The sequence below is a fragment of the Schistocerca gregaria genome, chromosome 2, assembly GCF_023897955.1.
Source record: "Schistocerca gregaria isolate iqSchGreg1 chromosome 2, iqSchGreg1.2, whole genome shotgun sequence".
Lineage (NCBI taxonomy): Eukaryota > Metazoa > Arthropoda > Insecta > Orthoptera > Acrididae > Schistocerca > Schistocerca gregaria.
Genome location: NC_064921.1, coordinates 677,802,437 through 678,955,869, shown reverse-complemented (window position 1 = coordinate 678,955,869; position 1,153,433 = coordinate 677,802,437). Strand labels below are relative to the sequence as shown.

General features: G+C 42.0%; 6 protein-coding genes across 23 annotated transcripts; 3 read left to right on the top strand and 3 right to left on the bottom strand.

Annotated features, from left to right (window-relative positions):
* Positions 1–54,131: 54,131 nt before the first annotated feature.
* On the bottom strand, positions 54,132–56,986 carry LOC126334748 (DNA polymerase subunit gamma-2, mitochondrial). Its single transcript, XM_049997309.1, has 6 exons — positions 56,776–56,986; positions 56,037–56,284; positions 55,781–55,945; positions 55,510–55,696; positions 54,629–54,852; positions 54,132–54,546 (listed from the first exon to the last, which is right to left on the bottom strand). The coding sequence occupies exons 1-6, from the start codon at positions 56,984–56,986 to the stop codon at positions 54,487–54,489; spliced, it is 1,095 nt and encodes a 364-aa protein (XP_049853266.1). The 3' UTR covers positions 54,132–54,486.
* A 46-nt stretch (positions 56,987–57,032) lies between these two features.
* On the bottom strand, positions 57,033–89,045 carry LOC126334749 (glutamyl-tRNA(Gln) amidotransferase subunit C, mitochondrial). Of its 7 annotated transcripts, XM_049997314.1 has the most exons (4): positions 88,842–88,969; positions 64,027–64,168; positions 57,265–57,572; positions 57,033–57,180 (listed from the first exon to the last, which is right to left on the bottom strand). In XM_049997314.1, exons 3-4 carry the CDS (start codon positions 57,552–57,554, stop codon positions 57,033–57,035), a joined length of 438 nt encoding a protein of 145 aa, XP_049853271.1. In that variant the 5' UTR covers positions 57,555–57,572; positions 64,027–64,168; positions 88,842–88,969. The 7 variants fall into 7 exon arrangements, with proteins under 7 accessions (XP_049853271.1, XP_049853274.1, XP_049853267.1 ...); XM_049997317.1 differs by lacking the exon at positions 64,027–64,168 and having other exon boundaries at positions 88,842–89,045; XM_049997310.1 differs by lacking the exon at positions 64,027–64,168 and having other exon boundaries at positions 88,799–88,969.
* Positions 89,046–89,114: 69 nt separating this feature from the next.
* Positions 89,115–247,400, top strand: LOC126334746 (GPI inositol-deacylase-like). Of its 2 annotated transcripts, none has more exons than XM_049997307.1 (15): positions 89,115–89,955; positions 110,218–110,371; positions 121,473–121,696; positions 132,072–132,344; positions 148,210–148,383; positions 150,980–151,239; positions 167,193–167,340; positions 192,215–192,483; positions 194,377–194,496; positions 198,012–198,230; positions 206,032–206,226; positions 211,441–211,603; positions 226,736–227,253; positions 227,333–227,434; positions 247,017–247,400. In XM_049997307.1, the coding sequence occupies exons 1-15, from the start codon at positions 89,818–89,820 to the stop codon at positions 247,174–247,176; spliced, it is 3,117 nt and encodes a 1,038-aa protein (XP_049853264.1). In that variant the 5' UTR covers positions 89,115–89,817; the 3' UTR covers positions 247,177–247,400. The 2 variants fall into 2 exon arrangements, with proteins under 2 accessions (XP_049853264.1, XP_049853265.1); XM_049997308.1 differs by lacking the exon at positions 247,017–247,400 and adding an exon at positions 246,375–246,999 and having other exon boundaries at positions 89,627–89,955.
* Positions 247,401–265,956: 18,556 nt separating this feature from the next.
* On the top strand, positions 265,957–902,220 carry LOC126334745 (uncharacterized). Of its 11 annotated transcripts, none has more exons than XM_049997294.1 (18): positions 265,968–266,389; positions 625,694–625,809; positions 798,310–798,333; positions 802,057–802,384; positions 808,308–808,381; positions 809,131–809,346; positions 815,693–815,826; positions 822,656–822,740; positions 822,845–822,940; positions 823,068–823,240; positions 832,710–832,748; positions 833,900–841,619; positions 847,317–847,379; positions 867,009–867,194; positions 875,233–875,250; positions 880,012–880,171; positions 893,413–893,553; positions 900,408–902,220. In XM_049997294.1, exons 1-18 carry the CDS (start codon positions 266,287–266,289, stop codon positions 901,121–901,123), a joined length of 10,392 nt encoding a protein of 3,463 aa, XP_049853251.1. In that variant the 5' UTR covers positions 265,968–266,286; the 3' UTR covers positions 901,124–902,220. The 11 variants fall into 11 exon arrangements, with proteins under 11 accessions (XP_049853260.1, XP_049853251.1, XP_049853261.1 ...); XM_049997295.1 differs by having other exon boundaries at positions 265,985–266,389; positions 808,311–808,381; XM_049997299.1 differs by lacking the exon at positions 798,310–798,333 and having other exon boundaries at positions 266,003–266,389.
* A 29,710-nt stretch (positions 902,221–931,930) lies between these two features.
* LOC126334744 (WD repeat-containing protein 13-like) lies at positions 931,931–988,942 on the bottom strand. Its single transcript, XM_049997293.1, has 10 exons — positions 988,842–988,942; positions 988,576–988,631; positions 980,590–980,706; positions 980,313–980,477; positions 980,077–980,230; positions 979,817–979,983; positions 961,739–961,882; positions 959,706–959,884; positions 934,328–934,446; positions 931,931–932,419 (listed from the first exon to the last, which is right to left on the bottom strand). Exons 1-10 carry the CDS (start codon positions 988,921–988,923, stop codon positions 932,202–932,204), a joined length of 1,401 nt encoding a protein of 466 aa, XP_049853250.1. The 5' UTR covers positions 988,924–988,942; the 3' UTR covers positions 931,931–932,201.
* Positions 988,943–989,110: 168 nt separating this feature from the next.
* Positions 989,111–1,083,531, top strand: LOC126334743 (ras-related protein Rac1). Its single transcript, XM_049997292.1, has 6 exons — positions 989,111–989,236; positions 1,067,766–1,067,837; positions 1,067,921–1,068,038; positions 1,077,806–1,077,868; positions 1,078,875–1,079,009; positions 1,080,974–1,083,531. The coding sequence occupies exons 1-6, from the start codon at positions 989,202–989,204 to the stop codon at positions 1,081,127–1,081,129; spliced, it is 579 nt and encodes a 192-aa protein (XP_049853249.1). The 5' UTR covers positions 989,111–989,201; the 3' UTR covers positions 1,081,130–1,083,531.
* Positions 1,083,532–1,153,433: the final 69,902 nt, after the last annotated feature.

Genomic DNA, 1,153,433 nt, shown 5'->3' with positions numbered 1-1,153,433 from the left:
TTTACTCTCAACCCATATTCTGTACTCATTAGACTGGATTCTGCAGATCATGTAATTCTTCTTCACTTTCACTCAGGAGAGCAATGCCATAAGTAAATCATATCATTAATATCCTTTCACCTTGAATTTAAATCCATTTCATTCTTATTTCTATCATTGCTTCTTTGATGTAGGGGCAAAAGACTACATCCCTGTCTTACACCCTTTTTAATCTGATCACTTGGTTCTTGGTCATGTACTCTTATTATTAAAAACTAGAAACCCACCTCGACTGCGACTGTTGGAAGTTCTTATGCTCTTATTATTCCCTCTTGGCTCTTGTACATATTGTATATTACTAATCTCTCTCTACAGCTCACCTCTATTTTTCTCAGAATTTTGAACATCTTGCACCATTTTACAATGTTGTACACCTTTTCCAGGTCGACAAATCCTATGAAAAGTCTTGATTTTTCTTTAGTCTTGCTCCCATTATCACCCTCAAGGTCAGAATTGACTCTTTAGTGCCTTTACCTTTTTTTAAATCCAAACTGATTATCATCCAACACATCCTCAATTTTCTTTGCCATTCTTCCGTATATTATTCTTGTCAGCAACTTGGATGCATGAGCTGTTAAGCTGATTGTATGAGAATTCTCACACGTGTCAGCTTTTGCAGTGTTTGGAACTGTGTGGATGATATTTTTTTGAAAGTCAGATGGTATGTCACAAGACTCATACATCCTACACACCAACTTGAATAGTTGTTTTGTTGCCACTTGGCTCTATGATGTTAGAAATTCTGATGTAATGTTATCTACCCCTTCTGCCTTATTTGATCTTAAGTCCTCTAAAGCTCTCTTAAATTCAGATTCTAATACTGGATCCCCCATCTCTTCTAAATCAACTCCTGTTTCTTCTTCTGTCACATCAGATGAATCTTCCCCCTCATAGAGGCTTTCAATGTACTCTTTCCACCTACCCACTCTCTCCTCTGCATTTAACAGTGGAATTCACATTGCACTCTTAATGTTATCACCCTTGCTTTTAATTTCACCAAAAGTTGTTTTGGCTTTCCTACATGCTGAGTCATTCCTTCCGACAATCATTTTATTTTTTGATTTCTTCACATTTTTCATGCAGTCATTTTGTCTTCGCTTCCTTGCTCTTCCTATTTATTTTATTCCTCAGTGGCTTGTGTTTCTATATTCCTGAATTTCCCTGAGCATTTTTGTACTTCCTTCTTTCATCAATCAGCTGAAGTATTTCTTCTATTATCCATGGTTTCTTCACAGTTACCTTCTTTGTACCTAAGTTTTTCTTTGCAACATCTGTGATTGCCCTTTCTAGAGATGTCCATTCCTCTTTAATTGTATTGCCTACTGAACTACTCACTACTGCTGTATCTATAGCCTTAGACAACTTCAAGTGTATCTTTTCATTCCCTAGTACTTCCGTATCTCACTTCTTTGCATATTGATTCTTCCTGACTAATCTCCTAAACTATAGCCTACTCTCCATCACTACTACATTTTGATCTGAGTCTGTATCTGCTCCTGACCACATGTTACAATCCAGTATCTGATTTTGAAATCTCTGTTTGACCATGATGTAATCTAACTGAAATCTTCCCATATAACCCAGCCTTTTCGAAGTATATCTCCTCCTCTAGTGATTCTTGAACAGAGTATTCGCTATTACTAGCTGTAATTTACTAGAGAACTCAATTAGTCTTTCACCTCTCTCATTCCTTGTCCCAAGCCCATTTTCTCCTGTAACCTTTTCCCATTATACCATTTTCTGCTGCTGTCGATGTCACCCTATATACGTCTGACAAGAAATCCTTGTCTTCTTTCCGTTTCACTTCACTGACCCCTACTATGTCTAGACTGAGCCTTTCCATTTCCCTTTTCAAATTTTCTAGCTTCCCTACCATGTTCAATCTTCTGACGTTCCATACCCCAACTCATAGAATATTGTCCTTTCGTTGGTTATTCATGCCTTTCCTCATTGTAACCTCCCCCTTGGAAATCCCCTCCCACAGATCCAAATGGGCGATTATTCTGGAATCTTTTGCCAATGGAAAGATCATCATACCACTTTTCCAGTTACAGGCCACATGCCCGGTGGATACATATTATGTGTCTTTAATGCAGTGGTTCTGACTACCTTCAGCATCCTCATGCCATTCATCATTGCTGATTCTTCTGCCTTTAGAGGCAGTTTCCCACCTTAAGTACAAGAGAATGCCCAGAACCTGTGTCCACTTCTCTGCCCTCTTTGATGAGGCCATTGGCAGAATTGAGAGTAACTTCTTATGGCAGAAGTCTTCGGTCATCAATGCTGATTATTAATCAAAATTTAGGTAGTGGTGGGTTTCGAACCTAAAACCAATGTTATTTTGATTACTAATCAAAGATGCTACCCCTAGACAATGGGTGTGCCCACAAGGTATCCATGTCCAATTGTCTACTTCATATAGTTTCCCTCTGAAATGGATTCAGTTGGACTTGCATTCAGTGAAAACCATTGTTTCCTGTAGGGTTGAAACTGTTCGTCCTTGACAAGACGCAACACATCTTTGGTCCCTGTCAGTTAGGATGTTTTTAGGACCATTCTTCCTGCACCTCATTACATGGCTGCAAGTAGTATACCATTCCTTGTAGAAGCATTGGCCAAACTTCTCTCATGATGCGGTCAATGTCATGTCCCAACATAATAGTTCATTTTGGTCATTCTGTCACCTCACATAATTTTACTGAACTGATTTCATACATCTGACCAGCACACTTCAGTGACATGACTTTGTCAGCAGCAGAGGGTCACGTGACTAACTGGTACCAGTTTTACTCCTTCAAAAGCACTCCAAAGTCAACAGTGTGCTCTTTTACAGGGGAGACTAACATTTCATCCTGTGAGCTTATTACTCTGTCGGTACCAAGAGATTAACTGTCAAGGGCTGATTGCCTGCACCACAGCCACATCAGTAAGTTACAGGGCAAGTTGCTCTAACCCAGTTAAGTGGGACAATAATTTCCAATTAGATTGAAAACTTACTTCACTACCTGTCACACATTTTATGTTATTGGGCAAATTTTTCCCTCTAGTGTTGTAGGTATGGAATTGCTCCTCTTCTCAAACTGTGATAGATTATTTATGACAAATTTCATCAGTGAATATATGAACTGTGATGGCACATTTAAAATGCCTAGCTGCTTGAAGAAGTGCCTACATGATGCCCATGGGTGAACACCACATATTATTCTTACCACTCACTTCTATGCTATCAATACTTTCTTTATAAGTGATGAAGTGATGACTTATCCCAGAAAATTATTCAGTAAGGCATTTTGAGTGTAAATACATGATGTACATCAGGAGGCTGATATGTTTGTTTCCAAAATTAGCAACTATACGAAGAGCAAAAGTAGCTGAACTTCATTGTTTGAGAAACTGAGTAATATGTTTCTTCCAGTTCTAGTTTAGATCAATATGTACACCCAAAAATTTGGACCATTCTACCATATTTACTGACTCCTGTTCACATGCTACACCTGTTGTTGGTATAACTCTATTTGTTGCACAGAACTGAATGTAGTTGGTTTGTTTAGGAGAGTCCATTTTCAGAGAACAACATAATAATTATTTGGAAAATATCATTTACCAACTCTTCTGTTGTTTTTCCTCTAATGGGATCTATTATAACTCTTCTATATCTGCAAAAAGTACCAATTTTGTTTGTTGCATGTTAACTGTAAGGATTAGAAGTGGACCCAAAAATTGAAACCTGCAGGACCCCCTTCTTGATTTTCCCTCTGTCAGTAAAATTTTCTACACTTCTACATTGTCTGAATCATTTTTACAACCTTTTGCAATCTGTATGTTAAGTACAGTTCAAACCATCTGTGCATAAAGTCATCAGTTCCACAATACTTGAGTTTTTCTGATTATTTGATTAGCGAGTTATAACTAGCGTTCTCAGTCAAGCAACCCTTCTGGAATCCAAACTGTGATATGCTAAGTAAATTGTTTCCACTTAAATGTGTGACTACTCTTTAGTCCATTACTTTTTTTTTTTTTTTTTTTTTTTTTTTTTTTTTTTTTTTTTTTTTTTTGCATATTTTGGAAAAAGCGTCAGTAAGACAATGCAGTCACTTGACACTGGTCTACAGGTCACCACACTTGGTCAACATCAATGCAATGAATCTGGTGGGTTTGTTAAAACAAATATTGCTTTACCTCCGTGTAAGAGTGAATCTGAAGTAGTAAAGTGTGGACAATATGGTTTCTGATGTAAGGAATTTGTATTGATAGATGTGGGGTATCATTTCCTGTAGTAGTTGTGACAATTCCAATACCTGTAGTCATGGCAGTAGTAGTATGTGAAGAAACTATCTTTGTGGATGTACTCCTTTGAAAAAAATGCAAGAATGATTTATGGAGCAGGTGCAAGAAGAGCTTCATAAAATGAGGAAACAGATATGTGGCTTAAGTACTGTTATGAAAAAGATGGATAGTCGACTAAATGGAAGAACAAAAAATGGAAACTTCAAGTAGGAATATCAGTAATGTAAGGAAAAGTAGATTGCTACTCACCATAACATTAAGTTGCAGACAGGCACAATCAAAAGACACTTAAAAATAAGCTTTCCGCCACAGCGTTCATCAGAAAAAGAGAAACAAACACAATTCATTCACACAAGCAAAGCACACCTCATACACACGTGAGCACCAACTCCGGCAGCCCGACAAGGATGAAGTTATCATGTGGGATGGAAGCAGCAATCTGTAAGGTGTGGGGAAGGGGAAGGGATAGCAGTGAACAGGTGACAGGGAAGGGGGGTAGAGAGCACTGTCTGGCAGAGTTTGCAGGGACTATAATGCCTACAGGCACAGCATCAGGAGGTTATGGGGCAGGGAGGGGGAGGAAAACAGGGGGAAAATGGAAAAAAAAGCTGTAAAAGATTGGCTGGTGCATTGGCAAAAAAAGATGGCAAGAGATGAGAATGGGGAGGAGATGATATGACAGAGCGGGTGGAAATTGTTGGGTGGAGGGTATGGGAACAGTATGTTACTATAGGTTGAGGCCAGGATAATTACAAGGGCAAAGAATGTGATATAAGGATTACTTCCATCTGTGCAGTTCAGAAAAGCTGGTAGTGAAGTGGAGGATCCAGATGGCTTGGGCACTGGCTGTGCATACTGGTGGACAGATGGTTGGCAGTCACACTAATATAAAAAGCTGTGTAGTGATTTCAGTAGAATTGGTAAATTACATGGTTGCTTCCACAGGTGACAGGACTGAAGTAGGAAGTGCTGGGTGGGTGGCTTGGGCAGTTCTTGCACCTGGGACTTCCAAAGGGATGGAAAGGCACTGGGGTTTGGACTGACATAGAAATGGACTAGGATACTGTGATGGTCAGATGGGCAATGGAACACCACTTTAGGTGTGCGAAATATCTTAGGTAGGATGTTCCTCATTTCAGAGCATGATGATAGATAAACAGAGCCCTGGCGAAGTGTGGTTCAGCTGTCCCAGTCTGGCGTATTATTGGGGGATAAAGGGAACACTCCTTTGTGCCTGGTTCTTGGGATGGTGGGAGGATTGGGGTGGGAGGAGAAATGGTATGGGGGATCTGTGCTGCAGACTAGGTCTGAGGGATAGTGCCTATCTGTGAAGGCCTTGGTGAGTTGTTCAGCGTTCTGGGGATGGGAGTTCTTGACACTGCATGCATGACCGCACTGTGTGGGAGGGATTTTTTGGTGTGAAAGGGATTATAGTTTCCGATATGCAGGCACTGTTTGAACACACATCAAAAAAAGTTTTGCATCAATCAGGTTCCCAGAACTCCTGAAGACAGACATTGACTTTGGATATTGTATCACAGACACAGTCCCTTTGACTGTTCGGAGATATCACTAAACCCACCCAAAGATGTAAACTACCATGCATGAGAGGAACCTAGATGGAGGGGGTCTGACAGCCGATCAGTTCCAGTCATTTCACCAGGAAGGAGGTACACGATTCGTGTAGTCTGTAGTTCAACCAATCGTAGAAGATCACATCCACATTGTTACTTTGTGCCAGGAAGGGCTCTCAACAAAGGAAGTGTCCAGGCATCTCATAGTGAACCAAAGTTATGTTATTTGGACATGGAGAAGATACAGAGAGACAGGAACTGTTGATGACATGCCTTGCTCAAGCCAATCAAGTGCTACTCCTGCAGTGGATGCTGTTACCTACGGATTATGGCTTGGAGGAACCCTGTCAGCAATGCCACCATGTTCAATAATGCTTTTTGTGCAGCCACAGGACATTGTGTTATGGCTCAAACTGTGTGCAATAGGCTGCAAGATGTGCAACTTCAAACTTCACTTCTGACGACCATGGCAAGGTCCATCCTTGCAACCACAACATCATGCAGCGCGATGCAGATGGGCTCAACAATGCACCGGATGGTCCTCTCTCGACTAGCATCACATTCTCTTCATCGTTGAGTATCTTGCCTTCAACCAGACAATCGTCAGAGACGTGTTTGGAGGTAACCCAGTCAGGCTGAATGCCTTAGACACACTGTCCAGCGAGTGCAGCAAGGTGGAGGTTCCCAGCTGTTTTGGGATGGCATTATGTGGAGCCGACGTACAGTGGTGGTGGTCATGGAAGGTACCGTAATGGCTGTACGATATGTGAATGCCATTCTCTGACCAATAGTGCAACCATATCAGCAGCATATTGACGAGGCATTTGTCTTCATTGACGACAATTCGTGTGCCCATCGTGCATATCTCGTGAATGACTACCTTCAGTATAACGACATCACTCGACTAGAGTGGTCAGCATGTTCTCCAGACATGAACCCCATCAAACATGCCTGGGATTGATTGAAAATGGCTGTTTATGGATGTTGTGACCCACCAACCACTCTGAGGAATCTACACCGAATCTCCGTTGAGGATTGGGACAATCTGGACCAACAGTGCCTTGCTGAACTTGTGGATAGTATGCCACGTTAAATCAGGCATGCATCAATGATAGAGGACATGCTACTGAGTATTAGAGGTGAAGCTCACTGTATGGTGGTACAATATGCAATGTGTGGTTTTCATGAGCAATAAAAAGGGCGGAAATGATGTTTATGTTGATCTCTATTCCAATTTTCAGTACAGTTTCCAGAACTCTCAGAACAGAGGAGATGTAAAACTTTTTTTTTTTGTATGTGTAGTTGGGGGGGGGTTAATGTTGATCAATGGTGCAGATGGAGCCATCAGAGAGGAGGAGGTGAATGACTAGGAAAGGGGCATGCTAGGTTGCAGAGGACCAGGTGAAGCGGATGGGAGAGAAGGTGTTGAGGTGCTGAAGGAATGAAACAGAGTGTCTTGGCCCTGAGTACAGATCATGTAAATATCATCAACGAACCTGAGCTGGACCAGGGGTTTGGGGTTTTGGAAGGCTATGAAGCTCTCATCTAGATGACTCATAAACAGGCTGGCAAAGGAGAGTGCTATGTCAGAGGGCAATGGATTCAGGGGAGAGGTTCTGGGGAGGACCTAAGGCTTTAAGCATGAACTGGAGGTTGTGTTGGACTTCTGGTATGGGATAACTTTGGCAGAGCTTACAGATGGAGGAGTCCAATGGTTGGCAGAGACATTCTTCCAGGTAGTCGCTGGAATTCATAACAACATGGTGGAACGCTTGTATGCAGTAGGATGGTCAGGTCAGGATTTGTTTTAAGATTGTGTATGGCTATTCTTCATTCTGCTGAAACTTTGGAGTTCTTAGGAAGGGACCCGGGGAAGGGTGGTGAGGCTAAATTGGAGGTAAGGAATTTCTGGAAAGTGACCAGCAGGTGGTTACGTGGGAGGGAGGGACTATTACAGTTGGATGGTGTAACTGGTAGAGGCAGGGTGCAGTGTTGGAATTAGGTTGGCTTTGGTTGGAGGGATTGGCAGCAGAGAAGTGTTTCCATTGTAGGAATTGGGAGAAGGAGAGTAGGTCTTTGACAAGTCCAGGGTGGTTAAATTTCAGTGTAGGGCTAAAGGTGGGGCCTTTGGATAGGGCTGAAACTTCTGTGGAGCTGAGGATTTTGGTGCAAAAGTTAACAACAGTGTTATGGGAAAGTTTTGGCTCTGGATTTGGCGGAGTGATGGTAGGGAGTTTTTGGAGGATGTGGCAAGTTGAAAAGGTCGGCTAGGTAGAAATTAGGCGCTATGAGTGGTGGACAATGAGAAGCATTGTGGGTAGGATACGGGTGTGATGCCTGTGCAATGGAGATGTGTTTTGGGAGTACCAGGTTTATGAGGGCCAGGAATTGGCAGAATCTGAAAAGGTGAAGAAATTTTTATGATTAGGCCATTTGGTGGGATTCCATGGCTTATGCTGCATTTAAGTAATAGGATGTGGGAATGAGTTTCAGCCATGGAAAGCAATACTTCTCTGAACTTGTGCAGAAAGATGTAGCAGGGGTCCGTCATGGCAGGAATGGTGTAAAGGAAACAGGAATGATGCAGAAATGGGCAAAATAAACCATCAACGTCTATTTTTCCCATTTCCAAGTCATTCCCGTTTCCTTTACACCATTCCTGCCACAGTGGGCCCCTGATCCATCTTTCTGCACCAGTTCAGAAATGTATCCCTCTTCCTGGCTGAAACCCAGTCCCACATCCTATTTCTTTAGTGCAGCCTAAACCATCGAAACCCAACCCATTGAAATGGCCTAATCATAAATATTTTTTTCTTTGGATCCCATCCCTTCTTTCTCAATATGCTCCACCTTCTCAGATTCTGCCAGTCCCTGGCCCTCATAAAACTGCTACAGAAAAAAAATCACCATGCCACAGGCATCCCACAATCGCCTTTACTCCCTCTGCAAGATACTACAACTGTGCAATCTCTGCTTCATAAATCCCATCTCTGAAATTAAATCCCTAGCTCTCCAGCATCTGGAGGAGCACTTTAGACACCATCTCCATAAGTTATCCAACCTGCTGACATGCTACTGCCACCTCAGGGCACCACTGTACAACCCCTATGCCACCCACAGTGTTCCTCCTCATCCACCCCTCAAAGCACCTAAGCTCCGCCTAGCTGACCTTTTCACCTTGCCATATCCCCCACTTGCCATATTCCCCAAATCTCCCTTCCAAAACTCCACCAAATCCAGAGCCAAAATATACCTGTAACACTGTTGTCAACATTTCCACCAAAATCCCCAGCTCCACAAAAGTTTCAGTCCTATCCAAAGGCCTCACCTTTAGCCCTACACCCAAATTTAACCATGCGGATTTGCCAAAGACCTAGTCTCCTTCTCCTGATTCCTGCAATGGAAACACTTCTTTGTTGCCAATCAGTTCAACCAAAGCTAACCTAATTACAACACTGAACCCTGGCTCTACAACTCCATACCATCACCCAACAGTAATCCTCCCTTCCATCCATGAAACCACCTGCTGGTCACCTTCCAGGAATTCCTTACATGCAACTTAGCCTCACCATCCTTCCCAGGTCCCTTCCTAAGAACATCAACCTTTCAGCAGAAGAAAGAATAGCCATACACAGCCTCAAAACAAATCCTGACCTAATCCTCCCCTCATCTCCTAAAGTGGTTTTCTGTGCCCCGAACAACCTCCAAAACAATCTAGGCCACCCCTATGCCACTCCCAATCCCAACCCCTGGCCACAAGGATCATATCCCTGTGGAAGACCCAGGTGCAAGACCTGGCCAATCCACCCACTGAGCACTTCCTACCTCAGTCCTGTCATGGGCCAGGCCACCTGTGAAAGCAGTCATGTCAGTTGCCAACTCTGCTGCAATCATTGCACAGCTTTTTATATTAGTATGACTACCAACAATCTGTCCACTAGTATGAACCACCAGCATCAGACTGTGGCCAAGGGCAAAGAAAAGCACTCTGTGGCACAACATGCAGCTGAAAAAATTATGCTTTGATTTCTGTGGCTGCTTGCTTCACTACCCAAGCAATCTGGGTACTCCCTGTCACAACCAGCTTATCAGAACTGCACAGATGGAAGTTATCCTTACAACACATTCTCTGCTCCTATAATTATCCAGGCCTCAACCTACAGTAACATACTGTCCCCACACCCTCCTCCCAACAGCTTCTTCCCCATCTGTCACATCACCTCCTCCCCATTCTCGTCTCCCACCCTATTTGTTTGCCACCCTCTACCACTGCACCAGCCAATTTTTTCCCATTACTTTTCATTTTTGCTCCACAACCTCCTGATGCTGTGCCTGTTGGCATTATAGTCTCTGCACACACTGTCAGACTATACTCCTCCCCCCCCCCTCCCCTTTACAATAATACCCCTTCCTTCCTTTACCCCACCGCTTCCAGATTGCTGCTTCCATCCCACATGATAGTTGCACTCTATCCTGGCTGCTGGAGTTAGCGAACATGTGTGTGTGTTGTATACTTGCTTGTGTGAATGAATGGCGTGTGTTTCTCTTTTTCTTGGTGTACATAGTAATAGAATTCCTTTTATGATACAGGGAAAACTGTTAGTGAAATACTGGGGGGAAAGTGTCTTATTGAAGCAGTTAAACACTATGAAGGAATTGAATAAATTACTGAGGATATAGGTGAAACAACTAGATTTAATCAATATAAACAATCACAGCAAGGACAAATGATATAGCAAGAGTTCTCCAAATTGAAAGGACAGGATTAACTGTAACAGAAAGGGACAGAAAATGTGGAGCCTTCTAGGTTGGCGCTCAGGACTCAAAGAGGCATCAGCAAATGGATCCGTGAAAGTTAATTCATGATTAATACAGTCTGTTAGTGATAATCAACTCAGCTACATACTTTTGGGAGAAAAGGAAAACTGGTGAATAAACATTTTTAACAGTTTGTGTGAGGTCTCCTGGAAGAAGTATCAATGATTCAGGTAGTGCAATAAACATTGTGGCGTCGATAGATCACATTGACCACACAAATTACAATCTTTGGAACATTAACTGCTATGACAAGCCGTCATGTTTAATTCAGTCTGCCTTTTTACTTCATAGGTCCCCTCTTAGATTGAAAGGGGAACAAGACCTTTCAGAGAGCGGAAAGTTAAATGTATTTTTTAAAGTGTCAAAAGTGCAAATATCAATTACCAATTTTTGTGAAAATTAGAATCTCTGCAGAAAAAGATGAGACGCTGCTACATGTGATTAGTAGTCTAGAAAGGGTCTCTAATCATGGATTCCAAGGATAGAAGTTTCAAGGAATACTTTTCGAAACAATTTACTCATTTTATAGGAAGTGGTTATTAAGTACAGTATACCAGAAGATTGTTAATCTGGTACATTTACAACATTTATATTCATTTCTAGACCTGTAAATCTCTTATGTGTATGAACAATCATCTTCAGAAACATGTTTAGAGGAGTGAATAAATTACTCAGGAAAAGTGCTGTTTGCCAGAGTTTAGTGGCAGTAAGTATATAAGGTCTATTACATAGAGAAGAACCTATCTACATATTCTTGCGGAATGTTGGGGAAAACTGTTGAAACTATACCCCCATGTAGAATACCAGTTCTGAGGAAATGATACAACCCATGTTGGATCATTATGTTAAAAATGTATTTTAACTGAAAAATATTACATCAGGCATTGGTTCACAGTCTGTAACATGAGAGTCCAGAGAATATTTGGCAAGGAAAAGGGGGTGAGACATGTTAATATGAAGATATCCACAAGCCATTCCATCTGAAAGAATAATGAAGAGTCAGGATGGATGTGTAGTACCTTGTAGGGTGGAAATAGGGATACCATGTGGGTGAAATTATGAGGACATGCTGAAAAGTAATACCTCTTGAGTTTTTTGTATGAAAACTCTTAAAGCCTGTAAAATAAAGCAAACTTTATTAACATTCTATATCTTTATTCTTTATGTCTACATATTCATTTCTCAACATAGTCACCCTAGCAACAAATAGACTTCTCCCAACAAGAGACCAGTTTGTTGATATCATCACTGTAGTATGTCTGACTTTGTTGAGCCACAAACTCACCTCTGCTTGCACTGCTTCATCACTGTACAAAAGGAAGTTCTTGAAGCAGTTCCTTAAGTTTTGGAAACAGATGGAAATTGGATGGAGTCAAGTTAAGACTGTATGATGATCGATGACAGTGAACCTGAGACATCGGATCATTGCAGATGTCGCAGCACATGTATGTGGTCTGGGATTGTCAGGCTGAACGAGAGGGTGCTCCATGTGTGGAAAGACCCAGTTTTCTGAGGGTCTCACAGCACCTTTCAGAGTTTATGGTGATGTCTTTAGGCATGAATTCCAGATGCACAACACCTTGAACATCCCATGTGAGCATGAATTTGCCTACTAATGGCGTGGTCTTGAACTTTTTTGGCATTGGTGATCCTTGTGGCAGAAGTCCATTGATGCTAATTTGTTTTTGGGATCAAAATGGTGATCTCCAATTTCATCACCTGTCACAATGTTGTTAAGGGACCCATCACTATCACACTCGAAGTGAAAAAGGAATTATTGACAAACATCCAATCATTTCTGTTTCATGTGTCAAGAACAGAAAAGTTTATGCTAAAGAGTTTCCTTGCCCTACAACGGCAATTGGCCTCCCACTACCTACTGCTTGATGCCGGGTGCCATCTTATCAGGTGAACATAGCACAATGCATCTGGGCAAGTTTCTGCCCTTCTTCTGTTAGCAAAAATTTGTTTCTTATGGTAGTTTTATTTTCCATGTACCGCATTTCTGCCATGATAGCCTGTGCACACTCTCGTGATATGCCACACTTACCTGAGAGATGTGCCTGTGTCATCCTAAGATTTTCTCTAATGAGTTTATCAACCTAATTCTGATGAGCCTCATCAGTTACCACATATGGTCATACACTCTGAACTCTGTCACACACACTGAAGTCAGCACCACTGTTTCCTTCATTAAGGGCACAAATAACCACAGTCACATGTGTCAATGCAATCATCACTGTATAAGGCTTTCATTCTTCTGTGGCTTTCAGTTGTACTTAATTACAGCACACATTTTCTCATGCATTGACATGGTTACCTTACACATTGCTATGTTACATACTACAATTCAGAGCCCACTAGTAGAAGATGGTTTCAACTTGTGTCTGCCAAGTGGGAAAGTCAGTGAGTAATATAAATAGTACCAGTCTTCAAGGTCATATACTGTGCATTGAGTTACCACACAGCACCAAAAAATTCTTACCTTTACTGATCACAGACAACCAGACAAAGGGCAAACAACTGTTGAAGAATGTGGTCTGGCCATTAATGAATAACAGGCAGTCCTGTGATTTTGAAGCATCAGGGTTTGAGGTAGAGGGCATGTTGTGGCCCCCTGAAAATATTCTAAGTTCAGAGCTGGCGGCCAACACTGGGGCTTCTCAGCAAGCCGCGGCTAGTTAGCAACCACATGATGCCGCACAACTGCCGGACCATGTGGTCCATCGACCGCATGGCTGGGAATTTCATGGTGAAGCTGTGTCGATGAAGGAGACATGCAAGGAGTGCCAAAGATGGCAGACTTTGTGAAACCATCATGGCAGACATTTCACAGTTCATATAGAAATTAATAGTAGCCAGATGAATCATAAAACCTTAAAAAGAAACATGTACATTACCATTATTTGCATGATGATTCTAATGGTGTAATCAGATTTTCAATATCTTTATTAGTTTAAAGTTTAGTATCTGATGATAAATTATACAAGTAACACCCAGAAAAGAATTTCCACAATCTAAATGGTTCATCCAATTTTGTCAGTCGATGTGTCTTTAGAAAGCTATTAGTGTAAACCTAAACCGGTATGAATTACAGGTGTATAACTTGAATAGTACATGAGTTATTGGAGGTCAAAGTGGCCGATTACTATCGATCATGTCAGGCCATAAGTACTCCACAGTGACATGAAAAAACGGTGGCAGCATGCCTATAAATATATTTATTCATCTATGTCTTTGTTTATATCCAGTATATCCTATTCATGAAGAAATTGATTAAATATTTACTGTGTTTTAGAAAGCATAGAGAAATTAGGCTACTGGCTTACCTTTTGTTGCTATTCCTTTGATATATGTTTATTTAATTTGTTTATGTATTTAATAACGTGTGTTAGAGCTCGTTTATGGTCCAGCCATCAGAATATTTATTTAATTTCAAGTTATTTAAATGTAAATCCAGTATTTTGAATTTGTTTCAAAATGTTTGTGAGTGTACATTGGCTTAGAGACATGACGGGAGAGCTATAACCAATCACAGCACTCGTTACTAAAGGAGGCGACTAGCAAAGTGAATGGAGGGGGAGTTCTGAACAGTGCAGCATGAGGGACAGTATGGGAGAGGACATGTGAGAGTCCTGGACAGTATAGCGCAATGGATGCACAGTCGTAGGAAAGGCTTGGAGAGTGGAGCAGTTTTGCGCATGGTAGCGGGATAAGGAATAGTTTGTAGTGCCAACCTCTGCACTTGTGAGATTTCTGTAGATTCTGCAGTGAAGACGTAGTATGTGTTTAGAAGTGAATATCTTGTGAGTTATGTTGTTGTTTGTAACTAATTATGTGAAGTAAGTATCTATTATTTTCCTGTTATTCAACTTATATTTTATTTAATTGCTGGACCATCGACACCAATAACTGTTTTCAGTAATAAACAGCTTTCTAAAAGGTACTTCTGCTATCGTAGTCATCATTTAAAGTCATTAAGATAGTATTGCAGATTTTATTTAATTGCATTTATAAATTACTATGTTGCATTAAAAATTCACAATTGCCGAGTGATAGGAACCTTCAACCATTTGATTCATGTTTTATTCATACTGTACACTGTAGGCTCAGCAGTATTTGGCTTGTAATGCAGCAACTATGAATCCCAGCCCCTACACAATGAAACCAGCCAAAACTTTTAATATTTCAACTCTGAGTCTGAGGGTATGTAGTTGAGGGTCACCAACACATGACATCATTTCATTTTATCATTATTTGAAAGCCCACAAGGGTGACAGGCTGAAGAGACAGTGTGGGAAGGGAAAACCTTTATGAAAAGCAGAGAGATTTACTATTGCTAAGTAGCCATATACCCGTGGTCTAGGGGTAGCGTCTTTGATTCATAATCAAAACGTCTTCAGTCCTGGGTTTGATCCCTGCCACTGCCAAAATTTTGATAAATAATCAGCACTGGCGGCCGAAGACTTCCGGCATAAGAAGTCAGCCTCATTCTGCCAACGGCCTTGTCAAAGAGGGCGGAGGAGCGGATACAGGTTTAGGGCACTCTCTTGTCCTAGGGGTGGGAAATTGCCCCTAAAGGCAGAAGAATCAGCAATGAGGATCCAGAAGGCAATGGAAACCACTGCATTAAAGACACGTAATGTGTATCCAGAGGACATGTGGCCTGTAGTTGAAGAAGTGTCATGATGATCTCTCCATTGGCAAAAGATTCCGGAATAGTCCCCCATTCGGATCTCTGGGAGGGGACTGCCAAGGGGGAAGTTACCATGAGAAAAAGATTGAATAATCAATGAAAGGATAATGTTCTACGAGTCGGGGTGTGGAATGTCAGAAGCTTGAACGTGGTAGGGAAACTAGAAAATCTGAAAAGGGAAATGCAAAGGCTCAATCTAGATATAGTAGGGGTCAATGAAGTGAAGTGGAAGGAAGACAAGGATTTCTGGTCAGATGAGTATCGGGTAATATCAACAGCAGCAGAAAATGGTATAACAGGTGTAGGATTTGTTATGAATAGGAAGGTAGGGCAGAGGGTGTGTTACTGTGAACAGTTCAGTGACTGGGTTGTTCTAATCAGAATCGACAGCAGACCAGCACCGACAACGATAGTTCAGGTATACATGCCGACGTCGCAAGCTGAAGATGAACAGATAGAGAAAGTGTATGAGGATATTGAAAGGGTAATGCAGTATGTAAAGGGGGACGAAAATAATATAGTCATGGGCGATTGGAATGCAGTTGTAGGGGAAGGAGTAGAAGAAAAGGTTACAGGAGAATATGGGCTTGGGACAAGGAATGAAAGAGGAGAAAGACTAATTGAGTTCTGTAAAAAGTTTCAGCTAGTAATAGCGAATACCCTGTTCAAGAATCACAAGAGGAGGAGGTATACTTGGAAAAGGCCGGGAGATACGGGAAGATTTCAAATAAATTACATCATGGTCAGACAGAGATTCTGAAATCAGATACTGGATTGTAAGGCATACCCAGGAGCAGACATAGACTCAGATCACAATATAGTAGTGATAAAGAGTAGGTTGAAGTTCAAGACATTAGTTAGGAAGAATCAATACGCTAAGAAGTGGGATACGGAAGTTCTAAGGAATGACGAGATACATTTGAAGTTCTCTAATGCTATAGATACAGCAATATGGAATAGCGCAGAAGGCAACACAGCTGAAGAGGAATGAACATCTCTAAAAAGGGCCATCACAGAAGTTGGGAAGGAAAACATAGGTACAAAGAAGGTAGCTGCGAAGAAACCATGGGTAACAGAAGAATACTTCAGTTGATTGATGAAAGGAGGAAGTACAAACATCTTCCGGGAAAATCAGGAATACAGAAATACAAGTCGCTGAGGAATGAAATAAATAGGAAGTGCAGGGAAGCTAAGACGAAATGGCTGCAGGAAAAATGTGAAGACATCAAAAAAGATATGATTGCTGGAAGGACAGACTCAGCATACAGGAAAGTCAAAACAACCTTTGGCGACATTAAGAGCAACGGAGGTAACATTAAGAGTGCAACGGGAATTCCACTGTTAAATGCAGAGGAGAGAGCAGATAGGTGGAAAGAATACATTGAAAGCCTCTATGAGGGGGAAGATTTGTTTGATGTGATAGAAGAAGAAACAGGAATCGATTTAGAAGAGATAGGGGATCCAGTATTAGAATCAGAATTTAAAAGAGCTTTGGAGGACTTACGGTCAAATAAGGCAGAAGGGATAGATAACATTCCATCAGAATTCCTAAAATCATTAGGGGAAGTGGCAACAAAATGACTATTCACGTTGGTGTGTAGAATATATGAGTCTGGCAACATACCATCTGACTTTCGGAAAAGCATCATCCACACAATTCCGAAAACGGCAAGAGCTGACAAGTGCGAGAATTATCGCACAATCAGCTTAACTGCTCATGCATCGAAGCTGCTTACAAGAATAATATACAGAAGAATGGAAAAGAAAATTGAGAATGTGCTAGGTGACGATCAGTTTGGCTTTAGGAAAAGTAAAGGCACGAGAGAGGCAATTCTGACATTATGGCTAATAATGGAAGCAAGGCTAAAGAAAAATCAAGACACGTTCATAGGATTTGTCGACCTGGAAAAAGCGTTTGACAATATAAAATGGTGCAAGCTGCTCAATATTCTGAAAAAAGTAGGGGTAAGCTATAGGGAGAAACGGGTCATATTCAATATGTACAACAACCAAGAGGGAATAATAAGAGTGGACGATCAAGAACGAAGTGCTTGTATTAAGAAGGGTGTAAGACAAGGCTATAGCCTTTCGCCCCTACTCTTCAATCTGTACATCGAGGAAGCAATGATGGAAATAAAAGAAAGGTTCAGGAGTGGAATTAAAATACAAGGTGAAAGGATATCAATGATACGATTCGCTGATGACATTGCTATCCTGAGTGAAAGTGAAGAAGAATTAAATGATCTGCTGAATGGAATGAACAGTCTAATGAGTACACAGTATGGTTTGAGAGTAAATCGGAGAAAGACGAAGGTAATGAGAAGTAGTAGAAATGAGAACAGAGAGAAACTTAACATCAGGATTGCTGGTCACGAAGTCAATGAAGTTAAGGAATTCTGCTACCTAGGCAGTAAAATAACCAATGACGGACGGAGCAAGGAGGACATCAAAAGCACACTCGCTATGGCAAAAAAGGCATTTCTGGCCAAGAGAAGTCTACTAATATCAAATACCGGCCTTAATTTGAGAAAGAAATTTCTGAGGATGTACGTCTGGAGTACAGCACTCTATGGACTGTGGGAAAACCGGAACAGAAGAGAATCGAAGCATTTGAGATGTGGTGCTATAGACGAATGTTGAAAATTAGGTGGACTGATAAGGTAAGGAATGAGGAGGTTCTACGCAGGATCGGAGAGGAAAGGAATATGTGGAAAACACTGATAAGGAGAAGGGACAGGATGATAGGACATCTGCTAAGACATGAGGGAATGACTTCCATGGTACTAGAGGGAGCTGTAGAGGGCAAAAACTGTAGAGGAAGACAGAGATTGGAATACGTCAAGCAAATAATTGAGGACGTAGGTTGCAAGTGCTACTCTGAGATGAAGAGGTTAGCACACGAAAGGAATTCGTGGCGGGCCGCATCAAACCAGTCAGTAGATTGATGACAAAAAAAAAGTAGCCATAAATTAAATACAGGTGTCACATAAAACCGGGCTGATTTAGATGTAGTGAAACAGAATGAGGACTATTTTATAAAACATATTCAATCACAACAACAAAACAATTGCATACTGCCATTTCATGCACTGTTCATGTCTTGAAAATGATGTAGGTGCTCACTACTGTTACTATGACAATCAGATAATCAGTGATGTAAATCATTCATGGCATATTCAACCATCCATATAAGAATGTTTCTGATTTCTGCTCAGATAGTGTCTTTCAGTTCCACAACTATGTGTAGAGGTCTAGCATGCAATGTGTGTTCAGGAACCTCCACAGGAAGGAATCACAGTATAATGAATCAGGAGATCTGGGAGGCCACAAAAGTCCCCATTCCTGGAAATAATATGGTTACCAAACAAATTGCCCACTGCTGTCATCAAAATTTGAGCACAATGAGAGAGAGCACCATCTCACTTAACACAAAAGTCATTTGCAAGTTCAGATGTAAGGAATGTGTCAATCATGGCAGTATGCTGCTGAAATGTGGCTGTGGTTACTTGTCCATGTTCAACCTCAAAAAATAAACAGCCGATTATGCCAACTGGAGATACAGTACCCCACACTGTGACTTTCTGGTTGAATAAGGGTCACTGTTGGAGTTCATGAGGATTATCCTTGCACCAGTAATCGCAATTTTGTTTGTTGAATAACCACTGAGTTGAAATGCCTCATCAGTCATCCATAGCAAATTTAAGAAGCCTTGATTGTCTTTAATTTTAGTCAACAGTTCAACAGACAAGAGTCATTCACTTCTCATCATCACTTTCATTTAACTGTTGCACAACCTGTATCCTGTATGGTTCCAACTCCAGTCATTCCATAAAATTCTGTGCACACTATGGCTGGACATTCCCCCTACTTCTGGAATTTGTCTCGCAGAATGCTTTGGACTGTTGGTTAAAATGCCCATTCAGCAACATCAACATAGTCACCGTTTTTGTAAAAGTCCTTCACAGCCACAGCACGTTCAGGCCCCCTCCAGCATTCCATCTCAGCAAATGGCATATCTGTCTGAAATGTATTACAAACATTCAGTGTTTCCAGAAGCACCATTCCACCTTTAGAGACTAATTAAAATGGCCCATTTTTCTGTCACTCTGTATGAAAAGTGGTTATGAAATTTTTACATTTATACAAGGCTCACTTTGTGGGGAATCAAGTTCCTTCTCTGCCTAGTAACAGTGGTGAGTTGGTGAGAGAGATAGGTATTCTCTGCTCCTTCCACCCAGCCCCAAGGTCAAGCCAAGCGTGTTTCTGTGTGGTCTGTCTTATACTAAGCAGAGAGTTATGCAGTGGTGTGACACAAAATTTTAATATTGTTACAGTTATGTAATGTATAAGTAGAGTGTTGTAGAAGTAATGAATACCAAGTCTGAGCATCATCAGATAAATAGTTTCCTTAAAAAGCACTATTTTACACCCAGCATGGTTTAAATTTACAGAGTCGAAAGTTTTGAAAATTTGTGTGTAGAAAACATGATGTGGAAGGTTTCATAAAGTAATCTTCTATAATTTTTGATTTTTTAAAAGAAACTGTAAATTATAGGCTAAAACTCAAAAACCTTGGTAGATGACCGACTATTTAAGCACAAGCTAATGTACAGAGATTACTGCAAAATATTCTGTCTAGAAAAAAATTACTATGTACCAAATTTCAGAACATTTAAATGAGTTAACAAGAGTACAGTGATGACAGAACTGACAGTTCACAGGATGAATACCTCTCAAAGTGCCATTCAAAAAAATCATACCCGGTATATTCATTAAGATATAAAAATGAAATGCTCTTTAAGCATGGATCTACAACAGTAAAAATTAGAGTTGATACTATCCCAGCTGGGGAAGTTATTAATAATTTAGTGAGATGATAGGGCACTTTCTAAGCATGGAGACAGGAGCACTGGCGTTTTTGAAGCAACCATTCTGTTTCACCATCCACTTCCAACAGAACAAAGAATATATACGCAATTTCTGGGGTTACTCATCAGTTCATTCACTCAAAGATTTTTTCCTCAACGAGCTTCAGTATGGAGTGCACTGTGCTGTTAACTACAAATGCAAATAGAAGCCTCAGACAGCCGTGTATGGACCCTCTTTCAATGATAATGAGAAACTTTAAGATCACACTTTCATAGAACTGTTATGAAATTGAAATTTTGCATGAAATGTAAATAATTAAAAGCCTCTTTCATTTCAGTCTAGCATGTTTTGTACATAATCCATATTCCAAAACCAAATAGTGAGCGAAATATTGAAGACTTCTACTCTTAGGTGAGCAAAACTTTATTTTGAATTATTAGAACAATCTGTGGACAAAGTATATAGAGGGTCTATATAAGGGCAATATACTTGAGGGCAATCTTATGAAAATGGAAGAAATGTAGATGAAGATCAAATGGAAGGTATCATACTGTGTGAAGAATTTGACAGAGCACTGAAAGACCTAAATGGAAACAAGGTCCCAAGAGTACAAAACATTCCATTAGAACTACTGATGGCCTTGGGAGAGCCAGCCATGACAATACCCTTCCATCTGGTGAGCAAGATGTATGAGACAGGCAAAATACCCTCAGACTTCAAGAAGAATTTCATAACTCCAATTCCAAAAAAAGCAGGTCGACAGATGTGAAAATTACCAAGCTATCAGTTTAATAAGTCATGGCTGCAAAATACTAACACAAATTCTTTACAAATGAATGGAAAAAATAGTAGAAGCCGACCTCGGGGAAGATCAGTTTGGATTCTGTAGAAATGTTGGAACACATGAGGCAATACTGACCCTACGACTTATCTTAAGAAGATAGATCAAGGAAAGGCAAACCTACAGTTCTAGCATTTGTAGACTTAGAGAAAGCTTTTGACAATGTTGACTGGAATACTCTCTTTCAAATTCTGAAGGTGGCAGGGGTAAAGTACAGGGAGTGAAAGGCTATTTACAATTTGTACAGAAACCAGATGGCAGTTGTAAGAGTCGAGGGGCATGAAAGGGAAGCAGTGGTTGGGAAGGTAGTGAGACAGGGTTGTAGCCTATCGTCGATGTAATTCAATATATATATTGAGCAAGCAGTAAAGGGAACAAAAGAAAAATTCAGATCAGGAATTAAGATTCATTGAGAAGAAATAAAAATTTTGAGGTTCGCCGACGTCATTGTAATTCTGTCAGAGACAGCAAAGGACCTGGAAGAGCATTTGAACGGAATGTGCAGTGACTTGAAAGGAGGATATAAGATGAACATCAGCAAACGCAAATGAGGATAATTGAAGGTAGTCAAATGAAGTCAAGTGATGCTGAGGGAATTAGATTAGAAAATGAGATACTTAAAGTAGTAAATGAGTTTTGCTTTTTGGGGAGCAAAATAAGTAATGATAGTCGAAGTAGAGCGGATATTAAATGTTGATTGGCTATGGCAAGGAAAGTGTTTCTGAAGAAGAGAAATTTGTACATTGAGTATAGATTTTTAAGTGTCAGGCAGTCATTTCTGAAAGTATTTGTATGGAGTGTAGCCATGTAGGGAAGTGAAAGAAGCTTTCGAAATGTGGTGCTACAGAAGAATGCTGAAGATTAGGTGGGTAGGTCACATAATTAATGAGGAGGTATTAAACAGAATTGGGGAGAAGAGAAATTTGTGGCACAACTTGACCTGAAGAAGGGATCAGTTGGTAGGACATGTTCTGAGGCATCAAGGGATCACCAATTTAGTATTGGAGGGCAGTGTGGAGGGTAAAAATTGTGGAGGGAGACCAAGAGATGAATACACTAAGCAGATTCAGAAGGATGTAGATTGCAGTAGGAACTAGGAGATGAAGAAGCTTGCACAGGATAGAGTAGCATGGAGAGCTGCATACAACCAATCTCTGGACCGAAGACATCAACAACAACAACAACAACAACAACAACAACAACAACATATTACATAACAACTGTTCATTATAAGATAAGTCACCCTACAATAGAGTTAAATATGGGATAAGTCAAAAAGGACTTTACAGCTTCAGAATGATATAAAAATTTATTGAGATAACTTACAGAACCAGTAGATGTGTCATTTTTAGCAAACAACATCAAATTTGATTCATGTAGTGGTTTAGTACCCCATTCTACCACCATGAGCACCAGCAAAGTGCACAGTTAAAATGGCTACTTTCACTGATGCGGAGAGTGCTCACTGTGTGTTTTAGTTTTTGAAACAAACTCTGCTACAACTTTTCATTGTAAATTTTGCACTGAATACAGTATAGAACCTCCAAGCAGGCCTAAGATTCACTCTTGGAACAGGAACTTTGTTAAGATGGGTCACTTATTGCGATATGACAAATCACTGGTTGCCCACAAGCTGATGTTTATGTCGAACAGGTTAGGGAGAGCATTGCTCGCAGTCCACAAAAACAATGAGACATGGATCTCGCAAGACTGGTATTCCACAAAATACTGTTTGGCAATTATTGTGCAGTTGTTGGTAACCTACTAAAGGAGAAGAGTCCGGGGTGTTTATGCCACAAGCTTCCATAGCAAGAAATCAGAGTCAATTTTCGAGGCCGGTGGGAGTGAAGCTGGCAGTGTCACCTGTATGTCAAAACACCAGTATACTCCACCTCACTAGCATAGTATGCTCACAGAAAAGGGCCCTGGTTTGAAGGGATGGAAGAGTATCCAACCTTGGGGAGGGGGGGGGGGGGGGTTATGCCTACCTTTGGAAGGCATTATCATTCTCTATGCGTTCTATAAATGCGAGAGTTCCTGGAGCCTCAGTGGCAGTAGCTGAACGACCTCAGAATATGTCTTCCACAGATGGAGGCAAAACGTTAGGTGGAAATTTTATACATCGACCAAGGACTCTCAGCCCGGAAGTTTCAACTGAAGACCCTTCTTGTCTGTCAGAATTTTAAACATTTAACCAAAGCTTTCATATTACCTCCTGAAATGGTCATAAGATCCTGATGGAATAGTATCATGAGCAACTTTTCAGTTACATTTGTTAAATAAATGAAGGGCTGTAGCTCTTTCTATTAATGTTTAAGCTTGGAGCCACTTAGCGCTTGACACAAATAGCAATTTTTTTTAAAAGTTTGTCACATATTTGCTAAAAGCAAAGCTATTTTTTCAGAAAAAAGTGTCTGTTGAAAAAGAAAAAGGAGTAAAAAGAAGTTCTATTAGATACCATTTTTAAGTTATTAAATATGAAGAAGACTGCAGGAAAGATGGATGAGGAGGAAAAGCATTCCACATATAATTTAAATACTTGTTTATACTCTCGAAAAAATAAAAGATGTTAAAATCAAAGATAACAACAGGAGTTTACATAAGACAATAGTAATGCCTTTTAAATATTTCACTGTCTACATTAACTGGAAAGTTCTGAAAGAAACTTCATTTGGAAAAAAAGAAAAGAGGGAAGCTGAGGGAGAGGTTACACCCCCATTTCACTCCCTTCTCTATAATTTTAAAAGTAATTAAAACAGATCAATTGTCTACATTTGGGTCAAAACACAAACTATATTATCAAATGTTTACATCTCCAACACAGGTGGCACAAGCAGTCAGGATCAGTTCTCGCAACATAAATTACAGTAAGGTGGGCTGCCAAGTACTCAGACTACAACCTATTTGCTTTACACCTAAGAAAGGTACTTTCTGTTTCAATGCTTGGCTTAGTGCTTACCACAAACAAACTTCCAAACATGGTAAGCTTACTGAAAGTCTGAAATTATAAGGTTCTAAGTTATTCCAGTGTACAAATCACTGTCGACTGTGTAAAGGCATGTAGTATCCATAATGCTGTGTTGTAAAGTGATGTGTGTTGTAAACATTTGCCTCTTTGTCAATATCCACTGCTTTATCACAACTGGTTTTTTATAACCCTGCTGGGTGTGCAGATGGATGGTACAGACTCATCAATATGTGTAATGTTACACACATCCAGTGAGAGTACCTGCATCAGTAATTAGGCTGATATCGTAGGTCGCTCACATGAGCTTCTGTGGTGAACCAAATATAAGGCTATCCAATGGCAGTCTCTGCGTCGGTTACTATTATCTGACTTGCCTATAGGGAACTTTGTTTATGAAGACCGCATTGTCTGCCTAAGTCATGCTTTGGCTTTAGTCTTTCATTCTGGAATAACCTCAGAATAATTTCTATTTATTGTTCAATGAAAATTTCATCAAGAACTATTACTGCTTCGTTCATGGACTAATTGACTATTTATACAGAAACTATTTATGTACAATAATCATTGTAGTCTGAAGAGAGAGTTACAATGTTGGTGGTCATAATTTTGCTTCAAGCACACTACCATTGACACCAACTTCAGCAGCAACAGTTGCATCAGCTACAATAACAGCAGAAATTGCAACAGGATCAACAGCAGCAACAGCTAAACCAGCACTTATGACAGCAGCAGCAGCAACTTGTCCAAAATAGAAGCAGTTCTGCCAGCCATTCCAGCATTCTGGTCATTTAACAAGGCTTAAGAAGACTGAGAAGTAAATCAAGAATAACTTGCACTGGTTTTTCAGGCAAATGAGATTAAATGCCCTGATCACCAATGGGCCTTTTTGCTGTCAATGAACTGTCAGTTATAGTCTTTGGTTCAAAAGTTAGCCCTTTTTTCCAGACTGTCTGTCTGGCATATTCTCTGTATCTCTTGAGTATTTTCCCAAGAAAATGCTGTGTTTGGCAAGGCTGAGATTCTTACATCATCACAAGGCTAAAGCTGTCAGCTGTGAAGCTTAGATTGCAGAACTGATTTCAGACACTAAGCTGATTATCTTTTGGAACTTTTTGTATGTCTCCTATTCTAGTTAGCTCTAAGCTCCTCATCTGTCTTGAGTGTAAGTTCTCTGTGAAAGATAATTCCTTGTACCATATTAAAAGTTTTATGTGGAGTTATAACCACTAGTATGTTGCCCACTCATTCATACGTCTAAACTGCTTGCAACTGTACAGCACAGGAGGCTTTAAGCAATAGTGATCTAATACACATTTTCCCCAATGTGTCTACCTCTCTAAATTTATCTTGTTTGTCCAATGAAAAATAATGGTTTCATAGCTGTAAAAATATCACCATCTCTTCTAGTACACACCTGGAATTTAATAAACTGATTTGTCCCAGTCTTCTGGCTTCTCTCTTCGGGGTTGCAAGAGTAGAGAATGCAGCTGGTTGTAACTATCCACATTGAAATATTTACCCCTCTCTGTTGAGACAGCCGCCAGATCAGTACAACCATTATGATGCTTCAGTTTAATTTGTGTCATGTGCAAAACATCTGCCCCGATATCACCTACTGTGATCAAGGGCTCTCCCAACATGTGTCACCCCACCTCAGCAACGGTCATCGGCGTGTTGGCCCTTGTCAAAAGTCCTGATACCCAAGAGGACGGATGTCTCCTCCATAGCATGTGTGTGGAGCTAGCAGCTCAAGTGTCAGAAGTGTGACCCCTGTGTTTTCAGGGGGCTCTACTAATCTGGTAAGAATCTACACAGTTATTGTGGTGCCCTTCCTAATCAGTTCGCATTACAGGGGGGGGTGGGGGAATTAGAAAAATGAAGGAAGGACCCAAAAGAGGAACCAAACATTACTTCAGCCAAGATGTCTGATATAAATGAAATGGATAAAGGTGTAAATGAATCTAGAGAAATAGCTGGGTAGCATCAAAGACTGCCACCATGGGTTTGAAGGTAAGAAAAGCAAGAATAGTCTGATATGAAACTTCCTGGCAGATTAAAACTGTGTGCCCGACCGAGACTCGAACTCGGGACCTTTGCCTTTCGCGGGCAAGTGCTCTACCAACTGAGCTACCGAAGCACGACTCACGCCCGGTACTCACAGCTTTACTTCTGCCAGTATCCATCTCCTACCTTCCAATCAGCACACACTCCGCTGCAGAGTGAAAATCTCATTCTGGAAGAATAGTCTGAGATTGATGATTGCAGCTCAAGAAAGGTAGTAGGTGCTGCAATAGGTTGGGGCCTTGTGTTAACCACAGCTATGGTAATGTGTGCACTACACTGTTCATAGTTGCTTACCCACATTCCTAACTTGTTTCTCATTTGATCTGCTCCTCCAATACTGATTTTGTGTGGATCTGATCATAAGTCCTGCCATTGTAATTTCCACTACATCTAACATCAACCCATCCACCTCTCTTTTTAAATTCTCTAATCTTTTTATTCGATTAACAGATCTAACATTCCATGCTCTGACTGCAGAACATCACTTTTGATTCTCCTGATAAAATCATTCTCCTGAATAGTCCCTGCGTGGAGAATGGGATACTATTTTACACCATGGATATTTTACCGAAGATGACGTCATCATCATTAAGTTATGTCCTCACCAAATATGACAGCTGTAGTTACCCCTTACTCTCAGCTGTTTGCAGTACCAACATAGCAAGGACACATTATTCATGTTAAAAGGCCAGGTCGGTCAGTCATCCAAACTTGCATGAGCTACTACTGAAAGACCTTATGCCCTTCTGCAGGTTCTGTGTTTCAGTGTAACTAGATTAAATTAGATTTACTTTCATTCCAATTGATCCGTAGTGAGATGGTCCTCCAGGATGTAGAACATGTCAGATAAACAATAATACGAGGGTCACTCCAAAAAAATGCACACTATTTTTTAAAAATCCATCTTTTATTCTATATGTTTAAAAGTCTTACAGTGTGCAGATACATCCTTTAGGAACAATATTTTCTTTTCTCCACATAATTTTTATCCCTCTCAACTGCCTTACACCATCTTGGAACCAGCACCTGTATGCCCGCATGGTAAAATTCTGGACCAACCTGTTGGAGCCACTGTTTGGCAGTGTGCACAAGGGAGTCATCATCTTCAAACCTTATTCCACGAAGAGAGTCTTTCAGTTTCCCAAAGAGATGATAGTCACTTGGAGCCAAGTCAGGACTGTAAGGCAAGTGTTTCACTGTTGTCCATCCGAGTTTTGTGATCACTCCCATGGTTTTTTGACTGACATGTAGCCATGCATTGTTGTGCAACAGTAAAACATCCTGCTTTGGCTGATGTGGTTGAACACAACTCAGTTGAGCTTGAAGTTTCTTCATTGTCATCACATATGCATCAGAATTTATGGTGGTTCCATTTGGCATGATGTCCATGAGCATGAGTCCATCAGAATCAAAAAACACTGTAGCCATAACTTTTCCAGCAGAAGGTGTGGTTTTGAATTTTTTTCTTGGGTGAAGTTGCATGATGCCACTCCATTGATTGACTCTTCATCTCTGGTGAAAAATGATGGAGCCATGTTTTATCACCTGTCACAATTCTTCCAAGAAATTCATCTCCACCATTCTCGTACTGTTCCAAAAGTTCACTGCATACCATTTTTCTTGTTTCTTTGTGAGCCACTGTCAACATCCTGGGAACCCACCAGGCACAAACCTTTTTTAACTCCAACACTTTCATTATTCTGCAAACACTTCCTTCCCCTATTCCAACATAGCATGACAATTCATTCACTGTGAGCGTCTGTCAGCAGTCACCAGTTCGCTAACTCTCTGCACATTGTCTGGGGTGTGTGCAGTATGAGGCCTGCTGCTACGAGGACAATCCTCAATATTTCCATGCCTGCTTTCATCATGTAACCTGCTTGTCCACCAACTAACTATACTGTGATCGACAGCAGCATCTCCACACACCTTTTTCAACCTCTTGTGACCGAGCGAGGTGGCGCAGTGGTTAGCACACTGGACTCGCATTCGGGAGGACGACTGTTCAATCCCGTCTCCGGCCATGCTGATTTAGGTTTTCCATGATTTCCCTAAATCGTTTCAGGCAAATGCTGGGATGGTTCCTTTGAAAGGGCACGGCTGATTTCCTTCCCAATCTTTCCCTATCTTGAGCTAGCGCTCCGTCTCTAATGACCTCGTTGTCGACGGGACGTTAAACACTAACCACCACCACCACCAACCTCTTGTGGATGTTTCCCACTGTCTCGTTTTCACAGCACAGAAATTCTATGACAGCACTTTGCTTCTGATGAATGTCAAGTGTAGCAGCCATCTTGAAGACATGTTGTGACGGCGCCACTCACGGGAACAGGTTGAACTAAGTTTGAAAACAAGTGGTAAGGATGCATCTACACATCGTAAAACTTTCACACATGCAGAATGAAAAGTGTATTTTTACAAAAATAATGTGCATTTCTTTTGGAGTGACTCTCATACATGACAAAAATTTACAACTGAAACAAATAAGCTAATGTACGTACCTTGCACAGGTCCCAAGTGGGATGATTTTTTTTTCTTTTTTTTTTATATGAAGACTATATGAAAGGATTATTTCACAATCAATGGAGTAGAAGGAGTTGGCCACCAATAAATCCTGTAGGCTTCTCTTAAACTGAATTTCATTGGTTGTTAAGATTTTTATAGCTGCTGGTAAGTTATAGAAAATGTGTGTGCCTGAATAATGCACAAGTTTTGCACAAGAGGAAGTGACTTTAAATCATTGTGAAGATTAGTCTTATTCCTAGTATTGATTCTATGAACTGAGCAGTTGGTTTGAAAAAGTGATATATTTTTAATGACAAATTTCATTAAGGAATAAATATATTGAAAATCAGTTGTTAGTATCCCTAGTTCCCTAAACAGGCCTCTGCAGGATGTTCTTGAGTTCACACCACATATAACTCTTTTTGTGCCAAGAAAACTTTTGCTTGGCTTGATGAATTACCCCAATAAATAATCCCACATAACATTATGGAGTGAAAGTAAGCATAGTATGCCAGCTTTCTCATTTTTATATCCCCTATGTCTAACAGAATTCACATTGCAAATAGCAATTTGTTTAGATGCTTCAGCAGTTCTGTAACCCCAAGAATTTAACACTGTCCATTTCTTCTGTCTGCTTGTCATCATATGTTCGGCGTATGGATACTGAATACTCCACAAGTGTGGTTGTACCTACTGTATGGCTATACGTAATGCATACTAGCCATCCCACATCAGCAATGTCAATGGCACTTGGGAAGAGGGGGGGGGGGGAGGGGGGATAGTAAGAATAGAATATATAAAATGTCTAAAAATATAAAAACGTGCTTATATCAGTTTTTAGTAAATTTCTTTAACAGAGCTTCCAAGAAATATCAATCCAGAAAAATACATATTTTGTAAAGCATTTGTCTGAATGTTTGAGACATACCACTGGTAACACAAAAAAATGATTGCCACTCAGTCTGGCCAGCTGAACAATCTAGCAGCACTGTAGAATCAGAAAATGTATTTAGGAGATGCTGTCTTCCACTTGAGCTATTACAATGCTGTATCTCCTCATGCTCTACAGGTAAGTGTTGTGCAATGTACAGGCAAAGTCATGAGTTCCCACCCAATCATTCCTTTATTTTTTTTGGATTTCAACTGTTTTCTGCAACCTCAAAGATAATTTGCTGCGCTTTTTAACCCACCAGTAACAGCAAAATATTCTGTGAAAGATCTCAAGACTGTGTCAAGAACAGAAAAGTTTATGCTCAAGAGTTTCCTTGCCCTACAATGGCAATCGGCCCCCCACTACCTACTGCTTGATGCTGGGTGCCATCTGATCAGGTGAACATAGCACAATGCATCTGGGCATGTTTCTGCCCTTCTTCTGGTAAGCAAAAATTTGTTTCTTATGGTAGTTTTATTTTCCATGCAAAATAACTTCAATAAACTGAATGCACATCACGCAGTTACACAATCTGCGCAGGTTAACACTAGAGTACTTATCAATTGTCATTTTCTTATTTGAAGTTCTATTATTTGACTTACAGTTGCAAATTTGTTTTGCTTAATTGATTCATATGAACGTTGTTCAGCATTGTAAAATGGAGTCACAAGTGGAAAAACCTAACATTTGCGACATATTGTTCGCTCTGCATTTTGTGGAGGGGTGAAGACAGCAGTGGCAGCTTGAAACATTTGTGTCATGTGTGTGGTGAGTGGTATTGGGCAAATCATGTTAGAAAGGTATTTCCTTGTTTCAAGAAAGATCACTGTACCATGAAAGATTTTCCCATTCAAGACTGAATGTGAAGACTGCGTCCATTTACCCTTTATGTGACATTTGCATTCAATAGGCAAAGTTAAAAAGTTGGATGTAGGGGTACTGCATGTTCTAATTCAAAGCAACAAAAACCAAAGGTCTTATAAGTCAAACAATGGAAAATCCAGGGTCGAATGTAAAAATATTATGTAAAGGATAGTTGCTACTTACCATATATCAGAGATGCTGAGTTACACACATGCACAATAATTTTTAATATAATCTTTATTTGTCTAAATCATAGGTTTATTTTGTCCAGTTTTGATTGTGAAATCAATAATGCTCAGATCATAAAATATTGTTATGAAGTGTAACAAGCCACAAGCTGTACAATCAAGTATGCATCATTAAAAAAGAAATATATGAATGGCCCAGTACTTGATTGTACATGTGGCATGATATTTTATGAATGGAATATCGTTGGTAAAACAATCGACACTGGTCATACTTTATAAAATCATGATGGATAAATAAAGGTCATATTAAAAACCAAAGGGGTGGCTATTACTGCATTTTTGTTTCAACATCATCAGTTCACTCATTGAGCATCCCTGTGCAATACTGTTACTGGTGAAGAGTTATGATGTCCTTATTTTAACTTCTTAAGAAGAAATTAATGGCTGAGCCCTAGAAAAAAGCAGCATCTAATGGACAGAAAGAGTATTGTACCCTATGAACTCCTCCCCAGGAGTGTTTCAATCACAGCTGGTATTTGTTGCCAATAACTGAGACATCTTTCGATTGTGATGTAAGAAAAATGATCAACGAAACAGCATCGTGTGTTGCTACTGCACAGTAATGCACTCTGCTCTCTGCTGACTTAAAAACTAAATAAATCTATCCAGGAAGTCATCCATCCCACACTTATACTTCTGATCTTGTGCCCTAAAATGTTCACCTCTCCCACTCTTCACAGAAGAACCAACAGAAAAATTCCTTTCAGGATGAAACTGCACTTCAGACCTGGCTTGACAACATGTTAAATTCAGAACAAGTTTTCTACAAGTGTGGAATCGGTAAAGTGGCCAAGCATTATCAGACTGTTTTAGGCAATGTTAGAGAGTATATTGTTGTTGATTAATCTCTCTCTTATGTTTACTATTATGTTCAATAAACTATGCAAGAGTCTATTATTACATTTAGTTATGTAATCACATCATTGCAGTCCTACTTCCACTTTCCTGAATTACGATGAGAATTATTTATTTGAATTAATACAATAAGCACTCTGATTTACAAATATGTTATAATCCAGCTAACAATGAGTAAAGTTAAAATAAAGTAATGGTACTTTAGATTCATGAATGAGCAGCATACTGTATGAACAATCTCTGCAAATTTTAGCACCATGTGCCTATCTGTGCTGTAGCATTACACCTCAACAATTTTCTTGTGAATATTTAGTAGCCTGGAGGCATCATTACTATGACATGATACGGGAATACATTAATAACACTCTCTGCTGACTTTGAGGTGCTCCATAGAAAATCGGTGACAAACTCAGTTTTGTGAACCTATGATTATTTCAGGTTATGTCTGTCTTCCGCATGCTGCCAGGTGAAAAGCTCTTCAACAAGGGTGCTTTTTGTTTTTATTGACAAAGCATCAACAGCAGTTATATTCTAACCATTACACATAGATGATACTTGTCATTCTTGTAGTATTTATGGACTGAACAACAATTTTGCTTACGAATGATTTATTCTGGAAATTACTGTCAAAATTTTGTGTCTGTTGTTCCATGTTTTGATACCAACTGCTTTGCCTCTAAAGTTAGCAAAAACTGGAATTGAACTTGTACAGCACACTGATGTACCTTCAATTGTGATGTGTGCGATTTCAGAGAGCACATGTACACACAGTTCATAGGCCCACTTACAAAGGCCAACTGGGTCAGCCTCTTGGCACACTCTGGTGAGCCACCTAAGAAACAGCATTACTTAAGTGATCACAAACAAGTGGCTTAGCCTGTTCTTTACACCATATCCCTGTTGTCCAGTCAAGGTGTTCAGGGCTATGCACATCCTGTACCTCACAAGTTGCGCTATAAAGTACTATATTCCATACATCGTTTTTGTTCTTGCTGTAACAAACTTGGCGACAAGAGAGGGTTATGTTTTCACTGCATGTTAGTGTCAGGGTTAAGTCAGCTGAGAAACATCTTCATGGAAGAAATACTCGAATGTCTCTCTGCCCAGCAGTAAGCTATCACCGAACAACGCAGGCTCTCGCAACCATTCTCAATCAAGTGGTGTCTGCGTGTTCACAACATGTTACTCTCCTGTCAGAGCAACAATCGCACTTTCTGGCATATGATGAATTGACTGAAGATTGAGACTCTTGCAAGAAAGTTACACCAACATTTCCAGATTCTTCATATAGGCAATGCTACTCTGTGTGGGGCTTTCTTTCTTCCCTGGCTTTTGCAGCGCGTGTCTCAGTTGTTGTGCCAATCTTCATCTTTGCAAGAACCAGCCGACTTATCTGATGAAATGTGCAAGCTTCTCTCAACCAATTACTGTGACAGAACACACATCATTGCAATGTATGTAGAATTTTACCATTGTCAGAAATGCTCAAACCAATCTTACAAAGCTTAAGCTGCAGAATTATATGGATTGAGCCATCATAAATTTGTCACAAGCACCCATCACAAATCCCACACTGATCACATGGTGCATGATGATGTTATTCGTATGAGCACAGACTGGGATGTTCACAAAAAAGCACTTCAATGTGAGAATCTGACACTTATGGAGGTGCTCATTATAGCACATTCTTTTGAAGTGTCACAGGCTGCAGGCAATCGGATTGCTGCACGGGGTGAGGTATCGGAAGTTGTTCAGTCAACCCCTGTCAGCCATGCTACAAATGTTCAGGATAACAGGGAAGCCATTGCAGCAATACTACCTTCAACTAAACGTTGCATGGGGCAACACTGGTTATGGCCGCAGCAGCAGGCCACATCACAGCAGTGGCCACATGCCCCCTTCTGTCTTGCTTGTAATGGTTCGTCCAATACAAGTGTGCTGCAACAAGTGTTGTAGAAAAGGCCACACTGAACTGGTGAGTAACACCTGTTCAAACATGGCAGACACAGTAGTACTGTTGGACATAAACTGTATCTCTACAATGTCTGTTTCACTGAACAAATTGTTTATTGACCTGTGCATGTTTAATAAACCACTAAAAATGGAAGTGGACACAGCAATTGCAGAGACTTTAGTAAATGCACAAATGTACAGTGACTTGGGCTCTCCTCTCATCACACTTGTTTCGTGGAAGTTGTTTAGCTACAGTAAATGATCCTAGGTCAGATCTCCAATCGAGCCACTTGCAAATCTGTTGTTCACACTCTCACCTTCCTTGTGGGTTATTTCCATACCACAGACCTGTTTGGGTTAGATGTGTCTAATGCTTTCAGGTTCTCCATAGCCAAAGAGGTAAATTTAGTGTCAGATCAAGTTTCGTTTCAGCAACTAGAGTCCCTCTGCTCTGAGTTTTCATCTCTGTTTTCCTATGGGCCAGTTTGTGCTACCAGTATTTTAGGCCCACATTAACATGAAAGAGATCAAGTGCACTTGCTTTTTTCGGGTGGGGCAGTCACCTGTTGCACTGTCATGGCCAAATGAGACTGTTTGATGTCACTCAACATCATTCAGCCTATTTCTTCAGTGAATGGGTTTTTTTGTGAATCATGGTTTATTTGCCTTCAAACATACACAATCTAAATCATTTGATTCAGGTATAAGAACATTTCAAGCTGCGGTAAAATTTCACCATAAACAAAGAACAGCTGATATTAACAAACAGCATAATAATAATAATAATAATAATAATAATAATAACGTTCTTTCTAGAATGAGCAGAAACTAGCAAAATACACAAAGCAATCACTCATATAAATACATCGGCTACACCACTGCAATTTCATAACCACTTCTACAACCCTTTAGATCACATAACATCAACAGATACAAAAAGAGTAAACTGGAAAAAGAAAACACTACATGGCAAGTGCCCGTATCATCTAATACAGCCACACATCAATCAAGACGCATCCAACAAATGGCTAAGAAAAGGCAATATATACAGTGAGATGGAAGGATTCATGATTGCAATACAGGATCAAACAATGAACACCAGATATTACAGCAAGCATATTATTAAAGATCCCAATACCACAACAGATAAATGCAGACTTTGCAAACAACAAATAGAAACAGTAGATCACATCACAAGTGGATGTACAATACTAGCAAATACAGAATACCCCAGAAGACATGACAATCTAGCAAAAATAATCCATCAACAGCTTGCCTTAAAACATAAACTTATAAAACAACACGTTCCCACACACAAGTATGCAGCACAAAATGTACTGGAGAATGATGAATACAAATTATACTGGAACAGAACCATTATAACAGATAAAACAACACCACATAACAAACCTGACATCATACTCTCCAATAAAAAGAAGAAATATCCATACCCAATACAACAAATATACAAAAGAAACCAGGAGAAAAAATTGAAAAATACATCCATCTGGCTGAGGAAGTCAAGGATATGTGGCATCAGGATAAAGTTGACATTATACCAATTATACTATCAACTACAGGAGTCATACCACACAATATCCACCAGTACATCAATGCAATACAGTTACATCCAAACTTATATATACAACTACAGAAATCCGTAATTATTTATACATGTTCAATTACCTGAAAGTTCCTAAATGCAATATAACATATACCGTAGAATTAAAAGGAAATCACGCTTGATCAAGGTCCGCGTCACTTTCTACTTTTGACCAGACATAACGTCTGAGATAAGAAAGAAATAACAATAATAACAACAACAATTTTGTTATATGTACATAAAATGAAATATAATACTCCATTACCCCTTGCTCAAATCACCATTTCATCCTCTGTGAATTCTTCTTTTGAATAGTAGCATTTCTCCCACAGAATCTGTTGGAGCCCCATTTTTAAAATTTATATCTTCATATTAAATATGTTTTTGCCCATTATTTGTTGTATGTTGTTATCCCTGTATACTGTCAAGTCCACAAACATAATTTCAACTGGTGCATTGATAGCATAAATTTTTTATTATTTCTTGTGTTATACAGGTATGTATGATTAAAATGATTCTCAAATAATTTTTGTCTGCTGTGTAGGAAGATTATAATTTCATAAATGTATATGAAGGGAACAGTTAGGATTTGTAGTTTCCAAAACAATGAATGACAAGACTCTGTTTGCTGTGGAGTAAACGCATATCAGACTATTTTCTTTTACAGTTTTAGTATTCGAGATACACTACTTTAACTTCTCCAGAAAATTATCAAATATCTAATGAGAGATTCCAAACAACTATGATAAGCAATTTTTCGTGAACTGCTTAGCTTATTTGATAGGAAGTCAATATGAGTATTTCAGCTTAAGTTCTTGTCTACATTTAGTCCCAGGAATTTGACCATGTTAACTTCTTTCATAGGTTGATTGTTTTTTATTTTAATTCGAATGTTTGGTTGTGAACTGTACAATATGGGTTTTTGCAATGCTTAGTTTCAACCCATTTAACTGGAACCAGTTTTCTAACATTCTCAGTGTGGTTACGTAAGAGCTCTGATTTTTTTCTGCATCATCATCTTCAATTAAAACAGAAGTATCATCTGCAAATAGAACTGATGGGGAATTTATATTTATGGGTAAGTCATTTACACAGAATAGGAAAACTATTGCCCCCCAAAATGGAGAGTACCCCATTTATAATAATGATTCACTGCACCTGAGGTTATAGTTACCCTTTGTTTCCTGTTATGTAAGTATGATGTTAGCCAATTTAGAGCATTGTCCTTAATCTCGTATTTGTCTAACTTGTAGTTAAGCAAAGTCATGGTTCAGAGAGTCTAATACTTTTGTGAGATCACAGAGGATACTTGCACTTTTATTCCTCTGATCGAATGATTTTCCTATCTTTTCAATAAAGTTATTATTCACTGCATCCAGAGTGTTTGTTCCTGGTTGAAATGGAAACTTTACTTATAATAATATCATTTTTTACAATAACGTTTTTGATCTGGTTTGCAGCTACTTTCTCAACACTTTTGACAGGCCTGAAAGAACAGGAATAGGCTGATAGTTTCCCATGTCTTCTGTCAACCCTTTCTTGAACAGATGTCTGACTTGGGCATATGCCTACTTTTAAACAACGGAAAAACAACCCTGTTCAGAAGACTGGTTGAATATTTTAATTAGGCAAAGTGCTATTATGCCACACACTGCTTTGATCACTTTTGGCTATCCCATCCAACCCAGCAGAGTTTTTATTTTTTCAATGATAGTATAACATTTTCCACATCCTTTATTGACTTTTTTAAAATCCAAAAGATACTTGGCTTCTTGGTGGATTCCATAGGGATTTACTTTACTCTGATACTCTGGTACATCAACATCTGACTTTGTCACATTTATGAAGAATTCATTTAAACACTCTGATATTTGAGCCGGTTTTACAACAAAGCTATCATCTACCTGAATCCTAGGTATTAATTCATTACCACTAACTCTAACACCTAACTATGATTTGACAACAGACCACACTGCCTTTGTCTTACTTTTATGTTGTACAATGAACTTCTTGTTTGGCATTTGTTGGGCTGCTTTCACAACTTTTTCAAATATAACTTTATAATAATGATCATACTCAGTAAAATGTCTGTTTTTATTATGTTTCAGTTCATTGTGGAGTTTCCTCTTCCTGGCACTAGACATTTTTATACCCTGGGTTATATTTCAGTTTATTATTCATTTGTTGCATGTGGTTCTAAGTGGAAAAGTTTCATTAAATATTTCAAGTAAGGTACCTAAAAAATTGTTAAAGTTACTGCTACTCAAAATACAGCTGTTGTACTGTTGTAAGGTCAATCAATCACTCTCAACTTATTTCTAAATGTAACAATTTTTTCACTGTAGTTCTCTTTCATATGGCTTTTGTTACATGAAATTTCATTCTTAATTTTTTGTTGTTCAATGAATAATGCAAAGTGGTCAGAGATTCCCAAAAGTATGCAAAATTTATAAACATCTTCAAATACATAATGAAGTTTGTTTTGATGCCAAAATTTTTTTATTACGTGAGTGAATTTGGACATGCCATTCCTTTCAACTATGATATTAATATTGAAGTCAACAGCTGTTACTATCTTTTTCCTTTTTCGAGCTTTTCAAGCAGGCAACATAATTTCACCAGAAAGGCTTCAATTGTGGCTTGCTCTGGTATTCTATAAATAGAAACTGCTACAACATTTACGTCCCTCAGTTCGATACAGCAGCTTTCAAATATACACTCTTCACTCAAATGACTAAAGTCATTTTATATTTTATATCAGAATGAGTGAGTATGCAAGAGCCTCCATGTGATTTTTCTAGTCTACAAAAGCTGTTGGTTAATTCGAAATTTTCAATTTTATTAAGAATTTTAATATTGTCTGATGTACGCCAATGTCTATTGAGACAACTAACTTTGATATCTCTACATTCAGAAAGAATAATTTGTAATTCGTCCACTTTATAACTTTTGTTTGAAAATTCAGCACTCAGACCACTTATATTAAAATGTAGGGACATTCTTTTCTATTTATGGTCTCAAGTAAACTCTTTCTTGGGTATCATTTCGGTCTTGTTGTTTTTGTTACCAAACACTGTTTCTCATCCCCACCATTTCTTATAAGTTTTCCCAATTTTGCAGAATTTACATATATCAGCGAACATTTTACTACAAATTTTGGATCCTAACCTACCTTGAATGCAGACCATCTTTAGTCAAACATTTATTGCTTAAGAATGTATTAGGATTTATGAACACAGCTCCAAGAGCGTTACAATTTTTGTTTAAATCGTAGTTTATTCTCTCAATATATTGATCACTGACTTATCTTCTGTAGATAACACCACTCACCACTATTCTTGCCATTTTATAGAGGTTACTGGCAGTTTCAATTAAATTTTGTGTTTCTCTAACAAATTCCTCTTCAGTGCTACCTCTAAGAGAATTTGTACCAATGTGGATGCACTCTCCTCTCTAATTCTTCTGAGATGTCTCTGCTGAACCATCCTGCAAGCTATAAAGGTTGGTCCATTGATCGTGACAGGGCCAAACATCTCACACAACAAGCGTCAAATGAAGACACTACAAAGAACAAGACTTGTCTAGCTTGAAGGGGGAAACCAGACGGCACTATGGTTAGCCCCCTAGATGGCACTGCCATAGGTCAAACGGATATCAACTGCGTTTTTTAAAAATAGAAACTCCCATTTTTTATTACATATTCATGTAGTACGTAAAGAAATATGAATGTTTTATTTGGACCATTTTTTTTCACTTTGTGACAGATGGCGCTGTAATAGCCACAAACAAATGGCAACAGGTGGGTTTTTTTAAATTAAAATACAGAACATAAGTACATTTGAACGTTTTATTTCGGTTGTTCCAATGTGATACATGTACCTTTGTGAACTTATCATTTCTGAGAAAGCAAGCTGTTACAGCGTGATTACCTGTAAATACCACATTAATGCAATAAATGCTCAAAATTATGCCTGTCATCCTCAATGCATTTGGTAATACATGTAACGATGTTCCTCTCCTCTCAACAGCGAGCAGTTTGCCTTCCATAATGTACACACATGCATTGACAATGCGCTGACGCATGCTGTCAGGTATTGTCGGTGGATCATCCCCTCAGATAGAAATCCGGGGACGTCAGATCTGGTGAACATGCGGGCCAAGGTATGGTGCTTTGATGACCAATCCACCTGTCATGAAATATGCTATTCAATACCACTTCAACCGCACATGAGCTATGTGCCAAACATCCATCATGTTGGAAGTACATCACCTGCAGTGAAACATCTCGTAGTAACATCGGTAGAACATTACGTAGAAAATCAGCATACAGTGTACCATTCAGACTGCCATAGATAAAATGGTGGCCAATTATCCTTCCTCCCATAATGCCGCACCATACATTAGCCCACCAAGGTCACTGATGTTTCACTTGTTGCAGCCATTGTGGATTTTCCGTTCCCCAACAGTACATATTATGCCTGTTTATGTTCCTGCTGTTGGTGAATGACACTCTGTTGCTAAATAGAACACGTGCAAAAAATCTGTCATCATCCCGTAATTTCTCTTGTGCCCAGTGGCAGAACTGTACACGACGTTCAAAGTTGTGGCCATGCAGATTCTGGTGCACAGAAATATGGTACGGGTGCAGTCAATGTTGATGTAGCATTTTTATTTATTTATTTACTTGTCAAGTTCCATAGGACCAAATTGAGGAGCAAATCTCCAAGGTCATGGAACGTGTCAGTACATGAACTTACAACATAAAAGTAATAACAGATAAAAATAAATGTTCATGAACCTGAAAGAAAATCAGTCCATAAGTTTAAGCAAACGCTATCAGAAATACAATGAGAATCAACTTAATTTTTCAAGGAACTCCTCGACAGAATAAAAGGAGTGACCCATGAGGAAAGTCTTCAGTTTCGATTTGAAAGCGCGTGGATTACTGCTAAGATTTTTGAATTCAAGTGGCAGCTTATTGAAAATGGTTGCAGCAGTATACTGCACACCTTTTTTCACAAGAGTTAAGGAAGTCCGATCCAAATGGAGGTTTGATTTCTGCCGAGTATTAACCAAATGAAAGCTGCTTATTGTTGGGAATAAACCAATATTGGTAACAAGAAACGACAATAAGGAATATACATATTGAGAGGCCAATGTCAAAATACCCAGACTCGTGAACAGAGGTCGACAAGAGGTTCATGAATTCACACCATTTATTGCCCTAACTGCCCGTTTCTGAGCCAAAAATATCCTTTTAGAATGGGAAGAGTTACCCCAAAACATAATACCATACGACATAAGTGAATGAAAATAAGCAAAGTAGACTAATTTACGTGTCGAGGTATCGCTCACTTTCGATACCGTTCGAATAGTGAAAATGGCAGTATTAAGTCTTTGAACAAGATCCTGAATGTGGGCTTTCCATGACAGCTTACTATCTATCTGAACACCTAGGAATTTGAACTGTTCAGTTTCACTAATCATATGCCCGTTCTGTGAGATTAAAACGTCAGGTTTTGTTGAATTGTATGTTAGAAACTGTAAAAAGTGAGTCTTACTGTGATTTAACGTTAGTTTATTTTCTACAGGCCATGAACTGAGGTCATGTACTGCACTACTTGAAACCAAGTCAATGTTGCACACAACATCCTTTACTACCTAGCTAGTGTCATCAGCAAACAGAAATATTTTAGAGTTACCCATAATACTAGAGGGCATATCATTTATATAAATAAGGAACAGGAGCGGCCCCAACACTGATCCCTGGGGCATCCCCCACTTGACAGTACCCCACTCAGATCCCACATCACAGCCGTTATCAACATTGTGAATAATGACCTTTTGCTACCTGTTGCTAAAGTAAGAGGTGAACCAATTGTGAGCTACTCCCTTTATTCCGTAATGGTCCAACTTCTGGAGCAATATTGTGAGATCAACACAGTTAAATGCCTTTGTTAAATCAAAAAATACTCCAAGCATTCGAAACTTTTTGTTTAGCCCATCCAGTACCTCACAGACAAAAGAGAATATAGCATTTTCAGTTGTCAAATGACTTTTAAAGCCGAACTTTACATTTGATAGCAAATCGTGTGATATAAAATGATCAATTAACCTTACATACACAGCCTTTTCGATAACTTTTGCAAACACTGATGGCATAGAAATAGGTCTAAAAGTATCTACATTATTCCTTTCTCCCTTTTTATAAAGCGGCTTTACTACTGAGTACTTTAATCATTCAGGAAACTGACCATTCCTAAAGGAAAAATTACAAATATGGCTAAATACAGGGCTAACATGTGCAGCACAGTACTTTAATATTCTGCTAGGCACTCCATCATAACCATGAGAGTCCTTAGTCTTCAGTGATTTAATTATTGACTCAATCTCCCTCTTGTCTGTATCACAGAGGAGTATTTCAGATGTCAATCTCGGAAAGGCATTTGCTAAGAAATTTATATGATTTCCTGTAGAAACTAAATTTTTATTTAATTCACCAGCAATGCTCAGAAAATGGTTGTTAAATACTGTACATATATCTGATTTATCAGTAACAGAAATATTATTACTGTGTACTGACTTTATATCATCAACCTTGTGCTGCTGACCAGATACTTCCTTCACAACTGACCTTATGTCTTTAATTTTATCCTGTGAATTAGCTATTCTATTTGCATACCACATACTTTTTGCCTTGTTAATAAAACTTTTAAGCACCTTACAATACAGTTTGTAATGGGCTACTGTAGCTTGATTGTGACTACTTCTAACATTTTGATATAATTCCCGCTTTGTTCTACATGATATCCTTATCCCACTAGTCAGCCAACTGGGCTGTCCATTACTGTTAGTACCCCATTTAGAATGTTCTAATGGAAAGCAGCTGTCAAAGATCATGAGAAATGTGTTATGGAAAGCATTGTATTTATCATCTATATTATCAGCACTATAAACATCTTGCCACTCTTGTTCCTAGACAAGTTTTGGAAAACTCTCTATTGCTGTTGGATTAACTTTCCTACGTAGTTTGTAATTAAATACGACATTGGTTTGAGTACAAAAACCTTTTAGTGTTAAAATTTGTGCATCATGGTCTGAAAGGCCATTCACCCTTTCACTAACAGAATGTCCATCTAGTAATGAAGAATGAATAAAAATATTGTATATGACTGTGTTACTGTTCCCCTACACCCTAGTTGGAAAAAAACACAGTTTGCATCAGATCATATGAATTTAGGAGCTCTACCAACGTCCTTTTTCTTGCACAATCATGTACAAAATTAGTATTGAAGTCACCACATATAACTACTTTCTGGTACTTCTTACAAAGTGAATCAAGAACCCTCTCTAGCTTAAGCAAAAATGCTCTGAAGTCAGAGTTAGAGAACCTATAAACAACAGAAATTAGAAGATTAGTCTCACTAAATTCAACTAATGCTGGGTGCACAACTTTCAAATATCTGTTCAGTGCAGTGTCATGATACATCTATGGACTCAAGTGAAATACTGTTTTTTACATACAGAGGCACTCCTCCACCCCGCAAGGAACTCCTTGAGAAACAGCCAGCTAATCTGTAGCCTGGTGCTCTGATATACCAATAATTTCAGAGTTAAAATCTATTAGCAGTTCACTAACTTTATCTCTAATACCTCTTATATTTATATTGATGAAATATGCTAATTCCTTCTCTACTTGGAAACATTACATCCTCTGGAGGTGAGCTTTTAGTTAGAGGCACTTCCTTTAAGCAGGTATACCTATCAGCTGACCTCAGTCTAAAAAAAGGTGCAGCCCTAACACCAACTACTACAGGAATTTTTCCATGAATGATACCACTACCACCACCACCACCCACTCCACTGTCACCTATAAGCTTAGCCAGCCTTCCCTTCCCATACTTATTGAGGTGCGGACCATGCCTGGTGAAACCCGATCTACTGATAGACCCAACTGGCACCACTGAGATGTGATCCATGCCCTCCGCCATCAGTGCCCTCCCCAGCCCCACATTAATGTGCCTAATAGCCGCATTAAGGTGAGGCCGATCATGACGCTGAAACAGTTGCACGAAATGCTCATTAGTGCCACCAGTTTGAGTAGCTATCTTAACCAAGTCACCACTGACATCATATTCCCCGTCCCCATCGAGACTGTTCCCTGCTCCACCCACTACCACTACCTGATCCTCTTTCGTAAAATTCTTACATAACTCCCCTATGCTTTCAGTCGCCTGAGGCAACCGTGCACTAGGCTTCACAATGCTGGTGACCTGGTACTCACTCCCCAACACTTCCTGCGACTGCTGGCCCACACATCTACCGTGGGAACTACCTAGCAGCAGAGCCTTATTTCTGCTAAAGTTTGCAACTAACCTAGGCCTCCTAATTGCTGGGGAGTGCTGCAAGTTACCTACATCTGCGGGCCTATGGGTATCATCTCAGTTGTGCGACTGGATTCATGATTTCCCATCGGGAAGGTCGCAGTTCGTAGTAATAGACGGCAAATCATCGAGTAAAACTGAAGTGATAGCAGGTGTTCCCCAGGGAAGCGTCCTGGGACCTCTGCTGTTCCTGATCTATATAAATGACCTGGGTTACAATCTGAGCAGTTCACAGATGATGCTGTAATTTACCGTCTAGTAAGGTCATCTAGAAAAGATTGCTCTATGGTGTAGCAGGTGGCAGTTGATGATAAATAACGAAAAGTGTGAGGTGATCCACATGAGTTCCAAAAGAAATCCGTTGGAATTCGATTACTCGATAAATAGTACAATTCTCAAGGCTGTCAATTCAACTAAGTACCTGGGTGTTAAAATTACGAACAACTTCAGTTGGAAAGACCACATAGATAATATTGTGGGGAAGGCGAGCCAAAGGTTTCGTTTCATTGGCAGGACACTTAGAAGATGCAACAAGTCCACTAAAGAGACAGCTTACACTACACTCGTTCGTCCTCTGTTAGAATATTGCTGCGCGGTGTGGGATCCTTACCAGGTGGGATTGACGGAGGACATCAAAAGGGTGCAAAAAATGGCAGCTCGTTTTGTATTATCACGTAATAGGGGAGAGAGTGTGGCAGATATGATACGCGAATTGGAATGAAGTCATTACAGCAAAGACATTTTCCGTCGCGGCGAGATCTATTTACGAAATTTCAGTCACCAACTTTCTCTTCTGAACGCGAAAATATTTTGTTGAGCCCAACCTACATAGGTAGGAATGATCATCAAAATAAAATACGAGAAATCAGAGCTCGAACAGAAAGGTTTAGGTGTTCGTTTTTCCCGCGCGCTGTTAGGGAGTGGAATGGTAGAGAGATAGTATGATTGTGGTTCGATGAACCCTCTGCCAAGCACTTAAATGTGAATTGCAGAGTAGTCATGTAGATGTAGATGTAGATGTACATGAGGCTCCTCTCCACCACTCAACTCTAACAGTTGGTCGTATCTATTGCATGTATGCAAAGTAAAACTGTCTGAATACCTCTTCTTCCTAGCTACCTTTTTGCCAACTGCCAGATCCCATTCCCCACCACCCTTCACCCTCCTCAGCCTATCTAGTTCCTCCTTTGTGCATTGTAACTGCACCTGAAGGGCACAGATCTTACGCTCCTGCTCCTCTATTAACTTGTTTCTACTACAGATTCTACATTCCAGGAGAGGATTTCCGTAAAATGACCACTGGCTTCCCCACTGCATTACCCCCAATGAAAATACTTTAAACAAATCCCACACTGTAATCCACTACTCACAAACCTATGACAGAGCCCACACTTTTCACTCATGGTAAAATTTTACAGTTACTGAAAAAAACTATACGTCTACATTACCAAAGTTCAGTTACACCAGTAGATCTATTTAAGAACTAACAATAAAGGTCTCAAAGTTCTCTGCCAACTAAGAAAGCAGCTACTTGTATTATTACTACTACAACACAGTTGATACCAATACCAGCAAAACTTCACAAAATTATTAGCTAAAACCAAAAAATTAAAAGACCACTGTAACACTAAGCGAAGTTAAAACACTAAATGAAAATTTTACTGAAATATTTCACTAGAAAGAATAATAAACGTCAGTTGAAAACTAAAGCACGAAATTTACTAAACGACTTCAACACACTGAAAACTCTATAAAACACCGACGTTTTTGAGATTCCCAATTCTCGCGCAGTTTGTCTGCTACTGATATGCAGATTAGCCACGACAGTAACTAAAACACTTACTTGGGCATCATCATTTGTTGCAGGTCGTGGTTGACGTTTCGCATGTGGCTGAACACTTCCTGTTTCCTTAAATAACGTAACTATCTGGCGAACAGTCCAGAGACTTGGATGAGGTCATCCAGGATACCGAGCAGCATACATAGCACAGGCCTGTTGGGCATTTTGATCACAATAGCCTTACATCAACACGATATCGACCTTTTCCGCAATTGGTAAATGGTCCATTTTAACACTGGTAATGTATCACGAAGCAAATACTGTCCACACTGGCGGAAGGTCACGTGATACCACGTACTTAAACGTTTGTGACTATTACAGCGCCATCTGTCACAAAGCGAAAAAAGTGGTCCAACTAAAACATTCATATTTCTTAATGTACCACATGAATATGTAATAAAAATGGGAGCTCCTGTTTAAAAAAATGCAGCTGAGATCTGTTTGACCTATGGCAGTGCCATCTGGCGGGCCAACCATAGCACCATCTGGTTTCCCCCTTCAAGCTAGACGAGTTTCGTTCTTAGTAGATTTTTCGTATGATGCGTATTTCGCGAGATATTTGGCCCGGGCACTATCAATGGACCATCCTGTATATGTTACTCTAGTGTTTCTTCATCTGGTGGGTCTTCAATCAACACCACTAGTCATTGTTAAGAAGCTGACGGGTAAGCTTCACCTATGCAGTGATTTCACTGTCATGATTAATTGAGGCCGTGGTAGATGCATACGCTCTACCCTGCCCTGACAAGTTGTTTGCAAAATTATCAGGCGGCTACTGTTTTTCAAAGACTGATTTGTCAGAAGCATACCTCCAGCTCACCTTGATTGAGGCCACTAGGTACCTTCTGATTGTCAAAGCTCCTTTCAGCCTCTACCAATATCAGTGCTTGCCTTTTGGCATTGCTACAGTGCCCACAACTTTCCTGAGTTTTTTATAACATCTGACAGCCTCTGTACAAAGTTGCATCAATTACCTTGACAATATCATTGTTTTGGGTTCTTCCACCAAAGACCACCTTGTTTTCTGTTTTGCAGTCTGAAGCTCAGCAGGGCACGCCAGGGGGCCGACCTGGTTTACCTCTGTAAGTGGGCCTGTGCACTGCATCGGTGTACTCTCTCTGAAATCACGCATGCCGTGAGTGAATGAACATCACACACATTTTCTGGTTTCATCTCGGCTTTTTGGGGCAGCTTTTTCGATCATTGTGTATGCTTTCCTGGCACAGTAGATGTTCTTTATTTGGAAATTAATATTATTCATACCTTACGACATTTCCTACACCCATAATGATCAAAAAGACATGTTTCCTACTCATGATGTTTGCAGTACAACCACTGGCGAAGTTCCAAAAATGGCGAATCCTGTCTGGTAAATGAGATTGTCCATTTTCAGTATGCTTAAGAGAGAAAAACTTACCATCTTGTTATCAGTTTACAGTTTTGACTAAAAAAAAAAGTCATTCCACATGGAAATTGCAACTAGCCTTGTCTTTTACATTGGGAGTTAGCTGTACTAGCTGTAACTGAGGCAAGGGAAAGAGAAACACATCTTCGGTACTTCTTAGCTAACGGAGTCTCACAATGAAGTGAAAGATGCAAGGCAATTTGTTGAAAGATCACTGGAGGCCAGCTTTTGCACCCAGTCTGTAATGGAGCAACAAGCAGCCAGACTGGAAATGAATAAGCAAATCTTAAGGAAACTTCCCATTATCTCCAGTACCCCATAGCAGGAGGACAAAAATCTTACAATTTGATAGTGCATTTTTCTCTTTCTGATACATTTTTCTTATTTTTGTGGATACACAGTTTTATTTATGAAATTGTGGTAATAAATAATTTGGATTTCTGTGCGTGTCCACTCCAATTGCCTTGTTTCCATACAACTGGAATATGATACAGGACAACAGATGAACATAGACCATTTTTTTGCCCAAAGTGTGTGATACACTACTGGCAATAAAATTGCTACACCACGAAAATGACGTGCTACAGATGCAAAATTTAACCGACAGGAAGAAGATGCTGTGATATGCAAATGATTAGCTTTCCAGAGCATTCACACAAGGTTGGTGTCGGTGGCGACACCTATAACATGCTGACATGAGGAAAGTTTCCAACTGATTTCTCGTACAGAAACAGCGGTTGACCAGCATTGGCTGGTGAAACGTTGTTGTGATGCCTCGTGTCAGGAAGAGGAATGCATATCATCACATTTCTGTCTTTGATAAAGGTCAGATTGTACCCTATCGTGATTGTGGTTTATTGTATCGCAACATTGCTGCTCGTGTTGGTCGAGATCCAATGACTGTTAGCAGAATATGGAATCGGTGGGTTCAGGAGGGTAATACGGAATGCCGTACTGGATCCCAACGGCCTCGTATCACTAGCAGTTGAGATGATAGACATCCTATCCGCATGGCTGTAACGGAGCGTGCAGCCACGTCTCGATCCCTGAGTCAACAGATGGGGACGTTTGCAAGACAACCACCATCTGCACGAACATTTTGACGACGTTTGCAACACTATGGACTATCAGCTCGGAGGCCATGGCTGTGGGTACCATTGACGCTGCATCACAGACAGCAGTGCCTGCTATGGTGTACTCTCAACGACGAACCTGGGTGCACAAATGGCAAAACGACATTTTTTTGGATGAATCCAGGTTCTGTTTATAGCATCATGATTGTCACATCCTTGTTTGGCGACATCGCAGTGAACACACATAGGAAGCATGTATTTGTCATCGCTATACTGGCGTATCACTCAGCGTGATGGTATGGGGTGCCATTGGTTACACGTCTCAGTCACCCCTTGTTTGCATCGACGGCACTTTGAACAGTGGATGTTACATTTCAGATGTGTTATGACCCATGGCTCTACCCTTCATTCGATCCCTGCGAAACCCTACATTTCAGCAGGATAATGCATGACCGTATGTTGCAGGTCCTGTACAGGCCTTTCTGGTTACAGAAAATGTTCGACTGCTGCCCTGGCCAGCACATTCTACAGATCTCTCATCAATTGAAAATGTCTGGTCAATGCTGTCCGAGCAACTGGCTCATCACAATACACCAGTCACTACGCTTGATGAACTGTGGTATCGTGTTGAAGCTGCATGGGCAGCTGTACCAGTACACGCCATCCAAGCTCTGTGAGACTCAATGCCCAGGCATATCAAGGCCGTTATTACGGCCAGAGATGGTTGTTCTGGGCACTGATTTCTTAGGATCTATGCATCCAAATTATATGAAAATGTAATCACATGTCAGTTCTAGTATAATATATTTGTCCAATGAATACACGTTTACCATTAGCATTTCTTCTTGGTGTAGCAATTTTAATGGCCAGTAGTGTATATTACTTATTAGAACTGATATAGGCACATTCACATAACAGAAATTTTATGTTTTATTAAAATAGATATACGTTGTAAGGTTATGGTAGTAAATTGTAATGAATTTGTATCAGTAAAGTGCCGATTTTAATAGCATTTCCGTTTAGTTTATTGAATACAAGATTAGAGATACAGATCAGGTAGTTTCTTGATTCCATGTCTCTAGAAACCAACTCCATTGAGATGAGGGTGGTGTCAAGCCATCTTTGAAGTGCAGTTTCATTCAGAAATGAATTTTCTTGATAGTAATTCAATAAGGAGCAAGGAAGATGGCCATTTTAGGGCACCAGATCAGGAGAGAAAGAGTGCAAGGTATGACTTCCCTCGATAGGTTTATTTGTGAAATCAGTAGTGTGAGGATTATAATGTAATAGCAACAGTTGCTGCAGTTTTGTTGGTCGTTTTTTCTAACATTGTTACCAAAAAGCATCTCGGTTGTTGGTAACAAATGCCAGCTGTGATGCAGACACCTCTGGGGAGCATTCATAATGTACAACACTCTTCTGTGTTACCAGAAGCAAAATATTATCTGTTCACATTACCCTTTGCTTAAGATGGTGTCTTGTTATGGTGCAGCCATTAATTAATTCTTAATACGTTAACATAAAGGCATCATAAATCATCACCAGAAACAATATTGCTCAATGAGCAATCTAATGACATTCAAATAAAAATGCAGTAGTAGTCAACCATTTAATTTTTGTTGCTTTTAATTAGAGTTTGCAGTACTCCTACACCAGACTTCTGATCATTGCCTACTCAGTGGAAATATCTCACAAAGGTTACATGGCTGCAGTTCATCAGATTTGTCAGTTATCAAGATGTCTATAGTGTGGAAAATTATTCATGCCAGAATGATATTTCTTGGAGCAAGAAAATCCTTTTCTGTCGCAATTCGTCTGATAGCAGTCACCGACACAGGACACAAATTTTTCAAGCTGCCTCCACTGCCTTCAATTCAGTCCTGTATTAAACCCAAAGGGAACAACAGGTCACAAATGCTACCCTTTTCTTCTTGTGACTAATTATGATGCTTGACAAGATTCATATGAACCAACTAGCTGTACCGGAGCACACACTACTGTGGCTCAGTCTGTTTAAATGGGGAAAAAGTAAAAGAGAGAGAACATGTTTCTCAAGTGAATGTGAATTGGATATACTGTTTGTCATATTCTCCTTCTCCGTCCTCTGTCTATCTCCCCTCCTCCCCCCTCTTCCTACCTTCTCATCCCCCCATCTCCATCTCCTCCTACCTCCTTTCTCAGTCCATCTTCTCCCTCATCGCCCCTTCCTCCATCCTCCCCCTCATTTCCTATCATTTCCTCCCACATTGCCCATCTCTTCTCCCCCCTCTCTCTGACCTTGCGCCTTGTTTATTGTGATATATATAGAATGATTATAATTAAAGTTAAATACTTTCAAACCACTGTACAAAAAATAACACCACTGGTCAGAATGACATCAAACTGCAATCTAATATTATCAGAGAAGGGGGAAAACGTATGGCGGAAGAAAAATAAATAGTTACAAAATATAGCAACAGATGGCGCTGTAGCATCATAATTTAATAGTGTCGACAACAAATGATGAATGAATCATACAATGCCTATAGTGTATGTCTGACGTTAAACAAACTGTACTACTCAGTGTGCATGGATGTACAAGTGTGATACTGTTATGTAATCCCATCCACCAAGGCAAGGTCATATCACTTCAAATGGGAAAAATCCAGTTTTAATTGTCCTGAGGCCAAAAACCGCATAAAAAGCATGAATCAAAATCAAATCGGATTATTAATTTCCTTGTGACTGGCACAAAACATGTTCAATATGCTGTCCACCATTTTCTGCAACAAGTTGAAATCGAGAAACAGCATGTTTCACAACTGACTGAAGTGTTTCAGGGCCACATTCAGAATGTGTTGCGCAATGCATGCCTTCACTGTAGCTAAGTTTGCAATCAAAACACTGAACACAACATCTTTCAGAGAGCCCCACAGCCAGAAGTCACACAGAACAAGATCAGATGATCAGCGTGGCCAGGCTATGGGGAAATGGCGGCTGATAATTCTAGCATTTCCGAAATGGCACTTCAGCGTCTGTTTAAAGTGGATTTGCAATGTATGGAGGTGCGCCATCTTGTATAAAAATGATCCCATCCACACATCCATACTGCTGGAGAGCTGGAACAACATGGTTGCACAAAAGACACTCACAGCGCTTACCAGTGACAGTGCAAGTAGCAGGACCAGAAGCACCTGTCTCTTTGAAAAAATATGGCCCTATGATAAATGATGCCGTAAACCCATGCCACACAGTAACCTTTCCAGGATGATGTGATATTGGCTGATTTGCGTGTAGATTTTCCGTTGCCAATATTTGACAGTGCTGCATATTGAGATATCCTGTTCACATGGAAGTAGGCTTTGTCTGTGCACAAAATCTTCCACGGCCAATCATTGTCCACTTCCATGTGAGCAATAAATTCTAAAGCAAAGGTCTCTCTTGCTGGCAGTCAACAAGAAGCAACTTGTGGACATGGATTTCCAGTAGGTATATAAAAACACGAGTATTCGAATGCAATGTTGTGTCAAAATTTCAAAGCAATCCGAAGGACTTCAGAAGATCTGAGATTTTAAAGAAACAAACATCTTCATTTGTACTTACATAGAAACTGTAAATGTTTCTAAATGCAAATCTCTAAAGTTTACGACCAAATACTTTGAAATTTTGACAATATTGCACTACAAAATGAATGTGTTTTTATATACCTATTTGAAATATATGTAATGTATAATTTTTTTTATAAATTTAATAACAGGGAAGGTTGTTATGAGAAACTTGCCTGTATTAGAATGCCACATTGTGTCAAAACTTCAAAGCAACCAGTCAAGAATTTTCAGAGAGATTCTGAACACATGATCATTTACATTTTTAAAAACAAAGATGATGAGACTTACCAAACAAAAGCGCTGGCAGGTCGATAGACACAAACAAACACAAACATACACACAAAATTCTAGCTTTCGCAACCATTGGTTGCTTCTTCAGGAAAGAGGGAAGGAGGGGGAAAGACGAAAGGATGTGAGTTTTAAGGGAGAGGGTAAGGAGTCATTCTAATCCCGGGAGCGGAAAGACTTACCTTAGGAGGAAAAAAGGACAGGTGTACACACACACATCCATGCGCACATACACAGACACAAGCAGACATCTTATGTCTGTGTATGTGCAGATGGAGGTAGGTGTGTGTGTGTGTGTGTGTGTGTGTGTGTGTGTGTGTGTGTGTGTGTGTGTGTGTGCGCGCGCGCGTGCGCGCGCGCTTGCGAGTGTACACCTGTTCTTTTTATCCCCCTAAGGTAAGTCTTTCTGCTCCCGGGATTGGAATGACTCCTTACCCTCTCCCTTTAAACCCACATCCTTTTGTCTTTCCCTCTCCTTCCCTCTTTCCTGAGAAAGCAACCGTTGGTTGCGAAAGCTAGAATTTTGTGTGTATGTTTGTGTGTCTATCAACCTGCCAGCGCTTTTGTTTGGTAAGTCACATCATCTTTCTTTTTAGATATTTTTCCCATGTAGAATGTTTCCCTCTATTATATTCATATCATTTACATTTTTATGATTAAGAAAAAGTAAATTTGTCACGGAAAATGACAGCTGATGAACACACTCATACTAACCTACACATGTTGTTTAACTGCATGGTTTTCACTGAGTTTATTAGAGTTATTTCACACAGAAAATGAAACTACAATGAGAAACAATTTATGCTTACCAATGCAAGGGCATAAATGTGCCCAAGAAGTGCCATGCTGCATTCATCTGAATGGATCGCTGCCGGCATCAAGCAAAAATGGTTCAAATGGCTCTGAGCACTATGGGACTTAACATCTGTGGTCATCAGTCCCCTAGAACTTAGAACTACTTAAACCTAACTAACCTAAGGACATCACAGACATCCATGCCCGAGGCAGGATTCGAACCTGCGACCGTAACAGTCGCGCAGTTCCGGACTGAACGCCTAGAACCGCTAGACCACCGCGGCCAGCGGCATCAAGCAGTTGGTGGCGAGTGGCCAATAGCCATTACAGGATGAGGAAACTCCTGAGTGTAAAATGTTCTGACCTAGATGCAGCTATGAGGTCTTTCATGGAAGGTTTCATTATTACTAGTGGTTTAGAAAGTGTAGCACACTGCCTTTGTGGCTTTCTCAGACTGATACTTTTAGCAGATAACCAAAATGTAGTTAAAAATGGCTAGTTAAACTTGTTTCTAGGTGCAAAATTTACCACTAGAACATGAGCAGGCACAGCACTAACAGCTCAGCAATGCTTCCTCGAAAACATTTTCACATCATACGGAGTTGCCGGATTGTGCAGATGGCCAGACAGAATTCTGAGGGGAGACCGATTTTTTTGGTGTCAAGTGCACAAGTGCCTTGCAGTTGTTTCAAGAGCTGCTACAGCAAGTTGACAATGTCATAATTTTCACAGTATAAAATCAAACTTTCCATGAGCCATTACCAGTATTTTACTCATTACGACAGCTGTGATCACTGGTCAGATGATTATGGCTATGGCTATGTCAGCATGTAATTGTGGGAATATGTTTTATTGTCATCTGCATATGTTTGTTCATCTGTAATGTATGTACATTCTGCATGTTCCATAGTTGGGGGTTTTTGTCTTTCTGTCTTGTCTACCTCAACTCCCTGTGGTTTGCCAGCTCTACCAGTGGGCTCACAAATCTGGTATGATTTATTATGACAGCACATAATACAGCCACAGACTACAAATGAACACCTATTTGTGGCTGTAATGTTTACTGCTGTGACCCAAGCTATAAACCCTTCTACATGGGCTAGCCTTATTGCAAGCATTGAAAAGTGTAATGTGTCAAACAGAGCTTGAATTTTTCCATGATTTCTTGTCATTGTAGTTTTCATGCTACTTTATTCTACAAAAGTCAGCTCAGAAATGGAAATCGATATATGAAAAAATCTAAATACTTTTAGTAAAAAGCTTGTTGAGGAGAGGTGGGGTTGTCATTGTATCTACACCTTTCTATCATGTTCCCAATTCCCCATTAATGATTTTTTTCCAGAGAGTGCTTCTGCTGTTGATACAAGGTTTTCTTTGAACAACGCCCATTTCACTATGGGTAGTGTTAGTATTCCCTCTCACTCTCCCACATTCACTTCCCACCTCCCTCTCACTTTCATGTTTCGTTCTGTAATACCCCTGTGACTGTCATTACGAATACAGGGTGTGCAATATTTATGTTACAGCAGTGTATTAATCTTATAAATCTTACTCTCCATTTGAGATTTCTTAGATAATTTTATTGCTGATTAAACTGGTAACTACATTCCAATTATCAACAGCAGGAGGAGAAATCAGACATAATAACTTTCAGTCTTTATTTACCATTACATATTTACAGTAATAAGATAATGGGAAAATTTAATGTATTTACACTGAATATTGCATGTATATATATTTAAGATTTATGGAGTAAATAATAAACAATGTAACTTAGCTTCTAATTTTCTGTCTGCTGCATTTTTGCAGCATGCAACAGTGAACAAAGACGAACTCACTGAATGACACGAGAATGGCTTACTGGCAGTCTTCATACAACAAATGAAATACTGCTCATATTATTGCCACAAGCTGTCAGTTACAGTGTATATGAGTATAAGCTATTCCATATTTCCTATAGAAATAGAAAGCATCCAAAGCAAAGTCAGCAGACGTCTGGTTAATAGTTCTTTAAAATTTTCTCCATGTACTCTCTCAGTTTGCTTATGTGAACCTGTTCCTGTAGGCAAAATATCAAAATTTTTTATTATGAGGCAGAAATTAAGGAAGACACAGTTATAAAGTGCAATATAGCAACTTACTTTCAGAGTAGTGTCACGATTTCTGAGAGTTATAATGCCATTCTTCAGTGACGTGTCATTAAGTACAGCAGTGTATGGAATGCCAAGTTCATCATTGCGTATAAATTGTGATTCAAGAGACTTCTTAACCAAATCTGGCAACAACAATGTGGAAATTCCACTATCACGTGTTTGCTTTGTTAAGTAAACTGCAAGCTGATTCAGTTCTTCGCCTGCAGATGAAGCTGAAACATATAATGCAAACAACAGCTGAAGTCTACACACACTGGTATTCTGTATGGCTCTACAGCATAATTTTTAAAACTTACTGTAAATGGTGACAGGCTGTTTAATACTGTGTGATGTGCGATACTTCGAGCACAAAGACTGTATCAGCATAAATAAAAGGAGTGTCACAATCAATGTGAAAAAGATCAGGTCACTAGTGCTATTAAAGGGGTCAATAAAGATAACTACTGTTATAGTTTTGCATTTAGTCTTTCAGAAGGTGCTTTATAAACTGATATTTGTTGTCTGACTTACCATTTATTAAAATTGTGTGTGTGTGTGTGTGTGTGTGTGTGTGTGTGTGTGTGTGTGTGTGTGTGTGTGTGTTTGTTTTTTTTCTGGTTCAGTACTAAACTTTAAGTCACCATACAACAATGTGTGTGAGCTGATTCACAGTTCAAACAAAGGCAATGACATTCCATCTCCAGAAGTACCATGTCTAGTTGAGATGTGTGCTACCACAAATCAAACTTCAAGTTTATGCCTGCTTTACTTAATTATAATCACCACAAGGAATTAATAAACAATGAAAAAAGTTTGGGCATTATGATATTTTTCAGAATAATTAAGTACTGTGACAGCTGTTCACAGTCTGCTGTATAAGAACTACTTACATGATGCAGATGCAGAAAAGCTCAATTTGAAAGGTGCTAGCTTTCTGTGGAATCTCATTACTTCCCTTGGTAATCCACCAAATGCTGTTTCATCATATGCATCACAAAGGAATGTAAATACAGCACGTTCTACAGACAAAGTGCTTTCAACAATGTGAGGTGTAACTTTCTTCCGTCCATCTTTTGCCTGTTCGGAGCATATGGCAAATGTCTTAAAATAAACAGAGAGAGTACATCATAGACAAAAAATGGTGCTACAACTTTTACATACTTCAAACACAGTTCTGATAGCCAAATCTTGATCTGCTATTGTCCAGTAACTTAGTGTTTCCACATTTTGTGAGCCCCATGGGAAACTGGCTTGAATATGCACAGACTGGTTTTTCTCTTTGTTTTGTACATCAGACAGGACAAAACGACTTGGGCATGCTGAAAACTAGTCACAAGGATTTTTCTCAGAAATTATCTACATTCTATTGTGCATAAATCTGAATATGTTTTTAAATACTATCAATTAGCATCATTACCTTTCTCCACCACATTTTTCTATGTCTTTGCCACTGATAATAAAAATGTGTTGCCTTTGATGGTGCCACAAACATAAATGTTTTCAAGAATGTGCATTTCTTAGGGTAAAAGTATAGACTTTCATCAAGTATATGCTGCTGTTTCTCGCAATATTTATCTGCGCAGAGATTTGGCGTCTCAACCACTACCCCAAATGGCAAGTGTCCACTATTTAAATTTCTCACATATTCATATGCTTCTTTCAAGTCTGGTGGAGGAAAAAGAAAAATGAAGAAATTAGAGATAAACATTACTACCTGATGCACTGCATAAAAGTGTAGCAATACTAATAGTTTCCCTAAAAAAATTAGCAGTAAGTGACTCACTCACAGTGCTTCTGAAACTTTGTTTGCATTGGATCAAAATTCTTTCAAACTGTAATGAGAATAAACTACAATTTCCTGGCATACGGTTTACCTTCACAGATGGGAAATAGTAGTTTTCTCCTGAATGTAAATGACAGTGCAATTGTTTACCACCACCACCACCACTAAGGTGACAGAACTATTACTAATCAGAATTGATAACTATGTTCATTTACTCATTCAGTGGTGCATCGCCCATGAACAATAAACTACCAAATGAACAATTTTGGAAAAGAATCACCTTTTAATAATATATGGGATTGCACTACAGAAATAACTACCATTTTAATCAAAATGTTACATTCTGAATGTACATTACTATGATTAAGCTCACCATGAACAGTATGTCCAGTATCACTTCTGCTCACATAATGAGGGAAGACACCTATTTCAGAACTAATCACATTGGCATGTAACCATTCATGGCATAAAAACTTTTTCAACAGTTCACCAACTGGCCCAAATTTCATACAGTACAAAGAGTTCTCAGAGAAAAATGGTTTTGCCAGTGAATGTCTTTCACATATCTGCAATATTTTCTGCATCTTTAACACCTTTTTGCACAAACTAATTCTATTCTGATAGACTCAATCACTCTTCAGATTTCTTGTCTCTTGCTGTAAATGGAATGTTTCCTGTAGGAGCAACAAAATATTCTTCCTCTGTTACAGCAGCATTTGCCATAACATCCTTCCGTAAGTTTCCTTCTGTAACTTTGTCATCTCTAAGATATAAACTCCTAGAGATGAGAAAAAGAATACCACAATGAAATTAATTGTCAAAGCTTATCACTACTGCTTCAGTAAACGAAAATAATGCTTACATGTCAAGAACTGTTATGAGAGGGTCCACATCTGTGGTATCAACCAATCGAATCTGATCTGCAAATCTTATAGCTTCCTCAAGTTGTTCAATCCCTCTCTCATTTGCAAAATCTACTAGTGACAATCTTTCAAGAAGTTCTATGGTATTTTGGTCAATTTTTGTTTCTGGTGGGAGTGAGTGCTTTTCTGTTACTGAGTACACTGGTTTCTGTGGCACTTTAGAAGACAGGAATCTTGCAACACTCCCAAAGACATATTCCTTTACAATCAGTTGTGTCAGTATTTTCATTTTTTAAATAATGACAGACTGAAATAAAGTCATACCACAATTAGATTTTGGAAAACCATGAACAAAAAATTCCAGTTTAAAACATGCAAACAAGAGCGGATAATAAAAAAGAAGCAGCAGCAGCCTCCTTAACCATTGACCTGTCACGTGGGGTCTTCAGAAGCCTAGCTTCTACATAAATGTCAATTACGTACTTTTGAAAGTTTTCCAGCAATCTGTTACTCTTGGTAGCTTCCTAAAAGGAACAATACTTAACAACCATGCTGGCAACAATCACTCTGCACACGTGTGCCATTAGGTACAGGCATGTGTTTCTGCACGAGGCTCTAGGGACCCCACGCGAGGACTAGCGTTAAGTGAAGTTCTACAGGTTTCTTTATTTGTTTTGTGACTTTAAGTTTCTTTTGTTACAGTATTTATAGCAATGATTCGTTCTGTTGAAGAACAGTTCAAATAAAATAAACATGGATTAATGATAGCATGAATGAATTCTGAGATGGCTGGAAGAGGAAAATGACAAAATTATTGGTGGTGAGGAAGATGAAGAAGAGAATGTCGATTTTCCGGAGGAAGTTAGTGGTCACGGCACAGAGTCAAAGCAAGACCCCAAAGATAACAGTTCTCAAGACCATTTTCAATCACCAGAATCTTCATATAGCGATGAAGATGGCATTTCATTATCAAATTTATCGTCACATTATTTCTATTCTGTCAAAAAAAGATGGAACCTACACTCCTTACCAACAGGCTGCTAGAATATGACTTCATAATATTGTCACAAAACAACCAAGTCCCCAAGGCGCAGCAAATGAGGTTAGTAACTCTTTAGAATCTTGGTTATTGTTTATTGACTTGGAAATGTTGCAGCACATAGTAGACTGCACAAATATAAAAATAACATCAATGTGGATAAATTATGACAGACAACGAGAACACAGGCTTACAAATTTGACTCTTTTTAAATCTTTGTTTGGCATCATGTACGTAAGTCATCACATACTTCGATTGATTACATTTGGATTACTGATGGAACAGCCCTTGATTTCCGTTGTGTTGTTATATCTAAACAGCAATTTCAGTTTTTACTTAGAGCTCTTAGATTTGATGATGTTCACACACGTTGAGAGCGAAATATAACAGACAAGTTGGCACCGATCAGGTGATTATATGTCTTTGTCAATGATTACGAGAAACATTATAGAAACAGTGAACGTTATAGTGGATGAGATGCTACAGAATTTCAGAGGATCCTGTCGATTTCATCAATACATGCCCAGCAAACCTGCAAAGTACGGAAGCAAGGTGTTTTCTTTAGTAGATGCTGTTACATTTTACACCAGAAAATTAGAGATTTATTTTGGTAAACAGCCAGAAGGACCTTTTTATCAAGACACTTCGACTAACGCACTTGACAAGTAGCTAATTGCTCCCATATCAGGTAATGGATGAAATGTGACCCTGGACAAATGGTTCACTAGCGTACCTTTGGCAAAAGAACTACTGAGAGATCACAGATTGACAGTGGTGGGTACACTTCGAAAAAATAAACCAAAAATTCCAAGCAAATTCAAGCAGAAAGGTATGCAAGAATGCCCAGCAATTTTTGGCTATCAACCAACAATCACTTTGCTGTCGTATAGCCCAAAGAAGAACGAAGCAGTAATACTTCTTTCACAATGCATCACACTGGCATCATAGATGATAGTGTCCACAAAAAAATTCCTGAAATTGTTAAGGTTTTTTTTTCTCAATAAATCAGAAAGGGGGGGGGGGTTGATGTAGTGGACCAACTTATCCACAGCTACTCTGTTGTGTGGGTTTGCCACTGATGGGCACTGCAGCTGCTCTTTACTTTTCTGGACGTTGGTACGCTGAATGCTCACATAATACTGGACACAGCAGTCAATCAGTCACACAAAATGTAACAAAGTTTTCTTGAAAACATTGGCATTTGAACTGTCGCCCTCAACTGCATTGTGAGCAACTACAATGACTTTGCCTCATGAGTTGAAACAGTGTACAATGTGATTCATGGATGTACCACCTGATGATAATGATTTTGTACCAATGAGAAAGCGTTGCATTCATTGTGCAAGATGAGCAGATAGAAAATTCACATCTATTTGTCATTTTTGCAAGGGTAATATATGCCCAACTCGTGCCAAACCAGTATGCACCATATGTGTTCGAAGTGAAAACTAGGTCCACTCAGGTGATTGAAAGTTTATACACTGATAATATTCTTCTCGGGTATGCAGCCGGATCGTAACATCTTCAAGACACAATATTTCCACGGTCCAACTGGCCGCCATCTTCAGGTGAGAGTGCTGGTGCACGATCTCACAGTTTCCGACGAGATCGTGCACCAGCACTCTCACCTGAAGATGGCGGCCAGTTGGACCGCGGAAATATTGTGTCTTGAAGACGTTACGATCCGGCTGCATACCCGAGAAGAATATTATCAATTATTACGCCGGGAAAGCCTTCGTAGTCACAGTTTATACACTTTTTATCAGTTCATGTACCTTTGTATTTTTAATTAGTTTTATGTCTGTGTTGAACACAAATAATTATAAGATTTAAAGAAATTGCTTAGTTTGCATAAAGGAAGAAATATCATGATAAACTTGTTCCAAAGAGACTATGTGTACACAACATAAATAAATAACTGTAAGTTAATTACTTCTTTATTTCATTATGGTACTATTACACAACTAAATCCTATAAAACAATATCCAAAACATACGTCATAACAGCAATAAGGTGCTGTTTATCCTTTTGGGGTCCCGCATGACCCCACGCGATGCCTCATGTTACAAGAAAGATATGATGACGGGTTGAGGTTTAATAACTTACTCAGTTAAATTTTGATAAGCACAAAACGCAGTAAGTAGTAGTGACAGTTTATTGCTGATACCTATGCAGTTTGTTTCTATGATGTCTTTGTCTTATCTATAGGTATACCTTGACTTGTTACATGTACCCTGAAGGTTCCCTACCTTGGCAGGATTTGCAGCACATAATAAAGGAATGAATCAATTAATGAATCAACACATTTAATGGATTTATCACATAGATTTAGCCTTGGATAGAGCATGTGGTAGACTTTTGTTTATTGGTAAAATACTGGGGAAGTGCAGTCAGTCTACAAAAGACATTGCTTATGAATCACTTGTGCAACCAGTTCTAAAATATGGCTCAAATGTGCAGGGCCCATATCAGACAGGACTAACAGGGGATACTGAACATATACAGATAAGGGCAGGGCAGCACGAATGGTCACAGGTTTGTTTCATCTGTGAGAGAGTGTCACAGAGATACTGAAGGAACTAAACTGGCAGACACTCTATGACAGATGTAAACTATCCCGAAAAAGTCTATTAACAAAGTTTGAAGAACGGGTTTTGTATGATTACTCTAGGGACATACTACAAACCCCCTGCATATCACTCACATAGGGATCAGGAAGGTAAAATTAGAATAATTACTGCACACATAAGAGGAAGAAAGTCTAATAACTGATACAATTGACACAATGGGACGTACCCACTGCCATGCACTTCACAGTGCTTTGCAGAGTATAGATGTAGAAATGAGAAATTCAGTGTTCTTTCAGTGTCCTGGATAAACAGCCTTTTTTTCCTTCTTCTCCTCTGCTTATGCCTTCTATGTTCAGTTGATAAATTCATACTGAAAGTCCAACCTTAAGAATCTGAATGTCCTACAAAGGACCTCTTTGGTTATCTTTCCTCCATGAACTCTGACGGAAATGTTATTTAAGTCCCTTTGCTCTCATCTTAATAGTTGTTGCTCATATAGCAGCACACAGGGGACACATGCATGGTAAGAGAGAGGTAATACCTGCAGATGTGAGCTAAAGTCCTTTATTACACACACTCCAAAAATGCCCAATGACGTGCACACCAGAGTTCCCCACAATCAGCACTGTGCAATAATTCCCCAGAAAGGATTGTTCATACCCATCATACACTCCTGCCCAAAGCCAAGACAGAACTTTAAAAAAGTCAACTGATCTCAATTTTCCAAACAGATGCCAACATAGAATGGGAAAAGCTCAGCTTCAAGAACTAAACCAGATTCATTGGCATACTGGAAAGCGCAGCAAAACAATGCATATTAAGAGGTTACTGCAAGGAATACATTCTTGGTTGAAATAAGGATAGCAAAAGGCTCCTCAAGGATATGAATACAATGGTGATCCTACTACTGTCTCTGACCTTCCACAATTGCTAAATGAGAGCTGACAGAACAGACAGAAGGAAACCATACCCTCCTTAAACCATACTTACTTCAGCAGGAAAGAATGGTTCTTAATCAGAAAGCTAAATACAGCAAAGACCACCATCTGATGTAAAGGTAACATAAATTTAGATGTTATGACGAATTACACGACCTCCCCCAACAAGTCAACCCAAGATAAACATATCGAAAGTGAAGCAAGACATCTCTTAAAAGCAAACAAATGGTCAGCTCCACAAATATCCAAGTTTTCCAGCACAGTTCAATTGGAAGAGATCATAGAAGCTATGAACAACACAAAAAGTAGAAAGGCAGCAGGCAAGGATGGTATTTACCACCAGTTTCTATTGCACTGTCATTTTGCTAGTTTTAAACAGCTTAAAACCTTTTCAAACATCTTGGGGACAAGTCATCTGCCATCTATCTTTGAGAAAACTAAGATCACTGATGTACAGTAGCCAAATGAAGATCCGTCAAAAGTTGAAAACTACTACACCATTACTACCCTTAATGTCTTGTCAAGGTCCTTTAGAGGACCATTTGTAACAGTATCTGCTCAGCCATCAACAAACAAGTCCCTGTAAAGCAAGCTGGCTTTAGTGTAGGAAGAGGATGTAAAGAAATGGTTCTAGCAATAGCAACTCATGTCAAAAATGGCTTTGAGAATCAGAAGATAAACATGGGGATCCTATTAGATTGAACTGCAGCTTATGACACTGTCTGGCATGACAAACTCGTGCTCAAATACATCAATGACACTCTGTGTCACAGACTAACCACTCTAACTGGCAACATGCTGAACAACAGAGACTTCCAGGTGTTATTACAGAAGTCTAAAAACAGAGTTCACAAAATAAATTATGGTATCCCACAAGGTTCTGTTTTGGCCCCACTCTTTTTTTAATTTGGATACATACGACCTTCCAGAAATGCAGGCCAGGAAATTTATTGACGCTGACAATATTGCTCCAAATGCTCAAGATCAAAGCTTTGGGGAAGCTGAAGCAACACTAACATGAGACCTGAAGATGATGGAAGTATACTTCAAACAGCTCTCTGTGGCCAAATCCTCAAAAGCCCATTGTATCAACTTTTTACCTATGGGGGAATTAAGCAAACTACAAACCTAACATCACATTTAGAGATCAAACTCTCCAATATTGCAACATGCCAAAATTCTTTCGTGTGACCCTAGACAGTTCTCTGACATAAACCCATCTCTAGGTCACAACTAAAATCAAAACTCTGAACAATATAGTCCATCAGTTAACAGGAATCACCAGGGTGCCATGCAACAATCCTCAGATAATCAAATTTAGCTTTTTCTTACTCAGCCATGGAGTACTGCTGTTCCACTTGGCTAAACAGTATTCATACTAAAAGAATTGATGCACATCTTAGGCAAATGCATCTCATCACTAGGTGTCCCACAAATTCACACTGGCTGGTCCTTAGTAATATTCCACCATCATCCACAAGATGATCAGCGTCATTGCTGAACAGGTGGACAAGAATAAAAAAAAAAAACACAATTACCAATTCTTTCAAAATTTCATCATCAGAACCCCAGTGACTGATGTCATTGTGCCATACAGCAAACAGCCTGAAGTGTAATAACTTCAACATACAAGAAGCCTGGAACAATCGTGGTAGGAACAATCTTCCATGAAGCATCACCAATTAATCAAAACTCCCTAAGAGTGACCAGTAGGTTTTTATCCACCCCAACGACACTGGTGCATACTGTATCAGATCAGAACTCAGCTGGACAAATGTGGAACATTGCTACACCAATAGGGATGGAAGTTCTGACCTGGATGTAACTGTGGCGAAGAGCAGCAAACAGTATGTCACATAACATCTGAATGTTCCCTCAGAGCATTCAGAGGGACAATGGGAGACCTTCACAAGTTGTCTGCAGAAGCTTCTGACTGTATTTCAAACCTGGACTTGGGACTACGAACCCATTGCAAATTTGATATTGTGTTTATCTGTGTAGAAGTGTACATATTTGTTGTAAATATGTTGTTTAGCATTTCTCCTTTTGCCATACACTAAATAATTATAAAAATAATGTGGTTAAAACTGAAACAATGTTTCTGATATCCTTTAGAATATGCAAAAGGACACACACACAGACACGCGCGCGCGCAATTTATGGTCTTTATGTACAACATAAGAGAGAAGAAGAAATACAAAGTAAACGAAGTACCTAAGATACTATAAGCACTTGTTTCAGAGCAGTATTTCCAACACAAAAGTCTTCTATATATATGGTCACACCATGCTGTAACTGGAGTTTCTGCATTGGTAGACCCGAAGGAAGGCTACTGCAACCTCCACACTGGCTTCATCTGCTTAGTGACAAATAATGTAGTACACTGTATGACTATAAAGACAGAAAATTTTTATGCTGAGTCGCCACAGAGCTTTTGCATAAGGAGATATAAATATTCCTGACAATGATATAACAATAAGTCCTGGGTCAGGAAAGATAAAGTGTAGGCAGTAATTGACAAGTGAAAGTAATAGCTAAAAAAAAAAAAAAAAAAAAAAAAAAAAAACACAACACAAATGGTAGAAAATATCATGAGAGGAAGGTGTGAGTACAAGAAGAAAAACATAGATAAAATAATTTAAAAGAAAGGTATTTCCTTCTAACAGTGATCAACACTATATTATTTGCTATCCTGGGGCAATAAGAAGCCAAAGTTAAGCATCAAATGGAATGCTGAACAAACTTTAGGAAATTTTAATTAAACTAAAACTCTAAAATAATCATTAGAATCATGAAAACCATGTCAATCTTTCTGAACCTAAGGAATTTTATGACTCAAGCTATGAGCTTTTGTTAGATATCCTTAACCAATTCAGGGTTGATTTGCAATACCTAGACACCATGGTGAACGCAAAATCCAAAGAGATTATCTGTCTCAGTTGGTTTTATCGAGCCCATTCACAAAATTGACATCTGAATCTGGAGGATAGTACTAACAAGAAAACTAATAAGGTACACTGAAAATAGGATCAAGGAAGATTTAACTGACAGCATCACTGAAAGGATCCGAATCAACCTGCTAAAGGAAATCACCAAACAAACCAACTTAGATATCTTCTTCAGGAAGCAATCAACATCAAAGATGCCTCACTAAAACTTCAGTCAAAATACTGATACATCAGCAAAGTAGAAACGCTCAAGCACATTGGAGAGACCACAATGAAAAATGACCTGAATAAGAAAGCATTTGCTGAATGATTATGCAGTCTTACGAAAGAAAACCAAACATCATGCTTTTCAAATACATCATATAGTAGCTCTGAAACCAGTAGTTGTGTATACAGCTGAAACATAATATCTCAGAGGTGGTAAAGGATTCCTCAGAAAGAGGGAGAGGCAAGAGTGCAAAATCATTAGAATAATTCTGGAAGACTATTAAAAGTCAACAGTTGTTACAACAACAAAACAACCACATAGAAGTTTACAGTAAATTACAGGAACAATATGCAAAATATGAACTTCATTTAATGGTTACATCAACAATGTAGGAAAAGACAGGACACATTAAGTTACAGACATACACAATGAAACATTTACATAAAGCTTTTGGCTCTAGCCTTCATCAGAATATCTTGCAACCGCAAAAGAGAACTGTATCTAACAGCAAGATGGAGTACTGACCCCGAAATTGTTCAATATTATAAAAACTATTGTGCGGTACTAAGAAAAGTTATTAAAAAGTCCAGAAGCAAGTGTATCATGTCTGAGATCAGTAACTCTGATAATAAAATTAAAGCAATTTGGAATATTATTGAAAGGGAAACAGGGCAACCAAGAGCACAGGAAGACTTTAGTGCAATAAAATTGAATGACAAGTGCACTAACAAACAATCAGAAATTGAAAATATTTTGAATAATCATTTTTTAAATGTTGTGGAGAAAATAGGATCTAGATCTTCACTAGAAGAGGCAAGGCTATTAATAGAAGAGGCCATACCTGCACAGTTTGAAACAGCTGTAATTCCACCAACCTCTCCCTCTGAAATCAGTAAAATAATAAACTCACTGAAAAGTAAAAGCTCTTACGGAATTGATGGCATTTCCAGCAAAGTACTTAAAGCTTGTTCCCCACAGATAAGTAGAATTCTCAGCCACGTATGTAATAGCTCTTTGGAGCAGGGTGTTTTCCCTGATAGACTGAAATATGCCATTGTAAAACCATTGCATAAAAAGGGGGATATGTCGGATGTCAACAACTACCGCCCAATCTCTCTTCTGACAGCTCTATCAAAAATTTTTGAGAAAGTAATGTATTCAAGAGTAGCCTCCCATATTTGTAAAAATAAAGTACTAACAAAATGTCAGTTTGGTTTTCAGAAAGGCTTTTCAACAGAAAATGCTATATATGCTTTCACTGATCAAATATTAAATGCTCTGAATAACCGGACATCACCCATTGGTATTTTTTGTGATCTCTCAAAGGCCTTTGATTGTGTAAATCATGGAATTCTTTTAGATAAGCTAAATCATTATGGTTTGAGTGGGGCAGTGCACAAATGGTTTAATTCATACTTAACTGGAAGAATGCAGAAAGTTGAAATAAGTGGTTCGTGTAATGTTAAAACAGCTGATTCCTCAAACTGGGGTGCTATCAAGCACAGGGTCCCACAGGGTTCGGTCTTAGGTCCTTTACTGTTCTTGATATACATTAATGACTTACCATTCCACATTGATGAAGATGCAAAGTTAGTTCTTTTTGCTGATGATACAAGTATAGTAATAACATCCAAAAACCAAGAACTAAGTGATGTAATTGTAAATGATGTTTTTCACAAAATTATTAAGTGGTTCTCAGCAAACGGACTCTCTTTAAATTTTGATAAAACACAGTATATACAGTTCCGTACAGTAAATGGCAAAACTCCAGTAATAAATATAGAATTTGAACAGAAGTCTGTAGCTAAGGTAGAATTTTCAAAATTTTTAGGTGTGTCCATTGATGAGAGGTTAAACTGGAAGCAACACATTGATGGTCTACTGAAACGTCTGAGTTCAGCTACGTATGCTATTAGGGTTATTGCAAATTTTGGTGATAAGAATCTCAGTAAATTAGCTTACTATGCCTACTTTCATTCACTGCTTTCGTATGGCATCATATACTGGGGTAATTCATCGTTGAGTAGAAAAGTATTCATTGCACAAAAACGTGTTATCAGAATAATTGCTGGAGCCCACCCACGGTCATCCTGCAGACATCTATTTAAGGATCTAGGGATCCTCACAGTAACCTCACAGTATATATATTCCCTTATGAAATTTGTTGATAATAATCCAACCCAATTCAAAAGTAATAGCAGTGTGCATACCTATAACACCAGGAGAAAGGATGATCTTCACTATGCAGGGTTAAATCTGACTTTGGCACAGAAAGGGGTAAATTATGCTGCCACAAAAGTCTTTGGGCACCTACCAAACAGCATCAAAAGCCTGACAGATAGCCAACTAACATTTAAAAATAAATTAAAAGAATTTCTAGATGACAACTCCTTCTACTCATTGGCTGAATTTTTAGATATAAAGTAAGTTAAAAAAAAAAAAAAAAAAAAAAAAAACTTAATCATTAGTGTCATGCAATATTTTGTGTAATGTAATTTCTTGTACAGACATCTTTTATTAACCTGACACGTTCCACATCATTACGAAGTGTCGTATTCATGATCTATGGAACAAGTATTAATCTAATCTAATCTAATCAGTAAAACACACACACACACACACACACACACACAAAAACAACCTGCACACATGACTGCCGACTCCAGCATCTCGGGCCGCATTAGTTAACCTGTTCTGACCCTACATGGAGTCTCCATTGGTTTGATTTAACCAAAAATATATTTGACTTTTACTACAAGACACCCAAAAATGACATATCCAAACAGTAGAAATCAAGCACAAAAATGGTTACAAAAGATATCACCCACCAGTGGGATGAACTGACATGAGATGAACAATAGCCAAGATGCAATGCCCTCTGGATGAAGGACTTCACTACTGGAGGAAATTTTTGGGCTTAGAAAAAAGTGTAGGTCGCTGCCAAATGCAGCAAAGTTTTACAGGGTCCAAGTAATATCAAACAAATAAACAGAAGTATATAACAAAATTCAACAATCCAGGTTGGATTGTAACAGTGTTATGAAAAGGATAGTTGCTGCTCACCATAAAGCGAAGGTGCTGAGTCACGGATAGGCACAACAAAAAGACTGTCAAAAATGAGCTTTCGGCCAACAAGGCCTACGTCGGAGATTGAACATGCACAGCGCGCATCTCTGGCGGCTGAGGCCACACAAGTATGCAACAAAAGTAGTCAACAACTATATTATTAGCTTTAACATAACAATGTTATAATAAGCATAATGCTATTACAAATGGGTTATCTTTGTCCTCTATTCATCTGACAACTAACTCACACAGCAAATTATAGGAGACATGGGCTGGTCAAATCTATTTGCAGTATGTCAACTAACTGTGTAATCATCAAGTCAAGGAAAAAGTACATTTATTAAAACACCACCTGTTACCAACTGCACTCGCATTTCAGTACAATAAGTAATGGAGAGTAAGAAAGCTATTGTACCTGCAACAACATCTGCTATTATACCTGCAATAACATCTGCTATCCACACATGTCTGCTGTTTGCATAAGCACAGCTTGTGATGTGCTACCACTAACTCCACCCCCACCCCCCTCCCCCTCCCGTGCCCCCACAACTGCACCAAAGCACAATGACATGGCACGCATACTGTGTTGCTGGCGAGCACTGCATGCAGCCAGGTGAGGGCAGGAGCAGACATCTAGGTATCATGTTGCTGAAGTGTACAAATTTTACAATGTATACACTGTACAACAAATTTAATAAGTTTTTAAAAGTGATCAATGTTCATCCACTACTTCACACTTTAAAGTGTTGACTATTTATTTATTAAGCTGTCTTGGTACCAAATTTGATCTAAATTGATTTAGTCATGAAAACTTTTTCACATGTTATAGTATGGAAGTACGCATTAAAAATACTGAGAATTTTATAAACGTTGTATTCATTATGTTGAATTGTATTACGCAGGATGAATCAATCAATAAAAGCATTTTCACAAATATGATAAAGTTCAAATGTTGGAGAGTAAACAGCGTTTTCAAATTTCATCAAAATCCATTCAGCAGTTTAGTAATGAAAATTTAACAGACAAACACACTATCATATTTATAAAACTTTAAATTACAGTATATTTCTTTCCATGTCCCAATTTTGATGAAATAAAGCCCATATGTTGCTCCAAACTGCATTCAAGTTATCTGTGGAAGTCCCATGAAAATTTGCCTAACAGTTTTGGAGGTTAGCATCTTCAACCACGCAAACAGGATGGCTTTAAATAAAACTTAATTACAGTATCTTATTTATTGTGATCTGATTTTGTTGAAATTAAGTCTATATGTTGCCCCGAGCTAGACTTTATTTACCAGAGAAAACCATATGAAAATTCGTAGAGTAGTTTTGGATATTAGTGTCTTCAAATACATATCATAGTTTTACAGTTTTAATAAAAGTGTAGATAAGAGGCATGCACTGAATGGATATTGACACTAGTAAGAGGACCACAGAGAGAATGATGTCAAGTGTACATTAAATATAGAAGTTACATCTGCAGAAGAGTGTGGGGACAAAAACAATGAAGTCATTACCAGGAATTATACGCATGTGGACACAAAGTCGAGTACAAGTTTGCATCTATCTGGATTTAAGATATTTAAGTAGTGTCCATTTTTCTAAGCTCAGATAAATTACAAATGGGACACCATACTCTGAAATTTAAATGTCTCTTCCTACCGTGCAGGGTGATTATAATTAAACTTTCAAAATGCTGTAGAAATAACACCACTGATCAAAATGACGTCAAATTGTAATGGAATATTATCAGACAAGGGGGAAAACATACAGCTGAAGAAAAAAAATTAGTGTGAAATTGATCAACAGATGGTGCTGTATGTGTCAGAATATGTAAATGAAAACACCTGTTGACCGCACGAGCCACTGAAGTTGGTATAAACATGCCAGGTACACAGCATTTCCTCCTTTCGCATCTGCAACGTTTGCCATGACCCTCTCAATGCAGGATTGCACTCTGCTTGTGCAGCTGTATTACATGAATGATGACTGAACATGCCGCCCTGCAGCAGTTCCAGACTCTGAAGGTTTTGAAAAAAGGCGTTGGTCTGATGACTACCAAGCGTCTGGAGAAAACGATTTGGAAATTCAAAAAGAAAGGTTCTTTTGTTGTACAACCTGATAGAGGGAGGAAACTAACTGATTCGATGTCAGTGGAAGCAGTGGCCGCAGCAATGCAGTAGGAGATGAGTGGTGGTGTGCAAACATATAGTGCATGGAGAATTGCCCAAACATTGGACATAGCCATGAGCACAGTGCATAAAATCCAACGGAACATCCTCCTTTGCTATCCATTCAAAATTATCCATGTGCATGAGTTGCTTCCTGTTGACCTGCCAGCAAGAGAGACCTTTGCTTCAGAATTTCTTGCTTGCATGGAAGTGGACAAGGATTGGCCGTGGAAGATCCTGTGGACAGACAAAGCCCACTTCCATCTGACAGGTTATGTCATATCCACACACAAAACAACCAGCACCACTTCATCCTGAAAGGTCACTGTGTGCTGCGGGTTTACGGCATCATTTATCATAGGGCCATATTTTTTTGAAGAGAGAGTTGCTTCCAGTCCTGTTACCTGTACCACCACTTTAAGTGCTACAAGTGTCTCTGTGCTACCACCACATCACTCCAGCTCTCCAATAGCGTGGATGGGATCATTTTTATGCAAGATTGCGCAACTCATTGCAAATCCAGTTAAGCAGCTGGCTGAAGTGCCATTTCAGAAATGCTAGAATTATCAGCCGCCATTTCCCCACAGCCTGACCATCCCAATCACCTGATCTTAATCCGTGTGACTTCTAGCTGTGGTGCTATCTGAAAGATGAAGTGTTCAATGTTCCGATTGCAAACTTAGCTGCATTGAAGGCATGCACTGCGCCACACATATTGAATGTGACCCTGAAAACACTTCAATTCGTTGTAAAACATGCTGTTCCTCGATTTCAACTAGCTGCCGGAAACAGTAGACAGCATATTGAACATGTTCTGCACCTGTCACGTGGAAACTAATAATCTGATTTGATTCTGACTGATGCTTTTTATATGGTTATTGGCCTCAGGACAATTAAAAACCAATGTGAGTGATGCTTTTTATACAGTTTGTTTCCTTAGGACTGTTAAAAACTGATTTTTCCCATCCGATGTGATATGACCTTGCCGTGGTGGATGGACTTACGCAACCAACAGTATCACACCTGTACACCCATGCACACTGAGTAGTACAGTTTGTTTAACATCAAACATACACGTTAGGCATTGCTGTATGATTCATTTGTCATTTGTAGTCAACCACTATTAAATTATGATGCTTACAGCGCTATATATTGCTACATTTTGTAACTATTTGTAACTATTTATTTTTATGATGCCATATGTTTTCCCCCTCCTTCGATAATATTCTGTTGCAATTTGACTTCATTCTGACCAGTGGTGTTACTTCTACAGCAGTTTGAAAGTTTAACTTTTACCTGCATATTCTCCCCCCCCCCCCCCCCCCCCCCTCTCTCTCCTCCTAACAGCTCTCATGAATATAAACTATGGATACGTGAATGCAGACTTTCTCATCATATAGTACTCATGAAAAGTTCTGGGATTTGGGCATATACAGCCAAATGGAAGCTTTAAGTGTTGAGATAGTATGTGTTCCAATATTTACAGAGTTTGAACTGCTGAAAAACAGTGAAGCTCAAATAATACTAGGTACAGAATGCTGCGTGAAACTTGACATTGATAGCTGTGAGATTGTGGGGGAAATTTTATGTGTATATCGGAAGGATAGGGTAATGAGAAATGGAAGTGGTGTATTTGTTGCAGTAGACAAACTCAAATCCACTGAGACAGAAACTGAAGCTGCATGGGAGATTGTTTGGGCTAGACTCAGTATCTGGAATAGGCATAAAATGGTAACTGTATCATTCTATCAAACACCCAACTCATCTTCTGATGTAATTGAAAACTTTAGAGAAAATCTCAGTTCACTTATAAGTAAGTTCCCCCAACCACATTGTAATCATTGGTGAAGACACTCAACGATCAATTGAGAAAATAGGACATCCTTTGAAACAGCATTAAATGCCTTATCTTGGAAACTACCAAGAACAGATACCTTGAAACCCGCTCATGATGGAAATATGTTAGATATAATAGCAGCAAATACTGACATCTTTGAGGATGTCCACATAGAAACTGGTATCAATGACCATGACTCAATTGTGGCAACAATGATTACCAAAGTAAGGACAACTAAAACAATCACAAAGATATATACATTTAGTACATTAGATAAAAAAATCAGTACTGTGATATCTCAATAAGAAACTAACTTTCAGCACAAGGTAAGAGCATGAAGAGGAACGACGACTCAAGCTCAAAGGAACAGTTGACCATGCACTGGGTAGATATGTAACCAATAGAATAATTCATAACAGAAGAGGCCAAAGAAAGAGAGACTACTGCACACTAGATGTGAAACAAAGCATAGGACTATAGATAGAGAAATGTTGAATGAAACACATTTAACTGTCAGGAGAGCGATGTGTGAAGCCATCAATGACTACTGCAGTAGAATACTGTCAAATGATCTTTCACAAAACCCAAAGACATTCTGGTTATTTGTAAGTTAGTTTCTCACCGATAGCAAAGGAGACAGAAACTGAAATTGAGGGTAGGAAAGCAAAAGCTTAAATACTTAACTCCATTTTCAAATGCTAACTTACAAAGGAAAACTCTGGATAATCCCCCCAATTTAATCCTCATACTACTGAAAAGATGAGCGAAATGAGTATTAGTATCAGTGGTGTTGAGAAACAATTGAAACCATTAAAACTGAATACAGCTCCAGAGCCTATCAGATTCTACATTGAATTTGCAGTCAAGTTAGCCTCTCTTCTAACTATAATCCATCGTAGATCTCTAGAACAAAAACCATTCCCTGTAGTTGGAAGAAAGCACAGGTAACACCTGTCTACAAGAAGGGTAGCAGAAGTGATCCACAAAACTACCATCCAATATCCTTGGAACTGATTTTTTGCAGAATCTTAGAACGTATTCTGAGCTTTGAGATATCTCTCTACACTAAGCAGCATGGGTTCCAAATACACTGATGGTGTGAAACCTTACTCCACTATCTCACAACATACTGAAAGCTCTGGATCAAGGCAACCAGGTAGATGCAGTATTTCTTTATTTCTGAAAAGCATTTGAGTGAGTACCACACCTAAACTTATTGTCAAAAGTACGATCACTTAGGATATCAATGAAATTTGTGACTGGATTGAGAACTTTCTGGCAGGGAGGCCACAGCACATTATCTCGGATGGAGAGTTACCAAACGCAGAAGTAACTTTGGATGTGTCCCAGGGAAGCATTTTGGGACATTTGCTGTTCACCTTGTATATTAATGACCTTTCAGACAATATTAATAGTAAAATCAGGCTTTTGCAGATGATGTAGTTATCTAAAATAAAGTCCTACCTGAGAGCAGCTGCATAAATATTCAGTCAGATCTTGATAAGATTTCACGAGATGCAGAGATTGGCAACTTGCTCTAAATGTTCAGAAACGTCTACACAAAAGACGACAAAGTAAATATTCCAGAATACGAATCGAGAACAGCTGCCAATATGAGTAATGTAGAAGTAAATATCCTCGGAGTAGTGAAGCAACATAAATTACTTAATAAAAGCAAGTCTTCTAGTCCAGACTGTATACCAGTTTTGGCTCCTGTTGGAGTACGCTGATGCATTAGCTCCATACTTAACAATCATATACAACCATTTGCTCGATGAAAGATCTGTACCCAAAGACTGTAAAGTTGCACAGGTCACACCAATATTCAAGAAAGGTAGTAGGAGTAATCCAGTCTAATCTAAAAGCCGTAAATTCAACTAAATACCTAGGTATCACAATTACAAACAACTTAAATTGGAAGGAACACACAGAAAACATTGTAGGGAAGGCTAACCAAAGACTGCGTTTTATTGGCAGGACTTGTAGAAAATGTAACAGATCTACTAAGGAGACTGCCAACACTACCCTTGTCCGTCCTCTTTTAGAATACTGCTGCGTGGTGTGGGATTCTCACCAGATATGACTGACAGAGTACACAGAAAAAGTTCAAATAAGGGCAGCACATTTTGTATTATCACAAAATATTGGAGAGAGTGTCACATAAATGATACAAGATTTGGGCTGGCCATCATTAAAAGAAAGGCATTTTTCGTTGCGATGGAATCTTCTCACAAAATTCCAATAAGGGACTTTCTACTCCGAATGCTATAATATTTTGTTGACACCGACCTACATAGGGAGAAATGATCACCACGATAAAATAAGGGAAATCTGAGCTCATATGGGAAGATATAGGTGTTCATTCTTCCCACATGTTATATGAGATTGGAATAATAGAGAATAGTCAAGGTGGTTCAATGAACCCCCTGCCAGGCACTTAAATGTTACTTGCAAAGTATCCATGTAGATGTAGACTGAACACTTCACAAAAGAAAACAAAAATGTAGTAACCTATGACTGTAATATCAATGAGTCACAGCTGGTATCTGCCCCACTAAAGGTCCCGAGTTCGAGTCTCGGTCGGGCACACAGTTTTAATCTGCCAGGAAGTTTCATATCAGCGCACACTCCGCTGCAGAGTGAAAATCTCATTCTGATTTCATTTAATATTCCTTCTGTAAAGTTTGGAAGGTAGGAGACGGATACTGGCAGAAGTAAAGCTGTGAGTACCGGGCGTGAGTCGTGCTTCGGTAGCTCAGTTGGTAGAGCACTTGCCCGCGAAAGGCAAAGGTCCCGAGTTCGAGTCTCGGTCGGGCACACAGTTTTAATCTGCCAGGAAGTTTCATATCAGCGCACACTCCGCTGCAGAGTGAAAATCTCATTCTGGAAACATCCCCCAGGCTGTGGCTAAGCCATGTCTCCACAGTATCCTTTCCTTCAGGAGTGCTATTTCTGCATGTTTCGCAGAAGAGCTTCTGTAAAGTTTGGAAGGTAGGAGACGGATACTGGCAGAAGTAAAGCTGTGAGTATCGGGCGTGAGTCATGCTTCGGTAGCTCAGTTGGTAGAGCACCTGCCCGCGAAAGGTAAAGATCCCGAGTTCGAGTCTCGGTCGGGCACACAGTTTTAATCTGCCAGGAAGTTTCATTAAATGAAATGATCACATAGGCTCAATTGTGAGTAAAGCACATAGCACACTTCAGTTTATTTATAGAATACTGGGGAAGAGCAATCAGTCTACAAAGGAGATTGCTTACAAATCACTCATATCACCCATTCTAGAATAATATTGCTCAAGTGTGTGGGACCAGTACAAATATGACTAAAAGGGGTTATTGAAAAATATACGGAGAAGGCCAGTACAAATGGTCACAGGCTTGTCCGACCCGTCGGTGTCACAGAAATGCTGAAGAAACTGACCTGGCAGACTTCTGAAGATAGTAGTCTTTCTCGGGATAGTTTAGTCTAACTAGCAAAGTTTGAAGAGCCGGCTTTAAATGATGACTTTACGAATATACTGCAACCCCCTACTTATCACTCACACAGGGATCGTGAGGACAATATTAGAATAATTTCAGCACGCATAGAGGCATTTAAACAATCATTCTTACCACACTCCATGTGTGAAAGGAATGGGAAGAAATCCTAATAACTGGTGCAATGGGACCTACCATTCACTTCATGGTGGATTGTAGAGTACAGATGTAGATTATTTGTTAGTGATGTGCCACTTCCACCTAGCCTGAGGCAGCTGGAGCCACGGACAGTTTGTGGAGGTGCACCACTGGTATAAATACTGGGACATTTATAATATCTCGACCCTTTACCAGAAGATGATGAGTATCACATCTGCAGAAATGCTGCGGTATCTTAAGACTGCAAACCAGTTGGAAACCCGTGAGCTTTTCGTCATCAACAATGGAAGCTAACATAGTGGTACAGCTTCTCTGGTTCTGTGAACAGGTACTGTGCACTGCTGCTAGCAGTAGTAGTAGTAGTAGTAGTAGTAGTAGAAGTAGAAGTAGTAGTAGTAGTAGTAGTAGTAGTACAGCCTCCACAGAGGTCAATACATTTTCTGTATCCTGAAGAATTTACCTCTAGCAGCAGATTCCTGAACCTTTTATTATGATTATATGTAAGAGCATGGGGATCTGACGAAATTTATACAAGAGGGGACAGTATTATAATACTGCCATTTTTTGAAACATTTCTTTAATTGTGTAATGGTAGTGAAATTCCTGAATGTAACAATATAAAAAATAAGGGAACGGCAACCACTGATATATGGGAGACTGATGCGAGGCACACAGGCCCACATAACAGGAAACAGTATTCATTACCTTTTGAGCTCTGGCTCTTATTCTAGTAAAAGTACACAGAATCACACAGGTATCCAAACGCACAGTATCAGACTCGGCACCACTGATTACTGAGATCAGTTGCCTGGGCTGATGGATGGGAGGGGAGAGTAGGGAAGGACGCATGAGGCAAGGAGGACATAGTTGGGTAGTACGAGACAGCAGTGGGAAAGACAGATGACTCACTAGACAGCATGACAGACGGAGTTCTGAGAGGATAGAGAATATAAGAGATATGGAATAGGGAGACGAGGGAGAAGGATTAGCTGAGGTTTAGGGCAGGGGAATTGTGAGATTACAGGACATGCTGGAGAAATAATTCCCACCTGTATTCAGAGGATCTTGTCCTGGAAGGAAGTATCCAAAAGGCACATTTAGTGAAGCAGTGAAAGCCATTTGTGTTGTGGTGTGCTATCTGTTTGGCAACTGCATCACACTAAGTTTGCAATTGGCCACCATTTCTTGGTGACCATTTATGCAAGAAGACAGTTGCGACTTCTGAAATTTTCCCAGCATATTTCTTCTTCCAGTAATTTTCGGATCTGCATCCGGATACCACCAACATTCTGCCACGATATTTCAGCCCAGAGACACCCGGCCATCCTCACATGAGTAGACGAAGTACTGAAGAGACCTGATGCAGTCATGATATTTATAGCAAATTCCACACATGCGAACAGTACTGGCGGTTTACGGTACATGCGTTAGGAGGTGACGTGCGTGAGGCAGCCAAGCTGTGTGTGCTGCCCTCAGTGGTGAAGTAAGAACAAACTAATCGCTAAGTATCAACTGAGCATGTCTATTACATTGTGACAGTATCATTTTAATAATAGGATTCCAATTTTTATCAAGCTGAAAGCCGTTGTCACGATCCATTAAATTATCAGCAAGACATTATTTCCATGGATTCTTTAATTACAGAGTCCCAGAGGTGGGAAACTGGTGCTAAAATTTTGGTGTTGTATTCAATTGAATGTCCCATGGGAATGCAATGTTCTGCCACTGCTGATTTTAAAGGCTGCCGCAGATGGGTGTGTCTTTCGTGTTCTACACAGCGTTCGTGGACCGTTCGTGTCATCTGACCTATATATGCAGAGCTACACTCACAGGGAATTTTATAAACACCAGGCTTCCTCAATTGTAAATCGTCTTTAATGGATCCAATCCATGGAAATACGTCTTGCTGATAATTTAATGAATTGTAACAACAACTTTCAGCTTGATAAAAATTGAAATCCTATTATTAAAATGATGCGGTCACAACGTAATAAACATACTCAGTCAATACTAAGCAATTAGTTTGTTCTTACTGCACCACTGAGGGCAGCCCACACAACTTGGCTGTCTCGCGCATGTCACCACCTACCGCATGCGCCATAAACCGCCAGTATGATTCGCATGCGTGGAAATGTTGATGGGACCTGGCTGCGAACCTGAAAATTACTGGAAGAAGACAGTTGGTTATCTGTCATGCCAACATAGTCTACTGCAAAGTAACTGCAGCATAAATGATATATAACATGGCTGCTTTTACATCTGACCCTGCCTTTTATAGGGTAGGAAATGCCTGCAACAGGAATGTGGCACGAGGTGGTGGGTCAGTTGGTTGGTTGGTTGGGTGTGGAATTGAAGGGACCAGACTGCTAAGGTCATCAGTCCCTTGTTCCACAGTAAAATCACACGAAATAAAAACTGTCAGTCGTTAAAAACGGAGAACTGAGACAAGGGACGACACAATACAAGAAAGACAGACAAAGACCAGACAAACGGAACTAAAATCATACCGAGTGTGAAGGTGGTTGGCCGACCATGAAAATAAGGAAAAGCCAACCACCAAATGACATTAAAACCCACAGTTTAAAACCACAGGCCAAAGGCCCAAGTCAATACAGGAAATAAAAGGACATACACTCAAATCATACGATAAAAACCCCCTGCCCGAATAAAACTCAACACGAGGTCCGCCATAGCAACGTCATCACATAAAAGGGCAGGGAGGGTATCAGGCAGCGCAAACGTCTGCCTGAGTCCTGTTAAAAGCGGGCAGTCCACCAAAATGTGGACCACCGTCAGAGCTGCCCCGCAGCGACATAGCGGTGGGTCCTCCCGGCGCAACAAATGGCCGTGCGTCAGCCACGTGTGGCCAACGCGCAGCCGGCAGAGGACGACAGAGTCCTTCCGAGAGGCCCGCATGGAGGAGCGCCACACACCGGTCGTCTCCTTCACCGCCCGAAGTTTGTTGGGCGTGGGCAGGGTGCGCCACTCGTCACCCCAGGCACCAAGCACTTTCTGGCGCAAAAGCGACAGGAGATCACACTCCATAAGGCCGAGTTCCAGAGCCGGTGAACTCACTGCCTGTTTAGCCAGCGTGTCAACCCGCTCATTGCCCGGGATGCCGACATGACCTGGGGTCCAAACAAAGACCACGGAGCGGCCGCAACGGGCAAGAGCATGGAGCGACTCGTGGATGGCCATCACCAGACAGGAACGAGGAAAGCACTGGTCAAGAGCTCGTAAACCACTCAGGGAGTCACTACAGATGACAAAGGACTCACCTGAGCGGGAGCGGATATACTCTAGGGCGCGATAGATGGCAACCAACTCGGCAGTGTATACACTGTTCCCGGGTGCCAGCGACCGTTGCTCACAATGATCCTCTAGAGTAAGAGCGTAACCAGTGCGACCAGAGACCATCGAACCGTCGGTATAGGCCACGGCAGATCGGGGAAACACGGCAAGGAGAGAAACAAAGCGGCGGCGGAGGGCCGGAGGAGGGACCGAATCTTTCGGACCCTGTGCCAAATCCAGCCGAATGCATGGTCGGTGCACACACCAAGGGGGCAGACGGAGATTGGCCCGGAAAACAGGCGGGAGAGGAAAAAACTCAATCCCACACAGTAGAGCCCGGATGCGAACCGCGATCGTACACCCTGACCGGGGCCGCCTGTCTGGAAGATGGACGATCGAGTGCGGGAACAGGAGACGGTAGTTGGGATGCCCTGGCAAGCTACAAACGTGGGCAGCATAAGCGGCCAGAGGTCGGTCGCGCCGGATCCGCAATGGAGGAACACCAGCCTCCACAAGTAAGCTGTCAACAGGGCTTGTCCGAAATGCTCCTGTGGCGAGTCGGATCCCGCAGTGATGGATGGGATCCAGCAATTGCAACGCTGATGGCGATGCCGAACCATAAGCCACACACCCATAATCAAGGCGGGACTGGATCAGCGCTTGATACAGCCGGAGAAGGGTGGACCGATCGGCACCCCATCCGGTGTGGCTAAGGCAACGGAGAGCGTTTAAATGCCGCCAGCATGTTTGTTTAAGCTGCCTAATATGAGGCAGCCAAGTCAACCAGGCATCAAATACCAGTCCCAAGAACTGATGCGTCTCTACCACAGCAAGAGGTTCACCGTCAAGGTAAAGGCGTGGCTCAGGGTGAACCGTGCGACACCGGCAGAAATGCATAACGCGGGTCTTAGCGGCCGAAAACTGGAAGCTGTGCGCTACAGCCCATGACTGCGCCTTGCGGATAGCGCCCTGCAGCTGGCGCTCAGCAACTGCAATGCCAGCGGAGCTGTAGTAGAGGCAGAAGTCGTCTGCATACAATGAAGCTGCGACGGACGATCCCACCGCCTCAGCGAGCCCATTGATCGCAATTAAAAACAGGGAGACACTGAGGACAAACCCCTGTGGGACCCCGTTCTCCTGGACCCGGGAGGAACTATGAGACGCAGCAACTTGCACGCGGAAGGAACGAGACGACAGAAAATTCTGAATAAAAATCGGGAGCGGGCCCCTAAGACCCCACCCATGAAGTGTGGCCAGGATGTGATATCGCCAAGTCGTATCGTACGCCTTCCGCATGTCGAAGAAGACGGCAACCAGATGTTGACGGCGTGCAAAGGCTGTACGGACGGCAGACTCTAGGGAGACCAGATTATCGACGGCAGAGCGGCCTTTACGGAACCCACCCTGAGACGGAGCCAGAAGGCCTCGAGACTCGAGGAGCCAACTCAACCTCCGGCTCACCATACGTTCTAGCAACTTGCAAAGAACGTTGGTGAGGCTTTGGGGCGGTAGCTGTCCACCTCCAGCGGGTTCTTGCCAGGTTTCAACACGGGGAGGACGATGCTTTCTCGCCATTGAGACAGGAACACACCCTCAACCCAGATGCGGTTGAAAACATCTAGGAGGCGTCGCTGGCAATTCACAGAGAGGTGTTTCAGCATCTGGCTGTGGATGCGGTCTGGCCCAGGAGCCGTATCAGGGCAAGCAGATAGGGCACTCTGGAATTCCCAGTCGCTGAAAGGAGCATTGTACGACTCCGCGTGGCGCGTGTGAAAGGAAAGCCTCCAACTTTCCAACCGCTCTTTCCAGGAGCGGAAGGCCAGTGGGTAATTCGTAGATGCGGAGCACTGAGCAAAATGCGCTGCTAACCGGTCCGCAATCGTGTCGGAGTCAGTACACACCACTCCATTCAGCGAAAGCCCAGGGACAGAGACAGGCGGCCGATAGCCATGGAGTCGCCTAATCTTAGCCCAAACCTGCGATGCAGAGGTACGGACGCCAATGGTGGAAACATACCGTTCCCAGCACTCCTGCTTCCGTTGGCGAATAAGGCGTCGGGCACGGGCACGGAGCTGTTTAAAAACGATGAGGTTCTCCAAGGACGGGTGCCGCTTATGGCGTTGAAGAGCCCGCCGGCGATCTCTAATCGCCTCTGAGATCTCGGGCGCCCACCAAGGCACAGTCCTCCGCCGAGGGGACCCGGATGAACAGGGAATCGCAGATGCCGCCGCAGAAACGATGCCGGTGGTGACCGACTGAACCACAGCATCAATGGTGTCAGGGGAAGGAGGTGCGATAGTGGCGAGAGAGGAGAACAAGCCCCAATCAGCCTTATTCAGAGACCATCTGGAGGGGCGTTCAGAAGAGTGACGCTGTGGTAGTGACAGAAAGATGGGGAAATGGTCACTACCACATAAGTCGTCATGGACATTCCAGTGGATGGATGGTGAAAGTCTGGGGCTGCAGATAGAAAGGTCGATGGCCGAAAATGTGCCATGGACGACGCTGAAATGTGTCGGCTCACCCGTGTTTAAGAGACAGAGGTCAAGTTGCGAGAGAAGAGTCTCGACATCTCTACCCCGGCCAGTAATCACGGCGCTACCCCACAGGGGGTTATGGGCGTTAAAGTCGCCCAGTAACACAAAAGGAGGAGGCAGTTGTGCTATCAATGCAGCCAACACATGACGCGAGACATCACCATCTGGCGGAAGATACAAACTGCAGACAGTAATAGGCTGAGGCGTCCACATCCTTACAGCGACAGCCTCTAAAGGTGTGTGAAGAGGTACACATTCACTGTAGACAGAGTTAAGGATGTAGACGCAGACTCCACCAGATACCCTCTCATAAGCTGCCCGGTTCTTGTAATAACCCCGATACCCACGTAGGGCAGGGGTCCGCATTGCCGGAAACCAAGTTTCCTATAGGGCAATGCAGAGGAAAGGGTGAATGCTGATGAGTTGGCGAAGCTCAGCAAGGTGGTGGAAAAAAGCGCTGCAGTTCCACTGGAGTATCACTTTGTCCATGTCCGAAAAAGGCGTGAAGGGGCCGAGGAGGCAGATCACGCCACTGGGTCACCTGCTGCCACCGATGGAGGACCAGTACAATCTGCTTCCATGGTGTCTGTGGGTCCGGCGAGATCCAGGTCCTAAGCGGACGCCCGGATCTCCACCTTATCCTCGGACGCAGAGCCTGTAGGGAGCAGTGGGGTGGATGCCACCACGTGGTCCTTAGCCTTAGAGGTCTTCTTCTTCGTCTTGTCTCTCTGGTCCTTGGGTTTCATTGGCTGGGAGGGCTCCAGCGAGTCAGTCTCCGGGACGAAGGAGGAGCGGGAAGCCCTGCGACCAGCCGCTGGTCTGCTTTTCTTCCATTGGCTGACGTCACCCTTCCCAGAGGCGGAAACCTGGGAAGGAAGGGACCAAAGGGACCCTTTCCGTGCTATTCGAGCCGGGGAAGTTTGAGGCTTTCCCAACTTCAAAGTGGGGACTGATGTCCCCGATGGTTGGGGGGTTGCTGCTCCTGAGGCAGGTAGTGCAGGAGCAGCAGGGAGTGAAGTGCCCCCCACCATCAAGGGGGCAGATGTAGCATTCCGGCTCTGAGCGGTGGCAGTCTGAGGGAGAGCTAATGGGGCCATAACAGTAGTAGCCGCGGCGTAAGAGGCAGTCATTCGAACAGGATGGAGGCGTTCGAACTTCTTCCTGGCCTCAGTGTATGTCAGGCGGTCCAGGGTCTTATACTCCATGATTTTGCGCTCTTTCTGGAAGATCCTGCAGTCCGGCGAGCAAGGCGAGTGGTGCTCTCCGCAGTTTACACAGATGGGAGGCGGAGCACATGGAGTATTGGGATGTGATGGGCATCCACAATCTCGACATGAGAGGCTGGAAGTACAGCGGGAAGACATATGCCCGAACTTCCAGCACTTAAAGCACCGCATCGGGGGAGGGATATATGGCTTGACGTCACAACGATAGACCATCACCTTGACCTTCTCAGGTAAAGTATCACCCTCGAAGGCCAAGATGAAGGCACCGGTGGCAACCTGCTTATCCCTTGGACCACGATGTACGCACCGGACGAAGTGGACACCTCGCCGCTCTAAATTGGCGCGAAGCTCGTCATCGGACTGCAATAGAAGGTCCCGATGGAATATTATTCCCTGGACCATATTAAGACTCTTATGGGGCGTGATTGTAACCGGAACATCCCCCAGCTTTTTACAATCGAGTAACCGGCGGGACTGGGCGGAGGACGCTGATTTGACCAAAACCGAGCCCGAGCGCATTTTGGACAAGCCCTCCACCTCCCCGAACTTGTTCTCTAAGTGCTCGACGAAGAACTGAGGCTTCATGGACGTAAAGGATTCACCATCAGCTCTCGTACACACCAGGTAGAGGGGCGAGTATGATTCGCTGGCATCCTTAGTCTTTCGTTCCTCCCATGGTGTAGCCAGGGAGGGGAACGATTTGGGGTCATATGTAGTTGCGTTGTATTGAGCCCTGGAACGCTTAGAGACTGCTGGCGGCTGGCCGCCAGCAAGAGATGATGTACCACGCTTCATTGCGGGTCATCCGCCCTGATGCCACCTACTCCGACCAAGGGCCCTCCCCACGGGCGCCACCCAGCCTCAGCAACGACCACCTGGCAGGATGGCCATTGCCGGGAGTCCCAATGCCCCAAGGAGATAGGCATCTACTCCTTGGCATACGTGGGGAGTTAACAGCGCTGGCATCAGCAGAGCGATCCCTGTGTAGTCAGGGGGCTACAACCAACAGGGTACATGGCGGCCCCACCACAACGGACTGGCTACCGTGCTGGATTTCAGGTGATGTAGTCCAATATCGTCATTGGCGCATAAAGCGACACAGCATAGCAGACTGCAATAAACTGCACCCAAGAACAAATCCACGCCCAAGAGATGGTAGGTGAGCGGGACTGCTAAGCGATGACGACAAACCTGGCTAGAGATGGTAATGCATGATGGACACATCGCTCCTTGTAAGGCGCCCTTCCCCAATCGGCTCGCTCTTCGGAAAATTTAGAAGGATGGAGGTCAAACCCGTTAGGGGACCATCTCACAAGGCCAAAACGTTTGAGACTCCTTTTAGTCGCCTCTTACGACAGGCAGGAATACCGTGGGCCTATTCTTACCCCCGAACCCACAGGGGGCGGTGGGTCAGTGTATGGGACAAGTCTTGCACCTGGGTCATCCACAAGGCAATGACACAGGTAGTGCAAGATTGATGGCAGGAATAGGAATAAGGATATTCTATAGGTTGTGTGTACAGCAAATCACTACTTTGGGAGATGAGTGCATCATGAGGGGTAGTCGAAATACTAGTGAAGGATGCGGCTGAATTTTCCGAGGCCCTGATACTGAGAGAATAGATGAGTGCTGTTCAGAGCCTGGTTAATAAATTACTGGTGTTGGAGGAGATGACATGGAAGATCTGTTTACGGATCAGCTGGATAGTACATTGCCTGTCAACAAAGAGTCTGGTGGTTATCAGTAAATTTCGATAACTCCTGCTATCCAGTGCTATATGCAGCACAGGCTATTAGTAAAAGACTTTTTTACATGGAATAGGGACAGCTGTCAAAGTGAAAGGTACTGCTGGTGGTTGGTGCACTTAATATGAACAGACGTGTTTACGGAACCAAATGAGAGCTGGAAATCAACACGTACGAAGATGGCTCATTATGTTGAGAAGATTCAGGTGAAGCTGATTTTGGAGTAGGTTTCAAGGTTGTGGAGAAAGGAACAAAGGTTATCCTTGCCTTGAGCCCAGATCATAAAAATATCATAAATGAATCTAATGTTTAGGCCTATAGATTTGAAATAAATTTGTGTCGCAATGTGGTTAGCTAGAATTACAAAAAAGGTGATGGGTTTGGTATCAGGAGGATGCCAAGGAATACACATAGTATGTTGGTATACAAGGACATCACATTCACAGTGACCAACACAGTCTGTGGTAATGGGACAAGAATTGTGGGAAGGTGGTAAAGGAAGTGAATGGTTTCCTGGATGCAGGATGGGAGGTTACAACCAACAGTTTGGAGGTGTTGGTCAACAAAGGCAGTAATCATCAACAATGATACAACTATTAGGGAGACATGTGGGATTGGGTTCGTGGAGTATGTAAGGGGTAGGACCGCGGGAGTTGCTGGTGTGGGGAAGGAGACAGATTCAGGTGTCAAGTTTTGGGATGGACCTATGGCCTTGAGAAGCTGCTGGAAGTCATGTTCGGCTTCTGGGATGGAGTCATAGCCCTAAGATTTATGTGCAGAAGGTAAGTTGGTGAAGATGCTAAGCCACATAATCACTGCAGTTTATGAGCACAGTGGTTGAGCCTTCGTTCACGGCAGGTATGATAGGATTTGATGGTCTGGATCATTTTCATGTTACAGATGATTGCGTGTTCCATAGAAGTGATGTTTGACTCACTGAGGTGGGATTTGGGAAAATAAGATGAGGCCAGGTTAGAAGTGAGGAATTCTTGAATGACAACCAGGGGATGATTGCGTGGGAGGGAAAGATCATCATAGTTGGAGGGAGGTTAAAACTGTTCTAAAACAATGTTCCATGTGGAGTTTTGTTTGATTGTTATCAGTGAGCTGCACGGCAAAGAAATGTTTCAACTACGGAGAACGAGTAAAGGTGAGCAGGTCCTTTACAAGTCCACTATGGTTCAACTTATGTTTTGGGCTAGAGGTGATGCCTATAAACAGTACTGGGACTTTTGTGTGTCTTTCCTGCTTCTCCTCACATTATCGCACTACACTGCCCGTGTCTTGCGTGCCCTTCTCTGAACCCTCCACACATATCAGCCTAAGCATCTGCTCTCAATAATTGATAGGCCCCACTCAATAATAAAATGTCACTGAGGATGCGGTTGTGTGCGTTTTGGTGACTGTGGGTGTCTGTTCTTCCTACTAAAAAAAAGAGCCAGAGCTCAAAAGCTAGTGAACACATACCACATATCAGTTGGATAATGGCGGGCAGCTTCCTTCTCCTTACTTTACTTTAAAAAAGTAAAAATTTGTGCATGAGAAGGACACTAAACGTATGTCCTAAACAGCAATTACAGTAATATACTCAGTATAATGATTAATGGAAACCAGTTCATCTGTAATGTTATACGTCTACTGTGTTACAACTGCTTTCATGTGTTTAACATCATCAGGTTGCCAAACTGTGTTTAAGTCTTGACGTGAATGATCTGGTTATCATATGTAATGTCAAAGACCAGTTCCAAAAACACTGATTATAATCTGTCAACCACCTGGTAGAAGTATGCACTCTGCACACAGTTTATGAATAAATGTGAGATAATACAGAAGAGAGAGTTTCTGTTAATCACTAACATTAGTGTCAGCTGTGGTGCTGCACATGATTAAGATTATTCTCTATATATTTCTGAAGGTAAATTACATTGATTATACTAGTAGCATACAAAAAAATGCAACTTGTTAGATAATTAACACAATTACATACACCACTTGTTTTGATTAATCTGCAACTACATCATCATATGATTAAAACACGAGTATCCAGCAAGTTAGGAAATAGAACCAGAACATATTTCTATTCATATACCAATTATGTTAGGCTCACACAAAATACTAAAATCTGGAAACAGGAAAAGAAGAGTCACAACTTCATAAAAAATGTTTCCTAGATATCAACAAAAAAATAACCAGCAAAAAATGCCACTGATTAACAGTCTTCAAAGTGGAGAAACAAGGAATAAAATTCGAAAAAATCGCTTATATGAATTGAATTATACAGCATCTGCTTAGAAAACTTGTATTTGTATCATATTCTGGGTTTACTGCATTATTTTCATACCTTTAATTTTTTAAATTGTGACCTGCACAATTCAAAGTTAAACAAAATGTGTTTTGAAAGCTTTGTTTTGAGATTATTTGTGTAAAACTTGATCCAGACCCAACATTCAACAGGATGAAAGTGGAAAACCACCCTTAAAAAACACTGACAGACCTGACTAAATATTCTTCTACTCAATTGAGACATTCTTGTCTCCCAATTTGTCACATTACTGTGTAACCTTGCCAAATGGGTTGCAGTAGTCTTAACTTTTATGACTGCTTATTCCACTATGTAGAATTTTTAGAAGGTACAAACTCCGAGAAGGAACATTTTTTTTATCTTGAAATTTCACTCTCTCTTCTTTCTTAGACTAGAAAAAATTTTGTCTTTCGGACTTTTTCATTTGGATCTACACATGAAGCACACTTGAGCACATCTACAATATAAAATGACAATGTTCTGCAGTCTACTAAATTTGCTTTACTGTGTAAAACTGAATACTGTTTCATCAAAGCATCATTGCACGTATCTGTGGATGGGCAAAACTCACAAATTTACGTTTTACTGCAGGAAGAGGGAGAGTGTCCTTGGAGGAATTACGGACAGGTAATGCCAAGGTATGTTACAGCAATGTTCATACTGTATAGTGAGGGACAAGAAAACATCCCTTGTAATTTGCTACAGTACTTAGCATCAAGATCTCTTACCAATCCCTTGCTGCAACTTGGAAAAAGACTGTGTAATTAAGTGACAAGGGAAAGATTGTGGAATTTTTCAACCATAATTTAAAGGTTCACAACTGTCTTCACAACAACGCAGCACCAAAACTGATGTTGCGACAAGGCAACAGCACCATTTCTCACGCACAGCCTTACAGACACAAAATGCTAAGTTATATAATGATTGCTAAAGTCACAGCATTCCCCCCCCCCCCCCCCATCACACTTAGCAATTCTAAATCTGTGGTTAATAGAATCTTAGACAATCACTGAGTAAAGATAAACAAGGAGTATGCAACAATTTAAAAGTGTGGAACCCTGGCTCCTGGAGGAAGTAAGTGATCACTGTTGCCACTCCCTTTCAGACACCTACGGACATGAGTGTGTTGTTATTGAGGGAGGGGGGGGCGTGGTTGACATACAATTACAAAGCAAATATATCACGCACGACTTTAAATGAATGGAAGACACAAATATAATTTTGTGTGGGCTTCGCTCTCTTTTCTGGATTTGATATGTTATGTAGTAGTCTGTTGCAATCTTCAGCCCAAAGACTGATCTGATGTATCTGTCCACATCAGTCTATCCTGGAAAAGCCTCTTCATCTATACGTGACGACTGCAGCTACATCCGTTTGAACTTGCTTGCTGTATTCTTGCCTAGTAGTCTCACTACAGGTTTTTACCCTTCGCACTCCCTCCAGTTACCAAACTGAGTATTCCTTAACGTGTCAAGAAGTGCACCATCAACGAATCCGATCTTCAGTATACTTCTATTTCACCCCAACTCAAAAGAAGCTTCTCTTCTTGCACTGATCGCTTCTCATCCACAATTCACCTCCATGTAAGGCTACATTCGAAGCAAATTCAGAAAAAAAAGACTCTTCAATTTATACTCTTAGGTACTTTGGTGCAGAAACATTTAACAAACTAACATCTAACACAATGCAAGAATCTGGGAATCCCTCCGAAGTCAAAATTAAGAACATCCCGCATATAACCTGAAATTTCCTGTTTGCTAAAGAACTAGCAGTCTAGCAGTAAACCTGCATTGACAGTGGTAGTGTACTGTACTCAAACCTCTGGTTGTAGACAAAGTTAACTATTCTTTGAAAAATAAAATAAGTTAACCATTACCCACTTCTCTCACACGAATGCATGTAAGAAAGAAAAGAGGAGTATGCTTCCTACACAGTACACAACTACACTTTCATTCTAATGCATGAAAAAAAAAAAAACTGCTTTAAAAAACAGGGTACGCCGAATATGGTAGTAGACTACCTGCTCCTTTCAAAACCCTCCGTACTAAAAGATAAACACTAACCAACTAACTCGTTAGCCGTTAAACTATTTGGATTGGCCTTCGTCAAATAAATGGTGCAGTGAGTGCACTAAAAACATAGTCATAGGTACTAATACTACAACTGCCAAAGTTTCTATTGCGAAAGCTGCGCGCTCGACATTTTTCTACCTATCACTGGCATTTGTAATCACTTCATAAAATATAAATAAATCCTGCCAATGCGGCAATTTCTATCAGCGATAAAGTTTGTTGCACAATAGTTTTGTAAAATATTTTTAAAAGCTTATTTCTTTGAAATGTCGCGTTTTATTGTAAAATGTAAATGTCAAGATTTCGTGCAATAATAAGCAAGAACTCATCTCAATTAACTGAAAATTTTACTTAGAACGCGGTAAATCGTATCGCCGATCTTGCTAACAATGATTTGGGGTCTAGGAACTTTTCAATTGGAGCCAATAAGCGTTTTAAACGTGGAGGTGGTTTTAAAGATCCAGCAACTTACGCGGTGGAACTTGTTGCTTTAGTTAGCTAATTTCTCATTAACTTCCTTCCTTATTTCACTAACGAACCTCTCGAGTTTTTGTTGAATTTATGATGCGTTTGTCAGAATTCGTACGTCATGATTTGATCTCGTAATATTGCGAATTTTTGAATCTGCCGTATTTCATGATGATGAATGAACAGTAAATGCCAGCAACACATTCAATGAAACTATTTCTCATTAAATAATTAAATGTATAAAAAACAAAAACACCAACTGATTTTCGATGGAACAAAAAAGTTTCCACAGGCGGCGATACGAACTTTATTTGGTTGCACTACAAGGCGCTGACGCGCAAGTGCCGGCATGCCGGGTGAAGATGTTATTTACAGCGATAAAATAAATGGAAATATCATTTGTGTTTATTACTGCACTGTTTGCTGTGAAAGAAAATGAACAGTGTCAAACAAGGAGAAGTTTTTGTAACGTGTCATCCCTATCTGCAGGAGATTAGTTATGGCTGCAGTGAACGCCTTCGTAATCTTATGCTTAGCCACATTTATGATTTTCTGCATCGGCATTCGTAACTTTTTAGTAGATTTTGAAGAAAATGGCTGTGAAATGACATATATGTTCGAGTATCCTCAATATGTCGTAAGTACTAATTTAAATACATGGAAAAAATGCAAGGTTATGTTTACTCCGAGGTACCCAATTATTTTATGTGCTACCGCCTTTCCGAAGAAGCAGCAAACTTAAGCTTGAACTCTAGGATTCGTAAAAAAAAGCTACATCCTAAATTAAGATATAAAATTCTAGGCAAGCGAGTGGCGTTTTAGAAAGTTATCTGATGTAATTCTTTTATTACTCAACTTCTGTTTGATAGGCATCTACAGGTTTCGTCAGTGTTGCTTCTACCTCGGACAAAATTTAAATTAAGATTTCTCGTTTCAGAGGTAGTTTTTCAGGACAACAGTTTATTGTCCACGCATACAGATTTTTGGTATCCTAGATTACTTTGCTTACAGGACAGAACAACACTTTAACACTGAAAACATTTTGTCCCAGTTGTTTCTCTTCATGGTTTTGATACACTATTTTATGCAGATGAATCTAGCTTTCCAGTCTCCATTTTTCAGACAGAAGCTTCTTCTTTGTTACCTTCAGTGGAATATATCTTCTTTGTTTCAGTTCCAATAGCTTGATTCGTCTCGCCAGTTTTTGGAATGGGGGACTGATGACTTTAACTGTTTAGTCCCCCTTAAACATCCCAACAACCACCACCATCCAATAGCTTGAATGGCCTCCTCCTTTTGGAATATTTCTGCCTGCCTGGATGTTTTTTTGTGACCACAGAATATATGCATTAACAGCTGTGATGTCCATTTCCCTAAATATTTGGTACAGCCAATGATTTGCTTTACATACATGCTTCGTATCACCGTATATACTCCTTTAGACTCATTATAGTGAGAAATTAATAGTACTGTTTTCATTTCATTCCGCAGAGTCATCATGGTGTTGGTTCAAAACAGAAAAAGAAACTTGTTTTTCTTTGGAACGTTTTCTCTTGTGTTGCATTAGACCAAAACTCTTGTGGTATTTCTCTTTTATTTGCTCCAAGAGTTCCTACTAATGCTAAGTCGTGATCCAACACTATTTCAGATAGTGGTATGTGAGTAAATAAGTATCTTCCGAACTGAAAATATGGTTTAGCCATATATGGCACAACACATTGCCCTTGATTTACTTCTCTCTGGTTGTCCTTCATGCATATACATAATTACAAATTTCATACATTTCGATTTTTAGCATTTGCAATACCCAAATTTTTATTTCTGGTTTCAATGTCATATATACTCAAAATGGCAGCTTCATAGAAAGTTGCCAGTTTTAATCAAGAGTGAGATACTCGATAGGCTTATGTATGCATTCACAAAAAAATCAAAAACCTCTCTTATTACCCCAAGCTTGTCATTTATATTTGCAATTCTAATGTTGTAAGTTCTTATGTCATCAAACTTAAAAAACAGTTGATAGTTGTTGAAAACTTCTGCTTGACTTAACAGCCGTGAAACATGGATTTCAAGAAGATGGGTGGCTAGTCCATAGCTCAGAAACACCAGTGCGATTTCTACGTCTTTCCTGCCAGTAGTATGGAAATAAATTCCAGCAACTCCTGATTCGTCTTGTGCTATTCTTTTGATTGTTCTTGGTGCAATTATTTGTGTAGGCCTTTATGAAATATGTCTTGACTTTTTCATCAATTGACATACATGTACTGTCGAGCATGTTTTCAGGAAGAAAGAGTGCACATACATTTGTAATTGAATCTATAGTTTTATTGCCATGTATAAGTTCAGGCTTTTGTCAAACAATATTTTGAACTGGCCTCTTTGTTGACGGAAGAGTGTAGTATGTCATGTTAGACCACTTCTAGATTTGAACACAGTCTACCTGAAAGAGTTGGATCTTCTTCCTTGGTGTCATCTTCTGCTAAATTTTCTTACACTGATAGATCTGTTATTTGATGCATTTCACTCATTTCTGTGACATCGTCAACTTCTTCAATAACTTCAACATTATTGTTTTCATCTTCATCGTATCACAAATTGTACATGTTGCAATCTTAGTTACAAAGATCATCTGGATTATCAGTATTTCTAATTAAAACTAGAGGTATGTGATGCTGTAAATATGATTCCCAATTACCAAATCGTGAATACGCCCGAACTAAAAATTTATCACCATAATGTGCAATACCTGCTTAATAAGATCGATGAAATTAATGTTCTATTAACACATGAACTTAATGGTATCTCACTGTTATGCATTTCTGAGCACTGGCTTAACCCAGAATTAATCCAGAATACGAAATAAACAGATTTGTCTTGGCTGCTTACTATTGCAGGAAAAACAGCAAGCAGGGTGGGGTAGCAATTTACACAAAGGATAATGTACATTTTATTACACTACCTGACTTAACTAGGGCAAATGCCGAAAAGGATTGTGAAATTGCTACAGTTTACCGATCACCATCCGGGAATTTTGAACTTTTCTTAAACAAAATGGAGTCATTGCTAAATAAAGTAAATAAAATGGATTGTGAATTGATAATCTGTGGTGACTTCAATATTGACTTCCTCATGAATAGTGGAAATAGGGAGACCATTTTGAACCTTGCAACGTCCTACAATTTAAAGGCTGAAGTAAAATCAGCTACCCGAGTATCAGAAACTTGCCAAACAGTTCTTGATCAGTTTCTAGTCAAGAAGAGTTTACACAACACCTCACAAAAAATTTTCAATGCAGGTTTTAGTGATCATCTTGCTCAAATATTAAGCATAAAAGTACAAGACAGTATTATTAATAACATGTCTTTCAGAACAGCATATCGAAGTTATAATCAGCATCTTTTGAACTACTTCAACAACTTATTACAGAAAGAAAAATGGCTAGGAGTGTACAAAATGAACGATATAAATGAAAAATTCAACACTTTCATTGACACATTAACCCGTTTCTTTGAACTTGCATTACCACTGAAAACATTAACCATACGGGGAAACTCTAGAACAAACAGCTGGACCACAAAGGGAATAAGGGTTTCAAGCCAGAAGAAAAGACTACTTCATGCAATATGTAACTTAAAATACTCCAATATATTAAGAAAAGTAATAAAAGCAGCAAAAATAATGCATAATTATGAAATCGTTTATAATTCAGCTAATAAATCAAAAGCTATGTGGAGTGTCATAAAAAAAAAAAGAATGTGGAGAATACAGGCAACCTTGCAAAAATATAACACTATCACATAAAAATAAAAAAGTAACAGACCCCTTAGAAGTAGCCAAGACAACTTTTTCACACGTGCTGCTGAAAATATGTTACAATCAAACTTTAAGAGCACCCAGGCAAATGAATATAAAATAAGTGCATGAAGAGGATCAATGTACATCAGTTCTGTTTCACAAGATGAAGTAGCTAAAGCAATAAAAGGACTAAAAAATTCCAAATAGGCAGGTATTGATGGTATACCTGCAACAATGTTAAAGAAGAGCGCATCAAACCTAATTGAAGTACTCACACATTTATGCGACTGCTCACTTCAGACAGGCACTTTCCCTGATGTGTTGAAAACATCAAAAGATATTCCTGTTTATAAAAAAGGGATAAAGACAATGTAAATAACTACAGACCCATCACAATTTCCTCCTGCATCTCTAAAGTACTGGAAAAAGTTATGTACGAGAAACTTACGAAATTTATAAATAAAAACAGCATCCTATGTAATGAACAACATGGATTCAGAAATAAGATGTCAACGACAACTGCTGTCTATGAGTGCGTCAATTCCATCCTAAACCTGATGGACAAAAAACAGGAAACAATAGGAGTCTTTACTGACTTGTCAAAAGCTTTTGACATGGTGGACCATAAAATTCTGCTATCAAAGCTAGAAAGATATGGTATTTGAGGTCTGTCCAACAAGTGGATCAGTTCCTTCCTGACTAATCGTATGCAGGCAGTGTGCGTCAAGTTCACAAATATTGAACTAAAATCACTTATCTGACTATAAACAAATAAAATGTGGTATACCCCAAGGATCAGTATTGGGGGCCCCCTTCTGTTTCTTCTGTACATAAATGATCTAAGCTTAAATATTGATGCACACAAAACTATCATATTTGCAGATGACACCACGATTCTACTAAAAGGAGACGACGACGAACAGTTACAGCAAACAGTAAACACGGTCACGAAACAACTTAGCAGCTGGGCACAGAGTAATCAGCTTGTAATAAATAGTAAGAAAAGTGTTGCTCTAAAATTCCACAATGTTCGTAACAAGGGCATGTTTATCCCATCAGTCTCTATCAATGATGAACTAGTTGGTAACAGTACTGAAACCAAATTCTTAGGACTTTGGCTGCAGAGTAACATCAGATGGAATAAGCATATTTAATATCTCAATGCAGAACTGAGTAAAACATATTACCTTCTTTGTTCATTAAAATCATGCTGTAGTGAGAAAACAGTATTAAATGCATATCATGCGTACTTTCATTCTCGTCGTAGATATGGGGTCACTTTCTGGGGAAACTCTAAAACAGCTAATAGCTCTTTTAAACTACAAAAAAGGGCCATTATAATCTTGTTTGGGTGAAGTCTAGAGACTCTTGTAAACTCCTGTTTAAGAAATCTGGTATTCCTCCATTACCATGTGTATACATTATGGAAACCCTTTTGTTCTTTAAATTAAATGTAATAGGCAAAGACCGGAGACTGCAAAAAATTGTGATATACATGAGCACTTTACCAGACAAAACAGAGACTTACATATGACTCAAATCAGCACAGCACTGTGCCAAAAAGGTAATTTTCACATGGGAGTTAAGCTTTACAATAAACTTCCTGAAAACATAAAAGCTATCACTGAGGTCAATACATTTGGAAAATCTCTAAAGTCATATTTACAGCATCACTGCTTTTACTCCATTGAAGAATATTTAAATTTATGAAATGTGTTATATAAATACTTACATGTAAAGTGTATTATTGTAAGCTTAAATATGTATGCCTTGAAATGACTTTCAGCCTGTATATTTATAACTTGACTTGTCCAATGTCTTACGCATAAGCTGCTATGTAGACAACAGGACCAATAAAATACAATCTACAGTCCTTTAAAATTCCTTGCACACTGTAACCTTCTGCTCAGAAATACATGCTAAGACTGCCACAAATGAAAATAACAAGAGAGACCCATTATAAATTCATTGTTGGTATTCTTTTCCTATCTCAACAATGAAAATCATAGTACTAAGTGACACTAATATTGATGACAGTATAATTTTATTGGTTCTGCATGGAGTAACAAGGCTATAAATGAAATTCCATTAGCTACAAATCTCATAGCAGACAGCCTGTGTGCTGTAATAAATCAATTTTGTATTCATGTTCTCTATATGACTTATAATCAGCCATCTATAGGGAAATTATGGATTAATATGGATCCAAAGCAATGTATAATGTCTAAACAAAATGAGAAAGTTTGTCCTTGGCAACTCCTTCTACCCTGCTGAAGAATTTCTATTTCTGTAATGTTTAAAATGTGCTGGATAGTACTTACTAACTACAACATCTGTGTATCTTCTTTTTGAAAAAGAGTTGGGGATGTTGAGAATGTAACCATTTGTACAAATTAATTTGTGATATGAATGTAAAATGACTTATTCCACATAATTAAAATATGTCGTGGAAAATGATTCATGGGACATAAAACTAACTAGGCTAACTAATATTACATACAAGCTAACAAGAAATCCACTTGGACACCAAAAGGGTGGTTTTGGGGCTACATAATTCACGACCAACACAATACACCAATTTTCATAACTTTCAGATGGAAGTTGACTTCTTTGCTGATGGATGGATAGTAAGTATAGTTGTCAATGTTAAGACAGTTGCTTCTGCCTGCTGTTTTATAACTATACTCTTCACCTCCCTAAATGCTCACCTTCATGATGAGATCACAGAACACAATGAGTGAGTGAGTGAAATGAAAGGAATTCATTAATGAATGAAGTAGCACAAAACATATGTGGAGTAATATGGATAAAATACGTTGAGAAGACCATATTATCTAAGGCTAAAATGAATGTGTAAAGTTACAGAGTAGATGATCAAAATGAAGTGATCGTACTTAAGATCAACAATGGAAAATCTGAAAAAAACACGCATAACTAGATTTGCATTAAACATCCACAATATCGTTAAAGCAAGTGCTATATTTTTTCCATGCATTTATAAGTCACTTAGATAGTTAAAACACAGCTTTACCTCGAAGTTTCAAAACTTTTTGCTTGCTGTTTTGAATACAATATGTTGCATGTCTACCCAGAAATTTGACCTATTTCTACAGTTCCTAACACTTCTTCATTTATTTCACACATTTGTTTCTAAACATTTAAATCTCACTTTGAACATACTATTGGTAATTTTTGTACACATTTTCTGTAGACAGCTTTTTTGTATTTCTTACAGATGTCCTTGGTCTTCTTTCTTTGCTCGCTCCAGTTTGATAGTCTTTTGCTTTTTATTATTATTATTATTTGTGTGCTCTCACAGCCTCTTCTTCATTTGATTGATGTCCATGCTACTGTCCCACTCTCTGTTCCTCGGTTCATTTACCAGATGATGAATGAATGCCACCCCCTTTAGGTTGTTTTTGGTTATTTAACTGCAGAACAGCCAAGAATTTACTGCTGCCATGGGTATTGTAAAAGACATTCATCAGCCATTTCCTGCAAACAACCCTAGTTGAATATTTACAAATCATTTGATCAATGACATCCACCTTATACTTTGTGATACTATAGAAGGTAACAATTTCTGGTTTCTTCTCTCCTTCATTTACTGTTACTTCAGGCTGTAATGTTCTGAGAATAAAGACATTATCTTTTTTCTTGTATTATTAAGGAACTATCCCGGCATTTGCCATAGTGATTTAGGAAAACTCAAATCAGGATGTCCTGAAAAGAGCAACTCCACAAACACTGGCAACGGCTGGTCCCTGTTGTACAGTGTTTGTTGGTTTACACACAATTTGTTCCAGGTAACTTATGATATCTGTGGAGACTCCTATATTGTGAAGATGCTACTGTGCCCCTTGCACTGACTCTAATCCTTTCGGAAAGCAGATTCTGCGCCTTCACACATTCAGCCATGCTCCTCAATCCTCCAGAGAAACTCAGGAGTCAGCAGCCTCCCATGATGAGTGAGATGTTAAATTCAAGAGAATGACAATACATTACTGTTGTACATACTGAATCTTCACACATGATTTCCTTGCGAAAGCATTAAACTGTGATCATATATGTGTTGTAGTTATCCAGTTTCATTACTACCCATTATTACTCTGAGTGCTGTAAGAAACCTTATTGTGTAGTGTGCATTACTTATAAAGAATATTTTGACTGCCTTTTTAAACAGATGTATCTTTTTCATTTCCATTGGCACTTTAATGTTCGACTTTGGTCTGTGATGCAAAATGCTGTTTTGGTGTTTTTTTTTTTCCATGGTAAATGGAACTCCAAACTGACTCTTGTTCGATGTATAGACCTATTAGTGAAATACTTGGTAATGTTTCCCCTGATATACACCACAGATGTGCAGATGTACTCATTTGGCATTCTAAGGATGTCCAACTTTTTAAAGTAGTTCTTTACAATGAGTGCAGCTTCTAGTTCTAGCTGCTATTCGCATGGCCTTTTTCTGTAGCGTAAAAACTTTATCCGTATTTTGTTCCCTTGATCCACAGAAAAGAATACCATAGCTAAGAATGTAGTGCACCTAGGCATAGTACATCGCCACAAGACTTAGGCTGTTGCAGACAGACACTAAAGCCCTAAGAGTGTAATATACTCATGACATTCTTTTTGCCAGTACCTTTGTGTGTGCTCATTCCATTTTAGCTAACGATCTGTATTCATTCACTAAATCTTGACCGATGACCTCAGCAATTTGCTCCCTTAAGAATTCACACACAAAATCTTCAGGCTATAAGTTTTTCATCAATGCTTAATGTGACAGACGAGTTTTGTACCCTTTTTATAATTGTATATTGCAGCGTTACTCAACCTTTTCAGTATTTATGCCTGGCATGAGGTGAAATCAAAAGACTATTTAGTAAGGAATCATTCTCTGAATTTTGTGCAGGTTTGGATGAAGAGTTCTCTGCTCTGAAAAAATAGCATTTCATATGTTACCGTTTTCTAGGTCCAGCTTTTGCGAAACTAGATTTTCAGCGTTGGCTGTTTTGAAGACAAAATATTGATCTCAGCTAAACAAAGAAAAAGAACTCGGAGTGTCTGTCTCTGATATTATTCATAAAACTTGACTGTGATGTTGCTGTCATCTATAAAGAGAAATTTTTCAATGTCTTATACCAAACTTAATTATCCAAAACTATCATCTGTGCTTTGCTTGGAAGTAACTGCTTGTCACTTGCAATAATTTCACCAGGGCAGTAACAGTGGAGGCAGTTCTGTCCATACTTCCTCTGTATTTCAGAAATAAAGAGCGAACTTGTTAAATGAATAAAAAATCTGATAAGTTTGTGGAATCTCTCTCTCTCCATTTTATTCATGATAAAATTAGGCCTTTAGCACAAGAAGCCTCTCTGGAGAACATATTCCAATCATGCCTCTAAATCCTCTAACACTACAGTTCAAATGATTATTTTTTTTTTCATTGTGAGCATTTGATTCTGTGTGCTTTTTATAATATGTAATATTGATTCATTAAAAAGAAGCTAGAAGGCACATGATGATGGAATCATCTCCTCAGTGGCAGACATATGCAGTTAGCACCCCTCTCTCCTTCCGGATGTTCCAAGCAGCTCTTCTAGGTGATGGCATGTTAGCTACCTTCCATTGCATCCATCCCATCCTATCCCATCTATAGCTGCCATCTTCTCTGCTGCGTCAGCCGTCTCTTGACATTGTTGTGAAAAGGATAGGATGAGAAGACATCCACTGAAGGTAACTCCTCAGTCTCATTATCTTTGTCATCAGTTATGTGTGGCATAAAATCACCATCTGAATCCAAAAGTAACTTCTTGATTCACTATCTGAATTCTCGAAAACATGCTAAATCTCTTCATTAGTAAGACCAAGCTCACACTACATAGTTGAAAATGCCTGTTTTACACACACACACACACACACACACACACACACACACACACACACACACAAAAGTAACATTGTCTACCATAAGGCTACTAACAACAGAAACATAAAAAAATATGATTGAAAAGTTAAGTTACAATGTCCAGCATAGGGACCTTTCCTGCAAGACATATAACATATTTGAGGAACCAGTTTCTGAGTAGAGAAAAATACAATGGAAGTATCTTTCTACTTAGGAAAACAGCAATATTCTACAAGGAAATTAAGTCAAGGGACAGTTGACTGCTCCCACTGTTGTGGGTATTTCATGAAATTGTGAGAATTGCGCAAATTGCTATACGTTATTGTAAAAAATAGTAGAAATGAGAAAAATTAACAAAATTTGATGGAAATATGTTAAAACTGAATTCATTGTTTTTCCTTTGAATTTCTGCACAACAGAGTAATTTGTGGGTTAACAGAACATAGCTGACAAGCATAACCCACCTTAGGAAGGATCGTCACTGCCACCTGTAGGATTTCACATTACATGACTTGAGGCAGAAGCAGGTTGTTGCAAGCATGAAAATGACAGGAAATATTACATTACCCTATCCAGAAATACAAGCTTAAAACTATTTATCTGTCAACTGTTTGAAAAAGACAAAAATTTCTCTGAGCTTCCCAATGGAAATATATCTTAATATACATATAAAACAGGATGTATGTACATACTAGGTATGCCCAGCATCTCCTCCTAAACTGCCTGATTGATTTCAACCAGATATGGTACGCATGCTGCTTGCTATATGAGAATCAGAACTGTGTAGGTTAGAACATACTAGCTCCCATAGGAGTGGAGACATAGACAAAAGGGTTTTGTGCACCTGACATATAAGCTGCCCTGCACAACAGGCATGTTGTGTTTGTACCACCAGCATGTCTTTCAGGGGCTGCACATGCAGATTGAAATGGCTGAGCAAAGGGGGGGGGGGGGGGGATGAGGTGCAGGGAGAAGGGCAGAGGAAGGTATTGGCAGGGAGAGGTTTTAGGATGAGAGATGGGCAGAGGGAGAGCAAGGACAAAGAGATGGACTGAAAGATGATGAGGAATGTTGTGTGGGTACTATCAGCATGGCTTCTAAACGCAAAGTGTGCAGATGAGCATGGATAAGCATAATGGTGGAGGAGAAGAGGGATAGAGAGAGTGGTGGGGGTAACGTGGTTAGAAAGAGGGGCATAGGAGGTGGACAAGGAGAGGGAGAGGAGGAGATGATGAGACTGGAAGAGAAAGGAAGTAGGGAAGAGGAGATGGGCCGTTAGATGTGTGAGAATAGATGAATAAAGAAAGTGAGGAGGAGAAGATTAGTAGTGAGGGGGAGGAGGAAAAGATGAACAGTGAGACAGAGAAGGATGAATGGACAAAGAAAGAGGGTGAAGGCAGTAGAGGGGTAGGGGTAGAAGATAGACATAGAGAGATGGGATAGAGAGACAGTTTGGGAGGGATGGCCAGAGAGAAGAGCATGAGGAAATGGTCAAAGAGAGGGGGAGGGAGGAGTTTGACAGGGAGAGACAGACAGAGTCTGGGAGGAGGAGGAGGAGATGGCTAGAAGCACTTAGTTCCCATAGAAACAAAGGTAAGGGCAAACGTGTTACTTCAGTACATGCTGCAGGCTACCCTGAATGACAGGCATGTTTTGTAAGTAATATCGGACTGTTTTTGGAGGGACTACACATGCTGATGGGCACAGATGGGGGAACGTTGATATGGATAGAGGAAAGGAGGACAGAGAGAGGGGGCAGGAAGGACGGATGGGGAGAAGGGAGCTGGAGGCATTGAAAGGAAGAAATGGGGATGGGGTGATAGATGGGGAAAGGGAGGGAGGAGGAAGGGAGGGACAGAGAGAGGGGAAGAATGTGGTGGACGGAGAGAGGGGGGGGAAGAGGAGTGAATGGACAGAGAGAGGATTGGGGTACAGACAGAGAGGGGGATAGGAGGAGATGAACATAGAGAGGGGTTGTGAGCATATGGACAGAGAAGGGAGTGGCGAGGATATGGTCAGAGAGAGGGCCCAGAGAAGAAGGGGAGATGAAGAGACAGAGACAGACAGACAGAGAGAGAGGGGATGGGGGGAAGGAGGAAATGGACAGGTAGACTTGGGAAGGTGGGATGATGAGGTGGACAGAGAGGGGGGGGACATAGCAGTGGACACAGGGATGAGGAGGAGAAATGTCGAACATTTGTGGAAGCAAAGCCATGGCGGAAAGACTAGTGTGTGTGTGTGCACATGAGTGCTTGTGCACATGTGCCAAATTTGGCACAGACATAGCATGCCTCAAGAGTATCAGTGACGTGAGGTTTATAATCTTCTGGCTCCAATAGCAACAGAGATGTGGGCAAAAACATGTTGTTCCGACCCCTAGCATATAGGTTGCCCTTCACAGCAGGCATGTTATGTGGGAACAATATCGGCGTACCTTACTGACCTGTTTGCAGTGCAATATACATGTTAAGGGTAAGAAATGGTTTTCCATCTTTTGAAGTGACAGCTGCCCTGCATAACAGGTATGTTGAATTGAATGTTAGCCACATAGGAGACAATCTGAGTAGCCATCTTAGATTGTTTGCAGATGATGCTGTCATTTACCGTCTTGTAAATTCATCAGATGATCAAAACAACTTGCAAAATGATTTAGATAAGATATCAGTATTGTGCGTAAAGTGGCAATTGACGTTGAAAAAGGAAAAGTGTGAAGTTATTCACGTGAGTACTAAAAGAAATCAGTCAAATTTTGATTAAGCGACAAGTCACACAAATCTGAAGGCTGTAAATTCAACTAAATACTTCGAGATTACAATTACAAATAACCTAAATTGGAATGATCACATAGATAATATTGTGGGTAGAGCAAACCAAAGACTCTGATTCATTGGCAGAACACTTAGAAGGTACAACAGGTCTACTAAAAAGACTGCTTATACTATGCTTGTCTGCCCTATTCTGGAGTATTGCTGTGTGGTGTGGGATCCGCATCAGGCGGGACTGACGGATGACATTGAAGAAGTACAGAGAAGAGCAGGTCGTTTTGTATTACTGTAAAATAGCGGAGATAGTGTCACAGACATGATACTTGAATTGGAGTGGCAATCATTAAAACAAAGGCATTTTTCGTTGTGACAGGATCTTCTCATGAAATTTCAATCACCAGTTTTCTCCTCCAATTGCGAAAACATTCAGTTGGCACCCACTTAAATAGGGGGAAATTATCATCACAAGAAAATAAGAGAAATCAGGGCTGGCACAGAAAAATTTAAGTGTTCGTTTTCCCGCGTGCCGTTCGAGAGTGGAACGGTGAAGATACAGCTTGAAGGTGGTTCACTGAACCCTCTGCCAGGCACTTTATTGTGAATAGCAGAGTAATCACGTAGATGTAGTTGAAGTAGCCTGTCTTATCGATGTTCATTGCAGAATTGCCTGTAAGTCAGTGGAAAAAAGTGGCAGTCAAGCCCCTGATATGTAGGCTGCCCAGCATGACAGTCATATTGTGGCAGTAGTATGTGTAAGAGGTGGACAGAGAGAAGGGGGGAGGATATGCAGAGACAGAGAGTTTATGGAGGAGGAGATGGATAGGTAGAGGTGGGAGGATGAGATGGACAGAGAGATGGGGGAGGAAGAATTTAACATGGAAAAGGGGAAGGGAGGAGGAGATGTTTACAATATATGTGTCAAATATTGACATGAGCATAGTCGCAGAGAAAAGACTAATATACATTAGCCTTTTCTCCATTTCAACATTATTTATATATGAAAAACTTTAATCAATTTCAGCTAAATTTGGCACACCAAGAGCATACTTCAGGAGTATCGGTACCATGGGGATGACAACATCCTACCTCTCATAGAAGCAGAGATAGTGCCAAAAACATGTGTTTTCCCACCCCCACCAATGCAGGCTGCCCTGCATGACAGGCATGTTGTGTCTCAACAGCCTCAGCTTGCCATACCAACCTGCTTTGCAGGGCAGCCTACACGAGAAGGCCATGAAACGGGTTTTCACATCCTAGCCTGTAGGCTGCCCTGCATTTTAACAGGTGTGTTGTGTTGTAGAAGTATCCGCCAGCTTTTTTAACCTGCTTTGCATGGCAGCCTATACATCTGGGGCAATTAAGATTTTGAAGCCCCTAATGTGTAGGGTGCCCTGAATGACAGGAGTGTCGTGGGATTAGTATCAGTCTGCTTTATTGATCTGTTTTGTATGAGCTACATGTATGTATGAGCATGGCAGGGGGAAGATTAAGATGGATAGAGACAGAGATGGACAGAGAGAAGGGAATGGATGTGGGAAGGAGCAGGCACGAGCTGATGGACAGAGAGGGGGAAAGGAGGAAACAACAGAGAGAAGGATGGGAGGATATGGACAGAAGTAGAGGCAAGAAGGCATATTGCATGAGTCGTAATTGTGTGTGTGTGGGGGGGGGGGGTGGGGTGGACATAGAGGTTTGGGCAGGAGTGCATGCACAGAGAGCAAATATAATTGGGGGGGGGTCAGGAAGGGGGAGAAGGAAATAATAGGGGGGGGGGAGAGGGAGGATGAGAATAAGATGGAAATAGGAAGTGGACACAGGAGATGCATGGAGAGAAGGGATTAGATGGACAGAGAGAGGGGGGGTTGAGGAAGTGGACAGAGCACCCCTGACAGAAGGGGATGTGCAGAGAGTGTGGTGCAGGAGGAAATAAGCAGACAGGCAGGGAGGGCGGAAGAGATAATCAGAGAGCAGGAAGAGGCGGAGCAGGAGAGGGAGATGAGCAAAGAGGACAGCATACATGTGGGCTGACAGGGCAGTGAGATGGTCAGAGGGAGACGAGGAGGAGATAAATAGAGTGAGCAGAAGAGTATTTATAGAGTGATGGAGAAGGAAAATAGTCAGAGAGAAGGGGAGGTAGAGGATTGCAGGATGGGTGGAGGAAGAGATGGACCAAGTGTGGGAGAGGAGGGGATGTCAGCAATATGTATGACAGGCAAAGCTGTGGGGGAAAATGCTAGAGAGAGGGGATGGGGAGGTGGACAGGGAGAGGGAGGAAGGGGGTGGGGAACATAGAGGGGCATGAGGGGATGTGTAGGGAGAAGGCAGAGGATGAAATGGCAAGCACATGGGTGAAGAGGGGCTGACACAGGAGGCTGGTGGAAAGCATAGAGGGGTAGTGGACAAATGGAAAATGTAGAGGGGGAGTGGGCAGATGTAAAGGAAGAGGGGGAACGAGATGGTCCAGGGAGAAGGGGGGAGAGGAGATGTGTAATATATATGTGCTGAAAGCATGTGTGATTGAAGATGCAGGGAAAGTGGAAGTGTCTGTATGTGTGGTGGAGGGGGGGGGGGGGGAGTAGAGTGACATGCACGTGAATGTGTAAAGTGGCATGTATGTCTGGAAACTTCTGCCAAACCCCTGGATCAATTTCAAGCAAATTTCGCACACCATCTGTAAACCTCACAAGTATCAGCACCGTAGTGTTTGTAATCTGCTAGCTCCTGTATGAGCGGAGATACAGGTTGAAACATAATGTTTTCCCCCCTGCTGTACAGGCTACCCTGCACTACAGGTGTGTTATGTGGGAATAGTTTCAGCTTTCCTTATCAATGTGTTAACCAGGGTAGCCTACATGTTAGAGGTAAGGAAGAGTTTTCCAGTCCCCAACACAGCTGGTGTGGGAAGTTGAGGTGAATAGAGAATGGGATGGACAGAGAGAGGAAGCAGGAGAGGATGGGTAGGGGGAGAAGGATACATGGGGTGGAATGGGAGACGAAAGCAAGAGGGGATGGGAAGGTGGATATGGACAGAGGGAGGGGGTGGAACGATATGGTCAGAGAGGGAGGAGGATGAGGTGGAGACAGAAATGGGAAAGAAAGAGGGAAAGGAAGGGATATGTGCAATGGAGAAGAAAGAGATGGACATAGAGAGGGGATGGAGGGGCAAAAATGCAATGTACAGGGTGTCCCACTAAAACTCCCTGATTTCAAGGACCCAGGAGAGAAAAACCACAGCAGATACGACACTGAAAAACGCACCACATTGCAGAGCATCTCAAAGAATTTATACTCCCACATCAGAAGTGGAAAGTATCGTCGCCAGAGTGCAGCATGGTTGCATGAAGTGAAAATGGTGACTACACAGCAGTGCGCACAAGCAGTAGTGTGGTTTGCAGAAACAAAATCTGTGATTACTGTGCAAAAAAATTATCGGCGTGTGTATGAATGTGATTCACCTGATGTGAAAACAATTAAGGAATGGTACAGGAAGTTTCTGACAACAGGAAGTGTTCTGAAATGTTCTGCCAGTGCACGTTATGGAGTTTCAGAAGAGACAGTGGAGGACATCAGACAAACATTTCTCAGACGTCTATGTACGTCAATTCGTCAAGCATCTAGGCAACATGATATACCTCGATCAACATTGCATTGTGTAGTTCATTAGCGTCTTCGTATGTGTGGAAATTGTGCAACATCGGACACCAAACAACAAACCACATGGACAACAATTGTTGTCATTGAACAAGTTCATGATAGCCCTAAACTAAATGCCTGGTTTGGACTAATGCACAACAGGATTGTTGGACTGTTCAATGCACAACAGGATTGTTGGACCGTTCTTCTTTGCGGAACAAACAGTGAATAGGCCAGTGTATCTGGAGATGTTGGAGCAGTTTGTGTACCCTCAGATACAAGACTTGCAACCCAACATCATTTTTCAACAAGATGGAGTTCTGCTTCATTGGTCAACGGCTGTCCGCAAGTTTGTGGATAGGAAATTTCCCAATCGTTGAATCGGATGTGGAGGACCTATTGCCTGGCCATCATGGTCACTTGACATTATGCTGCTTGATTTCTTCATGTGGGGATTCGTGAAGAACCGCGCATATGCAACCAAAGTGGACGATATTCCTATGCTGCGACATAGTATCACTAATGTGATTGCAACAATAACATAGGAAATGTTACAACGAACTTGGCAAGAAATTGAATATAGACTTGATATTCTTCGTGCTACAAATATTTCATATGTAGAGGTGTATTGATGATAAATAAATAACTTCTTTGAGATGCTCTACAATGAGGTGCGTTTTTCATTGTTGCATCTACTGTGCTTTTTTCCTGGGTCTTTGAAATCAGGGAGGTTTGAGTGGAACACCCTGTATATGTTAAACAGGTGCGTGAGTGAAGCCTCATGGTAAGACTAGGACATGTATAAACCAGCTTGTATGTTTGTATGTATGTACATCTGTGATCTCCTCCCGAAACCCTGGATCAAATCAACCAACAGTACACATAATGTGTATCAGCACTTGAGGCTAGAACCTTATAACTCCAGTAGGACCGGAGATATGGACTAGCATGTGTGTGTGTGTTCAGAGCTTAACATGTAGGCTGCCCTGCACATCAAGCATGTTGTGTGGGAGGAGTATCAGCCTGTCTTATAGACTTACTTTGGAAAGCAACCTACATGGCAGGGGGCTGGAAACAGTTTTCCAGTGAGCGACATACAAGCTGCTCTACACAAAATGTGTGTTGTGTTGAAGTAGTATTGGACTGCTTTATCAACTTGTTTTGCGGGGACTGCATGTTCCAGTGGGTACAAATGGAGGAAGGTTGAGATGAATAGAAGAGGGGACAGACAGAGAGAGGAGACAGAAGGAGATGGAGATGGATATGGATAAGAGTTGGGCAGGAAGTAATGGACAGAGAGAATGTTTAGTAGCTGAATTGGCCAGAGGAATGGGGTGAAGGAGATGGACAAAGAGAGTGTTGAGGAGGGGCCAGTCTGAGAGGGGGAGGAGTGAATGTGTAGAGAGATGGGGAGGAGGAGAATATCAGAGGAGGGAGAGATGCAAGAGACTGGTGGAAAGGTGGTAGAGGTGTAGTGGGCTTGCGGAAAACGAAGAGTGGAGAGGAGGAGATGGAGAGACAGAAGTAATGGGGAGCAGGAGATGGACAGATAGAGGTGGATCTTAGAGAGGGAGGAAGAGGGGATGGACAGAGAGAGAGAAGGGGAGGAGCAGATGCGATAAGAGTTGTGGAGGAATTGATGAGCTGAGAGAATTGGGAGGAGGAGATGAGGGATGAATAGTAATAGTGTGGAGGAGTAGTTGGTAGACAGAGAGATGGGAGAGGCAGGTGGAAAGTGTAGAGGGATATTTGGTAGGTGGAAAAGGAAGATGTGAGGAGGTGATGGAAAGAGGGAGAGGTGGAGGATATGGATAAAAATTTTGGGGAGAAGGTTATAGACAGATACAGATGGGAGGGTGAGGTGGACAGAGAGCTGGGAAAGGAGGAGGGAGAAAGAAATGGGCACATTGGGAGGGAGGGGGGGGGGGGGGGACGTGTACAATATATGTGCTGAATGCAAGTGCGGGCGATGCCATGGGGAACAGTTAGTATCGGTGCCTAGGGTTTATAACTTTCTAGATCCAATAGAAGCAGAGATACAACAGTCACTCTGTTGGTGGTTTTTTCACTAGATGTGCAGCCTACACATTAGTGGTGAGAAACAAATTAGCAGCCCCATACATGTAATCTGCCCTGCACATCAGTCGTGTTTGTTGGAGCACTGTCGGCCTGCTTCACTGACCTGTTGAGTAGGGCTACATTTGTGGAGATAGATATAAGGGTTGAACAGAGGGAAGGGGGTAGGATTAATAGGAAGAAAGGGGGCAGGAGGGGGCAGACAGAGATGAGGGGTGAGGAGAAAAGAAGAGAGACAGAGAGTGGGGAGGAGAAGGTGGACAGATAGAGATTGGAAAATAAGGTGACAGGGAGGAGATAGGAGGAAGGGGTGAGACACAGAGGGTAGGGAGGAGAAATTGTGATATTTGTGCTGAATGTGTACACACTGAAGCCATTGGGGAGGCCAAGTATATGGATGAGGTGTCAGATTCCAAAAATCTTCTTATTGGTTTTTTATGGTTTTTCCACAAACCACAAAAAATGTTTCTACAGGTTGAATCAAACAACGCAAAGTCCAGGTTGGAATAACAATGTAAGGAAAAATAAATTGCCACTTATTGTAAAGATGACATTTTGAATTGCAGGTAGGTGCAACGAAAAGAGACTTACTCTTTGGCCAAAGACTTTGTCAGTAAAGGAAACCCATGCACATTCATTTACACAAGCAAGCTGATTAAGGCTTTGGGTGAAAGCTAATGTGTAAGTGTCTTTCCGTTGTGACTGTCTTCTACTCAAGAGTGTGTCTTCCTTACATTGATGTTTCTGCAGGTTGCTCGGAAACAATCTGAAAAGCTGGTAAGGGTGTTCCAGGGTAGGTTGTGGTGAGAAATAATTGTTAAGAAAAAAAATTCAATACATTTGGAAGTTAATTAGCTTCGAAGTTATACATTCAGGTTGTTGCACCCACACATTCAAGCTGTCTGTGTTATACAATTAGTGTCAGTTGTTATAGCATAGGGGACAGTGCATGAGACTGCTTAGCCTTTGGCTTAGGTTTGATCCTTATTACCATCCCATGTCCAATTTTTGTATCACTCTCTTGTTCAGTTTTAGGAAACCAAATGTAGAACGTGTTTGGTGACACCATATCCAGCAGGCCACTTGAATTTGTGCATGCAACAGCATGACTGTCTCACTGCGATGTTACTTATCTCAGAAACAGCGCAATTTATCATATTTTTTCTTAACAGTTATTTCTCAGAACAACCTGCCCTGCAACGCCATCACAAGTTCTTCAGACTATTTCTGACCACCCTGTTTAAGGCTTTCTTAAATAATATGCTAAAATCTAGGGGTCAAGAAATAGCTAATAACACAAAAAATAAGACTGCAAAGTTTAATATCTCAAACTTTCTGCATTATGACAAAATGAGGCATAGTATTCTGGATAAGATTTTATGTGAATCTATACACTAAAGAAGGTAGGTTTTGTTGCAGCTCGGTGATTGGACGGTATTTGGCAACAAATACTAACAAACCTTCTGTGTTAGAGACAGTGTATTTAATTTTTATCAAAGGTTTCTTAGTGTGGTTATAATTTATCTTATTGAAAATCAAAATATCCACGGGTGTACACCCGTGGATATTTTGATTATCAAATACGCCGGGAGAAACTCAAGAATCATATCTTATTGAATATTGTTAATCTCCAAATCACAAATAAAATAACAAACCTTAACTGTGGATAAAAATAATCAGGAAATAACAACAAGAAATTAACGTATGAGTTAAACATAATGATCATAGTAATTGTATTAAAAGAATGAAGGACTTGATGCCTTTGTTCTTTATATCCTCAATTCGTCTTCTAGTTCATGAATGTCATCCTCACTTTCAGAGGATCCAAAGTGGTGTAATTCCTTTTACACATTATGTCTTTATAATATGACAAGTTTTCATTGTCTGCCCATTGAGCACCCTAATGTTTAGATAACAGTTGGTTTACAACCTGCAGCTTTTCTGGTTTGACAGATGCTCCACATAGCAATTCATCAGGGGTCCACCAAAGAATCCTTTTCCCATTTGGACAATTGATCGATACACTGAAATGTCAGACACATATGATATTTCTCTTCTTACTACAAAAGATGACTTTTTTTTATGTAGATGTGTTTGCACTTGGAGAGTTTTTGCAGTGCCAAAAAGAAGAAGAAGAAGAAAGCATTCCAGTTAGCGCAGAATTTTCATCTTGTCATGGACAACCATTGCAGAATAATTCAACGTAATTGGTGATATCGCAAACTGAAAAGTTGTCAGGCAGTTAATCAAGGACCTCCTGAAAAGTAACTTCTCTTAATTTTTTACATGAAAACTCTTAAAGCTGTTTTTAAACAAAACAAACATTTTACCATTTTACATCTATATCTTGATGTCTACATATTTGCAGCCCTCTTTTGTTAGAGACTTGTGAATTGTAGCATGCAACAGAGCAGTGTGTAATGTAAGTATATCAGGGTGTGTGGGAAACAGTGTGCTGTAACTGAGTTTTGAATTAGAAGATTCATTCATAAATGGAGAAACCTGAGCTTTCAGGGCAGCCTGCAAATCAGGAACAAGAAATATTTTTCATTAGAATGGTAAAGTCTTCAACGTTCTTAGAATTATGGCCAATATAAATGTCTCATTGAGTATATATTCGCCTTAATAACAGTGTAATTCACATGACACTATATTCTGCACACATATGTAGCATCTGTGTGACTTGAATATGGAGTTAATCAAGTCACAATATTTGCTTTTGCAGAAAATCTCTCTCCCACAAAATGTAACAAAAAAGTACAGCCGCTATGGACTGTATGCTTATGGAGAAGGCCAGTTTACTGAGAAACTGAGACATATGATATTTAATGGCGTACCAGTACTCTTCATTCCAGGAAATAGTGGTTCCCACAAACAAGGCAAGTATTCACTTACCGTAATTATATTCTTATTTGAGAGCTGCTGTATCTCATCGATTAGCACATAGAGGTTTATGTAATAAATATAGAGTATAAACAAAAGAAACAACCATGGAAATGAACTGTGTTAACAACAGTAAATTAATAGAAAACTTTTGCAAACAAAATGGTACGCATGACAAAAAGATATGCACTTGTGATAGCAGATGTACCATAATATGAAATAAATAATATTCAACCTCACATTGAAATTTTCTGTGAACAATAATAATGAGAAGAGGAATTTTTAGTCTCTTGTGAAGGGATATTAGCAGAAAGATGCCCATGCTATAACGTCGTTAGCATGCCACATGCTTAACTGTACTCTTATCTATGCAACCAGAAGATTAACCAAATGTAGTCATAACACAAAAATTCAGAACACGACAATAATGAGTTTATTTGTGCACAGACACCCTGTTACAAACCAAATGTAGGTTGGGGAAGGTTTTTATATTGTGGAATTTGTGGGCCTGGAAAGTGGTTGAAATTGCAGCTCTCTCTTTCACTCCTGCATGACTTAAATATGTTTTTTGATGCAGAATATATTGTAGTATTCTGATTCTATTAAGTTCTGTGTAGGGTCAGCTTCCAATTCTTGTACCAGCTTCCTTTCACAGTGCCTCCCCTTAACCCATTTCCAGATGGTTTATATCCCTGCTGAAGCTGCAACATTTGTCTACCCATATATCCTTTTCCAGTCATGTAACAAGTACTAGATAGTTACAATTAAAGTACAGCTATTCACAGAGGTTCAGTGTGGGCTGTAATTATTGTACGACAGTGAAACTTTGTAGACATGCTAAATTATTAACGTGGAATTGATTATACTGATAATGTTTGTGAACAGTATGGCTATCGAGAATAGAGACTGTGCACTGTTAGTGAAACTGTTTTCTGTGGACTACAGGAATTACAGTGCTCCACGGAGAGAGTACCGCCAACTGAAAGGTCTGAGGAGAGGCTTGATTGTGATAATGAAATTGGGATGCTTTTAAACCATGTGCTCTGCATGAAGAGCCATTGCACTTGGCGTACGTGACCGTGTGGTATGGATTCAAAAGCACTGTTATTCTCGGTCCATTCTTCTTCTTTTAAGGGAATATAGCTAGATGCCCTGTCATTTGTACTATAACATCTGCACATTACAAGGGTCTCCTTGTACAGCATGTGATTCCTGCTTTGGAAAAGTCCAACCGTGTCGAAATCTGTGTTTTCAGGCAAGACAGAGGCAACACCTCATCTCCCTCACCCAGTGAAAGATCTGGTTAATGCAACTTTTCACAAACATGTTATCTCCAGAGGTTTTCCAGATGCATGGCCTGCAAGACCACTTAATCTGAATACATGTGACTTTTGGCTCTGGGGATATCTAAAAGAATGCATTTACTGGGGACGTGTTTGGTCTCTACTTTATCTGAAGGCCAGTATGTGGGACCATGTTGCTCAGATTCCACTGGAACTGTTGCGAGCAACTGTTGATCCTGTTGTTTTATGGAGGCAGCGTCTTGGTGATGTCTCTGGTGTATGTGTTGAATAAACTGTATAAGTGGCGGTTAATAATAAAATCAACATTATGCGTTTCTCACTTGTTTGACCTTTTCTGTTCACATCCTGTTTCTTGTCCATTACGTATGGAAACATTCCTATACATCTTTCTTGTGTTCACTGTGCCATATTTGCACCTGATGGCCAAAACTGGAAGTAGTTTTTTTCTAGTGTAAATTGGTTCTGCATTAATGCATTATAATGTCTAACAAGTTTCATTGCCATATGATAATTACAGCACACACTGGGCCTCTGTGAGTAGCTGCACTGTATTTATAACCATCCTGTACACCCTACCTCATTAGGGGTAGGTCTATCTTTGTTAGAAGTCATGTCAAATACAGACTCTGCTGAAACTTCTGCACTGCCTCTTATGTGGACACTACTGGCAGCCATATGTCTGCGCATTTCAGTGTCTGCTTCACAATGTATACCACCTGGATCTCTCCTTCCGCTTCCTAATTCTCTTGATGACATGCATAAGAATTGTTCTTCCAATACATTTTTCAATCTTGCAGTTATCCTTGCCTCAATCTCCTCTAGCCTCTTATCACACATCCATCTCCAACCCCTGGCTACTTCTTCACCCCATTAATCTACACCCACACTACTCTCTCCCCAGTCTCACTTTTTCTCTGTTCTCTCCCACCTCTGCCACCCCTTCCTCCTCCTACCCCCCCCCCCCCCCCCAATACTGAAACATGAGCCTCCATTTCGACATGTGCCACATACAACTTCTTCTGCATGCAGCAGGATGGGCTCTCAGGTCTCATATTCTTCACCTGTTCCCAAGCTGGCTTCCTCCTAGCTGTCACTGTCCTTTCCTAACACCCCCATCACTTCCTTCACCTTCCTTCCTCGCACCTACTCCACCTTACACAACCCTTCACTCAAGTCAGTCTGCAGTGCAGAACAATGGATCAATACACATGTATAAGTGTATAATAGATGGAAACAATCCACGTGGGAGAAATATATCTAAAAACAAAGATGATGTGACTTACCAAACGAAAGGGCTGGCAGGTTGATAGACACACAAACAAACACAAACATACACACAAAATTCAAGCTTTCGCAACCAACATTTGCTTCATCAGGAAAGAGGGAAGGAGAGGGAAAGACGAAAGGATGTGGGTTTTAAGGGAGAGGGTAAGGAGTCATTCCAATCCCGGGAGTGGAAAGACTTACCTTAGGGGGAAAAAAGGACAGGTATACACTTGCGCGCGCGCACGCACACTCACACACATATCCATCCACACATACACAGTCACAGTCTGCTTGTGACTGTGTATGTGCGGATGGATATGTGTGTGTATGCGAGTGTATACCTGTCCTTTTTCCCCCCTAAGTTAAGTCTTTCCACTGCCGGGATTGGAATGACTTCTAACCCTCTCCCTTAAAGCCCACATCCTTTCGTCTTTCCCTCTCCTTCCCTCTTTTCTGATGAAGCAACCGTTGGTTGTGAAAGCTCGAATTTTGTGTGTATGTTTGTGTTTGTTTGTGTGTCTATCAACCTGCCACCGCTTTCGTTTTGGAAGTCACATCATCTTTGTTTTTAGATATAATACACATGTATATATTTTTTTTCATGAGTCCTTAACCTCCTAGAAAGAATATTGTTCGATAGCTTACCAGTAAATTAAACCTTGTTTATGTGCTTCAGTTATGTGGAGAGTGCTTACTTTAACTCTGTTCATTATTTTACTGTACACATACTTATCATTGTTCCTTGGTTTCACAGAAATTACAAAACTGAATTCTTCAGAAACTTGATAACCCTTAAAAACTTTTTATGTCACCACCTTATCAACCTAAGCACAAAATGCATCTGAGTTAACATCACAGACTCTACCATAAGTAGCTTTCAGCTTTTACTTCAGGTTTTAATACTGATTTTCACTGGAACTGTAATCATTTTTACTTGTTGCTCGGTAAAGTTGTGAATACTCCAGCTAACTGAGAAAGTGTGTAATAGTTAAAAAACTGAATCATCCTACATCATATCAAGAAGTTGCAAATATTATACGTACAATGCGCAAACAAGTGAAATAAACCATTTATGATATTCACCTTCCTATATAATAAATAGACATACTGCAGAGATCACAACAATCTCAGATCTAGCAATGAATAAAGTACAAAATAATCATAGAAGTTGGAAAGCTGGTAAGTGAGAAGCAACAATCACATACGTATTTGAAACTCAACAGTGTGAAAGGTGTAGCACATCACACTGAGGTGGTGTTGAGTGGCAGTAAGGCACAAAGAAAATGACTGCTAGATATTATTCATCAGACATAGCCAGCCAAACACACACTTTACTCAAGCACACCTCACAAACAAATGGCCAGAGTTGTGCCAAGGCACTTGAGAATGACAGCAACTGCATAAGGAGTGAGCAGTGATTTTTGCTTGGGTGGGTAGTGGGGCACAGAAGACTTTTGGAGCAGGGTGGGAAAGCATGTTAATGGTGGGGGAAGATGCAAGTCTTGCATGTGGGTGCATGCAGGGATGTAGTGTAGACAGAGTAATGGGCTGCTAGGTGCAGCATTGAGTGGCTATGCTGTGCAGGAGGGAGGGGGCAGAAAAATTGGAAAAGCGGAAAGGGCTATGCAAGATCACCGGTGAGATAGAAAGCATGTGTAGAGCTGGATTGGGAGCAGGCAAGTGGAGTACAGGGATTAACAATGGTTGAGACCATGAGGAGTTAGAGGAATGAAGAATATGATGCAGGGAGAATTCTCAGCTGTGTTGTTCAGAAAATTTTGTGTTGGTGAGAAGAATCCAGATTGCACAGGCTGTGAAGCATTGCATGTCTGCCATTCAGTGCCACCTCCATGTGGTGATTAAGAATGTATTCTTTTCATGTTGCGGTATTCCATCTTGGATCTTCCACTGTTCGGCATATTTAAAATTCAGAGAGCTGAGTTTCTCCCAACATATGCAATGTTCAAGTAACTTATGGGAATGCAACCGTGTCGCGTCACCAACAACCATCAATATTTCTACAGGCACACACCCTGTCAGTTTCAAGGCAAAACTTCAGCAAGAGAACAAGGGGTTTCAAAAACTTTGGTTTGCAGTGCAATTCTGGAAAGATATTCCATCACACAACCAAAGAGGACCGACATCAGACGTTATCAATAACAAAAATTAATAACCAGCAGGTGAGGTAGCATTTACTCTGTTTTTTTAACTTTGGATAGAGTGGGATTCCATGCAGAATTTAATCAAAAACTTCGATCTCTATTTATAATGTTACTTGCTAATTAAATTAAACTGCTTCCTTGACTACACTATCCCAGTAGCTGGAAGTACGTGCCAGAATCTGCATGTTGTTATATTCCACAGGCTGACCAGTGTCAGGACAGTGTTCTGCAATAGCAAATTTACTTTGCTGTTGTAAATGTGTGTGATGCTTATGCTTGGTACACCTGGCCTCCACGGTTCTAATAGTCTTACTGATGCATGACGTGACGCAACTGCAAGGAATGCGATAGAGACCTGCTGTTACCAAACTGCGATCGTCATTTACAGCAGGGGTTCTCAGACTTTTTCCATTGCACAATCCCTTCTGAAATAGAAATTATTTTAACCCTCCCTTTCCTCCCCATCCCCTTTTTCTTTCCATCATCCTCAGCACTTCTCATTCTCGGCCCAAAAATGACCCGTGATATCTATTTACATCTGTCTAATTATTACAACTGTCAGTTACAACAACAACAACAACAACAACAACAACATCGTCCTTCAAGCACATCAGAGTTAAATATTTTTATTAATTATCACACATTTGTATTATTCAAAGGTGGTGAAAGTTAACAATTACAAATGTTTAAAAATAACCATGGCTGTGTGTGCTATTACATATATTTCACTATGTATTTTTATTGTGAATTAGTTCACAATCTGGTCAATTAAAGTTAAATTGTTTCCATCTATATTGCTTTTAAATCAATCAGAATGTTTTAATATTTGTAACATCAGGGGGTACAAATGATGATAGAACAATAGACAACATTTAAATGCCAGTTTAAAAACCATTATATTCAAACTGATCATCCAAAAAGGAAATAAACAAGATTAAAAATGCACAATGTTCAAGATTTGGAAATTTTATGATGTTTGCACATTTAGTGTGATGTGTGTGCCTGAATTTGTGAAGAAAGCAGATCCAGTCTTGGTTGGATCTTTTAAACAGCAGCTCACACATGCAATTCGAGCTAAGGTGTATACTGATGTTTCGTCTTGATTAATGCCGTTGCAAGAAATGTTGACTCATACCAGTAAGTTGTTGCGAAAGGTAATAACTGCCCTTCTTGCTAAATTGGATTATTCATTCCAAGTTTGCACCCAAGGAATTCAAGAGACTTTGATTAAAATTCATTTCAAAATGTTCTGTCACTTGAGAGTTCTATGAACTGCTCCTGATCTACTGTTGGCAAGTAGCCTCTTGTGTTCATATCGAACAGATTATGGATCCAGTCATGCTTGGATAAAGGTACTGGAAATTTATTCTTCAATTGTTGGCAAAGGTTTTTGAGATTTATTACATCAGTTCTACTAATTTTAATTACATCCAACTCATTTTTCCTTTACGAAATCATTTAGACAAGAAAATGTCTTGCAGTTATCCTCTTCCACCTGGGTTTTACAAAGTCCAAGTTTTCTATTAAATGCAAGTATTTGTTTAATTAGAAAGATATTATCATGTCAGCCTTTAAGTGATACGTTAGGTTCATTCAGCTGTTCAGTACAAAAAGACTAAGTTCATCCTTCAGCTTTACAATGCAACAAAGAACTTCACCACAAGACAACCGCTGTATCTCCATGTTCAATACAAGCAGATCATCAGTAGAACCTGTCTCTTCCCAAAGAATGGAAAACAGCATACTGTTTATAGCTTGTGCTTTCACACAGTTTACAGCACAGACTGCATCGTTCAGCATATTACTGACTTCTGGTTATACTGCCTTACAAGCCAATGCTTCCATGTGTATCATGCAACATGTGAATTTTACACAAGGAGAAACAGCACACACTCTTGCCATGAACCCCTTTTTAGTTCCAGTAAATGCTGGTGCCCATTTGTACAGATACGCTATGTGATCAAAAGTATCCGGACACATGGCTGAAAATGACTTACAGGTTCTTGGCCGTCCTCCATCGGTAATGCTGGAATTCAGTATGGTGGCCTTGATGCCAGCTTCCACTCTTGCAGGCATGTGTTCAATCAAGTGCTGAAAGGTTTCTTGGGGAATGGCAGCCCATTCTTCATAGAGTGCTGCACTGAGGAGGGGTGTCGATATCAGTCGGTGAGGCCTGGCACGAAGTCAGTGTTCCAAAACATCCCAAAAGTGTTCTATAGGATTCAGGTCAGGACCCTGTGCAGGCCAGTCCATTACAGGGACGTTATTGTCGTGTAACCATTCCACAGGCCGTGCATTATGAACAGGTGCTAGATCGTGTTGAAAGATGCAGTCACCTTCCCCGAATTGTTCTTCAACAGTGGGAAACAAGAACGTGCATAAAATATCAATGTAGGCATGTGCAGTGATAGTGCCATACAAAACAAGGGGTGCAAGCCCTCTCCATGAAAAAAAAAAAAACAACCACACCGTAACACCACCGCCTCCAAATTTTACTGTTGGCGCTGCACACTCTGGCAGATGACATGCACCAAGCATTCGCCATACCCACACCCTGCCATTGGATCACCACATTGTGTGCCCTCATTTGTCACACCACACAACATTTTTCCACTGTTCAATCGTCCAATGTTTACACTCCTTACACTAAGCGAGGCATCGTTTGGCATTTACTGGCATGATGTGTAACTTATGAGCAGCTGCTCGACCATGAAATACAAGTTTTCTCACCTCCTGCCCAACTGTCATAGTACTTGCAGTGGATCCTTATGCAGTTTGGAGTTCATTCCTTTGTGATGGTCTCAATAAATGTCGGCCTATTACACATTACGCCCCTCTTCAACTGTCGGCAGTCCCTTCAGTAAACAGATGAGGTCGGCCTATATGCTTTTGTGCTGTGTGTGTCCCGTTGCATTTCCACTTCACTATCACATCAGAAATAGCAGGCCTAAGGATGTTCAGGAGTGTGGAAATCTCATGTACAGATGTATGGCACAAGTGACACCCGATCACCTGATCACGTTCGAAGTCCGTGAGTTCCGCATTCTCCTTTCTCATGATGTCTAACGACTACAAGGTCGCTGATATGGAGTACCTGGCAGTAGGTGGCAGCACAGTGCACTCAATATCAAGAATGTATATTTTTTAAGGTGTCCGGATGCTTTTAATCATATAGTCAATCAACACAGTTTGTCCATGAATGGTTGTTGTCAACAAAAAATGAATTAACAAGAAAGATAATATCTTCATCTGTAGTCCTTCCTTCCATAACTTTACAAAATAGGCATGTGCATTGCACTGCATTTCCATAGCAGTAGTGTACAAACCCAGAAGCTGGAAAAGATTTCCAATGTGAGTAATGTCATCAAGTTGCAGGGCAAATTTTAGGTTATCCTGAAAACATGGTAGTGATTAATTTTTTATGTGAATGGCTATTGCATCATTATCATCTGAGAGTGTTATTGACTTTAGACGCTTGCTAACCTTTTTTCGTGCATGATTTTGCAAATTTTGACAGCTTTGGGAAAAAGTGACTTTAGTTTCATAGGATTGAAATTATTGTTGACTAAAATCTCCTGACAAGGAACACATTGTGGTCATCCCTTATTATTCAAAAAGAATTCTGGTAAAGCTTAATATCAGGCAATCAACTTGAGTTTACGTACTTTAGTTTTGCATTTAGAACTAATATTGCTGTTGATAGGAACAGAGGAAGAGGCATGTGAAAGAAGAATGTACTTCGATGAAAGTAAAATATTTTTCCTTATTAGAATTGCATATTTTCAAAGGAGAAGAGACACTTGAGGAATCACTTGCATGGAATCTCCTGTTACCATTGCAAATCAACCTCTTATCCATGGCAATGACTATTTTAAATCTGGTAAGCTATTTTCAGTGAACAGTTATTAGAATTCAACTTTTAGCTGACACATTATCTTTGAACTGACTCTGGAAGCCTGGCTGAAGTAGAGGACCATCACAATGGCTATGAGTGACAATCTATTCTTGTAATCAGGAGCTTTCTAACTTGGTTCATGTAAATGAGAAACTGATGGTAACAATATTAATTTACCAAAAGACTTATTTATTACATAATTTGAAATATAAGTATTTCAATGAAAGCTGGGCAGCCTCGCTATTACTCATTGTACCCCATCCCCTCCATAAGGGGCTCGCATCCCCCCGTCCTGCATCACCACTTTGAGGACGACTGCTTTACAGAAACCTAAAAAGACCCTAATCTTAGATGATGATCGAAAAACACATTTCACATATTTCCACAAAAGATGACTAATCCTGTTGGATATGCTCCCTGCTTAAGACGAAGAGGCCGTGGACTTTGGTGCCGCCTCAGTATTACAATCACTCACCCAGTGGACAGTTGGCCCCATAGCAGTGAGAATTTGAACAACTCTTTATAACACCTGGATTCAATACACCAGAATATTCATTTCATGGTGGGGGAGGAAAAGGATTGCTGCATGGTGATAGTATGGTGGGACATGCATTTTATAGGAATGCTACTAACACTGACTTGCAGATACAGGCTGATAGTTGTGATAGCTGCCACCATTCAGCTGAGTATGAAGGGGTACTTCGTACCTTGGTTCACAGGATCCACATCATCTATAACCCTGAGAGCTTGTCAGCTGAGTTAGCCCATCCTCCTTTTGTCAGGATAGTTGCAGTGAAAGACAGATGAGCATTAAGCTGTCAAGCAACCAGGCATCGGATGAGTGGTGATAATACCAAGGTGGTACCAAAGTCTATGACCTGTTTGACTTCTGCTGGGAGCATTTTCAATGTGGTTGATAGTATTTTGTGGAAACATGTGAAATATGTTTTTTGACCACCATCTGAGATAAGGATCCTATTAATTTCCATAAAGGATAGTCTTGGTTTTGTGTATTGTATTCCTTGCAGTTGAGGCACATCATATATTGGTCACATTATCAGGACCATGGAGGATCGGTGTACTTGGCATAAGCATCATTTGCGCTTACAACATCTGAACAAATCTAATGTTACAGAATATTGTCTTGGCTCCAGTGATTTCATGGAATATAACAACACAGAGACTCAGGCATGCACTTTTATCTATTGGGATAATGTTAGTAAGGAAGCAGTTGAAATTAAATTAGCAAGTAACCATATTAATTTGCACTATCGATAACTTGATGTCGATCATCTTTGGTTGTGGTGATGATGATAGTGTCAGAGAGAGAGAGAGAGAGAGAGAGAGAGAGAGAGAGAGAGAGAGAGAGAGAGAGTAAATTTTGCCTTTAAAATAACAGGGTTTACACCTGTCAAAATATTGGCTGGCTGCATTTCCATTAAGTTATTCAAACATATTTGAAAAATGTTATTTAAATTCACTTAAAAATGGGAAAATTTGTATGTGTTTAGTACAAATCATGTACACCATTTGAAGGTTACTCTAAAATATGAAAAACACACCATTACTTTACTGACAAGCTATACACTAATGATATTTGACTTGAAATGCATATGCAGTAATGGCTTTTTATTATGTTACCTGTCTGTAAGTTTTTTTATTGAGAGAGGAAGAGGATGCATTTCAGATAAGAAATACTGAGATTCAATACATCTCTAATCTTTAATATTTTGATGGTGTAAATAAAATAGAAAGAAACTTCCACATGGGAAAAATATATTAAAAACAAAGATTCCAAGACTTACCAAGCGGGAAAGCGCCGGCAGACAGGCACAATGAACAAAACACACAAACACACACACAGAATTACTAGCTTTCGCAACCGATGGTTGCTTCTTCAGGAAGGAGAGGGAAAGACGCAAGACACAAGCAGGTCTTGCTGCTTGTGTGTGTGTGTGTGTGTGTGTGTGTGTGTGTGTGTGTGTGTGTGTGTGTGTGTGTGTGTGTGTGTGTGTGTGTGCGTGTGCGTGCGTGCGTGCGCGCGTACACCTATCCTTTTTTTTTCCCCCTAAGGGAAGTCTTTCTGCTCACGGGATTGGAATGACTCCTTACCCTCTCCCTTAAAACCCACATCCTTTCGTCTTTCCCTCTCCTTCCTGAAGAAGCAACCATCGGTTGCGAAAGCTAGTAATTCTGTGTGTGTGTTTATGTGTTTTGTTCATTGTGCCTTTAATATTTTGATGTTGACCATACCTTTCAAAGGAAGCTTTCAGAATAACTTTGAAAATTAGATGTGCTACAAAAAACATACTTCACCGTAGTGAGTGTAGACTTGTCTTGTGTACTTGTAATGATTTACAATTGTTTTGAATTGTGATCACTTCCAATTTCTGCTAATATGTGGCTAAATATATGTAACTATTGTTGAGTATCTGTACTGTCTATTAATAACTATTTTTCCCACCTGCAGTCCGTTCATTGGCATCTGTCAGTCTCAGGAAAGCTATTTCCTCACATTCAAGGTTTCATTTTGATTATTTCTCATTGGATTTCAATGAAGAATATTCAGCATTGTTTGGAGGGGTCCTTCAAGAGCAAACAGAATTTCTTCATATCAGTATTAAGAGAATTCTTTCATTATACGAGAGGAGTCCGTCAAAACCAAATTCTGTTGCACTTGTTGGACATTCAATGGTAAGCACACATTATGGATTTTTCTTCATTACAAGATAAGTTGTTTTTGTGTAGCAGTTATTTCCTTCTATTAATTCTGTTTGAAAAGGTTGTTTCTTTTTCTATTAATAAAGAGACTTGTATTATATTTGTTTGAGCCATCATGAGCTGATGGATCCTTAATTGGAATGCACTACCATAGTATATGTAAGGTCAAAATAAAATTCACTCACAAAAAATTAGATTTTTATTTGTTATTTACATAATCGATTTTGAATCATCTGTGTGTGTGTGTGTGTGTGTGTGTGTGTGTGTGTGTGTGTGTGTGTAAACCATTGGGCCAGTTTCAACCAAGCTTTGTACATGTATCCCTTACCATGAAGCAACAGTTGTTGTGGGGGTAAGAGTGACCTACCTATCATAGTGCAAAATCTATGATGTCATGGATAATGAGATGCGTGAAAATGTGTTGCAACATGCATAGTGTTTAAGTTTATCACTTCTTTGCTGGTAACTCTATTTGCAATATATTTCACTGACACTACTCACATATTCTGCTGAGTGTACCAACATAAATATAGTATCATTGTAGGTCACGTAGTTCAAGAGATATGATGTCATAAACACTGAGATACATGAAAAAATGCAGCATCATGGATGTTCTTTACCACTAAGACACTCCTACAGTCGATTCAACTTAACGAAATCCCTGACACCTTGCAGCACTCTTGACAGCTTTCAGCTGGGAAGTACAAATGGGTGTAGGCGAAAACAATAGCCTCTATAGAAGTAACGAAAAGGCGTTGCCATGAAGATGTTCACAAAATTGCATTGTAGACATGTGAAGCACCTTTGCACAGTGTACAGAAACTGTCCGAGATCATATTTCTTAGTTGAATACCCTAGCATTATATTTGCATATTATGCACCTTTCTTTTCACAACTGTTTCGTAACTTCAGAGGCGTTTTAACAAATATATGGAAATAAATTTTTTTCTTCCACCCCCCCCCCCCCCTCCCCTATTGGTCTGAATGTTTTGGAATAGTTCCACAAAATATAACCTGTGTATAATTACCATGAAAGCATACTACTACTTGCATCAACAATAGTCCTGTATGGCATAGAGCTAAAGATGAAACATTATATTATAAGTCGCAGAAAGAAAGTTGAAAGGAAGAACTGATAACCTCATTACTGCATATTATAGTGCACACATACATTCACAAATTGATGAAATGTATGATGAGATAAAAGAAATTATTCAGATAGTGAATGGAGACAAAAATTTAATAGTCATGGGTGACTGGAATTCGAGTGTAGGAAAAGGGAGAGAAGGAAACATAGTAGGTGAATATGGATTGGGGGTAAGAAATGCAAGAGGAAGCCGTCTGTTAGAATTTTGCACAGAGCATAACTTAATCATAGCTAACACTTAGTTCAAGAATCATAAAAGAAGGTTGTATACATGGAAGAATCCTGGAGATACTAAAAGGTATCAGATAGATTATATAATGGTAAGACAGAGATTTAGGAACCAGGTTTTAAATTGTAAGACATTTCCAGGGGCAGATGTGGACTCTGTCCACAATCTATTGGTTATGAACTGCAGATTAAAATTGAAGAAACTGCAAAAAGGTGGGAATATAAGGAGATGGGACCTAGACAAACTGACTAAACCAGAGGTTGTACAGAGTTTCAGGGAGAGCATAAGGAAACAATTGACAGCAGTGGGGGATAGAAGTACAGTAGAAGAAGAATGGGTAGCTCTGAGGGATGAAGTAGTGAGGGCAGCAGAGGATCAATTAGGTAAAAAGATGAGGGCTAGTAGAAATCCTTGGGTAACAGAGAAATATTGACTTTAATTGATGAAAGGAGGAAACATAAAAACGCAGTAAATGAAGCAGGCAAAAAGGAATACAAATGTCTCAAAAACGAGATTGACGGGAAGTACAAAATGGCTAAGCAGGGATGGCTAGAGGACAAATGTAAGGATGTAGAAGCTTATATCACTAGGGGTAAGATAGATACTGCCTACAGGAAAATTAAAGAGACCTTTGGAGAGAAGAGAACCACGTGTATGAATATCAAGAGCTCAGATGGAAACCCAGTCCTAACCAAAGAAGGGAAAGCAGAAAGGTGGAAGGAGTATATAGAGGGTCTATACAAGGGCGGTGCACTAGAGGACAATATTATAGAAATGGAAGAGAATGTAGATGAAGATGAAATGGGAGATACGATACTGCGTGAAGAGTTTGACAGAGCACTGAAAGACCTGAGCCGAAACAAGGCCCCGGGAGTAGACAACATTCCATTAGGACTACTGACGGCCTCGGGATAGCCAGTCCTGACAAAACTCTACCATCTGGTGAGCAAGATGTATGAGACAGGCAAAGTACCCTCAGACTTCAAGAAGAATATAATAATTCCAATCTCAAAGAAAGCAGGTGTTGACAGATGTGAAAATTACCAAACTATCAGTTTAAAAAGTCACAGCTGCAAAATACTAATGCGAATTCTTTACAGACGAATGGAAAAACTGGTAGAAGCCGACCTCGGGGAAGATCAGTTTGGATTCCGTAGAAATGTTGGAACACGTGAGGCAGTACTGACCGTACGACTTATCTTAGAAGAAAGATTGAGGAAAGGCAAACCTACGTTTCTAGCATTTGTAGATTTAGAGAAAGCTTTTGACAATGTTGACTGGAATACTCTCTTTCAAATTCTAAAGGTGGCAGGGGTAAAATACAGGGAGCGAAAGGCTATTTACCATTTGTACAGAAACCAGATGGCAGTTATAAGAGTCGAGGGGCATGAAAGGGAAGCAGTGGTTGGGAAGGGAGTGAGACAGGGTTGTAGCCTCTCCCCAATGTTATTCAATCTGTATATTAAGCAAGCAGTAAAGGAAACAAAAGAAAAATTCAGAGTAGGTATTAAAATCCATGGAGAAGAAATTATAAACTTTGAGGTTTGCCAAAGACATTGTAATTCTGTCAGAGACGGCAAAGGACTTGGAAGAGCAGTTGAACGGAATGGACAGTGTCTTGAAAGGAGGATATAAGATGAACATCAACAAAAGCAAAACGAGGATAATGGATTGTAGTCGAATTAAGTCGGGTGATGCTGAGGGAATTAGATTAGGAAATGAGACACTTAAAGTAGTAAAGGAGTTTTGATATTTGGGGAGCAAAAAAACTGACGATGGTCGAAATAGAGAAGATATAAAATGTAGACTGGCAATGGCAAGGAAAGCGTTTCTGAAGAACAGAAATTTGTTAACATCAAGTATAGATATAAGTGTTAGGAAGTCGTTTCTGAAAGTATTTGTATGGAGTGTAGCCATGTATGGAAGTGAATCATAGACGATAAATAGTTTGGATAGGAATACACTCCTGGAAATTGAAATAAGAACACCGTGAATTCATTGTCCCAGGAAGGGGAAACTTTATTGACACATTCCTGGGATCAGATACATCACATGATCACACTGACAGAACCACAGGCACATAGACACAGGCAACAGAGCATGCACAATGTCGGCACTAGTACAGTCTATATCCACCTTTCGCAGCAATGCAGGCTGCTATTCTCCCATGGAGACGATCGTAGAGATGCTGGATGTAGTCCTGTGGAACGGCTTGCCATGCCATTTCCACCTGGCGCCTCAGTTGGACCAGCGTTCGTGCTGGACGTGCAGACCGCGTGAGACGACGCTTCATCCAGTCCCAAACATGCTCAATGGGGGACAGATCCGGAGATCTTGCTGGCCAGGGTAGTTGACTTACACCTTCTAGAGCATGTTGGGTGGCACGGGATACATGCGGACGTGCATTGTCCTGTTGGAACAGCAAGTTCCCTTGCCGGTCTAGGAATGGTAGAACAATGGGTTCGATGATGGTTTGGATGTACCGTGCACTATTCAGTGTCCCCTCGACGATCACCAGAGGTGTACGGCCAGTGTAGGAGATCACTCCCCACACCATGATGCTGGGTGTTGGCCCTGTGTGCCTCGGTCGTATGCAGTCCTGATTGTGGTGCTCACCTGCACGGCGCCAAACACGCATACGACCATCATTGGCACCAAGGCAGAAGCGACTCTCATCGCTGAAGATGACACGTCTCCATTCATCCCTCCATTCACGCCTGTCGCGACACCACTGGAAGCGGGCTGCACGATGTTGGGGCGTGAGCGGAAGACGGCCTAACGGTGTGCGGGACCGTAGCCCAGCTTCATGGAGACGGTTGCGAATGGTCCTCGCCGATACCCCAGGAGCAACAGTGTCCCTAATTTGCTGGGAAGTGGCGATGCGGTCCCCTACGGCACTGCGTAGGATCCTACGGTCTTGGAGTGTGTTCGTGCGTCGCTGCGGTCCGGTCCCAGGTCGACGGGCACGTGCACCTTCCGCCGACCACTGGCGACAACATCGATGTACTGTGGAGACCTCACGCCCCGCGTGTTGAGCAATTTGGCGGTACGTCCACCCGGCCTCCCGCATGCCCACTATACGCCCTCGCTCAAAGTCCGTCAACTGCACATACGGTTCACGTCCACGCTGTCGCGGCATGCTACCAGTGTTAAAGACTGCGATGGAGCTCCGTATGCCACTGCAAAGTGGCTGACACTGACGGCGGCGGTGCACAAATGCTGCGCAGCTAGCGCCATTCGACGGCCAACACCGCGGTTCCTGGTGTGTCCGCTGTGCCGTGCGTGTGATCATTGCTTGTACAGCCCTCTCGCAGTGTCCGGAGCAAGTATGGTGGGTCTGACACACCGGTGTCAATGTGTTCTTTTTTCCATTTCCAGGAGTGTAGAATAGAAGCTTTTGAAATGTGGTGCTACAGAAGAATGCTGAAGATTAGATGGGTAGATCACATAATTAATGAGGAGGTATTGAATAGAATTGGGGAGAGCTTGACGAGAAGAAGGGACCGGTTGGTAGGGCATGTTCTGAGGCATCAAGGGATCACAAATTTAGCATTGGAGGGCAGGTTGGAGGGTAAAAATCGTAGAGGGAGGCCAAGAGATGAATACAGTAGGCAGATTCAGAAGGATGTAGGTTGCAGTAGGTTCTGGGAGATGAAGAAACTTGCACAGGATAGGGGAGCATGGAGAGCTGCATCAAACCAGTCTCAGGACTGAGGTCCACAACAATAACAACAACACATTCAGCACTCCAGCAACATTTTAATTTGAATGAGTATTTTTGTAAAAAAAAAAAAAAAAAACCTCCCTGTATTCAAGTCATGTTCTTTTGTATGACCTAATTGATGAAACACATGTAACCAGATGATCTATATGTTCCTGTATGTTTATTTATTAACCATTCAGCACATTTATCATGCAGTTGGCTTTGTCAAAATACATCAAGCAATGTATCATAAAGTAATAAAAAATTAAAAGATCTAAATATTTAGTCTGAACCTAAACATTATAATAATTGATGAGTCAGCCAGCCAGCCCTTATCATGAGTACTACCTTGTATGACTTATGTGGCACAATCCGAGGCAGAACTCCATAATTCAATGGGCTATGTTGATTTCCCCTCATCAGCTATAAAACTTACTGCCACTTGATTTTTTTGTGCAGCTCTGCCAAAATTGTAGAACAATTAACAGAATCTATTACAATAATTATTTGGTTGGAAGTGGGAAGTAGGGCCTGTCAAAATATGACTGTACATTCTGTAAACCAGCCACAAGCTTAGTTATCAAGTATATTATACTCAGCCCATCTTCCATATTCTGAAAAACACGTAATTTCACCTATAGTGACAAAATTCACAGTGAGGGAAGACATGTCCTGTATCAAATTGGCACAGCCGTAAAATCGTATTCATAACACAAGTGTACACTTGACTCGTATAAAATGGCAGTATTGCAGGTCACCTGCAGATGCATTTTACATGCACTTCCAAGGATTGATAACATAATCTGCATGTAATAATTGTAGTGATGAGAGGGAGGGGGAATGTGCATGCACATAAAACATTTTCCAGCTCAGCACATGTGCACTTCATTGCTCTTTCCTTTTATTTGCTAATAATGAGTTATAATGTCAAGATGGCATTCAAAGAGAGTGGCCTTTTTCTTTTTTTATGGCTGCATCATGTTTTCATTGTACTTTGGTTTTAGTTCAGTATTCTATAACATATTCCATCAAAACTGTAAAATAACCAGTCTGATTCGTCTAATTTTTCAAGATGCTGTTGATGCCAGTGTCATTGCAGTGCTACTCCCAACTTCACATCAGGCACATCATCTAAAAAATATAGCTGCTGAAATGAAAGAAGTATAATGTTCCAAAGACATACTTTATTTCAAGGACTTAAATATTCTACTTCAAGTCCTATGTATTATGCAAGCTCATAACAATCCTTTCGGACAATGTCCAGTTTCACAGTGCAATCTGTCTCCTGTTACAAACACAGGCAAAGATTGTCTCTCTTCGGTCCAATGCACCACGTGGTCGGAGCTGCTATGGTTGGTTGCAGATCCACTCAAAGACTTATGTTGGAATTCCTCTCAGCAACTCTTGGCTCCCCACTTCTTTGCATGGTTGGCTGCATGTGACAAGTGATGTGGAATGTAGTCCCTTGTTACTGGCGATGTCTGTGGAGGGCCACCAGAAATCTGTTGTCCTAGCTTAGCTGGTGCATATGCAGTCCTCATTGCTACCTGTGGTAAGGGTTGTGGCACAGACCACAACATATTGCACCTTCCTCTCTTCTACAGTCTTGTTTCAATCACCATATTTCTTCCATCTTTTATCAGCTGTATAGTCTTACCTTATTTTCTTCAGTTTGCTATTGATCCATGTTGCTGATGCGCATTTAAAAAGTTCTCTGAACACTCCAAATGGGTGGCTTGATGAAAATGTTTCTGTCTTATTATTCTCTCTCCAGTGTCACAACATGCAGCATGTAGGTGCTACAACAAATTTGATAAATGTACTTGACTGATACTGTTTATACTGTTAAGTTTCCATCTTTTTATGCACTACCATTATGTATATTTAAGGTGAGCTACCTGTCAGTACCACAAATAAAAATATTAGATAAAGTTACCTTGGATTTTTTGATTGACAGTTAAGGTACTTCTCTGCAAATATCATCATCATGAAAAAATCTGAGTATTGCTTGTTCTGTCTGTTAGCTCATACCTTATTTTGAGAACATGAACAGTTCTGTAACAAATGTTTGAGGTCGTTCGACAAAACTTTTCTTTATGATGAGCTCTCATTGTCCAGTAGCATGTATTGAATACTTTGTTTTTTTTTTCATAATCTGTCTCTTGCTGCTGAGTCCCGTAATACTAGGAACTTGGAAATTACCAGATGTATCAGTTTTAAAAAATAACTTTAATTTTGAAAATAGATTCCTTTCTTGTCAATGTAATTTTCTGTTTGTGAATCACATACACCTTGTTCTTGAGTTGCTCATATTTTAAGTTAAATATTGTGTTTCTGAGATGAAGGTACAGAACAAGATCAGTATTTGGTTCAAGTTTGGAAAACTGCTTAAAAACCTCACTTATGCTGGCCAGCTAAAGCTCATTAATTTGGCTTGTGGATTTGATCAGGGTTTGGCTCAACCCCCTCTCCCCACCTCCCACCCCATCTCACAAGCTAACATGTAGTATATTGAGCTATACTAGCAGGTCCACATAGTGCAACTCTTTCATTGTCACATACATGCCTGCTTTTCAAAATAACAATGCTAAGAGTCAGCAAGAAAATTGTATTAAAATTTTGAAACAATCGAAACAGAGTATAAGATTCGTAATTTCTGGAAGGCTTTGGGATTTGTTTGTTTATGGGATATTGGAATTTATTAGAAAATTTTGTTTATGTATAAATAAAAGCACTCTGTGCCGAGGCAGGTAGTTCACCTCTGTAATTACTTTGTAAGTGCTCAAAAACATGTTTTCAGTGTGCTGTGCTGCAGCTCAGTGTGCCCAGTTGAACATTAGTAAATTGGGACAATGTAGCTGTTGTACTAATCATCTCTGAATGAGGAGAGTGTCTGAAACCTCATAAGTGTTTTCGATCTTCCTGTCCACTGCTCAGTGCCTCATATGCACAATAGGGGTCTGTATTTATGCTGTTGTTTGCCAGTGTTAAACATTGTATGGGAGGTAAAAATGCTTTATTGACGTCAAATATTGCCATTTCACAGAATTAGCATTCAGATGGAGCAAGTGCAAGACTGTCATAAATATGATTTGTTGTATCTTCCATAATAGTGTTACAGAAATTTCTGGAAAAACTGATAGAAAATATATAATTGAGCCATAATCCTTTAAGTTGTCCATAAGGTGCAACATCATCATGAGATAAGACCAACCTCATCTTAATTGCAATTTTAAACAGAGCTTCATCTCAAGTTGTGGCACAACGTTTGAGCATTGTTACAGGCAGGCCATTGATTGCAAACCAAAGATGTATTTTCTCACTTCCGTTGTAATGGTCAGGTCAAGTTTGCATGAATAATATGAATTGAATACTACTTGTCAGAGTGCATAATTGAAGGCTACTCCAGAGAACTACAGATGTGACAACATTGGAAGCCATTAAGTATCATGGATATCACAATTTTTCTGTATTGTGATACTCATTATTTACAACATGGGAATTGTAGAGCCCAAATTGTTATCTTTAATTTAAAAAAATACTTGAAATTATATTTCCACATGTTACTTCCATGTAATATTCAAGATTTGTTTTCTCTGATATACATAGTACTATTTCTCTGGCATATCTATTCAAATGACCTGATGAAATTAAACATACAAAGCTCTGCAACACTTATGGACGAAATGGATGAAATAACTTAACATATTAACAACATGGTGCAAATGAATGAAAGTGTGGCAGCATATTGCTGGAGATCACCCATTTGTGCACAGAAAGCTGGATGTCTCATGGTGTGAGGTCAGCATGACTATAGCACAAGGGGGGCTAGCCCACCAACATGAGTAGTTGAAGGAATGGGAAAAGAAGACTGTGTGTGTCAATCAGCAAGCAGTTGCGCTACACTGTAGCGTTGTTCTTCATTACAGAATGGTCTGGAGATGATACTTGGATGTCTTCTACAGGGAAGAGTCATTGAGAAACTAGGAGGAGGATGAAGTGTGATGACCATAGATCAGGGTTTTGTTGTTTCCTGCAGCATTATTTCACACACCTGGGAAGTGTTCTGAATCACATACACTGCTGCCTGGAGGAAAGGAGGTGGTCGACCATTGTCAATGACAGCAGTGGAAGACAGCTACATTGTGCAGTACGCAAGAAGGGACCTATGTGAAACAGTGGGTGCAATTATAATCACATTTAACAGCAAGACACACCATCTCATGCTCCACAGTGCCACGGCTGCTGCATTGCCTGGTGACTCATATGTTGTGTCTCATTGACACCCGCACATCATCAACACAGTTTGTGATGGTGTCAAGAGCATAGGAACGGGACCAATGATGTGTGGGGTTGTATGCTCGTCTTGGATGAGAATAGATTCTCACTCATGATAGTGATTTTGGATGTACTCTCATATGGTGAGAGGTGAAACATGTAATGCACCTATGATTGTTTTTGTAGCCCAGATGTTATGGTGCAAGGAGGCATAATGTTGCATGTGCATACTGATCTCCAAATCTTTTTGTGACACCATACTCATCCCCATGTGTGTCTTTTCAGGGATGAATTCAGCCCCGACTTTATTTTTGTGGATTGTAGTGTGCAATTACCTCAAACAGTGCAGGTGGGCGTATTTGGCAAATGAACTGGCTTGCTGACTCCCCCAACATAAATCCCATCGAGCATGTGTAGGATGCATTGGGAAGTTCTATTAGCTCATCTAAATGCATCAACAACCATCCAAAAGCTAAGTGTGTTGGTGAAAGACTGGAAAACTCCTTAACAACCTTGTGGCTACCAGAAAAGCATGTTGTAGAGCATGCTTTGCTGTAGTGAACAAACAAACTGTTTAGAACCATGTCGCGCCATTCCTAATGTCCACCATAAATTGCAATGACTTAAGTGAAATTATTGTCTTTTAATAAAAATATCTTTTCTGTTCATCTCATTGCGTATTTCTGTGAATTGCCTTCTGTGCTACAAAGGAGCAGTTCCTTTATGTATGGTTCAAGTTTCATTGAGATATGTTACTTGGCAGTGACAATCATGTGAAAGTTACTTTCATGCTTAAGTTTTGCACACCAGTGTATTTATCAGTTCCTGTTCTTATTTATTACTCTGCATATACAATTGTTTCTTTGCATATTTGTAGCTAAATAATTAATAAATATAATAATATTTAATAATTTTATGTAGCTTATTAGTGTGTAAATTAATCAGAACTTTCAGCAACTTGTTAATGTTTTTCACTGTAATGTATTTTTAGGGTGGTGTAGTGGCAAGAGGCTTATTCATGTTGCCTGATTTCAATACATCACTTGTAAAAGTGATAGTGACATTAGCAACACCACATGTATCTCCTGTCCTCTCTGTTGACTGGCATTTATCTTCATACTTTGGTAAAACCAATGTATTTTGGGGAGCACACAGGAGTGATCAGTTGAAGAATGTCACTTTTGTTTCGCTGGGTGGAGGACATCGTGATGTTATGGTTCAGTCAGCCCTTACAATTAGTTCCTCTGCTGACATCAACATTCTGGTAAGTTACTGTTTACACTTGTCTTGTTTGTTTCCAATCTGCTTTAGAGAATGATGTGTTTGTCACACTTAATGACAATCATAATAATAATGTTTTATGGTTCTTTTTTCTGGTTGTGTAACCTGTAAGTTTCAATAAGTCAGAAGAATATATGAAGAATAGCAACAGATAGAATATACTAATGATTCTGTTAAACCTTTTTGTTCTGTTTTATTTCATTATTTTACATATGTCAAAAGTTGGAGGGAAGTTATGAAAATCTCATGATATTTTTATTTATTCACAACTGTGAAACAAAGGAATTGAAATAGGATTCACCTGATATTTATATACAAAAAAAATTACAATAAATACAGTTAACAATATGGAGACAATATTGTGGGTAGATCAGTAATGATAATTTACACACATTCAGTAAATGATTAATAAATATACAGGGTGGAGAACTACAATCTGATAATAAGTTTAGAGCGTGGTAGGGGATGTTAAAGAGATCAAAATATTCCAGATAATCATAGGTCAGAAATACGGCATTGTGGAGTACAGCCATAAAATGACAGCCAATCAGTGACAAAGCATGTGGAAGTGTGTGCATTTAAACTAACTTGGTCCCATTAATACTCGTTGTGCGAAAGAATTCAGTTGCTAAGTAAATTAGCTGAAGGTAATTGTTTGAGGTGAATAGTCGAAGCTAGGCAAACTTTAATTCCTTATTCATTGCTGGTTATGTTAAACAGAATTTTCTGTGCTATTTATGAGTTAAACCGTGACTATTAAATCAACTATCCTGAAAGTACTCTAATGCCATCAATTTGTTAAGATAATAAGTTGTACTGCAGAGATGGCAAAGGGGTAAGATAGTCAACATATATTACTGAAGAGTGTAATATTGCTAATAATGAATCTGTGGGCTCTATATTTTAATTTTTGCTAATGAATTTTTATTCTAACAGTGCTGTAGATCATTAAGTATCAACTAAGGCAGTGGTGAAAAAGGAAATCAATATTCAGTTTTAATCATTCCTTTTAATTTCGGACACAGATTTAAAGACAAATGCTTAAATTTTCTGCCTCCTGCATCACACTAAAGCCGACATCACTGAATAATGGTTGGCAAACCCTTTAAAAAATTCCTGAAATGTCACAAATGATTCTCATAGCATCAAAAATTGTTTTGACCAACTGTTCAGAGCTTCCAGAGTGGGATGCAGCTGCGAACCATCTGGTTGGAACAACATCCTTTGGCATAAGTGAATAGGAATGTCTTCCAACAGTACTGACAATTACACTTACAGAAATTGAACACATTTATGTTGATTTAATTGGGGCGATGATTGTGGTCATTAAATACTGCTTTCGTAGTAAAATAGCCTCTTCCTTAAACAGGATAAATTAGGGAGAATTCACATTGTTGAGTCACTGCGTTAACAGCTACGCATAAAAATTTATTTGCCTTGGATCATCTGTGTAAACCTTGGTCCTTTTGTGCATGATAAGGATGTAAACAGTTTGCTTTTGTTACATTCCAAACAAGCTGATGAGTGATACAAAATAAATTTGCAAACTGTTGCTCTGGTGCTGGTTGCAGGCATTGAATCATAATGCTAGAGCATCTCTTCATCAAATTCCAGAGTCCTCTGTTCTTGGTCATCCTGTACCAACCTCTCTGGGTGCAAACATGTCTTTTCCTTCCCTTTTTGGATGGGGAATGTTGTACTAGTCAGAAAGTAAGAGGAGGATACTACCTGGCATATTTGTTTGTAAATGAGATCTGTGGGAGACAAAATTGTGGAATATGTTATTGGTGTAAGTGTTATGGGATTCGGTGGTGGAGCAGATACCATTGTCACAGTTGAGTAGACTGTAGGAAACAAGATTGTTTGAGTGTAGGCAGAGTGATAGCTGCCAAAGTACAGATTTTGTTGTTTATTGTTTGTTTTTGTATGAGCAGAGCTTTAAGTTACTGTAGGAAGTGTAGTAGTTCCAATACATAAACATTCAAGTAAATTATGATGGGAAACTGAAAAAGGTAACATTTTAATTTCTCAGCTTGTGTAGTCTTCTGTTAATTGACATATATCTGGCTCTTTTGTTTCAGGCCTATCTACAACATTTATTCTAATGAAAAGGTATTGCTGTTTTAATACTGACATTTCTTCACATTTCACTGTAGATTCAGAATTAACTTCACACCTCATTTAACTATGCTGATAGTTTCGTGATTACTTTTACCTTCTGTGTATTTATTTTATTTATTTATCATATGACATACATCACAATCCTTATGAATTTTATTCATAGATTAATTACAAATTGACATCAAGACATTTAATATAATCGGTTGCCTCCTCTATTGCAGCGAGGAAATCATTGAAGGTTGCCTTGTAGGCTTTAACTGGGCATTTTTCCACTATGTGTCAGATTGTTTGTTTTTCAGTGCCGCAGTCACAATTTGGTGTTGGTATCGTTCCCCACTTGTAGGGAGCATCAGCACATCTTCCATGGCCAGTACATATGCGGTTTATAGTTGTCCACACTTTGCGTGACTGGTTGAAGCCAGGTGGTTTCTCAGCTGTCATGAAACTTTGGCATTTTGGTGGGCAGTGTTCTTGACAGTGCTGTTTCCACAGATTGTTGACACCAAAGTTGGAGTTCTTCATCTGTTTAGCAGAGTGTAATGCTGGTCTCCTCGATTTAAGTCTTCTGTACTCCAAGTCAGCTAAGTCGCTGTGTATGGGCAGCTGTGGGTTATTAGTTATCTTGTTGAACTCACTGAGAAGAGAGTTTTTTCACCTAATTTCTGGGTGTGGTATGTGGCTCATGGTTGGCAGCCATACAGTACGCGTAGATTTTATTGTGCCACTGATTTGCGCATGGTGTCATTTAGTAATAGATCAGTCGTGCTTGTATGCAGGTTGCTAATCCACACAAGAGCGCTGGAATCTGCCACCGAGTAGACAAGCCCAACTGTTGATGTGTGGAGTGTGCTTGCTGTGGAGCCCCATGTGGTGCCGCACAGTTTCTTGTCCTCATTTTACCTTCAGTCTTTATCAGGTGCTCCTTGTAAGGGAGCATTCTGTCCAATATGACTCCTAGATATTTGGGGTAGTTATTATGGCTAAGGCAATCCCTTCAAAGATGACATTAAGCTCTCTTTTTGCTGAGTAGCTGCAAAGATGGAAGCATGATATGTCAGTCTTAGTCAGATTTGGTTGCAGTTTCCATTTGCAGAAATAGCAACACCGCAGGTTCAAATCGGAGCACAGGGTGTCATCAGTAGCCTTGAATGATTCATGTAGCACAGCTATAGCCCAATTGTCTGTATAGCCAAACTTCCTACATTGTGTGTTTGGGATCTCAGAAGTATAAAGATTGAAGAACAATGGAGCAAGGAATGAGCCTTGTGATAGCCCATTGTAGAGAATTTTGGTAGAGCTCATGTGTTCTCCAGTGATCACTTTAAAAGTTCTCCCGTCGGGCATGTTATCGATAAGTCTGATGATGTTGCTGCATGAAATTATATGTACGAATTTGTACAACAGGCCTCTTCTCCAGACAATGTCATAGGCTGGACTCAGACCTATGAATGCAACTGATGTTTTTTGCTTTTTCTGGTAGCCTGCCTCTATATGTGTTGTCAGGGAAAGTACTTGATCAATGCAGCTTCTGTTAGATCGAAATCCTGATTGTTTGTCAGCAGTTGATTTTTGGGCTCAGTCTGTTACACAGAAGTCTCTCGAGCATCTTGTATATGACACTGAGCAAAGTGATTGGCCTATAACTCTTCGGCTGATCACTTGGTTGATTACTTGGTTTTCCTGGTTTAAGCAGTGTGATGATCTTTGAGATCATTTTTTGTGGTATGTTCTCTGTTGCCATTACATTTGAGTAAAACTCTGCAATCCATTTTTTGGCATATTCCCCACAGTGAAGAAGGATTTCTGGGTGCATTCCATCCAATCCAGGTGCCTTTCCCACCTTGTCTTGAAATCAAGTGACGCAACAGTTTCAATCCATTTCTCTCACCGTGCGCTGTCTAGACTGTGGAGCAGGTCATCTGCAATTTCAGGGTCTCCACTCCCAAGTAATCTCTGATACTTATTTTTGCACTCTTTGTCCCATCCTGGTACATGTTGTTTACTGAACCCCTTTGGCACAGCAACTTTCGCTGCACTTTTAACTGCGCCTATGAGCCTGTCATAATTACACACTGTTGGGTGAATCCATCCCGAGCACTTATCCGATTTTTCCACATAGATATCTCACTTTGCCTTTCTGAAATTCCACCTTGGGTGTTGTACAGTTGTTATTAGTGGGATATTGATTCCAATTTCAATCAAGACTGTGTGGTGTTGGCTATGAGGGAAGTCACTTAATACATGTGTTGTAGTTCTTAATGGTGTATAGCTATTGCCAGTTGTCACAAAGCATATATCTGGATTATATTCCTTTCTCCAAGCTGCTGACCTAAATGTTCCTTGGTCCTTTGGGTCAAAAACTAAAAACAGGTTGTTACTCTCTGCCCAGTTAGTAAGAGCCTCACCATTTCCATCAGCTGCTCTATATTTCCACTGTGGGTGGTGGCTATTAAAATCCCCCACATATATTGCTGGGTATGGCAGGACATCTTAAGGCCAGGGAATGGTTGGTGGTTTGCACACATTGCTCACTGACATATCTCCTATCTTGACAACAACTTCATGTGACACGCCATATGCACAATGATGCATTGCACTAACTAGGTTGTAGCCTGGAATCATATCTGTGATATACAATGTAGAATTAGCCAGGAGATCAGCAATCAAGATCAACGATTATTTGGCCACCTCGAAATGACTGTTCTTTAGCATCACTCAGGCACACATGTAGCTTATGGTATGCTACGGACGTGAATAGCCATTGTCTCCCTATCTTCTATGTGTAATTAGTTGACATGTTTTGCACTTTTTTGTCAGCATTTAAATCAGTCTTACATGCTCTTGTTGCTTCAGGAGAATTGCTTAAGGTCAGAAAATATTCTGTGTTCGTAGTCCAATTTGAGTCTTTATTTCTTTGCCTCTTTTCTACATGACTATTTTTTTCCATGTGATGTGCAAATACTTTTCACTTTATTTCCACATATTAGAAAGAATTTCAGAAGGGTTGTTGTGTACTATATTTATGTTGCTTTCATGCCATAGTCCATTTACCTGAAGAGGTTGAGATCTCTTATGTAAATTTCAGAATGCTTTTTTATGACTTATGCTCAGACTGTTTAACAGAGATCTCTGTTAACCCTCTGTCCCCACATCCTCCACCCAACATTTTCCCTTCCTCTGTGCTATAACCCCCTTCCTAACCCACTTCTCTACATCACCTTCATTGTGCACCATTACCTATCGGCTCCAGCACCCGTGCATCACAAGCTACTCCTTCCTTCGTGCGTTCCCAACCAGCACACCAGCTGCTACCCACCTCCAACACCTCTTCTTCCCCATACGAAAATATCACTGAAACAGTGCTTATGATTTATTTTACAGAGAATTAAGAACTTAGTTTTGGGTTCTCATTTTTATTCATATACTGTGGATGGTTTTTGGGGCTTCAGTTATGAAGTCTTTTGTTGCTGAGACAGTATAAAGGAAATTTCCATTCAAAAAAAGACTGATGCACCACCTAGAACTTACATCTAGGAGATACAACTTCCAGGATAGTCGAAAGAAGTCCATAAAAAATAGATAACTTTTGAAAACTGCATAAGACCACAGAACTATCAGTTTTCAAAACTGCAGGTTCTTACTTCAGGAAGAACAGAGGAATTGATTAATGAAGTAGGGCACTCAAAACCCATAATGAGGTTACCCATATGGTCCTCCTCCAAAAGCTGAGCCATCTTTATAGATGTTGATTTACAGCTCATTAAGATTGCTTCCCAACTTTGGTCTACATCAAAGCAACAACAAATAGCAATATTTCTACTTTGACAGGTACCATCCCTTCCATGCAAATGCTTCCTTTTATGGTGACTTACAAGAAGCATATCTGTTCCAACACTAAACTTTTCAGCATGTAGTCCCTAACCACTTGTAGCAATATCTCCCCAGTTCCCCACTGTAGCTGTTGGTGATTGTAATTTTTATGTTACCTATTATATTCCCTTTACTTCTCACTCCTTTTCTTCCTTTTTCTGCCATTATTCTTGTAACCCCTATCTTCTCTCTCTCTCTCTCTCTCTCTCTCTCTCTCTCTCTCTCTGTGTGTGTGTGTGTGTGTGTGTGTGTGTGTGTGTGTGTGTGTGTGTTTTCCTCCCCCCCCCCCCCTCCCCTCCTTTTTGTGTTAAAATACTTCTCCTGTGTTACTAATATAAATTTTCCATTTCTTCTAATATTTCTTTACTTCTCACTCCTTTTCTTCCTTTTTGGGTTATGGCTGAGAGAGCCATGCCAATTAATGTGCTACAAGTAGTAATAATAATCAGTAATCAAATAAACGTTACAGTCAGTCATACTTGAATCGATATGAATTGGTTCCAATCCACTGATAGTCACTGACGTAGCATTGGGCCAGTACTGACAAGGGAGACATCAGTGTGGCCAAATGGTCGGAGAGCAGTAGGGTTCAATGTAGGTCACGGGATGGGTGGAACTCGTAGTCAGTTCAAGGTAGCTTGGCTGCTGTGGGCGATGCAGAGAGATGGGGTCTATTGGATGAACTGTGGATGCAGCTGTTGTAATCTGGGAGTCTACATCTACATGACTACTCTGCAATTCACATTTAAGTGAAGATGAGTTACGCAGAGACTGGCTGCAGATACACTAATGTCTAGCATAGTGTGGAGAACTCAGAGGAGATGCTTAGTGAAGACTTGGGATGAGGCTCGGAATGAGGGTATTGGCGGCTGGTATGGAGAATTCAAATGGAGCATGAACAAATTTTCAGACACGGCTCGGAGCAAAGACGTTATTGGCCAATGTGCAGAACTCAGATGAGGCACAGAGTGAAGGTTCGGAAAATGGCTCAAAGTGAAGGTGTTGGTGGCTGAAGAGCTCAAACAAAATTTGAAATTAAGACTTGGATGTGCTTTGTACAAAGGACTGTGCGGGAGTGGGGAGGGGGGGGGGGGGGGGGGCTCCGATTGAGGGACTATGGATGGTCGGCATTTGACTCAAATTGACTCCAGATGAAAGCTGGCTCTTGTTGTCTGGTTTGGCTGGACAGCATCCTTTATAGTGCCTGGTGGGCGAATACTGCCACAGTGATTGGCGTTCGTGTGATCTATGGAAGGAAAAATTGTGCTGACATTGGCAACACTAATTGGGGCAGTGTCTCGTGCTTCTACTGGCAAAGATGATGACACATGGCATGATGGCATCTGCAGGAGACGCAGCTGACAAAATACACAATGCACATATATTGCGGACGTTTGGTCATTCTGCTTATCCTGGATCTCCCACAGTGGTGGTTACAGTGGCCTGGAGGAGTGGCAATCAGCACTACACATCTATGTTGCATAACAATGGCTCCCAGGGATACCATATTCCAAAATGCCGCACAGCTGCTCTGTTTCCACGTTCTTCTGCATATGCTGTTTCTTTCAGTTTATAGCCTGTAACATATGAATACCTTTTATTTTTTTTCCATTTCGAAACTAGCTACTAATAATAATATTGTACTGTTACTGATAACAAAAATTACTTTAAGTACAAGTTCACTGGCACTGTAGACTGTAATGATGCATCATAGGCCAGACAGTGTTCTCAGTTTATGATGGTGGGATGGGAGGGAGACAGTGTTAGCAAGCATGTGAATCCCCATAACTCACATTCGTTGCATCGGTGCACCGTTGCTGCCAGTTGAATCCAATGTTGCCAGATAGAGATAGGTTTCCCGTGGCATTGAATATATAGGCATTTTTAAGACTGGCAGGAATTTTAAATAAAAAATTGGACATTTTTTTAATATTAATTTAGAGTATAAAGTGCACCTGAATTTTGGAGGCAATTTTTCAAAGAAAAAAATGTTTTCTAGCCCATAAAATATGGTATCTATTTTCAAGCAAATGAATAAAGCTAACACTGATTTTGTTGATTAGAGAATGGACCAGATTTCTTCAACTTTTTTTATATGCAGTTAATTGATTTTTTTGTGTACAAAAATGTAATCTGTGGAAGACTGGATTATATGCATTTGCATATGTGGCTCCTTTTCACCGGTTATTATATATATTAACTAAAAACTAGTGGCGGTGCATATTTTTGCTGGATGTTTATAATATTTTAAAAATTTTGACAGGGTGTCTCTTGCATGATCTAGTTTTGATGTCTCTCAGATTGACCACGAACTGGAACTGCGTGCAATCGCTAAACGAGAGGCCATTGCCCAATGAAATCATTACAGAAGAGGAACAGAGACAGGCAACAGAGTCAATGTTCCTGCGCCTGCACCCCCAGTTAATCCCCTCTGCTTCTAATTAAAATCGTGGAAATATTCCCAGGGAATATTGCCGGCAATATTCCCACAATTTATAAATTCCTGTGAATTTATGATTAATTAGCAAGATAGCTCAAAAACTGTTAATAGGTAAAAAGCAACATATGGTTAAATCTTATATGGATCTGGACTTAACCTCCTTGTTAAAAATAAACTAATTTTTTGGTTTTCAATGTTTTAAATATGAAAGAATTAGCCCTAGAACTGCCAATGTTGAAATAATGAACCTTTAGAAAAACAGAGTTTATAATATTTTATGCCTTCTAGTAACTAAAGTTACTGAAATACGCAGGGAAGTTTGTTTATTCAATTTGTTAAGTTTTCTGTCAGTATTAGAGTTATATTAAGCTATAAAGTTTAAAATAAACTCATGCAAATTTTGTAAACATTAGTCATTGAAAATGACATTTTGGGGAAAAATTGTGTGAATAAAGTGGTCAAAATTTATGATTTACTTGAAAATACAGTTGATTTTATTGACATAGAACATTGTAAAATATTAATTAACAATTCTAAAAGTGAAAGTGATTGCTGTATTTCAGAAAATGAATTCATAAATCATAATTCATCACATGAAATGAGGAGTCGTTGAATTCTGAAAGTGAAACACCTCTTGTCATCTGTTTGGAAAAATTAAAAAATACTACAGCTAATGGCCAATTGAGAATTACATCTCCAGAGAAATATTTTGTAAGTTTAGGTTTCATTCTCAGAAATGTGGGGTTTCAACTTGTCTAAAAATAGCAGGCCTAACGAATATTTTAAATTATTTTCTCTTCCACAATGACGGTAAATGATGTTTTGCATGGAATTTGCAAGGAAATTAATGTATAGAATGATAAATCCTGGGACAAAGAATTATTCCCAGCAATATGCCCATTTTATAAGTTCCCTCCCACTGGGAATATACGTGGTTCACATCACTATCTGCTTCTAACATTTTTGACAACTAAGAGTCTGTGAAGTGTATGTGCAAACTCCCCACTTCTCTTACACGAGTTGACTTACTTGGGAATGCGCAGCTGGTTAGCCAGCTTCTGGAATCTCTACAAACTACTTCTCTGAAGAATGATGCTAGTCACAGGAACCTTTAAGACTTTCTCTCTCTTTGTGAAATAATGAGGCATTCAAAGAATACTTTTCAACAATTATCGGTATATTTGAACTTCTACAAAGGACAAAATTCACACTTCTCACATAAACAATTGACTTCTTGTAAGTCACCCGTTTCGTCTCACATTAGAAACAAATAAGTTACATTTACAACAGAGTTGGCTTGATTACCATGACTCTATTATACAGGAATCATACACATGTCTGGCCTCTAACAAATTCAAGTTAAAAGATACTAAAAATCTTTTTTCTCTAACAATAGTCACAGTTACAAAACAGCACAGAATAACACTGAAGTTCCTTGGTGCTGCTTTGTGCTTCCATGGACCGACCGACAAGTACTTGTCAGTGCCATTTAACTGCCGTGTCTACCGTCTTCGTACAACAAACTTCAAACCTGCACACACAGACAGGTGATGCACAGTAGATAGGGTTCCTTTCTCCCACTCACATCTAAAATATCGTGTGTTCAAGACAGTGGAAGGCCAAGTGATTCTAGAATTTACGCAGAAATTCTTGAAACACGAAATATCCCCCCCCCGCCCTCAGATTGGACATGCGATATTTTATACATAACCATTATGTAAATAACATCACTCATAACATTTCATATCAAAACAATATACTTTTCATATACATGTTTCTACATACATCTTTCACTTCAACAACAATCTTTTTCTTTTCTCTAGAACAATTTTTAGCTGAGCGTTCCTTTATTCTGTTCTTATTTCACCTTGACATCAAGACCTGAACATTTTTCCGTGTTTTTAGTAATCTTTTATAATATTTAAGAATTGTGAGAACACTTTCCTTATTACCAATCATAAACTGCAGGTATTCATGATACTTGAGTATTCAATTTTCTATTGCTATCCTCTTTACTACGCTTCATTATCTGTTGTAGTGTGGAGGACCTCTGGGCAAAATGAAAGTGATCTTTTTGACACTCATGAACTTACATAAAATGTAATAATGCTCGTTGTGCATTGAATTCACACTTTCCAGAATAATCCCTACACAATTTTGTAAATTTTCTCACGATACTGTCCCTTTCCCCTAGGATCAGTAACTATACCTTGCCTGTGGGTTGACCATATGAGAACACGTCCTCTTTCTGTTTTGGTAGGTATGCCCCTTTATAAAACATTCCCTATTATTTCAAGCCACAGGTCGTCCTATATCCAAGTAGGTACACCAGCCCCATATACTTAGCAAATGCCAGGTAAGCCCCCCTTATCCTGTCTGAGCAGGCCTCATGGTTCATTACCCCAGCATATGTTCCTATGTGTACTATAACTAAGTATTGTGTGGTAAAGTTACAAATCTACTTTACACTTCGCATGTACTTCTTAATACTTCATCTAATCCCTAGAGTCCTCCTCTACGTATCAACTTCTATACTTCCAGTAGATACCATGTCTGTATAGACTCTTCAGTAGATAATATGTTTACTTAGGCTATTCGAGTCCCACTATCCTACAATTCGTCACTTTATCTGAGTATGTATTATACTGACTTTTCTTACATGACTACCAAGACCAATTTTTGTTTTCATATATATTGCAAAATAATTTCAATGTTTGTGTTTAAATGTCTTCTTGTGTGTATGTGGATGTGTGTTCGTGTAGCCTGAGTCTTCGGCCTTCTTATTAAAAGATAAGATGTAGGTTATTAGAAACCACAGAAACTTGGAAGGACTGCGATAGAAGTAGGTAAATATGGAAAGAGGGAAGAAATATATAGGTCCTCAAATGAGAAGTAAGAAAGGAAATAAATAGAAATTGTTGCTAAGATTGAAGAAGAGAAAGAAGGTAGCCCCAAAGACAGGAAACCCTTCCCACCCCCCTTCCCCAGGATCCCAACCTCGCACGTACTTAAGTGAGACACTGGAGGAGGTTTGGTGTGAAATAGTCTCCTATGGAATGGACATTCTCATCTTCACCCTTGAGGTCTCCAAAGGAAATATTAGCAACCCTATGGAAATGGCAAATTGTGAAGAATCAGGCACACTTGTTTGCGATGGTTGTATGAAAGGTATGTCGTGTGTTTATTTGCTGTTGTAAACCATGCTTTTATCTACAACACCCACCACTTTCAAACTTAATGCAAACCCTCTCATTCATATCACATCTCCCAAAAGGCATAAAATATTCTATACAAAATAGAAAATCTATATACTACGGTATATTAGTTGTTCAACTAGTCACACAATATTATATTTTCTACAAACATAATATTCCATTCAGTTCACTTTATCTAAATATCACTTTTTACCTGTGATTCTCTAGGATTGTTTTTTATTTGAATGTCATATCCAGTTAAGATATGAGATTACAGGATAGTTTAAGATTTTAGAAATAGATGACAGAACAGTTTAAGATTTTAAAGGAATTCAGTGCAGGCAAACTATTTTGGAAGAAACACCGAAAACAACTCAGGATCGAATGGTCGTCACTCTGCCCATTAACTCAGAATGTTAACATCCCTCGGGGATATATGACTCCGCCCAGGTCCCATTGATCCGATATTAACTTTTCTTGTGCACTGGCAGACCAGTATTTCTCTTTAAACTTCTTTTGAAAGTCTCCCCACTGCAAATCAGTCACCACTTCACTAGTTAACACAACATTAGGTGAAGATACTCTTTTTTTAACTTTGTCTTGTACAAGTTTGAATTCTTTACACTGGTCATCTATATCCTTCTTAGTATCACTAAGTTCAGAGGATAAAGTAGGATGTATGTTTCCGGATGTTACTTTCTTGGAAACTTTCCAATCTATAAGTTCTTCCACCTGCTACCCCAAACTATTTATATTTATGATATCAGAGTTTGCTATTTTCTCTTGGAAACTTCTTTCTACATTATCCACTCATGTACTTACACATGTAATTTGTGATTGGATTATTGGCATTAACTTATCTTGCGTTTCAACACACTCTTTTAAAGTATGCAATCCCTGGTTTACAGCATCAAACTTAACATTGCATATGTTTTCAAATGATCCTAACTTTTCACTAATTTCGGATTCTACAGCATTACATTTTCCCTCAATATCAAGTTCTAACTCTTTTGCTAAATCTTGTAATTGATCATTTTGTTTCGGACTAAAGTCAGTGAACAGTTGATTTACATGAACGTCCAATGAATTGGTTAATTTTTTCTTTAAGTCTAATTTCAAATCCTCTACTTTACTATTCAAGGTGTCAAATTCAGTCTTTAAAGCATCCATGCCTTTGCATAGATTACCAAATTCTTTGCTCTGTGAGTTGACTTTAGCATTTAACAATCCTAAATCCATTGTTTGGGCATTCAGTTGGGACTTCACCAAGTCTAGGTGACTTTTTTAATAGGCCTTCTCTTCTAAAACTGTGCTCTTTCCGCTCTTTTGGCAACACCGTCAGTATATTTGGACTCCATGCACAATAACAAATTTGCATGTTCAATATAAATATTAGACTTCTTGTAAGTCACCCGTGTCATCTCACGTTAGAAACAATTAAGTTACATTTACAACAGAGTTGGTTTGATAACCATGACTCTGTGTATACAGGAATCACACACATGTCTTGCCTCTAGCAAGTTCAAGTTAAAAGTTACTAAAAATCTTTTTTCACTCAGTTGTTCTTTTGTCACTAACAATAGTTACAGTTACAAAACAGCACAGAAGTTCCTTGGTGCTGCCGTGTGCTTTCATTACAACTTTCGACCACCATGTCTACCGTATTTGTACGACAAACTTCACACCTTTGCACACAGACAGGTGACATGCAGTAGGTAGAGTTCCTTTCTTTCACTCACATCTAAAATATCATGTGTTTGAGACAGTGGAAGGCTGAGTGATTCTAGAATTTGCGCAGAAATTCTCAAAACACTACATGCTGTCATACTGTATGCGTCGGCAGCAATTAAATTAAACTACGCAAGGTTTTAGTGTTTTTGTTTCAGTTTAGATTTGTATTTACTTGTAGACAGTAGAATGAGTTTACAACATGTAGTGTGTAACGTGTTGTGCGCCATGCTGCTCGAAAAAACAAACATTGTTTTGTGGTTAGCTGACCATCGTGAAACATTTACATATGATGAAATTGTTTTATATTGTTGATTTGTGAGAAAAACTTTTAGTGCTAAAAAAAAAGTTTCAAATAGACCAGTATGTCAAGACAAGTCTTCATATCACAGGAATGCAGAATGGGGCATAATAACTTCTGACAACAGTAAGTTGTGGTAGCAGGGATTTGTCCAAAGGTAACCAAAAAATTCAGTTTAACTTGGATCTGTGTGAAGCATTTATTGCAAGCATTATTCCTCTTCACAAACTTAAAACCCTATCCTCAAAGGCTTTATGTACAAATATTGCTTAAATGAAAATATACCAGATGATTCAACATTGCATAAAAATTACACACTGACAATTTACCTAAATGTTCTGGAAGAAATACACAATGAACTCAAGGACAGCATTATCTGGATTTCATTTGATGAAACTTCGGACACTTATGGCTGTTACATTGCTTAATTTAATTATTAAAAGAAGAACCTTCATCCTCCTATTTAGCGACCTGCAAAGAACATGAAAAAGTAAATCATTCTACAGTCACCAGATTTGTGAATGAGGGTATTAGAAAAATATTTCCAGAATCTTCAGCAGATGAAAGGGTGTTTGTGTTCATTTCACATGTTGTTCCCTATGTGATCAATGCAGGAATAGTCCTCCATGTATTTTATCCCAATTTGATTCATGTGACGTGCTTTGCTCATGGAGTACGTCGCCTTGCTGAAGAAGTACGTTCCAGGTCTGTGAATGTGAATAAACTTATTTCATCCACAAAGAAAGTGTTTCTAAAGGCTCCTGCTCGCATCAAGACCTACAAAGAAAAACTATCAAATGTGCCTTTATCTCCCGAACCAGTGGTAACTCGTTGGGGTATATGGGTTGAAGCTGTGTTGTTTTACAATGAACATTTTGAGGCCATTAGAGGGGTAGTAAATGCCTTCGATAGTGCAGGGGCTTTGGTACTTTGTCAGTGCAAGGAAGCTTTTAATGATTCCGGTATTAAAAAAGACATTGCTGTGAATAGCACTAATTTTTCCCTTATACCTGAAAGTATTAAAAAGCCTGAAACTCAAGGTTTGGCATTGAATTAATCTATTCAGCTAATGAATCAAATTCGTCTAGTGAATCTTCATTATCAGAGGTATTCTCAAGAAAACTTAAAAAAAAGTTTGAAAACATTTTAAACAATAACCCAGGTTTTGAACCCTAGTGCCAAATTTCTAGTTTTATTATTGGTACAGGTGAACTTCTACCAGAAACAATAAGTGCCAACATAGCACCCAAATTCAAATACTGCCCAGTTACCTCAGTTGATGTAGAATGGTCCTTTTCTGCTCATAAAAAATGTTTTGAGTGATCAAAGACACAATCTTACTACTGAACATTTGGAACAGTACTTGGTTATTTATGTCTACAGTAGTAGAAACATGTGAAATAAATTGTAACTGATGCTTTGGTCCAATAGTATTAATTAAAAGTTAATGCTGTTCAAAAGCATTCATGGTTGTATGTTGTTTTTCAAATAAAATATTACGGAGTATTTGAGCGTGCGCCCTCTGCATGCGATATATCTCAGATTTGGTCCTGCACATATCGATTGTTTCTCTGTGACTCACTCATATCACATCCGCATGCTACCGACAACAATAGCAAAGAAGGGACAATTCTTGAAACGTGGTGTTCATCCCCAGTTTGCAAATTTTTGAAAAATAAACTCGGAAAAGCCCTCTTCCTAATCATTGCCAGAAAGTATTCAGAAAATGATATCACTTTTCTAAATGTGCCGATTTTTCACGTGGCCAGCACTCTTCCTTGTAATTGATATGCATAGGTTTGACTTTGAGATATAATGCATGAAGTAACTACCATGTTTTTTATTATTTGATCTTGGATATTTCGACACTTTTATGAATTTCTAAGTATTTTTATGCATATTTTAAGGTTGTTATGATACGTATAATCTGGTCTGTAAAGAGCACCAATATTTAGGTGACATTGTCTGTAATAATTTATTTGTTAGTGACAGTCCATTTATTGAAGTCAGATTGTCTTAACTGTTTGAGAATATATGCAATTGTATGCTTTGTTTGTAACTTGGGTTACTCTCATAATGAAGCATGTCAAATCAAAGTATGTTAATATCACTACTTGTTGATTGTGACCATTAGATATAATCTATTTTTCTCTTTTGTCACTCTTCTCCATTTTCATTCCACTCTATATTGCAGACAACAGATGTGCCAACTGTTTGGCTGTCCACTGACCATCTGTGCAGCCTGTGGTGCAAACAACTAGTTTTGGTCCTAGTGAGAGCTTTTTTTGATATTGTGGATATTTCAACAAAACAAATATCTGACAACCCAGTACTCCGCAAAGATATTTTCTACTATCACCTAGTCCATGTAAGTAACATATAAATATATATGTTTGTAGTAAATTGTAAAGCAATGTTTAACCTACATGTGACTCTGGATAATGCTAAAGACTTATCTACTTATGTTCTAGTTATTCTTAAGTGCAGGGTTCAAGACCTCTTAAATTATGTTTGTGGTAATTAATATAATGGAAAAATATGTAGAATGCCTGATTGGGTGCAGAAGAGGTCCTGGTGGTTTTAATCTTGTTATGATGGATAAATCAATAAGTAAATAAGTAAATAAGTAAAATTATGGTCATCCAGTCTGAGCTGTAGCAAATGACCATTCATTCATTCTTAGGTCCCTTTAAGAAGGAGAACCTCCAGAGATGTGGAACGAGTTGGCAAAAAGCAAACAACCCACAGAAGCTAAAACTGTACACCATATTAAAAATAAGCTACATTGAAGAGCCAAAGAAATTAGTACACCTGCCTGATATCGTGTAGGGCCCCTGCGAGCATACAGAAATGCCACAACATGGCTTGGCATGGACTCAGCTAATGTCTGAAGTAGTGCTGGAGGGTATTGACCAAATGAGCCTTGCAGAGCTGTCCATAGATCCGTAAGTGTACAAGAGGGTGGAGCTCTCTTCTGAACAGCAAGTTGCAAGGCATCCCAGATACTTTCAATGATGTTCATGTCTGGGGAATTTGGTGGGCAGAGGAAGTGTTTAAACTCAGAAGAGTGTTCCTGGAGCCACTCTGTAGCAGTTCTGGACATGTGGGGTGTTGCATTGTCCTGCTGGAATTACCCAAGGCTGTTGGAATACACCCTGGACATGAATGGATGCAGGTGATCAGAGAGGATACTGCCATACTTGTCACCTTTCAGAGTCGTACTTAGATGTATCAGGGGTCCTATATCACTCCAACTGCTCGTTCCCCATACCATTACAGAGCCTCTACCAGCTTGAACAGTCGTCTGGTGACATGCAAGGTCCATGGATTCATGAGGTTGTCACCATACCTGTACACCTGCATCCACTTGATATAATTTGAAACAAGATTCGTCTGACCAGGCAACACGTTTCCAGTCATCAACAGTTCAATGTCAGTGTTGACGGGCCCAGGCGAGGTGAAAAGCTGTTTGTCGTGCAGTCATCAAGGGTACACGAGTGGGCCTTTGCTACCAGAAGCCCCTCTTGATAATTTAATGGTTCACACACTGACACTTGTTGATGCCCCAGCACTGAAATCTGCAACAATTTGCAAAAGGGTTTCACTTTTGTCACATTGACTCTTTCTCTTCAGTTGCAGTTGGTCCCATTATTATGGATCTTTTTCTGGCCACAGCGATGTCAGAGATTTGATGTTATACCAGATTCCTGATATTCACAATACACTGTATTCTGCATGTTTACATATCTCTGTTGTTGAATATGCATGCCTATACCAGTTTGTGTGTGTGCGTGTGTGTGTGTGTGTGTGTGTGAGAGAGAGAGAGAGAGAGAGAGAGAGAGAGAGAGAGAGAGAGAGAGAGAGAGAGAGATCATACTACTTAAACTGTGACCATACTGCGTAATATTATTTATGCTTATATCAGTTAAATGTAACCTAGTCATTTAGCAAGAAAGTCATTATCTGGAAAAAAGCTCTCTGTGTTATATTAAATAGCTGCTGTTTTATCCTCTATTGGTATTTCGACACTTATTTGGTTACATTGGTATCTTCAAACATTACTACTTGTCACCCAGCTTTACAGTTACAGTTGCCATGTAGCTTGCAATTTTTTTAGTCCTTGGTTCTAGATATTCAGATAATTTATAGGATTGGCTAACAAGGTGATTTTTAATTTTCCACTGTGGTGATAGTTTTTTCAGTTTCTTGCTTTTATTTTCAATAGTAGCTTGTTGAGCTCCTTTACACTGGAATGCATAAGTCCACTCTGAACCCTAGACAAGATGGCAATGTCTGCATGAAAAATACTATGTTTTGTCTCTTTTAGTGTGATTGCACAAATCACTATCCAGCTGGCTTGGAGTTTTATTACTAACAACAAAAACATTAATGAGTAAAAGTACTGAGAAGTGAGTGTACAAATTCTGCAAGATCTGCAGTTATCTATTTTGCAGAATATTTTTACTGCTCACTTCTGCTGGGTTAATACCTTGTTGTAATTTAAGTACACTCCCCATAACATAATTCCGTAAGAAGAGAGCGTATGTCTGTCACTTTACAAAAACTTACTAATCTTTATGCTTTTGTTTCTGTCCTTAGAATACTTTTGTTCCTTTAGCTGTTTAATAATACTATAGCATCAAATTATAAAATGAGAAATATTGAGCCCAGTAAATGGTTTAACAAATCAAAGTCCCCTTAGTTAAAAAGATTAGAAGTTGATGTACCAGTAGTATGAAATGGAGACCTTTTCTATTTTATATTGGACAGTATTGTCACATATTATACAGTCAGCATAGCAGACTTAATATATTTCTAAGAACCACTGAGTCATGTCCTAGGCACCAAACTCATGATAATGTCTTGTGTATTAAACTTGTTATATTAGCTGCATTACTTTATTGAATTATTCTAGTACAAAGAAAATGATTCGAAATGTAACGTCCATTTCCAATACTTTTTAGAGAACAGGTGGCAAACGTTTCTCCATATCGGAGCATCCACATCAGCTGCTGTTAAGTGCAGATGCAGAATGGGAGGAATATCTTCAGAGAAAGCTATCAATATCAGAACCATATGGACTTCGAGGCACACGTCATACTATGGTGCGTTTGGTGAATGATGAGAAACATCATTGGCTTACTGTAGTTGTCAGTGGTCTGGAAGCCAAAGACTGGATCTTTGTATGCTCAGCAGATGTTGTTTGGAAGTCTTCAAGAATGTGGTACGTCTTTCACTGAAAATGTAGCTATAGTATCTGCCGATTGTGTTGCCATAGTATCTGCTGATCTTGTTCTTTGTAAACATATTCAAAACTACTTCATTGCATTGACCTTAGATTTATCACTTTGTTTGAATAGATGTTGTGAAAAAAGAGTAGTACATTCTTGCTTTAATATAGAATGATCACATAGGCTCAATCATGGATAAAGCAACTGGCACTCAGTCTACAAAGGAAATTGCATATAAAACCCAACTGAAGTCTGTCTTTATATATTACTCAAATGTATGGGACCCATACTAGTTGGGCTAATAGGAGATATTGAACATATACAAAGAATGGTAGCATGGTTTGTCACAAGTTTGTTTGACCAATGGGAGAGTGTCACAGAAATGCTGGAAAACCTGAACTGAAGTATTTGAAGATAGACATCAGCTATCCTGAAAAACCTTCCATATAAAGTTTCAGTAAACACAACTAAGGAGCAAGTTGTACACTATAGTACCCTTAATATCATTCCTGTAAGACCTGCAAGATTGAGTTTAAGCTAATTGTAACGTCCACAGGAATATGTAGGCTGTTCTTCACACACTCTATGTGTATGGAATATCCTCTGCCATGCAATTTGTATACATATTCTGTACAACACTTTATGTGTGTGAAATGCTAGGATGAGGCTCGAGTTAAAGAATATGTAAATGTAGATTAAATAGAATATGGTACAGTTAATGTTAAAAAACAGTTTCAGGGAAAACGAAAACATAAAACTAGAACAAAACAGAAACAAAGTGAAAAAAATTGTGCAAGGGTTAGTGCATGTTGTACAGTGCATAACAGATGAACAGTAAAAATATATGCATAAAAGGCCTATATGTCTCTGTTAAGAAATTAATCTAATGAATAACAAGTTTTAGCGAGTAAAAACATCTGTAATTTGTTTTTAAATAATGCACTGTTGTTACTTGGTCTTTGATGTTATTTGGCCCTGAATTAAATATTTTAATATAGGAACAGTATACATCTTTCATAACCTAAGGTAAGATTTTCAAGATTGCAGTGAAGATCAGCTTTCCATCTTGTATTGGGATCATGGTACTTTTCATTGGTTTCACACTGCACAGGACTGTCAGCCATGACACTCATAATGCAAATGTATTGGGAAGTTGTAGTAAATACACCAAGTTTCTTAAAGAGATTACTACAAAAGGTTCTCAGGGTAAAATGCAAATAATTCAGACAAACTTTTTCTGTAGAAAGAAAATTTTCTTTGGTGTCAGTGAATTGCCCTATAATTCCAATAGGATGCAGTACCCAAAGTAAGTGGACTTTGTGTCACTGATGTCTCTAATATGTGAGACTGTCATAAGGGCAAAAGTAACTGAGGATAAAATTTTTGTGGTGTGAGGGACATAATGATCCCAACTAATACTGCTAACTATGTGGAGGCCTAAGATTATGGTGCAGTATTTATTCATATTTGTTGACTGTCATGTACAATAGCCATCTCCTAGGGAATTTGGGATCAGAGCTGAACTGTATATAATTAGTTTTGCTGAGGTTGACTGGAAGTGAGTGAACTTTGAACCAGGTTAGGCATCAACCTCTAGATTGGTGGAATGTTCATTGTTTATCACAATGATAGTATTCTCAGCAAACAGATAGAATATACATGTTTTGTACGACAAAGGTAAGTCAAACAATGGGAAGTGCAGAACAGAATAAAAGTAATATGGAAAGGATAGATTGCTACGCCCCACATAGAAGAAGCATTGAGTCACAGACAGGCTTGATGAAAAGGAATGCTAGAAATATTCTCCCTTCAGACAAGGTCCTTCATCAGAAGTAGAAAACACACACACACACACTTATAGAAGCATGACTTGCAAACACATGGCAAGTGTTATCTCTGGGCATTGAGATCTGACCATAACTGTGTTCAAGGTGGGCTGCAATGTAGCTGGGGTGGGTAGTGGGGGAACGAAAAAGATGTATGGTGGGGGAAGGGGGGGGATAGCAAGATAGGGGGGAGTGGAGATGTAAGTGCTGCCTGTGGGAGCGTACAGGATAGGGCTGCTAGGTGCAGCAATGGGAGGCTCTGCTGTGAGGAAGGGACTACACATGCATTGGTCAGATGGAAGGTAGAAAGTGTGTGTAGTACTGGAGGGGAGCTGGGAAAGAGATAGGCAGGTGGAGGACAGGGAGTAGCAAAAATTGAGACCCGGTGGATTATGAGAATAAAGGATATCAAGACACAAAGGAATGTGCAAAATTTAGCTGCTTAGTAGGTATTCATTTACATCAGTGAGGAAAGCTGAAAATTTGTGCCAGACCAGGATTCAAACTCGGGCTTCCTGCTTTGTAGGCACATGCTCTGACCGCAAAGCCATCCAGACTCAGTGGTTATCACAGCTGCATGGACTACCCTAGCACACCTCCCTCCAGACTGAAATTCTCAACTTATCCACATACCACTGATACAGGGCCCTTGCCCATTATCCTCATTACTTGTGGCATTTCGCGGATTCCTGTAAGTGCACCTGCACTGAAGGGATCGTTAGCCAGTCTCAGCTTAATTACATATGTGGTGTCTGTTCTTATGCACCTATCCAAAAAAACAGACATGATTTTGATCCTGCAACCATCATAAATCCATGTATACTTCAGCAACATTTTAAGATGGATCACATGAATGTTTTGTAAGCAATCACTTTCGCAGAATGGTTGCTTTTCCCATGTAGTCTATCAATGAATTGAAGTCTGCAACGAATCAAGTCCAGATCCAAAAGGAGAATCACTGATGAAAAACAGCACTTAGCACTAAAACATGTTTGTTACAAACACCAGCATACAGCCAGAACAGAGCTGACCACCTGGGCAGAAAATGCAGCTATTTATACAAACTTTGAATATTCCAGAATGCTGATCTTTATGCACATATCAAAATATTCCAGGATATACAAACATTAAACACGTAAGATATTCCAAGAACTTTCTGGAACTGAAAATTACTAAATATCAAATAACTGCCCATAGTCAAGTTTGAACTGTGGTCCTACAGTACACTAGGTTGCTATGCTAACCACTATACTATATTGCACCAAAGCTTGCTCTATTGCACCCTCTTCAACAGAAACAGCAACCCACTGTTTCAGAGTTTCTTGTTAGAGCCTATTGCAGCATCCTTGATCTATATCTTCTCAATGGTCCTTTTTATAACAACACTGGGGGATGCTTCAAAATCATTGAATGGCTCTTCAATCACCTCCAACCTCCCATTGTCAATCTTCATCTCTGCACTATAGCAGGGCTTCATATGGAGGACATGGAAGATATCTCTGCATTTTTGTGTCCACAAGGGAGGGTCATGTTCCGCAACATCATATGTGCCTTCTGACAAGGGACAAATGGTACAATATGGCCCAAAGTACCAGTTAAGTAACTTTTTTAATAGTCTGAGTTTTTGGACAGGTAAATAAAAATCAGGTCACTGGCTGTATCTCACTGGTCTGTGCTTGGCAATAAAGTGCTCTCGATCTTTTTCCTGTATGTCAAGGGTCCGCAAGCAAACCAACTGGCTTGCTTCTGTGGTCCTGGTTAGAACATGTTTTGTTTAGTCATCCTGAGTATTCTCTGGCTGAAATGGGAACAGTGTATCCATAGTCATTTCAGACTTGCAACTGTGGAACAGGTAGAATGGTGTGAAGCCTGTAATATCTTGCTTCATTATGTTGTATGCAAATGTGATGGTGAGCAGCATTTTGCCTCAATCTCTCTGTTAGACATCAACATACACCAAGAGCATATCTTTCAATGTCTTATAAAAGTGTTCTTTGAAGCATTCATAAGTGAATGTTAAGCAGCTGACATCCTGTGGATGATGCCACAATGTGAAATAATATTTGATACTAGTCTCGACTGGAAAACTTTTTCATTTTTAAGAGATCATCACACAAGGTGCTCCATGCTTCAAAATGGTATCTTTTGTAAGGAACTTGTCAATTTCTAAAGCTTCAGCAATTGGCATAACTTTGGTGATAGCATAGGCTATTATTCATTGATTCCCATTTATGAACTTCAGGAACCTCCCCAAGAGGTAGATTCCAACATGATGGAATGTCTCTGCTGTGTGTGGTAATGGTACCAGATACCCCAGAAATAGTTGCAACACGTGCTTCCATTGTTGGCATTCCTTACAATGGCTCACCCCACTGGATCATAGTTCCTTAATTAATAGGAATTCTCCTGTAGTTGGTTGCTCTTTCTTCAAGGATTACATGGTTTTGAGCAGTGTGGGATCATCCATCAGTTCAGCAATGATGTCATGTTCTTAGTGATGGCTGATATTTCATCCATGCAGCTAAGCTCCGTCAAAGGAATTTCTTGAAATGCGGTCTGTGTCCCTGTGTCTGCATCTGCTTTTATTACCACTGTGATGTCATGCTCATGAAACGTTGCCCATCTTGCCAATCAACGTGATGGGTCCTTCTGAATAGTCAACCATCATAGAGAATGGTGGTAAATCACAACAATAAATGGTTTATCAAATAAATGGGGACACAACTTGTTAAGGGCCTAAACAACTGCAAGGTACTTTTCCTCAGTTGTAGAATAGTTCATCTTAGAGTTGGAGAGTACTCTGAAAGCATAACCAAACATCTTTTCAGTACCATCCTGAATTTGTACTAGAACTGTCCCTATTCCAAAAATTCTAGCATCAGTGTGAAGTTCTGTCTTGCCTTACTCATCATACAATGCTAGAACTGGAGATGATGGTAGTGTCTACTTAAGAACAAGGAAATATATTTTTTGCATCTCGTTCCAGGTAAATTTGGGATCTCCCTGCAATACTTCTCACATGGGATGTTCCTTGGTACAGAAATCCTTTCTGGATCACTTGTAGAACAAGCACACTCCATGAAACCTGCTCACATCACAAATGTGCCAACAAGATGGAAAATCTGTGACTGCTCTTATTTTGTTTGGATTGGAACAGACTCCAAAGACTCTCTGAAGGTTCAATGAGGTTATCATGCAGCATCTTCTGCACTTCTTCCCAACTTATCTGTTGTTCAGCCAGCGATACTTTATGTGCATGCTGGACAGTTGATGGATGATCGCGGTGTTAATTCAGTGTTTTGTTATGGGCCACATGATGCATCTTTTCTCCACTTAGGATTTGAAAGCATCTAAAAATTCACACAGAATGGCAGTCACTTGCTGACATTCTTCCTCTTCCTCAGTCAGGCCAGATCCTATTGGCAGTTTGACAGAAGCTGCCCCCCCCCCCCCCTCGTCCCCCCCCCCCCCTTCCGAATTACTTGTAGTGGTAGCAGAGCACATTCATTTGTCATGAAACTATGAAACTAGGCTGCCCTTTCTGGACTAGATTAGCTGTCCCTATGCACAAACCTTTAGGGGTGAGGTGTGGCTGCTTGTTATAATCAGTTATGCATAGTTTTGTGAAAAGCAAAGTTGTTACTCACCATATTGTGGAGATGCTGAGTTTCAGATAGACACATTAAAATGACTGTCACAAATATAGCTTTTGGCCAGTAAGGCCTTCATCGAAATTAGATGGCAAACACACACAGACACACTCACACAAATGCAACTCACACACTCGTCTAATTTTCACAAAGGTCTTACTGGCTGAAAGCTATAATTGTGACAGTCTTTTTGTTGTGCCTATCTGCAACTCAGCATCTTCGCTATATAGTGAGTAACAACTTTCCTTTTCACAGAACTATACAACGCTGATTTTAACAAGGAGCCACACCTCACCCCTAAATGTATGTTCATAGGGCAGCTAATGTAGTCCAGAAAGGGCAGCCTAGTTTCATGACAAAGAATGGTGCCTTGCTATCGCTACAGATAATGCAGAGGTGCTGCCGGCTGAACAACAAAGAAGTTGGGAAGAAGTGCAGAAGATGCTGCATGATGACCTCATTAAACCTTCAGAGAGTATTTGGAGTCTGTTCCAATCCAAACAAAATAAGAGCAGTCACAGATTTTCCATCTCGTTGGCACATTTGTGATGTGAGAAGTTTTCATGAAGTGTCCTTGTTCTACAAGTGATCCAGAAAGGATTTCTGTAACAAGCAACATTCCTTGTGAGAAGCATTACAGGGATTCGCAACTTTCCTTTTCACAATATTGTACATCCTGGATTTTCCACTGTTTGACGTATAGTTCTCCTTGACCACCTGTAATGCTTATGATCTAAGCTGTTATGGAGATTTATTTTGTGAGCCTGAGTAGCTTTTTGCAATTGACAAAAGCTTCACAGTTTAACTGAGCATATCGGTTAATGACTGGAACTTAGTCTTGTTGATAAGTAAATCTCCAGAGGCAAACAACCAACCACAACAGTCTTTCTTATGTGCATATGTTAGAACATCTTTGTCAATCTGTAGTTCTGATCTTCCACTATCAATGACAGCTTTTGTTGCTTGCAAGATGTCCCATCTGAGAATATCATGGTTATGTTCTGTTAAAATGAGGAATCTGAAGCGTTGTATTCTGTCATTGACTTTTGCAACTTATGTTCCTATCAGCTGGATGTATTCCCAATTGTCACCTTCAGCGCAATCACTTTCGTATCACAGAACATAGTCTACTTTAGCTGACAACGGTAAGCATTTGACATTACAGAAAAAGAAATCCCGTAAATTGACTGGCACTTGGACAGGTTGGCCATTGCTGACGATGTTGATGAGATTTCTTGTCATCTTGGTAACTGTCATCCATGGAGGATTTCTATCCGTGGCTGCCTCACCTCCATAGACAGATGGCATGCTTAGCTTTTCTGATTTCAAGGGCTAGGTGAGCAACTGGTACCTACATACAGCAGCAAGGAAAGGCCACCAAATGTTGTGGAGTGACCTCATGCAGGGTATGGTAATGAACTTTGTTCTACAAGTCAACTATAATAATCTGTAGTTGACTGGTACAAATAGGACTGTTGTGATGGTTTATGTCTTGCAGTGCAATAGTTGTTGGATACTTGTCTTCTTTGTCTGCATTTGCATACAGTGTGTCCAGGGTGCCCAGAATGAAAACAGACTGGGTGTCCTGTAAATATTTGTTCTCTTGTTGGGCATTTTACTTGGCAGAGCGGAGTTGATTGTACCTGCGTTGGTCAGGTGCTGGGTTGTTGTTTGGCAATGGTGGCAGAGGTCAGAGTTGACAAAGTCCTTTCTTCATGATATATTCAACTGGTGGTGAAGATTGGTGCCAAAGATCAATACATCTCCTCTTCAATATTCTCTTTTATTTATTTATTTATTTATGCGTCATGTTCCATAGGACCAAATTGAGGAGCAAATCTCCAAGGTCATGGAACACATCAGTACATGAAATTACAACATAAAAGTAATAACAAATGAAACTAAAATATTTATGGACCCGAAAATAGTCCAGGCATAAGTTTAACCCACTATTTTTAATGTGCTAATCTGACAGTTCTAGCTGCCATAAAAGACTGTCTCTCTTGTCTTACAACATGATATATGAATGACCACTTGAGGTCATAATGGTCTTCCACCACTACCATAGGGACAACAATTGGGAATCGATCATACCTGTTTCATCTGACTCTTTTCTGTTGCCTTTCCTTGATATGCTGGCACCACTTGAATTCATCTGTTGTTGTGACATCCTTTACCAGACAAGCTTGGTTTATGTCTTCTGGAACTCCTTTCATCAAGTGTGAGATTCTGTTGACATCTGCCATATTGGGATTCACAACATTTCAAATGGCTAAAACATTCTTTACGTAAGACTGTGTCATTTTACCATAACATTGGGGCCTGATCATCAATTGTTTTTCCACTAAGCAGACTTGCTATTGATTGTTGGCAATTTTTTGCTTCAGCTTGACTGGGAATTTATCCCAGCTATGGAGCTACTCTTCATTGTTTTTGAACCATTGGTGAGCTGTGCTGTCCAAGTAAAAGTATACATTTGTTAATCACAACATGTCCTCCAATCTGTTGTATTTTGTAATTTAGTCGATCATTTCAGCCATTTCATCAGGTTCAGGCCAAAGTCTCTGGGGAACACAGATGGATGCTGTATTTGCAGCTGATTTGGAAGACATTGATCTTCTGAAAACATAGACCTTTGGAACAATGTACTGATTGTATTGCAGTGCCTACCTGTGTAGGTGACAGTTATTACGTTATTGAACTGGGGCCTTGGTGGTATTGATATTTTGAACCATTGCTGTATCACCAAAAAGTGTCACTTCATACCCAGAATCAATTTCAAACAGATTTTAAACCCAAATCTTCCTTCCTTAAAGCCAAAATCGGAAAGCAGGATCGTCAATGAAATACAGCACTTACCACTGCAAGCACTTTATTATTAACACCTAGATATAACCAGAAGAGAATTGACTTCTTGGATGGAAAGTGCAGCTACTTACACAAACCTGAATATCCCAGAAACTGGTATTTATACATACATCAAATATTCCAGAACGTACAAGCACTGCAAAAATAGGATATTTCAAGAACCTTCCAAAACTTATACTAAATAACAAATAATTGCTTGTGGTCATGTTTGAACTGGTGACCCAAAGCAGCCAGCAATGCTAACCACTATACTACATCTCATGGTAATGTTATAGCTGTAGGATAGTACTATGTTTTCTCATCTTGAAGTTAGGAGTTTTGTTAGTTTCCCACTGTCACTCTGATGTCGTAGTGGCATGCTTTGTTGCGGAGTATTTTGTGATGCATACAGTCTAAAGAGCACTGAAAGATGCGAGTCGAAACAAAGCTCCAGGAGTAGACAACATTCCATTAGAACTACTGACAGCCTTGGGAGAGCCAGTCCTGACAAAACTCTACCATCTGGTGAGCAAGATGTATGAGACAGGCGAAATACCCTCAGACTTCAAGAGGAAAATAATAATTCCAATCCCAAAGAAAGCAGGCGTTGACAGGTGAGAAAATTACCAATCAATCACTTTAATAAGCCTCAGCTGCAAAATACTAACACAAATTCTTTACAGACGAATGGGAAAACTAGTAGAAGCCAACCTCGGGGAAGATCAGTTTGGATTCTGTATAAATACTGGAACACACAAGGCAATATTGACCCTACGACTTATCTCAGAAGCTAGGTTAAGGAAAGGCCAACTTACATTTCTACCATTTGTAGACTTAGAGAAAGCTTTTGTCAATGTTGACTGGAATACTCTCTTTCAAATTCTGAAGATGGCAGGGGTAAAATACAGGAAGCGAAAGGCTATTTACAATTTGTACAGAAACCAGATGGCAGTTACGAGTCGAGGGACATGAAAGGGAAGCAGTGGTTGGGAAGGGAGTGAAACAAGGTTGTAGCCTCTCCCCGATGTTATTCAATCTCTATATTGAGCAAGCACTGAAGGAAACAAAAGAAAAATTCGGAGTAGGTATTAAAATCCATGGAGAACAAATAAAAATTTTGAGGTTCGCCGATGACATTGTAATTCTGTCAAAGACAGCAAAAGACTTGGAAGAGCTATTGAACGAAATGGACAGTGTCTTGTGCAGTACCCACCAGAAAGATCGCGGGAGGCGCACATCGGCACGGCACATCACGGACGTTAGTTGCCGCAAATAGAGTCCCGTCCACCAGAGGGCATGCGAGAATTCGGCCGCGACCTCTGCCAGCGGAACAACTCAGGCAGCACGGGCCATGCCCAGTCAGTTCACATCGGGCATGCCTATGAGACTGTTCCCGGTCTACTCTGAAGTTCGACGGAAAACATGAATGGTATTACTACGCAATTGGTGACGAGTAGGGTCATTCTTTTGCGTGTTGCGTCATTGTTCCGGTTTCGCAGCTTATCCATGGCATGGAGGATTTAGTGCGGGTTTTGGTTGAGCAGCAGACAGAGCTCATGGCCACCATGAAACAAGTGCTTCCGGCGTTGCTCTCCACGCCGTCTGCTCCAGCGCCGTTCCCTCCTCCCTTTCCCCCGTATGACGAGACGGCGGAGGATTGGGAAGCGTATGAACATCGCCTTCGGCAGCATTTCCAGGTGTTTCATGTTGCAGATGCGAAGGTATTGCTGTATCAAGTTTTGCGGCAGCTAGTGCCATTGTAGGAACCCTCGTCCTTGTCTTTTGACCCATTGTGTTCATTACTGTCTTCATATTATCGCCGCCGCACGCATGTTGTGGCGGCTAGGGTCGAGTTCTATCAATGCAAGAACCAGCCCCATCAGTCTTACCGGGCGTGGACCGCTACCCTGCAAGGTTTATTCGCAAGTGTCATTTTGTCACGGAGCAGTCGCGAGAGTCGCATGCCCACATTATGGTGCGCGACGTCATTGTTCGTTCGGCCCCTGATAGGGAGGTCCGGCAACGGGCCCTGCAGTTAGAAGACCCTTCCCTTGAGGAAGTCCTGTCCATTGCTCAATCGTATGAAGTCTCTCACGCCACCAGTCAACAGTTGGAAGCGTGGTGCGACGTCGTGGCGGTTCATTGTGGCGCGGGCGCGTCCACTGTGTCCGGGGTGGACGACGTACGAGCAGTACAACCTGGCCGTTATGACTGCTCCCACACGGCACATAAACAGAGTTCCGGCCACCGGCCCCTGTTACCGTCCTGTGCATCATGCTATATACATCACAATCGGTTGGAGTGCCCCCGGTGTTGGGCGTTTGTCGCAAATGTAATAAAAAAGGACACATTGCTAAAGTTTGCCACTCAGCCTCGAAAGAATCGCAGGAAGCAGTTACAGAGGACATGGACGTTGACATTCAGGAAGTATCATCGGGCCAAGCTCCCGACGCATTGGCCCACAAACTCTTTATCGAGGTGTCGGTTCGGTCGCGCCGATTACAACTGCAACTAGATACGGGCGCAGAAGTTTCTTTGTTGAATGCACAAACTTACTCCGACCTTGGGTCGCCTCCGTTGGCGCCAGTTTACCGGCGTCTACGCGGTTATGGTAAACCGTTCATTCCACTACTGGGTCAATTCACTACCGACGTGACTTACAAATCAGTCACTCGGCCTATTACTTTTACTGTTTTTAGTGATGCGAGCTCCACTAACCTTTTTGGCTTGGATGCCTTTCAAACTTTCGGGTTTTCTATCACTGACACCATACAGTTGGTCTTCGAAGACGTTCCCTATCTATCATGATCTCTGACTTTCCAGATATCTTTGAGGAGGTCCTGGGGCGTGTTTAAGACTTTGAAGCTCACTTAAAGTTGAAGGCGTCGGCTCGCCCACATTTTCTACGCGTGAAGCAGATCGCCCTCAGGTTGACAGCCCTAGCGGTCGTTCTTCCCATTTCTTCTAGTGAGTGGGCTTCGCGCCTCATTATTGTCAGGAATCCCTCAAGAAAATTACGTCTTTGTGGCGATTTCAAGGCCACCATTAATTCCCAATTGGTGGTGGACACCTATCCTTTGCCTTGTGCTGATGACTTATTCTCCGCCGTAGCGGGAGGACAATATTTTTCGAAAATCGATCTTTCAGAGGCTTATCATCAGATACCTCTTGATGAGGACTCCAAACGGCTGGTGGTTGTCAACACCCCGTTTGGCCTTTACCAATACCAGCGGTTGGCCTTTCGGAATATCCAGTGCCCCGGCGATATTCCAGCGTTATCTTGAACACGTCATGTCGACAATCCGTCATTATATTAATTACCTGGACGACATAATTGTCACGTGCCGCAGCATTAAGGAACACCTCCACAACCTTCGCACTCTCTTTCTCAAATTCAGGTCCGTGGGCTTGCGTTGCAACCTGCATAAGTCAAACTTCTTCCAACCATCCATTGAGTATGTGGGCTACACAATCTCTCGGCACGGCGTCCAGCCGCTAGGAAGTTTGGGCCAAGCTGTCGTCGACCTTCCGCGGCACGCTTTGCTGAAGGAGTTACAAGCTTTTTTACGCAAGATTGCCTATTACCACCGGTTCATTCCCAGGGCTTCCACCATCGCCCGCCCCCTGTACTGCCTCCTGCGCAAGGGTCTTCCTTTTGATTGGTCACCTGCATGCGAGTGAGCGTTCACCTCGTTGAAAGGCCACCGCACATCAGTGCCGAGTTTGGCTTCTTTTGACTCCCATAAGCCGTTGGTCCTGGCTACAGATGCTTTGCAGTATCGGGTGGGGGCGGTCCTGGCCCATCGCAACGCAGATGGTTCCGAGCAGCCACTGGCGTTTGCGTCTAAAACTCTTAGTCCCGCACAGGCCCATTACTCTCAGGTGGAAAAAGAGGCTTTGGCCATTGTCTACGCTGTTACCAAGTTTCACCCTTTCTTGTATGGCACGAAGTTTCAGTTAATCACTGACCATAAGCCGTTAATATCGTTATTTGGCCCTGCCTCTCAGATTCTGGATAGGGCAGCCCACAGACTACAGCGCTGGGCCTTGTTCCTCTCTAAGTACCATTATGACATTCATTTTTGCCCTACTGGACAGCATGCCAATGCAGACGCTCTTTCCCGTCTTCCGGTGGGTCCGGATCCTAAGTTCGATCGAAAGGAGATTATGTGTTTTCATTTGGATGTGGCATCCCGCCAAGTGGTTGATTGCTTCCCGATCACTAGTTCTAGAGTCGCCAGGGAAACAGCAGCTGACCCGGTTCTCCGGCAAGTAGTTCGCCTCATTCAGCAGGGGTGGTCATCCCGACCTCCAGGCCGGGCCTCGGACCCTCTTTATAATTATTTTGTTCTGCGAGACCGCCTCTCTGTCTTGGAAGGAGTCCTCCTTCTGGCTACCGATGATACAGCTCCTCACGTGGTTGTTACTGCAAGTTTGCGAAGGGAAGTCCTCACGTTATTACATGAGGGGCACTGGGGTGTTTCCCGTACTTGGCTCACAGACATGTGTACTGGCCGGGTATTGACAGAGAAATTGAGCACTTTGTGGCCGCCTGTTCCCAGTGGGCGAACCAACAGGCATCTCCCAGGTCAGCGTTCTCTTCATGGCCGCCTGCAACCTAGGCATGGGAACGTGTTCACATCGATTTTGCGGGCCCGTTTCTCAATGGATTTTGGCTCATTGTCATTGATGCTTATTCCCGATTTCCATATGTGGTTCGCTGCTCCTCAACCACTTCAGAGGTTGTAATCCAGGCACTAGTAAAAATCTTTTCTGTGGAAGGTCTGCCAGTCACCCTGGTCTCGGACAATGGACCTCAGTTTATCTCACAGACCTTCCAGGATTTTTGTAGGTGCTTCGGTATTCGGCACGTTTGCTCTCCCCCCTTTCATCCACAATCGAATGGGGAAGCCGATCGCATGGTGCGCACATTTAAGACACAGATGAAAAAGTATGTGCACGGCTTTCCTGCGGAGGAGGCGTTGACGTTTTTCTTGACGGCATACCGGACCACACCTATTGGAGAACGCAGCCCCGCAGAGCTCCTCCACGGGCGCCAACCTAGGATTCTGCTGCACCTCCTTCGGCCTGGTCCTTGCCAGTCTTCGCAAAACGGAGTACCCAGCTTTCCACCGGGTATGTCGGTCTGGGCACGTGGGTTTGGTCGCAATCCACGTTGGATACCGGCGGTGGTCCTGCGCCGAAATTGCCGCTGGCTCTATACCTTGCAGACGTGGGACCGGGAGGTACGTCGTCACCAAAATCAGCTATGTCCACATTTGTGCACCCACCCTTCCGACCCCTCGGGCACTGGCTTCCCCATTGCCGGCACCAGTGTTGGTTTCTCAGGGGACGCTACCACAGCTCCCCCCTGTGATTCTGCCGCACTGTGATGGCTCTCAGCCTTGGCAGCCTCCAGTAGCTCCAGCACTGTCATCGCCATCGTTAGCGATGCCACAGTGAGAGCCGCCCCCCCTCGCAGGCCCGGTTTCTCAGCAGGCTGGTTCACCTGTGGTTGTCCCTTCCCCATCGGCCCTGCCACTGGGTCTTGCCCCTCCCGGGGTGGACCAGAATCCAGAGTTCAACAGCTTGTCTCCCGTTCTGTCCCGGGTTCCGGTGGTGGGATGACGGGGGCCTCTTCGTGCGGGTCACTTCCAGCAGTATTCAAAGGTTCCGGCTCGAGGGTTGGCAGATCCCATCGACTCCAGCCTTCTGATGAATGTGGAGGTCATCACTACTGCACGACACTCCACCTTCCGACGCAGTGGATCACAGTGGCCTCACCCCCTGAAGGAGGAGGAGTGCAGTAGCCACCAGAAAGACCGCGGGAGGCGCACATCAGCAAGGCGCGTCACAGAGTCCCGTCCACCAGAGGGCATGCAAGAATTCGGCCACGACCTCTGCCACCAGAACAACAACAACAACTCAGGCAGCACGGGCCATGCCCAGTCAGTTCACATCGCGCATGCCTATGAGACAGTTCCCGTTCTACTCTGAAGTGCGATGGAAAACGTGAACCGTGTTACTACATCTTGAAAGGAGGATATAAGACGAACATCAACAAAAAGCAAAACGAGGATAATGGAATGTAGTCGAATTAAGTCGGGTGATGCTGAGGGAATTAGATTAGGAAATGAGACACTTAAAGTAGTAAAGGAGTTTTGCTATTTGGGGAGCAAAATAACTGATGATGGTCGAAGTAGAGAGAATATAAAATGTAGACTGGCAATGGCAAGGAAAGCGTTTCTGAAGAAGGGAAATTTGTTAACATCGAGTATAGATTTAAGTGTCAGGAAGTCGTTTCTGAAAGTATTTGTATGGAGTGTAGGCATGTATGGAAGTGAAACATGGGCGATAAACAGTTTGGACAAGAAGAGAATAGAAGCTTTTGAAATGTGGTGCTACAGAAGAACGCTTAAAATTAGATGGGTAGATCACATAACTAATGAGGAGGTACTGAATAGTATTGGGGAGAAGAGGAGTTTGTGGCACAACTTGACTAGAAGGGATCGGTTGGTAGGACATGTTCAGAGGCATCAAGGGATCACCAATTTAGTATTGGAGGGCAGCGTGGAGGGTAAAAATCATAGAGGGAGACCAAGAGATGAATACACTAAGCAGATTCAGAAGGATGTAGGTTGCAGTAGGTACTGGGAGATGAAGAAGCTTGCACAGGATAGAGTAGCGTGGAGAGCTGCATCAAACCAGTCTCAGGACTGAAGACCACAACAACAACAACAACAGTAGTCTAATGCCTTAGAAATATCACAAAAATCCCAACTGATGTGAAAATCTTTGAGGTGCCTCAAAAATGTGGAATACCGTACGTTCTCTAGGCTTTTCACAAATGTAGTCAAGAGAGAGAGATAGGACAATAGTTTATTGCTTGTGTTGTGTCTCCCTTTTTGATGGAGAGGCTTCACCATAACAAGCTTCATTCCATCTGGGGAGACTCCACAATTCATAAAAGCATTAAATGTAAAGTTTAAGACATAAACATTACTATTTTTACATGATAAACACCAACAACAAAAATGAAAACTTACAGATAGAATAAAAAGCAATTTTTTTGTAAACCAAAGTATTATTCCAGATTGTAATTTTCACTCTGCAGTGCAGTGTGTGCTGCTGTGAAACGTCCTAGCAGATTGAAACTGTGTGCTAGGCTGAGAATTGCACATAGGTATACAGCATGGTTCATGAAGGAGTTACACATTATTCTCATGTGATGGCATTTGTTATTTGTAGAGTAATAGAAAACACTGCTATATGAATGATTGATTAGATTAATGAAGAAACTGGTATCATTATATATGTGTCTCATTCCTCTCCACTTCTGCTTATTTTGTATCCTATAGCTCTCCAAATTTCACTCCTCATTTTCACTGTGCAACACAAAAATTCTTTCAAAATCTTAAATGTGGCTGCAAAACAGCAACTGTGTAATTCAGAATAGATTGAAAAATCAGCCAACCAGTTGCAAATAAAGGTTTATTATCCCTTATTCAAAAATTCTTTCCTTAGATGCCCTAAGAGATGATTTTTGTGTTTTGTTTATTACCCAGTTCACATCTTTTGACATTTCCAATTGGAGCAATTGATCACAGACCATTTGTTTTGCAGTGATATTGGTGTCAATCTCTCAAATGAAACAGTGTTCCTTCCTTCTGCGTCAGTGAAGAGAAAAATGATACACGTGGACTTACTGAAATTGAAGGCTAACACATCATTCACCCATGTTGTGTTACGGTTATTACCTACAAGTAATCCAGTAAGTAAATGATTGGTTTGTATTTATAAACAATGGAAATGCCAGATAGGAATACCACCAATGTAGGAAAAGCCAGATTGCTATTTACTATAAAGAAGACACGTTAAGTTGCTGACAGGCACAATTAAATGACACTTACATAAAGTTTTCAGTCATAGCTTTCATCAGTGACATATGAATGGTGTTTGTTTCTCTTTTACTTATATACATTTTTGCATCACATGCAGTACACATTTAGAACACTTGTAAACATTTAAAAACTGCACCAGACTAAGATCAAGCTAGTGTCCATATGCTGTATGAACTATGTTCTTTTAACTGAACCATATGTGGAAGCTTTGTACACTGACTTTGTACACTCAGCGTCCTCTGCTGCAGATGGTGCGGCGGTCGGATGGTCCCGATGGGCCACTTGTGGCCTGTAGATGGAGTGGTTTGGTTGAATCTTTGGCCTTTAAAAATTCACTCTTCAGGAGAATAGCAAAACTCTGTTTCAGAGTGGGGGGAAAAAAATTGTGTACGGGTGCACAATCTACATTTGTACCCTGGCTTATTCACATTGCCACCTTATGTTATATCAAGGAAGACTGTACTCTTTTCATAACTGGAAATATGTCCCAATCTTTCTTTGTTTATGATTTATCTCAATCGTATTAAGGATAATACTAACTGTGCTTTGTGCTAGATGTTACCAGGTGAAATAAAGCCACGTATTACTTCTTAAATGTAGAATCACAAGTTTTCTCACAAGACTAAAATGTTGCTGCTTCCTTTGTTTGTTAATGGGGGACAAATGTAGGACTGTCAAAAGTCATAAACTATGATGAACGCTGCAGATGCAAGCAAAACTCTTTTTAATCTCATGACCTCTTTAACACTCTGCGTCCCATGTACAGTTTCTTTTAAGAGAGAGAGGGAGTGATGGGGGCCAGGGAGAGAGGGGAGGGGTGGGAAGAAATATTTTCTTTGGTATGAAAGAAAACATCATTAAATCATTCACAATCAATGGTTCAGGAGAGTCGTGAACTAAAGGGAAAGGTTTGGAAATTATTTTATTAAAAATATTGAAAGCTGTAATATTTGTCACTTTGTTTGTCTCTTAGACATGCTGCAGTTTTTCCTACCAAAACATTGTGTAAGTAGACACAACTCTTTTCTGTTCTATTATTTAAAAAAAATGTTATAGTGTGAAATTTTCATGCAACTTAAAGCGTAGATTATTTCTTTGAATAACTAGGTTTGTATGAAACAGCATTAACTGTGAAGTCCATCATATATTATTAGTATCAAATAAAACTTCTTCACCGGCCTGTGTGGCCATGCGGTTCTAGGCGCTTCAGTCTGGAACCGCATGACCGCTACGGTCGCAGGTTCGAATCCTGCCTCAGGCATGGATGTGTGTGATGTCCTTAGGTTAGTTAGGTTTACGTAGTTCTAAGTTCTAGGGGACTAATGACCACAGATGTTAAGTCCCTTAGTGCTCAGAGCCATTTGAACCAGCCAAAACTTCTTCGTTTTTTGTTCCATCTTTGTTTTGGCTTCCTTTCATCCTTTATTCCTTATGTTATCTCTGTCTTGTCCAACAGATTTCATCTCTCAGCATTGTAAATGTCACCACTAATCTCTGTATACCCAGAAAGGTATTTCCCCACTACTTTACTAGCATTACAGTATCCCTGGCTTACTTGATTTGATACACTGTAGAACCAAAGAAACGGATACATCGGCCTAATATCATTAAGGGCCCCCAGAAGCATGCAGAAGTGCCACAACATGGTGTGGAGTGGACTCAACTAATGTCTGAAGTAGTGCTGGAGGGAACTGACACAATGAACCCTGCAGGTCTGTCCATAAATCCGTAAGCATATGAGGAGGTAGAGATCTCTTCTAAACAGCACGTTTTGAATTGGAACTGAATTTCTTTTGCTTGTAACACATAATTTTTACATGCATGTGCTTTTTTTAACAAAGTATATGAAGAATAAAAGTGAAATTAGAGTTTTTATTTTACATTATTTCTTATTACATCTGCTTTCTTATTACTTCATGATTGATTTAGGTCTAGATTATAGGGGCATATTTAATAAGCCACTGCTTGATGCACTTTATAAAAGTATGGTCCGTCACTGTTTTCATTTCATCTGGTAATGAATTGTGGAAGACAGCTCCATGGATATAAGGACGTTGTGCTGTTAGAGTTAATCTTCTGGTAACCATATGAAAATCTTTTTTATGCCTTGTTTCATAGTGGTGGATGTCCATATTTCTTTTTTGATCTTAGTATCATCTTTCACTAGCATTATGGTTTCTCGTATATAGGTGGCGTAAACTGTAAGAATATTGTGTCTTATGAACAGTGTTTTACAAGAGGTTCTTTGTTTTACTTTTGATATAATCCTTAAGGCTCACTTTTGCAGTATGAAGACTCTTTTCATATTTTGTTTGGCATGTGCTGCCCCACAGTACTAGCCCTTATGGCAAGAAAGGGTATAATAACCCATAATATACAGTCCTTAGAGTTTCCGAATTGAAATATGGTGATAATCTTCTTAATACATATAGTCTGGATGTTATTTTTTTGCAGACATGGTCAACTTTCTGCTTCCATGAAAGTCTGTCATCTTTGTATAGTCCCAAGAATTTACAATTTGAATAGCTATTTGACAGAGTTTTCTTAGTCTCAGTGTTATGCCTGTTTATAGCACTTTTTAATGAATGTTATTTGGTTTTTCCATGTTTACTTTCAAGTCTTCTTTTTCAAAGTGTGCTCTTGCCTTTTCAGTAAAGCTACGAATTTCTTCGACTAGGCCGGTCTCACTGTCTGCACAACAGACACCAGATGTATCATCGGCATACATAGTGACCAATTGCTTACTGCCTAGAGAACTTTTGAAATCATTTGCGTAACATATGAAAAGGACTGGACCTAAAATGGAGCTCGGGGAACCCCAAAATGTATTTTTCTTATACTTGACCTTTTCCGCTCTAGTATTTCTCCATTGTAATATAGGGTTTCTGTGCACTGTTGCCTGCCTTTTAAATATGTTTCAAGCAATTGCACGAGTTTTCCAGTGACACCATTCTTCGCAATTTTTTGACAAGAGTACATCCTGATGTACTCTGTCAAAAGCTTTTGATAGGTCCTAGAATACTCCTGCCATTTGAGACTTTTCATTTATGTTTTGAAGTACATGGTGAACAAATTGTACAGCTGCTGACATGGTACTTCGACCCTTCCTGGAACCATGTTGGAAATCCCTTAGTACGTCAGCGTTATTGTAGTGTTCCAGGATTCTTTTTAATATTATTTTTTCTGTCAGTTTGTTGAGTGTTGAGATCAGGGCTATGGGCTTGTCATTCTGTACATGCTTTCTTTCCCCTTTTTTTGTGTAATGGTTTAATTACAGCCAGTTTCAACCTGTCAGGAAAGACACCTTCTTCGAGTGTACAGTTTATAAGATGAAGTAGTGGATTCAAAAGTTCATGTTTGCATTCCTTCATTAGATATGGAGAAATTTCATCTATTCCTGCCGATTTTTTGTTTTTGAAGCTATCAATGTGCTGCAAAATATCATACGCAATTACCGCGTGTAGTGTACTACTGCAGTTCCGTTTGTCACTAGTCATGAATATGTGCTGTTTATGCTGTTTCATACAGACATCATTTTCGGCGATGGCTATGAAGTAACTATTGAAAATATTGCTGACCAGAAAGGGATCAGAAATGACATTATTGTTCACAGTTAATTCTACATTATTAATTTTGGTGTCTGTTTCCTTATTTCTTATTTTATTTACAAGTAACCAGCAAGACTTTGAGGCATTATTTGAGTTTTGTATCTCTTGGCTGATTCTTTCTGCTTTTAATTTTCTGACTTCTTTGCGGTACTTGTATATGTACTGCTTGTAGGTTTCTTTATGTACCTCTGAGTCAGTTAGTCTGTGTAAGCAATACATGTTTTCCATTTTTTTTTTCCTTTTAGATCTTCTGTTTTACAGTCTAATGGCACAGGTTTTGATGTTAAAGGTTGGTTTTTGTGAATATTTACTTTTGTTATTGGCATGGTCCTATTTAGGTGCCTAGTCAGGATTTCTACAAATTCATTCCATTTATTGTTTACTCCATCGGTAGTAATAATTAATTCCCATGATTCCTGATTTAAACTAAGTCTTAGCTTGGCAATGTTGTTTGCAGATAGTATTTGTTTGTGCTCACACATTTTCCTTGGTTTGAACTTGGTAATACATTTTATTACTAGTGTTTGGCCTAAATAATTTGAAAGGTGGCCATTTATGATGTCTGCTGAGATGATATGGTCATAATTTGTAATGATATGATCAATTGATGTGGGTATGTTAGACATTTTAGTGGGTACTAGTCCAAGAATGTCTTTAGCCCCATAACAAAGGATACAATCTGCAAAACACATGCTTTCCTAGTTGTCAAGTAAGGTTTATGTCCAGATCTCCAAGTATGATAACGTCTACATTTCTGCAACCTGACATTGATTTACTTAGAACTCCATCAAGTGATTCCAGGAAAGCATCAAAGTTTCCACTTGGGGATCTATATATACCTATAACAATGAACAAAACAGTACAAAATGTGAGTTTAATAGCTGTAATTTCGAAATCTTTGCCAGCATTGAATTTTTTTGTCCAAAACACTTTTTCTGTGGCTGTTATTAACTTACATTTTCTCACGTAAATGGTGACACCACCACCTTTATTTTGTGTTATTCAGTAGAATGTTGCTAGGTTATAGTCTTCTAATTTGAAATGATGGATGTTGTGTACTGTGGTTTGGTGTTCTGTGATTATAACTACATGTGGAGCTAGCTCTGTGATAAATGATTTAAAAGCATCTATTTTGTTTCCTAAACCCTGTACATTATAATGAAGAAACGATAAATTGCACTTGTTTGAACTGAGGTCTGCTTCAGGCATATGTGGATTACGTACACTTGCACCTGGTGTTGCACTGGTGGAAAGTTTTATTGTCCTAAAAAAAGTCCCTTTTGTCTTGCTGATGTATTGTATCACTGACCTGGTATTCCGTGGTTGATTCAGTAGTGAATTTGTGATTTTTGTCCTTGAGAGGGATGGCCACTGTAGCATAACACTCCGCATTCAGTTTGTTGTTTACTATTTCTTCGATCCATGCTATAACCAAGTCTTTTCCTAGTTTTGTTGAGGTGTAGACCATAGGTTGTGCGGAATCTTCTTCCTATGCCGCTTATGTCCACAAATGTTATGTTTTTGAATCTCAAGCATATATTTTGTATTTTCTTATTTCCCCACCACACTTCTTCATTTAGACATGACCAGTTTGGTAAGTCGTGTTGATGTGGAACTGAGAAGATGATAACATTTTAGTTTCTAAGTTCATGTAGCTTCCTTTTGAGTGAGATTATTAGGCTTTTCATTTCATTTCTTGCTACATCGTTCATTCCCACTAAGAACATGAAAAAGTCTTTGTTTGTTGATGCTGTTTTCTCAACATAAATTGTAGAAGTCACTGCTTGAAATGTTGCACCAGGTTTCACTGTACTAGTAATGCTGTGAATGCTTCTACACTGAAATTTAGATGCTATGTTCCTCCCCTGACTGTCCGCAGTCAGGTTTATTTTCCCAAAATTTGTTGGATGGTGATTTGGCCTACCTGAACTTTTGTGTTGCGTGTTGACACAGTTTGTTTCTTGTCATTTGTTCAGAGCAGTCGATAATCCATCTTGAGAAGTTATTGATTTTGAAACACTGTCGGCAACCACACTCATGGTAGAATTGTATTTTCCCTGAGGTTTAAAGCTTTTTTTTTCCGCCATCTTTTTTCCCATGCGGCTCGACACATTTCATTGTATTATTACTGTCTATAATTGAGAGCACTTCGAAAGCGTTTTCATACACAATGCTTGCATTGTCATTACATTTACTATTCACACAATTTTTCAGTTCATAAGTGTTTTTCTTGTATGTGATTTTAGTCCAGTTTTCACTGGCAGCAGCCATGTTTTTCGGAACTTTTTAGAGAATAGGGCTCACTTTTTCCGATATGAAATTTAAGAATATCTTCTTCCATAGCACTGATTATAAATTGTAGGCTCGATACACGTTCCTTTAACTTTGTTATTTCGTCCTTGCAATTATTACACACTTTCTTTTTACCAATAGAATTAGCTTTTTTCCGCGGAGAAACATGACGAACTTTCAAGTTGGCGGCCATCTTCTTACAACAATGTGGCAAGGCATCCCAGATATGCTCAATAATGTTCATGTCTGGAGAGTTTAGCGGAAGCATTTAAACTTGGAAGAGTGTTCCTGGAGCCACTCTGTAGCAATTCTGTACGTGTGGTGTGTCGGATTGTCCTGCTGGAATTGCCCAAGTCCATCGGAATGCACAATTCACAGTAATGGGTGCAGGGTCAGACAGGATGCTTAAGTCAGAGTCATATATAGATGTATCACAGGTCCCAACTGAACACACTCCACACCGTTACAGAGCCTTCACCAGCTTGAACAGTCCCTTGCTGACATACAGGGTCTGTGGTTTCATAAGGTTGTCTCCATACCTGTAAACGTCCGTCCGCTCAATATAATCTGAAACAAAACTCATCCAATCAGGCAACTTGTTCCCAGTCATCAATAGTCCAATGTCAGTGTTGACGGGCCCAAGCGAGGCGTAAAGTTTTGTGTCATGCAGTCATCAAGGGTGCACAAGTGGGCCTTCGGCTCGGAGACCCCATATCAATGATGTTTCAGAATTGTTCACATGTTGATGCTTGTTGATGGCCCAGCATTGAAATCTGCAGCAATGTGTGGGACGGTTACACTTCTGTCACATTGAACGATTTTGTTCAGTCATCATTGGTCCTGTTCTTACAGGATCTTTTTTCGGCCACAGTGATGTCAGAGATTTGATGTTTTACCAGATTCCTGATATTCATAGTACACTTGTGAAATGGTCATACAGGAAAATCCCCACTTTATTGCTACCTTGTCCCATTGATAGTGTGCTGACTATAACACCACATTCAAACTCATTTAAATCTTGATAACCTGCTATTGTAGCAGCAGTAACTGATCTAACAACTGCACCAGGCGCTTATTGTCTTATATAGGCATTGCTGTCTGCAGTGCCATATTCTACTTCTTTACATATCTCTGTATTTGAATTCACATGCCTATAGCAGTTTCTTTGGTGCTTCAGTGTGTGTCATATTGTATGATCTCTTCACTATTTTTGTCATTCCAGAAAAGCAGCAGACAGTGAATTTTTATAATCAGAAGTAAAAAATTGGGAACTTAATTTTGTTTAGTTGTGAGACTTTTGCTACAAAACTACTTCAGCACAGAGTACTGAATGGAGTAAATACTGAATGGAGTAGTCTTACAAAGTCAGTTCACATCTGGTCTGTAACCTGTTACTCCTTTCTGTATGTTTACAAATCCAGGTACCAGCACGAAATGTGAAATCAAAATGCAGGGAACACCTGCACACAACAAGCTAAGCCATTGTTGAATCAGCATTCCTTTCTTCATTAGGTATCTATGAATTCACAGCAATATTTCTGTTTGCTGGCTCTGCAGACACCATGCCCTGTGGTTGATTTTGTTTTGGAAAGCAATTTTGAATTTAGAACACTGTTATTTTATAGATAGGTGGAACTCTTATTTGCAGTTTTCACTAGAGATGCAATTCCTAGTGTCACTGATAGAAACACTTAAATAAAAAATTAATACTTTGAGCTTTCAGAACTTCTTCAAGAAGGAAAAATGAGTTGGTTGGGAAAGATCAGAAGTTGGAGGAAAAGGGGATTTGGATTTTGGGGGGAGGATCACAGGCGACAAAGAGAGAAGCAAAGATGAAGGGAAAATATGAGTTGTTTTATTTGATACTTTGTGTTTAATGCTATAGAATTACCAAATGAGTACATGGTAGTGGGTCAGTGCACGAGGCCAAGGGGAATTTAAAGCAGAAATTATTGGAGGTATAGCAACCTTGAGATAAGGTAGTGCTCTGGGCATTTTTCTCTCTATTCTTCAACTTCTGTATCATTCCCAGTCTTTGTTTTTTGTTTTTATCCTTCTCTGCTTACTCTATTCCTCTCTAGACTAAAGCTGGAACAGTACTTACCAGTGTACTATATATTACCGAGTTATCTCCCTGACAGATCTACCAAATTATCTTCCTGACAACTTTTACTTCATCTTTACCTCCTCTTATCCTTACAAAAGGTGGGTCCTCGCACCCTAGAGTCTGAGAACCTGCTTGTCCACCTGCCTGCTCCCCCCCTGCCCCCTCCTCCTCCCTCCCCCCCCCCCCCCCCCCTCTAATTTCCCCAACCAGTCCATCTTTTCTTCCGCAAGAAGGAATGTGTAGTTCTAAGAGTATTATCATCTACTGGAAGCATTTTTATCAGCAGAACAAGGAATTTTGCTTCCCTTTCTGTCTCATAATGTAAACAATATTTTTCAAGTGAATTTCCTATTTTATATACTTGTAAAGTTTTTGTAACAAACTGTTATTTTTGTTTTATCAATTCAGTCATTACTTTCATGTTTAATACCTTCTAATTACAATTGTTTAATCACCTATCTGTTTTGATTAACTTACAACAATAAAGTTACTGAATCCTCACACATTCCCACCAACTGCATTTTTCTTCATAGTACACTGGGTTCACAGTGGTATTTTTATGTAGTATAATGTGATAAAACCATAATATCTTAATTTTAATAAAATTTTGACAATGATCACATATTTTGCAATGAAAATTAAAGAGGAATCTTCTGTTTATGCATTACTGTTGTGGGTTACAAATTGTGTGAATGTGTGAGAATTTGAAAACCTAACCTGGATTTCTTAATCAAAGGTTTTCGGTCAGAGACAAAATACACTCATGCTCATAAATTAAGGATAATGCTGGTAATGATAAAACAATGCTCTGGTTGGTGGTTTGCCGGTTTAAATCACCTCGGGGTATGACATGCGGTGCATTTGACCTGGAATTGTCGCGCAGTGGTACTGGCAGCAGTCCACATATGCAGAGGTGTGTTGGTGCATGTCAGAGTACAGTGCAGCGAGTAAGTGTGCAAACATTTTCAGATGTGCTAATGATGACTGTGTTGAAAATGCTTCAAAGAACACATATTAATGATGTTATGAGGGTAGAATACTGCAGCCACTGGAACAGTTGTCTCCAGACACAATCTACAGACAACTGAACAGACATGGTTTATTCGCCCAGAGACCTGCAAGGTACATTCCACTGACCCTTGGTCACAGGAGAGCCAATAAAGTCTGGTGTCAAGAACACAGTACATGGGTCATTGGAACAGTGGTCCCAGGATATGTTCACAGATGAGCCCAGGTATAATCTGAACAGTGATTCTTGTAGGGCTTTCATCTGGCATGAACCAGGAACCAGATACCAACCTCTTAATTTTCTTGAAAGGGACCTGTATGGAGGTCGTGGTTTGATGGTGTGGGGTGGGATTATGATTGGTGCACGTACACCCCTGCATGTCTTTGACAGAGGAACTGCGACAGGTCAGGTGTATCACGACATCATTTTGCACCAGTATGTCCGCCTTTTCAGGGGTGCAGTGGGTCCCATCTTCCTCTTGATGGATGACAACGCATGGCCCCACCGAGCTGCCATCATGGAGGAATACCTTGAAACAGAAGATATCAGGCGAATGGAGTGGCCAGCCTGTTCTCCAGACCTAAACCCCATAGAGCACATCTAGGATGCTCTTGTTGTGACAGTGCCATGACATTTAACAGTGCCGCCACGACAGTACGTGCAAACGGTGATAGAGGCGCTCCGCAACTCGGCTGAGCGCGGGAGCGCCACCTAGCTATGAATGGCGCCGGCCGCACGTCACAGCACGGCAGTCGAATAAGATATACTGAGTCGTTATCATGTGGCCAGCTATTGTTTCTAAGTGAGTGTGTTAGAATATCCACGCAATTATTGGTGATCAAAGGATATAACACTTTTTGGCGACAAGGTCGGATATTTTCACTACATTGTGGATTTGTGTGTTCGTGACGGGGCAGACATGGAACAGCGTATGCAAGCACTCATTGAACAACAAACCCAGCTGACAGCTGCTATTCAGGCGTTGTCGACGTCGCTTACTCATCGTCTGTGTTCCTCTTCTCCGCCTCCATTCCCTCCTTACGACGAGGCCGCTGAAGACTGGGAGGATTATGAGAAGCGTTTGCGGCAACTCTTCTTGGCTTTCGGCATTGTCGACTCTCCTATGTGTAAGTCGTTATTTCTATCTTGGATTTCCCCACGGATCTATCAGCTGCTATCTCAGTTAGCCCCTCTGCGGAAACCTGCCTCTCTGTCCTTCCAAGAAATGTGTGACTTATTGTCTAACTATTACCGAAAAAACACCCACTTTGTTGCCGCCCGCAAGGCGTTCTACCGGTGTCGTAAACAGCCCCATCAATCTTACCGGGCTTGGGCGGCGGAACTACACGGTCTGAGTAGGAAATGTCAGTTTGTCACGGACACTCATCATGAGTCTTATGCTGATTCAGTGGTTAGGGATGCTATTCTAAGGCTTGCTCCTGATAAAGAAGTTCGGCAACGTGTCCTACAACTGCCAAACCTGTCGTTGTCGTAAGTTCTAAGCATCGCTCAACTCTTTGAAGTGTCTCACACTGCTGGTGCTCAGATAGACTCGTGGTGTGATGTAGGCGCTGTACAGTCAACTTTCGACACGGACAATTTGTCTGTTTCACAGGAGAACGAAGATGTGGCGGTGGTTCACTCGCGTAAACTACATCGTGTTGGGCCACAACGCTCGCAGTGAAAACAGCAACCACAGAAGCAGGTTCGTTCTGCACTTCCTTCTTGTCCACGTTGTTTCGTACAGCATGACAGGGCCGCGTGTCCAAAACGTTGGGCCACGTGTAATTCATGTAGGAAAAAAGGCCATATTGCTTCTGTGTGTCAGTCCCCTAAAGTTCCTGTCGACGAGGACGAGGCATCAGACACGGATGTTCACTGTGTGCTTTCTCAAACAAATAAGTTGTTTGTTACTGTTCGTGTTCTGGATAAAGACATTCGCATGCAAGTGGACACTGGCTCTGCAGTAACTCTCATTAATTCTCTCACGTATCTGGAGTTGGGCTCCCCTCCCTTGTCTCCAGTTACGCGAAATCTGAGAACTTAAAATAAACAGAAAATTCCTATCATTGGCCAGTTTGATGCTTTCACTGCCTACAAGTCTGTTGTTAGGCCCCTCACGTTTTATGTGGTGGATCATGCGGGCACTGAAAACCTCTTCAGTTATGATGCTTTTCAGTTGTTCGGGTTCTCCATTGATGATGATGTGCACCTCATATCTGAGGTTATTCCGTATCAACAGCTGGATGGATTGTGTTCTGAATTTTCGTCCGTTTTCTCTGCTGGTCTGGGTTGTGCCAAGGATTTTGAAGCCCACATTACTCTTAAACCTACAGCTCGCCCTAAGTTTTTCCATGCACGCCCTATTCCGGTGGCATTGCGTGCACCTTTCAAGGCTGAGATAGACAGGTTAACAGCTTCAGGGATTCTCCTTCCTGTTACCTCCAGCGAATGGCCATCGCCAATCGTGGTGGTTTCCAAACCAAATGGGAGTCTGCGATTGTGTGGTGATTTTAAAGCCACTGTCAACGGTCAGAGCCTTATTGACACTTATCCTCTTCCCCGTCCTGAGGAGCTATTTACCAAGCTCGTTGGGGGCCAGTTCTTTTCCAAACTTGACTTATCGGAGGCGTATCATCAGTTGCCGTTGGATGCTTCTTCCAAGGAATTTCTCGTCATCAACGCTCCTTGTGGGTTGTATCAATACCAGCGGTTACCATTTGGCGTCGCTAGCGTGCCAGCCATTTTTCAGCAGTTTTTGGAACAGCTCACAGCTTCCGTTCCCGGCTGCATAAACTATCTGGATGACATTGTTGTCACGGGGGCCTCCACTGAGGAGCACCTTCGCAATTTGCGTTCACTGTTTCGGGTTTTGCATTCGGCTGGGTTGGGGTGCAATCTGGACAAGTCACAGTTCTTCCAACCCTCCATTGTGTATCTTGGTTTCCACTTGTCCCGTGAGGGTATACGTCAGCACGTTGCGACCATTAACGCTGTACCCCGGCCATCTACGGTCAAAGAAGTTTAGGCGTTTCTAGGCAAGATTGCTTATTATCACAAATTCATTCCATCCGCGGTGGTGGTAGCTCATCCTCTGCATCAGCTGTTATGCAAAAATGTCCCTTTCTGTTGGTCCGACAAGTGAGAGCAGGCTTTTGTCCGCCTGAAGACTCATTTGCAGTCGGCACCTTGTCTTGCCACATTCCGTCCGGATCAGCACTTGGTTCTGGCAACTGACACGTCACAGTATGGCCAAGGGGCTGTTCTCGCCCATCGGTATGAGGATGGGTCGGAACGACCCATCGCCTATGCTTCCAAGACCCTCAACGATGCGCAATGGCGTTACTCTCAAATCGAAAAGGAGGCACTTGCTATCATTTATGCTCTAAAAAGTTCAGCGTTTTTTTGTATGGTTCTAAGTTTCACCTCATCACCGACCACGAGCCGCTGGGATTCGCTTCCGGATAAGGCAGCTCACCGCCTGCAATGTTGGGCCTTATACTTGTCTCGTTTTCACTATGAGATTCACTATCGCCCCACGGCCCAGTACGCCAACGCTGATGCATTGTCGCGATTGCCGATGGGCCCCGACCCGGTTTTCGATCGTGATGAACTACTCTGTTTCCACATTGATGAGGAAGAACGTCGTGCGGTCGAGGGTTTTCCACTTACAGGTTCGCAGGTCGCGTCGGCTACTGCGCGGGTCCTGGTCCTGCGTCAGGTGATCGGTTTTGTTCAACGCAGTTGGCCGGACAGGACCAAGGGCCAGGCATCAGATCCCCTTCGCAACTACCATGCCTTGCGCCTTCGTTTGTCTGTTCGTGATAGTGTTGTTCTTCTGGCCACGGATGGCGCATCTCCACGGGTCGAGGTGCCAGCCTCTCTTCGGAAAGATGTTCTCAAACTGTTGCATGAAGGCCATTGGGGTATTTCTCGGACTAAGTCCCTGGCCTGCAGGCACGTTTATTGGCCCGGTGTTGATTTGGACATCGCCCACATGGTTGCTGCATGTGTTCAGTGTGCTCAACAACTGGCTGCACCTCGTACAATGCCCTCTTCGTGGCCTGATCCAGCGCAGCCATGGGAACGGGTGCATGCTGACTTTGCTGGCCCCTTCCTCAGTACTTATTGGCTACTGTTGATTGACGCCTTCTTGAAGTTTCTGTTTGTTGTTCGATGTCTGTCGCCCACCACTGTGGCGACGACGCTGGCTTTGTCCAAAATCTTTGCGCTAGAAGGTCTTCCATCCACGATCGTCACGGACAATGGCCCTCAGTTCTCTTCGCAGGCCTTCCGTGATTTTTGTACTGGACAAGGGATTCATCATGTCACAGCACCGCCCTTCCATCCACAATCGAATGGGGAGGTCGAGTGCCTTGATCGCACTTTCAAAAGCCAGATGAAAAAATTCCTTAGTGATTTTTCCACAGGTGACACTCTGCTGCAATTTCTGAGTTCTTATCGCTTCACGCCTCTGGGTGATCGCAGCCCTGCTGAACTCTTGCGTGGCTGCCACCCGCGCTGCACCTGCTTCACCGTCAGGCGTGCTGTGTCCCCCTAGTGCGGGAAAATACTCGGTGGGTGCTGACGTGTGGGCACGAGGGTATGGATCTCGCCCTAAATGGATTCCAGGGGTGGTCAAGGCTCTTCGCGGCCGCCGGCTTTGTGAAATACGTACGGACGATGGTATGGTTGTTCGCCATTATGACCAGATGCGCCCACGAGTGGTGGCTACGCCGGTGCCACCGCCCCTTCCTTCGCCTCCACCAGCCCGAGAAGCCAGTCCTGTCGCTGCACCCAATCTACCGTACATGTTGATGCAGCCGACATTGCTACTGCTTCCGAGTACGCCGGAAAGGGCCCCAGTTGCGACGCCACCTTCTCCGGGACCCATCTCGCTGGAGCACAACCCCAGGTCCACGACACATGCACGAGCTTCCGTCCTGGACATTTTTGACCATTCTCTCTCTCTCTCTCTCTCTCTCTCTCTCTCTCTCTCTCTCTCTCTCTCTCTCTCTCTCTCTCTTTTTCCAAGGGGGGGGGAAAGTGGTGTGACAGTGACACGACATTTAACAGTGCTGCCACGACAGTACGCACAAACGGTGATAGAGGCGCTCCGCAACTCGGCTGAGTGCGGGAGCACCACCTAGCTACGAACGGCGCCGGCCCAATGTCACGGTACGGCAGTCGAATAAGAGATACTGAGTTGTTATCATGTAACCAGCTATTTTTCTAAGTGAGTGTGTCTGAATATCCACGCAATTATTGGTGATTAAAGGTTATAACAGCTCTCAGCCGATGTCTTCAAACCCCTATGGCACTTCAGTAGCTCCTACAGGCACTGGTGCAAGAATGCAAGGCTATACCGCAGCAGCTGCGAGGCTATGCCCCAGCAGCTGCTCGACCACCTGATCCAGAGTATGCCAACCCATTGTGTGTGTGAATGGTGATCATATCCCATATTGACGTTGGGGTACATGCTCAGGAAACAGTGGCGTTTTGTAGCACATGTGTTTTGGGACAGTTTTCTCTACTTATCACCAATACTGTGGGCTTACAAATCTGTGTCATGTGTGTACCCTATGTGCTATGCTATTAGCACCAGTTTTGTGTAGTGCCACGTTGTGTGGCCCCACATTCTGCAATTATCCTTAATTTATGAGCATGAGTGTAGATACAGTTTTCCCATATGCATAGTTTGTATTTCAGCAATAGCTAAATGCATTTATATACATACTGTTTGACTGGCTGTTAAAAACCCTAATATTTGTTCCATCCTTTGCATCCTGTTACAGAGCTGTGGTTTTTGAGGTGCAATTATTGTGTCTGCCACTACTGCTGAGTACATGATGTTACCAATATTGTAAGCAATTATGCTGATATATCTTGTTTGCACCCATCCTCTGTCATCTGCCCAAGAATATTTCTTTATATTAAGATTTTTTAAAATCTGTTGAATAAAAAGTTTGTCTTGTACATAAGTATGAGACATGTTGTTAGAGGCTGATAAGGACTGCAATAATCTTTGGTACTGTGCATCCCTTAATTTCATTTATAGGTATTACAGGATGCTTTATGTTGAACAACTCTTTCAGCAATCGAGGATAAGAAGGATAAAATTGGTATTATAAAAATAATATAGTATGGGAATTTGGATGGGAAATATGTGGAGCTATCATGGAAGATTTCCTTCGATCTATTTCGTGCTTGCCATTCAGTGTTGTCACATGTGAGCAGGTAACATGGGTAGTTAGAATAAAAAGACACATGGGCACTGCACAGCACATACTTGACTCTTACCTACGATTCCCTTTCAATGCAAATGGTAATTGTAATCTATTAAACAACTCCTCATAAATATTAAAACAGATCACATAAGAATGTAGATTTGCACAGCTGTTGCAAAAGATTTTAAAACCACTTAGGCATGGTACTGCATCATTCTTGCAGAATCTTCCTAACTAATGTTTCAGCTTTCCTGTTGAAATCTTCTTTTGGGAACTGCTTTGCACTGGCATTTTCTAATTTACAGACAGCATTTTCCAAAATAAATGTTCAAATGGCTCTGAGCACTATGGGACTTAACATCTTAGGTCATCAGTCCCCTAGAACTTAGAACTACTTAAACCTAACTAACCTAAGGACATCACACACATCCATGCCCGAGGCAGGATTCGAACCTGCGACTGTAGCAGTCCTGCGGTTCCGGACTGCAGCACCTAGAAACGCAGCATTTTCCATATCTATCACATTGCTGTTGATGACTAACTATTTAATTACATTGTCATGATGATGGAAGTGTTTATTGTTATATCAGTGGGCTGATGTGTGAGAGACAGATTGTTAGTTTATATTTGCATTCACCAGTAACATGCTTATAGTACTGACTGTTGGGGCATTTAGCAATCTGTATTGCCTCTGACTTTTCATTTACATTGATAAGAGGCTTTTGCTAAAATAAGAGAATTTGTGAGGCCTATATTCTGACCACAGTTTTTGCTGTGTTCATTTACATCTGACTTGCTGGTTTGCTTGAGGCACTCATATTGTTTAGTCTCTTTTAAGCTTTCGTTAACTCCACAACCTGTATCCCTTCTGTATGCTTTGTTACACTTACACATAATGTCAAATGCTCCAGCAGTGTGTAGCAGTTCTGATTGGTCTTACATTTTGGGCTTGCCCGAAAAAAATTGGCTTCAGACATTTATGTCAGAGGATCTTCCTGATTTGATCAATCACACTCTTTACAAGTTGAAAAAACACAAACTGTCATGGTGCTAAGTCCTCTTCCCATGTCTTGCCTTTGGCTTTCTTCTAATTGAGAGTTCTTTGTAAAGATTTATCATCATAGCCATAGCACTGCACACTGCAACACAGAAGGTACTTCATACCAATGTATGCAACTTTTTGTACTATTCCATTTCTTAGATTAGATTAGATTAATTATTCATTCCATAGACCCACAAAAGAGGGGCTCCTTCTGGGTGTGGAACATGTCAGATAAACACATTAGAAAAACTTGAGTTTCATTAATTTTAATGATCCTCAGTCAGTTAACAGTAAAATTATGTACATGAATGAATGAATACCGAGTGAGGCAATGAATGACTGTGCATGTTCCTTGGTATGCATCCTAAACTCTCATATCTTTTGCACTGGCAAAAATCTTTGGTACTGTGCATCCCTTAATTTCATTTATAGGTACTACAGGATGCATTATGTTATGTTATGTAAGAGCATACGGACTATCAGACCAATTGTGTGATTGGATTGAGGAGTTCCTAGATAGCAGAACGCAGCATGTCATCCTCAATGGAGAGAAGTCTTCCGAAGTAAGAGTAATTACAGGTGTGCCGCAGGGGAGTGTCATAGGACTGTTGCTATTCACAATATACATAAATGACCTGGTGGATGAAATCGGAAGTTCACTGAGGCTTTTTGCAGATGATGCTGTGGTGTATCGAGAGGTTGCAACAATGGAAAATTGTACTGAAATGCAGGAAGATCTGCAGCGAATTGATGCATGGTGCACGGAATGGCAGTTGAATCTCAATGTAGACAAGTGTAATGTGCTGCGAATACATAGAAAGATAGATCCCTTATCATTTAGCTACAAAATAGCAGGTCAGCAACTGGAAGCAGTTAATTCCATAAATTATCTGGGAGTACGCATTAGGAGTGATTTAAAATGGAATGATCATATAAAGTTGATCGTCGGTAAAGCAGATGCCAGACTGAGATTTGTTGGAAGAATCCTAAGGAAATGAAATCCGAAAACAAAGGAAGTAGGTTACAGTACACTTGTTTGCCCACTGCGTGAATACTGCTCAGCGGTGTAGGATGCACACCGGATAGGGTTGATAGAAGAGATAGAGAAGATCCACCGGAGAGCAGCGCGCTTCGTTACAGGATCATTTAGCAATCGCGAAAGTGTTACGGAGATGATAGATAAACTACAGTGGAAAACTCTGCAGGAGAGATGCTCAGTAGCTCGGTACTGGCTTTTGTTAAAGTTTTGAGAACATACCTTCACCGAAGAGTCAAGCAGTATATTGCTCCCTTCTACGTATATCTCGCGAAGAGACAATGAGGATAAAATCAGAGAGATTAGAGCCCACACAGAAGCATACCGACAATTCTTCTTTCCACGAACAATATGAGACTGGAATAGAAGGGAGAACCGATAGAGGTACTCAGGGTACCCTCCGCCACACACCGTCAGGTGGCTTGCGGAGTGTGGATAAATGTAGATGTAGATGTAGATGTCATGAACCTTGTGGTTGATTTGTGATGGCTGCAGTGGAATTTTTCTCTAAACTGCCTTGATAACCAGTGCCCTAAATTTCTCGAGAACGAAACTGCCATTTCTCCCAATTTCCCATTTAAGTTCATTGAGCATCTCTCTCACACTTTTGTATGGGCTACGCTGACCTACTGAGATCCTAGCAGTCCATGCTAAATTCTTTCAAAAACTGTTATCATCCCTGTTCAATAATAATTCCAAAGGCATTTATAGTAGAAGAGTTCTGACAGACTGTAAATAATTTTAGGAGTAAGGGACACACACACACACACACACACACACACACACACACACACACACACACACACACCCCTATGCCCCTAATAGTCCCAGCTACTTTCTGTGCCATGATAGCACTTCTGCAGTTGGGCAGTGTTGGGTGTAGGTTGTGTCAGATGGGTTGGGGTGGATAGGGGGAGAGAGAGGCAGGAGGCAAGATGAGGGGTTTGGGGTATGTAGCTTGCAGTTCAGAGGGAGGTAGCCAGTTTGCTGGCTAGGAAAGCCTGAGGCAGGTTTGTGGGTGAGGCATGTGCTGGGCATGTTCTGTAGTCGGCGGGGAGTGGCACACATTGAAGATGTCATGGAAATGTGAACTGGGTGTGGGTGATAGGACAGAGGAAGGGAAAACTATTGGCTGAAGAGTGTGGGGACAATGGGTTAATAGAGATGGAGGCCAGAAGAGTTACAGGAGTGAAGAATGTGTTTCAAGGATAACTCCCAGCCGTGTAGTTCGTAAAAGCTGGTGATAGAGGGAAGGGTTCAGATGGCCCAGGTTGTGAAACAGCCACTGAAATTAAGCAAGTTGTGCTTTGTTGCATGTCGTGACACTGGTTAGGCAACTTCGTTCTTGGCCACAGTTTAGCAGTGCACCTATTCTACATCTACATCTATATCTACATCTGTAACCTGCAATCATGAGGTGTAAGGGTTTCTTCCTCTGCCATTCACATATAAAGCACAGGAAGGACAATTGAATGCCTCTAAGCATGCAGTAACTATTCTAATCTTATCCTCATGGTTTTTATGTGAGCAATATGTAAGGGATTGTAATATATTCCTAGACAAAATCATTTTAAGGCGATTCTTGAAACTTTATTAATAGACTTTCTTGGGATAGTTTATGTCTATCTTCAAGAGTCTTCCAGTTCAGTTCCTTCAGTACCTCTGTGACACACTCCCATGGATTAAACAAACCTGTGACCATTTGTGCTGCTCTTCTCTGCATACATTCAATATCCTCTGTTAGTCCTATTTGGTATGGGTCCCACACTCTTGAGCAATATTTTAGAACTGGTCACACAAGTGATTTGTAAGCAACCTCCTTTGTAGACTGATTGCACTTCCCCAGTATTCTACCAATAAACAAAGTCTGCCATCTGCTATACCCATGACTGACCTATGTGATCATTCCGTTTCACATCCCTACAAAGTGTAACACCCAGGTATTTGTATGAGTTGGCCGATTCCCACAGTGATTCATTGATATTATAGTCATAGAACACTACTTTTTTTTCTTTGGTTAAGTGGAAAATTTTACATTTCTGAACATTTAGAGCAAGTTGCCAGTCTCTGCATCATATTGAAATCTTATCAAGATCTGACTGAATATTTGTGCAGCTTCTTTCAGATAGTGCTTCGTTATAGATAAATGCATCATCTGTGAAAAGCCTGATTTTACTAGTAATATTGTCTGCAAGGTAATTAGTATGCTATATGAATAGCAAGGGTCCCACACACTTCCTTGGGACACATCTGAAGTTACTTCTACATCCAATTATGATTCTCCATCAAGGCTAACATGCTGTGTCCTCTCTAATAAAAAGTCCTCAATCCACTCATAAATTTCACTTGATATCCCATTTGATCGTACTTTTGACAATAAGCATAGGTGCAGTACTGAATCAAAATCTGTTATCAGAGGTGGGCCTGCCTGTTGTGGGGTAGGTTGAGCCTGTGACAGGAATGGAGTAGGAAGTGCTGGTTGATTGGATTGGACAAGTTGGGAGTGGGAGTGTTACAGGTATGGACTTGGATGTTGTGTAAGTTGGGTGGGCAGCAGAAAACCACTGTAGGGGAGAGGGGAAGGATCTTGGGTAGGATGTCCCTCATTTCAGGACATGATGGTAGATTATCAAAACCCTGGGAAAGGATATGATTCAGTTATGATTCAGTTGTTCCAGTCCCGTATGACACTGGGTGAAGGGGGGGGGGGGGGGGGGCACTCCTTTGTAGCTTTTTCTTGGGGTGGTGGAAGGATTGGGGGGATGTGAAAATGTTGTTGTGGTTTTCAGTCCTGAGACTGGTTTGATGCAGCTTTCCATGCTACTCTATCTTGTGCAAGTTTCTTCATCTCCCAGTACCTACTGCAGCCCACATCCTTCTGAATCTGCCTAGTGTATTCATCTCTTGGTCTCCCTCTACTATTTTTACCCTCCACACTGCCCTCCAGTACTAAATTGGTGATCCCTTCATGCCTCAGAACATGTCCTACCAACCGATCCCTCCTTCTAGTCAAGTTGTGCCACAAACTCCTCTTCTCCCCAATACTATTCAATACCTCCTCATTAGTTATGTGATCTACCCATCTAATCATCATCATTCTTCTGTAGCATCACATTTCAGAAGCTTCTATTCTCTTCTTGTCTAAACTATTTATCGTCCATGTTTCACTTCCATACACTGCTACACTCCATGCAAATACTTCAGAAATACTTCAGAAACTACTTCCTGACACTTAAATCAATACTCGATGTTAACAAATTTCTCTTCTACAGAAACGCTTTGCCATTGACAGTCTACATTTTATATCCTCTCTACTTCGACCATCATCAGTTATTTTGCTTCCCAAATAGCAAAACTCCTTTACTACTTTAAGTGTCTCGTTTCCTAATCTAATTCCCTCAGCATCACCGGACTTAATTCAACTAAATTCCATTATCCTCGCTTTGCTTTTGTTGATGTTCATCTTATACCCTTCTTTCAAGACACTGTCCATACCATTCAACTGTTGTTCCAAGTCCTTTGCTGTCTCTGACAGAATTACAATGTCATCGGCGAACCTCAAAGTTTTTATTTCTTCTCCATGGATTTTAATACCTACTCCAAACTTTTCTATTGTTTCCTTTACTGCTTGCTCAATATACAGATTGAATAGCATTGGGGAGAGGCTACAACCCTGTTTCACTCCCTTCCCAACCACTGCTTCCCTTTCAAGTCCCTTGACTCTTAAAATTGCCATCTGCTTTCTGTACAAATTGTAAATAACCTTTCGCTACCTGTATTTTACCCCTGCCACCTTCAGAATTTGAAAGAGATTATTCCAGTCAACATTGTCAAAAGCTTTCTCTAAGTCTACAAATGCTAGAAACGTAGGTTTGCCTTTCCTTAATCTTTCTTCTAAGAAAAGTCGTAGAGTCAGTATTGCCTCACGTGTCCCAGCATTTCTACGGAATCCAAAGTGATCTTCCCCAAGGTTGACTTCTACCAGTTTTTCCATTTGTCTGTAAAGAATTCGCATTAGTATTTTGCAGCTGTGGCTCATCAAACTGACAGTTCAGTAATTTTCACATCTGTCAACTCCTGCTTTCTTTGGGATTGGAATTATTATATTCTTCTTGAAGTCTAAGGGAATTTTGCCTGTCCCATACATGTTGCTCACCAGATGGTAGAGTTTTGTCAGGACTGGCTCTCCCAAGTCTGTCAGTAGTTCTAATGGAATGTTCTCTACTCCTGGGGCCTTGTTTCGACTCAGGTCTTTCAGTGCTCTGTCAAACACTTCACGCAGAATCATATCTCACATTTCATCTTCATGTACCTCCTCTTCCATTTCCATAATATTGTCCTCAGGAACATCACCCCTGTATAGACCCTCTATATACTCCTTCCACCTTTCTGCTTTCCCTCCTTTGCTTAGAACTGGATCTGAGCTCTTGATATTCATGTCAGTTGTTCTCTTTTCTCCAAAGGTCTCTTTAATTTTCCTGTAGGCAGTATCTGTGTGAAGATATCACATGGTATATATGTTTTTAGTGTAGCTTTGGGTGCAGGGGAGGTAGAGGCAGTGCCTTTCAGTGATGGCGCTCATGAGACTTTCAGCATTTTGGGCAAGACAGCTCTTGTCAATACAGATACACTGCCCACATGTGGCCAGGCTGTTTGGGAGAGATTTTTTGGAGTGGAAGGGATGGCAGCTGTCAAAATACAGGTACTGTTGGTGGTTCGTGGGTTTAATACGGACAGGGGTATGGATGGAGACATCAGAGAGGTGGCACTCAATGACCATGAAGATGGAACGTTGGGTTGAGGAGGACCAGGTGAAGCAGGTAGGAGAGATGGTGTGATGTTGTGAAGGAATGAGGACAGGGTGTCTACACTCTAGTGCAAGAAAGAATTGATTCCAGAAGTTAGCAAGTTTACTTTCCCATTTGTGGTCAACGATGCAGTGCTTGTGCTATTGAGTAGTCCTCTTCACTGCCTAACATTATTTACTCTTGCATTTCCTATATAGGTATGCTGCATTCATCCAGAACCCTACCTATGTGTCTAGTCTTCCATTCACATTGCTGATTTCATGTGATTATACTATTTCATATCATTTCTTTATGTTACTCTGAGATATTCAGATGGCATATCAGGCTCTAGAAGATTACCATAAATCATGTAATAGGGTACTGCAGGATTTTTTCTCTTTGTTATACACTTTATATTTCGTTTATTTAATTTTAAAGACAGCTGGCATTCAGTACAATATGTTGAAATACTCCCTAAGTGGTATTGCATTTTCTTACAATTGTTCAGCTGCAGATAACAGCACCACCAGTAAACAATCTGAAAGTGCTCCTTCTCTTATAAACTGTTTCTATTGATGGAGAATATTACCAGTGCTGTTATGTTTCCAGTGTTTCTTTCATTTCTGATGAACTTTCATTATCTAGTATAATGTACTGTTTTCATTAGCCATGTTCTTCAAGACATCCACATCTTTCTAAAGATACTCCATATGGTTGTACATTGATTATTACTTGACCCTGCCATACAGTTAACAGTAATCAGTATCAACTACGTCAAAGACATTTTGTGTGAATAAATTAGCTGTCTTGGTACAAGTGTTTTCTGTATCCATATTATTCCTTGAGAAAAGTTTCTTTTCTTCTAAGAATGACATACTCTCTGAGCTTCTAGGATCGTGCAACAGACAGATATTATATATTGATCAATAGCAGGTTTGAGAACAGTTTTCCACCTGAGCAATTTTTCGTTCAACTCATGTCCACCTCTCCCCACACCCGTCTCCCACCCTCCCTATTTTCTATCGTACACTTTTACCCATGTCATTTTTCGCTATTACTTCTGAGACACACTTATTCAAATCTCTGACTTGCGATTCCCTTTCAGCTTGGTGCTCGAAGCTGCTGCTACTAATTGTGATATGGTCTGTATAGAAATCTTATAGTTGTTGTGCCCCTTCCAGCCTAGTGCCCTAAGTGGCAGCTTGTGTCTGTAATTCAATCCGTTCACTCTTGTACTTTTCCTTTAAATAGGTGTGACCTACATTCTTTTCCAGACATAGAATTGTTTATTGCTGGAGACATTCTCAATAAATAAGAGCTAAATGTGGCTTTCATTCCAGAGTGCCTTCAATGTAAAATCTGACTGGTATACCATCATCAGAGAGTGATGTATTTTTCACTTTGAGTGGTCTTATTTTTCAGTGCTGGATTATTTCAGTGACACTTTGTTGTATGCAATGGTCAAACAGTGATATGGTTGAAATTTCCTCATGTCTTTTTAAATGTGCTTCAAAAAATCCGAGCTCCAACTACATTGCACAGCCATAGGAACAGCACGATAGCTTAAGCAAAATTATCCAGTACTGGCAGTTCATGACCTAGTATATAAGCTGAAACAATGTCAAAATGAGTTATAGAGTACACTGTGTTAATAGTGAACAAATTGATAGATATGCCCACTTAGTTATACATCATTACACAATTAATATATGCATGAAAATTTTCATGCCTTAGTCAACATGAAACTTTCACTGTGTTCCTTGCTTCATTCTCTCATCACAGCCCATTCTAGATGATGAACATATTTTTTCTTTAATGCCGCCAAAATCTGGTTCTTGGAGTAGCCAAGTAACTTAACATTCTCTATAACATCTTACGCTGGCTGTTGAGGCAGTAATGGCTGGAACTCTTATCTTTGTGGCTGTTACTCATGTTATCCCATGATCAGCTTTAAACGTGACTGCTGAAACTTGCAAACATGAACAGTATCCATCATTCTCTCTATATAATTTTAGAGTTAGAGGCCATGCTTACTAAAGAAATCTTTACTAGTATTTCCACATATTATTACAGGATGCAGATTTTGGTTAGCAAAAAGAATGTGGATTGTATGTATAGACAATTAATGAAAATTAATTGTTAATATATTGTAAAGAATTAGTTTTTAATAGATGCTTCTCTTTATTAATGTGTACCTTGAAATATTCCACACACTTAAATGTTCTCCTTCACGACAAACTGTTAGAAAAAGAATGAACAAGTTTACTGTAAAGCAATTCAGTCATTATCTTTGTAATGTATTTTCATTGATTTTATTAGCTGACATCAATCTGCAGAAAATTTTTGCATGTTGCAGACCACATCATATTTTAAAATGATGTATTAGTGTTTGGGCCACTATTGTAGATAGCCCTCTTCAGGGTATGTAATATCCCTGATGTCTTGATCAAGGGCACTTACAGCAGCGGCGTAAACATTGGTACATCATTTTACAACAAGACATAGTATTCAGCAAAAAAATTAAAAAAAAAAAACATGAAAATCTTTGCAATGACTTGATCTGTTGATCAAATGTATCTAAAATCTACTGTTCCAGAGTTTTATCTTATACTTATTATGTTTTTTGTATCTTTCAGCTGCAGCTTCATATAGATGTCCATTCATCAGAGCGACATTTTGTAGTCCCATTGCCACCTTTACTTCCATTCTCACGTCCAGTTAGTATATTACCAAAACTGACAGATGAGAAGGCATTGCATTACCGATTTTATTTGCCAGATCTGGAAAAGCTGTGGCAAGCATATCTACTTTATATAAAACCTGTTACTTGCCGCAGTGGTGCACACCAAGCAGTTGCAAAGTTTTATGTGCCATGGAATAAGGAAGCAGTTCATAAACTTGTGACGTAAGTTGAGCTGAATACTTAAAATGCTGCAGCCTGCAAATGTACTTTTATAGTGCAGTCTGCATGTTTGTTATATTCAAATATGTGCTTTTCAAATTTCTATATTCAAATTTTAAGCAGATAAGTAATGGATCTCTTATTTTTGTGTTTATCTTAAAACAATAAACTGTTGGGGGTTGGAGGGGAGGGGGACAAATTTTGCTCATCAGTTAGGTATTAAGGGGCTTGTACCTGTTTCATTTATAGGTAGTTATGTCTGACATTGTGCAAAGAATTTACTTCTCCAGTTTAACAAGAAGTAAAAGTGAAAATGGAAAAACTAAATTAAAATTTTTCAAATATGAAACTTTGGTTGCTGTGTCGGGCCTTTGCATTGGATGCACACAAGAACTATCATACGTTGTGCAGACACACACACACACAGGTATGTAGGGATTTTCTGGCTGTAGGCTTTCATTCTGACTTCAACAACAGTACAATTGTCAAGACATCAGCGCAGTTGTCAAGAGAGCTTTTCATTATGGTTTGCTTTTTCATAGGTAGTACTACTGATTTTCGAAATGGTTGCATTTTGGATAACTTTATGTACTCCAGTGTTGTGGTCGAGTCGGGCTGCTGCAGACATATCTGAAGCTGAAATTGTGTAGGTCTCAAATCTTTCATGAAGTAAACAGTGTGAACAAAACAGCTGAATGGATTATCTAATAACAGTGTATCAAGCCACTTCCTTCAGCTATTAACCTCAGATTTTTCAAATGTCATGGCAAATTGCTTGCCTTTACTGTTAATGGCTACAAAACATTGCTCCTAAACTAAAGTAATGTCTCTGTCACTTTGATTTAAGTGTTTATAACTTAAATTACTTTTTAGTACCAACAGTTAACTGAATTCAGCAAACAATATATGTTTTTTTTCTCTTTATCTTCTATCATTTCATGATGAATGCCTACACAAGGAATAATGGTTGAGACAGCAAAGAGGAATAAACCAAATTATCAGACATGAAAATGTCAAGGAAGTGTGACATTTTTCTTACTACCAAAAATGTTATTCTTGTTATGCAAAAAAGTGTATTTAAGCTTTGAAAGTGCAAATAAAAATTAACTTGTTGAAGTAGATAGGGACACAGTTATTTTCTACCAAATCATAAATATTGTTTTTGACTCTTCTACTGGCAGCAAAGAGAAAGTAATGTAATATTTATTTACAAGATCTCATACATTAAAGTCTGTATTTTACAACATAATTTTTAGGGGCATAATTAAATATGGGTTCTATTTATGGAATAAAATTGGAGCATCTCTATACATCTTTTATATGTTTTCAGTCTCAGATAGGGGTGGTGATTTTTTCCCCATACCAGTCCCTCCGGGATGACCCCAGGTCCAGTTAACCTACTAGCAGATGAGTACTGGGGATCTCTCCCAGGGGTAAAAGGTGGCTGGGGCAATGCCCCCCCCCCCTCCCCACCATCACCCTGCTAGTGTCACACTGAAGAAAGGCTGAACTCTGCCTACAGTCAGAGCAGTAGCTCAGTCACGGACTTTCACCACAGTCTTTACTTTTTTATATATTTGTGTGTGTGAAACAGGGAAGGTATGTCTCAATGTATGTGTAATAATTATAAAAATAATTTATCATTATGTTTATTGATCAGTGCTTTCTGCAATAAGTACAGTGAAATCTATGTATCAGATTACTACTTTTTATTCTACACCGTGTTATATTTTTTAAATAACTGTTCTGATAAATTTTCTTTGACATTTTAATATCATTTTCTCTAATTTAACATTTTTCCTAAGTTGTTAATGCTCCAGCACAGAAAAAAATCAACTGTTTACCTTGTTAAGTTCGGGTGACCCCTAAGAAAATTGTATCTCACTAATGTTTTAGCGGTAAGTCAGCAACCCCCTTGAAGGTGAAACTGCAGTCACCAAAGCCAGCATTATACAATGGATCCAAACACCCACACATTGATCTAATATTGGATGCTTCTTGTCAGTACATGTTAAGGTAGGTACTTTCTATTCTAAATGAGTTCTACCTCTCTATTTCCGTAAAATGAGACCTGTCACAGAAAGCTTTATTGAAATTAGGACTTTAGTTCCTCCTTCCTCTTCTCCCCTCTTTCCTTCAGTTTCCCCCTTCTTTAAAATTTCATTATTGATGCTATTAGATGAAATAAATAGAAATTTGTGATCAATATTTATGTATGATGTGATATTGTACAATAGCCCCGTAACTGTTATAACACTGTAGCCTTACTTAGATAAATCAAAATCTGAATCCAAAAATAAAATAAAAGTTCATTAATAATATGTAGCCATAGCCTGATTTTCTGATTTGTTTAGTATTCATGATGTACTCATTCTGGTCTGTATGATGACTTTATTTAAGCTCTATATTTCTATTGATAAATTGGTTTGAGCTGTAGATGATTGCCCCAAGTAACCACTGATTATCGCTCAAAATAAGTCACCTTCCTCCTTTCAAAATAATTTTATTCCAGCCTTATTTTTGTTCAATAACAAAAAAATGGTGTCGATTGCTAAGTGGTTTAGTAACATAGGAATCATTCCAGTGATGCCTTGTGCACCGTCATCAGATATAAAATGTTTGGCCATCAGTACAATGTGAGTGTGAATTGCCGAATAACAAGATACTTTCATCTGCAGATGGCATTTCTGTGGGATCTGTGCAAGATGACCAGAAAATGCGGAAAATGTCTTCCAGGAGTGTGTCGCAAATCCCGATAAATGTCATAGCTCTGCACATGGCAATTTGCCAGTCATTGTTGATGCATGATGGCGGCATGAATGAGATTCCTTTTTCAATAGCTGTGACAAGGGATAAAACATGAGTGTCATTTTTCAAGTACCAGTTAGACTCCCAGCCACTGAGATAATTCCAGGTAAAGGCTATTGGCAAAAAAATGATGGTGGCCACATTTTGGGGCAACAATGGCCTGACCATTAATTGATTGTGTTCCAAACCGTACTATGGTGACAGTTGCAAACTATCGAGGTATTTTGAAGAACAAACACCCTTCAGCATTGTGAGGAAAATGGCTGGAAAAGAGTGTGTGTGTTGTTTCACAAGATTGCATTAGACAAATGAGACAGAGGTATTTCCTCATGAAGACAGATTTAAATGGTTTCTCAGACTCATTACTCTCGCGCCCTGACTCCTAATAGTCTTTTGGTAATCCAGTGATGAAAGATGAACTCCAAGGTCACACTTTCTTCTCTTGTACCACTAAATCAACAGTTTTACAGTATCAAAACAGACTCCTAAAGAAACATTTACTGCAGGCTTAGCATCAGGATGTCAACATTGTGAAAATGTGTAAGGCTGCAGGGAGATTACATTGAGAAATAACAGAAGTTTCAAAATTTTTTGTGCGACTATGGTGATGATAATTAAAAAACAGAAATGAAGACCTTAGAACTTGAATGTGCCTTGCACATAACAAATGTTAGAATGATAATGTATTGTTCATAACACAAGGAATGCAGCTAAATACTTAATTACAGGAATGTTGACAAGATGTGTAATGGATATGTAGTGAGGTCCCCCATCATTCATTGATATAGTTCCCAGTTTAATAATGTGGTATCATTGGTGTAGTGTGATGAACAGATTTAACATCTACAATCATGAGTAATGTGAAGTATACACAAGAGAAATTTGACCCTAGAGCTGCTCATCTGTTGACATCCATTCAAAAGTAGTAGCTGAAGATTGATACACAGGCAATATTGAAAATGTTCAAGACGAATGAAGGTGACTTTTCCAACCATCACATTGTAATGGATGAATACTAACTTTACTATTGCAAAACAGAAACAAAAGAAAAGAGCAAGTAGTGAAAACACTTGATCCCTTTCGCACAGACACATTCCTCATCCAAGAAGATGATGCAGCATAGAAAAAGAATTAACAGGGTACCACAACAGATCTTTGACAAGATTATGCCAAAATAGTGCAAAAGGCAAACAGTGATGGTGAAATTTTTGAATTATCAATATCTTCCTTCATCTACTGCATTTTTTTCAGGTCACCCACTGACTTACTCCTCTCTCTTTGACTGAAAGAATTACTGCACAGGGTGCCTTCTGTGTTGGAGACCTGTTTTCAGAGTCACATATGGCACTCCTACAATAATGGCATATGGCATGCCATACATCTGTGACAAAAATCTATAAATTTGAACAGATTGTGTATAAGAAGGTCTGGTAAATATCAAAATTTGAAATCCTCCTTCCTTTCTTTCTTTCTTACTTTAAGGCAAAGTTTGCAGCTGGATGTGGAAATTGCTATACCTATGTGCAATAAAGGAAAAGGCACTCAAATTTCTGATAAAGAAATCTAAACGAGTACAGTGTCTGGGCTCTCTTTTAAGTGTTGAATGGAATGTAACAATTTCTGTGTTCAGGATGAAATGTTTATAATAATTTATGGCCTTATGTAGATATTGGGGGCTGGTGAGAAAGGGAATTTGTACATGCTTCCACCAGATAACACATACTTGAGAGCCTTGTTGTAAATCTTGGTTCTTCACCAAATTATGTACAAATAAATGAGAGATAGTAATAGTTGCCGACACAACTATTTTTTGAACAGTGAGTGGAGACAGTACTGCTTTAGGCAGATAGACAAGTTTGTGTGTAAATCAAATGTTGCCAATAGGTTACAAAAAAGTCCAAATAACAGTCCAGAAGAAAACAATGCAACACTGGATTGTCACCAGTAGGTACACCAAAGAACTTGAAAACATCAACTGGTTGTGAAAAGTGAGGCTGCGGCAGTTTGAGGCAGCCTCAGTGTTTTTCCAAGTCACTTGGCACTGGCAGGTTTGTGTTTCTGCACTGCACCTGGCGACCTTGTCAGATGTAGGTATAATTATATTGATTGACCCATTGATACACCCAGCAGGATTACAAAAGCCTGTACTTAAACTATACTCTGCGAGCTCGTTATGTTAGTTCAGAAGAGTTATTTTTTTAAAATTTTTGCATCTTATTGTGTACTTCTCATCTCTAGCTTCAGACTATCACATTATATTTCAGAGTTGTTGTGCACATTTGTTAACACTATGTCAACTGGCTTTTGGTACTCGTATGTTGCCTGAGAAACTTTCCCGTTAAGTCTGTCACACCATCTCACACAGTAAAAACTATGTAACAAAAGTTTCCAGGTGCTTCTGCTTTGGGAATATGAGTGTAAAAGTTCGTTTTACTCCTCTGCTTTGGACTTTAGAGTGCTGGTGATTGTTTTGTTCTCATATTCCCAATGTTCCCAATATTCTGTGCTGATGCAATTAATCAGGGTTTGTTACATCAAGCCTGAGTTTTGTATGAAATTCTTCATCTTTTGATTGTATTAATGGTCAGTTACTGTGTACAGGTTTTATTCTTACTTCCACTTCTGAGAGATCAGATATCTTTGTGCACATATACCCACAATTTTTTGACATCTATTAAATTATTATGTAATTACAATTTACAACTTCTGTGTATTCTGTATAGCATACAACCCTCCATAGCAGACAGTCTTGGACAGTTAGTACGATTCTACTCACCTCAGCTGCCAGCATATGTGGCCACCATACTGTTACTTGTACTGCGCCAGCAAATAGTAGAACTCTCAAAAACTGGAAGCTGTGTCATGTTTCATACTGCTTTGGGAACAGGTGGCAAAGCGTATAACTTGTTCTTTGTTGCCATAATCACTTCTCAAATACTCAGGTATGTATTATTGGTAAATTGGTATCTCATACTATATTTAATGTTGTAAATAAATGTTCCATGACAATGAATTTTTTGCTATTATGACCTGTATTATACCTTTTGAATAAGATCTGCATACTTGTGCGAAAGCTACATACAATACCTCAGCCATTAACAATAGCAAGACAAAGTGACCCAGTAGTTTTTGCAATACACAAGGCATCAACAGAAAATGATTTACACTTCATCAAATAACGAGAGAGAATCAGTTGTGTCGCAGGTACAAACTGCCAAATGGAAAGTCGGAATTAATTACAACTTAGAAGATTTATTCTGAAAACAAGGTGAAACATAACTCAGCATAATCACTCATGTCCAGGTCCATAGCCAAAGTTCATCTCCCGTAAATATTATCACAGTAACAACATCGCGACTGAGAAGAGACATGTTCCGTACTCCAGGAGGCTCACCAGATGACTTCCCCTCTGGGCCGTGATGACTGCATCCTGATTGGCTCGGGCGACTCCAGCTGTATCTCTTGTGGCACCCCCCACCCAAATGCTAATCCATGAATTCCTCTCCTGCGCCAACTTCTTCATCTCAGGGTAGCACTTGCAACCGACATACTCAATTATTTGCTGTCATCCTTCACAGTTTCTCCCTCTACAACCCCCTCCAGTACAATGGAAGTTAGTCCCTGGTGTCTTAACAGATGTTCTCTGTCCCTTCTCCTTGTCAGTGTTTCCCACATATTTTCACTACCATACAATGCTGTACTCCAAATGTATATTCTGAGTATTTTTTCCCTCGCATTAAGGCCTGCATTTGATACTAGTAGACTTCTCTTGTCCAGGAATGCCCTTTCTGCCAGTGCTATTCTGGTTTTTATGTCTCCTTGCTCCATCCATCATAGGTTATTTTGCTGTCTAGCTAGTAGAATTCCTCAACTTTATATACTTCATGATCACCATTTCTTATATTATGTTTCTTTCTGTTCTCATTTTTCCTACATCGCATTACTTTCGTCTTTCTTCAGTTTACTCTCAGTCCATTTTATTTACTTCTAGGCTTTTTATTGGAGTCAACACATCCTGTAATTGTTCTTCACTTTTAGTGAGGATAGTAATGTCATCGGTGAATCTTATCAGTCATATCCTTTAACCTTCAATTTTAATCCCAGTCTTGAATCTTTCTTTTATTTCCGTCATTGCTTCTTCGATGTATAGATTGAACTGTAGAGGCAAAAGACTAAATCCCTGTCTTACACACCTTTTAATCTGATCACTTCATTCTTGGTCTTTCAACCTTACTGTTTGCTCTTGGTTCTCACTCATATGTCTCTTTAGCCTACACCTAGTTTCCTCAGAATTTGGAACAGCGTGTAACCATTTTACATTGTCGAATACATTTTCCAGCTCAACAAGTCGTATGAACATATCTTGATTTTTGTTCAGACTTCTTCCCATTATCAACTGCAACATCAGAACTGCCTCTCTGGTCTTATAATTTTTGCACTTGACAGTGATTGCTAACTCTGGAATTTTGTGGATGATGATTTTCCAAAAGTCTGATGGTGTATGTTGCCAGTCTCATACATTTTACACTATGTGAAAAGCTGTTTAGTTGCCACTTCCCCCAATGATTTTAGAAATTCTGAGGGAACATTATCTATCCCTTCTGCCTTATTTAATCTTAAGTCATGCAAAGTTCTTTTTCTCTTTTATGGCAACTTCTGTTTCTTCTTCTATCACATTATGAGACAAGTCCTCCATCTTGTAGATGCCTTTAGTGTACTCTTTCCACCTATCCACTCTCTCCTCTGCATTTAACAGTGGAATTCCTATTGCACACTTAATTTTACCGCCCTTGTTTTTAATTTCACCAAAGTTTGTTTTGACTTTTCCATATTCTGTGTCAGTCCTTCCAACAGTCAGTTCTTCTTCACATCTTTCATGTAGCCATTTCACCTTATCTTCCCTACATATCCGGTTCATTTCATTTCTAAGTGACTTGTGTTTCTGTATTCCTGAATTTTCCTGAACACGTTCATATTCCCTTCTTTTGTCAATCAGTTGAAGAATTCCTTCTGTTAACCATGATGTCTTTATGGTTACCTTCCTTGTACCTATGTTTTTCTTTCCAGCTTCTGTGATTACACTTTTTGGAGATTTCCATTCCCCTTCAACTGAAGAGCTTATTGTGATATTACATACCGCAGTATCTACAGCCTAGAGTAGTTTGAGCATATCCCTTCATTCCTTAGTATTGCTGTACCCTCCTTCTTTGAACATTGATTCTTCCTGACTAGTCTCTTAAACTTCAGCGTACTCTTCATCGTTACTAAATTGTGATCTGTGTCTATATCTGTTCTTGATTTTGGAATCTCTGCCTGACCATGGTGTAATCTGACTGGAATTGTCATGTATCTCCTGCCCTTCTCCAAGTATACCTCCTCCTCTTGTTATTCTTGAACAGAGTATTCACTGTTTGTAGATAAACTCAGTTAGTCTTTCTCCTCTCTCATTCCTACAACCAAGCCCATAGTCTCCTGTAACCCTTTCATCTAGTCTTTCCCACACAACAGCATTCCAATTTCCAGTGACTATTTGATTTTCATATCCTTTTATGTACTGAACTACCTGTTCAATATCCTAATGCATTAAGGTAAAATAAAGGCACTTAAAGTTACTGATGCTCAGTTGTGGTTCCGACACACAGGAAAACTCTGTAGAAGGATACTGTACACAGTAAATTTGTATTGGAACTGCCACATGCAACCCATATTACATAGTGTTTAAAGGTCATCTATATTATTAACCAGAATGAAAAATGCTCTTATCACAGCACAAAAAAGGTCAATGTATCTTGGGTAGGGTTAGGGGTATAAAAGAAGAGAACTAGCTTTTCAATTTATCTGGCAGTTTCAAAGACATTTAAATGAAAACATGACATATTTATGCTTTTTTACTTGTTAGCATTACTATCCATGTCATGTACACTCCTGGAAATTGAAATAAGAACACCATGAATTCATTGTCCCAGGAAGGGGAAACTTTATTGACACATTCCTGGGGTCAGATACATCACATGATCACACTAACAGAACCACAGGCACATAGACACAGGCAACAGAGCATGCACAATGTCAGCACTAGTACAGTCTATATCCACCTTTCGCAGCAATGCAGGCTGCTATTCTCCAATGGAGACGATCGTAGAGATGCTGGATGTAGTCCTGTGGAACGGCTTACCATGCCATTTCCACCTGGCGCCTCAGTTGGACCAGCGTTCGTGCTGGACGTGCAGACCGCGTGAGATGACGCTTCATCCAGTCCCAAACATGCTCAATGGGGGACAGATCCGGAGATCTTGCTGGCCAGGGTAGTTGACTTACACCTTCTAGAGCACGTTGGGTGGCACGGGATACATGCGGACATGCATTGTCCTGTTGGTACAGCAAGTTCCCTTGCCGGTCTAGGAATGGTAGAATGATGGGTTCGATGACGGTTTGGATGTACCGTGCACTATTCAGTGTCCCCTCGACGATCACCAGAGGTGTACGGCCAGTGTAGGAGATCGCTCCCCACACCATGATGCCGGGTGTTGGCCCTGTGTGCCTTGGTCGTATGCAGTCCTGATTGTGGAGCTCAACTGCACGGCGCCAAACACACATACAACCATCATTGGCACCAAGGCAGAAGCGACTCTCATCGCTGGAGACGACACGTCTCCATTCGTCCCTCCATTCATGCCTGTCGCGACACCACTGGAGGCGGGCTGCACGATGTTGGGGCGTGAGCGGAAGACGGCCTAACGGTGTGCGGGACCGTAGCCCAGCTTCATGGAGACGGTTGTGAATGGTCCTCGCCGATACCCCAGGAGCAACAGTGTCCCTAATTTGCTGGGAAGTGGCGGTGTGGTCCCCTACGGCACTGCGTAGGATCCTACGGTCTTGGCGTGCGTCGCTGCGGTCCGGTCCCAGGTCGACGGGCACGTGCACCTTCCGCCGACCACTGGCGACAACATCAATGTACTGTGGAGACCTCACGCCCCACGTGTTGAGCAATTCGGCGGTACGTCCACCCGGCCTCCCGCATGCCCACTATACGCCCTCGCTCAAAGTCCGTCAACTGCACATACGGTTCACATCCACGCTGTTGCGGCATGCTACCAGTGTTAAAGACTGCGATGGAGCTCCGTATGCCACGGCAAACTGGCTGACACTGACGGCGGCGGTGCACAAATGCTGCGCAGCTAGCGCGATTCGACGGCCAACACCGTGGTTCCTGGTGTGTCCGCTGTGCCGTGCGTGTGATCATTGCTTGTACAGCCCTCTTGCAGTGTCCGGAGCAAGTATGGTGGGTCTGACACACCGGTGTCAGTGTGTTCTTTTTTCCATTTCCAGGAGTGTAATATAACGGATCATGTCAAGTGAAGTAATTATGTCATCATTCCATTCAGTGTGGCATCTGTCATGTCATGACACAACTTTAATGACATCATTAAAGCTTAGGATGCAAACATCCCCACTCTGGGATACTTCCTATTATAAATGCATCCCCACTCTCGGATTACTTCCTACTGCAGATGCATCCCACACTCAAGCACCATATAAATTTGTGTCTGTCTGGTCTCACATTCACACCATACATGTAATTGGGAGGGGGGGGGGGGGGAGAATCAACTGCCACCTAAGAATCAAAAACTTGTTTTAGCATCTCCCCTCCTCCCCAGAAATTTTATCCTCCCCTCGCCCCTTCCCCTCTCCCCCCAGGAAAACAAAACCTTTTTAGTTATTATATGTATGCTCTTCAGCCATACGATATCATACACTGAGGTGACAAAAGTCATGGGGAAACAATATGCACATATATAGGTGGCAGTAGTATTGTGTACACAAGATATAAAAGGGAATTGCATAGCCGTAGCTATCATTTGTGCTCACGTGACTCATGTGAAATGTTCCCTCCATGGTTATGGCTGCACGATGGGAATTAACAGACTGAACGCAGAATGGTAGTTGGTGCTAGATGCATGGGACTTTCCATTTTGGGTTCTATAGGGAATTCAATATTCTGAGCTCATCCATGTCGAGAGTGTGACAAGAATACAAAATTTCAGGCATTACCTCTCATCACAGACAACACAGTGGCTGTCGGCTTTCGCTTAATGATCAAGAGCAGTGGCATTTGTGTAGAGTCGTCAGTGCTAACATACAAGCAACACTGCATCAAATAACCACAGAAATCAATGTGGGATGCACAATGAATGTATCGGTTAGGATAGTGCAATGAAATTTGGCATGAATGGGCTGTGTCAGCAGATGACCAACATGAGTGCTTTTACTAAAACCATAACATCACATGCAATGCCTCTCCTGGCCTCATGACCATATCGATTGGACTGTAGATAACTGGAAAACTGTGGCCCAGTCAGATGTGACCCGTTTTCAGTTGGTAAGAGCTGATGGTAGGATTTGAGTGTGGTGCAGACTCACGAAGCCATGTACCCAAGTTGTCAACAAGGCACTGTGCAAGATGGTGGTGGTTCATTAATGGTGCAGGCTGTGTTTACAAGGAATGGACTAGGTCCTGTGATCCAGCTGAACCAAACATTGACTGGAGACCATTTGCAGCCATTCATAGACTACATGTTTCCAAACAACGTTGGCATTTTTATGGATAACAGTGTGCCATCATTGGGCCGAAATTGTTTGGAGCCACTTTTGAAGAACATTCTGGATAGTTTGAGTGAATGATTTGGCCATCCAGATCACCCAAGATGAATCCCTTTGAACATTATAGAGGGATCAGTTCATCACTTTAAGAATGATGGGTGTCCATAGACATGTTACCCTAGATACAAATTTTAACATCACTGTTACTACATCCATTGACTAACCCGATTCATGGTTCACGGATCCAGTTGCTTGTTGCATACCTAACAGCTTCCAGAAGCAGTAGAAGTCTGATTTTCATTCTTTCGTACAATTATAGACCAAATTTAAAAACTTAAAATTCTGTCATATTCTAATCATTCAGAGGTATACTCTTATGTTAAATGTTTAACACAATAAGAAAAGTATTACATTCCATTAACTGTGTACATATCTTGTGGCAGCATAGCTCACTGTGTGCAAATTACCTCAACTAAATGAATCTTGTATTTGAGAATGCGAACATTTTCCTACAAATTTTACACGTAATGTGAAATGTTTAAGGAACTTTTTCTCACTGACACCCCTCACAAAATGACAAGAACAAAAATGTTTATCCTTTACCACATTTTCATAATTCTTGCAATAAAACTTTAGCATCAGGCATGATGTTTCAATTTATTTCTCTGTTACTACTAAACCTCACAGCTGGGATGTGAACTCTGTTGGAATGACATGTTGCACTTAGTATCCACTTTACCACTGTGCGTGCCTACCAAATTATATGATTTTGTGGCACATAGTGTAGGACATATGATTCATAGACATTGAGATGCACGAAAAACAAGCTTTTGCTTAAAATGGAGTGCAAACTAGCCAGACTACATTCATACAGTGTTTCATAATGAGAGCACTTCATGACTTCCAACAAGCTATAAACATAATTTCAAGCCTTTTCTAAACTTTTTCTCGTGTACATGCTTAACATCAAATATTTAATACATTAAATCATTTGTAAAGCAGGCAGATGTTTGAAGGTGTTTTATACTGGGAATCAAATACTTTGAAGAATTGGGAGTTTACTGGTTGAGTAGTATTCCGCTTTTAATTGCTGATGACTCATTACTGTGCTATACACTTCCTCGTATATATGAGGGCTGTTCAAAAAGTAAGGTGACTTTTCAAATTGCTTGGGCAACATACATTCGATTGTCGATTTTTGTTTTGTTATGTTGGTACCCAAGTATGTTCACAGTTTCAAGTGTTAGTGTACTCTGTTTGCTTTTGACAGCTAGAAAGGTTAGACATATTTTAGTATGCTCAGCAATTTTCAGTCATTATAAAAAAGTGGAACAAAGAATTTGCATCAAATTTGTCCGTGAAGAGTCAGGCACATATTTGTTTCTCACACATACATCTTGCAAAATGACCACAAGTAACTAAAATAGAGGCTTACCTACAAATATTCTTCCCATGTGACATTCGCGAATGGGACAGGGAAGGGGGAAACAGATAGAGAAACCAACACTACACTCTGTTATATACCAATTGCAAAGTATTGCTGTAAATTCAGGTATAAAAAAGCTGCATTCACCACTTCTGCAAGGTATTCTATGCTTTCTAAAATGTACGTTTAACAGTGGATAGCTACTAAAATTATAAATGACGAGGAATAAAAACAAGCAAATTAAATGAGCCTTGGTGTTTTGCAGAAAGTGATAACATTAATTAAACTCTTCCTTGACAGCAAAGTTACAAGATACTGGGTAAGAACTGAGCATTACTGCACTCTGCAGAGGCATACAATAAAAAATTAGTAAAGTTTTCACTAAAAACTTTTCATCCTCATCGACTGTTCAAAATGTCACTTCCATTACTGTGTCTGAATGATGTTTTAACATCCTTCTCTAGCACCATATATCAGATGCTGCCAGTCTCTTTTCCTCCCTTGCTCATCAGCCCCCAACACCCAAAAAACCACTTCTGTAAATACTCATACTTACTGTTTGAATGCTCTCATTTCTGTCCACTCTGAAATCCCATGATGAATTGTACTAAAAACCTAATGGGTTAATATGGAGAATGGAAATGTGATGGAAACACTGTGTATTGCTAACAAGTTATTTTTTTACTAGCTACAGCGTAACTTTGAAAATTTTGCAGGTGGTGCATGGATATAATGCCCTTATCATTCCTCAAGGAATCAGGTGTGATGCCTGTGCAGTATTTAGACACTGATACTTTTCTTTTGTCATCATTACTGTATATGGTTTCATTCACTATTGTCTTTCTGATGGGAGTGTTTTGCTGGGCAGCCATTATTCTGTCTGGGCAAGCAGCTCACAAAATGGCACTGAGGTGAGTTGAAGTGTTACTTAGTTGATTATCTTATCTAGTAAATAAAAACTGTGAACATAAATGTTAGTGTAAAAAGGCGAGACCAGGGGTAGTTGTAAAGTTTTGATCATCACATCAAAAACACACAGAACAGAATATTTTTATTTGACTTTCAGTATTTTTCATACTCCAGAAAATGGTTAGTTTGTTTGCAAGTAGGGTAGATGGTGGTAAAGCTGTGCAATTTTCAGTTTTTCTTACACTGTAATCAGTGGGACGGGGAGTAGATTTCCCCACAATTTCAAATTGAGTTGTTACGCATAACCCATCCAAATTCCAGGTCTGTCTGATTATTAGTTGTAGATAAATTTACAGTTTACCAAAAAAATAAAATAAAAAGTTGGATTTATCTCCACAGAATGGGATCTTTGTACCATTTGAGAGAGACATGAATAGAAACGGATGATTGCATAATAAAAAAACTCTTGAAATGATCCTTGGTGACATTTATGTGAATGTGTGGTGTGTCTTCTTTTGGACATATCTGAAAGAACAGACACCACTTATTCATATAACTGATTCGCCTCAATGGGCAATGAATCCATAACCATTAGAGGGGACGCACAACACCGTTCAACACCCAGCGGGAATCCAGAATTAGTGAATGTGGGGGACATGGACAAGGGGCGCAGGTGGGTGACACTAGGCAGGCATGTGAGTCAGCCAGAGAGCATGCCAAGATAATCCACTCATCTGCGATAAACAGTGTTTCTAGATACTGCAGAGAGAAATGCAACTGCCTGGTAAACAGGAGATCCCAGATTTGGGTCCCAGTCCAGTTCACATTTCACTTGACACTGCTGATTGCGCATAAAGGTCCGATGCAGCTGCTATCACGAGTTCCTTCCCTTCTCTTTCCTTTCTCCTCTCTCCATCTTCAATTTACTTTGTAACAGTATTGTACTGTAGCCGAGTTACTCAATAAAATATTGAATTTAAATAACTCATTAATTAGAACATAATGTTTAAAAATATTTGTACAAAAATAATACTTTCTTTTTCACAGAAGGAGAGTTTACAGAATACTCTTAAAGAGTTCAATGACTGAGGCTAAGTTGTCTAGATACCTATTAAATAATGTCTTTTTTTTTTTGTTGGTCCTCTGATAAAGTGTGTGTGTGTGTGTGTGTGTGTGTGTGTGTGTGTTTTTTATGGAACTGTGCTGTATACATTCCATTGGGTTTGGATAGTTTCATTGTCACATCATCAATGCCAATGACTCTTCCTGTGTCTCAGTAAATTTTTAGGCTCCTGGTAGGTTTTTTGCAAAGCACAGCTTCATAGCCTTCCTCTTAGTACAGTACATTGATGTTATTGTAGCCAAAAAGAGCTGGAATTAGTTTCTGGTTCTACCCTGCACTTTTACTGCAGTGAAGTCGTTGAATGATAAGGACATTTGATTCTCCCTTGAAGTTTCAGGCTCTTGTTCCGCTTCTTTGGGTACTTCTTCACTGAATAGTAAGTTCATATCTATATCTGAGCTACTCTCACAAACTGAGAAGCCTGAATCTGACTCTTAAAGAATATTAACTTGGTGTTTGATCTGTTTTCTTCCCTCTTTGTTTGCCAATGATGTGAAATCCTTTACCGGCTGCTGTGGATGAGCAGTTCCGGGTGCTTCAGTCCAGAACCGCGCTGCTGCTATGGTTGCAGGTTCGAATCCTACCTCGGGCATGGATGTGTGTGATGTCCTTAGGTTAGTTAGGTTTAAGTAGTTCTAAGTCTAGGGGACTGATGACCTCAGATGTTGAGTCCCATAGTGCTTAGAGCCATTTGAACCTTCTCTCTCTCTCTCTCTCTCTCTCTCTCTCTCTCTCTCTCTCTCTCTCTCTCTCTCTTTCCTAAAAGAAATCCATCAAGTCATTTTGTTTCTATTGCAAGCTCTCTTCTTTGGTACATCTTTCCTTCTAAGTAACAAGCTTTACTTCTCCCATGGATCCTTCTTCTATCCTCTTAAATTTTAGTTTAGGCAGTGGAGTTATATCTACTAGTGAGATAATCTCACACAGAGTGAGTTGAATGTCATCTTTTGTGGGGATTATCATATAAGAATTATCATCACAGTGTTGGAGCTACAGGGATTTATTCCAAAACACCTTTGGGGTTTTGCCCCATTCCAGCATTTTCTAACAGGTACAGCATGTTGGTTTTTGAGGAGCAACTACAACAATTTTGTCCATGCAAAAATGAAGCTTAACTAAGATAAACCTGCCACCTGGTGGCCAACTGGTGAGTTGATGTACTCAGTTCCAAAATTTGATGCAGGTTTTTACCCCATCCTGGACTACCACCACCTACTTTAAATGTTAGAAGTCTTGAGACACGTTGGGATCCCTGCACCACAGTACCATAGCACACCCCAAGAGGACCCAAACCAAAACAGGGCAGACCATTGATAAAATGGAGAATCATGTAGTAATTGTGTTTCAGCAGAAGCAAAAATATTCCAGCTCTGTTAAGCCTGTGCAGATGGCTAAATAGCCTGACACAGCTGCAACAAATCTGCTAGTGCTGAAAGTGAATTGCCACACAATACCTCTCTTTTTCAATGGACTGCCACATTTTGTTTTGTTCCTCTAGTGGTGTGGTATGGTATTATGACACAAGGATTTTGACATGTACAAAGACTGAAGACATGTACCTGTACTTGCAAAACAAACATAAATTTATTATATAACATTTTGTGAGGTGGTAATTAAAACTTTTTGACTACCCCTCTTATAGGTACAGTGTGAATGCATACAATCTTAAGATGTTTATGTTATGCAAAAGAGAGATGTGAAGCATCCTGTTGGCTTAAAGCTGTGTCTTGGACTGGCTTTTAAAACCAGATCACTGGCTTTCATAGGCAAGTCTGTACTATAGTGCAAATGACATAACTTTGTAACTAACGAATTGCAGTTACAGGGAATAGTGTTGCCAGTGTGCAGCCAGCCATGTTTCACAAAGCACTACATGTAATTACAAAGCTAGCGATACAGTGAGCCACAAATGGTCAACAGCGGGACACTACAGTGCAACTTGCTGAAACGTCAACAGCGAAGTTATTTCAATGAGAGTGCAGCTGAGCAGTCTGAACATGTTCCACAAACTAATACAAAACATTGATTTGTCAGTGCCTGCATCCCCTTGTCTGTAATCCAAAGAGCATATAGTTTACTGCAAGGGATTTATTTACACCTTTGGCAGAGAGGACACAGTGAGGAGTAGATTAGCCACAACCTGAGGATTAGTTCCACAGTGAAATTCTTATTCTGTAGTGAAGTGTGATGTTGGATGTAATCGAGTGTAGAATGTGTCAGATGCTATGAGTGTGCATTTTGATGAAAATTTAAAATGAAAAAATTGTGTAGTTAATCCTTTCAGACACCTCACACCTCTGCATGATTGTACTGACCCAGCCAGCTGCCTTGTACTGGCACTGTAGCTTGACTTATCATGTCCGTTGGATTAAACACTTTAGAGAAATTTATAAAAACTTAATATTTTGATTTGTCACAGTCCACGGTAATAAGAATGTAAATTAGTATGTTGAAGATATTGGTTCAATAGGTCCCAGTCTTTACCTTCATTGAGTTTTCATAAGTAATTATATCACTTTTATGTGTGTTGTTGTTGTGGTCTTCAGTCCTGAGACTGGTTTGATGCACTCTCCATGTTACTCTATCCTGTGCAAGCTTCATCATCTCCCAGTACCTACTGCAGCCTACATCCTTCTGAATCTGCTTAGTATATTCATCTCTTGGTCTCCCTCTACGATCTTTACCCTCCATGCTGCCCTCCATACTAAATTGGTGATCCCTTGATGCCTCAGAACATGTCGTACCAACTGATCCCTTCTTCTAGTCAAGTTGTGCCACAAACTCCTCTTCTCCCCAATTCTGTTCAATAACTCCTCATTAGTTATGTGATCTACCCATCTAATCTTCAGCATTCTTCTGTAGCACCACATACAAATACTTTCAGAAACGACTTCCTGACACTTAAATCAATACTCGATGTTAACAAATTTCTCTTCTTCAGAAACGCTTTCCTTGCCATTTCCAGTCTACATTTTATATCCTCTCTACTTCGACCATCATCAGTTATTTTTTCTCCCCAAATAGCAAAACTCCTTTATTACTTTAAGTGTCTCATTTCCTAATCTAATTCCCTCAGCATCACGAGACTTAATTCGACTACATTCCATTATCCTCGCTTTGCTTTTGTTGATGTTCATCTTATACCTTCCGTTCCAGAGACTGCCCATTCCATTCAAGTGCTCTTGCAAGTCCTTTGCTGTCTCTGACAGAATTACAATGTCATCGGTGAACCTCACAGTTTTTATTTCTTCTCCATGGATTTTAATGCCTACTATGAACTTTTCTTTTGTTTCCTTTACTGCTTGCTCAATATACAGATTGAATAGCATCAGAGAGAGGCTACAACCCTGTCTCACTCCCTTCCCAACCACTGCTTCCCTTTCATGTCCATCGACTCTTATAACTGGCATCTGCTTTCTGTACAAATTGTAAATAGCCTTTCGCTCCCTGTATCTTACCCCTGCCACCTTCAGAATTTGAAAGAGAGTATTCCAGTCAACATGGTCAAAAGCTTTCTCCATGTCTACAAATGCTAGAAACGTAGGTTTGCCTTTCCTTAATCTTGTTTAATGGCTCTTGGGAAAGCTAGATAATAATTCAGTTGGTGTGTTGCTTTGTAGACAATATGTCACTTCCTCTTTATGAGGGATTTTTACAGTTCAGTGTTTGACATTTATTAGGAATATTCTTGCGCTCAGGGAAACACTGGTGATAATGGTTCACTAAAAGTTTTTCTTACTTCAAAAGTTCTTATTTGGGATACCATGATAACCATATGGTGTTTTATTTCATAATTTATTGATAGCTTTTGTTATTTCTGTTATAGTTATTGATAACAGATGTGGCACTTGTATTTAAAGAAACTGTTACAACATTATTGCTAAGAGATTGTAAAAACTGTTGGAGATAAATAAATTTAATATTGGTAATACTTACTACATTTCCCTAAGATCAATCATTATATTTGGTACTACATTCTTTAAAAGTTTTACTGGCATTTGCTCAAGATCTTTTCATAATTGCTTCATATTGTCTTATTAGCCTTCCTGTCTTATGATTGCTGAATTATTGTTTTTTGTATACTGTGTTGCAGATTTTTGGCCAAAACTGTAACAGGTGTTATTGTTCTGTCTGACTGGACTCTGTCAGCATTGTCTCACCTACCTGCCACAGTTGCTGTAATTCTTTTGGCACTTACATTTAGTACATGTGGTTCACTGAGCCTCTGTATTGGATTATTTTTCTTCTTCTTGATGGTATGTATAACCCAGAATTTTTAAACTGATACTTGTACTATTCAAAAAATGCTGGAAACCACAGTTATTACAACTTATGCAGTTTTTTCTCTTTACGAGGGAAGAGAAAAATTTATATTAGTATTGGAAGGAGCACAAATTTTAAACTTGAGTCCTTCTGCGTACACACACACACACACACACACACACACACACACACACACACACAGATATATATCCATCCGCACATACAAAGACACAAGCAGACATTTGTAAAGGCACCTTTGCAAATGTCTGCTTGTGTCTGTGTATATGCGGATGGATATTTGTGTGTGTGTGTGTGTGTGGGTGTGTGTGTGTGTGTGTGTGTGTGTGTGTGTGCGGGCGAGTGTATACCTGTCCTTTTCTCTCCTTAAGGTAAGTCTTTCCACTCCCGAGATTGGAATAACTCCTTTCCCTCTCCCTTATACCCACATCCTTTCGTCTTTCCCTCTCCTTCCCTCTTTCCTGATGAAGCAACCATCTGTTGCAAAAGCTTGAATTTTGTGTGATGTTTGTGTGTCTATCGACCTGCCAGTGCTTTTGTTTGACAAGTCACATCATCTTTGTTTTTAGATATATTTTTCCCACGTGGAATGTTTCCCTCTATCATATATGAAAGAAACTCACTGAAGCAAAAAAAAGGACCACATGAAACAGATCAGAAAGCAAGATGTCCAAGTTATGGAATTATAAGAACAAAGTGCCTTTGCACCAGGTCATAAAAGTGTCATCTACAAATGTGATCTCTGATTCAAAAATTAGAACCTTGGGTTCCTAGGAAGGATTTCTGTAAGTGATGAAAATGCATAATGAAATGAAATGATCGTATGGCATTTATTGGCTGGGATATCCCCTTTGGGGTTCGGCCACCATATTGCAGACAAGACCTCATCGACGGTGTCAGTGTTGAGACAGGGATTAGTGATCAAGATGTTGTCATTATGACTATGGTTACGAAAGTTAAAAAGCTGGTCAAGAAGGCTAGGAGAGTATTCTTACTAGAAAGAGCAGATAAGCAGTTGTTAGCATCCTACTTAGTAAATGAATTGACTTCATTTACTTACAGTACGATAGATGTGGAAGAATTATGGGCAAATTTTAAACACATTGTAAACCACGCATTGGACAAGTATGTGCCGAAAAAGTGGGTTACAGACGGAAAAGACCCACCGTGGTTTACAGCGCAATTCAGAGAATGCTCAGGAAGCAAAGACAGTTGCACTCGTGGTACAAGAAAGATCAGGAGAATGAGGACAGTCAAAAGTTAGTAGAGATTCATGCTGCTGTAAAAAGAGCGATGCGTGAAGCATACAACCACTACCACCGTCATACCTTAGCAAAAGATCTTGCTGAAAACCCTAGGAAATTCTGGTCTTACATAAAATCGGTAAGCGGGTCGAAGGCTTCCATCCAGTCACTCACTGACCAGCCTGGCCTGGTAATGGAAGACAGCAAATTGAAAGCTGAAATTTAAAATTTAGCATTTGAGAAATCTTTCATGCAGGAGGATTGTACAAACATGCCGCCATTTGAGTCTCGTACAGGTTCCCATATGGAGGACATAGTGATAGACATCCCTGGGGTTGTGAAGCAGCTGAATGGGTTGAAAATAAATAAATCGCCAGGTGGTGATGGGATTCAAATTCGGTTTTACAAAGAGTACTCTACTGCACTGGCTCCTTACTTAGCTTGCATTTATCACGAATCTCTTGCCCAACGTAGAGTCCCGAGCGACTGGAAAAAAGTGCAGGTGACACCCGTATATAAGAAGGGTAGAAGGACGGATCCTCAAAATTACAGACCAATATCCTTAACATCGGTTTGTTGCAGGATTCTCGAAAATATTCTCAGTTCGAGAATAATGAATTTCCTTGAGACAGAGAAGTTGCTGACCATGCACCAGCACGGCTTTAGAAAGCATCGCTCCTGCGAAATGCAACTCGCCCTTTTTTCACATGATATCTTTCAAACCATGGATGAAGGGTATCAGACGGATGCCATATTCCTTGACTTCTGGAAAGCATTTGACTCAGTGCCCCACTGCAGACTCCTAACTAAGGTACGAGCATATGGGATTGGTTCCCAAATATGTGAGTGGCTCGAAGACTTCTTAAGTAATAGAACCCAGGACATTGTCCTCGATGGCGAGTGTTCATCGGAGGTGAGGGTATTATCTGGAGTGCCCCAGGGAAGTGTGGTAGGTCCGCTGTTGTTTTTTATCTACATTAATGATGTTTTGGTTAGGGTGGATAGCAATGTGCGGCTGTTTGCTGATGATGCTGTGGTGTACAGGAAGGTGTCGTCCTTGAGCGACTTTAGGAGGATACAAGATGACTTGGACAGGATTTGTGATTGCTGTAAAGAATGGCAGCTAACTCTAAATATAGATAAAAGTAAATTAATGCAGATGAATAGGAAAAAGAATCTCGTAATGTTCGACTACTCCATTAGTAGTGTAGCGCTTGACACAGTCACATCGATTAAATATTTGGGCATAACATTCCAGATCAATATGAAGTGGGACAAGCATGTAATGGCAGTTGTGGGGAAGGCGGATAGTTGTCTTCGGTTCATTGGTAGAATTTTGGGAAGATGTGGTTCATCTGTAAAGGACCGCTTATAAAACACTAATACAACCTATTCTTGAGTACTGCTCGAGCGTTTGGGATCCCTATCAGGTCGGATTGAGGGAGGACATACAAGCAATTCAGAGGCGGGCTGCTAGATTTGTTACTGGTAGGTTTGATCATCACGTGAGTGTTACGGAAATGCTCCAGGAACTCGGGTGGGAGTCTCTAGAGGAAAGGAGGCATTCTTTTCATGACTTGTTATTGAAGAAATTTAGAAAACCAGAATTTGAGGCTGACTGCAGTACAATTTTACTGCCGCCAACTTATAGTTCGCGGAAAGACCCCAAAGATAAGATAAGAGAAATTAGGAATCATATAGAGGCATATAGGCAATCATTTTTCCCTTGTTCTCTTTGGGAGTGAAACAGGGAGAGAAGATGGTAGTTGTGGTACGAGGTACCCTCCGTTATGTACCGTATGGTGGATTGTGGAGTATTTATGTAGATGAAGATGTAGTTGACGCCACTTCAGTGAGTTGCATGTTAATGATGATGAAGGACACACAACATCCAGTCCCCTGCTGGGAAACGAAATGCTTCAGTCCATAACTCAGCACAGATTTATAACGCATCACTCTCACAAAACTCAGCTTACCCTTTTCTCACGTGATGTCTTGCAAACAGTGGATGGAGGGCAACAGGTAGATTCCACATTCCTAGATTTCCAGAAAGCATTTGACATGGTGCACCACTGCAGACTGTTCCTGATATGTGTGTGGCTCGAAGACTTTTAAGTAATAGAACCCAGTATGTTGACAACAGCGAGTGTTCATTGAGGACAAAGATATACTCAGAAGTGCGCCAGGGAAATTTGACAGGACCACTCTTATTCTCTTATGCAGAAATGATGTGGCGGGCAGAGTGAACAGCAATTTACGGCTGTTTGCTGACGTTGCAGTGGTGTATGGGAACGTGTCATCATTGAGTGACTGTAAGGGAATACAAGATGACTTAGACAGAATGTTTGGTTCGTGTGATGAATAGCAACTTGCTCTGAATATATAAAATAGTAAATTAATGTCGATGAGTAGGAAAAACAATCCTGTAATGTTTGAATACAGCATTAGTAAAATGCTGCTTGACACAATCAAGTCAATTAAATGTCTAGCCACAATGATGCAAAGTGATATGAAGTGGAATGAACATATAAGGACTGTAGTTGGGAAGGTTTATGGTCAGCTTCGTTTTAGCAATAATAGTCACTCTGTTGATCTTTGTTTTTTCGAATTAGAGAATGCAGTACTCCTACACCAGATTTCTGAACCTGCCTGTTGAATGCAAATGTCACATGATGGTGATCCATCACTTATATCAGTAGTTGAAACTTCCTTAATGTGGAAAACCATTCATGCCAGAACGATCTTTGTTTAAATAAGAATATCTTTTTCTGTCGTATTCTTCCCAAAAGCTCTCGCTCCACACATAGCTCAAATTTTTTGAGCTGCCTCCTCTGCATTCCCCCCTATTATACCAAAAGTAAATATTGTGTTGCAGATGTTACATCTTTTTCCACTTGCGACCCAATTTTACAATGCTTAACCGTATTTGATGATTTTTGATTATGAAAATCCAATTTTTAACTGCATGATGATAACTAGAACTTCAGATTCGAAAATGACAGTTGATACATACAATACATACATCGTGCCACTTTCACCTAGGTGGCCCCCGATTTCAGGCGGCAGGTGGTGTCTGGCCAGTGGCCGGTAGCCGCTGCAGTGGGAGGAAATGCTCAAGCGTAAGCTGCTCTGATCACAACGCAGCCATGCGCTGTCCTGTGGAATATTTTCTGGAAGTATTTGTTATTACTGGTGGGTAGAATGTGAAGCAAATTATCTTTGATATTTAATGAGAGTCATAACACTCGAAATGTAGTAAAATAATAATAATAATAATAATAATAATAATAATAATAACAATAATAATAAAGATACGGTCGGACATGAACACGCGACTATACGTTTCAAATGCATGGGCTCACACAACACGGCAGCATCGCGGAAGTAGACCACACTTCCTCCTGACACTTCCACATCTTACAGTGATGCCAGATTGTGCAGATGGCCGGACTTAGTGTTGTCAGGGGTGGTTGGTTGTACTGGCCACCTTAAGTGAATGACTCGGACTTAGTGTCTATGGCGGCCGGCTGGTAGTCAGTTTTTATGTCTAAGACTGTACATTGCCAAGTCATGTGACATTCCTCTCTCCACTCCCATCATTCACTGAGCCGCCAACCCTCAGGCTGTGGCCAATGTTCATGTCACAAAGTATACCTGCAGCCTGTCGAAAAACATGCTTAGCATTTTGGGAGAGTAACATATCATTGTGAAATTTTTAGTGAAACTTTGAAGTCTGCCACAGATGCTCATTCTTTATTGAAACAAAGGTATGGTGATGAGTGTCACTAATGTATTCAAGTTTTTGAGTGGTTTAAATAGTGCAAAGAGGAACAAGAAGAGACTGAAGATGAGTCACATCTAGGGTGACCCTCAACATGAATAATGGACAAAAATATTGAAAAAAACTGGAGGTTGAGCCCAAAAAGACTATCAGTTGAGTATTTTCATCACTGCTGACAGTATAAGAAGCAACGAAGAAACACAGTCTGGCAGACTTTACCTGAACATATTCATATGAGGAAAAGTCTGTTCAAAAATGGTATTTAAGGACCCACCTGTTAAATTGCTTTCAATCTACATTTACATCTCATATAAACTCCGCATGTCATTGTAAGATCCCTCGCAGAGGGCACCACATATGACTGCTAGTCATTTCTATTCTTTTTCCAATCGCAAACAGAGTGAGGGAAAAAACAACTGGCTGCAAGTATCCATACAAGCCATAATTTCTCTCATCTTATATTAATGGTCCTTACACTGCACGCCCCCCCCCCCTCCCCCCTAATGAACCATGGACCTTGCCGTTGGTGGGAAGGCTTGCGTGCCTCAGCGATACAGATGGCCGTACCGTAGGTACAACCACAACGGAGGGGTATCTGTTGAGAGGCCAGACAAACGTGTGGTTCCTGAAGAGGGGCAGCAGCCTTTTCACTAGTTGCAAGGGCAACAATTGCATTTATATTTAAGTAGTGTGATGGTTTTAGAAAAATCTGTGCACTGCAAGGTGGCAACATTCTAAAACCAAAGCAGACTTTTTCCTTCTGTGTGTGACATCTCATCTCAGGATCATAACTGTATGATGAATGCTGATACAATAGCAGTCACTTTATTTACTTAAGATATCTTTCTGACTCATATCAGTGAACTATTAAACAGTAATCTGGTCATCCTGTTTTTTTTTTTTACAACTATGGAATATTTAACTAGTTAAAAATACTTACAAATTCTACTGCCACCAATGTACATTCAGTGTTGTTGTTGTTGTGGTCTTCAGTCCTGAGACTGGTTTGATGCAGCTCTCCATGCTACTCTATCCTGTGCAAGCTTCTTCATCACCCAGTACCTACTGCAACCTACATCATTCTGAATCTGCGTAGTGTATTCATCTCTTGGTCTCCCTCTACGAGTTTTACCCTCCACACTGCCCTCCAATACTAAACTTGTGATCCCTTGATGCCTCAGAACATGTCCTACCAACCGATCCCTGCTCCTGGTCAAGTTGTGCCACAAACTTCTCTACGTCCCAATCCTATTCATCATTAGTTATGTGATCTACCCATCTAATCTTCAGCATTCTTCAGCAGCACCACTTTTCGAAAGCTTCTTTTCTCTTCTTGTCTAAACTATTTATCGTCCATGTTTCACTTCCATACGTGGCTACACTCCATACAAATACTTTCATAAATGACTTCCTGACACCTAAATCTATACTCGATGTTAACAAATTTCTCTTCTTCAGAAACGCTTTCCTTGCCATTGCCAGTCTACATTTTATATCTTCTCTACTTCGACCATCATCAGTTATTTTTCTCCCCAAATAGCAAAAGTCATTTACTACTTTAAGTGTCTCATTTCCTAATCTAATTTCGTCAGCATCACCCGACTTAATTCGACTACATTCCATTATCCTCGTTTTGCTTTTGTTGATGTTCATCTTATATCCTCCTTTCAAGACACTGTCCATACCATTCAACTGTTGTTCCAAGTCCTTTGCTGTCTCTGACAGAATTACAATGTCATCGGCGAGCCTCAAAATTTTTATTTCTTCTCCATGGATTTTAATACCTACTCCGAATTTTTCTTTTGTTTCCTTTACTGCTTGCTCAATATACATATTGAATAACATCGGGGGGAGGCTACAACCCTGTCTCACTTCCTTCCCAACCACTGCTTCTCTTTCATGTCCCTCGACTCTTATAACTGCCATCTGGTTTCTGTACAAATTGTAAATAGCCTTTCGCTCCCTGTATTTTACCCCTGCCACCTTTAGAATTTGAAAGAGAGTATTCCAGTCAACATTGTTAAAAGCTTTCTCTAAGTCTAAAAATGCTAGAAATGTAGGTTTGCGTTTCCTTAATCTAGCTTCTAAGATAAGTCGTAAGGTCAGTATTGCCTCACGTGTTCCAGTATTTCTACAGAATTCAAACTGATCTTCCCCGAAGTCGGCTTCTACTAGTTTTTCCATTCGTCTGTAAAGAATACGTGTTAGTATTTTGCAGCTGTGGCTTATTAAACTGATTGTTCGGTAATTCTCTTTTCTCCAAAGGTCTCTTTAATTTTGTCGTAGGCAGTATCTATCTTACCCCTAGTGAGATAAGCCTCTACATCCTTACATTTGTCCTCTAGCCATCCCTGCTTAGCCATTTTGCACTTCCTGTCGATCTCATTTTTGAGACGTTTGTATTCCTTTTTGCCTGCTTCATTCACTGCATTTTTATATTTTCTCCTTTCATCAATTAAGTTCAATATTTCTTCTGTTACCCAAGGATTCCTACTAGCCCTCGTCTTTTTACCTACTTTATCCTCTGCTGCCTTCACTACTTCATCCCTCAAAGCTACCCATTCTTCTTCTACTGCATTTCTTTCCCCCATTCCTGTCAATTGTTCCCTTATGCTCTCCCTGAAACTCTGTACAACCTCTGGTTCTTTCAGTTTATCCAGGTCCCATCTCCTTAAATTCCCACCTTTTTGCAGTTTCTTCAGTTTTAATCTACAGGTCATAACCAATAGATTGTGGTCAGAGTCCAAATATGCCTCTGGAAATGTCTTACAATTTAAAACCTGGTTCCTAAGTCTCTGTCTTACCATTATATAATCTATCTGATACCTTTTGGTATCTCCAGGGTTCTTCCATGTATACAACCTTCTTTCATGGTTCTTAAACCAAGTGTTAGCTATGATTAAGTTGTGCTCTGTGCAAAATTCTACCAGGCGGCTTCCTCTTTCATTTCTTAGCCCCAATCCATATTCACCTACTACGTTTCTCTCTCTCCCTTTTCCTACTCTCGAATTCCAGTCACCCATGACTATTAAATTTTCGTCTCCTTTCACTATCTGATTAATTTCTTTTATTTCATCATACATTTCTTCAATTTCTTCGTCATCTGCAGAGCTAGTTGGCATATAAACCTGTACTACTGTAGTAGGTGTGGGCTTCGTATCTATCTTGGCCACAATAATGCGTTCACTATGCTGTTTGTAGTAGCTTACCCGCATTCCTATTTTCCTATTCATTATTAAACCTACTCCTGCATTACCCCTATTTGATTTTGTGTTTATAACCCTGTAGTCACCTGACCAGAAGTCTTGTTCCTTTTGCCACCGAACTTCACTAATTCCCACTAAATCTAACTTTAACCTATCCATTTCCCTTTTTAAATTTTCTAACCTACCTGCCCGATTAAGGAATCTGACATTCCACGCTCCGATCTGTAGAACGCCAGTTTTCTTTCACCTGATAACGACATCCTCTTGAGTAGTCCCTGCCCCGGAGATCCGAATGGGGGACTATTTTACCTCCAAAATATTTTACCCAAGAGGACGTCATCATCATTTAATCATACAGTAAAGCTGCATGCCCTCGGGGAAAAATTATGTCCGTAGTTTCCCCTTGCTTTCAGCCGTTCGCAGTACCAACACAGCAAGGCCATTTTGGTTATTGTTACGAGGCCAGATCAGTCAATCATCCAGACTGTTGCCCTTGCAACTAGTGAAAAGGCTGCTGCCCCTCTTCAGGAACCACACGTTTGTCTGGCCTCTCAACAGATACCCCTCCGTTGTGGTTGTACCTACGGTACGGCCATCTGTATCGCTGAGGCACGCAAGCCTTCCCACCAACGGCAAGGTCCATGGTTCATTAGGGGGGAGGGGGGGGGGGGCGTGCAGTGTAAGGACCATTAATATAAGATGAGAGAAATTATGGCTTGTATGGATACTTGCAGCCAGTTGTTTTTTCCCTCACTCTGTTTGCGATTGGAAAAAGAATAGAAATGACTAGCAGTCATATGTGGTGCCCTCTGCGAGGGATCTTACAATGACATGCGGAGTTTATATGAGATGTAAATGTAGATTGAAAGCAATTTAACAGGTGGGTCCTTAAATACCATTTTTGAACAGACTTTTCCTCATATGAATATGTTCAGGTAAAGTCTGCCAGACTGTGTTTCTTCGTTGCTTCTTATACTGTCAGCAGTGATGAAAATACTCAACTGATAGTCTTTTTGGGCTCAACCTCCAGTTTTTTTCAATATTTTTGTCCATTATTCATGTTGAGGGTCACCCTAGATGTGACTCATCTTCAGTCTCTTCTTGTTCCTCTTTGCACTATTTAAACCACTCAAAAACTTGAATACATTAGTGACACTCATCACCATACCTTTGTTTCAATAAAGAATGAGCATCTGTGGCAGACTTCAAAGTTTCACTAAAAATTTCACAATGATATGTTACTCTCCCAAAATGCTAAGCATGTTTTTCGACAGGCTGCAGGTATACTTTGTGACATGAACATTGGCCACAGCCTGAGGGTTGGCGGCTCAGTGAATGATGGGAGTGGAGAGAGGAATGTCACATGACTTGGCAATGTACAGTCTTAGACATAAAAACTGACTACCAGCCGGCCGCCATAGACACTAAGTCCGAGTCATTCACTTAAGGTGGCCAGTACAACCAACCACCCCTGACAACACTAAGTCCGGCCATCTGCACAATCTGGCATCACTGTAAGATGTGGAAGTGTCAGGAGGAAGTGTGGTCTACTTCCGCGATGCTGCCGTGTTGTGTGAGCCCATGCATTTGAAACGTATAGTCGCGTGTTCATGTCCGACCGTATCTTTATTATTATTGTTATTATTATTATTATTATTATTATTATTATTATTATTTTACTACATTTCGAGTGTTATGACTCTCATTAAATATCAAAGATAATTTGCTTCACATTCTACCCACCAGTAATAACAAATACTTCCAGAAAATATTCCACAGGACAGCGCATGGCTGCGTTGTGATCAGAGCAGCTTACGCTTGAGCATTTCCTCCCACTGCAGCGGCTACCGGCCACTGGCCAGACACCACCTGCCGCCTGAAATCGGGGGCCACCTAGGTGAAAGTGGCACGATGTATGTATTGTATGTATCAACTGTCATTTTCGAATCTGAAGTTCTAGTTATCATCATGCAGTTAAAAATTGGATTTTCATAATCAAAAATCATCAAATACGGTTAAGCATTGTAAAATTGGGTCGCAAGTGGAAAAAGATGTAACATCTGCAACACAATATTTACTTTTGGTATAATAGGGGGGAATGCAGAGGAGGCAGCTCAAAAAATTTGAGCTATGTGTGGAGCGAGAGCTTTTGGGAAGAATACGACAGAAAAAGATATTCTTATTTAAACAAAGATCGTTCTGGCATGAATGGTTTTCCACATTAAGGAAGTTTCAACTACTGATATAAGTGATGGATCACCATCATGTGACATTTGCATTCAACAGGCAGGTTCAGAAATCTGGTGTAGGAGTACTGCATTCTCTAATTCGAAAAAACTAAATATCAACAGAGTGACTATTATTGCAGTTTCACTTGAACGTCATCAGGTCACTCAGTGAGCATTCCTTTGCAATACCGTTACTGGTTGCGAGTTATTATGCCTTTGTCATTAAGTTCCTAAGAAGAAATGAAACACTGAGTCCTTCCAAAAGATGTAAACTTGAGCAAAGAGTTGTGTGAACATAATATTTGCCATCTGATAGCTCCAAAAGTGTGTTCTGCACTACGAATTCTTCCCCAAGTGTGCGTCCCCTTTCAGGCACTTGTACTGATAGCGAAGTCATCTCCCAGGCACCTGTCCCTCTGGCCATATCCTCAAAATCTTTTACCTTTCCCACTCTTGATCTATCAACTGTCGAGGCAATTCATTTCTAGATGAGAATGCTCTTCAAATTAATCTGGGTTAATGAAATTGTTGGAACCAGTAGGTTTATAAAAGTGTAGAATTTGTCAACTACTTTAGCACTGTCAGATTGTGTTATATCTTGTGAAAGAATATACTGTTGCTGATTAATTTCGCTTTGATGATTATTGTTGTGTTCAATAAACTAATGGAAAACACAATTAAAATATTCACTGTGCTAATACAAATTAAATTCATCTTACAACAGAAACACCATGACGGCAGTCTATCTTAATAAAGAATTAAGTGTTTGTAAGATGATTGTGCCTATTTTGACACGAATTAGAAGGATATTACCAAATTTTCATAATACTCAAGTATTATGAAAATGTGACAGCTAATAGATAAAATTATGTATTCACAACAACAAAAAATATGTTGGCAGAAAACAAAAGTGGTATTATGAATTTTGCAGTACTATAAAGTTTTCGCCCTGACACTAAGGGGTACTGAAAGTAGCAAGACAAATTTTGCTCGAGCATTGTCTTACGATTCACTTATTGAATTTCTATTTGCCTGCTTGTATCTCTGCTACTAACAAATTAAAAATCTTACTTTCAGCAAGTTTCAAAAGGCGAACAAAGGCAACTTGTACCTGGTAAGCAAGCACATTACCTCGGAGGTATCGATGAGGGGCAGTATATGTCCTACTTAATGGCCCAGAAGTCGTTATGCTAGATATATTGCAACATAAAAGACAAGAGTAGTTGTATTTCCCATGTTTAACAACTTTCATGGGCTGGAAAGCCCATCACATCTCAAGAGAAAATTACATTACTCAGTTGAAATGACGGTAACATGAAGTGAATCTAGCAGGATAGTTCTATGCTATCAAGGAAGTAATTCATCAGTCACACAGTTTCCAAACATATTCTGCATTGTTGTCAAGTTTCAGTTACACTACCAGGAAGGATATCAGCTGGGTTCTGTGAGTGACCTCGGAAGTGACTAAAGCTTCGCCTCAATGATATGGGTGGCATGGGCTTGATATCCTTATTATATGTGAATGAATCTTATTTGCATTTATGTAAGTAGGTTTAGGGACTAGAGTGTAATTATTTATAATACATCAATGCACTGAGTGCAAACAAATATTATAAATTTATGACTGCAACAATTATTTGTGTTTTACTATCTTAATCAGACCGAAACCTTGGTAGCTTATTCACTAGATGTAATTCACAATTTTGGAGATTCTCCAATAGTTGAGTTGACAACATATCTTTGCTATGCAATAGTGTTATTGAGATCACTGTCATTGGCACACCCTCCAGAAGACAGGCATGACCCGGCTTCTTGTCATCTGCTTTTCTCACGGATATTCTGCGGTTGCTCGAAACGTGAAGACTTATGGTGAATTCGAATATTCCATATGGCGAAAATCTGATATTTCTCTTCTTCCAGCTCTGACATTCAAAAAATAGTTATAATAAGCAGCAGAAAAGTGCCTGTGAACCAACAATTAATAATGCACTCATAATTAGTGGAATCTGACAAACTCCATCTGTCATCTGATAATTGTGCACAGTACCACACTATGACCTCAAGGCTTTTGTAGGGACATGAAGTAAGTACAATAAGGGAATCGCAAGGCAACGCTCGAGCAAAATTTGTCTTGCTATTTTCAGTAACCCTTCATTCAGAACAGAAACCTTATGGTACTGCAAAATTCATAATGGCACTTTTGTTTTCTGCTGACATATTTTGTTGTTGTTGTGAATATTTAATTTATCCATAAAATGTCACATTTTCATAATACTTGAGTATGATACAGGACATGAAGTAAGTACAGACATTTTTGAAGCCAAATGTCAGTAATGTCCTACTAATTCGTGTTAAAATATGCACAATTGTCTTACAGGCACTTAACGCTTTACTAAGATAGACTGCCGTCGTGATGTTTCTGTTGTAAGTTGAATTTAATTTGTATTAGTACAGTGAATATTTTAATAACTACAGTAATCACCAAAGAGAAATTAATCAGCAACAGTATATCCTTTCACAAGATACAAAACAGGCTGACAGTGCTAAAGTAGTTTACAAATTCGATGCCTTTAGAAATCTACTGGTTCTAATGATGTCATTAAACCAGTGTAATCTGTAGAGCATTTTTGTGTAGAAATGAATTGCCTTCATTCAAGAGTGGGAAAGGTTAAAGATTATGAGTATACAACCAGAGGGACAGGTGCCCGGGAGATGACTTCCCTATCAATACAAGTGCCTGAGAAATGACTTCCTCCATCAGTCTCCTGGATACTTTTGTTTCTCAAATCAACAGAGTGCGTTATCATGCAGTAGCAGTTTTGTTAGTCGATTTTCTTATATTGTGACCAAAAGATGTCGCAGTCATTGGCAACAAATTCCAGCTGTGACGGACATATCCTCGGGGAAGAATTTGTAGCGCAGAACACACTCTTGGAGCTATCAGATGGAAACTATTATGTTCACACTACTCTTTGCCCGAGTTTGTCTTTTGGTAGGGCTCAGCCTCTCATTTCTTTTTAGGAACTTGATGATAAAGGCATAACAACTCGTAACCAGTAACAGAACAGCATAGGAATGCTCAATGATGAACTTGATGACGTTCAAGCGAAACTGCAATAATAGTCAGTCTGTTGATTTTTGTTGCTTCGAATTAGATAATACAGTACTCCTACACCAGGCTTCATAACCTTGCCTGTTGAATGCAAATGTCGCATGATGGTTAAATGGTAATCCATCACGTATATCAGTACTCGAGACTTCCTTAATGTGGAAAATCATTCATGCCAAAACGATCTCTGTTGAAATAAGAATATCTTTTTCTGTCGTATTTTTCCCAAAAGCTCTCACTCCACACACAGTTCAAATCTTTCATGCTGCCTCCTCTGCATTCAGCCCCATATTACACTAATATTGTGGTGCAGATGTTACATCTTTTTCCAAATGCACCCAATTTTACAATGCTTAACCGTATTTAATGATTTTCGAGTAAAATCCAGTGCTTAACTGCAAGATGATAACTATAACTTCAAATTCGAAAATGACAGTTGATATATACACTGACAGCATCACGCTGATTCACCTGGACAGCGCCCGATCTCAGGCGACAGGTGGCGTCTGGCTGGTAGCTGCTGCAGCACGAGGAAATGCTCAAGCATAAGCTGCTCTGATCATGATGCAGCCACATGGTGTCTTGCGGAATTGTTTCTGGAAGTGTTTGTTATTACTGGTGGGTAGAATGTGAAGCGAATTATCTTTGCTGTTCCATCAGAGTCATAACTTTAGATGAGGGTCAAAATATGGTTAAAAAAAAAATTACAGTTGGACGTGAACGCGTGACTATACTTTCGTATGCACGATGATTACCACTAAACCACAGGCTCACACAACACATCTGAGAAGCAGATAACACTTCCCCCAGACACTTCCACATCTTACAGTGTAGTCAGATTGTGCAGCGTTCTCAGGGGCAGTTGGTTTTATTGGCCATCTTTAGTGAATGACTCTGACTTTGTTTCTGTGGCAACTGGCTGGTGATCAGTTTTTATGTCTAACACTGTACCATTTGGCCTTCAGGCCCACACTGTTTGTCTGTTGAAAATCAGTCCAGTTATTTCTTTGCTGAACTTTGTATTTTTGACAAACCTTGTGTTCTTCCATTTTTTCCCTAAATCGTGTCAGTCATGAGCTTTCCACATGGAGTCATTTGAATGACTGATCTGTTTCCTCAGCACTTGTTACATGTCATTTGTATCATGATATGTATTCTCAGAGTGTCAGGTATGGTCACTTCTTCAGTAGAAGGATGATTATAATATGATGGATGTACAGTGCTTATCGTTAAAGTCTGAAGAGTTAGATAAAAAGATTGTGATTTTTTTTTTTTTTAGGTGACCTATTTCATCACCAGTTTTGTACAACTGATTTTTCATTGTAACTCTCAGCCATGAAAAGCAGCCTTCTGATAAAGTCAAATGATTTCTTTAATCCTAAGCTTTAAAATCATGATTTATCATTAAATCAGTGAATAATAAATTTAATTTTAAATGCTTCGTACTGCTAAGATGTAAAAAAGAAATATGGACAGTTCAACAATATATATCAGCCTATAAAATTGTTGTGTCTCTATCATTTTCCCTTTTCTTTCTAGTTGTGCAAAATGTACGAAGATTACCTCGAGCAACTGGTGAGAATGTCTCTCCATTTCATTGCAAAAACTTTGAAAGGTGCTACTAAAAAGAAACAGAACTTGCCAGATGGGAAAAAGGAAGAAGAAAAGGAAGAGGACAACAATATAGAAGATAAAACGAATGAGGAGAATAAAACTGCTTTGGAGAACACTAGGAAAGATGATGACAAAATTCCTGAAATAGAGCACAAAGAGAATGATACAAATAATGAGGTTACAAATAATGAGGTTACTAATAATGATGCTGCCCAGGCTGATGACCTCAATGAAAAGGAAAATGAGAAGGGTGGAAGTAATGGTAATGAAGAAAACAAAGTAAAAGATGAAACAGAAAAGGGAGCAACTCCGGATGCAAAGGAAAGCAAGAACAGTGACAACTCTCTTTCTGCACTCCATTTTAATTTTACCATTTTTATAATCTGGCTCACAGTGTGTGCTCTTAATGTGCCAAGTGCCCTAGTGTGGGCTCATAATTACAGGTTTGTGCAAAAAATAATGTTTACGGACTTGATAATGTGATATTTTGCTGTGTTCTGATAGCTTTTTCCTTTAATGTAGGTATAATAGAAGACTGGAACCTGATCCATCGCTGTCTTTAAGTGTTGTTCTCTGTACTTGTGCAGGATTTCTGTGGCAGACAAATGTGCCAAAAAATAATTTGTAAGTATTTTTAACTAGTTAAATATTCCATAGTTGTAAAAAAAAAAAACAGGAAGACCAGATTACTGTTTAATAGTTCACTGATATGAGTCAGAAAGATATCTTAAGTAAATAAAGTGACTGCTATTGTATCAGCATTCATCATACAGTTATGATCCTGAGATGAGATGTCACACACAGAAGGAAAAAGTCTGCTTTGGTTTTAGAATGTTGCCACCTTGCAGTGCACAGATTTTTCTAAAACCATCACACTACTTAAATATAAATGCAATTGTTGGCTATGAAGTTCCTAATTCAGCTCCCTAAATCAAGGAGGTTTTCTTCATTCACACCAAATGGAAGCCTTACTTCTGTGAAGTCCAAGTGTTACTTTCACTCTAGTATATTTTGTGTACATCTACATCCATACTCCGCAAGCCACCTGACAGTGTGTGGCGGAGGGTGTAGGTGGGGGATAGACAGAAATGTGTGGAGACTGTAACATTTTGTTTAAATTTTTGGTAACAATGAAACAAGGAGAGGAGAAAGAATGGAACCTGATTCTGGCACATAGCACTAAGAGGGTCAGATGGACCTGAATGTCCCCACCTAAATAACAGATCTCTGTCAACAGTTTCTCCTTCTCTCTTTCCACAAGATGGGATATGCTTGGAACTTAACGCATAACTTCTGGTGCACTATCTGAGGGTCAGGAACTCAACATGTGTTCTCCTTTTCATGGGTGGGGATTACAACTTTTTTGTAGAAATGAATGAGAGGTGTAGGATGGTTATTTCATGAATGCTGTAGGAGTTGGTCAAGTAGACATGGCACAGCATGTACATGTTCGAATGGAGGCCATAACCAGATTGTGCTAGTGAAATCTTTTTCTTCTTCTTCTTCTTCTTCTCCACCATTGGTTATTGCCAGATAAATCCTAATATCACTCGTCACTCCTAGTTTGGCTTTCATACTTCTCTAGTAATATCATTTGCCCTACTTTCCAATTGACCATTACGTATAACTTTCCAAGAAAACTACAATTCTAGCTTTCCATTACAAAGCATACTTGGATTCATTCCATTATTCTAGCTGTAGTAAGTGCAGCAGTAAGCACAATGGAAAAGTTATCCCAAACGGTGTCTCCTTCCCATGAGCAAAAATTAAACTGTTAATGAAAAATAACCTGTTGTCCAGACTAGTACTTCGACATCAAAATTTCCCAGCCACTGTTTTTGAAATTTAATTTAAGCAGTGCCTCATGGGCCTTCGTCACACTCCATATTGTCTCCATCAGCTCCATCAGGTTATATGTCTGTGAGCCAATCAAAAAGGTGTGTCTTGCTGAAACTATCACTACATCTAAGCAAAAATACTCTGTATAGGTGCATAATCTATTTACAGATTTAAACATGTAAAATCTGAAATAATGACAATATTATGAAAAGGAAAGATTACTGCTCATCACATAGCAAAGATGTTGAGTTGCAGGCAGGCGCAACAAAAAGAGAACTAAGCAAGTAAGCTTTCGGCCAGAAGGTCTTCTTCCTAAACTGACAACATACACACACACATTCATGCAAATGCAGCCCACACACATGACGACTGTCTCTGGCTACCGGGGCCAAACTTCGAGCATGATGGAAGAAGCAAGCTGGGATGGAGAGGGAAGGGAGAGCAGGGTGTGGTTGGGGGGGGGGGGGGGGGAGACAGCTGTTTGTGGGAGTATACTGGGACGAGGTGGAGAGATTGTGGGGCAGATACATGCAGTCGGGAGGTTGGACAGCAGGGTGGAGGGAAGGGGGTTGGCGGAAAAGGAGGGAAGTGCACTTGTTGAATAGTTGGTTGTGGAGTGGGGAAAAGGGAAGCGGCTAGATGGTTGAAGAACAATGACTAATAAAGGTTGAAACCACAAGTGTTATGGGAACAAAGGGTATATTGCAGGGAGAGTTCCACGTGCGCAATTCAGGAAAGCTGGTATTAGTAGGAAAGATTCAAATGGCACAGGCTGTGAAGAAATTAAAATGAAGAATGTTGTGTTGGGCAGGGTGCTCAGCAACTGGGTTGTTCATCTGTTTCTTGTCCGCATTTTGTCAGTGGCCAGTCATGCAGACAGACAGCTTGTTGGTTGTCATGCCCATATATAATGAAGCACAGTGGTTGGAGCTTAGCTTGTAGATCATGTGACTGATTTCACAGCTATCCCTGCTGCCTTTGATTGGATAGGTGATGCTTGTGACCAGACTGAAGTGGTGGGAGGATATACGAGATAGGTCTTGCATCTAGGTCTACTACAGGGATATGAGCCATCAGTAAAGGTGTTGGGAGCAGGGGTTGTGTAGGAGTGGACGATATTGTGTACGTTTTGTGAGTGTCAAAATATCACTGTGGGAGGGATGGGGAGAATAGTGGGTAGGACATTCCTCATTTTAGGGCACAATGAGAGATGGCCAAAACCCAGGCAGAGAATCCAAGCCTCACACCTCAGTAGTGTTTTTACATTTCCAGTGTGCAGTCGCAACTGTAGCGGTTATAAAGCTAAGTACTGACAAAGTTATTTGTGCACTGTTATAGTTATTAAATTTAATAGTTTTCAACAGTGTTTCATGCTGTTTGTGGCGAAATAATGATTTGATAAACTTTTGGAAATGTTTGTTGTGTCTTTTAGAGTTTTCTGTGCGATAAAGTGATTTAGTAAATTCCGTGCTTTAGTTTTCAGCTGACATTTCTTATTGTTTCTAGTGAAATATTTCAGTAAAATTTTCATTCACTGTTTTAACTTAATTGAGAGTTCCAGTGGCTGCTTGAATTTTTGGTTTTAGCTAAAAATTTTGTGAACTTTTGTTGGTATTGGTATTAGTTGTGGTTTAATAGTATTAATAAAAGTAGTTGCTTTCCTACTAGAGAGTGAATTTTGAGACCACTATTGTTAGTTCTATAAATAGTTCTACTGGTGTAACTGAACTTACGTAACGTAGACATATAGTTTTTTTCAGAAACTGTAAAATTTTGCCTTTAGTGAGAAGTGTGGGCTCTGCTGTAGGTTCGTGAGTAGTGGTTCTGCTGTGGGATTGGTTCAAAGTATTTTCATTGGGGGAATGCAGTGTGGAAGCCAGTGGGCATTCTAGCAAGATCCTCTCCTGGGAATGCAGAATCTGTAATAGAAATGACTTGATAGAGGAGGAGGAGCATAAGATCTGTGCCCTTCAGGTGCAGTTAAAATACGCAAAGGAGGAACTAGATAATTTGAGGAGGAGGTATCGGACAGTTGTACTTTGTGTATATGCAACAGATTTGACCAACTGTCAGAGTTAAGTGGAGAGGAGCCTCTTGTTGCTGTAGGTGTGGGAAACATGCAGCAGTCCTCAGCAGTTAAGAGGCCTAGGTTAGTTGCGAAGTCTAACAGAAAGAAGAAGGTTATGCTGCTAGGTAGTTAGCATGGTAAAGATGTGGGCCAGTAGTTGCAGGAAATGTTGGGGAGTGAGTACCAGGTCACCAGCATTGTGAAGCCTAATGCAGGGTTCGCTCAGGTGACTGACAGCATAGGGGAGTTACGTAGGAATTTTACAAAAGAGGATCAGGTAGTGATGTGGGTGGAGCAGGGTGTAGTCTTGATAGGGAACGGGAATATGAGGTAGGTGGTGACCTGGTAAAGATAACTACTCAATTAGTGGCACTAATGTGGATTTCGTACAACTGTTGCAGCATCATGAGTGGCCCCATCTTAATGCGGCTGTTAAGTGCATTAACATGGGGCTGGAGGAGGTACTGATGGCAGAGGGCACGAGTCACATTTCAGTGGTGCCAGTTGAGTCTATCAGTAGATGGGGTTTCATAGGCATGGCCTGCACCTCAGTAGGTATGGGAAGAGGAGGCTGGCTAAGCTTATAGGTGACAGTGTAGTGGGCAGTGGTGGGATCACTCATGGAAATATTCCTGTTGTAGTTAGTGTCAATGTCGCCTTCTTGAGATTGACTTCGGCTGATAAGTATATCTGCTTAAAGGAAATCCCTCTAACTACGGGATCACCTTCAGAGGAAGTCATGTTTCCAAGTATAGAAGGAATTAGCATATTTCATCAAGATATAAGAGGTATTAGAGATAAAGTTAGTGAACTGCTTATAGATGTTGAATCCGGACTTATTGGTATGTCAGAGCACCACTTAAATAATTCGACTATTCAGAGCCTTCCTTTACCAGGATACAGATTACCTGGCTGTTTTTCAAGGAGTTCCTTGCAGAGTGGGGATGTGGCCATGTACATAAAAACAGCATTCCATTTGAATCCATAGATGTATCACAGTACTGCACTGAACAGATATTTGAATGTTGTGCTGGGTAGTTGAATTTAGTGAAACTAAACTTCTAATTTTTGTTGTTCGTAGGTCCCCTAACTCTGACTTCAGAGCATTTCTGCTTAAGTTAGAGAGCGTTCTTGATTCACTTTTTAGGAAGTACCAGAAATTAATTATAAGTGGTGACTTCAATATTAATTTTGTATATGATTGTGCAAGAAAAAGGATGTTGGATCTCGTAAATTCTCATGATCTGATGCAGACTTTGTTTTTTCCAACTATGGTGCCGGGCAACAGTAGCACAGCCATAGACAGTATTTTTATTCATTCTTCATTACTGGATGGGCATCTTGTTAGTAAAAGGGTGAATGGCCTTTCAGACCATTTTAATACTAAAAGGCTTTTTTACCCAAACAAATGTCACATATAATTACAAAATATGTAGGAAAGTTAATCCAGCGGCAATAGAGAGTATTTTAAACCTCGTCAAGGAACAAGAGTGGCAGGATGTTTATAGTGCCAACAACATAGATGACAAATATAATGCTTTCCTTAACAAATTTCTCATGTTCTTTGAGAGTTGCTTTCCATTAGAATGTTCTAAACGGAGTACTAGCAGTAAAAGGCAGTATGGGTGGCTGACTCATGGGATAAGGATATCATGTAAAACAAAGTGGGAATTAGATCAAAATCTTAGTAGTCAGCATCAAGCTACAGTAGCCCATTACAAACAGTACTGTAAGGTGCTTAAAATGTTATTAGGAAGGCAAAGAGTATGTGGTACACAAATAGAATAGCTAATTCACAGGATAAAACCAATACTATATTGTCAGTTGTGAAGGAAGTGTCTGGTCAGCAGCACAAGGATAACGATATAAAGTCAGTTCACAGTAAAAATATTTCTGTTACTGATAAGTCAGATATATGTACAGTATTTAACAATCATTTTTCTGAGCTTTGCTGGTGAATTAAATAAAAATTTACTCTCTACAGGGAATCATATAACTCTCTTGGCAAATGCCTTTCTGAGATTGATGTCTGAAATGCTCCTCTGTGATTTAGACAAGGGGGAGATTGAGTCAATAATTAAGTCACTGAAGACTAAGGGCTCTCAAGGATATGATGGAGTGCGTAGCAGAATATTATAATACTGTGGTGTACTTGTTAGCCCTGTATTTAGCTATATTTGTAATTTTTCCTTTATGAATGGTCAGTTTCCTGTACGATTAATATACACAGTAGTAAAGCCGCTTTATAAAAAGGGAAAAAGGGATAATATAGACAATTTGAGACCTATTTCTATGCCATCAGTGTTTGCTAAAGTTATTGAAAAGGCTGTGTATGTAAGGATAATTGATTATTTTATATCACGCAATTCGCTATCAAGTGTGCTCTTCGGCTTTAGAAGTCATTTAACAACTGAAAATGCTATATTCTTTTTTCTCTGAGAGGTACTAGATGGATTAAACAAAATGTTTTGAACAATAGGCATATTTTTTTTTTTTTTTTTTTTTTTTTATTTAACTAAGGCATTTGATTGAGTTGATCACAAAATATTGCTCCAGAAGTTGGATCATTATGGAATACGGGGAGTTGCTCACAATTGGTTCATCGCTTACTTTAGCAACAGACAGCAAAAGGTCATTATTCACAGTGTTGAGAATGGCTGTGATGTGGGGTCTGAGTGGGGGGGTATATCATCTATCAATGTTGGGGACGCTCCTGTTCCTTATTTATATGTATATGATATGCCCGTAGCAACTCTAAAATATTTCTGTTTGCTGATGACACTAGCTTGGTAGTAAAGGATGTTGTGTGCATCAGTGTCTCAGTTTCATGATATAAGCTCATGGCTTGAGAAAATAAACTAACGCTAAATCAGTACGACTCAGTTTTTACAGTTTCTAACACACAATTCAACAAAACCCGACGTTCTAATTTCACAGAATGGGCATATGATTTGTGAAACTGAACAGTTCAAATTTCTAGGTGTTCAGATACATAGTAAACTGTTGTGGAAAGCCCATGTTCAGGATCTTGTTCAAAGACTTAATGCTACCATTTTTACTATTTGAACGTTATCTGAAGTAAGTGACCGTTCTGCGCTAAAATTAGTCTGCTTTGCTTATTTTCATTCGCTTATGTCATATGGTATTATATTTTGGGGTACCTCTTCCCATTCCAAAAGGATATTTTTGGCTCAGAAACGGGTGGTTCAGGCAATAAGTGGTGTGAGTTTGCGAACCTCTTGTCACCTCTGTTCACCAGTCTGGGTATTTTGACATTGGCCTCTCAATATATACAGGGTGTAAATGAAGCCTGGGAACACTTTCAATTATTTATTGCACGAGAACTAAACATTGTACAGATGCCATACATATTGCATTTTGAAGGAAACTTTGAAAGCTTTTTTTACAAACATTTGATATGCGAACCATGAGTGACCTGGCAGATGTCAGTATGGTAATCGAATTCTTGCCATACTCGTTCCAGCATGGCATCGTCGACTGTAGGAGTCGCTTCCTGTATTCTTTTGCGGAGCTCTGCTACATCAACCCTCATAATGAATTTTTTGTACCAGTGGTAAATGGCCTTCCTTGGTCTAAACATCCATTGAACAGCTGTAGCACACTTGTTTTTGTCGAACTCCAACACACAGAAAGTTTGCTCTGCACCTGAACTCACCATGTTTGCGACTAGCACTGACTATCGGCAAATTACCAAACTACGCTGTGGTGGCACTTTCAGAGTTTCTCTTCAAAATGATGTATATATGATATCCGTACAATGTTTGGTTCTTGTGCAGTAAATAACTGAAAGTGTTCCCAAACTTTATGTACAACTTGTATAACCTTTACTGTCATTTCTTGTTAACAATACCAGCTTATTCCCAGTTAATATTTGGCAGAAATCAAACCTGCATTTGGATCGGACTGCCTTAACTCTTATGCAAAAAGGTGTGCAATATACCGCTGCATCCCATTTTCAATAATCTTAGCAGTAATCCATGCGCTTTCGAATCAAAACGGAAGAGTTTCCTCAGGAGTCACTCCTATTATGTTGAGGACTTCCTTGAAATATTAAACTTATTCTTGCTGTATTGTTGATTGTGATTACTTAACTTTATGGCTTGACTTTTTTTTGGGTTCATAAACATTTTATTTTTATATGTTATTACTTTTATGTTGTAATTTCATGTACTGACACGTTCCATGACCTCGGAGATTTGCTCCTCAATTTGGTCATACGGAACTTGACGTGTAAATAAATAAATCAGCATATGATGCAGTTCTCTAGTCCTAGGTGGTACTGAGTCATAAGGGGAATGCTCCTCTGTGGCTAGATGGTGGGACTTCAAGAGGTGGTTGGTGACTAGATTGATAAGGCATGGGAGATATATTTGTGTACAACGTTATGAGGGTGATGATGGTCTGTGAAGGCCTCATTCAGACCCTTGGTATATTTTGAGGGGGGCTGCTCATCACTACAGATGCGATAGCCAGGGGTAGCTAGGCTTGCATGAAAGAGACTTCTTGGTATGGAATGGGTGGCAACTGTCGAAGCGGAGGTATTGTTGGTGGTTGGTAGGTTTGATATGGACACAGGCACTGATGTAGCCATCTTTGAGGTGGAGAGCCATGCCAAGAAAAGTGGCTTGTTGGTTTGAGGAGGACCAGGTGAAGTGAATGGAGGAGTTGAGGTTCTGGAATAATATGGATAGGGTGTCTTCACCTTCATTCCAGATCACAAGAGAGATCATCAATGAATTTGAACCAGGTAAGGATGAACTGCACAGGTGGAAACTCATCCCGCAATATATCCTAAGTTCCCATAACACTGTCATTGTCCTTCACCCACCTATCCCCTTCCCTTTTCCCACTCCACTGCCTTATATTCTACAAGTGCACACACAGTCTTTTTACTCCTCTCCCTTTACACACACACACACACACACACACACACACACACACACACACACACACACACGCCATGTAACCTTTCGATTGCACCCTACCCTTTCTCCAACTCATCTCTGGTGCCTGCATGCTCCCACAAACAGTGCTACACTGTCCCTGCTCTCCCTCCCCCTCCCCGTCCCACTATCCAATTGCATCTCCCATTGTGAGCACTTGCTTGTAGCCTGGCCCCAGCAGCCAGAGACAGTGGTCATATGTGTGTGTGTGTGTGTGTGTGTGTGTGTGTGTGTGTGTGTGTGTGTGCGTGTTGCTTATTTGGGAAGAAATACATGTTCAGTAGTATTCTTGTTGAGCCCTCTGCAACTCAACATGTCCGCTATATGTGAAAGATATTATATTTTTGTGTAGATGATGACTGTCCTGAGTGTAGAGGAAACAGAGACATGTCTGAAGCTTCATGAATTCAAGCTGTTGTTGTTGTTGTCGTCGTTGTTGTTGTGGTGGTCTTCAGTCCTGAGACTGATTCAATGCAGCTCTCCATGCTACTCTATCCTGTGAAAGATTCTTCATCTCCCTGTACCTAGTGCAAACTACATCCTTCTGAATCTGCTTGGTGTATTCATCTCTTGGTCTCCATCTACGATTTTTACCCTCCACGCTGCCCTCCAGTACTAAATCGGTGATCCCTTGATGCCTCATAACATGTCCTGCCAACCGATCCCTTCTTCTAGTCAAGTTGTGCCACAAATCCTCTTCTCCCCAATCCTATTCAATAACTCCTCATTAGTTATGTGATCTACCCATCTAATCTTCAGCATTCTTCTGTAGCGCCACATTTCAAAAGCTTCTATTCTCTTCTTGTACAAACTATTTATCATCCACGTTTCACTTCCATACATGGCCTCATTCCATACAAATACTTTCAGAAACGACTTCCTGACACTTAAATCTATATTCGATGTTAACAAATTCCTCTTCTTCAGAAACGCTTTCCTTGCCATTGCCAGTCTACATTTTATATCCTCTCTACATCAACCATCATCAGTTATTTTGCTCTCCAAATAGCAAAACTCCTTTACTACTTTAAGTGTCACATTTCCTAATCTAATTCCCTCAGCATCGCCAGACTTAATTCGACTACATTCCATTATCCTTGTTTTGCTTTTGTTGATGTTCATCTTATATCCTCCTTTCAAGACTATCCATTCCGATCAACTGTTCTTCCAAGTCCTTTGCTGTCTCTGACAGAATTACAATGTCATCGGCGAACCTCAAAGTTTTTATTTCTTCTCCATGGATTTTAATACCTACTCCGAATTTTTCTTTTGTTTCCTTCACTGCTTGCTCAATATACAGATTAAATAACATCGCGGAGGGGATACAACCTTGTTTCACTCCCTTCCCAACCACTGCTTCCCTTTCATGTCCCTCGACTTGTAACTGCCATCTGGTTTCTGTACAAATTGTAAATAGCCTTTCGCTCCCTGTATTTTACCCCTGCCATCTTCAGAATTTGAAAGAGAGTATTCCAGTCAACATTGTCAAAAGCTTTCTCGAAGTCTACAAATGCTAGAAATGTAAGTTTGCCTTTCCTTAACCTAGCTTCTGAGATAAGTCATAGGGTCAATATTGCCTTGTGTGTTCCAATATTTCTACAGTATCCAAACTGATCTTCCCAGAGGTCGGCTTCTACCAGTTTTTCCATTCGTCTGTAAAGAATTCGCATTAGTATTTTGCAGCTGTGACTTTTTAAACTGATAGTTTGGTAATTTTCACATCTGTCAACACCTGCTTTCTTTGAGATTGGAATTATTATATTCTTCTTGAAGTCTGACGATATTTCGCCCGTCTCGTACATCTTGCTCACCAGATGGTAGAGTTTTGCCAGGACTGGCTCTCCCAAGGCTGTCAGTAGTTCTAATGGAATGTTGTCTACTCCCGGGGCCTTGTTTCGTCTCAGGTCTTTCAGTGCTCTGTCAAACTCTTCATACAGTATCATATCTCCCATTTCGTCTTCATCTACTTCGTCTTCCATTTCCATAATATTTTCCTCAAGTACATCGCCCTTGTATAGACCCTCTATATACTTCTTTCACCTTTCCGCTTTCCCTTCAAGCTATGTGACTGAATTTACCAGTGGGGAACCTTTTATCTTCACCAGGTCATTTAATCGCTAACTGGATAATACGCATGTAGTAGAAGTACCTGCATAAAAACATATCTTTGCTGGAGTTTAGGATTCAGTTTATAAAACTTGTTGCATATTTTAGATATAACTATTTCAATGCAATCATGAATTGATTAACTGGAGAAAGTTGAAACAAACACTGAAAAAAGTCTCTGAGAAAAAACAAAGACTGCCCAATAAAGCAAAATATGGCCTCCAGGACTTAAGTGTGGTACATGTACGGCTGCAACCACAACTCATTCTTTGATCATACATTTTACTGTTAAAGTAACCACCTTTTCCAATTATTTTTTAACACCTGATGGATTTGAATCCACGTGCTTGCATGCTCCGACTGTGAACTTTTATGCGCATGCATGAATTCTTTCCTTTCCTGTCAATAGTGTCAGTTGCTGGCAAGCAGCAGTTGAGTGAGGGTGTGTAGTGCTCGCATCGGTTTTTCATTGCAAGGGAAATGATGGAACAACTGGAGCAGTGCATTACCACTGTGTCAAAATTTGTGAGAAGCTGAGCTACAGCCAGGTGAAAACCATTCAGAAGATTCAAATGGCTTTTGGTGCAAGGCTGTGAGCATAATATAGATTATGGAGTAGTAGAACTGGTTTAAAGATGGCTGCACATTGGTGGAGAGTAAGCCACTGCTTATGATGTGGGCATAATGCAGATTATGGAGTGGTACAACTGGTTTAAAGATGGCTGCACATTGGTGGAGAGTAAGCCACACCCCAGTCAGCTGTCAACAAGCCCTGTCTATCAGAGAAGTTGTAGAAAAGGTGGGCATCAGCACTTTTCCGACATGTTTCATTGTGACTGAAGATTTGGCCACGAAGAAAGCGTCGGCAAAATTCGTGCCTAGGCTGCTGGCAGTGGAGCAAAAGCAATTTTGTGTTGGAGTCTCACAGGACAGGCTGGATTCCACAAACAATTGTCCTGACTTCATGAACACCATAATCACTGGTGATGAGTCCTGGGTGTTAGAGTACGACCCAGAAACCAAATCCCAATCATTACAGTGGAAGCATTCCTTGTCATCAAGACTAAAGGAGGCCTGCCAAGTGTGCAGAAACATCAAAATGATGCTGACTGCTTTCTTTGACTCCTGCAGTGTAGTATACATCAAGGGTCAAACACTCATCAAAGAGTACCACAGGGATGTCCTCCTTTGCCTATGCATTGCGGTGCAAGAAACCAGACTTGTGATCGACAGTAAATTGGCATCTCCATCACAGCAATGCTCCAGCACATTCATTTTACTTGATTCAAATGTTTTTGGCAAAAAACCAGATCTGTGTGCATCAACAAGCTCCTTACTCTCCTGGTTAGGCCCCCCTGCGACTTCTGGCTGTTCCCCAAACTCGAGAGGTCATTGAAAGGAACTTGATTTCAGACAGGAGAGAACATTATGGCAGCAACGACAGCCAAGCTAAAATCCGTTATGAAAGAGGCTTTTTCGGTGTGCTTCGAACAGTGGCTGCACTCCTTGGGAGAAGTGTGTGGAGTCCTATGGGAACTATAAGGGGCATTCAAATGAAACCCTGTCACAAGCTACTAGGCTGCTGTCAGATCCATGCCTGGACACAGTCACACACTTAATCATCCATTGCGAATCGATGTCTGTGAATAGCTTGTTTTAGAGGTCCAAAGACGTAAAAGTTACACAGTGAAAGGTCGGGACTGTATGGTGGGTGTTCCAGCATTTCCCACCAAAACTGCTGCAATGTCATCTCCACCACATTGGTCGTGTGTGGACGGGCTTAATCATGCAGGAGGATAATGCCATTGGACAACATGCCTCAGTGTTTTGACTGGATGGCTTGTCAGGTTCTGTAAAGTGGCTTGATAACGCTGGGCATTGATGGTGGTTCCCTGTACCACAAACTCGACAAGCAGTGGGCACTTGTTGTCAAAAAAGGAGGACAACATCATGAGCTTAGCAGAACTCGTGTGCACAGCTGTTGATTTCTTTGGAGGTGGTGAAGTTGCATGTTTCCACTGCTTTTTCTGACAGTTGCTTTCTGATTCAAAATTATAACACCATGTTTCATCACCTGTGACAGTACGTGACAGAATGCTGTATTCCTCCTCATGATAACATTGTAAATGACTCAAAGACAGTGCCATTCGAGTATTGCTTGATGGGGAACCCATTGCACACAGATTTTTTGATAGGTAAAGTGTTGGTACATTATGGTGTGGGCGGTGCCCATGCTAATACCCAGTAACCAATAGATCTCATTGGTGGTGATTCTGCAGTTGTCCAAGACTAAAGCATTCACTTCCGCAACCATTTCAGGTTTGATGACACAATGAGCCTGTCCAGGACGAGCATTGCCTTCCAGTGACTCGTGCCCCTCAAGGAATCGTTTGTGCCATTCCACAACACTTGAACTACTCAGATTGTACTCACCATACACAGTCCTCAACCTTTGATACATTTCACAGCCTCCAACTCCTTCCACCACCTAAAATTAAATCACCCCTCTTTGTTCCTGCTGACTCGCCTGCATGTTCCATAGTGGACTATAAGTTGTGTGACCACCATCTCTTAAGTGTGAAATCACAATGGCACTATGCAACATCAAACAGTGTGCACGTGTCAGTCTCTCTACCAATAGATGGTGCCACCATACCCACAGTTACGTGGTGCCGCCTTATGTGTAGGGCAAAGATAGATGCACTGACCAGATTTCATTTGAATAAACCTCATACGTTGATGGTGATTAGGTGTCCAACATTCCAGGTAAACCATTTTTTTCCCAGTCACAGATCAGATACTTTCCTAACAGATGTCTTATGTACAAAACTGAATTGATGTGTCCATAATAATAATAATAATAATAATAATAATAATAATGGATGAGTCTTCTGCTGGATAACAAAGTCAGGATTAGGATTTGATTAAGTTACATCATCTTTAGTTTCCAGTATTGTTATTACAAAATGTAGCTTGGATACACAAACGAGTACCATTTCAACGCAACCATACAAAGTAGGTGGCAGTAACACCCTCTGCATTCTCTGTTTAAGGAAATATTAAGCATTGGCTTTATCATTCAGAAACCACATTTAAGTACCGGTTGGTTGTGAGAAAATTGTGATAAGACTCGTGTATTGAGAAACATGTATCAGAATTAGATAGAGGCAGTATCACATGGGTTATCAAAACTGGTTTATCATTCTGCAGTATTGCTGCTCACAATTACTGGGATCCTATGGCTGCCGTGCAGATATGAAAATGATTTATTCAGAATGGCCGCACACAAGTCATACAGAATCTCAAGAGCTCCATGTGACAATTTCCTGAGTGGACAGACATATTGGCCACTCTGCCATGCAGAATCATGCAGCTACAGCATGTCCCATGAGGCAGAAAAAGGGCATGTACACAGCAAAACACGGATAGTGCGATGACATCTGGAGTACTACAGACTGTCAGTATAGGGACTATTGCTGTGGCTTTTCTTGACACAGAAGAAGAGACTGTGGAGTACTCAACAACAGCAGTCGACACAGCAGGTGACCCCACACTGTCTTTTCAGATTGGTCCAAGTTTTGTGTACAGCATCATAATGGACATATCAGTGTGTGGAAGCTCTGAGAAGAATTAACATTGCCAGATTGCATTCATCATGCACCTGGCATGGTACGTTGTGCCATTCAACACACAACATGATTGCCTCTGGTTTGTGTAGCCAGTAATTTGGGCATCAAATTTCACATTTCTGGCATATTGAGGTTAGCAACTGCAGTCTGTCTGTGAGGTCTCTCTGATGATATCTTTCAGCAAGATAATGCATGGCCACATGTTGCCCATGCGACTCTGTAGGAATCAGCTGGGTTTCGAAAAAGACGGTCGTGTGAAACCCAGCTCGCGCTATTCGTCCCCAGGCTCAGAGGGCCATAGACACGAGTTCACAGGTAGATTCCGTGTTTCTTGACTTCAGCAAGGCGTTCGATACAGTTCCCCACAGTTGTTTAATGAACAAAGAAAGATCATATGGACTATCAGTCCAATTGTGTGATTGGATTGAAGAGTTCCTAGAAAACAGAACGCAGCATGTCATTCTCAATGGAGAGAAGTCTCCCGAAGTAAGAGTGATTTCAGGTGTGCCGCAGGGGAGTGTCATAGGACCGTTGCTATTCACAATATGCATGAATGACCTTGTGGATGACATCGGAAGTTCACTGAGGCTTTTTGCAGATGATGCTGTGGTGTATCGAGAGGTTGTAACAATGGAAAATTGTACTGAAATGCAGGAGGATCTGCAGCGAATTGACGCATTGTGCAGGGAATGACAATCAATCTCAATGTAGAAAAGTGTAATGTGCTGTGAATACATAGAAAGATAGATCCCTTATCATTTAGCTACAAAATAGCAGGTCGGCAACTGGAAGCAGTTAATTCCATAAATTATCTGGGAGTACGCATTAGGAGTGATTTAAAATGGAATGGTCATATAGAGTTGATCGTCGGTAAAGCAGATGCAGACTGAGATTCACTGGAAGAATCCTAAGGAAATGCAATCCGAAACCAAAGGAAGTAGGTTACAGTACCCTTGTTCGCCCACTGCTTGAATACTGCTCAGCAGTGTGGGATCCGTACCAGATAGGGTTGGTAGAAGAGATAGAGAGGATCCAACGGAGAGCAGCACTCTTCGTTACAGTATCATTTAGTAATCACGAAAGCGTTACGGAGATGATAGATAAACTCCAGTGGAAGACTCTGCAGGAGAGATGCTCAGTAGCTCGGTACGGGCTTTTGTTAAAGTTTCGAGAACATAACTTCTCCGAAGAGTCAAGCAGTATATTGCTCCCTCCTACGTATATCTCACGAAGAGACCACGAGGCTAAAATCAGAGAGATTAGAGCCCACACAGAAGCATACCGACAATCCTTCTTTCCATGAACAATACGAGACTGGAATAGAAGGGAGAACCGATAGAGGTACTCAGAGTACCCTCCGCCACACACCGTCAGGTGGCTTGTGGAGTATGGATGTAGATGTAGATGTAAATATAGACATACCTCAATACAGAGGTCAGTAAATTCTCTATATCTCTTATGTACGGAAAACATCTGGTCATGGATTGCCAATAGACTGGCACACACCATTTGTCACTCACTGGAGCTATGAACTCTTGCGTAAAGTTGAAGCACATGGAATGACACACAGGATGCCCATAATTAAAGTCCCAGTTTCAAAACACCGTAGAAAGAGAACCACTGCTCAGAATGAGGTCGAATTTGAATAGCATGTAATCAGGGGCCCAACATGACTGTCACCATACAGGATCGTGCGCTGCTGATAAAGCTCTTATGAAAGAACAGTGCCTGTGCACCAGTAGCCCAGCCAGAAGTTCCGGACACTCAAGGATATGAAAAAAGGTAGTTGTCCAATGTCTACTAAGAATTTGGAGAAAATATTACAGAATTTGAAACACGGGTCATTTTGAAGTACAATGTGGCAGAGGGAGGAAAGCATTTGATCCAACATCTGTTGAGGATATGGCCACAGCATTGCAGGAGTTGTTGAGGGGTGGTGTGCAAACGTGGAGTGCGCAGGGAATTGCCCAAACATTAGACGTGCCTGCAAGCATGGCACTTAAAATCATATGAAGCATTCTACACTGCTCTCCATACAAAACCACTCATGTTCAGGAGTTGCTACCTGCTGACCTGCCAGCTAGACAAACATTCGCTCTGGAATTTCTTGCTCACATGGAAATGGACAGTGAATGGTCATGGAACATTCTGTGGACAGGCGAAGTGCATGTAATTTCCAAGGACATGTCAATACGCAGACTTCCAGAATATGGGCAATGAAAAATCTGCATGCACATCAACTGGTATCATTTCATTGTGAAAAGGTGACTGTGTCATGCAGGTTGATTGCATTGTTTATTGTAGGGCCATTGTTTTTTGAGGATATGACTCCAGCAGATCCTATTACCAGCACCGTCACTGGTAAATGCTATGAGAGTCATTTGCACCAACATCATTCCAACCCTCCAACCGCGTGGGTGTGTGGGTAGGATCACTTTTGAAGCAGTCGCTGCAGAGGCATTCAGAAATGCTAGAATTATAAACTGTCATTTCCTGTAGCCTGCCCATCCAAATCACCTGATCTTAATTCTTACTTCTGCTTAATCCTTGCAACTTCTTGCTGTGAGGTTATCTGAAATATGTTGTGTTCAGTGCTCCTATTACGAGCATAGCTGAATTGGAGGCACACTTTCTGAATGTGACCCCAGAAATACTCCAATCCATAGTGCAACATGCTGTTTCTCAATTTACACTTGTGGCAAAAACAATTGGAAGGCATATGTAACATGTTTTGCACCAGTCTCGTGATAATTAGAAACTGTCATTTTACTTTTTTTGTGGTTTTTGGCCTCAGGATAATTAAAAACCAATTTTTCCCATCCATTGTGGTACAAACTTGCTGTGGTGAATGGGCTTTTATAATGAACAGTGCCACAACTGTTGACTGCGAAAATTGTTCAGTCATGCTCATTGAGCAGTACGGCTAGTGTATTGTGCAGTTCAAACACTACCCGTCATATTGCGATTTATCTGTCATTTGTAGCCCACACCATTCACATTAAGAGTCAGTAAAAAGCTATTCAAATTTAACATCATTCTGAGCAGTGGTTCTGTTTCTACAGTGTTTTGAAACTGGAACTTTAATTATAGACACCCTGTATGTGTATCTGTCATCCAAGCTCAGTTCTACTCAATGTCTAGCCATGATAGAGCCATTATTGCTTCTACAGGTAGCAGCTCTGGGTACTAAAATTTGCACCTGTGCCTTGGCAAATGGCACACACACGTTTAACCCTGTATTCATCCTACTGTACTGTGTATGCACAACAATTAAAATGTTGTTTTGACAATTCTTTCAGATGCTGTAATTTTAATGGCCAGTGACATTTCTGATATTATTAACTTTTGAAAACATTACTGGAAATCAACAGTGATACGATACATGATTAAAATACCAATCAGTGTTGATTTGTTATAATTTCCAGGGAACTGTGGGACTTCCACATATGTACAGCATTACAGAGGTTAATCTGCATGAAGTTACAATGAAAGGGCACTGATAAATAGTCAGTCACAGTGGTACACAAAGCAATTTTTGTATGAGGTCACTCGTCAAAGGATGTGCTGCAGTCAGTCTTTACTCCATAACCCTACAACTCTGACAAAGGCAGAAGTAATCAGTTACATTTGGTTTTCTGTGTTTGATCAGTAATGCATTTCAGTAAAGACTATAAGGCAGGAGTGTAGAGACTTACTGATCCCACAGGCTGCAAACCAATCCCTCCAACTATGTAGGGGAGGAGATATTCCGAATTGGGATCCCCCTGCCTCAATTTCAGTCAGTGCCTCACAAGGACTAAGTTCTATATGGTGCACCCTCTACTTTCTGGGGGGTATGAAGGATGAGTAAAAAAGTTTACAAGAACGAACAATGAGGGACAAGCCATTGTTAGATCGATGATGGGCCTCTCTGTGTCTGTGCATCTCTGCTATAAGGTATCATTTGAGAGATGTTCATGGCGGAAGGGTATTATGTCGATCTGAAGTGGTTAGTGTGTCACCACCATTCAAGTTGTGTACAACAGCAGAATTTGAAACTTCATGACAGAGAAGATACAGTTGCCAGAGGATAGGCTGTACACACACATTCTTGAGTTCTTAGAAGATATATAAGAAGCATAGATGATGGAAAGATTGATAAATATCCCCAATGCTCCTGCTCCAAATCCACAAGTCACTGTGCAATACCTGCTACAAAGTAACTGCACCACAACATCCTATTCTATTCCATTACAAATGAAATGGGCATACCTGCTAAAATCTCTCTTTGATGCCTATATGAAATATGCAACAAGGTCAGTAGAATTCTCGTACAGTCTACTTCAAATAATTGTTGTCAAAATTTATCCATAGGATTTTATGAGATCAGTAATATCTTTCTTTCGGAGAACACAATTTAAATTTCTTGTCCATCTCTGTTACAGTTTCTTACGTGCTGTACTAGCCTTTTTAGGCACAGAAGCAAGTTTCTTAATTCATTGAATAAATGCTGTCAATAACATGTGATAAGGATCCCAGATGCTCGAGTACTCTCCTAGAATTGGTCGCACAAGCATCTTCTATGCAGTTTTGTTACAGAAAGCACTGCACTTTCCTTCAACCCTTCCATTCGTCCTCCCTACTACTGAATTTTACTTCATTTTGTGAATCTTCATAATTTTACCCATCCATATTTAAACAATAAAAGAGGCTACAGAAATTTACCATTAATCTTGTAATAGAATGCTAATGGATTCTTTCTACTGTTTTATTGACATTATCTGTTTCCCAATTATTCAAAGTCTTTCTAGGAGTTCAAGTTCATGTTTCTCCAAACCCATTTCATACTACAGGACTTGTATGCTCAGTAACATGCACAACAATTCTAAAGGTGTTTCATCCATCACCATGAAAGACTGCTGTAAAATCTTAAATATTGCTTTTGGAAGGAGTAGTGCAAGTTGGTGTGACAGTTTCAGAAAAATCTCGTTTCTGATTCCAATGGTGTAGGCAGAATGAGGAATCTGAGAATTACAGTGAACGAGATGTCATGGGCTGCACCAATATTATGACCACTCAAAAACACCACTCCACACCATTGCAGCAGAGCCAATGACATGGCAACAGTACTTGACTGGTGTAGTGGAGGGATGGATGTGGCTTTTCTATGCCAGTGGGAGCCACGACTTAATTTTTAAGGACTTCACCTTTTTCACAGAAGTATCTGAGTAGGTAGCTCAGACAGTGGGAGGTAAGTCATTACAAAAATCAAAATATATACAGTAAGCATAGGACACTATCAGTAGACATTTAGCTCAGTGTGTGCCACTACTCATGCATTTTACTGCTATCTACTTCGTCTTATCATTGTCCACCCATGGCAAGAAATTCCTACCATTTCATGTCTTTTGATGTCTTGACTTTAATGTTAACAAAAATTACAATAGAATATGCGATTGTTTCTTAACAGTTATTTTATATAGCCCAAATATATTTGATTATATGTTCAAGTGTGACATCCGGCTCATAGCTACTTAGGAACAAGTAACTCAAAATTAAGACAATTTTGATTCTGTAGTGTGGGTGCTATGAGATAACTTATATTATATTTTTGTTTTCAGAAAATACTACAACGCTGTCTCAAAAATGTTGTATGGACTTGCGGTCTTTGCTTTCTGCTATGGCCCATTGTCACTTTATGTAATGAGTCCTGTATTGGCAACAGCAGTTGCTATTGTTACTGTTCACCAAATGTTCTTCCCATCTTCTTCATCAATATGATATTTGATGTTTAACATATAGAGTTTATTTTCGTGTGTTCTTATATGTGCTTTTTTTGCTACTTAACAAAGACTGTACAAAATTTGTAACAAAGAACAGATGTGATATTTATATGTTTGTTATAGAGATGTATTTGTAGTATTCATGGATTGTGAATTAGATACTAAATATTTATAAGTAATTTATATTTTGTGTAACATCAGAGTAAAGCAGAATTATGAGCAGTCTTGCCTCAATATTTTTTAGAGCACTTACTTTGCCATTTGCTTCCTTTTCTCTCATATTCCTTGGTGCAGTGCAAAAATAGAACTGTTTTCTCTGGTTTGCCAAACATCCTGATAAACTTCAGCTTTCAACTCCTACAATTAGCTCTACAGCGTTTCACTACAGTTAAATCAAGTATGTCACTAAAATAAATACCAGATCAAACATGCTCAATCTGTTTGTGTCTAACTCACTGGTGTTAAAACTTCCTGACAGATTAAAACTTTGTGCCTGGTTTGGCCCCTGCATGGACTTTTCCCAGTGTGAGGCTCTCTGCATGCCATGATTAAATGTGAAGACAGCACGGTTCTTGCTCTTACTTACACTAGAGCAAATATCAAGTACAAAGATGAGTGTTGCAGGGATGTGCAGTAGTAAATGGAAATACCCCTGAATGGATAGGTCACTGGCAATTTCAGCAGACTTTTGTGAAGGGGGGAAGGGAGGGGAGGGTGGGAGGGAGGGAGAGAGAATGATCCAAAGCAGAAATTACATGAAAAGCTCGCATGAGGATTGGCAGAAGAAGAGTAAAAGTGTGTTTGGGACAAAGATAGCAAGAGAGACCGAGAACAAATTATCAATTCACAATGCACTGTTCATTTTTTTTCTGCACAGCCTTCATCTGTGCACACTACTCAAGCTTCTTCATGTAACAAATGGTGTAAAATATTTGGCCAATAATAAACTAACTCAAAAAACAAATGATTTAAAACTTTCGCTGCAGCATCGGCGAGACACGCAACTCTCCAGTGCGGGCCGGTAACACTGAAACAGCAGGCACTGCTCGGAGCCGATGCTCCTAAGCACACCTGAGCTACAGGTTGACGTCAAGATCTTGTAAGATCATGTTCTATACTGACTTAATGATGACACCTTAGATGCATTACTTCAAATAAGCTTCGGCTGTATTGTGGTCATGTTTTAAAGTCTGTTTGCTGTCTGAAACCTATAGGGGTCACAGGAGTCATTCAAATGTTCGTGATTTGTTGATAATGAACAAAAAATACAATTCAAACAAGCACCAAATCCACCGCATTCAGGAAAAATTTGGATTCCAAAACGCACATTTTTTATGAGCAGAAAAAAAGGGAAAAGGAAACTGGATTCATTTGAAATTATATTTACTTCAGATGCGCATTTATAAGATTGACTCTGTTAGAGGTCATCAGTTTAGTAGCGGAACTGTCACGAAACAGATTCGAAAGCTGTGCTTCCACGCTATCATCATTCTGCAATTCTTCTGCACCCTCTGAATGACAATCTCCTTGGTATGCCTCGTCCTCGCTGCACAAAAAATCACTGTCGTTTAGTACAGTAAGTAACTGTTCCTCTGTCAATTTAACACTTTTCCTGCTCCTTTTCACATTGGAAGGACCAGGTGTCAGTTCATTAGCCGCCATTACAAACAATATACGTTCGATAACTGACCACACAAAACAAAAGTTTACACACTTTGATGCTAGCTTAGACGCTGCAACTAGACTGAGTAATAGGACAGTGAGCGCGGATGCTTATAAGTGTCAGCCGCACTGGCTCGTGGCTTCTTGTGACGCTCATAAGCGTCAGTCACAGCGAAAGTGTTAATGTGGTTGTGTGTACTCTTGTTCCACTTCTAACTTTATACAGTATGAATGGCATTTGCCTTATACTTTCTATATTTAAATGTGCTGCAGATAAACATGTAAATACTATAAAAGGTGTTGGAAAGTGGTACTAATTTTCCAACTGCATTATTCAGCAGCTGTTCATTGGTAAAGACTTTACATTTATGTAAATAAGTAATTGTTAAAAGAAGGTTGTGTGTCTTGTAACTCATCGTCACCAGCCATTTGACATCCAAAGCTGGATAAAGGCTTCCTCAAAGACTTTTCATGTTATACATTTCTGTTTTTTCTCCTGCATGTTTTCTGATGTTATGTATGACCTTCCTTTGGGTCACCGTGTTAGTCTTTTCTGATCTTTTGGAAGCCAGCAAATACCTTAGTCCATATCTCATCCATTTCTTTAGCTACACTTCCTACCAATATCCATTTCATTTTCATTATATTTATAATTATGTCTCCCTGTTCCACACTATTTCCTCATACATTTACTTGTTTTCCTGTCTCTTTTAGAAATTCCTATCACTCAAATCCCTACTGCTCACTGAGCAACCCTTAGTTATGATTCCCGCCCATTTTAGTATCCATGTCTCCCTGTCACAAGTCAAACATGATAATACACACTGATTGTAAACTTTAAATTTCTTACGTACTGAATGTTTAGTAGATCAAAAGCATCCCACACCATTTTTACTCCTCCATTTATTTCTTCTCCTGTACAGCCAAATGTCATTTTCAGCTATCATCAATAGGTTTTACAATTTTAATGCTACTTTGTACTATTTTTTTATTTATGTATTGGTTGGTTGATTTGGAGGAGGGGACAAAAGGGCGAGGTCAACTGTCCCATGTCCCAGCAGATTAGGGAAGGAAGTTGGTCGTGCCCTTTCAAAGGAACCACCCTGGCATTTGCCTGAAGTGATGTAGGGAAATCACACAAAGCTGTATCATGATGGCCGGACATGAGTTTGAACAGTCATTCTCCAGAATGCAAGTCCTGTGTGCTAATCACTGCGCCACCTCACTCGGCATTTATGTATTTATTGTGTGTCTGAATGTAGCTTTTATTTCATAAGACATAATACCCTACTATAGGAGGGCCACTCAGAATTGTTGAAGAATGAACTGCCATTGTGCATTTCTGCACTTTGGAGAACAGGTGTTGGGATGGGATTCCATTTATGTTCCTACAGCTCTTGGGATCGGATTCCACTTATGTTCATAACATGGTATGTCATTGCCATGGGCATTAAATTAGACAGAAAACATCTGCATAATTGATTTTTATTATATCAAAGTTGATTTGCTTGTGAATTTGTGTGAACAGTGATTTGCATCAAGACAATTTTGAACAAAATGCATTTTTTGCTCAGTAATTAAAGTAAGATGTTCTGCATGTACTAACATGATTAGAGTTGCAGTTCTCTATGACAGATAAAATGACCAGTCAGTGATCTGGGGAAAGTCTCACTCTTCCAATATTTTGGAGAGGCACAGCTGTGCCTGACTTCATGATAGGTGGAGCCATCAGGTATGTCAGTGCTGGTAGTGATTAAGGGAACTCTGCAGGAACAGTGGTGCTTCAGACACCCTGCAACCTCATGTGTTACCTCATGCGACAATATTGTGATGCCATTTTTCAACACAATGATTCTGAGGTGCTCCTATGGCCAGCAACATTTCTGGCAGTTTCCAGTGACTAGAGGAAGCAATGTGGTGCTGGTGTGCAAGACTCACACGTCCCCTTCATCATTGGACTTACTTGAGGGTGCTTTGCCGATCTTCTTCTCAGGATAGCTGGCTGCGACGATCTGCCCAATTTCTTCTCCGAAGATATGATGCTGTTTGGAGGAATTTTCTCTACTCTTAAAATTATTGTGTGCACACAGGATACTTTTAAATCAACCATACTATATTTCACTTCCACAAACAGAACACCACATAATAGTTCCACATCAATGAATCACATTTCGTAAATTCAATGACTGCCGATCTGTCAGAAGCTATTGATTACTTTTACAATAAATATCATATTCTAATTTTTGCATCAACTTCTGAAACTGATCATCCTGATAATGGCTAAAATCTGCAAACATTTGATTTATTTGGACAGTTAAGGAATTATTTGATTCATTCTTTAAATCTAATCAACTTAGAATTAAGAGCTTCGTCCTGCCCTGTGCTTCTAACTTTTCACTTAAAGTGGCTGTATTGGGCTTCTGGTTACCCAACTTAGCACTTTGGTCATCTAATCTAGCATTCAGCTCTTGTCTTTGGTTATCTAATTTAAGGCTTAGTGCTGTAATTAAATTTGCTATCTCAGCCCAGTCAGACATTCCCTTTGTTGCAGTCATTGTCATGACTGGCTCTGAAGTTTCCCCAACTTTCTGAATATTATCCATCTCTCTACTTTTCTTTGACCTTGTAATCATCCAAGCTAAAAAACAATATTGTCTACAATACGTGCACTCACAGTTTATAGTCCCTCTTTCAACTTCATCACACAGTTATTGGTTTTCGCTCACCCATCGTAAAGGTCTAGGCTGTGTCGGTGAGCAGGTGTAGGATCGGCACTAGCGAACAGCACGGGCAGCGGCAGCAACAAATGGTGGTTGCGGCGTCGGTGCCCTGATGCGAAGTCAGCAATGGTAAACAGCAGTTGCATACGGCGACGGCGGCTGGTTACTGTGTTGGCTGGGTCGACATGTGTGAGGATTGCTTACTTCCCCACACCAGATCTTAGTCGAACTATTCTCTGCATCTTCCTTTGTTCAGTGCTTTCTAACTTTTTCACTCCTTTTTTCTTTTAGGCAGAATCCAATTCTGTGTAACAGTTTCTTTGTCTTGTTACTCTCAGTTGCTATGGCAACTCAACATCATCTTATCTCAATTTCTGTCGTAAAATTCCTCCTTTCTGAGTCCTGATCACATTCGTCGCCATGTTCTGGCGTTTTCCAGCGACTACAGGAAAGCAATGTGGTGGTGTGCAAGACTCACACGTCCCCTTCATCATTTGACTTACTTGGAGGTACTTAGCCGATTTTCTTCTCAGAATAGCAGGCTGTGACAATCGACCCAACTTCTCCAAAGGTATGATGCTGTTTGGAGGAATTTTCTCTACTCTTAAAATTATTGCATGCACTCAGGATACTTTTAAATCAACCCTCCTTTATTTCACTTCCACAAACAGAACATCACATAACAGTATCACATCAAAGAATCATATTTCGTAAATTCAGTGATTTCCGGTGCATCAGAAACTCTTGATTACTTAAATAAATAAATACAGTTCCAAAAATCTCTCAAGGCTCTCACCAGTCCACCACCTGAAACTCTAGAGTGTCGGTATGTAAGTAAACGTAAGTGTCTTTTCTTTTACGCAATCCAACTGTTCGTAATAATGACTAACATAGCACCATTATGGTATAAGGCGCGCTTGCCCCTAGTGCTGGTCATGTAACTTCTGTGACGAGTGAGGCAACCACTTGCCCGCGCCGATCAACCGTTCACCTTGTGGCATTTTCTTGACACATGTCCACCCTGCACACACAGAAAACCGATGTGTGGTAGACACTTTCCCGTTTTTCATGCTCATACGTAAAATATCGGGTGTTCCAGATGGTGGAAAGCAGAGGGTCTCTAGAATTTGCGTCGAAATTCTTGAGGCACTACACATTCTTAGATCTGTCCCCTGGTAGAGCATGCGGCACCAACTTGGACGTCAACTCCATCCAACCGTCAGTACCCAGAATATCAAGTACCAGTTACAAAAGCTGTGGGCTAGCTTCCCTTAACAGAGGAAACAATGGCTTTACAACACACTTCCTAACTGAAACAGCGTACACATCCAGGCCCTGGGGGCTGCAATGTCATCCTGCTGAATGGTCTCATTCTGTAAAGTTCTTTATAAATTTGACTTGATTTTGTAATCACTGAAATAAAATCACATACTCTTTCAACCCATGAAGTTTTATTTCATTTCCTCCTCCCCTTCTGAGCGCTTCACTTTTTTATTTAGGCAGCATATAAGGGTGGTTGAGAAGGTTCAGTGTTTGGAATTACATGAACGCATCTCAATAGTTTTAATTCAGGCAGATCAAAATAAATATCCAGCAACACAACTGGTTATAACACAACTTAATCAATCACACAAACAGACTGAGAGCAACTAGTGAAACTTCTTTTTTAATAAATGAGGATGAACTATAATTCTTCCCATACATTTATTTCAAACTCCACTAGTTGATTATTGATTATCTCATGAACACCACCACCTAATTTGCTGGAACATTACAGTCCACAATTTTCTAGGTAATTTACAAAATATAAATTTTGTTCAACATAAATAATTAATGTCCATTCTTTCAAGTCCCTCTTTCTACATCTTCATTGCAAACCACCTTAGGGGGTGTGGCAGAGACTGTGCCTAGTACCACTATTATTTCTCCCTGCCCTCTTCCAGTTTGTAATTGTGTGGATGTTTTAGGAAACATATGTATGAGCTCTAATTTATTACTGTAGTCTATTATTGTATTTGCAACTAGAAACTGCAATACAGAATTAATGTTCAGTGTTGCAGAATAATCTCCCCTTGACATAGTGTTATGCTTTCACCAAAGAACTCAAATTTCGCACGAGTAATATGTAGGCAGAATGTATACTGTTGACACTTCAATAGTGACCTTTATGGCAGTGCAGAATGCATCTTCTATAGTATTTGTCAGTAGTGTTTGTTGAACATTTCCATAATTCTCTCTCACTATCTCAGTGATCCCATTTTGATACAGATCATTCTTTGTTGAGCATTTGCTTTCTATTCTATTAATCCAACATGGTAAGGATCCCAAACTAATGAACAATGCTCAAGAATATGCTAAACAAGCATTTTGTAAATCACTCTTGTCATGTATGAAGCTATTTCTTTAAGATCCTTTCATCGAATGTCAAATATGCTTTTACTACCACCCTAGTTTTAAGTGGCCGTTCTCCTTTAGGTTGCTCCAAACAGCTACTGTTGGTTATTTAATTTTTTTGTCTCCAGAGATTTTTTACCAACACTGTAATCAACCAGTAATGAATTTACACGTCTATTTATGCACAGTATGTTACATTTACTGTCATCTTTCAGCCCTGCATCAATTATTGATCTTCTGCAGTTGTGCTTGCATTTTGCTACAATCTTCTAGCATTGCAACCTAACTTTAGATAAGAGCATTCTCTCCAAACAAGCTCACAAAGCTTGCTTGTTATCCACAAGAATATTTGTATATTCTGTAAACTGTAATGTCAATTTCATACCATCCCATAAATCTTGTCTGATACTCAGTAAGCCCATACTTTGTTCACTACACAGCAGTATAGAACTGTACTAAACGCCTTCCAGAAGTCAAGAAATTCAGCATCAACCTGGTTGCCATTGTCTACTACGATCCGGATCATGTAGACAAACAAACTGAACAGACAAACTGCCTATTGGCTTCTGTCTTGGTTTCTTCGGCTGACGTTCATCTATTGATTTTTCTGGCATTTCGCCAGAACGAGTGGCTGGCATTGTCAAAGCTTCACCCTCCATTACCATTGGTGAACTGGAGCCGAGCTCGTAGCCACAGACTACCTGGTGCGCCAATGTCCGTGGGCTTCTCCGCGGTTATTTCTGATGCGGTTCTCCTCTTCCTACCTGCAACAGTCATTCACTGCAGTACGGGAACCCAGGATCCGTTTACCTTGAGGCTTTCCTCTTTTTTGTTGAAACTGTTTGTGTGTTTTTGTATTTCTACAGCTTCTCTGAACAAGCACGTGTGATAGTGTTCTCTACTGCCAGAACTTCCGTGTCGATGAATTTTATTACGTGGTCGGTCTCATTCAGTGCGTGCTCTACCACGGCTGATTTCTCCACCTGCCCCAACCTGCAATGTCGTTTTATGCTCTTTGATCCTGGTGTCAATTGATCGTCCAGTCATTCCAACATAACCTTTCCACATGTGCTTGGTATAAAGTATGTTCCCGACATTGCAAACAGGTCACTTTCCTCCTTCGCCGATTTAAGACACTCTTTGATCTTCCTTGACGGTTTGAAAATTGTCTTTACACCTTGTTTGCGCAGTATACGGCCAATTCTGTCCCTCACTCTGGAAATGTATGGCAGAAAGGCCGTACCCGACATTTCTTTTTCTGATTCCTTACTTTGCAGAGTGTTTGGTTCTGTTAAACTTCTAATATAATTTGTGGAGTACCCATTGCTCCTCAGAACACTTTCCAGGAGTTGCACCTCTCATTTGAGGTGCTGCGGCTCATATATTCGTCCTGCTCTCGTTTCGAGCATACTAATCATGTCTCTTTTCTGGCTCAGGTGGTGATTTGATAGTTTGTGCAGGTATCAGTCTGTGTGTGTCGGTTTTCGATACACGCTGTGTTCCAGGTTTTCGCCGTCCCTTGTGACCAGCACATCTAGAAATGGCAGTTTCTTGCCCTTTTCTACTTCCATGGTGAATGTTATGTTGGCATGGAGGCTGTTCAATTGTCTTAGGACGTCACCGAGCTGTTCTTTACCATGGCTCAACACCACGAAAGTATCATTGACGTACCTGTAGCACACCTTAGGTTTGCAAGATGCCAAGCCCAGTGCCTGTGCTTCGAATTGTTCCACGAAGAAGGTGGCCACCACTGGACTAAGAGGACTACCCATGGCGAAGCCTTCCAGCTGTTCGTAGAAATCGCCATTTCACGTGAAATAGCTCGTGGTGAGACATGCATGGCAGAGCTTTTTATGTCTTGTGGGAAAATGGAAACAATGTGCTCCAGAGCATCACTACTGAGTGGCACTTTCGTAAGCAACGAAACAACATCAAAGCTGACCAGGATGTCGTTTGCTGCAAGTTTCAGTTTCTTCAGCTTCTCAATGCAATTCCCTGATTAAAGGCCGTATATTGTGCAAGCATAGCGTAAAGACGATTTTCAAACCAACAAGGAAGATCAAAGAGTCTCTTGAAGCGGTGAAGGAGAAAAGGGTCCCACTTGCAATGTTGGGAATATACCGTACACCATGCATGTGCGGAAAACTTTGTCAGAATGACTGGATGATCAATTAACACTAGGATCAAAGAGCATAAGTAATATTGCAGGTTGGGACAGGCGGGGAAATTGGCGTTGGCAGAGTATGCACTAAATGAGACTGACCACGTAATAAAATTCACCGACACGGAAGTTCTGGCTGTAGAGAAGCACTATCACACGCGCTTGTTCAGAGAAGCTGTAGAAATACAAAAACACATGAACAGTTTCAACAAGAAAGAGGAAAGCCTTAAGGTAAGCGGATCCAGGCTTCCCATACTGCAGCGAATGACCGTCAAAGGTAGGAAGAGGAGAACCGCACCGGAAATAACAGCAGAAGCCCTTGGACATTTGCGCGCCAGGTACATATAGTCTGCGGCCACGAGCTCGGATCCAGTTTACCACCGGCAATGGAGGATGAAGCTTTGACAATGTCAGCCACTCGTGCTGGTGAAATGTCAGAAAAATCATTAGATGATCGTCGGCTGAAGAACACAAGACAGAAGCGAAAAGGCAGTTGGTCAAAGAGTGGCCATGAAAGCATTAACAATTTTGTATTATGCCTCTACAGGGAGGAGATTTCCAGATTGTACTGACGCCTTGAGCAACTATGAAAGAAGAAAGCACTATTGATGTCCTCTCTCGCCTTTCTGTCACAGTGCCGAGATGAAGGTGCTACACCAATGTTCTTGAGATGTAGGCGCCTATTCACCACTGCTCAAGCACATCGTATCTACGACAGAATGGAAAGAGCTTTTCTTTGTGAGCAAATTCATACAACACGGAGAGCCTTGGCAAGAACGGATCAGGAAATTCTGGACATTTTCTATTAACTAAGTAGTAGAATGCATGGAGAGAACTGGGACAAGATTGACAGCATTACTCACAGCAGCATGCAGAACAAACTCGATCGCTGCACCGAGCAACAGAAGAAATAGTTTGAAAGATGCTGGAAGCAGACCGACAAGGCGATTCCCGACATGACACACACTGTGGTCAACCTCACTGAAAGACAATTGACTAAAGAGGAAGCGCCTGTTCTCCAAAAAGGAGGCAATTTCGCTATCATCCCGAGAACTATACCTATGGAGGACATCATTGCCAACACCGAAGCAGCCATTTGGGCCCTTCCTTGTGAAAGGGCAGAGGAAATACGCACTGAAACAGCCAGGATACTGTGCCGAGCTAAACCACCAGCTTGTAACTTGAAGAAAGAAGAGATACAAGCCATTAAGAATCTCGACACTGACTAGAGTATATTGGTATTGCCTGCCGATAAGGGGAATGCGACCGTCGTAATGAAGACCGAAGATTATGAGCCAACGATCCGAGATCTATAAGATCCGACGTTGTACCGAAAACTAAGCACAGTTCCGACGCAGCGTATCACATGTAATACGAATCGATTAATCAAGGCGTCTTCTTTGCCGGCAGGCATACAGAGAAACCTGTGCAACACAGAAGCCCTACCACCTCGGCTGTATGGATTACCCAAGATCCATAAGAACAACATTCCACAGAGACCGATCGTTAGTGCTCCTGGCTCACCAAAATATAAACTGTCAAAACACTTGGCCTCTCTGCTCCAGCCACACGTGGGGAAGACAGAAACATACATAAAGGACTCAGGACATTTCACTGAGAAACTGAAACTTGCACCAAACGACATCCTGATCAGCTTTGGTGTTGTTTCGTTGTTTACAAAAGTGCCACTCAGTACTGCTCTGGAGCACATCGGTTCCATTTTCCCACAAGACATCAAAACCTCTTCCCTGCATGTCTCACCACGAGCTATTTCACTTGGAATGGCGATTTCTACGAACAGCCAGAAGGCGTCGCCATGGGTAGTCCTCTTAGTCCAGTGGTGGCCAACTTCTTCATGGAACAATTCGAAGCACAGGCACTGGACTTGGCGTCTTGCAAACCTAAGGTGTGCTACAAGTACGTCGATGATACTTTCGTGGTGTTGAGCCATGGTAAAGAACAGCTCGGTGACTTCCTAAGACAATTGAACAGCCTCCATGCCAACATAACATTTACCATGGAAGTAAAAAGGACAAGAAACTGCCATTTCTAGATGTGCTGGTCACAAGGGACGGCGAAAACCTGGGACATAGCATGTATTGAAAACCGACACACATGGACTGATACCTGTACAAACTATCAAACCACCACCCGAGCCAGAAAAGAGACATGATTAGTATGCTCATAACGAGAGCAGGACGAATATATGAGCTGCAGCACCTCAAACGAGAAATGCAACACCTGGAAAGTGTTCTGAGGAGCAATGGGTACTCCACAAATTATATTAGAAGTGTAACAGAGCCAAACACTCAGCAAAGTAAGGAATCAGGAAAAGAAATGTCGGGTACGGCCTTTCTGCCATACATTCCCAGAGTGACGGACAGAATCCGCCATATATTGCACAAACACGGTGTAAAGACAATTTTCAAACTGACAAGGAAGATCAAAGAGTGTCTTAGATCAGCGAAGGAGAAAAGGGACCCACTTGCAATGTCGGGAATATACCTAATACCATGCACGTGCGGAAAAGTTTGTGTCAGAATGACTGGACGATCAATCAACACCAGGATCAAAAAGCATAAGCGACATTGCACGTTGGGGCAGGTGGAGAAATCGGCCGTGGCAGAGCACGCACTGAATGAGACCGACCACGTAATAAAATTCATCGACACGGAAGTTCTGGCTGTAGAGAAGCACTATCACACATGCTGGTTCAGAGCAGCTGTAGAAATACAAAAACACACGAACAATTTCAACAAGAAAGAGGCAAGCTTTAAGTTAAACGGATCCTGGCTTCCCATACTGCAGACGGTCACAAGTAGGAAGAGGAGAACCGCACCGGAAATAAGCGCGTAGAAGCCCTTGGACGTTGGCGCGCCTGGTACATATAGTCTGCGGCCGCGAGCTCAGCTCCAGTTCACCAACGGTAATGGGGGGTGAAGCTATGACAATGCCAGCCACTCATGCTGTCGAAATGTTAGAAAAATCATTAGATGAACATCGGCCGAAGAACCCAAGACAGAAGCCAATAGGCATTTTGTCAACAAGTGGACACAAAAGCCTTAAAAATTTTGTAAACTGAGCAGAGTTTCACGAGTTCTCTGATTGCAGGATTAATGGTAATTTTTGTTGTCCAAAGACATGAGTGAGCACAAACAAACTGACATCAGCAATCCTGGCCTTCATTGTTCCAGTAACGTACGATTTGTATGTTGAACAGTGGCTAACATCCATGGATCTACATCTGCTGCCTGATCATTGGATGTTGCTGCTACTTGCTACATAGTCAGAGGGTATCCCAAAAGAACAATATATTTAATGCATATATTTCCTAATACATTAGTCAAGGCTTATGAGACTAAATGGTCACAGACCCCTTTTACTATGTCAAGTGGTTCTCACTACAGACTTAATTACTAAAATATCCTGTACCCTAACAAGGTAAATGAGCAACCATGCAGCAGCATCTTTCCCAAAGCCACTAAAGTGGAAAGATGTTAAGTTTCAGACAGGCACAACTGAAAGACACATACATGAAACTTTCGGCCACAGCCTCCAGCAGCAAATAAGAAACTAACACCATTCATACATAGAAGCAAGCACACATGACCGCCAACCATGGCCCAAGCTGCTGGTCATGTGTGCGTGAGGTACGCATGTTTGTGCGTATGAAGGGTGTGTGTTTCTCTTTTACTGATGAAAACTGTGGCCGGATAAGTGCCTTAATTTTACTTGTGGGCAACTTAATTGTGTCTTCTTTACGGTAAGTAGTAATCTATCTTTTCTTGCACTGTTGATATTTCTACCTGTAGTTTCCATTGTTTGGTTTTAATTTGGAGAGAGGAAGGAGAATGGACTAAAGACTGACATGCGGGTGAATAAGGCAGAGTAGCAAGCACAAAGAGGGAAAATGTTCCCATACTACAGTTTGTATGCTCACTGGATGCGCGAAGATCGCATGCATTAGTGTGTGTCTCAAATCAAGACACTATTGCACCCAAATACAGGGCGGACAGTGACCATCTGATTTCTAATATAAAAAAATAAAAACGACTTTCTTAAATGGCTTACTTGTGAAACAATCCTTGAACAAACATCACAGAAGGCAGTTCATGGAGCCTTCACCAAGTTTTTGCGTGCCTTGGTGCATACAGAATGAAGATAGATATTAAAAAATATCTGTTGTAACAGTCACATAAGCTTTGGAACAGTTTCTTTGCAGCAGACCTGGCATGGACTGATTAGTATTCTGTAGAAGCATGCACTGGTATTACCATTAGAGAAAAAAGAATGTGGACATTGTTGTAAAAATGTTGTAGATTTGCCACTAACAATATATGTCATGCAGAATTTTTTTAATTTTTTACCCCCTTTGCTGTGGATGAATATGCATGAAGATCAGGATGCTGCTGTACAGTACTGCACGGAAAGTAATAAGGAAACAGCAGCTGCACTCCTACTATTCACAGGAAGGGCAAATTTTAACTCCTGCTTACTTTAGACCCATGTATTGAGCCAATGAGTGCAGCAGCACTTTCTTGTATATATAATTGTCTAAGAGGGAACCCGCTGCACCAAACAAAATACTCTGTAGTTGCAACTGTCATGTATGAATTGTTGAAGAACCTCACGCCACAGTTGACACGAGTCATTAACACGGATTTGCAATGATCTTGTGAGCAAACATAATGGATGACTGCTTAACAGATCTGTATCTGCTTCCTTCCCCTTCACTGCACCACTGCACAGGATTTCTGAAAGATATTGTCCTCACATTGTTGTAAGATGTGGCACTTGAACTTCATGGTTCCAATATGAGGGAGCACATCTTGCTTGTGAACTCCTGTGTCAGATGCTCCCTGAAAGCTGGACTGGAAGATGAGTTTCTGTTCCTGGGGCAGCTTATTCACTGATCTAACCTCCTGTCATCTCTTCTATGAGGACCTGAAAAAAATAAAAAGTTTCATATATGAGAAATGTATAAACACTGAATCTCCTGGTGGGTGGGTGGCAGGTGGGGGGGGGGATTCTACCTGCAGATGACTGATAGCAGGCATGACAAAACTTTGTGCAATGATGTCAACCAGCATAGAATCTGGTGAACACTATTTAGATCATTTGTTTATTGTGGCACCTTGTGCAAGTTGTGCATGTAAATAAAATTACTACAAAAATGCATCCAATTAGATTTTTACCATCTTCAGCATACAGGCAGCAGTACACGACATTTACACACATAATTTTTTACTTATCCACTTCTGGATTAGGGGTTTGTATCACAAATTGTTACATTTGCCCTTTTTTCATCTCAGAAAGATTGTAAACACCCTGTATATTCAGTCAACTTAATGTTTGACCATTCAAAGTGCACATTTTGGCTCAAATGCACTACACATTTAACGAAACAAGCAACCAGAACCATATTTTTCTGTAAATTTACACAATTTTCTTTTGGATTCATTGATGACATTATGTTAGTCTTCATACAACTGATTTCCATACTAAATATCAAACTTGTTCCATTATGCCTCAAGATTTGCCTGAACTAAAGACAAATAGTGCATTATCATAAGAAAGGTGGTGGTGTAGAGATTCCCCATTAACACAAATTGCTTGTTTATTTCAGCTTACATATCTGACATCTTTTCTGGTTGCTGAAACTAGTACTGGTGATACAATATCTTCTTGCTACACTCCTCTTAGAGTTTTTAATTTCCCACCTTTGTGCTGAAGTGTAATGAAATCTGAAACATTGACATACATATTCTTAAAGTGCAGCATATACAGTACAAAGTACTGGTAGAATGTAAATGTGCATTGTGCTACATAAATTCAAACTGCATCTTTTCCTTTGTTACATTAAAATCCAATCTCTCATTCTCTCTGCAAGGGGGGAAAAAAAAGAAAAAAGGCCACCAATATATGTGATACGTTTTGCTTCATTTCATACGGAACAGATATTCACTAATACTACAAACAGTGTTTTTATTTTGTTTACAATGTTTCTTACAGTATTTTGCATTGACAATAATATTCTGCATTTTGATAGCTAATTTTGCCAATGTCTTACAAATGGGATAATATATGGTTTTTGTAATAATACACATGAAATTTTTCAAAACAGCTTTTTCTTTCATTTATCACTTAAAGAGTATCAGGGGTAAATCATTTATCTTGGGATATTATCACTATCACATCATTTTCTTTGTTTCACAGATGGAATAACACTTATTAAGAGTCAAGGTACTGTCCCACTAAAGTGTACACCATGGCAACATGTCCGTTTCTTATAACCAATTGAAGGACAGTGTTCAGTGACGTGTGACAAAGTGGTAATTATTTTGAGGACTGATACTGAAACCCTCCAACTGATCTGTGCATAGCGGCGCCTACAGTCTAGGTCATAAAAGAAGGTTGTATACATGGATGAATCCTGGAAATACTAAAAGGTATCAGATAGATTACATAATGGTAAGACAGAGATTTAGGAATCAAGTTTTAAATTGTAAGACATTTCCAGGGGCAGATGTGGACTGACCACAATCTATTGGTTATGAACTATACATTAAAACTGAAGAAACTACAAAAAGTTGCTAAATTAAGGTGATGGGACCTGGATAGACTGAAAGAACAGAGGTTGTAGAGTGTTTCAGGGAGAGCATATGGGAACAATTGACAGGAATGGGGGACAGAAATACAGTAGAAGAAGAATGGGTAGCTTTGAGGGATGAAGTAGTGAAGGCAGCAGACGATCAAGTAGGTAAAAAGACGAGGGCTAATAGAAATCCTTGGGTAACAGAAGAAATATTGAATTTAATTGATGAAAGGAGAAAATATAAAAACGCAGTAAACGAAGCAGGCAAAAAGGAATACAAACGTCTCAAAAATGAGATCGACAGGAAGTGCAAAATGGCTAAACAGGGATGGCTAGAGGACAAATGTAAGGATGTAGGGGCTTATCTCACTAGGGGTAAGATAGATACCGCCTACAGTAAAATTAAAGAGACCTTTGGAGAGAAGAGAACCACTTGTATGAATAGCAAGAGCTCAGACGGAAACCCAGTTGTAAGCAAAGAAGGGAAGGCGGAAACGTGGAAGGAGAATATAGAGGGTTTATACTAGCTGTATCGTCATTCATTCGACCTAAATTGTGTCTCATATTACAATGGATCAACTTTTTTGATTTGGAGGTGCGGTCTAAAACTTTTCTCTCTCTTTGAATTTCGAGTCTCAAATTTCAGGTGCGGCTTAGATACGGGAATTTTTTTTCCCCTTGAATTCGAGTCTCATTTTTCAGGTGCGGCTTAGATTCGAGTAAATACCGTACTTGAGGACAATATTATGGACATGGAAGAGGATGTAAATGAAGATGAAATGGGAGATACAATACTGCGTGTAGATTTTGACAGAGCACTGAAAGACCTGAGTCTAAACAAGGCCCCGGGAGTAGACAACATTCCATTAGAACTACTGACGGCCTTGGGAGAGCCAGTCCTGACAAAACTCTACCATCTGGTGAGCAAGATGTATGAGACATGCGAAATACCCTCAGACTTCAGGAAGAATATAATAATTCCAATCCCAAAGAAAGCAGGTGTTGACAGATGTGAAAATTACCGAACTATCAGTTTAAAAAATCATAGCTGCAAAATACTAACGCAAATTCTTTACAGACGAATGGAAAAACTGGTAGAAGCCGACCTCGGGGAAGATCAGTTTGGATTCCGTAGAAATGTTGGAACATGTGAGGCAATTCTAACCTTACAACTTATCTTAGAAGAAAGATTAAGAAAAGGCAAACCTACGTTTCTAGCATTTGTAGACTTAGAGAAGGCTTCTGACAATTTTGACTGGAATACTCTTTTTCAAATTCTAAAGGTGGCAGTGGTAAAATACAGGGAGCGAAAGGCTATTTACAATTTGTACAGAAACCAGATGGCAGTCATAAGAGTCGAGGGGCATGAAAGGGAAGCAGTGGTTGGGAAGGGAGTGAGACAGGGTTGTAGTCTCTCCCCGATGTTATTTAATATGTATGTTGAACAAGCAGTGAAGGAAACAAAAGAAAAATTCGGAGTAGGTATTAAAATCCATGGAGAAGAAATAAAAACTTTGAAGTTCGCCGATGACATTGTAATTCTGTCAGAGACAGCAAAGGACTTGGAAGAGCACTTGAACGGAATGGAGTGTCTTGAAAGGAGGATATAAGATGAACATCAACAAAAGCAAAATGAGGATAATGGAATGCAGTCAAATTAAATCGGGTGATGCTGAGGGAATTAGATTAGGAAATGAGACACTTAAAGTAGTAAAGGAGTTTTGCTATTTAGGGAGTAAAATAACTGATGATGGTCAAAGTAGAGAGGATATAAAATGTAGACTGGAAACGGCAAGGAAAGCGTTTCTGAAGAAGAGAAATTTGTTAACATCGAGTATAGATTTATGTGTCAGGAAGTCTTTTCTGAAAGTATTTGTATGGAGTGTAGCCATGTATGGAAGTGAAACATGGACAATACATAGTTTGGACAAGAAGAGAATAGAAGCTTTCAAAATGTGGTGCTACAGAAGAATCCTGAAGATTAGATGGGTAGATCACATAACTAATGAGGAGGTATTGAATAGAATTGGGGAGAAGAGGAGTTTGTGGCACAACTTGACAAAAAGAAGGCACCGGTTGGTAGGACAAGTTTTGAGGCATCAAAGGACACAAATTTAGCATTGGAGGGCAGCGTGGAGGGTAAAAATCGTAGATGGAGACCAAGAGATGAATCCACTAAGCAGATTCAGAAGGATGTAGGTTGCAGTAAGTACTGGGAGATGAAGAATCTTTCACAGGATAGAGAAGCATGGAGAGCTGCATCAAACCAGTCTCAGGACTGAAGACCACAACAACAACAAGGTCTAGGTTAGGCTGGATGGTTAAAATTTGGTTGCGTGTTTGTGAAGCCAACACTGGGATAAGCTATGGCTGGAATATACATTTTGGAGTTGTGACAGGTTGATTTACGACGTAGCCCTATATCTAGGTTAGGTTATGAGGCTGGAAACACATGTTCAAATCGTGTGAGTATATAAAAACGAAACACGTTTAACTGATATAAACAATACTTTAAGGAAGACTATTAAAAGTGTAAAAAGATTAGTTTGCAAGATATGCGAGCATATCGACGAGTAACTGATCTGGCTCAGAAAAATGTAGTTGAAAGGAAAGTTTGAACGGGCAAATGTATTCCACATGTAAATCAAGTTACAGATGTGTTGACGTCAGGGGATTTCCACAATATATGAATAGTTCGATGTCAAACACATACAAATATTGAAGATTAAAACAAACTTACAAATAAGTTTGTTCTTTTGGTGATGTGGCGAAGGGGAGTACAAGTATTCGTCTAATGTCAAAGTGACGTAGAGCTAAAAAAGAGCCCTTAAACATTTTGTAGTTATTTCAGTCTTACCTCCTTACATGTAATGATGTAAAGATAATTAAGTTAACTGCACTAAGCTTTCTTACTGTATCGTGTTCAACTGAATTTCGTGCTGTTTAAAATAATATAACCTACAATTATTTCATTTGCTCATATGAAAATCTCATCTGTTTGAAAGTCATGCACTTAACAAGTTTATAGAGAAGTTTCCATCACAACAGTCTTAGCCAGCAATTTTATCATCCATTCGTCTCACTTCCGTAGCGATGTACAATCTCGTATAACAGTCTGAAGTGAAAGACAACGAGGCAAAAATAGTGAAACAAAAATATCAATACCTCGCACTTTAAGTTAATACAGCGCAGTCGATAGTCGCCCACGCCGGCCGTCGACTTATGTATCGATAGTTAAGTTCCGATACCTGTTTATCGATAGCGTATCAACGCTACAGTCAGTGTACGAAGAGCTGGAGAGTGGTAATGTTTGAGTGTTTGACGTATGACTTCGCGGCTGGATTTACTTCACAATGAATGTCGAGAGAAGTGGTTCACAGAAACACTAGCCTTGTGTTTATACGGATCTTTCCGAATGAATAGTGTTGTGTAAATCGAGCGTTTCCTCATCGGCAATGCGATTCAAGTGTGCTTTGCCACAATGCATACCAGTTACATGTAGTGGTGTACGGGTTGCTCGTTTTTATTTTTGCTTAGGTCAGTTGAAGTAATGAGAATTTCGGAAGAAAAGGCATAATGTCTAACACCATGGTGAAAACTCCGCGTATATTGTATGTGTATCTGGCGTTCTATCTTCTGCACATCTGCAGCGGTTTTCCAGTGGATGTACGCACACAAGGTAAGTTCCCCTTACATGTTGCTAGTATACACATTGTAATTGTTGTAAATACATTTAAAGACCACGGAATAGTGCTTTGATGCACAATTTTCTTGTTTGTGTGGCGAGTTTCATAATATTGTTTGTTGGTACTAGAGAGCAGTAGGCGTTACTTAATGCTAAATGAACTGTTTAATCTAATTTAATGCAAATAAAAGATAAATTGAGCATCACCGTCGCTGGAGTGACATGAAACGTGTTACAGAGATGTTCACAACTCTTTTTTTTTTGTTGACTTCAAGCATACACATTTTTTAGCCATCACAAATAAATGTACTGACACACATAACAAGGTAACATTTTTTTCTTTGTCATACATACTGTTTAGGGCATACATTCGTAAGTTTTCAGATCAAAATTATTGTAATCAGATTACAAAACACAAGTGACTGCTAACAATTTATTTGTTAATTAAGTTATTTATTTCAGTTCAATTCATTTTAGATTTTTATGTCTTCTTAAGCTAGAAACCGAGATAAGGCATCATATGGTTCACAACTCAAAGACAATTTCAGTGTAATTTCTCTTTAGAACAGAGAAGAATCTTTTTCGTTAGAGATTAAATGTGTAACTCTGTTTGTCGCTTCAGGGACAGAAACTATCCTTAAACTATATTTATTCCTTTGGATGTCAAGTGATACATAGAAATAGTAATATGCAGGAAGTAATGGGGGAGTATTGCAGCGGAAATATAATTAAATGTAGAAGGAAATTCATTATGAAGCTGTAATAACATTCTTGTTATGCATTAAGGGTAAATGTTTATGTGTATAGTATTGTTCGTGCAGGAGAGAACAGTCGATGCCAGTTTGAACCCATAAAAATAAATACCTGCCATCCAGACTTGCAAACAGTTTTCAAAAATAATAGGAGTAATTTGAATCTTATGTTGAATACTATGTGTGAATTTTATTTTAGTATCGTCTCATCAGGGGAACAACAAATGTTCCATCTGTCTGAGGTTGTCTTATGAAAATAGTGTGTTTTTAAATTGCACTTGGACAGAAAGAAATGTACATCAACCTGCAGCTAGTCACTGTAGAATGACATAAGCAACCACAGAAATACAGCAAGAGGCGGCAGCGTTTTCGAAAAGTCAGTAATGTAATTACTATTTACCCTCCTTTGTGTGCACGATCGTCTGCTAGTGTTAATCCGTCACTACCTGCAGCTGGATGCGTGTTTAGTCCATATTTTGCCATAATTATTGCTTCCATTTCAAAATCTTCCTCGTAATTTGATCAAATTGATTGTTGCTGACGTGAAAATGTCACTTTCTCGCACTCTCGAGGTGAAGGGCTTATATGTTGAGCCAAATAACGATTTAACGATAAGATAATCTCTGGTCCACGTGCGTTAGAGTCTACTCACCCTAAAGTAGGCATATCTATTATCACTTTTCGTACCCATAAAATAGTCAACGGACAGTAAGTAATATGACAGGACCTCACCGTGATAAACGTACGGCCAGTTTCCAAGTGTGCTGCTGGCAACCTACCAGCGATTATAATCTTCGCTGTTTTTATCCATCCATTTGTGAATTCATATACGACCGGTGGCTGCACCTTCCATCTGGTGGTGCTGTTTCGTACATGTAATGTACCACGGTCAGTGTCAAGGTCGTAAGTTGATCGGGTCTTCCAAATTTGTGATGTTGCTTTGTATGTCAGGCTAAAGGGGACGACAGGCAAAGTAGTAACAATAAAATCTCACAAGAGAGCTCAGTCCTCAGAAGGTGATTCAGACACTCTTTCCCAATATGAAAGTTCGTAATCTTAAACTTAATTGTGCACAGATTTTTTTCCCCTCTTTTTTTTATTGAAAGCGGATGTTAACGTTTGACAAAACGTAGGCTATGTAAAAGTTGCACTAGGATTCGTATTCTGAGCTATTCTGTTACCATCTAGCTTAAAAGGCTGTATGAGCTATGTGTTACAAGGATTTCTTTGACTGGCGAAAGCCAACGCGATAGCGTAACGATTAGATTAGTGAGTTGTAACTATGACACTAACACACAAATACTAGTCATATACACTGAGATCATACGTTAATTATCGTGTGAACCAACGGTTTGGCGACCATGATCAAAATTCTCGCAACCTTTCGATCTAAGTTTGAGTTTATGTCCACCCTCACCCGCCGACCCCCGGCAGCGAAGAAACAGAATTAACATCACAAATGCGAACTGTCACTCGATGTACTTTGTCTTCGGCAGGCAATAGTTTTCACGTAAAATGTTTGCTTTATCGCAGATTATAGTAGGGTGTCCCAAAAATCGTGCAGTGTTGGATGATTTTCAGCAGGTGCGTAACCGCTTAGTTATATGACTCTTCGTGCGCGCTTACAGTTGTTAAGAGCAGCGCCACAGTTTTTGTGTATGCTTCTCAGTGCCTTGATAGTTTCAAGATATTGGTATAACAAATACAACTTTGGATCGCAAATGGCGCTAGAATTATTGATGCTCATTGACACAGACCGGATCGAAAAGGTTCCCTGTTAACTGCCACTGCTGAGGGAACACTCCATATACAAGCCAAGAGGGGAATGGAGAGAGAGTTCAACGTCCCGACGACGTTTTAAGGTTGTTGAGTACAGCACGATAGTGCGTTGAGCAGGAAATCGACGCCGACGTTTTACTTTTTCAAAACACCATCCCAGTATTTGCTTGATGTCGTCTAAGGGAGCTACTTGTAACTTAAATTCAGCTGACTGGGCGGCTATTGAACCTCTAGTTCCTCCAAATTTAATGATGTTCAAAATTCATCCTGGTGTTTAATGCCGTAGCCACTGCGCCACCAACAGTCTTGAATCCATAAAACCCTGATTAAGTGTGTGACTACCCGAGAATTATTGCACCGCACCTGTAGATCAGAGTATGAAATTGTGCCGACTGTGACTTCGTAATCCTCACTGTCACCGGATAGAGCGATTGTAGTAGGTAACTTGAAAAGTGATACTGGAAGGAAATTACGTCGCTAGAATTTGATCAGAAAGTGAAGAAGAGGGATTACTTTTAGTACCTGATCACTTGATTGTGCGTTAGTTTCCAATGTTAAAAAAAAAAAAAAAATCACTCCGTAGTTTCTCATAACGTTAGGCCGTATGACACTGTTGGTGGTTATATGTCCGTTGGTTGGGGACTAACCTAACCTAAAGTACGGCTCCTCCTCAACTCGGCGGCCCAAGCGGCTGCTTGTTTCTCGTGGTCCTTTAAACCACCTATGCGTAAAACCGAGATGCTAGATGACTCTAAATGGCCAGGAGAGGGTCTTCAGTTTTCGAAACTTTAACGCGCGCGCAGTAAACTGTGCATCGAACAATATGTGGCGCATGTCAGGTACTGTGCTGTTCTGCCGTGCGTCGCAACTCACGCTCCTGTACAGAATCTGTGTGACAGAAACACGCGCTGCCCTTCATTATCCTGCGTGTGCTTGGTCTAACAGTATACTGTGATTGGCACACCCACCCCTTCCCTGTCCCTGGAGGTACCTTATGAAATTCTGGATTAGTTGCCTCGAGACTCTTGAGCGGAAGAATTTCCGATTCCTATCTGCAGTTACACAGCTGACAGAGCGCGAGAGACGCAGTGTGGCAGTATAGAGGGAGAGAGCGGAGACGATTCCGCACGCGAGCCTAGTGACTGTCAGTTGCAGCAGACATGGAACGAGGCCAGCAGAATTCCCGAACGCTGCGTGTGGGCTTGCGGCGAGCGCTTCGCAGCCCATGCTATTGAGGACCTGGCAGAGTTCGACGAGGGTTCATGATAGCGAACAGAGCGCCAGTGGAGCTTGCACGTAAGTTTCAGGTATGACCGTGTACCTAATACATACGAAGAAGTGCAAATTGTGTGATATCTTCGCGAAAAGAAATTCAGTCGTACTGCATCGACCTGGACAGGAACGTTGATATCAGGTAATCCAACTCCACAGAAGCGACATTTTTTTGAACGAAATGGCAATAAAGACAGGAAGACGTATTGTTGCTGCACACAGTCATCCCATAACGATGCTCTCTGTGGCACAGTTCAGAATCGTCCCCTTGTCGTCACTGACGCAGGCTGATGTGGAAAAACACCGTTATTTGCTGATTGGGAAATGTCTCAGTGCGTTGGCTATCGATACACGTTGCAGTTCAGTTGCTTTCATAGGGATTACAGAAGTGTCTGTATTTTCCTCGTGAGTGAATTTCAACCCTAGTATCTCTGGAAACCAACAGTGTCCAGTCGGCACTGCTTACATATAGTCTAGAATATCTTTTATGGTGAAGACCGACAGCCTTCGTTATTGCAGTGAACTTGTTTCACAGCTGTATTTACAAAATATACCAGTTTAAGTATTCACAAACGTTATATTCACCTTTTCTAGATATTCGAAATGTAATTGGAAATGTGGACAACTTTATTCTTTAAAAATGTTCTTAGATCAAACTTTTCTATTGTAGTAATTAGATTGAGATGAATCAAATCATTTGCATTTTACTGTTGTAATCTGTCAGTATCACGGGTTGTTAAAAAAACAGGTTCTCACCTTAAGAGCGACAGCCTGATTAATTTGCATCCCCCCCCCCCCCCCCCACACACACACACACACACACACAAAAAAAAAAAATCCTCTGTTGCTGGTATTGCTCTCAAATTTGTTTACATGTAGAGCTGTATCTGAACTGTATAAGCCACCATATGATGTGTATTAGAGGGGTCATATTGTACAAGTATCAACCCATCTTATACCATTCACGGATTATGTAGGCTTCTCATTTGCGTGGTGAAACGCAGTTCCTCTGGCGACCCTGTTATTTTATCCGTAGATTAGAGTGTATGCCTTGTACCTCTATCTGATAATAGTGAGTTTTGTTCACTGTATTTCCGCACTTAAATTATTCGTGTTTTAATGCTAGGATGAAGATAGTGTACCAGACATCATTCTTACCAGATGTCGGAAACAGCATGAAACCACACTTGATCGTCAATTTGGTAGCCGGATTCCATATTGTCAGTGGCTCAGAGAGGGGTTCAACGTGCAGTAATAAAAAATTGTTATCTTTTTCCCAGCAACGCAAAATGTCTGACAGATAGCGAAGCAAGTTTGAAATCTAATTTAAAATCATTTCTCCTGGATAACTCCTTCTGTTCCATTGAAGAATTTCTGCTTAAAAACTGGTAACCAGTAAAAAAAAACAACATATTTTTAAGTGTAGCTGCATGAGTGGGCATAAAATGATATGTTCATTAAGGTCAGCACTAATTATGTATACAGGTCCTGTAAACTGATTCGTTCATCATTTCGACAAAGAAACCGTTTAGATGATCTATGTAACTGACTAACTAACAAAGTAAATAACTTGATCTGGTTCACGACCATGTCCCGCAAAAAAGCTTTATAATTTTTTGATTCAGAAAAGCGTTTGTCAGTTTGTGACAACCATTTAAAATTGCTGAGTATCGGTCCAGGTTTGTGACTGGGTTCAGGACTTCAGAAAGAACTCAACATGTCGGTTTTAACGGAACAAAATCGACAGCTGCAAAGGTAATTTCAGATGAACCTCAAGAAAGTGTGAAAGAATCTTTACTGTTTACCATATCTGTAAATGATATAGTGGATAATGTCGTAAGCTCCGTAAGACTCCTCGCAGGTGATGTGGTTGTGTATAAGAAGACTGTAGCAAACTGCAGGAAGACCTTTAGGGGATTAATGGTTGCTGTAGGATCTGGCAGTTGATCCTGAACGTAAAAAGAAGTGACTTATTGCGTATAGACGAAGAAATCCACTACTGTACAACTGTTCTATTGGTGACAAATTACTTGAACAGTAAATACCGTAAAACACCAAGGAGTAATCATGCGGAGCGACCTTAAGTGGAATGACCACTTAAATCAAATGATAGGAAGAGCAGATGCGAGGCTGAGATTCATAGGAGGAGGAGACTAGTGTCTAGCGTTCCGTCGACAACGAGATCATTGGAGATTGAGCTCAAGCTCGAATTGTGGAAGGATGGAGAGGGAAATCGGCCTTGTCCTTTCAGAGGAACCATCCCAGCATTTTCCTGAAGCAAATCTAAATCAGGATGGCCGGAAGCGGGTTTAAGCCGCCATCCTGCCACATGCGAGTGCAGTGTGCTAACCACTGCGACACCTCGCTCGGTTTTATAGGAAGACTGATGGGCATGTAATTCTTCCACAAAAGAAGTAGCTTGCAAAGCACTTGTTCAACCGTCTGGGACTCGTACCAGCTTGGTACAATAGAAGAGTATGAAATATTGGAGAGCGGTGCGACCCATCATGGGATCGTTTAGTCAGCGCGAGAGCTCTACGGAGTTGCTCAACAAATCCCAATGGTAGACGCTGCAAAAGAGGCGTCGTGCGTCACGCAAGTGGAACAGGGAAAGGGGCCAGAAGTACAGTCCACTGCACAGTGTACGAGTCAGTAATGAGACTGACAACACTGCGTGCAACCTGCCAACGCTGTGTTGCTCTGGCCGGCCGGAGTGGCCTAGCGGTTCTAGGCGCTTCAGCCTGGAACCGCGCGATCGCTACGGTCGCAGGTTTGAATCCTGCCTTGGGCATGGATGTGTGTGATGTCCTTAGGCTCGTTAGGTTTAAGTAGTTCTAGGGGATTGATGACCTCAGATGTTAAGTCCCTTAGTGCTCAGAGACATTTGAACCATTTTTTTTGTGTTGCTCTACTTGTGTAGACCAGTGTGTTCGTCCCTTCCAGAAGTTCAGTGCGAGTTTGTTCCGCTCAGCCACCACGTGTTTCTTGACAGCACCATCGACGCTGTTTGTGCTTTTGTTGTATGTTAGGACAATGGTAAAGCTGAATTTAGAGCAACGGTATGCCATCAAGTTTTGTGTTAAACTTAGGGATTCCGAGAATGTGACCATTGACAAGCTGCACGAGGTCTATGGGGTACATTCCTTATCAAGAAAACAAGTCTTTCGCCTGCACAAATCATTTTTGAAAGGCCCAGAACACATTGAAGATGAACTTCGCTCAGGGAGACCTTCAACTTCAAAAAGTGACGAAAACGTGTGCGTGCGCTTGTGAAATCAGACCGACGTTTAACAATAAGGATGATGAGTGACCTGTTAAACACTTTCACCGTACAGCATGTTTTGATTGAAATTATGCACACGCGCAAGGTTTGTGCAAAAATGGTGCCTAAAAACCTCACAACTGAGCAGTACAGTGGAGGAAACGCGTCCCTTTGAACTTCTTGAGAGGATTGCCAACGACCACGAATGGTTCAGTTACGTGATCATAGGTGACAGATCATGGATTTTTGGATAAGATCCTGAGACTAAGCAGCAAAGTAGGGAATGGCACAGTGAGACATCACCTCGACCGAAAAAAATATGTAATGGCTAAATCGAAGATCACAACAATGATTTTCTTTACAATAGGGGTAGAACTTGTCTCTTCGGGACAAATCGTCAAACAAGCGTTTTACAAAGTGTCCTTTAAAGATCCAGGAACAGAGGAATCGAGTTAGCCCAGACATTACAGACAAGTGGATCCTGCACCATAACAACGCCCCATGTCACACGGGCGCTTCAATCACGAAATTTTTGACCTCAAAAGACATCCCTGTTGTTGCACAGCCCGCCTGTTCACCTGATCTGAGTCCTAGTTACTTTTTTTCACGAAATTGAAAAACGAAGTTCAAGGGCGTCATGAATTCATTCTGAAGGCAATTCAAACGAATGTGACCGACATGTTCAAGGTCCTACGAGCCTTTCAGCGCTGGTACCAAGACCAGGAACGACGAGTCAGGCGGTGTATAGCCGCCGAACGGAACTGCTTTGAAGGAAACAATGTTGTTGTTTTTTTTAATTGTGGTAGGTTGAAAAGCAGTTTCATTACTTTTCTCACACATCTCGTAAGATGACTTGCAGAGTATATAGGGTGAAAAGTGTTTAAACCGACAAACTCTGGGAGGTTGTAGGGCACACCAAAACAAATATTTTCCCCTAATGTCATTTTTCCTACGAGGAGTATTTAAACCGGTAGAGGAAGATTTCTCTGGCGGCGAATTAAATAAACCAACAAACACTTTTCCATTTTTTTGTGACCAAGAGACAACACATTAACACAACCAAATTTCAATTACAGTAGATTTTCAAAAATACCTACATTGACACGTAAACAAAGGTTACACCGTCGGATCATGTTCTGTCTGACATGGGCAAAAACCGCAGGAGTATCCTGAATTGTTCCTGCTGCTGCTGCTACTATCCGGGCAACCAGATCCTCTTCTGATGCAACAGGAGTTGCGTAAACAAGGCTGCGCATCTCTCTCCACACAGAAAAGTCCAGAGGGCTCATATCTGGGGATCGAGCAGGCCATGGTACGGGACCACCTCTGCCAATCCACGTTTCTGGGATCTGTCGGTCTAGGAATCGACGCATACGACGACTGAAATGTGCCGGCGCCCCGTCATGTTGGAACCACATGCGTTGTCTTGTAGGGAGCGGGACGTCTTCCAACAATTCTGGTAATGCTCCGTCGTGAAAACTGTAGTAGTGCCTGCCATTTAATGCTCTAGGTAGCACATACGGCCCAATTAAACAGTCCCCAATAAAACCGACCCACATATTAACGGAAAACCGCACTTGATGTGCGCTATTAACTGTGGCATGTGGGTTATCTTAACTCCAAACACGTGAATTGTGCATACTGAAGATTCTACCACGCCCGAACGTTGCTTCATCGGTAAACAGCACAGAGGATGGAAATGTAGAATGCATTTAACACTGTTCAATGTACCACTGCGAAAACTGTGCTCTGGGTGGATAACCAACTGGTTCCAGGTTGTGGACACACTGTAAGTAAAATGGACGTAACAACTGCTTCCGAAGGACTGTTCTTACATTCTGATTCGTCCCCATGTTACGTGCAATTGCACGAGTGCTGATTGAAGGATCCCGCGCCACATGCTGCAAGACAGCTTCCTCAACTTGCAGCTTTCTTAGCGTGCGTCGGCGTCCCTGTCCAGGTAACCTGCTAAATGACCCGGTCTCACGCAGACGTTGGTACACAGCAGCAAAGGTTGTATGATGCGGGATACGGCGATTAGGATATTGTTGTTGATAAACCCGCTGTGCAGCTCGTCCGTTAGTAAACAGAGACAGTGCACAACTACACTGGTGGACAGCAGTTGCCTACAACTGAAGAGCGTAATACGCCGTCAAACAACTGACGATCGTAATACGGCCTGTAAGAGCGTAATATGGCCTCCACCGGTTTAAAGAATCCTCATAGGAAAAATTGACACTAGGGAAAAATATTTGTTTTGATGCCCCCTACAACCTTCCAGAGTCTGTCGGTCTAAATACGAGGGTTGTTTTTTAGGTAAGGGCCGTTCGCGCATATAGTCCCGTAGTTCGCGCGGACGCCGCAACAAGCCACCGCGCCACTTCTGGCATCCTTCCCGTTCACACTGATGCAAGTTGCAGCTCTGTAGCTGACGTGTACGCATCGCTGTGCTTCTTATAATGTTTACGATTATTAAATCGCCCACCGCGTGTGAGAAACGGTCAGTGATACATTTTTTGAGCGCGAGAAGCCTATCAGCTGCAGAAATTCATTGTCAGTTAACAGAAGTTTATGGTTAGGTTAGTGTAGTTTAACGTTCCGTCGACAACGAGGTCATTAGAGACGGAGCACAAGCTCGGGTTAGGGAAGGATGGGGAAGGAAATCGGCCATGCCCTTTCAAAGGAACCATCCCGGCATTTGCCTGAAACGATTTAGGGAATCACGGAAAACCTAAATCAGGATGGCTGGAGACGGGATTGAACCGTCGTCCTCCCGAATGCGAGTCCAGTGTGCTAACCACTGCGCCATCTCGCTCGGTCAGAAGTTTATGGCTTGAATGCAATGAGTGAAAGTAAAGTGCGTCAATGGGTTAGAGAGTTTAAAAATGGCCTTCAAAACGTCCATGACTAAGAACGCTGAGGCCGGCTCTCTGGGTGCACTGATGATTTGGTGGCTGCAGTCGAAACAAAGATGCGTGAGGACAGAAGATTCAAAATTTCCACTCTTTCTTTGGAATTTCCACAAGTTTCAAGATCGGTTTTTGTACAGAATTGCGTCTGAAAACCCAAACTTTAAGAAACTGTGTTCTCGGTGGGTACCCAGACTCCTCACAGAGGACCGCAAAGGGAAGAGATTTGCCACTTCATTGGACTTTTTGATTCATTACGAGGAAGAAGGGGGTGACATGTTGAGTCAAATTGTCACTGGAGATGATTTGACAGATGCTGTCAAAGTGCAAGATTATGGCAACTGTGTTCTGTGACCGGCGCGGTGTTTAGCTAGTGGACTTTATGCCACAAGGAACGACAATCAACTCAGATGCCTACTGTGCAACTCTAAAGAAGATCCGCAGAGCAATTCAAAACAAAAGGTGCGGCATGCTGACAAAAGGAGTTTTGCTTCTGCACGATAACGCCAGGGCTTACACCTCTCAAAAGACTCGGGGTTTGGTTGATTCTTTTGGCTGGGAAGTTTTGGACCAAGCACCATACAGCCCCGATCTTGCTCCTAGCGATTTTCACCTTTTCTGGTACCTGAAACACCATCTTGGCGGGCAGCGCTTCAATGACGACGATGAAGTGAAAGCGGCCGTGAACTCTTGGCTGTCGCAGCAGGCGGCCGAATTCTTTGAAGAGGGAATTAAAAACTTAGTTGTACGGTATGAGAAGTGCTTAAATAAACAAGGCAACTATGTAGAAAAATAGGTAAAATTGTGTAGAATCAGAAAATAAAAGTTTTTTTTACAAAAGTATTTGTATCTTTTTTTAAAAATAAAACGGCCCTTACTTAAAAAACAACCCTTGTACTTTTCACCTTGTAGATAATATACTAGCGGCTCCGGTGAACCGCGTGTTGTTTTGATGAGGTACTCTTATCGATCCCTCAGTAAACGCTGACGTAAGGAGTTAAACCAACAGCACCCCGATTACAACGTGGTGGCGCGGTGTCCGTGGAGCAGGCGAGCTGCAGAGCGCGGTAACGGGAGGCGAGCGGTTAGAGGCGGTCGGCGACGGCAGGCGTGTGCACGTGTAGGCGCCCGAGAGCGGCTGTGCGCGGCTCCGTATTGACCGCCCTGCACGCTTCCCGCCGCACGCTTCCCTTCGCCGAGCCGAGCCGAGCAAACAGCCGCACCGCAGCGTGGAGCTCACAGGCTCTGAGCTCGTTTTCTGTACAGCCGGCTTATCCATGCAGCACGTGGCACGGAGCCCGCGCTGTCAGTGGTGCCACAATGCGTTGTTTATTTTATCACGCTTCTGTTAGTTCGCTTTCTTGTCTGTTCGCTGTACAGATTTTGCAATTGATTCTATACCAACTTACCGGTGAGCCAGAGACTTGAAATTGTACCTGCAGCTCAGAACTGGGTGACAATGCAATAGTAATGCGCTTTCTTGTCTGTCTGATCCACCTAGCTTCGGTGGTGGAAGAGGTGAAAAGAATTGGCAAAGCATGGTATTGTGGCTGGGCCGCAGGATCGGTGTTGTTGTGTTGGCAGAAGAGCCAACACCGCGTTACAAGAGGAGGCCGAAATGCACGCGTTTAGCTCACGCAGGCTGGCGTGAGGAGGGAAGGACTATACTGACATGAGGTCTGGAACATCACAAGGAATTAGAATTCAGTAAGCGGACGTAATTAGTTTGATACTTAACTTTAATCAATTAATGATGAACGTCGCTCTTGACGGTACAAATGGCTCTGAGCACTATGGGACTTAACGTCTGTGGTCATCAGTCCTCTAGAATTTGGAACTACTTAAACCTAACCAACCTAAGGACATCACACACATCTATGCCCGAGGCAGGATTCGAACCTGCGACCGTAGCGGTCACGCGGTTCCAGACGAAGCGCCTAGAACCGCACGGCCACACGGGCCGGCTGACAGTACACGAGTCACAATATTATCTGTTCAGAAGACATAGTAACTACATATGGCGCATTGCTAGGTCGTAGCAAATGACGTAGCTGAAGGTTATGCTAAACTGTCGCCGCGCAGGATTAGCCGAGCGGTCTAAGGCGCTGCAGCCACGGACTGTGAGGCTGGTCCCGGCGGAGGTTCGAGTCCTCCCTCGGGCATGGGTGTGTGTGTTTGTCCTTAGGATAATTTAGGTTAAGTAGTGTGTAAGCTTAGGGACTGATGACCTTCGCAGTTAAGCCCCGTAAGATTTCACATTCATTTGAACATTTTTTTGCTAAACCGTCGGTAGTAAAGTCGGCTGTACAACTGGGGCGAGTGCTAGGGAGTCTCTCTAGACTAGACCTGCCGTGTGGCGGCGCTCGGTCTGCAATCGCCGATAGTGGCGACACGCGGTTCCAACGTATACTACCGGACCGCGGCCGATTTAAAGGCTACCACCTAGCAAGTGTGGTGTCTGGCGGTGACAGTACAGGTGTATTGTGCGAGTAGTATCGGAATTTGTTCCAGGCGATGTGCGAGCGGGTGGGCGCATATGAGCAGAGAGAGAAGGGAAGAGGGGATGGATAGAGCTTGTATGTCTAGTACAAGTGCCACAGTGATTTTAAACTAAATTTCCGATGACCCACAGCTTCGAAATTTTAAACATTACTTAGAAGTTGACGACAATGCAATATGAACTCGCTTTCTTGTGGCGTATTCCACTCCCATTCCCTCTTCCCCCCCCCCCCCCCCCCTTACCCTCCCTCGGTCCAGTAGCAAATGTAAGCTCGAATCACTGATTTTCACCATGCTACTTTTCGTCATGTACACAGGAGGAAGCATTTTATTGGTTGAGACAGGTGAAGAAAAACCGAAATAAACCTGAAATTTACCACGCATCGCAGTTGTATTCCCATCAAAATATTTGAAATCAGTTGAATATTTTCAGGTATACAAATCTAAAAAGTAGTAAATAATTATGTAAACAACAATAAATGTTTAATGGTTCAAATGGCTCTGAGCACTATGGGACTTAACTTCTGAGGTCATCAGTCCCCTAGAACTTAGAACTACTTAAACCTAACTAACCTAAGGACATCACACACATCCATGCCAGAGGCAGGATTAGAACCTGCGACCGTAGCGGTCGCGCGGTTCCAAACTGAAGCGCCTAGAACCGCTCGGCCACAACAGCCGGCAATAAATGTTTAATATACCACGTTTTCGTGGGCAACGGCCTTGCCGCAGTGGATACACCGGTTCCCGTGAGATCACCGAAGTTTAGCGCTGTTGGGCGTGGTCGGCACTTTGATGGGTGACCATCCAGGCCGCCATGCGCTATTGCCATTTTTCGGGTTGCAGTCAGCCTCGTGATGCCAATTGAGGAGCTGCTCGACCGAATAGTAGCGACTTCGGTCAAGAATACCATCGTAACGACCGGGAGAACGGTATGCTGACCACACACTCCTCCTATCCGCACCCTCCGCTGAGGATGACACGGCGGTCGGGTGATCCCGATAGGCCACTCGTGGCCACGTTTTTAAATTGTACTGAAAAATAGAAAATAATTTCTCCAAGCCCTCGACAAAAAAATGGTTCAAATGGCTCTGAGCACTATGGGACTCAACTGCTCTGGTCATTAGTCCCCTAGAACTTAGAACTACTTAAACCTAACTAACCTAAGGACATCACACACATCCATGCCCGAGGCAGGATTCGAACCTGCGACCGTAGAAGTCGCACGGCAAGCCCTCGACAGATGCCTTACCCACATACAGATAGTTCTGAAAATTTTTGACTGTGAATTTGTCATAGCTATGAAAGTACTTGTAAGATTTATAACGATACACGAGGGGCCGTTCCAGTATATAGTTGATGCATGAATAGTTAACCTCCTTGCTATAACATCTGCCTTACTTTTTTTTCATTTTTAAATCTTACAAGTATTTTCATAGCTATTAAAAATTGAAATCACAAATTATGAGGACTACCTGTATACGGTTTGTAATCTATGCGGGGCTAGGGGAAATTATTTTACACTTTTTAGTCCGATTGTTCTGCACTTGGCCTACATGTAGCCAAGGTTGTTGCTACTACGCTGCAGAAGTTTCCCTTACGCATCATCCATAAAGTCCCGATCTCTCCCCAGCTATTGTCATATCTTTGCAGCCTCGGAGAAAGAAATTCGTGGCCTTCTATTTGCCTCAAGCGAAGAGGTGCGCGCCAGTGTACGATCATTATTCCGCAGGCAAACATTTCTCCAACAAGGCATTAACCGTCTTCTCTCATAGCAGGAGAAACGCGTTAACAGTTATGGCGATTACTTTTCAAATAATAAACGGTGTACTTAATCTTTTTCCAACTGTCTTCATTTGAGTGCCCCTCACAGAATAAATAGATCGTCTCCGAATAGTATTGTGTTTATAAATGTGTAATTCATTTTTACGCCCCTTTTCTGACGACTTCATCGATTTAAAGGGTCACCTCAGATATTCCCTGAATCGTTTAAGACGTGATTTTGTTTTCACCAAATGAATTGTGAAGAAGTCCTCAGTAACTGGCGTACGGTCTCTTCTCATAACTACATTAATGAAAGAGATATCAGTATCAACTTCGCATTTTCAAACGAACTACAGTACTTTTTGCTCCTAGCATAGTAGTTGTAAAAGAGATGAATACAACGGCACCAATATTGTAGATATCTCATGTTTCAAGTGGATGACACTATTTATAATACTGAAATGATAATTATTTTAGGAGAAAAAATATTATGAAAACAATATATTGAAAACCGAAGTGCGAACTTATTCCCGAGATTTTCTCGTCCCTCTTCATTACAGCAAGTGAGCTGTTCTCAGATTCCCGTAATGTGATACACACATGACGCAATGCATCATTGATAGAAAGAAATATGCGCCGAAGTCTTTATACTGTTCTTTTCCTCCATTAGTGTAACTGCCATTCCGTGAATGGAGATGTTGTTTGACGCCCAAGTGTGCAACTTCTGAAGTAATCCCGGCCGACGCATACAAAGTAAAAACGGCAAGTAGCGATAAGCTCTAAGCTTCTCAAAGGATTACGTTTTACGAAGACTAGGGTTATCGAAGTGACGTAGCACGCAAAGATAAATCACACATACTCCCACCGTCCACATCAACACTGGGCAATATGGGGTAATCTAACTGCTGCCTTGCTGGTGATGAATAATTGGATCATTTGCAGGGACTATATTAGTGAACAGTTTTTACTTTGAGCGTGGAATATCTCGGGAATTTAGTGTGGTTTCTTTACCATGTCAAGAGTAGTTACTGCCCCTTCCTTTATGCAAACGCGCCAGGATCACAGAAATTGCGCAGCAAGTCTTGCAGGTCTACGACGGAAGTACCGCACCACTGTTTCCCAGTCACGAATACATCATGCATTTCGTTTTCTGTACCCCTCGACAGCCCACATTGTAATTTCCTATCATAGTCAGGCTGTCCGTATTTTTCCTTAACGGGAATGGGGTAATTACCCATACAGTATCTTCCTTAGTAAGCAATGCGTTATATGTGCGCAACGAAGTGTTATTTAGCAGTTTATGTTGTACGTTATTGAACGTAGCTCCTATAACAGGTAATTGTAGGCTGTAGAGTACAAAGAAGACGGTACAGTTTACCTAACTAGGCATTACAGTGAGGTACCAAGAAAACTGGAGGTAGTCTCAAATTGTGAATGGAAGCCGTCCTTCCCTTCCTCGGGTCTTCGAATTGACGTACCAGTCAATGTTACGGGAGATACAGATAAAAGTGCACTCCGACCTACGGTGAAACTTTGCATCTTCACCCTCACAAATAACTGCCACCGGTGAAAGAAGCGATAAGCGACAGAAAGAAGTCACGGAGGATTGCAACTGAAACCCGCTGAGCCACCGAGAAAGCGCGTTGGTCCACCTGTGTAACGCAGTAGAGCGGCGATTCTGCGTGGCGTGGATTCGACAGGTCCTTCGTATTGTAAAAGTGAGTGGTGTCTGTTCCGTCTGACATGTACGACTGAACAGGCACCACTCGCGTTGAAGCAGGCGGGACATGTACACTCCTGGAAATGGAAAAAAGAACGCATTGACACCGGTATGTCAGACCCACCATACTTGCTCCGGACACTGCGAGAGGGCTGTACAAGCAATGATCACACGCACGGCACAGCGGACACACCACGAACCGCGGTGTTGGCCGTCGAATGGCGCTAGCTGCGCAGCATTTGTGCACCGCCGCCGTCAGTGTCAGCCAGTTTGCCATGGCATACGGAGCTCCATCGCAGTCTTTAACACTGGTAGCATGCCGCGACAGCGTGGACGTGAACCGTATGTGCAGTTGACGGACTTTGAGCGAGGGCGTATAGTGGGCATGCGGGAGGCCGGGTGGACGTACCGCCGAATTGCTCAACACGCGGGGCGTGAGGTCTCCACAGTACATCGATGTTGCCGCCAGGCACCACTCGCGTTGAAGCAGGCGGGACATGTACACTCCTGGAAATGGAAAAAAGAACACATTGACACCGGTGTGTCAGACCCACCATACTTGCTCCGGACACTGCGAGAGGGCTGTACAAGCAATGATCACACGCACGGCATAGCGGACACACCAGGAACCGCGGTGTTGGCCGTCGAATGGCGCTAGCTGCGCAGCATTTGTGCACTGCCGCCGTCAGTGTCAGCCAGTTTGCCATGGCATACGGAGCTCCATCGCAGTCTTTAACACTGGTAGGATGCCGCGACAGCGTGGACGTGAACCGTATGTGCAGTTGACGGACTTTGAGCGAGGGCGTATAGTGGGCATGCGGGAGGCCGGGTGGACGTACCGCCGAATTGCTCAACACGCGGGGCGTGAGGTCTCCACAGTACATCGATGTTGTCGCCAGTGGTCGGCGGAAGGTGCACGTGCCCGTCGACCTGGGACCGGACCGCACGGATGCACGCCAAGACCGTAGGATCCTACGCAGTGCCGTAGGGGACCGCACCGCCACTTCCCAGCAAATTAGGGACACTGTTGCGCCTGGGGTATCGGCGAGGACCATTCGCAACCGTCTCCATGAAGCTGGGCTACGGTCCCGCACACCGTTAGGCCGTCTTCCGCTCACGCCCCAACATCGTGCAGCCCGCCTCCAGTGGTGTCGCGACAGGCGTGAATGGAGGGACGAATGGAGACGTGTCGTCTTCAGCGATGAGAGTAGCTTCTGCCTTGGTGCCAATGATGGTCGTATGCGTGTTTGGTGCCGTGCAGGTGTGCGCCACAATCAGGACTGCATACGACCGAGGCACACAGGGCCAACACCCGGCATCATGGTGTGGGGAGCGATCTCCTACACTGGCCGTACACCTCTGGTGATCGTCGAGGGGACACTGAATAGTGCACGGTACATCCAAACCGTCATCGAACCCATCGTTCCACCATTCCTAGACCGGCAAGGGAACTTGCTGCTCCAACAGGATAATGGACGTCCGCATGTATCCCGTGCCACCCAACGTGCTCTAGAAGGTGTAAGTCAACTACCCTGGCCAGCAAGATCTCCGGATCTGTCCCCCATTGAGCATGTTTGGGACTGGATGAAGCGTCGTCTCACGCGGTCTGCACGTCCAGCACGAACGCTGGTCCAACTGAGGCGCCAGGTGGAAATGGCATGGCAAGCCGTTCCACAGGACTACATCCAGCATCTCTACGATCGTCTCCATGGGAGAATAGCAGGCGGCATTGCTGCGAAAGGTGGATATACACTGTACTAGTGCCGACATTGTGCATGCTCTGTTGCCTGTGTCTATGTGCCTGTGGTTCTGTCAGTGTGATCATGTGATGTATCTGACCCCAGGAATGTGTCAATAAAGTTTCCCCTTCCTGGGATATTGAATTCACGGTGTTCTTATTTCAATTTCGAGGAGTGTAGATGAATAGGCTAGTTGGGGCGAGAGGAATGGAAAGGAAATGGGATGGGAAGTAACGACTTCCAACTGGACACGGCATTGCTGCAATACAACGGCGAGACGGTTACCGTAACCGCCTCACCCATGCAGACACGCTTTCCATCAGATCCAAATTCCCAACTTCCCGCTTGCCGCACTGCAACGACTCCTGCCCTTTCATCCCCGCAGAGTTCTGATTCCCGTAGTAGTTCGAATGTTGATTGTCCTTCCGCAATGGAACATTTTCATCAGACATACGTTGCGCCCATTGAATTATGGATATGAGTGATGTTTGATGAAAATGTTTCAGTGAGGATGCACACCCAAGTCTGAATTCATACGGGTATCAGAAATCTGCTAGCAGGGGGTTAAGGGGCGGAGGTCGTTGCAGTGTGGCGAGCGGGAAGTAGGGAATTTGGGTAAGATAGAAAGCGAGTCTGTATGGCTGAGGCGGTTAAGGTAACCGTTCTAGAGAAGCGGACCATTCGAGTTCGAGTCCCCATCCGGTACAAATTTTCAACTCTCGCCGTTGCATTGCCCCAATGTCCTGTGCGGCTGGAATACATTATTTCCTTCTTATTTCTTTCTCATCTCGTTTCCTTTCACTCCAACTATTTATGTGTAAGCCTTGGTAGATACCCTGTGTGGCACCAAATGTCTACAAACAGGTCACGCAGTTCTCTTGAATCACGGGCCGGTGATATGTGGACGCAGAGTTGGCACCGTATGGCGTTCCAGATGTGTTCCATCGGGTTGACCTCAGGCGAATTTGGTGGCCACTAAATTAACGTGAGTTCACTATCACGCTCCTCAATCCACTGTTTGCACGATTCTGGTCTTGTGATACGGAGTTACCACGCTCGAAGACGCCGTCGCCGTTGTGGAAGACATAAAACATGAAGGGATGCGGATACTTCCCAATAATCTTTGCTTAGTTCAATGCTTCATTGTGCCTTCGATTATTACCACAGGTCCCGTGAGAGCTCAGGTGCATGTTCCCATTGCACAGTACTGTTGCAACTGGCGTGTGTCCGTAGTGCGGTGAATGTTTCGAACACACGTGCGCCTGGATGATCATCCCGTTCCCTAACAAGGTACTCGTAATAGACGATGTCGTCGGTTCAGCAGCATATAGGGGCTGCGGAGCACTGAACGGTGTGGTTCAAAACACTCGTCCGTCCTGAGCCAACATTGTACTCTGTCATCAGACCTGCCACAGATCCCCGTGTATACACTGATAAGCCAAAACATCTTGACCACTGCGCACCGTGACCTTGGCTGCCGCCTGGTGGCGTTGCGGGTACCTTAAGCGGTAGCAAAAGTAAGTAAGCGGAGCAGACACAGACGAAGGATCATCCTAGCGAAGATATCGGTTAAAAATGGGAAAATCCTTTGAAATAAGCGACTTTGACAAAGTGTATCTCGAAAACGGCGAAGCTGGTCGAACGTTCGCGTGCTACTGTCGTGGGCATCTGCGGAAAGCAGTAGTAAGACAGTGAAACTAGCACTTGGCGCTAAATGGTAGAACGCCCTTGACCCTTCACAGAACTTGGGGTTTGGAGGCTTGTCTGCTGAGTAAAATAGGAGAATTGGCGATGTGTGGCATCTCTGAAACTAGCACTTGGCGCTAAATGGTAGAACGCCTTTGACTCTTCACAGAACTTGAGGTTTGGAGGCTTGTCTGCTGTGTAAAATAGGACAATTGGTGATGTGTGGCATCTCTGCCGAAAGACCGCACTGCTGACGCGTCCCGCACAAGTGTTTCGGAGCACACCGTTCATCGTAAATTGTTGAACGCGGAAGTCAGATGACCAAACGACGACGTCGATTACGATTGCAGTAGGCCCAAGACCATCGGGATTCGACAGTCGATCAACGGAGACGCGTCAGCTCGTCCGGTGAATCACGTTTTCTTTCTTTTATTTATTTATTTATTTATTTATTTATTTTTACATTAAGTCGATGGTCGTCGCCACAAACGCATTCCGCCACGGCCGAAGGCTGGTGGGAGCAGTGTCATGCTGCGGGAGACATTCTGCGCTTCCATGGGAACTGTGGTAGTAATCAAAGACGCGCTGATAGCCGAGAACCACCTGCTTGCTTTCAAGCTTGCTGCCATCCTCCACGGTGATGTCATCTTTCAGCGATATAATTGTCCATGTCTCGGAGTCAGAAGCGTGCTACAGTGGTTTGAAGAGCATTACAGGGAGCCGGACGCGGTGGCCGAGCGGTTCTAGGCGCATCAATCCGGAACGATGCGGCTGCTACGGTCTCAGGTTCGAATCCTGCCTCGGGCATGGATGTGTGTGATGTCCTTAGGTTACTTAGGTTTAAGTAGTTCTAATTTTAGGGGACTGATGACAGCTGTTAAGTCCCATAATGCTTAGAGCCATTTGAACCATTATAGGGAACTCAAGTTGATGTCTCAGTGATCAAGTTCGCCTGATATAATTGCTATAGAACCCGGGTTGCTATCGGGCGCTGTCACCGCCTTCACAAATCAGCGGCGCGTTATTTACGCGAATTATATGACGTGTGCGTAGTCATCTAATGCCACACATCTCCACAAACCTACCAACAAACTGTCTGATCCATGATATGAAGAATCAGTTATGTATTTCGTTCCAAAGTCGGGCAAAAAAACAATTAAGCAGGTGATCATAATGTTTTTGGCTCATCAGTGTAATTCCTCACGGAATGGGCAAGCCTCGACGTTCTGTGATGAGGCGTGGACGTCCAACACCTAGTCGCCTGTTCGTGGTCCCATCGTCCATCAGTCACCTCCACAGATGATCACGACTGTAGGAGGCGAACAACTGACCAGCATCCTCGTTTCAGAGATCCTCGTTCCCAGGCGCCAAGACATGCCAATCTCCCCTTTGTCAAAGTCGCTTATTGCTGTGGACTTCCCCATATGGCACTTACCGTCGCTAGAATGATTCCCCTTTCGTCTCTTTTTCCGCCTGTGCACTTTCCTTACCGTGTCACGTTCCCACAGTGCCAACAGGCGACATTTAGTCTCGCGATGGACAGTTGTCAACGTTTTGACTTGTTCGCAGTATTACAACGGAAACAAAACTAACTTCTACCCTTCCAGTGAATCGTCACACATCTATAATTCTTCTCCACTGCCTTCTATCTCTCGCAGCCTCTCTCCACCCTGCAGAAATTCCTAATGCTGCGATGTCCTTCTCTATGTCATCTTTCCACCTTGTACGAGGTCGGCCCAAAGGTCTTGTTGCCAGGAGAGTTCCTTCAAATGCTTTTTTGGTGATTCTGTTGTTCTCCATTCTGGGAGCATTGTAGTCTCCTCCTTTTTAATTTCTGCATTATAGTGGGTTGCTTCATTAACTGATAAATTTCATTGTTCTTTCGAATTCTCCATACGCCATTCTCCAGCACAGGTCCCCAAATTTTTCTCATTATTTTTCTTTCGAAAACATTCAGTTTTTCTCTCTCATTCTTTGTAAGCGTCCAGCTTTCTGAACCGTACAGTACTATGGGGCAGGTGATAGTGTTGTATATCTTCATCTTTGTGGTGATTGACAAAGCTTTACTTTTAAGTGGGTTGGTTAGTGAGTGCAGACATCTTGATCCTGAGGCTATTCTTTCATTTATATCCACTGTTATGATATTTTTACTGTTGAAACGTGATGCAAGGTATTTAAACTGTGGAACTTTTATGAATTTAGTATGTTGGTCAATTTCAAAGTAAGGATTTGGGTTTATGACTGCCTATTTACATATATTCGGTTTCTCTTGGTTAATCAAAAGCCCGATTTTGCTGGCGCTGTACCTGAGAGATCTGTACATGTCTTTCAGTTCTTCAGTTTCACTCAGCAACACTATATCATCTACATAAGCCAGGAGTTTTACTTCAGTGTGTTCGAATCGGTGAAAATTGTAAAGATGTAAATTACTCTCCCGAACAACTTTCTCTAATGCAAGGTTGAAGAGGACACATGAAAGAGCATCTCCCTGTCGTAAGCCTGTTTTAATTGGGAACGTGGGGGATATGGATCCTTTGAACTTCATTGCTACCTGGGAGCCATCCTTGCACGGTTGTATCATCCTAATGATTTTACTAGGTATACTAAATTCTCGTAATGTCTTGTAGAGGTTACTGCTGTGGATGTTGTCGTAGGCTCGCTGGAAGGCAATGAAGAGACAGTGGATGTGTTTGTTAAATTCCCAGTATTTCTCAAAGATCTCTCGTATAGTAAACAAATTATCATTTGTGGAACGGTTTGTTAGAAATCCAGCCTAGTAATCTTGAATAATGTGTTCTGCGTACGGTTTAAGTTTTTCCAGAATGGTCATTGGCAGGATTTTGTATGTTACGTTGAGCAAACTTATTCCTCTGTGATTCCCACATTCCATTCCGTTTCCTTTCTTGTGTATGGTACAAATTATTGCAGTTTTCCTATCTTCAGGGAGTGTTTCAGTTTTCCAGATCATTGTGATAAGGTTATATATTTCTTTGTGTAATTTGCTTCCGCCCTCTTTTAACATCTCTGCTGATATCTGCTCCTTGCCTGCTGCCTTGCTGTTTTTGAGCTTTTGAATGGAGTGGATCACTTCCTGTTCTGTGGTTCTACATCATTTACTATTAATGTTGTAACTCTCAGACATTGTGTAATTGAAGGTTATGATCGGATCAGTGCAATTTAAAATTTCTGAGAAATAGCACATACATTGGCATTCGCTATAGCTGACATGTTTTGTATACCGCTGTGCCCAGATGGGTAATATCAGGTAAACGAAAGTAAATAAACGTGATCTTTGCGAATGAAAATGTTATGCTAGAGCATAAGCTTAAAACACGTATGTCGTATCCGCACGGTCGTGACAGCACCGATTCACTACGCGGGCGAGGCGAGGAGATACATCACGGGCCGACGGTGGCTCGATAATAGGGAACAGAACCCCGTGTGAGGGAAACCAAATCGCCGTGTGAGTCGTTTTACGGGAAGCAGTGTGTCTGTACGCACGTAGGGGCGAGCACGGGAAGAAGCGCGCAGGCCGCTAACTGCTAAGCACACGCCACAACACGCTTCAAGCCTACTACCGCCCGCAGGTAAACACCTCCGCCAGCGGGTCTGCCCGTAGAACGTGTCGCGTGCGCCCTCCATGGCTTGTTTCCACACTGCCCTGCTGTGTTACCCACGCCAGCTCGTCTGCGCCCATCGTGATATTCGCTGGCGGGGATACTAAAACCTACATTAGGAATGCTTTCATACTATCATTACTGTTTCAGTTAAAACTATACGAATTAGATTCATTTGGTATCAAGAATGTATGTCAATGCATTTTCTTTACCTAGACTGTAGCATAATTTGCAACATAGATTGTACATAAGACTCTAATATACTTCTTCGGATCCATAATGACAGAGCTCACAACGCATTAGACATTGATGGGATGCTGAGTACTCTCACATAATGAAAAAAAGAAGCAGTATCCGATATGTATGATGATCTTGCACGTTTTTAGATAATAACCACATAAACAATGTAACACACCATCTCGCATGACCTGGGAACCAGTTGGAATTGTCCCACTGACGGAAACATAAACTTTCCCATGTCATGCTTATGGTTATTATCTAACGAAGTGTAATCATCATACATATGCAATTCTATCCTTTTTTCGCATTTTTCGCAACATGTGCTCAGCACTACATACATTGTCTAAGATTAAGTTCAGTGATTATGAATTTGAAGATGGCCATTGAACTGGCTGAACAGGTTGTATGTGTAACAACACCTGCGATCTAGGCAATAAAGTATCCTAAAAAGATACTAGACCAACAAATGTAGATGGTCACCTCCTGCTTAACTGACGATGTCAGGTAATCACAATAAATTGTACAGGGACTCGCCGACATTATTTCACAATAATTCTGTAGTAAAAAGGTTTTGTATTTAAAAAGTCTAAAACGACGCGTGCGAACCTTAAAATTTACGAGCGACCCGTGAAATTGTTCTCAACACGAGCGGAAATACAGGACAAGAATTTTGTTAAAGGGACACACATACTGGATTCGTTAGACATCGCTGAACAAACCTATGTCATCGCCAAACGTGCAGAAAAGATGCTTTTATTTTTCGACAGATCTTAGAAAGGCTAGGAACAGGCGCACGTGCTATGGTGATTTTCTTGGTGGGTAAAAAGATTAAAATTTATTCTGCACTTCTGCGTACTTCATATGAAAGCAAATGCTCCATAATTTATAAAACAGAAAACATATAATACGTATCTGCAAAAGGTGAGATATTCCCTTTTTAAGCTTTTTCTCCCGCCTCCCGATTATTCCATTATTTTTCCAGATTTTTAACTAGTTATCGTCAAATCTAAGACATTTGTTTTGAAAATCCCCAGTCTGTCTTATTGACCAGTCTTCGGAAGTTAACTAGTCATTTTTAGTCGATATTAGTATCAAAGTTTATAGAAATCAGTAAGTCGGGTGCGACCGGTATATCGATTGTTCTTTTTCTCATTTAGCGGCCAATTTTTTAGATAATGTATACTCGTATTGGTCAATGTGCTGTTGTGCTTGGATTTTTGTTTGTGTTGTCATTGTGCGTAAGTGAAGTCGACTATTATTCAACGTTTTTGTAATCGGTATAAATTTTTAGGGCGGAGGTTATGATTATTTTCTTCCCTGAATCCCTGGAGTGCTTCATTTTTCTGTAAGCGGCTATAGATATTTAAGTATAACTGAATAGCAATAGCCTACATAACTAAGAGTTAAATATTGTGAATATTTTACAGCTTTCTTTAATGACAAAGTTTTCTTGGAAATATGTAATATCAGCTGGCTTTAAAAATCCTGTCATATAATGTCTGAAATTTTATGAGGAGAAAGTAGATTTTCGGAAGTTGGAAGAGAGAGAGAGATCGAGATCACTAGTGGGAGCATTTTATGTGTATATGATATTCGAAAATTTCCTCCCTTCACACCACCTCGGTGTTACCACAGATGACGTGTCACTGATCTCATTTGAACTAAGATTGCAGTACACACGAGGTGGCTATTTACTTACACGACGCTGAGGAATGCGAAGTTCTGAATAACGTTCACCAACCTGCAGTTCAATAAGTTTGTTTGTATGGGATGCCACTCGCTTTTTATTCGCAGAAGACGAGAAACTGCAGAATTATATTCCCATTTATGAATCATAAACAATTTTCGTTCTTCACACTTTAATATAAAATAAACAACATAATAAACTGCGTATTTGCGTAATTACTATCGAACTATTCTCAGTTACATATCCAAATTACGAGAGACTGTTAATTAACTCCTAAACCGATACGAACCAAAGTAGACCACATCTTTGTCTTCCGAGATTGCCGAACCAGCTCTGATCTTACTGCCGAACCACTTCGCCCGCCCGAAGATCTCCGAAGTGCCTCGTCTGCTTTTACATTTAGCAACTGTTTGTCGTTCTGCTGATAATTAACACTTTTGAAATAATGGAATTACTATTAATGCTATTGACAGATGCTTTTATATGAAAGACAGGTAATGTCACTGTTTAGTTTTCTAATATTAATAACAGAAATTTATCATTTTGGTGTCCTATTTCTGAACGTAGCAGCCAATCGCGGAGGAGGACCACAATTTAGGCAGTCTTTCCCACGATACACGTAACGAATAAACCATTTGTCACTGGTACCTCACACCTCATTACGTCATCTTCCCACTGATGCATTCTGCACTGCTCTAAGAATAGCTTCTTCCAGCCGATGTGGTGGGTTTAATGCAGAAATAGTACAGATTCTACCCCTGAAACTTAGTAAAGAAGCGGTTTTGTCAGAATTTCAAAATACGCCCGAGAGCCTGTCGGCGAGACACTGTTTACAATTTGCATGTGTATCTCACAAAACAATATGGCGGACAGTGTTTTACAGCTGTCACAGTTTATTTTTTTTGTAACAAAAAAAAATTATCACAACCTAGTACCGATTGCCTTGGTCATCAATACAGGTAAGGACTATGGAATCAGCGTTTTGGGTAGTTCTAGTTTATGAGATGTGTTGTTGCAACCGTTATATTGCTTTATGACGGCATAGGGGATTATGCTGGAATCAACCGGGCTTTCTGAACATTCGTACTTCATGATTTTTAAATTTGAATGCCCTGGTATTCTATTTTTGACGGTTGTCAGGTATACATGTACCGTACAACTGCGATTCGGGTCATACATCACAAAATGGCTCTTGTTCGGTAGCAACTTCTTTTATAGAGTAAGAGACGCCCGAATCGTGCGTGATGGTTGCTTTTCTGCTGCCTAGCAGGTGACAGAGCACTTTAGAGTAGTAGTTTACCAGATGGGGAACTACCCATACCCGCCGACCCTGACGTGTTCTGATCCGGGCATCCCAGATTTAGCTGCCGCTAATTGTTGTCGCCTCGTACGGCATGTTGAGCAAAATGACAGCTTCTCAGCTGCCTTGGGCGGTGATAAGCCGTGGCATCGCCACAATCTTATCGTGGCCGTGGATGACGCCTTCTGCCAGTGCCATTTAACTGTGGCCAGCATCCTTGGAATGACGCATCCCGGCTATTCAGCAGCGAGTGAGCTCAGGTTGCGATGCTTATCTGGCATGAGATACGGCCTCGTGCTGCGCTGTTGACGCCGTGTGAATGTAAACAGAAACTTTCCTCGTGCTGCGAGCGGCTACAGCAGGAAGTCCTCTCCCAGCCGTGGAGTACGAAGGAATTCCCTTAGTTGACAACAGCTCGTTCCTTCAGTAGCGAAGCAGAGCATTGTGCGTGTTCACTCGGGAATTCCATGGTGGTCTCCCAAAAATTCACTGTTATGGACCAACGAAGGCCTCGTGCAGCAAACTTAATACCAAGAGCACTGAGATCGACACTCGGTGAAACGTATTGTAAATAGTGAATGAAGAACGCTAGAAATGAATTAAGTTGCTTCGTTATTCTGTGCAAGTTGTATTTTTCACAATTATGATACATAAATATTGGTCGATCTCTTGAAGAGGGCCATTAATCCTTTGTATGGTATAATTTTTCATCATCATATGGTGTAGGGGACTGTCATAGGAGCGTGCGATACTTACCCGTCTTGAAAAGGATGGGATTGTGACGGCCGTGGTTGGATTTAATCACGTGTTTGAGCTTATACGTTCTTCGCTCCATCCATAAATAGATCTAGTAACTATTTGCGCTACCACGCAAGTCACAATTAGCTCAGGAAGTACTCGTCAGTAGCTGTGGTAGTTTGAAGGTACACATCTGCCGAGGTGAATGGTATTCCATAGAACATCTATGTTCTGCCTTCGGAGGCTTTCGTATTCACTAATATTATGCTTGGCGTAAAACATTAATGTGGCATGAAGATTATACCTACCGCTGAAAATAGTTGCTGTTACTGAGATGGCTTGATGGCACAGCCTCGTCACAGGACCAAGTAAGGTGTAGGCAGACCACGGCAGCAATAATTCGTTAAGATACATTACACGTAACATAACATGAGAGTTATGAGGATGCCTGGCAGTGTTGTTCACTTGAACTCATCTGCCTATGAACACTAGTCTAGTTCTCAACACAGTGAACGAGAACCAGTAGAATCTGCAGTTGGGTTCTTGCGGATAGCGACGGTAGATACGCCCTGATACTGTCGAACTAAGTGTGGTTCAAATGGCTCTGAGCACTATGGGACTTAACATCTGAGGTCATCAGTCCCCTAGAACTTAGAACTACTTAAACCTAACTAACCTAAGGACATCACACACATCCATGCCCAAGGCAGGATTCGAACTTGCGACCGTAGCAGTCGCGCGGTTCCGGACTGAAGCGCCTAGAACCGCTCGGCCACCGCGGCCGGCTCGACTAAGTGTGGTTACGCTCTGTCGGAGTGGAGCCGTGCGCCCGCTTGTGTCCTCATTTGGCGGATGGATGTTCACTTGGGAACTATTTGTGTCACGCAATGCGGAAGCATAGTATAACCAGTGTTGTGCGCGCCCTGTGTGGTGTTTGGCCGTAACAATATGGCGACACACTAGAGCAGTGGTAGTCAAACGTTTTCGCTCAAGGGCTAACACTGAGAATGTGGACTGGCACCTCGGGTCGCAGATGTATCGATTCAGTTATTAATTGGTAACCTGCGTAAGTTGTTATGTCGTGAACGCCCAATAGTCTTTCTGTAGTAAGGACGTGACAAGTTAGCTGATCGTTAAAAGACTGCATTATTCGCACCACTTAGTGTCGACCGTGGTCTGTATCAGGTAGTTGCCTGACGAAGTGTTGTTGTGTTGGCTAAGTGATTAGGTGATTAATAACAATAATTATATTTAGATTTAAAAGCATTATACAATATTAAGCACAATCACAAGTGTATTTTAAATGTTTTGAGTGCTATGTTTCCCCTACTCATTGTGGTGTATTACAACAGCCATAATTTAATTTAATTTCATAATTTTGTTTGAAGATATCCTCTATAATGCGCATTTACGAATCCATGATTTGAAATTTATACCGTAGCAGCTGTCCAGTTCGAGATGGGCACTCCCGTGAATTGTCAATCCTGGAAGACAAACAATAATAAAACATTTCGCTTATCAGATCCTCCAACTCTACACTGCTTACGTGCGACACACCACTTAGCTGACGTCCGAATTCACCAAGGTCAATTTAAATTAAGCATAATTCAAAATACTACTGCATTTATAAGTGTTTTTTTTTTTACTGATCAGAGAAACTACACTATTAAGAAGGTCTTACCGTTAGTTGCTACGGTAGCGTTCTCGCTTCCCGCGCCCAGGTTCCCGGGTTCGATTCCTTGGGGGGTCAGGGATTTTCTCTGCCTCGTAATGACTGGGTGTTGTGTGATGTCCTTAGGTTAGTTAAGTTCAAGTAGTTCTAAGTTCTAGGGGACAGATGACCATAGATGTTAAGTCCCATAGTGCTCAGAGCCATTTTTGTTAGTTGCTAAGTGCATGTCATAGTAAACAGCTGATTACCGCGAGCCACACGAAACCTGACTAGGGCCATAGGCTGACGACCAGTGCTCGTTAGTGGACACGGTGACCACTTGGAAACGGGCATTTTGTAATTTTTTATATTTGTGGTACGTTAAGTTCATAAGTCAAATTCAATCACTAAAAGCAATTCAATGCAACTCTCAAAAATTCACGAGAAAATCGACTTTGAAGTTTTACAAGCTGCTTTAATAAGGTAAGGTAAGGTCGATTTTTCGACAGGTAGCGTGGCTCTATGATAGTGTGTGCGCGCTTTCCATGTGGTGGGCCTGGGTTCGATTCCAGGCTGATACAAATGTTTAAAGAAAGGTGCATGTTAGGGGAGCATTTCGATGAATCGTAAAACAGATATACGGAAATCCGCAGCTCGTGGTCTTGCGGTAGCATTCTTGCTTCCTGCGCACGGGGTCCTGGATTCGATTCCCGGCGGGGTCAGGGATTTTCTCTGCCTCGAGATGACTGTGTGTTGTGTGTCTTTCATCATCATTGACTCGCACGTCGCCGAAGTGGCGCAATTCCGGCGGCCGAACACCACGCATAGGGTCGCCCGGCCAACAATGCCGTACGATCATTTCATTTCAGATATATGGAAAAAAATTAATAGCGCCCGAGACTGATAATCGCTGGATCGAGTCTCGTTTCGGTAATTATTTCTTTTTTCCCATTATTCCGTTCAGTTCGAATACCTATGCCACTTAAATATAAAATTCATCAGATATATGCTAATTAACACATTTGTCACTTGTATAAAAGTTCACGTATTCTTATTTCTAATTACAGATCACTGTCACAAACGTTCGTTTTCATTGCATATATAAATTCTTAATTATCACTTTTTAGAAAATACAGTTAGTAAAGGGTATTAAATTTAAAAATACAAATTAAATTTCTTTTATCCATATGTATTTTAATCCCCATGGAAGTGCTCGTAGAACATTGCGATATTCATTAAAAGTTTTTCATGGGAGGATGCATTTTATTTAATTTTTTTCTATCATGTTTTCTTTTTCATTCTTTTCCTTTATGGTTGTTCTGTTGTAGGCAGCTTTGTGTAATTTTTCTGGAAGGTTTGTTATATGCAGTGCTGAGGCTGTTTTGCTCATTTTCTGAATAAATAGGTTGCCAGTAATGGTATAAACCATTAAGGCGCTGATAAACAACATAACTTAAAAAAGACAAGCAAGTGTAAAACGGGTTAGACTTCTGTAACAACTGCCACAGGAGGCACGCAGTTACTTTTAACACTTATACAAAATGATTTACTTGTTAAACGCTGCTTTGTTACTAGGTACTAGGTTTTTTGATGGTTTTTTTCATGCTTAACCTAAAATTTACAGAATTGCTGCAATTCCAGAGATAGAGGCTAAACCTTTTCGTGTTTTTTTTTCACGATTGGGACACTAAAAGAGTAGTTATTTCTGTAAATTAACTGCACCTTTTGTAACTTACCTTTCTTTGAAAACTAAAGATAGTGTCCTGCTTTTTAAACTTTGACCCCCATTGCTAATGGTCAGAAAGTAGAATTTCTGTTTAAAAATAAGTTTAGTATTAAATGAGGGATTACATGTTTTACTGTAGTATGTATGATAACAAGTGACTATTTCATAAAATCCTTTCGTGTAGAGACTTAAAATCCCAATAAATTTCTGAATTGTAGGTACAGATTTGCTTGTCACCCTGACTCGAGCATTAGGTGGGGATGCGAAGGTGGTGCTCGCAGCCTGGTGAAGGGTATACAGGGACCGTCTCGTCTCTAATCTTAAGACAAAACCCTCCCCTAGTGTGTTGAGAGGGGGTGTTCTGCAGAACATAGCCATCGGTGCTTCCCAGTCAACCTTGCCCCCCGGTCATGGTGATGACTTGGTTTTATCTTAGATTATTTAAAGGGTCGTCTAAGCAGGCGTAGAAATAACATTTTGATAACGTTTTGTTGGAATCCCGTGCTTACAACAACAAAAATAAAAGATATGTGGAACAGTAGCCTATTTTGTAGATACCCCGGAGACAGAATGACGTAGGAAGGCGCCGGGCCTCGTTCTCCTAGCGGCGTGCGAAGCGTGTGTATAAAGGGAGTACCGTTTGCCAGGCTTCCGCGTTCCGTGGCTGTTTTTACCCGAAACGCTTGTTCTCTGGACCGTTCTGCGCGCCTGCCGCTGCCGCCGCGTCGTTCCCGATCACTGGCGCGGAAACAGCGCGCGAGCCGCGAGGACGACGACGCTTTGCTGCAGCCGTTCGTCCTGGAAAACTGTTTCCTCTCGCGTCCCGCGGCGGCTACGAACGGGTGCCGGACATGGGCGGCACTTTGACTCAACACCCGCGCACGGTTCACCTGTCGTCGATCCCACGGAGTGACATAACGCACGCGGAGAAGCCGGTACTCTCCTCGTAGCTTCACTCGTGCCCATTAACGCCGCACCGCTTGGCCGTAGTCCAGGCATAGGTTACCTGCACGGGACTGTGGTGTAGGCTTGGCACACGGCTTCTGCAGAACACTTTTTAACCAGGCACAGCCATCGCTTTGGCAGGCGACACGAGATCTATTCTAGGGAGTGATGCGATTCGCGTTGCCGTTTCTTTCCCGTCTCTGTTTTCTGTTACACTTTGTGCTGCGTCATGTGACATGGTGCGTTGAATTTTTCCGGATTACAAATTAAAATAGTATTTAACTCTCCCTTTCGCTTTTATCGTAATCACTCCCCTGTGCGGATCTATCTTCCGTCAGTAGTTCTAGGTTTTCTTACCTCGTTGAGACTCCGGTGCGTTCAAATCGTTGGCGTGTTCGCTTTTTATGTGACATACAGTAGACTGCCCGTATTTCAGATTGAAAGAAAAACTATTACATTCATAAAATGGGAAAACTGGGCTTATCTTGGAAAAAGAAGAATGAAATGTGTCCACTGCAACATTCTTCTGCGAATTTCTTACGCCATACACTTCCCACAGTTCAATTAAAAACCAGCATTGTTCGCGGAGACAACCTTTGACCTCTGTAGCTCAGGTCCTTCGCCAGTCCCGTTTCTAAGGGCTGGAGGGAGGTTTCTACTCCTTCTCCTCCTCCTCCTCTGTCACATATAATTTACTTTGGGCTCCACACTTAAAGTACCATAGACGCTTAGGATTTTAATAATAATAATAAAGCCACCTAACGCTGTGTGGCGGAAGGAACTTCTGGTACCACTAACTGATCCCCCTTCCCTGCTTCATCCGTGAGTGGCACATGTGGAAGCCTCCGTGTTAGCTCTGATTTCACAATTTTCTCGTCGTCGTTACTTCGTGAGATGCATGTGGGATAATGTAAAGAGTTTTTCGATTGTTCCCGAAGAGTATTCTCTCGAAATTTCAATAGTAAACATCTCCGTGACGCGCAACGCCTCTCTTACAGCGTCTGCCACTGGATTTTATCGAGCATCTTTGTAACGCTCTCGCGCCAATTAATTCCGTGACGAAACACGCAGCTCTTCGTTGGATCCTACCTCCCTCTCCCTCCCTTCCTCCCTCCCTCCCTCCCTCCCTCCCTCCCTCCCTCCCTCCCTCCCTCCCTCCCTCCCTCCCTCCCTCCCTCCCTCCCTCCCTCCCTCCCTCCCTCCCCCTCTCTGAAACCCCTCCGCTCCCCCTCGCTCGCTCGTTCGTTCGCTCGCCCCCTCCCTCCCCCCTCCCCCTGCCCCTCCCCCTCTCACTCCCTCCCTCGCTCATTCCCTCGCTCCTTCCATCGCTCCCTCCCTTTCCGTCCCTTCCTCTCCTATCAGCCCTACTTGACAAGGATCTCATTCTTATGATCAGTACTGAAGAATCATTGCTTTTGTCGATGAGCTACATTTCCTGAAGATTCTTCCTATGAATCTCTATCTTGCAATTGCTTTTTCTACTGTTTCTTTTATATAGTCATTACATTTAAGGTCGCTCGGATAATTACTCTTAGATATTTTACAGTAGATACTGTTTCCAGCACTTCGTAACCAATAGCGTAGTCGTACAGTAAAGGATTTATTTTCATGTGTATGGGCAATTTGTTAAATTAATTTACGTTCAAGGTCAGTTGCTAGAGCAAGAACATGCACCATTTGTAAACCCTCTGCAGGTCATTCTGCAAAATCGATAGTTTTTTGGCGTTGCTGCATTCTTATAGACAATCACATCATCAGCAAACAGTCTTAAAGAGCTTCCGACGCATTTAAATTTTAAACGGTAAAGGTTCTTCACATTTCCTTGAGGTACTCCGGAAATTATCTTTACATCTGTCGATTTTGTTTCGTTAAGGGAGACGAGCTGAATTCTATCTTAAGGACATCTTTAATCCAGTCGCAAAACCGAGCAGTGGTTAGCACACTGGGCTCGCATTCGGGAGGACGACGGTTCAAACCCGCATCCCACCATCCTGATTTAGGTTTTCCGTGATTTCCCTAAATCGCTTCAGGTAAATGTCGGGACGGTTCCTCTGAAAGGACACGGCCGACTTCTCCCCACCCTTCCCTAATCTGATGGCCCAGATGACCTTGCTGCAGTAAACGGCAGTGCGAGGCGGTGTCAAGTGCTTTCATGAAGCCAAGGAACACGGCACCAACGTAAGCGTCGTTGTTTGCTGCGGTACGGATTTCATATAAGAACGAAACCGGCTGAGTTTCGCGAGATCTCTGTCAGCTGAGTAGATACTGATTTTTATAGGAGATTTTCGTTCTCCGAAAACATCATGATTCTTCAGCATAAAACATATTCCATAATCCTACAACAGATTGACATTAACGATGTAGGCCTCTAATTATGTGCATCTGTCCAGCGACTCTTCTTGGAAACGGGAATGACGTGCTCTTTTTTCAAATAGCTACGTACCGTTTGTTGCCGTTACGATAAACTGCTGCTAGAAGGAGAGCAACTTCTTTCGCATAGTTTTTGTAGAATGTTATAATTATCTCATCTGGTCTTGATGCCTTTGCACTACTAAGAGATTGTAGTTGCCTTTCTGTTCCGGGATCGGTTATTTCAGTATCTGACATTTCTGCTTTCGTACGATGATTGTAAAATGGGATCCTGTTACGATGTTCCGCGATGAAACAATTTCGGACGACCGAATTCAGTATTTCGGCCTTCTCTCTGTTATCTTACGTTTCGGTGCCTGTGTGGTCGTTGAGTGAATGAATAGAGGATTTCGAACCGCTCACTGTTTTTTACTTACGACTTCTTAGGGTTTTTAACCGAAGAATTATAATAGGAAAAGACTCTCGCAGCTTTGTCAGTGTAGTATGATACAAAATCGAAGCATACACTTACAATCACTAGCATTTTTGTTTGTTCCACGATTGTGAACACAGGACTTGCAGACTATGGCTATGCGTGCACATAAATTTTCTTGTAACCGTTTCCTCCTATGTTCGGGAAAGCCAGCCCTCCTTCTTATTGAAGGTCTTTCACGTTCCATCTTGTCTGACTAGAGTTCCTTTAGTTTGCCAGTTCTCCCTGTGGACTCCAGAAGGTTGTCGCATTAGTTGTTGGCAGCAGTGTCGGACAGTGAAAGGGCGCCTTTAACCGGCTGGAATGTTACTTGCTGGCGCTCAGACCGCAAGCCCATCCACGTGAGCTAGCAATTGAAAAGTATGCTATGTTAAACATGGCTTATGATTTTCTAGAGTTCCTCGACATTTTTGAGACTCCTAAAGTGGAGCCGGCATCAGAAGCACCCTGACATCCCGCAGCGCTGTTGCCAGCTTTCAACTGCGAAGCGCTAACGCCTGTAGGCGAAAACAGAAGTTGTCTACAGCTGTGGCAACACTGAGACGATGGCGTAAGACGTCTACATCGCGTTACGTTACTGAGTGAGGCGAAGCCGCCGTGCCCATCCCACTCCAACTGTCGGGGACCAACATACGTCGACTCAGCTGCAGTCGTAGTGTCACTGCATTCGATCACATAGTTGACTGAGAATTTTTGGTTACTCTGTTTTGGCACAATTTATTTACTTTTAGCCATTTGGAGGTATTTTCGTTTTACTTGGTTCTTATGCAGTCTTTTCATTTTATTGTATTCCTTTCTTTTATAGTTTGTTGTGATCTACTTCTTTTTTTTTGTTTCCTTCGTTATCTAGTTTGATTTACTTTAGCAGGTTTTTTTTTGTCTGTGTGAGTGAATACAACACCGGCATTCGCCTTACGAGCAGGGGAACTTCCCCTAAAACCTCACCGGGGATTATTGCTTTACATTTGCATTGTTGTTTCTTTTTTGTGGGAAATAGTTTCTTTGTCTTCATATTTTGTACCTTTGTTTTGGTTTATATTCTTCCTTCGAGTAGTAGATGATTGATGTTGTTGGTGGGTCCAATTTGTAAGTCAGCTAGGTTTTCATTTTCTTCCGTAGCTCTGATGCATTGTGCTACCGTGTGCAAAGGGTATGGGTGGTGGAACTTCGGGAAGTTGAAGGTGGTGATGATATCCTTGAGGAGTTCCGCAGTTAGTGTACTTATATTTATCCTGTTCAGTCTAATTCTGCTGGTTAGATCTGTGCGTCTATGTTGTGGTGGTATGATATTTGCTACGTCTTAAATGGCGTTATTTGTTGTTCTTGAGGTGGATCTTGTGGCTACTCCTGGGATTTTTCTTTCTATGCTTAGGATTCTACTTACCTGGCATTGCTTTGTCATCCACACAAGTGCTGCATATTCTAGTGGAGATGGGATTAGTGTTTCGCATGTGTTCACTAGGGTGTCGTTCGAGGCTCCGTTCATGTGTCCTTCTATGAAATTTATTAATCCAAGTCGTCTTCTGGCTTTTGTTATGGTGTCGTCTATGTAATGTTTCCAGGAAAATGTTGGGTGCATATCTAGTCCGAAGTACTTCGTTTCTGGTGTGATTTTTTATCCTCTGAGTCTTAACTTTACATTGTTTGGTGATTCATGTTTGCTGCTGAGATTTTTATCTGTAAAGACGACTGTTGTTGCTGTTGTCTTCAGTCCTGAGACTGGTTTGATGCAGCTCTCCATGCTACTCTATCCTGTGCAAGCTTCTTCATTTCCCAGTACTTACTGCAACCTACATCCTTCTGAATCTGCTTAGTGTATTCATCTCTTGGTCTCCCTCTACGATTTTTACACTCCACTCTGCCCTCCAATACTAAATTGGTGATCCCTTGATGCCTCAGAACATGTCCTACCAACCGGTCCCTTCTTCTTGTCAAGTTGTGCCACAAGCTCCTGTTCTCCCCAATTCTATTCAATACCTCCTCATTAGTTATGTGATCTACCCATCTAATCTTCAACATTCTTCTGTAGCACCACATTTTGAAAGCTTCTATTCTCTTCTTGTCCAAGCTATTTGTCGTCCATGTTTCACTTCCATACATGGCTACACTCCGTACAGATACTTTCAGAAACGACTTCCTGACACTTAAATCTGTACTCGATGTTTTATTGTGGGAAAGGACGCCCCCAGCCCTCATTTGGATCCGCATGTAGCGTAGGTAATGCAGTGTCCAGACGTGGAAGTACGAGGAGACGACCAGCAGATAATTACGCCACACTTGCACTGCTGCATGCTGTAAGCAATGAGCTGTCGCCCGCCTGCCCCTTAGGAGCAGCAGCAGCGCCACGAATTGGTGGCAATGTGTGGGCTGATAAAGTGGCGCTCACGTGCCAAGGTCAGTGCGCTTTCCACGAGGCGGCGGCAGCACCAGCAGCAGCAGTGCAAGCAGCCGCTGCCCTGCCTGCTGCAGGCGTTTCTGCCTCAACGTCTCCTATACAAACGAGTAGGGTTGGGTACAGTATTTCGTTGTCGGCTCCAAGAAGCTCACGATTATTCGGTTGGCAGATTATCTGTTTGTAAATGGGCGATTGTTGAAAAACATACGGATGCCTGTAGTATTCTCTTACAATTACAACGAATATTTTCGTTTTGAATACACTGTTGTGTATGACGTACGCCTTGCCATTGGGAAACGATTGGAGCGCCAATCCCACCGCCTGACATGCCTGAAGTACTTTCCGGTTGCTTCCCATTGCAGTTTCAGCTAAATGACGGCCCTCTACCCTTGGAATCGCGGCCGATTTCCTCCGTATATGTTTGCGTATGTCTTCCCTTAGCTAAAGGTCGATCATTTCCAAGCTGTTATTTCCACTGAGTAACACGTGAGTAATATTGTGGGCTTTCAGATGCCACATATAGCATGTTTTGTAAATAAAATAAATAACTGTTCGGTAAATAACATGCGTTTTTTGGCTTATGCATGTGTTTCGGTTATCCCTGCAGTTTCACATCCGCATTAACCCGGATAATCGTAAGTCCGCCTTGCACTTTTATGTGATGTCAAATCATACTACAGTGGCTCCTTTTGCAACTTTTGAAGTAGTAGTCTGCAACGATTCTGAGGTAACATAATTGTAATTCTTGTTTACTTCAGCTTCACGCATAACGAAGCGCCTTCCGTCTAATGCCTTAAGAAGTTGAAGTCCTCGTCGGGACATCCGGATTTAGATTTGCCGTGGTGTCCTCAAATCTCTTACGACCATTGACGATTACTCTGAATAAGACACATCCGATTCCATTTTATGCATTTGACTAATCCTAACTCGTATTCCCTTTGCAATGACGTAGCGTCAACGGGACGCTAAACCTCAATGTTTAAAAGTTTCTTTTTATGTTTCTACACAGTCACAATTATCTTTACAGATGACCGATGCCGACCATCTCAAACGGGCGTCTTCAGATTTAAAAATAAAAATGAGGATGTCCATACAATTTGAAAGGTCACATGTAAAATAGATTAACGGTATAAAATACCGGGATTATAAAAATCTCATATCCAGTTGCTACACAAGAGAACTACGCATTGTCACTAACTTAAAACATTTCTGCTACACTTTATAGAGTAGTTTGAAAATAAAATAAAAATCCATCTATTATCAACATCTGGTCGTGGTTAGGAACGCTGTAACAGATTAAGATACGTAATGTATTTTTATCCTGTTTGTAACCACAACTACGCGACGCCTGCAAACTCTCCAATGATAAAAATGTTTGTTACAGAACCTCGCCGTAAAGCAATTTATTTATGAAAGAATGGAAATAAGCGTAGAAACAGGCCCATGGCAAAAAAAGAGTTCGGGTTTTGGAGAAATGCAGGAACACGCAAGTTCATGCTGTCCGTAGTACTTGTCTTAGTTAAAAGAATGAAGAACGGGAACTCTATCTTCTTGTTGCATTTGTCCATTTAGAGAACGCTTTTTACAGCGTTGAACGGGCCGTACATTTTGAAAGTAACATGATAAAATACAGGGAGCAAAACTAAACTAAACTCCGTCCGAACAGGACTCGGAAGGCCCACGCCACCGACTGACCGCCCTGTCGCCTCACTGGACGCGGGTTTGGAGGGGCATGTGGTCAGCACACCGCTCTCCCGGTCAGTTTCATTTTCGTGACCGGGGCCGCTATTTCTCAAACAGGTAGCTCCTCGGTTGGCGTTGCGAGGGCTGAGTGCACCCCGCTCGCGAACAGCGCTCGGCCGACCCTAGGTGACTCGTTCAAGTGGTAGCCAAGTCCTATAGCGCTTAACCTCGGTGATCTGACGGGAACCGCTGTTACCACTGCAGCAAGGCCATTCGCGTTACACGGAGTGAAAGGTTATCTGCACCTTGTACAGAAATCAGACTACAAACATAACAATCAAAGGACATGAAAAGAAAACAGTGGTTGAGAAAGGATGAAGAGAGTGGTCTGGCCCATCTCCAGTGCTATTGAATATGTACAGCAAAGGAAACCAAGGAGGAATTTCGAACTGGAATTTAAGTTCAGCAATAGCAAAACAAAAGTCATGTTTGCCTGTGATACAGTAATTCTGTCGGAGACAGAAAATGACTTGAAAGAGCAGTTGTGCGAAATGAATACCATAGTATGAGCAGAAGTAAAACAATGTTCCTGCCATGTATTCGAATTAAATCAGCCAGTGCTGAGTGAACTGGATTAGGAAGGTAAAGAAAATTCGAATGGCATTGTTGGCCGGGAGATCGCAAGGGGTGGGCTCAGCCGCCTAGTCGAAATGAATACTTCCTTCCACCGTGCACAACGGCCGTTTCCTTGAGAGTTATCTTACGTGTATTTGTTGAGTCTATGTGGGTGCAATACATAGGTGTATAGTGTGGTGTTATGTTTGTGTTGTATAGAGATGACGAGAGAAAGGAGAAGGTAAAACCAGGTGCCGGCGCACAGCCTACTCCTGTCGAAGAGCACAAAGGGGAGCGCCGAAGTTAACGGAACACCCTACCCGATTTACGGATCACTATCAATAAAGTCATATGCCCTCACTTCGTGATACGCTTCAAAGAGGTTTGGAATTTAATGCAGAAGACTGGCGCAAAGTCGGGCGATCACGAACTTTACACCATCACCTCTCCTCCCCTCGCCGACCAAATACAGACAGTGAATATTACATCCTCCCCAGGATTCGAACTGGCATACATGCAAGTCGAGCGCCACCGCACTTCCGTCTGCTATGGTGATCTCAGCTACAGAGCCGACTTTAATGGAACACTAAAAGAATAGATCAGTTTTGCCGTTAAGGCAGCAAAATAACTAATGGTGGACAATCCAAATTAAGTATATAATGTAGTCTGTCAATAGCAAGGAAAGCGTTTTTTCGAAAACAGAAATTTATTACTATCGAATGTAAAATTGAGTGTTAGAAAGTCTTTTTGGAGGTATTTAATATATAGTGTAGGCCTGTACGGAAGTGAAACATAGTTGATAAGCAGATGAGACATGAAGAGAATAGAAGCTTTTGAAATGTGGTGCTACAGAAGAATGCCTAAGATTGGATGGGCAGATCGTGTTGTAGACTGGGGCGGCACATTGATGAAAATCTGGCTGCCGCTGGAAAAGATATAAAGATGTCCTGATAGGACGGATGCGTGGGTTCCAGGGCAGTGCGCACACACACACACACACACACACACACACACACACACACACACACACACACAACAGAGAGAGAGAGAATAGTAAATACTAAATTATGTTGCTCAACTTTGAACGCTGTTTACAGCAATTGTAGAATGCAAATGTATGAGACCATCTGAGTAGCCGTCTTAGATTGTTTGCAGATGGTGTTGTCATTTATCGTCTTGTAAAGTCATCATATGATCAAAACGACTTGCAAAATGATTTAGATAAGATATCTGTATGGTGAGAAAAGTGTCAATTTACCGTGAATAAAGAAAAGTGTGAAGTTATTCACATGAGTACTTACAGAAATCAGCTAAATTTCGATGACGCGATAAGAGACACAAGTCTGAAGGCTGTAAATTCAAGTACTTAGGAATTACAATTACAAATAACCTAAATTGGAACGATCACATAGATAATATTGTGGGTAGAGCAAACCAAAGACTGCGATTCATTGGCAGAACACTTAAAAGATGTAACAGGTCTACTGAAGAGACTGCTTACACCACTCTTGTCCGCCCTGTTCTGGAGTATTGCTGTGCAGTGTGGGATCCACATCAGGTGGCACTAACGGATTACATCGAAAAAGTACAAAGAAGGACCGCTCGTTTTGTATTATCGCTCCCTGCGTTGACTACAGTTCCATCAACACAAACTAAATCATGTTATCTGAACTAAAGTCAGTAGAAAACTAAACTTATGTCATGATGTACTACTCGAAGAACAGTTCCAAAGCAACAATACTAAGTTAAAATCTCTAAGCAGGTGGTCTCTCTGCATAAACGATAATATAATCACAGTTACATTTCTACTGTGTATCTATCGGCCACTGTTTGTATCTCACTCGACGACCTGAAGACTTTGAAGCCACGACGAACGTTCTGCAGGAACCCCCTAGCAAGACTCGGACTGACTGACAACTATCAACACGCTACTTCCGCTCGTGCACGTTTACTTAAGCGCGCGTCTCTCTTCCTAGTGGCACTGGCGCTACAGAGGGAGCGATTCTAGCAGGCAGGGTGGTTCGTTTGCGCGCAGTGTTGTAACTGCTGTGGAGGGACGTCCACGGTACTTAAGGCACTAATTGTAGCATATTCTTCTTCTGTGGTGCTTCAGTACACCACAGATCGAGTAAGTAACAAGGAGGTTGGGGAATAAAGAAATCGTTCACACTGTCTGATTAAACGAAAGGATCCATTGATTGGACACATCTCGAGGCATGAAGTAATCGTCAGTTTGGTAATGGAGGGATGTCGGGAGAGGTTAAGATCGTAGAAAGAGATCAAGATTTGAGTACAGTACGCAGGTCAAATGGATATAGGGTTTCAGTAGTCACATGAGGAGGCTTACACAGGGTAGACTAGCGTGGTGAGCTGTGTGCAGGCGGCCCTGGACTGAATATCACAACAGCAACGAGTAGCGTCGGTATAATTTGCTACACGAAGGTCGCAGAACGCTAGATTTACCGGGAGAAACGGCGTGTCCTTGGATGGGCCGCTATTTTAATAGGAGCTAATGCGGAGGGTCAGCTGTTGGCGGCGTGGTGCGCGGGCTGCGTGCTCGCAGGGGCGCCGGCGGGCGGATGTTACATATTGGCGCCTCGGCTAGGGTCGCGTGCGACGCCGGCGTTAGCCGCTGTGCTCTGCCCACGGGGCTGCACGCGCCGCTCTTATCTGACAGCGATCTGTCAGCCTTGTTACCGATAACCGCGCGTTTCCGTTTTGCATCGACTCCTCGCCTCGACCATATTTGCGTGCCGTAGATCTGAGAGTTGGCCCAGTGTTTAACGCAATAGATCTATATTAGAAAGCTACGGGGTTTAAGTCCTCGCCTTTCTGCGGTTACATCAGGAGAACAACAAATAAGTTTGGACCTAAAAATTGAACGCGATGTAGTTCTAAGATATCTGCACATGGAGCTACTCTAATTGTTTTGTCACGCGAGTTGGCACAGGCTGCTTAAAAGTACCTTCCTGTGTGATTCAGAGGAATGGTGCACACGGCTCTACCAGACAGATACTCTTAAGTAACCAATTTTCAACCAGATGTGACTCTTCAAGCTTTCCCGGTGGATATGTTTCAAATAGTCTTCATGGGTTTGCCACGAGATGACGTGCAAATTTCACAATGTTTCCTCAGAGCAACTGTTCCATATATTCAGGTGGTTGATCCTTGCTGATGATCAGTCGTACCTAGCCACCAGCAAGGTTCAACCATCTGAAGATGTTGGACAGGTGCTCAGAGGAAATATTGTGCAACATGCACAACGTCATCTGGTGGCAAACCCTGAAGACTATTTACAATTTTAACCAGTTGCACGCGACTCGGCGAGGCGATCGCCAGGGACTTCACCGAGGGATCAAGTGCGTTCTTCTGTTGGTGAGTGAACGGATTTTTAACATTTCACATTCGGTCGTGTTTCTTTCCTGTGCATAATAATTAGTTAAAAATTATATTCATATTACCCAGATTTTTTTTATTGTGGTCCCGTAAAGTAACTTACAAAGAGAGCAGCTATATATAAAGAGTGTGTGTTTTTGTAATTCATTCAAATCTACAGTTTTATTCCGACCTTGATGAAATTTTGCACATTTATGCTTCAAGAATAGAGGGTGATCACGCTCAACACAAGATTTCGGAATCTGACATATACATGTTCGTAATCTATGAAAGGGGAAGTTTGTTACAAAAAGAATCTCTAAAAGCTCTAGGCAGATCTACTTCAAATTTCTACATTCATATGAAACAATGAAGAAAGTTAGTAATAAATTAAATGCCCAAGAAACGAAATATATCGTAGTAAATCGACTGTAATTTCTAACGCGAGAGTGTTGGAGATATTACTATCAGACGTCACTAGATGGCGGTACTGTCGAAAGCTCTAGAATTTGACAGTAACATGATTGCAAACTCGTATTTATTCATTAGTTGCCGTTGTTATATATGATGTGAACCTTATAAGATATTTTGGTCCGTGTTTCACAGTTGTTTCATTAAAATCCACCGTGTCATACAAACGCTAAGCCAAGTCGTGAATATTGTACCAACAAAAGTCACTAGATCGCAGACCGATCAAAAGATCGAGATACTTGATGCAAAATGTAACAATAGATGGCGCAACTCGTCATCTTTTCATAAAGGTGAAGAAGTATCCATTCGTCGCATTCCGTTGACACCAAGTGACTCAAATATGTCCTTTATTTAAAGCGATTGCAGTTACCCATGCAGCTTGCATTCTCTAATATTCTCAACAAGGCACAGGGCCAGTCACTTTGTGTGACAGATATTAAAAATCCCGAGCAACACTGGGCACTGCAGCTGGTCATCTCTAAAATACACTGTCCAGTGACCGCCTGTCAGAAGCCTGAATAACAAGCTTTTGCAACGCGGACCACTGCGAGTCGTGCAGGAAGAGTGTCAGTGAATTTCTGCAGAGTGCCGACAGTTTTTTTTATTATTTCGTTTGGCATCAAGGATACATTACTTGAATTGAACAGCAATGATGTTAGTGGTAACACAATATGCATATACTACAAATAAAATAGATTACATTCATTTATGGCAATAAAAGTCTTAGATTAGATCGATAAATCAATAATGTACATATGGATAAAAACACTAGGATGAGTTACATGTAAAAGAGAAAATGTGGTTTTTATAAACAGTAATATTGACAAACAGAGCTTCAAGTTTTAATAAGAACTATAGGTTAATATCTAAAGTATCCAGACAGGAGATTGCTTCCTCAGAGACCTCATGTATGCTGGTCAAAGTTCCAGCATATTTCCGTAGGGGACACTCTGTGAGTATGTGGTGTATTGTTTGTCGTTGGTGTCCGTAGTCACACTTGGCACTTTCAGCGATTCCCCACTTATGCTTCAAGTCCTGGCATCTTCCGTGCTTGGTGCGTATGCGATTTAGGGTGGTCCAAGACCCCCTAGGTAAGTGGAATCCAGGAGGGACTCGTGTAGGATCAGCAATGAGACCTGCAGAATTGGGATTGGCTGCGAACCATTCTTCCCGCCATGCTGTTTCTGGTTGGAATCCTTCAGAAGTAAGCCTTTTTCCAAGTCTCCAGGAGGGTTTCCTGGACTTAAGACGTTACCTTTGAGTGGCATCACAGTCCTGGTGTAGCGTTAACTCGGAATCCTTGGAGCATTTGTCCCATTCCCTTTTCAACGCTGCTTGGCGTCGTAACTTCGGTGGTGCAATATTAGACAGAACAAGTAGCCATTCTGTGGGTGTGGATTTTATTGTCCCGGATACGCTTCTCATGGCTACATTCAGCTGCGTGTCTAGCATGGCTGTATGAGCGCTGTTCAGCCATACTGGGCTGAAATATTCCCCAACAGAGTCTACAAGTGAGAGGGCAGTTGTTTTGAGTACTGATGCCTTAGCTCCCAAGCTTGTTTCGGAGAGTTTGTGTAATATATTGTTTCTGGTTCCATTTTTAATGCTGTTTCTGTTAGGTGTTTTCTATATGTTAGCGAACGATCCAAGGTCACGCCGAGATATTTTGGGAATGGGTTATATAACAGCAACTGATTTCTAAAGGAAATTTGCGGTTTATAGCGAGCATGCCTATTACTCAGATGGAACGTGGAGGATTCAGTTTTATTTCTGTTTACTTTGAGTCGCCATCCATCAAAAAATTCATCTAGAATTCGCAGATCCTGAGTGAGACTCATTTCAGAAGTTGTAAAATCGTTAGCCTGCGTCACCAAGGCTATGTCATCAGCATAGATAAATGTTCTTGCTTTCGTTTCTGGCAAGTCAGCGACATATAAATTGAAAAGTAGGGGGGGGGGGGGGGGCAATACTGATCCTTGTAGTAGTGATTTGGAGCCATGCCGACTCCAGTACAGTGACCAGCTGCGCTACGTTTCTTGTTTGAGGGTCCATGGCGCGAACAGCCCGATTGAGGCGATCACACGGGTTCTCAGTTGGGTTTAAATGCGGGCTGTTTAGTGGCCAATGGAGAGCGGTAAACTCACTCGGTACTCTTCGAACCACGCACGTGCATTTCGAGTTGTATGACATGTTCAGTTGTCTTACTGGTAGACGCCACCGTGCCGAGGAGAAACAAGCTGCATATAGGGATGCACAGGGTCCCCAAGGATAATGCATACTTTTGTTGATCCATTATGCTTTCTAGAATAACGAGATAACACAGGGAATGCCACAAAAACGTTCCCCAGACCATAACGCTCCCTGCTGCGGCCTGGACCCTACAGATAATCGTTGCAGGGTGTTTGCTTTCTGCCCAATGTAGTATAATACGTGATTCAGCTGAACAGGCCACCCGTCCCGCTCAGTGGACGTCCAGTTGCATTATTGGTACGCAAATTTCAGCCATCGTCGCCTCAGAACAGCAGTCGACATGGGTGCATGAACGAGGCGCCTGCTGCGGAGGCCCATATGCAGCGACTTTCGCCGAACGGTCGTTGAATAGGCGCTGTTGGTAGCCCTGTGGTTCATCAGGGCGGTCAGTTGCTCAACAGTTGGAGGTCTGTTCGTAGGTACACATCTCCGCAAGCATAGTTCACGGCTGTCATCTATGACTCGTGGTGCACCACTGTTGCTTCGCCGCAGGTTTGAATAGCGCCGTTTTGTCATGCGCGGTATACTGTAACCACGGCGGCACGCAAACACTTTATAAACTTAGCCAAGCCATTTTGGGAATGCGTCCACGCTTACCTCGAAAGCCAGTGATCATGGCGTTTTGGGCGTCTGATAAATCTCACCGTTTCCGCACTACGACAAGGGCTGCACTGTTTCCCCTTAAGGCGCACCGTAGACTACACTTAATGCAAAAAGAACTAACCGATTTGCTCCATTTGCCTAAGCTAGAAGAAGAGCGTAATAATCAAAATTTTACCCCGTACTGTAGGGTACTTCAGTAAGATGATCCTCCTGTTGGTCATACAAATGGCCTCTCGCGCAGGGGATATTCAGAACATTTGATCCTACCTTCTGGTCACCAATGTCCAGGTGTAAGCTCAGGAAAAATCACGTTTTGTGCACGGCGTTTTGGAACACATTAGATAACGCTTGCTGCCACAATATTATCAGGTCGAAAACTCATTCTCTTATATATATATATATAAGTTCTTTTTTTAAAAAAAAAAGATATTTTGCCTTGATGTAAAATGCTTATAACCGAAGTTTGGTTGCCAATAACAATAACTGCAAATATTTCGTGTTAGTATTAACACATCGATAATGGAATGTAGTCAAATTAAATCGGGTGATGCTGAGGGAATTAGATTAGGAAATGAGACACTTAAAGTAGTAAAGGAGTTTTGCTATTTAGGAAGTAAAATAACTGATGATGGTCGAAGTAGAGAGGATATAAAATGTAGACTGGCAATGGCAAGGAAAGCGTTTCTGAAGAAGAGAAATTTGTTAACATCGAATATAGATTTATGTATCAGGAAGTCGTTTCTGAAAGTATTTGTTTGGAGTGTAGCCATGTATGGAAGTGAAACATGGACGATAACTAGTTTGGACAAGAAGAGAATAGAAGCTTTCGAAATGTGCTGCTACAGAAGAATACTGAAGATAAGGTGGATAGATCACGTAACTAATGAGGAGGTATTGAATAGGATTGGGGAGAAGAGAAGTTTGTGGCACAACTTGACTAGAAGAAGGGATCGGTTGGTAGGACATGTTTTGAGGCATCAAGGGATCACAAATTTAGCATTGGAGGGCAGCGTGGAGGGTAAAAATCGTAGAGGGAGACCGAGAGATGAGTACACTAAGCAGATTCAGAAGGATGTAGGTTGCAGTAGGTACTGGGAGATGAAGCAGCTTGCACAGGATAGAGTAGCATGGAGAGCTGCATCAAACCAGTCTCAGGACTGAAGACAACAACAACAACATTAACACATCAAATAGAAAATTAAACATATTGAATACAACACTTACTAACGTCATCGTAAGTCGTAACATAACATTTTTTAAAAAAATTTAATAGCTATAACGTTTAATTGGTGTTCCGTATTGAAAAAACATCCACAGAACATATCGTAAAACGCTAGGCACACGCACCTGTTGCTTATAACTATGAAAAATACTTGGGATTTTCGCTAGTGTTTGTGCAAGGCAACAGGGAAACAGAATGCGCTAAAAAGTACGGGTCCGCTGGCAGTATGCCCCGGAGAGGTAGCCACAACCTATTTACTGCGGCTCTCTTCGTCGGGAGATGTATCGCTGCGTGGGAAGTCTACACATTGTAATGATGCTGGTTCTCTGTGTAGATCTTAATTAGCCCTTTGTCGCTATCTCCGTGCCAGAGTAGGCAGAAAGGGAGCATTTCTGCCAAGCGTTGATGCGGTCCGGAGTGTTTGTGCAGGAATCCTTTGTGTTTAAAGAATAGTCATAGCGCTGGCAGTTGTTAATGAGCCACGAGAAACACTTCTCTCTGCGGCTGTGATCAGGCGCCCTGTTGCAACGATTCCAAACGATGTTTAGGGAAAGGTCTGCGCCGAAGTTTTAACGTTCCCTCGTTTGCTGGGTGAAGTAACTTCGTGATCCGGTGTTTTGGCAGAAAACGAATTTCAGTTTAGAATAATACACAGTAGAACCGTACTCAAATAGCAGCCATTTGAAAATTTGCTATTACTTGGTGTTACTGTTACTTCTTTTATTTGATACGTTTATTGGACACTTCAGAGTGCATCAACGCGTAACGAGTTGTGTGTTACACATTGATAGGAAGAACCTATACGTGTGAAAAAAAGTGCAGAATCAATTCTGGTGAGGGTAAATGGAAGGCTTGAGTTTCATTAGGAGTTTGTTATGGAAATGTTAGGGTTACGTACCTAGGAAATGCCACGCAGTATTCTCAAGTAGCTTGTTGTTCAGTCCAAAAGGAGAGCTGCCTGAAGGAAGATACAGCAACTGATCGTGTCATTAAGCATAAGATACGCCATCCTTCTCGCTTTAACAGGTCATTTTTGGGTTTATAACTTATGCCCAAAATTTCCCATTCAATTGTGATTTCAGTCAATAGATTACGAACTACCGCATATCTCGATTATGAAATTTTTCATTCTTAGGATGCCTTTCGTGGACGAAACTATTCAGCCTCTCACAGTCCATATTTCGTGAGTGATAAAGTCGGCCGATTCTAACGAAGAAAACAATTTGAATTGGATTTCACCGATCGTCGTCTGAAATCCGTGACGCGCGGTAGCCGCGCAGTCTGAGGCGCCTTGTCACGATTCCCGCGGCTCCCCCAGTCGGTGGTTCGAGTCCTTCTTCTGGCATGGGTGTCTATATTGTCCTTAGCATAAGTCAGTTAAAGTTAGATTAAGTAGTGTGTAAGTCTAGGGACCGATGACCTTAGCAGTTCGGTCCCATAGAAGCTTACCACAAATTTCCGGAAAAAAATTCGGAAATCTTTAAATTCGGGCGATGAGATCGGCTGCATTGTGGCGTACTTATTTGAAAACGTCGGCCATCTTCGATGGACGTACAGTGTCGTCGGCGGCCTCCACCGGTATCGCTGCCACTGTGGCCGCAGCAAGGCGCGCCTCACTGCCTGGGCGGCAAACGCGCAGGCCGGCCTATCTGCCATCTTTCTCCAACGATTTTAAAGGAACTACGCGGTAAAAATTTTTGATTCCCGCACATCACATAGCTTTGTCAACTTCATGGTTAACTGCATGTCATTTCGTTAATAGTCATAAATATTGTGATATTTCAAAATTAAGCTAGCTACTGCAAAGAAAAATCAAATATCCAAAAAAGAGAGGTCGTTATGAATTTGCGTTTGGTGCACGTTCGGTAATATGTTGTAGCGCATCATACATATATATTGAACTATTCTTTAAACTCCTAGATTATCGAGAAAGCGGAGTGTATATAGCGCTCCACTCGCCCTGACGATAATGCGAAAATAAAATGTTCATAACACCCTTGTATCTCGCAATCGGTTTAAGATACCGAATGTAGATTTTGGCAAATGATAGAACACAAAAAGGAGAGTATACTTCCATATGGTTATTGGGCGTGATTTACTTATCTAGCGCTTTGTACAAGAAACTACAGATTTTTTTTAAAAAATGGAATAAAGTAATTTTAATTGCCATCGATAGCAGGTGAAATGAGAATTGTTTCAAGTTGTGAGAAACCGAAATTATGAAGTCAACTACCAAAATCTTGTGGGGTTGTCACCAGCCATTCCACATGAGTGACTTTTGAAGATGATTTTTCATTGTCAGTCAATCACACTAAAAACAACCGCAGATCCTCATGGGAAATTCAGTATACTTCATACTGGGCGATATGGGAAGGAAAGAGAAGATGGTAGATTTCATTCTTCTAGTGTATTTCGCTTGATGCTAGAAGGGAAGCTACAGCCAGACTCTCTCACTGCAAAAGAAATCATTTGTCTTGCGTTTAGTGTTCATTGGAGATGAGGCATTTCCATCGTCTAGGCATTTTATGAGACCTTACAGTAGATCAGTAGACAAATGGTTTTCCGGATCACGACGGTTAATTGAATGTGCTTTTGGAATAATAAGTACTAAGTGGAGTACATTTTGGAAGCCAACAGAAACTTTACCAAAAGTTGCTGATAATACTGTGAAATGTGTATGCTCTCCAAAGCGTTGAGTGTCGATGAGCAAGTCCGCAGCTCGTGGTCGTGCGGTAGCGTTCTCGCTTCCCACGCCCGGGTTCCCGGGTTCGATTCCCGGCGGGGTCAGGGATTTTCTCTACCTCGTGATGACTGGGTGTTGTGTGCTGTCCTTAGGTTAGGTAGGTTTAAGTAGTTCTAAGTTCTAGGGGACTGATGACCATAGATGTTAAGTCCCATAGTTCTCAGAGCCATTTGAACCAATTTGTCGATGAGCAACATACAGCAGAAATAGAGCGTTCTATACAAGGTACTTATCATACAGGACGAAACTTAACAGAGCTTCAAATGAAGCTGCCCTAATGAGACGGTTTTGAAACCTTTTTTTTCGCATAATAAAACACAATTTTCGTATGGGTGTCTGCTATGCTACTTCAACTTATTTATCGCCTCTCGTTTTAAAACAACAAAAGGAATAAGAGATTTAGGAAATGTACTGTGTACCAAAATAAACCAGTCGTGATGATACTTGTTTCGCTGGTCCCAAAAGGACGCCGAGCAAAAACAGCGGTTATCAGGGTTTCCGCTGATGCCATTTCTCAACAGTACTACAATCGAAACACGGGCGCCAACAACAGCACTGATTCTGCTACGTACAGCAATGGCCGAATGCTGCCGATGTTGTCCGAATGCTGCCGGAGTCACTCGGACGCCTTAGTCGCCTCTCTGTAAAACAAAACACGTTCGATTCGCTTAGCGCCACTCTGACGCGCCACTATAATCACGCGCAGTGAGCAGCAGTGGTTAGTCGCGCCAGCTCTGCTGTTCTGTGCTCGCCGTGCCGCAGCGCTCCGCTGCAACCGCAGCTTTGAGACGGAAGGACGTTACGTCGACTCGGCAGATGGTGTATGCGTGCGGAGCTATTTAAAATGGAACGAACACACACAAGAAATCGTGGTAGACAGGTTAGGAAGTGTGCTCCACGCACAAATGAGATTGCTTACAAAACCATCATTACAGCGATACTTTGCAATATCCCCCCACCCCCATGGTACTAAATCTACATCTATCGATATCCATACTCCGCGACCCACCGTACGGTGCTTGGCGGAGGGTACCCTCTACCCCTACTAATCGTTTCCTGTTTCAGTCGCAGGTAGAGCTAGGGATGAACGCCTGTCTATATACCTCTGGATTGAAACGTCCCCTTAGAACAATTATATACACGACTGGTCTATGTGAAACGTCCTCGTTGAACAATTATACACGAATGTGCTTAAACTGACACACAATATTTTTAGCGCAACGCAATCTGACTTTCAAAAATCCCTACAAAAGAATGGCCCTGACTAACAATAACCTATACCTTTCACAAATCACTTACCTCACAAAAATCTTCGTTACTCGAGCTACTGCAATACAGCGAGCGCCACTACTGCCAGCTAACTAAAAGATTCAAACTACGGAAGTCACTAACTACTGATAGGCATAGTTAGCAAATGAAAGATTTTAATACAGAACAAACAATGTATTTACCTTAATAGTCATAATATATATATCAGTTCGTGACACCAATTCTTACAAATTACAAAACTCCGCCATCTCTCAACCCACGTCCACCACTGCTGGCGGCTCACCTACAACTGCGCAACGCTACGCGCTGTTAGCATCCAGCTGCCGCTGCCCAACACTACAATGGCAGACAACAATGCAAACTAGCCACAGACTGCGCACAGCACAGCCAGTGATTTTTCATACAGAGCGCTACGTGGCGGCGGTGTTACCAATAAGAAAACCTAAACATCCTACTTACATAGCCTCCATGCTCCCCACAAAAAAAATTTACAAATTGTTTTGGGCAGTGGCCAATACAGATTTGAAATTTTTTTTCATAATTACAATAACAAAGAAATGAAATGCACACACTTATCGATGCAATGTTGGTCAAAAGCTAAAATTTTCTCACAGTCCATAAAGACAGTCCTGATCATTCATCAAAGTAAAATTGCAGTGTTTTTCTCAAAGTCTGAGTAGTAAAAGAAAATGCACATGGAAGTAGTGGATTTCCATGCAGTCTTGAAGATGTAGTGTTGTCCTTCCAACGGAAAGACAGTGCTGACTCTTGACATGCAGACACGTAATGGGCCACAACAGAGCAAACCCACAGCAGAGTCAGTCGAACTTTTGAAGAATAGTGGTAGGTAGGTCAACACAGAGTAGACCCATTGTAGTCCTGGTAGAGATTACAGTATTGGTGGGCCACCAGAGGTGCAGACCCACTGCAGTCCTTGTAGAAATAATGGTATTAGTGAGTCATCAAAGGTGTAGATCCATTGTAGTCCTTGTAGAAATAATGGTATTAGTGGGTCATCAAAGGTGCAGATCCACTGTAGTTCTTGTAGAGACGGTCAGCAGCCATCTGTTGCAACTGTGCAGGTGCACAACCACCATCGAAGAGTCTTGCGGATAATATAGCAAGTCCATAAACCACCACTTGTGCACTCACATACTGTTTGGTATGTCCTTAGAACCAGCAATGCTGTTAACCAGTCCCTTGCTGAATTATCAACACACGTTCAAGCACTAACAGTCCCTACTTCTCACATATTGTCCATATACTATGACCAACAGAAATGTGTGCAGTGAAATGTAATTTACAAGTTACTTAATTTGATGAATTGGTGTCAATTACAATTTTATAACATGAAAATATAATAACAAAGGTACAAAATACATCTTTAAATAACATAACAATACAGAGAACATTTGCAGTAGTACAGGCTTTACAAAAGAATCGAAATAACAAATTCATCAGTGTTGCAAAAATTATGACATAAGTACATACATAAAAGATCAGAATAATTATTGAAACATCAACTTCACACATGAGCATTAAAACAAAACACTATAAATAATGTCTGCACATATTTACAAAGAAAATGACATTGTATTTGAAAAATTCTACAACATAAATCTTATTAGCTAAACACATAAAGACAGGAAAAAGACAAATACACAAGGGTACATAAACACATAGAGGGATAATACGAAAGGAAAGGACAGGGTTTGTTTTACTGCAGTATTTTGCATAGAGATCTCCCTTAGTTCATCATTATTTCCAAAAAGTCCTATCTAAACCTGCTTTCTGTATTCTGTTAACATCCTCTTTCAAAAAATAGTTTTTCTCCACTGTACACTACTTTTTTGGCCAAACCATTTTCTTAAAGCTTCTCAATGCTTTTCTTCCAATTCATCATAGTTAGTTTCTTATATTGTCTACCCCATCTTAAGCTAACTTAAAATCTACTGAGCTCAGATGCTAAACTAAGGGACGACGCAATGCAGCAGCACAAAGCGATTAACACAAACAGCAATTAATAAAAAATGCAAGTAAGCATAGCAAGCAGCAATAAATGTAATAACTTATACCTAAACATGACAAACCCACAAGCAGAAAAAATAGTACACTAAAGACAACAATGCAGATAAGGGAAAGTTATAATCACATCTTAATGACTATGTAATTAAAGTGGTGCACCACAACTTATTCTATTAAATAAATTACCAAGTACTTGAAATGAAAATTATGTATGCAGTTCCTGCGAAGGGCAATGTCTTTTTGCGCTCCCTCATTTTTTAGGAAGTATGTCATAATTTTTTTTACTGGGCCTCACTAGTCATAATATATATAGCAGTTCGTGACACCAATTCTTACAAATTTCAAAACTCCGCCATCTCTCTACCCACGTCCACCACTGCTGGCGGCTCACCTACAACTGCGCAACGCTACGCGCTGTTAGCATCCAGCTGCCGCTGCCCAACACTACAATGGCAGACAACAATGCAAACTAGCCACAGACTGCGCACAGCACAGCCAGTGATTTTTCATACAGAGCGCTACGTTGCGGCGGCGTTACCAATAAGAAAACCTAAACATCCTACTTACAGGATGAGCCCTAATTTCTCGTATGTTACACTCCTGGAAATGGAAAAAAGAACACATTGACACCGGTGTGTCAGACCCACCATACTTGCTCCGGACACTGCGAGAGGGCTGTACAAGCAATGATCACACGCACGGCACAGCGGACACACCAGGAACCACGGTGTTGGCCGTCGAATGGCGCTAGCTGCGCAGCATTTGTGCACCGCCGCCGTCAGTATCAGCCAGTTTGCCGTGGCATACGGAGCTCCATCGCAGTCTTTAACACTGGTAGCATGCCGCGACAGCGTGGACGTGAACCGTATGTGCAGTTGACGGACTTTGAGCGAGGGCGTATAGTGGGCATGCGGGAGGCCGGGTGGACGTACCGCCGAATTGCTCAACACGTGGGGCGTGAGGTCTCCACAGTACATCGATGTTGTCGCCAGTGGTCGGCGGAAGGTGCACGTGCCCGTCGACCTGGGACCGGACCGCAGCGACGCACGGATGCACGCTAAGACCGTAGTATCCTACGCAGTGCCGTAGGGGACCGCACCGCCACTTCCCAGCAAATTAGGGACACTGTTGCTCCTGGGGTATCGGCGAGGACCATTCGCAACCGTCTCCATGAAGCTGGGCTACGGTCCCGCACACCGTTAGGCCGTCTTCCGCTCACGCCCCAACATCGTCAGCCCTCCTCCAGTGGTGTCGCGACAGGCGTGAATGGAGGGACGAATGGAGACGTGTCGTCTTCAGCGATGAGAGTCGCTTCTGCCTTGGTGCCAATGATGGTCGTATGCGTGTTTGGCGCCGTGCAGGTGAGCGCCACAATCAGGACTGCATACGACCGAGGCACACAGGGCCAACACCCGGCATCATCGTGTGGGGAGCGATCTCCTACACTGGCCGTACACCTCTGGTGATCGTCGAGGGGACACTGAATAGTGCACGGTACATCCAAACCGTCATCGAACCCATCGTTCTACCATTCGTAGACCGGCAAGGGAACTTGGTGTTCCAACAGGACAATGCACGTCCGCATGTATCCCGTGCCACCCAACGTGCTCTAGAAGGTGTAAGTCAACTACCCTGGCCAGCAAGATCTCCGGATCTGTCCCCCATTGAGCATGTTTGGGACTGGATGAAGCGTCGTCTCACGCGGTCTGCACGTCCGGCACGAACGCTGGTCCAACTGAGGCGCCAGGTGGAAATGGCATGGCAAGCCGTTCCACAGGACTACATCCAGCATCTCTACGATCGTCTCCATGGGAGAATAGCAGCCTGCATTGCTGCGAAAGGTGGATATACACTGTACTAGTGCCGACATTGTGCATGCTATGTTGCCTGTGTCTATGTGCGTGTGGTTCTGTCAGTGTGATCATGTGATGTATCTGACCCCAGGAATGTGTCAATAAAGTTTCCCCTTCCTGGGATATTGAATTCACGGTGTTCTTATTTCAATTTCCAGGAGTGTATCTTCGTGGTCCTTAGGCGAAATGTACGATGGCCACAGTATCATTGCTCTGCAGTCAGCTTCAAATTTGGTTTTTCTAAATTTTCTCAATAGCATTTCTTGAAAAGAACCCCGCTTTCCCTCCAGGGATTCCAATTTGAGTTCCCGAAGCAGATTTGTCACACTTGCATATTGTGTGAACCTATCGTTAACAGATCTCGCAACCCGCCTCTGAATTGCTTCGATGTTTTCTTTTAATCCTATGTGGTGGGGATCCCAAACACTCGAGCAGTACTCAAGAATAGGTCGGACTTGCTTCCTCAGTGTGGTATCCCTTACGGATGAGCCACACTAATCCTCCCAATAAACTGAAGTGGACCTTTCGCCTTCCCTACCACAGTCCTCGCATGCTCGATCTATTTCATATCAGTTTGCAAAGAACTCCTTCCTACGTGTTCTGTGCAGTTTTCTCACTGATATAGTCCCTTGAAGCAGTTCTTGAAAAGCCATTGGATTCGTTTGAAGATGCAATAAGTCGAGCTACACGACTATAAATGTATATGCAGGTAACTGATCTACTTTAAATTAATTCTGAATTGCCATTACGGTGCTTTTATTGACAAAACTCGCAAAACAATTAAAACGTTTTGAAACAGAAAAGCTAGAAATTAGGTGAAATCGAGAGCAAGGCTTGCACAGAAGTCAGGTCTGGATTGCGTTCTAACGTTAACTTACTAGCATGGTGCGCAACAGCAGTCTTTAGTATACTTCGTAACTGCAGGGATATTGTCGGTAAAGTAATTACTGTCGTTTGTTTTCCGATATAAATAGTTTACTGCACATTGGCGTAGTAGTAGCAGGAAAGCTTTCATGACGCTTCAGATTCTCCCTAACGCTTAATATGCTCAAGATGGCTTTTAATAATTGATAAAGGGAACAACTTGGCTTCGCGCCCAACTGTTGGGGGTTCGCGACGTACACAATCTCCGCGTAATATACATTCTCACTGCTTACTCGTAGCCCCTCACCCCATTGCCACATTTCAGCGCCATATGGCGCGGCCTGTGTCGCTGCTTGGTGGTCCGGGCAGTGTAGCTGCGTATGTTCCGATCGTAAGAACCATTTCTTACTGGTCGCTAACTATTCTATCCTGTTGGTTAAGAAAGTAGTTTCGGTGTTAACTGTTACGTCCCAATACAATGTTAAAACTAGCGAATAAAATGTCCCAAAATACAGGACTATTCAAAAAGAAGGAACATATTATTGCTTTTAAATTACTAAAGTTAGAAACACAATTACAACGTTCCCGGTAAGAGAAAAGTTCAAATTTTTATGCATTCAGTGTGAGCACCATGTGTTACACGACAAATATCGAAACGGTGTCTCAATTCCTGCCACAAATGAAGCTTCGTTAACTGTCTGCAGTGGGGGTACGGTGTCAAATGCTCTTCGGAAAGCTAGAAATATGGAAACTCCCTGTCGTCCTTCATCCACAGCTCGTAGTATATCGTGTGAGAAAAGGGCCAGCTGAGTTTCGCACGAGCGATGCTTTTTAAAACCGTACTGATTCGTGAACTTAAAGTTCATACATCCAACCTCGATGGATATTTCTCAGTCCAACCTCGATCTACGATGTCGCAGACTTTCAAGAGTGTTAGGCATTGGGGAGATAAAAACATGGTCTTTTACGTAACCCCACAGATAAGTCACAAGGGGTGAGGTCTAGAGACCTGGGAGGCCACCGGCGATTGACGTTCATCTTCTGCTCCTCATCTTCCAATCCAACATTCTGGAACGAGTGTCATTCAGATAACGTCGGACGTGCTTAGAGGTGACAAGATGTCATGGTATACCACCTAATGCCGTGTCAGACCTCCTTCTGGCCAGTGTAGTGCAGCAACTTCACGTGGCATGGGCTCAGCAAGTCGTTAGAAGTCTCCTGCGGAAATGTTGAGTCATGCTGCCTTTACAGCTGCCCATAATTGGCTCTGATCACTATGGGACTTAACATCGGAGGTCATGATTCCCCCTGAAACTTAGAACTACTTAAACCTAACTAACCCAAGGACATCACACACATCCTTGTTTAACATTTTAATGTTCGTATAATAAGTTGCCGTCTCTTTAATCTAAGAATAGACGATCAACGCAGCTAGCATCTATCTTTGTGTAATGTCTTGTCTGTATAGACGTGTCTCTGTTGTCTTTAAGATCCCTTCACCTTCACACATAAGTCTATACAGTAAAGTAGGGCCCTCCCAGTTCTTTGCTGATCCGTGATAAGACAGGCGAAAAATTTGAGTAATGGAGGATTCTTAGTGTTATCTCTATTTTCATTCGCTCTCTCTCTTTCTCTCCTTTATCTATGTATAGTTTTTAATGTAAGATTTCATTACGTGATATAGTGATAAAAAGAATCAGCCAAATAGAATCTTTGGTGGAGTCCTTCGTCTTGGTAATCAGCGGCTGGCTTGCTGTAAGAGATCTTCACATTTATTATTACTGTTAAACACTGCAGTCAGTCGGGAGAATCAATCGTTTAGACAATTTGTTCCTTTTACGAAAGATTGCGAATTCCAGATGTGTACGAAGCCTTTTTGGACGATTTAACATAGACTCAGTGATTGCAGGCTCTCTTCGACACAGCTGAAACTTCCCCACTCATTACAGGGCCAACGTGATCAACAAATGATTAAGAAAAAACGCATTCGTTCATTCACTCCAGAACAAAAAAGTCACAAACTTTATTTATGGAGGAAATCGTGTATTAAATCCATCTCCATTACATGTCCAGATCTCCGGTCATTCCACGCCTTAATTATTTTTCCTTGTACAATCTCTTTCTCTTCAAAACAAACCGCTAGCGGCACAAATGTTAATTGGCTCGCTTTAGCGAGAAGAAAAGCTGAATATGTATCTTTCAGAAACACGTCAATCCCTCAACAGATACTCCAGAAGCTGTCCTAGTTACCAATCTAACAATCATGGAGAATGCATATATGCATCTCTGTTATTTCAAAGAATAAGTGCACTAGAAAATACTTTGGCGTCGACGAGCTGTCGCCGCATATATTGCGAGAAAATCAGATCAGATAACTTTTCCAAAGTGAATGAATGTGGATGGTTTGATTGAAAATGATTAATTGGTGCGTGTTAGAGGGTATTTGCTGTGGGGACGTTACATATGCCCGAGGGAGGATTCGAACCTGCGACCGTAGCTGTCCATAATTGCAAAAGTGTTGCCGGTGCAGGTTTTTGTACGCGAACTGACTACTCGATAATATTCCATAAATGTTGGTTGGGAACCATCTTGGGCAATCTTGGTAGCCAAACCATTCGCTCGTATTGTCCAGAATGTTCTTCAAACCAATCGCAAACAATTGTGCTCTGGTGAGATGGCGGACTGTCATCCGTAGAAATTCCATCGTTGTTTGGGGACATGAAGTTTATAAATGGCTGCGAACGGTCTCCAAGTAGCCGAACACAACCATTTCTAACCATTGAAAGGTTCAGTAACACCAGAGGACCCAGTCCGTTACGTGTAAACACAGCCACACCATTGCGGAGCAGCAGTGGTCTGCGCCACATTCGAACCATACTATCAGCTATTAACATTTGAAATCTGGACTCATCTGAGCAGGCCACGGTTTCCCAGTCGTCTGGGGTCCAAACGATATCGTCTCGAGCCCGGGAGAGGCGATGTCGTGCTGTTAGTAAAGGCAGTCGGGTCTGTCGTCTGTTGCCAGAGAACATTAAAGCCAAATTTCGCTGCCGTGTCCTAACAGATACGTTCGTTTTACGTCCCACATTGACTCTACGGTTATTTCACGCAATGTTGCCTGTCCATTAGCTCTGACTACACTACCCACATGCTGCTGTCTGAAATTTAGTGTTCTCGGCACTCTTTTGACACCGTTGATTTCGGAATATTGAATTCACTAACAATGTCTGAAATGGTATCCCCCATACGTCTAGCCTCAGCTACTATTCCACGTTCAATGTCGCGCGGCCGTAACCAAGTCGGAAACCTTTTCACACGAATCACCTGAGTCTAAATGACAGCTCCGCCAGTGCACTGCCCTTTTATACCATGTGTACGTGGTACTACCGCCATCTGTATATGTGCGTATCGCTATCACATGACTTTTGTCACCTAAGTGTGTAAGCGTGCGGAATTTGGAGATGGTAATGAGACAGGTGGTCACATTGGTGCGATGCCCTGCAGCCAAGCCTGCGAACCGCGAGGCCGCAGGGGTCGGTGGCAGGCTGCGACCTCGCCCGCCCTCCGTGCCTTCCGGAACTGACGGCCCTCGGAGCGTCACGGCGCTGCGCGTGCTTCGTGGCCGCTGGGCAGAGACGCCACGCCACACGTTTCCTGCTGGAGGCTGCCGGGCTCACTTCAGCTGCCGCCTGCCAGGGAGACCGTTCCACCGGCCGACTGGGTGGCACTTGTTCCGTTAAGTAGAGCAAATCCTTGCTCCGTACCAACTGAGGTGGTGCAGTACGTGAGGCACTCGACTCGTACGCGGTCTAGGATTCCCGTCTGCCTATACAGATTTTCGTTTCTCATTTCATGGTGGTCCCTTTAGAAGGAGACAATCATACGGCAGTCAAATGTTTTGTGAAATGATTTGTCTAAAAGAAAGAAATAAAATAGATTAGGGAAACACTTGACTCTCCTTTGAATCATAACTGAAATGATGTACAGCAAATAAGGTGCCGACTGAGAATTTGAAGTACAGTGCTTAGCTAAGAATATTGAAATTTTATAGAATAGAAAGAATAGAAATTTTAAAGAATGAAGTAATAAGTGCTATCGACGGGGGATGTCAAATTGATTCCATATTTTTAGATTTCCAGAAGGCTTTCGACACCGTTCCTCACAAGCGTCTTCTAATCAAACTGCGTGCCTACGGAGTATCGCCTCAGTTGTGCGACTTGATTTCCTGTCAGTAAGGTCACAGTTCGTAGTGATAGATGGGAAGTCATAGAGTGAAACAGAAATAATATCCGGCGTTCCCCAAGGAAGTGTTTTAGGCCCTCTATTGTTCACGATCTATATTAACGACGTAGGAGACACTCTGAGTAGCCGTCTTCGATTGTTTGCAGATGATGATGTCATTTATCGTCTTGTAAAGTCATCAGATGATCAGAACGGTTTAGATAAGATATCTGTATGGTGCGAAAAGTGGCAATTGACCCTGAATAAAGAAAAGTGCGAAGTTATTCACATGAGTACTAAAAGAATTCGCCGGCCGGGGTGGCCGAGCTGTTCGAGGTGCTACAGTCTGGAACCGCGCGACTACTACGTCCGCAGGTTTGAATCCTGCCTCGGGCATGGATGTGTGTGATGTCCTTAGGTTAGTTAGGATTAAGTAGTTCTAAGTTCTAGGGGACTGATGACCTCAGAAGTTAAGTCCCATAGTGCTCAGAGCCATTTGAGCCACTAAAAGAAATCAGCTAAATTTCGATTACGCGATAAATCACACAAATCAGAGGGCTGTAAATTCAACTAAATGCTTAGGGATTACAATTACAAATTACCTAAATTGGAACGATCACATAGATAATATTGTGGGTAGAGCAAACCAAAGACTGCGATTCATTGGCAGAACACTTAGAAGGTGCAACAGGACTACCAAAGAAACTTCTTACACTACGCTTGTCCGCTCTATTCTGCAGTACTGCGGTGCGGTGTGGGATATGCATCAGGTGGGACTAACGGATGACATCGAAAAAGTACAAAGAAGGGCTGCTCGTTTTGTATTATCGCGAAATAGGGGACATAGTGTCACAGACATGATACATGAATTGGAGTGGCAATCATTAAAACAAAGGCGACGGGATCTTCTCATGAAATTTCAATCACCAGTTTTCTCCTCCGATTGCGAAAACATTCTGTTGGCACCCACCTACAAAGGGAGAAATGATCATCACGATAAGATAAGAAAAATCTGGGCTCACACGGAAAAATTTAAGTGCTCGTTTTTCCCGCGTGCCGTTCGAGAGTGGAACGGTAGAGAGACAACATGAAGGTGGTTCATTGAACCCTCTGCCAGGCACTTTATTGTAAATACCAGAATAATCACGTAGATGTAGATATTTGTCTGGTGGAATTTCACTCAGTCGTTTCCGTACGGCACTAAGGTCTCAACTACTGTACGTGATTTCGACCATCATTCAAACGTGAGTCAGATGTTTCTCGACATCTTTTATTTTCTACTTTTAGACATGCCTTACCACAAAATATTTGACCATTTTTTGCACATTGCATGAAATACACTGCTCAAAAGAACTAGGGAAACAGGTATATCAACGTCCGGTATGTTTAATAAGTTTTGATACTGGCGATACCTGTGGTCTTACTGCGTAGCTTGACATATTCTCTTTAAATGTATGCAACTGATAAATCTTTCGCTATTTGTGGATGCTCCTCTCAACCAGGTACATGCACTGCGACATCGTAATGCAGTGCGAGCTACAAGGGCAGTCTGTTTGATCCAAGAAGGATGGACTTCCCATCGTGTTGCTGCAGATGCCAACAATACCTGCCATCCAGAAGCTGTGGACACGTTGTAAGGAGACAATACACAAGGCGAGATGGACAAAATGGCTGACGCATTACAACCCCACGGGAAGACCGGAATCTGGCCATTTCTGCTTTGCAGCGTCGTACGGCTACCGCCAGAGAATCGTATGACGATCTCAGGCCATCTCTGCGAAGGGAAGTAGAAAAGTTGGCATCCCGTCGACATTGTGGTCAATAGAGAGGGAGCACAAGCTCGGATTGTGGCAAGGATAGGGAAGGAAATCGCTCGTAGCCTGGCAAGGGAACCATCCTGGCATTTGCCTAGAGCGATTCAGGAAGTCACGGAAAACCTGAGTCTGAATGGCTGGATGCAGATTCGAACCGTTGTCCTCCCGAATGCGAGTCCAGTGTGTTAACCACTGCGCCACCTCACTCGGTCCATCTCTGCGTTGCTGCACCGTACTGCTATCGCCAGACCACCGCAAGAAGGTCTCAGAAGGGCCACTGGAGCCGCTGTGTCCGATCAGGTTGTAAGGAACAGGTTACGAGAAAGGAACCTACGACCCAGATGTCCTGTTAGAGGACCCTGCTTGACACAACGTCCCGAAGCTCGATTTCATTTCTTCTGTTTGCATGTCAACTGGCAACGTGTTATTCACAGACTATTCCAGATTTCCACTGATGCAAGGTGGTGATGTTCGTTAGTGGAGACGCTGTGGTGATGGTACCTACCAAATGTTGTCCAACAAATCTGCAGCTTCCTCCAAGGTTCTGTGATGGTACGGGGAGGCATCATTGTTCACGGCCGTGCGGGTCTTGTCGTTGTCCATGACCATCTTACCGTCAGGCTGTATTTCGATTAGATCCTGTTGGACCAAGTGCTGGCTGCTGCATACAATGGTGTCCCCGAATTCCTTGTCATGCCTGACAATGCCACAGTCCATAAGGCGTGCATCACCAAGGATGTCTTGCGAAACTTGGACATCGAAGTAACGGAATGGTTAACTTTGAGTCCTGACCTAAATCACATCGAATGTATGTGGAACATGTAGTCGTCCTATTTGCTACAGATTTAAAGAACTCTCAAGGGCCCAAATTGAACAATGGGATCGAATACCGCAAGGCGACCTCCGTAGACGTATACGAAGCAAGCCAGGTAGGTGTCAGGCGGTAATAAACGTTCACGGAGGACATACAGGTTATTGTAACTCTCAAGGTCCTGTGAAAAGCATCCGGAATGAATGTTTGTTTCCACTTTGTTTTTGACACCTGTCTGACATTTCAATTATTGTTACGCAAATGAACGGGCTCGTAATGTTGTTTTGTTGTGTACTTCACACATAATTTGGTAACACACCCAATCCTGAATTATTGTTCAGTGGAGTGTGGCAAATGCCCTAAGTCGTGTTACCGTAATATCGATCGCTATTCTATTATTATTAAAGCAGAGAAGTTTCAATCTGTGCTCTGTTTTTAGAAAAAAAGATACTTCATTTACATAACTAGCAGCAGCTGATCGTGAAATATTTCAATTTTTACTCACATCACTAATTAAGTTTTTAATTGTCTTGATTACCTTCAAGCAATTTTTTTTTTTCAAACTAGACCTCGCGCTGGTCAGTTTGATTGCCCATTTAACCATTTCTCGCTCCTCTTCTGGCTATGAAATTTCGAACACAAATCCATTACGTAGTTTCTAGAGAGTCTTGTTATCGCTCCGCTCAAACACTTGACCAACAAATTATTTGGCAATGGTGACTGCAGGACACTATTTGTAATTCTGAAGTTAACAGGCATATAACACAATAAGCGTAACGATAACTACATCTTATACATAAATTCGACTCCAGTCCTAAGAGTTAAAGGGAGGTACTAGTTTAGAAGACAGTGATACATAGTTGTAGCCTATCTCCGTGTACCTTAATCATTACACCGAGGAAAAAGTAAAAGGAAGCCAGGGAGCAACTTGGTAAAAGAATTGACGAAGTAAAAAGTTTTGTGGTTTATAATTTTATCAGAGACGACAAAAGGCGTGTAAGATATATTTAACGGAATCGAGAAAATAGGTTCAAGATGAACATCAAGAAAAGTAAAACTAGGATAATAGAGCGAAGTCTAATTACACCAGGTAATGCTGAATGAATGAATTACATTACGCAATGAGACCATAAAAGAAGTAGATGCGGTTACTTTTGGGATGGTGAAATAACTAACAGTAGCAGAAAATAGAACTGGCAGTGGCAAGAAAAACATTTGCGAAAAAGAAATTTGTTAAAATCAATTATTCATTTAAGTGTTAAGAAGTTTTCTGAAAGTGAGAGTCGCAGTTGCAATCAGTCGAATCGTAAATATGCTACAGTCTCTTGTGTATCGTTTGCAAAAAGAAAAAGGAAAAACAAAAAAGATTAGACCAATTGCTACGCGCTCAGAGTCGTTTAAAGGAGTCACTCTTCTCGCTCTACATTCTTGAATGCAGCGGGAAGAAGCTATACCAAATGTTGCAATGGGAAGTGCCGCTTGCTGTATACACTTATCAAGAATTTGCCATGAACGGCTGCATTGGCTATTTCCGTTATTTCCGCCGTGCGCTCAACAGTGTTTAGCCGGCCGGTGCGGCCGAGCGGTTCTAGGCGCTTCAGTCTGGAACCGCGCGACCGCTACGGTCGCAGGTTCGAATCCTGCCTCTGGCATGGATGTGTGTGATGTCCTTAGGTTAGTTAGCTTTAAGTAGTTCTACGTCTAGGGGACTGATGACCTCAGATGTTAAGTCCCATAGTGCTCAGAGCCATTTGAACCATCAACAATGTTTAAGTGCGGTAGGAAAGGCACTCCGATTGTATATCAAGAGCCCGCCGAGCGCTTCCAACTCGGCCTTGTTTGTCGCTTTTTAGAGGGACACCTCCAGCCGGACAGAATACGCGCTGGCTGGAGCGGGCGGCGGGCGTTTGTTTGCGCCGTGTAGAGTTTCCATTCACGGCGCGACCGACCCCGCCAGCTGCGAGGCTCGGTGTCGCTTACCTTACCTTGCCTTAGCTTACCTGCCCTGCACGAAGCCCCGCTGCCACTGTCCACTTCCTGTGGCTTCACTCGCACGGCGGGCTTTGTCCCGTCTGGACGGAAGTTCTCCACAAACGCCGAGCTACTGCGCATAAATCACTCCTGCTGTTGGCTACAAATGTACGCAGCAAGCCACCCTGCACTGCGTATTATCGCTTGCTTTTCTCCCCTTTTCCACTCGCGAATGACGCATGGGGTGAATGATTGACGATAAACGTCTACGTGGTCCGTAGGCTACGACACAAGTGCAGCGTGCCGCAAAGCGGACAGAGCGCTCGATGACGTCATAAGGCGAGCCGACGCAGTAGTGTCATGAGTTGCAGTTCTTGTCAAGCCGTGTGTAATAGCGTCGAGCAGAGATCAGACAAACAGTAGAGTCGAACACATTGCTATCCGATTCGATACTGGAAGGATATATGTTTTTGAAAGAAAATTTCATCAGTGTAAGGAACTGTCCAAGTAGTCTGTTGAAACAGAGAATTGTTTTGGAGAGTTTAATACATTGTACGAGAGTTTACGATCAGTTCCTAATAAAGATCCTGAGTGCACGATAATGTCTGTGTCTACATTTGATTACGTTTTGAAAAAGATCGGTGTACGCTTGAGAGTACCCTGCACCAATTTCCATTCAACTGTATCGCCGCCGGCCGGAGTGGCCGTGCGGTTCTAGCCGCTGCAGTCTGGAGCCGAGCGACCGCTACGGTCACAGGTTCGAATCCTGCCTCGGACATGGATTTGTGTGATGTCCTTAGATTAGTTAAGTTTAATTAGTTCTAAGTTCTAGGCGACTGATGACCTCTGAAGTTAAGTTGCGTAGTGCTCAGAGCCATTTGAACCAACTGTATGGCCAGAGCGAAAACTTGTGGTTAACTTGACATAAGTAAAAGTGAATTCACTTTTGCATGTTCGAATTTAATTTTCAACTAAAAGAGTAGCACTCAGTTTAAACAACTGCATCTAACATCACGAGTGGCGAGAAATTGTCAAGACGCGTGTGAATTCCTAAGGGACCAAACTGCGAATCAAACAACGCATCTCACAGCAAAAGCTTAACATGGAAGAAGAATATAAAGAGGAGATAATGGATACGAAAGTGGAATTAGCTGAATAGATTTTTATGGAGGTCCAGTGTATTTGTTGGAGAACATACAATGTTTTTCCACACACTGAGATATTCGCAAATTTACCGCATGCTCGTCAAAAAGAGAAAGCATCAAAACAAAACAGCAGGCAGTGTTATACCTTCTTGCTGCTGGGTACAGTTTAAGAACGCAAACACACCTCTTTCGAAAGAAAGAATATGGGGTTTAACGTTCCGTCTACGACGGTGTCATTAGACATGCAGCATAAGCACGGACCGGGAAGCAATAGGGATACAAGTCGATCGCTCCCTTTCATAAGAAGCGTTCCGGCGTTAGCCCTAATTGCTTTAGGGTAATCACCGACACGCTAAACCTGGATGTCAAGAAGCATGTACGAACCAACATCCACCCTTATACTAGTCGAGTGTCTTACCACTACGCCATCAAGCTCGCTTCGTCTTTCGGTTGTGGAAATAATCTTGACCGTCCTATCATCATCACAACGAGTCGTGTTGCCGATCCACTAGAAACAGATGACGGGGAAGCAAGAGCGAAACGAAAACGAACTACTAATGGAGCCTACTCTGGCAATCAGACGGTGCTTACGGTTGACCAGTGATGAGTGAGGTGGGGAGGGTGAAGGTATTTAACAGGTCTATATCTATGTCGATACTTTGTAAGCCACCGTACGGTGCGTGGCGGAAGGTACCCTGTACCACTACTACACTACTAGTCATTTCCTCTCTTGTTCCACTCACAAATAGAGTGAGGGAAAAACGACTGTCTACATGCCTCCGTATGAGTCTTAGTTTCTCGAGTGTTCGCGGTCCTTCCGCACAATGTATGTTGGCGGCAGTTCAAATGCGGTTCTTTAAATTTTCTCACTAGTGTTTCACGAAAAGTACGTCGCCTTCCCTGTAGGGATTCCCGGTTGAGTTCCCGAAGCATTTCCGTAAACTTAATTGTTGTTCGAACCTCCCGGTAATAAATCTAGCAACCCGCCTCTGAATTGCTTCGATGTCTTGTTCAAGCCGATCTGGTACCTATCCCAAACACCCGAGCAGTACTTAAGAATACACCGCACCAGCGTCCTATATGCGGTCTCCTTTGCAGGTGAACCACTCTGAATGTTACATGACAGATTACTATGCAGCTTAATGCATCGGAACTACTAAACCATTTTAACAAAATAACCTTTAGTTACTAAATCACTCGAATAAATTGCAGAACTATTCTGAAGCAGCTGCAAGTGTTTGTTTTAATCGCGTGCTATAGAAAATATAAAATAGTCATCAACCCGGAGATTGGTTTCAACACCACAGTACTTTACCTGGCACGGTCCTATTGGAAGTGCCATGACAATGCCTTCCTTCGACCTTTGCAGCGCTTTATCCAGCCAATTTTAGCGCCATCTACAGTTTAAAGTGGATTATGAACATCAGTGCTGTTCGGCATTTTTCGGATTAGCGAACATCGACAAACGTGAAAAAATTATGTATGGCAGATAAAAATCTTACGACCGACGTGGTTTCGAACCCCAGCAGTTTGGGTCTGTAGTCAGACACTCAATCAGTGGGCTATCGAGCACATACTCCCATTTGCTAGTATGCAGATAAACTTCGGCTTGTGTTGCGCTAAATCGTTTAATTTCTTTTCTGACTTCTGGCTCGTCATCTAGTTTTAGACGGAAGTAGCATAAAGATAACGTGGGAGAGAAGGGTGGGGGGGGGGGGGGGGAGGGAAATGGAACGTGATATAAGAGTAACTTGCTTGCAAATCTTCGTCGTGCAGATGACATTACTTTGTACACTGCCCAAAGCAGGGAACTTCATTCTTCCTTTCATAATAGATTGGAAGGAGTGGCCTAGTTTCGATGGCACCATCAAGTCGGGAAATCGATCCTTTCCGTCGTCTCTATTCCCCGCCAAGTGCTTTTCTGCCGCCTTACGTCCATCGTTATTCTTACTGCAGCGCGACGCCAATTCGTGACTACTTGTGACAATAACTTCACAAAGACGGTGATTTACATCTCAGATTGCCTGCGCAGGAACAGAAAAGTCTGTAAATACGTTCCGTACGATCTGTGTTTACTGTAAAGTTTTAGTTCCAAACTAAACTTCAAAGCTTTTAATGACCACTTTATTTATTTTCGCGGGTAAGAGTATACAAATGGCATTTCAAGTTATCTGGTACAATTTTCATAAGAATTCTCTTCATAAACTTGTTTGTAAGACACGTGCACGTGCACAGAGAAGATGGCCACAAGAACAACAAGAGGAGGAAATGTAATTTCTGGAAACTGGTTAATGATACGCACTCTCCTGCTGCCCACCTCTTTCAAGGATTTCTGTAATTTTCCCTCATTCGCTACGCCGAAGTAAGTAAACGGCAATCGTTCTTCTGTGAAGCTGAAGGTAGGACAAATGTAATGGTGTAAGTAAATCCAAGAGAACGTGTGGTCGTTGGTCGTGGTAGCTTACTCGATAAGAGCGTTGGCCGCGGACAGCAAGGTTACGCTTCGCGTTCCAGTCCGGCACACATTTTAATCTGCCAGAATGTTCTTTCAATTTAACCTTGTTCTGTATTTTTTTCTATTATTAGTAGTACTCCCTGCTCTTTCGTCACGTAATCATCTGTGAATTTTGTTTGTTGTGTTGCAGCCTTTTACCGATCCGAGGAAATTAATTTCCGATGCTTGTGATTAAGGTCTTCCTTTTCTCACCTTAGCACACTGACCTTTACAATAACTTAAAACTGACCAGCACTTCGTTAAACAGTATTTGGGTCTTGCTTTTCCACTCGGTGTCCTTGCGATGTTTCAGTTTATCATGTGGTAGGTGTTAGTCTTGTTAATAATATTTTGTCTTCTTCATAAGTTTTGTCACACCTTATTTAATGGGAACGTGTCGTTTGCTCGAGTGTCATCCGAACGATGACGATTTTTTAAGTACCTGGATTGTTTCTCAGGAGCGCCTTTACTTTAGGTTTGGTAGCTGAATTTTAAAACTGTAATTGGAGCTTACCCGATGTAGTATATACACTCCCATTTGCAGTATATCTACGTTTTCGTGAATGAGTATTAGTTCGCCAGCATAGTGTGTTCAAATATCTGTGATTTCTAATTCTCAAACCCTGAGAGGCGGCCTTTTCCGTCCTGATTGTTATCATATGTTCCAACTGAGACGTTGAATGTGTGCTGTTGTTATTGTAGGCAAATATCTTATGCAGTTAAAATGTACCTTTTCTTGAATATACCTCTTTAGAACAACTTCTCCTAAGTTGAGTCAGAACGGCTTACGGTTCCTAAGGATGGAGTTTAAATAGAGGTTAGTGTTCGCTGGGTTCATTTCATTCTTTACCAGTGACTATTTGTGATTTTTATTTATTTATTTATTTATTTATTGCTTATTTTACCTGTAAGATGACTTAGCCAGCACGTCAAGGTTGAAACACGGGCGTGTTACAGTTACAGCCTTGGTGCGAGGTACTTACTTACACCACTGATTTTGCTTCATTTCGTATTGTACACTTGTATAGAACACACACACTAGTGAGACATTTAAAAACCATCTTCATGGCGGAGGTGGAGCTCAAGGCCCCAAGCAGACTCCCGTGCTTTTCGAGCTAGTGACACAACTCTCAGTACTTCGGTGGAGGCCTGACGGTGGCCGAGGTGCAGTGATAAGTAAAGCTGTCGGCACACGCACCGCGCTCTCGAACGTCAACGTGGAGCGCGCCGAGTTCAACGTGCTGCGTACCGCTCAGAAACGATGCAAATTGTGCATACGATACGTGTTCCTCAACGTGTTATTGCGATCTCAGCGCGCTCTAGCATCAGTTGTCGGCTGTATCTGGTTCGCAAACCACACTGTTTACAAAATGGACGCTGCAGTAATGGACTGTGCGTACGGCTGGTCCCGGCGGAGGTTCGAGTCCTCCCTCGGGCATGTGTACTTGTCCTTTGGATAATTTAAGTTAAGTAGTGTGTAAACTTAGTGACTGATGACCTTAGCAGTTAAGTCCTATAAGATTTCACACACATTTGAACATTTTGAACGAAACGGACCGGCGTAAAAATTCCTACGTCAGCTGCATTAAAACGTACATTTCCTCCCTAGTCCGTTTGCTGTTCATGTTGTTCTGTCTGAAATATACAAAGATAAAAACTTAAATATCGATGAACATGTTATAGGGCAAAAAGGAAAGTGCAACGTCCAGATAGTAAGGAAATCCTCTTATAAAAGTTCCATTACAAATAGTGCGATACAAATTTCCATTAGTTCTCTACATAAGATAAAAATTATTTCATCATTCTCACTTTTTAGTAATACTTACTTACTTGATCACTGGAACTTTACAACACGTGAAACAAAAAAAGTGCACAGTAGTGCAAGCTGTGTTGTAGATTAAACCGGTCGGACAAACTTACTACTTAGAAAGAGCGTCGTTGTGTTTACATAGCATCGTATATTATAGAACATACTTCTTAAACTAATCAAAAGTACAAAACATCAGAAAACGCGAACGTTAGTAAAAATAATGTTTGGATCTAGTGAGACCTGGTCCAGCTGCTGATGCCACACAATTCTACGAATCTACTCATTACGCTAGACAGACCATGAATGTTTTATGACCATAGTTAGCATGTCCTGGAAGCTTTTGTCGTAGATATGTTATTTATTTATGAATTGTTATGATATGTTATTTAATTATTAATTATACCAATTTGACAATGTGTTTTTATGAATCCTCAACGTTACATTGCCCTGGAAGGGCATAATTTCGTAATACACAAGTTACAATGATTCTTTAACCACCAATATAATGTTTCCCGTCAGTTTATTGCAACAAATCATACAATAAACGACGGGTTTTCGAGAGATCCTCAATTTCCTGGTGCTTATAAATTGCACGTACAGAGTGAACATCAATAAAATCAAGAAATTGCAGAGACCCATTCCTGCCTAGGAAGTGGAGGAGAAAAGGTCGTATGAACATGTATCTGGAAATGGACGGTATGCGTGTTGCGACAACAAATCGTCCCGGAACAGAGTACAGAGCCGGCCTGAGTGGCCGAGCGGTTCTAGGCACTTCAGTCTGGAACCGCGCTACCGCTACGGTCGCAGATTCTAATCCTGCCTCGGGCATGGATGTGTGTGATGTCCTTAGGTTAGTTAGGTTTAAGTAGTTCTGATTTCTAGGGGACTGATGACCTCAGAAGTTAAGTCCCATAGTGCTCAGAGCCATTTGAACCATTTGAACAGAGTACAGAGCTGTATCGCATCCACATCACAACAGATGTTGAAATAGCCTCCATGGGATCGTAGTTGATACGGTTAGTGGCGGTTGTCATGCAGGACACAATTAATCGTCTTTTTGGCTTCCACCGTGTTGGCGGGTCACTTGCCTGTAACTTCTACTAAAGTTCATCGCAATATCCGGTACACCGTCCATCCCTTAGTGCAACGGATCCAGGAAAGCTGTTACTTGCTCACTCTTGATGGAGCCACTGTGATGTTTGTGTGTGTTTCTCTTCATGTCTGACTGACAGGAAACGAAGCCTCTGACGCTGCTGCCAAGGCTGCAGTCCTCGTACCCCAGCCCGCTAGTTCTTACATTCCCTCCGATGATCTCTGTGTCGGCGTCTGTCAGCAGGTGGTGTCACTTTGGCATCACCATTGGGACCTCCCTTCATGGGAACAAGCTCTGGGGAATTAGGTCTCTCCTAGAGGCTTAGACGACTTCCTCTCCGCTTTCTCGTCGCGAGGAGATCAGTTTACCTGGGTTGCGTATTGGGCACTATATTTTTAGCCATCCGCCGGCTGCTGCGGCCGAGCGGTTCTAGGCGCTTCAGTTCGGAACCGCGCTGCTGCTACGGTCGCAGGTTCGAATCCTGCCTCCTGCATGAATGTGTGCGATGTCCTTAGGTTCGTTAGGTTTAAGTAATTCTAAGTCTAGGGGACTGATGACCTCAGATGTTAAGTCCCATAGTGCTTAGAGCCACTTTGTGCTCATTGCTCTCAACCTTTGATGGTCCGCCATTTCCTGAGGGAATGCCCTTTGTAAAATCACTTACGTCCTCATTTGTGTCGGCCGTTTCAGTGAACGACGCGCGGGCTGTCGACTGCATTTTACTTTTTATGCTTCGTAGCAATACGGCGAAGTACATTTAATCTTTACTTCAGCACCTCCGTTTCTCTATGGAGTATTTTATAGACCTTTCTCCACGCTGCTGTTTTTAGCGGTCTTCTTTTCCGTCTCTTGGCATTAACGTCTAGTCGTTTTTTAAATCGTCTCTATGTCTTCGTGTTCTACAGTTCTGATTTGGGCGGTTATGATGCTAGTTATTTTTGTCCCTAAAACAAAAAAAAAAACTAAACAATATACGGTAGAATCCGGTCCTCTAAATCTGGTGTACGCACACTCCGGCTGCCTTCTTGCATGTTCGTCTGCATCAAAGGATCCATGATCACACAAATGCCTAAAAAGGGCTTGAATTGTTGTTTGACGCATTTGGTTTCTGTGATTGTACTTGTTTTGGTATTGTCGTGCTGCTTCTCGACCACTTACATCTGTTTGGCCGTACAGAACACCATTTCGGCTTGTTCCCGACATGAATGCCGGACCATTCTGTTGTGTACAGTTCGCTGCGCCAATCATACAGCCTGCAACACACAAGGAACGCACGGCACATGGTCAGAGGAACAGTCATTTGTCAACGCCATGTACTGTGGCAACGATGTATTTCCGGACCCATGTTCGTAGGACTTTTTTTCCTGTATTTCTTGACAGAAATTCTTCCGTGCAGTTTGTCGGTTTTCCTAATGTTCACCATGTATACATACAGGCTTGAACTGAAAGCCAGCATGGCGTCTCGCAACTCAGAATTGAAGAGAGGCGGCGTGCCTATGACGTAGGTGGCGTTCTTCTGTCTCCTTGATCTACATTCAGACGCACGTTCAGAATATCTGTGATCCTAGATATTTCTCTGAACGTTCGAAAAGACTCCTCAACGTGCTTTTTCCACGCTACGATGTCAGAAACTCAGGACGCTCAACGTTCGAATGTAGTAAGATCCCTGAGCTGACGGCTTAAGAAGTGTAAAGGACACCTGCTCGTTAAGATTTGCAGCGACGGCAATAGACCCATGAGGTTTTGTGTTTCCATCGTCACAGGGCGGGATTTTAATCCCGGTATTCTTTGTCTACAGTCTGCCGTGCGTGCGCTGCCTTTCAGCGAGGGGGTATGCGCCAAAATGAACCTTCTTGACAGATTAAAAAGTATGTCTCTTGCGAATATCGATCCCGGATGTATGCCTTTCGGAGGAAGCGCGTGAATGTCCAAACCATCCGAGTGCGTCTCGCGGTTCATTTCAAAGCTTTACTTCAGGAAGATTAATTCAAGTGCAGACTCAGATGCGGAGTGCGAGTTTATGCCTGTCCATATCTTTCCTCACAGGCGTGCTGGTCGCAGCTAGGTGCTCGGGAGAACTTCGCAAAAAACGAGGTGGTGTATTGTCAGGTTGATACTTTTAAGTCTGTGCTTTTGGCGTCCTTTGACAGATCATACTGTGGGACGTAATGCAATAATCTGCCTTCGAATCTCGGGCTGAAGCACAGTTTCAGTCTGGCAGGAAGAATCATAAAATGCAGAGCCATAAACTGCTGTGTTCTTATTGTTGTTTGGTGCCAGAATTAATTAGGCCTCTTAAGACTGCGGTGCGCCGGAGTTACTGAGACCTTCTAACTCTTTAAGTCGGCGGTGATGACGAATACGGAGTCGTCCGTATCTTTCCCTTCTGCATTAAATATGGTGCTAAACGGAGAAAGTGAGTTTCCTGATATAGCACATTTTTTATCTGTAGTGAAATTTAGACCTGATATTTCACAATAAGAACGATCTCCAGTTTCACTGGCACTGAGATGTTAAATTTACTTTGCGTACGTACTTTCACTCTGTTGGGTGTTGTGGTGCCAAATTATGAGACAACTTTATGTATTCACTACAAATATTTTAGACCCTTAAAATGTCGGTCAGAGCTAAACACATCAAAAAAAGTTTTGCGTCACCTCGGTTCCGAGAGTTCTGCAACCTGTACAGAAAATTGGAAAAGAGATCACCATAAATATAATTTCCGCGCTTTTTATTGCTCATGAAAGCCACACATTGCATGCTGTACCACCACCATACAGCGAGACCTCTAGAGGGGGCGGTCCAGATTGCTGTACACACCGGTACCTTTAATAACCAGTAGCACATCCTCTTGCATTGATGTATGCCTGTATTCGTCGTGGCATACTATCCACAGGTGCATCAAGGCATTGTTGGTCCAGAATGTCCCACTCCTCAACGGCGATTCGTCGTAGGTCCTTCAGAGGGGTTGGTGGGTCACATCGTCCATAAACAGCCCTTTTCAATCTATACCAGGCATGTTCGATAGGGTTCATGTCTGGAGAACATGCTGGCCACTCTAGTCGAGCGATGTCGTTATCCTGAAGGAAGTCATTCATAAGATGTACACGATGGGGGCTCGAATTGTCGTCCATGAAAACGAATGCCTCGCCAATATACTGCCGATATTGTTGCACTATCGGTCGAAGGATAGCATTCACGTACTCTACAGCCGTTACGGCGCCTTCCATGACAACTAGCAGCCGTACGTCGGCCCCACATAATGCCACCTCAAAACAGCAGGGAACCTCCATCTTGCTGCACTCGCTGGACAGAGTGTCTAAGGCGTTCAGTCTGACCAGGTTGCCTCCAAACACGTCTCCGACAATTGCCTGGTTGAAGGCATATGCGACACTCATCGGTGAAGAGGACGTGATGCCAATCCTGAGCGGTCCATTCGGCATGTTGTTGAGCCAATCTGTACCGCACAGCATGGAGTCATGGTTGCAAAGATGCGCGTCGGGGGTGAAGTTGCGCATCATGCAGCGTATTGCGCACAGTTTCGTAACACGACGTCCTGTGGCTGCACGAAAAGCATTATTCAACATGGCGGCATTGCTGTCAGGGTTCCTCCTAGCTGTAATACGTAGGTAGCGGTCATCCATTGCAGTAGTAGCCCTTGGGCGGCCTGAGCAAGGCATGCCATCGACAGTTCCTGTCTCTCTGTATCTCCTCCATGTCCGAAGAACACTTTGGTTCACTCCAGACGCCTGGATTTTGGATTGTTTGGGGGAAGAGACCATACAGCGAGGTCATCGGTCTCATCGGATTAGGGAAGGATGGGGAAGGAAGTCGGCCGTGCCCTTTCAAAGGAACCATCCCAGTATTTGCTTGGAGCAGTTTAGGGAAATCACGGAAAACCTAAATCAGGATGGCCGGACGCGGGACTGAACCGTCGTCCTCCCGAACGCGAGTCCACTGCGCCACCTCGCTCGGTCCGAGACGCCTGGATACTTCCCTTGTTGACAGTCCTTCGTGACGCAAGGTAACGATACGAACCGCAATATTGACAGTCTAGGCATTGTTGAACTACAGACAACACGAGCCGTGTACTTCCTTCCTGGTGGAATAACTGGAACTGATCGGCTGTCGGATCCCCTCCGTCTGATAGGCACTGCTGATGCATGGTTGTTTACATCGTTGGGCGGACTTAGTGACATCTCTGAACAGTCAAAGGGACCGTGGCTGTCATACAATATCCACAGCCAACGTCTATCTTCAGGAGGTCTGAGAACCGGGGTGATGCAAAATAGTTTTTGGTGTATGTATATTTCGCGTTTACCTTATGGTTTGTGGTGGAGGATTTCGCGTTTCACTGTCGTTTCGCCACTTTTCCTGTTCCGTTCGCGGAAAGAACAGGCAGTAGGCTTTTTTGTTGACTTTTACTGATTTTACCGTCACGATGATTACGCGTGATATATGTGAGAGGAAGTAATTTGTTGCTTGGTTCTGAATTTGCGTTCCCACCTCTCTGTGACGCACAATGCCTCTCTTGTTGTGTGCCCCCCCCCCCCCCCCCCCACACACACACAGTGACACATCGTGCATCGTGAGTAACGTTGTCCAAGAAGCACTAAACAATGCTGCAGATTGGTCGTCGTGTGGCTTCGCTGCCGAAGACAATGTGGTCGATGTCCACCTCCGTTCCGCAATCAGATAGGGGTGAGGCAATCACGTATGGCTGTAGAGGTAGTAGAAACCACACGTGGTTAAAGCGAAGGCGGAGTATGGTGACCAGAAAGTTTCTGTGGTGCTTGCCAAGGGAGTACCACGCTCGTGCAGGGATGCTAGGTAGTATGGTTGCATAATGACATCCCCGCAACTTAGACGATAGGCGCCACTTGTTACTCCGTAAGGTTCTCATCTGCCGTAATAATTTGTCGTGCAGAAGTTCCTTGTAAGGAACACGTTTGTACTTTTTGTCGAGTGATGAACAGCACTCTTTGCAAGAGCGTCGACGAATTCATTGCCCCTGATTCTCCCAGCATGGCGATTTTTTTGCAACGGTGCTGTAGTTCAGCAATCCGGTGTACAACCTGGTACACCAAGTAGTTGCTGGTGCTATTGGCCACATAATGACATAGGAGCAGCAATGCTGTTTGTGACTCCGTCAGAGTAATGAGTTTATTAGTATGTAAGCGAGCAGCATAATTAAGTCTCTCTAGTATACCAGAGAGCTCTGGCGCACTTAACGAGGTTGCCGACGGGATTTGCAACTGGACACTATGGCGTGTCAGGTCCTTACATGCACTTCAGACGCCATCTAAAGTACAGGATCCATATGTAGAGACGATAGGCGTGTGCCCCAACGACTTAAAAATTCCATTAACAGTTGCGGGCTTTATTAGTTTCCATGCATGATAGATATGTCAGAATGCCAGAATCTGTTCTATTCCTGTAGTCTATGGTGAAACTGTGATGGCACGGAGCTGTTGCAATTCGGTGACAAAGTGGTGAAATATCATAAAAGACATATGCCAACGGTGAAAGCTTTTTCATAAATCATCATGTATTAGTGAAGCATTTGTCGGCCACACAGGATATATAGCAAGAAGAGAAACATCAAACCAGTCAACGCCACAGCAATAATAAGAAGTATCATGATCAGCAACGGTGCTGTTAATACTGTCTTGTGGCACGGCTGAAGCTATTTCCGCATTTGACGGTTATGTCTCTGTCACTAATGACGTCAGAAATGCTAGAAAGCCCACTGCAAAGCTCGTCCTTTACTGAGTAAGCTTTTATGTTTCAGCGTCAAGAGGTGTCATTTCGTGAAGTATAGCGTTATTCAAGTGACTCGCAATTTTAACTGCATGCTCCCTACACACACACATGTGCAAAATTTGTCATGAGTAATATCTAGTCATTTAAAATAAGTGCAGCACGTTTCAATGAAAACTAGATACGACAACTATTTGCATTTTGATTGTACTTTCTCCAACATCGTGCGGTAAGGTGTGCACTACGTAGCAGATACTATTTTCAAAAAACTTTCAACAGAAACTAAGAATTTGAGTGATAAACCGTAGATTTAAAAAATCAAAATTTAAAGCATTTCTTACAGAATATTTATTTTATAAAAAGTGTTTCTCGCTGTTAATTAGTTATGTTTTATTAATTGTTTGAATGTACCACAACAAATCTCGTGTTTTCGTGTGGTTTTTTTTATTTGATATGTTATAAATTAAACTGTGCACTTTGTGACCAGTCACATGATGGCGCAGTTTTGGGTTTGATGATCTATAAGAAGATAAGGAAAAATAAAATTAAAATAGTTGCACATTCTCCTGTTCTGCGAAAGTTATAAGGGGAGGCCACGGCACTAGGATCACAGATTTACTTCAAACTGTGTACATCTTTAGTAGGCCATTAAAAGACTATAATGTGCAAACAGTAAGGTACCCCTCCTGGGCAATTTCGAGAAAATTACAAGAGAAATTTTACGCGATTATTATGTAACTGATGTATCTGTGCGTAGGAGTCGGGCGTTAGAATTTATCGTGGTCAATTGGTTAGCGTTCGAGCTGCCCAAGACGAACGTCTGTAAGGCATCGGCTCGATCCTGCTTAAACTTGAGTTTTAATCTATATTTTTTTCATCAGTGGTCATATTATTTAATTTATATGCCATTTGATAGGTAATATAATTAAAAAACCACGTGTATTTGCATGAAGTGTCTGTGAATTTCATGCTATTTGACTACTTACCATTTTAATGAAATTTAATTATTTGAAAAAAACGTATTTGTAACTCAAAGTTACCTTCCATTAGGAATGTGGATGCTCTCAATGACCGTCATATGACTTTCAAAATGATTGAGCACAGCAATCAGTCGTCCTCTTCTGTCAAGGTTTTATTAATCAAATCTAGATTTCGGCTAGTGCCTAACCATTATCAGTGCACTACTTCATAGTTTCAATGCATGTACGTAAGTCGCCTGTTGTTCGGGCTTCTGTCACAGTTCATTCAAGACTATCGACAAGTAAATAAAGAAACACACAGAGTTTCCCTTGAAAACGTATGCCTGTCGTGATTTGCGAAGTATACATGCAGACTGGTAAGGCACCCGGAACTGCTTTGCACCTCGACGCTTCCAGCTGCAGACACAGAGGCAGGCCCCGTTGGGCAGTCAACCTGCGTAGCAGTGAGACGTTGCAAATGTAGGAAGTACGAATAGTGTAGGTGCAAGTTATTTGACTATTACGGAATTTACACTTGTACTACAAAAATCAAGGTTTGAGCGGGAGTCGAACCGTTGCCTCATACAAGTTTGTCTTACGAAGCTGAAAAGCTAAACGTTTGACAACCATGAACTCTTAAGGTGCGGCCCTACGCAGAGTTACATAATAGACTTGTAGAATTTCTCTTGCGATTTTCTCGGAGTTGTCTGACTAGTGTACGTTACTACCTGCACATTACGGTGTTTTAATGGTCTGCTAAAGGTGTACGAGGTTTGAGGTAAATCCGTGATCCCAACGTCGTGCCCTCCCCTTGTTACAAGTAGTCTCCGTCAACTAACGTTCACATCAGAATCAAAATGAATCTCTCTTACTCGACAGTGAGGGTTGCGAGCGTCACTGAAGTGGAGGTAGTTTACTGTTGCCTTATTCTATAGCTTTACTGCCTTAACAGAGAAAATGTAGTAACCGTTTTTTTTTTCCTTTCATTATTGTGTGTGTGTGTGTGTGTGTGTGTGTGTGTGTGTGTGTGTGTGAGAGAGAGAGAGAGAGAGAGAGAGAGAGAGGGGCGAGGGGGGGGGGGGGGGGGTGAGGTGATCAGCGAGGAAAAGTTACGTAAAGATTTGAAAAATGTGTAAAGTTTGCTCGAAGTTGCTACGTACTCTCAATTTCAAATACTGGATGAAGGTACACTGAGCTGATGAAAGTCATGGGATAGCGATATGCACGTATACAGATGGCGGTAGTATCGCTGTACATGAGGTATGAAAGGGCAGTGCTTTGGCGGAGCTGTCATTTGTACTAAGTTGATTCATGTGAAAAAGTTCCAGACCTGTTGTGGTCGCACAACCTTGATTAACAGACTTCGAACGCGGAACGACAGTTGGAGCTAGATGAATGAGGCATTCCACTTCAGGAATCGTTAGGGAATTCAATATTCTGAGACACACAGTGTCAGGAGTCTGGCGAGGACACCAAATTTCAGACATTGCCTCTCACCGCCGACAACGCAGTGCTCGACGGCCTTCGCTTAACGACCACGAGCGGCGGCGTTTATTGTAGAGTTGTCAGTGCTAACAGTCAAGCAACACTGAGTGAAATAACCGCAGAAATCAATGTGGAACGCCCGACGCCAGTGCCTTCGTAACTCCTGGGCTCGTAACCATGTCGGTGGGAGCCTAGACGACTGGAAACACGTGGCTTGGTGAGATGAGGCCCGATTTCAGTTGGTAAGAGCTGATGATAGATCCCAAGTTGTCAGCAAGGCACTGTGTAAGCTGGTGGTGGCTCCATAATTTATTTATTTTTTATTTATTTATATATTTAACCTGGCAAGATTAGGGCCATCAGGCCCTCTCTTACATCTAACCAGGCATTCTACTTATTTTACAGTCATATGTTTTAGTAGGCATGTTAAACTACATCTAATACAAAAAGTGAGATAAACAATTAGAAAGGTACACCTCGAAAAATACATTATTGAAGAGAAAGATTTTAGATAGGAGTGCTGGCAGCAGGGAGTATGAGGGAGACTCATGGTGAAGGGAGGAGAAGAATAGAGAGACATGATGAAACATGATTAAGGAAAATATAAAGGAAAAGAAGACTGCGTGGCTAATAGAGATAGTTGAAGTGGAAGGCATCTCAGGAGCAAGATAGGAGACGCTAGCTTTGCTATTTGACAGATGAGAGGATTGGCCTTGCACATTAATTTTGTGGAGAATTTTATGCGGATGATAGTAGGAAATGCTTCAACTTCTTCTTAAAAGCAACAGTAGATTGAATTTTCCTCGAGGTAAGGGGCAGTTTGTTCCAGAGGCGGACAGCGGCAACTGAGAAGGAGTTTGCAAAAGTTTTTGTTTTGTAAGTGGGCACAGTTAGGATACCAGATAAGAGTGACCTCGTGTTTCGATTATGATGGCATGACAGGTTTTTAATCTCTGAAGCTAGGTACTGGGGTGCTTGCGCGACGAGGAGTCGGTGAAGTAGACATAGAGTGTGGTAGTCACGCAGTTTGTCCGGCCGCAGCCACCCTAGCTCGGAGTATGAAGCACTAACATGATCATATCGGCGAATGTTGCAGGTGTAACGCACACAGGCATTCATGCTTAGCTCTAGCCGTCTTTTGTTTTCACTACTCATGCCTTGTTGAATCACATCACAATAGTGGAGGTTCGGTAGAACGAGTGCTTGCACGAGCTGGCGTTTCAAGTCCTGTGGGAATATGTTCCGAAACTTTTTGAGAGCATAGAGACAAGCAGACGTCTTTCGGCACACTGCGACTGTATTCTCCGCCCAGTTGAGATGCTCGTCCAAAGTTACACCCAAGTTCTTCACTGTTTTCTGATATGGTATTGGAGTACCTTCGAGCAGAATAGGAGGTAGCCGTTCGCGGAAATCTGAACTTATTAATTTCTGATGGGCTATTAAGATTACGGTGTGGGCTGAGTTTACATGGAATGGAGTGGGCCAACTGAACCGATCATTGACTGGAAATTGCTATGTTCGGCCGGCCGGTGTGGCCGAGCGGTTCTAGGCGCTTCAGTCTGGAACCGCGCGACCGCTACGTTCGCAGCTTCGAATCCTGCATAGGGCATGGATGTGTGTGATGTCCTTAGGTTAGTTAGGTTTAAGTAGTTCTAAGTTCTAGGGGACTGATGATCTCAGATGTTGAAGTCCCATGGTGCTCAGAGCCATTTGAACCATTTTTCGTTCGCGACTGGTTTGAAGAACATTCTGGACAATTCGAGCGAGTGATTTGGCCACGCAGATCGCCCAACGTGAAACTGATCGAACATTTATAGGACGTAATCGAGCGGTCAGTTCGTGCTCAACATCCTGCACCGGCAACGCTTTCGCAATTATGGACGGCTATAGAGACAGCATGGCTCAATGTTTCTGCAGGGGGCTTCCAGCGGTGAGTCCATGCTACGTCTAACAGCTGCTCTAAGCCGGGCAAAAGGAGGCACGATACGTTATTAGGAGACATCCCACGACTTTCGTCGCCTCAGTATAGTCTGGATAATACTTATTGCGTTAAACCCTTAACGCAAGATTATAGCACGTAGAGAATAAATTTTTAAATTTGTGAGAAAAGTATGTGGAATATAGAAAATCAAACTTTTGTTGCCGTTGGAATCCGTCATAGAGGTAATCTGCAATTGGGACCATGTTCCGGGCACGAAAAAGATGGCGCTGCTTTGAGTTGCTTAAGGATTCCTCGCTCGGTAAATTGACTTATTTGGAAGTTTTTTTGTTGCTCGAGGTTCATTCTGATGGTTTCGCAATGTGTGCATTCGATGCATCGGACAAAAAACACGAATATCGAGGCACAGTTGAAAGGGTTGGGGAGGTGGAGGGATCGAGACGTAATTTAAGGGAGAGGAAGATCTGTAGCATTCTTCGCCATTCGAGAATTTGACCGCGTCGGTGACGTATTCGCAGCCTTCTTTCCGCTGGAGGCCATTCCAGGCGTTTGTAGCCCTGGGAAACACGGAAGCGGCGGCGCGGTGAGTGAGTGACTGCGGCCGACCTGGAGGCAGTATTTCAGAGCCCTGACTCAGCCGGGGGCGGGGGAGCCTGTTTACACATCTCCGCAAGTCCGCGCTGCTTTCGCCGACGCCACAGACATGTGGCGTAACCACAGCCAGTTTGGTTCGCCGCCACACTTTACGGCCGCTTGTTTTCGTCGTCCCCTGACTCACGCGTCTATTCCGAAACTCCAAACGGAGTGTGTCTAAACCTGCCGCTCCGGACAGATGGTCAGAGCAGTCAACGCGGGAGGGCCTCCTGTCCGTAGCCCCTCTTGGCATTGCGACGTGGCACGAGGGCACGGGGAAGAAACATATCTTTGCCATGCCATAACCATAAAACGACAGCCAACCAGCGATGAGCGCTCGGACGTGTGTGCGTTTCAACCCATCGAATACCTATTATGACAGAGAGCCCAGATATTACTTAAATTACCTGATGTCGATGGTTTAAGCTGAACAGTCAAACCTAGGCAAACTTTAAATTCATATCCACAGCTGGTTATGTTAAGCAGGAAGTTTTTGTAACGTTTACTGAATAAAACTTGACTATTAAATCATCTGTGTTAAAAGTACATTTTGTTGTTGTGGTCTTCAGTCCTGAGACTGGTTTGATGCAACTCTCCATGCTACTCTATCCTGTGCAAGTTCTTCATCTCCCAGTACCTACTGCAACCTACATTCTTCTGAATCTGCTTAGTGTATTCATCTCTTGGTCTCCCTCAACGATTTTTACCCTCAACGCTGCCCTCCAATATTAAATTAGTGATCCCTTGATGCCTCAGAACATGTCCTACCAACCAATCCCTTCTTCCAGTCAAGTTGTGCCACAAACTCCCCTTCTCCCTATTTGTATTCAACACCTCCTCATTAGTTATGTGATCTACCCATCCAATCTCCCGCCTTCTTCTGTAGCACCACATTTCGAAAGCTTCTATTCTATTCTTGTCCAAACGATTTATCGTCCATGTTTCACTTCCATACATGGCTACACTCAATACAAATACTGTCAGAAAAGACTTCCTGACACTTAAATCTATACTCGATGTTAACAAATTTCTCTTCTTCAGAAACGCTTTCCTTGCCATTGCCAGTCTACATTTTATACTCTCTCTACTTCGACCATCATTAGTTATTTTGCTCCCCAAATAGCAAAACTCCTTTACTACTTTAAGTGTTTCATTTCCTAATCTAATTCCCTCAGTATCACCCGACTTAATTCAACTAAATTCCATTATCCTCGCTTTGCTTTTGTTGATGTTCATCTTATACCCTTCTTTCAAGACACTGTCCATTCCATTCAACTGCTCTTCCAAGTCCTTTGCTGTCTCTGATAGAATTACCCGGCGAACCTTAAAGCTTTTATTTCGTCTCCATGAATTTTAATGCTTACTCCGAATGTTTCTTTTGTTTCCTTTACTGCTTGCTCAATATACAGATCGAATAGCATCGGGGAGAGGCTACAGCCCTGTTTCACTCGCTTCCCAACCATTGCTTCCCTTTCATGTCCCTCGACTCTTACAACTGCCATCTGGTTTCTGTACAAATTGCAAATAGCCTTTCGCTCCCTGTATTTTACTCCTGCCACCTTCAGAATTTGAAAGAGAGTATTCTAGTCAACACTGTCAAAAGCTTTCTCTAAATCTACAAATGCTAGAAACGTAGGTTTGCCCTTCCTTAATCTATCTTCTAACATAAGTCGTAGAGTCAGTATCGCCTCACGTGTTCCAATATTTCCACGGAATCCCAACTGATCTTCCCCGAGGTCGGCTTCAACCAGTTTTTCCGTTCGTCTGTAAAGAATTCGCGTTAGTATTTTGCAGCCGTGACTTACATGCAACGTTATTAATTTGGTAAGATAATAATCTGGACTTCAGATTCAGTACTGCAATAAAATAGTCAACCTGTAGTACTCTAAAGTGCAATGTTATTAATAATGAATTTCGACAAAGTACAGAGCACAGGAATGAACTTCCATTCTAACAAGTATTGTAGCATTAAATGCGGACATTTTATATGGTGAGGCTTTACCGCTAGTGTTATTGGTATCAGACGAAATGAAATCTGCGTATGACATAGTCCGGGAGTGTGGGTTAGGGGCGGTAGCCCCGAACGGAGAAGATCCCCGATCCAGCCGGGAATCGAACCCGGGCCGCCGGCCGGAGAGGCCGTGCGGTTCTAGGCGCTACAGTCTGGAGCCGAGCGACTGCTATGGTCGCAGGTTCGAATCCTGCCTCGGGCATGGATGTGTGTGATGTCCTTAGGTTGGTTAGGTTTAATTAGTTCTAAGTTCTACGGGACTGATGACCTCAGAGGTTAAGTCGCATAGTGCTCAGAGCCATTTTGAACCCGGGCCCCCGCGATCGAGAGTCAGCAACGCTAACCACAAGACCAAGAGCTGCTGACATTGACGTCAATTGAAATTACAAATTACCTATTTTTTCTTGTTCTTTTTTTCGTTATGCAGTCTGAAGACTGTTTTGATGCTCCTCACCATGCTGGTCTATCCTGTGCAGGCCTCTTAATTTATGCATAAGTAGCTCTGCCTATGTCCATTTGAACCTGCTTACTATAACCATGTCTTGGTCTAGTTCTAAAACTTTTATTCTGCACACTTCCTTCCACTATCAACTTTCTTTTTTCCTCATTTCGATTAAGTAACTCTCCATTAGTTACTCGATCTATCCACCTAATCGTCAGTATTCCTCTATAGCACCACATTTCTAAATTATTCTCTTCTTGTCTGAACTGTCTCGTCCACGTTTAATTTCCGTACTAGGCTAAACTCGAGGCAAATAAGTTCAGAAAAGGCTCCGTAAGACTTCAATTTATATTCGACGTTGACAGTTCTCTTTTTTCAGAAATCCATTTCAGTAACTATTTATTTTACTTTCGCAGCGTGTTTCACAGGTGTAAACCTCCGTCATAAGGTACATTTATCTCGATTTATGTCCGCCCACTTAGCTGAGTGGCAACACGCTTGCCCACCATGCAGCGGGATCGGGTTTGATTCCCGGTCGGGTTGGAGACTTTCTCCGCCCATGTACTGGGTGTTGTGCTATCATCATCATCATCATCATCATCATCATCTCATCATCACCGACGCGCAAGTCGTCCAAATGTTGCGTCACCTGGAATAAGCACACGGCGGCCGCCCTTCCTCGGGCCTCCCGGCTGAAAATTTGATTTGATTTGGTGATGACTCCCAGTCTTTCCAGCGGGATGAAAGCAGAGCTCACCATCTGCAGCATCGTCGACAGGACTGACTGCGGACCTTTGGTACAGAGCCGAGTGAAGGGTCTGAATCAGAGGCTGAGACGGTTCTGCGACCGTGTGTGCTGCAGATTCCTCGACTTGCGCCGTAGGGTGGTGGGGTTTCGGGTTCCGCTGGATAGGTCAGGAGTCCACTACACGCAGCAAGCGGCTACACGGGTAGCAGGGGCTGTGCGGCGTTCACTGGGCGGTTTTTTAGGTTAGATGGCCTCGGCCAAGTACAGAAAGGGCAACAGCTTCAAATGGTGCGGGGCAAAGTCAGGACATGCGTGGACCAAGCACCAATCGGTATTGTAATTGTAAACTGTCGAAGCTGCACTGGTAAAGTACCGGAACTTCAAGCGCTAATAGAAAGCACCGAAGCTGTAATCGTTGTAGGTACAGAAAGCTGGCTGAAGCCAGAGATAAATTCAGCCGAAATTTTTACAAAGGCACAGACGGTGTTTAGAAAGGATAGATTGCATGCAACCGGTGGTGGCGTTTTTGTCGCTGTTAGTAGTAGATTATCCTGTAGTGAAGTAGAAGTGGATAGTTCCTGCGAAATATTATGGGTCGTGGTTACACTCAACAACCGAGCTAGGTTAATAATTGGCTCCTTTTACCGACCTGCCGACTCAGCAGCATTAGTGGCAGAACAGCTGCGAGAAAATTTGGAATACATTTCACATAAATTTTCTCAGCATGTTATAGTCTTAGGTGGAGATTTCAATTTACCAGATATAGACTGGGATACTCAGATGTTTAGGACGGGTGGTAGGGACAGAGCATCGAGTGACATTATACTGAGTGTACTATCCGAAAATTACCTCGAGCAATTAAACAGAGAACCGACTCGTGGAGATAACATCTTGGACTTATTCATAACAAACAGACCCGAACTTTTGGACTCTGTAAGTGCAGAACAGGGAATCAGTGATCATAAGGTCGTTGAGCATCCCTGAATATGGAAGTTAATAGGAACATAGAAAAAGGGAGGAAGGTTTATCTGTTTAGCAAGAGTAATAGATGGCAGATTTCAGACTACCTAACAGATCAAAACGAAAATTTCTGTTCCGACACTGACAATGTTGAGTGTTTATGGAAAAAGTTTAAGGCAATTGTAAAATGCGTTTTAGACACGTACGTGCCGAGTAAAACTGTGAGGGACGGGAAAAACCCACCGTGGTTCAACAACAAAGTTAGGAAACTACTGCGGAAACAAAGAGAGCTTCACTCCAAGTTTAAACGCAGCCAAAACCTCTCAGACAAACAGAACCTAAACGATGTCAAAGTTAGCGTAAGGAGGGCTATGCGTGAAGCGTTCATTGAATTCTAAAGTAAAATTCTATGTACCGACTTGACAGAAAATCCTAGGAAGTTCTGGTCTTACGTTAAATCAGTAAGTGGCTCGAAACAGCATATCGAGACACTCCGGGATGATGATGGCTTTGAAACAGAGGATGACACGCGTAAAGCTGAAATACTAAACACCTTTTTCCAAAGCTGTTTCACAGAGGAAGACCGCACTGCAGTTCCTTCTCTAAATCCCCGCACAAATGAAAAAATGGCTGACCTCGAAATACGTGTCCAAGGAATAGAAAAGCAACTGAAATCACTCAACAGAGGAAAGTCCACTGGACCTGACGGAATACCAATTCGATTCTACACAGAGTACGCGATAGAACTTTCCCCCCTTCTAACAGCCGTGTACCGCAAGTCTCTAGAGGAACGGAAGGTTCCAAATGATTGGAAAAGAGCACAGGTAGCCCCAGTCTTCAAGAAGGGTCGTCGAGCAGATGCGCAAAACTATAGACCTATATCTCTGACGTCGATCTGTTGTAGAATTTTAGAACATGTTTTTTGCTCGAGTATCATGTCGCTTTTGGAAACCCAGAATCTACTCTGTAGGAATCAACATGGATTCCGGAAACAGCGATCGTGTGAGACCCAACTCGCTTTATTTGTTCATGAGACCCAGAAATTATTAGATACAGGGTCCCAGGTAGATGCTATTTTCCTAGACTTCCGGAAGGCGTTCGATACAGTTCCGCACTGTTGCCTGATAAAGTAAGAGCCTACGGAATATAAGACCAGCTGTGTGGCTGGATTGAAGAGTTTTTAGCAAACAGAACACAGCATGTTGTTATCAATGGAGAGACGTCTACAGACGTTAAAGTAACCTCTGGCGTGCCACAGGGGAGTGTTATGGCACCATTGCTTTTCACAATATATATAAAAGACCTAGTAGATAGTGTCGGAAGTTCCATGCGGCTTTTCGCGGATGATGCTGTAGTATACAGAGAAGTTGCAGAATTAGAAAATTGTAGCAAAATGCAGGAAGATCTGCAGCGGATAGGCACTTGTTGCAGGGAGTGGCAACTGACCCTTAACATAGACAAATGTAATGTATTGCGAATACATAGAAAGAAGGATCCTTTATTGTATGATTATATGATAGCGTAACAAACACTGGTAGCAGTTACTTCTGTTAAATATCTGTGAGTATGCATGCGGAACGATTTGAAATGGAATGATCATATAAAAGTAATTATTGGTAAGGCGGGTACCAGGTTGAGATTCATTGGGAGAGTCCGTAGAAAATGTTGTCCATCAACAAAGGAGGTGGCTTACAAAACACTCGTTCGACCTATATTTGAGTACTGCTCATCAGTGTGGGATCCGTACCAGATCGGGTTGACGGAGGAGATAGAGAAGATCCAAAGAAGAGCGGCGCGATTCGTCACAGGGTTATTTGGTAACCGTGATAGCGTTACGGAGATGTTTAGCAAACTCAAGTGGCAGACTCTGCAAGAGAGACGCTCTGCATCGCGGTGTAGCTTGCTCGCCAGGTTTCGACAGGGTGCGTTTCTGGATGAGGTATCGAATATACTGCTTCCCCCTACCTATACCTCCCGTGGAGATTACGAATGTAAAATTAGAGGGATTCGAGCGCGCACGGAGGCTTTCAGACAGTCGTTCTTCCCGCGAACCATACGCGATTGGAACAGAAAAGGGAGGTAATGACAGTGGCATGTAAAGTGCCCTCCGCCACACACCGTTGGGTGGCTTGCGGAGTATGAATGTAGATGTAGATTTAAAATGCCACACGGTCATTTTTTCATGTCGATTGATAGAATGGAGCGCCAAAGAAACCGCTCTATGCATGCGTATTCAAATACAGAGATATGTAAACAGGCAGAATAGGGCGCTGTATTGGCAACGCCTATGTAACAAGTGTCTGGCGCAGTTGTTGGATCGGTTACTGCTACTGCAATGGCAGGTTATCAAGATTTAAGTGAGTTTGAACGTCGTGTTGCAGTCAGCGCACGAGCGATGAGACATAGCATCACCGAGGTAGCGATGAAGTGGGGATTTTTGCGCATGATCATTTCACGAGTGTACCGTGAATATCAGGAATCCGGTAAAACATCATATCTCCGATATCGGTGCGGCCGGAATAATGTGCTGCAAGAACAGGACTAACGACAACTAAAGAGACTCGTTCAACGTGACAGAAGTGCAACACTTCCGCAAATTGCTGTTGATGTCAATGCTGGGCCATCAACAAGTGTCAGCCGAAGGCCCACTCTTGTACCCTTGATGACTGCACGACACAAAGATTGACGCCTCTCCTGTGCCTGTCAACACCGAAATTGTACTGTTGGTGATTGGGAACATGTTGCATGGTCAGACGAGTTTCGTTTCAAATTGTATCGAGTGGATGCAGGTGTACGGCTATGGAAACAACCCCATGAATCCATTTGACTCCGCATGTCAGCAGGGGACTGTTCAAGCTGGTGGAGGCTCTGTAATTGTGTGAGGCGTATGCAGTTGGAGTGCTATAGGTCCCCTGATACCTCTAGTTGCGACTCTGACAGGTGACACGTACGTAAGCATCCTGTCAGATCACCTGCATCCTTTAATGTCCACTGTGCATTCCGACGGACTTGGCAATTTCATCAGGACAATGCGACACCTCACACGTCCAGAATTGCTACAGAGTGGCTCCAGGAACACTCTTCCGAGTTTAAACACTTCTACTGGCCATCAAACATGAACATTTTTGAGCATATCTATGATGCCTTGCAACATGCTGTTGAGAAGAGATCTCCACCCCCTCGTACTCTTAAGGGATTTATGGACGGTCCTGCAGGATTCATGGTGTCAATTCCCTCCAGCACTACTTCAAGTTTTAGCTGAGTCCATGCGACGTCGTGTTACGGCATTTCTGCGTGCTCGCGGGGCTCTACACGATATTAGGCAAGTGTACCAGTTTCTTTGGCTCTTCAGTGTAAGTCGTGTATGTGTATTGTGAACGACTTAGGAGTAACTTGTGACGCTGTCTAGTAGCAGAAGACAAAAGCAAGACATTTATTTTAGTACAAGGCTTGGCTGAAAGTTCAAGAACAGAACACGAGGCCTTCTGATTATAGTGTTTGTGTGACTGACAAGTGGGAGAGTGTAAACTGACGGTGGCGACTTTTGGTGTAACTGCTATCGTCTAGCGTACTGTAGTACGTGTATAAATGGACGCCTGCAGTCCGCACCAAGCCGCGTTGCAACCAAGGTAGCGAAGCTCCGGCACTGCCTTACAGACCAGTCTGGCAGCATGGAGGAAAGGACCTTGGCGGGCGGCTCTCGCTTGCAGCGGAACACGCGAAAGCTGTGACGTAGGCCGCCACCGACAGGCTCTGCCGTCCAGGGACCAGCCGGACAGCTGCGGCCTGTTGCCCGTACAGCTCGAAACCTCGAGCCGCGTTGCCACGGAGTTTAGCATACGGGCGACAGGCGCTATGAGGTAGTGGATGTGACCATTGCAAATACCATCGAAGTCTGTTTCGGTAGGTGCGCGGTCAGCACGACGAGTTACTACGCGAAGGGGTCGGTTCGATTCACGGCCGGGTCGGAGACTTCCTGTGCTCAGGGACTAGGTATTGTGTTGTCCTTACTTTGGTATCGTAATAACTGACATTACCGTTGAGATTGCTGAATGGGCGCGACCCGAAAGCCAATTAAAAAAAAAAATGACAATAGGCTACGCATTGACGTTACTGCGGTAAGTGGAACTGATCCCACGGTTATTTTGCTCTCCACTTGCCAGTCATCGCGAGCAGCTTGTAGCTCGCTGTTTCGTTTGTGAGATACTAATTTTATTACCAGTTGATGAAAACAGCAGCATCATGTCATTCTAGTGGAATTATGGTGAAACCGCGAATTTTAGTAATGCGACCTGCCCTTTCTCGCGAAGTCGAAAGTATCCTAAGATTGAGAGAAGCCTGGCGATAATATTTGAAAAATACTGTAGCCATGCAATTTCACAAAGCCGATACTTGGTTTCCATGGAAACAGACCAGATAATTACTTCAGCAAAACTAACCTAGACCGTTCACTGAATAAAACTTTTCACCCGTGCTTGAAGCTTTGCAACCTTACACAGGACTGTCATGGAAAACAAAAGTAACACCCATGTAGGATGTTACAGCACAAGCATTCAGAAATCGTAACAGCTGATAAACGGCATAAATTCCACTTGTCATCTCACAGTACATTAAAACTACCCTCTTCATTCTTCGTATCGAATCAATTGACTGTTAAGTCCAGAGTAATTCCTCGTGTGGGGGGGGTAACGCTTCACTCTTTAGCCAATAAGCGCTGTGATTACGGACTGATTAGCTGTCGGCTCACTAACAGTATACACAAAGGATCTGCCACCTCGTCTAGCTATTGCAGTCTTGCTTTTTTGGTGTTGCTTCATGGCTGAACCTCTGGCTACTAATATTTACCATCAGACGTTCAAAACAGTTTCGATTATCATCATGATAATCTCTTTGAAGCTAAGGTAAAAGGAGAAGCTAATGCAAGAGTATTTTAAACGCATGCTCCCTACAGATGAAATGTGGCGAAATTCAGTCCTCACTAACTACGTGTTGACATACCGGAACATCTGACATGGGAATATGGCAGTGGAAGTGTGCTGCAGACTAATTAATGAGGAATTACTGCCAAGTTGCTGCAATCTCTTTGTATGCATACAGTCACTATGGCATGGAGTGTAGGAATGGCTGTAGGCCTATCTGACTTGACATGCGAGGTGTCAAAGTGTCCTGGTTTGTGCCGGCCATGGTGGTCTCGCGGTTCTAGGCGCGCAGTCCGGAACCGTGCGACTGCTACGGTCGCAGGTTCGAATCCTGCCTCGGGCATGGATGTATGTGATGTCCTTAGGTTAGTTAGGTTTAAGTAGTTCTAAGTTCTAGGGGACTAATGAGCACAGCAGTTGAGTCCCATAGTGCTCAGAGTCATTTGAACCATTTTTTGTCCTGGTTTGTGAACTCACGGACACTGCCGATATCTATCAGATTAAATCGAAATGTAATTTTTGTTAAAGAATATCGTAAAATTAAATAAATAAGCACAATACACGAGACTTCTGGAGACAGTTTTTTACAAAAAGCTGTGACTGATTATAGCGGATGACTATAGTGAATTTGGAAGGTACGAGGGTCAGTCAAAAAGTAATGCCTCCGTTTAATTGTCAGGAAATTTAAATGCAATTACATAGGTTGAAAACCACAACATTGAGGATCATTTTGTCATTTTTCAATGTAATCTCCGCCCATCTCTACAGTTTTGGTCCATCTTTGAACAAGGGCATGTATCCCAGCACGGTAAAAATCACGGCTCTGCTTCCTAAGCCATTGACGCACGGATGTTTTGACGGCTTCCTCATCTTCAAAATGAATCCCACGATGAGCTTCTTTTAGTGGCCCGAACAGATGGAAGTCTGATGGTGCCAGGTCAGGGCTGTATGGGGGATGAGGCAAAACTTCCCATCCAATTTTGACAATCTCGTCAGAGGTGTGACGACTGGTGTGTGGTCTTGCATTGTCATGCAAAAGAAGAACATCTGCCATTGATTTTGTTGGGCGAACTCGCTGAAGACGTGCTTTAAGTTTTTTGAGGGTTGTGACGTATTGAACAGAATTTATTGTGCATCCCTGCTCCAAAAAATCAACCAGAATCACACCCTCTGTATCCCAGAAAACTGTTGCCATAACTTTCCCTGCCGATCGCACAGTTTTGAATTTTTTCTTCCTCGGCGAGCTTGTGTGACGCCACTCCATTGACTGCCTCTTTGATTCGGGTTCAAAAAAATGCACCCATGTTTCGTCCCCGGTCACAATTTTTTTCAGAAACTCATCTCCCTCCAAACGGAAGCGCTGCAAGTGTTGGGAGGCTATTGTTTTCCTTGCCTCTTTATTCTGATCGGTTAACATTCTTGGAACCCACCGTGCACAAACTTTCATCTGCAGTCACCCGACGGTCACCACGAATGATGTCATCAACTTGCTGAATGTTGTGTGGAGTCACTGCACTCACCGGCCTGCCGCTCCGCTTTTCGTCAGTCAACGGTGTTTGCCCTTCAGCTTCCTTACAACGACGAACCCATCGTCTAACAGTGCTGACATCCACTGTCACAACACCATACACCTTCTTCAGTCTTTCATGAATGCGTATGGGCGTTTCACCTTCTGCATTCAAGAATTCAATCACACAACGCTGTCTCAAACGAACATCGATGTCGGCCATCTTACAAACTTCTGCTGTGCTGCCACCTGTTGACACAGAAAGTTGCTACTGCAGTGGATTGCAGAAGAAGGTTTGAGGAATGGCGCCAAATTCAAATTTTTCAGTTAACTTAATTTTTTTAAGTAGAAAAAAAATGGGAGGCATTACTTTTTGACCGACCCTCGTATGTCCCTTGTTTGAGCTGCAAAGCCAGCCGGTAGTGTTCCACTGGCCATGCTGTAGCACGTAGGGACTGTTCCATCGTGCCTCGTAGGCATGCTGCGGCTATAACTCCACAACAGAGTTGATGGAAGTAGAGCCGTTACAGTGCGTGGAGTACCAAACACAGATTGGACTATAAATTCTGGCAACACTTCAGGTACACCGACGTATGAGCACTAACAACCTGTCACGATTCTAGCGGCGCGTCCCAATAACCATTTCCACAATTCTAAGTCTTTCATTTTAATACTGATTTTACGTATTCGTTCATTTGAGGTGGCTTATTGGTACTACCTCTAAATATTTAAACGATGTGACGTATACCAATCCGATTCTATCAAGTTGATTGTGCTGCTTGTGATGCTGCAGTTCACATTGACGTCCTGTTCGTAGCCAACCCTTTTATATCTGATAATGGTGCACAAGGCATCGAAACAAGTCATTTTATACTTAAAATACTTTGTGATCGAGACAGAAAATTTGTATGTTAGTAATAGTACTCCCTCGCGACTGTGTCGCTACTTCAGTCTTTCGATTCTGTTGAACTTTTCCCGTCCAGTAGAACGTACTGCTGTCTACTAGTCAAATATTCGTTGAGCCAACTGCATACGTACGAAGGTCTTCCATATGGTAATATGCAGGGATTTAATGTGTCGTCCCGCGCCAAGGCCATTGCGCAACAAGAGAGTACAAGTGCCTGGTTTCCTGCAGACACAAATCTGCCGCAGTCGCGCGGACAACAGTTTAAAATCAAAGTGTGCAATTGAAACGGCACAGCAACTGGAAGTGAACTCCAAAGTTGAAGAATGCGGGACAGTACGATTGTCGTAATCGCCCACAGATTCACCGTGAAATTCTAGAGGTATCTGGACGAAACGCGATGTCGCTTCCGTCCGTAGGGAAATAGTGCCAGTAATTACATTAGGGCTGCACAGGCGTGGGTGATGCTCTTCGAAAAGTGCAAATCTTTCTGCACCATACGATCTCCATTTTTTTCGGTAAGCTTGATAAGAAGTTACGGGGGGAGGGGGCGGGGCAGTGGAGGTTATCCAGCGATGGGGACGTTCAGACTGCAGATCTCGAACGGCTCCCCAGACCACGTGCTGATTTCTGTCGTCGAGGTATTGAACGTTTGCTAGAAAGTTCCGACCGTTGTTTATGGAGACTTCGTGACTCTGTTGAAAAGCAGTGTCACATGTTTTTTCTTCATGTGAAGCCACAGTGATATGAAACTTAAGGAAAGATATAACTGCCATTTGATTGTATCATTGCTTTATTACACGATCTAGATTTCAATCATAGGCCATTTTCAGATATCGCAATTGGAATAAATGAATATACATTTATGCATGTTTTAACGTTGACTTGTGTTCCATACAATGCTGTGCATTAATTATATATTTGCCCTACTTTTCTGCTATTTGTACTTTTACTGTCGTTTATTCCAAAGCTGAAGTCTAGAGCATAAAGCGTATCACACAGTCAGACAGCGGTTATACTGTCCCTAAGTGTCGCGTATGTGTGTCACTATGAAGTGTATTGCAGCATTTAATAAAAGTCGCTTGGGCTCCCGTAATAATGTGTAACCTGCTTCCTGAAGCGCCCTAGTATTTTGGTTATTAGTCGACGATGTGGCAGTGTGAAACACCTTTGCCCCTTCCGCTAAGTTCTTTGGCTTCGGAGCGCATCCACGGGCGTGTCGAAGTCACGAAGTCGTCCTAGACGTGGAGTTTCACATTCGGGGTAAAAAGCCCGCAGTTAGCGCGCATTGCCATAATAGGACCGGCTTTTTCGTCCGGACTGAGAGCTGAGACTTGAGAGTGGCGCCGGGTTTGTTCCACGGCTCGTTCGCCGCCCGCTGCGCCAATCGGAAGGGACGCGCGGACCCGCAAAAATGGTGTAACGGGCCGGGGCGGGCCGACGCGACGCCAGTGGGCCGTGAAGCGGGAATACCGCGGCGAGGCGGAACCACAGCCGTGGTGGTCTCTTCCTACAGCCACGGCGCGGCACGGCGCGAGCCGTCTACCCCTGTCGGAGTTTCGCCATCGCTACGTCTGCCTCTCCGCATGCATCGCCTTCCCGTCGATCCGATCGTACTTCTGCGTTGCTTTCCTGCGTTGCTGCTACCCTAATCCACCCCCTGTTGCATTGACGAATACGGGAATGGCGGAACATCACTTGCAAAGACCCTGCTATACAAGATAGGCAATGAACTGAAGGATCAGTACCCTCGAGAGAAATGAGCCCCTTTACACTCCAAAATGGCGCCCAACGTCGCGCCCGAACAAGACAACGGACAAGAAAAGAAGTTACAAAACGCCACCCTAAACCAGGGGCTCGAACAAGAAGACAGACTAAAGCGTCCGGTTATAAACAAACCTGGGACGCAGAACTTCGAGCCGACGTCGCAGGACGCAGCCCGCACCAATTCGCGAAGAGACCATGAGGATAAAATCAGAGAGATTAGAGCCCACACAGAAGCATACCGACAATCCTTCTTTCCACGTACAATTCGAGACTGGAATAGAAGGGAGAACCGATAGAGGTACTCAGGGTACCCTCCGCCACACACCGTCAGGTGGCTTGCGGAGTATGGATGTAGATGTAGATGAACTTACAGCGACGCGCTGACTACGAGAGCGACGACGCAAGCGCAGTCAGCTTCAGGCAGCATCAGCGCCCCCCCCCCCCCCCCCTCCCGATCTTCTTTTGTGTAACGTCGTCTTCGTAACTTGATAACGATCTCAACACTCTACCGACTGTCGCCGAGTTTCAGCCGAGGCCAAGTACAAATCAAACGAAATCATCAAGAAGAACGGACAAGAAGAGACGTTATAACTCTGAGTTGGATCGTTACTATCGACTGGTAGAAATTATTAATAGATGGTTCTAGCATGTCAGACTCTCTACAGAACCGCATTTTTTGAAAGTCAAACAGGGCGAGGACAAACCTTTTTGCATACAAAGGCGATGTTACCAATTTGCAGAGTTGTTTTCCCTTCATCAAGCTACTCTTTACATAGTCGATTTACAAGTCGATAAAGCCGTAATATCAACTGATTTGGCGATCGTACTGCAGTCTCATAAGAGGACAGTCGAAGGAAAAAGTAATTCCTTTGGCACTCGATATAATGAGAAGTTTCAACAGAGCAGAGGTGCTGGATCAACTGATTTATCTACAGTGGACAGCAGGACAAGTTGGTACTAGGGGGCAACGAATGCGCAGTCTGACATACTAATTGCTTCCCACCGGCGAATCCCTACTGTTGAGTGATTATCATAGCACTCTTGCCAGTCAAGCAAAAACTGAATGGACTGTGCCAGTGAATATGGGCTGAAACATCAAAAGTACGTACATAATAGTGAACGAATCAGCAACTGATTCAATACCTCTCTTTGTTTCTCCGAGAAACGAAGTTACTAATAAATTAAGACCACGTCACATGAATACTAATAAAATCAGACGTTATAGAATGCGGCCTTCCACGACCGGTATTTGAGTGATTGCTGATATTTGTTTCATGGACCGTGTTCCAGGGCATAATTCTCTGCCTAACGTTTCGTCTTCCAGTACTGCAGACACCATCAGAGGCTTTAACGGTCCAGAAAGACTTACAGACTCGAACAACCTCAACAATCCGATTTGCTTATATGTATCCACACAACGGACCTTTCGTGACAGCTTCAGACTGCTGCATAAGATACATTTTCCTGGGTGCAACTATTGTAACGATTTTTAATGATTTCTGTTGAACGATAATAATTGGTTACCATTTTGCTTGGAACGCCTGCGATTTATAGATTTTTCATTAGGTTCGTGTTTCCATTCGCAGTCACCTCGTTCTAGCGAAGTACAAAATAGTAAAGGATTTCGTGGCTACCGCCTCTTGGCTTCTGTCTCGGGTTCTTACGCCAACGTTTGTTTGATGATTTTTCTGACGTTTCGCCATCACGAGTAGCTGACATTGTCAAAGCTTCACCCCCCCATTGCTGACGGTGGGCTGGAGTCGAGCTCGCGGCCGCAGATTATACACTATGTGTTCTAAAGTATCCGGACATCTGGCTGAAAATGACTTTTACAAGTTCGTGACGCACTCCATCGGTAATGCTTTAATTCAATGTTGTGTTGGCCCACCCTTAGCCTTGATGACAGCTTCCACTCTCGCAGGCGTACGTTCAATCAGGTGCTGGAAGGGTTCTTGGGGAATAATAATAATAATAATAATAATAATAATAATAATGGCGTGTGACGAGGGCCTCCCGTCGGGTACACCGCTCGCATGGTGCAAGTCTTTCGATTTGACGCCATTTCGGCGACTTGCGCGTCGGTGGTGATGAAATGACAGTCCATGCTTCACGGAATGCTGCACTGAGGAGAGATATCGATGTCGGTCGGTGAGGCCTGGCACGAAGTCGGCGTTCCAAAACACCGCAAAGGTGTTCTGTAGGATTCAGGTCAGGACTGTGTGCAGGCCAGTCCATTACAGGGATGTTATTGTTGTGTAACCACTCCGCCACAGGCCGTGCATGGCTTCAGAAAACATCGCTCTTGTGCAACGCAGCTAGCTCTTTATTCGCACGAAGTAATGGCCGCTATCGACAGGGGATCTCAAGTTGATTCCGTATTTCTAGATTTCCGGAAAGCTTTTGACACCGTTCCTCACAAGCGACTTCTAATCAAGTTGCGGAGCTATGGGGTATCGTCTCAGTTGTGCGACTGGATTCGTGATTTCCTGTCAGGAAGGTCGCAGTTCGTAGTAATAGACGGCAAATCATCGAGTAAAACTGAAGTGATATCAGGTGTTCCCCAGGGAAGCGTCCTGGGACCTCAGCTGTTCCTGATCTATATAAATGACCTGGATGACAATCTGAGCAGTTCTCTTAGATTGTTCGCAGATGATGCTGTAATTTACCGTCTAGTAAGGTCATCCGAAGACCAGTATCAGCTGCAAAGCGATTTAGAAAAGATTGCTGTATGGTGTGTCAGGTGGCAGTTGACGCTAAATAACGAAAAGTGTGAGATGATCCACATGAGTTCCAAAAGAACTCCGTTGGAATTCGATTACTCGATAAATAGTACAATTCTCAAGGCTGTCAATTCAACTAAGTACCTGGGTGTTAAAATTACGAACAACTTCAGTTGGAAGGACCACATAGATAATATTGTCGGGAAGGCGAGCCAAAGGTTGCGTTTCATTGGCAGGACACTTAGCAGATGCAACAAGTCCACTAAAGAGACAGCTTACACTACACTCGTTCGTCCTCTGTTAGAATATTGCTGCGCGGTGTGGGATCCTTACCAGGTGGGATTGACGGAGGACATCGAAAGGGTGCAATAAAGGGCAGCTCGTTTTGTATTATCGCGTTATAGGGGAGAGAGTGTGGCAGATATGATACACGAGTTGGGATGGAAGTCATTACAGCATAGACGTTTTTCGTCGCGGCGAGACCTTTTTACGAAATTTCAGTCACCAACTTTCTCTTCCGAATGCGAAAATATTTTGTTGAGCCCAACCTACATAGGTAGGAATGATCATCAAAATAAAATAAGAGAAATCAGAGCTCGAACAGAAAGGTTTAGGTGTTCGTTTTTCCCGCTCGCTGTTCGGGAGTGGAATAGTAGAGAGATAGTATTATTGTGGTTGGATGAACCCTCTGCCAAGCACTTAAATGTGAATTGCAGAGTTGTCATGTAGATGTAGATGTAGATTATGAACAAGTGCTCGATCGTGTTGAAACATGCAATAGCCATCCCCGAACCGCTCTTCTACAGTGGGAAGCAAGAAGGTGCTTAAAACATCAATGTAGGCCTGCGCTGTGATAGAGCCGCGAAAGACAACAAGGGGTGCAATGCCCCTCCATGAAAAACGCGACCATACCATAACACCACAGTCCTCTGAGTTTTACTGTTGGCACTACACGCGCTGACAGATGACGTTCACCGGGCATTCGCCATACCCATACCCTGCCATCGGATCGCAACATTGTGTACCGTGATTCATCACTCCACACATCGTTTTTCCACTGTTCAATCGTCCTATGATCACGCACGTTACACCAAGCGAGGCGTCGTTTGGCATTTACCGGCGTGATTTGTGGCTTATGAGCAGACGCTCGACCATGAAATCCAAGTTTTCTCACCTCCAACCTAACTGTCATAGTACTTGCAGTGGATCCTGATGCAATTTAGAATTCCTGTGTGATGTTCTGGATAGATGTCTGCCTATTACACATTAGTACCCTCTTCAACTGTCGGCGGTCTCTGTCAGTCAACAGACGAGGTCGGCCTGTACGCTTTTGTGCTGTATGTGTCCCTTCACGTTTCCACTTCACTATCACATCGGAAACAGTGGACCTAAGGATGTTTAGGAGTGTAGAAATCTCGCGTACAGACATGACATCCAAATCACCTGAGCACGTTCGAAGTCCGTGAGTTCCGCGGAGCTACCCTTTCTGCTCTGTCACGATGTCCAATGACTACTGAGGTCGCTGATATTTTTTGTGTCCGGTTACTTTTGATCACATAGTGTATGTACCTGGTGCGCCAATACCTGCAATGGTCATTCGCTGCACTACGGGAATCCAGAATCCGTTCACCTTGAGGCTTTCTTCTTCCCTGTTGAAGCTTTCTTCTTGTTTTTGTATTTCTATAGCGTCGCTGAACAAGCGGGTGTAGTAGTTCTTCAGTAGTTCTTCTCTACAGCGGGAGCTTCTGTGTCGGCGAATTTTACTATGTAGTCGGTCTCACACAGCGCGTGCTCTGCGACGGCCGATTTCTCCACCTGCCACAATCTGCAAAGCCGCTTATGGTCTGTAATCCTGGTGTGGATTGACCGTCCAGTCGTTGCAACATAAACCTTTCCGGATGTACGTGGTATATTCCAACATTGCCAGTGGGTCCCTTTTCTCCTTTGCCGATATGAGACACTCTCTGATCTTCTTTGTCGGTTTATAAATAATCTTCGCGCCGTGTTTGCACAATATACGGCCGATTCTCTCCGTCATTCTGGGAATGTGTGGCAGAAAGACCGTACCCGACGTTTCCTTTACCGATGTGTCACTTCGCCGAGTGTTTGACTCTGTGACACTTCTTAAGTAACTGGTGTAGTATCCATTGCTCTTCAGAACACATTCCAGATGTTGCATCTCGTGTCTGAGGTCTGCAGCTCACATATTCATCTTGCTCGCGTCACGAGCTTATTAATTATGACAAGACTGACACATGCTGTACATGGAGGTCTCAGGACATTTCATTGGGAAGCCGAAGAAACTAAAATTTGGACCAAACGCCATTCTGGTCAGCTTTGATGTTTCTTTCTTTACCAAAATGCCACTCACTGACTCTGAAGCATATCGTTCCATTTTCCCGCAAGATACTGCCGAGCTCTTTTAAGTATGTCTCACAAAGAGCTATTTCACCTGGAATGGCAACTTCTACGAACAGTTGGAAGGCTTCGGCGTGGGTGGTCGTCTTAGACCAGAGATGGTCAATTTCTTCATAGCACATTTCAAAACACAGACACTGGACTTAGAACCTTGTAAACATAAGGTGCAATGTAGATACGTCGACGATATCTTCGTTGCGTGCAGATTTGGTTAGGAACTGCTCGGTGACTTCCTAAAGCACTTGAGCAGCCTTCATGCCTACATAAAATTTACCATGGAAGTAGAAAAGGACAAACAGCTACCGTTTCTATATGTGCTGGTCACCCGGGATCGTCAAAAACACAGCATGTATCGGAAACCGATATACACAGACCGATACTTGCACTAACTGTCGAATCACCACCCGAGCCAGAATAGAGGCATGATACGCTTGTAACGCGAGAAAGGCGAATATGTGAGCCGCGGCACCCTAGACACGAGATGCAACGCGTGGAAAGTGTTCTGAGGAGCAATGGATGCTACACAAGAAGTGTCACAGACTCAAACATCGGCGAAGTGACACATCGGGAAAGGAAACGTCAGGTACGGCATGTATGCCATGCATTCCCAGAGTGACGGACAGAATCGGCCGTATATCGTGCAACCATGGCGTAAAGATTATTTATAAACAGACAAAGAAGATCAGAGAGTGTTTCATATCGGCAAAGGAGAACAGGGACCCATATGCAGTGTCGCGACTATACCACATACCTCCGGAAAGGTTTATGTCGGATGATCAATCAACACCAGGATTACAGACCACAAGTGGCTTTGCAGGTTGGGGCAGGTGGAGAAATCGGCCGTCACAGAACACACACTGTGTGAGACCGACCACGTAATAAAATTCGCCGACACAGAAGTTCCCACTGTAGAGCAGAGCTACTACACACGCTTGTTCAGGAAGCTATAAATAGTTTCAGCAGGCAAGAATAAATACTCAAGGTGAATGGATTCTGGATTCCCGTAGTGCAGCGAATGACCATTGCAGGTATTAAGGGGAGAATCACGGAAAAGCTCAAAATGGCTCAAATGGCTGAGCACTATGGGACTTAACATCTGAGGCCATCAGTCCCCTAGAACTTAGAACTACTTAAACCTAACGAATCTAATGACATCACACACATCCATGCCCGAAGCAGGATTCGAACCTGCGACCGTAGCACGCAAAAGCCCTTGGACGTTGGCGCGGCAGGTACATATAATCTGCGGCCGCGAAGTTCTACTCCAGTCCACCATCAGCAATGGAGGGTAAAGCTTTGACAGTGTCAGCCACTCGTGCTGGCGAAACGTCAGAAAAATCATCAAACGAACGTTAGCCAACAGGCAGTTTTTTCTATCGAAGGTTAATAAAATGAGTTTAAAGTTCAGCAAGCGTAAAGGATTGTTACTTAAATGGTTCCTGAGTAATGAGATGGAAGACGACCGGTTAAAACCGATATCGGTATTTTAGTTGGACGAATTAACATGAAAAATATAGTTCCCTCAACCTTAGTTTTCATCCTTGATCACTAAGTGTTCGGAATGACCAAATAGCTGTATGATCCTCAATTATAACATTACTTTCCTGCAGAGTTTCAAAAAATTAGAATCAGTAGAAGAATAATGGTCCTTTTTAGTAATATTCCGAGACTAATTACTTTTAGAGAAAAGCATCGAATGGAAAGTGGACCAAGTTTTCTTATATTTGCCTATTTAATTTAATATTTTGATTCGATGTACCTTGAAACTAAAGAAGTCACACTTTTCAATCTTTGTTCGATTTGCACGTCTATTGCAAGAAATAATGGGAATGAAAAACCGAAAATCATTTATTTCAGAAAACTGTTATCGTGAACGATTTTGTCACTTAGGGTAATCTGACGTTGGAAAAAAACGATATAACCGTTAATTGGTTGTTTCAGCGATAACTACCTTCCCTAGCAATAAAATTCTGTAGAATCATACAACAGAAATCTGTACCCTGTAACACCAGATGAATAACTTGCTTTTGCCTTGAAACAAGTGATACTGTTATTGACACTCTGAAATTCTGTTGTTTTTATTTTCAGAACTTACATATTCTGAATAAAAAAGAATTATAATAAAAAGCATTATATACTGAACAAATTTATTGAATGATTATGTTCCAGATACACAAACAATAGAAAACAAAAAATTCTACATCCATTAATTTATGTAAGAGCTGCATCGCGGATGTCAAAATTTTTCGGAGGTTAAGAAGGAATATGAGGTTGAGAGGAAGTGATTGAGGCACAACAGTAGTTGAAGAATTACTGCACAAGTTTTGGCTATTGCAACTATTGTATTCACTCCCTCATTCCCGTTTCCATCCTTGTTATAGCGTGTAACGTTTCAGTTCTTAATAATTCCTGTAGAGGTGTTAATTTCTTAAGGATTTGGCCAAACTTTTTGAAAAAGAGACCATCATCATCATCACTTTCTTATACAAGCAATGCGATCATAATTTCATTTCGCTCAGGCTGCCTCATTTCTGTGTTGTTAGCAATTTTTCTATTGCTTGATCTTCTTCCTTTGAGTGTTGCGGTATTATAAGAGGAGGGATCGGCATTGTTCTTGGCGTCACTGTGGAGGTTTGCATGGCAAGCTTAGCATTGGTGTTGAGATTTGCATCAGTGAAATTTGCTCGTCACTTGGCGAAGGTGAATGTGCATCTTTTTGTTGCGACAGCTTGGGATTGAAGAAGTTCTTAGAGGGAAATCATATACAATAAATGTCATCTGTAATAGTTTATGTATTCTGAAAAGTGGTTACTACCCACGATATTCTCCAGGTGATCTTAGAAATGATAATTTTTTTTTCTCGGACCCCAGTTTTTTTTTCCTTGGGGTAGCTGCTGAGCTGATGGTTTTTTGTAACATAGGTATGTTTTATGTGTATCCAGCGTCGTTTTTTTGCAATGGCCAACTGTATACAAATTTATAATTAGTAAACTAACATAAATTGCAAATTTATAATATAATAACCAATAAGAAATTAATAAGTAGTAATGATTTGCTCGTTCTTATTTCCAGGTATTTGGCAACTGGTGAATTCTTCCATTCGCTGCAATTTCAGTTTGGCTGAAGTGTAAGTAGTGAGATAACAAAACACACATTAATAGCACTGAAGAAGACCTGAAAAGAAAAGCAAAAGAATTTGAGTTGAAATGGGATTTCCCCATCTTTTCAAGAGCCTTGATGGAAAACATATTCGAATTGTTTGTCTGAAAATGTCGTCCTCCTCTTTTTAATAACCACAAAGCGTTTTTCTCATAGTTCTTCTGGCAGTTGTCGACACAAATTGTAAATTCGTTCATATCGAAGTGGGATCCCATGAAAAAGGTGATCCTGGAATTTTCGGTCTGCTCTGGAAAGAATGTTCTATAATGGAGCGTTTCTTACACACCCCCAAGCAAGGTACCCAGCTCCTACATGGTGTTATCTCACGTGCTTGTCCGTAATGATGCTTTTCGCTTACATCAAAATATGTTGAAACCATACTCGCGAGGAAGTACAGTCAGGGACAACTCGAAAAACTTCATTTAATTACAGACTGTGCCGTGCTCGCCGAACTTCTGAAAGTGCATTTGGCGTATTAGCACATGTTTTTCGCACTTTCTATGCCCCAGTAAATTTACTCCCCGAAACTATCGACGACGATGTAATAGTTTCCTGTTCCTTAAACAGCATACTGAGGAATGCTTTTATAACAAAAAGTGGATCATCTTATCATGAACCAGACTCTTCGCTACATTCGCCCAGAAACTCTTTGATTAGTTTGGCAAGAGCTTTTGTGTATATTAATGTTGTAAGATTTGAAATAAGTGGTTCATTTGCCGCATATTCCAGCACCGATGGAAGGTTGGGCTATCGAGTCAGCGAGTTAATAGAACCGACCGAAATTAATTACTGTAGTATTATTGTCATCCATGTATTACTGCTATCAGAAAAACCTTGCTCCGTTGATCTCAGTTACGAACAAAATTTCACGAACTTTTTAAAACTGTCTTATAATAATAATAATAATAATAATAATAATAATAATAATAATAATAACAATAAAGGTGTTTAAATAACAGAGAACAACTTACTCGTTTTTCCAACTTTATTGGCAATTTCAGTCCATATATTGTCCTTGATCCTTTGATCTTCATAGGACGCATTCGACAGCTACCAAAGTGACGGATGATTAGACACTTCGTCGTCAAGATTTTCGTCGTCTGTGGCGGTAAAAGAAGGAGCTGTCATGCACATGGTATTTCACAACAGAAATCGGTAGCGACTGAGGACTAAGTCAGCCATCTCCCGCACAATTACCGTACACCAGTGGCAAGACGCAGTCAATACATTCATAACATTGGTGATGTTATTGATGACAGTGTGACTAAAGGCAGAGCTACTAAACAGAGCCTTCCGAATTTCCTTCACATAATTCGAAGTAAATATTCCAGAATTCGAGTCAAGAACACCTGCCAACATAAATAACTTAGAAGTAGATATCCCCTGTGTACCGAAGCACCTTAAAACACTAATACGCACGCTTCTTGCGTGTTCGTTAATCGTGAGAGGTCGAATCGATAGTCCCGGCACGTGTGAGGTATGATCTCAGAGCACAATATATGCGTCTATGTGTAATTCATCGTCACATCCCGGAAGCGTATGATGATGTGTCAGTTGAATCAACATCTTGGTCCCGATGTCGCAAACGCAATGCAAGCCAGCCGGACGCCAAGGGCGGGAATTACCTGGCCGACCTCCGGTGCTCAGGTGGTACTCATTGCAACTTTTGGATTTATTCATCAGAAATAAGTGACGTTTCGAAACTGGAAAAACAATTTAGGAGAACATTTTTGAGTGCGTGGGCTCGTGCAGATAAACACTCATTACTTACCGCAGCGGACTAGCTACAAAAACTTAGAACTGCAAATTTCATATCGTCGTCCCTTATTTCGGATAAGCCTGAAAATTTCTGGTTACTCTGTGGGAAATTACCCGTCTTCCAACATGTATCATCATCGAGGAGAATATAGTGACTGCGTTGACACTAATCACGTTTCTTTTGTGTAAGGAACACGCATCGTCCTACTGAAAGCCCGAACGATAGTGTTGACAGCACCAGGACAGTGTACGTAGCATAGAAACTGGCGAATAGGCATCTAGAGTCTTACAAGGATCGTTGTGGGAAACGGAAAAACATTGAAGCTATTTGTCCCGAAGCCATCGAGGTCGTTGGAGCACTAACTTGGACTGCAAGTGAGTTTAGGAAAGAACCATCCGTGACGTTGTTCAAATTACAACACCGGAATTCTCAGAAAATTATTTATATGAACCACGTAGTCAATATTAGGATGTCAAGATGGGGTATGAACCGTGATTCTTTCGAATAAAAGGTCTGTTACCGATTGTCAAAATTTGGCTACAGTATCCATAGTCGTAATTTCCGAACAGAAGAAAGAACAAAAATTTGTGGGGTACTTAGTGGTTATGGCAAGCAACATTGGCTATTTTTTATTCGAACACGGACGATATGGGTTGTTTGCATGGGTGTTGACGAAGAACTTTTTCCTTGTCCCCTTCTTCCCTTAACATAGCGCGTTAAATGTGTGTATATGTTTTGTGAGTGACTGTGACAAACGCTAGTGTAGTATTCAGACTCTTCTGTAGTAGATGTCTAATGAAAGGGAAAGGGAAGTCGGGGCCGACCAACAGGCTAGAGCGACGTTACGTGTGACTTCCGAAGATTTGGTTTACTTTTTGTATATTACTGCGCTCGAAACAATAATTTCTGTTAGTGCACAAGCTACATTATTCTCCGAGTTTGGAATGTGGTAGAATAATTTTCTTGTTGTTGCAGGTTCGATCACGTAGAAAGAATAAATTCCGTATTTTTTCGTTGTATCTCTAATTAAGACTGCATTGAGATATACATGAGAGTAAGTTTTCTATTTATATTATAAAATCTGATTGAAGCAAATGGTAAAACAGGAGAATAATAGGAAATAGGCACTGAGGGTGAAATGTGACTAAGACTTCGGATAACAGACCGTGGGAAGATTGCAGTGAAAAGTACTATTATTGCAGTAAACAGCCCTGTAATATGTCTCTGAAGGGTAGTAGTGTTACCTTATTTGATGTCACATGGCACTTCATTTTGTAGCAGGCTGCTGGCAGCACAGGATGATACGGTATAAACAGGTGATAGGAGGGGAAACTGAAAGCAATTTAGAATATAAGGAGTGGGTGCCTCGTAAATTTTGTTGATATAGTAAAGCCAGTGTTGAGCTCAGATACGCGAGAGTGTTCTTAAGGAGGAAACTATGGGTCAGAATTATATCGCTGCATGCAGATCGTGGCCGGAGAAAAAGTTTAACAAATAATTTTTAAATTATTTAGTCCTAATAGCCTTCATAGGCGGAAATGAACATTTATAGTGCAATTTTTATTTCTATAACCTTAAGGACAAAAACATTTAAAAAATTAGATTTTATATATATATAACAGCCATAACCAAACTGTCCTCTGCTGATATTTTGGCTGTAAGCCGTTCAGCCATTTCAGGGCGAACCGTAAAGACGTTGTTAACTGATTTAAAAGTAGGAAAGCGTATTGGTGACAATGAGGTACATAGTGAGACGCCTCGTTAATTCTCCATGGCGCTGCTGCAGGTGAGGTTACCGATCAAGGGTGACGCTTTGGACTAGCGTTCTGCAGGACAGCAGTTCGAATCCCCATCCTGCCATCCAGACTTGAGTTTCACGTAGTTTCGTGAATCATTTATGGCAGCTGCCGGGATGGGTCGTCAGAAAGACACACCCAGTTCCTTTCCCCATCCGTCTCAGCTGCCTCTAATGATCTCGTTGTCTACTGGTCGATCATCCCTTATAATCCTTCCTTTTTTTGTACGTAAGTTCCTTAGAATATCATAAGAAATTACAGAAAGAACAGGGCAAAATATCAACTTGGTTTAATGAATCAGGACTCTCTTTAAACGTGGATAAATGTAGGATAGTGTCTATAAAAAAAAAGAAAGAACCCGATAGTTCCTGATTAGAAAATTAGTGGTGTACTTCTTGAGCACGTCCTGTACCTATTTAGGGGTAATGCTAAGAATGAAGTGGCAAGATCTTGTACAAACAGTATTAGCGAATGCGAATGGAAGACAGACTAATTACGCTCTGAGATATATATATACACCTCTCCTTCCACCTTGGTGAGATTTGATGGGATCCCCGGCCTCTCCCTCGCGTGAGATTAACCTAATAATTTTTAAATAATTATGTTTATTTTATATATTCACGTTTTTGCTTTATACCTCTAAAAATACCTATTAGGTTGCTGGAAATTAACTTTATAAAATAAAGTGTTATCTGTTATAATAATGGATCTTCTCTGCCATTTGACAGCTTTCAAGACAATTAGTTTAATTAAACTCGTTGAACTTATTGTTAGTTATCATTTTCATCTCTAATTTCACAGAAAAATATAGTATATAGATTTATTAAAAACACTATATTTTAAACATACCAATCATGGACAGTATTTGGACGTTCAGACAGACGGACAAAAACGCTTAACCGTTTGCACGCAGCACTAAAATTTGAGCTTCTGGTGATATATTACATACCTGTCATTTGAACCTTTACTTGCTTTGCAGATGGAAGAAAAAATTGTTCGTACATTTCTTTTAGCTGTGTGATTACGTAGCTTTTCAATATTTTTATTTGATCACTAAGCGAATTATTGTCGGTGATCTTGAACTTAGCTTCCTTCGACAAATAATTAACTTCGTGCTGGCACCTTTGTTTCGATTTGTCGACAAGTCGCTTGCTATAAGGGCTGTAAAAGTTTTTATACAAACTCATGTCGAATGCAGGAACTTCGGCTTTATACACTTCGTAGAATTTCACGACTGATGTGCGACTGACACGAAGTGACTTCGACTGGCGCGACAGGTATCGTCGCAAATGAAATCTGACACGTGTAAAGCATTCAGCTCAGTTCAGAGAGGCCACAAAGACTGGTGGGCTGTTTATTAATGTCCATTACAATGATGTATATTCCCAGAATTAAAAAGTTGACATGAGATTTTCAGTACGCCCCCCTCCCCTCTTAAATAAGATTTGGTGAGATTTTGTCGAGCCTCTGTCCCCCCATCCCCATTTAGAGGGCATATAATTAATGGACGTCCCTTAGATTTGTTGCAAGGGTAATGGGAAACTTCGGTACATCTGTAAAGAAAATCTCATACGAAACGCCAATGCTACCAATTCTGCAATATTGTTCCAGTTTTTGGAGTTCTTACCAAGTTCAGACGCCTAATTAGTTCAGAGATGCGCTGCTTAGATCGTAGCATGTCGGTGCGTCTCATACTAAACTCTAAAACAAACCTTTGAGGAACTTAAATGCGAATCCTTGAAAGAAAGACGACATAGCTCCCGCGAAACATTCTTAGGTAAATTTTAGAGAATCTGCTGTAGGAGAAGACTCGGCGATCATTATGCTCCCACCAAAGTACATTTCGCGTAGCCATCATGAGCAAAAAATCAGGACGCATACATAGGCAGATAGGTATTATAATACTGGTACGATGTTCCTTCCGCAGGCGTTGTAGAGCAGTGGCTTGCGGAATATTTATGCAGATGTAGATGAAATAAGACTACTTGGTTCCAGAGATCTACACCTACAGTTATACTCCGTAAGCCACCCAACGGTGTGTGGCGGAGGACACGTTACGTGTCACTCTCATTAACTCCCTTTTCTGTTCCAGTCGCGTATGGTTCGCGGGAAGAACGACTGTCTGAAGGCCTCCGTGCGCGCTCGAATCTCTCTAATTTTACATTCGTGATCTCCTCGGGAGATATAAGTAGGGGGAAGCAATATGTTCGATACCTTATCCAGAAACACACCCTCCGGAAACCTGGACAGCAAGCTACACCGCGATGCAGAGCGCCTCTCTTGCAGAATCTGCCACTCGAGTTTTCTAAACATCTCCGTAACGCTATCACGCTTACCAAATAACCCTGTGACGAATCGCGCCGCTCTTCTTTGGATCTTCTCTATCTCCTCCGTCAACCCGATCTGGTATGGATCACACACTGATGAGCAATACTGAAGTATAGGTCGAACGAGTGTTTTGTAAGCCACCTCCTTTGTTGATGGAGTACATTTTCTAAGGACTCTCCCAATGAATCTCAACCTGGTACCCGCCTTATCAACAATTAATTTTATGTGATCATTCCAATTCAAATCGTTCCGCATGTATACTCCCAGATATGTTACATAAGTAACTGCTGCCTGTGTTTGTTCCGCTATCATATAATTATACAATAAAGGATCCTTCTTTCTATGTATTCGCAATACATTACATTTGTCTATGTTAAGGGTCAGTTGCCACTGCCTGCACCAAGTGCCTATCCAGCGCAGATCTTCCTGCATTTCGCTGCAATTTTCTAATGCTTCAACTTCTCTGTATACTACAGCATCATCTGCGAAAAGTCGCAAGGAACTTCCGACACTATCTACTGGGTCATTTATATATATTGTGAAAAACAACGGTCCCATAACATTCCCCTGTAGCACGCCGGAGGTTACTTTAACGTCTGTAGACGTCTCTCAATTGAGAACAACATGTTGTGTTCTGTTTGCTAAAAGCTCTTCAATCCAGCCACACAGCTGGTCTGATATTCCGTAGGCTCTTACTTTGTTTATCAGGCGACAGCGCGGAACTGTATCGAACGCCTTTCGGACTCTAAAAACATGTATGATGGTATCTGCAGATTGAGCTATGAATGAAGATTCGTACCACGGCCGGCTATCCTGCTCACTAGGCAGATGCGCTAACCACTACGCCACCCTGGCACAGCGTCTTTGCACAACTGCACAGACTATCCTAGGACACCTCCCTCCTCAACCCAAGTCCCCAGTCACGCCTCAACCTCGCAGTTCCGTTCGAGTTCAGCGACGTGCAAGGGTGGCTTAGTGGTTAGTGCATCCGCCAAGTGAGCAAGTCATCCAAGTTCGAACACTTGCCGTGGTACAAATTTTCAGTCTGCACGTACACATGAAGATGAAAGTTGATACTCGTTCTAATGGGAACGGGTCCAAAGGTGCAGATGTTGCAGCACGGGGGGGGGGGGGGGGGGGAGGGTTAGGAAGGCGGAGGCACGAGCTTGCCTGGGAGGCAGGGTGACCAATTGAGTTACCGGGGTGTAGCGCGGCGCGTTGAGCCGGTCTCCGCGAGATGCGGCGCAGTGTGTGATGACGTCAACGCGAGGCTGCCGCCGCCGCTGATTCACGCGGCCCGCCATTCACTCGGCGCTCCATTCAGCTGCCGCTCCAGCTACCAGCCGAGCCGCTCACGTGACTCAATAATGGCCGGCGCTCCCAAAGGGTGGAGGGTGGCTGGAGCATCTGCCACGGGCCGCGCCTTGTTACCTCGAGATACGCGGGGGGCCGCAGCTTTCACGTCAGTCGTTACAAATGAGCCTCTCCTCAGCCACACTCCACACTCGCCGAGGCGGACGAAGTCGACCTTACAGCCTGGTTAACAGGCGGGGGTGAAAGATAGCGTACAGTGACAGGTGCTGGAATAGCTGACGCAGCCATCCTGTGGTGTCTGAATTTTACGGTTAATGTATTTACTGTCTGCTGCAGCATTTCGTTTCCAAATAACTGCAGCCGCCCTAATCGTCATTATAACCTGTGCCATTAACTGAACACATTTACACATAACAGTTATTTATTCGTGTTATTATAATTCGAGGAAATTCATCGCGTCACGAATTTCGCCTGCCTTAACAGTTATTTATTCGTGTTATTATAATTCGAGGAAATTCATCGCGTCACGAATTTCGCCTGCCTGGTGGATCCCAACTGGTGAATAGTGGTAGGAGATTATTACAGAATGCTTAACTTGCGACACAATGTCGTGCAGGCATGCGACCATTACACAATTAAGTGAGCACAGCCCTGACACTGCTTCAGTTTGCTAAGCAATAAGAATCCACCTGTTACAAATTCACTACGATATTCTAAAGATGGGTCTTCCCCGAAGCACGTCACTAGGGTGTTTGTAACAAGTGGATTCTTTTTATTTAGCGACCTGACTGTTAAAAGCGTTCTCAGTTAGTTTTATCATAACCGTCAATACAGTGCACTTCTCCTTACGTTCAACTAATATACATGTATTACATTCTAGAATGTTTATGTTTATCACTGTTTATCACTGGCTGCGTTCCTCTTCACTGTCGTAGAACGTATGAAAAACATGGTTACTAAAGCTCCTTGAGTTCTATTTCGATAAACTACAAAGATTTTTTTATATTCTGTGTCAGATAAAGTGTACTAGGGCAGAAAAAATATTAGCTATTTTCCTTCCCGTGTGTTCGACAATATCGGATTTCAAGTAAATTTGAAGCCAAGAAACTTACAACTTTAGATCGTAAACTAATCTGCTGCTTTCAAATGTTTTGCGGTAATTATGTTGATATTGGATGAATAAATTAATTTATTTGTTTCTGTATGTGACTAGTAATTTTATTTGTATTAGATCTCACCACCAATATTGAATTTCCGTTACACACTGCAACGCGAAGAAGTCGGCACAACGCAGCACGTAACATTGTTTAGTTATTCTGGTTATCTACGTTCATTTACTGATTTACTTACTTGGCAGTTACCTGGCAGACATAATGCACACAAGCGCCACGCCACTCATATATTTTCTACTCTTTTTGGTGAATCTCCTCAAAAGGAAGGCGCTAACTTGTGGTTAATACTGAAACCTTGTGGCGCTCTTTCCACCACAGCACTATCTGATTCGATTTATGAGGGAATCAGCGCAAACGTTGAAATGAAATTACTCAGGCTGAAAACTACTGAGGGAATATTATACGAATATGTGCTGTTGTTGTTGTTGTTGTTGTTGTTGTTGTGGTCTTCAGTCTCGAGACTGGTTTGATGCAGCTCTCCATGCTACTCTATACTGTGCAAGCTTCTTCATCTCCCAGTACCTACATCCTTCTGAATCTGCTTAGTGTATTCATCTTTTGGTCTCCTCCTACGATTTTTACCCTCCACACTGCCCTCCAGTACTAAATTGATGATCCCTTGATGCCTCACAACATGTCCTACCAACCGATCCCTTCTTCTCGTCAAGTTGTGTCACAAACTTCTCTTCTCCCCAATCCTATTCAATACTCCCTCATTAGTTATGTGATCTACCCATCTAATCTTCAGCATTCTTCTGTAGCACCACATTTCGAAAGCTTCTATTCTCTTCTTGTCTAAACTATTTATCGTCCATGTTTCGCTTCCATACATGGCTACACTCCATACAAATACTTTCAGAAAAGACTTCCTGACATTTAAACCTATACTCGATGTTAACAAATTTCGCTTTTTCAGAAACGCTTACCTTGCCATTGCTTGTCTACATTAGTTATTTTGCTCCACAAATAGCAAAACTCCTTTACTACTTTAAGTGTGTCATTTCCTAATCTAATTCCCTCAGCATCACCCGACTTAATTCGACTACATTCCATTATCCTCGTTTTGCTTTTGTTGTTGTTCATCTTATATCCTCCTTTCAAGACACTATCCATTCCGTTCAACTGATCTTCCAAGTCCTTTGCTGTCTCTGACAGAATTACAATGTCATCGGCGAACCTCGAAGTTTTTATTTATTCTCCATGGATTTTAATATCTACTCCGAATTTTTCTTTTGTTTCTTTTACTGCTTGCTCAATATACAGATTGAATAACATCGGGGAGAGGCTACAACCCTGTCTCACTCCCTTCCCAACCACTGCTTCCCTTTCATGTCCCTCGACTCTTATAACTGCCATCTGGTTTCTGTACAAATTGTAAATAGCCTTTCACTCCCTGTATTTTACCCCTGTCACCTTCAGAATTTGAAAGTGAGTATACCAGTCAACATTGTCAAAAGCTTTCTCTAAGTCTACAAATGCTAGAAACGTAGGTTTTCCCTTCCTTAATCTAGCTTCTGAGATAAGCCGTAGGGTCAGTATTGCCTCACGTGTTCCAACATTTCTAGGGAATCCAAACTGATCTTCCCCGAGGTCGGCTTCTACTAGTTTTCCCATTCGTCTGTAAAGAATTCGCGTTAGTATTTTGCAGCTGTGACTTATTAAACTGATAGTTCGGTAATTTTCACATGTCAACACCTGCTTTCTTTGGGATTGGAATTATTATATTCTTCTTGAAGTCTGAGGGTATTTCGCCTGTCTCATACATCTTGCTCACCATATGGTAGAGTTTTGTCAGGACTGTCTCTCCCAAGGCCGTCAGTAGTTCCAATGGAAAGTGCTCTGTCAAACTCTTCACGCAGTATCGTATCTCCCATTTCATCTTCATCTACATCCTCTTCCATTTCCATTGTCCTGAAGTACATCGCCCTTGTATAGACCCTCTATATACTCCTTCCACCTTTCTGCTTTCTCTTCTTTGCTTAGAACTGGGTTTCCATCTGAGCTCTTGATGTTCATACAAGTGGTTCTCTTATCTCCAAAGGTCTCTTTAATTTTCCTGTAGGCAGTATCTATCTTACCCCTTGTGAAATGTGCCTCTACATCCTTACATTTGTCCTCTAGCCATCCCTGCTTAGCCATTTTGCACTTCCTGTCGATCTCATTTTTGAGACGTTTGTATTCCTTTTTGGCTGCTTCAGTTATTGCATTTTTATATTTTCTCCTTTCATCAATTGAATTCAATATTTCTTCTGTTACCCAAGGATTTCTACTAGCCCTCGTCTTTTTACCTATTTGATCCTCTGCTGCCTTCACGACTTCATCCCTCAAAGCTACCCATTCTTCTTCTACTGTATTTCTTTCCCCCATTCCTGACAATTGTTCCCTTATGCTCTCCCTGAAACTCTGTACAACCTTTGTTTCTTTCAGTTTATCCAGGTCCCATGTCATTAAATTCCCACCTTTTTGCAGTTTCTTCAGTTTTAATCTAGAGGTCATAACCAATAGATTGTGGTCAGAGTCCACATCTGCCCCTGGAAATGTCTTACAATTTAAAACCTGGTTGCTAAATCTCTGTCTTACTATTATATAATCTATCTGATACATTTTAGTATCTCCAGGGTTCTTCCATGTATACAACGTTCTTTCATGATTCTTAAACCAAGTGTTAGCTATAACTAAGTTGTGCTCTGTGCAAAATTCTACCAGGCGGCTTCCTCTTTCATTTCTGAGCCCCAATCCATATCCACCTACTACGTTTCCTTCCCTCGCTTTTCCTACACTCGAATTCCAGTCACCCATGACTATTAAATTTTCATCTCCCTTCACTATCTGAATACTTTTTTAATTTCACCATACATTTCTTCAATTTCTTCGTCATCTGCAGATCTAGTTGGCATATAAACTTGTACTACTGTAGTAGGTGTGGGCTTCGTATCTATCTTGGCCACAACAATGCGTTCACTATGCTGTTTGTAGTAGCTTACCCGCATTCCTATTTTCCTATTCATTATTAAACCTACTCCTGCATTACCCCTATTTGATTTTGTGTTTATAACCCTGTAGTCGCCTGACCAGAGGTCTTGTTGCGCCTGCCACCGGAACTTCACTAATTCCCACTATATCTAACTTTAACCTATCCATTTCCCTTTTTAAATTTTCTAACCTACCTGCCCGATTAAGGGATCTGACATTCCACGCTCCGATCCGTAGAACGCCAGTTTTCTTTCTCCTGATAACGACATCCTCTTGAGTAGTCCCCGCCCGGGGATCCAAATGGGGGACTATTTTACCTCCGGAATATTTTACCCAAGAGGACGCCATCATCATTTAATCATACAGTAAAGCTGCATGCCCTCAGGAAAAATTACGGCCGTAGTTTCCCTTTGCTTTCAGCCGTTCGCAGTACCAGCACAGCAAGACCGTTTTGGTTATTGTTACAAGGCCAGATCAGTCAATCATCCGGACTGTTGCCCTTGCAACTTCTGAAGAGGCTGCTGCCCCTCTTCAGGAACCACACGTTTGTCTGGCCTCTCAACAGATACCCCTCCGTTGTGGTTGCACCTGCGGTACGGCTATCTGTATCGCTGGGCACGCAGGCCTCCCCACCAACGGCAAGGTCCATGGTTCATGGGGAGGGGGGAATATGTGCTATGAAACTAATAAATCTATGTTGCTTGTGCTGTTCAGTTTTCGTGCCGATATTAACTTACTTTGCAATAATACAATACTTATAATTACGAGGAGCAAAATTAAATGTGGTAAATTAATATTTAATTTGTGTCACATTTTCATGTAAACGAGTTATATAAATTGGATGTGAAACATTGTTTGGAGCACTTCTGGTGAAAACTGTAGACGTTCGTGATTTTATAATACAAAAGAGAATTTGCGTAACGGGTAGGCACGAATCCGCCCGGCGGATTAGGAATAGTGTCGAGGTGCGGTGTGCCGGCCAGCCTGTGGATGGTTTTTAAGGTGGTTTTCCATCTCCCTCGGCGAATGCGGGCTGGGTCCCCCTGTTCAGCCTCAATTACACTATGTCTGCGATTGCTGCGCAAACACTGTCTCCACTTACGCGTACACCATAATTACTGTACCACGAAAATGCTGGGGTTACACTCGTCTGGAACGAGACATTCCCGGGGGGTCCACTGAGGTATGAACCGCACAATAACACTGGTTTAGGTGTGGGGCTGCGGCGGGCGCAATGTGCCCACGCGAAACGAACTCCGTCCAATCAAGGTGACGACGACTATGTGGCGGTCGTCCATGCGGGCCTCCCGCCAGGAGTCTGTTGTTCTCTGCCGGCTGCGCATTGGGCACACTCGGCTGACGCACGGCCACGTATTACGCCGTGAGAACCCATCTCTGTGTCGCTGCGGCTACGTTTTATCTGTGGTCCACATTTTATTGGAGTGTCCGCTTTTAGCTGTGCTCAGGCAGACGTTCGCACTGCCTGACACGCTTCCTGCCCTTTTAACTGATGACCCTGCTATGGCTGGCTTAGTTTTGCGTTTTATTCGGGCAGGGGTTTTTTATCATTTAATCTGAGTGTTTATGTTTTATTTTATTGTTTTGTGTTGATTCTAGCCATTGGCCTACGGTTTTAAACTCAGTTTTTAATATGTTCTCGGTGGTTGGTTTCTCCTTTTTTTGTTCTTATGGTCGGCCAACCACCGTCACACTCTGTGTGATTTTATTTCGTTTTGTCTCGTCCTTGTCTACGGTTCCTTTGGTCTGTGTCGTCTGTCTCCTATTCTGTTGAAAGTTTTTTATTCTCTGTGGGTATTTTTAGTATTTGGAAACAGGGTCCGATGACCGACGCAGTCTGGTCCCTTGATTCCCCCAAACCAACCAACCGGGGTGCGTAGACAGCTGTAGCCTGTTGTGGGGTTGTGAACCACTGAGGGCTCTCCGTCGTTTCTAGGTCCCCAGTTCAATACATACATGCATACATACAATACATTAGCTCTCCGGAGTCCTTCCAGACTTCGGCTTTCCATGGTTCTCGTAACTCTCTTACTCAAATATTGAATTGGATCGGATCCTTCCATAAGGCCACGGCCGAGTTCGCCCAACATCTTTATCTGAGTCGTTCGTAATCTGATTTCGACGATACGATGATTTCCATCCTCCTTCATGTCATAATCGATACGGAAATATGGAGGAAATAATTTAACATTAATTGTAACAGTAAAAAAAGAAAAATAAGCAGTACGCGATCGCTGAGGATATAATTTTCACATGACCATTTGGAATTTGTACAGAGAGAACTCGTGCTAAAGGAGCAGATGCAACAAGATATTTGAAGGTAATTCAGGGGGAACAAGACAGAAATGTTCAAAGGCGTTTTATTATTAGGTTCGGAATTTTTGTTCATACATTTGCTCTTGCCGAAAAATGCGGTCACGGACGATTCAAAAAAGGGAGAGGAAAATTAAGGTTCCGTGGATGACGTGACCGAGAGAGAGAGAGAGAGAGAGAGAGAGAGAGAGAAGGAGCTCGTATTGGACATAGATATGGGAGAAAACCGGTTCTATCTTTTTCGGAGGAGCCCTTCCTACATTTGCCTGTGGTGGTTTAGGGAAAACACAGAATACCTAACTCTGGATGGCTGCACGCGGAAATGAACCGCGGTCAGCTCGAATGCACGCCTAGTAGCTGAACTACTTCGCTGACTCTCGGTGAAGAAAGGAAAGATACCAGTAGAATATCAGGGATCCTTATCAGATGTTTTGCCGAAACAGGTAGGCAGTGTTTGACAAGTACAAAAAGAAATAAGTCTTTAGTATTGCAGAATATCTATCAGTACGGCATTGTGTGGTTTGTGGTTCTTGTTGTAACAATTATTTCCGTTACCATGTAGTTAATTGTCGAGACATGCGCCACGTTCTAAGGGAAATTTGTGAGGTGAGGTCGCCTACCAACGTCTGGTAGTGACGAGGTCATTAGGAACGTAGTGGTAGGTCAAATTGGACTCGGTGAAGGTGCGTTTACACCTGTGCGGTTTTCCGTTCGCACTAAGCGCATGCAGCAGTTGCATGAAGAGGCAAGGAGGCGTATGCACCGGCGCAAAATCGCGCTTGCCTCGGAATTTTGCGCATGGGGACCGAGGAGTCTCTCTGTACCAAACGGGGAGACACGTGCCTTTACTTGCGTGTGGGGCAAGCGCAACCGCTCCACCTTGAAATCATGGGAACCCAAATCAAGCGTAACCAGGCATAGATTACAAGCCATGTCTCAGGAAATCCAAACCATCTCGTTCGGTAGTCGGTAGAAACGTTCTACATTGCATGTTACTGGGAACGGAGAAGAATTTAGTCCTATATTTAACGGCGATTCACATCTACTGTTCTGAGTGCAGGGTTACAAGAAATAACGCAAATCTGGAGAGCAGTTTCAAGACCAGTCTGATGAACTACCCGTGTGTGGCTCACGGACCTAAGCAGGGCGTAAACATATGATTACCTTTCTTGCTTTTCATTACATTTGTGGACCCCAGTTATTGGGAGTCAGTCCAGTCATTGGGAGTTAATGCAGTGCCACTGATCAGGAGGTCCTGACAACGTTTCTTACTTCTTTGAAAGTTATGGAGTAAATAGCGGTAATGGGAAGTCCTCTCAGTGGACAGCTTCAAGTAAAGCGTAATTAGCGGAAGACGAAACAATAGTAATTATAAGGTCTGTTACTCATGTAGAATGGGCGATCAAAAAGTTTACGTTCGAAGACCGTGTAGTCCAGTATCGTTATGACAATCAGACAAAATCGCCGTGAGCATTGAGGCAGCAATCCTACCGACGCACCAGTTTGAAAGTAACCTTTCGGTGAAACACCGTGTCCTGTTGTGTGAAGATGTCAACTGTCTGCTGCATATCCTCGTCTGACAGGATCAGTCGACCGTTCAAGGCCTTTTTTCTAACGGACCGAAGGCATTATAATCACGTGGAGACAGATCAGGGCTATAGGGGGCGAGTGTTTCCCAATTCAGTTACCGTAACCACTGCGTTAAGACATTTGCGACTTGGGGACGCGGGTTGCAATGAAGCACCAGCACCCCTTGTCGTGGAGGTTTTCGACGTACATTCCGCCATACACATTTTTCATTTCCGTTGGATGTCTACCGGTGTTCATTCTTCGGTAGACAAGAAAAGAAAAACACGTTGGTCCTGTTCAGACACATTTGGTAATAATGTCGGCGTAGTTCACGTTTCCTCTTTTACCGGAAGGGCGTTGGGAAGACACGAGTGACACAATAATCCGTTCTCTGGACGTCGGTGATTATATACCCGCGTCGGAGTCGCGCTACGTTGCATAAGCGGTGCAACGATACCCTTAATGGAAGTTGGTACGTGCTCTCAATTTCAAATACTGGATGAATGTACACTGAGCTGGCAGAAGTCATGGGAGAGTGGTATGCACATACGCAGATGGCGGTAGTATGTCTTAGACAAGGTATAAAAGGGCAGTGCATTCGTGAAGCTGTCATTTGTACTCAGGTGATTCATGTGAAAAGGCTTCCGACGTGATTATGGCCGCACGGCCGGAATTAACAGACTATGAGCGCGAACTGTCGTTGGAGCTAGACACATGGGACATTCCATTTCAGAAATTGCTAGGAAATTCAATATTCTGAGATCCACAGTGTCAAGAGCGTGCCGAGAATGCCACATTTCAGGCACTACCTGTCACCACGGACAACGCTGTGGCCGACGCCCTTCACATAACGACCGGGAGCAGCAGCCTTTGCGTAGAGTTGTCAGTGCTAACAGAGAAGTAACACTGCCTGAAACCGCAGAACCAACGTGGGCCCTGCGGCTAACGTATGCGTTAGGAAAGTGCGCGGCGTTAGGAAAGTGCGGCGCAATTTGGCGTTAAAGGGCTAGGGCAGCAGACGACCCACGAGCGCGCCTCCGCGAATAGCACGACATCGCCTGTTGTGCCTCTCCTGGGCTCCTGATCATATCGGTGAGAACCTAGACCAGTGGGAAATTGTGGCGTGGTCAGATGAGTCCCGATTGCAGTTGTTAATAGGTCTTGGTAAGGTTCGAGTGTGGCGCAGACACCGACGACACCTCCGCGCGGTCTAAGGCGCTACAGTCATGGACTGTCCGGCTGGTCCCGGCGGAGGTTCGAGTCCTCCCTCGGGCATGTGTGTGTGTGTGTGTGTTAGTCCCTAGGATAATTTAGGTTAAGTAGTGTGTAAGCTTAGGGACTGATGACCTTAGCAGTTAAGTCCCATAAGATGTCACACACATTTGAACATTTTGAACTTAACTGCTAAGGTCAACAGTCCCTAAGTCCCATAGTGCATTTATGGGGCATAATCGAGTGGTCAGTTCGTGCACAAAATTCTGCACCGGTAATTCTTTCGCAATATCGGATGCCTATAGTTGCAGTATGGCTCAGTATTTTTGCAGGGGCTTTTCAACGACTTGTTACGTCCATGCTACGTCGAGTTGTGCACTAAGCCGGGCGAAAGAAAGTCCGACAGGACATTAGGAGGTATCAAATGGCTTTTCTCACCTCTGTGTAAGTCGAGTGCGGTGGCGTACAGTGGGTGATTATTTTTCTCTCTCTTTCTACATCTACATCTACATCCATACTCCGCAAACCACCTGACGGTGTGTGGCGGAGGGTACCTTGAGTACCTCTATCGGTTCTTTCTTCTATTCCAGTCTCGTATTGTTCGTGGAAAGAAGGATTGTCGGTATGCTTCTGTGTGGGCTCTAATCTCTCTGATTTTATCCTCATGGTCTCTTCGCAAGATATACGTAGGAGGGAGCAATATACTGTTTGACTCCTCGGTGAATGTATGTTCTCGAAACTTCAACAAAAGCCCGTACCGAGCTACTGAGAGTCTCTCCTGCAGAGTCTTCCACTGGAGTTTATCTATCATCTCCGTAAGCTTTCCCGATTACTAAATGATCCTGTAAGGAAGCGCGCTGCTCTCCGTCGGGTCTTTTCTCTCTCTTCTATCAACCCTATCTGGTACGGATCCCACACAACTGAGCAGTATTCAAGCAGTGGGCGAACAAGCGTACTGTAACCTACTTCCTTTGTTTTCGGATTGCATTTCCTTAGGATTCTTCCAATGAATCTCAGTCTGGCATCTGCTTTACCGACGATCAACTTTATATGATCATTCCATTTTAAATCACTCCTAATGCGTACTCCCAGATAATTTATGGAATTAACTGCTTCCAGTTGCTGACCTGCTGTATTGTAGCTAAATGATAAAGGATCTTTCTTTCTATGTATTCGCAGCACATTACACTTGTCTACATTGAGATTCAGTTGCCATTCCGTGCACCATGCGTCAATTCGCTGCAGATCCTCCTGAATTTCAGTAAAATTTTCCATTGTTACCACCTCTCGATATACCACAGCATCATTTGCAAAAAGCTTCAGTGAACTTCCGATGTCATCCACAAGGTCATTTATGTATATTGTGAATAGCAACGGTCCTACGACACTTCCCTGCGGCACACCTCAAATCAGTCTTACTTCGGAAGACTTCTCTCCATTGAGAATTACATGCTGCGTACTGTTATCTAGGAACTCCTCAATCCAATCACACAATTGGTCTATACGGCAATTGAATGAGAGTGGTATTGGGTAAAATTCTAAAGACCTGCCCTCTCTCATGCGCCGAACATTGACGTACAAGTGTCGATGTAGCGAAACAAATACTCCTGGTGTTCCCCTACACGTTTTCGAGCCCCATGGCAATGTGTCACGGCGGCCTGTCGGCGTGCTGTTGACTGTAGCTGATTAGTTACACGAGAAGCGACAGGACAGTGAGTCGGGTCCTGTGTGTGAGGCCGGTGGGTGGCACAGCACAGCACAGCACGGCACGGCTAGGCACGGCGGCGCACGCCGCACTACACCACGCCACGGCGAGTGCTGCGTTGGCGTTGTGCCGCTGGTGGTAGTGGTGGCGGCGGCGGTGGCGGGGCGAGGTGAACGAACCCGCCGGCGGGCGTGCTGCGTGCCTCTGCCGCCCTGCGCCCTCTCCGTACGGCCGCTGCCTTCCCACATTCCGGTGCACGTTTCAACGTGATGTACGGCTCCTGTTCTACAGCGCGGTGACAAAAGTCACGGGATGGCGATATGCACACGAACAATGGCTGTAGCTTCGCGTACACAAGGTCTAAAAGGGTAGTGTGTTGGCCTTCACTTAACGACCGAGAACACCGTAGAGTTGTCAGTGCTAACAGACATGCAGGACTCCGGAAAATAATAGCAGACACCAATGTGGAACATTCACTTTCCGTTTGGAAAGTGCGGCGAAATTTGACGTTGTGGACTGTAGCAGCAAGCGACCGACGTGAGTGCCTTTACTAACAGCGTGACGTCGCCTGCAGTGCCTCTCTTGGGCTCGTGACCATAAGGGTTGGAGACTAAACGACTGGGCAACCTTGGCCTGATCGGATGAGTCCGAGATTTCAGTTTATAAGAGCTGATGATAGAGTTCAAGTGTGGCGCTGACCCCCACGAAGCCACGGTCTCAAGTTGTCAACAAGGCACTGTGCAACCCTCCATAATGACTGTGGTGGCACCGTAATGGTGTCGGCTACGTTTACATGGTCCTCTGGTCCAACTGACCGATCATTGACTGAAAAACGTTATGTTCGGCTACTTGTAAACGATTTGCAGCCATCTATGGACTTCCTGTCCCTAAACAACGATGGAACTTTTGTGGATGTTAATTCGCCATGTCACTGGGCTGCAGTTGTTCGTAATTATTTTGAAGAACATTCTGGACAGTTCGTGCGATTGATTTGGCCACCCAGATCACCCGACATGAATTGCATCGAAGATTTATGAGACGTAATCGGGAAGTCAGTTCCTGCACCGACAACACTTTTGCAATTATGAAAGGCTATAGAGACATCATGGCCCAGTATTTCTACAGGGATATTGCAACGACTTTTTGAGTCTATTTTACGTCGATTTGCTGCGCTATGCCGGGCAAATAGAGGTCCGACACGACACTAGTAGATATCCCATGACTTTTGTCACCTCAGTGTACCAGGCCTACTGTTTTTGCTGATGCTGCTAATGTTCATTGTGGTGGTGGTGACGGTGACGGTGATGTTGATGTTGATGTTGATGGCTGGAGCATGTGCGCATCCATCGAGGCTGCGCACTGGTGAGGCACGGGACTCTTACTCAGCTTACGGAATGACAAGATGGTTCCTTTCAAATTTCCAATATGGTCATTCTACTATATAGCTGATTTTTGTCTGTATTCGCAACTGAGATTCCATTTCGTTTGATCACTAATAGCTGCTACATACTTCCAACGTCTGCACTAAAGCTGTTGGAAACAATCAGCAAACGCTTCTTGTGGAATCGCTGGATGCACCGCTGTCGCGTGCTGTTGGATGTCCGCAACGTCTGCCAATGTTCGTGAACAATGGTGCTTATCTTCAACACTTCTGTTCTCATTTTCAGCGACACCCGCTGATCATCCACAAACATCCGTCGCGCTCGTCTGGTGCTATGTGGGATTATGAGTGTTGACCCGAAAGCAGCTATCCTCCATACCAACCTTTCCGTCTCCAAAGCGTTTAAACCACTCAAACGCATTTGCTGCTTCAACACTGCACCCTTGCACTAACATTCCATGACTACTTGTTGCCGGTTTCCCTAATGCGGACCAAAATTTCACGTAAACGCATTTTGCAATGACACAAGTGTGACGAATGCTTGCCGGTGATTGGCGGCTGTTTTCGAGATTGGAGATTGAGAGCAGAAGAATGGAGGGTAAGCAAAGAAAGTGTGAGCATCATTATTTACAAACATTCGTAGACGTTGCGGATATCGCAACAACGCGTGACCTCGGTGCTTCGAGCGATTCCACAAGAAGGATTTGCTGACGCTTACCAAGAGCTTTACAGTCGATGTCAGAAGTGTCTTGTAGCTAATGGTGAATCGTTGAAAACCAGCAAAGGTATCTGGTTTGTAAGTCTTCTTTCCTCTGTTTTCTGAGACCGTTCAACGAACTTTTCAGATGCACCTTGTAGTTACCAGTAATGACAATTAAGGATTGGTCTCTCTTTATGCCGTTTGCCAACAGCCTCTAGAGCCAAATGCCAACACACGTCATCACAAATTAATTTTTGACCATGCATTGCAAATTCGTCATAAAACTTAATACCGGAATGACAGCTTTTCTGCTGTTACTACGGTTTACGAACGGGAGAAGGGTTCTACCGGGGAAATCCCTGTCAGGAAGGCATTGTTCGCGGCATCTGAGTGATTCGCGATCACAGACATTCCCAATGCCTCTTATCGGTCGGCGTAAGCACCATTGCTTTTTGCGGCCTATATGTGCGTAAAAATAAACGAATAAGTGGCTTTTGCTACTAGTGTGCGTAAAATTTTGTACTAATAACGCAGACTGGTTTTAGAACACATTTACTCGACAGCGCATCCTGTGAGAGTGTACACTATAAGTTCACACACGCTGCCCACACTATTTTACATGTGCAAAAATAACTTCACTAATCACAGTAAATTGAACAATATTACAGGACTTACAACTGATTTAACCTCATATAAGTCGACGCACTCAGCATTGCTCAGTATCTTACACGTTAGTATCAGAGAAATCTCAATCCGACATGGATGTGTTAACAAGAGCAACGACTGGTAACTTGTCTTTGGCGCCGCGTGTACTCATAACGTGCAGTAAGCAATTAGTACAGCAACGTGACGTTCGGAAATGATCTGTTGTCACTACAACCGTCGTTTGCTTTAGTTACGACTGAACTAATAAAATTTTGCTTATCACCGTGCCACAGTTAAATAAACAAATAGTTTTCGGAATATCTGTGTGTCTTCTAGTTACCAGTTTCAGTTAATAGTTAGCAGTAAGTACTGGTGCTTTGGAGGCGATCTCGATAACCTCTTCCCGCCATGTCGCTACTTCTCGCTTTTCACTGGCACCTGACTCCACCGTGAAACGTTCCTCGGGTCCGTCTTTGAAGCTCCCGTGGCGGCGAGCGAAATCATACCAACACTCGCAGTCGCGGTCTTAACTCACTCCTCTTTTCATAGTAGGCGTGCGAAACAGATTAATGCGAGCACATTCAGAATCAATGGAGCAAATTTCACTGACAAAACATCACGCCTTAATTTCCAACGAAACGAATTAAATTAATGTCTGTGAATTAATCCTAGCCAATTCCGACACTTTTATGTATCAACGCTTTCAGCTACCTAATGTCCTCACTTTGTAGTCTGAGCTCTTCTTCTTCTTCTTCTCTCTCTCTCTCTCTCTCTCTCTCTCTCTCTCTCTCGCTCTCTTTATTTTTTTTCCAACCGAAGCAGTGCACGCTCATAAATACTCGACACTCGCATAGAAAAACAGAAAAGTGCTTAGGCAGAATTCTACGGCCGCGCCGGGGAACGAATTTTCAGTTGTTTGAGTATTCCGTGCTGTACCAAGTAAGTAAGTTGGTTGGCATGACCCCGACGGATCTCCTAGTTTGCTTCAAGAAAGACACAACGAGAACTCCACCGCTGCCTCAGAAGGCTCGGACTTCTACATGCCACAAGAGCTACCTGCCGTATCGTCCATTTCGCAAGCTCCAAACCTCTCTACGAAATTATTTAGGTTTTTCAGCCAATCAGAATCAGGAGCAAAAATTATTCAAATGGCTCTGAGCACTATAGGACTTAACTTCTGAGGTCATCAGTCCCTTAGAACTTAGAACTACTGAAACCTAACTAATCTAAGGACATCACACACATCCATGCCCGAGGCAGGATTCGAACCTGCGACCGTAGCGGTCGCGCGGTTACAGACTGTAGCGCCCAGAACCGCTTGGCCAAATCAGGAGCATACTGTAGGCATTCTCATTGGCAATTCCCTTCTCCTGCCTACTGAGCTTATGTGAGGTGCTGCCTCTTTGTAGGACTGTCCGAACTTTTTCTTCAGCTGCCGTCGTGCACTCTGCTTAAGCCATCCATGTCGGCTCTGACAACAACCCATTCAGGATGATTTGTGGAAAACCCGGCGCATCAACTCCAGGCCGGAGGACCTCCTTCCTCAAGAACCCTACCCTGTCGTATACAATGGCCAAAGGAAGGGCACACAGGCACGGCCAGGAAATGAGACGTTACAAGCGGTCGCCTACGGCTACTAACCATCTGCCGCTGCACTGCACCATATGGTCTGCTCTCAGGCGGGAAGAAAGAGGTAATACAAGGCTTACGTACATGGTACGGTATCTGCCGTCGAGCAGATTTTGAATTTTGTTAAGGGGACCTGTTAGTGAAAAATGACCAAAGATTTTAAAAAATCCTACTGTATAGAAAACAAATCATGCTGACTGCAAAACCATATAATTTATGGACATTCTCACGTTCTGTGTGTGAACGTAATGTTGGCGCGGTGCCACACACCTGACATTTTAAAATGCTTCGGAATACGTGATGTTGTTTTCTTTTTTTTAAAAAAGTTCTTAGACGTGGATAGGAAACACACATGTATTCTAGAAGGCTGTGGCTTAGCTGCAAGCAAAGATCTTATATTTGTTTACTTCATGCTTTCGGAGTTATGTTTCAGTGTATGTCTTTTGTGTGTTAGGAAGGCCGAGAATAAAGAAATTTAACACCAAATAGATGTTTCGAGGCTATCATTTCAAACCAACGTCAAATGAAACACATCTTTTGATTGAACATTTACCCACAAAAACTGGCTTGACCACATACACAATACACCAACAAGCATACCATGCTGTTAAGGAGACAATGAAGCCTAAAGAGTGGGATCTGTTAAATACAAATTTTAGGAGATATCTCCATGGTTTCTCACAGAATACTAACGAAATCTTCAACAGCTGGACAGGGGAGCAAATACCGAAATATGAATATGTCTGGCTGACAGTGTTGGTGTGTGATGGATGCAGTAGTAACTTTCAATAATGGCGCTTATCCTACGATTTCCGTTCGGAACAAATTTAATATACAGGCTGGAAGGAATATATTTCAGCTCTAACTGTTGGTAATCGGCTGCAAGTAACTGAAGCGGGGAGAGCCGCAGAAGCTGCTATCAAGGAGGCTAGGATCTATGGAAAAAAAAGAAAAATAAGGGCAAATAAACAGGTGACCTATACGAATATGCAACTTGAATTATGTAAAACTGAATAGTGGTAAGCCAATAAGGTGGCGATTTTTTCTTGCGATTTATCGGAAACCAGAATTTTTATGCTTTAGGTATAGTTTACTCCTAAAAGACTGAATTTAAAGTCGGCAAAGTTGGCACGTATAATTAGAAAGACCTTCTCTATCTCCCTTGCCTACTGTTTTCAGAAAATTCTGTACACTTTTTTGTACACTTTTCACAAGGGAGCATGAGAAAAGGAAATTGGAAGTATAACGTAGCCAGGGCGTTTTTCTAAACCTAGTTCATGGTACCAAAGAAGATGGTACTTCAGTGAGAACAACCTTTTATAAATATTGTTGCCAACACCACACTCTAATAAATATCTAACTGTTTTTCTCAGAAATGCTTTGACAAATAACCCTATTTGCTTTTATAAATTTTGAGCCACCTTTATAGGTGCTGCTGCTTTATAGGTGGCACTACTGCGAGGAGAAGGAGAACTTTAAAAACGTAGCCTGTTCAGGGACAGTTCCTCTTAAGCTTTTATTGCTATGTATCGTAGCGAAAAAAATGGTTCAAACGGCTCTGAGCACTGTGGGGCTTAACTTCTGAGACCATCAGTCCCCTAGAACTTAGAACTACTCAAACCTAACTAACCAAAGGACATCACACATCCATGCCTCAGGCAGGATTCGAACCTGCGACCGTAGGGGTCGCGCGGTTGCAGACTGTAGCGCCTAGAACTGCTTGGCCGTATCGTAGCAGCTAATGTATTTCGTTCCTTACTACGATTCGATAGTGGACTAGTCGTCCGAAAGCAGTCATCAAGAAATAAATAAAACTACACAACTCAAGACGGTCCTTGTAATCAAAGAAGGAATTACTTATGTAATTTGTTTAGCTGATAATTATTACACATGGAGGAAAACCAGAAGTCGCATTCAGACAGTACCTGTTTGTTGAAAATAAAAGTGTTGTGAGGAGTAAGGGAAGCAAATAATACTTAGAGCAAAAAAAAATTATGAGATTTGAATAGGCTGCCAGATGCAGACTGGAAGGCGAAGAGGGGAGCGTTTGACTGGAGGGGAGTGCACAGGCGCGCGGACTGAAAATTATGATGATGCTGCTTGTGCGCCGGTGACTGGGACGTGTGTGTGTGTGTGTGTGTGTGTGTGTATAAGAGTGAGGAGTGGGGAGACACTTCCCTCAGGCCTTTGGAGCCGGCTGGGGCGACGCGGTGCTCCCGCCAGCAATAACGCACCGCATTCAGCCGCGCAGCACTTCATCCATCCTGGGAGGATCGCCTTTCTGCGAGTTCTTTTCTCGCCGGCGCGCCGGTCGATCCTGGCGCTGGTCTCGCAATCTTCCGTTCGTCCGCCAGCCCGCTGAGTCGCGCGACGTGGCGCCCGGCAAGCGGGTTCACTGCACGGCGTCCGCACGGCTCAGCAAGTGCGAACGTCACTGCTGAGTCACCACTCCGCCGCTGCGTCGGCGACACAGCTGGCTCAGCTGCCGGCCCATCCATTTAAAACAGGTGGAGACACCTGTGAAGCCGCGTACTGCTCGCTCGATGAGCTAGTATTGACATACAGACAACTGGAATTTGTGCTTGATTTTCATTTTTCTATATGCAGTGACAATACCTCCGACGAGACGTAAGTCTATCAGTCAAGTGCAGAGGCTCGAAAAGTAAAACAACAGTGAAAACAATAAACACCGGAGGAGACGAATAGAAGATTAGCTACACTACGCGAGAGAGTAGCTAAATCTACACTGAAGATCCGAAGAAACTGGTGCACCTGCCTGATATCATGTAAGACCCCCGTGAGCACACGAAGTGCTGTAACACGACATAGCATGGACTCGTCTGATGTCTGAAGTAGTGATGGAGCGAATTGACTCCATGAATCCTGCAGGGCTGTCCATAAATCCGTAAGGGTACGAGGGGGTAGACATCACTTCTAGATTGAAGTCAGCTAATAGGTATACCTGCTTGAAGGAAGTCCCTTTAAGGGATCATCTTCAGAGGGCGTCGTGTTTCCAAGTAGAGAAGGGATCAGCATATTTCATCAAAATATAAGAGGTATTAGAGATAAAGTTAATGAACTGCTTATAGATGTTTAGTCTAAAAAAATGGCTCTGAGCACTATGCGACTAAACATCTGTGGTCATCAGTCGCCTAGAACTTAGAACTAATTAAACCTAACTAATCTAAGGACATCACACACATCCATGCCCGAGGCAGGATTCGAACCTGCGACCGTAGCAGTCGCGCGGTTCCGGACTGAGCGCCTAGAACCGCGAGACCACCGCGGCCGGCAGATGTTGAGTCTGGACTTATTGGTATGTCAGAGCACCACTTAAATAATTGGACATTTCAGCGGCTTCCTTTATCAGGATACACATTACGTGTCTGTTTTTCAAGGAGTTCCTTTCGGAGTGGGGGAGTGGCCATGTACATAAAAAACAGTATTCCATTTGAGTCCATAGACGTATCACGGCACTGCACTGAACAGATATTTGAATGTTGTGCAGGGGCAGTTGAATTTAGTGAAACTAAACTTCTAATTTTTGTTGTTTATAGGTCCCTGACTCTGGCTTCAGAGCATTTCTGCTGGAGCTAGAGAAGGTTCTTGATTCACTTTATAGGAATTACCAGAATTTAATTATACGTGGTGACTTAAATATTAATTTTGTATATGATTGTGCAGGAGAAAGGATGTTGTATCTCCTAAATTCTCATGATCTGTTGCAGACTGTTTTTTTCCAACTAGGGTGCCGGGGAACAGTAGCACAGCTATAGACAATATTTTTATTCATTCTTCACTACTTAATGGGCATTCCGTTAGTAAAATGGTGTATGGCCTTTCAGACCATGATGCACAAATTTTAACGCTAAAAGGCTTTTGTACTCAAACAAATGTCACATGTAGTTTGTGTAGGAAAGTTAATCCAACAACTATAGAGAGTTTTTTAAACCTTGTCAAGGAACTAGAGTGGCAGTAGTATTCAAAGAAATGTGACTGACGCCCGAACAACAGGGACTTGTATGCATCCAGAATAGAAAATAGTGCACTGAGAATGGCTACTCACTAGCCGAAATCTGGATTTGCGTAATAAAATCTAAAAAAGGACGACTGATTTCTGCACTCTATAATTTATAAGCCACATAACAGTCGCTAAGTGCACCCACTTTCCGAATGGAAGGTAACCTGATGAAAAACTTCGAGGTTTGCTGAAGACTTTGTAATTCTGTCAGAGACAGCAAAGGACCTGGAAGAGCACTTGAACGGAATGGGCAGTGTCTTGAAAGGAGGATATAATATGAACACCAACAAAAGCAAAATGAGGATAATGGAATGTAGTCGAATTAAATCAGGTGCTACTGAGGGTATTAGATTATGAAATGAGACACTTAAAGTAGTAGATGACTTTTGCTATTTGAGGAGCAAAATAACTGATGAAGGTCGAAGTAGAGAAGGTATAAAATGTAGACTGGCAGGTAGGAAAAGCGTTTCTGAAGAACAGAAATTTCTTAACATCGAGTATAGATTTAAGTGTCAGGAAGTCTTCCCTAAAAGTATTAGTACTGAGTGTAGCCATGTAAGGATGTGAAACATGGACGATAAATAGTTTGGACAATAAGAGAATTGAAGCTTTCGAAATGTGGTGCTACAGAACAATGCTGAAGATTATATGGGTAGGTCACGTAACTAATGAGGAGGTAATGAATAGAATTGGGGAGAAGAGGAATTTTTGGCACAATTTGACTAGAAGAAGGGATCGTTTGGTAGGATATGTTCTGAGGCATCAAGGAATCACCAATTTAGTATTGGAATGCAGCGCGGAGAGCGAAAATGGTAGAGGGACACCAAGAGATGAATACAGTAAGCAGATTCAGAGGGATGTAAGGTGCAGTAGTTATTTGGAGATGAAGTTTGCACTGGATAGAGTAGCATGGAGAGCTGCATCAAACCAGTCTCTGGACTGAAGACCACACCAACAACAACATATTTCTTTTTGTCACACACAAAATCAAGAATGACTATACGCGCTGCAAAGTACTGCAATCAAATGCCCTTATAGTGTTCCCCGCTCTGTTGCTTTACTGGATGACGCATATAATAAAAATGAAGTAGATTGTTCCTCTTAACCAGGAGGAAGTTCTAGCTATGATTAGTTTTCTGATTTTGAAAGAGAGAGAAAAGCCAGTAATTTATTGTGAGGTGATAATGACTTATCAAAGCGATCGAAACAATGCCCGAAGAATGGGACAGCTGTTAAGTACCGTAGTGGTTTCAGTACGGTCGAAGAGTGAGGAATGAGACAAGAAGCGACAAACTATTTCTCAGCTAGGAACGGGAAACTGCCAGGCAAGTGAACGCCCTGGCATTTGCAGCCAGGAGCGTTTCTATCTAGGCAATCTCGGAGAAAGTGTGCAGTAATCATGCATCAGTGATAAACATCGTTCACAAGGTTCTGGATATACTAGAAGGCCTCTGCCGCTTGGGGACTGCGTTTTTTCACGTCGAAGTAAAATGACGCAGTAAAGGGAGGGCCAGTGAAAATACTGCCGCTTTGCTAGGTTCCGCCGATTTTTTTGAGCAAGTGGTAGTTGCAGATGAATGACAACCCTTCTGAGACGGAGACCAAGCCGTGAAAGTACCAACTGTCTCCGCAACCAAATTAAGGGCAGGCAGACTTCACCGTGGAAGGTCATTTTGCAATATTTTGAGACGGCCAGTGTTCAGTTGGCGGTTACTGATAAATACTGCCAGGTTCTCCTTAAGAGAGATGAGCACTGGAGCATTTCTTAGCTGGTCTACACAGAGAGTTTTTCGATCCACCCGAGCATCAATTGACGAAAGGATTTCGTAATTTCGTGTGCTGAATATGCGCGCGAAGACTATCTCCAGGACGGAAGATTCTTGACCGCAAGAATAGCGTTAACTAAAGTACTCGATACTCAACCAAACTATAACCTTTCATCCTAACGTAGACCTCGGGCTGCGCTGCAGGTCTGTCACCGTAACCTACATTTCAAAAACTAATATAGATGCAAAAGAATTATTTTCAGTGTTCTGTTCTCTGTTTGCGTACACACACACACACACACACACACACACACACACACACACTTCTGTGATGTTTGGGGTGCAGGAGACGAATTACTTGAGGAAGTAGAGTAGTGAGGACGGGTCATGAGTCGTGCTGGGGCAGCTCAGTCGGTAGACCCTGGAAAGCAAAGGCCCGAGTTCGAGTCTCGGCCCGGCACACAATTTTAATATGGCCGGAAGTTCCTCACACGGAGCGGTCAACAGGTGGTAGGACTGTGAAAGTCTTGAAGCTCTGGTGTAGACCCTCGCTGCACTGCAGATGTTTTCGTCAGCCTTGATGAGTGGGTTTGTGTGAGCAGAGGAGCCGGCGAAAGTAGGTCGGTGGGTTGTGGTGTTTCGGAGATGGCGGTCCGTTAGACGGCAGCAGCGACCCGCCCACTAAACCCGAGGCCGCCTCAAGGCCACATCGCCGACCGTCTCGCCAGCAGCACACCTCACCTCAGCTAACGCTCTGACTCAACGACTCTCTCTAACACCCGCGCTCCCAGCTTTCCAGCTCACCTGTAGCTCGTGAATCACCAGTATAGACCATTAGTTCGAAGAAAGCGCAAGTCACAACCGTCCACGAAAAGGGCAGCAGAAATAAACTACAAAACTACCGTCTAATATCAATGAGATCTGACAGGTGTACAACCTGATAACAATTATTAGCTCAAAGTTAAAGCAGTGCCTCGAACAGAACGACTTTCATCCTCCACGCCAACAAGCATGGATTCCGAAGGCATCGATCATGTGACAGCCAACGCAGCTTTTCCCACGCGACTTCCTAAAAAATATGGATCAGGGTAGACGGAATATATCTTGATTTTCGAAAATGATTTGACTTCTACTCACGAAAGAGAGGACACATGGGATATAAAACGAAATTTGAAACTGGGTTAAAGACAATTGCCACCTCTATCTGTATGAGGGTACGTAGTGCGCCCAGGAACATTGTACATTTTGAAAACGAAGGGTCCAGAATAACTCCAATAAGTTTAATATTTTTTATTACGGCAGGTGTTTCGGCTTTATTGCCATTCTCAAGTAGCTGGCGAATAGAACATTGGTGAAATTTGCTACATATATGGTGGTTATCCATGTGAATATTTATACACTGGAATCGTACATTGGTACTTATTTTATTTGACATGCATACTCCATGTACAGTAAACCGTCATTGCTTCATTCGTAGAGTTACGTGACAAGTAGTAATAATAAACTATGGAATACGTTATTAAATAGTTCATTTAATATAAAGTGCGATTTGACATTTATTTAACAGTTCGCCTACTCTGATGATACACGTTCACAAAGTATAACCGGCTAAACCGGCCGCGGTGGCCGAGGGGTTCTGGCGCTTCAGTCCGGAACCGCGCGACTGCTACGGTCGCAGGTTCGAATCTTGCCTTGGGCATGGATGTGTGTGATGTCCTTCGCTTAGTTAGGTTTAAGTAGTTCTAAGTTCTAGGGGACTGATGACCTCAGATGTTAAGTCCCATAGTGCTCAGAGTCATTTGAGCCATTTTTATAACCGACTAAGCAACAATAATTTTATATTTCACTTGATGGATTTTGCTGTGAGGAATACCTTTGGTCCGAGTATATGTTTTGTTGTCCATATGTATATCCATTTTCGTGTTCTAGTACGTCAGTAAAGTTTTCCAGATAATATTTATGTGTAAAGTCTGTGTGCTTGTTTAGTATTTTGTCCTGTTAGCCTTTTCTGGGCCCAGTCGAACGAAAAATATCGTCGAACATGATCGTTTTGGTAATCCACGTGCTATGGTGTGAGCAGGCATAATGTTGTATTGGCGTTCTGACCTCCGAATCTTTGAATATGGCGCACTCACCGTTATCGTGACAGTGTACTTTTTTCCTACGCGCTTCTTTTCAGCGGTGCGTTAGGCTCTGACGTCATTTTTATCGAAATGCGCTGTTGGACGAATGTTGGACTTTGATGATGATCGCCGAATAGACTGGGCTACCTGTTACCCTAATTTAAATCCCGTCGATCTCGTTTGGGATGCGTTTGGGGAGGCGTATCGAAGCTCGTCGACATGCACCCACGACCATCCAACAGTTACCAACCGCACTGGTTGATGAATGGAAGGCCCTACAAACCTTGTGGCTGCATGGGAGCACATTGCAGAGCATGCATTGCCGTTCATGGTGATCACACACCCAGTTAAGAACCATTTCCCGTCTCTTGTAATGTCTAGGGCAGCATCACACATCGTGGTGACTTCAATGTAATTACTGAAATGGAAAAAAAAAATAATTTCTGTTCGTCTCATTGCATATTTCTTTAAGTCGCCCACTGTACTGTACTGTACTGTACTGTACCGTACCAGTTCTTTCTATGCATGCACCAAGTTTGCCGAGCTGTTACATGGTAGTGACTCATGTGAAAGTTACTTTTATCCTTAAGTTTTGCACATTAGTGTGTATTAATGATCGAGCAGACAATAACAATAATAATCTCGGTAGATGATGCACTGTCTGGAAAAAAAACTGCATAAATATTCAATAAGATTAATAAGTAGTGCAAAGATTGGTAACATGTTTTAAATGTTCAGAAATGTAACTGTGGACATAACAAGACAGACAATCGTACTGAATACCATATCAGTAGATCTCCGGTGGAATCAAACAGCTCATAACATATACCTCATTATAACAATATTAGGTATATGAACTGTAACGATCAAATGGGCTCATTCGTAAGCAGAGCAGGTGACATACTTCTGTTCATTGGTGGAAAATTAAGGTAATGGAGTCAATCTACAAAGGAGATTCCTTACAAAACACTCTTGTGACCCGTCCTGGAATGTTCCCCAGGTGTATGGGACCCTTATGAAGTAGGATTAACAAGGGATGTTTAACCTTTACAAAGAACTTGAACTGTCAGACGTGAGATATACCGCTGAAGCTCGCTTACGAAGTTTGAAGAGGAAATATTACGTGGGGACTCCAAGACGTAATGGCCGCGCATAAAAACTTAAAACTAATGGGCACGCGCTTAGGGATATTTAAACATTCAGCCTTCCCTCGCATCAGGCGCGAATTAACAAGAAGAAACTGTGATATTTTGATGTACTTTGGGAAGTCCCTTCTGTCATGCACTTCACAGTGGTTTGCAAATTACGTATGGACCTATTGTTTCAGTCAAAATCAGTCAGAGAACCAAACAGTGAGTGTTAGGCTCCCAAATCTGGCTTTTCGTAAACCGCTTTCGCAATACCACATCTGGTTGGTCTTCGATTCTGGAAATAAGGATTTGGCTGTCGTATTTAACCTTCCGCGTAAACGCTGTGCCACATTTTAGTAGTGATTAGGTTTTGAGGTTGCCACTTCCTTGAAAAAATGTTGTTTAATTTGGACAAAGTGATTTTGTGTGTAGCGAAGGAAAAGTTGAACTTAACAGAAAGTTAATAATTTTCTTTGTGTTATAGGAAAAAAAAATTTTATTTTCATTACATAGGAATAGATACAGACATGCTGATATGTTTGTTGAATTAGCAAAAGCGAGCTGATTGGTGACAGCCCTGTTTTTTGCGCAGGTGAGTATTCGTAAACTGCTGCACCCATCAGCTCTTCTAATGTGCAAAGCCTCCCGTATTCTGTGCATGGCAATCGTTGTTTCTTTACTTATTCAGAAGTTTTCTATACAAGTCTCCAAGATGGTTTAGTGCCAAATGTGTTTCTGACTCGTATAGCTCCCAAAAGTGCTTATACTGTACTGTGTCGAGTTGTTATGGATGTGTGGAATCAACCGGTGAGAATAGTCATTTGCTTCACTTCAAGTGCCAGCAGTATCTGATAATCGCCAGTTAAATTTTATTTTTAAATTGTACGCTATATTTGTACTTTCAAAAGTTTTTCAGTTTTTGCTTCAAGTTTAAACAGAGTGAGTTAGAACAATGGTTACGACACTGAACACTATTTCGTCTGGAATTGCGTTCAGATCTTTGTCCAGACAAACCCATTAACGTTACCTGCCGTTTCGCTCAATCACTGCAGACGAATGATGGGATAGTTCCTCCAGATAGACGAAAACCGATTTCGTGCCCCACTCTTGTGATGTTGTCTTTTGTTCCATATGTAATGACCTCGATGTCGACGTGCTATTGAATTGTAACCTCCTTTATTCAATTTACTGTTCCATGTATACGACTTCTCCATTTTAGCTGCAGAGGAAATACAAATGCGATACGTGTTTGGTACCCATACGGCTAAGTAACAGTCCAAAACAACTGCATTCTTAACTTTTGTTAGGCGGCAAACAGTATGCCCGTGGATGCTACCATGTCTCCTAGGATCTGGAAAGATTTCTTAAAAAGTGTTTTGTTTGCTGGCAACTTGTGACAAAATGGCTCTGAGCACTATGGGACGTAACTTCTGAGGTCATCAGTCCCCTAGAACGTAGAACTACTTAAACCTAACTAACCTAAGGATATCACACACATCCATGCCAGAGGCAGGATTCGAACCTGCGATCATAGCGGTCGCGCGGTTCCAGACTGTAGCGCCTAGAACCGCTCGGCCATCCCGGCCGGCACTTCTGACATACTCTGTCTTTACGCTCTCTTCGCGCAGAAGGACTTAATGAAGTGCGCGACCGATTTTCAAAGTTTTTTGGCTTTATATGCGTCTCGACAACGGTCACACGCTTATCACATTTCCTTGCTACTTTTAACTTCCTGTATCTTCATTAAATTGCAGGCTGTATTATGTCGTTAACACAAGTTGGTACTGTTCAGTAATAAGAATGTTTATTTAACCCTTGCTTGTTAATGTGATTGCAGCAACAAATAGATCTGCGAGATCGATCAAGAATGCACAAAGACTGGCACACCACGCTGCGCGTTCAAAGTTAAAGCCAAGAAACCGGTTGTGAATAAGTTTTCAAAGTCCAAGAGCCAGTGTGGAAATTTTAAAAGTCTTTAACATCGCGTTCCTGTTCGGAGTTAAAGTCCTCGAATCTATACAGAAGTTTTATAGATCTTTAACTTAACTTAGTTTTGCTGTTCAGGTTTAGTTCACAAACGCGCTGTTCAGAATTAGTCCACGAATGCGACTTTCGATAACTTGTCTAAGTTTCCGAACTGCTTCATAAATACTTCAACGCTCTAGACTTGTCCACGAAAAATTCTAAACAGTTCAGCCGTGACTGGTACGCTGCACACCCGCGCATGTCTACACTCGCGGATCTCGCACAGCCAAGTAACCTTTTAACAGGCCACCGTCCTCGTATAGCTTGGACTTGCCCTTTCAAAAAACATATAATTACACGTACCGCATATATTCCTTTAAGATGAGTGGGTTTTTGTGTCAGCAAATGTAGCATAATCCTTTTGGTTTTTTGCATGTGGACTTAATAACGCATGAAAATCATGAATTTCATAGTCACTGTAATTACACAGTAATTAGCACTGCAGTTTCACCATCTTTTTTGCTGTTATATTAGTTTTTCTCAAGGGAGTTTGGTTTTCGGGATATTTCCATCTTACTTAGTGAAGCGATCAAAATTAGCATTGTTTACTATTACGTTTCTTAAACCCAAGTAGAATCAAACATACACATATTTATTGTTTCGCTATTTATTTTTTTACCAAAATTACGTTTTTTGACCTTAGAATCAACACTTCGGCTCACAACTCAAATTGTATTGCTTAAACAGGAATTTACTGATACTGATATCGCTTCAGATACGAGAGAACAAGGGAGAGTGGAAAAGTTGAAATTAGCCGGCCGCGGTGGTCTCGCGCTTCTAGGCGCGCAGTCCGGAACCGTGAGACTGCTACGGTCGCAGGTTCGAATCCTGCCTCGGGCATGGATGTGTGTGATGTCCTTAGGTTAGTTAGGTTTAAGTAGTTCTAAGTTCTAGGGGACTGATGACCACAGCAGTTGAATCCCATAGTGCTCAGAGCCATTTGAACCAAAAGTTGAAATTAAGAAACTTGGAAGTGCTGGCGCGTTCCGAAATTGCTTGGTGTAGCAGGACTGAACAATGCTTGGACAGATTTAACTTCCAAGTTGTGGCCGGCCGGAGTGGCCGTGCGGTTCTAGGCGCTACAGTCTGGAGCCGAGCATCCGCTACGGTCGCAGGTTCGAATCCTGCGTCGGGCATGGATGTGTGTGATGTCCTTAGGTTAGTTAGGTTTAAGTAGTTCTAAGTCTAGGGGACTGATGACCTCAGATGTTAAGTCCCATAGTGTTTAGAGCCATTTCAACCATTTGAGCTGGGTTCTTTCAACACAAAGTAATCGGATGATGTCCAGGGAATCTACAGTTGGTAAAGTAGAAAGGGATAGGAGATACAGGATTTAGGCCAAATAAAAAAATAACGGGATCTTTCAGTCTATTGTTTCCTAATGTACACTACTTCAGGCCAAGCTGGAAAATCAATTTGTGTATCTACTTAAGCTGTTAGTCTTTTTGTTTAGGGGTATTGATGTCATCAGCATCCTGGCTTTGTTAAAGTCATGGCGTTTGATGTCGTATGAAGCGAAACTGAGGACTGCACAAAAGCTCGTTAACAGCCGCCAGCGCTAGCGGCATGACAACGTGCAAATGAGGAGATGAAAATTAAAAGCTTCCATTTGGTAAACCTCTTATCGTTTGCACCAGTTAGCTCTTGTCAAAGTTTCGCAGAAGTGACCCATGTTTCCTTCCGACATAAAACTTATTAATGTATCTTCGATCACTGTTCACACCGCGATGAATTGAGTACACATCTCTTGAAAGATTTTTTTCTTATAATATGGCTTAAGTCCACACACACCGGTCGTCTGTTCTCTGTAAAACACTGGAAGCTGCACGGCAGAGGGGATTTTTTATTGTGTGATGTATTACTGCTTCTTGCCGTTCCATTCGTAAATGGAGTGCGAGAACAATGCCTGATTGTTTGTCTTTGTGTGAGCTTCTATTCTGCCCGGCCCTGCGGCGAGTCGGACAAATCTGTGATCATTCGGCTGCCCATCTTGCATACGCTCGAGGGTGCGGACACTCTTCCGCCCATAATGAAAACTTAGACCTACCATTGCGATTTGGCAGATTCTGATTTAAATATCTCCTGTTAAAAATGTTTCTAGTTACTTGCCCTGAAATTAACATCTTGGGAGCAACCCCCACATTGTGACTTAGTGAATTCATTGCTGATTGAATATTTGTTTAAAATCAGAACAACATGCTGGAACGGGGTTCGAATTCGCGCACTTGTTTTTCAGTGGCTGGTTTCATCCAGCCGAGTCATCCGAGCAGACTTCACGAACGGAGCGACAGCGTTAACCTCTCACCACCTCTCTGCTTCTACATAAAAGACTGTAGAGTTAGCAGGAGGTAACAGATTGCTCAAGCTGCGAATCCGTGATCTCGGAGAGTGCTCTTGGTATTATGTAAATTGAATGTGGAGGGGGGGGGGGGCGGGGGAAAGGAAAGGAAAAGGAAGAAACTAATGATATCAGCTGCATAGGGACTCGAACCCGGGCTTTCCTGCCTACTAGGCAGCTGCGTTAACCACAACGCCACCGGGACAGTGTTTATCGCAAATGCACGTACTACCTGTATCTTGGTACGCTCCCTGGTTGACCCGCACTCCCACCTAGCGTCACCTATCTGCACTCTCCTCCATGCTCGCTTATTTATAGATTCCCGCTGGAGGTCGAAAGCAAATGTGCATCCTCTTTGAAGGTTGTGGATTCATTGCCCATTAAGGCGAATTAATTATATGGATGTGTGGCGCCTGTTATTTTGGACATGTCTGAACGTGTCCGAAAGAACAGTCATCACGAATTCGTATAAGTGCTCCTGGTAGTACTACTGGAGGAATCCTGCGGAACCTGCCCTATTTCAGAGCCGGTTGGAGCTGTCTTCGTTGCGCTTATTGGAAAACTTCGTGGATGCTTGGAGTGTCTTTTCAATATCATATATGTTAGGCATTTCTGAACAGCATCAATACGTCGTGGGTGAAAATAGCTCTTTCTTTGTAACTCACTTCCTTGTGTTCAGTGTACAGTGACCGGAATTTCATCGTTTTTATCGTTTTTCTGTACAAGAAAAGATTTTTTAAAAGTTGTCAAAAGCCCGATTATTGATTATCTCATTGCCGCACAAACCACTGTCGTGCATGAGGTGATACATCGTTGCTTCCCGCCGTCCTGTTAACTTACCTACACAGCCAACTACTGGAAAACCTGCTGTTTAATGTGGAATTCAAACCACTGTGCATCTTGATATTTTCACACCCCGAACCCATGCCAAGTTCATCGATGTCTTAATTGTGACTAATGATGACTTTAACCCGGAAGTTGGTTTTATCTCCACAGTCCGGAACTACACATGATACTATGGATGTGATTCGCCCGTGCCTTCCTCCGACATTTGTAGGAACTTATCCTGATTCGTACAGATAAGTCACCTGCAGTTTAAAGTGGGCTTCGAACAACAGTGCAGCCTGTCATTTTATACAGACTGTTGCCAGGGATGTAAGAAACGAGAAGTGACCAAAAAAGTCCTGTGACTGGGCGAGGATTTGTTCTGTAACATTCGGCAAGTGAGGAACACAAGAACATAATCGTAACACCCAAAAAATGGTATCTTCTGCGGGCAGTGGCGCGGTAATAGAACCGCAGTAGGCTATACCCTAGCACCGAATAAAGGTGTAAATGTACATTTATGTAGGAGCTGTGATAAATGGTAAGAGCATCGAAGAGGACAAAGAATAAAGCGAATTGTGGCTCTTGGTTTTTACGGGGCGTTCATGAAGTAGCTTTGATGATAACGAGCAGCTGAGTGCTGAACATTTTATTTGTTTTGGCTTTCGAGTCGAAGACAAGGTAGTCCTAAATTTATCACGTTAGATTTTTCATTTATTTCGGACTGCCGTGGTGGAAACAAAACGATGTGCGATGAACGATACTACGGTGGTGAAAACCTCACTGCATAACTATAAATTGATGCCTCTGTCAGAGTTTGGGAGATATGACGTCATAAGCGAGAAAAAGTGCCGCATCATCCGTGATGTTTAAATTTGTTCCTTACGTACTGCTGACTGTATTTGTAATAAATTTCGCAGTGTGTCCACATACGCCGCTAAATGCATTCTGGTTTCCCGCCAAAAAAAACTCGATGATAACTTTCTGCATGGTACACACTCAAGTTACAGACGCTACATTCAAGGATACGTGTGGTGCCGCCACAATAGGGGCTGAAAGGGGAATACTGCACGATGCCCGAGGACAAGTTCCGCAATTATTTAAACCGAAATCGGCCGAGAAAGTTATGTGTTACGTTAATTATTGAACGAGTCTTGTACTTTTATTGAATTATAAGAAAGTCCCAAAATCTTTTAAAAAAGCGAAGGTTAAAAAAAGTATTCGCGGTAGGAGACCGCGAACCACAGCATCAGCTGCATTTCACTTTGTGACCATACACCTCTGTCAACTTCGCCAAGTAAATAGATACAACTCATAACCGTGTATTTTAACTTACATCTCTTGAAGGCTTTGACCAGCGATCTGTTATTATCTTACATTTATTATAACGAATCTTACCAATACCGACGAGTTTTCGAGAGATATTTAGTGCTGCTGGTGTTTTGAAATAGCGTCTATTTCACAGGTCATAAGTTATAATATAAAATGCGTCAAACACGAATTTCAACTTAAACAACAAAATGCAATGTGATTTGTAGAATACAGCCAATTGGTTGCAACATGATTTAACTCTTGTTGCAACTGATTGGCTGTAATATACAAATCATTTTCTTGCTGACTGCCATGTTTGAAATTGTGTAATGTAATATGGCGTCAGCCACTTCTCAGAATTCGAAAAAACGACGAAGTCGATACACATCCCAAATGGCCGAAACTGGCCGTGTACACGTCATAGTGACGTCGCTGAGAGGTATCACTGCGGTTAGCCTTAACGTCTCTCGTTTGAAAGTAGGCCTCTGCGTTGCCTGGCGGCGCAGCTCCACTGGCTGGCCTATGCGCTAGAGGGGAGGGGCCGGTACGGCGCACAGTGGCGTATGTGGTGTGGCCGGCCATTCGCCGTTTTCTGAACAACCGGAAGAGCCCAATTCGGGCGGCGCGGCGCTGCGCTGCGAGGTGGGCGGCGGCGGTGGCTGCGCGGCGGTGCGGTGTTGAGTTGCCGCAGATGGAGATAAATGGCCGGCCGCTGCCATTGTCCGCCAGCCGCTGCGCCGCCCGTGGAGCCGGCGCGACGCTCCGCCACTCGACGCGGTGATTTCCCTCGCGGAATCCTTTGTCGGAGTCTGCGGGAGCCTCCCGAGAATAGCCCTCTCGTGTCGCGAGCCGCTGCCTCAGTCTGTAATTCCTTTGTCGAATGAGAGAAGTGCGCGGAACGGATTGTTTTCTGTACCCGGCCTCGGAAGGAGTTCCGCAGCGAGGCTCTGTGTCTTGCGAGCGAATACTGGATAACGAAGGGAGTGTTGCCGTCGTCGCCTCGAAAGTTTGCCGTGGTACAAGCAGACAACCGTGATGAATGACCACTGCGAGTGTCAACCATAAAGTTATGCTTATCACTTCGAAAAAGTAAAGTAATTAATCTTTTTTTGTTTTCTTGCAGGTACGTGTTCTGTGCCACCTACACACTGTTTCGTTTGACGGTGCGTTGCTTTCGTACACTTCCACCAACTCAGGGTGAAACGCTGTAGTGTTGTTTCCCTTCAAACGCAGAACGACGTGCCAGATTATCATTGGGCTGCGCTCCCTTTTTTTCCTCCTCCCATAGCCCATTTGTTTTCTTGTCACATAAAACGTAAAAAAGTTGGTATCTGCATAATTATGAAATTAACTCATTCATTTTCAGAAATTATTCACTTTTCGAAAAAAATTGACACTACAAATACAATAATTTCCATGAAATTTGCAAAACATGCTGAAATTCCAAGTGACGCACTGCAGCAGTTACATCTCGTTGTCTCGTCTGTCTTTCTTTCGTCGAACACAAGTGACTACTGCTATATATTTTATGAATCTACGTAGTTCCAGAGACCTTTTCATGTCTCAAACATCTGTGATGTATATAGGCAGAGTGAAGCGTCGAATGAAAATTGGAACCCTGGTCTCCTCACTATTCTGATGCATTCTGATGCACTCTATTTCTGGCACAATCCAACGTTTCGGTCGATGCTGAGGTGCTACTCCAATACAGTTGGAGACTCTTTCCAGTGACGTTCGAGTTTAGGGGGAATACTAACATACCGTAAATCACAGATTTTCATGGGCTTCAAATATGTTGTAGAGGCACTTACCGTGAGTACCTGGCTATCCGATTTTTTAACGACGGGCCTTGGTTTTTGAGGAAATCGATTTTGAAGTTCATTGCGTTATTTGTATATCCGTAACATTACATATATTCCGAGCAAGTCAGCGTAACGCAGCGGTAAAGGATCACGGCTACTGCGTGTTCGAATCGTGCTCGTGTACTTTCTTCTTTTTTTTAAAATCAACTTAATTTTTCAATTTCGAAGAATATCAACAAACAGTGTAACGTGTGCGAAATTATAAAGATGTATTCAGTAATTAATTTTTTCAAATCCGTGATTTACAATATGGAGGGTCCACTTGTAAGTAAGCTGAGAGGAGGGAGGCGTGCTAGGGTAGTCCGCGCGGTTGTGCAAAGCCAGGGGGGCGTAGTGGTTAGCACGTCTGCCTAGCGAGCAGGAAACCCAGCTTCGAATCCCATCCAAATTTTCATTCGATGCTTCTGTCTTCATATACAGGGGAACCTTTTTAACGTTTAAGAAACCGTGGATGACGCCGACGCAAGTAATTTAATATGAAGCACATGTGCCAGAAATGTCGGGAAATACCCCCAAAAATGGATGACAAATGTTGAACATTTGACGTCACCAGCTGACGTACCTCTACGGCTGGTGCAGTGGTTCAGCTTGTCGATTGTAGCCTCGCTGGTAGGGGCAGTTCTACACATCTCTTCACTAGGGTACTCTGTATTCATTCTACCATTATCCAGTGTCGTACGGTACTGTTCGCGGTAATGGTAATACAAAACTATAATGAATCAGTTTGCATTTACCAAAACACAGTAGCCTAGTTGAGGGATGCGCAGCATTGCGCCCCACCAGTGAGGGTACGATCGACGAGTTCAACCACTGCACGCACGGCGAACAAGCTACGACATCTGGTGACGTCACAAGTTCAACACTTGTCATGCACTTTCCGGCTATTTCCCGATATTCGGAGGTTTTTAAACGTTAATAAGACACACCCTTTGTACTGTGTATTTGTTCCAAGACGGGTATGTAGCCGGCCGGGGTGGCCGAGCGGTTCTAGGCGCTATCGTCTGGAACCGCGCGATCGCTACGGTCGCAGGTACGAATCCTGCCTCGACCATTGATGTGTGATGTCCTTAGGTTAGTTAGGTTTAAGTAGTTCTAAGTTCTAGGGTACTGATGACGACAGCAGTTAAGTCCCATAGTGCTCAGAGCCATTTGAATTTGAACGGGTATGTAGTCCACTACGTTGAAAAGTCGTGCATCGTCTAGTACTTCTTTTTTACAATTATTTACCGGTATATAATTCGGCTACTCAGTCAGTCATCTAAAACGGGTATTCATTACAAAATGTCTACTGTACCGTATTTAGTGGACATCGTGATTTAAGTTTCACATAATTTCCCTAAATCGCCTAAGGTAAATGCTGGAAAGGTTCCTTCAAAAGGGCACGGCAGCTATCCTTCTCCATTCCTCCCTAACCTGATCTAGTGCTCCATTTCCAATACTTTGTTGTCGACGGGACGTTAAAACACTAATCTCCTCCTCCTCCACAACTTCCGAATAGCTGCGTTGTGTTTGGATAACACTCCTGCGTGCTTCTGATACGTTGATCGAGAGGGATCGAATTGATAGACGAAGCACGTGTGAGATGGGATCTCAGAGCAAAATGTATAAGCTGTGGATCCATACTACGAGAAAATAATTGAAAATGGCGTCACCTTACGATGAAAGAGGGACCTAGTTCACGAAGACAGATAAAGGCTACGTAGCTACACTCCTGGAAATGGAAAAAAGAACACATTGACACGGGTGTGTCAGACCCACCATACTTGCTCCGGACACTGCGAGAGGGCTGTACAAGCAATGATCACACGCACGGCACAGCGGACACACCAGGAACCGCGGTGTTGGCCGTCGAATGGCGCTAGCTGCGCAGCATTTGTGCACCGCCGCCGTCAGTGTCAGCCAGTTTGCCGTGGCATACGGAGCTCCATCGCAGTCTTTAACACTGGTAGCATGCCGCGACAGCGTGGACGTGAACCGTATGTGCAGTTGACGGACTTTGAGCGAGGGCGTATAGTGGGCATGCGGGAGGCCGGGTGGACGTACCGCCGAATTGCTCAACACGTGGGGCGTGAGGTCTCCACAGTACATCGATGTTGTTGCCAGTGGTCGGCGGAAGGCGCACGTGCCCGTCGACCTGGGACCGGACCGCAGCGACGCACGGATGCACGCCAAGACCGTAGGATCCTACGCAGTGCCGTAGGGGACCGCAACGCCACTTCCCAGCAAATAAGGGACACTGTTGCTTCTGGGGTATCGGCGAGGACCATTCGCAACCGTCTCCATGAAGCTGGGCTACGGTCCCGCACACCGTTAGGCCGTCTTCCGCTCACGCCCCAACATCGTGCAGCCCGCCTCCAGTGGTGTCGCGACAGGCGTGAATGGAGGGACGAATGGAGACGTGTCGTCTTCAGCGATGAGAGTCGCTTCTGCCTTGGTGCCAATGATGGTCGTATGCGTGTTTGGCGCCGTGCAGGTGAGCGCCACAATCAGGACTGCATACGACCGAGGCACACAGGGCCAACACCCGGCATCATGGTGTGGGGAGCGATCTCCTACACTGGCCGTACACCTCTGGTGATCGTCGAGGGGACACTGAATAGTGCACGGTACATCCAAACCGTCATCGAACCCATCGTTCTACCATTCCTAGACCGGCAAGGGAACTTGCTGTTCCAACAGGACAATGCACGTCCGCATGTATCCCGTGCCACCCAACGTGCTCTAGAAGGTGTAAGTCAACTACCCTGGCCAGCAAGATCTCCGGATCTGTCCCCCATTGAGCATGTTTGGGACTGGATGAAGCGTCGTCTCACGCGGTCTGCACGTCCAGCACGAACGCTGGTCCAACTGAGGCGCCAGGTGGAAATGGCGTGGCAAGCCGTTCTACAGGACTACATCCAGCATCTCTACGATCGTCTCCATGGGAGAATAGCAGCCTGCATTGCTGCGAAAGGTGGATATACACTGTACTAGTGCACTGACATTGTGCATGCTCTGTTGCCTGTGTCTATGTGCCTGTGTTTCTGTCAGTGTGATCATGTGCTGTATCTGACCCCAGGAATGTGTCAGTAAAGTTTCTCCTTCCTGGGACAATGAATTCACGGTGTTCTTATTTCAATTTCCAGGAGTGTAGATTAAGTGAAGATAGTAGTTTAGAAATAGAAAAATGGTTCAAATGGCTCTGAGCACTATGGGACTTAACAGCTGAGGTCATCAGTCCCGTAGAACATAGAACTACTTAAACGTAACTAACCTAAGAACATCACGCACGTCCATGCCCGAGGCAGGACTCGAACCTGCGACAGTAGCGGTCGCGCGGTTCCGGACTGAAGCGCCTAGAACCGCTCGGCCACACCTGCCGGCTTTAGAAACAGAAATGATACTTCTCGTATTTACAGTATTGATGTATGTAAAACACGGCTGTATGCAAAAACACAACCAAACTAATCATATTGCTAATGTGAATACGCATCGAAACTGCCTTTCGAGAATGACGTGCATTTATCATAAAAGCTAGTAGTCATTAGGCCAGGAAATTCGACTGCCTTTGACCTACCTAACTGTGCTTCTTAACAAGGTGCACTTGTGGCGGAAAATAGTCATGGGACAGTGGATTCATTAATATATCCTGGAACAACGATGTTATTAATTTCCGGTTTCGAAAAATGCTGCCGATGTGATTGTCACAGCAGCTGGGCATAAAACTGAAACATCGACGTGGTAACATCTACATCAGTATTTGCAGTACATCAGACGACGACGACTCCCTAACGAGTACAATCCTAGAGCAAAAACATCGTGCAAATGCCTTCATGAAGTTAAAAATGGAAGGAGAGAGTAATACTGTTGCCAAAACTGTGTGAGCTTCGACCGTAGCAGTACAGTGGGCAGCCCCTGCGAATGTTTTTACAGGACGAACGAGGCATAATCTTGCAGGCTCCGGACGACTGCAGAGTACTCTGTAACATTTCGTATTCGCATCATCAGTGATATCAATACCAGCAGCTACTCTCCAACTTCAAGTACTTGTTAACAAATCTCGTTTTACAGGTGACAGTCCTCGACTCCTTGCTAAACGTACGACTTAGCAGATATCTGACTCGGTTCCCCTCCGGACCTTCTCGCCATTAACACGTGTTTGATGTTTGGACGACCTAAAAAGCTGTTGCGGAGAAAACTGTTCTCTACCGGGGATGGGTTATATAGGTCATTGCAGGAATAGTTGCTTAGACAACACCGTCATCTGCACCAGAAAGGGTTTTGCACCAGCGGGGCAGAGAATCAAAGAATAAGTCGTATGAAACTAAAACACTGGGAAGTAAAAGGAAACTAATCAAAATAATGACAGTCTGTTGGAAAGTGCACACCTGGCAGACCACAGTGTGCTGCTGAGCAACATTCCATATAGTGTTGATTCACCCCGAGCATTGTAACGTGCTTGGATCCCCCGCGGCACTCTAACCGCAAGGCAGTCCAGCCATGGCTGTTCAAATGTGTTCCACTCTTCGACTGCATCTCTTCTAAAATCATCCATTGTAAGTTCCTGCGACGATGCAGTGCAAATTTCAATTGGTTCCAAGCATGCTAAATAGGGTTCAGGTCAGCAAGCTGTAACATTCGGTTGAGTCCTGCCTCAGGGAGGGTGGTGTGTAAGAGGTGGGCGTGGTGTGTTGTGCATTATCGTCTTGAAAGACTAACCTTTCGTCTTTCGAGACTATAGGGGTATAGAATAGGTTGGGTGATTCTGTCCCAGTACTGCCCAGCTCTCAAATTTCACTCAGTAGCTATGAGATGTGTCCGACATTCGTACCTGACATATGAGGGTGGTTTGGTAAGTCTGATAAATTTCCATGGAAGAATCGAACATTTGTGTTTCGTCTTCATGTTTGATAAGCATGATTATTTCAAGGATAGTATGAAGAATTTCAACAATGGACAGCGTAAAGTTCATTGTTGATAGCCGTCTGAATTGGCCACTGTGTCGGCTGCGATTGAAAATGGAGAGTACCGAATTTCGAGCTGCCATTAAACATTTTCATCTAAAGCGTTGGGCTGCTGCACGTATAAAAACAAAATTGGATGAAGTTCACGCAGACTCTGCACCATCATCGAAGACTATTTGTTTTTGATTTAATGAATTTAAACGTAGTCGGGCAAGCACCAAAGACGAAGAGCGCTCCAGCCGTCCAATTGAGGTCACCGCAAGAGAAACCATTGGCAAAATCCGTGATATATAACGCAATACTGCCGAATAAAAATTCAAGAGATTGCTGAGACTGCAGGCATCTCAACTATGGACTGCGTAATATCCTGCACGGATAACTGGCTACGGAGAAGTTGCATACGTGGTGGGTGCCGTGATTGCTCACAGTCGACCAAAAGCGCGTCCAGCACAACATTTAATCATAATCCAGAATGCGCTGATATGAAACTTCCTGGTGGATTAAAACTGTGTGCCGGACCTAGACGAAAGGCAAAGGTCCCGATTACGAGTCTCGGTCTAGCACACAGCTTTAATGTGCAGGAGGTATCATTTCAACGCAGTGTCTGGCAATGTTTAATCGCAATCCACAAGACTTTTTGCACCGATTTGTGACTGTTGGTGAAATCTGGACTAATTATTACACAGAGTCAAACCGGCAGCCTAAACAGTGGAAAAAGACTGGTGAAAGTGCACCGAAGAAGGCGCAGACCATTTTGTCAACTGCTAAGGTGACAGCACTGCTTTCTAGTATTCCCAACGAATTTTTCTCCCAGACTGGAATGTGGGAGAACCATAACTGTACCTTATTATGCTTCGTTGTTGGATCATTTAAACTTGTGTTGGCTGGAAAAAGACCAAGGATGACATGCAAAAAAGGTGCCACTTTACCAGGATAATACACAGACCAGCGATAACAATGGCCAAAGTGCACGATTGGAGCTTTGAATTGGCTCCTCATTCACCCTATTCATCAGACCTAGCCCCATGTGACATATTTCTGTTCCCTAACTTGAAACATTTTTTTGCTGGGAAGAAATTTTCATTAAATGAGGGAGTGCTAGTTGCAGTGAATGAGTATTTTGGAGAATTTAACAGAACCTATTTCCTGATGGAATGAAAAAGCTGGAGGGTCACCAGACCAAGTGTATATTCTCAAAGGAGACTATGTCGAGGAGTTGTTTTACGAAACAAACATTTTTGCGTGCTATTTTAACAGACTTATGAAACCACACTCGTAGACCCAAAACTTGTCTGACCCATCTCACTGCTGACCATGTGGGATTGCAGACCTGCGACGTGCAACGAATGGTACCTCACCCATGTACGATGATCATCTGGCATCGCACAAACCTCGTCGGTGAAGAGAATCTTGCGCCATTGAACCAGATTCGGGATCCTCTATTCCCGCCTTCTTCGCTCACCGTGGTGGTGCGGGCTCCTGCTGTTGCTTGTGATGGACTGTCTAGAGGCTCGAATGTTCGTATGGAGACGGCTGCCCACTGCCTGCGGCGGCATAGTTCTCCCATTTGCCTACAAGAAGGCAGCGCTCAGTGTTGTTGCGGTCTACTTGGCGTCTCCACGAGTCGTATTTGTAGGTATCGGTCATCGGTTGATGTTTAACATGGGCTACCACTAAGAGGAAGATCACATATATCAGTAATGTTGTAATGGCTTTTCTGCGCTGCACACCGATTCGGCGGTCGGCTTCACATGTTAACAACATTTAAATGATAATTAATTGAAACCCTCAGCTGCCGACAGGTGTTGTTGATATACCTCGCTGGGGACAGCTGGAAATGTGTGCCCCGACCGGGACTCGAACCCGGGATCTCCTGCTTACATGGCAGACGCTCTATGCATCTGAGCCGTTAGGAACATTACGAATGTAGGTTGTGAACAGTTGGGAATGTGTGTTTCACGGGAAACGTGCAAGGGATAAGTCCCTGAAGTCGCGCTATACTCTGTGCCCTCGGTGGCTCAGATGGATAGAGCGTCTGCCATGTAAGCTGGAGATCCCGGGCTCGAGTCCCGGTCGGGGCACACATTTTCAGCTGTCCCCATTGAGGTGTATCAACAACAACTGTCGCCAGCTGAAGGTTTCAGTTAATTATCATTTATTCTAGAAAAGCTGCACGGTCATCAGTGGTATCTGTTCTTTCGAGAACAGTTACTATCTTCATTAATAACATGTCATGCCATAAAGCGACACTACGCGCACGGTCCAATGTTGAAATGACTTAATGGCTTTTGAGAGACTGAAAATTGACACCTGAGTGTCAAATTCATCTGGGACGTTCCGGCGTTTTTAAAGCGGCCTAACTCGACTGTTGATTATGTGATTCTGAAGTGGAAACGCTAAGGAACAACTACGGCCAGTCCAAGACAAGGAAGACATCAGGTAGGGACGGACAGGGACCGTCGAACGTTGCGGGGGCTGACTTTAAAAAATTGCCTGAAATACGCGGAAGGAATCACTCGCGAGTTCCGAAATGCTACCGGCAGCACTGTGCTAGGGAGTTAAATAGGGTGGGACACAGTGGTCGAACACCTCCTCATAAGCCACACATTTCTGTAGTCAGTGCTGGGCATCGCTTGAGGTGGTGTAAAGAGCGACGCCGCTGGGCAGTGGATGACTGAAAATAAGTGATTGGAGTGATGAATCACGCTGTACGCTATGGCAATCTAATGACAGGGTTTGGGTGCGGTGAAAGCTAGGAGAACTATACCTACCATCTCATATAGCGCCAACGGCGCAGTACAGATGAGGTCATGCCACAGTGTTGAGGTGGTATGAGCACATTTTACAGCATTGTGTACCGCATACAGTAGAGGAATTGTTCGGAGACATTGAATGATTGTTTTAGCATGACAGTGCACCCTCTCGTAAAGCAGCATCTATCAGACAATGGTTTGAGGACAACAATGTACCCAAAATCGGCTGACCTGATGAGTGTACCGACCTGAACCCAATGGATTACTTTTGCAATGAGTCAGAACGTCAACTTTACGTCAGGCCCCAGCGTCCACCATCATTACTTTCTCTTGTTTCGGTTCTTCAGCAAGAATAGACTCTCACTTCTTTACAAACATTCAGACACGTCATTGAAACTGTCTCCAGCGGAGTACAGTCCTTCACAAAAGCAGTTGGTGGACACACCCCATAACTAATGTTCGCTAATAGGTGTCCACTTACGAGCATATAGGGTATACTACTGTATAGCATTTCCTATGTTCAAAATAGTACTGGGAAAGAGATTTTCGAGATATAAGGAAAGGAACACGTGCTATGCAAGTCATCACGGCGGTGCACAATTTTTTTGACCTGGCCTGAATTATCAATATTCCAATTAAAGAGGGCTGTGTTCGTTTGTAGTAGACAGCGCAGGCGAATGTTGGAACCTTATTGCAAATTTCTCACAACTGAATTCTTCGGAAAGGGAATGATTTGAAAAGTCTCACTGAAGTCGCCGTTACACCTTGTTACAACAAACGTGATCTATCGACCACCAAAAAATTAAAAAAAACATAGAAAAATTAAAGAAATAATGCTCTTTTTCAGATATCATCATACTGCAACGAATAAATTTTTCTGGACATGTTGCACTGCTAGTTATTTAGAAGCAAAGAAGATGGGTTCCCTAGAATTACCTAAAAGCAGTGCCTGGTGTTACTTTAGTGATATATGTAAGGGCGTGTTGACTGGGGGAGATGTAATAGATACACCCTCGAATATAGTGCTATGTGTAATTCTTATGAACCATTATCAGTGGGTTTTAAGTGCTTTTAAGAAGCAATAGTGCCATCTTCGAATGTTGAGATTACTTATTTGTACTGCCTACGATTGCAATTTCAAACGTTGGCATTTTCAAGAAGAACAGGTTGGTTTAGTGCTGCAGTGTTTCACTTGAAAATTACCAAAACTTGAAAGTGAAAGCGTATATTTTAAAGAAAAAGAATTTCAACAGTTGAAGAAGGAATGATGGATTTTAAGAAGAACCCGGTCCAAAAAAAGATATCAGCAGAACATCAGTGGCATTCCGGGTCCGATTGTACTCAGTTATGTTTTTGGTTGCAGCACTGAGTCGTCATTCGTGTCGTCAGATCCTATCGGACAAGCTCTGTTTGTCTCGCTTAATGACAGCAGATCGCTGGGCGCTTATCTGCCTGTCACGTCTCGGGAGACTTGAACCGAATGGATTTGCTCGTCTGAATCTGATACGGAGACGATTCATCGCTCAGAAAACATGTGAGCTACCAAAAAGTTCGAAGTTCTTTCTCTTCAATTTGTATTATAGTTGCTGTCTCGGCTAGCAGGATAGCGTTAGGAAAATAAAAAAAATAAAAAAACCTTTTATATTCTCAAGATAATATTGCTCACAAGACCCGAATATCAGTGCTTCCCACAAATGAAGGGAAACAATAACTCAAGAAATGCATGTCGAATGTGAACAGATGTAGCAGACTTGTAAAATATGAGGAGCTCCACTAATTAAAGAAAAATTACCTACACTTCCAGATTATTTGTATTTGAACTTAGAACATCAGTGAAATACACGCAATGAACAGGTGAGATTGGTGTATCATAATTAACGTCAGTAGGGAGTGTTTTTTTTTGTCAAGCAATAATTAAGCATATATTGTGGTTTGATGGATTGCGAGGGGGAGCATTTATCATGATTCCTACATATGTTTGCTAAATATGTGAGTACCACTTTTCTTGCTTTCTTGCACAGGTGTTACCAGTTCGATTCCCGGGCGGGTCGGGAATTTCTCCGCGCTCGTATCCCTCCCTCCCTCCCTCCCTCCCTCCCTCCCTCCCTCCCTCCCTCCCTATATACACGCGCCTTTTGATGGTAAAAAAAATATAGCGACAGCAGAGTATACACATGGCATTTCTAGACCTAGAAAAGGCTTTAGATCGTATCCCACACGATCTTACTTGGCTAGCTCTTCGCTGCCATAGCGTCCCTGAAGAGTATCTAAGCTGGGTGCAACTTTTGTACTGTAATTCGACTAGTGTTGTTCGGAGTCCTGCTGGAATTTCCCCGTTCTTCGATATCACTGTGTCTGTTCATCATGGTTCTGCCCTTTCACCATTGCTATTCATCCTTTGCATGGATAAGGCAACAGCTGACATATAGACTTCACATCCCTGGACCCTTCTTTATCCAGATAATGTGGTACTTGCCGACCATGCCTGCCCTGAACTCTAGCACCAGGTTGAATGGTGGAAGAACAGACTGACTGAAAATGGACTGCACCTCAAGGTCCAGAAGACAGAGTACCCAGAACGCGGATCCCAAAGCAGAGGCACCACAAGTATCGGCGAAGACCATGTATTTTAAGTACCCGGGGTCTGTTGTCACCTCAGACTGCGACAGAACTCTTTATACTCGCATGAGGGTGAGTTAACTTGGCTCAAGTGGAGACAGGTCACTGGAGTCCTCTGCGATAAAAAGATACCTAAGTATCTGAAGGCGAAAGTATATAAGACCATGGTACGCCCAACAGCAATGTATTGGGACTGAGTGTCGCTCTATGACGAAACAACAGGAGCAAATGTTACTCACCATGGAGGTGAAGATGCTTCGATGGTCCATGGGGCTAACACGATGCACGACTGTCCATGCTGTGTTGGTGTAAGTGTATAGCAGCAATGCACCTGAATATGGCAAAGTGCTTGAGTGGCACAGACGCTTCCTGTATGATTAAACAAGCCTGAATGAAGTGTCAGACCGTCTCTGTGCATAACTTGGAATCAAAAGGAAATGGTGGGCCTGGTCCTCGAATACTGGCGTATAGACGACACTGAAAAAAATGGAAATCAGTCATGAATGGGTTTTCGACGTTTTGAACGTGAGAAAGATCGCCGCCTGCTGTGTTCCTCGACTGTTCACACCCACTCAAAAAGCTCGCTAATCGCCGCGGCAGTATCGGCAACTGTGCAGCTGTGTCAGGCCATTCCAGATGACTTCTTTAGCTGCATAATACCGTGAACAAGTGCTGGGTGTGTCACTGTGACCCCGAGACAGAGGAGCTGAAATATGTGGATTCATCGCCGCCGAAAAAGGCGAAGACCTGCCCATCATTGGACAAGTGGTGGCGAGGGTTTTTGGAACGGCCATGGTGTGCTGCTGGTAACGGGCAATACGTCGCAGAGCCCTACTACCGAAATCTCTTGACTTGGTTACGAGAATCTGTGAAGACGAAGCGTCCCGGAAAGCTCCCTTCTGAGGTGTTTTTGCTCCTGGCGACGCTCCAACTTATTTTGCACGGGTTACAGGCACACATGGCGCTTTCGTGGCCAGTCATATTTTACTACAACTGCCGCACTTGAATGACATGGCACTCAGTGGCTTCCTCTTTCTTCGGATGAAGAAATAATTGCTGTGCGGCTGGTCCCGGCGGAGGTTCGAGTCCTCCCTCGGGCATGGTGTGTGTGTTTGTCCTTAGAATAATTTGGGTTAAGTAGTGTGTAAGCCTAGGGACTGATGACCTTAGCGGTTAAGTCCCATAAGAAATCACACACATTTGAACATTTGAAGAAATATTTGCGTGGCAGGTATTTCCAGGATGACGACGAGATTACTGCCGAGGTGTAAAGTTACCAATAGTTTTGAAAAGTGTGTCACAATGAATATGTAGAAAAGAACTAACACCTTCACCAAGTTTTATGTCGGTGCTTGATTTAGTGGGGTGATATTTAAAACTTTGTGGCTACGCGTGATATGTCGGTCACGTGATTCCTCTCGGCCTTAGGTGGCTGGACGCTCGTCTTTCTCGCTAGAGCGCTGAGCACAGCGGCCAAGTTGCGCTGGCTCTCGTCTCGTCTCGTCTCGTCTCGTCGTGACGCCGGTGGTCACGGTACGCGGTCCGCTCCGTGAGAGGGAGCAGCGGCCGTGGCGGCTGCCGCATACCAGGTGCCCATCTCTTTCAGGGCCTGCAACGTAGCCACTAGCTCAACGCAACGCCAACATTCCGGTCGCGTTAGCAGCCTAGTGAGGTACGTTAAACATATATGTCGTTCGACATTATTGGTTGGGCCACTGCCGAGAATATGTTCAGTCGTCTACACTGATGAGCCAAAACCTTATGACCACCTGCTCAGTGGCGTGGTGGTACACCTTTGCGTGACCTGGATTCGAGGGATCCTTGGTAGATTTCCGGAGGCATCGGGCCTAAAATGTCTGTGTGCCGGACACGCAGTTCCCGTAAATGGTGGGCGATTAATTTTTGGGCTCGGAGTTGGCACCCAATAGCTTCCAGATTTTTTCCATGGAGTTGATATCGTGCGCATTTTGTGCCCAATGCGCAATGTCAGTTCAGTATCGTGCTCCTCAAACCACTGTAGCACAATTCTGACCTTGTGACATCGTCAGCTATCCTGTTGTAAGACGCCAACGCTGTCGAGGAAGACATCGAGTTTGAAGAGATGCAGTGGCCCGCAGTAATATCCACATATGCCATAGTACCATGGTACCTTTGATTACTACGACAGGTTTCGTCTGTGGCCGAGCGGTTTTATGCGCTTCAGTCCGGAACCGCGCTGCTGCTATGATCGCAGGTTCGAATCCTGCCTCGGGCATGCAGGTGATGTGCTTAGGTTAGTTAGGTTTCAGTAGTTCTAAGTCTAGGGGACTGATGACCTCAGATGTTAACTCTAATAGTGCTTAGAGCGATTTGAACAGGTTTCGTGGAAGCCCAGGTGAATGTCCCTCACAGCATAGTACTGTCTCCACTGACCTACGTCCGTGGCGCAGTGCATCTTTTGAAAGGTGTTCGCTTAGATGAGACTTATTCGACACTATCATCGTCTTGGTGTACCAAGAAACGTGCCCATCCGACAAAGTGATATTTTTTCTTTTAAGTGACGACGTTAGTCTCATCTGAACATGGAGAGGAATAAATCGGTCATAGTCTTCTTAAAACTACTATCTCCCTCTCGTTACTGAAGAATAACGTAAATCAGGATGTTTGAGCGTTGTGTCCAACCTTGCTGTTTTGGAATAGATACCATTGTCTCACGCCATCTCACTTAAGGCAATCAGAATGGTTCAAATGGCTCTGAGCACTACGGGACTTAACTGCTAAGGTCATCAGTCCCCTAGATCTTAGAACTACTTAAACCTAACTAACCTAAGGACATCACACACATCCAGTCCCGAGGCAGGATTCGAACCTGCGACCGTAGCGGTCGCGCGGTTCCAGACTGCAGCGTCTAGAACCGCTCGGGCACCCCGGCCGGCTAACGCAATCAGAGGTTACTTGTTGACATGAAGCTGCAAATCCTGCTTAAGGACAATAGAACCAGTCACGGAATGTCACTGGCGTAGCTTAGTGACACGAGGATAGTGACGAGCGCAATGAACAACATCCTGACAGTGAAACAAGTAGCTGTCCTTGGTATGCGAGCTACGTGATGGTTGGCGGTAAAGCACGATCCGCATGTAGGTTGGTCTATCTCTCAGCTCGCGTAATATAATATTGGACTCTCATCTCAAAGCATTATGCGAGGTGGACGCCTCAAGACTTTGATTGTTCCATATAGTACTGCAGCTAGCATTCAATGTGACCTTTTGCCAGACAGCCACAACTTATTTGCTTGTGTTCAATGAGCTTACGAGTGAGTAACTAAAGGCAAACCGGCAACTCCTTGTCAGCATCTGCTTCGTAGCTCCTTTCCGAGCAGGCAAAACGGACCATACGGATCCCGCACAGTTAACTTCCCTCCTCGTGACGTTCGAGTCGCTATATCACAAATAAGACAGTCGCCTTTTAAGTTTGTTATTTAATTTAATAAGTAATCTATAGATGGCGTTCCTGGGATGTGACATTGTTTTAAAATATATCATTTTTATTTAAAACAAGGGCAGCTCAAAAATTGGCCTATTACGTCGTATATAATTAACGTTAAAATATTTTGTGGAAAAAATGGGAATTTCACGTAACGGTTTCCGCTGGGTAATTTTTTACAATGTTCGTAAAGGCCTAACGCAACTAGGTTGCCTCGAGTCGCTTCGTTCAACTTTCGGAAAAGAAGGTTTACGGTTGGCATACAAGTTGTCTGGGTATGGTGTCGCGTCTTGTAAAATAACTGTCACTGAATAAAACTGATGTTTCCGTCACGATTTCTGTGGTCGAAATGTCCGCATTATTCAGTGACAGTTTACAGTGTGAAGTTGCACTGCATCCAAAATTTATGTTAAGCGTATCGCCACGGAAGCCTACACAGTTTTTTTTATACAAATATTGATTTGCAGAATTTCATCATGCTCGTGCTTCCTTCAGCTTTAACTTTCGTGAAGGTCGATTGCTTTTCCAAAAAAAAAAAAACATCAATTTCGTACGCAACGTGATTGAAGAGCAGTAGTCAGTTTTTTGTCCAAAGATGAACTGAAACAAACAAAAGTGTTTCGTTGGCGAAGCACTTCCAAGAAAATCATCGTTTGTTTTTCTTTGGTGATATTGGACATGTCGCGACCATTCCCATAGGGACTCGAACTATAGTTAACGCTGAATGGCACACAACAATTTGTTTGCCACAATGCAGTAACAAAATCAGTAAAAACGATGGAAATACTGGCATAATTCTTCCTTACGATCTCAACTGTTAGGGTGCGTTCACACGGGCTACATTTTACGGCGGTATGTGACGGCAGTAGTTTTACCGTCAATATTACTGCAATGTGGCTGCAACACATGGCGATATTGCTGATGGATTAGGGTGTTCTCCACTAGGGGTGGAGAATTTTTCGTATGACCGGGCCGTACTACCTTCTGCCCGCGTCTGTTAACGCTTCCCTCTCAATCTCAACCTTGCTTCCTGTTTCTCACGCCGACAATGCTGCAATGCCAAGTCATGTTATCGAAGCGGTGGAACAATATACACTTCGGAAATTGGTACATGTGTGTCCAAGTAGTCGATGTATTTGTCGTCTGCTAGGATGTGGAAGTGACAGACGACAGAACCATGAACTGTAAAAACGCGATACGTACATCTGCGACCGGAGCTATGGAACATAGATATTTTGGAATCTGAGAAAGACATTCTCGCTGCTACCGTCATATATGGACACGACCTGCAACGGTGAGCAATAATTATATTCTGCGTGGGTTGTTTGGACATCTAACATTTATGTAAGCTTCATTGCATGTGTTTCCGTGTTCAAGGACAGTGACTTGCCAACTGTCGTTTTTTAGTTTACGTTCTTTGAATACATTAATTTCAACATCGCGTAACTATGGTCGTAGGAGTATCACATTTATGAAATGCATAGTTCTCTCACTGTATTTGTCAACCACAATGAAGTATAAACATAGACATTCGATTCTTATTTCAAAGTTAACTCAGTGAATTCCTTGAGTAGTTCAACTAAAGCATTGCAAACTTTTGGTACCAGCAATAATTCGGTGAGAAGTGCACTTCAGAAGTACATCAGACGTCTGGTTGTAACTGGTGTACAAGAGTATTTCATGTTGGTATTGGTCTTAAGTTGCTATTACGATATATTCAAAATCGTGTTTGAACATTCCGGAAAAGTGTGGTATGCATCCTGCATTAGTTGACGAGTTAGAATACTATAACCAGTTATAAAACAAAACAAAAAACAAAAAACGCACACAGGAAGCCCGCCTTTCTGTTTTTCTTGCTAACTTTTATTGCTTGTGGAATTCAAATGCAGGAGGGCTGCACTCAACTCCTATTTGCTCGCTTTCGTACATTTCGCGGGAATGCTGTGGCCCGTGTAAACAGCAGCGGCTCACAAACATATTGCTACAAACATTGCCGGACCACTGCCCGACAATTTTGCTAAATATGTGGATGCAGTTCGTGTGGCCGGAAATGGCTGTCGGACAACGTAGCGGGCCAAATTATGGAAAATATGCAATTTATATGGCCCGTGTAAACGTAGCTTCACACTGCATGGCATGCAGTTGACAATTTGACGGAGAAAAACATCGAATTGGTGCGTCGAAAAGCGATTTTCATTCACAAGAAATCCCCGAATCCTTCCTGAACCCTGTTTGTGCGTGTCGCGAATTAATTAGTGTGGACCAGTTGTTTAAGATAAGAGCCCAAAGGAGAGCTTGGAGATATTATCTAGCTGGCTGTGGTGTTCGATAAATGTGACTGACTTGACTAGTGTTAATTAATACAAATAAACTACTTTATTTCCGTGAAAAAATTGAGTGTGATGTTTTTTTGAGTGATCTTTCCCGTATTGATTTTGAAATGTGTTGCAGTTTCATTGTTATCGTGACTCTTAACGGCAGTTACGAGTGTCCAGTTGAAGGCGCTATATTGAACTGTTAGCGATGAATTCTTCCAGTCCCTTGGTGGGATCTCAGAACCTTTCCTGAAAGTAGTCAGATAACCACAGCGCTTTTAATTATTGTCTAGTGTAGCTGAGTACTGGCGTTGCCCTTACATGTATTTATTCCAATCTTCCATTAGTCGATCCCCCTCTCTCTGTTAATATACTCGTCCCAGCTCTGTCCATCTAGTCCTTCCCCTTCTGTCAGTGCCCTCCTCCATCTGTAATTCCACCTCCTCCTCCTCCTCCTCTTCCTCCTCCTCCTCCCTCTATCTTTGTTATCTTCTCTTCCCATCTCCTCCTTTCCACTCTCTCTGTCCACCTCCCCTCTCGTATCTCTATCCGCCTGCTTCATTCTCCTCCTATCTGTACGAATCTCCGACTCCCGCCCCCCCCCCTCCCTTTCACCGTAGGCCCATCTCTTCCTCCCCGCTTGTCTCACCACGTTATTACATTCACACCAATGGGAGGCTGGTGGTTCTTACCCTTACGGCATTTCTTTCCAGATTGTAGCTAATTAAGATGTCTACCAAAGTTGATAGAAGAGGTCGTTTACGATGAGCTTTTCACCTGTGGCTTTGTCCGTATAGCAAATGTGAAATGCATTTCATATATAGTTAACGTATTTCACACGTATTTGTAAGCATATTTCATTTGAGTGTCTAGCGAATTTCATGGGCAGTTTCGTTTTCACACAATTTAGCGTTCAAGACGTCATATCTCAAGAACTACACTGATAGATTTTTGGTGGTACATTCGGGGATATTGTCGGCGAAATGTGTTGCCAATAGCCTTAACAGCAACGAAATAGTACAGTTAAACGTCTTGTATACTTTTTCACGCTTCTCATTGTTTATGGCGTGATATCTCTTGAACTAAATGTGATACAGTGATGTAATTTTTCTGGATCATTCAGAGGTGTATGTGAACACTGCCTGGAAAAGTGTCGCGAATACAGTTAGTAGTAAAGAAGTAGTGAATTAAATCGTCATGCTTGAGGCGCCAGGGTGGCCGAGCTGTTCTAGGCTCTACAGTCTGGAACCGCGCGACCCTTGCGGTCGCAGGTTCGAATCCTGCCTCGGGCATAGATGTGTGTGATGTCCTTAGGTTAGATAGGTTTAAGTAGTTCTTAGTACTAGGGGACTGATGACCTTAGAAGTTAAGTCCCATAGTGCTCAGAGCCATTTGAACCATTTTGATTATCAGTTGCTTAAGACACCATATCTAGTATGGAATCGAATGAGGACTGTTACTTACCCAGAAGAGACTAAATGCTACAAACAGGCTGTTATACCTTTTATGTCTAAAATTGATTTTAAATTTTGTTGTTCGAGTTGTAATCAGTAAGACTTCATGATACCAGATTCCAGTAAAAGATGCAATTCTCGTCGGTACGTTACGGCCAAGCGGTTCTAGGCGCTACAGTCTGCAACCGCGCGACCCCTACGGTCGCAGGTTCGAATCCTGCCTCGGACATGGGTGTGTGTGATGTCCTTGGACTAGTTAGGTTTAAATAGTTCTAAGTTCTAGGGGATTGATGACCTCAGAAGTTAAGTCCCATAGTCCTCAGAGCCATTTGAACCATTTTCGTAAAGGTATGGAATTGTGTGTAAAGTTTATTGCAACTCTCTAAGTGCTCGAATTCTAAAATACTGGATGAGTAGATACGGCTGTTCACGCGTGGTCTTTTACACTGCTTTTATATCCCCACTCCTACCCCTTTGATAAGTAGGTTTTTGTTACCGCCACAGAGATTCCTTCCAGACGGTAAGTGATATGTGTACCAAGTTTGGTTGAAATGGACCCAGTGGTATAGGAGGAGATGTGGAACGTACATACATACTCTTTCATTTTTATAATTTGTACGAGTTACTTGTGATGCTTAACCCTGCCTCGCGGGTCGAAGCGAGGTTGGCGAATCTTACTGAGACTGATTTTACAGTGCAGGAAATTGATCCAGCTCCGTCTGTATACGTTGACTTTTAAATCTGCGGAGCAGCAATTCGCTTTGTTTGTCTCGCGCGCCGCACACCGCTACGAGGGCGTGGCCTCTGGTCGCAACCGCGAGTGTGACTCGCGCGGCAGCACGAAGCTTCGAGGGCGGACAAAAGGATCGCTCCAGCGCTTGAGCGAACAATGTGCCGGGTCGCACAAGTCGCGTCGGCGAGATGAGCGCAGCTAGCTAATTAGGGAATGGCGGCGTTTTTTGAGCCCTAGGTCCACCTGGGTTCCGGCTGAGTCAGCTGCTAGCGGCCCGGGAAGGCCGGTTTTAGCGCGTGACTGCCTGTGCGGGCGGCGCGCGAACACACACACTCACACACGGGGCTGAATCACACAGCGGCTACTGGTGACCCCGCCGGGTACGCACCTGGCGGCAGCGCGGGTCCCGGGCCGCGGCGGCCGCAGGGCCTCTGTTTACCGCGGCCGCTTTTAGCGGACTGCCGCCCCACGCGTGGGCGACCTGCCCTTGCCAGACGCCGCAATAGCCGCCCAGGCAGCCATCCAACCTGCCCCGCCGCGTCACTACCACACGAGACACACACACTCAGCGCTGCAAAATGCTGTCTCATTGTCCGCCAGCTGTGCAACTAAAAGTAGAGCTTGCCGCGACACCACAGCAGCTCCCGCTAAAATGTGGCCCTTCTTTCAATCACGAGTCGCAGTAGTTGAATAACGCTGTGTGTCCATCATGGAAAGCCTTGTGTGAAATTTGTTACGTTCCTTCGTTAACTGATTCGACGTTTCATCTTGTGATGCTCCTCTAATTTCTAGTACCCCGCAACGGGCGCCTTCTGTCCTATTCCTTTCATTTAAAACTCACTCCCCTCACGGTAGGTAATACCAGTCATAAAAGCAGATTATAGCTATACTGTCACAAGCCATGAAAGCCACTACTGTGCACCTGGTCCCGAAACATCGTCGGACGCAATTGTTGTGGTTATTGTGGTCTTCAGTCCTGAGGCTGGTTTGATGCAGCTCTCAATGTTACTCTATTCTGTGCAAGTTTCTACATCTCCCAGTACCTACTGCAGCCAACATCCTTCTGAATCTGCTTAGTGTAGTCATCTCTTGGTCTCCCTCTACGATTTTTACCCTCCACGCTGCCCTCCAGTACTAAATTGGTGATCCCTCGATGTCTCAGAACATGTCCTACCAACCGATCCCTTCTTCTAGTCAAGTTGTGCCACAAGCTCCTGTTCTCCCCAATTCTATTCAGTACCTCCTCATTAGTTATGTGATCTACCCATCTAATCTTCAGCATTCTTCTGTAGCACCACATTTCGAAAGCTTCTATTCTCTTCTTGTCTAAACTATTTATCGTCCATGTTTCACTTCCATACATGGGTACACTCCATACAAATACTTCCAGAAAAGACTTCCTGACACTTAAATCTGTACTCGATGTTAACAAATTTCTCTTCTTCAGAAACGCTTTCCTTGCCATTGCCAGTCTACATTTTATATCCTCTCTACTTCGACCACCATCAGTTATTTTGCTCCCCAAATAGCAAAACTCCTTTACTACTTTAAGTGTCTCATTTCCTAATCTAATTCCCTCAGCATCACCCGACTTTATTCGACTATATTCCATTATCCTCGTTTTGGTTTTCGGACGCAATAGCTTAGAAAAATGAGAAGAGGGAGTGATCCCAGTAAACTCCGAACGATAAAAGCCTGCACCAAGAATTGGACCTCACTTCACTCCTCAGAGAGGTGTCTTATATCGCAACCGTATAGGACGTATTTAGGTCACGCGCAGCTACGTACTACGGCAAGATCGACAAACGACTAATATTACATCTTCACAAATCATTGCCGCAGATCCTAGCTGAATGTGCAATTAAATCGGCTCGTTTGTGAACCTTCGTATGAGGAACTGGGTATTACCACTTGGATTGAAGCACCCATGGCATGGAGTTGGGTAATGAACTTCTCCTGCTCTTTATCCTGCTCCCCTCCTCTCGTCCAGCCCTCCGAAGCCATAATTAATTTGGTAATGGAGGCACATGTGGGAGGTAAAACTAGGAGAGAGAGACAAGGACAAGAATACGGCAAACAGGTTCACTACGGATGTTGGTTGCAGTAGTTATGCACAAATAAAGAAACTTGCTCAGGATAGACTAGTGTAGAGCTGCATCAAACCAGTCTTCTGACGATAATAGCAACAACGACGACGACGACAGCAAGAATAGTAATAAGTCACCGGCGACAGGCTGCGACACGGAGTAACTTTAAAGTTCTAGGGGACTCGAACGAGACAACAAACGCGGGGGCATTCATAGTGGAATATTTACTTCCGTGTTAAACTGCACAATGAACAGAGTGAGCAAGGCAGCTATCCGCGTAACCGCGATAACGAATCTTAACAAGTGCTGGAGGGTCAGTGTACTTCTCGCCACCTGTCTGCCATCTTTATCACCTGTGCCTGGGAAACGCTTTGCCAGCACTGTCCAGCATGTCTTAAAAAGTCGCCTTGGTTTTTGGTGACAACCGTTCAACATACAGAAAATCTCGAATTCCCTTAAGTGCTGTGGCTAGTTTTGCTGTTCATCTCTGATGACTTCGCAGTCAACAGTGTGCTAAACTTTTCTAAAAAAAGAGTATCTTTCGTACTATGAAATCAAAACATCATGTTTTCTCCATAATATACTCTGTCCATGCTGTACGAGGGCTAACATTTGATTCAGATAGTACGATCTTCTTGTCTTCAGCCGCTTATTTCAGTGAATCACAAAGTTACATGGCGTCTTCAGATATTCATTTCTATATTTGATTTTGATTGGAGATATAATTTTCTCGCGAAGATATAGTGAGCGCGGCAATGGTTCGAATGGCTCTGAGCACTATGGGACTCAACTGCTGTGGTCATCAGTCCCCTAGAACTTAGAACTACTTAAACCTAAATAACCTAAGGACATCACACACATCCATAGCCGAGGCAGGATTTGAACCCGCGACCGTAGCAGTCGCACGGTTCCGGACTGCGCGCCTAGAACCGCGAGACCACCGTGGCCGGCTGAGCGCGGCCGACACCTCATTGTTGCGTAGGATATTAATCGTTGATTCGAAGTGCACAATGAAAAATTGTGAAAAGAAGCTAATCTAAGAACGGAATTCATCTTAATCAAATTATAATTAAATGAGTCCCGTTTAACGTCAGATCTTTAAGACTCGATTGCTCATAATAGGCCGTGAGTCGCCCTCAAGTAAGACGCAGTACTTGGATGGCTGAGAAGTTAACTCGTACAGTGCCACTCTTTGCAAATAACGTGTTCATAAAAAGTAATAAAATTAGTCCTCCGGCAATTGTTTCTCCATTACTTCAGAAAAAGATAAAAAATGTTTTGTGGTGAAAGAGATGTTGTGGCAGTTGCTTTGCGTGCACCAACATTTGGTAGTGGTCATTTTAACAAAGCGACGATAGCATATGACACGTGTCAGTAATGCAATCCTGAAGAGCCAAAGCGTAATTTGGGACCATCCACGTCTCAATAAGAGTCGACAATCATCAGTTATCAGCGTTTCTGTGTTTACTTTACTCCGTGAGTTGATTGGTCTTCTGCGAATGATCTCATCCTCAACTTTATAAAGACACCGCATATTCAGTTCTGCGCGTCCAGAGGTACTACAACCGTGATAAGCGCACACATAGTGAGGAAATATTAAATAAGGTGAAAACTTCAAATTTCGTAGACGCCAATATCGATGAGAATTTAAACTGGAAGCACCACATTTTGGAACTCCTAATACAAATTAGTTCGGCCACAACTCACTTAGATCCAGTACAGATCTTGGCGATAGACATATCAGTAAGTTAACATATTTTGCACATTTTCATTCAATAATGTCATATGGGATAATGCGCTTCGGTAACTCATATATAAGAAAGAAAGTCTTCATTGCTCAAAAACGTGCCGTAAGAATAATATGTGGTGCTCATCTACGATCGTCTTGCAGGGATCTGTTTTTAGTAGTTGGGCATTCTGACTGCTGCTTCACATTGTATTTATTCTCTCATGAAATATGTTGTAAATAATCCACTACAGTTCAAGAGGAACAATGAGGTAAGTAATTACAATACCAGAAGGAAAAATGACGTTCATTACTCCACATTAAGGTTGTCTTCAGCGCAAGAAGGGTTGCACAAGGCTGGAACTAAAATTTTTCATCACTTACCCGGTGATAAAATATGTTTGGCAGACAGCAAAAATAAAATTTGAAAACAAACTGAAAACGTTGCTCTTTGATAAGTCCTTCTATTCCGCAGAAAAATTTTTATTATTGTTTTGCGTAAAACGTTGTGGGTAGGAATTACTAACTCACATGTGTATGTTAAAATAAAATAAAATAACCTTAGAAATTTTCAGTATGTAGCCAGAAATACAAAATTAATTTGCGATGTGAATATAAAATACCATTACGATTTATAGCTCAAAAACTCCATGGAACATGAAACCGACTATAACTTTGATGTAGACTACTGTGAATACAAGGAGTTCGATATGAGCGGCTATTTAATGTGGACGAGCGATGAGGCATCATAATAACTCGTATGTATGCGATGGAAATCCAGCAACAACACATAGAGAACACTCACAGTAAAGTGAGGGAAAAAGATAGGAGGTCCCTTGTTCTTCCCCCTTCAAGGAAAAGAACCTTCCCTCTGTTTCTCACTCTTCCTCTCCGTGTGTGTATATATATGTGTGTGTGTGTGGGGGGGGGGGGGGGGGGGGGAGGCGGAGAGTGTTTGCTGTCCGGTCTTTCAAGGAGAGGTTTCCAGCAGTGGTATCGACTTTTTGAAACCATCTATACTGTAATGATATAGGTTATGATGTTACACCATGCAACCATTCACCCTAGTGGGCTCTCGTTTGCGAGTAAGCGATGGAAAAAATTTGGAATTTTGTTTGATACTATATAGCTTTAAAAAGTCGTGTTTTCGGGAGAGGTTGCGTAGCGTGATAGTACAATACTATGCTCATACGCAAAAGGTTGTGGGATTGAGTTTCGTCATATGCTTCGAAATTTATTTTTAAATTTTTACCTAAATGACTTTGATCATTATTTTTATTCAACTAACTGGTTTAAATGTATTTTGTCGCGTTATTTTAATCACCGTATTAACTGTTCATTTTTCTTCCAGTTTGAATCTTTGTACATTTCGTTTTAATGATTGCCATATCCTTTTCATCATCTCATATTTTCGTGCATTTTGTTGCATTCGTTATTTGTATTCCTCATTTTGTTTGACATTCGGATTATTTATAACCCCTCCTTTCATTTAAATCTGTATCTGCGTCCATACTGCTACAAGAATTTATATTTTAAATGTATATGATGATTTCCAGCCAAGAAAATGTACATATTGTAACGAAAATTACGTTTTTGAATCTACTGCACATATAAATAGAAAATCTTTTGTTTTTCAACCGATATTTCGGAATTTTCAGTTGTTTAAATATTATGACAGATAAATAAAAATAATTAACTTCATACACACAAAGATTCCAACTTGAAAATGAGTGATGGAAATTAAAAAGTAAGAGCAACTGAAAAAGTTAATACGGTGATTAAATTAACGTGACAGAGGAGCAGAAATAAAAAATACATTTAAACGAATTAATTAAATAAAAGTAATGCTCAATGTCATTTCGATAGATTTAAAAATAAAAAAATCGAAGCACTTAACAAGTTTTGAACCCAAAGTCTCTCGTACATGATGTTAGCACCGTTACCATTTCATTGAGTTACCAGTTCGTAGAAGACCACTTGTTTAAAACTATAGAGCATCACAAGGACCCAACAGGGTGAATGGTTGCAGGATGTAATACTTGGGACTTTAACCAACACCTCCGTATAGACGGTTTCAAAAAGCCGCTCCTACCGTTGGGGACCTCTCCTTGTTAGTTGTCCAAATCCTCATTGGCCCATTATTGCGTACAGTTCGCGTATATAAAACGGATCTGAACAGTGAAAGCGATGTTTGTGACCCATCTACACATGGAGTCTACACATTTTTGCCTTTGCTGTTCGTTTCCAGTAAGAGTCAATCCTTCGTAAGTGGGTCTAGATTGTTTCCCCCATGAACGCGAGCGTGTCGTCTTGCTTTTGCAAATATACAATAAGCTCTTCATGTGTGCAAAAAAGAAACAACAAGCAGCTGAAGTGTGCTTTCTGGAGACATTCTTTTCAATATCTGTACTCACAGGTCTGTGCTTTGTCTTCTTTGATCTGATTTAATGTGCCGACCGCCAAAGTTTCTTATTAATAGTTTGTAGATGTTTGTACCCATGCATAAGTAGTATCAGCGATGTTGCATAGCGCTTTCCATTGCCATCCCATTTCAGGGGAATGCTGGGTAGTTCCTACAGTAGTCAGCGACCACCTGCTGCCCCATACTCTGTGCATTATGAGTAACTTAAAAGTAACATCTCATGTTGTCACAATATTATTTTATTATTATTATTATTATTATTATTATTATTATTATTATTATTATTAAATTAACATTATATCGTTTATTATTAATACAGAGTAACGTTACAGAGCTCTTATAGGATAAAAAATATAAATCTTCCGGATGATCATATTCAGAATTCGCGTCTCATTTTCTTTCGTTTTGTGTTCCTGCTATGCTACTCATTACATGATGTAACCGTGTTTTAATAATATATTTCTCGTTGCAGGTATGTTCTGACTCGTAATTTGCTGTTTCTTTTGCAGCTTCATAAATGTAAGTAAGGCACAACACACAGAATAGTCTACATCGAAGGCAGTGAATTTCCAATTGTCGCTAAGCGCATTTAATTCATTGGGAATTTTAAATTGTTAACTCGAGTATTGTGATAGCGTAATAATGAACCGTTATTTTAAATTTCCAATAACTGAATCATAAGCGTTTGTGTCGCAAACACTTTTCATATGTTAATGCCCCGGTAAACTGTTAATCCCGGAACCAGATTGAGAGATTTGATCAAAGCTGCGATCTGTTTACAGTTACTCTTTTCACATCTGTCTGGCAGTGAAATGTGAGCCAATGTTATCATATACCCAGCATCTGTGCCATTGTGATGCGAGGATTCGTGTTGAGGCTTTGACCATTAGCTCGTTCACTACGTCTGTATTCGCAATAATTGAGCAAGGTGCTACATGGTTTCCTCTGAGCTGCTGTAACCTACACCGCATGAGATGAGCAGTAAACCAGTTTTACTTGACCACGATATTATTGCGCCTAGGAGTGACGGCCCTTCGGTTGTCTTATGGCGAGTTTTTATTGTGATATTTCACGAGGACACGCTGAAACACTTCATAGTATATGCACGACTGTCTTAAAATCATTCTCACTGCAGTGCAGTTTCCTTAGTCACTGTTGTACTTCTTTAGTGTAACGTCACCACGTGCTTCCGATAACGCCCACGGGAGGCCAAGTGCAATAATATTGTTTTGGGATAGTAAAATGGCTTTGAGCACTATGGGACTTGACATCCATGGTCATCAATCCCCTAGAACTTAGAACTACTTAAACCTAACTAACCTAAGGACATCACACAACACCCAGCCATCACGAGGCAGAGAAAAACCCTGACCCCCCCGGGAATCGAACCCGGGCGTGGGAAGGGAGAACGCTACCGCACAACCACGAGATGGGGGCTTGGGATAGTACCATTCACTTTGAGATCGAAGTCAACTCTTGTGCCCGAGTTTGTTTACCAGCAAATTTCATTTTGGATATGTTACACCTTGAGCAAACACATTTTTTCTTCTTTTTAGCCAGACATGTTTCGCTGAAGTTTTTTTTAAATTAAACAATAGAAAAATTAGTCTTAGGTACCTGTCGATAGAGAAATTTCAATTATGAAGAAAAACATTGAAAGTGTTTGAAAACAGACAAATTTTATATATCCTGTCGCACGCGCTGTCGTTTTTGTGGTTTTCTGTATTTTGGGTTACAGCAGTTTTTATTTCAGTTTGTCATCTGCATGCATAAAGAACTTAATGTAGAAAGTTACTTAGATCTAAGAATTAGCACTGGTACTTTTATATTTAACTTTATTTTATTCTTCTGTGTATGTGTGTGTGTGTGGGGGAGGGGGGGGGGTAGGGGGGGGAGTGGGTTTAGATGTTTGTGTTTCTGTATGCAATATGTTACCACCTGCTTTTTCTGGTTTCACCATTTTACCTTGTCTGTGAGTAATCGGTTGGTCGTAGAGTCGTGTTTACTCAAAGTGAGGTTATATCTGTCTGGTCACATTCAAAAGATATGTGCCCCAGTTAAAGTCCAAATCGGATATCACTCCTCGAAACGCTCACGTCTGGCTCCAGACGTGTGTGTATTTCAGTAAAGACTGCAACAGACATGTGGCCCTCTCTCGGTGCTCGCCGAGGTGTTGCGGAGAGTTTGCCAGATGGCGAGCGCCTTGAACCAGATACGCGCGCAATGCCGTGCATCGAGCCACCCTGCGAGTAAGAAGTACTCGCTAATCTACAGGTCTGCGGAATGGAAAGCTGTTCGGTACTCAGTGTTTTCATGTGGCAATGTGCTAAGGAGGAAGAAGAGGAAAACAGTTGACGTTATCACTTAATTAAAGCAGATAAATACAGGGTAATTCAGCCGAACCTACCGCTGTCGTTTTATGCAGCCTTCAATGTTATATCTGCCATTCAAAAACCGCGCTCGAAATTTCCATGTTGTCTCGTTCGCTACGCTCAAACTATTTAGTCCTACTGAGCACGTGAACAGGACTTTGAAAGTATGATGTTTCAAGGATTCGGCAAATTAAAGGTTTTTCAAAAACGTGTCGTTTTTTGTACGATTTGTTGTAATTAAATGACAGTTAATGACAGCTTCTAGGTAGGCCAACGTAAGACCGAAGACGTACAATATTTGTCATCTTCGACAGGACGGCGCATTGTAATTTGGATGTTTGCCGGTGCGCACCCTGCTTCACGCATGAATTTTTTATTCAACTACATGTTTTTTGAAAGATTGTGGGACCTTCTTATTAATTTAGGAGAAGTACGGTCTGTAATGTTCGATGTTATGTATAAATAAGAGCTCTCTGTTCCCACGAGTATGTTAAGATTTTGTGAGCGTTCCAAGGAACGTGGACCACTGAACTGCTGGATTGCTGTCTACATCACTGCTTGAGTTGGCCGCAATCTAGTACTGTATGTATAGCACTGTTTGTAATGGAATATGATGCTCTTAATGAGTGGAGACGCGACGTTTCTTTTTGCCTTGTATCATATTTGTGAATATTGGAGTTTATTTGTGCGGTGCTGATGGACAGTGGTGCAAAATGTAAGCTGTAATAGAGATAATGGAGTAATTCTACGCGGATCCATTTTCCTGAAATGTGTGGTTTCAACGGCAGATATAGGCAACTGCCGCCGGAGAGCGCTGCGGCCGCAAGTGACGCTTCGCGTCTTGTAGTCAAGGAGGTTAGAACAAAAGGGGAGATCGTGTTATCTATGCCAAGCATAGATGTCAGTTGAAATATGTCAGCCATCCTGACGAGTCTTAGAAGTATGTTTCCCCGTTTAAGCCACAGTCAAACATAACAATCGCTAAACTCCGTCTGTTTTTCTGCTACCCACTGCTGTTGCAGCGCGACAAGCGACCAGGAAGGTATAGTTTTGAATTCGGTGAGATCTTCTGAAAGCGAAAGCGAGTCGTAATTGTTTATATTTGTCTGTAGAATGGTTTTTACAGACGGAAGCGTCTGTAGCACAATAACTTGCAGAAACGTCAAGGAGAGGACACCACGTTTGTCCTTTTTTTTTAGGTTTCCTAACGACCCTAGGTGGTATGAACCCGTACATTACAGAACAGTTTATTTACGATTTTCTTGCAGCCTACAGATATTTACTGGACAATGTCGTATTCTTCAAGAACAAAATATTGGCGGTGAACAATAGAAGACCTAATCTCTTGCCAAAAGGCGCCGAATATTTACTCAAGAACGCGAAGTTTTCTTCACTACACTTCCAGTGAAATCAATGAAGGTGGAACTTTGGAAACGTGTATGGAATGCAATACGTACATTATTTAACGCAGTAGATAAGCTATGACAACTATGGCTGAAGGCCGGCCGCGGTGGTCTAGCGGTTCTAGGCGTGCAGTCCAGAACCGCGCGACTGCTACGGTCGCAGGTTCGAATCCTGCCTCGGGCATGGATGTGTGTGATGTCGTTAAGTTGGTTAGTTTTAAGTAGTTCTAAGTTCTAGGGGACTGTTGACCACAGATGTTAAGTCCCATAGTGCTCAGAGCGTTTGAGACATGGCTGAAGGAAAAACCAAACAGAAGAAACCAATTGCACAATTTATTGTTGCTGCGTCTGAGCAACAAATGGCATGAATTTCCAACACGTTTGCTTTTGAAACAAAAGTAATTATCTTTACCACAATATTTATCTATTAGAAAGTCGAATGAAGTGTAAGACTGTGCGAAAATTGGGCTCCCTACAGTGTTGTTACGTGTCAAGAAAAGTACCTGTCATAATAAGAACAGGCAAGAAAGAACTATATCCATCTCGTGCATTAACTATGTGTTCATATTCTCTTGTTTTCAGCTGACTAAGCCGCACTTATGCACATATTCGAAAGTATTTCTTCATCATTAAGTTATAGCATATGTCACTGAATCAGGGAGATTCGCCTGTTTTTACATGTATTTCATGATCACTCATGTTTTTTTTTGATAATTTACGAACAATTGGGACGCAAAAATGTAATAACTATTTCGCTAATTAAAAAATATTTAAAAACCAACTTTAATTTCACGGCTGATTTCTCGCCGCCAGGGACACTTAGTGTCGCACCAACTGTCAGACGGTAACAATTTTCACAGCAGTGAGTGTCGCCGCTGTATATGTTACACTGTGGTTAAAGCCCTGTGTTAAACGTGCCCTCTTAGTGTGAATCCGATTAATTGACAGTCAGTTCTGACTATGTACTTTGAAACAATATATATGGTGTTTATAATTGAATATCAAGGTTTTAACGCTTTATAATATTTATTATATTAAACTTACAGTTTTAAATGATATGTCAAATGAAAACGCAACTCAAACGGTTTTACCAAGAACCTTATAAATGTTGAATATGAGCACAATTTGACACACGGCACACATAAAGTCTATAGCCGAGTTCTTCCCAAAAGTTGATACGTGTGTCTTCAGTGATTGTAGGAACAGCTGCTATAATCCAGTTTCTTAATTCAGGCAGGTCTGCTGGTAGCGGAGGCACGTACACACGATCCTTGATGAAGCCCCAAAGGAAAAAATCGCATGGCGTTAGATCGGTTCAACGTGGAGGCAATGCAAAGCAAGCCCTGTCATTGGGACTCTTGCGGCCTATCCAGCTCTTGGGTACAGCGAAGTTCGGATTGCGGCGGAAACATTGCGCGCTGCGTATGCGCACTGGTGCCAAATACAACTGTTTGAGTTGCTCTTTCATTTGAGATATCATTTGTAACTTTAAGTTAAATGTAATAAATAATATAAAGCGTTAAAAACCCCGATATTCATTTATAAACACCCTGTAGTTTCGTTGCTGAATACACAATCGTGAGTCAATTGAAAACTTAATTTTTAACGCCAGTTCTCATTCGTTAAACATGGTGTACATCGTGGCAAAATAGCCGCACATTTTATTCCTGTTTTAAGTGAAATCGAAGAGCGGAACTGCAGTACATTCACTAAGGCTCACCAATATGGCGGAGACTGGCTGGACGTTATCGACGTAACGGCGTCTCCCTATATTTCAACCTGATTGGTTGTAGCAGCTCGCTTCCGAGCGTACACTGTCCGCGACGGCGTGTTGCGCTATGAGAAACACGTCTGTTGTACGAACGGCCTTAGCTAAACTGGCGACTCTACCTACCGCGAGGGAAACCGGACACAAAGATAAAAATAGAGTAGTTTTGCCAAATAATGAAGACAGCTGACCTCGTACGACGGTGTCACGCTGTCAAAATGAGTGTGTTGTGACTTGTGGGGAACAGACGCGGATGGTTGTGGTGGTGGCGACTTCCTTGACGCCGGCTGCACAGTGTGTGTGTTTCGCTGGCACGGAGCTGCGGCAAGTTCGCGATCTCCTGGGCTGGCCGCCGGCCGCCCGCCGTCTACCGTGGCAGCCTTCCAAGTGATATTTCAGCGCGCGCGGCGCTGCCCGGCCCGGCGCCGAGGATCGACCGCCGCTCTCCAGGCTGCTGCCGCAAGAGCCGAGCGCGGCACCTCGAGACGAGGCAGGTCGTCTTTACAGCAGCCACTGAAAGCAAGCCAGGTACGGCCAGAAATGAGCCACAAGACCCGACAGGGGAAAGGAAACAAGGGTGTTACGGTTTAACGTTCCGACGACAACGAGGTCATTACTCAACTTCGGGCCCAAAGGCGTTCTCATACGGGACGAGGCACCTAACGTTGACGTGGACGCGACATTCCACCTGACGAGATAGAACGCCGACGGGACGAGTTGGTTTAAGGGGAGAAGGACGTCAAACGGTTCGACTTGGAGCAGGAGTGGCACCACGGGACATTTTAATTTCCACTGTCTATACTTTTACAAGTAAATTCATCAAACTTTGTCAGCATGACCAGGAAGGATCCAGGATTCACACTCGTAACAGTGGAAGTTCAAAAACACAACGAAATAATTTTTTTTTTACATATGAAATTTCATCATTTTATACACTTACTAGTGGCCGCATTTGTTGCTATTGGAGCACTTCTAAGATTCTTCGGTGAATTTTGCACAGCATACAAGCCATACTTACAGATGTATGAAACTCTAGAATTTTCCAAAGTATTAAAAGCTGTGGTAAAAATTGAGATAATTAACGACGAGGGTGGGTCAAATGAAAACCTTAAATTTTTTATAAAAATATTATTTATTGTGCAGAAGTGGTACAAAGCTGTATCAATTTTCAACATAATCTCCCCCACGCTCAATGCAAGTCCTCCAGCGCTTTAAACAGCGCATAAAGTCCTTTGGAAAGAAATTCTTTTGGTAGTTCGCGCAACCACTCATGCACCGCATGGCATACCTCTTCATCAGAACACAACTTCTTTCCTCCCACTGCGTGTTTGAGTGGTCCAAACACATGGAAATCACTTGGGGCAAGGTCTGGTGAGTATGGTAGATGAGGAAGACACTCAAAATGCAGGTCTGTGATTGTTACAACTGTTGTACGGGCCGTGTGGGGCCTTGCATTGTCATGTTGCAAAAGGACACCTGCTGACAGCAATCCACGTCGCTTCGATTTGATTTCAGGCCGCAGATGATTTTTTAGGAGATCTGTGTATGAGGCACTGGTGACGGTGTTCCCTCTAAGCATGTAATGCTCCAAAATGATACCTTATTCGTCTCAAAAGAGAGTCAGCATAACCTTCGCTGCTGATGGTTCTGTTCGAAACTTCTTTGGTTTTGGTGATGAGGAATAGCGCCATTCCTTGTTCGCTCTCTTCGTTTCCGGCTGGTGGAAGTGAACACAGGTTTCGTCCCCAGCAACGATTCTTGCAAGGAAGCCATCACCTTCCCGTTCAAAGCGCCGAAGAAGTTCTTCACAAGCATCAACACGTCGTTCTCTCATTTCAGGAGTCAGTTGCCGTGGCGCCCATCTTGCAAACACTTTGTGAAACTGGAGCACATCATGCACAATGTGGTGTGCTGACCCATGAGTAATCTGTAAACATGCTGCAATGTCATTCAGTGTCACTCGGTGGTTTTCCTTCACTATGGCTTCAACTGCTACAATGTACTGTGGAGTCACAACTCGTTGTGCCTGACCTGGACGAGGAGCATCTTCCACTGAAGTCACACCATTTGCGAACTTCCCTACTTCATTCGTAGGCTTGCTGCTGTGATAAACATGCATCACCATACTGAATCTTCATTCGTCGATGAATTTTAATAGGTTTCACACCTTCACTACGCAAAAACCGAATAACAGAACGCTGTTGTTCCCTGGTGCAAGTCGGAAATGGGGCGGCCATCTTTATACCGATACTACGACGCTATGTGTGCATCTGCAATATGCTGACACCTACAGGCCATTCTGCGCGCTGTTTGTAACATGCTTACCAACTTTCAGGATAACGGCGCGAAATTTCGATTTGTTATTACAAATGTAAGGTTTTTATTTTGACTCACCCTCGTATAAAATTTGAGTTTTTGCTAAACATGAAGATTAAAATGTAACTGCTCATACATATTTTTCGCAAATTAAATTAATTCTAGACTTTCATACACCTGTGAGTATGGTTTGTATGCTGTCCAAAATTCATCGAAGAATCTCTTACTTATGAACATAATGTACCTGTAGCAACAAGTGCAGCCAATAGTAACTGATAAAAAAAGATGAAATTTTACATGTAAAAATATTTTGTTATGTTTACGAACTTCCACTGCTGTGAGTGTGAATCCCGAATCCTTCTCGGTCATGCCGACAAAGTTTGACGAATTTATTTGTAAAAGTATAGACAGTGGAAATTAAAATGTCCTGCGGTGCCTCTCCTGCTCCAAGTCGGTCCGCTTGACGTTCTAACCCCCTTAACGTGATTTGCGTTCTGAGCGCTCTCCAGCGGCAGTCTGCTGCATCTGGTGGGGCGTCTGGGGCGCGAACCACAAAGTATGTGTATGAGAAAGGACAGGCCTACAGTTGCTCCGGTAACTCTCAGCGATTGTCAAAGAAAAGCCGAGGTAATGGCGAAGTAGATTCTACACTCGTCGATGACATGAACAGCGAATAATGTTTGACAACGATCTGACATGCCTACTAATAGAAGTTATTCGTTAGTTCAGTCGATGCTGCATTTCGTTATCAGTTTTAAATTGAATATAGTTTTAGTGCCTAGTGTCAGTGTGCGCTTTAGTACTAGCCATAATCTCGAAAGTGCAATGATAACTCTTACTCTGGGAAAAGTACTAAATCACTTAGATTTTAAGGTCGAGATTGGTTTCGTAGTCCCATGTGAGTGCAAGATGAGATTTTTTCCGAAGCTGTTCGCCACAACGAAAAAGATATTTTCCGACGAGATACAAATATGAGGCAGTCCATAAAGCCAAGAGATAAGAATATTTAATTTACACGAAGTTTCAAAAGAGCAAAAACTTTCAATATGTAACTTGTGTTTATTTTCTGACATAGACTAACAGTTACGTTCAAGGGCGCCCATACCCGTCGGGAAGGAAGACGTAATCAGGTGTTTCTCCTTTAAGAAATCGATGTAAAAGTCCACGTAGGTTTTTAACAGTGCGAGAGCACGGCTTAAGGGAGCGTTAAAGTTGCATTACTGCTAACTAATATATGTTGCTGTTGTTGTTGTGGTCTTCATTCCTGAGACTGTTTTGATGCAGCTCTCCATGCTACTCTATCGTGTGCAAGCTTCATCATCTCCCAGTACCTATTGCAGCCTACATCCTTCTGAATCTGCTTAATGTATTCATCTTTTGGTCTCCCTCTACGATTTTTACCCTCCACGTTGCCCTCCAGTACTAAATTGATGATCCCTTGATGCCTCACAACATGTCCTACCAACCGATCCCTTCTTCTAGTCAAGTTGTGCCACAAACTTCTCTTCTCCCCAATCCTATTCAATACCTCCTCATTAGTTACGTGATCTACCCACCTTATCTTCATCATAATTCTGTAGCACCACATTTCGGAAGCTTCTATTCTCTTCTTGTTCAAACTATTTATCGTCCATGTTTCACTTCCATACATGGCTACACTCCATACAAATACTTCCAGAAACGACTTCCTGACATTTAAATCTATACTCGATGTTAACAAATTTTTCTTCTTCAGAAACGCTTTCCTTCCCATTGCCAGTCTATATTTTATATCTTTTCTACTTCGACCATCATCAGTTATTTTGCTCCCCAAATAGCAAAACTCCTTTACTAGTTTAAGTGTGTCATTTCCTAATCTAATTCTCTCAGCATCACCCGACTTAATTCGACTACATTCCATTATCCTCGTTTTGCTTTCGGTGATGTTCATATTATACCATCGTTTCAGGACACTGTCCATTCCGTTCAACTGCTCTTCCAAGCCCTTTGCTGTCTCTGACAGAATTACAATGTCATCGACGAACCTCAAAGTTTTTATTTCTTCTCCATGGATTTTAATACCTACTCCGAACTTTTGTTTTGTTTCCTTTACTGCTTGCTCAATATATAGATTGAATAGCGTCGGGCAGAGGCTACAACCCTGTCTCACTCCCTTCCCAACCACTGCTTCCCTTTCATGTCCCTCGACTCTTGTAACTGCCATCTGGTTTGTGTACAAATTGCAAATAGCCTTTCGCTCCCTGTATTTTACCCCTGCCACCTTCAGAATTTGAAAGAGAGTATTCCAGTCAACATTGTCAAAAGCTTTCTCTAAGTCTACAAATGCTAGAAACCTAGGTTTGCCCCTGTATAGACCCTCTATATACTCCTTCCACCTTCCTGCTTTCCCTTCTGTACGTAGAACTGGGTTTTCATCTGTGCTCTTGATATTCATACAAGTACTTCTCTTTTCTCCAAAGGTCTCTTTAATTTTCCTGCAGGCAAATCTCCCGCTCCACGGTAGGCGCAGAGCGGAGATAACGAGCTCTGACGTATGTGCTCTGTAGTAGACTACGGAATGTGGAATGTTTCCTGTATTCGGTGTCTGGTTCTGTACTACGTGACGGAAGGACGTCCTCTTCAAAGTGGAGTGCGGCGCTTCCGTGGAGCACCAAAATGAAACCCCCCTCTGTCGAACGTACCACTTCCTCTGATATGTCGCTGTAGGCTGACGAAAATCGTATGTGACGTCGTAATTACAGCAGTGGCTGACGACGGCGCCCTCTTCTCAGTTTGTGTGTGCGCCGTGCACCGGAAGACTTCAGGTGATGCGATCTTCGAAATTATTTTATATCCAGGCTGTACATTTCGGACACGGGTTCCTTGTCAAAACTTTACCTACTAACAAGGGAAACTCCCCATCGCACCCCCTCCACTTCTCCCCCTCCCCGCCCTCGGGATTAAGTGGTAAATTGTCCCAGTGGATACCCCGTCAAAAACTGAACACAGATCAAGCATGAAAACAAGAAGAAAGTGTACTGAACTGTGAAAAAAGAAGCAAAATATAAATAGTGAACGGTCCAAGCTCAAGATGTGCAACGTCGAGCGACTCGCAGGAACCACGACGCCGTGGTCGTGTGGTCACGGTATTGGACTGCAAAGCGGGAGATCTCTTTTCAAATGTCCCGCCTGCCTCATTTTCTTCTTTTTTCGCAAATTTATGGTCTGTCGGTCCGGTCATTGGCATGTCTGTTCTTCTTTAGTCTTGGTAATTGTCATACTATAAGGTTGGTTATAGAATACGACTCATGTGGAAGGAATATATTACCGTCACAGGTAAATGTGATGAGTAGTGAGAACAGCTGAGATGCCACATAGAACCCTCACAGAAATGAAAACGACGGTTCAAACCCGCGTCCGGCCATCCTGATTTAGGTTTTCCGTGATTTAGAGAAATCACTTCAGGGAAATGCCGGGATGGTTCCTTTGAAAGGACACAGCCGACTTACTTCCACGTCCTTCCGTAATCTGATGGTACCAATGACCTCGCTGTTTGGTCCCCTTCCCCGAATCAAGCGACCAACCAACCACAAATGAAAATGACAATTGCACGGGTGTGAACTATGTTACAACGAAGGAATTCAAGAGTCAAAACTTAACAAAACGGAACGCAAGGGGCATAACATGTGGTACCTGTGTAGAACCTGTTGCAAACGGACATTACACGACGATACAGACACAAATTTGAATGCAGCGAACAGACTCGTCAATGACCGGACGAACAGCTCATAACTTTGTGAAAAAAAAAACAGTGGTGATGACTGGGTGTTGTGTGATGTCCTTAGGTTAGTTAGGTTTAAGTAGTTCTAAGTTCTAGGGGACTGATGACCTTAGATGTTAAGTCCCATAGTGCTCAGAGCCATTTGAACCATTTGAAAAAACAGTGGGGTATTAGGGAGATTCGAACCCGGATCTTCTCCTTCGTAGTCTAACACCGTGCCGATATGATCACGACACCACGGTGATTTCAGGTCGCTAGATTTGCACATGTTAATCTTGGACCGCTCACTCTTTCTATTTTGCTTCTTTTTTCCACAGTTCATTACACCTTCTTCCATTTTTGATGCTTGATGTATGTTCATTTTTCACGTGGTATCCCATGGGCCATCTTACCGCTAAATCTACGACCCCTAGAAACCTGTAAAACCATTCTGATTCGCGCCGTATATGAGACTTTTCGCGGATAATGCTATTATGCACAGAGAAGCTGCAATGCCAGAAAGAGTAGCGAATTAGAGGAAAATCTGCGGAATATCTACAGTCGGTCAAGGGACTGACAGTTGACTCTCAGCATAAACGAAGCGGCGGCAGTACGAATGTAGAGTAGAGACAGAGCACAAATGCGGACTGGATATCCATTTATATCTGTACGAGCAACCTTACGATGTGTGGCGGAGGGTACTCAAGATACTACTCACCTCCGTATGTGGTCTGCTTTCTTTGATTTTCTCCTTTTGATCATTTCGAAAGACTTATGTGAGAAGAAGTATTGAACTGCATGCCCATGGCGAGTAACAGCCGCGTGTACTCGCTGCGCTAGAAACAGTTTCAGTGCACACACGACGGCCTCGCAGTGATAATCGCGCAGCAGCATTAGATTGAAAGGCAAGTAGATTGCACGTAGGCGGAAGAAAGCAGGCAGTGTTTGCTTACTTAGTTTATGAACACACTAAGAAAGGCAACAGGAGATGTTTTTCTCACCCTATGGTTAGTTCACGGTTGCTGAAAGGAGCGTTCGTGACACTGCTTGTAGATTTAGAAAATGAGAGTAAATTCTTTACTTTCTAATGAATGCACAGTCGTCTGATGAATTAACAGTAAAACAACAGCTGTAACGTCAACTGTTCGTCTTTTCCCAATATCTGGGTAGTGACTACAGTCTAATTGATCTGCATTATCAGTACAGAATCGGCCGCACAACACTGTGTAATATAGGAAGGAAAGTTTTCAAAGTTGTTTAGGAAGGCTGACGCAAAGAGTGCATACGGTAACTCACAAAAATAAAGGTGGCTTAAAAATGCCAGAGGATTTGAAAAGAATGCTATTTATTCTGGACAATGAAATCCCATCAACCCTCTTTTTAGAGTAAGGTCACGTAACTGTAGAAGGAATGTTTTCTCTGATTACCTTGAAGGCGATGCTGGCAAATTACCATGTCAAGACAAATGTATCAAAATCTTAGCCAGTAACAATTGTAGTGAACACTGAATCAATTTATTCTGGAACGTGAAAGACTATTCGATTCATATCCCTATTGAAATATGTGCAGTTATGTATTTTGTGGCTACAGTATAATAAAGTGCTGGTTATACTGAACCAGATGAAAGAAGAGAATGTATTTTAAATCTTTATTGTTAATTGAAGATATGTTCATTCAGAGCCAGGGAACAAAGTATTTGCTGCGTAGCGCTATTTCAAGCTTTTAATGGCCACATTCGAGCAAGGTCGCCGCTTTTAGAACACAAACAGAAATTATTTTAACTGTGATGTTTAACTATATCATTTTCCTCCTCAGTCGGTTTCGCAGCAAAACCCACACTATATTTTACACGCACCTGAAACCACCACGTGGCTTTTTTCTTAATCCTGCCAATATCCTTCTTACGAGAACTTTATCATATCTCAGGGTGAACAATTCCACGTCCAAACAGCCCGCATCCGTGGCATGCTGACGGCAGCTGTTGCTCGGATTGCCGAGTTCGCAGCATCACAGTATGCACAGACACATTGTTTCATAAGCACTGTTGAAACCCGCGGGAGAATGACGCTGCGACAATAAATCGCTGGTGCACATCGAGCCTGACGTTAGGCGACTCTTCCCGGATTCTGCTCTCTCGTAATTTGACCTGGGAGCCTCTCCGTGATACAGAACAATATCTTTTGTAGCGCTCTGCTGATCATCTCTGTAACGCATTCGCGCCGACTAAACGATCGCACGGCGCTCTACGTTGAAACTCTTGTCTGTCTTTTATTAATCCAACCCGGCAATTGTCCCCTATACCTCTTTCCTCCCCGCGGAAGCCCATAAACCAGGCACTGATCGCATGGTTACGCTCGCAACATCACCTGCAAAAGGGGTTAGTTACGTAGTGCGTATTGTGCAGTTTCTTAGTATTCTTGTAATAAATCTCAGCCTCATATCTGCTTGCCCTACAATTTATTTTATCTGGTCGCTGCAGTTACGTCGCTCCGGATGGTTGCTCCTATATATTTTACTGTAGTCTCCGTTCCCATAGATTCGTCACCAATATTGTACTCGGATAGTAATGGACATTTTCGCCTATTTATCCGCTACAAGTTGCCAGTCGATCCTCTTCATTTCACCAGTCATCTTGTGTTCCTACCTTCCTAAGGACAACTACATCATGGATAATCATCCTCGTGGAACTTCCAAATTTATCCACTACATACTCTAAACAATAACGGCCCTGACACACTTCGTTGCGGTACTCATGAAATTACCTTTACATCGGTTCATATTATTCCGTTTAGAACGACGTGTTCTATCTGTAAGGAAGTTCCGAATCTAATCTCAGACCATGTCTGATTCTCGGTTAAGCGACAGAGTGGAGGTGTGTCGAATGCCTTCTAGCACACTGGACTCGTGTCTGGGAGGACGGCGGTTCAGACCCACGTCCGGCTATCGAGATTTAGGTTTTCCGTGATTTCCGTAAATTGCTCCAGGCAAATGCAGGGATGGTTCCTTTGAAAGGGCACGGCCAATTTCCTTCCGCATCCTTGATACAATCTGAGCTTTTGCCTCGCTTCTCGATGTCGTTGAGACGTTAAACCCAATCTTCCTTCCTTTCAATACCTTCCGCCAGTCAAGGAACACGGCTTCACCCTGGGCGCCGTTGTCTACAGCGCTGTAGATCGCGTGGTCGAACAGAGCGAGCTGAATTTTACAAGATCTTTGTTTGCGGAATCCATTTTGATTATTGTAGAGGATATGGCACAGCCCATTGATGAAGTGAAGATGGACTGCAGCATATTGTTTTCGCTACTACAGCGGCGTGCTACGGTACCAGGACTAAGTGGATGTACCTGCAGAAAAACAAAAATTAAATCCGTAATATATTATCTCCAGGGGTAACTATTTTACTACGTCTCGTAAATTGTTTTGTCTTATTGTATTTGTGTTCTTGTCTTCGTATTTCGCTAACATATGACAACTGACGCTCTCGCTGATTAACGCTTTCCCTTCAGTTTGGAAAAGAAGTGCGAGAGGAACAGGTAGTCTGCTGCTTATTGTCGTAAGCTGCATCTGTACTCCGCAAACTACCTTACGGTATGTGGCAGACCGTACTTTTTGTACCATTGGCACTTCCCCTTTTCCCTGTTCCAGACACGAATGGTTCGAGGGAAGAACGATTGCGGGCAAGGTTCTGTGTCGGTTCGAATGACGTTAATTTTATCTTCTTGGTTTTTTCGCGAGATACACGCAGAAGGAAGCAGTATATTGGTTGATTCTTCTAGGAACGTACGCTCTCTGAACTTTCACACCGTGATCCAGAGCACCTCTCTTCCAGCGTCTGCCACTGGAGTTAGCTAAGAATCTCCCTGGCGCTTTCGTGCTTTCTAAACGAAGCTGTAACGAAACACGCTGCTCTTCTTTGAATCCTATCCTACGGGTCCGGTACTGACAAGGAGTACTAAATGAGAGAAGTTTATGAAGTCGTCCCATTTTTAATTGCTCCGTACATACGTTTCTAGGTACTTTATGGCAGTAACAGCTACCAGTGACTGTTCTGCAATCGTGTTCTCATTCATTATTGGGTCTTTCTGTGTCTGTACAGGAAATACTGTACATTTGTTTGTGGTGAGGGTCAGTGCCACTCCCTGCACCAAAGCGTCGATCCTCTACAGGTCTTTCTGCATTTCGCTACAGTTTTCTAGAGTCGCTGCCTCTGTTGTATACAACAGCATCATCCGCGACAATCCTCATGGAACTTGCGATGTTATCTCATTGGTCATTTGTTTATATTTGAAAACTGGTGGTCCAACACTCCCTTGGGACGCGCCAGAAATTACTTTTACGTCTGTAGATTTCTCTCCATTGGCAGTGACGTGTCTCTTAGAAAAGCTTGAATCCAATTTCAGCGGTGGTCTGATACTCCGCATGCTCGTATTTTGTCATTATTATGAAAATTAATGCTCTTGTAACACTCCCTTGGGAAATGACCGATGTCTGTTGTACGTCTCAAGACTTCTTCCCGTTGAGAAGACATGCTGTGTCCTGTTCGCTAGAAAGTCTTCAATTCAATTACACAGTTGGTATGGTATTCGGCACCCTCGTATTTTATCGTTAAGCGGCAGTGCGCAACTGTACGGAGCGCTTTTCGGAAGTCAAGAATTATGGTATCTGCATGGGTGCCTGTATCTGACGCTTTCTGGGTCTCGTGGATGAGCAGAACTAGCTGGGTTTCACACGATCATTGTTTCCCGAACCGATGTTTATAACCACAGAGCAGATTTGCGTTCTCCAGAATACGCGAGCATAAAAATGTCCCAAAAGTCTACTTCAGATCGACATTAGAGAAGATTTGTGTGTTTGTTCGACGACCATTCTTGAAAATTGAATAGTTAGTTAGGCGAGATACCAGGAAGAGAAAGTCTGCCCAGGATCCTGCATAGCATTTTTTAAAGCCCGAACTGGCTGTAAGGGTGGCAACTTGGAGAGCGGGCAACACCAGCGCGAGGAAGACAGAGTGCAAGCCCATTGCGAACCTGGCTGTCCCGCCCAGGGACAGTGGGAATCCGGAAGCAGCTGCCGGTGAGAGAGGCTGGCAGGCGCAATGCGGAAGGAGGAAGCGGCGCGCAGGGGGAGGCGGTTGATGTGTGGGGCTGTGGCCTCTGGGAGGCGCGGCGGCCGCCGGGGGGAATCCCCTCACTGCGCCACTCCCCCCTCCAGCATTGTCGTCGCCTTGCCTCGGTGGGAATTAGCTCGGCTGCGTCAGGGCGTGCCATAGCAAGGCCTCACGGACTGTGCGGCTAGTCCCGGTGGAGGTTCGAGTCCTCCTTCGGGCATGGGGGTGTGTTTATCCTTAGGATAATTTAGATTAAGTAGTTAGTAAGCTTAGGGACTGATGACCTTAGCAGTTAAGTCCCATAAGATTTCACACACATTTCAACAACAAGGCTACATGAAAAACGTGACCTCCAACATACAGACGTTATTAGAATCGACTTTAGTCATTTGATATTTAATGAAAAAGCACTTTTATTATTCGTATTAGCATGTCATTTTCAAAACATATTATAATTTTAACATATTTTACATAGGTATCTGCGTATATGCATCCCAACATCTCACGATGAGATTATGCCACTATTGGTCGACTGCCTTCTGCAGTTCGCGTGAAGTACGAAGTTTGTGAGTAAATACATGTAATTTGGGTTATCTTCACAGAAAAAATTGCAAGTTATAAAATCAGGGAACGTAGGGGTACAGGGGATGTCGGCAAAAACCTTCCGTAAAAGGAGCGACGAACAACGCCCATTGAAATTAAATGTCGTGTAGCTAGGGCCTCCCGTCGGGTAGACCGGTCGCCTGATGCAAGTTTTTTGAGTTGACGCCACTTCGGCGACTTGCGCGTCCATGGGAATGAGATGATGATGAAGACAACACAACACCCAGTTCCTGAGCGGAGAAAATCTGCGACCCAGCCGGGAATCGAACCCGGTTGCCTTGGCATGACAGTCATCCCCACTGACCATTCAGTTATCGGGGCGGACACCACGCCCGTTGATAATCGTGTAGAGGATTAGAAATCAACATTTTTTAGTGTGGAGTAGAAATCGTAATCTAAGTTGTGAACGCAAGGTAATGCTGAATATGTGAACAAGACAGTCTGTGGTGACTGTGGCAATATACTATGTTGATATCCAGAAAAATACCGGCCAGTGAAGTTGAAAATGTCAAATCGCATACCACACTGTTACACGCTCCGAATGGAGACGTCTACCACATTTTATGTGGAGTCTCATTGGTCCAGTGGTGGAAATGCTGTTTATTGACCTCTCCTATCAAATGAAAATGGAGCGTCTTTACTCACGACAGTAATTTCTCATTTCATTTTACTTCAAGCCGCACTTCTTTCGAACTCACGAAAGTTCTCTCATTCCTCAGCCAGGAACCAGAACCAGGCACTGAGCACGGGCTAGAATTTTGGGAATGTAATAGGGCCGATCAAAAATGTTTGACAGCACCACCTACGGCTAACTATGTGTGTCTTAGTTGCCGAGCGTTGTTACCGTGATCTTTAGATAAGATAATTCACGTGTTGCTTCGAAGCGTATTGCGATCAAGATTTACATGCTATCACTTAACCTGCTCTCTCAGGTTGTATTACGGAAGGAAAGAAGGAAGGGAGATTAAGGTTTAGCTCACCGTCAACGACCCGCTGATAGGAGGCAATGCAGCTCTCTTGCAGTCATTTCAGCCTGAATTTAAGTTAATCCTTTCTGCCGAAAATGTGGATGAAATGTTCGAAAGTTATCTGGATAGTTATCTTGATTTCTGAGTCCAGCTAGCTACCCTAATCTACACTACTGTCCATTAAAATTGCCGCACCAAGAAGAAATGCAGATGATAAACGACTATTCATTGGACAAATATATTATACTAAAACTGACATGTGATTACATTTTCAAGCAATTCGGGTGCATAGATCCTGAGAAATCAGTACCCAGAACAACCACCTCTAGCCATAATAACGGCCTTGATCCGCCTGCCTGGGCATTGCGTCAAAAAGAGCTCGGATGGTGTGTAGAGGTACAGCTGCCCATGCAGCTTCAACACGATACCACAGTTAATCAAGACTAATGACTGGCGTATTGTGACGAGACATATGCTCGGCCACCATTGACCAGACGTTTTCAATTGGTGAGAGACCTGGAGAATGTGCTGGCCAGGGCAGCAGTCGAACATTTTCTGTATCCACAAAGGCCCGTACAGGACCTGCAACATGCGGTCGTGCATTATCCTGCTGAAATGTAGGGTTTCGCAGGGATCGATTGAAGGGTAGAGTCACGGGTCGTAACACATCTGAAATGTAACGTCCTCTGTTCCAAGTTCCGTCAATGCGAACAAGAGGTGGCCGAAACGTATAACCAATGCAACCCCATACCATCACGCCGGGTGATACGCCAGTATGGCGATGACGAATACACGCTTCCAATGTGCGTTCACAGCGATGTCGCCAATCACGGATGCGACCATCATTATGCTGTAAACAGAACCTGGATTCATCCGAAAAAATGACGTTTTGCCATTCGTGCACCCACGTTCGTCGTTGAGTAATCCATCGCAGGCGCTCCTGTCAGTGATGCAGCGTGAAGGGTAACCGCAGCCATGGTCTCAGAACTGATAGTCCATGCTGCTGCAAACGTCGTCGAACTGTTGGTGCAGATGGTTGTCTTGCAAACGTCCTCATCTGATGACTCAGGGATCGAGACGTGGCTGCACGATCCGTTACAGCCATGCGGATAAGGTGCCTGTCATCTCGACTGCTAGTGATACGAGGCCGTTGGGACCCAGCACGGCGTTCCGTATCACCCTCCTGAACCCATCGATTCCATATTGTGGTAACAGACATTGGATCTCGACCAACGCCGCATTCGGGAGGACGACGGTTCAATCCCGTCTCCGGCCATCCTGATTTAGGTTTTCCGTGATTTCCCTTAATCGTTTCAGGCAAATGCCGGGATGGTTCCTTTGAAAGGGCACGGCCGATTTCCTTCCCAATCCTTCCCTAACTCGAGCTTGCGCTCCGTCTCTAATGACCTCGTTGTCGACGGGACGTTAAACACTAACCACCACCACCACCGTCGACCAACGCGAGAGGCAATGTCGCGATACGATAAACCGCAATCGCGATAGGCTACAATCCGACCTTTATCAAAGTCGGAAACGTGATGGTACGCATTTCTCCTCTTTACAAGAGGCATCACAACTACGTTTCACCAGGCAACGCCGGTCAACTGCTGTTTTTGTATCAGAAACCGGTTGGAAATGTTCCTCATGTGAGCACGTTTTAGGTGTCGCCACCGGCGCCAACCTTGTGTGAATGCTCTGAAAAGCTAATCATTTGCATATCACAGCATCTTCTTCGTGTCGGTTAAATTTCGCGTCTGTAGCACATCATCTTCGTGGTGTAGCAATTTTAATGGTCAGTAGTGTAATGCTGGCTGGAGACCGCCTTGCTGGAAGTGCAGTTGGTGGTGGAAAGCGGCGCGGCCTGCAGAGGGCGGGCAGCTTTCCCACGCCAGATTTCACGGAGCGCTCGGCGGCCGCTGGCGGCAACCTGTGGCACCGGGCGGACCGCTGCAATGCGGAAAGGGTGTGGTCGCCGGTGGGCCGGAGGAAGCTCCGCCGTCCCGCTTCCTGATTCACGGCGCGCACCACGCCACTCTCCCAAATGAGCTTTACGGAGCGCGCTTACGCGGACTGCGCATTCTGCTCGCACACGTGCCCGTGTACGACCCCATATACAAAATTTACAAATCCCTGCTCAGGGCACCAGCGGCAAGAGCTCAAGCCTAATCTTACTCAGTTGCGGTGTCTGGGACGTTTGAGTGGAACGAATGGTCCACGTGTGCACGCTTCCTACAGCTCTCCCCCATGTCACTGCTATAACGTCAATACTAAGGAAGGAAGGAATCAATATGTAGTCCTCTCAGTGACAACTGTATTCAGAACAGCCTCGATAAGTGTTGTATTTCCCTTGAAGAAATAGCCACACGATACGAACAATCAGCGAAAAACATTGAGACAATGCCGAAACTTGCTCTTCAGATTGAATAATCTGAATACAATTTCGAAAGCACAGTTGACATACCGTCTGACCATGTAAAAGAAATGGACAAAGTAATGGAATGAATAAGCTACGAGGGTCGGTCAAAAAGTAATGCCTCCCATTTTTTTTCTACTTAAAAAAATTAAGTTAAGTGAAAAATTTGAATTTGGCGCCATTCCTCAAACCTTCTTCTGCAATCCACTGCAGTAGTAACTTTCTGTGTCAACAGGTGGCAGCACAGCAGAAGTTTGTAAGATGGCCGACATCGATGTTCGTTTGAGACAGCGTTGTGTGATTGAATTCTTGAATGCAGAAGGTGAAACGCCCATACGCATTCATGAAAGACTGAAGAAGGTGTATGGTGTTGTGACAGTGGATGTCAGCACTGTTAGACGATGGGTTCGTCGTTGTAAGGAAGCTGAAGGGCAAACACCGTTGACTGACGAAAAGCGGAGCGGCAGGCCGGTGAGTGCAGTGACTCCACACAACATTCAGCAAGTTGATGACATCATTCGTGGTGACCGTCGGGTGACTGCAGATGAAGTGTGTCGCATTATTTCTCTTAGTAAAGGCAGTGTGATCAAGATTATTAAACAATTGGGGTACTCAAAAGTTTGTGCACGGTGGGTTCCAAGAATGTTAACCTATCAGAATAAAGAGGCAAGGAAAACAATAGCCTCCCAACACTTGCAGCGCTTCCGTTTGGAGGGAGATGAGTTTCTGAAAAAATTGTGACCGGGGACGAAACATGGTTGCATTTTTTTGAACCCGAATCAAAGAGGCAGTCAATGGAGTGGCGTCACACAAGCTCGCCGAGGAAGAAAAAATTCAACACTGTGCGATCGGCAGGGAAAGTTATGGCAACAGTTTTCTGGGATACAGAGGGTGTGATTCTGGTTGATTTTTTGGAGCAGGGATGCACAATAAATTCTGTTCAATACGTCACAACCCTCAAAAAACTTAAAGCACGTCTTCAGCGAGTTCGCCCAACAAAATCAATGGCAGATGTTCTTCTTTTGCATGACAATGCAAGACCACACACCAGTCGTCACACCTCTGACGAGATTGTCAAAATTGGATGGGAAGTTTTGCCTCATCCCCCATACAGCCCTGACCTGGCACCATCAGACTTCCATCTGTTCGGGCCACTAAAAGAAGCTCATCGTGGGATTCATTTTGAAGATGAGGAGGCCGTCAAAACATCCGTGCGTCAATGGCTTAGGAAGCAGAGCTGTGATTTTTACCGTGCTGGGATACATGCCCTTGTTCAAAGATGGACCAAAACTGTAGAGATGGGCGGAGATTACATTGAAAAATGACAAAATGATCCTCAATGTTGTGGTTTTCAACCTATGTAATTGCATTTAAATTTCCTGACAATTAAACGTAGAAAAAAAAATAGGAGGCATTACTTTTTGACTGACCCTCGTATATACAATAAAAAGAATATACACTACCGATCATTAAAATTGCTACACCACGAAGATGTGCTACAGACGCGAAATTTAACTGACAGGAATAAGATGCTATGATATGCAAATGATTAGCTTTTCAGAGCATTCACATAAGGTTGGCACCGGTGGCGACACCTACAACGTGATGACATGAGGAAAGTTTCTAACCGATTTCTCATACATAAACACCACTTTGTAAGAAGGAGAAATGAATACCATCCCGTTTCCGCTATTGATAAACGTCGGATTGTAGCCTATCGCGATTGCTGTTAATCGTATCGCGACATTGCTCCTCGCGTTGGTCGGGATCCAATGACTGTTAGCACAATATGGAATCGATGGGTTAAGGAGGGTAATACGGAACGCCGTGCTGGGTCCCAACGGCCTCGTATCACTAGCAGTCGAGATGACAGGTATCCTATCCGCATGGCTGTAACGGATCGTGCAGCCACGTCTCTATCCCTGAGTCAACAGATGGGGACGTTTGCAAGACAACCACCATCTGCACGAACGGTTCGACGACGTTTGCAGCACCGTGGACTATCAGTTCTGAGACCATGGCTGCGGTTACCCTTGACGTTGCATCACAGACAGGAGCGCCTGCGATGTTGTACTCAACGACGAACCTGGGTGCACGAATGGCAAAACGTCATTTTTTCGGATTAATTCCGGTTCTGTTTACAGCATCATGATGGTCGCATCCATGTTTGACGACATCGCGGTGAACGCACACTGGAAACATGTATTCGTCATCGCCATACTGGCGTATCACCCGGCGTGATGGTATGGGGTGCCATTGGTTACACGTCTCGGTCACCTCTTGTTCGCATTGACGGAACTTGGAACAGTGGACGTTACATTTCAGATGTGTTACGACCCGTGACTCTACCCTTTATTAGATCCCTGCAAAACCCTACATTTCAGCAGGATAATGCACGACCGCATGTTGCAGGTCCTGTACGGGTGTTTCTAGATACAGAAAATGTTCGACTGCTGCCCTGGCCAGCACATTCTCCAGATCTCTCACCAGTTGAAAACGTCTGGTCAATGGTGGCCGAGCAACTGTCTCGTCACAATACGCCAGTCACTACTCTTGATGAACTTGGGTATCGTGTTGAAGCTGAATGGGCAGCTGTACCTGTACACGCCATCCAAGCTCTATTTGACTCCATGCCCAGGTGTATCGAGATGGTTGTTCTGGGTACTGATTTCTCTGGATCTATGCACCCAAATTGAGTGAAAATATAATAGCATGTCAGTTCTAGTATAATATATTTGTCCAATGACTACCCATTTATCATCTGCATTTCTTCTTGGTGTAGCCGTTTTAATGGCCAGTAGTGTAAAATACCGGGCTGGTTCGCCGTTTTCCAGTAGGTGTGAACGGCAACGGCTGCGCCGAAAGTAGAGTAAGTAGTAGTTACAAGTTTTTTTTTTATCTTGTTAACTGATTTAGATCGTTCAAATTGCAAATGTTGTTGCCGTACTTTTTCCGCTACTCAGGAGTTGGTGCCTACAATTCGAAGAGTGGTTTTAAACAGCTCTCCTCGCATCTAAATCTACATCCACATTGTGTCTCAGGAGGAACAGTCGTTATTCAGGGTCATGAAATGAGCTATCATTCGAAGCAAGATTTCTAGTAGACACGGGCTCTAAAATACATACCTTAAGACCTGTGATCACTTCATCATCTACATAGATACTCCGCAAGCCACTGTAAGGTGCGTCGCTGAGGGTACCCTGTACCACTACTCGTCATTTCCCCTCTCGTTCGTCTCGCAAATAGAGTTACGGAAAAACGACTGTCTGTCGATTTCCCCACGCGCCGTTCGAGAGTGGAGTGGTAGAGAAGTAGTATGAAAATAGTTCGATGAACCCTCTGCCAGACACTTAGGCGTAAATTGCAGAGTAAACATGTAGATGTAGATGTATGTTGGCGGGAGCAGAATCGTTCGGCAGTCAGCTTCAAACGTCGGTTCGCAATTTTTTTTTAACATTGTGTCCCGAAAAGAACTTCATCCTCCCTCCAGGGGTTCCCATTTGAGATCCCTAAGCATCTCCGTAACACTTAGGTTTAGATCGAACCTAACAGTAAGAAACCGAGCAGACCTTCTCTGAATTGTTTCGATGTATTCCTTCAATCCGACCTGGTACGGATCGAAAACACTCGAGCAATACTCAAAACTAGGTTGCGCCAGCGCCCTACACACGGTCTCCCTTACAGATGAACCACTCTTTCCTAAAATTCTCCCAATAAACCGAAACGACTATTTGCCTTCACTACAACAGTTTTCACATGCTTGTTCCACCTCATACCGCCTTGCAACGTTACGCCCAGATATTTAAACGACTTAACTGTGTCAAGCTGGACACGAGTAGTACAGTATCCGAACATTACAGGTTTTTTATTCTTACTCATCCACATTAACTTAAATTTTTCCACATTTGAGGCTAGCTGCTATTCATCACACCAACTGGAAAGTTTGTCAACATCACCTTGTATCTTTCTACAGTCACTCAAATTCGACAACTTACGGTACACGACGGTATCATCAGCAAACAGCCGAAGAATTCTGCCCACCCTGTCCGCAAAATTATTTATGTATCTAGAGAGAAACAGCGGTCCTATACACTTTCCTGGGACACTCCTGACGTCCCGCCGGAGGTTCGAGTCCTCCCTCGGGCATGTGTGTGTGTGTGTGTGTGTGTGTGTTAGTTTAAGTTGTGCGTGAGTCTACGGACCAACTTCAGCAGTTTGGTCCCTTAAGAATTTACACACACACACACACACACACACACACACACACTCACACACTCACACTCACACACAAACACTCCTGACGATACCCTTCTGCTGCAAGCCATTTGGTTTCTATTTTGTGGGAAGTGGAAATATGCAAGACAACAAAGAAATTTCCAGTAAACTAAGACTCTAAAATACACTCCTGGAAATGGAAAAAAGAACACATTGACACCGGTGTGTCAGATCCACCACACTTGCTCCGGACACTGCGAGAGGGCTGTACAAGCAATGATCACACGCACGGCACAGCGGACACACCAGGAACCGCGGTGTTGGCCGTCGAATGGCGCTAGCTGCGCAGCATTTGTGCACCGCCGCCGTCAGTGTCAGCCAGTTTGCCGTGGCATACGGAGCTCCATCGCAGTCTTTAACACTGGTAGCATGCCGCGACAGCGTGGACGTGAACCGTATGTGCAGTTGACGGACTTTGAGCGAGGGCGTATAATGGGTATGCGGGAGGCCGGGTGGACGTACCGCCGAATTGCTCAACACGTGGGGCGTGAGGTCTCCACAGTACATCGATGTTGTCGCCAGTGGTCGGCGGAAGGTGCACGTGCCCTTCGACCTGAAACCGGACCGCAGCGACGCACGGATGCACGCCAAGACCGTAGGATCCTACGCAGTGCCGTAGGGGACCGCACCGCCACTTCCCAGCAAATTAGGGACACTGTTGCTTCTGGGGTATCGGCGAGGACCATTCGCAACCGTCTCCATGAAGCTGGGCTACGGTCCCGCACACCGTTAGGCCGTCTTCCGCTCACGCCCCAACATCGTGCAGCCCGCCTCCAGTGGTGTCGCGACAGGCGTGAATGGAGGGACGAATGGAGACGTGTCGTCTTCAGCGATGAGAGTCGCTTCTGCCTTGGTGCCAATGATGGTCGTATGCGTGTTTGGCGCCGTGCAGGTGAGCGCCACAATCAGGACTGCATACGACCGAGGCACACAGGGCCAACACCCGGCATCATGGTGTGGGGAGCGATCTCCTACACTGGCCGTACACCTCTGGTGATCGTCGAGGGGACACTGAATAGTGCACGGTAGGTCCAAACCGTCATCAAACCCATCGTTCTACCATTCCTAGACCGGCAAGGGAACTTGCTGTTCCAACAGGACAATGTACGTCCGCATGTATCCCGTGCCACCCAACGTGCTCTAGAAGGTGTAAGTCAACTACCCTGGCCAGCAAGATCTCCGGATCTGTCCCCCATTGAGCATGTTTGGGACTGGATGAAGCGTCGTCTCACGCGGTCTGCACGTCCGGCACGAACGCTGGTCCAACTGAGGCGCCAGGTGGAAATGGCATGGCAAGCCGTTCCACAGGACTACATCCATCATCTCTACGATCGTCTCCATGGGAGAAGAGCCGCCTGCATTGCTGCGAAAGGTGGATATACACTGTACTAGTGGCGACATTGTGCATGCTCTGTTGCCGGTGTCTATGTGCCTGTGATTCTGTCAGTGTGATCATGTGATGTATCTGACCCCAGGAATGTGTCAATAAAGTTTCCCCTTCCTGGGACAATGAATTCACGGTGTTCTTATTTCAATTTCCAGGAGTGTACATTCCATAAAATGTATGAGCACGTGTTCATCCTCTGTATCACGAAAGGCATGTCTTCCACTGAACAAGTGCTCATAGCTCTCAAGGTAAACATTTCAGAGCCCATGTTTACTGGTTATTTCTGCTTCGAATGACTGTTCCTCTCATATCCCCGATACTGATCATTCCTCCTGGGACGTGCTGTATGCTCTGCAACCACAGTAAAGTGCGCGAGGGAGGTCACGGATAAAGGAAGAACTGGGTCTACCGCCAACGTCAGCCAAGCTACAGAATGCCATTACTCAAATTAAGACTCTTCACATGATACACATGTCCACCAACGAACTCGATAGCGGACTAACCGATCATGTATATGATCTCAGAATACAGGTATAGTGCGCAAAGCGGATCCCAACGAACCCCATAAAGATTTCTAACGCCATACAGATAGTTCTGAAAAATTGTGCTTTTAATGTTGGAATAGCCATGACAGTAATCGAAAGATATAACTAAAAACGTGGTGTGCATTCTGTCATTCAGTGCATAACAAATTTTCAGGACTATCTCTATGGAATTAGGAATATGAATCGGACTAGAAGAAATTTTTTAAACATTTTGACGAGATTATAAAGATAATGTCCGCGGCTCGTGGTCTTGTGGTAGCGTTCTCGCTTCTCGCGCACGGGGTCCCGGGTTCGATTCCCGGCGGGGTCAGGGATTTTCCCTGCCTCGAAGATGACTGGGTGTTGTTGTGTCGTCTTCATTATCATCATTCAACATCATTACGGTAGAAGGAAGGCAATGGCAAACCACCTCCGCTAGGACCTTGCCTAGTCCCCTGCGCTCCTCAGAGTAAGAGAGAGAAAGTCCGGGAACACTTTCAATTATTTATTGCACAAGGACCAAACATTGTACAGATATCATACATATGACATTTTGAAGAGAAACCCGGAAAGTTTTTCTTCAATTATACCGCCACAGCGTAGCAGAGTAGTTTGGTAATTTGCCGATAGTCAGCGGTAGCCGCAAACATGACAAGCTCAGGTGCGGAGGGAAGTTGTTTCATGAAATGGCCTCCCCGATCACCAGATCTCACTCCGTGTGACTTTTTTTTCTGTGGGGACACATTAAAGATCTGGTGTATGTACCGCCTCTACCACGTGATGTAGCAGAGCTCGGGGTGAGAATACGGTAAGAGACTGCCACAATCGACAATGCCATACTGGGACGGATGTGGCAAAAATTCAATTACCGCATTGACGTCTGCCGGGTCACTCATAACTCGCATATCAAATATGTTTTTAAAGAAAAGTTTCAAGAGTTTCTCTTCAAAATGCAATATGACACCTATACAATGTTTAGTTCTTGTGCAATAAATAATTGAAAGTGTTCCCGGACTTACGTACATACTGTATGTAGGCTTTTTACCTGTGGCTTCATGCATGTATAGTTCATACATTTCCTCTTCCACCCTTTGTCTGCTCAGCCCTTACTGAACAGAGAGGAAAGTGACTTAGTATTACATTGTAATCCAGTTCTGAGCGACTTTTAAAATTTCATATCTCTGGTTCACCGGGAAATTAGTTTCAAATCTGTTACAAAAATTGTACCGAAGGCAGACAAGAATCGAATATTTCCAAGAGTCAAACGCAAAGTATATTATCAGTGTATATTGCTACCGACTTACGCCAGTGAGACCACGAACTTTATCTGAGAAAACCACTCACAACAAAGGGCTGAAAAGCGAGCAACGGGGAGATGCATGTTTGGAATAACTAGCAGAGAGAGGAAACCAACAAAAAATGGATCAGAAACATGTTGTGGTTGATGCCGTAACTACGATCGTAATTAAAATGGAATAAACGTATGTGGGACTTACAGCCAGGCGAATGGGTCTACATGGACCGAGAAAGCTATTTGCGGGATTCCAAGACATAACAAAATGTGAGAAACTAACACAAAGCACTGTTGATTGATTCCATTCGAGGACCCCCAGGAGCAAGATGGATGCTTAAAGATGAAGATAGTAATACACGAAAAGTCAAGATGAAGTCTTTAGTCAGCAAGAGATGCTAAATGATCGATGATGACGAGAGAGGAATCTCACTCTCTACGACTGCCTAGAATATAGCCCGGATGTTTTGTAAGCGTATCTCGATATTATCGGAAGATGAACTACTGAAAACACAGTTGGAATTCGCACTAATCCGAAGCACATTAAATAAGGTACTTAGAACACAGCGACAGGAGAAGGGAACAGGACTAACATCGGAACGTGACCTTTATAAATCTAGTCAAGATATCTGACTATTTTTGACTGCTGTATTAAAAAAAAGTCTTTTTTACAACTGTCGAATGAAATCAGCTCGATGAAGAGAAGCCGTAGTTAAGAAGGAAGTGGGACAGTGTTGTAGCCTATCCGCGATGTTATTCAGTCTATATGTTGATCAAACCGTGATGGAAACCAAGGAGAAATTTGGAATTGAAATTCGGGGCGCCGATGACATTGTAGTTCTTTCGGAGACGGCTAAAGACTTGTCAGTCGATGCGCAGGGGAGGCGCTAAAAGTAGTAGATGATTTTTTTTTCTGTTTGAGCCGCAAAACTTGATGATGGGCGGGGTAGAGGGGGAAGTTAAACGTGGGCGATAATCATTTCAGACAAGAAGAAAATAGCTGTTGAAGTGTGGTGCTACAGAATGATGCTGAAGATTAGATGAGTAATTCGAATAGCAAATGAAGAGGTACTGAATCGAATTGGGGAATAATAAGTTTGTGACGCAATTTGACTAAAAGAAAGGACATGTTGATAGGAAACATCCTGAGGCAGAAAGGCGCTCTCTCAAGTTGGTAATGGAAGGAAGAGGTGGGTAAAAATCATAGAGGGAGACCAAGGGATAAATACAATGAGCAGATTCAGAAGGAAGTTGGTTGCGGTAGTGATACAGAGATGAAGAGATCTGCAGAGTTAAGACGACGACAGCGAAAACGGCAACAACAAGAATGCTATTTATGATCGATTTTGCAGTAGTGGATAGTGTAACCCTGTGTCGCTGGTCATAGCATTTCAGTCAAATGTTATTAAGACTTTTGAAAACTGTAGCAGTGCCCACATTTGATCGTGGGCAGCCCATGAAAGTTTATTAGTTAACCATCGGAGCGATACCTCGTTTAATGTTCCACTCCTTGCAAATCTGCAAAGAATACGTGGATCCGGCCACGGCTGCGAGTGAGTCTTCTTCATCCCCCGATATCTCCGACATAAAGGAAAGGAGCATTCCCTACTTGCATGTCAGCAGTTGGTAAAGTACGATATCCTAGGAACTTGACATAGTTTACGGAGAGGTGACCTATCAACAGTGCAAGGCTTAACTAGACCGAGCATAGCTGAAAAGAAAAAATTAGAGGAACAGATGCAAATACTCTTCTCGGGTTTGCCGCCGGATTGTATTGTATAACTCTCTCAATATTTCGTCGATGCAACTGCTCGACATCATCAGGTGGTGGTAGCTGCTGTTATCACTGCTGCAAGGTGCACCTTTTTCGCAGGGAATCACGAATCCAGTCGCACAACTGAGGCGATATTCCAGAGGCACGCAATTTCATTACGAGTCACTTGTGAGGATTACTTCTGGGCATCTAAAAATATGGAATCAATTTTACATATCCCATTGCTAGCATTCTTTCGTGAGAATAAAGAGGTAGTAGTGTTTCACTAGAACGATGTTTTCTGAATCCGTGTCGACTACTTGTCAACGAATCGTTTTCTTCCAGGTGATTTATAATTATCGACCACAGTATACGTTTCAGAATGTTAGTGCCAATCGGCATTAGCGATATGGGTCAGTAATTCATCAGATTACTCCTACTTCCTTTCTTGGGTATCAGCGTGACTTGTGCAACTTTCCACTGTTTAGGTATGGGTCTTTCGACGAGCTAGCTGTTGCAAATGACTGCTGAGGCACTGTATCAGTATATTCTGAAAGGAAGATGTCCGGTATACAATCTGAATCGGAGACCTTGCCTTTATTAAGTGATTTAATCTGCTTTGCCACACCGAAGATATCTACTTCTAAGTTATTCATGTTGGCATTTGTTCTTGATTCGAATTTTGAAATATTCGCTCCGTCTTCTATGGTAAAGAACTACGGAAAACCGTGTTTAGTAACTCTGCTTTAGTGGCACTGTCATCAGTAACGTCAACATCGTTATCGGTAGCGAAGGTATTGATTGTGTCTTGCCGCTGGTGTACTTCGCGTAAGACCAATATCTCTGGGTTTTCTGCCTGATTTCGGGACAGTTTCATTGTGGAAATTATTAAAAGCATCTCGCATTGAAATTCACGCTAAATCTTGAGCCTGTGTGAAACAAAATGTTGGGGTTTTTGTGTGTTTTTTAATTTATTTGGCATGCCTTTTTCGTTCCTTCGATAACAATGTGCTGGCCTGTTTTGTGTACCATCGCTTATTAATTTATTTGGTATGTGTCCGTCCCATGTAGCTGAGTGGTCAGCGAGACAGAACGTCAATCCTAAGGACCAGGGTTCGATTCCCAGCTTTGTCGGAGATTTTCTCCGCTCAGGAAATTGGTGTTGTGTTGTCCTAATCATTTTATCCCCATCGACGCGCAAGTCGCCGAAGCGGCGTCAAATCGAAAGACTTGCACCCGGCGAACTGTCTACCCGCCGGGAGGCCCTAGTCACACGACATTTATTATTTAGTTAGTATCTCTCAACTGCCGTCGATACAGTTTCTTTGAATTCGAACGACCGCTGCTCTACGTTTTTCATTGTTAATAAATAGCAGAAAATAAAAAATTAATACATAAATAAGTAATTTCGTAAAGTGGATGTTTGTGCGGCTATTAACAATAGCGATTGCCAGCAGGTAAGTGCGTTCCGACACTGGGCGTTGGCCGAGGCGCTTCTCAGCTATGGTGCGGGCAGGGCGGCGGTCCCCGTGCCCACGGAAGCTGCCGCCGTGCTGCAGCGTGGCGTGGCGCGGCACGCATGCCGCACGGTCATTGCACCTGCTGTAGCCGCCGCCGGTCAGGGGGCGCTCAGCAGCGTCTAGCAGCTGGCCGGCAGCGGGCGCGCGCGTCCTGCCGGGGGCCGATCCGATCCACTCAGCGCGCACACACACACACACACACACACACACACACACACACACACACACATACACACACACACGAGATGACAGGCGCCTCGTCGTGCAGCTGAAGAATAGGACTAGAAGATGCGAGAGAATAAATACTTTTTTTTTTTTTTTTACCAAATACGAGGGTGGTTTGATAAATTCGTGAATTTCCATCAAAGAATGTAACATTTTTGTTGCGCCTTCATGATTGGTAAGCTTCATTATTGGTAAGCTCCATTATTCCAGGGATCATATAAAGAATTTCAACAATATACAGCACACGGTTCATTGTTGACAGCGTTTGGAATTGGTCAGTGTGTGCAATGCGATTGAAACCGAGTTTCGTGCTGTTACTAAACATTTTCATTTGAAGGGTTGGCTTGCCGCACAAATCGTAACAGAATTGGATAATGTTCACGTGGACTCCGCGCCATTATTGGAGACCATTTACTTTTGGATTAACGAATTTAAACGTGGTCGGACAAGCACCGAAGACAAATCACGCTCCGGCCGTCCATTTTGAGTAACAACAAAGGAAACCATTGACAAAATGCTTGATGTGGTAATGCAAGACCGCCGAGTAAAAGTTCGGATGGTTGCTGAGGCTGTAGCTATCTCAACTGAGCGAGTGGATAATGTCTTGCATGGAGGATTGTTTATCAAGAAACTTTATATCTGGAGGGTGCTGCGATTGCTCGCATTTGCCAAAAGCCCGTCTGGTGCCACGTTCCAACAGCTTATTTGGCGATGTTTTTTCGCAGTCCGAGAAACTTGCACCGATTTGTTAGAGTTGATGAAACCTGGATCCGTCATTGCACACCAGAGTCGAAACGATAATCAGAACAATGGACAAAGCCTGGTGAAAGTCCATCAAAGAACGCAAAGACCATTTTGTCAGCGGCTAAGGCGATGGCCACTGTTTCCTTGGATTCCCAAGGAATAATACTCAGCCGGCCTGTGTGGCCATGCGGTTCTAGGGGCTTCAGTCTGGAACCGTGTGACCGCTACGGTCCCGGGTTCGAATCCTGCCTCGGGCATGGATGTGTGGGATGTCCTTAGGTTAGTTAGGTTTAAGTAGTTCTAAGCTCTAGGGGACTGATGACCACAGATGTTAAGTCTCATAGTGCTCAGAGCCATTTGAACCATTTGAATAATAATCATACATTTCTTGCAAAAGGGGAGAGCCATTTCGTTGTTGGGTGATTTGAAACTTGCAATATCTGAAAAAAGACCAAGATTTACACGGCAAGTGCTCCTTCACCAGGATAATTCGGGATCCCACACGTCAGCGATACCAATCTCGATAGTGCGTGAACTGGGCTTTGTATTGGTTCCTCATCTACCCTATTCACCGACTTACCCCAAAGTGACTTCTTCGTGTTTCCTAACTTGAAACTTTGAATTGCTGGGAAGATATTTTCATCAAAAGAAAAATTGATTATTACAATCAACGAATATTTTTCAGTGTTTGGTAGAACCTAGTTTTCTGATGGGATATCCGAAAAAGCTGGAGGATCGCTGGACCAAGTGCATATCCCTCAAAGGAGACTATCTCGAGAAGTAATGTGAGTTGTCTACGAAACAAACATTTTTTGATTTCGTTGATCTTTTTACCAGACTTACAAAACCACCCTCGTAGTTTCTTTTAATATCGTTTGAGAAAGATGGCAGAATAGCCGGGCGGACGCTTGATAGTGTATTCTGTTTCGTCTCGCGCAGTGACCAGCGGTCTGATTTCCCGCGATGGAGGCTATGACGTGAGACGCCAAACACGGCTGCTGATTGACCAGCGCGGGCAGAATTCAGAAAACCGCACAAAAGAAATATCACCGACCCTATCAAGAAAAAAATGATAAGCGCCCTACTGGGAACCATCGTGTGATCAGCAAGTAAGCTTAGTGATGGACGTTCATGAAAAACACATACTGTTTAAAAGATGAACCAAATCCTCAATTTTGGAGATATAACAAGCAGATTTTGTACCATGCTTTGCATGAAATTAACACATTTAATGTTAAGTTCCTTGGATTATGTGTATTTAACTTTATATGGAATTTAAAAATTTTGTTTCCAAACAAACATAATATAAGTACCTATTTCTCAGGAACTATTGACATATTTCTACAAAATTTTCTCTGTTTACTCTTTGCATATAGTAAGCTTCTTTCGTGAGGATATTTAAATATACTGAATAGGAGCATTTTAACAATCTTTTAATTATAATTCTGTAAGTAGTCATGCAAAATTCAAAGCACTTTACCCTCAAAATTTACTGTTGAGGCAACATTTATTGGATTTATAGGAATCAGGGTACAACATTTCATAATTCTAGCCTTCATACATACTGAGAAAAATGTACATAATTTTAAAAAAACGTTACTTTCAGGAAATGCTATTTACACTTCAGCCTATCGTTTTTTTCTTAAGTCACTTCTTCAGAAGATTCCAGACTTACACTCAGGGCCTTTCCTCCCTTCAAGGCTTCTCTCCTGGTTTCTTGTTTTCTGCTTTCTTTGCTTTACTAGGTCTTCAACAGTCTTTTTAGCTGCAGAGAGGCGCTATAAATCTATTGGTCTCAAGATGTCTTGAGTGAGATTTCATATCTTAAAGCCAATTCTCTGTGATTGGTACCTCCACCCTCCCCAATTTCCCATCATTAAATAGAAGAACTGCATCATAGGTTGCAATTCTGACACCTGTAGCAGATGCAAATGTGCTTTTACGGAATCGTTTCCATGCTTCTGGTTTGTTATTTTTTTCTATGATTCATAATAGAGTCACATATGATTAAAAAACCAAAGAGTATGAATCACAGCCTTATGGATGTATCCTGTGCACCTTTACTTGAAAGCAATACACGGAATCAATGTTCACCGTGCTAGTATTGAAGCGTTGCTTCAAAAAGTGGGCAAGACAGGAAGGTCTGGTCACACATTTAACTATTTTTCAGACGCTTTCGAAAGTTACTGTCTATGAATTCTACAAATAAATAAAAAATAAATTGAAAATTGACATTTTCGGTCAGTTTTATGAACTTCCACCCCCCCCCCCCCCCCTCCCCTTTCAGGTAGGTTTGGAAGAGTATCCATGACTACTCAGAACTCAGTGGAGAGAAGAAATAGGTATCACAGGATATCCTGAAAAAAAGGGGGGTGGAAGAGAGAGAGAGAGAGAGAGAGAGAGAGAGAGAGAGAGACGGAGACGGCTACTGGGTCTAACTAAGATTTTTTCAATGCGTGGAAGATGAAAGGAACACTCTTTGAAATGCTATACCGCAGAATGAAAATACGGAAAATTACTCTAAAGTGTCGGCGGAAACCAGTAATGGTCTCTACAGCAACGTTGATGGTAACTGCCCAAAAACAACTGAGTGTGAACCACTTTCAGCGAATCTCAGCCAACATCGGAACCACCTCTTTTAGACAAGTGCCAATGACCTCCGACAAAAAAAGAGGAAGGAAAGTGATGCCCTTCCAAAATATTTAAACTGGAACGATACGACCCGGAAGGGTTGTCGAAACCGTCACCACGAGAGGGTGAAATACACTGATCAACTAGAAAGTTATGACCACCTACCTAATAGCCGGTATGTCCACCGTTGCACGAATAACAGCGGCGACGCGTCATGGCATGGAAGCTTTGAGGCCTTGGTACGTCACTGAAGGGAGTTGGCACGCTCACACACACACACACACACACACACACACACACACACACACACACACACAAGTACGTCATCCAATTCCCTTATCTTCTGGAGAGAGTGGCAATAAGCTCTGACGCCATGTTGAATCACATCCCCGATGTGTTCCATCGGATTTAGATTTGGCGATTTGGGGGGCCAGCATAAATGGAACTCGCCACTGTGTTCCTCAAACCTTTCCATCATACCTCTGACCTGTGACATGGCCCCTTATCTTGTTGAAAAATGCCGCGGACGTCGGGAATCATGGTCGTCCTGAAGGGGTATACGTGGTCTGCAACCAGCGTACGATACTCCATGGCCTTCATGGTGCCTTCCACGAGCTCCACTGGACCCGTGGATGCCCCGTGAATGTTCCCCAAAGCATAATGGAACCGCCGCCAGCTTGTCTCCGTCCCGGAGTACAGGCGTCAAGGAGCTGTTCCCCTGGAAGACGACCGATTCGCGCCATGCCATCGGCATGATGAAGAAGATATCAGATTCATCACACCATGCGACGGTCTGCCACTGCGACAACGTCCAGTGCCGATGGTCATGTACCCAGTTCAGTCGTAATTACCGATATAGTGGTGTTACCATTGGCACATGCTTGGGTCGTCGGCCACGGTGGCCCATCGTTGGGAATGTTCGTTGCACTGTGTGTTCAGACACACTTGAACTCTGCCCAGCATTAAATTCTGATGTTGGTTCCACCACAGTTCGCCACGTGTCCTGTTTTACCAGTTTTCCCAGCCTACAATGTATGAGGGGTGGGCGCCCAAACCCACGATATCTGGACGTGGTTTTGACCTTGGTTCTCCTATTGCTCACCACAGCACTCCTCGAACACCCGACAAGTCGTGCAGTTTCCTAAATGCTCGTGTCGAGTCTCTGCGCTTCACAATATGCAGTTCGGTCAGACTCGGATAGATCGCGCGCCTTCCTCATACTACACACGGACAGCACGCTCACTTGATGCTACACGCACCGTGCGTGTGTCTGACCAGCAGCCATTCCTCGCCAGATGACGCTGCTATCAACTGGACTGGTTTGTGTCGATACTAGGTCGGTAGTCACAATGTTCTGGATGGCCAATGTACACATAGCTACACCAAGAAGAAATGCAGATGAAAACAGGTATTCATTGGACAAATATATTACACTAGAACTGACATGTGAGTACATTTTCACGCAGTTTGGGTGCATAGATCCTGAGAAATCAGTACCCAGAACAACCACCTCTGGCTGTAATAACGGCCTTGATACGCCTGGGCATTGAGTCAAATAGAGCTTGGATGGCGTGTACAGGTACAACTGCCCATGCAGCTTCAACACGATACCACAGTAGTGACTAGGGTATTGTGACGAGCCAGTTGCTCGGCTACCATTGACCAGACGTTTTCAATTGGTGAGAGATCTGGAGAATGTACTGGCCAGGGCAGCAGTCGAACATTTTCTGTATCCAGAAAGCCCCGTACAAGACCTGCAACACACAGTCGTGCATTATCCTGCTGAAATGTAGGGTTTCGCAGGGATCGAATGAAGGGTAGAGCCACGGGTCGTAACACAGCTGAAAGATAACGTCCACTGTTCAAACTTCCGTCAATGCGAACAAGAGGTGACGGAGACGTGTAACCAATGGCACCTCATACCATCACGCCGGGTGATACGCCAGTATGGCGATGACGAATACACGCTTCCAATGTGCGTTATCCGCGATGTCGCCAAACACAGATGCGACCATCATGATGCTGTAAACAGAACCTGGATTCATCCGAAAAAAAAATGACGTTTTGCCATTCGTGCACCCAGGTTCGTCGTTGAGTACACTATCGCAGGCGCTCCTGTCTGTGATGCAACGTCAAGGGTAACCGCAGCCATGGTCTCCGAGCTGATAATCCATGCTGCTGCAAACGTCGTCGAACTATTTGTGCCGATCTCCTGTCTGTGATGCAACGTCAAGGGTAACCGCAGCCATGGTCTCCGAGCTGATAATCCATGCTGCTGCAAACGTCGTCGAACTATTTGTGCCGATCGTTGTCTTGCAAACGTCCTCATGTTGACTCAGGGATCGAGACGTGGCTGCACGATCCGTTACAGCCATGCGGATAAGGTGTCATCTCAACTGCTAGTGATACGAGGCCGTTGGGATCCAGCACGGCGTTCCGTATTACCCTCCTGAACCCACCGATTCCATAATCTGCTAACAGTCATCGGATCTCGACCAACGCGAGCAGCAATGTCGCGTTACGATTAACCGCAATGGCGGTAGGCTACAATCCGGCCTTTATCAAAGTCGGAAACGTGATGGTACGCATTTCTCCTCCTTACACGAGGCATCGCAACAACGTTTCACCAGGCAAATCGGTTGGAAACTTTCCTCATGTCAGCACGTTGTATGTGTCGCCACCGGCGCCAACCTTGTGTGAATGCTCTGAAAAGCTAATCATTTGAATATCACAGCATCTTCTTCGTGTCGGTTAAATTTCGCGTCTGTAGCACGTCATCTTCGTGGTGTAGCAATTTTAATGGCCAGTAGTATAGATACATTCTTTAAAACTGTACGATAATATTTAGTCCAGTTCCCATTACGCAAACTAAGATTGAAGTTTTCCTAGTAGTTACAGAGATCGAAGTATTATACCAACTGCGGCAATGCGGTTCTAGTTCAACTGCGATTTACAATTCGTAGTCATTTATCCTCGGGGAATTTGTGAGCACCGTTCCCCATATCTGCCGCTGATACGTGTACAACACCTTTTAGTGGAGTTGGTCAGACTGTTGAAATTGTCACTTAAGCGCACGGTTTTTCACGAAATGCCCTTCCTGATGAGTAGTACTAACATAGCAAATAATGCAGAACAAGGCAATACTTTGTGTAGGGTTCCATACTGTATTTCCTGTACAAACATCACTAGAAACTATGAAACTTGTTTTCTGGTTGTGTGTAAATCAAGTTTTTGTTGTGTCGAATGGGGACTTCAGGAGTAGCGTACACCACGACCACCGTACCAGTATTAGTAACAAAACGAGGATCAGCATTGGCCGTTGAAGTGGAAATCTCTATTTCCGTTGCAAATCGATTTCACTTTAGGATTAGGTGCAGTTTGTAGGATGATTTGTTCTACAGACGTGTTGCTCAAATGGATAAGGAAATAGAGGAAGAGTTAGTGTTAAGCAAAGGTAAGGATGCTGCACATATCCTATCTGGTATTTCAGTTATGGAGAGATGAAAGATATTTGACATTAGAGAGAAGTATTGAGGACAACACAGATTAAGAAACCCACGAAGAAAAGAGAGCGTGTAAACATCACACCCCCTCTCGTGTCGCATGCAGCCCAACTGAGTATAGGAAAAACTGATACGATCAAACAACCGAAAGTTGCACTCATACATTATCTTCGCAGCTATGAAGTTCTTTGGCCATTTTATCTTATAGTTGTATCGTAATAATTTGTGTGTGTAAGTATATGCATCTGACAGATCGCATGGTAAATCAGTGCTATAAGACAGCGGATCACTGGGTTCCACGTTCATTTCTCTGTGGATCCTGCATTTTTCTACTAGTGTCTGCTTTTAGCTCTAGCAATGTGAAAAATTTCAATCTGCAGCGTATGCGTAAAATTGTAGCTCCATTGTAACTTGATGCGTAAGTCACTTCCACGAGGTTGGCATATCACCTCCAGTAAAACAATGCTCACAAGGGAACCTCCCCATCGCAACCCCCTCAGATTGGCCTTGAAAAACTGAACACAGATCAGTCGAGGAAACACGAAGAAGTTGTGTGGAACTACGAAAACAATAAGCAAAATATACAAACTAAGTAGTCCATGAGCAGGATAGGCAACATCAAGGATAGTGTGAGATCAGGAGCGCCGTGATCCCGTGGTTAGCGTGAGCAGCTGCGGAATGAGAGGTCCTTGGTTCAAATCTTCCCTCGAGTGAAAAGCTTACTTTCTTTATTTTCGCAAAGTTATGATCTGTCCGTTCGTTCATTGACGTCTCTGTTCACTGTAATAAGTTTAGTGTCTGTGTTCTGCGACCGCACCGCAAAACCGTGCGATTAATAGACGAAAGGACGTGCCTTTCCAATAGGGACCGAAAACATTTGATCGCAAGGTCATAGGTCAACCGATTCGTTCACAGGAAAACACGTCTGATATATTCTATACGACACTGGTGATGGCATGTGCGTCACATGAAAGGAATACGTTGTCGAGCCACCTAACTTGTACACTTGGCGAATGGGTAAAAAGATTCTTCTACCTTGCCCGATTTAGGTTTTCTTGTGGATGTGATAATCACTCCCAAAAAAGTGATGAAAACATAAAGAGTTTGTCACATAAACTGCAACAAATGAATGCAACTGTTTCACAGTCGCACAGTTTTCCCTGTGCACTGTCAAAACATATGTATTTAAAGTTTTCAAATTTTTCCGTGTGTAGACCGTCAAACCCTGCATACGTCCAAGCAAATCTGAACATGTCCTGGAATTTTGGAGAGCAAAGTTGATTACGTGTGAGTGCCTGAACTTTGATAATTGTCTGAAAATAAAAAATTAAACTTTTCACTCTAGGGAAGACTTAAAACAATGACCTCTCGTTCCGCAGCTGCTCACGCTAACCACTGGACCACGGCGCTCCTGAATTCAGAATATCATTGATGTTGCCTATGTTGCGCATGGCCTACAAAGTTTGTATATTTTGCATTTTTTTCACAGTTCCACACAACTTCTTCCTGTTTTCTCGATTGATCTGTGTTCAGTTTTTCAAGGCCTATCCACCGTGCCAACTTATAACTGAATCTGAGCGGGGTGCGATGGGGAAGTTTCCTTGTCAGTAAACCACTTGGAATTGAGGACTGCTTTACATGTAGGTATCTGACTGGTCACAATTATGAAACGTTTTAAACACTTGTTGTTGTGGTAGTGGTCTCCAGGCTGAAGACTGTAAGTTTGATGCAGCTTTCCAAGAGAGTCTACCCTGTGCATGCCTATTCTCCGCATGAGTGCTACACAACACCTGCATGATTACTCTGCAATTCACACTTAAGTGCTTAGCACAGGTTTCTTCGAACCACCTGCAGACAATTTCTCCGCCATTCCACTCTGTAACAGCGCCCGGAAAGAACGAACACCTAAATCTTTCCGTGTGGGATCTGATTTCTTTGATTTTATTGCGATGACCATTCCCTATCTAGGTTGGCGACAGTAAAATATTTTCGCAATCCGAGGAAAAGTTTGTGGTTGAAATTTCGCGTGGAAATCTCGCCGAAACGAAATACAGCTTTGTTTTAAGATTGCCATCCGGACTCGCTTATCATATCCGTGACATTCCCCTATTTCGCGATATTACAGAACGAGTTGCCGTTCTCTGTACTTTTTCCATGTCCTCCGTCAATCCTGTATGGTAACGACATCATACGGCACAGCAATAGCATAGCAAAAGGCGGGCAAGCGTAGTGTAGGCAGTCTCTTTAATAGAGCTGTTGGATGTTCTGAGGGTTCTGCCAATAAACGCAGTCTTTGGTTTGCCTTCCCCACTACATTATCTATGTGGTGGTTCAGTATATGTTTTCCGCAACTTTAATCCCTAGTTTTTAGTTGTAAAAATGTTCAAATGTATGTGAATTTCTAAGGGACCAAACCGCTAGGTCATCGGTCCCTAGACCTACACACTACTTAAACTAACTTACGCTAACAACAACACATACAACCATTCCCGAAGGAGGACTCGAACCTCCGGCGGGAGGGGCCGCGCAAACCGCACGGTCACTTCACGCGGCTTTTAGTTTTATCGACAACCCTTAAATTTGTATGGTTTATCGTCAACCCGAAATGTAACGGCTTTGTTTTCGTACTCATGTGGATGACTTCCCATTTTTCACTATTTAGAGTCAGTTGCATCTAAATAATTTTGCAATTTGGTTTTGGTGTTCTTATGACTTTGCTGTACGGCAGATGACTGCATCACCTGCAAACAGTCTCAGAATGCTACTCACACTGTCACCTAAATCGTTTATGTATATTAGGAACCGCAGAGGGCCTATAGTACTTCCTTTTGGAACGCCAGACATAAGTTCCGTTTTACTCCATGACTTTCCTACAATTACTACGTACTTGACAGGAAACCACGAATCCATTCGCACAACTGAAGCAATAAGATATAGCCACACAGTTTGATGAGAAGTCTCTTTTGATAAACGCTGTCGACAGCCTCCTGCAAATCTAGAAATATGGAATCCATTTGAGATCCCTTGTCGATAGCACTCGTTACTTCGTGAGAGCAAAGGGCTATTTGTGTTTGCACAAAAACAATGTTTTCTGAGTCCGTGCTGACGGTGTGTGAATAGGCCGTTTTCTTCAAGGTTCAAACGCAGTTTATATTCCAAAATCCTACTGGAAATCAATGTTAGCGATATGGGTTTGTAATTCATCGGATTACTCGCACTTCCTTTTTCGAGTATTGGTGTGAAACTGCGTACTATACTTGATTCTAGGTACCCGCCATAGTCTTCACAGAAGACAAGCGGCCCATAGAGGTTCGTCTATGACGTCGCACAGAGAACATTAACATTCGGCGAATCTCATTCATGTGTCATAATTTCTTGAGGATATCCAATGCTCCATATTCTCACATTGCGTCGATTAACCTATCCAGATAAGTGGAAGGTTGCTTCATCGCTGATTTATCAGTTTAGGGGCGAAATGTTCATTTTCAAGTGCTTCCTACATTGTGATGCAAAATTGACGGCACCGGCCATACTCTTTCGATTTTAATTGTTGCATGAGATGCAGACGGTACAGTTTGAAATGTAACCGGCGTCGTAGAATCTTCCACACAGTTTGCAGCGGTTTCCAAGTTCACGGTTTGCGTGGATTGTTGATTTGTTTGACTGTGTACGGAACTTTTCCTCGCCCTTAACGCGGTTGCATTTGGCTTACTTCGTCGACTGGTACTTTTTTGTTCACAGAAACAACCAGTGTATCAAAATTGTCGATGTCAACTTTGTTTACATGGCGGTTATTTCCATAATTTCTTCTGAATTCACGGTGCATGGTTGTAACGGTTAAACATCTCCCATAATATAATACACACAAAAAATGTTCTTAGTTTGTCGCCATTTTTTCAAGGCACTTTACTCGTAGTGCCAACCGGTGGGCACAATGCTAAATTGGTGACTTTATGGTTCTGTTCATGTATCAGTCATATTAACATGTACTTTGGAAAATATGGAACTCTGAAAACGAATGAATCATTTACAGTGGCACTGAATATCCGTTTGGATTTTAACTGTGTTGATTCGTTTTGCTGTTGATGTTTTAGAATTAAATCCACAGTCTGTCTCAGAATTTTTAGTGGTATCGCTCGTATTCGTCTCTAGCAATGATCATTTATGTGATGAAAGACCAGTTTGGACCATAATTCTGAGTTGACGTTTCACTTACAAGTTGGTTGAGGACAGCTTTGTACGTCTTCAGGTTTGTCGCCTCCACTTCTTCAATACCATATAGCGCCCTCCGCCTAGAAATGAATGCTACCATTCCGCTACTTGGGTCAGCTAGAATGTATGGGGGCCCAGGGTAAATATGGGCCCCGCAACGAATTTGTGACGTCACACTAGTACCTTGCCCGACATACGTTGTGAACGCTCAGCGCCGGGCGTTGTGGCCGAGCGGTTCTAGGCGCTACAGTGTGGAACCGCGCGACCACTACGGTCGCAGGTTCGAATCCTGCCTCGGGCATGGATGTGTGTGATGTCCTTAGGTTAGTTAGGTTTAAGTAGTTCTAAGTTCTAGGGGATTGATGACCTCAGAAGTTAAGTCCCATAATGCTCAGAGCCATTTGAGCGCTCAGCTGCGTCCGGGGCTATGCAGGAAATCAGTAAGTCAGTGAAAAGGCACCCATGGAAGTTCTTAACTTTTTCATACGTTATCGAGAGCGTGAGTCTATTAAAGGTGCAGCAACGCAGTACTGAAATAGTAACTCGCTTCACCCTGGAGACGACATTGCAACTACACTCCTGGAAATGGAAAAAAGAACACATTGACACCGGTGTGTCAGACCCACCATACTTGCTCCGGACACTGCGAGAGGGCTGTACAAGCAATGATCACACGCACGGCACAGCGGACACACCAGGAACGGCGGTGTTGGCCGTCGAATGGCGCTAGCTGCGCAGCATTTGTGCACCCCCGCCGTCAGTGTCAGCCAGTTTGCCGTGGCATACGGAGCTCCATCGCAGTCTTTGACACTGGTAGCATGCCGCGACAGCGTGGACGTGAACCGTATGTGCAGTTGACGGACTTTGAGCGAGGGCGTATAGTGGGTATGCGGGAGGCCGGGTGGACGTACCGCCGAATTGCTCAACACGTGGGGCGTGAGGTCTCCACAGTACATCGATGTTGTTGCCAGTGGTCGGCGGAAGGTGCACGTGCCCGTCGACCTGGGACCGGACCGCAGCGACGCACGGATGAACGCCAAGACTGTAGGATCCTACGCAGTGCCGTAGGGGACCGCACCGCCACTTCCCAGCAAATTAGGGACACTGTTGCTCCTGGGGTATCGGCGAGGACCATTCGCAACCGTCTCCATGAAGCTGGGCTACGGTCCCGCACACCGTTAGGCCGTCTTCCGCTCACGCCCCAACATCGTGCAGCCCGCCTCCAGTGGCGTCGCGACAGGCGTGAATGGAGGGACGAATGGAGACGTGTCGTCTTCAGCGATGAGAGTCGCTTCTGCCTTGGTGCCAATGATGGTCGAATGCGTGTTTGGCGCCATGCAGGTGAGCGCCACAATCAGGACTGCATACGACCGAGGCACACAGGGCCAACACCCGGCATCATGGTGTGGGGAGCGATCTCCTACACTGGCCGTACACCTCTGGTGATCGTCGAGGGGACACTGAATAGTGCACGGTACATCCAAACCGTCATCGAACCCATCGTTCTACCATTCCTAGACCGGCAAGGGAACTTGCTGTTCCAACAGCACTATGCACGTCCGCATGTATCCCGTGCCACCCAACGTGCTCTAGAAGGTGTAAGTCAACTACCCTGGCCAGCAAGATCTCCGGATCTGTCCCCCATTGAGCATGTTTGGGACTGGATGAAGCGTCGTCTCAGGCGGTCTGCACGTCCAGCACGAACGCTGGTCCAACTGAGGCGCCAGGTGGAAATGGCATGGCAAGCCGTTCCACAGGACTATATCCAGCATCTCTACGATCGTCTCCATGGGATAAAATAGCAGCCTGTATTGCTGCGAAAGGTGGACATACACTGTACTAGTGCCGACATTGTGCATGCTCTGTTGCCTGTGTCTATGTGCCTGTGTTTCTGTCAGTGTGATCATGTGATGTATCTGACCCCAGGAATGTGTCAATAAAGTTTCCCCTTCCTGGGACAATGAGTTCACGGTGTTCTTATTTCATTTTCCAGGAGTGTATTAAGACATGTGGTCTCATGTGCTGTGAACTGTGCCGCAGGGCCCGTGTATCTCAATGGCTCCGGGACGAGTAGGAGAGAAAACAACGGTGCATTGGACTGATGCCAGCAGCGCTACCGATAATCAGTTCATAGAGTGTACCTTGTATTTGCCCGTCATTCTCCAGGAGATTGTTCCGCTGTTTAGGCCGTCTGAACGTTGTGCAGAGTGAACGAGAAGCGGATATCTTCTTCGGCGCCCTGGAAGCGAGCACGCTCGCGTACGCCTCGCAGCGGCGGGCCGCGGCGAGGCATGCGGGCTGGCGGGCATCCGCGTACCGCTGCCAACAGTCGCGCGCCAGGCGGGGCCTGGCTGGCCCAGCCAGTACTGCCTCTCTGTGCGTGCTGCGCCCATGGCTTTCACGTGTCTCACTAGGGAACCTCCCCATCGCACCCCCCTCAGATTCAGTTATAAGCTGGCACAGTGGATAGGCCTTGAAACACCGAACACAGATCAATCGAGAAAACAGGAAGAAGTTGTGTGGAACTGTGAAAAAAATAGGCAAAATATACAAACTTAGTAGTCCATGCCCAAGATAGGCAACATCAAGGAGAATATGAGCTCAGGAGCGCCGTGGTCCCGTTGTTAGCGTGAGCAGCTGCGGAACGAGAGGTCCTTGGTTCTAGTCATCCGTCGAGTGAAAAATTTAATTTTTTTTTTTATTTTCAGACAATTATCAAATTTCAGACACTCACACATAATCAACTTCGCTTTCCAAAACTCCAGGACATGTTCAGATTTGCTTGGACATATGCAGGATTTGACGGTCTACACACGGAAAAATTTGAAAACGTTAAAAACATATGTTTTGACAGAGCACAAGGGGAAAATGTGCGACTGTGAAACTGTTGCATTCATTTGTTGCAGTTTATGTGGCAAATTCTTATGTTTTCATCACTTTTTTGGGAGTGATTATCACATTCACAAGAAAACCTAAATCGGGCAAGGTAGAAGAATCTTTTTACCCATTCGCCAAGTGTACAAATTAGGTGGCTCGACAACATATTCCTGTCATGTGACGCACATGCCGTCACTAGTGTCGTATAGAATATATCATACGTGTTTTCCTGTGGAGGAATCGCTTGACCTATGACCTTGCTACCAAATGTTTTCGGTTCCCATTGGAGAGGCACATCCTTTCGTCTACTAATCGCGCGGTTTTGCGGTGCGGTCGCAAAACACAGTCACTAAACTTATTACAGTGAACAGAGACGTCAATGAACGAACGGACAGATCATAACTTTGCGAAAGTAAAGAAAGTAAGCTTTTCACTCGAGGGAAGATTTGAACCAAGGATCTCTCATTCCGCAGCTGCTCACGCTAACCATGGGATCACGGCGCTCCTGATCTCACACTATCCTTGATGTTGCCTATCCTGCTCATGGACTACTTAGTTTCTATATTTTGCTTATTTTTTTCGTAGTTCCACACAACTTCTTCCTGTTTTCTCGATTGATCTGTGTTCAGTTTTTCAAGGCCTATCCACTGTGCCAACGAAATAGGGGGGAGGGGTGCGATAGGGAGGTTCCCTTGTCAGTAGCGGCTTTCGGTCATTTCCGTCCTATTGCTGCTGTTGTGAACGAGAAGTCCATGCAGTTACACCAGTAGTCAACCTGTAAGCGGCAAACGAACTTCAAGATAGGAATGTTTTTTCAGGGAAAGGGGCTATCACCCTGATGCGGCACGTCAGGATTCATTCTCCTGTGCCAACCTCTTCGTCTCAGAGTCTTAATTATTTGTTGGATATATTGCGGTCACTCAGTTCCCCTACAGTTTTTATCCTCTACACCTCCCTCTAGTGCCATACAATTTGTTCCTTGAGGCCTTAAGATGTCTCCAATCATCCTTCTTCTTGTCGATGTTTTCCTTATGTTACTTCCTTCGCCGATTCGAGGAGAACCACCTCATTTGTTATCTTGTCAGTCCAACTTATTTCCAGTATCTTTCTGCTGTATTGCATCTGAAACGCTTCCATTCTCTTCTTCGCGGTTTTCTCACTGCGGTTAACTTACTTACACTAATATGCTCCAAACGTACATTCTCAGAGACGTATTCATCAAATTAAGACTTGTGTTTCATACTATAAGGAGCGTTAAAAAAGTTTGTTTGAAGACCGTACAGTCTGCAAGATGCCCTCGCATCTAAAATGATACTGTTATTACTCAGCTTAGCCGCGAGTCTGTAGAGGGTGGTGTATGTGACGTACAGTATGACTGGTCAGCATTTCCACCCGGAATTGGCGAGTGTCAGTCGGACCTTCCTTGATCCGCCTCGCTGGGTAGTGTCGTCGGATTTCCTCCTACCTGTGCGCGGTGCAGCTCTCGTAAATGTCGTCGCGTGCAGATTCTTCATTGGAGCATTGGATGTCTCTCGTCGGTGGAAGCTAGTTATCTGAAATTGCTGTCGATCAACTTTGGGGTAGCTATTTACTCGAAATTAACATTCAGAATACCGCAACATCACTTTTATTGCTATTAGATCAATAATGAAACACTCATGTCACAAATTACTCGTAACCTAGAGCATGGCTACCATTGAAGAAGACAGGAAGAGCTCTTAAGCCGACTACCGACTTTGGCGCGCAGTCCGTATCTCTTACTAGTTTCGTCACAGTTCGTGGTCTTGGATTTCCGATCAAGTTCGTACTTACTAAGATATCCATTTGTTAATGAACGGGTGTGAACTTTAACGAGAAAAAATTATGATAAATAGCTTTAAACATCCAGAGACTCTTCTTAGTATTCATGTTGTCATAAATGGCTTTAATTATTAAACATAAATAAACAAAATCGGTAACTTTGGCGCCAAGATGGCGATACTTTCCGTCGTGTATGTTTCCCAGGCCGACGCTTGTTGCTACGATCCAGCGCCGAGCCCCACCCCCCTATGCGCTGACATATGGTCGCTTCGTCACCTAGCCAGCCAGCGTGGGAAATGCTCTCAGACTCATGGCCGACTACGGACTACAGCCCTTCCTAACTATCGAGAATACATCAATAAGAGATAATAATGTATTAAAACTGGTGAAAATGTCTTCCTCACGTAAGAGGCACCTTACTTACAAGTCCAGAATCGGTTTGGCAATCAAGCGAAGCCACCATCAACGTTGAGGCAATCATCCCTCCGATGCACCAGGCTGAAGACATCCGTTTGGTAGAACACGGTGTCGTGCTGAATAAAGAAGTTCGTAACTGCGTTCTGCACGTACTAGCCCGACAGGAATCGTCGACCCTTCAATGACTTTTTTAAAGGACTGAAGGCGTGATAATCGGATGGGGTGAGGTCAGGACAATAGGGCGGGTGTTCGAATGTCTGCCACTTGAGTTGGCGTTACTTCTGCGTTACGACATTTGTGATATGTGAACGTGCGTTATCATGAATAAGCATCACACCTTGGCACACCATTCCGAAACGGTGATTTTCGGCAGATATGCTGTCTCATGCACATTATCCACTCTCCAGTGGAAGTTTACCGGTGTTTGTCCTTCGGCAGTCAAGAAAAGAATAATGGCACCCAGGTGCTGTGTGGACGCATTTGCTAATAGCGTCGCCATAATTCATGTTTCCTCATGTACCACACGCACGTCCGAAAGACACGAATGCCACACTAATCCCTCGATGCTTATATATCCGCATCGGAGTCTCGGTACGTTGCATACACGCTGCAGCAACGGCCGCAAACGGGAACTATCTGATCGCCCCTTAGGGTACACATCTGTTGACTAGGAATGCCCTCTCTACGTGTGCGAGCCTACTTCTGCTGCCCTCTTGCTTCGTCGGTCAAGTTGTACTTTGCTTCCGAAGAAGCAGAATTCCTTCACTTCATCTACTTCGCAGTCGCAAAATTCGATGTCAAGTTTATCCCTGATCTCATTTTTACTGCTCCCGATTTCTTTCATCTTTCTTCGGTTTACTCGAAATCCGTATTGTATGGACCTCAGACTAATCATTCTGCTCTAACAAGTCCTGAAATTCATAATTTTCACGGAGGGCACAAGTGTTATCAGTGAATCTTATCACTAACATACTTTGATCCTGAATTTTAGTCCCACTCCTGAACCTTTCTTTTATTTCCGTCATTGCTTCTTCGCTGTATAGATTCAACAGTACGGGTGAAAAACTGCCGTGTCTTGAACTTTTTTAGTCCCAGCAGTTCGTTCTTGTGTCCTTATTTTTTCTGAGTATTTAGTCTCTAAGAAAGAATTTTTACTTTGTACAGCAAAGAAAGTAAAGGAAGGGTAGTAAACTAACTCATGAAATACTGAGGTAATTAGATTAGTTAGGCAGCCGTTTGGGCAGCAAAATAGCTAACATCAGACACAAATAGTTTTATGTGGCGTTTCAGAAACATTCTTCCTATTTCGCAAGACTATCTCTTCTACCTGAATGAAGATATAGACATCTACAGTCGTATGTCTTTTACAAGCAGTTCGTACAACCTTAAGCACTTCTTACAATTACGTCTACGGCCAAAGTTTCCGTTTACCTTTCACAGATGCTCAATGTGTCCTACACAGGACGCATAACAAACATCCGGACGACAGTCAATACTCGTCCTACACTTTTGCGAGCATGTCTGCGTTCACTGGTGTTGCTATGAGTCGCCGCAGTTCACCCAGAATTGTTGAAAGAGGAGGCACAGAGGTGGAATCTTTCACAAACCACAAAAAGAAACCACATACCGTCAGATCAGCCAACCTCGAAGGCCAGTGGTCCGGTGCCAGATGCGGACGCTCCTCTCAGCCAATCCATCGTAGGGAGGTCCAGTGACGAACTCTGTACGGAAGTCACGCCACTCAGCTGTAACTGTATTGCTCCTATGTTTGCAGAAGCGGAGAGCATAGAGTGCCTTTCGTCACGGCGTTTTCGCTATCTCGACTCGAGGCACACTGTGTAATGAAGAAACTAGCGCCGTCCGTCTCGGGACGTGCGCGATCAGGGTGGCGGATTGCTGACTGATGGGGCCCTGGATCGATTCCCGGCCGGATCTGAGATTTTTCTCTGTTCGGAGACTGGATGCAATGTTGTCCTTATGTTCGTACCGTCATAATTGATACTGCACTATTGAGATCGCTGTAAGGGCACGTCCCGAAAGACGACAAATTAAAAAAAAAAAGGGGGGGGGGCTAGTGAGCGAACGAGTTCTCCAAGCGCTAACACGTGAATCGGTGACTTAAAACTGGCGCCAAGGGAAGCTTTTTATTTCACATGCTTGAGCTGAAATCTGCTACAAATTTCCATGTTATTTCGTGTAGAAAGTGTAGTTCGGGAACAACAAGAAAAGAATTTCTGAAAAAGGAAAATTTGTTGATGTAAAAATATAATTTCCTGAAAGTATTTATCGGGGATTTTCTCTTACATGGAAACGAAACGTGGACCATACACAGTAAAGGTAAGAAGGGAATAGAAGCCTTTGAAATATTGTGTTCCACTATAAAAATTAAATGGGTAAACCGAGTTACAAATGAACAGATTAAATCGAGTTGTAGAGAAAAGAAGTTTATGCACAACTTGCCTATAAGAATCGATTGCTTAATGAGGCATATCCTAAGACACCAGGAAATAGTCAAGCAATTAATGAAGGGCAGAGTGAGGAGTCAGAATTGTAGAGGCAGACTTGGGCTTGACTACAGCGAACAGCTTCAAGTGGATTTACATGGCAGGCTAGCGTGGGGAGTTGAATAAAACCAAACTTCTGACTAAAGACCAAAGCAGAAACAACAACAGCAGCACCTGCACAACCAGCTAATCAACTATTTGTGCCCAAAATTTCACTAATTTCAGCTACAGATCGGAACATTGAGGTAGAGCAAGTTTACTGCAGGACACCTTTCTCTTCATATGAACATTTTCTCACAGGCGTTCCAGCCTTTATAAGCTGCTTCTGTATGTCAAGAGGCGTAAGACGGTGGAGCATTTGAAACCTACAGAAGACGTGACCTGCATGACGACAGAGCCCGTCGTTATCGCACATGCATGCACATATTTCGTGTACTCCAGAGTACACAACATACGGGTTCGCATAAGAATGGCAGCCCGCATCTCGTGGTCGTGCGGTAGCGTTCTCGCTTCCCACGCCCGGGTCCCCGGGTTCGATTCCCGGCGGGGTCAGGGATTTTCTCTGCCTCGTGATGGCTGGGTGTTGTGTGATGTCCTTAGGTTAGTTAGGTTTAAGTAGTTGTAGGTGATAGGGGACTGATGACCATAGATGTTAAGTCCCATAGTGCTCAGAGCCATTTGAACCATTTTTTAAGAACGGCAGTGGCGCCGTGAAAGAGAAAACTCGAGGTAAGAGCAATAGTTTCTCAGCGCAAAAGGCGCCAGGAAGTGCAACTTCCCCACATAACTGAAACCGAGAAAATGCGCTTTACATATAATATATCCAACTTTCCCGTTTTCTTTTTCTGCCTCTCCCTATCAGATTTTCTGTTTTTTTTTTCTTTCTTGTTTCGATTTACATTTTATTGTAGTTCCAGTTCTTGGCTAACTACAACGTAGTTCGTCTAAAAAATTTTCACTTGTTTTGCTTTCTTGCGTCACCTATGGACAAACTCGGGTTGCATTTCGCAACAACGTTCATTCGATATGCTGACAGCGTAACCTCGCGAGGGCTGTTATGAGCCACTGTGTCCTCTCTAATTTTCGCCCCCAGCATGCCCCACGCGGAGTGCGAATTTACATCGCGCGTGTACTTCTTTGTTCACTGTAAACTTAAAGCTTTCCGTCATATTCGATTTACACTTTTGAACATCTACAACAATTATAACTGCTGCCACTGTTTTCCTTGTTTCTGGTATACTGCGGTTTAATATTTCGCGTGCTTTTGGTAATCGTCAAACATGAATGTGCATTTTATGTTTACTGCAAATCTGCATTCGATCCCTCTTCTTGTTTTTATCACTCAGGAAATCTCGTATTACCGCGCAGAAGGTAATAACCCCAGGATGGGAACTTCATCTAATATATACCTCGCAAACCACATTACGATGTGTGCCGAAGGCTGCTTCTCGTGTAATTATCTTTGCCCCCTTCATTGATACACTTGTAAATGGCGTGTGAAAGAAATGATTTGTCGGTACAGTCCGTATGAACTTTTAATTGCTCCTATGTTCTCGTTGTGGTGATTTCGCAAGACTTATGCATAAGTAATACATTCCCCGACTCTTTCCGGGTGGTACTCCCTCAGGATTTCAGCAGTAATTCTCTTTGTGGTGGACATCACCTCTCTTGTAACGTCTGCCACTGGAGTTTGTTGAGCATCTCCGTAACGCTCTCCCGCCGAGTAAACGGCCTCGTGACGAAATGCGCCGCTATTCGTTGGATCTCATCTGTCTCTTCTATTAATCCGGTCCCAGACAGATGAACAGTAGTCAACAATCGGTGGAACGAGTATTTAGTAAGCCAGTTCTTTCGCCGATCAATTAAATTTCCTTACAATTCTTCATCTGACGCTGTCTCGCATCATCTGTTCCTACAATTTGTATTATGTGATTGTTCCACTTTAGATCTAGGTTGTTACTCGTAGGTATTTTACGGTAGTTACTGGTCCAGTGATATGTCATAGGTGGTGTAGTCGATCAATAAGGGATTTCTTCAGCTATTTATGCGCAATTCTGTACGTTTATTTACGTCCAGGGTAGTTGCCGGTCCCTGTTCCTCTGCAGGTCGCTCTATAATTCGGTACAATCTTCTTCTGGCTTCACTACCTGCCTATAGACAACCGTGTCGTCTGCGAACCATCTTGTGGAGCTTCTGACGCTATCCGCTTGTGAGTAGGTAAAAAAAATGGCTCTGAGCACTATGGGACTTAACTTCTGTGGTCATCAGTCCCCTAGAACTTAGAATACTTAAACCTAACCAACCTAATGACATCACACACATCCATGCCCGAGGCAGGATTCGAACCTGCGACCGTAGCGGTCACGCGGTTCCAGACTGAAGCGCCTTTAACCGCACGGCCACAACGGCCGGCTGTGACTAGATCATTTACATATAATCTAAACAGCAACGACCCTGTCGTAAAACGTTGGGGTACTCCTGCCGTTACCTTTACATCTCTCGATTTTGTTCCGTTAAGAGCGATTTGTTCAGTTCCGTCTGCAGTGAAAGCCAGAATCCAATCACAAATCTAGCCCAAAAATCGGTAAGTTCGTATTATTTCATTAAACGACTGTGCGGAAAGTATAATTGGTTCCTTGAAGTCAAGGAATCACATTCAGTGATGTCGGTGCTAGTGAAGCGACATCTACTCGTAAATTAGCTCATCGCCTGCATCTCGTGGTCGTGCGGTAGCGTTCTCGCTTCCCACGCCCGGGTTCCCGGTTTCGATTCCCGGCGGGGTCAGGGATTTTCTCTGCCTCGTGATGGCTGGGTGTTGTGTGATGTCCTTAGGTTAGTTAGGTTTAAGTAGTTGTAAGTTCTAGGGGACTGATGACCATAGATGTTAAGTCCCATAGTGCTTAGAGCCAGTTAGCTCACCTTTGGTTTTCCGGTCCTTGTTCTAACCTCTGCCCTGAGTAATAACTGGCTTCCTAAGGAGAAATTGAGCGACTTGGTGTTCTCAACAAATATTAAAGGAAGCTCGTCTCTGCAGCTGAGAAGGGTTGACAGACCTGTGTAGGATTAAAACTAACCGCCTCACTGGGTGGAAAGACAGATACTTAACACCTGGTCACACTGAAAACTGGAGCGGATGAGAGAGAGAGAGCGGGAGAGGGGCCTGGAAAGATTTGTATAGGTTACAAAGAGCTGAAGGAATTTGGTTGCAGTTTCACTAGAGTTGATTTCATTGAATGTGTTTCTGCATGGGATCACCAGTAGAGATAAATTTATTTAAAGGCAGTCTTGATCGTAGCCGATGTTACCTTCTGACAGGTTTCGCCCTTTTGAATACTTTTGTTATCACAGTGCAAACTCTGATGATAACCCGTAATCAAAAAACCGAAACCGGTCAGAAGTTAACATCGGTTGCGATTAAGACTGCTTTTAAATATTTTGTATCACAATAAGATCAGAATGAGATTTTCAGTCTGCAGCGGACTGTGCGATTATATGAAACTTCCTGGCAGATTAAAACTGTGTGCCGGACCGAGACTCGAACTCGGGCCCTTCGCCTTTCGTGGGCAAGTACTCTACCTTCTGAGCTACCCAAGCACGACTCACGCCCCGTCCTCACAGCTTTACTTCTGCCAGTATCTCGTCTTCTATCTTCCAAACTTCAGTTTCATATCAGCGCACACTCCGCTGCAGAGTGGAAATCTCATTCTGGAAACATCCCCCAGGTTGTGATTAAGCCATGTCTCCGCAATATCCTTTCTTTCAGGAGTGCTAGTTCTGCAAGGTTCGCAGGAGAGCTCCTGTAAAGTTAGGAAGGTAGGAGACGAGATACTGGCAGAAATAAAGCAGTGAGGACGGGGCGTGAGTCGTGCTTGGGTAGCTCAGGTGGTAGAGCACTTACCCGCGAAAGGCAAAGGTCCGGAGTTCGAGTCTCGGTCCGACATACAGTTTTAATCCGCCAGGAAGTTTAATAAGATCGCTGTTCGCCGAAATGTTATATAAAATTATGGACCATTTGGGATACTTTTTGAGGGTCTGTGTTCGTAGTAATAATAGAAAGAATGTGCACTAACAGTGCATCTGGAAGTTGGCAGACCTAGCTCTTCTTCGGAAGCACATAAAAAGGTAATATAAATGTGGTTAAATTTAATAATTATTTACTTTTCTGATATGAAGATGTTGGTAGTTAATTTTTCGCTTCTTAAAAAACGAGTGCTGGCCGTTGTGGCCTAGCGGTTATAGGTGCTTCAGTCCGGAACTGCGCGGCTGCTACGGTCGCACGTTCGAATCCTGCCCCTGCATGGATGTGTGTGATGTCCTTAGGTTAGTTAGGTTTAAGTAGTTCTAAGTTCTAGGGGACTGATGACCTCAGATGTTAAGTCCCATAGTGCCCAGAGCCATTAATTAAAAAAAAAAAAGATTCGTTTCTAGTTGTGTATGGATCTTGGTCTAATGATTGTAAATTAAATCCTTCGTCATAGTGAAGTGTTTGTTACCGGTTGTATTTAGCCTGTATAGCGCATCACTTTAGTCAGAGATATTGTCGTTGTGTTTTCCCTCTGGTTAAAGCTTGGTCTAATGATAGTAAATTAAATCCTTCGTCACAGTGAAGTATTTGTTACCTGTTGTATTTATCCTCGTGTACAGCGCATCACTTTAGTCAGTGATATTCTCGTCTTGTTGTCCCTGTCGTTCGTCTCTGAGGATTCACAATTCAACGTTAAACCCAGTACTCGCTACGAGTATTGGTATCTTAAATTACCGTAAAGACAATGGATATCTGCAAAAAAAAAAAAAAGTTCTTCTCTGACGTAGAAAAGTAATTCCCCTCGACAATGAGAGCGCTCCGATGAAAACGAGTTACCTTCCAGATCAACCTTTACGTAATGGCTCTGGATGAAGCGATCCCAGTCACGGGCGTCAGGTCAGCTGCAGTCGATTAACAAACAGCCTGCATGAGTGATCGATATGCCGGGCAGCTGGCAGCGAGTCAAAAGTTCTCCGGCTGCGCCGCGCCGTGCTGCGGCATTGGCGGTGGGTGATCGCTGCAGGCGCCGCTTTCGAAAGGTCACCTGCTCGACTTCCGGGCCGGCCGGCGCCGACGATCGGGAGCGCTTTGCCGGCCGATTTCTCCCGTAGCAGCACTCGCCGCGACGCCCTGCCTCTAAGACGTACCGTTTTAATGCCTCCTTAATTGAATATTCATGTGAACGCGTTGTTTTTTGTATTTGCAAAGACCAGTGGAAAATGCTCCTATCGGAACACAAAAAGTGCTAATATACTCTTGTATGTTTAAGACACTCTGAAAAGCGGGTACCAGCTGCCTCATTCAATCTTCCTCAGCACCTTTAAAAAAAATTCCCAAATTTTTTTTTTTTCAGCATGCAACTCACCTGAAACCCCCACAAGCTCCCCTAACTGTAACTCAGTCACACCCACCAGCCCAACGCTGTAAGCTACTCATACGCGTCCTCTCCCAGTTACCCTCTATCATTCCTTCATTCAACCCAACTCATTGTCGTCATCTCTTTGTCTCTGCTACTATCTCATTTATTGCTTCCCACTGCTGCTCTCTCTTATGTCACTATCTCTCTTCTCTGTTCTAGTTTCCATATACTCTCTTTCTCATTATCACTGCACTCACCCACTTCGACTTTCTCCTTCTCTTTATTCCTCTCCCACTGGCAATATTTCCTTCCCTCTTTTCCTAGCACTGCTCTATCAATATCAGCTACAGCTACGTTCCACTGCCTCTCTCTCTCTCTCTCTCTCTCTCTCTCTCTCTCTCTCTCTCTCTCACTCACACACACACAAACACACACACACATTGTATCCTTCGTTCTTTCTATAACGCGACCATTGTCTGCTGTCTTCCAGCATTTACAATTTTCCCGTTGTAATTTTTCCGCCTGTCTATTTAGTTCTCAATTCGTCCGAGCAATCAGTCATTCATGATAGGAAACACAGTCATAGCTCAGTCATTCAAAATGATTCAGAAATTTTACTTGTTAGAATGAAATCAGGCGATGATTCTTCTTCTCTGCAGGCTCGTGCTTTGCGGCAGGGTGCTAATCTGTACAAATAAAATGCCTCGTAATTTTGGGAGCGTTGTATAATCAGTCGAGAAACCTCAGATCAAGCGGATATTCGGCTTTGATGAAGTTTAACCTTCCGAAGAAGTAATGGAGCTCTTGGATTATTATATGCAGGTTCGCATCCAGTTTTCGGAAGTTCCCTTCTGATTTACAACTACGCAATACATCGATGAATATCATTAATTATCAATTGTCAAATACACACCTTTTGTTTGAAGGAACAATATATATATTTCCCTTTTAATTGTACAATTTCGTACCAGTTATCTTCGGTCATAAATCTCAATAATCAGATTACAGTTCTTCAAACAAAGCTGAGGCTAATCGGCACGAAGACAATCTCGGAAGCTTTTTTCTTCTAACAACCACCAGAGAGAGTACTACAAAGAATAATTATGCTCTCATGGCATAGCTATTGTATGAAACTATTTTGCGCATGGATTCTGCGAGTGTGAAGATAGAAATTTTGTAAACGTCATTCAAGGGTAGAATTGTATCAGAATAATTCATCGAATATAAAGAGATATTACACCGTCTCTTTACACTGCTACTGTCTTCCTCCGACTCAGCACAAAAAAGAGCGAATATGTTCGCGTGCCAAAATTTTTGGAAAAAACTTTAAGGGTGCTGAGGTAGGTAGAATGAGGTGGCTGCTACCCCTCTTTCCATTTAGAGGCTTTTAAATAATCAGGAACATACTTGAAAGTGTAGAGCCTTATTTGTTTTGTTCGTGACGGTGGGAGACAGAGGAGGAGGAGATGGCGGGACGCAAAGCCGGCACACAGTCTATTCCTTTCAAAAAAGCGAAGGTAGTATCCCGAGCCTAATGTCTCTGGACAACGCGCAAATCGACATTGGTGATGTAATGTGTGTAGGAGGAGTACTTTCTGTGCGACTGTCACTTCTCCCCTTTCCTTTCCTGCCGTGAAGTCGCGAACGGTGCGCGGAAAGGACGCTTATTGCGATTTCGAATATCTCTAACATTGCCTTCAAGGCCTTTTGACGAAATATACGTAAGGGGAAGCAAAATATTGGTTGAGTCTTCTAGGGAGTTTTAACAGTAAACCACGCCGTGGTGCACAACACTTCTCTTGTAACGTGAGCCATTTCAGTTGGATGAGCATTCCCGCGATATTCTCACGTTTACCAAAGGAATCTGTGACGGGCCGTATTCTCAGAACCTGAGCATATTGTAGGACGGACAGTTTTTTTAACTCAGTATTTAGAAGTCGTTGGAAGAAAGAATAAATTAAAAATCAACAAATTAATTCGCTAGTAATATTATTTTGGGACGTAGCTTAAAACAGAACATACACAGTAATTTAGTGAGAGGAAAATGTTATGTGGTTAGTTTAAGAAGAAGAAAAATTAAGACCAGTGTAGCTGTTCAGAAGACACATTTTATGTGCACAACACACTGTTGATTGTTGGTTGGTTGTTTTTTGGGGAAAGAGACCAGACAGCTTGGTCATCGGTTTGATCGGATTAGGGAAGGATGGGGAAGGAAGTCGGCCGTGCCCTTTCAGAGAAACCATCCCGGCATTTGCCTGGAGTGATTTAGGGAAATCACGGAAAACCTAAATCAGGATGGCCGGACGCGGGATTGAACCGTCGTCCTCCCGAATGCGAATCCAGTGTCTAACCACTGCGCCACCTCGCTCGGTAACACACTGTTATTGGATTGCGTAATGAATATTCACTCTGCAGTGGAGTGTGTGCAGATTTAAAACTTAATGGCAGATTAAAACTGTGTGCCTTATTGAGAATGGAAACTCATCCTTCGCCTTTCGCAGGCAAGTGACCTGTCGACTGAGCTATTCAATCACGACTTACGATCTGCCCTCACTGTTTTACTTCCGCCAGTACCTAATCTGCTACTTGCAGAGAGAAAATGCATTGGGAAACAATCCTCCTCCCCCGCCCCTCCCCCTCCCCCCTCTCCTCAGATCTTCGCCAAGCCATATCTCCTCGGTATCCCTTCTGCCAGGAGAGTTAGTCCCACAACGCTTGCAGGAGAATTTGTGTGAAATTCGGGTGCTAGAAGATAAAGTACTGGCGGAAGCAAATCTGTGAGACCGTTAGTGTGCTTTGATTGCGCAGTCGTTAGAGCAGTTGCCCGCGAAAGGAAAAAGTCTCAGTCCGGCACACAGTTTTAATCTGTCAACAAGTTTGTAATCAGCACGCAGTCCACTGCAGAGTGAAGATTCATTGTGTAATCAGCTCACACTCCGATGTAGAGTGCAAATTGATTCTGGAAAACAATCCCCTAAGCCTGGGCTAAGCCATATCTCCACAATATAAGGGGCTATTATAAATGATTGATTCGTTCGTTTTCGAATATTGACAGAGATCTTTCAATCTTCAAGAACCTGTATTAGAATCAAACAGCGGTCTTGTGTATTGATGGCGAACATACCAACTCAGTCAAAATTCTTAGGGGACTAAGACAGGGATGTATCTTGTCACCCATGCTATTTAATATAAACTCAGAGTTCATATTCACAGAATCCCCGGAAGAAGTAGAAGAAGGAAATGTGATAAATGGAATAAGATTAAACAATATTCGAGATGACACTGTTGGGTTTGGTAACAATATCCAAGCGTTATAATCATTATTGGGTAGAATTGTAAGAATTAGAATTCAGTATGGGCTTGAAATAACAACTCATGGTCGTAAGAAAGACAAAAACTACAGGAGTAAACTTGTAGTAAACCAAAGCACTATAGAAAGAATAAAACAATATACGTAGCATGGAACCATAATAAATGAAAATTGGGATAACTCACAAGAAATCAAGATTCTCATCGGGAAAGCAAGAAGTGTGTTTCAGAAAATGAGCGCTGTCTTCAATGGCCATAATCTAGCTTTAAGAACGAAAATCAGTGTTTGACACTGCTATGTATATTCTGCTGTCCTATAATGGGTGGAGACACGGATCTTAAATAAAAACATGGAGAAGCTAGAGCCCTTTGAATTGTGGCTTTATAGGCGGATCCTAAGAATACCATGGACCCAGAGAGTGAAAAACGTAGAAGGTTTGAGAAGTGTGAACACTACACTTAAATTAATCAAGATAATGGAATGCCGAAAGTTGCAATATCTATGACGTATCGTGAGGAATACAGACAGCGATTTAGAAAAGATTGCTGTATGGTGTGTCAGGTGGCAGTTGACGCTAAATAACGAAAAGTGTGAGATGATCCACACGAGTTCCAAAAGAAATCCGTTGGAATTCGATTACTCGATAAATAGTACAATTCTCAAGGCTGTCAATTCAACTAAGTACCTGGGTGTTAAAATTACGTACAACTTCAGTTGGAAAGACCACATAGATAATATTGTGGGGAAGGCGAGCCAAAGGTTGCGTTTCATTGGCAGGACACTTAGAAGATGCAACAAGTCCACTAAAAAGACAGCTTACACTACGCTCGTTCGTCCTCTGTTAGAATATTGCTGCGCGGTGTTGGATCCTTACCAGGTGGGATTGACGGAGGACATCGAAAGGGTGCAAAAAAGGGCAGCTCGTTTTGTATTATCACGTAATAGGGGAGAGAGTGTTGCAGATATGATACACGAGTTTGGATGGAAGTCATTACAGCAAAGACGTTTTTCGTCGCGGCGAGACCTTTTCACGAAATTTCAGTCACCAACTTTCTCTTCCGAATGCGAAAATATTTTGTTGAGCCCAACCTACATAGGTAGGAATTATCATCAAAATAAAATAAGAGAAATCAGAGCTCGAACAGAAAGGCTTAGGTGTTCGTTTTCCCGCGCGCTGTTCGGGAGTGGAATAGTAGAGAGATAGTACGATTGTGGTTCGATGAACCCTCTGCCAAGCACTTAAATGTGAATTGCAGAGTAGTCATGCAGATGTAGATATGATTTGATAAAATAAAGTACTTAAAGGGAAAATCAACAGTAAAAGAGATCCTGGCAGAAGACGAATATCTCGGTTTGACAACCTTACATGCTGGTTCAATATGTCTTCAACTGAACTATTCCGTGTTGCTGCCAACAAGAGGAGAATAGCCATCATGATCGCCAACATCCGAAATGGATTGGCACCGAAAGAAGAAAACATTTTCCAAGGTACAAATGTGATTTATTTGTGAATAGAACATGTAATCAACAAATTTGCATTTTGTTCTATGAGTGCCCCTCTGGTCACAACACAATAGCCGCGCGGTCTAAGTCGTCTTGTCACGGTCCACGCGGCTCCCCCCGTCGGAGGTTCGAGTCCTCCCTCGGGCATGGCTGTGTGTGTCGTCCTTAGTGTAAATTAGTTTAAGTTAGATTAAGTAGTGTGTAAGGTTAGGGATCGATGACTTCAGCAGTTTGGTCTCATAAGACCCTACCGCAAATTTCCAGTTTTTTTTTTTCACAAAACAAACGTCCAAGCGGTAATAAAGGTCGTTCCATACTTCATCTAGCAACAGGAAAAAGTCGCAAGGCGTTAGATCAAGAGACCTGGGGGCCAAGCGAACATCATCTTCTCCAGTGCGTGCAACCCAACGATGTGGAACTTCGTCGTTCAGGCAGCGATGAACATCGATGTTCCAGTGAATGGGTGCACCATCTTCTTGGAAGATGAACGCCTCGGAATTAGCATTCAGTTGTGGAAACAACCGCAGCATATCAAGGTAAGAGGTACCTGTCCTAATCGTCTCACAGAAGACAAGCGACGTTGCACAGAGAACGTTTACCTTCGGCTAATCTCGTTCATGTGTCACAATTTTATGGAGACTTTCAGTGCCCTTCACAGTGGCATTGTGGCAATTAACCTTATCGGATAAATTGGAGGTGATAGATAAACATCTGGCGTAATCCAACACACAAAAACTCTTTCCTTGCTCTGTCACTGCTTTGTACAGGCACTACAGTAGTAGCGTTAGGTAGTGGGCACAATACAAACTCGGTGACTTTACGGTTATATTCATTCCAGAATGATAATATGTACATGGAATAATTTGGAAAATATAGAACTTTGAAAACAATTGAATCATTTACTGTAGCCCTGTACTTTCTTGTAGGAGTGCTAAATCCGCGCCTGTAGGAGAAGTTCTTTGAAGTTTGGAGAGACAGCAGAGAAAGCATTTTTATTGTAATGTGAGAAATAAGTGTTGGTTGGAACTCAGTGTGTTTTCGACGACTTGTGCTACGTCGTGTGGCGAATTCATGAAAACGAACTAATTCCGGAATCTAAGTTGTTGATATTATCTCTAATGGTGATAATATCAGCATTGTTACCACCCGTTGTTAGACAGATGTTGTGGTCCAATGTGAGACAGTGGCAATGATGTAATGGTAACGGTGATCCGAAGCAGACATCGACACTAGGCATAGCTAGGTGTCTCGGACCTTGAAGAAGCAACAGCTTTAGGAATAGGGAAAAGCGACCAGTTAAACCCAATACCAGTATTTTAGTTCAGAGTAATCGGTATTTTTTTTGGTCGCGGTTGTAACAGATTTTTTAATTTTTTACTAGTAACCGGCTAAATAACGAGCGTATCAATTTGCAGGAGTGTTGAATTTTTTGGTTTGTAAATAAAACCTTTTACAGACGAGTAATTTTTATTCGTAAAATTTCCATTGCTTTGAAATATTGGGTTGTTATAGACAATGGGGAACGCGATCTGTGCTATTTTAACCATCACAGTACGGGGGTGGGGGGAGGGGCTTTATGCCCACGTTCTGAAAGTTTTGTAATCTAGTCATGACCTATAAAGTTAAGAGTTTTGACAATAGTATTTATTGTTTTTAATGTTTTCTTATAGCAGATTCCGTAACTGTTTTGAATTTTTCAGTAAAACGTAACCCAAAAACTCAAGTCTTAGCGTTGACTGTGACTTTTCGCAACAAATGTCCAATACATATCTTCGAGTTCAGGACACTTCCACATCTATATATCTTTAAAAAGTATGTTGTGACTAAAACTCAAAGACAGTTATCGAAATATGTATTTTTAAAAGAAATTTGATGGTGATCATAACGTACCACTCATCATTATGAAAAATGCGTTGGTGTTGTTAAGATTGAGCTAAAGATATTTTCTCGTTCTGCATCCTAGTTATACATCAAAGTCTATTTAAAAATATGTTGTTAACAGAAGCTAACTACAATTTCCGAAATTTGTTTGTTTTTAATTTTTTTTGAGATGGGCACAAAGTGCCCCCTTCTCCCTGGTACTATGCGTTATGGAAAATGCGTTGATATTGCCAGGGTTAACAACAACGCCGACAGCTACAAACGATCGACAAGACAGCGCAGGACCTGCCCCCGCGTGGCCTGTACGGTAATTTCCCGCCGTCGTCGTCGGATACGAATTGCGTTGCAGAATGGCATGAATTGTGTTGCAGAATGGCACCATGCCTAATCTGGAAGTATTTTATGAAGTGCGGTAGCAATAAAGTGCAATGCTGTATTTGCTTCAATAGATTAAAAACGGGAGGATGCACACTAAAACTGCGACATTGTCTAAGGATGAAAACGTGGGCAGTGTCCCTGGGAACCCCCCCTGTGGGTTCGGGGGTAAGAATAGGCCCACGGTATTCCTGCCTGTCGTAAGAGGCGACTAAAAGGAGTCTCAAACGTTTTGGCCTTGTGCAATGGTCCCCTAACGGGTTTGACCTCCATCCTTCTAAATTTTCCGAAGAGCGAGCCGATTGGGGAAGGGCGCCTTACAAGGAGCGATGTGTCCATCAAGCATTACCATCTCTAGCCAGGTTTGTCGTCATCGCTTAGCAGTCCCACTCACCTACCATCTCTTGGGCGTGGATTTGTTCTTGGGTGCGGTTTCTTGCAGTCTGCTATGCTGTGTCGCTTTATGCGCCAATGACGATATTGGACTACATCACCTGAAATCCAGCACGGTAGCCAGTCCGTTGTGGTGGGGCCGCCATGTACCCTGTTGGTTGTAGCCCCCTGACTACACAGGGATCGCTCTGCTGATGCCAGCGCCGTTAACTCCCCACGTATGCCAAGGAGTAGATGCCTATCTCCTTGGGGCATTGGGACTCCCGGCAATGGCCATCCTGCCAGGTGGTCGTTGCTGAGGCTGGGTGGCGCCCGTGGGGAGGGCCCTTGGTCGGAGTAGGTGGCATCAGGGCGGATGACCCGCAATGAAGCGTGGTACATCATCTCTTGCTGGTGGCCAGCCGCCAGCAGTCTCTAAGCGTTCCAGGGCTCAATACAACGCAACTACATATGACCCCAAATCGTTCCCCTCCCTGGCTACACCATGGGAGGAAAGAAAGACTAAGGATGCCAGCGAACCATACTCGCCCCGCTACCTGGTGTGTACGAGAGCTGATGGTGAATCCTTTACATCCATGAAGCCTCAGTTCTTCGTCGAGCACTTAGAGGACAAGTTCGGGGAGGTGGAGGGCTTGTCCAAAATGCGCTCGGGCTCGGTTTTGATCAAATCGGCGTCCTCCGCCCAGTCCCGCCGGTTACTCGATTGTAACAAGCTGGGGGATGTTCCGGTTACAATCACGCCCCATAAGAGTCTTAATATGGTCCAGGGCATAATATTCCATCGGGACCTTCTATTGCAGTCCGATGACGAGCTTCGCGCCAATTTAGAGCGGCGAGGTGTTCACTTCGTCCGGCGCGTACATCGTGGTCCAAGGGATAATCAGGTTGCCACCGGTGCCTTCATCTTGGCCTTCGAGGGTGATACTTTACCTGAGAAGGTCAAGGTGATGGTCTATCGTTGTGACGTCAAGCCCTATATCCCTCCCCCGATGCGGTCCTTAAGTGCTGGAAGTTCGGGCATATGTCTTCCTGCTGTACTACCAGCCTCACATGTCGAGATTGTGGACGCCCATCACATCCCAATACTCCATGTGCTCCGCCTCCCATCTGTGTAAACTGCGGAGAGCACCACTCACCTTGCTCGCCGGACTGCAGGATCTACCGGAAAGAGCGCAAAATCATGGAGTATAAGACCCTGGACCGCCTGACATACACTGAGGCCAGGCAGAAGTTCGAACGCCTCCATCCTGTTCGAATGCCTGCCTCTTACGCCGCGGCTACTACTGTTATGGCCCCATTAGCTCTCCCTCAGACTGCCACCTCTCAGAGCCGGAATGCTACACCTGCCCCCTTGATGGTGGGGGGCACTTCACTCCCTGCTGCTCCTGCACTACCTGCCTCAGGAGCAGCAACCCCCCAACCATCGGGGACATCAGTCCCCACTTCTAAGCTGGGGAAACCTCAAACTTCCCCTGCTCGAATAGCACGGAAAGGGTCCCTTGGGTCCCTTCCTTCCCAGGTTTCCGCCTCTGGGAAGGGTGACGTCAGCCAATGGAAGAAAAGCAGACCAGCGGCTGATCGCAGGGCTTCCCGCTCCTCCTCCGTCCCGGAGACTGACTCGCTGGAGCCCTCCCAGCCAATGAAACCCAAGGACCAGAGAGACAAGACGAAGAAGAAGACCTCTAAGGCCAAGGACCACACGGTGGCATCCACCCCACTGCTCCCTACAGGCTCTGCGTCCGGGGATAAGGTGGAGATCCGGGCGTCCGCTGAGGACCTGGATCTCGCCGGACCCTCAGACGCCATGGAAGCAGATTGTACTGGTCCTCCATCGGTGGCAGCAGGTGACCCAGTGGCGTGATCTGCCTCCTCGGCCCCTTCACGCCTTTTTCGGACATGGACAAAGCAATACTCCAGTGGAACTGCAGCGCTTTTTTCCACCACCTTGCTGAGCTTCGCCAACTCATCAGCAGTCACCCTTTCCTCTGCATTGCCCTACAGGAAACTTGGTTTCCGGCAATGCGGACCCCTGCCCTACGTGGGTATCGGGGTTATTACAAGAACCGGGCAGCTTATGAGAGGGTATCTGGTGGAGTCTGCGTCTACATCCTTAACTCTGTCTACAGCGAATGTGTACCTCTTCACACACCTTTAGAGGCTGTCGCTGTAAGGATGTGGACGCCTCAGCCTATTGCTGTCTGCAGTTTGTATCTTCCGCCAGATGGTGATGTCTCGCGTCATGTGTTGGCTGCATTGATAGCACAACTGCCTCCTCCTTTTGTGTTACTGGGTGACTTTAACGCCCATAACCCCCTGTGGGGTAGCGCCGCGATTACTGGCCGGGGTAGAGATGTCGAGACTCTTCTCTCGCAGCTTGACATCTGCCTCTTAAACACGGGAGAGCCGACACATTTCAGCGTAGTCCATGGCACATTTTCGGCCATCGACCTTTCTATCTGCAGCCCCGGACTTTCACCATCCATCCGCTGGAGTGTCCATGACGACTTATGTGGTAGTGACCATTTCCCCATCTTTCTGTCACTACCACAGCGTCACTCTTCTGAACGCCCCTCCAGATGGGCTCTGAATAAGGCTGATTGGGGCTTGTTCTCCTCTCTCGCCACTATCGCACCTCCTTCCCCTGACACCATTGATGCAGTGGTTCAGTCGGTCACCACCGGCATCGTTTCTGCGGCGGCATCTGCGATTCCCTGTTCATCCGGGTCCCCTCGGCGGAGGACTGTGCCTTAGTGGGCGCCCGAGATCGCAGAGGCGATTAGAGATCGCCGGCGGGCTCTTCAACGCCATAAGCGGCACCCGTCCTTGGAGAACCTCATCGTTTTTAAACAGCTCCGTGCCCGTGCCCGACGCCTTATTCGCCAACGGAAGCAGGAGTGCTGGGAACGGTATGTTTCCACCATTGGCGTCCGTACCTCTGCATCGCAGGTTTGGGCTAAGATTAGGCGACTCCATGGCTATCGGCCGCCTGTCTCTGTCCCTGGGCTTTCGCTGAATGGAGTGGTGTGTACTGACTCCGACACGATTGCGGACCGGTTAGCAGCGCATTTTGCTCAGTGTTCCGCATCTACGTATTACCCACTGGCCTTCCGCTCCCGGAAAGAGCGGTTGGAGAGTTGGAGGCTTTCCTTTCACACGCGCCACGCGGAGTCGTACAATGCTCCTTTCAGCGACAGGGAATTCCAGAGTGCACTATCTGCTTGCCCTGATACGGCTCCTGGGCCAGACCGCATCCACAGCCAGATGCTGAAACACCTCTCTGTGAATTGCCAGCGACGCCTCCTAGATGTTTTCAACCGCATGTGGGTTGAGGGTGTGTTCCCGTCTCAATGGCGAGAAAACATCGTCCTCCCCGTGTTGAAACCTGGCAAGAACCCGCTGGAGGTGGACAGCTACCGCCCCATAAGCCTCACCAACGTTCTTTGCAAGTTGCTAGAACGTATGGTGAGCCGGAGGTTGAGTTGGCTCCTCGAGTCTCGAGGCCTTCTGGCTCCGTCTCAGGGTGGGTTCCGTAAAGGCCGCTCTGCCGTCGATAATCTGGTCTCCCTAGAGTCTGCCGTCCGTACAGCCTTTGCACGCCGCCAACATCTGGTTGCCGTCTTCTTCGACATGCGGAAGGCGTACGATACGACTTGGCGATATCACATCCTGGCCACATTTCATGGATGGGGTCTTAGGGGCCCGCTCCCGATTTTTATTCAGAATTTTCTGTCGTCTCGTTCCTTCCGCGTGCAAGTTGCTGCGTCCCATAGTTCCTTCCGGGTCCAGGAGAACGGGGTCCCACAGGGGTCTGTCCTCAGTGTCTCCCTGTTTTTAATTGCGATCAATGGGCTCGCTGAGGCGGTGGGATCGTCCGTCGCAGCTTCGTTGTATGCAGACGACTTCTGCCTCTACTACAGCTCCGCTGGCATTGCAGTTGCTGAGCGCCAGCTGCAGGGCGCTATCCGCAAGGCGCAGTCGTGGGCTGTAGCGCACGGCTTCCAGTTTTCGGCCGCTAAGACCTGCGTTATGCATTTCTGCCGGCGTCGCACGGTTCACCCTGAGCCACGCCTTTACCTTGACGGTGAACCTCTTGCTGTGGTAGAGACGCATCGGTTCTTGGGACTGGTATTTGATGCCCGGTTGACTTGGCTGCCTCATATTAGGCAGCTTAAACAAACATGCTGGCGGCATTTAAACGCTCTCCGTTGCCTTAGCCACACCGGATGGGGTGCCGATCGGTCCACCCTTCTCCGGCTGTATCAAGCGCTGATCCAGTCCCGCCTTGATTATGGGTGTGTGGTTTATGGTTCGGCGTCGCCATCAGTGTTGCAATTGCTGGATCCCATCCATCACTGCGGGATCCGACTCGCCGCAGGAGCATTTCGGACAAGCCCTGTTGACAGCTTACTTGTGGAGGCTGGTGTTCCTCCATTGCGGATCCGGCGCGACCGACTTCTGGTCGCTTATGCTGCCCACGTTTGTAGCTTGCCAGGGCATCCCAACTACCGTCTCCTGTTCCCGCACTCGATCGTCCATCTTCCAGACAGGCGGCCCCGGTCAGGGTGTACGATCGCGGTTCGCATCCGGGCTCTACTGTGTGGGATTGAGTTTTTTCCTCTCCCGCCTGTTTTCCGGGCCAATCTCCGTCTGCTCCCTTGGTGTGTGCGCCGACCATGCATTCGGCTGGATTTGGCACAGGGTCCGAAAGACTCGGTCCCTCCTCCGGCCCTCCGCCGCCGCTTTGTTGCTCTCCTTGCCGAGTTTCCCGGATCTGCCGTGACCTATACCGACGGTTCGATGGTCTCTGGTCGCACTGGTTACGCTCTTACTCTAGAGGATCATTGTGAGCAACGGTCGCTGGCACCCGGGAACAGTGTATACACTGCCGAGTTGGTTGCCATCTATCGCGCCCTAGAGTATATCCGCTCCCGCTCAGGTGAGTCCTTTGTCATCTGTAGTGACTCCCTGAGTGGTTTACGAGCTCTTGACCAGTGCTTTCCTCGTTCCCGTCTGGTGATGGCCATCCACGAGTCGCTCCATGCTCTTGCCCGTTGCGGCCGCTCCGTGGTCTTTGTTTGGACCCCAGGTCATGTCGGCATCCCGGGCAATGAGCGGGTTGACACGCTGGCTAAACAGGCAGTGAGTTCACCGGCTCTGGAACTCGGCCTTATGGAGTGTGATCTCCTGTCGCTTTTGCGCCAGAAAGTGCTTGGTGCCTGGGGTGACGAGTGGCGCACCCTGCCCACGCCCAACAAACTTCGGGCGGTGAAGGAGACGACCGGTGTGTGGCGCTCCTCCATGCGGGCCTCTCGGAAGGACTCTGTCGTCCTCTGCCGGCTGCGCGTTGGCCACACGTGGCTGACGCACGGCCATTTGTTGCGCCGGAGGACCCACCGCTATGTCGCTGCGGGGCAGCTCTGACGGTGGTCCACATTTTGGTGGACTGCCCGCTTTTAACAGGACTCAGGCAGACGTTTGCGCTGCCCGATACCCTCCCTGCCCTTTTATGTGATGACGTTGCTATGGCGGATCTCGTGTTGAGTTTTATTCGGGCAGGGGGTTTTTATCGTATGATTTGAGTGTTTGTCCTTTTATTTCCTGTATTGACTTGGGCCTTTGGCCTGTGGTTTTAAACTGTGGGTTTTAATGTCATTTGGTGGTTGGCTTTTCCTTATTTTCATGGTCGGCCAACCACCTTCACACTCGGTGCGATTTTAGTTCCGTTTGTCTGGTCTTTGTCTGCCTTTCTTGTATTGTGTCGTCCCTTGTCTCAGTTCTCCGTTTTTAACGACTGACAGTTTTTATTTCGTGTGATTTTATCGTGGAACAAGGGACCGATGACCTTAGCAGTCTGGTCCCTTCAATCCCACACCCAACCCAACCCTGTACCTGGGAAAAGAAAGCAGATCTAGCTGATATACCTTCAATTTTTTGACTCGCTATAAACTCAATCCTAAATTTTGTTGTTGCTGCAATATGAGAAATTGATAACATCCGAAAGTAACGAAGCAGGAAAGTCATCAAATGGTTGAAATGGCTCTGAGCACTATGGGACTTAAATCTGACGTCATCAGGCCCCTAGGACTTAGAACTACTTAAACCTAGCTAAACTAAGGACATCACACACATCCATGCGCGAGGCAGGATGCGAACCTGCGACCGTAGCAGTCGCTCGGTTCCGGACTGAAGCGCCTAGAACCGCTTGGCCACCGCGGCCAGCGGAAAGTCATGAACTTGTGAGATTTCGTGGAGGTATGTATCGTCTGTGTAACTAATTGAAGGCAGTTTGTTTATTGCCATACGCGTTTCGCTTCTCTTATTTGGGAAGCATCATCAGTGGCGATTTCCAGCGCTGTTGACTCATGCTTGTGGTTCTCGCTGGGACACTGATAGCGATTTGTTTCACAGGATCACCATTGTATTGATCAAGATCTTCTACTTCTTCACCTTCATTAGAACTTTTGAATCACATTTGAATCTCTACGTTTATTGCTCGAAATTATACAATTAAAAAAAATCTGTTATTTCAGAAACCAAATATTTTGAGCGGTTTTGACAGCCAGGTTAAACTTGAGCAAAAAAAAAAAAGTATAATCGAAAATTGTTTCAGCTAAAACCGCCCTGAATAAAATCTCTGTTTTGAAGCTGCGTTAATTCGAATAAAATACTCGAGCCTACGTCCTCAGTGGCTTAAACTCCTGACGTCGGTGGCGGAGATAGTAATCGAAAGCTCGAGATTTTTTTCGAATTGACGCCCGGTTGAAAACCAAGAAAATTATATTGAGTCATGCCGCCGCGGAAGACCCCGAAGACAGATGTAACCGCCATCCCTGCACAGCATAGCAAGTCGGCAGAGGCTGTGAGAGCACACGAGCACGCGTAGTGCCGGATTCTCCGCACGCCGGTCGCCCCCCTGCGGGCTGCGGGTCCGACACGTTACGGGATGCGCCGTGCTCCGCCGCGCCGCGCCGTAGCCGTCGCAGGCAATTGCGGCCCGCGGAATGCCCTGGGCCGGCTGGCCGACCGGCCGCACAGCTTCCTTGTGTAGCGCCGCAGCGGCACGCAATTATCGATTACGGGGCAGCGCGCGGCGGGGCGGGGCGGGGCGGGGCGGCTATGAACCCCAGGACCGGCCACGCCGCTGCAAGCGCGCCCCTCGCCGGCTATCACTCCCCACTTCCGTAGCCTCCACGGTGGCGCATCTCATCAGCTATGGCCCAGCTGTGCCAAGTTGAAAAGCTGAACTTGAACACGCAAGTAATGTCGCGTAATCTACTCGCAGGGCCTGTCTTACACTGCCGCACCGGCTGTACGAGGGGCATTTAAACTGTTCTACCTGTCGCCCCGAAAACATTTAAATCTCCATCCCACAATACGGTAGCACACCGCTACAGTAGCCAAAATAAAATTGCGCTGTTCATTCATCTACATCTAAGATGGCCGTTCAGTAGGTAATATAACACACTACGAAGTCTTTCGCGACACAGTCCTTGCATAAAAAGTTGTCGGTTTACTTGCTGCGTGAAATTTAGATAAAATCCCCAGCTTTCGATGACTACCTCCGTCATCTTCGTCAGGGGTAAAACTGACTGTCGTGGACCGGTGAGGCTTCCGCTTTTATAAGCAGTGGACGGCTTCTCATTGGCTGGATGACGTCACGGTGAAAACTGCGCATACGGAGGTGGCGGCCTCTATGTCCATAGATTTTGTTTGCGCGCTTTATCCAGCGTTGCTTGCAGCGCCGACCCATCGCAACAGCCGGAGAACTGCGAGGAATGTAAGAAGTCTCCCTCTGCGCTCTTTCTTTATCAACTGCGCGCTTCCAGCTATTTTTTGTATGGTGGAAAATATTATGAAATGACTGACGGAACAGCCATGGGTTCGCCACTGTCACCAGCCATAGCTAAGTTTTTCATGGAGGATTTCGAAGAACGAGCGTTGAACAGTGCTCCCTTACGTCCATCCTGCTTCTTCAGGTATGTTGACGATACATTTTTAATCTGGCCACACGGCAATTAGGCACTGCAGCAGTTTGTTGATCATTTGAATGGTATACATCAGAACATAAGATTTACAGTGGAGGTGGAGAAGGATGGGAAGTTACCCTTGTTAGATGTGCTGATGGAGCGAAAACCAGATGGACGTCTCGGACATTCTGTGTACAGGAAACCGATGCTTACATATTTATATCTAAACGCACGTAGTTTTCACCACCCAGCTCAGAAGAGAGCTATGCTGAATACCTTGGTACACAGAACAAGGATCATCTCGGCTCCGAGATTAAACATCTGACGACGGTATTCAGAAAAAAGTGGATATTCTGATCGTGATGTCAGATCTACTCTGGCGAAGAAACCTAGGAAGAACGCTGTTCGAACAGATCAAGAGGGCCAACACATCGCGCGGCTACCATTCTGCGGCGCAACGACCAGCAAGATCGGTAGAGTCCTGAGCCGGCAGGGAATCAGACCAGTCTTCCGGCCACTCAGGAAGATTAAGCAAATGTTGCGACCCGTGAAAGATAATCTCGGCCTGAGAGTTCCGTTAATTTACAGCATTCTTTGCGAGTGTGGCAAAATTATGTGGGCCAGTGTATAAGAACTGAAATACAGGTATGTAGAAAAATCAGCGTTGGCTGAACACAGTTTGTTAAACATAAGATTTCATTCGATGAAACAAGGATACGTGCTCACACTTCAAACTGTTGCGACTCTGTCATCATAAATTCAACAGAGACTCCGGATATGCACTCAGCAATGGATGGAAGCGCACAGTTGATAAAGAAAGAGCGCAAGGGAGACTTCTTACATTCCTCGCAGTTCTCCGGCTGTTGCGATGGGTTGGCGCTGCAAGCAACGCTGGATAAAGCGCGCAAACAAATCTATGGACATAGAGGCCGCCACCTCCGTACGCGCAGTTTTCACCGTGACGTCATCCAGCCAATGAGAAGCCGTCCACTGCTTATAAAAGCGGAAGCTTCACCGGTCCACGACAGTCAGTTTTACCCCTGACGAAGATGACGGAGGTAGTCATCGAAAGCTGGGGATTTTATCTAAATTTCACGCAGCAAGTAAACAGAGAACTTTTTATGCAACATAATACACTTTTCTTTCTCGGCCAATTTATGTTGCAAAAAAATGCAGAATTTGTTGTGCGGCATCGTGCAATATTCCCGGCACTGCACCAATAGCTTCATGAAGTTCTGGTAGGTGGCCGCACTACACTTACCTTTCTCAACGGCATCTGTAACGTAGGTGAGTTCCAAGTAGAGAGCTGACATTGAGTTTCTTTTGTGGAAACGAGAGCATTGTAGATATTCATAGGTGCTTGCAGAACGTCTATGGATACCTGGCGGTGCACAAAAGCACGGCGAGTAGTTGGGGAAGACGTCTGTTGTTACCGCAACAAGGTCGCGCTGACCTGTCTGATCTTCCGCATGCCAGCTGACCGCACACAGCTGTGACTCCTGCAATGTTGGAACGTGCGGATATTCTCATTCGAAGTGGTGGGCGGATCACAATCAAACTTATCGCTTCACAACTAGATGTCTCTGTTGGTAGTGATGATTTACTCGCCTACCAATTGGGGTACTGGAAAATTGTGCGCCCGCTGGCTTCCTCGCCGCCTAACAGAAGACCATAAACAGCATCGAAGAACCAGGCGTACACGTCTTTGTCCGAAGCTAACCGACTTCTACAAATGTCTTCTCCTGAGCTCCAAAAATATGGGAAATGCTTGGGAGCAGATCGCGACAGTATGGAGGATGTGTTACAGCTTTCGAGCGAAACTTCTGCAGCATACTCGACACAACCTTGACAGCATGTACGCTGGCACTGTCCTCAAACAGAGTGATCGCGTCCGTCAACATTCCTGGGCGTGTTGGACTTGATGGCGCACTTCAATATTTGCAAAGTATCCACATACCGCTCGGCGTTAATTGTGGCACCAAGTTTCAGAAAGCAAATGAGCAGCGGGCCCTTGCAGTCAGAGAATGAGGTCATCTTTGCTTTTACGGAGCTGTCGTGAAGGTTTCTACTACTTTTGGAGCACTAAAGCAAAAAAATCGTGGCCGTCGATCCGCTTCTGATGAAGAAGACACGTCTGGATACAACGTTTACTTAGGCAACCGCAGACATTTTCCACTAAGACACTGACCGTTTTGTCTCACACTGAGCTAAATGTACTAACAGTTACGGCGATTGCTTTTCAGATAATAAAGATTTTACTTACTTTTTTGCATCTGTCTCGTTTTAATTTGACTGTCCCTTAGTAGGCGGAAGTCCAAAGAATATCTTCACATTCAGAGGAAAAGTTAGTGAATGTAATTCCGCGAAACGGACTCGCCGCGACGAAAAACGCCTTTTTAAAATCACTGCCAGTCCAACACGCCTTTCATCGATGACACTCATTTCCCTATTTCGCATCAGTTCAAAACGAGCTGCTCTTCTTTCACTTTCTCCATGCCCTCCATGAATCCTCTGTAGTGTATCCCAGAGTGCACAGCAATACTCCAGTAGTGTGTGGTACAAGTAGTCTTCTAAGAGTTCTGCAAAATAAAACGCAGAGTTTGATTCGCCTTACAACATTATATGAGTGATCGATCCAATTTAAATTGTTCGTAATTGTCATCCCAAGGTATTTACTTGACTTCTCAACATTTAGATTTCTGCGGTATATCGTGTAACCGACATTTACTGCATTTCTTTTAGTAGTAACATGAATGACCTGACATGTCTAAATCATTTTCCGTTTGTTTTGATCTTTCAATGACTTAAATAGACAGCAACATCTGCAAACAATCTGAGGGCTGCTCAGACAGTTTCCTAAGTCGTTTATGTGGATTAGGAACAGCAGAAGGCCTATAACACTTCCGTGCGGAATTGCCTTTCTGTTTTGCTCAGCGCCTCTCCGTCAGTTAGTACGAACTGTCACCCTTGTCACAGGATATCACGAATCCAGTCGCACAACTTAGAAGATAAATCTATAGGCGCGCAATTAGGTGTAAACGGTATCAAAAGCCTTCTGGAAATCTAGATATGTAGAATCAATTTGAGGTACCCTGTCGATGAAATTCATTACTTTATGAGAATAAGGAGCTAGTTGATAAATTTGAGTTTCCTGCGGTAGTTCGTTTTCTACATATAAAGGGGAAGATTGCCACACCAGTCCACAGTCATGTGAAAAAGTGGTTAGGTAGCACAGACACCTCCAGTATGGCCAAACAATGGCGAGGAACGACGAGGCATACATATCTCTGTCAGGGGCCGCGAATCGCAAGATAAGTGGGTGGCATGGTGGTAGACGATCGGTGTGCTAAGATTGAGACATTAGGGGAAAAAAAGTGATTCAGTCCTGGGGCACTTTCCGGCATCTTGCACAATACTTCGAACATGGAAAAGTAGATCCGGTCAGCCGACGCATCGAGCTCCGTCGTTACTCGCGACGTCGGCAGCATAGAATGTAACTCACTGCTGGACTCAAGAGCTCATGAGCGAGGAGTCTCGTTACTGGCGACGTGTGGTAATGAATGCCTTCCAATGCAAACTGCACGCACGATAATTACACGTTTAATGAAGACAGTATTTCCTCATAATGTTTTGATCTTTGCATTTACTTCCCGTCTTTAGCGTTACACTTTTCGTACGTTGAGCCTGTGTTAAGAAGCAAACTTTTTGTCCGTTATAACCATACACAGTTTAAGAAATTGTTTCATGACTCTTCACTGAATATTCTTTACGATGTGTCCTACGAGTAGGGCTTTGCTTGCCTCTCTATGGCATTGAGCGTAACCCACAGGACTACAAGTATAGCTTTCAGTTAGCATTATATTTATAATATACATTTGTTTTATCGAATACAATCCCCTGTTTCATTCACTTACCTCTTCAAAATAATGAAGGTTTTGTTTGCGAAATCTGAGGGCAAGCAAAAAACAAAGATATTATTATGCTGATTATTCCCATGATGATTACAAGCAGAAACATGGCGGAAAATTATTTTGGTAAATAAGAAATATTATTCAAATTTTTCTATGTAATCAAACGAAACCTTTTTTCTAAATCTGTTATTGTCATTTATTTTAAGTTCTCGTTTCCCCCTCTTTTTTGGGAGGGGGGGGGGATGTCTGTCGATATCAGCGACCGTTGTAATGGAGTTTTTTGCTTTATATGGAAACTGCATAAGACTATGAGTGAAAGATATTCATGAGTTTCATGATTTTAGCCTGTCGCTGTTCAGAAACTATAAGATGGGTGAAAATAAACTTAGACACTCTCATTTCAAATACAGGGTGGCGCACGAAATGTGTTACCATTTTGTTTTTTAATATAAACTTTATTGTCAATACGATCGGAAAGGAACATACACTACAATGAAGAGCCGCCCATGGAGATTTGTTCTAACTCAGCATATGCTCAATATGTCCACCATTTTGTTTCTTAACTTCCATCAAACTAACACAGAAGTTAGTGATTACCCTACGGCACATGTCTTCCGTAATTTCACTGCAAGCTTGAAGAATAAGTCTTCTGAAGTCCATTAAATCACGTGGACGTTTCGGGAAAAAATTTTCAGTTATGTGCCCCCCAAGAAAAAAGTCACATAGATTGAGGTCTGGACTATTGGGGGGCCAATTTTGTCCGTTATTGAAGCGACCTGGAAACCTGAGTGAAATGACACGCATGCCGAAATGCTCTTGTAAAAACTCCATACAGTGTTTGCAGTATGTGGCCTTGCTCCATCTTGCATGAACCACTGCGTGTTGAAGGGCAAGGCAGTAGCAAGAAGCTGTGGAATGAAGCTATTGCGAAGCATACTCAAATAACGCTCACTGTTCACAGTTTCTTCAAATAAAAAGGATCCAATAAGTCCGTGACTGGAAATTGCTGCCCACGCTGTAATCCTCGGAGCATAATGTTGTCGTTCATGAAGCACTTGTGGGGTTTCAGTGGCCCAAAAGCGTACATTTTGTTTGTTAACCGTCTAAATGAAAATGCGCCTCGTCTGAAAACCAAAGGCTGCTGAGAGTTTCTTCCCTATCCTCCGCCCACTTAGCAAACAGTAGTCTCTGCTGCTTGTGTTCTTCAGTGAGCTTCTGTGCACAGGTTATCTTGTATTGGTACATATGGAGGCCACTTTTAAGAACGCGTTGAACGGAGCGTCTGGATATTCCCAGTTGCACTGCTGCCTTTCTACACGATTTCCCGGGACTTTTCTGTACAGCAACTCGTACCGCTTCAATATTCTCCGGCGAACAAACAGGCTTAGGCTGAGGTCGCTTCGCTTCCAATACTGTTCCTTCCTGTACAAATGTATCATACAACCTGTGAATGGTGTTCTTCCAAGGGACCCATCGTATGTTAAACTGTTGTCGAAAACGCCTCTGAGTCACGACAAGGCTTTTCGTTTCATGAAAAAGTGACATAATTGCCGATCGTTGCTGTGTCGTCAGTCTTCCATTGTCAGCCATTGCTGCTTACTAGTCTCCTAGCGGTAGTATCGTGAATTACACGTCATTTCGTAACTCATTTGTTTTTCCAAGCTCTGCTGGTACTGCTGTAGAGATCCCAGCGGGATATCTAATGTGCGTCGTAAATTGTGAAAGAAACAGTTGTAACACATTTCGTGCGGCACCCTGTTGTTGTATGGTGAACAAGGAAAACTTGAGGAAAATCGTGTACATCGGTTTGGGAACTTCTTTCGTCTAACCTTAAATGACGGAAATTGGTAATAAAATGAAACAAGTACTTGCAAAACTTATATTTACTTGCAAAACTTATATTTAAATCATGTCAGACGTTATGTAAAATAATAAAAAATTGCTATATATGGAGATCGGGCCAGTAATACGTCATGCCCCGGGCCCAGTCTTGGCTCTCAGCTGCCCTGAAGGTAACCGATGAAGTAGGAAATTGGAGCAGTACAAGATTTAAACGCAGAAATGATGAACGGTACTCCTATATTCATGTGCTGTCCTCTAGCAGTCATGCCATCTGCTCTCCGTTCAGAGAAGGCCCATATCCTGCACAGCTGATGTTCAGTTATCTGTGGTTTATTTCGCTCGAGATGTTGGTGTTATGCGGCTCACGGTGAGGTAGTTACTGATCGCACCAGTTACTGCCGTACCGTCCGTCGACAGCGAACTTGGTCTGTCACTGTCAGTCGTGTAACTTTGCACAACTCTAATATCTTTAGTATTTCCTACCCTCTAAGAAGGTAATTCGTAGGAATGGCGTAGAATAGGTAGGCAAAATTGTTGTCGTTAAGCAGGTTATGAAACCGAAATGCTGTGAAATCAGATAAATAGCGAGATATATCTACGGCCGTTTGTATTTCCATGAATTCCTTGCGTTGACAAGTCAATATCCCTACAAACTCATAGCGCTTGCGTGTTCCACGAGATCGTGCAGAAATTTTCCAACTGCTAGCAGACAGCTACTATCCGCTGCGTGTCTGATTTCACGTCCCTTTTTTTTTAAAAAAAAAAAGGTAAAAATATCCAAGAGGAATGCGGCCTTGCTTCCTGCTAATGCCACTGGTCAGCTGTGTCGGCCTTCGAACTGTTTTTTCCCTCATTTTCCGAGGATGTCTTCGTATCGTACTTATCTCTCCACCGCGCCGTGTGTAACTACCGTCAAGTTGTTGACGTAAATTGACAGCACCAACCGCTGCAAGGTCTGATGGGTTTCAGAACCTGGGTGAAGTGAAAGGGCAATTAATTAGGGACGCTGGAGACTGTACTCTGCCCTCTTCGAAGAGCTTCGTCCATGCCAGCAACACTCCAGGCATTGACGTTTGAGACCTTAGTGCGATAAGCAGAGTTTACTGTTGCGGAGCTGCAAAAGTCGCCACACTCTTTAAGTCAAAACAGTATATTGTATACTGCACATTTGCCTACTTGCTTATAAAAACTCTGTATCCAGGCGATCTGTATACGCACCACAGCACATTCCAGTGAGAATTGTACGTCTCCAAGTCGCGCTTGAAGCATTGTGCATCATCTGAGGAGTTACACTCTTGGCCATTAAAATTGCTACACCACGAAGATGACGTGCTACAGACGCGAAATTTAACTGACAGGAAGAAGATGCTGTGATATGCAAATGATTAGTTTTTCAGAGCATTCTGTCAAGGTTGGCGCCTGTGGCGACACCTACAACGTGCTGACATGAGGAAAGTTTCCAACTGATTTCTCATACACAAACAGCAGTTGACCAGCGTTGCCTGGTGAAACGTTGTCGTGATGCCTCGTGTAAGGAGGAGAAATGCGTACCATCACGTTTCCGACTTCGATAAAGGTCGGATTGTAGCCTATCGCGATTGCGGTGTATCGTATCGCGACATTGCTGTTCGCTTTGGTCGAGAACCAATGACTGTTAGCAAAATATGGAATCGGTGGGTTCAGGAGGGTAATACGGAACGCCGTGCTGGATTCCAACGGCCTCTTGTCAGTAGCAGTCGAGATGACAGGCATCTTATCCGCATGGCTGTAAAGCATCGTGCAGCCACGTCTCGATCCCTGAGTCAACAGATGGGGGCGTTTGAAAGACAACAACCATCTGCACTAACAGTTCGATGTCGTTTGCACCAGCATGGACTATCAGCTCGGAGACAATAACTGCGGTTACCATTGACGCTGTATCACAGACAGGAGCGCCTGCGATGGTGTGCACGAATGGCAAAACGTCATTTTTTCGGATGAATCCAGGTTCTGTTTACAGCATCATGATGGTCGCATCCGTGTTTGGTGACATCGCGATGAACGCACATTGGAAGCGTGTATTCGTCATCGTTATACTGGTGTATCATCCTGCGTGATGATATGGGGTGCCATTGGTTACACGTCTCGGTCACCTCCTGTTCGCATTGACAGCACTTTGAACAATGGACGTTACATTTCAGATGTGTTACCACCCGTGACTCTACCCTTCATTCGATCCGTGTGAAACCCTACATTTCAGCAGGATAATTCACGACCGCATGTTGCAGGTCCTGTACGGGCCTTTCTGGATACCGAAAATGTTCGACTGCTGCCTTGGGCAGCACATTCTCCAGATCTCTCACGAACTGAAAACGTCTAGTCAATGGTGGCCGAGCAGCTGCCTCGTCACAATACGCCAGTCACTTCTCTTTGTGAACAGTGGTATCGTGTGGAATCTGCATGGGCAGCTGTACCTGTACACTCCATCCAAGCTCAGTTTGACTCAATGCCCAGGCTTATCAAGGCCGTTATTACGGCCAGAGGTCGTTGTTCTGGGTACTGATTTCTCAAGATCTATGCACCCAAATTGCGTGAAAGTGTAATCATGTGTCAGTTCTAGTATAGTATATTTGTCCAATGAATACCCGTTTATTATCTGCATTTCTTCTTGGCGTAGCAATTTTAATGGCCAGTAGTATACATTTATAAAGACTTCTTCGATACTTTAGCCGATATTTACCCATAATGGATTGATTATTCCCTGTAATTATTTGTCTGTCTTGGCAAGGACTGGGCTTCATGTTCGCCATTTCAGTGGGGCTGTAGATGCTGAACCACGCCAATTTCAGTGGCCTCGGCACTTTTTATTAAGGAACTAGTGCACCCGAATTGTAACGTGCGCTGGAGCTCCGCCCTACTGTGACCGCAGGTGATCCACGAACCCCTTGTCTTCGAGCTTACTTGTTAACCACGTTTGCAAAATGAACAAATAAGAATTTCAATTGACGCACCATTAAAGTATCGCCCTAACAGGTATCGTCACGAGATCCCGGCCCATATCGTAAAATGAGGCCAGTTTCTCTCCAACTCTTGCACATAATGGGAATTACCATAAGACCAGAAAACATTTCCGGCCTATCTGAACTGCGATATATCGCACATTTATTATGGAATAACAGTCCTAAATGGTTGGATGGTCGGTTGATTTGGGGGAGGGGACCAAACAGCAAGGTCATCGTTGTAGGGGAGTATGGGGAAGGAAGTCGGTCGTGCCCTTTCAAAGGAACCATCCCGGCATTTGCCTGAAGCGATTTAGGGAAATCACGGAAAATGTAAATGAGGATGGCCGGACGGGGATTTGAACCGTCGTCCTCGGGAAAGTGAGTCCATTGTGCTAAGCACTGCGCCACCTCGCTCGGTCACTGTTGAACGAGACAAACCAGTTGGGAAACGTGCTAACAGAGCACGACAAGCTGCAATCCGTTGCTCCATGTCGTTGTCAGATAGTTCATTCACAGACTCCGGACTAAATTCTCTCGCTTTCAATTTTTTAAATATGGTCATGCGTTATAATTGTTTCTCTGAGACATTTAAGTCTCTTTTTACTATCTACGATAATGATCGAAGCAGACGAAATGAATTAAAATTTGTGCTGCGGCCGGGACTTGAACCCGGGTCTCCTTGCAGAAATGCTAATCATTCCACTACCACAGCACAATGGTCAGCATTGCTGCCGTCCCCAACACAAACTTCAATTGATTTTTCCCTTATATTTTGTCACTACTGCCAGGGCTTTCCGATATTGGCAAACACCGCAACATTGGACGTAATGGGTCGTTCTTGTACCATTGGTGATCTTATAGATTTTATAATTAAATGTTTCCCTGAGACATGTGAGTCTCTTTTTATTATCTACGATAATGATTTAATAATAAGATCACCAATGGTACAAGGACGATGTTGACCATTGTGCTGTGGTAGTATAATTGTTAGCATTTCTGCCCAAAAGCAAGAAGACCCGAGTTCGAGTCCCGGCCGCGGCACAAATTTTAATTCATTTCGTCTGCTTCGATCATTATCGTGGTCATGCGTTGTTGATCACGGTGCTTTTGAAGTTCAGCTGCTGTTTGGCGAATGCATTTCATTGGAGACTGCCGAACTGATGGAGCGATGGCGCCACAAGTATCCTGTAGCTTTTCTTACGTCCGCTTCGAGGCCTGTCTTCGACATTGCTTTAAACAAAAGTGCGTTTCTCTTAATTAAGCAGTGTTGCTTTACGGAGCAGCGCCTAGGCAAAGCACTCTGTAAAGACACTCAGGATCAGTGTCATTGTTTGAAACAGAATGATACAATACTGCAACACTGGTTGTAGTCAGCTTCAAAGCAGAAGTACCAATAAAATGTTTCCACAGTTGTACGACATCGAAGGGGATACGGGGTCTCCTCGAACACCCTGTTTATAAAACATTTGGTGAGTCGTTGCGAATGTGGTGTGCATTCAAGAGGCGTAATGCGCCTCCAACACGTTCCGGTCGTCGGCAGTGTCGTTACCGGTCGCGCTAATGGCACGACGGCCATATTGGTACCGAACGGTAAATTGATCACCCCCAAAGTAGCTCGAGTCTATAATCACCGTTGAAGCCAGCTCTGCAGCAGGAACGTTGGTTGCTAACGGCACATTCAAGAAAATTTAACGCCATTCGAAATGTCGTGGTTACACTTTGAATGTACACGGCAAAAAGAGCCGGGAAGATTTTACTGCATTGACGCGCCGCGAAATCATTCATTTGCATAACACTTAGTACTCTCACTAAGGCTGAACATTACGTACATTAGATTACGAAAGCTGAACATCATGCACGGGACATAATTGTTGCGACATTGTTGCGAAAAGTATTGTTTGCAGGAAACCGCTACAGCGTTTCGCTCTCAACTGCGATAGAGTGTTATTTTAAAAATATATTATGTCTTTAAACACGTAAAATATCTGCACTTAATTTTAATTTTCCGGCATGGAAACTAACGAGATTTCCGCTTTCGGGAAACAGCTTTAAAGCAATCACATCGTGCGTCGAAAACTATTGAACTAACTGAAATACTTTTTCTTTTTGGTGATGGCTAAAATATCCCGCTTGGCAATGCATCGTTACAAAGAATGGTTCAAATGGCTCTGAGCACTATGCGACTTAACTTCTGAGGTCATCAGTCGCCTAGAACCTAGAACTAATTAAACCTAACTAACCTAAGGACATCACACACATCCATGCCCGAGGCAGGATTCGAACCTGCGCCGGTAGCGGTCGCGCGGTTCCAGACTGCAGCGCCTAGAACCGCACGGCCACTCCGGCGGGCTTGCATCATTACAAATTTTAGTATTGCACTGCTTTTTGTATGTATAAGCTAAAAAAGTCGTTCTTTTTTCAGTTTTTTCGTTATTTTACTCTTAGAACTTAAAAGTTTAATAGCCGCTAGGATAGACGTCCGTCTTAAAGCGCCACTTCCGAGTCGGGAAGGTGCGTCAGCCCCAGAACGAAACCGTCCGGCGAATCAACGACGATGGTCGGTGTGCCAGCCAGCTTGGATGTGGGTTTTAGGCAGTTTCTCACATCCCACTGGGTGAGTACTGGGCTGATACCCATGTCTCGCCTCAGTTACACGATTCGGAAACATTTAGAAAAACCGTCACCAACTTTCACGTGAATAAAACTACGCGCAGACATTTGGGGTACACGCATCACATATTCCGTCCCGGGGGAAGGGGAGAAGGTGAGACAGAAAAGGCATCCAACCACTCCTTAAATTAACCGTGGCAAAACCGTTCATAACTACGCCGACCCTGCGCCGCTGCGAGGCAGAAGAAAAATCTATCTCCCACAAATAACTCATTCTGAAATTCACGTACGATATAAATGTCTACAGAGTCTCTCCTATGCCCCTCCTTCGACTAGTATCATCACACAAGACGCAAAAAATAAAAGCTAGACAAATCTCCTTCTGCAACGGCTTACTGATACCTGGCAAGCACAATGCTTTGCTCACCGAAGTAGCAACACAGTAGGAGCACACGCAATGCAGACTCCTACTACTGCATGGGGAACCTTCCCATCAGCATCTCAACAGAATGCGTCACACTACGTACACTGTGCATTGGTCACACTAGGCTCACCCACGATTTTATCATTTAACAAGAAAATCCACCTAGAGTGAATGCAGTCGTCCTTACACTTTTCTGATGTAAAAGGAGTCAAATTGTTAGGCAAACCCTGCTTCAAAGGAGGGAAAGCAGCTGACAGAATAAACTTCAGCGTACCCTGTAGGTTTGTGCTGATGTTTAGGATGTATGCTGAGGGTGAGCTACTCCCCAAATCTTCAGCTTGGAGCATCCACGAGTTGGTTCTATCTCCTCTCCCAAATCTGTTAGTGCCCCCTTTTCATCACAACTACCAGTCATCAGCTACTTCTCCGTGAAGTGGGCTGAAGTGTTTCCCCACAGATCCAACTCACAGAGGTGTACAGGTCCTCCCTTACTAAAAAAAGGGCATCAGAAACCCAGATGTTCTTGTTGCGTTACTCATTGAGCATACTTCAGTATCGTGCATGCATAGTTACCTCTAGTACAGAAAACAGCCACTGTTCTTCCTCCGCATCATTGGTGTCAGATGAGGATTGCGCGGCCCAAGGGACTGTGCGCCCCGTAAAACAAAGGTCATCTACTTTCTGTATGCGAAAGGGAAAGTGAAGACGTAGGGGAGGGATCCCGCATAATCACAGGCCAAATTTTGGAGAACAAACTGAGAGAAACTGAGAAGCATCGTGGCATTTGAAAGCCTAGTGGAGTGTCAATTGTGAAAGGAAGGGTGGTTGAAGTTCAAAACCCCATCAACGGTGTAGACAGCAGAGTTCAAACAGTAGGACAGGTAGATGTAGGTGTGTGAAAAAGTCCGATGTGGTCATCTTCAGTGCCATCCAACCATTCGCCGTAAATAATTCAGGGAAACCACTAAAAACGAAAAGCAGAAAGGGCGAGCGAGAACTTGTGAATCCCCACCATGTTTACAACTCGATTGTATGCATAACAACTGGGTCACAGAATGAGCGTTTTTCATATCAGCCGACAAATCAATAATAATTTGACTGATTGATTTATGGGTTGAATCCGGTGGCTCTTTACAGAGTGACTGCATTTCTTTTAATTTCTTGCAATTTATCTTTGTTCCTGTATCGTATTGAAAATATGTGCACATCAGTTCAGTTGCTGACATTATGAGCAGTGCGTCTTGTTTGGAAATAAACTTCTTCCATTTACCCACGGTACTTGTTCTTGACAACAGTAATACTCATTTTACTATTAGCCCGCGATTTGCACTTAATATTGCTCGGTTGTGTCACAGTTTTCCAGCAATGATAGGTACGTTAGTAGGGATACGTTGCAATAGGGATAGTTTTACTGATGGAGGAGTTGGCTCATATCCATCTTATTTGCACGTTCATTCACGGAGTGCAGTGGAAGAGTAACACAAAGATCCTGTGTGAGGGTCGCTAACATCACAGTTCTTATGAAAATGAAGGTTGTTTCATTATTTTGCGTTTTGTGTTCTACGTGTGGTGATTGCATATTACAGGCTTCTTCACTGTTCTGAAATCATTTTTACAGTAACAAATGTATCTGGTGTAACAAACCGAATAAATGATAATTACTGTAGAATGCTACTCTGTAACGAACCAACAGAGAACACAAGCTTCTCACGCCAAAATCCTCTGAAAATATCCCCGAAGACTTTCGAAATTTTGTCGGTAGATTTATGGGTTCACGCTGCATTTCGGTGTAGTACGCACATTCCCTATTACAGTGTATCTACATCGTCCGTCCAAAAGGTTCCGAGACTGATTTTATTCCTGGCGTATAATCGACTTCCGCGCATTAACTACGGTGCGGCGTCAACTGACAGCTGTAAGGAACAGACTTGCATTCGACCAGTCAGTTGTGAGGAGGCAGTGTTAAGTAATGGACGTGCGATCTTAATATATTAGCGCTGTTGTGTCACAAATCGCAATTTAGTGACATCATTAAAACAAGTGTTAGAGACATCCTCCAGAATGTTTTGAAGAAGAGAAGTGTTTGCAAAGTTCGTCCCGCACACCTTGACTCCCTATCAGAAGCAACGGCGCATGGACGCCATCCACGACGTGACAGAAACGCGTAAAACGGACAATTCTTTTCTGGAAAAATCACTACAGGTGACCACAAAGTGCGACACAGTTCAGAAATATAGCTGAAGGATAAACCCTTTGGCCACATATCCGACTTTCAAGTTAGTCTGATGCGCGAGTTGATCATCATCCCGAAATAGGACTTTTAACATAAATGTTGTGATAACTACCACTTGTAGAAACAATTCTCACAAAGCCGAATGTGCGTCAAATAGGGTCCGTCTCTACTTGATTATGATGACGAATTACTAGGGATGATGCTGACATCATAAATACGCGGCCTTCTGCGAGTGGATCATTCCAATAATTCCATCGATCTCTGAGTGTTTAGCGGGACAGAAAAAAGGCACCTTCCTGTACTTAGATTATACTCTGTGGAACCGTAGAACCAATTGAGTCGTAATACATAATGCTCAGCAAAGCTGTATCTGAGGTTCCCAGTAATGTAGCTCCACTTCAAGTTCTAGACGGCTGGTGCGTGACTCTCTGGGGGCGTTGTAAGGCTTTAATTTTGGTGAAGCCCCTTTCCGTGAGAGTGAAGCCTTCAAGAGAGCTCATCGAAGTTGGCGAAGCCTCAGAGTTCAAGGCTACTCTTCAATTCTGGTCGCCTGTAATTAACAGTCGCCGCTTCTGGTACAGCTACCGTGGCAAAAACTGCGCAACGCCCTTTACGTAACGCTTTCCTAGAAGGCGGTTCTTGCAACGCCCGCAGGCTGCTCCTGCGCTGCATCCTCTTGCAGCTGCGACCGCTGAGCCGTGTTTACCCCTGCAGGTTTCTGGCTGTGAGCTGAGTCTTCCCACTAAGGTATAAGCTCCGTATAGGCTGCGGTCGTTGTGGCGGTCTCCTGACGCCGACGGTTTTCCTACATTTTCTACGCGGTATCTTTACAAATTAACACCGGTGCCTCACGTTAGAAAACTACTCCGTTATGAAATAAAACCACAATTCATATTAAATAAACTTATGTCTTTAGATACTGAGTAATATCATGATTCCCGCGTTACAGGATACCAGCCTACATCCAGGGTTGCTAGGTGGTGGGGCCGCCACCTTGTAGTATCCCAGAACACCTATTTCTCTTTTGGTATTGTGTCCCCTTAGATGGTTGCTTCCACTACAGCTATGAATCCATCTCCTCCTGGTTTTGTAGGATGTCCTTCCCTGTATTTAATCGGAGTTGGCTTCCCTAAGCCTAGGAGCCGTCCCCCCAGCTGTCCCCTTACGTTGTGCATTTCTTCTCGCCTGACTCCTGCCTAAGAGACCTGTCTGGCTTGGGTGGCCTGTGGCAGGAGCTTAACCTACCGCTAGCACAGCTCTCCTGGTCATAGCAGGATGCACAAACCTCGCCGCGGACCGTAAGGCGACAGTCTCAGAGTCCGCAGAGATACTCTACTAAAGATATATAAGGATATGGCTATACCAGCACTGCTCCATAAATGCGAAAACTAGACTCTTAAGAAGAGAGGTGAAAAGAGAATAGAAGCATGTGATATGAATTTGCGTAGATACGTGGCTGGATATTCTTTGCTGCATGAAAAGAGAAATTATGGCACCCAGGCGGAATTGAATATGCAAAACGTAATTGTCATAATAAAACAATACAAATTAAAAATATGGCATTTCCGTCTTTGATCGCTATTTTTTCAATGACCGGTTTCAGGCTAACTGCCCAGCTTCAGATCTGGTAGACAAAGTAACAGATCTGAAGATGGGCAGCTAGCCTGAAACCGGTAATTGAAAATAAAAAATAGCGATCAAAGGCTGAAATGCCATATTTTTATTTAAAGAACGATCGCGGCAACCCATTAAGACAATTATGTCTAGTTTTAATATCAATTAAGATGGAAAGAACATGTAGCCCGTAAGCCATATGCAAGAAATGCCATAAAACAAAATAAACGAAAAGGTAGAAGATCTTTCGGAAGACCGATGAAAAGATGGCATGACTAGTTTTGAAGGAGACAGAAGAGACCAAAAGTTCCAGTCATGGATGCTGATGCAGAAACTTCTGCCACCATTTTGTTGCATGTCACTGAACGCTGCAAGTGTGTATTAGCTTCGTCATACGACGTATATCCAGCCCAAACTTGAAACAGACGTGACAGCCAAATTCTGTCGTTCTCATCTTACAGCTTGCGGTGATTTGTGTTGATTTTATGTTCAGTAATACGAGGGTAATACCAAAAGTAAAGTCTCCTGTTTTTTTATAAGTACATAGATCTGTTTATTTCTACAATGGTGTACATCAGTTTACAGCTTGAACATTTAGCTATTTTTCAACATAATCACCATTTTTGTAGATGCATTTTTGTAGACGCTGTGTCAGTTTTTGTATGCCCATGTCATACCAGCTCGCCGCCAGCTCCGCGGCTTTGGTGAAGAAGGATGTCGCCATTGGCGTGATTGTTGCTTGGTCTCAGGTGTAAAGTGGTATGCCCATGTTTCGTCACCCGTGACAGTTGAGTCCAGAAAGTTGTCCTGTTCGGCTGCAAGGCGGTGAAGAAATGCGCGGGAAGCATCAACTCGTTGCCGCATGTGGTCCCCAGTCAGCATGTGTGGCCCCCGTCTTGCGCACACTTTCCGGTAGTTCAATGTTTCCGTTAAAATTCTGTGAGCGGTGCTTTGGGAAACCTCAGGAACCAACGTTCAGAGATCATCCAGGGTGATCTGCGGATCTTCACGCATGCTTTGCTCAACCTTCAACACTGTTCGTAGGAAGTTGGTCTCCTGCTCCTTTGTTCGTCGTGAATTTCGGTCCGATCAGCTGCAAAGTCTCTACACCACTTACGAACATTTTTGACATCCATGCACGACTCACTATACACTTCCGTCAATTGGCGATGTATTTCAATCGGCGCAGTGCCCTTTGCGTTCAAAAACCGAATAACTGCGCGCAATTCGCACTCGGCGGTAACATCCAACGGGAGCTCCATTCTCAACGGCTGCCAAGCCGAGACTGAGCGCCTCAGCGCGGCGTGCGCATGATTACACACAGCGCGTGAAGCACTTATAAAACAAAATAGGAAACCTTACTTTTGGGATTACCCTCGCATGTACAGTAGAATCAAGTCTCAAGTTTGTGAGTTCTTGTTGCGTGTCAGTGGCCTTACACCACAATAGGTACCAAAGAAAGAAAGAAAGAAAGAAAATTGAAGACAGTAGGTATGATTGGGTGGTGGTGGTGGTTAGTGTTGAACGTCCCGTCGACAACGAGGTCATTAGAGACGGAGCGAAAGCTCGGGTTAGGGAAGGATTGGGAAGGAAATCGACCGTGCCCTTTCAAAGGGACCATCCCGGCATTTTCCTGAAACGATTTAGGGAAATCACGGAAAACCTAAATCAGGATGGCCGGAGACGGGATTGAACCGTCGTGTGTTAACCACTGCGCCACCTCGCTCGGTGGTATGATTGGGGAAGCTGTTACTAAGGCGAGCAAGAAGTCTTAATCGGACCGAAAAGAATATTTCGAGAAAATAATTCCCAGTCAAACCCCATTTATAATGCAGACAAGGTGTTTCTATAGCAGCTGTACGTCGATGAAGCATCCGTTTAGAATGGCACTAACTGCTACTCCGCTGTAACAGACAGACAGTGGTTCAGACAAGACTCGAAGTCGCAGTCACACCCTCTGTGGAATGTGTGGTATCGACTGCTGCAGCGGTAGGTCTTTCTCGTTGATGGATATAAAGCCAGGTGCAAGGCCTCCATCGACTTGTTACTGTTGTATGTCAAATCTCCATTCGAATTGTGTATATTGAATAAAAGATTTATCTATTCGGAAATTAAGTTTTATTTTCGTAGGGTAATCACTGATGATGATACCTCATTTTCGCGTTAAAGAGAATAAAACAGTTAAAAAACAAAAACCTCGCACGAATCCTTGGAAACTCATCTCCAGATGGCTGTAGTAGGTTTTTATGAGGCTGGCAATATACACTGAGTGGCAAAAATCATGGGATAGCGATATGCAGACCAACAGATGGCGGTAGTATCGCCTTACATGAGTTACGAAAGGGCAATGCTTTGGCGGAGCTGTCATTTGTACTTCAGGTGGTACATGTGAAAAGGTTTCCGACCTGATTACGGCCGCACGACGGGAATTAACAGACTTTGAAAGCGGAATGGTAGTTGGAGTTAGACGCAAGGGAATGCCATTTCGGCAACCGTTAGGGAATTCAGTATTCCGAGATCTGCAGCGTCAAGACTGTGTTGAGAGTATACCACATTTCAGACACTGTTTCTCACCACCGACAACGCAGTGAGCGACGGCCTTCACTTAATGACCGAAACAGCGGTTAGTGTAGAGTTGTCAATGCAAATAGACGAGCACAGAAATCAATGTGGGCCGTACGAGAAACATATCCGGTAGGACAGTGCGAAGAAATTTGGCGTTAATCGGTTAAGGCAGCAGGCAACCGACGCGAGTATCTTTGCTGACAACACGACATCGCTTGCAGCGTCACTCCTGGTCTCGTGACCACGTCAGTCGGACCCTAGACAACTGGAAAACTGTGGCCTGGTAAGATGAGTCCCGATTTCAGCTGGTAAGTTATGTTGATAGGGTTCGAGTGTGGCGTAGACCCTACGAAGCTATGGGACTACGTTGTCCATAATGGTACGGGCTGTGTTTACATGAAATGGTCTGGGTCCTCCGGTGCAACTAAACCGACCATTGCTGGAAATGGCTATGTTCTGCTACTTGGAAACCATTTGCAGCCATTCATGGATATCATGTTCCCAAACAACAACGGAATTTTTACGGATGACAGTGTGCCACGATTGTTCGCGATTTGTTTGATGAACATTGTGGACAATTCGAGCGAATGGTTTGATACCCGGATCGCCCGACATTAATCCCATCGAACATTTATGGGACTTAATCGGTAGGTTAGCTCCTGCACAAAATCCGGCACCAGCAACACTTTCACAATTATGGGCGCCTATAGAGGCAGCATGGCTCAATATTTCTGCAGAGAATTCCAATGAGTTGTCGCGTCCATGCCACGTCCAGTTGCTTCACTACGCCGGGCGAAAGGAGATCCGACACGATATTATGAGGTATCTCGTGACTTTCGTCATCTCAGTACATACACGTGGATTGGTTTGCTCACAGCAACAAATTTTGGATCATAATTTCAATAAAATTGACAACTTGTTATATTAAAAATTTTATAATGAGACAGACAGACAGGTATGCGAGATGTCTTTTTTTTTTTTTAATATAAAAGTCAATAATACTCTTCAATCTCTGAAAATAAAGTAGTATTTCATTTCCTGTTTGGCGTTTCGAATTTATTTTGTGAATTCTCGGATATTAATACCTGTACTAATTAAGAATGTCTGCCTCCTTAGCTGTGTGGTTAGCACGGCTGGCTGCCATGCGGAGGACACGGGTTCGATTCCCGCTACTGCCAGCGATTTTTCCTTAGTGAGAGGGATGGGGCAGTGAGCACTTGGCCTCATGACGCCATCTGAGAAGGTTCTTGACCGAGTAGTAGTGACCCACGCTCCTTATGCCACACTGAATGATGCCCCTGGCAGAGGATGACACGACGGTCGGTCGGTGTCGATGGGTCCGCCAGGATCGTTACTAATTAAAAATGAAAAATGTATTCATTAAAAAGTTATTTAATATTTGTTAATGAATATTTCCATTTGTTACCAAATATAGAATCTAAATAAAAGGCGATTTTTCGCCTGTCCTCTTTGAGAATAGATAGCACTTCTGGAAGAGAGAAATTTTCAGATCAGCCCACACGGCTGCCGAATGAAAAATTCCTTCCTTCCAGGCCTACATTATCGCAACTTTTCAGGAGAATTTCTCTGAATTTTGAAGGTAAGAGAATCAGATACCGGGGAAGTAAATCAGCTGTGCTTGGGTAGCTCAGTTAGTAGAGCACTTGCCTGCGAAAGATAAAGGCCCCGAAAGCGAGTCTGGGTCCGGCACACAGTTTTAATCTGTAGGGAGCTTCATATCGAAGATTGCCCGTCCATGGAGCCCTCTTGTTAGATGGAAATCTTCGATGGAAAAATATGTAAATGTGTGGGAAAAGTAAGCAGTCCATTACACTTGCCTCTACAGTTGTCCACAATAGTATCTAATGAAACACTGAAAACAGTAGACTGTGGGACGACTTTACTATTTATCAATCTTGGAATATATCTGTGGAGCTATACTGCTGATGCGCACTTCGACAGACTAGTGCAGCTGTAAAAGTGAGCTGTTACGCTGCTGTACAGTGTGGTGTTCTGGGTGATGCTCTACATACGATCATAATTAATAGCGCAAACTGACACGGTGATAACACAAGCAAAAAAGTTCCTGTAAACATGGGTCCGCAAATGAGCCGTTATGCGAGATAACTGCGAATGAGTAATCACGTGCCACCACTGACTTCACTACGAAGTATTGTCGTAGTCAGTACAAACGTATTTGAAACGTAAACTTTTTGATTACGTTCCCATCTAATTGGCTTGAAATTTCAGCTGTGGTTCATATTTGGGGAACGCGGTAGACTCATAATAAGGCACTTGCTGCAAGACGACATGTAACGCACCAATATTGTTCTAAGGGATATAGCTTGAGCAGGGCTTCCAAGATCACTTGAACTCAATCCTATTGATTTTTCGTATCGGGGTCATTTCAAATATATCCCTTTGATACGACTGAAGAACTGGAGGAGCGCAATATACTGTCTTGCCAAGCCCTAGGGGATGATCCTGGGGCATTTAAAAGAATTCGTGAGTAACTGCAGAGACAAGTGCAGTGTTGCATCCAGCTGCACGAAGACAACTTTTTGTGTGCCGCAGTCTTTTTCTGAAATTGCAAAAGTTACTCCGAAAAAGTAAGGTTCTTCTAAATGGGAAAAACAGTTCCGGGATACAATATGACCATGTACCTAGGAACAATTATTCTGTTGAAATTTAAAAGCGTTACATTCGACATAATCTTGTCAGTACTGTGTTTAACAGTCTGTCAGTTATATTATTACTCTGCTGCACACAGTATTCAGAAAAGGAAAATCAACTAAAGTAGAAGTACTGTCAACAACAACTTACAAGTTAAAAGACGTTTTGAAACAGAAATTGTTGTAAACTAACGCGAATTTTCTTTTTTTAAGAGAGGTAAAATTGTTAAACATTAAAGAAACTCAATTCATTTGCAAATATTGCACGTTCCGTGACAAGTGACGTTGTTCCATTTCAGGATACAAGATCATGCATGATCAACCGTCCATATGTTATGTTACTAGTCGTAAAAATATGTAGAATTTTACTTACCATAAAACTTTGTAAGTAAGTAAAGAATTAACAATATTCTCGAAATAGCTTTAGTATATTTTACAGTACTTAAATGTGCAGAAGTCAGAATATTTACAGATGGTCCATAAAACACAGTCTCATGTCCGCGTGGCCCCAGCCTTTGCAGCATTTTTTGCCTTCGGTGCTGCATGTCTATCCTTTTGCTGTTCTTTTTCCCCTCCCTTGGGGAACATGTCTGGGACGTTATTGGGAATGTTCTGCATTGTCTGTCGCTGACGTAAGAACGGTCTCACCTTTGTTTTTCGCTCCCTTTTCCTTTCTTTGTTTCCCTTCTCCTCTCCTTCCTCCGCTTCTTCTTCCTCGCTGTGCGCTCCTGAAGGCTGACCCACGCATCTGGCGCGTATGCTTCATGTGGATCCGTTTAATGTTTCTCGTTCTGGTGGAGCTTTTCTGGTAGAGAAACATTATTCCTTTGCTAACAGGGCATCCATGGCTGGAGATCACCGAGAGATAACTGGACATTGTCGGTAGGCGAAAACGAAACTGCGCTACTGCACAATACCCTCAAGGTACAGGGTGTATGACTTCGTAGCGTTTTTTCATAAGTTCGATAAACACAAAAGATACACAAACGGAGACTTTAGTCATCAATAATACATTCTCCTTCATTATTTACAACAGTCTGCCAACGCTGGGGTAACTTTTCGATTCCATGACTGTAGAAACATGCTTTTGAGGCAAAGAACTCGTCAAGCCATGTTTGGAGCGCATTTTCATCCGGGAAGGAAGTTCCTTGAAGGTTGTTAGATAGAGAGCGGTAAAGGTGAAACTCTTGAGTGCGCAAGATCAGCTGAATAATGTGGGTGCGGAATAACTGTCCAATCCAACTCGTGTATAAGTGCTTTTTGTCAATCTGGCAGACTGCAGCATAGGAATGGTGGGTTTTGTTCACGAGCCAATTGACGACGAGTAAGTGGAGATGCACATACGGCCACCAGCAGATTTTTTGTGCTTTTGGCTTTAATCACTAGTTACCCATACAGATTTTTCAAAATTCGCCAGTGCATGCAAATGTCGCACGATGGTGGAATAAGTGCTGCTCACCACATCTGCCCATTCTCAACTACACTGACGCGGATCATTGTAGATTACGATATTCATCAATCCCGAAGGTCTTCCTGAACGTGGAGAGTCACTAATGTCAAAATGATATCTTAAAACGAGAAAACCATTTTCTTCCCGTGCTCTGTCCAATGACATTATCTCCATACATGTCGCAAAATGTTTCTGGCTTCTTTCGCTCCTGTCACCCCTCTATTGAACTGATAAGCAGAAGAATATGTCAGAAACGTTCCCATTTCTCCTCTTGAGTCTTCATTTTCCAGCGCCCACATCTGCACTCACTATTTCCAAATGATAAAATGACAGTATGTGTGAACTCCGATAGCAACAGCGAATTACAAATAAAAGATAACAACCGATAAATAAACACATAGTAGCCGGACTACCAACAAGCAAAACAAAAACGCTACAAACTTATGCACCAATATAATGTCTGTTGTTAAGATAACGCATGGCCAACATTTTTACCGCAGCTAGATGGGGACTTACACGAAAAATTTACATTGAAATGTGTTTGTACTCATTACGACAATATTTAATACTGAAATCAGTCACTGTTCGTAACCATACATTCTGAATTATCTCGCAGACTGCTTTTTTTTGCCGATCCAGAACGTACTGGAATGCTCTTCCTTGTACTGTTATACAGGGTGTTACAAAAAGGTACGGCCAAACTTTCAGGAAACATTCCTCACACACAAATAAAGAAAAGATGTTATGTGGACATGTGTCCAGAAACGCTTAATTTCCATGTTAGAGCTCATTTTTGTTTCGTCAGTATGTACTGTACTTCCTCGATTCTCTGCCAGTTGGCTCAATTGAAGGAAGGTTATGTTGACTTCGGTGCTTGTGTTGACATGCGACTCATTGCTCTACAGTACTAGCATCAAGCACATCAGTACGTAGCATCTACAGGTTAGTGTTCATCACGAACGTGGTTTTGCAGTCAGTGGAATGTTTGCAAATGCGGAGTTGGCAGATGTCCATTTGATGTATGGATTAGCACGGGGCAATAACCGTGGCGCGGTACGTTTGTATCGAGACAGATTTCCAGAACGAAGGTGTCCCGACAGGAAGATGTTCGAAGCAATTGATCGGCGTCTTAGGGAGCACGGAACATTCCAACCTATGACTCGCGAATGGGGAAGACGTAGAACGACGAGGACACCTGCAATGGACGTGATCAAATTGTAAATTTTCACAATCAACATGTGTGGGCTGACGAGAATCCGCACGCAGTTGTGCAATCACGTCATCAACACATATTTTCTGTGAACGTTTGGGCAGGCATTGTTGGTGATGTCTTGGTTGGGCCCCATGTTCTTCCACCTACGCTCAATGGAGCCCGTTATCATAATTTCACACGGGATACTCTACCTGTGCTGCTAGAACATGTGCCTTTACAAGTACGACACAACATGTGGTTCATGCACGATGGAGCGCCTGCACATTTCAGTCGAAGTGTTCCTACGCTTTTCAACAACAGATTCGGTGACTGATGGATTGGTAGAGGCGGACCAATTCCATGGCCTCCACGCTATCCTGACCTCAACCCTCTTGACTTTCATTTATGGGGGCATTTGAAGGCTGTTGTCTATACAACCCCGGTGCCAGACGTAGAGTCTCTTCGTGCTCGTATTGTGGACGGCTGTGATACTATACGCCATTCTCCAGGGCTGCATCAGCGCATCAGGGATTCCACGCGACGGAGGGTGGATGCATGTATCCTCGCTAACGGAGGACATTTTGAACAGTTCCTGTAACAAAGTGTTTGAAGTCACGCTGGTACGTTCTGTTGCTGTGTATTTCCATTCCATGATTAATGTGATTTGAAGAGAAGTAATAAAATGAGCTTTAACAAGGAAAGTAAGCGTTTCCGGACACATGTCCACATAACATATCATATTTTCTTTCTTTGTGTGTGAGGAATGTTTCCTGAAAGTTTGGCCGTACCTTTTTGTAACACCCTGTATATACTACTGGGCACCCAAAATGCAGTATCCTGAATGAAGCATCCAATTCAGGTGAAATTTGCAGTATGCGTTTGCCTGGCGACGAGAGATGCACGTGGTTAACATTTCAGCGCAGGCGCACATCACGGGTGCCAGTAGTAGCAGCTGCAAGCGCTATATGAGAGGGAGGGGGGGGGGGGGCAGACTGCCACGTGAACGTGCTGGATTTGTTCTTTCGTGCTGTTGTTTTGCGTAAGCATATGTAGTATGCCTCGCAGAAGACAGCGTGCGTCTTTCGAACACGTTTTGGAGTTCGGCCGAGGAAAAATAGTTGCGTGTAGGGATTATGGATTATCCCTCAGAGAAACCGGTGCTAGTGTCAGACGGAACCAAGCAACTATGATGTGAATCTGTAATCGCTGGATCGGGAGACGGGACCGATAGCGCCCACCTCGCTGCACCACTACACGTGATGACAGGCATATTGTGTGCATGACAGTGATAGATCGCTCTGTCACATCACGAACCATATCACAACAAATTTGGTATGTTGCGCAGCGTCCATTGCTGCGTTTACCACTGAGTCGACGCATAGGCGTTAGTGCCGGCAATGGTACGAGGGGAACGACATTGTTTTTAGCGACGAATCCGGAGTATGCTTGCTCCACCACAGTGGTCGTGTTAGAGACTGAAGACGCATTAGCGAGAGGCAGTTGAACTGTTGCGTTTTCCGTCGCCATACTGGACCTGCTCTCGGAATTACTGTTTGGGGTGGCATTTGATTTCACTCCCGCACCTCCTAGTACAACTAACCAGCCAGCGTTCCATCTCTGAAGTGTTGGAACCTGTTGTCCTCCTGTACCTACGGAGCGTGCCGACGGCCAGATTGCAACAGGATAATGCGCGACTATACGTGGTAAGCAATGTTCAGGATTTGTTCGTCATCCATCGGATAGGATTTCTGCTTGTCCACCCTGTTCTCCTGATCTGTCGACTATAGAAAACGTTCGGTCGATAATTGTCGAGCGACTGGCGCGGGATACACCACGTGCTGCCACAGCAGATAAAGTGTGGCAGTATGTGGAAACAGCATGGAGTGCTGTATCCCAGCAACACATACAGAGCCTCTTTGGTTCAGTGCCGATGCGTGTGACAGCGGTTATAGCCAGCGAGCATTGGCGGGAAAACTAAATACTGATTTCATCATCTTCCTTCCTTCACAAGGCACTTTATTTTGTTGTTGTTGTTGGGTGATTTTTAGGGAAGGAGACCAGACAGCGAGGTCATCGGTCTAATCGGATTAGGGAAGGACGGGAAAGGAAGTCGGCCGTGCCCTTTCAAAGGAACCATCCCGGCATTTGCCTGGAGCGATTTAGGGAAATTACGAAAAACCTAAATCAGGATGGCCGGACGCGTGCTTTATTTTCAGTCATGTAATATTCATAGAACGTGTTATCCCCCAAATCAGTTTTGCTGTGCTACCTCCGGTCCTTCTTGGTGTTGCATTTTGGATGGCCAGCAGTGTAGTTTCGATCTTGCCAGCTTCCACTGTGTGTGTGTGTGTGTGTGTGTGTGTGTGTGTGTGTGTGTGTGTGAGTGTTGAACGAAGCACATTAAACGGATGCCTAAGATAATGGAGTGTGCGCTAGTAAGTAGCCAGCGGTTGAACTTAAAATTTGGTGGTGTGTAGTGTAACTACGTCGGTCTAACAGTGGCAACAAGGAGCTGAAGTGTGCCTTCTATGCCTGCCTCCTCCAGACAGAGTACGCGGCGGTGTGTTGTGTTGCGTGCTCGCCGCCAGACGGCGCTAGTCTGAGAGTGGTACGGCTCATAATTGGATCACGAGAGCTGCCTGCGTATCGCCGCCCTGCACTCGTCCCCTCCCTCTCCACGGCGCGGTGTTATACGTCTTTATGGCCGATTGCGAACAGCACTGCGTCGTGAAACGCTTACAACGGCCTGTATTATCCTCCTAAAGGTTTATACTGTCGCTCGTACCGGTATATCATGTTGGTCTCCTCTTTAACGCACTCTGATATGGGGGTGCTAGATACGGAGGTAAATGCTTAGAGTACTAGATCTGGAAGCAATTTAGCTTTGCGAGCGTTTGGTCGGAAGGGGGAGAAAAAGAGGAAAGACCCCAAATGGCAGGTTTTCCCTATCTTTTGCGCCCGTAGGCACCTTTCCTTCGCCAAGTGTGTGAACTGTGTACGCAATTGTATCTGTTAATTGTAGGTGATTGCGATGGGTATGTGTGTAGTGTAGTGTCATGTTCGCGTTGGAGACGACGAGAGAAGGGGGTGCAACCCAGTGCCGGCACATAGCCTACTCCCCTCGAGAACTTAACGTCCCCATCCGACTGGTGGGTCACCGCAACACTCTCTCATATCCTCACTTCATGAGACACTGCGGAGAGATTCGAAATTGAATCCAGGACATTTGGAGCAAAGACAACTGACCAGGCACTCCATGCCACCACCCTCATTTCCCCTCTTCCGTAAAGGCAGCTGGACCTGATAGGATACCAGTTCGATTTTACACAGAGTACGCGAAGGAACTTGCCCCCTTCTTGCAGCGGTGTACCGTAGGTCTCCAGAAGAGTGTAGCGTTCCGAATGATTGGAAAAGGGCACAGGTCATCCACGTTTTCAAGAAGCGGCGTCGAACAGATGTGCAGAACTATAGACCTATATCTCTAACGTCGATCAGTTGTGGAATTTTGGAACACTTATTATGTTCGAGTATAACGACTTTTCTGGAGACTAGAAATCTACTCTGTAGGAATCAGCATGGGTTTCGAAAAAGACGGTCGTGTGAAACCCAGCTCGCGCTATTCGTCCACGAGACTCAGAGGGCCATAGACACGGGTTCCCAGGTAGATGCCGTGTTTCTCGAGTTCCGCAAGGCGTTCGATACAGTTCCCCACAGTCGTTTAATGAACAAAGTAAGAGCATGTGGACTATCAGACCAATTGTGTGATTGGATTGAGGAGTTCCTAGATAACAGAACGCAGCATGTCATTCTCAATGGAGAGAAGTCTTCAGAAGTAAGAGTGATTTCTGGTGTGCCGCAGGGGAGTGTCGTAGGACCGTTTCTATTCACAATATACATAAATGACCTTGTGGATGACATCGGAAGTTCACTAAGGCTTTTTGCGGATGATGCTGTTGTGTATCGAGAGGCTGCAACAATGGAAAATTGTACTGAAATGCAGGAGGATCTTCAACGAATTGACGCATGGTGCGGGGAATGGCAATTGAATCTCAATGTAGCGAAGTGTAATGTGATGCGAATACATAGAAAGATAGATCCCTTATCATTTAGCTACAAAATAGCAGGTCAGCAACTGGAAGCAGTTAATTCCATAAATTATCTGGGAGTAGGCATTAGGAGTGATTTAAAATGGAACCATCATATAAAGTTGATCGTCGGTGAAGTAGATGTCAGACTGACATTCATTGGAAGAATCCTAAGGAAATGCAATCCGGAAACAGAGGAAGTAGGTAACAGTACACTCGTTCGCCCACTGCTTGAATACTGCTCTTCAGTGTGGGATCCGTACCAGATAGGGTTGATAGAAGAGATAGAGAAGATCCAACGGAGAGCAGCGCGCTTCGTTACAGGATCATTTAGTAATCGCGAAAGCGTTACGGAGATGATAGATAAACTCTAGTGGAAGACTCTGCAGGATAGACGCTCTGTAACTCGGTACGGGCTTTTGTTGAAGTATCGAGAACATACCTTCACCGAAGAGCCAAGCAATATATTGATCTCTCCTACATATATCTCACGAAGAGACCATGAGGCTAAAATCAGAGAGATTACAGCCCACACAGAGGCATAGCGACAATCCTTCTTTCCACGAATAATACGAGACTGGAATGGAAGGGAGAGCCGATAGAGGTTTTCAAGGTACTCTCCGCCACACACCATCAGGTGGCTTGAGGAGTAAGGATGTAGATATAGAGATGTAGATGTAGAAGGCAAAGAAGAAAATATCAACAGCGAGCGGCGTACCTGGACGGTCACCCATCCAATTACTGGCCACACGAGGCGGCGCTGAACTCCCGTGATGTGACGGGAACCGGTGTATCCACCTCAGCACGGTCGTTGACAACAGGAAGGAAAGCTGGCGGCGGCAATTTGTGATCGCCGACGCCTTGGGTTTTAAATCCCAAACGTCTCCACAGCAACTCATGGGATGTGGGGTTTGTGACACTGTTGGCGTCATCATTTCGTCGGATAGGCAGATTTAAATTCGCCGGCCGTCTAGAAGTTATCCAAAAGGTGTAAGCTATGTGCCATCGTTGGTTTTCACTGTTTCCCTCCAGTCCCGCTTGTGGCCAGTTAGAGATCAGTGAGTTAGAGCGGCTTCCTGGAGACTTCGTGTTTGAATTCTGAAGCATTTAAGTACCAAAATACAAGTTCTCACTTTATCCACGATTGATAACTATGTCGATGCTGTGTGACACGGTTTGTTTCATACTGAAACGTGTTTCACGTCCTTTCACATTCTTAAAATTTCCTTTATTTTCCTTCTGCGAACCCAATTTCCTTCTAGGAAAAAAAATGCATGATTTGTTTTGTTCGTCACTCAGCGATATGGTAACACAATACTATATAGCTGAAAGACTCCGGTAACTCCACTGAAGTCACCCAGTGCGACTTCAGGCTCTGTTAGTGCAGACGCGATGCATCTACTCCAGAAATGTTTTTTCTCTCAGGATAAATCAACGGAGAAGGCGGTTAGCGATTTTATTTACGAACTGGAAGCGCTAAGGATGTTCCTTTTTTTATAAGCCTAAAAAATTAACTGATAGCACAATATTAAAGCGTGCTATACAAAACAATCATCCAGTGCACAAGACTTCCGTTGCCCCTCTAGTACAGTGGTAAGTGAAGAATCATGGTACTCTGTTGTCAGGAAGCTCAGAAGCTTTTGATTATAAGAACGGCGGGGCGACATTGCTTAGCTGGTGCAGATAGGCCCTCATTGGTCTGTGAAGCAGTGGGAGCTGATTTAATGCAGAGACGAAGCACAGCACGCGATGTGCCACTCAGGACATAACGATTGCCTCGAGAATGGTATGTAAATAAGCCTCTGCTACTCCACGCGAAAACCTGTGGCTGGTTACGAAAGTGCGTTACTTACTTAACAGGTCAAAACTGTATAATGTATTCCTTGTATTAAAGTTCCATACGATGTCTTTTTGTTCAACTTCGCGCCCATAAGCAGGCCGAAGTGGCCGAGCTGTTCCAGGCGCTTCAGTCCTGAACCACGCAACTGCTACGGTCACATGTTCGAATCTTGCCTCGGGCAAGGATGTGTGTGATGTCCTTAGGTTAGTTAGGTTTAAGTAGTTCTAAGTTCTAGGGGACTGATGACCTCAGATGGTAAGTCCCATAGTGCTCAGAGCCATTTGAACGATTTCGCGCCCATAAATTTCCAGTTGCGCACCTATGCATCCGCATTTGGAGTGTATGATTTCCTAGAAATGAAGGCAGTGCGTAAAGCGCCTAGCTAGCCGCCTTTGCTGGGAATCTTTGCGCTTTTTAGCAGACGACAGGCAGCTGGGACCCTTATGTGTTTGTGCAGTGTGTTGAGGCTATGCTGTAAAACGATTTATGTGCAGTAATGTCTGTTGGCGTCAAAGGAAGCATGCGTAAGTTTATAGATAATTACAGGCAAAGAAAAAAAAGCCATATTGGATGCTGCTTCTGAAGATTATTAGAATAAAAATTTGATATGTGTTACCCTGTGCGACAAGTATGAGGTAAAAAAATCTCCGATCATGTTACTGTACAGAATAAGATACCGTAAGTATCGAAAAAGGAAAACAGAGAAAAATAAGCAGAAATTTATAAAAAGTATGTATGAAAACTGTGGACGAATATACATACTGTGGCGACTTAAAACCACAACAACCGATCAGCCCGACGTCTGAAAAAAAGAAGTGATGGGGTATGTGTAGGTCCTCAGTAAACCACTAGAAATGAAGCCCATTGATGGTGCAATAAATACAAAATTGAAAAAGGCAACTTCTGTTATATTGGATTCTGGCGTCAATGAAATTCCCGAATTTATCAAGTCCGAGAATGTTAGTCTACATACCATCTTACATGATTAAAGTTGTGTAAATAAATACGTAGTTCAAACTGGTCTATAAGTTGCCGGTTTCTATAGATAACGAAATTTTTTAGCCCCCCTTATCGCTGCATTTTCCCACCAGACAATCTAAAAACACTCTGTGACCACCTCCTGAAATTTGCAAACAAAACGTTGTCATCAATTTGAATTTGTCGTACCTCTGTTATTAAGAAACTTCTTTACCTACAGTCACTTCTACGTTTTCTTTTTTAGTCGCCTTTTGATCGCACCAAACGCAACAAAAACTCCAAAGCAAAGAAGGATATTGATAGCAGATTGCATGGACAACGAGGTAACGAGTGGACACGAGAACGCCCATGCTTACATGCGTCCTTTCCACAAATGTTTGTGCGCGCCCTTTTATTACCGTGCGCCTGCGATTGCGCACGACAAGAGAGGCATCGTGCGGACGTACCTCAATAGATATCAGTGTCAGTCAGCGAACTAATAAGCAAAATAGAGGGGTGTATTGTGAAATACTTGAAATACAATCTGGCCACTGAGGTTTGGAACTTGTGTAAGAAAGCAGGGCATTTCTCTAATCTGTTTTGTGCCGTGCAGAGCACGCCTGACGATTAAGCTGTTTAAGACGCCAGGTCAGTCGATTCAAGGTCCTCATTTGAAATTCCCATGGCAGCCAAGACTTACTTCTGAGCATTGCCACGACTATCACCTCTCAGAAAGTTTTTTCTGCATTTGCAAGTATCAAAACCACTCGCAGTTTCCATGTACCATAAAGCTTAATCCCCGTCGCATGCGCTGCTTTTTTCAAAGCAACGTGATGTATGGTGTGGTATGGTATGGTTGACTGGAAGATCCCGTGGGACAGGTTCAGCTACCCCAGTGAAAAAGTTTTTCTATCTACGCGCGCAATGGCACCTTTCCTTCGCGAAGTATGAGTGTTGTGTATTAAAATATATGTGCTGAGTGCAGGTGGCTGTAATGGATGTGTGTCTATAGATGGGTGTCACGTTGTGTTGTATGACGCCCAGAGAAGCGAGAGGGTGAAACTTGGTGCCAGCACAAATTCTATTACTTCCGAATACCGTCATGGAGATCGCTTAGATTAACGTCCTGACCCGACGGAGGGTCACCGTCAACTGTTTCACATGACTTTATACCATGATACACAGCGGAGAGATTTGGAGTTTAGTACAAGACACTGGAGTAGAGTCTGGTGATCCAGGAACTTTCCACCATCTCGTCTCCTCCCCTTGCCATCCAAATACTGGCGGTGAAAATTTCTGCCGCCATTAGAATTCGAACTGACGTCCGCTAGCGACTTTGGACGATTGAGGCGGATCGATGCTTGTGTATTTCGAGCAAACCAAAGAAGATAAAGAGCCTGCTCTTACGCCATTGTGGAATGAACATGTCGTTTTATGATGCTCTGGTTACCAGCTTGATGTGTAGTCTTGGAAAGCATTTTTGTCGGACCACTTAATTGGTCCTGAATAATGAATTACGTATTATGAAATACATAATGGTATAATGTTGTACTTGTTGGTATTTCATGTATCACCAGTTTTTTGCGTACGAGATAGTTTATTAATCTGCAAGATCCTGTAGTTCTCCAAGATACGCTACATATCACGCTTAGGATATTTCTTCCTAAGTAATTTATTGATCATTTAAGAACCACTGAGGTAATAGTTCAATAGTAAACGGACACGTTGGAAACTAGTCATCATGAACCCAAGTAGTCAGTGTAACTGAGACACAAAAATAAAGAAATTTCAGTAAAGTTGCCATACATTACATAAGTAGCTTAAACACAACTCGAACTCATTGTTTTGAGTTATTGATGGCAGCTGTATTAAACAGTGTTACGTAGATTAGGATTCGTTGGTCTGAGACAGCTGTGCGTGATTAGGAAAGGTTATTTGGAGGAACAACTGGAAACCTAAATCAAGAACTCTTAGTGGGAAATCGATTCCATTTTGTCTTAACAAGGGCTCGAACATGTATCCTAGCAGTTGTTCATTAGATTTAAGTCCCGTCTGGCTTCGCACCTCGAAGACACAGGAATAAGAAAATATTCATAATTTAGAAGTGATTACCGTTTCAGGTGGTACAGTGGCATGGACAACGACACTTCAGTGAGGGAATCTTTTTTTCGCTGTAGATACAGAGCATTGAAACGAAAAATGAAGAGAGGAGCCTTAGGAGGAGAGCAAGCGAACATGATGAAGGCTGTGTTTCCGAGCGTTTTGTGAAACGCCCGAAAATAGGCGTAAGATTGCAGCGTTTAAGCTATCACAGAAAGGTATTCGCGGGATACGTCCTACATAATTCGGCAGTCGCTTCCTCTCCACTCCAGTGAAAGCGAATCGTCCACTGATGCAGGGCTGCTTTTCTCGTAGCGGCGTCTCAACGAAAACGTCTCAGTAATATGGAAATAGGTCTTGGATTTCCTTTAGACGTCTGCGCTAATACCTCATATAACTTACCGTGTAGCCAATTTGCTCGGTATGTTGTATACCTGCAAGCAGATCTACATTTCGACGAAATACGTGGATAAAAAAAAATAGTGGAAGAACACTGCCATGCAAGAGAGAATTTTTTGTTTTTTAGATATCTAAGTATGTTCGTTACTATTTGTATTAGTTGTATGCTTAGTTACCGTGTTAAAAATACCGGTAAAAAATAACTCATTCCATTACAGTTCAGCATTTTTAAGCGCTACTGAAATTAGGTTCAGTATTAAGAAACATTGGTGCTTTTCTGACCACTCTGTACCTAATTATTGTCTCCTGTTGTTTCAGGTAAGCCACTGTGGATGGTCAACCTGTCACCCTACTTCACCAACGTGGACTCATGGAATTCCTCTTCGAAACCGGGGGACAACTTCAGTTCAAAGTAAGCTGTTGCCTTTGTGAGTACAAAACAATGAAACTAAGTACTGTGTCTCCATGGATTCGTCAATTTTTGCATCCTGATTGATAGAGTGTCTGGACCATCTACGTCCAGATAGACCGTCAACAATCACAAGCGATGGAAATATGTCAGCACAAGACGAAGCAGGTAACACAAACATTTGGCAAACAGATGAATTTTCACGCTAATCGAATGACTAAGATTTCTTTTTTAAAAGTACGTTAGATGGCACACATCTCGCGAAATGATGCAATTCGCATTGTCCACAAAACATTCATAAAGTCAGCATGTGGTAGGAGACCTGCTTTATTTCGATCGTAAGAGTAAAGACATTTGCGAGTCAAAAGACACCACGTAAACTACTGGCCATTAAAATTGCTATACCACGAAGATGATGTGTTACGGTCACGAAATTTAACCGACAGGGAGATGATGCTGTGATATGCAAATGATTAGCTTTTCAGAGCATTCACACAAGGTTAGCGCCGGTGACGACACCTACAACGTGCTGACTTGAGGAAAGTTTCCAACCGATTTCTCATATACACAAACAGCAGTTCACCGGCGTTGCCTGGTGAAACGTTGTTTTGATGCCTCGTGTAAGGAGGAGAAATGCGTACCATCACGTTTCCGACTTTGATAAAGGTCGGATTGTAGCCTATCGCCGTTGCGGTTTATCGTATCGCGACATTGCTGCTCGCGTTGGTCGAGATCCAATGACTGTTAGCAGAATATGGAATCGGTGTGTTCAGGAGGGTAATACGGAACTCCGTACTGGATCCCAACGGCTTCGTATCATTAGCAGTTGAGATCACAGGCATCTTATCCGCATGTAACGGATTGTGCAGCCACGTCTCGATCCCTGAGTCAACAGATGGGGACGTTTGCAACAACAACAACAACCATGTGCACGAACAGTTCGACGACGTTTGCAGCAGCATGGACTATCAGCTCGGAGACCATGGCTGCGGTTACCTTTGACGCTGCATCACAGACAGAATGAATCCAGGTTCTGTTTACAGCATCATGATGGTCGCATCCGTCTTTGGCGACATCGCGGTGAACGCACATTGGAAGCGTGTATTCATCATCGCCATACTGGCGTATCACCCGGCGTGATGGTATGGGGTGCAATTGGTTATTCGTCTCGATCATCTCTTGTTCGCATTGACGGCATTTTGAACAGTGGACGTTACATTTCAGATGTGTTACGACCCGTGACTCTACCCTTCAATCGATCCCTGCGAAACCCTACATTTCAGCAGGATAATGCACGACCGCATGTTGCAGGTCCTGTACGGGCCTTTCTGGATACAGAAAATGTTCGACTGCAGCCCTGGCCAGCACATTCTCCAGATCTCTCACCAATTGAAAACGTCTGGTCAATTTTGCCCGAGCAACTGTTTCGTCACAATATGCCAGTCACTAGTCTTGATGAACTGTGGTATCGTGTTGAAGCTGCATGGGCAGCTGTACCTATACACGCCCTCCAAGCTCTGTTTGACTCAATGCCCAGGCGTACCAAGGCCGTTATTACGGCCAGAGGTGCTTGTTCTGGCTACTGATTTCTCATGGCCTATGCACCCAAATTGCGTGAAAATGTAATCACATGTAAGTTCTAGTATAATATACTTGTCCAATGTATACCCGTTTATCATCTGCATTTCTCCTTCGTGTAGCAATTTCAATGGCCAATAGTGTATTTTCTCGTAAGGGAAACAACTTTTTACAAAGAACTGTTCTTTCGTTCCTGGACAAGTTGCAACGTATTTTACGAACAAAAAGACCAAATTGACACACATGAAGGCAGCAGTGGTGCAAACCGCATACTGGATAGAGTTAGGGCCACCCAACTTGTATATGAAGATGCAGTGTAACACCGAAATCTATTGCAAATAAAATTAGACACATAAGTACAGCTGCAGGTATCGTCATTACTACATGAAGATATATTAACTGCTTTCGTTCTGTGATCTGTAGAAAGATCGAAAATCGTTTTTGTTTCAACGACTGAAGACCTTTTTGCGTGAGAAAAATTTGCATAGCTGTAAAGAGAGAGAAAATGATGCAATTATCATCCTCAAGATTTTTAACCAAATCCGTTTGCGACTGGCCCCTCGGCTTTCTTTTGTTGCGATAGTACTTTGTTATTCTGCTAGTTAAACTAGGGTCAGTCGCTCTATCGATTGAAGCTTTGTTTTTCTTTTGACTCTCATAAAAGACTCTGTGGCAACAAAAATCCTATCACCTTGCTTGACTGATTAGGTCGTTTACGCTTGATTTTTCGATACATTTAAACCTCCTTTCATTTCGCACAAAAAAGAAAGAGCAGCAAGTCCACGGCCTTCGTCCACAGTCCGACCACTCTCACCTTCTTAGGACGTCAAAACACTACCCCCCCCCCCCCCCCCCCGGCCTCTGCTAACTTTCGACAACGTGTAACTTGTTACGCACCAATCACGTCTCACTCTCGACAGTAATGCTGGGCGCAGTTGGCAGAATAGCGTCGTCGGAATGCAATCCTGAGTCCACAGAAGTAGTCAAGGCCAACTTACACAGTAAGAATCAGTTCTACTAATAGCCTCTACTAGCTTTTACACTACGACTAACGCTGAGCAAAAGGCGAGTGAGAGTAAAGACGACTGCAGCATCAATCCACATCAGAAACGAAATCGTCCAAGTTAAAGAGCATGGTTGTAGTTATAGCTATGGTTAATGCCCAGTTAGTTTTCATCGGCTTTTTCTTATGCCGCAACCAAAGTCTCACCAAGAAAGTATTAAAGCTAAGTGTCAGAAATATTTAAAGCTTCGGTGAAACAGAAGTCAGTACTTCAGGATACCGTTTCTGAACACTATATCCTCTTTTAATAGAGAAAACGAGTCTGAACCAAGGGGCTACAGCATTAATGGCAACTATTATATGATGTCGCAACAATTCTCTGAAGTTACCACCCTTAACCCAGGAAATTATGTTGCAATAAGTTGCTGACAGCAGTATGCAAGGGATTCTTCTGTTTACATCCTGTATGGCACGAGCCGATTTCTGTACGGAGACCCCAACCTGACGGATGACGTTTCGGTAACATGCAGCTGTCATTGTCAGCCATTCACCTGCGTCACCCCCAACGATTCTGTCACTAGCGACAACCATAGCGTCGCTGCCTCCAAGCCTTACCCCACCAAGAAACGCGCCCATAGGTTAGTTTTTTTCGGCCTCATGTTTCTTTAATGTGTTTAACTCGCACTTGATTCAGAACATAATTTACATTACACTGAGGTGACAAAAGTTGTGGGATACCTCCTGATATCACGTCGAACCACCTCCTCCCCAACGTAGTGCAGCCAGCTCCACGTGGCATCGATCCAACAAGGCGTTGGAAGCCCCCTGCAGAAATATTCAATGTCAGTACATCAGGTTTAAAATTTTCTTTATGCTTTAAAGAGCGGGACAAAACATTTTTGCCTATTGTTAAATATAAGTAGCGCATAACAAGCTTTGCTCCATACAATTGCGTTCAAAGTTTGACGTAAATCAGGTAATAACATTGACACTGTCTTGTAAATTTTAATCTCAGAGATGCTATTATTGAGGCTGTCCGCGTGTACAGTGTGGTTTAACCATACGCAGTGCGATCCAATCAAGCTGTTCAAGGGGACCGTTTGTTATGTCGCAAATCCGTTTTCACCCACGCTAATTGTAATAAAGTCCTTATTAAACGACGTTTAGTATAAGTCATAGCTATTTAATTACAGAGATGTAGGTATTAACATCGCTGTTTCCAATGTAACAACGATAATTTCTATTGATAATATTGTAGTTCTAAAACAGACGTATCGAGCGGCGTTGCTCTCTTCAAAACCAGTGTAATTGTAATAGTTAGAACTTAATTTTACCTGTTGTGAACATGAAACCGATTGATGTCTTATTCGGATATTGGTGATTTCATAGCAAAATAAGGAAATGCGTCACATGGGATAAGGAAGAAACAGAGTGATGCACCACAATGAGACTGGTAGACCGGTACAATAGCTGCACAAACGAAATGTAGCTTTCATTCTGTCTGTGTCTTTCGCGTGTCACTGACACACGAGTGCTTTTCAGTTTGAACAAGTAAATGTCTTTCACACACAAAGACAAAATATATATGCTACTTCTTTGTGTAGAATGCGGAAGGAACTGGGAGAGAATAGTCTTGGTTGGTTGGTTGGTTTGGGGAAGGAGACCAGACAGCGTGGTCATCGGTCTCATCGGATTAGGGAAGGATGGGGAAGGAAGTCGGCCGTGCCCTTTCAGAGGAACCATCCCGGCATTTGCCTGGAGTGATTTTAGGGAAATCACGGAAAACCTAAATCAGGATGGCCGGACGTGGGATTGAACAGTCGTCCTCCCGAATGCGAGTCCAGTGTGCTAACCACTGCGCCACCTCGCTCGGTGAACAGTCTTGTTGCGCGTAGGAAGGTATCGCGACAGATGGCGTAACAAGAATGACAAGTCAGCGAACTTATAAAAAAAAATTGTTATTGGAGGGGCACTGGAATACTATGCAGAGGGGAAGGTGCAAGCCTCAACTAGCGGAACGAACGAAATAGGTTTTTTGGAAACTGTTGCTGATAATCCACAAGTTATCTCCTGAGAAATTGTGAGCACCTGTGGGATAGGTCGGCTCATCGCTGTTCATATTTTGCGCGCAGCTTACATCCGTATCATGGGTCACTTCACTAGCAGGGTAACCAGCGGGACTGTAGAAGTTTAATGGAAATCGGTCGCTCGGTTTTGGTACATCAGGACAGTAGGTTCTGTCTTCAAAAAATTGTCTTTATACCGATCAAGCTACGTTTACAAAATAATGGGAAACTAAATGAAGCGAAGAAAAAAGCATTATTGGGCCACTGAGAATTCACACTGGCTGAGGGCGGGTTGAACATCGGAGGTAGTGCAGTGCGAGCGTTCGGTGGGGATTTACTCAAGACTACGTGACTGGTGCGTGCTTGATTGAAGAAACCTTAACGGGCGAAACAGCGCACAGTTTCTTACCGAAAAGCTCCCGGCTTTCCTAGAGGAAGTACCCCTTCAAACACGTGTAATTTATAATGTTTAATCTCTATTATTAATAGAAAACAAAGATTGAATAATAAACAGAATAATGTAATGCAATCGTATGTATAAGGCTTACTAGCTAGTGACATCCAAGAAGCCAGAAATCAAATAATAAGCCTACAGAATTAATATAGCACAAAAAATAGGTCTGCAGATATCATTTTAAAAGATTCTGGTAGTAGATCCTCTACTAATCAAACATATAACTAAATAACAGCAAAGTAAAATCAGTGAAACAGTATAAATACCTAGGGAAAATTATAGCATACAACTTAGACGAGAAACCAGCATGGCAAGAAAGAACTAAAAAAATAACAAAAAATCAATAATTAACATGGTTTACATTCAATAATAACATCTATCAATCAAAACTAAATCCGAAGATTACAAAACGGTGATTCAACCAGAGGTGACATATGGAAGTGAAACTCTTTTCAGAGTCACCCAGAAAAACAAATCCTCCAAGTAGAGAACGTAATACCTAGAACATGCATAAAAAAGAAATATCAAAAAGATAGACAGTGGCGGATAGTGCCAAATGAAGTGGTGCGCAGCGAAATGGAGCCCATTCCAGATACCATACTGAACAAATGATCACTTTTCTAGGTCACGTTATGTGGACACCAGAGAGCAGATTACCAAGAAACATTATAGAGAGCTATGATGGATAAAGGAATAAGAGAAGATATGACAGCTAGAAAGAACCATGTACGCTTTGCAAAACAAAACATTTAAATAAAGTGGAAAACATAAAAATAAGATTTAAGCCTGAAGTAGACAAATAATGAACCATAAAAAGGGTATTTCCGGATGAGAATCGACAAAGAGGAGCAAAACGAATGAAAAGATACTTGGCAACTGGGAAGGAAAACCTATTGAAGATGATGACCAGAAAATGATTGACTGAAGTCGTCCAATGAGGCTGTAAAAGCAGGAGGAGGAGGAGGAGGAGGAGAAGAAGAAGAAGAAGAAGAAGAAGAAAAGTAGTTGTGGTCATAAGAAGCTTCCCTTTTGATTATTGCTTTCATTTTTACTTAATATTTATGTGATATATGGTACCAGCAAGATGAGTGCCCTGTTTACTACTTGCTTGTGGCTAGGAAAGCACTCTCAGCTAATTAGTTGTCGCTGTCATTATCATTGGACTGTACATAGCTAGATTTGACGCTACTGGATTTTTTGTTTTGTTTTTGGAGGGGGGGGGGGGAATTCGAAAGGTGAAATCTAGGCACGTTCCGACAACCAAAGAGGATTTAAAACGTCTCGTGGTTCCACTATGTTCAATGATATCAATGGTATCTCACCACTCTGTGCACAAGGCTTTGCACCGTCGAATGTAAACGTGTGTGGCAGTAGAAGGTGGGCATTTCCAGCACTTGATGGTATAGATGGAAGTGTTCACGAGATCACAATTTTTTGATTTCCTGCTTGTTGCAGCTACTGGTGTAGTTTAGAAATGTAAGTGCGTATCTTGACATTAAACTCATGGCGTGAAGGTGTTATTTAACATCAGTTCCCAGTTTCACCTAGCCATTCAGTTTTTGACATGCATCTTTCTTTCAAGACGCCAGCAAAAACAAGAGCGTAATTGTTGAATCATCCTTAGGTGCCACGTCCATTGTCTTCCCTGTGATGTGTCGATGCAGCAAACTTTTCTCCACCATTCCGCTTTTGTAAGTAGACACTCTTAGCTGCGCCAAGCTAAAGTACTCCGTCAACCTGACGCGACAATTCCGTATATGAAATGATAATTAAATCAAGACCCTAAGCTGTCGACAGGTGTTGATACACATCAACGGGGACAGTTGAAAATGTATGCCCCGAGCGGGACTCGAACCCGAGATCTCCTGCTTACATGGCAGACGCTCTAGCCATCTGAGCCACCGAGAGCACGGAGGATAGTGCGACTGCAGGGATTTATCCCTTACATGCTCCCCGTGAGACCCACAATGCCAACTTAATATTCACACACTACATTTGTAGTGTCCCTGCCCATTATACTCATTACTCGCGGCAGACAAACTTACCGTGTCCTATAAGAGTTCGGGCAATGCGTGTGCATCCAGCACAGCAGAAGAAAGTCAATGGCCGGTTAGCCTTAACTGTATGAAGATGGTATCTGTTCTTTCGGACATGTCCGGAAGTACAGATGCCATCTTCATGTAATTCCGAATATGTATACAAACTTCCATGCAAAACAGCATGTTCAAAGCAGATAAATACTGAGTTCTAAGTATTGTAATTATTCCTAAACTGCTAATCGGGCTTTGATGAGTGAAAGGCCGTTGATTTAGTCTCCTTTAGATCTACGATACTAGCAGCAGAAATTATCACAGTTTCGTTTGGAAAAACGAAGTTGATGCCACTTTCTCTGTAACTGATACAGATATGAAAACAGGCCATACGTCATTTAGTGAGGAGGTTTCCCCAATTTGTTTGGGCGAAAACAGGATTACGATATCTTAAAGGGCTGAGGAAATATCAGAGACGACCAGCATGCCTTAATACGCAGAGACTTGTCTCCCTGCTTTGACGCCAGTTAGATGGTGACATGCTTCACGCGATACAAGCAGAGCGACACTCGCGGTGATTATTGTGTGTCCTCTTCGTCAGGCTTCCCTGGTGGCCGTCTCTCAGGGTGCCGCTTCTATTCCCCCAGCCGCTGCTATAATCGGAGGCGGCCATTGAGCGAGGCGGCGCGGCGTTGCGGGATATGAAATTAGTTCAGGCGCAGCGAGGTGTCGGGCGCATTAAGCGCGCCCGGTGGCGCTGTCAGTAGCTATCCTGCGCGCCAGACCCTGACGCAGTTAGCGCCCGCGCCGTGGCTTTCCTGTTGTCTCGACGGTGAGTGGAAGGCGACAGCTGCGAAAGAGTGCTGCCTCTGCGTCACTACTAATACAGCAGGTAGCTCGGAAGAGAGTGCCTGCGCGGGGTGTGGGGAAACACTCCTCCCCCTCTCTCCCGTCCGTCTCTGGCTGCTCTGCCAGTGGTCAGTGATAACAGGTCATATGGAAAATACTGCATCACTATTAGAGTTAATTGCCAGCCCTGCTGTGTCATGATCCGTTCTTCCATTCAGCTGTATATGCATAGAAGGGCAGTACATACTGACTCTGAAATGAATATTTTATTCATAGTAATAGCTGTGTATTTAGGTTTTAAATTGCTTATTTTATCTTCATATTGACTAACTAGGATCAAGTAACAACTTCAGTTTCTCTTCTTTCTGTTCTGTTTCCCGGCTTTCCAATGCACCATCGTCTTCTCCCCACGTTGTCTTTTCCTTCCGTCTATCCGTGTCATTCCCGATTTCTTACTTGTTCTGCCTTGAAAGCCTTAGTATTTTATTCTTAAAAACGTTTCATTCTGTTAGTTCCCATTCTTCGATGTTGTTTCTGTTTAATTCTTTTCTTATTTCTGTAACACACCCAATCATCGATTTAATTGTCCAGAAATACCGGAATTATTTGTTTCATTAGCTTGTTATAATTCTTTCGGTAGAGGTGTCCAAAAAAGATTAATCTTCGCTTTCCCATTATTTGCTATATTTTCGTCAATTTCCTCCTTACTGCTCATCTTCCAGCCGCCTGTATTTTGTATTGCACCCATTACTTTTTCTAATAATCCGCTTTTTAGAAACCTCTATTCAGTCCAGCTTATAGTTCATCGTTAAGCATTTGCGTTCATATAAAAGTTCTGGTCTTATCACTGAGGTATACTGACTTAGTTTCGTTTTCTCCGATGTTCATTTCTTATTGTAGAAATGTTTGTCAAAGTTACGCTCTTCCCATTGTACTAAGACACATAGTTTCCTCAAGATATTTGCATTTGCTAATTCCCTCTGTTTTACCTATTTGTGATTGTATGTATCTTGGTACATTTTTTGTATTTATTACAAATTTATCCCTCACCTGAAATTCTTATTTTTTTCCCAGAACATTTAGTCGAATAACAGCATATATCAGTTTGCAAAATCTTCTGCAAAAGACAGGCAGTTTACCTTAATTCCATTTGTTTTTCTTCCCAGATTTATTGGTTCAGTTTTCTGATTTCTAGCTCCAAATTCCAGATCCTTAAAACTTTTTCTAAAACGCAGTTAAACAGTAAAAGGTGATAAGCCATATCCTTCTCTTACACCAGTTTTTGTTTCAAATGGCTCAGATATTTCTCCCATAAATTTCTCTCCCGTTTGTTGGAGTTGTTTGCTAAATTTGCTTTAACGCCAAACTGTCCAATGATTCCATCTATCGTTTCTCTGTATACCGAATCAAATGCTTTCTTGAAATCAATAAGCGACATTGTTACAGGTGTGCTGGCTAACATTCTGTGACGAATTATTGATTTGAAGTCATAAATCTATTCAGTGCGGGATTTTCCCTTTCGAAAACCATCCTGATATTCTCCCAGTTGTTTCTCTAAACTCTTTAACTCTGTTGGGAAGGATTTTTGATAACATTTTGTATGCCAGTGTGGCGTTGTGTCTTCTGCTTCTCGCTTACGAAGGGATGTGTTGTCCTCTTATCCTTTCACACAAATTTTACCTTTGATGCGAGTGTTCTAACACGTTTTATTTTTTATTTTTTTTATTTTGAGCGACAGTGCCAGCAGTAAGACTTCTTGTAAAAAGTGCGTGGAGACATCAAAACCTCATTATAGGCGAGAAATATAAGGGTCGTCCATAAAGAAATGAGCCTGAGGCATAATTACAGAAACCCTGGCTGTTGAGACAATTGGCCCACTGTGACACAAGGCGGTGAATGGCTGCGATGTTAAAAAGTTCAGCACGTAGAGCTGGGCGTCGTCGTCCGAGGTGAATAGTTTGCCACTTTGCTGACGTTCTTCTTTCACCAAGATGAGTCTTAAAAACAAATAAGGTTTTTCATTAAAGTACCAGGATTCTCAAAGTGTTTCGTCACAGCAAAAGTTTGGGACCCTCTTTGCTAGAGGAAGGGAAAGAAAATGGCGCAGAATGTTTCCACGTTATCAGTGGGCTGCGCCATTTTCTTTTTGTTGCTTTAGCGGCTTGCTGCTATAATGTGGTACGGGGATTTCAGTATGAACCAGACATGTATCTCTGCTGCTCTTTCATCATGGTGGTAATTAAATATATATGATTGACTATCGTGAAATGAAACTAATAATAAAGCAAGTAACGGTTTATGTCTTCCTTGACGGAGGTTCAAGTTTGCGGCAGCTTTCCGCTTATAGAGTGCGCTATTCGGATTTATGTTCGTCCCGTTTTACTTTGACACCGGATTTCGCGTACGTGAAGCTGCTCTGACATGTAATTATTCCCGAGGCCAGTAAGACGGCTTGTAGTTTGTAGCCAGTGCAACATTCAGAAAGGTGGGGGCCGGCTGGTGTGGCGCCGGCCGCTGTTCTGTGCTAATGGCGGTTGTCGCCGCGATAAACACGCGCTTCGCGGACGTCAGTGCTGTATAATTCAAGGTCCCACAGGCACACGGCGCTGTCTGGCATGACGCCACGCTGAGCGTAACCCGCGAGCAGGGGCGAGCCGGCTGGCGGACGCACCAACACTCGCGCCTGCTGCTCCTCGTGGCGCTCGGGGAACAGCAGTCTCCATACCGGAGACTGGCAGCACAGTCCAAACACTCCAGCGTGACGTCACACACACACACACACATAATACGCTGCTGGCCATTAAAATTGCTACACCAAGAAGAAATACAGGTGATAAACGGATATTCATTGGACCAGTATATTATACTAGAACTGACATTTTCACGCAATTTGGGTGCATAGATCCTGAGAAATCAGTACCCAGAACAACCACCTCTGGCCGTAATAACGGCCTTGATACGCCTGGGCATTGAGTCAAACAGAGCTTGGAGGGCGTGTACAGGTACAGCTCCCCATGTAGCTTCAACACGACACCACCGTTCATCAAGAGTAGTGACTGGTGTATTGTGACGAGGCAGTTGCTCGGCTACCATTAACCAGACGTTTTCAATTGGTGAGAGAACTGGAGAATGTACTGGCTAGGGCAGCAGTCGAACATTTTCAGAAAGGCCCGTACAGGACCTGCAACATGCGGTCGTGCATTATCCTGCTGAAACATAGGGTTTCGCAGGGATCGAATGAAGGGTAGAGCCACGGGTCGTAACACATCTGAAATGTAACGTCCACTGTTCAAAGTGCCGCCGTCAATGCGAACAAGGGGTGACCGAGATGTGTAACCAATGGCATCCCATACCACTTTGACGAATACGCCCTTCCAGTGTGCGTTCACCGCGATGCCGCCAACACGGATGCGACCTTCATTCATCCGAAAAAATGACGTTTTGGCATTCGTGCACCCAGGTTCGTCGTTGAGTACACCATCGCAGGCGCTCCTGTCTGTGATGCAACGTCAAGGGTAACCGCAGCCATGGTCTCCGAGCTGATAGTCCATGCTGCTGAAAACGTCGTCGAACTCTTCGTGGAGATGTGCAGATGTCTTGCAAACGTCCCCATCTGTTGACTCAGGCATCGAGACGTGGCTGCACAATCCGTTACATCCATGCGGATAAGATGCCTGTCATCTCGACTGCTAGTGATACGAGGCCGTTGGGATCCAGCACGGCGTTCCGTATTACCCTCCTGAACCCACCGATTCCATATTCTGCTAACAGTCATTGGATCTCGACCAATGCGAGCAGCAGTGTCACGATACGATAAACCGCAATCGCGATAGACTACAATCCGACCTTTATCAAAGTCGGAAACGTGATGGTATGCATTTCTCCTCCTTACACGTGGCATCATAACAACGTTGTACCAGGCAACCCAGGTCAACTGCTGTCTGTGTATGAGAAATCGGTTCGAAACTTTCCTCGTGTTAACACGTAGTAGGTATCGCCACCGACGCCAACCTTGTGTGAATGCTCTGAAAAGCTAATCATTTGCATAGCACAGTATATTCTTCCTGACGGTTAAATTTCGCGTCTATAGCACGTCATCTTCGTGGTGTAGAAATTTTAATGGCCAGCAGTGTAGATATGCACATCTTAGTTTAGGTATCCTGTTGATCCATTTCTGTCTTCCATTCCCCGAGTAGTCTTTCATGGCAGCGAACAGGGAGGAGATCTGCTACTTATTGGACATAGGCCTTGGTGGCTTGTCTATCTGAAGGTACTATTTCGCTGAAACTGCCCGCCGTAGTGGTGGTTGCCAGTTGACTATTGTTTTCACGGAAAGCAACGCAGCTATTACCGCTGTAACTGCCAGGCAGTCAACCGTCGCGATGTCATCCATTCGACCTCGCAACTGACTCGACCAAATCACTCAAGTAGCAGAAAAAAAGTGGAGCGCCTGCAGAAGGTAATAGTAATGAGATGAACTATTCATACATCAATTACATATTGCTTCCGCCCCACCCCTCTCGTTTTTCGTAATAAATGCTAAAAGTATTGTCATAGCTATTGAAAACCCATAAGCACAGTTATTCAGAAGTTTCTGTACGGCTTAGGAATGTGGATGGGGCTAGGGGAAATTATTTTATACTTTAGTCCGATTTAAAAACATCTTATATTAAAAATATTATTTAAATAATTATTTACTTCTGTGATATTCAGTTGACAGTATTCAGCGTATATGAGTAGCTGCTTTGAGTAATAATTAGGACCACTTTGAATACTGATACATTTCTTGATCGTAATCATTCCTTTGTAGGTTCACAGAAACAATTGTTGAATGTATCCTGTACTTCAGTTTCGCAGAGACACGATTTTTTTGGGGTGGGGGGTTAAATTGACTTCTGCGGCAAAATACGTAAAAAGTCTAATACGAAACCGAGCGATGTCGTCGCCGCGGTGAGCAGTTTCTATTAGATAGGCAGGCAGCAGCTGTCGCCAGATCACTTCCAATCAACCCAGTACGTAGTCGCAGCGAAATAGTACCATAAGGAACCGGCGCTTCTGATAACCAGAGCAGGTGAGAAAAGCACCTGCGACAACATTATTTCAGTCCTGTCTGGCTACGCGGCTGTATTGTTGTTTTAAAATATGTAATCGTTGTTAGCTAATACGTTCATGTCATAGGAGACAACTGATAACAAGCCAAGCGGGCAGTAAACAGACTTGTTCCATGAAGCCTCCCAATTGCGATGTAATCCTACAATGCACGGTTAGTGAGGACTCTAGGCAGTTGGGAGTAACCACTGATGATGCTCTTCTGCGTTACATCTGCAACATTCATCTATTTGACCATGCAGATGCTTCATGTGCCCGGTTCGATTGGTTGTGAACAGGCAAAACACGTGGCTACTACACGTTATATCTATTTCATCAGCTTTCTAAGTGCGCGTGCACCCCAGTACGTCGCATCGGAGATTAAGCAACTGTCATCTCATGACAGTAGAAACACGAGATCTCACATATCTAATTCCCGAGCAGTGCTCATCCATAAAAACAAAGACCATCGCACACTCCTACGTTGATGGCTTCCGCCTATGGCACAATCTACCCTGTTACACAACGTTCTGCCCAAAATTCTTTGCCATATTGAGTTTTAGAAGGAGGTGAGGCACTTCCTCGTGTCATCTCCGTTACGTTTCTCCACAAATTAATTTACATGCTCAGTTTTCCCTCTGCTACTGCTAGACGTCGTGCCTGCATCTTTGGGCTAAACAGATGGAAGTCGGAAGGTGCGAGATGCGGGCTGTAGGATGAATGGAGGTGAACATTCTAAAGAACTTTTGTGAGCTCCTCTCGGGTGCGCAACCTTGTGTGAGACCTTGCGATGTAATGCAGAATGAGATGTTCGTTTTCATTTCTATGCCGACGAACACGCTTCAGTTCCCTGAGGGTAGGACAGTACAGTTCAGAGCTGATCGTTGCACCATGAGAGAGGACATCAAACATAATAACCCCTTCAGAGTCCCAGAAGACCGTCGGCATCACTTCACCGGCTGAGGGTGCGGCTTTGAACTTGTTCTTCGCAGGAGAGGTGGTGGAGCGCCAGTCCATCGACTGCCGTTTCCTTTTCTACATCTACATACATACTCCGCAATCCACCATACGATCCATGGCGGAGGGTACCTCGTACCACAACTAGCATCTTCTCTCCCTGTTCCACTCCCAAACAGAACGACGGAAAAAATGACTGCCTATATGCCTCTGTACGAGTCCTAATCTCTCTTATCTTATCTTTGTGGTCTTCCCGCGAAATGTAAGTTGGCGGCAGTAAAATTGTGCTGCAGTAAGCCTCAAATGCTGGTTCTCTAAATTTCCCCAGTAGCGATTCACGAAAACAACGCCTCCTTTCTCCTAGAGACTCCCACCCGAGTTCCTGAAGCATTTCCGTAATACTCGCGTGACGATAAAACCTCTACCAGTAACAAATCTAGCAGCCCGCCTCTGAAGTGCTTCTATGTCCTCCCTCAATCCGACCTGATAGGGATCCCAAACGCTCGAGCAGTACTCAAGAATAGGTCGTATAAGTGTTTTATAAGTAGTCTCCTTTACAAATGAACCACATCTTCCCAAAATTCTACCAATGAACCGAAGAAGACTATCCGCCTTCCCCACAACTGCCATTACATGCTTGTCCCACTTCATATCGCTCTGCAATGTTACGCCCAAATATTTAATCGACGTGACTGTGTCAAGCGCTACACTACTAAAGGAGTATTCAAACCTTACGGGATTCTTTTTCCTATTCATCTGCATTAATTTACATTTATCTGTATTTAGAGTTAGCTGCCATTCTTTACACCAATCACAAATCCTGTCCAAGTCAACTTGTATCCTCCTACAGTCACTCAACGACGACACCTTCCCGTGCACCACAGCATCATCAGCAAACAGCCGCATATTGCTATCTATCCTATCCAAAAGATCATTTATGTAGATAGAAAACAACAGCGGACCTACCACACTTCCCTGGCGCACTCCAGATGATACCCTCACCTCCCTCACCTCCGATGAACACTCACCATCGAGAACAACGTACTGGGTTATATTACTTAAGAAGTCATTTTTCGATTCGAAGTTATGAACCAATGTGAAATGTTCGCCAAAAAATTGTCACAATATGCCTCGTAACGCGCAAGCAATTCTGCAGATACGGTCCTTCGTTGCTCTTTATGGTATCCTTTAAGGCGGCGAGTAACGCAACGGCCACACACCTTTGAGTACCCTAGCTAGTGGACGAGTGTGTCATCACTATCAGCAGGGACGTCCAGTAATTCAGCGAGCTGTTTGATGGTGATCCGTCGCCGTCCGGTGTGGCCGAGCGGTTCTGGGCGCTTCAGTCTGGAACCGCACGACCATTACGGTCGCAGGTTCGAATTTTGCCGCGGGCATGGATGTGTGTGATGTCCTTAGGTTAGTTAGGTTTAAGTAGTTCTAAGCCTAGGAGAATGATTACCTCAGATGGTAAGTCCCATAGTGCTCAGAGCCATGTGAACCATATGGTGATCCGTCGATCGTCTCAAATGAGACTGTCCGCACGTTCCAACATTGCAGGAGTTAACAGCTGTGTGCGACCGGTCGGCACGCAAAAGATCGAACAGGTTTGTGCGACCTTGTTGCGATGATGACAGACGCCTCGCCCAACGACTCATCGTGCTTTTGTTCATTGCTACACATTCTGCAAACGCCTATGAATATCTGCGATTCTCTAGTTTCCCGTCAAAAGAACAATGACAGCCCTCTGCTTGGTACGCACGTCCGTTTCAGAGGCCGTTTTGAAGGCCACGTATAGCGCCGCCATCTATCAGAACTTCATGAAACTATAGGGGTTGAAACGGGAGTATTCCACGATATCGCACAACAAACTCCACATTTTTCAACCTAAATTGGCCGAGAAAGAAGCGTGTGTTGCATTACTTATTGAACGCTTTCGTAAAATACGCAGAATGCCTGTTTAGATGTACCTAGGGACTTCAGGAGATAAGTTACACATGACGTCGTACGCTAGGAGCAGTGCGTAACAAGAGTGACGCGTTGTCAGAAGAGAGTACATGTTCTGGGTTTCCAGCAGACTCAGTTCTGCCGCCGTACGTATAAAGGGTGCTTCACTGTGTGCGAGTGATATTGCACGTCAATTGGAAGCGTACTTCAGAGTTGAAGTGCGCGGTACAGTACGATTATCCTGGGAAAAACTTCTAAATTTCAGACGTATTCAGCGTAAAATTCTGGCGGTATTCGGACCAAATGCAATGTCGCCTCCAGCCGTAGTGGAATGGTACCTAAAATTTGACCAAGGTCGCACTGAAGTGGATGATACTGATTGAGAAGTCCAGAGCTTGCACCACGTGACTTTCATCTTTTCGATAAGCTCAAGCAATGTATGTGGGGTGAGAAGGGGGACAAATATATGTCTACAATGAAGAGGCATTCACGCAGCGGTTCTCGAATAGCTCCTGACCGAGCAGTAGATTTCTATCACCAAGAAACTGAATGATTGATAGAATGTACCGACCATTTTTTTGGAGAGTCTTGCAAGACATCATGAATAGTGTCATGTATATATGTAACACTGAAGTGCATTGCGGCATTCCGTAAAAATTGTTATGATGCAAGTCGCCAACCGTTACGTTCGAGGAGCCAAATGTTAAGTCTTTGTTGCTAATGATAAATGGGTGGAAGCTGGCCAAAGGGAGCTGTCGCCATAGGAATCTGGACAGGCGAGCAAAAGATTAGTTGACGCAAGTCCATTTTAAATAACTATCTTTTACTCAACTTGTTAAATGGATAAATAAAAAAATAAATAAAACGATCAACAGAATAAAATAAGGGTGACTTGTTGACCATTACAGCAAGAATCACTAAGCTGTAAACCCCATTAGTCATCCAGGCATTCTGTCAATGTTAAGCAACCTTCGCGAACATACAGACATCGAGTTAACGAAGCTTTTTTTGTTCATGAATTGATTCGGTCACACTTTCAATGAAATTTGCAGTAGCTCCAGGTTTCTCTTGAGCCTCCGTAGCGTGTTTGATGCGTGAGTTGAGACTGCTAGCTCTCTTAGCTACTGTTGTTTTGCGTCAGGTTATGTATATTGAGCAAGCAATAAAGGAAACAAAAGAAAAATTCGGAGTAGGTATTAAAATCCATGGAGAAGAAATAAAAACACTAAGCAGAATTTTTGAGGTAAGGAAGAGAAGATATTTTTCGTTCCTCCGGTTTGTGACATGACGGTAACGGAAATAACAAGAATACAGTTTCATCTAATACCCATAACAAATGAAAATTGTAATCATGTAATCATTTCAGACTAGATGACCTTGTGGCAAAGTTGCTTATTTAGAGTCAAGAAGAGTTCGAATCTTCGTTGTGATAAAACTTTTTGTTATTTTCATACATCGCTCATAGTGAACACGATGTTTGCTTTATTAACGTCCCAGCGCGTAACTGTACGTATTCTTCGTATCAAATTCAGCACATGTTCCGTCTCTAAGGACTTCGCCGTCCGTTCCCCGTAGAACATTAACGACAGGAAAAAAAACCCTATAATCACCCTCACTGTTTCGGAGCTCCAATCCTAGAGATATGACATTCGATATTTGCAGCTCAACAGCTTCACAAGAACTCGCTGTTTCTAGTTTCAGTATCATCTAAGAAAGACTGGGAACTTGATCTGCTCTCCTGGCCTCGCACGTAGTAAGTATATCCAGGAAAAAAAAGAAACGCCGAAAAATATGGAGCGTAAGCACGTACTAGATGTTCAGCAAAGCATCGCCGAAATATAAACGGCAGTATTATTTTTAAGGTAAAGGAACGGAAGAGGTTCAGATTCTGAACAAAAGCAAAAAACCTTTCTCTTATCTAAACAGCTTTTCTGCAAACATTTTAACCGCCTTGAGTCATTATTAAGCAGAACTTGCAAAGAACTGGTTACGCCACAGAATAATTCTTTTCCCGCAGGCAAAAAAGAAAGCAGATTGCATTGCATAGAAAAGGGCTCAGCAACAGCGACCGTATTTCGTGCCTTCAGGGCTGTCTAAATTCAGGCGAATTGCAGGATAATTTCTGGTAGAGGGTAGTCCTCTACTATCGTAAATACAGAGCTGTAACCGCAAGAATTGGACGGTAGCGCCAAAGTCGGGTACCACATGCAGCGTGTATGATATATTGCCAAAAACAAGTATTTTTTTTTTTTGAAAATCTATGTCGCAGACTAGAGCTTAGTATTTGTAAGACATCAACGAACGAGACGATGTAGATATTTCCGGCAAAATTCACGAGGTGGTGATTCATTCTCTTCGTGAAGAGCTACTCACATTTGATAAACCACTAAACATTCATTATTTGTCCGCCTCTGTGGCGTGTTATCACGTCGGCGTAGGTTAATTAACTGTTGATATCTGTAGATCGCAGGTTTTCAATATGTATGTCAAACATGTCGTGCTCCTGAAACACTGATAACACTGATGTAGCTACTACAGTGTGACATGCTGCTAGGCGATAAAGAGGACTGAATTTCTTCTCATGCCACGTCCATGAAATAAGCGTTTTTCTTATTACACCTTTTCGGTAACGCATTAGATGTGAACAAAAATTTAGTCTTTTCTACCCTTTTAATGTTTACAAGCTAAAGCCCATACGGCGTTCTTTATTCCCAACCTGCCGGGAAACTCCCAACGCAACAGCCAAGGATGCATTGGCAATATCGAGAATTAACCATCCCCAAACAGGTGGGGCCGACGGCGGTGGAGGGTGAAGCTAGAGACCGGCAGCGATGGACTAGCGTCAGCAGTTCATCTCTCCTCTGTTGTGGCTGGCTGACTTCCTTTTTTATTGTGCTTTTGTAATGTGTCGCTTTATATCTTCTGTAGTGTGCTAGAGTTTTTCGCTTTGTACTGATTATTTCTTGTGCCGCTTCTGCTGTAGGCCTTAAAGGTTCGTTAATACAGTAAATGACTACGATCACGATGATTATGATGAACTGACTAGATGCACCCAATTATGGATGGGGGGAGGGGGGGGGGAGACCTGTACTTAAAAATTAACTCACAACCGTAGTAAAACTTGGTCTTTTTGACTTTAATGAATCATCGCCAGAAACGAAGTGCCGGAAATAATCGTTGGGCTACCGAGGACTGGACTTGTAGTCTGTCACTTGCCCACTGTGTCACGAAATCAACCTGTAGCAACTTACACAGTACAGATATAGCTTCTGTACTCCCGCAAGGCATCGGAAAGCGATGCACATACTAAGAAACGTCGGCTACTGGCACAAAACTAGTGTGAGAAAAACGAAGTTTGATGTTACCCTTTCTTCTCATAATTTTTATTCCTTGTCATAATCTTGGTGTAAATAAATGTATACAAGGTTATTTTGAACGACATATTTTGCGATAGACAATCCCCGAAAAGGATGAGAAACAAATGAGTCGACGGAATAGTGCACTAATCCACAAGAGCGTTATTTTGAGATATTGCATGTTATTTAAAGACAAGGACTTAAATACAATGAGACAAAACAATTTACATTTTGGACAACGCTTTCTGCCGATATGTAACTAATTGTTACAGTGTGTCGCATATTCGAAAACGCAACAGATAAATGATCTGTCTCATTCTTACTAAATTGAGGGTTAGCACTTTCTTCCACCGGCCCCTTCATTAATACGTTGTAGTGAACAGTATTAATGGAAAACGCTGCTGCCATCTGTCAGCGAACCCCTGCATGCTGTTCACAGATATGTACTACTCAGGGTGCTACATCGTGTGGCCTGGAAAACGCGTCATTCGCAATACATGTTCGTTTGGTATTTGTTCCCACTCTTCGTTCCGCTGTTTGACATCAATCTGTGTAAACAAAATTAGCTTAAATATACACAGCAACAGGTCATATTTACGTAATAACATTGGGCACTCCACGATATTAGCTGAAGTCAATTACTAACGAGCATCAAACAACTGTTTAATTATCCCAGGTATTTACTGTAGATATTTAATCTCCATCCCCTCGGTATTAATGTACTTCCTTATGGGTGTGGTTTTCCAGTTAGTTTCCTATAATACGAGAAAGTAGCGTGAGGAGCCATATACATTACGTCGTTCTAGCGAAGGTGAAAGAACAGGACTGTGGACACCGTTCTTACAGATTATTAACTGCTCAGTAGTTCAGGTTTACCTTTCAGCGTTATTTATTGATGAATGAAGGGATAGATGTGGTATCACGTATATCTCTGTCGTCGTTAAGACATCAAATGACAGGCATCGTCAGACGGGCATTGACGCGCAAAAAAATTGCTGTCGTATTATTTTCTAACATTTCCTTTACCAAATTTGCGTCGCTTCTGTCGCTGTCAGCCATACCATCCCCATTTACGATGGAATACCGCTATTCCCAGTGCAACCTTGCTGGTTTTACTTTGTCATGTTGCTTTCCAGTTACCAATTAAGTACCCTTCAGAGTCTGTGTAAGAAGCGGTGGATTAGAGAAAGCCGATGAAATCAAAAGTGGCATAGAAATTCTTATTGTCATGTAACACTTGTATTACGCGTCTAAGAATGGTACTTGACAGTACTTCCACCACTGCAGGTTTACTGTAACCCTTGGACCTTCCCATTGACGGTGAAAGACAGAAATTGCATCGGGATTAGTACCTGAAAGGTACTATGTACGTTGTGGCTGGAATGGTGAAATCCACTTCAGTACCTTGACTTTCAAACAACGCTCCACTAGGCTTAAAGAACAACCGCCTAGCATTAGAATGTGGGAATGAACTTCATATTCAGAATGAAATTTTCACTTTTCAGCAAGAGCGTTTGCTGATATGAAATTTCCTGACAGATTTAAACCGTGTGCCGGGCCAAGACTCGAACTCAGAACCTTTGCCTTTCGCGAGGAAGTGCTCTATTAATATAACTGAACTACTCAAGCACGACTAATGAGCTGTCCTCGCAGCCTTACCTTCGCCAGTACTTCGTCTCCTACCTATCAAACTTCACAGAAGCTCTCCTGCGAAATTTGTAAGACCAGCACTCCCGGAAGAAAGGATATAGTGGAGACCTAACTTTGCTCCTGAAGACGTCTGTGAAGTTTTAAAGGCCGTGATTTCGAGTCTCGGTCCGGCACACAATTTTAATCTGGCATGGAGTTTCAACTTCATACTCCCTTATTTGTACGAACACTTCCAGTCCACTCCATACTGGATAACTCTCCACGCTCCAGCCTGCAGACCTGTGTGGAAACATGATTACTTTCTGCAGAAGGAATCATGGAAAAAGAGGTGGAACTTGAACAAGGGTATCCATCGCAGTGGCTACAAAGTCTCCACTATATCAGCACCACGGTAAGAACAGTAGAGGAAGATTTGCTACCGGACTGGAACAGTAGTAGCTCCTGTGGCACTCCAACAGACGAGACTCTGGGAAACCGAGTGACATCATGGTAACTAGAACTGAAGCTGCTGGCTGAATGCGTAATATTGATCTAGATTTGTGACTGCGGAATGCTGCGTCAGAGTGATATTTTTTGGTAGCATTTGTTTGTTTGTTCTTGCATATCTTAGTTGCCAAATGACAAACAATAAAATAAGCTATGCAGAGGAGTATGAAAAGGATAACGGTGCGTGCCATTCCCAAGAGGTGGCGCGGCGCAGCCTTGCCAGGCCAGTGGCTACTATTCGGAGTGGCGCCAGACGAATGCGTCAGCGAGATGCCGACACGTCCACCTCACCTTAGCCACTGGCCCAGACGCATAGCTGGACGCCTGCCACGTAACACAGACCCCGCCGTTGGCACGCTTACTGGCCGCTACTCGCGTGCGCCATTGATCTGTACAAAAGCTATCCGATAAGTAAGTTCAAAGTAAAGCCGCTGTCAGCGACAATGTTGATATGAGTACAGTGCTGTATGAGCCACGGTGCTGTTGGAGATGGAATACCCTTGTCCTTTTCCAAACTCTTACGAGACGACTTGTAGAATAATGTAGAGTCCGTCTCATGCTTCAACTTTTCTTCCACATACTATGTGTGTGAGAAAGGTAATGAAATGATAAACGAGTTATATAGGAACGCTGCACTCTTCTTATGTAGACCGGTGTCTTCATTCTTCCCAGATGCTCAGTTCAAGTTTCACTGCTGTACAGCCATCACGTCATTTTTGAGAGGTTCATCAGTGCAGTTGTGCTTTTGTTGTATGTTATGAAAATGGAACAACGGAATTTAGAGCAACGTTATGTCATCTAGTTTTGTGTTACACTTAGGGAATCTGCAATGTGGTCTTTGAAAAGTTGAAACAGGATTATCAGGAGCACAAGTTTTGGAAGGTCGAGAATACGTTGAAGATCGATCTCGCTCTGGGAGACCTTCAATTTCAAAAACAGACGGAAACGTAGAACGTATGCGTGCTCTTGTTAGATAAGACCGACGTTTAACAATGCTGCTGAAGGGAACTAATTTGAAGGAGACAATACTCTTGTTTGAAAAGAAAATTGTTAGATAAAAAAATCAGTTTCATTACTTTTCTCACACGCCTCGTACATGTACATACAGATTTACAAGAAATTGGTCACCTAACCATCCAACAAAACTTCTAGACAAATCTGAGATCGAACATCAAACCCTCGGATTTGTACACTGACAGCCAAGCGGCCACCAAAACCACACTAGCTGTTGATGCGAATTAATTCAAAACACGACTGTACTACAAAAACTTATACAATAAATACAGAGTACTGTGAAAACATGTACCCATAGAACAATCAGACTCGAATCGTCTTGCGTCACCTGCTATTCTCTTGAAACACCATACTTTTCCCAAGAATACTAATTTATTGCGAATCGGTCGTTTGCCATACATTTTTAGACATAAGTCGTTTCTCACTAAAAGGGCCCAGATATCAATAGGGAAAGATACGAACTATGTGACGGAGGGCGTGTGACATGCCATTGACTCTCTACCATTCACCCTCCGGTGTTCCCTTCTTTCTTTCCTGATAGGCAACACCGTCATACTGAATGCGTTCCAGCCTAGTTATGCGACATTTACAAGAGAATAGACATCAAGCAGTGCTGTATCGGCAAACTTGGTCTTCACATTTGATTCGTCTCCTGGCTGTGGGTAACATCAACGTGCATTATATCTCTGTACTCCCATTTCTGACATCAGAATACCCTTGGAAAGAACGTTGCGGAGTGAGATAAACACCACTGATCTTAAAATTTCTCGGTAGGTTAACAAAAAAGTCGAGACAGGAGATTTACCTTGCCACAGAATACCCACCCATTTTTCGAAGCTCTGTTTCGGCGCATTGAACGGTTTCATAAAATATTAGTGGTGTCCGCGATAGGCGTGACATCTGTACAAACGATTTATTTTTGGCCGCAGTCGTACGGGTCGTATGAGAGCTTGTGGACTGGTAAAGGTGTCTGAAAATTCAGGTGACGTCATTGGGACTTTATTATCCGTTCACTCGCTACTAGTCAATTACCAATTACGTGTTCTGGCGTACTTCAGATGCTTCTGCGTGTCAGGCGAGGCAGGACGAACTTTCGATTTACAAAGATTTTTTTTTACTTGGGGAGGGGAGGAGGGAGCAAAGAGACATGTCTTTGCGCCCCCTCCCCCCCCCCCCCCCCCCCCCGCCCCTCGTCAGTTACGCGGTTGTAATTCTTTTTGCGGATGACAATGTGAAAGGGACATGTAGAGGGACCTTATGGTGTAGTAGCCTACCTGCCTGAGGTAATTCTAATGGGTGGTTAGAGGAGGCCGCGGCCAAAGGATCGGCTTTGCACAGATTTCTTCTAAGTGAGTAAAGTCTTATTTCGTTTGTTCGGATAAAACACTAAACTAAATTGGCGACATTGTGGCTTACTTTGCAGCGGTTCTCGTTAAGGGCGACAAACTATTGGATTCTGCTGATCGTCCTCTTTTTCGCTATATACTATTTTATTTCGACTGTCAGATGGCTGTCGACGTCATATTCTGGAATGTCGTTGGACAATTCGGAGTAAAGATTACTATGGAGACGTTGGCTCCGGCTGTACGGTAGTCAGTTGCCTGTGCTACTCTGCCAAGTGATTAGTAAGCAGTGGCGAATCGGCAGGTTGTACACAGGGTAGAGATTTCCTGCAGCGAGACGTTGATGCTGTCGCTTGTTAGTACCGTTGAACCCGGGTCATGTGGTGTAGCTGGTTAGCGAACAAACGCGGCGCTATGGATCGCTATCAGTCAGGCCGTCCTTAAATTGCAGCTTTCCTCGCTGCTCATGCTGTTAGGGCGTTTAATTACACACATCAAAAAAAGTTTTGCATCAACTCAGTTCCGAGAGTTCCGGAACCTGTACAGAAAATTGGAATAGAGATCCTTTTTCCTGCTCATGAAAACCATGCATTGCATGTTATACCTACATACAGTGGGACCTTCAGAGGTGGTGGCCCAGATTGCTGTGCACTCCGGTACATTTACTACCCAGTAGCACGTCCTCTTGCATTGATGCATGCATGTGTTCGTCGTGGCGTACTATCCACAAGTTCATTAACGTACTGTTGGTCCAGATTGTCCCAGTACTCAACGGCGATCCCTCAGAGTGATTGGTGGGTCACGTTGTCCATAAACAGCCCTTTTCAATATGTCCCAGGCATGTTCGATATTGTTCTTGTTTGGAGAAAATGCTGGCCACTCTAGTCGAGCGATGTCGTTATCCTGAAGGAAGTCATTCACCAGTTGTGCACGATGGGGGCGCGAATTGTCGTCCATGAAGACGAATGCCTCGCCAATATGCAGGCGGCATCGTTGCACTATCAGTCGGAGGATGGCATTCAACTATCGTACAGCCGTCACAGCGCCTTCAATGACCACCAGCGGCGTACGTCGGCACGACATAATGCGACCCCAAAATAGCAGGGAACCTCCACCGTGCTCCACTCGCTGGACAGTGTCTAAGGTGTTCAGCCTGACCAGGTTGCCCCCAAACACGTCTCTGACGATTGTCTGGTTGAAGGCATATGCAACACTCATCGGTGAAGAAAACGTGATGCCAATCCTGAGCGGTCCATTCGGCATTTTGTTGGGCCCATCTGTACCACGCTGCATGGTGTCGTGGTTGCAAAGATGGACTTCGCCATGGACGTCGGGAGTGAAGTTGCACATCACGGAGCCTATTGCGTACAGTTAGAGTCGTAACACGACGCCTTGTGGCTGCACGAAAAGCATTATTCAACATGGTGGCGTTGCTGTCAGAGTTCCTCCGAGCCATAATTAGTAGGTAGCAGTCATCCACTGCAGTAGTAGCCCTTGGGCGGCCTGAGCGAGGCATATCATCGACAGTTCCTGTCTCTCTCTGTATCTCCTCCATGTCCGAACAACATCAATTTGGTTTACTCCGAGACGCCTTAACACTTTCCTTGCTGAGAGCTCATCCTGGCACAAAGTAACAATGCGGACGCGATCAAAACGCAGTATTGACCGTCTAGACAGGGTTGTAGTACAGATAACACGAGCCATATACCTCCTTCCTGGTGGAATGACTGGAACTGAACGGCTGTGGTGAAATGATTGGAACTGATTGGCTGTCGGACCCCCTCCGCCTAATAGGCGCTGCTCATGCATCGTTGTTTACATCTTTGGGCGGGTTTAGTGACATCTCCGAACAGTCAGAGGGACTGTGTCTGTGATACAATATCCTATCCACAGTTAACGTCTATCTTCAGGAGTTCAGGGAACCGGGACGATGCAAAACTTTTTTGATATGTGTATTTCGATAGCCTCTCTTGCTGTTCGCTGCCGAGCAAGCACAAGAGGTTCTTGAAAATTAATTGATCGGCCACAATACTGGTGGTGTTCAGCTATAGCGGATTTTCTGTGTTGCCCCAGTCGTATATTCCGTGTTTGTAATTTTAGTTAAATTTTATCCGAGAACTTTTGTTCCTAGTTATTCAAGGATGTACAGACATGCCAGTAACGGTCTAAATGGAGATGGCAAGCACAGCGAGGTTTTCGTCCAGTGGTGACATGGGATTAAGACATGGGATTACCTGATGCAGTCAGTGTGCATCAGCGCTGGCATAAATGTTTTAGGTGTAGAGGCTATTGAACGTTGTTACGAAGCATTGAAAAGAGGCCGGTGACTCTTACTGGACATAATATTGGAAGAGTATGATCCCGATACAGATAATACTCGTAAATCTTTTCCTTACTATCTGGTAATAGAACTGCGTCTGTTCCACATTGTGTGTGTAGCGTGCACGACGGGTGTCAGCTTTTCTTGTTCGACGGTGCGGAGGAAATGAAGATGTCACAGTATGTGTTCAAGGACCGGTCTACACACCGACTAAAAGTATGTGGACACGCCTGTGTAATGCGGAAGTGACAATAAGATTTCACGAGAGGTGGGCCCGCAAATACAAAAGGAGGGCGGGCAGTATCGTGTTGTCAGTAGAGAAGCAGTAACAGGAGAATGGTCGGTCAAGAGAGCTGAGTGACTTGGAACGGGGACTAGTCGTTGGACGTCACTTGAGTAAATAAACCATCAGGGACATCCATCCCTGCAAAGCTGCCCAAATCGACTGTTGAAAATGTGTTTGTGAACTGGAAATACGAAGGTACAACCTCAGCTAAACCGGGATTGCTTGGGCCATTGCATACTGAAGGCTCTATACCGACGTCTGCCTTCAGGAGGTTTCGATTTTCATAACCACCCTCCACAGTGCTCAATGATCCTCGTCCTTCAGCACATGTCTGCCTCCAGACCTCGTGTGCTGAAGGTCGAGGATTCTCGAGCACTGTGGAGCGTGGTTATTGAAATCGGAACCTCCTGAAGGGAGACGTCGGCATAGAGCCTTCAGTATGCAATGACTCAAGCAATTTGTGTGTCCCATCGTCAGTGTGAGTGTGCGATGGTTGCAGTAAACTGACAGCGGTGCATCGGTTACAAACTACTGGACACCCAGGAGAGGTGTTCAGCTATTGCAGTGACTGTGCACCGGCAGTTAAAAAGCATTGGGTACAATGATGGAGCACTCGTTTCTGTAGTCGTTGCTAAACGGCGGTTGAGGTGGTGTAAAGAGCTGCACCACTGGACAATGGGTGAGTGGAATCCAGTGATTTGGAGTGATGAAACACATTTTACGTTGCGGTAATCTGATGCATATATTAGAATTTGTAAAATGCCTATTGAACGTTATCAAGCGTCACATGTAGTGCCAACACGGAATGAGGTAGTGGTATGGTGTGAGATAATTTTTCAAGGTTAGAGTTCAAAATGGCTCTGAGCACTATGGGACTTAACGTCTAAGGTCATCAGTCCCCTAGAACTTAGAACTACTTAAACCTAACTAACCTAAGGACATCACACACACATCCATGCCCGAGAGGCAGGATTCGAACCTTCGACCGTAGCGGTCGCGCGGTTCTAGACTGTAGCGCCTAGAACCGCTCTGCCACCCCGGCCGGCCCAAGGTGGGTCTGGTCCGTTTATTACCCTTAAGAAGTCACTGAATGAGGATGGATATCAACACGTTCTACAGCTTTGTGTACTGTGTACAGTAGAGGAACAGTTCGGAGAGATGATTGTTTGTGCCCTGTGATAACGCAGCATCTTTGATACAGTTGTTTCTGGCAAAATAACATTCTTGAAATGGACTGGTCTGCCCAGGATCCGTGTCTGAACCCAATCGAAAGCTGTTGGGGTGAGTTAAAAAGTCGACTTTGTTCACGAGCCCCAGCGTCCAACGTCAGTACCTTGTCTGGTTTCGGCTCTTGAGCAAGAATGAGGTGTCATTTTTCTACAGACATTCGGACACCTCGCTCAAAGCGTCGTCAGCAGAGTTCCAACCGTCATAAAGGCGAAGGGTGGACACACCGCCTCTATAGGTATCCGGACACATTGATCAGGTATGTTTTATCTACCAGCTGGCGGAGTTGCCGTCGCGGCATGTGTTCTCCACTTGTACAAGAGCCCCGCGGGGTTATTTATAGCAGAAGAAGTGTTGTTGGTGATGCCAGGTGGCAGATATCGATTCTTTTTTAAAGAAAAAATAATAAAAAAAGTTGCCAGTGTCGCTCGCTGAGAACCCGTATTCCGCTTTCCTCGTGCCGAGCTGTGTCGCAACCCGCCACTGTGGAGAAACGGGAGGCGGGGGGCGGAGCGGGGTGCGAGTGGCGGCCCGGCCCGGCGCCAGGCCTGGCCGGCCATCCGCGCTGCCCGCGCCCGCCGCATTCCGCGTGCCCGTGCGCTGACTCACGGCGCCGCCAGCCCGGGGGCTAGGCTAGCGGCTTGCGCAACATGGGCCGCGGCCGGAGGCGGCCCCTGTCTTACTGCTGCTGGGATCAGCCCAGGGGTCCTACTCTGTACCGTTCATGCCGATCGGTGTAGTAGGTTAGTCTCGGTAGTGACGTCATTTTCGGTTCTTTATCGAAATATCCTATTCAGTAAGCTTCTGACAACCGAACCTCCCCATCGCACCCCCCTCCGATTTAGTTATAAGCCGGCACGGTTGACACGCCTTGAAAAACTGAACACAGATCAATCGAGAAAACAGGAAGAAGTTGTGTGGAACTATGAAAAAAAATAAGCAAAATATACAAACTGAGTAGTCTATGTCAAAGATAAGCAACATCATGGACAATGTGAACTCAGGAGCGCCGTGCTCCCGTGGTTAGCATGGGCAGCTGCGGAACGAGAGGTCTATGGTTTAAGTCATCCCTCAAATGAAATTTTTTTTATTTTCAGACAATTATCGAAGTTCAGGCACTCACACATAATCAACTTCACTCTCCAAAATTCCAGAACATGTTCAGATTTGCTTGGACATATGCAGGATTTGACGGTCTACACACGGAAAAAATTGAAAACTTTAAAAACATATGTTTTGACAGAGCACAGGGGAAAATGTGCGACTGTGAAACTGTTGCATTCATTTGTTGCAGTTTATGTGACAAACTCTCATGTTTTAATCACTTTTTGGGAGTGATTATCTCATCCACAAGAAAACCTAAATCGGGCAAGGTAGAAGAATCTTTTTACCCATTCGCCAAATGTACAAGTTAGATGGGTCGACAACGTATTCCTTTCATGTGACGCACATGCCGTCACCAGTGTCGTATAGAATATATCAGAGGTGTTTTCCTGTTGGAGGAATCGGTTGACCTATGACCTTGCGATCAAATGTTTTCGGTTCCCATTGGAGAGGCACGTCCTTTCGTCTAGTAATCGCACGGTTTTTCTGTGCGGTCGCAAAACACAGACACTAAACTTATTACAATGAACAGAGACTTCAATGAACGAACGGACAGATCATAACCTTTCGAAAATAAAGAAAGTAAACTTTTCACTCGAGGGAAGATTTGAACCATAGACCTCTCGTTTCGCAGCTGCTCACTCTAACCACAGGACTACGGCGCTCCTGAGCTCAGAATATCCTTGATGTTCCCTATCTTGCGCATGGACTACTCAGTTTGTATATTTTGCTTATTTTTTTCATAGATCCACACAACTACTTCCTGTTTTCTCGACTGATCTGTGTTCAGTTTTTCAAGGCCTATCCACTGTGCCAACTTATACCTAAATCTGAGAGGGGTGCGATGGGGAGGTTCCCTTGTGAGACTTGTTACCGAACGGTCCTTCCACCGATTTTACGACAATTGTACCGAGAGGTTTTGGATTTCGGGGTTGCCCTGTCGATCGGTGAACTGTGGTTTATGTACAACTATAATTTGTTATTTTAAACTTATTTAGCGGTTTTAGCTTTGGATTGAGTGATTGTGTTGCTAAAGAATCACCAAAGGACGCATCCAGTTGGAAAGTGAGTTCATAATAGACTATTTTCCATTGTTAGAAATATCGTTAGGTTAGGTTGTTACTGTAAATGATTACATCAAAAAAAAATGTTTTCGGTCAATATCCTCTCAAAATAGTGTTCTTTTTATACAAATAAGAGTTTAAAAATAATTAAATATCAAGACATCAGCTGTGCTTACGTATATTAAATGAGTGTGAACTGACGTTACTAGTGTCTTTGTGTACTTTTTCCCACAAATAGGTTAGTTAGTAATTATCTAGTAATAGTAGACGCAGTTGTTAGATCGGTTACTGTTGCTACAATTGCAGCTTATCAAGATTTAAGTGAGTTTGGATGTGGTGCTACAGTAGCCGCATGAGCGATGGGGTACAGCATTTCCGAGGTAGCGATGAAGTCTCACGGGATTTTCTCGTGAGACCATTTCACGAGTTACCGTGATTAGAAAATGAGACACTTAAAGTAGTAAAGGAGTTTTGCCACTTGGGAAGCAAAATAACTGATGATGGTCGAAGTAGAGATGATATAAAATGTAAGATGGCAATGGCAAGGAAAGCGTTTCTGAAGAAGAGAAATTTGTTAACATCGAGTATAGATTTAAGTGTCAGGAAGTCGTTTCTGAAAGTATTTGTATGGAGTGTAGCCATGTATGGAAGTGAAACTTGGACGATGAATAGTTTGGACAAGAAGAGAATAGAAGCTTTCGAAATGTGGTGCTACAGAAAAATGCTGAAGATTAGATGGGTAGATCACGTAACTAATGAGGAGGTATTGAATAGGATTGGGGAGAAGAGAAGTTTGTGGCACAACTTGACTAGAAGAAGGGATCAGTTGGTAGGACATGTTGTGAGGCATCAAGGGATCACCAATTTAGTACTGGAGGGCAGCGTGGAGGGTAAAAATCGTAGAGGGAGACCAAGAGATGAATACACTAAGCAGATTTAGAAGGATGTAGGCTGCAGTACGTACTGGGAGATGAAGAAGCATGCGCAGGATAGGGTAGCATAGAAAGCTGCATTAAACCAGTCTCGGGACTGAAGACAACAACAACAACAACAACGGGTATGGAGACAACCTCATGAATCCATGGACCTTGCATGTCAGCAGGGGACTGTTCAAGCTGGTAGAGGATCTGTAATGGTGTGGGACGTGTGCACGTCTCGTAGGAGTCTGTCTGATCACCTGCGTCCATTCATGTCCATTGTGCATTCCGAAGGGCTTGGGCAATTTCAACAGGAGAATGCGACACTCCACACATCCAAAATTGCCGCAGAGTGGCTCCAGAACACTCTTCTGAGTTCAAACACTTCCGCTGGGCACCATCTCTCCAGACATGAGCATATCTGGGATGCTTTGCAACATGTTGTTCATAAGAGATCTCCACCCCCTTGGACTCTTACGTATTTAAAGGGCAGCCCTGCAGGAATCATGGTGCTACTTCCCTCCAGCACTACTTCAGACATTAGTCGAGTCCATGCCACTTCATGTTGCGGCACTTCTGCGTGCTCGCAGGGGCCTACACGATATGAGGCAGGTGTACCAGTTTCTTTGGCACTAATTTTTCCGTATTTATTTAGTCTCGGTTGTAATAGGACATCCTCCTCTAGCATTACTTTTCTTCAAAAGTGATTGTCGAACCAGTACTATTTTTCGAATTTTGGACAGGTTAATATTATCTCAGTTGCTTTTCTGAGAACTTTCATATAATTTTATACACAGTATGCTATACAGTACTACGCATCTCTGGATTTATAAACTTCTTTTTGGCAAATAAACATGTACAGTTCGCTTATCCGAACAAACCAGTTTTCTGAAACCCATGTCCCCCAATTACTTCGGATAATCGACGCTCTACTGTGCTTCAAGCTAAAATTTATGAAAAGGAATTACTTTATAAAATATTTTAGTTTCGATGTTATAATCGATAAGTGATAGCTCTGAATGTACAGCCAAAATTATCTTTTTAGAAATATTTCAAATTACGAAATATTCACACATTTAAAATTTCTATTATTAATTGTGCAATTCTATACTGTTTACTATGTTTCTTTTAAGGTCCATTTATGAAATAATAGTCAAAATTAATAATGTAATGAAAGCTAGTAGGTACTCATTTGTTAAAAAAATTTTAAACCCTTTGGAGTATTGTTTTTTCCGGAGAGTACCAGAGTTGTAAGCATGCCTCTGATGTAATCGGACATATTTTTGTGCGAACCATGTAATTTCGTGTTTGTTTACGTGAAAAATCAAAATACCGTATGATATACTAAAATGTGAGAAAATATATTTAGGTAATAAATGTTGCAACAACAGTCTTCAAATTTACGTAGTTCAAACGAACCGTGAGGACCTGAAGTGACATTAAAATCTTTAAGAATCAGACCCTTAGACAGGAAGAACTGGAGCCAACTCAAAATTGCAAGGTAAGTAAACTAGAAAGTTTATTGTAATCTTCACTTCTCTCAGATCCTCATAAAAGACTGTGCTTAATGTGGACAATAGAAGGAAGTAGTAAGAGGTGGGGGTAGATTACACGGTCTTTTTTCTATTTTTACTACCCATCGGCTAAAACAACCGAAATATCAACTAGACACAGCAGTAGTGCTAAAATTCTTGTTATTTAAGTAAACCTTTTTTTAAAACAAGTAATTTTATTCGTAAAATTTCCATTGGTTTGAAATATTACTTTACTATAGAAAATCAGAAAAGCCATAAACGCTAGTTTAATAACAACGAGTACCATACTCGTGGCATTAGAACTGGTTCAGCATTGATGGGACAATAATATACCGGTTACCGTGTGGCGTGGCCTTTATGGTACGCGTGTTATGCAGTGTGCAATACTTTGCCATCTGGTCTATACGGAAATTTCTCGCTGTCGCAGTTGTATCGTAAAATAGCACTATACCTAGTCTGGAAGTATTTTATGAAGTGCGGCACCAATGAAGTACAATGCTCCACTTGATTTAAAAGCTTAATTACAGGCGCAGCTATAACAAACTTGGCAAATCTTATAAGGAGAAAACTTAAAAACTTAACATTTCATTCATACTTCACAACAAAAATAAAAAGTTGCTGATGTACTGCCAATGTCTAGATAATATACCTCTATCTTCTTGTAGGCCTTGAAAACAGACAAATTAACACGGAAAACAGAATTCTTCACCCTTTAGCGCTGACTGTTCGTAAGGCCCTCGACTCCAGCATGATTTTTCGGCGGAGTTTAAAAACTTAGGCTCAGTAAGGGAATACTGGTGATTTTTTTTTTTTTTTGTAATAATCAACCTCTGATCACAAGCGAACAGTGAAGAATCTAGGTTTTCTTTTCTAATTTAATATTTTGATACTGTTTGTCTTGAAACTGAGGGAGCTCAAAATTTTCCAATCTTCATTCAAGTTGTTTGTTAATTATATGAAACAACAGGGGAAAAAAACAAAAATCGATTATTTCAGATACCGCATATATTGAGCGGTTTTAACAGTCTCATTAAATTGACATTGAAATAAATCGACATAACCGAAAACCGGTTGTTTCAGCGATAACCGCCATCCCTGTGCACACCACCTTCCAGCACCCTTAACGTTTTTTCCTCTGCCTGTCTATGACCTACAGAATATCCAAACTGATACGCATATCGTTTGAGAATTTCCTATGGAGAGGCATCGTTTTTTTTTAAAATCAGTTGACACGTATCAGCCTAAACGGCATTAGTAGGAGGGTAAAATCATGACGAATAATGGCAGTGAACCTTAAACGCTACTTAAAAAGCAACAAACATGGTGGCAAGGTGAAATTAACAATTATAACTACCCTTCTTTTTAGGAGCTGTGTGGTAAGAGTTCCTAGGAGACTCGGTGTCCACCGTCGAAAGTTAAATTTCCTTCGCCATGTTATTACGGCGAGTAAAGCGTAGAGCGCGTTGTAAAGTCTGTGATGTATTTGGTAAAACGTCCGATACCTCAGAAGACAAACTACCATGAAAGTGTAAGGTGTTAAAAACTTGAAATTTTCTTAGAAAGTGGCGTACCGTCAGTGATCCGTAACAGTGAGAGCAAAGCATGGTTGTAATTTAACCAGACCCAAGAAAATGCGGCTTTCAAATAAAAAAAAAGTCAAAAAGCGATAAAATCCAACTAAATTCAATTATGAAAATTTAATGAACATACATAATATTACATAGTATCTAAAAAAATTATATTTATTGAAGGCAACTATTTATTATCAGAAGAATTTATTTTATTGATGTTGGCGTTTGAAAGCGTAGTAACTCTAGCGTGGGCACGGTGCCAACATGTTGATCGTGGTGGAGCGGCGATGGGTGGGAGTGAGGGGGGGGAGCAAGGAGAGACTCTACTCTCATTCATCGGGAACGGAAGGATGAAGCGTTCGCAGTAGAATACGAAAGTGAAGCCCGGGACGCAACAAGGATGCAGATTTTGGTACGTATTGGCGGTCATACTAAGATAAATAAAAAATAAGCATAAGGTAGATGGCGCTGTTGACAATATATATTCGAATGAAGGACCTGGCAGAAAACAGCTGTGGCTTTGTCTACATCTATAATTATACTCTGTAAACCACTCTGAGGTCCACGGCGGAGGGTATTTAACATTTGCAACATATTAGGAGTTCTTCCCGTTCTACTCGTGTATGAAACGCGGGAAGAATGCTTAATGTCTCTGCGCTATCTTGCCTTCGCGGTATCTATGGTAGCGATATGTGGAGCGCCGAATCACATTCCTAGATTATTCATGTAACGTCGCTTAGTTTAAACTTGGTTCCTCGCCGCTTCAGAGTAAATTTATTCAAAAGCCCTTCGAATACAATAGTGTCACCTCATGATTCCGATTTTCCATCAGAATTTTCTTAAATCTCTGTAGCCGAAGTCGCTAACGTAGACTACTAAAATGGCTCACGCCCCCCAAACGCTCGTTAGTCTTGGCGCATAAAAAATAAATATTTAAAAAATCACTAGTCTTTGGTCGTTAAGACCAGATCCTATGAAAAATTGCAAACTATTAGAAATTCTCCGTGAGTAATGGGCCGAAGGTTTGTCACTCCGCTGATGTCGATCCACTATAGCTTAGAGACACTAAGTGCGACGATCTTTTTTTTTTCTATTCGTGAGGATGTGGAAAGATAATTTCACTAAGGTACTTTCACCCTCTGTCAGTACAATCAGCGACATGATACAGCTACACAGCTGACATGATCTACAAATTGGACGGGCGAGCAATGCCAACCCAACTCCAGTTGCACCTTGTCAAGAGAACTGTGTATATAACCAACGTTGTAAATCCCGGCAGCGAATACCGTAAGCCAATCATATCACTCCACTCTAGGATTCTACATAGTTTACCAAGGTCGTAAGTATAACAGTTTTTTTTTTTTTTACTCGACACATTGCCTTGTGTGCACATAGAAGTTACCGAACGAGAGTTTTCATGAAAAAAAGTTGATTATCCAGCAGTTTTGTATTAAATATCACAGTCTTCTTTTTTCCGAGTAGTCCCCCAAGACTTTACTGGTGCATTTCGTTCGGAGTTCGATCCTATAGCCGGCTGTTGTGGCCAAGCGTTTCTAGGCGCTACAGTCTGGAACCGAGCGACCGCTACGGTCGCAGGTTCGAATCCTGCCTCGGCCATGGATGTGTGTGATATCCTTAGGTCAGTTAGGTTTAAATAGTTCTAACTTCTAGGGGACTGATGACCTCAGATTTTAAGTCCCATATTGCTCACAGGCATTTTTTCGATCCTATAGATTACTAAAATGCTCTCATCGTCATCTGTACGTTACAAATGCCCACACCTTTAATCCAGTCGTGAAGAACGAGGAAACGCGAAGCCAATCTGCAGATTCAACAGTTAATCTTATTTTTCCGGTGTCCCCTGTCGTGGTGATTAGAAACAGGGTAAAAACCAAAGCCAAATATATCACCTCTCTTAAAACTGGCTTGGATTAGACCAATTGTTGTGTCACAACAGACAGTAATAAAATTGGGCGAAAGGAATACCGCAATATAGAAAAATTTAAAGGGGTTGTAGAAGACAGCGTAGAGGGGGGGGGGGGGGGGGGAGGACTGCATCTAGCTGTTCCCTAATGCGGAACGACCTTCATCTACATCTACGTGATTACTCTGCAATTCACATTTAAGTGCTTGGCAGAGGGTTCATCGAACCACAATCATACTATCTCTTTACCATTCCACTCCCGAACAGCGAGCGGGAAAAACGAACACCTAAACCTTTCTGTTCGCGCTCTGATTTCTCTTATTTTATTTTGATGATCATTCCTACCTATGTAGATTGGGCTCAACAAAATATTATCGCATTCGGAAGAGAAAGTTGGTGACTGAAATTTCGTAAATAGATCTCGCCGCGACGAAAAACGTCTTTGCTTTAATGACTTCCATCCCAACTCGCGTATCATATCTGCCACACTCTCCCCCCTATTACGTGATAATACAAAACGAGCTGCCCTTTTTTGCACCCTTTCGATGTCCTCCGTCAATCCCACCTGGTAAGGATCCCACACCGCACAGCAATATTCTAACAGAGGACGAACGAGTGTAGTGTAAGCTGTCTCTTTAGTGGACTTGTTGCATCTTCTAAGTGTCCTGCCAATGAAACGCAACCTTTGGCTCGCCTTCCCCACTATATTATTTATGTGGTCTTTCCAACTAACACCCAAGTACTTAGTTGAATTGACAGTCTTGAGAATTGTTCTATTTATCGAGTAATCGAATTCCAACGGATTTCTTTTGGAACTGATGTGGATCACCTCACACTTTTCGTTATTTAGCGCCAATTGCCACCTGCCACACCATACAGCAATCTTTTCTAAATCGCTTTGCAAATGATACTGGTCTTCGGATGACCTTACTAGTCGGTAAATTACAGCATCATCTGCGAACAACCTAAGAGAACTGCTCAGATTGTCACCCAGGTCATTTATATAGATCAGGAACAGCAGAGGTCCCAGGACGCTTTCCTGGGGAACACCTGATATTACTTCAGTTTTACTCGATGATTTGCCGTCTATTACTACGAACTGCGACCTTCCAACTGATTGAAGTGTGTCGACTACAAACTCTGACTCTGTGGTATTACCCGTTTTGTCTAGAAGCTATAGAAGAATATATTTTGATTTCTTCGGTATTGAGGCCCCCAAGATTTTTAGAGTGATCTTTTCTGAGACACACTTTAAGTTCTGCAACGCAATTTGATGTGCTGTGTTTATGTATAAAATATGCAGACGTGTTTGACCGTGTTGTTCCAGTCATCATAAATGCATTCCTGACATCTTTTCCCCCCTTATTGCCTTTTCTGTTTATAGAAAAAGTAACTTTAATCATCTCCCTTTTCATATAAAAATAACTTATAGAGCCCTGTGGGGAAAAAGGAGGGGGGACGAAAAAGAAAGCGAGGATCTACTCCTGGCGCCTGAAGCAACAGTGTCAAACACTTCTGTAAAAAGACTACTGTCCACTAGTATTTCGACTTTCAAATATATCGTCAACGTGAGTGCGGAAAGATGGCTCCACACCAGAACAGTCTGAGCTGCATGTGGCTAACTTAGTTCAAACACTACTGCATAATCGCAGTCCATTAATGAATAAAACTACAGTTCATTTCCTAATTTCGTAAAACTGGTTATTACGTTTCAAAATTTGGGTGCGTGTTTGCACTCACTGGCTCGTATTGCATTTCTGCTTCTAAGAGTCACTTTTATCGCAGTTTTTTTTATGACGCCTAATGCCTTACCATAATCAACCAAAGACTCCAGCAGTGACGATCCGGCTTCATTGCCGCCTTTGGCGTGCGCATTAATTATGCAGTTGCAATTACAGTTTGTCATGACGGCGCATTTAGCGCGTTTAATTTGTGCCAAACTCCCTTTACCTGCAATATTTATGCAGTAACTATTTTAGGATTTACTGCTGCACTCTATACACCAACACGTTCATTATTGTTTGAAACAGTTGTTTTCCCGAAGAAGAAGTGAAGAGTTAGCAAACGACTGCAATCCGACCGACCTTAGTTTTTAGTTGCCGTTTATATTTCTGGTCGTTCGCTGTAAACTCCTCTTTTACGTTTATTGGGAAGTGTTGTGGCGATACATGTCCACGTAATTTCCTGTGGCAACTTTCTTGTGGCTAAAGTTGAGGCATGAATTTTGAGAGGCGTTTTAATTCTAGTATCCAGTCATCATCTGTTGAATGACTTTGTGAAATTGCATCAATCTGTCATCCGCGTGTACGCCTATACTCCACGGATCAAGTCGTTGTGTGACAGAGGGTAGTGTCGATACTGTTATATTACCCACCTTTCGTGGATGATGGGTAAGGAAATCGCAGTCAGGAAGTGTCCACATGAACTCTAAAATATTTTTGCTTGAAATGGGAGAAATGAAAATTTTGCTTGCCTGTTCTTTGAACGTATCATGTCTCCCTTCTGAACGGATCCCTGATGAAATGTGTTGGATCACCTCTATCCCCTCTATTAATTTACTTGGCACTGGTCCCAAAGTGACTGGCAATAGTCAACACACGGTCGAACGAAGGTATTGTAAATATCTTTTCACTGGATGAATTACATTTTCGTAGGATTCTTCCAATGTGTCAGGCATCATCTTTTTCGATAACTAGTGTAACGTGGTCGATCCACCTCAGGTAACTCGGGAGACTCCTAGCTGTTTTAAGATTGCAACTATTTCCAGGGATATTTCGTCAGTAATGTGACTGAACATTAATAGGTCTTCCCCTCGATTTATGCCAAATACGCTTTATTTACAATGAAGTTTGACATTGCAATTTTGATTTCTATGTTTATAGTACTGGTGATGACTCGTTCAAGTCGAAGCCGGTTAACAGTAGCAAATATACCGAATGCGATTACGGCATTTGTGATCTAAATAGCACCTCTATTTACGTTGAGGACCAACTGGGAATCGCGGCACAAGCGTCGATCTTCTGTTGGTTGTCCTGCATTCCGCACCTCATCTACATACGGCAGCATCATCCGAATCATCTGGGAACAACTTGTGCTATAGACTAACATACATTGTGTCCGAGTCAGAAAATTTAAACTGTCGTATTTCATAACCAGTTTAGATTATCTTAACAAGATTTTGTGCGAATGATAGTATGTGAAAGGAGTGAGAATTTTGCTGTGTGATAAATGTTGTAACTCTTTATGTACGGATATACGGGATGTCTGACTATAATAGGCACAGACGAAAGTGGTGAATAGGGAGAAACAAGCAAATTAACCCAATAGACAGAGGTCCGGAAACAAATGGTTATCTCAATACGACGTATGTACAACACTCATAAAGTCGAAGGAAGATGTTCCTTATCGTGAAAGGATGCGTGCGTGATAATGCAGTGCCACTCTTTCGTGTGGCTGTTCGGAAACAAATAGCATGAATCTTCGCTTGGAGCCCACCAATATCATGTCCTCCAAGGTCCCCAGACTTCATGAAGCTGCTGGAATTTTTGTATGGATATATTTAAAAGCAGTTGTGTATTCCAGCCCTGTTCGTAGTGTCGATGCACTCCGGGAACGCATTGTGGAAGGTTGTCATTGCATTCTGAACACGCCTAGGATTTCTTGAACGTGTAGTGGTATCGATGAGGAGACGTGCTGAAGCCAGCACTCCATGATCGGTGGCCATGTGGAACACTTGTTGTGAGTGTTTGTCCTCTAGTGCGTATATGCAGTTTGGATCCTCGAGGACTCTGTTATAAGATGTTCATGTACTCAGTCGGAAACGTCGTATTGGGGAAACGATTGGTTTCCAGACCAATGTCGATTAGGATTATTTGCTTGTTTCTTTGTCCTCTACTCGTCCCTATTATAGCCAAACGTCCTAAATAAGGACTGAAAATGCTCTCCAATTTAGTTAAAATTTTTGATCTGTTAATGACTATTAAGATTTACCAGCACGTTTTCATTTTCATCTGGCCTCCCATATAAACGTCAGATATAACGAGACCCAATCTGCTCGGTGACAACACTCTTGGTGTTAATATTAAACGTAGAGTTGCTTCGAAAATGATGGATTTTTTTTATTGGTGAGTATCATGGTTTGAACTATACATTGTACGAATGTAAAAGTAAACCAGACGAAATCCTTATTTAAAGGCCCTAATCGTCAGCTTAATACGCAGCTTGTCGAATGAGGCACGCCTACTTGTTCCTTTATGGCTTCGTTTCTTTAAATTCATAAGCCCAAGAAATTTTTTTTTGGGCAACACTCATTTCGCAAGACTGCCTGAAAATGTGACGTCATTTTGACGTTACGCGCAATATCGATAACTGCAGGAACTGCTGTCGACTATCGTTAACGTTCAAAGCCGGCCTCTCTCGCATGGGTAACAGCACCCACAAGTCATTAGCTCCAGAAATGTACCGCGCGGAAGTGCCATTTATTTGCAGGAAGTCTTGCGAAATACTTGTGACAAGGAAGACTGTGAATGTTACTTCTCATTGCTTCACTCGCAGCAATTTAAGCTCACCTCTTCAGGTTCCAGCCTAACCACACACTTGGAAATCGCCGCATATTCGGAAATATACAGCCAATTTTTTTTTTTCATCCTGCTTTCTCTAAACACACTAAAAAGCTAAATAACATCGAATATTGCTGAACATGCTTGTATTAGATACACAAGAAAGTCCAGAATGTGTTAACAACTCTAAGATGAAAAAAAAAAGCATATAGCGGGATGCGAAGCTGCACCCTTCGACATCGTAAACCACTACATTGGCCACTACGCTAAGGCTTAGTCATGCGGTTTCGGTCTCATGTCTCGGTTATCATAGTGATTCTTGAAGCTTAATATCACTGATGCGTTATTAACTGACATTTAATGATAAGGGTGAGATGTTTGTGACTGATCTTCAATGCGCCGTTGCCTTGAAACAGCATACTGCAAGTTATAATATAAAAAGAGCTCATTATACTGAAATTAAAATGGCGCACGCTGCATCGATTTTCGATGTTATGTGTGACGTCAAAATGACGTCACGTTTGCAGGAAGTCATCTGAGACGGGTGGTACTAAATTTTTTTTCCGTTGCCTTGAGCTTTAAAACATAGCTCCTTGCTAATAATGCAATACTTGGGTTATTTGTTTCCGTACAAAGAAATGCTGGGATCGACTTCCAAAGTCGTGAGGCCCTAGAAGGAAGAAAATAGTGAATATAATGAAAACAGTATTAGATTTGTGCGTACTATGGAAAGAAAACTTTACGTGCCATCATGAACTTACCAAGCCCGCTTACAAAACTTCTGAAATATAATTTTCTACTGCATGCTGCTGACAAATCAGTGGCGGAGTTTCTATGACATACACAGTGAAAGGAACTGTGAAGTTAAGTCATGAGTGCATAGTAGGACTGTATTAAAGGCATTTGAACTTTAAACTCCATTTCCCGTAACTTTGGTGTTTTTCTGTCTTATGTACGGTTTCTGTGAAACCATTTATCCCAGAGCAATGAAATTCTAATAGTCATTTGTCTTGGTAGACGTTCATGGAGTGGCATTTTTAGCGGTATTATAAAGGACATTGTAGCCTTTCCTTATTTAAAAAAAAATGTCCGAAAAAGGGTAATTATTAAAACATTTTTCAAACTCACAGTTTCAATATATTATTATAGAAAGGTCAGCATGTTAACAAACAGTGAAATATACGTCAAAACATATCTGTTTTCTATTGTTAATACTTCCTGAGGCAAAGTACAGTGGAAACGCTCAATCTAACGTGGTAGAGGTAGAAGGTACCTTCTCCCTTTAAGCAGTCGCCGTATTTCCTCACGCAGAATGTGAGTACAGTGTTAAGTAAACTGCACATTACGCTGCTCATTTTTATGAGCCGTAAATGGGTTTATGAGAAAGTACATTACTCAAGTTTTAAGAAAAGCTGTTCCAATATTCGATAGATGTAAACGTAGGACGGCATTAGCGACACAGCAACATGCTCGTTCCTCTGAACAATGCCACTTGTAAACATTCTTTCAACATCTCGAGCCGTTTGTGAAGGACGCTCACATTACGTATGGCTGCACGTACGTTTTCAGAAACAGCAGACTTGAAATCAGTTTTTGTTCTCGGAAACAATGTGATACTTTGAATTATTATACATTCTACTGTGTTGTTATTTATTACATCTTCTTATGTACTTTACGGAACGCACTCTAAGGTGCTTCAGGTCATACGACGAAAAGTTTATGTATTGCGTGTCTCAACAAAATATATCGTCTGTTGCCGAGCCCTAGCCTGGTGTGGGCAGGCGTTGACCTTGCGTGACATGCGTTTTGTCGATATATTGATGCAGACCTTAATTTAACGATGTCTCGGTGACTCATATGAGTAAAGTACTTCTTGTGTACATTGGTAACCACTCATCACGTTCTAGCCGCGTGTTACGATATTAGCCGCTTAACTGCGTGGTTAGTTATTGCAATGACAATAAGCAGCGCCTTTCCATTTGAATGCTACACTGTTTCTCTGTTCAAAAACTGATTTGCCGTTGCCTTTCTTAGACATATAGTTGATGAGACATGTAAAAAATTGCGTCGTCTAAATGACTGTAATGACTAATGATCTAACAGAAGCACAACGGTGTCCTGGTATTGGTTTGTAGAGCGAAATGCTATGTTATCACCAGACCTGAATTTCTGAAAAAGCACCAGCAGCTACGAATCGCCTTCATGATGTCGGATGCCACTCTTTTGTGTGATACTTACGCCGCAACACACCGTGCTGAGATATACAATTAAAAGGACAAGGGAGTGCTGAAAAGTAATGCCTCCGAAATTTTCATGTGAAAACTTTTTAAGTTTTTCAAATAAAACAAATGTTATTGACGTTTTACATCTTCATTCTTCATGTCTATGATTTGCAGTTTGTTTTCCGCTAGAGGGCTCCGTATTACAGCATATAACATGTCGGTGTGCAATTTAACCATATCGGTGCGTGAGAAACAGCGTTCTCTAATCGAGTTTGAATTCAAAGCGTCTGTCCACACCGGAGCACTCTCTCCATCGTGACAATGCTAGATCACACAAAAGCGCTGCGCTGTCTGCAACAATCCAACGCATTGCTTTCACTGCCACCGGTCCCCCTCTGTGCAGTCCCGGCACGGTCCCATCCGACCTTCATCTGTTTCCAAAATGTAAACAACACCTTCGAGGATTTAACACTGGTAGTGATAAGGCTGTATTCTTTTTAATTTCTGTGTAATTGGGCAATTTCAACCGAGGTCATTTTCAACTATATATAATAATCAAAATATCCACGGGTGTACTGCCGGTCTATAGTGTCCAACGGGCACACTATAGACCGGCAGTACACCCGTGGATATTTTGATTATGAAATACGCCGGGAGAAACTCAAGAATCATATATATAATAAGCTTCCAGCTTCGTTTCATGTGCTTGAAAATGAATCTTGGTTGAAATTGGCCAAGTTCACACACATAAAATAAAAAGAATGCACGCTGTGTGGACGATCTTTTCATTCTCAAAACATGCTGAGGTTGTGGACCACACAAAAATAAAATTTTAATAACGTCTGTTTCATTTTGAAACCTTAGAGTTTTCGCATAAAAAAATGGGAGGCATTGCCTTTCAGCGCACCCTCGTAGTTCAGTGGTGCACAGTCTAGTGATACGGCGTTCTACACTGCTACGTCTGGTTTGGTTTGCGGCTAGAAATTGGTAGTGAAAATAGTTTACATTAGTACCAGTCGAACTAGCTGCATCCTCCCCGATCGCTAATGCCTCGCCCCGACTTAAGGACCTCTTCTACGAAGACATACTCTAAATACATGCATCTGTCAATAAAATAGCCCCGGTCTTCGGAGTTCTGAAGTTCTCAGGGATAAAGAATACTTTGCAGAAGGGTATCTACAGCTTATGCAGAAACTAGAGTGCATTTCTGAAAGTCGAAGTGCTTGAAAGGTAAGCAGTGAGCCAACGTTGTGTAGCCTATTCTGTCATTTTTTTCAGTCTGGATACTGAGTAAGAGCTGGATAAAGCTAATGAGAAATTTGGAAACTGAATTAAAGTTTAGGGAGAAGAAATAAAAACTTTGGTGTTTAATGGTGACAGTGTAATTCTTTTAGGGCGGCGAAAGACTTGGAAAATCAGATGGTCAGAATGGATAGTATCGTGATAAGAGAATATAAGGTGAACGTGAACGCATGTAAAATAAGTGTAATGGAAGTTAATCGAATTAAATCATGTGGTGCTGAGGGAATTAGGTTCGGGAAATGAAAATGACACGTTGAAAGTATTAGACGAGCTTTGCTGTTTGTGCAGCAAAATAACAAGCGATGGCCTAAGTAAAGAAGATAGAAAATGCTGACTTGCAATACCAAAAGCGTTTCTCAAAAAAGAAAAATTTGTCAACATGGGATGTAAATGTCTTAAGAAGATTTTTTTCTGAATGTATTTGACTGAAGCGTAGCTTGTATTGCAGTGAAATGTAAATGTTACAGTATAGACAAGAAGAGAATAGCTTTTGAAATGATGAAGATTAGATTGGAAATTTGAGGAACAAAGGAAGAGGCACTGAATCGAACTGGGGAGAAAAATCTTTGTAGAGCAACCTGATGAAAAGAAGCGATCGGTTGAAATGATCGTCAGGCATCGGGGGAATGGTTAACTTGGTTGTGAAGAAGGGAAGCGGACGGTGTAAAAATTATAGAGAGAGGCCAAGGCTTGGACTGAGTCAGCAGGTTAAATCAGATTTAGTAGGCAGTATTTTTTTCAAATATGAAAGGACTCGTGGATGAGAGAGTAGCATGCAGAGGAGCATCAGACCAGTCTTTGGGCATCATCATTCATGTAGCTTGTCTGCTTCATGTTTTGTTTCATTATTAACAGGGCTGCACAAGTAAAAGCCGAAATGTGTTGTTCGGTGTAGTTACATTTGCCTTGTGTATATAATTTCTGTCATGTCTTGCGCCGAGTTAGTCAGAGGGAATTGGTCATTGGGGCTGAATCATACATCATCGAATGTTGATAGGAAAGTCACGAGAAAGGAAAAACTCGTCATCCCCAGGGCAAGGTGAAAAGTGAACATTTAAAAGCTCCTTTTTTTATATATACACGTATCATGCGATGTTTTCCGTATTAGGCTAATACATTTCGTTCAAGGTTTTCCAGTGTTTCGGCCCGATCTGCAGTTATGGAGAGTCTGCAAGATATCTATCAACAAATATTTGTGTCACATGAAAACGGAAAAAGTTCACCGTCAATCAAAGCATTTGTCCAAAAGTAGAACCTTGGTGTACCCCACCGTTCACCCCAGCCTCTCCTGTATTGTACTGAACATACTGAAGCTACGGAAGAATCACTCACTGTGTGTGGTCAGTGGAGAGTCAGCTGCAAAAATAACGCCTGTATTTTCACTGTGGACGCAGTGCCAAAGTGTTTGCACTTGTTTACGAGCTACGTCTGCGGTAAATGTGAACTGATACGTTTTGCATACTCCGTTTCGAAATTATTACAGTTTTTAAATTTAATTCCCAATATCTTCCCACCAGCGTATTGCTGAGCTCTCGGGCCTTTGGAAAATGGCTTGTCTTTGAATTGGTGCCAAAGTGCTCCGTCTACCTTTATGTTTATGCGCCCTTCCAACTGCTTCATCATTTTGTGTAACACGGAAAAGTACTGTGGTTCAGAATAACACTGCTAGGAGCTTGACAGTGAAACTGTATTAATGAAAGAGCTTGTGGCATACGGTTTTCGCACACAATACCAACAGATTCCCGAAGGTGAATCGAAAAGTATAGAAACTCGAAAAAAGGTAAAGTTTGGAAATTAGAGCAAAAACTTTGTGTAAATATATACAGAGGTTAGAAAGCAACCTAATCAACTCCTTGAAAGACTGAATTTAATGGCTGGCTCTGAGCACTATGCGACTTAACATCTGAGGTCATCAGTCGCCTAGAACTTAGAACTAATGAAACCTAACTAACCTAAAGACATCACACACATCCATGCCCGAGGCATGCCCGTAGCGGTCGCTCGGTTCCAGACAGTAGTGCCTAGAACCGCACGGCCATTCCGGCCGGCCTGAATTTAATAAAACAGTGCTTGTGCTAGCTATGATCCTATTGGGCCGTTCCCCTCTACCGCCTACGCATAAGAACTAGTACATCCCGTTAATTATAAGGATCATGGAACCCGATATAACGTTTTATTATATTTATTATCATCATCATCATCATCATCATCGTTGTTGTTGGTCTTGATGTTATGCCCTTCAATCCGAAGACTGATTTGATGCAGGATTCCACGCTAGTCTATTGTGTGCGAGCCTAACTTCGACTCAGCTGAATTGTGGAAAAGTCCTCACTAAATGAAGAAAAGTGGGTTTCCATAGTTGTGTTAATTACGGAGACTGATTTCACATTGAAATAAGGCAAATCCTAAGTTGTAAATATTGTAATTTCTCCGAAACTGCTATCGGATTTTGAACAGTAAAATGCCGTTGACTTCGCCTCTTTCAAAACTAACGCACTAGCCGCTGAGTGAAAACAGAATTAAAATATTTTAAACGATTTTTAAATCAAAATGAAGGGACTACCGTTACATGACAATTAGTTCGGAGAATTATGGATAGAATAGTGATTCACGAGGAAAGGAGCTTAATCGTTGGGCGTATTTTTAGGGACGTGCGAGGGGATGGTATAGAATATGTGAGGCGTCCCCATAGGATACCATTGTATGATTGATGTTCACAGTAAGATAGATGTTGGTGTAGCAGAAAGCGTAAAGTTAACTGTACACTGCGTTTTGCAGTTTATTTGTAATTTGCAATCAGACACATGCTAACACATTTTGTGTGCACTGCACATCATGGTCTCAAGGAAAAGAGTCGGAATTAGCATCAACAGCCCCCCTATCTCTTTCTACTTTACCAACTGTAGATTCCGTGGACAGCATCCGATTACTTTGTGAGAGAACCTAGCTCAAATGGTTCAAATGACTCTCATCACTATGGGACTTAACATCTGAGGTCATCAGTCCCCTGGAACTTAGAACTACTGAAACCTAAGTAACCTAAGGACATCACACACACCCATGCCCGAGGCAGGATTCGAACCTGCGACCGTAGCGGTCGCGTGGTTCCAGACTGTAGCGCCTAGAACCGCTCGGCCACTCCGGCCGGCAAACACATAAGTTATGAACATACTGTGTTCAACATTAGCACAAGTGACCATGATTTGTTTAGCAGTAGAACGTATGCTGTGGACATACAAGGTTTCTGTCTACCTGCGTGTGTCGCCGTGCTGAATCCATAGAACTAGAGGAGCGTAAGTTCGCGTCAGGCCGGAGTATACGACATATAGCTATGGTTGAGTGCATTACTAAGCAATAGTGTTAATAACAGAAGTATTGTTAATTGCTGTCTGCGTGAATGAAACTCAGTCGGCATTCTAAATAGCCCAAAAAGTGGGTTATCTTCGTTTTTCACAAATAAATATTTATGTGCAACGGTACACAACAGCGATTAGTTTCCACAGTGGAAAATGAAACAATCCTGCAGCAAAGGTGATTTGTTGGTCGAGAGTGCCTTAAAAGACAAGACTGTAACTTTTCTGCGCATTTTCTCGTTAGTCCAGCAAAGTTTTCCCCATTTACTAAAGAAAGTACGTCGTCTGCGGCACTGTGCCCGTGCTTTCTGTGCTCAGTCTGGCTGTCTGCTGTTTCTTTTTTAGAGCAGTACGTAAATTATTAGATTTTGAGTGTAGTGCGCCGCGGTGTTTTATGTGACGGCGCGGGGTGTCCCTGAGGGCGCAGGGCGTGCCCGCCAGGTACAAACTCGCGGCGCGCCATCGATCGGCCTCGCCCCCCGCCCCCGCCCGCTGCTCTGATGTCAGTCGCTAACTTGGGAAAGCACAGGAAGAGCCCGGGAGAAGCCACAAGCCCCCGCAATTAAGGCTGAGCCTCTGATTGAGCACCCCATCCCACCCCACCCCATCAGCGCCACCAACTCGACACCCTCTGGCGCCGAGCAGTTTTGCTTGCGGCTGCACCGCCGCAGTGGCTCAGCCATGACGACACTGTGACGCATCGAGTAATGCCATGATGTTGGATTCACGGTATACGGCACCTAACGAAATGACAAAACAGTTTGTGCGATACTGCAGTGCCTGTAATGTTGAGAATAACCGTGCAATGTCCCTTCGGACGTGCATGTATTCACAGTTTCGAATACGAACAACCATCAGCTGTATAAGGAAATGGCGACAGTGGAAATTTGTACCGGACCGGGACTCGAACCCGAATTTTCCCCTTTACGCGAGCGGTTACCTTAACCGCTATGGCTATCCGTGTGAATATAAAATGAGTTTTCCCACATCATTACGCTCAGGCACAGTGCCGCAGCCGACGTACTTTCTTTAGTAAATGGGAAAAACTTTGCTGGACTAATGAGAAAATGCGCAGAAAAGTTAGTCTGTCTTTTAAGGCACTCTCCACCAACAAATCACCTTTGCTGCGGGATTGTTTCATTTTTCACGGTGAAAACTAATCGCTGTTATGTACTGCTGCACATAAATGTTTATCTGTGAAAAATGGGCTGATCCGTGGAATGCGCAGCTAACTGCCACAGCCAAAATTACATACGCCAAGCGGAAAATCCGGGTTTGAGTCCCGATCCGGCACAACTCTCCATTGTCGTCATTCCCTTATACAGCTGATGGTTGTTTGTATTCGCAGCTGCGAACACATTTCGTGCAAAACATTTTGTTGCCCCCCACCCACATACGTAAATATGATCACCGTAATAAAATGAAACAGAGCTCACAAGTAAAGAATTAGGGGATCACTTTTCCACGTGCTATTCGAGAATGGAACGGCAGAGAAAGAGTCTGAAAGCGGTTATATGAACCTTCTGAGAAACGCTTGAGTGCGAAGGTTTTAAATGAAAACACTGGCGCCATTTGACCGTATGCAACCGCAATAGAAATCCGTACATGCCAGACACGTACGAGGTGTGATCAAGGACTAACGGGGATTTTTTTAAAAATATCGCGGACTTAATACAAGCAAATTTTTTTTTTAATCTGTTGGTACACATTTTCTTGATGTGTATTCGCGTTTTCAGCTGTTTTGAATATTTAGTTTATTGTTGATAGTCGAAAAGGTTATGTGCGTTTTAGTAGTGGATAACGCACACAACTCGCGACAGGAACCGAGCTCCAAATTCCCGTCGGCTATTGGCCACCCAGGTTCAGGATTTTGGTACAAATGGCTCTGAGCACTATGGGACTTAACTTCTGAGGTCATCAGTCCCCTAGAACTTAGAATTACTTAAACGAAACTAACCTAAGGACATCACACACATCCATGCCCGAGGCAGGATTCGAACCTGCGACCGTAGCAATCGCTCGGTTCCAGACTCTAGCGCCTGAACCGCTCGGCCACCCCGGCGGCTTCAGGTTTTTCTCAGCTGCCTTACATCGCTTAAGGGGAATGCCAAGATAATTAATTTTAATTGTACGTAATAGCTTTCTGTCCTCACATTTCCGATCTGAGCTATACTGAGTTACTAAGTAACATTAAAAACTAATATCCCTTCCTTTCGTTTGTATTTTTTATAAAAGCTTATTTTGTTGCAGTCATGGAACGCCCTATCGCGTACATAAAATGGCCGTTCTTGAGCAGTCTTCTAACGGAAACTTTCCAGAGGTTGGTATCGGTGATTTTGTCGTCGGTGAAACGTCAGTCAGTTTGTTTGGAACACAAGACTGAGTCGACGAGGTGCGCGAGAGGATGTTTAGACGACGGACGCCGACTCGAGTGACGCGGTGTGGTCTCGGTTAGATAAGGCGACGAGAGAACATGTCACAGCACGTGTCCTTCGCGCTGTTAAAAATCGTCTCTGGAAACCGAAGCAGAAATAACGCGAACAGGTGACTATTTCCCAGCACTGGTTTCTTGTGCAAAACGATTCAAATTCACGGAAAGAGATGAACCCGAAGGTTATGTTTCAGAAACCTGATATCACTGTCCACATGAAGGTTTGTTGGATGTTAAGAAATGTTTGTCATGAAGGAAATAGGCGTGTCCGTTTAGTCTGGCTCAAGCATGAGCAGTGAAAAAAAAAGTGATTATCCAAAGCAATAACGTAGTAAATTACTGCGATGTATGATGCTTTTAATGATAGTATACGAGCGAAGATCCGTGGTCTAGTAATCAAAACGTCCTGGATTCGATCCCAGTCGCTGCTTAAATTTTAAATAAAAATCATCAGCGATGGAGGCCGAAGACTTCTGTATAGGGAGTGACGCTCGTTTTACCAACGGCTTTGTCGAAGAGGGCGGAGGAGTTAATAGATGTTCAGAGCATCCTGATGCCCATGGGGTGGGAAACTTGTCCTAAAAAGTGGAAGAACCGACAATGACCAGCGACACGAGGATGCAGAAGGCAACTGAAACCACTGAATTAAAGGTACTCGTCTGATAATAATTCAAAAATAAAATGACGACGAGGCAACTACAGCTGACCATTAGGAGGCTGGAAACCTGAGCCCAGACAACTGGTTTTCGGTTCTCACCTGAGAAGACTCTGTGTGTCAATTTTAATCGTGCTCGTCGGAGTTTTAACCAACCAGAGCTTATAATGGGGGACCGTATTTTACTTTTTCAAGAAAGACACAGTGCGCTTTTTGGGTTTATTATTTGACTCGAAATTAACATGACACCTACGAACAAAAGGTTTCCGGTTGTTGAACATTTTGAAATGCCTTGGCGGAAAAACATGAGAAGCTGACAGGTTCCGCCTCCGACAGTTTTATAGGGCATTTGTTCGATCACGTCCGCAACTCTTGGTCGTGCGGTAGCGTTCTCGCTTCCCGCGCCCGGGTTCCCGGATTCGATTCCCGGTGGGGTCAGGGATTCTCTCTGCCTCTTGATGACTGGGTGTTGTGTGATGTCCTTAGGTTAGTTAGGTTTAAGTAGTTCTAAGTTCTAGGGGACTGATGAATATAGATGTTAAGTCCCATATTGCTCAGAGCCATTTGAACCATTTTGTTCGATCACGCTTAGGCTACGGCAGTGTCGTCTATGGATCTGCCCGTCCCTCCTACCTCCGGATGTTACATGCTGTTCACCATGCGGGCATTCGGATATCGACTGGAGCCTTTCGGACCAGCCCGGTTCAGAGGCTGGTGAACCACCACTCTGGATTCGGCGACGTATCGTTTTGCCTCGACAAGCGCTGAAAATCTCAGCGTCACCCCAGTCATTGGCATTTAGTTCATTGATCCAACCCGCCTTCGAACGTTCAGGAATCGGCCCCAAGCCACCCAGCCATAGGGTATACGTGCTACGGCCTGCCTCAAGGATCTGGGTCTCTCTGGTATGCGAATACACACCCAGGTATGGAACGCACTGCCGCTTTGGTGTCTTCGGAGGCCCAAAGTGATTTTAAGCGTGACGCAGTACCCAAAAAATTGTACTCCAGATATGGTTTTTACAACTTTGTTTTCGTCTATTTGAAGTATGTACCATAGTTTTATCGTTATTTATACAGATGGATCCCAGCAGGAGAATGCTCTCGGTTGTTCTGTGGTTTTCCCTGATAGGGTTTTTAAAGTGCGTCTTCCAGAACAATTTACAAATTATGATACGGAGTTATATGCCATTCTAATGGCACTGGAGAGGGTTCACAGACGTTACCGTACGAGTTTTCTTGTCTGTTCCGACTCTCTTAGTGCACTGCAATCCTTCACCAAATGTATCCGGTAGACCCGCTGATTCAGCTCATCCATGACTGCTTACAGCGGCTCCAACGCCGTGGCAAGGAGGTGATATTTTACTGGGTACCTAGCCATGTTGGGATACAAGGTAACGACATGGCTGATAAAGCTGCCAAGGAAGCATGTTGGGATGGTGCTGTCCATCAATGTCTCATCCCGTTGCACGCCATTATCTCATTTTTCTGACAGATGCAACACGCGTCAGTGGGAGACTGAATGGTTGCAGGTGTCGGACAACAAACTGCGGTCGCTCAAACCGACCACAATAGCTTGGCGGACTTCGTGGAAGGAGGTTTTGCTTACCAGACTGCGCATCGGGCATAGCCCTTTCACACATGGCTTCCTCCTCCGGGGGGAGGATCCACCTTTCCGTGAAGTTTGTAGCGTGCCACTTTCAGTTCAGCATATTGTGGCTACGTGTGTCCTGCATATTTATGATAGGGCAGCCCTTGGTCTCGCTGGATATCTGCCCACCGACCTCGCAGGCACCGATACCAGTGTTAACAGAGTGGAAATTTTGTGAACTATCAGGCCTCATCCCTAAACTGGTGGGGAATGTCGGCAGACTTTAGTACATTATAAACTGCTCTGCATGTGGGGACAGTCTTCGTCCCCACCCATGAGATTTCATGTTCACCTTTCTTAAGGGTACTGATGACCGTGATGTCGAGCGCCTACTCAACCCAACTCATCATTATCATCAAAAATAAAGGACAGGGCGTGAATGCTATGCGTTCGGGAAGCTGTTACCGGAACGGCGTGTCTGTGTCATGTGTAAACCAAACACAGTATTGTCGGCTTTTGCCCTGTTGTACGATAATGTAATCAATTACACTAGAAAGAAGACGTGTATAAATATCAAGTATATTATCATCTCAAAGCAGCCAAAGCTCCACGAGGGGAGAGGTGGTCCGTTTAAACATATATATGAGCGCTGCTTCGTCCGAAGATCTGTCTTTCATGCGTATCTGACGGATGATAATGAGTTCAGCCATTTCTGCAATTTAAAACATGAGTGCCATCACTGTAAAAAATAACGTGTACCACGATATTTATGCGAAAAAACATTCTTCCATAACACATCTTAGGACGCGGAGCGAAAACGCTCCCACTAGATCCTGCAGTTCAGTGATCACGCACTCATGACTTTCGACGTTCGGGATGCTTTCTGCGTCTAAGGATAGTTAGAACGAGTCTACGTCTGCGTTTGTGTTTCAAGTGCATAACAGCGAATCGCCAGTTTACCAACGGCTCCTCCATACAGTTTGTACTAGATACCGCGATGCCGTTTGAACAAATAGACTGATCCAGGGATTCCTGATACCGATCACGTGCATGGTTGTGTAGGGAAAAGAAATTACATCATGCAGCTAATAGCTCCACTTTCAATGCGAACCATTTATGTACTATTGTAAAACTAGCGTACAGTCGTCAGGTCAGATTCATTTCTCAGTGCCCGTAGCCAGGATTATGATTATGATTATGATTATGATGATAACAGTAATAGTAATAAAAAAACAGTATAGGTTGAGACTTACGTCATGTGCACATTTGGACAAGTGACATCTAAGTATCCTGTACCTCAATACAAACTGAAATGGATCCACATAGCTCAGTTGTTCATGTGCATGGTCAGCATGTGATGTATATCACTCAATTTGAGCTATGCGGATCCACTTGGCATTGCGGTGGCTTAAAAAATACTTGAACATCTCTAAATCAGGTGTTAAAGACGTTGTCCAGAATGTTTTGAAGAAGAAATAGGAGTGTGCAAAATTCATCCGTTACACCTCTACAAAGACAAGTGGACACTTGCCGCGACTGGACTGCAACCCAAATCGCGGGCATTTCTTTTCTATATGACACTCGGTGTTACCACAAATCGACGAAGTGCACAAATCCACTCTGAGGGGCAACTATTTGATAGTATAAGCGACATTCAAGTCAGTATGAAACGCGAGTTTAACAACATTTCAAACGAGGACTTGTCTTGATAGTTCCACATGGTTCTGCGGACGTTCTGTGCGTGATACCCAAGAAGGCGGAGGGAACCACGTAGAACACCTGGCGCATTAATACCGCCATCTTTAAGTTTCTCTATTTTTTATTAATCCAGTCTCGAAATTGTTTGAAGTGACGGGATAGGTATCGTCTGTTCTATGCAACGATTCAAACGAGTTCCAGGGTCAGTGGTTCACCTTTAGTACTTTTGTGTAACGCTAACTTAGTAACAGAATCCTCTATTTTCTCAAGTGATTGGCATATCGTGATCCCACCTTCTCCATGTCCCTAATTCACACAAAAGTGTATACAACACTTGGATGTGATGCTTGATGAAGAATCTGTTACAGCGTGCTAACATAGATGTTATTCGTAGTGGACAGGAGGCTGTTGTTGTTAATGTGTACATTGTTTTATTGTACTGAAATAGGTTCGGATATCGCTAAAATAGTTGCATAATTCGTACTCTGATACAGCTTTATGGATATTTCATTTTTTAACAGTAATGTACACTGATATTGAAAAAGTGTTACTGTTTTTCACAATACAATTTTATTTCCATGTGTGAGGAATCAAGTTGTTTGACAACGTGAGGAACCGCTCTACCGGCACGCTGGCGGTTGCGTTAACTGAGAACCGTTCCCTTTCCCGACGACTCTCCAAGATGTGATAGCATCTGTGAGCTTCCTGCTGGGATTCTGCAACGGCGAGTGCCGCGGTGGTTACGCAGCCACGTTACGTGGCCTACAGGATTACTCGGCGACGCAGGCCGCGGTGGGGAAGCTCGGCATTGTTCACGGCTGCCGCGGGCTGCTTAATTTACACACTGCCGTTCAGGAACAAAGGTGGGCCCGCGCTCCATCCTAGCACAGAACATACTTATTTGTCAGCCAGGCACTAAATGTAAGCTGTGTCGTCGCTGGCGCCGCTGCTTGATCACTTTTCATCGTGAAACTGTTCCACTTTCGTACTGTGTATCAAATTTTCCGTCTGACTTAGTAGAACACTGAATGAAAGGAATTCCTATGAAGCAGATCCTTTTACTCTGTTCACAGACACTCTGAAAATTAATATTAGCAATGTAATACAAGGAAATTCCGACATGTTATGCCGTTTCGTTGCATTGCGTTTGAATGAGATGTACAGCGTGGATTTCTTTCCACATCCCACAAGCCACTCTGCCGTGCATACATGCAAGACGACTGATGTAATGTCCCGCGTGCCTTCGATGACCCAAATACACGATAACTATTGCAAATTTTCGAAACAGCTTTTCCTCATAGTGATAGTACACAGAGGGACGAGTATTTATCTAGTGCGAGAATGAATCAACTATAAACCGGAAATAGTTTTTATAAGTTTATTTAAGCTTCAGAAATATCGTGCACACGAACTTATTTTTCTACATATGTAATCTCCTGAACGGGAAACATGTTTTTCCCAGCGGATCCCGTTTCCGTAAAATGAACGTAGCTCTCGGAGCAGCCAGTTGTGCATGAACACGATCCTGGCTTTTTGCGTTATTTGGTGTAGAGAAACCGAGGAATGCCTTTCCTCTTCAATTCTGAGCAGAACCTCCTCACTCCTTACATTATCAGTCCACCTAATTTTCAACATTCGTCTGTAGCACCACGTCTCAGATCCTTTGATTCTCTTCTGTTCCGGTTTTCCCACAGTCCATGTTTCACTACCATACAATGCTGTGCTCGGTAATGTCCTCCTCAAATTACGGCCTATGTTTGATATTAGTAGACTTCTCTTGGCCAGAAATGCCCTTTTTGCCAGAGCTATTCTGCTTTTGATGTCGTCCTTGCTTCGACCGTCATTGGTAATTTTGCTGCCCAGGTAGCAGAATTCCTTAACGTCATCTACATCGTGACCATCAGTCCTGATGGTTTCTCGCTGTTCTCATTTCTGTTACATCTCATTACTTTCGTTTTTCTTCTGTTTACTTTGAATTCATATTATGTACTCTTTAGATTGTTCATTATATTCAGCAGATCATGTAATTCTTCTTCACTTTCGCTCAGGATAGCAATGTCATCAGCGAATCGAAACATTGATATCCTTTCACCATGAATTTTAATTACACACCTGAAACTTTCTTGTATTTCCATCAATGCTTCTTCGATGTACAGATTGAACAGTAGGGGCGAAAGGCTACATCATTGTCTTACACCCTCTTTAGTACGAGCATTTCGTTCTTGGTCGTCCACTCGTATTATTCCTTCTTGACTCTTGTACATATTGTACATTACCCGTCTCACCCTATAGCTCACCCCTATTTCTCTCAGTATTTCTCAGAATTTCGAACATCTTGCACCGTTTTACCTTGTTGAACGCTTTTTCCGGGTTGACAAATTCTGTGAACGAGTCTAGATTTTTCTTTAGTCTTGCTTCCATTATCAACCGCAACGTCAGAATTGCCTCTCTGGTGCCTTTACCTTTTCTAAAGCCAAACTGATCGTCATGTAGCACATCCTCAGTTCTCTTTTCAATTCTTATGTATATTATTTTTGCCAGCAACTTGGATGCATGAGTTGTTAAGCTGATTGCAGTCATGGTGTGGATGATGTTTTTCCGAAAGTCAGATGGCATGTCCCGAGACTCGTAAATTATACACACCAAAGTGAATAGTCGTTTTGTTGCCACTTCTCCCAATGATTGTAGAAATTCTGATGGAATGTTACCAATCCCTTCTGCCTTATTTGATCTTAAGTCCTCCAAAACTCTCTTAAATTCTGATTCTAATACAGAATCCCCTGTCTCTTTTAAGTCGACTCCTGTTTCTTCTTTTGTCACATGAGGCAAATCTTCATCCTCAAAGAGGCCTTCAATGTACTCTTTCCACCTATCCGCTCTCTCCTCTGCATTTAACGGTCTAATTCCGGTTGCAGTCTTAATGTTACCACCCTTGCTTTTTGTGTCACCGAAGGTTGTTTTGATTTTCCTTTATGCTGAATCAGTCCTTACGACAGTCATTTCTTTTTCGGTTTCTTTACATTTGTCATCCATCTATTTCGTCTTAGCTTCCCTGCACTTCCTGTTTATTTCATTCCTCAGCGACTTGTATTTCTGCATTCCTGAATTTTCCTGAAAATTTTTGTACTTTCTTCTTTCATCGATCAATTTAAGTATTTCTTCTGGTACCCATGGTTTCTTCGCAGTTAACTTTCTTGTACCTATGTTTTTCTTCCCATCTTCTGTCATTGCCCTTTTTGAAATGTCTATTCCTCTTGGACTGCACTGCGTACTGACATATTCGTTACTGATGTATCTATAGCCTTAGAGAAATTCAAGCCGGTCCTGTCATCCCATAGTACTTCTGTATCCCACTTCTTTACACTTTGATTCTTCCTGACTAATCTCTTGAACTTCAGCCAACTATTCATCAGTACTACATTGTGACCTGAATCTATATCTGTTCCTACATACGCCTTACAGTCCAGTATCTGATTTCGGAATCTCTGTCTGACCCTGATATAATCTAACTGAAATCTTCCCGTATCACCTGGTCTTTCTCAAGTATACCTCGTCCTCTTGTTGAACAGAGTATTCGTTACTACCAGCTAAAATTTGTTATAGAACTCATTTAGTCTTTCGCGTCTCTCATTCCTTGTCCCAAGCCCATATTGTCCGGTAACCTTTTCTTCTACTCCTTCCCCTACAACATTTCCAGTCCCCCATGACTATTAGATTTTCATCTCCCTTTATATAGTGTATTGTCCTTTCAATATCCCTCATATGCTTTTACTATCTCTTCCTCTTCAGCTTCCGACGTCGACATGTATACGTGATCTATCGTTGTCGGTGGTTTGCTGTCGATTCGGACTAGAACAACCCTATCACTAAACTGTTCACCGTAACACACTTGATGCCATATCTTCCTATTCATAACGAATCCTACACCCGTTATACCTTTTTCTGGTACTGTGGATATTACCCTATAATCATCTGGCCAGAAGACCTTGTCTTCTTTCCATGTAACTTCACTGCCTCCTACTATATATAGATTGAGTCTTTTCAAATTTTGCAGCTTCCCTATCACATTTAAGCTGACATTCCACGCCCCGACTCGTAGATTTAGTTGATTATTCAATTTTTTTGTGATGGCCACCTCTCCCTTGGCAATCCCTTCCTGGAGATCCGAATGGGGAACTATTCCGAAACCTTTTGCCAGTGGAGAGATCATTTTCACACTTTTTCAATTACAAGCCACATGCCCTGTACATACACGTTATGTGTCTTTAATGCAGTGGTTTCATTGCCTTCTGCATCCTCATGCCGTTGATCATTGCTGATTCTTCCTCTTCAGGGGCTGTTTCCCACCGCAAGGGCAAGTGAGTGCCCCTCCAGCCTCTTTGACAATGGCATTGGGAGAATGAGGGTGACTTCTTATGCCGGAAGTCTTCGGCCGTCAAATGTTGATTATTAATCAAAATTTAAGCGGTGGAAGAATTCGAAACCGGGACCTAGTACCTTTTGATCATTAATCATAGATGCTATCCCTAGATCACGGGCGCAGTACTTACAATATTGTAAAGTACCGTAAGCTCGCAAGCTGTATCATTGACGCACTAAGCTTTCTTTGGATTTGTCCAATTAATCTCAGGCTGGCATCTGTCCTTCCTCCGATTATGTTTATATGATAATCCTACTTTAAATCACTCTGCGCACTTACTCTTAGATACATTGTAAGGCAGGAAAAGGTCCACCACGAAGGAATTATCCGAATGGGGCGGAAATCTGTAGATGTGATGTAAATGTACAAACAAATGATTGTAATTTTAGAAAAAAATTGGGTGAGTTATTTAGGAGTAAGAGCTTCACAAACTGAGTAAGTCATAATACGGTGGTCCATCTCTGACCCTTATGCAAGCACTTACACGGTTTGGCAGTGATTGATAGTTGCTGGATGACCTCCTGAAGGACGTGGTGCCAAATTTTGTGCAGCTGGCGTGTTACATCGTCAAAATCCCGAGTTGGCTGGAGGGCCCGTAATGCTCCAAAGGTTTTTAATTGGGGAGAGATCCTGCGACCTTGCAAGACAAGGTGGGGTTTGGCAAGCACGAAGACAAGTGGGCGGGCATTATCTTGCTGAAATGTAAGCCCAGGATGACTTGCCATGAAAGGTAACAAAACGGGGCGTAGAATGTCACTGACTACCGCTGTGCTGTAAGGGTCCCACGGATGATAAAAAAGGCAAAAGGGGTCTTGCTGTGAAAAGAAATGGCACCGCAGACCATCAGTCCCGGTTGTCGGGCGACTGTCAGGTTGGTATCCGACTCCTGTCCGGGTCGTCTGGGTTCAAATGGCTCTGAGCCCTATGGGACTTAACATCTATGGTCATCAGTCCCCTAGAACTTAGAACTACTTAAACCTAACCAACCTAAGAACGTCACACAACACCCAGCCACCACGATGCAGAGAAAATCCCTGACCCCGCCGGGAATCGAACCCGGGAACCCGGGCGTGGGAAGCGAGAACGCTACCGCACGACCACGAGATGCGGGCTGTCCGGGTCGTCTCCAGACACGTCTTCGGCCTGGAATCTCATTGACGGGAGTAGAACTGTCATCAGTAGTGAGTCTCGCTTCGAACTCAGACGCGATGACCAGCGAAGGCGTGTCTGTAGACCCCAGACAGCGGTGGGAGACCAACTTGACTGTGACTTGCCGTACGGCCCGTCAGCCAGAAGTGATGGTCTGAGGTGTCATTTATTTTCATAGCAGGACGCCTTTGGTTGTCATCTGCGGCACCCTTACAGCACAGAGATACGCCAACGATCTTCTTCGCCCGTTTTGGAGCCATCCTGGGCTTACGTTTCAGCAAGATACGCCCGCCCGCACACGGATACAGTTTCCATTACGTGTGTTCGTGCTTGCCAGGCCCTACCGGATCTCTCCCCAGCTGAGAACGTTTGGAGCATCATGCTCCAGCTCGGTTTTTTGGCGATCTAAACCGCCAGTTGGACAGAATTTGGCACGGTATTCCTCATGAGTATTTTAACAAGTCTGTGAGTTAATGTCAAGCCGTATAGCTTCAGAGGTTACTGACTTGCTCAATCTGTAAAGCTGTTTCTCTTGAATATATCATCCAATTTCTCTAAAACTGTTATCATTTGTTTGTCTGTACATGTACATCACACTTATCGATTTCCGTCCTATTCGAATGATTCCTTCGTGATATTATTTTTTTCACATTGTGCTTAATGAATGTGGCTGCTTCCAGTGATTGTGCGGCAGCTGTGTAATCAAACATTAATGGGGCCTTCCGCCTTTTATTTATGCGTAATTCGTTACGTTCGTTTATACTGAATACCTACTTACACCAAGTGTCAATTCACAGTGAGTCTTTCTGCATTTCTGAACATTTTTTTACCCTATTACTCCGCCAACAACACCATGGAACTAAGACAATATCCACGTGGTCTCTTGTGTATAATAGAACAGCAGCGGTGCTATAGCAGTCTTTTGGGACAACCCGAAGGTGATTTTATGTTATAAGGTTTCTCTCCTTTCGGAATTACTGAACTCTGTGTTCAGTTTACTAGGAACACTTACAATCCGTTCATAAAGCGATAGTGATATTCCGTTCACTTGCATTTGGTGACTAGGCCCCAGTGCGGAACTGTTCCGAAAACCAAGGAACACGGCATCAATATGCCTTCTAAGTTTCGTGGATGAACAGAGCGAGCAGAGTTACACAAAATCATTGTTTGGAAAATCCATACTTACTGCCACAGAGGAGATTTTAGGTCGCACAAAAGTGTGTGCTTGAAACATATTCCGATTTTGTACAGCAGATTAATGTCAGAAATATAGGCCGTAAGTTGTGTACATCTGTACGACCTCTTCTTGAAAACGGGAATGACCTGCACATTTTTTCCAGTAATTCGGAACGTGTCGCTCCTTTAGCGACCTACGACAGTCTGCTGTTCGAGTAGAAGCAAGTTTTTTCGGACACGCCATGTAGAGTCGTAAGCTGTCTTCGCGCGGTTGAGCGAGTTCAGTTGATTTTTTTACATCCCGAAGTCGTTATCTTTCGTTTTGGTATCGGTGCGCTAATCGAGAAAAGCAATCTTAGTACGACCATCAGTGAACAATTTCGGGAAACGGTATTTAGTATTTCGGCCTGGCCTTCTCTCCGTCATCCTCTTCTTTGATGGCAGTATGGTCACTATGTGAATGTATACATTCAATTGATCCGTTCACTTACTTTACCTAAGACTTTTTGTCAATCGGTGAGAGAACGTTGTCTTCATATTCGTTGAACGCTTCACAGATGGCTCTCCTTACGCATATTTTGGCGTCTTTTAGTTTTTGCTAGGCAACTATGCTTTGGGTACTTTACCATAAAATCTATAGTAAAGTTCTCTATGGTTTTAGAGCAAGTTTATCATGGCTGTTAAACAACCCCAGAAATTTTGTTCGGTTCTGGTCTTGTTCCAGTTGCACCACTGGAAAGTACAGAGTTCGTTTGTGAATTATCTGTACAAGCTTCAAAGTGAAACCGCTTATTTTCATGTACCTGTGGCTTTAGTAGTTAAATTCGTAAATTTCTTACGTGTTTTCGTGCTTGCTAGGCGCAGTCTAGCGTTTAATAACTGTAAGTGTCTAATTGCGCCGACTGCACTGCCACAGACGTTTGTTGTTTTGGTTGGAACAGTCAGACGCAGAGCTCTCAGTAAGCCGGCAGCTCATATTCCAGCACCACCACGGGATAGGACACCATTCGTTTGGGAATTATTGTACGACCTTCAGTGTAGCCCCAGCCGCGGAGCAGAGTACGTCCCTGCAGCTGTACCAGTTTGTCAGATACACAGTAATTTCGTTTACTTTAGTTTGTTTCCAACGTCCTTCTGCGGGGAAGTGAATTTTACCTGTGTATTTTAGTCTGTAGGTTACTATTTACTAACTTACTCTACGGGTTCTTCTGCGTAAATTTTACTGCATAGCTTTTTGAGTGACAACACTCTCGAGTAGCTCCCGGCCGCCAGAAGAACTTCGTCACGTGACTCCGTTTAAATCTCGTGTTAGAACACAGCATATAGGTTACATCAGTGCCTTAGAGTTTGCGTATTTGTTTCCTGCAGTAGATTACGAGTAAAAAGAGTTTCCAGTAAAAGGTAACTGTTGATACATCCATTTTCTGCAAAGAAATTTATTTCTGTTTTAAGAGCTTGCGGATCTTGCGATCTTAGGCTAGAGTGAGAACTCTGCAGATCAGATGTTTGTTTATTCTCCTCGTTTATATTTTGCGTACATTCTAACCTCAACACCACCACAGTCGGCCAATTTTCTCTTTTGCAGGGGTCTGTTTGTAAGTTCAGTTGCTCCTGACTGCTTTGTTTGTATTTTTTGAGATCTTATTCAGTTTTTTTACACAGTACAGTATGGCTAGGGACTGTGCTTGCTGAGAGCGAACACAAGGAGTATTGACTGCTGCCGCGCGGGTAGCCGTGCGGTCTCAGCCGCCTTGTTACGTTTCGCGCGACTCCTCCCCCCACCACGGGAATGTGTGTGTGTGTGTGTGTGTGTGTGTGTGTGTGTGTGTGTGTTGTCCTTTTCGTAAGTTGGTTTAAGTTAGATTAAATAGTGTGTAAGCTTAGCGACCGATGACCTCTGCAGTTTGGTGCCATAAGATCTTACCACAAATCCGTAAACAACTAGAAGCTGCATTAGCAACAGTCGACAGGCTTCTGGTTACTGCTCAAAGCTGCGGCGATATCGGGGCGCCAGTGACGAGGCATGCGACAGCTTTGGTACCTTAGGGAATCCCCTGGTGGTGGGGTTGTCGCCGTGTCTTCTGATGCGGAACATCTGACCGGTCCGTTTTACTAGTGAGTGGGTGGCGGACAGTGATAGATTCGCGTGTCGTAGAGTGGAAGGCGAAAACAAAGAGTCGCACGGCTGGCTTCTCGTACCTCAACTATGGCTACGACTTGCTACGTAGTGTTGCTAATAGTTCTGGGCTAGAACAGGATGCCTCTCCATTGGCCGATTTTCCTGCCCGGTCCGGAAACGTGCAGAAGGCGGATATGCTAGTCTTTGTTAGCTCCATCACCAGGTGAGAAATGGAGGCCCTGAGGGAAATAGCAGGCAGGTTGGGAAAAGACCCGAGTGTGCGCTCGATGTTTTTGGCGGAGGGTCTCATCAGTGACGTAGAGGCGGCTTGGCCGGCGGCTATCGAGTGCACTTAGTGCAACGGGCCATGTCGACACGAATGATGCCTGGAGCTTAGGTTTTGAGGCCATTCTTGATTCATTTCTGCTTCGGATGATTTGATGAAGGCAACTAGCATCACATGCAGGGTGCAGGCAAAGCTCACTGGCTTCGAGCACTGTGGAAGGCCTAAACCGGAAATTCAGAGGAGTATGCGAAGCTACCGGAATACGAATTTCTCGACCTCCACTATCGGTTGGAAAATTGTAGGGTTCTTCGTAGGTCAGGCGTGCAGTACACGCAGGAAGCGGTTATTTGGGTAGAGGAATACAAGTGGCGTGCACATGCTGTTTTTTTATGTTAGAGGAACCCCTGTCACCTTGGGATCAGAGGCAAATTGCCTGTCAAAATCGAAGATACATAGCCATAATGTTCTCAGAGAAAGCTCGTCTTCACAGATCGGATATCGGAAAGGTTAGTGGACTGCAGGAGCCTCCAAGGAAAGGTCCCAAAATCGCTTATTGAATTTTATACTGCTTAGTATTAGCAACAGAAAGTTGTTTGAAACCAGAAGTGAATAGCAATGAAATCTTATATTCAGACTGGAATATTTTATCTGAAGGATAGGTTATTCACCAATGATGGCAGCGTATTCATAGCAGTAAGGAATTAGATAAGATCTAGCGAGGTTGTCACGGATTCCGAATGTTAATTTTGGTGAAGTTTAGCATCATAGGTCGGTCAAAAATCGTGAGTGGATGCTTTTGTAGACAGCGGGGTCAAAAGCTGTAGTTGTAGAAAGCTTCAGAGAGAAATTGCAGAATATCGTTGGCAAATTAGTTGATCATGCCATTCCAATAGAGGGTGACATCAACTTGGAAGGTGTAATTTGGGAGTGCCATTTTACGCAAAAAAAATCCTATATAAAAATCAACATAGATTCCGCAAACATAGATCTTGCGAATCTCAGGTCGTTCGAATCCTCCCCGAGATCCTTTGCGCTATAAACAAAGGCGCTCAGGTTGTTGCCTTATTCCTTGACTTCACTAAGGCATTTGACATCGTCCCCTCCTGACGTTTAGTGAAAAAATGATGAGGTTACCGCGTATAGGACCAGATTCGCGAATCAAGAAAACCCATACGGTAGTCAGTAAGGGGGGGGGGGGGGGACCTGGGGATATGGTGTATTTTTAACATTTCGGAAGACGAATGGCAACTTGTAAGTAGCCACAAAAGTTTTTCAGATCATGCCATGTTAAAAACCTTTGTATTACTGACTTTTAAATTTTCTTGAAAGAAAAACATTTGAATACACGAATACACTGTATTATTTCCTTTCCCTGACAGCTGGGAGGGGGGGGGGGGGGGGTCGACGGTGGCTCTCCTTGCCCAAAGGTATGGGTGTCCTTGATGCGATTGGTTTGAAGACTTCGTTGCAGACAGAACGAAACACGTCGCTCTTAAGAGGGCTTGAAGCCATGAAGCCGGCCGGAGTAGCCGAGCGGTTCTAGGCGCTGGGAATTAATGCTAAATCAGATGACGTAGCTTTGGTTGGTTGGTTTGTGGGGGTTAAAGGGACCAGACTGCTATGACGTAGCTTTGTTTCGTATACTTTTGTCTAAGAAATCATCGGACGCTCCCCAACTACTGCACCATATGGAAGTACCCTTTGAAGCCGGAACATTGGTCATCGGAGGGCATTCCGTGAGCCGTCGTATTATGACCTGTAACAAAATAGTTTCGCATAAATCATTTTCAATACATTTTCTGTAAGCATACTTATGGCAACTGAAACTATTAAGTTCTAACAAATTAGTGATGTATTGTGAAAAAATGTCATTTTCTTCGCCCATGAAACTATGACAAAAGAGTGCAACGAAAGTAGACTTACGAAGATATCGCAGAACGGCTTCGTACGGTGACAGTGAATTACATTCAGAATGTCGCCATCAAATTCCGATCATATGTATCGTTCTCAAGTCATGTTTCCCGCCAATCTGAAACTTCCTGATATGAAACTTTATAATCTTCCAGGAAGTTTCATATCATCGCACACTCCGCTGCAGAGTGAAAAATCTCATTCTGGAAACATCCCCCAGGCTGTGGCTAAATCATGTCTCCGCATTATACTTTCTTTCAGGAGTGCTAGTTCTGCAAGGTTCGCAGGAGAGCTCCTGTTAAGTTTGGAAGGTAGGAGACGAGGTAGTGGCAGAAGTAAAGCTGTGAGGACGGGGCGTGAGTCGTGCTTGGGTAGCTCAGTTGGTAGAGCAGTTGCCCGCGAAAGGCAAAGGTCCCGAGTTCCAGTCTCGATCCAGCACACAGTTTTAATCTGCCAGGAAGTTTCAGCTTGAAGATGGTTCATTGAATCCTCTGCCAGGACCTTTGTTGTGAATAGCAGAGTAATCACGTAGATTTAGATGTAGCTCCTTTTTTGGTGCTGACAGGATTAGTGAGTTCAGTTCTACAGTGAAATTTGCAACTGTAATACTCTTACTTTTCGTCACAATCGCCTTCGGTGGCCTTCTGTCACAACCACTCAAAACACACTATAGTCCGCGTTGCCACATAAGATGTTTTCCCGCTTTCCCTGTATGTGGTATAAATCTTCGATACGGCGCCTCTTGAAACACTTCAACTGCCTTGGTTACGGAAACATCCGCCATACGTGCACCAACAAGAGTCGCGCTTTCGAATTTACTTGGCTCTGACGTGATGCACTCACAGCTACACAGAACATTGTTTTGACCGTGACTGACACTTGCAAATTATTGAGAACACCGCGCAAGTACCGTTCGTGGACAAACACAACAGCGCAACCTACAGACTTGGCTATCATCTGCATTTGTATTTCTCGCGGTGTTTCCATACAATTCTCTAGTCCCTGTGCTGTACTAATACAGCGCTGGGTGTAATGTGTAACGAGCTCGTATCCATATCGAAACAGCGTGGGAGAAGTGCCGAGACACTGCGACGCGGCTCCGGTCGTTATAGACTGTACGGTCCTCGCTGTTGGTGGGCGCCGTCTGCAGCAGCTGGGGGGACGGGTCGCAGATGGGCCCCGTCGGTGAGCCGTGCGGAGCTGAGGAGCTGGCTGCTGGCCCATCTGCTCCCTCAGGCGCGCGGCTTTCGCGGAGCTTCTATCTGCTCACACACTGTCACTTTACGCTACTTGTTTACACGGAGAACTTTCCTTGTTGAAAGAAACTTTCTTTCCTGCTTTTATATACGAGGCGCGTTTTTTTAAGTAAGTACCGTTTTGAAACTAAATAAAGACCTGCTAAGATATCTCAATAATTTTATTTTTACACGAAAGCCTGTACCTTAATCTACTGTTCTACATAATTTCTGTCAATATTGAGGCACTTGTCATAACGTTGTACCAGTTTTTGAATACCTCTTCATAGAAGTCTGCCGCCTGACTTGTTAAACCACTGCATCACCATTGTTTTGACTTCGGCATCGTCTTGAAGACGCAGACCGCCCAGATGTTTCTTCAAGTGCAGGAACAGATGGTAGTCGCTGGGCGCAAGACCCGGGCTGTAAGGGGGATGATCTAGAGTTTCCCATCGAAAAGATGTGATGAGATGTTTGGTATGATTCGCCACATATGCGGATGTGCACTCTCTTGCAGCAAAACGATGCCCTTGCTCGACTTCCATGGACTGTTGCTTTAATTCTGGTGTGACGTAGGCCACCCATGTTTCATCGCTGGTAACAATTTGGCTTAAGAAATCATCACCGTCGTTGTGGTACCGCTCAAGGAAAGTCAATGCACTGTCTAAGCGTTTGGTTTTGTGCACGTATGTCAGAATTTTCGGTACCCAACGTGCGCACAATTTTCCGTAATTCAAGTGCTCCGTCACAATGCCACACAAAACACTACGAGAAACATTAGGAAAGTCATCCCGCAAGGAAGGAATCGTAAAGCGTCTGTTTTCTCTCACCTTATTATCCACTTCCTGCACCGAACTTTCATTAACGGCCGAAGGACGCCCACTCCGTTGTTCATCATGCTCATTTGTGTGGCCATTTTTAAATGCCCTCATCCACTTTCTTACCATTTCATCACTCATAATGTTTTTCCCGTAAACTGCACAGATCTCACGATGAATATCGATCCCTTTAAGCCTTTATCATTAAGAAATCTTATAACAGCCCGTACTTCACAGTCGGCGGGACTCACGATTATCGGAGGTAGCTTAAACACTCAGACACAACGTAAACAAGGAAGAATCAGACTGTAATGGCGTCAGTGTGTACATTAAGGTACAGGCTTTCATGTAAAAATAAAATTATTGAGATATCTTAGCCCGTCTTTTTTTCATTTCAAAACGGTACTTACTTAAAAAACACGCCTCGTACTTCAAGTAATGCTCGACATTTTTATAGCAGTGACAGAGACCAAAATCAAAAGTGGTTGACTGGGAACGTAGGAGTCTCCTGAGGCTGGGTGTATGATTCGTAGCATACTTATTTTCGTAGCACTACATATTGAAAGGATTCTTTTTTGCGGGTAATCTTAAAATTAAACTTCTGTTCTCAGCACAGACAACTTGGCCGGTATCTCGCAGTCTTGTGTAAGGCGAGAACGTGTCTGATACGAAATTAACTTATGATCAGTCTCAGGCGACTACGACTTGTGCAGGACTTCAATCTTTAACATCGTCCCTTTAAAGAAAATCGTGGAAGCATTTTTAGATGCTCTCTGTATGAGTGCACCGCATGGACAGCGTGCTTTTTTTCTGTTGCTTGTGTACAAGGAACTTGCAAACTTTCATAGAGATCTTTTTGCAGCGTGGCTAGATACCTGTATTAAAGTATACAAAAAAGGTCAATGTAAAAATTTTATATTAATTTATACCACCAACTCAATAAAAATTGAAATGCAGAGGACCTATCGTTCTTCCTCTTTCGTTTGTTTTAGAGCGTTAATAACGCTCTTCCGCTTGTAACGGCCTGAAGCGAATGCTTTCACGTGTAGGAACTAAAAAACGTTGTATTTCTTCCCTTGTTTGTCAGGTATTTTATGGTATAGAACTTGATACGCAGCAGGTATGCCCCACTTCAAGTATCTACAACAAGCTACACATCCATTTAACGTTCTCGACAGCCAGAACAAACATAATGCACACTATTAAAAAAGAGCTAATTATAAAATGAAAAGACAGCGGACTGTAAGTACCTAGTGTTAACGTCATTTCGTGGACTGTTCTCTGATACGAAGATACACAAATCTGGAAAAATATTAAACTCTTAACACTGCTCGAACGCAGCGGATGGTCCTCCCTTACAGGAAGCATGGAGACCAAAAGTGGAACCTAGACGGTTAGGTCTCGTCCGTAATGCACGGTGTTTGACGTAGGACCTGACGTGATGTGGCATCAGCCAGGCGACGTCACCCGTGGAGTGTTTGTGTCAGCCTCACATACCACGTAAGCTACAATATAACCCGTACTAAAATGTGGCAGAACTACTGGCGAACTAAGATGGCTATTCTTCAAAGAAAAATGACGTAGTTCTCGCGAAAGTCTTTCAGAAAAGTTAAGAAATCATGTATTCAAGGAAAACTATGCCATCATTGTTTCACTGCCGGATATCTCTTTAAGGGGTGTACAGAGCCATATAGATAGTCCCTTTTCCCTCGCTGAATACACAAATGAAATAGGACAGAGAATACATAATATTGGTACAAAGAACCTTTCGACATGCACTGTACTTTCCCTTACTGAGTTTATACGGTATACGTAGAAGAAGATAAAGAGGTCCAAACCAGTTCTGGATTCGGCAGCCGGAAATTTAAGTTCATCGTAAATAAAATCCACAAGGGTTGGACAAAAAAATGGAAAGTCCACGAGAAATGCGTGCTTGAACATAAATGCGGATGATAGCCAAGCTTGCGTTGTTGTATCTGTCCACGAGCGGCACCTGTGCAATGGCCTCAATACGTTGCAAGCGTCAGTCGTAAGTGAGAGGTAAGTGAATTACTGTGACGGCAAGTTGTTGGTGCTCGTATGGTGCGTGCTTCTCTAACCAAGGCAATCAAAGTGTTTGATGTTTTAACAGAAAACGTATCGAAAATTTATAGCGCACACAGGGAGAGTGGAAAGTCATCATCTGCTAAGTCACAACTGGGACGAAAGTGTTTGTTGAGGGATCGTGGAAGACGGTTACTGGACAGGATTGCGCAGAAAAATGGGAGACGACAGCAGCACAAATCAGCGGCAGAACCGAATTATGCACTCGCGAACCCTGTCAGCATCAAAACAACGTGGAGGTAGCTCCGTAAGCAGGGAATTGCACGGCGAGCTGGAACTTCGAAACCACTCATCAGTGGCGAAAATGACCTCAATAGGAAAACGTGGTGCCGAATCCTTACAACTTGGGTCATGGAACAGTTACACGGCAAGGTCGCAGTACTGGCAAGGATTCTGTGACCAGCTTGAGTGATCAGGTCCGTCCCACGGTGCAGTGTTTGTTCCACAGTGGTGATGCGTTCAAAGACCCAGGTCCCTCGTTCACATATCGTCCAGGACTGGCTTTACGAGCACTAGGATAATCTGTCGCATCTTCCCTAGCCACCAGTGACCAGATCCCAATATTAACTACTTTGGAGAGAAGGGTACATGATTGCTGTCCACGACCGCATCGTTTCCTGAACTTGCCACTATTTTGAAGGAGGAATGAATGGCATAATATTCCTTTGAAAAGCATACAGGTCCTGTGGTTATCCACTCCGAATCGACTGAAAGCTGTTTTGAATCTCAACGGCTTTCCTACGCTGTATTGGAAATGGTAATGACTTAATGGCGTTTCCATATTTTTGTCGACACTCTGTAGCTACGTGTGAAACGCAATGAGAACAGATGGTAACTGCATTACAAGTCTACAATAATTGCTGTTCTACTTAAAATTAATACTGATTTTTCTTAGGTCGCGAATCCTTTGAGAGCACCATTTTTTATTTCCTAAGCTCACAAAAAAGGAGAGTGGTTGAGAGCCCGACACCACCTTGGCTCCAGGCTCAGGTTCGCGCTCACCTTGAACTCAGCTCACTGCCAAAGCAGAGGGCCGCGGATTCGATATACCGCTCGAGGTTTGTCGAACTTCGTTCGAGGCTCGCTAATAACGTCTTTATTTACACAGATGGTTCCAAGACTACTGCTGGCGTCGGATGTGCCTTTGTCGTTGGGGATGATACCTTTCAATACTGGCTCCATGACCAGTGTTCAAGCTTTACAGATGAGCTTTTTGCTCTCTGTCAGGCTGTTCAGTATATCCGCCGCCATCGTCATTCTCCCTATGCCATCTGCTCTGATCCTTTCAGCGCCATTCAGAGTCTCCGTGACCCATATTCGGACCAACGTCTCGTGCAACGGATTCAACGGTCCCTTCAGTCACTAGCTGATACCGGCGTTCGTGTCCTTTTTTTGTGGATTCCTGGCCGCATTGGTGTGTCTGGGAACGAAGCTACTGATGCTGCGGCCAACGCTGATGTCCTGCCTCGGACAGCTTCCTTTTGTGTCCCATCAACTGATGTTAGTGGGGTTCTTTGTCGGCGCGTTTCATCATTGTGACATGAGGCTTGGTCCTCTCTCCGTGAAAATAAGCTTAGGGCCATCAAACCGATCCCGACGGCTCGGACAACCTCCTCACGCCCTTCTCGGCGAGAGGAGGTCACTTCGGCCAGGTTGCCGATTAGCTGCCGCTACCTGTTGGCCGGTGACCCCGCCCCTCAGTGCCCCTGTGGTTATCCATTGACGGTGCGCCATGTTATATTGTCCTGTCCCCGTTTTATTCACTCTCGAGTTGTCCTGTGTCTGCCGTCTACCTTACAGGAACTTTTAGCTGATGACGCTCGAGCACCTACTCGTATCCTTAGTTTTATTACATTGACGGACTTGTCCAAAAAGACCTAACTCTTTTATTTTGTCTATCTGCATCTTTGTAAGTACTTTCTGATGACCGAGCGAGGTGGCGCAGTGGTTAGCACACTGGACTCGCATTCGGGAGGACGACGGTTCAATCCCGTCTCCGGCCATCCAGATTTAGGTTTTCCGTGATTTCCCTAAATCGTTTCAGGCAAATGCCGGGATGGTTCCTTTGAAAGGGCACGGCCGATTTCCTTCCCAATCCTTCCCTAACCCGAGCTTGCGCTCCGTCTCTAATGACCTCGTCGTCGACGGGACGTTAAACACCAACAACCACCAACACCACTTTCTGATGTTGCCCCCTTGCGGGTTTTTTTTCTTTTTTCCCCCTACGCTATTAGTGCACTAACGTTTGTGACTAGGCGCCCTAAACTAAACAAAAAAAGGAGAAACGCAGTGAGTTTGTAGTGTCTTAGTGAGAGCAGCAGTAGCGGAGGAAGTTGGAGGCATGCGGAGAGCAGCCGCAGCTCGGCGCAGGTGGCCGCGCCCGACAGACTGCGGCCGCCCGTGGCTTCGGCCGCCCCACTGCTCACTGCTGCGGAACCCGCAGTGGCCGACACTGTGCGTCTCGCAGCTCGCGACTGGCTGCCCGGCATTGCCGGTACCGCGTGTTGTCTGGCTTCGGTTCACGCTGGGCCTGTTTCAATTTTCGATGGTCACACAGTGTCTCAACGACCTCGTAATGGTTCTAGTACATTCATTCTGACCAAATATCTCGTGCATCTCTTTTTGGTAGGGACTGTTTATCAAAAAGTAGCAAACCTTCTTAGTTCACATAAAGCGAAAGTGGCTATCTCCACAAACAATAAGCTACAACAGAGATTACTTCATTCCTTAAATAATAAAAAAAAGATAAATTCTCAGACTCGGTAATATACAGAATTTCACGTAAAAGTTGCTCAAGCTACTACATAGGACAGCCGGCTGTTGTGGACGAGCGGTCCTAGGCGCTCCAGTCCGGACCCGCACTGCTGCTACGGTCGCAGGTTCGAATCCTGCCTCGGGCATGGATGTGTGTGATGTCCTTAGGTTAGTTACGTTTAAGTAGTCCTAAGTCTAGGGGGCTGATGACCTCAGATGTTAAGTCCCATAGTGCTCAGAGGCATTACTACATAGGACAGATTGACAGGAACTCTCGTACTAGATACAATGAACGCATCAGCTTTTACACACAAAACCGTTTCACAAAATCAGCTCTAACAAAACACACAAGAAATACCTGTTCACAAACATAGAAGATGTTAAGACACTCCAACATTTCCAGAAATCACATCCAGTGTATGTAATGGAAGAGCGGTACTTTTTTTTCTTTTTTTACACAGCAAAATGAAAGAAAAAATTATCAACCATAAGCTCGGTAGTGAATCGATTAATTTCCTCATATATTGACCTGTATATAATAAGTCCCGCCCCCCCCCCCCCCCATGAACCATGGACCTTGCCATTGGTGGGGCGGCTTGCGTGTCTCAGCGATACAGATGGCCGTGCCGTAGGTGCAACCACAACGGAGGGGTATCTGTTGAGAGGCCAGACAAGCATGTGGTTCCTGAAGAGGGAGGCAGCAGCCTTTTCGGTAGTTGCAGGGGCAACAGTCTGGATGATTGACTGATCTGGCCTTGTAACACTAACCAAAACGGCCTTGCTGTGCTGGTACTCCGAACGGCTGAAATCGAGGGGAAACTACGGCCGTAATTTTTCCCGAGGGCATGGAGCTCTACTGTAGTGTATGGAGAGCTGCATGAAACCAGCCTCGGGACTGAAGACCACAACAACAACATATAATAAGTATAGAAAATGCATAGATACGTCCATACCTTTATACATTCCACTCACAATTTAAAACAGCATTTTAAATAGTCAATAATATTAGTATAGAGGTTGTAAGCATCAACTTGATGTAAATAATACAGGGTGCGGCAAATACGTGAACGCATCCATATAACCGCAACCAGTGACGCGCACACCTCGTGTACTTCCGCCATGTGATCCACACCGGTTCAGTGTGTAGTGCATGCTGTGTTAGTGTGAGTGGAGCTGTGCAGAGGGGACCACGATACGCAACGAGTGTTCGTTGCGGAAAGTTGCGTGACAACAGATTCGTGGAAACGGTGTGGTCAGTTGTTTACTGAGAAGTTTTGTGGTATCAAAGTGCCAGCAAAGAGTGCCAGGCAAACATGCAACGCATAGTCTGAAAATGGCGTCAGACAGGGTCTGTTTTCAGCCAGCCAAAAAAAGTTCCGAAACATGCTCGTACATTAGAAAATGTAGCTGCAGTTCACCACAAAATGCTTCAGTGGCCTACCAAATCAATCCGACGCCTGTTGCAACAGACCGGCGTATCACGACGATCACGTGGTCGAGTACCCAGCCTGGGCCTGCACATGCGTCCCTATCGATTGTCTGTTGTTCATGTATTAAAATCAGCGTCCCCAGATAGCGTCTCACTCGTTTCTGTAAAGTATTCGAAGACCTACAAATGTATTTTAATAATTAATCACCATTTATAGATTGCAGTTCATCCTCATGTCATGCTTTCTGATACTGTCGTCGCAGATTCGGGACAATCTGGAAAGCGTGCGTTTGTCAACATAATTTTAGACACTCACTGAATAGATATCGTCGCGCGCGATTAGCCGAGCGGTGTAAGGCGCAGCAGTCATGGACTGTGCGGCTGGTCCCGGCGGAGGTTCGAGTCCTCCCTCGGGCATGGCTGTGTGTGTGTGTGTGTGTGTGTGTGTGTGTGTGTGCGTGTGTGTGTGTGTGTGTGTGTCGTTAAGATAATTTAGGTTAAATAGTGTGTAAGCTTAGGGACTGATGACCTTAGCAATTAAGCCCCATAAGATTTCACACACATTTGAATATTGATTGTATTCGAAAGACTTCTTTGTGTGTGTGTGTGTGTGTGTGTGTGTGTGTGTGTGTGTGTGTGTGTAAGTGAGTGAGTGAGTGAGTGAGTGTGTGTGTGTATGTGTGTGTGTGTGTGTCTAATACGAGGTACCTTCAAAAAATTCCGAAACATTCGTAATTTCGCGCCAATTGTATGTTGGAGCGAAATGTGGTTGGCAACCCAGCACACCCATGTGTTTAATTTGTAACTGCCGAAAGTTTTATTGTTACATGTCTGATACTTATTGTTCAGTGGCGTATTGAGTAGAACGTTGTGCAGCACAGTTTGCGAATTTCGAGGTTGCAGAGTTAGAGGGGCAACACGTCTGCGTTAAATCTTACCGACGACGCTGATGTCGGGAACGTCAACGAAATTCATGCCACAGCGTCGATGGCACTATTGGGACGTGCTGCGACGCCTGCGAGAAAATGTGAGAAGGAAACCGTCTGAAATGTGGCGAGACGATTCATGGCTGTTGCATCATGATAACACCCGCACATTCATTCCTGTTGATGTGAGACTATTGCACAAAAAAGAAAATCACCGTACTGTCTCATCCTCCGTAGGCTCCACACCTGGCCTCTGCGGACTTTGGAAATAAAAAAATTAGCTGAAAACCTCGTTGAACGGACGAAGATGCGCAACGATAGACGAGATAAAAGAAAATTCACAAACGGCGCTTCGCGCGATCCAGCAGGAGGCGTACCAACACTGCATCCGGAAGCTGTAACGGCGTTGGGAGCAGTGTATCAATTGTGGATGAATATATTTTGAAGGATACCATACACGATAAGTCAAAGGTAAGCGTAGGAAACTTTTAACGACAAAGTTCCGGAATTTTGTGAATAGACCTCGTATATAAATATACACTACTGGACATTAAAATTGCTACACCAAGAAGATGACGTGATACCAACGCCAAATTTAACCGACAGGAAGAAGATGCTGTGATATGCAAATGATTAGCTTTTCAGAGCTCTCACACAAGGTTGGCGCCGGTGGCGTCGCCTATAACGTGCTGACATGAGGAAAGTTGATGGGCTCTGCCTGGTGAACCGTTGTTGTGATGCCTCGTGTAAGGAGGAGAAATGCGTACCATCACGTTTCCGACTTTGATAAAGGTCGGATTGTAGTCTATCGCGATTGTGGTTTATCGTATCGCGACATTGCTGCTCGCGTTGGTCGAGATCCAATGACTGTTAGCAGAATATGGAATCGGTGGGCCCAGGCGGGTAATACGGAACACCGTGCTGGATCCCAACGGCCTCGTATCACTAGAGGTCGAGATGACAGGCATCTTATCCGCATGGCTGTAACGGATCATGCAGCCACGTCTCGATCCCTGAGTCAACAGATGGGGACGATTGCAAGACAACAACCGTCTGAACGAACAGTTCGACGACGTTTCAGGCAGCATGGACTATCAGCTCGGAGACTATGGCTGCGGTTACCCTTGACGCTGCATCACGGACAGGAGCGCCTGCGATGGTGTACTCAACGACGAACCTGGCTGCACGAATGGCAAAACGGAATTTTTTCGGATGAATCCAAGTTCTGTTTACAGCATCATGATGGTCGCATCCGTATTTGGCGACATCCCGTTGAACGCACATTGGAGGCGTGTATTCGTCATCGCCATACGGCGTATCACCCGGCGTTATGGTATGGGGTGCCACTGGATACACGTCTCGGTCACCTCTTGTTCGCATTGACGGCACTTTGAACAGTGGACGTTACATTTAAGATGTGTTACGACTCCTGCGAAACACTACATTTCAGCAGGATAATGCACGACGGCATGTTGCAGGTCCTGTACTGGCCTTTGTGGATACAGAAAATGTTCGACTGCTGCCCTGGCCAGCACGTTCTCCAGGTTTCTCACCAATTGAAAACGTCTGGTCAATGGTGGCCGAGCAACTGTCTCGTCACAATACGCCAGTCACTACTCTTAATGAACTGTGGTATCGTGTTGAAGCTGCATGGGCAACTGTACCTGTACACGCCAACCAAGCTCTGTTTGACTCAATGCCCAGTTCCTGGGTACTGATATCTCAAGACCTGTGCACCCAAATTGCGTGAAAATGTAATCACATGCCAGTTCTAGTATAATATATTTGTCCAATGAATACCCGTTTATCATCTGCATTTCTTCTTGGTGTAGAAACTTAATGGCTAGTAATGTAGATCTGTATCAACACAACAATATTCCAGTATGCACTGCTAACCGATCAGGCATTATATTGATATGTAATAGTAGTCGTGCTCAGTGTTTGCTTATGTCATTTAGGCAAGTAGGACATTTTACGATATTTCAACCTGTGATTGAGAATGGCTCTGAAGCCGTAATCATGATCGTGTGTAATAAATGAACAGCAATTGACAGTTTAATGGCGGAAATTTCTTTCAAAGCGGTTGCGTCCATAGCGGGAACGCCGCGAGTCCGCTGTTAAAGTTGCTAACTCGTGTACTCGCTGCCCTTTCTGCACGAGTTGAGTCCACTTGTGGCCGACGACACACTCAGATGACGAGAAGGCCACGGCGGAGGCTCAAGAGCCGGGTCGACGAGCACACGGAGCGGCGGTTTCTGACGTGACGTCATTGGACTCGCTGGCCAGTTGAAAGCGAGTGTACGGTGTACGGATCTCATATCTGACCTCCAACATACACGCAAACATCACTTAAAATACCAATATGTCAATATTTGCACTAGACAATGAGATAAATTCTCGAAACGCGACATTCTGTGCATGAAAAAAAAGCTGTCACTGCTGCCATGTTTTATCATTTAAATCACCCCATCCTTGCATCCAAAATTTACTTAATGACGTAAAATACTCACAGATAAAGGACAGTGTAACTGTTGTAGGCCATCCTCAACTACTGTAATAAATGTTACGAATTTCTTGATGCTCAGTTACACATGCTATACAGTCGAGTGACTTTCCACCACGTATATCCTTAAGGGACGGCTTTAGAATTGTTACGTCTATGTATTTGCACAACGAGTATGAGATTATGTACGGGGCCTATGTTAATCACGTTTGTTGTCGAGGTTTGATAACATTCTACCGGTTTCAGTGCGCCAGTTTACTTATGTTTTGACAACTGTTTCCACAAACCAGTGTTTCGTTGTAACAAATGGTCACGTTGCGCCGCTGCAGGTAACGCGTTGGGGGTGTGACCCGGAGAGTCAAAGTGTTTTGCAGCAGTAAATCTGAAAATTGCCGGTCGGAGTGGCCGAGCGGTTCTAGGCGCTGCAGTCTGGAAGCGCGCGACCGCTACGACGCACGTTCGACTCCTACCTCGGGCACGGATGTGTGTAATGTCCTTAGGTTAGTTAGGTTTAAGTAGTTCTAAGTTCTAGGGGACTAATGACCTCAGTTGTTAAGTCCCATAGGGCTCAGAGACATTTGAGCCATCTGAAAATTCAGTTCTTTTCTTGAAAGACGCTAAAACATTCGGACACAGGTGTCACTGTACTTGCGACTGCCAAAATTTATAATTATGTTGACGATGAAACAATATAAATGTTGACTAATAGCTTATTGACTAATAGTGTATTCTAATTATGAAAATATTGACGCGTATTCCTGGAATCTTGTTACACTACTGGCCATTAAAATCGCCACACCAAGAAGAAATGCAAATGATAAACGGGTATTCATTGGACAATATATATTATACTAGAACTGACATGTGATTGCATTTTCACGCAATATGGGTGCATAGATCCTGAGAAATCAGTACCCAGAACAACCACCTCTGGCAGTAACAACGACCTCGCTACGCCTGGGCATTGAGTCAAACAGAGCTTGGAGGGCGTGTACAGGTACAGCTCCCCATGCAGCTTCAGCACGGTACCACAGTTCATCAAGAGTAGTGACTGGCGTATTGTGACGAGCTACTTGCTCGGCCACCATTGACCAGACGTTTTCAATTGGTGAGAGAACTGGAGAATGTACTGGCTAGGGCAGCAGTCGAACATTTTCAGAAAGGCCCGTACAGAACCTGCAACATGCGGTCGTGCATTATCCTGCTGAAACCTAGGGTTTCGCAGGGATCGAATGAAGGGTAGAGCCACGGGTCATAAACACATCTGAAATGTAACGTCCACTGTTCAAAGTGCCGCCGTCAATGCGAACAAGGGGTGACCGAGATGTGTAACCAATGGCATCCCATACCACGTTGACGAATACGCCCTTCCAGTGTGCGTTCATCGCGATGCCGCCAACACGGATGCGACCTTCTTGATGCTGTAAACAGAACCTGTATTCATCCGAAAAAAATGAGGTTTTTTCATTCGTGCACCTAGGTTCGTCGTTGAGTACATCATCGCAGATGCTCCTGTCTGTGATGTAGCGTCAAGGGTAACCGCAGCCATGGTCTCCGAGCTGATAGTCCATGCTGCTCCAAACGTCGTCGAACTGTTCGTGCAGATGGTTGTTGTTTTTGTAAACCTCCCCATCTGGTGACTCAGGGATCGAGACGTGGCTCCACGATCGGTTACAGCCATGCGGATAAGATGCATGTCATCTCGACTGCTTGTGATACGATGCCGTTTAGATCCAGCACGGCGTTCCGTATTACCCTCCTGAACCCACAGATTCCATATTCTGCTAACAGTCGTCATTGGATCTCGACCAACGCGTGGAGCAATGTCGCGATACGATGAACCGCAATCGCGATAGACTACAATCCGACCCTTATCAAAGTCGGAAACGTGATGGTACACATTTCTCCTCCTTACACGAGGCATCACAACAACGTTTCACCAGGCAACGCCGGTCAACTGTTGTTTGCGTATGAGGAATCGGTTGGAAACTTTCCTCATGTCAGTACGTTGTAGATGTCGCCAACGGCGCCAACCTTGTGTGAATGCTCTGAAAAGCTAATCATTTGCATATCACAGCATCTTCTTCCTGTCGGTTAAATTTTGCGTCTGTAGCATGTCATCTTCGTGGTGTAGCAATTTTAAGGGCCAGTAGTGTAAATCTGTCATTCCAGATGAAATTTTCACTCTGGAACTTCCTGGCATTTTAAAACTATGTGCTGGACCGGGATTTGAACCAGGGACTTTTGACTTTTGCGGTCAAGAATGCTCTACCGTCTGGGCCATACAAACACGACTCACGACCCGTTCTAACAGCTCTACTTACACCACTACGTCTTCAGGTATCGTAAAACAGTCATTACTCGAGTGCGACAGTAATTCCAGAAAGAAAATGTAGTACGAAGAGTAATCATAAAGTTTTAATTACCACTTCGAAGAAATATATTTTTATTTTAGCTACATGTCTGGAGTCCTGGTATACACTGAAATTTCCGTGGGACGGCACCATAAAACAGAGCAAGAGGAACCAAAACAAAACGACGCACTACGTTGATAAAGGGCGGTATCATGCGGTAATTCATTGTCTCAGCAGCAGCGGGAATGTAGCTGTGTAGAGCCAATCCTGACGGCCCATGACGTCAGAATTAGAAAGGAAGTATATATTCCGACGATCACTCACAGACGCAGTAAGAAATTGCGTGTAGTAATGGAGGTCTTGGATATTTTTCATTTGTCATACATTTGAAATGCCTACAGACAACTCTAACGTAAAACTGTTTGCCATTAATGGAAATAGACCTGTGGCTGGAATGGAGGCAAGGGCAGAACCTTCGTAAACCACGCCCTCTATTACAGCTGAGCGGCGTGCGTGGTCGCAGGTGGAGAGGCGTGCCGAATCAGAAACCCGCTGCCGCCTTGCAGGTCGACCCTCCAAATATGCCGCAGCCGCTGAGAAGCATGTTGAAATTTGTCACTGTCTTACCGCAGTGACGTCAGCAACCTGCGAAGGATCGCCAGACCGAGGATGGGCACACCTTCTTGTCATTCCAAGGTTTCCTTCATAGTAACCCTGCCACCAACGCTGTCGTCTATCCGTGGTAACAAGCCCGTGGGCGGTTCTTCAAGGCCATCTCGGCGCGAGAAGATAATTTCAAGTGAACTACGTAGGCCTATTGGGCACTGTCCTTTCAGCCACCTTTCAAAGATAAGGGAAATTAGAGGGTGGACTGGGGCGTTCAGACAGTCGTTTTACCCTCGCACGAAGTGCGAGGGGTGGGGTGGGGAATATGACTTTGGCCACACACCGCTTGGTGGCTAGCGAAGTATAGATGTAGATGTAGATCTGTTAAACTGCGATCCCGGTCACTGTAACGAACCACTGATGGCGAGCTGCTTTTAACATGTCACTTTGTTATTGCCTTTTGCTTTAATCATCCTAAAGCAGTAGGATCGTTGTAGTGATCCATTTCACCTTGTACTATGTTTGTTGCTTTTTAAGTACGTTCTAAGTTCTTTGCCATTATTCGTCACCGTTTTACCCACCTACTAATGCCGTTTAGGCTCCTCTGCGTCAAGTAATTTCAAGAACCGAGGAATTTTTACCCTAGAGAACTGCCCATTTCGGTCATGGTTTGGGCGCTTATGACCTCAGCTGTTATGCACTCTAACCCCCCCCCCCTATCCCCGCCAGTAAAAAAAGTGGAACTGCGAGCCGTTACTGACCCCTTTCTCTTTCGTTTTTCCAGTGACATACGGATCGGGAAGATTTGACTATGCGTGCTGTAATCTCACGTATCATACTACAGTCTGTGTCGAACTTCGACTTAAACTTGTACTGTGTGGTTTCGCGATAGTTGTGCCATATTTTCCCAAGTTTCGTGTATTTTTCGCACTTCATATTGCTTTTTAGTGTTACGCCTTCAAAAATGGTTCAAATGGCTCTTAGCACAATCGGACTTAACTTCTGAGGTCATCAGTCCCCTAGAACTTAGAACTACTTAAACGCAACTAGCCTAAGGACATCACACACATCCATGCCCGAAGCAGGATTCGAACCTGCGACCGTAGCGGTCACGCAGCTCCAGACTGTAGCGCCTAGAACCGCTCGGCCACTCCGGCCGGCTTAAGCCTACACATCCAGTCTGTACAGAGTAATTCACAACTCTTATTACAGACTTTAGTGTTGTACAAGGCACTTAGTAGATAATATGTTAAGTAACTGATTACCGGGAATGTTCCGTTCGGATGTAAAAGTAACATTGAAAGTCCAGTCACTTTCAAATCTCTCGCTCCGTGGAACTTAAACAGGAGAGACAATGAGCTCTGACCTGTATGCTCCACAGGAGCCCTTGGCATGAACAATGTTTCGTGCACTGGTCGCCGGGTCTCATCTACGTGACGAGGACGTTTCCTTTTAAGTCGACAGCCGACGCGTCCCTGGAGCACCACAGTGGCTCGCCTAGTTGCGAACGTAGCAGTTGCTAGTAGCCGTTGTAAAAAGGAAGGAAGTAAGATTAGTGTATAACGTCCAGTTGAGGTTATTAGAAACGCACCTCAAGTCCAGAATGTGTCGAGGGTGGGGAAGGAAATAGCTCGATCCCGGAATTTTCCTGGAGTGATCTCGAGGAAGTAACGGAAAACGTACATCTGCTTGGCTTGAGGATTTGGACCATCGTCCTCCCTCCCTCGGTGCCGTTGTTATAGCGCGACGAAAATACTATACGATAGCATAATTACAACGGGGACTGACGGCAGCGTCCTCTCCGCAGTTTTTGTGCGTATCTTGAAGCGGGAGATTTGAAAGTGACCCGATCTTCAGACTTATTCCATATCCAAATGACACATTTCCAGACTCCGTTCGTCCGGAAAAATATTGTAGACTAACTGCTCTCTACAATCCCTGGAAGCGTGAATTAGGAATTCTGAACACCCTGTGTAATAGGATCTGTGGCTCAGTGGATGGGTAATGATAAACAGTAATGTATGTTAAGATTAGTTTGACTACCATGTGCTCGAAAAACCATGGTTCTGTTGAAGTTCGTATATATTTGCCTTTCTCCGACCTTTGAACTGACCAGCCAGTGAAGGGGCCCTACAATTTTATCTGGACTCCAAACCACGATGAAACTCGTATTATTGTACTTTACAAATAATTAGCAGTGGTGAAAGAAGTGATACAAAAGTAGTCGTAATAGACTACAAATCCTAGGTTTAGAGTTCAATGCACTGTCAGTCCTAGGTTTTTTGCTGTCTCTTAGCATTTGACTGTATTTGTTAGGCGAAAAGTGGCGAGTTGCGCTATGCTTCGTATTCCGTATTAAACACCAGCCTCCCACCCCCTTACCACCACCTTCAATAGTTGGCTGGGTAAATCAGTTCAAGATACGGAGGAAGGCACATCACCACCTCCAGTAGGATCATGCCCAGTAAACAACTGTGGTGTTCAAAACAACCTTCGGGTTGATTATTGATGTACTTGCTTACGGTTGAATCCAGTGTCATAGCCTTAACACTGTACCCATAAACTGAATAATTCGAAAGCTATTCAAGCGCATTATATTGCATTTATGCACATTTGCTATCTACATTTTACCTAAATCATTCTGAATTTCCCTGCAGTTACACATCAAGCTTACTTTAGTGTACACGACTGCGTCATCAGCAAGGAAGCTGTGTATGCTGCTCGCGTTGTCTGACAGTTCTTTTGCAGTCTTTGTACAACGACGTCTCTTTCCAATTTATTTTTTGTAATGTATGGATAGAGTCTGTCGAAAGGAATCTGTTTTATGCGACGCCCACTGTCAACGGAAACCTTCGTCTTGGCTGTCACTATCAGCGAATTTTCGTTAAAAGGGCAATTTTGTGTTTATAATAACTGGGGGGGGGGGCTTAAAATTAATACGCTGCGACATGCGGTTGTTTCCCGGAGTTAATGGTAAACAGGAAGAGTAATCACAATTGCCAGCATGGACTGATAGAAACGTGTGTTGCGCAATGCTGCCACACAGCATAGACATGGCTCAGCTGAAATTTGCTTATACTGTAAATACTGATTTTGTGATTATTCTTCGTCTTTTGTTATTAACGTCAATAAATAATTAATGTGAAATGAATATCGAACTGTACGACGTGTAGGCTACAAAATCCATTGGGAAAACAAAATTACACTTGTAATGAAAATGGAATGGATATTTACCGTTCGCATTAAGGTGTGTAGCTCTACGTAGACATTACGAAAATAAAATGTCCTAAAAAAAAGACGAAAAAAGTCACCTAACGTCAGTTGGACCATATCCAGTGCAAAAAGTGCGTGGGTACACCTAGTATTTCATTAATTATCAAAATTATGGAAAGAACTGTTTCAGTGAGCGAGTATTTAGAGTTTTTACCCACCGAGATGTTGAAACAGCAATGTACTTCTTTAAATTTATAAGGAAACACTGTACTTTGGTATCGGCAATGGATAGCCCGGGTAAATAGGAGTACGGTGATGTATCTCCCGTAAAGGTATGGCAGTAAAAGTTTTCCACTGAAATAACGGAATATTGTAGTGCCAAGGCTACTATGTCGTTGTTTCAGCCCCTTTACGCCACGCTTCTGTGAAAGTGCACGAGAAATTGCACTGCGCCGTTGTGTTCTGCCTCACTTTAGACGCAGTTAACGTGCGGCGAAGTTTTTACGCTGGTAATATTGGCGTGTGTTACAGCACCGTTCTTTTCTTTTCACTAGCTACGTACGTTGATGTATTCCAGAAAAGTTGGTCCATTAACTCGGTAGAATTTTTTAAAAAAAGAGCGTTAAGCACACAGCAAAACACTCCGTACCACTGCGTAATCTCACTTGCAGAACCTCTTGTTTTTGTATATAGAACTTTTTGTAAAGTGCAGGGTGCTTCAAAAAGAGTGACCTGATTTGAAAACTCCACATTTCTGTATAAAAACATACCACAAACGAGGGATAAATTGCTTAATCTTAATTTTAGCTATATTACTTACTACAAATGCTCTGTGTCATCCAGCAGCAGCATAAACAACATCATTTTACCTTTTTTCCACGAATTTTCAGTGATGAACCAGCTTTTCATGTTATCGGTAGCGTGCGCATGTGGAGGCTCCTGAACCCTCATAACTTTATTGAACGCGAAAGAGACTCACCTAAAGTGAACGTTTTTCGTGACACTTCTTTCGTGACACTTCTCGCGAAAAAATGTTCGGTCCCTTCTATTTTGAGGAAACCGCAGTGGCTGGAATTAACTACTTTCAAATGCCATGGAACTGGTTTTTTCCACAGCTTCAGGATTCCGATGACTTCGTTTTCCAACAGGATGGAGTTCCACGACAACAACGTACGCCAGTTTCTCATTGACGCTCTGCCTCGATGCTGAATAGGGCGCACGGGACCACGAGATATTGCCCTGCATTTTTGGCTTCCAAGATCGCCAAACATCACCCCGTGCAATGTCAAGCAAAGTGTGTTCATCTCCCCTTTACCTCGTGAACGTAGAAGTAGTTAAGAACAGAATAACAGTAGCTGTAACGTCTGTAAAAGCAGATAAACTGTGTGTAAAGTTTATGACGATTTTAACTATAGTCCCGACATGTTCGTTCTGCTGTTAGTGGACACACAGAGAATTCGTAATAGCGTAGATAAAACTTTCAGATTTTAGGTGTATTTTGCAAGTCATTCCATGTTTGCAGTATGTTTTTATCAATAAATATGGATTTTTTTAAAATCAGGTCATTCTTTTTAAAACAGCCAGTATTACTTTAACATGGAACATACTGTATTTTGAAAATAAGAGCGGGCCTATGACGACGGAATTGGTATCACTAAAACTTTTTTGGTGTCAGTCTTGTATTGACGGAAATATCCCGTATTCTCATTTCTTCTTGACTCGCTATTAAAATTCCAAACGGCAGTAGACGTTATTGTTTGTTTATTAGTTGCTGGTATACGCGGAATGAAATCAGATCCTAACATTTTATTGTTTATAATAAGTACTCTTTTATAATTTTAAACAATTTTTCAGCGAAGTAACATACTCAGCAACTTCCTGTATTATTACGATAACCCGAGCGGTTCTAGGCGCTACAGTCTGGAACCGCGCGACCGCTACGGTCGCAGGTTCGAATCCTGCCTCGGGCATGGATGTGTGTGATGTCCTTAGGTTAATTAGGTTTAAGTAGTTCTAAGTTCTAGGGGACTGATGACCTCAGACGTTATGTCCCATACTGCTAAGGGCCATTTTGCGCGTTGAGACTGCGCTGCAACGTCAGACATTCATCCATCGGCCACCAAAGTTTACAAATCTATATTTTTTATGTTTGCCTCTATGAATATCAATTTTTCACCTACTCCGTAGTACGTAATTTGTTTTTTGTTATTATTATTATTTTGTCGTAGAGTGTATTTCTCTGTACTGAAATTTCTTGGATGTTCAGGTGCTGTACTAAGCACTGATCTAAACATTATTATTATTATTATTATTATTATTGGTTTGGCCTTTCTTTCCAGTAGCCAGTAGTTTTTCCTCCTTTCTGTGTGTTGCTCTCTTCATTCTTCTTCTCATATTGCGCCTGCCTTTTTTTTCTCCTGTCTCTCTTGGAAACCCCTGAAACGTTTTACTTTTGCTATGAAATTTTCTTTATCCTGTTTCTTCCTCCATTATTTCCATATCCCTCAGGTCTACTTACACTGCTGTGATCCAAGTCATTGGAAATTTTTGGGTTTCTGTCAGAAAAGTTAAAAATTCTTTTGTTATTCATTTTTTATCTAGTCTTTTAAGTGTCCACAGAATAGAACACCTCTCGTCCTGAAAGTGTGTATTCTTTCATAAGCCTCTTTATTACTTCTCAATTCCCATTGTTATATTTTGGTCCCAATATTTTCTTGGTTGTTTCGTATTTCACCTAATTGTTTGGCTGTATTTGACGACAGGGATTCTGGTCTAATGACTGTGTTGTAATGTTATAATTTTGTACTCATGGATAAAGATTTCTTGTTACACTGGCGTTTTGTTAATTGAAAAGCCACCTCGTTTTTCCCTACCCTTGCTAAGATTTGTCATTTGTCCAAGGGTAGTTAAATTTTGTAGTCTCTCTTATTCTTCCATTATTATTTTTTTACTATTATTAGGTTTAAAAATTTTGTAGCTGTATTATTAAAATCATTGGCATCTGTGGGGTGTTAGAAGTCAGGGTGATAAGTTTCATCGGGAGCCACTAACAAAATGTGAACCTCCATCCCCCATACAGTTTTAACAAAATGTGAGTTTGGTTTCCAGAAGGGTTTCTCAACGGAAAATGCTATATATACTTTCACTAATGAAAAATTAAATGCTCTGAGTAACCGGAAGTCACCTGTTGGGATTTTTTGTGATCTATCAAAGGCTTTTGATTGTGTAAATCATGGAATACTTCTAGATAAGCTCAAGTACTGTGGTATGAATGGGACAGTGCTCAAATAGTTTAAATCATACCTAACTGGAAGAGTGCAGAAAGTTGAGATAAACAGTTCTCATAATATGCAAAAAACTGGTGATTTCTCAAACTGGGGAACAAACAAGAATGGGGTGCCGCAATGTTCGGTGTTGGGTCCTCTGCTGTTCTTAATAAATATTAATTTGCCATTCTATATTCACGAAGATGCAAAGCTGGTACATTTTGCCGATGATACAAGTATAGCTATCACACCCGACAGACAAGAATTAACTGGTGAAATTGTAAACGATGTTTTTATGAAAATCATCAAGTGGTGCTCTGCAAATGGGCTCTCATTAAACTTTGACAAAACACAGTATATACAGTTCCACACAGTAAATGGAATGACCTCATTGATAGATGTAGACATCGATCAGAATTCGGTAGCTAAGGTAGAATATTCAAAATTTCTAGGTGTATGCATTGATAAGGGGTTGAACTGGAAAAAACACACTGAGGATATGCTGAAACGTTTGAGTTCAGCTACTTATGCTATCAGGATCATTGATAATTTTGGCGATATACATCTGAGTAAATTAGCTTACCACGCCTATTTTCATTCTCTGCTTTCGTATGGCATCATATTCTGGGGTAAGTCATCACTGAGTAAAAGAGTGTTCATTGCACAAAAGCGTGTAATCAGAATAATTGCTGGAGCTCATCCAAGATCATCCTGCAGACACTTATTTAAAGAGCTAGAAATCTTCACGGTATATATAATTTGTTATTAACAATCCGAACGAATTCAAAAGTAATAGCAGTGTACATGGCTACAACACTAGGAGAAAGGATGATCTTCACTACTCAAGGGCTCAGAAGGGGGGTAAATTATGCTGCCACAAATGTCTTTGGCCACTTAACTAATAGCATCAGAAGTCTGACAGATAGCCATATAGCATTTAAAAGGAAATTAAAAGAATTTCTTGATGGCAACTCCTACTCATTAGATGAATTTTTGGATATTGTAACACCCACAAAAAAAATTAAAAATATTGAGTGTCATGTAATATTTTGTGTAATGTAATGTCTTGTATAGACACCTTTTATTAACCCGACACGTTCCACATCATTACGAAGTGTCTTATTCATGATGTATGGAACAAGTACTAATCTAATCTAATCTAATCTAATCTTTGCAGTGCCAATCACCCAACGGCATGCAGGTCAACACACATCTACGTCCCGTTCCTCACTTATGTTTATTTATATAATTAATTCTTTATGGCGATTCAGTGGCACTCTCCTGGTCCCAACGCCATTACTTAAGTTATTATATGTGGTGTGTAAGGCAGGAGCGCCGCGCCGCCCCTTGTGCCGCTGGTGCTGAGGTGTCGGCTGTGCTGTTGCAGATGGCGGCGCGAGCGCCGGGCTGTGGGCGGCGCCACTGGTGTCGGTGGCGGTGCTGCTGGCCGCCGTGCTGCTGCTGCTGGGCTGCACCTGCTGCAGGCACAACAAGGGCTTCCAGGTCAGTCCCCGCCGCGGCCGGCGCAACAAGTGCCCGTGGGGCGCTGCGCTCAAACACCACCCACGCCTGCAGTGTTTCCATAGATAGTCGCCGAACCTACTGAAATGTGTCAGTTACGCGAACGAAACAATAGTACACGTACGTGAAGTTTGAAGTAACACCACACTCACGTGACAAAAGTCATGGGACAGCGAAATGCACACCAACAGATGGCGGTAGTACCGCGTACACGAGGTGTAAAAGGGCACAGTGCATTGGCAGAGCTGTCATTTGCACTCAGGTGATTCATGTGGAAAGGAGACGACGTGATTATGGCCGCATGACGGGTATTAATACACTTTCAACGCGGGATGATAGTTGAAGGTAGACGCATGAGACCTCCCATTTCGGAAATTGTTAGGTAATTCAGTATTCCGAGATCGACAGTGTCAAGAGTGTGCGAGAGTACCAAATTTCAGGTACAAAGAACGAAGTGGCCGAAGTCCCTCACTTAACAACCGAGAGCAGCGGCGTTTGCGTAGCCTTATCAGCAGCATGGATAAAATAACCGCAGAAATCTTTTTAAGACGTACGACAAACTTGTATGTTTGGACAGTTCGGCGAAATTTGGCGTTAATGGGCTATGGCAGGCGGTGAGCGACGCGAGTGCTTTTGCTAACAACACGCATCTCCTGATCTCGTGACCATATCGGTTGAACCTCTAGACGACTGGAAAACCTCGGGGTGGTCAGATGAGTCCCGATTTCAGTTGCTGGTGGTAGGGTTCGAGTGTGACGTAGACCTCACGAAGCCAAGGATCCAAGGAGTCAACGAGGCACTGTGCAAGCTGGCGGTGGCTCCACAGTGGTGTGGGCTGTGTTGACGGTCAGTGGAGTGTGTCCTCTGGTCCAACGGAGCCGCTCGTTGGCTGGTAATTTTTGCTCGGCTACTTGGAGACCGTTTTCAGCCTTTCGTCGACTTCGTGTTCCCAAACAATGATGTAATTTTTACGGATGACAATCCGCCATGTCATCGGGTCACAGTTGTTCGCGATTGATTTGAAGAACATTATGGATAATCCAGGCGAATGATTTGGACACCCTAACCGCCCGACATGAATCCCGTCGAACGTTTATTGGACATAATCGAGGGGTCAGCAGATGGACGAAATCCTGCACCGGATACGACCATAGAGGCAACATGGTTCGGTATTTCTGCAGGAGATGTCCAACGACTTGTTGAGACCATGCCACGTAGAGTTGCTGCACTATGTCGGCCAAAATAGGTCCGACACGATACTAGGGGGCGTCCCATGACTTTTGTCACGTCAGTGTATGTATGTGCACTACCACAGCACAGTCAGCACATTGGTGTTGAATACCTCAAATAATTATTTTCCCAGAAGAAAAATAAAAAAAAATACGTGTCAAGCAAATGTTGTTCAGGTACCAGGCAGACATTAACCAGCATGATTGACTTTCTTGTAACATTGTTCGTTACGAAAGCATGAACGGCGATGATTTTTTTTTTTTCCAAATGGCTCCATATATATTTCTATCCAGTAATACTCTTCCTCTGTTCACCTTTTCAAAAAAGTACCACAGTGTACCATTCATATACTGTAAACATGCCGCTAATAAAAAGTGACACAAAACTGACTTCGTGCTGCACTACCACAACGTAGTTCGTTCACATGCTGGATTTGTCAGTAAATAAATGGAAACACGGAGAACACGTACTCCAGTCGTTCAGTCAACTCTAAGAGTTCCACTGACTGAGCAGCATTATTCCCGCCTTCAACCAGAATAAAAGAAAAGTAATGCTGATGTCGCTTTTAGTAAAGGACTGCCATTACTACGTACAACATTTCTTTTGAAAGTACTTCAGTACTGTACTACATGTTATAGGCGCTTCAGTCTGAAACCGCGTGACCGCTACGCCGCACGTTCGACTCCTACCTCGGGCATGGATGCGTGTGATGTCCTTAGGTCAGTTAGGTTTAAGTAGTTCTAAGTTCTAGGGGACTGATGACCACAGATGTTAAGTCCCATAGCGCTCAGAACCATTTGAACCATTTTGTACTACATGTGATGGTGATGGGCTGTACTCGCTGACGAGTATGGTTGTCTTCTACGTAACTCAGTATCCATGGGATCTTAAGTCACTGAAGAGGCCCATTCTGGAGTTGTGGATTTCTCCACATTCTCGACAGACGTTTGTTCTGGTGGGTACTGGCTGCGTAGCGTTGCTCATCTTCAGGAGTTCCCGTTGTTTCCTAGGATTACCCTTATCAGTTTTTGTTTTCCACCTCAGTTGCTCGAAGCGCTGGATTCCTTCCCAGACATTGCGACGCCATACTGGGCGATTAAGTGCAGTACTTTCCCAGTACCAGTTTCTGTTTGACATCCTTTCATGTTGTCCTTTAATGAACCTTTGTACAGTTTCTTTGGCCTTCCTACTTTTCGACCATCTTTTAGCCGGGACAACATAATTTGTTTTAGTAAACGGGGTGTAGGCATACGAAAAATGTGACCCGTCCAACAGAGTTGATGCTTGATGATCATGGCTTCAATGTCAGTAGAGTTTGCTTCTTCCAGAACACTGATATTAGCGCGCCGATCTTGCCATTTCGCTAGTAAAGTCCTTCTCAGGCAGCGCTGATTGTACTTTTCCAGGCATCGTATGTGCCTTCTTCAAGCAGTCCATTCTTCGCACTCGTGTGAGAGAGATGTTATACCAGTAGCTTGGTAAACATAAGGTTCGTCTTAATACTAATGGGGCACATTTGAGGCGGTGTTGCATTTCAAGCATTTCAGCATCAATATTTGTGTACTTCGTTTACCCGTATTCTAAATGAGAAAATATTGTTGCGGTTACATTCTTTGTGGTTCAGTAGCATTTATACTTTCTCCTCGTTCGTGTACATTGAGCTCACATACAAACCTTCAACTGAAGACGGTTGGCTGAGTGATTGGTGTCCATTTCCTTCATGTTTCTGCTAGCACACGAGAGCAGTCGATTTTGTGGTACATTATTGGAGAGGTCTTCAGGGGAGGAAGAAAGTTACGGATAAAACAAAAAACAGCTTTTCATGTCTTCCTAACGAACAAAGATAGAAGGTAGGCGGTCATACTGGTTAATGTCTCGCTCGTAGCTCAACAACATTTGCTTGATAGATTTCTTATTTCTTTGTAGGCTAAAAGTTATTTGGAGTGATGAAAAGAAGTGGGAACTTACTCATTACATCCAACCAGTCTGTGACAGTGATTATTCTTGTGACACGCAGATAAGGATCTCAACTTTTTAACTGAAAATTGAAACAATTTGTGAATAAAAGTTATAGATTACCTCAGCAGCGGAAGATGTCAGTCACAGAGTCATTCGTGCAATACATCACAACTGTGGAACATTGCGTATGAAAAATCATGGATTAACATAACCACTATTGAGTTGGCGTGCTGCTAATGCTCAGTTCGCATACATAAATCAAATTCTCTGCAGGTAAACTCAGTAATATATACAAAATAAGTTTTTATCGTTTTTCCGTGCTCATTTTTTACCATTACTATGACAAGAAATGGCGCTATTCTACGCGAACAATATTAAGATTTCGCAATCTACATGTAGAATCAGGAAGCAACATTTTAGTTTGCAGTGGAGGATACTTGTTGCACTAATATGATGTACGTTCTCTGTTGCAAACGGGAATGACGCGCGCCAAGAGTGGCTGGCGGTAAGCTTTCTTCAGACCTCAAAATTCTCGTCACGGTCATTTTGCAGGATGTACGTTCTGCAATTTCTAGCGACGTGCTCTCCTGCAACAATCGTTCGGCTTCTCCGTGATTTACAACACCTATCTTGTAGCCTCAGTCACTAGAGACTTTTTAAGCATTTCGGTACCGCTACCGCACTTACTGAAGACATTAATGACGAAACGCACTGTTCTCCCTTTATGTTTTCCAATTCTTCCTTTTATTGTACTGGATAATACCCCTACATTGTCGACTAATTCTTATGGCCTAGTCGAACTGTATTTTCGAAGTTAGACGTTTCAAGGGTGTATTGCGTTTTCTTAGGATTCTTGAATTGAATCTGAGTGTGGTATTTGTCTGTTCACTATTTGAATAACGTCTTCCTTCCACTTTAGGTCTCTCCGTACGAATGCGATAGATATTATACTGTTGGTAATTTGTAGAAATTAGTCTAATCAAAAATAATAGGTCTTTTAGTCTATTTACACGGAATTTCATATATATGTTACAGGGTGCTCAAAAAACTGTCACCTATTCCGATTGGGGGTTGTATTGGTAAAAAGTAGTACAAAAACTCCGCGTCTAAAAACCAATGCCTGTTGAGTCATGGACCAATATGTCCTTTATTCCTATCCGTCTGTTAAATAGAAGTGGGCACTATGACCAGTGCTGCATATGGTTACTGCGCGTTCTCATTTATCCTTCAGCCCTTCTTCGCAGTGAATGACACAATCTTTTTATGAATACGTCTGGCTGCATTGGGATTGCCTCACGTGCACTTGTCACACGCTCCTGTAATGTCTGCACGTCATCGAGGGGTTGGTTTTAAACAGACGCCTTTAAATGTCCCCATAGCCAGAAATACAACGGATTCAGGTCTGGTGAACGGGGAGGCCATGCTGCTGAACCTCCTTGACCAACCCATAGCCCATGAAACGTTGCAGTGAGGTACTGCCGCACGATCTGTAGTGAATGGGATGAGGCCCCATCGTGTATAAACCACAGTCGCATTTCTGCAAGAGTAGCGTTCTGTCATAACGCTGGTAATTCGTGGAGAAGAAACAGGTGGTGGCAACACTTGCTAAGGTGTTACATAAAGCGTGTAACACCATTAGTCTGTCACTGACAACTCCTGTTTATACATTGGTACTAAAGCGATCCTAATGCTTCAACTCCATGCTTGCTCGAGGATTTGCTTGTGCCCACTCGTGAGTATTGTTGTAATCTGTTGCGAATAACACTGCCACCACCACCACCACCACCACCACCGTATCGTATGCATTACTCGTCAGAAGTAAAACGGTCCACATCTTAAACTATATTGGTTTCGGAACGTGAAATTTTACAAACTGTTCTTCAAATTTTGATGCATACTGTCTCCTTCAGGAATATGTGATGCTTTTTTCAACACCCTGACAGTGAGGGTCAACTGCGAGGCCATGCGCGAACTGTCGATCCTCGGCAAGTCTTCCAGTATTTCGCTACAGTTTAATGCGGATTAATGATCAACCAGAGACTGGATATCTTTCTAATTGTCTCAAACTTCTGACAATTTCTGAGACATATGCGTTGACGACGGAAGGCCAGGCAGTAGTAGATTAATTCTGTGATATGAGTGATATTTTTTCTCTCTTTCTCAGCATATATACAGTCGTACAGCGTACGCAGTTTTTTTTTGTTTTGCGAAATTTATTTTCTTTTAAATTTTGTCGCCTACGGTATCTCTGTGACTCGGGTAAACTTTGTTCTGTGTGCTATCGTGTTTTCTGATGTGGAGACTGCAGACCAGGCTAGCATTTGCATGAACGAGCGTGGAAAATCACTGACGCCCATTACTCAGGCTAGTCAGAGTATCAGACCAACGGTCGTTAATCCGCCTCGCGGATTGGATCCGGTTCTGGCTCTCTTCCATGTCTCGCAAACTGTCTTGCTGTGCACACGACTCGCTGATAGTTATCCAGTGAGTTAGTTTACCCCATGGCCAAAACTTTCTCTTTCCCTCTCCTTCCCTCCCTCTCTCCCTCCCTCCCCCTCCTCCCCCCCCCCCCCACCCCTTCCCCTGTGTATGTGTGTGTGTGTGCGTGTGTGTGTGTGTGTGAGAGAGAGAGAGAGAGAGAGAGAGAGAGAGAGAGAGAGAGAGTAAGAAAGAAGGAGAGAGAGGGAGAGGGAGAGGTCTAGAACGGTAGCGATCATAGGCGTATGGTTATTCAGTTGCGCCGTTGTATCGACTAAAAAAAGGCCACCCTACGAATTAACATCTTTAAGACCGTTTTGACGTTTTTGAGAGCAAATAAAGAAGGTGCCGTTAGACACTGTGGGAAAAGTGCAACCGCGTTGTGTTTTAAACCCGCTGCTGTGCCTGCGGGTCTAGCTTATCTACGGACCTGAGCAGCTGACTTTCGAGGCCTGGTGAAGTCAGCGCTTCTGGGAAGCGGCGGCCGCCGCCTCAGCCTGCGCGACGCGGCGAGGGAAAGCACGAACCTGCGAGTCAGGGCCGCCCCCGCCTCTGAGTCACGTGCTCACCTGGGTGGCTGCGCGTATATCCACCGTTACGTCGCTGGCGCCTTCGCCGCGTCATCTTCCAAATTTTCGACTGCGCGGGAGTTTGCTCTTTTCGTCACTTGACTTCACTGGCACTGGGATGTATATGTCCCACGATAGATTGTCAGAAAATCCGTAGCAAGCTGCTGCACGTTGTTGCAATGTGTCAAAGTCCCTCCTAGTAATGGCATCCCTGCGTATGGTATCCAGAATTCTTATTACAGTCGCACTGGAAGGTTCCACTGTCTTCAAGTGTCATTGTTAACCCTCTACTCCGCTGCATGTTGTCGCATCGAATCAGTTCGCGCCTGCAGATAAGCCTTGAAGAGATTATTGCGAAAAGCTTAGATGGGAAAAGAGGAATATGTATTGGTGGAAAGAGAATAGAATGTAAAAGAGTTGTTGTTGACATGGTATTAGTGGCAGAAAGTGAGCGGACAGTGCATAACATGCTCAATTATCTGAATGAAGCTTGTGTGGAATATGGGATGCAAATAAATACATCAAAAACAAAGAGTATGGTCATCAGTACAAGACGCAGACTGTCCAATATTAAAATAGAACAGTCTACCATTAGCCAAGTAAGTGCATTTAAATATCTTGGAAGCACAAGAACTGAAGGTTTGAGATGTCACCAGAAGGTGAAAACTCGAATTGCCATAGCGAAGGAGGCATTCAACATATAGAGGAGGCTCTTATGTGGCAAATTAGACAAAGAATTAAGGAAAAGGCCTGGCAAATGTTTTGTCTGGAGTGTGGCACAATATGGGGCAGAAACATGGACGCTGAGACTAGAGGATGAAAAAAGGTTAGATGCATTTGATATGTGGATGTGGAGGAGAAAGGAGAGAATAATCTGTCTGGAAAGAGTGAGTAATGAAGAGTACTGGAAAGAGTTGGTGAGAGAAAAAGTCTGCTGAAGGTTGTAAGAGAAAGGAAATAGAACTGCTTGGGACATTCACTGAGAAGTGAGTGCTTGCTTGTAGATGCTTTGGAAGGATTGGTTTGTGGGAGAAGACTGAGAGGAAGAAGGATGATAGACGACATGAAGGGAAGAGGAAATTATGCAGACCTGGAGAGGATGGCAGAAGACAGGACAGCCTGGAGAACTACCATGTGAAAAACTGCCTTTGATGATGATGCTGTAGTTTCGGATTCAGTAAAAACGTACAGATAAGCAAGCCAGTGAACAGATTTGCAAAGTGGGCTGCTATCCTGCCTTCGCGGTTAATTCCAATCAATCAATCAATCGCACGCACGGGTTGACATTTGCCGTATCACAAACGCTCACCATATTGAGCACCTGTAATGTGAATTAAAATGTTATTGAGATGCTCTCTCGACTGACATCTCTTCTAGTTTTAGCACGGTCGTCCCTTATCCTCGGAGGTACTTATGCGGGATGAGTCAGTTGCCCCTACAGCTGTTGTTTCATGCAGCCAGCAATGTTATAGGTGGCCTCCATAAACCACGCACGACATTTTTATATTCTCTCACTCGCTATGGGTAAACTATTAGTCCTACAAAAAATACGAAGAGGACCCTCGTGCAGGAAATTTAATGTAGTTAACTGTTGTACTGGGATACTTCTTAGCTAGAGGACGTAGTTTCGGAGTCAGTAAAAACGTACAAAACTTACCTTAAAACCCCCCTCCCCACTGCCATATTCAGCCCCCACCAGTCAGAATTTCTGGTATGTTGATCTGGCACTCCCTCCTATTACTGTAAAAGTATTAGCGACTCAGCGAATTAATTCCCACATTCGATCTTTTTTTGGTCTTCATTGACTAGTCTTGTTACGCTATCGGCTTAGTCGAGCACTCACATACTGTAAAACTGACGTGGGTGTAAATTTTACCTAACAGTTTTGTGCATCTTCACAGCATAAAATAAACAATTACATCGTTGTATTCTTCAGTCCTTATGACTACGAAACTATTGTGATTGTAAAGGCTAAGTTTGGATCGAATTGTCAACGTAATTAGTTTTAGCGTAACGCTTACAAAACCCGTTTTTCTTTCATTACCCTCACGAGCACGGCTAAATTAAAAATGTTAACGAAGTAGCTGACTATACTGGTGGCGTAATAGCCCAATCAACAGAGTTAAAAATGATAGAATATCGGAAAGAGTTCGTGTAGCCGGTAATTCTAGGAATCTTGACCCATGAGGGATGAGTGCGGGGTAGAGGTGCGTTCGAAGGTCACTTGTGTACGTTTTACTTGAATATTTCTAAAACCGTGGCCTCAACGAAAACGTTCCCCATTAAAAAAACTTACTGCATTAAATTTCCCACAAAAGAGGGCCTTCTCGTCTTTGCTGTAGGACTAACAGTTGGCGCGTAGCGAGCGAGAGAAATGTTTGACTGCCAGCTGTTACACTACGGGTTGCATAAAACGATAGCGGCAGGGGCAGCTGAATCACCCTGTGTATATAACCCCATACGTCCTTCCCTCAAGGAAACTAAACGGAGAGAAATATTTAATTACTTCTGCCCACGACATTAATTGAAATTTCCAACAATAACGTCTTTCACTCCGAAAAAAAAAACTGGTCGTGAAAGGGTTAAAGCTGAAGGTGTCGTCTAACGGATTCAGGCACACATTGTTACCAGATCTATACATACGGTACGAAAGTGTAATAGAGGTGACCGGGACGTTAAATGGGTATCTTTGGTAGAAAGGCAACATTGTTTTTGTGAAACCCTATTGGACAAATTTGGACAACGGTAATTGCGCTAATTTTTTGCAACAGTATTGCTACCACCATTGTCTATCGCGCACGTAGACATTCATCTGGACTAGGGACGTTTATTTTACCAAGCTCAGTAGATTAATGGAATATAGCAGAAAACCGCTAATTTTGGGTTCGAGGTTTCATCTGTTGCGGATTGTACAGCAGCTTGTGGAGTATACATGTAGCTGTAGATTAACCTGAAACATGGTGTGAACACCACAGTGCCTTACCGGGCATTGTCCTACAGCAAGTAGGATGCCCTTGTCTTCCTCCGACCTTTGATCTTCCCAGCCACTTACCACAATGGGATTTACAGCTTAGCGTGGAACCAAGCTATGGTGCACCTTGACGCTTAGCCACTTACCCAGTGTCATTCGCATTATCAATGTAGATTTTCTGCTTTTTAGTAACATTTTTAATCACTTTTAATGTACTAGTTGTGAGCGATTTATAGGGAAATGAGCACGTAAAACTACATATTAAAGAAAAGCTGACTGACTTTGTTTGAATGAGTGTTAAGGAAATTTAATTCACCTACGAAGTAGATACTTTACAGGGCCCTCACCCGTCCGATTCTTCACTAGTGCTCTACATTCTGGGACCCTTACCAAGTTGGATTAATAGGAGTGAGATTATCTATATGGTGATCATGTAGATAACCTACAAGGGGTAGCCAAATGAAAATGAGACGCATGGAAACAAATAAGTAAACTGTTTATTATCTTAAAAGTATGTGCCACAAATATAAACATACACATCCCTATGTAAGACAGGATGGTCGATGTTTTCATGCAGAAATGGATAAGGTTGCCTACGGAACCATAATTGTAGCGAGGCGTGCACCTCTTCGTCCGAAGCAAATTGACGGCTACGAATGTCTTCTTTTTTTTTTTTTTTTTTCAGGCCTCCGAAGATATGGAAGTCGTTGGGGGGGGGGGGGGGGGGGAATCGGGACTGTTTGGAGGAAATGTAGGGGCTTCCCAGCGAAACTTCTGCTGAGTGGTCGAAACAATCTTGGCAACGTGTGGGCGGCCTGTTGCTAATTATCATCAAGTATTTACGGGATGCCGGCCCGTCTTATTACAAATTTGTCTGTGTATATCGTTCACCTAAACGGAGGAAAATGAAAAAGTTTTTGATTTCTTCATATCTTGGTAGCAGAATATCTTGTGAATATTGCAAGTTTCACAGACTGGACATTATATTTTTACAGCGAAAAACGTTTTTGTGTCCTGCATTTTTATTTGTACCCGGTCAAGAATGTGGCTGTTAAGTGGCATTCATTTTAGAACACGAACGCATAGTGTGCTACAAACGTTATTCACAAATAAAATGTTTGATAAACAACTGAATAGAGTGTTGTTTCTGTACGATTATTACTATGATTTACCAAGTAAATATGATTGCCATACAGCATCTTTGATTGACATATTCCTTAAGATTCTAACCGCTAAAATCGAAAATGATTTCATTTCAGTTGATCGATTTTACCTAGCAAAGAGAAGTTGCTGTAATTTAAATGTAACTGTTTTAGCATACGTTACTGTGATGAGTGACCATAGAGTTAGTGATGAGTGACTATAGAATAAATTGTGTATTGTTGTCTTTGGTGATGAAAGTCAGTGGGGAGATTGGAATACGGTAGCGGTACACAGCGTACTCCTCTCAAATAGTAACGGCCAAGCTTGAAGTTCATAACCAATGCCGTCAGTCCGTGAGATACTGCGGTTTGGAGATAAATTTTATACATTGGTGCTACGTCTGGTGATCAGGAACTTTTTACCAGGAGCTTTCCTCCCTTGCCAGCCAAATAACAGCAGTGAAAATGTCTTCAAACACCAGGATCCAAACAAATTACGCGCGAATCGAGCGCTACTGCCAACCGCGCGTTAGCCGCTCTGCAAGTGGCAGACCGGTGACTCATGCTTGGCAGGTCGCCCTTGTACCGCCAAATGGACCTGAAGATATTATGGCTCACAACCCCAAACATCCCTCATCCGCCCCCCCCCCCCCATTTTTTTGGAGAAAAACCGCTGCTAAAGTGAATGACGCACGATCTAGTCATGATGAGGTAGACTCTTTATTGAAACCTGAGCCCTCTTCGTCGTCATATACAGTACTCGAAAACGCGTTTTGTCAAAGAAAACGAGAAAAGAATCTTTTACAACTGCTGCTTGTGTACTTTTACTGTCAACACCACTCAACGATGGTGATCGCCCAGCGACGAATGTACCTGGCTATGGAGCTGGGGACATTTGTATGCCGCGCGGGATTATCCGAGCGGTCTGGGGCGCTGCAATCATGGACTTTGCGGCTGGTCCCGGCGGCGGAGGTTGGAGTACTCCCTCGGGCATCGGTGTGTGTGTTTGCCCTTAGGATAATTTAGGTTAAGTAGTGTGTAAGCTTAGGGACTGATGACCTTAGCAGTCAAGTCCCATAAGATTCCACACACATTTGAACATTTGACATTTGTATGACTTCTACTCGTACATTTATTACGCAGTTTTTTAATGCGCACTTTTCTCCGTATCGAAATTGGCGGATATAGGGGGATTAATAAGGTAAGTAAGTCAATAAGGAATGATAACAAATAAATTTCGCAAATAACTTTGATTAGGCTTATGGATACGGTATGGAGGAACAAGGGGTCAGCATACCTCTCTCCTGGCCGTTGTCAGTCTTCTTGATCTGGAGCTGGTACTACTCGGTCAAGCAGCTCCTCAATTTGGCACCACGCGGCTGAGTGCACCAGTTTCAGTCCTCCCACCGAGGAAACATGCCTGATAGTACGGGAAGTCGAACCAGGGTCCTCCGCATAGCAGGCAGCCGCGCTGGCGACGCAGTTGCGGTGGCGGACGGCAACCATATAATGCTGTCTACATTTCCTGTAACATTACGTGCTGCAAAGTTACTGTGCTATTGGCCCCGTCTGACGTTTGACGCTGCCTAATGGTATTGTTAAAGTATGTAATACAACAGGACAGTGTAGACAGATTTACACGGTTGCCAGTATCTGTGGCATTGCCACGTATTGATTTGTGTTTCCTAATTTTATAGCAGTTGTTAATGGTTTAATTAGTCCCGAAATATATTGTGGTAAATACATTACTGTCGACAGTTGGAGTGCAACGTTCTCAATACTGATTGATGAGGCAATTGTAGAATGGTTCCACAGTACATAACTCAGAGAAGTAGTTTATAATTTCACTTAGTTTATGATTTCACTCATGCTCTGATGGGCATCCCGTCGATCAAAACCAGTCTGCTAACACCTGTTCTATTCGGACAAGACACATTTCCATATGCGATATTACATCAGCAGTCTGACTTGACTGTGACCGCACAGTGTGGATTAGCTTATAATGAACTATAATTTGAAGAACGAATTGTCAATTATTGGATGATGTGAAAAGGCAAAAAGAAATGTTTTAAGTAGCGCTGTGTGTGTTACAGGTAAGCAGAGTAGTCGAAACGCTGACTCAAAATGTATGCGATACGCAAAACCACGTTTCGTTATCGGTATCAAGCTTCACTGTACATTCAAATGCCAAGCAGGTATTGCCTTGGTCAGTGCCGGTTATCCTAGCGGGATGCTGTCACAAAATTAAGTCTCCCGCTATGTGTGATGGCTTCATAAATAAGCGACTCTTTTTCTGGTTTACAAAGAACATTAGTTAATGATGTCACGTACGATCTTAGGAGAGCTGCTTGCTCCGACTTTGTTCCATGTTCGCGTCAGAGCTTCGTAGAATTAGACACGTCATGAGTTCTGTTAGCCGTGCAAACGCTGAAAAATGTAGACATTCTTGTTCGTGTGTGTCAGTCACTGAGAACGCTTAAAGCGCAAACTAGAAGGTATGAGAGGAAAATGCTTTTCCTTAGGGCGTCGAACTGGAATTATAATGTTCGGATGAACAGAAGTTGTCCTTCACCTTTACCAAGTGTACATTGACCGTGTTCCAGGAAGCGCTGAGCGTCACACCGAAAAATTGCCACAAGGTCTCTGCTGGAATAGCAGGTCGTTTTCCTGAATGTGACGAGGTGGGATGTCTCAGAAGCACTGTATCCGCGTTTCACCCGTCACGACTTGCGAAACTTTTTTCCTTGTAATTATACACTGAGGTGACAAAAGTCGTGGCATAGCGACATGCACATATACAGTTGGCTGTAGTATAGCGTACACAAGGTATAAGAGGACAGGGGCTGTCATTTGTACTCATGTGATTCATGTGAAAATGTTTCTGACGTGATTATTGTAGCACGAGGAAATTAACAGACTTTGAACGTGGAATGGTACTTGGAGCTATACACATGGGACAATCCATGTCGGAAACCTTCAGGAAATTCAATATTCCGAGATTGACAGTGTCAAGAGTGTGTCGAGAGTACCAAATTTCAGGTATTACCTCACAGCACGGGCCACTCAGTGGCCGATGGCTTTCACTTAAGAACCAAGAGCAGCGGCATTTCCGTAGAATTGGCTATGCTAACAGACAAGCAACAATGCGTCGTGAAACAACCGCAGAAATCATTGTGGGACGTACGACGAACGTATCCGTTAGGATAGAGTGGCGAAGTTTGGAGTTAATGGCCTATGGCAGCAGGCGACCGACGCGAGTGTCATTTCTAACAAAATAAGATGCCTGCAGCGCCTCTCCTAGGCTCGTGACCATATCGTTTGGACCCTAGACGACTGGAAAGCAGTATGCTGGTCAGATGATCCCGATTTCAGTTGGTAAGAGCGTGTGGCGCAGATCACACGACGTCATGGACCCAAGTTGTCAACAAGGTACTGTGCAAGCTGGTAGTAGCTCCATAATGGTGTGGACACTGTTTACATGGAATGGGCTGAGTCGTCTGGTCCAATTGAACCGATCATTAACTGGAAATGGTTATGTTCGGCTACTTGGAAACGCAGCCGTTCATGGATTTCATGTTCCCAAACCACAATCGAATTTTGTCAGTGTGCCACAATTGTTCGCAATTGGTTTGGAGCACACTCTGGACAGTTGAAGCGAATGATTTGGTCACCCAGATTGCCCAGTATCAATCCCACGTAACATTTACGGGACATAAGCGAGAGGTCAGTTCGTGCACAAAATCCTACACCGGGAACACTTTTGCAGTGATGGACGAGAGGCAGCATGGCTCAGTATTTCTGCAGGCGATTACAACGACCTGTTGAGTCCATGCCACGTCGAGGTGCTGCACTTTGCCGGACAAAAAGAGGTCCGACACGATTTTAGGAGGAATCCCATAACTTTTGTCACCTCAGTGTAAATCTAGACCTTCAAGATTCGCAACTTGGACACACTGCGGCAACTTCTTAAGATACTCTATTGCTTACGTCCCATTCTTTTTCCAAAAATCGAAAGTGTTTAAAAGGGATAACTGAGAGTCAAAGTGTTGACCTAGAACAAGAGCATTGGCTGTGAACTTCGTCTTATTAATAGAGCGATACATGCCAATGACACGTCGTGATAAGTTGCTTAAGAAATGTGTTTCGTTTTCTATTTGCGCACCGCCAGAGTAGAAACCGGAGATCGCTTTAAAATGGTTGAAGAATCCAGTACGTAGTAAGTTATTTAAAGGAATACTGAAATAGTGAGATGTTAACGTAGCGTGCTGTGAACGGCACCTTTTTGGATGTTGCACCTAACTATTCTTACAGCAGAAGTGTTACACAATGTGTCGATGTGAAGCGTGCGAAGTATTGTGGGCTTTAAGCATCAGAAACTGATTCCTGGAACACATCTCTGTTGCTCGTAGCTCTCTGTAGCTCAAAAGTTTTAATGGCCACTGCTAAGGCAAGTAGCTTTTGTAGCCGTAATAGTCTCTGTTGTAAACTAAGCGGATTGTAAAGAGTATTGCATTTCATAGCCGCTATTATTTGTTACCTCCGCGTCGCAGCAGTATTGGAAAACTCGCATTCCTAAAATTGCTCTGCTTCATGTAATTTTACATAACAGCTCTTCTCGCTTATCGCCTAATAATTCACTGTTGTACCATAAAAGTTAATGGCGTTCGGGGCTGTAGAGATTGTCGTTTGCACTCAGGAAACATGTTTCAGCGTCGTAGTTTCCTTTTGTTCTTTGTCAATCACTTTTCGAAGCGTGCATTTGCTCATGTCTGTAGCAACATGCCTGAATTAACGTATGCATTCCAGATACATGAAGTAGCAGGCGTTCTTGCGTTGTACATTATGCGTCATTTTTCGCCCGAATTTTTGTATTGCTGCTGGTGTGGGAACTCTAAAATAACGAAATGTTTCGTCTGTTGTGGAATTACAAACTAACTTTTGGTACTGATTCCCTAATACTTATTGTTAATTGTGAAACAAACTGACTGACTCCAGAATGAAATTTTCACTCAGCAGCGGAGTGTACTTCCTGACAGATTAAAACTGTGTGCCGGACTGAGACTCGAACGCGAGACCTTTGCCTTCGCCGGCAAGTGCTCTACCAACTGAGCTAGCCAAGCACGATTCACGACCCGTCCTCACAATGTACCTTCCGTCAATCCCTCGTCTCCTACCTTCCAAACTTCGAAGTAGTTTCCTGCGAAATTTGCAGGACTAGCACTTCTGGAAGAAAGGGAGTTCCGTATCAGCTGACAGTCCGCTGCAGAGTGAAAAATTCATTTTGGAAACAATCCCCCAGGCTGTAGCTAAGCCATGCCTCCGCAATATCCTCTCTTCCAGGAGTGCTAATCCCGCGTCTTTCGCAGAACTTCTGTGAAGTTGGGAATGTAGAAGACGTGGTAATGGCGGAAGTAAAATTGTGGGGACAGGTCGTGAGTCGTGCTTGGGTAACTCAGTTGGTAGAGCAATTGCCCGTAAGGCGAAGGTTCCGAGTTCGAGCCTCGGTCTTGCACACAGTTGTTATCTGTCAGGAAGTTTCAAAGTGTTTGAATGTTCTTTACCACTATGCAAGTCGCGCTCGTGCTGTTACTTGCGAAACTCAAATTTGTGTTGAGGTAAGGACAAATAATTTCTGATTTTGGACTATTTTACTGGAGACACTGGGAAGCCGAATCCACTTTGTTGTCTCAAGCACTTCTAAGTCGTAATAACTGAAAAATTAAAGGACGTCACTATTAGATTCTGGTATCTATTTTCACATCATTCTTCCCACTTATCCTGTCAAGGAACGGAGCACACAGAAGCAGTGATACACCGTAATTGCCGAAGTCGTCGACACCCCTGAATGATGGAATTTTCGTCTCTGACGATGGCTATAATTGCGCCAGTGTGACTCTTATATTTGTGTCGTGCTTGGATTGCTATGTGTCGCGGAAGTCTCTTTGCGACGTGCGTCGCGCGAGACAAATAATGGGACGTACTGCTCTGCGGATTCGATTGGGAACGGTAATTGGCGGACTCGCGTCCGCATTAAATCGCCGCTCTGCTGCACTATCGGGATCGCCAGCCTCGCTTTGACTCGGTTAAACGTCTCACAGCTCCAAAGTCAATAACTGAAGCCCCTGTAGTTATCGAACCTCTTGCAGGAAACATTCAGAGATCCGACCACTGGACAGGAACACGTTCACCGCTAATAGTTCAGTACACCAAACCTCACCGGCTACTAGCAACTCCCGCCGATAAAACCGCAACAACAGAACAGGGATAAATTTCAGCGTCAGTAGGGAAAGAGCCACACAGGAGCATCACACTCAAATTTACATGGAAACAGATATAATTGATTGGCTTTTACTAAACCTCGTGTGCACTGGAACTCTACCGTCGACGTAGCTACTGACTGGGGGATCTGCTGTCAGGGCTCTGTCTACCTATCCTCTGCGCACTCGCTTAAAGGCGACACGTAGAACAGTGGCAAATTCAATCCGAAATCCATTCCCGCGCCTGGGAATGCACTTGCAGAACCTCCTAAGAAATAACGCGGTTGATCAAAAAAGGAGCCCGTCTCCCGACTTCTGAAATACACTGCGTAAACACCACCTCCGCCCAACGAGGCCTACCGGCCTACTCTCAGATTCTGCGAGTTCCAAACCACTCAACAAATTCAGCCAATCAGAATTAAGAGCAAAATGCTGGCAGTTTCATTGGCTGTTTCCTGCTGCCGCGTACACCGTCTCTGAAATGTGCTGCTTCTTGGCAAGACTTTTAGAAATCTCTCTGCCACTAATGATGGAAATTAATCGTCCTCATAAGGAAATTACTCGCCCTTAAAATCCATCTAGCCGACTCCAAGCGACACCTATTTAGGAGGATTAGGGAAAGGCCAGCCCACTATATTCAGGCCGAATAAAAACACCTTCGTTCTGCAACCGGAAACTGGCCGAGGCGACTAAAATAGGAAACGTCGCTCGCACAGATACTTGGACAGGAAATATGTCACTCTCTCACAGGTCTGAGATTGCCCTCCAAGTTCTCTTCATCTAAGAGTAGCACTTACGACCAATGTCCTTAATTAGTCACTGTATATATTCTAAGCTCCACCGTGCCTTATAGTTTCTCGCCCTTCACGTCAGCCTCAAGTACCATGGAAATTATTCCATAATGTCTGAACAAGTGTTCCCTTCACTGAATAACATGGAGAACTTTGTGCGAATTTTGTGCGGCTTCAAGGAGCTGGTGTAGTTTATTCACTGTTGACCCCGTTATTGTGACCATCTCACGAAAGTTGGTAGCCACAGTACGTCGCTTATGAAGTGTGTCATGGTATTTGCCCTGGCGAAGTAGTTTCTCTTTAGGGGGCTCGTAAATTGCCACTACTCATTTCACTCGCCGCGGTTAGAATTAAAGGACGCCAATTACACGGATCGAAAACAGGTATAACACCAAATCTCGGGTGTGATATTTCAGGAACGGGATGTTTGTAAACTGGATGCGGCAGCATGGTAAAAATGTATCCTTACAGCAGCAGTAAGTGCCACCAATGTGTAAAGCTGTCGCGAAAACTGTGAATCTCAGCTTGCTGTGGACAGATTTGGTGAACGCCGATTGCGATACTGCGTGAAGATCAACCGATGCCTTTTATATTGGAACAGCTCACAGCACAAATGAAGCGGGAGGCGACCAAGCTCGTGTCTGCTACAGCAGGTCAGTGAATGAATCCTGCACCCCACGGGGCTTGGGCTAGCTTTCACGGATGATACACGTTTTCTGCGCTGCAAGGTGTCGTCGCGTTTGCGGCGAGAAATTTCAGAACGCCACTCTTCAACTATTGTTGGAAGAATGCAGAGCGGTGAGGGCTGTGTTACGATCTGAGGAATGTTTTTGATATCATTCACTAACATCGCTAATATTGTGAAAGGCATCCTGGACCAATTCATTCTTGAAGGTCACGTCCTCCCCACAGATATTCTCTTTCTTTCTTCGCAATAATCAGATTTTTCAGCAAGACAGTAGACTACGTTTTTCCACTTGGATAGAAGTGCTGAGAAATGGCTCGGAGAGCAGGCTCAATAATTTCGTGGCGATCTCTTTCGCAAGATCACGCACCTTGTCGTGGTACAAAAGGTACATTTGTGGAGTCATGATTTCAGATTTGGAGAATACAAGTTCCCTGCTTCTGAAACATATTGAACGTGGGTGTATCGACCTGTCTGATATGTGTTGATACACAATTTAGCAATGAAGTAATAGTCTGCAAGTTCTGAAATGTATGTAATAGTTCGTCTTGTGATAGCTGGAAGCGCTTCAAAAGTAAATTACAGTTGATGGATTATCCCTGTACAGCCACATTTTCATTCCTAAACGGTAACTGTTTTCAATATCTTTCATCCGTTACCAACTAGCTATCGAAAGCCTGCGACTGAAAAGATGATATACATCAGAATAATTATTACTGCCAGTCAGGACTTACATTTACGTTGGAAATTACTTCAAAATTCAAAGATTTATGATTGGATAAATGTGGCGCTTGGTGTGTGGAATGATTTGTATCGTCTTGTAAACTTCAATGTAGTGAAAAATTTTCGATACCAACTTTTCTATCCCTACAAATATGGGAAATTTGAATGTAGGTTTACGTGCGGAATTTTGAGTGTCTCGCGATCATCACTTGCACAGTACACTTACACAAGCTAATAAAGTGAATCATTGAGGAACAAACAAGACACAGAAATATACTGTTAAGATAACCAACAGAGCATGCATAAGATTTTTTAGCAATATACAGAGCGTCATGGTTACTTTTTTCTTCTCGACATTTTTTCTAGCACCCTATTTAAAACATTTTTCGAAGCTTCCCTAGTACTTCATTGAGTCACTTTCGAGTTTTCACTCAGTATTCTGTTTCCATATTGTTTGAAAAATCAATCGTATCCAGCTTTTATAACAACGTTTATGTTTATGTTGTTGGCAAGTAACTGGGAAGGTGACGATCGACATGCGTGCGTTTTTACGTGATAGACACCAAAAATTTCGGAAGTGAAGTTACTTACTAGTTTCCTAGTAACTGTTAGCCAAGTTGCATAAGTAACGATCCATATTAGCACGATTACGCTACAGCGAGATTTCCAGAACATTGCAGCAGCTCACAGCAAATATTTCGTAAAATAATAAAATGTATATACCAAAAAGATGGGCAATGGCAGATAGTGCCAAATGAAGCGCTGTACAGCGAACTGGAGCCCATTACAGATGCTACATTGAAAAAAGGATGTCTTTTCTTTTGTCACGCAATTAGGATACCAGAAAGAAGATTATCAAGGTAAGTTATAGAGAAACTTTGGAACATGAAGCAACAAGTAGGACGGATAAGGCAAATTAGAGAGGGCGTGGAAGAGCTAGAATTAAAGCTCGGAGATTTGCAAAACAGAACAGCAAAATTTAAAGAAACTGAAAAACATAAAACTAGTATTTAAACCAAGCACAAAAAGATCAAAACGAATTAAAAGATACTGGACATCTCGGGAAGAAAACCTATTGAAGAAATTTACTAGAAAATGATTGACTGAAGTGGTCCAAAGGGATTGTAAAAGAAGAAGAAGAAGAAAACACGGAGCTGCAAATTGGGATTATTTCCCAAAAGACGTCGCATGGATAGATAAGTAAAAATCATGACTGACATTTGCAGTTATTTTGATCCTATAAACTAGTTCAATGGTCCTCATCAAATGCCGATTCGGAGCGCACGCACTTCCGTAATCCTGATGTGGTGGTAACTGGTATAATAGCGGTCTGCGCAATGGTGCTGCCCCCAGGAACACTACACAACAACAAGAGGCAGAGTGGGGCGGCCTTGAGCTCCACTTGTTTGGTGAGAGACACGTGCGCACGCACCTGCTGGCTGGGTGGCGTGCCCGCTGCGTGACTCACGCAGGGCTGGGAGGGGGAGGGAAGCTCTTGTGAATGGAGCGCCCTCTCGCCACAGCGCGCCGCGGCCGTGTCGCCTCGCGTTCCCCCAAAAACGCCCTCCGCTCGAGTGTTGCACGCTGATAAACCTGCACGGCCGCCTCCCGCACCCTTCTGCTCTGTCTGAAGTGCTGTTGACGAGACGCAACTCGCACGGGGGTAAATTTAGAATCTGAATGGATCCGTGGCAACAAATCTACATCTATATTTCGCAGTCCACCTTTGGTTGTGTGAAAGAGAGCACGTCTGGCTTCACTATCACTAACACCCTTCACTGTTCCATTCGCCCTGATAATTTCACGAGACATATTTGGAAGTAAGTAATATGTTGCGCGACTTTTCTTTCGGAACTTCAACGGCTAAGCTCTTCGTGATACACAACGCCTCTCTTGCAGCGTCTGCCACTCGTGTACGTTGAGTATCTACGCAAAGCTGTCGTGCTTTCCAAACGATCCTGTGACGAAGATTATGTTTATCCAACCTGGTAGGAGCCCCAGGCTTATCAACAATACTTAAGAGTCGATTTTACTGTTGGTTTGTTAACCATTTCTTTCGTGGATGAACTAAATTTCTTCAAGATTCTGCCAGTGAATCCCACTCTAGCTTCTGCTTTTCTGCAACTTGGTTAATGTGGTTCATCTACTTTATGTGGTCGCTCTTTTGCGGTGGCTACAATTTCCAGTGATTCATCGTCCTTAGTTGAACTGAACATTGATGGCTCTTTCGACGTATTTATCCACAATATCACATTTTTATTCACGTTAGGTGTCAATTGCCAGCCCCTGCACCAACTTAAATCCTCCGCTTCCTATTTCCTTCAGTATTTGCAGCAGGAAGTGTAGTTTGAATGTCTGCGGAGTTCCCAATTTCTTCTTCTCGCTCACTTCAGTCACTCACTGCAAAATTTTGCGATATACCCTTCTTCATACAATTTTTAATTTATGTTTGTTTCTTCATAGTTATTGCATTAAAAGTTTTTTGTAGACGATCTAATGAGTCACAGATGTCAAGACACCAATGAAAAGTTTTTTTTTTTGCGAAATGTAATTCTTTCTTAATTACAATACAGAAGGATAAACGGCATAGATCTGTAGAACTCTTATCATTTCTCCAATCAGTTACGCATTAGCCCTCTTGGCTACCAAAGGCCGCCGATTCCACGCTTTTATAACTGTAAAAGCTCCAGAATACCTGACTGACTTCGCGGCTCAGTCCGCCAAAAACCGGTTTTCTTGCAGCTCGTGCGCACATAGTCATTTATGTAGCGATAGTTCTATCCTGCATGAGTTCAGTCAAGGTGACCGCGAAAAGGTTGTTAGGCGGCGAGAAAAATTACACAGCACGCACGGCTCAATTATTGATTATGTGTGTCATAAGATGACTATTAATATTAAATACTTTGTTGCCTTATGCTGAAGCGCGTCGGAAATTTATTGTTGTCAGCTTAAAGTTGCTATTTTTTATGAACAGAACAGTACTTTTGAGTACAGTTGTCAGTCTACCAAATTTTATTCATAATATCAGTAAATACTTGTCCAATGGTTGAAAATGTAAAGTGTATTTTGTCTCAGTTTTAGTTCCTAGTCCGGGCGCGTCTCTTAATTAAAGGCTCTGAGGCGGAGTCGCCCGTAAACATATATTAAAACAAATTTCTCAGTAACGTATTACAGAATTTAAATCATCAGAACGCATTTCGCGTGTTTCCCAAACTGATTTAAGTAATACTGGTCTAAGTTTTTATAACTGTTGATATGTTGATACGTGATACCAAGCGACGTTTTTCGAACGGGTACTAGTCAGTCTTTAGGCTGCGCCTACATTTGCGGCTTAGCTCTGTGTAGCAGTGGTTTGGGTGCGTGGCAGCGGTTTGGGTGCGTTGCTTCCTCCGAATACAGCTCCTACGCACGTCCCGAAGGCTCCGGTGTTACAGCCTAATGCTGTCATACCGACCAGGACACAGTTCTCACGCTCCACTGTTTACTTCAAAAGTGAATGAACAGAGTTAGTGAAACTTCGGTATCGAATCCCTGTCTCTCTGTTATGCTTTGATGTGTCATTATCGACGCTTTGTTAGAGTTATAGATAGATTTTTCTGCCATTGGTTTGCTATCTACCGTTGGAATAAGTTTGCAAATGTCTCGCCAGAGTGCGCTAGACTACGGCAACAGAAGTATCACAACCTGGTGAGAATTTCACCAATGATTTGAGCAAAAAGCGCGCGAAGTATAACCGGTGTGCAAAATATATCCCGTTTCTTTAGTTTCTTTCTTGCTGACTGCAGGTACCGCATATTTACTTTCTTGCGAATAACAGCGGCATACTACAAGTTCGAAAACAACACAGTATGAACTCAGTGTGCTATTTATCAGGTGAAATTTTGGAACATGCGGTTAGGATGAAAGTGAAGAAGTTGGTGCGCTCGGACCCGATGTAAACATGAATCAAGAACAAAAGCAGGCAAGGGTGTACACACAATTTTAACAGAACAACGTACAAAATGGATCTGAGTGGTGCGGCTGCTCGGGTTGCTCATGTCAGCCAATCACAGCAATAGATGCGTGACGTCATGGCAACATCGCTGTTTCGTCAAACGACCTCATAAACGGCGCGGTTTGAGCGCACAAAACATTAAACGTCTGAAGTTTACGAAGGAAAATATCAGGAATATCAAGCATGACGCGAAGCTATCATACACGGCATTAAAGATCTCTCCAAAGCACGTCTTTTACTATGAGCTGTTATGATAAACTGTTGGGGGATGTGACTTTGGAGGATAATACAAGCTACCTATAGATTTTATCTTATAGTTAGCTTTTGATGCTATTTAGTAGTTCATTACGAAACGGAAGTGAGATACACTATGTAAACATTTGGCTAGAGTGTCATATGGCCACCCGCCCCCTCCTCCTTGAAATGTTGGTTGTATTGACAGACATCCGTGGCGTAGCCCGAGGTCACGGTTAGTTCCGATGGATAAGTTTCGCAGCTTTCCGCAGTACGGAAACCACGAGCTGCGCATGTCCTAGTCCAAAAGATTTTGTAAACGAGTAATCGATAGGTCTCGATTTTCTGTGAACTGAATCCGGCAACACCGTTTCTCCCCCGAGATGTTTAATCGTGTGTGGCAAAACTCGTAGCCACGCTGGGATTTCCGAGCCACGCTCTACCAAATATCCGAGAACGGCTTACGGACCGATTCAGATCGCCGGACGGTGTGGCCGTGCGGTTCTAGGCGCTTCAGTCTGGAACCGCGTGACCACTACGGTCACAGGTTCGAATCCTGCCTCGGGCATGGATGTGTGTGATGTCCTTAGGTTAGTTAGGTTTAAGTAGTTCTAAGTTCTGGAGGACTGATGACCACAGATGTTAAGTCCCATAGAGCTCAAAGCCACTTGAACCGATTCAGATCAACGACTTATCAAAGGAAGTATTTACCTCTGTCCCTCACCGGCCTCTGTGGCCGAGTGGTTCTAGGCGCTTCAGTCTGGAACCGCGCGACCGCTACGGTCGCAGGATCTAATCCTGCCTCGGGCGTGGACGTGTGTGATGTCCTTAGGTTAGTTAGGTTTAAGTAGTTCTAAGTTGTAGGGGACTGATGACATCAGAAGTTAAGTCTCATAGTGCTCAGAGCCATTTGAACTGTCCCTCACAGTATCAGAGGCTCCCACTGAGGGCCGAGAGACTAGCACCGTTGTACAGACTGTGGACAGAAATGTGGGAACACAAAAAACACAACACATTACCACACCTCATAAACTCTAGGAAAACTGTTGGCCTTTAACAGCTCCCAGTCGTCTCTGAATGAATAAATACTACTCCTGTGTGATATTCAAGGGAATCTTACGCCATTCTTCCAGCAAAACAGTTGCAAGTTCAGATAACGATCGTGGATACGGATAGCGACCGCGCAGCCTGCTCTCCACAGTAGACTGCAAAGCTGAACAATATTGTCGATTGATTCCCCATTCTCGTACCCACAAAATCGGTCCTGGAAGATGTGAGCTACGTAACCAGGGCGCTCTCGTCATGGAACACTGCATCACGATTGGGGAACAACAGTTTACCACGGGATGACCCTGATAAGAGAAAATGGTCACATAATCCTTGGCCGTAATGCGGCATTGCAGAGTAACTATGCGACCCGTGGAATGGTACGATACGACTGCCCAAGTCATCATCGGATCTCCGCCATGTTTCACTCTTGGGACGTAAACTCGGCCAGAAGTTGGCAACAGTGGGGAACAGGGCTCATCCGACCAAATGACTTTCTTCCATTGCTCCATAGTCTACCTTTTATGCCTTCGGTACTAAGCTTTCCTGTTACGGGCATTTGCATCACAGATGAATGGTTTTGAAATTCCAGCTCGCCTTGCAATTGCCTGTTTTTCGTAACTCCTGTTTTGGTGCTGACAGAGTACGCGTTTGCGACATTCAGATCTGCAGCTACTTGCGCAACTGTCGTCCTCTTTGTGTGTGTGTGTGTGTGTGTGTGTGTGTGTGTGTGTGTGTGTGTCAGAGTCCTCTTCAGTGATGTTCAGTCACGATCAGTCAACAAACGCTTTCGTCCCCATTGCGACTTAGCGGATGATGTTTTTCCGTTTTCCCTGTGTGAGGTAAAAACCTTCGAGACGGCGCCTCTTGAAACACCAAACACTTCGGCTACCTTTATTATGCGTGCACGAACATATCCAAGTTTGAATTTACTTGCCTCCGACTTAATGCACTCACAACTACGCAGAACAAACACTCTTGAGACCACGACTGACACGTGCAAGTTATTGAGAACATTGTACAGGGGGCGTTTGTGATCAAATTCAGCAACGCAACCTGCAGATTTGGCTGGCATCTGCATATATATTCAAGCATGCGTTTCTCGCTGTTTTCTTCAATCCGTTGTAGTTCTTGCGATAGTATTCCGTATTTCAAGGAAACCAGTGTATATTGTTTTCCTGTTGCAAGATTTTACCAATAACAGTACATACGTGTCTGTATTTATGTGGACGTACTGAAGGCGTTGATAATCCTTCTGAAAGTCAAGTTTTTCTCGGCCTTCAGAATTTTCTCGGGAGAAATTACAAGTTACCGCTGTTGGAAGAAATTCATTTGTTGGTGCACTATCTGTCAGTTGCACATCCTAAACGACGAAACGTTCCATTTAAAGAAAAGAACAAGGTTTTGGCAAGGTTACACACAAAAACCGTTTCAGACTATCAATCAGTATATAGAGCAAAACCGTCAACTCGTATGCTGTACAGTAAAAGCAGATTCTTTGCTAGGTTAAAATCAAGTATTTGAGATTCTTTTGTATATAGAGAGTAGGTACTTACGCTAATGACTTTTGATTATTTAAATTAATAAAACAGTGCTGCGAGCAACTAACGATCAATTAGAAAACAGCACAGTGCCAATACTTTACGCAAGAATTCTAACGAGGAAAAAGTAAAATCGTTCTGTCGGCCGTGGAGTAACGGCGTTACGAAATTTAGGTAACAGTGACAAGGAAGTGCATCGGGCGTTATCACAGTGAAGCTTTTCCTTGTGACAGGAGCCAGGGCGGTCGTCGCGACCAAGTCTGTTGAGAATTCAGGGAAGCGTTTGAGGAATTGCACGGCTTCGTGGAAAATGACCAGCGAGTCGCAGGTGAGATATGTCGTATGAGTATTTGGCGTAACTGCATCACAAAGGTCGTAAGCTGGCAGTGGAAAGTTTTGCAGAGAAATGCATAATTATGTCGAGAAAAACGTAATGGTGAAAAGTTGGAATTTTTGCGCGAGTTGCCGGCCGTAGTGGCCGAGCGGCTTTAGGCGCTACAGTGTGGAACCGCGCAACCGCTACGGTCGCAGGTTCGAATCCTGCCTCGGGCGTGGATGTGTGTGATGTTTTTAGGTTAGTTAGCTTTAAGTGGTTGTAAGTTCTAGGGGACTGATGACCTCAGAAGTTACGTCCCATAGTGCTCAGAGCTATTTGAACCATTTTTTCGCGAGTTATTAATATTACTCTTTGCACATTAGAATCCTGTATATTCGTCGTGCTGTGAAACTTAGACACTCTGCTGCAGTGCTGAAGTGAAGTCCTCTGAGGGGGTAATAAAATAAAGAGTAGGGTAAATCAAATAAAAGATTCGAATTAGAGTTAGTCATGAAACTCAGTTGTTTGGAAAAAAATTTTAATCTGTTAAAATGTACCATTAATTACAAGGTATTATCGTCACCAGGAGCGATTACACATCCACTGCTCCAGTGTCTTATGTAACGTGGTTACTCACATTGCACAGGGTATGTGGGAAAAGCGTCACAGGGAGAATGAAGTTCCTTGGCTTACACTGCCTCAAGATATTACACGAGATTAGTCGCGTAAGACGCAACGCTACTTCTGTTTCGTGAATGGTTTAAGATATCGAAACATGGTGTTCGGCAAGAGGCAGTACGCAGAGGGGCGTGTAACTTTGTTATATGGTTCTTTCTATTTATTCTAGCATCAACCGAGATTTTGAAGCAAGCATTTTTTAACGATTTACTTTTTCTAAACCACATTCGAAAGCCATTAAAATGACGAGCAGTAACAAGTCATTTGTTAATTTTGGCGTAGAGACTTTTCGCAATGTATTAGAGACGTGTGCAAAAATTGAAAGGCAACGTTGTCCACAGCCTACTTTGACTTCTTCCCCCTGATAATACATTGTGTTTTTGTGTGAGGTTGGAGAGGTAGCAGAGGATGGAGAAGGACTGCGTGATAGCTACCCTCCCGTGCCATTTGCTAGGTACTCCGTGAAGTGAGCTACACTTCCTTGTAACTCTCTCTCTCACTCTCTTTAAAATCGGGATATTCGTTGTTTCGCTTAGTAGTCAATGGCGTTTGGTGCGAGGGTATGCGAACAAATGATGAGTTTATTACAAGATTTCTTTATCTACAGTACCGTGATGCAAGTTCGTAAAATTTAAATAATGTTAATGTATAACAGACAGTGGAATGGAAGGGAGACAGATGAAAAAAAGAAAGTAAACCGTTTATTATTTGTAAAGTAACGCCATAACTGATCATTCATTAATCCCACTGTGAGACAAGAGGATAAATGACTTCATGGAAAAATGTTCGCGGTTGTCTACGGAACTATGATTGTACCCAGGCGTGCACATCTTTGCCCGAAGCTAATCGAAGGCCACGAATGTCCTTCTTCAGAACTCCATAAATATGTAAATCACTTGGCGACATAGTGGGACTGTATGGAGGATGTGTAAAGTATTGATGCTCTCTCTGGAAGGTTCCACACGCTGTTGTCACACTTACATCAGCGGAATGATTCTGATTTTAACCCAAGGTGACGAAGGCGCAGTGAGGTATCGAAATCTCGAGTATTTTTTTGGGAATAACACGACTTTTAAACCGAGAAATCAAAAAATTGTTTCTTTACTTTTGTTTCATTAACTAAAGACACTACTGCGCGGCAGTTATGACAGGCTTTAATGACACTAGTCATGCTGGCGTTTACTGATGTTACAACATTAACAAAGGAACCTCTCCATTGCACCCCCCTCAGATTTGGGTGTAAGTGGATAGGCGTTGAAGAACTGAACACAGATCAATCGAGAAAACAGGAAGTAGTTGTAGCCGGCCGCGGTGGTCTAGCGGTTCTAGGCGCTCAGTCCGGAACCGCGCAACTGCTACGGTCGCAGGTTCGAATCCTGCCTCGGACATGGATCCGTGTGATGTCCTTAGGTTAGTTAGGTTTAAGTAGTTCTAAGTTCTAGGGGACTGATGACCACAGATGTTAAGTCCCATAGTGCTCAGAGCCATTTTTGAAGAAGTTGTTTGGAACTATGAAAAAATAAGCAAAATATACTAACTGAGTAGTCCATGTGCAAGATAGGCAACATCAAGGATAGTGTAAGCACAGGAACGCCGTGGTCCCGTGATTAGTGCGAGCAGCTGCGGAACGAGAGGTCCTTGGTTCAAGTCTTCCTTCGAGTGAAAAGTTTATTTTCGCAAAGTTATTATCTATCCGTTCGTTCATTGACGTCTCTATTCACTGTAATAAGTTTAGTGTCTGTGTTTCGCGACCGCACCGCAAAACCGTGCGAGTAGTAGACGAAAGGACGTGCCTCTCCAATGGGAACTGATCGCAAGGTCATAAGTCAAGCGATTCCTCCACAGGAAAATACGTCTCATATATTATATACGACACTGGTGACGGCATGTGCGTCACATGACAGGAATATGTTGTCGACCCACCTAACTTGTGCACTTGGCGAATGGGTAAAAAGATTCTTCTACCTTTCCCGATTTGGGTTTTCTTGTGGATGTGATAATCACTCCCAAAAAAGTGATGAAAAGATAAGAGCTTGTCACATAAACTCCAACAAATGAAAGCAACAGTTTCACAGTCGCACAGTTTTCCCTGTGCTCCGTCAAAACACATGTTTTTAACGTTTTCAAATTTTTCCGTGTGTAAACCATCAAATCCTGCATATGTCCAATCAAATCTGAACATGTCCTGGAATTTTTGGAGAGCGAAGTTGATTATATAAAAAATTAAAGTTTTCACACGAGGGAAGACTTGAACCAAGGACCTCTCATACCGCAGCTGCTCGCGCTAACCACGGGACCACGGCGCTCCTGAGCTCACACTATCCTTGATGTCTATCTTGTCATGGACTACTCAGTTTGTATATTTTGCTTATTTTTTTTCATAGTTCCACACAACTTCTTCCTGTTTTCTAGATTGATCTGTGTTCAGTTTTTCAAGGCCTATCCACTGTGCCCTCAGACTTCAAGAAGAATATAATAATTCCAGTCCCAAAGAAAGCAGGTGTTGACAGATGTGAAAATTATCGAACTATCAGTTTAATAAGTCACAGCTGCAAAATACTAACGTGAATTCTTTACAGACGAATGGAAAAACTGGTAGAAGACGACCTCGGGAAGATCAGTTTGGATTCCGTAGAAATGTTGGAACACGTGAGGCAATACTGACCCTACGACTTATCTTAGAAGAAAGATTAAGGAAAGGCAAACCTACGTTTCTAGCATTTGTAGACTTAGAGAAAGCTTTTGACAATGCTGATTGGAATACTCTCTTTCAAATGCTGAAGGTGGCAGGGGTAAAATACAGGGAGCGAAAGGCTATTTGCAATGAAACCAGATGGCAGTTATAAGAGTCGAGGGACATGAAAGGGAAGCAGTGGTTGGGAAGGGAGTGAGACAGGGTTGTAGCCTATCCCCGATGTTATTCAATCTGTATATTGAGCAAGCAATAAAGGAAACAAAAGAAAAATTCGGAGTAGGTATTAAAATCCATGGAGATGAAATAAAAACTTTGAGGTTCACCGATGACATTGTAATTCTGTCACAGACAGCAAAGGACTTGGAAGAGCAGCTGAACGGAATGGACAGTGTCTTGAAAGTAGGATATAAGATGAACATCAACAACAGCAAAACGAGGATAATGGAAATGCTGAGGGAATTAGATTAGGAAATGACACACTTAAAGTAGTAAAGGAGTTTTGCTATTTGTGAAGCAAAATAACTAATGATGGTCGAAGTAGAAAAGATATAAAATATAGACTGGCAATGGCAGGGAAAGCGTTTCTGAAGAAGAGAAATTTGTTAACATCGAGTATAGATTTAAGTGTCAGGAAGTCGTTTCTGAAATTATTTGTAAGGAGTGTAGCCATGTATGGAAGTGAAACGTGGACGATAAATAGTTTAGACAAGAAGAGAATAGAAGCTTTCGAAATGTGGTGCTACAGAAGAATGCTGAAGATTAGATGAGTAGATCACATAACTAATGAGGAGGTACTGAATAGAATTGGGGAGAAGGGGAGCTTTTGGCACAACTTGACTAGAAGAAGGGATCGGTTGGTAGGACATGTTCTGAGATATCGAGGGATCACCAATTTAGTATTGGAGGGTAGCGTGGAGGGTAAAAATCGTAGAGGGAGACCAAGAGATGAATACACTAAGCAGATTCAGAAGGATGTAGGGTGCAGTAGGTACTGGGAGATAAAGAAGCTTGCACAGGATAGAGTAGCATGGAGAGCTGCATCAAACCAGTCTCAGGACTGAAGACCACAGCAACATCCACTGTGCCAACATACAACTAAATCTGTGGGGGGTGCGATGGGGAGGTTCCCTAGTAAGTATCACTGAAATTAGCTTCCTGTCGGCAGAAATTTCATTTACTTCTAATCTTTCTTCAGCAGCAATTTTCTCTCTAGTTATCACGTTTCCTTTCTCTATTCTCCCTGTTCTCAGACACGACACACCTGGTCAACGGCCATGCCGCCTGTCCCCAGTCCCCCTCTCAGTGATTGGCGTGCGACCCTAGACTGCAGGGGAGCAGAATCTAGATGGGCGGCGGGCCGGAAATTCCTCGTTTCACGCAGGTTGCGTGCGGCGCACGCCGGACCGGGGGGCGACTGCAGCCTGACCCACGGCGCCGCGCGGGACGCCTAATTGTGTTTACTAATTGCGTCCGTTAGCGCCTGTTAAGACGCGCTATCGTTCTGAATCTGGGCCGCCGGTTAAGATTGTCTGCCGCCGCTCTCCGCGGCCGTGTTCCAGATTAATTAACCGAGCCAAATTACATCACTGCTTTCGACGGGCTCCTAAATAGCTGGCGGCGTCTTCCGTAAACAACTTTCTTACCGCCTTCGTCTTAACGAAGGGAGGATACTTTCACTCAGCTATTCGAGTGTTGACGGGCCCATGAGAGTTAATTGGGTCGCCCTCCATTCGGCTTGTGTAAAAAAATTAGGTTGGCGCATAACCTTCTGACATTTTTTTTTCCGTAATTTAGTGAAAAATGGTTCAAATGGCTCTGAGCACTATGGGACTCAACTGCTGTGGTCATTAGTCCCCTAGAACTTAGAACTACTTAAACCTAACTAACCTAAGGACATCACACATATCCATGCCCGAGGCAGGATTCGAACCTGCGACCGTAGCAGTCGCACGGTTCCGGACTGCGCGCCTAGAACCGCGAGACCACCGCGGCCGGCGTAATTTAGTGAACACAACAAACAAATATAACAGAGACTTCAATCATCAATTGTATATTCTCCTTTTTGAGGCTAAGAACTCGTGTAGCCATGCCCGGAGCCCATTTTCATCAAATGGATCATGTGGCTCTAAGCACTATTGGACCTAACATCTGAGGCCATCAGACCCCTGGAGTTAGAACTACGTTAACATAAGGACATCACACACATCCATGCTCGAGGCAGGATTCGAACCTGCGACCGTAGCAGCCGCGTGGCTCCGGACTGAAGCGCCTAAAACCGCTCGGCCACAGCGGCCGGCTGCATTACTCTAACAATAGATCATGTTACTTAAGTGGTCCGATGTGCGGGATAACGGCTCATCGATCGCCTCGCCTCCTCTGTCTTCCTCTACGGGACACACTGTATCCTTATCAATTGATCTGTCCAGATCTCGGTTCATAGACACATCACTGTGTAGCCAGTCTCGGAAATTTTTCGTTATTACGCCATCACAAAACAACCAGAAATTTGCTTTCTAAAAGTCCCAGTTATAACAGGTTACATTAGATATCGTTTTTTATTTTATTTTTTAAATCTCCGAACTATACGCGGTTATTTCTCTGCCTCGAGATGACTGGGTGTTGTGTGATGTCCTTAGGTTAGTTAGGTTTAAGTAGTTCTAAGTTCTAGGGGACTGATGACCATAGATGTTAAGTCCCATAGTGCTCAGAGCCATTTGAACCATTTTATACGTGGTTAATTCTCAGGCCGGACAATACGAAGCTTGCTTTTCATTGTATCAGTGCATTACCGGTTCACTCTGCGCTCATGACTCTTGCTGTTTTCCTGTTTTCCTGTGTTACACGTCGAGACTTGGACGCTTCCGCCGCAGCGGCTGGACTGTGCTCTCCCAGCTACTCGGTTTGTCCAGCTGCGCGGTGATTGCGGCCGCCGTGGCGGGCGTCCCGGGCCCCACTTAATGAAGTTGCCCTGTAAGCGCGCCACCGAGGCAAGGAAGACCCCCCCCCCCTGCCACTTTCCCGCTCCCTCTTTCTTTTTTGCCTGTCTTTCCTCATCTCTTTAATCGCTGACGGCTTTGAGGAGCGGCACGAGTTCGCCGGCGGCAGGAGACTGGCTCCTGCCCATCTTTTCTATCCCTTCTAATAGACAACGCTGATCAACTCGTACTTTGACCATGCAGCTTCTCTAGAAAGGAGTGATAATTCATCGAAACCCTCATCTGCCAACAGATGTTGTTGATATACCTCAATGGGGACAGCTGAAAGTGTGTGCCCCGACCGGGACTCTAACCCGGCTTCTCCTGCTTACATGGCAGATGCTCTGTCCATCTCAGCCACCGAGGGCACAGAGGATAGCGCAACTACAGGGACTTATCCCTTGCACGCTTCCCGTGAGTCACACAATCCCAACTGTCCACAACCTACATTCGTACTGTTCCTAATGGATATTTGCCCATTCGCTTATCACTCGCGCCAACTAAGGTGACGATTCGCGTAAGAGTTGGGGCAAAGTGTGCGCATTCGCACAGAAGGAGGTCAATGACCGGGTAGCCTTTAACTATATGAAGATAGTAACTGTTGAGGTATATCGACAACACCTGTTGGCAGATGAGGGTTTCGATTAATTATCACTTCTTTCTAGAGAAGCTGCATCGTCATCACTGATATCTGTTCTTTCAGAACAGTTACTATCTTCATATAGTTAAAGGCTACCCGGCCATTGACCTCCTTCTGTGCGAATGCGCACACTTTGCCCCAACTCTTACGGGAATCGTCACCTTAGTTGGCGCGAGTGATAAGCGAATGGGCAAATATCCATTAGGAAGAGTACGAATGTAAGTTGTGGACAGTTGGGAATGTGTGACTCACGGGAAGCGTGCAAGGGATAAGCCCCTGCAGTCGCGCTATCCTATGTGCCCTCGGTGGCTCAGATGCATAGAGCATCTGCCATGTAAGTGGGAGATCCCGAGTTCGAGTCCCGATCGGGGCACACATTTTCAGCTGTCCCTATTGAGATACATCAACAACACCTGTTGGCAGATAAGGGTTTTGATTAAAGTGTTTTAGAATTTGCCTCCTCGACTAGCTCTAAGGTTTATAACTGTTGCCTATTCCCCATCCTTCTGAAAACATAGAACTTTGTAATGTGGGCAGCCACAACCGCTAAACTCCATAGTGAATGGTAAAAGAATGAACCACAAGCCAGTTGTAATTGGAGATTTCTTTGCATTTGCATCTGGTTTCGCTGCACTAAAACAGCACCCTCAGATGTAAACCGTGTCACATTACCGCATCAAGACGGACCAACGTTCGTAGTAAGAAATCAAACCCTTTGATGGGTGAAGGTCGTCAAAATAAATATAACGGGGCATCGAGGCAAATAGTTATATTAACGCTTTACGAACGTTAGGGGCATCTACGTCACTGCGCCACGACACTATTTGCTCCGATGTCCCGTTTTATTTGTTTTCGCGACTTTCCCTCTGCAGGTGTTTGATTTTTGACTACGAACGTTGGGACGTCTTGGTGCGTTAGTATGACACTGTTTTCACCTAAGGATATTGTTTCAAAGCAGCGAAACCTGTTGTGACAATAAAGAAATCACCAATTGCAGTTGTCTTGCGTTTCATTTTACTTCCATTCATTCCTTCTGAAAGTTAATGGCAGAACAGTTCCTTCTGAAAGTACCTATAGTGTATCCTTCACCGATCCGAGCAGGTGCTCTGCCTGTGTAAGGCGTTAGCTGTAGCAGTGTGCACGCAAGAAGGCCGCTGGCGGGGCGATGCGCGCTGCTGATGTACCACGGAACGCGCCAGCCAGTAACGACATTCTGCTGCATTTGAGTGTAGAACGCGCTTCGCGGGGGCCATTAGGACATAATTATGACGTTTTTCTTATGTAAGGTTGGTGCGGTGGAAGTACTTAGCCACTGTAATGTCCCTTATGGGTCGCGTAAAAGAAACAAGAGAAGTATTTCGTTAAGAAGCGACGGGGACAGTTATTGGAGGAAATAAATTTCTCCAGAGAACCACAAGCAGAATAAGGCCGTGTCCTACGTCAGCGACAGAAGCGAGCAACAGCTTCAGGCGAGAAAACACAACCGCAGGTGTAGTTACGGAAGTGTCCGTGAGCGACATCTGTGTCGCTGCCTGTCTCCCGCTGCAAAGGCGACGTTTGAATTCAAACGTGTTTGAATCTTGTCGCTGCAGCACGCGCAACCGAGAGCGACAGCCACGTGTCTTCTCGGCAAAGCAATGGAGCCGACGCGACAGCAGCTATGAAATAATTATCATCCGTTGTTAAGAAAACTATTCGGTGAAAAAAATTGATTCTTCCGCATCTTATAGCTTGATATCATTAAACATTGATGATGATGATGATGATGTTTAAACGATAAAGGTCTGAATTTATTTTCGTTATTCGTCATAGCACGAAATTGAATACATGGCTGCATGAAATTTTTAAGAATTTGCAGAGGTAAAATCACATTGCATAGACTTTCCGTATAGTTCATTTAAAAATGGTTCAAATGGCTCTGAGCACTATGGGACTTAACATCTATGCTCATCAGTCCCCTAGAACTTAGAACTACTTAAACCTAACTAACCTAAGGACAGCACACAACACCCAGCCATCACGAGGCAGTGAAAATCCCTGACCCCACCGGGAATCGAACCCGGGAAATCGGGCGTGGGAAGCGAGAACGCTACCGCACAACCACGAGATGCGGGCCAGTTTATTTAAGGCCATACATTATTGCGTGTGAAATGTAAGCAATATGTCTAAAGTGTATTTAAAGTTGAGACCGGAATGATATGTCTTTTCATTCTTGAGATATTGGTTGTTATATCCGCGGACAGGTCGCTCGTGACGCGTCCGAATCTTTCCTGCGCTTCAGGAATCAAGAGGTCGTAAAAAACGTCGTACCTCATAAATGACTCAAGATATCGAAACGACGATTTTTGGAAATAACAGCACGCAGGAAGAGCTATTTTATCATATGATTAACACTCGATACGTTTCTGTAAACGCATGAGCAGAGCGAAAACAAGACTCCCTATAACTTAAACGGGGTATCAAAGTGACCAGCATGAGGTGTAGTTTGAAGGTAATCAGCGTAATTAACGAAAGCTTAATTAATAAGTTGAGGAAAAATTGAAATATTTCACGAAAAGCTGCTGCAAAGCTATGTAAATCAAGTGTCGAAAATTTCTTCTTTTCAAGACCTAGCTATTTTGCACATAAAAAGATACATTGGTGCGGTATTTAAATGTCAAAAAGGCTTCCTTCGAATCAAGTAAGGTAGAAAGGCAAACGAGGAGTCAGTAAGATCATGCTTTCTGAATAAAACTTGAAATTAAAAAATGAAAGAAATCAAATATTTTAAGAAATTCCCTAATATTTTTTATTTCATACTCTTAGACAAATAATTACACAAAACATGTGACTACCTTTTCAAAATTTTTGTAAGCTTTACTTTTACAGACTCTTTAGAATAATTGAAACGCTTGGCCTTAACAATGACTGCTGATGAATTACGTTCCCAGCAAGCATCTGTAAAATTTCGTGGTTCATTGTAATTTATTAGGAATTAAATGTGTGTGATATAATGAGATAGATGTGAAGATCAAGTTCTTTGGCAAGGCCTTAAAAATACACTTATTGATGCAATGTAAACAGTATACATACAGGTAAAACTTAGTATACAGAATTGTATCTGAGTCAGTAAAAATATAAGAACGCCCCAGAATTGAACCCACGACCTTTTCCTAACGCATATTCACAAAATGTAAACGCTACCGCTACTGTTGTAAACCATTATCAGTCTGTGTACTTATGTTTGTATTTAGCATAGTTAGTCATGTCGTAGTCATTCCTCCGCACTTATAAAGTTCTTGAACATGTAAAAAAACCTTCGTATTTAATTTATTGATGAGATCGTCGAATGCTCCTCTGCTCATTCACTTGTATTCGAAGAATTTGTCTGGTGATCTTCGTAGTTGATATTTAGGAAATTCTCGGTGGAGATTGCTCCCTTTGTAAATTTCATGCACAGTATTCCTTTTCGCTTTATTTTCTTAAGTGAAACTAGTTCTGTAGCCTTTCTCTCCAGCTACAGTATTCTACAGGTTAGGGACGCCGTTTCATTGAAACAGCTGGTTGGCTCTAAGCAGCCACCTTGTAGGACACCCAAGCTCTTCGCCCGATGCTACTGCTTGTCGCTGGAGTGTCTCGTATCCACAAGTCGCTCGCTGTCGTTCGCTCAGTCGCTCACGTAGGACACGGCCTAAGTAGCTCAATGTGCCGCTTACTCCAGTGTCGCCAGTTTCCATGATAGGCACGCCTGGAGAGACAGAGAGCACATTGGCGTCGCCGCACAGTATTCTCCGTCTCTCTCTGCGGAGAACGCACCACATACCCGCCCTTGTACTTGTACACCGTTCTAGTGCTGCACTCGTACCGCTGGGAACATCGAAACTCGAGAAGTGAGGCGACAATGCAGTGACCTGCGAGTGAGTCGCGACGCGGCTGGAAGGTGGGAGAAGCTGCCCGCCCTGGAAGGAGACCGACAGCAGAGCCGTCCTTGCGTTGGCGCAGGTGCGGCGGCGCGGCCAGCCGTGCGTGGGTCGGCGCGTAGGATCCGCTATTTATAGGGGGAGGCGCGAAACGCGATAACCGCCGCCCAGCTGTCTCCCCGTGTAAACAGAAACACTGCGCTCGGCGGAGCGGAAGGCCACCGCTTTACGAGCCATTATCACCGGAAGACTGTCCACGGCCGTGCTCACTCGCCATATCCCGACTGCGTCGTATTACAATGAGGTGACAAAAGTCACGGCATAGCTATATGCAGACATACAGATGGCAGTAATATCGCACCACAAACTATAAAAAAACGCAGTGCGTTGGCGGAACTGTCATTTGTACTCAGACGATTCATGTAAAAATATTTCCAACGTGGTTATGGCCGCACGACGGGAATTAACACACTTTCAACGCTGGGTGGTAGTTGGAGCTACACGCATGGGACATTCCATTTCGGAAATCATTTGCGAATTCATTATTCGGAGATCCACTGCGTTAAGAGTGTGCCGAGAATACCGTATTTCGTGCATTACCTCTCACCATGGTCAACACAGAGCCTGACGGCATTCACTGAACGAACGAGAGCAGCGGCTTTTGCGTATAGTTGTCATTGCTAACAAACAAACAGCATTGAGTGAAATAACGACAGAAATGAATGTGGGACGTATGACGAAAGTATCTGGTGGAATAGGGCAGCGAAATTGAGTGTTCTAGACTATGTCAGCGGACGACCGACGGAGTGGCTTTCCAAACAGCACGACATCACCTGCAAGTGCCTCTCCTGGGATCGTGACCACATCGGTTGGAGCCTAGACGATTGGGAAACCTTGGTTTAGTCAAGTGAGTCTCGATTTCAGTTGGTAAGAGCTGATGCTAGGGTTAGAGTTTGGCGCACACCCTACGAAGCCAGGGACACAAGTTGTCAACAAGGCACCATGCAAGCTGGTAGTGGCTCTATAATGGTGTGGGCTGTGTTTACATGGAATGTACTGGGTCCTCGGAGCGTTCGAGTACTGGGAGACTGTTTGCAGCCATTCATCGACTTAATGTTCCCAGACAATGATGGAATTTTTACAGCTGATTATGCGCTATGTCACCGGGCTACAAAAAAATGGCTCTGAGCACTGTGCGACTTAACTTCTGAGGTCATCAGTCGCCTAGAACTTAGAACTACTTAAACCTAACCAACCTAAGGTCATCACACACATCCATGCCCGAGGCAGGAGTCGAACCTGCGACTGTAGCGGTCGCTCGGTTCCACACTGTAGGGACCGCACGGCCACTCCGGCCGGCTCACCGGCCTACAATTGTTCGCTATTCGTCTGAAAAGCATTCTAAACAATTCGGACAAATGATTTCGGGTTCACAGTTGTGGACAGCTATAGAGAGAGAATGGCTCAGTATTCTGCAACAAGTTGTTGAGTCGATGCCAAGTCACTGCTATACTGAAGGGAAATATTGTACTGAATAACTGTAGTAGTATTGCACAGGAGCCGCGGTACGGGCAAGGCCAGAATAAATCGCTTCGACATTTGTAGGTGCTATCTTTATGCCGCTTTGCAGCCGCGTGTTAGACAGTAATGCACTGGTTCATCGAATAGGACAAAATGGTGATCACTGGTTGAAGTGGAGTGCTGTAGATGGTATATAACTGGTATCAGGGAGTCATGTGAATCTCCACGGCTGAGCTAAGTCATGGAACTGCCGAGATGTGTATGTGGCTGGCAGTTGTGTGGTATCGGCACTGTAAGATACGGGGACACGGAGATGCGATAGAATGACGGAAAGGAGTTATATGGATATGGTGTCTGTTCTTTCGGACATGTCCGAAAGAACAGACAACATTCATGACCTGCAGCCGTCTAGAACGAAATTAGAATTATATTAATACCTTCAGCTGCTAACGGCCGTTGATATATATCAACGGGGACAGGTGAAAATGTGTGCCCCGACCGGGACATCTCCGAAAGAACAGACACCATATCCATAAAAGTATACAGTTCTGGCAACACCTGCCATGACCTCCTCCTTCTCTGCGGATGCACAAATATTCCCCGAATTCTTACGGGACTTCGTAATAATGTCTTCCACGAGTAATGAGTGTGTTGGGGTGGGACACTACGAATGTAGTGTGTGGACATACAAGGTGAGAATGTGGGTCTCGCGGGAGGCGTGCGCGAGATAGTCCCTGCAGGTGCGCTGTCCTCCGTGCCCTCGGTGGCTCAGATGGATAGAGCGTCTGACATGTAAGCTGGAGATCCCGGGTTCGAGTCCTGGTCGGGGCACGCATTTTTCACCTGTCCCCGTTGATATATATCAACGCCCTTTAGCAGCTGAAGGTATTAATATAATTCTAATTTCGAAAGGGGTTATTGTGTGCGGACGTGCCCATGATGACACTACGAATGTTGTTGCCGATTTGTTAGTTTGTCGGCGCCTAATGCCCAACTTGTCTACAAGGAATGGCATACCATTGACAGCCGTGTAAAGCATAGTAAGAACAATTGTCGTAAAAAGGTGCAATCCAACAGGATCCAGAGAGACGAGCGTCACAACTCGTCAGTGACAATCAGTGTCAAACCCAAGAGGAGTTGTTGCGGCAACCTCAACCAGATTCCAGATTATCATTTCGAAGGGAAATGCAGGCGAAGGACTTTTGAAGTCGGCTATCTCGCAAAAGGCTATTGCAGTACGTAGAGCTAAACGCTTCCATTGTGAGAAGCAACACGGAAGCTGACTACAGGCGTGTAATGTCGTCTCACGAGTCGCGATTTTGTCGAATTTCAGTTGATGCAAGACGTCAAGTGCAGTGGCGCTTTAGTGTATTTTAACATTCTACGTGACCAAGTTCACCGTTTCTTCGACATCTGTAAGATGAGTTTGGTGTGGACACTGGTGTCTTTCGAGATACCAACAGGCGTGTTCACACAGCTGCACGCGTACATTGACGAACTTTCAGGCAACCAACCGCACGAATCACCTATAAAGGATGTCTGTGAGTAGTTGGAACAGTTGAGAAACGTAGAAATCAACATCCCCGCAATTTGGTTTCTCTGCGGGATTTAATAGTCACCGCCGGCCAGTGTGGCCGAGCGGTTCTAGGCGCTTCAGTCTGGAACCGCGCGACCGCTACGGCCGCGGATTCGAATCCTGCCTCGGGCATGGATGTGTGTGATGTCCTTAGGTTAGTTAGGTTTAAGTAGTTCTAAGTTCTATGGGACTGATGACCTCATATGTTAAGTCCCATAGTGCTCAGAGCCATTTCTAATAATCACCGTGTGGCTTCGGCTACCTATGCTTTACCTGAAAAAAATTGTGGTCTCTACTTCTCACTAATTGATGATCACTGTCGAGGCAAGACACGATGCTACAGATTATTAGCGTAACGTCTTGCGGTGGTGACTTTTTTCGTTTTTGGCCACTTTGATACCTAGGAAGTAAAAGACACACTGATTTCAAATCGTGCTGCTACTATTCCTCATTTAGTTTGTCTCTCTGCCTGTCCTCGCGATGTCAAGTGGGACCAACAGTTGATGCCGATCTCAAAAGCGCTGCCTTTGAGTGCTCTGTAGCCTCACCGACCGCTCACGCCTGAAGGTGGACTTCCGTCTCCAATAGCTTCGAGCACGCAGAAGCTTTTTATTGCAAAAAGTCTTGCTCGCCATCTTAATTCAGTTGTTAACGCATCGTAGCCACCTACACTAGAGACACAGGCTTAAGGCACAATACACACTTCACGAATGTGAAGTGCCATAGTGCGCGACGAAGGAAAACTTTTCCAATTACGCAGTCTCTATCCCAGCCAACAATGCTGTACGTCTTGACTTCCATCAAATCTTCCACGAGCATTTTGATCTATTGAGTCGACGGATGAAATTAGAAAATTGTTGAAGGCCACGTTACCGCAGTTGTTAATACGCTCCATGCCGTGGAAGTATAATGAAACTTCAACATAAGTGAAATTAGTTTTCACACCTTGTTTCGTCCTGCTTAGTTTGACTTAGCGATTCAGTAAGTAAGTCTAGGGTAATATAACGAAATATTGAAGTCATCGATTTGTTTATGTTTTTCTGCACTTCGGGCATTTCCAGCCACCGTCTGTATCGGACATTCGGACACACGAAGTCGAACCGTTAGATCGTAGATTCCTCCCCTCTACCACTACCAAACAATGACGTTTGCTCGTAGATGTTTGTTTCATTTCGCTGGGAGAAACGAAAGGAGCCTCCCTAAAGAAGTTATTTGGGATCCAGCGTACTGTAGCACACGCACATAAGCATTCATTTTTTTTCTGGCTAGTGCCAAGAATGTATCACTGAAGCCGTCGGCAGCACTATTTAAGCTGCACTGGGCACGTTTCACTGTTATCTGAAGAATGCTCTCGGGCTGTTTTGCTCTGTTTTCATCTCGTAACTTCTCGAACAGTCAGTTACGACTGCTGTGGGAACACAAATAGATAGAAATAACTTGCCTCAGCTGAAAGCTGTTACTGGCTGGAGTACGCTCTTTGGCGGTGAGGGGTGTACTCTATGGGGTAAGGCGTCTTCAATTCCCATTATCTGTACGTACTTGCAGTTAGCGATAACTGCCAAAGCTAAAGCACCAGTCTAACAGAAGTTACCATATCCACTAAATACTTGGCTTGGTAACTGTATATTGACTGATACGTTTTGAATCCCTATTTCTACCATGGTCCGTGCTCTAACCACAGCATCCTAATATTGTAGCTGTCAAACGGTCATTACGATACAGAATTCTCTAATCTTCTTAACCACTAACGAAAAACAGTTCTCGTACTAATGATATACTGCATCGCCAGAATTATTAGCACTTACACACATAGATGGACAGATTCATTGGCTTTGCTTATCACCCAATGAAAACTTTAATGATCGACTGAGTAAAACGTAGATGAAATTTTGCATGTCCTTCTGCTGTCGTACCAGAAACGGGACTAGCGGATAATTCCCTTATGAATCAAGTTGACTTTTTTTCGATAAAGGAAATGGTGCACTAAGCGAATATTATCAAGAAAATTATTTGATAAAAACAAACAGATAAGTAGATGATGACTAGAGCCAATGCAGGAAAGGAAAATATCGCACTCCGTTAGTAATTTCTTTCGGAACATTATTGTTAATAACATCCGATACATCTTGTGTGTGTGTGTGTGTGTGTGTGTGTGTGTGTGTGTGTGTGTGTGTGTGTGTGTGTGTGTGTGTCTCTGTGTGTGTGTGTGTGTGTGTGAAGCAGCGATGATTCCATAATCTGGGTCATCCCATGCACTCACGTTGAGCTTTATGTTCCCTCTCCACTGACTCATACCGCCTGAGTGGAACCTAGTTCAACTGTGTATACAAAAAAGGTAGTCAGTGTCTTACCTATAAAACAGACTAATTTGGAATTAGCAGCGGCGCAGTTAAAGGCTGGTGGCGAAGAGCCGGGAGATATTTTAGTCATAAACAGAACGGATTGGGAGGAAGTACTACCAATTAAAGTTTCTGGAATACAAGAGGGGAAAAAGCGCCACCACATGCAGCTAGAATCACATGAAACAAATTGTAGATCAGGAAACGTACTCAACTGGCAAGAATGGAGCCCACCCCGAGCACGAGTTGACAGAAGTCGAGAAGGGAGGGGAGGCCTATCAACCTCGAGTGCCCCGATCGGTCAGGAACCGGTGCTCGCAGAATTATCGCTGACGTCAGCCAGACAAATAATTGTGCCGGCCAGGAATATAAGGCAACGCACGACGCCGCACCTACCGATACACCGAGCTCGCCTTGCACGTACAGCAGACATTAAACGCTGGGTCAATTCACTGGCGCGTCACTCGCCCTTACTTCCACGATCGGCATATTTTGAGTTCTTTAGGCGTTTAGTGCAGAGAGAACTGTTATCACTTCGTACTTGGAAGGATGGAGCACCGAAAATGAAGTGCTAGGGTTACGAAATGTATAAGGCAGGGATCTAGTCTTTCGACCCAACTGTTCAGTTTATATACCGAAGAAGCAAAGACGAAAATTGAAGAAAGGTTCAGGAATGGTAGTACAGTTCAGAGTGAATTGCAGGACTTATTAAATGTAATGAGCGTACACTATTGATTGGGAGTAAAACAAAGAAAGACAGACGCAGTGAGGAGTAGCATAAATGGGATTATCGAATAACTTATCATCAAAACTGACGACCATGAAGCAGATGAAGTAACGGAATTCTGTCACCTTGCAACGATTAGCACACGACGAGCGAAGCAAGGACGGCATGAAAAGTAGGCTAGCACAGCCAGAGAGGACATCTCAGGCCAAAAGAAGTTTACAAGTATCAAACATCAGCCTTAATTTGGGAAGCAAATTTGTGGGTTTGTACCTATGGAGCACAGCCTTGTATGGTAGTGAATCATAGACTGTGGGATCTCCAGGAAATAAGAGAATCGAAGCGTTTGAAATAAGTTGCTATAGAAAGATTCTGAAAATTATGTGGACTGATAAGATAAGAAATGAGGTGGTGCTCAGCAGAATCGGCGAGGGGAAGAACATTTGGAAAACATTGACAAGAATGAGGGACAGGATGATAAGACGTGTTGAGGCATCAGGGGATAACTTCTGTGGTACTGGGAGCTGTAGGGTGTAAAATCTGTAGAGAAAAACATAGATTGGAAAACATCCAACAAATAATTGAAAATGTAGGGTGCAAATGCTACTCTGTGATGATGATTACCATAGGAGAGGAATTCTTGGCTGGCCGTAGCGAACCTATCAGACAACTGATCCAAAAATAAGTGGCGTAACAAAAGAGTAGGGGGCGAGTGCTTGTATTTAAATGCGATGCAGTGTTTCTTGTGACATGTATGCATGTCCGCAGCAACATTGCATCGTATCTAGGAATAATACAGACACTGCATCGTTGTACTCATATTTATCCGCCGATACCGGGCAAGCGACTTTAAATTAAAATTTCTCCACTGTGCGGGAAAATACCTATGTCATGGCTGTACGACTACAGGTTGTAGACACATGGTTGACGACAGACACATGGAGGTTTGGGTCTGCCAGTGAGTCGCGCTCGGGATAGCCTAATCGTAAGGCGAACGCCTGCAATAAGCGGGAAATCCGGATTCGAGTCCCGGTCTGGCACAAATTTTCACTGTCGTCATTTCATTATACGGCTGACGGATGTCCATATTCACAACTGCGAATACATTTCATGTACACTACTGGCCATTAAAATTGCTACACCAAGATGAAATGCACATGGTAAACGGGTATTCATTGGACAAATATATTATACTAGAACTGACATGTGATTACATTTTCACGCAATTTGCGCCTGGACATTGAGTCAAACAGAACTTGGATGGCGTATTCATCAAGAGTAGTGATTGGCGTATTGTGACGAGCCAGTTGCTCGGCCACCATTGATCACACGTTTTCAATTGATGAGAGATCTGGAGAATGTGCTGGCCACGGCATCAGTCGAACATTTTCTGTATCCAGAAAGGCCCGTACAGGACCTGCACATGCGGTCGTGCATTATCCTACTGAAACGTAGTGTATCGCAGGGATCGAATGAAGGGTAGAGCCACGGGTAGTAACACATCTGAAATGTAACGTCGACTGTTTAAAGTGCCGTCAATACGAACCAGAGGTGATCGAGACGTGTAACCAATGGCACCCAACACCATCACGCCGGGTGATACGCCAGTATGGCGATGACGAATACACGCTTCCAATGTGCGTTACCGCGAAAGCTCCAAACACGGATGCGACCATCATGATGCTGTTCACAGAATCTGGATTCATCCGAAAAAATGACGTTTTTCCATTCGTGCACCCAGGTTCGTCGTTGAGTACACCTTCGCAGGCGCTCCTGTTTGTGATACAGCGTCAAGAGTAACCGCAGCCATGGTCTCCGAGCTGATAGTCCATGGTGCTGCAAACGTCGTCGAACTGTTCGTGCAGATGGTTGTTGTCTTTCAAACGACCAGCTTTGGAGACTCAGGGATCGAGACGTGGCTGGACGATCCGTTACAGCCATGCGGATAAGATGCCTGTCATCTCGACTGCTAGTGATACGAGACCGTTGGGATCCAGCATGGCGTCGTTCCGTATCCCCTCCTGAACCCACCAGTTCCATATTCTGCTAACAATCATTGGAGCTGGACCAACGCGAGCAGCAATTTCGCGATACGATAAACCGCTATCGCAATAAGCTATAATCCGACCTTTATCAAAGTCGGAAACGTGATGGTACCCATTTCTCCTCCTCACACGAGGCATCATAACAACGTTTCACCAGGCAACGCCGTTCAACTGCTGTTTGTGTATGAGATGTCTTTAGGTTAGTTAGGTTTAAGTAGTTCTAAGTTCTAGGGGACTGATGACCATAGATGTTAAGTCCCATAGTGCTCAGAGCCATTTGAACCATTTGTGTATGAGAAATCGGTTGGAAACTTTCCTCGTGTCAGCACGTTGTAGGCGTCGCCACCGGCTGCAACATTGTGTGAATGCTCTGAAAAGCTAATCATTTGCATATCACAGCATCTTCTTCCTGTCGGTTAAATTTCGCGTCTGTAGCACGTCTTCGTGTTGTAGCAATTTTAATGGCCAGTAGGGTATTATATTTAAAGTTACTCGTATGAGCGCCATCTGTCGGTTGCTTAACTCTTACTAATTGTTTTGAATCTGCAATCATTTGATTGTGGGTAAAAGCAAACAGCAATGGCTTCAACTGTAGCGAAGTTCGTAGTGTAATTTTGTTTGTGTGCAAAATGATTTACAGCTGCCCAAATTCATGGGTCTACAATAATGAGGGAAAGAACTGGTAGCCAATAATATCGAGACTTTAGAATAGCAGTACAACGCATGATAAAGAGCAGAGTGGCAGACCCAGAATTCAGACCGAGCGAAACAAAAACAACGATATGATTGACGATTGGTGTTCCGGCTGACGAATTTCTTCATATTGGATGCACCAGTATATACACAATTGTCACCACGCGATTATCACAGAAAAGCTGTAGATATTACGAATTGCGTCAAAGGTGGATATCGAACCGACCAACATAAAAAACAAGGGATGTCAAGTAGACGAGCGTCTTTGAAACGCAATCCCTAAGCTGTTGGTGATTTGCTTTAAAGTTTTTATTTGTGACTGGACGCGACGAATGGTTTAGTGGACAACGGTTTGAAGATAAGGAGTATCTCGAGCCGCCTTTCTCATCCAGTCTGTTCAGAGGGGTGGAACGGGCAATGTTTCGAAAACCACATGAAAGTGAACGGAGGTTACTTGAAGAAGTGAAGTATGTTTTTATGGATATGAGACCGTGAATACGCTTTTGTTTCTAACGAGTTTAATTTTTTTTTATAGTTGAACGGCACATATTATCAAATATGCCTCGTATTTACGTTCTACGTCTATACTCATCAAGCCACATTACGGTGCGTGGCGAAGAGTACATATCACGGGCAGTTCTGCCTTTTCCTATTCCATTGGCAAATGGTTTGCTAGACGAACGATTGTTTGTAAACTTCTGTGCGAACTCGAATCTCTCTAATTTTACGTTCATGGTCTTTTAGCGAGATTTACGTAGGAGGAAGCAATATTGTTGGTCGACTCCTCTAGCAATGTAATTAAAACCGTGACACAGAACGTATCTCTTGCAGCGTCTGCCATTTGAGTTGGCTGATCATCTGCGCAACGTTTTCGCGCATACTATGAGCCTGTAACGAAACACGCTGCTCTTCTCTATTTTCTGTATCAGTCATATTTGGTACAGATCCCAGACTAACGAGTTGTTTTCAGATATTGGTCGAACGAAGGTGTTTTTTTTTAAATTTTTTTTTAGTTACCTTCTTTGTGCACTTGCTAGGTAATTTTCCATTGAATGTCAGCCCTGTATCTACTGTATATGCGATTAGTTTTCTGTGGTCGTTCCACTTTAAACCGCCCGGTACGCATGTTTTAATGGGTCTTTTTGCCTATTTGTGGGCAATGTATTAGATACATTGGTTTCCTAAATTAAAGCAACAAACCTCCGTTTCCCGTTCCGGTGTCTAATTCCCGATATAATCAAACAAACTGTCAACCAGATGTCCGTACGATCGTGTTCTGCACGGAAGATGACATTCCGGTCAACGGACAACGATGCCACCAATGACGGGCATTCCGGTCAACGGACAACCATGCCAATGATGACGTCACGACACCTATGGAACGAGATAGTGTTTGCAGGGTAGTCCCACATCCACAATCGCTGTGTACCCAGCTACAGACGGTAGGGCCTATATGCAGTATGGCGCAAAGAAGATGGTTAGCAGACACACTGCGGTGGAAGGCCATAGAAAGAAAGGAAGCAGGGCAGTCGCAAACTGATTCGGCCCGATGGCTTAATGTGAATCGTTCTACTGTTTCTCGGACGTGGCGACGGTTTATAGAGACCGAAACGGTATCCCGAAGACCAGGACACGGTCGACCACGTGTGACTTCAGAAGGGAGGACCGTTATTTGGCTGTAAAGGCACGACATTACCGCCTTAGTACTGCACGGCAACTGGCACGTGAGCACGCAGCATTCACTGTAGCGAGGTAAACGGTGTGCGGAAGTCTTCGACAGAGTGGTCTTTATTGTCAGAGACACGCTGTATGTCTACCTCTGATGCGTCTTCTCAGAAAGGAACGCGTAGAATGGAGTCATCAACATTCCACTTCGGCGGTCGAACTGTGGGCCAATACCGTCTTCGCAGATGATCCGGATTTAGTCTGGAGAGTGATTTTCGATGTATTCGCATCTGAAGAAAACGGCGAACTACGATTTCGGTACCCAGACATTGCGAAAAGAGATCGATCCCTATTGGTGTTTGCCACTCGAAACCCCTCTTCAAGAAATTGTACGGGTTTAACTGCTGTCAGGTATCGTGACCAGATCTTGGGGACCTCATCTGCGCTTGTTGCGAAATACTGTGGGCCCAGACGTCTTATTGTTGGAGGCGCGACGTGCTCGCTCTCCCGATTTCAATCCCATAGAGCATGTCTGGAATGCACTAGGGAGACGGCTTGCATCACGTCAGCACTCACCAACCACTCTCCAAGACTGCAAGCAGCTCTCCAGGAAGAATTGGCGTTATTGCTTCAACATGAGAGTGATGACATCATTCCCAGCATGCCCCGTCGATATCAGGCCTGTATTGCTGCTTGAGGTGGTCCCCCATATTGAGCACATTAACCAGTTATCGGAATGTGTGTGCAAATCCGTTAAATTGGGAAAATCAAAGAAAATTTTTGTCTACAATTATGCATGTTGCAGTCGTTTGCATTCTGTTTTTTACATTGTTTGTATTTTACTGCACTGTTTACACTTTTATGGCAAAATAAACAAAACCTTGCAAAATTTCCTTTTGTTGCTTTAGTTTTGGACCCCAGTATATTTTTATGTCGTTGTTCAACTACTAATCGCTGCACCAAGCTTCACTCTTCTTGAGGTCTCGTGCATAACGCTACAATTTTCTTGTCTACGACTTCACTGTATACAACAGTATCATCCGCGAAAAGCTTCACAAAAATTCTGACGTTATCTGTTAGGTCGTTTATATATACTGTCAAAAGTAATGGTTCCCTTGGGGAACGCCAGAAGTTACTTTTACGTCTGAAAATGTCTCTCAGTTGAGAACGACTTGCTCTGTTCGGTTTGCTAGAAACTCTTCGGTCCAATCACAGCAGGTCTCACATTCCGTACGCTCGTATTTTGTTCATTAGACGGCAATGCGGAACTGTGACGGCACACCATCCGGAAGTTAAGGAACGCGACATCTACCTGGATATCTGTTGCTCCCTGGGTGTCGTGGACGAAGAGAACGGGCTGCGTTTCACACGATCGTTGTTTTCGGTTCCCAGTTGATTGTTGCAGAGTAGAGTTGCGGCTCTGTCAGTCAGTCTGAATACGTTCGTACTGCGTGCTAGCTACAGACGTGAAAGCCAGAGCTTTATGTAGTATCTCTGTCTTGACCTGTTGAGTATTCGTTCTACGCAAAATTTTGCGTCGTTGACAGTATACAAAATACTGTTTACAACGAAAGCACGAAAAATTTCAACACATTGCGACATAATTCCGTTCACATTTACACTTCTTTTATGTTGCAGGAAGTCACAACCGCGGCAAGTTACTATCTATAGAATTAATAGCTCCTAGTTGCGTATAGTCCAGCCAAATTTGGGTTTCACGATATTCAGATATCCGCGTTTTCGTTTGGCACGGTAGCAAGTAGCGTTCCGTCTGGCGACAAGAGAATCGAGCTTACGTAAGGCGCGAATTCCTACCTCTTCTCTGTCCTTCGTCGCGGTTTAGCTAACATCCCGTCAACCGGGAAGACAGCACACTTCGTCACAGCGGTGCCACTCCGTTGCTAACACAAGCCTTCCGATTCAACCCGATAGCTGTCACGCTATGCACGCCACTGCTTTCACGCAGAACATTCGAACAATGGCATGTCTTAGTTGTGTTCAAACCTAAACGGTAATTTTTCTTGGTAACAAACTGAATGATTGAGAACACTGTACTAAAAAATTCCAATTTCGGAAACACATGAATTTTCTCAGCGTTGTAGTGGGACCATTGTTTAGCTAACGTTACGTACGAACGGAAAATCAACTGAACTCAGTCAGCATAGTAGAAGTAGTCTTCCATATTCTTGTTGGCGTTTCGTATGGGGAAATTACGTACAAAGTGCTTGGAGGAAGTAGGAAACTATACTTCTAGCGTCCAGGAAACGAGTCGTTTGACGTATCATTCACACTCTTCAGTACATGCGTGAACATCTAAATACTATATACACAGGAAGCACCAAAGTCCACGGTTGCTTCACACAAAACAGAACGGTTCTGCGGCTGTACGTTTTATTTGTTGGCTAAAGTCAAGCACCTTTTAATTGTAAGACGTTGCGTTTCCACGTACGCTTCTGGTAATTCTGTAGACCCTTCCCTGAGAAATAATTACATAACGGTGATATATAAAATGCCGAGAAGGAAATCGATTGCAATATGGTTACATGATAATTTTTATTTGCAGCTACGGAACAAGTAGGTCGAAACACATACTAAATTGTGTGAAAACTGTAGCTCGAAGTAGGATACATGCAACGGAAGAGAAGCCTTGAGCGTCACGAAGAGATTTATTATTAAAGTTCTGAGAGGCACAGTTTCCGAAGAGAGAGGCGACATTTTACTCCTTCCCACATACGTGTCACGAAGTGACTGTGACGTGAAAATCAGAAAAATCATAGCTGGCAGAGGTTTGCCGACACTCATTCTTGCCATGGGGCAACGCAGAAGGGGAGGAAATGATAGACGTTGGTTGGTTGGTTGTTTTGGGGAAGGAGACCAGACAGCGAGGTCATCGGTCTCATCGTATTAGGGAAGGACGGGGAAGGAAGTCGGCCGTGCCCTTTGAAAGGAACCATCCCGGCATTCGCCCGGAGCGATTTAGGGAAATCACGGAAAACCTAAATCAGGATGGCCGGACGTGGGATTGAACCGTCGTCCTCCCGAATGCGAGTCCAGTGTCTAACCACTGCGCCACCTCGCTCGGTGATAGATGTAGATGTAGAAATGTTACATTACAGATCGGGTATACAGTTGATTAACGTTAGAGAACTGCATGTGAATTGCGATTGAGAATTGAGTATGGCGTCACTCTGCCACGTCCTGCAATCTGAACCTCTAATTGTCGTGGCACGGACAGGGCATGTTGCTGGACAGTTTCTGTTCGTGCGGTTTGTATGGGAGCCTACAAACTATCAACAGTGGTTGGTTGACGTCTGGGTAGCCACCCAACCGTAACCTAGACACTTTTGATGGTAGACACATCTGGCTAATTGCGTTTTCATAGAAGACCTGCACACTGCGCGTCGGATTTTCATCTTCTGTGGCACCACATTCCAAAAGCTTCTATTCTCATCTTGTTTCACTTGGTTATCGTCCACAGTGGATTTCAATCAGGCGATGTAGAGGGAATGAGATGAGGAAACGACCTGCCAACAGTAATAGGGGAGTTATAATATTTGAGCACCAAAATATAGCCGACGGGCGAAGTAGAGAAGATATAAATTGGAACAGTTAGTAAAGCGTTTCTCAAAAAGAAAAAGAGTTTAAATCGAGCATAAATTTAAGGTTTAGGATGTCTTTTCTGAAGGTATTGACATGGAGCATAGAGAAGAAGAGAATAGACGCTTTTTAAATGTAATACCACGAAAAAATGCTGTAGATTCTATGAATGGATCGAACAACTAATCAGGAGGTACTTAATGAAATTGGGGAGAAAACAAATTAATGCCTGAAGTTGGCTAAAACAGATTGAAAAAGATTATTGAAATGTTCATCTACATCTACATTTATACTCCGCAAGCCAGCCAACGGTGTGTGGCGGAGGGCACTTTACGTGCCACTGTCATTACCTCCTTTTCCTGTTCCAGTCGCGTATGGTTCGCGGGAAGAACGACTGCCGGAAAGCCTCGGTGCGCGCTCGAATCTCTCTAATTTTGCATTCGTGATCTCCTCTGGAGGTATAAGTAGGGGGATCAATATATTCGATACCTCATCCAGAAAGGCACCCTCTCGAAACCTGGACAGCAAGCTATACCGCGATGCAGAGCGCCTCTCTTTTTGCGAAATGATTTGTCTAAAGTTACGAAATTAACAGGGGTAAGGAAACATTTAATATAGGCCCTACCTTTGAATATACGAGGGCTATTCAGAAAGTAGGGAACGTTTCCGTTTGACGCCGCTAGGCGGGCGCCGATTGCGTATAATTTGGAATGTGCGTGCTCGTCAGCTGAGTCGGCATCCATCCGTGACAGAGGGAACGTCTCTGCGCGTCTGGTTTTTTCGATATTCGAATTTGAAATGTGCGCTGCAATCGAAAATCCCGCCAGTTGTGAGGTGCGGTCTGTGATACGGTTTTTGTTGTCAAAAAGCCTAATACCTTTAGAAATTTATCGTTAACTGTGCGAAGTGTACGGAAACAACGTAATGAGTGAATGTTCCGTCCCGAAATGGTGCATTCGGTTTAAAAATGGCCGAACCAAAGTTCGCGATGAAGAGAAGAGTAGACGCCCGAACATTATGACTGACGATCTTGTGTTGATGAAACGATTCGTGAAAACCGTCGCTTCACATTAACGGAGCTTTCGCTTTCTTTTCCACTAGTTTCACGGACTTTGTTGTTTGAAATTGTCACTCAAAAGCTAGGCTACCACAAATTTTGTGCACGATGGGTGCCGAAAATGCTTACCGAGCATCATAAAGAACAGCGAATGGGGACAGCGTTGACATTTCTGGAGGCCTACCACAAACTTGGTGATTCATTACTGGATAGAATCGTAATCGGTGACGAAGGCTTCTGTGAAACACGTCAATTGCGAGACAAAATTACAGTCCATGGAGTGGGGGCACACAAGGTCTCTCCAAAAACCAATAAAATGTTTGCAAACCTTGGCAGCAAGGAATTCGATGGCGACAGTGTTTTGGGATAGGCAAGGTGTGCTTCTTATTGATTTTCTCGAACGTGAAGCAATCATAAATTCTGCCCGCTACTGTCAAACTTCGCACAGCCTTAGAAGAGCAGTTCAAAACAAACGCCGAGGAAAGCTAATCAAAAATTTTGTTTTTGCACGGCAATGCCCGACCTCACACGGCAGACCGCACTAAAGAACTCCTTAATTCATTCAAATGGGAAATTTTCCCTCATCTGCCCTACAGCCCCGATCTTGCACAAAGCGATTGCCACTTGTTTCCCAAGATGATGAACTGGCTTGTAACGCACCGCTTTGATGACGACGCGGAACTCCAGGTGGGCGTGAGTCACTGGCTGATGTCTCAGGCGGCAAAATTTTACAACGAAGGTCTTTCAAAGCTTGTCCACCGCTATGATAAGTGCCTCAACGTGTTTGGCGACTACGTGGAAAAGTAGTATGTTAGTCGCTCTTCCAGATCTATATAATAAAATGTATTACTTGTACTACGTTTTTTTAAAAAATGCCAAAACGTTCCCTACTTTCTTAGTAGCCCTCGTATAACAGCTGAGGCACTCTTACTTTAATTACGTAAAGAGACCGCTGAAGTTTCACCAGACCAATATCCTGTAGTACTTTTCTAACTTCTAAGATTCTAAGCTAAATGTTGGACTTTAAATTCCCAAAGATCACCTTATTTGCCGTAAACGATTCAGGAATTATTCAAAGGCGCTTCAAATGTTTCTCCAATCTGCTTTGTTTTGTACTTTAAAACAAATCATTTCACAAAACATTTTACCGGTTTTTTAAAATTTTTATCTTTATTTGCAATTTCTGTTCAGAAAGAACGAAATATAATGTATAGGGTTATCCTTTAGTCTCCACATACAAGCCAGTCACAGTCGCCCTGATATCTCCTCGTAAGTCAGCGGTGTTACGGGGAAGTGAAGGTGCGAACAGTGTCTCTTTGATATAATCAGTAGGGAAAAAATCACTCAATACACAGTGTCAGATCCAGAGACCGGAGGGGGGGGGGGGGGGGGGGTCGTCCATGCAGCAACTGTAGATAGATAGATAGACAGCTGATGCACGACCGATCCATCCTCTTAGTAGCTCAGTATCCAAGTACGCACTAACATCGTTGTGAAAGTTCAGTGGAGCACCATCGTGTTTAAAAATGAAATTATCATTGTCTCTCGCAGTTGCGGCATGAACTGCAAAAACTGCCTTCTCTGCTGGTGTGGCAACCACGTTGATAGAGATCATAAAAAAAATTACTTTGACTGGTGTTACATATAATTCCTTGCCTCTATGCAAACTTTTTTTTTTTTTTTTAATGGCTGAGAAGATTCAATCCGTGCTGTGATTTGATACTTGTTGACACTTCATTTACACAGCTACCGGCAAGTGTTCGTAAAATATTTCAAATTTTCCTCATATGAGTAATTTATTTTTTTCTGAAATTACCCTGATTTGCATGTAAGTCTTTTTAAAAAAATGGCTCAAATGGCTGTTAGCACTATGGGACTTAACATCTGAGGTGATCAGTCCCCTAGACTTAGAACTACTTAAACCTAAGTAACCTAAGGATATTACACACATGCATGCCCCGAAGCAGGATTACTCTTTTTCCCTCAAAACTAGACCTCGCGCTGGTCAATTTGGTACCTGATTTGTCCTTTTCCCACTCTTTTTGGCTATGAAAATTCGGAAAAAAATCTATCGCATTGTTACTGGACATCTCGTTTTCGTCCCGCTCAAACATTTGATTTATAAAAAGAGGGGACAGTTGATGGGACACACACGGAGACATCAAGCAATCGTTACTGCGGTAATGAGGGAAGTGTGCGGACTAAAACTGTAAAAGGAGACCAAAGCTTGACTCAGTAAACGGTTTCAAATGGATAATTCCGCGGTGATGAAGCGGCTTACCGGTGTACCGTAGCGTGGTGTGGATCGTGAAATCATTCGTCGGACTGAAGACGAAAACAACCACACTGTCGTGTAAGAAACTGCAGACGCTGTGGTTGTCTGACGCGTCCTGAGAGAGCGGCGACACGCCGTACGGAGCCGGGCAGCGGAGGGAATGCGGAGGTGGCCGCGGCGCGCGGCGCGCTGCCGCTGGACGGCTTCCAGGCCGGCGCCGCGGGCCCACGTCCGGCCGCCGCCTCGCCCAGGCGCGCCGCCCACGCCGGGGCTTCGGCACCGCCGCCTCCCGCCTCCGTCTGCTGCCGACGTGCCACGTGCCCTGCCCTGCCGTGGCACGGCGTGCCACCCATTTGCTCGGCTCTCGCATTCTGTGCGGCAAGTGACCGTACACCTTACCACCTTATCCTTACCTGCACACGAACCAAAACAATCTACATCTCTACCCCACAAACCACTGTAGAGTTCAATGCAGAGAGCCGTTGCCGTTGTGCCACACACTAGTTTCGTCCCGCTTTATTCGCATACGGGTACGAGGGAAGAAAGACTGTTGGATACCTCCGTGCGTGCAGCAATATTAGTGATCATTTTCGCTGCCTTTCTTTGTAAACGTTCAATACCTTGAATGAGATTTTCAGTCTGTAGCGGAGTGTGCGCTGATATGAAACTTCCTGGCAGATTAAAACTGTGTGCCGGACCGAGACTCGAACTCGGGACCTTTTCCTTTCGCGTGCTAGTGCTTTTCCATCTGAGCTACCCAAGCACGACTCACGTCCCGCCCTCACAGCTTTACTTCTGCCAGTATCTCGTCTCCTACCTTCCAAACTTTACAGAAGCTCTCCTGCGAACCTTGCAGAAATAGCACTCCTGGAAGAAAGGATACTGCGGAGACATGGCATAGCCACAGCCTGGGGGATGTTTCCAGAATGAGATTTTCACTCTGTAGCGGAGTGTGTGCTGATATGAAACTTCCTGGCAGATTAAAACTGTGTGCCGGACCGAGACTCGAACTCTGGAAACATCCCCTAGGCTGTGGCTAAGCCATGTCTCCGCAGTATCCTTTCTTTCAGGAGTGCTGGTTCTGCAAGGTTCGCAGGAGAGCTTCTGTAAACTTTGGAAGGCAGGAGACGAGGTACTGGCAGAAGTAAAGCTGTGAGGACCGGGCGTGATTCGTGCTTGGGTAGTTCAGATGGCAGAGCACTTGTCCGCGTAATGTAAAGGTCCCGACTTCGAGTCTCGGTCCGGCACACAGTTTTAATCTGCCAGGAGGTTTCGTTCAAGACCCTGCTTTAAACCTGTTTTTACGAGTCCCACACACTTGACCATCACCCTAGGCTGGGTCGTACGAGTGTTTTGCAAGCGCCCTCCTTTGTAGACTAATTGCTTTTTGTAAGTATTTTAACAATGAACCGAAGTGTGATAGATCAAACGAGTCTTCACCCACTCTGTAAAAATAAACCTTTCATTTACTTCAAATATCTTATGTAGGAGGTCGAATTTAGAGATATAGTGTAGTATACTACAGCGTCCAATTGTGATGACAGGTGTGACGCTGATTGTTCCTCGTTCATATACTTATATCGATATGGTGTCTGTTCTTTCGGACACGTCTCGCGGGATGCGTGCGCGAGATAGTCCCTGGAGTCGCACTATCCTCTGTACCCTCGGTGGCTCAGATGGATAGAGCGTCTGCTGTGTAAGCAGGAGATACCGGGTTCGAGTGCCAGTCGGGGCACACATTTTCACCTTGATATTATATCAACGGCCGTGAGCACCTGAAGGTATTCGTATATAATTCCTCGTTCAGGACTTGTCAAGCACTGTATACTGCGGAAGGGTGAATCCGGACTCTACCGACAAACTTACCGATATTTTTAATTACTAGCTTTGACTTTTACATGCAGCCATTTCTAATACATGAGAAATAATCCTACTTACTCAAACACTGACAGTATATCTTCCTGCCAAACACGTCATTCCATTCAGAAATAGACGGCCACTGTGGTCGAGTTGTTCTACGGTCTTCAGTCTGGAACCGCGCTGCTGCTACGGTCGCAGGTTCGAATCCTGCCTCGGACGTGGGTGTGTGTGATGTCCTTAGGTTAGTTAGGTTTAAGTAGTTTTTAAGTCTAGGTGACTGACTACCTCAAATGTTAAGCCCCATAGTGCTTAGAGCCATTTGAACTATTCAGAAATCCGCAGGGCAAGTTCGCCAGCTGAGTTGTAAAACTCTCGTTACGCTCATGATGTCTCACGTAAAGGTGATAACTTGCACAGAGTATAAAAAAATACTCTATCATATGTAATCCTGATGTCCGCTGGTGCCAGGAGCGTTTCCACACTGAATGATCCCCTCTACCCCGTAATTCTCAATTACTGGAGCTGGACGTCCGTCACTTGTTTGTGCTGTTTACACCCAGGTATCATACGGTTAATGTCTTCTTCGTCCCCACAGTCACTAGGGGCCATTCTTTCTGTCTGTCCGTTGTGTTTATCTGAGAATAGGAACGCGCCCGAGAAGCCAAGACGATTTTTGTCCACGGTCCTACTGGTTTGGTAACGATTCATGAAATTTCCTTTATAAACAATATGCGCCGTGTTTTATGAAGAAAATGTTTCAGTTAACTCAACAGCACCCACTGTTGTCAATACAGGTAAATGCCTCCTTCCCTATTCATCCCTAGACTTGGCCACTGAAAACTATCACTCTCGTGTTCTCAGGAGAAGAATAACGAAGATTTACATAAATAAGTGTAAATGCAGGAACCCTTTTAGCCCATGTGACAGACTGGACTCTGTATTCTACGCCCTTTTGTACTGAGGACGAGGCAGTGATGGACCTGCACGAATTTGTCCCCGATCGCTATAGAAAGCTACACGAGTCATAAAGTTGCCCTTTGGGACATCCCAGTGGCATTTTCTGCCTCTCGCTGTGACTGTCCATCTTGTGTCTTGCGGGTTGTAGCCTGACGCCTTGTACTATATTCCTTCGTTTAGAAGGAAACTCCAGAATCTAAAACACTGACATCCAAAACGGACGACCCCTGGGACTGTCGCATTTGGCCGAAGCTCCACTTGGCAGGCACATGTGAATATGATATATCTGTGTGAGAGGAACTATCTTTTTCATGCTACTGAAGACAACGTTTTGCCCTGGACGGAGCAGGATATAATTATTGAGTAGCCACTGTTCGCCTGTCCCCGTCAGAGCTTATTTATTGGAATGTAACGAGACCGTACTAGAGAAAGTAGTTACCCGGGACCCGCCACAGCTACATAACAGCGTTCCGTTCCACGGGTCGGCACACAGCCGCAACGCGCAGGTAGGCAGGTAACCTTGGCGAGTGGCTGTCGGCCGGCACACGCCCTTGCGCTCTGCTCTGCATGGCAACGGTCTGGGGGCCGGACCGGCCTCGCGGGGATAACCTGGCCATGCCGGCAGTAGGGCAGTGAAATATCGCACGGCGGCGTGCGCGGCATCACGAGCAGCAGGAATCGGAGGCCGATGCCCCAAGGCTGGGAGAAAGCGCCACGCCGCGGGGTGAAAGGCACCAGCTCTGAGCTCTGAGCACTGTGCCACCGGCCAGCCACTGCCAAACAGGCTTTCCCGACGTGTCACAAAATATTGACTTAAACTGGCACTTGTTCCAACTAACCCCTGTTTTCCGTGCGTATGAAATATGGCAGTAATGCTCAGATTGTTGTTCGGCGATGCAACCCTAAGTAGTGATTTAAATACAAGGTTATTATAAATGATAGACGCGATTTCGCAGTTTTTCTGTGGCTATATTATTTGACATATTGTCACAGGGCTTTGCACACACATAAAAGAAAAACTCAAAAGTTTTCTGGGCATATTACAACTACTGCATATGTGCCTCCCCACCTCCTCCCCCGTACTGATTCTGCAGATATCAAGTTGACAACCTGGTTCTTTCCACGTTCGGCGAAGCTCGTCCCTAACAATCTGTTCAGAAGCACTGTTGATGCGAGCTCAAGTTGTGGTAGGTTTGTCGGTAGAGGAGGCGTAAAACACTGAATCTTTCACACAGCCCCATGCAGAAAAACAAATGCACGGGGTTAGGTCGGGAGAGCGTGGAAACCATGACATGAATTGCTGATCATCAACCCAACTACGACCGATCCATCGGTTTCTCAGTTTCCTGTTTAATAATTCACGAACATTATGGTGAAAATTGGGTGGAGCGCCATCCTGTTGGTCTCCAGTTGTGGCATCAAACAGTTTTCCAGCTCATTATATATATATATATATATATATATATATATATATATATGTGTGTGTGTGTGTGTGTGTGTGTGTGTGTGTGTGTGTGTGTGTGTGTGTGTGTGGAGCAAGATCGAGGTCATTAGAGACAGTAGGAACCATCCCAGCATTTGCCTGGAGCGATTTAAGGAAAAGCACGGGAAACCTAGAACTGGACGGCCGGACGCGACTTTGAATCGTCGTCCTCCCGAATGCTAATCACTGCGCCACCACGTTCTGTGTGTCCTGCAACTCTCTTTTCGCAGAAGAAAAAAAAGGTTTAAATGACTCTGAGCACTATGGGACTTAACTTTTGAGGTCATCAGTCCCCTAGAACTTAGAACTACTTAAACCTAACCAACCTAAGGACATCACACACATCCATGCCCGAGGCAGGATTCGAACCTGCGACCGTAACGGTCGTGTGGTTCCAGACTGTAGCGCCTAGAACCGCTCGGCCACTTTGGCCGGCCACAGAAGAAAAAGGGACCATAAACTTAAAGACGTGAGTCTGCACAGTTGCGGGGGGTGGATGTTTGTGGAAGTAGTTCTGAAGCGTCGTTGGACTGTTACCGCAGACCGATATGAATACATTTCAAGCACAACACACACTTTCTCGACTCCGTTCCCCATATCGCCTAACTGCTAGGAGCTGCACTCTCGTGGCAGGAATCTGAAGTGCGGCTGCAAAAATATAAAGCTTTTGAGTTTTTCTTTATAGTGTTGAGTTTTGTGATAATGTGTCAATTAATTTAGCACAGTGTATTTACGAAATCGCTTCAGTTACTTGTAATAACTTTGCAGTAAAACACTGGAACAAATGCAAATATTTACATTAATATTCTATGAGATTGCTGTGTGTGTGGTGTTCTGCTTCTCTCGCCTTGTCAGTCGTCTTTTTATGGTTTTACTGCAGTTCTTGGTACTTGTTAGAAAATAGTATTTATTATTGTGTATCTACTTACAGGTATTGTGCCTCCTTGATTGAGCAGGCATTCTAAGTCACGCAAATCACCAATCACACTGCTAGTTTCCGTAAAATGCAGGATGCAAAGATATGGCGACACTAGTGCTTCTCGAAGAGTTTGGATACAGTTGGGCTATTCCTATTTTAGTGGATTACATTATTTATATAAAATTATCACCTTAACTTCTGTCAGTTTCTGATAGAAGAATGTAATGAAGTTCTCAATCCAGTCACAGATCTGGTCGGTTATGCATATTCGGTCGCATTAAGGACCCGACTCAATCCAGTTAAATTTCGGCGAGGACTCTCCTATGTCATCAGTAAAACGTACCTCAGTGACTTTCTATCCTAGACAGACTAGGAGACGATTGATAACTCCTTCGAGAACGCGGTGCTGTTGATGGTGTAAGCCACTTTTCTTTGAAAATCTTGTGCAATGAAAATCCGATGACGAAAAGTAGTTCGGAAGTGTAATAAAGTTCAGAAATAACAGGGGTATAAGTTTATCATTCACTAACATCGAATGGAAATCCTTTCGGGCTATCGAAATTGGGCTGCTTTGTCTTAATACTGACTGTTGCAACCTTCAGGCTAACCTCGGCTTCTGGCTAGGCTAGAGAACAACACAAGTAGACTACCAGTACCGGACGCGCGGAGTAGTTCCTTCCTTGAGTCTCTCACCGTAACAAACAGCTCGATCTGGATCACGGGCGGCCCAGAGGACGATATCGGCCGCTTACTGGAGCGAAAGTTCATCGTTGTGAAGGCCGATTCCTAAAAATTAGTTCACTGGCGGGTTGCCATATCACGAGAGCGCTGTCTCAGGAGTCCAAAAGGGCAGTGATTGTATGGAATGGAAAATGTCTGCCCCAGTTTTAACCGGTTTCGCGAATCTAGAAAGAGAGAGGAGGAAGGAGGGAGTGTGGGAGGTCATCGAACGCGTCACTCGTAGACGGACTGTTGGCAACTGTCTGGTACGTGATGTCTCTCCTCTTTTGTGTTTACTTTTTGTGGAAAACTGCAATGGTCGTACAGCAGACGCTATGGACACCCTTCAACTAATAGTGCCTAGCACGTTGTCCTGGAGGGCGACTCCTCATCGCAGACAAGCGTGTTGTCAGGGGTGCCCGAGGGAACTAAGTGTGAAAGGTCCTCTTACTGCATTTAAGAATGATCTCACTGATAGCTTGAGCAGCAATTTACGATTGTTTGCTGATGGCATAGTAGTGTACGGAAACGTGTAGTCTTTGAGTGTCTGTAGGACGGTGAAAGATGGCTTAGACAGGATTTGCGTTTGGTGTCATGAATGGCAGCTAGCTCTAATTGCGGGAAAATGTACGTTAATGAAGAGTGTAGGAAAAACAATCTTGTAATATTCGTATACAGCATTAGTGCTGTGTTGCTTGACATACTCTCGTCTAGGCTTAACGTTGCAAAGCGACAGGAAATGGAAAGAGCACGTGAGGTTGGTTGAAAGGAACCGGAATGGTCGATCTCGGATTATTGGGAAGATTCTGGGAAAGTATAGCTCAACTATAAAGGAGACGTCGTACAGGACGCTAGTGCGACCTATTCTTCAGTGCTGCTCGAGTGTTTGGGTTCCGCTGCAGGTCAGATGAAAGAAAGATATCGAAGCAATTCAGAGGTAAGGTGATAGATGTGTTACTAATAGGGTTCATAATGGTTCAAATGGCTCTGAGCACTATGGGACTTAACATCTGAGGTCGTCAGTGACCTAGAACTTAGAACTACTTAAACCGAACTAACCTAAGAGGATCTCACACATCCATGCCCGAGGCAGGATTCGAACCTGCGACCGTAGCGGTCGCGCGGTTCCAGACTGTAGCGCCTAGAACCGCACGGTCACTCCGGCCGGCAAATAGGGTTCGATCAACGCGAGAGTGTTGCGGAAATGCTCTATAGACGCCAATGGGAATCCCCTGAGTGAAGATGATGATCTTTTCGGAAAACACTATTGAAAAAGTTTAGAGTACCGCCATTTGCCATCGACTGCAGAACGATCCTACTCAACTGCTACCAACATCTATCTCGCGTAAGAGGGTAAGAGAAACCAAGACTCGTGCGGAAGCATAAGACAGTCGTTTTACCCTCGCTCCTTGTGCGAATCGAGCAGCAAAGTGAGTAAGTAGCAGTAGTATATGGTTTCCTGCACCGTACGGCGTACGTGGTCCCATTGAATTAGGGAAGTACGGGGAAGGAAATGGGCCGTGCACTTTCAAGGGAACCATCCCGGCATTTGCCTGGAGTGATGTAGGGAAATCACGGAAAACCTAAATCCGGATGGCCGGACGCGGGTTTGAACCGTCGTCCTCCCGAATGCGACTCCAGTGTGCTAACCGCTGCGCCACCTCGCTCGGTATGGAGTATAGATGTGGATATAGGTGTAAATGAGGTTAATGAAAAGTGCAGCCCTTGATTGTGCACTTACAAGGAAGAAACGAACACTGCGAATAAGGGCACTCCAAGGACGGTGTTATTAAAAAAAAAAAAAAAAAAAAAAAAAATAGAGCTGAAGCTCGCATGGAAGTAGACTGGTAACAAAATCAGTCGTGTCCGTTTCAAAGGCCTTGAGAGATAAAGGAAAAGCTCACAAACCTTAATCCGAATGTCCTAAAGCGATAGGAAACACTCTCTTCGCAAGTGCGAGCCCATCCCCTTCAGAAACACAAAGAAGAGCGTGATAAGGGCTTCAGGCTGCACTGGCACACTTGGTGAGTGGCGCCAGAGCATTCCGTCACTGCGAAACACGCGAAAAAAAGCAACTACCCCGTTTACGAGGCATCTTATTGCTAACACTCCTTATGTTTAAAAATCCATTGTGATTGTTCATAGCTGTAGCAACACGCTGTGCTAACGTTGAGCGCAATCTGAATCATCTAAACGTAGCCTCGGATAGAAAGTTGCTGTTGCAATTTCATCAGTTTACCAATAGAGGGTTTTATGCAAGTAGTTTACGATATGCTCGTGGAAATGATCACCAAGTTGAACTAAGCGCGCCACTTGCCCAAAACCAAAAGTACATTAATGTATGTTCTATCTCGGAAGCCATTCGGTATAGGGCATGAGTCCATATGAAGATTTTCACCTTAGATGAGCGTTCCTATCATATCCATGAATACTGATCATTACTCCTACAAGACAGTGTATAAAATAGGTGGCAAATACATGAAATCTAATTAAAAACTGGCAAGGGGAAAGATAGAATACAATATAGAAAGTATCCTTTGGAGTGGTTTGAAGAGGGCCCAACAGTAAATGCCCCCCCCCCCCCCCTCCTCCCCGCCCTCTCCACCAGTTTAACGGATGTGTAGCGGTCGACATTGTGACATACTCACATTCCGTCACTGGCTGCAGTGGTGTTTGGAATTTAATCCCTCGTTTTGGTATGCCGCCAAGTCGATAATGTTCCCAGTTAAACATTGATGCTGAAAATTTCTTCCACTACCAGGATTCGAACCGGTTATTTCAGGGCCAAGCGAAACAGTGCAAGTGTACTTTAGCAACCTCGGCAAGAAATTTGTGTTCCATTAACGCATTTCTGAAAATGGTGTATTAGGAAGTATTTTCTGAAGCCATTTGTCTGGCGTGTAGCATTGTACGGAAATGAAACGTGAACGATAAGCTTTTGAAATGTGATACTACGGAATATTATTGAAGAGTAAATAGGTACACCGAATGCCTGATGAGGACACACTGACTCGAACTGGGGAATAAAGAAATTTACGGTTGAATGTGACTAAAAGAAGGGATCGGTTGATGGGGCACATTCCGGTACATCAAGGAACCGTCAGTTTGGTACTGGAAGGGACGGTGTGGGGCGGGGGAGGGAGAGGATAAAAATTGCACAGGGAAACCAGGCTTGGATACAGTGAGCAGGTTCAAATAGATGTACGTTGCACTAGTTATTCAGAGAAGATGATGCTTGAATAGGATAGACTAACATGGAGAGCCGCATCAAACCCATCTTCGGACAGAAGACACAACCTTCGCAGCAGTAATACTAGTGACAAAAATACACTTCCGTCTCTGGATGATTTTGTTCTACATTTTCATTACTGTCACTACCAAATAGCTGATTGACTGTAGCGGCAAGGTCATAAGGTGCAGTCCGTTCCTCCCTGCACCTGTTTTCCGCTCATGAGTGTTTCAGCATCGTCCACTGTCAATCATCCGAGGAGACCGATGAAAATGCAAAACATAATTTTCGGTCCAAGACTCTGATTAGAGTACCTTAAAGTGTAACAGTACAATATAAAATCATTAATACGTCCAGTACATTTTCTAGAGAGCTTGTTACGAAAGTAGAGACACTATTAATAGCGATGCGGAAAAAAAGCCGGTGAAAGCTGTATGTCACTTCAATATTTTCACATTAGTAGGTAGTACCATCACCTTACTTCTGATGTCCACGAGTATTTTGAACTCTTAACTAGTGTCCTATGGTCGCGTCACAAGTTGTCTGCTGTCAGAGGGGTCAGGGGGACGCGATAAGAGAAAAATGCCCTATGCGCATGCGCAGCTCGAATAGTGACGTCCTAGCGGCAAACTCGAGCCATCTTTTTTTCGGTGCGGTAAGTGGGCCACTTTTGGTAGTTCAGGCTGTAGCGGCGGCGCCTGCTGAGAGACCTACTATCTGATGCCACTTCTCCTGGTGCGGGTAAAGTAATCAGTAGAGTATATCGAATGAAACTATAGACAAGATACATTTGGTATTTTAGTTGTAACCAGTGTAGTTTGTGAATATTGACAGAGGATGTTGATTCAGACTCTGGCTCTAGGCACTATGGGACTTAACATCGGAGGTCACCAGTCCCCTAGACTTAGAACTACTTAAACCTAAACCAACGTAAGGACATCACACACATCCATGCCCGAGGCTGGATTCGAACCTGCGACCGTAGCAGCAGCGCTGTCCCGGACTGAAGCGCCTAGAACCGCTCGGCCACAGCGACCTGCTGTTGATTCAGGAACACCATTTGAAACTAAAAATTTACCGTATGCCTAACAGTGAAACCTAACTTAAAATGATCAGATTGAGTAATAAATGCACACTGATTCTGTAAAGCGGTCATCACAAAATGAATTTCTTTATGGTAAACTGTCAGGATGGTGCAGCCTGTTTAGACTGGCGACCAGGAGGGAGAGTAGCAAGGTGGCACTGTGGTTAACGCACTGAGCTCGCATCTAAGATGAACGGGTTTCAAACCCTCGTCCGGCCACCGAGGTGTACGTTTCCCATGGTTTACCCAGATTGATTAAGGCGACTTGTGGTAAGGTTTCTTTGAAGAAGCATTCGTACTGCTATAACTATCACGATACCGGTATAATAATTCTTTTTTCATTGTTTGTATCTCACATTGTTGTTGAACTCTTCAGTCCGTAGGTTAGTTTGATGTATCTACCCTGTCCTTTGGAAGCCTCATTATATCTGCGTAATTACTGCATCCATTTGGTCCCCCTCTAAAATTTTTGTTTTCCTACAGCTCTCTTCCTTGGCAAATTCACTATCCCTTTGCGCCGGAGGATGTGCCCCATTTTAGTCACATTGTACCATAAATTTATTTTCTTTCCAGTTAGATTCATCATTAGTTATCCTATCCGCCACATTTAAAAAGCTTCATGTCTTTTCTTGTCTGAACTGTTTATCGTCCATATTTGACATCCGTAGGAGCCTACGCTCAAGACACATACATTGCCAGACTGCTTAGAGTACCACCACTTACTTTGCTGTCCTAACAATAAAACTCATCTGCTACTTTTGGTGTCTCATTTGCCAACCTAATTCCTTCAGAATTGCCTGATTTAATTGGACTACATTCAACGATCTAAACGTGGGGTTTATACACTAACCACTGCGCTGCGCCACAAAGTGTGTGTGGTTATGTTTATGACTCTGGCATTCCAGTCGCAACGTTGAATTGCAGCCTTCTAAAATTTGAATGCATGCAATGTCGTGTAATAACTATATAGGTCACGGTGAATCGCATCTTGTGCGGGAGGATGCGGTAGCGTTTGGTCACTGCTTTGTGTGAAATGTGGGTACATCGTCAGCATCTGTGTGTGTGTGTGTGAGCGCGCTCGTGTGTGTTTGTTTGTTTGTGTTTGTGTGTGTGTGTGTGTGTGTGTGTGTGTGTGTGTGTGTGTGTGCTTGTGTGCTTGTGTGCTTGTGTGTGGTTTTTTTTGTGTGTGTGGTTATCATGTGTGAATAACGCATCAAGAAAGAAAGACGGAAAAGGAATTGTAGGCGAGCTAACCAGTTGTGGCAGTTTGGCGACGGCGAACGTTTCGAACGTGACGTTGAGCGCTCTGATCAGAGAAAACCAACTTCAACGCGTGAAGTGTCGATTGTCAAGTAATTTAAAAAAAAAATGTTCAAATGGCTCGGAGCACTATGGGACTTAACCTCTAAAGGTCATCAGTCCTCTAGAACTGATAACTAATTAAACCTAACTAACCTAAGGACATTACACACATCCATGCCCGAGGCAGGATTCGAAGCTGCGACCGCAGCGGTCGCGCGGTTCCAGACTGTAGCGCCTAGAACCGCTCGGCCATCTCGGCCGGCTAGTAATTTTAACCGGTCTATAATTACAAGAGAGCGAAATTGGCAGCCAAGGAGGCGTGTCTCGATCCAGAAGTATCTCAGTGTGCTATCCCCTTGCACGCACTCACCTCGCTGTTGAGCTGACGGGTCATGCCTCGGTGGGAGGGTGAGTGGCTGGAAGTGACAATAAACTCCGTATAGTCAAGCCCACAACGCGTGTGTGGTGTACTTCCTTTCAGCCTCATCGACGGGACGAGGTTCTCCTCACTCGGCTTCGAATAGGCCACAACCTTATGACGCATGGCTTCCAGCTCCGGTGAGAGGAGCGTCCAATGTGTGGTGCTTGCGGCGTCCAGGTCACGTTTTATTGAATTGCGTTTTATTTTCTGACCAGCGGGCCGCGGCTGACTTGCCAGCGGACCTGCCATCTCTTTTAGGCAACACTCGGACTCACGTGGCTAAAGTTTTAAAGTTATGTGCCATGTCAAATGTTTTTACAAATATTTTAGGGAGAGGATTTTAATTTGCTCACTGTGTGACAAGCTCGCCCATATTTTATGTAAGTGGACAGCCAATCACAATTTCCTGTGACATTCTTGTTGCTATGTTTCCCCTTTAGGTTTTACATTCTTATGTAGCATTTTCCTTCTTTTCCTGCTTTCTTTGAGTGTATGCTTTAGTTTTATTAGGTCTGTCCACATTCGTTCCTTTTAATGCGTGTCAGGGCGCTGATGACCTCGATGTTGAGCGCCCATAAGCCCCAACACACACACACACACACACACACACACACACACACACACATACACACACACACACACAAACAGGTGCAATATATATTGCTATTGGAGTGGGGGTACGCAAGTAAAATTTCTACTCTGAAATGGTGTCATTTTTTTCCACAATATGTGAAAAAACTTTATCTCGTGCGGAAGCGACGGTTGCGCAGGTGAAAAAACTTTATCTCGTGAGGAAGCGACGGTTGCGCAGACAGGAGCTAGTTTCCTGTTTCCGCTATCTGTAGTACTGCGCCATGCGAGACGGCGCTACACAAGAGAAGAGCGCAGGTGTGGGCGGCGGCGGCTGGCTTGCGCGGGCGACACGCGACCCCACCCACGGGGTCAGCGGCGGGTCGGCGGACAGCGGGCAGGAAATAGCCCGCCGTCTGTTGTGGCGCGAGCTGCTCCGAGCCGCGCTGCGCCGCGGTGAGTCACCGCGCCGAGCTGCGCAGCGCCTGGCCCGCAGGCAACCCGCCCGTCACGGGCTCCCGGGCCGGGTCTGACTAACGCCGTCTTGCATCACCAGGGGCGGGCCGAGTCTCCCAGCTGCGGCCAGCCTCACAGGCGCCGCCTCCAAACCGGTTCGTGTCTTAACTCCCTCTCAGGGGTGCCATCATCTCGTCCGAGACCCGCAAATCGAATCTCGCATCGATAGAAGACGCGTAAAAGAGTGCAACCCAGCGCCCTGCTTAACACAGACGGCGGTGCTCTCGAGCCCCTTTATAACCGACAGACCAGGCTGGGCGCGTGATCTGCCCTCGGGCACTGTGGGCATTTGTATCGGTGTGGGCGCACGGTGCGCTCGAAGCTTGCATTTTTCTCTTACTCGCGAAAAGGACCGAAGACTTCCGATGATACGCGATCGACAGCTGACGCTCGAATTTGTAGTCACGTTAGATTGTTAGAAGTGTTATTTTCGTTGTCATAATTATTATAATTGGACAGTTTAAATATAGTTGTTGTTGTTGTTGTGGCCTTCAGTCCTGAGACTGGTTTGATGCAGCTCTCCATGCTACTCTATCCTGTGCAAGCTTCTTCATCTCCCAGTACCTACAGCAGCCTACATCCTTCTGAATCTGCTTAGTGTATTCATCTCTTGGTCTCCCTCTACGATTTTTACCCTCCACACTGCCCTCCAGTACTAAATTGGTGATCCCTCGATGTCTCAGAACATGTCCTACCAACCGATCCCTTCTTCTAGTCAAGTTATGCCACAAACTCGTCTTCTCCCCAATTCTATTCAATACCTCCTCATTAGTTATGTGATCTACCCATGTAATCTTCAACATTCTTCTGTAGCACCACATTTCCAAAGCTTCTATTCTCTTCTTGTACAAACTATTTATCGTCCACATTTCACTTCCATACATGACCTCACTCCATACAAATACTTTCAGAAACGGCTTCCTGACATTTAAATCTATACTCCATGTTAACAAATTTCGCTTTTTCAGAAACGCTTTCCTTGCCATTGCAGTCTACATTTTATATCGTCTCTACTTCGACCATCATCAGTTATTTTGCTCCCCAAATAGCAAAACTCCTTTACTACTTCAAGTGTCTCATTTCCTAATCTAAGTCCCTCAGCATCACCCGACTTAATTCGACTAAATTCCATTATCCTAGTTTTGCTTTTGTTAATGTTCACCTTATACCCTCCTTTCAAGACACTGTCCATTCCGTTCAACTGCTCTACCAGGTCCTTTGCTGTCACTGACAGAATTACAATGTTATCGGCGAACCTCAAAGTTTTTATTTCTTATATATAACGTACATAGTAATTGGGGAAGTGTAACCTCCCTGATTTGATACAAATGTGCCATCGAATGAAAAAATAACAACAATTAGCTTATAACAACTCTGTCGTGAAGAAAAGCAGATGAATTTATGCTAGTATACATGCTGTTATGCGGCAGTTCGCCTCAGAAGGCTTTCCATGTCAGATATTAGGTCATAAAATAGTCGTGTTTTCCTATATTTTTCAGTGAGCGAAATTTTATGTTTAATTTTTTTTCCTCGTGCGACCGGCTCGTACGCCACGTTCCACGTTCCTCTGAGCTCAAAAGTGCCGCTATCGCTTCCTTTGAAAAAACTAAAGGCAGATATACGTTCAGATAACAGCAGCAGATGACAGGAAAACTACTGACCGTGAGGAGTTCGACTGTGGTACAACACAGCGAAAAAGAAACAAATAAAGTTTTCACTTCATATTGTCGTAATAAGTACAGCACAGCACCGCCGCAAAGTAATACAGTGCATAGGTTGGTAGCAGGCGCAAACAGTGTGAAACGCTGCAAATTTCCAGATTGGGTCGTTCTGTTCAGTGCAGAACCGGGGAGAGGGGATGGTATTCAGGAAAGAAGAAAACGACAGTAAAGTATCAGCCTAGTTAATTTAATTTCCTGTCCAAAAATACAACACCAAGATAAAGTAGTAAGCAAAGAATACATGCTTTTTTTTTAAAAAAAAAAAGCCTGTTAACTTAATACACTTAATCGTACTGAGATGTGTCAAGTTCGGAGCAGGCACGCCTTGTCGCACGCACCCCGGTGTCAAACGAACGGTGTTGGCAGACAGGTGTTGGGAGAACGGCCGTTCCACGGTGCCAACGGGCGAGGCGTGCAGGCGCATGAGGACGCCCACCCCTGCGATAGACTTTCTTGTCTGCGTCGACCACTCGAGGCGACTGCGTCTGCTGCAGCTCCACTCGCGTTTCCTTGTATTTAATCTCGTCTGTCCCGAGTGCTCGTTTCAAATTACTCTGAGCACTATAGACTTAACTGCTGTGGTCATCAGTCCCCTAGAACTTAGAACTACTTAAACCTAACTAACTTAAGGACATCACACACATCCATGCCCGAGACAGAATTCGAACGTATCCGTTTACATATCAGAACAAAATTTGCGGGTGTTATGACAGCTTTCTGCTGTGCGGTTGGCATCTGAACGGTGAAAGTGAGATTATGAGCCGCGCGGGGTGGCCGCCCGGTCTGGGTGTATCTTGTCACGGTCCACGCGGCTCCCTCCGTCTGAGGTTCGAGTCCTCCCTCGGGCAAGTGTGTGTGTGTGTGTGTGTGTGTGTGTGTGTGTGTGTGTGTGTGTGTGTGTGTGTTGGCCTTAGCGTAAGTTAGTTTAAGTAGTGTGTAAGCTTAGGGACCGATGGCCTCAGCCGTTTGGTCCCTTAAGATCTTACCACAAATTTCCAAAATTTCGGGGTTATGAGCGACTATCTCTTTTTGCGAAAAATCTGAATACAGTAACAAAATCTAGAAGAAAGCTATTATAGTAGTATATATTAATGAACGAATCAAAAATTCATCGTTGATGTTCTTGTGAAAGGTCGCGTGGTAGATTGTCTACATTCCTGAAAACTGAAAGCCGGCCGTGAAGTAACAGAGCCGGCCGTATGACCGAGCGGTTCTAGGCGCTTCAATCTGGAACCGCGCGACCGCTACGGTCGCAGGTTCGAATCCTGCCTTGGGTATGGATGTGTGTGAGGTCCTTAGGTTAGTTAGGTTTAAGTAGTTCTAAGTTCTAGGGGCTGATAACCTCAGAAGTTCAGTCCCATAGTGCTCAAAGCCATTTGAACCAAAACTGAAAGAATAGGAAGAGTGACGTCCAAACATTTTATATAATATACGTTTATCGACAAAATATGTACTCGCAAACACACAAAATAGTGTCTACAACGTCGTGCACTGATATGACAAAAGTCATGGGATAGCGATATGCGGTAGTACCGAGCACACAAGTTACAAAAGGGCAGTGTAATGGCGAAGCTGTCGCTTGTGCTCAGGTGATTTATGTGAAAAGGATTCCGACGGGAATTATGCCTTCGAACGCAGAATGGTAGTTGGAGCTAGACCGGTGGGACGTTCCGTTTCGGAAATCGTTAGGGAATTTAATACTCAGAGATCCACAGTGTCTAGAGTGTGCCGAAAATATCAGTTTTCCTATATTATCTCTCACCACGGACAACTTAGTGGCTGAGATCTTCACTTAATGACAGAGAGCAGTTCGTTTGCGTAGAGGTGTCAGTGCTAACAGAAGAGCTACACTTCATCTCACTGGGCCACAGTTGTTAGTGATTGGTTTGAAGAACATTCTGGACAGTTTGAGCGAATGGTTTGGCCACCCAGATCGCCAGACATGAATCCCGTCGAATATTTATGTTGTGATGGCCAATGTGTCTGGATGGCTTAGTGGATATCGCATCTACCTTGTGAGCAAGAGACGTGGGTTCGAATCCCAGTGCGGCACACATTTTCAACTTGTCCTATTAATATATATCAGTGCCCATTGGCAACTAATGTCTTTAGTTCCTTTGTGTCCTGATTCTTATTTCGTCTCCTCTTGTTACTTCACAAAGTATTTTCCTCTGTAAATAATTCTTACTTTTTCACTGTTAAAATTACTTTTAATTAAAACACATTTATCTACTTGCGTTCTTATTTACGCATAGTGTAGGCTTTTTTTCGGTAAAACGTAAATTTCTTTATGCTTTCATATTTTTCTTGTCTCATGTACCAGAACCAGTGTCACGAAAACAAAGCAAACAACACAACAAAGATTAAGAAGACACGAAAGCAGAAATTCCATTTCCTTAACAGGAGTGGGCTCAGTCGGAAGATGTTAACGTCCCATGTTAGCAGATTGACGGCATTAGAGTAAAGTTTCTGTGACCATTATCTTCAGATGCTAGCCCTTGTTTCTGCGCATGCGCTGTGTACGGCATATTTGGAAATTTAGAAATTCACACTCGGCACAGCCTATAGATTATTTGCATCACAGACAAACTTGTGACTTGGTTGGCTGATGATTTACACGGAGGGGCGAAAGGTGGCCATTATTGAGCAGGATGTCGCTCATGTAAAACAGACTTGATCATGAAATTCATTCATTCTCTGGACCAGATGCTACTTTATTAAAACTTATTACAAACTGATTAACAGTTTCTGCTTTGCAGCCATAAAAGGATCTAATAATTGGAGCCGTGACACGTAATGACTACGCACATACGTCGGCGTATTTCGGGCTTTTTTATTTATTATGAAATGAACAGTTTTCTCTGCAATTTCACCTTCTTTCTGCTTCTATTGGGTAGTCTCAATTCGAGCCATCATCAGGTCGCCTCTGATACATGTTTCCTGTAGTAAGCCGAACCATCTCCGAAAGTCGAGATGCTTTGCATTTAAGAATCTGAAGATGTCTATTATACTGCAAGGCCAAGTTTTTGTAAGTCTAGTTTCTGTAACCGTAGTGTGTTTCAGCTAAATATGACCCCATTTATACCGATTTTAATTTTTTTTTTTTTCAGAACGTGTATTGTGGGTTCGATGAATTAATTTTAACTGGCCAAACTAGTTCATCCTAAATTCCCCAAATGCATTTTAGCAAACACGAAGTTCTTTTTCATATTATTTTAATCTAAAAAGTACTTGACTGAAAGTTGTTTTTCTTTCATTCAAAGCTTTTCTTTGCACCACAGTGAGTACCACCAGAATGTGGTTTTTAATATCCAGGAGCCATATTTTTCTTCCTAGTGCCCCAAATTTAGAAATCCAAAGCCTATATACTCCGAAATGGCCTCAAGTCCTTAGCATACATTTCGACACGCTTGTCAGACACTAAGTCTTTGTCCTGTTTCAAAATGTTTATGTGGTGAGGAAACTGCTGGTGAAATCTACAAACATGTCCTTACATACTCGAGATTCCCGAATGAGGTTTTAGTAACTTTTTAGCCAATTTCCATTGCGAGTCACGTACCGATTTATTTGAAACTAGTCCGCCGCTGGTAGCTGAGTGATCAGCGCGACGGAATGTCATACCTAACGGCCCGGGTTGAATTCCCGGCTGGGTTGGAGATTTTCTCCGGTCAGAGACTGGGTGTTGTGTTGTTCTTATCATTTCATCCCCATCGACACGCAAGTCGCCGAAATGACGTCAGCTCGAAAGACCAGTACCAGGCGAACGGTCTACCCGCCGGGAGGCCCTATCCACACGGTATTTCTATTTGTAACTGCCTCATAAATTCACGAACTTTTTCCCGCTGCTGGACTTGGACTCGGCTTCGTAAATGGTATATATTCCCCAATTCTTCATTTTTCCTCGATCTCCCGTATGTTTGGTTTGTTTATTTTGCTGCTCCCTACTTTGCGGTAAATGAGCTGCTTTGAAACTACCTACGCGTACCTATACGTGGCAGGTCGCGTTTGACTGATACCGCAGCATGTTGTCAGGTGCAGCCGGCTGAACGGATCCCGTGAAGCGAGCCAGGTTTTGCGGAAAGCCACGCTGGCCTGCTCTAACCACTGTGCATCAGTACACATGTACTCACGTGTCTCCATTGCGGCAAGTTAAGCAGTTTGCGGCGGAGTTAGGGGCAGGCAGGCTGGAAGGAGAATTTGTACACCTCTGATGCCTGCTCAGTCGACACATATCGGTCACTATCAAGGGCTTCTTGCTGCGCACAGCTACTATTTTGAAAATCCTCGCAGTGCCGGCGTGTGTTCTTAAAGGCGCCCCCCCCCCCCTTTTAGTTGACTTACAGTAGCCTGGCGAGTTCCGGACACAAGCAGCTGACGACACTTGGCGTCGCGGCAAGGTCCGGCCGTGCGTCAGAGCGGCCGCTGGCTGGTAGCTGCTGGCTGTTCGCTGCAGCAGCGGAACTACGGCCTTGCACGTCACTGGCTGAGTGGAGAGGCGGGGGAGGGGAGACGGTGCTTGCGTCACGGCAGGCTGCGGCTTCTCTGGGAAGGCGGGCGCCGGCGCAATACCCACGCACAAGTTCGCAGCACACTACTCCCGCCTGCAGAGGCGTAGTAACTTCTATCCGAAATTTCTTGGCTATCTTAGATTTCTTTCGTCTGCATCTAGCATTTGAACTATGTTAAGCCTTAAGCCGTCGTCTCACGGGACGACTCTGATGAAGTTGGCACCCGACTTTCCAGAAATATAATTTTTTTTTCAGATATCTTGATAGAAATACCAAGAAGGAACTGCTCGGATTAAGAAGGGTGTAACACAAGCATGTAGTCTTTCACCCCTATTGTTCAATTTGTATATCGATGAGGCAATGATGGAAATACAAGAAAGGTTCAGGAGTGGGATTAAAATTAAAGGATGTCAGTGATAGGATTCGCTGATGACATAGCTATGATGAGTGAAAGTGAAGAAGAATTCCAGAATGAGATTTCCACCCTGCAGTAGAGTGTGCGCGCTGATATGAAACTTCCTAGCAGATTAAAACTGTGTGCCGGACCGAGACTCCAACTCGGGACCTTTGCCTTTCTCGGGAAAGTGCACTACCAACTGAGCTACCCGAGCACGACTCACGCCCCGTCCTCACACCTTTATTTCTACCAGTATCTCGTCTCCTACCTTCCAAACTTTACAGAAGCCCTCCTCCGAACCTTGCAGAACCAGCACTTCTGAAAGAAAGGATATTGTGGAGACATGGCTTAGCCACATGATCTGTTGAATGGAATGAACAGTCTAATGAGTACAGAATGTGGATTGAAAGTAAATCGAAGAAAGCCGAAAGTAATGAGAAGCAGCAGAAATGAGAACAGCAAGAAACTTAACATTAGGATTGGCGGTCACAAAGCAGATGAAGTTAAGGAATTCTGCTACCTCGGCAGCAAAATAACCAATGACGGACGGAGCAAGGAGGACATCAAAAGCAGATTAACATCGGCAAAAAGGGCATTTCTGGCCAAGAGAAGTCTATTAGTATCAAACAGAGGCCTTAATTTGAGGAAGAAATTTCTGAGAATGTACGTTTGGAGCACAGCATTGTATGGTAGAGAAACATGGATTGTGAGATAACCGGAACAGAAGAGAATCTAAGCATTTCAGACAAGGTGTTCCAGACGAATGTTGAAAAATTAGATGGTCTTATGAGGTAAGGAATGAGCATGTTCTGCGCAGAATCAGAGAGGAAAGGGATGTGGGGTTAGTTGATTTAAAAGAGTTGGGGAAGGGACCAAACTGCTAGGTTATCGATCCGAAAGGAACACGTGGAAAACAGACATGAAGAACGAACAGGAGGATAGGATATCTGTTAAGACATCAAGGCATGACTTCCGTGATACTAGAGGGAGCTGTAGGGGAAGACAGAGACTGGAATACATCCAGCAAATAACTGAGGACACAGGTTGCAAGGGCTACTCTGAGATGAAGAGGTTGGCTCAGGAGAGGAATTCGTGGCATGCCGTATCAAACCAGTCAGAAGACTGATGACTCAAAGCCTTGTAATGGGGCAAGTTTTAATCTTGTACAAAAAAAAATGCCGAATATGCGAAAAGAAAGTAATCACAATTCTGAATAGCACCCCAAAGATTCTACAGAAAACCCTAATGACATTTTTTGTGCAGATAATAGTTTGAGATAATTGCGATAATTGGGGACCCATATGCACAGTGCTGTGAAGCTGGAACCCGATTTTCGAGAAATATCAATTTTTTCAGTTCTTGGTCGATATGGGTGTAGTTCTAGAGTTCTCTGTAAACATTTTAATAGTTCTGTAGAGTTTTGCTTCAAAAACTAGAGTCACAATTCTGTATAGCTGTGAAGCTGGCTACCGATTTTCGAGATATATACCTTTTTCAGAGCTTTTTATAAACATGCTATAGTTCTAAATTTCTTTGTACAAATTTTGAATGGTTCTACAGAACGATTCACAATTTATACAGAGAACTCTAGAACTATAGCGTATCTATAAAGAACTCTGAAAACAAGTTTTTTTCTCTCGAAAATCGGTTGCAAACTTCACATGACTCACGGGCCGTGAAAACTCACGTGGACGAGGAGATGTTGACGGAGGAGAAGGAGGAGATTAGTGTTTAACGTCCCGTCGACAGCGAGGTCATTAGAGACGGAGCGCACGCTCGGGTGAGGGAAGGAAATCGGCCGTGCCCTTTCAAAGGAACCATCCCGGCATTTGCCTGAAGAGATTTAGGGAAATCACGGAAAACCTAAATCGGGATGGCCGGAGACGGGATTGAACCGTCGTCCGCCCGAATGCGAGTCCAGTGTGCTAACCACTGCGCCACCTCGCTCGGTAGCTGTTGACGTTACAGCGTGGAATTCCACCTTCCTCTACACTGCGGAGCGTGAAATAAAGACTCTGGCATGTCGGAGTTTTGCCTCGTGGAGAGGAACGTGGCCAATGATACAGGACAACGTTTTACGTTACAAACCGAACACAGGAGTTGCCTTGTGTGGCGTTTCAGGTTCGAATCCACCTCCTTCCAAAAAATTTATTTTCACCTTTCGTGTCCTAAAACATTATGGGTCTCTTATACGTTGGATGGACATATTGTCTCAATCGTCGATGTTATTTATTGTAAGTAATGTATTTGCTGCAATTCTTGTTGAAAAGGCCAACAACTGGAATGTTTCGCTGTGGGTATTACGAAACATTCTGTAAAATATGTATACGTATCTTTGGGCTTAGGGGCTGACTCATGTTTTCTATGATTCCAGTAAATCTTTTTCATTGATCGTCAGTAGCTTCAAAAAAATCTCGAATGAAACCACGAAATGAATCTCGATCTCAAAATCTCTGCGATGAAGTGCGTTATTTCAGATTGTCAGTAGTCAATGCAGCGTCAAGAAAATGGATGTCATGAAAGCGCAAAGTGACATGGGACACTATACCTTAACCATATTCAATTAAAAGCCGGAAGTGAGATGAATATTCAATTGAGTTGATGAATAATCTCTACTTATATGTATCTCATATCGTTGTATAGCATTGTGTAATGTTGTTCTACCAGCAGTTCGCTGTTCAAGCCACCGACGAGTCAAGAATCCTCTTCACGATTTTCTCCGCTCTTCTCCGATAATCGCTAACAGAGTTAACGCAGCTGTTTTATACACGTCCATTTTTGTAAAGAAACTGTGTGGTTTGCGGGCCAAATACAGCCGACGACTGGCTGGAAATCGCAGAGAGCGCGATGACGTTAACTAGCTCGTCCCGTTTCGCGACGGCACTGTTTCCTGTTACATAGGATGTCCCGTCCACGTCCACGTCGGCATTAGCTGCCTCGTCCCGTGTGACGACGACTTTATGCAGAAGAACGAGAATGCACTTTCCGCAAAGATAATTACGCGAAAGAAGTAGTAGCAGTTTAACATGCCGTTTCCAGGCCGTGCCAATGGCTGTTGTGTTTAGCAGAGTCGGTTTCCTGTGCTTGGAGCGAGGTGGTTCAAAATGGTTCAAATGGCTCTGAGCACTATGGGACTTAACTGCTGTGGTCATCAGACCCCTAGAACTTAGAACTACTTAAACCTAACTAGCCTAAGGACATCACACACATCCATGCCCGAGGCAGGATTCGAACCTGCGACCGTAGCGGTCGCGCGGCTCCGGACTGAGCGCCTAGAACCGCGAGACCACCGCGGCCGGTGGAGCGAGGTGGTCTAGTCCTCCTAAATGGGTTATTTAGGAGGCCTACAGGGGGAAAAATGTCAAGTTTTCGCAGCTCCCAGAGGTAATAAAGTTTAGAAGTTTCCTGACAGGGAGCTGTATTTTACAGAAGTTTGTTAGCGCGAGCGGGAAATAGCCAGTAATGTTATCAAATTAACGCTGCATGTGGTTACCTAGTCTCATAGGACGAAAGGGCTGAATATTGAAATAATTTCGTGGATAGGTTTGGAGCTCGAGAAATCAAGGAGTCGGTCGGCAGCCTTCATTGGGTGTAGAAGTCGTGCGTTCTGTGCGGGAGGGGAGGCGGGGGTGCTGTTTTCATAGCATCTTTCTGAAGTGGGGAGTTAGTAATCCTTCTTGATCAGCAAACCTACTTTTCGCACGCGGGCAGACTGCAAGAAGGAAACGGACTTTGCGAGATTAATTGAAGCAAATAAATTCCATTTGTTTCTGTGGAAATGTTACTCTGTTTTTCGCGCGTGTCTCGACCTATTAATTAGCTTTACTGTTTTTGTGTTTGTGAGGATAATCAGAGGAATTTAATACAAAAGAGATGGAAGCGGTGTGTATTATCTGGTGCAGTGATCGGATCGTGTAATCTATCCTGAGAGTAGTTTGTGTTACTGACTTTGAAGTACTGACAAACTGAACCCTACCTCGCGGATAAAGCCGAGGCTTGCGACACTTACATAGACAGATTTGTTGTTCTGGGACTCTGAAGAGATTACTCTGTATGATGTCCTCCATCATAGTGCAACGATCAACTCTGAGGTGTATTGTGCTGCTCTCAGGAAAGTGAAGAAACAATTCCAGCGTCTTCGTCGCCACAAAAACGCAAACAAACTTCTCCTTCTTGTTGACAACGCAAGCCTGTGCATCCGAGAGCAGCTCACAAAACTTCATTGGACCGTTCTTCCTCACCCGCGTTACAGCCCGGAACTCGCACCATGCGACTTCCATCTGTTTGACCCAATGAAAGATGCAATCCGCGGGAAGCAGTACGTGGTTGATAGGGAGGTTATTGTTCCGTCATTGTCGCAGGACGTTGGGTCCGACGTCGACCAGTAAAGTGGTACTATGCGGGCGCACAGACCCTTCTAGTAAGGTGGCGTGAGACCGTCGCGTTGAGAGGAGATTATGTTGAACTGGAGGGTTTTGTAGCTAAAGAAGTGGGAAATAGTATGGTGTATTGGAATCCTGATTAAACCAACTTTATTTCAGAAAACAATCTGTTACATTACTTATTGAACGCCGGGTCATTCTTCATCTTCCTCCCAAGGATTCCATATTTCAGTTCTCCCACCATTGCCGTTTTATTTTCATATGAGATATATTGCTGTTCTACGATTCTAGCTGCATGTCTCTAAATAGGTTAGATATCTGTTGCCGTACCTACTTGATAACGGTCCAGAAACTTGAACAATACTCTAGAATTGGACGCACTAGCCTCTTGTATGTCTACATCTTCAAGGATACTCTGCAAATCACATTCAAGTGCCTGGCAGAGGGTTCATCGAACCACCTTCACAATTCTCTATTATTTCAGTCTCGTTTAGCGCGCGGAAAGAATGAACACCTGTATCTTTCCGTACGAGCTCTGATTTCCCTTATTTTATCGTGATGATCGTTCCTCTCTATGTAGGTCGGTGTCAACAAAATATTTTCGCATTCGGAGGAGAAAGTTGGTGATTGGAATTTCGTGAGAAGATTCCGTCTCAACGAAAAACGCCTTTATTTTAATGATTTCCAGCCCAAATCCTGTATAATTTCTGTAACAGTATCTCCCATATTTCGTGATAGTACAAAACGTGCTGCCTTCCGTCCTACCTGGTAAGGATCCCACACCACGCCGCAGTATTCTAAAAGAGGACGGACAGATGTAGTGTAGGCAGTCTCCTTAGTAGGTCTGTTACATTTTCTAAGTGTCCTGCCAATAAAATGCAGTCTTTGGTTAGTCTTCCCCACAGCATTTTCTATGTCTATACGTTGTTCGGAATTTTAATACCTAGGTATTTAGTTGAATTTACTGCTTTTAGATTAGACTTATTTATCGTCTAACCGAAGTTTAACGAGTTCCTTTTAGCACTCATGTGGGTGACCTCACACTTTTCGTTATTTGGGGTCAACTGCCACTTTTCACACGATTCAGATATCTTTTCTAAATCGTTTTGCAGTTTGTTTTGATCTTCTGATGACTTTATTAGTCGATTAACGACAGCGTCATCTGCAAACAACTGAAGAAGGCTGCTCAGATTGTCTCTAGAATCGTTTATATAGATAAGGAACAGCAAATGGCCTATAACACCACCTTGGGGAACGCCAGAGATCACTTCTGTTTTACTTGATGACTTTCCGTCAATTACTACGAACTGTGACCTCTCTGACAGGAAGTTTCCTTTAGAGATTCACTGCATTTTTCCAGAATAATTCTAACAAATCTGTCTTTCATTCGCCGTCCCTACTACTGAGTTTACTCGACGGCCTCATTTAATATCGATTCTTAATGTTAATCCTAAATACCTGTACGATGTGATGTGTTCAAGATTTTCACCACTAAAACAGATACTGAGAAGTTCTTTCTCGTTTTGTTGTAAGCATTATCTTCCGTATATCCATATTTAAAGAGAGTTGTCATTCATTACATGAAGTGGAAATTTTATCCAAGTCCCTCAGAATCTCCATACGATCGTTCAACGGCGATACCTCCTGCAGAGGTCAGCGAAGAATCTTGTACTGCTGCTCTGATCCTATAAGATAAATAGTGCCTGTATGTGATGAGAACATTATAGGTCCTATTACGCTTTCATGGGACTACCCGACGTTACTTTAGGCTCAGTATTGCGCATAGCCAGTAGCAGAAAAAAAGAGATCTAAAACGATCTTAACATATAAAATCCAATGGCACGGCGCGTCCGAACCAGCGACCGATCGATGTTGACTACTACTGCGCCTTACAGTTTCGCGCAAACGGCCGTGCAGCCCGTGTACTGGCTTGATACTACGGCGGCCAGCGAAGCCCTGGCCAGCGAGCGTGGTGGGTGACCTGAGCGCATGCGTCAGCGAGTGCGCCGTGTGAACTGTGCGTGCGTTCCCCGGCCATTGTCTGGCGCTCCTTTCTTCTGGAATCGCAGGCGCCCAGCGAAGTACGTCACCCGCCAGGCTAACACGTCACTTAAGAAACTGTTTACTTCAAATGCTCCCTATTCTCGCATTTATCAACCGGCGCGACCTTCGCAAATGCCAGCGAGGCGCAAGTAATAGTGTCGGCTACAAAGCACGCTCAGTTCTTTCAGCCTAACAAACATTATTACACTTCACTTGTTCAATATTAATGACTTCCTCAACGTGGTCAGAAAATGATCTTACGCATTCTGTGAGGGAAGGCAAGCTACTCATAGCTGTTAAGCGATAAACTGTGTTGACGAGTTTGAAAGAGTTGTGAGTAATTGCACTAGAGCGGGGTTGGAATGTTGGTGTTTCTGCGGAGCCAGAGACACTGCCGGTGGTTTTATGCTTTCACGTTCGTTGGCTTCGCCAACTCTCAACTAAATTGTCACCTCCCAACCTAACCTAGACCTCGGGCTAAGCTACAGACACCTGGGAAAAACCGTTTATCGCAGCAAGAACCCCAGGCTTCGACAAAGCGTTCGAACCCAGTGTTGGCAGCTCACTTGATGTTAAGGTTATTTTATTTTGTTAAATAGCTAAAATGGCACTTCCTTTGGACACATGATCGTTAGCAAAACGATTCTAGTATAAAAAGGAAGCTCTCAATATTTATGTAGCTATATTTTCCTCATATATTAGTGTCCAAAGTCGAATAGCTGATTTTTTTAGCCGCTATAGTGATTGAAGCTAACTCGCTGTATTTTCCGAATTGTGTTGCCTCTGTGTACAAAATAAAAGCGAGTTCCTAGGTTAGGTAGTATTGCAGTTAATGTGAGAGTTAGCAGACTTACTCAGAATTGAGACACCAAAAAACTGATAGGCCGCGATATTTTTTTCCACTAGCCAAACTTTCGTGATTACTTTTGTCCGTTGGGAACTGTTCATCGTTTTCGGTCATTTCCTTACGCTCCAGCTTTCACCAGACATGGCGTCGCGAAGCAACAGCTCGAGCAAGGCACGGCGTTCTTCAAATTGTGCAGCTAAGTGCTCATTAGTGGCAGAGATAATTAGCATACGTCAACTCCTGAAATATTCGAGGTAGTAGTCGGTTACACCTAAGAAATTTTTTGAGGATTATTTATGTTGACAATAACTGTAAAGGTGTCGTGCAGTTTCGTATCTATTGCTAATGAAGCTCAAGTACTACTGACTGCAGACAAATGCTGTAGCATTATACTCGTAATAGTTATTCAGTTTTAAATTCATCAATTTAAATTGAATTACTATTGTAATGCTAAAACATTTGTGTGCAGTCATCTATTTATAGCTGAATTGCTATCCTGGTGGTCTAGTGGAAAAGCGTGTTACTTAAAAATCGAACCCATGCCGGACCATGGAAATTTTTGGTCTGCCTTTAATCGAACTATGACTTCTCAACGATGTGAGGAGTCGCTAGGAACGACCGTGGTTCGAATTGCACTTTAAACTGCGAGTCTACTTTACCAGCTTGGATAACTAGTGGTACATTGGGGACACTCAAGCCGTCAAACTGGCGTCCTATTGAAATACTTGCACGATGATATGGAGCGACTCGAAATTATTGTTACTGCTGTAATTCTACTCACTTGCACGTAGTCAGTAATACTCGAAAAGTAATAGTGAAGAAACTGCACGACACATTTATTTATGATCGATATTTAATAGGTTATTAGGACGATTTAATTATTATCTGGTCTAAATATTTCTCCTGATGCCTCCAGGAAGTTGCAGTGCGTTAATAAAGAACTTCAACTTAGGTCAGATGGACCGTTTGCTTGCAGCAGAACATATCTAACAAAATACAGTGAAGTTATTTTAGAGATCACGATGTGTAACGACTATCCAACCGTATACTATTTTCTACTGCGATATTCATGCTGCAGGTAGCGTCCCATGGATGTAGTTTGCTGTCTTTTTTAAGAGACCGGGGGTTACAACTGACACTGAAGGAACCAGATTAAAATCGTTGCTCTGTTATCATTACTTAGACTCCCTGTGTCTCTTCAAACAATATTGGTTTAATTCCATCATTAAGTCTTTTCTAGCGATTTCTTCTGCAGCCGACAAATTTCTCCGTCTCTAATCTATATAATTAAAAATGTAAATTGTGAATGCAAAAAGAGACACTCAGAGCTGCAACTAAAATGGATGTTTATTTAGTCGGTGGCGTTGTATCAAAATGTAAAATGAGTTGCTGTTCTACAATACTCAGCACGATGGAGTTAAACAAAAGAGTAGATGTTCGTTTGTTTCAAAATCGTGTATCTCCGAAAGTCCTCTATCGATTGCTTTGAAATTTTGACACAACGTTGCATTCTAATAAAGGCGTGTTTTTAGGAACCAATCTCTTTAAAAAAAATGGTTCAAATGGCTCTGAGCACTTTGGGACTTAACTTCTGAGGTCATCAGTCCCCTAGAACTTAGAACTACTTAAACCTTACTAACCTAAAGACATCACACTCATCCATGCCCGAGGCAGGATTCGAACCTGCGACCATAGCGGTCGCGCGGTTCCAGACTGTAGCGCCTAGAACCGCTCGGCGACCCCGGCCGGCACCTATTTCTTTACCTTGTGATATATAAATATATGTAACTTTTGAGATTTTTATATAACAACGTCTCCCTATTATTATAGACGCATATAGACTATATACATACAGTACTGAAACGTTGTTAGCAAACAGGAAAGTTGTATCTATGCCTTAACAATAAACAAAGCACAAGGTCTGGGAGAATAGGGGGGGGGGGGGGGGGGGAGGAGAGGGACAGATGAGTGGGAGGAATTGGACCTATTGTAGAGAACGGAAATGAGGAAGACGGCAGAGAGTGCGAGGGAGCCGGAGGTGATGGGCAGAACGAGGGGGAAGGAGTAGAAGGTGTGCAAAGAAAGGGAGACGGTGATGTGGACAGACAGGTAAGAGAAGATTATAACGTATACCCAATTACTAGAAACGTGTGCTTTCTCTTTTCTGTTTTTTCGGTGTAAGGCTAGAGTGGCCGGGTAAAGCTAGTTCCTCATAAAAGATGAAAAAAAAAAAAACGCACAGGGCAATCAGCAAATCTGCATTTAGTCCACATTTAATTCGGTGCTAATTTGTTTCGCTACTCGCGGACAGTAACCATTTGAGAAATTATTATTTTGCGCGGTTGGGGGCGTCTTTGTGGCTGGAGGTAGGAGACTTAGCACAGTTAGACCCCTGACTGCCGGCGGAGAAAGCGGCCGAAAGCGACGGCGGCTATACGGCGTGTGCCGAATCCCCGCGGCAGTCGACCAGCCCACGCCTGTGTGTGGCCCTGCACTGGCCCGGCGTGCCCCTCAACAGGTGGCAACGGGCGCCGTTCATTCGTGTGGGAGGGCGCGCTGCTGCCCTCGCCCTACATCTACACCAGCATCTACATAATCAGCAAGCCACTGTGCAGTGCATGCTGGTCGGTACATCGAGCCACTATTGTCAGTTTTCTCTCTATTCCAAACGCATATGACAATCTATATTCCTCTGGACGTTCCCTTTCTCACTTACCTTAATCTCTCTGTCTGTACGCGAGATTTACAGTGGCGGTACCATAATGATCGCACAGTCTCGTTGATCATATATACGACAACTTTGATGATGCCGAATTACACTACTGGCCATTAAAATTGTTACACTAAGAAGAAATGCAGATGATAAACGGGTATTCATTGGGCAAGTATATTATACTAGAACTGACATGTGATTACATTTTCACGCAATTTGGGTGCATAGATGCTGAGAAATCAGTACCCAACCACCTCTGGCCGTAATAACGGCCTTGACACGCCTGGGCATTGAGCCAAACAGAGCTTGGATGGCGTGTACACGTACAGCTGCTCATGCAGTTTCAATACGATACCACAGATCATCAAGAGTAGTGACTGGCGTACTGTGGCGAGCCAATTGCTCGGGTACCATTGACCAGACGTTTTCAATTGGTGAGACATCTGGAGAATGTGCTGGCCACGGCAGCAGTCGAACATTTTCTGTATCCAGAAAGGCCTGTAAGGGACCTGCAACGTGCGGTCGTGCATTATCCCCAGAAATGTACGATTACGCAGGGATCGAATGAAGGAACAAGAGGTGACCGAGACGTGTAACCAATGGCACCCCATACCATAACGCCAGGTGATACGCCAGTAGGGCGATGACGAATACACGCATCCAATGTGCGTTCAGTGCGATGTCGCCAAACACGAATACGACCATCATGATGCTGTAAACAGAACCTGGATTCGTCCGAAAAAAATGACGTTTTGCCATTCGTGCATCCAGGTTCGTTGTTGAATAGACCATCGCAGACGCTCCTGTGCGTGATGCAGCACCAAGGGTAACCGCACCCATGGTCTCCAAGCTGATAGTCCATGCTGCTGCAAACGTCGTCTAACTGTTCGTGCATATGGTTGTTGAGTTGCAAACGCCCCCATCTGTTGACACACAGATCGAGACGTGGCTCCACGATCCGTTACAGCCATGCGGATAAGACGCCTGTCATCTCGACTGCTGGTGATACGAGGCCGTTGGGATCCAGCACGCTGTTCCGTATTACCCTCCTGAACCCACAGACTCCATATTCTGCTAACAGTCATTGGTTCTCGACCAACGCGAGCAGCAATGTCGCGCTACGATAAACCGCAATCGCGATAGGCGACAATCCGACCTTTATCAAAGTCGGAAACGTGATGGTACGCATTTCTTCTCCTTACACGAGGCATCACAACAACGTTTCACCGGGCAACGATTGTCAACTGCTGTTTGTGTATGAGAAATCGGTTGGAAACTTTCCTCATGTCATCGCGTTGTAGGTGTCTCCACCGGCGCCAACCTTGTGTGAATGCTCTGAAAAGTAATCATTTGCATATCACAGCATCTTCTTCTTGTCGGTTAAATTTCGCGTCTGTAGCACGTCATCTTCGTGGTGTAGCAATTTTAATGGCCAGTAGTGTAATATAAATTTTCACTGTGAAAATATGGTCACTTCTTGACCATTAATATAAATAATTTTTTTTATTTAATCTTACTCTACAATAAAATTTAAAATAATGTAGTCTCACACAGGTGTTATCTATTCAGAAATTAACCCGTGAAGTAGGAGGAATTGTTATTCAAGAAGTTCTCAGTAAATTTTTAATACTGTTTCCACTTTTTGCTAGTATCGTAAGTCCACAAGGGGTGTGGTGAGATATTTTATAGATGCTGACCTAACTACATTCTGTAGAAAAGTACGATTACGCTGTGGCTAGTGGAGGCCGTTTTTGTTCCTAAAGGATTCTACAATAAATTTCTAATGGTGACTGGCTATTCGCCACAGACTTGAAAAGTGGGTAAATATATTGTGAAGCTTTTGGTTAGTTCTTTTAAACAACTGTATCCATAGAATTAGAGTGTGGACACAACATTGTATCTGTGAAATGAATAGGCGCTTCGTGTGTAAGTGAACTGCCAGGAATACCTTCGTATGCCTCAGTCACAAGAACAAGGGCCACACAACGTTCCCCGTTATTCACGCTTTTTAATAATTTCGTCAGTAACAAGTTCGTTTGTGATGATAGTCAATTACGCAGAAGTGTCCGTCACAAGTTCATGAGGGTAGTGAAGAACTGGAATATTCTCAGGTGCTGTGCGTCGTCCGCAGTCGAGTAGTGTTTATACTGTACGTGGCAGTATAAAAGAGGCTTTGTTTTTTAATTTGAGGAAAAAAAGGGGGGGTTACAACTGCAAAATGTGATTGTGCCAGGGATTCCGCGATTCGTCTGTAGAGCTTCAAGGACACATGGTGAGTACACTCACGTGACAGCGGCGATAATGGACCAGTGGTTATGGATACTAAAGCATTGTTCTTCCTGTGTGGAGAACGCACTTCTTTCCCCCTATTCTGTTTTACGAGTGAAAAAATCCATTCAGTGACGATAAAAAAAAACATAAATTGTGGAAGAAAGACAGGTTGCTATAATAAAGCACTCTCAACATCTGCAGAGGGGATTTTGATAACACGCACGATAAAGAACTTTATCATCGGTTACTGGTATCTTTCTGTTGAACACGCAAGTCAGTTTATATTTAATCCTCGTATTTCATCTGACTCAGAATGTGTTTCAAGAGTGTAGCTGTGTAAAGGGAACAACAATTCTTATCGTTGTCAAGACTCAGAGGTTTATCTTTGCAGAAATACAATGGTCTATTGTAGAAGCGCTGAAGATATGACACGAAGCGTGAATTGCCTACACGTTTGCCGTCTCCCAGAATGACATAAGACACTAAAACCTGAAACAATCGCATAATAAATTATCAGCTACTGTCCGAATAATAATAAACATAGTGCTTTAATAAAGGTAGATGCCCTGGGAGAAACGCAAGGCGGACGCTGCAGGGTACAACAGGCTTAGATTACACAGATCACAAATATTCTGAAGTCAAGAGCGAGTCTTTTACAAATAACGTAGAGCGTAGGGGCTTTAAGGACGGATTTTGGCAACTAAGACGCCATAAGTGTTGTAGATGTATCATGTAACAGTTTATTTAAATACACAATGGGCCGGCCGGGGTGGCCGAGCCCTTCTAGGCGCTTCAGTCTAGAACCGCGCGACCACTGCCGTCGCAGGTTCGAATCCTGCCTGGGGCATGGATGTGTGTGATGTCCTTAGGTTGGTTAGGTCTAAGTAGTTCTAAGTTCTAGGGGACTGATGACCTCAGCTGTTAAGTCCCATAGTGCTCAGAGCCATTTGAACTATACACAGAGATGGAAGAAGAAGAGCATTTGTAAATGGACTGTGTAACAGGTTATTTAAATACACATAGATGGAACAGGAAAAGCTGCTGTTTGTAATCAAAGACCGAATTTTGGCGTGCCTTTGAGTAAGCTGTATGTTAGTCTGAAATGAAGTAGCTTTTGCTTCTGTCAGTTAAAACTCGTTTTTACATATTTCTTATATGAACTGTTTCGAAACATGATTCTGATTCCGAATTGCATTTTTCTTATATTAAGGCATCTGTGCGTTATATCATGCATAAATGCCATAATACATGAAAAACCTACTTGCGAATGGGATTTATTTTCCGAAGCGCTTCATGCAAGAAATATGTAAAAGATTGTGTTTACGGTTACAGCCTTTCACATACTATTTATAATAGATGAAATTTAAACAAATAAGCTAAGTAAATCTCTAACTGAACAGATTCCTTCTGTCTAAAACATTGGGTTATGCTGCACCTCTTGCTGCTGTTGGGAGCTGGGGACGTACTAATAACTGTCTATAGGAATGCTGAACGCCTTGGTAAACTGATTCAGAGACACAGAGATCACAATCAGGCGAAGAGAGAAGCAAAGAATGCAACAGTAAATATCTTAGCTGACCGCCCTGTCCGTGGTCTGAGAGGGTTACTTATACATCTGCTTACATTTGTATTAACAGATCTACAACTCCATTTGTCGCTTATATCTGAGCTGAGGGTCCGATGGGATGTTGTTACGAGTCATTGGGGAGGGGCACCAGCAAAAGATCAAAGTTATTAGCTCCATTTGTCAGTGTTACGGAAATAGTATGTAATATTCTGGTTTATTAACATCGAATGATTGCTGTTGCAGCTGTATTGCTCATTATGAATTGCCCAGCGTCGATGTTATTGCTAGTGAACACATATTTTTATTTGCTTTTTTTTGCAAAAGAGAAAGCAACAGGAATATTATTGTGGAAATAAGTTTGAAAATTCGAACCATAATTAAAAGCTGCGTTGTATTGCCATGCTGCTCTGGCCTTATATTTTTTCAGTTCTTTACTACACCCTTTCGGCGTATTTTATAATTTGAAGATGACGATGACGTAGACATTGAAGTGGGAACTTAATTCTAGGTAACAGAGTAATTTACTCTAAGACAGCTGCTGCGCTATCTATAGTTAAACTTTTTGAAGCCTTCGGACAGGACATGAACATGCAGTGTGTTGCAAAAAGATTCATCCGATACGACAAGACTTTATTTTTTACATAAATGAAGACAGAAAATGGGGGGAATTTTACTTTGCTTAGGAGTACAAAATTTTCATTTTCAAAAGAACCTTCCGACAGAATTGCCGACTGTTATGGATTGTTCGTAGTTCTTACGGATTTATCACCTTAATTACGGAATTACGGGATGTTACGAGAAAATTACGGAAATAGTCATTTTACATTTTCATGTTTTAAAAAATCGGAAGATGTACTTTTATATTTCGCTAAAAATATGTTATTTAGATGTTTTAAAGATTGCAATGATTTCCTTCCTGAGCACGCAGTAAACTTGTGTACTAATGATTTCGTTGCCATGGCTTGCTAAGAGAGGTCATACTGAGTCGTGAGGAAAATGGTTTGTTCCTCGCGTGCCAGTTTAAAGAACACCAATAAAACTGCTTTCGGGACAACTGAAGTCACAACGTTCAAGACATACGGCTATAAGGTGTTAAGTATTTTCTAACCAAGTGAGTTACAAGATGCGCAGTTCACCCTGTCCACGCTGCACAAGGATGACCACTACCAGTAAAAATGTCAACCGCGGAAACATACATCTATTTTCAGTGCGTACTTAAAAATTCACCCCAGTTTAATCATGTACAAGATGCAGTCTTTAGAATATGGATGAATCTTTTTGAAACATTCTGTGGTAAAAGCCATTCGTTGTAAAATTTCATCAGATCAGTGGCAGTGCGTGCGTGCTTATAAATATGGTTGTTGCGATGTTACTTGGAAATATACCTAGCACGAGCCATATTGAGGGCAGAAAAATCCGCTGGCGCGCGGTGCCCCTACAGGACCAAGTAGTGTTGTGGCAGCTTAACCATTTCACTACTCTTGTGAGGTACGTATCCCCAGATAGGCTATCAGCCCCCTCTCGCAACAGACTCAGCAGTTAAAAGACGAAAACCGAGAGCATACAGTTAACGGACATATAAGAGTATTCAGCGTGTCCTCTTATTTTAAGTTAAATGACGATGTGTTGACGAGAATGTCATCTGGCCTCATAAAGAACTCAAATCCAGTGTGGTGTAGAAATTGAATATATTTGATCACTCATCTTGTCCTCTCAGATATAAAAAAAAAGTAACTGAAATTAAAGAGTAGCTATCTCACAGTAAAAAGAAGTTTACGTGTGAAAACTATTTATTATTGGGAGATTACCTGCTCTTTAATTTCTGTTACTTTTTTTTGTATCTGAGGGGACAAGATAAGTGATCAAATAATCGTCTCCAAAACGAATTGTTCTGCAAACATCGTCTTAGCATCCAGTCTCTTGTATTCAGATGAACTCACAAAGTTGTTTGCGTACGTGGAGAACCTGACGCATAAATCTCCACAATCGTACTTTTGTATACAAGCAGTTGCAACGATAGCGTGAAGCATTACTGCACTACTACTGTTACCTCACAGTCCTTATTACAGCCCTAGGGATGTTGTTTATTCACCAATAGTTTTTGATCCCACCTCGCCTCTTCGACACAGATTGTCATTTAGCTACCTCTTGGGATAATCCATCAGCACTCAGCATTGTAGCCATTCATTGTGATGATGTGAGGTTCAGCGACACCGTTCGACGCGATGTGCGACTCCCTCACATCATTTGCTGTGTCGGAAAAGCTTCCATAGTATAGCTGTGAAAATATTCACAAAATTCTCAGAGACAGCCTGTTGCTAATAGTTTCAGATAGCCAGGGATTTTTGCTAGGCCTTTTCTTTTAAAACTACCCATTCGTCTTCTGTTATGTTCCCTTTTCCTGTTTCATACCAACGTTGCTTAATGTACCATCTGAATCCTTGAACAATCTCTTGATACCTTCGATTTCTTTGGGTCCCGTGTCCTTAATTTCCTACCTTTTCTCAGTTTCTTCAGCTTTACGCTGTAGTTATTAACAAATTACTTATAGTCAGTGTCCACTATTGTCCCTCCGCAAAGTCTTGCAGGTTAAAATTTCATATCGAAATCTGTCTGCCATTATTTTAGGATGAACCGGAATTTCACCGACAAACGTTCAGAGGTTGTTCAGAGATACATTGTGAGAGTATTTTGGTGTCAGAGATCCACAGGTCCCCGGCGGCTTCTTACCGAGTTACTGCATTTCGTTTGGTTTCTTTGCCCAAATTATCTTTGAATCCGAAAAGAGTGCACAGCGGTGCTTATGTCGACGGTATCTCAGCGTGTCGTTTTGGAAACAAACTTGTTCCATTCACTGACGGTACTTGCTTTTGACAACAGTAACGCCCACTTTACTCTTCTCCCTCAACTTGTATTCAGTACTGTCTCGGTCTTGTCTAGGGTTCGTTTTTCCGGCAGTGGTAGTTGTACTGTAACTGTGATACATAGCAATATGGATAGGTTTACTGATGAAGAGAACAGGTGACCGATATGCACTTCGTGTAAAGTTTCACTGAATGCAGCGGAAGTGTGTCACAACAACGCCAATGCTGAGCTATCCCACAGCGACCGCAATCACATTACAGCCTTTTTTACATCTATACATCGGCGTCTAAGAGAAATCGGATGTGTTGTACGTTTTAGTGATTGCGTACTACAGTCTTTTTCATTGTTTTGACGGTATTTGCATAGAAACTAACGTAATTGGGGCAGCAAACTGAATACATTATAATTACATTGTTATTCTGTAACGAGCCCCGGGGACGATGGGTCCCTTGCACCAAAATACCCAGAAGGTATCCCTGAAAACGCTCTGGAGTTCTTGTTCAACCTTTTAATCAATCTGAAACCTTCCAGTGTCCCCAGATATCTTCCCGGATACAACGTTTCATGATTCTTAATTAGTATTGGCGATGATTTAATTATGCTCCGTACAGAATTTACCAGGCGGTTTCCTCTTTCATTTCCACCCCCCAGCCGATTTTCTCGTATTATTTTTTCCTTCTCTTGCATTTCCTAATGTAGAATTCCGGTCACCCATTGTATTAAGTTTCAATATTCTTTAACTGTCTGAACAATTTTATTTATATCATCATGCGTTATTTGGATCTGTTCATAATCTTCAGAGCTAGGTGGCACATAAACTTGTATTACTGTGGTGGGTGTTGGCTTCGTTTCCATACTGGTTGCGGGAATGCATTCGCTATGCTGTTAATAGTAGCTTACCCATATTTGTCTTATTGTTATTAGGCGTTCTCTTGCATCACGGCACTTAATTAATTCCCACTACATCTAACTTCAGCCTATCCATTTCCCTCTTTAAATCCTCTAACGTACCTACCCGATTAAGGGATCTAGCATCCCACGCTCCGACCCGTAGAATGCCAGTTTTGTTTTTCCTGATGATGACTTCCTCCTTAGTAGTGCCCGCGCCGAAATCCGAATAGGGTACTATTTCACCTCCTGAATATTTTACCCAAGAAGATATCATCATCGTTAAGAAATGCAGTAGAGATGCGTGCCCTCGGGGCGAAAAAAAGAACGACTGTAGTTTCCCGTTGCTTTCAGCCGGTTGCATTACCAGCATATCAAGACCATGTTGGCTAACGTCACAAGGCCAGAGCAGTGAGTCATCCAGACTGTTGCCCATCCTGCTGCTGGAAAGGATACTTGCCCTTCTTGCGGAAACACGGGTCCGTGTGGCACTCCACAAATACCCCTCTGTTGTGGTTGCACCTGCGGTACGGCTATCTGTCTCGGTGAATCCCGCAAAACACCCACATCGGATAGGTCCATGGTTCATGATAGGGTGCAGAACTATAGTATACGTAAAAAAAATCCTTTCTCTTTCTTGTACTGCCGCAGCGTTCATGAGGCAGACTCTGATGGAGAGAACTCGGGAATGCGCCTTCTTCGTAGAATTGGTAATTGCGTTTTGGCATATCTCGTGACAGACCAAGATTGTAACGATCGCATGTCGCAAATTTCCGGAGGTAATTGGCTCAACAACTTGTTGCTCGCGAGCTCGTGACCGCTTTTCGTTCCTAAACGCACGATGTGCTATAGCTTGCCCTAATTTTGCAGTGAGGCATTTGTGTAATTTTTGTGATAACGACGGTAATTGTTTGATAAACAGCTACATAGTTCTGATGAGCAGGACTTTCTGTTAAACACGAAATGTTTACTGTTGGGACAGTGTGCACTGATGAAACACTATCACGACGCTGTCACCAATGTTGTACCTTCGTCAAAAGGACATAGCCTCATGATCGTAATACGACTTTACCAATTATTGCAGTCACAATCGGTATGAGTAATTTAGATTATTTTTTCGCTGGTATTTTTGTTCGAGCGCCATTTATGGTGGCTGCAACTTTCATTACTTAATATAAGAGGACAATGCATTCGTCTTGTAAATTGTTCACTGCGAACCGTACAACACTTAATACAGTCAACTACTTCGGTAAAACGAAAGTTTGATGATCAGGAAAAATCTCTTGTGGTACTTTTTCCAAATATTTATTTCGCGCGTGTGGGAAAAGATACGAAAAATTGGTTGTACTAAAGTGCTGTTATAACGTTCTCAGCAAAATATAATTTGAAATATCGCAGAATTAGAATTCCATACTTTAGTCATGTTGCGTATGTTCCTACTCATTGCTTTATGCATGAAATGCAGATTGTCGACAAGATTCTGTGCTTCAAACTGAGGTACTAAGTTGTGTAGTTTTGAATAGGATTATGCGAACGTGCTAGAGTGAAACTTTCTTATATCGCCAGATATTTTTTCTGGCGTCGATTAAGGTGAGAAGCACTGGAAGTAAGTAGCTCCTTATAGGGAAGGATTTCCGGAGATGGTGTGTTACATATTTCTGTTCGGGACTTAGTGACACTCAGTGGTCAATAAAGTTATTGTGCTGGTATGGAAGGCTTAAAATAGTTTGCAAATGTGTTCCAGCGGTTATGGAATACTGATAAATAAGTTCGATTTTTTTGGCGAGTGTTGCGACGTAGAGCGTTAGTTTTCGTATGTGGAGCTCTTACCAAGCTGGAGGTCGTGTTCGCTGGGAGAAACTGGTGTGCTGAAGTCTAATTAGAGGTAATAAACTGCATTTGTTTCCGTAGGAAGTCGAATTGTTTTGATTTTGGCGTCTCTCTTGATCCTGTATAGCACTGAACTGTTTTGCATTTGTTAAGATTTCTGTGCTGAAGTTGCAAGGACCCAGCTGGAGGCGGTGCGCTAACAATTGGCGGTGTCGTTGTCCCCTCGAATGGCCGATGTCTAAATCTGCCATAAAATGCTAGAGGGAATTTACAGTCGGTATTGTAACCTCGATTAGCGGGTCATAGTGAGATGCTTTTTGTCATCAGTCTTCAGACTGATTTGATACGGCCGCCACGATTCCGTGCCAACCTCTTCATCTAGGAGTAGCACTTGTACCCTATGTCCTCAATTATTTATTGAGTATATTCCAGTCTGTCTTCCTCTACAGTTTTTACCTTCTACAGGTTCCTCTAACACCACGCAAGTTATTCTCTTATGTCTTTTAACACTTGTCCAATCATCCTATCCTTTCCTCTTGTCAGTATTTTCCATGTGGTCCCCTCCTCGCCGAGTGTGCGGAGAAACTCCTCATCTCTTATCTTACATATTCTCCTGATTACACACTTCTTCTATAGCACAACATCTCAAAACCTTCGATTCTCTTCTTTTCCGGTTTTCCCACAGCCCATGTTTCACTACCATAGCAAACTTACCATTCTCAGAAATTTCTTCTTCACATTGCGGCCTATGTTTGATACTGGTAGACTTCTTTTGACCAGGAATACCGTCTTTGCCCGTGCTGGTCTTCTTTTTGAGTCGTACTTGCTCCGTCCGTCATGGATTATTTGCCTACAAGATAGCAGAATTTCGTCACTTCATCTACTTCGAGGTCCCAAAGTTTGATATTAAGTTTAGCTTTGTCGATAATCCCACTCCATTTAACACATATTGCAGTTCTTCGTCGCTGTCACTGAGGATAACAATGTCATATTCTCTAACCGTGAATAGTAATCCCATTCCTAAACTTTTATTTCGACCACTGCTTGTTCGACGTATAGATCAATCTGGCAGTGTGGAGAATTAACAAAGTTCACTTTATATAACGTTTCGTAATCAGTGATGCAATATCGGGCGTCATTTGCGTAGCCGGCGGTCCTTATTAGCAGAGCGTGGATTCTGGCCGCATCGTGCCACCTACAGCGCCAGAGATAGGCTGTTCCGTCGCATATGTTTCTTATATGAGCATTACACCATGATCCAAGGCATCGGCTCAGGAAGCAGTTATAGTCTCAAACAATAAGATCAAGCCGAACTGCTTACACGTATACACGCAGCGACCGGATCGTGGCTTCACAGACCGCTGCCTGAAGCATGGTTTCCCAAACATTTTCTCTGACGGGAAAGTTTGAGGACCCTGGTACTTTGATGGAACACTTTATTTTGAACGTTAATAAAATTAATAAAGTCTTAGAATATGAGTAAAACTTGTTTTATTCAATCATTACTTGAATTTTGAGTCATAATTAATAGAACAGAAATCATAATGAATTTAAAAAAAGACGTCGAAGAAAACGCCATGTTATTAATAGTTCTTCTCGAAGCAGTTATCCACTTGCCGCGAAACACCAGTGTTCCGCGGGACACAGTTTCAGAAAATGTGGCTTAAACCGCGGAGTCACGTTTGCTTTATTTAGCACTAAGGTCCATAACTTGTGTAATTTCAATCCTTCTTCTTTTCAGCAAGAGTCATTTTTATGCTTTTGAATTTCTGTGGTCTATCTGTACATTATAGCATTGTCAAAACTATAGAATCAGGGAAAGAAATTTGCTTGTTACCTCGTCCCAGTTCATGATGTGTTACTGGAGATTTATCAGCTGCTCTTGTGTATTCAAGCCGCGTGTAAATGCTTCTTTTAGTCGTTCCTAGGTACAGTTGACGGCATGTCGAAAGGATTTAGTGTACTGCTGTTGATGCGGCGGGCTTAGATCTTTTGCACTGTTCAGATGTTCACGCACCTTTGATGTCGGTTTAAAGATCGTGTCAATACGGCGTCGTCTTAGCACTGTGTGACGGGCTCTGTGAGTAGGCAGCGGTCTGATGACGTCGCGACTACACATAAGCAGTTCTGCTTGCAGAGCCGGTTCCAGGGATTTTGCCGCCCCGTATGGAAAGTGCCCTCCCTCTCCCGCCCCGTTCCATACGTCCTTAGACATCGTCTTTTTACTGTAAAAGGTTGACTTCCATCTATGATGGTCTCACATCAGACTTATTCACACGTCTTTCACACTTGAATACCTTTTTAAGACCAGACACAGGCATGGGGCACCAGTCAGTGAAACCGAAACAAACGTATACAGTGCATATTATACTTACTCTTTATTTATTACAAAGTGTTTTGTTTTCAACGATATTGCTGTAGGAGTTTAGCGTTGGTGTATAGGAACTGTTAGGCCATCACATGCTAACATTCATCTTTATTGCGAGGACGAGCTGAAATTAATGCCTCTGGTTTCTATGGGAAAGCTTTTTAAATAAAACAAACATTATTAACATTCTACATCTTCATTCTTCAACATAGTCACCCTGTCGGGGTTCATTTTACCCAACGAGAGACCAGTTTGTTGATAACATCTCTGTGGAATGTTTGAGTTTATTGATGGACAATCTCACCTTCGCTTTCACCGGTTCGTCACTATCAAAGCGAAGTCGCCGAAGATGTTGTTTAAGTTGCGGAAACGGATGAAAGTCGGATGGGGCCAAGTCGGGACTGTATGGAGGATGACACGTGAAAGTGAACGCAAGGGTCGGATTGTTACAGGCGTAGCAGCTCTCGTATGTGGTCTGGCATTGTCACGCTGAAGGAGAGATCGCTGCGTGTGTGGACGAAGTTTTCAGAGTTTAGAAGCTCGATTACATTACGCTGCTCCTCACGCACCAACATAGTTGGGTACCTGAACCGTCGTGTTACCCACTACAATTCGGAGCCCTCTTGCGGCCGGGGGTTGCAACTTGCGTCAGCGAAACCAGAAAGTCAACCGAGTAATATGCATGACATGACACGTCATACATCAAACAATATAAAGCACTCCGACGTCAGGCCACGAGTGACCTACCGGGACCATCCGACCGCCGTGTCATGCTCGGGGAGGATGCGGATAGGAGGGGTGTGGGGTTAGCACACCGCTCTCGCGGTCGTTATGATGGTATTCTTGACCGAAGCCGCTACTATTCGGTCGAGTAGCTTCTCAAATAGCATCACGAGGCTGAGTGCACCCCGAAAAATGGCAGCAGTGCATGGCTGTCTGGATGGTCACCCATCCAAGTGCCGACCACGCCCGACAGCGCTTAACTTCGCTGATCTCACGGGAACCGGAGTATCCACTGCGGCAAGATAGCTGACGTAGTACTGTGTAGGTGCATGGTAGAAATTCAGTTGACAACGCTGCCACTAGTAAGCTTTGCTAGTTTGAAAAAACGCACGCAATGTCACCAAATCCAAAGTATCTTTTGCGGTCTGTTTCACAATTCCGTATATGGTTTCCGGTCAGACACTAGATTTCATGGTCGGCCGGAATAGCCGAGCGGTTCTAGGCGCTACTGTCCGGAACCGCGCTACCGCTACGGTCGCAGGTTCGAATCCTGCCTCGGGCATGGATGTGCGTGATGTCCGTAAGTTAGTTAGGTTTAAGTAGTTCTAATTTCTAGGGGACTGATGACCTCAGAAGTTAAGTCCCATAGGTCTCAGAGCCAGCCACTAGATTGTATGAATGATTGTATTTCCAGCGTATCCTCATATTTCTTTATTTATCTTCAAATCACATTCATCGTGGAATGGAAACACACAGCAACAGAACGTACCAGCGTGACTTCAAACACTTTGTTACCGGAAATGTTCAAAATGTCCCCCGTTAGCGAGGATACATGCATCCACCCTCCGTCGCATGGAATCCCTGATGCGGTCATGCAGCCCTGGAGAATGGCGTATTGTATCACAGCTGTCCACAATAAGAGCACGAAGAGTCTCTGCATTTGGTACCGGAGTTGCGTAGACAAGAGCTTTCAAATGCCCCCATAAATGAAAGTCAAGAGGGTTGAGGTCAGGAGAGCGTGGAGGGCTTGGAAATGGTCCGCCTCTACCAATCCATCGGTCACCGAATGTGTTGTTGAGAAGCTTACGAACATTTCGACTGAAATGTGCAGGAGCTCCATCGTGCATGAACCACATGTTGTGTCGTACTTGTAAAGGCATATGTTCTAGCAGCATAGGTAGAGTATCCCGTATGAAATCATGATAACGTGCTCCATTGAGCGTAGGTGGAAGAACATGGGGCCCAATCAAGACATCACCAACAATGCCTGCACAAACGTTCACAGAAAATCTGTGTTGATGACGTGGTTGCACAATTGCGTGCGGATTCTCGTCAGCCCACACATGTTGATTGTGAAAATTTACAATTTGATCACGTTGAAACGAAGGCTCATCCGTAAAGAGAACATTTGCACTGAAATGAGGATTGACACATTGTTGGGTGAACCATTCGGAGAAGTGTACCCTTGGAGGCCAATCAGCTGCTGATAGTGCCTGCACACACTGTACATGGTACGGAAACAACTGGTTCTCCCTTAGCACTCTCCATACAGTGACGTGGTCAACGTTACCTTGTACAGCAGCAACTTCTCTGACGCTGACGTTAGGGTTATCATCAACTGCACGAAGAATTGCCTCGTCCATTGCAGATGTTCTCGTCATTCTAGGTCTTCCCCAGTCGCGAGTCGTAGGCTAGAATGTTCCGTGCTCCCTAAGACGCCGATCAATTGCTTCGAACGTCTTCCTGTCGGGACACCTTCGTTCTGGAAATCTGTCTCGATACAAACGTACCGCGCCACGGCTATTGCCCCGTGCTAATCCATACATCAAATGGGTATGTGCCAACTCCGCATTTGTGAACATTGCACTGACTGCAAAACCACGTTCGTGATGAACACTAACCTGTTGATGTTACGTACTGATGTGCTTGATGCTAGTACTGTAGAGCAATGAGTCGCATGTCAACACAAGCACCGAAGTCAACATTACCTTCCTTCAATTGGGCCAAATGGCGGTGAATCGAGGAAGTACAGTACATACTGACGAAACTAAAATGAGCTTTAACATGGAAATTAAGCGTTTCCGGAAACATGTCCACATACACATCTTTTCTTTATTTGTGTGTGAGGAATGTTTACTGAAAGTTTGGCCGTACCTTTTTGTAACACCCTGTATAACCGGCCCTGCCTTGGACTGAGCTTGTTTAAGTGTGAAATTACTGCGTCTTTACAGTCTCTGACGTCGTCTCCAGCATTAGGAGACGGAAGTTCAGCACGGAAACGCGGCCTAATATCCAAGTCACAAAAATCACAAGGATGCGAAAATTATCGGCTACGAAAGTCGGCTTTGAAAGATGAGACTAAGGAATGTTTCAGAAGCACTCTACTTTCGAGAGCGTAATGCACAAAATACCCTCGCTAACTAGCACGCCTTTGTTGACAACTTCGAGAACGGCGTGCTGGATGTGGGCTATTACGAGTGGTAGAACAAGGACAAGGATGAAAACCGAAGGAACGAAACAGAGGCCCGGCCCGAGCAAGTTGGCTGCGGGTCGCGCGTGCAGCGTGGTGGGTGTCAGGGCGGTCCCTGGCACAGCTGTCGCTCGCTGCAAACGGCCCGGCCGCACGCGACCCTCGACCGGGAAGCGCGGGCCGCAGTCGGGCCGAGGGTCGCAGCGCAGCTCCTCGCCACTGCCGCGCAGGTACGTCTGGCTGCCTCCCCTCCCCACCTGCCAGCACCGCTTGTTGTGGAGCACCCGCAGAGCACACGTCCCGCCGCGCCACTCACGCCACCTCTACCGCTCACAAGCAGTCCTTAGTTGCTTACAAGGGAACCTCCCCATCGCACCCCGCTCAGATTTAGTTATAAGTTGGCACAGTGGATAGGTCTTGAAAAACTCAACACAGAGCAATCGAGACGCTCGCATCTCGTGGTCGTGCGGTAGCGTTCTCGCTTCCCACACCCGGGTTCGATTCCCGCCGGGCTCAGGGATTTTCTCTGCCTCGTGATTGCTGGGTGTTGTGTGATGTCCTTAGGTTAGTTAGGTTTAAGTAGTTCTAAGTTCTAGGGGACTGATGATCATAGATGTTAAGTCCCATAGTGCTCAGAGCCATTTGAACCATTTTGAGAGCAATCGAGAAGACAGGAAGAAGTTGTGTGCAACTATGAGAAAACTAAGCAAAATATACAAACTGAGTAGTCCATGCACAAGACAGGCAACATCAAGGACGTGGGTGACGTCAGGAACGCCGTGGTCCCGTGGTTAGCGCGAGCAAATGCGGAACGAGAGGTCCTTGGTTCAAACCTTCCCTCGAGTGAAAAGTTTACTTTCTTTATTTTCGCGAAGTTATGATCTGTCCGTTCGTTCATTGACGTCTGTGTTCACTGTAATAAGTTTAGTGTCTGTGTTTTGCGACCGCACCGCAAAACCGTGCGGTCAGTATACGAAAGGAGGTGCCTCTAGAATGGGAACCGAAAACATCTGATCGCCAGGTCATAGGTCAACCGATTCCTCCAGAGGAAAACACGTCTGATATATTCTATAAGACACTGGTGACGGCATCTGCGTCACATGACAGGAGCATGTTGTCGACCCACCTAACTTGTACACTTGGCGAATGGGTAAAATCTACTACCTTCCCCGATTTAGGTTTTTTTGTGGATGTTTGTTTAGGTGTAACGTCCCCATACTACGGCATAGTTACCTCGCATCGGACGGTCGGACAGATAATAACTGTCTGAAAATAAAAAATTAAACTTTTCACTCGAGGGAAGACTTGAACCAAGGACCTCTGGTTCAGCGGCTTGCTCACGATAACAAGGGGACCACAGCGCTCCGGAGCTCACACTATCCTTGATGTTGCCTATGCTGCGCATGGACTACTCAGTTTGTATATTTTGCTGATTTTTTTCATAGTTCCACACAACTACTTCCTGTTTTCTCGATTGGTCTGTGTTCAGTTTTTCAAGGCCTATCCACTGTGCCAACTTATAACTAAATCTGAGGGGGGTGCGATGGGGAGGTTCCCTTGTTAGTGCCAGGACTGACAGCCGCGTGCGCAACACACCAAGCAAGTTCGAACACCAGTTTCCCGCAAGTATCGCGCTTGTCCCCGGTATCAGAAGGTAGAAAACTTACGGAATTATCAAAAACTTCTAAAGAGCTTGCGTCCCATTACAGGTAAGCAGGCTTTGTTCCTATGATCGGCAAGCTACTGTTTGCTCTGTGGGTCCTTACCCAATGTTTTTATCCTCCTATTTACCACTTACGTAATCAGCTGATGGAAATGATGATGACGACGACGACTACGAAGGTGATGAAATTAGGCCACTAAATAGTGCGGTTATCAGCACCCTTACCGCATATCAACATAAACTACTGTTCACTGAACGAACGTCTATTCTCGCTAGCGAAATTGCTACGGCGATCCCCGGCTAAAACATATTAGCAAACTTCTTTAGAATGTCGGGCCGTATCGACACCAATATGTTGTTCGTCAATGATAAAATCATATTGATCAATTCCTTTGTCATGTGCTCAAATCCAACAATCTTTCGTAAAAAAAAATGCTTATGGTACGGTAAACTGTGACACTTAAAATATTCTGCTCGCTGTTTCTGCGATGGGTGGCTGCTTAGTATGATTTGTAGTGTAGTTGATCTTGATCTGACGTGTTGCGTAATGGAACGACGAGGTGCTAAATAAAAAAAAGCTAACAGTGCCTGTAATATGTGTACGGCTGAATAATTAATAAAGAATAGAGAACAAAACATCATTGTCATTCTCTCCCAGACATATTCACAAAATTTTAAAATACACTGCACCGCTGCCGTTCTTGGCTTGAATGGTGAACTCTTCGTACATACATAGTTGAAATGGAGGACAGTGGAACGACAGCTGGTATAAATTTATATTAAAAATGAAGAAATTTCTCCAGCTGTATTTAAGGTGTCGATTTTATTTTGGCAACTAATTTCAACGTTGTAACATCATCATCTTCAGGCCCATACACTTGTTGACGTCAACTGCATGCGGCTCATACTAGGTGGTAAGATACGGACGTGCTCCGTGTGGAAGGTGGTTAGTAACCAGTATGAAGTTTAGACCGGTAGTTCAAAGATACAGGGCGTTTCAAAAATGACCGGTATATTTGAAACGGCAATAAAAACTAAACGAGCAGCGATAGAAATACACCGTTTGTTGCAAAATGTTTGGGACAACAGTACATTTTCAGGCGGACAAACTTTCGAAATTACAGTAGTTACAATTTTCAACAACAGTTGGCGCTGCAACTGATGTGAAAGATATAGAAGAGAACGCAGTCTGTGGGTGCGCCATTCTGTACGTCGTCTTTCTACTGTAAGCGTGTGCTGTTCACAACGTGCAAGTGTGCTGTGGACAACATGTTCTATTCCTTAGAACAGAGGATTTTTCTGGTGTTGGAATTCCACCGCCTAGAACACAGTGTTGTTGCAACAAGACGAAGTTTTCAACGGAGGTTTAATGTAACCAAAGGACCGAAAAGCGATACAATAAAGGATCTGTTTGAAAAATTTCAACGGACTGGGAACGTGACGGATGAACGTGCTGGAAAGGTAGGGCGATCGCGTATGGCAACCACAGAGGGCAACGCGCAGCTAGTGCAGCAGGTGATCCAACAGCGGCCTCGGGTTTTCGGTCGCCGTGTTGCAGCTGCGGTCCAAATGACGTCAACGTCCACGTATCGTCTCATGCGCCAGAGTTTACACCTCTATCCATACAAAATTCAAACGCGGCAACCCCTCAGCGCCTCTACCATTGCTGCACGAGAGACATTCGCTAACGATATAGTGCACAGGATTGATGACGGCGATATGCATGTGGGCAGCATTTGGTTTACTGACGAAGCTTATTTTTACCTGGACGGCTTCGTCAGTAAACAGAACTGGCGCATATGGGGAACCGAAAAGCCCCATGTTGCAGTCCCATCGTCCCTGCATCCTCAAAAAGTAAAAGTACTGGTCTGGGCCGCTATTTCTTCCAAAGGAATCATTGGCCCATTTTTCAGATCCGAAACGATTATTGCATCACGCTATCTGGACATTCTTCGTGAATTTGTGGCGGTACAAACTGCCTTAGACGACACTGCGAACACCTCGTGGTTTATGCAAGATGGTGCCCAGCCACATCGCACGGCCGACGTCTTTAATTTCCTGAATGAATATTTCGATGATCGTGTGATTGCTTTGCGCTATCCGAAACATACAGGAGGCGGCGTGGATTGGCCTCCCTATTCGCCAGACATGAACCCCTGTGACTTCTTTCTGTGGGGACACTTGAAAGACCAGGTGTACCGCCAGAATCCAGAAACAATTGAACAGCTGAAGCAGTACATCTCATCTGCATGTGAAGCCATTCCGCCAGACACGTCGTCAAAGGTTTCGGGTAATTTCATTCAGAGACTATGCCATATTATTGCTACGCATGGTGGATATGTGGAAAATATCGTACTATAGAGTTTCCCAGACCGCAGCGCCATCTGTTGTTGACAATTGTAACTACTGTAATTTCGAAAGTTTGTCTGCCTGAAAATGTGCTGTTGTCCCAAGCATATAGCAACAAACGGCGTATTTCTATCGCTGCTCGTTTAGTTTGTATTGCCGTTTCAAATATACCGGTCATTTTTGAAACACCCTGTAGTAACCAAGAGAGCTTCATCGCCAAAGATGCATCATCAAGGACTAGCCAATATTCGGCTCGATAGTAAAGCATGGTTTTGAGAGTTGGATGTTGAATTTGTACTCAGCTTCCAGCAGTAACTGCAGCACTTCGGAAAAAGAATTTCGGTAGAAAGAAATTGGCGAGTGTGCTGAAATAATGTGAGCGATATTAAACAACAGGAAGTCTTGGCTGTCGATCAGACTGTACCTCGCCACTCGATATCACGGGAAAAAACCAGCGGAACATCACAGAGGGTATCAAACAGAAAGAGACAAAAATTGATCAATTGATGTTGACACACGGATTTGCAGCAAAGCTCGAAAGCTGCGTTAAAAAAAAAAGGACATCACCCATCTGACAGTATCTTTAAATCGTACTACATAATAATGACATGTTGCGAAGTTTTCTATGCTGTGAAGTTGATTTTATATTAAAAACTGAGTCCTCTGCGTTTAAAAAGAGTCGCTTGCCGGCGGTTGCCGTGTATCTTTTGGCGATACCACCTGTCACAATTGCGTGGACGGAGGTGGAGAGCACCATCGAGACACTATCACCGTGGGAGTCGTCGCCATCGTGAAGCGGCAGTAGCGTTGCGGGCGCCTGCTGCAGGGCTCCAGGGGAGGAAGCGGAGGGGCAGCGGCGCCGCCGCGAGTGCTTGTTGGCCGGTGAGGGCGCGCCTGTTGGTTAGGCGGCCCGCTAATGAGGCGCGCCGCCTGCTTTGTGGCGCCGTAGCGAGCTGACCCCGACCGCCGGGTCGCCGCTCTTCCCCGCCGATGCCTGCCTGTGTTTTGTCATCGCGTGCTTTGGAAACATCAGTAGGGGAACCCGCCCACTGTCTTCCTAATAGCGTTTTTACTCCGCCATTGCTTAGGTTTTAAGTTGTCTTGAAGTCAGGACTGTTGATGTTTTAAAAATATCGCGATCCGATAGATCCATATTTTTAAAAAATATCATTATCGATGCCCGTTACGCAGAGAAAAATTATCGATACATCGACGGAAAAAATATCGACATTCCGGCCCATAAAAATGTCGACTTCACATTGTAAATATGCTGTCGGTTTTAGGCTGTATATTTATAAATATTGATTTATTATTGGAGATTCTGTACATCAACAAACTAGCAGGCTGCCTATCCCTCTTAGTGCAATAAGTGAAAGGAAAACGATGCACGTTCACGCTTGACGATAATCACATTGCTAACAATGGTAACTGCGTCAGAGTGGCACAATAACAGGAGTCCGATGGGTCCGTCGCTCTGTTTCATTACATCTCGGATTTTTCGGGAACACTTCATCGTTACACGTCTCCGCCCATCGCAAAGATCAATCTTGTCATTGACACTTTTGCTCATTACTCTCAGCAACTGTTCTTGAAAAAACACCAATGTGAAGAAATAGCGAACAAGTTGCGTTAAAAATTTTTTTCTAACGCCGGTGGCATGCTATTTCTTCATATCTGAAACAGTCAAAGGCAAAGACTGGACGTGTCGAAAGCTCAAAAAGCGGCCAGACTTTGTTCATTTACAGTTACAAAAGAATAAATATGTACCCAAAATTTTGAAAAAAGTCTTAAAATAAAAATAACGGCACTCGATATTGCCATTTTAATATCGAAAAATCGGGGGAGAAAATACCGTCGTTATACATCGATATTTTATCAACAACCCTAGCGTACACCCTAGGCCAACTAATAATAAAATTAAAGTCAGTCTTGAAGCTCAATTGCAATATGGACTACTTAATACTTTTTTTCCAAATTAAAGCTACATATTTCGAATTTTATTGAATTTTGTAGGCCCTAAAACTTCCAAAGATAAGACTTCTTTTAGGACAGCTGTACTTGCAGCAGAAAGTTAATACTCGCTCCCATTTTTGTTTGTTTCGCTTTGTCGTCAATAAAGAGACTATTTTCTTTCTCACGTCGTGCATATCACTTTCTAATAGCTGTGTTATTTCCCTCCCAACGTCAACTTTTTTCAGTTCGTTTTGTGTAATCGCAGTTCGGAGGAGCCCATAAATATTCCAGTTCACGACAAAACTCTATCCACTTTAATGCTCTCCATATTTCACTCTATACTCCACTATTTTTAAGCACAATAAATGCACACCTTTAGGCCGGTATTACACTATCGTATTTCATTGTCAAATCTGATAGGTCAAATTTTTTATGCCAAAGAAATTTGATGGTTTAATACGGAACTTTGTCAAATCTTGCGTGTCGTCAAATAAATGCGATCAAATCTAGAGCCTCGCCATAGATTTCATCATGAAAGTCGTTCGTCTTTTGTTCACTGCACTGTGTCATGTAACAGCTTGGAGCGCCGGCATCGTTACATCTATTTGATGTCCCTGTTTTGTCTCTGTAAAAGTGGCTTCAAAGTTGGCGTGTTCCTTCGACTCTTTTCTCTCTCTCTCTCTCCCTCATTTTTTAAATTTTTTTATTATTTTTTTAGTAAACTTGCTTCGACTAGGGTGGGGGTGAGCAAGGGGCTCATTGCATGCTTTTAATTGTGTGCTGATGGGCAGGTGGCATATGCTTCAGGCGACTTTATGTCCACCATCACCGCTAGGGCCGTCCACTTCAACACCTGGAAACATCTAGGCAGCTTTTCAGCAAGCCGGAATAGACGATGTTGCCATACTCCAAAATAAAAAAAGTCTTTCTTAGCTATCCGCCCTGCTTTGTCTATTTTTAAAAAGCGCTTTATCTGTTTCGTACTTTTTATTAATTTTGTAGTTGTTGGTACGCTAATTCCATTAATTAAATTACCCAAAAGTGAAAATAGGTCCTATTGCCCATATAGTGTACGAAACATTTATTTACTTTCACGTATGCCGACGTTAGTGCTTTATAAATAGCTTCACACATTTCTGGAATTATTTTGGCGAATGTGCAATGTGATATTAGAGTGCTGTGTTATAAACTAGAGTAGCTGTCTCCTGTATCAAGAAATCACAATGCAACGTATAGCATTTCTCAAGAGAGTATTAATATGAGAAGGCACTTTACTGAGCAAATAATGAAGTACGCCCTCAGTCATTCGTAAGTCAGGTCAGGAGTTCACTACACTCAGCTGGCGGCTACACGGGTAGCGGAGGCTGTGTGGCGTGGACTGGGCGGTTTTTTAGGTTAGAAGGCCTCGGGAAAGTGCGGGATGGGCTGCAGTGTCAAAGGGTGCTTGGCAATTACAGGACGTGCTTGGATCAAGGAACAGTCGGAATTATAGTTGTAAACTGTTGTAGTTGCGCTGGAAAAGTCCCTGAGCTTCAAGCGCTAATAGAAAGCACAGAAGCTGATATCGTTATAGGTACAGAAAGCTGGCTAAATCCTGAAATAAGTTCTGTAGAAATTTTTACGAAGTCTCAGACGGTGTTCAGGAAAGATAGATTAGGCAGAATTGGTGGTGGAGTGTTGGTGTCTGTCAGTAGTGGTTTATCTTGTAGTGAAGTCGAAGTAGATACTCTGTGCGAATTGGTGTGGGTGGAGGTTATACTTAACAGCCGAATTAAGTTAATAATTGGCTCCTTCTACCGACCCCCAGACTCCGATGATACAGTTGCGGAACAGTTCAGAGAAAGTTTGAGTCTCGTAACAAATAAATACCCCACTCATACGGTTATAGTTGGTGGGGACTTCAACCTACCCTCGGTATGTTGGCAAAAATACTTGTTCAAAACCGGTGGTAGGCACAAAACGTCTTCCGAGATTGTCCTAAATGCATTCTCCGAAAATTATTTAGAGCAGTTAGTCCACGAACCCACGCGAATTGTAAATGGTTGCGAAAACATACTTGACCTCTTGGCCACAAACAATCCAGAGCTTATAGAGAGCATCATGACTGATACAGGGATTAGTGATCACAAGGTCATCGTAGCTAGGCTCAATACCATTTCTTCCAAATCCATCAGAAACAAACGCAAAATAATTTTATTTAAAAAAGCGGATAAAGTGCCACTAGAAGCCTTCCTATAAGACAATTTCCATTCCTTCCGAACTGACTATGCGAATGTAGACGAGATGTGGCTCAAATTCAAAGATATAGTAGCAACAGCAATTGAGATATTCATACCTCATAAATTGGTAAGAGATGGAACGGATCCCCCGTGGTACACAAAAAAGGTCCGAACGCTGTTGCAGAGGCAACGGAAAAAGCATGCGAAGTTCAGAAGAACGCGAAATCCTGAAGATGGGCTAAAATTTACAGACGCGCGAAATTTGGCACGTACTTCGATGCGAGATGCCTTTAATAGGTTCCACAACGAAACATTGTCTCGAAATTTGGTAGAAAATCCGAAGAAATTCTGGTCGTATGTAAAGTACACAAGCGGCAAGACGCAGTCAATACCTTCGCTGCGCAGTGCCGATGGTACTGTTATCGACGACTGCGCCGCTAAAGCGGAGTTATTGAACGCAGTTTTCCGAAATTCCTTCACCAGGGAAGACGAATGGAATATTCCAGAATTTGAAACACGAACATCTGCTAGCATGAGTTTCTTAGAAGTAGATACCTTAGGGGTTGCGAAGCAACTCAAATCGCTTGATACGGGCAAGTCTTCAGGTCCAGATTGTATACCGATTAGGTTCCTTTCAGATTACGCTGATACTATAGCTCCCTACTTAGCACTCATATACAACCGCTCGCTCACCGATAGATCTGTACCTACAGATTGGAAAATTGCGCAGGTCGCACCAGTGTTCAAGAAGGGTAGTAGGAGTAATCCATTTAACTACAGACGTATATCATTGACGTCGGTTTGCAGTAGGGTTTTGGAGCATATACTGTATTCAAACATTATGAATCACCTCGAAGGGAACGATCTATTGACACGTAATCAGCATGGCTTCAGAAAACATCGCTCTTGTGCAACGCAGCTAGCTCTTTATTCGCACGAAGTAATGGCCGCTATCGACAGGGGATCTCAAGTTGATTCCGTATTTCTAGATTTCCGGAAAGCTTTTGACACCGTTCCTCACAAGCGACTTCTAATCAAGCTGCAGGCCTATGGGGTATCGTCTCAGTTGTGCGACTGGATTCGTGATTTCCTGTCAGGAAGGTCGCAGTTCGTAGTAATAGACGGCAAATCATCGAGTAAAACTGAAGTGATATCAGGTGTTCCCCAGGGAAGCGTCCTGGGACCTCTACTGTTCCTGATCTATATAAATGACCTGGGTGACAATCTGAGCAGTTCTCTTAGATTGTTCGCAGATGATGCTGTAATTTACCGTCTAGTAAGGTCATCCGAAGACCAGTATCAGCTGCATAGCGATTTAGAAAAGATTGCTGTATGGTGTGTCAGGTGGCAGTTGACGCTAAATAACGAAAAGTGTGAGATGATCCACATGAGTTCCAAAAGAAATCCGTTGGAATTCGATTACTCGATAAATAGTACAATTCTCAAGGCTGTCAATTCAACTAAGTACCTGGGTGTTAAAATTACAAACAACTTCAGTTGGAAGGACCACATAGATAATATTGTCGGGAAGGCGAGCCAAAGGTTGCGTTTCATTGGCAGGACACTTAGAAGATGCAACAAGTCCACTAAAGAGACAGCTTACACTACACTCGTTCGTCCTCTGTTAGAATATTGCTGCGCGGTGTGGGATCCTTACCAGGTGGGATTGACGGAGGACATCGAGAGGGTGCAAAGAAGGGCAGCTCGTTTTGTATTATCGCGTTATAGGGGAGAGAGTGTGGCAGATATGATATACGAGTTGGGATGGAAGTCATTACAGCATAGACGTTTTTCGTCGCGGCGAGACCTTTTTACGAAATTTCAGTCACCAACTTTCTCTTCCGAATGCGAAAATATTTTGTTGAGCCCAACCTACATAGGTAGGAATGATCATCAAAATAAAATAAGAGAAATCAGAGCTCGAACAGAAAGGTTTAGGTGTTCGTTTTTCCCGCTCGCTGTTCGGGAGTGGAATAGTAGAGAGATAGTATGATTGTGGTTCGATGAACCCTCTGCCAAGCACTTAAATGTGAATTGCAGAGTAGTCATGTAGATGTAGAAGTAATTTATATACGAGACTTGACGTCCTCCACTTGCAGCTTTCGTAACAAATTTTTCTGAATGCTTTTATCATCTCGACGTAATACCTATGGTTTCATACAAGTGCGTTTCCTTTTTTTCTGCCGCTTTTCTTCCAGGTGCACAAACAATGCAATTGCGGTACTAGCAACTGAAGCGCTTAGTAACAAGGTATTTTTCGCCATTTTGAAATTTGATCAAAAATATGACGACAGTGCAATACTTCTTTTAAGCGGCACATCAAAGATCTTTGCCAAAGAAATTTGGCGAATATTTGATCATATTTCTTTGCCAAAGAAATACGATAGTGTAATACCGGACTTCGTGAGAGCAGCCACTGCCTTTGGGGAAACGCCGACAGTTGAAATTAAGTTTTTCAGAACAGGCACAAGTCGCCCTCAGTATGTTTCATTGACCAGTGTTCAATTTAACACCAACTCCTGTACTTTAAACATAAATTACACAGTTTCTGATGATGCTGCTGTTAAATTGAACAGCGAAACCGGTCAATAAAACATACTCAGTGCGACTGGTGGCTCTCCTACAGCATTTGAAAACACACTCGGTTTAGAGAGAAAAAAATCGGTACCGAACCAACGAGCATTTGACCCGACGTCCAAACTAGGAGAGGGATCCCAACGCCAGACAAACGACAACGTTTCGATGCTACCGCCAGCAAAGTGAACTGCAGCAAGGCCAACCGCTTCGTTGGCTCAAATTTGCCTCCCCTTCATTCAGCAACTTTCGGCCAACGAAGCGGTTAGCTGCTCTTCGTTGCCCAGTCCGTACGCTCGTTCAGAAACCTCACTGCGATGCCAGCAGTCGAGGAACGGCGTATGCATGAGAGCTACCGTGCGTTCATGTTGTAGTTTGTGAAGTTGGGGGTGGAACACACTACTTGATCAAAAGTAACCGGACACCTGCTAGTGGACATTAATATGGGGCGTGTTCCCGCTTCGCCTTTATAGCGGCTTGAACTCTGTTGGAGATGCTTTCAGTAAGGTGTCTGAATGTCTGTGGAGGAATGGCAGCCCAATTCTTACTCAAGAGCCAAAACCAGAGAAGACAGTGTTGTTGAATGATGGGTATGTTCCATTAGATTCAAGTCGGGACTTTGTGCAGGCCAGTCCATTTCAGGAATGCTATTACCCACATCCAGCCAACAACCTCGCCGCAGTGGTAACACCCGTTCCCATCAGGTCACTGAAGTTAAAGTGGTGTCAGGCATGGCTATTTTCGCGTCTGCCGAACACTTGGCAAGCGAGGTGCAATCTGCCGTTATGAGGCCCACTGAGGACCTACTTGGCTGCGAAGTGGCGGCTCCGGCCACGAAAACTGACACCGGCCAGGAGAGCAGTGTGCTGACCACATGCTCTTCCATATTCGCATCCAGTCATTCCTATCGTCTGAGGATGTCGCGACGGTCGGTCGGTAACGTTGGAACTTCCGAGGCCTGGTCGAAAGGAGTTCAGTTTTTTTATTCCCCACAAAAAGTGCCCCACACAGTTGCTGCTTTATGGCAGTGTGCATTGTCGTGATGATACAAACATTCTAATCTCCGAACTGTTCTCTACTGTACGCGGTACACCATACTGTAAGATGTGTTCGTCTCCTTCGCATTTACCGTTTTCTAAGAGCAAGAAGAAGATTATAGTCTGACCACGAATACAGCCCTATACCTTAACGCCAACTCCTCTGTACTACAATGTTTTTTTTTTCTCAATTATTGGGTTTCTGCCCGTGCACATTTAGCCATCCTCAACAGTAATGCCATTTACGACGATAAGAAAGTAAGGTTAACAGAACACCCAGTCCCCAAGCGGATAAAATGTAACGGCCGGGAATCGAACCCGGCCCCCTTCGCTTAGCAATAGCTACCGAGGCGGACAACTGTTTCATTGTTGTCAGCACACGTGATGGCAGGGAACGTTCTGCATGCGTTATCCATACCTGAACCCTTCCATCGGACTGTCACATTCATCGCTCCAAATCAAGCGTCGCTTAGCATCGGCCATGGAAATGTATGCTTTGTGACGAGACGCTCTGCCGTTGTACCCATTCCTCTTAACTCCCTACGCACAGTAATTTTGTGTAGTTCAGCCACCATTTTAAAATCTGCAACTAACGACGCACTGTAACTCCCAGAGCTACACGTTTCTCGCGTGTTGACATCGAACTGAAAGTCCTTGGATAACAACTGAAGCCCTGACCAATGAATCTGTTCTTTAAAATGCATACTGACAAAAATGCTGTTGTAAACACAGCAGACAAACTTAGTTTTGCATTAACGTCATTGTGTCTATTTCGCCAAGAATAGTCAGTGCGGCTACCATGAAATCCTATGTTTTGTGAGATATTCTTCAGAACCCAATTTATGAAAGCATTTATTGTCGCCCCAGCACATGAACTATTTTCTGCATAGGAGAAGCCTTCAAATCATTAATCTGGGATGGAGGAGGAATAGGTATAATCTGCTATTATCTGAACCTCCTTCGAATTGCTGACGACGTTGCTTTGTTTGCTTCCCATCGAGAACAATTTCAGCGAAAGATGGAGCAACTGAACAGAGCAAGTATGACAGTAGGCCCAGCAATAGCCTGTCAAGCACTCCCCATTGACCTGTGCCCCTCTGACAACTCAACTGCTATTTGACTGAAAAGAAGTGAACTCTCTTGTCATTCTGTACAAATGATCAGTCGATCCACTAGATGATATATTTATACATGTCGTCAGTACGTCAGTGTGTGAAAATCAGAAAAGAATAGGATGAAGTTACCGATCCCAGGACTGATGCACATTGCTACGACACACGTCGCGTATGGAACATACATTTCGTAAATAACTGCTAATGTGGCCGTTCTTGATTGCACTTGTATAAAGGTTTTCAGTTATCTTTACGCGGAGATAGTCTCGTTTCCGACCCCTCAAATTATCATTATTGTACGTAAATTCACTTTCACAGGAAATTCGATAAAACTGACGTGACATCAATTCCTGAAGTCGCATTCGCAAATTATTTATTTCGAAAACGCCAGACGTGTGTTCGTTACTGAAATAAGATTCGGAGCAAATTTTAGTAATAAAAGTTATTTCGTAGTTAAAAAGTAAAATGATGTTACTGAAACTGTTGACGTAACACATCTGATAACTGTTTTTTTATGTAGAAAAACATGTAACGATTCAGTTCATGTAAATATCATTTCCAATTTTTTCTTTTTTTTGTGTACACGTATCTATGTAGAAACATAATTTTTAAGTTAAATTATACGCGTTATACCAACAGTCTGTGACATTTTGATAGCGAAACTTTATTTATAATCATGTGGCGGATCCCGCCAGAGCAGTTCAGTTCCATTTATTCTAAGTTGAGAGGCAGTATTTGTTGCGTCTTCTGCTCAGTCTGCTATGGTATGTCTGTCAGGTACGATGTACTTAAGAAGATTTGCTAATACACTGAAGTTGAACTGGGAATCCAGCGTACAACCTTTTCATTGATTAGAGTTCTACAGTTTTGTTCCTGCGCGCGAATTGAATCTATTAGGAATGTGATACAGCGAGGCAGAATGGACGCTAACCTCCCTTATAACAACGGAGTAGATCTAAGTAGCATTCTTCAACGAATAGCTTAAGTACTTTGTAGCATGCTTTTTAAAAGGGATTAGATGCCAGAATGAAAAATTGATTTTTTGTCATTTTATTTAAATATCTTTAATAGAATGTTACAAGTACTAGCTCTAAGGTGTCAACTACACAGAATGTACGATGCGTGTGTTTTTAAGTAAGTACCGTTTTGAAATTTAAAAAAAAGACGTGCTAAGATATCTCAATTTTATTTTTATATGAAAGCCCGTACCTTAATCTACTTTTCTACATAATTTCCGTCAATATTGAAGCACTTGTCATAACGTTGTACCAGTTTTTTAATACTCTCCTCATAGAAGTCTCCCGCCTGACTTGTTAAACACTGCACACCACTGTTTTGACTTGACGCTGACCGCCCAGGTGTTTCTTTAAGTGCAGGAGCAGATGGTAGTAACTGGGCGCGAGATCGGGGCTGTACGGAGGATGATCTGGAGTTTCCCATCGAAAAGATGTGATGAGATCTTTGGTCTTATTTGCCACATACGGACAGGCATTGTCTTGCAGCAAAACGATGCCCTTGCTCAACTTCCATGGACTGTTGCTTTAATTCTGGTGTGACGTAGGCCACCCATGTTTTCATCGCCCGTAACAGTTTGGCTTAAGAAATCATCACCGTCGCTGTGGTACCGCTCAATGAAAGTCAATGGACTGTCTAAACGTTTGGTTTTGTGCACATATGTCAGCATTTTCGGTACCCAACGTGCGCACAGTTTTCCGTAATTCAAGTGCTCCGTCATAATGCCATACGAAACACTTCGAGAAACATGAGGAAAGTCATCCCGCAAGGAGGAAATCGTAAAGCGTCTGTTTTCTCTCACCTTATTACCCACTTCCTGCTCCAAACTTTCATTAACGATCGAAGGACGCCCACTCCGTTGTTCATCGTGCTCATTTGTGTGGCCATTTTTAAATGCCCTCATCCACTTTCTTACCATTTCATCACTCATAATGTTTTCCCCGTAAACTGCACAGATCTCACGATGAATATCGATCGCTTTCAAGCCTTCAGCTTTAAGAAATTTTATAACAGCCCGTACTTCACAGTCGGTGGGACTCACGATTATCGGAGGTATCTTAAACACCCATACACAACGTAAACAAGGAAGAATCAGACTGTAATGGCGTCTGTGTGTACATTAAGGTACAGGCGTTCATGTAAAAATAAATTATTGAGATATCTTAGCACGTCTTTTTTTAATTTCAAAACGGTACTTACTTAAAAAAAAACACGCCTCGTAGTTCATCCCGCGTTACTTTGGCAACGTGATTAGCATCAGTGACATTCACAAGAAACTGAGCGTAATGACCGTATTTACATCATAATTCGTGGATAAGGAATCATGTTTTTCTTCAGTAGTAATTGAGTACTTTTGGCAGAGAACCTACCGTAGTTGGGAACACACCTTTGAATTGTTTTTGCCCAATTGTCATATCTAGGGGCAACGAACGTCTCGAACTGGCGCTGTCAGGCGTACGTACGGAAGGAGCAATAGACTGACTGTCGGTGGCATACGAGCGACGATCTTCGCCTCTCAGTACTGAGCTTGTTTATGACAGGCAGAGATGTGACTAAAGCAGAAACTGCAATACTTACGTGATATTTGCCCGTAAATCAGACGAATGTAAAATATTGTACGTTCAAAGCTTCGCCGTGTTTGTACGGTGAATTCGCGTCCAGCTAAACGCGAGGAGCAACAGAGTGCGTAGTTTGTAGAGCAGCACGCAGAGTGATTCAGGAAAGCCGTTCCGTGCAGCAGCCAGGGGCACTGGAGCGCGGTCTCGTCTCCACTGTTACACAGCCCATCTGCAGACCCACACAGCCCACCTCGTAAATTTGCGTGATTTACAACGGCGTAGCGGAGTAAACTCTCTGTCGCGTGCAGTTTTGTCCGTGACATGAAACAAAGCGAGATGATTCGGTGCAGCATGACAGATCAACTGGTGGCTGCGGTTTTCTTCTTCAGGTTTCAGCTCTTTCAGCATATAGTCTATGCCATTTCAGGTTCTCACGGAGGAGGTGTTGAGGTTAGAGCCTAAACGTCTTGTCAAAGCGCAGGAAGGTCATTCCATGAAAAGTGAAGATTTTGTTAACGCCTTAAAACTTTCTGTTCCATTGTTCAGTGCCAAATCAACACAGCGCGCCTCATCTTCAAACCTTCGTTGTATGCAATGTCATATTCAGGTCTACGAGGGTGGTTTGATAAGTCTGGTAAATTTCCATGAAAGGGCAGAACATTTTTGTTGCGCCTCCATGATTGGTAACCTCAATTATTCCAGGGATCATATAGAGAATTTCAACCACACAGTGTATGTTGTTGACAGCCGTCTCAGTTCAGAGTATCGACTGCTATTGAAAATGGAAAAAACTGACTTTCGTGCTGTTATTAAACATTTTAATTTGAAGGGTTGGTTTGCCGTTCAAATCTAAACAGAACTGGAGGAAGTTCAAGCTGACTCTGCACCATCCTTAAAGACCATTAAATTTTGGATTAATTAGTTTAAACATGGTCGGACAAGCACCGAGGACACCCAGCTGAGGTCACCACGAAGGAAATCATTGACAAAATCCATGATATGGTAATACAAGACGGCCGAATAAAAATTCATGAGGTTGCTGAGACTGTATTTCAACGAGCGAGTGCACAATACACGGCACGGAGAACTGCCTGTGTGCGAGGTGGGTGCCGCGACTGTTCACAGTCAGCCAAAAGCGCATCCTGAAGAACATTTCAACACAATGTTCGGCGATGTGTAATCGCAATCCGCAAGACTGTTGATAAAAGCTGAACTGTCATTACACACTACAGTCAAAACAATGGACAATGGCTGGTGAAAGTGCACCGAAGAAGGGGAATTCCTAAGGACTAATCCTCATAGAAAAAGGTAGGACCATAACTGGACCTTATCATGCTTCATTGTTTGGATAGCTTGCATTGGCTGAAAAAAGACCAAGATTGCCAGAGGATCGAAATAATCTTCAGACCCATCAAGAAGATTAAGGAATATTTAAGAACTGCAAAAGACGCCCGGCACCCCCTAGCAACACCTGGGGTATACAAAATTCCATGCAGTTGTGGACAAGTATATATTGTAACAACAAAAAGGAGTGTTAAAAACCCGCTTAGCCGAACATGAAAGAAACTGTCGCTTAGGACACATCGAAAAATCGCCGTAGCGTTTTCGAGATGGGAACCACGAAGTTAAATTTAATGAGGCAATCATTCTAGCACGAACATCCCATTATCGTACGCGCATGTATAGAGAAGCAATAGGGATTCACAAACACCATAATAATTTTAATAGAAAAGAAGTAGTTTTAAAATTGGACGAAATATGGATGTCGACGTAGCGCCAGTAGAATGACAATCGATTACTCTTGATCGAGAATGATGACGCCTTCCAAAGATAGACATACCGTCGGCATCACGTGACGAATGGTGGTGCCCTCTATGCGCTCTATAAATGCGAGAGTACATGGAGCCTCAGTGGCAGTAGCCGGACGACCTCACAAGATGTCTCCCGCAGGTGGAGACGAAACGTTAGGTGGAAATTTTATACATCGACCACGGCCTCTCAGCCCGGAAGTTTCAACAGAAGAAAGTACTAGTTTGCCAACTTGATTTCTGTCAACTAAAGTTGCACCTTACCCTACAAGTCTGCCGCTACGAGACGGTAATTGTATAGTTTTCTCTTACTCGCATAATACTGCAGTTTATACAATGTTGACTTGGGGATATTTGTTCAAAGAGCGCGTCAGATTAAAATTAGAAACGAGTGGAGGGTTGGCCCGAATGAACGGTCTCGTGCTTCTCGAAGCCACTTTGCGCGCTCAGCAGCTAGTGCAGTCAGTGTTACTGGAACAATACGGGGAATTCAGGTGCTCGGCGAGGCGCGCCGCTTCCGAACGCTGCTGCGAATTGCGCAGTGGACCGTGGCGGGCGAGGAATGCAGAGGAGCCGCGGGGCGGCGCTGACAACGGCGGAAGCTGGCCGGCCTGCCCGCTGAGTGCTGCGCCGTCAGCAGCCGGACGGTTCCCGCAGGTCGACCAACACAGCTGCCGGCTACACAAGGGAATAGACACACTTCGATTTTGATCGGCTATGAAGCAAAATTAGACATATTTTGTTTCTACGTACCCATACGGCGTTCTATGGTTTCTAGTGTACGTTACACTGTGCATCCAGATTTGTCGAAAAAGCTACTTTTTCGAAATTCCCCCCCCCTCCCCCCCCACCCGCCCGGCCACTACTTAATTTTTCATTTCGACACTTGGCTAACAGTAAAAGGTTCAGCGTCGTTAATACCAGATTCAATAGTATATGATGAGGATGAGGTGGTATCACGATTGTTCGATGAGCTGGTGCACAGAATCGAAGTGCATTCAGCACTTTTTTGACCCGAACAATTCTGCGCTCCCTTATTATCGTACAGATTTCCAATAAAGTTACAACAATAATGTACAAACAATTTCAAATATAACACAATCAAATGTGAAAAGGCTACAACTTGAAATCAAGGAAATAACACAAAATGTAAACTTTAGACAAAAATGCAACACAAGTTGTTTTATATTCCACAAAATTAAATGAAAAAATATATAGAACAATATATATAGAATACACACTACTGGCCATTAAAATTGCTACACCACGAAGATGACGTGCTACAGACGCGAAATTTAACCGACAGGAAGATGATGCTGTGATATGTAAATGATTAGCTTTTCAGAGCATTCACACAAGGTTGGCACCGGTGGCGACACCTTCAACGTGATGACATGAGAAAAGTTTCTAACCGATTTCTCATACATAAACAGCAGCTGACCGGCGTTGCCTGGTGAAACGTTGTTGTGATGCCCCCTGTAACGAGGAGAAATGCGTACCATCACGTTTCCGACTTTGATAAAGGCCGGATTGTAGCCTATCGCGATTGCGGTTTATCGTATCGCGACATTGCTGCACGCGTTGGTCGAGATCCAATGACTGTTAGCAGAATATGGACTCGGTGGGTTCAGGAGGGTGATACGGGACGCCGTGCTCGATCCCAACGACCTCGTATCACTAGCACTCGAGATGACAGGCACCTTATCCGCATGGCTGTAACAGGTCGTGCAGCCACGTCTCGATCCCTGAGTCAACCGATGGGGACGTTTGCAAGACGACAACCATCTGCACGAACAGTTCGACGACGTTTGCAGCAGCATGGACTATCAGCTCGGAGACCACGGCTGCGGTTACCCTTGACGCTGCATCACAGACAGGAGCGCCTGCGATGGTGTACTCAACGACGAACCTGGGTGCACGAATGGCAAAACGTCATTTTTTTCGGATGAATCCAGGTTCTGCTTACTGACTTTGAGAACAGAGGACGTTACATTTCAGATGTGTTACGACCCGTGGCTCTACCCTTCATTCGATCCCTGCGAAACCCTACATATCAGCAGGTTAATGCGCGACCGCATGTTGCAGGTCCTGTACGGGTCTTTCTGGATACAGAAAATGTTTGACTGCTATCCTGGTCAGCACATTCTCCAGATCTCTCACCAATTGAAAACGTTTGGTCAATGATGACGGAGCAACTGGCTCGGACAATACGCCAGTCACTACTGTTGATAAACTAAGGTTCAAATGGTTCAAATGGCTCTGAGCACTATGGTACTCAACTGCTGTGGTCATTAGTCCCCTTGAACTTAGAACTACTTAAACCTAACTAACCTAAGGACATCACACACATCCATGCCCGAGGCAGGATTCGAACCTGCGACCGTAGCCGTCGCACGGTTCCGGACTGCGCGCCTAGAACCGCGAGACCACCGCGGCCGGCGATGAACTAAGGTATCGTGTTGAAGCTGCATGGGCAGCTGTACCTGTACACGCCATCCAAGCTCTGTTTGACTCAATGCCCAGGCGTATCGAGGCCAGAGGTGGTTGTTCTGGGTACTGATTTCTCAGGATCTATGCACTCAAATTGCGTGAAAATGTAATCATATGTCAGTTCTAGTATAAAATATTTGTCCAATGAATACCCGTTTATCATCTGCATTTTTTCTTGGTGTAGCAATTTTAATGGGCAGTAGTGAAGGTTTGGAATAAATTTACTTGAGAAAGACTTATTAAACAACGAACATGACAATTGACACTGAAGCTGATAACATCGGATACGCGTGCATCGATATAGAGGTATTTGTAGCTTATTTCTGACTATTTCGGCTTTTGAATACCGCTTCATCTTATATGACTGACTTTGGTATTGAATGCTATACGTTTTGCTATTAGTCAAATGTCAAAATGAGAAACAAAATAGTAGTTGGAGGAGATTTGGAAAAAAAAATTAATTTCGACAAAAAGGGGTGCATCGTCATAACGTACATTAAAAACCATAGAACTTTTATTGGAAGGATTTTTTTAAATTCTGTTACCGTTTCAACGGTGTTAATTCTGAAATATTACACTCATATTTCCAAGAGATTTTTTAACCACCTTAACGGCCGTATGGGCACGTATAAAAAAATATGTATCTCTTATTTTGCTTTACACTAAAACATAATTGAAGCCGATCGAAATCGAAGTGTATGCCATGGGTATGTTTACTTGTCAGCCAGAACAGCACATAAGAAAGAATTGGTCTATAAGCTGAAATGATAGGGGACATCAAATACTATTGTCAATCAGATATATTTTACAGAGCATCCAGAGACCATTTCTCTGACACTTTCAGTTTCTGTTCAAAGCAGATGCGCATTTTCCAACTGAAGACCATTTCGATTGTTCAGTCGACTCGGCGACGCTATCGGACACGAATTTCTCAACCTCCGCTATCGGGTGCAGAATTGTAGGGATCCCCTTAATAAGTCAGGCATACACAACACGCAGGAAGCGGGTAGTAAGGTAGTGGAGTACGTGTAGCGTGCACAAGGGTCTTCTTTAGGTTAGAGATACCCTTCCTTGAGGTCAAAGCTGATTTGCCTGATAAATTAGCTACAATGTCCTCAGCGAATGCACGTCGTCGCAGATCAGAGATAGAAAAGGTTAATACGATTTTAGTAAGCTGCAGGATCATCCAAGGATAGGTCCCAGAATCAGTATCTCTTACTGAATGTTATAGTACACATATAATATTATTAGGAACAGAAAGTTTGTTTGAAATCGGACGTTAGTGACAACCAAATCCTAAGTTCAGATTGGAATATTTATCGTAAGGATAGGTTAGACGCCAATGGTGGCGGCGTGTTTATTTCAGTAAAGAATTCGATAAAATCTAGCGAGGTTATCACGGATTCCGACTGTGAATTAAGCTGGATGCAGTTAAGTATTAAAGATCGGTCAAAAATGGTACCGGATGCTTTTATAGACCGACTGAGTCAGAAGCTCCAGTGGTAGAACGCTTCAGACAGAGCTTGCAGGATATCGTTTGTAACTTAGATGATTATGTCGTTGTAGTAGGGAGTGACTTCAACGTACCAGAAATAGAGTGGGAGTGTCGTGCTATCAAAACTGGTGCCAGAGACAAGGATCCGTGTGATATATGTTGTGGAAATCATATCCGAAAATTACTTTGAGCAGATATATAGAGAACAAGCTCGTGAGGGTAGCGCCTTAGACCTCCTGGCAACAAGCAGACCTGAACTTACCGAATCAGTTAACTTAGAGGAAAGCATCAGTGATGATAAGCCTGTGACAGCATCTATGAAAATGGGTTTTCCAAAGAATGTTAAGAAATGTAGAAAGATATTTTTGCTAGCCAAGAGTGACGGGATATAAATTCCAGAGAATCTGAGCAGGCAGCATAAAATATTCGGTGATGACGAGGATGCGGAAAACAAATGGAAAAAATTCAAAGGCATTTGCCCTAGACAAGTAGGTTCCGAGTAAGTTCTTATGGGGTGGGAAATATCCATCATGGTTTGACGAGTAAGTTCTTAAGGGGTGGGAAATACCCATCATGGTTTGATAGCCGTGTTAGAAAAATGCTACGTAAACAAAGAAACTTCACCTCAGATTCAAGAGAAGTAAAAACCTAGCTGACAAACAAAAGCCGAACGAACGTAGAGCGCTTGAGCAACGACGGGTACCTAGCGACTGGAAGAAACTGTTTTTAAGAAGGACTGTAGGACAGATGGACACAATTATAGGCTTATGTCGTTGACGTCAATGTGTTGTAGAATTATGGAACATCTTTTATGCTCAAAAATTATGACGTTTTGGGGGAATAAAATCTCGTCTATAAATATCAACATGGGTACCGAAAACAGAGATCCCCTGAAACTCAGCTTGCTGTGTTCCTCCAAGAGATCCACAGCGCCGTAGACAACGGCGCTCAGGTTGACGCCGTGTTCCTTGACTTCAGGAAGGCATTTGACACCGTCCCGCATTCCCGTATGGGGAAAAAAATACGAGCTTATCGAGTATCGGAGCAGATTTGCAACTGGATTTAAGACTTCCTTGCAAATTCAAGACTTTCTTGCAGGTAGAATATGTCACTCTTCAAATGGTTATTTCGTCACGGAAACGGAACCGCATAATATTGCGCAATGGTATGCCATTTCTTATTGCATTAAATTAGGTGAAAACGCGACAACTACTTACGGTAAGCTTTTTGGTTTTTTCACCCAGACTAGAAAAAAGCTCGCATGTTAAAGTCAAAAGTGAAATGCATGCTTGTGTGCTTCTTTGATTCCAAGGGAATTGTTCATAAAGAGTGGGTGCCTCCTGGACAAACAGTTAACCAATATTACTACAAAGAAATTTTTAGAAAGACTTCATAATAGACTTCCTCATGTACGTGCCAACATTGCTGATAATTGGACTCTGCATCACGATAATGCGCCATCCCATACTGCTATGTCAGTACAGCAATTTTTAACCTCAAAGCAAATTTCGGTACAACCACAGCCACCTTATTCACTAGGTGTCGCTCCATGTATCTTTTTTCTGTTTCAAAGAGTCAAAAGGGCGGTGAAGGGACACCATTTTCAAACAACACAAGACGTCCAAAAAGCTGTGACGAGGGTATTAGAGGATATTGCAGAAGATGAGATTCAGAATTGTTACCATCAATGGCAGAAGCGCTGGAAAAAGTGTGTGCAATCAGAAGGGAACCACTTTGAAGGAGACAACACTAAACTTGACTAAAACGGTAAGCAACATTTTTTTCAAATCAGTCTCATTACTTTATTGTATATGTATATGTAAGAAAGTGAGCAAAGGTTACTTTCTAATGGCCAGCACAAGAAGAAAAAGAGTTCCTTCTCAACATTCAATGATAAGATTAATTTCCAAGAAAGTTTATTAGGCAATAGACACTTCGGAGTCATCGGCCAAGATATAGTTCAAATCTCCACAAAACCGCTACTGCCCATTCGTGTGTAAATTGGTGTATTCTACCAAAGTATGACGTACGCCGTACGCACCGCACATTGGTAGGGTCCTTTTGCCAGAACACTGAGCAGACTATTGGAACGAATAAGCTGATATGCCTCTGTGATAACGGGCTGCCGTTTGTTTTAATGTCAGCAGTGGTCGCGCCATGAAACGGCCGTTGTGGGGGACTTGTATTGTAACGGGCAGTGCAGCCGCGGACGGACGTCGGAACGGAAAGGGGCGCTCGCGATGGTTATCCGACCGCTCATTCAGCGAAATGAGGGACCGCGCTTCCGCCTACACCCATTCACGTGCGCCTGCCGCCGACCTGCTCACATATATCGTTAAAGCTAGTCCCGTTTTATCCTCCCGCGTTCTCTTACCCATCTGGGAGTGATGTCGTTATGAAGGTCGATCCTCATTGGTCGTCAACGGAACAGAAGGCAACATCACCGTCGAATCACACTAGGCGGAACGTTAACATAACGTCGCTTCGCTTGCAAGGGCACCTTGCAAACTTCCCCCACTAGTTTAATTCGTATTGACAGGCTGTGTAAGGCACGAGTAGGACTTCAACATATGTACACTACTGGCCATTAAAATTGCTACACCACGAAGATGATGCGCTACAGACGCGAAATTTAACTGACAGGCAGAAGATGCTGTGATATGCAAATGATTAGCTTTTCAGAGCATTCACACAAGGTTGGCGCCGGTGGAGACACCTACAACGTGTTGACATGTGGAACGTTTCCTACAGATTTCTCATATACAAACAGCAGTTGACCGGCGCTGCCTGGTGAAACTTCGTTCTGATGCTTCATATAAAGAGGAGAAATGCATACCATCATGTTTCCGACTTAGATAAAGGTCGGATTGTAGCCTATCGCGATTGCGGTTTATCGTATCGCGACATTGCTGCACCCGTTGGACGAGATCCAATTACTGTTAGCAGAACATGGAATCGGTGGATTCAGGGTGATAATACGGAACGCCGTGCTGGATCCCAACGGTCTCGTATCACTAGCAAACGAGATTACAGGCATCTTATCCGCATGGTTGTAACGGATCGTGCAGCCACGTCTCGATCCCTGAGTCACCAGATGGGGACGTTTACAAAAACAACAACGATCTGCACGAACGGTTCGATGACGTTTGCAGCAGCATGGACTATCAGCTCGGAGACCGTGGCTGCGGTTACCCTTGACGCTGCATCACAGACAGGAGCGCTTGCGATGGTGTACTAAATACGAACCTGGGTGCACGAATGGCAAAAAGTCATTTTTTCGGATGAATCTAGGTTATGTTTACAGCATCCTGATGGTCGCATTCGTGTTTGGCGACATCGCGGTGAACGCACATTGGAAGCGTGTATTCGTCATCGCCATACTGGCGTATCACCCGGCGTGATGGTTTGGGGTGCCACTGGTTACACGTCAGTACTCTTGGTGTACTGTGGTATCGTGTTGAAGTTCCATGGACAGTTGCATCTGTACGTGCCATCCAAGCTGTGTTTGACTCAATGTCCAGGCGTATGAGAGGTGATTATTCTGGGTACAGATTTCTCAGGATCTATGAACCCAAATTGCGTGAAAATGTTATTACATGTCAGTTCTAGTATAATATATTTGTCCAGTGAATACCCATTTATCATCTGCAGTTCTTCTTGGTGTAGTAATTTTAATGGCCAAGTGTAAATAGCAAGACGCAGCTTTGACGATCTTCGAGAAAATCGTGTTTGATCATTTTACGCGTACGTACTCTTTTTTCAATTTATTGGCTTTCGGACAGTGCCCATTCAGCCATATCAATAGTAATATCAATTGTGGCGATGCGAATGTAGGGACAACGCAGCACTCAGTCCCCGAGCGGAGAGAATCTGCAATCCGGCCGGGAATCGATCCGAGCCCCTTCGCTTAGCAATCTGTCGCGCTGACCGCGCAGCTATCGAGGAGGACTGCGTACATACTTCGTGTGGTCGCTAGTAATCAAAGATTCCCCAGCTAAGCAAGCATGTAAGTGCTTAGTTTCATAAGCGCGAGGTCACTGGATCGAATCTCCCCTCCAGTACTCTTCTTTTTTTTTATCATTCCCACGTACTTCTAATAACAGATATGCGTGGTACGCCGCGAAATTGTGTGCTGATCGAGCGTACACATGCGAAGATTCGGCGTTCGTTACAAGTGCTGTATGTTGCAATAATTATTATTTCACATGTTACTGTGATCCGTATCATCTTGATTCGTTAAGTGCTCCATAGGCTGCATATTATATTGCCACACGTGTAGATAGAAAAAATATAAATGAAATAACTATAACTGATTTGACTGAAAGTTCTTGTGTTCCATTTCTTCCAATCTCATTAAGGAAAAAATTTTTCTACTTTTTTCATGATGAGGTATATCACAATAATAAATGAATTATTCAATAATGACAGGTTGCAGGGTCTTACTAATAACTTGGGGAAAGAAAGAAGTGGAGGTCGGGTTATTCGATCCATGGACCTCGTGGTCCTGAAACGAACCGCTCAACACGCTCGATCGCGGACGACTTGAGTTCTAGCGACCATACAAAATAGTTAAAAACTGTTTAAGTATGTCGAAATCGTTGTCGTGCCCTACACACCCTGTCAAATATGAATCAGATCGGCGAGGGAAGTTCATACGAAGCCCTTGTTAGCCCAGTTATTTATTTATTTGGAACATGCTTCATTACAATATTTGTAATATTACACGTGTGTGTGTGTGTGTGTGTGTGTGTGTGTGTGTGTGTGTGTGTGTGTGGTGTAATGTAAACCCGGTGCCAGCACATAGCCTAGCCTGTTCCTCTCGAATAGCACCAAGGGGGTCACCATCCCTCCAGGATTCGAACAGGCTTACCATCAGTTCGCGTGTCGCTACAAAGCAAAGTTGGCAACGGAGGCGGGGGATATTCCGGATTCGATCCGGGTCTAGCTAAACTCTCGCAAGCTAGCTTGCTGCGCATTACGCTATACGAATAGGCCCGTTGAAGAACACCCATAGAAAAAAAATACTTAAGTCCTCGAGGAGCATTTGCAGTGCGTCAAGAAAGCAAACCAAACAATATACTGAATATTAAGAAGGCGCATAAATACATCACACTTCGTAATGAGAGCGTAGCCCATGTAAAATATCTAAAATTCTAACGGGAAATGTTTTAACCGTCAGTAAAGGGTAAATTTATTTCTGAGACTGTGAGGCTACGGTGTTTGTATCGACTATGAAATGATTTGTGATACTGGTCATCACTGATAGAACATTTCTTTTTTTTTTTTTTTACGATGAAAACCGTGCATAATTTAGCTGGCGAGATGGCCCCTTCCTCCATCCACTTCGTTGTTTGTGAGCGCCGTAACCGTTTGAAATACTGAAACAAATTGTTCATACATCTTCACTGTAACTGTGGAGATCAAACATTCCGTACATTTCTATAGTAGGTTGTTTCGTTTCACACAGTTAACTGGTGGCCAGTGTAGGGAACTACAATCTCAATGCTGCCTGGGTTCTCACCGCTATAATATACTTGTCTAAAGATGGCATAGTTGGAATCGCTTACCAGCTAATAAATGAATAAAAAAGCGACTCGGACTGTCTCGAAAATAAGTGGATTCCTCTACTGTTAAATGGATTGAGTCTGTTTCCTAGACATAAGGGATACTACTTGAATCGCTCTAATTGGTGCAGCGCCCCCTTTGCTTATAGAACAGCGTCTCACATTTCATTTTAAGAGTAGTCAGACTGGTGTACCTGTAAATCTTTATATTTCGGAACTCCGTATACTCTATGCTGAAATATTTCTCTGAAAAGATGTGAAATACAACTCTCTCTCTCTCTCTCTCTCTCTCTCTCTCTCTCTCTCTCTCTGTGTGTGTGTGTGTGTGTGTGTGTGTGTGTGTGTGTGTGTGTGTGTGTGTAACAGTTTTACATAAATCTTGCGAGAATGTATTCATGTATTTGTTAAAGGTTCTGTGAAATTCGAACAGTAAATGGAATTTTACTTAGTGTATACAAGACAAAGACATATTATTACCCAATGTGTATCAGATTCGTGTCAGGGCATTTACAAGGCGGATCCGCTGACGAATTTTCGAGCTGATAAGATAATAGACTGTTTACTGATTTAGTTAACAAATTACCTTGACCACAAAAACTGACATTTTCTTAGTTTTCACAGCTGCCACCGGATGAATGGAAGACTACAGTGTACCAACGGATCTGCTGAGAGTATTTGCGTTGTACATTACGAAATTGCCGTACACGTGATGGCAATGTGCAACAGAACGAACATCTTAGTTGCGTACCGTTTAATTACACGCAGTGAACGTGTATCAGGTATGGAAATGCCGTTCTACCGTTCTCGTATCACGCATATCCTAGCATGACTGTACTATACCGCACTTATTTTCCCCAATCTTTGCAAAAGGTCAGGTCCTTGCAAATATGATTTCCGGACGTTTCCCCGGGCTGAAAGGCGAAGATCGACGCCGTGCTTAAGTTACTGCAAGTAAATTGCCAGTTGGGACCATGCACACACATCACGTAACCCACTTCGCCCTTTTGGCATTACTGATCATCAAATTGGGGAATAAAATGCAGACAGGCAGTGTCGAGTATCAAGTCTTCTTGAAGGTACTTGTACAGAAATGTCGACGACGAGCAGTTTGGACAAGAGAGGCTTTTGAAATGTGGTGCTACAGGGGAATGCTGAAGATTGGATAGGTACACCGGATGACTGATGAAGAGGACTGAATCGAATTGGGAGGAATGTATGGCACAACTTCACTCAAAAAAGGGACCGGTTGATCGAACACATTCTCAGGCATCAGAGAATTATTAGTTTGATAATAGAGGGAAGTGTGAGTGGCCGTTGTGGAGATAGGACCACCGAGGTTTGACTGCAGTGTGCAGACGGAGGTTGCAGTAGTTACGCACAGTTGGTGAGGCCTACACAGGAAAGAATTGAGCGGCGAGCAGCAATAACCAGTCTTTTGAATGATGCTCACCATAACAACATCAACAACGGTATAAATGTCTAACTCATTAGCTGGTAAAGACCGTTCCTCATACTCCTTAAAACAGTGTAAGAAACGTGAAACAAGACACAAAAAACAGTGGAAGAACTTGTATCTCCTCTGATCTTCATTTACAGATCAATACGCCATTAGCATATGAAGACTATCAGGGGGATTCTTGGTAGCTACAGTAACTATCTATATCTATATATACATGATTACCCTGCTATTCACAATTAAGTGCCTGGTGGAGGGTTCATCGAACCACTTCCATGAAATTTCTTTGCCGTTCTACTCTTGAACAGTGTACACGATAAACGAATAAATCTTTACGTGTGAGCTCTAGTTTCCTTTATTTTATTACAGTGAGCATTTCTCCGTATGTAGGTGAGCCCCCAATAAAATGTTTTCACGCTCTGGGGAGAAAGTTCTTAATTAAAATTTCATGAAATCATCCTGCCGCAGTGAAAAGCGTCTTCGTTTTAATGACTTCCACCTCGATTCGGATATCACATTCGCGGCACTCTCTCTCTCTCTTCTTTAGCAATAATACAGAATTAGCTGACCTCCTTTGAACTTTTTCTGGACTATGTCTTCCGTCATTCCTATCTGACGGGGATCCAACACCGCACAGCAATACTCCATAAGAGGGCGGACAAGCGTAGTATAGGCAGTCTCTTTAGTACATATGTTCTATTTCCAAGTGTTCTGTAAGCAAATAGCAGTCTTTGTTTTGGTTTCCCCCTGACACCATGTATGTAATCGTTCCAATTTAAGTTATTCGTTCTTTTAGTCCTCATGTGGATGAGTTCACACTTTTCGTTATTTAGAGTCAATTGTCACTTTTTGCACCATACAGATATCTTGTTTGAATCATTTAGCAATTCGGTTTGATCGTCTGATGACTTTATCAGATGGTAAATGACAGCATCATCTGCAAAAGAGAGCTGTTCAGATTGTCTCCCAAATCGTTTACACAGATTAGTAACAGCAGAGGGCCTATAACAATTCGATGGGGAATTCCTGATATTACTTCTGTTTTACTCGATGACTTTCCGTCAGTTATTACCAACTGTGGCCGTTTTCTTGGGAAATCTCGAATCCAGACACAAAGCTGAGACTGAATTGTTAGGCACGCTATTTGATTAGAAGTCGCTTGTTAGAAACTCTGTCAAAAGCCTTCTGGAATTCTAAAAATATGGAATCCATTTGTCTCCGGTCGGTACTACTCATTATTTCGTGAAAATAAAAATATAGTTGTGTTCATAAGAATGGTATTTTTTTCAATCCGTATTGGCTATTTGTCAATACATCGTTTTTTCGAGGTAATTCATAATTTTCAAGCACGGTGTATGTTTCAATATCGTATTGCAAACTGAGATTAGCGATAGGGGTCTTGATTTGAGCAGATTACTCCTATTTTCCTTCTTGGGTATTTGTGTGACTTGTACAACTTTTCTGTCATTACATACGGATCTTTGTACGAGCGAGCGGTTTTATATGATTGTTAAATACGGAGCTATTGTATCAGCATACTCTGAAAGGAACCTGATTTGTATACAATCTGGGCCGGAGACTTCACCTTCCTTAAGTGTTTTAAGTTGCTCCGCTAACGAGGTGAATCAGATTTGAGCTCGGTGGCATCTCTTAACCGATAATTTTTTTTAACAAGCATCGTTAAGACTCCTGTAACGGGTCGCCTTATTTCGAGCGGATTAAAAATAAAATTGCGTATAGCGGATGCTAAAATGATTATGTAAAGATTAGCCTGTCTTTGTCAACGGACATTCCAGCCGCGAGTGCGTCCGGTGTCACCGGCACGGCAGCTTTTAAAAACGGCCTGCAGTGCGAAGGTCGTTACGTCACCTTGAGGCGCGGCAAGTTGGCAACGATGGCGCACCGTGGTCGTCGACTTGTTAAGTCATTGATACGGCCGGTCCGCGGCCCGCGCTGCGCAGCAGACGAGCAGCCGGCTGTGCCTGTGCTGTGCGACCCTCAATGGCCCCGGCCCCTGGCTGGCTGTAGCCTCGGCGGCAGCGCGCGTTTCCCGGCAATCCCATTTACAGCAGCAAGCCTAGCGCAATTCAGTGAAAGCGACTCCCGCGCCGCCTGTTACCACATCGGACGTGACTCATGCGCCTGGAACACGTAACGTGGACCGCCCGCACCACAGATCTCGCGCCACTTCTAATTCTGTCATTTATTCTATACTCATCTTGAAGTATCTGACATGTTCACGCGTTATTATTGTATCAATAGGCGGAAAAATAAATAAATGGTAGCGTAGTGAAATTTGCAGCTATTTGAAATAAAAACTGCTGTGAGGAGAATGTACGAAATGGCCTTTACTGCCGAGCTACGTTAAAAAAAATGTAAGTATCTAGAATATGGAGGTGAAAAACAATTAATAAATAAATAAAATAAATATAGGCAGGAAATCGAAAGGAATTAAAGTAAACCGCCTAGCCTTCGCCTTTGCAGATGATTTTGCAATAATTTAAAAAATCTAAAAGATACTCGAATGATCTGTAAAGAATAGTCGATAGACCTAGTCTCAGAATTTCAGCAAAAAAGTTCAATGAAAATTTAAAGAAAATGCACCAAAATATACATAGACACACAAATAGGTGAAATAGAACGAGGTAGCGAATTTGAATATTTTGGGGAAACCATATAGCAGAATAGAGTAGAAAAAATGGCTATAGATGTAATAGCCACTAAAAGTATCTACAAGAAATGCATCTCTAAAAAATACATAATTAAAACCACAATACCACAGTGATAAGGCCAAACTGGTAATATCGTGTGTACACTTAAAAATAAAATCGAAACTGAACAGAATAGATACCCTTGAAAGAGAGTTGTTACAAAAATGACGGTGCAGTACAAACTATGACTGAGTGGCAAATGAAAAGTAATGAGGCGCTCTACAAAAATATGCAGAAAGCATCACAAGTGATGGAAAAAGAAAGGTTAATCTTCTTTTGGGTGCCATTACTGAATGAATGAGAACAAGCTAACGAAACAAATATTCCTACATGTTAACAATAGCATGGACTACAGAAATAAGAAAAGAACTAGAAAGGAAGAATATCAAGGAATCATAAATAACAACGAATGCTTTCAAGGCGGATAAAATTGTTTAAAAAAATCAGAAATCACATATACAGAGAAAAGAAAACTTGGGTAGAAAGTGAAGGAAAACTAGAAAACAGGAAACACCAAGGAAGAAGAGCATTTGAAGTTGTTACCGGATATCGATTGGTCAGTGCGAGTATGAAAACAGACTAGTCAAGCGTATTTTCTGATTTCAGGGCGGGGTGCATTCAAGAACCAAAGCTAAGCTTTGGTCGAGTTTTTTCTCCACCTCTCTTCTATTGCCGTACAATCTTTGAACTGATGGAGAATATGCAACGCTGAGCAAATGGTCTAACAGTGCAGAGTTTTAAGCAGAGTTCATCATATCAACGGCGGCCCAGAGTTCATCATATCAACGGCGGCCTCCTGTCAGCTGAAGATCCATAGCTAGGCTTGTTGTCGTGTTATCACTAAAAACAAGTACTACGACGACATTCACAGCACTTTGCGTAAAATGTCTTGTACTTGTTCTAGTGGTATTAATCTGTCTTTGGTTTATTTCAGAGACCTGCATTTTCTTTCAGTTATCACCCAAGAGTCTAAGCTGTTGTGCGCATTCTGTAGTGTTATTACACGAATAGCACTGAGAAGTGTTTCTGTGTCACAGTGTGCTCGTAAAAAAAATGTGTGAGTGAAAGAAAGCGCAACAACAGAGATATTTGTTTAAGTGCCAAAAGACGTAAGTCAGTTTCATATCGGAACGATAATATGATTTGTTTTACGATTCCACTGCCGACACTCTCGTTAATCGGCGTCATGAGGGCTGCAGCATCACGAATATTATTGGTACCTTATTTCTATGTCTGTGCTTCGCGCTATGGTGGCCAAATACAATAATTTTAGGGTATCTGATAAAACGTTCTTGCATTGTTGGAATTGTACGTTGAAGCTTTTGTTGAGATTACGTGGAGAAGTTGCTAAGCGACATCAATCGTAAACTGAAAGCATAACATAACGCCGATCGATGTTCGTTTGTAGGCGACTCTTCCAACGGTACAGTACACCTAGGCGCAGGCGCAAAAGTACAATTGAGGTTAATTTCTAAAGAGAACGGTAAGCCTGTTTAAATACGAAAAGACTTAGTCAGTTCAATATAGGGACGATAATATAATTTTTTTAAGATTCCACTGCCGACAGTTTCGTTAATCGGCGTCATGGGGGCTGCGGCCTTACGAAGATTATTGGTGCATTATCTCCATGTCATGGCTTCGCGCTGTGATAGCCAAATACAAAGCTAATGTTTTAGCACAATTTTAGCGTATCTGATGAAAATATTACCTTTAAAAAACGTTCTTGCGCTAATGGAAATGGATCATCGAAGCTTTTGTCGAGGTTATGTGAAGAAGTTGCTAAGCGATGTTAACCGTAAACTTGTCGATAAACGTTCTATTGTAGGCGACTATTCCAACGATACATTACACTAGCCGCAAAAGTTAAAATTGAGGCTAATTTCAAAAGAGAATGGCGAGCCTTCCACATTTTATTCAGTATCACTACTATTCTAAAACAGTCGTTTTTTCTCTCTTTTATTACTTTTTTTAAAACATTGATGCTCTCTCTTGATAGAAACACACAAAATGCATTTGAGAAAAAAAAACTGTTAGTGAAAGGACATTATATTTTAATACATTTATAGATTCCAAGACTTGAAATGAAACGTTTAAAAAAGTGAATATTCTTGCATAGCTTTTTTGTGTCTACACATACTGCAAACCAACCATAACTGTGCCGCCATTTCTTGGAGGAAGTACTGCTATTACTCTTCAGTTGGAAGGAAGTAATTAGCATCTTGATAGTTACCTTCTACATAATGACTGTTAGCATGCTTCTAGCAAAAAGGACGCTAATAGCCTCTTCCACACACACACACACACACACACACACACACACACACACACACTCACACACATTTCGTTAACATTGTGTCGCAGTACAACGTACTCCAAACACTCGGACGGTGGTTGTAGTCATTATTGTTGCGAGTGTCTAAAAATGTGATTCAATGACGTAATTAGATCACTGTTAGAATTTCACTTCAAACCAGCAGATGTGACCCTCTCGGTAACAAGGGATGTTCGAAATATTTCTCATTGTGACAGAATCTGCATTCTTTATTAGAGATGCGTCAATTCGCATGTTACACATTATCTATCAACCTACTGATAGGAAATATCTGCCGTCAAACGGATGCGTACTCTTCTTAATCCCGTCATGGATAACGGAATAGTTAATTATTCAAGTTTCAAGTATGCGTGAAGTTCGCGCCTGCACTCTCTCTAACATAACATTTAAGCCATTCTGTAATATACTTACGGTCAATTGTGTTCGTATTGTGTAAGGAATACAAATAAAATACTAGCCGCTGTGATGGTGTAAGTTACATTAGTCGTGTTTATCACTCTTCACTCATTTCTAAGGAAACATCAGTACATCGAATGCTCTTATTTTCTGAGCAGTCTTAGTTTTTAGTCGATATAGCGAGTTAATCGAGTGAAGCAGACGGTGCCAGTTGATACGAGATTGTTACTTCATTATTATTAATTATATAGCGTGCTGGAAATAAAAGTAGAAAAAATGAATAGCGAGGAAATCGCATTCTTGAGGTCATGGTGATCTCTTTTTTTTTTTTTTTTTTTTTTTTCAGCGCTGGGTTAAGGCGGCCTTCCCCCATGAATTTGATCTGGTTTACTAACGTTAAACGACACTCTGATGTTCTGTTCACATTTTGTATTATTACTAAGGAATATCGCCAAGGGATTGTCATCGTTACATGTATCGGCTACCGACAAGACGTCAGTATTCACAGAACGTTAAATATTTGGAAGCAAACAAAAATATAAAGATTTTTTTACGTGTCAGTGGACGCTACATCGCAAACAGAAATTAACTTTTCTTTTTTTTTACGCCGGCTTCTGCCGCCGTGGTAACATCATACATGATGCATTTAAATCAGTGATCGTTGTAATACTCCTTATTAAGTGAGCTGACATTTTAATTTAAATGCAAATTTGTTCTGTCTGAAGGCAGTTTCGTGTTTCGGAGTGGAAACAAACCTACTGCTAGCATTATAAGCATTACATTTCAGTGTGTGTGTATTTATTTATTTACTTTACTACGCCACTGTCAGGAGGTAATAATATTGATATGATACTAGTGTATATTTTATACTGTAAATGTAGAAAACAGTGACCTGATCGAAATACTTTAAACAGAAAAGTGCCTATGTCGTCACATGTTGCGCAATGTTAAAGTGTCACGGATATGCTTAGAAAGTTTCCAGAACCAAATTTAAGTGATACATTTATGAATGTACAACTCCCTACACATTGCTTTCATAGGGATCACGAGGACAAGATTTGAATAAGTAAAGCGCGCGCAGAGGAGTTTGAGCAGTTATTCTTCTTGCGCTCCGTACGTCAGTGGAACGGGAAGAGGTCCTAATGGCTTCGGTACAGTGAACTTTGAAGCAGAAGTTCCCGATTATCTGAGCCAGTGCGAACCCGAGACTGTACCAGAAAATACGGATAATCCCAAAATACAGTTTTGATACATACTGATAAAACATGTTGTGCGTAGTAGAAATCTTTCAGTTACAAATCTAAAGTGTATCTGTTGGATGAATGTTATGAAAACAAACAATCCCAACCGACATTTCGCGACAGTTAATCCGTAAAAAAACGCACCACATGTTATAAGGAAAGCATGTAAACCGTCTGAAGATGTATCATAACGATTCGAAGCCGGTAACGGTACCCTTTGAATAAAGAAACTGAAAGTAAATTTGTGGCTGGTTGCTGTCTCAACGTCAACATTTGTCTTCAAATAGCAGCGTCGGTCTCCAACAATGTCATCATATGACAAAATTGCATAGTGCAATGTTTCACCTCCCACCTGCCCGACATGCTTTGTATATCCTTTGCTGCTGGTGCTACCACCTGCCGCCTGTGAGTGATTGTAGCACGTTCATGTCGAGTATTAGCGGTGGTCACATTGATGTGACTTAACCGTGTATTTCTCTCACACGTGCTCTAGAAATAACTCACAAAGCTACAAAAGTATTTGAAGTGAACAAAGCTGTAAAAGTATTTGAAGTGAAATCTGCGGGCTAGCCAAGCTTCTCATGGGAGACCGCTTTGTTAAGTTACGATTTCCTAGGACAGCTTTTTAATACCGTAATTTTTGGAAGTCTTAATATCCCTGAACCATATTTTTTGATTTACTCGCAGGTGTCGTCTTGTATTTATACTAACAAACATGTAACGCCTTATTCAATGCCCTGTTAGGTTATTAAATAAATAATTTTACGTTACTGTTGTGGTGAGATGTTTTCTTAAATGCCTTTAAAAGTTTGAAGTATTTCGCGAAGACATACGAGTACAGTGCACATTCCTTCATTACTATCCAGTTTGTTATTGCTTAGTTTCACTTTTGCTTGTTATCATTCTATCTATTGATTCGCTAATTATTGCATTTCAGCTGGTTTAAGTAACAGTACAAAAACAAACAAACAAACAAGTAAGTTGAATCGTGGAAGTAAGGGGATTTCCGAGTGAGCGAACTGCGCATCAAGCGTCGGATATGTTTTCGTGCACTCGCTCTGCCGTTCGCACGCTCATCGTTCGTTCACTTGTTGGACTGTTGGTGCAGGCGCGGCCAATTGTTGAAAGTACTGGAAAAGAGTCATGTGGCGAAAATTTTGGGCAAATAATAAAACTGTAATAAATCATCACTACGGTCATACAATACGACACTATAAAGTACTGATTTGGGTAAAGGTATCCAGTGAAAAGTACCGACTACAAAAACATCAGTATCGAGATGAAGGACCTCGATTCCGACACTGCATTCGTGTCCCTTTTGGTAGATGCTGCGGTTGGCACCTCTGCCAGTGGAGGCGGCGGCTCGGCGCTGAAATGCCGGTGTCCAGAGAGCGGAGTGCAGCAGCAGTGAAAGGCGGGCGCGGGTCCCACTCTAGTTGTCCACCCCACGGCTGCAGCGGACTCGCGCCCGCTCTGACCGCTTTCTATCGGCGTCGCTGCACCGCCTGTCGCGATAAACAGGCCCACGCGTGGGGAACACCAAAGTATTACTGCGACCGTTTGCACACCCACACAACATACTCGTCCGTTTTCTTATTTATACTTTATTTTATTCTTCTCGTCATACGTTCCGCCCACCTAGACGACAAGTATGTAAAATTGGTCAAAAACGCCGTTTTTTTCCCCACCAGATAGTTCTGTAACTTGTTAGAAATATTGTCTCCAATTCCCAGAGTTTAATTTGTGCTACAGATGATGTAAAAGTCATCTTGTTTCAAGCAACAAGCAGTGCCACACCCCGTTTTCTACACGATTCTGCCCTTTTTTACGATATTTTGTTGTTTCCGGTCATCAGAAACAACTTCTGCAGAGTATAGCAGGCTATGGGCCCATTTACGATGCAATTAATTACGATTTACTGCACGATAGAAATGCACAAATGGAGGAACACTTCGCCAGAACCAAAGTTTTAATAAAGTGATTTAGAAGAGGCACTCAAAGATAACATTTTGGACATTTGTGGTAAGGGCTTATGGGAACTAACTGCTGAGGTCATCGCTAAGGACCACACACACACACACACACACACACACACACACACACACACACACACACACACACACACACACACACACCTGAGGGAGGACTCGAACCTCCGACGGGGGGAGGCGTGGACCACCCAAAGATAACATTTTCTCGTCTTCTAGTGGTAGAATTTCCTCATATGGTATTTGTGTGGTGTTCAGTGAGTGTAACACTAGGAGAAGAGGGTTACATAAAGACCAAACGAATCGTTATGGTCAACATTAAGGCACTTGTTTCTAGCATAAATGCAATTTTTTTTCTAAATTTCCCGCAACTTTCATTTTTAGTTGTATAAGGAACATTTTCTGCTGAACCAGTGAAGATAAAAAGGTGAAATTTGCTACAGACCTTATACGTGTTACAACACAACTCCCTGTGGCCCAAAATTTGTGAAAGTACATTACTGTCAAATTTAAAGTTTTGTGACACCAAAATTCATATGTATCGTGAACAAAAAAATGATCAAATGTGTGTGAAATCTTATGGGACTTTACTGCTAAGGTCTTCAGTCCCTAGGCTTACACACTACTTAACCTAAGTTATCATAAGGACAAACACACACACCCATGCCCGAGGGAGGACTCGAACCTTCGCCGGGACCAGCCGCACTGTGCATGATAGCAGCGCACTAAACCGCTCGGCTAATCCCGTGCGGCTATCGTACACATCAATTTAAAAAAAATTGCGAGGTTACAAGACTGATAGTAAAAAAAAACTGGTTCACAGATTTGTTTGTCTAATTACTAAGAATAACCTACCACATTTTGAAAGTGGTAAATACAGTAACCTTTGAGAAAATGTTCCTCGTGTGATAGTATGGGTTCTAAAAATATCCAGCGATGTCCTAATCAAATTATTTGACGAAAAAATCGAAAATAATCAAGATTATAGCCAGTAATTTAATAGAATGTGCCAAATTTGCTTCGATTATTTATCAAACAGTAAATGTTAAATTAGCTTTTATGTAAACATGTACTTTTTCTTACGTTCCCTCTTAATAGCATCTACAGGAAAGTGAATTCCCAACTGAACATTCACTACTGTCCTGCATAATTAAAAATAGCTCTGAGCACTATGATACTTAACGTCTTTGGTCATCAGTCTCCTAGAACTTAGAACTACTTAAACCTAACTAACCTAAGGACATCACACACATCCATGCCCGAGGCAGGATTCGAACCTGCTTCCGTAGCAGTCGCGCGATTCCGGACTGAGCGCCTTAACCGCGAGACCACCGCGGCCGGCCTGCATAATTAATAAAAATGAAACTCTCTGTCTCTATCTCTACACTGCAGCACACTGAACTGTATGTGTATACAGTGTGTACTTATAGTGTACCGTTTCCTTCATTCCCTGATCCATGCGCAGAGGGTATGCGGGAAGAAAGTGTGTCGCTATCCATCTGCATAAGCCCGAATTTATCTTTATTTCGGCGTCGTGCTCATGAAGCGAGATATATGTTGAAGGAAACACACCGCTGATCACTAAAATTGCAACAGCATGGCGGATAGCACAAAAATTCATTTTACTTATTGTTCGTATCTGTACACGCAGGGTAAGTCAGGAAGGTACATGCTTTTGAGGGATCATGATATTGGTTATTTTGAACAAAAAACTTCATATGAACATACATTCTTCTCATAATCGCACCCGATATACAGCTGTCCTTCACCAACTCTGACATGTGAATATAACCAATACGACATTAGGCTACGTAGTGTTGTTTTTACTGATCATTTCGACACGCACTTCTCTTGCGCACTGTGTGCTCGTATTTTACATGCGTGTGCTAAAGTGAAGGACCGTACGAATGAGCTCAGATCAGCAAAACAGCAGCTGTCTACAAGACAACAGCGTTTGTGAGGTAATGTACACAATTAAATAAAATATTAGCCAACTTTGATTCCAAAAGGAACTGTTGTGCACAGCGTCCGTAAACTGTAAGGAAGGAGAGGCACACAGCAATTAGTCGCAGTCCCATTAGCTTTTATTACTCTTGTATATCTAGATTTCGGCTGTAAATAGCCACTTTCAATACATTCGAGATAAAGTCCAACAAACTCGCGGCAGTTCATCTCACCATATGATCTTACTTATCCACGGTCCCATCTCATGATCCCATGCCCGCTGCGGTCGTAACTGACGTCGTATCAACGTGGAAACACGTAAAGGTAAAGGTTGTGCTGTTGAGCCCCATGTTCAATATTTCACACTGAACGGTGTGCTCCGTAACTCTTGTGTCTTCACCATCATTATACTCTGTAGTCAGAAGTGTACAAAACTTTCAAACCGTATTCGCTAGTAAAAAAACGATGCTGACTTTCAAACTTCACAGAAGTGACTTCTCGACACCAGCTTTGTGTTGATTTCAAAGAATGTATGCAGTTAAGCACTTTTCTCGAAGAAGTAGGCTGACGTCTGATGAGATGTGGCTGAGGGTATATTCGCTGTTGTGGAACTGTGAGAACCTTTTCCGCTCCCCATTCTAATGTTGCTCGGGAAATAATTTTTGTCCTCATGAGGAACTCTTGGTGATCTGAGAGAAACCAGTTACCAAAGCCCACACGAGAAACTGAAAATGTCGAAATTAAGCAGCTCGTTTACGCGCCCTTAGATTTATTGTTTTATCGACGACGTGGAAGGGAAGATTACAGTAAGGACGTTGTTTGTCCTAGTGGTCAAGAAGTAACGCGCGTATGTGGAAACCGAGAGGTCGCGAGAACGTATTCCGTTCGGACCGCGGAAATTTTCAAACTGACTTTAATCTAATCTTCACCTCTCACCGATGCGAAACGTCGCAATGACCGACTCGTGATTCAGTTTGCACGTTAAGCTGTAAGTCCCTTTTCCCCGGTAGGATAATTGGCATACGTTAGGTACACGCGAGTCGCCAACATCGTTTTGCACTCGCCAATTGAGCCACAAGAAATTATTTTTAAAAGTATGTACTAAGGATGTTGAAAAAGGAAGAAAAAATACCAGCACGGTAAACTGCAGTGCTTTACTTCAAAGCAAACTTGTTCATATGGTGTTATCCATGTCGTTAAGGACTCAAATAATAAACTATTAACCGTGGGGTATATTTGATTTTTAGACTGTGGTAACTGTAGCATTATAGACGTGATGGAGATCCCTGTTGGGAACGGTGGCTTTTTTCGTAACGGGCTACTCGTGACTCACGGTAAAACACTCACAAAGCGATGTCGAGGCTGTCCGAAATGCATCTTTACATCCTGCTCTGCACTGCCGTGTCTAGATCTGGAAAGATCCAGGGGTCGTGACACACTGAAATGTTCCATTCTTAGTTGCGACCAGAGGCCCCACCCCCTCATGTAATTACTTATTTATTTATTGTTGTTCACTTGTGGATCCTGCTGGACCTCGCGAAGTACAACAAAGGGCGTTTTCAGAATTCTGCCTGTATACCTTTTATTTGTGCTCACAGTTAAGAAAGTGGTTCCACAAGAGGAGTCATTTCAACGAATCTACAAGGTGCGTCTGAAAAGTTCGGTGAATGGCCTCAGAAAATAATAGAAACACGTCTTACAAACAAAATACCTTTACTGGCCTTCAAAGTAACCACCATTAGCGGTAATACACTTTTGGCATCGATTGTAATGCTCTTGGAAACTGTCAACATACTCTTCTTGCTCGAAGCATTGTGGTCACGCGTTGCTGGATATCTGCAACGTCTGCGAATGTTAACGAATAATGATGATTACATTTTTTTTGCTCATCTTCAACTCTGCTGTTGTTCTCAAAGACAGCCGACGAGTAACCGCAAGGATCCGTCTCGCTCGGTCCTTGTTTTCTGCGATTGTGTTGACCCGAATGCGGTTCATCCTCGACACCGTCCTTTTCGTCTAAAAGCCTTTAAACCATTCAAACACACACTTATTACTCACTGCTCCAAAGCCGTACGCTTGCACTAACATTCCATGTGTCTCCGACGTGGCTTTCCCCAATACGGAGCAAAGCTTCATGTTAACGCGTTGCTCGATTTTGCAATGAGAGCAGTGCGACAGATGCTTGCAGATGATCGATGGATGTCTTTGAGAATGAGAGCAGGAGAGTCGAAGATAATCGAAGACAGTGTGAGCAATGTTCTTCACGAACATTAGCAGACATTTCAGATTTCGAACAACGCGCGACTGCGGTGCTTCGAGCGAGTCCACAATAAGCCTTTGCTGACAATTTCTAACAGCTCTACAGCCGATGTCTGAAGTGTGTTATAGCTAATAGAGATTACTTTGAAGGCCAGAAAAAGTGTTTTGTTCGTAACTCCTGTTTTCTTTATTTTTTGCGGCGATCTATCGAATTTTTCAGACGCGCCTTGTATTTTCTGCAGCCTGAGAAGAGGTCATCAGATCAGTGAACTGGACTGAAGGACCAATGCACATAAGCAAACCCTATCCGAACGATCTTTGAGTTATTGATGACGTAGTATTGTGATAAAATCTTCTCGGGTTGACAGCCGTGTCTGTGTGTTGTTTTCCAGCAAAGTTTCAGCAAGTTTCTTACTTGCCATCTTCAGGCGAAGATGGCAAGTAAGAAACTTGCTGAAACGTTGCTGGAAAACAACACATTGACTCGGCTGTCAACCCGAGAAGATTTTATCATCGAGATTCGCCGAGAAAGCCTGCATTCTCATATGACGTAGTATTGTGCTTCAGATCCGGAAGAGGTGTAATGACTGAACAGAGAGCAACAAAAGGTTTGAAGATAAACTACAATAAGAACAAGATAATGTACAATTAGCAAGCCCGTAGAAGAATAGTAAAGGTTAATGATGAAGCTATAGAAACGATTGCATTTCTATACTTGGAACAACTGAAAAAAAAAGCAGACGGAAATATAAAAAACCAAAAGCTAAAATAAGATTTTAAATGACTGGTCGCAATCTCGATGGAAATCATCCGCTAATTTAAACCAAAATCACGGTATTCAGCGTCTAGGATGGATAAGATAGAAAGTCGTGAGTGTTGTTCGTTACGGTAGATAGAAAGTCGTGAGTGTTATTCGTTACGGTCCCTGAGTAGAGACAGTCTGATCATGTGACATCTCAGGTGAGATCTGCACGAGGAAGGAACATAGCAGATGTAAGATTGAATTTGATAGTTCGTAACAACGGCTGCGCAGCCTGGCTCGGGGTAGGTGACCACGCGTCCCATGGAGGGATGCTGTATGGAGCGTCCGCCGCCTGATTGACTGCGAGGTCACAAGTGCGCTGCTGGGCTGTGTCCGGGATAAGTCAGTCCGCACCTGCGTGTGGCCCTCGCAGGTGTTACGCAAGGCAGCGCTGCGCTGCGTGAGTCACCGCGCGGGTGCATTAAGGACTCCAGACGGCAGCCAAACAAGTGCTGTACGGAAAGCGGCCGGCCGGGCTCCTGTTTCCCCTGCCACAGCTGGCGAGGAGGCCAGGACACTTCGGCGCCATTCGCCAGCGCCGCACGTGTTCACACAGGCAGGTCGTCTCCGCTCTCACTGACTCAAATATTCACTTTGCCCAACATCACTGTATAAGAGTCAACAAGGAAGCCTGGCGATTTAAAGCTTTGTGCTGGACCGGGATTCTTACAACTTCGCTCGCAAAAGGCAAGCGTTTAGGGCTCGAGACCCAGTCCAGCACGTAGTTCTATTGTCACAAGGAGTTGCAAATCAGCGCACACTTCTCTCCATAGCAAAAATTCGTTCTGGGGGAAAACGGGAGTTCGCCCTCATCGTGCAAAGAAGTTAGTTACGGTTCGCCTTCCCGTCGGTGACGAGTTCCTCACATGTGAGCAATTAGCTCGGGTGGCAAATGTATGAATAATAATTATGCGCAGTCTATTAAATTACCAATGCAGAAGCTATAGTACGTCTCCATTATGTGATTTGTGTAACACAGAAGACAACGCGAATTGTCCTCACATTTTCGGCCACCATATCCATTGTTTTGTATATGTTGCTTAACCACGTAACACTGTGAGGAGAGTATGTAGGGAGCACATTGTTCGAGGTAGAAAGGAATTTGTTTTCAATGGTGATGGTATTGGTGATTCTGAACAAAATCTTCATGTGAACTTATGCCCTATTCTTAAATGTATGCGACATAAAGCTCTCTGAAAATCACGGGGCGTCAGTCACATGTCCTCCTTCACCAGCACTCACAAGTGAACACAACCAAATCGACATTAGGCTACGTAGTGGTCTCTTTACTGGCCATTTCAGTTCGCACTTCACTTGTGGGTGGATTAACGACGACTCTGCTTAGTCATTTCTTGGCAACCGAGGTCACGAGATCCTACTGCATTAGATTGCTGTTTGTGGGGTTGGCTTAAGAGCGAAGTTTACAAGCGCAGAGTGGACACACAGGAGGAACGTCTGACTCCTATTTTACATGCGTGTGCTCAAGTAAAGGAGGATTCGACCCGGGACAGGCTCACCTCCCTCGTTTGAGCTCGTATCAGCAACAAAATTGGTTCAAATGGCTTTGAGCACTATGGGACTTAACATCTGAGGTCATCAGTCCCCTAGAACTTAGAACTACTTAATCCTAACTAACCTAAGGACATCACACACATCCATACCCCGGGCAGTATTTGAATCTGCGACCGTAGCGGTCGTGCGGTTCGAGACTGCAGCGCCTAGAACCGCTAGGCCACCCCGGCCAGCGATCAGCAACAAAGCAGCTGTCTACAAAAACTGCAAAATACACTGCAGTTGACGGTGGACTTATTGAACATGTTTTGTGAGGAAATGTACTCAAACAAGACATTAAATCACAATGTGTCATTCACTGACATCTGCATTTGCCATGGTCTCCATTGCTTTCATGAGTTTCCGAGGAATCTCTTAAGAACAGGACATTTGTTCATACGGCGGTTTTTGTTCAGTGACAATAATACTATCACCCCCTAAAAACATGTATCTTTCCTCCTGACTTACCTGTATGTATATATTTTGAGTGATAAGTATATGTCTGTTTAACAATGATACCATATATGTGCAATGAATGGCTGCAAAACGATACAAAATCCTAAATCGTATTAGCTTTTAGTAATCACTTTGCAGCCATTCAGTGCACATACATGGTGTCGTTGTTGTCACCCTCATTTCATCATCATTGATGGGCAAGTCACCGAAGCGGCGTCAAGTAAAAAGACTTGCACTAGGCGAGCGAACAACCCCAACTAAGAGTCTCCTGGCCAATAAAGCCATAGATCATTTCATTTTCATTTCTAGCTGACGTATCTGCAATTTATATGTGTACATATATCAAAATTAAACTTTTTTACGCTTTCCTCTGTCCAGTGATTAAACTGCGAAACGTCGTTCAGAATTACTGATACAGAATTCTAAACATATTTGAGCATAACGCACAAAATAATTCAATATAAATAATTTAGCAAAGCACCACTAATTTTTTTATTCACATAACTCGTGGGCGGCAACAAGACCTATTCCATTCCGTAACGGCTGTAACACACAGTTGTGTTGGTCATGCGTTGTATCCTGTGCAGCCTATAATAGACCGTGGGAAACATGAGCGGGCTCTAGTTCAACGTATCGACGAGAACACGCCAAAGAGAAATAAGTTCCCCCATGGCATGTCCGAAGTTCGAACGAGAATACGGATCGGATGTATGAAAAGAAAGTTCTTGCTTTCACCAGATAATTCAGTTACTTGGTGAATAAGCAATTATTTAATTTGTAATATTCCGCTTCCGTTCGAGCACGTTCCTCGTTGCTTCACGTAACTACCGATGTACGTCCACAGAACTTTCTTCATACGCACGCCATACATTCTTATCTATGTGAAACAGACAGTCGGCCATTCGTTGTTTCGTTGTAGCAACAAGGCAATGGCAACTTGCAGAACCAAAGCCTGAGCTGTCCACCGGAAACTGGAGTGGTGCGGTTCGAAGCCCGGCGGGCATCATAGGCATCATCACATGAGAAAACGACTGACTGTGGGGCTCGCTGAACGGCTCCCTGTGGGGAGGGGGAAGGGAGTGGTGGAGAAAACAGGATTCTAATATCCACGTTTTCTTCGTTCTTCTTGAGCTCTACGATAGTGTTATGTGGCACGGAGCCAGTCGATATGTATTGCACATTTTTTACTGCAGAGCACAGATGTTGCTATTCGGCGTCTTGAGTAGAACTGAAACTTTTGGATTCCCCCGGAAGATTGAAACAGTGTCTAGGACGCTGGGTGCGACAGGGGTATTTCCTTCTTTTCCCTCGCATGCATTCAGTAGCGTAGTGATAGATCTCAGTTCGTTACCGAACATGATTTGCTATGGAAATTGTTTCAATTAGTTGCAGTGTCGTGATCATCCGTTAAGTTTCTCGGTAACCACCCGCGTCATGTACGGCTGCATATATCGCACCAGCAATGTGATTGATTAAGTCAAAATCGTTCGCATGATTGATTCTATAATATTCTTTCGTTTTAGGTCTCTCTTGATCTGCGTGATGTAAGCTGTTCTGAACCTATTTTTCCAAAACCATTTGGAATATGTATTGGTTAATCTGTCCTTATTCATTCCGTGTAGGTATCAAAAATGGTTCAAATGGCTCTGAGCACTATGGGACTTAACTTCTAAGGTCATCAGTCCCCTAGAACTTAGAAGTACTTAAACCTAACTAACCTAAGGACATCACACACATCCATGCCCGAGGCAGTATTCGAACCTGCGACCGTAGCGGTCGCGCGTTCCAGACTGTAGCGCCTAGAGCCGCTTGGCCACTCCGGCCGGCTGTGTAGGTATACAAAGATTTCACATTGATATTCCATCCGATATTCTCTACTAATCGGTAAATTTTCTCATTACTTGTCTTTCTGACGCATCTTTTCTTGGAATTGCAACCATAATTTTTCTTGCAATTTTTCTTTCTTGCATCCGTAGAACATCCATTTTACAGTTAATTGTTCAAAATTCATATACATATATCATATGATCTAAATATTTGAGTGTTATTTCATTGGCTTTTATTTGTCGTTGATGTTCTTAGTTTCACAAACCATTTGTTGTGTCTACTGATTCTACTAACACCTTTTATTGTACGATTTCCAAGATACTTAAATTTCTTGCCTTTCATATACTCGTATATTGCCTGTTTTTGCTAGCCCGTATTTTCGTGTTTGTTTTATTTATGCCAGAAATTTTTCTCAGACAAAATTCAGATACGAGCTCGGATCACTATTCTCTGTAAAAGAGACTTTCGTCAAATTTACTGGAAGTATCGCAAAGTAATGTATTTATCTTAATTCATTTCGGTTTCTTGCCTGCAGTGATTGTGATTTTCAAGAACTAAATTATGCTTCCTCTAGTTTATAGTACTCTTTGACGTGCTGCATATAGTCGAAGAATTTTGTCCAATTAGTCAAAATAAACACAGATTTTATTCTTAGTCTCCTGGTCTCTGTTATCCCGCGGAGTATCCAGTTTAGTTCCTAGTTTACCGTCAGTTTACGAGAACAGTGTATACCACTGACATCTGCACGTACCACCGCTTCTCTAAATAATTAACAGACTAGTGAAGCGAGATTCGTCCGTGCAAATCACGATATTACGGGTCTAGACCAAGCAGTACAATTTTAAGGTTTCATGTCCCAGTCTGTAAAAATGGAATCCTTGTGAGTGCAATTTGTTGCTGTGTCTGTCTGTCTGCCTGTCCGTTGACTTACAATCATGAAATTTGGCAAGAAGCATTTTCCGCCGTAAAAATAAAGAAAAAAAATCCTAAATTGTTAACTTGGAATTATATGACACGAAAAATATTTTTTTTTTTCATTTTTTATCCTTCTTCGTCCGTGTCGTCACTTAACATCCTTCTGTGGAAACGGTTGGCGTGTGATGTTCAGATTTATGTTACAGATGGTGTCTTGGCGGCATAAAAATTTTAAGCTTCTAAATCGGTGGAATCAAAAGATACGGCCATCTGTACGGCCATCTATATCGCATATTTTGATACTGGTAAACCTACTCATCAAAACCTGTAGGGTGCTTCCCGTTGACAGATAATTATGAAATTTTACAAGAAAGTTTCGCAATGCAAGTAAAGGAAAAAGATATGAAACTTGCTAAATTGTAATTATATCACTTAAAATATCTTTTGCCATTTCAGCATACATTGCATTCATAATCCGTCAAATGCATAATATGTAGACGAACATTACAACATGCAAGCGTAAAATGTAAGTCGCAGTCGTGTTTTACTAAGTAAATAAAAATGCTTTATTAAATCTTCTGCATCTACATATATAAACTGAAGTAATCTGCTCGCTTCTTTTTGTATGTCTCGGCTAGTCTGAGGAACTATTGTAGAGATTCTGATACGGTCTTAGAATTATCTTGCCAGTATTGATACATCGATAACAGACAAAAATCGAGATTCTCGAGTGCCAGGATATATGAACTATGTATATACAAATTATGTTTGTACGGAACCCTCAGTTTGCGAGGTCTTACTCGCACTTGGTCTGTTTTTTGAAAACAAACTTGTTTGGCTTACGAAGTTTAGTCGTAGGTTTTACGATGAAGCTGGACTCTCTAATGTGTTGCACTCTTTCCCTCTGTTTTTTTTTTTTTTTTTTGCGCTGTCTAATCTTTTACAAAATACGGACTACGATTAGTTCTTAATAAACAGAATCGCGTCCTGCGTCCAGCAAACGTGGCGCAGGCAGGTGAGAGCGCATCGTCCCATTCTGCCAACAGCGCGCAGAGAAACATGTCGCTTTCTGGGAAAGCTGCGTACGTAGGTGGTCGGGGGTGGGGAAATGCCAGCAGTGCAGGTCAGATGCGCAGTTCAGGGGCTCGTAAACAAGATTGATAACGCTACAGTTCCGCAGCACTCTGGGGAGCAACGAGGAATCCTAACGACACACCTTATTTTTGTCATTATACACTGATCAGCCAGAGCATTATGTATACCTACCTTATAACCGGTGTGTGTCCACCTTTGGCACGGCGAGGCGTCGTGGCATGGAAACAATTCGGCCTTGGTAGGTCGCTTGAGGGAGCTGGCGTCACATTGCACACACAAGTAAATTCCGGGGAGGAGGCCGATGATCTCTGATGCCATGTTCAATCACATCCCACATGTGTTCGATCGGGTTCAGATCTGGCGGAGAGGGGGGGAGGGGGGGGCAGCACATCAACTGAAACTCGCCACTGTGTTCCCCGAACTGTTCCATCGCACTCTTGGCTTTGTGGCATGGTGCATTATCTTGTTGAAAAATGCCTCTGCCGTCGGGAAACATGGTCGTCATGAAGGGTTGTACATGTACGATATTCCTTAGTTGTCATGATGCCTCGCGTGAGCTCCACTGAATCCATGGATGCCCACGTGAATGTTCCCCAAATGGAGCCGCTGCCATCTTGTCTCCATCCCGCAGTGCAGGTGTCAAGGAGCTGTTCCCCTGGAAGACAACTGATTGGCGCCCTCTTCTCGTTATGATGGAGGAGATATCGGGATTCACGTCCGACATCTGTAATTAGCGGTGCCGCCCCACCCCAGGACGTCTGGACGTAGTTTCAGCTTGGTTTCGCTACATGTTGAAGACAATGCAGTGCTCCTCGAATACCCGGCAAGTTGTGCAGTTTTCAAAATGCTCGAGCCGAACCTCCGGGCCATCACAGTCTGCCCCATAGCACGCTCACAGATACAACATGCAGCATACTTGTGTCTGACTAGCAGTTATTGCATGCTTGTGTCTGACTAGCAGTTATTCCTTGTCACTTGACGCGGCTATCGCCTGGACGGGTTTGTATCTATAACAGACAGGTGGTCACAATGTTCTGGCTGATTAGTGTACACTGATGACCCAAAACACAATGACAACTCTACACCGCGGCAATGAGTGCTGTGTGGTGTCATTGCAGGACTTTGTGTGGTAAGGAAATTGTGTAAGTGGAGCAGAGACCAGTGGGGATCATTCTACCGACGATACCGGTCACAAATACACTGACATAAGCGACTTTGACAAGAGGCAGATCATTATGGTTCCGCGAATGGGAGCAAGTATTTTGGAAACGGCGAAACTGATCGGCTGTTCGCGTCCAAATATATAGTGAGCGTCTATGGAAAGTGGTTTAACGATGGTGAAGCCAGGAGTAGACGATGGGGTGTTGGACATCCACGACTCACCACAGAGCGTTGAGGTCGAACGATTGCTCGCTCTGTACAGCGGAATAGTTGCCGGTATTGGCAATGGTTCCTTTGTTTTAGTTTATCGGTGTGCGCCGACACACGAGAAGAATGCGCGTGACGATTCTTTGAACAGACACACTGTATGTACACTGCCTGTAAAATGTTAAGCGTGGTGGGATGGCACATTCTCACTATTGTTGGACATGTAAGTAAATGATTAAGAGTTGCGAGTCTCTATGGCAGTAGAAACAGAAATACAACACAAGATCGCAACTGTGCAGCATGTATTGTGATGACCGGTTTCAGCAAACTACGTTGCCATCATCAGATCTTCTGCAGTACATTTCACTGAATCTGGATCAGTGATATGTGCTGCAGTAGATCTGATGACGGCAACGTAGCTTGCTGAAACCGGTCATCACAATAAAAGCTGTAATAGCGATCTTGGCTGGTTGAAGTTGTACTTCAGTTTCTTCATTAATCTTGATCGCGCCCGAACTTGATAAAGTCAGGCACATATAATAACTCTGTGACAGATAGTAATGTTGTCGCCAGGCGTAGTAGGATACATAACAGCCGTAAAAGCGTCAAGTCTTCAGTGATCACTCCTAGGGACACGGAAATGCCGCGTATTCGGATGAGACAGCATTATTAGCACCGAACAGACTTTGAAAGATGCCTTACTCTGGGTCTTCAATTGGTTGGCTGGTCGAACCGTGCAGTGTCCAGCCGCATTCTGCACCAGGCACATCGTAGCCCCTTCGCATCTGCGCCTGCCTTCCGGGAACAATTCGCTCTCCCTGCAACCGCACTAGGGAAATACTGTCCCATACGAAGGCTGTCGTTAACACCATAACACAGGAGAGGACACACCGACCTTATCACACGCTTCCAAACCGAATCAGCCCATTCTTCCAGATCAGCAGAGGTGCAGCGTCATAGTGATAAGTTGGCTCATACTGCCAAAATATTTGTTAATTTGACGCGATATTGGGATCACTGAAAGAACATGATGTGCCCTCTCTACTCATGAAGTTTCATTTCATTTCCTCCTCCCATTGTGGGTGTTGCACATTTTTTTGTCATCCAATGTATATATTTCTGTGTAGTGTATGTCACTTCTTCTTTTTCCTCCTTCTTCTTCTTTTTCCTCCTCCTCTTCCTCCTCCTCTCTCTCTCTCTCTCTCTCTCTCTCTCTCTCTCTCTCTCTCTCTCTCCCTCTCTCCCCCCTCCCTCTCCCTCTCTGGTCGTAGGCGCACGCGTTTTAGAGAGACAGAGATACAGATGATACCTAATTAAATTATCAGATGGCGCTGCTGAGCGGCTCACATTGTTCGAATCCTTGTCCGCTCCTCTATATACGGTTTTTGTGTGAGTTCCCTAAATGGATTGAGACGAATGCTGGGACGGTTCCTTTGAAAGTGCACGACCAATTTCCTTCTCTATCTTTGCTGCTGCCCGTGCTTGTGCGCCGTCTCTAATGACTTCGTCGTCGACGGGACGTCGAACGCTGATCTTCCTTGGAACGCCTCCCGGAAGTCAAGAGACACGTTGCCGACCCGGGCGATGGTATCTGTTGCCTTCTGGCTCCCGTGGACAAACCGAACGAGCTCGGTTTCACATGATAGTTGTATGCTGAATCCATGTTGAGTAGAAATTAGCCGGCCGCTGTGGCTGAGCGGTTCTAGGCGCTTCGGTTCGGAACCGCGCTGCTGCTACGGTCGCAGGTTCGAATCCTGCTTCGGGCATGAATGTGTGTAATGTCCTTAGGTTAGTTAGGTTTAAGTAGTTTTAAGTCTAGGGAAATGATGACCTCAGGTGTTGAGTACCATAGTGCTCAGAGCCATTTGAACCATTTTTTGAGTAGAATTTTGGGCCTCCGGAAAGGCTGTAGAACGCGAGCGCAGAACGTTTCAAAAGCCGCCAGTGCGCTGCCCCAGAGGTCAGGCTCCGCAGCAGCGGTTGCCCCGTGGAGCTGCTATCTGGCCGGAACGGCGGTGAGTCACGCGTTATCGCAGCCTCTCGCGTGCTCTGCTAGGCCAGCCCGTGCCCGTGTTCTGCCCCCTCCCCACCTTTATCGGCCGAACTGGCGCGTTTATCTGCGCGCTAACCATGCTGCTGCAGGCGACCCTTCGAGTTCCCTTAGCCTCTGTGATGCAGCCTCTCTCTACGAATGTGCCGCTGTGCCCTCTTAGAGCGTTTACTACGAGCACTATAAACTGCGTCACATAGTTACATCTACACTACTGGCCATTAAAATTGCTACACCAAGAAGAAATGCAGATGATAAACGGGTATTCATTGGACAAATATATTATACTAGAACTGACATGTGATTACATTTTCACGCAATTTGGGTGCATAGATGCTGAGAAATCAGTACCCAACCACCTCTGGCCGTAATAACGGCCTTGATACGCCTGGGCATTGAGCCAAACAGAGCTTGGATGGCGTGTACAGGTACAGCTGCCCATGCAGTTTCAACACGATACCACAGATCATCAAGAGTAGTGACTGGGGTACTGTGACGAGCCAATTGCTCGGGTACCATTGACCAGACGTTTTCAATTGGTGAGAGATCTGGAGAATGTGCTGGCCACGGCAGCAGTCCAACATTTTCTGTATCCAGAAAGGCCTGTAAGGGACCTGCAACATGCGGTCGTGCATTATCCCGCTGAAATGTAGGATTACGCAGGGATCGAAGGAAGGATGGGGCCACGGGTCGTAACACATCTGAAATGTAACGTCCACTGTTCAAAGTGCCGTCAATGCGAACAAGAGGTGACCGAGACGTGTAACCAATGGCACCCCATACCATCAAGCCAGGTGCTACGCCAGTATGGCGATGACGAATACACGCATCCAATGTGCGTTCACTGCGATGTCGCCAAACACGGATACGACCATCATGATTCTGTAAACAGAACCTGGATTCATCCGAAAAAAATGACGTTTTGCCATTCGTGCATCCAGGTTCGTTGTTGAATAGACCATCGCAGGCGCTCCTGTCTGTGATACAGCGTCAAGGGTAACCGCAGCCATGGTCTCCGAGCTGACAGTCCATGCTGCTGCAAACGTCGTCGAACTGCTGCCAGCAGCTTCAGATGAACTCAAAAAGCCAGTAGAATATTTTACCAAATACGTTCTTGAGTCATGTCTTGAGGATATGTCTCGGTTCAAAAATATTAGGTACTTCAGTAAAGCAGGATAATCACTTCAGTCTACTATAGGAGAAATGCACAAGTTTTAGGGAATTAGTATTGTTGCAGCACTTTTAGATAAACCAAGGCTGAGAATGTGCAGGGAGATGGAAACTAGGTACCCACTAATTGCAGACAATGTTTCAAAGGACAGGTTATACCCCCTGTGGAATTATCTGAAATTAGTTGACGACTTACAAGTTTTGGTACCAGGTTGTACTTTTAGCTATCTTGAAATCTACAAAATGGTTCAAATGGCTCTGAGCACTATGGACTAAACATCTATGGTCATCAGTCCCCTAGAACTGTAAATTCAAGTAAATACTTAGGGATTGCAATTACAAATAGCCTAAATTGGAACGATCACGTAGATAATATTGTGGGTAGGGCAAACGAAAGACTGAGATTCATTAGCAGAACACTTAGAAGGTGCAACAGGTCTACTAAAGAGACTGCTTACACCACGCTTGTCCGCCCTATTCTGGAATATTGTTGTGCAGTGTGGATTCGCATCAGGTGGGACTGACGGATGACATAGCAAAAGTACAAAGAAGGGCAGCTCGTTTTGTATTATCGCGAAATAGGAGGGATTTTGTCACAGACATGATACGTGAATTGGAGTGGCAATCATTAAAACAAAGGCGTTTTTCGTTGCGACGGGATCTTCTCATGAAATTTACATACCAGTTTTCTCCTCCGATTGCGGAAACATTCTGTTGCCACCCACCTACATAGGGAGGAATTATCATCACGATAAAATAAATCAGGGCTCGCACAGAAAAATATAAGTGCTCGTTTTTTCCGCGTGCCGTTCGAGAGTGGAACGGTAGAGAGACAGCTTGAAGGTGGATCATTGAACCCTCTGCCAGGCACTTTATTGTGAATAGCAGAGTAATCACATAGGTGTAGACGTAGACCATTCTTTGACAGGTCCATGGGAATCGCCGACACTAAGCTTTGTTTTTAGTGGCAGAAATAAAAAAAAAATCACACGCTGCAAGTTCGGGGCCATAAGCCGGAAGTGGTACACAGGTAATGTTGAATTGAGAGTAAAAGCATGATTTGACTTCCGACGTGAGGCTGCGCATTGTCATCATGAAGTCGCCATCAAGTACGAGAAAGTTCCAGCCGTTTCCTTGCAATGTGCTTCCTCAGTTTATCCAGTACTGACTTTTAGTGTGCTGCTGTCACAGTAGTGTCAGGGGGAAAGTGCATGCTAGTATATCATTCCGTGGCAGTCAAAAAATACAATCACCATCACTTTCCCCGTAGATGGAAAAACTTTTGCCTTTTTTCGTGCTGGAGAACCTGGCGATTTCCACACTGTGCTGGCTCGATTTCCTTCAGGTTCATGATGATGTAGCCATGACTTTTCACCGGTGATAATCGATTCCAGAATCTCATCTCCTCCATCAGCAAAGAGACGCAGCACGTCACGGCTTTTCTCCATTCGCACAGCCTTTTGTCAGGGAGTTAACAGACACGGTTCATATGATCAGGCATAATCGTAAAGACACTGCCATATGAAATTCTCAAGACTTCAGTGAGGTTATGTAATGTTATCCGCCGATCCTCGTGGACAATCATAGCAGAAGTGTTAACGTTAACTTAAGTCACGGCGGAAGACGAAACATTAGTCCCAATATGCTTAAGACAGACAAGTCGGCCTTCTCTGAAGTCCTTGAACCACTTGAACACTGTTGTACGAGGTAGTGCATCTTCACCGAACGCTTGCGCAGCTTTTTGTAAGTTTCAGTAGCTGTGTGGTTTAAACGAACACAGAACTTCATTGCGCCATACTGCTCCTCCCGCGACACCTCTATTTTTGGTATGACAAATGCAAAGAGCGTCTACAAAATAGTGCATTACTACCAACCTACCGTTACGAGAGTGCTGCCGCCAGTGGAAATTGTACATAAAAAGTCTATCTTTTCAAATAATCAGTGTTTCTTGATCAGATGTCGTATTTAATAGGTGTCACTGCTTCCAGTGATTGTTCGCCGATCTAGTACATACGGTAACGGATCTTTCCACCGATTTATGCGCAGTAAGTTACGTTCTTGTATGTTGAGGGTCCATTGGCAATCGTTGCAAGTTTCGATCCCGTGCAGGTCGCCCAGCAGTTCGCTACTATTTTCTAGCGTTGCAATTCCTCTGTATACAGCAGCATCACCTGCGAATAGCTTCATGATGCTTGCGACGTTACCAAGTAGGTCATATACACACTGGGAATAGTAATGGCCCTGTAACACACTACCACGTTTGAAGAATTCTATCCATCTGTTTTCTAGCAGCTTTCCATTCCAACCACAAAGCTTACACAGGGTGACAGTTATTGAACTATAAGAAATCAGATCGTCATAACTTCTCAACGGTTTGCGTTACGACGTTCAAACTGCACGTTTGCGCGTGGGACACGATGGGAATTTGTATGCGCATTGTTGTTTGGTTTAGCGACGAAGCCCACTTTAATTTGGATGGGTTCGTCAATAAGCAAAATTGACGCATTTGGGGGACTGAGAATCCGCATTTCGCGATCGAGAAGTCTGTTCACCCTCAACGGGTCACTGTGTGGTGTGAAATGAAATATCCCGTCATGGAACAATCGGTGCGATATTCCTTGATGGTACCGTGACTACCGAAGGGCACGTGAAGGTTTGGGTGCCCAGAGGCCACTGGCGTGAGCCTCGATTGGCCGCCATATTCTCCCGATCTGAACACATGCGACTCCTTTCTGTGGAGCTATATTAAAGACAAGGTGCACAGCAATAAACCCAAAACCATTGCTGAGCTGAACACAGCCATTCAGGAGGTCATCGACAGCATCGTTGTTCCGACACGTTAGCGGGTCATGAAGAATTTCGCCACTCGTCTGCGCCACATTATCGCCGATGATGGCACGCACATCGAACAGGTCATAACGTAAATCCGAATACCTGTAGTGACGCTTACATGCCGAATAAAGTGTGTGCCGGCCGCGGTGGCCGTGCGGTTCTGGCGCTGCAGTCCGGAACCGCGGGGCTGCTACGGTCGCAGGTTCGAATCCTGCCTCGGGCATGGGTGTGTGTGATGTCCTTAGGTTAGTTAGGTTTAAGTAGTTTTAAGTTCTAGGGGACTTATGACCTAAGATGTTGAGTCCCATAGTGCTCAGAGTCATTTGAACCATTTTTGAATAAAGTGTGTGTTTGCCGTAGTTTATAAATAATTTACGCTTTTTTCAAATAGTTCAATAACTTTCACGCTTTATTTCCCATGTTCGTATTTTGTTCATTAAGGGACAGTGCGGAACTGTATCGAACGGCTCCTGGACCGTACGAGATGTCGCTATGTTGAGACGCTAGCTTTGTATTCCGGAAGACGCTGATTCAAACTCCTGTCCGGCTATCCATATTTCAGGTTTTTCGTGATTTCTCTAAATTGCTTGAGGGGCATGAGAGGGTAGTTTCTTCCTTGTCCTACAATCCGAGCTCTCGCTCCGTCTCTAATGACCTCCTCGTCGACTGGAAATTAAACCCTGAGCTTCCATCGAACGCTTTCCGGAAGCTGGGGAATACGTCATCAGTACGGTCGCCACTATACAGCCTTGTAGATTTCGCGGACGATCGAAATGGGTTTTTTCACAAAATCATTGTTTCCGTAATCTATCCACATATTAGTTTCAATCTCCAGAACGGTCCTAAAACGTATTGCAAATTCTGACGTCAGCGATACGTCCCTTTGGAATGGTTCTTCAGGCTCACCTGACTACTTGGCAACCGGGGCTTACCGCACAATAGTCTCTCGGCGATCCCGACAAAGCAGGCGACCATAACCTGCTAGTAGCTCTTAATGTACATCTCCAGGGAGCACAGAGCATTTCCTGTGTACCATTCTGTAACCCGCCACTGGAAAACGAATGGGAGAGAATGGCATATCTGAGGTTAAGGGCTACTTTCGATGTCGATATTCGTTCGAGAGCGAGATTTTTATATAGAACTTCACACCTCGGCTGTGGCTAAGCTACTCCTGCATTAAACTAAGCGGTTACACAACGAAACGGCTGTGCAGAAGGGAAGAGGAGTACGGTACAAACCATTAGCCTACGGTGAAGCGATTCTTCTCCATAACGTGTCGTCTGGAGCAGTTAGCATACAAGGCATGTAGAAGGCTCTACGTATAGGGTGACCAGGCGTCCGGATTAATCCGGACATGTCCTCCTTTTTAGCTCTTTGTCCGGGGTCGGGGCGGATTTTTGCAGTGTCCGGCTTTTTCGCAAAGTTGAGTGCAATACAGTTAAATTTACAATTCGTCCCGTTCTGTTGCTCTTTTCTTAAATACTTTAACTATTGGCACAGCCTTCGTGATAAACACGCACGAAGGCTGTGTTTGTAGGTGGCACCATGATGGTCGATGTTATCGTTGATCTACCTATAAGCGAGTGCAAATATCGATTATTTAAAGTTTTCGTTTCGTATCTTCGCTTTGCTTTGTATTGGCTCAGCTTGCTGTAGTGCACGCGTGATTTGTAAGTGTAATTTTTAACCGAGCGAGCTACGTAAAATATTCGGCTATGCCTAAACGAAAGTGTACCTTTTCTGATGTCTTTTCCTGCAAATATCCGGCTTTAAGAAAGGGAGAAATACATTTGAAGCAAAATTTAAGATATGTGGAGCTGGAACGTACGTCTCAGTGGCCAATGAAGGTAAGAAATAACTCAACAGATTAACTGTCAAGATTTTATTTCATTGTCATTTAATTTATTTGTATTCGGAAGGTTAAAGTGCAGTTTACATGTCGTCAGCTGCTGCTTGAATAGTAGATGTTGGAAGACGTGCGTCGAATGAAGGAAGGTGAATGGTCGTACGTTTTTCACTTTGTAAACAATTCCGTGTTGTCGACATAACAAAACAATTGATGCCACACTGTCACCACAATGTTTTTAATTTTTTTATGTTCCTCAGTTAACCACCACCTGACCATCAGTAACAATTAACTACTAGTTTTACCGGTAATTCCCGGCAGTCACGTGACTTGTCCAAAGCTGACGGGTGGTATCCTCATCTGCTGTTGACCCGTTTGATGTGTCCTCTTTTTTTCTTCCTTTGTCCTTGTTTTTGAAGATGTTTGTCCTCCTTTTTAAACAACTGCATCTGGTCACCGTATCTATGCAGAGTCTGAAAAAGTGATACAGAGGTTCTGATAGATTTATGTTTTGACTCGGCCTGTTGTGGGCATTCAGTTGACCTCAGAGTATGATGTATTTTTTTGTCATTCGTTGTATCGATGTTCGAATCCAGGTTCGGCGTACCGTTACAATCTTTTCAGCGAAGCTCATGCGCGGCGTTCCCCTTTTATGAAGGTTTAACGACCTGTCACCAGAGAATTGAGTTGTGGCACGTATCAGGAAAGATTTTCATGAACCAGCAATAGAACGCAGAGCTGTTCTGACCGCGTACTTTTGTTTCTTTCGAACGAGTTGCTTATCCGTTTATCGCGACGCACTGCCCACGTTGAGAACGATTCGTGGAAGAGTCACGTATTGCTGACTGCCGGGTCAGGTCAAGGAACCCGTGACAGCGGCGGACGGGGAGAGCTGAGCTGTGCGCTGACGCGCTGCTGATGCTCTGGCGCGTCAGCAGGGCGCGCGCGCGCAGCCGCCGCCGGGTCGGAATTAATGGAGAGCTGCCTGCCGCCTCTGCCTCAGCTTCCTCTTACCCTTGCAAATGTGTGCAACCGGCCGAAAGCTGAACGCAAACACTCACCCTTCTGGACACGTGCTGGCCTCAGGGGGCATCAGCACGTTTTCCTTTCCATCCCCGCGTTCTCATTGTAGCCAGTCCCATCAATGACCCATAGATAGTCCAGTATTTTACATTTTCTGCACGTCACAGCTTGTTGGAAATTTCTCCCTCTCTTCTTACATGGAAAAATAACTTACATAATATGTGCTATTCAGTTTTTTTCGCCGTAATGCACAGAACAAGATTCTGTATTCACCGCCAGGGTTTTTGACTGTGAAGGTGCTGATACAGGGCGAATAATACCAAGATCTTGGCGAAACAACGATGTCAGTATTGCGTGTCTCCAACAAGTAGCGAGGAACGCAAGTTCGAGGTCCAAAACAATAGAGAAGAGTTCATGAATTATGTAGTAAGTGATGAGAGTCGGATACTGTAGCAAGAGATGTATGAGAAAAATCTATAATCTCAAGGTGATTGTACAGTAATTTGTTTATATTGACTTGTAATAAAAAATATTCATACCTCTGAACTTGTGTTCAGACTGTCAATCCCTGGTTCAGGCATATCTAGAGATAAGATGAAACGAGTTGTATCAAATGCAAACCACGTGGATGAAGAGCCACCAACACTTCCACTCTTTTCTTACATTTGGCATAGGTTCGAAGACTTTGGACTTGTTTGTAAGCATCGAAAGCCGTGTTTCCGAACTCAGTGGCATCAGATTGCCAGCTTTTTCGCATTCCGATCTGTGTAAACATTACTTTCTACGTCTTATAGTTCCTCTTCTTGATGCAATAGTTTACCAACAGCCGTATGTATTATAGAAATTTAGCCGCGCGACTGCTACGGTCACAGGTTCGAATCCTGCCAAGGGCATGGATGTGTGTGACGTCCTTAGGTTAGTTAGGTTTAAGTAGTTCTAGGTTCTAGGGGAGTGATGACCTCAGATGTTAAGTCCCATAGTGCTCAGAGCCATTTTTTTGTAGAAATTTATTTTATTTTATGAACTTCTATGTGCTACCAGTTTTGGCATTACATTGATGCCATCTTCAGGCCTCACTCGTCGTAGTCGTAAAATCGGTATACCCGGAAGTTGTTGTTGTAGGACGATTTGATTCACCTATCCAGTTATATGGCTTCTTCCGTGTGTAGCGATTTTTCGACTATGACGAGTGAGGCCTGAAGATGGCATCAATGTAATGCCGAAACTGGTAGCACATAGAAGTTCATAAAATAAAATAAATTTCGACAATACGTACGACTGTTAGTAAATTATTGCATCAAGAAGTTCATGCCAGCCGTCGTCCCACGATCCATAATGGATCAACGAAGATCTTATAGTTTCAGTCGTAGATGGCTCGAATTTATAAGCATTGTAGTTCGCTCATTTGACCAGTTATCCATTGTTATACACAAACAACAAACTGACGTGCTATACACAAACAAATTCAGAGCGAGAAACCACGAAACCAAAATCTGTATAATATGTACGTGCAAACTTCCGAACAAAAGCGAAACGATATTGTTTTCGCTCAAACACTTGACTGCAGGCGCTGTCGGTGAGAGACATAGGAACCAAAGAAGAGAGCCGGGGGAAGCATTTACAGAGTAGAACATAGAGAGATACTGCTGTGCAATGCGAAATATTCTCCACCTCTGGTGGACAACACGGCAACCCTGTGCAACTCGTCGGTCGCTACTTACAACATCAGCAGTATTGCCCACCCACACCTCAAAATTGCTGTCTGTCGCAGCAACAGTGCAGCAATGTTGACGGCAATGTTGCAGCCAAATATTTCTGTAAAATATAGTCCATTTAGACGTACCTCAAATGACGTAGTGGTCGACGAAATGTTAACTTCTTGAGGAGAAGCGAATTTCAAATCTCGACCATTTACTTACTTTTGAATACATTATGGGAGTGACAGTTACCAATGTGTTACAAATATTTACAATTAAAAACAGTCTTGATCACGATTTATTTATTAAGGTGACTGATTTCGACCACTACTATGGTCATCTTTAGACCATAGAGTAGGAACCTCTTTCTGCTGGAGTAGTGATTCTCCAGCAGAAAGAGGTTCTTACTCAATGGTCTGAAGATGAACACAGTTGTGGTCGAAACCAGTCACCTTAATAAATAAATCGAGATCAAGGCTGTTTTTAATAGTAAATATTCGACCATTTACGTTTAGTCTTTTATGGCGACCGCAGGTAATGCAAGGCGAGTGCCCGGCTGTTTCCTTTATCAAGTCGACTGTTTAGTTCCTCATTCTTCACCAACTTTACAGCTGCTGCTCTGTCTCTAATGACTTAGACACTGACGAGATGTCTCCATATAATCTACATCCCTTCCTGGAATAATTACCACGGCACTTCCTATTACTCTCCAGTTAAGACATGTTTCTTAATCGTATCGGTAACCAAATACGACGCACACGAACCTTTCCAAGGTTTACTGAAGAGCTCACTATACGAAATTCTAGTCGACGTCCTTGTAAATATGGTTGTTTAGATTGATGCAAAGGCTGAAGTTATAAGGAAAGGAGCTATTTTTATGCAGTCGCATATAGATGAAAATGTTGTAGTGGTATTCTTTCCGTAGTTGCTTCAGTTCACCTCTTACCTAGTATTGTTCGCTGTTGTTGATGATGATACCGCAGACAGTAAATCTAATCACATGTAATTACTTAAATTTGCTTTGTAATGTATCTGAGAGTATCGGTTATAATGCAAAACAGATAGCTTATATTACTGACATATCAGGATGGAATTACTCGTTTAGTGGTGTGTGAACCATACGGTCTTTTTATGGCAAGACTCAATTAACGTCTCTGACAAGACACGACAACTTTCCGTCACCAGTCCACAGTTTCTCAAGGGTTCGTTAAGCTTCTCCCTGATCGGCAGCAGAATGATCTGCTAGAAACAAAGATGTTCCGCAGGCAAAAGATTCGTATCAGTACAGTTTTAAATTTTTGTGTTTAATATTACATTAACTGGACTGGATGTAATCAGAAAGAAGTAAACAGAGTTACTGTCAGACAGAGAAACACGAGGTCAAAATAACATTTAATTATTATGATAGAAAATTGTCATAGGCGCGTCTATACAAAGATTATAAGTTTTGATGTAGCGAGATTTCCGTTACGAAAATGTTTGCCTAATTTTGACACTAGTAATAACGAATTTGCATGTCGTAGGAGTATATCCACCGACAAAGTATTTCCAACGTAATTTTTTCGCTGTCTGTCTAAAATTTAAAAAAAACTGGAGACACTTTCTTTACCATGGAAACTGTTTCACAGATATTTCTATACAACACGTATCTTCCATTGTAATAATACAGAATTCTAAATGTCCATCTCCCAAGTGTACTGGAAGTACCCTATACTGACCAGCCCAAGAACCCATCTTTAGCAACAACGGATCGGTAACTAAAAACAATAGAAAGAGGAGGTTGGAAGCTATGGCTTTAGGTTGGTAACATTTTTGATTCAGTTGCGTGGTTTCTGAGGGAAACACGTATTAAATTTTTAACGTCTCTACTTCGAAGTCATTAGAGAGAGATAACTTGCTTAGTGGGGAAAGGATGGAGGGATGCAAATCGGTATTATTTTTAACCATTGCGTTACCTCGTTCGGTGGGTGAGCGGACACGCTCAGTGATGTAAATCACTTCTAGACGTAACAGGCATTTCTGACTTACTCAGTGGAACAGACAATTACGTGAAATAGTGCAGCTGGAAACTGCATTTTGCAGCACGATGCGAACCCGTATGTGTGTGGGTAGTTGTGTGTAGGTGCACTAAGACTGGTTTAGCCGTGTTGCAAAGGCAGGTTGCCCGCAGAATCAAAGGCAAGTAATTAGCCACCTTATCCATCATTGGAGACTTACACGTGTCGTATGTAGCTCCAGTTCTGTGGATGAGTGTTGTATCCCCCGACAAGATAAGGGGGAAAGTCTTCCTTTAGACTTCAAAAATGGTTCAAATGGCTCTGCGCACTATGGGACTTAACTTCTCAAGCCATCAGTCCCCTAGAACTTAGAAATACTATGCCCGAGGCAGTATTCGAACCTGCGACCGTAGCGGTCGCGCGGTTCCAGACTGTAGCGCCTAGAACCGCTCGGCCACACCGGCCGGCCTCCGTTAGACTTTTCTGGGCGCCTGTGTTAGAGCACATGGTCGGCTGGTTCGCTGACGAGGGTTTTTTTCTGTCCTGGTGTATTTATCCGCACGACAGGTGATTCTGTGGGTGACTCATGAGGTTCGTCTGCTCTTTAGAGATTGTGGAGAGTGGTGCACATCACCAGAGAACGTAGGATGCGAGAATTTAGTGAATGGCACGGAAGTTCTTTTTTTTTTAAGATTGCACGTAATTTCACTGGGTGTCAATCGCGAAGCAAATTATAGTGTTCATATCCAGTCAGCGATATCGCCAGGATTTGTTAGTCCGAAACAAAGTGCTTTCGGAGGCCTTAAATACTCGTATATCTCGTAATTGATATACTCTTCGGGATTCCAGAATTTGCTGCAAGACATCATTCTTAGAAGGCGAATGTTTGGACATTTTCAAAATTTGTGCCAGAACAGAACTGGAACTCACCTAGCAAGATCTACCTCAAGTAATAGGCCGGCACGCGTGTCGTAATGTTTTGTAGAGTGCCCAAACAGCTGAACTAGCAGACTGAAGTTCCGAAACACAGTGATGGACCGAGCGAGGTGGGACAGTGGTCGGCACATTGGACTCGCATTCGGGAGGATTGCAGTTCAAATCCGCCATCGGCCATCCAGATTTATTTTTTCCGTGATTTCCTGCCAAAAACAAGCTCGGTTCTTTTGAAAGTGCACAGCCGATTTCCTTTGCCTTCCTTAACAGAACAATGAGATCTTGTGCATCGTCTCTAAATACGTGGCTGTCGAACGGGCGTTAAACCATAATCGTTCTTTCGCTAAAGAGTGAAAGATTCATTCTGGACTCTACTGGGAGGGGTAGGGGGTCGTGGTGATAATGGATGATGACGACGACGATGATGATAATGATGATGTACACGACATAATCATCTTCAGCACTCCGAGAAGTTGCTGTCGTTATTTATATCTTTTCAGTATAGTGAGGCTATCGTTACGAAAAATTTTGCGTAGTTTTAATGTGACATTCGTAATAATGAATTTATGAGGCGAGAGAGTATATACATCGATTACATATTTACAAATACATTCCGAAATTTGATTCGAAAATTGCAAATCGAAATTGATTTCATTTGTTTTATTCATCGGTGACATGAAAATTTGTACCGGGCCGGGACTCGAATCGTATCTCCCGCTTAACGCAAGAAGTCGCTTTAACCACTTCGGCTCTCCGAGCGCACTCCCAGAATCGACCCAGACCTCCATAGGTTCACTTGCTCACATTTCCCAATCCTCGCCCCCTCCCCCCCCCCACTCCACACACACACACACACACACACACACACACACACACACTATGCGATTCCCCGCCAAAGAGGTAAGTTCGATGTGATCGTCGTTTCAACCTGGGAAAGCATGTAATAGTTCTTCTCTTATTCCACAGTGTCTGTGTTAAACAATTCACAGTATGCAGTGTCCTTTCAGACATCACATCGAATGTCCCTCTTTGGTGGGTCTCACATAGAGAGAGAGAGAGAGAGAGAGAGAGAGAGAGAGAGAGAGAGAGAGAGAGAGAGAGCGATCTTGAAATTGTGCTCGGATAGCCGAAGTGGAAAAGGCGACCGCTCACGTTAAGCAAAATTTGGTTTCGAGCCCCGGTCCGGCGCAAATTTTCATACCACCGATAAACAGTACAGCTAAGTCAGTTTAGATTCTCAGTTACGAATCAAATTTCGTAATATTTAATGAGCAGCTGTGGCTTGTCACACAGTGTCCGTTCTTTCAGATTTGCATGTGTGTCTGAAGAGACATTGTATAATGTGAATTTTCAACAAAGACATTATACAAGAATATAATAAGTATGTATTTTCAAGGCTACTGAATTGCTTTATGTGTAAAATAAAACACTTAGAAAAACTTCTTTAGTTACGTACAATAATAGCTATATAGTTTGGATCTGATAAGGATTAGCCGCTCTCGTCCTTTTTTTGGTGTTGATCTGAGACAGTCAAATGTAATAGCTTTTGTTAGTTTTCGTGATAGGTCAATGAAAACGCGTATGTATCCACATATACTGATATAGGATACAGTTTTCCTAATTACATTTGGAGCTTCCCATCTATAGAAAGAGAACCTCCGCGATTTCTGCTGGAATATAGACTAGGTAATACCACGGGAGGTCAATGAGGTCTCTTTGATAGTAATGAAACTGAAACTGAGCAAAACAACTAAATCAACGCAGACATTGCAAGTACAAGTAAATTAATTAGGAGCATCTACCTCTTGTAAAAACGTGAATTTCACTTCCATCTTCAAAGTAATTCATTCATTTCTTATATAAAATGGTGGCTGTACAATAAAAAACACATTGCCGGAAAAGGTCCGAAATTTTTAGAAATCTCTTATAACAAAGGAAAAGCATCAGCAGTACCGCCAAAAGATATTTACAAACCACTGGATGATGAGCTGTTTAAAACTAGGTACACTGACGTTATTTAAGAATGGAAGCGTTATTACTGACTTTAACATTGAACACTGAATACGAAGAAAAAAATTCCGTATTGTTACCCTGGGAAGAATGGCAGTCAGCGTACAGCTCTTTGTAGTGTTCGAATCCTGACCTTTGGGTTTTCAAACACGAGTCCTTCCGATAAGCTTCTGGATTTGCAGAAGACTGAAATATCCGGAAATAATTAATGAAAGCAAATTTCATTAATTTAGTGCCTGTCGACAGTTGGAAATAAAGAGTAATGGTTACTTTCACCCGCCTTTGATGTAATGGCTTGCGAAGATGATTGATGGCGAATCTTAAAAACATTAAAAGGTGAAAGTGGATGAAACAGCCAACTTTTTGCGAGTAGTAAAGAGTCAAACAGAGTGAGTTTGATCGCGAGTTAGTAACTTTTTTTAACCTACTTTACTTATTCAGCAGGTATTACGATGTATGTTCAAAAAATAACTGGAATTTTTGTTTTTTGGAAAGCATTTTGCTTATTCACGTATATCAATGTTATCACTTACAAAATAGCCTTATTAGATATTACACTTATTCAAGCACTTTTTCTAATCCCCGAAACACTTCTCAAAGTTGATCTTATGGATGCGTCTATACTTGTAAACTGACGGTCCTTTAAATTTTTGGGAACAGAGAAAAGTCATGTAGAGACATGTTTGACGAATATGGAGGCTGGGTCATCATTACAGTGTTGATTTTGACCAAAAGTTCACGAACAAGCAACACAGTGTGTGAGATATACCTTATCGTGGTGCAGAAGCCGTGTCTTTTCTTTTCCGGAGTGCTTCATGCAGACACCCGTGCACTCGTAAATAGTACTGCTCATAGAGCCTTCGACTTTGTGACGTGAATTCAGGTGCCTTGTGCCGTTAAAATCGAAGAACACAGCGAGTATAACCTTCGCATTTGATCGCACTTGAGATTTTTTCAGACTTGGCGATCAAGATCGCTTCCACCGAGTCAACTGAGCTTGAGTTTCGACGTCATATTCGTAAACACATAGTTCTTCACCTGTTATGCCAAGTTTTAGTATTGTTCTGCATCGTTACTGACTTCATCTAACGACTCCTGGTGGACTTGAAGTCGTTGCTACTATGTTCGAAATTAAACAATTTTTGAACACTTCTTTCACGATTTCATCGGCTGATGATACGTTAGACTAGAGCTTCCAGGGCATTTCTCATCGTCATCGTTTTCAGGCCCTCTTCGAAACGCTTGTACCATTCGTAAACCATGTACCATTCGTAAACCTTTCTTATAGAATGCTTTTCAAAAACGATATTTAGGATTTCTACAACTGTGCTGTACTTAGCCATTCTTGTAGTGAAATTTAATAGAAATACTGTGATTCTTTTTGTAGAAAGTAACTAATCGCCGATGCTACCGAACACATGTAACATTTTTGACAGCTGACAACAGACTAAATATCCGATATTGTGGTAGATCCTTTTCAGACATGTTTACCTACACAGCAACGAAATAAACAGAGCAAATCAGACTAAAAGACATCCGATATTACAAAATTCACATTACTTTTTGAGCACACCTCGTATGTCTGTACGTGTGGCAACGAAACTCACGCGCCTTGCAAAGAGCTCCAGAGATTAACAACAGGAAATATGCCCAGAAGAGGAAAGTACATTGAGGACAGTTGTACAGCTGCAACGTTGCTCCAACTCTGATACAATCTAGACGGAGGATCACTGCCAGTGATCTCAATGAAATGGCGAACATTCAAAAGTTCATTCAGTATTGAAATGGCGTAAAGCGTGAGCTTAGGGAATTCCAAACGTTTATATACACAGGAAGATGAAATTAGAGGAAAGGCGGCTTCGCTTGAACATCTTGACATTGTCAGTAGGAAAGAATCGATAATTTACATTTTTGTCACTACATGAAAACACTGATTTATCGTTTGCACTTAAAATCTACGAATATCGGTGGTTACGTAATTGATAGTTGTTTCGTTATAGGATGTACGAATATATTACTCATTAAAACAGCAGTTATGATGAGAAGTTTTCTTAGAAGAAGGGTTCATTTAGATCCCAGTCGTTGTCAGCCAAAACCCTTCTGCAATTTCTGTACTGAAAGAACTAACTTAAATTTTGTGGAAGTGGTTATCGTTCGGAGGAGTCTTTGAAGTCGTACCTCTAAAGGAGAATATATTTGGCTAAGATTGCCTTGCGGAACCAAAGGAAAAAAGTAATGCTGTTTTCACAGGTGTGTGTTCTTTGGTGGGAAACCTGTGTATGGTTAGCAACGAATCTCGTTTTGAGATTAGTTACGACATCGGTACGGATGGTATCATCTTTTATAATTGCCTTCCTAATACATTAGCATTGCTGATTATTATCCAACTTGGCAACCATGTCGCATAAAATAATCCTTGTGCTATAACACTGCAACATTCTGACGACAATTTACTCCATTATGCAGTACATCGTCGTGATTTTAAGGTGTCCAGTCGTTTAACTTTTCGACACAGGTACAGGAGAGAAATAAACGGTCATTACTATTTCCTTGGTGGATCAGTAAATCTCTCCCCCCCCCCCCTCCCCCCTGTAATGATGTTCTATTAACAAGGCAGTAATCTGGAACGCTAACGCGCAATTTCTAGGTCCGCGGCAGCTGTTTTTCTTCTACCAGTGTGTGTGTGTGTGTGTGTGTGTGTGTGTGTGTGTGTGTGTGTGTGTATAAATGTGATTTTCTAGGTGGTGCCAACTTTCGTAAATACCGGTGTATTATCTTGACGTATGAAGGAAACAAGTGCGTGGAAAATGTTACTAGAAGCGACGAAACACATGGGTTTCCTCTTGGCTCCGTAGTCCAAACGAAAATCTAAGATATGAAAACATCTCGATTTGCCAACGGAAAAAAAAGAAAAATTCTCAAAGCTCAGTTGTTTGAAGGGCAAAGTATGTTGAATCTGTTCACGATTTAACTTGCTGCAGTGTGAGTTTTTCCTGTCACGAACAGCCGTTACCAATGAAGCGTATGGCAAAGCTATCGGCGGATAATGTGTAGCCATTAAACAGGAGACGACAAGACGATTAAGTGCAGGTGTGCTAATTCTGTATATTATTGCGTTCTCTCACCCATCAAAACTAACAAACTTCGCCGGAGAGAAAAAATAAGTTGGCAATAAACTAAGAACTACTACTCTCTTGATCTTAGAAGCAGGTTTTATGCGGAAGCACATTCGAAGTCAAAACACATTACCATTCGCTCTTTTGTGGTTCGTCAGCCCTCTTTAGACACGACGTGTACGCTCTAAGCAGGAGAAACACTAACGGGGATTACATAAATAAATAAATAAACTGCCGTACTTGTGTTCGATGGCTTATTTTCAAATCCTTTTTAGAAAAAGAGGAGAGTGGTATGACGCTTTTTACTGGAAGACCCTGAGAGATTCATCAACCACTAAATTCTTTATCTTCCATGTTTCGCTTCTGTCCAAGGCTAGACTCCAGACAAATAACTCCATAAAATAGTTCCTAAAGCTTAAATTAATATTACTTGTTGGCAAATTCCTCTCTTTCAGAAACGCGTTTCTTACTGTTACCAGTCTGCATTTTATATTCTCTCTACTTCGGACTTACGAGTTTTCTGCTGCCCAAATAGCAAAAGAAATCCGCAACTTTTAGTGCCTCATTTCGTAATATATAATTCCCAAAGCAAGGTATGCTCTTCCAAGTCCTTTGCTGTCAACGAGTGGGGTAGCGCAGTGGTGGCACACAAGACTCGCATTTAGGAGGACGACGGTTCAAACCCGCACCCGGCCATCCTGATTTAGGTTTCCCGTGATTTCCCTAAAACGCTTCAGGGAAATGTCGGGATGGTTCCTTCGCAAAGGCATGGCTGCTTTCCTTGTCAATCCTTCCCTCATATGACCTCGTTGTTGACGGGACGTTACATGCTGGTATCCTCCTTTTCTTCCTTTGCTGTCTCTGACAGAATTACAGTGTCATCGGCAAATCTCAAAGTTTAAAAGTATTCTCCTTGAACTGATATTCCTTCACCGTATTTGTCATTAGTTTTCTTTACTACTTGTTCGGTATACAGACTGTATAACATCAGAGACAGGCTACAACCCTTTCTCACTCCCTTTTCAACCAATGCTTCTTGTAATGATCCTTGACTCTTATAACTGTCGTCTGGTTCTGTGCAAGTTGTAAATAGCTTTCCCTCCCTGTATTTTACCTTGCTACCTTCAGAATTTCAAAGAGCGTATTCCAATCAGTATTGTCAACAGTCGTTGTAAATCTACAGATGCTATAAATGTTCATTTGCCCTTCTTTAACCTACTCTCTAAGATAAATCGTTGAGGCGGTGTAATAATAATAATAATAATAATAATAATAATAATAATAATATCCCAATACCACAACAGATAAATGCAGACTTTGCAAACAACAAATAGAAACAGTATATCACATCACAAGCGGATGTACAATACTAGCAAATACAGAATACACCAGAAGACATGACATTGTAGCAAAAATAATACATCAACCTTTTGCCATACAACATAAACTAATAAAACAACACGTTCCCACATACAAGAATGCACCACAAAATGTACTAGAGATTGATGAATACAAATTATACTGGAACAAAACCATTATAACAGATAAAACAACACCACATAACAAACCTGACATCATACTCACCAATAAAAAGTAGAAATTAACACAACTAATTGAAATATCCATACCCAATACAACAAATATACAAAAGAAAACAGAAGAAAAAAATTGAAAAATACATCCAAATGGCTGAGGAAGTGAAGGACACTTGGCATCAGGATAAAGTTGACATTATACCAATTACACTATCAACTACAGGAGTCATACCACACAATATCCACCAGTACATCAACGCAATACAGCTACATCCAAACGTATATATACAAATACAGAAATCTGTAATTATTCATACGTGTTCAATTACCCGAAAGTTCCTAAATGCAAAGTAACATATACCGTACAGTTAAAAGGAAGTCATGCTTGATCAAGGTCCGCGTCACTTTCCGTTTTTAACCTGACATAATGTCTGAGAAAGGAAAGATATATGAATAATAATAATAATAATAATAATAATAATAATAATAATAATAATAATAATAGTCGCCTTTACAGTCATCAGGCATTTGACATCCATGCCGTATAAAAGTACATTTATGTCATCCATATCCATAGATATGCATCTGTGTTTCTCCTGAATATTGTCGGATATTATGTACTCATTTTCGAGTAGGTCATCATCAAGATCAGTTATTAAAGCTTGGAATTGAGCAAAGTACATTCTTGGCCCATCTACATTAAATCGCATGGCCGCATTTTTCTCCATTTCAGTTTCATTACGTCCTCCACTTCGGTATATTTGTTTTCTTGTATATCCTTTCAATTCTCTATAAGCATCTCTGTATTGCTCATGGAGTAGCACCTAGTTTTGAATGGTTTTAACGTGTAAAGTCATTATTTCGCCGTGATAATGAAAATACCGGTAAAATGCGCTGTGAACTGAAAGTTTCACACGCACGTAGAAAATTTTGTTTTGGAAACTCTTTGTAGTTTACCAGAAGCACTCCACTCGTTGTTGCGGGGCTGACATTAGGAATGAGAAAGAGATTGCGGGCGTTGACGAACTGCAGAGACGAGGGCCGCAGGTGCCGATAAGAGCTGCGCCCGGGCGCCGCAATCTGCAGAGGACCTCTGGCGATGCCAGCACTCTACTCCACTCCTCTCCTCTCCAGCACAGTCCGCTGTCGCCTGCCCGCAGGATGTTTGTCAGCGTCCTCAGTTCCTCCCCTTCCCACTTCCTGCAACCCTTTCTGTTCGCCATTTCACGCCCGCCTTCTTTCATTCGGAGTGGATGCAGACGGCGGTGATAGCGTGGGAAGGGTTGGGAAGGGGGAAGGGAAGGGGAGGGGGGATGGGAGGGGTGGGGTGGGGGGAGGGGGCGGCACCACACAGAAAACGAAGAAGGGAAACGGGAAGGAAGGGACAAGGCTTTAGAACAATTGTCTTCTTCGAAGTCCGAGGGAGATAAACGACGACGTGGCAGGAAGACAAAGGCGGCTGCAATCAGTCCCGAAATCGTGCCCTCTAGCACGGGAGGAACACTTCGTTGCCCATCTCGTTTTCAGATAATCTAGAACAACTAAATTTTTTCAAAAAAATATTAATCTCGGTCTTTGTGTATGGGCAAAGCTGTACGGTTGTTCTGTAGCAGTCTACACGTGCAAGGAGTATTACCAGTTTCTCGCTTCCGCTATCAGATCACGAAGATACACTGACACACACACACACACACACACACACACAAAACCTCAGCATCAAAAAATAATTAATGTAGTGTAACGAAATTTAGGGAATACTTATGTCTGCGTAACATGTTTAAGTGATGGACACTGCAATATCGCCGGCTAATGAAAGCGCGATGTAAGCCATTGAAAATATGACATGCTGGTACATTAACAGCCGGTGTAACGGCCAGAATGTTGAATACAAGCATACAAACGTGCATACATTGCACTGTACAGGTGCCGGATGTCATGTTGTGAGATGGAGTTCCGTGTATGTTATACGTGGCCGGTCAATAGAGGGACGGTTAATACTGTATGTGGATGACGCTGGAGTGGTCGTCCGACGATGTTCCATGGGCGCTCGATTGGAGACAAATCTGGCGACTGAGCAGAGCAGGCCAACACGTCGACACACTGTAGAACATGTTGGGCTTCGACAGCGGTATGTGGGCGAGCGCTATCCTTTGCAAAACACACAGTGGAATGCTGTTCATAAATGGCAGCACAACATGTCCTCGATGGTGAGTGTTCATCGGAGGTGAGGTTATCATCTGCAGTGCCCCAGGGGAGTGTGGTAGGTCCGCTGCTACTTTCTATCTATATAAATGATCTTTTGGGTAGGGTGGATACCAATGTGCTGATGATGCTGTGGTGTATGGGAAGGTGTCGTCCTTGAGTGACTGTAGGAGGATACAAGATGACTTGGACAGGATTTGTGATTGGTGTTAAGAATGGCAGCTAACTCTAAATATAGATAAATGTAAATTAATGCAGATGAATAGGAAAAAGAATCCCGTAATGTTTGAATACTCATTAGTAGTGTAGCGCTTGACATAGTCAACGTCGATTAAATATTTGGGCGTAACATTGCAGAGCGATATGAAGTGGGACAAGCATGTAATGGCAGTTGTGGAGACGGATAGTCGTGTTCGGTTCATTGGTAGAATTTTTCATCTGTAAAGGAGATCGCTCTTAAAACACTAATACGACCTATTCTTGAGTACTGCTTGAGCGTTTGGGATCCCTGTCGGGTCGGATAGAGGGAGGACATAGAAGCATTTCAGAGGCGGGGTGCTAGATTTGTTACTGGTAGGTTTGATCATCACGTGAGTGTTACGGAAATGCTTCAGGAACTCGGGTGGGAGTCTCTAGAGGAAAGGAGGCATTCTTTTCATGACTCGCTATTGAAGAAATTTAGAGAACCAGCATTTGAGGCTGACTGCAGTACAATTTTACTGTTGCCAACTTATATTTCGCGGAAAGACCCCAAAGATAAGATAAGAGAGATTAGGGCTCGTACAGGGCATATAGGCAGTCATTTTTCCGTCGTTCTGTTTGGGAGTGGAACATGGAGAGAAGATGCTAGTTGTGGTACGAGGTACCCTCCGCCACGCACCGTATGGTGGATTGCGGAGTATGTATGCAGATGTAGAATCACCAGACTGACGTACAGATTTGCAGTCAGGGTGCGTGGGATAACCACTAGCGGGCTCCTGCTGCCTGACGACATCGCACCTCAGATCGTGACTCCAGGTGCAGGTCCAGTATATCTAGCACGCAGACTGGATGGTTGCAGGCCTTCAACTGACCTCTTCCTAGCCAACGCACGACCACTACTGGCACCGAGGCAGATCCAGCTTGCATCAGAAGCCACACACAGACCTCCACCCTGACCTCCAAAGTTCTCTCGCTTGACGCCACTGAAGTCGAAAATGACAGTAGTTAGGGTCAGTGGAATGCACGCTACAAGGCGTCTGGCTCGGAGATGTTGAAGTAACCGTTTATTTGTAACAGTGCCTTGTGAGACTGTGGTGCCAAGTACTGGTGAAATTGCTGCTGCAGATGCAATGCGATGCGCCAGAGACATACGCCGAACACTATGGTCTTCCCTCTCGGTTGTGCCACGTGGCCGTCCGGAGCCTTACATTCTCGTGACCACTGCTGTTAGCAGTCGTGTAGCGTGACTACATCCCTGCCAAATCTTTCTCCAATACCGCACAAGGAACATCCAGCTTCATGTAGCCCTATCAAGCGACCTCATTCAAATAATAATGGCGTCTCTGTCGTCTTAAAGGCTTGACTAACATCAACTCACCACGTCCAGTCTCAGAGGTAACTAACTCTCAAAACCGTTACAACGTGTATTTAAAGCAAACGGGATTTGTACTGTATTAGCGCCACTCTTATGCGTATGATGTGAAATGTGAACAGACATCATCTTTCAGATGTAGAATCAGTTTCGTGTACGTCGCACAACTCTTCCTTGGTGTTGCGATTATTTTTCCATCGGTGTGTACAGGATGTCCCAAAAGATACTTTACAACTTCAGTATAGTATAACTCGACTCATTATTAGACAATGATTTTGTTTAGCTGTATCGTTAAGATATTTATACGCTTCTTTTTAACACATGTCTCTTATTTACTTGCACGCCGCCAGGAGAACGAGAGGAAGGTCATTAAGGTGAGTAAAAACTTGTCTTTAGAAAATATGACGGCTCATGCCCTTTCATAAATGCAAGGGCAACCATCTCTTGCCTGTGTCATCAATTTTTCTGATAAATGACAATGTAAACCAGAGCTAAGTTGAGTGTTATCTTACGTTTGTGCTCTTAAGGTTTATCTCTTCTGCACTGGCCACAACTTAAACGTCTTTGCATAATACGTATTACGAACGGTTGAGTCCTACTGCTTTGAATGCCTATCAGTAAATATGGGTCATTGGCGCCAGTGGTAGCATTTTTGTATCATCCTGTAACCTGTGGTTGTCACAATTCATCAAAAACACAACAACCAGTGAGTACAACAGAAAGGTGCAAGATAAGGAATAAATTTATTTATTTAATTTTTGTTAAGAAAGACCTCTGTCAGTGCTTTGAAATCATAGTATAAATCTTTGCATGTAACTTATTGAAAGGAAAAAATCAGCATAACAACGACGAGAACAACAATAATAATACAGAACATGGGAATCTGTTCCACTTAGCAAAATTCAATAGCAAAACTTTGAAGGTCTGCATAAATTGCAATTTCGTATTGTGTTATATATATTGGTGTGTTTGTGTAAGTTCTTACGCAGAAACTGACGGAATCCAACAGAACCTGTTGAAGTTGAATAACGAAACATCGGAGACAATTGAGTTGTTTTGTATAGACCGTTTAAGACGACTGCAAATTCCATTAGATAAATTAATCGCTTTTTGTGGAGGCAATACCAGTACCAACACCAACGTCGGAGGATTTCATCGATACGGTCAGCGGAATGTTTTTCACCAAATTAAAGAACTGGGGAAAATGTAGAAGGAATCGGATGGCCTGCCAATGTTGTTCACAATGCTATGTCAAGCGCTGCTGGAGTCTTCACTGTCGACATTCAAATAATCGTCATGAAAATATTTAATTATGGCAATGATGGCAATAAAAGAGAGGTTCAGGAGTGGAATCAAAATTCAAGGTGAAGTACCAACGATAAGATTTACTGGTAACGTTGCTATCCTGAGTGAAAGTGAAGAAGAATAACATGATCTGCTGAATGGAATGAGCAGTCTAATAGAGTTCAGAATATGGATTGAGAGTAAACCGGAGCAACACGAAAGTAATGAGAAGTAGCAGAAATGAGAACAGCTAGAAACTTAACATCAAGATTGATGGTCACGAAGTAGATGAAGTTAAGGAATTCTGCTACCCAGGCAGTAAAATAACCAATGATGGACGGAGCAAGGAGGACATCAAAAGAAGGCTAGCCCTCGCGAAAAGGGCATTTCTGGCCAAGAGAAGTCTACTAGTATCAAACATAGGCCTTAAATTTGAGGAAGAAATTTCTGAGAGTGTACATTTGGAGCACAGCGTTGTGTGGTAGTAATAAATGGACTGTGAGGGAATCGGAACAGAAGAGGATGGAAGCATTTGAGATGTGTTGTAGACGAATGTTGAAAATTAGGTGGACTAATAAGATAAGGTATGAGGAGGTTCTACGCAGAATCGGAGAAGAAAGGAATATGTGGAAAATACTGGCAAGGAGAAGGAACAGGATGATATGACTTAAGTTAAGACGTCAGGGAATGACTTCAATGTTACTAGAGGGAGCTGTAGAGGGCAAAAACTGTAGAGGAAGAAAAGATTGGAATGTATCTAGTAAATAACTGAGGATGTAGGTTGCAAGTGCTACTCTGAGATGAAGAGGTTGGCTCAGGAGAGAAGTTCGTGGCGGGCCGCATCAAACCAGCGAGTAGACTGATGACAAAAAAGCTTAAAACTTTATGAGTACCGTCACACAGTGTTCCCTAATTTATGGGACGCGCTGCTGTTGAGGCTGTTACGTCGTTCATCCCGAATACTGGTACTGGTTTGATGCAGCTCTTAATGCTAATCTCTCCGCTGCAAGTCTCTCCATCTTAGAAAAACTGGTGCAACCTACATCCATTTATCCTGCGTACTGTATTCATTCGTTGGTCTCCCTGTTTAATTTGTACCCTCTACACTACTCTCCATTACCAAACTGACGATTCCTTGATGCCCGAAGACGTGTCATATTCACTGATCCCTTCTTTAAACGAAGTTGTTCCTAAATTTCTTTTTTTCCCAATTCGACCTAGTACTTCTCCATTAGTTACCTGATCTACACCTCTTAATGTTCAGCATTCCTCTACAGCACTACATTTCAAAAGCTGCTATTCACAGTGTCCACGTGTCTCTACCATACAATGCTACACTCCAGACAAAAACCTTCAGTAAGGACATCTTAACACTTTTACCGATACTAGATTGTAACAAATTCATCTTCTTCAGAAATGTTTTTTCTTGCTGTAGTCAGCCTTTACTTTGTATCCTCTCTGCGCCAGGCATCATGAGTTATTTTACTACCAGGGCCATTGCTAGGTGTTTTACCGCCCTAGGCGAGAATTGAAAAATGACGCTCCGTCTTTTTTGCTACTATCAGTCTCCCCATATAATTGCCCCCTCCCCCTCGACATCCCTCCCGAGCTCCACTGCCACCAACATCCAACGGCACATGAAATGCAAATCTCCTATTATACTTTTCAAACCTCCACTTAGAAAAATTTATCAATGATTGTGCTGATAAACCCCTTACGTTATTTGACTTTCAAACAGCTGAGCAAAACTGAACGTACTCGGACATTACTCTCTTTACTTATTCTGATCAACGCTAAACTGACACACATTTTTTTCTTTTTTTTTTTGCGCAAAGCAATCTGACTTTCAAAAATCCCTACAAAAGAATGGCCCTATACCTTTCATGAATCACTTACCTCACAAAAATCTTAGTTACCCGAACTACTGCAATACAGCGAGCGCCAATACTGCCAGCTAAAAGAAAAGGCATAGTTAGCGAATGAAAGATTTTGATAGAGAACAAACAATGTATTTACCTTAATAGTGTTCAAAAGTCATTATATATATATATATATATATATATATATATATATATAAAGTTCATGAATCCAGTCTCACAGATTTACTCTCACGTGAAGATCATCCGTTCTCAAAACTCCGCCTCTCTCTCCCCACATCGACCACTGCTGGCGACTCACCTCCAACTGCGCAACGCTACGCGCAGCTAACTGCCCGAAACTACAATAGCGAATATTTCAACAATGCCAACCAGCTACAGACGGCACACAGCGCAGTCAGCGATATTCATACAGAGCGCTACGTGGCGTTACCAACATAAAAAACCTAAACAGCTTACTTACACCTAAACAGCGTACTTACACTTTTAATCATTAAACTGTGGTGACCAGGCGTCCTCAGTTTCTGGGGACAGTCCCCAGTTTCCATTACTTTAAAACTGACTGAGGACAACAAATGTGCTCGATTTTTTTTTCGTCAGTGTTTTAATTTTTCCTCTTTTTTTATTTTTCCTGCTCATTTGCTCAATTTTTTCGTTGTTTGATTTAAAATTTAATTTTTGCCTCCCCTAAGATTTTGTAGTCGAATTAACAACAACAACATTTTGCCGCCTTACCTAATGGTAGAAACGGTCCTTTCTACTCCCCAAATAATAAAACTGATTTCTTTCTTTCCTAGTGTAAGTTCCTCAACATTCTCTGATTTAAATCGTCAATATTGGAGTCGTCCTTGTTTTACTTATGTAGATGTTCATCTTATAACCTCTTTTCAAGACAGTGAGCGTGGCGTTTTACGCATGGTGCCTGTGTGTGCGCAGGAGTTCACGGACAGCGCGTCGAGCCACAGCCTGGCGGGTCCCGGGCCAGCGAACGCGACGCCCGCGACGGCCGCCGGTCCTGGCCCCGGGGGCGGCGGGGGCGGCGTCGGCTACGTGAACAGCGCCGCCAGCTCCGCGGAGTTCACCATGTTCCCGCCGGCAGCAGCAGCGGCCGCGCCCGGAGACCGCTCCTCCGTGGTGCACTTCGAGCCGCTCCCGGACGTGGGCAGCGCCCGTCTGCAGCCGCCGCAGGCGCCCGCGCCCAGCCGCAAGCCCGCCTCCTTCAACAACGTCGTCAGCGGCGGCCTATCCGCCCGCGACTGGCTCGGTAAGTCGCGAGGGACCTGGAGTACCGGCAGATGTCCTCGTCATCCTACACGGTGGTAGCCACTCTAGCAGGCCAAGTACTCTGAGGTGACAAAAGATGTACGATGCCGGGGATGTCGGTGCGCTCACGTTATCGTGGTCGTACTCTCTAGCAGGCCGACTGAAGCAGCAGTTCGTCACTTCTTCGAAAGGAATTTCCGTGGCACATTTAGAAGCTGTTGCTGCCTTTTCTTCATTCACACCTGAGAATCTGCGAGCTCCATTCTTGCGGTATATTGATAATTTTTACTCATGGACCGTCTGACAGAAACTGAATAAAACACAATTTTAGTGCCATATGAGTTTCGCCTTTATTTTTTGCAAGTCATCATCAGTGGCAGGTTGCGTGGACAATTTTTACATTTTACGCTCCTGTTGCATAACCTTTCCATAGTGGCTGCTTCTGTTTGGTTGTGCTTATTGTGTGTCTGCCGTGTTTGTTTTATTGTGCCTTTTATTTATTCTTTTACTAGTTCTCTTGTCAGTCCTATGTTTATTTCACAATTATTTTGTTGTTCTTCAAGTGTAAGGATGTGTTCAGTTTCTATTATCTGATACAGCGCATAAAATCCAACAAAACATGCAAAAAGAACGATTTAATTCCAAGTTACATTAATGTAAAGGTTAAATACAGTTCTGCAAATGATTTCGACTTCTGTGCCACTGCAGAACGATATTGGTTACTACATGAAATTAAGATGCTCTATTCGCAAAAACAGCACGTAAACATGATGCTCTATTAGACTCATCTAGAATTGGCAAACAAACGTAGGAAACGCCACAGTCTTCATGGAACTAGTAGAAAAAACTGAACACAACACATACACACCAATGAAACATTTACAAAACAAACATAAAGAGAAGATAATGAAACTAACATTTACATTTTAAATGTGAAACCACATGAACACCAACACACATTCCATCCACGTTTAGTTAACCTAACAGAGACAGAACTACACGAAAATGAAAAAAATGCTCCTGGAAAAAGGTTTGAAACACTGCACTGATAGCAAAGTGAACAATCAATACATACAAAATCTCATAATAGAAACTGGATACATCATTACACGTGAAGAGCAACAAAATAATTGTGAAATAAACATAGGACTGACAAGAGGACCAGTAAAAGAAGAAATAAAAGGCATAATAAAACAAACACGGCAGACACACAATAAGAACAACCAAACAGAAGCAGCACTTTGAAAAGGTTATGCAACAGGAGCGTAAAATGTAAAAATTGTCCACGCAACCTGCCACTGATGATGCCTTGCAGAAAATAAAGGCGAAACGCGTATGGCACTAAAATTGTGTTTTATTCAGTTGCTGTCAGATGGTCCATAAGTAAAAATTATCAATATACAATAATATTACACGCAACTGAGGAAGACAGGACTACAAAAGTTGAACATGTCCATTCCTACATGACAAATGAGTTTGCGACTCACTCTGAACGAAAAAGAGAACAGAGTTATTCAGCTTAAAGAGGGAAAAATATACTCAGGTGGCAAAAGTCACGGATTACATGTCAGACATCCTTTTGTCCGGTGTAGTGCAGCAACTGGATGTGGTGTGGATGCGATAAGCTGTAGGCAGCACCCTGCAGAAATACTGAGCTACGCTCCTTGTGTGGCTGTCTGTAATTGCGAAAGTGTTACTGGTGCAGAATTTTGTGTGCAAACTGACCTTTTGATTATGTGCCACAAATGTTCGATGGGACTGATATCAGGTGGCCTGGTTGCTCAAACAATTCGCTGAATTGTCCAGAATGTTCCTCAAACCACTGTTAGGCAATTATGACCCTGTGACAAAGTGCATTGTCATCCCGTGAAAATTCCATTGTTGTTTAGGAACATAGAAGTCCGTGAATGTCTCCAAATGGCCTCCAACTAGCAGAATGTAACCATTTCTGTCAATGATCACTCTGATTGGACCAGAGTCCATTCCCTGTAAACACCTCCCATATTACTGTGGAGCCAGCGCCAGCTTGGATAGTACCTTGTTGACAACTTGGGTCAATGCATTCACGGAGTGTGCACCACACTTGAACCCTACCATCAGCTCTTACCAACTGAAATTGGGACTCATATGACCAAGCCACAGTTTTACAGTCATCTAGGATCCAAAGGACTTGGCCACGAGCTAAAAGAGGCAATGCAGTGAATGTTGTGGTGTTAGCAAAGGCACTCACATCAGTCGTCTGCCATCATAGACCTTTATCACCAATTTTGCCACACTATCCTAAAGGGTATGTTAATCGTAGCTCGCACATTGATTTCTGCAGTTTTTTCACACAGTTTTGCTTGACTGTTAGCACTGACAACTCTATGCAAATGCTGCTGGTTTCAGTCATTAAGTGAAGGCAGTCGGCCAGTGTGTCATTTGTAGTGAGAGGCAATGCCTTAAATTTGGTATTCTTGGCATGCTCTTGACACTGTGGATCACGGAATACTGAGTTTCCTAATGATTTCCGAAATAGAATGTCCCGCGTGTCTAGCTCCAAGCACCATTCCGCATTCAGGGTCTGTTAATTCTCATCGTCCACCTGTAACCACATCGGAAACCTTTTCACATGAATCATCTGAGTGTAAATGACAGATCTGCTAATGCTCTGCCCTTTTATACCTTGAGTAAGCGATACTACTGCCACCTGTATATGTGTATATCGCTATCTCATAACTTTTGTCACCTCAGTGTAACTCCATAAAATTAAATGTGGATAAAGATTTCATAAATATCATAACAAACACAAAATTTTTAAGACTTAATGTTGATTATGAAGTGGAATGAACATGAACATACATTAGGAAAGAAAATGCCAACTGTGTGCTATGCCCATAGGCCCCTGTCTTCAATGTGTAACAGAGAGTACCTTATGTTACGTACTACTCCTATGTGCATTCCACCTGTATCTATGGAACCATTTTTTCAGAGGTTCCCAAACACAAAACATGGACACAGTCTTCAAACTACCAAAAAAATGACTTTTAGAGTAATACCTAAGTACAAATAGTAATGGAGTTCCTTGTAAAGATCTGTTTAAACAGTTGGGGATTCTAAGTGCACCATGTGAATATCTCCACCACACTCTTATGTGCATTAAGAACATCAGTAATTATTTCACAAACAGCAGCGTTCGTGATCATGGAACAAGAGCTGGAGTAAACTGCACTTACCAGGAGTAAACATACGACACCCATCAACATTTTCTACAGTGAAATAAAATTATACATTAAATTACTGAAGCAGATTAATGAGACAATTAAAATGCAAATGTATAAATAGCAAATTAAAACATGCATCTTCAACATAATTCATACTTCAAAGTCAACAGTTATCTAAATAACTCTGAAAAGATGGTGGTAAAAAAATTTACACTTTTTAAATACAAAACACTGTCAGTCAATACTGAACCGTAATAATTCAATGATGCTCACTGTAAAATCCTATGCCCAGGTTCTGTTATAGAAAATTCTAACCTCTTTTCATGCTATTGACTTCAGTCTTATTCATCGTGGTATGGTACTGATTCAGCTTTTTAAGATCAGCCAAATGGCGTGTAAAATTATTTTTTTGACGATGTAACATTGCTAAATGCATCAGCTATTTATTTTTTAAATTGTTTCCTGTTTAATGAACATTACATGTATTATATAATTTTATAAATCATCTATAGATACATAAACAACTATCTATCTATTTATGTGATAGTATGCATGCGTTTAAGTGTTAGTAACTGCCCAGTTTGCTACTTAGTTGGTAAATATTGGTCTACTAACTTAATAATCTGGATTGATGCTCTTTGGGGGACTATCTTCCTCACTGAATTTAGGCCTTTATCCAGGCTAGTGGCTATGAGAGACATTATTAGTGTGATAGGATGACTAATTGCTTGCCTTATGAGCTTATCGTTCCCTGGCTGTGCTATGGGGTCATCTTTGAGATTGTTAGCGATGCAAGAGCTGGTATGTAGTGAGAATGTGCATTGTTAACTTACAGCTGATGGGCATGTCTGTTAACAAAATAATTTGATTGATAGTTGTAGCCTACTGCACTGATTTAAGGGCTGCTGACTTTTGCAGTACAGCAGATATTCTCCAGCAATTGTTGGAAATAAACTTGTCAAAAATCCTGGTGGGAAGCAGCACTTCCCAGAGGTGTTGTCTTAGTGGCAGAAGGTGATGCATACTGCTCATGAGTCTCAGTGGCAGGTAGGCCCAAATGTTTGAACATTTTTGGAAGTTGTCGGACATCATCAGTTTGGGAGGTCAGGTGGCAGCAGGTGAAGGAGATGAGGTGTGGACCCTGTGGGGTGGAGGTGATGTTTAAAAGTTTTATGTGTTTCAGGTAGGTGGTTACTGATCTTCAGTGATTGTGCACACAGTCAATAGGCAGCAATGTTGTGTCAGCTTGTGGTGCCATTAGCTAGCCGGAGGTAGTTTGATGAAAGAGGATGGATATAGTGACATGTAATTGAAGCTAATCAATTGCACTTGTTTCCATGGAATCTTGAAGTGTTGTATTTTTGTGTGCCTTGGGACTTGTTCACTTTAACCTAGCATCCCAGTTTGTCTTTGAACAGATTATCAGCAGAAGAAGCAAGGGATCAGTTAGAAATGAGATATCAACTATTTGTGCGGCATGTTTTCCAGTTCATTGGTCAAATTTCAGCATATTTCTAAATACAGTTAAGCTACGACAGGACATTTGAGTTTTTGTGATGATATAGTGATAACTTTAATCCTTTTTTGCAGGTCAAAGCAACATGACATCTTATTAAGACTGGTTTATAAGAGAAACACTGTTGATAATTGCATCTGATGTGCTAATAAACATTTCCTCATGAACTGACAAAGTGATGTATCATGTTACTTATTTCATATGCTGCGCAGTGCTGCAAGTGCATGTATTATGGCTGTGACCAGGAGTGAGATGTTCGATCTCCAAGAATGAGACATAGGAATGTTTAATTGGGAAGTTATTGGCCTGCTGCTGATTTTTCTCCATCAACTACTGATCAGATCATAATTTGTAGCAAAATATGCTATTGCTAAACATGTCAATAAGGCAATTTCAGTTTTGGTTAACCCCTTCTATTAATGCTTGAAAAGAAGTTTACAGATAGGACCTGTCAATTCAGATTGCAATGACTGTTTCTAGGATGTGACTTCTAAATTTCGTAGCGTGTGACCTGCATTATAGGACTGGCAAAATAGATATGTAAGAAAACTCCCAGCTGTGTTGTTGTTGTTGTTGGTGGTGGTGGTGGTGATGGTGATCTTGATCTTCTCTCAAAAGACTGGTTTGATGCAGTTCTTCACACTGTTCTCTCCTGTGAAAGTCTCTTCATAACTGTTGCAACCTACATCCAATTGACTCTGCTAACTATAGTAAGCCTTTGTTTCCTGTAGTGTTAACCCTCTTCCCCTACCAAATTAACTATTCCTTGATGCCTCAGGTTGCATTGTGCCCATTCTTGTAGTCAAGTTGTGCCATTAATTTTTTTCTCTGACTTGATTCAATACTATTTCATTAGTATCTGACTGCCCATCTTCAGCATTCTTCTGGAGCAAAACATTTCAAAAGTTCTGTCCTCTTCATATAACATGTATTGTCCATGTTTCACTTCTGTGTAAATAGGAACCAGTCTAATAAAAGAAAAATAGATGCTTTAAAACGAAGATGCTGATCAAAAAATATCATCCGTATGATGTATTTTACATGTGATGTAGCAATCGATATACATTCTTTACACATAAAAATATTTTGTAATTTTTATATCACCTTAGGATACTTGTGTTGTTTTCTCTAGGATAGTGTATCTGAGACTATGTTAAATAACTGAAAGTTTGCTTTACTTCAAATGATAATGTATTTTGTTTCAGAAGATCCCCATGCAAATTTTCCAAGACACCAGCTGAAGTATCTTAGAGAATTGGGTAGAGGGTGGTTTGGTCGGGTAAGTAGAAATTTCATAATATTCAACCGTTTAACAGTACTAAGATAAACACCATTACTTTAAAGCAGCTCTGAATATTTTGAGTAAAGTGATATTAAGATCATTTTTAAAGATCTGGTACAAAACTTATGTTTGTTGACATTTTTATCTGTGTTTATACATATTTGTGTATAGACAGGTGCTGTTATAACCAACTTTTATGTAAATAATATGTGACAGTACAGCAAACACTAATTTAGATGTTTACAGAATATCATGGTTTAAAAATCATCCTTATTCAAAAAGGAATGGAAGATGAGACTGCAAAATGTGCAGACAATAAACAGGAGACTATTCCAGAGAAATACATACCCCTCGATAGTCTTTGCATGTTAGTTGAAATGAAAGTGTGTTTGATCTGAGGGCTCAAAACATGAATGTCTTAAAGTTGCATTCTCTCTGATTGGAACACATCATTTGAATGGAGAATTTAAAAACTATGCCAATGTCAGAATTCCCACTGTATTGACCTCTTTTTGCTTTGGATGTAAGAACTGGATGACAACTTAGGATGAGATTTTATTCGGGAAGCTTTTTTAAAGTTTGTTGTTGTTTATGAAGAACAAATGCTTTCACACAAATATGTAGATATACTATGTAGTTCACATATATTTATTATTAGTCACACAATTCTTCTATGATGTGTAAGAACATATTTTTATTGTTTTTGATGTCTTAGTTTTCATGTACATTTTTTTTGTTCATTGCAGGTTGTGGAAGGTGAGGCTCAAAATATAATAAATAGTGAGAAGAATTCAAAGGTAGTGGTGAAAATCTTACGTGAAGATGCTACACCAACTGATCAAATGTACTTCCTACACGAAGTACGGTATCATCGGGATCTAAACCATCCAAATATTCTTAGGTTGCTTGGGCGGTGTCTTGAGAAAGATCCTTTTCTGCTGTTGTTGGAAGCTAGTCCAGGGGTAAGATTTTTTAACTATACCACTTCTGAGCATATAAGTAAAAGCAAAAGGAAAAAGGAGAAGAGGCTCTTAAAAATACCACGGATCAGATCATTCAGTGAATTGTACTTCCACCTTAAGTTATAACGTGAAAATTATTTGTTCTGTCACATATGAAAACAGCCATGAGCTATACCTAGTACAAACAGCTGTCAGCATCTCTCTAATACTTTTGAATATATGTTGGCAGAGAAGACATCAGTTGACAGAATGTTAATGTAGAGTAAAAGCTGAAATATATTTGTAGAGTTTGTGATGTGACACAGTGTCCACATCTGCAGGAAACACATGGAAATTATGCTCGTGTGAATCTTTGATTATCACTCCCGAGTTATCCAAATTGTTCATAACATTTTCATTTTACAGTGCCTGATTGGCTTCACTGTCCATTAAATTAGAGTTTCAGAGTGAAATTTCTGTGGACATATGGTGTGGAATGCTTTCAGTACTAATCCCCCTAAGTATCACTTGTTCCTCATTGCAGAGATGGAAAGACTACATGGTATGTTAACAATAAAGATGGCTGGAGTTTTACTTAAGGCAGTTGATATATTGTGTCATTGGATTAACATGTTGGTAGTAGATGGAGTTTCTGTTCTTTACCATCATTTTCACTGTGTCTAGTAAAAAGTGTTTTTGTAAATACGTTTGGATTAAAGGAGACCACTCACCAAAAAGCAGAAGCACTGAATTATGCCTATCCAAAACTTGGTGCATATGGTCCAGTCACTTTAACGTGACCACCACCGGTGTTCAACATCATTGTGCAATAACCATTCACAGACAGCAGGTGGCAGCACTAGCAGTGCAGGCCATATAAAGTGGGTTAGGGCACGGAAAACAGTGAAGTTGTTGTCGTAATGCAGAAATGGAGCAATTTATCTGACATCCAACAGGGCATGACACTGGCTTTCAGGCCAAGGATGGAAGCATTTTGAAATCACTAAGTTTGTAAATTGCTCACATGCTGCCTAGGTTAAAGTAAACTGTGCATGGCAAAATGGCACTATCCAAAACTGGTCCCAAGGAGGCTGTGATGCACCACAAGCTATAGATGAGAGGAGTGAATGATGGCTGCAGATATTTGTGCTGGTGAATAATAGTGCAACTTTTGAGCAACTCACCACCCATATGAACTAAGGGGCTACTGCCAGTGTTTCCTTAATGACCGTTCAGCAAATGTTGCCATGTATGGGACTCTTCAGCAGGCACCCGGTTCATTCAACCGTGCTAACTGAAGTTCATTGGCGATGAAGACTGGGATCTGTGTGCCATTACCACAACTGGATAGCAACTGAGAGTGGCGACAAGTGGCCTTTTCATATGAATAATGTGTTATGCTCAATCCGACAAATGGTCTTTGGTGTATTCAGACCTGAAACAATTGCCGGAAAGGTCCAGGCCAGAGGAGGGAGCCTTATGGTCTGGGAAATGTTTTCTTGGAATTCCCTGGGTGATCTCATCATTCTGGAAGGTGCAGAGGATTAACACAAGTATGTAGCTATCCTTGGCAACCATGACCACCTCTGCATGGAGTTTCAAACAATGGAAAATCCAGGATGGAAGAATAATAATTGCATTATGAAAAGGATAGATTGCTACTCACCATATAGCAGAGATTTTGAGTCGCAGACAGGTACAACAAAACAACTACTAAACACATAAACTTGCTGCCAGAAGGTCTTCTTCCAAAATACGTATATTGGAAGGAGACCTTCTGGTTGAAAACTTGTGTGTTTAGTAGCCTTATTGTTGTGCCTGTGTATGACTCAACATCTTCACCCTACATGACGTTTGTTTTTCCTCAGCACAGCATGATGGCATCTACCATAAGAACAATGCTACATACTAACACAGCTTGCAATGTATGTATGCAATTTGAAGAGCACCAGGAGGAGTTGTCCATAGTCCCCTGGCCACTAAACCCTCCAGTTTTAAACCCAGTTGAGAATCTGGCTGCTCACACCATGGATCCTCAACCATAAAATTTAGCATAAATGATCATGCCACTGGAGTCGGCATGGCTCCGCATCTCTGTCAGTACCTTCTAGAACCTCATTGGCTCTTTTCCTGCACATTCAAACTGTAAAAGGCGGCTGGATGGTTACATTAATGTGACTGGTTCATGTGTGTTCTACCATAACTTGTTTTTGTATTTTTAGAACAGGAATGTGCCATAATTTCTGTTAAAATCTATTTTACAAAATTGAGCTACTTGTCTGCAATATAGAAATATATTGTGGAAACTGATTTGAAAGACAGTAGTTTTATGTGATTATCAGTGTAAGAATTCATAATCAACTGAACAAACAGACAGAGAGAGAGAGAGAGAGAGAGAGAGAGAGAGAGAGAGAGAGAGAGAGAGGGGGGGGGGGGGGGGAGGGGGAGAGTGAGGGGGGAGAGGGGAGAAGGAGAGAAAGTGTAAGCGAGAATGTCTCAAGCATACTGAGATGTATGCTTCCTGTAAAAGTGTTCTCAGAAAAGAAAAATGGACTATACACCTTTTTCCACGAAACTGCACAACACATTACATTTTGGAGAGTCCCTTTCATGATGTACAACTTCATGTGGTTGTTCCTATCCCATATTCTCACATTATGACAGTTCACCTTTCTATTTAAATGGAGTGTTGCCTCGTCACTAAACACTAAGTGTGGAAGAAAACTATCATCCTCCATCTCGCCAAGAACAATATTACAGAACTCCACACATTGTTGTGACTTCTGAAATTTTCCCGGCGTATTTGTTCTTCTAATAATTTCCGGGTATGCAGCCGGATCCCGTCGACATTCTGCCACGATATTTCGGCCCAGAGACGTCCGGCCATCATCAGGTGAGTACACAACTACTGAAGAGCCCAGGTGCAGTCGCGGTATTTATACCGATTCCTTTACGGGGAGGAGATGAATCAGGATATCCACGTACTGGATAAATTACGCGAGAAAAGAGCCAGGTTGCTGTGTTCACTAAATTTTTTACTGAAATGTAGAAACAATAACTTGATTGCAACTTTCGCCAGAGTTGTTCATTTTATTAATAGTGTGGCCACCAACAATATAAAACGCAAGGCGAGTCTGGCTTTATTAAGAGAACGAATCCGTTATACGCGTCGTGAGTTAGACACTGTTGCCAGGAATTTATATTATTTACATCTGAAGATTGCAGCAAGATGTTCTTCCCTTAGCTGGGACTGGATTGACGGTGTATCTTGGGCCAAGGCAGACTGGGCTCACAGGAACAGTACGAACAGGCAAAGTGCGAAGTTTAGCCAACTCGTAACACGAAAGCCGCAAGAAGCTATCTCTGGACGATCCGTGGTGAACCTTACGGAGAAATCGTTTGACGATGCGACGATGTCAGTGCTTGCGAAAGGTTTAAACTTCGCCCCTACTCCTGTTTCACTGCCTTTAACGGATTTCATCAGTTCCATTGAGGAAGCTATTAGACGAAATTCGACGTGAATCTTGCCGAACGTTGTTGAAATGTGCGCCACAACGGAGTAACATCTCGCCAGCTGAAAGAGCTGCTCTCCGCAGCCTCAGAGAAGATACTAGCACAGTCGTACTGCCTGCGGATAAGGGTAACGCCACAGTTCTTCTGACAAGGGAAGCCTACAACGAGAAGCTATATTGTCAGCTAAATGATTCCACGTACCGCAGAATTGAAAAGGACCCAACAAGTCGAATATCAAGGAAAACTGCTACCCTTTTGAACGACTGTTCTCTACCTGAACAAATTATCAAGAGATTGAGACCACACAATGCAGTACCACCAAGACTCTACGGTCTTCCCAAGATACACAATGATGGTGCCCCACTACGATTAATAGTGAGTAATATTGGTGCTGCCACCTATTCTACAGCAAAATATCTGGCCTCACTACTAAAGCCGTATGTGGGTAAGTGTTGCCACCATATACGTAATTCCGAGGATTTTGTCAGTCGCTTGAAGGAAGTTAAGCTTAGCAGTTCGGATTTATTAGTCAGCTTTGATGTGGTCTCACTATTTACCAAAGTGCCTTTAATGGAATCGTTACACCTTATTGGTAACTTATTCAGTGCAGAAATGACGGCCTTGTTTGAACATATACTCTCCTCAACGTACTTTCTGTTCAATGACGAATTCTTTGAACAAACAGACGGCGTCGCCATGGGGAGCCCTTTGTCCCCTGTGGTAGCTAATCTCTTTATGGAGGACTTTGAGGAGAAAGCACTTGAGTCTGCTGTCTTAAAGCCTACGGTCTTCTGGCGGTATGTAGATGATACTTTTGTTGTATGGCCTCATGGCAGACAGGAACTGGAGAAATTCCTTCATCATTTAAACTCTTTACATGAGAACATCAAATTCACGATGGAGATTGAAAAAGATGGCACTTTACCATTTCTAGACGTGCTAGTATGCCGTAAAAATGATGGGTCATTAGGACATTCTATGTACAGGAAACCGACTCACACAGATCTGTATCTCCAGGCGTCAAGCTGCCACCACCCAGCACAAACAGCCGGCGTTCTCAGTACCTTAATACATCAAGCGCATGTAATATCGGACGATGAAAACCTCCACGCAGAATTAGAACACTTGGAGAAGGTTTTTAAAGAGAATGGCTACACTTCACGCCAAATAAGAAAGGCCATGCGCAACTGTCATAACAAGAAGCAGCGCACTGAGGACGCTGATGACGACTTTAAATCAACAGCGTTTCTTCCATACGCCGGGAATGTGTCGTCGAAAATAGGCCGATTACTGAAGAAGAATAAAATCAAGGTTATCTTCCGTCCAACAGCAAAGAACCGGGCCCTGGTTGGATCCGTTAAAGACGATTTACAACTGAAGAAAGCAGGCGTTTACAAAATTCCCTGTGAATGTGGCTCTGCATATATTGGCCAGACGACAAGAACTGTCCATGAACGATGTACAGAACATGAAAGATACACCCGTCTGCGGCAACCGTCAAAATCGGCAGTAGCAGAGCACTGTATTTCATTGGGACATTCAATGGAATACAATGGAACAAAAATTTTAGCTCCGGTTTCCGGATTTTGGGATTCCGTAATCAAGGAATCAGTGGAAATACATCTTGCCGATAATCTTATAAATCGTGACAACGGCTTTCAACTGGATAAAACTTGGAATCCTGTTATTAAAGTTATACATTCACAGCGGAATAGACAGCGTCATTCGATACTCAATGACTAGATGATCTTTTACTTTCACCACCGAGGGCAGCACGTACAACTCGGCTATGCCGCGCATGTCAGCACGTGCGCGAGAATCGGTATAAATACCGCGACTGCACCTGGGCTCTTCAGTAGTTGTGTACTCACCTGATGATGGCCGGACGTCTCTGGGCCGAAATATCGTGGCAGAATGTCGACGGGATCCGGCTGCATACCCGGAAATTATTAGAAGTCCACACATTGTTGTTTGTCACCTTCACGAAGAGCTTGCAGTAGCTGAATTTTGTATGCTTTCATGTGTAAATGTTGATGCAACACACGGCAGATGGACATTGGGGGATGTTGAGCTGCGGACCTGCACAGTGAATGGATTTCTGCGGACTCCTCGTGAAACTATGGTAGATAGGGGACGGACCAGCGATTTGCTTCTACACAAACAAACTGTTACGAAACTTCCTGGGGATTAAAACTGTGTGCCCGACCGAGACTCGAACTGGGGACCTATGCCTTTTGCAGGCAAGTGCTCTACCATCTGAGCTACCGAAGCACGACTCACGCCCGGCCCTCACAGCTTTACTTCTGCCAGTATCTCGTCTCCTACCTTCCAAACTGTACAGAAGCTCTCCTGCGAACCTTGCAGAACTAGCACTCCTGAAAGAAAGGATACTGCGGAGACGTGGCTTAGCCACAGCCTGAGGGATGTTTCCAGAAGGAGATTTTCACTCTGCAGTGGAGTGTGCGCTGATACGAGTTTGAGTCTACCAAGTACTGTGATTGTGTGTGTGTGTGTGTGTGTGTGTGTGTGTGTGTGTGTGCTGCATTTGCATGAGTATGTGCTTGTGCAAATGTTCTCTACTTTTGACAAAGGCCTTCGTAGCTGAAAGCTAACTTTCCAACAGTCTTTTTGTTGCACTTTTATGTGTCTCAGCATCTCCACTATATGGTGAGTACCAACTGTCCTTTTCATTACATTGTTACATTCCATCCTGGATTTTCCATTGTTTAATACTATTTAAGATTGCATTGTAATTTGTTACTACTATTACAGGCGGTAGTTTTTGCAACTGTGAAGTGCAATGCTAGTACGTTTTTTTGTATCTGTTTCACTGTAGGAAGATATTTTATTTTAGGGAGATGTGAAGACATTTTTGATGCAGAATGCATCAACAGCAGATGTTCTTAATCAGCAAGGTGTGACATTGAAAATGGCCTGCAATATTGCAGCTGGTTTACATCATATGCATTCAAAAGGATTTGTACATACGTAAGTAGCTTTCATTATTTTTCTGCAAATCAGCCTCAATATGTATGAAACTGTGTTTGTGTGTGACTTGTTGGTAAAATAGGTAATGTTTCAGCTACCTTAGGCTTTACACTTAATCAATTCTCTTTCTCTGGTTCTACTTATTTGTACTTCAGATTCTCCTTCTTTTGTATTCAGACAGATCAATCGCACCTTTACATTCACACAAAAATTATCTCGGTGACTATATTTTTTATAAAGGATATTCATGAATTAGCCTCAGATTGGCTGCTAGAAAAGAAAAACTACATAATTGTTTTACATGTTAGATTGATGCATACATTTTTAGTGTTTTTCCATAAGTTTAATAACCATAACAGATATGCATAACAGAGACGTAAGTCGTAAGTAGTATATTCTCCTTCACTATTTACAACAATCTCCCAGTGCTAGGGTAACTTTTTGATTCTGCAATTGTAAAAGTCGCCTGGTTTTGAGGCAAAGAACTCGTCAAGCCTCATTTGAAGTGTATTTTCATATGTAAGGGAAGATCCTTGAAGATTGTTTGATAGAGGGAGGAGTCTGCCAGAATGCGAGCAGGCATTATTGTGGAGTAGCATCACTTTCTGCAGTCCTCCTGGTCATTGTTCTTTGATTGCATCTGCAAGACATCTCACTTGTTGACAATAAATGTCAGCAGTGATGGTTACACCTCAAGGAGCATTTCATACTGGACCACAGAGTTGCTGTTCCACCAGACACAGAACATTATTTTGTGGATGCACACAGGTCTTTGTATGGGTTGTTACTGCTTTATTTGAGCTCATCCATTCCTTTCTTTTCCTTATATTAGTATAAAGGCACCAATTCTTGTGATAGGAATGTTCGGTATTATTCACGAGCCAATTGACGTTGAGCATGCAGTGATGTACATATGGCCACACACCAATTTTTGTGATTTAAGGCTAGAGTGTATATCTGCATACCTGATTTTTGAATATTCCTCACTGCACATAAATGTTGCACAATGGAATGATCATAGATCATCACTTTTGCCAGTTCTTGAGCACTCTGACATTGGGGCATTGTGGATTAATGCATTTAAATTATCTTCATCAACCCCCGAAGTACTTTCTGAATGTGGAGAGTCGTTAATGGCAAAACAATACTCCTTTAAACGAGAAAACCATTTTCCTGCTATGCTCTGTCTAGTGACATTATCCCCATACATGGTGCAAGTGTTTCTGGCTGCCTCTACTGTTGTCACCCCTCTACTGAACTTAGACAGAGGAATATGTCACAAATGTTCCAACTTATCCACTAGGCACTCCACTTTCTAGCGTTCACAGCTCCACTCACCATCTCCAAATGACAAAATAACGACTGAGATAGCAACAGTGCTGACATTACTTCTTCACAAAGACAACGGAAATTCAATAATTTGTGTTATTTATTAAAGGACATCTACACACCATCAGCTATACTAGAAATGTTTATTTGCCAAAACCATTTTTTGGGTTTAGAACGCATCACTAGTGGCGTATTATGTACGTTTGTAGCACTGATGATGGGTTATAAACCTGAAAACCAGTTTTGGCAAATAAACCTGTCTAGCTCAACTCATGGTGTATAGGAGATGACCTTTAATAAATTAATAATTAATCGGTGCATGTAATACAGTGAAAGTTTAGCAAATGTCAGTGTAGTCACTTTGCTCACAGGGAGCAATTGTGTTTGACTTCCCTCATGCTTGTTCAAGCATCCCATGTTCAAATGGCCTAAATCCACTTCTCCAATTTTCACTCTGTAAAACCACTACAAGGTATACAAGACTATACTATGCCATTTTACGAACTTATTTTTTCATCAAAAGCTTTAATTTTTGTGTGTGACAAAGAAAATTGCTAATCTTCATTTCACATTTGTTTTCAAAAGAATTTTCGATAGTGTTTCTCAATCAATTTTGAAGTAGGTTTATGGTTAAAAAAACTGATTTTTTTCGCACATGGTAGTATGAAATCTTAGCTTCTTAATAAACCATTTACCTTCTCATTATTTGTAACATTCAAGCACTTGATTTACAAATATTGTATTGAAAAAGTGTGACAGTGTGCACCTTACCAATCACTACTTTTAGACAATACATTACTCTGAGACAAATTTTCAAGCAGTGTTAAAAAAGTAAAGCAACACATTTTTCTCAGCCAATTTCAGTTGAAAAATATGGAATTTGTTGTGGGACATTGTGGAATATTCCTGCTTCTGCCTCTATAATTCCATGAAGTTCTGATAGATGGCGGCAATATACGTAGACTTCAAAATGGCATCTATAATAGAGGTGTGTTCCAAGCAGAGAGCCGTCATTGAGATTCTTTTGGTAGAAAACCAGAGCATCATGGATATTCATAGGCACTTGCAGAATGTCTCCAGAGACCTGGCAGTGAACAAAAGTGTGGTGAGTCATTGAGTGAGGCATCTGTCATCACCACAACAAAGACACACAACCCTATCCGATGTCCTATGTGCTGGCTGGCCCCACACAGGTGTAATACTGAAGAGATGACCACAATGAATGCAAACAAATTTCTTCTCCATGACAGTGCAAAATCACAAACAAGTCACCAGCCACTGTGGCCGAGTGGTTCTAGGCGCTTCAGTCTGGAACCGCGCGACCACTATGGTCGCAGGTTCGGATCCTGCCTTGGGCATGAGTGTGTGTGATGTCCTTAGGTTAGTTAGGCTTAAGTAGTTCTAAGTTCTAGGGGACTGATCACCTCAGATGGTAAGTCCCATAGTTCTCAGAACCATTTGAACAAGTAAGTCAGTGCACCTGAGATGAGCTCACAGAATCATTGGACTATTCTTCCTCATTCACCCTAAAGCTCAGATTCTGCATCTTTTGAATTCTGTCTCTTTGGCTCAATGAACGATGCACTCTGCGGGAAGCAGTACATGGATGATTGGGGGGGGAGGGGGGGTTATTGATCCAGCAAGACACTGGCTAAAATGTTCACAATAGAGTGGTGCCATGCACACATGGAAGGTGGCATAAGGCCATTGCATTGAACAGAGATTATGTTGAAAAAGAGGGTTTCATAGCCAAAAGTATGGGAAATAACATGCTGTACTGGAATCCTGGATATGGGCAATCTGTGTTCAGAAAAAAAGCAATGTATTTGAATAGCCCTTTGTAGCTAATGTACTGTATTAAATGGTGTCAATGCTACAATCGCAAGCTGATGGATTCATGTGGGCTTAATTTAGTTTCAAACACTGCAGGAGAGAAAAATGAATTACTAGCAATCACACAGCCATCGTATCAAACCCTTGTGTGATTTTTAACTCCAAATATACATGAATTTTTCCCTTGACAACAACTGAACACATTGAAGAATCATCTGTTTCATCCCTATCATAAAAGCAAATAATTCTTGTCTATTTCCGATGAAATTGCAAAAATATATCCAAACAGGTTATTCCTGCATCTTCCTTCTTAAACAGTTGTTATACGTCATTCCTTGTCACTAATTGGCAAGCCATTCGACATAGGTCACCACCCGTGAAGCCAATATATTTCTCTTTTGTGTGAACGTAGGTAAGACAAAAGTTTCTTTTTCAGTTTTGCACATTTCTTCCAGTTTTCCATGAAATTGATTTTGTGGCAGAAACCTCAGCCGTACTAAATGCTTGTAATGTTGATTGTGACATTTTAATTAGTCCTTTCCATACTATTGTTAACACTGAACAACGTATCCAGAGCTCATGATTGACATCGTTTGGACATCTTAACATCTTACATGTCTTATGATGAATCTCTATCTGATGTATCCCCCCCCCCTCCCCCCCTCCTTTTTCCAACTTTTCAGTATTGATCACTCTTTTCTCCTTAAACAAGGAACAATAGTTGTAAAAACTATGATTACTACATTGTACGTTAAGTGGTAGGAGGAACAAGACTTCTGGTCAGTTGACTACATGGTTATAAACACAAAATCAAATAGGGGTAATGCAGGAGTAGGATTAATAATGAATAGGAAAATAGGAATGCGGGTAAGCTACTACAAACAACATAGTGAACGCATTATTGTGGCCAAGATAGATATGAAGCCAACACCTACTACAGTAGTACAAGTTTATATGCCAACTACCTCTGCAGATGACGAAGAAATTGAAGAAATGTATGATCAAATAAAAGAAATTATTCAGATAGTGAAGGGTGACGAAAATTTAATAGTCATGGGTGACTGGAATTCGGTAGTAGGAAAAGGGAGAGATGGAAACGTAGTAGGTGAATATGGAATGGGGCAAAGAAATGAAAGAGGAAGCCGCCTGGTAAAATTTTGCACAGAGCACAACTTAATCATAGGTAACACTTGGTTCAAGAATCATAAAAGAAGGGTGTATACATGGAAGTAGCCTGGAGATACTGACAGGTTTCAGATAGATTATATAATGGTACGACAGAGATTTAGGAACCAGGTTTTAAATTGTAAGACATTTCCAGGGGCAGATGTGGACTCTGACCACAATCTGTTGGTTATGACCTGTAGATTAAAACTGAAGAAACTGCAAAAAGGTGGGAATTTAAAGAGATGGGACCTGGATAAACTAAAAGAACCAGAGGTTGTACGGAGTTTCAAGGAGAGCATAAGGGAGCAATTGACAGAAATGGGGGAAAGAAATACAATAGAAGAAGAATGGGTAGCTTTGAGGCATGAAGTAGTGAAGGCAGCAGAGGATCAAGTAGGTAAAAAGTCGTGGGCTAGTAGAAATCCTTGGGTAACAGAAGAAATATTGAATTTAATTGATGAAAGGAGAAAATATAAAAATGCAGTAAATGAAGCAGGCAAAAAGGAATACAAACGTCTCAAAAATGACATCGACAGGAAGTGCAAAATGGCTAAGCAGGGATGGCTAGAGGACAAATGTAAGGATGTAGGGGCTTATCTCACTAGGGGTAAGATAGATACTGCCTACAGGAAAATTAAAGAGACCTATGGAGATAAGAGAACCACTTGTATGAACATCAAGAGCTCAGATGGAAACCCAGTTCTAAGCAAAGAAGAGAAAGCAGAAACGTGGAAGGAGTATATAGAGGGTCTATACAAGGGCGATGTACTTCAGGACAATATTATGGAAATGGAAGAGGATGTAGATGAAGATGAAGTGGGAGATACGATACTGCGTGAAGAGTTTGACAGAGCACTGAAAGACCTGAGTCGAAACAAGGCCCCTGGAGTAGACAACATTCCATTGGAACTACTGACGGCCTTGGGAGAGCCAGTCCTGACAAAACTCTACCATCTGGTGAGCAAGATGTATGAGACAGGCGAAATACCCTCAGACTTCAAGAAGAATATAATAATTCCAGTCCCAAAGAAAGCAGGTGTTGACAGATGTGAAAATTACCGAACTATCAGTTTAATAAGTCACAGCTGCAAAATACTAACGCGAGTTCTTTACAGACGAATGGAAAAACTAGTAGAAGCTGACCTCGGGGAAGATCAGTTTGGATTCCGTAGAAATGTTGGAACACGTGAGGCAATACTGACCCTACGACTTATCTTAGAAGCTAGATTAAGGAAGAGCAAACCTACGTTTCTAGCATTTGTAGACTTAGAGAAAGCTTTTGACAATGTTGACTGGAATACTCTCTTTCAAATTCTGAAGGTGGCAGGGGTAAAATACGGGGAGCGAAAGGTTAGTTACAATTTGTACAGAAACCAAATGGCAGTTATAAGAGTCGAGGGACATGAAAGAGAAGCAGTGGTTGGGAAGGGAGTGAGACAGGGCTGTAGTCTATCCCCGATGTTATTCAATCTGTATATTGAGCATGCAGTGAAGGCAACAAAAGAAAAATTCGGAGTTGGTATTAAAGTCCATGGAGAAGAAATAAAAACTTTGAGGTTCGCCGATGACATCGTAATTCTGTCAGAGACAGCAAAGGACTTGGAAGAGTAGTTGAACGGAATGGATAGTGTCTTGAAAGAAGGATATAAGATGACCATCAACAAAAGCAAAATGAGGATAATGGAATGTAGTCGAATAAAGTTGGGTGATGCTGAGGGAATTAGATTAGGAAGTGAGACACTTAAAATAGTAAAGGAGTTTTGCTATTTGGGGAGCAAAATAACTGATGATGGTCGAAATAGAGAGGATATAAAATGTGGACTGGCAATGGCAAGGAAAGCGTTTCTGAAGAAGAGAAGTTTGTTAACATAGAGTATAGATTTAAGTGTCAGGAAGTCATTTCTGAATGTATTTGTATGGAGTGTAGCCAAGTATGGAAGTGAATCATGGACGATAAATAGTTTGGACAAGAAGAGAATAGAAGCTTTCGAAATGTGGTGCTACAGAAGAATGCTGAAGATTAGATGGGTAGATCACATAACTAATGAGGAAGTATTGAATCGGATTGGGGAGAAGAGAAGTTTGTGGCACAACTTGACCAGAAGAAGGGATCGGTTGGTAGGACATGTTCTGAGGAATCAAGGGATCACCAATTTAGTATTGGAGGGCAGCGTAGAGGGTAAAAATCGTAGAGAGAGACCAAGAGAAAACTACACTAAACAGATTCAGAAGGATGTAGGTTGCAGTAGGTACTGGGAGATGATGAAGCTTGCACAGGATAGAGTAGCATGGAGAGCTGCATCAAACCAGTTTCAGGACTGAAGACCACAACAACAACAACACGTTAAATGATTTTATTAGCAGCACTAAGTATTGAATCATCTGAAGCTAAGTATTAGCTTAGCTAAGTACTGTCATTATGTGTCTCTTATTTTATCTATTAGTAACTATGAATTAAGTCATGAATTTATGTAAAAGCTCCTTTCTGTTTTGTTTTAAGGGACCTAGCAGCCAGGAATTGTCTCATCACATCAGATTTGACAGTCAAAATTGGTGACTATGGCACAAGCATTGAGAATTTCAAGGTGAGTGGCTTACCTGCAATAAACTGGCAAGACATACTGTATTCTTGTATAGATGGTACTCTTTTTATTGGAACAGCGTAGTATATTGTTCTTATGTTCAACAGGACGATTACTATTGTGCTGGAGACATAGCCCTTCCTATTCGATGGTGTGCTCCAGAGACATTACACTGCACAGAAACTACAATTGAAACAAAAGAGGTACACAATTTCAGAACTAGATTTTCATTTGTACATTGAACAGAAATATTACAGGATATTTTAATCTTGTTAGTCACATTTGAGCTTGCTTTGTATGTGTGCTCAACAGACTTTTTTTTTTTTTCAGGTTACACCAAATGCCAATGTATGGAATTTGGGTGTTGTTCTTTGGGAGATATGCGAGTTTGGAAAGTTGCCTTATGCTGAACTGACCGATGATGAAGTAATAGTTAAAGTTCTGGGTGAAGGAACATACCGGCTACCTCTACCTTCATATATTTCTCCTTATAGGAATAACTTGTAAGTGTCCAAGAAGTTGTCTTCTTTTATTTTAATTTTTGAATTTTGGAATATCTGGGCAAGATCAGCTTGAAGATTTCAATATTTGAGAACATTATGTAAGTGATGATTTTTGTTATTGCTGAGTGGTATGATAGCACAAATGTACAGCAAGTCAAACATTATTGTAACATAAAAATGTAGTGTGTGTTTCCTCATATTAGAATGAGGTATATATTTTTTGCAGGTACTTCAGTTGCATCCATTATCTCTACATTTCAGCACATATACAAGTTCAAAGTGCATATAGTTAGAAGTTTATGAGATATGACTGTCAAGAATAAAAGATATTTTTGTTTTGTAAATATCTTCAGGGAAATTCTTTGTACTCCAATATCTGGGTTTTGCAGCTTCAACCCTATCATGTAGAATGTTTTGTAAGGTCAGTCTGCACACTCAGGAAAACATTTCCCTTCAGTTTCTCACTTAACAAATCTGTGAGTTTGAATGAATATCCTGTCACCTTTCTGAAATGAAAGAAGCCTTGGGTTGTGATACTGGTTTCAGTATCACTGTTTTTGAGACTTCAGTTCCTTTTTGAGGTTCCCTTAATGCTTTTTGAAATATTTTACAGCATTGAGAGTAGGAGATTTTGTGTGGTTGCTCTGTCTGACACAGTTTTTAAGTGTAAGGCAGAGCACTTACTTGCAAGTTGCAAGATTTCATTTTGTTCTTCACCAAAACCTTCTGTTTTTGGATTATAGTCTACAGTTTCAGTAGAACTTCCATTGAGCATAGAAAAGTGGTTGAGATGTACTGGAAGACTGGACTTATTTGACAAATGAATTGCTGTACACTGTTATTGAAGAGAGATTTTAGAGGAGTCCCTGTAAAGCTGAAGCTATATCTATCCATGGAACTCCCTTGGATAGCTCATCTAGTAGGGAGCAGAGATCGAGCTTCAGTTCCTAGTGTAGCACATAATTTTCAACTATGTAAAATGCACAGATCACACATTAGTGCAAAGTGAAATACATCATTTTGCATGAAATCATTTTAAATTATATAATGATTAAATAATGGAAACTCAGGTTGGAATATCACAATATTAGGAAAAGGATAGGTTGCTACTCACCGTAAATGTGACTTATTGAGTTTCAGACAGGCCGAACGAAAAGAATGTTACACATTATATCTTTCGGCCGAAGTCTTCTTCAGGAAAGAAGATGCACACACATTCACACAAGCAAACACACCTCCTACACACATACCGCTACCTTGGGCATCTCCAACTGGAATCCAGTTGGAGTTGCCTGTGGTAATGGTCATGTGCTCATGAGGTGTGCTTGTTTGTATGGGCTTTCTTTGCTGAAAAAGGTTTTGACCAAAAGCTATTATTTTTAACATTCTTTTAATTGTGCCTGTCTGGAGCTGAAGGGGTCATCTTTATGGTAAGTAGCAATCTATCCTTTTTCCAATATGTGATAAAATGGAACACCTGCAGCCATCCTTATGATGTTACTTATTGTATGGCCACCAGTTTCAGTGCACATCTTCAGGCCTTAACAGATGCTGAGGGGGCCAACTCCAATTCTATACACAATTCATCAGTGGCCAAACTCTGTGAACTGGTTTTCACAGACTACCTGTAAGGACGGCTGTAGGGGTTCCATTATATTATGGAAGTGAATGGCCAAAGTCTCAAACCTCCAGTCAGGAGATGGACGTACAAAAACTTTTCCCAATATTGTTGATGTGACTATTAGTTACATTGTAATTGAAATATCATCAAGTTTTATTACAATTGATGCTTAAACCATTCCAAATGTGACAAATTATTTTATTTGTAGGCAAACTTTGTAGTTTTTCTGGTCTGACATTCTGGATTTTTCTTCCACTTTCAAGAAGTGCTGATGATGATTTATCAGGCTATTTGTTTCCACATATTATTACAATTACATATGTCATAGCACACTTGCAAATATCTTATTTACATTTATGTTCGTTTATTTACTCATTAAGTAAACACTGTCCCATAGCTGGGCAAGGAGTTAAAAAATCAGTACATCAGTGCAAGAAAATGTGTGATGACATCCATGTGTGTGCGGATTATACGTTCTCCAGTCACATTACTGTGACCACTGCTGGGCAATCACAGCCAGTGTTTGACGTCAATGTGCAATAACTAATCACAGATAGCAGGTGGCAGTACTAGCAGTGGAGAGTATATAAAGCATGTTGGCGAGATAGGTAAACAGTGCAGTTGTTGTCATAATGTCGAAACAGATCAATTTATCTGACATCAGAAAGGGCAGGATCATTTCCTTTCAGGCCAAGGTTGGAAGCATTTTCTTTCAGGCCAAGGTTGGAAGCTTTTCTGAGATGGCTAAGTTTGTAAACTGTGTGCTGCTGTGGTTAAAGTAAACTGTCCATGGCAAAATGGTGCTACCAAAAATCAGTGCCCAGGCAACTGTGATGCACAGTGGGTCATAGATGACATGAGTGAGTGATAGAGGTGGATATGTGTATGGGCAATAACACTGATAAGCCAGAACATTATGACTATTGCCCACTGCAACGTTGGATATACCTGGTGGCACTGCAGGCACATGATGTAGTAATAGGAGTATGTAAGCGAAGCTGACACGGACAGGGTATCACCCTAGCGAAGATGTGGGCCACAAATGTGGAAATCCATTAAGATAAGCATTTTTGACAAAGGACAGATTACTATTATGCAGATACTGCAAACGAGTATCTCAAAACTGGCAAAGCTGGTCGAATATTCACATGCCACTGCCGTGAGCATCTGTGGATGAGGTAGAAGGAAAGCAAAACTACATCTAGGCACTAAATGGTTGGATATCTATGAATCTTCACAGAACATGGTAATCTGTGGCATCTCTGCTAAAAGAGCACAATGCTGGTGCAAGCACAAGTGTTTCAGAGCACACCGTTCATTGTATATTGTTGAACATGGCGCTCTGCAGCAGACTACCCTAGGTGTTCATATGTTGACCCAACAACATTGTCAGTTACAATTCCAGTGGGCACAGGACCATGGGGATTCAACCATCAATCAATGGAAATGTGCTGGCTCTTCGGGTGAGATGCATTTTTGCTACAGTAGGTTGATGACCATCTAGAAATACTATCATCGAGGTGAATGGCAGCTCGAAACATGCAGTGTGCCACAGACAGCGAGCAATATTATGCAATGACAGACATTCTCCTGTGCTTGTGTGGGACCTGTGGTAGTGATCGAAGACATGCTGACAGCTGTGAACTACGTGCATCCCTTCATGCTTGGTGTCTTCCCTGATGGTAATGTCATCTTTCAGCAGTATAACTGTACATGGCTCAGAGCCATGTACGTGCTACACTGGTTTTGGGAGCATTATAGTGACCTTACTTTTATGTCTCCGTGACCAAATTCATCTGATGTAAATCCTATGTAACATATCTGGGTTGCTATCGGCCGCCATCACTGCATATGCAAATCAGCGGCCTGTTATTTATTACAGGATCTGTGCATGGACGTATAATGCCACATACCTCCACAAACTCTGACTGACTGTGAAAATGAACTAACAGGCTACCGAAAGTGTCTTCTCAACAACTGTTCAGCAAACGTTGCTGCATATGGGCCTCCTCAGGAGGCATCTGGTTCATGCACCCGTGCTGACTGATGTTCATCGCCAATCAAATCTGGAATTTGCATGCCAATACCATGGCTGGAAATCCACTGAATGGTGGCACGTGGTCTTTTCATATGAATCACATGTTATGCTCCATCAGACTGATGGCTGGTGCTGTGTGTGGTGTGAAGCATCTGAATGCAAATGCCCTGCAACAATCTTTGAAGGGGTCCAGGCTGTTATGGTCTGGGGAGTGTTTTCTTGGAATTTCCAGGGTGGTGATGTTATTCTGAAAGGCACTATGGATCAACAGATTTATGCATCTATCCGTGGGCACTATGTCCACGCCTACATGCAATTTGTTTCTCCTTGGCACTGTGGCATTTACCAGCAAAACAATGTGACATGTCACACAGCATACAGCTAAAGTGCTTGGTTCTAAGAGTGCCGGGATGAGTTTACCAAACTCTGGGGATTTAAACCCAATTGAGAATCAGTGGTACCACTTCATCGGGCTGCTTGTGCCATGGATCCTCAACTGAGAAACTCAGCACAGCTGGAGTCAGCATGGCTCCACGTACTTGTCGATACCTTCCAGAACCCCATTGAGTCTCTTGTTGCATGTTTTGTAGCAGTCTGTGCTGCAAAAGGTGGTTATTCAGGCTTTTGACAGAGGGGTCACATTAATTTGACTAGACAGTGTAATTGTCTATTTCTCACCCTCTCATCCTCCGTGTGTCCTCAAGGCTTTGGGCATCTATACTTTCTTTTGATTACCTGATGTTTGCATCCTTTGGGCTTATATTATTTCTTTATCTTTGGTATTCAAGGAAAATGGGAAAGCTACAACAGAACTATGTACCAGAGTTTGTTGTTGGAATATCACATTCACAATTTATTTCCACCTTTTTAAGAGCTCTTTCACATGTGCCATATCTGTACAGATGAGAGTTATGTACACTAACATGTTGCATTGCTGGAACCCACTTCAGTCAGATTTTAAATTACCTGTTTATTTGACATCTCTCCTCTTCTGCAAACTTTGCGTTTAGTAATTATTTCAACTTCCGTCATATGTTTGTGTCTTGTTACCATGATTATGATCATCTTCAGTCAGTTTGGGAAGATTATCACATTGGAAGAAACAGTTATGTCCTAGAAACAATGCTTGTGACAAAGAGCTAACATCTTAATAATAAAAAATGCTATCTTAACACTTAATAGTTGCTTCTCCATTCAGTCAGGCTATTGAGCCTACTGAAAACCATGACATGTGTGCTTAAACCATTAAAGAACCTCCACAATGCTTCACAGTTTGTCAAAGTATCTTAGACTACACCCCTTGCTTTGTTGTTTTCCACATCCTTTGACAAGGAATAATGCAAAGAAGGCTTTTCAAATTAATACCACATGAACCACTGGCCAGTAATCCAGGTTTTATGGTCATAACACCCCTGGAGCTCCCTTCCTTCCATTCAATTAATTTACTAGAAATATGGTAGCAGGACCTGAAATTTAATGTCATAAATATAATGAAGTTTGCTGTTAACAGTTGTGATTTACATAATGAAAATTTTGAAGTTATTTTTGTAACAGTAAATTACAAATTTAATTTTAATTATTTTGAACTGTTGCAGTACAATCACACTTAAATAAAAATAGTACATGTTCTGTTAAAATATTTTCTCGTTGTGTACATATGCTGGTGAACAGTGTACAATTATCTTCTGCAGGACATCATTTTGTAGAATGAACTACTTGTGGGTATTTCTTTCAAATCAGGAAATGAATGTTTTGTATGAAGGCTGTTGGAAACTCACCTCTGTTTTGCTGTAAATAAAATACTGGAATTGGCAAGGTAAATTCATGTGTAAAATTAGATACGACACCTCCCTGTTACTTTGTTTGTCTGATCACCATTCAAATTCAAGCATTTATCATCTATCTTTATGAGTTGTCAAATTCCCTCTCCATAAGATCCTGCTGCAGTCATTGCAGTCAAAGGTTTGGGAGGCAAACAACTTTTTCATATTCATGAAAATGTGGAAAACATTTGGAGTCATGTCTGCACTGTAAGGAGGATGTTTAGAAATATTTGCAACCGACAACAATTCTTGTGTCTGTTTAGCATAGTGTGACCAAGCACTGTCATACAAAAATATAATACCGTTGGTTGAGAGTCATGTCACTTGTTTTGAATAGTTCCCCGAAGTTTTTTACGTTTCTCATGAAGTGTTTCGGAACTGGCTGTACTTCAATGTTCCATAAAATACAAAAACAGGTTTGCTTAAGCATCTCAAACTACAATAGCCATAACCTTCTCTCTCTCTCTCTCTCTCTCTCTCTCTCTCTCTCTCTCTCTCTCTCTCTCTCTCTCTCTCTATGATACCCTACCAATTCATTCACGATCTCATGAGAAAGATTCCAAGAAGTCTGTTGAAGGTTGATTGACAGTTGAGATATCATAGAACACATTTTCATGATATATTTGTCAGCTTTCTGTACCTGTTTATTACCCACTACTGGTGGATGGCGACATCTGTTGTCATTATGTCATTGTCGAGGCTATCTAGATGACACCTTCACTAATTACACATTCTATAAACATTTAATTTTATGATGAATGTCAATAGTTTTGAGTTTGTTTTGTCACTGACACCCATATACAGAATGGATTTCCCATTTGGTGAAATTTTAAGTTGAAACAATCATTATAAATGCTTAGTGTAGGTGAATAAGAAACAATGTGCATTCCCACTATTGCAACTCTAAGCGGAGTGACATCTTCTGACATCAAACAGGCAAGGTGGAAATGTGGAACAGTTTTCACTAGAACATACAGTATCATTGTGTATACCAGAACTTCTCATTTAAAGCTCCTAAAATCTGGTTATTAGTACCTCATAATGTTTTTTTAATTTGTCATTCATTGTAGCCGAGACAGTGCACGACTTGTAGTGGCTAATTTTTAAGCTTCGATTAGTGCCTTAATTAAATCCAGTATAAGAGAGAAACACTGTTGGAAAGCAGCCCTCATTGCTTATATCTGCCTTGGAACTTTTAAAAGGTGTATGCAGTAGACACTAGCTGCATCTAAATTGTGCACTAGCTAAAATTAATCATGCAGGTAAGAAGAAGAAATATATGCAGATACAAGATAGATACAGCAATGAAAATGAAGGAAAATGGAAAAAGAAAGAAAAAATCATTCTTCTGTGGAATATTTTCATTAAAACATCATAGTTAACCGTTTTACTTGCAATAAAGTGAAAAATATAATACGTAGCAGTACAATTTTTTCAATAACAGCTACAGATTTGCCGACTATCGATCTGTAGTAACAGGCTGATTATGTAGTTACATTTCTGTATTGTTTAAGCAGTCTGTGAGATGAAAGCGATTATTTATGATTTCCAGTCTTTAAAATGTGTTCATCTTACATTAATTATCTTTAATGGTCATTGTTTCCACATTTTGGCCTGCAAAAACTTGTGTTACTGCCATTTGTTTACCTCTTACTCAAACTCTCATGTTTTTCAATTTCTGGTTTTACTTTCTGTTTTCATTGATTTTGCCCTTGGCTTTTCAGTAATACCTCACCAGCCAACTAGGCGGTCACATTTAATATTTCCTGCATGGCAGACTACCTCATGAGGTGACAATTACAACTCATATTTGTTGTTTACCCAGCTGGATATCATGACAGCCTGCACAAGGGAAATTTATTTAATGTGAAAGTCCATTAAAACAGGCAGTCTCCTTCCTCACTTCATGTCGAACTGTTATTGCTGTGGATTAAATAAATTTGATAATTTAGGATGGCTGCACGGAATTGCAAAATGTCCAGCATACATTTTTTTACTATTTATTATGGCATTAGATGCAATCTGAAAACACAAAGTAATACTCTCCATTAAAATGTCAAATCTTCAAAAACAAATCCTTAGAAACCTTTCATGAGTTAGACATTGCATCCATGGAGGTATGATACCATCATGGTCTATGTATGGAATAGCTGCATTGCAGTGCACAATTACATATTAGTTATGATTGCATGTGATTGGCCACATGTAGCCATTTTCCTTATGGTGGTTAGTAGTCAATTGCTATCAACATTATAGTTAGAAAATATAGTGAAATAATGTTTTGTGTATAACCCTATTCTATGTAGTTAGGAACAGGGGTTATGAAGGCAAACATTTTCCTAAAACGGCTGCAATCATCCCATCCAGATTGCAGGATCTGTGACAAGTGCTCAACTGCAGCCTCTGTGCTGTAGAAGAGGCAGATCTCGTGCAGTGAAATGTACAGTGTGGATAACTGTTGCCCACTTTATGCAGCCTGATAATGAAAATTAAATTAGTCAGTGTGGCAGAGTTATCACAGCCACACTATTTTCCTCTATCTTCCATTTTTTTTCTCGTGCTGCACTTCTGTTCCCAGTATGCCCTGCGCTGCCCTTGTTTCAAACACTATTTACTCTCTGTACCACTTCTAACTTTTAAGTTCCGTCTGTTGATAATATTTCAGTATTGAATTACCCTCTTCCTCCCTCCTGCTGGATCTCAATTGAAAGTACGCAAGGAATTTGTTGCCTGACCATTGTAAAGTCAATTTTTGCCAACACTTCCATTCTCATTTGGCTAGTGAGGAAACCTGAACATCTCGAAGCCAGTAAAATTTTGTATGTGCTTTCATACTGTCACTGCCTTTGAAATAGACATTTCTTCTGTGTTTATTTAGTGTTTGTGTAATCGCAAATGCTCAATAATTGTATCGCAATTTATATTTAAAAAATTTATAGACGTACTTTGAAAGATTTATTAGAAAATCCTGGTGAATGTGTACATGGATTAAAGCAGACATCTCCTGAAAAGCAGAAGTGTTGAATCTTGACAGGCACACAAAAAAGAAAGATGACCTGCTAGTTTTTGTAGAGTAATCTTTCTTCAAGCTACAATATAAACTTACACAGAAAAACACACACAAATGAGTGCACCCGCTTGTGTGGCCATGCCACCACAGTGCACTGACTGGACGAACATTTACATCTAGCTGACACCATGTAGGGGCTTAGGGGGATGGATGTGTGTGTGTGTGTGTGTGTGTGTGTGGTCGCGCGCGCGTGTGCACGCGTGCGCACGCGCACTTGTCCTCTAGCTCAAAAATGGATTGCTCCAAAAGTAGCAAGTTTGCTCTCTTCTTGTGTGTACCTATCAACAACATAATAATTCTGCTTTTTGGTGAGTAGTTTACTTTGAAAGTTTTCAGTCCATCAGATGGTGTTAATTCTGTGAATCATGATCTTGTACAATGTCTTCGGCAACATGCCCTTTTTCTCATCACATTTCTCTATTAGCTTTAAACTAAGAATTTGAAAAGTCAGCACATACAGAAAATTTATGAGCAGTTTTTTGATGGCAAAGACAAGATCTAGTAGTTAAACATAGCATGGAGTACACAGTTTTTTGAATGAGTTGTGAGGAGATCTCATAACTTCTGAGCCAGACTCGGTTACAATGTATTTTGGTGAGTGAAAAGGAGCAAATGTGGACAGGGATTGTAGTGCAAACCATATATTTAGGTGCTACAGTTGTAACCATTCTACTCTTCCAGTGTATTGCATTTCAGTAACTGAAATATAAGTTTTATTTGTCGTCACATGTAGCAAACGCCCAGTAGTGACACACATTTTTGAAAACAGGCCACAGAAATAGTCTTGAGAAAATATTGTCACTGTCACAACTTTACTTTTGCTATTCATGCTCATTAAATAACCATTCACTTACACATTTTCTTGCTGCTGTGGAGTATGAAAACATTGTTTGTTTTAAATCTTATGTTTCTTGCAGCCTGCCTCCAGCCTTCTGGATTCTCAGGCCTTGTATGAAGTGTGTATTTCATTCAAACCCATTTTCCCTTTCCTGCATTTTTAAATTAAGTGTCTGAATGTGTAGCTAAAGTGACTCCAGTTGTATCTGTATCATCTGTTTAGTGTTTGTTGTACATTTGAAGCATGGTACACATTCAGAAAGTTGAACAGTATTTCAGATTACTTGTGTCGTTATTTGGTAATGTGAATTAGCCTTTGTTTTAGTTTGGCAGGTCACTCTTGGATTTTTCTTATGTAGGTTATTGCAGTTTTTGTGTAAAGTCTGTAGATTAATGTAGTGTCTTCAGTATATCTGTGGAAAAATGTCATATTTTCAAATATTTTTGTAACTTTTCACAGTTTCTTTATGTGTAATATGAATGTAATTTCGCATTCTGGAAGTGCTTGTTTTGTTTTGTAATTGTATTTTGCTTGATACGTTTGTCATTGTGTTTCTAGAATTTATGCAGATGACCACATTATTTGAAATTTGTTGGAAGATCACACATCATTATATCATATATTAAAAGAAACTTTAAAGACACTGAAACAAGAATATTCTCTGCATACAATATATGTTGCATGAATTCTTGTTACTGAAGTGCATCATGAGAATATTTATTTTTACTAGTTACAAGAGTGGTGGATAGTTTTTTCACAAAATTAATATTATTTTTCTTTTTTGTAAAGAAAATGACACTTACTATACTATTATCATACCAGCAGTCATTTACAAGATATTTGTAATCATGTCAACTGAATTTCATGATGTGTGTGTAACACAGACATTGTTAGAGGATAATAATGCCAGAGTATTTGTGTTTTCCAAGAAAATTTGTCCATTTCAACTGTTTGTTTATAAAAAAGTATTTTGAGTGTGACAAACTTTTCTTATATCATAGAATAAGAGTTTTATCTCATGGAAAGACGACACACAGACTTTTAAACAGTGACAAATTGGACTGTATTTCTTACTTTGTTTTTATTGAACTTAATGTATCTCATTACACAGAAACATGTCATTTTTATTTGGATTTTTTGAATACTTCATCTTTAAAATGGTTATTTATATGTAAATGTTTTCCATATTAATTTACAAGGGGTGTATATTTCTTTTTACATTTTTTATTTACACTACTGATTGCCATTCATAAATGTCATATTTTGCAGGTATCTTCTCATGAAGCTTTGTTGGGAACCTGTTGTGAAGAGGCCAGCTTTGGACCAAGTTGTTAGAATGTTAAACCATCTGCATTTAAGCCATGACCAATACATTGGAGAGGAATCCAGTCTACAAACAGATGAAGATTTTGAAAGGCGCTGGGAATCTTTCAAGCCAAACACCATACCTAAGACTGACAATCACACTTTGCCCAGGCAGCACCATCAAGGTGGCCTGCCCATTTCTTTCATTGAACAGAAGGCTTTTGTTTTGCCACGACCATCTGGAGAAAGCATGGATGTGATGTCACTGTCAATAATTGCCCCAGAAGTTAGCAGTTCTTCACCAATGACAACATCACCACAACTGTCATTGACAAGCAGCTCAGGAGGAGATTTCTTTACCCCAAATTTGCAGCAGAAACAGAAATCTGCTAGCCTTCAAGATCTACATGGATCAGTTGAGAATTTGTGTGAAACATCAATAGATGAACATTCAGATACTTTTGTGAGAACAGATGTTGCTATTGCAGATAATGATAGAAATACAATGAAATTTTCAGAAAGTTTGGGTGTAGTTGAATCAAAGAACAATGAACTTGAAAATATAATATCTGAACCTGATTTTGATTCATGGCTGCAGGGAGTAGAAACAACAAATGAAGAAGATGCCAAGTTTGTAATGAAAATATCTGAAGCTATAAGAGATCTAGACAATGCTCTTGCTCAGGAAAAAACTTCATCATCATCTTCAGAAGTTTCCAGTCACACTGTTTCGCACCATGAGAGTCCTGCCAAGGATATAGTGGCAAGTGAACAGAATGTTGTTTTGGATTTCAGACTTGGAATTCCAGCTGAAATTGAAACTGGTAAAACAAGAGAGTCTGAAGCACAGCTTGACAGTCTTCAGGAAGAGAGTTTTCCTTACAAAACTTTCCACCATGAAAGTAAAACTACAGATTCGGGAACAGATACTGAAGATGAAACATGGAGGAAGAGGATAGAACGTGGAGAGTTTTCTGAAAAAGTGAAAGAGAAATCAAAGAGTGTAGCAGATCTTATGATTCTAACTCACATTGAGTGCAGTGATGGTAGTGATTCTGAACCTCCTTCTTTGACATGGAATTTTGAGAGAAGTGTGAATAGTAGAAATTCTCTTTCTCGGCAACACAGGAGCTCTGCTGTTAAATCAGCTTGTTTTCCGATTGCTGGCAGTGAAGGTAATATTCACCAGGCAGTATTGGGTGAGGAGTTCTTTAGTACTTTGGTTAAACTTCATGAAGCCCAAAAGGATGGTAACAAAAATAGATTGACAATCAATTCATTGTCATCACAGAGCTCAGAAATTAATTTGACTCCTTCTCCGACGCATGATCCACTCATGCAAAGATCATCACCTTTCAGTGATGATTCTGCTTCTGAAGTACATAGTTTATTATCCTCAGACCATGCGCATAAAAAAAATTTTTTAGCCATTAATGCCTCGGAAAGAAAATCTGAACTGACAGATAATTCAAACAGTGATAAGCCAATTAAAAAAGAAGTTTTAATTGATTCACAGTTGACAGAAAGGATAGTCCTACCTGATGCGAACTATCAACCAAATAAAAATTACTGTGAGATATCCACAATAGAAAATGCTTTGATTTCTTGCAGTAAGCAAGAGCCTACTGAACTGAAAAGTTTAATAAATAGTTTTTTAGAAACAGAAAGACAAACCAGCTGTTGTCCAACCATGGGTTCAACTTGCTCGAGGCCCTCATTTAATAATACTTCTGAATTTGAAAGGTTGTCTTGTTTAGATCATAGTGTAGGGCTTAAGGATAATAGTAGTGCGAGAGAAGATAATTTAATAATAGATGATGCAAATAATGACTCTGTTCCTTCTTTGTTACATAATAAGATTTCAAATGTGGATAGCAGTAAAACAAACACTTCTTTTCAATATCCTATCAGCGAAAATGAAAATATTGATATTAAAAAAAATAAAGAAATTTCTGTCAGTGATACTGGTTCTGCTATGCTGCTGGTAGACAGTAACACTTCCACTCTAGCACCTGATAGTGGTTTAAAGGGTTTGTCACCTGAGTTTTTTGCTGATGAAGGTTTTGTCAAGAAAGTGCAAGATGTGTTAAGTACAGCTGATGATGAGTCAGTGGAATCAATTGATGCAGTATGTGACCAACCATATGCTGAAAAGAAAGGAAGCAATTCTATAGATGAACTGAAATTGTGCCCAGATGAAACAAGTGAACAAAATGTTGCTGTTTTAATTAGCGATAATTTTGATAGTGACAATGAGATCCAAGTCAGTGGCCATTCATTACCAACACAAAGTCTAGACGAAAGAGAAAAGAATATACTAATAAGTAATAATTTAAGTATACCATACATAACAAGTTCAGATGAAGATTATAGTGGTTCAGTTATATTAGGAGCATCTGAGGAATTTACTATGGATTACTTTAAGGGTCTTAATACAGCCTTTAAGGATGGCAGTACATATGGCAGTGACAGTTATGTATATTCTGAGGGAGGTGATGACAGTAAATTAGATTTAGGTATGAATGTTCCCTTTATTGTAAAAAAACCTAATGAAATTGCAAAAATGGGTAATGATGACTCCTTGGCACACATTCAATTAACGCTGGAACAGAATGAGACATCACAACCATTAGAATTAAATGGTGAACATGTCTTAACTCATTTTGTGTCATCAGAAAGGACATTATCTTCAACTACTGAAAATATATCTCCATTTCCATTGGAGTACAAAGAAAATAATAATGGAGGTTGTATTTCATTATCACCAGATGAGAGTAATATTAGCATATCATCAGAAGCTGTTACAGAGGTAGTTAAAAAACATGAACAGTTTCCAAAAAAAAGTAATTCAGAAAATGAGAATGATACCAAAATTGAAGGAGAAATAGATTCCATGTGTAATAGCTGTAACAAAGCAGATCCAGGGTTCAGCGGGAGTCTGGAACAAACAAATTGTGGTCAAGAATCAAACGTTAATGCAGATGCATCTGCTCTCGATTCAGATGTTCTTTCAGAGAGATATACACAAGACACAGTAGGACAATTAACGGAAAACTTCATGCAGATGCCACAAAGTGATAAACATCTAGAGGAAACCCCAGGGGAGTTTTTAGAGCTGGCTGTAACTGACAGCTGTGGTCCAGTTCACTTTACTGTTGATAATGACACCGAAACTATCTGTACTAAAGCGCAAACTGGAGTTTCTGAAGAAGCACTTTATTCTTTGAGCAATGTTCACCTCAATATTCCTAATCCCATGCAAGAGCTCAATTATCGTCTGTCATCTGAGAGTACAATTACAGAGTCTTCAACCCATAATACAAGCAACATTTGCCAGTATGAAACTGTGATTGAGAAGGTGCCCTTTGCTGGGCACAATGATGGCAGTCACTTGGTCGGAAATGAGACAGAATGTGCTGCTGCAGGCTTGCCCCATGGAGATCAAAGCAAATCACCAAATGTAAATATTGGAACACTGGCACCAAAGGTAGATGCTACAAAAGCGGAAACAGAAAGGGTAATTCCCCCATTGGTTAATCTGAAACAAGAAGTAAACAGTTCTGCACCACATAGTGTAGAAGCCCAAGTTGGTGTTAGCCTGCCTGATAACATCAGAATTTGTACTACAACTTTAGAAAAAAATGTTTCAAAAGGTGTTTATACTGAGCCACCATTACTTCCAGAAAGTGAAGTTACAGAGAACATTAATGCATTGTCTAGTGATTGTTCTTCAAATTCTCTCCATGGAAAAGCAGAATTTTTAAACATTGATGCAGCAGGAAATGACTCTAGCATTAATGAGTGCAAGAAAGAAATAGAAGAGAGTATGGATGATAAAATATGGACAGGCCCTTACCTAGCATCAGGGTACGAAATTCATACGAAGGAACAAAGTATGATTAGCTGCACTTCAGAGAAAGGAAAGATGGGATTAGAAGATACAAAATCTGAATTACAAATTCCAAGCTTAAATCTCATTTCTGCCACACCCGTAGATTCAGAACAAACCAGTCCAGATACATCTATTGTGGCTAACATATTTGATGTAGAACTTGTTAGCACAACAAAGCCTGTGGAGGAGCAGAAGACAGGTGAAGATGTAGCTTATGAAAGAGAGATTGTTGATGAGCAGATAGATAACATAGATAACACACCCCAGAAATGTACATCATTAAATGAGGAAGATAATTTAAGAGTGGTAGATCCTGAAAAACCATCAGCATTCAGTGACCCTAACTGTGATCTCAAAACCACATTATCAGATTTTATTCTCAAGGAAGTCATCCATAGTTCTCTAGAAAAATCATGTTTACTTGCAGCAAAGCAGGCAATACTGCCTTTGGTGGAATTAAGTAAAACAGAGAGTGATAAGGAAACTATTTCTGACAGTGGTATCAGATTACACCCAGAAGAAAAATCATTTCACATTCCTGCTGGCAACATAAATAATACAATCACAAGACAGCTTCACATTGATACTAAGAAAGAAGATCTAGAAATTAACAATTTAGAATCTTTCTTATCGAAAAATGCAGTACAAACGGATCATGCTGCTCTTGATTTTCTTAGAGGAGGTGTTGATGAAAAGATTGAAATGTGTTTGACATCCAAACAGCTATCATTTCTTGATTCTGGAGAAGATTCATTATCTGAGGCATCACCAAATAAAGTAGAGAAGTGGAACCATCAGCATAAAGCACATATCTCTGGTGACGAAATGCTCCATGTGACCTTTGATGAGAAAAACTATGAACATAGTCGAAAGCTACATGACTATCAGGTACGATTTAACCAAGATGTCATTGTTGAGCTAGATGATGAATTGGGCCTTGATGTTGTGAAACATTCTACACCAGATGACGAACGAAGTAGTGACTCAGGATTTCGTGACAAAGGTAGCCTTAGTGAAAGCTGTGAAGATGCATGTGATGAAAAATACAATTTAGAAGATATTGAAGCTGAACTAGAAGAGACTTTTAATAAAGGTGGATTTAACTATTCTGCTAAAGGGGAAGAATGTGATGAAGATGCAGAACACAGAAGTACTGCTCTTGATTTTCCTGATGACTCTTTCTCAATTCAAGGAAACAGGGATGAAATAGCTAATATTGATATTATGAACCATAAGAAATGTGATTCTGATAAGATTTTGGAAAGCAATATAAATGACCCAGATAAAATGGAAAAATGTGTTGTGCCAACTAATTATGTAACTTCTCTTGAGCAGTTAAATACAGAATTTTCGCCCCTTAACCTGAATTTGAACATAAATGCCTGGAAAGGTGAAAATGAAAGCTACCAGTTTTCTGATAATTTTCTTGAACTTAATGTACCTGTGTTGTCAGAAGAATGTGTGACAAAGGATCAGTTAAATACTTATGTTCTTAACAACAAAGACAACTGTGGGAAAGAGGAATGTAATGAGAGATGTATTTGCTCAGATAATGTACATGTTCTAGCTGCTGTGAGAGGTGTTACTTCAGAAACACCATTGAAAGTTTGTGCAAACTCTGTAAAAAAAGAAGATATATTTTTAGAAAATGACCATTTCCCTGTGACTGATCATTCTGGGTGGTTCTTGCATGAGCCAAATGATAAAAGATTTAAAAATTCTGATGAAGATGAATGCAGCTGCAACTATGATTCGAACATTCCAGAAGAAAATCTAAGCCCTGGAAGTTCAAGTTCAGATAGTTTTAAAAATGATGATAGCAGTGGCAGTGATAAATATGTTCCACTTAGTTTAGATGAAGAGTTTGTGGCTGCAATTAGAAATGAACTTCGTGATAAACTACCATGTGCACAGCAGCAAACTCATCCTGATGAAATAGATGATGTTGATGATGATTTACAAAGAGAAGAAGAACGCACTGATATTACTATTCTTTACAATGTTTACACTGCTCCGCTCTCACCAATTCTTGAAGAAAGAGAAAGTGTCAGTTCACTTACAGCCACCATAAGTGAAAACTATCCCATTCCATCATCTATCATGAAAGGAAAACAAAAAGATGAATTTGATTCAGAGCCAGTTAGCCCTGTGTTTTTGAATGATATATTTGGAGAATCATCTGATTACTGTGAAGAACAGGAGAAGAGAAGATTTGAAGAAGAAATTCGACAAGCACTGGCAAATTGCAGTGTGAGTAGTGTTGACACAGACAGTGACCAGCACAAAAACAGTGTCATTTCTGAAGACTTGGAGGAGGATTTCCAGCAACCTAATGATGTTGCAAGCAATGATAAAAATGAAAAGACAGTAAAGGATGCAGTAAATCAACATGATGACTATGATGATGACTTTTTAGTTGTAAATACTGAGACTAATGAAGTTACTTTATTAGAAAGCCCAAAACCAAAATCTTATGTTGCATTTGTAAAAGAATTTGAAGATACGAGTGAAAAACCTGCCAGTCAGTTAGCAGACAGTAATTCCATTACAAGAAGTGGTATTAATTTCAGCAGAGATACAGCATCAGATGATGAAGTATTCACACCAGATAGCATATCTCCTGGAGGAAATGAAAGAAGTTCCCCGGTAAATGAAATGTTGGATATAACAGGTAGTTTTACCCAAGATGAATCTCATGATTGTGACAGTCACAGTAAAACATGCTGTGATATGAGTGAAAATAACTCCACAGATCATATGAATAATGAACCTGCAAAAATTTTGTTAGAACCAATGAGTAGTAGTAAAGAGAAAGCCTATGTAACTGAAGACCAAGATTATGATGAATTTATTCAGAGACATCGTAAGGAGCAAGTGAAAAGAAGTGAGGAAATGGATGCTGTATCTGTTGATGAAAGCATAGAAGATAAGTCTGAAAGCTTATCTGAAGCAGAAAACAAGACACCAGAAGATAATTCAAAATCTGAGTCATTTAGTGAAGCATTATCAGAACCAATTTCATTAGGAACACATCAAACTGGAGTGGAGAATACACTGAAAAGGCATCAGTGCTATGATGATCTAAGTACAGGTTTTACACAGGATGGAGATTTAACAACACAAGCAGAAGAAACTAATTCAGGAGACCAACTTGATGTGTCCGGTTTTTGTGAAAGAGGCCCCGAATCATATTTGTGTACATCACTTGATAAATCAGCAGACACAGATTCACATAAAAAGTGTGATGTGAAAGAGTTTACAGAACACAGTGAACTTATTAATTCACTTAAAATGTTAATGAATCAAAATAGGGCTGATAATTATTCAGAGAATATAGCAGATAGTGATAAAAATGAAGGAACCAAGCAAGAAGAAAGTGAAACACAACTCATTGATCAAATGAGTGAAAGAGGACCTGTTCTAAATGACACCCTGAAGCTTTATCGGAAAAGAAAAGAGGCCGAAGCTGCAATCAGTGATGAACGTGACTGGCTTAGTGCAGGCCGAGAAGCCAGTGCCCTTTCAACCAAGGCACCCATGCCTTCACCGGAAGAGGAATCATGGAAACAGTTACCATCAATGTTAGCATTTTCAGCTGATTTGAACAGTGCTGAAGAGAAAGATACAGGTTTTTCACCTGTACCAGCAGCAGTTTCTGATGATCTCATGTCAACATCTTTCAGTTTAAAAGAGGAAGACTTTGGTGATTGTTACACTCCAGATTGGGAAAGTGGTTCAGAGGACACAAATGAAGAAGACAACTCCAGTTCAAGTGGGGAATTCATATGGAAGGTGAGCTTTGTAGCATCTTTCTGTGATTTTTGTTTGTTGAGAAATCAGTCTCATTTTTATTCTTAATTTGGTGAAACAGTTCTAAAATTTTGCCCCTTACCATTTATCTTCATTGATTTCTGTCCTCATCATGTCCTTCTAAAGTTACATTTTGCTAGTAGTACAGTCAACCATATCACTGATCTCCAGATATTGTATTTTGCAGCTGATTTCATGTGCTATTTTGTCTAAGTCCATACAGTAAGCAGCTGAGATCTGTGCTTGACAAATCAGAAGAGATATCTGGGGAAGCTGTCAAAATGTAATGTAAAATGATAACATTAAATTTGTGGCAAATTAAAAAAAAAAAAATCTGGAGATTATTGCTTGTGCCAAGAAAACCTAGGAGACGAGAGACACGATTTTGTTCTGATTACTTTTTTCAAAAATTGTAAGCATTATTCTCCCTCATTTTATATGTATAGCCAGCCCAGTGTATAAATTTTCAGTGAGCATCTGCAATAACACATACTGAACAGATCCTTCCCTGCAAGTAGACAATTTTTCATTTCATTATCTGATCAAAGTAATCTCAAAGTAAAATAGATGAAAACAGGCTTAAGTAGAACACCTTAATTGTTCCAATTATACCTTCTCTTCATTGGATGTATGTTTAAATCTGAGTAGATGTTGCCTTCAAGTTTTGCTTGGAAATTATATCTCTCTTTTCTACAAAAAATGAGTGACAAATCGGTATTGTAGAATGAAAGAATTTAAGTGGTACTTTAATATAACTTAGTGTTCTGCACAGCCATACATCTCAAACCGGATATAAACAGGGACATTGCTGGGGATGCAAGTGCCAAGGAACTTAAATGCATATCTCACTTCTTTTTTAAGGATCATTACACTTGTTTCCATAGTTTCAGTCGCAATGATGATAAGAACAATCAAAATCTTCAGTGTAGTTGAAAATCTGCTGTCAGAAGGAAGGGTTTTCACAACTATGCAGTGTTCAGGGGCAGTGTTCAGTACACATGTACAGAATTAACACTTTAAAAGATCCTTAATTTTTCTCTGTGTAAGCAAGCCTACCTAGTCATGAGCAGCTAAGTCACACACTTTTTTCAGGACAGGTCACTTTAATTTTGAGCTGCAGACCACCACAAGGTAATATCTAAAAAAGTAAAATCTTTGGAAGCAGCCAGTATATTTTCATCTTCACTTTGTGGATCATGAGTAGATGAGGTGCTGGTGCCATCACCTCTATCAGTGATGAGGTTTACAATTTCGCTAACCTATGTGACTTGGTGTCCTGGATCTGCAGCATTGACACTCATTCATCTACTCTTGAATGTCTTCTTCATCACATTCATGGCAATTGAATTCTTTTAGCACATTTCAGATATTAATTCTGACATTTTCAATTAGAATTTGAGAACTTTTGAAAGTCTCAATGATGCCTTTATGTATATGCTATAATAAAGAGGTTATGTTAGGTGGAAGAAACATTACTCGTCCTATTTGTTTAAGATTTCACATCATGGATAAGTTGGTGCATTGTCAGATAGCAGTAATGTTTTCTCCCTTTTGCGAGTCTTTAACTGACGAGCTTTAGCAGGGGCTACAAAAGCTTCCATAAACCATTCCATGAAAATCTTACTATCCATCCAGGTGCCCTTTTGTGAGATGTAAGCAATAGGCATGGCAGATCACATTAATGTGCTTAAAACAATGCAGTTTCTTACTTGTACCAATAATGAGCATAGGCAATAAGTGACTACCAGTAACATTAGAATGGTCTAAAGCAATAATACAATCATTGCTTATTTGAGGACCAAGTGCTGCTAATTCATGATGTAAAGCAAGAATTCTTCTTGGCAAACCTTTCCTGTTGAGTCCAGTTTCGTCAACATTGTAAATGTTTTAAAGAGCATAATCTTCTTTGTACAGAAACCAGATGGCAGTTATTAGAGTCGAGTGGCATGAAAGGGAAGCAGTGGTTGGGAAAGGAGTGAGACAGGGTTGTAGCCTCTCCTCAATATTATTCAATCTGTATATTGAGCAAGCAGTAAAGGAAACAAAAGAAAAATTGGGAGTAGGTATTAAAATTCATGGAGAAGAAGTAAAAACTTTGAGGTTCGCCGATGACATTGTAATTCTGTCAGAGACGGCAAAGGACTTGGAAGAGCAATTGAACGGAATGGACAGTGTCTTGAAAAAGGATATAAGATTAACATCAACAAAAGCAAAACGAGGATAATGGAATGTAGTCAAATTAAATCGTGTGATGCTGAGGGAATTAGATTAGGAAATGAGACACTTAAAGTAGTAAAGGAGTTTTGCTGTTTAGGAAGTAAAATAACTGATGATGGTCGAAGTAGAGAGGATATAAAATGTAGACTGGCAATGGCAAGGAAAGCGTTTCTGAAGAAGAGAAATTTGTTAACATCGAATATAGATTTATGTATCAGGAAGTCATTTCTGAAAGTATTTGTTTGGAGTGTAGCCATGTATGGAAGTGAAACATGGACGATAACTAGTTTGGACAAGAAGAGAATAGAAGCTTTCGAAATGTGGTGCTACAGAAGAATGCTGAAGATGAGATGGGTAGATCACACGTAACTAATGAGGAGGTATTGAATAGGATTGGGGAGAAGAGAAGTTTGTGGCACAACTTGACTAGAAGAAGGGATCGGTTGGTAGGACATGTTTTGAGGCATCAAGGGATCACAAATTTAGCATTGGAGGGCAGCGTGGAGGGTAAAAATCGTAGAGGGAGACCAAGAGATGAATACACTAAGCAGATTCAGAAGGACGTAGGTTGCAGTAGGTACTGGGAGATGAAGGAGCTTGCACAGGATAGAGTAGCATGGAGAGCTGCATGAAACCAGTCTCAGGACTGAAGGCAACAACAACAACAACAATCTTCTTTCCTCAATATTTCCCTAAATTTGATTTCGAAGGACGTGGAAATCATTTTTCCTCCTTGTATTTGAAGTTCTCAAAGCCATGTGTCAACTATAAGCTCTTTAATTAGCCTATGCTTACTTAAAAATTTGATGGTCCTCCAAGATTTCCCATAAAGTGAATTACCACTTCACATACAGTGGAAGTAGAGATAGGTTCTCCTTGTGATCTTTTTTGCATAAACCACTTGTAAACCACATCATCTAGATCCATGTTCATGGTGAGATTCATAATTTAGATATAAAAGTTTTTTTTTGTAAATGTCAACTTACGTTGTACTCATCATCAGAAAACTTGGTTGCAGACTCACCTTCTTCTAACCTTTTATTAACCTTCTATTTATATCTCGTAGAAAGTACAACACGTTTATGCTTAGGTACTTCATATTGCAAATTAACTTTGAACCACAAAGGTGATACAAGTGTTCATCACAGAACACAAACAACTCAGCTTTGATCCAGGAGAGAGGGGGAAGGGGCAAGAGCAGTGAAGGGGAGGGCAGAGGGGGAAATAAGACCATAGCTGAGGGAGGGTGGCACACACAAGCAAGTAATAGTTCTTTAAAACAGCCATTCAGTTGATTGACGTTCAGATAATCAATACTCTGCTGTCCCTATAGAAAATACTGATTACAGCATGTTGCTCTTTTATACTGCAACAGCCTCTCCTCTTGTGCCAAATGGAGATGTGCTAATTCTGATGACAAAAACTGTCATTTTTTTGTGACTCATGATTCATGTGAAGTTGAGAACATTGTCTGCAAAATCTGCTGTTTCCATTATTTAGTGGTATTTGTTAAAAATTGTTAAAAATGCAGTTGATAGGTAAAAATGCATTAATGGAAGATGCATTAATAGAATTATTTTGAACTGCTTCATGTTCAGCATAATTTTATGAAGTGAAACTGAACAGTAAAAAGCAGAATTTATCAGTATTCTGTATAAAATAATATTTTCTAGCCAGTTTCATCAATTTATGCATTTATCTTGAAGACCTGATCACAGTAAAGGTACTATATTAGGAAATATATACCCCTTCCCCTCCCCCTCACATTCTACCTATTCATGGATCAAGGAATCAGCTCTGCTGCAAAATTAAATGTCTTTTCTTGTGCTGCTAATAGTGCCCTGCCAGGATATGTAAATAAGGATGCTAGTAGAATGAATTATTCACAGTACATTGGAGTTTAAGCTGATTGAAACTTGTGGTCAATTAAACGTGTGAAGTAGACAGACAATAACCTATCTGAAAGCTTTATCACAGCAGACTTTACACTGCAGAGTAAAGGCTCATTATGGAAACAACTTTTGTGCTATGGCTAAATAATTCTCCAACTTATCCTTTTTCCTGTCAATGGCCTTGCCTCAGTGGTAATACTGGTTCCCGCCAGATCACCAAAGTTGCAAGGGTGACTGTCCTGATCTGCCAAGCACTGTTGGCAAGCAAGGCGCACTCAGCCCGTGAGAGGCTAATTGAGGAGCTACTTGACTGAGAAGTAGCAGCCATTGTTACAAAAACTGACAATGGCTGCGAGAGCATTGTGGTGACCAAACATGCCTCCATATCCACATCTAGCGACGCCTATCGGCTGAGCATGGCATGGTGGTCAGTCGGTACCATTGGACCTTCTGAGGCCTGTTTGGATGGAGTTTTTCCCATGTAAGCTTCACCAGGAAGCTATGAAGGAGATACATGGGTAGGGGAGGGGTATTGGCAGATTACAACTCTGAGCTAGGTCATCAGTCCTACTTGGCTAGCTTGGTTGGTAAGAGTATAGGCCATAAAAGGCAAGGGTACAGGTTCTAGTTCTCATCTAACACACAGTTTCAATATGTTAGGAAGCTTTTAGGATTCAAGCACTCTCTTTTTGATATACTTCATACATGAAGGGGAAAAAGAAGATGTATGGTGACATGGGCCTAATGGGAATAACCCTGTGCTGTACCTGTTCCTCTGTCAGTAATTCATATAGGATGTTCTTGAAAGAGGAGACAATTTCCTTAATGCTAGTCAAACTACAATCTTCGTATCTTAATCATTTTCATACTTACATACATGCTACAGCTTCTTTTCTTCGTATTTCTACTTAAAAAACATGTTCTTGGTAAAATTCATTTGCATATCTCTTTGGTGGCTAGTAACCATGTTTGACTAGAGAAGCACCACTTTTCTGTTACTTAATACTCAGTTTATGTTTTCTTTTGCACATCTTATTCCTTAAGTAGAGTATTACCTTCAGTTATTATTTTTAAATAGTTTTTCTCCATAATTTGTTTCATTTTATTTATTTATTTATTTTATTTTTTGTAAGCATTCTGGTGCTTACATTGGTGGCTTGAACATACTGTCTTGCATGTTTTGGCTAAATATTTAAACAAGTCTGGAATAAGACTTCAGTGCAGTAACTGAAATGATTAAGGCTAATATTTGTAATAATTATTAAAATGTCAATTGCATTATTTTATGCAGTTAATTTGCTCTTGCCATTAAACAGTATCACAGTTTTAATTTCCAATAGTAATGGCATGAATTTTTTTCCTGTTAATTATTTTCTTAGCTGCCAAAATTTGCAAGAACATGCAGGCATGTAACTGAGCTGAAACTCTTGTTAACCTTTCTTAGTAATTGGGTGTTTTGTGTTTATTCTATGTTAATTTCATCTCTTGAAGTTTCTTTTGTGTATTTCTATCTCTGTGTCTGTCTCTCTCTACCTGTCTGTGTGCGTACATGTGTGGTGGCCTGTGCTAGGAGGGTGACAAAGAAGCACCGGTGAAGGCTCTCAGTGTGACACCTGCCAGCAATCCGTTGAAGGTGAGTTGTTCAGCCTGTCTCTTTGTCGTGTCTACCAGCCTTATTTATGCACCGCTACTCTGAAATGGCTATTGCAACGTATCATTACATGGCCCTGGGTTTTCTTGTGCTCTGCCTTCCTTCGTGTGTTATATGCAAATGCATCATATACCTCAAAACACCTTGCTAACTTCGAAAGTATATAGTTAACATGATACAGAGGAAGAGCTTGTGTCTTCATCTTGCACTACATTTAATGATATTACACTTGACAGGCCTTCATATATTCTGTTGATCTGTCTACTTTTAATCCTTCACAGTGTTGTATTTTCACAGTTCTCTAGTTGGGATAACATCTGTTTGGCAGCTGTATTTCGTTGCATCCTCATGCAAAATTTTACCCATATGTATGCATATAACATTCTGTTTTTGATACAAATAGTTTAGTCTGTTAGCAATCTTTTTTGCCATTATGGATTTTCATGTGATGAAATTGCCTATGATTGATCCAAGTTAGTGTGTTGGATACTTGTTGCAACCTCATGTGACCCCTTATTTGCACTGCACCTAATGAAGCGGTGCTCTACTTCAGGAGGAGTATGATCCAAATCCCTGTCTGACCATCCTGATTTATGAATCTCACAAATTCTCTAAATCAGTGCTGGTGAAATTGAAAAGACCACTGACAGTTTTTCCCTATCCTCATTCTTTTCAAGCTAGTTCTCCTTTTATCACAACATTAATGTTGGGGAAGTTCAACACTAATCCTTCATCATTCCTTCACCTGCATGTTTATTGCACAGCAATTTTACCACAAAGAAAAATGAAATAAATGATGCTTTTAATGATGATCAAGTCACCTAAAGAAAACTTGATTAATTGCCTGCATTTTTTCTTTTCAAATAAACTGGAATAGGATAATATTGCAGTGAAAATACAGTAATACGATACAAAACTGTTGCATGTACACCACTGTTTGTACTGTAATTGAAATTCACAAGCAGCTGATGTGTTTAATATCCCAATCTAAACCACATTCATTGCTCAGATAATGCTTGCTCTTGGAAATTGTTTACCAAAATATATTTGAAATAGGTGTCATTGTTTGGAAAATTTCAAATAATTATTCTGTTCAACCTCAGAATCAGTTAAAAGTTTGCTTATAGATACAGAATAGCATGCCCTAGCAGTACAGTAAGCTCTGTACAGAGTTCATACAAATGCTCAAATGCATTGCAGACACTGTAAACATCTCAGTAATTAACTGCTTGTCAAAAACAGTACCTACATAGTGCTGAGGAAAGTATTTATTTCAACCGAAAAGCTTAGATTGAAGTTATGGCGTGTTTCTCTTAGCCTCTCTCAGGAACATATACAGGACCTGAGTAGGCATGGGCAAGCAGTGGCAACTCGTCACATTAGTTCTGTGGTAAATGATGAAATTATTTTGAGATTTCGTGATTCAGGGGACAGCTCTACTAGTCAATATGTTCTGACATTCTTCAAACTAGCACTGAATTGATGAGTCTGGTTTGTCTGACAGGGGAGGATGTGAGTTTGGACAACAATGATTTTTTACAGGAAAGGAGGGTGGGGGTTGGCAGCCGCCTTCTCTTATTCATAGTTGTGGTTACACTCTTGATTTCTCTGATCACCAGAGGCAAATGCTAAGGTCCTTAAACATATCATTAGCTGATATCTTCCCTCATCATTGCCCAGTCCGAAGTAGTGCACCATTTTGAAACACTCATTGTTGTTGAAGCATTGACCTTCAATATTCCTTCCTTCTTCCTTACAAGTTTGTCACATTCTCTGGCACATGTGACCAGTCATCATTAACACAGACCATTGTCTTAACTGGAACATACAAGCTTAATTTATTCAACAGTATTTTTATATCTGCTGGCAGAATACATGGACTGAATACTAGCCAATGTTGTCAGATGTTTGACATAAGTGAGACCATCACATATACTATACTAACCTTTCCAAATATTTTGAGAGCAATATTGATAAGCTTAAAGAAGGAAAGGAATTTTAGAAAAATCTTAAATACACATTTTGAGTTTGAGCATGGATATTGATTTATTAACATTCTTATCATGGCTTTTTTTTGGGGGGGGGGGGGGGGGGAGTTACGACTGTTTCTTGGCAAAATAAGGTATATAACAGTACATATACTTGTGGAAAACATACATTTGGATGGCAAGATGCTTGGAAAGAGGATGTAGGTAGGCATTAATGAAGAATTGTTAATCATGCAATCCATTTCAGTTACATGCAGGATATAACCAAAGTAACAAACACTGTAAATTTATTTGTCTTGATCACAGTATAAAAAGAGCAGTTACATAGCAAGTTTCAATTGTTGAACAATCATTTTCAGAATGTGGAGGGTAATGGGTATTAGTAATGAAAATCATGCTACTGAAAGCTCCAGATATAACAAATTACAAATCTTTGAAAAACCATCAAAGTCAAAATGAGGCAACATACCACAGATCCAACTAATATTGCAGGATGTACCCAGGACCTGAGATCGTGAAGAAAGGGAGGGTGGGCAAATCATATTGTTTTTGCATTAAATGCTGACATAATGTCAAAATTTCATGAATCAGGTTGCATTTCGTACTAGTGAATATCCAATAGATGTTCTGCACTTCTTCAAATTCATACTGAATTAATTCATACATGCATGTGTTTGGTGGGTGAGGGATGAGTTTTGTTTGGCAGTTGCTTTGGGAGCTGTGGTGTGTTATCCTGTCATTGTCTTAAATGTTTTCAAAATAATTCTGATTTGTTACATAATGAACTATTGCTGCTATGATTTTCCATATTGGTAACTGTTACCCTCTACTTTTCATAAATCTGAAGATGGCTGTTCAACATCTGAAGCCAGTTATCTAATAGTGTCTTTATATTGTGATCAGGATGAATAAATTTATGGAGAACTGTTATGGGTTGCGTGTCTCTTTAACAGACTATATCAAGTCTCTTAAACAAAGTAACTATTACCATTCTTGTTTACTCAGAGAGGCTTCTGAAACCCATAAATATGACAACAGTTTTAACAAGGGTTGGGGAGACTGACACTAAAAATTTTGTGGATTTTACTGTTACATAGATATCTGTTATATGTTTTCAATCAAACATAAACAAAACAAAATGTAACAATCCATATACTTTTGATGTTGTGTGTCTCAAATATCTGTACTGGCAGTAAATACTGAAACTAACATTGTTAGCTTTAAGGACAAGAGAATGGAGGAAATGCATGTCATAAGAGCAGTAGGTATGCTCTGTGGAAATGATTATGGCATACCAGTTATTGCTCAAGTGTACAGTAGTTATTATTTACTTGCAGTGCAGAATGCCTGCTACATTTTTTTTCCTTTAAATAAGTATGATGGAGACACCTTCAAAGAAATCACAGCAAGTGCAGAGCAGAAAACTTGTAAGCAATGTTGTGTGAGTTATTAGAAAAATAAGGAACGAAAGGCCTTGCTGTACTATTGGGAAAGCTGTGCAAAGAGTTGACAAGGCAGTAGGCAACATATTGTGGGAAAAACATAAATTATGAATGAGACATTGGAAACATCATACTCATTGGAAGAGGATGGAACTAGATGATTTCAGTGTGTTGAACATTCTTCAACTACTGTGAAGTGTAAAAGGATATTCTTCCAGTTAATGAAGTTCTCCCCATTGTTAGAGGCAAGATAACCTTCTCAGATAAAAGCAATGTATTTTGGAGAGCTGTCAAATCTTTGGCTGACAGTTATTGATAGAGCAGGGTGTTATTGCACTACAATGTGCTGAATATTTACATACACTATGGCAGACTGAAAATAGACCAAAAAGACCAAAGGTATACATGGACAAGATGTCTCCATATTTGAGGTAAAGTAGTTTTGGCAGTATGGGATTTGAGAGTTACTATGAACCGAAGTGCCAGTTAGAAATCTGTTTTAGTACATGCTGAGTATGAAATTGGATTTGCTAAAGACATAAAAATGACTCAAGTGTAAAATCTCAAATACAGGGCTATCATAATGAGGTGGAAAATAGCAATTATGTTAGAGTGGTATAAAAACTTATTCCAGATTCCCAATTTAGATGAACTGCCATACTCCCACCCCTGATTCTCATAAAGTGGTCATGGTTGAGAGCAAATTTCTCTACCTTGTCTCCCTTATCATTCCTGGCATTGACTCCAAAGTGTCCTAGTGAAGAGCCATTTTGAAACTTTGTCCCCACTTTTATATTACAGCTGCACATTACCTTGCTCAGTAGTATTATTTCCAATGAGTATCTTTTATAATACTATTCGTGCTATTCTGTTTGGGACTCCTTCAATATCAATAATTTAATCTTTTATTTTCTTGGTGATGATAAAGCCTACTCCTGAGTTCCTTTCCTGTATCTCAATAGTAAAGGACATTTCCTGACTATAGTTCTATCCGATTCTCTTCCTTCCTGCATATGTTTGATACCTCCAGTTTCAGTAGTTTATCTTCAGTCCAAATAAGTGTCCTGCTTCTTATTGTTCCTGTATGGGTGTGGTAGAAGCAGTCAACTCATAAGGCGTCAAGATATTTTGTTTTAATCGAACTTTGTGTGCCAGCATTTGAGTACAAAAGTAGTTGAGTGTGTCCTGTTTTAAGAATAAATTACTCCTATTATGTTTTAACCCAGGTCAAGATACCAACATCTCAGGAATATCCACTTAGGAGTAGGGGTCCGACAAACCTATTTGTGCCAAACTAGCTGCCTGCCTGCTGCAAAGAGTTTGTTGAGACACTTATCTAATGCCAAGCCTTGCTAGAGCCAGGCTTACAGCATTTTCGGCTCACCTCCAACTGCTTTTAAATGTCGAAGATGGACATCCACACAAACAGTTCATATGTTGAACATGTGCCAGTAAAGAGATATCATTGTATGGTAGGTCAGTTATATGCTGCAGAAGATTATGTGATCTGTCTTGAAGGTTGTAGACATATATTTTTGATGCTTTTTGTGTTGCGGGTTGAAGAGTTGCCCTTCTGTGTCTGTTTGCCAAACTAAAGTTGTTGGGGTTCATCATCATGTGTGGTTGTAGTATGAAGTGTTGAGGTGTATAGGATATGTGACATGAGATTGGTGAGACATTATGGGACACACTACGGTTAATCTGCTGAGCCCTGTACAGCTTGAAAACCCTGGGCAGTGACCTTGCCACAGCTACACAGTGTAGCTCTCAGCTACATGTGATTACACAAACTCCACCACCCACACAACCAGTCCTATCATAGTGCAGCATCTCCTGGAGGGAGAGGTGAGATATCATTCTATAGAAATATCTTTATGGGAATAATATAGAAATACAATCATTGAAGAGCATCAATAATTCTGTTACAGGCATAACAATGCACACATGAAACAAAATTAACTTTTATCTGATTATTTGTATGTTGCAAAATATTTTAATGCCAATGTTAAGCAGCAATGATTATGTATTGATCCTAGTAGTAAAGGCATGAATGCCTTTTTAATTTCTTCATACAAACCACAAGTGTACAGACAAAAAAGTATCTTTTTATCAGTTACCGGTACTGAAATTTTGGGTGATGGACTGTGGCTGATGTACATTAAAAAAGATGAATCTGACAGATCTGAGTGAATGTACCACTTTGCTCAGTCAGATAATTTGAACTATTCCTGAATGCTGTGCAGAACAGAAATCCCAACTGAAACTGAGGAAGTGGTGCAAGTAGATGGTTGCAGATCATATCCTAGGAAATTATTACAAATTCACATTGAACTAAACAAAATTCCTGGTCCAAACTACAACATTTTGGAATTCTATAATGAAAGAAGTTGCAGAAATTCAACTTAGTGGCAATACTTTTAATGGAAACCATGCTACTTAGTGGACATAGACGGATAGATATCAGTGAATATAAAGAAACAAGTTGGAAAAATTGTAAGTAGTGGCTGCAGATGCAGAAACAGTAGTGCATCACAAATACTCACATCTTCTGGCCATCGGTATTAACAGTTGAATAGATGTAACTGAAAAACTCATTAATTTTTATTCAAAGGGATTGTTGTGAAAAACTATAAGAACTTATTTTTATTGCACTGTCCTGGACTAGGAGCTGAATTATAATTTCAGTTTAATATATATTTCCTTGCTTTGTGACTAACTTAGTTTCAGCAACTAATTGGCCAATTTTCTCCTCCCCCCCCCCCAATAGTGTAGTGTTAATCATAAAATCAGTTATATTTTAAAACGGTGTATTTGTGCAGTTACATACATTTTTGATGCTGACAATATAATTAGTCATAACATCTGTCATAATAGACTTGGTCTGCTTCCCTGTGCTTGCAGGAGAATGAATTAATAATAAGCAAAAATCACCTTCTTGTAGGCAGGTACACTTCAGCCTATTGTTAATCATAACATCAATTATTACTACACATGAAAACAAGTTTAAATTCAGTTGATAATGTAAACATAATTTTTGGGAGTTTGTTTTCAGTAAAGACAATCTATGTTGAAATGAATGTCTGAATCATGACTTGCTATGCTATCTGCTATTCAGAATTGTGTAATTTTCTTCTTAAAACAAAGAAATGGCAGCATTCTGATTTCTGGAATATATTTCTATTTTAAGAATCAAGATGTGGAACAACTGCATTAAATTCATAGCTATTTTTATTAGAGGCATTCAGTTCTCATCCAGCCGTCCTAATCTTTTTACAGGTATAGCTCATTGAACTATTTCTACTGCACCGAAAGGTGATTGTAAGAACAATAACTATTTCTTCCCAAAATTCTATTATACAACTTGACAACAAAATCAGTAAGAGAGAATTGTCAACAATCAAAGTAGCAAAGAATAACTATGTTATAACTCGGAGCTCCTGGTATGTGTGGGTACTTATGACAAACCCACCGCTTTTGAAAGTTTGTTGATTGCCCAGTACCCACTTCAGATAGGGCTGTTGTGGTTGGTATAGCCATTCCTTGACCTTTCTGTTGTACAGGTGCATCTCTATCAAGTACATCAGCTTGCTTCATCACCCTCACGACACCGTCTGTGACTTATTGTTGTCAAATAGTAAGCAATGCATTGTTGTAGTAATGAATGGTCTTACGTGATGTTTGGACTCATCACACCAAATAAGCCCCTTCTTGCCTAGTACCTGCACTTGCTTGAGTTGAAGGGGCATCAAGTTGTTCTGCAATAATTTGCTGTAGCTATTCAGCTGTGGCTTGCCCTGTTCTTAGCTGACCAAAATTTACCAGCATATAAATTGTGCCAAACCTTCAGAAAAAAATCTGCAACCATATTATCCACCACTTTTATGTGCCTATTATCAGTGGTAGACTGTCCAATCAACTCCAGCTGGTGAAACTGCTGTGGAGAACAATCTTGTTTCCTCCCCTGAAAGGTGAAGGTAATCTGCTTATGATCAGAATAAACAGTAAACAGCTGAGCTTCGACGTAAGGGCAGAAGTTTTGGATAGCCTCGTAAATGACCAGGAGCTCCCTGTCATACGCACTCCACTTAGCATGTGCTTTTGAAAGCTTTTTTGACAAAAACACTATAAGTTTCCATCTACCCACAACTTTTTGATTCAAGGCTGTCACAATCACAGACAGTCACCAGCAGCACATTATGAATAGGGTGTGACAAAAGGACTCCTTTTTTTAATCTGGCTCTTACCTCTCAGAGGTCTGTTGCATGACAGACATCCAAGGCAGGTTCTGTTTCCCAGTACAGTTGTTACTTGGCAGTGTGGCTGCCTTCATCTCTGCCATCCCCACTAGACACCATCTTTAAAAGTTAATGATCCCTATGGACCTCTGCAACTGATGATAATTCACCAGTCTTGGGCTGTTTTTAATGGCCTACATTCTTTCTTTGGGAGGACAGATACCTGCTGCTGATACTTCATGCTCTAAGAATGTGATTTACTTCTGCCAGAGGAGACAGTTAGCTTCATTTTTTACTATTCTTTGCTTCCCAATTCTCTCGAACACCATCTTGAGGTGGTCACCATGTAATTTAAAAATACAATATATCACACAGGTATGTGAAGAAGAAATCTAGTTCCCTCAGTACTTCATCAATGAATCTCTGCACTTTTTTAAATCATGAATTGCATGCAGAGAAACTCAAGAGGCTGGAAGGGGTTGTGACAGCAGTCTTGGGAACACCTACTTTGTCCATCAGAATCTGGTTATAGGCCTTTTTGCAATCTACCACACTGAAAACTGTGGCTCCGGCTAACACGTTTGTAAAATCCTGAAGACTGGAAAAAGGGTAGCAGTCAGGGATTGCCTTGGTGTATAACGCACGATAATCCCTGCAGGGTTGAACAATTTGCGGTACCAAAATATCTGCTCATCTTGTACACCCGCTTCCTGCCTCTGTCGTCCAAGAGAGGTCTGTTTCTTTGCCACTAGTGCTGAAAGTTGCTTCTGCATTGCATCAGTTTTTAGCTTCACATCACAGACTTGTGCATCGGTGTTAACTCGTGGCACTTGTCTTATTGGTGCAGCTTGCACCTTGCTGAAATCTTCCATGCCTTGCATTGTCACTATCATGCCTGCTTATCCCACTGTTTTGTGTATTTTGTCTGCCACAGAGTTGACGTCATCAGAGGTACATGTGACTATTACCATTTTTACAAACAGTGGCAGGTATGTGACCCAGACATGTCATAGTGTGTCATTTGACATTGTCTACGATACTTCAGAGATACTGCCAAAACTTGAAAGGGCCTGAATGCAGAACCTGCTACATCCATTGGTATATGGAGTTTTATGGATGTTGTATTACCATGTCTCTCAGGTGTCACTACTGGTCTTGTGCAGGCAGTTTCAATATAACATCTGACTCCGTCTCTGCTGCTCATGTGTCCACGTTGTTGACAGTCACCAAAAATTTAGTGCAGATGTCTGAAACATTGTTCTGTGTGAATGCTAGTTCCAACATGGCAAACTATAGCTTCAGCCTCTCTTGTAGGAGCTTTGGTACTTGTCTTCATTCATGGGTCAGCGACTGCGTTATGTGCCACTGTTCTGCAGGCTGTTGCTGATGCTTGTGTAGGTGTGAACTCTTGACCTCCTGTCTGTAATTTTCAATCAAAAGTCTTTAAATTGTTTCTGCAAATCTCCCTGTAGCAGTGAAATTTGTCGTTCTATTTGATTGCTTTTGGATTCATAATGCGAAGTTACTATCTCGCTTTCTTGATGTGCTCAAATTTACTGCTTGCCTGGCTTTTCTGGGATCACCGCCTTGCAGGTACAGTCCATTGCACTATCTCTACTGCAGAGATAGATGACTGTAAATATGATAACTATTTATTTCTCTCTAAAATTTCTTCCAACAACTTGACAGTGGAATCAATAACAGAGAACTATCAAAACTCAAACTAGCAAAGAATAACTATGTTACAACTCTATTGCTTGACCAAAGAACAATGAAAATGCCATTCCTTCCCACGTAGTTATTGTCATCCCACCAAACAACTTTTAAGTGTTTGCTGAAAATAGTTTATCAATAAGGCCCAGCTGATTGCTCCCCTCATACTTATCCAGCTGTTATTGTATTACAGCTACAAGGGCCTGTTATCAGTCTGTTGTTCATCCCCTCTTCCTGTGCCTAACAATCACTGTGAAATTTCACATTTCATTTTCTTTGTTGAAATGCTAAATACTACATTTTTGGCTGCATTTTAACTGTAACTTCATTGTCTTCAAGCAAGAGAAATTTAAATTAAGCTATGTTGTTCTACATTTTTGGCATTAGCTATGAAGTTCTGACATTGGAGACTCAATTTACACATCTACATGCGGAGTCCACTTCAATACCACACCCCTGCGGGTCCGGGGGTTAGAATAGGCCCGAGGTATTCCTGCCTGTTGTAAGAGGCGACTAAAAGGAGTCCCTCCCCCTCAAGGAGGTAGTTAGTGCCTGCGTCCGGAGACGGACAGTTTCACGGCCTATATTTGCGTTCATTTTGGTTTTTCACTTCTTCTGGTTTCTTCCTTCCTTTGGTTGGTTCATTTCTTTGTTCTTCTCCATCTCACTGTCTTACTTACTCTTCTCCTTGCCTTCTTCTCCTTGCCTACTTCTCCTTGCCTCCTTCTCCTTGCCTTCTTCTCCTTGCCTTCTTCTCCTTCTCTGGTCTCCGCTTCGACGTTTGAGACAGTATGTCCTTTCTTTCCCTCTCCTTTCTTTTTCCTCTTCTTCCTTCCTCCCTGTGCGTGCCTGAAGGCCGACCCACGCGTTCGCACGCGTAGCCGGTGACGGGGTAAAGCGTAATTCCCCACCCTGGGTAGACAAGTAAGGCACGCACGTACCCCCTGGTAAAGGCCAGGCCCAGGGAGGGTGATTGCCTGAGCTGACACCTTCCGACCATGCCGATTGGTCCCTCCGTCCGTTTCTCGGGAGGTGTGACCTGAGGTGTGACCTGAGGTGTGAACAATCACCTAAGGCGGAAGTGCCCTCTGAGAGGGTCCCCACAAGGAAGGAGCGCGCCATCGGAGACGCTGGCAATAATGGGGGATTCCTCCGCAATGGATTTCTCTTCTTCTTCTCTCTCGACTTCTGCCTACAAACGGAAACTTGAGCAGCCACCAGTGACAAAAGTACTACCGCCTGCCCCACAGTTCCTCGTACTTTCTCAATCTGAGGATGGAAAGGATTTTTCCTCTGTCAACCCTTTCGTTATCCAGAAGGGCGTAGATGCCATAGCCGGATCTGTCAACTCTTGTACCAGGTTGCATAATGGTACCTTGTTACTAGAAACTGAGAGCGCCTTTCAGGCACAAAAACTGCTTCGGGCCACACTCCTGTACACATTCCCTGTCCGGGTAGAGGCTCACCGCACTTTGAATTCGTCTCGTGGAGTAGTCTATACTAGATCACTCGACGGATTGACTGACGAGGAGATTCAGTCTTTCCTCACTGAGCAGGGCGTGACGGCTGTCCATAGGGTCATGAAAAAGGTCAACAATGACCTTGTACCGACCTGGACACTTTTTTTGACCTTTGACAGTGTTCAGCTGCCGTCACTCATCAAGGCGTGCTACGAGGTTATTTCTGTTCGCCCCTATGTCCTGACACCTACGCGCTGCTACCAGTGTTAGCGTTTCAATCACACTCGCCATTCTTGTTCCAATGCGGCTACATGTGTGACTTGTGGCAGGGATGCCCATGAGGGTGACTGTCCACCTCCGTCGCCTCGTTGTGTGAACTGTCACGGTGACCATGCAGCGTCCTCCCGCGACTGTCCCATCTACAAGGAAGAACGCTGTATCCAAGAAATTCGGGTCAAAGAGAAAGTCTCCAACTCGGCTGCTCGCAAGCTATTCCCTACCAGGAAGCCCACGTTGCTCCCAGCAGGGAAGTACAGTACTGTCCTCGCCTCTCCTTGGACTACCAGGGAGGTGGAAACGCAGACATGCGATCTGACCTTCAGCACTACGGTCGTCCGTTCGGCCAGTGCTAAGATCGCCCGGTCGATGTCTCCTCTTCCTCCCGTCGCCCCTCCGACACAAGCACTTTTATCAGCTTCTGCCAGGACGAAGACCCAGAAGTCGGAAGCACGGGCCTTCAAGAAAGAACCGTCTCGTGCAGTTCTTCTACGTACCTCGAACCCTCAGCCATCGACCAATCCTTTCACAAAACGGCCTTCCAAGAAGGCTCATAGGAAGCACAGTTCTCCTTCCCCGCTAAGGCGCATTTCTCCTCCTGCGCCCCCCCCAGCGGTTGCCACCCCAGGCCGCCATCCGTTTCGCCTGGCCGCACCGCTGGTAGCTGAACATCTGGCCATTCACCAGCGGAGGAAGCTCCCCATTCCAGCCATCTTCACAAGATGGCCGATGAACCTATAGAACAAATGGACGATGACTGTCCGCCTCCTGCTAGCGGCGGCAGTGCTCGCTTGAAGCCGGGCCCTCAGCGGCCTTCTAGATGACCCCTTCTTGCATCTTCTTCTTCTCACGATGGCACTTATTCACTGGAATATTCACAGCATTCGTTCCAACCGAGAGGACTTGAAATTGCTGCTCCACTCACACCGTCCGCTCGTCGTAGCCCTCCAGGAAATGAAGCTACGCCCATGCGATCAAATTGCCTTGGCACACTACACCTCTGAGCGTTTTGACTTACCCCCTGTGGCAGGTATTCCGGCTCATGGAGGGGTTATGTTGCTGGTCCGGGATGATATCTACTATGATCCCATCACATTGCACACCGGCCTGCAGGCAGTTGCCATCCGCATTACTCTCCCCAATTTTACATTTTCCATCTGTACCGTTTACACTCCATCGTCGTCTGCCGTTACCAGGGCAGACCTGCTGCAAATTATTGCTCAGCTCCCTGCACCATTTTTGTTAATTGGAGACTTCAATGCTCACCATCCTCTTGGGGCTCTCCAGCATCCTGTCCGAGGGGCTCCCTGTTAGCAGACATTTTCAACCAGCTCAATCTTGTCTGCCTCAATACTGGCGCCCCTATTTTCCTTTCAGATACCTCTCACACCTATTCCCATTTAGACCTCTCTGTATGTGCTACCCAACTTGCACGCTGGTTTGAGTGGTATACGCTTTCTGATACATATTCGAGCGACCACTTCCCGTGTGTTATCCATCTCCTGCATCATACCCCCTCTCCGTGCTCAACTAGTTGGAACATCTCCAAAGCAGACTGGGGGCTCTTCACTTCCAGGGCGACCTTTCAGGATCAAACCTTCACCAGCTGCGATAGTCAGGCCGCACACCTCACGGAAGTCATTCTCACTGCTGCTGAATATTCCATCCCTCACACTACTTCTTCTCCATGCCATGTACCGGTCCCCTGGTGGACTGCAGCATGTAGAGACGCCTTACGTGCTCGTCGACGTGCTTTACGCACCTTTAAACGCCACCCTACAGCGGTGAATTGTATCAATTACAAACGATTACGTGCGCAGTGTCGTCATATTTTTAAAGAAAGCAAGAAAGCCAGCTGGGCTGCTTTCACAAGCACCTTCAACAGTTTTACTCCTTCTTCTGTTGTATGGGGTAGCCTGCGCCGGCTATCTGGCACTAAGGTCCACTCACCAGTTTCTGGCTTGACGGTCGCGAATGATGTCCTTGTGGCCCCTGAGGATGTCTCCAATGCCTTCGGCCGCTTTTTCACAGAGGTTTCGAGCTCCACTCATTACCCCCCTGCCTTCCTCCCCCAAAAACAGGCAGAGGAGGCTCGGCCACCTAATTTCCACTCCTCGAATTGTGAAAACTACAATGCCCCATTCACCCTGCGGGAACGCGAAAATGCACTTGCCCGGTCACGGTCCTCCGCTCCGGGGCCTGATTCTATTCATATTCAGATGCTGAAGAATCTTTCTCCTGCGGGTAAAGGTTTCCTTCTTCATACTTACAATCGCATCTGGATTGAGGGACATGTTCCCACATGCTGGCGCGAGTCTATTGTTGTACCGATTCCTAAGCCAGGGAAGGAGAAGCACTTGCCTTCCAGTTATCCACCCATATCGCTTACTAGCTGTGTCTGTAAGGTGATGGAGTGAATGGTTAACTCTCAGTTGGTTTGGCTGCTCGAATCTCGACGCCTACTTACCAATGTACAATGTGGATTTCGTAGGCGCCGCTCTGCTGTTGACCATCTGGTTACCTTGTCGACCTTCATTATGAATAACTTCTTGTGGAAGCGCCCGACCGCGGCTGTTTTCTTTGATTTGGAGAAGGCTTACGACACCTGTTGGAGGGCGGACATTCTCCGCACCATGCATACATGGGGCTTTCGCAATCGCCTCCCTCTTTTTATTCGTCCCTTTTTAATGGATCGACAGTTCAGGGTACGTGTGGGTTCTGTCCTGTCAGACACCTTTCGCCAGGAAAATGGGGTGCCACAGGGCTCCGTTTTGAGCGGCATTCTCTTCGCCATAGCGATCAATCCAATAATGGATTGCCTCCCAGATAATGTATCAGGCTCCCTTTTCGTGGACGATTTTACCATCTATTGCAGCGCGCAGCGTACATGTTTCCTGGAGCGCTCTCTTCAGCGTTCTCTTGACTGTCTTTACTCCTGGAGTGTCGCCAATGGCTTTAATTTTTCTGCCGAGAAAACGGTCTGTATTAACTTCTGGCGCTATAAAGAGTTTCTCCCACCGTCCTTACGACTCGGCCCCGTTGCTCTCCCATTCATGGAGACAACAAAATTTTTAGGTCTTACATTTGACAGGAAACTTAGTTGGTCTCCACATGTGTCATATTTGGCTGCCCGTTCTCTAAATGTCCTTCGTGTTCTCAGTGGCACGTCGTGGGGAGCGGATCGAACCGTCCTACCTCGCCTATATCGGTCGATCGTCCGCTCCAAGCTGGATTATGGGTGCTTTGTATACTCCTCTGCACGGCCGTCCATCTTACGCCGCCTCAACTCCATACAACATCGGGGTTTACGGCTTGCGATCGGAGCGTTTTATACTAGTCCCGTCGAGAGTTTTCATGCTGAAGCCGGTGAATTGCCACTCACCTACCGGCGCGATATGCTGCTTTGTCGTTACACCTGTCGGCTTCTGTCAATGCCCGACCACCCATCGTATCGTTTCTTTTTTGACGACTCTCTCGACCGTCAATGCGGGTTGTATGTCTCTGCCCTGCTACCCCCAGGAGTTCGCTTTCATCGCCTCCTTCAACACCTTGATTTTTCACTGCCTGCAACCTTTAGAGTAGGCGAGAGCCACACGCCACCTTGGCTCCAGGCTCAGGTTCACGTTCACCTTGACCTCCGCTCGCTCCCAAAGGAGGTTACCCCCGGTTCATTATACCACTCCCGTTTTGTCAAACTTCGTTCGAAGTTCATTAATATGACCTTTATTTATACAGATGGCTCTAAGACCAATGACGGGGTCGGGTGTTCTTTTATGTCGGTGCACAAAGTTTCAAATACCGGCTACTTTTTTTACTTTTTATCCATCGTAGCAATATAGTGAATGTCATTTAATTTTTAGTTCTGGACCTCCATTTCACTATGGTGTATTTTATAGACCTTTCTCCACATCCCTGTTTTTAGCTGTCTTCTCTTAAGTTGATTGGGATTGTATGTAGTTGGTTTTTAACTCCTCTCTGTCTTTGTGTTCGGTAGTTTTGGCTTGGGCATGTGTGACCCCAGTTGTTTTTGTGCCCTAAAACAAAACAAAAACAAAACAATTGCAACATGATTTTGGCATTATCCAAGATATTAGCTGTGAAATCTTCTCAGGTTATCAGCCGAGTGGCATCATCATCTTGTTGCAATGTTTCAGTTGATTCCGTATCCATATCTTCAGGTGAAGATGCTCCGGAATCCATTGAAATATTGCGACAAGATGATGATGCCTTTCGGCTGATAACCCAAGATGATTTCATAGCTGAAATGCATCAAGACAGCCTGAAGTCACGTGTGTCAGAAATATTGTTCTATTTAAATGCTCAATGAACTCATCAAAGGCAGCACAGTGCATTGGTTTTCCTCAGTTTTTGTCAATGTATTCCATTGACTTATTTGCCCATCTACACATTCAAAAGTGACAAGTCCATTCCAGTTCTTCAAAGCATACAAAGCCTCTACCAGCTTCCTTCTTGGCCAGGAGAGGACTGTTCCAGAAGGCATGTGTTAAGTTCTGATTGTAACTTTTTGAATTTGTTATCAGTCAGCAACAAAATATGCTGAAGATATTTATTGTCTCTTAATTATGTGCCACATAAGTCCATAAAATGTCCCTTTCACATACACACTGATATCAGTATAATTCAACTTCATTAGTTAATGCTTCTCTCTAGAACCACATAAATTTTCTGCTTCATACATTTTATTTGGAGCATGAACTGCAGTTGTAGGGACATTAATAAGAAACTTAATTCTCATCCTCATCTCCCTGTTAATTTGTGACTGGGTGGAACTCTTGCCCTCAATCTCCCTTCATGCAGTCAGAATGCAGTTCCCTGTGAAGTCGGCGCATCTCTCTCTTACTAGTTATCTACTCACTATTCCAGTAATATGCATATAGGCAATTCATTAATTGCTGTAGAATTCCTCTGATATTTCTAATGTGATAATTGCACTGCAACAGACCTTTATTGGTTTCTTAGTTGCTGGTTTCTGAGTTCCTGGATAGTCATTACCTTGCATGACTCTTCACACCTGGTTGCATATCAGTTTCATTGATACCTTAATTTTGACAGTTGTTGTTTCTTCCGTGTTAAATGTTTCATATTTATAAAACATGACTTTTCCCAAATCTGAACATTCACTTAACGTATGCCACAAACATTTTGTGTTCATCCACTTTTCATGTATAATCTGGTGATCTTATAGTTAAACGGGTTTTGTGTTGTACTAAACATCATAGACAACCCTTCAAAAGGTCAGAGGGGCAGCTTTTTTCTTTTTGTGCTGTAATGTGCAAGCTGATAACTATGAATGGTCGTGATTCTTTTCACATATGCCCTGAAGTGCAAGTGATAAAATAGAATTCATGAGGGAGAAAACTGTGAGAACACTCTTTTGGCTCAATTGTAGTTTTTCATGTTGATTGAGTCTAGCATTTAAACTTCCTGGCAGATTGAAACTGTGTGCCAGACCATGACTCATGCTTTGCCCGCGAAAGGCATAGGTCCCGAGTTTGAGTCTCGCTCCAGCACATAGTTTTAATCTACCAGGAAGTTTCATATCATTCTGGAGTCTAGCATTCTTTATTGGTTTGATTTGCTCAGAATCTTTGTTTAATAGCTATCAGACAAACTGGGCACATCAAAAACTCAAGTACCTTACTGTTATACATGTTCCCGAAGCTAAAAACAAGGAAGACTCTGAAAATTAGCTTTACAGTTCATGCTATTCGAATTCATGCGTGCTGAAAGGTTGGACGATGCCTTCTAGCAGATGTGAGACTCTTTCCCGTCTTCATTCCTTTCATATTTCCTCTTTCTTGCTGTAATTTAACATGGTTCTCTCTCTCTCTCTCTCTCTCTCTCTCTCTCTCTCTCTCTCTCTCTCTCTCTCTCTCTTTCTTCTTCTTCTTCTTCTTCACTCTTTTTCCCCCCACCCCCATCGTATTGACCAACTAGGATCACGTTAACAACTTTAGTTCCTCTTCTTCCTTTGTTGTTGTTTCCTATTTTTCCGGCATTCCCTCATTTTCTCCCCATGAAGTCTCTTCCCTTCTTCTGTCCATGTTTTTCCCGATTTTTTATTTCTTCTGCTTTGAAAGCCTTCCAAATTTAGTATTTTATTTTTAAAATGGTGTCTTTCTGCTATTTTTAATTCTTAGATCTTTTCTTACTTCTGTTAACCATGCTATTGTCAATTTCTTCTTCCAGAAATATAGGAGCATTTGTTTTGTTAGTCTATTTCCATCCACTTCGTTTGGCCATTACTTCAGATATTTTCTCTCTATTTTTGTAGATCTCCTCATTACTTCTTATTTTCCAACTGTCGGCAGAATTTATTGCACCCATTATTTTTCTAATAATCCTTTTTCCAGTACCTCTAGTTTGTCCGTCTATAGTTCATCGTTAGGCATTCAGATCCATATAAACATTCTGGTTGTGCCACTGTGGTGTAGTGTTTTAGTTTTGTTTTTCTAGATATACATTTCTTGTTGTAGATATTTTTGGTCAAACCATATGCTCTTTCCATTTTGTTAATTATTACATCTATTGCAGATTTTTCTAGTCCATTCTGTTGTATAGTTTCTCCAAGATATTTAAATTTATTTACTTGCTCTATTTTACCTATTTGTGTTTCTATGTGTTTTGGTGCATTTTTTATATTTGTCATGAACTTTGTTTTTTCAGCTGATATTTTGAGACCAGTTCTGTTTGCTAATTTTTCCAGAATGTTTATTTGATTAACTGCTTCTGTCAGGTTTCCTGAAAGTATTGCAAAATCATCCGCAAAAGCCAAGCAGTTTACCTTAATTCCATTTGTTTTCCTTCCCAGAGTTATTGGTTCAATTTTGTAATTTTTTAGTTCCGAATTCCAGATCCTTACAATGTTTTCTAGAACACAGTTAAACAGTAAAGGTGATAAACCATCACCTTGTCTAACACCAGTTTTTATTTCAAAAGACTGAGATACTTCTCCCATAAATTTGACTTTTAGATACTGTACCTGTTAGTTTTTCACAAATTATGTTTGCTAGTTTTGATTTAACACCAAATTCTCTAATGAGCTTATCTATCATTTCTCTGTCTATACAGTCAAATGCTTTCTTGAAATCTATAAATGACACTAGTATTCGTTTGCTGGTTACCGTTCTATGGCTAATTATTGGCTTTAAGTTAAAAATTTGTTCTGCACAGGATCTTCCCTTTCGAAAACCACCCTGATATTCTCCTAGTTGTTTTTCTAAAGTATCTACCACTCGGCCGAGGAGAATTTTTGATAATATTTGGTATGCCACTGGCAGAAGTGACACTCATCTGTAACTACTGACATTTTTTTTGGTCTCCCTTTTTATGTAGCGGGTGGATTAATGCTGTTTTACATTCAACTGGAATCTTTTCAGTTTTCCAAATGTTCTGAAAAAGCAGTTGTAGATCCTTTATGATTTTTGGTTCTGACCACTTCAATAATTCTGCTGTAATATAGTCTTCACCACTTACTTTATTGTTTTTGAGTGTTTTGATGACTTCATGAATTTCTGGCTCTGTTGGCGGGAAATCTTCCTTTAGATTTTGAGGTGTCACTGGAAATTCTAATTTATCTGTTGGAACGGGACAGTTTAACAACTTTTCAAAAAAAATTGCTAATATTTCACAGTTTTCTTTATTATTTAATCCTATTTTGCCATTTTTATCTTTATTTTTTTAGAATTTTGTTCTGTTTTTTATTTCTGCTTGTTTTATTTGCTTCCTCCAATACAATTATGTTTCTCTTCATCTGTAATAATTAATGAGCACTTATCTTTAGCCTGTGATTTGGATTTTACACATTATTGATCACTCTGCAGATAAAAATCTTTGTCTGTTAGCCTCCGCTATTACTTCTGTTGCCCTTTGCATTGTGTGTCCCTCTTTCACTTGAGTGATCCAAATTAAACTATGGCAACATTTTCATTAATTTCTCTATGTTTTTCATTTTTTAAAGTTGCTACAACTCGTGTAAAAGACCGGCAGATTTTTTCACTGAACAGTATTATGCTTATTTATTTCAGCTGAGTAACATTAAATCTGAATGACTTTTATTGCACACTGTGCATGTGATGCGGATACACTTATAACTGAAGAAGGAAAATTAGTAATTTAATAGTGCCATGCTAGAAACATTATCCATTCAGTAACTTAACTGTAAATGTGATGTCCATGTAAATACATTCTCTTTCCTCATTGAAAACTCTGTTTAGGAGAATATGCTAAGATTTGGAAATTACATAAACCACTAAAGACCGAGTGATAGAAAAAACTTAAGGTCTGTGAAACAAAGTACTTTGAAAGATTACATGTGAATGAAATTTTTTTTCAACTTGAGGAGCTCCAGTTTTACATTCTGAATTCACTTTACTATTTGAACAAGTTTTCATACAGCAAACAATTTTCTTTTAATAAAATTTAGCTAAATAAATGTATTTAAAATTTAATGAGACCTCTGCATTGTGCCATGCAGGCCTATGAAGGACTCTCAGATTTTCCCATGGAGGTTATAGAAGAGGAAGAAGAGGATGATGACGATAATGATGATGACGATGATGACAGTTCAAGTTCAGGCAGCGGTGCAGAATTTGTACCTTCTGCATGGAACAGCGAGGCAACACCAAATCGTTCTGCACTTCGGAGCCCTGATAAGAGATCTGTGAGTATGGTAGTGACATTGTTCCTTTGGCTTGCTGTACAATTATTCTGCTGATGCAGTACAGTTTTTTAACAGCATGTTGCAACACTGTTTTGTCTCAAGTTGGCATTTATTAGTTTAGAAAATGAAAGCCTTTCAAGAAAAGTCAGTTCTTCTGCTCTCTTTTTTCTATTCTGTGGCAATATAAATTGTTAGTTTTGTTAGGCAGTGCTCATGTCATGTTAGATACTTTCCTAAATTTAATGAGCTAAAAATATATCACTTAACAGACTTCCTACATTTGTTAATGTGGTTGGAATATGGACAACAAAATGAATAATGAACTATTTGACTCATTCTACCTACCAGCTGCATGTCACATCACATAGTAAGATATATGTGGTCTTTTGACGAAGATGTGACCAAAAACTGTCATGTGGTAGATTACCAGTTAACTGTGGTTATCATCCATGTGCCCAGTACCATTGTGGTGATGCCTTTACTTCACTTCAGTTTTGATTTCCTTAGAGCTGCATTGTGCATACTGCATATGTAGAGTAGCTTGTACAAGTTCTAACTGTAAAATGTCATGCCACTTGTTTATTTGTAAATACAGATCTGTATTTCTGTTGATATTATGATCAATGAGAACATCTATATATGCACTTGGCAAACCACTCAGATGTGCGTGACTGAGGATATGTCTCGTTGTACAAGTCATGAGAGCTTTCTCCTATTCCATTCATGTGTGATTCCATTCATGTGTGGGTCACTGAAAGAATGATTGCTTAAATGCCTTAAGTGTTCTGTACTTGGTCTAATGTTGTTTTTTGGATCCCCATGGGAATAATACATAGGAGGCTGTAAAATATCCATAGATTCTTTACTTAAAGTTGATTCTAGAAACTTTCTAAATAGATTTTCAAGGGATAGTTTATGCCTATCTTCAAGCATCTGCCAGTTCAGTTCCTTCATCACCTTTATGGTGCTTTCCCATGGGCATAGTGGGCCTAACAATCCCATGACCTTTTGTGCTGTCCTCCTTTCTATTTGTTGTGTTCCCTGTTAGTCCTAGGTGGTAAGTGTTCTGCACACTTCAGCAGTTTTCCAGGATGAGTCGCACGAATGTTTTTTATGCACTCTTCTTTGCAGACTGATAACATTTCCCTAGTATTCTACCAAAGAACTTCAGTCTGTCACATGCTTGACCTACAGATTGAGACTATTCGATAGTTACATTTCATACCCTGACAAATTATTAAATCCAGATATTTGTATGTGGTAATCGGTTCCAGCTGTGATGTGTTGATATTATAGCCATTGTGAAGTGCACAATTCTACATTTCTGTACATTTAACAGAAGTTGCCAGTATTGGCACACTATTTTGAAATCTTATCAATATATGACTGAATAACTGTGCAGCATTTTTAGACAGTGATTCATTATCGATAGTTGCATCATCTGTAAAAATTCTGAGATTACTATTAATATTGTCTGTGTTGTCTGCAGTTTCATTAATATACAACATGAACAGTAAGGATCCCAATGGACAGTAAGGATCCCAACACATTTCCCTGGGGCACATCAAAAGTTGCTTCTACATCTGATGATGACACTCTATTGAAGATAACTTGCTGTATACTCCCTACTGAAAAATCCTAAATTTGGTCACTAATATTGCTTGATACCGCAAATGATGTTGTTGTTGATGGTGGTGGTGGTGATGATGTTGCTGTAGTTTTCAGTCCAGAGATTGGTTTGAGCAGATCTACCCATATAATCTTCAGCATTCTTCTGTAGCACCACATTTTGAAAGTTTCTATTTTCTTCTTGTCTAAACTATCTATTTTCCATGTTTCACATCCATACATCGCTACACTCCATACAAATACTTTTAGACAAGACTTCCTGACACTTAAATCTATACTTGATATTAACAAATTTCTCTTCTGCAGACACACTTTTCTTGCCATTGCCAGTCTACATTTTATATCCTCTCTACTTCGACTGGTGTCAGTTATTTTCTTCCCAAAATAGCAAAACTCGTTTACTACTTTAAGTGTATCATTTCCTAATCTAATTCCCTTAGCATCACCTGATTTAATTTGACTACATTCCATTATCCTCATTTTGCTTTTGTTGATGTTCATCTTATATCCTCCATTCAAGACATTGTCCATTCCATTAAACTGCTCTTCCAAGTCCTTTGCTGTCTCTGACAGAATTACAATGTCATCGGCAAACCTCAAAGTTTTTATTTCTTCTCCAAGTTTTTAATTCCTACTCCAAATTTTTCTTTTGTTTCCTTTACTGCCTGCTCAATATACAGATTGAATAACATCGGGGAGAGGCTACAACCCTGTCTGACTCCTTTCCCAAGCACTTCTTCGCTTTCATGCCCCTCAACTATTATAACTGCTGTATGGTTTCTGTACAAATTGTAATAGCTTTTTGTTCCCTGTATTTGGCCCCTGCCACCTTCAGAATTTGAAAGAGAGTATTCCAGTCAACATTGTCAAAAGCTTTCTCTAAGTATACAAATGCTAGAAACGTAGATTTGCTCTTCCTTAATCTATTTTCTAAGTTAAGTCAGTATTGCATGACGTGTTCCAACATTTCTACAGCATCCAAACTGTTCTTCCCCATGGTTGGCTTGTACCAGTTTTTCCATTCGTCTGTAAAGGATTAATGTAAGTATTTTGCAGTTGTGAATTATTAAACTGATAATTCGGTAATTTTCACTCCTCTCAACAGCTGCTTTAATTGGGATTGGAATTATTATATTCTTCTTTAAGTCTGTGGGTATTTCACCTGTGTCATACATCTTGCTCACCAGATGGTAGAGTTTTGTTGTGGCTGGCTCTCCCAAGGCTATCAGTAGATGTAATGGAATGTTTTCATCCTCTTCCATTTCCATAATATTGCACTCTAGTGTACTGCCCTTGTTTAAACCCTCTATATACTCCTTCCACATTTCTGCTTTCCCTTCGTTTCTTAGAACTGGTTTTCCATCTGACCTCATGATATTCATACAAATGGTTCTCATTCCTCCAAAGGTCTCTTTTATTTTCTTGTAGGTAGTATCTATCTTACCCCTAGTGATATATGCCTCTACATCCTTACATTTGTCCTCTAGCCATCTCTGCTTAGCCATTTTGCACTTCCTGTCAGTCTCATTTTTGAAACGTTTGTATTCCTTTTTGCCTGCTTCATTTATTGCATTTTTATATTTTCTCCTTTCATCAACTGAATTCAATATCTCTTCTGCTACCCAAGGATTTCTACTAGCCCTCATCTTTTTACGTACTTGATCCTTGACTTCCTTCACTATTTTATCTCTCAAAGCTACCCCTTCTTCTTCTGCTGTTTTTCTTTCCCCTGTTTGTGTCAATCATTTTCTAGTGCTCTCTCTGAAACATTCTACAACATCTGGTTTTTTTCTATTTACCCTGGTCCCATCTCCTTAAATTCCTACCTTTTTTCTGTTTCTTCAGTTTTAATCTACAGTTCATAACCAATAAATTCTGTTCAGAGTCCACATCTGCTTCTGGAAATGTCTTACAATTTAAAATCTGGTTCCTAAATTGTTGTCTTACCATTATATAATCTATCTGAAACCTTCCAGTGTCTCCAGGCCTCTTCCACGTATACAACCTTCTTTTATGATTGTTAAACCAAGTGTTAGCTCCGTTCAAAATTCTGCCAGGCAGCTTCCTCTTTCATTCCTTACCCCCATTCTATATCCACCTACTACTTTTGCTCTCTTCCTTTTCCTACTATTGAATTCCAGTCCCCCATGACTATTAAATTTTCGTCTCCTTTCACTATCAGAATAGTTTCTTTTCTCTCATCATACATTTCTTTAGTCTTTTTGTCATCTGCAGAGCTAGTTGGCATATAAACTTGTACCACTGTGGTAGGTGTGAGCTTCATGTCTGTCTTGGCTACAATAATGCATTCACTATGCTGTTACCGAGCGAGGTGGCGCAGTGGTTAGCACACTGGACTCGCATTCGGGGGGACGACGGTTCAATCCCGTCTCCGGCCATCCTGCTTTAGGTTTTTCGTGTTTTCCCTAAATTGTTTCAGGCAAATGCCGGGATGGTTCCTTTGAAAGGGCACGGCCGATTTCCTTCCCAATCCTTCCATAACCCGAGCTTGCGCTCCGTCTCTAATGACCTCGTTGTTGACGGGACGTTAAACACTAACCACCACCACCACCACTATGCTGTTCATAGTAGCTGACCTGCGCTCCTATTTTTTTAATCATTATTAAACCTAATCCTGCATTACCCCTATTTGATTTTGTATTTATAACTCAGTATTCACCTGGCCAGAAGTCTTGTTCCTCCTGCCACTGATCTTCACTAATTCCCACTATATCTAACTTTAACCTATCAATTTCCCTTTTTAATTTTTCTATCCTACCTGCCCGATTAAGGGATCTGACATTCCACACTCTGATCCATAGAATGCCAGTTTTGTTTCTCTTGATAACAAAGTCCTGCTGAGTAGTCCCCGCCTGGAGACCCGAATGGGGGACTATTTTACCTCCAGAATATTTTACCCAAGAGGACACCATCATCATTTAACTGTGGAGAAAAGCTGCATGCCTTCAGGAAAAATTACGGCTGTAGTGTCCCCTTGCTTTCAGCCAGCAAATCTGTTTTGGTTAATGTTACAAGACCAGATCAGTCACTCATCCAGACTGTTGGCCTCTGCAACTGCTGAAAAGGCTGCTGCTCCTTTTGAAGAACCACACGTTTGTCTGGACTCTCAACAGATACCTCTCCATTGTGGCTGTACCTACAGTAAGGCTACATGTATCACTGAGGCACACAAACCTCCCCACCAAAGGCAAGATTCATGGTTCATGGTCATCCTTTTGAAAATACCTATAGACATGATACTGGGTCAAATGATTTTAAAAAATCAGGGAATACCCTATCTATCTGACTGTCGTGATAGATGGCTTTCAGTATGTCACTTGAGAAAAGTGTGAGTTGCATTTCACATGAAATGTGTTTTCAGAATCCATGCTGCTCCATGGTGCATGTCATCATGTTCAAGACGTCTTACTACGTTTGAGCTCAGAATATGTTCTAAGAATCCAACAACAAATGGATGTCAAGGATTTTGGATGGTAGTTTTGTGGATTAGTATTGTGGATCACTTCTGCTGCCCTTCTTGTAGACGGGTGTTATCTATGCTTTCTGCCAACTACTGGGATCATTTTTTCTTTTTAATTCAAGGGATCTTTGTTAGATTATACTTAAAAGAGGGGTCAACTCAGCCAAAATTTTAGTATGGGCTTTGGTAAGGGTGCTATTGGTTCCTGGAACTTCGTTCAGTTTGAACCGTGTCAGCCCTTTCACAATGACACTGACACTAATATCTATTTCATACATCTTTTAAGTAATGTGAGAACTGAATTTGACTAATACTCCTTGGGTCTCCTTTATAAAGGAACATTTGAAAACAGAATTGAGCACTTCCACTTTCACTTTGCTACCCCCAATTTCAGTTCCTGTCTTGACCACGAGTCACATCAATCACTTACAGGCAGAATTTCTGTCGGTTTTGTGAAAGATCTTTGACAAAATTCTGCTAGTGTAGTCATTGAGGGCTTCACACAATGCTCTCTTCAGAACCAAACACTTTTTTTTTCCTCAGCATCTCTCTATCTATAGCCCTTTGCCTCATTTTACATCCATTATGCAGTAGTCTCATTTCCTTTAGGAGTTTCTTTCTGTAGGAGTTTCTGTACAGTAATAATATACCACATCATGAACTCTTCTACTGGGTGCATATATATTCAGTGCAGGATTAAAAAAACCTTTAAACTTCGGCCATAGTTCTACTACATGCTCCTGTCGTAAGCTAAAAGTTTCAACTGATTAGCTTCTCAAGGTGGGATCCACAGTCATGCAGAATTACTTAAAGGACATCATATTTGCCATTAACTGTGGAATTTATTTATTTCACAATTGCAGTTTCAGCCTTTGGGCCATTTTGAAGTGGTACTACAAAAGATTTTGCTTCAAAACATGTCAGACTTTAAAATCCTCCAAAATGTATACATTTAATCATCAAAAGTAAGAATTTTCACTATGAAATACAGTAACATCAGACAAAAATCAAACAGTGGAAAATCAGGATGGAATGTAACAATATTATGAGGAGGAAAGTTGCTACTCTTCATATAATGGAGTTGCTGAGTCACAACGAAAAGGCTTGTAAAACCTTACTTCTTTCCTGTGTTTCTCTTGTTGCCTTGCAACTTCTTTCCTGTGTTTCTCTTGTTGCCTTATAAACCCCTTACCTCGTGGCTCATACCCCTGTAGTAGACCTAGATGCAAGACCCGTCCCATATGTCCCCCCACCACCTCCTACTCCAGTCCAGTGACTAACATCACCTATCCCATCAAAGGCAGGCCTACCTTTAAAACCAATCAAGTGGTCTACAAGCTAAGCTGCAATCACTGTGTTGCATTATATGTAGGCATGAATCCAACAAGCTATCTGTCCGCATTAATGGCCACCAACCAACTGTGGTCACTGTGGACCACTCTGTTGTTGCTGAACACGCTGCCAAACATGATACCCCTCTTCTCAATGACTGCTTTACAGCCTGTGCCATATGGATCCTTCCCACCAACACCAGCTTTTCTGTACAGCGCAGGTGGGAACTTTCCCTGCAATACGTCCTCTGTTCCTGTAACCCTCCTGGCCTCAACATTCATTAGTCGCTGTGCTCACCCATCCAGGCCCTTCCCTACTCCCATTCCAGCACTACATAGCCCTCATTCCACCACCACGCCCAGTCTCTCTCTCTCTCTCTCTCTCTCTCTCTCTCTCTCTCTCTCTCTCTCTCTCTCACCCCCCTTTTCCGTTACTTCCCCCCTCCCTCCCCACCTCTCCTCTGCCTAATCGGCAGCATTTCACTGTCCACCATCCTGCCCCAGACTTCTCTTTCCCCCCACCCACTCGATACTCCCATCATGCACTGGTACTGCTGCTTGTAGTGTGGTTGCAGTTGCTTGAGACTGTGTGTGTGTGTGTGTGTGTGTGTGTGTGTGTATTAGTGACAAAGGCCATTGGATGAAAGCTTTAAGTGTGAAACTCTTTTTGTTGTGCCTATCTGCGACTCAGCATCTCCGTTATATGGTGAGTAGCAACTTTCTTCTCATAATATTGTTACTTTCCGTCCTGGATTTTCCATTGTTTGATTTAAATTTCTCCCAGTAAAAAACCAGTTCATTGATTCCATTATTGTAGAATTGTTTGCTTTTCTGATGGAACTATACCCTCACCTCTGCTTGCATTGCATCATTACTATCAAAGTGAAGTCCTCGAAGGTATTCTTTAAGTTCTGGAAACAGATGAGAAGTGGGTGGGGCAAGTCATGACTATACAGATGATGATTGATGACAGTTACCCAAGGCATCATATTGTTCCAGATGTCATAGAGTGGGTGTGCGGTCTGAAATTGTCATGCTGAAGGAGAGGATGCTCCATGTGTTGATGAACTTTTGAAATTCATGTATTTAGGAACTCAATTAAAGCCTGTTGTTTCTCATGCACTGACATAGTTACATTACATACTATGATTCAGAACCTTCTAGCAGCACAGGGTTGCATCAGGAAAGTTGACTGAGTAATATGCATGACATGTAACACCTCGACCTGTATTGAGAACAGAATAAAATATTTGGAGGAATTAGTTTTCAGCACACCCTCGTATTTTACATGCTTAATATGAAAATGAGGAGAAGCAGGTATTGAGAACATGACAGCATTTCAGTAAATCACATTGTTAGAAGACACAAGATGTCAAGACCTTAATTCACTGAGAATGCTTTTAATTCTACCTGTGGTATTCACAGTTACTTTTACACTTACAGTCTTTATATAGTCTGTGTACAAATATGCAACAAATTATGTGGTGTACAGTTTGTAAAAAGAAAATAGTATGTTTTTGCATGCTGTCTTTTACAAAAAATGTACTTTTTAAAATGGTTACTAGTTTTTAAAATTTATTCATGCTGCATTGGATAGGAAGATGATGAATTATCTGTAAGTACTGTATTATAAAGCAGTTTTTCTCTTAAGAAAATTTGTTTTTACTGGACAGAGGTTCATCAACAGTCACAGACAACATATGTAATTTATTTTTTATTTTATTATTATTAATATTATTGTTGTTATTATTTATTTTTATTTTATTTTTATGTTATGTTATTTGTGGTTTTTGTAATTTGATGAGAAGGACAAAAAATCTAACTTTGATCAAAAGTAAGAAAAAACATAAAGAATTTTTGATTGTATTTTGTAACAAAACAGAAGATTTGGCCATAATGGTTTCATTTCAGTGGTAAAAACAGGTCATGAAGCTAATTTTTAAGGACCTGTTTATTTCAATGTGTCCTCATTTGCAAATATTTTACTTTGAACTGTCATATTTTATGAGCTAAATGAATTTTTGTATGTGTAAGATGAGCTATTACAACTTTTGTGTGGGAAGAGTATGTTGTAGGCAGAGGTAGTGGGATTGTGGGTGGAGGAGATTGGGAGGTCCCAGTTCATTCATCATCTTCAGTTTTTATATGAATTGCATGCCAGAATAGATTGATTGATTCAAACAGATCAAAAAGTATTATGAGATTCACACAAAAATATTTCTGTTACTATTCTTCATGATTAACATTATTATTATCCAAATGAGCCATTTTAAATGCTATTTACGGTTTTTTAACTTTTTACCCATTCTTAAAAAAAGCCTGATGTCCAGCTAATTAAATGTGCTAATGTCAACAACATTGGTTGGTAGTTACTGCATCTTTATAGAGAGTACTTTCTTTCACTGATTAGTTTATTGACTGGAGGAGATAACAATTTAGGCAGAAGTATTTGTGTGTCTATCTTTTAATAAACATATTACTTCCTTAACATCTAGATTTTGATAGAACTATAACATTCAAGAGGCTAAAACACCAGCCATTTTTTTGCTTGGCATGCAGTAGATGAAGAGAGAATGAAAAATGGGATTTAGTCTTCAATTCCTGTATTTACACACTTTTGTCCTCTTAGAGTGGTTGAGATAGAATTAGTTCATTGTAAGTTTCAAAATTTAGTTGCTTCTCCTATAAGGTGAGTGGTGATGCAGCTTTTGAGATACCTGCATTACTATTTTTTGACACACACAGTGTGGTAATGATATGCCATACTTCATCATGGCACCATGCACTGTTGCAGCTGACTATTTCATTCAGTGTCTCTGCAGCTATTTCCTGTAGATGCATGCAATAGCATTGGTACAGGACTGGATTTTCCTAAACCACTTTGTATTTGCATGTTAAGTGAATTTTTCATTTGGCATGTGTACAACCTATTGTTGAACATGCAACAGATCATCTAATATAGCTGATACTTTTTGCACTGCAGTGCCATGTTTAACCTGTGGTAGTTCACCAGATAGCTTTTTCATAATAAGTGAACTCATTTGATTTTGTTATGATGTAAGACGTTTTCATGGCAGGTAATGTAATACTTTCTTCTTTTGTCTGTGACTACAGGTTCTCTCTTATGGCTTATCCATCTCCCGGGCAATATACCCCCCTGCTTCCTCCCCCTGTTCTTGAAAAAGACACTTAAGGAGAGAAAGACTGAGTCACTTTATTTCCGTATTTACTTGTGAACATCTTGTCATCCGGAGTCCTTTTATAATTATAGACCGCTGAAAAAGATTTACAGTTTTTAAAAGTTCAAGATCCACTAACTTCAGAAAAATTTTCATAAGCACAAAAGCAAATAAACAGTTACGCTGAAAGAGATTTTACAAAAGCCAGAACATATGGTACTCTAATTCAGTTCTATATGATAGAAATATCCGTAACTTAAACACAGTATGCTGTATGGCTTGAACACTGATCTGCACATAATTACAATAATGAAAAGTCCTGTATAGACTATAAAAAGTGACCGAAAAAACAGTCCAATACTCAGCAATGTCGAGTGGCACGTCAAACATAGCGATGGCTTCTTCATATTTCCTTATATGACACTCATTTTCTTTCTGATTAGGACGAAGACCACTCTTCATGAATGGTTGTCCAGAAAGATTGGTGTGACATAGGAGAAGACCGATGACACTCTGTGGCAGTTACAAAATTGGGATTAAATAAGAGAAAGATCAATAACTACAGAGCTGAAGAGAGAGGGGAGGAGTGGATCATGTGTGATAGAGGCAGGGGGTGGAAGGCAAAAGGTACAAAGATGGGAAAAAAGTGGGATGAAAAATGATAAGAGAAGAAAGGGTTATAGTAGGAAACCAGTAAGGGAGGAGTAGAGAATGGAGGGTGGCAGAGAATTAGGTCAGGGGGATTACCAAAACAGAGAATGTGCTGAAAGGACATTCCCATTCAAGCAGTTCAGAACAGCCATGTGGGACAGATACCGTATTTACTGGAATCTAAGCCACACTCAAATCTTATGCCGCACCTGAAAAATGAAATCAAGGAAAAAAAAAATTATCCAAAATCTAAGCTGCACCTGGAATATTTGAGACTTGAAATTCGAGATGAGAGAAGAGTCTTAGACCGCACCTCCAAATCGAAACAAAGTTGGTCAATTGTAACATGAGACAGAATTTAGGTCGAATGGCTGAAGATACAGCTGCAGTAGTTTGGTTCGAGTTGTAAGCTTAACAGTTAAGATTTACCAAGTAGCCATTGCTATGTGTCAGGCACTCTGTCCGTATTTATACGGGTACCCTTCCTTTTTCACATGCTTCGTCTGGTTTGAATCGATTGCTTATTGTGCTTTGATCTGATAAGTGCCGTTCCCTTTGTTATAGGTGTTTACGTCTCTCTAAGCTGAAACTGCGTTATTGTACTGTGTCATGCATTGTTTGCCGCATTCTGATAATGAGTGTTTACGATCTGTAGCCGCTCGCGGCATGGCTTGCTTTTGTGCGCGCTACCGCCACTTACAATTAAAAAAGGAGAGGAATTGTCTCATATATGAAACAAAGGCAAGAGACTGCTGTTTGTTGTTACTTACACTGCTGCTTTCTTTGATAATGATCAACAAGAACCAAATAATATACTGCGTATGATAGAAGATGTTCTGAATGAGAGTTTAGCGAAAAATTTTCTCTGTTTGAAACTCTTTGCAGACGCCTCTTTAGTACATTACATTCTGCACAGAAATTAGAGTCATCTTAGATCTTCATTTCTGACTATCACTATTCAGCATAAGAATTATACGAATATAAACATGACACAATATGTATATTTTTCCGTGTTTGCTGTTGTCTCACTCTAGTTTCATAGTTTATTAGGCAGACAGGATTTAAATGGGATATCAGCAAACACAGAAGAATACACGGCATTATGTTTACATTCTTCTACCTTTTCTTTTAATTTATTTGCTGACGCAGAGGTTTTGGTGCCAATATTTATCATTGTGCGTGCAAAGCATGCCTGTGTAGCACTCATATATTCGACGACAGAAGTTAGTTGTGGCGACACCTACCAACATTTTTCAGAACTTCCACTTACTTTGCACTCGATTCTAAGTCGCAGGTGGTTTTTTTGATTACAAAACCAGAAAAAAAGCACGGCTTAGATTCGAGTAAATATGGTATTGAACAAGTTGTTCAACAACCTAGTGTGGCCTGCAGTGTGTTCTGCAAGTGGGTGATTAAATTTGTCATTGGGGACAGTTTGGCATTGGCTATTCATGTAAGAAGACAGATGGTTAGATCAATGACTAGTAAATGCAGCACAGCTGGAATTTCATGTGTAGCTGTACCCGTGTTTGGATAGGAAATACTTGTGACTAAAATGTTGTATGATGTGATGGACGAGCGGAAGCGACAGATTTTGTAACTAGATCCTCCACAAGAGAATGACTGAATGGATGTAGTGGTCACATAGAGGTAGATCAAGATATTTTGTAGATTGATAGATGCCAGAGTATTACATTGGGGATGACTGCAGGGCTTATATTCTGACATGGCAAGAGATAGTCAAAGAACACATGATAAGGGTAGTACTCCACAGGGTCCAAATTTCGAAGGGAATAGGTTTGGTATCTTTAAGAGGGAAATGTCACAGTATATCTTTTCCAGGACTAGCTGACAGGACATTGTATTTCTTTAGTGACTCTGATAAGTTTATCAGCATATTTTGGTATCCATGCTCTCCATTGAAAATGTGATACCGTTGGGGTAAGTGGGACTTTTTGAAGTAGAATTTGTGACAGTTGGTGGTTCTTATGTTTGATATCAACAGAAGTTTTTTCATGGAAACATCTGAGAGATGGAGAAGGCCCATTTTATGTAATCATCATGTTACCACTACCTCTGTGAACCACCTCCACCCTTCTTTCTTCTCTTCTACCCAGGCAACTGTGTGTAAATGTTCATTGTGCCCCTTAGAACGGGGGGGGGGGGGGGGGGGGGGGGGGTAGGGTAGGAACTGGAAAAGAGAAATAGTTTACCCAGGAGTGAAGGAGCTAGTGGAATATACTTTGTTTCATTGTGCATGTTTGCTCCACACATCAGTCAGCTATAAGTGAATTGTTCATTTTCCCATATGTACAGTAGACTGAAGGTGCAGCAAGAAAGTGTGTTTATACAGTAAAATATTTTAATGCACATACAGGAATAATTTTTCTCTTATATAAAAAATAGTTCCATTGTTACACAGTCCTGTATATAATGTAAGTTAGTGGTTTTATTATTAACTAACTAATTTTGTGTTATTTACTGAAATGGTATCAGAGGAACATTTTATTTAGAACTGAGGCATTTCTGTTTTCTTAAATTTTCAGGAGCAGAAGAAAAATGTATCATTTAAAAAGCAAAAATATCATTGTGTTTATGAATATCCTCGGGAAGTAAGTGACTCAGATAGTGAGGGAATAGAGTCACCAAGTCGCAAGCGATGGGACATGTACCAGCCTCCCAGTGTGGACTACGCTAGCTATGCAGGTTTGTATGAAATGAAAGTTTTCAATTTGCATTTCATTGCTTTCATGCAAGTAATGAACTTGCTTTTTTGTCAAATCTCTATATCAGTATACTGGAAAAAATTGAAAAGATTCTTGAACTTTCTGAATAGGTTTTCATGAAACATTTGATTTCTTTCTCCCAGTGTCTGCTTTTGTTGTCATCTTCAATTAATCCATTGTAATGTGCCCCCACTAACCCAAGCAGTATTCCATTGTAAGACATAGGTATTGTAACAAAACTGAACTCATAACTATGACATTTGTTAAACTTATGTCTTAACTGTGCTGTTTTGCATTTTATATACTCACATATTGTTGTCTCAGGAATTTGTTTGACATGAATGACTCTACTTATGACTAATTAATCCATTAGCCAAAGGTTACTATTTCCTTGCTGTTTGTGGATATTAAACTCAGTAAGATCTGATGGAATATTTATGCAGTATACTGGGTGGGTGTAATTGAACTTTACCTGTTTAACACATTATAACATGGAAACTAATTACCGTATGAGTACCAAACTTGGTAGCATTAATGTCAAGAATATGGGAAAGAGAAAAACTGCAGAATCAATTCAGTTGAAGCACTTTTATGTGCTGCTATGCTACATCTTACCATTATATACCATTACCATTACTGCTACAAAAGGGGCTCAATATGGCATCCATCAGTGTCAGAAGAGTGTGAAAGCACGGGAATGCATTTTGCACAGACCAACTAAGCATGTCTGTAGATATGCTGGCTACCTCTCTTGTTATGCTGTGCTTCAGATCAGCACATTTGTGAATGTTTCCCTGGTAAACCCCACCCTTCAGGTACCCCCATAACCAAAAATCACAGGGAGTGAGGTCAGGTGATCATGCTGGCCAAAAATTTTAAACTGATTGGCTGATAATTTGATCATTTCCAAATGTGTTTCGGAGAAGCAGGTGAACTTCTTGAGTGATGTGCGGTGGGTCCCCCCTGTAGAGTTCAATATGTCTCTCCCCTGTAAGGTGGGTATGACATTCTGGCGAAGCATATCACAGTTGTGGTAACGTTCTCGCTTCCCGTGTCCGGGTTCAATTCCCGGCGGGGTCAGGGATTTTCTCTGCCTCGTGATGGCTGGGTGTTGTGTGTTGTCCTTAGGTTAATTAGGTTTAAGTAGTTCTAAGTTCTAGGGGACTGATGACCATAGATGTTAAGTCCCATAGTGCTCAGAGCCATTTGAACCATATCACAGTAATGCTAGCCTGTCACACTGCATGTCTTTGGTATTCGAGCACCAACTGTTCAAAAAAGAATGAGCCAGTGATGAATGTAGCTGTGAAGCCACACCTTACGGTGACACATTCACCATCCAGAGGAGCTTCATGCACAGTGACTGGAGGTGAAGATCCCCACACTCGGCAATTCTGTGTGTTCCCCTCACCTGTCAGCTGTGGCTGACTTCTTGTGCTGAGAAAGGTGAGAATGGAAATCGTGCCCCAAGCACCTTTCACATACAGTGAATATGATCTACCCCAGCCCATCCTTTACTGAGCCGAGAAGAGCAAAGGAAAGGTATTTGTATGTGGCCAGATTATACTTTAACGTGTTTCTTCAGGATTCTGCCTTATTTCTATCAAATATTTCCAACATATGAAGGGGACACTCCAGAGTCATTGGAACAGCTCCTTCTTCTCTCGATCTTCCGAATGGTCATGGTTTCCCCCTCTTTAAAGCCGTGCTGATCAAATGCAGTTAACATCCATTACCTTTGAATGCAGATTGTAGGTGTTCTGGCTCTTTTGCAAGGTTCTCCCATAAGTTGAGAAAGGTGGTGGTAATTTGATGTGTGCAAATATAAAAAGTCCACGTATAGTCGTGCAGTAAATGGAATGACTGATACACTTTCTGACTGAGACATCTAGAAAGGGTAGCCACCTTTGCCAATTTCCACTATAAATTAGATATCTTCAAGGATTGAATTTAGATTATGTAAAAATTGTACCAGCTCTTCTTCACTGTGGGACCACACTACAAAACCATGATGTACATATGCCAGAAGACTTCTGGTTTAAGACTTCTCCTTGAAGTCTTCCATGAGAAAGTTTTGTGCCAGAGGAGAGAGAGATCTACCCACAGAAACATCATAAATTTGTTCAAATTACTCACTCTTCAATAAAAATTAAGTTACAGAAAAGGCATTACGGAAGAGCACTGTTATATTGGTTTTAATGGGTGACAATAAATCCACAAGAGGGACCCTAGTGAAGAGTGAGAAGATAAAAGAAATTATTAATAAGTCCAATTCATGAGACATAGTAAACTCAGTCTCTTGATAAAGTCAACAGAGTTACAAATATGATGTGAGAATTTTCCGCAAAGTATCTCAATAACAATGCACAGTATCTAGTTATGTCATACTTTAGTGTGTCAATGTTGCCCACGGTAGGATATAATGGTAGACCTTTTGGAAGAAAAATTCTACAATGCTGAAGTTATTCTTTTTGCTGTTGCTGTAGGATCTTTGGATCTTTATCAATCTTTGGTACATTGGTTCACTCAACAGGCTGAAACTCTTCTGGCCATAAACTTAAGGTGGCAACAAAACAGTGGCTTTCCCTTGACCACTGGAAGAGCCATCATGTGAGGATCTTCTTGTAGATTGTATTGTACTTTCCATGGAGGAAATATTACTCTTCTGAGGAGGAACTCTCGTAAGCCTTTCACGATTTACTCCTCCTGCTGTATCGTGGGGAAGAGGACTAACTGCTGCTTCAACAGCACTAACAGGATCAGGTAAAGGCAGGGTTCTAGGCATAGCTATGAAGCTCAAACATTTTCCAAGCACTGATAGCATCATGTTGTCCAACACTTTGAAATTAACTGTGGAACATTAATGACTAACATCTTATGGTGATGATGTTTCTCTGTCAGGTGGGTGAACTTTGATGATTATCTCAAAGAAGACTGCTTACGAACCGTGTCTGACTAGACCCAGTTTACTTCGTCAACCCTCTCCCGGAAGAGGGACTGTAGATTAGATCGAACTTCAGGCATACACCTAGAATCTTGCCTTTAACTGATTTTATTAGTGATAGTGAAGAAGCTTTTATGTACACTAACAAGAGTTTCTCCTTGGAAAAGTAAAGCATGGTGACTTCAGAAAGTAAGGTACACAGGTTGCTAAGACCATTATGCAACATGCATGATGTACTGTCAGAATGTACATGTTCTGGGTTTCCTGCAGAGACAGTTCTTTTGCAGTATGGATAACAGGTGCACCACAGTGTGCAATTGAGATGACATGTCAACTTGAAGTGTCCACCAAAATTAAAGTGCAGAGGACAATACTTTTTTGTGGGCGAAATGTCTAAATTGCACTCACATTCACTGTGAAATTCTGGCAGTATATCGACCGTATGCAACATTATGTCCTTCTGTAGTGTAATGGTGCCAACAATTTTAAGACACACAAATGTGATTGATGCTGATAGAGAACATCAGGGAGCTTTTCAAACAATGAGGATGTTCACACAGTGGTTTTTGAATGGCTCCATGATCAAAGAGCAGATTTCTATCACTGAGGAAATGAATGATTGGTAGAATGTTCCAGTTGTCGTTTACTGAGACCTGGTGAATATGTTCACTCTGAAGTGTATTGTAGCATTCAATAATAATTACTTGGCCAGTCATAATAATATTTAATTTTTGAAATCTCGCGTATTTCCTCCATAGAAAGGACTACACTAAGCAAGCTACAAGAATATCCTCATGTGATGTCTATCCAGTGGATGAGGGAAACACCAATGTTTTGTTGTCAAATAAAGTCTGTGACCAATAGAATTACAGCCTGTTGTGTGAACCAACCTACCAGAAAACTGATAAATATCCTGCAGCAAAGGTAGAAAGAAAATTCAGCGTTGTTGAGTTTCTTCATCCGTTTCACAAGAAGCTATAAAACTCTGTCCCACACAGATTATACACTGAAATGCTAAAAGTTGTGGGATACCTCCTATTATGGTGTCAGACCACCTTTGCCCAATGTAGTGCAGCAACTCGACATGGCATGAACTCAACAAGTATTCAAAGTTCCCTGCAGAAATATTAAGCCATACTACCTCTATAGCCATCCATAATTGTGAAAGTGTTGTCAGTTCATTTTATGTGTGAATCAACCTCTTGAGGGTGCCACATAAATGTTCAATGGGATTCACGTCAGGCGGTCTGGGTGGCCAAATCTTTCACCTGAATAGTCAAGGGTATTCTTCAAACTAATCGTGAACAATTGTGGCCTGGTGACAAGGTGCATTCCATCGTTGTTTGGGAACATGAACCCCATGAATGGCTGCAAATGATCTCCAAGTAGTCAATGATCTCCAAGTAGTCAGTGATCAGTTGGACCACAGGACCCAGTCCATTCTATGTAAAAACAGTACACACCATTGTGGAACCACCAACAGCTTGTTGACAATTTGGTTCTGTGGCCTCATGGGGTGTCGCCAGCTCATACCCTACCGTCAGATCTTTACAACTGAAATCAGGACTTACGTTACCAAGCCACAGTTTTCCAGTTATCTAGGGTCCAACCGATATGGCCACAAAGCCCAGGAGAGACACTGCAGGCAATGTTGTGCTGTTAGCAAAGGCTCTCACATTGGTTGCCTGCTGCCATAGCCCATTAATGCCAAATCTTACCCCCATTGACCTACTGTTTCATACAGTGTTGCCTTTCTGTTACTACTAACAACTCTACACAAATGCAACTGCTCTAGGTCATTGAATGTAGGTCGTCAGCCACTGCATTGTCCATGGTGAGAGATAATTTGGTATTCTTGGCACACTCTTGACACTGTGGATCTCAGAATACTGAATTCTCTAATGATTTCTGAAATGGAATGTTCCATGCATCTAGCTCCGCTTACCATTCCATGTTCAAGTACGTTAATTCCCATCACGTGGCCATGGTCATGTCAAAAGTCTTTGCACATGAATCGCGTGATTATAAATGACAGATTCACCACTGCACTGTCCTTTTATACCTTGTATACGCAATACTACAGCCATCTGTAAATGTGCATATCACTGTCCTATGACTTTTGTCACCTCACAATAAAGTTCTAACATTACACCAGCAGGGTGTATGTGACCCAGGAGATCTGGGAAAAACCCGGGAATTTTTTCATCCAGGAAAAACTGGGAAAATCCGGGAATTTTTTAGAATTCTGATAATTTTTCATTGTATTAGTTTTCAATTAAATTTTTGTGATTTTATTGTATCCCGCTTCTGCAGAATAATACTGCAGCAACAAAACATGAACGAGATTAAAAAAAAAAAAAAACGAAAATAAAACTTAAGTCGCAAAATAAATCGCTTTATACAACAATAAAACACAGTGCTCATACAAGTGTCTTCCAATGGCAAAGTGTGTCAAAGGCTTTAGGAAGACTGTGCAGTGCTTCCTAACAACAAATTGCCTCCGATGAGCGTGACAGTTGTTTACATTAGTTTCATTTGAGTAGTTGCGGGCGGGCTCTTGTGCATATGCAGTGAGTCGCATATGAGTAGTACCTTCTCCCGCTTTTGGCTACAGATGTGTGGCTGGGCGCCACTATCTAATATTGCCCCAGTTCAGAAATATCAGAGATCTGGGGCTGCTCCACAGAGCAGTCTGAGGTGTAGTGGGGAGGTGGTTAGACTACACGTGACCTGTGTTTCCATTTGGAGATTTTGCTATTTCCTCGTCATTTATTGCTCTCACATTAAATGAAAACAAAACAGATTTCTGTGGCTGGGACCTATCAAATGAATTAAAATACATTCGCATAGTTATGGAAGGCTAAAATATGTTACTAGTTTGAGGTTTTATTTCCACTTTTCTGACCGTCAAGCGTTAATTGCCTTGCAGAATAGTGAAGTTATTTTTGTCAATTTGCTAAAGAGATTTGGCTTTTATTAATCTTTTGCACTGAGGCAGTCAATTTATTTGAAACAAAGTGTTTAATTTCACACTGTTAACTAGTTTCAACTGTTTGCTGCATTTCAAGTGCACGTTTTCCTTCTTCTAGTTCGTATGGCATTATGCCATAATAAAGAACCGAACGAGAGATAATACAGTATGGGTACTCAAGAAAATTTACATCTGACTCTGAACATACCAATTATTATTTTGAATTTTAATATGGTTCATGAAATTCCGATGCTCTTGAAGTATCCACTAACGTCTTGTTTCTTTTATGACATAATGCAAGAGCTTTTAACGTTTTACATGTACGAACATGCGGGCTTCCTGCGTCGTCATAACTGTGCAAGCACAGTGGCGCCCATTATCTGGTGCTCACTGGCAACTACTGAAACGAATCAGTTTCTAACAGGTTACGTGAAAATATTGTGAATGGTGTTTTGAAAAGCATTACTTTCAAAGTAAATTTCCTTTTATGCAAAATGACTTATGTGTGAGAATGTATGATGAATTTCTTAAATCACAGAGCATTTGACTCTCATTTAAGAATAAACTCTCTGAGGACGACCATCTAGACGAATTTCGAGGCCAGAAATCAGACATTTACATCGGTATTAAAAAATTTACTGGCACATTTGTGTGATGTATCTTAAAGTGTAACACACTCAAGAAAGATCAACATTATATGTGGAAGCTTAGCTTCTCTTGCAACTTATAAATCTTCGAGACCAATATTATATGTGAAAGCTTTGTTTTTCTTGTGGTAACACTATGTATATTAATTTAAACCATTAACTTTTCTTATTTGTATGTTTGTGCTTCATAAGAGTGATCTTGCTATTGGCTGACTACATCAGCTGGCGAGATCACATGTGCTTCAGAAAGTAACATGCAGTGTTTGGTGGAATTAACATTTGTACCTTTGTAACACAAAAATATGCAATGTACATGTTGCTGCACATGAAAAATATTTCCAAAACATGTACTACAGTGGGAGAAATGTGCTGAGAATGTTAGTGACTGTGTAGAAAAGTAGGTAAAAGATATAAGTTAATTTGTGATTTTCTTTTGTTTTGTTACCTATTAAACTTTTTGATAGTAAAATTAATGTGTGTCGCTTTCTGATCTTTCATCATAGTTTCTCTTCTCTGCTAACAAAATATTTTGTGAAAGACTTTGAGAGGAATGCACTAGATTTGGAGGAACTTAAAGCAGATGTCTTCTGACAAACTTCAGATGATACTTTTATACAGAGGTGCTGACATAAAAATGTTATTTGGTGGGGGGGGGGGATAGAATCATTGTGGTGGGTACTTGGGTACTGCATGTGAGAGATAACTTCACATTTGTTTACTTGTGGCCAATGTTTTTCATGTACTGAATGCTCCCAGTGGCAAAACCGGAAGTTGAAATACCACCTATCTGTTTTGACCCATGACATTATCAAGAGAGTGGATGCCCCTATTTTAAGCATAGCCAGCATGACAACCATAATTTCACTTATTACACCCATGAACTTTGTAACTGCAGCAAGAACATGAAATTAACAGGGCAAACACAGGATGTAGGGGGTTTTGGGTGGTGCAAACTAAAAATACGACGCCAGTAACAGTCAATATTAACCCAAAAATTAAACACACAAAGTTGGCAACCAAAAAAAGCAAAACAAATGGTATAGTAAATTTTGTTTAACAATATGAAGATCACGATACCAGGAACCACACAAACTTGAAAATACGATTATCGCAAGTTTTCCTTTATCTATGTTGCTCAAACAGAGCCCTTGATACCAAACAACCCTCATGCATCTCAAAACCTAGTATTGCAAATTTTAAATGATTTACGTAGTTCAAACATAGACTGCGATAACAGAACCATAACACTCATATCATCAAATGGTTACCCTAGCTAGGTAAAACAAAGCCCATAGTACACCAAGGAAAACTCATTCCCATAACTAATACCAAACATTCAACCTAACAAGTGAAGACAAACCAAAACCAATCCTGGTCTAACACAATTACAGAACACTAACAATAAAAACCCTGAAACTCCTAGAAACTTGCATCATCACCTATTTTGATATACAAACACTACTACAAACATATACACACATACCTCACTCCCTCAGTACATGTATAAACAGTCCAAATAACTGCAAGAACTTGATAGTGGACAATATATCTTTACCCACAGCCGCATACAATGAGCTCTCAGTAAATTTATTTGTCATACCCAAAACTGGCAGAAAAGAAAAAAAAAACATTAAATTTCCAGCCTTAAACAACACATATCACTTATAATTCTAAACACAAGTATGAATCCACCAGCCACAATTCGCAAAATCAAAGTAACTCACTAGCAAACCAGCAAAAACAATTCCAACCACAATTTCACAGACCAAGCTAAGAAAATGAAATTACTGATACCAATTCAAAACATAAACATCCAACTCAACGGAGCATCACAAAATGCTACAACATACCATCTACAGACAAGATCCATCTTGAAAACCCCGTATCACCAAGATGCCACACAGCGCAACCCAGTTATGTCATGGGTCAAAGCCATCAGGTGGTATCACAGCTATTAGTTGGCTCCTCCCAATCACCCAGTGACATATAAACACCATAGCAGCAGCACCAAATGATGCACAAAGCTATTTTTATCACTTGAAGTGGGTCAGTTCTTTTGCAAGACAACTACATAAATAAATACAAGGAAGCATACCTTAATTATTGGCAGCAATGTACCCCTTCTCAGTTCATTCCTACATGTGACTTCAACACATATGCCACCAAGGTCAAGTTTCATCGATATTGATGTTGAAAAGGGCAATTGCATTAAGACAATCCTGTCTCATTACAGACTGAAAAAAACATTCTCACCCTTTGCAGACAAGAAAGTGATCGCTCTGCAGTATAGGATGTTATTGGAATCATCAGCAGAAAATAATAGCTCTGTGGTATAGAATGTTATTGGGATCATCAGCAGTATATGTATGAATTTCACTAGCTCCAGCAATAAGTCAAGTAGGTGTCTTTACTTTTTTAGATATTTCAGTTTTTCTGATGAACTAATGTTTGCAGAATCACTACTGTGCATAATTTCATGAAACAAGCTTCAGTAGAGAAGCAAGCATTACTTGTCTCTATCTGATTCATAGAAAAATAAAATATTTTGAATGTCTGTTGTCATGAAGAAGAAATTGTACAATTTGGTTTACAAACTTGAATGATTGTGTGTTGAAGGATGATTCCAAGAAGTTGATGGACAAATCGATTATTTCATAATAAAATCTTCTATATTTATTGCATACTTCATTGAATGTATATACAGATGAATTGTTGGAGTCGTCCTATTTCACAAGGGTTTTTCTTTTATGTGTTAGTTTTGGGGAATCTGTGTCCATACCTTTACATTGTGATAAATGATTCAAAATTATTTCTAATAAATTCATTCAATGTTATAAGGTTGCAGATCACCTTATTGGCCTCCTCTAAGTGTAGGGACTTCCTCTGTAGCACTGTGATCTCCATGTCAGTGTGATGAAACAGTTTTACAGGAACAAACAGTTTTACAAAAACTGATAATGTGAAAAAGAAATCAAAATGTCTAAACTGTAATTTTTTTGAAACATTTAGAAAAAAATCTGAAGTTCTGTAGAGTCAAAGAAAACTGAAGACATCGCCAAGTACCTTATGGCCCACCCAATAGGACAGAGTGATTTCAAATTTGTAGAGGCATCTGCCTTTAAATGAACAAAAAGATCTAATCTCCTAGTGAACCTCTAACAAACTGTACTAAATGACTTCATAACATTCAGTGCATTTTGAAATTCTTGGGCTGCTTTCGCAGTGTCTTTTAGTGTTCAGTTTAAAAAGTGTGCAAGACAGTACACAAAAATCTCTCTTCTCAGTTTCTGTAAACTTGCCTTGGACACCATTAGGGTATAACCCAGCCATCTTAGCTGTCCCATTATAGCACTGGACTCCACAGTTAGACAGAGGCAAATCAAAACATATTAAAATATCGATAATAATTTTCTAAGAAGTGTTTGACTTAATATAGTCAAACTTTCATTTTGTACATCACAGACTGTTCATAGTCAAATTTTTTTTTCATCACAGACTGTCCATTTATAAGTTTTGCACTGTAGCCTGTTTCATCAATATGCAACCCCTCCATTACTAAGTAACAGAGGAAGTTAAGATTTTTGGTAAGCAAGCTTGGTTTTCTTTCATTTGTGTCAGTTTTTCTTTTAAAATCTGGCTAAATACATTGACATTTGATTTTAAGGATTTGAATTTCAGTACAGCTTCTCTATGACTGCACAATGTTTCAGGACTTGCAACTTTTCTACCCACTTCTTCCATTTCAAAAAAAACTAGTTGTTATGAAAGCTTTTTCCATTTTATAAGAAAACTGAAAACAATTTTCTTCAATGCTTGTGTGCCAATTTTGCAAAAAAGTACCATCTTTTACTTTTCAGTTATTATTCATGTAAATTACTGGCTCCATGAGGGCTGGTAACTGTGATGGTTTTTTCCTACAACAGTGTTTTTCTGTCATTTTCACCCATGGCACCACTGACACTAGGTCTAGGTTCACCATCACTAACACTTGGCACAGTAGCATTTATCTTCCTAATTAAAAAAGGTCCCATTTTAAATTGGGCATTGTAGCACGAAAGACTGACTTATAATCTGAGCAAGTCACAGTAAAACTAGCTGACTGGCGATGCTGTCCACTGTGTGCTATATTAGTACAAGCAACTCAGATGAGATGATAGGAGGTTTGGGCATAGACTACTAATCAGACACTTTTACTTGGTCCCTCTCTGACTGGTGAAAGTTGTCTGACTTTGGTCCACTCTGGAAAATTTATGATCAGTACCAACACTTGCTCCATAACAGTATTACAGGCAGTAGCAATAAGTAGCCATTGTGTGATTAGTGTTGATTCACAGGCAGTATTGTTCCAAGTGATCATCAGTACTATTCATAAACATGCATAAAGAATCTTTACCCGTACCTGGTCCTTCTAGCAACTTGTCATGAACTTTTGTGTCACTTCTGCAATGCAGCACCATATTACACATTCATTTCTTTTATCAGCTGTAAGCTGGCTACCTTGGGAGAATGAGGGCAGCCAATGACCTACGGGCCAATCGTAAGCTTCCACCCCCAGCATGCTTCCATATAGCAGGTTTATAATCAGTACAAGTGCAGGGGAAATCCCATCAAGACAGCTTGTCACGTGCGGAGGTAAATGCAGTAGCAGAGATGAACTTGTAATAGCTCATTAAATCGGCATTTATTTCATGTTAATGATTACATACTATTATGTAGCAATGTACATGATAGTTTTAATAGATTTCTCAGTAAAGGGAGGAGGGGGTGAGAAATGCACATTTGAATGGTGGGAGGGGGAGGGGTGGGAGGTGAAACCACTACTTATAAATATTGGGGGGAGGGGGGGGGGGGGGGGAGGCCCCTAATTCTAATTATCAGAGGGGCAGGGGCCACAAAGTACCTTCGCATGCCTGAGTCTCACTTCTGCTTTTGTAGTGAAGCCTCATAGTGAAGAAGAGGCGCCACAATTTTCACATCTAAATTCTATCCCAGAGAATATCCAGTTTACGATGGAAGTGAAAAAAGTCTACAGTTCCTAGATATCTTAGTCATTCAGAAAGTGGATTGATCACTAGGGCATTCAGTTTACCATAAGCCTAAATATAAAGCCCTACATTTGCAGGCATCTAGCTGACATTGCTCTTATCAAACTATGAGCATCCTTTGGATGTTAATACACTGGGCACATGCTGTAACTGCGAGAGAAAGCCTTGCATTAGAGCTGGAACAATTACAGTCTGTGGTGAAAGATAGTGGATATACTCGACAACAGATCAGCACAGCTTTAAGAAGGAAAAATCATGACCGCTTACAAGATCGAGAGGAGAAGGAACTGTTCAAGTCCAAGGCCTTTTTTTCATATGTTATCAACTATCTCACTGAAATTAGACAGAATCTTGAAGAAACATTATGATAAAGTAACCTTCCATTCACCTACAAAGATGTGTGCTTTTCTGAGCATGGTAAAGAATAATCTGGGTTTGCAGAATGCTGGAATCTGTGGAATAAAGTGGCAGTGTGGCAAAATCTACATTGGTCAGACCACACACAAATTGTGCGAAAGGTGCATGAAATGTGATTGCCACACACGTGTTTTGCAGCCAGCAAGTCAACAACAGCCAAGCATTGCATCTCCAAACGACATTCTATGGATTATTCTGCCAAGGAAATCTTGGACACAATGATTAAATTATTAAGGAATGTTTGTTGGATGATCTTATTAATCAGGAGGAGGATTATTAATCAGGAGGAGAAGATCAACTGGATAGCTGTGAGACCCAGTGATTTATTTCATGTCTTCAGAAAGACAGCAGTTTACACTTAATGAAATGTTTAGCCACAGTTAATTTTATTTATTATGTTGACATTCTGCAGTCCTGCAACTCAACAGAGGAACTGCCTGCAATATCACCATTGCGCATGGGCCTGCACACTCAACAGGAGCATTATTTAACAGAGGCCACTTATTCAGCAGTAACCTATGTGCACACACCTTCATGCCAATTGTTGGTATAAACTTAGTGGCATGCACCAGCAACCTCCAGTATAACTCGTGCACCTGAAGATGAATAGGTGACAGCCAAAATATCATAGCAAGATGTTGATGTCACCTGGTTGCAATCCTTGGAAACTCACGGAATACTTGTGATGCAGGGAAGACTTCAAGAATCACATCAGCTACTATGTTAATCAATTCTGCGCACCTATGACCATATTATTGCAGAAAAGTATTGCTGACAGAAGGATATATTTATGTGTACAATGTTTTTAACATAATGGATTATAAACAAGTTAATCATAATATCAAGAAATAGTTTCACTGCTGTTTGCAAGTACGGACTGACGGAAGAGCCAGTGCGCATTGATACCTCATCTGGTTTACGTAATCACATGACTTTGTTATCAATCACCTGTGGTTGGTTTCTTTGCCAAAATGAAATGCTATGATATGTGACACATGGTACAAAATTCCTTTGGGAATGATTAATAAGTTGTGTACCTCCAATTAATTGTTAATTAGAGCTGGTTTGAGGCAGTATATGGTGCTCCATTTTCAGTGTCAGATTAATCCGTCTGTTATGTTGTTTTTTTATTATTTTGATAACCATCCATATGACACTAGAAATTATAACAACTTATCTGGAGTTTTTTTTAATCAGATTGGGACCTAGTGTTGGAAGGTGATGTGCCAGAGCAGTTAAGCCAAGATACTGATGCAGAACCTGACGTCAAGAAGGCATCATCTATTGAGCAGTTTGACTTTTATAAGCTGAGCAGCGTGGATTACGACTTTGCCTCTGGTATGACAAAGTTTATCATGGTTTAAAATGTTCTAATCCTGTTCTGATGTGGTTGTTTGTAACATCTTAGTATAGTTCATATGTTAAGTACTGCAGTTTAATTTTTAGGAAATATATAGAGATAGATGTAGTTGGAAGGGTTTTCATGAACATAGTAAATTCTTGATTTATCACCTTATGTTGGTGAAACCTTGTTTACACTGTGCCGAAAATACCTATACTGTGTCCAACATTTTGCAGTTGTCTAATTTTTAAGTTTAGACATCTTTGTTGTGCCTTTACTCCCTTGCAAATACCAGTCCTCTATCCATATATTCATTTAATAAGTAATAAAATCATGCATTTGTAAACCTACTTCACAGTATGATTTGTACAAGACAGTGAAATTCTCTGTTGATGTTTCTGCAGAACAACATGCACTGTGTGACGTATCCTCATTAGCCTTCATGTGGACTTCCTCTTGCAGACTAAAATTTTATATTAATTGTGTTAAAAGTTAAAAAAAATTAAAATAATTGCAGCCACAGAAGGGGGAAGCAACACCATAAACTTTTTCTGAATTGCTTGTATGAGAGGGGAGTGGGGTTGGAGGTGCAGGGGATGACACACAGTATGTGGTATGGCCACATAATGTACTAATTCTGCTGCTTATTACAAGTATTGCACTGCTTTTTAATAAATGGACCAATTGCCCACTATCAAAACTGTGCCCAGAATCAAGATTGACCATCCAATAGAAGACCACAGCATTGAACATATGGTCATCTTAAAAAGCTTCTTTGCAACCAACACTATAGAACAAACCCCCTGCCAACAAAAACAAACACAAACACAAACACAAACACAAACACACACACACACACACACACACACACACACACACACACACACACAGTGTCTCAGAATTATGCAGCTGAGAGAGTTAGGTTTATAGGTCAGAATTAACAATTCTTCATGTTCATAAACTGTATTTTATTTTCTTGGCAGAAATTTTGTATGGAACAGACATTAATTTTTCCTACTTTTTTGATAAAATCCTTTGCTCTGTAAACCATGTTATAATACAAGGAAAAAACTTCCTTAAAATGAGAGTAGCAGTTTCTGGTTTCACACTATGTTGGAACTACTGTCCTAAATTTGTATTGTGTGGAAGTGATACTACTAGACATGGTAATGTGTTAATGTCAAACTGCTTTCACACTAGAAAAATTAGTTCCAATTGCAGCCACCAGATAAACATCTGGCAGTGTTCATTATCTGATAGATATCTCCAGTTCTCATGTGGAACAAACTGCGTGTGCACAGTTAATAATAAAATCAACATTTTGCTTTTGTCAGTTGTTTGACCTTTTCTGCCCGTGTCCCACTTCTAATCCATTACATATGAAAACATATCCTTATGTCTGTCTTGCATTCACTTCAACAGATTTGCATCTGGTGGCCAAAATTGGAACTATTTTTTTTTTCCAGAGTATATCAATTCCGTACGAATGCATTAGCATATCTACTGAGTTTCACTGCCTTTTGATAATTACAGCCCACACTGGATCTCCACGAGTTGCTGCACTTCAATTATAGCCACCCAGTACAAAATTTAAATTCATTTGAATAATAGCATCATGAATAAATATTGATTTAAAATTTAGAACCACATAGGCTCAGTTGCAAAACTGGAAAGTTGATAAAAGATTATAAACTACAAGAGGTAGAAAATTTAGAATATCTGATCTAAGCAATGAGTGCTGATCTATGTGATCAGGGAATAGGTACACTACAATCAGCCTGACAGTTAAGAAATATTATGCCATTGAAATGATTTTTATTGGTTCAAAACATTATTTAAATTGAGAATTGGCATCAGTTCACTGGCTAAATTTTAGATATTGGACAACGTCTCAACATGTATAGTGAGCAAAGTTGCTGTGGAAAAAAGTTACAGCTGTATTGTGAAGAAGAGTGATTCTAGTGACTGCGACAGAGAAATACCAAAGCTTTCTGTATGTATATTAAGCTTGCAGCAATTGGTGAATGTTGCACCAAATGATTTCATTGTTTGTACTATGGGTACAAATGATAGGAGGAGTCAGAAGCGTGTCTGGGATCCCGACAGAATTTTTTAAAGAATTAATGAATCTAAAAACACTATAATCACATAGTTTTAATCAAATGAAACTATATGGCTCCAGGCACCTTTTCAAGTCTCAAACATCTATGCTGTTCACCAAATTTTATGGAGTATACAGTGTTATGGAGTTTAAGATGCACCTTAATTTTTTATCAATTTTTTAAAAATAACATTTTTACCAGTTTTATTATTAGATTGGAAAGGCAGACTAAAAAAAATTTCTTAGTTTATAAAACTGAAGCGACCTTTAAAATCCCTAAAAATCATCATCTGAACTTTCTTCTTCTTCTTCTTCTTCTCCTCCTCCTCCTCCTCTTCATCATTGTTGTCCTCTTCATATATAAGATGGTCTTTGCTGCCATTGAGAGCATTACTTATGCCACACATCTTGAAAGATTTAACAATAATGTGTTCTTTCACTCTAGACTGTGATTGTTTTATCCACTGACACGCTTGTTTGATTATAGATCATTTTAAAGTTTCCTTCAGTGTGAATACATGTTGGGTCTCATCCATCAACCATTTGTTCAATTCCTCTCTCATGTACACTTTAGATGGTTTATTTGTCTTCAAGAGGTTGCAGTTGTGAAGCAAGCCTTCCCAGAGTAACAGCAAGCACTGTATTTCCCAGTCTCAATTTCTTTTTCACAGATGTTTTCAAATGACTGCTAAACTGATCTAGCACAAGAAGAGAACTCTTTCTTCAATAAAGCACTTTTCTTCGTCTTCCACACACTGTTAACCCATAATTTCATGCCAATCTTGTTAATCCAATCCTTGTCATGTATGTAAACACCACCACCCAGTGGTATTTCAGAAGGTTTTGGCATTGCTTTACAGTTGAAAATAATCCTTGGATTAAGTTTAGTACAGTCAGCACAATGTGAAAGGACAACAGTATAGTTCATTTTTTCATATCCTCTTCTTTTTATAGTTATAATTTTAGGACCTTTCATGGCAATAGTTCTCTTACTTGGCATATCAGATGTCAGAGAAGTTTTGTCCATATTCACCATTTGGCTTATATCCACACTGGTTTTCTTTCGATGTTGAATAATAAAGCGATGAAAAGATAATATTTTATGTTCATACTCTTGTGGAATTTCCTGAGATATTCTGGTTTTGGTTCACATACTTCATTAGGCTGTAGCACCAACCAAGTCCAGCCTTAAAGTCTGTTAATTCCATTAAAGTGCTGTATTATGAACATATATTTGCATAATTTTTGTATTAATTCCACTGTCATTTTGGCAGTGTCCTTGAATCCATTTCAATACATCATCATCTAGTTTTGGCCATTTTACATTTGATCCTGTATTTGCACAGTCATCCTCATTTTTTTCAATTCTTCTTTTCCAGCCTGCCAACTGTGAATGGTTTTTTTCTGCTAGTGGAGGTCCAACATGCTGCTGCCCAGCTGCCCTGTTTCCATGCTCCATATGCTATTACTTTCAATGTATAGCCCGCATCATATGAATAACTTTTATTTTTTTCCGTTATGAAACTAGCTACTAACAGAAATATTCTAATGTTACCAAAAACACAAATCACATTTAGTTCAAGTTCACTGGCACCGTAGACTGCAATGATGTATCATAACCTAGGTAGTGTAATGAGTTCGTGCTGGTAGGGACGGAGGGAGACAGTGTCAGCCAGCTTGTGAAGCCCAGCAACTTTTGTTCATCACATCGGTGCACTGCTGCTGCCAGGTAAATCCAGTGTTGCCAGACAGAGAGAGGTTTCCCACAGCATCGAGTATATAGCGATTTTTAAGACTGGTGGGAATTTTAGATCAAACACTGGGCATTTTTATATTAATTTTGAGAATAAGATGCACCTAAATGTTTGAGGAAATTTTTTGAAGAAAAAAGTCCACAAGATATGGTATATGCAGACTGAAGTGATGAATGAAAATATGTACAAAGGCCAGGATTTGAACCCAGGTCACCTGCTCCTAGATGGCTAACCACTCCATCTCTTCAGGTTGTTGAGGATGTAGTAACAGATTCTATAAACAGGCTAATTATCTGTACACACAGAAACAAACTATTATCAAACAAAATCAAAATTGCCTGCATTCTCTTCTCAGTGCCTCCAAGAATCATCCTACCTTCATGGAGCCCATGCAAATTGATGATGGAACAGTAGATCAAGTCAGTGGGATTCAATAGAGTGTGAGCAGGCAGTAACGTAATATGGAGTATTCATAGAGAAAAAGCTGCTAAAGACTTTTGAGCAGTCTGTGCTATGTTTTTCAGATTCTTAATAAGTTCTGTGATACATAAGAACTAGAAACAGTTTATTTTGCTTTAGTACACTTGATTCTCACTTATGAAATACCACTTTGGGGGCCAGTGTTTGGTAAATTTTTTGTGATGCAAAATAGGGCTTAAAGATAATGAAGCAAGTTCTCTCCATACTTCCACTAAGTGTATTTTCCAGGTATTGAAAATATTGCCTGTTCCCTGCATTTATAACTGAAAACTGTGACCTTTCTTAATAAGAACCAATAAATCTTTTCATTATCATAATACTCATTCTAGTGCAGACATTTGCATTATCAGTCAAAGACTGACCAAAATTTTGCTTCATGGTAGAAATGTGGGCATTGTGCTGTACAATTAATTATCTGTATCAGTAGGGAAAATAGAAACGCATTTGGGAATAAAGTGAAAAATATATTTCTTAGACATTCTTTTTATTCTGTTGTTGACTGATTAAAATCAAATTTATTCTAACAATTCTTGTAATGTTAGTGAACCATGTTGTGACTGTACTATAGTAAAAGGTGTCCATAAATTGTCTTACAACTTAAGACTTTAATTCCCTTAAAACAACACTAGATATTAACAAATGGTTTACAGCATGTGATAAGACAATTTATAAAACTTTGTTTTCTCATTCATACATGTCAGTGTGTACACCCTTAGTGACTAGTGACCCCCACCCCCCTCTCAACCCCCACACCCATTGCCGAGGTTGCTAACGCATGCTTCTGTGGTGGTGCTCCACCCCGGAGGTTAGCCAGTTTGAATCCGGTGGTGGGAAAATTTTCACTGCCAATATTTGGCCGGGAAGGGAAGGAGAGAGGGTGGCAAAGTTCCTGATCATCAAACTTTGTGTCAATGTCCTGGTTTCAATACCAAACCTCTCAGCAGTGTCTTGTGAAGTGAGGGCATGTTACACTGTTGATGGTGAGCCATCAGTCAGATTGGGAGATTAAGCATGGTGGTCCCCTTGGCGCAAGGATTAGACTATGTGGCAGCAGCAGCAGGTTTTACCATCTCTCATCATCATCATCATCATCATCATCATCATCCAACACAATCATTACATTACACTACACACACACACACACACACACACACACACACACACACACACACACACAAAATATGTATATGTAGTATTACAAATATTCTAATGGAGCATGTCATAAATAAACAAACAAAAAAGCAAAACACCTTAGTGGCATGGATAATGTCCAGTAAGAATTCCATTTTTCTCCACATATGATCAAGATCTCAACAGTGACATGTTCAAATGCAAATGGATGCCTTAGAGTCCTGTAGGTGGTTCTGTACACCAGATCATTTACAAAATCCCACAGGAGGAAGTCCAGTGCTGTGAGGTTTTGGGCATTGGCTGGACGAACCAGCCCAATCACTGAGCTTTTTCCTGTGGTGTCCACAGTTTCACCTGTTGAAAATCGTTTGTTAATATGTAGTATAGTTTTAAAGTTACATTGTAAAGATAATTTACGGATACCATTTCCCTGAATTTATAAGTTTATGGAATAGTATATAACTGGCCCGAGTTTCTTATTATGAATTTATTTTTGTTTTAATTTTTAATGTCACTAATTTGCAGTTAATTAAGTTTTAAATGTAAATCTAGTCTGATGAAGTGTGTTGTTCTCAGTTAAGAGTGTATCATCTCACATAATCTTATCTGTTTAGCAATGACATATAATTTATAGTTTAAAATTTGTATCACATACTGTAAAGTGAATTTTGTTCAAAAACTTCAAGTTTATCCAGTATCTTTGTATGTCTTTGTACATGTAGGATCTAGTGAAACAAATAATAGTAATAATAATAATAAAGATGCATATTTCACAAATTGAACTCATACAGCCTGTCATGCATTTTGCAACCAACAGTCATGCTTCAGAGTTTCAGATATTCTCTGCCATTTATAGCGTAAATTGTGCTCTTCTGCAGCAAATATGGAACTTCAGATGGCTATATACTCACCTGTTATGTAAATATGTGACATGTTATCCAAAATGTCATTAAACACAGCTAGTCCTTTAGTTCACTACTCCAGTCAATTCACAACCGAGAAGAAGCAGTCATCTGTGTAAATGTATGCTTTTGCCACCAGTGGTAAAGACTGAAGAACAGGTTATTTCTATCACTTGAATATGAACAACAAATAGAAACTACATTCCCAGCAGTTTCATTCAAACATTTGAAGCTCGTTAGCTATTCAATGTAAACCACCTGTTGATTAAACTTTTTTCTTCACACATTGACTATATCTCCCAAAGTGTTGCGCATTATATCTAAGACGTCTACTTTTACTTAATCACAATAAAAATATGCAGCAATTTAAATATTAGTTTTCACATAGTCTAACTTAAAAATGTGTTGTTTGTGCTTTAAGCTTTGTGCTTATATTAATGAACATTGAAATCCATAACAGTAAAAAGAATTTTTTTTTCTAGGTGCTGTTCCTGAAGACAGAGAATTTTTTATCAGTAGTACAGCACGTCCATTCCAGTTCAATCCATCAAGTACAGACTCACTTGTTGGAAGCAATGTTAGTCAGTTCTTCCCTGGTAAAGAGTCCATCTTAAGCAGTGTAAAAAGTTCGGATTGTACAAATTTGGAGATACTGCCAGTTCCAAGTGTTTGTGATAGTGAGGCTGACCACACAGATACAGTGAATAATGGTACCTGTGTGACAGAGACTAGTCCCCAAAAGATTCAGACACAAGGTGTTACAGGTAGCCCAACAAAGTTGGAATTCAAGGACAAGAAATTTCCATGGAATTCATCAAAAATTGAGTCGAAAGATAGACTGGCTACCGACTCTCCTACATTAAGGCCCAAACAGGGGATGCCTTTGACAGTTGATAGGGTAGCAAGGCCTGATGATAGGGACTCTCCCCCTGAACTGCTATCGCCGTCATCTCCTTTATCCCCTTCAGGCCTTGGTGAACTGAGACATACTCGTGATCGCCTGAAGCTTGACTTGCCGCCTAGTGGATCTCCCTTCCTCCTTGACCCTCCAAGTGGTGCTAAACGCAGATCTCTGGTGGAAGCTGTTAAAGGAGAAGCGTCGCTGCTTGACAGTGGAGAAGAGACTGAAGACAGTGGGATTGAGTCCAGCAATGGCCATCGCAGTGGAGATGTGATTGAGGGATCTGGTCACATATAAACTGTTGTGACACTTCCTGAGAACATTGAGTGGAAGAAAATTTTATATCAGTTGCTGGGAAGCTGGCATTCCCAAGGAGATATAAATTTTTGAAGGCTGTGACCATTGTTAGTTAACAACAGAGCACCTTACAAGAAAAGGTGCAGTCATGAGACTGTAGTTTGTTAACAGAATTTTCATATTAAAATTTAATCAGGTTGAAGGTGATTGGTTTGACAAGAGAGACCAGTGCACTGGGGCATGCAGGGCTTACAAAGGCTCTGTTCTCATTGGGGTGTTCCTTCCCCAGGGGTGCTTTTTCAGCACGAGTTTAATAAATGTTATATATGTTTTGGCTCAGGGGTTAATTTTTGTTTAACCCATGTGTAGGGTCATATAAACAGTCTCTGTACACTGTGTGTGCATGTTCGTTACTTTAGATGAAAGATTGTGCAGTAAAGGTGAAGCTGAATTCAAGTGACTCTCCCTTCTAGTTAGGCATGACAACAATTTTCTCTACCACTGATTCAGTCTTCATTGGACTGAGTATTTGTTCTGTTAAAGAATTTAAATTAGAAATGGTATTGTAAAGTAGTGCATCAAAAAAATAAAAGAACTTATTGATTAGTTTACTGAAGTTTGCTAACAGAGAAGTTGTGTTAGCAACTTGTTTACCTCTAGAAAGGACAATTCTTACGCAGTGTCTTAGTTAATTTTGTAACTATCATTTCTGAAAAAGCACAGTGAACCTATCTTTAAACATATTCGTGGAATTACAAAGCTGTACCAGCTCTCTATCAGGACATCCTGTAAATTTCAAAATATAAAAATGACAGCTAAACAGTTTGTGATTATGTGACTCTGACTGTATCTGTGTATTCTACACAGTTACATCAGACAGTAGTGAATATGATGTAAATGTTCAGTCTGTTTGTGTTTACCAAGAATTTATGATTTATAGAACACAGTGCTGTTTTACTGAAGAAATGTTACACTGAAGGCAAAAAGTAACTTTTGTTATCTAGATATTTTTGGTAAATTAAATGGTGTTCCTAAACAAAGTAGTTTTATAAGATATACAGTTCACTTGTTAGAGAATAAATCTTTTTTATTTATAATCTGCATATTGTTTTTCCTGTTCTTTCAGTTTAGAGTTTCTCTTTATTGAAGCATATGCACTACTGCTGCTGCTCCTCCTTGAACAAGCTTAAGTTATAGAACAGCTTGTATGTACTCCAAGCTGAGATTCATTTTATTATAATGCTCATGATAGCTAAAACTGAAGCCGTCCAATTAGTAGGTGCTGGATGAAATATTGACATGAACAGTCGAATTTTAAAGGCAACACTGTAAAACTGTAATTATGGGGAAGATTTTCACATTTTAGGCTATGGTGTAATCTTTTCCGTGCATCATCAGATATAAAGATATTACAAATTGGTGATGATGATGATTAAAGCTGAGTGAAGTGAATAAATATTGTTTTAATGTATTTAGTTCTTCATATTCACAGAACCTTGCAGAACATTACCCTCTAATGAGCAATAATTGGTATACTGAGAACAGTGCACTCATATTCAGATAACACATCAGTATTGTTAATTTAATTCACTAAATAGTCTTTGCACAGATATCAGTGAACATATTTTTTATACCATGTAATGTGTGTGTTTTTCAGTTTAAACTGTCTCTGTCATTTAACAATGCTGTAATAAAAACACAGGACTTTGGACTTATCCATATATAAACAGTCAGTGTTGCAGAATTTTTCCTTTTACTATTAGACTACCAGAAAAAAATATTTGCACTTTATCTTTAGTTAATTAAAATAAAAGGCATGTCATATGAAGTACGATACTCAAGTGAAATTGTGTGTATTGAATATCTGGAAGTGGGAGCTGGAAATGTGTATAAATTGTGTCCAGATATGATATTCAGCTGTCAGTGTATGATACACTTCTTACCATATTTTTAGACAGTACATTTACTGAATGTAGTGTAAAGTAATTTTCACTTTTTTTAAAGACTGAAACTAAGAATAGCCTTGAGTCACTGCAGCTCCCTTTACAGTTATAATAACCATTGTTTTTTCTTTTGAAGCAATGATATCGGTATTGAATTAAAGCTCATGTGTTTGACTGACCTTCTATTCTAATACATTGCCTTAGAATTTGCTCACATATTTTAGTTCTAATACAGTTTATTCCCAGGAACCATTTAGGGCATAAGTTGTTGACTCCTCATGTATACTGGCTGTTGAGTTTTCCTTTGTTCCTTAACTTACAATACAGTGGGTCACTTATACATCTCTCTCTCTCTCTCTCTCTCTCTCTCTCTCTCTCTCTCTCTCTCTCTGTGTGTGTGTGTGTGTGTGTGTGTGTGTGTGTGTGTGTGTGTGAGAGAGAGAGAGAGAGAGAGAGAGAGAGAGAGAGAAGTGGTCTGTTCCTTCTTCTCTATACAGCATGACCAAACTAAATTGTCAACTCGTTGATGGTATTTCACCATTCCTTTTATTTGTGTGGTTGTAACTAGGCCTATTTAAATAACAAGAATTTGGCACCACACGCTGTCATTTTCATGATGTACCTAGCTGTAACTTCCAAAATACTTCTTAAAGTATCGGATTTTTGTAACAGTTTCTTGAAGGATGTGAAAGGTACCCACAATACTAGCATAATAACTGTACTTTAATTCCTTTTTATTATCTAATAGAACATGTGAAGCAGCAGTGTTACCAATCTTGTTCTTTCAGTGGGAACTATTAATCTAAAGAGAATATATTTATTTAACACTGCAATTAAAATAATAAAAGTTTCAGGGTTAGGCCCAAAGTATCTGGTAATAGCCTTTGCCACAAATGGTTTTTATTTTCTTTTTTTAATAAGTAAAAATTAAGCCTTTTCCTAAGTTGTGTCTTAAGTAGCACACACCTCTCATATGAAGATGGATATACATCCATAATGTTTTGCAATGAATATCAGGAATGTGCCAAACATAGCAGATTTGTTATGTTTTGAAAAGCAACACAGAAGATTTGTGGCAATTTTATTGTAAATATCTACCACAAGAAACTTGCTGCATTGCATTGATACATTGCTAATTTTCGTACTTTACACTTCAGAGATAATTTAAAATGAAGATAACAAAGTCATAACTCTTCAATAAAATGTGAGGAATTCTCAACTGTTATATTCATTTTTAACACTTTATAAATAACATACAAATATTACTTAATTAAATAACAGTATTTTTGTAAAATTTTATTTTTAGAAACTGAGTAGATAGATTCATAACAGGAACAATGTAGGTTACAGCTAGGAAAAAGTTTACACAGCTGCTAAACATATTTAATACTAAGAGCAATAATTATAGTCTGACCTTCGAGTTCTCTCAAAATACACAATTGCAATGTCAGTAGAAGCTCTGACATATTATTGAAAGCTCTAAAAAAGCTAAATGAATGGTTTGTATCTGTATCTCGTTCTCAGAAAAAAGTGAGAGAAATGTATATCTCCAGAGTGTTACAATCACCACCTGCAATGCCTCACCCATTCTTGTAGAATGAATGACACATCCTTTTCTGTTGGTATCATATCCTATCTATTGCTATGCTAAAAGTTGACTGTAACTTGGGGTGTCCATTTATCCCATTGTTCTTTGAGTAATCTCATTTTTTCCCCAGAATGTTCCACTTTTTTTGTGATTCCATGTGGCTAAAGTATTTCATGCTAGCATGTTTATATGTTAGAAAGCAACGTTTGTACATCTTGCTCAAAAATCTTAGTTTATTTATAGTTAGTATTTTGCACTATTTGTTGTACTGATTCGTATTAAGTTTTATTCTTGATTGGTTTACATAGCACGAATTGTGGTAAGCAATATAAAGACGTGATAGTGGCTACCTGACAATTTTAAATCAATGCAATCACTGTTTCATGATGCCAAAACGAAAGTGCAATTTTACCAGCAACCAGAATCTAAAAACATAAGTTTATCACTGGTAGTGGAGAAACTGTGAAATGTACATCTTTTTTCCTTAGTGAACTCTTCATCATCAGATTGGGGGGGGGGGGGGGGGGGGGGGGAGAATATAAGTTGAAACAGTTAAGACCCCACTCATCATCGAAACACGTTTGAGTTGTGGTATCGTGTGCTCCCTTTTATGACAAAATGCCAAAAGAAAATACATCTCTTGGTAAAATACAAAAAAAAGTGAAAAGTATAATGACACTGCAGGAAAGAAATTGAAAAATTCATTTGATATCAACTGAGTGTGTGATGTGAAGGCTGACTTCTGTGTCTATTAAATTTTGTGAATACATTTTGTGTCCTATTTTTTTCCTTAAAATTGGCCCAGTTTCTTTTCTAAACTTTTTAAATGTCCCACTTTTTAATAGGAATGAACACCCTACTGCGGCTGGTAGTACTTGCCCTGCCATAATATAAGCATTTGTCTAGAAATGGTAAGCATTGCAGATTTCAAATATAAATACTCAGAAAAAAGCCTGCACATCATAAGTCAAGGTTATTTTTTTTTTTTAAAAAAAAAAGGGGGGGCCATTTAGACTATGGATCAATTGTATAAAACAGCTGATCTTAGATTAGCACAAAAAATGAACTTGGATAAAGCAGAACTCTGAAATCATATTGTATAAATGTTCGCCTGAGACACTCATCATGAACTAGGATCAACTCTGAGTAGCAAAATTTCATAGATCATGTCAAATGCAATCATCTGTTCAGAACATAGTGACACTAAAAAAGAATGAATTTTGTTCTGTGCAAATAAAAGTTGAAAAGTAGTTATCAACATCTGCACACTGCTGAATTTTTAATAACTTTTTCAAAGTGTAAGGCTAGATTGAGGATAATACTGGTGACATACATAAATACTGGTGACCTACATAACAAGTGCAGATAATAATTACTCCCATAAGGATAATTGGAAACAACTTATAATTAATGAAAAAAGTCTGAAAGCAATCTATAGACACTTAGCGGTACAGTAAGAAAGAGAAATTCGAACTAATTGCTGTGAAGTTCAATATGGATTTCAGTAACAACAAATAATGATGTAACATCTCTTACAAAAATACTCTCTACGCTTGAAAAGTAGTAAATACACAATTCACATTAAATTTTTAGCTGCCAAATAGGTGCTTAAGCTGCTATGAGAACTGTCCATGCATTTATCAATAGAAATAGTAAGAACAATTAATAGTAATTAGCCAACCAGTTGCCAGAAGTTTATTTCTTTAAACTTGACCTACGTTTTGATACTACCATGAGTATCTTCTTCAGGAGAGATCAATTGAAGGTACTCACAGTTGCTATTAACAGACATGTTAAAGATTGTGAATAGGAAGAATATGTAAGTCAATTAGCAAAGTCATATCGATCAATTAATAACAAATTGAAACTATATCTCAGGGGCTCAATGATTGCAGGCACTAGCTCCCCTGGCTAAGTCCACATTCAGCCATAGGCCTCCATATATCTGGAAGAGCAAGTCTGTTCAAAAGTCTGAGGAAGGAGAGATTGGTGGTGAAACCAAACTTCGGGTTAATGACAGCCCTGCATATACAGACAATGCAAATGCACATTTCTGTTCCTCTCCACATTAATAGCTTCTTAGCATTGCATAACTATAGTTTAGAACCTGTGAACTATTGGAACTTTTGCCCACATGGAAAGCTGTCTAAATCCATGGTCAATGATCTTTTGTATTTATGTTTTCTTCATGTTCATTGAACTTTGGAAGTCTGTCATGGTGCCATGGTTGTCTACAGCATGTATTCAAAGCCAAATCTGCTGCGCAAATTAATAGCCAAAAACAGGTGGCGATGAATCTTGGCTGCATAATAATGTATTCTTGATGATATTAATTATGAACATATATGACAACACTGTTTTGAAACCACACCTACTGGATACTAGCTGTTTTTCTAGAGCTCTGGGCTGCTGCGGTGGGCAGCAGACAGTGTTCCTGAGGCTTAAGAGCTGGGGAATTATACTTCAGTGTTTTTCAGCAATGTAGAAATTTTTTGAAGAAGAATGAGAAGTTTCTATTGGATATTTTGCTCCATGTTTACAATATGTATCCTTCAACAATAAATATTGTGTACCTCCTATGTGCAATTATTATCTGTGATGAAAGTGTGATAATTGTGTTGGATGGCTAATTTAGCAGTGTTGTCAAGTCTATCTCATGGTAATTCAGATCAATGTTGAATTCTGTTGAGTAGATCTGAGTTTAGTATCATACAACATCATGAACTTGTGAACTGGGTTCATTTTATGAACTAAGATCAAAATTGAACTCTAGTCAGAGACTTTTATACAACTAGGCCTATGTTTGATGCAAGGAGTAGTGAGATTCGACAGTTTGCATTTTTTACAAATACTATTAATAATCTGGGTTTTATACCAATTCCAGGAATTAAATAAAATATAGAATCTCCATTTGTGGTGGGAACTAGTGATAGGTGATTACCAAATATTTATGTGTGATTGAAAACCATATTAATTGCACAAATATCTGAAAATGTCCATCAGATAGCAGCAGAATTACTTAATACATCATCAGTACCCATGAAAATCCTTCACCTGTTGCATTAGGTCCTCCCCCTGCTCTCTCTCTCTCTCTCTCTCTCTCTCTCTCTCTCTCTCTCTCTCTCTGCACTACATGATATTTTAATAATACCTAAATAAAAGAAAAACTTAGACCGTTTGGAGAGGACAGCTATGTTACATCCTGCTTAGTAAGTAATACTGTTTGCTACTGCTGCTACTCCTTTTTAAGTGATTTGATGGAGCCTCAGTATAGGTAACTATAATATCCCTACATAAATACAGTGATCAAATAAATGTGATGGGCTATACATATCTAGAAGAGCCTTTGAACTAACAGAGTTGTATATACAAATGGTTGATTAGATGCTGAGCTTTGACACAAAATGCTGTTTTGGATCTAAGAATAATACAAAGTTTTGTTACATTACACCCATTTGTTCTAATGGTGCTATTAGCTAAAAGTGTGTTAGAAAAAGAAAAAAAAATGTAGTGATGATGAGGGTGAGTGTTGATCTGTTTTGTGGACAACAGTTTCACTTTGGGAATGGAATATAGAAATTTGGCACTGAGAAGTAAGAGTATCTTTGGAGGGATTGTATGTTGTTGGTTGATGCTTATGCATGGGAGACATGCCTTTGCAGAATTGGTTTGTGTGGGTTACAGAGTGGGATTACAGCCAAACGTGTGTTTCAGTGGTCAGGCCATAACTTTAGGAGGGGTGGGGATGGGCTGGAAAGAGCTGTAAATAGGTAGGATTTAATTTTGATTAGGGAGGTAGAACATGTGGGCTACAGGAATGGAGCAAAGAGTGAAAAGTGAAACAGGGACTTGCAAAGCAATGGAGTTCCATGATATGTGATGATTGCCTTAAACAACAAAAACAAAAGTAAAGTCAAGAAAAGAGTGAAGAGGGCAGAATTAAAATGAAAGTGGTGAAGATAATGAATAAATTAACTATGAAATAAGGATAACAACAAAAATTAAAAATAATAAATATAGAATAGAACAGAAATTGAAGTAAGAAAATATCTTGTGAAACCGGTTAAGAAATGACATTCATAAACAATAAGACAGCCACCAAAGAAAGAGACAGGTTATTAGTCACAAGTGTACTTGGCATCTGGTGACCAAAGGTTAGCTACAAACATCAGATCACCACTCATTCTCATCAGCAGTCATGGTCAAGCTGTGAAAATGCAGCAAGAAGTGGTACTAGAGACAAAAGTTATGACATCTCAGGGATTTGAAAGGGGGGATTAGAACATGATACTGCTAAATCCTAAAGTCCAATGTTTCTCCAGATGACCTAGAATGAATCACATGGATCACCCAAGGACTACTTCCACAGACTACCCCAGGATACATGTGCAAGAGACGGGAGACAAGAAAATAATTCAGAAAAAGAGAATGAGCAGAAAACGATAAAGGTAACTGGAATAGAGGGTCAGTAGCTTAAACTGTTTTTTCCTTCTAGTATTATATTTGTGGCTGTTACTGTTGTTTCCAAACTGTGCTTGATCACTGACAACAAAGTTCATAAGCATACGGAGACTCCTTCCATTCACCTCCACCTGTAGCAGCAGACGATGGGTCGCACTAACCGAAAACCAGCCTGCTGGCCGAATACCACCGCAGCTCCCCAGCACTCTTTCTAGTCACTTCTGCCCCAGGCACAGTTTAGGCTGCCATGCTTTCTGGGGGCAATGCACACTGAACCATCACTTGATCAGCCTCTGCTCCCGCTTTGATGAGGCAACATCTCCCAGCCATGCTCTTGGCAGCACACCCCTTGCAACGCCATGTGGCTCCTGTTGTCAGCTGTCACGTCCCACCAGAGTTTGCGCTAACAGCAGGATTTCATACCCACGTCCAGTTTCCATGTTTTTTCCGTACTATGGTTAATGTGGGAAGTGCTATTGTGTCTTCTGCACCATATTGCAGAGCTTTGTTTCCTTGAGAGACCTTCCTTGACTGCAGTTATACAAAGTCTGATGCTAGATGCCCAGTTCATCCCTCCTGGTATCAGCACATGGATTAGTGTAGCATCATGTACTTTAGTGCAGTGAAAACAAGAGTTAACAACACCTCTGCTTCAGTATACAAAGAAGCAGGTCGTACGCTGCTACAGTATGCCAGTGACAGACTGTTTCCGAACGAATCTCCATGCAGAAGAGAATCAATGATAACTGGTGAGATTGTACATTGTGACTGACTAATATAAATACTTTTTTTTCAAAGCATTCAAGCTTATTTATTTAAGCTAAATGTTCCATTATGTAGTAACATTACATGTTTTCAGTTTTCTTTTGGTAACACACACCAATTTAACATCAATGATGAATTAAATACAAAGTTTCTTAACTCAGTCGCAGCATGTTACAGTACACATAAATGAATGTTAATTAATACAGAAACAATGTGCATTATAATAGTGGTGCACGCATTGTTGTAATGCTGACCAGGTAATGTTCTAGTTTGCTTTGTACACAATTCTCTGTGTTACCAGTTGTTAAATTGTTAATTTGACAGTATTGAGAAAACCAGTGTTATTGAAGCTAGTATAGTGAAATCTCCATTTTGAGACATAAGACAATGCATTCCAAAACAAAAAGTGGAAACATTTTGAACCACTTCTCCAAACCACCATGACTAAAATAAACTCTGTCCTCTTATTCCGGGAAAATGGATGCTCCACCAGTTGCCACTGGTGCTGTTTTCAAACAATAGTAGCATTATTGCTAATTCAGAATCACCTTTGTTGGGTCCTGTAGCAAAATTGACATCTTTCATTGACACATCAAGCTCTGACAATCCACCACCAGGCTGTAAGTATGACATAAAGTGATTGTTTGCTACCAAACAACGAAAAATTGATGACCACATGAAGCTACAACATTTTCAAACCTTCGTATGTCTAAAACCACTTACAAATTTCCCCAATATTTTAAGTTCAACCTAAGTTAGATGAATATTTTTGGTTGGTATACTCACCCAAAGAGGAAGGTGCCTTCTGTAAGTACTGTGCATTTTTCACTAAGGCGAGTTCAGGTAAAGGTAGTCATCAAAATGTCGGAGTTCTGGTAATCTCCAAGTTTTCGTGGAAGTATGCTCTTGAATATTTCAACATCCACGAGAGCAGTGCTTACCATAAGGCTGCTGTTATCAATGGTGGCAATTTTGTCCACTTGACGATGAACAAGACAATAGGTATAAAACGTTGCCTGGACCAAGACTTGGTAGAGCAGGTGAGAAAAAATTGAAAATGCACAGTTCTTATCATTGAGGCAATGATTCTCAATGGATGTCGGGAAATTGCATTAAGGGGACAAAGGGACTTTAGACCTGTTAAAATTGACAAGAACGTGGATAACTTTTGTGCCATTCTAAAATACAGTGTGAAAGGTGACAAAAACTTATGAGCAAGTTTAGAAGGAACTGGTAAATGTGACAAGTGCATTAGTGGCCTAGTCCAAAATCAGATCATCAGTTGCATCAATAACCAACTTCTGGGAAGGAGTGTTCAGTGTGTTAATGATATTTCCCACAGTTCTTGCAAATGAAACTGCTGATGTTGTCGGAATAGAGCAACTCTCTCTCTGTGCCCATTATATTTCCCCACATCTCAAGATTCATGAAGATTTCCTGCAATTTGTTCCAGTGTTAGATGTGACTGGCAAAGAATTAACTGGATATGTAACAGAAAACTTTGTAAAATTTAGTATTGATGCATTATTTTTACGAGGACAGGGCTATGACAGTGTTGCATCCATGTCAGGAAAAGCCCATGCATTCATACAAAAGGATTACCCTTTAGCTGTCTGTAATATTGTCATTGTGCAGCATCATAATTTCAATTTGGGAGTCACCAACACTAGCAGCACTCCACTTATCAGGACTTCTCTAGGAACACTGGAAATGATACACAATTTCTTTGGGCCACCCAACATGTAGGTAAATTTTAAATGATGCCCAGACTGATGTTTGAATCATGAGTTTGAAATGTACCATACTCGCTAGATGGATTGAGTGTCTTTGCAGTGCACAAGACTTAGTGGAAATGTATGGTTGTATGAATGCGTGGTGTCTGTTCTTCCAGACATGTCCAAAAGAACAGACTCCATGCTTTCATATAATTTGATGGGCCTACTTGGGGAGCGGACCCACCTTCTTCAGTGCGGATTTACAAATACATCTAACTTCCTGTGGGAATCTGAGAAAGTGAACACAGAGAAAATGGACAGGGACTGTGGATAATTGGTGCTCGATGGGAGTGTGAATTGGCTGTGAGGCATGCCAAGATAGTCCGCACAGTTGTGATAATGCTGTGTCCCCGATGGTGCAGTAGTTAATGCACCTGCCTAGTACACAGAAGATCCTGGGTTCCAGTCCCAGTCTAGTACACATTTTCACTCGTCGTCACCTGATGCCATGTAATATCCAATTGCAGCTGACAGCAGTGATCACCTCCCTTTCCTTTCCTTTCTTCTCCTCTCCACCCTCAACTTACATATAATATACAGTTGTGATGTTTCACTTCTGAGGAAGATTCAAGAATTTGACAATAAGACCACATTCTACAGTGTCATAATTCTGTTAGCGACCATCATCAAGAGAGATTCTGTTGTCTGATCAAGATATAGATTTGCAGAGTTAGTCAACATTGTGAGGGATCTGAAAAGGAAAGTGCTGGCAGGGAGAGAAAATGTTAATGATACTTTCAGGAGGCTTTTCTTTGAAGCCAAGGAATTAGCTTCACCCAATGGAGTTGAAATCGAGCAACCAAGCACTTCCATCAAGCAAGTACACCATGCAAATCAGGATATTAGTGTTAATGTACAAGGTTACTACAAAGTGTCAGTGTTCATACCCTTACTGGATATCTTCATTAGTTCCCAGCAGGGTCAGTTATTGACACATTCTGATCTTTTTAACAGCTTTAATTATCTTCTACCTTGATAAACTGAAGACATAGATATCATTGCTGGAGTTTCAAAACTCCATTTCGATTTAATAATGACAAAGGCTGAGCTGAAACTCTTTCATCAGTGTTTGAGTCAACTGGAGCAGTTGCCTCAAAATGCAATGAAAGCTTTGTCTGTCAGATCTGTTCTAATGTGTTTCGGTTTCTACAACTCTTGGGAACTTGACCAGTGACAACAACCATGAATAAGTGCAGTTTCTCCAACCTTAAGAGAATCAAGACGTATTTACAGAATACTACTAGTGAGGCATGTCCAAATGTGTTTGCCATGATGACATTTTATCGAGAAAAAAGGACTGATGTCGAAATCATGATAAGTGAAGTGGCAAACAGAGAGGCTTCAGTCTTCCTTTTGTAATTTAAATTTCTAGTAAATGGTTTAATCATTTGTTCTATTTACTTGTATTAAAGTATCAGACAATGCATATTTTAAATAGTTAAAAGTAAATTAACATGCGGCTAGACTGTAAAAATAGATAATTAACAAAATCAGCACAGAAAAGTTTCTTAGCAATTAGATTATGTTTTATTAAAATTATTCAAACTTCATACTCAACTGATTTCATGATGTACCATAGTTAATAACTCCATAAATTCTTCTGATAATGTCATTAGTGTTCTAAATAAACAAATGATACACTTTATTTGTATAATTTTGGACATTTTTATGGATCAATAAAGTTAAATTTCAATTTGAGTTGTAAAATGAAAGGCGTAGTCCCCTCCTCAAACAAAATTGTAAATACGCCATTGCTTTTGTGCAACACACATTTTTTTTCCTCAATGACTAATTACCACAGGATCTGATACCATAGGATATTAGGGAATGAAAATGGAAAAAAAAGGTCAACTTTTTGACACATTCCTCTCCAAAATCTATATTATCTGACACAGTCAACAGGGGTTCAGAAAACATCACTCTTTTGAAACACAACATGAAGTGTTGAGTGCTATTAACAAGGGATTTCAAATTAATTCCGTATTTCTGGATTTCCGGAATGCTTTTGACACAGTGCCACAAAAGTGTCTTGTAGTGAAATTGCATGCTTAGTATGGTGTGAAAATTGGAATTGACTCTGAATATTGAAAAGTGTGAGTTCATCCACGAGTGCTAAAAGGAATCTTTTTAACTTTGGTTACACAATAAATCAGTCAAATCTAAAGACTATAAATACCTTGGAATTACAATTATGAATAACTTAACTTGAAAAGAACACACAGAAAATGTTGTGGGGAAGGCTAATCAAAGACTGTGTTTGATTGGCAGGGCACTTAGAAAATGTAACAGATCTACTAAAGAGATTGTCTACACTACACTTTTCTGTCCTCTTTTAGTATACTGTTGCACGGTGTGGAATCCTTACCAGATAGGATTGATGGAGTACATCAAAAGAGTTCAAAGAAGGGCAGCATGTTTTATATTACCTGGAAATAGGGGAGCAGGGTTTGGGGTGGATATCATTAAGACAAAAGCATTTTTTGTTGCGACAGAATCTTCTCATGAAATTCCAACCACCAACTTTCTCTCTGAATGTGAAAATATTTTGTTGACACTGACCTACATAGGGAGAAACAATCACCGTAATAAAATAAGGGAAATCAGAGCTTGCACAGTAAGATATAGGCATTCATTTTTTCTGCGCACTATACGAGATTGGAATAATAGAGAATTGTGAAGGTGGTTCAATGAGTCCTCTGCCAGGCACTTAAATGTGATTTGCAGAGTATCCATGTAGATGTAGAACACAGAAGTTCAGTGATTAAGCCCCTATTTAACGGTATACCTAAGATGTACACTTTTTCAGCAATGCCCAAGCATACAGGTTTGGAACTGCAGACTGCTTCACTTCACTTGACTACACAATACCTATATTCATAATGTGAACCCATGCATGCTCACTGGACAGTAATAACTCATGAAACTGGAAGAGGAATGCCTAATTTGTTGCAAAGTTGTCAGTCAAATTAATAATTTTGAGAACTCTGGGTTCCTATGGTGAAGTAAATGTTGTTCTCTGTGACAGCTATCACAGAGTTATGTTATTACTGTTCCTAAACCAGTTGCATAAAATGACAAACTGTAATCGCATGAAATTGCTATGGCATTTAGACCATATGTTGAGCTCAATTCACAAATGCATGCTTCACTATATCAATGCATGGACTTCAATTCCTAGCTAATAGACAGCTCTGAAATGTGTTCTGAAACACAGCACAGTTCACATGTGCCATTTGGTAACTGGAAGACAGATATCTGTTACTCCAACTTCAGAACCAACACTGGCTACTGAGTACTCTGATTACAGGTCACTATCAGTGAGGGCCATCACTGATGACTTTAGAGAAAAACATTTCTTGGTGCAAGTGGTGCTAAAAGGAAAAAAACTGTCAAAAAGATGTGTAGTGTGCTACTCGTATCTGAGTTAAAACTTTCCATTGTTCATTTTTTTAATTGAGTGGTTATTTTAAACGATTTCCTACCCAGTATTTTCACTTGATTTATGTGTTTTTCCCCAGTTTGGTGTGTATCCACATTAATTATATGCACCTATTGGAATTTTAATGGCACATTGTCATCCACGTGATAATGAAATGTTTGTATGTCTGGTAATTTTTTAATCCATACCTCTTTCTACTTATTTATGATTGTAATTTTACTGTTATTTTAAATACCTTTTCCATATCCAGAGTGAAGTTTTTCATTTGAGCCCTACATAGGTCCTTTACACAGTGTTTCTTAATTCTGAGTTCGCTCTCATACGACATACCGTCACATTCGTTATCATTTTGATACAGGATCTTCTTGGGTTGCACATACAACCACATCACTACATAAAACTTTCTGGCAGATTAAAACTGTGTTGCAGACCAAGACTTGAACTCAGGACCTTTGCCTTTCGAGGGCAAGTGCTCTACCACTTGCCCGTGAAAGGCAAAGGTCCCGCTTTCGAGTCTCAGTCCGGCACACAGTTTTAATCTGACAAGAAGTTTCATATCAGTGCACACTCTGCTGCAGAGTGAAAAGTGACTGTCATACGATTCATCAATTTCGAAAAAGTGTTCGCAATGTACAATGGTGCAAGATGTTTGAGATTCTCAGGAAGATGGGTGTAAGATATATGTATAGATGAGTTATATACAATACGTAAATGAACCAAGAGGGAAAAATAAGAATGGAAAACCATGAATGAAGTGATCAGACTACAATGGGAGAAAATAGGAATTCAGTGTGTCATCTCTATTAATCAATCTATATACAGAAGAAACAATAACAGCAATTTAAAAAAAGGTTCATGGGTGAGATTAAAATCCAGGGTGAAAGGCTATCAAAGACAAGTTTCACAGGCGACATTGATACTTTCAGGAAAAGTTAATGGTAATTACAGGACCTGTTGAAAGGAATTAACAGTTTATTTAGCACAAGATATGAATTGAGAGTACATCAAAGAATGACAAAAGTGTTGAGGAGTAGCAGAAATGAGATTAGTGATAAAATTAACATCTAAAAAGGGACAAACAAAGTGAACAAGAAATTTAGCTATTTTGGAAGGAAAATGACACTTCACGGATAAAGCAAGGAGAATATATGAAGCAGACTAGCACAGACAAAGAGAGCACTCCTCATCAGAAGTACCATACATTGGTGTGAATCTGGAAGAAAAAAATCTGAGAATGTACATCTAGTACACAGTACTATATCACAGTCAATTTTGAACTGTGGGAAAATCAGAAAAGAAGGGAACTGGAGTGTTTTGACATGTCATCTACAAAAGAATTCTGAAAATTATATGGACTGATAAAAAATGAGGAGATTCTTCACAGAACCAACATAAAAAAAGTATAGCATACTGATTTGAAGCAGGGACAGGATGATACGATATGTGTTAATACATCAGAGAAAACCTTTGATGCTATTTGTAGAGGATGGGAGGGGGGGGGGGGGGGGGGAAATGTTGTGCAGTGCCCAAGAATTGTCAGGAAGGACAGATATTGGAATATATCTATCAAATAATTGAGAACACGAGGACACTGGGTGTAACTGTAGACACTCTGAAATAAGAGAGATCGTGAGCACCATCAAACCAGTCAGAAGATTGGGAGGCACTAACTTTTTGGCTTTTATGCTATACTGCTTCTTCTTTCAATACTTCAAACAAAAATGCCGTTATTTTCTGACTCAGCTATACTTCTGTCTATAATCGTGCTAAGACCATTATGTTAAATGAAATCCTTTTGAGTCACTGTCATTTAATAACTGTTCTGTGTAAAGCAACTCTTGATCCACTGATTGAAAGCAACAGCTGTAATGATAGAAGTAGCATGGCCTCAGCTGCTACTGACAGCCTTTTCAGCAAATCCAAACTATTCAACCTTATCTAGCACATGATACTGTGCTCACAGTGCATTTAGGTATTTCTAAACAAAAGCAGAGGTAACACATGAAATTAAATACCTCAGAAATGTTACTTCCATCCTGGACTCCCACTATCCACCACTTCTACAACAGTCTCCAAACCCCCCCTATCTCGCCTCATAGCTAAACCCTGCCTCACAGACCTTACTACATTTACTACACCCTCATCACCCTACAGAATCTAGAACCTAAACAGATCCAAAACACAGTCACAAGCCTTTCCTCCAAATGCATTAGTCCCTCAAAAGTATCAGTCCTTTCCAAAGGCCATACCTTTTACTCCATTACCAGATTCATCATCCTTCTCCCAGTCCCTACAATGGATACACTTTTTCACCACCAACTCTACTAAAAGGACTCAACCCAAAACTAATGTTGAATTCTGTCTGAGTCAATTCACTCCTCCATCCAACTGTGATCTACCCCCACAGCTCCCAAATCACCTCCCCCCCCCCCCCCCCCCCCCCCCCATTAATATTCCGGAATTTCATAACCTCAAACCTTGCCACACCATGATTCCCCAAATCCCTCAACATAAATGCAAACCTTACATTTACAGAAAGAACCATAATCCACCACTTAAAAACTGATCCTGGCCCTATAATCGTACCTGCCGATGGAGGCTACATCACTGTAGTTTTGAACTGCAGGGATTGCCTGACAGAAGAACTCCACAAGCTGCCAGATTTGTCCATCTACAAACCCTGCCACAGTGACCCCATTCCAGAAATCCAACAGGACTTCTAGTCTCACCTCAGATCCTTAGGCCCATCCCAAAACCTCTTCCCTGAGCCTCTCTCTCTCTCTCTCTCTCTCTCTCTCTCTCTCTCTCTCTCTCTCTCTCTCCTCACCCATGCCATTCCCCATACTCCTACCTTCTACGTGCTTCTTAAATTCCATAAACACAAGCACATAGGTAGCTCCATTGTGGCTGGTTATTCTGCTCCCAGTGAGAGAATCTCTGCTCTCACAGACCAACACCTTCAGCCTACTGCCTAACCTACTTTCCTGTTTAAAAGACACCAACCATTTCCTCAACTGACCCTCCACAGTTCCTGTTCCTTTACCACATGCAGGTCACTGCATGGCAAAACCCTATGTCAACCTACTCACGGGCCATCTAGAAGAATCCTTCCTAAAATTCCAGAATCCTAAATGCCCCACCTGGTTCAGATTCTTGATAACACCTTTGCTATCTGGATCGAAAGTGAAGACCCTATCCACATTCCTCCAGAACCTCAACTTCATCTCCCCCATTCATTTCACCTGCTCATCCTCAAACCAACGAGCCACCTTCCTCATTGTTGACCTCCACCTCAAAGATGGCTACATCAGTAGTTTCATCCACATCAAACTTTGACAGCTGCTACCCATTCCATACCAATACGCTCCTTCCATACAGTCTAATCACCTATGGTAATCATGTCTGTAGTGACGAGTAGTCTCTCTCCAAATATCCAGGTGTCTCACTAAGGCCCTTACAGACTGAAATTATCATTCCAACCTTGTACAGAAACAGATCTTCCCTGCTTTATCCCTCTCCCCATTCCCTGGAGTCCCACCATCTCCCAGTTACAAAGGAGCATTCCCGTCGTGACTCAGTACCACCCATGAGTGGAGCAACTGAGTCACATTCTCTGCCAGGGGTTCAGCTACATCCTGTTGTGTCCTGAAATGAGGCATACCCTACCCACTATCCTTCTCACCCTTCCGGCACCCACCGAACCTACACAATATCCTAATCCATCCCTCCTCCACACCTGCTCCTAACCCCTTGCCTCATGGCTTGTATCCCTAAAATAGACCTAGATGCAAGATTTATCTCATACATCCTCTCACCACCAACTAATCCAGTCTGGTTATAAGCATCACGTATCCTGTCAGAGGCACGGATACTTGAGAAACCAGCCATGTGATCTACAAACTAAGCAGCAACCACAGTGCTGTGTTCTACATGGGTATGATAGCCAACAAACTGTCTGTCCGCATGAATGGCCACCTACAAACTGTGACCAAAAGACAGCTGGACCACACAGTTGCTGAGCATGCTGCCAAACAAAATGTTCTTTGCTTCAATGACTGCTTCACAACCTGTGCCATATGGATCCTTCCTACCAACAGCAACTTTTCTGTATTGTGCAGATGGGAACTCTTCCTGAAATATACCCCCGTCCCTGTACGTCCATCCGTGTGGTTAATGGTCTGTAGGACAGCTGTTCACTTAAGTAAGTGATTTTCGACTCATTTCTTTGGATGTTCTATTTTGAATGTTTCTCCAGACAGCTGGTAGTTGTTTATTGCAGCCACAACATTGTTTTTACCACATTCTACGGAAGCCAGTTCATAGATGTAGGCCACTGATAGGATCATTCATATGATTGGAGTTCACCCCTGCAGTATCAGTTCATGCCTGAAGATGGTGAACTGAGTCACCGAAACTGGTTGCTATACAATAAAATAACAGCAAAATGATGGCTGTAAATGTTTCATTTGATTATGTTCATTATTCCCTGTTATTCGCCAGCCTATCCCCTTCCCTGTAACCAGTCCAGCGCTGCACAACCTTCTGCTCCACCCATGCAATCACAGTCTTTTTTCCCTCTCCTCTACTGCTGTCCTCTTGTACTCTCCCTCCCATGTCTGAAGGTGGTCCGATGAACCCTCTGCCAGGCACTTAAATCTACAACTACATTTACATCCATACTCTGCAAGCCACCTGACGGTGTGTGGCAGAGGGTATCTTGAGCACCTCTATCAGTTCTCCCTTCTATTCCAGTCTCGTATTGTTCGTGGAAAGAAAGATTGTCAGTATGCCTCTGTGTGGGCTCTAATCTCTCTGATTTTATGCTCATGGTCTCTTCGCGAGATGTACATAGGAGGGAGCAATATACTGCTTGACTCCTCGGTGAAGGTATGTTCTCGAAACTTCAACAAAAGCCCGTACCAAGCTACTGAGCGTCTCTCCTGCCGAGTCTTCCACTGGAGTTTATCTGTCATCTCCGTAATGCTTTCGTGATTACTAAATGATCCCGTAACGAAGTGCGGTGCTCTCTGTTGGATGTTGTCTATCTCTTCTGTCAACCCTATCTGGTATGGATCCCACACTGGTGAGCAATACTCAAGCAGTGGGCGAACAAGTGTACTGTTACCTACTTTCTTTGTTTTCGGACTGCATTTCCTCAGGATTCTTTCAATGAATCTCAGTCTGGCATCTGCTTTACTGACGATCAACTTAATATGATCATTCCATTTTAAATCACTCCTAATGCCTACTCCCAGATAATTTATGGAATTAACTGCTTCCAGTTGCTGACCTGCTATATTGTAGCTAAATGATAAGGGATCTTTCTTTCTACGTGTTCGCACCATATTACACTTGTCTACATTGAGATTCAATTGCCATTCCCTGCACCATGCGTCAATTCACTGCAGATCCTCCTGCATTTCAGTACAATTTTCCATTGTTACAACCTCTTGATATACCACAGCACCATCTGCAAAAAGCCTCAGTGAACGTCTGATGTTATCCACAAAGTCGTTTGTGTATATTGTGAATAGCAACAGTCCTACGACACTCCCCTGCGGCACACCTGAAATCACTCTTACTTCAGAAGACTTCTCTCTATTGAGAATGACATGCTGCATTCTGTTATCTAGGAACTCTTCAATCCAATCACACAATTAGTATGATAGTCCATATGCTCTTACTTTGTTCATTAAACGACTGTGGGGAACTGTATCGAAAGCCTTGCGGAAGTCAAGAAACATGGAGTCTACCTGGGTACCCGTGTCTATGGCTCTCTGAGTCTCGTGGACGAAAAGAGCGAGCTGGGTTTCACACGATCGTCTTTTTCGAAATCCATGCTGATTCCTACAGAGTAGATTCTAGTCTCCAAAAAAGTCATTATACTCGAACATAATACGTGTTCCAAAATTCTACAACTGATCGATGTTAGAGATATAGGTCTATAGTTCTGCACATCTGTTCAACGTCCCTTCTTGAAAATGGGGATGACCTGTGCCCTTTTCCAATCCTTCGGGATGCTATCTCTTCTAGAGACCTACGGTACACCGCTGCAAGAAGGGGGCCAAGTTCCTTTGTGTACTCTGTGTAAAATCGAACTGGTATCCCATCAGGTCCAGTGGCCGTTCCTCTTTTGAGTGATTTTAATTGTTTCTCTATCCCTCTTTCATCTATTTCAGTATCTACGATTTTGTCATCTGTGGGACAAACTAGAGGAGGAACTACAGTGCAGTCTTCCTCTGTGAAACAGCTTTGAAAAAAGTCATTTAGTATTGTGGCCTTTAGTCTGTCATCCTCTGCTTCAGTACCATTTTGGTCACAGAGTGTCTGGACATTTTGTTTTGATCCACCTACTGCTTTTACATAAGACCAAAATTTCTTAGGATTTTCTGCCAAGTCAGTACATAGAACTTTACTTTCGAATTCATTGAACACCCCTCGCATAGCCCTTCTCTCACTACATTTTGCTTCGCATAATTTTTGTTTGTCTGCAAGGCTTTGGCTATGTTTATATTTGCTGTGAAGTTCCCTTTGCTTCCGCAGCAGTTTTCTAACTCGGTTGTTGTACCACGGTGGCTCTTTTCCATCTCTTACGATCTTGCTTGGCACATACTCATCTAATGCATATTGTACGGTGGTTTTGAACTTTGTCCACTGGTCCTCAACACTATCTGTACTTGAGACAAAACTTTTGTGTTGAGCTGTCAAGTACTCTGAAATCTGCTTTTTGTCACTTTTGCTAAACAGAAAAATCTTACCTTTTTTAATATTCCTATTTACGGCTGAAGTCATCGAAGCAGTAACCACTTTATGATCACTAATTCCCTGTTCTGTGTTAACTGTTTCAAATAGTTCAAGTCTGTTTGTCACCAGAAGGTCTAACATGTTATCGCCACGAGTCGGTTCTCAGTTTAACTGCTCAAGGCAGTTTTCAGATAAAGCACTTAAAAAAATTTCACTGGATTCTTTGTCCCTGCCACCTGTTATAAGCGTTTGAGTCTCCCAGTCTATATCCAGCAAATTAAAATCTCCACCCAGAACTATAACATGGTGGGGAAATCTACTTGAAATATTTTCCAAATTTTCCTTCAGGTGCTCTGCCACAACAGCTGCTGAGCCAGGGGGCCTATAGAGACATCCAATTACCATATTTGAGCCTGCTTTAACCGTGACCTTCACCCAAATTATTTCACATTCCGGATCTCCGTCAATTTCCTTTGTTACTATTGCACTTTTTATCAATATAAACATACCTTCCCCCTCACTGTCCAGCCTGTCTCTGCGGTATGCATTCCAATCTGAGTTTAGAATTTCATTACTGTTTACATCTGGTTTCAGCCAACTTTCTGTGCCTAGTACTATGTGGGCATTGTGACTGTTTATTAATGAGAGCAATTCTGGGACCTTCCTATAGACGCTCCTGCAGTTTACTATTACCACATTAATATTGTTATTCCCTGTTGCATTTTGCCTACTACTACCTTGTCGCGTCTCAGGAGGCGTCTTGTCGAGCCTAGGGAGGGAATTCTCTAGCCCAAAAAACCCACATGTGCACTCCACATGTACTCTGCTACCCTTGCAGCCACTTCCTGCGTGCGCACGCATGCGCGCGTGTGCGTGCGTGCGTGTGTGTGTGTGTGTGTCTAGTTTAAAGAAAAGACATTTTCCCAAAAGCTCACGTTTAGCAGTCTTTTCATTGTGCCTGTCTGCGACTAAACTTATCCTTTTCATAATATTGTAATTATATGTAACTGAGTTTCACATAAATTTAAATTTACTGAGTCAAACATTTGAAAGTTCCGAATGGAATAACAATGAACAATTATAACCTTCTTTTTCATTGTGCCTGTCTGCAACTCATTGCCTCCTCTATTGGTGAATAACAATCTATCCCTTCCTTATTGGTTAAATAATGACGACTCTCTTGGATCTTGGATTTTGGTACCGAAGTGAAGTTTGGTAGCGGCCAGAAACAACTATGCCAAGAGTCTTCTTACGGTGAATATTTGACATATGTCAGCAACATACTAATTTATTTCAGCAGCATATAAACTTGGTTCTTGAGAAAGAACAGACTCCACATCTGACTCAAAGTCATGTGCGCTATACAGGGTAGTCAAAAACAGTCTGAAACACTTACGGGAATGTTACAAGGAAGTTTATGTTAAGAAAAAAATTCAATACGTTACACCATTTCTGAGTTATTTAGCATTGAAGTTAGCCAATCAGATCACTGTGTGCAAATGCAACCAGCCTGCCAGAGGCAGAGCTGTCAAACATATTCTTCAGTTGGTTTCCTCAAACTGAACAAGCATGTCTTCTGCTCACATAGCTTAAATTTATCGCTTCCAATAAAGACACATTTTAACTGGTAATGAGCATTTCAACAAGTGGTAACTCATGGACTCACAGACGTCTGAATTACTGCATTTTAGTGTGTGCAAGTGCTTGAATTTTTGTGAGAAAAAAACAGATTGGCTAACTTCAATGCTAAATAAGTAGGAAAAGATGCAAATCAATCGAATTTTTTCCTAACAATTATTTCTCAGCACAGTCTCTCCTTCAGATATTTTTGAAATACTCTTACAGGCATTAAGCCAAAGTGTAGAACAAAAAATAAACAAGGACAGAAATAAAAATTTATGTTGCTGGGGCTGTGCCATCATAAATATGTTGGTTGGTTGATTTGGGGGAGGGGACTAAACAGTGAGGTCATCAGATTAGGGAAGGATGGTGAAGGAAGTTAGCTGTGCCTTTTCAAAGGAACCATCCTGGTATTTACCTGAAGTGATTTAGCGAAATTGTGGAAAACCTTGGGATGGCCAAATGCAGGTTTGAACTGTCATCCTTGTATGTGCTAACCATTGCGCCACCTTGCTCAGTCATAAATGTGTAATTATTATGCTTCCATGGAAAGCAAGAGCAGGTAGGTATGAAGATTACTGCAAAATAAGTGTAGTATCACATGCATCAAACATATTCACTTGAATACTTTATCAAAAAATGAAAGGGAAAACTGAAAGTAAATTAAGAGCAAAACCAACTTGGTTGTAGGAGGAGTAGTGTCACAAAGGAAACAATTTGGTTCTGCTGTCAACAAGAGGGGCAGATTTAGGAAAAATATGGAAGTGTACACTGTATTTGGAGAAAGCTTTTGATAATATAGAATGGAATATGATGTTCTCTATTCTTATGCAGCTTGTTACCAATTACACAGATATGAAAGTACTCAGTTCTCTTTATGCCAAGCAGACTTGAAAGTACAGAACAATTTCAATGTAGGCATTGTTTGTTATGGACAGAAAACCAATGTGATAAGTTTTGCTGATGCTGATGACTAGTAAGTAGTAACTGACAGTGAATGGAAATAGATTTGGGTGCTTAGTGAAATGGAATGAGTGCAAGTGATGGCTATGATATTCACATAAACAAAAATAAAACTAAGGTGATGGTATACACATCAGGTGGACATACTAAATGTTAAAGTCAGACAAAATACTTTTGAACAGGTGGATAAATTTTGCTATCTCAGAAAGTAAAGCAGATAAAGAAGAAAACTTACAAGAAAAATACAGTAACAAGAATTGCACAGGACAAAAGGACTTTCTTTTTATAGAAACAGCTTGAAACAACAAAACAATTAATGAAAATTTAGTTTAGAGCACAGCTTTGTATGAGTGTGAAATTTGGGGAATACTAAAATAAAACTTATTTATGTGTTGTTACAGGGGATTGTTGGAACATCAGATGAATATATTGAGTAGAGAATGAAGATGTCCTGCAACTAGCCAATGAGACAAAAATGCGAAATAACATAAAGAACTGGGAGAAATAGAATGTTTGGGTGTATATTAAATGACTTTTTATTGAAAACTGTAACTGAAGAGAAATGGAAGGGCAGACATGCTGGGAGAATCCTAGTTAAGAGAATATAATGCAGATTGTTGACAATGTAGAAGGCCGTAGTTATGCTCAAATGAAGAGAAGACTTTGCAATGGACAAGAATGAAGTACTGTGACAGGCCAACCTTAGTTTTGATGATCGAAATGTGTTGTGTAAAGCTTAACTCTTGGCTGCCTACCCATGGGTGCACATAAATTTTGCTATAATGGAAAACAAAATTTTGTGATAGGCTTTCTCTGTAGGAATCAACATTGATTCTGCAAACAATGATTCTGTGAAATCAAGCTCTGTCTCCTCGTTCAAAAGACCCACAATCAGTAGGTTCTGGCATGCCAATTAATGCAGTGAAATCCACAAAGCAGTAGGCACTGGCACCCAGGTTAATGCCTATTTCCTTGACTTTCAGAAATGTTAAATATAGTTCCACACTGCCACTAATTGAACAAAAGAAAAGCATAAGGAATATCAAAACAGCAGTGTGACTGGATCGAAGAGTTCCTAGTGTACTGATTGGATTGAAGAGTTCCTAGTGTACCAGCTGTAACCAACAGAAAACTTTAGATGTGAAAGTAATTTAAAGCATACCTAAGGGAGTGTTATATGATCACAACATATATACATGAGCTACTGGATAACACTGGAAATTCCCTGAGGCTTTTCGCAGTTGATGCTGTTGCACACAGAGAGATTGCAACTTTAGAAAGTTGGTGTGGAATGCAGGAAGACCTGCAAAGGATCGACACTTGCTGCAGGGATTTCAGTTGACTCAACAAAAATGAAGGTAACATATTGTATGTAAACAGAGAGAAATACACATTATTGTATGATTAGATGATTACAGAACAATCATTGAAACAGTCATATCCATTAAATATCTGGGAGTATGCATACAAGAGTGATTTAAATGGAAAAGGCACATTAAACTCATCACAATAAAGACAGATGCCAGACTGAGGTTCATTGGAAGAATACTCAGGGTGTGTAGTCCACCTATTAATGACGTAGCTTACAAAACTTGTTTGACCTGAACTTAAATACTGCTTGTCAGCCCGATATCTGTTTCGGATAGGACTGATGTGGTAAATGGACAAGGTTCAAATAAAAGTAGCACATTTTGGTACATGCTCATTTAGTATATGTGGGAGTATAACGAAGATGCTGTCAATTCCAGTTGCAGACACCACAAGAGAGGTATTCTGCAGCACAGTGTGGCTTACTATTAAAATTACGAAGCCTATGTTCTTAGAAGATCCAACTAAATATAATACTTCCTCCTACGTACATCTTTCAAAAAGACTGTGAAGGTAAAATTAGAGAGATTAGAGCTCATAAGGAGACACATCAACAATCATTCTTAATCCAGATCATTCACAACTAGAACAGGAAGAAAATGGGAGGGGAGGGGGAATGATAGTGATACACAAAGTACCTTCCACCACATACCATAAGTTGGCTTGAGGAGTATACACATAGAAGTAGAAACAATACTGAATCAGCATCACCATTATTTGCTACACACTGTATCTCAGCTGTAGCCGACATCTGTCGATGTTTATTTCCGATGTACTCATTATATAAAAAAATGATATATTAACTTCACTTCCTTAATATTCTTTTCTTATAACAGGCCTATTCAATGTCATTTCTTCTTATAACTTGTTGTACCAGATGATCAAGGGTGAAAAGCTCAAAGCTTCTATTTTGTAAAGTGGGAAATAACTGTGCAATTATGTCAACTACCATATTGACCCACACATAAGATGACCCTTATCATAAGACGATTTTCTTTTTTCAAGAGGTTTTTTGAAAAAATATTGTTTTTAACATATTTTGACTAATTATCCTGACAAAGTATCTGCCTAAAAAGTTAACTTACACCTATTCTAAATTTATGCCATTTATTGTTTTTCTACATTTTGATAATACAAGCAGAAATAAAATAAACAAAAATAAATGGTTGACATTAATTTGAGGAACATTTTCTTTTCCCCATTTTCACTTGCTAGCCCTGTCATCATCCTAATAGTACAGCTGAGAAATTTATTCCTTTGTTGTCACAAATATTCCACTGTTTCTTCTGAACATGTGATTTCTGAGGTTGTGGGACCTGAGAACACAGTTGTTTTTATCTGAATACATATCAGATTTCACTTATATCCTATTGTGAGAATTTTACAATGTCTCTTGCTTCCAAACATGTTGTCTACCCACCACACTTTCACTGACTGTGCAGAAGCAGCAGCTGACTCACCCCCTTTCATTCCCATCATGTGTCACGGTAAGTGTCAACAACATTGCAGCACCAAACACATGAGTATGCAACTGGTGACTATCTAGACTATTGTTGAGTATTTAAAGTCAGTTCAATTTTAACTATAAATGTATTAAGGCAAACTGCAGTTTAAACATGGTAGATGTCCCAAAAAATCAAAGTATCTGGTATAGATTCCCATAGTTCACAATATGATGTAATTCATGCCTGATCACTACTCCTCTTCCTGCACTTGTCTAGTTCTCAGCAAAGCTGGTATAACTGTTCCCCCTCAAACCCCTCCAGAGTGCTGTGCTTGAGAAACAGTGAGACATGGATTACAAATATCTCCCTTGTGCAAACCATATGCAACTAATACATAAATTAAAGATAACAATCACGGTTCAGTCTAGTTCTCAAACTTTCATTCCTCCTGCAATCTAATGAAATCTTTTGGTACTATCTCCACAATCGGTCTTGTAGTTTATTCTTGTGACAATAGTTAGTTAGATTAATTTTTCTTCTTGTTTCATCTGAATGTGGCCATCGAGTTCTAAAGCTGATTAAAGCTGGTAATGTAACATTCGTACCTGGTATTCTAATATATGAACAGTGCTTGAATTTCTCACATAGTAAATCATTACATTATCTCACAATCAAATACAATACAGGCCTGGGTTCTGAAACAAATAATGTTTTTTTGAAAGTCAATATTTCTGCTTTTGGATGTTACCTTTACTTAAAAAACCTGTTCAAGTACAACAAGTGTTTGTAAGATGACAGAATTTAGTGTTGTTTCCTCCTGCATTTCACAAAATTTTCAGATTTTAAGCAGAACAATAGACTGTTGGCGTGGCTAGTTCATAGTTTCTCGCATATCCCTTGCACTAGTTCCATGGGTATCGAGCGCTTCAGCGTATCCAGAAATCTTGAGCCTCTTGGAATATATTGTTTGCCCTTCCCAGCCCTTCTAAATTCTTCACATTAAATCTGCATGTGACGTCAATAGCCATTGCTTTATCGGTAAATGTAAGATAACCCCTAAACAGTCTATTAAACAATGTCAAAATGTTAAACTCAGCCACAATAGTTTAATTCATGAATGTAAGATGACACTGTATTTTTCTAATGACAAGTTTGGGGTAAAAACCTCGCCTTATCATCGGGTAAATATAGTCTCAGATGGTCTATAATTCATCTGCCTTTTCTACATAAAATGTGACATAACCAAGCTGACAGTGTGTACACCTCCAGGCATCCTGTCTTATAGTGCTAATGTTAGAGACATTTACTGAACTACAAATCACATCAAGCTTCATTATTCTATGTCCTTTCTTAAAATAAATTACACTGGGGACATACATATTTTTTACAAACGATGTCATTTCTGTTTTGCTTTATAGATTATTATATTTTAATGAACCATGGACCTTGCTGTTGGTGGGGACACTTGCATACCTCTGTGATACAGATAGCCGTACCGTAGGTGCAACCACAATGCAGGGGTATCTGTTGAGAGGCCAGACAAATGTGTGGTTCCTGAAGAGGGGCAGCAGCATTTTCAGTAGTTGCAGGGGCAACAGTCTGGATGATTGACTGATCTGGCCTTGTAACACTAACCAAAATGGCCTTGCTGTGCTCGTACTGTGAACGGCTGAAAGCTAGGGGAAACTACAGCCGTAATTTTTACCCAAGGGCATGCAGCTTTACTGTATGGTTAAATGGTGATGGCATCCTCTGGGTAAAATATTCCGGAGGTAAAATAGCCCCTCCATTCGGATTGCTGGGCAGGGACTACTCAGGAGGACGTCGTTATCAGGAGTAAGAAAACTGGCGTTCTAAGGATCGGAGTGTGGAATGTCAGATCCCTTAATCGGGCAGGTAGGTTGGAAAATTTAAAAAGGGAAATGGATAGGTTAAAGTTAGATATAGTGGGAATTAGTGAAGTTCGGTGGCAGGAGGAACAAGACTTCTGGTCAGATGAATACAGAGTTATAAATACAAAATCAAATAGGGGTAATGCAGGAGTATGTTTAATAATGAATAGGAAAATAGGAGTGCGGGTAAGCTACTACAAACAGCATAGTGAACGCAGTGTTGTGGCGAAGATAGATACGAAGCCCATGCCTACCACAATAGTACAAGTCTATATGCCAACTAGCTCAGCAGATGACGAAGAGATTGACGAAATGTATGATGAGATAAAAGAAATTATTCAAGTAGTGAAGGGAGACGAAAATTTAGTAGTCATGGGTGACTGGAACTCGACAGTAGGAAAAGGAAGAGAAGGAAACATAGTAGGTGAATATGGAATGGGAGAAAGGAATGAAAGAGGAAGCCACCTGGTAGAATTTTGCACAGGGCGTAACTTAATCATAGTTAACACTTGGTTCAAGAATCATAAAAGGAGGTTGTGTACATGGAAGAAGCCTGGCGATACTGGAAGGTCTCAGATAGATTATATAATGGTAAGACAGAGATTCAGGAACCAGGTTTTAAATTGTAAGTAATTTACAGGGGCAGATGTGGACCACAATCTATTGGTTATGAACTGTAGATTAAAACTGAAGAAACTCCAAAAAGGTAGGAATTTGAGGAGATGTGACCTGGATAAACTGAAAGAACCAGAGGTTGTAGAGAGCTTCAGGGAGAGCATTAGGGAACAATTGACAAGAATGGGGGAAAGAAATACAGTAGAAGAAGAATGGGTAGCTTTTTGAGAGACGAAATAATGAAGGTAGCAGAGGATCAAATAGGTAAATAGACGAGGGCTAATAGAAATCATTGGGTAAGAGAAGAGATATTGGATTTAATTTATGAAAGGAGAAACTATAAAAATGCAGTAAATGAAGCAGGCAAAAAGGGATACAAATGTCTCAAAAATGAGATCGACAGGAAGTGCAAAATGGATAAGCAGGGATGGCTAGAGGACAAATGTAAGGATGTAGAGGCGCATATCACTAGGGGTAAGATAGATACTGACTACAGGAAAATTAAAGAGACCTTTGGAGTAAAGAGAACCACTTGCATGAATATCAAGAGCTCAGATGTAAACCCAGTTCCAAGCAAAGAAGGGAAAGAAGAAAGGTGGAAGGAGTATATAGAGGGTCTATACAAGGGCAATTTTCTTGAGGACAATATTATAGAAACGGAAGAGAATGTAGGTGAAGATGAAGTAGGAGATATGATACTGCGTGAAGAGTTTGACAGAGCACTGAAAGACCTAAGTCGAAACTAGGCCCCAGGAGTAGACAACATTCCATTAGAACTACTGACAGCCTTGAGAGAGCCAGGCCTAACAAAACTCTACCATCTGGTGAGGAAGATGTATGAGACAGGCGAAATACCCTCACACTTCAAGAAGAATATAATAATTCCAATCCCAAAGAAAGCAGGTGTTGACAGATGTGAAAATTACCGAACTATCAGTTTAATAAGCCACGGCAGCAAAATACTAACACAAATTCTTTACAGATGAATGGAAAAACTGGTAGAAGCTGACCTCGGGGAAGATCAGTTTGGATTCCGTAGAAATGTTGGAACACATGAGGCAATACTGACCCTACGACTTATCTTAGAAAATAGATTAAGGAAAGGCAAACCTACATTTCTAGAATTGTAGACTTAGAGAAAGTTTTTGACAATGTTGACTGGAATACTCTCTTTCAAATTCTGGAGGTGGAAGGGGTAAAATACAGGGGGCGAAAGGCTATTTACATTTTGTACAGAAAGCAGATGGCAGTTATAAGAGTCGAGGAACATGAAAGGGAAGCAGTGGTTGGGAAGGGAGTGAGACAGGGTTGTAGCCTCTCCCCAATACTATTCAATCTGTATATTGAGTAAACAGTAAATGAAACAAAATAAAAATTCAGAGGGGATAAGAAATAAAAACTTTGAGGTTCGCCGATGACATTGTAATTCTGTCAGACACAGCAAAGGACTTGGAAGAGCAGCTGAACGGAATGGACAGTGTCTTGAAAGGAGGGTATAAGATGAACATCAACAAAAACAAAATGAGGATAGTGTACTGCTGTCGAATTAAATCGGGTGATGCTGCGGGAATTAGATTAGGAAATGAGACAGTTAAAGTAGTAAATGAGTTTTGCTATTTGGGGAGCAAAATAACTGATGATGGTCAAAGTAGAGAAGATATAAAAGGTAGACTGACAATGGCAAGAAAAGCATTTCTGAAGAAGAGCAATTTGTTAACATTGAGTATAGATTTAAGTGGCAGGAAGTTGTTTCTGAAAGTATTTGTATGGAGTGTAGCCATGTATGGAAATGAAACGTGGACAATAAATAGTTTAGACAAGAAGAGAATAGAAGCTTTTGAAATGTGGTGCTACAGAAGAATGCTGAAGATTAGATGGGTAGATCACATAACTAAAAGGAGGTATTGAATGGAATTGGAGGGAAGAGAAATTTGTGGTGCATCTTGACTAGAAGAAGGGATCGGTTGGTAGGGCATATTCTGAGGCATCAAGGGATCATCAATTTAGTATTGGAGGGCAGGGTGGAGGGTAAAAATCGTAGAGGAAGACCAAGAGATGAATACACTAAACAGATTCAGAAGGCTGTAGGTTGCAGTAAGTACAGGGAGATGATGAAGCTTTCACAGGATAGAGTAGAATGGAGAGCTGCATCAAAACAGTCTCCGGACTGAAGACCACAACACCAACAATTCAGAGAATACAATGTGTTTTATTGTCCTCATGTAACAAGCATGTAATTACAGTGTGCCCACCAAAGTTCTTAAGAACATTAACATCAAAAACTCCAATAGGATTCTCGTAATAAATAGTAACAATCAACATTTTTTCCAAATAAATTAGTAAATAAACTAGTAACAATACACAACAAAAATGATAAGACACTGCAGAATCTGAACATAGATGTTGTAAATAAAATATTGCATTTCATAAATTATTTGTTAAATAGTGAGCTATAGTATATCAGCTAGGATTTCCCCGACATTTCTCACTTCCGGGTCGTTTTTCTCTCTCCCATATTATAACAAGACCTTGATAATCACTTGTTGCTAATAGGGACTCATCATAGTTGAAGCTAACACCCAGTACAGGAGAAGCATGTCCTTGCAACTTGTTGACACAAGCCTTCCCATCGCGTTCAATGTCAAAGAAGTACACACAGGAGTCTTCACTTCCAGTAACTGTGAAGAAAGGAAAAGAAAAAAATATTATTTAACTCTTCACGTTGAAATTGATATCTAAATTGAAAATTACTAGAATTGTCAATTAGGAAAGGAAAGCTACAAGTTAATATACATTTACAAATATTTTTAACTTCATGAAATAGAGAGATCTTATTTTCAAAATTTCATCTACATCTCCAATTGCGCCTGTTACATAATGATAAGTTTGCCATGTAAGCACTAAAGAAAAGGGTCTCAGAAACTGATAATAATTTTAATAGACCATTTCAGAGCTTTGATGGAATTTTCATCTGTGGGAGGAACGGCATCTTGCTCTAAATGTGAATAGGTGTAAGGTAATGTTGATGGATAGGAAAGACATTCCTGTAATATTTGATTACAGTGTTAATGGTACACTTCTCAACTCAGTTATGGCAGTTACACACATCTAGGTAAAACACTGAGAAATAATGTGATACAGAAAAAGGACGTAAAGCCAGTTATAGAGAAGGCAAATGCTTGACTATGGTTTACGGGGAGAGTTATGGGAAAGTGTAGCAAACTACGTACAGAAGACTTGTGTAACCCATATTTGAGTACTGTTCAAATGTTTAGGATCCTCACCAGTCTAAATTAAGGGAAGAAATGTAAGTAAATCAGAGGAATTCTGCTACATTTGTTACTGGTTAAATCAGTATGAAATGCTACATGAGCTTAAATGGGAATCCCTGGAGAGCAGGCAAATGCCAATGAGCATGTTTAGAGAATCAGCATTTGCAACAAACTGCAGAACAATTCTACTGCCTCCAGTATTCATATCACATAAGTTCTAAATAAGGGAGATTAGGGCTCATATGGAGCCACAAAGCAAACATTTTCCCCTCATTCCATTATGAGCAGAAAGGGAATGGTAAGCAATGGTAGCTATTACCCTCCACCATGAACTTTACAGTGGCTTGCAAAGTGTATATATTACTAGATGTAGGTGTTGAAGGTTGCTTTTTAAAGTTCACAATATTAAATACAAATAATTGTCCCCTAAAGTGTTGTTAAACATAGGAAACATTAAGTTAGTCTGCACGAAGTACTGCTGAGAACTGTAACAGTAAACTACTTACAGGTTACATTACAAAATCCTGAAATAAAAAATAACATACAAATTTTTGTAAGGCTATACAACCTTCTTTTTTTTCTCCTTTTTGTCCTTACAAATACATAGTTTCTAGAAGGTCATGGACAATACACAGCACTAAAGGCATTTATAGTGCACAATATGTATTAAGGACATCATATCAATCATGTTTACAAAACTAACAATTACAAAGCTTGAATGAAAAACAGAAGGTTAAACTAGAATTAAATGTTATGGTACACCGAGGTTGTTACACAATTTAAAATCTTACTCTGTAGATTTCATTTGAAAATTATTGCCTACAGTTCATTATGAGTCTGCTATATTGTACTCAGATAAAATGAGAGAGAACCGAGCAGCAAGGATCTGTGTTGTCACCATCAGCATAAATAAATTTACAATTTTTGACAGCAGTTAACATATTTCACGTGCACTCTATAGCATTTCATGGTCTATTACCAACAAAATTTTCACATGTTCTTGCTGTAAAGGGAAATAGAAGAAGAATATATAGCACACTTACTCACAAAATTAAACTTATGAAAAACTGTTCGTTAATCACAAAATATTCAAGTGCTGCTACTTCATGATAGTTACTTACTAGCCACAATTGCTTAGCTAGGAGAGTGTAGTTTTTAAAAATGTTAATGGAAAATTCTGTATGGAAACAAATAAATATGCAAATGAGTTTGACAATCTCATTGCCATCAACACTGAATCATACATTTATAAGAGAGAGAGAAAGAGAGAGAGAGAGAGAGAGAGAGAGAGAGAGAGAAGAGAGGAAAACTCACCAACACATGCTCCCTGCCGGAAGGACATGATAGGGCAGAAAGTGGATCGCACTAAGTAATTCTTGTGCCTGATAGAGAACTTGCGCCTCAGCTGCAGACTTCCTTCCTTATCTACAACCCTAAAATTTAACAAAAATTAACATTGTGTGTCACATATAATTTTATCAATAATTAATAATAACTAAAACAGCAAGCTATTAACATATAATTGCAAGAAAACACATATACAAAAATATTTTTGTCACAGAATATGTCAACACAAAAAGGGGAAAACCAAATACTAGCTTTTAGAACCAGGAGTTCCTTTGTCTAGCAGAAGATAGTAAAGGGTTGGTGGCAATAGGACTCTTCCGGAATACATTATGAAAATAAATTAGGACTTCAGGTTACGAAAAATGGCCAGGCACAAATAGAAGGCCTACACCTGCTGCTGCAGATGACCTTACTTGATTGTACTCTTATTACACAGTTCTTTTGTCTTACAGATGTAAACATTTAATGTGGCTGATATTTACTAAATTAGTTTTGGCAACACTGATGAAAACAAATTTACATTTGAGTTACTTTGTTTGTTTCTACAGATAATATTATCATTTTATGAATGAAGGTATTTACAACAGGATCAAACATAACACTATGTGTTCTAAAAGGAAACTTGTTTTATGCAGCTCTCCATGCCAGTCTCTTCATCTCTGCAGAACTACTGCAACCTGCATCTATTTGAACCTGCTTACTATAGAGGAGTCTCAACCTCCCTCTACCACCATTATCATCACCAAATTAACAATACCTCGATGTCTCAGGCTGTGTCATATCCATTTCCATAGTCAAGCTGTGCCAGAAAGACCTGACTCGATTTAGTACCTCTTCAATAGTAATTTCATCTACTCACCTAATCTTCAGAATTCTTCTGTAAGGTCATGTTTCAGAAGCTTCTACATTCTTCTTGCCTCTAATGTTTATCATCCACGTTTCACTTCCATATATGGCTAATCCGAAACATTTAGTTTCAGGAAAGCCTTCCTGCGATTTAGATTTATGTTTGATATTAATGCATTTCTCTCTTTCGGAAAATCTTTCCTTGTTATTGGAAAAGGTTAATTACACGAATGTTGCAAAAAGAAGATAGCATATGGCGGAGGAGAAAGAATGTAGCAGAACGCCAGACCACATGCACATGAGAAGAAGTCTGGAATTCACATAGATCATCATAGAAATGTAGACAAGAGACTATATAGCAGTGTTATGTAATATTGCCCTTTACTGTGGAGAAACCATTTTGACACTTTCCTGAAGAGATTTATGAAACCAGCAGAGAACATAAATGATTATCGCAGGGCTGAAATTCGAGCCTACATTGCAGACTATGGGCTCAGTACTTTCTTCTTGTACTTTACTCCTCAGTCAGACTTAGTATACATTGCCACAAACTGTGGTGCATGCTGTAAGGTGCAGCAGTTAGTGTCACTGGTTGATGTGCTGCAGGTCACCATTTCAAACCTTACCACCAGAAATTATTTGTTGTTTAGTATTTATCATTTCTGGAAGGTTCTCAAAATGTCTTACGTTTGTATCATTTGTATATTCTGGAATATTCAATATTTGTATAAATAGCAGCACTCTCTGTACAGGAGTTCAGCACTATTGTGGTTATATGTTTGTGCTTGTAACAAACATGCTCTCTGTGCTAGTTAGTTAGTTACTTTCATGTTCCATGGATCATTTTGCATGAAATTCATCATGACGTGGAATGAGTCATGTTACATTCACATTGCAAATTAATTTGTACATCTATCTGTACTCTAAACATCACCATATATTTTTTTCCCTCCGAAATGAAGACAAGATACACAGATTGAGTTAGCAATTCCTACCCCACATCTTTTACACATTAAAAACATAGCAATTCTTCTACGAAATAGAAACTTTTTCAATTTATTTTCAAATTTTACCTTGCTGTCTGTTAGACATTTTATATTACTGGGTAATTGTTCAAAAATTTTTGTTGCAGCATTGTGCACCCCTTTCTGTGCTAAAGACAACTTTAATGTTGAGTGAAGAATGTCATTTTTTCTTTTAGTACTGTAATTATGAACCTCATTGTTCCTATTGAATTGTAGTGGATTATTTACAACTAACTTCATACGGGAATAAATATACTGTGAAGCAGTAGTCAGAATGCCCAATTCCTTAAACAGACATCTACAAGATGATCGCGAGTGAGCACCACATATTATTCTTACAGAAAGTTTTTGGTCAAAGAAGACCTTCTTTCTTAGAGATGAGTTACCCCAGAATATTATTCCATATGACATTACTGAATGAAAATATGCAAAATATGTCAACTTACTGATTCCCCCCCACTCCCCGCACCCCACAAGTTTGCTGTGATTCCAAGTGCAAATGTGGCCGAACTAAGTTGTTTTAGGAGTTCCAAAATTTGTTTTTTCCAATTTAAATTCTTATCAATAGGAACATCCAAGAATTTTGAAGACTCCACCCTGTGTTTTATTTCATCACCATGTGTTACACTTATCACTGGTACAGCACCCCTAGAGATGCAGAACTGAATATGATGTGTCTTTGTGAAATTCAGGGTAAGACCATTCGCAGAAAACCAGTCAATGATACTTTTGAGAAGTGTGTTCACCATTTCTTCCATTTCTGTATGTATACTGGGAGTGATTACAATACTGGTGTCATCTGCAAAAACAACTAATTCTGCTTTTTGTACATTAGATGGTAGATCATTTATGTATATGAGAAACAGTAGTGGACGTAAGTTTGAGCCTTGAGGAACCCCAAACATGATTTCTCCCTAGTCAGAATTATGTCCCTGGATTCTGTTAATTGCATTACTACTAAGTACAACTTTCTGCATTCTTTTACTTAGATATGAAACAATCCATTGGTTGGCTATACCATCAATCCCATAAAAAAACTTCAATTTATCTAGGAGTATACTATGATTAATACAATCAAATGCCGTGGACAGGTTACAGAAGATTACCTCCCGGTGCTATTTTGTTATTTAATGTTTGTAATATCTGATGTGTGAACATGTTAATGTCATTCTCAGTTCAGTGACCCTTCTGAAACCCAAACTGTTATTTGCTGAGGATATTATTGTTGCCAAGGTGAGATACTATTCTAGAATACATCACCTTCTCAAAAATTTTGTAAAATGATGTCAGGAGTGAAATACATCAGTATTTACTGCTGGCACTCTTATCACCTATCTTAAAGAGTGGTTTAACAACAGCATGTTTTAGACAATACCAGTCTTATTATATGGGAACAAGTCTTTAGTACTCTACTGGAAAGATCATCAAAACCAGAAGAGCTTTTATTCTTGAGAGAATGTATGACCCTCTTAATTTCAGAAGTAGAAGTTGTTGATACATTCATATGATGTAATTTTATGAGAGTTATTTCTTCAACATATTGCAGTGATCTATGTCTTGAACTGTTGGTCCCTAAGCTTTGTACTATGTTTAAGAAATGATTATTAAATACATTTGCTACCTGTGACTTGGTATTTATAACCCTTCCATTCAATTCAACAGTAATGTTATCCTCTCCTGTGGTTGATTGCCTTTTCTCTTGCTGCACTATATTCCATGTTGCCTTAACATTGTTGTCAGACATACTGATTTCTGATATTATGTGCATGTTTCTTGATTTTTTAATGACAATTCTTAATAATTTTGAGTAGTTTTTGTAGTGCACAACTACTGCAGGGTCTATACTTGTTCTTGCCAAAAGAAACATTTCCCTTTTCCTTTCACAAGATACTTTAATCCCCTTAGTGGTCCATGGTTTTTTATATGGCTGTTTAATGTCTCTTCTAATTAGCTTATGTGGAAAGCTATTTTCAAATACTGATATGAATTTACCATGGAACAGATTAAATTTTATATTGGCATTTGATTCTTTATAAATTTCACCCCAGGTTGTTTCTTGTAAACTACTCTTAAAAACATTTGCCCTGTCATCATTAATAATTCTAAATGACTTTCAATGAGGTATATCCACACTGTAAGGCACTATGTCATTTATCCTGACTTAACTGTGCGTCATGATCAGAGAGAGCATTTGTTACTGGGTAAACAGTTATTTTCTTGCATCTAAAAAAAACATTATCAATTAGAAACCTGCTTCTTTATCCGCCCATGTTAGAATGTTAACTACTGAGAGCAAATTCAAGGATCCAAATAAGGTTTCTAGATCCTTTTTCCTATCAGAATCCCTTAGAAAATCTACACTGATGTCACCACAGACTATTAACTGCTTGCTGATGTCTGACAGACAACCCAATACATCTACATCTACATGACTACTCTGCAATTCACATTTAAGTGCTTGGCAGAGGGTTCATCGGACCACAATCATAGTATCTCTCTACTATTCCACTCCCGAACAGCGAGCGGGAAAAACGAACACCTAAACCTTTCTGTTCGAGCTCTGATTTCTCTTATTTTATTTTGATGATCATTCCTACCTATGTAGGTTGGGCTCAACAAAATATTTTCGCATTCGGAAGAGAAAGTTGGAGACTGAAATTTCGTAAAAAGGTCTCGCCGCGACGAAAAACGTCTATGCTGTAATGACTTCCATCCCAACTCGTGTATCGTATCTGCCACACTCTCTCCCCTATAACGTGATAATACAAAACGAGCTGCCCTTTTTTGCACCCTTTCGATGTCCTCCGTCGATCCCACCTGGTAAGGATCCCACACCACGCAGCAATATTCTAACAGAGGACGAACGAGTGTAGTGTAAGCTGTCTCTTTAGTGGACTTGTTGCATCTTCAAAGTGTCCTGCCAATGAAACGCAACCTTTGGCTCACCTTCCCAACAATATTATCTATGTGGTCCTTCCAACTGAAGTTGTTCATAATTTTAACGAATCCAGGTTCCTCATGAGCAATTCAAAATTTCCCAGTGGGGATCTGCATACTGTCACAATTAAAAGTGAACTGTTTTTCAGCATTAATTCACAAGCAAACACTTTATGTGCTGATCACTACAAAATCTACTTGTGTCAATGCTTTTGAACTTGTGTTCTGTCTTAATATATGCAACAATACCTCCTTTTCCTGTTCTGCCAAGCTGCCAAAAACATGACATCTTTCATTTCAATGACTGCTTCACAGCCTGTGGAATATGGGTCCTTCCCACGAACACCAGCTTTTATGAATTGCGGAGGTGGGAACTTTCCCTGCAATACATCCTACATTCCCATAATCCTCTTGGCCTCAATCTTAGTTAGCCACTGTCCTCACCCATCCAGCCCCTTCCCTGTTCCCATTCCAGCACTACACAGCCATCATTCCACCATCACACCTGGTCTTTTTACTACTCTCTCCCTGCCCTCCTCCTAAATTGCAACACTTCACTGTCTGCCACCCCTACCATACTATCCCTCCCTCTCTGCCTCCCCAATCCAGCCTTCTCCTTACCCCCACCCAGTCGCCTCTCCCACCATGCACAGGTGCTACTGTTTGCAGTGTGGTTTCAGTTGCCTGAGACTGCAGGTTTGTGTGTGTGTGTGTGTGTGTGTGTGTGTGTGTGTGTGTGTGATATCGTCTATAGTTGACGAAGGCCTTATTGGCTGAAAGCTTTATTTGTGACAGTCTTTTTGTTGTGCTTATCTGCGACTGAGCATCTCCACAGCAAGGAATGACACAGTTACCTCCAGGGCATCTGGTATCATTTCCACCTGCAGCAGCACAATTTCACGAAACTGGAATTGGTCTCTTGGTGAGATTCTTAGCGTGAACAAATGTGAATCTATTGATAAGAATATGGACTGAGTACTTCACTCCCTACACTGCTACCAAAGCTGTGCCAATTGCTGAAGCTCCAGAAATTGTGAAGCTCATTGTGAAAACATCATTTTGAAGCACAATGCACTCTGTGTGATGATATCTGAGTAAGTTTTCCAGTCAATGCTACTATCGTAGGTAAATTAAGGTGATGAGACATCCCATTGTTTTTGTGTGACGTGATGTACCATTTTTAATGGGACTCACCTTTTTTTATTCTGTGTCCTGTTGTTCCACAAAATTTTCAACAGGATGCCCAACGTTCCATTTTAATAAGCAGTAACCTCATTTATTTACTTCATTTTGTGTTTTTATTTATTTTTACATCAAAGTAGTGTCACATAGTTTTTGACATTTTCTTGAGTCTTGCTTTAACTTCAGTGCAAAGACAAAATAAAAGAAGCATTATTTTTGTCACGAGATGAGGTGAGGTGTGAACAGAAGATTTTCCGCCATCATGCTCAGTGCCAGTGACTTATGCATGATCTTTGTGATTCGTATCCATTATTTGCCATTGCAGAAATGACAGACAAATGTAACGAGTTTTTGTTAAAGAATGTCATATGGCTATCAATATTCAATTTATTTGTAGTTACAAATTATCTGTTCACTGTTAGATGACATAAATATGCAGTGGATGCAACTGACATTATGTCTTCGGACTGTTACAGGCAACAATGAGAATTAAGCAACTGTTTCAACACTGGGTTCAGCAAGCTTGCTTTAGTGTGCTCCAATGTCTGTCATTTGCTGTGTGTAGAACTAACTTGTGCCTGTTAATATGGGGAAAAGAAAGAGTTCTTTTATGAAAACCATTAAAGATGAGTTCCCTTTCTTAATGGAAACTACAAGAACGAAGGTAGAATATACATTGTGCCACTAATTTTCCTCCACTGAACATGGAGGACGTGCTGATATAATGCAGCACACGAAGATAAAGAAGCACCTATTGCCAGTTTCTGTGAAAATTTCTAGCAGCATAACTTCCTTTGTAAGTACAAATAAACTGCAAACAGAAGAAGATGAACATATCGCTGCACAAGAAGGTTTGCCTTCCATACCGCAAAACCTAATCATTCTTTCCCGTCAATGGACCTCATGGCTCTTCTCATCAGAGACCTGTTTGGGAAGAAATTCACATGTTCTAGGACAAAATGTGAGTTGATTTTAGTGAATGTATTTATCATCGTACGCAATGCATGAAGTTCAGTCAGATCTTAAAGATGTTAAGTATATGTCTTTGATGGTGGATGCATCAAATCACAAAAGCTTAAAGCTAGTCCTGATTCTAGCTGACTATTTCATTCCTACCAAAGGTGTTGAGTGCAAAGTAACTGCCTTCAAAACACTGGTGGAGAAATGGAAGAATTATTAGCTACTCATATTCTGGATATATTAAAAAGTCAAAATATAGTTGACAAGAGTGTTGTGTTTTATACAGATAATTGTAATACAAATTTTGGTGGGTACAAGAGGGTAGGAACAAACAATGTTTATTCCAAACTGAACAGCATTCTCAAGATGAACATTCATGGCATCAGTTTTGCATCTCATGCGGTACACGATGGAGTTCACACAAGTGCAGACATTCCTCTCATTAACACAAAAACCTTAGTGAATAATATTTTTCAATATTTTCACATTTACACTGTGCATGCAGAGGAATTGAAATCATTAAGTGATTTCATTGATACTGAATAGGAGCAAGTACTAGGTAATATTAAAACTACATATTTGTCATTGTTGCCAGAAGTTACAAGAGTTACTGATATGTATGAACCTTTGAAATCTTATTTTCTGTCTCAGGATAGGCATCCTACATTGATGAAACAGTTTTTTTGAGAACCCACAGTCACAGAAGCCAATGTGCACTTTGTATGTTTGTCAGGTGCCTGACCTGAAATGTGGAGGCGGCATTGCCTGTGGCTGTCGATCGTACAGGGTGCAGTCATCTGCAACTTGTGGCTCACGTCGGCACCAATGACGCCTGTCGCATGGGTTCTGAGGCCATCCTCAGTTCTTACAGGCGACTGATGGAGGTAGTTAAGCCTGCTGGCCTCGCACGGGAGGTGCAAGCAGAGCTCGCAATTTGCAACTTTGTTCCCAGAGCTGAACAAGGTTCTAAGTGGAAGGTCTCAACCAAAGGCTTTGTTGTCTCTGTGTTGGTCTTGTCTGCAGATTTCTGGACCTGCGTTATGAGGTGGGGATTTGTAGGACTCCCCTTGACAGGTCAGGGGTGTACTACACAAAGGAAGCAGCTACTCAGATAGCAGTGTACTTGTGGAGTGCTTATGAGAGTTTTCAGGCTAGGCTGTAGTTCCAAGTACTCTCATGAACACTCGCCAGTGGACACGCATGTAGGGAAAACAGACTGCGTTCAGAGTAAAGACAGTTCTACTGTACAAATTTTATCAGTAAATTGTCGAAGTATTCAGAACAAATTCCCAAATTTACTGCCCTCCAGGAAAGTCCTGAACTTCAAATTATTCCTGGGACTGAGAGCTGGCTACAACTCAAAGTAAAAAGTTCTGTGAGATTTAGATGATCTTGGAATGTTTATCAGAGACAGATTAGATGCCTTAGGAGGAGGAGTGTTCACTGCAGTCAACAAAAATATTGTCTCTACTAAGATTGAAACTGAGTGAAGTTATCTGGTCACACATAACAGGTCTAGGTAAAACCAAATTCATTGTTGGATGTTTTTACCAACCACCTGACTCCACTGTGACAGTTCTAGAGTCATTCAAAGAAAGTCTATGGCCAGTTGTGCATAAATACCTGGATTATGCAATACTAGTTGGTGGTGACTTTAACCTACCAAGTATACACTGGGATGCATATAAATTCATTGCAGGGGGTGCAGACAGTCTTGTGAAGTACTTTTGAACACATTTTCTGAATACTATCTTGAGCAGCTAGCTCAGCAGCCAACACACAATGGAAATATCTTGGAACTTGTAGTTACAAACAGGCTAGACCTCATCAATGGCATCAGTACAGAGACGATTAATGATCATGATGCTATCATAGTGACTATAGTTACGTAACTTAATAAAACAGTCAAGAGGGCAAAGAGAATGCATCTGCTAGAAAAAACACATAAGCAGTTGTTAGCATTTTACTTAGACAATGAACTGCAATCACACAGTTCCAGAATGATGGCCACAGAGGAATTATGGGCAAAAGTTTAAACAGATTTAAATCGTGCTTGGGACAAGTATGTACCTAGTAAGTGGATTAAGGACGGTTGGTTGGTTTAAAAGAGGGGGAGGGGGGCGAGGGGGACCAAACTGCTAGGTCATCAGTCCCTCATTCCGATTAAAATAATTCAAAAAGGTGGGAGTAAAATAATTGAGACATACAAAACACAATTGGAAGAAAGGAGAAAACCACAAGAATGACAGAAGGGCAACAAACACTAAAATGGACAAAATCGGACAAGAAAACCACGGAGACATGCAAGAAACATGTAGACGAGATCAAAAGAAGAGAGCAGACTACCATGGCTGGCTGACCGACCATTAGAATAAAAAGGAGAAGCCAGCCATTTTGCAACACATTGAAACTTCCACCCTAAAAGCACTAGGGTGGAGGACACAGAGGGACAAAGGACATGCATTAAAAGTTAGATCAAAGGATAAAACCCACCCTCACGAATAAAATGTACTACTAAAGCTGCTGTTGAGGCACTGTCGCCTAACACCAACGTTATGGTGCTGGGAATGTTAAAGTGGGCAGTCCAGCAAGAGGTGGACGACCATCATTTTTAAGCCACAGCGACACCGAGGTAGGTCCTCGCGACGGAGGAGATAACCATGCGTTAGCCACGTATGGCCAATGCAGAGCTGGCAGAGGACAACTGACTCCCTGCAAGAGGACTGCATGCAAGATTTCCACACGTTTGTAGTGTCCTTAATGACATGAAGTTTGTTGTGCGTACTGTTATGCAATTCCGTCTCCCAAAGCCAAAAAACCCTGCAGCATAAGACAGAATTCAGGTCAATTTCAAACATGCCCATTTCCAGAAGCAGTTTCCGCTTAGCCTGTTTGGCCCGCCTATCGGCAAGTTCGTTGCCTGGGGTTCCGACGTTTCCTGGGGTCCACAAAAACACCACTGAATGACGGGACTGTTACAGGGCATAGATAGACTCCTGAATGGATGCTACCAAAGGATGGTGGGGTAGCACTGGTCGATAGCTTGTAGGCTGCTCAAGGTGTCAGTACACAGAAAAAATGACTCACCAGTGCATGAGTGGATGTGCTCAAGAGCACAAGATATGGCCACCAGCTCTGCATTGAAAACACTGCAGCTATCTGCCAAGGAGTGCTGTTCAATATGTCCTCCATGAACATACGCAAAGCCTATATGACTACCAACCATCGAGCCATCAGTGTAAACCACTTCATAGCCCTGGTATATGTCGAGAATCGAGAGGAAGTGGTAAAGGAGAGCTGCAGGATTAATGGAGTCCTTAGGCCATGCAAAAGGTCCAGAAGAATCTGTGGCCTAGGTGTACACCATGGAGGTGTAAGTGAATGGACCTCGAGGAGAGGTGGTAATGGGAAGGACTCCAGTTCAGACAGAAGGGACTGGACGCGAACTGCAATCGTAAGCCTGACCTGGGCCGCCAATGCGGGAGATGAACCAACATGGTTGGGAAAAGGAGACGGTAATTCAGATGCGCAGGAGAACTATGAATTTCTGCAACGTAACTGGCGAGCTGTTGTGCACACCTAACCTACAATGGAGACACTCTGGCGTCCACCAAGACACTGGTCACCGGTCTCATTCTAAATGCTCCCATCACTAGGTGAATGCCACAGTGGCGCACATTGGCTTGAGTAAACACAAAGCTGAGGGTGACGCCAAATCGTAAACCGGACTCCCATAGTCAAGGTGGGATTGAACAAGGGCTCTGTAGAGCTGCAGCAGTGTAGAGCAATCTGCACCACAGTTGGTGTTGCTCTGGCAGCGGAGGGCACTGTGGTGCTGCCAGCACTTCCGCTTAAGCTGACGATAGTGAGGTAGCCAAGTCAATCAGGTGTTGAAATCCAGTCCTAAGAATGGATGTGTCTCCACTACAGTTAGTGGATCATCATTAAGGTAAAGTTCTGGTTCTGGAAAATGGTGCGATACCGCCAGAAATGCATGACAAACAACTTTGTGGCTGAAAATTGGAATACATGGGCTAGAGCCCATGACTATGCCTTCTGAATGGCTCCCTGTAGATGCCACTCAGCAACACCAGTACTGGAGGAGCAGTACGAAATTCAGAAGTCATCCGCATACAGAGAAGGTGAGACCGATGGCCCAACAGCTGCTGCTAGACTGTTAATGGCCACTAAAAATGAAGAGACACTCAATACAGAGCCCTACAGGACATCTTTTTCTCCTGAATATGGATGGAACTAACGGAGGCACCAACTTGGATGCGGAAAGTATGGGGTGACAGGAAGTTTGGGATAAAAATCGGGAGCAAGCCCCAGAGACCCCACTCATACAATGTGGCAAGGATATTATGTCACCAGGTTGTGTTGTATACTTTACATAAGTCAAAAAAGATGGCAATCAGATGTTGGCATCTGGAAAAGGCTATTCGGATGGCAGACTCAAATTATCAGTGGTGGAGCAACCCTAGTGGAAGCCACCCTGACGTGGAGCCAGTAGGCCAAGTTACTCCAGGACCCAACCCAACCTCAGACACACCATACGTTCCAGCAGCTTACAAAGAAAGTTGGTGAGACTGGTGTGCCAGTAGCTATCCACACTAAGCGGCTTCTGACTGGGTTTGAGCACCTGAATGATGGTGCTCCCCTGCCATTGCAATGGAAAGATGCCACCGCGCCAGATCCGGTTGAAAATGATGGTGAGATGTCGCTCAAAGTCATCTGACTGGATCTGATCCAGCCCAGGACATGTGTTGGGGCAATGTGCAAGGGTGCTGAGGAGCTCCCACTCTGTAAATGGGGCGTTATAGGGTTCACTGTGGCATGTAGTGAATGAGAGGACTTTCCTTTCCATCCACCATTTGAGGGTGCGACAGGCTGGGGGGTAGTTCTCTGATGCAGAGGCTCGAGCATAGTGCTCAGCAATCTCATTTGCATCGGTAGATAACACCTCCTTGATGTTAATGCCAGGGACACCTGTTGGGCTCTGGTACCCAAAAAGATGTCTGATCTTCATTCAGACTTGGGAAGGTGACGTGTGGCACCCAATGGTCGACACATACGTCTCCCAACCCTTCTGTTTCCATTGTTTTATAAGGTGGCAAATGCAGGCATGGAACTTCTTAAAGGCAATTAGGTGCTCTGGGGAAGGGTGCTACTTATGTCACTGTAGTGCTTGCCAATGCTCTTACTTGCCTCAGTGACTTCCAGTGACCATCAAGGGACTGTCTTTGACTAGGGGCACACTAAAGAAAGAGGGATCGTGTTTTCCGCTGCAGAAATGATCGTTGTAGTGACCTGCTTAATGACAACATTGATGGTAAAGTGTGGGGGAGATTCAGCTGCGACAGCAGAGGTGAAGGCTTCCCAGTCTGCCTTGTTTAAAGCCCAACTGGGGAGGCATTCGTGGGCATGACACCAGGGGAGTGAAAGGAAGATGGGGAAGTGGTCACTACCACACAGATCATCATGTTCTCTCCAGTGGATAGATGGGAGAAGGCCAGGGCCGCAAACCGAGAAATCAATGGCTGAATATGTGCCATGTGCCACACTGAAATGTGTGGGGACACCTGTATTTAAGAGACAGAGGACGAGTTGTGACAGGAAATTTTCGACCTCCCTACCTTGGCCAGTAAGCAGTGCGTTAAAATCTCCCAAAAGTAGGAAAGGTTTAGCGAGTTGATCAATCAGTGCAGCCAGTACTTTCAGGGGTACTGCACCATCTGGAGGAAGATATTCATTGCAGACAGTTATTTCCCATGTCATCCTTATCCTGACAGACACAGCTTCAAGAGGGGTTTGAAGGGGCACAGGTTCACTACATACTGAGTTCAGGACATAGATGCAAACTTCACCTGACACACTATTATAGTCGCTATGTTCCTGTAATATCCCTTATAGTCACAGATGGCAGGGGTCCACAATGCCGGGAACCAGGTTTCCTGGAGGGTAATGCAGAAATCAGGTGTACAGCTTAACAATTCCCATAGCCCAGCCAGGTGGTAGAAAAAACCGCCACAATTCCACTGAAAAATTACGTGATTTTGAGACTGGGAAGGCATGAAACACTCAATGAGGCAGTCTATGCCTCAGGGTCACCTGCTGCCACCAGATGAGTACCTGCGCGATCGACATCCATTGCGTCTGAGGGCCCAGCAAGATCTAGGTCCTCTGCGGATGCCAGAATCTCCACCCCATCCTCAGACACTGAGCTTGGAGGTAGTGGTGGTGTGGGTGTCACCGCAGTGCCTTGGTTCTTTGGAGTATTTTTCTTTTTAGGTTTCTCTCACTGCTCCTTAGGTTTGTCCAGCTGGGAGGGTTTCACTGATTCACTCTCAGGGACTGAGGAGGACTGTGAAGCCCTATGACCAGCTACCTGTGGTTGCTTCAGCCACTGGCGGGTGTCAGCTTTGCCACTGGTAGGAACCTGAGAAGGGAGAAGGGAGTGACCTGGAGGACCCCTTCCTGACGAGAGGAGCCCAAGAAGACTGACGCTTCTTGGCTGAGATGTGGGGACTGATGTTCCTGATGGTTGAGGGGGGGAGGGGGCGTTGCTCCTGAAGTACGTGGAGCAGGAGCAACAGGGAGGGAAGTGCCCCCACCATTAAGGGGGCAGGTGGAATGTGAGGGCTCTGTGAGCCAACTGTACAAGGTGAAACGGAAGATGACAGAAGCGTTGTTGTAGCGACAACACAGGTTGATATCATATGCACAGTGTAGGTCATTGTATTCCATTATTTTTCTTTCTTTCTGGAGAATCCTGCAGTCTGGAGAGCAAGACGAATGGTGCTCTCCATAGTTGACACAGATGGAAGACGGGGCAGGGGGAGTATTGAGATGTGAAGGACGTCCACAACCCCGACACGTGACGGTGGAAATAAAGAGGGAAGACATATGGCTGAACTTCCAGCACTTAAAGCACCGCATTAAGGGAGGGATATATGGCTTTATATCACAGCAGTAAACCATCACCTTCACCTTCTTGGGTAATGTCTCACCCTTGAAGGCCAAGATGAAGGCACTGGTGGCAACCTGATTACCCCTTGGACCCCTGTCGACTCATCGGACAAAATGGACACATCACCGCTCTAAATTGCCGCGCAGCTCATCGTCAGACTGCAAAAGAAGGTCCCTGTGAAATATGATACACTGGAACATATTGAAGCTCTTACGGGGTGTGATGGCTACAGAAACATCCCACAGCTTGTCACAGGTAAGTAGTGCCTGTGACTGGGCAGAGGATGCTGTTTTTATCAAGCCCTCCACTTTCCCAAACTTGTCCTCCAAATGCTCCACAAAAACTGAGGCTTCTTGGACACAAAAAAATTCCTCATGAACTCTCGTACATATTAGGTGCTGGGTTGAATAAGCTTTGCTGCCATCCTTAGCCTAGCGTTCCTCCCATTGTGTGACCGGACGGGGGAGAGGAGGGGGGGGGGGGGGGGGGGAGGACAATTTGGGGGCATATTTCTTAGCATTGAAGTTAGACTTCCACCACGGTGTTTGACCACCAGCAAGAGATGACAAACAACGCTTCCTGGCATGTCATCCATCCTGATGCCACACACTCTGACCAGGGGCCCTCCCCATGGATGCCACCCAGCCGCAGCAAAGGTCACCTGACAGGATGGCCACTGCTGGTAGTCCCAATGCCCCAGGGCGATGTGCATCTACTCCTTGGAGGAGTTAATGGCACAGGCATCAGCAGAGTGATCCCTGTGTTGCCTGGGGGCTATAACCAACAGGGTACATGGCAGCCTGACCACAATGGACTGGCTACCATGCTGGTATCAGGTGCAAACGAGCTAAGAAGTCCATTAATCGGCAACAGCATGGAAAGCAATACTGCACAGAGGATGGAGGAAAATGCACCCAGGAGGGTGACCTCGCCCAACAGCTGGAGAATCACCAGAAGTGCAGATCTAAGTTGACGAAGGATGCGAGAGGTCTCAGCACATGGACACTAAGCAACCTTGTACGGCACCCTTTCCCAATTGGCTCACTCTTTGGGAAAATTTTGAAAAACAGAGGTCAAACCCAACAGGGTACCATCACATTAAGGACAAAACATGAGAGACTCCTTTTAGTCACCTCTTACGACAGGCAGGAATACCTCGGGCCTATTCTAACCCTCGGACTTGCAGGGGGAGATTTAGGACGGAAAATACCCACCATAGTTTAATAACAAAATCCGGGAAATGCTGAGGAAGCAAAGACTGTTGCACACTCTGTCCAAAAGAGGGCGTGCAAATGACGATAGGCAAAGATTAGTAGAGCTTTGAGCACCTGTGAAAAGCTACCACCATCATACCTTGGCTGAAGATCTGGTGGAGAACCTGAAAGAAATTATAGTCCTACATAAAATCACTAAGCAGGTCTAAGGCTTCAATTCAGTCACTCGTAGACCTGTCTGGTTTGGCAGTAGAATATAGCAAAAGGGATGCCAAAGTTTTAAATTCCACATTTAAGAAATTGTTCACACAGGAGAATCATACAAATGTACCATCGTTTGACCATCACACAGGTCCTGTATGAAAGACATAGTAATAAGCATCCTTGGCATAGAGAAACAACTGAAAGAGTTGAAAACAAGTAAGTCGCCAGGTCGAGATGGAATCCCAATTCGGTTTTACAAAGAGTACTCTGCGTCATTGACCACTTACTTTGTTTGCATTTATTGTGAATCTCTTGACAAGCACAAAGTGTCAAGTGGCTGGAAAAAGGCGCAGATGACCCCCGTATATAAGACGGGTAAAAGAATGGATCTGCAAAATTACAGACTAATATCCTTAACATCTGTTTACTGAATATTCTGAGTTTGAATATAATAAATTTCCTAGAGGTCAAAAAGCTCATGTCCACGAATCAGCATGGCTCAAAAACATCACTTGAGCGAAACCCAACTTGCTCTTTTCTCACATGATAATCTGCAAACTATGGATGACGGGCAACAGACTGTTTCCATATTTCTAGATTTCCGAAAAGCAATTCGACATGGTACCCCACTGCAGACTGTTAACAAAGGTATATGCATATGGAATGAACTTCCAGATATGAGACTGTTTGAAGACTTCATAACTAATAAAACCGAGTATGTTGTTCTCGGCGGCAAGTGTTCACTGGAGGCGGGGGTAACATCATGAGTGCCCCAGGAAAATGTGATAGGACTGTTGCTATTTTATACATACATAAATGATCTCACAGACATGGTGGGCAGCAATCTGCAGTTGTTCACAATAATCTGATGAGTGGCAGCTTGCTCTTAATGTAGAAAACTGCAATTTAAGGAGATGACTAGGAAAAACAAACCCATTTAAATATCTGGGTGTAATTTTGTGAAGCGATATGAAATGGAAAGAGCATGTGAGGATTGTGGTAGGAAAGGTGAATGGTCGACTTCGGTTTATTGGGAGAATTTTAGGAAAGTGTGGTACATCTGTAAGGAGACTGCATAAAGGATACTAGTGTGTCTTATTCTTAAGTACTGCTCAAGTGTTTGGGATATGGACCAGGTCAGATTGAAAGAAGACATCAAAACAATTCAGGGGTGAGCTACTAGATTTGTTACCTGTAGGTTCGATCAGCATGCAAGTGTTATGGATATGTTTTGGGAGCTCAAGTGGGAATCCCTGGAGGCAAGAAGACATTTCGAAGAACACTACAGAGAAAGTTTAGAGAAACAGCATTTGAAGCTAACTGCAGACAATTCTACTGCCACCAACATAGATTTCACATAGGAACCACAAAGATAAGATATGAGAAATTAAACAATGAAAAATCCAGGATGGAATGTAACAATATTATGAGAAGGAAAGCCGCAGGTAGGAACAACAAAAAGACTCTCACAATTATAGCTTTTGGCAATTAAGGCCTTCATCAACAACAGACACACATACGTGTGAAAGCCCGCGCGCGCGCACACACACACACACACACACACACACACACACACACACACACACACACACACACACACACACACATGACTGCATTCTCAGACAACTCAAACCATACTGCCAAGTGTGCGTGAATGTATGTGTGTATGTGCATGTATTATTGATGAAGGCCTTAATGGACAAAAGCTATAACTGTGAGAGTCTTTTTGTTGTGCCTACCTGCAACTTAGCATCTCCGCTATATAATGAGTAGCAACTTTCCTTCTCATATGAGAAATTAGGACTCCTAGGGAGGCATATAGACAGTCGTTTTTCCCAAACTCTACCTGTGAGTGGAACAGAAAAGGAAACGATTAGTTGTAGTACATGGTACCCTCCACAATGTATCGTACGGTAGCTTGCAGGGTATTGATGTAAATGTAGACTTCTTTGGCATCGTTTCACACAAAGACAATTGAAAATGTTTTAAAGAAAAAAAATCAGTATCAGGAAATTTACTAAATTTTCAAACTTTAGTTATTTCTTCAATGTTAATTAATTTGGAAGAGGAAGATGTTTTCACTCAGTCAAAATACAAGATGATTACCAATTTATTTTATGACACTTCTGCAACTTATTTAGAAACGTGGACTTCTCCATTTCAACCTCTGAAATCATTTCATTGGATAACACTGTTTCTTGGGCTGAACTTTTAAACTGTCTGAAAATTCTTAAGACAGTAGATTCAGGTGCAACATTTCAAACAGATGAAGATGTATTGTTTGGTGATGTAGGATGCATGAACAACATTATAAACAAGAAACTTGAGAAATGGGGAAAAGCTAATTTGGAAACAAATAAGAGATAGTGTGATGTATTCCATATACTTAAAAGCGCACGTACTTCATATAAAAGTATATGAGATGCTCGTGAGTTTTGCACATGCCTTGTGGAAAGGGTATTTTCAATTGTGAATTCCCTTTGGATTGATGAGAAAAACTGTTTTACCACCAAAACTATTGAAGCAATTGTAATAGTTAAGACTCATTATCAAGAACTTACTTGCAAGGAGTTCTACAACCTGCTGTTAACCAATTCAAAGTTTTTGAAAGATTTTAGGTCTTCTGATAAATACAAAGTTAATGGCAGTGTTCCTGATAGAGTAGTTAAATGGCCTATGGATTTTTGATACCTACATTGGTGTTCATTTGTTAGAAGTCATTCTATTAATTTCTCAACACTTTGAATTATAATCAGTTCTTGGAAAAACAATGAATTATCATATGATACAGTGCCATTACAAGCATGTTTTGAAGTGTCTTGTTAAAATATATGCCTTTTTATGAGTATAAACATAAGTTTTCATTTATTTCAGTAAAGCAATGTAGCCATATGTGTACAATATTTTCTTTCTATCAAGTGCCTGTTTTTTCCACATGCCCCATTTTTCACAAGAAAAATCTGGTCACACTCAGGTAATTTCACGTTCTGGCATCACCCACTGGATGTCAGCCACCTATTACCCACAGTCAAATGACATCACAGAATGCTTTAATAAGATGTTGGCAGATATGCTCTTGATGTATGTTGCTGAACAGAGATTGGGATACAATAGCCAACCAACATTTAAAAATAAATTAAAAGAATTTCTAGATGACAACTCCTTCTACTCATTGGCTGAATTTTTAGATATAAATTAAGGGAGGGAAAAAAACTAACTTAAGCATTAGTGTCATGCAATATTTTGTGTAATGTAATATCTTGTACAGACATCTTTCATTAACCTGACACGTTCCACATCATTACGAAGTGTCGTATTCATGATCTATGGAACAAGTATTAATCTAATCTAATCTAATCTAATCTAATCTAATCTACTGCCCACCATGACATTTGTATACAATCTAATGAAGTGGGACACTAAAGGCTTCACATCATTCTCTTTGTTCTATGGTCACAAGAATTAAAGGACAATGTATACATTGTTCTGTTTCAACCAGATGATACTCGAGATCACTACATGAAACGACTCATCATCAGGATTGAAAGAGGATGACAGTTGCTTATGAAACCTGGACACCCAGGAGAAAGACCGAGAGCACTGTCACACCAAGTATCAATCAGTTAGATACAGCTTGGGAGACACGGTATGGGTTACTACAGCTGAGCACAAAGTGGGACAATCAGAAAAGTTACTAAAGTGATACTCTGGGCTATTCACATCCTATGTTGCCTGTTGAAAGTAGAGGATTACGACCCTTCATGAATAAGTGTAGAGATGTCATACATGTCATCCATATGCAGCCCTACTATAGCTCTGAAGCACAGACAGATAGTGGGAGCTTTTCATTCAAGCCAACTGAAGACCTGGTCAATGACAGGGAAGCTTCGATGGGAAGGGCTACCTTTGGTAATCATCACTGGGGAGAGGATGTAATAACATGATCAGAAAGTGAGGATCCAATAACGCTGCCATGCAGAGGACCACTGACAAGCTCTAGATCCATGGTGCTCTAGTAAGCTCCAATGAGAACTTAGGAAACAACAAGTCACTGTTTCTCCACAAAATGGAGCAATACTGCAAGCTGTAGTGCATGCAGTGGTTAGGCCCACTGGCTGATATACTGTGGGTCACCAGTTCAAATCTGACCATTCGCAATTATCTGTTATTAGTTTTCATGATTCCTAGACGGTTCTTGAAATTTCTTATCTTTGTGTTGTTTGTACATTCTGGAATATTCAATTTCTGTGTAAATGGCAGCACTTCCCATCAAGGAGCTCATTTCTGTCCTGACTGTACATTAGTGCTCGTAATAAATGTACTTTCAGTACTTACTTCAGTTTTGCATGTCTCTCATGACCTTGCTTTCGGATTTGGGATTGATTGTGGTTACAATGTGATAATATAACTAATGTGCTCATACTTTTCACATGAGTTTAATTAACTTATTGAACACTTCCAGTGGACAGAAAGCATATACACATCTATAGCTTGTTCATTCACAGTGGCTTGAATGGATATTTGTGTCTGTAGCATTCTTCAACTTCTAGCTACTGGGAGCAATAAATTACAGGCCTGATGATCTTACATTACTGTCAGTTAATACTTACTTCACTAGGCTGTAGTGATCACCAGTTAGCACAATGTATTCAAAATAGCCAGAGTCCTTGGAAGACGAGGTATAAGACCTATTTTCCAACCTCTTAAGAAGATAAAGCAGACACTGCATCTTGTACCCTTTAGATTTATAACAACTCTTGTGGGTGCAGAAGCAATTACATTGGTCAGTCCCTCATACCATTTCTGACTGCTGTGCAGAAAATCAATGGCACATTAAAAAATCGAAAACTGCACAAACAAACAAACAAAAGATATTGTTTGACAAAATGAAAGCTGTTTCTCAGGCTCCAATATACATGGATTCTATAATTAGAGAGGCTGTAGAAATAACGTGAATGTGTGAGAAGAGCTTCAACCATGACAGCGAACTCTCCATGTGACACCATCTGTGACAGAGCAGTATATAATTACTGACCAGTCACAATCTATTTATGGATTACATATGACCAACACAGCAATAGTTTAGACAGTTAGTCGCTCTTGACAGAGACAATGGAGATAATCATTGAAAGCTTGAGATTTTTATCCTGTATTTATGTGGAAAGTAGTCTGAGAATGTTTTATATAACAGTGATGTTATGAAAGACTTCATTCTAAACCAAATAATAGGACCACAAATTTTACCCAATAATTTAAATGGCCATATTACTCAGTCTCTTTAAGGAAGGTTCTGCCACAGCCACTTGAAGATATTCCTCTGGCAGCAAGAGCAAACATGTGGCTACAGCAGGATGGAGCTCCACCACACTATGCCACCACAACAGGAAGTTACTTAATGCAGGTGTATCCAGATACTTGCATTGGGTGACATGGACCAATTTGCTGGCCAGCAAGATCCCTCCCTATACTTAGACCCACTAGATTTTGTCACATGGAGAAGGTAGTTTACAGCTCACCTTCCAAATGGACCTTATAGCTCAATTAGATGTTGCCACTGCAGACATCCAAAATATGGAGAGTATTTTTGAGAATAAACTTGAAGAGATGATTGAGAAATGCAACACTTGCATTCGAGCAAACAGTACAAATTTCAAACACCTTTTTAAAATGTGATTGTTGTAAACATAAGAGTTACAAAATTATTGTCCTCCCTTAACCAAGCAAAAGCTTTTCTTATTTTGTGTTTCTTCCCATTTGTTCCTTCTTTTTTTGTTTACAATATTATTTAGTACAGAAATCTTAAGTTACTTGCTAGTAATGATGCAATTTAGAAGCTTATACTCATTTATTTGTAGCATGATACGGTAGGGTTTGTTGTACTGTACTTGCAATAAACCACCGTGGACTACACGACCAGTAAATAATATAGTAAAATCTTACCTCAATGTAAACACCCAATTGTCTAAACACAATGAAAAAATACTACCAGCCCGATGTAAGACTCAAACCCTGAGCCCCATACACTAAAGTAGCGTGCATAGCCCCGGAGTCTTGTCAACCAGAATACTTGACATGGGTTGGGACGATCAGGTGTGACAGACCAATAGGCTCAACCACCGCACGTGTGGCAAGGTATGTCATCCTGTGACGTCACATGTTCAACATTTGTCATTCACGTCTAGAGTATTTCCCGACATTTACGAACCCGTGTGTCATATTAAATTACTTGCCTCAGCATCATCTATGTCACTTAGGCTTTTTTTAATGTTAATAAAAATCACCCTGTATATTGTTGATAAAATACAACTGCAATAAAGATGTCAAAATCATCAACACACTCCATGACAATTTATTTGTTTAAAACCATTATAAGAATGGCGCCACACAAAAGACAAGTCATCATAGGTACGCCATACAGGAAGATAGACTAAAATATCCTACAAGAGCTTTTTCTGCCTTTTCTTGGATGTTGCATGTTTCAATGCATATGTTCTCTGTAAAAAATTTGGTGATAGAAAAAACAAAATGGAATTCACGATTAGTCTCTGTGAAAAATAAACTCTCTCTTTGCATTGCAAGATCATTTGTTGGACGTCCATCTTAAATACCATCAGTGATTTATGTTATAATATTCTACCAGATATTTCATCAAGCACAACAAAGGTTTCCTGTTAGCCATTTCTGACAGATCCAACTACTAAAGAGTCAGCTTCATAGCTCCCAGTTGGTTGCATAACTCAAAATGATTTGTAGATATAGAATGAAAAATGAACTTCACATGGACATCATAATGTTTTTAAAGAAAAGTAAACCCATCCACAGACCCTGGCAGATGTATCAGTACCAACTGATCACATCACACACTGCCAATGAAATCACTGGATACAGTACAGAGTGATGTAAGGTTCAGAACACTGCTCTTCTGGCAGTTGTCAGTTTTAGTGACCTGGAGTCATTACCACTCAGTCAAGAAGCTCCTCAACTGGCATCACAAGGTGAAGTGCACAAAATCCCAGCCCTCCCACCAAAGAAAAATCCCTGGCAGTAGTGCAAATAAAATCCAGGTCATTTGAATGGCAGTCAGTTCTCTCACACCTAAGCTATCAAAGTTGACATCTTAATTATGTAAGACACATACCGTATTTACTCGCATCTAAGCCGCACTTTTTTTCCTCTTTGTAATCCAAAAAACTGTCTGCAGCTTAGAATCGAGTGTAAACTAAGCGGAAGTTCTGAAATATGTTGGTAGGTGCCACCATAACTAACTTCTGCCGTCGAATATATGTAGTGCTACACAGGCATGCTTTGCAGGCACAAAGATAAATACTGGCGCCAAAACCTCTGCGTCAGTAAATACATAAAAAAAAAAAGGTGGAAGACGAGCCTTTTTCTCCGCTCCGAGTTTCGGCCACTGCATTTTCATACATTATCCAACGAAGTAAATACAAATTCCGTATTGTTCATCTTCGAATGTAGCAGTATTTCAATGTACTACGAAAATCTGACAGGCAAGGCTGTTTGGGGTGTTTGTCAATATGGCCAACTCTACGTTCTGAATTTTTCCCTACCTGTGAGAAGAGATGGTTGCTATTAGGAACTTTTATGAATTGTGAATCACATGCACTATTCTTTTCACCATAAGAATAATACGAATATAAACATTTTGCCATGTATTCTTACGTGTTTGCTGATATCTCATTTAAATCCTGTCTACCTAATAAACTACGAAACTAGACTGAGACAACAGTAAACGCGGAAGAATATACATATCATGTCAATTTTATATTCGTATTATTTTTATGCCTAATAGTGATACAGTCAGAAATGAAGCATTCACAAAATCTTCTATCCATACGCAGTATATTATTTGGTTCTTGTTGAACATTATCAAAGAAAGCAGCAGTGTAAGTAATAACAAATAGCAGTCTCTTGCCTTTGTTTCATTTATGAGACAATTCCTCTCTTTTTTTAATTGTAAGTGGCGGTAGCGCGCACAAAAGCAAGCCATGCCGCAAGCGGCTACAGGTCGTAAACACTCATTATCAGAATGCGGCAAACAATGCATGACACAGTATAATAATGCATTTTCAGCTTAGAGTGACGTAAACACATATAACAAAGAAAACGGCACTTATCAAATCAAAGAAAAAAAAAAGCAATCAATTCAAACCACACGAAGCACATGAAAAAGCAAGGGTACCCTTATAAATACGGACAGAGCGCCTGACGCATTACAATGGATGGCTACCTGGTAAAGCTTAACTGCTAAGCTTATGACTCGAACCAAACTACTGTAGCTGTATCGTCATTCATTCGACCTAAATTGTGTCTCATATTACTATGGACCAACTTTGTTTCGATTTGGATGTGTGGCCTAAAACTTTTCTTTCCCCTTGAATTTCGAGTCTCAAATTTCAGTTGCGGCTTAGATTCAGGAAAAACTTTTTTCCTTTATTTCGAGTCTCATTTTTCAGGTGCGGCTTAGATTTGAGTGCGGCTTACATTCGAGTAAATACGGTAATTCTTTTATGTGCTGTACCATCTATTAAAATATTCACAAAGAAAAGGGTCTGCAAGTATGTGAAAATACAATACAATCTGCTGCATTAGTACATTTCATTCATTCCTAATATGTTTCAATTTCAACTTATAGATAAAAATCTACACATAACTGCTTTAGTGCAAGAACAAGGCATGTGGTGCAAGGGTGCCAGCCTCTACAGAGGAAAACTACCTAGTCAGGCTTAGGCACTCACACATAAAATGTCTACTTGAGAGTTCAGGTGAAACCAACAGGCAATGAAATAATTCTTCTAGTTTTGAGGTATACAATCTAGCTTACTTCCCAACAAAAACCTTTTGGGTAAATGAGAGAACTCAGAGGAATATCAATTAACAGTTCTGCTGATTCTATTGTGTACCTTCCATAGAAGCTATGACAATGAGGTGAAAGATTAGTGTATATAATATAGGAACAGAACAAAAAGTCACTAATATTAATGTAAAGTACCTGTCCCTCCTTCATGTGATGAACAATGTCTAGATTGTCAGAGACTGACTGAAGACACTAAGAAGAGCCCAGATCCAAATATCACTAGCCAGAGTTTGCACCAATAACCATCTTCAGTTTTTGGATGCTGCACTGCTTGAAACTTCAACTTTTATTTTATTAGGTATTTTCAAACATTGGAAAATCCAGGATGGAATAATGATTATATTATAGATTCCTGCTAACCATATAGCACATTTGTGGAGTCACAGATAGGCACAAGAGAAAGACTACTAGAGATGTTTGCTTTTTGCCAGAAGGATTTCTTCTGAAACACACACACACACACACACACACACACACACACACACACACAGATATATATATATTTCACACAAATGCAGCTCACACACACTAGATCACTGTCTCTGGCTGCTGAGGTCAGAATTTTTTGTGATGTTTATAAGCAATTCTAGTAAGTGTGTCACTACACATTGATAAAACATTGTTCCATACATTTTAGTAACAATAAACAATGTATATAACCTGGCAACAATTGCAAGTGATAGAAAGCATTTACTGGGCTCAAGTGGACTAGATCATACTAGTTTCTAGACATCTTTGATGTTTGAGAATCTTTATTTGTTCAAACCAAAACTGCAATTAATGATTTCTGCAAAAAAAGTTATTTTTTTCATTTTTAACTAACTGTTAGCTTACTGAGTTTATTATGGTGTTCTGAGTGCTCATAACTATTAGCATGGTAGGTTTTGTTTACTTTTATCCATTATGGCACTGTAAAATGAACAATAGTGTCTGTAAAAACAACTATGTAATAAATAGAATTTTAATAAAAATGGCTTCGTTATTTTATCAGTGAAATGAGAACGTTTCTCTGAGAAGGATATGTACATAAGTGCTAGTGACAATCAATTTTTAAGTGTATATTCTGATTTTATGCAGAAGAGAAGCTATTCAAGAAGTTATCAGTCTCATAATTAAAATTGCATGCAAATACCTGAAAAGGCAAACAACATTTGCAGCACAGTTGACAAGAAGTGTTGGATCTCTCGCTTCCCGACTGATCCATGCTCGCCATGAAATGCAAGTTATAGGGCAATTCTCTGCTACTACAATACGACGACATTTACTCAAACGACCAGTAGCCAGTTCAAACAAGAAAGATACTATCACACCCTGTGAAAGCACACATCAATATAAATTTGCAATACAATGTTACATAAAGCTATAATACACATAATGAATGGTTTAATAAAGCTACACTCACAAGACAGAAGCAAAACTTAATATGATTACAATTACACTTGAAAATAAATATTAATGCTTATTATGTAGAGGTTAAGAAATGGTTAATTATTAGACACTCATTGTAGAAAGGGGGAAATGAAAGACAATATGAGAGGAGGATGGAACACTCAGATATGAGACTGGAAAGGGGGAGGGGGGGAGAGAGGGGGGGGGGGGCTGTCGCTCACCAACAAACAAGGGAATATAAATAAAGGGAATGGCAATATTTGAATTTCTGAAATGAGAATGCTTAATGCTAGTTAGCAGATTTCTAAACAACACCAAATAAGAGATATCTTACCACAGAGGCACAGAGGAGACAAGGAATATGGGCATTAAAAAATTATTCTCATCATTGTATTACAGACTTTTCTAAGTTAGAATACAAAGTAATGAACACAATAAAACTTACTTTATGATACAAAGCCAATCCAAAAACAAAGGCCAAAGCAAAGAATAGTATAGGTGGGCAGAAAATACAGAAAAGCCTTGTTAGAGTAGGGAAGGACATCTTGTACACTTGATGTTTGTCATCTTTCGTATACTGCAAATTATATTACAGCTTTATCGCTATCTACAGAACACAGATTTGTACATCAACTGTGGACTGTTTATGGTGGTGGTGGTTACTGTTTAACGTCCTGTCGACAGCGAGGTCATTAGAGACGGAGCACAAGCTCGGGTAAGGGAAGGATGTGAAAGGAAATCGGCCGTGCCCTTTCAAAGGAACCATCCCGGCATTTGCCTGAAACGATTTAGGGAAATCACGGAAAACCTAAATCAGGATGGCTGAAGACGGGATTGAACTGTCATCCTCCCGAATGCGAGTCCAGTGTGCTAACCTCTGTGCCACCTCGCTCGGTGTGGACTGTTTATGTTATCCAAAGTAGAAGATCACAAACCTTCAGTAACATATAAATCTTTACTTATCCATTCCACCTGACATAGGAACTAGTTTTGAAGTTCTGAAAGTTAGAGGTTTTTTGTCTGTTCCCCCCATACTACTGATTACATTTGTGTCTATTGGCCAATCTGTAATTGCTCCATTTTGGCAGTTGGTATGTATGTGTTCCTCTGGAAATTTTAGATTCTGAAACAACACGTACAGAAAACAACAAGTGATAACGTAAGGTGGTTGACAGAAAGATTTGGACTCTAGGATCAAACACACAATTTATGTAAAAGTGGCCTAACAGTTTATAAATATTTTTGCTAGTAATATGCTGTCTTTAGTTGAAATATAGTTTCCTGTTTAAGTCTAATGCAATTTGGAGCTACCACTCCATTGTCAGGGACTACATCAATGTTTTTGGACATTATGACTGTTCCATCTTATCACAAGCACTAAACTGAAACAGATGTAATGCAAAAAAATTCCTTTAATAAAACTGCGTTGTCGTTCCAAAACACATTGGACTTATATAGGAGAATAAAATATTGTGACTGAAGCTGGTATATTATTAGGAAAAAAATCTGCAACTATAACCTACATTCACAAACAGCCCTTGAAGAAACGTCTTTACAAAATGTTGCCTTACAATTGTAACCGAGATTGCTGACCGAACAGAAGTGTCACAGAATCCACTGCTCAACAGGGCAAGCAAACTACATTGCACGATACACTGAATGGCATGGGTAAGAATTGCATATCAAAATTACATGAGGATAGTGAGGCTCATGGAAGGTAATAAAGTAGGTAAGGAACAAAGGATAAATTGAACATAAGAGCATTTATTAGTATACCTTATCATTTCCTGCCCAAAGCATCTGTCCACTGGAATCAAATGCCAATCCTAAGACTTTGCCTCCTAGCTTGCTGCTACCACCTCTTGGATAGATGCCTGTTGATACATTCAGTACCTCCATCATACCTCGTGAATTACCAGCCTAAAGATTTTATTAAGAAAAATTTCTGTATGTCACTGGTGGAATGAATGCTCTATTTATGGCAATAAAAAGAAGATAACTTGGGTGGGCACACACATGCAGGCACACCCTCGCACTCACATGCGCGCGCACGCGCGCGCACACACACACACACACGATATAATGATGAGCAATCCACAGCCATGAAATAATGGACAAATATAGTTAAGAAATTGCTGGATTTGCAAAAATAAATCTAATTAAACATATCATGTCTTTGTCAGAATCAGAATACAGCTTCTCTTCCAACTTTCTGATGATTCACTTTTAATCACAGTAAACAGTGTTCAGAAATGAAAAACTGCAGTATCCCTAGAACAAATTATATCCATTTTCAGTCATCTGTAACTGAAAATCCTCCCAAGAATTTCAAAATGCACATATTACCAATAAAGGAAAATACAAATTGCTGCTTACCATAAAGAAGACATGTCAAGTTGAAGACAGGCACAATTAACAGACACTTACATACAGCTTTCAGCCACAGCCTTCATCAGTAAAAGAGAGACACATACCATTCACACACACAAGCAAGCACACCTCAAGCACATATGACAGCCAACTCCAGCATCTCGGGCCAGAATGCACCATCATGTGGGATGCAAACAGCAATCTAGAGGGCCTGGGGAAGGGGAAGGGTAATGGGAAGGAGAAGAGGAAGGGGAAGGGGAAGGGGAAGGGATGCTCTACGGGTGGGGAGAGAGAGACAAATGCTGTCTGGTGGAGTGTGCAGGGACTAGAATGTCAACAGACACAGCGTCGAGAGGTTGTGGGGCATGGAGGTGGAGGGAAAAAAAGGAGAAGAGCAGGAATAGATGAGCAGATGCATTGGCAGAGGGCTGCAAATTAACAGGGTGGATGAGAAAGGGGATAGGGGGGGAGGGGGGCACTATTCGGTAAAGGGTGTGGGGACAGTACGTTACCATAAGATAAGGCTGCTGCTGCTTTGTTTTAGGCACTTGAGTAGGGTTGCTTTGAGGGAGGAGAACAGACAGTGAGGTCATCGGTCTCGCGGGATTAGGGAAGGACGGGGAAGGAAGTCGGCCATGCCCTTTCAAAGGAACAGTCCTGGCATTTTCCTGGAGCGATTTAGGGAAATCACGGAAAACCTAAATCAGGATGGCCAGACGTGGTATTGAACCGTCGTCCTCCCAAATGCGAGTCCAGTGTGCTAACCACAGCACACCTTGCTCGGTGTAAGTTAAGGCCGGGATAATTACGGGAGGGGAGAATGTGTTGTAAGGATAACTCCCATCTGCATAGATCAGAAAAGCTGGTGATGGAGGGAAGGATCGAGATGGCTCGGGTAGCGAAGCACTCATTGAAATCAAGTGTGTTGTGTTCAGCTGTATATAGTGCCACAGAGTGGTCTACTTTGCTCTTGGCCACAGTTTGGCAGTGGCAGTTCATCCTGGTGGACAGTTGGTCAGCAGTCATACCGATATAAAGAGCTGTGAAATAATTGCAGCAGAGCTGATAAATGACATTGCTTCTTTCACAGGTAGTCTGGACCATGATGAAGTAGGAAAACCTGTGACGTGACTGGAGTAGGAACTGCTAGGTGGGCGGCTTGGGCACAGTTTGCACCTGGGTCTTCTGCAAGGATATGATCCTTTTGGCAAGGGTCTGGGATTGAGAATGGCATAGGGATGGACTAGGATGTCGTGGAGGTTGGGTGGGTGATGGAACAGCACTTTAGGAGGGATGGGAAATATCTTGGGTAGGATGTCCCTCATTTCAGGACATGATGATAGGTAATCAAAGTCCTGGAAAGGATGTGGTTCAGTTGTTCCAGACAACACTCCCTTGCAGCTGGTTCTTGGAAATCTCACCAAGTATGGCACTATCCCCCAGACTTACTCTGCAAACAGATCTCATGTGTCATTTCCCCTTTCACCCCAAATCCTTCCACCACCTCAAGAATCAGACACAGGAATGTCCCCAGTACCATCCTGGGCTGAAACAATTGAACTACAGCCTTTGCCATGGCTTTATTACCTACCATGATGCCCTGAAATGAGGGGCACCCTACCTGAGATATTTCCATCCCTCCTAAAGTGCTGTTCCAGTACGCACCCAACCTCCACAACATACTAGTCCATCCCTAGCCACTCCCGATCTCAAGGATCATATCCTTGTGGAAGACCTAGGTGCAAATTCTGCCTAATTCACCCACCCAGCACTTCCTATTCTACATCTACGTGATTACTCTGCTATTAACGATAAAGTACCTGGCAAAGGGTTCAATGAACCACCTTCAAATTGTCTCTCAACCGTTTCACACTCAAATGGCATGTATGAAAATGAGCACTTAAATTTTTCTGTGTTAGCCCTGATTTTTCTTATTTTATTGTGGTGATCATTTCTCCCTATCTAGGTGGATGGTGGGTGCCAACAGGATATTTTCGTACTTGGAGGAGAAAACTGGTGATTGAAATTTCATGAGAAGATTCCATTGCATCAAAAGACACCTTTGTTATAATGACTGCCACTCCAATTCACATATTATGTCTGTGGCACTATCTCCCCTATTTTGTGATAATACAAAATGAGCTGCCCTTCTTTGAACTTTTTCAATGTCATCTGTCAGTCCCATCTGATGCGAATATCACACCCCACAGCAGTACTCCAGAGTAGGGCAGACAAGTGAGGTGGCGGACAAGTGTGGTCTCTCTTTTAGTAGACCTGTTGCACCTTTTAAGCGTTCTGCCAGTGAATCACAGTCTTTGGTTTGCACTACCCACAACACTATCTACATGATTGTTCAGATTTAGGTTATTCGTAATTGTAATCCCTAAGAATTTAGTTCAATTTACAGCCTTCACGTTTGTGTGGCTTATGATGTAATCAAAATTTAGCACATTTCTTTTAGTACTTATGTGAATAACTTCGCACTTTTCTTTACTCAGAGTCTATTGCCACTTTTCACACCATACATATATTGTATCTAAATCATTTTACAATTCATTTTGGTCATCTGATGACTTTACAAGATGGTAAATGGCAGCATCATCTGCAAACAGTCTAAGACAGCTACTCAGAATGTCTCCTATGTTGTTAATATACATCAGGAACAATAGAGGCCCTGTAACTTCCTTGGCGAACGCCAGATATTACTTCTGTTTTACTCGATGACTTTCTGACAGGAAATCATGAATCTATTCATGCGGCTGGGGCGATATTCCATAGGCACGCAGTTTGGTTAGGAGACGCTTGTGACGAACAGTGTCAAATGCCTTCTGGAAACTTAAAAATATCGAATCAATTTGACATCCCCTGTCTATAGCACTCACTACTTCATGAGTATAAATAGCTAGTTGTGTTTCACTAGAACGATATTGTCTGTATCCGTGCTGACTGTGTGTCAACAAATCATTTTCTTCAAGATAATCCATAATGTTTGAACACAGTATATGTTCCAAAACCCTACTGCAAATTGATGTTAGTGATATGGACCTGTAATTCAGCAGATTACTCCTATTTACCTTTTTGGGTATTGGTGTGACTTGAGCAATTTTCCAGTCTTTCGCTGCGGATCTTTCTGTGAGTGAGCAGTTGCATATAATTGCTAAATATGGAGCTATTGTATCAGCATACAATGAAAGGAACTTGACTGGTATACAATCTGGACTGGAGGTCTTGCCTTTATTAAGTGATTGCATTGATACACCGAGGATATCTATTTCTGTTTCTCGTCTTGGCAGTTGTTGTTGATTGGAATTCAAGAATATTTACTTTATATTCTTTGATGAAGGAGTTTTGGAAAACCACATTTAATACTTCTGCTTTTGTGACACTGTCACCAGTGACTTCACCGATATCATCGCGCAGTGAAGGTATTGTTCGTGTCTTGCCAATGGTGTGGTTTATGAATGACCACAATCTCTTTGGGTTTGTGGCCAGATTATGTGACCGAGTTTCATTGTGGAAATTATTATAAGCATCTCACACTGAAGTATGTGCTATCTTTCGAACTGCTGCAAAAAACTGCCAATCCTTGGGATTTGCATTCTTTTAAATCTGGCATGCTTTTTTTGTTTCTTCCACAACAGCGATCTGACCTGTTTTGTGTACCATGGGGGATCAGTACCATCACTTATTAATTTATGTGGTATATATGTCTCAATTGCTGTTGATACTATCTCTCTGAAATCATTCCCCATCTTTTCTACTTTTACATGATCAGGACAGAAGGAATGGAGACTGTCTCTTAAAAATGTGTTAAGACATTTTTATCAGCTTTTTTAAAAAGATGTACTTTGTGTTTCTTTTTGATGGTTGAGGGTGTTTCGGTATTCAGCCTAGCATCAATTACCTTGTGGTCGCTAACCCCTGTAACCGTCATGGTACTCCCTATTTTTCCAGGTTTATTTGCTGTCAAGAAGTCAAGTATGCTTTCGCAACCATTTACGCTTTGAGTGGGGTCATATACTAATTGTTCAAAATAATTTTCTGAGAAAGCATTCAGTAAAATTTTGGATGACGATTTATGCCTGCCGCCGGCTTTAAATGTATAATTTTTCCAGCATAGTGAGGGTAGATTGAAGTCACCACCAACTACATTTGTACGATTGGGGTACCTATTTGAAACGAGATTCAAGTTTTCTTTGAACTGTTCAGCAACTATATCTTCTGAGTTGGGGGATCAGTAAAATGATCCAATTAATAGTTTAGTCTGATTGTCAAGTATAACCTCTACCCATACTATTTCGCAGGAACTAGCTACTTCAATTCTGCTGCAAGGTAAACAACTTCTGACAGCAATAAATACTCCTCCACCAACTGTATTCAATCTATCCTTTCTGAACACTGTTACGTCATCTGCAAAAATTTCGGCTGAACTCATTTCAAGCTTTAGCCAGCTTTCTGTACCTATAACTATTTGAGCTTCAGTGCTTTCTATTATGGTTGGAGCTTTGGTTCTTTCCCAACACAGCTATGACAATTTGCAACTACAATACCAAACATTTCTGCAGCTACCTTACTGTGTTTTACCTGCCCCCTTTTAGACAAAACACCCTTTCCACGATTTACTGAGACCCTCTAACCTAAAAAAACCGCCCAGTCCCTTCCACACAGCGCCCGCTACCCGTGTGGCCACTTCCTGTATGTAGTGGGCAGGTTTATCCTACCTCATCAGGGGGCGGGCCTCCTGTAAAGCAGCCACGTCGTTTACCAGCTCTCCTGTAATCATTGCACAGATTTTTATATTAGTATGACCACCAACCAACTGTCCACCATGATGAACAGCCACTGCCAAACTGTGGCCAAGAGCAAAGTAGATTACCTTGTGGCACAACATACAACTCAACACAACACACTTGATTTCAGTGGCTGCTTCACTACCCGAGCCATCTTGATTCTTCCCTCCACAACCAGCTTTTCTGAACTGCACAGATGGGGGTTTTCCTTACAACACATTCTCTGTTCCAGTAATTATTCCAGCCTCAAACTACAGTAACATACTGCCCCCACACCCTCCAACCAACAGCTTTCACCTCTCTCTATTCCTATTCTCATCTCCCACCCTGTTTATTTGCAACTCTCTGCCGATGCATCCGCCCATCTTCCCCCACTCCTCTCCTTTTTTGCCTCTTTTCTCCTCACCTCCCTTCCCCACAACCTTCTGACGCTGCACCTGCTGACATTCTAGTCCCTGTACACTACACCAGAGAGCATCCATCTCTCTCTCCACCTGTAAACCATCCCTTCCCCTTCCCAAGCCCCTCCAAATTGCTGTTTGGATCCCACATGATGCTGCACTCCAGCCTGATATTCTGGAGTTGGCAATCGTGTGTGTGTGCACGCGTGTGTGAGTTGTGCTTCCGTGTGTGTGGGAATGGTGTATGTCTCTCTTTTATTGATGAAGGCTGTTGCTGAAAGCTATATATGTAAGTGTCTTTTAATTGTGCTTGTCTGCAACTTGATGTATCTTCTTTACAGAAAATAGCAATCTGTCTTTTCCTACATTGTTGATATTCTTACCTGGAGTTTCTATTAGTTGATTTTTACACACCTATTACATTACACTTACATCCACCCTCTGCAAACCACTGTGAAGTGCTTGGTAGAGGGTACTTCCTTTCCTACAAGTTACTAGGGCTTCTGTCCATTCTATTCATATCGGTGGTGTTTAAATGATTGTGACTGTTTAAGGGGAGTTGAATGCTCTATCCCGCCACTGTTAAATTTAGTGAGTACACTTCCCTGTATTTCAGGAACCACTGTAGCCATTGACATGAAACTTTTACAAGACATTAAACTGTATGTTTTGAGTCTACTGAACTACAATAATTGCATTCAACCACTGATTTCAGAAATACAATTTTTCAATAACACAGTTAAAATTTTGTGTACTTTTCTTGTACATTATCCTAATTTTAATTATACATAACATCATGTTCTTCTTTTAGTGCAGTAGACTCAGGATATGTATGTTATTACCCCCTGAAAATCTGAATACCCTACTCGAAGTGGTTTCTGAGATTTAGGGAAAAATGCAACAGAAAATGTAAATTTTCAGGAACGGCTTCTAAAGTTTCAAAAGACTGTAACTCACTTAAAATATGCTTCATTTTTATTTTTAGTCACGCAGTAGCATCCTGCACCATACTCTATGTCATCCTCTTGATCTTTTCCAAGTTATTTCCTCTTTTCTTCTTTCTGGACTCCTTAGTGGCCAACTGTGCTGCATACTCTGCTTTATCAATGTGAACCTTGTCCATCCATTCAAGTTCTCTGATGCAGTTTACTCCAGGATTAATTCCCATATCCTGTAGCACTTTCACCCTACCAAAGTTGCCATCATTAAAAGCAATAACAGCATTGCTGACTCCCCACAAATTTAGTGTCTTCATTCTAACAAAAAAAATTTTTTTTTGGTAAGTGAGTCCATATAAGATTACTGAATGACTCATTGGGATTCCGAGTCTGACCATGCAGACACTTCTTCGGTAATTCAGGACTTGGCAGGTCTCTGTAAACAAGTTTTACGATATCCCTGACTGCTGCTGGGATTGAATGTTTATGGCTATATGAACTGTGCATTGTGGTAATTGCACCATGAATCAGGTCCAGGAGGGCAAAGGTAGTGTACTGGTTTTTCATAAGTTGACACTCTGTGGAAGAAGGTAGCTCATACTGTCTGCTTCATTTTCAACAAATCCTCCATATTATTTCTAATGGCCATCCCACAATACTGCTGTGGTTCATCAGTCATTTTATCTGTCAGTCTGCCTCTTATGGTTTTACAATCAGAAAGTTTCTTGTCTCTCAAACTTTGTTTCAACTTCCTCAACCTGGTGCCCATCCTCTTCTGGACATGACCAACACATTCCAGTTTAAAACACAGCAATCCACAGCCTTCTATATATAAAAAAAAAAATACCGATTTTATTAGATTTCTAAGTAATACACACAAGAATTTTAACATTTCCAACTGGTGTAGATTATATTTAAAAAATAAAATACTTCCCATGTGAGTTTATATATATATATATATATATATAAAGAAACTTCCACATGGGAAAAATAATTTAAAAACAAAGATTCCAAGCGGGAAAGTGCCGGCAGACAGGCACAATGAACAAAACACACAAACACACACACAGAATTACTAGCTTTCGCAACCGATGGTTGCTTCTTCAGGAAGGAGAGGGAAAGACGAAAGGATGTGGGTTTTAAGGGAGAGGGTAAGGAGTCATTCCAATCCCGGGAACGGAAAGACTTCCCTTAGGGGGAAAAAAGGGACAGGTGTACACTCGCTCTCGCGCGCGCGCACGCACGCACACACATACACACACATACACACACACACACACACACACACACACACACACACACACACATCCATCCGCACATATACAGACACAAGCAGACATATTTAAAGGCAAAGAGTAAGGGCAGAGATGTCAGTCGAGGCGGAAGTACAGAGGCAAAGAAGTTGTTGAAAGACAGGTGAGGTATGAGCGGCGGCAACTTGAAATTAGCGGAGGTTGAGGGCTGGTGGATATCGAGAAGAGAGGATATACTGAAGAGCGAGTTCCCATCTCCGGAGTTCGGATAGGTTGGTGTTGGTGGGAAGTATCCAGATAACTCGGACGGTGTAACACTGTGCCAAGATGCATTGGCCGTGCACCAAGGCATGTTTAGCCACAGGGTGATCCTCATTACCAACAAACACTGTCTGCCTGTGTCCATTCATGCAAATGGACAGTTTGTTGCTGGTCATTCCCAGATATAAAGCGTCACAGTGCAGGCAGGTCAGTTGGTAAATCACGTGGGTGCTTTCACACGTGGCTCTCCCTTTGATCGTGTACACCTTCCGGGTTACAGGACTGGAGTAGGTGGTGGTGGGAGGGTGCATAGGACAGGTTTTACACCGGGGGCGGTTGCAAGGGTAGGAGCAGAGGGTAGGGAAGGTGGTTTGGGGATTTCATAGGGATGAACCAAGAGGTTACGAAGGTTAGGTGGACGGCAGAAAGACACTCTTGGTGGAGTGGGGAGAATTTCATGAAGGATGGATCTCATTTCGGGGCAGGATTTTAGGAAGTCATATCCCTGCTGGAGAGCCACATTCAAGGTCTGGTCCAGTCCCGGGAAGTATTCTGTCACAAGTGGGGCACTTTTGGGGTTCTTCTGTGAGAGGTTCTGGGTTTGGGGGGATGAGGAAGTGGCTCTGGTTATCTGCTTCTGTACCAGGTCGGGAGGGTAGTTGCGGGATGCGAAAGCTGTTTTCAGGTTGTTGGTGTAATGGTCGAGGGATTCAGGACTGGAGCAGATTCGTTTGCCACGAAGGCCTAGGCTGTAGGGAAGGGACCGTTTGATATGGAATGGGTGGCAGCTGTCATAATGGAGGTACTGTTGCTTGTTGGTGGGTTTGATGTGGACGGATGTGTGAAGCTGGCCATTGGACAGATGGAGGTCAACGTCTAGGAAAGTGGCATGGGATTTGGAGTAGGACCAGGTGAATCTGATGGAACCAAAGGAGTTGAGGTTGGAGAGGAAATTCTGGAGTTGTTCTTCACTGTGAGTCCAGATCATGAAGATGTCATCAATAAATCTGTACCAAACTTTGGTAACCAAGAAGGCTTCCTCTAAGCGACCCATAAATAGTTTGGCATACGAGGGGGCCATCCTGGTACCCATGGCTGTTCCCTTTAATTGTTGGTATGCCTGGCCTTCAAAAGTGAAGAAGTTGTGGGTCAGGATGAAGCTGGCTAAGGTGACGAGGAAAGAGGTTTTAGGTCGGGCGGCAGGTGATAGGCGTGAAAGGAAATGCTCCATCAATGACAAGATCATTAGAGATGGAGAAGTTTGGGTTGGGGAAGGATACCAGCTGTGCCCTATCAAAGGAATCATCCCAGCATTTGCCTTAAGTGACAAGAGATTGCAGAAAATGTAAATCTGTATGTCATAACATGGATTTTGATAGGTTACAACATGGACACCTGCATTTTGTTTGAGCAGACCTATAATTTCAGTGTGTAGATGAATGTTCTCAGTTGCGTGGACAAATATCCCAAGCAATGCAAATGGCCACCAGGGAACTCCTGAGTGTGGGTTTTACTGTGCTACTGATTTATGATGAGGAATGCTGAACATGGAGCATTTAACAGAATGAATTTTAAGTCATGAACTGACAGCACAACTTATAAAACTCTGGTATTACATTTGGACTGGTCAACATATTTAGGGGCTGGAGCAGGTAGATGACATGTTAGACAGTGGGTGCCGATGTGTCTTCACTGATGTACAGGCAGAACTCTCACTATGCAGGTTGACTCCTACAGAGAAGGCAACAGCAACCAGCCACTTTTTACAATGCTATTTATTTATTTAAGTAGTGCTGTTACCAGTTTCGAACAGAAAGGTTCATCTTCATGTTAAGATACATTTTACACTAGTTTTCACTATAAAAAGGAAAAAAATGTAATGTCCACTGTTGTAATCTATGTCCATCCATTCTGAATCATATACTTTGCTTCTGATGTATGCCATAATATTTACATAATATGTCCGCAGTTGTAATGTTTCTTTACATACATCTACCACTTATCAGTTACTTTGGTTCTAATGTATACCATAATATGTACATCATATCACTGCTGTATTACTTTATAACAAACTGGCTTCCTTATTTGTTTATCTTAATTTTAACCAGTCTCTTTGAATATAAATAGTAAGTAATGGCTCATCAGTAATTTGTAAATTCCTACTGTCACATACATATGTAAACATCTAAATATCTCTGTACATCACCATCCCAAGGAAATTTCATCATTTGGGAAAACAAGAGTGAAAGCTAATGTAAAATGTATCTTAATGTGAACTAGCCAACTGAAGATGAACAGTTCGTTTCAAAACCAGTTACGATGCTATTTAAATAAATAAATAGCATTGTAATTGTAAAAGGTGTCTGCTTGCTATTGTCTTCTCTGTAAGAGTCAACTATATTTTGTACACAGTCACGGGCTCAGAATGTCAGTTTTCGACAAAATAGCAGAACTTCACTATTTTGCAAGTCCAGTTCACTATGTGACAGAATTTTTCTGCGATTGAGACCAGAGACAAGCTTCAGGGTTTTCATAAGTTTGTGCGCTGAAACACATTTTGGAAATAACAATTTGATCAATTACTCGTGATCTGCGAGGGACATCTTGAGTATAACAGAATCATATTTTAATGAATAAACTACTGAATTTCAAGGTATTCCTTGTGTCCCCAAGCTCATCTGATATAATCAGTTCCAGCTACATTAATTTTATTTATATTGTAATTAACAAGTCTGCAAATAATTCACAAACTAGTATTTTCTTTTTGTCAAGGAACTGTTTTGTGGCAGTCACTAAGTCTCTAGACTACAACTGATAGCCCAAAATAATTCAGGTGAATCAAACTGTGCATTTATGTTCTCTCTCAAAATATGTTTATCAAAACAGTGGTAGCTATCAATTTGAACTACTGTTTTCCCAAACATGAGTTCAGTCTCCAGAAACGTCATCACATATGAGCACAATACACATTCCACAGTTCTACAAGAAATTGTCACCAAATTTATAAGTCTACAGTTTTGGCTTTCATCTTGCAACCCTTCTTATAGATTGGAACAACCTGTGGCAATTTCCTGTCACATGGCCTGCTATTTTGTTCCAGTTGTTTACTCTGAACTATAGAAGGTGAGGGAGCAGTTCCTTTGGATATTCAATATAGAACCTCATAGGTGCCTCATCAGTTCCTGTGGTCTTTTTTCTATCAAGTGACTTTAACTGTTTTTAAATTCTGCACCTACTTTTTCCTGTATCTGCCATTTTTGCATCTGTGGGACAGTCAAACATGGAAAGTGCTTTCTAATCTTCTTTGGTGAATGACAGAGTTTAGTATCTTGGGAAATTCTTAGATCATCTTCCATTCAAGTGCTGTCATGATATACGAGTATCTGGGAAAAAAATATTTGTTCTATTAATTGATGTTATGGAGGACCAATTTTTTGGGTTCTTTGACGACTCAGCAGGTAAGATTTTGCTTCAAATATCACTGAATATTTCAAGCACAGGTGTACTTATGCTTCTTTGGACTTTTCCAGCAAGGGTTAGGCTTTGTTTGAACTTCTATACAGTTCTCTTTGCTTTCATATTTGCTTCCTAATATTGTTAGTGATTGTCCTTCCCATCCGCCACTATCTTCCATGGGACCAACTTATCTAGTACATGGCCTACAAGCCTGAATTTCTGCTGCAGATCTTCTTCATTCTCCTCTCCAAAGCTAAACATTTGCTGCTGACTGCTCAAGTAATTTCTAATCATTTCACTTCTATACTTTTTAAGCAGCAATATCTTTCCACCTTCCTTAAATTTTTGTTTGACTAATCAAGGATGCTACAATAACTGATTCCTGTTTCTACAGCCACTGAGTTGAAAAGTTTGGGCCTGTTCAATGCCAAAAGAGCCAGTACATTTTCCTTGGACATAGAGTGTCTCACCAGTTGCTCTAAATAATATCCAGAAAATATGTTTAGTATAGTGTCACAAGATTTTTTTGTCCCTGAATCCCATTCTAAATGCATAGAAAACAGATTAAAATCTTTTCCTATCACAACAGCATGATTGTGGAATTTACACACAGTATCTATTTTCCATACTTTCCCTGAGGTGATACTGGGCATGAGGTATGAGAGGCCAGTAGAAACATCAGATTATTATTTCGCATCCAACTTCACTCCATATCTCCACCCAGATTACCTGGCACGTTAATTGTCTATATCTCAGTATGTATTATATATCTAAAAACAAAGATGATGTGACTTACCCAACGAAAGCACTGGCAGGTCGAGAGACACACAAACAAACACAAACATTAACACAAAATTCAAGCTTTCGCAACCAACGGTTGCTTCATCAGGAAGGAGGGAAGGAGAGGGAAAGACGAAAGGATGTGGGTTTTAAGGGAGAGGGTAAGGAGTCATTCCAATCCCAGGAGTGGAAAGACTTACCTTATGGGGAAAAAAGGACAGGTATACACTCGCGCGCACACACACAGACACATATCCATCCGCACATACACAGACACAAGCAGACATTTGTAAAGGCAAAGAGTTTGGGCAGAGATGTCAGTCGAGGAGGAAGTACAGAGGCAAAGATGTTGTTGAAAGACAGGTGAGGACAGCAGAGGTTGAGGCCAGGCAGATAACGAGAAGAGAGGATATACAGAAGGGCAAGTTCCCATCTCCGGAGGTCTGACAGGTTGGTGTTAGTGGGAAGTATCCAGATAACCCAGACGGTGTAAGACTGTGCCAAGATGTGCTGGCCGTGCACCAAGGCATGTTTAGCCACAGGGTGATCCTCATTACCAACAAACACTGTCTGCCTGTGTCCATTCATGCCAATGGACAGTTTTTTGCTGGTCATTCTCACATAGAAAGCTTCACAGTGTAGGCAGGTCAGTTGGTAAATCACGTGGGTGCTTTCACACGTGGCTCTGCCTTTGATCATGTACACCTTCCGGGTTACAGGCCTGGAGTAGGTGGTGGTGGGAGGGTGCATGGGACAGGTTTTACACCGGAGGCAGTTACAAGGGTAGGAGCCAGAGGGTAGGGAAGGTGGTTTGGGGATTTCATAGGGATGAACTAAGAGGTTACGAAGGTTAGGTGGACGGCGGAAAGACACTGTTGGTGGAGTGGGGAGGATTTCATGGAGGATAGAGCTTATTTCAGGGCAGGACTTGAGGAAGTTGCCGCCGCTCATACCTCACCTGTCTTTCAACAACATCTTTGCCTCTGTACTTCCGCCACGACTGACATCTCTGCCCAAACTCTTTGCCTTTACAAATGTCTGCTTGTGTCTGTGTATGAGCAGATGGATGTGTGTGTGTGTGTGTGTGTGTGTGTGTGTGTGTGTGTGTGTGTGTGTGTGTGTGTGTGTGTGCGCGCGCGCGCGAGTGTATACCTGTCCTTTTTTCCCCACAAGGTAAGTCTTTCCGCTCCCGGGATTGGAATGGCTCCTTACCCTCTCCCTTAAAACCCACATCCTTTCGTCTTTCCCTCTCCTTCCCTCTTTCCTGATGAAGCAACCATTGGTTGCGAAAGCTTGAATTTTGTGTTAATATTTGTGTTTGTTTGTGTGTCTCTCGACCTTCCAGCGCTTTCTTTAGGTAAGTCACATCATCTTTGTTTTTAGATATAATTTTCCCACATGGAATGTTTCTTCTATTATATTCAGTATATATTATATAGTATGAAGTTTTTTTTTACAGTGATAAGTACACTGCCATCACTAGTGTCAAACCTATCCCCTCTGCACATATTCCATTGTCAGTTTCACTGCTACTTATTTTTGGTTTCAACCAGCTTTTGGTTCCAAGAGTATGCCAAGAGCTGAAACATGTAACATGAAATAATATGAATGTATCAAGAGCTGACACATATAATATGATAGAAAAGTCTGATATGACACAAACAGAATTATTAATTAAGTTCATTATGATTACAAACTCATATCAGGAATTTATTTTCTTTACATTTGGATGCATTGTTAATTGCCCTTTCCCATGTCCTTCTGAGGGTCCAATCCTGCAATATGTATGAACTAAAGTCTCTATTCTCTCATAACATATGTAAACTAAATTAATGCAGTAATACATAATGCAAGCACAAAATGGATTTGAATTTAATGCTACTGTCCTTCAGCTAAGTTTCCAACTGTCAACAAGCTCAGTGAGCTATCAAAACATTATGCTAATCAACGAAAGACTCCTGTATTTGATGCTACTATTGTCTTCTTGGCTGCACGTCCCCACTGCAAGTGCCTTTTTCAGGTCTGCAGTGTTAAGAATCTATATTGGTGAAGATTTACAGAGTGAAAACTTTATGGGAAGTGTCACAAATAATTCCTTCAAATCACTAATACAATTACAAACATTCTATGCTATTATAAGCAGTTCCGATGATATGACTGACTCCTGACTTACAGATAATGCTACTGTCTGGTGTACATACTACTATCATAACTGTCACAATTACAAATGGGACAAAACAAAATATAACAGTCCGGTCTAGCAGTACCTAGAGAAACAAAAAATTTAAAGACCAAAAACTTCAATACTTTCATAAGTGCAAAGTAATAAATTTGCTTGATAAGTTCTATCTTTCTTCTTCTTATGGTGTTATAACCTTGCATGTGTCTTAGCCTCTTCAACACATTTCCTCCATTCTACTCTCTCAGCACAGTTGTCAGCCATCTTCTGACGCAGAGATTTTATATCTTCTTCCACATCATCTATTCACAACTTTACGGCCTTCCTGTCTGCCTTCTTTCAGCAGGTTTCCATTCAAAAACATTTTTAGTTGTTGGTCCAGTACCCATTCTAAGGAAATTTCCAAGCCAGGCTATTCTCCTACTTTTTACTGTTCTCACAATGTCAACTCTTTGTGTGAGGCAATCCAGCTCAGTGTTTGTTCTAGATCTCTTAAGACCATTGTTATCCTAAACTGCCCCATAGATCTTGAGTAGAACCTTTCTTTCATATATCCTGAGCTGCTGCTCATCAGTACTTGTTAGTGTCCATGTTTCACAACTGTAGGTTACAACTGGCCTGATCATGACCTTATAAATTTCAAATTTCAGCTGGCTATTTAATTACCTAGAAGCCAATAATTTCTTAAATATGTGGAAGCATCTATTTACCACTTAAGATGTGCTGCTTTATTTCAGTTGACATGGAATTTGTCCTTTTAGGTCATAAACAGTCAACTTCTGCACATGTTAAAAATTGAAACCAGTTGCAGATGTAACTTGTCAGGCTTCCCCGGTAATCTAATGACATCTCGGATTGTCAGGTGTTCTGCCGGATACCAGTGTCATCTTTGCATGATATTTTGGTAACATAGCTCGTAACCTTCATCAGGTGCAACCTGAGACTGTTCCTCTAGTGGATCTGATCCAGTATTTATGTCTGTGGCCTTCCTCCTCGACTGGTGGTTGCAGGCATGCCCTCTGCAGTCCATGCCCACTCGCTGTGATCTTCTGGGATGTTGTCATTCTGTTTTCCATATGCTTTCATTCTGAGTGTTCCCTGTGTGGTCTGCAGCCACCAGACCCGCTCCTGGGTGTTCCATCTTTGGTCTGCTGTGTTTGGAATTCTGTCTGAGGTGCCAGGCATTCCCCCTGTGGTTCACTCTTGCTCACTGCAATCTGCTAAAGTGTTGGCATTCCGTTTTTGGTCCGCTGCATTCCATTAGTGGATCTCGAGTATTTTAGGCAGATCGTATAGTCCAGGTGGCACTGGTGCTTGTGCCTGTAGTTGTCTGTTGATAGTATCAGGCATCTCGGTTTTCTCCCGGAGAGCCCTGGTCTTCTCGTCCACTATGTTAGTGGCATCACACTCCACGGTTTATCAAAGTTATTATTTTCCTTCCTCCTGAAATTCATGTACTTAGTCTTAATTTCATTAATAGCAAAACCTCTAGGAAGTGTGGCCTCTGTCCGGCCACTTATTGTTGTCTCTATTGAAACTCTTCTTCTGCTAATATTAGCTATATCATTAGCACACGGACATATCTAGGTCGACTTTCTGCCTTTGTAACCAGACATTTGAAGCTTTTTCAAGACTCAGATTAGAAAGCACTGTAGAGATGGTGTCCCTTGTCCATCTCTTTTACTAATCCTAAATCAGTTTCCCCTTCTACAAGGTCTCCTTAAAAAGTTCTTTACAACACGAAAAGTCATGAAAATTCTACCTCTATTATTAATGCCTACTCCATCCTTGTCCTAAAGTCTGTCAATATACTGTTTTTACAGTATGCTGAATGTGACTCTATGACTAAGTGAATAACTGCCCGACTACAAATCCAGTGGACTCGAGTTCAATGCTCTGTTGAGCCTATGTCTTTTTGACACTTACTTTTTTCTTCAATTCTGGCAATGATTTATTAATCTGAAAATTGTCAAGTTGAATCATTTTCTCGAGTCAACATTAAACTGTAGCTCTCCCTATAATTAGGCTTACCTTTTGCTCAGTATTAGCTTGGACAGTTCTGGTTTTTAGTGCTCTCTGGGCTTACAAAAATGTCTGCTGTTTGAAAATTTTACCACTGGGAAGAAGTTTTTTTTTTTTAATTTTATTAATTTTTAAACTTTAGTCCTATATGTTTGAGTTCACATTTTTAAACATTCTCTTACGCTGTGCCTCTCTGAGCCGACCTTGGAGCAAGCACTGATGGCAATGGGAAGGAGTGCCTAACTGTTCTACCAGTTTTCACTTATTCATTTGGTAATACAGCAGGGGCACTGTATTTATGTTGCTTTTATGTGTGAAGTAACTTGTCTACATGTTTTTGATAATTTTATCTCTATTCATTTTTTGTCTTATCATTTAGCAATGGGTAAAAAGAAAGAGTGTGTTTAATGTAAACATGCAACACAAATATGAATTTTTGAAATTGTACACTATGAACAGGGGAATTATCTGTTGCACATAAAGAAAAGGGTGATACTAAAGACTATGTGAACAGCTAAATATAGGAGTGCTATAGATACTACTGCTTCACCAAATATAAGAGATTTTCTTAATGCCAAAAATGGGAATAACAGTGATCTGGAGAGTGCTGCTAAAGAGGCTACTCTATCAGACCACAGTGCTAGACATGAACCAAGTTGTTTGAACTAAAACTGAGGCAATTATTGTTATATCTAGTGGAGGGTACAACTGAATAAATGAAGTTAATGTTTCAGGACCCAAAAAAGATAGTAAGCCTACTTACTATTGGCTGGATAAGTCAGTTCAAAAGTCAGAGGAAGGCAAAGATATACCAACAGGACTGCACACTGTAAAGAACTTTAGTGTTCGAACCTACCTTCAGTGTGAGGACAGCTTTACTTACTTAAATATATATTATTAGCTCTTCTGATAATATCAGTTCATTAGTCATTATGAGCTGAATATCAATCACCAATAGAATTAAAATCTAGTCAAAACATACAGTTTTCAAGAATTTACTTAACAATTTCAGAGTGATTTCTCAACTGGCAGTCATTCATTAGTTCAGATTTAGTAACAAGGGAAACATAAGTGAATCTTAAGTTTCTGTTATCACCTTCATGAATCTAAAAGAAAAGGTACAAGCACAAATAGTTAGAAGAAAATAAGACATTAATACTGTAAGGGAAGATAAGGAGTGTCAACTTATTAACTGCTGAAACTATTATTACCTCAGCTTGTAAATAGACTTATGTGTTCTGCTACTAATAAGAAATACTTCGAAACACCAAGTTCAAGTGAACATACACACACGAGAGGGGAGGGTGACAGGGAGGGATGGAACAGAATAAAAATCTAAAGTCCAAAACAATACTGAATGCTATTAAGTCTGATATCCTTTTGTTGAATGTGTCAAAAGGATACAACAACCATATTATTATTTGCTGGCTGAAAGAGGCAGGAAAGCATTTCTGAACCCATCTGGTCTTTAACAACTCTTAAACATTTCTGCGTTGCCACATGCCATAAGCACAGTGTCCCATCCAGTGAACAGCTTACCATTAGATCATTTGAAACAGACCAATCACAATCTGCAAATTAATTGTTCTTATTTTAATTTTCATGTCACAATTATAAACAGTAGTGGAAAAAGTATAGCTCAATATTTTATGTAACTGACACACCTGTAACAGCTTTCTTATGACCTCTCAAAATAACTTCAACACATGGAGGAGTTGCTGTCACATTGCATATGGAAACAGTTCCATCAAAAGATGCACAACATAAATGAGAACGATCATTATTTGCAAATTTCAATACTGTGACAGCAGCTGTGTGCTGAAAATGCAAGAGAACACTATTGCAAGAAACACATCATAGGATAAAGATTTATTCCTCCAAATATCACATTAACAATTACCTGATCAAATATATGATGCACTCCAACAAAAGCATAGTTCTCAGCGATTGTTGTGCCACCCACAATAGCTCGTGATGCCTCTGCCTGTTTTGTAGGTACCACTATTCCTTGCTCACTCATAATACTTTCCTGTTGTAGTCTTGAGCTCTCAGGAGATTCGCTGATCTACCCTGGCATAAATTACATCAACTGAAACAATTCTCCATTTTTATGGATAGTGCAATAATTTACTAATTTACATAAGGCTTGACATTCTTTGGAACAGTTTCTTTCTTACCCGACTGCTACTCCTCGCACTCCTGCTACGGAGACTGCTCTGATCAAATGATAGGCCATACCTCTGTTGCAGGAGTTGGCTTCTTATTTTGATATACTGCTTTCGCAACACTGTATCCTGTAAGCAAATAACAACCACACATAATTTAACCCACATGTACAATACTTCTTATAGTCAGACACTTTGTACTGCTCTACACCTAAATAAACAAAAGGGGTGAAAGACAACATTGCCTACAGCTGATTTGTGCATGGTGCATAGTCACATGTGACAGTTCAGAGAGTTTACTAGAGTTTCAATTAGTGTTCATTTGAGTGTCTCTCTAGTTGTGTGTGTACTTAAACTAGAAAAAGTGAGGTGTCTCAAAAGCTAGCAAAGTTTCTGTACTATTACACGTGTCTGTACACCACACACAATTTAAACTAATTTATCAATTAGCTACATGTGAATCATTGCCATTCCTCATTTTTATTTATTTATTGGTTGGTTGATTGATTTGGGGGAGGTGACTAAACATCAAAGTCATTGGTCACATCAGATTAGGGAATGATGGTGGAGGAAATTGGCAATGCCCTTTCAAAGGAACCATCCTGTCGTTTGCCTAAAGGAAGCCTGATTTTCATCCTCACAGTGGCACTACTAGCACCACTCTTATGCGAATGGCATGAAATTCGTATAGAAATCATATTCTGTAATAACTGAACAATAGGCTACATGAATTTTGCAAACGACACTGCCCTTTTTTAAGCTAAGAATATTCTTGCCAAGTGCAGAGAATTGCCTCAAAATGTAATACCACAAAAGACAGTCAAGTGAAAGCAAGCAAAGTAAACAAACCTCTGGATTTCAATGTCAGAGATGATGGACATCATTTCTATGGTACAGACAGCGGCATTCAGTTTCTACAGATCTTGAACATAATACTTTGAAGATAGTCTTCCATGCACTCTCAGTCCTAAGAATTTAAAATGATCAACTCCACTGACCCTTTAATCAGACCGGGATAATAAAATTTTGCTTTTACAAGAGTTCCATGTCAGAAACTGTATGCATTGCATTCTGTTGTAGTTAAAGTGTTAATCTGTTCTGCTGATGAATAATGCAACCAGCTGCCACAAATACATTTGATTTTAAATCATGTTATTTCAATGCCATAACTGGTTTTACACTATCATGTGACTCTTCAGATGGCTAATGTTTCCGATTAAATTGATGCCTTCATCAGCAGTATGTTGTCTGCTCCTGCACTACACAAAAATATTTAACACAGCTTCAGACAACATGCTTCTGTAGAAAATCAGAAACATTAGCCTTTTGTAGAAAATCAGAAACATTAGCCATCTGTAGATTGGCATGATAACCAGAAAATGGTTATGAGATTGAAATATAGCACTTTTAAAAGTAATTGTGGCTGTTTGCACTATTCACCAACAATCCTTAAAGGCTGCCAAATTCACAAGATTCAGCAGGGAAAAATTAAAATTGATTATTGCTGTAATCATTTTAGTGAGTTTTTCATTGAAGCTGATATCCCTTAGTACTATACAAGATTTCTCTCCTGTATCCATAATTGCACTAAAAATATTAATTCGCTGGATAAGGTGGTCACTAATTTTAAATTATTTTTATTTCTCATGACTGCAAATAGATAACAGTATCTTAGTTTTCTTACTTTCTTTTTTCCATTTTAATAATGTATCAAACAATTTCTTTTACTTTTGTAAATTTTTCTCATGCCAGGAGCTGCTATTCAGTTACTTTTATGACATAAAGGAAGTCGCAGTACCGACTGTAGTGCAGCCTCAATTACTAATTCTTAGAACTCTGAATTTGGTACCATCGCCCACCTGACAAACAGTACTTTGATCAAGATGTGAAAACTGTTCTTTCTCAGTTACCCCTTTATGGCCTGCGAGGAAAACAATACTGAAAGTGCTGCTGAAATACATTTAAGAAGGAATTACATTTTTCACTCCTTGTTACTGCTCTCTCTTTATGGTGTATCTAAATATTATGATACATTATTATGAGAAGGGAAGTTGCTACTCAGCATATAGAGGAGATGCTGAGTAGCAGATAGGCACAACAAAAGGACTCTCTCAATGCCTATCTGCGACTCAGCATCTCTGCTATATAGTGAGTAGCAACTTTCCTCCTCATAATACTGTTACATTCCATCCTGGATTTTCCATTATTATGATACATATGCAACCTTTAGTGGCTCAGTCCAACTTGATGGAATGCATCATTGTAACTACTTGAACATAATAATTAGACAAATCATTTATCATCATGTTAATATATGTGACTAGACAGTTGTACCTAAGGAACAGTTGTCGATGGCTTGTATGTTATTAGGGTGAACGAACTGAAGCTACATATCAATGATTCCATATGTTCACAATGATTAGTTAATTACAAGACCTCATTCCATATTTGTTCAAATAATTAATAAATAAGAAAACTTTATTCTATAGCTCTTCAAATAAACAAGGTAACGACAGTCCAAACTACAGTTTTGTTATCCAACAGATACAACAGAAAAAGGATGCTCTCAACACATGAATTGTTTATGACACTACTGCCTTCTCCCGAAACTTCACCTCCTCCTTAACTTCCATTTTCAACATAGATAAGATAAGAATGTAACTTCCAGAGTTATGGTTAAACTGCATTTTTTTGTTAATTCTTGCAACTCTTTCTTTCTATAAATTACATCGATTAGATAAAAACAGCCTAAAGACAATTGTAAGGTAGGCCTACTGACTAGGTGGGTCAGTATTTAACTACAGATGTGTTCTTCTACTCTTCTGACAGACAAAAACAGCATGGTAGAAGTATCATAATAATTAAAAAATATGTAAACACATCTGCTTGGTGGGCACAGAGAACTGGTAGAAGGAATCCAATGAGGTACTTCACTTACAGCAGTAGTTTTATTCTACTGGCAAATTAAGAGGAAGTTATTGCCCAGATATGGCCTCACTTCCACATTTATCAATGGTGACTGAAACAAAGCAGGACATACTTCACATCAACTTTTCACACCTACAGTATCCATAAACAACATTGTCAGGTTTCCATCCACTGATGTTACAAGCTAACGAGGGTAACACTGTCCCAATAAATTTGTTTGTCAATACCCAGGGTTCTGTAACCTTGCCACAGATGTCAGACTTTCAGAGAGCACTGTGGAAATCAGCAGTGTGGACTAAAAGCAAATAACACCAGGATCCAGATACAAGCCTGTCTAAACAAATGACAATCTACTACCTAACATTATAAACATACAAAATGCACATCAAATGTCAAAAATCCAATATGCTGACTACCGGGATGTCACAGGAATAAAATTAACCACATAATGGGGGACATAACTAGTGGAGTCACTCAACGACCATTGAGGAGTTTATTCTTGTCCTCGATATACACAAATGATCTTCCAATTACTTTAAAGGATGGTTCAAAAACATTAATTTTCATTGATGGCACAATAATATTAATCAAGGGTACAAACTCAGCCTTACCAGACTTGGGTCAAATGATAGCTAAACAGACCTACAACTGATTCACAGTACAGAGTTTAAGAACTCATCTCACAAGGCCCAGTATTACACAATTTCAAACAAGCAAAAGTGACCTGCTAGCATCAGAAACTGACGTTAGTGGTCACACACTAAACAAAACTCTCTGTGTAAGCTCCGTAGGAGTTCAGTTAGACAACAAGTTAAAAAGGAATACCACATGAATAAAATAATCACAAACCTTAGTTCAAAATATTTTGCTCTTAGAAATGTCTTTCCATCTGTGTCGACCTAATGGCAAGAGTGTTGGCTTCTACTGCATTTTTTTCACTCCTTGTTATCCCACAAACTTTTGTAGTGGTAAGTGCTTATAAAGTAAAAAACGTATTTATTCAGTGGAAGTGAGAAGCAAGAATATTGTTTCAAATAGATAACTGGCACCTTGGAGAGGCCATTTTTTAAAGCACTACACTACTCTTACTTTGAGGTACAGTTATTTCTTAATGATTTTTTTTTTTTTTTCTGGCAACAGAAATCAGTTTAAGCTGCATTAAAATGTCAGCAGTTGCAATCAAAGAAAATAAATTTCATGCAGACTTTATATCCTTGCCGGTGTTTGGATCAAATTGACTTTGGCATAAAGATATTTCACATGCCTCCAACCGAACATATATTAAAAAATCAGGACTCCTAATCAATTCAAAAGAAAAGTAAAAACACACCTCATTACCCACTTCCACTCAACATCAACACTCGAAGAATGAAAAATTCTTTTAGCTGTATGGCAATTAGCAGTGTACACTGTAATGCTTTATGACAAGTAGTAATGTGTGAATATTGTAAACAAGACACCGTGTTTACAGATGCACATAACTATTTCCTTTGAAAAATATCATTGTAAGCAACTACATATTAAGCTACCACTAGCAGGTAATATAAATAAGAAAGCATCAATATTTTTTACAGTGTGAACTTTGTTCTTAATTTACTTGCTTCAATTTAGCTGGCACAAGCATAATTGGCACTACACAGTATATTGATAGTTTATTGTTAATACAGTGTTGAGACAAATTTTGTATGATTTGCATGTCTTTTGTTAACATGTACTCTGACTCATTCCACTTCCCTGGAGGTTCTACTTCATGCAATCTTAGAATCTATAGAGTATGATTATGGACTGAATGGAAGTTGAGGAGAGGTGGAGGAGGGGGAATGAAACAATTGGGATTCAAAAGTCAAAAGAACGTGAGAGAAGAAACAAATTTAACAACTTGGCAGTAACAGCTGCACCCCATATGGTCTGGATGGAAAGATATCATACAGCAACTGTATCTGCTACTGAGGTAAAATGGCCCACAACTGTTGCAATGGGTCCTTGATATCCTGACTACTGGCACTGAGACAATGTTGATGTTCAAGCTGGTTGCACAAACATATTCTATTTGGAACAGATCTGGAGATCCTGCTGGCCACAGGAGTACCACATCATCACACAAACAGTTCATACAGACATGTATCACATGTACAGGAGCATTGTCCTGTTGAAAAATGACACCACAATACTGGCGCATGAAAGGCAACATATGAGGTCGCAAGATAACTATGATGTACTATTGTGCTGTCAATATTTCCTTCAAACACTACCTGCCATGACCTGAGGTAATACTTGGTGGTTCCTCACACCACGACATGAGGGTAACACCATGTGCTTCTCCACACCACTGGAAGAATGGGGCCCTCCTCAGGTTGCCACCATACTTGCAGACAATGGTCATCCAGGGTAATGCAGAACTGTGATCCACTGCTGAACACAATGTGATGTCATTCATCAGTAGTCTATGCTTCCTAGTCATAGTACCATTCCAGACAAAGTTGTTTGTGTTGTGGTGTTAACGGCAGCCTACACACGGGATGCTACTTCTTTAATCCAGATGCTGCTAGTCTCCAACCAATGGTGCAGGATGTCACAGAATGTTGCTGAGAGTACTTGTTCTCTGATGGCAGGTGCAGATGTGAAGCAGTTATGACGTACTTAATGAACAATATGGTGATCCCTCTTGTGGTGGTCAGACGTGGTCGACCAGAACCTTGACAATGACCATGTCTGTGCTTGTGTCCCCATGCAGTTGAACATCAGCCCATTGTCACCTCAGATCTTCACAAATGTGGATATCGCAAAATTCGTCTTACCAGCCACAAGTAAATCTCTCTTAAATTTTATTAGGAACTGGTAATGCTGTCTCATATGAGTACACAACACGTCCTTGTCCTTGCAGACAATGGTCATCCAGGGTAATGCAGAACTGTGATCCACTGCTGAACACAATGTGATGTCATTCATCAGTAGTCTATGCTTCCTAGTCATAGTACCATTCCAGACAAAGTTGTTTGTGTTGTGGTGTTAACGGCAGCCTACACACGGGATGCTACTTCTTTAATCCAGATGCTGCTAGTCTCCAACCAATGGTGCAGGATGTCACAGAATGTTGCTGAGAGTACTTGTTCTCTGATGGCAGGTGCAGATGTGAAGCAGTTATGACGTACTTAATGAACAATATGGTGATCCCTCTTGTGGTGGTCAGACGTGGTCGACCAGAACCTTGACAATGACCATGTCTGTGCTTGTGTCCCCATGCAGTTGAACATCAGCCCATTGTCACCTCAGATCTTCACAAATGTGGATATCGCAAAATTCGTCTTACCAGCCACAAGTAAATCTCTCTTAAATTTTATTAGGAACTGGTAATGCTGTCTCATATGAGTACACAACACGTCCTTGTCCTTGCAAGTGAGCGCTCAACAATTGATGCTGCTCACATCAATTACATACACTACCAGGCTAGATAAAAATACTAAGAACAACACTGATGCACGATGGCAGCCATTTTACCTGTCACAAAGAATCACAACTCTAATCATTTACATACCTGGCAATGGTATATACTGACATCCAACCATGTCTTCTGGATGCTTCACTTTTTTAGGTAGGTGGTGTATTTCTGGTGTTTAAGATTGGATCTGTGGTTCCAAAATACAGAGATTCATTGCTGATAAATTTATGCAGCTGTTGTGCCAATCAAAATTTGTATATATAATATGTGTGGCCTTTATCTCTTCAGTAACCTTAATTTATTTAAACTACTTAAATACACATAAGTTTATGCTAGCATTTAATGATGTATCAAAGCAAGATCGATAGGTATAGAACCCAGATTAATTCTGGAAAACAAACGTCAAGATAGCGCCAGTGATTTTCTGGAACAACTGAATTAGTATTTCACTGATCATTCAGAATCACTAAGTTATAATGGAATTGCTAAATTATGAATGACAGATAGCTCATATTGAATCAAATCAAACCATTAAAAATGGAGCATATTGACATGAAAGTTTTAATTACAATTAAAAAAAAAACATATTTGAATAGTGTTTTAGGTAACTGCCAACTTATCATACAAATAATTTCTTTCTCCAGTAGATAATCAGTCTGCAAAATACCTTTGATGGTTGTGTATCAAGTATGCTGATGGCAGACAGGTTTGTACAGAATTTACGTTGGTATATGGGAGACACTTGTACCACGTTCACAATAAAATGATATTCTGTCTATGACAAATTTACATATCACAAAGCACAAGATCCACACCTGCTGCATATGGTATTATTAGAAACCCCAGTGGAACACTGCTACAGAAATATGCAGAATAGAAGATGTTAAAACATAGGCACACAAGGCTAATGGCACTTTCATCAAATTATTCACATTATGGAGAAGCAATAGTAGCTTCGGTACCATTGTGAAACCTGTGATGGCCATAAGTATGAAATATTGAGCATCACCAAATATATCATACACAAACTACAAGCGTTTATAGTTGGTTATCTTTGGCAGTATTGGTACATTAGTTTCAAATAATTTAGCTGGGTCAGATTCAAGTGAAGACTGATGAGACTATTAAGCAAATACTAACCAGTTTAGAAATAAGAGAAAACGGGCCGCAAGAAAATACTGTTAAGATCAAACTATGGTGTTACAAAAAGTGAGGTACACTCCTGAACATCGCAAAACGCAGCACCATACTGACTAATTACCAGTAGTGTGGTAAAACTTACTGATATTAAGAATTTAGCTAAGAACTAAGCCCTTTAGAGACCTTCTATCAGAAGCGTCTATAATTAATAACATTCTCATCTAGAACGATTCGTTTGCTACCTAGATCATAGGGAGCAAGCGATGCTTATATGGCAGTAACTGGCATTTCTGTCATATTGTTGTCTACTAAACCATCCATTTTTCATCGTAATCAATGACAACAACTGCAGAGAGCTTGTAACTTGAAATAATAAACTCAAGACCACATTATTTAATAGTCGGAGTGCAGCAAATATGCAAACTATTATGGTGTTTTTATTTCAGGAGCAAAAATGAGCGTACATTTGTTAGTTTATAAAATTGTTTTACCTCTCCTTTGGCATACTCTCTCAGAAGCTGGCTTCGTCTGCGAATGTACAAAGTTCCTGTAAAAATCAAAACATTATATCAGTCCTAGATCGTTAGCAGTCTTTTGTGTAAACTCCAAAAACATTTGATATGTTTGTGATTCTACTGATTCACGAATTGACAGCTCTGCTGGTGCCGTCCCTCCCATACAGTGAAACTTTTCATAACCAAGGCTAGAATTTCAGGGATTGTCTACAGCAATTAAATTTGGAATGTAAGACACATACTAAAGTTTGGATGATTAGGCGCTCGATGAGCATTATACTTCGCATCCAAAGCAAACACCTGCTGTTGCCACACGCCAGCCATTATTTTGATGTTGTAGAATGTCAACTTTTCGGTTATACGAGTGTCAAATGAGAGTGGAAAATCAAAAACATTTTCAATAATATTATTGTATACATACGCGACAAAATGTGAGTGTTATAATATAGTTATTATATGTAAAGAAACTGAAGGAATATTGTTTTCGAAAATAAGTATAGAACTTGAGTTTGGTAGCTATCTCCACCATATTTCTCCCCGCCCATGGATGCTTATTTCCGTTGATTCTGTCAAGGAGAGGAGATACGTGCAGTGCAGTGAAAATGCAAGCTATTAAATGTGTTGTTGTTGGTGATGGGTAAGTTGTTGTGGTACTATTACTTAAAATAGAAGTTTAAGACTTCTGTTGATTCATTGCGGCTTATTTATGGTACTACATGTACCACTCGTCGACTAGACATCGCCGATGTTGGTGTTAAAGCAGTTGCTATGGTCGTGTTATATTTTGTGTGCTTTTGGTCTTAATCATATTGTGGAGACTACCGGTTTATTTGAGAATAAGTACATTTTCATTCTCAGGAAGAGTATTTCGCTATCAGTTGCCCATTATTTTGACCTGTATTGTAAAAATCAACACAATTGGCCTGTATAAAAACTATTGTAATACAAACATCAGAAACTGAACTCTTTAAGGCAACTGTCTTAACACTTAGTTGATGCATACTGTTAACCATCTGATCATTATCCTACAATTAGTGACTTGGCAACTGGACGGTTTCAGGAAAATTTTTCTTCGTGCAACATGGATGTTTCACAGCATAATAGTAAAAAAATGTATTTAAGGAATTTATGATGTGACGTCATGTCTCGAAGCGATTAGCAGATTTTTGCATAGAATCTGTGCATGTTATAGCTAGAACAGATATTTATGCTGTTGATTTCAATATGGAATAAGTTTTTGCCCTGACCAGTAGTTCTCGTTTCTTTTCTTTTGGGAAGTGCTTACAGAGTAACATTACATTCTGCTATTTAAGGATATCACAGCGAATGGCTTTAAGCAATGACAAGTTTCTAGTTGCATAATATGTTATAGTCCCATAATTGGTTCTAGTCCATTGTCTTATAATTTTACAGTATAGATCAATTTGCTAGTTTACTACTTTGCCGACTAAATGTATTAAGAAGTTCAGGAAGCGACAGGTTGTTGGAAGTGTGACAATTTCTTTAGTTTTTTTTTAAATGGCTTTCTTTCACTTCTAGAAGGGAAAATCGTCCCATTGTTAATTTACGTACAGATGCAATCCAGTTTCATCCTAAATGGGAAATACCAAACAAAATCACATTTACCTCATGAAGTGGTGTAGTGACCTGGCAGTTTTCTCTTCAGCACTGGAATTTTTTACCTGTTCGATTTGATTTTTGTGTTTTTTTACCGTAGCTTGTTTGTAAACCGTTCACCACCGCGTTGCCAAATAGAATGCAGCTGCTTCAGACAAGTACAGCGATGCTGAAATATATCATTTTAGTGCCATATGTAGACTTTTATCATACAGTAGGCTTTACCTCAGATGGTTTCATTCGTTGTTTATATTAAAAGTGCTTTCTAAATTGTTATACAAAGGAATATTTAAAAACTGCTAATAATCTCGCAGCCGTGGCACCGTTCTAACTGAACTTGAAGTGTGTACCGGTAGTATGAAACAAGTAATTATTTTCAGCTGCTGTAGTTACATAATGTTATCCTGAAATATGGTCAGAGCATAGCAGCTAACAAAATCTTTTAATTCGCAGAAAGACATTTAGTAACACCATGAACAAAGCGTCATCACAAATCGCTTACTGTTATCTATATTGGATGTCAGTTACAGGAGCCAGAAAACACTGAATGTAGATCTTGGTCTCGTAATTAGTTTCCTACATTACCCAAACGGGTAAGATGAGTATTTATCGCCTTCCCAGGATATAAGATCTCTACAATTTAAGTTCAAACCTTGGTTTCGACGTATCAACGAACACTTGCTCGAACTGGAACCTAGACTTAGGGATGAGGAAGCGGAGTTGAGATTTCTGTGCTGATGTTGGAGTGACAGGTACCGCAGCTTCTGCTTGTACGCCCAGCCTTGGACTGCGGCTGCACACCTGTAAGAGCCGGCTGCGGCCGTCGCCAGGAATTGGGTCAGTCCGAGGGATGCTCATTTTTCCCTTCCGCCAAATCGATTGTGCCAGAAGCGGCCAGATCCACGTGCTACCGCCCCTCATCTCATTGTACACCCCCCCTCCCACCATCGGCTCGATGTGGTACGCTTTCCCGGATTTAAAGCCAATAGTTTCTTACTGCCAGCCCAAACTTTCATAGTAGTCGTTTTCGTGATGGCGGATATTTCGTAAACTTCTCATTTGTTTTGGTTTTTAAAATTCGGTATTTAGGACTGATCTAATTGTACTAAATTTATTCCGTTATCGTTCTTGATTCTAGGCTGCAGTCGACATCGTTGCTGTGGAACGGTGGTATATCTAACAAGGAAAACTCCCCATCGCACTCTCCCTCCCTTCCTCTGATATAGTGGTAAGATGGCCCAGTGGATAGCCCGTCAAAAACTGAACACAGATCAAGCATGAAAATAGGAAGAAGGTGTAATGAACTGTGGGGAAAAAAGCAAAATAGAAAAAGTGAACTGCCCAAGCACAAGATGTGCAACATCGAGCAAAAGAAAGTCTCTATGACGTCACGCTGTTGAAGAACTCTTTCTCTTTTTTTACAAAATTACGAACATTCCGCCCTTTCATTGGCGTGTCTGCTCACTGTATTAAAATTTGTCTGTCGTGTTGCAACGTCCGTTTGCAACAGCGAGTTGTAAGGAATGGATCTCCAGACCTATGTACATCCTGTTTTTTCTATAAGAGTACCCCATGTTATGAATCTTGCGTTCAATTTTGTAAGTTTTGACCCTTGGATTCCTTTTATTCATCACATTTACTTGCGACGGTAATATATCCTTACACATGACTCATTTTCTGTAACCAGCGTATAGTATGACAATTGCCAAGACTACAGAACGAGAACACACGTCAGTGAAGGGACGAAAAGTTCATAATGTGAGAAACATGGGGCACGAGGGAGATTTGAACATGGATATCTCCATATCTCCCCTTTGCAGTCCAACACCATGACCACACAACCACGACGCCGTTCTTGAAGTTTGCTCCATGTTGCAGATATTTAGCTTGAATCGTTCACTTTCCTATTTTGCTTGAGGGGGGGGGGGGGGGATGAGGTGGTTCTCTTCTAGGGCTTACGGCTTACTCCGTGCCTGTCTTGTGCAATGACAGTCGGGTAGGGGGAAAAAATTCCAAAAAAACTAAAAGGCATGATTTTTACATTCAGATAGTATGTGATTAGCGTAATGCATTTAACAAACTGAGTGTTTGTTTGAACACTGCTAAAATGGCTCGGTGAAACGTTCTCTCTCCATTTTGTCACACTAATAAAAATCCTCCGATACGTCTTCACTAAAACATACGAAGTACCGTGTACCACCGAAAATACGTAAATGATTCTGGGAACAGTTTTTTCATTTGTGTAGTACATCCGCACAATCTTCCGCATCTCAAGTCTTACATTTACTGCATAAATAAATTTGCGAAAATTAAACTAGGAACAGAAGGAAATTGGAGTGTACACATTATGTGGTAAACACGCTTCATTGCCTTCACATGAGAACATTTTCAACGGAAAAATGAATTAGTAGTGTGACCGTTGACTGACCTCCAGTAAGGTTAGCACGCAAATAAAGAGCTTTCAGTTAAGTTTTGCTTAGTATGTGTAATGTGAACATCAGACCGAGGTTAGTTCCGCAGCAATATGAGATGAGTTTGTGCTTTGTCTCTAATGACGTTGTCTTCGATTAGTTTCCTTTGGACGCATACATTCATGTTAATTTCTGTGGATTTTTTCTAGGAATGAAAAACAGTGCGTAGCCAAAAAGGCGTCCCATCCGGGCACCAGTCCAGATGTAGAAAAATATTTGATGTTGAGCCTTAAAAGGCGCCGTGTAACTGAAATCAACTGCATTATGACTCATTACAACATTTCGTGTTGCTTTTATAATCGATCCTGTCTAGAATAATCTACCACTAAAGTGCAGGGAAGGGGTTCTTGCGTGGTAACACGTCGCGCATGGAGCGGGGGTGGAATGACTGTTTAAATGCTTCAGCACGTGCTGTATACAGTGTACTTTTATCTGCGCGATCCGCACCGGAGCGATACGTAGGAGATTGAAGAATATTAACGTAATACTTTCTCTTGAGACTTTCTAAGCACGCTTACGTGGGGTAGTTGGCGCTAACTCCTGTTTTTTTTTCCCCTATTTAGGTTTTCCGTTTCAGTGAAGCTCTCCCATAAATCGCGAAAAATTGATGACCATTTGAGCCCGCCCTCCTTTGTATGCGTTAACTGTTTCCTGTTACTCCTATCTGGTATGGGTCGCACACACTGAGCAGTATTCTAATAAAGTATTAGTAACAAGTGGCTGATAAAAATTCTAATATGGGCTGCACAAATGATTTGTACGCAGTCTCCTTTGTGGATTGTATTTTCTTAGTGTTCCGTCAATGAACCGAAGTCTGCCACCTGCCACAACAACGAGACGTTTTGATCTTCTATTTCATGTTCCTACAGATTTTCCTCCGTGTATTTGTATTCCGTTGCCTGATCTTAATTGTGAAGTACGGATGATGCAGTTTTTTCCTCCTTCCATGCGAAGAGTACAATTTTACACCTGTTAAGTTTATAGAGTGTTGCCAGTCTTTACTGCACATTGATAGCTTATCAGTGTCCGATTGAATATTTGTGCAGTTTTTTCAGTTTTTTGGTATAGGTTGGTGTCATTCGTGAACAGCCTGAAGTTACTATTAATATTGTATGCCAGGCCATAACTGTGCAACATGAACGAAAAGAGCCAATGCTCGTCCCTGGGACATGGCTTAAATTACTTGTCTCTTCATCCACTGGATACTTCTTCCTAAGAAATACTCATTTTAGTCATAGATTTTGTTGATCGCGCCGTGCAGTCATGCTTTTGTTCATAAACATTGGTGTGGTGGCTAGTCAAATGGTTGTCAGAAGTAAAGAAGTGTTTCATTTATCTGATTAGTTTGATCTGTGGCTTTTAAAGGTGTCCTGTGTGAAAAGCTCTGATCTGTGGCTTTTAAAGATGTCCTGTGAGAAAATCGCAAGTTGGCTTCACATGACATAGTGTTAATGCTAGCTGCACCACGACGCTGCGTGCCAATCACCAGTTTCCGCCGCTTCGTAACAGGCCGACGTCTCGTATGCTGTTCGCGGAGTGGGTAGTGGCCGGCCGGTAAGGTGTTGCTTCGATCATCTTGTCGTATCCCGAGAGGGAGTGAAGATGCTGTTGATTGACAACCGTTGCACTCGCAGAGCGGCTGTTCGCGTTGACAGCTTGCAGGTCTCCAACTGCAAGAAAGCTTACTAGCTAACTAGGGTGATCAGGAATGCGGGGTAAATCTCAAGGAACTCATATCCAAAGAAACTGTGGGTAAAAAGGCTTATAAAGGACTATTACCCTTGGCACTACTGAACGGCGTTTAACTAACTTAAGGTTTGATGCTAATGTACTCGGCGGCTCTCCCGCAAATTCCAGTATATCTTCTGCTCGATGCTCTTATCTAACATGCTTTGATGGTTCTAAGTTCGTAGCGCGGCGCCGACCGTCACAGAGGTAGCGTCCCCTGACGACTACCCGACTGTGTTCGTTTCTCTGCCCCCCCCCCCTACTTTTTTTTTCTTTTTTTTGTGTCTCTAAAGTTTGCTATCCTTCTGGTCGCTTTCATATGACATACGTCCCTTGCATGTGTGTGATATTACCGTATTGGGAACGGATCAAGAGGCAAAGGTCACGATCACGCGCTGGTTGCGGAATTCTCGAGTCATGAGTTGCCTGTCCTCTGACCGCTCCGAGTGTACATAAACTGTCCCGTCGGGCGCTAGTTTGTCTCGCTCCGAGCAGGCGATTGCACAAACGCGTCCGTTGCCTGTTCCCTACATCTCTAAGCTACTACACGAGTTCAGTGTTTTGTTCCAATTTGAATACTGATATTTGCATCTGGTTCCTAAGTTTGGAATGTTCAAAAATTTTTCGCTTCCGTTCAGATTGATGACGCTGTCTTGTTTAACTGTGGTGAATATTGTATTTGTTTACTGCCCTTGGCATACTCGCTACCGTGCCGTTGGTAAAATATCAAAGGCGCAGAGAAAAAGAACAGCCCGCAGGCCAAAATTTCCATAAAAATCTATGAATATGCAGGTCACCGAAGACAGCTTGCCGTCGTTGATCTGTACTCCAATGGCAACAAAGTAGCAATTGGCCGACTGTTACAGCAATCCTGTTTGTGTGGGCTTCAACAGTAGCCTGGACTTTTATTGAATCCTACACACTGCTGTATTTCATCTGATAAACGTTTCCTCTACGGGTCCTATGCCGTGATTGTGTATTTCCATTTAATGCTTTTGGCCAATGAGTCACCATGCGTTAGTTTCACCTTGGGGTGAGCCTGTGGCCCGCTGAAATTGGTCTTTCATGCCACTACAGGTTGGAAAATATGCCAACGCGTCCTTGTTCATGTCCGGTTATAGCTGCTGCAGTCAGGTCTTAACTTTACAAGGTATCGGATCTCAACACCACTTTCGTGCTTCTTGTACGCCCTACATTTGCAACATGTGTTAATGGATTGTTTCTGTTCATGTCTTCCCCATATTTTACTTCGCGTCTACATTTATTCCTCATTTGCTCTTATATTTGCTATCGTGCTTGTGTAGAATTTAAAATTAATAACGTGAATTCACTTCGCTCTGCTTCTCATATGGGTTTATATTGTAAGTTCTTATCATGTTTTATTAACAGCGCAAGAAAATCATAAGTGGATGTGCCAGGGAAAAGCGAAGGGGGAGGAGGTAGGATTACATTGAAGTCTCACTAGCACAGAATCATTCAAACGAAGGCTATAGTCAGGTCAAATTATCTAATCTTTCAGATAGACAAACTGTTTTGAACACCACGGATTAGATGCCGGATGACTGTACACGGGTACTCATTTATTTCCGTAAGAAATAAAGTAATTGCTAAACAGCTGCGGTCTCATGTCATAGGAGCGTCGCTTCTGAGATCTGTTGAGACAAGTACACGTTTAGTGTAAATAAAAGATCCGAATTTCCAAGAAATAAGTTTTCTCGAATAAAGGTGTCGGCACTAAGGTGGAGAAAGAATTTCCTTTTCGTCCCCGTTCATAGCAACACGGTATTGCGTCAGAAAGAGGAAAATGTGGAAACGTGTGATCACGCTTGCAGGTGTCTGAACTGTTCGACATTCACTGCTATTTGAAGGCCCCCCCCCCCTCAAGACTTTTCCACAAGGTCTCCAGCTCTGTGAGCCCACGTTGCTACTGCAGGTATTTGAAGCCACCAGACCGCCTTCCATTACTTACTTAGAATTTTTCTTATCTCTTGGATTCCACCTAGAACATCTTTGATCCATCTACTATTCACTCACCTGGCTATAGGTGCAGCCCGGCTTTATCTTCTTTTTCTGCTCTGGGCTCGTCTCTGAGGCGTTTGTTTGTTTCCTGTCTCCCTGAAATTATCAACACTCCTTTCCCCATTAATCTCTGAGCAACCCACAGTTCTGGATGGGTTTGTCATTTGTAGCCCATGTCTCACAGTCACAGTATACGCGGATTATAAAGTTCTCGTTTCAGACGCATCAAAATCTATGTTTTTAAAAGTCAGTTTGTTTGCCAAAAGCACACTAGGCCGTTTCTACTTTGCTGTTGCTCTTGCCGTCAATCCAGTAGTCTTAGACTGTGCTAAACGAAATAACTCGACTGCCTTTGACTTCTGTTATTTTGTACAGTTTTGTTTTATATATGTTGGTCATACATTGTCTTAATCTTAATGATTTTGAGCACTCATAACTATCAAGATCTTTCATTAGTTGTTATCTACCTACAATGTCATCAGCAAAACGAAGATGGTTGAGATATGTCCCGTGGGCATGTATTCCTTCATTTTCCCATTTTAGGGATGTAAAAACTTCGGCTAGGGCTGATAAAAAGTTTTGATACGAAATCCCCACGCCTAATACCAAGCGAGGTGCTGCAGTGGTCTACTGGTCTGATATTCGAAAGGACGACATTTTCATTCGATGACTAGTCATCCAAGCTGTGGATTTTCATGGTTTCCTTACATCGCTTAAGAAAAATCCTAGGACGGTCCCTGAGAAAAGGACAGGTTTGGTTTCTTTCCCTGTCTTCCCCCAAACAGCGCTTTTACTGTCTAATGCCCTCGTCGTACACTAATCTTTTCTCCGCACGTTCCTAACTTACCTTTAAATTCTAAAGTTCTGATTATCCTCATGTCGAGTGATGGAAACTGAAGCATTGGCGTATATTATTTTCTGTGGGCTAATTTAGGATGAATCACTGCCTTGTTTCTCATGGGCTGTCAGCACAGATTCCTTGAAACTGAGTCAGAAGCTTTCGGAAAGTCCGTGAATCTGTCAACGCAGTAACTGATACCGAGTGTTCCGTTCTAAAATTTGGTTCGTTACTTGCAAGTAACCCAGTGTGCTGTATCCGCTTCTAAAGTCCTCTTGTTACTTTGCCTGATGAAAATTAGTTTTTCTATGTTTCAGCCCATAGGTAAAACCATTACTGGTTGGAAAGCAGAGGGACCGTTTAAACATCAGAATTGGTGCACTGGTTGCGACAATAATACTATCTGCGAAGTGGGTGAAACGTATTTTTTTCATTGATGTTACGGATATACCAGAAAAAAAGAAACCGCAGGATACTTTCTCTAGACACACTAATCATTACAGAGAAAGCATTGTTAGTGGTGAAGTTTGCGAGCACTTCCAGTCTGTCTATTGATAACACGCAGATAGCATAAGGAGTAAAACAAATCTTTCTGTTTTAAGATAGAAAACGCATTTCTCGAGACGATAAAGAAATACCTATTCGTAAATTACTGGTTTCCTTCACTTTCAAATCATGATTTTTCTCTGGCGGCGGTAAACTATATGGCCGATTATGAATGCAGTTCTATCTATCTATCTATCTATCTATCTATCTATCTCCCCCGAATAGGGATACGCCTCTTGTAAAAGATACCTTTTAGAATTTACCCAGCACACTCTTCTTAGCGATACCTGATTTTTGACGGAAATTTACTCAGAGATACAGGAACTTGAAGATGTCGTCATTGTATTGCAGATCTTTTTTCTTTTTGCTCTGTTGGGATTAGCTTATGTACTTATAACCTTTATTTATGATTTAAGCTGTGAAACCCTCTGCATTAAGTTTTGTTTGATTCGTACTTAAAAGACGTTCAAAGAAGGTACCTGGTAACTAGAGGAGAGCGCGTTTGGTGCTGCAAGATAAGATATCAGAGGCATTTTGCGTAGACAGGCGTTATCACGAGATAAGAGATGACTCATCAGGCACCAGTGTGTCAGGTACTGTAGCAAATGATATATTACAACTCGTTCGGGAATTGTGTATCTGTTTTTACGGGATCTGTAGAAGAAAATTAAAACTTCCTGCCCTCAGCCTGTAGATGGTGTAAATGTCCGTCGATAGTATCGCATAGGCATATAATCCAATGCTAATGTCAGGTCGAAAAAAGTGTTTCAAAGCTTTCAAAGTTGATGTGAAGCTGCGGAAGGTAAATTTATGTAGTGAGATCTGGATTGTGTGAAGCTCCCTTTCAACTGTCCAAAAGCGGTTCGTTTATATTGCTGTCACTGTGCTGTATTATGTCATTCATTGGCCGACTCCATAAATAATTTTTATATCATCGCAAAAGGCGTTTGTCATGCCACTAGCTGTTGCAGAAAAAAGAGATAAGAGCCGAATTCCCAAAAGATAGTGTTGCCTATACACTCTTTCGCACTGATAATTAAGTTGTCGTTAGTACCTTCCATGATAGCAGAACAAAACTTAAGTAATGTTTCTTCTTCTTTAGCAGCCCATTGATTTTGTGCAGCCAGAGGAACTCTGGAGACTTGGGATTTAGTCAAGTGACCAAGCGGCACGCAAGCCCGCGCGCACGTGACGCCCCCCCCCCCCCCCCCCACACACACACACACACAATGTTCTAGTTAAAATGGCTGTTGAGGTACGTCTATTATGAACTGATTCTCTAGAGTACTTCAGTTTTGGAGGACAGTTAATTGTAGGCGAATTATGTTAACTTTACAGGGACTGTTAGAGATTGATATTTCTGATACGTTCCAGTACAAGGGAAGTGTGCCAGGAAAGTTGAAGCTTTGGCCGACCCTATGGTGATATACCCTCCAGTGCCTCGCTTTATAACTGATCAGTGCATCTCCAAGGGTGGCTAATGTGTAGGAGCGCTTACCTATTGTGCCGATGGACAAGGCATCAGAATGTGAGGTAGAGAATGATGTGGCTTCGGAGAGCAGGGCTACGAAATTGGTGCAGCCTGTCTAGACTTCTGCAATTCCTCCTCCTCCTGCCTCTCGTTCTCGCTGTTTCTTTGCGTGAAAAATGCTTGGAAGAATCCGCTTGGATGACGGTGAACCAAAAAGCAAAAACCGAAAGGTGTACAAAATTTTAGAGAGATTTGCAAAACTCGTTACGGCTACCAGTAGCACTGAGGGGCATTACGGAGGTCACATGGATATTTGTGTCAAAGGAATGTTATTTTCAATTTTTCGCAAACCCAAGTTCACATCCCTATTTAAGAAATACTCAATTTGCGTCTAAAAGTGCCTCTTGCCAAACAACGTAAGACTCAACGATACGCCTTTTCTCCTCTGTCATATAGAAACACGTCGTTGGCGCACAAAACCATTTAGAGTGGTTTAAATCGGTTCGCACGAGCGCTTCAACATTTGAGGCGGAGAAACTAGAGCAACTGGGAAGGTGGCAAACTCATCAAGAAACACACATTTGCCGCTTGTCGAGAACGTTTTTCTCTAAACGTGATGAGGCCTATTTCGAAAAAGTTAGGACTGTACGTACACTGAGGTGAGGTAAGTTACGGGATACCTCCTAATATCGTGTCTGACATCTTTTTGCCTGGCGTAGTGCAGGAACTAGACGTGGCTTGGGCTCAAATGGTCGTTGACAGTCGCCTGCAGAAATACTGAGCCATGCTGCCTCTATAGCCGACCATAATTGCGAAAATACTGCCTGTGCAGGACGTTATGCACGAACTGACCTCTCGATTATGCCCATAAATGTTCCATGGGACAGAACGTTTTTCAAACCGGTCGTAAAGAATATGGCGCGGTGGCATGGCGCATCATTGTGTGGGAACATATCCGTGAGTGGTTGCAAATGGTCTCCATAGCCAAACATAACCATTTCCAGTCAATAATCGGATCAGTTGGACCAGAGGACCCAGACCATTCAATGTGAACATAGCCCACATCATTATGGAGGCACCATCAGCCTGCACAGTGCCTTGTTGACATCACGAGTCCATGACAACGTGAGGTCTGCGTCACACAGTACCCCTACCACCAGCTCTTACCAACTGAAATCGCGACTAATCTGCAAAGGCCACGTTTTTTCAGTCGTCTAGGTCCAACCGATATGGTCACGAGCCCTGGAGAGACGCTGCACACGATATCGTGCTGTTAGCAAAGGCGCTTACATTGGTCGTCTTTCATAGCCCATTAACGCCAAATTTCGCCGCACTGTCCTAACGGATACGTTCGTCATACGCCTCAGATTCATTTCTGCAGTTATTTCATGCAGTGTTGGTTGTGTGTTAGCACTGATAAATCTACGCAAACGCCGTTGTTCTCGGTCGTTGAGTGAAGGCCGTGGTCCACTGCGTTTTCTGTGGTGAGAGATAATGCCTGTAATTTGGTATCCGCGGCACACACTTGACACTGCGGCTCTCGGAATATTTAATCCCTAAAAATTGCGCCTAGCTCCAGCTACCGACGTGGTGAACCTTTTCACATGAATAATATTAGTACAAATGAGAGCTCCGCCCAATGAACTGCTCTTTCATACCTTGGGTACACGATACTGCCGCCTTCGTTGCTCTCAGTTCTGAAGCCAATGTTCTGCGTACTGGGTAAGAGACGGCTCATCTAGAGCGAAAGAAAATATTGCTGCGCACACTGAAGTCATTCTAAAATTTCTCATTCTGAAAGGTTATTAAACCTGCTAACAGAGCGTACGTGGGAATTACACCCTCCCACCACTTTCTACGACTTTAAAAGACTAATCAGAATCATCCTCACCTCTCTCCAGCCCCGGCAAAAGGTCTTAACATACTAAGAAGTTTAAATCAGAGCACACTACGCTGTAAAGTGAAAAAAAACATTGTGTTAACAATGAGTATTAAAAAGTGTGTGTGTGTGTGTGTGTGTGTGTGTGTGTGTGTGTGTGTGTCCTGCTGAAGATGGCTCGACTATTCTCAGCCGAAATACTGCTGCATTTCCAGAACTTCATGGATCAATAAATAAAAATTGTACACAAATTACATTTTAAGAAGAACGTATTCGCATAAACTCCAACAGGTGTAGCGTCTACCATGAACATCATTACATGCTCAGCGACTGTTTGAGTCGAACATGGAAAAGTGTATTTCATGCGGTAAAACGAATCTGTAATTCGCGCAGGCACCTGAGCTGTGTTGGCCTCTGGAGTAATGAGCTGAGCTGCAATAAGTCTAATAATGAAAAAGAAAATATAATTGCAGTTAGGCTGCAACGAACAGTGTAGTGAACGTATTTCGTAGTCAAAATACACAAATCCAACATTCGGCGCAATTTCAAGAGCCGATATGTTTTACCGCCAAGAGGTACTGATAAATATTCTTTATTGAAGTCTAAGAACCATGATCACATCACACACCACACTCTTGTCAGATAGTAACATAAATTTCATCGTCAAACACAAAAATGTGGCAAACAGAGCATTCATTCATGTTAGTCAGCACTAACTTTACGAAGGGGGGCATTCTACATACTGCAGTATTGACAGATTGGTGGATTATTATTATTATTATTATTATTATTATTATTATTATTATTATTATTTGACAAACTGGTCGTCAGCATGTACAGATTTAAAGAGCTATATAAAGCTTCCAACACGAAGTTGTAACTGCGAAGAGACCATTGAGGGGTCTGGTCGTGGTAAAAGAAAGTAATTAATATAATTAAAAAACTGCAAACACAGTAAATACAGTCGGTTTTGATGTTCGCTTAAAATGACCGTTCATTATCTCTGATAACTTTCCACCCTGATGGTTTCGGTCACCACGTAATGAAATGCAAGTTCATATCGGACCGTTTGTCAGTTTTTAGTCTATAGTTGTGTCGCCCCTAAGGTGATTCTCCGAGAACGGCAAATGAGATTGAGCGGCAGGTCGTCCAGCCTCAGTTGCCTCTCAAATGTGATATCAGGAAAACGCTAACGTGTAATGAATTACTTATCAGCCAGGCGCAATGAACAGCTTTGAATAGGGTTATTTTGTGTACCCTTTAGCGGAGAGAGCTTTCCGAACAAATGAGATCACATACGTAGTGGTTAATTCAGTAAAGGTCAGTGTGCTGAAATAGTAGCCTCGGGCGTTTGAGTACTACCATCGCAGCACGACGAGAAACACGAAAAGCAGCGCCACCAAATGAATTATGAATACGTGCGCCGCTACAAAGCCAGAAAAACATTTATCATCGCCGGCGTGTATGTGTTAAATGTAGGTACAATTGTAGTTACTAATCTGTTAATCATTAATTCACACAGATGACAGAACAATAGTTAGTCAGGCAATTACGTTGTCAAAACTTTGGGTTGCTATGTGTGGTAGCAATCCGCAACAGAGAACACTTAACACTTGACACGAATGGTGCCGACTTTTAACTATCAGTCCTTTGGGGCCGCCGGTTAACATATTGCACCCTTACCATAGCTAGTGATTTGGGACACGTAACATATTAATTTATGTCGGTTACCAATTAAGAAGAAGATCGCTACATACAGTATGTGGCCCGATGTGCCTCCCCCAGTTTCAGTATTGGTTCTTTAGCAAAAAAATTCTACTACTACTGCTGTAGCTGGTGTTCAGCGTATGGGGTGCAGCTCTCATTGGCTGGCAGGTCACGGCGTTGGCATCCGCCCGTCACCGCCCCCGCAGCATAGTAAATTCTGCCGGGACGTTTACAACGCGCTGGACCGCGCGTCGCGTTATAATGCCCCAGCACCCGACGCCGATAAAATTCACCCTGCACAACTTCGCAAGACGTAGCTAAAGCGAGCTCTACGGTACACGGAGTAAAAGAGCCTCGCACCACGCCGTACATCAAACGCTGTGAAGAGCGCTCAGTTGCTGCCGGTGTCTCCTACATTTTAGTTCGTGGCGAGGCAGCCACCGCATCTGAAACTGTTCGCCTAAAAAGCATTCACTCTTTACCGCGTTGTCAGACTGCGTGTGACGGGCGTTGTGGCGCAGTACTGAAGACTTAAGAGTTCATGTTAAGGAGCAGCCGCGTTCACTCCTGGCGGTTTTTTTTTTCCATTTTCTTTCTTTCTTTCTGTGGTGCTCCAGATACTGGAAAATGCCTGTACAGTTCCATGAATAAGACATCGTGCTAAACCCATATTAAGCTCCAGCTGACAGGAAGGTAACGTTTAAGAGAACTAAACACATTGAAGATGTACTGAAGAGATAAAAGTTCGTTTCTCAGACTATACAAAACTGAGCACAGTGACATTAAGAAAGAATAACGTGTCCAACAAAGCTGTCCTGCTTTTCTTACTTATTTACAGGAAGTGCAATACAAACGATGAAAAGCTGTTCAGAGAGGATCAAAATTAATGGTAAAAAAGACATTCGATTTGCTGATGAGAGCCTTAGCAGATTCTGAAAAGGACATGAACTATATTGAAAATTTTATCTGCTGCGATGGGCAACACCAGCTGAAAATAATTCCAAAACAGACTAAAATAATGGTGATAGGTAAACCGATAAGTAAGAGCACATGTTAAGATAGGAAGTACATTAATAATGGAAGTAAGTGAATTTGGCTGCTTGGGAAGTACAATAGCAGATAACAGAAGTATAATGAATATAAAAAAATACAATGACTGAATTAGCCTTCAGAAATAATATTAGCGTATTAACACTTTTATACAGAAACGAGAAAGAGTTTCATTCACATTGCATTTGGAGCCTCTTAAGTTAAAATTTTAATAGAGCAATGTGTACGGAAAAGACAAAGCATCCTGAACTGAAAAAAATTACTGAACAAATAGTAAAAGAAATCAAAGAGAAAATATTAACGTGACGCAGAGAAGACTAACTAAATTAATTGTGCACCTTATTTGCCGTTACAGCCGTTTAAAATGCAATCTAGAAGACAAAAATTGTAGCAGACCATCGGATCTAACCAGTGAATTAAAAGTACTGAATGATACCATTATGAAACAGCGAAATAATAGCAATTCTGATAACATTTACACTCTCCATTTCGTTACCTCTTATTTCGTCATTCATAAGATGTTTTCAGAGTGCCTGAAACAGAATTTTGTACCATTTGTGAGTTAGTGTACTTGCAGAACCGAGGAGACATTAAGAAATTTCTCGCTGTGTCTGGACGATTCTAGAAGACGCCACTCACCATATAGCTAGCTTTTGATGTGTTCACTTGATTTGTGAAGGTTGTCACTTCCATACAGCCCTGGCCTTTTATAAAGCGAATAATCTAAGAGAAACGCCATAGTAATCTGCCCTCGTAAATACTCCAGTCTCATTTTGCGCGTCCTTAAAGTCCGCGCGAGATTATTCGAAATGCGCTGCGAAGGACAGTTCAAAGTGCGGTTTATGTAAACAAGTGGAAAAAGTCTGTCGCGACAAATCGTCGCCCAGAACCGATGATAAAACTAACTCTCTCTCTCTCTCTCTCTCTCTCTCTCTCTCTCTCTCTCTCTCTCTCTCTCTCTCTCTCTCTCTCTCTCTGCATTATAACCAGACGTAGCTGGAGCTGTATGAGAAAGCAAGGGGACACAATAGATTCGCGGCGCAGAGAGCCATAAGGACCTAAAGCGCGTCATCATCAGAGATTGCGAGAGTGTAGCATTTATTCGTGCTTCTGACATCTGTTGATGTTAGGGTGAGTGCCATAGGCCCACATAGTGTGTATGACCATTCACGAAAAGCTGTATCACTGATCCTCTGAAAGTCATTTAAATTTGTGCTCGATGTCGGCGTGCTTTAGGCCCTTACGGTTGTAATCAGTGGAACTGTGTGCGCTCGAGACAGTCACCCCGGGGCTTGCCACAAAATGGCAAGGAAGGCTGCAGTTAAAATTTGTGCTTAAGCTGAGTCCTACGATAATAATTCGGCCTTTAATATGTGCTGGCTTCGCTGTTTAATTTGTTCAATGAAAATGTTTGTTTCAACTTTCGTACCAACACAAATAACTGGACATTTTCGGATGTATGGTACGTCGGAAGCCAAGTTAGTTTTTAGTAATACACGAAACAAAACATACTATCGCAAATCAGCCCTGGTTCGTGAAAAAGTTAAAACACTAAACAAACTAATATCTCGACTCTTGAAATGTTATGTTTTGCTTTGTAATCGGCAGTTTTTGTAATTCCGAGAAAGCTGCATGTATTGCTGACAGTGCCTGCCATATTTTCTGTTGTAGTTTAACGTGCAGTCCACAGTTGTTAAATGTGGCTGTTACAGGCTGTTTGTAGATTCCTAGCATTCAGAGATATCATGCTGGCGCACCCCAGTTAGATCAAGAACAAGGAATTCTCCTCTCTCTTCCATATGAAAAATGATAACAAGGATTACCCTCTACTGGAGTACCATAGTCTACTTGACTTACTGAAAGGCTGATTCTCGTTAGTTGTTCCTTTTCAGTGCAAGATCCCGGGCTCTCAGTAAGCATCCGGATTATGGTTTTAAAAAAAAATACAGACCATTGATCACAAACTTAAGATCTTTTGGGCCCTTAAAGACTACAAGGAAAGTATCCTTCTTATCACACACCTTACTGTTATCTTTTCATATTATCTATGCAGTGATTTCTATTTTCATTTTTGTAACTAACGTACCACATTTACACATTTCAATCAGCACACTGGTACGCCAACTCTCATAACTTGGTCGCAGAAACACACAGTCTGGTAGTGTTGACGTAACAGACATGAAATAAATTACTATATCGGTTGATTAGCTTCGCTGGTGGTGATAATCGGAATGAAATCAAATGAAGATGCAGTGACAAGATGTGTCAACGAAAAGGGCCAGAAATACTGAAACACCAGTGTAATTCGGAGTAATTCGGAGGCGTAACAGCCTCTGGGGAAAATGGGGGGAGACACTCTGGTAGTAATGTTTGAAAATCATAAATGGGAACAGTAGAGACAATGAAAGTTTGAATTGGGCCTGGAGGCGTGCTCTGTTTGCCTAATGGTTAAGGCAGCCGTTGGCGAAAAACAGGAACTGATGTTTACAGTCCCGGTCTTGCATAAATATTCATTCTTCACGACATATTCATAGATCACTACGATCTGGACTCGATCCTCCTGTGTGAAAAAGTGTTAAGTTTTCCCGTGTATCTTCAGCGATGGAAGTCTTTAAAGCATTGCTGCTTTAAATGCTTGTGCTTCTGTTTGGCATATACATAATATATTCCTTCCATTTAATGGCTTCTTGACGACTTCCTCTGCAGGTAGTAGAAAAATTTCCAGTCTTACACACTTAGTCATCATCTGGTTAGTTAAATACAGGCTGGTGTGGAAAACGCATATTAGTGTTACGTACTTTTTGTTTGATTAGCAGCAACGCGTTAAAAATCGCTAGAGGTAAAATAATAAACAAGATCAGACATGCAGTCACTACTCTTGTTTGAAGACTTTCTTCCTTTGTGTGAAACTCAATTGTATTATTATATTCAGACGATATATACATTGTCATGCAAGTGCATCAGAAAACTGTTGATAGGGATAAGATTTGGTTCAGTGCCTCTTCTATCTCACTCAGCGAGTAGTTTGTAATTCCAACCTGTCTGCTGGGTGAGTAACATGCTGCTGAAGGTGTTGGCGTTTACGCAGATATTTCAGTGTAATAATGCCGAGAAAAAACGAAAAGTGTAGTTATTCTAAAATGCGAACTTCTCGAAGCTGCATGAAATTAATTGGCCTACAAAAAAGCCAGTGGGGTCACTTTGATTCTACCAGTCTTATCGTAGCGGAAAGGGCTACCGATAAAAAGACGATAAGGCATAGAAGGAAGATGTGATCGCGTCGGCAGTCCGTGCACGCTCGGAGTCTTGTTGCTGGCTGCTTCCGGGAGCATCAGCCAAGCCCGCGACTTGATTGCAACGCTACGCTGCACGTGGTAACGGAATGCCCGCCCGTCCGGTCGCTTTCTCGACGAGGGCGTTGGCGTCACTACACGAACACAAGCCGTGAACAAAAGCCAAACGTCGCTGCCGTCTCATGTTACTGGTCGCGTCGCAGTAGTGATAGGCACAACTCCTGACGTGACAACTGCTACCGATCCGGTACAAGGGCACATTCAGTTCACAGTTAACGAACGTCTTCACTCACAATCAGTCTGTGAGAAATAAACTCGTTCTGTTCGGTGGGAGGTACAATTGCTAGGCGGCTTGACATCTGCCTCTGTACTTCCCAAAACAACGTACGCTATGTGGCAGAGGGTACATTCGTACAAGATTCATTTATCTTCGTCCTTTTCCTTTCATGGATGGTACCGGGGAAGAAAACTTGGCCATGCTCCTGTACTAATGAGCCCGAATTTACCCAATTGCACCGTCGTGGCCGTGATGCTAGACGTATATGAGAGAAAGTAATGTATTTCTTGATTCGTTTGGGAAAGCGGCTTCTCGAATTTTGTGAAAAGGGCGTTCCTTCAAATACAGCTTCTTTCTTGGTGCGTCTGACACTGCACTTTGCCTATGACACTCACAGGCTCATTCAAAGCACAGTGATTATACATAAAAAAATCAAGTATACGTTGAAGCAGGTGAAGACCGTAGGCACTAATGTAGATCATTATTCAATGCCAAAACATCACGCAAGGGATTCGTTAACGTTAAAAGGCTAATTTTAAACATATGTACTAAGCATAACTGAAGAAGTTGTCTTATCAAAAATCCCCTTGTTGTCCTTATTACTTGAGGACTGGTTGTCGCTCTGAGCATGAAATGTAAATCTTTCATTATTCCCAATGGCTGGCGTAGTCGAAGTTTGCAGCAATAAAGGCCCCTGTAAACTGTCTGACTTGTTTGTCAAATTAGCTGTTGGCAATCGACGAGCTTGTGAAACAAAAGTGCAGCCGTATCAACCAAGCTTGTCAAATTTAACGTCACTTTTGAAGCAGATGTCACACATTGCGTATCGTGTCGCGAAGTGTTTTGACAATATTTAGTTGTTACATAACAGGATACATACCTTATATCTTCGACATCTTATCCTGTTGCCAGATCTCAATGTTGTAGGTGCTACTCCACCAACCACCTGGCTATTATTTGACAAATGCATGCGTAAAGCGTCAAATTTGTCATACCGGCCGCCTATCGAAATTTCACACACACTCGTCAAACACTGGCAAACTTGTCTATCTTAGAAGCATACGGCCATATAATTTGACGAACGTATGGAATTTCACATAATGTGTCGCCGGGGGCGATTACAAACAAAATGGGATTAATATATTAATCCGCTGAAGAGTTGGGAGTCACCTTTGACTTGTCATTTTAAGGAAAGAGCGGTTTGTCAGCATGGGAAGTTCCTCACAGAATCGGAGTACACCATAGCGATATCATTCGAACATTCAAACGCATAATGATCGCTCCCAGTCAGCAGCAGCTGATTACAGCTACCGGCCAATTATTGCTCCTAGGTACCGCGAAGAGAACGTAACAGAAAAAAATATCTGCAGGCAACTGGGAGGGTTGTTTAGACCCGGACATTATAAACATTTCTGCGTAATCGTTTAGACCTCCAATCATCCATTACGAACAGCAGTACAAACCCCTAGTATCAGGGAGCGTCTAGGTACGTCGAACCATGTTACAATGCACGGGGTGGCGAACACGGTATTTGAATGTTTCTCAGCAGCGATTTTGATGTGAACTCTTTAATATATTGCATTTATAGTCGTATGTGATTTTTATTTTGCAGTAAAGTTACTTTTTTGGTTTAGTAAGAGTAACTGTTACATTGTGTTCCCCTTGAATCTAGAACCACTAACGGTCGCAGATAAGCAGGTAGTGCAAAGCTTGTAGCACCTTCTGTAAGAGTGTTACAAAATGTGTACACGCTATTTGCAGTCTAAACCATGTCGACAGAGCATTAAAACTCCATCTTCCTTTCGTGTAAACAGGTATACTGATTCACAGCTCGTCAGTCAGGCCTGAGTCACACGAAACAAATTTCTTCCTGTGAAGTGACAATGCACTAAGCCTAAGCTTGAAATTAACGTTCGAGGCTTTGACGGGTTGAACAATTCATACAAATCGTGTTGCACCATTCATGATGAAGTCTCAGCACTGTCTACCGAAATGCGCTGACAGCACTTTATTTACGTCCATTACAAAGGTGACTGTTTACGGGGCGACTTCGTGCGATGTGAAGCGTACATAAAATCAAAAGAACACGCAAACTATTCACCTCACGAAGTGGTTGCAGAACTTTTTTGGGCGGTTCATCATAATGATTTATTTGTATTTAGTTAAACACCAATTATTATATACGCCGGACTTGACTTTTCAGAACCACAACAAAGGCAATTTTCTGAAAACATTTACATTTGCACAACTGGCAAGCTTGTGTTATCTTGAAATACAGAAACTGATCTAGAAAATGCACAAGGGGATTCATGACAGTAGAGCTGAAAAGCGCAAATTTAGGGATTTGTTGATAAAGTGTATAGAAAGAATTAGCGAATTTTATATGGCGTAGTGTACATCGAGAACTTTAGCGCGCAATAGCTAACACAAATCTAGCGAACTAATCTTTGGTAAGTATTAAGTGTGTACAGCATGCATGTATTATCTTGACTGTATTTTTATTAATACGAGGTGTATTAAGTTCTAAGGCCTCCGATTTTTTTTTTTTTTTTTCTCCTGACTGGAAAGGGATAGAAACATGCGCATTGTTTTAAAATGAGGCCGCGTTCATTGTCAATACGTCCCAGAGATGGCAGCACCGTACGGCAGATGGAATTTTACCTCCTTCGGTGAGATTGAGAACTGTTTTAAATACTTAAAATGGCGACGTTTTCCTTACTTGAACAGCGTGCAATCATTCGTTTTCTGAATTTGCGTGGTGTGAAACCAATTGAAATTCATAGACAGTTGAAGGAGCCATGTGGTGAAGAAGTTATGGATGTGTCGAAAGTGCGTTCGTGGGTGTGACAGTTTAATGAAGGCAGAACATTGTGTGACAACAAACCGAAACAACCTCGGGCTCGCACAAGCCGGTCTGACGACATGATCGAGAAAGTGGAGAGAATTGTTTTGGGGGATCGCCGAATGACTGTTGAACAGATCAGATCGCCTCCAGAGTTGGCATTTCTGTAGGTTATCTGCACACAATCCTGCATGACGACCTGAAAATGCGAAAAGGTTCATCCAGGTGCGTGCCACGAATGCTGACGGACGACCACATGGTTGCCCATGTGGCATGTTTCCTAGCAATGTTGACGCGCAACGACAGCTTGAATGGGACACTCTTTTCGTCGGTTGTGATAATGGATGAGACGTGGATTCCATTTTTCAATCCAGAAACAAAGCGCCATTCAGCTCAATGGAAGCACACAGATTCACCGCCACAAAAAAAAAACGGGTAACCGCCAGTGGTGAAAACATGGTGTCGATGTTCTGGGACAGCGAGGGCGTAATTCTTACCCAATTGCATTCCGAAGGGCACTACGGTAACAGGTGCATCCTACGAAAATGTTTTGAAGAACAAATTCCTTCCTACACTGCAACAAAAACGTCTGGGAAGGGCTGCGCGTGTGCTGTTTCACCAAGACAACGCACCCGCACATCGAGCTAACGTTACGCAACAGGTTCTTCGTGGTAACAACTTGGAAGTGATTCCTCATGCTCCCTACTCACCTGACCTGGCTCCTAGTGATTTTTGGCTTTTTCCAACAATGAAACACAATCTCCGTGGCCGCACATTCACCAGCCGTGCTGCTATTGCCTCAGCGATTTTCCAGTGGTCAAAACAGACTTCTAAAGAAGCCTTCGCCGCTGCCATAGAATCATGGCGTCAGCGTTGTGAAAAATGTGTACGTCTGCAGGGCGATTACGTCGATTTCGGGTGAGTAGTTAATTAGAAAAAAAATCGGAGGCCTTAGAACTTGAATGCACCTCGTAGAATGTGTTTTATCAGAATGCAGAATTTTCCCGGTATAAAATTCCGCATGACACCACCGGTTGGAATTAACTAGTAAAACTTTGACAGTTCAAATTCGTAGTTCGCTACTATCATAGAAAGAAGTTTTAGAATTTGTTTCTAACGAGGTGATTTCTTGTGGAAAAGTAATCAGCGCTTCTGTGATTTTGTTACGGTTAAATGCGTGACATATGACGCACCATGTGCTGCCTTCTTGGGAATGAAATCAGGTGCAGGAGTGTGTGACACTTTCAAAAGCGAATCGACACGCCGCAAAACACTTATCGGAGTATGGCGGATGATAGCCCCTTCTTGTGGTACAACTGCCATTGCCGCCATTTCTCTTTTGCAGTCACTAATTTTGCACGTTTTATCATTCTGGAAGCAGTGACACTCATTGTATCCGGGAGTCTGCGTGCGCAGCGATTTAAAATGGAACGACCCTGTAAAACAAATTGCTTTGTATCAAACTGAATTTCGGTGGGAGAATATCCAGTAAGCTTAAACAACAAAGTAAGTAGCTTGCAAATACTTCGGTCGTCCTGTACTTGAACACTGCTCATCGGTCTAGGAACCATAGCAGATTGGATTGATAGTGTGTACAGAGGAGATACAAAGAAGAGCAGTGCATGTCATAACATGTTTAGTTAGTAAGCGCGAATGCGTTCGGAGATGCTATTTCAACTCCAGTGACAAACGCTACAAGAGAGGCAGTGTTCACCACGACGTGGCTGACTGATAAATTTCCGAAAGCGTACGTCCCTAGAAGAGTTAACCATACATTGCTTCCTCCCACGTCTATCTCGCGAAATGACTATGAAGGTAAAATTAGGCATATTCGAGCTCACACGGTAGCTTATTACAATCTTTCGGCCCGCCTTTCGAGATAAGAATGGCTAAGGGCGAAGTCATACTGGTACACTAAGTACACTCCACCACACACCGTAATGTGGCTTGCGGGGTAAAATTCGAGATAAGAGTTTGAATTACCCTTTGTTTCTTTCCTGTCAGTATGGAATGTTTCTGTAGTGTGGTAATAATACAATAACAGCCCTAGGTAGGTTGTATGCAGTACTGAAGAAGAATAAAATGAACCATTAAGAATAAGAAGTAGGAGAGAGGAGCTAGAAGTGATAGAGGAATTTACGTATGTGGGTAGCAGGATCACAGGGTATGATATTAGCTGGAAAGAAATTCTGAGCAGAATACAGCACGCCAAATTACATTTAATTTGAAAAATAACTTGCTCAACAGGAACATCAGTCTGGAAGTAAGGAAATAGATCATGAAAGCATTTGTTTGGGATGTAGTCCTGTACTGTTGTAAAACTTGGACAATAGGAAAACAAAGAGAAATCGCCTACATGTCCTGGAGATTCGGTGCTACAGGATGGTGGTGGTGTTGGTGATCAGATGCGGAGATAGTTAAGAACAAAGAGATTCACAGAAGGGACAGGGAACCAGATATCTGTGGAAGCACTCCAAGAAAGAGGAAACAGACGCAAAGGACACATTTTAAGACACAACAGCATTGTTGGCACAATAGCAGAAGCAGCTAAAAGGGGGAGGAATCGCCGATTTTGACCTAGGATATCTCACATGCAGCAGATCATGAATGATGTGGGATACATTGATAGAAACCAGACTTAGTGTTGAACGTGAAGAGAGGTTTACGGAGCCACTGGTATTATGCAACAAGGTTTTGTGTGTGTGTGTGTGTGTGTGTGTGTGTGTGTGCGCGCGCGCCACATTATTACTCCGAAAGAGATGCAACCATTTAAAGTAAGGGATGGTATTAGATATCCTTTAAAACCCTTCTTCGTCAAAACAAAACAAACTCTGCCTATTATTTATTTTAATTATCCCCATTCATTAACCACGCAGGTTTGCCTTTCCAGCAAGAAGAAAGTAGTATAGGCCGCTGTTAACATCAATTAACAAAACCAGTTTCCCCCAGCTCTCGCTACGCCGATAATACGTCAGTAACAGAGCTGACTCAGCCGAAATTCCAGCAAGCGTCCGTTCGGTTACCTGCGCAGCGCCGTTCTGTTTCTCTTCCCCGAAACGTTATCATAATCTTAAGACTCTCAGCATCTCGTTACTTATACAGGAATGCAAGTTGCCGTTAAACAACATAATGCTAAATTCATTAAACGTCAGCACATACGTGCGTCCAGTTTGCTTAATATCCCAAGAATCGGAAATTAGGGCGCGATTGAAACGTACTAAATACTCAACAGGATGATTTTATCATTTTTTGTGTCATTCATCTGCACTATAGGTTTCATCTGCAGTTCTTCCCGTTTTAATATGAAGGAAATAGATTGTTACTGGCATTTTTATAGTTCATAGGTGTTTACATAGAAAATTTAGCGTATAAGAAAGTAATTATGACATTCTATTTCGAGGTTCTTAGTTCTGGCCAACGTTCGTGGTATATCTCCCCGACTGTGCACGGTATGTATCTTGTCGACGTAGCTGGTTTTGCGTATTTGCGCAGAGTTCGCAGAATTCCGCCTGTAAACGTCCTCGCCAGATAGCTTACACAACCGAAGGTATATCCAGCCGCAGCGCTCGAAGGGCGCAACAGTTTACGTGTGGGTGTGAGGCAAAGGTTTGTTGTTTGAAAACCAGTCGCGTTTTTTTTTCTTTTTTTTTAGAAGCTGCGCGCGTTTTGCACGTACAGCTGCCGCCTGGCAAACTGCAACACAGCGAACCGCAGCGCCGGCAAGATGTTTTCGCAACCTGCCTCCTTTCGGCTGAGCACAATTGGCAAATCGTCTAGGAAAATTTAGCAATGAAAATAATAACAAAAGACGCCAGATCGACATAGTATAAGCCGATAAACCGAGCTTTACTCTGTCCAGTTGAAACCGTCAGCCGCAAGTTGAAAGTTTAATTCCGAGGCTACATAATTTAGTGCGCCCAAAATTTGTCACGATATGGTACACAGAAAGGGACATGATTCAACAGATTAATAGAACGAACATACCGCAATATACAGGTTTCTAGTGACATCGTACCCGAGTGGAAACGGGTTCCCAAAGCAAAGCGACACGTAAAAACGTGGACCACGGCGCGCACAACTCATATAATTTTTGTAATTAAATTAACGGACAACTTGCAGTACCTGGCGTACTTATGGGATGAACACGAGACAATAACAGAAGAAATAGCAATGGAACTGTTCTCAGAATTTCAACTGAAAAACAAAATTTATGACAAACACAAAATGCACCAAAATTCATAGACAACCAAAAAGGTAAAATAGAGCGAGTAAGTAAATTCAAATATCTTGGAGAAACTGCAAAGGAAAGCCGCGTAATTTGGGGAGGTTTTTTCCAAAGTAAGGTGTAGAAGAAAATGAAAACCATTTATGTTAGCACAAACAATAAACATAGTTCATTTAACACGTTAGGATGATCATGTATATCCAATTTCTGCCATTATACATTCACATTAGACATGCTGCAAAATAAATGTTACATAATTCTCTCTTGAAAAAAAAAAAAGTTCCTAATTTGGGGAGGCGTTATAACCATTCTATGTAAACCAAGTAATCAAATGTTTGGCACCTGTAGCACCTTTAGCAGTCACTTCAAGTGCAGCAAATTAATGAAGTCCGAAATTACATGGGAACAAATCTGTCTTCAGGCAACCGTTAGCTGCTGTTCCTGCTGCCGCTACCTTTACGTAAGCTTTTCGAAAAAAATGTCACTTACTTGGTACGCAGTTAAAACACGACCAACGTGGCAGTTGAGCATAAAATATCTTCAGTGGCTCCATAAAAAGAAACGTACAGTGCTGCATTTTATGGCTGCTATGAAGCGGCAGACAGTGGAAGTATGGTTACCCTGGCCAAATTAATGAAGTCGTTATTTCTAACATGGGTGAAGTGTCCATCAACGACGAGAACCGCAGGTTTTCTGGATGCCATCTATGAAAAAAACGTAGTTCTGTTAGGAAATGTTGCTCTGTTTCACGTGGAGCAAGAAGCGGCGAAACCATTATTTTAAAATGTCTGTCTAGATTCCCCCCTGAAGGATGGCATGCATAAATGGAACGCAGAGGAGCACCATCCATAGTTCTATCTTCATATGCTTCCATAGGAGAATCATCAGAGCTGGCATGAAGTATTCCGAAGGGCTCATGCATGTCGCTCCAGTAATTAGTGCACCCATTTCACCAGCGTGCAGATAAGCGATTTGCTTTCTCCCGTCAGTGCAACAGTTTCACTGTGCTTATGCTGCACAAGTGTGATAAGAGTTTTGTCATAGTTACAGTCTGGCTGGAGAGCTCTTGATTGAAGCTAAGGTCGGGTCATAAACGTCAAAGAACTTTGACAGTTTCGACTGTGAAGCCCTTAGCTCTAGCGAATGTAAGTCCTTGGGGAAACCTAACAGGGAGTTCAGGATTTCTTTTTGGGAAGTCGCATAACTACTTTCAGCAGTTTCCAGTTTTTCTTCCGGAGATGGGTTTTGAATATTATTTTTGTAGCAAGCTGATAGGCAAGCCTATGCGCACATTTTCTGGAGATACCATAGAATCGCTGTTCCATTTGGATGCAGTAATTTTTAAAGTCCCCTTAAAGTTCTCGAGGAAAAAGGTTTCCTTCCTATTTTGGTCTCCATAGATCCATCTGGATATTTGTAGTCTTTAACAAAGCGTTCCAATTTTGTTTGAGGAACACTGAAGACGGGAGATGCTTTATAGCTCCCCATTTCTTTATTGCGCATAGGTAAAATGGAGACTTCATTGGTTTGGGGTCCCAACGTTTTCTGGTTGCCATCTACGAAAGAAACATAGTTCTGTTAGGAACTGTCGGTCTGTTTCTATTAATATAGTTTTTTGGTATGTCATTGAGCATACAGAATGAAATCATGTTTACGGATATAGAAGTAGGATTTATCTCAAGTTAATTTAATAGAAAGCAAATGTGATTAAACATACATACAGACGAACTTAAAGTTACAACAAATAATTTGGGATCCCAGTTTGGGGAGCCCCGTATTAGTAATCCCAGACTTCCCGAAATTGAGGCACCTGCATGTGATGATAAAACGTGTATCATAACACTATGCAGTTTGTTAGTAACGAAACTATTTCTCATTGCAATTCTAAAGCAGCGTAGATTTAATGTATGTATAATTATGTAATCATTTACTCACCTCTTTATAACGTAGTTCCAGGCTTCCAACAACGAACAAAAAATTCAGGAACGTAAAGAATGCTTTTCTGCTTGTAGCAACACAATGCAGTGGTGCCCTATTGAACGTGCGCGTCCAAGGTCAGTCACATGGCATTCCTCTAGTTCCAATGTTCATCGTTTGATAGCACCACCTACTTGACAGAAATACATAACCACTTTAGATTGAAGACCTCCCCGCCCCCATATTAGGGAACTTTATCCTAAAGTAGAATGGACTAGAAAAAATTGCGACAGGTTTGACAAAGAATATTTACAAGAAGAAATGCATGTCGAGAAAAAGAAAACAAAAACAATATACCATAGTGAGACGATCAGAATGTTTATATGGATGTGTGTGCCTAACAGTGAACTATGAGCTGGACAGAATAGAGAGGTACCTGAAAGACTTATTAAGTAATAGAACCCAGTACGTTGTCCTCGATGGCGAGTGTTCATCGGAGGTGAGGGTATCATCTGGAGTGCCCCAGGGATGTGTGGTAGGTCCGCTGTTGTTTTCTATCTACATAAATGATCTTTTGGATAGGGTGGATAGCTACGTGCGGCTATTTGCTGATGATACTGTGGTGTACCGGAAGGTGTCGTCGTTGAGTGACTAGGAGGATAAAAGATGACTTGGACAGGATTTGTCAGCTAACTCTAAATATAGAAAATGTAAGTTAATGCAGATGAATAGGAAAAAGAATCCCGCAATGTTTGAATACTCCATTCGTAGTGTAGCACTTGACACAGTCACGTCGATTAAATATTTGATCGTAACGTTGCAGAGCGATATGAAGTGGGACAAGCATCTAATGGCAGTTGTGGGGAAGGCGGATAGTCGTCTTCGGTTCATTGGTAGAATTTTGGGAAGATGTGGTTCATCTGTAAAGGAGACCGCTTATAAAACACTGATAAGACCTATTCTTGAGTACTGCTGGAGCGTTTGGGATCCCTTTCAGGTCGGATTGAGGAAGGACATAGAAGCAATTCAGAGGCGGGCTGCTAGATTTGTTACTGGTTGGTTTAATCATCCTGAGATTCTCTGGAGGAAAGGAGGCGTTCTTTTCGTGAATCGCTACTGAGGAAATTGAGAACCAACATTTGAGGCTGACTGCAGTACAGTTTTACTGCCGCCAACTTGTATTTCGCGGAAAGACCACAAAGATAAGAGATTAGGGCTCGTACAGAGGCATATAGGCAGCCATTTTTCCCTCATTCTGTTTGGGAGTGGAACAGGGAGAGAGGATGCTAGTTGTAGTACGAGGTACCCTGCGCCACGCACCGTATGGTGGATTGCGGAGTATGTATGCAGATGTTGAAAGATAATGGATGTGATACACTACAAATGGCTGGAAAATGAGAAGATGAGGAGATACAAAAAATATGGAGAAAATATCAGAAGTAATAGCTAAGGGAAAGGTAATCTTTTTTGGATAATGAAGACAGGATCAAGAAAAAAATACTCCTGTATTCCTGAAGGAGAAATCGACAGTAGCATTGATTATAGAAATAAGGAAAATTCTGTAGATAAGAAACATCAAAGAATCGGAAATAACAGACAAATCTTTTCGGGAATAAAATATTAAATTTCGGGGGCTTTCAATGCAGGAGAAATAAGAAATCTGGAACAACATGGACAGAAGGAAATGAAAGACAACGTAGTGACAAGATGGACTACTGGAAAAATAGAAAACACGGAAGGAACTTGAATTTGTTGCGTGATGCTAGTTTCTCAATGCTGCAATAAAGATACGCAGTCACGATTAAATTTTTTAATATTGCTTCATTATGCTATCCTGATCGTGTATCGTTACTTTGCGTTTCTACAGCATTTGCTAGGCTTTTCAGTCGCGTAGTGGTTCACGACTGATTTCATAACCTTGTACGTCGGACCTGTGGCAGCATTAGTTGTAGACGAACGTAAGCAAGCTGAGGCGCGGAGAGAGGAAAAGCGCGGAAGCCTCTGCTGGGCCACGCATCCGCCCGCGGCCGGTTGACTCAGGCATAGCGCGATAAAGCGGGACAGAGAGCAGCGCGATAGCGCCTGGTAAACAGGCATTTAAAGCCGCCCGCTGCGCCGGGTCCCGCTCCCAGTGCGGCCGGAGGTGGCGTGGGCCATAGCCCTGCCTTGCGCCTGGCTCGGCGGCCTTGGGCGATGCGCCACGGCGCTCCGTAATAGGAGCCCTCTGGGAGCGCCGACGTTCTGAAGGAACTCTGCAGACTGGCGGGAAGCGTGCGCACTGCGCTTCCGTTAACCGCAAACCGACATCCTTACAGCGCGTTTTCCCTCATACGTAAAGCTTAACGCGGTTGTCGCATTCGTTTCTGGCTGCAAATCACGGGCCACAACAGTAACTACGTTAATTACTACACTGAGGTGACAAAAGTCATGAGATAGCGGTATGCACATCTGCAGATGGCGGTAGCATCGCGTACACAATGTGTAAAAGGGCAGTGCATTGGCGGAGCTTTCATTTGAACCCAGGTGATTATGGCCGCACGACGGGAATCAAGACTTCGAAAGTGGAACGGTAGTTCGAATTAGACACATGGGGCATTTACATTCCGTTTTGGAAATCATTTGGGAGTTCAGTGTTCATAGTTCGATAGTGTCAAGAACGTGCCAAAATACCAAATCTCAGGCGTTACGTCTCACCACGGACAACGTGTTGACCGCCGACGTTAGGTTAACGACCGATAGCAGCGTGTTTGCATAGAGTTGTCAGTGCTAACGGACAAGCAACAGTGCGTGAAATAATAGCAGAAATCAATGTCGGGTGTACAACGAACATATCCGTTAGCATAGTGCGCGAAACTCAGCGTTAATGGTCTATGGCAGCAGACAACTGATATGAGTGTCTTTGCTAACAGTAAGACATCGGCTTCAGCACCTCTCCTGGGGTCGTGACCATATCTGTAGGCCCCTAGACTACTGGAATACCGCGTGGCCTTGTCAGATGAGTCCAGAGTTCAGTTGGTAAGAGCTGGTGGTAGGGTTAGAGTGCGGCGCAGACCGTACGAAGTCGCGGACCGAAGTTGTTGTCAAGCCACTGTTAAAGTTGGTGGTTTCTCCATAATGGTGTGGGCTGTATTTACATGGATTGGATGGTCCTCTCGTCCAACCTGTACCGATCATTGACTAGAAATGGTTATTTTCGGTTACTTGGAAACCATTTGCAGGCCTTTCAGTGACTTCATGTTCCTAAACAACTACGGAGTTTTTATGGATGACAGAGCCATATTACTGGGCCACAGTTTTTTTGCGTCTAGTTTGAAGAACATTGTGGACAATTAGAGTGAATGATTTAGCCACCCAGATCATCCGATATGAATCCTATCGAACATTTATGGAACCTCATTGAAAGGTCAGTTTGTGTGCAAAATCATGCACCGGCAACACTTTCGCAGATGTGGACGACTATAGAGGCAGCATGGCTCAGTATTTCTGCAAGGGCCTCCAGCGACTTAAGTCCATGCTAGGTCGAGTTGCTGCACTACGCCGGCCAAAAAGAGGTTCGACGTGATATTGGGAGGTGTCCCATGATTTTCGTCACCTCAGTGTACAGTGTGCACTATCTGCGTCCTTTTCTGATAAGAGACGAAATGATAGATCAGAACTTAGGCCACGAAGGTATATCACAATATCATTCTTTTATGTTGTTACACAGTTGGTATCATGATTGTTAGTACCTTCTTACTCTACAAGGGGCAATCAAATGAAAAAGACAGATGGAAAAGGTAAGTCACAGTTTATTATTCCAAAAGTAATCGTTGTAACTGTTGATACTTATCCCACTGTGAGATACGACGTCAGCGCTTCCGTGGGAAAATGTTTGCTACTGCCTACAGAACATTAATTGTACGAAGGCGTGCACCTCTTCATCAGAATCAAATCGATGGCCATGAATGTTTGTCTTCAGGGCTCCAAAAATATGGAAACCGCATACTTGTGCAGCGTATTGAAAACAACCTTGGGAACTTGAAAACAACCTTGGAAACATTTTGTAACGGCACTTGCGATCTGAGTAGTAAGAGAATTTCAAAGAATCTTAACGTTTAACGCAATATCCCCAGAATCTTTGTCACTGATTTATGTGATTTTTCACATGTATAGTTTATTAATGACTACAGATGACAACTGTAACAGTAATTTGTATTTTTCAGTTCTGAAAGGAAGTTTTTACAGCTGGCCAATAATGACCCCATGGGCACGGTAAGGTCGTACACTACTGTGGTACAGGAATAATCAAAATAAAAACACATTTTACTCTAATCAGTATTTATTAATAGAAATTTGATAGTCACTGTATTGTGAAAAGTTATGAGCTATTCAATAATCATAAAGCATAATAAATTGATCATGAAAGTCAGCAAATCCTTAGTCATGGTAATATATGTAACATTTGCGGTACGATTTGACAGTTTTATTTTTACAGTGCTCACATTTTGTGACTGATCTGGCCAGTGAGAATAGTATTTTGAGCTAAATGTTTTCTTACAGAAATATGTGCAGTTTTCATCATTTACCGTTGTGGCGCAAGTTGAGTTTTAGCGTTTGGAAACCTACCGAATGCTTGATGCTACCCTACTGGTACAACTTGAGCGGGTCGGCGCCTTGTCAAGTCGCAGCAGGGTCGTTTTCGACCCCTTGGACATATATGGGTTAAAAAGTGCCCAAAGTCGGACTGGTTTAATAGTGACCCGGGCTTTCAGATCACGTAAAACTGCTTTTGCATCAGAAAGAAGAAAGTATTAAACCTTTTAACAACAATGATGATAATAATAATAATAATAATAATAATAATAATAATAATAATAATATTAAATACTTCTCCCTCTCAAATTTATTAAAGAACGAAACGCGAAATTTAAAGTTGTACGTGCGCCAATTTCCGTTCGTACTTAAAATTGACGTATTCTCTTATTCATGCTAACAAAAGTAATTAATCGGCGTTATTGTAAGTTCAGATGGTATGCGAGAAACTCTTCTTGTAATAAAGGCAATTGATGGCTGGGTGTTGTGTGATGTCCTTAGGTTAGTTAGGTTTAAGTAGTTCTACGTTCTAGGGGACTGATGACCATAGATGTTAAGTCCCGTAGTGCTCAGAGCCATTTATGAATAAAGGCATTATTGCCCATTCAGTAAAACGTTACTATCCTTTCGAAATGATCTATTGAAGACTAAGGAAGGAAAGGAAAATATCATTGAGTCCTTAAATGTGGGCCGCGTGAATTCGACAGGGCGTTAATAAGCACGACATATTTCATTCTTTCGTTACAGTCAGAAATATCGTATACTATCCAGATAACAAACATCCAATAAACTCTCGCGATTGAGATACAGGTGACATCAGAATGAAATGTTTGCTTTTGAAAAGTAGACTAGGCCAGAGTAAGACATGAGACAAATGACTAATGATCATGTGTTGGCACCTTTCTGTCAAGGATGTTGACGAATATGGTCGTATAACGGGTTCGGAAAGTTTTCAGTTCCACACTGCTATAGTCGAGATTGCGACATTAAAGATACAGGTATGAAATAATAAGTAGCAGAAACGGCACCAGTGGGGTCTGAAACAAATGTCGTAAGCGATAACGTGTCATATCTCATCTTAACTATCGACCGTGTACGATTTCACAATCACAGTTTCGCCGTACCTTTGTAAGTCGCTTGGGCTTTGTAGTTAGCTTGAATATCTGGGTTGTCAGTCACTGACTTGGTCTGTTGTATATCCATTGGGGGATAAATTTCCTGGTAAGAAGCAGCGTTAGTAACTCACGTCAGATAATTCACTCCACCACCCCTCCTTGTTATCTAATATCTTTCGCGACAAAACCAGTTATTAAGTTGGAAAAAAAAAGGAAAATGTGAAAAGGATCTCCACTGGAAGGAACTGTAGCCAAAACATGCAAAACAAATCGGAACGTTTGCGTCTATATTTGCACACACCTCCTCGCGATGATACGTTGGTATCTTTACGCCTAAAATGTAAATCTTTTGTTTCGCACACGCCACCAATCTTCATCCCTGAAATGGTATCCACTTTCGAAAGAACCTGAGCATTGTTTGTTCACAGCATCCAGTTTGTGCTTATACTGTGTATTCTATCTAGAAAGATAACACCAGTAGCATGGACACTGGACGAAGTGCAGTATTTTGATGTGAGGTCGATGTGCTGTCTATTTGGGTTAATTGGAACTCGTCCTGCTGATTGCCGTCGTTTCACGTGATGATTGGGGTCAACCGCTCAAGTTTGGGGCGGCAGCAGCGAGGGCTCAGTGTTTCACAAGAGGGGGTCAGGGATCAGCAGTGCTTGAACTTCACTTGACGCTGCTAATTGGAGTAGGCTCTCCCACGCGAAGTGGCCCTTCTGTCTTCAGAGCGTTCTGCAAGGTATGTGTGTGCTGTAACGTGGGCACTACATTTTATCGGTTATCATCGTGGTGATTTATAGCTGAGCAAAAACAGATAAATACTAATTGGACATTGTCACAAATTACATACAGTAAGATCGATATTAGCTAAAATGTATAAACATAAGTAAAAAGTAATTAACGCTTGTCACGAACAATCGGTTAACACGGAACAATACTACAGTTTCTGAGCAACTGTTAACGTAATACCGAACATTTTCTTTTTGTTACCAGGAAAAGATTTCGCCTCGCGGGTAAACGTGTCTTGCAATTGCGACGTCAGATTTTTCCTTTTTTTCCTAACGAAGTAAATAATGAAACTTCCTGGCAGATTAAAACTGTCCCAGACTGAGATTCTAACTCGGGACACGGGCGAGTGCTCCACTGACTGAGCTACCCAAGCACGACTCACTATCCGTCCTCACATCTTTACTTCCACCAATAATTCATCTCCTCAGTTCCATATGAGCGCACACTCTATTGCAAAGTGAAAGTTTTATTCAAGTAAATAAGGGTTGCTACTTTACCACTTGTATTTGGATACAGCCTGGTCAAAACTTTTCAGTTTTCGAAACTGATGATGGATGTTGAAGACGATAAATTGAGTATCGAGATCAGTGAATTTCGTCTGTCTTTAAGTCTTTATTGTTGTGAAATAGAGGTACTGTGTTTTTTCAACACAGTGGTATACGATTTGGTATAAAAGAAATCGCTGTTCCACTTTAATTCAACAAGGTATTTGATGGCCGAAAACTAAAATCTGAATGTATTTTTGCTATGCTACCTCTACGCTGTCTACGGTAATTAAAGGTAGAGATCAAATTACGGCAATGTTACAGCGCGGTATGCCCGAGCCAGAGAGCGAAACACGACGTGTCTCAGATGCTTCCATATCAGGACCTTCAGTATATTGATTATAGACTTACAATGTATTCTATGTACCTAAGAGAGGAGTTTTTAACAGGATGTCGGTTTGAAGTACTGTAATAAAATCTGACGAGATCGAAAATATTGTATTTTTTTCCTGCATCATTTTACCCTAAATTATTTTAAACTTGAAGAATACTTCGATCCGCCAGCCTAGAGCTAAATTTTTGAATGCATAAATTTGTAGAAATGCAGTCAGTACATTTGTAAACGTGACGGATAGTGGAAAGTTTCAGGTACTTTACATTTACAGTTTACTGCATGTACTTCACCTTTTTAAAGTTCATTAGTTTGATATGTCATTAGTGTTGTTTATAGTAAGTGAACAGGTTTGCCTAAGAAGAATCAAGATCTGAAAATAAGGATGACGAATTACTCAGGAAAACTAATTGGTTAATCGGCCAGGTTGGCATTGATGTGTGATGTGATTAGGGGCACCCATTGGGAGGGCTCCAATTTGGGTTTGTTTGCACCAAGCAGATGTCTCATAAATGAAGTGGATCAAACTTTCTTCCGCTGGTGGCTGCAAGGCTCCAGTAGTCTCTTGTAAAGGAAAGAACTGCTGCAATGCAGATAGATATGACCCCACAACATTCCCTTCCCTGGCTGTGCTGTGGGAGGAACATATAGCTAAGAGACAAAGGGAGAAATACTCCCCACAGTGCATAGTTCGTTCTAGGACCGAGGCCGATTCCTTTTCGACCACTAACCCATTATTCTTTTATTTTGAACACCTTGACAACAGGTTTGGGGGAAGTATCAGCGATTTCGTAAGTGAAAAGAGGTTCCATTCTGATGTAAATGTCGTCCCCATCATTTGAGGGTGCTGTTCGCCTGTGACAAGCTCGGTGATATTCCTGTAACTCTCATCACCCCCCCCCCCCCCCCCATAACAGTGTTAATATGGTAAAAGGTATCGTCTTCCACTGTGACATCCTTTGCTGACGGATGGAGAGTTTCTTGCCAGTTTCGAGTGACATGGTGGGCGTTTTGTCCATGTCCAGCAGTGGGCGAAGAACAGTAGGGTTGATGCTGGAGCCTTGGCTTACTCATTGTCTGAAAAGCTCAAACCGATGCTGTATCAAAGCGTATGTCTCCCCCCCCCTCTCCCCCCCTCTTGCAGAACTTCAAACGTATGAGATTCGGGGCACATGTCTTATCATTGTAACGCAGCCCCATCTGTAAGGATTGTGGCTGTCAATTTGCACGCGGACATTCCTTGTGGCTCCCGCCATTCCCCCCACCCCCCTGTCTGTATCAACTGCAGAGAGCACCATTCACACTGCCCACTTGACTCCTCCGTCTTCTAAAGAGAGAAGAAAATCCTAGAATAAGACTGTTGACCTACTCAGGTACCAGATATTGAAAATGCAGCGACTCGGAGAGATTCAATGTGAGAAGTAATCATCGTATGGCAGCGAAACTTGGTAGATATTCTTGTGTGTTAATGTGGAACGGATTTACACAGGAAAAAATTAGTTTGTCTTGGCCACCAGGTGCAAATGTGGCGCTATGAATGCAAGAGAGATGTATTGAAATGTTACCATGTGCAATAGTGTTGGAATGGGGCATTGGCAAACAAGTGAGAAAGACATGGTGAAGATTTCTTATTAACTGCCACTTACACAATTTGTTCAGTATGAGCGCTGGTTAGGTTGACAAGATGCTGTAGTTTCCAGACATGTGCCAGGTGGCCAGAATTAGAACTAATTTTTTCCCCAGCATAAATCTGTTCTGCGTTAACACATTAGAATATCTACAAAGTTTTACTGCCATACGATAATTAAAGTCGGCACTGGACGTCCATGAGTAACTACACTTTAATTAAAATACTTATCAGAAGGCCAAGAAGTAATGATTATCTACATGGGTGGTGGTGGTGGTGGTGGTGGTGGTGGTGGTGGTTTGCTACAGCTGTGACGACTTCATGCTCTTTGGCGACAATATCCATGCCCTTAGTGCCTTCCATGTTGGACCGTCAGGATAGCCTTTCTAAACCTGCTCTCTTGGTGGTTGGGGGCCTGCCCCCTACCGCTTCCCCCACATCCAGTTTGGGAATGTTGACTCCCAACCCACTGGAGATGTCGATCCCCAACCCCCAGATGAAGAAGAAACACCCTTTTCGGGCATCTCTCACCATCATGGGGTCACATTCCAGGATTCTGCTGATCTGCAATCGGATACCAGACAATGACTGAAGGAGCCACAAGAGCTTTGCATTCATCCTCTGTTCCTGAAACTAAGACAGACAAGCCCTTGCAGACATCTAAATCATTGAAGGAGAAGAGCGACAAACAGATCATCTCCAACACAGAGGAGGTTCTGCTGGTCCCCATGCCGCCAGACGTCATATGTACCATCTCTGTACCCAAGACAGAGTTCCCGGGGACACCAGATCTCCTCCCCCCACCCCTACCCCCTCCTGTACCTTCCCTTGCTGGGTGGTCCAGCCTTGGTCCTGACCATTCACTTTTTTAATTCTTCTTATTCTTCTATGTCTGTTGTTAATTTGCCTCGTCGTCATTCTTCTCTTTCCTGTAATTTTATTAACTTGCGTGCGTTGCAAGAGTTTCGTGTGTCAGTGGAAGGTGAGGAAACGCGGGTTCGATGCAGAGGGTCTCTCTCCCATTGCATAACGTGTGCAGAGGGCTCCAGCCGTTTTCTGGGCGGAGCCGCTCACCCACCGTCACCCACTTATCCATCTCACTTCTGCTTGCTTCTCTCTTGGTTTTATTGATTGTCGTTTACAGTTGCGTTCATCGTATTGTATCTTCCGTGTCGTTTCTCTCTGATAACTCTTCCCAACTTGACACATATAGGACGGAGGGACTGATGACCTCGTAGTTTGGTTCCTTTAACCCCATCAATCCAATCCAGTCTGCTGACCTCTTCAATTGGTGGTCGGTCGCCAATTGAGGAAGGATGATAGCACAAAGTACCGCTGAACGAAAATCCTTTTCGTTATGTATTTGACCATTTGTATTATAACAAATATATCGGTACAGAAGTATTTGCGAAACGATTTTCATAACATATTCTGACATTAAACTTTTTCAAACATGTGAAATTCGAGCATCAGACTTTCAAAACTTGACTAAGAGAAGGGAAGGAGAATCTTTTCAACTTTGGATGACCGCAAGACGAGCTTATTTTTAACATGCACGGTAGAATAATGTAAATTTCGACCATTACGAAATTCTGAAATGTGGGTCAGACATTATACGCGCTCCGCGTTAGCGACAGGGTACAGAGTAACTGAAGGAACGAGCGTAGGTTCAGCTACAGCGGCGGAGGGTCGCAGCCAGGCGCCTCCATCTTGCGTTGCCGCGGCAGTCATGTAGCCAATTTCCCCGTCGAAATTCGCAATTTCCTGCCGGCGGTGGTTTTTAGCCGGCGCTCCGAGCCAAGAGCACAAAGTGAATCAGTCGCGCTGCCAGGACCTTAGCTGCAGCATGGCGTGTTTCTGCCGCTCGTTCCGACAGCAGTAATTAAACTTCACCGCTGCACTTCTGCTCACGCTTGTTCTTGCTGATTGACAGCCAAGTCGTCACTGGCCCCATTAACTGCTCATTTCGTCTCGCACACGAAGTGGTTACAGATGCTAATGTGTACTACAATCCCGGAAATAGAGAACTCGGGCCAAAGTATTCCCCTCAGTACACGAAATTTACAGTTGGTAACAAGGCTCTTCCTTCATTGGCATGGCGAGAGGTTTCAATGTGACTTACTCATACTGTATTCTGGGACTGTCTAGTACTATGAATGACAAAATAGCATGCTGCCTGTTGGAAGATTTGTTAGTCTCTCATGAGCATGGGATTTTTCAGTGCAGTATTACGTCTACTTCGCCCCACTAAGAATTTTCATATATGGCTGTGTTTAAGCCGACAGTGTAGAAGACGCCGTCCTAATTTTTGCTTCCTCGAACGCAGGTGAAGCAGTATGTTTCGCGCAAACTGTTTAGCGGTTAAAGTTTTTAGCTATTGACCTACAGGTCTGGGAGGGATTGTATCTCACAAGATTGTGGATTTTAATGCGCACGTCACCATCTCAGACGTGCGTGTGTAAGGAGACAGTCTTATTCTGCAATGGCCTTCACAAAAGGAGACAGAATTAATACAGAGAAATTGAATAAATTAATGACGATTAACGAAGCAATCTGGCAAGAGAAGGGAAATAGTACAGGAAATGTGTTGTTCAACATGTACTCGCGTGCAGCAGTCTCGGAGAGAAATAGAGCGTGCAACGTGTATTCCAATTTTCTCATTGTCTTTCAGGTCCCCACGGTTCACGTCGTCCTCCAAAATGAGTGTGCTAACCTATAAGAGTTAATAAAATGGAAAGAGCATATGGTTTGGCAAATAATATTTACACACATTGCGTGCCTAGAGAAACAAAACTGAAACGCAATACTAAAATTGTAAGACGAAAGTCTTTATATGCCTGTGGATTCTTAACAATATACTGTAAGCTGGATGGAATAGAGGTGCTGGGAAAACGGATTATTAGAAAAATCATGGCTGCAATTCAAACTACGCGTGGTTGGAAAAAGGTAACGAGGATTTCTACGAAATACAGAGAAAATATCAGAATTAGTGGCAAAGCTAATATTAATCTTTATGGACGCCTCGTATGAATGGATGAGAACCGACGTCGACAACAGCATGGATCACAGGAACAAGAAAGAAGAAGAAAGAAACATCATCAATGAATCGGGAATAACGGAAAGAAACTTCTTAATTAATATATTAAATTTAGGCTTTAGAGCCACAAGAAATCAGAAAACGGGCACAAATTGACATAAGGGAAATACAGCATGAGGAGAACACGGAGTACCGGAAAAAAGGAAACCGCAAAGAAAGAGTTACGTGATCCTAATTAGTCATTACGAAGGTACAAAAAGGTAGATATTTGTACATGCGATTTATCATACTTAAGCAGTACAAACACTTGGATTGACTTATGAATAGAACGTGTGACAAATGTAGGTATATTTTCTGTACGAATTTATATGTAGACTTGAAACTGTGAACCGAGCATTGAAGAGAACGCTTAATTCAGACAGTATTCAGTTAAAGAAGGGATGAAGTTTATATAGTCATGTGTACCGGCTCGTGCTATTTCCGTCTCCTTTGCGACTGGACCCCGCTTTGTCGGTAAAGGCGATGGCGCTCCAGTGAGGCGAGCTGCCAGTGCGCCAGCCTGTCAGCAACAGCCGCCAGTGACGTCAGGACACCTGTTGGTCCAACGCCGCGCTCTGCTGCACCGCCTTGTGCCGCCGCCGTCGGTGGGGTTAGGGGTACGGCCAAGGGCCGTGCTCACTGTGGCCTACCCTCCCCTCGTACAAAAAATGCGAAATACGTTAGAAATGATTTCATATGATAATTTAAGAGAGACAGTCACCTAAAAGCGGATAATACGTTGCACTTTTGGCGCATTTCAATTTTTTTTTTCCGATGATAACCAGGACATATCCCACGTGCATACTATATAATGTATGCGAACGGAATTTGCCAACCACAATAGATGCTTTTGGTTGATGATGTAAGGTACTTTTTGGCGGTCTGCTTGTTTTTTGCTGCGATAAGAAAACGGCTGTAACGGTCACTCTCCTTGCAGTTGCAGATTACGTATCTAGCGGCTTCCAGGACCTACAAAAATTCGATTTGCAGTATTTCACATAATTATTGTCCGAATTTGAAAATTTAAAATGATCTTATAATTTAGCAGTTAAGAGGTATAATCTTACACGGAAGACTTAACACGACAAGCATTAAAATAAAAACTGTTAGAAACTGTGAATATGTCTCGAGGCATAGTAACTCTCAGCCCAAAAATTATCTAAACTATATTCTAGAGAGCACTTAGCGACGTCTAACAAACTAAACATAATTTGAAACCTCTTCTGAACTTTTTCTCGCCAACTAGTTTACCGTCAAATATTAATTCATTAACTCATTTGTAAAGCAAATAGACGTTTGTCTCATATACGGGAGTTCGATTCCTTAAATAATGTGGGTGGCCGACTTACCGATCTTTTTAAAAAATAGCGTTTGTTTAATCTGCGCATGTGCGTTATCGTAGTTTAGCAGAAAACACTTCTTTGTTTTAGCTAAACATTGGTATATTGTAAAATTGAAAAAGCTCAGAGGTCTTGACTTTCTGATGGCAGAAATTAGTGCAGAAAATACCGACCTTGTATTCTTGGGTTGTGGTGTACCAAGTACACTGGTGAGCGAGAACATTATGACCACCTGTTTCACAGCTTGTGAGTCCGTCCTTGGAACGAAAATACACTACACATTCTGAGTATCAGAGATCCAACAGTGATTGGTACGTTCGATGTCTACACACAGGTTATGTAATACGCCTAAATAACGGGCCTCTGATTTGCCTACGCTGTGATGGCGCTCGATAGCGACCCAAATGGGTTCCGTAAGATGTCGTCATGTTGCGTTGGCCTGTCAGATCACCAGATCTGTCTCCAACCAAGCAAATATGGGACATCATCGGACGACAACTCCAGAGTCACCCACAACCAGCATTAACCAACCGTTCCTGTATTGACCCAGCAAATTTCAATAGGCATCGAACTCCATCCCATAAACTGACATCCGGCACCTAAAAACACAATGTGAGCACGGTTGCATGCTAGCTTTAAATATTCTGGCGGTTACACCGGTTATCAATTTACTAGCATTTCAACTTCGCAATGGCTTACCTCGTGCCCACATTAATCTGTGATCTTGTAATGTCAATCAAATATGTTACCTAGTCAAATGTATTCCCAAAATTTCATTAATCTACATTTATTTATTTATTTATTTACTTATTTATTTTGCCCGTCAGTGTATATGCAAGTCACAGCTCGACTGCTGTGGCAACCAACCACACCTGAGCACGCAACACTTCTGCTCTGGCGAACCACCGTAGTAAAAGTGTTGAGTGGCTTCAAGGAGGTTAGAATAAAGATGGCATTGTCTATGCTGAGCACAGGCACTGACTGAAGCCAGGGGCATTCCTTCATCAGGAACCCACTTGAAACTTGCCGTCTCTACCTGTTGTTGTTTCAGTCCAAGGACTGGTTTGATGCAGCTCTCCACGCTAACTTGTCCTGTGCAAGCCTTTTCAGCTCCGAGTAACTACTGCAACCTACATCCTTAGGAATCTGCTAAGTTTATTTATCTCTTGGTCTCCCTCTACGATTTTTACCCTCCACGCTTCCCTCCAATACTAATTTGGTAATCCTTTGATGCCTCAGAACGTGTTTTACCAACCGACCCCTTCTAGTCGTGCCACAAAGTACTCATCTCCCCAATTCTAATCAATACACCCTCATTAGTTACGTGATCTACCCATCTAATCTTCAGAAGTCTTTTGTAGCACCACATGTCAAAAGCTTCTATTCTCTGCTTGTCTATACTGTTGTTTCATTTCCATACATGGCCACACTGCCTGCAAATACTTTCAGAAAAGACTTCCTGACAAATCTGTACTCTATGCTAACAAATTTCTCTTTCAGAAACACTTTCCTTGCCATCCCCAGTCTACGTTTTATATCCCCTCTACTTCTACCAGAATTACAATGTTATCGGCAAAACCTCAGGAATTTTTTTCTTCTCCGTGGATTTTAATTCCTACTCCAAATTTTTCTTTTGTTTCCTTCACTGTTTGCTCAATATGCAGATTGAGTAACATCGTGGATAGGTTACAACCGTGTCTCACTCCCTTCTCAACCACTGCTTCACCTTCGTGCCCCTCCACCCTTATAACTGCCATCTGGTTTCTGTATAAACTGTAAATAGCCTTTACTCCTGCCGCCTTCAGAATTTGAAGAGAGTATTCCAGTCAACATCGTCAAAAGCTTTCTCTAAGTCTACAAATGCTACAATGTAGGTTTGCCTTTCTGGCAAGATAAGTCATAAAGGTCAGTAGTGCCTCACGTGTTCCAACATTTCTTTGGAATCCAAACTGCTTCTACCAATTTTTCCATTTGTCTGTAAAGAATTCGTGTTATTATTTTGCAACCGTGACTTATTAAACTGATAGTTTGGTAATTTTCACACATTTCAACGTCTGCTGTCCTTGGGATTTGAAGTATGATGATCTTCTTGAAGTCTGGGGGTATTTCGCCTGTCTCATACATCTTGCACACCAAATGGAAGAGTTTTGTCATGGCTGGCTCACCCAGGGCTGTCAGTAGTAATAATGAAATGTTGTCTACTGCCGGGGCCTTGTTGCAACGTAGGGATTTCAATGTTCCTTCAGATTCTTCACACGGTATCATATCTCCCATTTCATCTTCATCTGCATCCTGTTCCATTTCCATAATATTTTCATCAAGTACATCGACATTGCATAGGATCTCTATATACTCCTTCCGCCTTTCTGCTTTCCCTTCTTTGCTTAGGACTGATTTTCTATCTGAGCTCTTGACATTAGTACATGTGGTTTTCTTTTATCCAAAGGTCTCCTTAATTTTCCTGTTGGCGGCATCTGTCTTAATCTTAGTGATATTTGCTTCTACATCCTTAAATTTTTCTTTTAGCCATTCATTCCCGCTTGGCACTTTGCCCTTCCTGTCACTCATTTTTGAGGCGTTTTTATTCCTATTAGCCTGCTTCATTTATTGCATTTTTATGTTTTCTCCTTTCATCAGGTGAATTAAATATCTCATGAATTACCCAAGAATTTGTCCAAAGTCTCGTCTTTTTACCTACTTGATCCTCTGCTGCCTTCACTATTTTGTGTCTCAAAGCAGCTACCCGTTCTTCTTCCATTGTATTGCTTTCCCCAGTTCATGTCAATCGTTCCCTAATGCTCCCTCTGAAACCCTACAACATCTGGTTCTTTCACTTTATTCAGGTCCCATTTCCTTAAATCCCTACCTTTTTGCAGTTTCTTCAGTTTTAATATACGGTTCATAACCAATAAATTGAGGCCAGATTCCACATTTTCCCCTGGAAATGTTTCTCAATTTAAAATCTGGCTTCTAAACCTCTTCAAATAATTATACAATCAATCGGAAACCGTTCGTTGCCTCCAGGTCTCTTCCACGTATAGCATCTCCTTTCATGATTCTTACACCAAGTGTTAGCAATGATTAAGTTATTTTCTGTGCAAAATTCTGCCAGGCGGCTTCCTCTTTAGGTCCTTACCCCCATTCCATATTCACCTTCTAAGTTTCCTTCTCTTCCTTTTCCTACTGTCGCATTCCGGTCCGACCAAGACTATTAAATTTTCGTTTCCCTTAAGTATCTGAATAAAATATTTTATCAGACATTTCTTCAATCTCTTCTTCATTTGCGGGGCTATTTGGCATATAAACTTGTACTACTGTGGTAGGTGTGGGCTCCGTGTCTGTGTTGGCTACAATAATGCGTTCACTATGCTGATCGTGGTAGCTTATCCGCGTTCCTAGTTTTTATTCATTATTAAACCTACTCCAGCATTACCCCTATTTGATTTTGTTTTTTATAGCCCTGTATTCACCTGACCAGAAGTCCTGTTTCTCCTGCCACCGATCTTCACTAATTTCCAATATATATTAGTTTAACCTATCCAATTTCCCTTTTAAAATTTTCTAACCTACCTGCCCGATTAAGGGATCTGACATTCCACGCTCCATAATCCGTAGGTAACGGTCATCCACTGCAGTAGTAGCCATTAGGCGGCCTGAGTGAGGCATGTCATAGACAGTTCCTGTCTCCCTGTATCTCCGTGTGTGAACAAGATCGTTTTGGTTCACACAGAGACGTCTGGACACTTCCCATGTTGAGAGCCCTTCCTGACAGAAAGTAACAATGCGGACGCGATGTAACCGCGGTATATTGATCCCCCCCCCCCCCCCCCCTCTCTCTGTGTAATAGGCGCTGCTCATACAAGGTTCTTTACATCTTTGGGTGGGTTTAGTGATATCTCTAAAAGAATCAAAGGGACTGTCTCTGTGATACAATATCCGCAGTCGAGGTCTATCTTCCCGAGTTCTGGGAACCGGGATGATGCAAAACTTTTTGATATGTGTATTTTAGCTTAAGCATTTACCTACAGGAAGTAGCAGCGGACTTTCCGCCTATGGTTGTGCACCCGTAGGTTGCACGAGTAACCATTTTTAGACAATTTACATTTACATTTGCATTTCATTGGATAACACTTCTGTACACACACGCTACTTACAGTGTTTTAGTCCCAACGTATGGCGGAGTGAAGTCGCTGGCTTCGCGTCCACAGTGTTATGGTATCGTCATAGTCTAACCTGCTTGTGTGGCTCCCACCCTGATGCAAGCATTTGGATCTGACGCCAATTTGGGATCTTAGGTGTCAGCTATTTTCTACCAGCTCACGAGTTAGCGAACCCTATTCCATACGTTTACACTACAGAAAATTTTGCATTGTATACGAGGAAACGCAACAGATCTCTACGCTTTTGATGGTGGTAAATCAAAGGGTTAAGTCAACTATCGCATCGATAGCATTTTAATTTCTCACAGTTTTCAGCCGTTTATAATCTCAGGTTACGTGTTCTGGTATGTACGTTGATACGTCTCAGCACATGATAATTATGGTTTACATCATATTCTTTAATTTCTGTTTATACCAAGACCTGAAGATAACATACACTGAGTTGACAAAAGTCGTAGGACAGCGATATGCACATTCATAGATGGCGGCAATGTCGAGTACACAAGGTAAAAAGGGCAGTGCATTAGTCTTTGCACTCAGATGATTCATGTGAAAAGGTTTCCGAGGTGATTATGGCCGCACGACGGGAATTAAGACTTTGAACACAGAATTATTGTTACAGCTAAATGCATAGGACATTCCAATATTCCGAGATCCACGGTGTCAAGTGTGTGCCGAGAATACTTAATTTGAGGCATCCTCTCGCCCGACGGACAAAGCATTGGCTGACCGCTTTCACTTAACGACCGAGAGCAGGGGTTTTTGCGTAGAGTTGACAGTGCTAACACACAACCAACACTGCGTGAAATAATGACAGAACTTAGTGTGGGGCATACGACGAACGTGCCCGTTTGGACAGTGTGGCGAAATTTGGCGCTAATGGGCCATGACAGCAGACGACCAATGTGAGTGCCTTTGCTAACCGTACAACGTCGCGTGCCTCTCCTGGGTTCGTGGCCATATCTGTTGGATCCTAGACGACTGGAAGATCGTGGCCTGGTCATCTGGGTCTCGATTTCAGTTGATAAGAGGTGATGGTGGTTTCGAATGTAGCGCAGACCTCACGATGCCATGGACCAAAGTTGTCAACAGGGCAATATGCATAGTGGTGGTGGCGGCTCCATAATTGTGTGAGCCGTGTTTACGTGGAACGGATCGGGTCTCTTAGTCCAGATGAACCGAACATTGAATGGAATTGGCTATGTTAGGCTGCTTGGAGTCCATTTGCGGCCATTCATGGACATCATATACCCAAAAAATTATGGAATTTTTATGGATGAGAATACAGTATGCCACATTCTGGAAAATTCAAGTGAAAGATTTGGCCACCCAAATCGCCCGATATTTCGTGACAAAATTGAGAGGTCAGCTCGTGCACAGAATTCTGCTAGGTAATATTTTCGCAGTTATATGCAGCTATAGAGGCAGCATGATTCAATATTTCCACAGGGGACTACAAACGACTTGTTGAGACCATGAGTTGCTGCACTAAGGTGGCTAAAAGACCTCCGACTCGATATTAGGAGGTATCCCATGACTTTTTTCCACATCGATATAATGTGTAAGACTTAAGCAAGTAAACGTAACGGAAATACTGTGATCTTTGACTGCCCAAGTAAATTGTCAAATTCTCTCCATATCTTACAGTCTGCATTGAGGTTAACAGTTGATGAACAATCATACAGTCTTCATAGTTCTATTACAAGGGCAGATGCCAATTTGTAATGGAGGGAGTATCAAATGTTCTCTTGCGCGTGTGCGCTTAACCCTTGCGGCAAGGCGTGTAGCGTCGTCGCTGTAGCGGAGCAGATTGAGCCGTGTGACACCAGAGAACTGGCTTCGGGTCTGTGGCTGGGTGCAGCCATAAAAAACCAAGAGCCAGCGTGCCCTGTCGCCTGGCGACGGCGCGGAAGCAGGGAGGCCCGCCGCGTCGTCTGGGTCGGCCAGCTGAGCGCGTGGGCGGCGGCCTGTGGGCCGCGTTTGGCAGTGACGTGCAGGCAGGCAGGGAGGGGCCAAGTGGGCCGGCGACCGCCCATCCTTGACACACATGCCGTCCGGGGCTGGACGCGGGCCACGCGATTCACTCTCTAGACTGTCGTCACACTCTCGTGTAGGCTGGTCACTGCCTCCGAGTTGTCCATACTCAGATTTAAATTACTCGATAGTTGACACTTCACTTGTTGGAGCTGGTTTCCTCCAATCAGGGCGCTCAACGTCACGCCCGAGCCGTTCCCCGTTGCCAGACTTTCACAAAAGTTGGTGAGAGCACTTCCAATTCCTCGTCCGGCATTCTTTCGTGATGTCTTTGGATCCCGAATCATGGTCTGGCACTTTTATTTCATATTTCATCACACACACACACACACACACACACACACACACAATTTTTTAAGGCTGCAATTCATCGTTGCGACTGGATCACCGCAGCCATAAATATACCAGCTTCACGAAGTGATGTGGCATACGCATAGGTTAGCGTACTGATTTGATTTGTAGAAGGTCGTAGCTTAAAATCTCATTAAATGTAGCGAAATATTTATTTCTAAATATAACCAAAAGAAATTATTACTTTTATGTAGTTACTTGATTTAAATGCAATTTTTTTGTTTCTGATTATTTGCGTCATAATTTTTCTTCATCGTATTGATTTTATTTTTTTATATGTTTCTGGCTATCATTCGTTTTTCGTTTGAAATCTGCCGTCACCTATTATCTGCAACCAAGTGATAACTAGGACTGCTCATTGGCTGGTGAAGCGGCAGCCGTTGTATCGAGTGTGATAATAATTTCAGGTAACGAATTACAATTCGGATTTAGGACTAAAAATTATTTTTTCCTGTCTTCTTTGCTCGTAGACGGTAACTGCAATCGCCGTGAACAAACTATCGTGGTTTTAGTTCTGACGAAGATCAACCGCTGTTTCCTCGGATACATTGCACATCACGAGGTTGTGGTTAGCGAAGGACATGACTTTGACTTCAGGTCTACAAAACATGTCGTCTGCCGCAGTTCAGTCATTGCTCACTTAAAATCAGCAGTCGACAGAGCATCTCGCATTTGCGATATGACCTGTCGTGTTTGTGTGTTACCTGTAACAAGCGATAGACGGCAGCCGATGTGACAACACTTTAGCACCAAGTGACAGGCGTAAATTATCAAGTAATTGTAACCGAACTATAGTGAAGTAGGCCCGTCACAATAATTTTGGAGCCCTGTTTTATGCATTAATGGGTGACTTTGCGTAAAATACACACTACTACTAATTGCATTCCTTCCCATCGCGCTTTGCTTCTTTCGCACCACCAATAACACGACTTTCACTTATTGCCGATCGAAATGTTCTTTGTTTTGCAAGGGGAATAATTCAGATTTTCGTGCAGCGGCTCCTCTCGTGAACATACCATATCTAGTTCGCCGCCTACGAAATAGTGGTTTTTCTATTGTCATGCAGATGCTGGAAGTAGATCCCCTTTAACCACGGTTATTATTGTTGGCTTAAATGTTTCTCGGATTGGTTCAAACTTTGTTAAATTCTCACCTGATAGGCTGTAACCCTGGCCTGAGATCGGATTACTGGAAAGTAACTTTCGCCATCACTGTACAGTGGAGTTCTGCTAACTGCATTTGACAGAGTGCTTTAAGTACGACGAAAAGGCTCTGCCCCGGCGTTGCTAGAAGAGAAGTGCCGCAAAGACAGGCTCTTATTGCCACATTCGCTTCTGGCCCGTTCCTTGTACTCTGACAGGAAGGGTATTACTCGAATTAACCTGGTTCCGAGCGCTTTGGAAAGAAAACGGAGAAAAATGAGGTGAATTTGATAGTAGTACTGGCATGAAAACCTTGGTTGTAGGTTTTCTAATGTTGTTCTGCATAAACCAACAGTTGCTCTATTCCTTACGCGTTATTTTTCCGAAAAAAAAGGCTGCAGTACATTGATCGCATAGCACACAGTGGTTTGGTTGTGACACATGAGCCCAATAACTCGTAGTAAACCACACTCCTGTTTTCTAATTATGAAGAGGCTCTTGATCCAAATAGTAGGGGTTTTACAAATCCAAGTCGATTTGCTTCCAGTTAACGTACCCGATAAATGAAACCACATTTCATTAAAAAAAAGTTACAGAATCAATCTCGCTATCAAGCAAAGAGTGCAATAGGCACATGCGTCCGCAAGAGTGGCACTCACCCTCTCATCCCTCCAGGCCTCTCCGTCCCTCTTGGACTCAAGATTACAGAGGTTTTTATTACATAATTCTCATACACTTCTAGAAGTTCTCTCGGATATAGTAAGCTTTTTGTGTAATCTATAAAATTAAGCTGTTGTGACATGACATGTGTCGAGACTGACCAACTCATTTATATCAAAGTGGGCGATTTTAGTCACACTCCACCCCCACCAATAAAAAGCGTTGCGTAAATTTGTGGGTGCCCCCGACAATGGGCTACTTCCAGTAGTGACGACGAGCAACTGCGAATAAATAGCTCCGTCGATGTACTACCGCCACGTTTTAACATTTCAGTTTGAGGTGAGGGCGCAGTTCTGTGACAGGGTGCTCACACATCAGAATGAAGTGCTAAATGGCTTAACTGTTTTCTTTGACTTCTGTCAAAGATTGTTTCTAATTAACTAGATCAGCTAAAACCGATACACCACCTGTCATAAATCAGACCTGGTCATTAATGTACACCCAGGCAGACATAAAAGTGAACAAGAAAGGAAGTATGCTAACGTGTTCATCGCGTTAGGTACAGGTAGGAGAGCGAAAGTGTTGAACTGTCATTTCACTGAAATAAAAACCAAGTTAAAAGTATAACACTATTGACTAAAAACACGCTCATTTTTCACCCTTCCATAGCTGAGGGAAGAACTGTAGAATGTGTTTGGTTACTGTGAACGTCATTAATAAATATTTAGCAACTTGTGGTACACTTTGCGTACAGCACGTAAAGTTCGAGAACCATTTAACACAAGTCTTCATACATCGAATTCCTGTTTTGTGTCCACTCGCTATGTTCTTGATGTGACTACAGTAACGGATTATCTGATAAAAAGTATCTAAACTTACATTAGTGGATATTAATAGGGTAAGTGTCCACCTTTCATCTATATAACGGTTTGAACTCTACTGGGGCCACTTACAGTGAGGTGTCTGAATGTTTGGGGAGGAATTCTTCCTTAAGCGCCTAAACTACATAGGGTAGAGATGTTGGACGCTGATGTCAGGAGCAAAGTCGACGTTCGAACATATCCCAAAAGTGTTCCATTTTATTCAGGCTAGGACTCTGAGCAGGCTAATGCATTTCAGGGACGTTATTGTCTCAGATCCTGCTTTATGACAGAGTGAATTGTCATGCTAATAAAATCGATCATAGTCACCGAACTGTTCCTCTACTGTACGCAAGAATATAATACTATAAAATGTGTTGCTTTCTTCCGTATTTAGCGTTTTCTGAAGCTCAATCACGAGACGAGACCATAACCACTAGAAACATCGCCGCACCGTAACACCTCATCCTTACTACACAGATGGCACTAAGAGTGACGGCAGGTAATGTTCTCTAAACCCAAACCCTTGCATTGGATTTTCACAGGGTATAGCGTGATTCATCACTCCCCCCCCCCCCCCCCTCCCCCCATCACTGCCCAGTGGCATCGCTATTTATACCACATCAAGCTTCACTTAGCTTTGGCTGCAGAAGAAATGTGTGTTATGTGAGGAGCAGCTCAACTATTGTACGCCCTTCTTTCTACCTCCGCACCCATAGTCATTGTGCTAGCTGGAGTGCTGCTAGCACTTTGGAACTCGAGTGTTCCTTCCTTTTGATTTAATGCTGTTTTTATTTGTTTTGTTTACAAACATCCCCCGCAGTACTCGATGCTTCCTGTTCGTCAGTACTCGAGGTCTGCCCTGTCTTGTTTGAACTGTGGCTGTTCGTTCGCTTTTCCACTTCAGTCACACACCAACAGTCGACTTGTGCAGCATTATGTGGTTTGAAATGTCTGGTTGGTTAATTACTCTGGCGACATCCAGTGAGCTCTCCTGACCGACCAGTTCCGCTACTACTGCTTGTGTGCTGACAACGCAATGCTCCCCACCTCCCCACCTCCCCTTATATTGCCGACTCCGCCGCTCGTGACCTTTTCTGGTCAATTCCGCCGCTCGTGACATTTTCTAGTCAATTCCGCTTTACATAGAGGTGTCTGTATACTTTTGATCAAAGTAGTGTTACATGAATGATGGTAAGTTCATAAGAAGGCGACTGCAAGTAGTAGGATGTATCAACTGGGCTTATATATTGTTCTTCCGCCGCTTTTGTTCGCTCCTGGATTTTTTTCTCGCAATAGAACTTATTGGCATAGCAATGGTACGCAATGAAAACTTTCTAACTCCATTTGTCTGCGTAAAATTCATAATATCAGTAACCAGTAACTCCGTTATCAAAGGGAGGTTTCCAAGTGCATAGATTTCCCTAATCTGTCATTAACTAGGCTTCTAGTCTATAGTTACATATGTAGCAACTTTATCTGTATCACTTTACATGATTTTTAAGAAACAGTTTTTGCTTCTGTAAAGTTTAATAAAATGGAGTTGCGAGGCTTTCATTGCCTACCATCGGTAGAATACTTGCGTCGTCTTTGTGAACGGATCTCGTAGAATAAGATTGTCTCCATATTTCTATTATTTGAGGTTCTTGTCTGTGAGACAGGTGTAAATTGACGTAATAAAGTATTGTAGGTTGGACGGAGAAATGTTCATAGAACACAATTCGACAACAATATTTTCGCCAATCAGATTCTGTGGTTTCATCGTCGAATGCAAGTCAAATAACTCGTCATTGAAGTTACTACTCGGTTACATTGCACACAGTGGCTAGCATACTGGACGCGCATTCGGGAGGACGACGACTGTCGAAATCCCCATAGAACCACACAAATCAATCGTTTCCATAAGACAATCGAAGGTATATGCAAGGACTTCTATTGAAAAAGGCAGGCCAGTTTCCCATCATAACCGATATGAAGCTTGTGCTCAGTCTGACATCATCAACGGGACGTAAAAACCCAGTGTTCTTCCTTTTCTTTTGGAACTGTATGACCTCATTGCAGCGGCATGTGAAAAGTTCGTTCAGCAACAGCGTTATAACAGAAAAAGACATCTTAGCATTGCTATCGCCATGCGCTGTTGATTACCCTAAGGAGATAATTATCGCTTTGCCGTTTCGCTTACGATCCTAATAGTCTTTTTGACGTCCTCTGTCTTTAACAACCACGTATAGTTGCAACATCATCCTGTGTTTTCTCAGAGCTTATCCGTCATCGAACTCATGACAGGCATTGTTATTCGTTAGAATGAATCCTACCCATAGTCTGCGTATCGTAAGTAAATTTGGGAATTTGTGGTAAGATCTTATGGGACCAAACTGTTGAGGTCATCGGTACATAAGCTTACACTCTACTTAATCTAAGTTAAACTTACACTAAGGACAACACACACGCATGCCCGATGGGGGGAGCCGCGCGGACCGTGACAAGACGCCTGAGACCACACAGCTCGTAAGTATAGTCAGGTGTAATTGGGCTTTATCAAGAGTAGGCAGGGGGAATTTACCACCTCTTTGTGTACACGAATGGTAGTCGAACATGTGCTACACGAAATATAGTCATGGTACACCGAATATTTGTTGTTCACATTCATCGTCTCTTTCGCTTTTGGTTCCCAGTAAATCAGTGTCTGTATTTGCACAGATACCACAGAGTTTATTAAAGTCTGTCACTCACGAAAAACGCATGTCATAAACAATAAAATGTTTGGTTATTAAGTGCTGTATCGGTTTTTAGTTACCGCAAATTGCGGTATGAAATGGGAAATACAAATTACAAGCAATTTTTAAATAATTTGTAAAAATATTGCAGTGAAGCAGCTTTTATTGAAATGGGAAACGCTGTGGAATGGAAAGCACATTAGTTTGCAGCTGTCCTCCAAACTCTTAAGCTGCATGTATCATCAGACAGTGTTATTTTAGGCAATAGAAATTGGAAGACCATCATAACAGCCCAGACTGCGAACAAATGATCACGATAATAGCTTGTGTGGTGTGCATTTTAGTAGCATGTACTTTCCCATCCACAATAATCTTTGATTGTACTGCCTGAAGCATATAGGAATCGGGACATACTAACAGTCGTTTTTTCCAGATAAGTACTAGACGATTGGGGATCACAAATCAAACTTAGCTCCATCGATGTCAAAATACTAATTGTATATTACGGGTGCATACTAACTCCCTATTTTGAGGAAGCATAAACCGCTCTTCGGACTGACGACGACGACGACGACGACGACGACGACGACAATAATTTCCCATTTTGATTATGCAAAGGCAGTTCCTTTAGTAGAGGAAATTACAGTTTCGGTTCACTAGAATGTAAGAAAACAAGCAACTAAAATAACGTGAGAGAGAACCCTACACCAGAGGAATGTCGAGTTCACATGTAGTATTGAACAGTAAACGCGACGTTTGACTCAAAATAGAGGAATGGAGATCTTAGACTTCCAGCCTATAGTTCTGCGTTATTAAATTGTAATCGGGAGAAATGTATATCGAGTGTCTTAGAAATCTATATTTTTCGCAAATATAGTGTTCGAAATTAACGCTGAGGAAACTTTGTTTCGAAGACGAGAAGGAAATTCATACATGTCAAGAGTGGTGTGATACTTCCTCGCGTATAAAAAGTACATAGTTTCTCACAGTTTTGTCACATACTGGGTGATCAAAAAGTCAGTATAAATTTGAAAACTTAATAAACCACGGAATAATGTAGATAGAGGGGTAAAAATTGACACACATGCTTAGAATGACATGCGGTTATTAGGGGGGAAAAAAATTGCTAGACGCGTGAAAGATCACTGGCGCGCGTCGTTTGGTGGTGATCGTGTGCTCAGCCGCCACTTTCGTCATGCTTAGTCTCCCAGGTCCCCAGTCCGCGCTTTAGGGTTACCTGAAGTAGCAAGTGTATCGTGATCGACCGACATCTCTATGGATGCTGAAAGACAACATACGACGTCAAAGCCTCACCATAACTCCCGACATGCTCTACAGTGCTGTTGACAACATTATTCCTCAACTATAGCTATTGTTGAGGAATGATGGTGGACGTATTGAGCATTTCCTGTAAAGAACATCATCTCTGCTTTGTCTTACTGTGTTATGCTAATTATTTGCTATTCTGATCAGACGAAGTGCCATCTGTCGGAAATTTTTTGAACTTTTGTAGTTTTTTGGTTCTAATAAAACCCCATGTCATTCCAAGAATGTGTGTCAATATGTACCCGTGATTTACTCAGTACTCAAATTTATACTGACATTTTGACCACCCGGTACATACTCAGCAGACGTACCTTTGTTCGTGCAATGCATGCCTAGCCAAAGGCAGGTAAACGTAACATCAGACATACATTTCAATCACTGTGACATCTCAGTGGAGTTTTCCCAGCAGTAAGGTGAAGCCTCGTTGACGGATGCGGTTTACTCCTGACTGTAACGTGGGAGGATGATAGACATTTTTAAGACTCTGCCGTCACCAAATTTTTCAGGTTATTAATAAACATCGGTGTGGCTACCGCAAAAGAAGTTCTGTTGCTTACTCTGCTTCGTATTTCTTTACGTTGACAGTGATAAACTTTTTTTAACGGGACGTATTGGTAAGCTCGAAGTTTGGTCTCAACAAGTCATTTTTAACTGAATAACTGCACATAAGAAGCTATAATGTCGCTAGTAGCCGTAGAAGTACTTAACTGAATTTTAGGCCTACCCTATAATTTACAATTCTGATATAGTAGGAGTCAGTGGGAGTGACGGTTGTTTTGTATATGTGAAAATCCGAAAACTTTCAATAAGAAATTATTTTCTTCACGGAATCTTGAGACAATTCGTGAGTCTAACTTTTGCCTCTTGCAAAGACTGTGTCCTTCTTTTGCGGTAATCGTAATTGTGGAAAACAACTCGTCCATTTCTTATCTCTCTTTTCTGAGCTGTTGATCAGTTACTGTTCGTTCTCTTTTATAGTTGTCTCTTTCACTTCTGTAGGTTTTCACGCTATATTACACTTTGTCAGAAAAGTTTCGAAACTCATTGTATTCCTGGCGTATAAGCTATGTCAGCGCAGTAACTGCGGTGGCAGCTTGAACTCTAATAATAACAACAAATGTGCTTCGGAAAATCAGTTCTGATAAAGTAATGTTAACTAGTGAACGTGCAGTGAACATGTCAATGTTGTTGCCAAAAATCGGAATGGAGCGATATCTCTGACTCATGTGTTAGACATTCTCCAGAATGTTTTGATGAAGAGAAAAGTGCGTGCAAAGTTTGTCCCGCACGCTGTGACTCACGAACGAGGACTCGTGGACAGTACCTTTTTCAGAAATAGTCAACACATGTGACGAGAAATGTTATTAATAATACGAACGTACCTCAAAACTGCAAAATAAAGAAAATAGTATGAAGGTCAATGCCTTGAACATACTTTCGAGCCAGTGTGACGCGCGGTTTAAACATCTCAAAGGAGGCCTTCTCTTACAGTTTCACTTTCTTTTGTGAAGGGTCAGTCCTTCACGCATGTGAGGAAGAGTGTGTAGAACGTCTGAAGTATTAAACCCACCATCTTAAGTTTTCTGTACTTTTAATTAACCCAGTCTCGATACTTTTTGGACGGGCTAATATAGTAGTCCAACGAAGGGCTTAACCGTGGTCCTGTACCAGCGAAGTGTGTGTGTGTATGTGTGTGTGTGTGTGTGTGTGTGTGTGTGTGTGTGTGTGTGTGTGTATTTTAAGGGGGAGGAGGCACTCCCAGCAAGTGCAGCTGAGATAGCACTTCACAGCATTCTCGGCTGTATAAATAGAGACTCGAACGTGATACCAGAGCACCACGGTCTATTTCAGACCGACGCCTCCGCAACCCACGTGGCAACACGCACGCTTAAGTGCTGTCAGCTGTGCTCGGGTGGGGGAACGGGAACTTTAAAACATTTCATTTATTGAACTCAACAAAATACACACATCACAAAAAGTTTTGTATCCACTTGGTTCCGAGAGTTCTGGAACCTGTACAGAAAATTGGAATAGAGATCAACATAAACATCATTTCCGCCCTTTTTATTGCTCATGAAAACCACACGTTGCATGTTGTACCACCATACAGCGAGACCTTCAGAAGTGGTGGTCCAGATTGTTGTACACACCAGTACCTCTAATAACCAGTAACTCCTCGTCCTGCAATGATTCCTGCCTGTAATCGTCGTGGCATACTATCCACCCACAAGTTCATCAAGGCACTCTTGATCGAGTGTGTCCCACTCCTCAACAGCGATTCGATGTTGGTCCGTCAGAGTGATTGGTGAATCACGTCGTCCATAAACAGCCCTTTTTCAGTCTATCCCAGGCACGTTCGATAGGGTTCATGTGTGGAGAACATGCTGGCCACTCTAGTCAAGCAATGTCCTTACCGTGAAGGAAGTCATTCACAAGATGTGCACGATGGAGGCGCAAGTTGTCCCTGAAGAAGAATCCCTCACCAATATGCTGCCGACATGGTTGCGCTATCGGTCAGAAAATGGCATTCACGTATCGTACTGCCGTTACGGCGCCTTCCACGGCCACCATCGGCGTACGTCGGCCCCACATAATGCCACCCCAAAGCATCAGCAGCTGGACAGTGTGTCAAAGGCGTTCAGCCTGACCGGACTGGCTCCAAACATGCCTCCTACGATTGTCTTATTGAAGACATATGCGACACTCATCGGTGAAGAGAACGTGGAAAGTTTGTGGCAAGGTCTTATGGGACCAAACTGCTGTGGTCATCAGTTCTTAAGCTTACACACTACTTAATCTAACTTAAACTAACGACAACACACACCCATGCCCGAGGAAGGACTCGAACCTCCGACGGGGGAAGCCGCACGGACCGTCCAAGGCGCCTCAGACCGCGCAGCAAGAGAACGAGATTCCAATCCTGAGCGGTCAGTTCGGCATATTGTTGGACCCATCTTTACCGCGCTGCATGGTGTCGTGGTTGCAAAGATGGACCGTGCCATGGACGTCCGGGAGTGAAGTTGCGCATCAGCAGCCTATTGCGCACAGTTAGAACTATAACACGACGTCCTGTGGCTGCACGAAAATCATTATTCAACATGGTGGCGTTGCTGTCAGGGTTTCTCCGAGCCATAGTCCATAGTCCGTAGGTAGCGGTCATCCAGTCATCCACTGCAGTAGTAGCCCGTGGGCGGCCTGAACTAGGAATGTCATCGACAATTCCTATCACTCTTTATCTCCTCCATGTCAGAACAACTCGCTCTGGTTCAGTCCGAGACACCTGGACACTTCGCTTCGAGCCCTTCGTGGCACAAAGTAACAATGCGGACCCTCTAGGCATAGTTGATCTACAGACAATATGCGACGTGTACCCCCCCTTCCTGGTGGAATGACTGGAACTGAGCGGCTGTTGGCCCCCTCCGTCTAATAGGCGCTGTTACGGACCGTTGGTTACATCTTTGGCGGGTTTAGTGACATCTCTGAACAGTCAAAGGGACTGTATCTGTGATACAGCATCCAAAGTCAACGTCTATCTTCCCGAGTTCAGGGAACCAGGGTGATGCAGAACTTTTTTATGTATGTATTTAGGATTGATTCTTAAAATTCGGAGTACTGCACGACATCCGATCTGAGTTAAACGATTGTTCCTGGTTTATCAGTCTGCAACATGGAAGTTTGTTCGCTAATTTGTTTATCCGCGATGCGTGACTATCACTTGCTCTCGAAAATTGCATCAGTCGTATTCTGTAATGTTAAGAAAGAATAATTCATGTTGATTTATTCGTCAGTGTGTTCTAATAGCGATGATTCCACCATAGTACTATAGTTTTTGTTACGATGGACCATATCTAAAACTTTCCATCCTCGCATTTAATGATGTACAACAGCATTTAATGATGTACAACAATGCCAACAATATGCGCAAGCAAAATCGAATATGTTGTACGTGGAAGCGTCGCTCTCTCTAGTTTATGTGCACGGTCAGGCATGCGAAACTGGCGACCAACACCGTTAACGTGTGCTCTACGAAGACGCTAAAGGTCAAGGTCTTGCAGAATGGCAGGAAGTAATGTAATGTCTTTGTAGATAGGCGAGCCAAAACCGTACGTGTTTCCTTGCCCTCTGGGGTCAATTTGGCAACGACAGCGCTACTAAACAAATATTTCATTCGTACTGTAAGCATGTGGGGAACGTTTGTAAATAAACCGGTAGCGGCCACATATCTTAGTAAGTTAATGGACTGCAACTGGTAATACGTTGTACCACAAAGCACGTAATCTTTCGACATTTGGAGAATCCATAATATAACTTTAAAGAGCTACTTCCCATGCACAAGTTAAAAGTAAGAATCGCCATTGGTAAAACGCAGAACAAGATAGCGCCAGATGAGGTACTAGATACAATAGTGCGTTAGGCACTGGTTGGTGAACAAAACCAGTAAATGGGTAATTACCAACAAGTTACCTACTTCTGCAGTCGCATGTACGTAAAATGTAATGGAGTAGAGTGGAACTACAGGAAAGTAGAGTTTTGTGAGTTATTCAGATGTGTGAGATCATAGATCTGAAGATGAGTTCTAACTATCCCGTTAGAGTATTCCACATGCTATATTCAACCAAAGAACCACGCCACCTGATAGGGAATTGAGTATTCTCTAACTCGTGGATTCTTCCAAAAAACGTGGAAAGCTGGTTAAATGTTCTAGGCTCTCAAATGATTCTGCACAATGTCCTCTTGCAGCGAAAAAAGTGCTTACAATTTTGCCATTCTTCTTTTCTGTGTGGTTGATGTAGCGTTATCGGGGGATATCCCAGATTGCATTTTAAATAATGCCTCTGGATCAATAAGATTTAATAATTTATTTCGTGAAAAACTCGAAACACTACTTCTATTTATTCCATAACGCATGTAGACGTTTTTACTTCGTTTATGGGGATGGTGTTACGTTACTAAGGCATTGACAGCACTGTTTTAATGTAATAACGAAAGACAGTAACAGTGGAAGGAAAAGAATTCGCGAACATCAATGCAATTGCTCAAGACAGTGATCAGCAAAGCCTTGTAAAATGGAACTCTACATCTGTTACATAACAGCTTAGAGTAAGATGGTGGTAGGCATTTTACCGCTGCTACTCGTTATACGTTATAAAGTTAAGACGGCAGATTATTTGCCTCTGACACTTCGCTGTTGGGAGAGCTTCCGTGGACCAATGGCCACACTCTTAGACACGTGTAGTATGTGTTAGTTTTATATGGGCTGTAACTGCTGCACATTGGTTTTCAGTGTGAGCACTTCGTTTTCACCGTTACAGTTATTCCATCGAGGCCTGTATTCAGTGCTTGGTGGAATAAAAATGTAGGATTGTGCAAGGTGTAAAATTCCGACAGCGCTTTGCATCCCCCCCCTCCTCCTTTCCCCCGTCCACAGGTCATAGAAAATGTTGCTGTAGCTATAACAAAAAAAGTCTCGCTTTTATGTAGTTTGAAAGTGGAATTTGTTGTAATGGGTTCTGTCGAGCACTGTACTAACCAGCGAAATGAGCGTCAGCGTGCTGTGCGGCCAAAGCATAACGTTGACCTGTATATGGTTGGTTAACGCACGAGCTGCGCGAGCCAGGGAAGCAGAACGGCGTGCGGACGCGCTCGTGGCGGGATGGGGTATATTTATCGCCAGCACTCACCTCCCGTGTGCTCGGCTGCACGTGGGGGACAGCGCTAACCACACTGCGTCGGCCGTGGGCCGCCGAGATCATTAGGTCTGCCTGCATCACTGGCGTATGAGGGGATATCGGCAAGTTGTAATTATCAACCTTAAAAATGTGATAGTTTGTTGTTGTTGTTAATTCTTCTCTACAGTCAACATATATATACCCCAAAGTTCTTCACCTAACGAATGCCTTGATTGTAGAAGACTGCAAATTTTTATCTTAAAGCCATTCTTCCAGTTCGTTAATGACGACGTATATGTTGTCAGATCGGCGACTACGCAACGACTCTGTCTTTTCTTGAACAAGAAGTCATTTGATCAGAGATCTGATGAATAAGGCGGAAGCTGCGAGATTCGAAGCTACTTGCCCCCGTTTTGTCAACTGCAACTTGAGATTTGTGACCTGGTGCAGTGTCAGCCAGAAGACGAACGCCTCTGGAAAGTATACCGCGGTATTTATTAATCAGAACTTCGCGTAGCTTGTTCAAAAGATTGCTGTAGTTTCTACCAGTGATGGTTTGACAGGCTCGTCTGTCAGACACACGTGGCCAGTTTGGAAATTCCTGTTCCATCTTTTAATAGTGTCATAAGCTGGGCAATTTCCATCAACAGTCATCTCATCATTGATTTCCCAATCACTTTTACCCTTCAAACGCAGGAGCTTCATCACACTACGAGCCTCAGTTTTTTTCGTCTTCCACCTTAATCTTTTCTGGCACTCCCCGTAAAAAAAAGGGGGGGGTGCACAATTAACTGAAACTTTCAACCTCGTGCGCTGAGGGACTAATGACAACACTGACAAAATTTTCTCAGTATACCGTAATAATTATCGGATGATAATTAACTTTGCGATATCTCCTCGTAAATGCGTTTCACAGTTACGTATTTACGTACAATTTTCCAAAACTAAAAAAATTCGTTCATTCTCATCGTCATTGAGGCGTCTGTTTACGTTGATGTTTCTACACTTTTGGAGAGTTTTTTTAATAAGGTTTCTCACCGCTGCCTAATTATTATTATTATGATTATTTTTATTTTTTTTCTCAGTGTCAGACCGCGCATGAGATTATTTTGAAGACTACTTGGGTAACAGAACTCCTTACGATTTTCTCAGGCGCTTCAATAAAATGTACTAGATAAGTTGCTGTTAACAATGTGGACAAATGAACTGAGAAAATAATTCTGTTCAAGGAAATCGCATCATTAGAAAATATTTGCGAAATGCGGAAGATCTACATATTGACAGCATTTGGTGAAAGGACTAGCAGCTTTTTAAATGTCTTCAAATATTGAAAAACTCCCCGTATTTCTGCTCTCAAAACTGCCAGTCCAAAGTCAAGGGTTGCCCATCTGGAGCGATTTAATGTGGAAAGACGACATGCGCCTAGTTGTAAGTAGACAGATCAACATGCATTGTAGGAATCCAAAGGAGATTTAATTCATCCATAAGTGGGAAAAACCTTACTATATTATTGTCCAATCGATTGTTGAGTATAGTTCGTTATTGTGGAACCCCTTATCAAGTAGTACGAGAGAGAGAGAGAGAGAGAGAGAGAGAGAGAGAGAGAGAGAGAGAGATATTTGAAGACAAACGCTTTATTCCCATAACAAAATGGAATGTTTTCATGGTGAAAGTATGTGAAATCTGCTCGGCCGATGGTATCACAAGTTAAGTGGAAGATACCGAAGAAAAACTTTCGTTCGTTTTTAATGGACTCAACATGGAGCATTCATCTTCTGACCATTTACGTTACACGTTGCGGATGTCTGTCGAAATCTACCGTGAAGAGTTACACACGGCGACCTTGATCGTTGCGTACCCTACACCAGATTGAACTGGTAGCATCAAGTCCTATAGTTTGTGAAGTTTGCAGGAAGGTTGAATCTGCCACATGTCAGTGAAATCTTCATTCACGTGTACCTTCTGCTTCTAGACCACTTTGCACGGCACTCTCAGTAACAGATCCATCGTCTCATCAAATGGTTTGTCAATTATTGCGTTAATACAGTCATTCCTCTTCTCAGATATCAGAAATAGTAGCTGACTTGTAATGTGTCGCACATTCTTGTATTGTCTCCTTATACTCGTAGTTGTTGACAGTCGAGTCAAATTTAACGCATCATCGACTTTTCGTCGCGAAAGCATTTGAACCGTTGTCACACGTTTCCGTACCTAAAGTTTGTTTCGTATGCTTGCACCACCACCACCACCACCACCACCACCACCACCACCACAGCTTGAGTCTTCATTTTTCCTTGTGAATTTATAGCAGAATTTGAAGTGTGTTATGTTATTGTAACTGCGAATTCCGCCCTCTTAATATCGAAAGGAAACTATACGCGGATCTTACCTTTACGTACAAATTACCTTAAACACTGCTTTTAGGAAAGAATGGTTCTAAACTATTATTTTACGCAAGAAACTCGCCAAGTACACAGATGCTGAATGTAACATCGTTAAGTCAACGGTGATTTTACTGCTTCATGCGGTAAAGGAACCTAACTGATCTTAACCACGATTCATGCATTAATTTTGTGAACATAGCATGTAGCCCTCTTGACAGAAAGAAAGTGAAACCATAGAAAAGATTTGAATGCTGTATTTTAAAATTGCTGGCAAACTTTTTCCGGGTAACATAATAGAGGTAAATTTATCTTAATGTACAGGCAACCTACCACAGGTTGCCGTATTATTTACTTGACTAGCTTCACATACTCACTCATTGCCGTGGCGGCAACACGTTATAGGTTTAAAGCTCCGCTCGGCACCACAGTCAACACGAAGTGGAGGATGCGTGCGTTCGATGAGCGAAACTAGTCAAGTAAATAATACGCGACCCGCGGCGATGTTTCTGTACCTCGGTTAAAACTGTCGCTACGCCCCTCGCAGGCGATGCCAGCGTTTGCAAAATCGATGTTTTGTGTCGATCTATACTCGGCAACTGCGAAAGAACATGTATTTGAGACGTGGCTGTATGCGAACTGGCAAGACGGGCGTGTGAAGTGTGCGGTGGGAGGCTGTCTGCAGCCAGAGGCTCAAGGTCGGGGCGAGCAGCAGTCAGCCGGCAGCACGAAGGTGAAACTCGGTTTTTATGCCGGCGCGACACCATATTGCGACACGCGCTCCGCCGTAGCCTTCGTGAAGACCTCTGCTCTTGTCAGGCCGCTGCACCCATTTCGATACATACCGCCCTACTAGGCACATCTCTACCGGAAAAACATGATTCTTGAACCCTGTAGTAACAGGATTGGCAATACGCGACAACTTGTTTTAACTTGTTCGAGCTGGGAAATTAGTTGTGATCATAGCAAGCACCTCATGAACTAATGCAGAAGGTGGTTGAACTGCAGCAGAACGAGTTTTCTTAAAGCTCAAAAGATTTATTGAGATGGTCAATAAATGTTATGGTCCTTCACTTCTGGAAGGCTTCTGAAAACACTCTATGGTGCCATCTGAAATACTTCAGATTGTATTGATGGACTAAATGAAACACTTGATACCACTTCAACTCACTGATTGTCACCTTTTGAACTAATGTACACCTTGGGCTGCACTACAGATTAGTATGTTCCCACAGCTTAAAAAAAACTAATATAGATGGAAAAGAAATATCTCTCACGAGAGAGGTGAGCTTCGTATAGATTAAGGTCACCGAGGTATACGCCACAATTCACACGTAAATTTTCTAGCAAAATATAGCCGTTCATTATGCGGATCTGGGGGGGGGGGGGGGGGGCGTCAGAGGGTGGGGTAATCTCTCTCTCTCTCTCTCTCTCTCTCTCTCTCTCTCTCTCTCTCTCTCTCTCTCTCTCTCACACACACACACACACACACACACACACACACACACACACACACGAGATAGCGTTTGTTTTTACGTGTATCAGTTTCCAAATTTCTCAGTTAACTTTGGGAGAATAAAGTAGCATAAAAACGAAGTCTCAAAATTGGCCATAAATACTAGAAATCACAAGCTACGTTTAACACAGGTGGTGTATCGGTTTTAGCTGATCTAGTTAATTAGAAACAATCTTTGACAGAAGTCAAAGAAAACAGTTAAGCCATTTAGCACTTCATTCTGATGTGTGAGCACCCTGTCACAGAACTGCGCCCTCACCTCAAACTGAAATGTTAAAACGTGGCGGTAGTACATCGACGGAGCTATTTATTCGCAGTTGCTCGTCGTCACTACTGGAAGTAGCCCATTGTCGGGGGCACCCACAAATTTACGCAACGCTTTTTATCGGTGGGGGTGGAGTGTGACTAAAATCGCCCACTTTGATATAAATGAGTTGGTCAGTCTCGAGACATGTCATGTCACAACAGCTTAATTTTATAGATTACACAAAAAGCTTACTATATCCGAGAGAACTTCTAGAAGTGTATGAGAATTATGTAATAAAAACCTCTGTAATCTTGAGTCCAAGAGGGACGGAGAGGCCTGGAGGGATGAGAGGGTGAGTGCCACTCTTGCGGACGCATGTGCCTATTGCACTCTTTGCTTGATAGCGAGATTGATTCTGTAATTTTTTTTAATGAAATGTGGTTTCATTTATCGGGTACGTTAACTGGAAGCAAATCGACTTGGATTTGTAAAACCCCTACTATTTGGATCAAGAGCCTCTTCACAAATATTCATATCGCTGGCTACTGCCCCTTATGGAAACCATAACAGAACATTTCATTTGAGTGACCTGAAAATATAATTCTAGTATCTTCCAAAAAGAATCTCCTTACTTTCAGGATTGGAATTTAAAAGAGACTACTTTCATCATGAGCAACCTTTCATCAAAAATTGTTGGTTTACTTTGGAGTGTCTCTTGTTCACTGTTTACAACTATAGCACAAACCCAGCCACAATAATCCTATATTTTTCTGACAAAATCTATTGCAGTGCATAAAAAAATATCCTCTGAAGTATGTCTTGGATGGCCTGTCTATTGTCATGTATATTCAGATCTCATTTCTTAATTGTTAACCTTCCCTGTATTCTCAATAACAACACAAATCTGTTGATCATCCAATTCTTCTCCACACCTTTTAAATCTTTCTTGATAAAAATTCCAATGTAACGCTCAATTATATTTGGGTATATTAAAGTATTTCTTACATTAACTGCTACACTATTTGTGTTTTATTTCTCCATAAAACCTCATACTCCTCACAAATTTCATAAAATCAGTAAAGATCAACTGAATCTACTGAGACCAGATGTTTGCTTCATCTTGTAACTTTAACAGAAAGAGAAGTTAACACTGACGTAGCTGTTGTGAGAGCTTGCTGCCCATGTGAATGGCCATACTGATCCTGACAATGGTATTCCAGCTAGTTGCCAGTGCACATTCTCAGACTGACCTGCTGTCAGCAATAAACCGCAAATGGGTCGTGAGTCCACTAGTAGAACCGATAAACTACAAGAAGCTGACTAAAGGAAGACAAAGGAAAAAAAAGCGTCCACCGAGGAAAGTAGGAGTAGGCGATTAAAAGACACCATTCGTCTCGTGTACACGCTTCACATGGCCAATCTACAGACATTTGATTACTATTGTGATTAGTGTACACTTTGATTTTATATTGTTTAAATTATGATTTTGTTAACGTTGTAAGAATGTATTGCTATTATAGCTCTTAACTGAACCGCATGATGTACGTACTTATCGAACTCTGTCGAATGGTTTCAGATGCTATATTTATATGAAATGCAATGTCTTGGACGTTAAGCTATAGCGATATACTGAAGTGTCATGTAAACAATTTACTGTTGTTTTAAACTTCTTATATTTTGTTATTGAAATCGTGAACACTTAGGACAGTGGGCGGTGGTGGACCGAAAGCTGTATGTGACGAGGGGCAATCGACACACTCACCCCCCACCCCCACCCCAGCGATATGTGACAAGTCAGACGACAGAGTACAATGCCGGAGCAGGTCCAAGTGTTTCGATGTACACCGTTCAAAGATCACTGTTGGACATGGAGCTCCACGTCATACGACCCCTACGTGTTCCTGTGTTAACCCAACGACACTGTCAGTATGATTGCAGTGAGCACAGCATCACTGAGTTTCCTTCGTGGTTCAATAGAAACGTGTCGCCTGTAGGTTTAATCGCATTTCTTGCTGCACCAGGTCGATGGTTGGTTCTTTACGCGCCGTCATCCAAGCGAATGGCTGCACGAAACATTGTACCGCAACACAGATGCATGCTCATGAGGACAGAATTATGCTATGGGGTATATGGAATTAGGCTCCCATGGAATTGGTGATTATGGTAAACGAAGGCATCGTGACAGCAGTGAATTACGTGAACATTATTGCAAACCACCTGCATCGCTTCATGCTTCAAGTTTCCCCTTACAGCAATGAAATATTCCAGCAGTATAACTGCCCGTGTTGCAAGATCAGAATATTGCTACAGTGGTTTGAGGAGCGTTATAGTGAACTCATATTGATGTCTTGGCCAGCAAATGTGCCTGATCTATACCCATTGGAACACACATCGGGCGCCAGCCGCATGCCCGTAAACCACCATCTCGGAATTTGAGGGAATTGCTTGAGATGTGCGTAGAAAACTGGTGCCATATACTTCTCGAACCCTGCGAGGATTTGCAGAATCTCTGTTGTGCTGTGTTTGAAAAGTGGAACAACACGCTATCAAACAGGTGATAACAATGTTTTAGCCCATTGGTGTATGTCTTACTTAATCATTTTCTGCGTGATGGAAGCCATGTTATATCCAGAAAATTTATTTAGCAGTTTCATATCGGAAAAAATAGCTTATTTCTCTCTTTCTGCTTGCCGTTTTACTTTAGATAATCCAAAAGACCTACATCATCGTCGGTTATTAAGACATGTTGGGCTGAAATGATTACCACGTGCTCGGCAGATACTTAAACGGAGGTTATTTAGAGTATCAGGTGTGTCAAGGTAAAGCTGTGTTAATTCAAATGCCAAGTTGTAGTTAGTTAACAATATGTCAACTTCATGGTGTTGTCAACTTCATGGTGTAATTTAATTAAAAACCAACCAATAATATGCGAGAGCACGTCGAAAGTTGGAAAATTAGTCCACCAAAAGCTTGTGTAGTCATAAACATACATAACGTTATTGCTGAGATTACGTATCTCTCAAAGCACAATATACATAACCGCTTTTCTTCCGTAAGACAAAGTTTGAATTCTCATTGAACAATCGTCGCCTGACTTCTAACTGTACTGTAGGTATCTCGAATGTGACGGACTGCCGCGTGGTCTCGGCGCATTGCCACGGTTCGCGCGGCTCCCGAGTGTGTGTGTGTTGTCCTTAGCGTAAGTTACTTTGTTAGATTAAGTAGCGTTCAGCCTAGGGACTGAGGACTTCGGCAGTTTGGTCCCATAGGAACTTACTACAAATTTCGTAATTTGTTACGGACTCAGTGTGGCGGTTCACTTTCACAAAAAATTGAAGATTGAATCCGCAGCGCTTAATGTTAGTTACTGTAGTCCTTCTCGAATGAACCACTGCTACAAGTTGCTTAAAATAAAAATCCTCTGGAACAATTAACTTATCAGTATTAAAATCATGCACAGGGCCTTAGAACACGCATCTCACTGCTTTTAATACTCTCCCGTCACTCGGGACGTAGATAACCACCTAATCCGACCTCAGATGGTCCGACTCCCCGCTTAGTCCGTCCATCGTTTCCGGTGTTTGTTTGAACTTCGATAACTCATCGTCTTCGATATTAATCAGTAGGCAATTGAGGTATGAATCAGTAGTTAATTGACCATTGATAGGTGCGGTAGTTACGTCACTTTTAGTATGAAATTCTTTCTAACTCGATCAACAGGTTCATTGCGTGCACATTTGTTTTATAAATTATTGACATTGGTCTTCTTACATATGAAAATGTGTAAAACTAATTTATGCCATAAACTAAACGTAAGCATTTGACGAGGTCTTTAGTGTAGAATCTGGCAGGGCTTGAAAAGTTAGATAGGGCGTGTCTTTTCAAAACATTGCAAGTGAGGTAGGGGGTTCACATTACAATTGTTAACCTGGATAAAAAATTACAAAAATTCTTTAAGACATACTAAGATGACCAGTGATTTGAAAGAACTAAAAATACGCAAGACTTTGAAGAAGCCTAAAAGTGAAATTCTAGACAATACTTCGTGGATGTGATTTAAGCAGCGACGGAGAAAAGGGGCTCCGTTGTCTAGACCAGTCATAAAAGAAAAGGCACTGACTTTGTGTGAAAATTACAGTAAAAGTTTACAGCGAATAGAGACTTCTCACATTGACGGAAAAACGTCATGACTTTCAAAATGTGATTATTTCTGTCGAAAAGCTGTCTGCTAACGAAACGGTCGCCAGCGAATTTGGCCCGAAATTTGAAAACTTGAAGCTTAACCTGACCCCCGATGAAGCGTATAACATTTTCGAGTCTGGCGTATAACATTGATTAGTCTAGCTTCAACAACAAAATGCTTCCTACAAGAATTCTTGCTACACAAAATCAGTCTGGAACAGGTAGGAAACTTGCCCTCTATAGTACTGCTAACGGCAGCTATAAGATGCCATTGTTTGTGATGGAAAAGACAAAAAATTAAAGGTGTTCAGATATGAAATTTGAAACATTTGATTGGCTGTGATCCAGGAATCGTACGCTGTTTAATTACAGGACATGTATAAAGCCACTTCGGTTGTACAAAATTTCGTCAGTTCACCACGGTTTCGATTGCGTGTTAGGGCAATTTTCATCAGAACAAAAAGTTACATGGAATACCTGTTATCAGAATTTTCATTTTCAAGTCTTTGTGTTTCGAGGTTCCTACCTGCCCACGTTTCTAAGATTGTTACGAAATGCAAAGACTTGAAAATGAAAATTCTGATTACAGGTATTCCGTGTAACTTTTTATTCTGGTGAAGATTGCCCTGGCCTAGAGCAATCGAAATTGTGGTCAGTTGAAAAAATTTTATGCAACCGAAGTTGCTGTATATACGTCCTGTGTTCAAAAATATTAATATCGCACTACCTATATGTTATTGTTGTCTTTACCTATATATTATTGTTGCCAAAAGCCATCATGGAAGAAATTCAGCCTCTTTAAGGAAAGGTTAGTCCCAGCCGTTACAAAATACCTAAAAGGAAAAAAGCGTCCCTAAACGGTCCATATTGATACTCGACAATGCGACATGTCATCCATCTGAAGATGAACATTAAAAAGCGAAGTAAAAGTTTTAGCTCTTCCTTCCCTTCGTAGCGTGCCTAATCCAACCCATGGATCAGGAGGTTAGTGAGTGACTGGAGTGAGTGGCTTTTAGACAAGACACATGAAGGCAGCTGCTTGTTTCAAGCGATGAATCAATAAATATGAAAGATATGATCCACGTAATTGCCAAAATTTGGGAAGAAATGCCGGCATAAACGCTTGAAAAATCTTAACGCAAACTGTGACCAAAAATGAATGAAATTAAGATAAAACATGTAAAGGAACGAGTGAAGAGAATAAGATAAAACAGACCATCCAACAAGTGATGAATCAAGATATAGACACTCCAGCGATTTTGAGGTATTTGCAAACCTTACAACCGGACGTGGAGCCAGTGACGTGAGTTAGTGGATCAGTACAGCTGACTGAATGCACGACGGAAGACGAATCAAATGATTGACGCTGTAAATCGAAGAACCGACGAGAACGAGAAAAATGACGACGCCAACGAGGACAATAAACCTACGGCTCGAGTATCACGTACAGGGTAAAAATGCATTTGACGTAGGCTTTCAGTACATCTACTTTAGTGGATAGCTAATGGCGGAACATCGCGGTAAAATAGAGGTTGTTGGTTGCACATCAAAAGCTCATTACAGATTTTTCTCGTCCTGCTTAAGAACAAAACATTTTTATCGTGTTGTCTCATGTTTTCAACAGTTAATTGCGAATCAGTTTTATGTCACTGCAGTACTGTTGTAAGGCATGTACAGCTGTTAAAATTTTATCCACAATAGTAATGTCTTACCGTACGATACAGACGTATTTTGGAGTATATACGCTATTTTACATTACTCTTTCGTATAAGACTTTTTAGTGTCTCTATTTTTTTTTTTTACATACAGCAGTTGAAAATTACTGTACTATATTGTGATGTTACAGATCAATAAAATTGTTCCTCTGGAAATCCAACCTTTTTTGCGTTCCGACCTTGATGTCTGTCCCGTAGTGGACGGTTTACCGATATTCTACTGTAGAGGTCTCCTTCATTTCCGTGGTTCCAGCCGCAGTTAAAAGAAAATCATAATCTACATATAGATTGAAAATAAAATACTCACTTTTGCTTTAGTTCACGTTGTAGAGAAAACTATCGATCACGATGTTAACAACAAATTATATATTATCTAAATAAAAAATGCAAGCACTGTGCCTGTTTATAACAATTTCGTAAGTCTTGAAATTAGTGTTAATGGTAGCTGGAATTGCGGCAGCAAGGCACAGATGCATACATGTCAGTCTAGACTAGAATGGATACGAAGGATTGACTGGCTGGTACAGTCTGTTTCTGCACAGCAGCAGCGGGTTGTCTGCGTCTCTCTGCGCCTCTTGGCCCTTTGTTCCGTGCCGCCACTGCATGCAAAAGTCTTCCGGGCACAGCTTCCTGGCGGCTCGCAAGTTCTCCGTCGATTACATGGTAACAGTTTTTTTCTAAATACCGTTAGTAAAAAGATTTTTCTCACTTCCCCCTTCTCTAATCAGTTGGCAAAAATTAATATTTTCCTAGCTTACATTTGAAGTATTTTAGTAAGGAATAAAGAACCTCACGTAACTGGACCGTTACAAAAGTGCGACACGTTAAGTCGAGTTTTATGCAGACTAATAGAAAATATGGGAAAATAGTAAATCGACCAGCTATGGTTTCACTACGCAGGTAATACTGTCTTCACTCAGAACTGAGGGTACAAGTGGTACACGTACTTACTGAAGCTACCTGACTGCCAAAGTTAAATGGCTGTTCACAAATTACATGAATTACTGTCGAAACGTCAGATATATTTTCCCTAACTGTCAGTCCAGTATACGCTGATTAGCCAAAACATTATGACCACTGACCACGAACGACTATCTCGAAAACGGCAAAGCATGTCGAACGTTTACATGCTACTGTCGCGAGCATCTGCGGAAAGAGGTAGGACAGTGAAACTGCCACCAGGTGCTAAATGGTTGGACATCCACGACTCTCCACAGAACGTGGGATTCGGAGGCTTGTCTGCTGTGTAAAATAGGATAATTATCAGTGGCATCTGTACGAAAAGAGCGCAGTGCTGGTGCACGCACCGGTGTTGCAGAGTACATCGTTCATCGTACAGTGTTGAATAAGGAGCTCTGCGGCATACCACCTCTGCGTGTTCACATGGTTGACCCAAAGACATGGTCAGTTACGATTTCAGTGGGCACGGAAACGTAGGCACTCAACTTTCCTTCAGTGGAAATGTGTCGGCTCTTAGAGTGAATGTTTTTGCTACACTACGTCGATGGTCGTTTCTAGAAACGCCATCATCGAGATGAACAGCGGCTCTAAACGTGCAGCACGCCACGGACGCAGGCGTGCGGGAGCAATATTATTCTATGGGAGACATTTTCCTGCGCTTACATGGGATCTATAGTAGTAATCAAAGACTCGCTGACATCTACGAATCACCAGCATCCCTTCAAGCGTGATGACTTCCCCGGCGGCGACGTCATTATTCAGCATTATAATTGTCCGCGTCTCGGTGCCAGAACCGTGCTGCTGTAGTTCGAGGCGCGTTATAGTGAACTCAAGTTGATGTCTCGGCGACCAGATTCGCCTAATATGAACCTATGTGACCCAATTGGGTCGCTATCGGGCGCCATCGCCACGTAGGCAAATCAGCGGCTCGTTATTTACGCGAATTACATTACCAGTGCGTAGACATCTATGCCACATACCACCACAAACCTACCAACAATCTGTCGGATGCCTGACACGCAGAGTCAGTGATGTATTTCGTTCCAAAGATGGACAAAGAAGCAGGTGGTCATAATGTTTTGGCTCATCTGTGTATAGTTCCAGTTATGGGTAGAGACTGTAGTGCTCCAGCGTTATTCTTTTGAATACATTAAAAATGCTTATATTCTTCGGGTTTTGATACTTATAAGGGCGAAACAGTTAAAAGTGCAGAAATATTTTATTTATTGTGCTGTATTTTGACAATTTTCCGTGGTAGCACCCAGATGATACCTATGTAGTAAAATACATGTTCATTATAAAACAAGTACTTGTAATTTATATAACAAGATGAAAAAAATAGGTGAATAACAAAATTAAAACACCAAAACGAAAATATATTGGAGTGATGCCAACATATACGAGAGATAATTCAGTCGCTATAATGCCCTCAAAGACAGTGTCTATAGAGTCATAATCATTTCCTTATGTGATGTATATTGAATCTCTCTCCTGGGCAAAACTCGTGATGCTGTACCATTGTGTGGTGCATTTTTTTCAGTCTTCCTCGCCGCCGCCCCCCCCCCCCCCTTTCTGTGACCATGTACTTCTTTCTCCACGGTCTTTTATTATACTCATAGTAACTGCTGTTTGGGCATGAGATTTATTGTTATGGAACTTGTGATAAAGTGGAGGGAAGTAGTTCTTTGTGATATGAAAAATTTTCCATTCCTCATTTTATTTCAAACTCATCGTGATGCAAACGCAGCAGAAGAGGTATTGATGGGGGACCAGTATTGGGCCCTCCAAAAATCCGCTTCTATAAACTCAGGATGACGGTTTAGTGAATATTTGATCTCTATTCTTAGAGGGTTTGCTTTGCCGATTTAGATTCATCTCGTATTCCTCCATTGTATTTTGTTCCCTTCTATGTTTTGCAACTTGTCCTTCGCTATGGTATTAATGACTTCCTTTCAGTTAAAGTTTGCTGTCATTTCCGTTACGAAAACTTTTTGCTGATTGCTTCCAGCCTGTCTTAGGGAACCAATACATGTTTGGCGTTGTTATTTGCTTTTCCAGAAAACCAAAATCTTTATAACATTGCATATGTGTATGGCCAGGTTAAAGTGCCTTATGACCTGTTGTCAGTATGTTGACTTTGCGTCATTATACAAACAATATTTCAAAATACTGCCTATTTAAACAGGCATTAAATAATTCTATGAGTACTCTTAAAAGCAAAAACATAAAGCTACTACAGTACTTCCAAAAAATTACGTACCTGAACATTCATTAAAGTTTGCAGCAATTCTCTTTCTGTCCGCCATTTCACTTGTACTAGTTGTAGTCTAAATACATAGTGCGCCACTATGCGGGAAATCGCTTGTACTTCTTTTTCTCGGAAGAGATATTCACGCTTTCAATTACCAAATGTGCGTATAGATCATTTTCTTGTGAAATTTCACTTATAACACTTGCAATCTCAGCCCCACAATTATTCACCTATATAATGTTGATCTATTTTTCGTCACAGCGTCCGTTCTAGTTCGAACAGAGGAGGTCGATAGTGTCCTTTTTTCGTCTCTCAATATTGTGTTTAACTTCGAGGAAATATGCGTCCGTCTGAAGCTATATTCTGATGCGTGATGATTCGTGATTCTTAGACACACACTGAGCTTTTTGTCCAGGATTACAGCCTTGTGCAGTTTTCGTGTGCGTTGTTCCATCCGTTGGTCGGCTACAATTTGGTTACATTATTACAAAAACTCGTTGTGAGGGCTGAAGGAACGAGGTGAAAAGACCTGATTCGTAGGAAGTACAATTTTGATTTCGTTTCTAGGATTATAACTGAAATATCGCGTTAGGGAAAGTCGTAGCAGCGGGTGCTCGACGTTTCGCGTTGCGGGAAGACACCAGGCTTCCGCTATTGCATCCGTAATAGCAGGAAGTCTAGTTACCGGTTCCTTTGACGCTCGTTGCCTACTGACAGACGGAAGTTTCGAAGTATAGATGAAGCAACAAAGTGAAGATCGTACTACTACTAGTACTACTGCGGAAATGTTAACTGCGCTGGTTTGCCAGAGAGATTTCACATCGATCTCTATTGACTGGTGCGTTTTCATTATTTTGTACATTTTGCACACTGGTGGTCTTTCTAAACTGTAATACCTAAGGTTCATTCCACGAATATTGTAACCGCGACTAAACGTTGTCTTCTGTGGTTGCGCCAACCAGGTGTTCCATCGTGGATTGGGATACTGCTGTGGTGCTACATACCTCTGTGTTATGGTTAAAATAATATAATTTTCGTTTGATAAGTAGCAGACGTTATTATTGTTTACAAATATTAATGTGAAGAACGCAAGTTCTGATCACATTTTTAACACTTGGAGTGCTTTCTTGAGAAACGGGAACTGAAGCCACGTCCGGCGTGACAGATGAATGACGTGGAATGGTTTCCGCTATCCGGTGCTCACCAGTTTCCCAATCCCTACTTCCAGTGCATTATTCGAAACCGGCTTAACTGCGGAAGCACCCACTGTCATTTGGTAAACTCAAAAATAAGATCAGTCACAACGAAACGTTGAAATACTAGCATATAAAGCGTTCAACGGTAGTAAGAAGACGAGTCAGGCAGGATCTATTACAGTAGATTGAATTCCCTTCATATCCACCTGTGTGTATAAACAAAGGACAACGAACCGCGGCATTGCGGAATACGGTAGTAAAAAACCTAAATTTCAATAACGATAGCTTAATTACTAAGTGCTGGAACAGCTGTTCCTACGAAATAACTGTGTTCCGATTTAAATTAATTAGCACCCGAGGTTTCAGGTCCCAAGTTGCGATGTTGTCCCGTTAAATACTACCTGCAGGTAGTCGCCATAGCTCTCTGCGGCAATAAAAAAAATCTCTGAAAACCCTTTTACCTCCATGAAACCAGCGTAAAAATCATCACAATTCACTTATTGTATAGATCTCTATTCTTAGTTAATAATGTAAAAATCAACCCTTAATATTAATTAATGACAGACTTAACGTTTTTTTTTATTTTTTTTATTTTTTTTTAAATAGGCGATATAGTCTGGTCCGGAAAACTTTAGCACTTGAGAACTTGGCAAGCCTAATGCTTTCCGCAGGGGAAGAAGCAATTAGTGGCAGCCGACAGCGACAGGTTCGAATTGGCGGGAGCACTCCTTCCCGTTACCTGTCAAGAGTTCACTACTATTAATGGGGCTGTAGTCAGACATTAAAAGTTAATGCACAGACCACAAAATTCTGCAGTTCCGGTTGTTGTGTGTTGCAATCAGAGTTCGAGGACCTAGACAGCTTTCAGAGAAGAGTGAGACAACGAGGAGAGATCTGGCGTAGCAGCTGGACGCTGAAGAATGATTCGCCCAGTGACCCTCGTTGACGCTGGGTAGTTGACTCAGGCGCCTGCGGGAAGGACACCCAACGCTTGATTCACGCCAGTGATTCAGAACTCGCTCACTGGTCGCGCGGCACTTCGTAGGGCAGGTCCGCTATACTGATTACTCCTCACGTGCTGGGTGCAGTAGAACTCGAGCAAGACTGCCTTGTAGTTGAATTCAAAGCCTGCTGCTACCGGGCGTTAACTCCTCCAGTGTTACCGATACTGATTAGACATTAGTTATTTTCAAAAACTGAATCATATTGTCACAGCTGTTCACTGTTCGTACTGCCCGTTCAGATTATGAGACGAAATTGGACGAGGCAAATTCTCGAATCCATGAAAGAGGTCATTCGTAAATTAAATCCAGTCCAACAGGATGGCTTTACAAAAATCACAGGTGTTGAGACCAGGTGCTGTGACAAGATGAGTTGAATCTGGATTTCAGAGGTGTCTCAAATAGGCTGCGGCTTTTGTCAGTCTGACATTAGCTTTACAGTACAGTGTGGAGAGAGCCTGAGATCAGGTTTCTTCAAGTTGCTGTAGGTCACAAGCTATCAAGTTCAATCAGCAACTTGTTCTCTGATGAGTGGTTTTCAGTTGTTCTGAATGGATCAGCTAATAGATCAGGAACTTTAAAACAACTGTCTGCTGCATCACTCCCGGTTCCCATTGTGTTTAATTTGTCTGCCCATGACATTTTAATTCCAAGAAAATTCAGCATGCAGATTACTTGTCATTAACATGTCAGAACAAAGATATCGAGCATTATGAAAGTTGTGTACACTAAATGACCTCACCATATTGATAGTGCATTTGCAACTGGAGAATCCAGCCAAAGCCAAGCAAAAGAGAGGTCACAGTGATACATCTCCATAATAAAGCAGAACACGGGAAGTATTTTATGCTATTTGATGGGGTCAAAGTTTCCCCATAACTGCTTCCCTAAACAGCTACATGTCACTTAAGGAGCACTGCATGAGCCTGTCAAAGAAGCTTGGCTGAAGGTTAAATCTACACCACAAAATAGCTAGAAGCAGCTGGGGAGCAAATCCATATAAACTATGCAACATTGCAGTTTCACTTGTGTACTTTCTGCTGTATATTATGTTCGTCTATGGGAAAACGGTGCACCTACAACTGAGAAAGCTGCACATCTGAATAAGGCCATGGGAGACCATTACTAGCATTGTCAGAGCTATTTCCATTCAGTGGCTGCATGTTCCGTCCAGTATCACTCATTCAGATCTAGGAAGAAAAGTTGCCAAAGAGCAAGTTCTTCAATAGGCAGTCCCATAAGAACTCAGCCAGATGATACAGACTAAGGAGTAATTCAAATAAAGAAACTGTGCTATTGGTTTACATGTACAAAGAATTAGAGAGACAATAATATTGTAGCTCCTTGTATTGTCGGCTAGCTTGTTGCCAAATACCCACTGTTATATTATCTTGTCAGAACATAATTACAGTAACCAGTAATTAGGTAATGATTTGCTGTGATGTGGCTACAAGTAATATACACATGTTAAAGTATTTCAATAGTATGTACCAGAGAAACAGTCAGAAGCACTTAACATCTATGGCTCTGTTGTTTATTTTGTACATAATACACTTTGCTTAAGAATTTTTTGGTTAAGTGGCAAAAATTCAATCCTGTATTAAATGTATGTCATCATTCAGATGCCTATTGAGAATGAGAAAAGTATAAGGTATTCTCTTTCTGTCTTGAAAAAATTAACATTATTGACTCAATTTGGTGTGCCTTTTTTCATGAAGTAGTTTGACGATAGCTTTCCACTATTGTGGATCCATATATATGCTACTGTAAATGTGCTAAGCTGCTCTAAGTGACACTGTAATTTGCACGGATAAGTTCCGGCAGGGTTCACTGTGGAGGCTGACGTGTAGCTGTTTCCAGCAAGGTGCAAATTGCCAGGATGTTAGCAATGAGATGAGAGGCTCTGATGAAAAGTGTTACTGTCCACTAGGTGGCACTTCTCTCACACAGACTTTTTTGAGCTAGGTCCCCATGATATTAATTTTTTAAGTTTTGGTAAATTTAGAGTCTTAGATTTAGATGTTTATAAGCAAGCGTTTTTCAAAAAATAACCAAATAATAGAAGCTTCTGAAATGTACTGTGCGTTTTTCCCCAACATAACACTTTACTGGTACTTTGATGTTTGTGGTGAACTCATCTGTACAGATGTATAGGTTAGTTTTATGGTAGTCATTTTCATTGTTATGGAAATATAGATCTTGCGCAGCTTTACAAGCTGTATGTGAAGTGACATGATGTAGTGGTTAAAGAACCAAATCATTATTTGGGAGAGGTGGGATTTAAAGTCTCATCCAGCCATCTACATTTAATCCCCATATCCTTTGCAAAGAAATCCTTCAAAAAATTTAAGGCAGATTTGCATCCACATACTTGTCCAGTCAGTGGAACTTTAAGAACTAACATTTTTTTTTTTTTTAGCCTGCTTTTACACAGACATAACTCTGAAAACATTCCATTAAGGCATAGACTCTGTAATCTGTTAAAATGTATGCACGCTTTAGTTTTTGTTTGTCAGTGCAGAAGAAACACTTCCACCAAATATGTTACTATTCTTCATAAATTTGAATCTGTCCAAACAAATTTTTATGGTTTACATATTAATCCTAGCAATACCAACAGAGGAGGGGAAGGTGTTAACTTCATATTTTAAAATGTTGAGAAAAAAGCTTTTAATGAGTTCTGACTGATTCAATAATTGTTATAAATTTTTCAGGTAAACTTAAGCCAAAAATTTGCCATAATGGCAGACGTGACTTTTCACAGTGTAAGCTATATTCAATATCTTCAGTTTCTGGATCCTACTTATACATCACTATCACTTGGAAAAGTATGTTGTTAATAAAATCAAACAACAATGAATAAAATTTATATTTTTAATAAAGGTAACCCCCCTTCCTCTTGGTAGAATGCGTTATTGAAAATGCATTGGTATTGCAAGGATTAAACAAGATACTGTTATTCCATATAAAATTCACCACAAAGTTCAGCAGTCTAATTATGTGCCTCAGTTTTAATCCAATACAATAGCAATAATTATCCTTTCCATTATCTCCCATTTCGGTTCTTTCCTGCTTGCCTGCTTTGCTTCCCCCTAGTTGCAGGGTTTAGAATCCCTGTTTTGCTATGAAGCTTTAAATCTTCATTGTGTTTTCTATTATGATTGTAAATACTACAGTTGTAGTAGGAAAAGATCTATCTCATTATGCATCTCTGATGTCAAATGAAGGTTGAGAGGTTTAAGGCAGTTTTGTACTGTTTATACTTAGCATTATTTGACTTGTATGCAATCTGCTTCTTGAATGTCTTAATTTATTATATTCAGAGCCAAAGGAAACAATATTTGCTTATTACTCTGACAAGAAATTGATGAGCGGTCTGAGTGTTCAGCTGATTCTGTTATTCAGCATCATTATTTTGATCCAGTTAAAATCATAACTTCGTCCCGTAGTATTATAATGTAACCAATTTCTTGCACTCTTGAGTTACCAGTTGTTAATTGATTGCATTGTTTTTCAGTGCTGTGGGTAAAACATGTCTTCTCATCAGTTACACAACCAATGCCTTCCCAGGAGAATATATTCCCACTGTGTAAGTAACATTGCTGTAGTTATTATCTTTTAATTTGGATGTGTGTGTTAATTATTTTGTACATTTTGACATTATTTTTCCAGGTTTGACAACTATTCTGCCAATGTGATGGTGGATGGGAAGCCCATCAATTTGGGTCTATGGGATACAGCAGGACAAGAAGATTATGATAGGCTGCGGCCTTTGTCCTATCCACAAACGGTAATGCTAAGAAGCCTATACTGTTTTTTTTTATCACTACTACAGAAAGTTAATAGGCAGGTATTTGTTGTGGCCAGTTGGAAGTATGAACTCAGGAAAATGTTACCAACAAAAAGTAAATGAAATTAGTGATTGTAAGTAGAGAGAATGTGAGTAACATTCACACTATGAAGACAAGTGGCAGTAATATTAGAATTGTATTCAGTTTACAAAATTATTGAAAAAAAAATCCATATGCTTTTTATCCATGTAATATCTGTAAAACTGCTTAACTTAAGAAATATGTATTTCATTACTGTTTGATCAAATTGGTAGCGAACTATTTTAAAGCCATTTTGCGATGTAGATGTGCAGAACTATATTTTTATTTATCTTTAGCTAGTTACATGTTCCATATATACTGCATGATTTTTATTGATACGATGTAGCAAGTTAGCTTACAGATGGCTATATGGCTACATGCAGACAGTTTGATTGTTTAAATTTAACAAGATTCAACATATTCTTTAATACTACTCAGTTACTAGTAAAATATTTCTTCCCTGTAGTCATGCTACCATTTTCTTATAAACATCTCTCTGTGTAGTATTAATAGTCCAGAAGAAATAGTAGCCAGGATACCCAAATTTATTGAAATGGTATTACATCAGTCTTTTTTGAAGGAGATAGTAAATTTTGCCACAAAACCGTTCACAAGCACTGAACTTTGATGTATTAATCTTGTATCAAATTCAGTTGCTTTGACTTACAAATAGATGTATGACGTTCAAAACTAGAAATGTCCCTTGAACTATCATTCATTTTACATGCTTTTTAAGTGTGTAGGTGGATTATTTTTAAAGGGGGGGGGGGGGCACTGATTGTAATCCTTGTGCAGTGTTAAGTTTAAAGGTTTAGAATAAAAATGTCTAATATTTGTGAGCACTGGGCTTAAACACTGTAGTCTGATCCACGAATGATGGCAGTTTGTGCATGTAAATACACGGGCGGCAAAGGCATTGTTGACATTCCAAGTGACAGCGGCACGCACCTGCTTTCCGCTTGAAGGAAGCGTACATCCTGCAAATTGTCTTTCACTTGTTCATGTAGAATTTATCATGTGCCTCCACCACCAGCAACGACAACTCTCAACAAATGAAATAGAAATTCACTAAACAGCTACGTTCACATTTAATGGTTCCATTAGCTACCGCACTCGGAGCAGGTGCTCAGAACACTATTGAACACTCATTGGCTGTCAGTGTGTCTGTGACATAGGCGCGCAGAACAAGCCTAAACTTGACTGCCATCGTTTGTGGCTCCAGCTATAATTCAGTGAAAGTTTTTCAAACTTTTTAGACATACTTTGTTTCATGATTTTCATCAAGGCAAATCACCACCTCTGCCAAACTTAGCATAGATTTCAATAACAGCAAAAATAGGCACTCTAGTTTTCTTCAAGCTCAAAAGATTTATTGAGATGGTCAATAAATGTTATGGTCCTTCACTTCTGGAAGGCTTCGGAAAACTCTCCATGTTGCCATCTGAAATACTTCAGATTGTATTGATGGACTAACTGAAACACTTGATACCTCTTCAACTCACTGACTGTCACCTTTTGAACTAATGTACACCCTGTGCTACACTACAGATTAGTATGTTCCCACAGCTTAAAAAAACTAATATAGATGGAAAAGAAATATCGTCAGTGTTAACTTCTCTTTCTGTTAGCATACCCATGCCACGCGCCACATGAAGTTACAAGATGAAGCAAACATCTGGTATCAGTAGATTCAGTTGATCCTTACTGATTTTATGAAATTTGTGATGAGTATGAGGTTTTATGGAGAAATAAAACACAAATAGTGTAGCAGTTAATGTAAGAAACACTTTAATATACCCAAATATAATTGAGCGTTACATTGGAATTTTTATCAAGAAAGATTTAAAAGGTGTGGAGAAGAATTGGATGATCACCAACAGATTTGTGTTGTTATTGAGAATACAGGGAAGGTTAACAATTAAGAAATGAGATCTGAATATACATGACAATAGACAGGCCATCCAAGACATACTTCAGAGGATATTTTTTTTATGCACTGCAATAGATTTTGTCAGAAAAATATAGGATTATTGTGGCTGGGTTTGTGCTATAGTTGTAAACAGTGAACAAGAGATACTCCAAAGTAAACCAACAATTTTTGATGAAAGGTTGCTCATGATGAAAGTAGTCTCTTTTAAATCCCAATCCTGAAAGTAAGGAGATTCTTTTTGGAAGATACTAGAATTATATTTTCAGGTCACTCAAATGAAATGTTCTGTTATGGTTTCCATAAGGGGCAGTAGCCAGCGATATGCATCTTTGTGGTTACTAAAATTAGAAATTTTATTAAGCTGTTGCTGTTAGGCATCTGCCATCGAAGTGACTTATTAGATTTCCAGAAAAGTATTAGCAGCACATTACCTAAGGAGGCGCAAGTAGATAAATGCACAGCTGTCAGTAAAGATGGCATTGTATTTATGATTTACAAATGTGATCAACATATAAAGGAATTGAAAGAAAAATTTAAGTGTTACTGGAGGTAAATCAGTTTGTTTTAAGTAAGGAGATTCTTTTTGGAAGATACTAGAATTATATTTTCAGGTCACTCAAATGAAATGTTCTGTTATGGTTTCCATAAGGGGCAGTAGCCAGCGATATGCATCTTTGTGGTTACTAAAATTAGAAATTTTATTAAGCTGTTGCTGTTAGGCATCTGCCATCCAAGTGACTTATTAGATTTCCAGAAAAGTATTAGCAGCACATTACCTAAGGAGGCGCAAGTAGATAAATGCACAGCTGTCAGTAAAGATGGCATTGTATTTATGATTTACAAATGTGATCAACATATAAAGGAATTGAAAGAAAAATTTAAGTGTTACTGGAGGTAAATCAGTTTGTTTTAAGGAAAAGGAGAAATAAAATTGTGGTGACAGCAATACTAAGATTTGTAGATGGCATTGCCCTCCGAGTTGAAAGTAAGAAAGACTTAGGTGAACATGAGATTTAAACTGAAACTATACAAAAATAATAGAATATGATGTTGGATAGCAATATGCTTAATATAAAAGTTCGCAACAGCATAGAAGTAGAAAAACTAAAAGCAGTTTCTTATACAGGAAGTATGAGGTATGGTTAATGAAGAATGCAACACTTTTTTTTATGAAAGCAGGTTGCTTTCAGTCAGGATTCTAATACACCATATTATCCCCCATTCTTTCATATACAAAACCCTATTTTTAATTTAATCTCTGTTCAGTGCAATAGCCTTACACCACCTTTCTGGGAGAGCCTTCAAACCATCACGGTGCCATTCTATTGGTCAGTGTCAGAGCCATTGTCTTGCTGCACCAATAACCACCCCCACCACCCATGTACTGCTTCCTGCATAGAGCACCCTTCATTGGGCCAAACAGATAGAAGATTGAAGGTGTGAGATCCAGGTTGTAGAGTGGAAGAGGAAGAATAGTCCAATGAAGCATTGTGAGCTCTTCTCGTTTGGTGTGAAGTCTTGCATTGTCATTGATAAGGAGAAGTTAGTTTGCATTTTTGTAGTGACAAAAATGCTGGAGTTGTTTCTCCAGTTTCTTGAGGCTAGAACAAAGCACTACAGAGTTGATTATTACACCACGATGGAGGACATCAAAAAGAACCACCCCTTCAGAGTCCCAGAAGAATCACCAAGACTTTTCCAGCTGGGGATGCACGTTGAACTTTTTCTCCAGGGCAGAAATGGTATGGTGCCACTCTATGGAGTGCCATTTTATTTCCACTTCGAAGTGTGACCCAATATGTCATTGCCTGTGATGATGATCAACAAAAAAATGATCACGATCAGCCTTGTAATGCACAAACAGTTCCACACACATGGTCCTTCATTGCTCTTTATGGTCTTCTGTTTGGAGGTGAGGAACCCAGCAAGCACATACTTTAAACTGCCCCATCTGGTGGAAGAGTGTCAGTCCTATCAACAGACACATCTGGCTGAGCATTGAGGTATTTGATTGTGATCTATTGATCACCTCGAATGAGTGTGCCCTCACATCCAAAACTTGTAGGAGTCACAGATGTGTGCAGCTGGCTGGCACACAGGAGATTGGACAGGTTTGCCTGACCTTGTTGAAGTGATGACAGATATGTCACCCAACAAGCCATTGTGCTTTTGTTCACAGCCAGATCTCTGTAGACATTCTGCAAGTGCCTCTGAATAACTACAATGCTCTGGTTTTCCACCAAAATAAACTCAATGACAGCTCTCCTCTTGGAAAGAATCTCTGTTACAGACGTCATTGTGAAGGCTACATATAATGCCACCACCTATCAGAACTTCAAGAAACTATAGGGGGCTTGAAGTGGAAATATTCAATAATGTTCCACAACAAATCCTGCATTTTTCAAATGAAATTGGCCAAGAAAGAAAATGTGTTGCATTACTAATCGAATGCCCCTTGAAAGATAACACATGGCAGCCAAAGTAGGGAAAATACCAAAAATAAATCTATATCCAGGTTATTACTCTGCTATTCACGATAAAGTGCCTGGCAGAGGGTTCAATGAACCACCTTCAAGCTGTCGCTCTCTACCATTCCACTCTCAAATGACGCGAGGTGAAAATGAGTACTTAAATTTTTCTGTGAGAGCCCTGATTTCTCTATTTTATCGTGATGATCATTTCTCCCTATGTAGGTAGGTGCCAACAGAATGTTTTCGCAATTGGAGGAGAAAACTGGAGATTGAAATTTCATGAGAAGATCCCGTCACAATGAAATACGCCTTTGTTTTAATGGTTACCACTCTTTCACATACCATGTCTGTGACATTATCTCCCCTATTTCGTGATAATACAAAATGGGCTGCCCTTCTTTGAACTTTTTCGATGGCATCTGTCAGTTCCACCTGAGGCGGATCCCACACCACACAGCAGTACTCCAGAATTGGGTGAACATTGGTACGGATGAAAAAAGCCTTTAAGATAGAGAAATAAATTCTTAATTTGGTGCTGAAAGGAAAAGTGAAGGGGATAAATTGTAGGAACATACAGGCTACAGTAAGGGAAACAGTGTAATGTTGATTACCATAATTGAGTAAAGATGAAAATATTAGCTCAAGTCGGAAAGTAGTTAGGGGCAGCACTAAAGGAGTTGGCTAATTTTACGAAAAACTGTCCATGAAGATATACTGTTACGTTAGAACTGCAAATTAGTAACTAATCTATAGCACCCAGCTATATATAAACTATAGCATATTACAGAATGAAATTTTCACTCTGCAGCGGAGTATGCGCTGATACGAAACTTTCTGGCAGATTAAAACTGTGGTCCGGACCGAGACTCGAACTCGGGACCTTTGTGTTTTGCGGGCAAGTGCTCTACCAACTGAGCTACCCAAGCACGACTCATGACTCGTCCTCACAGCTCTAATTCCACAAGTATCTCTTCTCCTTCCTCGGTAGGAGAGTACTTGCCCGCAAAAGGGTATGTCCCGAGTTAGAGTCTCGGTCCAGCGCACAGTTCTAATCTGCCAGGAAGTTTCAATAGCTTATTAACCTGCAGAAGATCGTTAGATGATTTTTATATGGATTACAGTGCTGGTGAAATAGTAATTAGAGTGGTATGTTTAATAAAAGCAATTTGATGTAGCTTCTCATAATACTACATAACCGTATCACATATACAGTAGCTTCTACGGTAGGATTTCATTCAACTGGTTAGCAGAAGAGGAGATTATGACTTTTGAGTCAGCAGGATATTAAGTGAAGTAGTATTAGAAAGCAACAAGGCTGTTGGTACAGAGATTTAGTGTGTTACAGGTACAGTAGCCTCTCCTAACCATATTACTCCTTCTGTCGTTCTCTGTAGTAACACAACCTGCATTTACAAAAACACTCTGTAAACCACCGTGAGGTGCATGGCAGTGGGTACATAACATTGTACCTGTTATTAGGGTTTTCTTCCTGTTCTATTCACTTATGGAGTGTGGGAAGAATTATTGTTTGAATGCCTCTGTATGTACAGTAATTATTCTAATCCTATCTCCATGATCCCGATGTGAGTGATACATAGGGTGTTGTAGCATATTCCTACAGTAATCATTTAAAGTTGTTTCTTGAAACTTTGTTAATAGACTTGCTCGGAAATATTTATGTTTATCTTAGAGTCTTCCAGTTCAGTTCCTTCAGTATCTCTGTGACTCCCACAGATGAAACAAACTGTGAACTTTCATACTACTTTTCTCTGTGTATGTTCAATATCCCCTGTTAGTCCTATCTTGTACAGGTCCCAAGCACTTGAGTAATATTCTAGATCCAGCTGCACAAGTGATTTGTAAGCAGTCTCCTTTGTAGATTGATTCTGCTTTCCCAGTATTCTACTAATAAACCTAAGTTTACCACCTGCTTTACCCATTACTGAACCTATGTGATCATTCCGTTTCGTATCCCTACAAAGTGTTACATCCAGGATTTTGTATGAGTTGGCTGATTCCAACAGGATTGATATTACAGTCATGGCTTTTTTTGTAAAGTGCAAACATTTAAAGCAAGTTGCCAATCTCTGCACCACTTTAAAAGAGCTGATTGAATATTTGTGAAGCTCCTTTCAGATAGTACTTCATTAAAGATGACTGCATCATCTGCAAAAAGCCTGATTTTACTATTAATATTGTCTGCAAGGTCATTAATATACAACATGAACAGCAAATGGTCCCAACACACTTCCCTGGGGCACACTAAAAGTTACTTCTTGATCTGAAGACGAGTCTCCATCCAGGATATGATGATGTGCCCTCCCTACCAGAAAGTCCTCAATTCCAGTCACAGATTTCATTGATATCCAATATGATATTTTTGACAATAAGCATAGGTGCAGTACTGAGCCAAATGCTTTTTGGAAATCAAGAAATACATCATCTACCTGATTGCCTAGATCCAAATTTCTCAGTATGCCATGTGTGAGAAGTGTGAATTGGGTTTCACATGAGTGATGTTTTTGAAATCCCCACTGCTTGGCTTTGAAATGGTCATTCTGTTAAAGATATCTCATTATGTTTGAGCTCAGAATATGTTCTAAGGTTCAGCAACAAATCAGTGTCGAGGATATTGGATCCTAGTTTTGTGGATCACTTCTACTACCCTTCTTGTGGACAGGTGTCACCTCCACCTCTTCTGAGAACTTGACATAATTTTTTTGTTAAAGGGATCTACAGTAGATTATAGTTAGTGGAGGGCTAACACAGCCGCAAATTCAGTATAGAATCTGACAGGGATTCCATCGGGCCCTGGAGCTGTGTTCAGTTTTAACAATTTCAGCTGTTTGTCAACACCACTGACACTAATACTTATTTCATTCATCTTTCTGTTGGTATGAGGATAAAATTAGGGCAATTCTTCTGGGTTTTTCTTTGTAAAGGAATGTTTGAAAATGGAGTTCAGCATTTCAGCTTTTGTTTTGCTAACCTCAATTTAAATTCCTGTCTCATTCACTAGGGACTGGACACTAACTTCGGTGCTATTAACAACATTACATACAACCAGAATTTCTTTGGATTTTGTGAAACATCATTTAACAATATTCTGCTGTGGCAGTCATTGATGACATCAAGCATGTCTCTTATGGCAGTCAAAAGTGTTTCATTCAGTGTCTGTCTATAGTCCTAAACTTTGTTTTACACCTATTATGCAGAAACCTGCCTTTCTTTAGAAGTTTCTTTACAGTGACTATATACCACGGAAGTTTCCTCCCATTATGAACTGTTCTACTGGGTACATACCTATCCAATCCATGGTTGATTATTCTTTAAACTTTGAGCCAGATTTACTCTACATGCTCCTGACTTGTGCTGAAAGTTTCAGTTCCTCATTGAGATATGACACTACTAGTTTTTTAATCTAGTTTACTGTACATAATATCTTTGTTTTAGTTGTCCTTTGTACTTGGGAAATCATTGTTGCCACAGTGGCATCATGGTCACTGGTACCAGTTTCAGTGAGGACATCCTCAAACAGGTCAGATTTATTTGTTTCCATTAGATCTACTATATTTCCATCATAAGGGGTTCCTAACTATCTGTTCTAGGTAGATTTCAGAGAATGTTCGCCTGCAACTTATTAATGAGGCTTATTGAAAGTTAAACAATAGTTCACTTGGCATATATAATTGTGTATTATTGGGGGGTTGTAAACAGTGAACATAAACTACTGTGAAATGCAATTGTGCACCTATTGGCTACGTTATTTAAAGTAGTCAGTTGTTCTTCTTCCACACTCCAGTTTTTATCCAGTATCACAATGCAGTATGTTGACACCGAGGCAACAAATGAAGAAACAAAGCAGTTGAGCACAGTCACAACCAGACCCATTTAAGGCGACACTAATTCCTCAACCCTATGGCAAAAGTCCTGGGAGTTACAGCCTTCCTTGTCACAGAACCTTGAAGGCTCTGGTTCAGTCTGTCCATGAAGGGCTACGATCAGTTCTGGGGACAATGCTACAAATTGTGAGCTTCGTTGAAACTCTATGGGCAAGGCTGGTCCTCTAAATCTTGTTTGCTAGTCACTGGAATGACCGAAGAATGACCTTGGAACTCAGATGACAGGCATTATTTGTCCCAACGTGTCCACAATCTGCAGTTGGTTGCACCGTGTTCCTTCAGTGGCTGCTGGAATAGCCTTATCCACAAGTTGAGTGAGGCCCCTAGGCATACATACTGAGTGCAGCTGGTCCTTTCCTGTCCCTTGCTGCCATTTCTGTAAGGGATATTATCATTCGTCACATGTTTGAACTGCCGACAATTAATATTCCCTATAAGAAGTGAAACAAACACAAAGTGAGATTTCTATTAAAGCAACACACAAGCCTTTGGCAATAACTACTAGTGTTCTAAAATGTTTTGAGGTTAACTATAGTTGTTAGCGAACTCAAAAACAGATTTAATTTGTGATAAATGCAGATAATATATTGGCCTACTTTTCTTAAAGGGAAAACTAGATGTAGCACAATATGTTAGTGAAAATCAGCTCTAGTAACTAAATTACAAATGCCGATTTGCTACAGATTGCTCATAGATTATGCAAAGGGCAATGGTAGCTTCCAAAAATTTGCAAAACACACATTTATTTGTATTCATATACAATGAAGTTCAAGGGTGATATATTCTTTGACAGAACTAGTAATCACTAATGCTGATTTGCTATGAAATAAATGAAGTATACAAAACATTTGTACTGATAACTTACAAAAATACAGTTCTGTAAGTGTCCGAAAATTCTCACAAAAAACCTATTTCTTATGTCTTTGTACAATGAAATTAGAGAAGGATTGTTTTGAATATGGATAGGCCCACTGTTATCAAACATCTTAAAAAAGCACTCTTAAGTTTAAACCTGTTATTGACGATAACAGTTAGTCCTTATTTCAATACTCACGAATGTTCGAAAATTCACAATATCACAACACAAATTGGTATTGATACAATCAATGAAAGATTATGCAAAAATGACACTAATAGTAAAATACGTGAATCTAGAACTTTAAATTGGGACGTGATCTTGTACAAGTGGTCTCTCACAAAGGGAAATTGCTGCTCACAAAAATGTAACTGGAGAGTAAATAGTAATCAAATCAGATGAGAATGTATTTAAAACAATTACAAATGTGTTACTGATTAGGGCCAGAGACTAGATGAATTAAAAGTTTAGTATTTTTATTCTCTAGTTATTTATCATGTACTGATTCATAATTTAATTTTTTCAGGATGTCTTCCTAATCTGCTTTTCACTAGTCAATCCAGCATCTTTCGAGAACGTTAGAGCGAAGGTAAAGTATCCCATTTAATGAGGATTATTAAACTTGTTTCCACATTAACAGCTGTTGGTGCTGCAAGTACCTTCTGCAGTTGTTGAAATACACCCATTGTTAACATTGAGAAAAATGATCCACATAAAGACAGTAGCACCATTCTTGTAGTAATCCAGTACTTTCGGGGCTTTTTTCACAGGATTTTATAAATGCAAGCTATGGCTAAAATGTTCACTTGCATGCAAACATGTGATACAGTGTGAATTTTAAATAAAATGATACAGATTCATTCATAGTCTTATTAAAAATCTGTCATTTCATTGTTGTAGTTCGAAAGACAGTACACATTAGATGGTTAATTAAACACTTAAACTATGAGCACAGGTTGGATTCAGTTTGGTGGTGGTGGTGGTGGTGGTGGTGGTGGTGGTGGTGGTGGTGGTGGTGGTGGTATGTCATGGACAGTATTATCAGATAAAACTATTTTTCAAAGTATATGCATCAGTTTGGCATAAAGTGACCTAATTCATTCAGTATATGGCTCAGAGTTTTTTCATATGACAACAGCTACATTGGAAACATAATATCTACAGAATAACATTTCCATCTGCTGAATTTTAGTGAAGGTTAAATGAATTTTTATTCGGCATCCTATATTTATAATATGAACATGTTGCTACGAAAATTGGCTTACTTGTGTAGATAATTCTTTCACTTGCTTTATAAGCTCCACAAGACTCCACTGAAGTTTTAGAGGGTAGAAATGGGATATGTTTGATAATAACACTTTTCTTCAGTCCAGCTGGAATTAGGATTTTTGAACCTAACAAAGTCAAAAAAGCAAACAAATGCGTAAATAGTAATAGGTTTTGCCAACAAATGTTTCCTTTTTATTTCATATGGTTCAAACTCTGGTATTCAAATATATACAACACCAATATTAAATTTATCTAAAGAGTAGATTGATTGATAAATTAATTTCATTTATTTTGAGCTTACTAACCACAGGAACATCTCTTTGCAGTGGTATCCAGAAGTAAGACATCACTGTCCAACCACCCCCATTATTCTTGTGGGAACAAAACTGGATCTTAGGGAAGACAAAGACACAATTGAAAAACTAAAAGACAAGAAGTTAGCACCAATTACATACCCACAGGTGAGAACTGTTCATTTTATTAATGTGACTGTTGTGGTGGGTGGAGGTACCAGTCACCTAAAAATTATAGGGATCATTTATGATCAAAGTTGTGTTTTGCATACCTGGTGACCTTTGTTTTGTACTCAATTGGCTTTGGTCCAAGGCATGTTTCAGTCCCTAACATTTTGTATTTCAGTGCTGCAGGCTATAAAGACTCGGAGAGCTGTTTCAAACTTAAACAAGCTCAGAAAGCTGAACTGCCTATACATATCCATGCAACATTTGGTTCGCGACATCCTCAGACTGCTACTTAAGATCACATAGTTGTGCTTGTTATTAAGCTGGGGAAGAGTTGGTGCGGTTTGCTTTGTTTAGAACTAATGCTCACAACTTGGGTAATTTCACTCCTCCTCCTCCCCTTCCTCCTCTTCTGTTGAAATTGTCGCTGAGCTTTTGAGTTTCTATGGTCTGTCTGTACCTCCTAACATAATAGTGACTCAGTCTTGATAATAACGTTGTATCAGAGAAACTAATTTGACAGTTCCCGGGTCCCGATTCATGATCTGCTATCACTAATTTATCCACATTTCTCAGATGACAATTGCTCTTGTGTTCCTTAAATTGGATGTTAATGGGCCTTTTTGTCATTCTTGTGAACATTTGGTAGTATATGCTAGGGATTTCATGTACTCCTGCTATGACAAGTTGTGGGCAAATGTCCTTAAGTGTTCAGATATTCACACAACTTTCTTTTACTTTAAACACTGTGTCAGTTGCATCTTAGTACTATGGTGATGCTCTCTCTGGCTTTTTTTTTTTTTTATGAATGAGAGGAAACTTTACCTTAGGTTGGTTCTTTCTCACTAGAAGCTTCAGATCTTTCAGGGTGTAATGCCTTATTTCACTTCGTGAGAATAACTGTTCCTTGACAGTATTTCTCAAATGATGAAGCTCATTGTCCAAGTTCTGTGGTTCCCAGATTCTTGTAGTGTGGTACATAAATATATTTGATCACTCTTCCCTCTTTTCTGCTTGGGATGGTGATTGGAATTTCTGTGAAGGTACCTTTCCCCATGAGTGGATTTTTATAGACTTCATGCCCTGAAGTTCTTTTAGGTTTTCTATGTACCTTAATATGCAAAAGAGAAAGTTGATCTCCTTTCTCCTTTGTGATAGTGAACTTCTTCTTAGCACTCTTATCAGTAAGAAAATTGAGAAATTTTGAGAGATTTTTTCCCTATAAAAATTCACTACAGTTGTTATGAATAGCTTCTCCAGTTTGTTCAAAAAATCTGTTGTCCTTTTGAAAGTAAATTGATACGAGACATTGTTCGAGATGTGCCATACGCCTTATGAAAACACTTTCCAACTGTGACATTAGCTTATTAACAGAAATCATAATAAAGAGTGATAAAACACCAAAACTGACCATAATATGTCTTTTAACATACTTTTTTTGTGAACATCTGTAAGCAGTTTGGCTTGCTGATCTTGTCTAACTTCAAAACTGATATGAGTCTCTGAGTCTTTATAGCCTCTGATGGCACTTCCATTGTTGGAAGACAAAATGTAAGGCAGAGAAATATGCCTTGGACAACAGCTTAATGCCCATAAAAGAAAAAATCAGCTGGCATTGGTAATCTTGTAAATAATTGCTTTGCAGGATTATTAGAACATAAGATTATTTTAACATTTTTTTTTTTTTATTTTGTAATTGCATTCTCTCACATTGCACTTTTTGATATTAACTGGTTTTCTTGAGTTAACAGTTTGGTGACTAAACTTATTTATTATTAATTTATAATTTTATTTATTATTGATTTATAATAAATGAACTTGTGTGCCATTGGTCATTTTATTTGACAAGAGTTAAAATATTATTTGTCAACAACTTGAAGAAATGAATTCAATGTTGATATTACTGTATCTGAAGTATCTCCACTACTTAATCTTAACATGACATTTTCTGCTCTTCTTAAAAGGGACTAGCTATGGCAAAGGAGATTGGTGCAGTGAAGTATCTTGAGTGCAGTGCTCTCACTCAGAAGGGACTCAAAACAGTTTTTGATGAGGCAATCCGAGCCGTATTATGCCCAGTGCTGCAAGTTAAACCGAAAAGGAAGTGTGTGCTTATATAAAGAGGATGATCAGCTGTAGAAACTGTAAATGTTACTATTCTTAACTCTTGGATGAAAAGAATGTGAAGGGGTAGATATAAGCAACTAACAGTTGCTGGAAATGTGTAGATTTGTCAGCTCAATGCTGAATTTGTGAAGTGATGCATTTTAACAGTGTGATGCGAACAACTTTGATGCCTCCCTGATGGCTGGTGGTGAGATGTTATGTGGTTTGGCAGTTCAGAATGAGAAGTCTTTCTCATGTCTTTTATATGTGAAGCTGTGTTCTTGTTAGCAAGAGTAAGAAAATTATATTTTTAAACACTCTGACAAATATATTGACAACAGTGTCACAAATAACTGATTATAATATCATTCTTATTTCTCATTTTGTGACTCGTACAAGATCTTAATTTTTTTTTTGTTTCCCTGTGTCTCCCTTGCTGCTTTGCCACCCACACATTTTAATACTATAAAGCATGTAAGAGTATGGTTAACCCTGTAAGATGCTGACACATAATTATACCACCTTCTGTGTTTTAATAACTAATACTGTGGAATTTGGACAGATAAATTAACAGAACTGCTCCATATTATGTGTCTGTTTATTGTTGATAAGAATATCTTTTTAATTAACTTTCTTTCAATACATCCAGACTTAAATTCTTTGTTATGGGAACCCATGATATTCTCATCATGCCATCAACATTCTTTCAAGAAAGCCAACAAAAATACACAATTAACATCTATGCACAGAAGTTCAACACTTGACCACAAATTATGAGATTTTTACTAGTGATTGATAATAGCAAGAAATGTTGAGAGCTGAAAATTAGATTTGACACCTGGAAAATTGAGAGATACCTTTTTAATACTTCGCTGGTAGCCTATGTTTTTTGTGGGAAACAAATACCCACATATGTGAATAAACAGACACCAGAGTTATATCGTCAAATCTGTTTTAGCAAATTTTCTGACCCATGATTCGTGTTGTCAGCATTTGTTGATAATAGAGCAAAATTAAATGATGATTAAATTCATAATTTTCTAAAAATTTATTTTTGGGGACAAAAGTGAACCTTTTCATTATCAGAAAGTCATTATGCACAAGCCATGTTTTGAAGAATGTATCCTTTATTTCTGGGAAAGTTGGTAAATGGTAAGAAAACTATTATTTGGAAATAAGCCATATCGTAGTACAGCTGTGGCATGCAGCCTCAAAAACGAAAACGCAAGCCATTCTTGCCCATAAACAAACATTATTGCACAAAATCACTCTCCTGAAAATATGTTCCCTTTTTTATAATATTTGTATTATTTTGAAATGCACCGTAGGTGGAGTAAGACTGTAGGAAAAAAAATATTTTGGTAAAAGTTGTTACATATTGTTTCTGTTCTTCTATAAGTATTGTACATAATTTTTACTAATTAAAGTATAGCAGTACTGCTTCATTGAAATATATTTGTTTGATTCTAAGATGATTGTTGAATTGTTATTTTCAAGATAGAATGAAATGTGGATGGAATTATCACCATTTTCCTTGTAAATTCTTGTGACTGACGTGTTTCATAGGATGTGTCAGATGATTTCACTTGGTTGTTTAACACCCCTGCAAAAGTCTCTGCATCTGGGTCTTTACAGCTTAAATTGATATATTATATATATGTATAAAATAAACAGAATATTTGGCTGTGTCAGTTGATAGTTTACCCAGAAAGAAGACTGTATTTTGCAAAATGGTTTGATCCACAGTAAAGTATGCTGTGGTACTCATAAGTTAACTGTCAGTATGAAAAATTACTTTCCTGATAAATAACATATGAAATTTTCACACACATCCTTAATCATATAAGAGAAATGTCTTGATTCTATAATTTATGACCTTCCATGTTTAAGCTTATAAGCTTTAGTGATTGTCAATTGCTAAAATTTGTAACTATGCATTTGAGTGGTACTGACTGCGTGAATGTAATTCCACTTCATTTAACTAAATTGTAGGGTTTTGTTGGTTGGAGATAATGAACTAGCTTTATGACTCATTGCCACTTTTTGAAGTCCTCAGAAGACCATTTTGTTTAACTTTGTGATGGTTTCTGAATAGTTTTGTGTAATTTAACAAAAATCGAAGTAAATTTGAATTTTCGTAACAAGTCTTTCTTATGAGGACGGAAATAAATACAAAATTATTATGTGGCCTGAAATGATATCCAGTATTTTTTCCAGTTATTGTTAATTGTAACCTATTAAATCAAGTGATCCATTGCTGTACATATACAGTCTTAATATTTGTTAAGAGTAATTGAATGTTATAAGTTGTATATTAATGAACATTAACTTGGCAATACGGGACTCTGTTTTGTCAACACTATAAAATTTTTATTTAAAGAGAGAACAATAAAACACATGCTTTGTCTTTGGTTAATTCTTTTCCTTATATTAAAATTTTATTGGTAGTGCTTCAGATTTAATTTTGCATCATATATCTAAGAAATGCAATAAGTTGTTGTTTAGCACTTGATGAAGGCTCCCATACTTTCTTATAAAGTCTTGAAACATACTCAATATTTGTTGATGGCTTATTTAATTTGAGTTTCCTCTGGCACACTGATGCAAACACAGTTTCTTGAATTATAATGCAGGTGACTAGGCAAGGTCTCACAAGTATAGGGAAAAAAAAAATGACAATGAAAGCAAACACGGTTAGAATTCTACATATTAATGCAGAATAAGATCTGCTCTTGAATAGAATTGCAGTAGATATGTGATAACTAAAATTTAAGTAGTCTCAGATTGCTGATACCTCTTCTGGGTGTAGCATTTGTACTGTTGCTGAAACCAGTTTGATCTTTTAGTAGAAATGAGAAATGAGAGCAGTTACATTGAACCTTTTGATGAATTTCTTATAAAACGTGTCTTGGACTGTAAGCATCTTTTTATGTCACAGTTGTGCAACACTCGGAGAGTCGGAGGGTAACCACTGAGTAGGCAAGAGCAGTACAAAACAAGATATTTGTAGTACATAGTGACAGCTATTAAGAGAAAATAATGCAATATCAGTGGAATAAAATAGGCATGATCCACCTATTTGAAGAACCATAAAATATTTTTTTAGTCTATCCTGCATAAACCAGTAGCTCTTCCTTGATGATGGCAGTATGTTAATTATTTTCTGGTGATGAAAGATCTGTTTAGATGTACGTTAGTGCTAAACCACCAGTATTTTATCAAATAATGGAAAATCGAGGGTGATATGTTACTATATTATGTAAAGGTTAGTTGCTAATCACCAAATAGCGGAGATGCTGAGTTGCAGATAGGCACAACAAAAAGACTGCAAGGAAGTGAGCTTTAACAAGGCTTTCATCAGTCTCTCTCTCTCTCTCTCTCTCTCTCTCTCTCTCTCTCTCTCTCTCTCTCTCTCTCTCTCTCTCTCTCTCTCTCTCTCTCTCTTCTGTCTGTCTGTCTGTCTGTCTCTGTCAGAGGGGGGGAGAGAGAGAGAGGGGGGGGGGCAGCGAGGTGCAATCAGGAGGTATGTTTGTGGAATAGAGGGCTGTGTAGTGCTGGAACGGGAACAGGGGAGGAGATAGATGGGTAACAACAATGAATAACTAAGGTTGAGTCCAGGACAATTACAGGAATATAGGATATATTGCAAGGAGCATTCTCACCTGTGCAATTCAGAAAAGCTAGTGTTGGCGAGAATGGTCCAGATGGAACAGGCTGTGAAGCAGTCATTGGAATGAAGAACATTGCGTTGGATGGCGTGCTCAGCTGTTTCTTGGGCACAGTTTGTTGGTGTTCATTCATGTGGACTGACAGATTGCTGGTTCTCATGCCCACGTAGCGTGCAGCACAGTGGTTGCAGCTTTGCTAGCAGATCACATGACTCGTTTTGCAGGGGGCCATGCCTTTGATGGGATCTCTCCACCTTATCTCTGTACACTGCCACAAGAACCACCTTGTCCCCACCCCTACCATGCTATCCCTCCCATTTCCTGCCCCAGCCTCCTGGTGTGTGTGTGTGTGTGTGTGTGTGTGTGTGTGTGTGTGTGTGTGTGTACTTGCACTGTCTATTTCTGCCATGCTGGCCGAAAGCTCACTTTCCAACAGTCTTTTTTGTTGTGCCCATTTGTGACTCAGTATCTCCACTATATGGTGAGAACCAACTATTCTTTCCATACTATTGTTACATTCCATACTGGATTTTCCGTTGCTCAACGAGCATTGAAATGATCCAGGTTTCCATTTTCTTTCTTTTTAGTGGTCGCATTCTCAAGCTGACACAGAAATTTTGAAAAAAAATGTTCTGTAACAAAGGGCATTTGATGTTGAAATTTTCATAGGAATTTTAGTGACAGTTTAAAAATAAGTCACAGAGACACTTTTACTCACAAAAATACACACAGAAAAACAGATCTCAAGAGTGTCAGACTAATTGTCACAGTAAACAGAGGTCTCATTTCTTCTACATAAGCACTCGTTAGGAGCATTTAGTAACTGATTCTAGCAGTCTTGATGCCTCCACAGGCAATTTTATGCATGCCCTCCAGGTTTTTGTTAGTGGCTTCATCAGATGGCTTTTACAAATTTTTGATGTAGTTAAATCAGCAGTGCCTCTTAAGCTATTTTTTGTTATTGTAGAGAAATAGTATTTGTGATGGTACAGTCGGTACCATTGTGGTGTTGGATTGTGAAATTTTTTTATCCATTGTAGTGTTTTGTGGAGGGTACTACATGCACACTATTTCTCGGATTTTTTTTCCACATTGACATCAATATATCAAATACATCATGTTTACCATTATTGCTTAACTAAAATGCAGATCTTTCATGCTGACCAAACTTTCGCACTTCCAAGCAAACTTTGACTCCTCTGTGCTTCGTAGTTGAAATTACTGTAGGTGTTGGGTCTGTGAGTGCATGTGTGCCCTAGACGTAAAGTTGAAGGGAAATAGGTGAACTAAATAACTTTCATACAGAAAAAAGTCTTGCTCTTGTTGCAAGCAAATTAAACTGTTTTTACAGTATTCGTATTTACTTGGTCTTTCTGACAAAAGTAGCTAAAGCTGTTATTTTGCAATGTAATAACCATTCTTGGGACTGTGATAATTCGTAGACAGTCTTAACCAGAGCTGCAAACATAGGTAGTGGTCATCTCACTAACAGCATGTTGATTTGCCTATGTGGCTTTTTTTAATAAAAAAAAAGGCAGCACATGTCACCACTTTTGAGAATGTGGCTATTTTTCTCAAGATTCTAGATTAAGATAAATTTCCATCCCTCATTTCTAGTGTGATACTGAATATGTGCTCTGTAAAAACTGTTGCTACCACTCTTAACTTGTTATTGGTGGACTCAAAAAGTTTTGGCTTTAGTGTCATTGTGAAGCAGCTAATCATATCACCCAAACTGCACATTGACTTTCCTTACAGAGAAAGGAAGTGAGTAAATCAGAATTTGATTGTAGATGGAATAATATTAATAATAAAAAATTGTTGCTCAGTAAATGAAGGAAAGAATTTCAGTGTAGTTCACAAGATGGAGATAAGAATGGGAAGATAATTCATTAATACAGAGAAGGGGAAATAAGTGTCACCAACAATAGTTATGGTGAACAAGAATAAGTTATGGAGGTAAGAGTAAAATAATGAGGAATTAAATGGATGGAAAAAATTTGAAATGTTTGAATAATTTTTCGAACATACAGATTGAGTTTTTGAGAGACACAATCTGAGGTTTAGTTTGCAGGTTTAAAGTAATTGTTGTTTTATATCACATAACTGTGACTTTGCTCAGATCAAGATTTGGGTGTGACACAGGGTGAATAAAATATATTTTCATCCTGTAGTGTAATGTTTGCAATACTTTCAGTACTGTCTTGATCTACTGTTTGTTTCTTGTGTTCACATTAAAGTGGTAGGTGTTATTTAAAAATAAGTCAATAACGTTTTTCGTCGCAGCGAGATTTATTTACGAAATTTCAGTCACCAACTTTCTCTTCCGAATGCAAAAATATTTTGTTGAGCCCATCCTACATAGGTAGGAATGATCATCAAAATAAAATAAATCGGAGCTCGAACAAAAAAGGTTTAGATGTTCGTTTTTCCCCGCGCGCTTTTCTGGAGTGGAATGGTAGGGAGATAGTATGATTGTGGTTCGATGAACCCTCTGCCAAGCACTTAAATGTGAATTGCAGAGTAATCGTGTAGATGTAGAACAGTGTGCAATGGAGCACAGTGTCAAACACCTGGAAATCTAGAAATGTCATCTGTTTGTTGCCCTTCATCCATGGTTTGCAGTATATCGTGCAAGGAAAGGGCAAGCTGAGTTACACAGGATTGATGCTTTGTAAAACCATGCTGATTCATGGACAGAAGCTTCTCTGTCACCAGAAAGTTAATTGTATTGGAACTGAGAATATGTTCAAGGATTCTGCAGCAAACAGATGTTAGGGATATTGGTCTGTAATTTTGAGGATCCATTCTTTTACCCTGTGACTGGAGTCACATGCAATTTTTTCCAGTTGTGTGTGACTTTGTGCTGGGCAAGAGATTTGGGATAAATGCAAGCTACGTAAGGGGCCATTGCCATGGAGTACACTTTGTAAAAACAAGGATATAGCTATGGCATGAGTGAAATGTGGTATCATTAATAATTTCTCTACTGGCATATTGTCATTCAAATAATGTTTATTTCGAAGAATACTAGTTTCTCGCAGCATGCAAATCCTGACAAACACTAATCAGTTATACAGTCCTGACATTGTGCCAGAATGGGGGCAATCTGCAGTGTAATAATAGCAGAAGAAAAACTTTAAAAAACGAAGATTGCTGGCAAAGCATCTATTTTAGTAACAATTTTCAGTAAGACTGCATTACTGTCTCTGGATTGTATGCTTTATAAATTAATATAATCTCCTCCATCTGTGCTATGTATTGCGTCAAATCAACAATATGCATTTGACGAGTATGAAAATCACTGGATATCGGCATGTGTCATTTAAAGTAAACAGTATGTACAATCATGAGGACAGAGTGCCAAGTGTAGGTGGTCATGCTCACACAACTATGGACTATAACCTCTCTAAACATTACAGGCATAAAAAATATTAGCAACAGGAGAGCCAATTCAGATGTGTGGACCCTGTTGAGTCGTACCCCCTGATGGCAATAACTAATGAAAAGGATTTGGTAAGCAAACAAATTTGCATCATCTGTTCAGTTTCTTTTGCGGAGGACTTTGCTCAAACTGTTTTTCCAGTACAACCTACTTACACACTTGTTGTAACCTGCTTTCTCACTGTCAATAAGTTGATCTCATTTTTATGAAACTTCTCTCATTATAAGAACACAGTTCAAGGTTGAAAAACAGACCCGTGCTTAAAACATGATGGCAAATAGTTCCTAAGTAATGCTAACAATGTATATTCTTTGTCAGGCCCCATTGCTTACTACTCATCAAATGCAAAGTGATCATTTGCCATAGAAAAGAGCGGTCATTTGCTAATATTTACATAAACTCCCTCATAGCACACTTCATGCCTGTCCCCTCAGGGACTCAGCATTTGTTTGCTCAGTACAGGCTTTGTGACCCTGGGGTTCCTGAGCTGGGGGCTGGTAAGCATGCTCTGGGCATGCTTCAGTGATCACCATGCAGTGAAGAGGTGGAATGTTGTGTGTTTCAGAGAATGGGGGGCCATTGGATTCACCGCCTGGACCACAAGGAAGGTATACACCTCTATAAAAAAAAACCTTAACCTCAAGATGTTCTACATGCTGATGAGATGAATGGCTGTTGAAGTAAAACAGTCTCTAGTGGGAAACCTCTGGGGCACCTGCCACCCTTCTATAAGGATTGCTCAAGCTTGCGGGGCTCCGCCTGGGTCAACGGTTGTTTCTCTAGTGTCTTGTGGGATCCCTGTGGAATGGTCTCGTCAAACTACAGCTCCTGACAGGAGAGGTGTACCATCAGGTAATACCTATACCCATTCATCAAAGAAAGCTTGATTGGTCAGTCCTCCTGAAAAGAAGTCTCAGAATCATGGTAACAGGGCATTAGTATACCATAACACTTTCATTCTAATCAAGCAAACGGAGCAACCTTTGAGAAAGTCTCTGCTTTGTATATTCGCAAGGCATTGGAAGGTATTGCTGCGTCTCTAAAAAGTGTCAAATGACTTTGTAAGGGAACACTTCTAGTTGAAACTGCTAATTCAAACCAAATATCTAAACTTTTGGGTTGTAAGGCCTTAGATGACTACCCAGTCGAGGATGAGTTGCATAACAACCTTAACTTTAGTCAGGGTGTGATTACCTGTTCCAATATAATGGAGGTGGACCCTGCAGAGTTACGTGAAGAATGGTAAAATATGGGTGTCACGGAAGTGCAACATTTGAAGAGAGAGAGAGTGGCAAATTGGAAAAATCGGCAACATTCATGCTAACATTTAGTATTCCGGAATTACCTGAGCATATCCTTGCAGGCTGTATCTGTCTTGAGGTTTACCCATTTATTCCTAACCCAGTGCTCTACTTCAAATGTCAAAGATATGGCCATACTACTATGGGATGTAATGTGAGGGCTGCATGTGGTAATTGTGGAGGCTCAGCTCACAAATCAGGCAATTCTTGTACACTTCCTCTGAAATGTGAAAACTGCTCCAAGGATCACTCGAGTGTGGAGCAGAAAGTGTGAGGTTTACTACGAGGAAAGGAAAATTCAAGAGTTGAAAGTCAAGAGACGCATACCCTCTGGTGAAGCTAAAAAAGCTTTGAAACCAATAAGTAAAGAAAAATGTCCTTCAAAAAGTACACTCCTGGAAATTGAAATAAGAACACCGTGAATTCATTGTCCCAGGAAGGGGAAACTTTATTGACACATTCCTGGGGTCAGATACATCACATGATCACACTGACAGAACCACAGGCACATAGACACAGGCAACAGAGCATGCACAATGTCGGCACTAGTACAGTGTATATCCACCTTTCGCAGCAATGCAGGCTGCTATTCTCCCATGGAGACGATCGTAGAGATGCTGGATGTAGTCCTGTGGAACGGCTTGCCATGCCATTTCCACCTGGCGCCTCAGTTGGACCAGCGTTCGTGCTGGACGTGCAGACCGCGTGAGACGACGCTTCATCCAGTCCCAAATATGCTCAATTGGGGACTGATCCGGAGATCTTGCTGGCCAGGGTAGTTGACTTACACCTTCTAGAGCACGTTGGGTGGCACGGGATACATGCGGACGAGCATTGTCCTGTTGGAACAGCAAGTTCCCTTGCCGGTCTAGGAATGGTAGAACGATGGGTTCGATGACGGTTTGGATGTACCGTGCACTATTCAGTGGCCCCTCGACGATCACCAAAGGTGTACGGCCAGTATAGGAGATCGTTCCCCACACCATGATGCCGGGTGTTGGCCCTGTGTGCCTCGGTCGTATGCAGTCCTGATTGTGGCGCTCACCTGCACGGCGCCAAACACGCATACGACCATCATTGGCACCAAGGCAGAAGCGACTCTCATCGCTGAAGACGACACGTCTCCATTCGTCCCTCCATTCGCGCCTGTCGCGACACCACTGGAGGCGGGCTGCACGATGTTGGGGCGTGAGCGGAAGACGGCCTAACGGTGTGCGGGACCTAGCCCAGCTTCATGTAGACGGTTGCGAATGGTCCTCGCCGATACCCCAGGAGCAACAGTTTCCCTAAATTTCTGGGAAGTGGCGGTGCGGTCCCCTACGGCACTGCGTAGGATCCTAGGGTCTTGGCGTGCATCCATGAGTCGCTGCGGTCCGGTCCCAGGTCGACGGGCACGTGCACCTTCCGCCGACCACTGGCGACAACATCGATGTACTGTGGAGACCTCATGCCCCACGTGTTGAGTAATTCGGCGGTACGTCCACCCGGCCTCCCGCATGCCCACTATACGCCCTCGCTCAAAGTCTGTCAACTGCACATACGGTTCACGTCCACACTGTCGCGGCATGCTACCAGTGTTAAAGACTGTGATGGAGCTCCGTATGCCACGGCAAACTGGCTGACACTGACGGCGGCGGTGCACAAATGCTGCGCAGCTAGCGCAATTCGACAGCCAACACCGCGGTTCCTGGTGTGTCCGCTGTGCCGTGCGTGTGATCATTGCTTGTACAGCCCTCTCACAGTGTCCAGAGCAAGTATGGTGGGTCTGACACACCGGTGTCAATGTGTTCTTTCTTCCATTTCCAGGAGTGTAGTTTCAAGTCCAACAAAGTAGTAGTTAAACCTTTGGATCGACGAGCTTTTTCCCTCTCTGATGAAGACTACGCTCTTGAGGATATGGACATCAAGTCGGAGGAACTGGAAGGCCAGGAACCAGCTAACATTACCCCTGACCTCCCCTAGTAAGTCACCACCTCCGAGGGAGAAAGGAATGAACAACCTTTGCTAAACAATGGCTTCCACAGGGACCTCTGTATTGCAGTGGAATTTAAATGGATATCGTTCACATTTGGAAAAATTACCTTGTCCAGGAGAAACCATTCTGCATCTGCTTACAAGAAATGCATCTTTAAGTCACCGCCTCACCTGCATTACGAGGTTACCACCCGTACAGAAAGGATATTACTGGAGACAGGGCTAAAGATGGAGTAGCTGTTTTCATTGGTGACAGATGCCACTCCTCTGTCCCTCTTACCATGACCATATAAGCAATTGCCATGAAAGCTCTAGCACCCTTTAATATCACAGTGTGTCCTTTGTATATTCCACCTAATGATTCCAAAGCAGACACACTGACAGAACGCTCTGGGCACTCCCACACCCATTCTCTCTGGAGGAGGAGGAGGAGGAGGAGGGGGGGGGGGGGGGGATTTCAGTGCACATAATGTGCTGTGGGGCTCAGCTACCATTTGCCCCAGGGGTCGGACAATCGAGTGACTCATTCATTCTGAGAATATCTGCTTTCTGAACACAGGTCGAATGGAACACTTTTACATATCTACTGGGTCTTTTTCAGTGATTGACCATTTTCTTGTGTTCCCCGTCTATTGCAGACTTAGTTCAGTGGGCAGTGGCTACAGATTTACATTCTAATGACCACTTCCCAGTGTGGATCCATCTGCCAACTAGGACGGTGGCTGTCAGGAGACCACACAGATGGATGATACAAAGGTCAAATTGGTTGCAGTACAGTCGACAGGCTACAGGCTACTTTTGAACAATAGGACTGGGTACAGGAGGTGGTGGTCCATATCACTTGTGAGCCACAGAGTCCATCCCCCACTCCAGTAACCACCTCAGATGACAGCCTGTATCTTGGTGGAATGACGACTGTCGACTAGCAATCGGGGCTAGATGAACAGCTGTGTGGAACTTCAAAAACCATCAAACTACAGAAAACCTTCCTGCCTTCAGATCTGCGAGGGCACATTTGAGGTGAGTGATAAAAGAATGGAAGAGGGCTTTCTGGAGGGAATTCACAACTTTCATTAATTGGTTCACTTCCACTGCACAAGTCTAGGACTCAATAAGATGGATTTCACGGGCAAGGGCAGTACATGTCCCCTTATGGCCTTGTCAAGTAATGGGGTCTTCTTGGACACTCCAGAAGACACGGATCAAGTTTAGGAACTTCTTTACTCTCGTTGCGTCATCCAGACAAGCTCCCGCTTTTCAGGTGTTTTGTAGGACTGCAAAGATGAGGAAGCTCAATTTCTTCTTGCATAATGGAGAAGTCTACAACCTTCCGCTCACCTTGTGGGAACTGGAATCAGCTCTGTATGTGGCCAGAGACACTGCTCCAGGCCCTGATGAGATCCACTAGGCTTTCGCATTTGTACCCTGAAGCAAAAGGACGGCTCCTCTATTGTTTCAATTAGATCTGGTTTGGCAGACAGTAACCCATGACTTGGAAGGAGGCAATATTAATTCCATTCTGGAAACCAGGTAAGGTCTGTAGTGCCCCTAACAGTTAACCAGAGTGTAGCCCTTACCAGTTGTATGGGTAAGATTCATGAACGCATGATCAACCGCCACCGCATCTGGTTGATCAAATCTGGAGGTCACCTGACCTGCTCTCAATGTGGTTACAGGCACCTTTTCCTCCCTTGTCAACCTAATTCTATTGTAGATGGCAATACAGGAGTTGTCTTTACACTAAAACCATTTGGTTTGTGTGTTTTGACCTTGAAAAAGCACATGACACTACTTGGAGGTACAACATCCTTCGCCAACTTCATGAATGGGAACTACGTGGATGCCTGCCAATTCTTATCCAATCCTTTCTCGAGGACCAGCATTTTCAATATCACACTGGCGATGCCTTGTCTCACTGCTATGTTAAAGAGAATGGAGTCCTCCATGACAGTATCCGCAGTGTCACATTGTTTGCCATGACATCTCCAGTGAGGAGCCCTGTCAAATGCTCTTTGCTTGTGGATGAATTTGTAATCTTGTACCCTTCCTTTGGTCTTATAACGATGACAAGGCAGCTACAGCTGATCATTAGGAGGCAGGAAACCTGTGCCAGGAAAACAAGTGTTTGGTTCTCACCTGAGAAGACTACATGTGTCATTTTTAACCGTGCTCATCAAAGTTTTAACCAGCCACTGCTCACAATGGTGAAGAATATTTTATGTTTTCAAGAAACTGTGCACTTTTTGGGTTTATTATTTGGCTCAAAATTAACTTGGCTCCCACACCTGAAAGACCTATGAACAAAGGGCTTCAGTCACTAAATATTTTGAAATGCCTTAGTGGAAAAACATGGGGAGCTCACAGGTCCCACCTCCAGTTGTTCTATAGGGCATTTGCCTAATCACATTTAGATTATGGCAGCGTGGTCTATGGATTGGCCCATAATTCCTACCTCAAGATTTTAGATGCTGTCGACCTTGAGGGAATTTGGCTATTGACTAAGGCTTTTCGAACCAGTACAGTTCCGAGGCTGGTGAACCACTACACTGAATTTGGCGGTATACCCATTTGGCTTGACATTCACTGAAATTCTTAGCGACATCTCAGTCATTGGCATTTAGTGCAGTTGACCAACCCACCTTTCAATGGCTGTTCAGGAATCAGTCCCATGCGACCAAGCCATTTGGGATATGTGCTACCGACTGTCTCAGGGATCTGGATCTATCAGGCATCAAAATACACAGCCAGGGATGGTACACATTGCTGCATTGGTGTCTTCAGAGGCCCGAATAATTTGCAAATTATGATACAGAATTATATGGCATTCTGATGGCACTGGAGAGTATTCACAGACATCACCGCGCAATATTTCTTATCTGTTCCAACTCACTAAGTGCACTGAAAACACTTCACCAAATGTATGCAGTAGACCAGCTGATTCAGCTCATCCACGACTCCTTGTAGCAGTTCCAACACTATGGCAAGGAGATGATCTTTTGCTGGGTACCTGGCCACATCGGCATACAGGGAAATGACATGGCCGACAAAGCCACCAAGGAAGCATGTCGGGATGGTGCTGTCCATCGATGTCCCATCCCGCTGCACACCATCATCTCATTTTCTAAGAGACGCACCATGTGTCAGTGGGAGACTGAATGGTTGCAGGTGACAGAAAATAAACTATGGTTGCTCAAATTGATCACAAAGGCGTGTTGGACTTCATGTCAGCCCCACTGCTGAAAAGAGGTTATGCTTATCAGACTGCACATTAGACATAGCTCTTTAACACTTGGCTTCCTCCACTGGCAGGAGGATACACCACTCTATGAAGTTTATGGTGTGCCACTTTTAGTTCAGCATATTTTCGCAATGTGTGTCCTATATACTGATATTAGGGCAGCCCTCAGTCTCAATGGAGATCTGGCAACAATATTAGCAGTTAGTGACTCCAATGTTGCAAGAGTGGTGAACTTTTGTAAACTGTCAGGCCTCATCCCTAAATTGTGAGGAAGGGAAGCAGACTTTATAATACATTATAACCTGCTCTGCATGTGGGGACAGGCTTCGTCCCCACCCATGAGATTGGCATGCTGACTTTTTGTCAGGGCGCCGATGACCATGATGTTGAGTGCCCCTCACCTCAAATCATCATCATCACTTTGTCCCTGTCCACTGCTCATTGCCTCCTGCAGAATATAAGCTTTTTTAATAGATCACATGTTATTCACATTGGGATTACTACCTAAAAAATAAGGGAATCTTACTGGATCACTTAGCTAGTTCATTCCTCGTATAGCTTCAGGCACTACTTGAAAATTTCCACATACACAGTAATTCATTCAGAGATTCAACATTTTCAGCATCCCCCCCCCCATACACATGCATCATCCTCGATCTGATAATACGCGTGGTTCCCTGTAGAAAGTCTTTAAGCTTTCTATTAACCCATCAGAAAAATCTAACAATTTCTTTAAGATGTTCTAGAGATGTTATTCCTGTTTGAACAAGAAGGCAAAACTACACAGTAAAAGTTAAAGTGAAATCTACTTTGACTGTTTACGTGTTCATGTTGTTCTCAAGCCAGAGCAAGCAATAAATGTTATCCATACTCGACAGGGCAAACATCTTGCCATGTGCACATTTGTAATAACCACTAATGTGGCTACTATTAGATTATAGTGCAATTTTTGACAGCAGTGCCAACAAGTTGGTACTTACAAAATTAGACAAAATAAAGTACCATTGTATTAGAATCTGCATCTGAGAAATGCCTTGAACAGTGATAAATGCACTGCTCTTGGAAGCAGTGACATTTCTCCCATATTTTGCACTACTTCCTGATCAATAAATTTATATTACGAGGAATACAAGCTAAAGAGCCCCCAATTGTTTGATTCTCTATTGAAATAAAAGTGCAATGTCATTTAAACCATATTTCTTCTCATGTTGGGGCAACAAGCTTCAATGTGTAAGAGTCTAAGGAACCTGGAATACCAGTTTCCCACTAATATCACTACAACACTCCCATGAGAAATATAGCACCTTATACAATTATCACGAACATTTTACAATATTGTAACCTGCACTTATGCCTGACTGACTATTTTCACAGAGAGCCTCTGTACTATGTGGCCTATATGTCCTTAAACATGTTACTTTGATGATCAATAACCCTCTTGTATTATATGGTGGTCACTGATTGGTATGCTCACCAAATGCCAATAAAATATTTAGAAAAAAGCTCATTGTCAGATGGAGAAGTAGAGTTTGGTGCACATCAAAGATGTACAACACTTAGTTGGAAAACACTGGATGTGGTATTAATAGTGAGTCACTCATACGTAAGACTCAGAACTCCAGAAATATGTCAACACATAGGCTCTACAAGATACTAGAATTATTCAGGACAGATATTGATCCATCTGTCTTGCAGTGCTTCCCACACATGTCCTTGTTAATTGGTGCTGGTTTCATCAAACTTGCACGGGTACCAACAGCATCGTACAAATGCTCGGTTGAATTAAGATCGTTTGATCTGGGGAGGCCAATCAGTGGCAATGACTTGCTGGAGTGTTCGTAAGCCACCTATGTGTAACCAAGAAGTCATGGAACGTCACATTTTTCTGCTGAAATGTGGTATCCGTATCAGTGTACTCTCAAACTAGACAGGGGTGCAAGAATTTCTTCTTAACATGCAACTATCAGTAGCCCCTGCAGCAGGGCAGCGGGGCTAATTAGTCATGCGTATACAGCTCATACCATAACTCAGCCACCTCCTACTTGGATACAACCTCATTGACACACAGGATCCATAGTTTCATGAAGCATACACCACATTATCACATGACCATCAGTTCAGTAACAAACGAAAACACATATGAAACAGTCTCAGATGTCTTGCTGTCTCGGTTCAGTGTAAAACCTCTAGCTTTCATCTTTGTAAGGAGCGACTTACCTTCAAAACTGAGAGAGAAGGGCTCCATGCACTAGGGGAAGATGAAGATACCGTGGTGCTTGCAGCTGACAAAGGAAATGCCATGGTAGTTCTTAATACCACTGAATATCACAGCAAAGTGGCATTGTTGTTGGAATATAGCCCATACAGATGCCTAAAATTGGACCCAACTCTGTCATAAAGCAAAAAAACAGTGGAGCTTCTGGAGAATTCTGGTCTACCAAAGGATTTTAACAAAACCCTTAGAGCATGAGAGCTCACACCTCCCAGGCTCTACAGATTACCTATAATCACAAGAAAACTCCGACAGTTGGCCACTGCAAACATCACATAAAAAAAGCTCTCAGATGTTCCTTGAGAAAATTGAACAGGTTATAGAGTTCTCCCACACAGTATTTTAGTCACCCTGGGTGTGGTCTCTATTTACAGAAGTTTCTATGGAAGACACATTGAAACTGCTGGCAGAGTATTTTCCTCCTGAAGCAATAAAGTTGTTGTGACATGTTATGTTGAACACCTACTTTTCGTATGGCAGTAAATTTCATGAAAGGATGGATGGAATTGCTATGAGTTTTCCACTGTCTAGCAATGGCCAACATTTTAATGGAATGTTTTGCTTCCCTGCATCCATCTCCATTTTATCGTTATGTTGACATGTTTATGGTCTGACCATATGGTGTAGAAGCTCTTGAGCACTTCAATGAAATATGAACAGTATGCAAACAAACATATAGCTCACTGTTGAGACAGAGAAAGAAGGAAGGCTGCCATTTTTAGAGGTGCTGGTACAAAGAAAATCAGACAGACATCTTGGCCATTCAGTGTAACTCAAGCTGATGCACACTGACTTATATCTTAGTGCACAGAGTTTTCATCACCAGTCCAGAAGAGAGAAGTTTAAATTTGTTGGTACACAGAGCAAAACCCGTTTCTAACAAGGACCACTTGGATTCTGAAATTAATCCTCTGTGGTATGTGTTATGAAAGAATGGCTATGGTTCATGAGATATGAAGTCTGTGTTCTCCAAGAAAAGGAAACATGAAAATGTTGAACACTCACGTAATGATACTGACCGTATTGCTTTCTTTCTGTGGCATTACATCCAGCAAAGTAGGCAGAGTCCTGGGAAGGTGAGGTACAAGACCTGTTGTCTGACCTCCTAAGAAGATATAGGAGATGCTACATCCTGTTAAGGACAGTCTTGCCCTCAGATTCCACAGGATTTATGACACACCTTGTGAGTGCAGTAGAAATTACATTGGTCAGTCCATACACATTGTTTCTGACCACTGTGCAGAACATCAGTGGCATATTAAAAATCAAGAACTGCAGAAATTTGCAGTTGCTGTGCAAAGCCTCACAAACAAACAAGAAATACTGTTTCATGAAAAAATAGTTTTGTGCCACAGAAAACTTAGGTCAGCTATGCAGGGACTTGGAGAAGGAAGATAGGTAATTATAGCTGGGGGATCAGGAAACAGCCTGGCTATGAATCCAAGATATAGTATTCGGAGTGACCTGGATGAAATAGGAGCAGAAACTGGGCTCACGAATGTGGGGTTTGTGGAGGTCATCACAGCCATGATCGGCCTTGGGTAAACACTGCTGTAAGACTTGTTAACATTCAGCTGAACAGGATGCTCCATACACTGGCAAAATCTCACATAAATGGTGTTCCAGTTGATGCTATTGGTAGGTGGGGATATACTATACATGGCCTGCACCTAAATGGGAAGGGGAAAGATAAATTAACTTCTCTATTACCAGATACTGTAAGGGGGGCCACAGTCACACAAGGGATGATCCCTGTGGTTAATGGGACCAGGCAGAAAGGTTTTTTTTAGGTTAAAGCCGAAGTCCAGGCAGACAACAATCAAGAAAACTAGACTAAAAGAAGCTTCATGTATGGTAAATAGGTATGAAGCTGATAGTAGTATCAGTTTACTTCATTAAAATATCGGGGGAATAAAAAATAAAGTAGATTAACTGTTGGTGTGTTTACATGATCTCAAAAATAAGAATGAGATTGATACACTTTGTTTGTCTGAACACCAAGAAACTGTGGGGATGGAAAGTGGCAGTGTAAATGGCTACAGTGTAAATGGGTACAGTTTAGCATCTTACACTTACAGATCATGGATAAAGGAGGGGTTGCCATTTACACAACACAAGGTTATTCTTCAAAACTGTAGAAGTAAGTAAAATTTGTGTTGACCAGTACTTTGAAGTTTGTGAATGTGAATTATAGCTAAATAGTGTAGTGTTGATACTAGCAACAGTGTACTGGTCCCCATTAGGAGATTGGGTGCTATTCACAAAAAAGTTTGACTCCCTCGTATGGTGTCTGTCAGATAAAAAGAAGAAGTTGTTAACCTGTAATGGTTTCAATGTAAACTTCCTAAGCAGTTCTGATAGTAAAGTGAACTAGAAGTGTTATTAATACCATATAACTTAGAATCAGTGATCAATTTCCCTACACGTATAGCTCAAGACAGAAGCACTCTAATAGATACTGAACTTGTACAGGAAGAGAATGTAAAACTAACACATGTTTTCCCTGTGATAAATGAATTATCAGACCATGATGCACAACTGATTAACTTACAAAACCTAGCAGGGTGTACAGTCCAGAAACAATTAAGTAATATTGTAAGGCTGGTCAACCCGGTATCTACAGAGCACTTCAGAGAAAGTTTAAGAAATGTTAATTGGGGAGATGTGTGTAATGAGCCAAATGCCAATGATAAATGCAACATATTTCTTGATAAATTTGTATCCCTTTTTGAACACTGTTGCTGTTAACTGTCGTGGCACTATCACAACAGTTGCCTAAAAAAAAAAATACTATATGTAACACCAAACAATTTTCAAAGAAACCTTGGATTACTACAGGTGTTAAAGTGTCTTCAGAAAGTAAAAGAAAGTTGTATGAGGCAGCAACAATTAGTAAAGACTCAAACATAATTTTCCACTATAAAAATTGTTGTAACAAACTGAGAAAAGTTTTCAGAAAATCAAAATAATATGTATATTAGAGATGTAATCAACAATTCAGGCAATAAAATCAAATCAGTATGGAATGCTGTTAGAGGAGAGACAGGAAAAATAACCACTGAGGTAGGTAGTATTACTATTAAAGAGAATGAGACTATCTTAACCAACAGTACACAAGGGGCTAATGTATTTATCTCTTAAGTACAGGTGAAAAAATTGTTGCGAATAGTTCAAAAGAAACAGACAAACAGTACATGGAAGAGTCAGTTTTGAGAAATCCTACTCAGATTAATTTTCATCTAACAACCTGTTGTGAAATAATGAAAATCATTCAGTATTTGAAAAATAAATGTTCTATTGGAGTAGATGACATCTCTAATAAGATATTAAAACAATGTGGAGCAGCTACAGCTGATGTTCTGAGTTGCATCTGTAATGCATCACTAACTCAATGTATTTTCCCAGACAGGTTAAAATATCCCATTGTCAAGCCTGTCTATAAAAAAAGGGACACCACAGATGTCAGTAATTACCAGCCAGTATCCTTGCTTACAGCATTTTCACAAACTGTTGAGCAAGTAATGTACTCGAGAGTGGTTAACCATCTCCAAAGTAAATTACAGTTTGCATTTCAAAAATTCTGTTCCACTGAGACAGCAGTATACAGTTTCACTGCTAACATACAGATTCTTTAAATAGTAAAATGTCACCAATAGGAATTTTCTGTAACTTACTCAAAGCATTTGATTGTGTGAACCACGGCATTATGTTACAGAAATTGCAATTCTGTCTTATAAATGGAACTGCATATCAGTGGATTAAGTCTTATCTACAGAACAGGAAACAAAAAGTTTCTTTATACGGTTTAAGTGATTTGTAGTGGCACCACAGTTTAAAATAGGAAAGTTAGATTTGTTGCAACATTTCTGAGTGCACACAAGTTACAGCCAGGCATGGGCCTGTTGACAGTAAGTTATGCTGACCAGTGGTTGTGAAGTAGAATGGAGAATGGAGGCCACAGGACTGTCGAACCACTGAAAAGAGTAAACGCAGTGGTTTGCATGGTGCAAGTTACAGGCAGAAGGTGCCCACTGGCGCAACATAGATGTTATGAGTACGTGACTCGGAGCGGCGCGTTAGAAAACAGGGGTGCACAGCTGAGTATAAATAGGTGCCGTTTTCTAACGGGAGTCATTCAAGTGTGGCAGCTTTCCTGGATGGCGAGGCGTGTCACACCACCAGCTACACACAGCAGCAGATGGGGCACCAACGTCCCAGTCCATGGCGGATTGTTGGTTCGACCCTCTAAGGCCGATGCAGGATCCGTAACCAGCCAGCCAGCGGTGGGCCATTCTCTGCTCTCTACCACGGGAAGTTGTCTTGGCTCCCAATGCATGCTGGAGGCATCCCGAAGTGGGAGCCACAGATTCGGATGCTGGATCGCGAGTGCTTGAGGTCGTCGCGATCTCAGCTACGCCAGCGAGGAAGGACGCAGCAGGCCACTTGGCAGCTCCCACAAGAGCAGCTCTGAGTGAGTGGGGAAGAAGACCGCTGAGTTGGCTGCCAGCACAGCCCTGATAATGCGGCGACACACAGCTGCGCGTTGCACTGGGTCGCTGGGGTGGTGGCCTCAGCATTGCAGGACCCTGTGACACGGACGGAAGTGAACGGGGCACTGTAGTTGGAAACAATAAATCATTTGGAAAGCTCAGAAGAGTTTTAATATGGTGCCTTCTACCTGTTCCTGCTACATTTTGTCATTCTGATACCTTCAGTGCCAGAATAGCAGATGTCGTCTGTAGAGTATGATGTTCGAGCCCACCATCTGCATTACATTCACAAGAAATGGTGAGTTTTGACCAGTTTTCATTTGAGTGTTGGACGTTTTCTTGCCTTTTTGTGTTTTGAGTATGACCTGCGAGGAGCCACATTTTAGATGTTTTGCATAGTCATTTATTTTTATTTATTTATTTATTTATTTATTTATTTATTTTTGTCAGGATAAGTGTTAGTGTATTTGGGGCAGTAAGATTTTTTTTTCATTTAATTACTTTTGTATTGGTTTATGATGATACTGAGTGTGATAATACGGAGCTGTAGGAAGTCAGATTATTCTTGTAATTAAATGTTTTGTTTGGGGACTAACTGGGAATGAAAGCAACACAATGGCAGAGTCAAGGACACAAGGTCTGTCAGAACCAGAAGCAGTGAGGATTTTGATGGAAAAGGTAGCACAATTGACAGCAGACAATACGCAGTTGAGAAGTGAATTAACATCTAGAAGGGAAACAACATTGGATCAGTTGTTGTTGTCTAGAATGCCACAGCAGGAGATTGATTCAGCTGCTGCAAGTTTGATTATTCCATTTTCTGGCAAGGCATCTGAGGATGTGCGTTGATTTGTGGAGGACTTGGTAATTTCAGCTGTGATGAATGGTCTGATGAACAGTTGTTACATGTAGCCAAGATTAGATTAACAGGTGAAGCGAAGACATATGTAAGGTGTTCTGAAGCCTTAAGGAAGGCAGGACAGTTTAAGCAGTTGAAGGAGGGCTTTTACAAAGGTGCAAGAAACAGAATAGCACTTGGTACTTTAGGGGGAAGTTGAGTACAATGACAAAGAGACATGGGGAGACAATAGAGAAATTTGCGGACAGAATAAGAGAAACTAATGAGTACACTTACAGGTTGGGTCAGAGTGATGAAGCCAATGGTGTTCTGTTGCAGGAGGCCGAGCAAAGGGCACTTGATGTATTTTTGAGAGAATTACCGGCGCATATATTGTGGAAAGTGTGTGAAGGGAATCCAAAAGATTTGTATTGGGCCATTCAGCTGGCAATTCAATGTGTGGAGATGGTGTGACAGTGGGGGTACATGATAGTCAAACAGTGTTTAGAGCAGGTATAAAATGTTATAAGTGTGGTTGTATGGGATATGTGCAGAGGCAGTGTACCCAGTCACTACGGAATAGAGGAAGGGGTAGAAATTAGTAGCATGGAGGATGGAGAAGTGGATATAGGAGGGGTGGACAATTGTTAAACAGCAGAGGGGGCCCAAGACCCACCTAAGGGAGCTCCTGCTCAATTTCAATGCTACGAATACATATGCAGAGGTGGAATATTCAATGGTAGTATCCATAGGAACTAAAAAGTTTAAGATTTTGTTGGACACAGGGGCACAAGTGTCAGTGGCTACTAGGAATATAATGGGACGAAGGAAGCTAGACCCACAATGTTATAGGTTGCATGGAGTGGGGGATAAGGAGGTCACGCCTTTGGAGTCAGTGACATGCATGGAGGTAGTACCATGGGCAAGCAAGGGCTACAACATGATCCTAGGAGTAAGTTTCTTGCATCAACATCTTGCCAAAATTGACCTTGGACAACAAATTGTGGAACTTGGTGGAATTTTATTTCAGTTAGGGGAAATTGTTGTCAATGCAGAGCTGTCGTGAGGGGCATTCAATGAATTGAACAAATCAATTGAACTGTGTAAATTAGCATTAAGGCTTAATTCACATGAGTGTGTGTCTAGTGGCACCAGGAAGTTGCTTTGGGTAAGTGTGGAGTCAAATCTACCTGTGTTTACAGTATTTTGGTTGTTTTGTGAAACGTAGTATTTTATGCATACAGGAGGGGAATGACGGGTGAGTAACTTCCGTGAACATGGGTAATTTTAGTGCTGTAGATGCGTATTTGAGTAAAGGAGTTTTAGTGGCAAATTTGGATGTGCCAGATGACGAAGACTGGTGTTCGAGAGGTAGGCGAAGTGATGAACCACTAACTGCCGACAGAACTGCACTGTGTGACAAAATTAAGCAATTGAAAGGAGGAGAAAGAGAGCTAAAGGAAGAATTATTGTGATAATTTAAGGATTTGTTTTTTCCACAACGGCCACTACCAGCAACTCGATTAGTTCAACATAGGATACCAACAGGGAATGAAGCACCTGTTTACTGTAAACCATACAGAATACCAAGGTATTTTCAGCTGATTGTGGAGAATTTCATTGATCAGCAGCTTGCGGGCGGTATTACAGAGCATAGTAATAGTTTCTGGGGAGCAGGCATTGTCTTGTGCCTAAAAAATCTATGGATGGAACTAAGAATTACAAGTACTGTTGGGACTACCGATACCTCAATAATAAGATAGTAACAGATGCATACCTCATTCTAAGATATCGGAGACTTTGAATCACTTAGGATAGTGCCAGTACTTTTCTGTGATGTATTTGGCAAGTGGTTATCACCAGCTAGAGGTGGCTCAAGAGGATCATCCAAAAACTGCTTTCTCTACACTTGGAGGCCATTACCAGTACATTAGAATGCCATTCGGTTTGAAAAATGCTCCAGCAACATTTCAGAGGTTGCTAGACAGTGTCTTGAGGGGTTTGAAACCACAGCAGTGTCTTGTCTATTTGGATGATATTATAGTGTTTTCAAGTAGTATGGAGCAACATAGGCAGTGGTTAAGGGAAGTCTTTATGAGGTTAAGAGCAGCTCGTTTGACGTTGAGCCTGGAGAAGAGTCATTTTGCATTAGAAGAAGTAAAATATTTGGGTCATATTATCAGTAAGGATGGAGTGCAAACAGATCTGAGGTTGGTACAGGCTGTAAGGGATTTTTGGGAACCGAAAACAGTTGAGGAAGCGCAGTCATTTATCGGAATTTGAAATTTCTATCAAAAGTTTGTGAAGGGTTTTGCAGATTTAGCACAGCCGTTGACACGATTGTTAGTGTGGACAGAAGAGTGTCAGGTAGCTTTTGACAAACTGAAAGAAGTGCTAACATCAAGTCCAGTTCTTGTGTTTTCAGATTTTGAAAAGGAGTTTGTACTAGCATGTGATGCATTGAATCAAGCATTAGGATGTGTTCTTAGTCAGGAAATTGATGAGAAAGAACATCCTGTGGCCTAAGTGTCTAGGCAGTTGAATGCAGCAGCAGAGAGGAATTACTCAACAACTGAGAGGGATATGCTTAGCATAATTTATGGAATCACACATTTTAAATGTTATTTATATGGGAGGAGATTTTGGGTAGTGACAGATCATGCTGCATTGAAGTGGTTGTTGGAATTGAAGGATCCGTCCACTAGACTCACTAGATGGGCTGTGAGGCTTAGTGAATTCGACTACGAGGTAGTGTACAAGCCTGGGAAGAAGCATGGTAATGCAGATGCACTAAGTAGGAAGGTGGCAAAAGTAGAAGTAATAAGTTATGACCTAGCGGTATGGCAAGAATTACAGGACACGGACAACAATTGTAAATTGTATTGTGTATTGGACACAGCCACAATTTAATATGTACAATGGTCTTCTGTGCAAGGGAACGAAGTTAGGGCCAAGGGTAGTAGTGCCAGAGAAATTGAGGGATCACATGTTATCTGGTCATGGCGGGTGTAGAGTGACAAATAGGAGAGTGGTGGAAAGGTATTGGTGGAGAGGTAGGAGAGGAGATGTGGATCAGTATGTCAAGACTTGTTTACCATGTGCACAGAGAGCAGATTTGAGTCAAAAACAGATACAGCTACAACGATTACCGGAAGCGAGATGTCGATTTTCTTTGTTTGGGATTGATGTCTTAGGAAATTTTAAATGAACACCAGCGGGGAACAGATTTGTTCTCACAATAATAGACCATTTTTCGAGGTATGTGGAGACGGTGGCTATGCCAAATCAACAGGCAGCAATGGCCACGCAAGCATTAGTAAACAACTGGATTTTGAAGTTTGGTGTTGGATTTAATGGCGCTGTTTAAATTGTTGAACATAAAGAAGTTGAGGATGAGCATGTTGCATCCACAGGCCAACAGAAGGACAGAACAGGTACACACAACAATCGGGAGGATGCTGAGTTTTTATGTGGATTCTCATCACCATCAGTGGGATGAGTATTCGGAGCATATTGTATGCGCATACAATGCAAAAGTCCGTACAAATACCGGTTTGTCTCCATATGAGGTAGTGTACGGGCGAAAAATGCCATCACGGTTTGATTTGGTGAGGCTACAGAAAGGAAGGACCAGTGAATCTGTATGTCAATTCACAAGGACAATTTGGGATGTTTTCGAAAAGGGTACAACATGTGAATATAAAGGCTTTGGAAAGGCAGGAAGATGCAGTAAAGCGGGAAGGAAGTTTACCGCAGTATAGAGTGGGGCAATGGGTAAGGCCGTCCAGCCCCTATACGCAAAACAGGAAAACAAAGAAGTTCCTCACAAGGTATCAAGGGCCATACCAAGTCGTCGAAACCACATAACCCATTAAAGTTAAGCTTCAGCTGCCAGCTAGAACAACGATAGTACACATTGGGTGGTTACGTCCATTTAAGGGTTGCCCAGATGTGATTCCAGCTGTGTCACAAGAAGGAAAGAGGAAGACAGAAAGAGTGAAGAGAGGTGCTAAGCACAGCGAAAACCAGGAAGATAGAGTACAGCATGAAGTACCGTATGCTTTGCGATCCAGAAAGTAGTAGAGTATTTGTAGTTTTTTTTGTTTTCATGTCATGTATCATTGGGTTTGTGTAGAGTAATTAGGCATTGTATTTTCATGTTGTATGTATTTTCGAATATAGCCTGCTGCGGACAGCAGTCCTTTTGAAGAAGGAGGAAGGGTGATGGTGATCCCTGTCCTCAGGTCACTGAAAGGGGGAGCGGTGGCAGTGGTTCATCTCTTCACCATCGGGGTGGGCACCTTACGAGTTCAGCACCTGGATGGGGGCGTACTGTACTCAAGGCAGGAAGATGTGGTGGTGTCGAGTCACCAGTGGGCATTAAGGTTGGTATGGAATGTATGGGAAATGCGGAATGAAGTAAGAAGGCTTGAGGAAGTGTTTGAAGAACTTAGACAATGTGCAGACGGCAAGGGAATGCTGAAGGAAGTTGCAGGGGAGTATAAGAAATTGCATGAGGCTTATAAGATGCTACGGAAGCAGGCAGGGCAGATGGAGGAAGTGGTGCCATAGGTAAGAAGGAAACGAGGATGACTGAACACAGGGGGAAAAATTTTAAAGACTGTTTTTGTAACCGCAGACAAAAGTGATATAAAAGAACTGAACAGGACGGTGGAAGCGGTGAGGCATCTCGCAGAGGAGAGTAGGGCAATGGAAGCTTAGCATGCAACTCAGATAGGGACATTGGATGGGGAAGTCCTGAATAACACATGTTTGCTCCGTGCATTAGCAGGATAGGTAGTGGAATACGTTAAGGTGTCGGAAGACAGAATAAATCATAACCTGGGAACCCTACAGGGGCATCTAGAAGTACTTGATAGCAGGTTGGTGTTAACCAGACTTTTGCAAGGAGTAGCTGACAGTGTGTGGGATGTGCAGGGAGTAACAACGAATCTTGCAAGAAGGGCTGCATCACGCATTGCAAGGCCAGATAAGTACCAATTTTTTACCGCTGGACCAATATGTACGCAGGTTGTGCAAGACACAGAAGGAACTACTGTCAGGCTTATATTTAATAATGGAGCCCAGCGAGCAAAATTTGCCATTTTTCTATCATGGTGCAATGGTATGCATAACAACTGACTGCAAACGAGTGTTTATTTTGGTCCAATTCCCAGTTATGCGGAAGAACATGAGATTTCAGTGTTACATGGTCCATCCATATCCCGTGAAGTGGGGAGTGTTGAGCAAGTTTGTGAAAATACCTAAAGAGGTATTGCTGATCTTGGAAACTAGCAACCGGTACACTGAGATGGCAATGGAGGAATTACGAAGCTGCCAATTAGGGATGGTAACAGTATGTCCTGTGAGGGTGGTATGTACCAATCTGGATACATGCATGCTGCAGTTATTTTTAGCTAGGGGGAAAGGAATAGACAATCCATGGGACATCATGGAGCCAAAATTGAGCTTGCAATGGGTCGGAAAGCATTGGATCCTCTCCACCTATGAGAATTTGGTAGTAATAGCAAGTTGTTTTGAGTGGGGAGTATTTGCAGAAGCGAAACATATAGAGCTCGAGGGGAGCAGAATTTTAATCAATGGAACTAAGTGTAACATAATAGAACAAACCTCCCACCTGCCAACGTCAATTTCAGGAGTCAAACAATTGAATGCTACGCAGCCACAGCTGTACTGCCCAGGAGCCACTTTAGAGTTTTTGCCAAGGCAGAATCTGACCTTGTTAAATCAAACTCTGGAGCCAGGTCTGTTGAGATCCTTAAACCAGTCCATTTTAGAGCAAGAGGGGCGGATGTCAGCTGAACAGCTTGTGCAACATGTCCCTCAGTATAGGGAAAGGCAATGGCAAACAACGATCATTTTGAGCACCTCTGTGCCAAGTGTCATCTCAGCCTTAACTTTGTTATGTGTTTTTTTTTTGTTTCTGATCAGGCAGAGAGCTAATTCCAATAGGGAACCAAGGGTAGTCCAAGTCCCAGTGGATTGGATACCAAGGGCGTGAGACGAGTAGGTAAGGGATTGATTGAGCAGTGGACATCCCATAAGGAATTTTTACGTTTTGTTTCATGTCTTGGTTTTAAGGAGCACTACACCACATTTAAGTTTTTTAAAAGTAAGGAAATATGTCATAGGTGCCAACCCAAACAAGTTAAGAGTCAGTTAAAAGGTCATCCTGGGGACCAGGTCTTTTCGAAGAGGGGAATAATGTAGCAGCACCACAGTTTAAGATACCGCACATTTCTGAGGGCACAAGTTACAGCCAGGCATGGGCCTGTTGACAGTAAGTTATGCGGACCTGTCCAGCAGGCATTCCAAGGTGAGGGCCGCAGATTTGGACGCCGGATCACGGGTGCTTGAGGTCGCCCGCGATCTCAGCTACACCAGCGAGGAAGGACGCAATGGGCCGCTTGGTAGCTCACAGCAGAGCAGCACTGAGTCAATGGCTAGAAGACTGCTGAGTCGGTTGCTGGCGCAGCCCTGACGATGCAGCCCTACAAGGGCAGCCCTACAGCAGCACGTTGCACTGGGTTGCTGGGGCAGTGGCCTCAGCATTGTGGGACCCTGTGACGCAGACCGAGGTGAATGGGGCACTGTAGTTGGAAACAATAAATCACTTGGAAAGCTCAGACGAGTCTTAATACGGTGCCTTCTATCTCTTCCCGGTACATTTGGTCATCCTGATACATTCGGTGGCAGAAGCCACCACTACAGATTTAAGGAAGTTTCCCACGCCATTTAACTGGGGTGAAATTACATTAGGCATTCCACAGGGTTTGATCGTGTGTCCCCTTCTGTTCTTGATATTTGTGAATGACCTCCCTTCTTATATGAAACAAGAAGTGAAACTGACGCTGTTTGCTGATGATACAAGCATCCTTATTAATCCAGTAAAAGAAACTCCAATAGAAAATGATAAAAACTTAAGAAAAGTTATTGATTTGTTTTCCGCAAATGGGCTTGCTCTGAACTTTGAAAAAACACTGTACATCCAATTTTGTACTGCAAGGAGTACAGTTCCTTCAATAAATATAACATATCAACAGAAGTCAGTAGGCGGGGTAGAACATACAAAGTTTTTGGGTGTACATGAAGATGAGAATTTTAATTAGAAAATTCATATTTTGGATCTCCTAAAGTGACTAGTTTCAGCAACTTTTGCAATCAGAATAATTGCTAATTTTAAGGATGTAGAAGTTATCAAGCTAACATACTTTGCATACTTTCACTCTCTGACATCATATGGAGTAATACGTATTTTGGGGTAACTCAACAGTCAGGCAAAAAGTTCAAACGAAAGTGGTTAGAATAATGTGTGGGGCTCAAAGTTGCTATTCTTGTAGGAATCTGTTTAATAGGTTCGGAATTCTTACAACAGCCCCACAGTACATTCACTCAGTAATAAAATTTATCCTCAATGACAGTTTAAAAACAACAGTGACATTCATGATTATAATACCAGAAGAAAGAAAGACCTTCACCATCCTGTACTTAACCTGTCTTTGACACTGATAGAAAGGGGTAAAATATCCTGCTGTAAAACTTTTTGATAAATTACCAGATGAAATAAAATGTCTGACAGACGGCAGTAATAATTTTAAAAATAAATTGAAATCATATCTCCTTAACAACCCCTTCTATACCATAGATGAATTCTTGTATAGAAATAAATAAATCTATAGGTATAATATATACATTTTGTGCCATTTAAGAGGGTGGGGTAGGTAAATTTTAAGCTTTTTTTTCTTTTCTTTCCCTTTTTTTTTTAAAAAAAAAAGTCTGTGTTTCCTATGTGCATTTCTTATGCACTTGAAACATTCCATATCATAATGGTTACCATGAGACTGATCAATAGAACACATAATTAACTAACTAACATATTAGGATTCTGTAATTAAAGAGGCTACAAAGATAAGAATGTTTGAGAAGAACTTCAATCTTGACAATGGATATAATCTTAGTGGAGCATCAAGCAAACTCTCAATGCAGAGAAGAAGTAGAGATGTTCATTGCAATGTTTACGCTACTACATGAGTGATGGTGCCACCAGTGCAGACATTGACACCATCTGTGACATCATTACGTAATTACCACCCAATCGGAAGCAGTCTATGGAGTATATAAGGTCACCACAGCAGCTGTTTTGACAGTCACTTGCTCTCCTGATGAAGATGATGCAGGTAGTTGTCAAAAGCTGGAGGTTTTGCCCTGAAATGATGTGGCAAGAACTCCAAGAATGTTCTATACAATAGTGCTGCCACAAAAGACTACATTCTTATACACTGAAACCACAATACATTAGTTTGTGCTATACACCACTAATGTTCTAAGGTCCAGTGCAGATTTTAGACCTTTGCCAATCACTGAGCTCTGTGTTGAGGTATCGGTAAAGGGAAATGAGTCAAGTCATTGGCTACTGAAGCCATGTACAGTCGTAGTAGGCCTCCTTCTCACATTTAAATTTCTGGTGATATGACATGCACTAGACAGTAAATTTTCTCATGTGGATCTCTGAAGATGGCATGATGTCCTTTCATCAAACACGGGGGCAGGGGGTCATACTGTGCGGTTGTTTATGCACATGGAAACTTTCTCTCTGTGATAACTGAAGACCTGTCATAGAAATTGTTGACCTTGGTAACCCATAGTCTTGTGTAATCTCCAATATGCAATGTACTTTGCATCTTTCAATGGTTATCATCCTGTATTCTGCCACTTTTGCTTCACATCTATCTGTAGCAGACTACCAGATACCAAGTCTACACTCTCACTATACACTGCAGCTAGCTGCAAAATTCAATTGTTATAAATGGCACACCGTCAACTGCAATAACCCAGACAGTGAAATTTAGCCACTCTGTTTATAAAGTCATTATTGCCCAACATTTTTAGTATATGTATAGTGTACACTGACAAAAAATTGTTATGGAACACATAACAACTTCTACATGTTCAGTGCTAGAAGTATTTGACAATATAAAATAAATGTATTACATATAAGTAGACAAAACAATATGCTATTGTATAATGACGTGTTCAGTGACTAATCACTGGAATCAGTCATAACAATCAAATAATGAGAAGTACCAGCAACGAGATGCAGCATACCATGCACCAACATAGCTTTGCCAATTCTGCAGCAACAACTTGAAAATTAATTATAATTTCAGTCTGAACAAGCTGAGTTGTTATAATTCCTCAAAGATGATTAAATTATATACATCGGCACAATAACATCCCACTTTCAAGATGTTTAAACTATACACATTGGCCTAATAATGCCCACCTCCATGTTACAAAGGTGACAATTGACCCAGGAGTCTGATTTGGAAGTGTTTTACTGCTCTCCTTGCAGCACTGTACAAATGCCTTACAGAACTGCTGCAAAGCACGGGATGGAGATATGATGAATCAATGTATTTTCTGTTTCACAGTGCAGATTATTAATTTAATGGAATTTATTGCCTTTCACTTTGTAAAGAGAAAGATACCTTGTCTTTCATTTCTTCCTACAGCTTGATTGTGGTTAGTCACATGTTCCTTAGATCATATGTGTATATCACATGGCAATAAAATCATGTACCTCTGCCATATCATTTGACTCAAGTTGCATCTTGTGTCTCATGGCTACTCATGCCTATGGAATTAAGACAGTTTTCCATTGTGGGCTGCATTTTGCGGCTTTCTACATGCTTCAGCCTGTCACCAGTATAGTTAGCATACATTGGTTGCTAGAGGATAGCAGTTGACTATCCCAATATATGTGTGAAGCCCCTTACTGAGGTAACTCATTTCTTTCTTATCCATTGAAGAACTTCTGAAGCTACCCTGGTACAGGAACAGCTGTCCCAAAATCCACATTTGTGCAATGGAATGTAGGTGTTATATGCGTTTTCATAATAATGTTATAACATTCCTCATCATGGAAGGAAGAGAGATAAACAAATAGGTTGAAAAGAAAAGAAAAGTAAATATTGTTGACTTTACCACACCAGACTTTCATGAATAAGCAACAGCTACACGCTAGACACAGCATATGACAAATGTGCATGAACATTGTTCAGTGGCTTTTTCCTGATGTAGCTTTTTCTTTTATGCTTGTTGTGTATTAAAACCATTTCCCTCTCTTCTTTTGCTCTAAAGGCAATGATTATGCCATTGTCTCCTTAGTTTCTTGTTCTGACCTAATGCCATAATATTTAGCTGTCATTGGCAATTGATGCGAAAATCCTTTATTAGTCAGTTATTTCTAACCAACTTGATGTGATCATTTTATGTGTCCTTTTGAATTAAATTAGAGCAGTCACAGAAAACTATGAAGACAATCTGACCAAAGTAACAAGGTGGTGACTTTCACTTACCAAGCATTCACTGGATAATTAAGCATTCACTACTGGTGGTATGGACCAAACTGTACTGCACCCATTTTACTAATAAAATGTCAAACATACATTTTAGGCTGTCTGGAAACAAAGAAAAGTGATATTGTAGACAATGTCAGCAAAAAGATACAGATTAGCAATCAGAATGTTATTAGGGTGACAAAGCTTGAATTCAACACATGTAAAGGATATATATGACTCAAAAATTAGCATAATCAATTACAGTCTGAACAAATACACTCCTGGAAATTGAAATAAGAACACCGTGAATTCATTGTCCCAGGAAGGGGAAACTTTATTGACACAATCCTGGGGTCAGATACATCACATGATCACACTGACAGAACCACAGGCACATAGACACAGGCAACAGAGCATGCACAATGTCGGCACTAGTACAGTGTATATCCACCTTTCGCAGCAATGCAGGCTGCTATTCTCCCATGGAGACGATCGTAGAGATGCTGGATGTAGTCCTGTGGAACGGCTTGCCATGCCATTTCCACCTGGCGCCTCAGTTGGACCAGCGTTCGTGCTGGACGTGCAGACCGCGTGAGACGACGCTTCATCCAGTCCCAAACATGCTCAATGGGGGACAGATCCAGAGATCTTGCTGGCCAGGGTAGTTGACTTACACCTTCTAGAGCACGTTGGGTGGCACGGGATACATGAGGACGTGCATTGTCCTGTTGGAACAGCAAGTTCCCTTGCCGGTCTAGGAATGGTAGAATGATGGGTTCGATGACGGTTTGGATGTACCGTGCACTGTTCAGTGTCCCCTCGACGATCACCAGAGGTGTACGGCCAGTGTAGGAGATCGCTCCCCACACCATGATGCCGGGTGTTGGCCCAGTGTGCCTCGGTCGTATGCAGTCCTGATTGTGGCGCTCACCTGCACGGCGCCAAACACGCATACGACCATCATTGGCACCAAGGCAGAAGCGACTCTAATCGCTGAAGACGACACGTCTCCATTCGTCCCTCCATTCACGCTTGTCGCGACACCACTGGAGGCGGGCTGCACGATGTTGGGGCGTGAGCGGAAGACGGCCTAACGGTGTGCGGGACTGTAGCCCAGCTTCATGGAGACGGTTGCGAATGGTCCTCGCCGATACCCCAGGAGCAACAGTGTCCCTAATTTTCTGGGAAGTGGCGGTGCAGTCCCCTACGGCACTGCGTAGGATCCTATGGTCTTTGTCGTGCATCCGTGCGTTGCTGCGGTCCGGTCCCAGGTCGATGGGCACGTGCACCTTCCGCCGACCACTGGCGACAACATCGATGTACTGTGGAGACATCATGCCCCACATGTTGAGCAATTCGGCGGTACGTCCACCCGGCCTCCCACATGCCCACTATGCGCCCTCGCTCAAAGTCCGTCAACTGCACATACGGTTCACGTCCACGCTGTCGCGGCATGCTACCAGTGTTAAAGACTGCGATGGAGCTCCGTATGCCGCGGCAAACTGGCTGACACTGACGGCGGCGGTTCACAAATGCTGTGCAGCTAGCGCCATTCGACGGCCAACATCGCGGTTCCTGGTGTGTCCGCTGTGCCGTGTGTGTAATCATTGCTTGTACAGCCCTCTCGCAGTGTCCGGAGCAAGTATGGTGGGTTTGACACAGCGGTGTCAATGTGTTCTTTTTTCCATTTCCAGGAGTGTATGTTGGTAAGTACTGGTAAAAGAAAAGCAGTAACTGTTACACTGACATGTCGTAACCACACTCGAGTCTAAATCGAAAAGCAGGTTCATCAACGAAACACAGCCCTTAGCACATTTATTATGAACACCAATGTTTAGCTATAGCATTAAATAACAAATAAATGCTGGTGATCAGGTTTGAACTGAGTCTGCAGCTCATGGTCTAGTGGCTGGCGTTGCTGCCTCTGGATCACAGGGTCCTGGGTTCGATTCCCAGCAGAGTTGGAGATTTTCTCCGCCTGGCGACTGGATGTTTGTGTTGTCCTCATCATTTCATCAACAATCATGAAAGTGCCGAGTTTGGACTGAGTAAAGATTGGGAATTTGTACAAGTGCTTATTCCCGCACAGTTTGGTGCCCCACAAAGCAAACATCATCATCAAACATCAGGTTTGGAATGGTGATCTGAAACACGCTACCCAGTATCACTAACCAGTACAACACATTACATGCAGTACAGTTTTCAGCATTGTTCCCTCTCCTGGAGAAACAGTGATCTGCTGTTTCAGTCCTCACAGGAGCCAACTACAGCACCCTGGGTCTAGATGTTTCAATGGTCCTCCTTATGGCAGCGCTAATAGTTCTCTATGGTTTGGCCTTCCCATCAAAGCTTCATTATTATTGAGCAGGTCTTCAGTTTCCATGAGTGAGAAGTCCCCGTTGTTAATCCACACCTCAGGACTATAGTAGGTTTTTGAATGGAGGACATAGATGACATCTCTGCAATTTTGTCTTCTTGATGAATGGTCATAATCCTCAACATTTGCTACATGACAGAGGATATGATACAGGCCAAAGTAGTGCTTCAGTAACTCTTCCAATAGTCCCACTTTATGTTTGGACTTCAGGAACCTCCCTAAGAGGTAGCAACCAATTCTGTACAATGGTGCGGCTACAGGCGGAATTGATACTAGATATCCCGGGGTCAAATGCAGCACATACTTCTGTCACTGTGTGAGGTTCCTCTTTATTTGGACGACCATATATTTTATTTCAACAGTGCAATTGAGTAGTGCAGTTCACGTGAAAAAGTACTAAGTAGAGCTCTTAAGCAGCGATATAGATCGCTGCTGTGGCGAGAGACAGTCATCAATCTACTCCCACTTTCTCTTTCGTTTCCTGTCAGTTTGGCGGCACCAGTTCTTTTGCCGTATTTGTTTGTACACAAGCACTGCTTTCCTTGTTTTGCTTATCGATGGTTTTGTTTTGACGGCTTGCTGCGGCATGTGCGGCGTCAAATTGACCTCTGCGTAGAGTCTTACGCAGCTGCCTTGACTTCTTCTACCGCAGTTTCTTTGAAACATTCGTTTCAGATACCAGCTTCGGAATCTGTTTCCACACGATCTGTTCTACATCGGATACATCTTCGTTCGTACTGCTTTCATCGTACGTTCGACACCTCTCGTTTTTTAGCTCTGATACTGAAAGTACCAACAAAATAAAAAAATATAATTTTTCGCGAAACTAACCATTATTATCATAGTAAGCAATGAAAAACCAAGCAGAAATTGGCAAGAAGTAATCAACTGTTTCAAGGAGTTGGTTTCACTTTGGGGCCATTTTCAACCACCCATCATTACATGTGATATGTTGTTGTGGTCTACAGTCCTGAGACTGGTTTGATGCAGCTCTCCATGCTACTCTATCCTGTGCAAGCTTCTTCATCTCCCAGTACCTACTGCAACCTACATCCTTCTGAATATGCTTAGTGTATTCATCTCTTGGTCTCCCTCTACGATTTTTACCCTCCACGCTGCCCTCCAATGATAAATTGGTGATCCCTTGATGTCTCAGAACATGTCCTACAAACCGATCCCTTCTTCTGATCAAGTTGTGCCACAAACTTCTCTTCACCCCAATCCTATTCAATACCTCCTCATTAGTTATGTGATCTACACATCTAATCTTCAGCATTCTTCTGTAGCACCACATTTCGAAAGCTTCTATTCTCTTCTTGTCTAAACTATTTATCGTCCATGTTTCACTTCCATACATGGCTACACTCCATAAAAATACTTTCAGAAATGACTTCCTGACACTTAAATCTATACTCGATGTTAAAAAATTTCTCTTCTTCAGAAACGCTTTCCTTGCCATTGCCAGTCTACCTTTTATATGCTCTCTACTTCGACCATCATCAGTTATTTTGCTCCCCAAATAGCAAAACTCCTTTACTACTTTAAGTGTCTCATTTCCTAATCTAATTCCCTCCACATCACCCGACTTAATACAACTACATTCCATTATCCTCGATTTGCTTTTGTTGATGTTCATCTTATATACTCCTCTCAAGACACTGTCCATTCCATTCAACTGCTCTTCCAAGTCTCTTGCTGTCTCTGACAGAATTACAATGTCATCGGCGAACCTCAAAGTTTTTATTTCTTCTCCATGGATTTTAATACCTACTCCGAATTTTCCTTTTGTTTCCTTTACTTCTTGCTCAATATACAGATTGAATAACATCGGGGAGAGGCTACAACCCTGTCTTACTCCCTTCCCAGCCACTGCTTCCCTTTCATGTCCCTCGACTCTTATAACTGCCATCTGGTTTCTGTACAAATTGTAAATAGCCTTTCGCTCCCTGTATTTTACCCCTGCCACCTTTAGAATTTGAAAGAGAGTATTCCAGTCAACATTGTCAAAAGCTTTCTCTAAGTCTACAAATGCTAGAAACGTAGGTTTGCCTTTTCTTAATCTATTTTCTAAGATAAGTCGTAAGGTCAGTATTGCCTCACGTGTTCCAGTATTTCTACGGAATCCAAACTGATCTTCCCCGAGGTCAGCTACTACTAGTTTTTCCATTCTTCTGTAGAGAATTCTTCTTTGCTTAGAACTGGGTTGCCGTCTGAGCTCTTGATATTCATACAAGTGGTTCTCTTAACTCCAAAGGTCTCTTTAATTTTCATGTAGGCAGTACCTATCGTACCCCTAGGGAGATAAGCCTTTACATCCTTACATTTGTCCTCTAGCCATCCCTGCTTAGCCATTTTGCACTTCCTGTCGATCTCATTTTTGAGACGTTTGTATTCCTTTTTGCCTGCTTCATTTACTGCATTTTTATATTTTCTCCTTTCATCAATTAAATTCAATATTTCTTCTGTTACCCAAGGATAGGATTTCTACTAGCCCTCGTCTTTTTACCTACTTGATCCTCTGCTGCCTTCACTACTTCATCCCTCAAAGCTACCCATTCTTCTTCTACTGTATTTATTTCCCCCATTCCTGTCAATTGTTCCCTTATGCTCTCCCTGAAACTCTGTACAACCTCTGGTTCTTTCAGTTTATCCAGGTCCCATCTCCTTAATTTCCCACCTTTTTCAGTTTCTTCAGTTTTAATCTGCAGGTCATAACCGATAGATTGTGGTCAGAGTCCACATCTGCCCCTGGAAATGTCTTACAATTTAAAACCTGGTTTCTAAATCTCTGTCTTACCATTATATAATCTATCTGAAACCTTTTAGAATCTCCAGGGTTCTTCCATGTATACAACCTTCTTTCTTGATTCTTGAACCAAGTGTTAGATATTATTAAGTTATGCTCTGTGCAAAATTCTACCAGGCGGCTTCCTCTTTCATTTCTTAGCCCCAATCCATATTCACCTACTACATGTCCTTCTCTTCCTTTTCCTACTGTCGAATTCCAGTCACCCATGACTATTAAATTTTCGTCTCCCTTCACTAACTGAATAATTTCTTTTATTTCGTCATACATTTCTTCAATTTCTTCGTCATTTGCAGAGCTAGTTGGCATATAAATTTGTACTACTGTAGTAGGTGTGGGCTTCGTATCTATCTTGGCCACAATAATGCGTTCACTATGCTGTTTGTAGTAGCTTACCCGCACTCCTATTTTTTTATTCATTATTAAACCTACTCCTGCATTACCCCTATTTGACTTTGTATTTATAACCCTGTATTCGCCTGACCAAAAGTCTTGTTTCTCCTGCCACCGAACTTCACTAATTCCCACTATATCTAACTTTAACCTATGCATTTCCCTTTTTAAATTTTCTAACCTACCTGCCCGATTAAGGGATCTGACATTCCACCCTCCGATCCGTGTAGAACGCCAGTTTTCTTTCTCCTGATAACGACATGTGATATATTTGAAAGCAAATTCCCGTTTTGTTCTAGATACGAAACTAACCATTATTATCATAGTAAGCAATGAAAAACCAAGAAGAAATTGGCAAGAAGTAATCAACTGTTTCAAGGAGTTGGTTCCACTTTGGGACCATTTTCAACCACCCATCATTACATGTGATATATTTGAAAGCAAATTCCCGTTTTGTTCTAGATACAATCCTACATTCATGAACTTCCATGAAATCAAAATGCCTAAAACGAATTATAGTCCTAAACAACAAGCAAAATGGGTCTAAGATCTTAGAAATTTTATTCTGTGTCAGAACTACATACTGCTCCTGTAGTTTCATTTTGAAACCATTTATAAAAGCAGTAGTAAAACCTCAAATTTACGTTACAGTAACTTTAGATACACCTACTTTCACTATCAACGATCTCCTCAGTATGCAATAACGTAGGCTAGCACTGTCTGCACTCCTACTGTTGCTTTGAATCCCATCCTGCCACAACGCCCTACATTCGGAGAGGTGTGTCAGTGTACCACTAGAGGTATCTGTCTTGCAAACAGCATTGGCGATTTCACGCTAAAGGCATTGGTTCAAATGGCTCTGAGCACTATGGGACTCAACTGCTGTGGTCATTAGTCCCGTAGAACTTAGAACTACTGAAACCTAACTAACCTAAGGACATCACACACATCCATGCCCGAGGCAGGATTCGTAGCAGTCGCACGGTTCCGGACTGCGCGCCTAGAACCGCGGCCGGCCAAAGGCATTGGTGCTTCAAAGCAAAATTAATATGCGGTAAAGTTGTAGCAAACTGCTCCATACCACATTTCAGATTGTTAAGTTAACACCTCTCAGCAGACATAAGTGTTACATAGCTTTTAAGTGGACAACTCTCAAAACTGGTCACTTCAGACATCCACTGCATAAGATCAAGGGCAGATTAGAGGGGCATAAGATCAAGGGTAGGTTAGAGGAGGGAAGGGGGCGATCCGCCGAGAGTTGGTCAGTGGAATTAGTCATTTAATTCAGTATTCACCAAGCCATATTACTTTGTGTGCCCGAGAGAATGTACTACCTGTGCCAGTAACTTGTACTCCCCCTCCTGTTCCAGTTTTGGGCATCAACTATTAGCATGGCTCCCCGATCTGCCACACCAGAATGCATTTCGCGTTTCCCTTAGGGCACTACATGTTTTGACCCCATTACTGTCGTTGCTATTATTGTTAGCCTGCTTGTTCAGAATTCAGGTGCATATCGAGGAGCGCCTGCACGTTATGCCAACAAGACGTGCTTCTCTGCAGCGTCCGAGCCTTGAGAACACCACGGTGCGGTACGCAGCCAACCAGAACAGTTGCCGCTTCATTTATTTTGTCAACTGCATCAGCAGAAAGATCTTTCTCGACACTCAAACTAATTAAGAACTGGTTGAGAAACCATTGTGGACAAAATCGTTTAACAGGGCTTGCTTCGCTGTAAGTCCATAGAGACATCATTATTAAAGACAAAAATTGTGGATAGGTATATTAAGAAGGACGAAAATAACACGTTTATCTTAAGTACAGATATATTTAATATAATAACAGTTGTTCTTCTGTGATGTAAAAAGACTGAGTAATTAGCATCCAAACACTTATATTACACTTTTGTACAAAAACAGAAAAAAGTGCGAATTAGATGCTAATATGCATGAAGCATGCCAAATATGCACTGCATGTGTAGAGAACTAAAATGAAAAACATAAACACGATCGTTTTTTGTAAAAAGATTTTCTTTGCCGGATTTTAACCATTCAGTGTATCACAGAAACACAATATAACATTCAAAACTACAGCCTTATGTACCTGCAGGTAGACTTTGAGCTGCTGTAAAGATGTAATATCATTCTCACTGTTTCCATTGTACTTCTTTGAAGATGGTAGTCTCAACTATATTGTTCTGATTATTCCCATCACGTTTGTTTAAAAACGAGAGTGTTTGTGGATTGTACTGAAAATAAAAAAGTTGAAAAAAATATCTGAGTATCTATTTAAGACTTTGCAATTAGTATTTTCAAAACATAAATGTATATATGGTTATTAACTAAACTGGCAAAAATATAGCAAATTAAGAACTAATCATATGTCAGAATGTCTCTCAGTTGTAAAGGATGTACCTCAAGGATCTGTTCTTGGACCTTTCCTTTTCATTATTTATATAAATGATTTACCTGCAGTTGTAGCATGTGATGCAGTGCTATATGCTGATGACACAATGCTCATCACATGTGATACCAAACTTGAAAACATGCAACACAACTTGGCTGTGGCAATGGAGAGATGAGCTACTTGGTTTGAGGCAAATGTACTGCAGAAGAATGATAGTAAATCTGAAGCTATTGTATTCATTCTGAATGCTCATAGTCATGATAACAAAATGGTAAAATTATTGGGATTCAGCTGGTATACCGACACAGGGAAGTTATGTGGCAAATTGGCACTGTGTCATCTATCTGCTGTACAAACTGAGGAGCAGTGTCAGTAAAGAACTCCTATTATATGCATATTTTGCATTCTTTCATTCCTTCCTGAGTTATTACTATTATGGGGCAATTCTGTAGGCTCAAAACTAGTGTTTAAATGGCTGGTGCCATGTACCACCAATTATTTTCAAATTAACCTGGCTCCAGTCTATATTTTAAGTAAGTCTATGGCAACCATTAACAGTACATTTTCGATTAATAAGGTTATTCTAGGTGCATTGACAACATTCCCTTTAGTTATAAGCTTGCATGTGACTTTCGTATCTAGTATGAAGACATTCTATTTTTGCTTAAATATTTAATATCCATACAACAAAAAATGGCCCTGAGCACTATGGGACTTAACATCTATGGTCATCAGTCCCCTAGAACTTAGAACTACTTAAACCTAACTAACTTAAGGACATCACACACATCCATGCCCGAGGCAGGATTCGAACCTGCGACCGTAGCAATCGCGCGGCTCCGGACTGAGCGCCTAGAACCGCTATACCATCGCGGCTGGCTATCCATATAACATCCTTTCATACTATAACGTTTTACTTGATTTTAAATATGTCAGAACGTGTAATTGCGATTTTTGTTTATGCCCGGATCTCCATTCTGACGAAATAACTGTATCTAATCAGCTTTATTGAGGCAGTTCATTAAATTACATCATATTAGCTTGTGTTGGACCATATTTTTTTTCTATTTTGCCATTTTAAGCAGTTGCTTGTTTACCTGCAGTTCACCTACTTAGCATCCGAGTGTTCAAAATGAGATTTTCCATGCCTGAAGTCTTGTGATTGAACCTTTCCTTTTAATTCACTTAAGTCGAATAAAACCTCAGTTAAGAGGAACACCACCAGGGAACTCTATTCCCAACAACATCAAACTTTCTTCCAGATAACAATGATAATCAAGTTGTAAGATTAGAAGGCGACAACATCCGCGTAGACTCAGGCAGACACAGTGTGGTACTGCACGACTTTGGCACGTCAAGGGACTTGGAAGATGTCTCTAAACAAAACTATGAGAAGCACTTGAATAACGTCACGTTTGGAGTACTGTCCGATAGAATCTTCGCAAATCCGTATTAAAGACATTATCACTGCCTTCTCGCTGAGAACTATGTCCCGGTGACAATGGTTCTCATTATCTTCTGCTCACCTCTTTCATTCCCAGCACGCGCTGACTAACCAAGGACCGCCAGGTACCAATGAGACTTAACTGTTTCCTCTGTTTGAAATATTATTATTATGAATTATTTGCACCCTACATTTTCTGACTCTGTGCTTGAAGGTAAGTAACTAAAATAACTAATTCCACGTCTAAGTAGTTTTCAGAACAGGCGCTTCAAGCATTCCTTATCCTATGAACTAGACTTCGCGCCAACAAATGCTTTGTAATAACACTGCACCATTATGTTTCTTCACAGCTTATCAGCTAATATCTATTTTCGATTAATGGCTTGCGGATCAGTTTTCCTTCCTTACATAATTGTTCTCCACACTTAAACACTACTGAAAATCAATCATTCCTCTCCTCGTGTTAATTACTTAGTTATTAACAACTTACAACACCTTCCGCAAGGGATATGGTTCCAATGGCTCCAAGCACTATGGGACCTAACATCTGAGATCATCAGTGCCTTAGACTTAGAACTACTTAAACCTAACTAACCTAAGGACATCACACACATCCATGCCCGAGGCAGGATACGAACCTGCGACCACAGCAGGCACGCGGTTACGGATTGAAGCGCCTAGAACTGCTCGGTCACAGCGGCCGGCCCGCAAGGGGGATGCATCGCACCCTTATATGTCTATAAATGGTTTAACTGGGTCTACCCTATATAGGCCTTTAATAACATCTGACACCGGCTGTTACATTGACAAGGCTTTTGGATGAGGCATGCTTTCCACCACTAGCGGTCCTTCTTATGAATAAAAAGACCTTTTACATTCCTTCTCAGATTTAGAACTTATGAGACGTGATTTAGCAAACACTAAGTCTCCTACTTGCTAGCGTCCTGATTCCTTTTATCCACTCTACTCTCAGCATTCTGTATTAACTTGTTACGTACCAGTTCAGTCCGCACCTGCCTATTTGTTGGTTGGTTGATTGTTTTGGGGGAGGGACCAAACAGCGAGGTCATCGGTCCCGTTGGATTAGGGAAGGAAGTCTGGCGTGCCCTTTCAAAGATACCATCCCGGCATTTGCCTGAAGCGATTTAGGAAAATCACGGAAAATCTAAATCAGGTTTGAACCGTCGTCCTCCAGCATGCGAGTGCAGTGTGCTAACCACTGCGCCACCTCGCTCGGTGCCTGTTTGTTCCTTCCACCGGTGGTCATCTAAGTAATGGTCCCCCTATTATAGATTTACGTACTATCTTTAAGGGAGATAAACCTGTACCTCAATGTGCGAGTTCATTCAGTATCTTCGCAGATTCAGCTATCATCCGGGCCCACCGAATGTGTTTATTGGAACAGTATGTTTTACATAACCGCCGGAGTTCTTTCATCACGCATTCAGCCAGATTAGGTTACACGTGATGTAAGTATATGTTTTATCTCGTATTGTTGTATCGTTTTCTTGAACTGCTGGCTTAAGAATACACTGCCATTATCTGATAACAGACGTTGCGGAATACTCCAATTTTTAAAATAATATCGTGCCAAACAGCAAATCACACCCTGTGCAGTCGCTGGTTTCAATGTATATAACTTTATATGTTTTGACCAACACTCCAAGACTAGGAACACGTACATTAATCTTCCTAAACTACCCGGTACAGGGCCGAGAAAACCCACCGATATTACGTCCCATAGACTCTCTGGAATTATTGGATACAACCTGTACCTTACAGGAGGATACCTATTCTTAACTTTCTGACAAACGTCACATGTCCTTAGATTCGATTTCACTATTCGCGTTATTTTTAAAATTATAGTAAGTCATGACATGCTTTACACACTTTCCTGCTTCGAAGTACCCAAATTCCTCGGGGGGGGGCTATGAAAGTGACCAGTTCTTTAGTTATAGAGCAGGGCAGACAAACTCGTCATAATCGATCGTCATTAGAAACTTTCCAACAGAGAACATCGTCATACAATAACCACTGGTATTGTTTATTACCTGTGTCCTTCCTTCCCCTAAGGTTTGGACAATTTCTCCTAGTTGGTCATCGTTCACTTCGTCGAACTTAATAGAGTTAACCAGTTGCTTCACCTTTCTTTTATGATAAACATTGTTTACAAAATACACTTGATATTCAGTTCTGTAGCAATAACATTGTTCATTCCCACTGGTTGTAAGGATAACACCTCTCTTTTAATACACCTTGTTTCACAAATAAACTCTTGTAAACAAAGCACCCATCTCAACAACCTACTGTGTAATAATCGGCAATTCGTCAGAAATGTCAGAGCTAGGTGTTCTGTATATACTGTTTTCCTTCCGGCTAGTAGCCCACGAAGTCTCTGGAAGCCCCGGACTATCCTGAGTACTTCCTTCTCTGTAGCATAGTAGTTTCTTTGACGTTTATTTAGAACAAGATTCGCGAAAGCGATAGGACGGTGTAAACTGCTGTTATTATTTATCTCTCCTTGAAACATGACACATGACTGTCCTTCAAAATTGCGGTGAACAGAATTGGCACATTAGCTAATTCACATTTATATTGTTAAAAGTGTTCTCCTCCTCATCACCTCAATGCCACATTGTTTTCTGCTTTATTAGATCTAGTAATACAGCTACCGACATATTCTGTTCAAAGAGTAGCACATTGAATTGGTATGACCTACCTTCGAAAGGGTAGGCTGTGTATTTCCTTGAATTTGGGTGCAATTTTACGTACCAGTATCCCATCGTGAGAACTATGCTACTGATATATATTGCTCCAAGAGGTTCAAAAGGATTTCTTCCATTGGAACAGGGCGGTGTCTTTACATCTCAGTAATCTGATTTACCGCCTGGCATACAGCGCCTCCTGCTTTCTTTACCATTAATGATGGACTATTAAATGCACTACGTGATCTCTCCATAACGTCCTGATTAATAATTAACACCCTCAATCTTTCTTGCAGCTGTGTTTTTTAGTTCTAACGGTTGTGGGGCACAGTGTTTTGAAGAATGGCTCACTATTCCTAATTTTCATCTCGCATTCATATTCCCGTACAACCCCGCGTTTATCAGAGGACACCGCGTGGAATTCTAACAATAAAGATTTTAATTCCACATTCTCTCCCAGAGACAAGGAACGGTTTTCATCACTTTTAGTTTCGATGTCTATTTCCACATTATTCAAATGTAACACACATAAGCACTACACTCATTAATTTCTTGCTCCACTAGCAAATTTACAGATGCAGAAAACTTTACTCATGGAATACTTGTAATAGGTTCTTCGACTTCAGATTCTAAAAATCCAAGGGCGATTTTCCCGTAACCTGTTTGTATTGTCACAAATAAATTTAAAAAGGCTATTGCTGATATAAACTTAGTAAGCCAGTCCATTGCGAAGAGAAAAATATATTTAAACTAGGTACTAGGAGAAAAGAATATGTAAATAATGCTTTGTTCATAGAAAAAGTGAAGAAAACTCCTTCGTTTACAGTTTGCCTTTTGTGCCTGTAGCTCCGATAATCTTGACTCCGGTAACGTGTAGTATAGGACAACACCACTGCATTCCTTTTAGATGATACAGTTCCTTCGCAAGAATACTAATATCGTTTTGAGAATCGAGTATAATATCTACGTCAGTACCCCGTATATATCCTTTGACAACACGCTTTCTAGTTGCACTCCTTAAAATAGGACTTTTTTCATACAATAGCGTAAGTCTTCTTACAAATTCCTATCATCACTAAAACAACGACGACGGGCCCAAGTGCACCCTACTCGATCGTCACAGAGATTGGCCTTCATCTTAGGACGTCCTCGGTTCCCCGAATTTTGAATAATAATATCCCCTACTATTTGTACATTTTCCATTATTATCGAATTTCCTTGCCGTCTGTGAAGTTTTGAACAGGTCCCTACACTGTCAGTGGTAGGAACTTCGTAGTCTGCCTTTTTACTCGACAATGTCGGCTATTCTTATTGTTTCTCCGTTGATCAAGATTTAGATCTCTATTAATCTCGTCTTTATTTGCTCTAAACCGTCTTCTCTAATCTTGTCCAAAATATCTATTGTTGAAGACAGCTTAAGACACTAGTTTTAGACCCACCTTCTCCATTATGTATACAGGCATGCTGCTGATGAGCACCCTAATTAGATGACTCTCGCATATGGGTTCATCCGGATCCAGTAGCCAGAGAGTATGCTCACCTTCTGACTAGTATTTATCTTTATATTGTTGCACAAAATCTGACCACCTCTTAAAATCGTATTTATCAAGTCCCACTCATTCGACTGCTTCGGCCTCTAAATGCCCGATCATAAACTGTATTTCTTATTTGTCGTCCCTCTAATGTTCTGAAAAATATTATCAGGTACAATTCTCCTGGTTTGAATCTCGGAAATCGATTAGTAACATGGGTAGCCTACCGGTAGATAAACTAAGTTCCTCCCACTATTCAGTTGACAAATGCAGTTTACTGTCCTTAGGTTGGTGCAAACCCAGCGACCCGGTTTTGATTCTTCCAATTTCTTATGATTCAGAAGTCCATTTGAACAATCAAAAACGGCATTATCGCCACTCCTCTGTGCATTTATACAAATATCCTCAGTATAAGGCCTCCTTTTTTATTTGTACTTCTTGGGTCACCAGTCTTTTGACTAGCTTGATGCGACCCACCACAAATTCCTCTCCTCAAAATAGTACTTGCAACATACGTCCTCCATTATTTGCTGGATGTATTCCAGTCTCTGTCTTCCTGTTCAGGTTTTGCCCTCTACAGCTCCATCTAATATCATGGAAGTCATTCCCTGATGTCTTAGAAAAGGTCTCATCAGCCTTCCCATCTCCTTGTCACTGTTTTCCACATATTCCTTTCATCTCAAATTCCGCGCAGAACCTCCTCATTCCTTAACATACCAGTCCTAGTTTTCAACATTCGTCTATAACACCACGTCTCAAATGCTTCGATTCTCTTCCGCTCCTGTTTTCCCACAGCCCATGTTTCTCTACCATACAATGCTTTGCTCTAAACGTACATTCTCAGAAATTTCTGCTTTTGATGTCCTCCTTGCTCCGTCCGTCTTTGGTTGTTTTGCTACCTATGTAGGAGAATTCTTTAACTTCATCTTGTTCATGACCATCAATCCTGATGTTAAGTTTCTCGTTGTTCTCATTTCTGCTATTTCTCATTACTTTCGTCATTCTTAGATTTACTCTCAGCCCATATTCTGTAATCGTTAGTCTGTTCATTACATTCAGCAAATCATATAATTATTCTTCACTTTCACTCAGGATAGCAATGTCATCAGTGAATCCTATCATTGATATCCTTTCATCTTGAATTCTAATACCAGTCCTGAACCTTCCTTTTATTTCCGTCATTACTTCTTCGATGTGCAGATTGAACAGTAGGGACGGAAGACTACGTCCCTGTCTTAAATCCTTTATAATCCGAGCACTTCGTCGTTGGTCGTTCACTATTATTATTCCCTCTTAGCTCTTGTAGATTGCACGCGGGATTAGCCGAGCGGTCTTAGGTGCTGCAGTCATGTGCGACTGGTCCCGTGGGAGGTTCGAGTCCTCCCTTGGGCATGGGTGTGTGTGTTAGGGACTGATTACCTTAGCAGTTAAGTCCCATAAGAATTCACACACATTTGAACATTTTTTTTCTTGTATATTACCCGTCTCGCCCTTTAGCTTACCCTTATTTTTCTCAGAAGTTCGAAATCTTGCACCATTTTACATTGTCGAACGCTTCTCCAGGTCGACAAATCCAATGACGTGTCTTGATTTTTTTATAGTCTATGTAACGCGTCCTCTTACAGTATTATGTTTTGCTATTATTATTTTTACAAACATCTTTATTCAATCAGTCGTCGCAATTTTGAAATAAAAGTTATTGTGGATGTCGCGTAATAAATATTTCGCGTGAAGTGCTGTTGCGACACAGGCAGGGATCAATTGTGGAAACTAAGCCACTGAATATTACAAATAATGTTGAAAAAGAATACGGCCGACTGACTACATCAAATAAATGGGCACGTACATTCGCGAATGAGTGCTAAAAAAAAAATAATAATAATAAGCGTTAATATTGTGTAGGAAATGAGTCTTAAATATAGTTACGCTTGTACACACTCAAATGTTTGCGAACATACGAACGAGATAGAGGCACTTACATTTTGAGTGCAATCATCCTCCGTGGTCTGGATAAAAAGAATTACAGTTAAATGCATTTATTCATCTTAGAAAGTAAATGCGTGGACTTCGAAATTAAATGAAATGAACGACTGCTGGTTCTGAATGTCGCGACAAATTTATTGAAATTGACGGTAGCGACCACGAAAGGAAAAAGATGAACACATTCACGTACCTCTATTGCTGAGCAGCGTCGCCGTGAAGATCGTCGCCTCCATCTAAATTCTGTGCATAAAATTAAAATAAAAGTAATAATTTTCCAGAATTTGAGGAGCTGGGACCCATGGTATCACAAAAGACGAAATCGCTCTGCTTCAAAATCACTTTCATTATTAAACCCAATTCTATCAGTAAGAAATGGCACAACACGTCTTAACACTAGGATAGGATAACAGCGAAAGGTAACATTCTAAAACTAATAAACGAAGAGCGTAAAGCTTCTTTTGTTCAGCAAATGCTTTACGCATTAATCTCTGGTAGTTGAACTAGTGTCTATATATTCATAAAAAAAATTATATAATTTCATTACATTGCCCCCTTGGGCGAATTGTCCGAAGAAGTGCCAAATTCCGGGCAATGAGCCCAACCACTTTACACACTGGTAGTTCTTGACTCCTCTACACACGTACTTAAATGACATTGTACATTTCTTTAACGGAGTTCTCTTCATCACTTAGTTTATATAGATCTGGTGCTGACACTGATACCTAGCAAGGAAAATAGAGCGTACACACTAGGGCACACAAAATACTTACATACTAGATACAAAAATTACTACATCGTCCTTTACATTAAATACATGGATATTATGTTACATCATCTTTTAAATCAAATCTATGGATATTACGTTACATCGTCTTTTAGATCAAATTTATAGTTCAGTTCTTTTCGACGATTCACAGTGCCATTGTTCCTACGTACAAAAACATCTTCAATCGTACGTTGACAATAACATTATACTTCACAAGTCTTCTCTATGACTCTGGAGTTACATTTTTGCTGGAAACAAGAAAGTTTTACAAGAACGTATATTTTAGCACATCGATCCAGGCTGCATGGTTGTAAGGGAATCTGGAGTAGTAAGCGGGAGACATTCTTCCTTATAGCTGCTTATGCTCTCCACTTCCTCCCTCCTTTATACCAGGATCTATTTGATAATGTCCTTTCGGGTTTCATAGTTGTCTCGTCATGGGTAAGATAAACATGTAACAAATGAAATTCACAGAGATTAGATTCTAGCTTAACACTAACATATACACAATCATGGGTACTGTTCAATGAACATGGGTGTAGTTTTTTATATTTTGTTTTGTAACGTGAGACGAAATCATGGGCTGTAGTTGTAAGACTTTATTTATTAGGTCAGGAAATCGGGTCTCTACGCCTCTTTGCACTATAGTGAACGTCCATTTGAACGTAGATTTTTGCTTCCTATTCAAATTGCCCTACAGCTTCACGCTATCAGTCAATAATGTGTCAGTTATAAGCAACCGCACGCGCAACAATAAGTCTGGTGACACGCTACGCGCCGTTTGGAATCCAATAGCCGTGCAAACACCGCAGTATAGCGATGTCGCGCGCACCGGTCAATAAATTTCCGTCGAGTGTTTTGTGCAGCATTCGTAGCGTTTACGGAACTAATGCATCTGCTTCCACTCATCGTACACCTTGGCTGTAAGAAGGGACCACAGGGCACCTCCTACGGTCGCTGCACTTAGGTAAGTGCTGCACTTTATTATTTAGCTTGCCAACGGCACACTGTCCCATACTTTGCACAAACACTCGTGCCGTAACAGGCTTTCTCGATTTACCAAGTCTTCTTTATTTCGAAGGAGATAGCTTGTGGTATAATAGTATTCTCACTGGTTCCTATGGGTATATCTCACATGTCATTGGCACTGAATAACTCATTGTCATTGGGTAACTATACACCGTCCCGTTGATTTTCTTCCCGTCAAAAAAAAAAATTAAAAAAAAAATAAAATAAAAATTTATATAGCTTATGAGACCACTGGCTGGTTTTTAGTAGCTTATGCCCACGTTCGTTATTTGCTCCTGTATTCTCGTTCACAACATTATCGGGTTACATATTGCTCAAAATATTTCATTATAGAAGTTGGCAGGTGAATGTGTTCACAGAACATACGTGCCTCTAGTACTACAGTTCGCAATCGCGATACTATCTGACATCTCACAGGGCATAAGAGAACACGTTTTCGGGGAAAACAGCACTTCCTTAACTTAGGATCGTGCTATAGACGCACTTACACATTGAAATGACACTGCAAAAAATTAATGCGCAAAAAGTGCTTGTAGAACTTGTCTTCAAATGAGGCAAAATCTGTTCATTTACTACCCGCGAGTTGCTGTGGGGGGAAGAATTTCATCTTAATGTCACGCAAGATTGTAATAACGCATGGTATACATCAAGAACAAGCAGAAAGAAATAAAAAAACCATATAAATGAATCACTATACTAAAATTCATACATAAATAGAAAAATTAAAATGTTTGGCAGTACGAAAAACTTATTGATAATAAAGCTTGGCCGCTATACGCTATACTGCTTTCTGAGTCAGTGTCTGTCTTTGTTCATGTTCACTTGTGTGCATCATTGTATCACTCGCAAAACGTTTACAACTCGGATTGGACAAAATATTGTAAACATAAGAGAAAATCAGTGCAACATTGCTCTAAAATCAGCAAAGATTCTTGGTATTCTCATGCCGAAGATAAGACCAATTATTAAAACTTTCTGGTGTTGCTGAGTGTCAAGTAGTGTACTTCTAAGTGATCTTAGTAATATCCTGTAACGTAGTGACTTAAGAGTAATATAGTTGCTTCTCTTCGCCGATTGAAGTCTCGTAGCATCTGGATGAACGCCGCCTGTAAATAATTAAGGTTGTTTCGCCATTGTCCTATTTCTCTGCCCGTCAGTTTCCTCTAACTTACCTCGTACATATGTCTCTTACTTTATTCTAGAAGAGACGGTATTAAGTATGCCTCATATCATGTTTACAAATCGTACCTCAGCAGTGTACTTGCACTCAAACGTGTGTATAAAGTTGAAAAATTACTTTTATTTCAGTGAGATAACACTAGTCTTTTTTTTTTATTATTATTCCTAAACTCTATCTTTGGATGCACTTAGATCAGGTTGTCGTGCGTATGGTGTATAACACGCTAAACTTTCATTAGTAGCCAGAAATCATATCATCATCGGAGCATAAAAAAAATTAATATCATTTTGCTCGATATATTCATAAATAAAGCCTAGTGGTGTGGACACGTAAAATAAAAAGAATTATATATATTTTCTCTGGAACATGGCATGTACTTGCGTGACCGTATACTTATATACCTTAGGGAGTCCAATAGTTTCTGTAACTTACCCTGTACCCCAGAAAAAAAATTACATATGCTTTGCTCCGAGGTCTGTGCTAATTGTTCGCTCCAGAATCCTTTGTACATAAAACTAAAATACCGCTGTGATCAGAAACTATTCAGTCAACCTTCCAAGTACATCCTATGTTAACATTGCTAGTCATCAATTGACGTTTATGTCCTAGTTTGCTTGGGTATTGAGTCCACAATCTCTGACAAATTTAAACAGAAGTATTGAAATGCTTTGATTCACGTAGCTGCATAGGATGGTATACCCACTTTAACCTAATCGTATTTCTTCTTTATACCATAGTTTACTTAGCCTATTTCACTCGTGTGCATATATAGATATAAAGTGTGATACTTAAACATGGTGGAATTCCCTCAAGTCTCTGCGTGCATAGAGTTCTTTGATTTTATGATAGTGAGGATACGCAAGTAAATAACATCCGTCATGCGGAATATGTTCAATAATATACGGACCATTATCGTATTTGCCACTTAGCGCTTTTCTTGGCTCACACAGAAGATTTCACATGGGTCTTAAGCAATACTTTTTCTCTAACCACAAATCTGGTAACACCATGTAGCTCTTTGTCAAAATGTTTCTTACGGCGTTGAGCTTGTTCTGTAATACAGATCAATACCTGTTTTACCTTTTCATTTAAATCTCCAGGTTGTCTTGGAACAGATGGGATGGGGTTAACCCATTCATTGTTTTCTTTCCTATTGTATATTAATTCTGACGGTGTAACTGTTGTTTGGTAAATCGGAAGATAATTTACTACCTGTTCAAAAACGCTTAAGTATTCAATCCATTTAGACTGTTTGTTGGCTACATACGTCCTCGTAAACCTGTTCAATTCACGAAAAACTCTTTTATCGGGTTGGATTGCGGGCTACATTTGGATATCAAAATTTGTTTCACCTGCTGCTCTTTCAGAAATTGTTTCCAAGTATGGCATGTAAAATTGGTTGCATTATCTGATAAGATCGCCTGCGTTTTCCCAACAGACGGAAAGTAGTTATTTAGGATAGTCTAATAATAGGCTTAGCTGCGGTTGTTTTTGTGGCATACAGTTTCACATATTTCGAAAATACAACATATACGCCAATTATATATTTCACCCCTCCTCTTGCAGAGGGTAAAGGACCCATAGCATCTATGCATACCAGCTCTAGAGGGTTTTTTGGTAAAGTAGGATGTAACTTTGCCTCGCAGTTCAGATTGGTAGGCTTAGCTTTTTGACAAACAATACAAGTTTTCAAAATTTGTTGTGTACGTCGAAGCATATTGGAAAAATAGCAGCACCCATTCAACATTTTACAGCACTTGCGGGCACCGTAGTGCCACCAAGTGAAACGAGTATTCAAATTAAACTTTTCTCACACGCTTCGGGTACACAAACGCACCACACATCGCTGCTTAGGGTTCTCCTATAGAATAACACATCTTTATACAACTTGTAATGCTGTCGTACAGATGCATGTGGGTTATTGTTTAACTGAAATCCGACTTTCTTTCACCGCTTGTCTTCTTCCTGCAGTTTCGCCATGTTGTGACACATATCCAAAAAATATTTACTAGATTTAGTGTCTTTTATGAGCATAACCTTAAATTCTGTGTTTTGTTCTATCAATTCTTCAAACTCGGGTAATTCTTGGGGTAGCCGTGACAGTGCATCGGCGATTACGTTATCTTTGCCCTTCACATATGTAATTTCAAAATCATAAGACTGCAAAAACAAAGTCCACTGCGCAAGGCGGTTTTGTAATAACTTACATGTGAGTGAAAAGCTTAACGCCTGGTAGTCACTGTAGACTCGTATATGTTTGCCAGATATATAATAATTAAATTTATTGAATGCCCACACAATAGAAAGGGCTTCTAACTCTGTGGTGGAATATCTGCGTTCACATTCTTATAGTGTTCGACTAGCAAAACCAATAACTTTTAACATTGTCTGTGCCTCCACCTTCGTCCAGTTGAAACAGACGGACTCCTAATCCCGAAAATGAAGCATCTGTCGCTATACAAAAATCTTTGCCCATGTCAGGATGTCCTAAAATATTGGAGTTTACCAAAGCATGTTTTATACTATCAAAATCCGCTTGATACTGTTGCGTCCAGTTCCACTGTTTGCCCTTTAATAGGTCTAATAATGCAGGGCTACTGAGCAATTGGTTCGGAACGAACCGGCGGTAAAATGGACACAAGCCTTCGAATGCCTTTAGCTGTCGCTTTGCGCAAGGGGCTGGAAATTTTTTAATCGCTAATTGTTTCTCAGGGTCAGGCTCTATCCCAGCGTGCGAAATTATGTGACCGAGAAATTTGATGTCTTTTCTTACAAATTTAGATTTCTTAAGGTTCGCTGTAACACCAGCTGCTGAAAACCTCTGTAACATCCTGTCTAAAAGTTCTATATCTTCATCATAAGTAGGTGTTGCTTTTAAGGTATCGTCTATGTATATTGTGAGTTTGTCTAAGAGGTCAGGCCCTAACACGGAGTAGAGTGCAGGGATGAAAACACCAGCACTCGCGTTTAACCCGAAGGGCAGAACGCAATACTGGTAGGGCCTGCCTGCAAAAATGACTGCTTTGTATTTCCTACTTTCAGGTGATAGGGGAATTTGCCAGTACGAACTACGGACGTCGACACTAGTTAAAAATTGTCCTTCGTGGAACCGCTGCAATTGCTCTTCTAGGTTTTCAGGTCGGGTGGTTACTGGAACAATAATCTTATTGATTTCCTTGGCATCGAGAACAAGTTTCACCGATTTATCCGCTTTCTTTACTCCAAGCAATGGACTGCAATATGGCGATAAGGAGGTCTCTATAGTATTCCATGCAAGCATCCTTCTTATATCCTGGGCCACGGCCTCTCTTTGTGACCACGATATGGAATAAGTGTTTTTGCAGAACGTGTCGTGAGGCCGGACATCCATGCGATATTGATACTCCAGGTTTCTTGTCGAACATGCGTACATAGCGTAACAATACACTCCTGAGGTCGTCCTATTGTTGTTGAGAGATGCCTGTGCATTCTGGTACTTTATCCTCAGATTCGTGCTGCTCTACTTGCTGACACATTTCGTTCGAGTCATGGCGTCGAATGGTGTTGACTTTTAAAATTTGTATGTGTATAGCTTGACAAGGCTTGGCGTTGCTACTTTCGATTTTTATCAGATCTACAGTATAGTTCTTCCCATTTATGAACAGATAACACTTCCCAGTTTTTTAGGTCAATTTTTTCACATTTTCCCTTAAGAAATCCATGCCAAAAATACACCGTTCCGTCAGTCCTTCCACTACTAGAAAAATTGCCTGAAAAACAATATCTTCAAATTTGTATTTCGACCATGGTTTGTAGCTTAATTAATTTAGATTTTCCACCTATGACTGCTAATATCCTGCAGTTCTGCACTGGATAGGTCTGTAAAGCTTTGTGGCTGTCAATCTCTTAAAACAATGCCTTCGACATAACACTAATTTTTGCGCCAGTATCCACAAGGATATGAGTGGGTATTTTCCTACTATAGCCTGTATGCTAGCTTGCACTATACCATCCTCTTCATACAACTGTGGTTCTCCCTCATCACGCATGTCCGTTTCATCTTGATATCTTAGCAAGTTATTACCATGGTAGCATGGCCAACATTGGTGAGCATAATGAGGCCACATTTAGTTTAACACCCAGTTATTACTGTTTGTAGGTGTTCTTCAATTCTATAGTATTCACGCCCGACGTGTTGTTACTCCATTGCACATTGCGATCATGATTTTGCCCTGAGTTTACAGACGTAATGTTACTTAGAACTTGGGACTGATTATGTTGATTGCTAATCGGGTACTGCCACTGCACATTTCGTGGGGTAGCCGTGTTGTTGCTAAATTGAGGCTGAAAATTACTGTGAGCGTTACTCCACTGATTTCCGTTATCGTTCCTATTCCAGGTTCGCTTCCGGTTACAGGAATAGTCAGAATAGCTCCTGTCCCCAATTTTTCTTTTTCTTTTAAATCCTGGATTAAAATTTTGATTGTTGTTGTTGTTGTTGTGGTCATCAGTCCTGAGACTGGTTTGATGCAGCTCTCCATGCTGCTCTGTCCTGTGCAAGCTTCTTCATCTCCCAGTACCTACTGCAACCTACATCCTTCTGAATATGCTTAGTGTATTCATCTCTTGGTCTCCCTCTACGATTTTTACCCTCCACGCTGCCCTCCAATGCTAAATTTGTGATCCCTTGATGCCTCAAAACATGTCCTACCAACCGATCCCTTCTTCTAGTCAAGTTGTGCCACAAACTTCTCTTCTCCCCAATCCGATTCAATACCTCCTCATTAGTTACGTGATCGACCCATCTAATCTTCAGCATTCTTCTGTAGCACTACATTTCGAAAGCTTCTATTCTCTTCTTGTCCAAACTATTCATCGTCCAAGTTTCACTTCCATACATGGCTACACTCCATACAAATACTTTCAGAAACGACTTCCTGATACATAAATCTATACTCGATATAAACAAATTTCTCTTCTTCAGAAACGCTTTCCTTGCCATTGCCAGTCTACATTTAAATCCTCTCTACTTCGACCATCATCAGTTATTTTGCTCCCCAAATAGCAAAACTCCTTTACTACTTTAAGTGCCTCATTTCCTAATCTAATTCTCTCAGCATCACCCGATTTAATTCCACTACATTCCATTATCCTCGTTTTGCTTTTTGTTGATGTTCATCTTATATCCTCCTTTCAAGACACTGTTTATTCCGTTCAACTGCTCTTCCAGGTCCTTTGCTGTCTCTGACAGAATTACAATGTCATCGGCGAACCTCTAAGTTTTTACTTCTTCTCCATGAATTTTAATACCTACTCCGAACTTTTCTTTCTTTTCCTTTACTGATTGCTCAATATACAGATTGATAACATCAGGGAGAGGCTACAACCCTGTCTCACTCCTTTCCCAACCACTGCTTCCCTTTCATGCCCCTCGGCTCTTATGACTGCCATCTGGTTTCTGTACAAATTGTAAATAGCCTTTCGCTCCCTGTACTTTACCCCTGCTACCTTCAGAATTTGAAAGAGAGTAATCCAGTCAACATTGTCAAAAGCTTTCTCTAAGTCTACAAATGCTAGAAACGTAGGTTTCCCTTTTCTTAATCTTTCTTCTAAGACCCTCTATATACTCCTTCCGCCTTTCTGCTTTCCCTTCTTAGCTTAGAATTGGGTTTCCATCTGAGCTCTTGATATTAATGCAAGTGGTTCTCTTTTCTCCAAAGGTCTCTTTAATTTTCCTGTAGGCAGTATCTATCTTACCCCTCGTAAGATAAGCCTCTACATCCTTACATTTGTTTTCTAGCCATCCCTCCTTAGCCATTTTGCACTTTCCGTCGATCTCATTTTTGAGACGTTTGTATTCCTTTTTGCCTGCTCCACTTACTGCATTTTTGTAATTTCTCCTTTCATCAAGTACATTCAGTATCTCTTCTGTTACCCAAGGATTTCTACTAGCCCTCGTCTGTTTACCTGCTTGATCCTCTGCTGCCTTCACTATTTCATTCCTCAAAGCTACCCATTCTTCTCCACTGTATTTCTTTTCCCCATTCCTGTCAGTTGTTCCCTCTTAAACTCCCACCGTTTTGCAGTTTCTTCAATTTTAATCTACAGTTCATAACCAATAGATTGTGGTCAGAGTTCACATCTGCCCCTGGAAATGTCTTACAATTTAAAACCTGGTTCCTAAATCTCTGTCTTACCATTATATAATCTATCTGAAACCTTTTAGAATCTCCAGGGTTCTTCCATGTATACAACCTTCTTTCTTGATTCTTGAACCAAGTGTTAGATATTATTAAGTTATGCTCTGTGCAAAATTCTACCAGGCGGCTTCCTCTTTCATTTCTTAGCCCCAATCCATATTCACCTACTACATGTCCTTCTCTTCCTTTTCCTACTGTCGAATTCCAGTCACCCATGACTATTAAATTTTCGTCTCCCTTCACTAACTGAATAATTTCTTTTATTTCGTCATACATTTCTTCAATTTCTTCGTCATTTGCAGAGCTAGTTGGCATATAAATTTGTACTACTGTAGTAGGTGTGGGCTTCGTATCTATCTTGGCCACAATAATGCGTTCACTATGCTTTTTGTAGTAGCTTACCCGCACTCCTACTTTTTTTATTCATTATTAAACCTACTCCTGCATTACCCCTATTTGATTTGTATTTATAACCCTGCATTCGCCTGACCAAAAGTCTTGTTCCTCCTGCCACCGAACTTCACTAATTCCCACTATATCTAACTTTAACCTAACCATTTCCGTTTTTAAATTTTTTAACCTACCTGCCCGGTTAAGGGATTTGACATTCCACGCTCCGATCCGTAGAACGCCAGTTTTCTTTCCCCTGATAACGACGCCCTCTTGAGTAGTGCCCGCCCGCAGATCCGAATGGGGGACTATTTTACCTCCGGAATATTTTACCCAACAGGACGTCATCATCATTTAATCATACAGTGAAGCTGCATGCTCTCGGGAAAAATTACGGCTGTAGTTTCCCCTTGCTTTCAGCCGTTCGCAGTACCAAAACAGCAAGGCCGTTTTGGTTAGAGTTACAGGGCCAGATCAATCATCCAGACTGTTGCCCTTGCAACTACTGAAAAGGCTGCACCCCCTTCAGGAACCAGACGTTTGTCTGGCCTCTCAACAGATATCCCTCCGTTGTGGTTGCACCTACGGTACGGCTATCTGTATAGTTGAGACACGCAAGCCTCCCCACCAACGGCAAGGTCCATGGTTCATTGGGGGGGGGGGGGGGGGCTTATATCATAACTTTCAAAATTTCACCTTCTACAATCAACCTAATTCTTAAAATGTCATTCAGCTACACCCAGTGTACTGCCGGACTCGGTCACAACGATTAAACATCCTGGTGTAGCATAATCATCCTGGTGTAGCATAATGAACGGTTGTAAATTGAAAGAAACACCTGGGATATCTTGTAGGAACGACACAATAAAGCTTAATTTACTGGGAGAATTTGGGAAAGAGTTGCGTCTGAAACAGAGAGCCGGTAGAAGACACTAACGCGATCTGTTCTTGACTACTTCCATATCGGCAAAAACGAGGAACTGAAGGCGTTTGGACACATGAAGCTTACAGTTGTAATGACTCATTCAGACACTACGAGAGTGTTATGGAAGGACTCTTATAGGAAGCATAGGTGTCTTTGGAAGTCTGGAGTAACGCTGTTGGGAAACGTAAGAGAACAAATATTTGGAACAGGCTCTACGTTCGCGTCATATCTCTCCCGGGAGAACCGTAGGAACAAGATAAGAAAAGAGGGTAAGCAAGGATACAAGAGCCGTTCTCCATTCACGAGAAGACGAGGACAACGAACGGACAGTATCACCGTCAATATGCTATGCATTATACTTGCTGAATATATGAGTAGTTGTAGAATAACCATTGTCATGTAGATTAACTACTTAACACCATTCCCTGGCAACCACAGAGTGCTAAAAGAATGGATGTATTAACAGGATGAATATATTTGGACTACTAGAAAATTTCTCGGTCTGTCACTGATGTCAGATGTTATCTACATCCATATTCTGTACACTACGATGATGTACTTCCAATTGTACCAAATATGCATTATCTACCAGTTCAGCGCACGCTGCTTATCTCGCATAGACTATATGAGCTGCACAGATTTGCTTGTTTTCCTTAAACGAAATTTTATATTGTTCACAAACTGCAACACTTTCTAAACATTTCACGCCAGCTAAGGTCATAGAAACATGGTCTTTTCCAGACGTACTTCTGGCCGAAAAGCGATTCTAGTAGCTGGAATCCAAAGATTTTGATCATCATGCCTTTTGCGTTCTTGTCGAGACATTTCCATAGAAACTTTCATCCCATAACACTTATTTCCTTATATGCAACCGAGAAGTGAAATACCAGTTTTCGTAAATTTAGTTTTAATTTTTTTTTTATATCAAAAAATGTTTTCTTAAAAACGTTCATCCCCTATTTCATCTCCTTAGGGGTTGGATGTCCAAAAGCAATGAAATACTTTTTTTTCACTTCTAACAGAGAAACCAAACACAAATTTTCATACATTTAGTTTTTAAAGTACTTCCATACTTACATAATTCCGTAAAACTTTTCATCCCCTATTTCATAGATTTAGAGGATTGACTTTCCAAAAACACTTACGCAAGTATTTTTTAATTTCTAACCGAGAAGTTTTATAGATGTAGCTTTTCAGTAGTTTCTTTGATAATGATTTATTTTCAAAATATCTTTCACCCAATATTTCAATCCCTTTGAGGTTGAATTTCCAAAAAAATGTTGAAACGCTTATTTTATTTCTATCTGAGAAACCATTTAGCAGCTTTCATAGTTCTAGCTTCGAAATTGCTATAATAGCGACATACTTTCATAAAGCCTTTCGTCTCCTTCTTCACTTACTTAGGAGAGGAATTTTGAACAATCTCTTCTTAAGTGATGCCTTCAGTATAAGATCCAAATCCCCTCCAAATTTCAAGGTTCTGCCCATCGCGGTTTGGACTAGGGGATGATGAGTCAGTGAATCAGTTTTGCCCTATTCCCCCCCCCCCCCCCCCCCTTAGATGTTGAATTTTCAAAAACAGTGATATACGTATTTTTTCATTTCTAACCGAAAGCTAAACACTAATTTTCAAAGATTTTGCTTTTACAATGAAATAGTTTCATAAAACGTTTCACCTCCTATTTCATCCCCTTAGGTGTTGAATTTCCAAAAGCAATGAAATGTATATTTTTTATTTCTAATAGAGATGTCAAATACAAATGTTCATAGATGTAGCGTCAAAAATAATTGCAGAATGAAATATTTCCACAAAAACTTTCATCCCCTGTTTCGCCCTTTTATATGTTGAATTTGCAAAATCAGTAGAACGCTTTTTTTTATTTCCAGCTGAGAAGTCAAGTTAAATTTTTCATAAATTTAGCTTTAAAGGTGCTTTCATAATAACATATTTTCATAAAACATTTCTCCCCTATTTTACGTCGTCATGGGCTGAATTTCCGATAACACAGATAAATGTATTTGTTTTACTCGTAACTGAAAAATCAAATAACATTTTTATAGACGTAGCTTTAAAAGTACTTTTGTAGTTCTTTAATAATGATTTATTTTCAGAAAAAACTTCCACTCACTATTTCGCCCCCCTTAGAAGTTAAATTTTCAAAAATGATGAAACACTTATTACTTAATGTCTGACCGAGAAACCAAATACCAATTTTCGTAGGTCTAGCTTCAAAACTGCTTTAACTGCGACATATTTACAAATAACTTATCGTCACCTATTTTACTCTTTTAGGGGCGGAATTTCGAAAAATGCCTTCTTAAACGACGCCTACAGTGTAAGACCAATACCCTCTCCCAATTTCAAGATTTATACTGAGCGGTCTGGGGTGGGCGGTGATGAATCAGTGAGTATATCAGTGGGGACGTTGCATTTCATATATAGAGATTCAGTCTCTTCCATTGGGTACGGCCAGCCGGTGTGGCCGAGCGATTCTAGGCGCTTCAGTTTGGAACCGCGCGACCGCTACTATCGCAGGTTCGAATCCTGCTCCGGGCATGGATGTGAGTGATGTCCTTAGGTTAGTTAGGTTTAAATAGTTCTAAGTTCTAGGGGACTGATAACCTCAGATGTTACGTCCCATAGTGCTCGGAGCCATTTGAACCATTTGAGCCATTGCTGCGCATGACATGCCTTGCTGTTACGTGGCCGCACGTCTTATTTCGTGTAGACATATATTTAGATCTGCAGCTGCGTATACACATATTTTTTCTATAAATGCAGATTCTTTCCGGGGATATTATAGGCATTCAAATATAGTGACAATTTTCAGGGCGACGTAAGTAATCAGTTCGTGATCGGTCGTTTATCTCGTCCTTTTTCTTCGTCGCTACAGAAAATTCTCAGAATCAGTAATTCATTAATTAAATTATAGATAGCAGTCATTACTCATAAATGTGGTACTTACGTGACTCATTCTAGTTTTTTTCTTTCTACGTCTATATTTACATCTAGATCCATAATGTGCACATCACTGTGAAATAGTCCGATAGCTGAATGAATGGTCAGCGTGACGGACTGCCGTCCTAAGGGGCCCGGGTTCGATTCCCGGCAGGCTAGGGGATTTTCGCCGTTCAGGGACTGGGTGTTGTGTTGTTTTCATAACTTCATCCCCATCCGGCCCGCAGGTCGCCCAATGTGGCCTCACATGTAATAAGATCTGCACCATAAGGGGCCTCCCGGCCATTGACGTCAAACGCTCATTTCCATTTTACTGTGAAATACATGTCAGAGACATCTTGCCACTGTACCAGTTATTGGGGCTTCTCCCCGTCTCATTCACGTATGGAGGGCGGGATGAATGGCTGTTTAAACGCTTCTGTGCATGCTGTAATTATTCTAATCACGTCATGCCGATCTCCACAGGAACTACACGTAGGAGCTTACAACATATTCCTGGCTTTATCATTAAAGCTGTTTCTTGAAACTTTGTAAGCGGGATTTCTCTGGGTAGTTTGTGTCTGCCTTCAGGCATCTGCCAGTACAGTTTCTTTAGCACATCCGTGATACTCTTCCGGGGATCAAACAAACCGGTGACCATTCGTGCTGCCCTTCTCTGTATTACGTTCAGTACATCCTGTTAGTCTTATTTCGTACGCTTTCCACACACCTGAGCAATATTCTAGGATGGAGCACTCGAGTGTTCGGAGGCAGTTTCTCTTTTAGACTGATTCCATTTCCCTAGCCTTCTACCAATGGACCGAGTGTTCGGGAGCAGTTTCTCTTTTAGACTGATTCCATTTCCATAGCCTTCTACCAATGGACCGAGTGTTCGGGAGCAGTTTCTCTTTTAGACTGATTCCATTTCCCTAGACTTCTACCAATGGACCGAGTGTTCGGGAGCAGTTTCTCTTTTAGACTGATTCCATTTCCCTAGCCTTCTACCAATGGACCGAGTGTTCGGGAGCAGTTTCTCTTTTAGACTGACTCCATTTCCCTATCCTTCTACCAATGGACCGAGTGTTCGGGAGCAGTTTCTCTTTTAGACTGATTCCATTTCCCTAGCCTTCTACCAATGGACCGAGTGTTCGGGAGCAGTTTCTCTTTTAGACTGATTCCATTTCCCTAGCCTTCTACCAATGAACCGAGTGTTCGGGAGCAGTTTCTCTTTTAGATTCATTCCATTTCCCTAGCCTTCTACCAATGAACCGAGTGTTCGGGAGCAGTTTCTCTTTTAGATTCATTCCATTTCCCTAGCCTTCTACCAATGAACCGAGTGTTCGGGAGCAGTTTCTCTTTTAGATTCATTCCATTTCCCTAGCCTTCTACCAATGAACCGAGTGTTCGGGAGCAGTTTCTCTTTTAGATTCATTCCATTTCCCTAGCCTTCTACCAATGAACCGAGTGTTCGGGAGCAGTTTCTCTTTTAGATTCATTCCATTTCCCTAGCCTTCTACCAATGAACCGAAGACTGCCACATGCTACCTACGACTGAAACTATGAGATCGTTTCATCTCATTTCCCTACAAATTGTCATGCCAATGTATTTGTATGAATTGACACATTATAGCTGTGGTACTCATTAACATTGTAGATATAGCATAACACATTCTTTCGTTTTGTGGAATGAATAATTTTGCGTTTCTGAATATTAAAGCAAGCTGCCAATCTTTGCACCACTTTGAAATCTTATTAGGACCCAGACGAATATTTGTGCAGTTTTTTTCAGACAGTGCCGGTACTTCGTTATAGATAACTGCATCATCTGCGAAAATACAGAGGTTACTGTTAATATAGCAAGGACATCAATATACAACATGAACAGAAAGTTTAACAACCGCCCCTGTGGCATAGCTGAAGTTATTTGTACTGTACATATTTCCAGGTTCTCCATAAAAGATACAATGCATGGTCAACCTATTTCACAAAGCACTCATTAGAACAAACACTGAGTGCTGGCTTATCGGCGCTAGCAAGTCTCAGAACTCTGATAAAGCTTGTGCTCTATGAACGTGTCCATAATACACCGTTGCATTGGGATGGGTGTTGACAGCTAGAAGCGCGTAAATATAGGCAGCGTCTCGTCTGTGGGGGTGTCCTACAACTGTCCTTGTCTGGACTGAATGGAGAGTCACATAATCTAATAAAAAAGTCGTACGCACACTTCACGCAGTGAGCTATGCGGGTGGCAGCCTCTGATATGTAGTGCACCATTTACCACAATATTAACGGCAGCCATATAATTCTCAACTCACAGCCTTGCCTGTCGCAGCACCTTCAAAGTTTCTGGTGTATAACTCTGTTTAGAACCAGAGGTTAGTTTGTGGCGTCCTATCGCGACGTCACTCGCAGAGAGCAGCGATTGTTATCGTATGACGAAGACAGTAATTGACTTTATTTTGCTTAAACGACATGCAATGTAATTGTAGTCCAATCATATGTCTATTATTGAGTGATAATAAACAATATCTTATGTTCAACGATAAATAACGTGTTACTTATGTGGTTATGTCAGAGGCACTCCTAATCCCATAGTGTTGACTCTATTTTGAACGAATTACACAGAAAAGATTTTAATTTTGTGTGTGTGTATTGTCACAGACAGTGGGAGGATCGACTAACGCACAGAAACTTAGGTGAACAAGAAGAACACTCGCCTATATACCCAGGATCTCTCCGTTAAACACAATGACAGACAGTAAATGGCAAAATGTGAATATCTTTTCAAACATCAGCAGCATCAAGCTTCGACGTTCTAGCCCATCAAACTGAAGTTATCTGGACTCTAATGTAACTTTTTGTGTCCTCGACAATGGACGCAACCACAGCTGGCATGCTGAAACAGTTTCCAACTGGAGCCACCCGGACGGATAACACTTCGAACTTGGCCGACAGCCACAAGCGTGGCCCAGTCAGTAACCTCCGCGCCACCATCAATGAGATGGACTTCCGCGTTGTGGTAAGCGGCGGTCACAGGCAGCAACGGACGGTTCATGTTCGGCGTTGGCGTACGACAGTTCTAGTACAGAGTTCCAGGGTCGCCGTTCGTAGCTATAGTTCGTAGTGAAGATCAGCCAGCGAGACTTAGTCTACAAGTGGAGTCGGCTATAGCCTTCGCATGGGGTCAGGTTTTTACGGCAGTGGTTGGCAGTTTGACGCCCAGGTTGGACATTGTATTTAGTAATGCGTGCCTTGACAGGCCACTGCTTAGTTATATCTGTCTGCAAGCACATCCAACGAGTTGCCGTACAACGTGCATATCTGTTGTCACTAATTTGTTGCACTATCACAGTTCCTCGTCCGTCAGGGAGCACATAAACCTACTGTTCTACCCTGATGACCGATACACATCGTTATTGAATAGACTGAAGGTGCTCTGCAACAACACTGCTATGCCGCCCTCAAAGAAGCCACATCGCAGGGTTATTTTTGTCACCAGAAATACGTTGTAAAAAGTATTATCAGGAGACAGCTTCGACAAGTGCTCCCATCTTAACATGCTTTGGCTGGCCAGAACCATTACCAGAGAACTCATTATGTGTCTTTGGCTAAGTGAGCTGCAGGTCAACATTCGAGCCATTGTAGCTTCTTGTACAGACTTAACATTCAATGTAGATAGAATAGTGAATGCTTTGGGTGATTCGAGTTTGTCAGTAAAAATAACAGATGGACCAGACACTGGTCGCGGAGTGCACATGACCGTGCAAGCTGACACCACTGGCCCATAATAAGCGTGGCCATTCCACTACTGCAGCAGGCTGACAGCGAGTTTCCATCTCTCCACTGGCACCAGTGTTGGCTCTTCTTAACGCAAAGATAGACAGAAAGGAACAGCAGCATCGCCATAACCAAAATAAGATGTAGTACTGATTGCCAGACATTTGTAGTGTCATGAAGCTGAGGATAGTGATGCATTCGGATGATGTTGGTACCACAGATGATTCGACAATGCAGCCTGAGAGTCAACAAAACCTTGCAGTTACCCAAACACAGAAGACAGACATTAAGAGGGCGCACATGCTTGTCGACAGCAACGCAAACACAAATGCAACAGTGTTGATGGTCAATCACTCGCAGTGCAGTTTATCTTGGAAGACTAAGAGAGCAATCAGTGGCAGCTACATAGCACATACTGATGGCTTCCAGGGATATCAGAATTTCTATCTACGGAGAAAAGAAGCTAACATTGCGTCTGGATAGTGGTTTTCATCTGGCATGGACTTCTGTGGTAATTGATATGAGTGGTCTAATAATTTGTGCTGATTTCCTTCACCATTTCCAGATCATGCTGTATCTAGTCAATTGTTGATCCGTGCATGTTTCCTCTGAGACAGTTTTGCCTGCTGCATGTTCCACATCAGGTCATGTGATGGGTGATATGCATATGCCTGTCCATATGACGAAGTATGCTTAAATTGCGTCCACTCTGTCGTTTCTAACCGTGTCATTGCTGCGTTTGACACAATGCGGAATGCGCACGTATGTATCAAGTGAGTAGAACTCTGTCATCTGCAGAAATATTCCTGTGACAAACAAATTGTTGTCAACATCTAATGAAAAACGTTTTCAAAGGCTACTTCACGAATTTCCTGCACTAACCAACCCAGTCGATGCTAGTGTGAAGCATCCTCATTCAACGTCGGGTCATATTCCCACAACCCTTCGGCAACCATTTGCTGCACATCCTCACTGGTTACCGCCAAACAAGCTAATTGCAGCAAAAGCCAGCTACATCAAAAGGTTCGAAGAATGTACTTTGACCAGATCTGACACCTCTTGGGCTTCGCCGCTCCACATGGTGCGAAAAAAGGATAAATCATGGAGGCTATATGACAATTACAGTGCCTTAAATGCCAGAATAATTCCAGACCAATGGGGTAGAAATATTGTGAGCGCATCTGTATTCAGTGTAACTTACTATGATAAAGCATTGTCGCAGATATTGATGTTACCAACTGACAAGCAACAGTTGTTATGATGGCGTTTAGACTGTTACAATTTAAATTTATTCCATATATTCTGCAAAACACAGCACAAACCTGAAAGCAGTAAATGCATAAAGTGAGAAGAAACTACCCTTCCTTTTTTACATGGATGGTATTTTAGTGTTCTCACCATCTCTGGAGCAGCATCTAGAGTATTTGCGACAACATTTTCGTCGTTTAGAGGATTTATGTGTCTTAATTAACACAACCAAATGTGTGTTAGCCAAACCAGATGTGCAATTTCTTGGTTACTCAGTCTCAGTCTCACATGCAGGCCTCACTTTTCTTCCAGAACATGTAGAAACTATGCAACAGATGCCACCTCCTCTAGCTTATAAATGGCTCTGTAGATTCATCAGAATATTTATTTATTGTCCCCGTCGCATATCTCATTTAGCAGCTGTGCAGGAACCACGCAGTAGCCTACTTAATGGAAAAAAAAAACAAAACAGATTGGCCCACCAGAAGGTTCTGTGTACATTGGAAACGCAATTCACTCTTCGAGATCACAAGAAGACTGTTTCAGACTACACTAAGAGCCCACAAAGAAATAGGTATACGTTTAGCACTTGTGGTGGATACAAGCCAGATGGCAGTTGGTGCTGCACTGCAACAAAAAGTTATGGAAAATGGCAGTCACTTGTAGCTTTTTCGAAGAATCTCTCTGACCAACAACAGAAATAAAGAGCAGGCGAGTGGGAATTGCTTTCCATCTCTCTGGGCGTCAAACATTTTAGATCGTCCTTTGAAGTTCAACATTTTGCAATATTTGAAGATCAAAAATCGCTCACAATGTTTCTCAACGAGTAACCGATCTCAACTCACCTTGCCAGTGCAAACAGGCGGAATATATTGCACAATTCACCACAAAAGTATGCCATATATCAGGAAAGGATAATATTGTGGTGTCTGTCACTCAACAGCTGATGACCACATGCTCGCTTCGAGCTAACGTACCTTTATGTGCAAGTGACAGCGTGTGGCTACAGTACCCGACAGACATCGACGCCATATTCACTGTGCGCTGTCGTTACTAAACCACAAAAACATCGAGAAAGTGCCCAGATGTTTACGCTCTTGCGGACGGCCATGACACAGCTGGACTCCTCCCACAGAGGAGGAGAAGAAGATGAGGCTTAGAGGTTTTGCAGCCATAGCTTCAGCACATTTTGGGCTTCATTTCTTCAAAAAAAAGGAGGAAGCTGATGTGGCTACATACCGATAGTCATTGTGACGTTGCAGTGAGTGTTATCACTGTCTGGAGACAGTCGTTGCCTGTACTTTGCTAGAACAACACACAATGTAATTGTGCTTCAATCAAGTTTTAATAAATAACATTTTATTTTCAACGTTAAAGAACGTGTTATTTATGTGGTTAAGCAATAGGAACTCGTCATATCATGCTATTTGCATGATAAGAACTTAGGACCTTCTAACCCCACAAATTTTCGAAACAATACTGCAGACTGTTAGCTTTGTACAAATTCTATGAGCACGGCTGGTCTTCTCAACCTTCTTTATCAGCTTCTGGCGTGACCTCAGCATCTACATCTACATTGGCCTAAATTCCCTGCAAGCCCCTGCATTAGGTAATTTGAACCACTACTCTCCGTTCATATACCACTCCCTCCCTCTCTGTGTCCATCTCCTCCTCCACCTCCTGACTCTGCCGTCTTGCCCCCTCCTTCTCCTCCTCAATCTCTCTATCTCTACCTTCTCCTGTCTCTCTGTGCCTCCTCCTTTCTCTGACCATCGCCTCCTTCCCCCCTCTCTCAGTCCATCTCTTCCTGCCCCCATCTCTCTTTCCATCTCCTCCTGCCCCCATCTCTCTTTCCATCTGCTCCTGCCCCATCTCTCTTTCCATCCTGATATGCAGGACATAAAATCCCGTCTGAGGCATGCGATCATTTTTATGTTAATAATTGGCAACCAATGTTGTACAATCTCAAGGAAGTCATGAGATGTTTAATTGACTCTTTTACTAGAGCATGTTACGCGTTTTGGGATTACACCCATCTTCAGACATCACAAACTTCAACTCCTTCCTAACCAACCAGACGTACAGTCTTGTCCACTCAAAGAAAATGTCGAATAACATATGACTGCTGCACAAGCAGTCTTGAAGCAGAGCGTATGCTTCAAGACTGCTTGTGCCGCAGTCATATGTTCTTGCCAGTTCTTGTTCACATTTAACAACTTCCTACTGAAGTTGTTTTTTCCACTGTATTTTAACCTTTACACATTTTCATTGTTTGGTTTTGAAACATACCATATGAATTTTAACAAATTTTTCTAGGGTATCGAGTGTGCTCTCAATAGAGATCAAAATTCTTTCTGCATTACAAGCTCCTATTAAAACAGAAGTATCGTCTGCAAACCGAATTGATGGAAAATATATATTTATGGATATGTCATTTACAAAGACTACGTTAAGCATCGGCCCTAGACTGGAGCCTTGATATCTTGTGATACTGGATTTCACTTAGAACAGTAATTCACTGCATCTGAATTGATAACTACCCTTTGTTTTCTGTTCTGTACGTATGATGTAGGCCTCTGCAGAACGTTCCCCTGGATATAATATTTATCTAATTTGTAGATAAGCAGAGGATGGTTTATGGGGTCAAAGATTTTTGAAACGTCACAGAAGATCCTTACAATTTTACTCCACTTGTCTAACACTACTTTTATCTTTCCATAAACGTTGTTCACTGCATGTAGAGTGTTTTTTCCTCGCTTGACTCCACATTTGTTACTTAGAATAATATTACTTTTTTCACAATAAAATTTTGAATCAAGATTGCAGTTACTTTCTGCAGCACTTCTGGTAGAAATGGAATAATTAAAATAAGACAATTATTTCCCATGTGTTCCCTCATATGCCTTTGCAACATTTATGACGAATTCATTTAAACACTCTGATATTTGAGCTGGTTACAATAAGGTTACCATCTAGCTTAATACTAGACAGTACGTGACTTCTAGTGCTAACACTTAAGTTTGATCTGACACCTGACCAGAGTGCATTTATCTTAATTTTATGTTGTGAAATGAAATTATTGTTAGCCATCTGTGTGTCTGCCTTCACATCTTTTTTACAAACAGTTTTATAACATCTATCATACTCTACAATATGTCTGTTTTTATTATATCTATTGTTGCAAAGAATTAACTGAAAGGAATTGCCTCTACCTCTATCCTTGATAGTCCTTGTATTTTTATAGGATGTATATTTAATTGTGGCATTAATAATTACGAAACTTTTAATCATGGCAGCGGTTGGCTGGCTCTTGCCATTATAAGAACTGATGCTACAGCTTCTGCTGGTACTGGTTTGCAGAGTTTAGATTCTCATAATGTGATTGTATTTATCTTAGTTTTGTGTTGTGAAGTGAAATTATTGTTAGCCATCAGTGTGACTGCATTGATAACTTTTTTACAAATGGTTTTGTAACACCTAATGTACCCTATAAACTGATCATTTTTTATATTTTAGTTCACTTTGGAGTTGCTTTTTCACGGCACTATAAATTTCTCCAGTTTACTTGTGGTTATAAATGGAAAGGTTTCATTAAACATTTCTAGAAAGCTACCTAAAAATTTTTCAAAGTTACCACTACTTGAAATACTGCTGACAAAAAGCCGTCAAAGAAAATAGTATCTGTCTAAAGAAGTAGCATCATATGTATTAAAACCATAGATTAGTTTTTGAATGATAAGCATGTAAAATGGAACATCTACATCTACATGACTGCTCTAGAATTCACACATAAGTGCCTGAGGTTTTGTCGAATCACTTTCACACTAATTCTCTATCGTTCCATTCTCTAACAGTGTGTGGGAAAAACTGCAATACGCCACTTGGAGTGTGGGAATACATATATCTACAAAGTAAGTGAACTGTATCAAGCATCCCCTCCTGACATGTGGATAGTCCCACTGCTTTTCAGGTGTACGATAATGAGATATGCACAAGGAAACAGAACAGATTGCTGGCCCTGACAAATGAATTGTAGCTGTGGACCTAGTATTAAATTAATAATTGTGGGTATAGAGGAGAGGACGTTCATCAACTGAAGTTAAAGCGGAATTCATTAAAATCGTGGTCTATTGACATAGTTAGACCGCAAGTCAAGTAAAACAGCCCAGGACATGAAAATACAAATCTGATTAGGTCGCCGACTGGAAATGAGTGCAGGACAGAATCTGAATCCGTGCAATTTAGTTCCTTTTATGATATTGGATCGGATTGGGATACCGCATGGAAGAATGGAAGAAACTCTGGTAATAAACTAGCGAAGTACCTAATTGAATAGTAAGTGCAGGGTCACATTGGTCATGATGATTGCGGCGATTACGAAAAGTGAAGGCGACAAGCATACATGAAGACCAAACAGCAAAGCTATGGCCGAGGTATCCAGTCACGAATCGTGATCGATCTAAGTTTCTAGTTATGTGAAGCACACAAACGCCCCCATTCCCACGATCAACTGCTGAAGGCTAAATGTCGTATTTGGAAGCAGTACCTATCTCCGAGCTCTAACGATGCAAAATCTTGTTCTCTGCTGCAGCTTCGTGCTCGATGCCGCCAAAATTACACATAAGTCAATCTGAAGGAATGTCTAAACCTCGGCCAGTGAGAGTCTACATCTCTAACATTTCTCCCGGTTATGCAGAATTCTGTTATTGCTCTATCCAATGATAGCATTACTATTAGGATAAGCTGCTTCAGAAAGTAGCTATTTCCGACGAAAGGCAGTACTCTGTTTCCGCTGTTTGCGGACGCCGACCAAACAGAAGAGAGCCTGGTTCTCGCGTCAAAACTACTCGTGGACTGTTCCCAAACAGCGAAGCCAGCAAGACGTCAGCAGATTACAGATATTCCTCAGCGGTGGTGCTATGCATATCCCATGTTATGGGCAGATTTTATAACGCCGAACAACCCACTTTGTTCATAACCTGCAAACGTGAGGCGTGCTAATGATAAATATCGTAGCCTTACAGAAGTACCTTAGACTGTTAAGAGGACCGCGCCAGCTTCGCACTCCCAATCACCCACCTGAGTGGACGGGACGGCATGGCAGGCAGTCACCTGCCACTTAATAGCCCGGGTCTCCGTCAATTTCGGGGCCCAGTCCTGACCTCTCCCACTGCCGTCCTAATGCACTCGCCTTAGTCACGGCTCGGCTGCTATGACCGGTAACCACATAGAGACTCCATACAGAGAGAAACACTAGAAAACAGGAAAGGCTAATCTTCACAATCATCATTCCTGCCCCATATCACATCCCACATTAGGCATGCATTACTCTATCAAACAGAAAATCTGTGTATCACGTCAAAGAATTAAATCAAGTGCGTAATAAAAATGAAACGTCGGTCGGATACAGCGGGAAGCTTTTCAAAACCAACAGTTAAATCGTTCTGTGCGACCTCTAATTTCTCTTAATTGATTACAGTGGTCCTTTCTCCCTACGTAGGTGCGATTCAACAAAATACACTGTCGGAAAAAAAATTCTCCAATCCACTCGAATAATTACGTTCTTTATTCTAGATCTCCTTCCGATTCCCAGATTAAAATATGAAGATTCTTCCGTCTTGCTACTATGAAGTTCTTAAGTCAGCTGCCCACCAGCTAAATATGCATGATACGAGTACTATCGCTGTATTATCACAACCAGATATTCTTTTAGTCGCCGTTATTATGGAGTTATTGCGTCTGTTTCCCTCGACTTGCTTGCTTCTTTCTCCTTACAGAGTGACATTTGACTGCAATTTGGGAAATTAATTCATTCTACGAACACTCCGGATGCCAATATTACTACACTACTGGCCATTAAAATTGCTACACCACAAAGATGACGTGCTACAGACGCGAAATTTAACCGACAGGAATAAGATGCTGTGATATACAAATGATTAGCTTTTCAGAGCATTCCCACAAGGTTGGCGCCGGTGGTGACACCTACAACGTGCTGACGTGAGAAAAGTTTCCAACCGATTTCTCATACACAAACAGCAGTTGACAGGCATTGCCTGGTGAAACGTTGTTGTGACGCCTCGTGTAAGGAGGAGAAATGCGTACCATCACGTTTCCGACTTTGATAAAGGTCGGATTGTAGTCTATCGTGATTGCGGTTTATCGTATCGCGATATTGCTGCTCGCGTTGGTCGAGATCCAATGACTGTTAGGAGAGTATGGAATCGGTGGGTTCAGGAGGGCAATACGGAACGCCGTGCTGGATCCCAACGGCCTCGTATCACTATCAGTCGAAATGACAGGCATCTTATCCTCATGGCTGTAACGGATCGTGCAGCCACGTCTTGATCCCAGGGTCAACAGATGGGGACGTTCGCAAGACAACAACGATCTCCACGAACAGCTCGACGATGTTTGCAGCAGCATGGACTATCAGCTCGGAGACCATGGCTGCGGTTACTCTTGACGCTGCATCACAGACAGGAGCGCCTGCGATGGTGTACTCAACGACGGACCTGAGTGCACGAATGGCAAAACGTCATTTTTTCGGATGAATCCAGGTTCTGTTTACAGCATCATGATGGTCGCATCCGTGTTTGACGACATCGCGATGAACGCACATTGGAAGCGTGTATTCGTCATCGTCATACTGGCGT

Coding starts and splice junctions, on each gene's coding strand:
- LOC126334748 (XM_049997309.1), bottom strand. CDS start 56,986: ATGCAGAAAATATTGCAGATATGTGAAAGACATTCACTGGCAAAACCA. Junction 55,946..56,036: donor GAAAAATGTGGTGGAGAAAG/GTAATGATGCTA, acceptor CCTTGTGACTAG/TTTTCAGCATGCCCAAGTCG. Junction 54,853..55,509: donor CTTTTCTGCATCTGCATCAT/GTAAGTAGTTCT, acceptor TATATGTTTCAG/CTTCATCTGCAGGCGAAGAA.
- LOC126334749 (XM_049997317.1), bottom strand. CDS start 57,554: ATGAAAATACTGACACAACTGATTGTAAAGGAATATGTCTTTGGGAGT. Junction 57,181..57,264: donor CTCATAACAGTTCTTGACAT/GTAAGCATTATT, acceptor TCTCATCTCTAG/GAGTTTATATCTTAGAGATG.
- LOC126334746 (XM_049997307.1), top strand. CDS start 89,818: ATGGCTGCAGTGAACGCCTTCGTAATCTTATGCTTAGCCACATTTATG. Junction 148,384..150,979: donor TCTACTATCACCTAGTCCAT/GTAAGTAACATA, acceptor AATACTTTTTAG/AGAACAGGTGGCAAACGTTT. Junction 192,484..194,376: donor GCAGTTCATAAACTTGTGAC/GTAAGTTGAGCT, acceptor CTAATGTTTTAG/CGGTAAGTCAGCAACCCCCT.
- LOC126334745 (XM_049997294.1), top strand. CDS start 266,287: ATGTCTAACACCATGGTGAAAACTCCGCGTATATTGTATGTGTATCTG. Junction 798,334..802,056: donor ACGAGAGGAAGGTCATTAAG/GTGAGTAAAAAC, acceptor GTGTGTGCGCAG/GAGTTCACGGACAGCGCGTC. Junction 822,941..823,067: donor CTACAATTGAAACAAAAGAG/GTACACAATTTC, acceptor TTTTTTTTTCAG/GTTACACCAAATGCCAATGT.
- LOC126334744 (XM_049997293.1), bottom strand. CDS start 988,923: ATGGCTGGCGTGTGGCAACAGCAGGTGTTTGCTTTGGATGCGAAGTAT. Junction 988,632..988,841: donor GCCTAATCATCCAAACTTTA/GTATGTGTCTTA, acceptor TGATTTTTACAG/GAACTTTGTACATTCGCAGA. Junction 980,478..980,589: donor GTGCGAGGAGTAGCAGTCGG/GTAAGAAAGAAA, acceptor ATGCCAGGGTAG/ATCAGCGAATCTCCTGAGAG.
- LOC126334743 (XM_049997292.1), top strand. CDS start 989,202: ATGCAAGCTATTAAATGTGTTGTTGTTGGTGATGG. Junction 1,067,838..1,067,920: donor GGAGAATATATTCCCACTGT/GTAAGTAACATT, acceptor TTATTTTTCCAG/GTTTGACAACTATTCTGCCA. Junction 1,068,039..1,077,805: donor CTTTGTCCTATCCACAAACG/GTAATGCTAAGA, acceptor TAATTTTTTCAG/GATGTCTTCCTAATCTGCTT.